This window comes from Rhinatrema bivittatum, chromosome 13, assembly GCF_901001135.1.
Source record: "Rhinatrema bivittatum chromosome 13, aRhiBiv1.1, whole genome shotgun sequence".
Lineage (NCBI taxonomy): Eukaryota > Metazoa > Chordata > Amphibia > Gymnophiona > Rhinatrematidae > Rhinatrema > Rhinatrema bivittatum.
This window is the reverse complement of record NC_042627.1, coordinates 37,230,032-38,345,904: the sequence shown is the minus strand read 5'-3', so window position 1 is coordinate 38,345,904 and position 1,115,873 is coordinate 37,230,032. Positions and strand designations below refer to the sequence as shown.

At 45.9% G+C, this 1,115,873-nt stretch overlaps 2 protein-coding genes across 5 annotated transcripts; one reads left to right on the top strand and one right to left on the bottom strand.

Annotated features, from left to right (window-relative positions):
* Positions 1–2,793: 2,793 nt before the first annotated feature.
* Positions 2,794–114,897, bottom strand: LOC115074847 (threonine--tRNA ligase 2, cytoplasmic-like). Of its 2 annotated transcripts, XM_029574766.1 has the most exons (18): positions 114,370–114,896; positions 102,247–102,437; positions 86,109–86,232; positions 85,318–85,439; positions 84,481–84,598; positions 75,990–76,054; positions 75,461–75,539; positions 67,311–67,457; positions 62,864–62,962; positions 43,973–44,139; positions 35,342–35,504; positions 26,543–26,680; positions 24,741–24,818; positions 24,544–24,644; positions 24,139–24,243; positions 7,453–7,525; positions 4,929–5,043; positions 2,794–3,169 (listed from the first exon to the last, which is right to left on the bottom strand). In XM_029574766.1, exons 1-18 carry the CDS (start codon positions 114,601–114,603, stop codon positions 3,021–3,023), a joined length of 2,268 nt encoding a protein of 755 aa, XP_029430626.1. In that variant the 5' UTR covers positions 114,604–114,896; the 3' UTR covers positions 2,794–3,020. The 2 variants fall into 2 exon arrangements, with proteins under 2 accessions (XP_029430626.1, XP_029430627.1); XM_029574767.1 differs by lacking the exon at positions 67,311–67,457 and having other exon boundaries at positions 114,370–114,897.
* A 446,875-nt stretch (positions 114,898–561,772) lies between these two features.
* On the top strand, positions 561,773–1,048,346 carry TJP1 (tight junction protein 1). Of its 3 annotated transcripts, none has more exons than XM_029575150.1 (28): positions 561,773–562,169; positions 648,429–648,485; positions 664,146–664,270; positions 682,950–683,052; positions 713,621–713,897; positions 725,111–725,214; positions 742,022–742,190; positions 743,011–743,155; positions 791,095–791,237; positions 809,952–810,057; positions 813,191–813,341; positions 814,118–814,226; positions 827,649–827,868; positions 866,226–866,410; positions 869,075–869,170; positions 878,208–878,290; positions 879,520–879,730; positions 880,816–880,916; positions 892,879–893,232; positions 893,884–894,129; positions 909,166–910,056; positions 925,927–926,021; positions 939,657–939,881; positions 968,528–968,691; positions 1,006,457–1,006,937; positions 1,016,475–1,016,692; positions 1,038,459–1,038,542; positions 1,046,807–1,048,346. In XM_029575150.1, the coding sequence occupies exons 1-28, from the start codon at positions 562,143–562,145 to the stop codon at positions 1,046,899–1,046,901; spliced, it is 5,265 nt and encodes a 1,754-aa protein (XP_029431010.1). In that variant the 5' UTR covers positions 561,773–562,142; the 3' UTR covers positions 1,046,902–1,048,346. The 3 variants fall into 3 exon arrangements, with proteins under 3 accessions (XP_029431010.1, XP_029431009.1, XP_029431008.1); XM_029575149.1 differs by having other exon boundaries at positions 1,038,459–1,038,563; XM_029575148.1 differs by having other exon boundaries at positions 561,774–562,169; positions 1,038,459–1,038,602.
* Positions 1,048,347–1,115,873: the final 67,527 nt, after the last annotated feature.

Sequence of the window (1,115,873 nt, the reverse complement as noted above, 5' to 3'; positions counted from 1 at the left end):
GTATACATTTACGTACATACTTATAAATATCAAATGCACGCATGTACATGCTTTCTCCACCTCAACTCCACCCACAGAGTGCCTACAGCAAGCGGGAAAAGTAGGCACAAAATCATGTTTAGTACCCCACACTACCTCTTGGATGACTTTCAAAAATCAGTTTTGAAAATGACTCCCAATATGGGATTTCATTTAGCAGCCCAACAGTAGTATTCAGAAGGATCCCAAGGATCAAGTAGTGTCACTACCAGTTTAGTCTACTTGAATGTAAGCACCTTAGAAATTTTATAATATGGAGAGACAGAAAGGGATCCTACTTATATTCCTCTAAGTTTGAATTTCTTTCTGCTGTGGCAGATCATGGGATCCTGTGATATTTGCTGGAAAATCCCAGGACTCCAGAATTACACCCATGGAAAAAACATTCAATACAAAGGGATGCTACTTGTGCTTTTTTGCTAATGAAGTGGATATTATTCAAAGCAGAAAATGTGAAGCAGGTTATATTTTTGGAGGAGGAATGGGGTAGGATGGTTGTGTATGTAAAATTAGCATATACAAACATAAGCAGTCTCTGTGCATGGTAAGCACATTTTCAGGATAGGAGTTTACATGTACTGTTGCTGCCATGTGGAAAAATATGCATGAAAAAAAGACAATCTGAGGGTTTTCCAGGGTGAGGTCAGTAAGTACATACACACACCCAATTTTATAAGTGGAATACATGCATAAATTGTCAAACATGCACACATGCTTTTGCTTGTCTTAAAGTGCAGATATTAAATTTCACTTCTCTTTATCTATAGTTTTTGGGTGGAGAGTCTAGGGCAAGTGGTGGAAGATGGGGGCGCATCGACAAAGCTGTGGTTTCCTGGTAGAGGTCTTGGTGAATGGAAGTATGCACATAAGAATTTCCATAAGCGAGATATGCACATACATCAGCCAGCTTTATAAAATATCTGCCTCTGCTCAAACTGAGGATTATGATATGCATTTATTTTTGGGGTAGAGATATGGGTATGTTATAAACTGTGCTAGCTCCTGCTGCACAGTTTATAAAATATAGACCAAATAGGCACACATACTTATGTTACACACACACACACACACACACTATGGAAAAATTACTTTCTGAAGGTCAGAGTCAATTACACATATGATAGATCAATCAACAGAGAGAAGACCAAGGTGATACCTCTGCAGAAGAGCACTTTTCAGAATCAGACCACTCTATTTCCTTATGATCAGGATAATTAAAAGGAACATTTTTAAACAATCCAAGAACATAAGACTTTTGAAACTGAAATGGTCACACTTCAGAACAGGAAAGATTTCTTAACTCATTGGGAGTCCTAAAATTTTACTGTTTGTCTCATCACCCATACTTTTTGCAAACTTGCATTAAAACCAAAGCTGTTGTGCTAAAATTCACACTATGTATTTTTTCTCAATCTGTGATAACAAATTCTCATCTTTTATAGCTTCTTTTGCAAACTGTTTTCCAAAATTACTGAACATTAATTTGCATTCATAATATTAAGCTTCAAACTGAGCTTTCCTCTAGAAATAAGATTAACGAAAAGTTCTGTGCAGACCTAGTGGAATCTAGTTCCCAGAACAAGTGTAAATATGTGGATTGAAAACAAAAAAAGAAACCCTGATGTACTGAAAATTTAGTGTGACTCAGACCCTAAATATAAAAATTATAAAAGATCTCATAGGCTGTTCCGGAAACAGGTTTATAAGCAGAACAGAGACTCAGGCTGTTCAGTGCTTTATCTTTCATGAGCATATCAAATCCCACTGTTAGCTGCAGCATTTTCTGAAAATCTGAAGAGTTCAAACGCACAATATTGAAAAACTGAAAACAACGCTCTTTAGGCATGAAGGTAAAATGTGTGTTTAGCACCAGAGATGGGTGGTTTAAGGATTATTAACTGTCTGCTGCTGATGAATTGGAACACCAGAAAATATTGTTGTATGTGGCACTATTTGCTGAATGCTGGTACTGAGGGGAAAAAAGTGTGAAGGTGGTGTATTCATATCTGTGTTTGATTTTACTATGTTGAAATAAACTGAGCACACGGTTCTCACATGCTGTTTCCCTATGATAGTCCTGATGGTATCTGTAATTAAATGCATACTGAACTTTTTTAAGTTGGTGGGCATTCTTTGGTGAGACTGAATTTTCATTATGTCTCACACAGGAGACCAGGCCAGAAGTAGTTTGGGAACTATCAGAGAAAATAAAATGGATAAGGTAAAAAAAAAAAAAAAAAGTTACTTTCTATTTTAACAGCAATTAAGTAAACAAACATTCACCAGAGACAATGTTAACACTTTCAAAACCATTATCAGGGACAGGTTTCATCCACTGCTGCCCCTAGGCACAGATTCAGTTCTGTGGCATACCACCTCCCACCCCATCAAATGATCTTCATAGCTGAGCTCACAGGTCGTCGTCCCCCCCCCCCCCAATTCCCACAAGGAAGTGCAGAGGGGACAGGACCTGCAAGTGCAAGCTTAGTCCTCATGCTCACTGACCTATGAGAATTGCTGCTAGAGCAGAGGTTTGGGGATTGGGGTACCTTCAGAGGTCTAAAGGAGGATTGTGGGGGTGGCAAGAAATTGGCTGTTCTCCCCTTAACCCTCCTCTCCCCAAATTTGACCACCTTAGGCACAGGCTTAATAGGCCACTGCATTAATCCAAGCCTGACTATTACCAAAAAGGGCAGAGATATACCTACATTTCACAGACATACTCAAACAAGCAAATGAAAATAATACTTCATACCAGAGTCACAAATTTTATTAATGGAATTGTGCAGAGCTTAAAAACAATATCTAACTCTTCATAGCTCAGAATGTTTCCATTATCAAATCACCATCATATCTGTGTGCTTTTCAAATTGTTTTCAAAATTCAACTTCTCAGTGTCTGCTGGGTCGCCCTTCAGGGAACAGCTTTGAGCAAGTCAGAAAGTCTCAGTATCTTACATTAGTATATCTAAACTAATGCCTTCAAAATTCTTCCTCTGCATTTTTACTCTGCAATGCCTTCAACTTCTTCAGTTGTTCGATAGCAGCAGTCACTGAAATCTCCCCATGAACCTTGTTGTCTCTTGTTCTCACATTGACAGCATGAGTTGCTTTTTCTTTTTCTCCAACCACTGCAAAAAGGTACATCAGGCACACCAAATGTGTGTTAATCCTGCTTTACAAGTATCATCAGCTATTCATGCAGTTTACTTTTCAGTCGTAAGGTGAAAACGTTGAAACAGAGAATCAATAAATAAGGACCGCTTGGCCCACCCAACCTGCCCATTTGTGCCTGCCTACTAGGCTGTCACTACTGTAGTGTTCTCCCCCCCCCCCCCCACACACTTAGTGGCTGTCCCAACCATGCATGTTTCACCTCCTACTATCTTTCCAGGAAGCCTGTCTGCTACTCATTCTTGCTTTCTTTTTTGGTGGCTTGCCTGGTGTATATACGTAACGAGCTAATACCCCACCTAACAGCTTAAAGGCGATTAAGGTGAAAGCAACTTGTTTTAATCCATTTCTTTTGGATCATGGCCAGCACTTACTCCAGCTGTTCTATCTGCATATCAGCATTAAATCACTGTATTATCTTATCTCAGGAACATAGAAAAGCAGGAACACCAAGAGACACAGCTGCCCATTATCTCACACATATCTCCTGAAGCATGTAAGACAGGGATAAATAGAATATAATATATTAAATCCTCTTTCAAAACAAATGGAAACTCCTGAAAAAAAAAATCATATTTCATTGACTAAAACGCTATGCTCTTCCCAAGAGGTGGCTAAGGACATTTTAGGAGTTGTAAATCATTAGTGATCAAAATGGGAAGCAACAGTCTGCAAGACTGACTGCAGGAATTAGGATTTACAATTTCCCAATTCTTGCACATCACATAGAGGATGTTATATGCTACCATTTGCTAATGCAAAGCCAAAGGGCAATAATTTGTTTTACAGGACTCTAAAGTGCTTGTCCTCACCACTCTCAAACTGGTATCTGAATATTCAGGATACACATTCAAGTGCTGCCACCTGATGCATGGAGGGGAAGGGGAACGTTAACCCTACCATCCTCTGTGGCATCATATTAATCAACCCCTTGTGACTAGTACAAGAGAACTAGTTTGGCATGGTTATCTAAACTTTAACTTTTGTTCTTTGTGTAACGAGATCTGGAATTTCCAAAAATTAGTTAGCATTATAATGTGAATTTTTAAAAGGCAGGCATGTGCCAAAATCGGGAGATGTGCGGCATCTAGCACATGATTTTATAAGCTGCCTACATACATGCACAAGTCCCAATGTACAAATATCTCGCATTGGAAAACAGGAGGCCGAACGTGGGCATTCCTGGGTGGGGCCAAGAGATGTGTGCAAAAATTATCCACACGCCTGAGCACAAATTTACTTCTGCTATGGAAGAGGTACAAGTCTTTAAAAAAAACCCCCAAAAAACCTATTTCCAGGCATCTAGGAAGTGTTTGAGGGGGTCTGGGATAACTGGGAGAAGCGTAGGCTAAAGAACTAGAGGGCTTTGGAGGACTTAACTCTAGACTGGACAAACTGGTGGATGAACTGGTGAAACTGGTCATAGTATTGATGCATGCCTGTTATAAATTCCCAGACATTAGGTGGGTCAAACCAGACATTACGCAGCTGTGCACAGCCACTTATAAAATTAGGCGCACACGTGAGCGTGCCAGGGCTATAATACACGTGCCTCTGTGCGCGCAAGATATAAAATTGCCGCGATCTAGTTGCTTGCCAACATACACACATATGTGTGTGCTCACATGCCCATTTGAAAGTTACCGTCCTTAGGAGCACCCTTTATATAATAAACATATTAGCACTATCTTTTAGGAATACTAACACTACACTTACCTAAAATGAAATTGTACTGAGCCAGCTGCGCATTTCGTATTTTCTTGTTTAATGTACAACTATCATCCAGATCAACATCAACCATAAATCCTGCTTCAAAGAAGAGATCACGCACCTAGAAATAAAGTTCTCCTTTTAACAGTATGTTCATTGCAGATTAAGTATGACAGCTGCAGACAGCAGGGCAATACCGAGAACCAAGCAAGACTGCAACCAACCAGACCTTTGCAGCGGTCTGCAGAGTGGCCAGGTTAGGAGGGGACAATCCAGCATAGAATAGGTCTGGTTGGATTTTGCTGTCCTGCTTTGGTCAGAAGAGTCACCATTTTTCTTCCTCTTCCTTCCAGATCTACACCTCTTTCACAATAAATGCCAATGGTGGGTTGAAACAGCTCCCTTTTTTGTTGTTTAGGCCCCCAAATCTCTCACCCGGAAAAGCTTTGGAAATGTTGGCTTGCATGCACGCACACATTGGTACACACTGCTGCATCTACAAATATTTTCTTGTGGATGACTCAGAAGAAAAAAAACCACTCGATGCTCCCTGTAAATGAAGACAGGAGCGCAGAACCACCTCCAAAAGATGAGCCCTCTATAAAATGTCCACAGGAAGCCCAGTCCCTGGAAAGAAGTCCCAACATCAGCTGAAGCCAGTTCAGGGCACAAGCAGACAAGGCTGCAAAGAGGGCTGTGGTCTCTGACCCCCTTTGCCATATGCAACTGGGCTATGTCCATTCAAGGGTATCATCCACCTTTCACCATTTTTTATACAGCATACAATAGGTTAAACATAAAACAGAGATATTGCCTAAGCTCTTCAGCCTCTTTATAAAACAATGTCTTATTATAACCAGTTTCAGAAGGGAGAGGTGGACAGTGTACTGTGCAGCTTCTTTTGCACTCTCAACTTTGCTGGCTTGACACTCTGGCCCCAACTCTATAGTTAAGGACAGACTTAAGTTGTACATTCATTTCAAGCACTTACCTTAATACGATTGTATGCTGCTGGGCATTTTCAAAGTAATATTTAAGGCAAAACTGGAGTAGTGGAACTGGGTCATGAACTAGATCCACATTTATTGTGGACGTTATGAATGAAATCAATACTCCTTTTTCGTATTTGGTAATACAATGTAAAATCTAAATCTTGCAAAAAAAATACCCTAAAGCATTTCCTGATTCCCTGAGCTTTCCACATAATTTCAGTTTTCATGGTACTCAACTACAGAGTCTTTAGATCAGAGCTTTCCAAACTTTTCATGTTGGTGACACACTTTTTAGACAAACATAATTTCACGACACAGTAATTCAATCTACTAGCAAACCAGAGGGTAAAGGTTAAACGAACGAAATGTATTTTGACAATTTATGTACGTTTCCTTAAATATATACATAAATAAAATGTTTTATGACACAACCTATCTCATGAAAACCTTTCATTTATATTAAAAATATATAATATTCCAAGATTAATGTTATTGTTATAATTTGAGTAACAATAATAAAACAAATTGTCTGTCCCCCACACACTTATCTCTCTCCCCCCCAAGCACGTCTGCCCCCACATACTCATCTCTCTCCCCCAAGCACAATGTCTGTCCCCCACACACTCATCTCTCTCCTCAAGCACACAGTCCCCCACACACTCATTTCTCCCCCCCCCAAACTCATCTCTCTCCCCCCAAGCACATGTCTGGCCCCCACACACTCATCTCTCTCCCCCCCAAGCACAATGTCTGTCCCCCACACACTCATCTCTCTCCCCAAGCACACAGTCCCCCACACACTCATTTCTCCCCCCCAAGCACATGTCTCACCCACACACTCATCTCTCTCCCCCCCCCAAGCACGTCTGGCCCCCACACACTCATCTCTCTCCCCCCCCCCCCCAAGCACGTCTGGCCCCCACATTCATGTACCTCTTCTTTTTGATTGTTGCCACTGTTTCATGAAAAAACAAGCACTATTTTCAAAAAGAAAAGCCCAAGCACATGTCTGTCCCCCACACACTCATCTTTCTCTACCCCCAACCACATGCCTGGCCCCCACACACTCATCTCTTCCCCCCCCCCCCCCCCCAAGCACATGTCTGGCCCCCCACACTCATGTACCCTTTCTTTTTGATTGTTGCCAGTTAAGTGCTTCACTCCCTTCTGGGTTCAAGCCTGCTGGGGTGCAAAACACCTTCCATGATCACCAAACACTGTTGCTTACAGTCAGTTCTCCGCGTGGCCAGGCCTCATCAGCAGCAGCAGCCAATGACAGGGACAGCTGGGCTCAAGTCCCACCCACAAAGCCCCAAAAAAACACGATTGACAGCAAAAATCGCCCAATAATAAGCAACTCACGAACTGAAAAAAAAAAAGTGACTCGCTGGAGGGGAGCGGCTATGTGGCCCGGGCTTGCGCAACACACCTGCACACTGCAGGCGACACACTAACGTGTCCCGACACACAGTTTGGAAAGCTCTGCTTTAGATAATGGCTATTTATATATTTGATTCACAGAAAATCAGTGACTTTACCTGTTGAGCATATTCATCACAGCCAGGTCCCACAGGAACTACCATGACTTGACGAGGCGAGAGCCACAAAGGCCTGGATAAAAAAAAACAAACAACCCACCCCCCCCCCCCCGAATAATTAAGTAAAATGCTACAAATGAAATAAAGATCTTCCTGCAAAGAAAAGTCTGTCAGTTTCATGTAGGGGAAAAAGAAAATTACTACTTACCCGATAATTTTCATTCATGTAGTACCAAGGATCAGTCCAGACAGTGGGTTATGTCCCCTGTCCAGCAGATGGAGACAGACAAGGCTTCGGAGGGTGCTGCCTTAAGTACTTGTGCACCCTCTACAGGAGTTCAGTATAGAGAATATCAAAGCCAGAATAAAACAGAGTGAGGCTGGATCAAGTGTACCAACTAGACAACAATGTATGTAAACAAGGCAACTAGCCAGAACTGAACTTGCAGATCGAACTAGCTCACAGACCCCGAAATTGAACAGATTGTAGGGTCTCGAGTGAGCAACAACAAACAGGAGATTCACACCCACACTCAGAATGATAGCCATATCAAGCAAAGAAAAACCAGCGGCGGGTGTCTGGACTGATCCTTGGTACTACAGGAACGAAAATTATCGGGTAAGTAGTAATTTTCTTTTCCCTGTACGTACCAGGATCAGTTCAGACAGTGGGATGTCCCAAAGCTTCCCTACACTGGGTGGGCCCTGGTAAGCCCTGCTCGAATCACCCTGTCCCCAAAATATCCGGAGGACGAAGGCGGTAGGTGTAGCCTGTAATGACGTGCGAAGGTATGCAACGACTTCCAAGTCACTGCCCGACAGATCTCCTGCGGGGAGACAGACTGTAGCTCTGCCCAGGATGCAGCCTGAGAACGGGGCGAATGTGCCTTGATTCCCCGAGGCGGGTCACAACCTGTCCCTATGTACGCTGAAACAATGGCTTCCTTCAACCATCGGGCGATCGTCGTTTTAGAAGCCGAGGAACCCTTCCTCGGGCCTGACCACAAAACAAATAAGTGATCAGAAATCCGAAATTCGTTCGTGACCTCCAGGTATCGAATGATAGTCCGCTTGACATCCAGAGCTCGAAGCTGACCAGATTCTCCCACTGGGAAAGACGGAAGCTCCACCGTCTGATTCAAGTGGAACGATGACATGACTTTGGGTAGAAAAGAGGGCACTGTGCGTAGTGAAACCCCACAGTCCGAGAACCTGAGAAGGTTCCCTGCAGGAGAGTGCCTGTAGCTCCGAGATGCGGCGTGCCGAACTAATGGCTACGAGGAAAACAGTTGAGCGTGATGTCCTTAATGGATGCACTGGCGAGAGGCTCGAAGGGAGGAGCCGCAAGGGAGCGGAGCACCAAATTGAGACTCCACGAAGGGAAGGGGTCCCTGACTGGAGGACGCACATGCTTCACCCCCTTGAGGAACCGGGCGACATCCGGTTGTCCTAGGAGAGAGGAGCGACCCATACACTGAAGAAGCGAGCCCAGGGTGGCGACCTGCACCCGTAAGGAATTGTAGGCAAGCCCTTTATCCAAACCATCCTGAAGAAACTCCAGAATCTGAGTGATGGAGACCCCCGGAAGTATGAATACCATGTTTCGTGCACCAGGCCTCAAACACCTTCCAGACCCGCACGTAGGTTGCTGACGTCGAGGTCTTCCTGGCCTTCAAAAGAGTAGACACTACGGCATCCGGGAATCCTTTGCGTCGGTGGCGACGCCGTTCAAAAGCCAGGCCGCAAGACAAAAGCATTCTGCCTGGTCGAAAAATACTGGGCCTTGATGCAGCAATCGAGGAAGATGACTCAGTCGAATCGGGCCGTCCACTGCCAGGTGGAGCAGATCTGCGAACCAAGGACGCCGTGGCCACTCGGGAGCCACCAGAATGATGGGCCCCCGATGCCGCTCTATTCTCCGAAGGACCTTGCCCACTAGGGGCCAAGGGGGAAAGGCGTACAGAAGAATGTGTTCCGGCCAAGGGAGCACTAAGGCGTCCACTCCTTCCGCCCCGCGCTCTCGCCGTCGGCTGAAGAACCGGGGAGCTTTGGTATTGCGAGCCGTGGCCATGAGATCCAGCCGTGGGGTCCCCCAGTGGGACCGAAGGAGGTGCATGGCGTCGGAGAGGGACCACTCCCCGGGATCCAGATGCTGACGACTCAGATAGTTGGCTTGAATGTTGTCCACGCCTGCGATGTGGGACGCTGCTAGACATACTAGATGCTTTTCCGCCCACGCCATGAGGCGGCAGGCTTCGATGGACATGTGCCGGCTCCTTGTGCCCCCCTGGCGATTGATGTATGCTACTGCCGTCGCATTGTCCGACAGGACCCTTACCGCTCGATTCCGGACCAGTGGCAAGAAGTGCATGAGCGCCAGGCGCACCGCCCTTGTTTCCGGGCGATTTATCGGCCAGGATGCCTGTTCCCTTGTCCACCGACCCTGTGCTGATTGCAGTTGGCAAACCGCCCCCCATCCAGATAGGCTGGCATCGGTGGTGACCACCACCCAATGCGGTGTTTCCAGCGAGGTACCCTGGGCGAGGTGACACGGATCCAGCCACCAGGTCAGGCTGTCCCTGGCTGCCTGAGGGAGGGGCAGTACCATGTCGTAGTCCCGGGAAACCGGCTTCCAGCGAGACAGAAGGGCTGCTTACAGAGGGCGAAGATGCGCAAAGGCCCATGGGACAAGGTCGAGCATGGAGGCCATGGTCCCCAGAAGCTGCAAGTAGTCCCACGATGTGGGTTGAGGTAACCCAGAGAAGCGCTGGACCTGCTCCCGAAGAGATTGGGCCCTGTCCCGACGCAAGAAGACCTTGCCCTGAAGTGTATCGAAGTGTGCTCCCAGGAAGTCCAACTGCTGCGAAGGCGTGAGGGAGCTCTTGGCAAAATTCACCACCCAGCCCAAGGACTGGAGGAAATGCACAACCCTGGAGACCGCCATCAATCCCTTGGAGAAGGACTTCGCTCTGATGAGCCAATCGTCCAGGTATGGATGGACCAGGATTCCCTCTCGTCTCAGGGCAGCCGCGACCACCACCATGACCTTTGTAAAGGTCCTCGGAGCTGTCGCCAGCCCGAAGGGGAGGGCTTGAAATTGAAAATGACGATCCAGGACCTTGAAGCGAAGAAACCTTCAGTGCGCCTTGAGGATGGGAACGTGGAGATAAGCCTCTGTCAGATCGAGGGAGGCTAAGAACTCCCCTTGGTGTACTGCCGCAATCACTGACCGCAGAGTTTCCATGCGGAAGCCGGAGACCCGTAGGGACTTGTTGATCTCCTTGAGGTCCAGGATTGGACGGAAGGAGCCGTCCTTTTTGGGCACGACGAAGTAAATAGAATAATGACCCGAGCCCACCTCTCCGAAGGGGACGGGCGCGATGGCCCTGAGGCTCAAGAGTCTGTCCAAGGTGTGTTGAACTGCCATCCTCTTGAGCGCGGAGCCACACGGAGAGAAGAGAAATCTGTCCCGTGGACGTCGGGCAAACTCCAAAGCGTAGCCGTTCCTTATGATGTCGAGGACCCACTGGTCGGAGGTGATGCGCACCCACTCCTCGTAGAAGCGAGAGATCCGTCCCCCGATCCGTGGGGTGGAGGAGTGGGCAGATTCGGCATCATTGGGTAGACTTGGATGATCCCCCCTGGCCCGAACCGTCCCTCGCGGGCCTGCGATCACGAAAGGAACGCTGCCAGGACTGAGACCTGGAGGAAGAGTACCTGGGTCCTTGTCCCCACTGTCTGTACCCATGGTAGCGATGCTGTTGGCCTCGGTAACGTGCCCTGTTGGAAGTAAAAGACCTGGAGCTCCACTGTCGGTCTTCTGGCCACCTGTGGACTGGGTTCTCCCCCAGCGACTTGATGAGCTGGTCAAGATCCTCCCCGAAAAGATACCTGCCCTTGAAGGGTAGCGAGCCCAGGCTGGACTTGGAGGAGGTGTCCGCCGCCCAGTTGCGGAGCCATAGGAGACGCCTGGCAGAAACTACGGAGACCATGGACCTGGCCAGGACGCAGAACAAATCGTAAAGAGCGTCCGCTCCATACGCTATGGCGGATTCCAGACGGTCCGCCTGCTGTGCTTCCTCCGGTGGCAAATCCTGAGATGTGAGGAGTTGTTGTACCCAGCGCAGACTTGCCCTCTGCGCCAAGGAACAACAGGCAGCGGCGCGAATCCCCAAGGCTGATACCTCAAACACGCGCTTGAGGTAGATCTCCAGTTTCCTATCCTACGTATCCCGCAAGGCAGTGCCCCCCGTCACCGGGATCGTCGTCCTTTTGGTCACTGCCGACACCGCTGAGTCCACCTTCGGGACTTTGATCAACTCCAGGAAATCCTCCGGGAGAGGATATAATTTTTCCATGGCTCGCCCAACCTTGAGGGACATCTCGGGCGAGTCCCACTCCCTCGCCAACAGCTGCAGGAAGGTCGGATGTGTGGGAAACGCTCTGGCGAGAGGCCGCAAACCGGCTAAGAGAGGGTCTCCCTGCTTGGACGAGGAGGTGACCACAGGAACAGACGGTGCCGGCGGTTCAGGTGGAGGGTCGAGATCTAGCTCCTGGAGGATCATAGGAATGAGGTCCTGCAATTCCTCCTTCCGAAAAATACGCATGACCCTCGGATCATCGCACTCAAGCTGCGCCTCCAGGGCTGGGTCATCAAGCTGCGCCTCCAGGGCTGGGTCATCCGGAGAGGGAGGCGAACCCCCCCCCCCGGAACCGGGTAGGGATCCGTACTCCCAATGGGAACCGGCGCACGATGGGTCCCGGACGCTCCATGGAGGGACCCCCCCCCCCCCCCCCCGCATCCCGGGTCCCCTGGGGTAGCACTGGCAAGCGTGGCACCTTGGCAGGAGGAGGATCCGGGCTGAGCTCCGCAGGAACCTCCAGACGCTGAAGACAGGCGTTGTGCATCAGTAAAATAAACTCTGGAGAGAACGGTGGGGGACCCCAGGGGGGGTATGAGAGGCACAGCCAGGGGGCTCAGAGCCCCAGAGGCCCCAATCGGGGCCAGAATCGGCGGTTCCCCGCCTTCAGAATCTTCTCCTTCCTCCCCTTTATGCTGTAAGGGCTGTGGAGCAGCTTTCAAAATGGCCGCTGTTCCCGCCAAAAACGGCGGGGGGGGGGGGGGGCGACCCCCAAGAATCGGGTCGCGCTGAGGCGCGGGCCATGAGGGTGTCCCGCGGTCTAGAGGTGCCCTCCCCACCAGGGAGGCACCTGGAGCAGATGCCCTCTCGCGAAATTCTAGCCCCCGGCTCTCCACAGGCAGAGCAGCGGGCCAGCCGCGGCATGGAGCAGCCGGGGAGGGGGGGGGGGGGGGAGGGGTGGAGCGAGCCGCGCAGGCGGAGAGGCGGAAACCGCGAAGTGCAGGGAAAAACCCTGCCGTGCTCCGGCATCCAAACGAAGCAGCAGGGGAATAAACCTTCCTGCTGAAGCGGCCCCGGGGAATGGAAGCATCTCGGGGCCGCGGGAGCACCCGTGGGGGGGAGAGACTGGCACCACTAGCTTTCCCCACACTGCTAACCAATCTCCCTACAAAGAAGAACAAAAACGGGAGAAAAAAACCACACAATTTTAACTTACCCTGGCAAGAAATGAAGCACAGGAGAGGAAAGAGGGAGGAGGAAGGACGGAGAGTGTAAACAGCCCTGCCTGCAAGCTCTCAAATCAGACCTCTCACTAATCAGACTTTTTTTTTTTTTTTTTTAAATAAACTTTAGAAAGCAGCTTGATCCAGCCTAGCAAAAAATACAGATAAGGCAAATAAAAGCAAGAAAGCCTGTAAGGAGGGGGAAGCTCCAGGTTCCCCTACTCTCATCTGCTGGAGTCAGAGATATACTGAACTCCTGTAAAGGGTGCACAAGTACTTAAGGAAGCACCCTCCGAAGCCTTGTCTGACTCCATCTGCTCGACGGCGGACATAACCCACTGTCTGGACTGATCCTGGTACGTACAGGGAATACATGAGAATACCACGAAAAAAAACTGCCAAGACTGCAGCCTGGCTATCTTGGTGGATAAAAACGGAAAAAAATTAAAAAATTTAAAAAAAAAAACAAAAGCACACCACTATGTACAGCGGAAATGGGTAAAAACCAGTAGGCACGATTCTGCTGATCTTAATCTGAAAATCATCCCCCCAAAAATGCACTGGTATTACCATAAACTAACAAAGTCTCTAATACAGTCTAATTTTTTATGGAATTTTTTTTTTTTTGCCAACATTGGATTAGTCAACAAAAAAACTTTGCCTATGGGAAGACATTCAGAGTTTGGTTAGGATTCAAGCAATTCAAAATCATGATTTTGTCTATCATTTTTTTTATTTATTTGCCACCTGGTGACGAACTCTAGGCAGTTTACAGTAAATATTCATAATCCTCATCTACAATAAAACTATAAAAACATACAACAGTAAAAGACAAAATACAAAAGATAACCAAAAACATAAAAGCTGAGATCATATCATATTACATGGGATAAAATACAGCAGGGCGTTCCGGGAAAAAATTATCATATGCCAACTTAAAAAATGTTGAGATTACTTACCTGATAATCTCCTTTTCCTTAGTGTAGACAGATGGACTCAGAACAAATGGGTATAGTATGCTCGTGCTAGCAGTTGGAGACGGATCTGACGTCAGCACGGGTATATATACCCCCACAGGAAGTGAAGCAACTCAGTAATCTTCCTTGCAAAAGCTGTTATGGATGTATGTGTACTGACGATCAATGAAATTAGTGAAACAGGATTCCTCTGACCGATTGATAGGAGCTGGAGACCACCAGCATTCACAACCGGAAGGCGTCGATACCTGGCAAAGGGGACGTTCTCAAGTAAGAAAATGACATGGCCTACCTTGAATCGGTGAACCCATGTATACCGGCAGCCGGGCGGGATGCTGAGTCCATCTGTCTACACTAAGGAAAAGGAGATTATCAGGTAAGTAATCTCAACATTTCCTAGCGTGTAGCAAGATGGACTCAGAACAAATGGGATGTACAAAAGCTTTACTCCCAGCCTGGGCGGGAGGCTGCCTGAGGACCGCGTAGGACTGCCCTCGCAAATGCTGTGTCCTCCCTGGCCTGGACATCCAGACGGTAGAACCTGGAGAAGGTATGGAGGGAGGACCATGTCGTCGCTTTACATATTTCTGCAGGCGACAGCATCCTGGATTCTGCCCAAGATGCTGCTTGGGCTCTGGTAGAATGAGCCTCGACCAGTAGAGGCGGTGACTTCCCGGCCTCTACGTAAGCTGCTCTGATAACTTCTTTAATCCAGCGGGCGATGGTGGGCCGAGAGGCTGCTTCACCTTGTTTCTTTCCGCTGTGCAGGACGAACAGATGGTCCGTCTTTCGTACTTCTTGTGTCATTTCCAGATATCTGGGCAGCAATCTGCCGATGTCGAGATGGCGTAGTAAACGCCCTTCTTCTGATTTCTTCAAACCCGCCGTGGTAGGCAAGGATATGGTTTGGTTGAAGTGAAATTGTGAGACCACTTTAGGTAGAAAGGAGGGAACCGTGCGAAGATGGATAGCCTCAGGAGTGATTCTGAGAAAGGGATCACGGCAGGACAGCGCTTGTAGCTCTGAGATGCGGCATGCTGAACACACTGCCAGCAGGAACACCATCTTCAAAGTTAGCGAACGGAGAGACAGGGCCCGAAGGGGTCTGAAGGTGGATCCCGCGAGGAAATCCAAAACAAGGTTGAGGTTCCACAGGGGCACTGGCCACTTCAATGGCGGACAAATGTGCTTGACTCCTTTCAGAAAGCGGCAAACATCTGGGTGCGTGGCGATGGTCTTGCCATCCCTCCTGGGACCGTAGCAAGACAGCGCAGCCACCTGAACCTTGATGGAGCGTAGGGAGAGACTCTTCTGAAGCCCATCCTGCAGGAAATCCAGAACAATAGGGATAGTGGTCGCATGTGGATTGGTGCCATGAGTGTCGCACCAGGCTTCAAATACTCTCCAGATCCTTACGTAGGTGAGGGATGTGGAAAACTTGCGAGCTCGGAGGAGTGTATCTATCACCGGCTCCGAGTAACCTCTTTTCCTCAGCCTAGCCCTCTCAATGGCCAGACCGTAAGAGAGAATTGGGCCGGATCCTCGTGGAGGATGGGACCTTGACGTAGCAGGTCCCTGAGAGGAGGCAGGGGAAGGGGCTCCCCTGCCAGTAGTCTTCTCATGTCCGCGTACCAGGGTCTTCTTGGCCAGTCTGGTGCCACTAGAAGAACTAGGCCCCGGTGCTTCTGAATCTTGTGGATAAGGGCGCCCAGCAGAGGCCACGGAGGAAAAGCGTATAGCAGGGTCCCGGGAGGCCATGGCGTCGATCCCGTGCGCGAACGGATCTCGCTTGCGGCTAAAGTATCTGGGTACTTGAGCATTGGACCTGTCCGCTAGTAAGTCCATGGCCGGAATCCCCCACTGATCCACAATCATCTGGAAGGCTGTGGGCGACAGCTGCCATTCCCCCGGATTTAGGCTTTCTCTGCTGAGGAAGCCTGCCGTGGCGTTGTCCTTCCCGGCAATGTGGACGGCGGAGATGTCCTGAAGATTCGCCTCTGCCCAAGCCATCAGCGGGGCTATCTCTAGGGACACCTGTCAGCTTCTGTTTCCGCCCTGATGGTTGATGTATGCCACCGTGGTGGCGTTGTCGGACATCACTCTGACTGCCCGATTCCGCAGTCTGTGAGCAAATTGCAGGCAGGCTAACCGTACTGCCCGTGCCTCTAGACGGTTAATGCTCCACCGCCCTTGTGCGGTGAGTTCTTCGCAGTGTGCTCTCCATCCGCTCAGGCTGGCATCTGTGGTGAGCAGAATCCACGTGGGGGAGGACATCTTCGACCCCCTGCTCGTGTCGTTGGACTGCAACCACCACCGTAACTGGGTCCGCACTCTGGCTGGCAGAGGTAGATGCACGGAATAATTCCGGAAGCGGGGGCTCCAGCGAGAGAGCAGGGAGTGTTGTAGAGGTCTCATATGGGCCCTTGCCCAGGGTACCACTTCCAGGGTGGATGCCATGAGGCCGAGAACCTGCAGATAATCCCAAGCTATGGGCCGGCTGGCTCCCATCAAGGACCGAAGACGCGTCTGAAGTTTTAAACTTCTCTTGGTAGTGAGACTGACTTTGTCTGCCTGGGTGTCGAACTGGACTCCCAGGTATTCCAGTGATTGGGAAGGCTGTAGGCAACTCTTTTTGAGGTTGACTACCCATCCCAGGCTTTCCAGAAGGGCGATCACCCTGTCGGTTGCCCGATGGCTCTCCTCTCGTGATTTCGCCCTGATCAGCCAATCGTCTAGGTAGGGATGGACAAGGATTCCTTCCCGTCTGAGCGCCGCTGCTTCCACTACGACCACCTTGGTGAAGGTCCGCGGCGCCGTGGCTAACCCGAAGGGCAGAGCCCGGAATTGGAAGTGGCGTCCCAGAACCTTGAAGCGTAGGTAGCGCTGATGATCCGGATGGATCGGGATATGCATGTTGGCTTCTGACAAGTCTAAGGCCGTGAGGAATTCTCCTGGCTGTACTGCGGTCTTGACTGAGCGCAGAGTTTCCATGCGAAACCTCGGGACCCTTAAGTATCGGTTGACTGACTTGAGGTCCAACACGGGCCGGAAAGTGCCCTCTTTCTTGGGTACCATGAAATAAATGGAATAGTGTCCAGAATTCATTTCCCATGCAGGTACTGGGATGATGGCTTTCAAGGACAGGAGACTCACCAGGGTAGCTTCCAATGCTGCCTACTTGTGTATTGGACACGAAGATTCCACAAACCTGTCTGGAGGGAGGTGATGGAAGTCCAGATAATACCCCTCTCGGATGATGGCGAGGACCCACTGGTCCGACGTAATCTCGACCCATCTGGGGTAGAAGAGGGTTAAACCTGCCCCCTATGGCTCCGTCCCCCGGATGGATCGGCTGATTCTCATTGGGAGGCGCGGCCGGGCCGTGACCCCGAGACTGCTCCCCTCTTATGCTGCTTGGTCCGAAAGGACTGGTTCCTGGCCTGAGGACGAGGTGCCTGGTAGCGACTCCTATAGGGAGTGAAGCGTTGGGAACTTCTACCTCTGGAGGGCCTCGGGAAGGCGCGCTGGTTCCTTTTGAACCTATCTTCCAGCAATTGAGGTACTGGAGAGGCGCCCCATGTGCTGGCCAGTTTATCAAGGTCGCTGACGAACAGGAAAGAACTCCTAAAGGGCATTCTGGTGAGGCGTGTCTTCGATGGAGCATCGGCTGACCAATTCCGTATCCAGAGCTGCCTTCTGGCAGCTACGGAGGATGAGACCCCCTTTGCTGTTGTACGGACTAGGTTGGATGCGGCATCCGTGAGGAACGAGAGAGCTGACTCCATGTCTGTTGCCGGAGCATTGTTCCTGACCTGTGACAAACAGGAACGCGTCACCACTGTGCAGCAGGTTGTGATCCGCAAAGATAGAGCTGCCACCTCAAAGGTCTGTTTCAGGATGGCGTCCAGGCGCCGGTCATGAGGCTCCTTGAGGGCCCCCCCCCTTTCGACTGGAATGGTAGTGCGCTTGACCACAGCGCTAACCAAGGCGTCTACCTGAGGGCACTCCAGCATCTCCTTGATTGCCGGTTCCAGGGGGTACATGCCCGTTAGGGCCCGACCCCCTTTAAATGAGGCCGCTGGTACAGCCCATTCCAAATCTATCAGTTGCTGTGCTGCTTGCAAGAAGAGAAAATGGCGGGCTGTAGGACGAAGACCTTCCAGCAGAGGGTTCTGCGTAGAGGGCACCGTAGTGCTGGGACCTGTAATAGCCAACTCCGCCAGGCACTGCGATACCAGGTCGGAGAGATCTTCCTTGGGAAAGAACTGCCTCATGGTTCGATATGGCTCAATCCCCGAGGGAAGTTCCCCCTCCTCAGGGGGTTCGGACTCGTCCTCCGAGACATCAGGGTCCACCTGAACCGGACTGCTCGGAGGCGGGTGCCCACAATAAGGGCGCGAAGGTCCAGGGGCAGGATCAGCTGGAGCAGCAGCAGCAGGGCCTGGACAGGAAGCTGATTGCATCTGTACAAAGGCATGAATCCCCTTAAAGAGATCTACCCAGGAAATGGAAGCGGTCTCTAGCCGTCGGGGTACCAGGTCCCCCGGGATTCCAGGTTGTTCGAGACTGCCGGCTAGATCCGGGGTGGCCCCTGGGGAACTGTCAGCAAACCTCGGTTGAGACTGGTCCTGGCCCGAGGCTCCCACTGCCTCCTCACATTGGGCACAAAGGGAGTCTGGCTCCTCGCTGTGCGTGGCTCTAAGCTGGCATGCTGAGCAGAGGCAGAGAGCTTTAATGCTGGAATCAGGAGGCGCCGCCGCTGGAGACGCTGGGGCGTTCGGATGTTCCATCGCGGCTTGTGAATATAGCGCTGAAGAATATGAGCTTAATATAATATGCGCTCAAGAATATGCGGCAGCAATATGCGCTTAATACAATATGCGCTTAATAATATGCGGCAGCAATATATAATATGCGCTCAATAATATGCGGCAGCAATATACGCTTAATACAATATGCGCTCAATAATATGCGGCAGCAATATGCGCTTAATACAACAGGCGCTCAGTAATATGCGGCAGCAATATGCGCTTAATAGAACAGCGCACAATAATATGCGGCAGCAATATGCGCTGAAAAGAACATGCGCTCAATAATATGCGGCAGCAATATACGCTCAATACAATATGCGCTTAATAATATGCGGCAGCAATATACAATATGCGCTTAATAATATGCGGCAGCAATATACGCTCAATGATATCCAATATGCGCTCAATAATATGCGGTCAGCGATATACGCTCAATGATATACAATATGCGCTCAACTCAATAATATGGGCTTAGTCATATAAAGGTGCCTATCATGGGCGCTCAATACCTGAACAAGGCCGACAAAATGGCGACCTCCACGGCGTGCCGCGTACAGGCAACGCCGCCGATCCTCGTCCCTCGGAGACCAAAAGTAAGAGATTTATTTATTTATTTTATTTATTTAAGGATTTATATACCGGAGGTTCCTGTATAATATACATATCACCCCGGTTTACAATGAACAGTAACTATCGCTTCAAGTTAGCGGTTTACAATGAACATGGTTAATCCAAATAACAGGAAAATATATATAATAATGTTAACAATTAAGAAGTAATAATAAATAGATAAAACAACAATTAATAAATAAATAAAAATAAATAAAAATAAATAACTAACTAACAGTAAACATCCATGAAAAGTAACAGTAAATAAGATAACAAGTTATGTGAAATATGCTGGGGTAAACGGATGATATGTGACCTGCTCTTAGCTCTGCGGGAATGCTTGTTTAAATAACCAAGTCTTAAGTTTCTTTTTAAATGTGGAGTGGCATGGTTCAAGGCGAAGGTCTGTGGGAAGTGAGTTCCAGAGTGAAGGGCCCGCTGTGGATAGGGCGCGTTTTCTCATCGCGGATTTAGCTGGTTGGGTGATTAGTCTGTTCTGATAAGCGCTTCTGGTCGGTTTCATGGATGTGTGTAGCTGAATTTGGAATGTTAGCTTGAGAGGCGCGATGTTGTGCAAGGCTTTATGTATCATCATTAAGGATTTGAATTGGATCCTGAATTTAATTGGGAGCCAGTGGAGATGAAGAAGGATTGGGGTAATATGATCTCTTTTTTTGGCATTTGAGAGGATTCTTGCTGAGGCATTAAGGACCATCTGAAGTGGTTTTGTGGTGCATGCTGGTAGGCCTAGAAGGAGGGAGTTGCAGTAGTCCAGTTTTGGGAGTATGATGGCCTGTAGTACCATGCGGAAGTCTCTGTATAGCAGGAGTGGTTTTAGTTTCTTTAAGGTTTGAAGTTTAAAGAAACATTCTTTTGTAGTGTTATTGACGAATTTGTTGAGGCTGAATCCGCTGTCTGTGATGACTCCTAGGTCTTTTACTTGTTGTGAAAAGGTATCCAGGCTTTGGCTAGTATTAAGAGTTGTGGGTGGGACATAGTTTTCCGGTGCTATAATGAGGATTTCAGTTTTTTTTGTGTTTAAGACTAGGTTGAGGCTGGTGAGAAGGTTGTTGATAGCTGAGAGACATTTATTCCAGTGTGACATAGCTTTGTGTAGTGAGTCTTCTATAGGGATGAGGATTTGTATATCATCCGCATATAGAAAATGAATTAGCTTGAGGTTGGTGAGTAATTGACAGAGTGGGAGAAGATATATATTGAAGAGAGTCGGGGAGAGGGATGATCCTTGCGGTACTCCCCTTTTGGATTCGATGGCGTGGGACTCATTGTTGTTTATCTTGACCTTGTATGATCTGTTTTCCAAAAATGATTTGAACCAGTTGAATGCTGATCCTGTAATGCCAATGTCCGTTAGTCGTTGTAGGAGGCACTGGTGGTTTACAGTATCAAACGCTGATGAGAGATCAAGGAGAGCGAGGAGGCAAGGATGGCCTTTTTCTAGGTTAAAGATAATAGTGTCTGATAGAGTGGCTAATAACGATTCGGTATTCCTCGTCTTGCGAAAACCAAATTGGTTTGGGGTGAGGATGTTGTTTTCTTCAAGAAATTCTGTGAGTTGTTTGTTAACAACTTTCTCCATAGTTTTGGCTATCATAGGGAGGTTTGCTATGGGTATGAAGTTAGCTGGGTCTGAGGTGGAAAGGTTGGGTTTTTTCAGAAGCGGTTTGAGCATGGCTAACTTGAGTTGGTTAGGTACATGGCCTTGGGTGAGAGAACAGTTAATGATGTCTGTGACAGGTTTGGCTATAGTGTTGGTGATCAGACTCAGTGTGTTTGATGGAATATGGTCTGCAGGGTGAGAGGATGGTTTTATCTTCTTGAGGATATTCTCTATTTCTAGTGTGGATGTAGGCTCAAACTTGTCGAGCATTGTTGGAGTTGTGTTAAGTTGTAAAGTGGTTGAGTGCGATGTTTGTTGCATGTGTGAAGGTGAAGATTGCTGGACGGTAGAGTGCGAGGTTTGTTGATCTGTTGCGTGCAAAAGATATACGCCTTACCTGATCCTCGGCGCTTCCCGGTTGGAACCCGGGCGGTCTCCGGCTGCGGGGGGAGAGGGGAAATACCTTCACCGCCGCGTTTGAGGAAATGCACCCACTGCCTCTAAGCCACCGAACTCGTCTTGCTCGGGGCTAAGTCCACACCGGGACCGAGGCGCCTCTCAGCCCGACCCGAGCCCTTCTCGCTCGGGGGCTAGATCCCTGCCGCGATTCGGCCACCGGACCGAGGCCTAGACCTCCGAGGGATCACGGAAATCACCCCGGGAAACTCAACTGGGGGAGGGACCCGAGGGTATCACCGCAGGAGTGCGGGGCTTGATGTTCCTGTAGAAATTTAGTAAGTAGAATATAGAAAGTAGAAAATAGAAAGTAGTATTGGAAAACACGCTCTGCGAGCGTGCAGGCTCTCCAAACTGCTTTGGAGACGGAAATTACTGAGTTGCTTCACTTCCTGTGGGGGTATATATACCCGTGCTGATGACAGATCCGTCTCCAACTGCTAGCACGAGCATACTATACCCATTTGTTCTGAGTCCATCTGGCTACACGCTAGGAAAAGATAGGTTTTCAGCATTGACTTAGTCTACGAACAAGACGTCTGCCGTAATTCCATCAGCAAGAAATTCCAAAAAGTGGGAGTTGCAACTGTGCTGCACAGAAATCTGTAACATTTCGGGGGAGCCAGAGGAGAACTTTTCTTCCAGCACAGCCTTACTGGGGTAGGAGTGATCCTAGCCCCACGGGGCACAGCTGATTTTCATTTCCTGCCTGTACCGGAAGGCTACAACGCGCAGCTTTTACCCAGCTTCGCCCGGATTTGCTTGGATTTGGTAGATATTATCTTCTTCCAAGCCTGAGTGTTTGCTGTTTGGTGAAAAGAAAAGAGACTCCAAGGGGACCTTTTGAAATTTTCTTCAGGTAGGCTTGGTATTTAGTTTTCTCCTCTCTTACCCCCATTAGAGAAGATTTTTGAAATAGAATGCATTACAGCTGCTAGGTGCCTTCTCAGTATGTAATCTCATTATACTACATCCATTTAAAATAAATAATGCCTCATACCAAGAGGAAGGCTAAATTAAGACCTTCCTCTGGTAATATACCTATTGAGATGAGTCAGAGGAGTGTAACAGAGTGGCTGGAACCCCCTCAGATAACCCCTGTAGAGGAAACCGCTGTGGAAGTGCCAGTAGAGCAGACTGCACCCCACCTGGTTGAGGTGCCGGCAACACCTCCACCACCTGGGATTGCTGGGGAATCCCCAAAAAAAGAACCGGGTGATTCTCAGGAGGCTTCAGGAGTACTGGACCAGAGTTTTAAACAAGGTTTTACATCTAATCAAATTAATAAGGAACCCCCCCTTGAAGTATCTGGATCAGAAGATTCTGTTAGCCCAATTTTGATCCCCAAAGATGAAAGTACACCTAAGATAGAAAAGTTGGGTATGATAAAGCATAAAGATACAATTAAAGTTGTTAAACCTAAAGTATTAACTTCTGTAATTGTGAAACCTCCAAATATTACTTTGGAGACTTTGTGGAATTATATAGTTAAATTGGATACTTCTATTTCGAATTTGACAGATGCAGTAATAAAAGCAAACAACACAATGAAAATTAATTCAGAAAAGATCGAGAGTCAGCAAAAGGAAATTCATAAAATTGAAGAGCGAATTACTAAGATTGAAAAAATTCAGTGTAATCAAATTAAGGTAGAGGAGCAAAGTCAAAGAAAATTTGAAAATTTGGACAATAACATGCGGATACTGAATTTAAGAGTAGTTAACTTCCCAGTTATTAAGCAGTTAAATCCTGTTGATTTATTCAAATCATATATTTCACAGATATTAAAGGTCCCTGACCAGGCTATGCCTGTAATTGAAAAAGCTTTTTATATAGGGAAAATGAAGGAACAAGAACAAGATCTAATACAGGGTGAGGAAAAGATCAATAAAGAACAAGAAATTTCTGATGGAAATGTAATTAAAATTTCAGATTTGCTTCAAAAATCTCAAGAGGAAATTGAGGTTAAATTGCGTAGAACACTACTTGTGAAATTTGCTTTCATTACTGATAAAGAAAATGTATTAAGGTTTTTCTTCCATAATAGATTAACTCCTTTCTATGGGCAAAAAATTTGGGTATATCCTGACCTTGTTAGGAATACCCAAATACGTCAGAGGAAATTTTTGGGTATGAGAAAAAGTGTAATTGACAAGGGTGGTAACTTCTTATTAAAATACCCTTGTAATTGTGTGGTTAAGTTTGATGGGAAGGTTTATTTGTTTCTAGAACCTCTACATCTGGAAAACCTCCTTGAGAATATGATAACACCGGCTACAAGTAAATAAGGGGTTTCTTTGCATTATACCTAATTGATAACGTAATTATATTGTTTTGCTCAAAAAAATAATCTTCTCTATTTTTTCCTGTGATGAGATCTGGATATATACATATGTTTTCCTATAAGTGCTTTATCTTATGTAACATGGTATATTGTACAAATATGTCCAGTATTTTGCAATTAGCAAGTTAGTTTGTTATTGAAAAATTCTTAATAAAAAAAAAAGAAATCTGTAACATTTCCTTGCACTGCAAAGCTTTACAGATATACTTCAGGATGGATAAATAATTCTGGAAGGTTTATGTGGGTCTTTAAAATGGTGTGTGCATGCACAATCTTCCACCTACCATTTGCCACCATAGTTTTCAGATAGAATTGCTATCATTCTCTCCACTGATCCTAGAATAGCTCGGTGAATGATCACCGGTCTCTTCTTATCATCACCATCCTTGCTGAAAAGGATACAAGATACATTTACTGAGGCAAAAATGGAGCTGGGTAGACTGCATAGACCTCATGAATCATCATATTCTAGGCTTTTGCGTTGAATTTATCTGGCATGCATTGGATATACTGTACACATGTTGCTGTCTTCTATAGTGTCCCACAGCAATTTTGGCATGTTCACAAAGAAGCAGCAATAGGAGGGTAAATCATACAAAAATAGTGATTTAAAGTACTACATACAAATTGATCTGACTACAATAAAAGACATATTTAACAGCAGCACTAAGAATCTATAACTAACTCACCTAACATATATAAGGTTAAATCTGATTGGTAGCTGAAAGTCAAGCTGAATGGTAGCACATTGATGGTATCTGCCAATAGCATCTTTGATGTTTATATCAATCTGCAGAGAGAAAACAGGTAGGCTGAACAAAGGCTTTTCATCTTTCATTACCAAACAGGTAAAAAGTTGACCTGTATAGACTATTTCATTACAAACCTTAGGACCATAAAATGCACCATCCCCTGGATTTAGCTTCCACGGTTGTCCAAATTCATTCAAACTGTTTTCCAGTTGCTAAAAATGGCAAAAAAAAAAAGTAAAGAAAAAAGGGTGAATGGCTAAATCAACTGCCTCTTATCTCTGGAGTCATGGGTTCAAAGAGTAACTGGACCACATGCATGATATGACCATAGCAGTGTCCCTGCCCACAAGACAGGCTCCCACATCCCAAAGCCACCAAATATAGTTTAGAACAATTTAGCCCAATTCAGGAGGCTCTGCTCTGGTGAATGATTTTAGACTGGCTTGTAAAAGGACTGGTTTAATTTATATTTCACTCTAGTGACTTGTTCCTTCAATTGTAGGATGACATTTGTCAGAGAAACTTGCACTATGGCTTCCAAGTGAACTCCTGTATGGAAAGAAATGGCTTTGATTTCCTTTTGCAGCCAATATCTTCATTTTCACATGTAACACAATAACAAATCTTGCACTGGGGAATATTAGGCACTTAGATAAGATGGGTTTTGAATTTTGACTGGAAGTTTGTCAAGCTGGAGGCCCCCTAGACATCGGGCAGAAGCCTATTCCAAAAAGGAGAACACAAGGAAAGAGCCAACAGAGAGAACCTGTGATTAGTGTGTAAGATACATAGAAGAGCACAGGGTCCAAGGAGGGAGGTGGGACATGGCAGATGATTAGAGGGGGAAAAATGAGATTGTAGTAAGGAATCCAGGAGACCAAAAAAATGAGATAGAAAAAAGTCTAAGCAAGATATTTCAGGCATGAAAAGCAAGACATGAGCAGATACTGTGGAGCTGATAGCTAAATGAGAGCAGAGGATGGAAATCTGGGTACTGAGAGAGATCTCAGCCATGGTGAGACAACAGTTAGAGAATGAGAGAGGCAAAAAAAATCAATGAAGAGAAAACAGAGGGGGGAGCATGGAAGAGCACAGACACCTGCCACAAAGAACCTTGGTTTTGGAAGGATTAAGCATAAGGAAGTGCAAGCGAATTCAGGATGAAATGGCAGAAAGACCACTGGAAGGAAAGCAACGGAGGGGGATTAAAGAATGAGACACAAATGTACATATGACCATCACAAGAGTGATAGGAACAGCCAAAGGAGAAGATCCACATACCCACGGACCTATGGTCTGCCAAAAGAAGCAGTGGCCCCAGACCAGAACCTTGTGGGACACTAAGGGTTAGTGTGGAATGAAAAGAGTAGTGGTTACTGATCAGAGCCCAGAGAGGAAAGAGGAAAGCCATACTTGTCCTAGTGGTGGCTCCACAATTAAAAACTGCTCCAGAAAAAAAGGGGAAAATAAGCATATCCACAACTGGCAAGTCTGAGGCTTCCAAACAAAAAATCAGTGTTACTTCCTGTATCTATCAGTGTTGTGTCCTCTATCATATTAAGAGGAATCATGAGTTAGAAACCCTAAAACGTACTGATCTTTACCGCCACCCCTAACCCCTCTTAACCCAGTTATCTTTTCCTAAACATATCTGTCTCTGAATGCACACATTGTATCTAAAATCTGTACATATGTCTACCTCCTTTTTAAATATTTATTCCTGAGCATCTAACCTGTACATCATTAGGAACTAGTGATTCTCACGTGGAATGACGGCATATAAAACACATAAATAAATATCACTGACAGTACAGTAAAGGCATGGCTAGAAGAAAAATTCTCCAAAATCACAAAACTAGTCATTTTTACGTCCGGCCCTCATTTAAAAAAATCATTCCGCTAAAATATGAAAATGTCAAACATGTTCCTGGAGTACCTTTTCAGCTTGATTCCAGACCTCTATTTCACCAAGAAAATTCTCAGGTCTTGTGGAAAGATGTAGTTGGAAAGTAAAACCAAACACTACATAAACTGACTGCAGAAACTGTAGACAACCTTTGATTTCCACTTCAATCTGCAATGCAACAGAAGGGAAAAACTGGATAGACTGCAAACATAACACAACACAAGTTGACTTTTCCTCCTCCCAAATTCAGCCCCCTTGCCATATCCTGCCTCAGCAAAATCCAACCTGTCTCCTCCATCTCACTCTTGCTTTGATTACTGGTCTCTCCCCCTTTCCCCACCCCAGACAAGAGCTTAAATTGCAATAGAAAGTTTGTCGATCACAGATCAACCTCAGCCATCTATGGACCCCATAGATAGGACAATTATAGAAGACAATCATCCTTGACCATGAGGTATTGCAGATGAGGAGGCATCACCGCTGCAAGATACTGCAGCCATTAACTTCCAATTCCGGTAGTGCTCTAACCCAGTGGTTCTCAACCTTTTTCCCATCGTGACACACCTGACAGGCCACGCTCACGTGTGACACACCGCTCATTACAATTCACAGCGGAAATAAAAAGTGTAGGTCCGGTAATTATTTTTATTGTTTAAAATGACACAAGGAAAAGATACATATTCTGTCTGAACAGAAAATGCATAAATAGTAAACATCCCACACCAAAACAGCACCAATTTCCAGCTCTTAAACAGTAACCACCTTACCTAAGAAAAGGCAACAATGAAATATTACACCAGGCCTTAAGACACCAATACATCTCCTATTAGGAAAACGGACCAAGTCAGGCTGCTATAGAGCCCTACACAGAAACTACACGCCAGCAGAAATCCTCACCTGAATCACATGTGCTGACCCTCACCTAACAAAGAATAAAGAGAAAACGCATAACTAGAAGCATGCAGAAAAAACTGAATTGGAAATTGCAACAAGCCAGAGTTTCTGTATGCAGTGCAACAAAGGAAAAAAGAAACATCACCCATCCATATAAAACAAATCAAGAAATATAAAATCAGTAGCAGTAAAATCATACTAACAAAAAGAACAGATTATTTCGAAACAGATGAGTGGAATATCCAATAATTAAAAACTCATAAAAAATTTGTAGATACCAATAAAATATTTCAAAATAGCAGACACAAAGACCAAGTAATGAAAAATAAGGATACAAAATTTTTTTGCTCTGCATACCTGGAAACGTTTGATATCCAGGAGTCCTGAGATTGTTTTAAATTAGCAGGAGGAGGGGTCTGAGTCCGCTTCCCCTCTGTTTATTCATGAGCTTGCTCTGTCACATACCAGCGCTCTCTCTCACACTGGCTCTCAATTACACACCTATACACACATGCTCTCAGTCACTCACATATACGCATGCTTTTTCTTTCACTTATATAGGCTCTTAATGTTGAGATTACATACCTGATAATCTCGTTTTCCTTAGTGTAGACAGATGGACTAGGAACGAATGGGTATAGTATGCTCGTGCTAGCAGTTGGAGACGGATCTGACGTCAGCACGGGTGTATATATACCCCCACAGGAAGCGTAGCAACTTAGTAATCTTCCTTGCAAAAGCTGTTATGGATGTGTGTACTGACGCTCAGTGAAAAGTGAAACAGGATTCCCCTGACCGATTGATAGTAGCTGGAGACCGCCAGCATTCCCAACCGGAAGGCGTTGACACCTGGTAGAGTGTACGCTCTTATGGAAACAGATGACATGGCTTACCTTGAATCGGTGAAACCCATGTACACAGGCAGCTGGGCGGGATGCTGAGTCCATCTGTCTACATAAAGGAAAACGAGATTATCAGGTAAGTAATCTCAACATTTCCTGTCGTGTAGCCAGATGGACTCAGAACGAATGGGATGTACAAAAGCTTTACTCCCAGCCTGGGCGGGAGGCTGCCTGAGGACTATGTAGGACCGCCCTCGCAAATGCTGTGTCCTCCCTGGCCTGGACATCCAGACGATAGAATCTGGAGAAGGTATGGAGGGAGGACCACGTCGCCGCTTTACAGATTTCCGCAGGCGACAGCATCCTGGATTCTGCCCAAGATGCCGCTTGTGCTCTGGTAGAATGAGCCTTGACTTGTAGAGGCGGAGACTTCCCAGCCTCCACGTAAGCTGCTCTGATAACTTCGTTAATCCAGCAGGCGATAGTGGGCCAAGAGGCTGCTTCCCCTTGTTTCCTGCTGTGCAGGACGAACAGATGGTCCATCCTTCGTACTTCCTGTGTCATTTCCAGATATCTGGGCAGCAGTCTGCCTATGTCGAGATGGCGTAGCAAACGCCCTTCTTCAGATTTCTTCAAACCCGCCGTGGTAGGCAAGGATATAGTTTGGTTAAGGTGAAATTGTGAGACCACTTTAGGTAAAAAGGAGGGAACCGTGCGAAGATGGATAGCCTCTGGAGTGATTCTGAGAAAGGGATCACGGCAGGACAGTGCTTGTAGCTCTGACACGCGGCATGCTGAACAGACCGCCAATAAGAACACCATCTTCAAGGTTAAAGAACAGAGAGACAGGCCCCGAAGGGGTCTGAAGGTGGATCCCACGAGGAAATCCAAAACAAGGTTAAGGTTCCACAAAGGCACTGGCCACTTCAGTGGCAGACGAATCTGCTTGACCCCTTTCAGGAAGCGAGACACATCTGGATGCGTGGCAATGGTCTTGCCATCCCTCCTGGGACCATAGCAAGACAGTGCAGCCACCTGAACTTTGATGGAGCTGAGGGAGAGACCCTTCTGAAGCCCATCTTGCAGGAAATCCAGAACAATAGGGATCGTGGTCGCATGTGGATTGGTGCCATGAGTGTCGCACCATGCTTCAAATATTCTCCAGATCCTTACGTAGGTGAGGGAAGTGGAAAACTTGCGTGCTCGGAGGAGTGTATCTATCACGGGCTCCGAGTAACCTCTTTTCTTCAGTCTAGCCCTCTCAATGGCCAGACCGTAAGAGAGAATTGAGCTGGATCCTCATGGAGGATGGGACCTTGACGTAGAAGGTCCCGGAGAGGAGGTAGGGGAAGGGGCTCCCCTGCCAGTAGTCTTCTCATGTCCGCGTACCAGGGTCTTCTTGGCCAGTCTGGTGACACTAGAAGAACTAGGCCCCGGTGTTTCTGAATCTTGTGGATGATGGCGCCCAGCAGAGGCCACGGAGGAAAGGCGTATAGCAGAGTCCCTGGAGGCCATGGCTGAACCAGGGCATCGATTCCGTGTGAGAACGGGTCGCGCTTGCGGCTGAAGTATCTGGGTACTTGAGCATTGGACTTGTCCGCCAGTAAATCCATTTCCAGAATCCCCCAGTGATCCACAATCATCTGGAAGGCTGTGGGTGACAGCTGCCACTCTCCCGGATTTAGGCTTTCTCTGCTGAGGAAGTCCGCCGTGGTGTTGTCCTTCCCGGCAATGTGGACGGCGGAGATGTCCTGAAGATTCGCCTCTGCCCAAGCCATCAGTGGGGCGATCTCCAGAGATACTTGTCGGCTTCTGGTTCCGCCCTGACGGTTGATGTATGCCACCATGGTGGCGTTGTCGGACATCACTCTGACTGCTCTGTTCTTCAGTCTGTGCGCAAATCGAAGGCATGCCAATCGGACTGCCCGAGCCTCTAGACGGTTGATGTTCCACGCTGACTCTTCTCTGTTCCACCGCCCTTGTGCGGTAAGTCCTTCGCAGTGTGCACCCCAGCCGCTCAGGCTGGCATCTGTGGTGAGCAGAGTCCACGTGGGGGAGGACATCTTCGACCCCCTGCTCATGTGGTTGGACTGCAACCACCACCGTAACTGGGTCCGCACTCTGGCAGGCAGAGGCAGGTGCGTGGAATAGTTCCGTAGACAGGGGCTCCAGCGAGAGAGCAAGGAGTGTTGTAGAGGTCTCATATGGGCCCTTGCCCAAGGTACCACACCTCCAGGGTGGATGCCATGAGACCTAGAACCTGCAGCTAATCCCAAGCTATGGGCCGACTGGCTCCCATCAAGTACTGGATACGCGTCTGGAGTTTTAACCTTCTCTTGGTAGTGAGACTGACTGTGTCTGCCTGGGTGTCGAACTGTACTCCCAGGTATTCCAGCGACTGGGAAGGTTGTAGGCAACTCTTGCCAAGGTTGATTACCCAGCCCAAGCTTTCCAGAAGGGCGATCACTCTGTCGGTTGTCCGATGGCTCTCCTCTCACGATTTCGCCCTGATCAGCCAGTCATCTAGGTAGGGATGGACCAGGATTCCTTCCCGTCTGAGCGCCGCCGCTACCACTACGACCACCTTGGTGAAGGTCCGTGGCGACATGGCCAATCCGAAGGGCAGAGCCCGGAATTGGAAGTGGCGGCCTAGAACCTTGAAGCGTAGGTAGCGCTGATGATCCGGATGGATTGGGATATGCAGGTAGGCTTCCGACAAGTCTAAGGCCGTGAGGAATTCTCCTGGCTGTACTGCGGTCTTGACGGAGCGCAGAGTTTCCATGCGAAACCTCGGGACCCTTAAGTATCGATTGACTGACTTGAGGTCCAGTATGGGCCAAAAGGTGCCCCCTTTCTTGGGTACCATGAAATAAATGGAATAGTGTCCAGAATTCACTTCCCAGGCAGGTACTGGGACAGGAGCCTCGCCAGGGTAGCTTCCAGTGCTGCCTTCTTGTGTATGGGACATGAAGATTCCACAAACTTGTCCGGAGGGAGATGATGAAAGTCCAGATAATATCACTCTCGGATAATGGCGAGGACCCACTGGTCCGACGTGATCTCGACCCATCTGGGGTAGAAGAGGGTTAACCTGCCCCCTATGGCTCCGTCCCCCAGATGAATCGGCGGATTCTCATTGCGAGGCGCGGCCGGGACCTGAGCCCGGGCCTGCTCCCCTCTTGCGCTGCTTGGTCCGAAAGGACTGATTCCTGGCCTGAGGATGCGGCGCCTGGTAGCGACTCCTGTAGGGAATGAAGCGCTGTGAGCTCCTGCCCCTGGAGGGCCTTGGAAAGGTGCGCTGGTTCCTTCTGAACCGATCTTCCGGCAATCGAGGTACTGGCGAAGCGCCCCATGTGCTGGCCAGTCTATCAAGGTCGCTACCGAACAGGAAAGAGCCTTTAAAGGGCAATCTGGTGAGGCGTGACTTCGAAGGAGCATCAGCTGACCATTTCCGGATCCAGAGCTGCCTCCTGGCGGCTACAGAGGATGAGATCCCTTTGGCTGTTGTCTGGACTAGGTCTGATGCGGCATCCGTGAGGAACGAGAGAGCTGACTCCATGTCTGCTGCTGGAGTATTGTTCCTGACCTGTGACAAACAGCAACGCGTCACCACTGTGCAGCAGGTTGCGATCCGCAAAGATAGAGCTGCCACCTCAAAAGTCTGTTTCAGAATGGCATCCAATCGCCGGTCATGAGGCTCCTTGAGGGCCGCCCCCCCTTCAACTGGAATGGTAGTGCGCTTGACCACAGCGCTAATCAAGGCGTCCACCTGAGGGCACGCCAGCAGCTCCTGGATAGCCGGTGCCAGGGGGTACATGCCTGTCAGGGCCCGACCCCCTTTGAATGAGGCCGCTGGTGCAGCCCATTCTAAGTCTATCAGTTGTTGTGCCGCTTGTAAGAATGGAAAATGGCGTGCTGTAGGACGAAGACCTTCCAGCAGGGGGTTCTGCGCTGAGGGTACCGAAGCACTGGGACCCGTAATATCCAACTCTGCCAGGCACTGAGACACTAGGTCGGAGAGATCCTCTTTAGGGAAGAACCGCCTCATGGTTCTATATGGCTCAATCCCTGAGGGAAGTTCCCCCTCATCCGGGAGTTCGGATTCGTCCGGAGAAACATCCGGGTCAGACTGGTCCGGACTGTCTGGAGGCGGAAGGTCCAGCACACGATAAGGGCGTGAAGATCCCGGAAAAGGATCCGCTGGAGCTGTAACCGCAGCGGTAGCCTCAGCCGCAGCAGGAACAGTAGGAACAGCAGAGCCTGGACGGGAAGCCGTTTGCATCTGTACAAAAGCATGAATCCCCTTAAAGAGATCCACCCAGGAAATGGCGGCGGTCTCTAATCGCCGGGGTACAAGATCCCCCGGGAGTCCAGGTTGGTCGAGACAGCCCGCTAAATCCGGGGTAGCCCCTGGGGAACTGTCAGCGAATCGTGGCTGAGACTGGTCCTGACCCGAGGCTCCCACGGCCTCCTCACATTGGGCACAAAGAATCCGGCTCTTCGCTGTGTGTGGCTCTAAGCTGGCATGCAGAGCAGAGACCGAGGGCTTTAATGCCTGAGGCAAGAGGTGCCCCTGCTGAAGCCGCTGAGGCGTTCTGTTCCATTGGAAAAAAAAAAAATGCGCTTAATAATAAAGCGGCAGCAATATATGCTGAATGAAACAGGCGCTCAATAATATGCGGCAGCAATATACGCTGTAATACAACAGGCGCTCAATAATAAGCGGCAGCAATATACGCTTAATACAACAGGCGCTCAATAATATGCGGCAGCAATATACGCTGTAATACAATAGGCGCTCAATAATATGCGGCAGTAATATATGCTCAATGATACACAATATGCTCTCAGCAATAGGTTGCTAGCAATATACACTCAATGATATGCAATGTGCTCTCAGCAATATGCGGCTTAGCAATATACGCCCAATGATATGCAATGTGCTCTCAGCAATATGCGGCTTAGCAATATACGCCCAATGATATGTAATGTGCTCTCAGCAATATGCGGCTTAGCAATATACACTCAATGGTATACAATATGCTCTCAGCAATATGCGGCTTAGCAATATACGCTCAATGGTATGCAATATGCTCTCAGCAATATGCGGCTTAGTCATAGACCTGCGCCTATCACGGGCGCTCAATACCTGAGTAAGGCCAACAAAATGGTGCCCTTCCACGGCGTGCCGCCCACAGGCCACGCCGCCGATCCTCGTTCCTCGGAGACCAAAGAGTAAGAGATGTACGCCTTACCTGATCCTCGGCGCTTCCCGGCTGGAACCCGGGCGGTCTCCGGCTGCGGGGGGAGAGGGCAAGTACCTTCACCGCCGCGCTTTGAGGAAATGCACCCGCTGCCTCGTCCACACCGGGACCGAGGCGCCTCGTATGCCTCACCCAAACCTCGCCCGGGAGCTATGTCCCTGCCGAGATTCGGCCACCGGACCGAGGACTTAAACCTCCGGGGGACCACGGAAATCACCCCGGGAAACTCAACTGGGGGAGGGACCTTAGGGTATCACCGCAGGAGTGCGGGGCTCGATGGTGCTGTAGACGTTTTAGCAAAAAGAAAGTAGATTTGGAAAACACGCTCAGCGAGCGTGCAGGCTCTCCAAACTGCTTTGGAGACGGAAATTACTAAGTTGCTACGCTTCCTGTGGGGGTATATATACACCCGTGCTGACGTCAGATCAGTCTCCAACTGCTAGCACGAGCATACTATACCCATTCGTTCTGAGTCCATCTGGCTACACGACAGGAAATTACACATTTACACACATGCTGTCTATCTTTTCACGCTTATACACACAGGCTTTCAATCATACACATACATCCTGTCTTTCTCTCACCCACAGACTCTCATTCATATGCTTATAAACATGCTCTCTCTCTTTCTCTCATTTACACACAGGCTCTCAATCACATACTCCCTCACCTAAACCAGCTCTCAATCACACAGACACACATGCTCTCTCCCTTACTTATACAAACAAGCTCTTAATCATACATACACATGATCTCAATCATACACACATACTCTTTCACACAAACAGGTTATCAATCAAGCTTACATTCATGCTCTCTCTCTCACAGGCAGGCTCTCAATCACAGACATACTCTCTTTCACATATACAGGCTCTCAATCATTCACGTACATGCTACCTCACTCACACACACACAAGATCTCAAACACACATGCTTGCTCATTCATTCACACTCTCTCCCTCCCTCCCTCTCTGGAACTAGCGGCAGCAGCAGCCTCCTCCCAACCCTAACCTCCTTCATTTTCAGCCCTCGCAGAGGAGTCGTTTCATCGGCCGCGGGGGTTGACGCTCTTCATTTTCCTCCGAGCCGCGCTGCACATTCTTCAGACCGTGCCTCTCTTCTGTTCTTCGGGCCGATTCTGACCACACTAGCATGGTCTCTTCTTCCCGCGCACGCGCCCACTGCTCACCACTTCCTCTTCCGGGCCGCGGGAGGGGGGGGGGGGCGGGAAGAAGAGACTATGCGGATGCCGATGCCGCTGACTCCAGCTGTCCTGCCGCGTTCCGCCCGGGCCGACAGCATTTTAAGCCCGGGCGGAGGAGGACCGGGGAGCAGCTGGGTCAGCGGGGGACCGGGAAGTGTGGCGACACACCTGCGTGTTCTTGGCGACATACTGGTGTGTCGCGACACACCGGTTGAGAACCACTGCTCTAACCAACAACTTCTCACTTCTTGAGTCTTACAATTTCATTTTGGTTCACCCTGCTCACAATGTTCTTCAAAGCTTCACATTCCACTGTCCCATTTCTCTCACAGCCATTGCTGCTACTTCTTTTCCTACACTCTAAGCTCTACATTGGCACTTTTGTTTTCTCCAAACTACACTGTCTCGAGGCCTGCTTCTTTGAGGTACCCTGTCAAAATTTCTCACTCTGTTCACCATGCCCCTCTCGCTCCACCTTTAAATCCCACCTGAAAACCTACTACTTCCATAAGACTTTCCCTAGAACCATTATCCCACTGTTCTCTGATTGCTACAAACATAGCAAAATGCCCCCTGCCAAACATTCCCACAACTTAAGCATTGTGCGTCCACACAACTTCTCTACCTGCTCCATAGTACAAAAGATGTGAGCATCGTCCTGCTGGAAGCGCCTAACTCGGGTCAATCCACTTAAGGTCCCACAGAGCTCGTTCCGATGCAGGACACCAAAATCTGCAAATCGAATAGGCATTTCCCTCCAGGAGCGTGGGCGATGAGCAAACATTAAACTGTGTGCCATAAAAACATCCAGAGACAATCAACGGTAGTATTTTAATTTATTCTTTATGCAATGTTCATGCAGCAAGTTGCTTTACTGGGACAACACTTTCTTACACAAAACAGAAGATTTGGACAGGATGATCCAGTTTGTAACAGATAGAAAATTAAAAAAAAAAAAAAAACCCATACAATGCCCCAAAACACCCTAACTTTAAAACAATGGTACAAGAACATTTCTTTAGATAATTCAGTTAGTAATTAAAACTGCATCCCCCTTTCATAGTGATCTATGTGTTTTAATTTCTAAACAGAAAGTTATGTTAAAAGCTTTTAGAATCTTTCATTTATAAAATTCCATCAAACGAGGGTGCTGTTATGCTGCTTTTCATGCAGGTACCGTAGTAATGCATCTGATAAGAAATTAAAAAAAAACAAAACAAAAAAAAACCTTGTGTGGTCTAAGGGGATTTTTTTTTTTTTCGTTTTATAAACAGGAGGTTTTGGCACAATAAAAGGCACAGGTGTTTTATGTCAAAAAGTTATATAGCATACCTAGGATAAGGGCCAAAAATGAAGGAAGGCCAAAAAAAAATCATAGGCAACCCGATAAATTTAGGAATTTACATACAACTGCTACATTAAATGGAATAAATAAATACATGGACACAACATCCCATAATGCACTGCCATTTCAGGTACACTTCTTGATTTCTCGCTTTCAAGTTCACTCTCTTTTCCGCTCTGATATTTTGCAGCCACAGCTCTGTAGTCACTTTCTTTTAAACACTAATGCTCTATTGACTTACATAGAAACATAGAAATGATGGCAGAAAAAGGCAAAATGGTCCATCCAGTCTGCTCAGCAAGCCCATGGCAGCACCTTCCACACCATACAGGTCACCCCCATACTGCCAGCCTGTCCTACTGCTTTTTTTTTTTTTAATTTATATTTTATTAAGTTGAAAGAAAAACAAACAGTCAAGACCAGCATAACAACAAAATGGCAGACCTGTTGTCTCTCAACATTTACAAACATTAGAAACGTCACCCAGAACCTCTTCCCCCCCTAACCCCCCACCCCCTGCCCCCGGATCCCCACCCTCTTCCATGAGTTCGTAATTAGGAATAGTAAGAAGGACTTATCACAGATTAAGTCTCTCCTTGACTACGGGAGTCCAATCTGCCAAGGCCAGAAGGAAAAGAGAGTCAAAGTCCCGGTGTAGATCAAGGCTAGTCAGAAACAGTTTTTTCCCAGTCCAGGAACGGAGTCCATGTGGCTTTAAAAGTAGACATAGTGTGATGAATCTCCGCAGTAATCGCCGCCATTCGACACAAGTAATGAACCTTTTGTTGAATACGTGGAAGGGCAGGAATTATCGACTGCTTCCAATGTTGTGCAAGTACCATCCTGGTTGCAATAAATACCTGTTGACACAATGAAGCTTGTGGCTTGGTCAGTTCTTTGTGTGGTAAATTGATTAACATAAATCCAGCATTGTGGAGCTCCGTGACCTGCAAGATATGTTCCACCCAATGAGCCACTTGGGACCACAGAAATTGCACCAAGGGACAGGTCCACCACATATGAAGGTAGTCGCCTTGAGACCCACAATTACGCCAACACATAGCACTAAGATTAGGGTAACGTTTATGCAAGGTAAGAGGGGTCAGGTACCACCTGGTAACCATCTTAAAACAATTCTCCTGAACATTCGCCGATATAGAGCATTTTTTAACAGTAGTGTAAACTTGTAGCCACTCCTCAACCGTAATGACCCTCGCTAGGTCCCTCTCCCAGGCCTGCATGTGAGGAAAAGGCCTCGCATCACCCCCGGATAGAAGAATATATAGCTTGGAAACCATTCCCCGCTTTTTATCCACGTCTGCACAATAGTGTTCCATTAAAGTTTTACCCTGTGCTATGGAGGGAGATACAGTCGCACTATTTAGGAAGTGAGCGATCTGATAGCCGGCTAGGAAGTCCGTAGCAGGCAACTGATACGTACTCTGAAGTTGAGACCAGGTTAAAGCCGCTCCACCCCCTAGAAAGTGTTCAATCCTGGTAAGACCTCGGGTGTACCAATTCCGAAAGGCAGGGGTATGATGCCCAGCTGGGAAGTTAATCAGATGAGAGACATGGGTAGAGTAAAAATATTGGCGTGCTCCTACCACAAGCTTCTTCCACTTAGCCCATAATCTCATGGTGGTATGTGTGGATGGGGTGAGGAGGTCTGCTTTCAACCACGTGAAACGGGGCTGCCAAAACAGGGCCGATAGTGGCATCCCCCCCAAAATGTGGTCAGCAAGCGCTACCCACTGTTTGGCAGTGGACACCCTGTGACTATCCAGGATAACCAAAAGTTGAGCCGCCACATAATACTTTTCTAGATTAGGCATTCCAAGGCCTCCCCGATCCCTGGGCAAGTATAATAGTCGACGAGAAATTCGCGGGGGTCGCTTGCGCCAAATAAAATCGAATAAGATCTTTTGCCAAGACCTCAAGAGAGCGGAGCTGAAATATATAGACAGAGTAATGAACAGGTATAAAAATCTGGGCAAAATATTCATTTTTACAATGGCTACACGCCCCATCCAAGAATGCCGACCTCTATCCCAAACCTGTAAATCCTTCCTTATTTTCCCTAGCAGGGGAATATAGTTGAGATTATAAAGGGCATTGATGTCGGCCCCTAAGTGAACCCCTAAATATTTAATAGAGGTGGTAGCTAAGCGAAACGGATACAGCTGTTGTAGCTCCCTGACTGTGCCGGCATCAACCGATACATTAAGGAGTTCGGACTTATCAAGGTTAATCTTAAAACCAGACACCGCACTAAAGGATTGAATCTCAGTTGTAATGGCCCGCAGAGAGGTGGTGGGGTTGGTAATAGTCATGAGTATGTCGTCCGCAAAAAGCGAGATTTTCAGGTGTAAATCCCCCAAGTGAACACCCGTAATTTGCGTGGAGGTATGCACTCGCTCCGCAAAAGGCTCCAGGAAGAGGGCAAATAGCAAGGGCGACAACGGGCACCCCTGTCTAGTTCCCCGCTGCACTGGGAACGTACCCCCATAACCCCCATTGACCTTTATGCGTGCTGCAGGCAGGTGGTAAAGTACCCTTATCCATTTTATAAACATGGGCCCGAAATGCATTTTCTGCAGAGTAGCGAATAAGAAGTCCCAATGCACAAGGTCAAACGCTTTTTCTGCGTCGATGGCCAACAATAACAACGGGATGTCCTGCTTCCTGGCCCACCACATAATATCAGTAACTTTGCGGACATTATCGGCCGCCATTCTTTGCGGGATAAACCCAACCTGATCCCTGTGCACCAACCCCGGCAAAACCAAGTTAAGACGGGCCGCTAGAACCCGCGCCAGTATCTTGAGGTCGAGGTTAATTAGTGAGATTGGGCGGTAGGAACTACAGTGGGTGGGGTCCCTACCGGGCTTGGCCAGCACCGTTATGCCCGCTGTGTTAGTGTGTGGTGGTAAGTGAGCGCCCTCACGCAAGCTATTAAAAAAATTCACTAGAGGAGTGAGAAGGGTTGTACTGCATTTCTTATAGTATGCCCCCGAGAAGCCATCAAGGCCTGGTGCTTTACCGGCCTTTAGGTCCCGAATAGCCGTCTGAACCTCTGCCAAATTAATCGGGGCATCTAGAATGCCCTGTTGGTCCACTGTTAGGTCAGGGAGCACCAAAGCCTGAAGGTATTGCTCAACAGACTGATCTTGAATGGTGTCATCCCTTTTATAGAGGGTTTCGTAAAATGTAGTAAAACACTCCCTAATCTCTGTATTAGAGGTAACATACTTCCCCCTCTGAGTCCTTAATCTGGGCTATGTTATTCTGCAGGGCTCGTTGCTTTAACTGCCGAGCTAGAATGCGCCCCGCTTTATTGGAACCCTCAAAGAATCTCTGGTTTGTGCGTTCCAGAGCATGGGCAACCCACGCAGCATCGAGCAGATTAAGTTCTGTCCGAATAGCCCCCAACTGTCTTAGTGTGTCAGCATTCAGGGATAGTGCATGTTGGCGGGCCAGCCGGTGCAATTTGCCGAGTAGTTCTGCTCTACGGTGTTCCCTTTGCTTTTTCTCCGCTGTAGCTAACGCTATGAGTTTACCGCGGATGACCACCTTAGAGCATTCCCAGAGTGATCCGGTGTCTGACACCGAACCTTCATTCTGGTGAAAGTACTCCCGGAGATATGCATTAACCAGTTTGCACCGCTCTGCGTCCCCCAATAGATCCTCTCGAAGTCTCCAAAAGTGCAACCCATTATCTACAGGGGCGAGTATCATTGTCACCCACACAGGGGCATGATCTGTCCAGGTAATATCACCAATACCCACATCCAGGACCTGATTCTGTAACCCCTTATCAACTAAGAAGAAGTCAATCCTCGAATACGAGGTGTGGGGGTGAGAAAAAAAGGTATACACTCTGGAGAAGGGATTGCGAGATCTCCAAATATCTACCAACCCCCATGTAGACAATATAGTAGATAACTCAGATGAGGCAGTCCAGCTTCCGGTTTTCGTACGGTGGGAAGTGTCTAGCTGCGCATTGCGCACCAGGTTATGATCACCCCCCCAGATAATCTGCCCTTCAACAAAGGGTTGCAGCTTGTCAGCGAGGGATCGGAGGAAAGGCCCCTGATCCTTGTTTGGTGCGTAAAGATTAATAATCGTATATATATGCTGGGCCAACTTTACCTTTAGCAAAATATACCTTCCACCAGGATCTGCGAAATGAGAAATATAGTCGTACGTGATGGACCTGGCAATCAAAATACCCACCCCAGCATATTTACTGCCTCGAGTGCTGGCAGCCAGATATACATGAGGGTATCCAGCGAAGTGTAATAACCTTTCATGGCGCTTGCGCATATGAGTTTCCTGAATTAGAGCCACTGAAACATTTTGTTGTTGTAAATCTCTCTGCAGGAGTTGTCGCTTTTTGGGAGAATTAAGGCCCTTAACATTAAGGGACCATACCCTCAGAGCCATTCATAATTTTCCCTTCTCCACCCCAGGCCAAAACAGCATATGCCCTCCAATCTCTCCAAGATACTGGCACCTGGATTCCAATCAGCAAAGAACATTGTGAACTCATGGAATAAGAACCCACCCTTCCCAATCCCCCCAAACCATTTGTATCCACTCCCTGGATACCTGTAAGCTGAGAACGTGATCGCACCATAGAGCAGAAAGCTCATCCGGCGAAGTAATGAACAAAGATTCGCACACTGCCCAGGCTGGGCCTACATTAGGCTAAGAAAAAAGGCATCGGTAACAGAACAAAGCCAGCCTGGTAAATGCGCTCTGAGATAAACAACCTGTACTGAGGAAAAATCAGGCAACTCATAATCTTAATACAGTATGCAGTAACCAGCCACTGTGGAGTCATGAGTCAGGCACTGGCTCTCGAGAGTGGTGAGCGAGATTAGACTTCTGTCGCGCCAGGCGCTTGTTGTTGCCCACTCTCTGCCATCCCGGTGTGGCATTCAGTCGAAGCGGCATTTCCTCCGGCCGGCTGGTAGGAAGATCGTTAGAGATGTTAGCTTTAGTGAACACCTCCTTTGCTTCTGCAAGATTCTTGATCCGGTAGGAGACTCCGGCTACAGTGAAGAGGAGCCCAAAGGGAAAAGTCCACCTATAGCGAATAGACTTCCCCTGCAGCACTGATGTTGCAGCTCTCAGCTCGTACCGCTTACGAAGGGTGGAGGCCGCCAGGTCCGCATAAATGCTCACCTTATGGCCTTCCCACACCCACTCTCGCTGTTTCCTGGACTCTAAATAGATTTTGTCCTTCTCCCGGAAGACTTGCATGCAAAGCAGTATATCTCTAGGCCGGTCTCCTGTGCGGGGTCCCTGCACGCGGTGTGCTCGTTCAATATTATAAGTAAAGGAGGATTGTTCCCCCTCAGAACTGGCAGGGGACGCCGACTGCATGATAAAGCGAAGCAAGCGTGTGGCTACCTCCCTACAGTCAGAATATTCTGGTGTCTCTGGAATGCCCCGTAGGCGCAAATTATTGCGTCGTGACCTTTTTTCTAGGTCTTCCAGCTTTTCCTCCAGATTCATGCGCTCCACGCTGCTAGTTTTTAGATTCTCTCCTGTGCACCGCATGAGTTCCTCCTGCCTGTCCATCCGGTTATCCAGATCATCGACCAGACGACCCAGGGCCGCCAAATCCTCTTTAACATCCGTTATGAGGGACTGCAGGTCGCGTTTGTGTTGTTTCATATCTGCTCGGAGCTCCACAAACCACTCCCGGAGCTCCGAGCGCGAGGGTAAGTCATCGAGCGTCTGTGGAAGCGCATGGTCGGGCTCAGACGCCATGTCCCCCTCAGAGGCCTGCTCCTCTGCTGGTGCGCCGGCCTCAGTCTCCGTTTTTTCATAGGAGAATTGCTTTAAATTAACAGCTTTTCTCTTCCCCGCCATCGCGAAACCTCGGGGGGTCGAGAGCGGCAAAGAGCGAAGTGTCAAAGTTATGAGCGCCGCGTTTTAAAGCAAAAAAGTACAGGGTCGAGCTGGGAGCGTTCGCTTAAGCCACCATGCTCGCTGGTGACGTCATCACGTCTCCGTCCTACTGCTTTTTATCCTTTAACTCAAGTACACGATCCGTGTTTCCAGTGCACTCTGTTACATTTTAGTAATCCTTTATTCCTTCTAGGAAATGTGTCTCATTTCAAGTTTTGGATGTTTCATTTATTTCAAGAAACAGAAAGCTGCAACAGTTGTTGTGTCCCAAAAGGTTTTGCGAAATAGGAATGCTTTCCTGTATTATCCATATAGTACAGAATTCTAGTGATCCTATTGAGCCAGGACTAATTTGACTCAGATGGCTGTCACACCTTCTATCCTCTCTATATAAATTCCCTAGCGTTTGTGTGTTGGCCGCTATGTCAGTCATGCTGAAATCTGGCTATTTTGCAGAGGCTTAGGGGGTAGTTACTGATGAAGTCCGTATCCTTTAGCTGATTTGACAATTTTGCGGCCAGCCCCAGACCTTGCTGATGGATATTTCGAGAGATACCGAGATTTGAAGCTCTGAAGGATTCCCGCGTTCCTCATGGCACTAGCTGGCAAACAGTGCACATTAAAACTTAGAAGTGTGTGCAGAGCTGTCAGGCAATGTTTGCCTGTACCATGCACTAACCACTCACAATGGGGTAGATTTTATAATTTTGCACGAGCGCGAACAAAAGTACGCTGGATTTTATAAGATCCGCGCGTGTCTTATAAAATCCGGGGTCGGCACGCGCAAGGGGGTGCACATTTGTGCAACCTGCGCGCGCCGAGCCCAGCGCGCGCTGCCTGTTCCCTCCGAGGCCGTTCCGATTTCGGAGCGGCCTCGGAGGGAACATTCCTTCGCCCTCCCCCTACCTAACCCACCCCCCCTTACCTTTGTTGGCAGATTTACGCCTGCTGAAAGCAGACGTAAATCTGCGCGCGCCAGCGCACCATCACCCGACCTGGGCCGGTGCCACGCCACTGGGCTCGCCCCCGGAACGCCCCCGACACGCCCCTTTTATGAAGCCCCAGGACTTGCGCGCATCCCAGGGCTCTGCGCGCGCCGGCGGCCTATGCAAAATAGGCGTGCCAGCGCGTGAGGGCCCTGCGCGCATAAATCCGGCCGGATTTATGCGCGCAGGGCATTTAAAATCCGGCCAAGTGTGTTTTCTAGGACTGCCTCATGTCACATGCTAGTCAACTCACACTGCATCACCATACGGTGCACTCTTGCACTCCACTGCAATAGGGAGTAGACACATCGGAGAGCATCTAGGAAAGGGCATGGGGAGGGGGAAAGATGCCTGAGTGCAGGCTGGCGCAAATTGCCATGCACTGAAGCCATAAGAGGCTCTATTGGCGTGAGCTAGACAGGATGTGATATAAAGGCAGACACTCAATGTGTGTCTGCCAAAGTAGGTATATATAGAAGACAGTAAGTATGCGTAGGGAAGGGTGCGTGTGTGTGTGAGAGAGAGTGTGTGTGTGCATGATAGGGAGACAGACTGAAAGGGTGAGTGTTTGTGGGGGAAGGAGCATGTGTACAGAAGAGAGACTGACTTTTTCTACTGCCTTTTTTTCTCAGTCATTTCTGATGAGCCCTTTCAGCTAGTACTAACATAAAAATTACAAAAAAATGAAGTCTGAAAAGGGGAATCTTAGCCTTTATATATATTTAATGTTGAACCGATAAAAGGTAAAGAATTTTGTAATATCCTCAATACAAATAAAGTTATTGATAGCTACTCTATTCCTTATGTCCTAGGCCTTATCCCTCCCAATCTACTGAGACAGTGGGGGTAGGGTATAAAAGAGCCCGACTGTTTCCCAAGTTACTCAATGAAAATTATCATCTACAACTTGTTCAAACATAAAAACAAAACTGTGTAGTGTTAAAGCAGATTAAGTGTTATGAGCTTGTGACGTGCACATAGTATAGATTAAGGCTAAAATACGAACCAATGTCCAGGGCAGTTCATGGGTTTCAATGCAAAGGTCTCCTTCTCCACGCTGAAAGAGAACATGTTCTCGCTGTAGTGCTGCCAGTGGCCCGATGCTTCCCAGAGTTTACTATTGTACATGTTAGGTGTAGCTACTTCGGTGAAGTTACGCTTGTGATATTCATCCTGTAAACAAAATGCATTCATTAAAAATGGCAGGACTCCTCCCAGCACTGCCAGGCGCATTTCCATTTTATTTCAAAGAAGGCATTTCAACTGTGCTGCCTCACCAGGAGCATGCAGGGCATGAGGTACAGTACTGGCTAGACTGGCACTCAAAAAACAACTTAAGTTGAAATGAAATTTTCTCTGTGAATTTGAGGCTGCCCTCTCCTTAGGAGATTGTCGGGGAGTCATCACAGGAGCTACGTCAGTGAAGGAACCAAGCTTTCTGGCTATTGTTTCAGCAATCAAATGGATCCTTGCAAGGGCATCATTTGAAAAGATACAAACCAATCAAGAAGCCTTGGGTTTGCAGCAGGTAGATGTGATTGCAGTAACTCTTTAAAAAAAAAAAAAAAAAGAAATATAACAAGAAAAAAAGAAAGTCACATCGTACACTTAGATCAAATAAGAAAGTTAGTTGAAAACGCCTAAGTATGAGAACTTATGAGCTCATTTACCAGAGATGGTAGAGAGCTAAGAAGGAAGAAAACAAAAATGGACTTTATACGGAGCGATATCCTATAAGCAGTCCCACTTCCAGGGCGAGCAACTGGGATATATCCTTAGCAATGCAGACCGGGTGGAACAATTGGGCTTTGCCGTCGTCTGAACACAGGACCACTTCAATGGTTTGTGCACACGAAGGAGCTTTGGGTCAGGCCCCTGCCCTAGTTCAGAAGCTGCTAATAACAAATGTGGGAGAGTTTGAAAGCACATGGTATTAGTTAGATTCTGCAAAGTATTGCCTACCTTATTTTATTTTTTTTTTGTTTCCTTATTTCATTTTAGCCCAGGTCACATTTTGTCCTACTGTGGTTTCTATTTTTACTATGTCAGACCCTTTTTAATAGGAATGGAGGAGTAGCCCAGTGGTCAGAGCAGCAAGCTGAGAACCAGGGAAACCAGGGTTCAAATCCCTCCGCTGCTCTTTGTGAGCATGGGTAAGTCACTTCACCCTCCAGAGCCTCAGCTTCAAAACTTATATTGTAAGCCTTCAGGGGATTAGGAAACACCCACAGTACCTGAATGTAATCCACTCTGAGGTGCAATTTTCAAAGCCATTTGCACAGGTAAACAGCACATTTTCATGTGCAAATCGGCTGCCTGAATATTACCCTCCTGCAATACAGCCAAACGTAGTTGCATTCTCTGAGGCATGGGTAGATTGGAAGAGAAAAAAACAACAGGTGTAAATTGTTTCTCAACTCTACCTGAGGACTGGAGAGTGGCCAATGTAACTCCAATATTTAAAAGGGCTCCAGGGGTGATCCGGGAAACTACAGACTGGTGAGCCTGACTTTAGTGCCGGGATAAATCATGGAAACTGTTATAAAGATCAAAATCACAGAACATATAGAAAGACAAAGTTTAATGGGACAGCATGGATTTACTTTTTTGAAGGTGTGGATAAAGGTGAACCGGTAGATGTTGTGTATTTGGATTTTCAGAAGGCGTTTGACAAAGTCTCTCATGCAAGCCTTCTAAGAAAACTAAAAAGTCATGGGATAGGAGGGATCCATTTAATGTTTAGGTATTTGCCAGGTACTTGCGTCTTGGAATGAACATTGCTGGGCTTGATGGACCGTTGTTCTGACCCAGTAAGTTAACTTTTTATGTTCTTACATGTATTTTTTTTTCCATGGAAAAAAATATCTGTACAAAGAAGTCCTCTGCTAAATGTGTAAGCGTCCAAGTGCGTTCTCTTTGAAAATCAGTGTAAAGAACAGATGGAGTTAGAAAATTGCTCCCATACAGTGCACATTCAGGAACCCATGTACTGAAGTGCATTAACACTTTCCCAATTGTCACCTTTAGTACATGCAAAACTAGTTTAAATGCACTAATAGTGATTTTAAAGCACATAAATCAACTTGTTGAGTATTGAGATGCAAAAAAAAGTGAGCGTCTGTGTTTTTTTGGTGGTGAGTTTATTCGTTTTCTTTCAATTCCTTGCGTGTTGCCTCTTTGATTCCTTCGTTGTACTGCGTTTGATGTGGAATATCCAGCATAGCCCTCTGCTTCAACGGCAGGGGAGCAAGACTGATACTTCATTTTCAATGCATAGCCAGCAGGGCTCTCTGCTTCAACAGCAGGGGGGAATAAAGAAAGGTGGATCTATATTCAGGCAACAAACAACAAGGACTGAATTACATAGTCTGGATAAACAGATAAGCATGGGTGTAGCTTGCTTATTGGGGTGGTTAATACCCCTAACTAATTAAGCTATTTCACTTAGATGCAGTTCCGACACTGCTCTCTACATTAATGGTGGGGGTGGAAGGGAAATAGAATAAAAAAGGTTACTAAGAGCCAAGAGAAACATAAGTATGTGAGAGAGAAAAAAAGTGCGAAAGCTTGCTGGGAAGACTGGATGGGCCGTTTGGTCTTCTTCTGCCATCATTTCTATGTTTTCTATGAATATAGACTGTGTTTGATTTTTGCAGAAGGAGCAATCAGAAGAAAGAAAAATTGAGTGAGAATTGACATTTATTCGGTGGAGTGTTTGAGGAATAAAAGTCGGGTTTTGAGGTGTGTACTTTTATATGTACGCCTATAGGATATTTGGCGTACATATAATTATAAAGGGTAATATTTTTTAAAGAGTTTTGAAGAATTTTGTATATGTTTGTTTAAAAACATTTTTGTAGAATATATATGCATGGAGATACTTGGGAAGATCGGTTGGAAGACATGGGTTCAGTAGTGAATCGAAACATACTCTCCTGAAGAAGCCTGTGAGAAGGCGAAACATGTCGGGAGGATTATAAAGCATTGTGGAGAAATACAAGAGCTTTTCTCAATAATAACGGAGAAAAAGAAATTTCACTATGAGATAATAATGTTGAGATTACTTACCTGATAATCTCGTTTTCCTTAGTGTATGCAGATGGACTCAAAACAAGTGGGTATAGTGTGCTCGTGCTAGCAGTTGGAGACGGATCTGACGTCAGCAAGGGTACATATACCCCGCAGGAAGTGCAGCAATTCAGTAATCTTCCTTGCAAAAGCTTTTTATGGATATATGTGTGACTGACCCATCGTTTAAATGAACAGGATTACCCTGACCAATTGATGGTAGCTGGAGACCGCCAGTGTACTTAACCAGAAGGCGTCGACACCCGGCAGGGTGGAAGCCCTATATAAGCAAACATGGCTTACCGTGAGTCGGCGAATCCCCATGTATACCGGCAGCCGGGCGGGATGCTGAGTCCATCTGCATACACTAAGGAAAACGAGATTATCAGGTAAGTAATCTCAACATTTCCTAGCGTGTAGCAGATGGACTCAAAACAAGTGGGATGTACAAAAGCTACTTCCGGACTGGGCGGGAGGCTGCCCGAGGTCCATTCAGGATTGCCCTCGCAAATGCTGTGTCCTCCCTGGCCTGAACGTCCAGACGGTAGAACCTGGAGAAGGTATGGAGGGAGGACCACGTCGCCGCTTTACATATCTCTGCAGGCGACAGCATCCTAGTTTCTGCCCAAGAGGCTGCTTGCGCTCTGGTAGAATGCGCCTTAACCTGTAGAGGTGGTGGTCTTCCTGCCTCTACATAGGCCGCCTTGATAACTTCTTTGATCCAGCGGGCGATGGTTGGCATGAGGCCGCTTCTCCTTGCTTCTTCCCGCTGTGAAGGACGAACAGATGGTCCGTCTTTCGTACTGCTTCTGACATTTCCAAGTATCTGGCCAGTATTCTGCCGATGTCGAGATGACGCAGTATTCGACCTTCTTCTGACTTCTGCAAACCTTCCGTGGTTGGCAAGGATATGGTTTGGTTGAGGTGAAATTGGGAGACTACTTTGGGTAAGAAGGAAGGAACCGTGCGAAGATGGATAGCCTCTGGAGTGATTCTGAGGAATGGATCACGGCAGGACAGTGCTTGTAGCTCTGAGATGCGGCGTGCTGAACATACAGCCAGCAGGAACACCATCTTCAAGGTCAACAAACGGAGAGACAGGCCTCGAAGGGGTCTGAAGGCGGATCCCGCTAGAAATTCCAACACTAGGTTGAGGTTCCACAGGGGCACCGGCCACTTCAGTGGCGGGCGAATGTGTTGGACTCCTTTCAGGAAACGTGAAACGTCTGGGTGTGTGGTGATGCTGTTGCCGTCACTCCGGGGACCGTAGCAGGATAGCGCTGCCACTTGAACTTTGATGGAACTGAGGGACAGACCCTTCTGAAGTCCATCTTGCAGGAAATCCAAAATGATAGGGATCTTAGCGGCATGTGGATTGGTGCCGTGAGTTTCGCACCAGGCTTCAAATACTCTCCAGATCCTTATATATGTTAGTGATGTGGAGAACTTGCGTGCTCAGAGGAGGGTATCTATTACCGGCCCCGAGTATCCTCGTTTCTTCAATCTAGCCCTCTCAAGGGCCAGACCATAAGAGAGAATTGAGCTGGATCCTCGTGGAGGATGGGACCTTGCCGCAGCAGGTCCCTGTGTGGAGGCAGGAGTAGTGGAGTCCCTGCCAGTAGTCTTCTCATGTCTGCGTACCAGGGTCTTCTTGGCCAGTCCGGTGCCACTAGAAGAACTAGGCCTCTGTGCCGCTGAATCTTGTGTATAATGGCGCCCAGCAGGGGCCATGGAGGAAAGGCATATAGCAGGATCCCCTGAGGCCATGGCTGCACCAGGGCATTGATCCCCTGGGATAGAGGATCCCGCCTGCGGCTGAAATATCTGGGTACTTGAGCATTGGACCTGTCCGCTAGTAGGTCCATGCCCGGCGTCCCCCACCGATCCAAAATCATCTGGAAAGCTGAGGGCGACAGCTGCCAATCCCCTGGATGTAGGCTTTCTCTGCTGAGAAAGTCTGCCGTGGCGTTGTCCTTCCTGGCGATGTGGACGGCGGAGATGTCCTGGAGACTTGCTTCCGCCCAAGTCATCAGGGGGGCTATTTCTAAGGATACCTGTTGGCTTCTGGTTCCGCCCTGTCGGTTGATGTATGCCACCGTGGTGGCCTTGTCTGACATCACTCTGACCGCTCTGTGGCAAAGTCTGTGGGTAAATCGCAGGCACGCTAGCCTGACTGCCCGTGCCTCTAGTCGGTTGATGTTCCACCCCAACTCTTCTCTGTTCCACCGCCCTTGGGCGGTGAGTTCTTCGCAATGTGCTCCCCATCCATTCTGGCTGGCATCCGTAGTGAGCAGGGTCCAGGTTGGGGAGGACATTCTTGACCCCCGGCTCATGTGGCCGGGCTGCAACCACCACCGTATCTGATTCCGCACTCTGGCTGGTAGAGGAAGGTGTGTGGTGTAGTTCTGTGATCGTGGGCTCCATTGAGATAGGAGGGCGCGTTGTAATGGTCTCACATGAGCCCGCGCCTATGGTATTACATCCAGAGTGGATGCCATAAGGCCGAGGACCTGTAAGTAATCCCAAGCTGTGGGCCGGGTGGCGCTCAGCAGGGCTTGCAGACGATTCCGGAGCTTTGATCTTCTCTTGGAGATCAGGCTGACCTTGTCTTCCTGGGTGTTGAATCGGACTCCTAGGTATTCCAGCAACTGAGAAGGCTGTAGGGAACTCTTGTTCAAGTTTACAACCCATCCTAGGCTTTCCAGAAGAGCTATAACTCTGTTGGTTGCCTGGCGGCTCTCCTCTGGCGACTTCGCCCGGATCAGCCAATCGTCCAGGTAGGGATAAGAACATAAGAACATAAGAAATTGCCATGCTGGGTCAGACCAAGGGTCCATCAAGCCCAGCATCCTGTTTCTAACAGAGGCCAAAACCAGGCCACAAGAACCTGGCAATTACCCAAACACTAAGAAGATCCCATGCTACTGATGCAATTAATAGCAGTGGCTATTCCCTAAGAAAAATTGATTAATAGCCATTAATGGACTTCTCTTCCAAGAACTTATCCAAACCTTTTTTGAACCCAGCTACACTAACTGCACTAATCGCATCCTCTGGCAACAAATTCCAGAGCTTTATTGTGCGTTGAGTGAAAAAGAATTTTCTCTGATTAGTCTTAAATGTGCTACTTGCTAACTTCATGGAATGCCCCCTAGTCCTTCTATTATTCGAAAGTGAAAATAACAGAGTCACATCTACTCGTTCAAGACCTCTCATGATCTTAAAGACCTCTAACATATCCCCCCTCAGCCGTCTCTTCTCCAAGCTGAACAGCCCTAACCTCTTCAGCCTTTCCTCATAGGGAAGCTGTTCCATCCCCTTTATCATTTTGGTTGCCCTTCTCTGTACCTTCTCCATCGCAACTATATCTTTTTTGAGATGCGGCGACCAGAATTGTACACAGTATTCAAGGTGCGGTCTCACCATGGAGCGATATAGAGGCATTATGACATTTTCCATTCTATTAACCATTCCCTTCCTAATAATTCCTAACATTCTATTTGCTTTTTTGACTGCTGCAGCACACTGAGCTGACGATTTTAAAGTATTATCCACTATGATGCCTAGATCTTTTTCCTGGGTGGTAGCTCCTAATATGGAACCTAACATCGTATAACTACAGCAACGGTTATTTTTCCCTACATGCAACACCTTGCACTTGTCCACATTAAATTTCATCTGCCATTTGGATGCCCAATCTTCCAGTCTTGCAAGGTCCTCCTGCAATGTATCACAGTCTGCTTGTGATTTAACTACTCTGAATAATTTTGTACCATCTGCAAATTTGATAACCTCACTCGTCGTATTCCTTTCCAGATCATTTATATATATATATTGAAAAGCACCGGTCCAAGTACAGATCCCTGAGGTACTCCACTGTTAACCCTTTTCCACTGAGAAAATTGACCATTTAATCCTACTCTCTGTTTCCTGTATTTTAACCAGCCTATCCCATGACTTTTTAGTTTTCGTAGAAGCCTCTCACGAGGGACTTTGTCAAACGCCTTCTGAAAATCCAAGTACACTACATCTACCGGTTCCCCTTTATCCACATGTTTATTAACCCCTTCAAAAAAATGAAGCAGATTTGTTAGGCAAGACTTCCCTTGGGTAAATCCATGTTGACTATGTTCCATTAAATCATGTCTTTCTATATGCTTTACAATTTTGTTCTTGAGAATAGTTTCCACTATTTTTCCCGGCACTGAAGTCAGGCTCACTGGTCTATAGTTACCCGGATCGCCCCTGGAGCCTTTTTTTAAATATTGGGGTTACATTGGCCACCCTCCAGTCTTCAGGTACAATGGATGATTTTAATGATAAGTTACAAATTTTAACTAATAGATCAGAAATTTCATTTTTGAGTTCTTTCAGAACCCTAGGATGCATACCATCCGGTCCAGGTGACTTGCTACTCTTTAGTTTGTCAATCTGGCCTACTACATCTTCCAGGGTCACAGTGATTTCGTTCAGTTCGTCTGACTCATCACCCCTGAAAACCATCTCCGGAACTGGTATCTCCCCAACATCCTCATTAGTAAACACGGAGGCAAAGAATTCATTTAGTCTTTCTGCAATGGCCTTATCTTCCCTAAGAGCCCCTTTAACCCCTCTGTCATCTAATGGTCCAACCGACTCCCTCACAGGTTTCTTGCTTTGGATATATTTAAAAAAGTTTTTATTGGAGAGCGGTGACGTCACCCGCCAAGATGGCTGCGTAGGCACTCAGCTCCCCTCTCCTCCAGCATGGATCTCCCTCCATCGGGGCGATTTTCGGACCAAAAAACTACTTGCTTGATCACCCAGAGCTCTGAAATGACGGCGGTCACACTGCACAAAAAACTGGACTTAAATCGATTTTCCTATGCGGTGGCGGTGGCCGCCGAGACACCGGAGGACGGAGGCAAAATGGCGCCGGGCAGTGTGACGGCTGAGGATCCGGGGCCGGAGGTGCAGCACGATGAGACGGGGGTGCCTTCGCGGCAGGAGTTTCAGAGGTGGTTTCAGGACCTTAGGGGGGACATGGCCCAAATGAGAGAGGAGCTGGGCGCCCTAAGAGAAGTAATGAAACTGGATATTCGCGAGTTGGAGAGACGAGCGGATGAAAATGAGGCTGGCCTGGAGGACTTACACACGGCGCTAGATGGGCTTCGCGACGAGCAAGGTAAATACCAGGAGGCTCAGGAGGAGCTACAATTGCATATTGAAGATTTAGAGAACAGAGCACGGAGGGTGAACCTCCGGTTTAGAGGAGTGCCAGAAGGTGAAGATTTCAGGGATTGCACTCAGGTAGTGCAGGACATATGCTCTTCCATTTTGGATCCGGATGGAACTGCTGGCAGGCCACGTGAGGTGGTTTTGGAAAGGGCACACAGAGCTTTTGGTAACCCGCGGAATAACATGCCCCGCAACATTATTGCGTGCTTTCACAGCTTTCAGGTTAAGGAAAAGGTGGCCCACGCAGCTAGGACCAGGGATCTATAAAATGGAAGGACTGTCAAATAGAGGTTTTTCAGGACCTGGCGATATCCACCATCAGGAAAAGGAGAGAATTTCGTGATATCATCAGCATTTTGAAATCGCACAACCTGAAATACCGCTGGCTCTTTCCCTTTGGCCTCCAATTCACCATCAGCGGTACGGCTTCTAGGGTCCACAAGGTTTCTGAGGCGGAAGACATCCTGCGCGCGGCGGGCATGTTCACGTCCGCAACTTCCCACGCCAAGGATGCTAATACTTCCAGCAATGCCAAGCCGTTGGAGAGACCGAGATGGAAAAGAGTGGACAAGGGCAGGAGACGTCTTTGCAGAAGATCAGGCGGATCAGCTGATATGGAAGAACCGGGATAAGCGGTCAGAGCCGTAGCTTGTGTAAGCAGGTTACTCTTCGACTGATCAGGGACTGTGTCTTACAGACTCAGGACTTTTAAGTCACCGGATGCATTCTTACTAGGGAAACTATAGCAAGTTTGGTTTAAATGGTTTAATTGAGGTTGATAAATGGAGGGGGATCCATTCTCATCCTTTTATATAGCTTGTTTACATGTTCTAATGTTTTATGTTTACAGGGTGAGTTGCTGGAGGGGGGGGGGGGGGGGGAGTACACACTGGTCGTGATGGCGTCCAGTCTCTCTGGTTGGAGGACCACTCAGGGTGAAGAGTGGTTGGAGGGGGGACGGGAGGGGGTGAGGGAGGGACAGAGGGGGGTTGGAGGGATATGGGACAAGGGGAGAGTAGGAGTGGTAACAGACATTAATGTCAGGATATGTGAAAGTGGGGATTATAGGAGATCAAATAAAGGACTCCAGGTACTCCTTTCTAGATCACCAGGAGTGGTGATACCACTCACACGTCTTCATGGGGACCTTTAAAATTACATCTATAAATGTAAAGGGGTTGAACTCTTATAACAAACGACAATTATTCTTCTGAGAAATTTCTCATATGAAGGCAGATATTATATATAGCCAAGAAACTCATATAAGGAAGAAATATGAGCGGCTATTAACCATCAAGGGGTATCAACCAGTGTTGCACGCAGCTGCCTCAGTTCAACATAAGTATACAGGCGTAGGAATCTTTTTGGCTAATTCTCTAGCGGCTGATGTGGTGTCGGTTGTCCGGGGTGTGGAAGGCAGGTTTATACTAATTAAAGTTAAAATCAATGAGCACCTATATACCTTAATGAACATCTATGCACCTAATACAGATCAGATTTCATTTTATGACAAAATTTCTTCTGTTATTAGTGAATGGGCAGAAGGCTATCTTATAGTGGGTGGTGATTTTAATTTAACACGATACCTATATTTAGATAATTCGCAGGGAGGCGGAACTGGCAGTAAAGCGCCTAGAAGAGTGCTGAAGCGTCTCATTCAGGATAGAGGGCTCATAGATATCTGGAGATTACAGAATCCTACAGCTCGGGATTATACATTCTAGTCTCACCCGCACCAGACTTACTCTAGGATTGACTATTTCTTAATAGACAAGGACCTAGTGGGATCGGTTAGAGATGTTGGCCTGGGTAACATTACGTGGTTGGACCATTCTCCCATTTGGCTTACGCTGATGGTAGGTGGATGTCAGGCGGGCACCAAATTTTGGCGATTGAATGATAGACTATTAGATAACAAAGAGTTTGTTGACCATTTGAAGAAAGAGATAGTCGCATATCTAGACATTAATGATGATGGGGACATATCTCCAGGTGTTCTATGGGATAGCCTTAAAGCTTATATCCGTGGGTTATGTATTGCTCGGGCGGCCTATGTAAAGAAGGAAAAAGACAGAAAACGGCTGTCCCTTATGGGAAATATAGCCGAACTAGAGTTGAGTCATAAACGCTCTCCTGATCCTGGAACTCTTCAGCACTTATCCATTGCGAGGCGTGAATTGCATACTTTGGAACTGGATGGTATAGCCTACCAACTGGAGCGGTTAAAACAGCACCATTTTGAATGGGGGAACAAGGCTGGCCGCTGTTTAGCTAGAAAATTAAAAGAAAGGGTTTCTCAATCTCAAATTACTAAAATTAAGGACCTTCATGGGCAGTTTGTATACACCCAAAAGGAAATTGGGGATAGCTTCAATCACTTTTACAAAACGTTGTATGACGCAGAGCCCTTATGCACTTTGCAGGAGATTGAGCTATACTTACAGGACTTGCCCTTACCAACTCTCACCACTGAGAGACGAGAGCAACTTAATGTGGAACTTAGGGAGGGGGAGGTCTCCCTTATAATTAAGGACCTTAAATCGGGAAAGGCGCCAGGCCTCGATGGCTTCACAGGAAAATTCTACAAAGTGTTTTGTGCGGAATTGCTGTCTCCATTGGTGGCTATGTATAATGATTTGAGGTCTGAGGGATCTTTGTCCAAGGAGTCCAACACGGCAGGCATCACAATATTAGCGAAGCCTGGTAGAGATCATACTTTGTGTGGCTCATACAGGCCCATATCCCTGATTAACATAGATCTAAAAATTTTAGCAAGGGCTCTAGCTCTTCGCCTTGGGCGCGTAGCTCCGTCTTTGGTGGTGAATGACCAGTCGGGTTTTATTCCCAATCGACTTGCGTCCGACAATGTCCGTAGAGTGGTGGACTTAATGTGGTGGGCGCAAACCAAGCATACTCCAGCGGTCATGCTCACGGTGGATGCTGAAAAAGCTTTTGACCGTGTGCATTGGCCCTTTCTATTTAAAGTTATGGAGGTCCAAGGGCTGGGGGATTTCTTCATTAACTGGGTCAAGAAACTGTATGGCTCTCCACATGCCTGCATAAAGATTAATGGGGCTTATTCGGATCCTTTTGAAGTTAAGCGGGGCACGCACCAGGGGTGCCCGCTTTCCCCTCTGCTGTTTGCCCTTTCTTTAGAGCCATTTGCTGAGACGGTCCGTAGACATCAGGACATAGGGGGAATTCGGGTTGGGGACGCTGAATATAAAATCTCGTTATTTGCGGATGATCTGCTATTTACAGTGACGAAACTGGAGACTTCTCTGAAAGTGTTACTGGATGGGATGAATAAGTTTGGGAAGTTGTCTGGCTTCAAAATCAATGCTGATAAATCAGAACTGTTAAATATTTCCATGATAGACACATTATATAAGGAGGTGGGGAGTACACTGCCCTTCCGTTTTGCTAAAAAGTATGTTAAGTACTTGGGTGTGCGATTGGGGACAAACCTGGATGATTTATATGTCTCAAACTATGATACCTTGATTTTCCAGATCCAACAAGATTTAGATAAATGGGATCGATTAGATCTTTCTTGGTTCGGCAGAGTGGCAGCCATAAAGATGAATATACTGCCCCGATTCTGCTATTTGTTTCAAACTCTACCAGTGGCGGTCCCTGAAGGTGCCATGCGAATTTGGCAAAGGAAAATTTTTAGATTCATATGGAAACGTAAGCCACCGAGGGTCTCACGTCATATTTTATACCGAGATAAAGCCAGGGGGGGACTGAACATTCCCAATCTTAGATGGTATTATACTGCAATCGTGCTAGGGGTAATAGTCAATTGGCACTGTTCCGGGGCGTTAAAGCCATGGATACGGATCGAACAGCATGCCTCCGGGGCTATGACACTAACAGATAGGGTCTGGAGTAAAGATGTTAGGCAGGCGATCAAGGGTACCCTAACACCATTTACGCAAGGGGTTCTTAAATTGTGGTTTAAGTGGCGGAGTCGGCTTGCAGGTTCTAGGGGAATGTATTCCCTTTCATCTATCCTTTCCCATCCAGGGTTTGGTCCCGGGAAGGACACCATATTTGTTCAGCGGTGGAGTCAGTTGAATCTTACGAAAGTTGGGCAATTTGTGTCAGGGACACAATTGATTCCCTTTACAGAGCTGCAAGCATCTCACGGTTTGTCACAGGGGGATTGGTACCAATATCTACAGATTAATCACTTTCTTAGGGCTGAGGGAGCTCTTGCGGATATAGGTAGAGGCAGATCCATTTTCGAATCGATATGCGCGCAGGCACAGACCCTGAAAAGACCAATATCCCGTTTATACATGCTTCTTAATAGCGGTCCCAAAATTAAAGTGTCTTACCAGAAGCAGTGGGAGATAGATCTTGGGGAAGTGCTGTCAGATGACGAATGGGACCAATGTCACATGGTTATGGGCAGGAGCTCCATTTCGGCAGCCATAAAAGAAAATGGGTATAAATTGCTTTACAGGTGGTATATGGCTCCTGACAGGCTGCACCACATGAATGCAAACTATAGTGCACTATGCTGGAGGGAATTTGGCCTGAAGGGGTCTTTCTACCATATGTGGTGGACATGCCCTAAGATTCTGAGTCTCTGGGAACAAGTATCAAATTTTGTATCCAATATCTTGGGCGTGTCCCTATCTATCTCACCCAAGGGTTGTCTACTCAGCTTAGTAGAGGGGCAACTTCATGATAAACGACTGTTAGTGCTGCAGGTATTTATAGCCACTAGATGTGAAATAGCGTATCGCTGGAAGAGTGATGTTGCTCCTTCATTATCAAATGTCCTCACACGGCTGGATAGGGTATATCAAATGGGTTATCTTACAGCGGTGAGGCATGATCGTGTTTTTAAATTTCACGAGGTCTGGAATCCTTATTGTACATGGAAAGGCCAATAGAGTCTTGTATAACCTGAAAAAGATGACTTACTCTCCTTTGTCCTGGGGGGGAAGTGGGAAGGGGGGATGAGGGTGCTGTTGGGAGGGGGTCGGGGAAAATGTAAAAAATACTGATTGCATATCTTTCTCTTTGTGTACCGTGCTCCATGACAGAGGTTTCATGTGATGGACAATTCGAATAAGTTAAATGTTTTAGATGAATTGAAGTACATTCTTTAAGCTATGTTCCCTAAAAGTCTATGTTGGTTCCTTGGTATATGTACGTGAGGGACACGTTTTCCACTCTGTATTATGGCGTGTGTTATACACAGCTGATTGTTTTATCTGTTTGATATGAATGCATAAATAAAAACTTTCAAAAAAAAAAAAGTTTTTATTATGAGTTTTTGCCTCTATGGCCAATTTCATTTCAAATTCTCTCTTCGCCTGTCTTATCAATGTTTTACACTTAGCTTGACAATGCTTATGTTTTATCCTATTTTCTTCAGATGGATCCTTCTTCCAATTTTTGAAGGATGTTTTTTTTGGCTAAAATAGCCTCTTTCACCTCACCTTTTAACCATGACGGTAATCGTTTTGCCTTCCTTCCACCTTTCTTAATGCGCGGAATACATATGGACTGCGCCTCTAGGATTGTATTTTTAAACAATGTCCATGCCTGTTGAACACTTTTAACCTTTGCAGCTGCACCTTTCAGTTTTTTTCTAACTATTTTTCTCATTTTATCAAAGTTTCCCTTTTTAAAATTTAGTGTTAGAGCTGCAGATTTACTTATTGTCCCCCTTCCAGTTATTAGTTTAAATTTAATCATGTTATGATCACTGTTGCCTAGTGGCCCCACCACCGTTACCTTCTCTCACCAAATCTTGCGTTCCACTAAGAATTAAATCTAAAATAGCTCCCTCTCTTGTTGGTTCCTGAACCAATTGCTCCATGAAGCAATCATTTATTACATCCAGGAACTTTATGTCTCTAGCAAGTCCTGATGTTACATTTACCCAGTCAATATTGGGGTAATTGAAATCTCCCATTATTATTGCACTGCTAAATTGGTTTGCTTCCCTGATTTCTCTTAGCATTTCATCATCTGTCTGACCATTTTGTCCAGGTGGCCGGTAGTATACTCCTATCACTATACTCTTACCCAACACACATGGGATTTCTACCCATATAGATTCTACTGAGCATTTAGTCTCTTGTATGATCTTTATCCTGTTGGACTCTATACCCTCCCGGACATAAAGTGCCACACCCCCAACAAGTTGATCCTCCCTATCATTGCGATATAATTTGTACCCTGATATAGCACTGTCCCACTGGTTATCCTCCTTCCACCAAGTCTCTGTGATGCTAATTATGTCAATCTCATCATTTGCTGCTATACACTCTAACTCTCCCATCTTACTACTTAGACTTCTGGCATTGGCATACAGACATTTCAAAGTGTGTTTTTTGCTTGTTTTAACAACCTGCTTTTCAGTTGTTTGGGATAATTCGGAAATCATTAGCTTTGGTGATTTTTTACATAAAGGTATATGAACTATGTTTGCATTTAATGGAACCTCTCTGTTGGGATGCCCTAACTCTCCTGTTTCATTAGTATCCTTCAAGGATACATTTCTCCGAACCATGCACTGCTGAGTGACTGTCGGCTTTCCCCCTTGTTCTAGTTTAAAAGCTGCTCTATCTCCTTTTTGAAAGTTGATGCCAGCAGCTTGGTTCCACTCTGGTTAAGGTGGAGCCCATCCTTTCGGAAAAGTCTCCCCTTTCCCCAAAAGTTTCCCCAGTTCCTTACAAAGCTGAATCCCTCTTCCCTGCACCATCGTCTCATCCATGCATTGAAACTCTGGAGCTCTGCCTGCCTCTGGGGACCTGCACGTGGAACAGGAAGCATTTCAGAGAATGCCACCCTCCTTTCTGAGGGACGCTGCCACTACTATTATGACCTTGGTAAAGGTCCGCGGCGCTGTGGCTAACCCGAAGGGTAAAGCTCGGAACTGGAAGTGCTGGTCCAGGACCTTGAAGCGTAAATAGCACTGATGATCCCGATGGATTGGGATATGCAGGTAGGCTTCCGACAGATCTAGGGATGTGAGAAACTCCCCTGGCTGTACTGAACTTTTGACAGACCTCAGAGTTTCCATGCGAAAGCTGGGGACCCGCAGGTATCGGTTGACTGACTTGAGGTCCAGGACGGGCCGGAAAGTGCCCTCCTTCTTGGGCACGATGAAATAAATGGAATAATGCCCAGAATTCATCTCCCTTGTAGGCATTGGGATTATGGCCTTTAGGGACAGGAGCCTCCGCAAAGTGACGTCTAGGGCCGTCCTCTTGATAGGCGAACAAGAAGATTCCACAAACCTGTCCAGCGGAAGCCGAAGAAAATCCAGGTAATACCTCTTTCGGATGATGGTGAGGACCCACTGATCCGAGGTAATCTCGACCCACCTGCGGTAGAAGAGGGATAGCCTGCCCCCTATGGCTGCTACCCCCGGATGGGTCAGCTGATTGTCATTGTGGGGTACGGCCAGGATCCGAACCCGAGCCGGTTCCCCTCTTGTTGTGCTTAGTCCGAAAGGACTGGTTCCTGGCCTGCGAACGAGGTGCTTGGTAGCGAGTCCTGTAAGGGTGGAAGCGCTGAGAGTTTCTACCTCTGGATGGTCTGGTGAAGGGGCGCTGGTTCCTCCTTGACCGGTCTTCTGGTAGACGGGGTAATAGAGAGGCGCCCCATTTATTGGCCAGTTTCTCAAGGTCACTGCCAAACAGGAGGGATCCCTCAAAGGGCATTCTCGTGAGGCGTGTCTTGGAGGAGGAGTCGGCCGACCAATTACGTAGCCAGAGCTGTCTCCTGGCCGCCACTGAGGATGACACTCCCTTGGCTGCCGTACGGACTAGGTCGGAGGCTGCGTCAGTGAGGAATGAGAGAGCAGATTCCATTTCTTCTCCCGAGGTGTTGCTCCTAGCCTGTGATAAACAGTAACGCGTCACCACGGTGCAGCAGGTCGCAATCCTTAGGGACATGGCTGCCACCTCAAAGGCTTGTTTCAGAATGGTGTCCATGCGCCGGTCATGTGTATCCTTGAGGGCCGTCCCCCCCTCCACTGGAATGGTGGTGCGCTTCACAATGGCGCTAACCATGGCGTCTACCTGAGGACACGCCAGCTTCTCCTTGGTTGCCGGGTCTAAGGGATACGTGCCAGCCAAGGCCCGACCCCCTTTGAATGAGGCCTCCGGCGTATTCCATTCCAGATCGATTAACTGCTGAGCTACCTGTAGGAGGGGAAAATGGTGAGACGTTTGGCGCAGGCCCTCCAACAGGGGGTTCACTCTCGGTTCCCCTGCAGCGTCATGGCCCAGAAGAGCTAGTTCTGACAGGCATTGAGAGATCAGGCCTGGGAGATCCCCTCTCAAGAAGAAGCGCCTCATGGTCCGATATGGTTCAACCCCCGAGGGAAGTTCTCCCTCCTCGGGGGACTCGTCGTCTTCCTCATGGCAATCTGAATCCCCATAAGTGGGGGTCCCGGGTGGCTAGGTCTTGAGGGTCCAGGGGCCGGGTCATCCGGTATGTATGGACCCGCTCGGGGAGTAGCCTGCATTGAGACAAAAGCATGAATCCCCTTGAATAATTCCACCCAGGAGAGCGAAGCAGGATCTGGTCTGAGGGGTACCAGGTCCCTCGGGGTCCCCGGCTGCCCACTACCGCCAGCTAGGTCCGGGGTGTTCCCTGAGGAACTGGCAAGTACGCTGGGCTGTGACCGGTCCTGGCCTGTAACTCCCAGGGCCTCTTCATATTGGGCACATAGGGAGTCTGCTTCCCCGCTCTGTGTAGCTCTGAGGTTTATGCTGAGCAGAGGCGGATGCTCAGCATGATGTTGGAGGGGCCAGCTCCGCTGACGCCTGGGCTCTCTTACGCTCCATGTGCGTCTAGGAACGGACACCGTAACAGCATGCGCCTAACGCCGTGCGTGTAACAGCGTGCGACTAATGCCGTGCGACTAACAGCTTGCAACTAACAAACCAGGCAAGAAAATGGCGACCTCCGTGGCGGATTGCCACCCAGGCAGACTCTGCAAAGCCTCACTTCCTCGGAGACCAAGTAAAGATGTATGCCTTACCTTGTCTTCGGCGCTTCCCGGTTGCGACCCGGGCGGTCTCCGGCTGCGGGGGGAGAGGGTAAGTACCGTCACCGCCGCGCTCGAGGAAGTGCACCCGCTGCCTCTGGGCCGCACCCGAACTCGTCTCGCTCGGGGGCAAGGTTCCTGCCGCGAGCTGGCCACCGGACCGAGGCACTCACCTCCGAGGGACCACGGAAATCACCTCGGGAAACTCAACTGGGGGAGGGACAGACTGGTATCACCGCAGGAGTGCGGGGCTCGTCTTCAGGTAGGTGTCTTCTATGAATTTAGTCGGGTAGAATTTGGAAACACGCTCAGCGAGCGTGAGGGAGCTCCAAACTGCTTTGGAGACGGAAATTACTGAATTGCTGCACTTCCTGCGGGGTATATGTACCCGTGCTGACGTCAGATCCGTCTCCAACTGCTAGCACGAGCACACTATACCCACTTGTTTTGAGTCCATCTGCTACACGCTAGGAAAATGAGTATTTTTAATGTATGTATGGATGGATGTTTTTTAGTATTCAATGTTTTTTGGAGATATGTATTCCTTTGTATATTTAAAATGCAAATAATTGTGAAAAGATCTTTATTAAAATATTTTTGGTAATTGAAATAAAAATTGTTATAATAAATTATATGTCACTATATGATATAATTACCTATTAACACAGCAGAGGTGCGCAAACTACTTCTTGGACACATTCATGCAACAAAGTTTAACCACAACTTAAGGAGGTGCAGTTAAGTTTTTGTGACACTGTCTGTAGATAAAGTATGCGCACATTTTAGCATCTGCTTCGTTTGCATGTCATTAACATCAGCCATGAACGCACCCTCACAGCCTATTTAGCGCACCTTAGTACCTGGGAGATCAGCTGCCCCTCCCTCTCATCACTTGCTTATGCTTAACTGGGTGGGGCCTCTGAGAAGACTTAAGCACAAACAGCCCCAAAGAAGACCAATCAGAATGGCAAAGAAGGGCCAGGGGGTTCTTTTATTTTTAAACAGTTCTGATAATAGTTAGGGACCTTGTTTTCAGTTGGGGTTTTTTTTTTGTTTTTTTGTTCCTGGGAATTGATCAGTGTTCATTACAACAGAACAAAAATGAAGAAATCAGCAGAAAAAGAAAACTGGCTCACCATTTTTTCCAGATAAGTATCACTTTTGTTCTTGTTATATAAATACTGAATCCCCCCCCCCCCCAAAAAAAAGTAAAGTAAAAACTGAAAACAAAGGTCCCTACTACAAGTGATGCTTTAAAGAATATTGCTTGATCCCATAATTAAAATAAGGAAATCCACACTCCAGGAAAGCACTAAAGCTGTAGCCTAGTGGATAGAGCAGTGGGCTATGAGCCAGGAGACCAGGGTTCGAGTTCCACTGCTGCTCCTTGTGACCTTGGACAAGTCACTTTACCTCCACTGCCTCAGGTACAAACTTAGATTTTAAGCCCTCTGGGGATAGGTAAGTACCTGAATGTAATCCACTTTAAAGTGCGAAAAGCAGAATATAAAAAGTCTAAAACAAATTTACTGACAAAGTGTGGGGGGGGGAAAAATAAAAAAAGAACCTCAAAACACAACTTACCCTGATGAAGTCTATGAGAGTATTATAAATGAAGGCTCCTCTGGGAAGGAAAAAGCAGCTTCCTGGACTCAGGTCATGGAAGAAAAAAAGTTCTTGTTCCTAAAATAAAATTCAATTGCAGTCAGATGTTTGCTTCAAACTTCAGAAACAATGCAAAATCTCAAGAGTGGAAAATGCTGTAAGGTGAATTTGAAAAGAGATGTGCACACATAAAATGGCTAATTTATAAACCTCACACATACGCATGAATATCTTTGATCACATAAAAAAAGGGGAGATTTGGGGCAGGACCTCATATTAGTGTGAAAGTTGCAATTTTATACCTTGCGAATGCAGCACGCGTACAGCTCTTACCTGCGAAGATTTACTTCTGCTGTTTATCAGGTGTTTGGACCAGGATCCCCTCCTTGCGAAGGAAGACCGCTACCACCACCATAACTTTGGTGAAAGTTCAAGGAGCCGTCGCCAGACCAAATGGAAGGGCTCGAAACAGGAAGTGTTGCCCCAAGACCTTGAAGCGCAGAAACCGCTGGTGACTCAGCCGTATCGGAATATGTAGATATGCTTCCGTAAGATCCAAGGATGCTAGGAACTCTCCCGTCTGGACAGCCGCCATTACCATCCGCAGGGTCTCCATGCGAAAACGAGGGATTCGAAGACAACGGTTCACCTTTTGGAGATCAAGGATGGGACGAAACATGCCCTCCTTTTTGGGAACCACAAAGTAAACCGAATAATGCCCCCGACCCTCTTCTGGCTCTGGTACCGGGACAATGGCCTGGAGCTGGATTAGACGCTGCAGGGTCTCCCGCACCGCTTCCTGCTTGTTGCGCGAGGCCACGCGGGACTCCACAAATACCTCCCGCATGGGACGTGAAAATTCTAGAGCGTAGCCGTCTCCGATCACCTCCAAGACCCAGTGGTCTGAGGTGATCCTTGTCCATTCCGTGTAAAAGTTGGATAATCTGCCCCCGACAGCTTTGACGATGGAATGGGGACTCGTGGCTTCATTGAGAGGTTTTACTGCCTCCCGACCAGAGGTGTCCAGAGTCCCGGCTGGGGGGACAACCACCCCGAAAGGACTGACGTCCCGAAGTCTGCTTAGGCGTGGAAGGCGAGGAATATCTGCCGGATCGAAATCTGCGTGAATCCCGATAACGCGACCGAGAAGGAAAAACCTCTCTGGTGGACCTTTTATCGTCCGGCAACTTATGTCCCTTGGATTCTCAGAGCAGTTTCACCAACTGTTCTAGCTACTCGCCGAACAGGAGTTTTCCCTTGAATGGGAGGTTACACAGCTGAGATTTTGAGGACAAATCTGCTGACCAATTGTGCAGCCACAGCAGGTGGCGCGCAGTCACCACAGAAACCATGCTGCGCGCTGAAGTTCACACCAGGTCGTAAAGCACATCCGCCACATATGCGATGCCCGCCTCCAAACGGGCGCCCTCCAGGGCGGCACTATTGCCAGCTGCTGAACTGGCGTTAGAGTCCTGAACCCGGCACAGACATGCCCTCTGCATAAGGCTGGCGCAGATCATAACCTGAAGACTCAATGCGGCCACTTCAAAGACTCACTTCAACTGGATCTCCAGTTTATGGTCCTGCATATCCTTTAAAGCGGCAGCTCCCACCACCAGAATAGTGGTCTTCTTTGTCACAGCGGAAACCGCCGCATCCACCTTCGGAATTTTTAGAAGATCCAGAACATCTGTCGAAAGAGGATAGAGCTTGGCCATCACTCTGCCCACCTTGAGTCCCGCGTCCGGTGCAACCCACTCGCGGGTCACCAGCTTGTGAACCTTTTTAGGCAGTGGGAAGGATGAAGTGGGCTCCCGGATGCCGTCAAGGACCGGATTAACCCCTTCACTATCTGATTCTTCTTGCGAGATCTTAAGACCTAGGACTTCCAACACCTGGGGAATAAGGGGTCGTAGTTCCTCCCGCTTAAAAAGGCGGACAACGCTGGGATCATCCCCTTCTGTGGGTGGAAAATCATCCTCATCTGCATCATCTTGATCAGGGTCCCCAAGATCAGGGACCAAATTCAGAACCGGAGCCGTCCCCAGGTCAATCGGAGATCTGGAAGACGGGGGCGGGTTCTGCGGCCCCTGGGAACCATCATTCTCCCCACGGGCCTGCTGTTCCTCGAGTCGACCCCTCTTTAGAGGTGGCTCGGAAAGACCCCCAGACTGACTAAGCCTCTTGAACCCCGCCTGCTTTCTGGCCAGGAAAGCCTGGTGCATTAGTAAAACAAACTCAGGCGAGAACCCATCCGGGTCTCCATCCCCCGGTGTGGGGTCCTGAAGCGCCAGTCCATCAGAGATATCCTTCCCCACAAGGGCTAAGACTGGAGGGGAATCCTCCACTCTTGAGCCTCTGGGTGAAGCCCCCCCTCCCAGGGGGAGGGCACAGGCCCCGACAAGCCCTCCATCCCAGAGGAGTAGGATAAACAGAGGGAGGCTGAATCCAAAGCCTGCCCTCGCGCCCACATGCCCGACAGACCGCGGACTTAGAGCGGGGCCCCATTAATGACCGCGCAGCCACGCGGTCCAGGAGCTGAGGGGAGAAGCGCTGAAGCCGGGAAAAAAGACGCGCTGCCAGCTGTCCGATACCAGGAAGGAGGCGAGGCCGTGATATCTTCCCCCACCGGAGCTGACAGAAAAAGGCACGCAGTCAGAGGCGGGAGAAAAAAATGCCGACAGGCTGGCTCTGAAACCGCCACGTTGCCGATCTCGCTGAGCCGCGCCAAAATTCTAGCTGGCGAAGAAACACTTACCCCCTCCCTTCTGAGTAACCCAGAGCCCCAAGAGCAGAGGGAAATGTCGCAGAAAGGCTGCCAAACACCCCGGAATACCTGCAAAGGCTGGCTGTCCCGACCCAACTCCTTACCTCAGACGAAAGCACAGAGAATCTCATACTGTTTCCAGTTTTTGTTTTTTTGTTTTGTTTTTTTTAAACAAACTTTACTGAGTCCTGTAGAGCAGAGAGGGTCGAAGGAGCAGCTTAAGGGGAGCAGCCTTGGGGGTTAGTAACCAGGAGCCCCTAGCCTTCACACTCTGAGTGGCAACAGACGAAACCCAGGAAGAGGTAACCAACCCCCCGGACGTTCGGCTTCGACTGAGGGATGGCCCACGAAGGTGCCTAACACCTCAGGAAGCAATGCTGACTAAAAAATCCAGAATTAAGAAAAATAATTCCAACTACACTGAAAAAATTAGCTAAGACTGCAGGTACCTCTCTTCCAGCTGCTGGAGTCAGAGAAATACTGGGGGACTGCAGGTGGCACTCTTGAATATATGGCAGTGCTCAAAGATTTGCTGACTCCACCTGTTGGTAGGGATACACAACCCACTTCTCTGGACTGATCCTGGTACATATAGGGAAAGTTACGATTTTATACCTTGCGAATGCAGCGCGCGTACAGCTCTTACCTGCACATATTTACTTCTGCTGTTTATCAGGTGTATTTTGAATAAAAGCTCTTTATTGCCAAATATGGAGTGCGTCAGGGGTAAAGTGGGAGGAGTGAAGGCTAAAGAACCAGAGATGGACTGGGCAAACTGGTGGCCAAATTGGTTAAACTAGTCAGTCTGGTACCCCATGCGGTAGCGATCAATAGGGGACATTTTATTTCCTTGAAATGTTGGACTTTAACTTCTTCTTTGGATCCAGATTAGAATTACCGAGCTTTCCCTTGTCAGGTTCAGCTCACTCTTAACATTTGATGGGCCACTCCAGAATTTTAAAGGAGCTTTAAGGGCCTTCTAAAGGCAGCCTGCGGTCTTGTGCCCACACAACCTTTTATGCGAGGGTGCATGCGCATATTTGGGCGGGTGGCCCATACGCTTGAATTTTATATCGTCCGCATAAGCACACATGTATTATAGAAAATACGCCTAGTGCAAGAGTAATACAAGAGTCTTAGCCCTTGTGGGGAAGGATATCTCTGATGGAAAAATACTTGTATTTTTCCGCCTGAGTTCATTGTAAACCGGCATGATGTGCTTCACGAATGTCGGTAAATAAAAGTTAATAAATAAATAAAATAATGCGCATATATGTGCCTCTAATTTTAAGCATTTACACGAGCAACTATTTGTGCATTTTCTTTAGGAATTGTCAGCTTTTCCATGCGTAAGAGAGCTCATTTTATAGCATGCGCGTGTAAAGATAGGAAATTTTCAGACACACTCTGGTGCCCTGTGCGGAAGCGATGCTTCATCATAAGCAGTACAACTGATAGTAGGGGCGCACACACACTCCCTCAATCACAATAATCCCACTCACGTGCTTAGTCATACACTGTTTGTGTAAGTGAATACAAAGTTAGTTTTACCATCTAAAAGCGGATCAGAAGAGCCCCCAATCAATGAGAGTGTGTATATATATATATATATATACATATACACACACACACACACAATAATGACGATACTGTACCCACCCTTCCAATTTTCCTATGATCACGGTTTCGAGCTTCTTCCTGGAATTTTTCCCATTCTTTCATCATTTTTGTGTCCGGGAAGGAAATCCCATAGATTCGCTGCAGGGTCTCCATGTCAGCCTTCCCCTCCCAGTACGTGGATGAATTCTGATATTTACAAAATAATATAGTATTTTTAAAAAAAAATTACTAGTATTTCCTTGTAATTTTAGTTGCATTTTAAAGTACGTTTTGGACCAAGCTACTACTAGCATATCTGTGCTGCAAAAATCTGACAAGAAAATTACAAAAAAAAAAAAAAGCCAAACTTGTCCTAATAATGATCCTAAAAAGAAAATTAGGTCTTACCTCTGATAATTTTTGTTCCTGTAGTACCAAGGATCAGTCCAGACTCCTGGGTTTTGCCTCCGCACCAGCAGGTGGAGACAGAGCCAAACTTGTCAGGCTCCACATATATACCAGGGTGCCACCCACAGCCTGCCAGTATAACGTAATGTCAAAGCAGAAAAAATCCTGAACTGACCACTAACTAAGACCCCCGGGAGATTAACCAGAGAAAACTAGGCTCACTGACCCCAACGAGGGCCCTGCCCCAAAGAATGAAACAGGCATCAACTGATCTAAGTACAGTAGTAGAGATCTACGGACATCCAGCTTCTTCAACTCCCTGGACACCGGATCCGCTTCTGAAAGATCCCCAAAGGAAGGGAGTTCCACCGACTGGTTCAGGTGGAACAAAGAAACCACTTTCGGAAGAAAGGAAGGAACAGTGCGTAGCGTAACCCCTGCTTCCGAGATCCGCAAGAAAGGTTCCCTACAGGATAGCGCTTGAAGCTCTGACATTCGTCTAGCAGACAAAATTGCCACCAAGAACACTGTCTTTAAAGTAAGATCCTTAAGGGTTGCCTGCTTTAGAAGTTCGAAAGGGGGGGCACACATAGCCTTGAGCACCACATTCAAATTCCAGGAAGGGCATGGCACTTTCAAAGGCGGACGCAACTGGATCGCCCCTTTCAAAAATCGGTTCACATCGGGATGCGTCGCCAAAGGCCTACCTTCAATAGACCCCCAAAACCAACCAAGAGCCGCTACCTGCACCTTCAGAGAACCACAGGATAGGCCATTAGCCAGACCGTCCTGCAGAAAAGCCAAGATGGCTGAAACTGAAGCTCTGGTAACATGAATTGAACTCTCAACACACCATGATTCGAAGACCTTCCACACGTGCACGTACGCCAAAGAAGTTGACTTCTTCCGCGAACTCAATAAAGTAGAAACCACCGTGTCGGAATAGCCTCTGCTCTTCAAACAATGCCTTTCAAAAGCCATGCCGCTAGACAAAAGCGATCTACCTGATCGAAACACACGGGTCCCTGGTGGAGAAGATCCGGGAGGTTCGGGAATTGCAGCAGCTTCTCCACGGCAAGGTTGAGGAGATCCGCAAACCAAGGTCGCCGTGGCCATTCGGGCGCCACCAGAATGACCTCTGATGGATGGTCTTCTATGCGTCTGAGAACTCTGCTGATCAGGGGCCAAGGAAGAAAGACATACAGAAGGACAGAGGTGGGCCACGGTAACGCCAGGGCGTCCACCCCTTCTGCCCCTGTCTCTTCGACGGGCGAGAAACCTTGGGGCCTTGGCATTCTGAAACGTCGCCATCAGATCCATGGCTGGTGTGCCCCATCTGTCGCAGATGAGCTGGAAGGCCTTGTCTGACAATTCCCACTCTCCGGGGTCGAGATGATGATGGCTCAGGAAGTCTGCATGTGTGTTGTCGACCCCCACTATGTGGGACGCCGCTATAGTGGCCAGGTGCTGCTCCGCCCACTGGAACAGAAGGCGAGCCTCGAGAGCCACCGGTTGACTTCTGGTTCCGCCTTGACGGTTGATGTAGGCCACCGTTGTCACGTTGTCTGAGAGAATCCTGACCGACTGTCCCAGAACCAGGGAACGAAACGCCAGCAAGGCCAGACGGACCGCTCTGGTCTCCAGCCGATTTATCGACCAGCGCGCCTTGAACCGACTTCCGACGACACACCGCTCCCCAGCCACGGAGACTCGCATCAGTGGTGACCACCGTCCATTCTGGAGTCCCCAGGGTCACTCCCTGGAGAAGGTTGGACAGGGAGAGCCACCACCCGAGACAGAGATGAGCCGGCTTTGTCAACGGTAACGTGAGAGCAACGCGGACTGCAAGAGTTGCATGTGCGTGAAAGACCAGGGTACCAGGGCCAGCGTTGACGCCATGGAACCTATCAGCTGCAGATAGTCCCAAACAGTCGGTGGTTGTTTCAGGAGCAACGCCCTCACCTGTCCCTGCAATTTGCGGCGATGCTCTGACGAAAGGAAGACCATCCCTTGGCGAGTATCGAACAGCACTCCCAAAAACTCCAGAGACTGAGAGGGAATGAGATGACTCTTTGCGCTGTTCACCACCCAACCTAGGGAGTGCAATAACTGCATGACCTGGGCAACCGCGGACCGACAGAGGGATTCGGACTTCGCCCGAATCAACCAATCGTCCAAGTATGGGTGAACCAGCAATCCTTCCCTCCGAAGCTGTGTCGCTACGACCACCATGATATGATCTTTGTGAAGATTCGAGGAGTTGTGGCCAGCCCGAAAGGCAAGGCCTGGAACTGATAGTGCTTCCCCAAGATGTAGAACGGAGATGCCTCTGGTGATCCTTCCTGATCCCGATGTGCAGGTAAGCTTCCGTGAGATCCAGGGATGCCAGGAATTCCCCGGGCCGCACTGACGCTATAACGGACCGCAGGGTCTCCATGCGAAAGCGCGGAACCCACAGACATCGGTTGACACTCTTGAGGTCCAGTATGGGACGAGAGGCTCAGTCTTTCTTTGGCACGACGAAATAAATGGAGTAGTGTCCTCTTCGTTGTTCCAGAGGTGGGACTGGGACGATTGCTCCCAAGTTGAGCAATCTTTCCAGGGTGTGATGGACCGCTCTGCGCTTGTCTGCATTCCCGCAAGGAGACAGGAAGAATCGTGGACAGGGCTGGCGTGCAAAATCTAAGGCGTAGCCGTGCTTTACCACCGAAAGTACCCACTGGTCCAACGTGATCTTGGCCCATTCCTCGTAAAAGAGAGACAATCTGCCCCCTACACTGGGTACTGAGGAATGCGCCGTCCGTACATCATTGTGCGGACTTAACTCCGGAAGGGTCCTGGGAGGAACCAGACCTACCAAAACGCCTGCCCCGAAAAGGCTGAGTCTGCTGCCGTCCCCCCCCCCCCTCCCCCGGGGCGAAAGGAGGAAGGGGATGAGAAAGAAGTACCTGGGCTTGAGCCACGGGACCTCCGATTTCCCCTGAACCGAGACCTAGAGGAGAAGGAGTACCTGGAACGTGTCCTGTCTTCCGGAAGACAATAGCCCTTATTCTCCCCCAGTAGCTGAATCATATCATCCAATTCCTTTCCGAACAGCAGCTTACCCTTGAACGGCAAGGAGCCCAGCTAACTTGGACGCACCGTCCACCGCCCAGTTCCGTAACCATAGAAGCCGCCTTGCGGAGACCGCCGAGACCATGGAGCGAGCAGAAGTTCGTAACAGATCATACAGGGCGTCCGCACTGTAGGCCACGGCCGCCTCCAGGCATCCAACCTGTCGAGCTTCCTCCTCCGACAGGCTCTCATTTACCAGAAGCTGTTGGGCCCATTGCAATCCGGCACGGAGTGCGAAATTACTGCAGATTGCTGCCCGGGCCCCTAGGGCCGAAACCTCAAAGATCTTCTTCAATTGCATCTCCAACTTCCGATCCTGGAGATACCTCAAGGCCGTGGTGCCCGTGACCGGGATGGTAGTGCACTTCATGACCGCTGACACAGCGGCGTCCACCTTAGGGACCCGCAGGACCTCCAAGGCGTCCTCCGGCAATGGGTAAAGCTTGTCCATTGCCTTTGAAACCTTTAACCCCAAGTCTGGGGTGTCCCACTCCCGATACAGCAAATCCATAGCAGAAAAATGGAAGGGTAAGGTCGTAGGGGGGCCATTCAGGCCCAACACCACCGGACCCATGGAGATCCCTAACTCCTCCAGTATGGCGGGTAGGAGGGGCGCCAGTTCGTCCCTACGGAATAGACAGATGACCCTGGGGTCGTCGCCCTCGGACGTCTGACTGTCGTTTAGCCCCTGACGACGGATTCCCATCTCCCTCTACCCCCCTCGGGGGTGGAGACGGACCCTCCGAGTCTTCCTGGTCTGAAGAATCTTCCGAGGTATCTAGGACCGCCTGTGGGGGATTGGCCCTCAGGGGCCGCTTCGCCCTCGGCTCAGCAGTCGGGGCCCCCCACTTAGGACGGTCCCTATTCCCTGAATGTGGCCCCTCGGAACCACCTGACGGCGATGCGGGCCATTTGCACGCCTTACGGGCCTTAAAGGCCCTGTGCATGGCCAAGATAAAATCAGATGAAAAAGAGGAGCAGGAGACGTCCGAATCAGGAACGTCCCCCTGTGGTCGGACACGGAGGGGATCGCTGAGGGGAAAGGGGGGGGGCGGCAAATTTATGCCCCCCCCCCCCGAGGGCCCCGCCGCGATCGGAAGCGATCCTGGGCCCGGCGCCAAAATGGCGGTCCTTGCCGCGCTGGGTTGTACTGCTCGGGAGGGAGGCCCAGAAGATGACCCCTCCACAACAGCCATCGCTCCCTGCTTCACAAGTGCCCCCCGCACGGCTCCCGAAGGTCCCTCGTCACCAGGGATGCAGGCCGAGCAGAGCCCATCCCTGGAGAGCCGCGCGCCGACCCGCAGGCTGCACAGGCCGCGCCACGTGGCATCGCGGGCCGACTCGCGCTGCTCCCTTCAGAAACGCAAAATAAAAACAAAAAAATCCGGCAGAAAAGCCCGGCCCCGAAGCCGAGAAAAAACAACTTCCTCGGCGCACTGCCACACAGCGCGAAGGCCCTGCTAACCATTTTTTTTTTTTTTTTTAAACAACGCTGTCCCTCGGCGAGTGCTGAAGGGGCTTGGTTGGGGTGAGTGAGCCGGGCTCCCCGGTATCACCCCTGCTGGGCCGGTTCTTACCTATAGGGTCCTTGACCCTAAGCCACAATCGCCTGACAACCAGGGGGGATGGTCCCCTCGGGACCTGACAACCCCCTGGGTGGCTCAGAGCCGTCCACAAAGACTTGTGCTGTAGGGAAAAAAAAAAAAAACCGACAACCCAGTTCTTCTTCTTTTTTTTTTTTTTTAAACTTTACCAACAGGATGGAAGGAAGCACTCAGCTAACAAATCCCTTCCTTTCCTAACTAAAAAACAATCTAGATCAGTAGAGACTGTGGGTTAAGCACCCAGCACCTGCTGGAGACAGAAATATACTAGCAGGCTGAGGGTGGCACCCTGGTATATATGCGGAGCCTGACAAGTTTGGCTCTGTCTCCACCTGCTGGTGCGGAAGCAAAACCCAGGAGTCTGGACTGATCCAGTACGTATAGGGAATGTGGTTTGCAGGCAGAATCAATGCAATTCAGCACATAGTGCTGGGGTTTTTGTGGGGGCAGGGGAAGGGATGTGCAGCTGAACTAGATTGGCTTCGGGATGGTATAACACTACACAGAGAGAGTCCCAGTCCCACTAACAGCTCTGCTACAGCTGATGCAGACTATTAAAAAGAGAAGGACTGCTTAAAAAAAAAAACAAAAAAACACACAGATCTGCAAGAAGTCCTTGGTTGGCTAACCTGGAATCTACTCTTTCCTACATTTAACATTTTTGGTTTAAGGTCATTTACTGTTTTCCCTATGAAATTAACATCTTAAGTTTCTTTGAGGCCAATAATGGAAAAAAAAAAAAAAAAAAAAATCAGAAAACAGAAACTTTCAGTGGATAAGTTATCAGGATACTCAGCGGGATAAATATCTCATTGAATAACCTCAAATAAAGTTATCCAGGTACGTATGTAGCTGAATAACTTTGAAACCTAACGGGCTATGGTAGAATATTGCCAATTATAAGTTTCAAAGTTATCCATGAATGTGTACCAGGACAACTTTAACCTTAACTGACTATATTTATTGTTAAAGATCATAGATGGTTAAGTGGCAAAAAACCAAGAAAAAACAAAAAACCAGCCAAGCAGGCCTGCCAGCCAGATCTCCTACCCCTCTGCCCTAGTGCCAACTCCCCTTTTCCCAAAGCAGTTTATAAGCCTGTCAGACTGATAGCCACCCCCCCCCCTTTCCAGGGATTCTCCAAATAATCCCTCCCGCTGAGTCCACACCTCATCCTCCCCGAAACCTAGAGGACCAATGAACGGTGAGCAAAGAAACAGGACCCCCATGTGGAGTCTTCATCCTGGGGAGAGAGAGATTTGAGCTCTCTGTGCAGAGACAGTAACTTTACACTTCTGCCAGTTTGGAAGGGGTCTCCTGCCCACTTGGGGACTCTATTTTTCCAAGCCCTGGAGGGTAGACATTTCCCTGGTTCTGGTGCCAGAGATTCTTGCGCAGACTGAGGAGAGAGATTGTAAAAGTAAGAGACTCTGTGGATTAAGCTGTAGGGCCAGACTTCAAAGTTTCAACAGTAAAGACTATTTTTGGACACTCAATGGCTCCAGTGGTTTTATTTGGCACAATCAGCACACATTGTGACATACGGATACCCAGGGACGAGAACAAAGATACAAAGGGTCACCCCCTAGCACTCATAGCCTTGGAAGTGATCTTCCCCCTAACTCAAAAGAAACCAGGCCCTGAAAGTAAGGGACTGTGTCAAGCTAGCCTGCTAAGGCTCTAGTGCCAAAGAGTCATATTCTTTTTGTTTGACTCTTCGGGGCTGGAACCCAATCCAGCAGGTCGCAGTCCACACCTGGGGATGGGCTTACATACACATTTCTCCTCAGTTGCTCATGCAACTGAGGAGAAATGTGTATGTAAGCCCATGTGTATGTGTATGTGCGGTGTGAAACTTGCATGGGGGGTTTTCACAGCAAGCAATACAACTGTGTGCCCCCTCCCTTACCTGGCTGGTGACTGTGGAAGGAACTTTCAAATCTTTAAACACATCCCAATGAAAAAAAGGAGGCTCTAAATCATTTTAAGAGGCAAATGGATGATCTCGCTAATGCTACTCTTTCAAAAAGTGTGTTTACCTAATTAAATAGCAAACAAAGATGGCTAGCAGTCGAATAGTCCAGGTAGCAAAGCACAGAGAGATCAGGACTAGATGAATAGGGTTTGAAGGTACTCAAGGCTGTCTATGTGCACTGTTGCATTGGGTTATTTCACATCATAAGACAGAAAATGCAACAAAGCTTTCTGCCAGAGGGTTGCCTACTATACAATGAGTTTTAAGGACCTATAAGGGGTAGAGGTGGAGCTTTCCCAACCGCCAGCACGAGGACAAACTCTGCAGAGGCTTTTAACCTACAGCCTTTTGCACCAATTTTCAAAATGAAAGTCCATGTGCGCTTTCACTTGGAGACCTGCTGCGAATGTAAAGTACCCAGGTACGTCTGCACCCGTTTCTCAGTGCGGGTGTTTTTTTTCCCCCGCCCCTGACCTAAACACAACCCATGCCCTCCCTGGGAACCCCTCAACGCGGCTGCAAGCACAGGCGCAGCAGCAGCAACAAGGGAGGGCAATTTCCAGATGGTTACGTTGCGTGCGGAAACTGCGACTGACCCACCTCAAAGGCAAGAAACATACCCTCCCGATGTCTTGACATTTGAACGGCAAGGTTCTTGTACCATCAGCTTACAGCCTCAGGCTTCTGGCGATGCCTCTTTTGGTGGCTTCTGCCCTACTCTACAGCAAGGGAGTAATTTTCTAAACTGCCAGCTTTGTGGTGGAGTCCACAGATACTTTTACACGCGCACTTTGCCTTTGGAAACTGTCCCGGGACGCTACACCCCACAGAGATCTGCACCGGCTTTTCCTGCTGGTCCTTCTTCCTTGAAAATGCCATCTACAGTTATTTCCCTCCGACCCAACCTACTTTTCACCTGGCCATAAGGTTGAGCACTGCCGACTGCCGTACACACTTCTGGCTAGACAAGGGCTGGGCAATTTTCAGACAGCCCTCGGTATTTCCCAAAATAAATGGCTTCTGAAAACTGCACTCTAGAATAGCAAAGAAAACAGCACCCCACAATAATGTGTGTGCAATATCTTCAATATACAAGGGCGTATTCTTACCTTATATATTTTCAAGGCCTTAATTTTACCTGTGTGTCTCACGTGTGGACCTTTACAAAGGTCAATCAGGGGGCCACATCTGTAAAAGAAGCCACAATAAGTGGTCACCTCAAATTTCAGAAAAGTTAATAAAACATGGATTGGGATGGGGGTGGGGGGGGGGAGGGGGTATTGATAGACCTTTTAGATCGATGACATTTTGATATCACTTTTGGAACCGCTCTCAGGGGCCGGCCCCCATCTTTATTTATTTATATATTTAAAACGCTTGCATTCTGCAGCTTCCGAATTTAAAATATCCATTCGGAGCGGATTCTTTTCTTTCAAGAATCATGGCTCGCTCCTACCCAGATATTCCTTCAGGACCCTCACAGAAGAGCGAAGTGGAGGTCAGGGAGGTCGCCGGCCCTGGCTAGGCTCAGCTTGGCCTACCAGGTTAAAGACAAGGGAAAGTTTGTCCATTTAAAAATAAGGATATCATTATCAATACTTTCAAAGAAAACAAAAAAAACGCACACATTTTTGTTACCTGTACACTGTTGTTGTTGGTGTGTCAACCTTCTCATTCAGAATACGACATTTGAATTTGTTGTACTGTGAAAAAAAAAACCAAACACACTCATACTATATGGAGAGCTTTAAAGTTTAATCACAAATTGCACAATGTTGAGATTACTACCTGATAATCTCCTTTTCCTTAGTGTAGACAGATGGACTCAGAACGAATGGGATAGTATCCGCGTGCTAGCAGTTGGAGACGGATCTGATGTCAGCACGGGGGTATATATATCCCCACAGGAAGCGTAGCAACTCAGTAATCTTCCTTGCAAAAGCTGTTATGGATATGTGTACTGACGCTCAGTGAAAAGTGAAAACAGGATTCCCCTGACCGATTGATAGGAGCTGGAGACCGCCAGCATTCCCAACCGGAAGGCGTTGACATCTGGTAGAGTGTACGCTCTTATGGAATCTAAGACATGGCTTACCTTGAATCGGTGAAACCCATGTACACAGGCAGCTGGGCGGGATGCTGAGTCCATCTGTCTACACTAAGGAAAAGGAGATTATCAGGTAGTAATCTCAACATTTCCTGGCGTGTAGCCAGATGGACTCAGAACGAATGGGATGTACAAAAGCTTTACTCCCAGCCTGGGCGGGAGGCTGCCTGAGGCCCATGTAGTACCGCCCTCGCAAATGCTGAGTCCTCCCCAGCCTGGACATCCAGACGGTAGAACCTGGAGAAGATATGGAGGGAGGACCATGTCGCCGCTTTACATATTTCTGCAGGCGACAGCATCCTGGATTCCGCCCAGGATGCCGCTTGTGCTCTGGTAGAATGAGCCTTGACCTGTAGAGGCGGAGACTTCCCAGCCTCTACGTAAGCTGCTCTGATAACTTCTTTAATCCAGCGGGTGATTGTGGGCCGCGAGGCCGCTTCACCTTGCTTCTTCCCGCTGTGCAGGACGAACAGATGGTCCGTCTTTTGTAGGTCTTGTGTCACTTCCAGATATCTGGGCAGCAATCTGCCAATGTCGAGATGGCGTAATAAACGCCCTTCTTCAGATTTCTTCAAACCCGCCGTGGTAGACAAGGATATGGTTTGGTTAAGATGAAACTGTGAAACCACTTTCGGTAGAAAGGAGGGAACCGTGCGAAGATGGATAGCCTCTGGAGTGATTCGCAGAAAGGGATCACGGCAGGACAGTGCTTGTAGCTCTGAGATGCGGTGTGCTGAACAGGCAGCCAGCAAGAACACAGTCTTCAAGGTGAGAGACCGGAGAGACAGGCCCCGAAGGGGTCTGAAGGTGGATCCCGCGAGGAAATCCAAAACAAGGTTAAGGTTCCATAAGGGCACTGGCCACTTCAGTGGCGGACGAATATGCTTGACTCCTTGCAGGAAGCGAGAAACATCTGGGTGCTTGGCGATGGTCTTGCCATCCCTCCTGGGACCATAGCAAGACAGCGCAGCCACCTGAACTTTGATGGAGCTGAGGGAGAGACCCTTCTGAAGTCCATCCTGCAGGAAATCCAACACAATAGGGATTGTGGTCACATGTGGATTGGTGCCATGAGTGTCGCTCCATGCTTCAAATACTCTCCAGATCCTTACATAGGTGAGGGATGTAGAAAACTTGCGAGCTCGGAGGAGTGTATTTATCACGGGCTCCGAGTATCCTCTTTCCTTCAGTCTAGCCCTTTCAATGGCCAGACCGTAAGAGAGAATTGAGCTGAATCCTCGTGGAGGATGGGACCTTGACGTAGAAGGTCCCGGAGAGGAGGCAGGGGAAGAGGCTCCCCTGCCAGTAGTCTTCTTATGTCTGCGTACCAGGGTCTTCTTGGCCAGTCTGGTGCCACTAGAAGAACTAGGCCCCGGTGTTTCTGAATCTTGTGGATGATGGCACTCAGCAGAGGCCACGGAGGAAAGGCGTATAGCAGAGTCCCTGGAGGCCACGGCTGGACCACGGCATCGATTCCGTGTGAGAACGGGTTGCGCTTGCGGCTGAAGTATCTGGGTACTTGAGCATAGGACTTGTCCGCCAGTAAATCCATGTCCGGAATCCCCCAGTGATCCACAATCATCTGGAAGGCTGTGTGTGACAGCTGCCACTCTCCCGGGTTTAGACTTTCTCTGCTGAGGAAGTCTGCCGTGGTGTTGTCCTTCCCGGCAATGTGGACGGCGGAGATGTCCTGCAGATTCGCTTCTGCCCAGGCCATCAGTGAGGCGATCTCCAGAGATACCTGTCGACTTCTGGTTCCGCCTCGACGGTTGATGTATGCCACTGTGGTGGCGTTGTCGGACATCACTGACTGCTCTGTTCTGCAGTCTGTGAGCAAATCGCAGACATGCCAATCGGACTGCCCGAGCCTCTAGGCGGTTGATGTTCCATGCTGACTCTTCTCTGTTCCACCGCCCTTGTGCGGTAAGTCCTTCGCAGTGGGCACCCCAGCCGCTCAGGCTGGCATCCGTGGTGAGCAGAGTCCACGTGGGAGAGGACATCTTCGACCCTCTGCTCATGTGGCTGGGCTGCAACCACCACCGTAACTGGGTCCGTACTCTGGCAGGCAGAGGCAGGTGCGTGGAATAGTTCCGTAGACGGGGACTCCAGCGAGAGAGCAGGGAGTGTTGTAGAGGTCTCATATGGGCCCGTGCCCAAGGTACCACTTCCAGGGTGGATGCCATGAGACCGAGAACCTGCAGGTAATCCCAAGCCATGGGCCGACTGGTTCCCATCAAGTATTGAATACGCGTCTGAAGTTTCAACCTTCTCTTGGTAGTGAGACTGACTGTGTCTGCCTGCGTGTCGAACTGTACTCCCAGGTATTCCAGTGACTGGGAAGGCTGTAGGCAACTCTTGCTGAGGTTGATTACCCAGCCCAAGCTTTCCAGGAGGGCGATCACTCTGTCGGTTGTCCGATAGCTCTCCTCTCGTGATTTCGCCCTGATCAACCAATCATCTAGGTAGGGATGGACCAGAATTCCTTCCCACCTGAGCGCTGCTGCTACCACGACGACCACCTTGGTGAAGGTCCGCGGTGACGTGGCCAACCCGAAGGGCAGAGCCCGGAATTGGAAGTGGCGTCCTAAAACCTTGAAGCGTAGGTAGTGCTGATGATCCAGATGGATCGGGATGTGCAGGTATGCCTCTGACAGGTCTAATGCCGTGAGGAATTCTCCTGGCTGTACTGCGGCCTTGACGGAGCGCAGAGTCTCCATGCGAAACCTCGGGACCCATAAGTATTGATTGACGGACTTGAGGTCCAGGACAGGCCGAAAGGTGCCCCCTTTCTTGGGCACCATGAAATAAATAGAATAGTGTCCAGAATTCACTTCCCAGGCAGGTACTGGGATGATGGCTTTCAAGGACAGGAGCCTCGCCAGGGTAGCTTCCAATGCTGCCTGCTTGTGTATGGGACATGAAGATTCCACAAACTTGTCCGGAGGGAGATGATGAAAGTCCAGATAATACCCCTCTCGGATGATGGCGAGGACCCACTGGTCCGACGTAAATCTCGACCCATCTGGGGTAGAAGAGGGTTAACCTGCCCCCTATGGCTCCGTCCCCCAGATGAATCGGCGGAACTTCATTGGGAGGCGCGTCCGGGACCCGAGCCCGGGCCTGCTCCCCTCTTGCGCTGCTTGTCCGAAAGGCCTGATTCCTGGCCTGAGGACGCGGCGCCTGATAGCGACTCCTGTAAGGAATGAAGCGCTGTGAACCCCTGCCCCTGGAGGGCCTTGGAAGGGCTCGCTGACTCCTTCGGAACCGATCTTCCGGCAGTCTAAGGCACTGGAGAGGCGCCCCATGTACTGGCCAGTTTATCCAGGTCGCTGCCAAAGAGGAAAGAACCCTTAAAGGGCAATCTGGTGAGGCGTGTCTTTGAAGGCGCATCAGCTGACCATCTCCGGATCCAGAGGTGCCTCCTGGCGGCTACGGAGGATGAGATCCCCTTAGCAGTTGTCCAGACCAGGTCTGAAGCAGCATCCGTGAGGAATGAAAGAGCGGACTCCATGTCAGCTGCTGGAGCGTTGTTCCTGACCTGTGACAAACAGGCACGCGTCACTACTGTGCAGCAGGTTGCAATCCGCAAAGAGAGAGCTGCCACCTCAAAGGTCTGTTTCAGAATGGCGTCCAGTCGCCGGTCGTGAGGCTCCTTGAGGGCCGTCCCCCCTTCAACTGGAATAGTAGTGCGCTTGACCACAGCGCTAACCAAAGCGTCCACCTGAGGACACGCCAGCAGGTCCTGGATAGCCGGTGCCAATGGGTACATGCCCGTCAGGGCCCGGCCCCCTTTGAAGGAAGCCGCTGGTGCCGCCCATTCTAAATCTATCAGTTGTTGTGCTGCTTGCAAGAATGGAAAATGGCGGGCTGTAGGACGAAGACCTTCCAGCAGAGGGTTCTGCGCAGAGGGTACCGTAGCGCTGGGACCCGTAATATCCAACTCCGCCAAACACTGCGACACCAGGTCGGAGAGATCCTCTTTAGGGAAGAACCGCCTCATGGTTCTATATGGTTCAATCCCTGGGGGAAGTTCCCCTTCGTCCGGGAGTTCGGACTTGTCCGGTGAAAACCCCTGGTCTGACTGATCGGGGCTGTCCATCGGCGGGAGGTCCCGCTCACGATAAGGGCGTGAGGGTCCAGGAACAGGATCCGCAGGAGCCGCCACCGCAGCAGCCGCTGCAGTCGCGGCCACTGCAGGCACTGCAGAAACCGCAGGAACAGCAGGAACAGCAGGGCCTGGACGGGAAGCAGTTTGCATCTGGACAAAAGACTGAATCCCATTAAAGAGATACACCCAGGAAATTGAAGCAGCCTCTAATCGCCGGGGTACAAGATCCCCCGGGATTCCCGATTGGTCGAGACTGCCCATTAAATCCGGGGTAGCCGCCAGGGAACTGTCAGCAAATCTCAGCTGAGACTGGTCCTGGTCCGAGGGTCCCACGGCCTCCTCACATTGGGCACATAGGGAGTCTGGCTCTTCACTGTGCGTGGCTCGAAGCTGGCATGCAGAGCAGAGGCCAAGGGCTTTAATGCCGGAGGCAGGCGGCGCCCCCGCTGAAGACGCTGAGGCGTTCTGTTCCATTGAAAAGTATTGGCTGGATAAAAGCGGCCACAATATACGCTTAAGAGAACAGGCGCTCAATAATAATATGCGGCAGCAATATGCGCTTAATACAACAGGCGCTTAATAATATGCGGCAGCAATATGCGCTTAATACAACAGGCGCACAATGATATGCGGCAGCAATCTGCGCTTAATACAACAGGCGCTCAATGATATGCGGTAGCAATATGCGCTCAATACAACAGGCGCTCAATAATATGCGGCAGCAATCTGCGCTTAATACAACAGGCGCTCAATGATATGCGGTAGCAATATGCGCTCAATACAACAGGCGCTCAATAATATGCGGCAGCAATCTGCGCTTAATACAACAGGCGCTCAATGAAATGCGGTAGCAATATGCGCTTAATACAACAAGCGCTCAAGAACGCTAAGTGATATATCATACGCTCTCCATAATAGGCGGTCATGAATACACGCTCAATAGTGTCCAACAGGCTCTCAGCAATAAGCGGTTAGCAATACACACTCAATGGCATTTAATATGCGCTCAGCAATATACAGGCAGCAATACAGCCGCAATGGCATTCAATATGCGCTCAGCAATATGCTGTTAGCAATACCCGCTCAGTGGCATTCAATATGCGCTCAGCAATATGCAGTTAGCACTACCCGCTGAATGGCCAATAGGCGGTTGGCAACATCAGTGTAATCTGCGTACAATAATCAGGTCAATATACGCACAAGGAGGAATAGAGCTGCGCCCATTACGGGCGCCCTACCTGAACGAGGCCCACAAAATGGCGCCCTCCTTGGCGTGCCGCGCCGCCGATCCTCGACTCCTTCGGAGACCCAAAAAGAAGATGTACGCCTCACCTGATCCTCTGCGCTTCCCGGCTGGAACCCGGGCGGTCTCCGGCTGCGGGGAGAGCGGGTAAGTACCTTCACCACCGCGATTGAGGATATGCACCCGCTACCTCGTCCACGCCGGGATCGAGGCGCCTCGTATGCCTCACCCGAACCTCGCCCGGGGGCTATGTCCCTGCCGCGGTTCGGCCGGACCGAGGACTTAACTCACCAGGGGATCACGGAAATCACCCCGGGCAACTCTACTGGGGGAGGGACCTTAGGGTATCACCGCAGGAGTGCGGGGCTCAATGGTTTTGTAGAAATTAGAAAGTAGAACCTAGAAATATAAGAAAAAAGAAAATTAAAGTAGCTTTGGAAAGCACGCTCAGCGAGCGTGCAGGCACTCCAAACTGCTTTGGAGACGGAAATTACTGAGTTGCTACGCTTCCTGTGAGGATATATATACCCCCGTGCTGACGTCAGATCCGTCTCCAACTGCTAGCACACGGATACTATCCCATTCGTTCTGAGTCCATCTGGCTACACGCCAGGAAATGACTGTTTTCTTCTCTTGCTCAGCTTTCTTTCTGTGAAAGGTTTATTCCTACACTCAAATCCTGAACTGTGTGATGGCTGCAGCCGAGCGACCGATTTTATAGCTGCCCACCTATAAGTAAGACATCTGCGGATATTATTCTCACATACAGAGAACCGTTTGTGTTACCAGAGTCAATTGTTGCTGATTAACTGAAATGATTAAAATCTAATTGTAGTGCAAAGGCGTCAGTACATACTCCCCCCCCCCCCCCCCCACAGCGGCTGGCATGACCCAAAGCTTGGTCCGTCTCCTGTTTATGGGGGGGCCGACACGCTCCTCTGCTCTGACGGAAAACTGTCACCCAAAGAACACAAGACGTCCCTTATCTGCCAGAAAGTCCAACACCTCTGGGAAGGAGCCTTCAGGGGATAAGAGAGAACCAGGACCCCTGGATCTGCTGCGAGCTAAAGCCGATCAGAGATTACCAACCCCCCCCCCCTCCCGTTTGCCCGGCTCAACCTGAGGGATGGCCCACAAAAGAACCTAACACCTCAGGAAGCGTCTTCTAACTTCTCTTCTTCTGTCCCTTTTTTCTTACCTGCAGGTTTGCACCTCTACCATCTACTGAAGGACCTCAGGTGGCACTCTCGGTTATGTAGCAGTGCCTCAAAGTTTTTAGTTCTCTGCCTCCATCTGCTGGTAGAGATGCAAAACCCACTTGTCTGGACTGATCTGGGGTACGAACATGAATATCTCATCTGCGTGCGAAAAGGGAAAAACATCTTTCCCACAACCCGCAGAAAAGAAAATGAAGGAACCACAGCTCAGCATCAGGAAAAGGTGGGCAGGGCAGCAGTGGATTTAAGTCTCCGGCTGCCCTCCCCCCCCCCTTCCAGCCAGTTGTGGGGGAACTGGAAGGGTTCCCCCTCGATGTGGCATCAGCTGGTCTGCCTAAAATAATGGCAGGGCTGCGCAGGAGCACCCACTTCCAGTGACAAGAAGCCGGGGCATCTTCATGACTAAACAGAGCCAAAATGTTAAAGTGCCACCACTTTATTTAATAAACTGAACCCACTTCTAACAAAATCCTGCCAATTCTGTCATACTGATAGGTAGGAATACCACCAGCCTTTCTACCCACTATAAACATTTAAAATTTGCACATAGTAGGACACTGAAGAGGACCCAAGCACAAAAGAAAAACCCAGACTTAGAAAAATGCTTTGAACGTGCATTTTAAAAGTTTTCCTGGCGAATTAACCAAGCTCTGAGAAGATGCCGGTCAGTGACAGTACTTTCTGCTTCTTCTCATTCCTCATCTAGGCATTCCCATGAGAGTAACTACTACTGCTTAAGAGGTGCTTCAAACATGCCCCACTATTGACAGTCTGCACAAGCTTGACAACTACATTCCCGTACCGTCAAACCTCTCTCACAATGTCCGACCCTATTACTGACAACTTTGTTCCTATACAGTCAAACCTCACTCACTACATCTGACTCCATTACTGACAGTGCGCGCAAGCTTGACAACTACGTTCCTGTACCGTCAAACCTCTCTCACAATGTCCGACCCTATTACTGACTGTGCATGCAAGCTTGACAAGCAAGCTCTTATACGGTCAAACCTTGTCTGTGCATCCAATCCCACTAGTGATGCCCCCTACCTACCCCAGAAATGTAAACTGCATTAGAAACACACCAACTCGTGACAGTGCTCACTAATTTAAGTAGAAAAAAAACAAACAGTAACAAAGTTATTGCTGCACAAACAAACCCTGAGAAAACGTAGAAAGAAAAGACATGAACAGCACATGACAGTTACAAAGGGACTGAAATGAGCAAAGGCTGAGTGGTGTACCGGCTCTTTAAAAAACAAACCTTGTGAAAACAATGTTCGAGACTTGAAGGACACAGCATGTAGGGTTTCTAAAATTGAATGGCAGACTGAATTGGCTGCACGGTCTCTGTCTGCTTGTCAAGCTCTTTGTTTCTATGTCTAGATAGAAAAATGCGTTTTGGATACTTTTATTATTTGTTTCCATGAAAAGATTAAAAGAACTGTATTTACCTTAAACATGTCTAGCAGAATCTCCTTGCTGATTTCCAGTCTCTCAAAAGGCTGCTTCTCTTTAATTATACTTTTACACATGTTCTCCAGGGCAGGGAATTCATTACTGGACACGCCTCTACGCACAGAGAGAAAAAAAAAAAAAGTTGTGTGCAAGTTATTTTTCATGCACTCTACACAGACCTCCCTCTATGCCCCTGCTGCACTGCTCTGTTAGGACTATGTCTTCTGGTTGATAAAGATTTTCATTCCAATTAGTCATGCAACATCAGTGTTTCATAATTAGTTTTAATTACTGTACAAATTCAATTTATTTTTGTACTAATATTTGATATAATAAAATATAGACATGCAAAAATTGTAAAAGCATGCAAAAAAATTGGATGATTACTTAAACACAGGGGTAGAAGATCAAATCATGCCTCAAATTTGACCAAAACTGAGTATTTGGCACTGCTGTTCCACACTTTCTGCCTGCACCATATGAATGGTTTCAAAGCAGGGTGTAGGTCACCAGAGGCTTCACAATGCAAGATAAAAAATACAATGTGTTTTACTTTGCAATGCCAATGTCTAAACTATATTGCCTTAGTTCAGAGTTCTAGTAACTGTACTGTTCCTGGAGAAAACAATGGGAATCTTTTTATGTTTTACACCAGTGTAAAAGATGAGCTTTCCAGATCACCTGGCCCCATTTTTAGATGCTGCAATCTGAAGAAGAGACCCAAGTGGGCTCAAAAGCTCATATACTGCAACTTCTGTATGTTAGACCAATAAAATGGTATCACAACCCCAGAAAGATTTCATAGCTATATTTCTTGGAACACAGACACTTGCCTGTCACCCAGAAACATGTCATAATAAAATCCATTCTCAATAGGTGGCCCATAGCACAAGCAGCCGCCATAATAATTTTCCATGGTCTCCCCCAGGATGTGTGCGCTTGAGTGCCAGTACACCTGCATAAAATTAAGACAATTATTTTGTTAATTATTATGAGCCCAATATTCAAAGATATCCAGTTATCTAAGTTATCCGGATAACTTAGAAGGGATACTCAGCAGCATGGCTATGCCACCAAATATACCCAGATAACTTATATCCAAATAACTTTAGACCTGCTATTGAGCAGGTTTAACTTATTTGTTTAATTTAACCGGGGAAGGCTGAATATAGACACTTACCTGGTTAAGATAACCAGATAAGTTGCCCCACTCATTGCCAAAATATTCGGCTATCTACTTAGTCAGTTAAGGCCCTATTTATCTAGCTAAGTAGAGCCAAATGTCGGCCTCTATGAAATTATGATAAAACTATGCCAGGAAACAAATCTCACCGATTTAAACTTCTTAATTGTCAGTGTAGACAGACAAAACTGTAGACAATATATTGTACCACAATTAAAGGCACTATAAGATGTCTTTCTCAACAGCTTTCAGGGTCACTATGCAGGAGATAATACAACAGAATGAGGGTCTATGTTGGTGATACTGTGCCCGGACAGTACAGATAGAAAGAAACAATTCTACAGAGAATTTAAAATGGTTTCAGATAAGTGATCTTCTCTGACTACACATAATTTTCCTTAATCAACTGAAAGTATACGAAAATATCTGCAAAGTACTTACAGCCTGAGCTTCTTCATTATCAAACATAAGCAGGTCCAAGAGACAATCACCTTCCAGGGGACGATCCAAATCCCATAATTCACAGTTCACTTTAGCTATTACTGCATTGTCAGCCAAGCCTTGACTAAACAGGTTAAAAAAAATAAAAGCCTGGAATTTAGTCTCATGTTACTCAAGATTCCTGGACAATCAGAATCACAAGCTTATCTTACATTAAATGATCTGGATATGGTCCAGAGTTGCACACTGTCATGCAGGAGAGTTGGATGTGATTCTTAGCCCAGCTTCTGGGTCAGCTGGCGCCAGGGATGCTGCAGAGGTAGCGTTCATAGCCCCTGGGAAAAGAAAATTATTCCTTACCTGCTAATTTTCGTTCCTGTAGTACCAAGGATAAGAAAATTATTCCTTACCTGCTAATTTTCGTTCCTGTAGTACCAAGGATCAGTCCTGACGGTGGGTTATGTCCCCCGTCCAGCAGATGGAGTCAGAACAGACTTCGAAGGGTGTTGGCATATAAACCAGTGCACCCTCTGCAGGAGCTCAGTATAAAGTATATCAAAGCCCAACAACAGAACACTGAAGAAGCAGACTGGATCAAGTATATTTAACCAATACAGGTATTAAACAACAAATTCAACATGTAAGGCAACTCGCGGCAAGAACTGCCAACTTGTAGGGAGCTGTGAACACAGACGTAAAAGACGAAAGAGAGACAGCATTCTTCAGATAGAAAACAGCAATCCGAGCAGAGAAAAGCCAAGAACCCAATAAAGGTGGGCGTCTGGACTGATCCTTGGTACTACAGGAACGAAAATTAGCAGGTAAGGAATAATTTTCTTTTCCCTGTACGTACCAGGATCAGTCCAGACGGTGGGATGTACCAAAGCTTCCCTACTCATTGTAAATGAGTAGGGAAGCTTTGGTACATCCCTATTCATTGTAAATCATTCATTGTAAAGCTTTCATTGTAAATCATTCATTGTAAAGCTTTGGTACTTCCCTATTCATTGTAAATCATTCACTTCCATCTTTGGAAACTTTACCATTCTACAGGTTAATACAACATGTTAAAGTTCCTATCTTTTCTTCTTCTTACTCCTAGTTGTACGTATCCTTGTTTATTGTAACTGTATTTATAATATGTACATTACATATTTTGTTCTATGTTCCGGTTATTACCCCATTGTTTACTGTAAACCGGCTTGATGTGATGTTATCACGAATGCCGGTATAGAAAAAATCAAAATAAAAATAAATACTCCGGGTGGGTCCCTGAAAGTCCTGCTCGGAGAACCTGGTCGCCAAAGTGTCCAGAGGCTGACGACGCCAGGTGTAGACGATAATGTCTCGTGAAAGTGTGCAGCGATTTCCAGATTGCCGCACGGCAGATTTCCTGAGAGGAAACGGACCGCACCTCAGCCCAGGAGGCTGCTTGTGAACGAATGGAATGAGCTATGATGCCGCAAGGAGGAGTTCGCCCCGCTCTGATGTAAGACGAGGAAATGGCGTCCTTTAGCCATCTAGCAATCGTCGTCTTCGAAGCCTGGGAGCCTTTCTTCGGGCCCGACCAGAGTACGAACAGATGATCGGAGACCCGGAAGTCGTTAGTGACCTCCAAGTAGTGGAGCAACGTGCACTTGACATCCAAGAAACGGAGAGACCTTGGTTCGTCGGATACGAAGGACGGAAGCTCAACCGTCTGGTTCAAGTGGAAGGCCAATACTACCTTGGGTAGGAATGAAGGAACGGTGCAGAGGGAGACACCCGAGTCCATGAATCGGAGATAGGGTTCCCTGCAGGATAGCGCTTGAAGTTCCAAGATGCGACGTGCGGAGCAGATGGCCACGAGAAAGACAGTCTTGAGGGTGAGGTCCTTGATAGTTGAGTTGCGTTGGGGCTCGAAGGGAGGCCCTGACAATGCTTGGAGAACCAAATTGAGGCTCCAGGAGGGGCACGGGTCCCTTGAGGAACCGGGCGATGTCAGGCTGGAGCAGGAGGGACGGATGTTCTCCATACTGCAGGAGGGAACCGAGGGCGGCCACCTGGACCCGCAGAGAATTATAGGCGAGTCCCTTGTCCAGGCCGTCCTGGAGGAACTGCAAGATCTGAGGGACTGACGCCTTCGTGGAACGAGTGCCCAGCTTGGAACACCACAACTCGAAAACCTTCCAGACTCACACATAAGCGACCGAAGTAGACGTCTTCCGAGCCTTCAGCAGAGTCGAGACTACCACCTCAGGGTATCCTCTGCACCTGAGGCGGCGCCTCTCAAAAGCCAGGCCACAAGACAGAAGCGTTCTGCCTGATCGAAAAATACCGGGCCCTGGTGGAGTAGACGAGGAAGATGTCCCAGCCGAAGCGGACCATCGATCGCTAACTGTAGAGATCCGCAAACCAGGGTCGACGGGGCCACTCTGGAGCCACGAGGATCACGGGCCCCTGATGACCTTCTATTCTCCGTAGAACTTTGCCCACCAGCAGCCAGGGAGGGAAGACGTAGAGAAGCAGATGACGCGGCCACGGCAGGACTAGGGCATCTACCCCTTCCGCGCCGCGCTCTCTTCTGCAGCTGAAAAAGTGGGGGGCCTTGGCGTTGAGGGACGTCGCCATCAAGTCCAGGTGAGGTGACCCCCACCGATGGACAAGAAGCTGCATCGCTTCAGAGAGGAACCATTCTCCCGGATCTAGCTGTTGTCGGCTCAAGTAGTCCGCCTGAATGTTGTCTACCCCCGCGATGTGTGAAGTCGCGAGGCGTGCTAGATGAATCTCTGCCCACTCCATCAGACGCGCCGTCTCGAGCGATACGTGCCAACTCCTCGTGCCCCCCATGCGATTGATATACGCAACTGTGGTGGCGTTGTCCGAGAGTATCCTTACCTCCCAATTCCGCACCAACGGAAGGAAATGTATTAGCGCCAGACGCACTGCTCTGATTTCCAAGCGATTGATCGGCCACGACACTTGTACCTTCGTCCACGTCCCCTGTGCCGAGCTTCGTTCGCATACGGCCCCCCACCCGGAGAGACTGGCATCGGTGGTGACCACCACCCAATCGGGGACCTCGAGGGAGACGCCTCGGGCTAGATGCCTCGGATCCAACCACCAACGCAGACTGTCCTTGGCAACCTTCGGGAGAGGGAGCACCATCTGATAATCCTGCGAGACTGGTTTCCAGCGTGAAAGGAGGGCCGTCTGAAGGGGACGGAGGTGCGCGAAAGCCCAGGGCACGAGGTCGATAGTGGAAGCCATCACGCCCAGAAGCTGGAGATAGCCCCAGGAGGTGGGTGCTGGTAATGCAGTAAACAGTCGTATGTGTTCCCGCAAGGATTGGGCCATGTCCGGCCGCAAGAAGACTGCCCTGACGCGTTTCGAAGCGCGCTCCCAAGAAGTCCAAGTGCTGGGAGGGAACGAGGGAGCTCTTTGCGAAGTTCACGACCCAGCCCAGGGAGCGAAGTAGGTGAATCACCCTGTCGACCTCCGACTGTCCTTGGACAAACGACTTCGCCTGGATCAGCCAGTCGTCTAAGTAGGGGTGGACGAGGATGCCTTCTCTCCTCAGGGCTGCCGCCACTACCACCATGATCTTCGTGAACGTTCGAGGAGCGGTCGCCAACCCGAAGGGAAGAGCCTGGAACTGAAAGTGTTGGCCCAGGATCTTGAAACGGAGGAACCGCCGGTGAGCAGGGAGAATGGGTATATGGAGATAGGCCTCCATCAAATCCAGGGAGGCCAGGAACTCCTCCTGATGCACTGCCGCGATGACTGAACATAGTCATGCGGAGTACCCGTAGAGACTTGTTGACCTCCTTCAGGTCCAGAATGGGGCAGTAGGAGCCATCCTTTTTGGGCACGACGAAGTAGATGGAATAGTGGCCCGAGCCCACCTCGCCGAAGGGGACGGGGGAAATGGCCCCTATAGCCTGCAACCAGTCCACAGTCTGTAGCACCGCCCATCTCTTGAGGTCCGACCAACAGGGGGAAAAGAGGAACCTGTCCCTTGGGAGGCGAACAAACTCCAAGGCGTAGCCGTTCCTTAGGGTATCCAGGACCCATTGGTCTGAGGTGATGCGAACCTACTCCTCGTAGAAGTGTGAGAGACGACCCCCGATCCTGGGGGTGGAGGAGTGGGCGAGCCTGGCATCATTGAGTGGAATTGGGGGGGTTCCCCTGCCCCGACCCCTCACAAGCGGGCCTGCGCCCGTGAAAGGACCGGGGCCAGGACTGGGATCTGGAAGAGGGTGTCCATGGGCCTGTCTACCTGTGACTCCGGTAGCGACGCTGGGCTCTGGCCCGTGTCTGAGAAGCAGCAAAAGACCGGGAGGTACGCTGCTTGTCCTCAGGCAAGCGGTGTACCACGTTCTCCCCCAGGGACTTGATGATCTGGTCTAGATCCTCGCTGAAGAGAAACTTGCCCTTGAAGGGGAGAGAGCCCAGGCTTGACTTGGAAGAGGCATCCGCCGACCAGTTACGGAGCCACAAGAGACGTCTTGCCGCAACTACAGACACCATGGACCTTGCCAATACCCTGAATAGGTCATACAGGGCATCCGCCCCGTACGCTATGGTGGACTCCAAACGTCAGCCTGGACGGCTTCCTCGGGCGGAAGGTCTTGAGAGGTAAGTAGTTGCTGAACCCAGCGAAGGCTGGCCCTCTGCGCGAGCGAGCTACACATGGCCGCGCGCATACGTAGAGCGGAGACTTCAAAAACTCTCTTCAGGAAGATTTCCAACTTGTGGTCCTGAGTGTCTCGCAACGCCGTGCCGCCCGTAACCGGGATAGTTGTCCTCTTAGTGACCGCCGATACCGCCGAGTCCACCTTCGGGGTACCTTGATTAGCTTCAGGGAGCGGATACAACTTCTCCATCGCCCTGCCGACCTTTAAGGAAGATTCAGGAGTGTCCCATTCCCTAGCCAGGAGCTGCAAGAAGGAGGCATGTGTAGGGAACGCCCGGGACAGCGGACGCAAGGCGGCCAGGACTGGATCTCCCTTCTTGGAAGATGCGGAGACGACCGGGGCAAGTGGGTCTGGTGGTGGGTCTAGGTCCAGCTCCTCAAGGATCTGAGGGATCAGGTCATCTAACTCCTCCCTCCGGAAGATGCGGAGCGCTCACGGGTCATCACCCTCCGATTGAGTGTCTGACGGAGCAGAGTCCGGAAGAACAGGGGAATCCCCCCCCCTGATCCAGGGATAAAATGTACCCTGGCGGCCCCTCGGGGGGGCTCCAGGGGGGCCCTGTGGCGCAGCCGTGAAGCGCAGAGCTTTGGCGGGGGGTGGCCCCGTGGGCGTTCCACTGGAAGCCTCCAGGCGCTGCAAATATGCGCTGTGCAAAAGTAAAATAAAATCAGGAGAAAACATAGGCATGCCCCGGGGGGGGGGGGGGGGGGGGCCGGAAACGGAGGGAGCTGAGGAGCCCTGGTCAGGGAGGACTTTTCCAGCATCAAATTCGGGGGATAGGCATCCCGAGAATCCCTCCCCTCCTCCTCTGGGCCTGGAAAATCGCCGCGCTGTGAATCCAACATGGCTCCTGTTCCCGCCAAAGACGGTGAAGGGGCCAGCCTGCGCCGCCCAGGCCGCGCTGAGGGGAGGAAAGAAAAAGTGCTGACTGGCTGAGAGGTGCCTTCCCCACCGGGAAGGCACCGTGCACAAATCCCCTCGCGCGAGATCCTCGACCCCGGCTCGCCACAGACCGAGCACCGGGACAGCCAAGGCATGATGGCCGCCGGGGGAGGAACAGAAAAGGCCGGGGGGGGGGGGGGGCCCGAGCAACGGAGAGGTGCCGCGGGGGGGCTAAAACCAGCCTGCACTGCCCCCTAAAACGCCCCGGACGGCAGCAGGGGAATCACCCCTCCCTGCTGCAGCGGCCCCGGGGAAAATTTGTTGTCTCGGGGCCGTGGAGCGGTCATCGGCACTGTGTGGAGAGGCTGGCACCACCAGCTTCCACTTTGCCAAGGAGTCGTTGACGGAGGAAAACCTAAAAAAGTAACCAAGACAGAAGGAAATCCACTAAATGTACCCCCGGAGATCAGAGAAAGAGGAGGAGAGAGAAAAGGGGGCAGCTCAGCCTGCAAACCACGCCTCCCCAAAAACTGGCTTTTTTTTTTTTAAACAACTTGATCCAAACTGCAAATAAGTCAAAGGAAATAGAAGAAAGGAGAGAACCTAAGCCCTGAATACACTTGGGAAGCAATGGGTTCCCCTACTCTCATCTGCTGGAGTCAGAAAGATACTGAGCTCCTGCAGAGGGTGCACTGGTTTATATGCCAACACCCTTCGAAGGCTGTTCTGACTCCATCTGCTGGACGGGGGACATAACCCACCGTCTGGACTGATCGTGGTACGTACAGGGAAGAGGAAGTTCCTGCCATTGCGCAATAGTAGCACCTAATGACCAGACTCTGGAGGAAGCCAGTTATTGTAACAGAAGTGGGGGATTGGGTAAATTATGGTAAATTCAGCAGGAATGTAAATTTCACTTTATTAATATTATGGAAACATTTGGGAAGTTCACAGTAATCATCTGTAAATACATATCGTTACATGCTCCTCCACAGTGAAAGCATTGCCACCACTGAACAAATAATCTAACTGCACACTGAACTATAGCCGTAACTGAAGAGGCACATGGCTGACGGAATCTCGTGTGCTGGATTTCATACATTCAAATAAACTAGAAGGTGATTGGCTATGCTGCTTCTTATGGGTGATGGGGTTTGGTGGTGGGATTCCAGTTATTTGCAGAAGAGTGTACAGGCACATATAGGACACATGGTAACAAAGAATAGAAGGGGCTCATTTAGCGCATAGTTAAAACCAGAAAACAGCAGCACCAACAGTCAAGGCTTCAACCCTATCTGGTGTCCATCTACATTCAGTCAACTTAAAAAGTAAAAGCAGATCACTAGGGGGCGTTGAAGGGAGAGGATGTGATTTCTTCTTCCTCGGCCCTAGGCCTATTGAATCGGACCCCATCCACCCCCCGATTGAAGTCAGATTAGGGGATATTTTAGGATCTGGAGGCCACTGCACCTGTGCTTTGTGGTGGTGGGCATGTCATCTCGAGTGGTCCGCAAGGAAAAGGAAAAAGGGAAGGATCGTCCAAAGCCTGCTGCATCTCCAGGCATGGCCGCAGTGAGTGATTGTCACAGCCCCCCTGCAACACCCATCGCAGACATTAACGATATTAGAGGTTTTGGGACCAGAGCTTCAGAATCTTTCAGCTAAAAATCACTGAGCTCTCGGCAAATTTAGGGAAATTTGAAAGCAGGTTTGGAGAGATAGAGGCCCGGGTCTCGGAGACACAAGATGGCCTCAGCACAGTACAATCTGAGATCAGTGTGCTGCAGAAAACTGTAGCAAAACAAACAGCCCGCATTGAAGATCTGGAAAATAGGTCTCGCAGATCAAACCTGCGTTTTATTGGGCTGCCAGAAACTATTGATGATCAACAATTAGCGTCGAAGCTAGAGGCCTGGCTGGAAAAGGACCTGGCCCTCACCCGCACACATGGAAAGCTGCGCATTGAGAGGGCTCACCGTCTGGGACCTCTTAATTCCAGTGCCCCTAGGCCCCGAGTGGTGGTGGCGAAGATTTTTAATTATGCTCATAAGCAAGAGATATTACAGGCAGCCCGGAGTAAAAAAGAGCTTACCTTTGAAAACAACAGGATCCTGATCTTCCAGGATTTCTCGGCGGCTGTCTCGGCACAGCGGCGACTTATGGCCCCGATCTGTACTCAGCTGATTGAGCAGGGGCTGCGGGCCACGCTAGTTTTCCCGGCGAAGTTGCGAGTGGTGTTGCCGATGGGAGTGAAGTGGATTGACTCGATTGAGGAAGCTCGGCGGCTGCAAACTGACAGAGAAATGCTGCAGGGGAGTGCTGTTACCGGCATGGAGCAAGCTTAATGAGGCCGGCCACGTGGGAGTCACATGGGAGCCTCTCATTGAATTCCCTCATGGCGCGGACGGCTTTAAAGCCCCAAGACTGTGATTGTGTAGGCGGTGTTTTTATTTTTTATTTTTTTCTACATGCGGCCGGCCCGGTGTCAGTCTCCTGGGGGCCTGTCATTGCATCCCCTTATGGAGTGGACAGCTTAAAATATCTTGGGCAGTGGTGGTGAAACCGGCGTTTTGTTTTTTTTGTTGGGTTTTTTTTTTCTTTTTCTTCTTTTTGACAATTTTGGCGGAGAGCGCCCGGACACAGTGAAAATGGCCTCAGCGGACATTTGGGCCCCGGGTCTCGGCCGCGCTGGTTTGGCGTGCTGCCCACCTAGCAGAGGAGATCGGTGCAGAGAGAAGAGGAAGAAAGCAAAACTAATTTTGGACAAGTGAATGGTTTTCTTCGTTCTTCTTCTTGTTTAACTGTATGGTAATGTTCTGTTTATTCCCGCATGGAATTTGGGGCCTGGCGGGGTGCCTTAGTGCCTTTATGCAGACCAAACAATATGCCTCCTGGGGTTTTTCTTTAATTCAGTATGCTGTTGTATTAATTGAGGGTTCAATGCAGAATATCTACCCTGAACTTGTAGCATAATGAGGCTGGTACAGTGGGAAAGAGCTCTGTGATTTATTAAAGCTGTGGGGAGGGGTGGGGATATAGATAGTAGTGATCTGGCACGAGCATTACTAATTTTAGCTGGGGTCAGGTAATCATATGTCTGGGTGGGACTGTAGTGCTCTGCCAAGTTTGGGTCCTGGGTCCTTAAATGGAAGGGAGTAACTTACTATGAGTTTATACAATTGTATATAGAGGAGGGAGGGGGGCCTGGGCCGGGGGACAGGGTCCGAAGGTGGGGTAGGAGGTGTATATATATATATATATATATATATATATATATATATATAAGGGCAAGTGATCTCGATCCCTTTGTTAGGATCAATGTTTCTGGATGGGTTGGGAATTTCTCAAGGAGTACTTGTTCTTTACATATTAAATGTAATAAAGTGTGCAGTGATCGGATCGTGGGGGTGGAGGGGAGGTCCTTGGTGCACAGTGGGAGATCCCGGCTGGGAGGATCTTCGCTGCAGTAAGAGGTTAATAGGTTTTATTGCAAAACTCTGTATCACATTCCATCTCTAATTCTAGTACCAATGTGATTACATGGAATGTCTGTGGAATTCACTCACCTATCAAACGAACAAAAATCCTGTCCCTGTTGAAACGGCGGAAAGCTCATATAGCATTCCTGCAAGAAACACATTTGACTGATATGGAACATTTAAAATTGGGACGCCTAGGGGGGAGTATCATACACTATGCATCTGGCACTACAAAATCGGCTGGTGTGGCAATTCTACTTCAGCGTAATCTGCCCTTCACTCTAGTTAAGGAAATAAAAGACCCGATGGGGAGATATCTCATTCTGATTGCTGAACTCTTCCACACTAAAGTAGTCCTTTGTAATGTATATGCCCCTAATACATATTCTCCTAGTTTCTATATAGAGATACACCGACATCTGCTCCCCTATTTGGGGGACTTTATGATTGTAGGTGGTGATTTTAATGCGATTTGTGATCCTGCTTTAGATAAATCTCCTCCTGCCCCTTTGTCTTCAGGATACGTACAGTGACACCCTTATTTGCCTTTTGCTCCATGACAATAGTTTTGTGCATTCCATTTTTGTATCAACCCCTTCTTCTTCGTAGTTCAAGATCTTAGCCTCAGCTATCACGTGCGTATTATATTTTCCTCTCCGAAACACTGTTTCATTATAAATTTTAAAAAGTTTTAAATGGCATCTGCTTGTTCATTGGTTAATAATATATTATTCTGTTTGGAATCCAGAGTTCTCTGTAATAGTTCTCAATTGTTCTTTTTTGAAATTCTGTTAATGTTCATTGTAATTGCTTGCACTTTTGAAGCACTGTTTTTGTTCAATGTAAACCGAACTGATTTGTACCCCCTACAAGAATTTCGGTATATAAAACTGCTAAATAAATAAATAATACGGGCGAGGCCCGAGTTTCTTAGAAAAGACTTTACAGTTGATGGAGGTGTGGAGAGTCCTTCACCCTGGTGAAAAAGACTTTACCCATGTCTCAAGAGCACACGGAACCTTGTCTCGGCTTGACTACTTTTTAACCAGTATCCAGGGTTTCACGCAGATTAGGGCGGTCGAGATTGCGGATATAGTGATCTCTGATCATGCCCCAGTAAGATTAGAGGTAAATTTTAATTTGGGCTTACCTAATTCTTTCTTGTGGAAATTCCCTTACTACTTGGCCACGGATGAGAAGTTCAAGCAGTATCTCTATAGGTGTTGGGCAAATTATGAGGATTCTAATAGACAACACATGTCCAACCCGACACTCTATTGGTATGCCGCGAAAGCTGTACTTCGGGGTGATATTCTATCATATATGTCGCATAGAAAAAAAGCAATGAATCAGAAGCTTTTGCGGTTAACTTCCCAGCTTACACAGGCACGAGCACGACTAGTGCGAAGTAACACTAAAGAGGCTAGAACTTATTACCAGACTATACAAGGGGAGGTAAATGCGTTAATACATCAGCGAACTCGTAAAAGTGTCCTTTATTATCAATGTAGATTATTTCAGCACAGTAACAAATCTGGTAAGTTTTTGCCAAATATGGTGAAATCAGCCCGGGGTTCACGTTATATTCCTACTATGCGTTCCTCCTCTGGCCGAGTATTGACAGATCGTAAGGAAATCCTCCAATGTTTCCGTGAATATTACAGCTCCCTGTATACTGCTGAAGGCTGGAACCTTGATGCCTGCGAGCAATTCTGTTCTAAGTTTCAATTACCGCAGCTCACAGTGGAGCAAAGAGATTATTTGAATAAGCCAATCTCGGTGGAGGAGGTTCGTTTGGCCATTCGTGGCGCGAAAAGATTTAAAGCCCCGGGTCCCGATGGTTACGGTGCGGAGTTTTACCAATGTTTGGTGGATCAAGTAACCGCTCCATTGTTGCAGGCCTTCTCTTCAATGCTAGTGTCAGGCTCATTTCCTGAACATTCAAACCGTGCACATATTACTCTCATTCCGAAACCAGGGAAAAACCCTCTATTACCAGACTCGTATCGGCCTATTTCTCTTTTAAATTTTGATCACAAGTTTTTAGCTAAATTAATGGCAGACCGGCTGGCGGAGGTGCTTCCTCATTTGGTTGGAGTGGATCAAGTGGGGTTTATCAGGAAACGTTATGCTCTAACAGCTATTCGGAAAGTTTTAGCAGCTATGACCATGTCTCAGCAGTTGGAGGTCCCGTTCCTGGCTATTGGTTTTGACGCCGAGAAGGCCTTTGACAGGGTCGAGTGGTCGTATTTGTTCCACATACTTCAGAGGATGGGGTTTGAAGGCCTGTTCTTAAGTGTGATTCGTCTTCTTTATTCCAATCCGGAAGCGATTATATTCGCTAATGGTTCACATTCTGAAGCCTTCTCTATTTCTCGTGGTACGCGACAAGGTTGTCCGCTCTCCCCCCTATTATTTATCCTACACTTGGAGCCTTTGCTCTTAGCGATACAACTAACTAAGGAAATACGGGGTGTTAGGTTTTGTTCCACTCTATTTAAATACGTGGCGTTTGCGGATGATATCTTGATCTTCCTTACAGATCCGGTTTCTTCTTTACGATGTCTTTTACCGCTGATCTGGGCGTTTGGGTCGTTTTCAGGTTTACGTCTTAATCTGGGGAAATCAAAGGCCCTAGCTTGTCCGGTAGCGTTACAACAGGAGTGGGATGAGGATTTTCCCTTACAGTGGGCAGGAGACACGTTTACGTTCTTGGGGCTGGTTCTCTCTCGGGACTTGACGAGGTTATATGCTCTAAATGTGTATCCTTTATTACAAAAGACTCGGGATTGTCTGCAGACATGGACTGCCTTCCCACTCTCGTTGGGAGGCAGGGTGCAGTTGTTTAAAATGATGATTTTACCTCGGTGGCTATATCTTTTTCAAACTCTGCCCCTCCTTTTGCGTCGGGAGGAACAGTTATAACTTGATAAGTGCCAGCGGCGTTTTTTCTGGTGTAACGGGAAGGTTAGGATCCCACTGGGATGGTTGCATATGCCTTGGGGGAGGGGTGGAATGGGAGTACCGGATCTTATGCTTTATAATTTAGCCTGTAATCTTAGATTAGTTAAGGACTGGATATTGGATTCCTCAAATTTTCTATATTTGGTTGTGGACAAAGCCTTGGCAAATCCTTATGCTCTTACGTATGTCCTACAAGCTAAAGCTCTTAAGTTAAATCCATTTCTAGTAAACAATGTTCTTTTTAAGCCTTTGCGCCAAACATGGTTTAAATTTATGCGTTTGTTGGAGAGGGTGCCAGCAAAGAGGAGATTACTTTCACATGTGGTGGACTTGCCCAAGGATTAGTGACTTTTGGCGACAGATGGAGGAGTGGTTAGGTCAGGTTTTTAAAGTAACAATACAACTTCGACCGGGACAAGCGTTATTGGGACAAGCGGTGCCCCTATTGGGTGACTATGATAATCGATTGATATCATTCATTCTGACTGCAGCTAGGCTACATATAGCACAATTGTGGAAGGCAGGGCACCTCCCCACGCTTAAGGGGGTGCAAGATAAGTTAAAGAAAATATATACCTTGGCTGAAATTACAGCCCATTTACATAAATCATATGGGAAATTTTTGCACATATGGTGCAATTATAGACAGTGGCAAAAGTTCTCTTCGAGCAAGTTAGGACCGTTAGATAATCCTGCATCGGCCTAGTGAACAGCTTTCGAAATACATGGCAAAGGAGTAATGGTGGGAAAGTTAGGGGTTGGGGTATGCAAACTGTTGATGGTACATTGTTACTTACATATGCTGGTTTATGAGTGCTAGACTTAGCAATAATTAAGAGATGTATAGGAGACGGCATAAGGTTTTATTGATTGATAACAGCTGTTACAAATATTTACCAATGTTTGGATCTGTTGTTTATAGACAAATTTTCTGTATTCTCATTGGGTTACATGATATGTCTTGTCATGGATATGGAGTACAATAAACTTTAAATAAAAAAAAAAAAAAAAATTTATGCGTTTGTCTAAGCAGGATCGCATCTGCGTTTTTCTTTTGCCGATTCAAGGGAACCCGGAATTCACTCCGGGTTCGCAAACAAGGTATTTTCAAAGTTGGGGTAGGTTGGGCATTACACACTTGGGTCATGTGTTTAATACAGATGGCCAATTAATGCAATTTAAGGAGGTACAGGTAGCTTATGGTATCTCTGATAAAGAGGTGTTCCCATATTTACAACTTCATCATTATATTGCGTCCCTGCCGCATGACTCTTGGCAAGTGTCGACCTTTCAGAAGACTGTAACGAATCTAGCATTGAAACAAGTTCCACCTCCATCTCTTTCATTACATTATAGGCTGCTTAAACAATTGACATTTCTGGATACAAGCGTTATTCTGGTGGAGCGGTGGAACCGGGAGGGGGTGTTTCTGCTAACTCCGGCCATTATTAATGCATCTTTTCGGCGTATCTCACAACTCTCAGCTAATATGTATTACCGCGAAATGCAGTATAAATTCCTTCGTCGTGGGTATATATCGGCCCAAGATGCATTTAATGCCAAAATAGCATCTACGCCAAATTGCCCACGATGTGGATTGCACTGGGGGTCCTTGTCTCATGCGTTTTGGGCCTGTCCAAAGATACAATCTTTCTGGCAAAAGGTGGTACATTATCTAGAGCTTGTAGTAGATATACATATCCCCCACTCTTATTACTGGCTATTATTTGGCTGCATTTCGCCCCTGCGGGTGAGAGTTTTGGGATCCCGATTATTTATTCAGAAAGCATGCCTAGTGGCGAAAAAGATTATACTTGCCTCTTGGAGAGATCCTACTAGCCCCTTGTATTGGGCCTGGCGTAATGGTCTACACCACATGATGCAGATGGAAGCCTCCTCCGCGAGATTTTCTCCTAGCCAGAAGAAGAAATTCATGGCCATTTGGGACTTATATCTACAGACTCTTCCACAGCGGGTACGAAGTTTGATAATTAATGGGTGATAAACGAGTCTGTGTGACCTTCTATGGACTTCCTTTATTCTCCTATTGATCTGACGTGGTAGCGATTCGCTGGACATATGTCAGTTAGTTTCCTTGAGGAGTGGGGGGGGGGGGCTGGGACAGTTGTATGTTATTGTATTCATATGTTGTTCATTACATCTTGTATACCCGGGGATGACTCAGGAACACGTTGTCCTCCGGACTGATATTGTATTACCTTGTGTTATTTTAAGGCAAATAATAAAAAAACGTTTGAACATAAAAAGTAAAAGCAAACCCTCTAGCTTAGGTGAGAGGACACTCAATAGATGGCTCCTGGACTCTCAGGGGCTGAGATGTTCATTTGGATGTGAGAGTGCCAGGAAATGCAGAGAGTCTGAAAGCTTGAACAAAACTAACCAAGCTTTGAGATTCGTATAAGAAGAGGTTGAGGATTGTGGCAAGGTCTGCTCCTTGCTAGATTTTTTGTGATATTAGACTCAATCCCCATGACGGTGACCTATAATGTCCTTTCTTCCCCTTCCAAATCCGTTTTCCCAGGTGATATTTACATTTCCTAAGGAAAGTTTTTGGGCGTTTGCAGCAAGAATGCCCTGACCCCAAACACAAGGTGAGTGAATGTAAGATGTGCTCTTCATTTTAGATAGATTTTGTAATTTTTTTTTTTAAAGACGATTTAATTATGAATGCATATGAAGTTTCAAATTTGTCCTAATTCAACCCCTTTTTTTTCTGTTATTTGCAAAACGTCTTAATGATTCTGCAAACCATATGTGGAAGTAAGTAAATCAAATATAGTGAGAGAAGAAAAAAAAAAGTGGGGGGCCTACTTTTTTTGAAAGGATAATCCAATCTTTAAGGTTATGCAACATGCCACCTAATCAAAGCAGAGCCTCTTTACCATGCAATCTCCTTGCCTGGGTTTAAAAGTTCACTTTAACAGAATACAACACAGAGCAGTGTACTGGTCTGACTGTATTAGACTGGGTAAATCTGGTTATTCTGGCCACACACTTTGAATCAGTGTCCCCTCCTCCCCAATAACAGCAGAATCCTGCTTTCCTCAACTCTCAAAAGCCAATTCCAACATCTTTTGTCTCTGTGAAGTGAAGAATATGATTAATCAGATACACAATATTAGGAAGGAAAAATACCCAGACGCCTCTGCTGTACTGTGGCCTGTCAGAGGTGAATGAACTCTGAGTGCCTTTCTGAGCATGATTTGCAGAATGTCCCTGAGATAGACCTACTGGCACCAATAGGAAGAGGCCTATTCAATGGCAACATTTACTTCATAATACAATGAAGCTGGGTTCGCATGAAACCAGGATGTAAGCTTTTGTCTTACAAATGTATATCTCAACGGACAGAAACCAGGTGAAAAGAAGATCCTTTGAGGTTACAGTTTTAATTAAATCCTGGTGCTAACAAACAGAATTCAGGCCTATCTCCTATTCAAACCACAGACTTGCTATCTGTTTACACAACAAAGAACAACAGGATACCAGGAGGAACAAAGTGCATCTAAGCCATGGTGATAAAGAAACTTTTATGGTGGAAGGGTGGTTTCAGGGAAGGCAAGTAAAGAATATGATTTTTACAAATGAATGGAGGATGTCCTCACAAGCATTTCCTATACATGATAGATTGTCATGACAACAGCATAATGTATCTTTGGGCATTCTGGAAACTTCGGTAGTGCTGTATTTTGATTATATAAGTCAGGGCATGTCATATATTCATTGAGATGCTAGTTATTACAGATAGAGGGCATATAGCATCTCCCAGGAACACTTGTCTTTGACTCTTCTTTAAAAAGCCAAATAAACTAAATTTTAAACCTCTTGCTGAGTCGAAGTGTTCTTGTTGCCCTGGCCCTGAGTACAGAAATTATGTACAGAAGCCAGCGGGGAGAACCCCTCAATCTACTCCTTTTGGTGGCTAGCAAGGCCATCAGGCAGCTTCCTATACAGAACAAGAAGTACTTAAGGTTACAAACAGGCTAACGGGGATTTTAAAGGGGCAGTTTAAATACTTAGTTAACATCCCATGTGAAGACTGCTGCTGCATGAATACCGATGGCCATCACCACCTTCTCTATCAGACTTAAGTGATTCTATATGGGCAATGCTCACCGGATTCCGGCAGCCACTTGATAAGGAGTTGTTTTCCATGATTCCCCTTCAATCACCTTTCCTGAAGCAAGCGTTACTTTGATAGGTTTGCTCTCGTTGGCTGCTCTGTGGGAAAGCAGGGCATCATGCTCTTTCTTCAGCTTTTCGTACAGCTTCAGCCTGTCTTCTAGGAAGGAAGGCTTACTCTGTGCCTGTAAACAAGATTGGATGCCATTTCTAGTTTAAAAACGAAAAAAATCTTGATTTGCACTGTAGCAAAGCAAAAAAACAAAAAAACAAACTTGCTGTTTTATTTTAACTTTATTTTTGCATAATGATTTATTGTGCAAAGTTTACCTCACATATTTACCTGCTAGCCACTGAGATGTGACCATGACTATATTTACGTGCAGCTTTATTTTTATTTTTGTACAATGATGATTATTTGTATGCAATTTGGATTGTATTATTGTACATGGCTTTGTGATAACTGAAAAGCCAGTTCACATATCAAAGAAAATTAAAATAGTAAGTAAAACAAATTGCAGTCACCCTATGAAAACAGAGCTAAGTTCTACAAAGGCCTAATTTAATATTAGAGTGCCCACAGATAGTGGGGTGAGGGTCCCCCCCCCTCCCAAAAATTATCAGAGGTAGGGAGGGAATCACAAACATACATCCGGCCCAGATTCTCCTGAAAACTCAATGAAAGCACTCAAAGGCCTTGGGGTGATGCCCACCTCTTCCTTCTGCACAGGCTTCCTGTTACCATGGAAATCTTGCAGGGACAGGATCACCGAAGGGCTTTTCAGTGCCTGCCCAGAGCTGAATTTTCAAGTTGACAAGTGTAGGCCCAGGAGGCAGCAGTTCTCAGGTTATAAAAAGTTGGCACTAGAGGCAGTTACCTATGTTGCAAATGCCTAAATGTGGAGAAAAACATTGCCCCTTCATTCATCAGTTCTCCATGCTAAACCTGTATTTCCAGGAGTATAGTTACAATAAAGAATCCGTTTTGATCACAAATGTTTTGTGTGTCTTTGCTAGTTTATAATCAGTTTTCCAAACAGAAATGGACAATACATGAATCTGGAACAAAGGAAATCTAATAAAATTTGTGGGCCAAACTGAAGACTGTAAGGGACGTTTATTTTTATTCAGGCCAATACAGTACAGTGAGCTCCGGTGGAGCGCACTGTTAACCTGCATTTGGACGCACTAGCTTTACCCCTTATTCAGTAAGGGGTATTAGCGCGTCGAAAACGCGTGTCCAACCTCCCCTCCCGACTAATAGCGCCCGCAACATGCAAATGCATGTTGATGGCCCTATTAGTCATTCCCGCGTGATACAGAAAGTAAAATGTGCAGCCAAGCCGCACATTTTACTTTCAGAAATTAGCGCCTACCTTAATTTCTGCCGGCACCGGGAAAGTGCACAGAAAAGCAGTAAAAACTTAATATCATGGCGATATTAAGTCGGAGGTCCCGAAAGTTAAAAAAAAGTTTAAAAAAAAAATTTGAAATTGGCCCGCGGCTCGAAAACTGGACGCTCAATTTTGCTGGCGTCCGGTTTCTGAACCCGTGGCTATCAGCGGGCTTGAGAACCGATGCCGGCAAAATTGAGCGTTGGCTGTCAAACCCGCTGACAGCCGCCGCTCCTGACCAAAAAGAGGCACTAGGGACTCGCTAGTGTCCCTAGCGCCTCTTTTTACCGCCGGCCCTAATTTAAATATTTAAGTTTACTGAATCGCGTGCACAGGACACTGGCCTGTGAGCGCGCCGGGAGACCAGGAGCTCGCCCATGAACTTTACTGTATCGGCCTGATTGTGATTGCTGCACCTGTGGCAGTCAATATGGAACCCAGAAAGGGAAGATTTCCTACTCGCAATCCCATCCCCAGTAGTATTCTTTCCTCATCTCTCTCTGTCACATAAATCCTCAGTTGAGTCTCATATCCAGAAATCCCTCCTCTCTCACTTCTGCCCATCCCTTCATATCACCCTGCCGAACCCTTATTCACCCTCTCTCTCCTTGAGCCAATCATCCCTTTCATTGTCCAGAGGAAGAGAGAAGCACTTCATGCCCTCTCTGCCTTCTCCTGACACCTGGATCAGACTTATGGATTCACTAGGTCTTCACCACTTGATCCTTCCACTCTACCACTCCCTCCCACTGATTAATCCTCCCTCTGGCTTCCACACCTCCCCCCGCCTCCCCACTAGCAATCTGAGCCTCTGCTCACTGGCAAGAGGAGGGGGTAAATGCTTTAAGATGTGTCCCCCTCCTCCTACCACCTGGGTCAGACTAACAGTTGTTCCAAACCATTACCAAAGTAACCGCTGTGTATTATTATTAGTACTACAAGTGAAGGTTATTTTGCTAGTTATCTTGCCAGTCTGTCCAACAGGAATTTCGCTCTCTTTTTCTTGTCTTTTCTCTTACTTTCAGCAATACCAGGACTTTCTTTTGAATTCTGAGGGGCAGCAAAATGAGTTAAAACTGAAAACACTCTGCACCACTATATACAACTATTAACATTTACTACGGAACTATCTTTATTGGTTTATAAATTCAATGATTTGCATAAACAGAAGATGCAGAGTTTAAAACAGGGAATGTCTCCAAAATACATACACTGTCACATGCGATCAAACTGCTTTTTAATCAATACTTGTAATTACATTTATCTGGTCAATAAAAACCTTTCAAATGTAGTAAATAGACTCTTCTAAAAGGCATACATGGCACACAAAAATACCTTTCATGACAGATTCCCTGTTTTACCTTTGAGCACAAAATGGGAGAAAATGTTGAGATTACTTACCTGATAATCTCGTTTTCCTTAGTGTAGACAGATGGACTCAGAACAAATGGGTATAGTGTGCTCGTGCTAGCAGTTGGAGACGGATCTGTCGTCAGCACGGGTACATATACCCCCACAGGAAGTGAAGCTCTTCAGTAATCTTCCTTGCAAAAGCTGTTATGGATATATGTGTACTGACGGTCAATGAAATAGTGAAAACAGGATTCCCCTGACCGATTGATAGTAGCTGGAGACTGCCAGCATTCCCAACCGGAAGGCGTCGACACCTGGTAGAGTGGACGCACTCATGTAAGAAATGATAAGGCTTACCTTGAATCGGTGAAACCAATGTATACAGGCAGCTGGGTGGGATGCTGAGTCCATCTGTCTACACTAAGGAAAACGAGATTATCAGGTAAGTAAAAAAAAAAAAAACAAAACCACCAGAGACTGCTTTTACAAGCTCCAAGTGCTGAAAAGAATACGACCTCTCTTCCACACACATGACTTCAGAACGATCCTACAATCAATCATTTTCGCAAAGCTGGACTATTGCAATACCATCATGCTTGGTCTCCCTTCATCACACACCAAACCATTACAAATGGTACAAAATGCCTCCGCCCGTATACTCACCAACACCAGGAGAAGAGAACACATAACACCGATCTTGATGGACCTCCATTGGCTGCCCATCCACTTCAGAATAATCTACAAGGCCATTCTCACCATCTTCAAAAATATCCATCAATTAGCCCCAATCGATCTCCATATTCCCCTCCGATTACACCATTCCATAAGACCGACAAGAGATGCTTACAAAGGATCACTTCAAGTACCTCCAGCCAAGACTACCAGACACATCACGCTTAGAGATCGGGCATTCTCCACAGCCGCTCCAACATTATGGAACTCCATTCCCCCGGATCTTAGAATGGAACCCAACATCTCAACATTCAAGATAAGACTCAAAACGTGGCTGTTCACACAGGCCTTTCCTAACTCCAACCCCATCTAATCTCCCTTCACGCAACAAGCTCCGCTAGTATTAGCGTTAATAGCCACCTTTCAAAATGTTATTTATACTTATATTTCAATATCTAATCTTCTTTTCCCTTCTCATTCCAAGTTATTGTTGTCCTTGTTATATGTAACTGCTTTTTTGCACTTTTGTTAAATGGTAAAGTTTCACCCCTGTTTCTTGTGAACCAGCATGATGGGACCACTGTCTTGAATGTTGGTATATAAAAAACTTAAATAAATAAATAAAATAAATAAATAAGTAATCTCAACATTTCCTGTCGTGTAGCCAGATGGACTCAGAACAAATGGGATGTACAAAAGCTTTACTCCCGGACTGGGCGGGAGGCTGCCTGAGGACCGTGTAAAACTGCCCTTGCGAATGCTGTGTCCTCCCTGGCCTGGACATCCAGTCGGTAGAACCTGGAGAAGGTGTGGAGGGAGGACCACATCGCCGCTTTACATATTTCTGCAGGCGACAGCATCCTAGATTCCGCCCAAGATGCTGCTTGGGCTCTGGTAGAATGAGCCTTCACTTGTAGAGGCGGTGACTTCCCGGCCTCCACGTAGGCCGCTCTGATGACTTCTTTAATCCAGCGGGCGATGGTGGGCCGAGAGGCCGCTTCTCCTTGTTTCTTCCCGCCGTGAAGGACGAACAGATGGTCAGACTTTCGAACTGTTTCTTTCATTTCCAGATATCTGGGCAGCAATCTGCCAATGTCGAGATGGCGTAGCAAACGCCCTTCTTCTGATTTCTTCAGACCTGCCGTGGTTGGCAAGGATATGGTCTGGTTGAGGTGAAATTGTGAGACTACCTTCGGAAAGAAGGATGGAACTGTGCGAAGATGGATAGCCTCTGGAGTGATCCTAAGGAAGGGATCCTGGCAGGACAGCGCCTGTAGCTCCGAGATACGGCGTGCTGAACATATGGCCAGCAAAAACACCATCTTCAAAGTTAGAGAACGGAGAGACAGGCCCCGAAGGGGTCGGAAGGTGGATCCCGCGAGGAAATCCAAAACTATGTTGAGGTTCCACAAAGGCACTGGCCACTTCAGTGGCGGACGAATGTGCTTGACTCCTTTCAGGAAGCGAGAAACATCTGGATGCGTGGCAATGGTCTTGCCATCCCTCCTGGGACCGTATCAAGACAGCGCAGCTACTTGAACCTTGATGGAGCTGAGGGAGAGACCCATCTGAAGCCCATCCTGCAGGAAATCCAAAACAATAGGGATTGTGGTCGCATGCGGATTGGTGCCGTAAGTGTCACACCAGTCTTCGAATACTCTCCAGATCCTGACATAGGTGAGGGATGTGGAAAACTTGGAGCTCGGAGGAGTGTATCTATCACTGGCTCCGAGTAACCTCTTTTCTTCAGTCTAGCCCTCTCAATGGCCAGACCGTAAGAGAGAATTGAGCTGGATCCTCGTGGAGGATGGGACCTTGACGTAGCAGGTCCCTGAGCGGAGGCAGGGGAAGGGGCTCCCCTGCCAGAAGTCTTCTCATGTCCGCGTAACAGGGTCTTCTTGGCCAGTCTGGTGCCACCAGAAGAACTAGGCCCCGGTACTTCCGAATCTTGTGGATAAGGGCACCCAGCAGGGGCCATGGAGGAAAGGCATATAGCAGGGCCCCTGGAGGCCATGGCTGAACCAGGGCGTCGATTCCCTGAGAGAACGGATCTCGCCTGCGGCTGAAGTATCTGGGAACTTGAGCATTGGATCTGTCCGCTAGTAGGTCCATGTCCGGAATCCCCCAGTGATCCACAATCATCTGGAAAGCTGTGGGGGACAGCTGCCACTCTCCCGGATTCAGGCTTTCTCTGCTGAGGAAGTCTGCCGTGGTGTTGTCCCTTCCGGCAACGTGGACGGCGGAGATGTCCTGAAAATTCGCCTCTGCCCAAGCCATCAGCAGGGCTATCTCGAGGGACACCTGTTGGCTTCTGGTTCCGCCCTGTCGATTGATGTATGCCACCGTGGTGGCGTTGTCTGACATCACTCTGACTGCTCTGTTCCTCAGTCTGTGAACAAATTTCAGGCAAGCTAACCGGACTGCCCGTGCCTCTAGTCGGTTGATGTTCCACCCCGACTCTTCTCCGTTCCACCGCCCTTGGGCTGTGAGTTCTTCGCAGTGTGCTCCCCATCCGCTCAGGCTGGCATCTGTGGTGAGCAGAGTCCATGTGGGGGAGGACATCTTGGACCCCCTGCTCGTGTGGTTGGACTGTAACCACCACCGTAGCTGAGTCCGCACTCTGGCTGGTAGAGGCAGATGCATAGAGTAATGTCGGAAGCGGGGGCTCCATCGAGAGAGCAGGGAGCGTTGTAGAGGTCTCATCTGGGCCCTCGCCCAGGGTACCACTTCCAGGGTGGATGCCATGAGACCGAGAACCTGTAGGTAATCCCAAGCTGTGGGTCGACTGGCTCTCATCAAGGACCGGAGACGCGTCTGAAGTTTTAATCTTCTCTTGGTGGTGAGACTGACTGTGTCTGCCTGGGTGTCGAACTGGACTCCCAGATATTCCAAAGATTGGGAAGGCTGTAGGCAACTCTTGCTGAGGTTGACTACCCATCCCAGGCTTTCCAGAAGGGCGATCACTCTGTTGGTTGCCCGATGGCATAAGAACATAAGAAAATGCCATACTGGGTCAGACCAAGGGTCCATCAAGCCCGGCATCCTGTTTCCAACAGTGGCCAATCCAGGCCATAAGAACCTGGCAAGTACCCAAAAACTAAGTCTATTCCATGTAACCATTGCTAATGGCAGTGGCTATTCTCTAAGTGAACTTAATAGCAGGTAATGGACTTCTCCTCCAAGAACTTATCCAATCCTTTTTTAAACACAGCTATACTAACTGCACGAACCACATTCTCTGGCAACAAATTCCAGAGTTTAATTGTGCGTTGAGTAAAAAAGAACTTTCTCCGATTAGTTTTAAATGTGCCCCATGCTAACTTCATGGAGTGCCCCCTAGTCTTTCTACTATCCGAAGGAGTAAATAACCGATTCACATCTACCCGTTCTAGACCTCTCATGATTTTAAACACCTCTATCATATCCCCCCTCAGTCGTCTCTTCTCCAAGCTGAAAAGTCCTAACCTCTTTAGTCTTTCCTCATAGGGGAGTTGTTCCATTCCCCTTATTTTGGTAGCCCTTCTCTGTACCTTCTCCATCGCAATTATATCATTTTTGAGATGCGGCGACCAGAATTGTACACAGTATTCAAGGTGCGGTCTCACCATGGAGCGATAGAGGCATTATGACATTTTCCGTTTTATTCATCATTCCTTTTCTAATAATTCCCAACATTCTGTTTGCTTTTTTGACTGCCGCAGCACACTGCACCGACGATTTCAATGTGTTATCCACTATGACACCTATATCTCTTTCTTCGGTTGTAGCACCTAATATGGAACCCAACATTGTGTAATTATAGCATGGGTTATTTTTCCCTATATGCATCACCTTGCACTTATCCACATTAAATTTCATCTGCCATTTGGATGCCCAATTTTCCAGTCTCACAAGGTCTTCCTGCAATTTATCACAATCTGCTTGTGATTTAACTACTCTGAACAATTTTGTGTCATCTGCAAATTTGATTATCTCACTCGTCGTATTTCTTTCCAGATCATTTATAAATATATTGAACAGTAAGGGTCCCAATACAGATCCCTGAGGCACTCCGCTGTCCACTCCCTTCCACTGAGAAAATTGCCCATTCAATCCTACTCTCTGTTTCCTGTCTTTTAGCCAGTTTGCAAGCCACGAAAGGACATCGCCACCTATCCCATGACTTTTTACTTTTCCTAGAAGCCTCTCATGAGGAACTTTGTCAAACGCCTTCTGAAAATCCAAGTATACTATATCTACCGGTTCACCTTTATCCACATGTTTATTAACTCCTTCAAAAAAGTGAAGCAGATTTGTGAGGCAAGACTTGCCCTGGGTAAAGCCATGCTGACTTTGTTCCATTAATCCTCTCTTGTTCCATTAATCCTCCTCTCTTGATTTCGCCCTGATCAGCCAATCGTCTAGATAGGGATGGACAAGGATTCCTTCCCATCTGAGCGCCGCTGCTACCACTACAATCACCTTGGTGAAGGTCCGTGGCGATGTGGCCAGCCCGAAGGGCAAAGCCCGAAACTGGAAGTGGCGTCCTAGCACCTTGAAGCGTAGGTAGCGCTGATGATCCTAATGAATCAGGATATGCAGGTAGGCTTCTGATAGATCTAAGGCCATGAGGAATTCTCCTGTCTGTACTGCGTTCTTGACTGAGCGCAGAGTTTCCATGCGAAACCTCGGGACCCGTAAGTATTGGTTGACGGACTTGAGGTCCAGGACGGGCCGAAAGGTGCCCCCTTTCTTGGGTACCATGAAATAAATGGAATAATGCCCAGAATTCATTTCCCGTGCAGGTACCGGGACTATGGCTTTCGGGGACAGGAGCCTCGCCAGTGTAGCTTCCAATGCTGCCTTCTTGTGGATCGGACACGAGGATTCCACAAACCTGTCCGGAGGGAGATGATGGAAGTCCAGAAAATAACCCTCTCGGATGATGGCGAGGACCCACCGGTCCGACGTAATCTCGACCCATCTGGGGTAGAAGAGGGTTAACCTGCCCCCTATGGCCCCGTCCCCCAGATGGATCGGCTGAACCTCATTGGGAGGCACGGCCGAGACCTGAGCCCGAGCCGGCTCCTCTGTTCTGCTGCTTGGGCCGAAAGGACTGGTTCCTGGCCTGAGGACGAGGTGCCTGGTAGCGATCCCTATAGGGATTGAAGCGTGGAGAACTTCTGCCTCTGGCGGGCCTTGGAAAGGCGTGCTGGTTCCTTTTGAACCTGTCTTCTGGCAGTCGAAGTATGGGAGAAGCACCCCAAGTGCTGGCCAGTTTATCAAGGTCGCTGCCGAACAGGAAGGACCCCTTAAAGGGCATTCTGGTGAGGCGTGTCTTCGAAGGAGCATCAGCAGACCAATTCCGTATCCAGAGCTGCCTTCTGGCAGCCACAGAAGATGAGATCCCCTTAGCTGTTGTACGGACTAGGTCGGATGCGGCATCCGTGAGGAACGAGAGAGAGGACTCCATGTCCGCTGCCGGAGCATTGTTCTTAATCTGTGACAAACAGGAGCACGTCACCACTGTGCAGCAAGTTGCGATTCGCAAAGACAGAGCTGCCACCTCAAATATCTGTTTCAGGATGGCGTCCAGTCGCCCATCATGAGCCTCCCTGAGGGCCGCCCCCCCCCTCAACTGGAATGGTAGTGCGCTCGACCACAGCGCTAACTAAGGCGTCCACCTGAGGGCACGCCAGCATCTCCTTGATAGCCAGATCCAGGGGGTACATGCCTATCAGGCCCCGCCCCCCTTTGAATGAGGCCGCCGGTGCAGCCCATTCCAGATCTATCAGTTGCTGTGCGGCTTGCAAGAAGGGAAAATGGCGGGCTGAAGGACGAAGACCTTCCAGCAGAGGGTTCTGTGTAGGTGGCACCGCAGAGCTGGGCCCCGAAATATCCAACTCCGCCAGGCACTAAGATATTAGGTCGGAGAGATCTTCCTTGGGAAAGAACCGCCTCATGGTTCGATATGGCTCCATCCCCAAGGGAAGTTCCCCCTCCTCGGAGGGTTCTGAGTCGGTCTCAGAGACATCAGGGTCCGCCTGAACCGGACTGCCCGGAGGCGGTGCACGATAAGGGCGCGAAGGTCCAGGAGCATGGTCCACTGGAGCAGCAGGAGGAGCAGCAGCCCCTGTAACAGCAGGGCCTGAACGGGAAGCTGATTGCATCTGTACAAAGGCATGGATCCCCTTAAAGAGATCCACCCATGAAATGGAGGTGGTCTCAAGTCGCCTAGGTACCAGATCCCCCGGGATGGCCCCTGGAGAACTATCCACAAACCTTGGCTGAGACTGGTCCTGGCCCGAGGCTCCCACTGCCTCCTCACATTGGGCACAAAGGGAGTCTGGCTCCTCGCTGTGCGTGGCTCTGAGCTGGCATGCTGAGCAGAGGCCGTGAGCTTTCACGCCGGAATCAGGAGGCGCCGCCGCCTGGGACACCGGGGCATTCGATTGGTCCATTGCGCTAAAGGAAAATGCGGCAGCAATATGCGCTCAATACAATATGCGCTCAATGCTAAGCGGCAGCTATATACGCTTAACACAATACGCGCTCAATGCTAAGAGGCAGCTATATACGCTTAACACAATACGCTCTCAATGCTAAGAGGCAGCTATATACGCTTAACACAATACGCTCTCAATGCTAAGAGGCAGCTATATACGCTTAACACAATACGCTCTCAATAATATGCGGTCAGCAATACACGCTAAACAGAATATGCGCTCAATAATATGCGGTCAGCAATATACGCTAAACAGAATATGCGCTCAATAATATGCGGTCAGCAGTATGCGCTCAATACAGGCGCCTATCATGGGCGCTCAATACCTGAACCGGGCCAACAAAATGGCGACCACTGCGGCGTGCCGCATACAGGCAACGCCGCCGATCCTTGACTTCGGAGACCAAAAGTAAAAGTTATGCGCCTTACCTGATCCTCGGCGCTTCCCGGCTAGAACCCGGGCAGTCTCCGGCTGTGGGGGAGAGGGGAAGTACCGTCACCACCGCGCTTGAGGAATGCACCCGCTGCCTCCCAGGTCCACGCCGGGACCGAGGCGCCTCTTAGCCTGCAGGCTTGGTCCTTGCCGCGATTCGGCCACCGGACCGAGGCCTAAACCTCCGAGGGAGCACGGAACTCACCCCGGGAAGCTCAACTGGGGGAGGGACTAGTGGTATCACCGCAGGAGCGCGGGGTTCGATGTTCCTGTAAAGATTTTAGTAATAGAAGTAGAAAAGTAGAAGTAGATTGGAAACACGCTCAGCGAGCGTGCAGGCTCTCCAAACTGCTTTGGAGACGGAAATTACTGAAGAGCTTCACTTCCTGTGGGGGTATATGCACCTGTGCTGACGTCAGATCCGTCTCCAACTGCTAGCACGAGCACACTATACCCCCATTTGTTCTGAGTCCATCTGGCTACACGACAGGAAACTGTATTTATAAATATTTTCAACATATTAACAAAGCAATCAAATACAACAGGCTATGAAGTAAAGCAGGGATTCTCAACCCAATCCTCAGTAAACATTTGCGCAGGAAAACTTTCCTAACGTGCACCCATCCACCTCTCCCGGATGTGCGATGCAGTAGGCAAATGAGGTGCTAGGGGAAATTGTGCATCCCTAGCACCTCCTTGGGTGCCCAGGAGAAGTGGCTGTGTACAGGTTAGGAAAACGGATGCTCGTAAATTGAGCATCCATTTTCCTAACCCGCCCACCCTCAAGACTTTTTTTTTTAATATTTTTTTTCATGTTGCTGCTTTCTGTGGTTCCTCCGACTTAATATTGCCATGATATTAATTCACAGGAACCACAGAAAAGCAATATTTTCTGCTTTCTCATCAACTTTTGGGGCTCATCAGAACTTAAATGCCAGTTCCAGGGCTGGCATTAATTTTTAAGGGTTAAAATGTGCACGAGTGCACTTATTTTTTATGCCAGGGGAAATAGCTAATAGCCTTATCAACATGGCATTTACATGAAATGAGTGCTATTAATTACACCTTGGTTCCCTTATAGCATTAGGGGTTATGGATGTGTGTCCAACTGCAGGTTAACCCGTACGCTAACCTGAGCACACGGTATTGCATCAGCCTGCTAGACAGTCAGGTTGTGATGATATCCATAGTGAATATGCATGAGACAGATTTACATACAACGGAAGCAATGCATACAAATCTACTCATGCATATTCATTATAGATATCCGAAACCCTGACTGGTTTGGTGTGTCCCAAGGATTGGAGTAAGCGCTTCACATCCCACCTACTGTGAGGCAAGGATTACACTGGAGCAGCAAAATCCTTTTATGCTTACTTGGCAGTTTCTTAATATATGGCAATGACTTAGGACTAAATACCCAGTGTCTTGTTTTTAAACTAAAAAATGTAATACTACAATCTTTTAAGCTAATTAATTACAATAAGCTAGGATGAACAGCGGAGTCTGTTCAGTGCTCTGAAATGTAATTGAACACAGAACAGTACAGGGTGGTAGGACTGGAATAAGGGTCGAGTCATAATATAATATTCTATAGAAACGTTGGGGGGGGGGGGGGTGTTTCTTTTGCAGAACAAAGTGTAACAATGACTAATTTATTTAAACCAAAATGAGACTATCCTTCTAAAAACAGGACACTTGACCGCCCTAGGCCGGCAAGCCTAAAGCAAAGCATCCATGCTACCAGCCTGCCCTTCCCGTATGGTTCAGTCTTTCGCTACCTTGCGTTCTGCCGGAGCTGATGAGGTGGCAGCCGCCACCTGCTCCTCCTCGGCTCTCAGGCTCCGGCGCAGGTGCACGATCCGGTAGCGCAACTTTTCGTTCTCGTTCCTCAGGTTATCCAGCTCCGGGCTGCTCACAGACACCTCCAGGTCTTTCAAGCGGCCGATCTCCCGGGTTAGAAAGCCGATTTCTTCCTCCTGGGCAGCCAGGCGAGAGGCGATCTCCGCTGCCATGATCCCTGGACCGGTGATTGGAGAAGGGAGAGACGACGGCAGCCTCCTCCGTCTGGATTGATTTACTCAGTTGCAGAGTGCACGGGGCGGGTCAGTGCCTAAACGGGAGAAGGGTGGGCCCATTCTACCATGTACAATCTCAAAATGTTCCATTCCCCCTTTTTTTTTTAATTTCTTATCAAGTCCCTTTAACATTTGTACAGCAGCGACACAGAATGCAAAGGCAGTGCTTAATTGTTAACTTCCAACCAGTTTGCCATGCCTGCTTGCTGCCCGTACTTCCTGATTGTTCGCAGCCAATCAGCTGAGCTTCCCATCTTCCCCGCCCTGCTATTTCCTGCGCCTGCCTGCTGCCAATCAGCTGTGCACCACATTCTACGGCCTGCCCAGAGGGGAGCCGAGTTTGCAGTTTCAATTTAATCTCAATGAATGAGAGCTTTTAGCTGGGAAGAGAAGGGGAGGGTTCATTGTGTTGGTGTTCATGCTAACTTTTCCGCCGATATAATAAGATGTGCTTTATGAAATTTAACACTCATTTTCTTTTCGCACCCGATACAAAAACAAAATGACTCCCGATGCAGTAAACTCATGGCATGTAAATTACTATGGCATTAACAAAGTGTGTTAACGCAGAAATGGGTTGGTAAGACATGTTGAAGGAGTTCGATTCCATGAACCCCTGAAGACTGCACAGCTGAGACGCCTCTCGTCTCATCATGCCCACAGTGAAACGCACAGCCATCTTGATTTACTAACATTTGCAACGCAAACGGAACCTCATACGTAGTGACGTACTTACGCACTAACATTTAGTGAAACGTAACTCCATTTTGGAATAATAATTTGTATTGTATTAATACGAGCGCCGCTGCAAATGTCTAACCTGTCAATTAAATGACGAAACAATAGTCTGATCGTAAGCTACACCTACTAGAGACCACGCTAGCTATTGCTTGTTCAGCAGTTTGTAAATTGTTTGTTCAGCAAAAACCAGAACGCATGTGTGAAAGATAAGAACTGTAAAGTGTATAAAGGTTTGCGCCTAAGGGGGCGTGGCATGCAGTTGTACTGAGCCTTTGTCTTAGCTGCATCTTGCTGGCAATAAAAGTCTATCTTTACGGATCAGTTGTCTGGGCCTCCTTACTGACTAAAAAGAGACGGTTACATTTGGCGAGCCAGCCAGGAGGTACCGGAGACGCTATTTTAGCTCTCCAGAAGGTCCGGTAGTTTGGTGGCGGAGCAGTCCCCCAGATATACCTGGTGAGTGGCCACCGCTGAGTTCAGCGATCAGGTTTCTGAGGGGACCGTTCCACAGAAATTCTGCTGAGACCTCTGGGTTGATGATCCGGGAAGAAGGCTTTCGTGACGATCGGAAGACCCCTGCAGGCGAGTATTATGGGAATAAGGGAATAGGTGAAGAATAGATAAGTAAATAACCGGTCCATCCCCGGCGGACCGAGGGGGCTTTGATCACACCCCACGCAGTGTGTTAGTAGGAATTACGTTCCGAAGACCACGCGCATAAAAAGGAAAAATTATAAGTGAAGCATACGATAGTGGGAATAGGTTTCTTGTTGTGTGAAAGAGAGTGAATGGCCTCGCAGTTCTAGGCCGGGCTGACCGCGTCCTAGTCGGGGCGATTGTGACCCTTTTGTGTCTAACAGATACGGACCCCTTACCTATCCGTCTTCCCTTCCCTCCTTTGTCTGTGAATTCTATCCTAATGGGAGGGGGCGGTTCGACTCCATTAAAAGTCATGACGGAACACTATAGCGAAGTGTTCGATAGACATAAATGTACAAAACCCGGAATGATTCAACGATGCACCCATAGGTGGCCCAGTTTGTGTGTAAATTGGCCTCCGGCAGGAACTTTCAATTTCCAAACGGCCACAAGGGTCCAGAATATAGTTATACGAGAAGGGAATCCGGGTTGCCCTGAGGATATACCGTACATAACTGCTTGGATTGCAGTTATTGAAAATCCTCCGTCATGGGCAAGGAAGCTAGTAGAGGGAGCCGCCCTCGTAATGGTAACTCAAGTACGCAAAATGGGAGACCGGAAGTCCCCAAACCGGAAGAGAAGGGGAAAGGCGGCCATATTGGAAACTAAAGAGCATGCGTCATCTGAGGCGGCCATATTTGTAGTGCAAGGGAATCCACGGACTCCAGAAAAAAAAATTAAACCCCTGCCGCCCGCAGCACTGCCCGACGCTGAAAATATTTTGCCGCCACCATATGCCCCTAGTTGCCCCCTGTCCTATCCTGCGCCACCAAGTCCCCCAGTCCCCCCCAATGCGCAAGCCGATCCTAGGATGGCGCCGGCTCCTGAAGAGCAACCTGAAGCGGCAACCGCAAAGGTAGAAGGCGGCAGCGAGTCGTCCGTGGCAGACGGAACTCGCAGTAAAACCCAAGCCGCAGCAAGTTTGCAATTACCAATTAGGGAAACATCAACTGTAGTTCCTGTAGTCCCGACTGAAGAAAACGAACATCACACTACGCAAACAATAAAGTTATTTACCTACATACCTTTTACATCCAGCGATCTTTTTAATTGGAAACAGCTTGGCCCTTCATACGCTGAAAAACCAGAACAGATGATAGACTTTTTACAGGGCATTTTTGCAGCCCATAATCCCAACTGGGCTGACGTTCGGCATTTAGCCTCCATTCTTTTTACCACAGAAGAACGCCGACAGATACAATTAAACATGGAAGAGGCAGCTCGATTAGGAGCCGGATCAGATGGACGTCCCGAAGACGCAGTGAGAGACTTAGCCCCGACTGCAGATCCCAACTGGGATTTCCAGACCACGGCAGGGCGGGAGCGCATTGCCGCCTATCAGACCGCGTTTCTTGAAGCTTTAAAGAAAGGGAAGCAGAAAGTTGTAAACATGGGAAAAATCCAAGACGTGGTTCAGAGGAGAGACGAGTCCCCCGGAAACGTTTTGGAGCGATTGATGGATGCGTACCGCCAGTACAGCCCATTTGATCCAGAGGACCCCAAACATCAACCCATCATAGTGATGAGCTTCGTTGGACAGTCCTGCCCAGACATTCGCCGGAAGTTGCAAAAGCAGGAGGGGTTCGAGGGAATGACTATCAGCCAATTAAAAGCCATGGCTGATAAAGTCTATGTAAACCGAGAACCGGATGGAGACAGGAAGGAAAAGAAAGAAACTAGAAAGTTAAGAGAAAGTGTCAGTTTGTTAGCCGCAGCGTTGGAAGAAACTAATTTCGGGAACCTGTCCAGGCAGTATCACGGGTATCCCGGACCCCGAGGAAGAGGCAGATCCCCTCTAGAGGGCTGCCAAGAGGACGAGCTAATAGAGGAGGATCGTTTAGAGGCGGAAGAATGCCATTGGGAACCAATCAATGCGCATATTGTAAACAAGAAGGACATTGGAAGGCTGAGTGTCCGGAGTCCCTGCAAGCAAAGCAGGAAGGATATACTCCGTCCAAATCTAAGGAAACGGAATGGCAGATGGCCGTAGGTGAAACTTCCGGCGAAGACAGTGAAGCATGACTAGATAGGGGAACCCTTCCCATTGACCCTTTGGTGGAAATAAGAGTAGGGACTGAAACCTTCAAAGGATTGTTAGACACGGGGGTGCAAAGATCTGTGATGACCACAGCCATCACCACGCCTACTTCAAAAAACATCTCTATAGTCGGGGCCTCTGGAAAGCCACTAAGCGCTCCCTTTCTCCAGAAACGGCAGGTTACAGTAGGAGGACAATTAGTGTCCCATCAATTCCTTTATGTGCCAGGGTGCCCAGTACCACTCATAGGGAGAGACCTCCTGTGTAAATTAAGAGCTACTTTGCAATTCGAGCCCACTGGTGAAATCAAGGCATCCTTCGCCGATAATCCAGTCTCTCTCATTTGTCCACTCCAAGAGGAATGGAGGCTACATCTCCCCGTCATTGAACAAATCACTCAACATCGATACGAAGTGAACACCCCTCTCAACGAACAACGAAGACAGCTAATGGATAGCGTGCCTAAAGTATGGTCCGAACAGAACCCGGGAGGAATAGCTATCGACGCTACCCCCATATGGATAGAGATGAAACAGAATGCACAGGTGATTAATCAACCTCAATACCCCATTCCATATATGGCTAGGCAAGGAATCGAGATACACTTGCAGAGACTGTATGATTTGGGCATTCTCCGGCGAATCCGATCTGCTTGGAACACCCCTTTGTTGCCCGTAAAGAAACCTGGTTCTACTGATTACCGACCGGTACAGGATTTACGGAAGGTGAATAATCAAGTAGCAGATCTAGTAGCCCTCGTACCAAATCCATATTCCATCTTGGCTCAAGTCTCTCCTGTGTCAAAGTGGTACAGTGTCATTGACCTCAAAGATGCCTTCTTCTCCGTTCCAGTAGCAGAAGAATGCCAGAAGATCTTTGCCTTCACATGGGAAAATGCGCAAACTGGAATAAAGCAGCAGTACACATGGACTCGCTTGCCGCAAGGGTTCAAGCATTCACCTACGCTGTTTGGTGAACAACTGGCTAAAGACTTGAAGGAGTATCAAGTTATGTATGGGCCAGTAATACAGTATGTGGATGACCTTCTGTTGTTTCGTGAAACGTATCACGAATGTGCAGTAGCCACTCTCCACCTGCTAAAGACGTTGTACTCAAAAGGATATCGTGCAAGTAAAAAGAAGGCGCAAATCTGTGAATTGGAAGTAGAATACTTGGGCTTCCAAATCCGGGAAGGTACCCGTTGTCTTGGAATATCCCGTACCAGTTCAATACGAGGTCAACCTGTACCCACTTGCAAGAAAGAGCTCCGAGCGTTCCTTGGAGCTGCTGGATATTGTAGGCTGTGGATTGCTAACTGCTGTTAATATATAGTAGAGAATCTGTGCATAATAGATATCAGTGTTTCTTAATATTCCTCTACTGGTGATTTGATTTACTAGCCTCTGAGCGCTGTGTAATAGGAAAGTCTCTCAATTTCCCTTCTTTCAAGTGCTCTTACTCTTAATTTCTGTGGTGCTCTTTCTGGGGAAAAAGTCTCTCAATCTCCCTTCTTTCAAGTGCTCTTACTCTTAATTTTGGTGGTGGTCTTTCTGGGGGAAAAAAACAAACCACAAAAACAAAAAAAAAACCCCAAAACCCTGCTGGTTTACTTTCACTTTTCCTTCTGATCATTGCTCTGTGCTCCATTAATATCTGAGTTCTCTGTGAAGTAGAACTGCTCAGTTTATACCTTTCTCTAGGTCTGTTATTATATAATAATTATAATTGGTTCCTTGCAAACTGTCTGTTTTTTAAGATCCAGTATAACTGCATTTCTATTTTGTATAGCTGTTCTTTAATAATCTGCTTAATATTGGCACAGAAGTGCTGAGGGATCTTTAATAGCTTAAGGACGAATAAAGTTCCAGAAAGTGTCCTGCTCTACTCAGCTTGTCCCAGGTTCAACTGTTTGTTTCCCTCCCACCCTCCCACCCTACCCCTCTACCCACCCACCCCTGGCCTTAGATTCTAATATAGACTGACTAAATTAGCATTAGCAACAAGATAAATTAGTAAATTGTTACCATCTAAGAATCACCAACCCAAAACTTTACCAATATGAGAACTATCCTTTGCAACTGTTGTGGAGCCTTTATTCTGAGGGAAAACATCTGGAAACGTAGAACTTGCCCAATCTGTGCACAACTCTCTTCTATGAAAAAGGAGCTGACTGAGGTTAAAGCTCAATTAGCTTTAATTACAAAAAATACACCCACATTGCATTACTCAGAAAATAATTCCCCAATACCAAAGAATAACCAGGAGTCAAGAAAAAGAAATACAGTAGGCTCAGGTAGGATTACACATGTGTCCCATAGTCACCCATTCGTGACAGATTTGCAGCCAACAAGTATACCCCCCCACTCAAGCAGGTCATTAAGTAAATCATTAAAAACCAGGATTACAGTGGGCTCTGGTAGAATTGGACCAGTTACTAGGAGACACACACAGTATCAAATGCAACAAGAACAAAAAGCCTTCCCTATATTAAAAACTGAAGTCCTAGAGAAAAACATTGAAGTGTTACCAGAAAAGAGAGAAAACCAATGCATGCAGAATTTCAAGATACATAACCAAAAGAAAAAGCAAATTGAGATGGATAACTCTGGCATCAGTGGCACAACTGCAAAAGGAAAGAGTGAAGTGAATAACAAATCTCAACTAAAGTCTCATAAGGAGTACAGGAAAAGCAATAATCTTAAAGAGAGTACCTGGAAAGCTATGACCACAAATGCTCATAGTTTGGGAAATAAAATACCAGATCTGCAGGCCCTAATGATAGAGGCAGAAGTGGACATTGTTGCTATCACAGAGACATGGTTCACAGAATCTCATGATTGGGATACGGCAATACCAGGCTATAACTTGTTAAGGAAGGACAGAGTGGATAGAAATTTCTTCACGGAGAGAGTGGTGGATGCCTGGAATGCCCTTCCGGAGGAAGTGGTGAAGTCCAAAACTGTGAAGCACTTCAAAGGGGCATGGGATAAATATTGTGGATCCATCAGGTCCAGAGGACGCATATAAAGAGCAGGTAGTAAAATACTGCACGGAGCGGCAGTAGCCACAGAGGCATTCACGGAGCGGGATGCCAGTGGCCAGTGGTAGGTGTCCACCTTCATGGAGCGGAAGGATGTAGGGCTGTCATCTCCCAATTAAATAAAAAACAAAAACAAAAAACAAAACAGGGATGGGATCCATCAGGTCTAGAGGACACATATAAAGAGCAGGTAGTAAAATACTGCACGGAGCGGCAGTAGCCACAGAGGCATTCACGGAGCGGGATGCCAGTGGCCAGTGGTAGGTGTCCATATAAAGAGCAGGTAGTAAAATACTGCACAGAGCGGCAGTAGCCACAGAGGCATTCACGGAGCGGGATGCCAGTGGCCAGTGGTAGGTGTCCACCTTCACGGAGCGGAAGGATGGAGGGCTGTCATCTCCCAATTAAATAAATAATAAAAAAACCCAGGGATGGGATCCATCAGTTCTAGAGGACGCATATAAAGAGCAGGTAGTAAAACACTGCATGGAGCGGCAGTAGCCACAGAGGCATTAACGGAGCGGGATGCCAGTGGCCGGTGGTAGGTGTCCACCTTCACAGAGTAGAAGGATGAAGGGCATCCATCTCCCAATTAAAAAAAGAAAAGAAAAAAAGAAAAAAAAACAGGGATGGGTTCATGGGCTTATAGGTATTACCAATTATTAGGCTTTTCAATATTTGATGATAGTTAATGTGACTTTCAAGGCATTCTTCACTTTCGGTGCATGTCCGGCATGACTCCTTGCTTCAATGACAGGGGAAAAGAAAAACTGATACTTCACACATTTCCAGCATTGCCCTCTGCTTCATGGCAGAGAGCTATGCTGCCGCTTACCCAACTAATCAAACTTAATATTTCACTTGGAAGCAGCTCCAGCACTGCTCTCTACATTAATGGTGGGGGTGAAAAGGGAATTAGAACATAAGGTTACTAAGAGCCAAGAGAAACAGTTAAGTATGAGAACAAATGTGTGAAGCTTGCTGGGCAGACTGGATGGACCGGTTGGTCTTCTTCTGCCGTCAGTTCTATGTTTCTATGTTTCTATATTGCCCAATCCCTGTACGACAAGCTGCGGGGCAAGGAGGCAGAATCTCAGCCTTTCCAATGGGAAACCCATGAGCTAACAAGCTTACAACAACTGAAGGATGCCCTGATTGAACCTCCTGCCCTAGGATTGCCAGATGTAATGAAACCATTCCATCTATTCGTCGATGAGAAAAAGGGAATGGCCATTGGGGTATTGACTCAAACTCTAGGCTCGTGGGAACGACCTGTTGCATATCTGTCAAAAGGAATGGACAATGTTGCAAAAGGATGGCCAGGTTGTCTTCGAAGCATTGCGGCTGCATGCTTACTAATTCCAGAAGCAGTCAAATTAACTTTTGGTCAAACTCTGAACGTAACAACTCCCCACACTATTCAAGGACTACTGGAAACACATGGACCAAAATGGATGACCAACTCACGTCTTGTAAAATACCAAGCCTTACTGTGTGAAACACCTGAAATTCAAATACAAGACAGTAAAAACTTGAACCCGGCCACTCTTATGCCGGCACCTCAACCAGTTGCCCATGACTGTGAAGAAGTCATGACTACAATACATTCCAGTAGACCAGACCTGAGGGATCAACCCTGGCAGGGAGCCTGGACTCTATTTACTGATGGAAGTAGCCAAGTTATTAATGGAATTCGGGTCGCTGGTTATGCTGTGGTTTCTGAAGATGACATCATTGAAGCTGAGTCTCTACCCCCAGGGACATCAGCACAAAAAGCTGAACTAATCGCCCTCACTCGAGCTCTGCAACTGGCAGAAGGACAGGCTGTGAATATCTATACAGATTCCAAATATGCTTTCCTCACCATCCAAGTACATGGAGCCTTATACAAGGAGCGAGGATTTCTCACCGCCGAAGGAAAGCAACTGGCTAATGCATCCGAAATACATCAATTGCTAAACGCCGTATGGGCACCACAAAAGGTAGCTGTTGTGCATTGTAAAGCCCACACAGGAAAATCAGATCCCGTTGCAAAAGGAAACCAATGGGCAGACAAAACAGCGAAAGAAGCAACCCGTGCCCATCTATCGCACATCCCAGCTACAACCTGTCCACTTCTACAATTCCCAACGGAAACCCCTGCCTATTCAACGGAGGAGAATAATTGGGCACAGACTGAGAAATTCCACCATCACGATGGCTGGTGGATTCTGCAAGATAACAGAATATGGATACCTGAAGCATTAGCTTGGACTATTGTCAAGGAAGCCCACAACAAAACCCATCTTGGTCGAGATGCATTAATAAAACTGTTGGGAAAAACGTACTACATCAATAGAATCATCCAATTAACAAAGCATGCAATCAGTCAGTGTCTCACATGTGCAAGGAACAATCCTAGAAGCGGACCTGGTCCTACACCCGGACATATTCTAAGAGGAACCACGCCATTTCAAGTTTGCCAAATCGACTTCACTCACATGACTCCATCCAAAGGCTACAAAGCAATGCTGGTGGCTGTCTGTACCTATACCGGATGGATCGAAGCCATACCCACACGAACTGAAACTGCCAAAGAGGTAGTGGCTTTGCTCCTTCATCAAATCTTACCATGATACGGATTACCAAGGCAAATCAATTCAGACAATGGACCAGCTTTCACCAGTGAAGTTACACAGCAATTAAGCAGAATTCTGGGTGTAAGTTGGCATCTACACTGTGCGTGGAGACCCCAGAGTAGCGGAGCTGTTGAACGAGCTAATAGAACTCTGAAAAATCAGATGGCTAAGCTATGCCAAGAAACAAAGACTAAATGGCCAGACATCCTACCTTTAGCCTTACTACATATCCGATGCAGCCCAAGAAAGTCTGGTCTAACACCTTATGAAATGATGTATGCAAGACCTCCACCCCTTCCATCTTTTCCTGAGTCGCTGCAAATACAAGGAGAGCTGTCTCTCAGTAACCAACTTAAGGGACTACATAACACAGTTATCGCCATCCAGAGCTATACATGCGACATTGAACCATTAGTCTTGCTAACCCTGACTCATCCATTCCAAATCGGAAATTCTGTGTGGGTGAAGGACTGGGATGAATCAGATTTCCTTAAACCACGATGGAAGGGTCCATACACAGTGTTATTAACTACTCCCACTGCTGTAAAAGTCTCTGGATGCCCTTCATGGATTCACTGGACCCGCCTGAAACCTGCTGCCTCCAGTTGGCAAGTCTCCAGAATTGGAGACAACAAATTAAAGTTCACTCAAAGCAGGCAACAAATTAGTCCAGGGTAAACGACTATAGTACTTTGCTAAAGAGTACTAACGTATACATTTTTTTTTCCTTCCTTTCAGGATTAATCAACTGATCTACTTACAAGATAAAGCATAAGGTGTTTACTCTAAACCTCCTGCAATGGGAAACCGACTTCTGCAAGTTATTCTACTAATCTCATGTTCCTCAACTACATCTCTTATTCTGCCACTAAGCAAGAACTGCACAGAATGCATCAAATTAATACGTACAACAACTCCAGATGGATTCCAGGTTGTCTCTACCATTATACACCAATCTCAGCCACCCACTTCGTGTGCAACGCAACCTGCATGCGCGTTAAATACTACTCAAGGATATCAGTCTTTTCATCGATGCCTAGAGGGTGACAAGGTCATTTGTCACACGCCAACAACTCCCAAGTACTACAACATCACCCTCACTGCTGGGTTGCCAAAAAGCTACACTTCCAGTATAATTCCTGAAGGAAAAGGAATCCTGTACTACATCAACTCAACTAAAATCCTTATGGGAGGTGGATCAAGCGTTACCATCACCTTCGATGCATGCGAAGCAATTGATAAACATCCCAATGCACTCCATTGTGGATCTCAATCCTGGAAAAACTCCTATGTTTATAACCACAAGTACCTTTGTCCGTACAATCGAGCTGCCAATCCATCCAGTTGGATGCCGTGTCAAGGGGACCTGATTTTGTCGGGTTGGGCCCTGGTATGCGACTACACGGGAGGAGGTTATCATGGCTGTCACGGAATCGGCAGATTGACTGCAGTAACTGGTAATATTGTGTCCGTGCAATGGCCAATACGGGGTGAAGGATCCCCCTGGCAAGATACTTGGGGATTTGGCATCGACGGAACTGGAAAAGACCCAATGACTTACATCACTATCACACAGCGCAGAGACAAACCGCGCCCAATCATCCATCAGACCACCGTGGTTGGCTATCAATCCTTCTTTGATGAAATATCCCATGTATCAAACGAATTGAAAAAGCATGCCTTTTCACATCAAGCAAAGAATATGTTTGTGAATCTGGCTGAGAATATAGCTCTCTCTCTCGAAGTTAAGAATTGCTTTGTCTGCGGAGGTACACACACAGGAGAGCAATGGCCTTGGGAAGCCAAGGAGGTCTTCCAATCCGACCTCGATCAGTTGAACACAACTATAACTTATAAACGGAAGACACACCCATACGAATGGGCTCTCCAGACAGATGTCATTGGCAGACAATGTATATCTCGACAACACTCCCGAATCTACACTATCTCTGTTGGAAATTCACCATGTACAGGGGTCCTTACTGCTAACCTAACCAAATTAACTTGGTGGCAGACTGAAAATTCGACTATGCCCACTACCTTGTGGACTGATTTAACCTTAAACAAAACATGGACTGCTGCTGGAGTGCCTACCACCCTCTTCGCTGCACCAGATGGATACTACTTCGTATGCGGTCGAAGGGCGTACGAACAGTTACCGATCAACTGGTATGGCACCTGTTTCTTGGCTACCATTCGGCCAAGTTTCTTTCTTTTACCAATCACTGCTGGAGAAACATTAGGTGTACCTGTCTACAGTCCAATGAAGCCAAACAAGCGTCGCAGAACTACTAAAGTTTCTATTGGAGATTGGAAGGATCAGGAGTGGCCTCCTGAGCGAATTGTACAATACTATGGCCCTGCCACTTGGGCTGAAGATGGTTCTTATGGATATAGAACTCCAATCTATATGTTAAATCGTATCATCCGACTGCAAGCCGTGTTGGAACTCCTGACCAATGATTCTGCCTTGGCTCTCAATATCCTTGCCAAGCAGAATACCAAAATCATCACAGCAGTCTACCAAAATCGTTTAGCCTTGGACTACCTCCTAGCTCAGGAAGGAGGCGTGTGTGGCAAATTTAATCTCTCTAATTGTTGTTTACAGGTTGATGATAAGAGTAAAGTCATCGAAGAGATTACTGATCGAATGATCCGCTTGGCCCATGTTCCTGTGCAGACGTGGACAGGTGTCCTTGACTGGACAGCCTCTCTACCAACTTGGCTCACTTCTATTCCCGGACTGAAAGACCTTCTCATCCCTCTGCTGTTTTTTGTTCTTACTTGTATTTTATTCCCTCTTTGTTTACCTCTCATTTTCAGAAATCTACGATCCATGATTGAAAACATTGCTGATCGCAGAGCAGCTGCTCATGTTATGATGATGAATAAGTATGTGTCAATTTCCTCATTCCCCATTTCTGATTCATCCGACTCTGATATCACTCTTGATTCTGATGACGATTACCTTGATACTAAACTTTAATATACTATAAGTAACTAACCACGTTGGACCACATTTGTTGCCTGGGAAAGCCGGGCTACAAAGGGGGGTGACGCCAATAGGGTCCACCCGTCTCAAACCCGTGAAGAAACCAACGACCTGGTAACATCTTAGGGTCCACCTTGAAAATTCTATGTATTAATTCTTGCTTATCGTTTCAGTTACTCAACAGATACGAGTGATACTTCCACCTTCCATCGAAGTTGAAGTATCAAAGGGGGGAATGAAGGAGTTCGATTCCATGAACCCCTGAAGACTGCACAGCTGAGACGCCTCTCGTCTCATCATGCCCGCAGTGAAACGCACAGCCATCTTGATTTACTAACATTTGCAACGCAAACGGAACCTCATACGTAGTGACGTACTTACGCACTAACATTTAGTGAAACGTAACTCCATTTTGGAATAATAATTTGTATTGTATTAATACGAGCGCCGCTGCAAATGTCTAACCCGTCAATTAAATGACGAAACAATAGTCTGATCGTAAGCTACACCTACTAGAGACCACACTAGCTATTGCTTGTTCAGCAGTTTGTAAATTGTTTGTTCAGCAAAAACCAGAACGCATGTGTGAAAGATAAGAACTGTAAAGTGTATAAAGGTTTGCGCCTAAGGGGGCGTGGCATGCAGTTGTACTGAGCCTTTGTCTTAGCTGCATCTTGCTGGCAATAAAAGTCTATCTTTACGGATCAGTTGTCTGGGCCTCCTTACTGACTAAAAAGAGACGGTTACAATGTGAAACATGATTTCAGCTCAAAAACAGAGTTTGTGCATATAGAGGAACTGAAAAAGTGCATTTGATACGAGTAAACATTTTTAAAAGCTTTTTTAAGGCATAAAACCATTGGGTCGATTTTATAAGCAGGTGGTGTCCGGCGCTCGCACATGGATACGCCAATTTTATAACGTGCGTGTATGTTATAAAATCTGATAGCTGCGCATGCAGGGGGGGGGGATTTTCGCAAAATACATGTGGTGACACAATCGGGCCTCCCCCAGTTCTCTCCCAGTCCGCTCCAATTAAGGAGCGGACTGGGAGTGAACTTGCCAGCCCCCTTTCCTCCCTCTTCCCCTCTCCTTCCTGCCCCTAAACCTAATCTAACTATCCCCAAATTTTTTATTTTAGAACTTACTGTTCCTCTGGAGCAGAAGTAATGTTTGCGCGCCGGCCTGCTGCTTGCACACACTTCCAACACTGTCCTGGCTTGCCCCCTTGGAGAGGCTCTGCACTTATGTGCGTAGGCCATTTAAAATTTACTTGATTGGGTGCAAATTGGTTTTATGTTCAACTATCTTCAAAGAAGGGCAACAAAAATGATAAAAGGGCATGGAAAAGCTCCCTTATGGGGAAAGGCTAAACAGATTAAGGTCCTTTAGCTTGGAAAAGACATAAATGAGAGGGGATATGATTGAATTTTATAAAATCATGAGTGAGGTAGAAATGGCAAATAGGGAACAGATATTTACCCTTTCGAACAACACTAGGACTAGGAGACTCTCCTTGAAACTAGCAACCTGCAGATTTAAAACAAATCATAGGAAGTATTTTTTTCACTCACAATCCAGCTATGGAATCTGTTGCCAAAGAATGTGGTCAAGGTGACTAACATAGTGGGGTTCAAAAGAAGATTGTATAAGTTCCTGAACGAAAAATCCATATACAGTTATTATCCAGGTAGACTTGGAAAAGCCAGTGCTTATCCCTGGGAGTGAAATACAAGAGATAAATCAACTATTGTGGATCTGTCGGGTACTTGTGACCCGGACTGGCCACTGTTGGAGGCAGGATGCTGGGCCTAATGGACCTTGGTCTGAACCAGCATGGTACTTCTTAAGTTCTTATGTTTTCATGTTAGATAAGTTCTTTCGGATAGGCACTTATAGTAACACAGTTGTCACCATTGTGTATTTGTTTTTCATTTTATTTTCAATAGTAAGCAGCCAGCCCTGAAAGTGGCAAACTTCAGAATTTCAACCTGTTCTGGAACTCCATAACCCCCCATCATCTCAGAATAATAAAGAAATTAAATTTCCAGTAAACACAACTGTTTCTTTCTCCTACCATCTGTCCATTGAAAGATGAGTCTATATGTGTGATCCCTGTTTACTGATTGCTGGTGGCATAATCCCTAGACTGAGATTACCATAATCTCTGCTCTTAATCCTGTTTCACTAAATAGGGCTCTCTATTGAGAAAGCAAGGCGAACTATATATTTATAGTACCATAATTATAAATACATGCTGGCTTTTCTCGTTAAAAGGTAGATTGTCTACAATTAAAAACTTCATTTTGTAGAGTATAATAAAATAATTATCCCTATGGCATTAGGAGCTACCAAGTTTCCATGCTGAGACAAAGATGAAGAATAAGTGCATGTTAAAGCTAGTCTTTTACCAGGTGAATTTTGCAACTGGCAAATGGAACTTTAATACATAAAATTGAACATTTTGATCCTTTATCCTACCTAAGAGGTAGATTTTAAGAGCCGCAAGCGGGCGCACATGTGTGTGCAGTTGCTGGCGCACACACCTGGAAGCAGCAATTTTAAAACGTACGCATGTGTGTTTTAAAATTGGCTATTCACACATACATGTGCGCATGATTTCATATTGATGCACACTTGTGCGCGCAAATACTGCTTTGCTCGCGTAAGTGGGGGGGATTTTACTAGACAAGTACGCTGATGTAATTATCTCTATTCCAAGTTTGTGCCCAGTTTGCCCTAGTAAAGGAGACAACTTCCTAACCCTCCTAGCTAACCCGCCTCCCTTTTACCCTGTTAGGCCCGGACTGGGAGGGAACTTCCCAGCCCCCTTTTCTCCCTCTTCCCATGTAAAGCCCCTCTGACTACCCTGTTTTTCTTTGTTTTACAACTTACACGCCATCCACGACAAGTAAAATTACACACTGCGTTTGTGCATGTAAAGACTGATGCACAGACTTCATTATGCGGTTTCAGCCTGCCCATGTACCGCCCATGCCCCACCCAGACCATGCCCACACCCTGCTCCTTCTGGCAAAAATTATTTTTGTGCGTGTAGTGGGAGATACTTGCGTACCTGTGTGGATTTTAAAATCCACACAGGATGCGCCTTGCCAAGTCACGCATGTATCTCCTGGCTTCGGCGTGCGTACGGCTTTTAAAATCGACCAGTAACAGGTCAATGTAATAAAACCCATGCCAACACTGGAGTTAAATTATAACACAGATTTTATTTAACATGCGTGTTAAAAATAGGAGTCCCAGCGTGATGCAGTAAGCTGATGGGATGCAAATCGAGCAGGAGTAAAAACAAAAGCATGCTAAATGGAATAAATGTGCTAAAGCGAGTTAACCTGAAAATGCAGAAAAGCGATATAGAACAGGAGTTAGAAGTAAGTGTTTGAAGTTGGAAGGAGTGTGACCAAAATGATCTTGCTTGAAAGATTGGCACTGGGCATCCCAACTTGGGTACAATCTCATGCAAGGCCATTTGAGCAAGATATGCCAAGTGAAAAGTAAACTCTCTAGGGTGGCACTTACAGCCGAACCATATGGACTTTGGTGCTGTGCATCCTTAATGGCTCTAGTTACCAGTTCCAGAGAGCTTACACTTTGATTTCACTTGGCATGCTTTGACTAAGGCCTTGCAAGTGAGATTGGCACTGGGCATCCCAACTTGGGCACAATCTTGTATGCAGAACTTGAAATACCTTTTTTATATGCACTTTGCAGTCTTCTGCCTGCATAAAATTTCATTCTTGCAGACAGTAGGAAGAATTGCTATTGGGTATTTTTGCATGTGTGGTGACTTTCTGGCCCTTTTCAGCTGCTGCTGGATTATCTAGTTTACATTCCACCTGAAACCGTGAATAATGGCAGAAATGCAGTCTGTGGTGCATAATTTTGCCTACTAGAGTTTATCAGCAAACCTTTTGCAAAACTTGTGCCATTACTAAAGAGCTTTCAAGGAAATTAACCACAGTCTCTGATCATTGTGTCCGAGTACCCACCAGAAGGCCTCACAGAATCTGAAGAGCACGTGCTCCAAGCAGATCTCTCTAATTATCCATAATAATTAATGAGGCAGAAACAGCTTCCAGTAGAGTGAGAGCTATAGAATGTCCCTATACCATACCCTTCTAGTATTCGGTTCCTACAGAACCTGCTTTACACAGGTGACTTTTAGTATTCCTTCTGCTTTTCTTATTTTCTGCTGAAGATCCAGGGCAGTTCAAACATTCATTGGAAGAAAGAAAAATTAACTTCAGTCTTATTTACAATTTGTAAATAGAAGAGATAAGGAAGCAGCTTGTTACTAATGCATAACTCCATCTGGAAATTCTGGAGAATGGTTAAAAGGTTTCGTACAAATGCCTGAAAATTGCTGATATTTTAGAAATCTAAAGTATGTAATGAGTTGATTGAATTCTGCATTCTTGCATATTTTTTAGGTTGGGGTAGCCAACTGTGGTCCTAGAGTGCCACAAAAGGTCTGGCTTTCAGGATATCCACAATGAATATGCATAAAATAGTAAATGCCTCCATTGTATGCAAATGTATCTCATGCAATATAGTGTCATTATGTAGGGAGGAGTATGCACTCCCCATTGGGAGGGATTCTAGAAGGCTAATAAAAACCCTGCACCCCCTTTTGCAGAGGGAGAAGCTAAGAGCTATGGATAGGGGCTCAAGATCTGAAGTCCTGATGTGTTTAGGGCCACCTCCCACAGAGCCTATCCCTTCGCAGGAAAGCTTTAGAATAAACTGAGAAGAACTCCAGGAGTGAAGTTCCTAGGGGGTCCAGAAAGAAAGGAAAGGAAAAATGTTCCTGAAGAGTATCAGATCCCGAAGAGGAAGGGATTCCATGGAATTGGAGGGATACGTGTACTGGGAGGCACCAGAGGTATCCTGCCTGGGAAAGTCCTTAAAGATTGATCTAACTCAAATCAGACTGAGACTCCAGAGATAGAGATGTGATGAGTCCCCAAATTGGGTCCACATCATGGAGTATGTTCTGGGAGAGGTTTTGGGTAAGGGAGCCCCCAAGATGTCTTTATGGGAAAATTGGGGGAAAAAAATGTGGATGCAGTACAAGTAAAGTGCCACTAGATGGCATAACGAATAGTTGTAAATCCCTTTGTATGTTGTTCAATGGGAATGTGCAAGATGAAGTGTCGGGAGGGGGGAGGGGGGAGTGTTAAAGTGAGTATATAATTGTGGATTACCTGCCATAGGAGCCTTCTTAATCTGTATTCAATGAGCATCCTTAGATCATATCTACATATGAATCCTGCAATGAATAAAAAGCATGGAACTTGATAACTGACAACATTTCACAATTATTCATGGACTTGACTTTTAACATTTAAATGAAAGCTCAGTGGGAAACCTTCAATCTACTTTTCCTCTGACTTCTTTAGGGTCCTATAAAACTGTTTTATAAGAATGTGATATGTTACTTAGTCAATATTATGGCCCAGTGGATCTATTAGAAATTTTTTTCCATAGCTGCTCCTCCCTGGCTTGCACTATTAATATACAGTTTTATAATTTGAAGGCAAAAATAGGACACGACATTTTTAAAGGGGTCTAAATACTATGAGGGTAATTTTGCGTAGCTTATATAGCTGTAATGTCTTGGGGGTTCTTTTAACTCATGGACCTTGCTGCAAATTTTCAAAGGGAAACTAATCAGGGCTATGGATAAAAAGTGCCTACATCCTTTGCACCTGCTTTTTGTGTGGGCAAAAAATGTGTACAAAATAATGCGCATAGATTTGATCATCAGATCTATGTACTATTTCCCTTCTACACCCTTTCCCTGTCCTCGGGAATGCCTCCCCTCTGCCCAGCTAAAAGTACACGCAGGGCTCACCAACTGTGGCTAGCAGCTCCTTTTGGACTCCTAAGCCATCCTGGACTCTTTTGGAAGACCTCTATCAAACCTTGCATCGAGTAGCATCCCTAAATCTAACCAGTCACATTTTGAGAGGTTAGATTGTGTTCAGCAGGAAATTCCTAAAAATAACCAGCTAAAAATTCACCAGTTACCTTATCTACTCAGAGGATAAGTTGTAGCTGGATAAATCATTATATATACATTAAACATATAGCTATCTTACTGGCTATATGTTTAATTTATCTAGTATAATGATTTATCCAGCTACAACTTATCCTGACAGCGGGGGACATAGTTAAACCCCCAGGTTTGTCCTGCTAACTCCTGAACTTAGCCAGACAAACCATTTTGAATAATGACTTCCATGTTACTACAGTGCTTTTGAGGAAAATGTAGAAAATCTATTTTACCTCTGTATTTTTACTGTTTTTTTGCTGTGTTAAAATAACAATCATCTGATTCAAGCCAAGCTGTTTGATGATCACATTTAGAAAAATAAGACTACTAAATCTTCTTTACCAGTTATGTACCACAGAATAACCTAGATATGTTTTTCTGATGGATCTTCTGCATGAATTTCTTCTGAGCATTTATCTCTGCGATTACGTTGATGGGAATAAACAGCTGCTAAGAATATAAATGCTAAGGAGGCAATTATTTTTTTATCTTTTTTTCCCATTTTTTTTAATATCCATGGAAACAGAAATACAGTGCCTGCAGCATGTTGTTAAAAATAGTAACTTAACACGCATCTGCATACGAATAATCTATAACTACAAGTAATACAAAAGAGAATTTCAGGTAGCTGTGAAGGAAGCATCATTAGGTAGCTTAGCTATTCAATGACTGCAAGCAAGGCCTCCATATACTAGGAGGGTCATGTACTAAAGTGTGTCATTTTGCACACACTATTTAGGGATTTTGAGTACTATTTTTCTCCCATGCAAATGAGCAGGGTAAAAAATAGCATGCATTATTTAACTATGCAATATTTTGCAAAAAGAGTATTTATACTTCAATGAGATGCATTATTATTTTTTGCTAAATTTGGTCTGTGAAGTCAACTTTGCACATAGTTTATGCACTAATGATTAAAAGTTGCTTTGCATGATTGTGCATTGCAGCAGCCCATTAACTATTAATTTTAACAAAACTGTGCTCACAAATAACTGCGCATAAAATTTTAGTCCTTGCAAACACAAATACTTAGGAAAAGGCACTTCACAAGCTAAAACAAAAAATAATGGTTGATCTCACAAATAATGTGCACTATTTTGTGTTTAAGCGCATGAAGCCCCATTAACAGAATTTTCCATTCAATAGTACGTCGGCCTGTAAGAAGGGGTAGAGGGCAACCCCCTAACCTCAGATATAAACTTTTCCATAGACTAGAATTGCCAGAACCAAATTAACCAATCATTTTCTGTAAGGCGTTCTGCTTATTTCCAATGGGATGTAATAATGCATGGCACAGCAACCAGAAGATGGGAAATTAACTTTCTGTTCTTTGAACCAACCCCAGGCACCAGCCTAAAGGTTTCTGGATTCCAAGGGATATCAACATGGAGCATTTTTATGATCATCACCTGTATATTTCTCCAGAAAGGGGCATCCCCATCAAATATCTGATATGCTACCTACCCAACTGTTATTATTTGTGATAGTTGTGGGTGGATCCTTGGGCCGGTGGCAGATGACCTTGCCCTCGGGGGAAGATCCCGAGAGGGACCACCAGTCAGGCTCAGAGTTGGGAGACAGGCACACACAAGTTCTTTTATTAAACAGTTTTTGAGAACCACCAGAGGTGGCAGTAGTGAGCTGGAAGAGCCCTGCTGGGCTGTAGTCCCTCAGGCACTGGAACAGCGATCCCAGGAAGGCTGAGCTATAAAGAAACTGAGATAGTGAGTAGGCAGAGTATGCAAAGTTCAGGAACAGAACCATAAGAACATAAGAAAATGCCATACTGGGTCAGACCAAGGGTCCATCAAGCCCAGCATCCTGTTACCAACAGTGGCCAATGCAGGCCATAAGAACCTGGCAAGTACCCAAAAACTAAGTCTATTCCATGTTACCATTGCTAATGGCAGTGGCTATTCTCTAAGTGAACTTAATAGCAGGTAATGGACTTCTCCTCCAAGAACTTATCCAATCCTTTTTTAAACTGGTTAAAAGACAGGAAACAGAGAGTAGGATTAAATGGTCAATTTTCTCAGTGGAAAAGGGTAAACAGTGGAGTGCCTCAGGGATCTGTACTTGGACCGGTGCTTTTCAATATATATATAAATGATCTGGAAAGGAATAAGACGAGTGAGGTTAGCAAATTTGCGGATGATACAAAATTATTCAGAGTAGTTAAATAACAAGCAGACTGTGATACATTACAGGAGGACCTTGCAAGACTGGAAGATTGGGCATCCAAATGGCAGATGAAATTTAATGTGGACAAGTGCAAGGTGTTGCATATAGGGAAAAATAACCCTTGCTGTAGTTACACGATGTTAGGTTCCATATTAGGAGCTACCACCCAGGAAAAAGATCTAGGCATCATAGTGGATAATACTTTAAAATCGTCGGCTCAGTGTGCTGCAGCAGTCAAAGAAGCAGATAGAATGTTAGGAATTATTAGGAAGGGAATGGTTAATAGAACGGAAAATGTCATAATGCCTCTGTATCGCTTCATTGTGAGACCGCACCTTGAATACTGTGTACAAGTCTGGTCGCCGCATCTCAAAAAAGATATAGTTGCGATGGAGAAGGTACAGAGAAGGGCAACCAAAATGATAAAGGGGATGGAACAGCTCCCCTATGAGGAAAGGCTGAAGAGGATAGGGCTGTTCAGCTTGGAGAAGAGACAGCTGAGGGGGGATATGATAGAGGTCTTTAAGATCATGAGAGGTCTTGAACGAGTAGATCTGACTCGGTTATTTACACTTTCGAATAATAGAAGGACTAGGGGGCATTCCATGAAGTTAGCAAGTAAGACATTTAAGACTAATCGGAGAAAATTCTTTTTCACTCAACGCACAATAAAGCTCTGCAATTTGTTGCCAGAGGAGGTGGTTAGTGCAGTTAGTGTAGCTGGGTTCAAAAAAGGTTTGGATAGGTTCTTGGAGGAGAAGTCCATTAATGGCTATTAATCAATTATACTTAGGAAATAGCCACTGCTATTAATTGCATCAGTAGCATGGGTTCTTCTTAGTGTTTGGGTAATTTGCCAGGTTCTTGTGGCCTGGTTTTGGCCTCTGTTGGAAACAGGATGCTGGGCTTGATGGACCCTTGGTCTGACCCAGCATGGCAATTTCTTATGTTCTTAAACACAGCTATACTAACTGCACTAACCACAATCCTCTGGCAACAAATTCCAGAGTTTAATTGTGCTTTGAGTAAAAAAGAACTTTCTCCGATTAGTTTTAAATGTGCCACATGCTAACTTCATGGAGTGCCCCCCTAGTCTTTCTACTATCCGAAAGAGTAAGTAACCGATTCACATCTACCCGTTCTAGACCTCTCATGATTTTAGACATCTCTATCATATCCCTCCTCAGCCGTCTCTTCTCCAAGCTGAAAAGTCCTAACCTCTTTAATCTTTCCTCATAGGGGAGCTGTTCTATTCCCCTTATCATTTTGGTAGCCCTTCTCCATACCTTCTCCATCGCAATTATATCTTTTTTGAGATGCGGTGACCAGAATTGTACACGGTATTCAAGGTGCGGTCTCACCATGGAGAGATACAGAGGCATTATGACATTTTCCGTTTTATTCACCATTCCCTTTCTAATAATTCCCAACATTCTGTTTGCTTTTTTGACTGCGGCAGCACACTGAACCGACGATTTCAATGTGTTATCCACTATGACGCCTAGATCTCTTTCTTGGGTTGTAGCACCTAATATGGAACCCAACATTGTGTAATTATAGCATGGGTTATTTTTCCCTATATGCATCACCTTGCACTTATCCACATTAAATTTCATCTGCCATTTGGATGCCCAATTTTCCAGTCTCACAAGGTCTTCCTGCAATTTATCACAATCTGCTTGTGATTTAACTACTCTGAACAATTTTGTGTCATCTGCAAATTTGATTATCTAACTTGTCATATTTCTTTCCAGAACATTTATAAATAAATTGAAAAGTAAGGGTCCCAATACAGATCCCTGAGGCACTCCACTGTCCACTCTCTTCCACTGAGAAAATTGTCCATTTAATCCTACTTTCTGTTTCCTGTCTTTTAGCCAGTTTGCAAGCCACGAAAGGACATTGCCACCTATCCCATGACTTTTTTACTTTTCTTAGAAGCCTCTCATGAGGAACTTTGTCAAACGCCTTCTGAAAATCCAAGTATACTACATCTACCAGTTCACCTTTATCCACATGTTTATTAACTCCTTCAAAAAAGTGAAGCAGATTTGTGAAGCAAGACTTGCCCTGGGTAAAGCCATGCTGACTTTGTTCCATTAAACCATGTCTTTCTATATGTTCTGTGATTTTGATGTTTAGAACACTTTCCACTATTTTTCCTGGCACTGAAGTCAGGCTAACTGGTCTGTAGTTTCCCGGATCGCCCCTGGAGCCCTTTTTAAATATTGGGGTTACATTTGCTATCCTCCAGTCTTCAGGTACAATGGATGATTTTAATGATAGGTTACAAATTTTTACTAATAGGTCTGAAATTTCATTTTTTAGTTCCTTCAGAACTCTGGGGTGTATACCATCCGGTCCAGGTGATTTACTACTCTTCAGTTTGTCAATCAGGCCTATCACATCTTCTAGGTTCACCGTGATTTGATTCAGTCCATCTGAATCATTACCCATGAAAACCTTCTCCATTATGGGTACCTCCCCAACATTCTCTTCAGTAAACACTGAAGCAAAGAAATCATTTAATCTTTCCGCGATGGCCTTATCTTCTCTAAGTACCCCTTTAACCCCTCGATCATCTAACGGTCCAACTGACTCCCTCACAGTCTTTCTGCTTCGAATATATTTAAAAAAGTTTTTACTGTGAGTTTTTGCCTCTACAGCCAACTTCTTTTCAAATTCTCTCTTAGCCTGTCTTATCAATGTCTTACATTTAACTTGCCAACGTTTATGCTTTATCCTATTTTCTTCTGTTGGATCCTTCTTCCAATTTTTGAATGAAGATCTTTTGGCTAAAATAGCTTCTTTCACCTCCCCTTTTAACCATGCCGGTAATCGTTTTGCCTTCTTTCCACTTTTCTTAATGTGTGGAATATATCTAGACTGTGCTTCTAGAATGGTATTTTTTTAACAATGACCACAACTCTTGGACATTTTTTACTTTTGTAGCTGCTCCTTTCCGTTTTTTTCTAACAATTTTTCTCATTTTATCAAAGTTTCCCTTTTGAAAGTTTAGCATGAGAGCTTTGGATTTGCACACTGTTCCTCTTCCAGTCATTAAATAAAATTTGATCATATTATGATCACTATTGCCAAGCGGCCCCACCACCGTTACCTCTCTCACCAAGTCCTGTGCTCCACTGACATTCTACATGACACCTACGAACAGAACAGTGGTCTCATGAAGATTTGATGACCTTTGGAGTGAGGAAACTCACTCCAAGATGAGATTTGGGCAATGTTCTCTCAACCTAGCTTGATGTTACCCTGTTCTGTTCATAGGTGTCACATAGAATGTCAAAGTGGCCCCTAACCCCCTACATTCTTACCTAAACCCCACTTCGAGTTACTAGGTGGGCCTACCATAGGGATACAAATACCTACCTATGGGCCATGATATTATAGCCAGTCTCTCTCTCTCTCTCTCTCTCAATTCACCTGAAATAGGATGTACGGGAGACATCGCAAAGGGCGATGAAACCTTACCACACGGTCACGGCAGCTGTCGCACAGCCTAACGCAATCCAAAGAGGTGTAGTTAAAATCGGCATTACGGCTGTGCAATAGCTCTTCGCAAACAGGCTAACCCAGCCCACTCTCTGCCCCTAACTCCTCCTATTTTTGGAATTTGCATCGCACCATACGATATGGTGCTATCGCATGCGTTAAACACGTTTTCGCATGCAGTAAGGGCCTATCGCATGCGTTAACGGGGCTTTTCGCATGCGATAAGCCCTTAACGCATGCAAAAACGCCTTATCGCATTTTGATAAATGACCCCCTTACTTCTTAGACTTCTGGCATTAGCATACAAACATTTCAAAGTTTGTTTTTTGTTTGTATTTTCATTCTGCTTTTTAATTGATAGGGATAAGTTAGAATTTTTTAGCTCAGGTGAGTTTTTAGTTACAGGCACTTGGACTATTTTTCTAATTATTGGAACCTCACTGTCGGGATGCCCTAATTCTAATGCATCATTAGATTCCTTTGAAGATACCTCTCTCCGAACCATGCGCTGCTGAGCGACTGTCGGCTTTCCCCTTTGTTCTAGTTTAAAAGCTGCTCTATCTCCTTTTTAAAGGTTAGCACCAGCAGTCTGGTTCCATCCTGGTTAAGGTGGAGCCCATCCCTTCGGAAGAGACTCCCCCTTCCCCAAAAGGTTCCCCAGTTCCTAACAAAACTGAATCCCTCTTCCTTGCACCATCGTCTCATCCACGCATTGAGACTCCGGAGCTCTGCCTGCCTCTGGTGACCTGCGCGTGGAACAGGGAGCATTTCAGAGAATGCTACCCTGGAGGTTCTGGATTTAAGCTTTCTACCTAAGAGCCTAAATTTGGCTTCCAGAACCTCCCTCCCACATTTTCCTATATCGTTGGTGCCCACATGTACCACGACAGCCGGCTCCTCCCCAGCACTGTCTAAAATCCTATCTAGATGACGCGTGAGGTCCACCACCTTCGCACCAGGTAGGCATGTTACCAGGCGATCCTCATGCCCACCAGCCACCCAGCTATCTACATTCCTAATAATCGAATCACCAACTATGACGGCCGACCTAACCCTTCCCTCCTGGGCAGTAGACCTTGGGGAGATATTCTCAGTGGAGAGCAGGTCCTTGCTACAGGATCCTTTCCTGCTGCACCTGGTTGGTGCTCTCCCATCATGAGACCTTCTTCCTCCAAGGCAGCACCAGGGCTGCCAGTCTGAAGTTGGGACTTGACTACTATGTCCCTGAAGGTCTCATCTATATACCTCTCTGTCTGCCTCAGCTCCTCCAGGTCTGCCACTCTAGCCTCCAGAGATCGGACTCGTTCTCTGAGAGCCAGGAGCTCTTTGCATTGCATGCACATGTACAACTTCTCACCGGTGGGTAAAAAATCATACATGTGACACTCTATGCAAAAGACTGGAAAGCCCCCCCCCTCTTGCTGATGGACTGCTGCTGTCATCTCAGTTTTGATCAGTTCCTAGTTAAGTTTTAGGTTGCTGGTAACACTCACACTGTAGTCTCTTAGGATAGCCCAGGAGCTGGAATGAAGTAGGCCCTCAAGGAGGAGTGAGTACCTGGTTCCAGGGAAAGCTCTGAGAGAGAGATGGTAACTCACTGGTGTTGTAGGCAGCTGTGACTTCCTGGCAGAAGTTATATTCAGTAGCAGGTCCGGGAATGTGGGCCCTCGAGGAGCAAGTACCAGTTCCAGACTGTAACCTGAAAAGTAAAAGAGAGAGCGAGACCCCCGAGGAGCGGGTACCCCTGGTAAAGTTCGAGGAGGCAGAGTAGCAAGGTATGCGGAGAGCGAATTCCATCCGCAGTGATACCTGGAGGCAGCTAGGTAGGAAACCCTTTGCTAACTCGATTAGTTAGCGAAATGAAAGACCTTTAAATATCCAAAGATGATGACATCATCTCAGGGGAACGTCCCTGAGGTTCGCACCACTGCTGGTACTTGAGTCGGGGCCGTGCAGCGAGCACGCCCTTAGGCCTCAGGATGACTTGGAGGAAGGCAGCAGCTAGCCGGTCCGGGAACGCCGGAAGTTGTCGGCAAGATGACGCCGCAGCAGCCAAACTTCCATCAACCCAGTAGGGAGTCGCCAAAGAGGTAAGGAGGGCAGAGTGGAGACGTCGGGCAGCGACGGTCGCAACAGTACCCCCCCTTCAAAGGGCGATCTCTTCAGGTACCAGGCTTGGGTTTTGAAGGATGCGTAATGTGGAACTGACGAAGCATCTCTTTGTCCAAGATATTGATCTGAGGCTCCCAAGAGTTTTCTTCGTGGCCGAAACCTTCCCATGATAGGAGGTATTCATAAGTATTGCCTCTTTTCCGAACATCCAGAATCTCTTCGACTTTGTACTCTAAGTCGTCTTCTGCATTGATGATAGGTGGGTCATGAGATTTGGAAGTAAATTCGCTGAGTATGAGCGGTTTCAGAAGTAAAACGTGGAAAGCATTATGGATGATGAGACCAGGTGGTAGCTTCAGATGGTAGGTGACTTTGCCAATACATTGAAGGACTGGGAATGGTCCCACATAGCGAGGAGCAAACCGAGAGTAGGGTAGTTTAAGTCTGAGGTGCTTGGTTGACAACCAGACTTTGTCTCCTGGCTTGAAGACTGCGAATGGTGCGCATCGTAGTACTTCTTAGCACGGTCACTCGCTTTGATTAGCATGTCCTTTGAACCCACAGATTATGGATAGCATCAGCAGTGAATTGAGCTGCTGGGTACGTCACTGAGAGCTTCAATGGAAGTGGCGGTGTTGGGGAACATCCATAGACCTCTTCAAAAGGTGACAATACAGTAGATGTTGCTGGATGAGAGTTGATGGCGAATTCAGCCCATGGAAACAATTCGGCCCAGTTATTCTGTCGGGACGTGACATAAGCTCGAATAAACTGCTTCACTGTTCGATTCATCCGTTCCGTCTGGCCATTTGACTGCGGATGAGAGGCTGAGGTGTAGTCTAGAGAGATGTCAAACAATTTGCACAAGGCCCTCCAGAATCGTGCCATGAATTGGGACCCACGGTCAGATACGATGTGAGAAGATAGTCCGTGGAGGCGGAATATGTGCTTTATGAAGAGCTTTGCAAGCTCCAAGGCTGAGGGTATGCCAGGGAGTGCCACAAAGTGTGCCATCTTGCTAAATCGATCCACTGTCACCCAGATGGTATTCATTCCTCCGGAAGTAGGTAAATCGACTACAAAGTCAGTAGCAATGTGCGACCAGGGTCGTTCCAGAACTGGCAGTGGTTGCATCTGACCCCATGGTTGTCCAGAAGCGGGTTTGTTCTTAGCACAATTGGTGCAGGATGCCACGTAGGAATAGGTATCCTTTTTGATGGTAGGCCACAAGTACAGCTTCTGTATCTTGAGCAGGGTACATCGTTGGCCAGGATGACCAGCCAGCTTGGAATCGTGCGCCCAGAAGAGCACTTTCTTCCTGAGTCTTTTTTGGAACAATAGTTTTACCAGCGGGTACAGACTGAGTGGATGCCAAGAGGATCTTCTTTGGATCAATTATGTGCTGTGGCTCATCAGGCACATCCTCTGAATGAAAGGAGCGTGACAGAGCGTCTGCTCTGGTGATTTTATCTCCATGGCAGTACTTCAACACAAAATCAAAACAATTAAAAAATAAGGACCATCTGGCCTGTCTGTAATTCAGACGTTGTGCGTGGTGGAGATACTCTAGATTTTTATGATCTGTGAATACGGTTATTTGATGTTGAGCGCCTTCGAGCCAAGGCTGCCATTCCTCAAATGTGAGCTTTATTGCCAAGAGCTCTTTATCGCTGATCCCATAGTTTTTCTCGGCTGGAGAAAATCTTCGTTAGAAAAATGAACAGGGACGTAAGGCTTTTGAGTCTCCTGTATGGCTCAACACAGCCACTACACCCACATTTGAAGCATCAACTTCAACGATAAAGGGCTTGTCTGGGTCTGGATGCCACAAGCAAGGTTCTGTGGAGAAGGCAGTCTTCAATTTCTCAAAAGCGGAAATGGCCTCCGCTGACCATTTTGAAGCGTTGGCACCCTTGCGGGTTATCGCAGTCAAGGGTACGGTTAAAGAAGAATAGTTATTTATAAAACTTCCGTAATAGTTGGTGAACCCCAGGAATCTCCTTAGAGCCTTTAGGTTGGTGGGTTGAGAACAATTTTTGATACTTTCAAGTTTGTGAGGGTCCATTTGGAAGCCTTCTTTTGACATGATGTAGCCTAAGAAAGGCACTGAGTCTTTGTGAAATTCACACTTAGAGAGTTTGACGTACAGCCGGTGTTCGCGAAGACAGTGGAGTACTTGTTTGACGCCTGCAATGTGGGTGTCCAAATCCTGTGAGAAGATTAGTATGTCGTCCAGGTAGACCACAACATTCTTGTACAGCAGGGCCCGCAAGATGTCATTCATCATATTTTGGAAAATGGCGGGTGCTTTGCACAATCCGAACGGCATTACAAGATACTCGAAGTGGCCGTCTCTCGTGTTGAAAGCCGTTTTCCATTCATCGCCACTCCAAATGCGAATGAGGTTGTAGGCCCCCTTCAGGTCAAGCTTTGAAAATATCTTGGCCCCTTGCAGCCGGTCAAATAGCTTCGAGATTAACGGCAAGGGTAATGGTCTTTGATTGTGATCTCCTTAAGACCTCGGTAATCGATACATGGACGTATGGTACCGTCCTTCTTCCCCACAAAGAAAAAGCCTGTGCCAGCTGGTGACTTTGATGGTCGGATAAAGCCCTTCTGGAGATTTTCTTCAATGTAGTCTGACATTGCTTTATTCTCAATGGCTGAGAGAGGGTACACCCGTCCTTTCGGTGACTCAGCATTGGGCTTCAGTCTTATGGCACAGTCATAGGGCCTATGTGGAGGAAGAATATCAGCTGCTTCTTTAGAAAATACGTCCACGAAGGAAGTGTATTAGGTCGGCAGTCCTGGCATCACTGGAGCTGTAGGCATGCAAATGATAGGCGAGATTTCCTTAAGGCACCTCTCGTGACATTCTGGGCCCCAGCGGGAGAGATCCAAAGATGCCCAGTCGAATTGGGGTTGGTGCACTTGCAACCAAGGTAAACCCAGGACGATAGGGTGCATGGCCCTTTCTAATACCAAGAAGGAGAGCGAATCAGTCTGGAGAGCTCCGGTGCGGAGAGTAACTGGTACAATTTGGCAAGTCACGTTGCCCGGTAAGGGTTCTCCATGAATGGAAGATAATAGTAGTGGATCTTTCAACTTGGTGAGGGGAATCCTCAGGTATTCCACTAGCGTCTGAGAATGAAGTTGCCTCATGCCCCTGAGTCCACCAGGGCAGGAGTCTGAACCGTGACTGGTCCGTAGGTCAAGGAGACTGGGAGAGAGAGCGGAGGAGAGGGCGTAGTGAGGCCTAAGAACAGTCCTCCTGCAGGACTTAGGCCCGTCCGTTTTCTGGACGAATGGAGCATGTAGAGACATCGTGACCGCGCCTCTTCCGGAGTCTTCTCTCTTTGGAAGTCAAACTTACATGACCAAGTTGCATCAGTTCATTAATATCAGCAGCAGGGATTACTGGAACCATCCGAGGTGCAGGTATAGCACTAGCCTGTTTCAACCTAGGAAACACCTTAGGCCGGAGTTCCTTCACCTTGTCCCGGAGCCGGTGATCAATCCGAGTGGCCAAGGCTACTAGTTCATCCAGCAAGTCAGGTGTTTCACAAGCAGCCAGCTCGTCCTTTAAACGGTTATCCAGGCCTCTGAAGAAGAGAGTCTTGAGACATTTGGGGTCCCAGCAGAGTTCTGCCACAAGAGTTTTGAACTCTATGGCAAATTCAGCCAATGATCTGTTGCCTTGCTTCAATTCAACCAAAGCAGAACCAGCGACAGCAGTTCAGGCAGGGTAATTGAAAACGGATTTAAATAAGTCCATAAATCCTTCTATGTCCTGCAAAATGGGGTCCTTGCGTTCCCACAAGGTAGATGCCCAAGACAAGGCCCTACCATCCAAGTAGGAAAGGATGTAAGCAGTCTTGGAGAGAGCAGTAGGAAATAAAGATGGGTGTAAGGTAAAATGCATGCAGCACTGGTTTAAAAAGCCCTGGGTCTTCTGGATTTCTCCGGAAAAGCGGATTGGAGCACCAGTGGTACAGCAGTCTTTAAAGTTACCTTCTGTAACTGACCTTCATGGTTGGAAGCTGTGCCTTGAACCTTCTGTGTATGTAGCTGATGGAACGCTGAAGTAAGTTTCTCCAAGGCGTCTTGCTGCTCCAAAATGCGCAGGGCCAGGCCCGGTATGGCCTGCAAGGCATTGAGCTGTGCCGGATCCATGGAGTTAGCAATCTGTTATTATTTGTGATAGTTATGGGTGGATCCTTGGGCCGGTGGCAGATGACCACGCCCTCGGGGGAAGATCCCGAGAGAGACCACCGGTCAGGCTCAGAGTTGGGAGACAGACACACACAAGTTCTTTTATTAAACAGTTTCTGAGAACCACCAGAGGTGGCAGTAGTGAGCTGGAAGAGCCCAGCTGGGCTGTAGTCCCTCAGGCCCTGGAACAGCGATCCCAGGAAGGCTGAGCTGTAGAGAAACTGAGATAGTGAGTAGGCAGAGTATGCAGAGTTCAGGAACAGAACCTTGATGGTAACACTCACACTGTAGTCTAAGATAGCCCAGGAGCTGGAATGAAGTAGGCACTAGAGAAGCGAGTACCTGGTTCCAGGGAAAGCTCTGAGAGAGAGATAGTAATTCACTGGTGTTGTTTGCAGCAGTGACTTCCTTGCAGAAGTTATATTCAAGTAGCAGGTCCCAGAACGTGGGCCCTCGAGGAGCGAGTACCGGTTCCAGACTGCGACCTGAAAAGTAAAAGAGTGAGCGAGGCCCCCGAGGAGCGGGTACCCCTGGTAAAGTCCGAGGAGGCAGAGTAGCAAGGTATGCGGAGAGTGAATCCCATCCGCAGCGATACCTGGAGGCAGCTAGGTAGGAAACCCTTTGCTAACTCGATTAGTTAGCGAAATGAAAGACCTTTAAATATCCGAAGATGATGATGTCATCTCAGGGGGACGTCCCTGAGGTTCGCGCCTTCTGGTATTTGAGTCGGGGCCGCGCCGCGTGCGCACCCATAGGCCTCAGGAGAATATGGCGGAAGGCAGCATCTAGCCAGTCCGGGAACGCCGGAGGGTGTCGGCAAGATGATGCCATGGCAGACAAATTTCCATCAACCCAGGAGGGAGTCGCCAAAGAGGTAAGGAGGGCGGAGTGGAGACATCGGGCAGCGACGGTCGCAACACCAACCACAGCTCCTCCAGCAATGACCTGAGATATCTGGAAAAATCTTTGTGAAGTACCACCTACATGTAATGTTATAGCTGTTCACTAGGAAAGTAATTTTAAATTGGCCACACTACTTGCAGACCCACGGGTGCTTTGAACCCTGGACCTGCAATCGAATTTTCAAAGGGAAACTTCCCATGGATTCTCTTTTGAAAATTGGGGGTAGCCAGCACGGTGAGTTTTCCGGTGCCATAAGTCATGCATGGGGATTTTAAATGCTCTGCTCATTGTCTGTAGGTTCCACCCTGTTCCTGTAACCGCCTCATCTCCATCCCTTGTGGCACAGGTAAAATTATCCATGTGGTGAATCAACACAGCTTCTTTTCCCTGCGAGGGGTTAGGGTAATTTTCAACCAAGGTTTTTACCTGTCTAGTTACCTAGATAAAATCATTTGAAAATTAGGCTCTAAAAGGGTCATTTTAAAAGGAGTTACACATAAACTTAGCAATTTTCAAAAGCCATTTACATGCATAAAGTGCACTTACTGTTGCGATCACTCCTGTAACTGCGCCACAGGAGGCATCTTACCTGCTCTTCTGGAGGCCGCTCCAAAGCCAGGGCCTCACCTGCGAACTATCCAGGATTTGCTCCAGGGCCTGGGAGGCCTCGCTGTTCTTTAGGCCTGCCTGTGACTTGCTTGGCTCTGTTTGGACTCCCTGGTTCACTATTTAAGGCGTGGGGAGGAGGGCCCCGAAAAAGAAAACAAAAGAAGGGCAGTCCAATAATAAAAACAGGAAACAATAACAAAAACAAGAGACGATTCTCAGGCACCCCCTAAAGAAGGCACCTGAGACAAAAACAAACAGTAAGGGAGGGAAGGGAAGGCTTAACAAAAAAAAAAAAGCCACAGGATTATTTAAGGCAGAGAAAAGGAGGGGGAGCAGCCGAGGTTACTCCGCTCCCAGAAAAAAAAGAACCACAAAAGGAAGGGAAGTCAACAAAATAAATAAGGGGAACAAAAACCACAGTTCTCAGCACCCCTAAAGAGGGTGCCTGAGATTAATATGAATAAATTATTAAGACAGGGAGAGGAGGCAGGAGCAGCCAAGGCCACTCCGCCCCCAGACAAAAGAAACACAAAAGGAAGGGGAATCAACAAAACAAATAAGGGGAAAAAACCAACATTTCTCAGGTGTCCCTTAAAAAGAGCGCCTGAGATTAATATAAATGATAAGGGGGGGGGGGGGGGGGGGGGGAGGGAGCCTTAACAAGGGGCCACAGGAGACCCTGTGGCCTAAAAACCAGAAAAAACTGCCACCACTGCTGGGATTCCCATCCTACCTGTACCAGGTGTCCCATCACTCAGCCACTCACAGACCCGACTGGCAGGCTGCACCCACTCAATCCAGCAATCCGCTGGGGGGGGGGGGGAGGGAGGACACACAGGGCGGCGTTGGCCCCTATGACATAGTGAGGGCAAAGTGAGAAGTATGCCAACATGGAGATGGAAATCCCCAGAACCCTCTGCGTGTCTTTGGCCTGCCTGGGCTGAATGGACTCTGAGTGACTTACAGAATGTCCCTGGATATCTGTGGAGGCAAGCTGGCACCAGACAGGTGATGTCTATTCATAGAGTCACCACAGGGGAGCTTCAGGCACTATTCTCAGGAGTTTGTAATCCACACAGTTACAGACGTGTTGATTGTCTTGACTAGTAAGAGTTTAACAGAACAAAGAGAGCCATGGGAAATGGGCTACACATCCTGGGAAGCCAATCAGGGATAGTTAGGGATGATTTAATCATGCAGTTGACATCACAACTTATGTAAATGATCCTTTGGGCAGTCATGCAAGTCTCTAGAACCTTCTACCCTGTATTTGAATGTTATCTATAAAACAAGGATCACTTTCTGTATACGAGGAGATGCTGGTCAGATTGTAAGACGAAGGGCACCCAGTACCCAGCATCTCCGAGAACACTTATATTGACTATAAAAATACATTATACTTTTACTGAGTCTAAGTGTTCTTGTGTCCCTGGCCATAAGCATAGAGTAAGCTTAACATTTTTGGCACCTGAACCCTGGACCCTCATTGGCACTCTGAACAAGGGACTTGATAGCTGTGGCTATCTATGAAATTTTGAAAATTTTTTTTTGCTTTACATGTGGCTATCTATTGTGGGGTCTTGCATCTGATTCTGCAGGCAGGCTCAGATCCAACACTAATACTCGGACCAATCTTGCCCGAAGGCTGTACCCAGATAAAGATTTCTGGATGTTTGAGTGTTTCCCAGATAAAGATTTCTGGATGAAGTTTTGTAGTTTTGTTTATTGCATAGTGATACCTAGGAACAGAGGTTTCTGATTTCTGGAAGAAAACAAAAGTAATACCCGGAAGATGTGAGCACACCCCATGGGAAGACAGATCTGTAAGTAGTTAATCATGCCTATATAATTAATTTGCAAATGTAATTTTCTAGGTAAAAGATTTCTTTTTGGTCAATTGCAAACAACAGTGCACTATTTTTTTTAATCTACTTTGGGGACGCCTATTGTAGACCATTCTATTCAAGGAAGTACTTATTAAGAGTGATTGTGAATTATTTGTCTGTATATTTGTTAATAAAATGTGCACTGGAAAAATAACAATAGTATAAGTTGTAGTCGAAGTGTTGGGAAAGTATAATTTGCACTCTGGTTTTTTATTTTATGTCTGATTGTTTATAGCAGTTTCAGCACTTGAAAGGGCACTGGGAACTGGAGAATTAACTGGGTTGGCAGGTAAGAGAAAGTGGGAGGGTGTAAAGCTTCCAGGCCATTCATATGGATAATAGGACACAGTGGGGGGAAAATGATTTACCTGACTGGCTTTTGTTTAAAAGGTATAAACAGACTATGGAGGAATTAAAGTTGTTGACAGTAAGCGAATTTAATTTAGTAGAATGCTTTAGAAAGTTTGGTTTCATCAGCTTTCTCTGGCTAGCTAACTTTGGATTTGGGTAGAAGCTCATAATATTGGGGTTTGCAAACACTAAACTTAAAAGATTTTAGAGCAGACATAAAAGATATATTGCATTTTTTTTTCTTCCCATTCGCTGACAGGAGTCATCTAGTAGATAATAGAAAAGCTCATGGAAACCAACTCTCTTGTTAAATTGGTTTTAAGTATGTGGAAAGAACAGTCGTTAGATAAACATTTGCAAGTCTTTGATCTATAGTATAGACAAAGATTCTGTACTATCCCTTCAGGTGACTGTAGTGCTGATATCCAGCTTTGCTGCATGCTTGTAGTCAGCTAGGTCAAATTACTTAGACATCTTAAAAGGCAGCCCTGCTAGTGTAAATGAATTGACATTAACTGCAGAAGACTCAAAATCATAACAGGATCTAGCACAGTCAGTATTGAATGCATCTAGTTTGGCTCTTGTTGAGGTAAGTTATGAGATTGATTTGTGGTTATATCATGGATGCTGAAGGTCTTCTCAGCATAACAATATAACCTCCATGGCTTATTTCTCTGGTACTTTGGTGTGATAGAACAGGGATTTTCAGAATTAGGGGCTGTGGTATGTACAGAAGCTATCTGTAAATTGCAAGCACATGTACCAGGGATTTTAATTGTCTTACATACTTCCCATGAAGTTACAATACCTTTTAGGGAATGCGCACATCTCTTTTACCACTATGAGATTTGGTACATATTCAGCCATATTATTGACTTCCACAGTATCCTATTAGACAATTACAATTAATTCCAAATTTAATTTTCTTATGACACATCAATATCCCTTAGCCAGAGAAGCCAGGAAGGTATTGCTTCACTGCATAATAGAATCTAGTGGGTCACCTTACAAATACTCCCTTGTTCCCAGTTTAAAACCTTCCTGGGGCGTGGTGATTAGTGCAAGACTTAAGTGCACTAAGTGAATTGGTATTAGCTGAATACTATAATGTTACAAATCCAGCTACAATTCTTAAAACAGAATCTTTGGGCAACTAGCATACAGTTTTAGATTTGGCTAATGAATATTATTGTGTGCCTCTAGCTTTCCAGTATGATAAAAAACTAAAAAATACTTCTCACTTTCAATTGAAAAAATTGGAGTACATTTTTCCCCTGTAACCTTCTTAGATTTATTAGATACCGTGATTCTGGGGAGCTACAAAAGATTAAATCACACTTGCATAGAGCCTCACAATAATCTCATCTTAAAAAATGCATGAGACCACTTGCACAACTTGAGCCACTACTCACATCTGTGCTCCTTAATTGTAGAATAGGGAAGAAGATGTAGCTCTAGGAGGCGGGAAGGCAGGAATGTATTTCTACTCCATGCTCTGTATTCTCAAAGTATGCTTACCACATAGGAGAACAAGCTTTTAGTAATTAGAGTCATTTGTTTGGGTAGTGAAAAATAGTGCTTGTTTTAATGTCCAGAGGTCTGAGGGTTGAACAAAAATATTAAGCGTCTCTTTTTCTAAGGACCTGGGCAGAGAACTTATAAGAGAGAAACAAATGAATACGATATTGCAACCTGTGTTCATAGGTTTATAAAACTGGCATTGCTGCTAAGCCCATTTTGTCCTTTATTGGTACACTATTAAAAGATCTTTTGGTTCGGGATAATAGTATTAAGACTTCCAGAGATGTAGCTTGGTATTCTGTGGTAGCAGGAGTGACTCTGAGGCTGGTGGCATCTTCTAGACTAATGCCTCAAAAAGTTTTTAAATAGATCAATAATCAGTTTGTCTAAGATATCAGCTACCTTGGTATCATTTTTTGTATTAAGAAGTATTGTACTGTGGCTTCTAATCCTGAGTACTACAGTTTAGATTATGAAATACTCAATCAGGATATAAGCTTAATACATCAGGGACCCAATATGTACCTGAACTAGTCAACAAAATTATCTGATATAGCCTTTCTAACAAATAACATTAGAGCTGCATATTACCTACATAAAATGTTTTAGTTCATCCCTAAAGATTTTTAAATTATAAATGTAAAGCAAATTGAGGAAACCAACACATGCTGAGTAGGCCTTCATAGGAGTAATAAAATAATTGCCTTTAAGATTTTCAAATATGGCAGAAGGTAGCTAGGTACTGTATAATGATTTCAGTTCAGGGTGTACACCTAAGAAAATGGAATAGGAGAAATATCTCTTACATTTGCAGACTTTGCAGCACAAGAGATTACTAAACAAGCTTGTTAATTAGCAGTTAAGGAATGTGTACAAACTAGAGCACAAAGGGATTATGAACAGTGCAGCAGCAGCATGAATTTGTGAGGAAATAGAAACTGGGTACACCCAGCTGGTATTGATCTGTTATGCTTTAAATGTTTACATTTGATATTACATGGGTCTCATTGGCCTATGCCCAGCATGTGGGTTCCAAATCTACAGCCATTTTGTTCTTTGTAACCAGGGCTGGAAAATAAACTATGGCTAGAAATGTTTCTCATTTTTTGGAGGAATTACATAAGCAGAAAGAGGGAAAAGTATTTCTAGATAGAATAATTGCTGAGAGAGTATCTGGGGTAAACAGGTTTCAGATGATGTGGAATATAGAACCAGTGGAAGTGATGCTTGGTATTCCCAGATTTAATTAATAGGTGCAGTAATCTAGAAGGATGGGAAGTATTAGAAGAAGGATAAATGGCAGAGGTGTTTAGCCCTTCATAAGGAGTTAGTTTTGATCCTGACAGAAGCACAGGTATTGAAATGTTGATAGGATTTGAAGGACAGAAATAAGCTGGTACATAGGACAGCTAAGACTAGCATACAGTTACCATGAAAGAAGTAACAAGTCAGTTTTTATATATGCACCAGATTATCCAGTAATTTGTTAGGCAGAGATTTGTTACAAGCCATGGAAATAGAGCTTTCTTTTGCATCAATCTCCAGACAGTCTGTTACTTTCACATACAGACAGGAACAGTTTTCTATAGATGCCTGTTTCAATTGAAGCCCTTCTATTTTTTAAAACCTTGTCCAAGACCTTCAGACTTCCAACTGATGCATCTGTGGATTATCTAAATGATCTATTAAGTACAGTATTTATAGGATCTATGTGCAAGGCACCCTACAGAACTACCTATATAAAGAGAATAGAAAGGAAATAAAATTCTACCAAAGTACAAAACTGTCTGTCCCAGGTTTCATTTTTAGGAATTAAGCTAGGAATTGATGGTGCAGGTATTGACGGTGCATTTGCAGGACCAGGTGGCAGATTTTCAATCTTGAATTACAAAGCACTACCATTATCACCTTAAGAAAAGGAACACAAAGGGTTTTAAATCCCAGATGGAGAACAGTTCACTCACCACACCTTGTGAAGAAATTCGCTTGACTGCTAATTTGCTGAATTAAGATATATCATAATGTTTAATTTCAATGATGCTGCAATTCCACTTTAACTATAACCTTACTTTATTGTATGCCAGAGTTTATATCTTTTCAGATTGAAAAAGAAAACACCTTCCTCCCTTTTCTTTTTTTTTTTTTTTTTTCTAGTTTAAGGCAGGCACAAGGACTTAAGGGGAAAAAAAATCAGAAAGGAGAGAGAACAAAATACCTAACTGAAACAAAATACCTGAATAAAATGAAACATACAATCACTATACATGTGCACACAAACACGCAAAAAATACAGATAATAAATGGAAATACTTACAGACGTCTTGTTTGAAAAGTAATTACTTTTGATGTTTACCTGGAACCAGCCAGCTTCGTCTTGAACTCAAAAATGCTCCGGGATGACCTCCAGGCGTCACCTGGGAAACTCAATATCTTTGGATAAAAAAAAACCCAAGAACCTAGCGCCAAATGTGTCCACCACACGTAGCACTACAGCTAATAATTATAATAACAACAGCTATTAATGTCCCTTCATGGTCGCCAAAATGTACAAAATTATGTACACCATTTGAGCTGTAAAGCTTGAAGATTATAGTTTTCCTCAATTTGATTTTCTCATTTTTAAATAGATCATTTTAATTTTAATTTTTGTTTTATTCTGGATCGATCCCAAATACTTTTTGGTCTACTTTTTGAGCTCAAATATGTTACTTGTTATCTGTTTTTTGTGTTATGTGTGTGTCATGACTCCTGAAGAATGCAATGAATGAATCTGTGTGTCAGTTTAGTGAAATGCATGTGTCTGTGTAATGTCTGAGCACTTACATTCATATTACCTAATAATTAAGAAGGATATTATTATAGCAGATGTAGGGATTACCAGATATAGGGAGCTAGGGCCATGACAGAATTTGTCTCATTGATTAATTTGAATTTGTTTTGCTTGTTATATTAGGCTTTAAATAACATATACATCTAATACTGATTTAAGAGGCTATGCTCGATGTCAGAAATCCACCCAGCTGAGAGATCTGCAATACGTCAAATGTCATTGATTTCAGAAATCATCCCATCCTATGCACAGAAGTCATTGTGCACTTGCACAGAAGTCATTGTGCACTTTTCATCATATGGACATTAATTTCATATGTGATAACTGATTGTCAATAACAAAAAATATGAAATGATACACCTAGTCAATATTTTAGTTATGTACACATTTAAAATTGTCACTATTTAGATTTTAAGTTAATACCACAGTCTGAATTGAAGCAGTCTTTAGTAGCCTTACAGTTCCAGTATTTTGTAGCATTATCCAGTCCTATACCTTATAATGAGTATATGCATTTACTTGCTGAGTCAGTGAGATGATTATTTGATATGTTCTTTTTACTTTAATCTATGAAAGCTAATCTGATCACACTAACCAAACACCCTGACCCACTGCTGGCCAATTGACAGTGTGATATGTCTTGGTATAATCAAATATTCCCTTGAGGTAAAGTTCTGCTCTATTGCTGCTTCTGCACAAGTATTTTTCCCTTTTTGAGCATTTCTTCCTGTAACACTACCTGATTGGTTTTCTTTACCTAGAGTTAGCCACAAGCGCTCACAGATGTGCTCTGGTAGTGTGACACTTCTGTTCACCTAAGCACATTTCTGTCTATGACCAGAACATGTCTTATTTTTGCAACACTTTTATAACTTGTCCCACAGGATGTATGCACAACAGTATGAGTCCTTATGCTGCCCTTCACTTTCTGGTAACGTGCATTGATTATATCCCTGCTTGCCATTGGTAATGAATATTATCCTGGGTAGTTGTTTTTGCCCAGTATAACCTAGTATTATATGAGAAACATTTTCATACTAGCATCTCTTTGTTCTCCTTACCTTTACCTGTTACACCACTATTGTGTATTACTTGACTCTGAAAAATAACATATGTGGTCTTGCTATTATAAATTAGGTCCTTTTTATAACGCAGGTATCCTTATAGCTCAATCATAGAGCCAATGGCTACCTAGTGAAACTTAGTTATGCTGTTATTATTTGTCAATTCAAGAGTGCATGTCTGCCTATTAGTCTCATTTACTTTAGGGGGGATCTAGAGGGATAACACACACAAGGTTAGCTTAGCTTACACATTTAGCCCCATTTGCCATAATGACTTCATACAGTTCTGTCCTCCGAACTGGTACTTGGGTGTGCCACTTTGCCATTTGTAAGTGGCACAAGAGGGGAAATGAGAAGTATGCCAACATGGAGAAGGAAATCCCCAGAACCCTCTGCGTGTCTTTGGCCTGCCTGGGCTGAATGGACTCTGAGTGACTTACAGAATGTCCCTGGATATCTGTGGAGGCAAGCTGGCACCAGACAGGTGATGTCTATTCATAGAGTCACCACAGGGGAGCTTCAGGCACTATTCTCAGGAGTTTGTAATCCACACAGTTACAGACGTGTTGATTGTCTTGACTAGTAAGAGTTTAACAGAACAAAGAGAGCCATGGGAAAATGGGCTACACATCCTGGGAAGCCAATCAGGGATAGTTAGGGATGATTTAATCATGCAGTTGACATCACAACTTATGTAAATGATCCTTTGGGCAGTCATGCAAGTCTCTAGAACCTTCTACCCTGTATTTGAATGTTATCTATAAAACAAGGATCACTTTCTGTATACGAGGAGATGCTGGTCAGATTGTAAGACGAAGGGCACCCAGTACCCCAGCATGTCCCGAGAACACTTATATTGACTAATAAAAATACATTATACTTTTTACTGAGTCTAAGGTGTTCTTGTGTCCCTGGCCATAAGCATAGAGTAAGCTTAACAAAAGGTAGCGCCGGCACCATTTTGAATACTGGCAATACCGCCGGAGTGCAGGAGGGTCGCTCCCGGACCCCCACTAGGTCCCCCCAAGCTGTCCAAAAGTCCCTGGGGGTCCAGCGGGGGTCCAGGAGCGATCTCCTGCACGTGGGCCGTATTGCCAATATTCAAAATGGCGCCGGCGCTACCTTTGCCCTGTCACATGGTAAGGGCAAAGGGCCATTGGTGCCATTTTTTTAGCGCAGCTGATAGCGTGGGAACAGGAGATCGCTGCCCGCGGCCCCCCTGGACCACCAGGTATGTGTAAAAAAGTTTTTGGGGGGTGTCGGGAGAGTGGGGGAGGCTAAGGGGGTAATTTTAAAAGGGTCGGGTGGGGGGGTTTTTATCGGGCCATCGGCGCCATTTATATTAGTGGCAGCCAAAATGGCGCCGATGGCCCGAGAGCGGGAGATCGCGCCGGGCCCCCCCACTGGACACCAGGTAATTTAAACATGTTGGGGGTTTGGGAGGGTGGGGGGATGTGTTTAAGGGTTGGGGTGGTTTTAGGATTATTTCGGTGTGCCGGTTTTCCTGCCTCCCCCGATTTACGATTTTTCACGATAAATCGGGGAATTTCTATTGTATCGCGACTCTAACGATTTTTTGACGATTAAAATATATCTGACGATTTTTTAAATCGTCAAAAAACGATTCACAGTCCCTACAAAACAGCAAGGATAAAGGGAGAGGGGGGAACCAGAACCTAAGCAAAGGGTAGGGAGGAAAGGGAACAAAATCAAAAGAAACTCTAAGGGTCCTAAAAACCTTGGGCCCTGGGGGTGGGGAGAAAGGAAAAAGGGGGTTAAGGCAACTAGAGCCAAAAAAATAAAAGGGGTAAAAAAAGGAAAAACTAAAAGAAAAAACTAAATGGCCTTTGGGGGGGGGAGGGGTAAAACTCAGGCCTAAGGAGGGGGGGGAGGTCAGCTCAAAAATAAAAAGTGGCTGACAGGGTGGGGAGTGTGGGGTGGGGGGGGATTGGGTGGGGGGGGGGGTAAAGAAAAACCAAACTAAAAGAACAAACTAAGGAGGGTTAGGAGCTGGCAGGTGGGAAGGGGTGGGGCAGGTAGCTGCAGGCAGCTGCAGACAGCTGCTTGTAATGAAGCAATCAAGCTAGCTGCCTACAGCAAGGGAAGAGCAAAAGGAAGTCAAACAAACAACCCAAAGAACAAAAAGGAAACAGGACAACTAAAGGGGGGAAGACAACAAACAAGGCTAAGGTAAGTAAACAAAAAATTAATGAAATAAGAGGAAAGGGGAGGGAGAGGATGGAAGGAGCCCAGGAGAGAGGCTCCAACTACCTCTTCCCTCCTTACCTCCTGGTCTGGGACCGCTCGCTTGCCTGCAGGCCTGTAAGCCCCTGTGGTGCTGGCCACAGGGGGACAGGTGGAGGACCTCCCGATGTTAGGGGGAGCAGCACCTGGGGAGAAAACAAGGAAAAAGGGAGGGGGAGGGGGTGAGTAAGAGAATAAACAGGGAGGGGGAAGGATGAACTAACCTACAAAACAACACAGACGGAAAGGGGAAGTGCTGCAGCACTTGTGTGTGTGTGAAAGGGAGGGAAGGGAGAGAAGGCAGGTGCTGGCCCTAGGTGAGGTTAGTGCCCTGCAGGCCTGATGATAGCTTTCCCAGTGGAGGGCTTGCGGAGGTCCTGCAGCAATTCTGCCAGGCCAGATGGGTTAGAGGTCCAGGCAGGAAGCAACAGTAGCAGGCTGCAAGGAGAAGGACTCCAGGGCCTGGGAGGCCTAGCTGTTCCTGGGAGTCTGCCTGGGGCTTGCTCTCTCCTTGAGGCCTGCCTGGGGCTTCCTTGGCTCTACTATTGTGGGGTGGGGAGGGGGGCGGCCAAAGGCCACTCTGCCCCCTTAAAGAAAAAGGGAGAAAAAGGACAACTAAAAAGAGAAGAGGAAATCTCACATTACTCCAGCACCCCCTAGCTGAGGGCGCTGGAGACAAATAACAGTATGGGCAAAGGAAGGGAGGGTGGGAGTGACAAGAAAAAGAAGGCCACTAGGTGGCACGTGGCTTATGTTTCCCAACACACTGCACTCTCCAAGCCCGCGTGATAGAGGACGCTCACTTACCTGGAACCAGGGAGCACCCTCACCTCTTGGGGAGTCACCTCAGCCGGCCGCTCAGATGGCACCCGCTCTGCAGGGCTGTACGCCGTCAGACCCGGCGTCTCAGCTCAACTTCCTATAAAAGAAGGGGGGGCGACAACCTCTGAGGTAGGGGGCCCGCAATATCCGCCAACATGGCGGGGGATGGGGCAGGGAAGGATAGGGGTTGCCGGCAAAAAAAAAAAAGGGGGAGGGGAAGGGATCCTAAAAGGGGGGTCCTGAACCGTCAGGAGCACGTCGTCGGTGTAGGCCGAGAGGGTGACCCGCAGCTCTCTCAGCAGCAGGCCGGTGAGCCGCCTGCGCAACAGACACAGGAACGGCTCGATGGCCAGGGCGTAGAGCTGGCCCAAGAGGGGGCACCCCTGATGCACTCTGCGCCTGAACGCCAGAGGCACCGCCAGGGACCAGTTGATTTTGACGAGGCACTCTGCCTTCGAGTACAGGAGGCGGAGGGACCCCACGAACCCGGGGCCGAAGCCGAACGTTCGCAAAGTACCCATGAGATAGTCGTGATCCACCCTGTCGAAGGCCTTCTCCTGATCGAGGGACAAAAAGGCCACCGACAGATCGGACCTACGCACCTGGTGGATGAGATCCCGGACCAAAAAGATGTTATCAAAAATGGTGCGTCCGGGGATCATGTAGATCTGGTCGGGGTGGATCACCTCCGTCAGCACGGAAGCCAGCCGCAGCGAAAGCGCCTTGGCCAGAATCTTGTAATCCGTGCAGAGCAGGGAGAACGGGCCGCCAGTTCTTGAGGCAGCGCATGTCCCCCTTCTTGGGGCAAAAGGGTGAGCACCGCGCGCCTGCAAGAAAGGGGAAGGCAGCCCGTCTCGAGGGCTTCGTTTAGGACCCGCAGGAGATCGGGTCCCAGGACGTCAAAAAAGAAAGAGACGAACTCGGTGGTGAGCCCGTCGATGCCTGGGGGACTTCCCTTTTGGCATCCGCCCAGAGCCTCGCTCAGGTTTCCCAGGCCCAGGGGTTGTCGAGCCAGGCTCGGCTGACCTCGCTCACCACCGGAAGCCCCTCCCACAGGGTTTGACAAGCGTTCGGATAAACGGGGTCCGGGGAGAAGAGAGCCGAGTAGAAATCGCGGATCTCCGTCCGGATCCTGCCCGGCTCCTCGAAGGGGGTCCCGTCGGCAGCCAGCAGGCACGCTATCTGCTTCCGGTTGCCCCTCCACCTCTCCAGCCCGTAGAAGAAGGGTTTGCTGTGGTCCATCTCCCGCAGGATCTGGAACGCGCGACCTCACGTAGGCCCCGCCGCTCTTTCGAGGTGACGCAGGACTGCCTTCTTCTCCTCATACTCTCGGAGCAGAGCCTGCTCGCCTCCTGGTCCCCGAGTGTCGCCGAGGCGCTCTCAATTCCATCACCTCCCCCGAGAGGCGACGGAGCGTCCAGCGCTGCTTCGGCGTTCACGCTCCTGGCGTGTTCTTGACAGAGAACCCGGAGGGCGGACCTTGCCCACGTCCCACCCACTGAGCGAGGGAAAGGAAGTCCGCCTCCCGGGCAGCGCCAGTCCACCCAGAACTCCCGCACCGCCGCCACCAACTTCTTGTCCTGCAGGAGCGAGTTTGTTGAAGTGCCAGTGGGGTCGACCTGGGCTGCGCGGGGGCTGAGCACGACCCTCAGGACCACCATGTGATGATCCGAGAGGGCGGCCGGCACCACCGTGCACGTCGTGGCCCGGCGCATCAGCCAATGGGATAGATACCACCGGTCGATGCGAGAGCGACGCACGTGCCCCTGCACACCCGAAGCCAGGTGAAGCCGGAGCAGGCGTCCGGGTGGCTGCTCACGCCAGACATCCGCCGGATCCAGCCGCAGGACGGTCTCTCCCGAAGGAGATCGGCCTGTGGGGACCCGCCCACTGCTGGTGCCCTCTGATCGAGCGGGCCGAGGGTGAGGTTCAAGTCCCCCCCCCGAGCACCACTTCCTCGTAGGGGTCCAACGAGGCCAGAAAGGTGGACAACCGGCGATAGAATACCGTCTGTTCGGCCGGGGGGCAGGGGGCGTACACGTTGACGCAATTGAGCACCGTGTCGCGACTCCCCCTCCGCCCGCAGCCTCACGTGCAGTATCCTGCCCGGCACGACAGCCTCGACGCTCAGCACCTCCATCTGCGAGACCTTCGAAATCAAGATGGCCACCCCGCCCAGCCACTCCCGAGGCGTGACTGAAGGCTATCTCGCCGTCCCACTCCAGGCACCAGGCTGCTTTGGCGTCCGGAGTGGTGTGGGTTTCCTGTAAAAGGTCACCAAGTACCTCGCCGCGCCGGAGGGCGGAAGGACCCAGTGCCTGTGGAACCCGGTCTGGCAGCCGTTGGCGTTAAAGGTGCAGAACGTTAAAAGCCATTCTTGTCAAGAGGGGGTTTCAGGCGATACGCGCACGACCGGCCCCGTCACAGAGCCGGCCGGAGCGCGCACGGTTAGTAGTGACCATCGATAAAGAAGCAGCTCTCCTCGCCGGTGCGGAAGACGGTCGGGAAGCGGTACAGCCGCCCACTCCTCGTCCCCACTCCCCTCCCGACTGAACCAGATGAAGACTCCTCCATGACGGCGGGAGGGTTGTTAGAGCTGACGATGACGACGGGGGAGAGTGGGGGCCCGAGAGGCCAGCGAGTCCCATGCCGATACGCGGCCCTCTTTCCTTGGCCACACGCCCCACTCACACTCACCCCTCTCCCCCTCCTCCTCGCTGCGGAATCCCCAGGACCCGACCCCACGGGGGACCGGACCTGTTCCCACGCGTTTCGGAACGAGCTCTCCGGGACCGAGAGCTCTTCCGGCGGTTTCCTCCGGGAGGAGGACGATGACTGACCACCCTCACCCTCCCTCCCGGCCCCCGCGGGACACTGGCCCGCACGACTGGGTGCTGGGCCACCTGGGGCAGGGAAGGAGGAACGGGGAGAGGGAACCAAAGAGAGGAGGGAAAGGGATGGGGGACCAGCAGGGGAGCGAGAGGGACGGGGGCGGGGAGGGAGGGGAGTGGAAGGGAGGGGGGAGACGACGAGCAGAGGGGGATGGATGGGGGTCCTGGGGACGGGAGTGGAAGGGAGAGGAGAGACAGGAGGGGGAAGGCGGGAAAAGCGGGGTCTGGGGGATGGGGGCAGAAGAAGAGAACGGAGCGGGGCCGATGGCCGCCCACTCCGAGGAGGAAGAAGGGGACGGAGATGGAAAGGAGAGGATTTCCCCCTCCTCCAGGTCGGAGAGAGGGGGAGAGGAGGGTAGGGGAGAGGAGGGGAGGGGAGGGGGTGGAGAAGCCCTGTCAGCAGCTCAACCAGGGACGGGCCGGAGGGCTCCGTGATCTCTACCGGGGGCAGAAGCCCGGCCGGGTCCCGCGCCCTGCGGAGGCCGGGGCAGGGAGGGAGGGAAGGGAAGGGTCAGGGAGCACCAAGGCTTCCACGGCCCGAGGTTCCTCCGTCTGACCCACCGGGCTGTCCCCCTCTACCTGGACAGGAGTGGGAACCGAGCTGGCCTGGTGGGGGGGCGGCGGAGGGGGGCTCCTCGGCCGGGGGAATAGCGCCGGCGGGAGCGGATCAGGGGTTATTGAAGCCTCCGGGGCCAGAGGTTCCTCCGCCTGGCCCACCGAGCTGTCCCCCTATGGCCTGGACGAGAGGGGGACCCGAGGTGGAGACAGCAGGCCCAGTGGGGGGCAGCGGAGGGGGCTTCTCGGCCGGGGCGGCAACTTTTGTGATGGCGGGCGGGGGGGTTTCACCCGCCTCCTGCTGGTCCAGAGGGGGTGGCAGCGGTGGCGGGGCCTTTTGCTCAGGGGCCGGGGAGGGAGGGGGGTACCTCACCCTCGGATCCCACCTTGATCCCTCCTGACGGGGTGGCTGTACCAGGGGGCCCGGCGGGGAGGGAAGGTGCTGCTGCTACCGCCGCCTCCCCATCCCTTCGTGGGAGCTGGGGGGGGGGGGGGGGGGAGCACCCCTGAGAGGCATGCTCCAGCTTGCGGCAGTGCGGGCATTGCGACCCCTCCACCGCCCAGAAGACTTTGAATGGCACCCCCTGGTAGGTGACCATCCGCCACCCCTCGTGTTGCACCCCCTCCGCCGGCAGACGCACCCACGCTTGCCGGCGGTAGGAGGAGACGTGCTGCAGCTCCCTCTCCCGGTGGCCTGAGGGGAGCGCCGTGATGGGGGAGGTGAAGCTCCCCAGGCCACCGAAGTGGAGCTTCAAGAGGGCGCCCGGAATGTGGGGCGGGACGTTGGAGAAGGTGACCCGTGTCCATTGCCCCACGATCGGCTCCACCGGATGGTGGACCCCCTCGATGAAAAGTCCCTCCACCACGGCCTTGTGGACCAAGGCAAGGGACTTGACAAACAGCACGACCTTCCCGTGCATCCTCCCCGCCAATACGACCTCTCGGGGCCCGACCAGCTTGGCCAGGGTGGCCGAGTAGCAGAGGGGGTCCGAGGTGGCCAGCATCTGTCAGCGCAGGCTGTGCCGCAGGGTGAGGCCTGAGGAGCCCGCCGCCGAAGAATAGCGATCCAGCGACGGGATGGTCCCTCCTCCGGCTCTCGCTCCCTGGGCCACGGCAGCGGCGTAGCTGGCCTGCGCTGCCGGGGGGCGGGGAGGGGAGGGGAGGAGGTGGTGGGTGGAGGCGACGCGGGACCCCCAGAGGCTGTCTGTGGAATAGTTGCCGTGGCGGGCGGACCGCTGATGGTATCGGCCGTGGTGGGGGAGGAGGGGGAGGGGAGGAGAGGGGTGCCGCAGAAGGGGTGGTGGACACGGCGGGCACGCCGGGCGCCGTAGCTGCGGTAGTGGCGGTAGCAGCCCTGGCCCACCGCGAGGTGGCGCTCGCCTCCCTCTGCGGCAGGGGAGAAAGGGGAAAAAGAGGGCGGCAAAGGATGTCCTCTATGGCTTCATCCAAGCGGGCAGGGGGACGAGGATAGTGCCGTCCTCTGCTACGAGATCCCTGATGGAGGGGAACTCGTAGGGAGTGGGCGGGGCCACCGGGGGGAGGTCGCCGGAAGAGGGGAGGGGCGAAGAGAGATGTTTCGCCTTCCTCGCCCTCTTCCCAGCGGGCTTTCCACCAGCGGCTGGCGCCGCTCTGGCAGAGGGGCGGGTGGGAGGGGCTGTAACCCCGAAAAGGAGTTGGGCGGGGGCGGGGCGAGCAGGGGCCGTGCGGGCACAGGGGCAGGAGGGCCCACCCCTTCCAGCCCGGAAGGTGGTAAAGAGGGGAGCACATCCACCGCCCCCTCCACAGACAGAGAGAGGGAAGCGGCGGCGGTGGCAGCAGCAAGGGCTCCCCCCTGCACGGCGGACTCGGGGGCCTGTTGGAGGGGCATGGCTCAGACGACCCGCTCGCGAATCCCGCAGAGAGAGGGACAAAAAGGAAGAAGAAGAAAGAAAGAAGAAACCAAGGAATAGACGAAAAGGGTGAGTAGCCGTCTAAGGCTTGTCCTCAGGGAGGGAAGGCTAACGAAACAGGAACCTTCCTTGGGGCTGAAACTGCAGACCCAGGGAGGGGGAGGGGGGGGGGAAGAAAAAGAAGAAAGGAGCAAGGCACCTAGAGCCAAAATAAATTAGGGGGGGGGGGTAGATCAGGGAAGGAAATATGAAAGCAAAAAGACCCCCACGGGAGAGAAAGCAGCACACGGTGCTTCCACTCCCCCTTATAGAAGGGTAAAAGGGGGGGGGGCAGCACACACTGCTGTGCTGCTATGCTAGGGGCAAAGGAAAAAGGATTAAGGCAGTGGTTCTCAACCTTTCTAATGCCGTGACCCCGAAATACAGTTCCTCATGTTGCGGTGACCCCTCGCCCCGCCCTCGCCCTGCGAGGGCGGGGCGAGGGTGGGGCTTTGGTCATATGGGGGCGGGGTTATGGATGGGGTTGGATTTTAGTGCATACTTATTTATTATGACATTTATAAACAGAACCACCATTCCTCATAAAACAATAAAATTAAGAAACATAAAGCATCAGTTATAATAGTAAAACCATACTAATAAAAGAATATTTTAAAATTACTGATAAATAGAATTTCTATTAATTAAAATCATATACATTTTTATAATTTCCCAAACACCAATAAAATATTTCAAAACAGTACATATATCAAATAACACCCAATAATTAAAACTAATAAGGATTTTAAAAAGCCCCTGCTGTCCATACATGGGAGCTCTTGATTTCCAGTCACCCTGATATTGTCGAGGATTAGGAGGTTATCCTCTCTCTCTCACACATACACTGTCACATACATACACATTCATGCTCTTTTACCCACCATAACCTCTCACTCTCACAGACACTGATGCACTCTCAGGGTGTAAGACACTCTCTCCCCCCCCCCCCCCACTCACACACACTCTTACTCCCCTGGATTTTCTCATACACACTCATGCTCTCACTCTTACTGGCTCCCTCACAACCTCAGAGCCTCTCAGATAAAACTCTATGCAGCAGAAATAATGCTGAATGTTGAGAATTGTGTTATGCAGACTAATCTGGAAAATGCACTAATTTCTACATGAGTCATAATGAATCAGTCCTCAGCTGCAGGCTTCAATTGATTATCCTGGCTCCCTTTATGTTTGCCAAATACAGTTCATGTGTAACAGCAATCCTAATTCTCCACCAGATCAAGCTGATTTCACATCCCACTTCATACTTTGTCACCTCCAGCTGAGTCAAACAATTAATCTAATTACTGCCACTGCTGCCAGGTGGCTATTGGGGAGGCGCTGATTGCTGCTATTGGCACTGAAGCCCATTCTGCTGCCTCCTCTGTGCAGGCCCCCTGGGTTTCCACTTCCTCCATGTTGATCTCGTACATTGTGAGATCCGCCATAGAGAAAGTGCTACTCTTGCACATTCCCAAAGATTACATGTGCCAATCAGTAAAAAGTAATTTATTATTTTTTTTTACATCTGCTTCCCTTTCTAATTTTTTGCCATTTCCTTTTATATTGCCTTTTTTTTCTATTTCTTTTCTCTCCACCTGTCTTCTTCCCTCAAACACACAGTCAGGTTCTCATTCTCACATGCATTTCTCTCTCACACACACATACACAGGCTCTCACTGGCACAGGCGGTCTGAGTCTCACACACAGGCTCTCTCACACCCCCACATGCTGCCTTGCTCAAGCACAGGCTCTCACTCTTACATGCTGTCTCTTTCACACACACAGAGGCTCTCACATGCTGTCTCTGCAAACACACACAGTCTCTCAACTCATCTCATACTCGCACACACCTCTCTCTCACCTCTGGGCCTCTTCTTTACGGGTTGCCACAGGATGGGCTCTGCAGCGGCCCTAGTCTTCCCGACCCCACTGCTCCTCTTCTGCACGCGGCTGAAGCTCCTCTTCTACCCACGCGGCTGACGCGCCTCCTCCTTCCTCCCCGTGCGGCTCCGGCAACATTTGTCTTCCGGGGCAGGGCGGGCAGGAAGGAAGTAGGAGGAGCACCTGCAGTGGCTGATACACCTCCTTCCTGCCTGCGCGGCTCCAGCAACATACGTCACTGCGACGCGCAGGGCCGGTGCAAGGGTATTAGGCGCCCTAGGCGAAACGTCAGCTATGCCGCCCCCCCCCCCCCGCCTCCACACACAATTAACTTACATTGTGCATTAATGAAATAACGAAGTCTGTATTTATAACAGAACACTTATTTGACATTTTTATGCCATGTAAACCATTGAGATGATTTGTCTTATCGACGGTATAGAAACTTTTATAAATAAATAAATAAAAATAAATAAAATAAACAGAAACCAAAGCTATACTTGTTGCTCAAACAAAAAAAGCAGACACATCACATAATATTAAATAATTAAAATGGCAGTCAATCAAGAAAAATAAACTTAAAAAGCCATCTTTACTTACCCCCTCCAGCAGCTCTCTTACTCCTCTTCCATGCAGGCTGTAGTACACACCAGAAGCAGCAGTAGTGGCTAAGCTCTATACTCATGGTCCTCTTCCTTAAGGCCCATGTCTCTCACACACACACCATATCAGTCATGCCCCCATGACCAGTTTCTGTCTCTCACACACCAATCATCTCCCAAACAGTCTTTGACAAACACACCAGTCACCTTCCTGAACAGTTTCTCTCATGCCATACACACACAGGCTTCTCACTCCCGTGTTCCACTTACATATATGGGCTTCTCACTCTCATAATCACTTTCTCTTTCTCACACACAGTCACCAGTCTCTCACTCTCATGCTTGTTCTCTCCACATGCACAGGCTTCTCATTCCCATAATCACTTTCTTTCTCTCACACACATACACACACACCAGTCACCTGATCTCTCTCATGCATACACACACACAGGCTTCCCACTCCCATGTTCTCTTTCAGATATACAGGCTTCTCACTCCCATGCTGTATCTCACACACTCCCAGCTTTCTCACTCCCATGCTCACTCTTCACATGCACAGGCTTCTCATTCCCATAATCACTTTCTTTCTCTCTCTCACATACACACAAACACACACCAGTCACCTGTTCTGTCTTACATATACAGGCTTCTCCCTCCCATGCTGTGTCTCACACACACCCAGGATCTCACTCCCATGCTCACTCTCTTCACATGCACAGACTTCTCATTCCCATAATCACTTTCTCTCTGTTACACACACACACACACACACACATACACCAGTCTCTCTCTCATTTCCATGCTCGCTCTCCAGGTGCACAGGTTTCTCATTCCCTGAATCACATTCTCTCTCTCTCACATTCACATACACACCAGTCACACCGTCACCTTACCAACCAGTCTCTCTCTCATACATGCACACACACACAGGCTTCCCACTCCCATGCTCTCTCTCACATAATCAGGCTTCTCACTCCAATGCTTTCTTTCACATACACCCCCACAACACCAGGCTTCTTACTCCCATGCTTTCTCACATACCCAGAGTTCTCACTTCCATGCTTTTTCTCTCTTTCACACACACACACACACACACACACACACACACACACCAGTCACATCCCTGACTGTCTCACACTCTCACACATCAGTCATCTCCTTGAGCAGTCACTTTCATTGTCTCTCTCACATATACACATACATCAGCTCTCTGACCAGTTTCTCTCAATCACACACACATGCTCTCGATCAAATACATTCTCTCACTTACACACAGGCTCTCAATCACACACAGGCAGGCTGGCTGCTTCTCTCTCTTTCTCTCACTCACTTCCCCCCCCCCCCAGCACAAATGGTAGCTGCAACAGCCTCCTCCTCCAGCCCCCGCAGGCCAAAAAGGAAGAATCCCATCGGCCGCGGGAGGCTCGTGCTGCTGACTCCTTTCCCGATTACCGGCTGCTTCAATTGCTCGGGGGCCGATGCTGCTGTCGCCGCTATTTTTTTTCATGCGGCACCGCTCTTTCTCCTTCCCGCGCATCACTTCCTGTTCCGGGTCAGGGGGGCGGGAGGAAGAAAAGGGCAGCCGCGGATGCCACAGCTTTTTTTTTTTTCTGCACTGCTGCCGTTCCCGCTGGGCTTGAAAGTGCTGATAGCCCAGCGGCAACGGCAGCAGGGAAGGAAGAGCAGCGGGAGAGACCGGGAGCATGCGAACCGATGGGGGAGGTCAGATGGGTCTTTTGGGGCGGGCTGCCGGCAGCGGCTCTTTTATTTTTATCGGGGGGGCGGCGGCTTAATGCAGCTCTTTTCATTTTACCGGGGCAGTGGCTAAGCGCGGCTCTCTTAATTTTACCGGGGCAGTGCCGCCCCCGGGAAGCTGGCGCCCTAGGCGACCGCCTAGTTCGCCTAGCCCTAGTGCTTCCGCCGGCGCTGGCAACGCGCTAGCTTTTTGGGCCATGTCTCTTCCCTTTTGGGGTTGGAGGAGGCAGGTCTCCAGCTTTGCCCCGCCTCCCCGCAGCAGCCGCGGCGCCGCGGACAGGCAAAAAACTCCAATGGCCCGGTACTGGTCCGCGGACTGGTGGTTGGGGACCCCTGCTTTAGGCGACCCCTGTGTTTTGGTCGTTCGACCCCCGCCGGGGTCGCGACCCACAGGTTGAGAACCACTGGATTAAGGCAACAGAAACTGAAACCAAGAAGACTAAAGGGAGAGAACTGGACTTGAGGACAGGGCGGGGCGAGGCTGCAGAGAGCTGTAGCCTAGCAACTAATTAATTAGAAGAGGCGCCAGCAGCTGGGGAGAAAGAAAAAGCAATGGGAGCACTACCAACTCCAAACTAAGGGGAAGAGAAAAAAAAGTAAATGAAGCAACCGGACTGCGTCAACAGAAAACTGAAAACAGAGGAACACAGACGGCTCGATACTGTAAGGCCGCGGTAGAAACAGTGCGGCAGTGTCAGGCGCACCCTTCCTCCCCGCACGCACAGTTCTCTTTACCTAGCGCCTGATACTCTCTTCTAATTGCATGCAAATGCATGCCGCGGCTGTGAAGCGTTAGGGAAGGGTTATGCCCGCGCAACCCATTTTACTGTATAGGCGCTTAATACAGCGCCTATACAGTAACCTGGGTGCGCTGGTACCTGTCATTTCAAATGTCATTTCAAATGACATTTGAAATGACAGGCACCAGGAAGTGTAAAAAACAAAATTTTTAAATACCTGTCGGAGGGCCGCGTGGGGTCCAGGCGGGATCCGGGGGGCGGGTGGTCACGTGTTAAATCTAGGCCGCGGGCGGGTGGGCGCCTGTTCCAGGCGGCGGCAGGGGCGGGTGGACGCGCGTTAGTTTCAGACGGCCGGCGGCGGAAGCCGGGGGGCGGGTAGTCGTGTGTTAAATCTAGGCCGGGTTGCACAGACGCGCATTCATCCAGGCGGAGGAGCCGGCTGCTTTCGTCGCCGGCTCCTCCACCTGGATGAATGAATTCATTCACTGCCGGTGGGGGCTGCCGGCAGTGAATGAATGCGCGCCTGTGCGACCCCTGCAATTCGGTGCTCAAGGCAGTCACATGCCGTGACGTCGGGCGTCATGACGTCACGCCTTGAGCGCCGAATCGCAGGGGTCGCACAGGCACGCATTCGTTCATCCAGGCGGAGGAGCCGGCTGCTTTCGCCGCCGGCTCCTCCGCCTGGATGAATGCGCATCTGTGCGACCCGGCCTAGATTTAACACGCGACCACCCACCCCCTGGCTCCCGCCGCCGGCTGCCTGGACCCACGCGGCCCTCCGACAGGTATTTAAAATTTTTTATTTTTTTTTCTGACAGGTTTTATGTGTCCCACAGCATTACATTTTCTCGATCATCTCTGTATCGCTTTTTTTTTAATTGTGTTGTATTGTTTTTGAGTATCTTAAGCGGTGTCGATGGATTTGTTACTAGACTCACAGTCCTAACACCTACTAGGGGGAGGCGGTAAACTAACACGTTAAGGTCGCGGCAAAACAGCGGGTTACTAAGGAGATAATATCAGCACCCGTTACAGTATCGGAGGGGAATAGCTAATTCCTTCATTATACAGCTAATTCGTTCATTTACACATCATATACATGCTGCGTGCGGAAAGGGTTATGTGTCTATTTTACGAAGCGCTAAGGACGCGTGAAACTGGAGACTGTATCGCTGGATCGCCTTACTCGTCTGTATTGTGCGCTCCCAGCACGTTACAGACGGGGAATCTTTAACCGCACGTTACTGTATCGACCTGAGAGTGAGGAAGCAAAATAAGTGGGGGGGGGGGGGGGGGGTCACCTTCCGGTGACTCTTCCCGAGTCCCCCCTTACCTCTAGCTCTTGTTCGGCCTGCTTCCCTGCAGGGCCTGCAGCCTCTGTGGTCCCTACCACAGAGGGGCAGGTGAGGGTTCTCCCTTCGTAGAGGGGGAGCAGCACCTAGGAAAAAACAAAAAAGAAAAGAGGGGGGGGGGAGGAGGGAATGAGTAATGGGCAAAGAAACAAGTAAAAAAGAAAGGGGGGGTTGGGGGGGCCTAACCTAAGGCAGAGAGGAAGGGGGCACGCTGCAGCACGTGGGTGTGGGTGAAGGAAAGGGAGGGAGAAAGGGAGGGAAGGTGCTGGCTTTCCCAGAGGAGGAGAACTCTTGGTGGCCCTGCAGGGCTGGCTCCAGGTGAAGGCTCCTGGAGGCGAGGCCGGAAGCCTCCCTGGCTGAAGGAGGGAGGCAGACAGCAGAGGCAGGCAGACGGCTGGAAGCAGCGGAAGGTGGAAACTGCAGAAGCTGGATACAGCAGAAGCTGGAAAACTGCAACAGAGGCTGGAAACTGCAGAAGGTGGATACAGCAGAAGCTGGAAACAGCAGAGGCTGGAAGCAGCTGGGAAGAGCAGCAGTCGCAGTCTGGCAGTAGCAGCAGGAGGACGGAAGGGGCCCAGGAGTTGCTCCAGGGCCTGGGAGGCCTTGCTGTTCTTGAGGCCTGCCTGTGGCTTGCTTGGCTCTGCTTGGACTCCCTGGTTCGGCCACGCCCTTCTCCCTAGGGGCCGGCCCGCGGCACTCCACCTCAGTTATAGGGCTAGTGAGGGGCGGTCCAGGTGAACTCCTCCCAGGGAGTTGCCTGCATACAGCAGTATAAAAGGACTTTCACTTCAGTTCCTGTTTGCCTTTGGATTGGGTTCCACAGTTGTCTGTTATGATAGTGGACCCTTGGCCCGGAAAGAGAGGACATCCACCTGTGGTACCTAGGTGAAACTTCTCTTCCGGATGGTGGAATCTCCGAAGACCGGCCAACCCACATGGTGACCTCGGCTGGGCCACAAACGCAATCCGGGTACGGCAAGCAGGAACTCAGTCCAGATACCAGGCAGGGGTCAAGGCAGGCGGCAGGCAAAACTCAGTCCAGATACCAGGCAGGGGGTCAAGGCAGGCGGCAGGCAAAACTCAGTCCAGATACCAGGCAGGGGTCAAGGCAGGCGGCAGGCAAACAGCGAAGTCCAGGAAGCAATCAAGGGTCGAGGCAGGCAACACAGCGAAGTCCAGGAAGCAATCAAGGGTCGAGGCAGGCGGCAGGCAACACAGCGAAGTCCAGGAAGCAATCAAGGGTCGAGGCAGGCGGCAGGCAACACAGCGAAGTCCAGGAAGCAATCAAGGGTCGAGGCAGGCAACACAGCGAAGTCCAGGAAGCAATCAAGGGTCGCAGCAGGCAACACAGAGAAGTCCAGGAAGCAATCAAGGGTCAAGGCAGGCGGCAGACAACACAGCGAAGTCCAGGAAGCAATCAAGGGTCGAGGCAGGCAACACAGCGAAGTCCAGGAAGCAGTCCAAAGTCAGAACAGGAACACAGGAGAGCACAGAACACGAACCAACCACAGAGACCTGTTGTGAAGGCGTTCAAACCTTCACTGAGGGAGTTTAAATCTCCCTCCCCGATGACGTCATCTTCCGGGGCTGGCCTCGATTCTGCGACCCGGCCCATTTAAGAGGCGGGGCCAGCCGCGTCTTCCCCGATGTTGCTCCTCGAGGCCTAGACGTCGTCGCGCCCCGGCCTGTGCGCCACGGACCGCTGCAGTGAGGACCCTGGCCAGCCTGCGTGGACGAGGTAGGGGGGTCCGGTCACGTGTGATCGCGATCTGACCTCACAACATTGTCTGTGTCTTCAGACCAGTCCAGGTCTGCTGTGGTCTCGCTTGTCTTGACGGCTCCCTGTCCTGTGTCTCTGCCTGTTTCCTTGATGTTGGTTCCAGATGTTCCTAGATGTTTGTTCCTGTTCCTGATGTTTCAACCTGCTTTAGGCTGCCAGGAGTGCAGTAACTCTCTTCAGACTGCTTGTGCAGTGCTTTACCTTTCCTGCGCTGGTCCCGCTCCTGTGGGTGTAGGACAGGGTGGTCCGTGACCTGACCAGTTGTACTGGCAGTGTAGGGTGCCCTGAGGGACAGTGCCATTGTCGCATCCCTCCACATTCCTGCTTGTTTCAGCCCTCGTCTATGATGTCTTCGCTTCAGCCCTCGTCTATGATGTCTTCTGTGTTCCAAGGACTCTGTCTGCCCTCGTCCTCTGTCCAGCCTGCTGCCCAATGCCGTTACCCAGCGGCAGGTCCGAAAGGGCTTGGAACAGTCGGAGGACCGTTCATCAATCAACATTGCATTGTTGGTTGCTGTAGGCGTGTAGGTCCGGCTGATGGTCAGACCCTGTTCCCTAGTCCTTGTTTCAGCTTTGCCTCGCCTAGCTCACCATGCTTTCACAGGCTCACCTCCCACGGTGTGGCTTGGGGCTCCTCCCTGAGTCTTGCCGTGGCCCAAGGGCTCACACCACCTGCTCTAGAGGCGACCGTGCTCCTCACGCCCGCAACAGAACCCGAGGCCTCCAAACCCTCGGTTCTTCAGCAGCGTGGAGGACGCGCTCGTAACACTTACAGGAGTAGATCCTATGGAAAATTCAATGGCATATATTTTAGCAATGTTCAAAAGCCCACATACATGGGTAAACTGCATTTACATGTGTAAAACCCAATTTTAAGTGTGTATATGCTTTTTAAACTTAGACCTTAAATCATCAGCATGTTGACTTAGTGCTGTGGGCACCACATTTTAATGGTACTAATATGTCATGCACTGAGGGGTGAATTTTTAAACTGTCTGCTTTGGAAAAAACTTTGGCTATTTTTGACCTGCAGTCTTTGTGCATGCATTTCTTTTGAAGCTTGCTGCAGGTACAGAGGACCTGTGGACCTTTGCACCTGCTGTTTGTACAGGGAGATTTCACAAGGAAAACCCAGACATGTAGACTCGAAAACACAATTTCTGCATGCTGTTTTCTGATGCTGAAAACATGCCCCTGGGAATGCATCCCCTAAATGTGCTTAAAAATATGCTCCTGCTCTTGTACTGTATCCCATGTATCCTATTCATTTTTGAAATTAGGAGAAAAAACATGGAATTGAAATGAAAGGCCACAAATCCAATGGACATTATTTACATTCTTATCGTTAATTTTATTTTTTAAAGATAATTGAATGCAGTTCTATATATGATATCCAGAGATAAGGACACAGCTTGTGTAGGTACAGTAAGATTGTTTTCTGGCCAGAAGGAGGCGACATACAGGAGATGTGAGGGTAGTTCCAGAGAATTGGGGACTGTAGGTTGGCAAACTTCAGAAGGAAGGAGTCTCATAGAGACTAATAAAATGTCTCCCTGAAGAAATGCATCTTCAGGTGGGACTTACAGGGGTACAGGGAGGCTCTTATGAATTGCAAGGGGGGGGGATTTTTCCAGGTATGAAGGGGATAATGAGCTGAGGAGACAAAAAGAAAGAAGAGAGGGCTGTAAAGAGCTCAGGTGACAGGTGAGGGTATGAAGAAAAGTGAGCTAAGGCCTTTTTGATGGTTCCTTCTTTTAAGGATTCCAGACTGGCTTTGCCTGAATGGGAACTTCCCTTGGAATCAACCCCGGAGAGCCCTGTGGAGATCTGTTGGTGTTCTGCAAACAATGGAAATTGTGGATATTTAAACAGACGTCTCACCCAGGCACAATGTAAATTGTCTCACTGGCTGTTTAACTCTGACTGGTTGAAGTGATTGTGATAACTAGGTGGACGTGCTGCTGCTTCAACTGGATTTATCTGCAGCATTTGATGCATTAGGTCATAATCTGCTGTTAAGCCGTTTCTAGTCAGTGGGACTAGAGAAGCTGCTGTTAGCTTGGGTATCCTCTTTTTCATCTGGTCCTCAACAGCCTGTAAACCGGAGTGACAGGAAATCTGTTATAATATCAATGTCATGCGGGGTGTCTCACCCATTTTCTTTAATGTCGTCTGGCAGATGTGAGATCACTGACTGAGTAGAATGCTACATGTGTGCGGATAATCATTGTGTACATAACCCACGATCAGGCTGGGGAATTCACTACTGGAAATGCCATGCCAAAATGAAAACTATCTCCTTTACAGAAAGCTGATAAAAGCTTGGCCTTTTAGCCAAGCAGTCAATGGTAAGAGTGACTAGGAATGGTAAGAATTGCCATGCTGGGTCAGACCAAAGATCCATCTCAGACAGTGCTCATTGCAGGTTGCAAGTAGCCAGCAGATGCCATAAAGTAGATCTAATTCCTGTAACTCATGCCCAAGGATGCAGAAAGCTTTCTTTACTCTACCTGGCTAATAATATATTATGGACTTTTCTTCCAGGATCTTGTCCAAAACTTTATTAAACCCCGCTAATCGCCTTGATCACATCCTTGGCAATAGATTCCACAGCTTGATTGTGCACTGAGTGAAAAAATATTTTCTGTGATTTGTTTTGAATCTGCTGGTGGTTAGTTTCAAGGAGCGTTCCCTTGTTTTAATATTATTTGAAAGGGTAAATAACCATCCTTTATTTTCCTGTTCTGCATGCATACCTTTGATATTTATAAAATGGCGTATACTTGAATACAAGCTACTTATGTGCATTTATGCTAGTTTTTGTTATGAATATTATGTCTTGTAATTGTAATTGTTGCATCCGTCAGGCTAGACGGCTCCTCCCACTTACCTAGGAAAGATGGCTACCGCCGCGTCTACAAGCCGACCTCTCCGGCGTCCCCGGAATGGCTATGGTGCAGCCTCTCAGGTACCTACTAGGGTGCGCGTGCGCGTCACCCACGTCTTTATTCCAACCTTGGTGCGAACCTCAGGGACATTCCCCCTTGCTGACGTCACGCCATCCGGGTATATAATCTATTCTATTTTGCTAGCTCGTTGAGTTAGCAAGGACTTGAATTGGACTTGAATCGAGACTCTAATCCGTTCCTGTCTACGCTACTCTGCCGCTTCCGTGCTGCCGCTGGAAGCTCTCTCTCTGCCCTTTGGGGTAACTGCTAACCTGGGTACCCGCTCCTCGGGGGCCCTCTGCTTTATTTCAGGTGCCTTACAGGGAACAGGTACTCGCTCCTCGAGGGCCTGCTCTCCCTGCCTCGGTGCCTGTACTTTCTTCTACAACCTGGTGGAAATGCATACTTACAGCAAACACCTATTGAGTACTCTAACTCTCAGTCTATCTCATCCACAGTACTACCTTGCTGGGAAACCTGCTGCAGAGACCAACGGGGTGAGAAGGGCTCCCTCTACTGAGATCCCTGAGACTGCAACTACCAGACTGCCTCACTACTGCCACCTCTATGATACTCTTCAAGCTGTATAATAAAGAACTAACTGTCAGGCCAATACAGTAAGGACGCGTAAGAGTGCGGGGCGCACCCTCGTTTGCCGTGCGCACAATTTGGTTCACATAGCGCTCGATTCAGTATTCAAATGAGACACAAATGCAAGTGTCGTCCAAAGGCGCCCATGAAGCAGTAGGCGTGTGCAATCCATTTTACTGTATAGAGCGGTATACAGCGCCTATACAGTATCCCGGGTGCGCCAGTACCTGTCATTGGAAATGTCATTCCACCAGGTAAGTGGATGGTTCTTGTCTCGTGGCTTGGATGCCGTTCGTGGACCTTCCCGCTGCCTTGAGCGCCCGGCTGGACGTCCGTTCATGGACCTTGTGCACCTGGCCGGCCGTCCAAAGTTGCCAGACGTCCAAAGTCACCAGCTTGGACATCCAGCCGGGCGCTCAAGGCAGCGGGAAGGTCCATGAATGAACGCCGCGACCTCGGATGTTCATGGACTTTCCTTGAGTGGCCGTCCAAAGTCGCCAGACATCCAAAGTCGCCGGCTTGGACGTCCAGCCAGGCGCTCAAGGCAGCGGGAAGGTCCATGAATGGACGCCGTGACCTTGGACGTCCGAACCTGACCTCTGCTCTAACAATCCCTGTTCCATGCACAGCTCTTGTCTGACCCCTGTTCCATGCACAGATGTACCTGACCTCTGCTCTAACAATCCCTGTTCCATGCACAGGTGTACCTGACCTCTGCTCTAACTCCTATCTTATATCCAGCTGTGTCTGACCCTTGCTCTAACAATCCCTGTACCATACACAGGTGTACCTGACCTTATCCAGCTCTGTCTGACCCCTGCTCTAACAATCCCTGTTCCATGCACAGGTGTACCTGACCTCTGCCTGTCTGGTCCATTTTACCGTGGTGTTCCATGTGCTCCTCTTCTGTTTTGGTAGAGTTTTCCTTTATATTCCAAGTGATCCTCTTGTGTTCTGTAAATTTTCTCTTGTATTCTCCTGTTCTGTTGGTTTGATTTCCTCCTTTTCATTCCATGTGATCCTCTTCTGTTCTGTAGATTTTCTCATGTATTCTTTGTTCTTCTGTTGTGTTGGTTTGATTTTCCCTTTTCATTCCTTGTGGTCCTCTTCTGTTTTTGGTAAAGTTTCCCTTTGTATTCCATGTGAACCTCCTCTGTTCTGTCGATTTTCTTGTATTCTATTTTCTCCTCTTCTGTTTCGGTTCAGTTTCCCTTTGAATTCCATGTGCTCCTCTTCCGGTAAATTTTCCCTTTCTTTTCTGCCAGTATGCTCTGCATGTTCTCCTCATCCTTGGCAGTCATTCTGTTCTTGATAATGGCCACAGTATCAACATATAAGTGACATGCAATGAATTGTGTAAAGGAAATGCGAACCAACTTTTTTAAACAAAAAAAAATATATATTTTGAAATATAAATTAAAACTATTTACAAATGTAACTATTTACAATAAAATATTGAAATTTTCATAAGGGTGAGGTGGGCGTTGGGGAAAAAAGGGGACGGACCATGCCATGGGGGAGGTGGAGGAGCACCATCATTGACGGTCCTCAGGAGGTGCCCGTCCTGCAGGAACACGCGCCATGAGCAGCAGGGATTGAGCTCCTGCGATTGCTCGCAGGAGCTCAATTATCTCCCACTGGCCAAGACGCAGATCGTGCAGGATCGTCACCGCCTGCACTGACATTCCCTCCCGGGTCGCCTGGCCACTGGTAATCTGCGCCAGGAGGAACATAATAGAGTCCAGGCACCCCTCAAGGTTTGAGGGCCCTTCCCTGGACATTACGTCACCCTCCGGCCGATGACCCACCCCGGGCAGCCCAGGAGAGCCAGGGGCGACAATGTCAACGATGATGTCCTCCGCGTCTCCCATGGCAGGTGGGGCAGGAGAGAGTTGGGCCGGAAAAATAAGGGGGGGGGGGGGAAGGGACACCTGGGGTTGCTCGATAATGGGGGGGGGGGGGGGATAACACATGGGGGCTCTATTTGGGGGGGCGGGACAACAGGGGCAGAATCGATAGAGGCTTTGGTCTCTGACGATGTATCTGAAAGAGAAAAAAAGAAAGCGTTACCGCTGTCGCACATGAAAACATCCACAACACTGTAGGAGAGAGAACTTAGCAACATTTCAAACAGGAACAAAACCTCTACCATACAAATGCACATTTCATAGGCATGCAAATGCCATTAAGCATCCACATACTGCCGATGCTATAAAAGACTCACTGTGGCATTGTCCCGGTGGAGCATCTTCCTCCCCACTGGAGTTGTCATCAGTGCTGCTCTCTGAAAAGAAAATGTAATATTTTCACAGTTGCGCATGCAAAAATCAAGAATCGTACAAATGTTTATTTTCTTCAGGGCATTTCTTAACAAGACCATATTGCTTGCAGGTGAAGCATGACATTTGCTAACTGCACATACCTTCCGCTCGGTGGGCCCACAGGGCCCTCAGGTATTCCAGCTCCTCCCTCCGGATCCTGCATGCCCGCTTCTTCAGTGCCTCGAACTGGTGGTAATACAATAGAAATAGGAAAGATAAGTTGAACTAAAACGTTTTGCTTTTGAGGCAAAAAAACATTGAAAACAAACAAGTCTAACAACTGAGGTGGGAAGTGTCTATTTCCTTTTTGTCATCCCCATTGCAATACAAAAATAGTGCCCAAATACTTCAAACAAGTAAAGTACCAGTAGTCCTATTGTTGCGCACAACAATACAAAACAAACACCCACATAAATGTAATTTCCTTGGTTCTAACAAGTCAAGTGTCAGTTTTCCTATTGTCACACACAGCAATACAGAACAACCCCCAAAATATATGTTATTTTACTTGTTTTATTTCATGCGTGTTACAAGATAACAAGAAAAATGCCAATGAATTTACCTCCCTCGGAAATGAAGCTTGAGCGTTGAATTGGGCCCTGAGCACCCGCCAGGCCTTGTCGGCCCTGTCCTGGTCACGCGGGCGCCCAGGGCTGAAGAACAGCTTGTGCTCCTTTGCCTCTATAAGGGATGCCAAGAGCTGGACATCACCAGCCGTGAAATTTGGCATCCGCCCTCTTGGCATCTTGAAAATCTTTTACAAAATGGCCGTCCGGGCGTGGCACTACACGTGCAAGCGCCCTGCCACCTGCTTCCAGCGCCCGGTTAGGCGTCCGTTTGGTTCCGCCATGTTCCTACCGCTACAAACTTTTCAGACGCTCAAGCCTAGAATTAGGCATCTGTTTAGTTCCGCCATGTTCCTACAGCGGAATTTTTCAGGTGCTCAAGGCCAAAGCCTAGAACTAGGCGTCCGTTTGGTTCCGCCATGTTCTTACCGCTACAAACTTTTCAGACGCTCAAGCCTAGAATTAGGCGTCCGTTTAGTTCCGTCATGTTCCTACAGCGGAACTTTTCAGGCGCTCAAGGCCAAAGCCTAGAACTAGGCGTCCATTTGGTTCTGCCATGTTCCTACAGCGGAACTATTCAGGCATTCAAGGCTGAACATGGACGTTCCTGCCATTTTTCCCACCTTTTTGGAACTGGAGTTTCCAATTGGTCTGAACTGGAGTTTACAATTGGAAATGGAGTTTCCGATTGGTTTTGGAACTGGAGTTTACAATTGGTCAGCACAGCATCATAATCCTACCATGAACGTGTATATAAGTCGCGTCTCTGAATGGAAAAGTCCCTTTCGAATTCGTTTTGGACTAGGACACACCGTGTACAACTGTTTCATCGGATATCTATCGGGAGATCGGCAAGGCTTTCAGCAGGTAGGCATAGCAATGCTCGCTTCTTTGTTTCCGTCGTACACTCAAGCCTAGAATTAGGCGTCCATTTAGTTCCGCCATGTTCCTACAGCAGAACTTTTCAGGCGCTCAAGGCCGAAGCCTAGCACTAGGCATCTGTTTAGTTCTGCCATGTTCCTACAGCAGAACTTTTCAGGCGCTCAAGGCCGAAGCCTAGAATTAGGCGTCCCTTTGCTTCCGCCATGCCTCTGTTTTCTATGCGCTTAGGCTTGTGCGTTCATACATGAAGACTAGAATTAGGCGTCCCTTTGGTTCCGCGCTGGCCATGGACGTTGGAAAGTAAAATGGCCGACAAACATGGACGTTCCCGCCTTTTTCTCACTACCCTCCACGGCCTCACTATCCATGGTGGAAGGTCTGTTTTTCATTTTCCAGTTTGCAATATATTTTGTTTGCCTCTTCTTTCCGGTAATAATTAGTTAGTTTATGATTTTCATGGTGAGTGTTTGCTGTATACGTGCCACTCTTCTTGGCGGAGATTTTGATGTATTTTATTTGCAGTACCTGTATATGCTACCCCCTTCTTTGCATTTATTCTGTTTTTGATGTTTATTTGCAGTACCTGTGTATGCTACCCTCTTCTTTGCATTTATTCTGTTTTTGATGTTTATTTGCAGTACATGTATATGCTACCCTCTTCTTTGCATTTATTCTGTTTTTGATGTTTGTTATTTAGCTGTTACCTGTATATTGTGATGCAGTGCAGCACTGCTGCGGTCAGGAACAGGCAAGACACCATAAGGCAGCAAGTAATACTAAGACCAGACAGCAGGGGGTCCAGTGGAGGTTAAGAAAAACTACAAGTCCCAGGTTCTTAGAACCACCACCTGACCCATGGGGAGAGCCTGGAGGCGAGCAGGTAGCGGATGCAGGGACTAATGAGTCAGACACAGGTGCTCCTATGGAGCTAGAGGAAGAGGGCGTGCCTACATGGTGGGACTGGCCAGAAAAAGCCAGGGCCAGTGAGCAAGAGGAGGAGGAAATGGAGGTAGGTTCCGGTGGAGAGGAATCTTCCAACTCTCCCATGGATACAGACTAGACAGAAAAGGGGAACGTATACCGAGTACCCTAAAGGAAGACAGGGGGAAGTGCTCGGGAAGGCAGGGGGTTTGCTGAGGTTTGGGACTTAAAAAGTACCTTTGCTCCAGCACATGTGTTAGGGAGCAGGAGTGCTGGAGGGCGGGGTCAGGGTCATTTGTTCAGCCCCAGAGGTAAAGAATGTAAATGTAACGATTCAGCTGTTTTGCTTTATAAAATGCTTTGAGGAATATATCTCTCTCTCTCTCTGTGTCATCTTTGGGGTTTGGGGGACTGCTTCTCCCCCAACTCCATACAAGGAGAACCCCAAGAAGCCCAGCTAAACGGGCCTGTGGAGGCAGGAACCCAGGGAGCTCCGGGCCGGTGAAGGACTCCAGGGATATCTGCGCTCTGTGAAAGACCTGCTCCAGAGACAGAGGAACGGCAACCAGGGCAGCCCGGGCGGTGAGCCTTCACATATGGTGGCAGCAGTGGGATCCGCGGAACTCGCCGTCCAGAAGAGCCTTAAGGAGGAAAAGATATGCCAGGGCATTTACTGACCTGGGGAAGGTAAAAGTAGCTCGGAAGCCCTAAAGTAGGAGGACCAGCGTGGTGGGGGAAGAACCTAAGCCGCAGCAGGGACAATAGCCCGGAGAAAGGAAAAAAAATTTTTTTTCTCTTCTCTTCTCCTCGTCTCACGCTTTTTCTGCTAGCAAACAAGTAGCAGCTGGTAAGCCCCTAGAGCTACGAGGGGGCGGCTATCCCACATAAGGAGCAAGGGGGGTTAGGTGTTGAACGGCCACACTTGGGTCCCTTCTTCTTGTTTTTCCACAGAGATGGCATCCGAAGATGTATTGAAGTGGTTAACTGCACAAATGCAGCAGCAACAGGACGGGATGCAGCAGCTAATGTGCCAGATGATGGAACACCAACAGCGGCCATTGCTACAGCTTGTATAGGAACAGTGAAATGTCACACAACTATGGGCGGCACAGCTTACCCCAGGACCCTCAGGTACCCCACAGCAGATTCAGGGGGCTGCGGGACTTCCACGGACTGAAGCCCCGCTGAACCTTCATCTGGAAAAGATGGGGCCGGCTGATGACCCAGAGGCCTTTCTCGTCACATTTGAGTGGATGGCCAGTATGTTACCTTTTTCTTTGCATTTATTCGGTTTTTGATGTTTAGGTTTAGACTCTTGGTTGTATTGCTCTCCATTGTGCCTTTGCTGTCATTTGGTACATTTTCATCACAGTCATTAACCCATTTTCCCCTTGTTATTTTCTCCGATTCAGACAATGATGCCCGGAAAACATTGCATTGCACGGGTGGAGGTGGAGCCCGGAGACCGGCAACCAGTAGTGGAAGGCTCTTCTGGATGTTGCTCGATGCCATACATGGGCCTCAATATTTTCTAGTATATTTTATTAGTACAGATTTAATCTCCGTCATGCTGTTCATTAATCACGTGCTCTTTTTTTACCGTTCAGGTATAACTATGCCAGGAAAGCACACAATCGCTGAGGTAGAGGAGCATGCATTAGAGCTGGAACAACAGGAAGGCACAAGTGCGAGCCAGCCATCCAGAAAGCGAACCCGTAATGCTCGCTTTACGGATGAAGAGAAAGAACTATTGTGCCGTGCCATCTGCAAAAAATATAAAGTTCTCTTCCAGTCGAAGGTCTCGTGGGGCAGCAAGAAAAGGATTTGGGAAAAGATTGCCCAGGATAATGCCCAGGGAAAAGATTGCCCAGGATGATGCCCAGGGATGTAAAACAGGTGCAGCACCGGTGGGGGCGACACCAGGAAAAGAGGTCAAGGAGAAGGCCGCTAAAATCAACGCCTCTGCAAAGAGGGCCGATAGAGGGCCACCATGTAACATCGTGCTCACACCTGTGGAGGAGCTGGTTCTCCGAACTGTCAGGCCGGAGGTCGTGGTGGGCGTGCAGACGCAGTACGGCGCTGACTCGGCAGCATGTGGAGGTATGCATGTAGCTAAATCTGGTTGCCGTTGCATGTTAACTTTATGGGTCATGAGTGGTCGACTGATGTGTGATCGCTCTTTCTCTTTCCTTGGTTTTCACTTTTTTCCAACAGTAATTTTGAGATGTGCGCGATTGATTGCCCTACCGTCACCATACTTATGGTAATACTATGTGATAGAATTTAGCTAATATGTCACGTCTCTCTGTGCTTTTCCTGTTATAAGAATTCTTGTTCGATAACATATATATTGAAATTTAGTATGACAACGGTACTGCTATAAATTCCGATGCACTCTTTCCCAGCTTATGGAATGACTGCAACCTCTTTCTATATCTTTATCCACAGATACAGCGGGCGATGGCGATGTTACCAGCGATGAATCCATCCCCACCCCTGAATTCATCTTCCCAATGTCGAGCGCAGACTCCCCCAGCCAACAGATGTCAACAGAGGACGTGGTAACACTGAACCTGTTTGATGTGTCTCTCAGCCAAGCACCAGAAGTTCCCCTGGGCCCCAAGGATTCAGCACCCCTGCAAACATTGCTTGATTCGCAACCATCCCAGCTACTGGCTGACGTTCCACTGATCCCAGAAACAACGTCAGTGGCACCAGACCTCGAACTGTCACTTTTTGGCAATGATGGCCTGAGCGAGCAATTTCTGAGTGGAATAACCTCGCATCAGAATCATCATAATGAACAACTCCTCCAGGAAGTGCGGTTGCTGAGAGCCAACCTCAATGCTGGGATGGCTGCTCAAGTAAATGCAATTAGAGAAAGTATGGCGGAATTGATAGGTACCATTCAAGAAGTAGCCTCAGCTTATCGTTCTGTCAACCATTTTTAAAATGTTCAATAAAAGTTATTTTTTGCAATTTACCTATGTATCCTTTAATGTCACATCCATCATTTCATATGCACGAAAAGGATTAAGTAATCAAAGGTGACAATATTACAACATAGCATAATAGCAAATTCTATAAATCGTATTGGTTTATACATGGGGGATAGGATGGGTAAGGCAAGGGAAGAGACCATGCAGTAGGGGGGAATAAGAGCATCATTGTCATTGCGGTTGGCAGGGGGACATACCATGTTCATAATGCCGATGTCACACCATCCCCTAGGTCTGGTATGAAGGCACAGATGGCAGGAGTAGGACCTGGGGGGGGGGGGATCCTTGGCTCTGGAGGGGCGCTCCACATGCAAGAGTATAAAAGACAGGTAATGTTGTATACAATGGGTAGACACACATTATTCATGTAACACTTCACGAAATGTAAATGGAACCTTAAAAAACAGATTTTTATTGCTAGGAAAAGCTTTCATATTCATAGAAGGAAAAATAGATGTCGGTAAAATGTTTGTAAACTTTATATCGATGTAACATATCAAGGGATATACATTCAACCATTAAAAACCATAGACTATTGTTAATATTTCAGTGGCTGGAAAAGGCCTAGATGTCCATACAAAAGGAAAGAATAAATCAGGTTTCAATGGGTTGACAAAGTTTTAACATTTTCACATTTCCTACCTCGACAAATACCATTTCACAAAATATGGATTGTAAAGGGTTTGATGGAGGGGTCATCTTCCTGTTATATGTTCTGTTCTGAGGGGTGAATTTTTAAATAGATCCATCTCGGATTCTAAAACAAAAAGAAAAACAAGACAAGAGTAAATAGGACGTGGAGGAGAAGGAGTGAAGGAAAGCCCGTGGGAGATCTGGAGACGCAGGACCCCACTGTCTTACTTGCAATTACTTGTAATTCGAAGCCGGAGAGGGTGAGAATTCGTCTTGCCCCGCCGGGCACGAACACTTCCGCGTCTGACGTCATCCAGAGGGGACTATAAAATCGACCCGCCCACTGGAGTCTAGCTGAGGAGAAGGAGTGAAGGAAAGCCCGTGGGAGGTCTGGAGACGCAGGACCCTACTGTCTTACTTGCAATTACTTGTAATTCGAAGCCGGAGAGGGTGAGAATTCGTCTTGCCCCGCCGGGCACGAACACTTCCGCATCTGACGTCATCCAGAGGGGACTATAAAATCGACCCGCCCACTGGAGTCTAGCTGAGGAGAAGGAGTGAAGGAAAGCCTGTGGGAGGTCTGGAGACGCAGGACCCTACTGTCTTACTTGCAATTACTTGTAATTCGAAGCCGGAGAGGGTGAGAATTCGTCTTGCCCCGCCGGGCACGAACACTTCCGCGTCTGACGTCATCCAGAGGGGACTATAAAATCGACCCGCCCACTGGAGTCTAGCTGAGGAGAAGGAGTGAAGGAAAGCCCGTGGGAGGTCTGGAGACGCAGGACCCTACTGTTTTACTTGCAATTACTTGTAATTCGAAGCCGGAGACGGTGAGAATTCGTCTTGCCCCGCCGGGCACGAACACTTCCACGTCTGACGTCATCCAGAGGGGACTATAAAATCAACCCGCCCACTGGAGTCTAGCTGAGGAGAAGGAGTGAAGGAAAGCCCGTGGGAGGTCTGGAGACACAGGACCCTACTGTTTTACTTGCAATTACTTGTAATTCGAAGCCGGAGAGGGTGAGAATTCATCTTGCCCCGCCGGGCACGAACACTTCCGCGTCTGACGTCATCCAGAGGGGACTATAAAATCGACCCGCCCACTGGAGTCTAGCTGAGGAGAAGGAGTGAAGGAAAGCCCGTGGGAGGTCTGGAGACTCAGGACCCTACTGTTTTACTTGCAATTACTTGTAATTCGAAGCCGGAGAGGGTGAGAATTCGTCTTGCCCCGCTGGGCACGAACACTTCCGCGTCTGACGTCATCCAGAGGAGACTATAAAATCGACCCGCCCACGGCGCGCAGTCGACGTTGGCGCGCGTCGCCCAAGCCGCGCGCGCCCCTTAGGCGCGCGCGGCTTTGCTGAGCGGCTGATCCTTCTACTCCTCTCCTTATGTAAGTAAAATAAGGTTTTATATTATTTTGTTTAATACTACCTTCTCCTCCACTCTCGAGACAGTATCCTATAACTAATAGTGTTGAAAGTGCTGGAAAATCTCAACAATATAATATTTAGTACTCAATGCCGCATACTAAGAGGAAAGGACGCCTGAGGGAGATGGCAACTGCAACTCCCTCGACTTCCTCAACTCCTAAAATTGAGAAGTTTTTCAGACTAGCTCCAGAAAATACTCCCGAGAGAAGCGCTGCAAGTCATCCGGAGGAGCCCGGATTAGACTCGCCTGCTTCGCTAATATCTCTAAGTCCGGGAGCCCCGGCAACTCCAATTCAACCCTGTCAGGATTTGTCGCAAGCCACACCATCGCTTGCTAATACTCCTACTGGAGTATTGGAAGAATCTTCCAATATATCTTCAGTAGAGAGAGAAGAACCATCCTTGAAGGGAGGACTGGCTGGACAACCCAGTACACTTGAAGAAGTGATGAAATCTGGGTTGATAGTCTCATCTGCAATATCCCCCATGAAGAATTTACAAAAACCATCTGTGATAACATTGGACTCAGTCTGGACAGCTATTGTTACATTAGAAAATGCTATTTCAAAACTAACTACCATTACTTTACAGATGAATCATCGTATTGAATTAAATGAGGAAAATGTAAAGAAATATAATGAGAAATTGGTAGATGTTGAACAAAAGGTGTCTCAGATACAAAAGGTACAAGTTAATTTAATACAGGGGGAGAAATTACATACTAGGAATCAAGAAAGAATGGAAAATGAGATGAGATACCTAAATTTAAGGGTTATAAATTTTCCATTAATTAGATTTTCATCCTTACAAGATCAGTTTAGAAAGTATATGTTGGAAATTTTACAAATACCATCTGAAGTTTCTCCTCCTATATCTAAAATATACTTTATAAAGTCAACTAACTTATTGGAGGAACAGATAGCACCTTTGGATGTTTCTCAGATATTAGAATCCTCCAGTGAAGAAGTGGTAGAAAGAAAAGGGACGGTTTTGGTCAAATTCGTATTCCCCTCAGATAGGGATAATGTTCTAAAATTGTTTTTTAGGAATAGATTAAAAAAAATTTTTGATCATCAGATTTGGATCTTCCCTGACATCACAAGAGCGACTCAAATGAGACGAAAGCAATTTCTAGATATGAAAGCACTTGCTGAACAAGTGGGTGCTCACTTGTTAATTAGATATCCGTGCAAATGCTTATTAAATTATGATAACAATAGATATATATATTTTGAGCCAGAAGATTTAAAATCTTTCTTAGAAGCAAAAAAGTTAATGGGTGATAAAGCAGAGTGAGATTCCAGTTGCCAGTTTTTGAATGTTGGGAAGCTTACACTTTCATTTTCCTTGAAAAAATTTTCTTAAGCAAGCTCCTTATTGATTAAGGGTTATCTGTCTCAATTTCATGGTAACTAAGATATCCTGTCTATGCATTAGAATAATATTATTTTGTAATGGATTAGAGGATTGATAATGGATGTGCTTATGATATGGATATCTGTATTATTAATGACTGTGTATGTCATAAATATATATAAATAATAAAATATAAATTAAAAAAAAAAAAAAAAAAAGAGTAAATAGGACGTACAGGTAGAGAAATGATTAATATCCACAATTAATCACAGCAATGGGCTACAATGAAAGCGCCACATCATTATGGGGCACTGTAGACAGGCGTGGTCTTATAAGAGCAGTTAGGAAAAGGAATGTATGACATTTAATAACTTACAAGAGAAATAACTTTCGATGATCCTTCATCGGACTTCATGACCCCGTGCAGTGTTGTCCGCTTCAGCTGCCATCTCCACGGGCGGATCTGGTGGCAAGTTTTTGTCTACCTCTGCATCCACACCAAATCTCTGACAAATGTTGTGTAGCATGCAGCAGGCAACAATTATGCTCACCACCTTTTCTGCACTGTACTGCAGGACTCCCCCTGAGCGATCCAGACATCGGAAACGCCCCTTCAGAACTCCAAAGGTGCGCTCAATCATGTTTCTGGTGCTGCCATGAGCCTCATTGTAGCATTTTTCGGCAGCTGTGCATGGGGACTGGAGTGGAGTTAGCAACCAGGGCTTACAGCCATAGCCGCCATCACCTATAGGATCAATAATCCAGAATGCATCAAAAACAACTTCGCAGCGCAAACATCATAAACATAACATGACATCATAAACATAACTGTATACCGATCATCCAGAACATCCCCAGACCTGAACACATGACAGATAGAATCCAAGGCAGTAGCCATTGTCACTTACCAAGTAGCCAACCTTCATCGTACTTTCCCTCTGGGAATTGGGTCCCCAGAGCTGAATGTGCGAGAATGTAGGCATCATGGCAGCTCCCAGGATACTTCACTACAACATTTAGAATCCGAAGGTGTGCATCGCAAACCACTTGCACATTCATGGAATGGAAGTGCTTGCTATTCCGGAACGCACTCTCTTCATCCAACTTGGGGGTAAACTCAATATGAGTGCAGTTGATAGCACCCAACACGTTCGGCATCCCCGCAATACCCATGAACCCACTGCGCATCTGTTGCAGCTCAGCTGGATCCGTAGGATAGACGATGTACTTCCTCATCCGCTTCATCATGGCCTTTAACACCTATGACAGATGCCGTGAAATGGAGGCCTGCGTCATACCTGCAATGACACTCACCGGGTTTTGAAAACTTCCGGTACCCAAAAAGTTCAAGGCGCAGAGAAGTTTAGTCAACCCTGGAACAGCATGGTGTCGATTGGCCTGCGGGTATAGGTCACTGCGCAGATCTTCATAGAGGAACAAGATTGCCCGTGAGCTCAGCTGGTAGGTTCGGACAACATCTCGCTCACACATGCCAAACAGAGTTGTCCGTGTGCGAATGAAACATCCCGACCTGCCGATGGCCTGCTGATGGCCTGGCATGCCAATGGCCCGGTGCTCTGCCTGCATGGAATACAACAGAGGCAAATTAATAGATAAACACATATAAATCCTTTAACAACACATACATGCATATGCCACACTGTGGGCTCTCTGGTGTACAATTTGAATGGCAGCACACAAAAATTATTTAACAGATCAATGTGGTGAGAAAGGGAAAGATAAACCTCCTCCACTGTTCAGAGTTAACTATCAAACTTTACTCACAGCTAATTATTTTTTAAATTGATTTCAATGCAGATATAAGTGAAACGCAGTCTGTGACATTTTAAAACAGAAAATATATACAGATTGAAAAAAGAAGCATGGACATGAGTTAGGGGGAGATGTACATACATGGATCAGCAACACTGTTATTCTCAAGTTTGTATTCTTAAATCAGCTATGCGTTCTTATTTCTGCATCTACTACAGCCTTATTCTAGACATAGGAGGAAGGCTCCGTATAGCCATCCATAGAGGCTCCGTATAGGCATCCATAGAGACTCCGTATAGGTGTCCGTAGAGGTGTCCATGTCTCCGCTGGAACCGGAGCCTCAGGACGCCTAGCAGACACCCATCTCTCCGGCGTCCGTAGAGGCGTCCGTGTCTCCGTCTTTATGGACGCCTATCTTTACGGACGCCCATTTCTCCGGCGTCCGTAGAGGCGTCTGTGTCTCCGCATTTACGGACGCCTATCTTTTCGGACGCCCATCTCTCCGGCGTCCGTAGAGGCGTCCGTGTCTCCGCCTTAACGGACACCTATCTTTACGGACGCCTGTCTCTACGGTGTCCGTAAAGGCGTCCTTGTCCGGAGCCTCAGAGAGGCCCAGAGATGGATGGATGGTACAGTTGAACTGAAACATATCACATACCTCCTCTGGTCTTGCTGCTGGGTTCTCCGGTCGGATGGGTTCTCCTTGCTGCTGGGCTCCCCTGTTCGCCTCTCCAATCTGCCGAACATTTCGAGCGTTTCTCATTCGAGCATTTTCTCATTCTGCTTCTCAACCGAATGAAAAATAGCACCAGAGCAATAATATACATGTTGTCCATGGCACTGTCCGGTACGAAGCTGACCGAACACCACACTAACGCCAGGGTAAGGGTAGGCGGTAAATTTGCAGGTTAAAGACACGGCAAAATAGCTGGTTAAAAAGGCGATAATCTGGGCACATGTTACTGTATCGGAGGGAATAGCTAAATCGATCATTAACATATCATATACATGCGGCGGGCAGAGACGGATACGCGTCCATTTCAGTAAGCGGTAAGGACGCGTAAAACCGGATACTGAATCGCGGGTTAGCCATACGCATCCAAAATGTGCGTCCAAAGCGGGTTAAAAACAGGGTAACCGCGGCCGCGCTTTACTGTATCAGCCCTTGTGTTTGTGCATTCTAGGGGTGTGCATTCGTTTTTGCCGTATTGGCGATCCGCAACGTATATTGCACTATTCGTAGTATTCGTGGGGAAGCGAAACGTATAGCGATTCCCCACGAATACACGAATATTCACCGAATTATACGGCCACCTAAATAAAAATTTAAACAAACCCCCCACCCTCCTGAACCCCCCCAAGACGTACCAAAACTCCCTGGTGGTCCAGCAGGGGGTCCGGGAGCCATCCCCTGCACTCACACCCTCGGTGCCGGTTTCATCATGGGCCGATAGCCTTTGTCATAGGGGCTACCGGTGCCATTGGTCAGCCCCTGTCACATGGCCATCGGTGCCATCTTGTGCTCCTACCATGTGACAGGAGCTGACCAATGGCACCGGTAGCCCCTGTGACATAGTATGGGCAAAGGCTATCGGCGCCATTTTGAGTACTGGCATCGGACGGCTGGAGTGCAGGAGGTCACTCCGGGACCCCCGTTGGACCCCCCAGGGACTTTTGGCCAGCTTGGGGGGGCCTCCTGACCTCCACAAGACTTGCCAAAAGTCCAGCGGGGGTCCGGGAGCGACCTGCACGCCGGCCGGCCGATGCCAATACTCAAAATGGCGCCGATCGCCTTTGCCCTCACTATGTCACAGGTACCGACGGTCGGCCCCTGTGACATAGTGAGGGCAAAGGCGATCGGCGCCATTTTGAATACTGGCTGCAGATCGCCTTTGCCCTCACTATGTCACAGGGGCCGACCATCGGTACCTGTGACATAGTGAGGGCAAAGGCGATCGGCGCCATTTTGAGTATTGGCATTGGGTGGCCGGCGTGCAGGAGGTCGCTCCCGGACCCCCGCTGGACTTTTGGCAAATCTTGTGGGGGTCAGGAGGCCCTCCCAAGCTGGCCAAAAGTCCCTGGGGGTCCGAGAGTGACCTCCTGCAGTCCGGCCGTCCGATGCCAGTACTCAAAATGGCGCCGATAGCCTTTGCCCATACTATGTCACAGGGGCTACCGGTGCCATTGGTCAGCCTCTGTCACATGGTAGGAGCACAAGATGGCGCTGATGGCCATGTGACAGGGGCTGACCAATGGCACCGGTAGCCCCTGTGACACAGGCTATCGGCGCCATGATGAAACCGGCACCGAGGGTGTGACAGTGCAGGGGTTGGCTTCCGGACTCCCCGCTGAACCACCAGGGAGTTTTGGTAAGTCTTGGGGGGGTCAGGAGGGTGGGGGGTTGTAGTTAATTTTAATTTTAGTTGGGACACGAATAGAAATCGCCGTATTAACGCATCGGGGCGCCATACGGCCGAATGCAACGCATTTGCTCCCCGACGAATCCGAATCACGAATGCAACGTATGGTGTCCCTCTGCACATCCCTAGTGCATTCTGAGTCTAGCCTAGTACTGTGGCTCCTCACGGGGCTCCTCCCCGTGGGCGTGGTCATCCGCCACAGTACCCAAGGATCCACCCAAACACCGCTCAACCATAACAGTAATATGTTATGTGTTTATAATTGTAATATGTTATATGTGTTTATAATAATCTTGTATGTTTCTATGTTTTCTTTTGTAATCCACCCAGAACAGGCATACTGGAAACTGGGTGAAATATAAATTACTGTAATAAATAAATAAATTTACATGCATAACTCCTTTGAAAATTGATTCAGAGTTTTGTGATATAAGCATGTAAGAAATGCTTTTAAATAACTAAATAATAAGGGAGAGAAGGAGAACGGTGCAGGACCTTGAAAGAGTGAAAGAAATGCTACATTTAAAATGGAAGGGAACAGGGAGTCAACGGAGGGACCGAAGAAGGGAAGACAGAAAGATTTCAAGAAAAAGAAGAGAAATCTGGTACTGGATGGAGTATTAGAGATCAGGGGGTAGAGAGACTGGCTTGGCCATATCAGTATAGTAACTGAATCTGAAAGACTGGAAAAGTTCATCCAGGAAGAGCATGTAAAGAGAGAAGAGGATGATCCCCAGAACAGATTCATTAAACACAAGAAGCTGACAGGATGCTGGTACAACTGTGCTCCTACTGGGGAGGAATTGATAACACATAGTAACAGTATTGTCGGCAGAAAAAAGACCAAATGGTCCATCCAGTCTACCCATCAAGCTTCCCATGGCAGCCAATGCCGGTCCGTGCAGGTTACCTCCAAGGGTCCACCAAGGGCAGTGCTGTTGCTCCGTGCAGGTCACCTCCAAGCATCCGCCAAGGGCAGCAACTGCCATTCCGTGCAGGTCACCTCCAAGCGTCCGCCAAGGGCAGTATCTGCCGCTCCGTGCAGGTTAGCGCCATGCCTTATGTTAAGCGTGGTAATACTTAACAATCAAAATCAAGTGACTATCAAACCCATGACAAAATTACTGCTAGTAACATCTTTAGATGGTAAGCGGCACCACAGTTCCCAATTGTATTTTATCAATAAGGGAATGGTGGGGAAATACACCACTGCCAGCTGTACTTTTCAAAGCCTGGCAAGGGGGACACAGACGTGCAAAAATAAAAGGGTAAATCACTTCCAAAGCCCCCGTCCTTTTATTTTCCTATACTACCCTTTTTACTGCTGGAAAAGGAGGAGATGTGGGAAAGTCTGCATGGTGCCATCTGATACAGAAGCAGGGCTAGATAAGAAAAGATTTTCTTTGCTAAGAGGACCAATAGGGATCAAAGGGCAAATAACTAATTGCTAGATTAAAGGCTGATAATTATATTCAGAGAGAGAGAACTTGATTCAAAAGGCGATAAGCGTATGTACTGTAGATTGGAAAAGAAATGAAATGTGTGAGTGATGTCAGGGTAACATACAACTGGGAAAATATTTGTTTCACTTAAGCAGCCTCAGTATGCATCTGTCCAACCTATGGAACTATTATTATTCAGGTGTTTGGATCGTATTCTGTCCAATACGTTTCCCAGTGCTTAACTTGGGATACGTCCCTCAAGGTAAGGGGCAAAGTCGGAGATGAAGCAGGTTGCTGCGGCTGCTATTCTGTAAACTGCTGTTCTTTTTTTTTCTCCATCATCATTTTAACTTTGCTATGGAAACAGCAGTGCACAAGGAGCCATTCATTCCTGGAGACTATTTTGATTACTAAAGGATGGCGTCAAGTGCAAAAACGGAGCTGCAATGACACTTTTTTCCTTGGTTCATTGTGTATACGCCCCAAAATCTTCAATACAGTAGATCTTACAATATTGAACTTACCACTGCTAGTTATGCAGTTATAGTTACAAAATGAAACATAAGAGAATCCTCAGCAGAAGGAAGAATATATGTACCAAAGCCATTTCAATGCTCTTGAATTTTGAAGCAACAGTACTTCTAGTTTTCTTAGTTCAGCTGCTTCTTGTTTTGGTCTTTTTTTTGTGGTACTTTCTAAAAGGCTTAAGATATCCCAAATATTATTTTTTTTTTTATCTTTGGGGATGTTAGCTGAAAAAACTTGAATAACAACTATTGCAAAAGTAGATAAAGGGGGGTATCCAGACGCTCCACTATCATCATTCACACTGTCCATAAATGTCTGTTCATTCAAATGCATGGGTCTTTATTTATTTATTTCAAGTATTTATTTATTTATTTTATTTATTTTGGACTTTTATATACCGACATTCATGTAGAAAATTTACATATCATATCGGTTTACAGTGAAAACCAAAAGTTGCAAATAGCATTACATAGAACAGGGTGACAAGGAACTGGGAATAAGGGATCAAAAACAAAGGTAAATAATGACAAATGAAAAAGTGTGAGCCAAGTGAGGATTAGAATGACTCTTAAACAATATCAAATCAAGAGAAAAACATATGATAATAAAGTAAACATCCAACTTTAAACCTAAAAATGTTAATGGGCTATCAAGTATCTTCTCAAGGATTTTACAATCTTCATAGACAACTGCAGAGCTGCCTATACCCGTCACTAAGCAGCTCAGATCCGAACAATCATAAAACCATGACGTATATATGAAATAAAACAACCTACAAAAGACGGATTGCATTTCTTCACAATGAATGTGTTAAATTGCCTTGTAAACCAATACAATCAAAAAATAGTCCCTTGCCTCAGCCTTCAAATGCTTGCCGAAAGAAATGAGTCTTAAGCATTTGTTTGAAAGATTTTGTGCACTGTATAATCCACCTCTCGTATGGAAGCGACACGGAGAAGATTCTCTTACTTGCTTCTGCCAGACATATCGAGCATACAGACGGCACATCCAGCAACCCTCTTTGAGAGGAGCACAGTTGTCAGGAAGGATTATAGATGCAAAGCATTTGGTTAATCCAGGGCAAAGAATCATTTGCCTTCCTGAGCCCTCAAACCCTGCTCAAAGGTGGTATGAGTCGGGCCGCGGCACTCTTGCAGCAGTAGTCACATAGCTCACACTATTTTCTATGGGCATATTTTTATATACTTTTCATTCTTATTTCCTATTTTTCATAAACAGAAGCAGTAGGGTTGCATTTCTTTAGTTTCAACAATTATCAACAGCAAGGTCTATATTCAGATGCAGTCCGGATAGCAAAGTTAGGGCCTGATTCACTAAGGCTTTTTTTCCATGGGGACCCAGCTTATTGAATTAGGCTCTTAGTCAGATAAACTTATCTGGCTTACTTTGGAGGCATATTCAATAGTGCAGCCACAATATTGAATATAGCCGGCTATCCACCTTCTCTCTCAATCCTAACTTACCTATACAAGAGATCTCTAAACACCCCAGCTGCTATTTGATATACTTTAGTTACTACATTTCATGCCCACCATTACCTGTCTGTACACTACTTATACACATTGGGGCGGATTTTAAAAGGAGCGCGAATAGCCTACTTTTGTTTGCGCTCCAGGCGCAAACAAAAGTACGCTGGATTTTAGTAGATACGCGCGGAGCCGCGCGTATCTGCTAAAAACCTGGATCGGCGCGCGCAAGGCTATGGATTTTGTATAGCCGGCGCGCGCCGAGCCGCACAGCCTACCCCCGTTCCCTCCGAGGCCGCTCCGAAATCGGAGCGGCCTCGGAGGGAACTTTCCTTTGCCCTCCCCTCACCTTCCCCTCCCTTCCCCTACCTAACCCACCCGCCCGGCCCTGTCTAAACCCCCCCCTTACCTTTGTCGGGGGATTTACGCCTCCCAGAGGGAGGCGTAAATCCCCGAGCGCCAGCGGGCCTCTTGCGTGCCGGGCCGCGACCTGGGGGCGGGTACGGAGGGCGTGGCCACGCCCCGGACCGCCCCGGGCCGTAGCCATGCCCCCGTACCCGCCCCCAAAACGCTGCCGACACGCCCCCGAACGCCCGCAACGACCGGGCCCGCCCCCGACACGCCCCCGACACGCCCCCCTCGGAGAACCCGGACTTACGCGAGTCCCGGGGCTCTGCGCGCGCCGGTAGGCCTATGTAAAATAGGCTTCCCGGCGCGCAGGGCCCTGCTCGCCTAAATCCGCCCGGTTTTGGGCGGATTTAGGCGAGCAGGGCTCTGAAAATCCGCCCCAGTAAGTCCCATTTTTTTGGATGTACTCTATAATACTTGTTTATTCACTATTGCTTTATGCCTTAAATGTAACAAGTTATCTGTTCACGGTTTATTGTGCTTTCTCTGTATTATGTTGTTTAAATGTAAACCGGAGTGAAGGCACTCTGCTATACTTCGGTATATAAAGAGCCTAAATAAAATAAATAAATAAATCTTAATTAGTTAGCCAGCTAACTTTAGGACAGTTTCAGACTTTATCAAAATGCAGTAATATCACATGTGATAGGAAAAGGGGGTGTGTTGAGAGAGAGAGAAAGAGAGAGAGAGACTAGCCATGATGCCCCAACACTAGATAGGTATTTATATCTCTATGGGAGGCCCACCTAGTAACTCGGGGTGGGGTTTAGGTATTCCCCCCCCCCCCCCCAGTGTCTGTAGGAGGGTCCTGATAGCTAGGCTGCCTCTCCAGGAGCTTAAAACGGGATTTGCGAAAACATCTCACCTCGCAATAAAGCCCTATCGCACGGCTTTATGCAAATGAAAAGGTGTAGTTAAAATTCACGTTAAAGCTGTGCAATTTTGGCTTCGCAAAACTGTGAGCCCAGTCCACTTGGCTAAAATTCCCGCCACAATATCCTCCCCTTTTTCTCATTTGCATTGCACCAAGCGTTATGTACTTTCGCATGCGTTAATGGTGTTTGTGATGCGTTAAAGGCGTTTTTTGCATGCGAAAATGCCTTAACGCATGTGAAAACACCATATAGCACTTTGATAAATTACTCCCTCACCAGCTAAGTCATCCGGCTAACTCTGAATATCGGACTTAGCCAGCTAACTTAATTCCTCTCTGTTACACCCCTGAACCACCCGTAACTTATACAGCTAAATTCTAGCCTCCTAACTTATGAGCCGGCTAGAATTTAGCTGGATACGGGCTGAATAAAGCCAGGTAAGCCATTTGGACGGATGACTATTACTGTTGCAGTTGGACACTGCTAGAGAGATAGTGGACCCTTGGGCCGGCCTACCTAGGGAGACAGGGTAGGCTGGGGGGCAGAGCCACAAGCAGGAGGTGTTCACCCAGGAACCAGGGACCCCCCGGGAGGAGCCCGTAGGGCACCGGGTCCCCGGGACTCGGAATTGAGACAGAAAGTCCAGGGGCTGAGATAGGCTTAGACCGGGACCAGAGCAAGCAAGAAGGATAGGAAGTCCAAGGTACCCGGGAGGCAGAGGACCGGCTGTACAGGGCCGAGGGCTGGCTGAAGGCAGGGCAGCGGGCGGCTGCGGAGTCTGTAGCAAACCGGAGGCTGAAGCAGGCTGTAGGCTGAAGCGGAGTCGGTGGCAAACCGGAGGCTGAAGCAGGCTGTAGGCTGAAGCGGAGTCGGTAGCAAACCGGAGGCTGAAGCAGGCTGTAGGCTGAAGCGGAGTCGGTAGCAAACCGGAGGCTGAAGCAGGCTGAAGGCTGAAGTGGAGTCGGTAGCAAACCGGATGCTGAAGCAGGCTGTAGGCTGAAGCGGAGTTGGAAGCAGGCCGGAGTCAGAGGCGGGCTGCAGGCTGAAGCGGAGTCAGAAGCAAACCGGAGTCGGGGCAGGCAGCAGGCTGAAGCGGAGTCAGGCAAACCGAGTCGGAGGCAGGGCAGCAGGCAGAAAACGGAGTCAGAGGCAAACTGGAGTCGGGACAGGCAGCAGGCTGAAGGGGAAGTCAGAAGCAAAACCGGAGTCAGAAGTAGGCAACGTGGAGACCACCAGGAATGCAACTAAGAACAACTATGGAGTTGTGAACCTCGTGCAAGGCGATGAGAGAGAGTTTGAGCGCCGGTTATATCGGGACTTGGGAGTGACATCAGCAGCACGGGCGGGGCCAGGCTTCCGGGAGCTGAGCGCTCAAGACGGATGTCCTTGCATGCGCGCAAGACTGAAGGGAAGCAGGCACGTAATGGAGGCCGCCACGTGGAGTGAGAGAAGCCCCCCGGGGTCCAGAGCGGGCGGAATGCAGTGATCCCTGAAGCGGAGGTAGGCGGGTTTGGGCCTTAACCGGAGGGAAGCGGTAGGGACCGCTTCAGTACCCCCCCCCCCCTTTACGGCCCTTCTTGAGAGGACCGGGTTTCTCCGGGTGGTCACAGTGGAACTGTTGCAACAAGGACTTGTCTAGAATGTTGCGGCTGGGTTCCCAGGTGTTGTCCTCATCGCCGCAACCCTCCCATGCGAGTAGATACTCCCACCTGCGGTTGTAGAAGCGAACATCCAGGACCTCGCGTACCTGGTAAGTGGGATCATCGTCGATGGTAGTAGATGAAGGCTCCGGAGGTTTTCGGTGATAGCGAGAGAGGACTACGGGCTTTAGCAGGGATACGTGGAAAACATTGTGGACTCGAAGAGAGGACGGCAACCTCAGCTGATATGAGACTGAGCCCACTCTCTCGGCGACCTGGAATGGCCCACAGAATCTGGGCGCAAATCTTCGTGAGGGGAGGCGGAGACGAATGTTTTTGGTGCTAAGCCAAACCTGGTCTCCTGGCTGATAGGTAGGAGCCGGTCGTCGGTGGCGGTCAGCCGCCCGTTTGGCGGAAGAGGCTGAGCGGATCAGTTTGTTCTGGGTCTTTTGCCACAAGGTCTGTAGCTGACGTGCCGTTAACTGGGCGGCTGGAAGATGCGCTGGGGGGTAGCGATGGGAAGCGGAGGTCTCAGCTGTTTCCCGTAGACTAGCTGGAATGGTGAGAGCCCGGTGGCAGCATGAGCTTGATTGTTATAGGCAAACTCGGCCCAGGGCAGTAGTTCTGACCAGTTGTCTTGCTTCTCATTGGTGAAGGCTCGAAGGTAGGTTTTCAGAGACCGATTCATCCTTTCGGACTGTCCGTTACTCTGTGGGTGGAAAGCTGTAGAGAAGCTGAGCTTTACCTTGAAGCACTTGCAGAGAGCCCTCCAGTAGCGTGCGACAAACTGGGGCCCCCGGTCAGAAACTATGTCTTGCGGGAGGCCGTGTAGCCTGAAAATATTCTGGGCAAAGAGGAGAGCTAATTCAGGTGCAGAGGGTAACTTAGTCAATGGAACAAGGTGCACCATCTTAGAGAAGCGGTCGACGGTAACCCAGATAACCGTTTGACCGTGAGATGGAGGCAAATCCACCATGAAGTCTGTAGCGAGATGGGTCCAGGGCTCTGTGGGAACTGGCAGAGGCTGTAGGAGGCCGCACGGGGTCCAGGACTGGGCTTTTGACGAGCACAGGTGGGGCAGGAACTAACATAGGTGCGCACATCCTAGCGCATGTTGGGCCACCAGTAGAAGCGGTGGTTAAGGAGTTCCAAGGTTCTCTCGCGTCCTGCGTGCCCTCCAGTTGAGGGAGTCATGAGCCCAGCGTAGGGTCCTTTAAAACGGTCTCGTCGGGGAACCACGGTCCTTTCCTGTGAGAGGACCGTCAGGGCGGACAGGCGAACCTTACTAGGATCGAGGATGTACTGTGGAGGTTCTTGGTCTTCTTCGGATAAGGAGGTCCGAGAGGAAAGAGCATCAGCTCGGAGATTTTGGCCGCCGGCCTGTACTGTAAGACAAAATCAAGCGACTAAAGAACAGGGCCCAGCCGGGCTTGGCGAGGGGTTTAACCGTTGAGATTGGGACAATAAGTTTTTTGTGATCCGTATATACGGTGGTCGTGTGTCGGGCCCCCTTGAGCCATTGCCTCCATTCCTCAAACGCGAGTTTGATCGCCAGCAGCTCTTTGTCACCGATGGATAATTAGTCTCGGCGGGGGAGGGAGAACTTCCTAGAGAAGTAAGAGCATGGCAAGAGTTGTCCGGACTCGGAGTGTTGACTGAGGACCGCTCCGACGGCAATGCTGGAGGCGTCGACCTCGACGATGAAAGGTCTGGCTGGATCGGGATGATGGAGACAGGTGTCAGTGAGAAACACCTCTTTCAAGTCGGTGAAGGCTGCGACTGCAGCATCAGGCCAGTTCTTGGCGTCGGCTCCCTTGCGGGTCAGGGCAGTAAGGGGAGCGACCCGATGCAAGTACTGTGGAATAAAGTGTCTATAAAAGTTAGCAAAGCCCAAGAATCTCTGGAGGGCCTTGAGACCCTTGAGTTGAGGCCATCTAGTTATGGCAGCTACTTTTTCAGGGTCCATCCGGAATCCTGTGGAGGAGATGATATACCCCAGGAAGGGCAGGGCCTCAGCTTCGAAAACACATTTTTCAAGCTTGGCGTAGAGGTGATTGTCCCGGAGGGCCTGCAGGACTTGTGCAACATGGCGACGGTGAGTATTCAGGTCTTTGGAGAAGATGAGCACGTCATCAAGATAGACGATCACATGAGAGTGGAGCATGTCGCAAAGGACCTCGTTCATGAGATTCTGGAAGACGGCTGGGGCATTGCAGAGTCCAAAGGGCATTACTAGGTACTCGTAATGCCCATCCCTGGTATTAAAGGCCATCTTCCATTCATCCCCGGGGCGAATACGGACGAGGTTATAGGCCCCTCGGAGGTCTAGCTTGGTGAAGATGCGTGCTCCCTGAAGGCGGTCCAAAAGCTCAGGAATCAGGGGTAGCGGATAACGGTCTCGCTTGGTGATGGCATTCAAGCCACGATAGTCTATACAAGGACAGAGGGAGCCGTCCTTCTTGGCCACAAAGAAGAAGCCGGCTCCGGCGGGTGAACGAGAGGTGCGAATGAAGCCTTTGGCAAGGTTTTCAGTCACATACTGGGACATAGCGGCAGTCTCTGGCAAAGACAAAGGATACACCCGGCCACGGGGAGGCGTGGTGCCCGGCAACAAGTCAATTGAGCAATCAAAAGGCCGGTGTTGAGGGAGTATTTCAGCCATCTCTTTGGAGAAGACGTCAGCAAAGTCTCGATATGGCTCGGGCAGCAGGAGCGAGGAGCAGAGGTGCAAGGTTTTCAGTGGACGTGGGAGACATAAGCAATGTTCAAAACAAAAGGGACTCCATCGGGTTAGCTGAAAGTTATCCCACTGAATAACGGGTGAATGCTGTCGCAACCATGGTAGTCCAAGAACCAGGGGGTGCACGGCTCGCTCCAAGACTAGCAGGGAGATCTCCTCCGAATGAAACAAGCCTGTCTGGAGAGTCAAAGGGACTGTGGAGCAGGTGATGGTACCAGGGAGCAGCGTGCCCCGGATAGAGGAAATCCGTAGCGGAGGAACCTTCTGTTGCGTGGGGAGAGACAGCTGATTCACCAGATCGGCCACAATGAAATTCCCCTCAGCACCTGAGTCGATGAAAGTCTGGATCTGGAGTTCCCCACCGGGGTATTTCAGAGTCACTGGCAAGGTACATAGAGGAGCTGATCCTGTAGAGCCTAGGTGTATAACCTAGGCACGGTCGTTTCCCGGATGTTCCGGGCAATTGGCGAGGAAGTGCCCCTTGCCTCCGCAGTAGAGACAGAGGCCCAGCGAGCGGCGCCTCCTCCTTTCTTCGGGAGTTAGTGGAGGTCTACCCAATTGCATGGGTTCTCCTCTGCTGGCAGAGGCCGGAAGAGCCTTAGGAGCCGGGGTTCTGGCGGCAGTGGACGATTGTGGTGATGCTTTATGGTAGGAGCAGGTCTCCTTATCCCGCTGCTGAAGGCGGCGATCCACCCTGCCAGCGATGTCAATTAAGTCATTTAAGTCCTCCGGGAGGTCCCGGCCTGCTAACTCATCCTTGATGCGGCTGGCAAGCCCCTCCAGGAAGATTCCCCTAAGGCAATCATCCCGCCAGCCAACTTCCATGGCCAGCGTGCGAAAGTCTATGGTGTAATCGGCCACCGAGCGTGCCCCTTGCCTGAGGTGCAAGAGCTCCGAGGCCGCGGTGGTCTGGCGTGCAGGATCATCAAAAGCGAGGCGAAAGTTGAGGACGAATTCCTGCAGATTCTGTAGCAAGGGGTCCTGACGTTCCCACATGGGTGAAGCCCAGTCAAGGGCCTTACCATCCAGTAGCGAGAATATATATGCTACTTTAACTGCGTCCGAGGGAAACTGTGCAGGCAGGAGGGCAAAACGCACGTAGCACTGATTTAGAAAGCCACGGCATGTCTTGATATCCCCGGCATACCAGGTCAGTGTGGGTAGCTGAGTCACTGAAGCTGAGCTGGGTGCTGGAGCCGGAGGAGGGGCTGGAGGCGGTTCCGGAGGAGAGGCCTCCAGGCGGGAGACCAGCTGTTCCACGGTAGCAGCAAGCGTGTCGATACAGTGCTGTTGCTGCTGGAGGCGTTGTGCCATCCCCGGGATGGCCTGCAGGCTTGGGGCCTCCGCCGAGTCCATGGCATTGCAAATTGTTGCAGTTGGACACTGCTGGAGAGATAGTGGACCCTTGGGCCGGCCTACCTAGGGAGACAGGGTAGGCCGGGGGCGGAGCCACAAGCAGGAGGTGTTCACCCAGGAACCCGGGACCCCCTCGGGAGGAGCCCATAGGGCACCGGGTCCCCAGGACTCGGAATTGAGACAGAAAGTCCAGGGGCTGAGATGGGACCAGAACAAGCAAGAAGGATAGGAAGTCCAAGGTACCCGGGAGGCAGAGGACCGGCTGTACAGGGCCGAGGGCCGGCTGAAGGCAGGGCAGCGGGCGGCTGCGGAGTCTGTAGCAAACCTGAGGCTGAAGCAGGCTGTAGGCTGAAGCAGAGTTGGTGGCAAACCGGAGGCTGAAGCAGGCTGTAGGCTGAAGCGAAGTTGGTAGCAAACCGGAGGCTGAAGCAGGCTGTAGGCTGAAGCGGAGTCGGTGGCAAACCGGAGGCTGAAGCAGGCTGTAGGCTGAAGCGGAGTTGGTAGCAAACCGGATGCTGAAGCAGGCTGTAGGCTGAAGCGGAGTCAGAAGCAGGCCGGAGTCAGAAGCAAACTGGAGTCGGGGCAGGCAGCAGGCTGAAGCGGAGTCAGAGGCAAACCGGAGTCGGAGGCAGGCAGCAGGCAGAAGCGGAGTCAGAGGCAAACCGGAGTCGGGACAGGCAGCAGGCTGAAGCGGAAGTCAGAAGCAAACCGGAGTCAGAAGTAGGCAACGTGGAGACCACCAGGAACGCAACTAAGAACAACTATGGAGTTGTGAACCTCGTTGCAAGGCGATGAGAGAGAATTTGAGCGCTGGTTATATCGGGACTTGGGTGTGACGTCAGCAGCACGGGCGGGGCCAGGCTTCCGGGAGCTGAGCGCTCAAGATGGACGTCCTCGCGCGCGCGAGACTGAAGGGAAGCAGGCACGTAATGGCGGCCGCCACGTGGAGTGAGAGAAGCCCCCGGGGTCCAGAGCAGGCGGAATGCGGTGATCCCTGAAGCGGAGGTAGGCGGGTTTGGGCCTTAACCGGAGGGAAGCGGTAGGGACCGCAGCAATTACATTATCCATCTAAATGGCTGTTGAAAATGGACCTCAACATTTGTTATTTTGTTTCAGGTTAATCTCCAGATGAAATGACAGAAAAACAACATTTTGTTTAGTTTCATTATCAGCGTTAAGGTGTGAGACTCCAAAATAAGCTGCAATAAGATATGATAGGCCTCCGCTCTGCCTTTTTAAGAGGCCTCCAAACCCAGCCTCCTGGCTCATAACCCCACACCCCACACCCCCAACCTCCAAAACCCCGCATCCCCAGTGTTCCTCATTCCCCTCACCCACGGGAGGAGGAGGGATATCTAGTTCTTTCTGCTGTGCCGTTGTATAATCCAGAATGGCATTGGCTACACGTTTTGCAGTGCAGTGCTGGCGGGGCAGGAGCGACAGGGGCTCACTTATGCTTCCTTTCGACCGTGGGATTCCTTGGAGTAGGTTGTCTGTGTAGGGGGAGGGGCTTGAAGAGGGGGATAGCTTGAAGAAGGGGATAGGTTGGTGGCTTTGGAGGCTGCAAGCAGGGTTATGAGAGAGTGCGGGGCTTGGGAGACTGGAAGGCACTACTAGAGATAGTGATGAGGGGGAAAGGAGGCTTTACATTTCCAGAAAGCATGCGGTGCCAGGGCTTTCAGCAGCGGCGGCGTGCACTCAGGCCTTACGGACTCTGTTAGATGGTGGGGGGAAGGCACCATAGCTCATTGTTGCCCATTTCGGTTTTCATTCTAATGCACAGTAAAACCATTTAGTTGTTTTAAATAGTCTGACCGTATGTTAAAATGAAAAGAAGAAATTAAATTAATCCAAAAAGAATCAAACAAAATGAAAATATATCATCGCAGTACGAATAACGAAACTTTTTTGATTTTTGCCTGCACATTAATGAATAAGTTAAACAGTGATTCCAGTACAGATCCCGGAGGCACTCCTCTGTTTTCCTCTTTCCATTGAGGAAACTGATCAATTAGTCCTATTCTTTGTTTCTTATCTTTTAACCAGTTATCAATCTACATTGCCTCTTCTCCCATGACTTTTTAATTTCCTGAGCAGTCTCTCATGAGAGAATGGAGCAAACACCTTCTGAAAATCCAGATGCACTAAAGCCACCAGCTCACCCTTATCCACCTTCAAAAAATGCTATATCCAATGCAGTGAAACCTACCTCCCCCAATGAAAAAACAGATTACTGGTCCCTGTAAACCCAGCCGCCCCCCCAAAAAAAACAAAACCATAAACAAATCAGTCTTCTGGGCCTGCTATTCTCTCACCCCCAAATCAAGAAATCAGTCCCCTGGACCTTGTAACTGCCCGCCCCTCTAGTCAAAATATTGGCCTTCAGGCCATGTAACCTCCCAGCCCCCCCACTCGTGGAGAGGTGAACAAGACACACCAACAAGGGAATGCTGGCAAGGGATATTGGCTTGGAGTCTAAAGTGCTTGCAAAAGGGGCTAGAGTGTAATAAAGAGCATAAATTGCTAAAATGCTGTGATGCTTAATTGCCTGAGGAATTACAACATTGGGGAGAAAGTGCTTCGTGTTGGAGAGGAAATGTACAGCAGAGCGGTGAGCGACAGAGCTGTTCTGGTTTAGGGAACAGGATCTCATGTTTGTTCTCTTGCTACTTCTCTGTTTTAATTCACTTCTCTCTGGCAGACTAGATTAGAGCCCTGTGTGCTGCTGCAGGGCAACAGACTGAGTGTTAGGGGTTGTGGACCCTTGGACCGGTTGGGACAAGAGAAGGAAGCTGTGGAAGCCTCAGCTACAGGTCCCAACCGGGAGGCGGCTTGATGGACGTAATGGCTTTGAGTGCTGGACTGGATGGAGCCCTATGCGACCAAGGACTCGGAGATGACCTGAAGACTGGACAACGATGGGCCCTGGAGTAGTGATCTCTTCAACCTAGAGACCGGCGCTCCCCTGAGAGGAGCTCGTAGGAGCCCGGCCGCTGGGACTTCTGGAGATTCGCCCTGGAAGCCGGAGTCCCCCCAGGAGGAGCCCGTAGGGACCCAGCCGCTGGGACTTAGGAGAGTCTTCGGGCCAGAGGAGCGAAGAAGATCCGAGAGGAGGTCCAGGAAAGAAGTAAGTCGGAGTCGAGGATGGAGCCGGGTCAAGCCAGAAGTCAGATGTCGTGCCAAAGCCGAGGGGTATTCCAGAAGCGGAGTCAGGGACGGAGCCGGGTCAAGCCAGAAGTCAGACGTCGTACCAAAGCCAAAGGGAAGTCCAGAAGCGGAGTCAGGAACGGAGCCGGGTCGAGAAGGAGAGAGGTCAGCAGGCAAGCCGGATCAGAGTGAGCGGAAAACAGGAACGAAGCAACTGGAAGCAGGAGACCCTGGGAACCTCGTTGCAAGGCAGGGAGTGAAGGAACTGCAGGGCTTAAGTAGCCCTGCAGCGTCTGACGTCACCAGCTGATCCTGGCCTGTTCCCGCGCTGGCCCCTTTAAATACAGAGGCTCAGCGCGCGTGCGCGGCTAGGGGGCGGGGCCAGCCGCGGGAGGACGCCGGCTGCTGCTACGGCGCGGCAGCGCCGTACTCGGGGCCTGCACGGCCCGAGGGGAGCTCGAGCAAGGCCGGGACCGTGTCGTGGGTAAGTGGCGGTTCCGGGGCCGGCCCGGAATCGCAACAGTACCCCCTCTCCTGCGCCCCCTTCCCGGAGGCCTCGGCCTATCGGGGTGACTCAGATGGAACTTGCGGAGGAGATTCTTATCCAGGATGTGGGAAGCGGGTTCCCAGGAATTCTCCTCGGGCCCATAACCGTCCCAGGAGAGCAGGTATTCCCAGCGACGGTGGCGGACCCGAACGTCCAGAACCTCCTTGACCATATACGTGTCTTCTGGTCAGCAGCGGAAGCATTGGGTTCCGGAGGTCGAGGCTGGAACCGAGAAAGGACCACTGGTTTGAGTAAGGAGACGTGGAAAACGTCATGTATCTTCAGAGTGGAGGGCAACCGTAATCTGTAGGCCACTGCCCCAATACGTTCGGCCACGATAAAGGGGCCGATATAGCGGGGTGCTAGTCTCATGGAAGGTACGCGCAGCCGAATATTTCTGGTACTCAGCCATACCTTGGTCCCTGGTAGGAACACTGGAGCGGGTCGCCGGGCTTTATCTGCGTATTTCTTGGATCGTGCGGCCGTCTGCTGAAGCTTCTCCTGAGTGGAGCGCCAGAGGTGGTGTAGCTGGTTAGCTGTCAGTTGAGCCGCCGGGGACGAGACCGTCAAAGGCAATGGCAAAGGAGGTTTGGGAGTCCTGCCATACACCATTTGGAATGGGGACTGTAGGGTAGCGGAGTGTTTGTGACGGTTGTATGAGAACTCCGCCCAAGGTAAGAGGGCGACCCAGTTATCCTGTAAGTCACTGACGAAGGCCCGGAGGAAGGTTTTCATAGTTCGGTTAGTGCGTTCGACCTGGCCATTGCTCTGGGGATGAAAGGCAGTGGTCAGGTTCAATTGTACCCCGAATTTCCTGCAGAGAGCCCTCCAGTATTTTGCTGTGAATTGAGGACCCCTGTCCGACGTAATGTGCAGAGGCAGACCATGGAGTCGGAATATATGTTGGGTAAACAAATCTATGTACCAGAAAGACTCTCTACAAAAATTGAATGTAGTGATAACAGCGAAATATAAATCCCTCAAAAACTGCTGTAGCATCACAATTTTAACAACAAGAATTCTAAGTCACCTCAAGTGAGAGAAAAGATTTTTTTAATCACCAGACCTCATAAACCGGCATAATTAGTAATGCTAAGTTAGCATGAATTGTATTTGCCCACGTTTATAATCATAGGTCATAGTTATATATATTTTTTTATGCTTCCGTGAGAATAAAACATTGTCACTTAACAATGATAAAAGTGTAGTGGTCTTATTTGTTCTTTTTTAAGTCACATTGACATGAACTTAACTTAAGTGAAGAAACGCCATGTTCTTCAGATGAGGCTAGCATGGGCTTTTTTCCATGCTAGCCTCATCTGAAGAACATGGCGTTTCTTCACTTAAGTTAAGTTCATGTCATGTGACTTAAAAAAGAACAAATAAGACCACTACACTTTTATCATTGTTAAGTGACAATGTTTTATTCTCACGGTGTAAGAATATGGAGGCAATGAATACGCATCAGGCAGCTTTCATGGCAGGCAGGTAAAAGAGACCTGAGCACACCTCAGAGTCCTCCTTTATTGTACATTCATACAAAGGCAGATGATGTGTCATTACATGATTGGCTACTTTCCCCATAGCAAACAGACGTATCACCACACTATTTGGCTTGGCTCAGGGGGGGTGTATGGATCATTTCATTGGCTGCTGAAATCTATACCTCCTGACTTTGTCCTGCCTCTGACTAGGGAACACCCAGCCCCTCCCCCAGGAATTCAGGGCCAAGCACAAGCCAGAGAAATACATGATAGTCAGGTATCCTTTCCTAGGCAGAGAGGCTTAAGCACTAGTGATGCTTTTATTCAGGCAAAGGTCAGGGAGAAGGGAAGTTAGTGTTTAAACCCTGATGAAAGGGCTTGCTGGCAAAGCTTATATTTCCACATCTCACCCTTTCTGTTTTTGTTTAGGCAGCTCAATAAAGCTTTAGACCCTTACTGAAATCTGTTATGTCTTGGTATGGGCTGGAAATAGGAAAAGGGGGATATGGAGGGAAGAAAGCTGATTCGCGTGGTGTGCCAGCTGCCGATGAGCTCCTGAATCTCCATATCACCCAGAGCTGGTGCAGCGTGGTGTGCCAACGGCTGCAGGGCTCAGGATTCCCTATTGGGCATCTTACAAGACATCTTTATATCTGGGCTGAGAGCAAGGTTTCAATATGGATATAAGGTTGGGTATGCACTGAATACAGCATCACAGGCAGATAATTAAGACAATTATGGTCATTATAATAGAAATCACCCTTTTGAGACCAGAAATATCAGGGAGCCAGGACCATAGCCAATCCCATGGAGAAGTTGGTATTCTGCCTGAAAGTGTGCATCAGCAACCATTGTTTCTATCTGCTCTATGTATGTGTGAGGTTTGCTTTATAAACTGATATGTACCCACAGCAATGAGATCCAATTAATGCACAAACGCCACCCTTTAAGGCTAAAATAGTGTCTAAGGTATAGCTGTTTTGTAATGCTACTTCTCTAATCTGAGAAACTTCTGTTGTAAGTAGTTTTAATGCATGGACTGTCTGATTGAATAGGACAGTCGTCCAGTTAGCTAGGATGTGTAAGTCTCTGTAATTCATATCATTTGGGTTATATAACTACAAAGGGTAAATCCTTCGTCCCCTCTATACTTTCTGTACCTGCTTGGGTCTCCCACTGCACATCCTGAAATCTGCCAATTGCATACATATATGTGGTATAATTATGTAAGTGTTCATTGATTAATACAAAGGTTCGGTTACAATATGGATATTTCCCACCTGAAGCCCCTTCCCATCCCCTGTATCATAGTCCCAACAAAGAGCGGCAGTCTCTTGAATACGGCTGCCGATGTGTAGTATGGTATTATTAACTGGAGAGTTAATGAAAACACCTCTCTGTAAAGGATAATTAGTCCATACTGTAAGGTTAAATGGTACAGCATGCATCAGTCGATTCAACAGGTGTGAAAAGTTCTGTGCATCAAGGATGTACATGTTGTCCTGTCAGAGTCCTTGTTCTGAAATCGCCATAGCTGGAGAAATAAGGCAAAAGATGAGGGTGCAGAACACAATTGTTAATGAGTTGGCATTCAGGCAAGAAAAGACGGCTAATAAGTTCTCTGGAGTTTTCTCAAGGCCTTGCTGTTCTAAGAGTTGTGCAGATTGGTCAGATAGGGCCTTGATCTGTCCCCAGGTCATGTGGTGCTGCTTTTTGCAAGGAGTCCGGTCTCTGTCCTTCTGAGGGCTGTGGAGGCTCAGGGAGAAGTTGGTGATCGGGTCCTGTAGACCTGGACACCTTTCCATCTTTTCACGGCTTGATATACCTGTGGAAGCAAGCAGAGAAACATATCCTCGTTCCCCATTTTAAGGGAACGGGACCGTACCAGACATTAAATATTCTATACAAAACTGATGGCTGTGGGTGACTAACCCTAGTCCCATAATGATTACTCATGGCTGTGGTCTTAAATTTGATATGTTTAGATGATTTAAAGTAAACAATACTTTGTTCTTGTTCAGCCAGTCCTTCTTAGGGGAAAATCCAGGGGCATTCCCTCCTTTTTGTTTTTGGTTTGTCAAGAGCTCTTAAGGGTATGGTTGGCTCTCTCCATAATGGCTTGCCCTGTGGTGTTGTAGGGGATGCCAAATAAGTATTTAATGTTCAATTATTGACAAAATTCATGCAAAGGAATGGCTGCAGTAAATAGAGCCATTATTAGTTTTCAGAACAGAGGGTAACCCCATTATCAAGAAAGTTTTTATGCAGTGATCAATTTTCATTCAGTAAAATAGCATACATGTAAATTAATCATTTAAAGGAAAAGTCATTTGCAGTAAGCTGAATCACAAATGACAAGTATATTAGACATTATATTAAACATATGTTACACAAGACTGACACATATTCATATTCATTCATCCTGCACATATTCATTTACACAAAACTGACACATATTCATCCATCCTGCAAATGTTCATTCATAGTCTTCTTGGCATCAAGACAGACAACAGATAACACATAATTTAAGCTAAAAATCTTATCAAAAGGTATCAAAAACAAAAATAGATCAAGGATCAAAAGTCAAAAGTCAAAAGGTGTTAGAAAAATGTTAAAATAAACTGCAAAGTGTTCATCTTCACATCTCCTCATGGCAGGAAGGCTGTAAATCTGGAAAATATCAAAAACTGGCATACAGCAAAAAATTTCTAAGGTAATGATTAAAGTGAACTTTTTACTTTTTTAACCTTGGAGAAATCAATTCCATCATTCAATTTAATAAAATCAATTTGGATTTGCAAGAAAAGGCTTGGGAGGGATTGCTTTAGATGTAGCAACCTCTGTCAGTAAAAATTTTAAGGTTCAGAATTCTGTAAAATTTGTGAAAAAGAAAATAAAACTGAAGTGTCCTTAAGACATGAGGACCGCAGATCTGAAAAATAAAAACTATTATACAACAGAATTATTAAAACAATAATATAATATAACTGGTAGAATAACATAGCGCCTCCTAGTGGAGACCCCATCATTACTTTATAGAATGCAACTATTGTTCCAGGTTGCAATCAATAATACTCTGAGCTTACTTTCAATGTGGAATATCAGAATAGAATTTCTTCATATAATTATTAGAATAGGAAATGAAACACGCTGTTCAGTAATCTCAGTTCAGTATTAAGGAAGTTTGAAAGTATTAAAAAGATTAACAGAAAGAGAGTGAGATGAGGAAGGGCTAGTGCAGGAATGCATTGAAGGTTGAGGGAAAAGATTTGGGTCAGCAGGAGATCTGATCTGTCTGAGTTATAACATATAGAAACTAGAGAGAGAAACTGCAGGACTAAGTCCAGTTTTTTTCTTTTCAAAAGTTCTCCCTCCCTCCCCCATGAATGGCAAGCAAGAGTTAACAGAAAGACAGTAAAGGGGGGGGGGGGGGGGGAGGAGCAGTGTTTCTCAAAAGAAAAGAACTGCACCCAAGGAGTTAATCCTTCAGTCAATAGGAACTGAAAGATAGCATTGTTTAACAATCTAGATTGCATCATCCAGAGACAATGGCTGGCAAGGACTTGCTAATTTCTTGTGGACTTGCTGATTTCTTGCAGACAGATTCTATCTTTCTCCTGTAGGGAAAATTACAATAAAAATAGAAGTTCTGTGCACTGGCAATTCAAGCAATTGCTTATAAACTTAAATCTCAGAGAAATGGAGTCATTTTAAATGTGAGCCAAATAAACTTTGCAAAAGGGAAACTGTCACATGTAATTTACACAGTATATTGTTCAAATTTCAGTACAGTTTTAACATAAGGCTCTGCATACACTTTGTGGGGGAAAATACTCTCAAAGTATGCAGATTTTTTGTAACTGAATTCAAAGAGAAACTACTCCTTAAGCATGCAGTCCCTCTGCAACTGAACATCGAAGACCAAGAGAAACCATTTTTTCCAAATCTGTACTTTCTGTTTAATTAGTCTGTTTAATCTGGTCTTCAATAGGTCATTGAAGTGTATAATTAAATCATTTTTTTCATAGTGATTTTTTCTTTGCTTGTAACGCAGGAGTCTGATTAAATCATTTTTTTCATATTGATATTTTCTTTGCTTGTAACGCAGGAGTGCAGCTGCCTGGCCCAAGGTCTTATACGCTGATTTCTTTGAAGACCTGGGGGCATAGCCACTGCTCATGGCACTCCGGGCGGCACTCAACTCTATTGCTGCCACACCCAGCTTTTTAATCCCTTTTGTAATAGGAGAGGCTTGAATCCCTTTCAATAATACCTCCCTTGTGAGATTTCCATGTTCTAGGTGAAATCCCATGCTGACCGCGGCACATAAATTGTTACCGGGAGCAGCGGTTTGAGATGGTAATTTACCTGGACAAATTGGTGATGCAGAGTTATGACTGTCTCAGGCAATGGCAAATGAGGGTACAGGGAGTTGGTGATTGGTGGGGGAAGGGCTTGCAGGCAAGATGGAGGGAGGCTAGTTTTTCTGACCTCAGTGTTTTCAGTTTCCTGGGGCCTTTTCTCTGAGGTGGACGCAGAGGAAGCCACAGCTTGAAGTCCTAATAATTCTTTTTCTGTAAGGTTTTCTTTCTCCTGTTTCTGCTGAAATTCAATGCTAATCACCCCACCCAGGCCAGGTTGTGGTTCAATTGTGCTCAAGGGTTGCTTTTCTAAAGAGGTGTGAATGGGCTTGGGTGTGGGTATGGAGAGCTGATACAAAGAATTTGCTGTCTCTGAGGGAGACTGAGCATAAGATGGGGGAAGGGTATTCTGATTGAGTCTGCCTGCTTCTAAAAGCACATGGTTTGGAAATGCTGTCTTGAAACTTTTTTTTTTCCTATGTGTTCTATGGCCTCTGTACATTTTTGCCAAATTAATATTTGCTTTATGGGAGCTCTGGGAGCCATATGAAGACTATTGCCTATTAAAATCCAGTCCTGGATATTCAGAGTTCCCGCCTCCGAATACCAAGGGCAACGGCAAGCTATTTCACTTATTAATTTTTCTAAGTCCCCCAGGCTGATTTGTGCTTTTTTCCTTCTGGTGATGAAATAATGATTATTGATTATTTTCTGCAGCTCCCTGGCATGTAGCCTTTGCTGTACAGATAAATCACTTCCCATGCTCACGAATGTGGGGAACAAACTTGCTGAAAAATACTTAAAAAATACTAAAAAGTACTTTAAAAATACTTACGATTGCAAATCTGTTGAACGGTACGTACCTAAACTATGTCCAGCCGAAATGAGCAGAGAGTTTATCATCACGTCGCGGGATCACCAGATGTAGAATATGGAGGCAATGAATACGCATCAGGCAGCTTTCATGGCAGGCAGGTAAAAGAGACCTGAGCACACCTCAGAGTCCTCCTTTATTGTACATTCATACAAAGGCAGATGATGTGTCATTACATGATTTGCTACTTTCCCCATAGCAACAGACGTATCACCACACTATTGGCTTGGCTCAGGGGGGGTGTATGGATCATTTCATTGGCTGCTGAAATCTATACCTCCTGACTTTGTCCTGCCTCTGACTAGGGAACACCCAGCCCCTCCCCCAGGAATTCAGGGCCAAGCACAAGCCAGAGAAATACATGATAGTCAGGTATCCTTTCCTAGGCAGAGAGGCTTAAGCACAAGTGATGCTTTTATTCAGACAAAGGTCAGGGAGAAGGGAAGTTAGTGTTTAACCCTGATGAAATGGCTTGCTGGCAAAGCTTATATTTCCCACATCACGGAAGCATAAAAAAATATATATAACTATGACCTATGATTATAAACGTGGGCAAATACAATTCATGCTAACTTAGCATTACTAATTATGCCGGTTTATGAGGTCTGGTGATTAAAAAAATCTTTTCTCTCACTTGAGGTGACTTAGAATTCTTGTTGTTAAAATTGTGATGCTACAGCAGTTTTTTGAGGGTAAACAAATCTGCCAGTTCGGGAGCTGTGGGAAGTTTCGCAAGGGGCACGAAGTGGGCCATTTTTGAGAAGCGGTCGACGGTGACCCAGACCACGGTCCTCCCCTCCGACGGGGGTAATTCCACTATAAAGTCCGTGGATATGTGGGTCCATGGTTCCCTGGGAATAGGGAGCGGCTGGAGGAGGCCCCAGGGGCGGCCTGACAGGGGTTTTTGTCGAGCGCACGTGGCGCAAGACTGGACGTAGAGTCGAACATCTTCCTTGACCCGTGGCCACCAGTAGAATTCGGTTAAAAGCTCAAGGGTCCGGACCACCCCTGGATGTCCAGCGATTAGCGAATTGTGGGCCCATGCGAGTACCCTTTTCCTCGAGCGAGCTGGAACCACCGCCTTCCCAGCTGGTGCCACTTCGGATGTGGCCACGAGAACCTTGGCTGGATCTAAGATATACTGGGGAGGTTCAACGGTGTCGTCCGTCTCGGTGTTCCGGGAGAGGGCGTCTGCCCTGACGTTCTTAGCTGCTGGTCTATAGTGGAGCGTGAAATTAAAGCGACTAAAGAAAAGGGACCAGCGTGCCTGCCGGGGATTGAGACGTTGGGCACGGCACAGGTACTCCAGATTTTTGTGATCCGTGTAGACTATTATAGGATGCTGTGCTCCCTCCAGCCATTGGCGCCATTCTTCAAACGCCAGTTTGATGGCGAGTAATTCTTTGTCCCCGATACCGTAATTCCTCTCGGCGGGGGAGAACTTCCGGGAAAAATATGAGCAGGGCCGGGATTGACTCGTCTTGGAAAGTTGGGCCAGCATGGCCCCTACTGCCACGTCAGAAGCGTCGACCTCTACGATGAATTGTTCCTGAGGGTTGGGATGGCGGAGACAGGTATCTTGTAGAAAGGCCTCCTTGAGAGCCTGAAAGGCTTGTACGGCCCCGGGTGGCCAGTTCCTGGCGTCGGCACCTCTCTGGGTAAGGGCCGTCAAAGGAGCTACCAGGCTGGAGTAGTGTGGGATGAACTGACGATAGAAGTTGCCGAAGCCCAAGAAACGCTGAAGCGCTTTAACTCCCAGTGGCTGCGGCCAGTTCTTAATAGCGGCAACCTTGTCGGGATCCATATGGAAGCCTGTGGACGAAACGATGTACCCTAAAAAGGGCAGAGACTCCTGCTCGAATTGGCATTTCTCTAATTTGGCGTAAAGCCGATTCTCCCTCAGTTTCTGGAGTACTTGGCAGACGTGTTGACGATGAGCCTTAAGATCCTGGGAGTATATTAGGACGTCGTCGAGGTACACTATGACGCAGGTATGTAGCATGTCGCGAAGTACCTCATTCATAAGATTCTGGAACACAGCAGGGGCATTACAGAGGCCGAAGGGCATGACGAGGTACTCGTAATGGCCATCTCTGGTATTGAAGGCGGTCTTCCACTCGTCCCCCGGACGGATTCTTACGAGGTTATAAGCCCCCCTGAGGTCCAGCTTGGTAAATACTTTGGCTCCTTGAAGGCGATCCAGGAGTTCGGGGATCAAGGGCAACGGGTAGCGATCATGCCGGGTAATGCGGTTCAAGCCCCGGTAGTCGATACAGGGCCGAAGAGACCCGTCCTTCTTCCCCACGAAGAAGAATCCGGCCCCAGCCAGGGAATTCGAGGGTCTGATGAAGCCTCGGTCCAGATTTTCTTTGATATATGCGGACATAGCCTGGGTCTCAGGCAGAGATAACGGGTACACTCGTCCGCGGGGTGGCATGGTGCCTGGCAACAGATTAATAGCGCAATCGAAGGGCCGATGCTCAGGGAGCAACTCGGCCTTCTCTTTGGAGAAGACATCCCGGAAGGTGTAGTACTGCTGAGGTATGGCTAGCGGTGCTGTCAGAAGTGGGACCGTGGGTCGTAAGCGGGCAGGAAGGCACTGACGGAAGCAAGTGGTCCCCCATGACGTGATCTGGAGCGAGCTCCAGTCAATCACCGGCGAATGTTTCCTTAGCCACGGCAACCCTAAAACAACAGGGTGGATGGACCTTTCCAGGATGAGGAAGGAGATCTGCTCAGTGTGAAGAGCCCCGACTTGAAGTTTGAGCGAACGAGTCCGGGTGGAAATAGAGCCAGGAAGAGGGGTCCCTTGGATGGAAGAGACTCGTACTGGCGGCTCCTGGGGCTGGGTCTCCAGCTGTAGTTGCTGTACAAGAGCTCGGAGAATAAAATTTCCCCCGGCCCCGGAGTCAAGCAGGGCTAACGTGTTGAAGGCCCCCTCCGGGAGGCACAGTCTTACCGGAATGGTACATGGGGAGTTCGAGGAGATGTTGCCTAGAGTCAACTCCCCGCTAGACTCTAGGTTCGGGCGTTTCCCGGGCGCTCGGTACAGCGGGCCAGGAAGTGCCCCTTACCGCCACAATAGAGACACAGGCCCTGGGAGCGACGCCGCTTCTGTTCCTCCGAAGAGAGGGGACCCCGGCCTAACTGCATGGGTTCTTCACCTTGAGTGGTGGACGGGGCTGGTGGCGAGGGCCGGCCACGAGGAGGCGTGGACCTACGGTTGGACTGTCCTTGGGTGGTCCTTCGATCTCGGAAGCGGCGCTGAATCCGTCGGTCTACTCGACCTGCCAATTCAATCAGCTCATGGAGGTCGTCCGGAAGATCTCGTCCTGCCAACTCGTCCTGGAGACGTGGGGAGAGCCCCTCCAGAAAAATGCCATGCAGACTGTCGGCTCCCCAACCCAATTCTGTGGCAAGGGTCTGGAACTCCACGGCGAATTCCTCCAGGGGACGGTTCCCTTGGCGTAGTTGAAGTAGTTCCGAAGCGGCCGTGGAGGCATGAGACGGTTCGTCAAAGATCCTTCGGAAGGCTTTGACAAATTGGACTAGATTGCCTAACCGGGGATCCTGACTCTCCCAGAGAGAGGAGGCCCAGGCCAGTGGCCTCCCATCCAAGAGGGAAATGATGTAGCTTGTCTTCACGTGGTCGGTAGGAAATTGCGCCGGGAGCAGGTTAAACCGGATGTAACACTGGTTGAGAAAACCTTGGCAGGACTTCGCGTCCCCCGAATATCGGGACGGAGCGGGCATCTGGACTGGGTCGGCAGATTCAGCATTGGCCCGGGATGTAGATGCCGTAGCGCTGGCAGCGGAGACCCCCTCAACTCGGTCCGCTAAGCATTGGACCGTGGACATCAGAGTGTCGAGGCAGCTCTGTTGCTGCTGAAGCTTTAGGGCAAGACCCAGAATGGCCTTCAGGCCTGCGAGGTCCGCCGGGTCCATGGCCTTGCAACTTGTTAGGGGTTGTGGACCCTTGGACCGGTCGGGACAAGAGAAGGAAGCTGTGGAAGCCTCAGCTACAGGTCCCAACCGGGAGGTGGCTTGATGGACGTAATGGCTTTGAGTGCTGGACTGGATGGAGCCCTATGCGACCAAGGACTCGGAGATGACCTAAAGACTGGACAACGTTGGGCCCTGGAGTAGTGATCTCTTCACCCTGGAGACCGGCGCTCCCCCGAGAGGAGCTCGTAGGAGCCCGGCCGCTGGGACTTCTGGAGATTCGCCCTGGAAGCCGGAGTCCCCCCAGGAGGAGCCCGTAGGGACCCAGCCGCTGGGACTTAGGAGAGTCTTCGGGCCAGAGGAGCGAAGAAGATCCGAGAGGAGGTCCAGGAAAGAAGCAAGTCAGAGTCGAGGACGGAGCCGGGTCAAGCCAGAAGTCAGATGTCGTGCCAAAGCCGAGGGGTATTCCAGAAGCGGAGTCAGGGACGGAGCCAGGTCAAGCCAGAAGTCAGACGTCGTACCAAAGCCAAAGGGAAGTCCAGAAGCGGAGTCAGGAACGGAGCCGGGTCGAGAAGGAGAGAGGTCAGCAGGCAAGCCGGATCAGAGTGAGCGGAAAATAGGAACGAAGCAACTGGAAGCAGGAGACCCTGGGAACCTCGTTGCAAGGCAGGGAGTGAAGGAACTGCAGGGCTTAAGTAGCCCTGCAGCGTCTGACGTCACCAGCTGATCCTGGCCTGTTCCCGTGCTGGCCCCTTTAAATACAGAGGCTCAGCGCGCGCGCGCGGCTAGGGGGCAGGGCCAGCCGCGGGAGGACGCCGGCTGCTGCTACGGCGCAGTAGCGCCGTACTCGGGGCCTGCACGGCCCGAGGGGAGCTCGAGCAAGGCCGGGACCGGGTCGTGGGTAAGTGGCAGTTCCGGGGCCAGCCCGGAATCGCAACACTGAGTGGAGCTAAAAGACTGGCACTTGGACTTTGTATTTTTACAAGAGAGGGAATCAAAAAGCAAGGTAGTTAGTGCAACCTGCAGAGTTTTGGGGAGAGAGAAGAATGAGTGACTAATGTATGCACAGTGGTTTGAGGAGGGGGGGGGGAGGGTGGTGAGATACTGATGTGCACCAACCAGGAAAAAGACCCTGGGGTGATGTCTAATGACCTCCTGGTAGTGAAACAGTGTGGCAAGGTTTTGGTCAGAGTCCGAGGGAGGCTAGGGTGCATAGGGAGAGACATAACCATCAGAAAAAAGGAGATAATAATGTCTCTGTACAAGTTGTTGGTGGAACCTCATCTAGAATACTTTGTCCGGTTCTTGAAGCCATACCTATGAAAGGATGGAGACAGGTTGGAGGTGGTCCACAGACAGGGCTAGTGGAAGCCCTAGCAGACTAGGCAGCCACCGAAAGCACCACAGTTCTGGGGACAGCTTGGCGAGGCATCACGTGGTGGGCCCACGTGATGCCACTTCCTCTTCTGGTCCTGCATGGGAGGGATGACCCTCCCATGCAGGACCAGAAGAGGAAGTGGCATCACGTGGGCCCACCCAAGCAGGAAGAAGATGCCATTGCCTCTGCATGAAGGGGTAGGAGCAGACTGCAGTGTCAGCCCATGCAACCGAAGGAGGAGGAGGAGTCTGAGCAGCATCAATCTAAACAGCTGAAATGAGGAGTAGGGCCAGGAAGCAGAGCAGCATTGTCAGAAGCAGCATTGGCCTCTCTGATCCAAAGAAAGAGAAAAAAAATCCTGTTGGCCATGGGGGGTGAAGTAGGAGGCTGCTGTTGCCACTTTTGCTTCCAGAGGGGCTGGGAAGAAGAGTGAGAAGGAGAATGTTTGAATGATAGAGACAATATGTTTGAGAGAAGGAGTATGTGAGTCAACATGTGTATAAGAGAGAATGTGTGTGTGAGAGTGTATATATAAAAGTGAGAGTGAGATTGAGCATATGTGTATGAGTGAGTGAGAATGGAGTATATGAGTGAGCATGTGTGTGTGAGAATGAGAGAGTGTGTGAGTGAGAGAAATCATCTGTGATCATCTGGTGATCTCCACCTGCACTATACTCCAAAATGTATAGCCAGATTCATTCTGGATTATACACTGGTGATCATGTGTGTGTGAGAGTATGCGTGTGTATGAGAGACAACCCCCCCTTCTCTCCTATTAATACACAATACTCTCAGGGATTCTGAAAATCAAAATTCCTCAGATATGGAGAGAGAGGGATTTTTTAATCCTTATTAATTTTAACTGTTGGGTGTTATTTGATGTCTCTGCTGTTTTGAAATATTTTATTGATTTTTGGAAAATGTTTTTAGGAGTTTTTAATTATTGGATATTATATTCGTCAGGTGCTGTTATTAATGTTTTATATTTCTTGATTTTATTGTTTGATGTTTTATGAGGCAAAGTAATGTTTCTGTTTTTTCTTTTTTTTTTTTTAATTTTTTATTTATAACTTTACAAATACATACAAAGTATTATAAACAGGAAATGTGTATAAGCCTATGTGGAACAACATTAAGAAACAAAAAAATAAAGAAAAGATAAATATGCCATTGGCTTATTACAAAAATCATAATTCAACCTAACCGGAAGGGACTGAATATGAGGAGTACAAGGAAATAAAACAAGGAAAAAGCATAATCCTGATGTTTCTGTTTTTCATTGTTACAATGCATACAGAATCTGGCTTGTTTCAGTTTCTAGTTCAGTTTTTGTATGCCCATTTCTATAAATACACTAGTGGTACCCGGCCACGCGTTGCAGTGGCAGAGTCAGGTTCTTTATCCTCCCTCCCCCTTCCCCTTGCTCATTTACCTCAGTCACTCATCCTCCTCCCCCTTGGTCACTCACCCCCCCTTCCCTCCCCTGTCCCCACTCCAACTCTCTCCCCTCATTCTCCCTCCCCTGACACTCACCTTCCCCCTCATTCTCCCTCCCCTCACTGTCACCTCCCCCTGCCTACTGCCTACCCTTCAGATCAGAAAACCTTTGTCTTTCTATTTCTGTGGGAACCCCCCACCCCAACCCTTTAAATCAAATAACCCCCCCCCCTCCTGCCTGCTCCCAAGACCTGGGAAATTAAAATTGTTGGTGCTGCATGTGGTCTGTCCCTGGGCGTCTGTGCGCGTTATGTAGCCAAATAGGGGAGTGCCTAACCAAATTTGCACTTCCAAATTTGTTTTGTGGTCTGGGGAGGGCTATTTTGGTGCGTTCCCGAGATCGTGCAAGTTTAGTGTATGTATTTGTGTGTGAACCTCCCCCTTCCCCCAAAAAACAACCCTATGAGAAAAGTTCTCTTAAACTAACCACCCCACACTCTCCTGCCCCTCTCCTCCCCAGCCCTGCGAAAAACAGTAGCCCCCCCCTGCCCCCCCCCAGAGTTGCTGAATGAATGAAACCTGCCCCCCCTCGTGACCCCTCCCCAAGATGTTCGCAATAAATTCATTACCACCCCCCCACCCTCCAGACTCCCTGAGACCTGATAAAAATGTCAGTCGGTGGAGTGGGCGTTCAGGAGCGGTTCAGGAGCGATGTATTGGAGTTGGTCCGTCGGCTGCGAGCACTGAAATGGATTCCGACGGCCCTTTGCCCTTACTATGTCAGTGGGGTGGAGCAATGGCAGCGGTAGGTCCTCTGACATAGTAAGGGCAAAGGTCCGCCGGCTGCCAGTCCTGAAAATGGCACCGAGGGGCCCTCGCCCTTACTATGTCACATGGGCTACTGCCGCCATTGGTGTCCCCGAGTGGCATAGTAAGGGAAAGGGCCGTCGGCGCCATATTGATTGCTGGCAGCCAACGGCCGTAGTGCAGGAGATGTGTCCCGGACCTGTCCTGGCCACCCGCTGGAGCCTCCCAGACTTCTGTCAGGTTTTGTGTGTGTTGTGAGGGCCTGGGAAGTAAATAAATTTGGCATGTGTGTGGGGGGTGTGAAGAGGGTGGTTTTGTGTGTGTTGGGAGGCTGTGGGAAGTAAATCAATTTGGCATGTGTGTGGGGGGTGTGAGGAGGGTGGTGGGTGTATTTTATCTGTAAAGGAAATAGTTATCTTCCGGCGAAAAAAGTGCGCGAATGTGTTAAAATGGAAGTGAAAAGTTGACCTGGACTGGCGAAATGATTAGAGTAGCATGTGTTAGTGTAAGGTTTAACAGATGACGCTTACATCCAGCAGATGTCGCTGTTTTCTCAAAAAAAAATTTAAACCTAGTTTACCTGTCACAGGTGTGACATATCTGTAATGTAAGTACAGAAGAACCTTCCTGTATGCAAAATGAAGGTTGTGTCCAAATTTGAAAGCAATCGGTTCAGTGGTTTCTGAGATTAGCGATTTTGCCCAACTATTTAACATTTTTATTTATATAGATTATGGTCTCTTTATTCTGTATTTGGTGGTGGTGGTGGTGGGTGGGGTCTATCTGTATTCTGCACTTATGACCGAAGTGAGGTATTCTGCTAGTATGTAGTTTCAGATAGGGGTCTCCAGCATCCTGGCTTGTTCTGTTTTCCTAATAAGAATGTAAGACTTGCCATACTGGGTCAGACCAAAGGTCAATCCAGGTCACAAGTACTTGGCAGGATCCCAAGGGGTAGCTAGATCCCATGCTGCTTATCCCAGGGAAAAGAAGTGGATTTATGCAATTCCAATTTAATAAAGTTTATGGACTTTTTCTCCAGGAACTTGTGTAAACGCAGTTACACTAATAGCTTTTACCAAGCAAGAGGAAATGTGGAAAAAAGGATTCACACTCACAAAGAGGGGAGTAGCTGGCTTGTTACGGCGGTTACTACCCCAAATCAAATAAGCCTGATACTTCACTTTCAATGCATATACAGCATAGTTCTCTGATTCAACGGCAGGGGGAGAAGAAAAACTGATACTTCACACATCCAGAAAAGAGGGTTCGCACTCGCAAAGCAGGGAGTAGCTGGCTTGTTACGGCGGTTACTACCCCAAACCAAATGTGCCTGATACTTCACTTTCGATGCATATCCAGCATAGCTCTCTGCTTCAACGGCATGGGAGAAGAAAATCAACCAATAAGGGCTGTATAACAGTCTGGGTAAAACAAATAAACATGGGTGCAGATTGCTTATTGCGGCGGCTTCTACCCCTAACTAATCAAGCTAGATATTTCACTTGGATGCAGCTCCATCACTGCTCTCTACATTAAAGGTGGGGGTGGAAGGGAAATAGAACCAAGAGCTAAGAGAAACAGATAAGTATGAGAGAGAAAATTTGCGGGGCAGACTAGATGGGCCATTTGGTCTCCTTCTGCCGTCATTTCTATGTTTCTATGTTTCTATACCACATCTTCTGGAAATGAATTCCAGAGCTTAATTATGCACTGAGTAAAAAAATATTTTCTCTTATTAGTTTTAAGTATATCACCTAGTAACTTCATTTTGTGTCCCCTGGTCTTTGTACTTTTTGAAAGAATAAACAACCGATTAACTTTTACTCGTTCCATTTCACTCATTATTTTATAGACCTCTATCATATCTCCCCTCAGCTGTCTCTTCTCCAAGCTGAAGAATCCTAACCTCTTTAGTCTTTTCTCACAGGGGGACTCGTTCCATCCCCTTTATCATTTTGGTTGCCCTTCTCTGTACCTTTTCTAATTCTGCTATATCTTTTTTGAGATGTGGTGACCAGAACTGCACATAGTATTCAAGATGGAGCAATTCAGAGGCATTATTCTCCATTCCTTTCCTAACAATTCCTAGTATTCTATTTACTTTCTTGGCTGCTACTGCACACTGAGCAGGAGATTTCAATGTATCATCAGTGATCACGCCTAGATCCTTTTCCTGAATGTGGATCCTTGAATTGTGTAGCGATAATTTGGGTTAATCTTCCCTAAGTGCATCACTCTACACTTGTCCACATTAAATTTCATTTGGCATTTGCATGCCCAATCTCCCAGTTTTGCAAGGTCTTCTTGCAATCTCTCTCAATCCTTATGTGATTTAACAACTTTGAATAATTTGATGTCATCAGCAAATTTGATCACCTCGCTTGTTGTTCCCATTTCCAGGTCATTTATAAATATATTAAAAAGCAGTAGTCCCAGAACAGATCCCTAGGGCACTCCAGGGAAAATGTACTATTTAGTCCTACTCTCTGTTTTCTATCTTTTAACCAGTTCCCAAGCCACAAAAAGACACTGCCCCTTATCCCATGACTTTTTAATTTCCTAAGAAGTCTCTCATGAGGTATATTGGTGTTTTTGACCCCAGTGTAATATTTGCTGCTGCCTTTTCATAGGTAGGTTTTTGCTATTTGAGAGCTGGCATTTAGTGCTATTTTAGTATGGGAGGTTTAGTACATTGTAATTGTACTTCAGTTTACTCATGTCTTTCTGAGGGCCAATCCCACACTCAACATACATTACAATAGGTTTAATACCAACTGTTATGAACACTGCCCGCGGGTTCCCCACGAGCAGACTTCACTCACCCACGCTGCTTCATCTGCCTGACGCGGCTGGTGCTGCTGGAGTTGGACCTTTAGCGTGGCCGGAGCCGCGAACTGTAGTTCTTCCTGCGGCCCGGAGGCTGCCCGGACTCGTCCTCTTCACCGCGGCCGGAGCTGCGGACTTTCCTGCCTTCCCTGCGGCCCGGAGTCGCCGCCGACACCATGTGATCTCCGCGGCATGAGGGCCACATCCCCGTGCTTGAGTGGCAGCTGGAGCTGCCCCTGGGGCCTCCTGCAGCGGCTGGAGCCGCTGCCGTCATCGGGCCTGCTCCTCAGGCCCAGCCCTGCGTCTCTGGCTCTGTGTGTCGGTGCAGGCCGCTGTCCGCGGTCCTGCACAGCTTCCTGCTTCCCCTTAGGCGCCGGTGCACCTCTCTTCAAGATTTAAAGGGCCAGCCACAGGAAGTGTGGCTGACCCCACCTAGGGATGAACTTCCTGCTGCAGCCCTATAAAAGGGCTGCCCCGTCATTCAGTCTTTGCCTTGCATCAGAGTTGCTTCACTCTGGAGGCTTCTGCCTGCCAGAGCTCCGTCAGGTCTTTTATCTTCTCCATGGAGTTCTTCATCTCGTCTGTTCCTTGTTATGCCATGTCTTCGTGCCTGAGGTCCTCGTCCAGGTGTCCTGGTGTCTTGTCTTGGTCTTCTGCTTCCTGATGTTCCAAGTACCTTGATGTCCTGCTCCTGTGTCTTCGTCTTCAGCTCTCCTGAGCCTTCTGGTCCTGTAGGCCAGGGGTCCTTCGGATGATGTTTTGCCCGAGCGTGGACTAGCCTACAGGTGGACTGGTGTCCTGTGCTCCTGAGCCATCTTGTCCTGCCAGCCGTTGGTGGAGCTTCGGACGACATCAGCTCCGTCGTTGGAGTTCTGCTTCGACTGGATCCTTCCCTGTGCTTGTCCTGTTCTCAGCGTGGTCTATGACCAGCCTCCTCGGGCTGTGTAGGGCGCGCAGTGGAACAGGGTGGTCCGTGACTCAGTTCCACGGGTGAACTGAGTAGGGTGCCCTGAGAGACAGTGCCAATGTCCTTCCGCCCAGCTTCTCTCTCGTCTGGACTTCGTCAGTTCCTCGTCTCGTTCTGGATGCCGTTGCATCACTCTTGGTATCATGTCTTGTTCCTGATGTCGTCGCATTGACCCTGGTCCGGGATGCCGTCGCATCAACCATTGGTCCGTGATGTCTTCGCATCAGCTTTGGTGTCATGTCTTCGTTCCCGATGCCGTTGCATCGATCCTGCTGTCATGTCTTCGTGTCAAGGCCCGTCTTCCCTCGACCTCAGGCAAAGCCTACTGCTCCATGCTGTTCCATGCAGCAGGTCCGAAAGGGCTCGGAATGGTCAGAGGACCATTCACTTTCCAACCTCATCCTGTTGTTGTCCTTGGGAGCTTGCAGGCCTGGCAAAGGGTAAGACCATCAGCCACGGTGGATCACGCCATCAACCTTCGGTTCGGTCCTGGATCTGTCTGGGGTTGGGCTGATGCCCAAGGGCACACTAAAACACCCGAGTGTAACACCAAATCCAAGTGTCCTTTTTACTTTTTTTTCTGAGGGGTTTTCTGGTTGGCACCACATATATATTATACATGTTGTTGTGGCGGGAAAAGACCAGCAGTGCAGGATGATAAGGTTTCTGCTAAAGCCCTAAAGGGCTCATTCATTCCTGCCCTCGTTGCCTCAGCAACAGGTTCCCCTACTCTTCAGTAGAGTGCATTGCTTCCAGCATCCTTGTCTTCAGTTCCAGTGTCCTTGACTTCAAGTTCTTCAGTTCCAGCATCCTTGACTTCTTCAATTCCAGCATCCTTGTCTTCAGATCATTAAGTTCCAGTGTCCTTGACTTCAAGTTCTTCAGTTCCAGCATCCTTGACTTCAAGTTCTTCTGCTTCTTCCTTATTGCCTGCCTGTTCTTCTCCTCGCATTCCTGCCCTACCTATCCATCCCTTCTTTCCTCTTGGACGGATACCTGGTTTGACCTCAGCCTGTTCTCAGATATGCTTGAACGCTGCCTGCCACTGACCACAGCCTGCTATTGATCGCCACCAGCTACTGACCATTGCTCGGACCTTGGCTTCATCTGATTTCCATCGGCTTAGACGACAACCTCCTCTGCCATTAGCACCCTGCTGGCCCCAGCACCCAAAGACTCAAGCTGAGGGGAACGAGGCCTGGTATAGACGAAGCTCCAGCTGGGCCTCTGCTTCATCCGGGTCTGCTTGCTGATTGTGGGAACCTGCAGGACTCCTCACTGCAGGTTGCACCAATCCTGCCTTGGCCCAAGGGTCCACTAACACAACACTAAAATTCTAATCTATAAACTGTTTGGGATCTTACCAGATACTTGTGACCTGGATTGGCCACTGTTGGAAGCAGGATACTGGGCTTGATGGACCCTCAGTCTGACCCAGTATGGCAATTCTTATGTTCTTATATAAACAGCAATAATAACCCAGTCAAAAGATAAACAATGTAAAAAATAGCGCTTTTTTAAATATAAAACTTGAAAAAACAATAAAAATATTATTTTTTTCAAAATTAAGGCATGGCACTTGAATCAAAAGTGAGAAAAATTACCTCTTTTTGTAACTGAGCCCCTATGGGTGGTATTATGCATGTAAATTTATCAAACATTTATAGAACAGTAGAGAAAACTAGTGTGGAGGCTTATAAAATTGATTTAAAAATTCAGCTGAGTAGTTGGATAAAGGTGATACCTCTATAGACTAATGAATTGACAACCAATGTTCATTGCTCAGGCAATGTCTGAACAAGAAAATGGTCTGAAAATCTGTATATGCCAATGAAGTATAACAAATACAAACTTGTATTTCCATTTGTATCAGCTTTACAATTGGATTTGCTAAGAAGTCTCAGTGCTGCCAATCAAATGCCTCTAATTGCTAAATTTGTCTGCCTCTGTAATTCCAGAATGGGAAAAAAGCTGCAATACAAAGAAGAGTTACATAAGAACATAAGAAAATGCCATACTGGGTCAGACCAAGGGTCCATCAAGCCCAGCATCCTGTTTCCAACAGTGGCCAATCCAGGCCATAAGAACCTGGCAAGTACCCAAAAACTAAATCTATTCCATGTTACCGTTGCTAGTAATAGCAGTGGCTATTTTCTAAGTCAACTTAATTAATAGCAGGTAATGGACTTCTCCTCCAAGAACTTATCCAATCCTTTTTTAAACACAGCTATACTAACTGCACTAACCACATCCTCTGGCAACAAATTCCAGAGTTTAATTGTGCGTTGAGTAAAAAAGAACTTTCTCTGATTAGTTTTAAATGTGCCACATGCTAACTTTATGGAGTGCCCCCTAGTCCGAAAGAGTAAATAACCGATTCACATCTACCCGTTCTAGACCTCTCATGATTTTAAACATCTCCATCACATCCCCCCTCAGTCGTCTCCTCTCCAAGCCGAAAAGTCCCAACCTCTCTAGTCTTTCCCCACCGGGGAGCTGTTCCATTCCCCTCACCACCCCGGTAGCCCCTCTCTGCACCTTCTCCATCGCAACTACATCCCTCCTGAGATGCGGCGACCAGAACCATACACAGCATCCAAGGTGCGGTCTCACCATGGAGCGATACAGAGGCATTATGACATTTTCCGTTTTATTCACCATTCCCTTTCTAATAATTCCCAACATTCTGTTTGCTTTTTTGACTGCCGCAGCACACTGAACTGACGATTTCAATGTGTTATCCACTATGACACCTAGATCTCTTTCTTGGGTTGTAGCACCTAATATGGAACCCAACATTGTGTAATTATAGCATGGGTTATTTTTCCCTATATGCATCACCTTGCACTTATCCACATTAAATTTCATCTGCCATTTGGATGCCCAATTTTCCAGTCTCACAAGGTCTTCCTGCAATTTATCACAATCTGCTTGTAATTTAACTACTCTGAACAATTTTGTGTCATCTGCAAATTTGATTATCCCACTCGTCGTATTTCTTTCCGGATCATTTATAAATATATTGAAAAGTAAGGCTCCCAATACATAGAAACATAGAAATGACGGCAGAAGAAGACCAATCGGTCCATCCAGTCTGCCCAGCAAGCTTCACACTTCTTTTTTTTCATACTTATCTGTTTCTCTTGGCTCTTAGTAACCTTAGGTTCTGTTTCCCTTTCACCCCCACCATTAATGTAGAGAGCAGTGATGGAGCTGCTTCCAAGTGAAATATTAAGTTTGATTAGTTGGGTAAGCGGCAGCATAGCTCTCTGCCGTTGAAGCAGAGAGCAATGCTGGATATGCATGAAGTATTAGTTTTTCTTCTCCCCTGCCGTTGAAGCAGGGAGCTATGCTGGATATGCATTGAAAGTGAAGTATGCCTTGAAAGTCACATTAACTATCATCAAATATTGAAAAGCCTAATAATTGGTAATTGAATAAGCCTAATAATTGGTAATACCTATAGCCCAGCCCTCCATCCTTCTGCTCCGTGAAGGTGGAACACCAACCACTGGCCACTGGCATCCCGCTCCGTGAATGCCTCTGTGGCTACTGCCGCTCCATGCAGTGTTTTGCTGCCTCCTCTTTATACGCATCCTCTAGACCTGATGGATCCACAGTGTTTATCCCACATCCCTTTGAAGTCCTTCACAGTTTTGGACTTCACCACTTCCTCCGGAAGGGCATTCCAGGCATCCACCACTCTCTCCGTGAAGAAATACTTCCTGACATTGGTTCTTAGTCTTCCTCCTTGGAGCCTCAGCTCGTGACCTCTGGTTCTGCTGATTTTTTTCTGACGGAAAAGGTTTGTCGTTGTCTTTGGATCGTTAAGGTTTTTCAGTTATCTGAAAGTCTGAATTATATCACCCCTGCTCCTCCTTTCCTCCAGGGTGTACATATTTAGATTCTTCGATCTCTCCTCGTATGACATCCGATGAAGACCCTCCACCTTTCTGGTCGCCCTTCTCTGTACCGCTTCAATCTTGTCTTTGTCTCTTTGTAGATATGGTCTCCAGAACTGAACACAGTACTCCAGGTGAGGCCTCACCAAGGACCTGTACAAGGGGATAATCACTTCCCTTTTCTTACTCGATATTCCTCTCTCTATGCAGCCCAGCATTCTTCTGGCTTTTGCTATTGCCTAGTCGCATTGTTTCGCAGACTTCATATCATTAGACACTATAACCCCAAGGTCTCTCTCCTGCTCCGTGCACATCAGCCTTTCTCCCCCCCCCCCCCCCATCAAATACAGTTCATTCGGATTTCCACTCCCCATATGCATGACTTTGCACTTCTTGGCATTGAATCTCAGCTGCCATATCTTCGACCATTCTTCCAGTTTCCTTAAATCCCATCTCATTCTCTCCACTCCTTCCGGCGTGTCCACTCTGTTGCAGATCTTAGTGTCGTCCGCAAAAAGACAAATCTTACCTTCTATCCCGTCCGCAATGTCGCTCACAAAGATATTGAACAGGACCGGTCCGCAATGTCGCTCACAAAGATATTGAACAGGACCTGTCCCAATACAGATCCCTGAGGCACTCCACTGTCCACTCCCTTCCACTGAGAAAATTGTCCATTTAATCCTACTCTCTGTTTCCTGTCTTTTAGCCAGTTTGCAATCCACGAAAGGATATCGCCACCTATCCCATGACTTTTTACTTTTCCTAGAAGCCTCTCATGAGGAACTTTGTCAAACGCCTTCTGAAAATCCAAGTATAATATATCTACCGGTTCACCTTTATCCACATGTTTATTAACTCCTTCAAAAAAGTGAAGCAGATTTGTGAGGCAAGACTTGCCCTGGGTAAAGCCATGCTGTTATCCACTATGACACCTAGATCTCTTTCTTGGGTTGTAGCACCTAATATGGAACCCAACATTGTGTAATTATAGCATGGGTTATTTTTTCCTATATGCATCACCTTGCACTTATCCACATTAAATTTCGTCTGCCATTTGGATGCCCAATTTTCCAGTCTCACAAGATCTTCCAGCAGATTGTGATAAATTGCAGGAAGACCTTGTGAGACTGGAAAATTGGGCATCCAAATGGCAGATGAAATTTAATGTGGATAAGTGCAAGGTGATGCATATAGGGAAAAATAACCCATGCTATAATTACACAATGTTGGGTTCCATATTAGGTGCTACAACCCTAGAAAGAGATCTAGGTGTCATAGTGGATAACACATTGAAATCGTCAGTTCAGTGTGCTGTGGCAGTCAAAAAAGCAAACAGAATGTTGGGAATTATTAGAAAGGGAATGGTGAATAAAACAGAAAATGTCATAATGCCTCTGTATCGCTCCATGGTGAGACCGCATCTTGGATGCTGTGTGCGGTTCTGGTCGCCGCATCTCAGGAGGGATGTAGTTGCGATGGAGAAGGTGCAGAGAGGGGCTGCCGGGGTGGTGAGGGGAATGGAACAGCTCCCCGGTGGGGAAAGACTAGAGAGGTTGGGACTTTTCGGCTTGGAGAGGAGACGACTGAGGGGGGATGTGATGGAAGTATTTGAAGTCATGAGAGGTCTAGAGCGGGTGGATGTGGGTCGGTTGTTTGCTCTTTTGGATAGTAGAGGGACTAGGGGGCACTCCATGAGGTTAGCATGGGGCACATTTAGAACTAATCGGAGAAGGTTCTTTTTTACTCGGTGCACAATTGAACTCTGGAATTTGTTGCCAGAGGATGTGGTTAGTGCAGTTGGTATAGCTGTGTTTAAAAAAGGATTGGATAAGTTCTTGGAGGAGAAGTCCATTACCTGCTATTAGGTTCACTTGGTGAACAGCCACTGCCATTAGCAGTGGTAGCATGGAATGGACTTGGTTTTTGGGTGCTTGCCAGGTTCTTGTGGCCTGGATTGGCCACTGTTGGAGACAGGATGCTGGGCTTGATGGACCCTTGGTCTGACCCAGTATGGCATTTTCTTATGTTCTTATGCTGACTTTGTTCCATTAAACCATGTCTTTCTATATGTTCTGTGATTTTGATGTTTAGAACATTTTCCACTATTTTTCCTGGCACTGAAGTCAGGCTAACCGGTCTGTAGTTTCCCGGATCGCCCCTGGAGCCCTTTTTAAATATTGGGTTTACATTTGCTATCCACCAGTCTTCAGGTACAATGGATGATTTTAATGATAAGTTACAAATTTAATAAGTCTGAAATATCATTTTTTAGTTCCTTCAGAACTCTGGGGTGTATACCATCCGGTCCAGGTGATTTACTACTCTTCAGTTTGTCAATCAGGCCTACCACATCTTCTAGGTTCACCGTGATTTGATTCAGTCCATCTGAATCATTACCCATGAAAACCTTCTCCATTACGGGTACCCTCCCCAACATCCTTTTCAGTAAACACCGAAGCAAAGAAATCATTTAATCTTCCGCGATGGCCTTATCTTCTCTAAGTGCCCTTAACCCCTCGATCATCTAACGGTCCAACTGACTCCCTCACAGGCTTTTCTGCTTCGGATATATTTAAAAAAGGTTTTTACTGTGAGTTTTTGCCTCTACAGCCAACTTCTTTTCAAATTCTCTCTTAGCCTGTCTTATCAATGTCTTACATTTTAACTTGCCAACGTTTATGCTTTATCCTATTTTCTTCTGTTGGATCCTTCTTCCAATTTTTGAATGAATATCTTTTGGCTAAATAGCTTCTTTCACCTCCCCTTTTAACCCATGCCGGTAATCGTTTGCCTTCTTTCCACCTTTCTTAATGGGTGGAATAATCTGGACTGTGCTTCTAGAATGGTATTTTTTAACAATGACCACGCCTCTTGGACATTTTTTACTTTTGTAGCTGCTCCTTTCAGTTTTTTTCTAACAATTTTTCTCATTTTAGCAAAGTTTGCCTTTTGAAAGTTTAGCACGAGAGCCTTGGATTTGCACACTGTTCCTCTTCCAGTCATTAAATCAAATTTGATCATATTATGATCACTATTGCCAAGCGGCTCCACCACCGTTACCTCTCTCACCAAGTCCTGTGCTCCACTGAGAATTAGATCTAAAATTGCTTCCTCTCTCGTCGGTTCCTGAACCAATTGCTCCATAAAGCTATCATTTATTCCATCCAGGAACGTTATCTCTCTAGCGTGACCCGATGATACATTTACCCAGTCAATATTGGGGTAATTGAAGTCTAAACACCACAACGGGCTGGAACTGCACTCTCAGCAAGAAGTCACAAACAACTACAAGTGCAGATAAACTTCATGGATCCAAATATTTATTTAGTATAAGAAAGTTCAAATGGCAACTCCACTGTCAGATTTATTGTATAATTCCAATCACAGGTAGGGGTCCCCCAACATGGACCCCGTGTCTCGGACTCCTATTGGCTGATAGTACTCGCGCCAAAATGTGGCTCGGCGTTAAAATGCCGGCTGAGTTATACTTGAGTTGCACTCCCTGTTAACCTGATGTTGAATCTCTTGAAGGTATGTCTAACATTATATAAGTTTGTGCCAGTATGTACCCTTTGTTCTTTTGGGATCCATGTTAAATGTTTAAATTTTATATTTTCAGACTATTGATTATATGGTGCTGTCCCTCCCGACGCAGCCAGTGGGCGAAACACAGGGTCCGTGTTGGGGGACCCCTACCTGTGATTGGAATTGTACAATAAATCTGACAGTGGAGTTGCCATTTGAACTTTCTTATACTAAATAAATATTTGGATCCATGAAGTTTATCTGCACTTGTAGTTGTTTGTGGGTAATTGAAGTCTCCAATTATTACTGCACTACCAATTTGGTTAGCTTCCCTAATTTCTCTTAGCATTTCACTGTCCATCTCACCATCTTGACCAGGTGGACGGTAGTATACCCCTATCACTATAGTCTTCCCCGACACACAAGGGATTTCTACCCATAAAGATTCAATTTTGTATTTAGTCTCATGCAGGATGTTTATCCTGTTGGACTCTATGCCATCCCGGACATAAAGCGCAACACCTCCTCCCGAGTGCTCCTCTCTGTCATTGCGATTTAATTTGTACCCTGGTATAGCACTGTCCCATTGGTTATCCTCTTTCCACCATGTCACAGAGATGCCAATAAGTGTATGTCATCATTCACTGCTATACATTCTAATTCTCCCATTCTTACTTCTTAGACTTCTGGCATAGCATACAAACATTTCAAGTTTGTTTTTTTGTTTGTATTTTCATTCTGCTTTTTAATTGATAGGGATAAGTTAGAATTTCTTTAGCTCAGGTGAGTTTTTTAGTTACAGGCACTTGGACTACTTTTCTAATTATTGGAACCTCACTGTCGGGATGCCCTAATTCTATTTGCATCATTAGTATCCTTTAAAGATACCTCTCTCCGAACCATGCGCTGCTGAGCGACTGTCGGCTTTCCCCTTTGTTCTAGTTTAAAAGCTGCTCTATCTCCTTTTTAAAGGTTAGCACCAGCAGTCTGGTTCCACCCTGGTTAAGGTGGAGCCCATCCCTTCGGAAGAGACTCCCCCTTCTCCAAATGTTTTGCTCTACAAAGTTCCTTACCATACAGAAAAACTTTAGAAGACAACATCCAATGCGTTTTACACAAGAAAATATTGTTTAGCTGCTTAAAACAGGGTTTTGAGAATTGCTCCCCTCCATGCAGGAAAAAGTATGCATGCTGTTTCACAGAGCGTGGCCTTTTAGCTGTGGGGATAAGGGACATTCCTGGGAACCGGAGGATGTCAGAAGAGGGGTAGGACACAGGGACTTTAATTTTGATATCCCCGTATATATTTTTATCTGTGAACCTGTCCCACACAAATAACAGGTGTACAGTCTGAGAGTACTTTTGTATCTGTGGACCTTGCTGGTCAGATTTACAAAGGGAAACTCTGCGGGGACCTTCCCTTTGAAAATGAGCTTGCAGGCTCTAGGCACAGAAAGTACTGTAGTGCAGACCTGCAAAACATCTGAGCTATGAAAAATGCTCCTTTAATGTACAGCATACAGAGCCTGTGGCTCTGTATGCTGCTTTGCCATGGCATATTCAAGCTGTAGTGGTTAGGTAAAGAGTCTGGTATGACATCATTCATCTTTAAAATCAACAAAAATCAGAAAAAATACCCATATCATGACATTCATACATTTGCAAGTTTTTCATAGACATTAAAGTTTTTGAGTGTTTGAGACTTTGGTCTCTCACAGCACAATTAGGGCTCACAGCTTTATCATTCTAATTTGTATGGGTTTCTGCCTGTATGTCCTGCACTAATTGTTAAGTATGCATGTCTGTGTTTTTCCACAATGTATTTATTTGCTTATAAAAATTAAACTCAAAGCCTGTATTTTCCACATTTATTTTTCATTTTCTTAGCTGAGGCATTTGATTCTCAAAATTGAAAAATAGTTTTGCATTCTTTCGACTATCCTCAGCTACACTCCTTTCAGTGGTGCCACAGCTACTACAATCATCCCCCCAAGCCCTTTTATGAGCATTGGACACAAATGATACTGCAATTTCAATTTCATCACGTTTCTGCGTTTATTTCTAAGCAAAAAACACCAGACGCACTAATTATACGGCTGTGTTGTAATGGCGAGGCAATGAAATTCCTGTCCAGCTATGAATCCTCCCTGTGCCAAAATTGAATCTGACTACCCAGATGGTTGTAAGTGGATGAAAACGGAACCCTGCATTTCCCTTGGTCCAGTTTTGCAAAAACGGATTGGAAAATTTGACACTGGAACGCCGCAGTTCAAGAATGAAATGGTGAGGTGACAGTGCCAGAAGTCTGCCTCCATACTGCTTTTGCAAACTACAGAAAAGAAATCCCCATTGCTCTCAGTCCTAGTGGCTTGAGTTTCTAAGCTCTGCGAAGCCTCTTCCATCTTCAGGTACACTTGCAAGGGCTTAAGCCTTGCTGCATCAGTAGCCATGCAGAACGAGTGCTTCCCCTTCTCCCTCCATACACAGCGAAAAGCAGCTGAAATGCCAAGGCAGCAGTTTTGCCGCCTCCTGGCGGGGGAGGAGTCAGGGCAGCAGCAAGCAGCCCATTCAGATGCGATTAGATGGACAACCTCGTTGGAGCAGCGGCAGCAGTGCTATTGTAGGTGCTAATAAGATTACAGGGGGCTCTAGTAACAGTGACAACCAGGGAGCGCCGGGCCTCCTCTGGGAATAAACTGGCCCAGTTAGGTCAGAAATGGCGCTTTACTGACGAGTTGCAATAAGAGACAGAAAGGGAGGGGAGGAGAGAGACAGGGAGAGAGAGAAAGAGAGAGAGAGGAAGAATGAAAGCCCAGCGCAGGATGACAAATGCCTGGAAATAAACATTTCATGATTGCATGTGGTGGACTGCCGGAGGATATCGGTGGGGAAAAGCACAGAAGGTGGCAAAATGAAATACCAGAAATACCTGACCGTATTACAAATGGCAATAGGGGTGACGCCATCCAACCGGGGCAATTTGCTGCCGTATAAGCGGAGGCTGTGGTGAGTATACTCGAGATGGGATTCATGTTACCTTCACAATGTGGGCATGGGCTGTATTGATCTATCTATCTATCTATCTAGTCAGCGTTTTTACTGATCAGGGCTTGGGTGCTTTTCCTTGCATATTTTTATGTGTGCCATATCTTGACAGACTTGTGATCTGCCATTGTTACATTATTTGACTTTGCAACTGTGCTTTTTGATAAATGCAGCAGGGTTATAACAAGAGGATACAACACAATTTTTTACTGAGCTGCCTGGAATCAATGGAGAGGGCTGTTCCGTGCTAAATGTGTAATTTCAAATTTCAGACAACAGAGGGTTTGAATGGGAGGCCCTAATATTTTCTTTAAAAAGAAAGTGATTACAAATCACCATAGTAGAAAGTTCTTGATTCATTTTGAATTTCAGGCCTCTGTCATTTTTTGGAAGGCAGTAGTAATCTGATGCTTTGGTGCTCTTGGTTGAAGGAACCCATCGGTTTGCCTATTACTTAAGCCTTGCAGGCGAATAGGATATGAGCAAGCATCTTTAAATTTTCCTTTATGATGTATTAAAATAAGAGCAACCAGTTATGAGCACTACAAGGGTCCTCCAGTAATACCCATTAAAATAAGTGTTTTCAGCAACAAAGAGTGATTTGTCAAGGAAGAGAAGAGAACTTTGAAAAAGAGAGAGAGAGGGATGCAGGTGTAGTGGCAGTAAGGATGTGATTGTTATGAAGCCACAGGATCATCGCACATTTTCTTCCATCATCTTTGCACCTCTTGCTCGCTGTAAAAATGAGCCCTAGTACCGAGATTCCAAAAATGTCGAGAAGTGCTAATCTGTAAGGAAAGGCAGGACCTGCGGTGAATGTATAACAGCTTTCCAAACCTGCTTGCTGTGTCAATTTGCTGTTTCCTTTTGCTGTTTTGCAATCTAAAGTGATGCACTTGATAATGCATTTAAAAAATGTAAATGGTATATAATCTGAAAACCCCACACACATCATACAGTGAAACCTGCCAGTTAAGAAGATCCATGGGCCCTATGTTTTTTTGGTGTTTTTCCAACAGCTGCCTCTATTATGCAAGTTTTACATGTAACATATGGCATTTGCTTTGAATGATGGTAATACTTTAATTAATCCAATAATCAGTGTTATCGGTCAGGTACATTTAAACTACATAAGTACTGGTTTATCTGTAAACATTATGTAAAGATCTAAGGCAAGTGAACAGTGGGCAGCATGAAGCTTTGACCAAAACAGTAGCCAACCTCATTCACTGATTTACAAGAGCTACATGTAACTTCATTTAGTAAAATAATTTGAAGGTGAAAAAAGCCCTTGATCCCATGTTATAAGCAGAGATCTCAAAAGGAGAACATGACACTACAAAAGGAAACTCAAACAAGTAGTGTGATCTAACTCTTGTATTACATAGCATTGACATTGTCATCCAACAAGAATTTCCATCCGGAAGTGTAGAAGCCTCTTTTCCAAGATAATTAGATCTGAAGGAAAAAAAACCCCCACCCCTGACAGAGTCCTCTTGTCTCCCCTGATGTCCTGAAATTGTGGCATGAGTAGAACATGTAACAAAAAGTTATTAAGGACACATATACACACACACACACACACACACACATGTCACAGAACATAGGCTAATAAAAAGGACTGAGACAGAACTGAGATGGTTTTTGGGTATTTTTCTTTTACTAGAGTCTCAGAAAACACTGAGATGGTAAAAGAATAGATGTGAAAGCACTTGTGGATGATCAAGAGAGACTACAACAAGAAGCTTACTGTTGAAGGAGCCTCTAACAACCAATATTGACTCTCTCACCTTCCTACCCATTCCCTATCTCCTCCCCCCCCCCTCGCTCCTGTCCCTGCCCTGACCCCCCCCCCCCCCCGTTTACCTCCTCTGTCCCTCCTTCCTCAGGAATGTTATGCTAATAACTGCCTATGATAAATCACCAGCCGAATTAAGCAACCTTATGTTAACCTTTATATGTCTCGCTACTTAATTGTTTTTCGCTGACTATTTTCAGTACTCTCCAGTTGTATTCGTTTGAAATCTTTCCTTTCTTCCAAAGCCCCTATTTAATGTAACTTTATCTTCTATATAGTTGTTAATTGGTTTCCCCTAGTTCCATTGTAAACCGGTACGATAAGACTTGGTCTTATTTAAATAAAATAAATAAATAAGTGCCACCTAGAACTAAATGAGCCAGACTTTCCATGACGTGCACACGCATCATAGAAATGACGGCAGAAGAAGACCAAATGGCCCATCTAGTCTGCCCAGCAAGCTTCACACATATTTTCTCTCATACTTATCTGTTTCTCTTAGCTCTTGGTTCTATTTCCCTTCCATCCCCACCTTTAATGTAGAGAGCAGTGATGGAGCTGCATCCAAGTGAAATATCTAGCTTGATTAGTTTGGGGTAGTAGCCGCCGCAATAAGCCGCAATAAGCAAGCTGCACCCATGCTTATTTGTTTTACCCAGACTATGTTATTAGCCCTTATTGGTTGTTTTTCTTCTCCCCTGCCGTTGAAGCAGGGAGCTATGCTGGATATGCGTGACGTATAAGTCTTCTCCCATGCCGTTGAAGCAGAGAGCCATGCTGGATGTGCATCGAAAGTGAAGTATCAGGCCCATTTGGTTTGGGGTAGTAACCGCCGTAACAAGCCAGCTACTCCCCGCTTTGTGAGTGCGAACCCTCTTTTCTTCTCCCCTGCCGTTGAATCAGAGAACTATGCTGTATATGCATTGAAAGTGAAGTATCGGCTTATTTGATTTGGGGTAGTAACCGCCGTAACAAGCCAGCTACGCCCCCTCTTTGTGAGTGTGAATCCTTTTTTCCACATTTCCTCTTGCTGTTGAAGCTTAGAGCGATGTTGGAGTCAAGCCTGTGTATGTTTATTTAATAAGGGTATTGACTCCAGGCAGTAGCCATCATTCTGGCGAGTCACCCACTCTTCATTGGCAGCCTCTTGACTTTATGGATCCACAGTGTTTATCCCACGCCCCTTTGAAGTCCTTCACAGTTCTGGTCTTCACCACATCCTCCGGAAGGGTATTCCAGGCATCCACCACCCTCTCCGTGAAGAAATACTTCCTGACATTGGTTCTGAATCTTCCTCCCTGGAGCTTCAAATCGTGACCCCTGGTTCTGCTGATTTTTTTCCTTAGGAAAAGGTTTGTCGTTGTCTTTTGATCATTAACACCTTTCAAGTATCTGAAAGTCTGTATCATATCACCTCTGCTCCTCCTTTCCTCCAGGGTGTACATATTTAGATTCTTCAATCTCTCCTCGTACGTCATCCGATGAAGATCCTCCACCTTCCTGGTCGCCCTTCTCTGTACCGCCTCCATCTTGTCTTTGTCTTTTTGAAGGTACGGTCTCCAGAACTGAACACAGTACTCCAGGTGAGGCCTCACCAAGGCCCTGTACAAGGGAATAATCACTTCCCTTTTCTTACTCGATATTCCTCTCTCTATGCAGCCCAGCATTCTTCTGGCTTAGCTATCGCCTTGTCGCATTGTTTCGCCGACTTCAGATCATTAGACACCATCACCCCAAGGTCCCCTCTCCTGCTCCGTGCACATCAGCCTTTCCCCCCCCATTAAATACAGTTCATTTGGATTTCCACTCCCCCATATGCATGACTTTGCACTTCTTGCATTGAATCTCAGCTGCCATATCTTCGACCACTCTTCCAGTTTCCTTAGATCCCGTCTCATTCTCTCCACTCCTTCCGGCGTGTCCACTCTGTTGCAGATCTTAGTGTCATCCGCAAAAAGACAAACCTTACCTTCTATCCCGTCCGCAATGTCGCTCACAAAGATATTGAACAGGACCGGTCCCAAACACCGATCCTTGCGGTACACCACTTAAAACCGCTCTCTCTTCAGAGAAGGTTCCATTTATCAGTCCCCATCAGTCCATGCATCAGTCCATCAGTCCATGCATCAGTCCATCAGTCCCCATCAGTCCATGCATCAGTCCCAGTCCATGCATATGAGTGGATGTACAAAATAAAAAAAAACCCAAAACAGCCACAACTAACCCTGTTAGAATTGTTAGGTCTCCCCTGACATTTCTTGAAAATTTGGCTTGAGTAGGACACGAACAAAAAAGTTATAAGGATACACACACAAACACATAGACATAGCAACCTCATCAGCCTTCTTTTCTGTCAGAAAGTAAGCAATACTAAAGAGGTTAGGACTTTTCAGCTTGGAGAAGAGACGGCTGAGGGGGGATATGATAGAGGTGTTTTAAAATCGTGAGAGGTCTAGAACGGGTAGATGTGAATCGGTTATTTACTTCTTTTCGGATAATAGAAAGACTAGGGGGCACTCCATGAAGTTAGCATGTGGCACAGTTAAAACTAATCGGAGAAAGTTCTTTTTTATGCAACGCACAATTAAACTCTGGAATTGTTGCCAGAGGATGTGGTTAGTGCAGTTAGTATAGCTGTGTTTAAAAAAGGAATTGGATAAGTTCTTGGAGGAGAAGTCCATTACCTGCTATTAATTAAGTTGACTTAGAAAATAGCCACTGCTATTCTAGCAACGGTAACATGGAATAGACTTAGTTTTTGGGTACTTGCCAGGTTCTTATGGCCTGGTTTGGCCACTGTTGGAAAACAGGATGCTGGGCTTTGATGGACCCTTGGTCTGACCCAGTATGGTATGTTCTTATGTTCTTATTATCACAACATTATAAAACAAACACCTGAACATACTACCACAGGAACACATCCAGAAGCAGGCAACAAAAACTACTGTTGGGTATTATGTCTCAAATTAGATTTTTTTTACATTAGAATTTTTCTATTAGTTGGTTTACAAAATGCATTTTTCTATTTTGCTTTTCATTCCAATGACTTCTTTAGAAATACATTTGATTTCAAATACTCAAACACCTACTGCTGTAAATCATTTGATTCAAATACTCAAACACCTACTGCTGTTACTAAGTCTTCAGTCCAGATGAATGTTATCGTTGAGATAATGAAGATAGCTTGCAATAGGTTAAAGGAGTATTTTTAAGGGTTTCTAATTACCCCTTTATCTCCTGCAAAGTCAGAGGAATAAAAGCAGGCAGCAGTCATCAGCAGCGCTATGAGGTCATTTAAAATGACATGGGAAACTCCAATCAAATTTCTTCTTTTCTTTTGTGTTATTCTGCACCCCAAGTGACACAGAAAAAGAACAACATTTTGTTTCATTTCATTAATGCATGCTAAATGGCTTTAGCATGAGCTAAAAGGCAGAAACAAAATAAAAATATGGTTTAATCTTTTTTGTTTGCAGTGCCAACAATGTGGAATTGCCTCCCAAATGAAATCAGGCAGGGAAGGATGTAAACCATTTTCAGAGAATGAGTAAAAAGTGTTGTGCTCAGGCTTGTGAACCCTTGGCCGCGGAGGAAGGTATACCTCCTTCGGAGGATCCGTAGGTTATCTCGTCGGGTGGCAGGGCAGCGCAGAAGACGGGCCAGCTGACCCTTGGCACTGGAGACTGATGGCGACTGCGGAGGCGGATGAAGAGACGAGAAGGGATGCTGTGTCTTCACCACTGGAAGTCTGTGGTCCCCCCAGGAGGAGCCCGTAGGGACCCAGACCGCTGGGACTTAGGCGGACCTTTGAGAGGTCAGGGTGTCGGTGCAAGGGCTGACTGGAGCTTCGCCCTGGAAGCCCGCGGTCCCCTGGGAGGAGCCCGTAGGGACCCGGGCCGCTGGGACTTAGGCGGGCCCTTGGAGACGGTAGTCTAGAAGGAGTCCTAGGTCGAGTGCCAGAGGGTCGTCGCTCACCAGTCCGAGGCCACACACCGAAGGATCACCACTTGCCAGTCCGAAGTCAAACACCAGAGAATCACCGCTTGCCAATCCGAAGTTGTACACCAGAGAATCACCGTAAGCCAATCCAAAGTCAGGAACCGGGAACACCAAGACGAAACAGGAACAGGATTCAAAGCTCAAGGAACTCACCGAAGCAAAGCAGACTAGACAGCGCTGGAGAACGTTGCCAAGTCACTGGATAAGCAGAGGAAGCTTCCTTTTATACTTCCCCTGCCTAGGCTGGTCAGGAACAGGTGAAGCCAGTTAAAGAGATTAGGTCCCTTTAAATCTGTAGAGGAGGTGCGGCCTCGTGCCGAAGGATGGCGGTGGCCATCTTGGATTTTCCCCCGCGGAGTAGAGAAGCCGCTGGATGCCGCGAAGGGGGAGCAGGATGGCTCCCCCTGCAGCGAGCAGCACCGGAGGCCGCGCGGAAGCAACAGCCTGAATCAGAGCCCTCCCCTGGGGCTCCCGCGGCGAGGGAACGCCGCGGACAAGGTAGGGGGCCGCAGTCGTGGGGCACCACGGCCGCGGAACACAACAGTACCCCCCTCTTTAGGGCGTCTCCCCGGAGGCCTGGGTTTAGCTGGATGGTCCTTGTGGAACTGGTCCAGCAAATTCCGGTCCAGGATATTAGCCAGTGGTTCCCAGGAGTTTCCTCAGGGCCGAAGGCTTCCCACGCTATCAGGTACTCCCATTTCTTCCTGTGTTTCCTCACATCTAGGACCTCTCGGACTTGATAGGTGAGGTCATCCTCAGAAGCAACAGGTTTGCGGGGTCGGAGGCGTGCTGGAAGGCCATGATAATACCAGAGGCTTCAGTAGGGAGACGTGGAACGTGTTGTGAATCTTGAGGGACGGAGGGAGACGAAGTTGATACGAGACAGCACCTACCCGCTGGATGATGGAAAACGGTCCGATGAATTGCGGGGCCAGTCGCGATGATAGTAGCTTCAAGCGAATGAACTGCATGCTCAACCAAACCTTCTGGCCCGGCTTGAGAGGCGGGGTACTGCCTTCTGTGCTGGTCAGCATATCTCTTAGCTGCCTGGCCGGCCCTGATCAGGGCGCGTTGCGTGGATATCCACCGACGATGCAACTCATTCGGCAGAGAGTTGAGCTGTCGGAGACGCAACCGGATGGGAACAGGCAAGGGCGGCGTGGCTGTTTTCCCATACACTATCTGAAACGGGAGGATCCCCGTTAGCTGCGGAGATATGGGAATTTAGCGCAAATTCGCCCAGGGTAGCAGGCTAAGCCCAGTCATCTTGTTTTCATTAACATACAGACGAAGGAATTGCTCAAGGTCTGTTTGTTCTCTCTGCAAGACCGTTGGTTTGTGGATGGTAAGCAGACGTGTAATCTAGGGTGACGTCGAACTTCTGGCAAAAGAGCCTCCAGAATTTGGCGGTAAATTGAGGCCCCAATCAGACAGGATGCTTTTAGGTAGACCATGAAGCTGAAGATGTGCTGACGAACAGCTGGTCCAGCTGAGGCGCAGATGCAATCCTGGCAAAGGCACGAAGTGCGCCATCTTGCTAAAGCGATCGACTACCAACCCATATTACCGGGTTGCCATTGGATAGTGGCAGGTCCACCACAAAGTCAGTTGCCACATAGGTCAACATTTCAGAAGGCGCAGGTAATGGTTGGAGTAAACCTGGGGTCGAACTGGAGATCCTCTTGTGGCAAGCACAGGTCTGGCCAGGACTCCACATATGCCCGGACATCTTTAAGTACCTTGGCCACCAGTAGTACCGGCACAGGGTCTGCAAACGTACGGGATTGCCCTGGATGGCTGGAACAGCGGGAATCGTGAGCCCATGCCAGTACTTGTTTCTGCAAACGTGGCGAGACCAGAGTTTTCCCAGGCAATGGATGTGGTAGCCGACAGGAGGATATGGGATGGCTCAATGATGTACTGTGGTTCCTCAGAACCTTCCGTTGAATCAAATACCCGTGATAGGGCGTCGGCCTTAATATTCTTCCCAGCCGGTCTGTATCGGAGAATAAAATTGAAACGGGTGAAGAACAGGGCCCACCAGGCTTGTGTGGGTTGAGCCGTTGTGCCCGATGCAAGTATTCTAAATTCTTATGGTCTGTGAAGACCGTAAACTGGTGTTGTGCCCCTTCCAGCCATGGGCGCCACTCTTCTAAGGCCACCTTGATGGCCAAGAGCTCCTTGTCACCGATGGCATAGTTCCGCTCTGCAGGCAAGAACTGGCGGGAGAGGAAGGCACACGGACAGCTTATGGCCCTCGGAGGCCTGGCTCAGGACGGCCCCTATTCCCTCCGAAGATGCATCCACCTCGATGAAGAAGGGACGTTGCGGATCCGGATGCTAAAGGCATGGTTGCTGCATGAATGCCTCCTTGAGATGACGAAACGGCCTTTCTGCCCCTTTCCAGGTCAGGGCTGTCATCGGGGCAACAATGGACGCATAGTGAGGGATAAAAGAGCGGTAATAGTTTGCGAAGCCCAGAAACCTTTGGAGTGCCTTGAGCCCGGACGGCTGTGGCCATTCCCGAATGGCACTTAGCTTTTGCGGATCCATGCGGAATCCCTGACTGGAGACTATATATTCCAGGAAGGGAAGAGATTCCTGCTCAAACAGGCACTTTTCGAGCTTCGCATACAGCTTATGTTCCCTGAGGCGTTGTAAGACTTGGATGACGTGCCGCCGGTGAGCGGCCAAGGTATCGGAGAAAATCAAGATGTCGTCCAAATATACCACCACGCATTGGTACAGGAGGTCGCGGAGTATCTCATTCATAGTGTTCTGGAATACTGCGGGAGCATTACAAGCCCGAACGGCATCACTAAGTACTCATAGTGGCCGTCACGGGTGTTGAAGGCCATCTTCCATTCATCTCCTTCCTTAATTCGAATGAGGTTGTAAGCCCTTCGGAGGTCCAACTTGGAAAAGATCCTCGCACCCTGTAGCCTGTCAAAGAGTTCAGAGATGAGAGGCAAGGGATAGCGGTCCTTGATCGTTATAGCATTCAAGCCCCGGTAGTCAATGCAGGGGCGGAATGTTCCATCCTTCTTCCCGACGAAGAAGAACCCAGCCCCTGCGGGGGATTTTGACTTCCAAATGAAGCCCCTCTCCAGATTTTCTCTGATATAATCATTCATGGCCTGCGTCTCTGCAGGAGAGAGGGCGTAGTGCGTCCTCGAGGAGGTTCAGTGCCAGGGAGAATTGATGGTGCAATCGAAGGATCGATGAGGCAGAGAATCTTTGTTTTGAGAACACATCCGTGTATAACGCACAGGGGGCCGGCAGGCCTGGAAGATTGGTGGATGCCACGGAGCAGGAGACTGGGATTATGGATTGAAGACATTTATCATGACAGCTTGGACCCCAATGAGTCAGCTGTAAAGTCTTCCAGTCAAACTGGGGACCATGTTCTTGGAGCCATGGAAGGCCCAGGACTACCGGGTGTATCGAGTGCTCCAGGACATGGAACGTCATCTCTTCGCGATGGAGGAGCCCGACCCTTAACGGGATGGATTCTGTAATGTGGGTCCCACGACCCGGGAGGGGTCTCCCTTGAATGGAAGAGATGACCAGAGGAGCTGGGATCCGGGCCAGTGGAATTTTCAGGTGCTCCACCAATTTCTGCATTATGAAATTGCCGGCGGCGCCTGAGTCGACCAGGGCTAACGTATGAAACTCACCCACGGGTGACGTTAGCGCCACTGGAACAGTTAATGGAGGTGCCGATGAAGTTGAGCCTAGGAAGAGGCCTCCTCCTGGACCTAGGCATGGGAGTTTTCCGACTGCGCAGGGCATGCGGCTATCCGATGGCCCGCTGCGCCGCAATAAAAACAGAGGTCCTTCTTTATTCGCCGATGGCGTTCGCGGGGACAACTTCCCACCCCCTTCCATGGGTTCATTGGGTAGCAACCGGGGGGTTCTCGACCTACCCTTGGGTGAAGGCGAATGTCGAGGACGTCTGGATGGAGTAGCGGCTTTAGATGTCGTCTGGGCCTCTTGGCGGCGCTCCTGATGGTGCCGATCTATGCGGCCTGCCAAGTCGATCAAGGTATCTCTCGTCCTGCGAGCTCGTCCTTAATTCGGGGACTCAGCCCCTGATAGAAAATGGTGTGGAGGCATTCGGAGCCCCAGCCGAGCTCCAAGGAGAGGGCCCGAAAGTCGATGGCTTATTCCACCAATGTCCTCGAGCCTTGACGTAACTGCAGTAGTCTCGGGCCTGCCAAAACTTCTTGGGTCGGATCCCCGAAGTTTATCCGGAACAACTCCCAAAACTCCCTGAGGTTCCTTAGGACGGGATCGTCCTGTTCCCAGAGAGGGGAAGCCCATTCTAGGGCCTTTCCTTCAAGAAGAGCCAGGATAAAGGTGGCGTCATCTGGAAAGAGGGCGGCCTGCAGGCGGAAGTGCATGTTGCACTGGTTCATAAAACCCCAGCAGGCCCGAGGTTCCCCGGAGAACCATGGCGGTGTGGGCAGGCGGACTACCGGCCGACCCCCAGAAGCCATAGGCGGGGAAGGCATCGTAGGATTCATAGGACCCAACGCATCAAAACGCTGGTTTAAGTTCTGCACGGGGAGGACTTCCGGCGATGACGTAGGGAGAAGGAAGTGCCGGGATAGAGCTTCGTGGCCCCGCTCCCAAAAAACCTATTAAAATATACATTTTCACCCCTCGAAACGGGTCCTGACACTTACCACCAGCTTCGGGATCGGTGGCTGCCCAACGCTGCGCCGGTGAAACCGCACGGAGGTGGGGAGTCTTGTGTGTCCTCCATGACCCCGGCTGCTGCGGCTGTCGCTGAAGTGGTGAGGAGAATGGCGGCGGCCTGTTGCTGCTAATGTGCCCCTGGCGGGTATTGCCGTGCTTTGAAACGGGACTGTGTGGGCGGACCACTTGCTAAATTGCAGTGCTTTGTGGCTGGGACGGAGAGCATGCGGAATCAGGGCTCTCTCTGTGTTCCAAATCGCAGTACTAGATGGCCAAGTGTTTACAAGATGGCGGAGGCACCTGCAGGAGACAAGGTATTAGCCTCCTTCACCGAGGATGCGATGCAACAGCTGTCCCAGCGGGTTAGCGAGGCTTTAGACGGCAGACTTATCAAATTCCAGACAGCAATGGAAGATATTAAGTCGGCCGTGGAAGGCCACTCCAAGCGATTGGACACGGCGGAAGCTACTCTGTCGGACCTGGGGAACAGATTAGCGGAGTCAGAGTGCCACATGGCGGATCTAAGAAGCCAGCAGCGTGAGCTTCTGACTAAACTTGGGGAACAGGAGGATCAGGAACGATGAAACAATTTAAAAATCATCGGCCTGCCTGAAACGCTGAAAGAGGGAGAGCTGAGGGACTTTGTGGAAACATGGCTCCCAAGGCAGGTGGGCTTGGAGTTGGGTGCTGAGAAGATACAGTGTGAGTGAGTGCATCGGGTGGGCCCTGTGCGGGAAGGTGGTGGCCGGCCGTGGCCTGTGCTGGCACGCATCTTGAATTGGGAGCTCAAAACCCAATTGCTTCGGGCCTATCAGAAAAAATCTGACGTGGAGTACAGGGGCAGGAAAATTTTGCTGTTCAATGATTTTTCAGCGAGCACCGCGGCCCAGAGGAAAGTTCTTGTAACAGCCTGTACGGAGCTCCACAAGTGAGGCATCCAGTTTGCGTTGCTCTACCCAGCTAAATTACGTATTCATCATGATAATAGAGTCCTCTTCTTAACCTCCAAGGAAGAAGCTGATCGTTTTATAATGAATCTGCTGAGACAAGGCGCAGAGTGAGCTCGTGGGCCTTGAATCCTCGATTTCTGATGCAAGATGTTGGTTTTGGCTCAGTTTGGAGAGCTTCCTTTGTTTTTTCATCTGGCGCTCAGTTGTTTCTTATCTGGTACCCAGGAGTTTATGGACCGGCAGTTAGTAGGGCTCGCTGGGTATTCTTCTACCTATTCCTGAGCCATGGAGCGGCGAGTCGGGGCCTGGTGCCTGGCGGGAGTGGATGCACTGCCCCCCCCTGATTAATGTAGTGGGGATGAGGCTTGGAAAGTGTCAATATTCAAAGTAATTGTGTGTAGCCAATTACCCCTGTGCTTTTTTTGGGGGTTTTTTTTTTTAAGGGGATTCCAGGACTTTGGCGAGACTGGCTTACCTACAGGGAGCTCTAGGATCTCTACTGATTATGCTCAGACTTTGCTTGTATGATCTTTGTATTGAAACCAGGGGATGGATCTATGAGCGAAGGCCGGGAGCGGGGCTGGAGGAGGGCGTCCTAGGACCACGATGGTGCTAGGTGGTCTGTGGTGGGTGGTGTGTAGTAGTGTTTTGGGTGTGTGGGGGTTGGATGTGTGGAATGTATGAAGGTGTGCTTGGTATGTGTGCTGTAGGGAGGGGGGGGGGGTGAACGTGTGGGATTTCTTTAAGGACCTAGGTGGGGTATATCTGTTTGGATGTCATTATAACCTGAATTTGATGTCTCTGGGGCTCAGGCTGGGGGTCCTCGGAGGTGTGTTCACATGTGGTTTCACTGTAGTATTTTACATCTTCATGGTATGCTATGGCGCAGGTTAAAATTGTTTCTTTAAATGTGGATGGCCTACATTCCCCTATTAAGCGGAAGAAGATACTGAGTTCAGGCGTATGAACGCCCTAGTAGCGTTTCTCCAAGAGACTCATTTAAGGGATAGTGAACACGCTAAACTACAGTGGGAATGGGTGGGCCAATGTTTTTACTCTTCCTTTAATGCTAGGAAATGGGGTGTGGCCATTCTCATTCATAAAAATTTGCCATTTCAGCCTGTGCAGACTTTTCAGGATCCTGAGGGACGGTATATTATTGTGGTGGGTCAGTTAAATCAACAGAAATTGGCGTTTTGCAATGTTTATGCCCCTAATGTGTATTCCCCAGTTTTTTTTACTGACTTGATAAATCGTTTGGCTGAATTTACAGACTGTGGCTTGGTGGTGGGAGGGGATTTTAATTTGGTTGCCAATAAGGCAATGGATAACCGCCCCTCCAAGACAGTTTCTATGCGGGATCAAACAAGGAGAGTAAACTTGCTCTGTCAAGAACTACAGGTTATGGATATATGGCGGGTTTTGCATGTGTATTCACATTCTTTTCGAATCCCCACCAGACTTACTCTAGAATAGATTATTTACTGGTGTTAGCTCACTGCTTTTCCAAGGTGATAGACACGAGCATTGGTCTTATAGTTATAGATATAGTTATAGTTATAGATATAGTTGCGATGGAGAAGGTACAGAGAAGGGCAACCAAAATGATAAAGGTGATGGAACAGCTCCCCTATGAGGAAAGGCTGAAGAGGTTAGGGCTGTTCAGCTTGGAGAAGAGATGGCTGAGGGGGGATATGATAGAGGTCTTTAAGATCATGTGCGGTCTTGACTTGGTTATTTACACGTTCGAATAATAGAAGGAATAGGGGGCATTCCATGAAGTTAGCAAGTAACACATTTAAGACTAATCAGAGGAAGTTCTTTTTCACTCAACGCACAATAAAGCTCTGGAATTTGTTGCCAGAGGAGGTGGTTAGTGCAGTTAGTGTAGCTGGGTTCAAAAAAGGTTTGGATAAGTTCTTGGAGGAGAAGTCCATTAATGGCTATTAATCAATTATACTTAGGGAATAGCCACTGCTATTAATTGCATCAGTAGCATGGGTTCTTCTCAGTGTTTGGGTAATTGCCAGGTTCTTGTGGCCTGGTTTTGGCCTCTGTTGGAAACAGGATGTTGGGCTTGATGGACCCTTGGTCTGACCCAGCATGGCAATTTCTTATGTTCTTATGTTCTTATTTCAGTGTCCGACCATGCTCCACTGACGGTGACTTTACGATGGGGTCTACATGCCCGACCCCCGTATTCCTGGCGCATGCGACCCGATCTTTATTTAGACAAGGCATTCCATACCCATCTCCAGGATTGTTGGAAAGACTATGTCAAGCTTAATGATACTAAAGAGGCAGGGAAAGGAGGTTATGCGGGGAGCCATTATTGCCTATACCGCTCGGCAAATAAAATACGTAATGCAGAAATATTGCGGCTGACTGCTGTTCTTAAGATGGCCCAACAGCAGCACCTGGTGGGACTGACGGCCACGGCTAAGCTCCATATTCAAGAAGTGCAAAGTCATGCATATGGGGAGTGGAAATCCGAATGAACTATATTCGATGGGCGGGGAAAGGCTGATGTGCACGGAGCAGGAGAGGGACCTTGGGTGATGGTGTCTAATGATCTGAAATCGGCGAAACAATGCGACAAGGTGATAGCTAAAGCCAGAAGAATGCTGGGCTGCATAGAGAGAGGAATATCGAGTAAGAAAAGGGAAGTGATTATTCCCTTGTACAGGTCCTTGGTGAGGCCTCACCTGGAGTACTGTGTTCAGTTCTGGAGACCGTATCTTCAAAAAGACAAAGACAAGATGGAGGCGGTACAGAGAAGGGCGACCAGGAAGGTGGAGGATCTTCATTGGATGACGTACGAGGAGAGATTGAAGAATCTAAATATGTACACCCTGGAGGAAAGGAGGAGCAGAGGTGACATGATACAGACTTTCAGATACTTGAAAGGTGTTAATGATCAAAAGACAACGACAAACCTTTTCCGTAGGAAAAAAATCACCAGAACCAGGGGTCACGATTTGAAGCTCAGGGAGGAAGATTCAGAACCAATGTCAGGAAGTATTTCTTCACGGGAGAGGGTGGTGGATGCCTGGAAATGCCCTTCCTGAGGATGTGGTGAAGACCAGAACTGTGAAGGACTTCAAAGGGGCGTGGGATAAACACTGTGGATCCATTTAAAGTCAAGAGGCCGCCAATGAAGAGTGGGTGGACTCGCCAGAATGAGGGCTACTGCCTGGAGTCAATACCCTTATTAAATAAACATACACATGCTTACTGTACTCCAACATCGCTCTAAGCTTCAACAGCAAGAGGAAATGTGGAAAAAAGGATTCACACTCACAAAGAGGGGAGTAGCTGGCTTGTTACGGCGGTTACTACCCCAAATCAAATAAGTCTGATACTTCACTTTCAATGCATATACAGCATAGTTCTCTGATTCAACGGTAGGGGAGAAGAAAAACCGATACTTCACACATCCAGCAGAGCTCTCTGCTTCAACGGCAGGGGAGAAAATGAGGGTTCACACTCACAAAACGGGGAGTAGCTGGCTTGTTACGGCGGTTACTACCCCAAACAAATGTGCCTGATACTTCACCTTTCGATGCACATCCAGCATGGCTCTCTGCTTCAACAGCATGGGAGAAGACTGATACTTCACGCGTATCCAGCATAGCTCCCTGCTTCAACGGCAGGGGAGAAGAAAAACAACCAATAAGGGCTGTATAACATAGGCTGGGTAAAACAAATAAGCATGGGTGTAGCTTGCTTATTGCGGCGGCTACTAGCCCTAACTAATCAAGCTAGATATTTCACTTGGATGCAGCTCCATCACTGCTCTCTACATTAAAACTGGGGGTGGAAGGGAAATAGAACCAAGAGCTAAGAGAAACAGATAAGTATGAGAGAAAAAATGTGTGAAGCTTGCTGGGCAGACTGGATGGGCCATTTGGTCTTCTTCTGCCGTCATTTCTATGTTTCTATGTTTCATATGGACCGGGCCCGAGAAGCTTTAAATACCTTGCTTTATCAGAGGGCGTCTAAGTCGCTGCGGTATTATCGCTACCAGCTGTATAAGCATGGTAATAGAGCGAGTCGACTTATGACACATCTTATCCGGCCCAGAGGTCAGCGAACAGCGGTAGTGGGTATTCGGGACAGTCAGGGGACGTACCACACTACGCCCACAGCCATTGCGAATCGGTTCTTGGAATATTATACTTCCTTGTATGGCCCTAAGCCTATGGGTGTGGAAGCTGCGGAGGACTCTCTTTGGTGACCTCCCGTGGCCTAGTATGACCCCAGAGCAAACGGCTTCTCTTAATAACCCTATTACTGAGCGGGAAATTTATGCTGTGATCCAGGCACTTAAATTGGGAAAGGCCAGCGGGTCAAAATGGACTGGGCTCAGAGTTTTATAAGATATTAAAGTTTTTGATTCTGTCCCCATTGCGTTCCCACTATGACAATCTGCTGATGTCTGGTAGTATCTCTGCGGCGTCCAATCAATCAGTTATTGTAGTTCTTTCTAAACTGGGAAAGGACCCTCTGGAAGTGAGCTCTTACCAGCCAATATCACTGTTAAATGTAGATGTAAAGATCCTAGCTGCTCTTCTTGCGGCCAGGCTTAATTTGGTCCTATCTTTTCTTATTCATGCGGATCAGACTGGCTTTGTCAAAGGAAGACAGGGGGTCTGCAATGTGCGTCGTCTCCTGGCGGTGCTCAGTTATAAATCAGAGGCAGAAGTCTTGGTTCTCAGTTTAGATGCCGAAAAGGCTTTTGATTCCCTGTCATGGGACTGTTTGTTTTGGGCGCTGCAGAGATATGGGATTTCAGATGCTTTTCTTCAATGGCTAAAAGTACTCTATAATAACCCTAGTGCCACTATCTTGCTCAATGGGCAACCCACGGACGCCTTTTCCTTGCATTGTGGGGTGCGGCAAGGTTGCCCCCTTTCTCCTCTGTTGTTTGTACTGGTTTTAGAGCCTTTTGCTATTAGGTTACGGAGGGAGCCAAATTTTGTGGGCATCAGTGTGGGGGGATATCCCTTAAAGACTGCTCTATTTGCTGATGATATCTTGCTTTTTGTTGGTCGACCACGCACCAGCATCCCAGTTATTATCACCTTGTTTGAGCAGTTTCAGTGGGTCGCAGGGTTAAAAATAAATTTTGCCAAATCAGAAGCGCTGGCTCTGAATCCTCACTTACCTCACACCTGGGTGGGATCCTTTCCCTTTCAATGGGCCCCAGATAAATTAAAATATTTGGGTGTTTGGATTCTGCGACAGCTGGAGCGCTTATATGATCTGAAGGTATCTACATGTCTAGTGGGCCTGAGGACGCAGCTGAAAATGTGGACTTCCCTCCCACTCTCTCTTTTCGGGCGCTGCGCACTGATTAAAATGATAATTGTTCCTAAGCTCTTATATCTTCTGCACATGATTCCCTGCTGGTTAACAGTGGGATACCTTAAGCGGTTGCGGGCTAGCATACAGAGTTTTCTTTGGAGGGGGAAGAAGGCTCGAATGGCTTATGCAGTCTTGGAGCGCCCTAGGGAACAAGGGGGCCTTAACATGCCTGATTTTCGACTTTATAATGTCGCTTGCCAGTTACGCTTTGTAGGCGAATGGATTACTGGTTCTTACCATTACTGTGCGCCAGGGATGTTGCATAGTATGTCTAGCCCCTACTCCCCTTTAAGCATTATTCAGCTGCGTCCTGGGATGCGAAGTAATGTTCTTTACCCGAGAGTTCTGGTAAATCCCTGTGTACGCGCTTGGCGTTGGTTATGTAAGTTATCGGGTTTACCCGGAACGACCTCTCTTCTCACACCCTTTTTGGGTAATGCAAATTTTGTGCCTGGGATAGACAGTAAGGCTTCTTTTCAGTCTTGGGCGGAGGGTGGAGTGGTTTATGCTTGCCATTTATATGACCCGGAGTCTCATGTGTTGCTGGATTTTGCTACCTTGGCCCGCACCTTTCGAATACCACCTAAACAATTTTATGCCTATTTACAAGCATGTCATTATTTGCAATCTTTTGCGTGGACTCTGGAATCAGTGAGGGCTGAGATGACTTTTGCGACTAAACTCTTTCATATTGCTTTGGTGACGAACAATATTACTGGCTGGAAAAAGTTGGGACAACAGCTATGTCAAACTAACCGTTTGGAATCCCTAGCACAGCGTTGGTCTGCTATGTTGAATTCTGTGATTACTTCGGATCACTTGAAAGCTTGTTTCACTTCTCTGTATAAGGTGATTCCAGATCATGGTCTCCGAGAAGTCCAATTTAAATTCTTCATTGCTTTTACCATGATGACATCCGCCGGTACAAAATGAAATTGTCTCCCTCTCCTTTATGTAGTAAGTGTGGCACGACGGAGGGTGTATTGCATCATCGTCTGTTTGCTTGCCCCAAGCTGCAGGGTTTTTGGATGTTTGTGCTCCAAACCATCAGCCAGTGTACGCGCAGGGCTATGGCGTTTACTGGGCGTATCTTACTGGCTAGTCAGTACATGAGTGCCATTCCTGGTAACCGCTCCATAGTGCAATTTGAGCAGCTGGCTGTGTTGCTAGCTTGTCGCACCATTCTGGCGGACTGGATTGATCCCGCGGCGGTGCCTTCCAATGCTGCATGGACTAACAGGATGGTTTCCCTCTTGCAGATGGAATTTATGGATTGCCTTAGCGGGTCCAGGAAAATGAACAAACTCTATTCTGCATGCTGGCATGCATATTATAATTAGTTACCTAAGGATACACAGGATGGATGAACACTAATGGTTATAGGCCAACCTGGTCCTAAAGGGAGGGGGGATGGATGGATGTTGAATGAGGGTTGCATGTGTATGGCTGTGATGTGGCTGGGGGTGGGATAAGGGGATTGGGTGGAATTGAGAATATGGACGTCGGGCGGAGTGGGAGGGGGGGGTGTTAATAGCGGAGGGGGAAAAGTAAAAATGTTAGGGGAGTCTGCCTATTTAAGGAACCATTATTGATCTGTATTACTTCTCATGTTGTTGTTTCTTTATTGGACTGTTCACTTTGTTATATGCTATATGGTCCTTGTATGTGTAAGGTGTTCTCCCAACAATAAAAAAAAATTATTCTGAAATAAGTTCTGCACGGAGGAGACCAGGGCGACCAGGGTTTTCTGCTGGTCCACCAGGTGCTGGGCCATTCCCGGAATGGCCTGGCAGGCGGATACCTCTGCCGGGTCCATGGACTTGGCAATCTGTTGTGCTCAGGCTTGTGAACCCTTGGCCGACGGGAGGATGATATACCTTTCGGAGGATCCGTAGGTTCTCTCGTCGGGTGGTGAGGCAGCGCAGAAGACGGGACCAGCTGACCCTTGGCACTGGAGACTGAGGCGACTGCAGAGGCGGATGAAGAGACGAGAAGGGATGCTGTGTCTTCACCACTGGACACTGAACAGGATCCAAAGCTCAAGGAACTCACCGAAGCAAGCAGACTAGACAGCGCTGGAGGACGTTGCCAAGTCACTGGATGAGCAGAGGAAGCTTCCTTTTATACTTCCCCTGCCTAGGCTGGTCAGGAACAGGTGAAGCCAGTTAAAGGGATTAGGTCCCTTTAAATCTGTAGAGGAGGCGCGGCCTCGTGCCTAAGGATGGCGGTGGCCATCTTGGAGTTTCCCCCGTGGAGGAGAGACGCCGCTGGACGCTGCGAGGGGGGAGCAGGACGGCTCCCCCTGCAGCGAGCAGCACCGGAGGCCGCGCGGAAGCGACGGCCCGAATCAGAGCCCTCCCCTGGGGCTCCCGCGGTGAGGGAACGCCACGGACAAGGTAGGGGGCCGCGGTCGTGGGGCACCACGGCCGCAGAACACAACAAAAAGTCTTCATTTTAAAGATTCTCGTATGTAATTGAGACTGTCTTGTTTTGTGTTTCTGAAAAATGTTCAATTGTATTTTATTATAATGTATGTTTCATTTGTAACTTACATTGGCCAAATTATTTGGATTTAGCAGGATACAAGAATTTTTAAATAAATAATAAATACATTATAATAAATGCAATATAAAAACAAAACAAAAAAACAAAGTTTTTCCCATGCACACCCTTAAAGCCAATGGAGCCCCCACCTCTGCTTTTTGGGGATAATTTACCCCTGCTGTTTTGGGGGCTCTTGAGTTTCTTCGAGTTTCTTCAGGTTTACAACTCAGTTGGAACCAGGGATGGGCACCATGAACCTTTATGTCTAACTATCTGGAGATATTTTCCCTCTCAACATACATTTAGTACAATCATTGCAGCAATGGCCCTCACAGCTAGGGGCCATGCACCAGGGCTTCTTCCATTACCTTGCAAGCATGGGCCCTCAGTTCAACCAGTAGATGTTATCATGTGTGATTACTATAACTCCCTTTGCCCCCAGGAGCAGTGAATACTGCATTCACAGTATCCCCTGTCCCAGATGAATCAGAGAGTGGAAGTCCTGAGCAAGGAACAGAACCCAGGTCGCTCTGCATGGCTGTGCACAGCACTGCCACTGGGCGGGCAACTCAAATAGTTTCAATCCTACTAAAATCTCACATCTCATATACAAACGTTAATTGTACCCTCATTGCACACATGCATACATACTCTTGTACCCATCATTCATGCTCTCACACAATTATACCTATATAAATGAAGCCACAGAAAATATGTATTTAAAAAAGTGCATTTTGAATATAAGCTCCATTTTCTTGTTCTTGCCCTGTCTGAGAGGTATAGATCCCAAGTGGAAATTTGAAGATCCCTTTTAACATCTCTTGAGGTGGGATTGACCTCTTTCTCTTTCCTCACAGGCAGTCCCTCTTCTGACTGTTACTGGCAGGGCTGAAAGGGAAAAAAATCAATTAAGAAAGCACAAAGAAAAGACAGCATGTAGGTAGTTCATACAGTCGCACATCCAACAGGGCGATCAGTGGCCACCCCAGGGCTTGCATGCTTCCACTGGTAGAAAACTGGACTGGAGGAATAAGATCTAGAAAGGCAGCTGCATGGTCAATGCTCTACAAAACATAGGAAAGGTTATGACCATATACTGAAACAGGAAAGTTGAAATTCACAAACGAGAATAGCAGGACAATATAACGAAAGACAGGTAGTAGCCATATCAGGAATGACACTTAATCCTGCACACAAATAGCATGTGCTTTTCTTTGCATTTATCAGCAACAGTGCCCCAGTCTCAGAAGTGAAACTACAACAAAATACATACACAAAGGATATGGACCATAACATGCGTTCACATCCACCCACACATACACTAGAATTAGAGTGGAGCAGGAGGCAGACAATATATAAAAGCTTGAAATACGGCACTCACAAAGAAATAACCACAGAAAAGCTATTGTGATAGCTGCATGCCAGACACACTATGTGAGAACAAATTTATAAGCATACACACACACACACACAGCCGCCATGCTTGGTATATTCACTGAAGATTGTCTAAAAGTCATCTTCCAGTAGGGCTGCCATATTTAAATAAAAAAAAAAAAAAAAAAGAAAAATGGCCACATGCCCCCCTCTTTCTTCCTCCCCACCTCTCTACAGTGAGACCTCCCCCACAACCCTACTTCCTCTGACACCTGGACCTTTTCTTTTTCATGGTCTGAAGACTGATCATGGCAGAGGCAGCAGTAGACTATTTTGACAGGCTAGTGATTAAACCAGTGTGCAATCCACTCCCAGTCTTGGCTTTCCACGGAGCTTGGCATCTCAAAGAAACATGGCCCCCTTCAGAATCGAACGGGCCCATCGACTTGAGCCGAAGAAGGTAAACTCAGAGCACCCCCACCTAGTTATTGCGAAAGTACTTAATGAAGCCCATAAAACTGAGATACTACAGGCCCTGCGTTCTGGAAAATCCCTGAGATATGACAATACCAAGGTGCTAGTCTTTCAAGAATATTCGGTGAGCCTATCTGCGCAACATCAAGCGTTTGCTTCCTTGTATTCTAAGCTATATGAGAGGGGCATTCAAGCCGCATTGATCTACCCTGCAAAACTGCGGGTTACTACCTCTGACGGCACAACATGGTTTAATGATCTCGCCGAAGTCCAGTGTTTTGTCGACATCATGGATGTCGTACCGCAAGCTGGTAGCCGCTCAGTTCGTGATGTGCCTTGTGCGAAGACCACGTGGCGGGACTGTCGTTGGTTTTTCTACAAATCTCCTGCTGAGGGAGACTGTTTCTTTTTTCATGAAGATTGTTGCAGCTGGGTAAAGACAGCTTCCTTATTTGTTATGGAACTTTTGTGTTGCGCTCGGAGGTGGACCCTTGTCCTGGGGCAGAGATGGAACGCCTCCTGAAAGGGAACAGGAGGTAACTGCCCCCAGGGGGTGGAGCACTGAAGGAGACAGGCTGGGAAGAGCTTCACTACTGGAAGCCCGAGGTCCCCCCGGGAGGAGCCCGTAGGGACCCGGGCCACTTGGACTTAGGTGGGCCTCGCAGGGTCTCCTGAGAGAATGAAAGTCCGGCGTGCCCACGGAGACAGGGGGAGCGTGATCGGGTTCAAGGTGACTGCTGGTTGGAGCAAGGAGAACCAGAACAGAGTTAGTGATGACAAGGCGAGAAACAGAGCCAGAATCTGGAGACGAGCTCAAGCAGGCAAAGGTCAAGATCCAGAGGTCAGTTCGAGGAATGGTCAGCAAAGCAGGGGTCAGGCACTGGAGGTCAGATGAGGTCAAAGACAGGCTGAGGCCTTGAAGCAGGCGACAGGCAGGCAGGCAGGTCAGGAACAAGCTGAGGTCTTTGAGGCAGGTGGCAGGCAGGCAGACAGGTCAGGAACAAGCTGTGGACTTTGAGGCAGATGGCAGGCAGGCAGGTCAGGAACAAGCTGTGGTCTTTGAGGCAGGCGGCAGGCAGGCAGGCAGGTCAAGAGTAAGCTGAAGGTGTTTAAAATCATGAGAGGTCTAGAACGGGTAGATGTGAATCGGTTATTTACTCTTTCGGATAGTAGAAGGACTAGGGGATAGGGATGTGAATCGTGTCCTCGATCGTCTTAACGATCGATTTCGGCTGGGAGGGGGAGGGAATCGTATTGTTGCCGTTTGGGGGGGTAAAATATCGTGAAAAATCGTGGAAAAATCGTGATAAAAATCTTAAAATCTAAAAATCGCAAAACCGGCACATTAAAACCCCCTAAAACCCACCCCCGACCCTTTAAATTAAATCCCCCACCCTCCCGAACCCCCCCCAAATGAGTTAAATAACCTGCGGGTCCAGCGGCGGTCCGGAACGGCAGCGGTCCGGAACGGGCTCCTGCTCCTGATCTTGTTGTCTTCAGCCGGCGCAAATGGCGGTGGCCATAGATGAACACGATTGGACGGCAGGAGGTCCTTCCGGACCCCCGCTGGACTTTTGGGCAAGTCTCGTGGGGGTCAGGAGGCCCCCCACAAGCTGGCCAAAAGTTCCTGGAGGTCCAGCGGGGGTCAGGGAGCGATTTCCCGCCGCGAATCGTTTTCGTACGGAAAATGGCGCCGGCAGGAGATCGACTGCAGGAGGTCGTTCAGCGAGGGTTCCGGCGCCTCGCTGAACAACCTCCTGCAGTCGATCTCCTGCCGGCGCCATTTTCCGTACGAAAACGATTCGCGGCGGGAATCGCTCCCTGACCCCCGCTGGACCTCCAGGAACTTTTGGCCAGCTTGTGGGGGGCCTCCTGACCCCCACGAGACTTGCCAAAAGTCCAGCGGGGGTCCGGAAGGACCTCCTGCCGTCCAATCGTGTTCGTCTATGGCCGCCGCCATTTTTCGGCGCCATTTTGGAAAATGGCGCCGGCTGAAGACAACAAGATTCAGGAGCAGGAGCCCGTTTCGGACCGCTGCCGTTCCGGACCGCCGCTGGACCCGCAGGTTATTTAACTCATTTGGGGGGGGTTCGGGAGGGTGGGGGATTTAATTTAAAGGGTCGGGGGTGGGTTTTAGGGGGTTTTAGTGTGCCGGCTCACGATTCTAACGATTTATAACGATAAATCGTTAGAATCTCTATTGTATTGTGTTCCATAACGGTTTAAGACGATATTAAAATTATCGGACGATAATTTTAATCGTCCTAAACGATTCACATCCCTACTAGGGGACACTCCATGAAGTTAGCATGGGGCACATTTAAAACTAATCGGAGAAAGTTCTTTTTTACTCAAACGCACAATTAAACTCTGGAATTTGTTGCCAGAGAATGTGGTTCGTGCAGTTAGTATAGCTGTGTTTAAAAAAGGATTGGATAAGTTCTTGGAGGAGAAGTCCATTACCTGCTATTAAGTTCACTTAGAGAATAGCCACTGCCATTAGCAATGGTTACATGGAATAGACTTAGTTTTTGGGTACTTGCCAGGTTCTTATGGCCTGGATTGGCCACTGTTGGAAACAGGATGCTGGGCTTGATGGACCCTTGGTCTGACCCAGTATGGGCATTTTCTTATGTTCTTATGTTCTTATGAAGTCAGTACCAGTAAGACAGTCCGAGGGTACTACCTGGGTAGACAGACAGACGAACACAGGAACAAGCAGGACACAGGAACTAGGATGCAGGAACAGTCAGGAACAGAACTGGAACAAGAAGGATCCTGGAACGAGACTAGGAACAAGCAGGAACAGGTACAAGCGCAGAGGCAATCTTAGAACAAACCGACCCGATTGCCAAGGCAAGGAAGCAGAGACAGGAACTTCCTTATATTGAGGGATCAATCAGGGCGCGCCGCAGAGCTAGGACCCGCCCTAGGCTCTACATGAGTCCGGGCAGTCTGCATGTTAACCACACCCATGCATGTTAACCACATGCATGGGTGTGGTTAACATGGCCGAGGACGCCGAACCTCGGCCTGAGGCCTGGCGCGCAGTGGAAGACCCGGTGACCGCCGCTGCGGGATGCCGGGGCCTGGCAGGATTGGCAACTACCGCGAGGGAGGTCGTCCCGGGACCCGCTATGGAACCATGAAGGTGAGCAGGCCCGTGCGCGGGACGACCGCAGGCGGAGCGCGTAACAGTACCCCCTTTTCTAGGCCTCCCCTTATGCGGTTGTGGTTTCTCAGGGTACAATCTATGGAAGGTCCTCAGAAGATCCTTATCAAGGATGTTTTGGGAGGGTTCCCACGAATTCTCCTCGGCCCCATGGCCCTCCCAGGCTAAGATGTATTCCCACTTGTCTTGGCGTCGCCGGACATCGAGGACCTCTCTTACCTGGAGAGAAGTGTCAGGTTCTGCAGAGATACGCGGAGCAGGAGGGTCTTTGCATGAGGGCCAGGAGAGGACCAACAGCTTCAACAGGGACACGTGAAATGTGTTGTGGATACCCAATGAATGAGGTAGCTGGAGTTGATATGAGACAGCTCCCACTCTTCAGATCACAGGAAATGGTCCGATGTATTTTGGAGACAGACGGTGAGAGGGAAGGCTCAATCCAATGTGTCGAGCACTCAGCCACACTTTCTGGTCAAGCCGAAAGAGTGGAGTGGGTCATCTAAGAAGATCGGAAGTGCGCTTGGCGTGTTCAGCAGCTCGTGAAAGTCGCTCTTTTACCCGGTTCCACACTTGGCGAATAGTTTGAGCCATGGATTGAGCCGCTGGAGATGGAAACCGTCAGAGGAACAGGAAGAGGCAGTTGGGGCTGCCATCCGAAGACTACTGCAAACGGGGATGTGTCAGTGGCTGCTGCGACACGGGTATTGTGCAACAACTCAGCCCAGGGGAGAAGATCTGACCAATTGTTTTGCTGACCATTTACATAGGAGCGTAGGAATGTCTTCAAGGTCCGATTGGTCCTTTCGGCCTGACCATTGGCCTGGGGATGGTAGGCTGACGTATAACTCAGGGAAATGTCGAACTTTTGACACAAGGAACGCCAGTACTTGGCGGTAACTGTGGTCCCCGATCGGATACAATCTCCTTGGGGAGTCCGTGGAGGTGAAAGATGTTCTTCAGGAAGAGCTTTGCCAGTTCCGGGGCTGAAGGAAGGCCCGGCAAGGGGATAAATGACCCATTTTCGAGAAGCGGTCGATGATGACCCAAATCACCGTGTTATTCTGGGAAGGAGGTAGATCAGTAATAAAGTCCATCGAATGCTGGACCATGGCTCAGTAGGTGCTGGGAGAGGCTGGAGCAAGCCCCAAGGCTTCCCCATTGGTGGCTTTTGCTGGGCGCAAGTGGGACATGAGCCCATGTAGTTTCGTGAATCTTGCACCATAGTAGGCCTTCGCAGCATTTCCAGTGTCCTGGCACGACCAGGATGGCCTGCCAGTGTGGAGTCATGGGCCTACTTTAAGACACGTTCACGTAGCCGGTGGGGAATGACGGTCTTCCCCAACAGGGACTGTGGTAGTTTGCAGCAAGGGAAATACAAGCAGGGTCGATAATGAAGCTAGGAACTTCCGGGACGTTCTCAGGCTCGAATGATCTGGACAGCGCATCAGCGTGCAAGTTCTTGAAACCAGGACAAAAGCACAGGTTGAAGTCAAACCTTTCGAAGAATAAGGCCCACAAGGCCTGACGGGGATTCAAAAGTTGAGCCTCTTTGAGATGTTCGAGGTTCTTGTGGTCAGTGAAGATGGTAAACTTATGTTGCGCTCCTTCTAACCAAGGGCGCCATTCTTGAAGCGCTAGTTTGACCGCAAGGAATTCACAGTCACCAAGGGTGTAATGCTGTTCCATGGGGGAAAACTTATTAGAGTAGAATGAGCAGGGAGTTAGCTTGCCCGTGGGGGAATGTTGACTCAGAACAGCTCCGGTGCCAGTTGCTGAGGCGTCGACCTCCACAACAAAGGGATGTTTGGGATCCGGATGAAAGAGACAAGGGCTGGAGCTGAAGGCTTTCTTTAATCCTCTGGAAGGCAGCAATTGCTTTGGATGTCCAAACTCGGGTGTTGACCCCTTTCCTAGTCATAACAGTGAGTGGGGCAACTATGGAAGAGTAATTCGCAATGAAGCTCCGATAATAATTGCAACGTTCGAAGGCCTACTGGCTGAGGTCAATCGCGGATTCCCTGAAGTTTTTCCAGGTCCATTGAGAATCCACGATCAGAGATGATGTATCCCAGAAAGGGTACGTGATTCCGCTCAAACAGACATTTTTCCAGTTTTGTGTACAAATGCTTCTCTCTCAGACGTTGGAGGATGATGCAGACGTGTTCATGGTGGGATTCTATGTCCTTAGAGAAGATCAGAATGTCGTTGAGGTATACGACTACGAAATTGTACAGGAGATCTTGGAAGATTTCATTCATGAGGCGTTGAAAGACGGCTGGAGCGTTACATAGCCCAAAAGGCATTAGTGGTCAACTCTGGTATTAAACGCCGTCTTCCAAATGTCATCAGGTTGGATGCGTACCAAATTGTACGCATCTCTCAGGCCCAGTTTGGAAAAGATTCGTGCCCCTTCAAGGTGATCAAACAGTTCGCTAATGAGGGGTAGCGGGTATCGAGCTTTAAGAGTTATCGCGTTGAGACCCCTGAAATCGATACAGGGACATAGTCCACCGTCCTTTTTCTTCAAGAAGAAGAACCCTGCTCCTGTGAGGGAATCAGATGGACGGATAAAGCCTTTCTCTAGATTCTCTTTAATATATTCCGACATAGCCTGAGTCTCAGGCTGGGACAATGGATAGGTTCTGCCTTGGGAGGCGTAGGGCCCGGCAGAACTTCAATAGGACAGTTTGAACTTGCATAATGGAGGCAAGGTATCCACTTTCTGCTTAGAGAACACATTGCTGAAGTCAGAATACTGCGGCGGTAACCCTGGAAGGGTAACTGATTTCAAGACGGGTATCACATGGGATACCGGGTGCAGACAAGTCTTCTGGCTTTTAGGGCCCCACTGTACCAACTGCAGGGACTGCCAATCGAAATGGGGTTCATGGACCTGGAGCCAGGGTAACCCCAGGATTACCGGATGAGTTGAGCATTTTAGGACGTAGAAGGATGTCTCTTCCTAATGGAGGGTCCCTACAGTGAGATGGATAGCCACTGTCTGGTGAGTAATGAGACCTGGAAGATGTTCCCCCCGGATGGAGGCAATACGAAGACTCACCTCTAGGGGTTGGAGAGGTATTTTCAGAGTTTGACGATGTCGTCCATAATGAAGCTACCGCTCGCTCAGGTATCGATGAGAGCAGTGGTCGCAAAGGTGTGGGTCTTGATGCCCAGGGATACAGGAAGCAAGAGTTGAGGGCCAGAAACAGTTGCACCCAAGCTCGGGAACCCCTGCCGGGCTCAGGCGTTGCAGTTTCCCGGACGGACAGGGCAAAATTGCAGACGATGTCTAGAAGTGCCACAGTAAAGGCAGAGCCCTTCCTTTCGCCGATGGAGATTTTCGGTTGGAGACAATCGCCCACGATTCACTTCCATAGGTTCTACCATGGAGGAAGGTGATGGTGCAGGAATCTTCGCTGGAATGCAGGGTGCACTTGTGGGGCGTACTGGAGGAGGGCATGGAGCCTTTACTTCTAGGCATCTTTGCTGGAGGCAATGATCAATCCTCCCAGCAAGGGAGATCAAGTCTTCTAGAGACGTGGGAGTCTCACGGACAGAGAGCTCATCTTTCAGAGCACAGGAGAGTCCATCTAGGAAGATGGCTTGCAGACAATCTTCTTGCCACGCAAGTTCTGTGGCCAAGGTCTGAAACTCCACTGTGTATTCGGAGAGGGTCCTTGACCCTTGACAGACTTGGAGTAAGCTATGACTAGCGATAGCCATATGACTTGGGTCTCCGAAGGTCTGCTTGAAGAGAGCAATGAAGTCAGATAGCTTGGAGAGGATGGGATCAGAACGTTCCCATAAGGGAGAGGCAAGTGCCAGAGCCTTCCCTTCCAAACGAGACAGAATGAAGATGAATTTAGTGATCTCCTTCAAAAACAACGAGGGTTGTAGCGCAAACTGCTTAAAGCACTGATTAAGGAAGCCATGATAGGAGCGTGGATCCCCATTATACCTGAGGGGTGCAGGAAGTGCCAGTGTTGCTTTGGGAAGCATAGTGGCCGAGAGGCCCACCGGGTTGGCCATTGCTGTTTCTTGTAGTTGAGAGCGCAGTTCTTCAACCGAAGAGGCCAGCGTCTCTAAAGCTTGATGATGTTGTTTCACTGTGGCGGCCAGTCCTGGTAGGGCCCCGGAGGCGGGAGACTCAGCCGAGTCCATGGCCTTGGCACCTGTTGCGCTCGGGGGTGGACCCTTGTCCTGGGGCAGAGATGGAACGCCTCCTGAAAGGGAACAGGAGGTAACTGCCTCCAGGGGGCGGAGCACTGGAGGAGACAGAGGCTGGGAAGAGCTTCACCACTGGAAGCCCGAGATCCCCTGGGAGGAGCCCGTAGGGACCCGAGCCACTTGGACTTAGGTGGGCCTCACAGCGTCTCCTGAGAGAATGAAAGTCTGGCGTGCCCAGGGGCGGATTGGCCTGTCGGGGGATCGGGCATCCCCCGGTGGGCCGATTGCTCCAGTCATGTGGTCTGCTGTGCGCGGCCGTGATAGAGCCACGCTCGGCAGACCACGTGACGTGTACTGGGCTGGCCTGGGCGGTGAATACGCGGGCTGGTCCAACATTGTGAGTCCGCCGCTTGGCGTGCCCATGGAGACAGGGTAGCACGATCGGGTTCAAGGTGACTGCTGGTTGGAGTAAGGAGAACAAGAACAGAGTTGGTGATGACAAGGCGAGTAACAGAGCCAGAATCTGGAGACAAGGTCAGGCAGGCAAAGGTCAAGATCCAGAGGTCAGTCCGAGGAATGGTCAACAAATCAGGGGGTCAGGTACCGGAAGTCAGACGAGGTCAAAGGCAGGCTGAGGACTTGAGGCAGGTGGCAGGTAGGCAGGTCAGGAACAAGCTGAGGTCTTTGAGGCAGGCGGCAGGCAGGCAGGCAGGTCAGGAACAAGCTGTGGCCTTTGAGGCAAGCGGCAGGCAGGCAGGCAGGTCAAGAGCAAGCTGAGGTCAGTACCAGTAAGACAGACCGAGGGTACTACCTGGGTAGACAGACAGACAAACACAGGAACAAGCAGGACACAGGAACTAGGATGCAGGAACAAGTCAGGAACAGAACTGGAACAGAAGGACCTGGAACGAGACTAGGAACAAGCAAAAACAGGTACAAGCGCAGAGGCAATCTTAGAACAAACCGATCCGATTGCCAAGGCAAGGAAGCAGAGACAGGAACTTCCTTATATCGAGGGATCAATCAGGGCACGCCGCGGAGCTAGGACCTGCCCTAGGCCCTACCTAAGTCCGGGCAGTCTGCGCGCATGTATGGGCGTGGTTAACATGGCTGAGGACGTCGAGCCTCGGCGTCAGGCCTGGCGTGCAGTGGAAGACCCGGCAACCGCCGCCGCGGGACGCCGGGGCCTGGCAGGACTGGCAACTACCACAAGGGAGGTCGTCCCGGGACCCGCTATGGAACCATGAAGGTGAGCAGGTCCGCGCGCGGGATAGCTGCGGGCGGGGCGCGTAACATTTTGTACTTCACAGTTACAGTCTTAGCTTCGGCTTTGTATTTAAATACATATTTTTTCTTGGAGACCCTAAGTTTTCCAGCTGGTACAATTACAGGCAAGCATGTTTGAACATGGCAACTATCTGGAAGCGCATGGTGACTTTTTTTTTTTTTAACGAGCTGCGCCAGCAGTTTCAGAAAGGACATCGGACGCTCTGTGTGGGTAGGATTTGTGCTGGCAGCCTCTGTATTATGTTCTGGATGTGGGAAGTCCTGGAACTACTTTCTCCACGGGCTTCCTATTCTTGTTAAATTTACACACTGATTTTTTTCCTTTTTTGGTGATTCTTAATGTGTTAAGTAGTGTTGCGTTTATTTTTCGCAGCACAGCTGTCGATGGGTGGGGGGTGAGGTGGTGCAGGAATGGGGAGATTCGATTGCACGGTGTGTGATCTCTTCTGGTTACATGAGGGAGGTATTCTAGATTTTAGGTTTGTGCTTAGGTTGGGAGGTTTGGCTGGGGGGGGGTATTTGGGAGAGAGGGGTTCCCTTTTTCATGGCATTCACCAGTGTTTGATTTCTATGGCTTACCTTAGATCAGCGGTTCTCAACTTGTGGGTCGCGACCCCGGCGGGGGTCGAACGACCAAAACACAGGGGTCGCCTAAAGCAGGTCCCCAACCACCGGTCCGCGGACCAGTACCGGGCCGTTGGGGTTTTTTGCCGGTCCGTGGCGCCGCGGCTGCTGCGGGGAGGCGGGGCGAAGCTGGAGACCTGCCTCCTCCAACCCCAAAAGGGAAGAGACCAGTGGCGTAGCCACGGGTGGGCAGGTGCCCACCAACTGGCACCGGAACTGCAAGGCTGTCGCGGGATCCCATCCCCGCGACAGCGAACAAGAGAACCCACGCCTCGCGCACCATCATGGCACACATGGGGAAGCACTGCTGCGGCCGTATGGCCAACCGGTCTTCCTGTTCGGGGGGGAGCGGAAGCGCCGTGCGCAGCTTCCGCTTCCTCCCCCCAATGCAGGAAGATCAGCTGCCTCTCCTGCTGCCACCCGTTCTCCTGCTATCTTCGGGCCAAACGGCCAGCCGATTTTCCTGTTTGGGGGAGCGGAAGCGCCGCGCACAGCTTCCGCTTTCTCCCCCAAGGCAGGAAGATCAGCTGCCTCTCCTGCTGCCACCGGCCTCCTGCTATCTTCGGGCGTCGGGCCGATCTTCCTGCTTGGGGGGGGGGGAGGGAGGAAGCGTACGTTGTGCGCTGCGCTTCCGCTCCCCCCCCCGACAGGAAGTTCGGCGGGCTGTACGGCCCGACGTCCGAAGATAGCAGGAGTCCGGTGGCAGCAGGAGAGGCAGCTGATCTTCCTGCTCTGGGGGAGAAAGCGGAAGCTGTGCACGTGCTTGAATGTGTATGTGTGGATGAGAATGGGAGTGTGTGTGGGTGAAAACTGGAGCCTGTGTGTGTATGTGGGTGAGAATGGAAGCTTGAATATGTGGGTGAATGGGAGCTCGAATGTGTGTATGTGTGGTTGAGAATGGGAGCCTGGGTTTGTGGGTGGGTGAGAATGGGAGCTTGAATGTGTGTATATATGGGTGAGAATGAGAGCCTGGGTTTGTGTGGGTGGGTGAGAATGGAATCTTGAATATGTGGATAAGAATGGGTGCTTGAATGTGTGTATGTGTGGGTGAGAATAGGACCTTAAATGTGTATATGTATGGATGAGAATGGGAGCTTGAATATGTGTGGATGAGACTGGGAGCATGGGTTTGTGGGTGAGAATGGGAGTCTGGGTTTATGTGTGTGGGTGAGAATGGGTGCCTGGATGTGCGTCTGTGTGTGCTTAAGAATATAAGCCTGGGGAGGGGTGAGAAAGTGAGAACTTGTATGTGTGTCTGCAGAGAATGTGAGCTTGTTGGGGGGTGGGGGGGGGGGGGGGGGAGAGCATATGAGAGTGACAGCTTGAGTGTGTGAGAGGGAGTCTGTGAGAGAAAGCGTGTATGTGTGTGTGTGTGGAAGGGAAGAAGACAGTAATAGAAGAAAGACACTGAAAAGGAATTAGGAAATGAGCTATAAGGGAAAAAATGGGAAAAAGAGACCAGGACCAACTGATTAGAAAAATACAAAGATCAGACAACAAAGGTAAAAATATATATCTATATTTTGAGATGTTAGCAATTTAAATATAAGCAACACAACCTCTCTCTCAAAATTTATGGACAGGTAGGAGCTGTGTATAAAATCGTAATAATAAGAAGGCTAAAGTACCACAAATCACCGTGAATTATGTTTGTATCATTAAGTAAACCTCATACTTAGGCGTAGATGTGAATGCTATGCTGCATAATTTGGCATTATTTATCAGTAAAAAAAACAACTAGTAGACCTGCATGCCTACAGCCCACCCATGTTAACCTTGTGCCCACCCAAAAAATCAATTCTGGCTACGCCACTGGAAGAGACATGGCCCAAAAAGCTAGCGCGTCGCAGTAAAGTATGTGGCTGGAGCCGCGCAGGCAGGAAGGAGGTGTATCAGCCACTGCAGGTGCTCCTCCTACTTCCTTCCTGCCCGCCCTGCCCCGGAAGACAAATGTTGCCGGAGCCACACGGGCAGGAAGGAGGAGGCGCGTCAGCCGCGTGGGTAGAAGAGGTGCTTCAGCTGCGTGCAGAAGAGGAGCAGCGGGGCCGGGAAGACTAGGGCCGCTGCAGAGCCCATCCTGTGGCAACCCGTAAAGAAGAGGCCCAGAGGTGAGAGAGAGGTGTGTGCGAGTATGAGATGAGTTGAGAGATTGTGTGTGAGAGTGAGTTGAGAGACTGTGTGTGTTTGCAGAGACAGCATGTGAGAGCCTCTGTGTGTGTGAAAGAGACAGCATGTTAGAGTGAGAGCCTGTGCTTGAGCAAGGCAGCATGTGGGGGTGTGAGAGAGCTTATGTGTGAGACTCAGACAGCCTGTGCCAGTGAGAGACTGTGTGTATGAATGATTGCATGAGAGAGAGAGCATGTGACAGTGAGAGCCTGTGTGTGTATGTGTGTGTGAGAGAGAAATGCACGTGAGAATGAGAACCTGACTGTGTGTTTGAGGGAAGAAGATAGGTGGAGAGAAAAGAAATAGAAAAAAAGGCAATATAAAAGGAAATGGCAAAAAAATAAGAAAGGGAAGCAGATGTAAAAAAAAAAAAATTACTTTTTACTGATTGGTACATGTAATCTTTGGGAATGTGCAAGAGTAGCACTTTCTCTATGGCGGATCTCACAATGTACGAGATCAACATGGAGGAAGTGGAAACCCACGGGGCCTGCACAAAGGAGGCAGCAGAATGGGCTTCAGTGCCAATAGCAGCAATCAGCGCCTCCCCAATAGCCACGTGCAGTAATTAGATTAATTGTTTGACTCAGCTGGAGGTGACAAAGTATGAAGTGGGATGTGAAATCAGCTTGATCTGGTGGAGAATTAGGATTGCTGTTACACATGAACTGTATTTGGCAAACATTAAGGGAGCCAGGATAATCAATTGAAGCCTGCAGCTGAGGACTGATTCATTATGACTCATGTAGAAATTAGTGCATTTTCCAGATTAGTCTGCATAACACAATTCTCAACATTCAGCATTATTTCTGCTGCATAGAGTTTTATCTGAGAGGCTCTGAGGTTGTGAGGGAGCCAGTAAGAGTGAGAGCATGAGTGTGTATGAGAAAATCCAGGGGAGTAAGTAGAGTGTGTGTGAGTGGGGGGGGGGGGGGGAGAGAGTGTCTTACACCCTGAGAGTGTATCAGTGTCTGTGAGAGTGAGAGGTTATGGTGGGTATAAGAGCATGAATGTGTATGTATGTGACAGTGTATGTGTGAGAGAGAATGGACATGTGAGTATGTGTGAGAGAGAGAGAGGATAACCTCCTAATCCTCGACAATATCAGGGTGACTGGAAATCAAGAGCTCCCATGTATGGACAGCAGGGGCTTTTTAAAATCCTTATTAGTTTTAATTATTGTGTGTTATTTGATATATGTGCTGTTTTGAAATATTTTATTGGTGTTTGGGAAATTATAAAATGTATATGATTTTAATTAATAGAAATTCTATTTATCAGTAATTTTAAAATATTCTTTTATTAGTATGGTTTTACTATTATAACTGATGCTTTATGTTTAATTTTATTGTTTTATGAGGAATGGTGGTTCTGTTTATAAATGTCATAATAAATAAGTATGCACTAAAATCCAACCCCATCCATAACCCCGCCCCCATATGACCAAAGCCCCACCCTCACCCCGCCCTCACCCCGCCCTCGCGGGGCGAGGGCAGGGCGAGGGGTCACCACAACATGAGGAACTGTATTGCGGGCTCACGGCATTAGAAAGGTTGAGAACCACTGCCTTAGATTATTGTGGGAGAGTGTATGTTGTTGAGGGGTGGGGACCTGTGCTAGGAGGGTCCCTTTCCTTTCTGTTTTTAACTTTTTCTTTTTAGCTGGAGTTTTGGTTAGAAGAAGGTTGAATGTCACGGAAAGGCTTCTGGATTTTTTCCTGGAATGTCTGTGGCATTAACTCTCCTATTAAGAGGGCTAAGATTCTAACTGCTGTGAAAAAAAAACCAGCAGATCTTGGTTTTTTTTTACAGGAAACTCATTTAAGTGCCCTTGAACATAGCAAATTGAGAAAGAATTGGGTGGGCCCAGTTAATTATGCTTCAGCAACTACACGGTCTGTGGGTGTGGAGATTCTAGTACATAAGAAAGTGTCTCTTACCATTAAACAGGAGGTTAAGGGCCCATATGGCAGATATCTGATTTTGGTAGCTAAATTGGATCATACTCCTTTTGTTTTTTGTAACATTTATGTCCCCAATATATACGATCATTCTTTCTTCAGGGGTATTTATAAATTCTTGCTTCCCTATATTGATCATGGTCTTATTATGGGTGTAGACTTCAATATTGTTAAAGATCCTATATTGGACAGGTCCTACAGTTACAAGAGAGGGGAGAATTGGTAAGGGGGTTTCTTTCGTGGAAGATTCTTTGCATTTGGTGGATGCGTGGAGGCTGCTTCATCCTCTGGAAAGAGATATCACTTGTCAAGAGCTCATTCCACTAATTATAGGTTGGACTATATTCTGGTAGGTAAAAACATTTTTTCCAAGATTATTGATACAGACATTGATAATATCTCGATCTCTGATCCTGCCCGTATTTGGATCCAGCTTGCTCTTCATGATGTCATGCAGATTGGCAATAGCTGGCACTTCCCTTATTAATTAGTGGATGATTTACAATTTCAAGAGTTTTTACATTCCAAATGGAAAGACTACTTGACTCACAATGGTAATCATGCGGATGATCCTGTTCTCTTTTGGTACACCGCAAAGGCTGTGTTGCAGGGCGATATTATATCCTACATGGCCCAGAGGAGGAGGGCTCTTGACAAGAGGATCTTTTGTACATGGACAAGCTTCTACGATAATTTATTTGGTGGGAGAAGAAGTCAAAGATTCCCTTGGTTTGGTTGAAGGAGAAATGGGACCAAGGTGGAATGGGGGTTTCAGACATAGAAGCCTATAATTTGGCTAGTAATTTACGAATTGTACAGGAATAGTTATTCAATAAAACCTTTTATGTTAACCTCCAGGATGAGAAGACTTAGTTTCTCCTTTCGATTTACGATATGTTTTACAGACCTCACAGTGTCTTTGTAGCTCCTTTACGATGGGCTTGGATGCGCTTAACCAAGCTTCTAAAGACATCAGGTTCTTGTTCACGTTTCTTGCCTATGCGAGGGAATCTTGACTTCACTCTGGGCACTCATTCAGTGATTTTTCATCTGTGGGCAAATAAGGGTATCACACAGTTGAGCCATGTTCTAGATGAGGAAAGTCAGATTCTACCCTTTCAAGGATTGAAGGAGAAATATGAGCTCAATGGCACCAATTTTTTTTGCCTACTTACAGTTGCATCATTATATTGGGTCTTTGTTGCAGGACTTTTTAAAGTTCTCAGTTTTCAGTTTATTTGATGATTTTTTTTCCTTTTTGAAGTATTTCAACATTTGTCTTTATCTACTTTGCATAAAGCTCTCAAGAAGTTAAACAAGGTTGACACCTGTCCGATTTCCACATCGGTGGAATTATTTATTTATTTAATTTATTTATTTAAAAGCTTTTATATACCGAAGATCATGTACAAGTACATATCGCTTCGGTTTACAGATAACCAGAATTAGAAATACCATAGGCATGGTGTACATGGAACAATAAACATTAAACAAATAATACAAATATAAATTATATAATAATAGTAATAATGTTAATAATAATAATAATAATAAAATAAAATAAAAATCAATAAACTGTGAGCATGCAACAAACAGGGTAGACATTGAGTATGTGGTGCATTGAAGTATTATGCATGGAGAACATTAAATATGTATGTTACAGTTAAGGTAGCATATAACTTTATTTTTAGCTTGGGAACTTTAGGTGAAGGCCTCCGTGAATAGCCAGGTCTTCAGCTTTTTCTTGAAAGTCCGTAAGCATGGTTCAAGGCGAAGGTCTGATGGTAGATTGTTCCAGTGAGTAGGACCAGCTATTGAGAAGGCGCGTTTTTTCATTGGGGCCTTGGTCGGGGGTACATAAAGGGTACCTTGGTACGTTGTTCTAATTGGTCTGGATGCTGAGTGAAATCGGAGAGGGCAGTTTAATTCGAGTGTGGTTTGTGAGTGGATGGTTTTGTGTATTATGGTTAACACTTTGTATAGAATTCTAGACTTGATGGGGAGCCAGTGTAGGCTCTTAAGTATAGGAGTGATGTGTTCACTTCTACTGGTCTTGGTTAGGATCCTGGCTGCTGAATTCTGTAGCATTTGTAGTGGCTTTGTGGTGACCGCTGGAAGACCGATTAGCATGGAATTGCAGTAATCAATTTTGGAAAATAGGATAGCTTGGAGCACTGTGCGGAAGTCATGGAGATGGAGAAGAGGTTTCAAGTTTTTTAATATATGTAGTTTGTGAAAGCATTCTTTTGTTGTGTTATTGACAATTTTTTTTAAGTTCAGCCAGTTGTCTATGGTTACTCCAAGATCTCTTACATGTGTGGTTAAGGTCATTTGAGTTGAAGGGGAGTTTTCATCCTGAGTGATGAGCAAAAGTTCAGTTTTTGAAGTGTTGAGCACTAGATTAAGACTGGTGAGAAGTGTGTTTATGGATTGTAGGCATTTGTTCCAAAAATTCAAAGTTTTTGTTATTGATTCTGAGACTGGTAGCAGAATCTGGACGTCATCGGCGTAAATAAAATGCGTAACCTTTAGGTTAGTGAGAAGTTGACAGAGGGGTAGAAGATAGATGTTAAATAGAGTAGGGGATAAAGAGGAGCCTTGAGGGACTCCGAGAGTGGCTTTGACTGGGTGCGACTCTTTATTATTTATTCTAACCTTGAATATTCTGTTGTTGAGGAATGACTTGAACCAGTCCAGAGCCGTTCCTGATATACCGATATCTGATAGACGGTTGATAAGTATGGAATGCTTCACCGTGTCAAAGGCTGCTGATATGTCAAGTAGGGCCAGCAACTAGGGGGTCTTTTTATCAAGGCCTGTATAGATTCTGTCTGTCAGTGAAATCAGATGTGTTTAGAGCTAAGTGGAGGTTGGACAGCATGGATGTAATAGATGTGAGGCAGGATTCCCAGAAGTGCATGGATTCATCAATCGATTTTTGGATTGGTATGAGAATCTGCACATCGTCTGCATATAGGAAAAATTTCAGTCTTAGGTCGGACAGTAAGCGGCAAAGTGGTAGGAGGTAAATGTTGAACAGGGTGGACGATAAGGAGGAACCTTGAGGAACACCTTGTGTGATTGGGACTTGTGAGGATTGGTGTCTGTCAGTTTTTACTATGTATTCTCTGTTAAGATATGAGGAGAACCAGGAAAGGGCGGTGTCAGCAATGCCTATTTCCTCCATGCGGGTCATTAATATTTGGTGGTTAACAGTGTCGAAAGCTACAGAGATGTCTAGGAGGGCGAGCAGGTAGGATTTTCCGTGGTCCATACCCTTGAGAATAGTATCTGTCATTGATAGTAATAGGGTTTCTGTGTTTCGGGTTTTATGAAAACCAAACTGAGAGGGGTGGAGGATATTGTAGTCTTCTAGGAAGTCGGAGAGTTGTTTGTTAATCACCCTTTCAAGAATTTTAGAAATGAAAGGAAGGTTGGAAACGGGTCTGTATTTAGCAGGTTCAGAGGGGTCAAGATTTGGTTTTTTAAGGAGGGGCCTTACTACAGCAAGCTTGAGTGTGTCTGGGATGCTACCATGAGTAATAGAGCAGTTAATGAGCTCAGCAATGGGCTTTGAGATGGTGGATGGGATGGAGAGGAGGGTTTTTGATGGGATGGTGTCTAGGATAATGGATGCTGGTTTCATCTTCTTTAGAATAGCTTCAATTTCCGTATTAGTCGTGGGGTCAAAGTTTCTGAGTTTGTTATTGTTATCATTGCATGGATGCATGGAGGGGGTGGGCTTGGTAGGAAAGCGAGTAAGAATGTTGTCAATTTTGTTCTTGGAGTACACTGCCAGTTCTTGGCATCTGTCATTGGTATTGTCCTCATTGAGTGTGGTGGTGGCGGGGTTTGTGAGGGCTGTCACAAAAGCAAACAGTGCGATCGCGTTGAATTGATAGGCATGGATTTTTTTGGCATAGTAGTCACGTTTGGCTTGAGTAATCACTTGACGGTAGGTATGTAGGGTATTGATGTATGTGGCTCTGAGTGTGGTGGATGGTTGTTTGCGCCAAGCACGTTCTTTGGATCGTAGGTCCTGTTTTATCTTCTTTAATTCAGTAGAGTACCATGGTTTTCTTTTCTCAAATTGAGTGAGGGGAATTTCCTTGTTGATGATGGGGCAGAGTTCGTTGGCAATGGTCATGGTGAGATTGTTCCAGGAATGAAGTGCTGTGTCTGGGTCTGTAAGGTCGAGCCTGTTGGTTATTTTTTCAAAGGCTAAGGTGATATCCTCTGTGGAGCAAGGTTTATGGAAAGATATGGTCTTACTGTGATTTTGAGGGGAGGGATGTGGGGTGCTGGTCGTGAAGCTGGCATTGATGAGGAAGTGGTCGGACCATTGAACAGGGGTGATTACAGGCGGATCGTGTATTGTTATATGTGAATTTATAAAAATTAGGTCAAGGTTGTGACCTAGGGGTGTGCATCCGTTTTCGATGTATTGGCGATCCGCAACGTATTTTGTCCTATCCGTTAAATACGTGGGGAGGCGAAACGCATCGCAACTCCCCACATATTTAACTTATTATCCGTTTAATTCGGTGCGCACAGCGGTGAAAGAAGCTATTTTAGCCAAAAGATCTTCATTCAAAAATTGGAAGAAGGATCCAACAGAAGAAAATAGGATAAAGCATAAACATTGGCAAGTTAAATGTAAGACATTGATAAGACAGGCTAAGAGAGAATTTGAAAAGAAGTTGGCTGTAGAGGCAAAAACTCACAGTAAAAACTTTTTTAAATATATCCGAAGCAGAAAGCCTGTGAGGGAGTCAGTTGGACCGTTAGATGATCGAGAGGTTAAAGGGGCACTTAGAGAAGATAAGGCCATCGCGGAAAGATTAAATGATTTCTTTGCTTCGGTGTTTACTGAAGAGGATGTTGGGGAGGTACCCGTAATGGAGAAGGTTTTCATGGGTAATGATTCAGATGGACTGAATCAAATTACGGTGAACCTAGAAGATGTGGTAGGCCTGATTGACAAACTGAAGAGTAGTAAATCACCTGGACCGGATGATATACATCCCAGAGTTCTGAAGGAACTAAAAAATGAAATTTCAGGCCTATTAGTAAAAATTTGTAACTTATCATTAAAATCATCCATTGTACCTGAAGACTGGAGGATAGCAAATGTAACCCCAATATTTAAAAAGGGCTCCAGGGGCGATCCGGGAAACTACAGACCGGTTAGCCTGACTTCAGTGCCAGGTAAAATAGTGGAAAGTGTTCTAAACATCAAAATCACAGAACATATAGAAAGACATGGTTTAATGGAACAAAGTCAGCATGGCTTTACCCAGGGCAAGTCTTGCCTCACAAATCTGCTTCACTTTTTTGAAGGAGTTAATAAACATGTGGATAAAGGTGAACCGGTAGATATAGTATACTTGGATTTTCAGAAGGCGTTTGACAAAGTTCCTCATGAGAGGCTTCTAGGAAAAGTAAAAAGTCATGGGATAGGTGGCGATGTCCTTTCGTGGATTGCAAACTGGCTAAAAGACAGGAAACAGAGAGTAGGATTAAATGGGCAATTTTCTCAGTGGAAGGGAGTGGACAGTGGAGTGCCTCAGGGATCTGTATTGGGACCCTTACTGTTCAATATATTTATAAATGATCTGGAAAGAAATACGATGAGAGAGATAATCAAATTTGCAGATGACACAAAATTGTTCAGAGTAGTTAAATCACAAGCAGATTGTGATAAATTGCAGGAAGACCTTGTGAGACTGGAAAATTGGGCATCCAAATGGCAGATTAAATTTCATGTGGATAAGTGCAAGGTGATGCATATAGGGAAAAATAACCCATGCTATAATTACACAATGTTGGGTTCCATATTAGGTGCTACAACCCAAGAAAGAGATCTAGGTGTCATAGTGGATAACACATTGAAATCGTCGGTGCAGTGTGCTGCGGCAGTCAAAAAAGCAAACAGAATGTTGGGAATTATTAGAAAAGGAATGATGAATAAAACGGAAAATGTCATAATGCCTCTGTATCGCTCCATGGTGAGACCGCACCTTGAATACTGTGTACAATTCTGGTCGCCGCATCTCAAAAAAGATATAATTGCGATGGAGAAGGTACAGAGAAGGGCTACCAAAATGATAAGGGGAATGGAACAACTCCCCTATGAGGAAAGACTAAAGAGGTTAGGACTTTTCAGCTTGGAGAAGAGACGACTGAGGGGGGATACGATAGAGGTGTTTAAAATCATGAGAGGTCTAGAACGGGTAGATGTGAATCGGTTATTTACTCTTTCGGATAGTAGAAAGACTAGGGGGCACTCCATGAAGTTAGCATGGGGCACATTTAAATCTAATCGGAGAAAGTTCTTTTTTACTCAACGCACAATTAAACTCTGGAATTTGTTGCCAGAGAATGTGGTTAGTGCAGTTAGTATTGCTGTGTTTAAAAAAGGATTGGATAAGTTCTTGGAGGAGAAGTCCATTACCTGCTATTAAGTTCACTTAGGGGCGGATTTTCAGAGCCCTGCTCGCGTAAATCCGCCCAAAACCGGGCGGATTTACGCGAGCAGGGCCCTGCGCGCCGGGAAGCCTATTTTACATAGGCCTCCCGGCGCGCGCAGAGCCCCGGGACTCGCGTAAGTCCCGGGGTTCTCGGAGGGGGGCGTGTCGGGGGGCGGGGCCGGAGCGCGCGGCGTTGCGGGGGCGTGTCGGCAGCGTTTTGGGGGCGGGTACGGGGGCGTGGCTACGGCCCGGGGGCGTGGCCGCGCCCTCCATACCCGCCCCCAGGTCGCGGCCCGGCGCGCAGGAGGCCCGCTGGCGCGCGGGGATTTACGCCTCCTTCCGGGAGGCGTAAATCCCCCGACAAAGGTAGGATGGGGGTTTAGACAGGGCCGGGCGGGTGGGTTAGGTAGGGGAAGGGAGGGGAAGGTGAGGGGAGGGCAAAGGAAAGTTCCCTTCTAGGCCGCTCCGATTTCGGAGCGGCCTAGGAGGGAACGGGGGTAGGCAGCGCGGCTCGGCGCGCGCAGGCTATACGAAATCGATAGCCTTGCGCGCGCCGATCCAGGATTTTAGCCGATACGCGCGACTACGCGCGTATCTACTAAAATCCAGCGTACTTTTGTTTGCGCCTGGAGCGCAAACAAAAGTAGGCTGTTCGCGCTCGTCTGAAAATCTACCCCTTAGAGAATAGCCACTGCCATTAGCAATGGTTACATGGAATAGACTTAGTTTTTGGGTACTTGCCAGGTTCTTATGGCCTGGATTGGCCACTGTTGGAAACAGGATGCTGGGCTTGATGGACCCTTGGTCTGACCCAGTATGGCATTTTCTTATGTTCTTATGTTCTTATGATATCCTCTGTGGAGCAAGGTTTATGGAAAGATATGGTCTTACTGTGATTTTGAGGGGAGGGATGTGGGGTGCTGGTCGTGAAGCTGGCATTGATGAGGAAGTGGTCGGACCATTGAACAGGGGTGATTACAGGCAGATCGTGTATTGTTATATGTGAATTTATAAAAATTAGGTCAAGGTTGTGACCTAGAGGTGTGCATCCGTTTTCGACGTATTGGCGATCCGCAACGTATTTTGTCCTATCCGTTAAATACGTGGGGAGGCGAAACGCATCGCAACTCCCCACGTATTTAACTTATTATCCGTTTAATTCGATGCGCACAGTGGCACGTGCTTTTCTTTGCCCCCATTAGCTACTAGCTACCTATGATTTTCACAAAATGGCAGCGCCCCTGTCCTACATTCCGGTATCCATGCCGACCTGTCTGACCCTTTTCTGTGAGTCACAGTGACTCACAGGAAAGGGTCGGACAGGTCGGCATGGATACCGGAATGCAGCGTATCTGCGATGACATTTTGTGACATGCACTGAATGCAGCCAAACGCGCTGTCTGTGCAGGCAAGTGCCCAGGGAGTCTGCTCTTTTGTGCTTACAAGCAAGCAGCTTCTGTGTGCACGCCACACACATTAGGGCACAGCCAGGCACCTTCACAGTGGGCAGTGGGTAGCTTTAACAGACTGATCCTAACTATTGGGTGGGTCTGTGCAGTCAAGTGCCCAGGGACTCTGTCTCTTTTGTGCTTACAAGCAAGCAGCTTCTGTGTGCACGCCACACACATTAGTGCACAGCCAGGCACCTTCACAGTGGGCAGTGGGTAGCTTTAACAGACTGATCCTAACTATTGGGTGGGTCTGTGCAGTCAAGTGCCCAGGGAGTCTGCCTATTTTGTGCTTACAAGCAAGCAGCTTCTCTGTGCACGCCACACACATTAGTGCACAGCCAGGCACCGTGACAGTGGGCAGTGGGTAGCTTTAACAGACAGATCCTAACTATTGGGTGGGTCTGTGCAGTCAAGTGCCCAGGGAGTCTGCCTCTTTTGTGCTTACAAGCAAGCAGCTTCTGTGTGCACGCCACACACATTAGTGCACAGCCAGGCACCGTGACAGTGGGCAGTGGGTAGCTTTAACAGACTGAACCTAACTATTGGGTGGCTCTGTGCAGTCAAGTGCCCAGGAGTCTGCCTCTTTTGTGCTTACAAGCAAGCAGCTTCTGTGTGCACGCCACACACATTAGTGCACAGCCAGGCACCGTGACAGTGGGCAGTGGGTAGCTTTAACAGACTGATCCTAACTATTGGGTGGGTCTGTGCAGTCAAGTGCCCAGGGAGTCTGCCTCTTTTGTGCTTACAAGCAAGCAGATTCTGTGTGCATGCCACGCACATTACTGCACAACCAGGCACCGTGACAGTGGGCAGTGGGTAGCTTTCACAGACTGATCCTAACTATTGGGTGGGTCTGTGCAGTCAAGTGCCCAGGGAGTCTGCCTCTTTTGTGCTTACAAGCAAGCAGATTCTGTGTGCATGCCACGCACATTACTGCACAACCAGGCACCGTGACAGTGGGCAGTGGGTAGCTTTCACAGACTGATCCTAACTATTGGGTGGGTCTGTGCAGTCAAGTGCCCAGGGAGTCTGCCTCTTTTGTGCTTATAAGCAAGCAGCTTCTGTGTGCACGCCACACACATTAGTGCACAGCCAGGCACCGTGACAGTGGGCAGTGGGTAGCTTTCACAGACTGATCCTATTGGGTGGATCTGTGCAGCCAAGTGCCCAGGGAGTCTGCCTCTTTTGTGCTTACAAGCAAGAAGAAGAAAAAACTAAATGCTTTCTGGAACAGATAGGTTTTTAACATTTTATGAATTGTTGTGTTGATGGTATGAGATGTAAAGAATCAGGCAATGAATTCCACAAAATGGGACCAGTTACCGAAAAAACTTTTTTACGAGTTAGTTCTAATCTAGCAAGTTTGACCGAGGGTATGTCTAGAAAGTTTTTTGATAAAGATCTTAGTTGTCTGGTTGGTTTATATATACAAAGAGTGGAGCAGAGCTATGTGTTGCGATCCCCCCTGCTGCTGCGCTACAGGAGGTCTCTTACCTTCCTCCAGAGGCCGCTCTGAAGCCAGGGCCTCGCCTACGTTCCATCCGGGACTTGCTCCAAGGCCTGAGAGGCCTAGCCGTGCCTGTGGCTTGCATGCCTCTGCGTTTGGACTTCCTGGTTTCCAGCCATGCCCGTTTCCCTAGGGGCTGGCCCGCAGCTCTCTACCCCAGTTATAGGACCAGCGGTGGGCGGTTCTGGCAAGCTCCTCCCAGGGAGTTGCCTTCTACCTCCAGTATTTAAGGACTTTCTGTTCACTTGCAACTGGCCTTGGATCTGAGCATTACAGTCGCCTGTAACCTAGCTGATCCAGGTCCTCCATGTCTTGATGGCGCCTTGTCCTGTCTCTGCCTGATGTCTTCGTGTCTCTGCCTTGACCTTCGTCCTTGTCTGGTTCCTGAGCCTTCTGTCCTGTTGGGCCCTGGAGTGGCCAACAGGAGGGATTCGTCCCACGGGCTCTTGAGCTTCTGCCAGCCGAAGGGGCTTCGGATGTGAGTATCCCAGCATCGGAGTTCCTGCTCGCCTGGACCTTTCCTTCTTGCTTCTGCCCTTGCCTTGGATCTGAGCATTACAGTCGCCTGTAACCTAGCTGATCCAGGTCCTCCATGTCTTGATGGCGCCTTGTCCTGTCTCTGCCTGATGTTCCTGATGTCTTCGTGTCTCTGCCTTGACCTTTGTCCTCGTCTGGTTCCTGAGCCTTCTGTCCTGTTGGGCCCTGGAGTGGCCAACAGGAGGGATTCATCCCACGGGCTCTTGAGCTTCTGCCAGCCGAAGGGGCTTCGGATGTGAGTATCCCAGCATCGGAGTTCCTGCTCGCCTGGACCTTTCCTTCTTGCTTCAGCCCTTGCCCTGATGTCTTCAGTGTCTTGCTTCAGCCTGTCTTGGATGTCTGCTTCAGCCCCCGTCTGACGTCTTCTGTATAAGGACTCTGTCTGCCCTCGCCTCTGTCCGGCCTGCTGCCCATTGCCGTTCCCTGCGGCGGGTCCGAAAGGGCCGGGAACAGTCGGAGGACCGTTCATTAGTCAACTTCCCCGTGTTGGCTACCATGGGCATGCAGGTCCGGCTGAGGGTCGGACTCCCTGCTTCTGTTCCTGCCTGCCTGGCTCACCATGCCTGCCCAGCTCACCTCCCACGGTGTGGCTGGGGCTCCTCCCTAGCTTTCGCCGTGGCCCAAGGGCTCACCACCCGCTTACGACGACCGCGCCCGCGCGCGCTCGTAACACTATGTTGAAGAAGCATTGTAAATAAGTACATGAATAATTTTCAGTATCTTGTAGTGTACTCTGTATTTGAAAGGAAGCCAATGGAGAGAAAATAGGACTGGAGTAATGTGATTTCTACGGGAAATGCCTGAGAGAATCCGAGCAGTTGAATTTTGTATTAATTGTAAAGGGTAAATTGTAGAGTCAGATAGGCCTAAATATAGCACATTGCAGTAATCCAATCCCGAGAATAGTAAGGATTGCAGAACTGTACGAAAGTCTTAAAAAAAAAGCAAAGGTCAAAGTCTTTTTAAGAGATGTAATTTATAAAATTATTTTTTTGTAATGGTCGAAATGTGATGTGACATAGATAAGTCTGAATTTCTTGTGACACCTAAACTGGTAGCATGACTGTGAATAGGAATGGAGATGCCTTTAAAGTCTAAATGAGAAGGAGGACCTATAGAAGAGTTGCAGATTGAAGTTAAATGTGTAAGTTCATTTTTTGCAGGATTTAATTTTAACCAGTTATGAGCAAGCCAAGTATTGATTGTGGATAAGTATAATGTTATTGTAGAAAATGTGTCAGACCAAGAAGTTTTGTAGGGGACTAATAGTTGAATATCGTCCGCATAGATTCTGAAATAAACATTGAGGGCAGCAAGAATATGAAACAAAGTCAAAAGGTAAATATTAAAAAGAATTGGTGATAATGAAGAACCCTGTGGAACACCTGATGAAGATGTATAGTAATCTGAGAATTGGTTACAGAAATGAATTTGTTGCGAATGATTAGATAAAAAAGACTGAAACCAAGAGAACACAGTTCCCTGAATACCTAGAGATTTCAAACCCATAAGGAGAATATGGTGGTCCAAGGTATCAAATGCTGCAGATATATCTAATGAGATGAGAATGAAGTCAGTATAGGTGTCAAAGCCGTGAATACAGTATCAAAGCAAGAAAGTAAAAGTGTTTCTGTAGAGGGGCCTTTCCTGAAGCCATGTTGCCCTGGATGTAAAAAGTCATTGTCGGCTAGAAAGTCAGAAAGTTGGTGTAAAACCACTGATTCAATTAACTTAGCTAGTGAAGGTATTAGTGCTATTGGTCTAAGATTATTAAGATCTAGAGGGTCTTTCAATTTATTTTTTGAATAGGCCAAAATGGCAATTTTTTTCAGATTATCAGGGAAAATACCGGCTTGAAGAGATTGATTAACCATTTCACATAAAAAACTACTGGTTAATAGCGCGATGACTTTGAATAGAGAACCTGAGCACGGATTTAATGGAGAATTGGTAGTTTTCTGCTTCTGAATTATTTTTAATAAAGTAGATTCAGTTATTGGTGAAAATTCAGACCAGTCAACTGCAACTGGAGGGGACTTAAAAGTTAGATAAGGTAAATGTTGAAATTCCCTTGAAATAATATCTATCTGATTTGAAATGGTTAGCTATTTTATTGCACGTAGTAGAATCGTAACTAGTACTATTCAGAGGGTTAACTGTAGGCAGAGATTTTACAATGTTAAAAAGAATACTAGGGTTACCATTAGCTTCAGAAATTTTTTTCGCAAAGTTTTTTTGGCAATATTGATTTTTTATTATAGCACCTTAGAGTGCAATAATAGGCATTTGCGTTCTTTAACTCTTAACAAAGTTTTGAGTGTATGTAGGGATTGAGAATACCATGGAGCGTTGGGTTTTTCTTTTTTTTGGAATTACTTTAATCATTGGTGCTATTGAATCTAAAATAGACGTGAATGTAGAGTTCCATACGTTGACAGTGTCTATGCAAGATGATGCAGCTTGTAAGGGCAGCCTAGGAGAAAGAATGTCAATAAACGCATCTGGAGGTATGTATTTCCATTTCCATATAGTAGGGGAACTATTTTTCTTTGAAATGAGAGCGTTTATTTTTTAACTCGAACTGGATAAGAAAGTGGTCAGACCAGGGTATCGGGGTAACTTCTGTTTTACCAGGAGTAGGTATGGCAAAAGAGGGATTAAAAAAATGAGGTCTAGAGTGTGACCACATTGGTGGGTGGTGTTATGGTTTCGAGGTGTTTGAGTGGATTCTTGGGTACTGCAGAGATGGCCACTCCCACGGAGAGGAGCCCCGTGAGGAACCGCAGTACTAGGTTAGACTCTGTACACGCAGACACAGAGAATTCATGTTTATTATACAGATTGGTGGTACTGCCCAGGGGTGGCAGCAGTGAGGTAACCCAGTAGAGTAGTCCAGGGGTCCTCGGCAGAGGAGACCTGTTCCACACTCCAATGATGGTAGGCTGCGCTGGGTAGAAGAGAGAGTCCCGGATGTAGACTCCAGTGCTGAAGCTGGAGGTGAGACAAGCTGACAAAGGTTAGTTTACTCACTGAATAGATAACTGTATTTGTTGAAGATCCTGGTAGGCAGAAGTAGTTGGTTTGCAGGCACCAAGGCAGGGAGAGCAGGCCCTCAAGGAGCCTATCCCAGATAGGCACCTGAAAGAAAGCATAGGGCCCCCGAGGAGCGGTTTCCCAGGTTAGAGGTGAATGGCCCCGGAGGGCAGAGAGAACTTTCAGCGGCAGCAAGGAAGCGGCAGAGTAGCTTAGACTGGAGGCAAATCCAATCCTTGCTAACTCAATTTGTTAGCAAATGAAGGGCAGGCTAAATACTTGGATGGTGTGATGTCACTCGGAGGGGCCGCCCCCAAGGTTCCTGCCATGACATGGATAAAGATGTGGGTGGCATGCGCGCGCGCACCCTAGGAGGCCCTCAGGAGAAACATGGCGAACACCGTCGCCAAAGCCGTTCCGGGGACGCCGGAGAGAGCGACATGATGATGCAGCAGCAGCCATATTCCCAAAACTTGAGGAAAGAGAAGGAAGAAAGGTGAGGCACAGAGGTCAAAGCCATCTGAGACCGACGGATGCAACAGGTGGGAACTTGTATGAGCTGATCCCACCCTAGTCCTGTCAAAGCATCTAGAAACGTTGATTCTATAAGGGAGTAATTAGTAGCATTAATATGTAGATTAAAGTCGCCTATCAGAATGGTTCTGGATAAATCGATTGGGAGAGAGGAAATTACTTCTAGAAAATTAGAGAGTTCAGTCTGAAGAAGGCCTGGGGCCAATAAACTAATCAAATATTTAAAACAGTAGTCGTGATTAACAACATTTCTAAAGCATGAGGCAAGTTAATGTGTAATTTAGATGGATTTAATGGATTTTGTTTTATAGATCCCCAAACTATAAGATCAGGTCTTAGACATCTATAATGACATATCAATGAATATGTATTTTAGGGAAATGCAATATAAATTTCTCTGGAGTGCTTATGTTTCCCAACAATTGGCTTTTTGGTGAGATGAGAGGAGTGAATGAGCTGGGAGAGGAGGGAGTGGTAAGTGAGGGAAGGTGGTTGAGTGAGAAGGGAGGGGAGGAAAAGGGGGTGAGTGAGAAAAGAAGGTAAATGGGTGAATAAGAGGGGAGGAAAGAGAAGGAGATATGTGTGAGGAGAAGAGGTGAGTGAGAGGGAAAGATGGGAAAGGGTGGGAATAAGAGAGGGAGCAGGACTGTATGGGAGTGTGTGAATGGGACAGAGTGCAGGGCTGCCTAGGATGCTACAGTTTTGGGGGCAGCGCTGCTGTGTCAGGACTGTGACAATTGTGCTTTCTTCTTGCCTGGGTGGGCCCGTTAAAGGAAATTATATTGTATGGACTTGCCCGGGTGGGAAGAAGGAGGCACAATCTTTGCAGCCATAAGGAGTAGGAGTAGTGCCGGCATGCATGGCCAGAAGAAAGGAACAGGAGCTGCATCAGCCCACGTCTCAGGAAGAAAGCGGAGTCTCATCGGCTGTGTGTACGGAGGGTAGAACCCGCTACTGCTGCTTGTGAGCTCCAGAAGGGGAGAAGAGAAGCTGTATGTGTGTGTGTGTGTGTGTGTGTGTGTGTGTGAGAGAGAGAGAGAGGAAACATCTGAGAGAGTGCAAGCCTATGTGCGTGCGTGTGTGAGAATGTACATATGTGTGTTAGAGAGTATGTGTATTTGAGAGGGACAAAGTTTGTGTGCAACCCCCTTCCCCCACTAACCAACAACAATCTCAGGGTGAATAGAAATCAAAATTCCCAGGTATGGAGAGCATGTAAGTTTTTTATTCTTATTGCTCATTGGGTGGTATTTGAAGTGTCTGATGTTTTGAAATATTTTATTGGTTTTCAGAACTTTTAAAAAAGTTATGAGTTTATTGAATGATGGTCTGTTTGTCAGCTGATTTGAAATATGTATTCTTTTTTTTAAAGTATGTTTTTACTATTATGATTGATGTGTTGTTTGTTTATTTATTTATTTTATTTGGTGCTTTTCTATACCGGCATTCATGATACAATCATATCATGTCGGTTTAAATGGAACGGGGGTACAATAACTTTAGATATTAACAAAGCAAAGAGAAGCAGAAGTTACAATAAAACAGGGATGTGTTTTTTATATATTTTTATATTTATATATATTTTTATGTGTTTTTTTTATATTTCTTAATTTTATTATTATGTTTTATGAGGAAGGGTACTGTTTCTGGTTTTCCATTGTTGCACTGCATAGAGTCTGGCTTCTTGTGATTTCCAGTTCAGTTTTTGTCTGCACATGTCTGTCTATTCTTTATGATCACTTTATTGTATATTTGGTGAATGTCTGAATTCTGCATGTGTGACCGAGATAAGATTTCTTTAGTTGTGTGTAGTTTCTGTGCAAGGATCTATAGCAGTTTGGCTTGTTCTGTTTTCCTAATGGGATGTGTATTGGAGTTTTAAGGCCTAGTATAATATTTACAGTATTGCCTTTTCATAGGTAGGGTTGTTACTGTGTGCATGCTGGCAACTAGTGCTGTTTTGGTATGAGAGCTTTTCTATATTATAATTGAGTTTACTTATGGCTTTCTGAAGGCCAAGCCCACACCCAGCATACTTTACAATATGACAAATGCCATATGGGTTCCAAGCATCTTTTCTGCATTCACTACAGTGGTTGACACCATAGCAGTGCATGTAAAAAATAATATACAAGTTGTTGTCATATTTTTACTTCAGAGAACTATGCTTTGAAGGTCCTTTTTCATGTAAAATCTGTTATAAATGCATAATTTTTAATTGTGTGCGTGGTGAGGGCCAGGGGGAGGGGAGTTGCAAGACTGTAAGGATCGCCCAGGGCACCTAATACCCTTGGACTGCCCAGAGAATGCACCGCACACAGTTCCCCACCATGCACAAATCTCCTCCAGAGGGCAAATGCTGGGGAAAAGTTGGGAGGCCGGTCTTAGGGTCCTGGGAGCTCCTTAGAAATAGTATCACTGCTACTCCTCTGGGAACTCCTCTGTAACCCCTGCTTTACGCCTTCTGCGGCATTTCAAATCATTGAAAGGGCCAAACTACAAAGAGACCCCCGTCCCTTGGCCCTATTGATGATTTCAACTGTGCCGTTCCTTTTTTTGGGAGGGGAGGTGGAGGCAGGGGAGCGCAATCTCATCCTTCGCCTTAGGCAGCAGTTTGTCTTAAGCCACCCCTGCTCTATCCATTTCTTCTGTCTCTGATGGAGGTCTGTATATTATACCACTAAAAACAGATGTTCCATTTCCTCATTCCCGATTAACCCACAGTGCCTCCTCCTTACCTCATATGCCCTGCAATTCTGTTGCTTTAATATTATTTTTTATATGTAGTGCCATGCCTCCTCCATTTCTTCCTACCCCGTCCTTCCTGAATAGATTGTAGCCTGGTAATTATATCCCAGCCATGGTTTTCTGTGTACCGTGTCTTTGTGACCGTGTTAGTGTACATAGCTGTGTACCATGTCTTTGTGACTGTGTTAGTGTACATAGCTTTCCAAATGTTGCCCTCCCCCCCCCCACCCCCTAATTTCTAAACAAGAGTAATATTTTACTTACCTGGGGACTTATCCTAGGGCTTTGTTCAAACCCATCCTTAACAATCCTAGTTTAAAGCCTTCCTCAGCAGATTTGCAGATCTGTTCTGGAAGTTCTGTGGCTCTTCTTTGACAGACGGACCACATTTCTGCTCAGAAGTCCTTGAAACATCAGCCCAGGCTACAGGAAGCTGAAACACTCTCGTTGATACCATCTACCCAACCATTCATTTATCTCCAGAATGTAAACTTCCCTTCCTGGGCTTTATCCTTGACTGGGAGGATGGAGGATAATATCATATATGCACCTATCTGTTTTATCCTCTCTCCCTGAGCCCCAAAGTCACTTTTGATACAATCTGTATCAAAAGTATAATGGATAAGCAGCATTGGATAGTAGTCAATAGGCTTAATGATTTTTGGTAATCTTTCCATAATTACTTGGATATTAGCACCTGGCAGACAGCACCGTGCCTGGGATAACATGTCTAGTTGGCAGATGAATGCCTCCGTGCTCTTCAAAAGTGAGTCACCAATCACCACTGCCCTCCAGTTCCTAGTGGTTATTGAGTTTGCAGCGCCAGGGTTTGCAAGGTTTGGTTCCTCTTCATCCTGGAATGATTTCTTCTCCCCCACTTTCAGGGTTCCTTCCCTGGCCTTCCACTTGAGGGAAATCGGAGTCAGGTGTAGGGTCTAGTGCCTGTAGTAATTTGGATCCAGCTGTCATCTTGTGGGACAGTTTCACCTTTGCCTCCGCTCAAGTTTTTCATCTTTGAAGACTCAATAAGCATTTCATTGATGGAGTCCTCATTCTCCTAGATGCTTCTCATTCTTGATATCTCACTATCTGTTTCTTGAGAAAGTCAATCTGCAGACATATTTCACAAGTGAATCAGAACATTTGTTCTATGAATCAGAACATTTGTCTGGATAGCGGTAGAAGTGGTAATGGTGGCAACCACTTTGATGATACATAATTTTTTTCTGGCCATCTTTTAGTTGTTAGGAGTTTCTGGTCCCTGTTAAAAGAAATGAGAAAGACATATCAAAATCCCCACCATTTCCTCAGCTGTCCTGCAAGTAAAATAAGTTAGTCTGTGAAATCTAACTTACATATTTATGTATTTATTTATTTATTTATAGGCTTTTCTTTGCCGACATTCGTAAGGCACATCATGCCGGCTTACATTGAACTGAAAGGAGGAAAATACAATAAACAAAATGCCATATAGTAGTCAAAGTAAGGAGAAACTATGTACATAATATGAGGAAGTATCTGTCAGGTTAGAAAGCAGAAAAGGTAGAAAGGGCAGAAAAGGAACTTTATATATTCCATACATCATTATCTTTATCAATGGATTTCGTATGCCGAGGGAGTTCAAATATGCAAAATTCTGGGGGGATGGAGAGGGAGGAAAAGGGGATGGTAAGAGGGAAGGTCAAGGCGGAGATCTGACTAGGTGGTAATACTACATTATATTTGTGTCCGGGTAGGCCTGCTTGAAGAGCCATGTTTTGACTCCTTTTTTGAATTTCGTGAGGGATGGCTCTATTCGGAGGGAGGCGGGGAGAGAATTCCATAGGGAGATACCATCTATGGAAAAGGCCCTTTCTCTAGTGAGGGACAGGTGCGCTGACTTAAGAGAAGGGGTGTGTAGGGTACCTACATGAGCATTTCTTATGGGGCGGTTGGTAGTAGGGAAGCAAGGCATTTCTTCAAGCCAGGTGTGATTTAATTTGTGTAATGAACAGTGAAGAATAGTAAGGGTTTTGTACTGGGCGCGGAAGTTGATGGGGAGCCAGTGCAGGTCTTTTAATACAGGGGTGATGTGTTCTGTTTTGCGAGTATTTGTTATGACTCTGGCCATCGCGTTTTGAAGGATCTGGAGCAGCCTGATGGTGGAGGCAGGAAGGCCGAGTAGGAGGGATTTACAATAGTCCAGTTTCACAAGCATGGTGGTCTGCACTACGGTACGGAAGTCTTGAATGTGAAGTAATGGTTTGAGTTTCCTGAGGACATTTAATTGGTAGAAACCTCCCTTTAGGAGGGATTTGATGTATGGTTTAAAGTTTAGTTGATGATCTATGAGGACACCAAGGTCTCTTACTGCACGTGGTTGGTGTTGTGTAGTGGTTGCGTTCTCGGGTGTGTGGTGTGGGGTGCGGTCCGGATGGCTGGAGATGATGAGTAGTTCCGTTTTTGATGTGTTTAGAGCTAAGTGGAGGTTGGACAGCATGGATGTAATAGATGTGAGGCAGGATTCCCAGAAGTGCATGGATTCATCAATCGATTTTTGGATTGGTATGAGAATCTGCACATCGTCTGCATATAGGAAAAATTTCAGTCTTAGGTCGGACAGTAAGCGGCAAAGTGGTAGGAGGTAAATGTTGAACAGGGTGGACGATAAGGAGGAACCTTGAGGAACACCTTGTGTGATTGGGACTTGTGAGGATTGGTGTCTGTCAGTTTTTACTATGTATTCTCTGTTAAGATATGAGGAGAACCAGGAAAGGGCGGTGTCAGCAATGCCTATTTCCTCCATGCGGGTCATTAATATTTGGTGGTTAACAGTGTCGAAAGCTACAGAGATGTCTAGGAGGGCGAGCAGGTAGGATTTTCCGTGGTCCATACCCTTGAGAATAGTATCTGTCATTGATAGTAATAGGGTTTCTGTGTTTCGGGTTTTATGAAAACCAAACTGAGAGGGGTGGAGGATATTGTAGTCTTCTAGGAAGTCGGAGAGTTGTTTGTTAATCACCCTTTCAAGAATTTTAGAAATGAAAGGAAGGTTGGAAACGGGTCTGTATTTAGCAGGTTCAGAGGGGTCAAGATTTGGTTTTTTAAGGAGGGGCCTTACTACAGCAAGCTTGAGTGTGTCTGGGATGCTACCATGAGTAATAGAGCAGTTAATGAGCTCAGCAATGGGCTTTGAGATGGTGGATGGGATGGAGAGGAGGGTTTTTGATGGGATGGTGTCTAGGATAATGGATGCTGGTTTCATCTTCTTTAGAATAGCTTCAATTTCCGTATTAGTCGTGGGGTCAAAGTTTCTGAGTTTGTTATTGTTATCATTGCATGGATGCATGGAGGGGGTGGGCTTGGTAGGAAAGCGAGTAAGAATGTTGTCAATTTTGTTCTTGGAGTACACTGCCAGTTCTTGGCATCTGTCATTGGTATTGTCCTCATTGAGTGTGGTGGTGGCGGGGTTTGTGAGGGCTGTCACAAAAGCAAACAGTGCGATCGCGTTGAATTGATAGGCATGGATTTTTTTTGGCATAGTAGTCACGTTGGCTTGAGTAATCACTTGACGGTAGGTATGTAGGGTATTGATGTATGTGGCTCTGAGTGTGGTGGATGGTTGTTTGCGCCAAGCACGTTCTTTGGATCGTAGGTCCTGTTTTATCTTCTTTAATTCAGTAGAGTACCATGGTTTTCTTTTCTCAAATTGAGTGAGGGGAATTTCCTTGTTGATGATGGGGCAGAGTTCGTTGGCAATGGTCATGGTGAGATTGTTCCAGGAATGAAGTGCTGTGTCTGGGTCTGTAAGGTCGAGCCTGTTGGTTATTTTTTCAAAAGGCTAAGGTGATATCCTCTGTGGAGCAAGGTTTATGGAAAGATTATGGTCTTACTGTGATTTTGAGGGGAGGGATGTGGGGTGCTGGTCGTGAAGCTGGCATTGATGAGGAAGTGGTCGGACCATTGAACAGGGGTGATTACAGGCGGATCGTGTATTGTTATATGTGAATTTATAAAAATTAGGTCAAGGTTGTGACCTAGGGGTGTGCATCCGTTTTCGATGTATTGGCGATCCGCAACGTATTTTGTCCTATCCGTTAAATACGTGGGGAGGCGAAACGCATCGCAACTCCCCACATATTTAACTTATTATCCGTTTAATTCGGTGCGCACAGCGGTGAAAGAAGCTATTTTAGCCAAAAGATCTTCATTCAAAAATTGGAAGAAGGATCCAACAGAAGAAAATAGGATAAAGCATAAACATTGGCAAGTTAAATGTAAGACATTGATAAGACAGGCTAAGAGAGAATTTGAAAAGAAGTTGGCTGTAGAGGCAAAAACTCACAGTAAAAACTTTTTTAAATATATCCGAAGCAGAAAGCCTGTGAGGGAGTCAGTTGGACCGTTAGATGATCGAGAGGTTAAAGGGGCACTTAGAGAAGATAAGGCCATCGCGGAAAGATTAAATGATTTCTTTGCTTCGGTGTTTACTGAAGAGGATGTTGGGGAGGTACCCGTAATGGAGAAGGTTTTCATGGGTAATGATTCAGATGGACTGAATCAAATTACGGTGAACCTAGAAGATGTGGTAGGCCTGATTGACAAACTGAAGAGTAGTAAATCACCTGGACCGGATGATATACATCCCAGAGTTCTGAAGGAACTAAAAAATGAAATTTCAGGCCTATTAGTAAAAATTTGTAACTTATCATTAAAATCATCCATTGTACCTGAAGACTGGAGGATAGCAAATGTAACCCCAATATTTAAAAAGGGCTCCAGGGGCGATCCGGGAAACTACAGACCGGTTAGCCTGACTTCAGTGCCAGGTAAAATAGTGGAAAGTGTTCTAAACATCAAAATCACAGAACATATAGAAAGACATGGTTTAATGGAACAAAGTCAGCATGGCTTTACCCAGGGCAAGTCTTGCCTCACAAATCTGCTTCACTTTTTTGAAGGAGTTAATAAACATGTGGATAAAGGTGAACCGGTAGATATAGTATACTTGGATTTTCAGAAGGCGTTTGACAAAGTTCCTCATGAGAGGCTTCTAGGAAAAGTAAAAAGTCATGGGATAGGTGGCGATGTCCTTTCGTGGATTGCAAACTGGCTAAAAGACAGGAAACAGAGAGTAGGATTAAATGGGCAATTTTCTCAGTGGAAGGGAGTGGACAGTGGAGTGCCTCAGGGATCTGTATTGGGACCCTTACTGTTCAATATATTTATAAATGATCTGGAAAGAAATACGACGAGAGAGATAATCAAATTTGCAGATGACACAAAATTGTTCAGAGTAGTTAAATCACAAGCAGATTGTGATAAATTGCAGGAAGACCTTGTGAGACTGGAAAATTGGGCATCCAAATGGCAGATTAAATTTCATGTGGATAAGTGCAAGGTGATGCATATAGGGAAAAATAACCCATGCTATAATTACACAATGTTGGGTTCCATATTAGGTGCTACAACCCAAGAAAGAGATCTAGGTGTCATAGTGGATAACACATTGAAATCGTCGGTGCAGTGTGCTGCGGCAGTCAAAAAAGCAAACAGAATGTTGGGAATTATTAGAAAAGGAATGATGAATAAAACGGAAAATGTCATAATGCCTCTGTATCGCTCCATGGTGAGACCCGCACCTTGAATACTGTGTACAATTCTGGTCGCGCGCATCTCAAAAAAGATATAAATTGCGATGGAGAAGGTACAGAGAAGGGCTACCAAAATGATAAGGGGAATTGGGAAACAACTCCCCTATGAGGAAAGACTAAAGAGGTTAGGACTTTTCAGCTTGGAGAAGAGACGACTGAGGGGGGATACGATAGAGGTGTTTTAAAATCATGAGAGGTCTAGAACGGGTAGATGTGAATCGGTTTATTTACTCTTTCGGATAGTAGAAAGACTAGGGGGGCACTCCATTGAAGTTAGCATGGGGCACATTTAAATCTAATCGGAGAAAAAGTTTCTTTTTTACTCAACGCACAATTAAACTCTGGAATTTGTTGCCAGAGAAATGTGGTTAGTGCAGTTAGTATAGCTGTGTTTAAAAAAGGATTTGGATAAGTTCTTGGAGGAGAAGTCCATTACCTGCTATTAAGTTTCACTTAGAGAATAGCCACTGCCATTAGCAATGGTTACATGGAATAGACTTAGTTTTGGGTACTTGCCAGGTTCCTTATGGCCTGGATTGGCCACTGTTGGAAACAGGATGCTGGGCTTGATGGACCCTTGGTTCTGACCCAGTATGGCATTTCTTATTTTCTTATGTTCTTATGATATCCTCTGTGGAGCAAGGTTTATGGAAAGATATGGTCTTACTGTGATTTGAGGGAGGGATGTGGGGTGCTGGTCGTGAAGCTGGCATTGATGAGGAAGTGGTCGGACCATTGAACAGGGGTGATTACAGGCAGATCGTGTATTGTTTATATGTGAATTTATAAAAATTAGGTCAAGGTTGTGACCTAGAGGTGTGCATCCGTTTCGACCGTATTGGCGATCCGCAAACGTATTTTGTCCTATCCGTTAAATACGTGGGAGGCGAAACGCATCGCAACTCCCCACGTATTTAACTTATTATCCGTTTAATTCGATGCGCACAGTGGCACGTGCTTTTCTTTGCCCCCATTAGCTACTAGCTACCTATGATTTTCACAAAATGGCAGCGCCCCTGTCCTACATTCCGGTATCCATGCCGACCTGTCTGACCCTTTTCTGTGAGTCACAGTGACTCACAGGAAAGGGTCGGACAGGTCGGCATGGATACCGGAATGCAGCGTATCCGCGATGACATTTTGTGACATGCACTGAATGCAGCCAAACGCGCTGTCTGTGCAGGCAAGTGCCCAGGGAGTCCTGCTCTTTTGTGCTTACAAGCAAGCAGCTTCTGTGTGCACGGCCACACACATTAGGGCACAGCCAGGCACCGTGCCAGTGGGCAGTGGGTAGCTTTCACAGACTGATCCTAACTATTGGGTGGGTCTGTGCAGTCAAGTGCCCAGGGAGTCTGTCTCTTTTGTGCTTACAAGCAAGCAGCTTCTGTGTGCACGCCACACACATTAGGCACAGCCAGGCACCTTCACAGTGGGCAGTGGGTAGCTTTAACAGACTGATCTTAACAATTGGGTGGGGTCTGTGCAGTCAAGTGCCCAGGGAGTCTGCCTCCTTTGTGCTTACTAGCAAGCAGCTTCTGTGTGCACGCCACACACATTAGTCCCCAGCCAGGCACCGTGACAGTGGGCGGTGGGTAGCTTTAACAGACTGATCCTATTGGGTGGGTCAGTGCAGTGAAGTGCCCAAGGAGTCTGCCTCTTTTGTGCTTACAAGCAAGCAGCTTCTGTGTGCACGCCACACACATTAGTGCACAGCCAGGCACCGTGACAGTGGGCAGTGGGTAGCTTTAACAGACTGATCCTATTGGGTGGGTCTGTGCAGCCAAGTGCCCAGGGAGTCTGCCTCTTTTGTGCTTACAAGCAAGCAGCTTCTGTGTGCACGCCACACACATTAGTGCACAGCCAGGCACCGTGACAGTGGGCAGTGGGTAGCTTTCACAGACTGATCCTAACTATTGGGTGGGTCTGTGCAGTCAAGTGCTCAGGGAGTCTGCCTCTTTTGTGCTTACAAGCAAGCAGCTTCTGTGTGCACGCCACACACATTAGTGAACAGCCAGGCACCATGACAGTGGGCAGTGGGTAGCTTTAACAGACTGATCCTAACTATTGGGTGGGTCTGTGCAGTCAAGTGCCCAGGGAGTCTGCCTCTTTTGTGCTTACTAGCAAGCAGCTTCTCTGTGCACGCCACACACATTAGTGCACAGCCAGGCACCGTGACAGTGGGCAGTGGGTAGCTTTAACAGACTGATCCTAACTATTGGGTGGGTCTGTGCAGTCAAGTGCCCAGGGAGTCTGCCTCTTTTGTGCTTACTAGCAAGCAGCTTCTGTGTGCACGCCACACACATTAGTGCACAGCCAGGCACCGTGACAGTGGGCAGTAGGTAGCTTTAACAGACTGAACCTAACTATTGGGTGGGTCTGTGCAGTCAAGTGCCCAAGGAGTCTGTCTCTTTTGTGCTTACAAGCAAGCAGCTTCTGTATGCATGCCACACACATTAGTGCACAGCCAGGCACCGTGGCAGATGGCAGTGGGTAGCTTTAACAGACAGATCCTAACTATTGGGTGGGTCTGTGCATTCAAGTGCCCAGGGAGTCTGCCTCTTTTTTGCTTACAAGCAAGCAGCTTCTGTGTGCACCCCACACACATTAGTGAACAGCCAGGCACCATGACAGTGAGGGGTAGGTAGTTTTAACAGACAGATCCTACCTATTGGGTGGGTCTGTGCAATCAAGTGCCCAGGGAGTCTGCCTCTTTTGTGCTTACAAGCAAGCTGCTTCTGTGTGCACGCCACACACATTAGTGCACAGCCAGGCACCGTGACAGTGGGCAGTGGGTAGCTTTAACAGACTGATCCTAACTATTGGGTGGGTCTGTGCAGTCAAGTGCCCAGGGAGTCTGCCTCTTTTGTGCTTACTAGCAAGCAGCTTCTGTGTGCACGCCACACACATTAGTGCACAGCCAGGCACCGTGACAGTGGGCAGTAGGTAGCTTTAACAGACTGAACCTAACTATTGGGTGGGTCTGTGCAGTCAAGTGCCCAAGGAGTCTGTCTCTTTTGTGCTTACAAGCAAGCAGCTTCTGTATGCATGCCACACACATTAGTGCACAGCCAGGCACCGTGACAGATGGCAGTGGGTAGCTTTAACAGACAGATCCTAACTATTGGGTGGGTCTGTGCATTCAAGTGCCCAGGGAGTCTGCCTCTTTTTTGCTTACAAGCAAGCAGCTTCTGTGTGCACCCCACACACATTAGTGCACAGCCAGGCACCGTGACAGTGGGCAGTGGGTAGCTTTCACAGACTGATCCTAACTATTGGGTGGGTCTGTGCAGTCAAGTGCCCAGGGAGTCTGTCTCTTTTGTGCTTACAAGCAAGCAGCTTCTGTGTGCACGCCACACACATTAGTGCACAGCCAGGCACCGTGACAGTGGCAGTGGGTAGCTTTAACAGACTGATCCTAACTATTGGGTGGGTCTGTGCAGTCAAGTGCCCAGGGAGTCTGCCTCTTTTGTGCTTAGAAGCAAGCAGCTTCTGTGTGCACGCCACACACATTAGTCCCCAGCCAGGCACCGTGACAGTGGGCAGTGGGTAGCTTTAACAGACTGATCCTATTGGGTGGGTCTGTGCAGTCAAGTGCCCAGGGAGTCTGCCTCTTTTTTGCTTACAAGCAAGCAGCTTCTGTGTGCACGCCACACACATTAGTGCACAGCCAGGCACCGTGACAGTGGGCAGTAGGTAGCTTTAAGAGACTGAAGCTAACTATTGGGTGGGTCTGTGCAGTCAAGTGCCCAGGGAGTCTGCCTCTTTTGTGCTTACAAGCAAGCAGCTTCTGTGTGCACGCCACACACATTAGTGCACAGCCAGGCACCGTGACAGTGGGCAGTTTTAACAGACTGATCCTAACTATTGGGTGGGTCTGTGTAGTCAAGTGCCTAGGGAGTTTGCCTCTTTTGTGCTTACAAGCAAGCAGCTTCTGTGTGCATGCCACACAAATTAGTGCACAGCCAGGCACCATGACAGTGGGCAGTGGGTAGCTTTAACAGACTGATCGTAACTATTGGGTGGGTCTGTGCAGTCAAGTGCCTAGGGAGTCTGCCTCTTTTGTGCTTACAAGCAAGCAGCTTCTGTGTGCACGCCACACACATTCGTGCACAGCCAGGCACCCTGACATTGGGCAGTGTTACTACTCAGTGACATTAAATCCATAATGTCAGGGAAAGAGAGATGTAGTCGAGTGATTGGGACTGGCAGAGGAGGCACCTCAAAAGACACTAGTGCAGTACCACCAGTACAGCTAAAAAAGGTAACTGTCGCACTCTAAACTCTTTGTAGGGGATGGCAGTTTCATGCCAAAAAAAATGAAAATCTGACCATGATACATCGCCATCGGCACCACTTGTTTCTGGCCCTGTAGTTTTTGGCAGGTGAGGGAAGAGGAGGCAGAGTCATGCCAGACAAAATGTAGACCCCAAAAGCAGCAGGGGGACAGAAGTCTAGCAGTCAGGTGGCTTACCCACTTTCCCCCCCTACCACGCAGAAAAATCACCAAAAACAAGCGTGTAACAAGTCGTGTAACTGACCAAGAATGCCTTATCGATGTATGACTAAGGAATGCCTGCTGATTTGTACTTTGTACTCTCCTATTTATGTATATAGTTGATGGTATCCCATTGATGGTTCATTGATGGTATCCATATGTATATAGTTTATGGTATCCATTTAATTATTTGGAATACCGCCTCGCCTAACCAGTATTTTACCCTCCCATGTTTAATGTATTCTTTTGGTTTTGGTTACATGTAAGGGCCCTGCCCGAAAGTTATTTATATTCTGCTGTTATATGTAAGGGCTCTGCCCAAAAGTTTTTGTTATTTGTGAACCGATGCGATGTGCAAACGAACATCGGTATAAAAGAGACTTTAAATAAATAAAAATAAATAAATAAGTCTCGACTGACACTTAGCGTTGACAAGGTAGTGCAGTCACTGTTTGCTTCTGATTCAGATGAAGAATCTTCTTGTGTGGGATTCTCATCAGAAACAGAAGAAGTAATAGCTGACGAATCTTCGGTAGAATCAGTTAGTCCTGTCTTAGCCTCCATAAATGTGCAGCAGGGGAGAGATAAAAGTGATAACGAGGAGGAGGAAGAACCGTCAGCACAGGCACAGAGGGTGACTGAGGCCCCCTCTGGCATTGCTTCTCAGGGTGCACCCACTACCTCAGCTCCAGTGCCAGCATCCACCCCCAAGGTGTTAGAGAGGGGAGGATCACGAAAGACATCTCCAATCTGGAAACACTTTAAAGTGACGGAAGACCCGCGTTATGCTCGGTGTAATTACTGTGCCAGGGATATTACCAGAGGCAAGCAAATGGGACATCTATCTAATTTTGGCATGAACCATCATATGAAGAGGCAACACCCAACAAGATTTCTGCCATCTGGGGATGGTGGCAGTCCCAGTGCGGGGACCCCTTCCAACCAGTGTGCAGTGGTAGGAAAGCAGCAGAGTCAGCCCATGCCTTCATCCCCTTCTAGCAGTCAGGTGGCAGGCCAGCAACCCCCTGACATGTGGCAGAAGCGACAATCCACCATGGAGGAAATGGGGTGGAGTGCAGTAATGCTATCCCGGGGTAGGAGGCAGGCAGCCTCAAAAGTTGTAACCAGGACCATTGGGGAAATGATTGCCCTTGATGACCAGCCCTTGCAGTTAGTGGAGAATGTGGGTTTCAAGCGTTTTTTGAAGGTCGTTCTTCCAAATTACAAAATCCCCTGCAGAACCAGATTTAGTAGAAAGGTCATCCCCAGCTTGTACAAGCAGTGTCGCAGTCGCATGCAAGCACTGCTAGCTAAGGCAGAGGGAAGAGTGCATTTCACCTGCGATATCTGGACCGCCATGAATGCTGCACACTCTTACCTCTCTCTGACAGCACACTGGTGGGACATGGCTGAGGCAGGGGCAGCCAGCAGCTCTATTACTGAAGAAGTATCAGGGTGGAGGTGGGCTTTACTGCACACCCACGTGACGGACCAGGCCCATACCACAGCCAATATTTTAGCATGCATCAGACAGATGCTGGAGGGCTGGCAACTACACCAGCGAGACAGAAAAACGAGGGCAGGGTTCTTTGTCACAGACAATGGTGCAAACATGGTTAAGGCAATAACCGATGGGCGCTTTAAGAACATCCGATGTTTTGCACACACTCTGCACCTGGTAGTGAAGTCAGCTCTGGGCTTGGAGTCCAATGACAAAGAGAATGAATACCTGCATAGGTTAATACAGAAGTGCAGGAACATAGCAGCACACTTCCACAGAAGTGTCAAGGCGGGGCAGGTTCTCCGACAAAAGCAGACTGATTTGGATATGCCTCACAAGCGTCTCATTCAAGACATTGCCACCTGATGGAATTCCACCTTTATGATGCTGGAGAGGTTACTGGAGCTGCAGACACCCCTTCATGAACTTTCTGGTACAATGGACATAGATGTGCAGAATCCCCTAGGGCATCATGATTGATTAGTCATGAGTCAGCTGGTAAAAATCCTGCAGCCCTTCAAGGATGTCACGGAGGAGCTGAGTTCCAGAAGTGCCACCTTGGCTGACATCATCCCTATAGTTAATTTTCTGGATGAACATTTGGAGGCCTTTAAACAGGAAGAGGGAATGACAGCTGAGGTGCTGCAGTGTCTGGACGTTTTGCAGAAGCAGGTGAAAGACAGATTAAGGCCTTTAACAGACGACCGCACATACATGCTCGCCTCAGTCTGTGATCCCCGTGTGAAAGGGAAACTCGCCCTACAGTCCAATTGTCTGTCATTTGTGAAGGAGCTGCTGTTAGCAAAAGTCCGTGAACAGGAGCGCCATAGGCGGAGACAGGTTAGGCTTGAAGCAGAGGTGGAAACAGCAGGCATGTTAGAGAGTTGTGCTGCTAGCCCAAGCAGGAGCAGCACTGTGTCAGCGACAGATAGTACCACCTCCTCCACGTCAGAACGCCCAAGGCATGTTGCCCATAAAGATTCATCAGTTGTGCAACGGGCGAGAGAGAAAGCAGCTGGCATGAGTGACTCTGAGCCCGCCCAAGCAAAGAAGATACCAGCACAGCTGTCAGTGACACGGTATCTCAGAGCCGATAGAGAAAATGCAGACAGATCCGCTGGCATATTGGGCACACAAGTCCACTGTCTGACCACACCTAGCCAAAGTGGCTCAGTGATATCTGTCATGTCCACCAACCAGTGTGCCCAGTGAACGTGTCTTTTCAATGACAGGGGATATCATGAGCCCTCACCGCTCAAGACTGGCACCAGAGTTGATGGAAATGCTAGTGTTTTTGAAAGTAAACCTGCCTTTGCTTGGGTTTCCAAATTTTCCCTGTGAATGGCAAGATGAATAAAAGCAATTCAAAGCCTTGCAGCAGCTCTAATTGCCTCCTATGCTCCAGATAATATAAGCACTGCAGCACATGTACCTGACATGAAACGCTGTGCCTGACCATCCACTGCCCTGTCTGTACGTCCCTACAAGGGCCTGACCTCAAACGCTGTGCCTGACCATCAACTGTCCAGGCCTTATGTTCCTACAAGTGTTTGACCTCGATTGCTCTGCCTGTCCATCCAGGCCTTATGTCCCTAGGTGGGATTGACTTCTGTCCTCAACTGCTCTGCCTGTCCGTCCAGGCCTTATGTTCCTACAAGTGTTTGACCTCGATTGCTCTGCCTGTCCATCCAGGCCTTATGTCCCTAGGTGGGATTGACTTCTGTCCTCAACTGCTCTGCCTGTCCGTCCAGGCCTTATGTTCCTACAAGTGTTTGACCTCGATTGCTGTGCCCGTCAGTCCAGGCCTTATGTTCCTGCAAGTGTTTGACCTCGATTGCTGTGCTTGTCAGTCCAGGCCTTATATTCCTGCAAGTGTTTGACCTCGATTGCTGTGCCTGTCAGTCCAGGCCTTATGTCCCTAGGTGGGATTGACTTCTGTCCTCGACTGCTCTGCCTGTCAGTCCAGGCCTTATGTTCCTGCAAGTGTTTGACCTCGATTGCTGTGCAGGTCATTCTAGGCCTTATGTCCCTTGGTGGGATTGACTTCTGTCCTTGACTGCTCTGCCTGTCCGTCCAGGCCTTATGTTCCTACAAGTGTTTGACCTTGATTGGTCTGCCTGTCCGTCCAGGCATTATGTCCAGTCCTAATGGCTGAACCCTCGTTGCAAAGGGAAACCTCAGTCTCTGGCAATTAAAACTAGTACTCCTTCACAGCATTGATTGTTAAATAAAACAAAGAGTTTTCTTTAGTTTCAGGGCAGAGAAGAGAACTTCCTTTGTCTTGCTTATGAAGTCATGATCTGTTTGCAAATGATTTAATCCAAACAATTTGTGCCATTATACACTCTAGTGGCCAATCCATTCCAAGCGAGTCCTTTCCTGCTCTTGGGAAAGGGAACTCTCCCCGGTGTTGCAGCCTATCTCTTAGGACCTGTTGACCCATGTTGAACCGCTGTTCACATGGCACCCTGCTCCCTGTCGCCACGCTTTGAAGGCTCGTGCTCCACTCTAGGGGCCAACCCATTCCAAGGAAGTCCTTTCCTGCTCTTGGGAAAGGGAACTCTCCCCGGTGTTGCAGCCTATCTCTTAGGACCTGTTGACCCATGTTGAACAGTTGTTTAGGGGTGAACCCATTCTCGGGAGACCTTTCCTGCTCATAGGAAAGGGAACTCTCCCCGGGAGTAGCCTGCCTGTTTCTACTGTCCCATGTTGAACCGCTGTTTGTTTACATGGTAACCTCCTCCGCCTCCGCATTGACAATTGTCGTATGTATATTCAAGTTTCATATCACCAAAAAGCCAGGAAGAGTGCAGATGATAGCACATATCAAATCTTGATTCTTCTAAAGTATACTTCATCTGTAAGTACTCTTTTCTATCTGTGTTGCTAGGTGCCAAGCACACTTTATTATAGAAACATAGAAATGACGGCAGAAGAAGACCAATTGGCCCATCCAGTCTGCCCAGCAAGCCTCACACTTCTTTTTTCTCATACTTATCTGTTTCTCTTGGCTCTTAGTAACCTTTGGTTCTATTTCCCTTCCACCCCCACCATTAATGTAGAGAGCAGTGATGGAGCTGCATTCAAGTGAAATATCTAGCTTGATTAGTTAGGGGTAGTATCCGCCGCAATAAGCAAGCTACACCCATGCTTATTTGTTTTACCCAGACTATGTTATTCAGCCCTTATTGGTTGTTTTTCTTCTCCCCTGCCATTGTAGCACAGAGCTATGCTGGATATGCGTGAAGTATCAGTTTTACTTCTCCCCTGCCGTTGAAGCAGAGAGCTATGCTGGATATGCGTGAAGTATCAGTTTTTCTTCTCCCCTGCCGTTGAAGCAGAGAGCTATGCTGGATAAGTGTGAAGTATCAGTTTTACTTCTCCCCTGCCGTTGAAGCAGAGAGCTGTGCTGGATATGCGTGAAGTATTAGTTTTACTTCTCCCCTGCCGCTGAAGTAGAGAGCTATGCTGGATATGTATTGAAAGTGAAGTGAAGTGTCACCCTTCTCTGGACCACCTCCATCCTGTCTCATAAGAACATAAGAACATGCCATACTGGGTCAGACCAAGGGTCCATCAAGCCCAGCATCCCGCCTCCAACAGTGGCCAATCCAGGCCACAAGCACCTGGCAAGTACCCAAAACCAAATACATCCCATGCCACTGATGCATTAATACTTCTTCTTAGCTTCGGAATAGTAAAGTTCTTCAAAGCCTCTGTTTCTACTAAAACAACAGCTGGCATTTGGGATTTTACTTCACTTGATGAAGACATTTTTATTAGTGTTTTACCTCTGGTCGTTTCTTCCATTTTGAAATCAGCCTCTTTCTATGCCAAGCAGTACTCTGTCTGCTTTCTGGCCTACCTGTCTTTTGTCAAGGATATTCTCACACCCTGGGGATCCCGGGTGTAGCCTGCCTGTTTCTCCCCTCCGACCCATATTGAACCACTGTGTTTACATGGTAACCTCCTCCGCTTCGGCCTTGACAGTTCTCGTTTGTATATTCAATTTTCATATCACCAAAATGCCAGGAAGACTGGGGTGGGGGATCCGCCAAACCCCAGTCCGACCGACCGTCCCGCCGGGTTGAATCCTCCGGGCGGACTGCACGGAACACACCCGTTTACCTCTTAACGGTTTCACGCTCTCTTGAACTCTCTTCAAAGTACTTTTCAACTTTCCCTTACGGTACTTGTCGACAATCGGTCTCGTGCCGGTATTTAGCCTTAGATGGAGTTTACCACCCGCTTTGGGCTGCACTCCCAAAAAGTTCTTCAAAGCCTCTGTTTCTACTAAAACAACAGCTGGCATTTGGGATTTTACTTCACTTGATGAGGGACATTTTTATTAGTGTTTTACCTCCGGTCGTTTCTTCCATTTTGAAATCAGCCTCTTTCTATGCCAAGCAGTACTCTGACTGCTTTCCAGCCTACCTGTCTTTTGTCAAGGTTATTCTCACACTACAGTCCCTCGGGGTCCCGTGTGCAGCCAGCCTGATTTTGAAAGACCAGCAAGAGCCCACTGGACCCGAATGGAAACCCCCCACTTTAGGGGCGAACCCATTCTAGGGAGCCCTTTGCTGTTCATAGGAAAGGGAACTCTCCCCGGGTGTAGCCTGCCTATTTCTACCCTCTGACCCATGTTGAACCGCTGTTCCATTTTGAAATCAGCCTCTTTCTATGCCAAGCTGTACTCTGACTGCTTTCCGGCCTTACCTGTCTTTTGTCAAAGGTTATTCTCACACTACAGTCCCCTCGGGTCCCGTTGTAGCCTGCCTGATCTGCCTCTGTCATGTTGAACTGCTTGTTAGGCGGCGAAACCATTTAGGAGCCATTTCCTGCATAGGAAGCGGAACTCTCACCAGGGCTCTTGTTTGAATATTTGCTACTACCACCCAATTGGCACCCGCAGATGCTCCACTCCACCCAGGCATAGTTCATCATGTTTTCAGGTCCTAGCACTCATGTTAGACCTCCCTAGGTCCCTGTTTCAAGACGGTTCAGGTGCACAGTATGCACAGTTGACAGGCCCACCACATGCTGAGCCTCATCTTGTCTTGCCTCCTTGTCTTTCCCTTAATCAAACCACAGGGAAAACTTTTCTTGGACTACCTCGGCTCTGCCAGCCTGTTTGCCCCTAATCAACGTTTCTGCCACTCTGCCTTGCTGCCAATCACCAGATGACTCACTCAACTCCTTGTGGTGTTATTGCCACATCATGGTTTCCTCAGTGTGTTGGTGCTTGTCTTTCGGCTTGCTATGTTCCCCTTCATTGTGCGTAGGATGTTCAATGCCACTTGTTTTGCCGCTTTGCCTGTTGTGCTGCCCTTGAGGGTTCATGCATCTGTTATCGGTGCATTCTTTCTATTGAAGCTGTGGTGTTGTTTTTGACACTCTTGCTGCACTCTTGCCACTCCTGGTACCCCTTTGCACCTTTACAGTGCCTTAGGCTATTTCATCGCCACTTTGGTGGCCACTTTGCCACTGTCTAAGTACCTTGAGCTCTTGTTGTTGTGATGATTGCTCCCCAGAAGTTAGTTTCATCAAAATGATAATAAAACCCCAATTCTGCAGCCAAAAATAGGCTGGAAATCCTTCCCCCATTGACTTTAATGGGAACCGGAAAAACGAATTCATATATCAACGTAGCGGGGTAGCACCATACGTCCGAATGCAACGGAAATGACCCCGAACAATACGTATCACGCATGCAACGAAAATGTTTTGGCTGCCACATCTCTAGTGTGACCTGGCTTTGTGTGTGGGGTTCATTGATGACCTGGATAAAACCTAGAGCCTTGAGGGTGTCCAGCAAAATCTCACAGGCTGAGGGTGGCAGGGCAGGCGTTTCTACATGGAGATTGAAGTCTCCTAGTATAATAGTAGGGAGGCGGTTTTGATGTTGTCAGTGAAGTATTCAATGATGGGGGAAGGGAGTACGTGCTCAATTAGGGCCTGGGGGGGGGGCATAGACAAGGCCAGATCTGTATGGAGTTGGATTTAAGCAGTGCTATTTCTAATTTGGGGGGGGCGTTTGAGAGGTTGCAGTTTGAAGGCTGAGGCTTTTCTTGGCCGCGAACGAGTAGTCCTCCACCTCTCTTCTTTGCCTTGGTATGGAGAGGATGTCATAGGTCTTTGTTGGGAGCTGGTTTATGAAACATGGTCTGTGTTTTTCAGCCATGATTCCGTGACTGCACATATGTCGGGATTAGCCTTCAGTGAGCAGGTCATATAGTACGTGGCCCTTGTTTTTGAATGGGAAATTGGGAATTGAAAAGGGTGATGGCTATTATAGTTAGGCCCAATAGTTGGGTGAGTGGAGATATCATGATGGGCACTAGGGTTTTGTGTCGGTTTTGGAGAGGTGAAAATGCGCTGGGAGGGGTTTACGCAGGGCAGGACAGTGATGCTTGTGGTATTGTAGAAAGACACATGTGTGCTTGGATGGGGTGGGTCCGGTATCTGGGGAGGGACCACCTCCATCCTCAGAATCCCTGTTTGTAGTCCTATTTGCTTGCTTGTTGCTGTGAAGCAGAATATGTTATTTATGAATCTATTATTAGGTGTTTAGTTTAGCATAGCTTCCATTTTAAGCTCTTTTTGCTTAGGGTATAAAAGTATGGCTGCAAGATTAATCTTCACATGTCCACATAGAAAAAGTGCTCAGCCTTTGCTGGTCCACCTTCATTGGCTTCCAATAAAGGAATGGATAATGTTTAAGATAATGATTTTAATGTTCTGGGTAATCAAAGGTAATCAAAGATTCTAGGTAATCAAATGTGATTTGGTTAAGGAATATGTCCTTAACCATTTGTTTTGGTCAGCACAGAAGATGTTGATGTATATCCCATCAGCACGTGAAGCCCAAACAATGGTTTTGTAGAAACATAGAAATGACGGCAGAAGAAGACCAATGGCCCTCCAGTCTTACCCGCAAGCTTTCGCACTTTTTTTTTCTCTCACATACTTATCTGTTTCTCTTGGCTCTTAGTAAACATTTTTATTCTATTTCCCTTCCACCCCCACCATTAATGTAGAGAGCAGTGTTGGAACTGCATCTAAGTGAAATAGCTTAATTAGTTAGGGGTATTAACTACCGCAATAAGCAAGCTACAACCCATAAGAACATAAGAAAATACCATACTGGGTCCAGACCAAGGGTCCATCAAGCCCAGCATCCCTGTTTCCAACAGTGGCCAATCCGGCCATAAGAACCTGGCAAGTACCCAAAACTAAGTCTACTTCCATGTAACCATTGCTAATGGCAGTTGACTATTCTCTAAGTGAACTTAATAGCAGGTAATGGACTTCTCCTCCAAGAACTTATCCAATCCTTTTTAAACACACAGCTATACTAAACTGCACTAACCACATTCTCTGGCAACAAATTCCAGAGTTTAATTGTGCGTTGAGTAAAAAGAACTTTCTCCGATTACTTTTAAATGTGCCCCATGCTAACTTCATGAAGTGCCCCCTAGTCTTTCTACTATCCGAAAGAGTAAATAACCGATTCACATCTACCCATTCTAGACCTCTCATGATTTTTAAACACCTCTATCATATCCCCCCTCAGTCGTCTCTTCTCCAAGCTGAAAAGTCCTAACCTCTTTAGTCTTTCCTCATAGGGGAGTTGTTCCATTCCCCTTATCATTTTGGTAGCCCTTCTCTGTACCTTCTCCATCGCAATTATATCTTTTTTGAGATGCGGCGACCAGAATTGTACACAGTATTCAAGGTGCAGTCTCACCATGGAGCGATACAGAGGCATTATGACATTTTCCGTTTTATTCACCATTCCTTTTCTAATAATTCCCAACATTCTGTTTGCTTTTTTTGACTGCCGCAGCACACTGTACCGACGATTTCAATGTGTTATCCACTATGACACCTAGATCTCTTTCTTGGGTTGTGGCACCTAATATGGAACCCAACATTGTGTAATTATAGCATGGGTTATTTTTCCCTATATGCATCACCTTGCACTTATCCACATTAAATTTCATCTGCCATTTGGATGCCCAATTTTCAGTCTCACAAGGTCTTCCTGCAATTTATCACAATCTGCTTGTGATTTAACTACTCTGAACAATTTTGTGTCATCTGCAATTTGATTATCTCACTCGTCGTATTTCTTTCCAGATCATTTATAAATATATTGAACAGTAAGGGTCCCAATACAGATCCCTGAGGCACTCCACTGTCCACTCCCTTCCACTGAGAAAATTGCCCATTTAATCCTCCTCTCTGTTTCCTGTCTTTTAGCCAGTTTGCAATCCACGAAAGGACAATCGCCACCTATTCCCATGACTTTTGACTTTTGACTTTTCTTAGAAGCCTCTCATGAGGAACTTTGTCAAACGCCTTCTGAAAATCCAAGTATACTATATCTACCGGTTTACCTTTATCCACATGTTTATTAACTCCTTCAAAAACGTGAAGTAGATTTGTGAGGCAAGACTTGCCCTGGGTAAAGCCATGCTGACTTTGTTCTATTAAACCATGTCTTTCTATATGTTCTGTGATTTTGATGTTTAGAACACTTTCCACTATTTTTCCTGGCACTGAAGTCAGGCTAACCGGTCTGTAGTTTCCCGGATCGCCCCTGGAGCCCTTTTTAAATATTGGGGTTACATTTGCTATCCTCCAGTCTTCAGGTACAATGGATGATTTTAATGATAAGTTACAAATTTTTACTAATAGGTCTGAAATTTCATTTTTTAGTTCCTTCAGAACTCTGGGGTGTATACCATCCGGTCCAGGTGATTTACTACTCTTCAATTTGTCAATCAGGCCTACCACATCTTCTAGGTTCACCGTGATTTGATTCAGTCCATCTGAATCATTACCCATGAAAACCTTCTCCATTACGGGTACCTCCCCAACATCCTCTTCAGTAAACACCGAAGCAAAGAAATCATTTAATCTTTCCGCGATGGCCTTATCTTCTCTAAGTGCCCCCTTTAACCCCTCGATCATCTAACGGTCCAACTGACTCCCTCACAGGCTTTCTGCTTCGGATATATTTAAAAAAGTTTTTACTGTGAGTTTTTGCCTCTACAGCCAACTTCTTTTCAAATTCTCTCTTAGCCTGTATTATCAATGTCTTACATTTAACTTGCCAATGTTTATGCTTTATCCTGTTTTCTTCTGTTGGATCCTTCTTCCAATTTTTGAATGAAGATCTTTTGGCTAAAATAGCTTCTTTCACCTCCCCTTTTAACCATGCCGGTAATCGTTTTGCCTTCTTTCCACCTTTCTTAATGTGTGGAATACATCTGGACTGTACTTCTAGAATGGTATTTTTTAGCAATGACCACGCCTCTTGGACATTTTTTACTTTTGTAGGTGCTCCTTTCAGTTTTTTTCTAACAATTTTTCTCATTTTATCAAAGTTTCCCTTTTGAAAGTTTAGCACGAGAGCCTTGGATTTGCACACTGTTCCTTTTCCAGTCATTAAATCAAATTTGATCATATTTATGATCACTATTGCCAAGCGGCCCCACCCACCATTACCTCTCTCACCAAGTCCTGTGCTCCAATGAGAATTAGATCTAAAATTGCTCCCTCTCTCGTCGGTTCCTGAACCAATTGCTCCATAAAGCTATCATTTATTCCATCCAGGAACGTTATCTCTCTGGCGTGACCCGATGATACATTTACCCAGTCTATATTGGGGTAATTGAAGTCTCCCATTATTACTGCACTACCAATTTGGTTAGCTCCCTAATTTCTCTTAGCATTTCACTGTCCATCTCACCATCTTGACCAGGTGGACGGTAGTATACCCCTATCACTGTAGTCTTCCCTGACACCCATGCTTATCTGTTTATCCAGACTATGTAATTTAGTCCTTGTTGGTTGTTGCCTGAATATAGATCCACCTTTCTTCATCCCCCCCCCTGCCGTTGAAGCATAGAGCCATGCTGGCTATGCATTGAAAGTGAAGTATCAGTCTTGCTCCCCTGCCGTTGAAGCAGAGAGCTATGCTGGATATGCATGAAGTGTCAAACTTTCTCCCCTGCCGTTGAAGCAGAGAGCTATGCTGGATATGCATTGAAAGTGAAGTATCAGGCTTATTTGGTTTGGGGTAGTAACCGCCGTAACAAGCAAGCTACTCCCCGCTTTTTTGTGAATGCAAATCCTTTTTTCCACATTTCCTCATTGCCGCTGAAGCTTAGAGCAATGTTGGAGTCGCATTAACCGTGTGTATGTTTATTGAATAAGGGTATTATCACCAGGTAGTAGCCTGTGAGCCACCCACTCTTCATTCACATCCTCTTGACTTTATGGATCCACAGTGTTTATCCCATGGCCCTTTGAAGTCATTTACAGTATTGGTCTTCACCACTTCCTCCGGAAGGTCATTCCAGGCATCCACCACCCTCTCCATGAAGAAATACTTCCTGCTGTTGGTTCTGAGTCTTCCTCCCTGGAGTTCTAAATCGTGACCCCTGGTTCTGCTGATTTTTTTCCAACGGAAAAGGTTTGTCGTTATCTTTGGATCATTAAAACCTTTCAAGTATCTGAAAGTCTGTATTATATCACCTCTGCTCCTCCTTTCCTCCAGGGTGTACATATTTAGATTCTTCAATCTCTCCTCATAAGTCATTCGATGAAGACCATCCACCTTTTTGGTCGCCCTTTTCTGGACCGCCTCCATCCTGTCTCTGTCCGTTCGGAGATACGGTCTCCAGAACTGAGCGCAGTACTCCAGGTGAGGCCTCACCAAGGACCTGTACAAGGGGATCATCACTTCCCTTTTCTTACTCGATATTAGGGATGTGAATCGTTTTTCAACGATTAAAATTATCGTCCGATAATGTTAATATCGTCTTAAATCATTATAGAACACGATACAATAGAAATTCTAACGATTTATCGTTAAAAATCGTTAAATCGTGTTAGTGCGCACTAACGGGAGTTAGTGCGCACTAACTCCCCGTTAGTGCGCACTAACTCGATTTAGTGCGCACTAACTGAAAATGATACAAATAAACACTTTCCAGGTCACTGAAGGTCAGTTAGGAATGAATATGTGTTCCTATTGGCTGGCTGCCCTCTTATCTATTGATGTTACCAAGGTTACCACTGAGGTGATGGTTGGGGGGATGGGAAATGGAACTGGAAACTAACGAACACCAACAGAAAATGAAACAAAGTGTTCACACTTCCCAGGTCAGTAAAGGTCACTTAGGAATGAATATGTATGTATGTATTCCTATTGGCTGGCTGTGCTCTTATCTATTGATGTTACCAAGGCTAACACTGAGGTAATGGTTGGGGGGATGTGAAATGGAAACAGTTGGAAGCTTGACAAAAAAAGTAATGTAAGGATCAGCACTCACGTGACTAGAACTTGTTTGTTTATTATTTTTGTTAGCAGGCACCTGAAATGCTAGTGCATGTTGAATTTGCCAATCACTGAGCATTTTAGAAAGGTGGTCCTGGCTGGAACTGTACACAGTTCAAATATATGTAATTGATTGTTGGTAAGTGTATTTTTTAAGTAGCCACACTGGCACAAGTATGTTTACTTTTCCTCCTACTTAACTCACTAGCTCAGCTTTGTAAGAAGGGCTTCTCTGCTTGTGTGTTGTTTTTGTTTGGTGTGAGGAGAGCAGAAACATCAGATCTTTATTCAATCTACTACAGTCATCTCTTACAGTGCCCTATCCCTATTAATACCAGGAGTGTTTGTGATCTTCCTGCACACAGTGCCCTAACCCTGATACCAGTCTGAGACAGCTCCCTCCCTGCATTACTAGTGAGAGGCTGGCTTCACAGACAGGGGGGAGCTGCCTGACCCTCACTCCTGACTTCCCCCATGTCCCAGCTAGTGAATGGTGTGTGGGTGAGGGGGGGGGGAGGATGGTGAAGTCTGAGACAGCTCCCTCCCTGCATTACTAGTGAGAGGCTGGCTTCACAGACAGGGGGGAGCTGCCTGACCCTCACTCCTGACTTCCCCCATGACCCAGCTAGTGAATGGTGTGTGGGTGAGGGGGGGGGGGGGAGGAGGATGGTGAAGTCTGAGACAGCTCCCTCCCTGCATTACTAGTGAGAGGCTGGCTTCACAGACAGGGGGGAGCTGCCTGACCCTCACGCCTGACTTCCCCCATGTCCCAGCTAGTGAATGGTGTGTGGGTGAGGGGGGGGGGGGGAGGATGGTGAAGTCTGAGACAGCCCCCTCCCTGCATTACTAGTGAGAGGCTGGCTTCACAGACAGGGGGGAGCTGCCTGACCCTCACTCCTGACTTCCCCCATGTCCCAGCTAGTGAATGGTGTGTGGGTGAGGGGGGGGGGGAGGATGGTGAAGTCTGAGACAGCTCCCTCCCTGCATTACTAGTGAGAGGCTGGCTTCACAGACAGGGGGGAGCTGCCTGACCCTCACTCCTGACTTCCCCCCATGTCCCAGCTAGTGAATGGTGTGTGGGTGAGGGGGGGGGGGGAGGAGGATGGTGAAGTCTGAGACAGCTCCCTCCCTGCATTACTAGTGAGAGGCTGGCTTCACAGACAGGGGGGAGCTGCCTGACCCTCACTCCTGACTTCCCCCATGTCCCAGCTAGTGAATGGTGTGTGGGTGAGGGGGGGGGGAGGATGGTGAAGTCTGAGACAGCTCCCTCCCTGCATTACTAGTGAGAGGCTGGCTTCACAGACAGGGGGGAGCTGCCTGACCCTCACTCAAGCAGAGAAGCCCTTCTTACAAAGCTGAGCTAGTGAGTTAAGTAGGAGGAAAAGTAAACATACTTGTGCCAGTGTGGCTACTTAAAAAATACACTTACCAACAATCAATTACATATATTTGAACTGTGTACAGTTCCAGCCAGGACCACCTTTCTAAAATGCACAGTGATTGGAAAATTCAACATGCACGTGTCTGCTAACAAAAATAATAAACAAAGAAGTTCTAGTCACGTGAGTGCTGATCATCACATGTCAAGCTTCCAACTGTTTCCATTTCACATCCCCCCAACCATTACCTCAGTGGTAACCTTGGTAACATCAATAGATAAGAGCACAGCCAGCCAATAGGAATACATATTCATTCCTAAGTGACCTTTACTGACCTGGGAAGTGTGAACACTTTGTTTCATTTTCTGCTGGTGTTCATGAGTTGCCAGTTCCATTTCCCATCCCCCCAACTATCACCTCAGTGGTAACCTTGGTAACATCAATAGATAAGAGGGCTGCCAGCCAATAGGAACACATATTCATTCCTAACTGACCTTCAGTGACCTGGAAAGTGTCTATTTGTATCATTTTGAGTTAGTGCGCACTAACTCGAGTTAGTGCGCACTAACGGGGAGTTAGTGCGCACTAACTCGAGTTAGTGCGCACTAATCGGAAAAAACGATTTTTCAACGAAATAATCGTGCCAAACACGATTTTCTTCTCCTGCCACACGATTTCTATCGTTAAGACGATATGGAAAACGATTCACATCTCTACTCGATATTCCTCTCTATGCAGCCTAGCATTCTTCTGGCTTTAGCTATCGCCTTGTCACATTGTTTCGCCGACTTCAGATCGTTAGACACTATCACCCCAGATCAGCCCTTCACCCCCCATCGAATACATTCTTCTGGATTTCCACACCCCATATGCATGACTCTGCACTTCTTGGCATTGAATCTCAGCTACCATATCTTCGATCACTCTTCCAGCTTCTTTAAATCCCATCTCATTCTCTGCACTCCTTCCGGCGTGTCCACTCTGTTGCAGATCTTAGTGTCATCCGCAAAAAGACAAACCTTGCCTTCTATCCCGTCCGCTTTGTCGCTCACATAGATATTGAACAGGACTGGTCCCAACACCGACCCTTGCGGCACTCCGCTTAACACCACTCTCTCTTCAGAGTAAGTTCCATTTATCATCACACATTGTCTTCTGTCTGTCAACCAGTTTGCAATCTAGGCCACCATCTCGGCACTCACTCCTAAGCTTCTCATTTTATTCACCAGCCTCCTGTGCGGGACCGTATCAAAAGCCTTGCTGAAATCCAAGTAGATGACATCGAGCGCTCTTCTTTGATCCAACTCCCTAGTCACCTAGTCGAAAAAGTCAATCAGATTTGTCTGACAGGATCTTCCCCTGGTGAATCCATGCTGCCTCTGGTCCAGCAATTCTCCTGATTGTAGATAGTTCACTATTCTCTCTTTCAGCAGCGTCTCCATCACTTTTCCCACCACCGAGATGAGGCTAACCGGCCTATAGTTATCAGCCTCCTCTCTGCTCCCACTCTTATGAAGCGGGACCACCACCGCTGTTCTCCAATCACTCAGCACCACTCCTGTTTCTAGGGATCTATTGAACAGATCACACAGCGGTCCCGCCAGCACATTTCTGAGCTCCCTCAGTATCCTGGGATGAACTTCACGGGCCCCATGGCTTTGTCCACTTTCAGTTTCCCCAGCTCTTCCCACACATTCTCCACTGTAAACAGAGTTACATCTACTCCAATCCCCTCCAGTTTCTTGCTAACTAGCGACGGTCCTTCTCCTGGGTCCTCTTTAGTGAACACCGAACTGAAGTATTTGTTTAATATTTCTGCCATTTCTTCGTCTCTCTCTACACATTGATTCTTTTCACCTTTCAATTTCACTATACCACTTTGAACTTTTCTCCTTTCTCTGATGTATCTGAAAAATGTTTTGTCACCTCTCTTTATCTCTTTGGCAAGAAGATGGGCATTTTCTGTAATAGGCCTGGACATTTGGAATTCTGCTCCTTTGGAGGTCAGGATAGAGACCAATTATCTGGCTTTCAGGAAGAAGGTGAAGACATGGTTGATTACTAGCTTGTAGATTTGGGGCTCCTAGTGGTTAAGGTGTAGATTTGTTGGGGTGTTTACAGTTACATTCTTGTTTGTTTTGTGCATTTTAAATGTATTTATTATTAGGTATTGATTAAGGATGTTATTTCATCTGTTTTAATGTTGTACACTGCACCGATCAGGATTAATTTTCCTGCGGGTGCAATATAGAGCTGGAAAATTTAAAAAAATAAAATAAACCACCATAACTAGAAATAACCACTCCAGGAGAGAGGGGGTGCCGACATGGCCATTTGGCTAGGGCCTACAATGTTCAAGGGGCCTACTTTTGTTGGGCAAAATTTAAAAAAAAGCTAAATATGTTAGAACCTGGAGCGTGGACCCTTGTTCTGAGGTAGAGTCGGTACTGCCGTCAAGGGGCGAACTCCTCGTCGGTCTCTACCGTCAGATGGCGAGGCCTGTTGCAGATGTAGATCGGACTTCACCCTGGAAGCACGTGGTCCCCTCAGGAGGAGCCTGTAGGGACACGGCCGCTGGGACTTAGGCGACTCCCTGAAGATAGAAGATGGTCTGGATGCAGGCGCCTCCTGCAGGTCGTGGGTTCCAGACGGCTGGCTCCTCCAACAGGTGGTAAGTTATCTCTATTGAGAAGTTGAAGAAAATCCAGAAGTCGTCCAAGACTCGGAGTCCAACGAGCGGTCTGCAGCCAGTCCAAGGGTCGGAAACTAGAGCGTGGTCCAAAGCCAGTCCAAGGGTCGATATCCAGAGCGCGGTCCCAAGCCGGTCCAGGGGTCGGAGTCCAAAGCACGAGCCGAAGCCAGTCCAGGGGTCGAAGTCCAAAGCGCAGTCCAAAGCCAGTCCAGAGGTCGAAATCCAAAGTGCGATCCGAAGCCGGTCCAGGGGTCGAAGTCCAAAGCGCAGTCCAAAGCCAGTCCAGAGGTCGGGGTCCGAAAGAAGCAATCCAACGAGGAGGGCAGAGCAGAAGCGGGACGAAGAATCAGGATACCAGGAACACAGGAACAAAGCAAGACCTCAATACTAAGGCAAGGTCTGAGGAGCAGACCTTGCCTTTAAATACCAAATCCAAAGGAAGTGCTGCAGAAGGGAGCCACGACACTTCCTATCGAGGCCCCTTTAAATGCTGTCTTCATCCGTGCGCGCGGCCCTAGTGGAGTGGAGAAGGGGGCAGAGCCACGGCAGGAGTCAGAGGCCTGCAGCCAGCCGCACAGCGGCCCGGGCTGCGCGGAGAACGTCTTCTGAGGCTCCCTGCCCCAGCAGGAGCCTCTTTGGAGCCCTGACGCCGCGGGTGAGTGCCAGGTCCCGGCCGCAGACCGCCGCGGCCGGCGGCCATGACAGTTGGCCCCGGTCGCGGGCTGTCGCGGCCGGCGGCCATAACAAAATATATCTATTTCTAACATGTATAAATAAAAATTTCAATTGTAATTGAAGAATTTGTTAACAAAAAAAAGCTCATAAAGCCTTCTTAAATAAATAAAAATTGTTTTGGGCCTACTTTTCTTAGCTGGCACGGGCCTAATTCCTGCTCTCTCCGGCCCTGGAAATAACTATCACATAGGGCTAATATGATGCTACCAATCAAGCTCCCCTATAAATGTACTTACTTAATTAATTCTATTTGCAGGATGACAAAAATGTGACCTAAATCACTTGCTATCTCTCCCCTTTCTGGTACAAAGCAGTACTTTCTCCAACTGATGACTGGCAATTTGTCCTAGTCTATGATCTTAATCTGTTTACCTATTATCTCTAATAGACCTGTTTCTTTTAATTTATTTTATTTATTTATTTAATTTTAATTTTTATATACTGGAATTCCTGTATACAATACAAATCAATCCGGTTTACAATAAGTTACCCTGGTTGGGGCGGTCCGACCTGGGCTTATTACAAGGAACATTGAAAAGTAACAATAACATTTAACATTTGACATTATTCGTGTTTTGAAACAGTACGTGTGTTCAACTTTTTACAAGGAACTTTAGTAGCAACAACCAAGCCACCATACAGTATACAAGTATACAGTTATATAGTATATGATTAATGACTGTTAAATACAAATTGCGAATAAGAAAGTATATAAATTAAGTGTCTATGGTGTTAGTGACACGCTGAAATGAATGGATCTGAAAGTCAGGAGGAGGTGCCTAGTTACACTCTGGGAATTGGAAAGCTTGCCTGAAGAGCCAGGTTTTTAACTTTTTTTTGAACTCTGGTAGACTGGGTTCGAGGCGTAGGTCTGGTGGGAGAGCATTCCATTGGTGTGGTCCCGCAGTTGAGAGTGCTCTTTTTCTTAGTGTTGATTTAGCTGGAGCTGCGACTAATGTGCCTTTGTAGGCGCTTCTGATGGGTCTGGAGGATAAGTGTGGACGAAGTTGAGTTTGTAGTGATATAGGTGCGACGTTATGAATTGCTTTATGAATAATGGTTAAGGTTTTATATAGGATTCTCTGTTTGATGGGTTTTTTGATGTTTGATTTTGGTCAGCGTTAATTTTGCACATTTATGTAAGGTCACTAATTGATACTATTATTCATAATTATTCCAAACCTCCTTTTAGTTTATAAAATGGACCAACTGTTTCTTTGAAACTTAGCTAGTGTCCATTAATTTTGTACTTGTTTGAGGCTACTATCTGACTGCCAAGATGAAAAGTTTCCCAAACCTTTAAATATGCAGTTGTCTATGTAATAAGATTTGAGCCTGGGATGGCTGGGAATTTGGGCAGGAGGGAGGGAAAAACTTCAAACTGTCAGCGCTCACAAACAACCAGAATTGCCTTTCTAACTTAATACACAAATCCCACAAGCAACAACATTTAAAGAAATTCAAATAGTCAGCAGTCACCAAGAAGATTGCCTAATATCCTACAGTTTAATGAAATGCTTCTCATAAAGGATCCCTCTAGTATAAACAAAATCTTCTCACACTTAGCAGTGCAATTCTTGTACTCACCATCTGGCACAGCTCCCTCCAGAAGTTTAAGCACCAGGTGAATTTTTAAAGGAGTTTACAGATGTAAAAGTAACATACAATCATAGCAATTTTCAAAAACCATTTATCTGCATTAAGAACATATGAACATGCCATACTGGGTCAGGCCAAGGGTCCATCAAGCCCAGCATCCTGTCTCCAACAGTGGCCAATCCAGGCCATAAGAACCTGGCAAGTTCCCACTTAATATGGGTAAAACCTATGAACAATTCAACAGCAAATATTATAGCAATTTTCAAAATCCACTTAATGTGGGTATCATGCATTTCCACATGTCAAACCCAGTTTTAAACATGTAAATGCTTCTGAAACCTGGCCCATATTGTAGTTCTCCTGAAAACCCAACCTGGTTAAGGATCCCAAGAATCATATTTGGAAAAATCTGTGTTAATGTAATCCAGTCAGGGAGACAAACTATAATGTGACCGGAAACAATGAATCAATTAATTAATGTTCTTTATGCATTCCAGAGCGAGGATAAGTTGATGAAAAATATGAGCTTTTGATAAACTGGCTCTGTGTTTTTACAGGGTAACCCCATCCTCTGAAAACCCCAATGGTGCTACTTGCAGTGGAGGCCAAGGAAAGCCTTCTTTAAGAAGAATAAAAGGCCGGATACACAGAAGTAAAAGCCTGGACAGTGCTGACCTAAGTGAATTCAATGTGAGTACGTTGTGGTTTACACTGCATTTATCTAGAGCTTATGAGAGATTATCAGACTTCTCATTCTTGAAAGAATTGTTGAAAATGCAAATTGTCCAAAGCATTCTGAAAACAAAGAGATGTTGCTCTCGTAATTTTCTTTCCAAATAAGTATTAACGGCCTGGAGTGTGAAAACATTATGTTTTAAAAGGAGGGCAATCCGTAGGTGGCCAAAATAAGTAAACATGTAGTCTACACTGACCGAGTCTGATTTTGAAACTTTTAACTTCTCAATCCATTTCAGGAGCACCGTAATCCAGACTTCTGTTTTGTTTTTCTTGGTGTGGTATATTAATATTTCTAAGGACATTGTAAATCATAGCTAAAGCTGATAAAGCAGGTCGTGTGTCCGTGCGGCTTCGCTGTTCACCTTCCTCTTTTCTGAGATGGCCTGCATGAGCGGCCTGGAATCCAGCTTCAAGAAATCTAAATTCTTGCTAATAAAATGCCAGAACATTGTATTGTAATGTTTATTCTCACACTTAGCTAAAATTAGAAAATCATAAGTAATGAATCTATCATTCCTAAATCCAGATGTGCTTAAGTAAAATTAGCTTCTTCACTGAGCTACCTCTTGAAATGTCTAAATTGATTTGGGGGTTTTTTTGGGGGTTTTTTTGCAATTTAGGCAGGTTCATGCAGTTTAAGGAAGGGAGAAAAGGTAATGACATGGAAAATCTTATTTTTCAGAGAGATGCGATGGTGCAGTATGGGAAGTAACTTTGGTACATACCAGTGCTGTTTATGGGGAGGGCTGGAATGTGGCTCATCTGTTTCCCTTGGATCCTGGAAACTGATTTACTATCACATGTGATCCACCCAGATTCTGCTCTTCTAGAGAAAACTCTATTGTGCAGTAAGGACGAGGTATCTGAAGCAATAAAGACCACAGAAATGAGACAATCCCTTTAATTTTCATGCACTGTATTGAAGACTTGGAAAAACCTTAAGGAGGGAGATGCATGCATCATGAAAGATACTGCAGCTCTCAGTGTGGGAAACTGGTTGTGTCACTTGGTTGTTTACAGACAAAAATCAGAACTATAAGGAGACTAAATACAGGGAGGCTGTTGTGCCGTACAAAGCAGAATTTATGATTCAATTGAAAAGATGAAGGGCCTGATTTGTAGAGCTTGGATTTCCTTTAGATACAGAATGAGAGAGAATCTGTAGTGAATCAGGCCCTAGGGGAAGCAGTTTGCCTCCTGCTTTTAAACTGGATACCGTTTGTAAAAGGCACGCTGTTTTGTGAGCTATGTAGCAAAAGTGCACAACTTTTCAGAGCCTCTGCAGCATGTGCTTGATTGACAACTTTCTAATGCTCACTTTTTCAGGAAGCAAGTTTTCATAGTTCAGTAGCTCTTTGTTTTTCCTTTTGACTCACCACCACAGATTTCTTTTGCTAGTGACACAAGTAAAAAAAAAACCAAAAAAAACCCAGATTGCTGGAGAGATTAATTTGAAAAGTATTCCTGGAAATAATTAGCCCTTTGTTCACTATTGCAAAGCATGCTGGTATTGATAACACCACAACTTCTAGATGTTGCATGAATGGCAAAATGACCCGATCAGGGTCAAGCTGCACTGTTGACTCACCCTTCTCTGTTGCCTTTCACACTCCTGTAGTTTGTAGTAGAAAACTTGTCACATAGGCACTAAGAGATTTAGTGAATCATAATAACATAGGCTTTATTCAGAAACAGCAAATTTTGCTCTTCTCTATGCAATGAAAACTCTTAAAGGACCTCATGAATTGTGAAAAACGCTCTGGTGAATAGAGCTTACCGGTATTTGCTAGCTGAAAAACAGAAACTATAACATGAAATCAAGAAGAGTTCAGTAGGAAATTAATAAGAATTGCATGCAGAATAAATTAGGTAGGTGTGAGCTTTGTTTTCACATTTTTATCAGTGCCATATCTATCCCAAGATGGAGTTAGTAGTTACTCTTTGTAAAATAAGAAGTTCCAGCTGGAACTAAAAGAGCCTAATTTCTGGAACGTGTGGATGTGCAGTGCACATGTAAATCCCACTAGGCTTCACCATAGACTAATGTGGAAATTTCCAGCAGGAGTTATGTAAGGGGAGTACATCTAGTAGTGAGTGAGTGATACGATCCAGGGTGGGTCCCTCTTCTCATATCTATATGTGTGTTTCCACAAGACACTAGAGGGGATTCAGTGCTCTGAAGGATTGGAGAGAGGCAGCAAGTGTGCTGCTCTGTAGGAGAGCTTTTTCCAGCTTCTCATTTTTCCAGCGGGAAGGCCACTTGTCTTTTCGCAGAGATAGAATGGGACAGTTTCATATATTTTCTTATATTTTGTGAGAGTGGGAGTTTCCCTTGCTTTTATCACCAAGGAAGGAAAGCTCAACGCTCTCTGTGGAGTTTTCTTTGTCAAAGGAACTCCAGTGAGGGGTTAGAAATCCACAGCTTTGTGTCATATTCTGTTTTTGTGTAAGAGAAGGTGGCGAGGATTCTGTGGGTGCCACCCTTGGAGAGTGTCAATCTTGGGGAAAAAAGAATGGTGCCTTTACGGAAGAACGGTAGCGCTTACAGTACGCAAGGAATCTCTAACTGGGAATGTAGAACCTGGAATTGTTCTGGGAGGATCGTGGAGCAAGGGAGGCCAGAAAAGATTGATTGCTGGAATTTATTCCATGGCTCTGTCAAACATTTTGTATCTTCTTGTTGGATTGTGAATATGAACTGTAACTTCTGGGGAGAGCCCAAGCCTGAGCTGGATTCTTTTGTTTTCTGCAACCTTATTAATTTTCAGTAAACTTTCTGAGACCGACATTCAAAGCTGTTTGACCAGGTAACTCACAAGTTACATGGCTAAATGGTGAGTTTTGGATATTCCCTGTACTTATCTGGCTAACTTGTAGCCAGATAAGTCATTATCTGACTATGATTTAGCCGAATAAGTAAGAGGTGTGTTGGGGGTTTTCCGGGGCAAAGATGACTTAGCCAAATAAGTTATCCAGCTAATTCTTATTTTGGAGTTAGGCGAATAAGTTATTCAGCTGTCTCCAGACGTGGCTGAGAGCCGCTCTAAAGTCATCTAAAGTCATCGCTCCCCCCAGATCTAAGACTCGAACCCAGTCATCAAGAATTCAAAAAAAGACTGAAGACCTGGCTTTTCCAACAAGCCTTCCCAAACTCTTAGTTCTACTCAGACAGAAAAACATCCTAAATATGAGGTATCCCCAAATTATGGACACCGCACCAAGTCCTACTTCCAGGGCCCTGCAACTGTACAACAATCTCTGAGTCCAAAAGCTCATCACATTTTATTGTATCTATTTTGCAGCGCTAATATGTCAATATTTCTACGTTAAACTGTTTTTATAATATTTATTTATTACTATGTTAAACTATAATATTTATTTATTACTATGTTAAATTAACATACAGTTATATTGTTCCATCTGTTCTACGGTTCTATGTAAAGCCCCTCTCTCTGTGGGGCAGTTTATCATTTTATGTAAACTGGAATGATTTGTAGTTCTTACAAGAATTTCGGTATATAAAAATTGAAAATAAATAAATAAATAAATAAATCCAGCCTCATGTGGATTAGGAGTTCAAAGTCAGTGAAAGTCCAATGCATAAACAGTTCCGATTAATATTATGAGGGCAACATGAATGAGTCCCTCGACACTGCCATGCTTCACCAAGCTAGAGAGACCTCCAGAGACCTATAGATACACAAATTAAAGGAGCCAGAAACCGCTTCCATCAAGTTTACCAAGGAGGAATCTCTAGCTTGTCCTTTTCGATGAAGCCGGCAGGCGAAGCATGGCCGTGTCGAGGGACTCATTCATGTTGCCCTCATAATATTAATCGGAACTTTTTATGCATTGGATGTTCACTGACTTTGAACTAATCAAGTTGGGATGCATCAGGTTATACATTAAGAATCTTCCGATTTATTGAATGTTTGCTTTGATATCTGTTCCTCACACTCTGCTTCACTAACGTTCTGATATTACAGTGTGAGTTTCTGACATCCACTGTTGGACTTGTTAACCTTGGTTAACTGAAATAAGAAAAGAAGACATGTCAATAGACTGCACAGTGAAACAGTAAGTGTCTTCAAGGAGGCAAAAATCCCCAGGTGATTCTGAAAACCATGCAGATGAGATATATTACTGTGAGTGAAAGACCTGTTGGATATTGCTCTACAGCAGATGGCTGAACGTTGCACTACAGTAGATATGTTAGTCGAATAAAAGAAAGTTTGCAAATCAGTTGGACCTTCTCATTTCTTGTTTCGGTTAAAGTAAATGCACTTCAGTTAGTACCTACTCATTCGCATGTGCAGTACAAAGGTCATTCACAACAAAAGTATGGTGTTAGGACCGCCGGCTGCAGCGGCCCGCGACCGGGGCCAGGTGTCATGGCCGCTGGCAGCAGGGATCCGCGTCCGGGGCCGGGACGTTGGTCACAGTGGCCCTGACCAGGACTGTACTTACCAGGGGCTCGGGTTGATCCGGAGGCCCTGCGGAGGTAGGGTGCCTCACTGAAATTGCTTTCGCGGCCACTGCCGCTGCCAGGCCCGGCCGCTTGGGTTCTGCTCGGCTGGGCTGACTTCTCCCCCTTCTGTCTCTGCTAGAGCCGCGCATGCGTAGCTGAAGTGATATTTAAAGGGGCCACGACAGGAAGTTGTCGTGGCTCCTTCCTGAAGACTCCTCCCTGGATTTCTGTATTTAAGGCATGATCTGCTCCTCAGACCTTGCCTTGGTATCAAGGTTCCTGGCTGGGTTTCGTCCTGTGCTCCATGTTCCTGTTTTGGTTCTTCGTCCTGCTCTGCTTCTCCTCTCAGTTGGATTGATTCTTGGCTTCTGACCTTTGGACCGGCTTTCGTGTTTCCCGTGGCTTGATCCTGGTACGGCTTTCGTCACTTCTCCTGGCTTGCTCCTGGACTGGCTTCGGACCATTCTCCTGACTTGACCCTGGACTGGCTTTCGACCCTTCTCGTGTATCGTACCCTCAGACCGGCTCTTGTCTACTCTGCGACTCCTTCTTCAAGATTACTACAACCTGCTGGAGGCGCCAGCCATCTGGAATCCATGACCTGCAGGAGGCGTCTGCATCCAGACCTATCTTCAGTCTTCAGGGGAATCTCCTAAGTCCCAGCTGCCGGGTCCCTACGGGCTCCTCCTGAGGGGATCACGAGCTTCCAGGGTGAAGTCTTCTTTCAACATCTACAGCATTCGGCCTCGCCCTTTGACAGTAGAGACCTAAGGAGGGTTGATTCCCTTTTGGGTAGCGCTGACTCTACCTCAGAACAGGGGACCACCTCCTGGTTCATAACATATGGTTTGTTTTACTCCATGGAAGGTAAAACCTTCAGGCATTCCAGGGGCTTAAAGCTTGTACTGTCTCTTATATTTTCATGTGCTCTGCTACTCTTAGAAAACTGCCAACCTAACAAAGTAATCTCACCCTGACGTAGCCTTGTTTAAACCCTAACTGAGTAATTCAGAAGATTAAAATAAGAAACCACAAATCTAAAATCTGACTCAGTCATCTTAATGAACAGTACTCAGCCAGGGTTTAATAGACAGGTGGATCTTATTAAGTCTTATGTTTTGTGTAGGTGTATAAGACTGGAGTGGGTGAGTACAGTAGGCAGGAGAGTTCAGACAGGCCAGCGAACAATTTAAAAAAAAAAACAAAAAAAAAACAGGCTTTATTTTGCAGTTGCCAAGACAAAAGAGAACAGTCTTCAGCAGCAGGCAAAATTCAGTAATAGCTATAGTTCAGCTTCAGTGAAACAAATGTTTCTACTCTAGTGCTTCCATGGGTGATTTAGTAGTGCAAGAAACACTCAGGAAAAGGGCATGTACCTGGCTCGGGAGCTTCCGAGCTAGGGCTGGCTCTTGGCATGAGTTAGTAGCAGTCCTTAGCCATCTGAAGGCAGGGGCTGTTGAAGGAAGACTCTACTCCTTATAGCCCAGTCCTCCATCCATAGAAACTCTAAGGTTGTACCTAGGAAGACGATTTTGCAGGGCTGTTTTTTTTGAGTTGTGCAGTCCTACCTGCTTCTTTAGCAATCTCATTGCAAAGACTTTCACAAGACTTTCACAATATCCGTTTAGCCTACATGTCTCCCACAGACCAACCAGAGAAGCCTACAGAGGATCCCTCCAGGTACCGAACACAAAATCCACCCGGCACACAACTTCAAGAGACCGGTCTTTCTCGACTGCAGGGCCTTCACTCTGGAACTCCATCCCCACGAATCTGCGCCAGGAACCCTGCTTACCAATGTTCCGGAAGAGATTGAAGACTTGGTTATTTAAGCAAGCCTTCCCAGACAAATCTTAACCACCTCCAGTTTCACCCAAACAATGCAGCCTCCTGGCAATGTAAATAATTAACTTATGTTAACCTATACTGCTCTCCTCTTCTTCTCCCAGTTTTATTACCTTGTTTCATTGTAACTGCAACCCTGATGCACCAGTTTATAGTTTTATTGTTCTATGCACCCCTTGTTCGAATGTAAACCGGCATGATGTGATCTGTTCATGAATGCCGGTATAGAAGAAACCTAAATAAATAAAATAAAATAAATAAGATGTCAGAAAAGTAGTAGCACCTTCAGCACACCTTTCTCTCCCTGGACATTTCAGCCTGCCCAGGCTTCCCGAAATAGGGTAGTTTTTGCACTTGGCGATAGCCAGCTGCTAAGTCGAGGCAGAGGTCAGATCAGCACCTTCAAGCTCTGCCTAATCCACTTGCTCAGTATCACTTTGACTTTTGGTTCGGGTTTTCCACAGCAGTTTTGTAAACTCCTGGCTGCTCAGTGGGAAAACCCTGGTCTGCATTACCAGAAAAATTCGGAATACCATATACTAGGCTTGCACTCCGTTACAGTAACTTTCTACGAGGCTTTGACTGGCGCAGTAAATTGCGCAGGTGTGTTCCCTAAACATAGGTGTCTATTAGAGCTGAGCACTTGGTGTGGATGGGCAGACTTGTTAGGCCGTACGGTCTTTTTCTGCCACCACAGAGGGTGGGGTCAATAATCCAAGGCATTTCTGCAGGTAAAACAGTGTTTTACCCATGAAACTAGGCTTTTAGATTATTGTCCATCCTGTATTATCATTTTTCATCTATGCGCATGCTTGTATCTGCATATTGGGGTGATTGGAGAAGGGCAGTGAATGCAGCAGCACACACATAGCTCTGATTATACGAAATGAAGCGCCTCTGTCTCGCTCTGCAAAATGAGCCACAGTGAAAGAAGATGCTAATCCCTGAGGGTAATTTTTCGTGGAGCAAATAATCCTGGCAACGCGAGTGGCGTAGTTTTGCTTTGATTATTGACGCAGACTCTACAGACAGAAGTTTGAACCAACGCAGGCCCTCTGAACATTTCTGCCCATTTGCCTCCAAATCTCAGGCCGATGCACTATCAGCACATAAAAAAAATGAGTCTCCAAACCGGGCGCACGTTTTTTGAACGCGCGCACGTCCACCTGTCTTGGGAGCTCTATGTTATAGGCAAATGAGCTGTTACTCTAAAAGGGACACACAATGGGTAATTTGTGCATCCCTAGTACTCTGAGGGGGACCTAATTCTGCTTTCTGTGGTTCCTCAAATATATAGTATTGGTGGGATACTAATAGGAGGAATCACAGAAAGCAGGATTTTTTTTTTCATCAGCCCTTGTGCCGCATGCTTTAATACCTGCTTCCGGGCAGGCCTTAAATTTGCAGTATTAAAATGGGTGCCGTGGCCACGTGGCAATTTTTTGCATGGGGGGGGGTAATAGCTAATAGCCTCATCAACATGAATTTACATGTGATAAGCGCTATTAGCTATGCGCTGGTTTGGATGCGTGTTTTGGACGTGCTAATCCTCTTATTGCATGAGAGGTTTTGGACGTGCGTTCAAGCACATGTAAAGCAGTGCTCTCGGCCGAGTGCGCTGTATTGCATCGGCTTGCCTCCAAATATCAGCTTGACTCTTATTGTGGTTTCCTTGCCTTTGTTTTTTATCTTGTTCCTTAGTGGTATCTTTCAGTTTTCTTTTGCATCCTAAATGGTTTTCTTTCCTTTACTATGGAATGCGTGCTGTGACTGTATTTTGACATAGGGACAAAAAAGTGACCTTGGGCAAGTTGATTTTCACTGCCAGTGAAAACAGGCAAACATCCCCCTCTGCCCCCTCCCTCCCACCGCAGCAAGGAAAAGCAGAAGTCGGAAGAAGTCGGAGGAGCTGAGCTGTAAGGAGCAACCCCACCCGACCCCCACACGCACAGAAAGCAGGAGCCAGTGGGGAACCGGTGAAATGAGGACATGGGGAACATACACACACAGGTACAAGAAGCAACAGCTGGCAGGGGGGGGGGGCATTGGGGAATGGGGAGCAAGACCCCCCCAGGAGAGGCACAGCAAGAAGTGTTTTGAGGTCTGGATAAAAGAGGAGAAGGGAGGGACGGAGAAGAGATGGGGGTAACTGGAGAAGAAAGAGAGGATGGTACCTGAGCAGAGAGGGGGAAGAGAGGGTAGCACTTGAGTTGCGTGGGGAGAGGGTGGAAAGGAAAGAGAGAGATGCATAGGATGGGATGGTGCGGAGAGAAGAAATGCATTCCCCATGTACCTGCACCTCTGCTGCCCCTGAGGAAATCATTGGGGGTCAGGTGGGAGAGGGGAGCGGAAGTTCACGGTGAGTGCATTTCATCCCTAGCAAGTCAGTGGGAGAGAAATGTTTTCAGATCCTGTTCTCACAGCGTTTGCCCTCTGGTCATTTCTCAGCAGGGCATCCTGCGTTCAGGCTCTGGATGGATCAGGGTTGCGCTAGCTCAGGTCTCCAAAGGATGAATCATCCTCCTGATTCATCTACATCCCGATCAGGGGGAGTGGCTGAGTAGAAAATTTCAAGCACTTATTCTGAGTTGTGAAAGCATCAGAGACCAGGAAGATAAAGGGGTAAGCGGATGCTTTTATTTGTTCTAACCGCAGTCAGAATTTTACAAAACAAAATAAATAATTGGCGATTCCGGATGCTTTAACAAAGCCCTGACGTTTCTGTTGTAGGGCCCAAATGTGCTTAACCTAATCCATCCTGATGCAGATGTGAATGTTTTCAATAATATGTTTTGTTGATTAACTCTTTTCTTTAAAAGCTAGCTATAAATCGTTTTTTTAAGTACAGCAGCCCTGTCACTTGAAGCCACCCGTGCACAGTGTCAGCGTTTTTGGAAGGTCGCCTTCTGGTACAGATTTCATATGCTCGTAGTGCGTTAGTATTTAAATGCCTGGGTACAGCAGGCAGTCTTAGTAAGCAAGTACGTTTTATTGACAGATACTTTAAACGCAGATGTTAGTGTAGATTATATCTACATAGATGCATCTTTATATATGCAGTGAGCCACAAGACGTTTGCAGTGTACGGTTTGGGACATTGTCGCTAACTTGTTTCAAAAAATTACTAAGTTAAAAAAAATGAACGCTGGTAACTGGAAAACACTGCGGGGGGGGGGGGGGCATTTTCTAAAGGTTTAACTGACTAACTTTGGGAGGTAGCTGGGTAAACCTCTGCTTTTAAATAGTTTTCCTCCTGTTAAATGTAATCATCTAAATGCCAGGAGTGTTTTTGGGGGCCGGCTGATGACTTAGCTGGTTGGTGCTAAGTTTAGACTGGCAACTGCAGGTACAAATATAGCCGGCCCTAAAGCTAGCTGGCAGATTTAGGCACATTTTCAGCTGAAAATCTAGCTAAAAATCTTTCTAAAGTTAACTGGTTAAGATTAAGCGGTTACCGCATCTTCTCAGTGGTTCTTTGAAAACTGTAGAGGTCTCTGTGTCCTTTTTGTCAGTTCTTTATTCGCCATTCCCTAGACTTTCCTTCTAGCATGTGTGTGTGAATTTGTGTAAACTGTTGAATATAAAGTCAGATTATTTCCTCCCTTGTCTCACATGGGGGCCTGACAGATTAGGGCTCTCTGTATATTTCATATCTGAATTTTCCAAGTTTGGGAAATAATTTCCCAGCAAACAATAATCAAACATTTTTTTTCGCAGGCAAATGCAGGGGCCTGTTTACTAAAGGTTCTTTCCCATTTTGTGTCTAGGGGAAAAAAATGTTTAGTAAACAGGGCTCACAGTTTGAATATTGCCACATCCCCCACCCCCACGAGGAAGAGTAAAAGTGTGGGCGCTGTGAAACAGTGGCGTAAAGGGGGTGGAGTTAAGGTGGGGGAGGGAAAGTACACGTGTTGGTTGCATTTTCAAATCACTGCACCTGTGTTCTGGCGAGTACCTTGCACCTACGACCATGGCTCAGTACATGGAAACTCAAAGTTCGTAGTACCACGGTTATTGCAAAGCTTACTTATTCTTTACGGAATGATTTGGATGGTTATGATAAAAGTTGGGGCACTCACTGTACTACTATGTTCTCTGATAGTTTCGCCTTAACATGTTTAGCCTGCTGATGTTATGTGTATGTGTTATGATTCTGCGCCTGCATTGTTTAACTTGATGGTTTGCAAGACTATGTTTGGTGTGTACTGATGATGTTTAAATAGAAAGTTTTCTATAAATAAAAAAAAAAGATATTAACACAGCCTATAAAGGCTCTGTGTATCATCTCGCACTGCTCTTGAATGTCCAACCTAACATAGCTCATGGTTTCAGTGTGATTATATAAATCTTGAGTAAATGCTGCTCCCAGCATTTTTCTTTCCATTGAAAAATTGAATCACAGTAAAACATGATGCAATCCGAATATAATGGACCGTAAGTTATTGTGATCTGCACACTGCCATGCGGAGGGGCCTGGCTTTAATTGCCAGCTCAGGGTCTTCCGCTTTCCAGGCCTGCCAAAGCTGGAAATGAGGTAGATGAGGGGGGAGGGGGGAGGCGGAGGGTGCATCTCAGCCCTTAGTGGTGATACTGAGCAGCTGGAGTCAGGCTGCCTGCGCACTGTATTCCAGATTGCTCCATGGTCTGGGGCCTCCTAGCCAAGGGCTGGGCTAGATTGGAGGTTATAAAGTAGGGCTAGTGGCGAACGAAGGGTCTGCACAGTGGTCTGATTGAGCTGAGAGCTCAAATGAGCAGGAGAAAACTGCTGGGCTAAAATATAAATATTAAAAAAAAAAAAAGATTACCATCTTAATACAGATACTTACAAGTGGCTTGCAAAAGTATTTGATCCCCTAAAAAGTCAGCAGATTTGTGTGAATTACAAATGACACTTACATTGATTGTTCCAGACAGCATGTTTATTGTAAACCAGTATGCTCTTAAAGTAAGTTTTCAAAGTCACAATTCATTATTTCTCTGTGTTTTTTGTAAAACAAAATTAAGCACTGAAAAATGCTGCTTGCATAAGTATTCAACCCCCTCAGATTAGTACTTGATAGAACCCCTTTTGCTGCAGTAACAGCTTTAAGTCTGTTGGGTAAGTTTCTACCAGCTTTGCACACTGTTTGGGAGAGTGATTTTTGCCCATTTTTCTGGGCAGATTTGCTCCAGTTTGTTCAGATTGGTTCGATGACCCTTATGGACTGCAATTTTCAAAGAGAGCCACAGATTCTCGATTGGATTGAGATATGGACTTTGACTTGCCATTGCAGAACATTCACCTTCTTGGGTTTCAACCACTCCTGTGTTTCTTTGGTCTTGTGTTTGGGATCATTGTCTTGTTGAAAGTGAACTTTCTCCCACGTTTTAGTTTTTTTAGCAGACTGAGGCAGGTGGTCTTGCAGTATCTCCCTGTATGTTGCACCATCCATCCAATCTTCAATTTTAATAAAATGCCTAGCCCCCACAACATGATGCTGCCACCCCAATCCTTTGCTATTGAGATGGTGTTTGCTGAAGAATGGGCAGTGTTAAGTTTGCACCATACATAGCATTTTGAATTTTTGCCAGAAAGCTCAATTTTTGTCTCATCTGACTACAAAACCTTATCTCACATTTTAGCTGGGTCACTCTGATGCTTTCTGACAAACTCCAGATGTGCTTTGATGTGGTTTTTCTTCAGTAATGACTTCTTTCTAGCCACCCTGCAATGCAGGCTAGTTGTATGCAGAGCTCTTGATATGGTTGACTGATGCACCTTCACTCCAGTCTCAGCCACTGAACTCTGTAGCTCCTTCAAAGTGCTTGTTGGCCTCTCTGTGGCTTCCTTCACAGGTCTCCTTCTTGCTCTGATGCTGAGTTTTGAGGGACAGGCTTGTCTAGGTCTCATGATATGATGCAGCTTCCATTTCCTCATAATTGATTCAACAGTGCTCACTGGGATATCCAAGCACTTGGATATTATTTTGTAGTCTTTTCCGATCTTGTGCATGTAACTTTATATTTAATTTCCTTAGAATGCTCTTTGGTCTTCATTTCTACATCTTTCCTTCAGATTCAGTCTGACCAATGGTACTAGAATTAGGGGGTCTTTTATCCAGAAAGGCTGACTTTTTTTTAATGATTTACAGGTAGAGGCCAAATGAAAGCCAATTGTTAGGACAATATCTTTCATCTGTGTAAACTTGGAGCTTCCACAGCACAGGGGTTGAATATTTATGCAAGCAGCATTTTTCAGTTTTTAATTTTATTTTACAAAAAATGCTGAGAAATAATGAATTGTGATGTTGAAAATGTACTTTAAGAGCATACTGGTTTGCAATACACATACTCTCTGGAACAATCTGTGTGTCATTTGTAATGCTCACAAATCTGCTGACTTTTTAGGGGGTGAAATATTTTTGCAAGCCACTGCATGTGTATCTTGCTGGTCGGCTTTGAGATTTTCAGGAACTTTTCCAGAATTTTGTGTATTATGCATTTTTCAATTTGTTGTTCAGAGAGATGATGTAATCGTCTTATCTGAAACACAGTCTTTGTTAATATTTAAAGACTTTGATTGCTAATTCCCTGTTGTTTGTTGTGGTTGTTTAGAAAGTTCCCCAAGCAATACAATGTTTCACCATTCTTCCTAAGTCACATTATCACTGGCTTCCTTTGATTTACTGATTATTGACAATAGCTTCAGTTTGTTTCTGGCATTAGATCTGTTTCATTGTCTGATAAATCTGCATATCAATATTTATGTAGCTTGATTTTGTTTCACTCCGTTTAGCTGTAGCTATTTCCAGATTCACAGCCTAGTGGTTACAACAACAGTGGGCTACAAACCAGAGAAAGCAGGGCTCAAATCCCACTGCTGCTCCTTGTGACCTTGGGCAAGTCACTTCACTCTCCATTGCCTCAGGTACAAACTTACCCCTAGTTCATCAAAATGCCATAAATTTTGCATGAATAATGCCTGTGATAAAAAAGGGGGTGTGGTTAGGGTAATTTTTGAGTTACTGCAACTTGTTTAGGGCTGCTGGGAGGGAGAGAGAGAGAGAGAGAGAGAGAGAGAGAGAGAGAGAGAGAGAGAGAGAGAGAGAGAGAGAGAGAGAGAGAGAGAGAGAGAGAGAGAGACTCTTTATAGGGCTTTCATATTAGTCATCTATTTATACCACTGTAGGAGGGTCAACTAGTAACTCGAGGTGAGGTTTTGGTGATGGTCTAGGGTTTGGGGGCAGTTTTACATGCACAGTCAGATGTAGGAGCAGCACAGTACACATCAATGAAGATTTGATGTGATTTGGAATGAGGAAAGATACACCAAGATGAGATTTGTACAATGTATTCTCGCCCTAGCTTGATGCACTCTCTATCTGGGTGCTATCAAGCTAGAAATCTCATCTTGGTGTACCTTTCCTCATTCCAAATCCCATCAAATCTTCACTGATGTGTACTGTGCTGTTCGTACGTCTGACCGTGCATGTAAAACTGCCCCCCAAACCCTAGACCACCACCAAAACTAGGAGTACTAGATGACCCTCCTATAGTGGTATAAATAGATGACTAATATGTGTGCCACCCCAGAGGTTCTCTGTCTCTCCTCAAAATGGAAGTCACAATATTTATCACAAATTCCATTTCGGGCATATCACACAGCTTAACGCCAGGAAAAAAGGTGTAGTTATTTCCAGCAATAATGTGCGTTTCACTATTGCACACAACATTAAACATCCCTCATTTTCATAAACTCCACGAAAATTCCTCCCCTTTGACTAAATTTTTGGAATTTGCATACGTGTCGTGCAATGTGAAAAATAACACATGCGTTAGGGTGATAACGTCCTAACGCATTTTGATAAATGACCCTGTTAGATTGTGAGCCATCTGGGGACAGGGAAATACCCACAGTAACTGAATGTAATCCATGTTGATGTGCTGAAAAGCAGAGTATAAGGGCCTCATTTTCCAATATCGCATTAAGGGGCATTTCCCATGCAAATGAGGCTTTTTTCGTGCAGCCGGGAAACTTCGCGTGCCGCGATGTTTTTGCGATGCACAATAAACAACCAAAGAATTATTGCACTGTGTGAACAGCCTGTTTCATATGAGAGAGAGAGAGAGAGAGAGAGAGAGAGAGAGAGAGAGAGAGAGAGAGAGAGAGAGAGAGAGAGAGAGAGAGAGAGAGAGAGAACCTTGCTATAATGTCTACTCCCTAGACAGGTATTTGTATCCCTATGGGAGGCCCACCTAGTAACTCGAGGTGGGGATTAGGTATGAGTGTAGGGGGTTGGGGGCCACTTTCACATTCAACATGAGACGTACGAACAGAAGAGTGGTCTCTTGTGAAGATTTGATGGCCTTCGGAGTGAGGAAACTGACTCCAAGATGAGATTTGGGCAATGTTCTCTCAACCTAGCTTGATGGACACTCTACCTGGGCAACAACAAGCTAGGTTGAGAGAACATTGCCCAAATCTCATCTTGGAGTGAGTTTCCTCACTCCGAAGGCCATCAAATCTTCACAAGAGACCACTCTTCTGTTCGTACGTCTCATGTTGAATGTGAAAGTGGCCCCCAACCCCCTACACTCATACCTAATCCCCACCTCGAGTTACTAGGTGGGCCTCCCATAGGGATACAAATACCTGTCTAGGGAGTAGACATTATAGCAAGGTTCTCTCTCTTACTCTCTTACTCTTATATATATATATATACTGAAACAGGCTGTCTGGAAATGTTGTGAACTGCAATAAACCTCTAGCACACAACATATCACAAATGAAAGGGTTGTAGCTATTGGCCACACTAACACTGCAGCTGTTTCACCACACAGGATAACTTTACATATACTCCACCCCCTGAATACAAAATTAAACAATTGCATTAACAGCTGTTAGTGCAATTTGCAAACTTATCTCCTGCAGTAACTCCTTGGAAAATGACCCCCTAAATCAGATAAGTAAATTGAACACACAATCTTTTAATGAATCTGTCAATATTTACAAAAATTCTAATCAAGTATGTCATATTTTTATGTAATTATTTCTTTAAAAAAATCTGTATCAGATTTGAATCAAGTCAAAGCTGACCCTGATTACCTGAGTAAATTTGAAATAAAAGTCTGAACTTCCAAAGCTTGAGTTGAACAAGGTTAGAGAAGTTTTCCCATCCCTTTCAAAAAGCAGAAGATAAAGGTTTGTGTATAAGGTTCTGATCACCTGGCCTGGGTTCTTGGACATAGAGGGTAGCAACAGTAGAGAAGATAAACAGACCCCTTAGTATCATCAAAACTTGGATATCTCCATGTGGTCCATCCTAATAATGTCTAACTGATAGCCAACTCGTTGTTTGAACAAGTACCTGGTTTTATCTTGGCAGTTGGCCTAGATTCTGGATTGGCAGCCAGTTGACTCTGAGATGGAAAACTCAGCAGCTGACTGCTCATAAGAAATCTCTAACCAAACGCAAGAAGAAAAGGGAGTAGGAGCACAACACCACTACTTTCGATTTGCTTTTCCTGATGAGTAACAATCTGGTTTGTCAGGTTCACTTGGTTTGTTTACCCAACTGGGACTCCTATCCTTCCATCAGTGCCAATGTCTCTTGCCTCCACGCCCTTATTAGCAATGTCCTAGCTAGAACAATCTTCTGATGGGCTGCTCAGATTAGGAGTTTAGAGGGTGGAGTGGTTTGGGAGAAACCAGTCAGAATAATATTTTATTCTGATGAATTCCCAGTTTGCATTCCACCCAGTTTGACTCCTGAAGTCCTTAGATGTGCAGCCTGTCACTTTGAACTGTGGTCTTTCATGTTGAAGCCATATAATGAAGCTCTGTTGTTACTGAATTGATTTCAAAGTGAAGAATTCTAAAGAGCCCTCTTATTTATTTTTATGAACTGGCAATCTTAGTTTTGCAAGGCCTGTACTAGCCGCAGGGAAGCTATTGTGCAATCTTATCTTTTATTTTATTGCTTATTATAACTTGAAACTTTAAAGGCACTGTTACTGTTTTCATGAAAGGACATTTTTACAAAAGGGGAACAATCTGTAGAAATTGCGTACTACTGTACTATTGTTGCACGGTATCTGTGGCCTTTTGTTTGAAGAAAGAAAAGAGACCTCCAGCTATGCTTTGCGCCTGATAAGAAACCACAAGGCAAGCAATAGGATCTACCCAGGTTTCAGATCTTGTTTGAATGCACAAGTTGATGGGAGGGCGATGAGATCTGGCACAGCCAGAGAGTCTAGCAAGCAGAAATTCAGCTGACCTCACTTTATTTACTTATGTCTATATTTATCCCATTCTTCCAAAATCACCCAGGGCAGGTTACAATAAAAGATAGAAACATCCCAACACATAACACAAGCAAAATACACAATGAATCCATAAACCCAAACTGCAGCACAATGTAGCCATTCGGAGATAATAGCCAGATCAGCAGTAAACAAAAGTCATCTCCATTCCCCAAGGTTTCCTGCCAGGGCTTGCAGTAAACGGTAACTTTGAAACAACTCTGCGCAGCCACATGTATGAGCGTATAGGGCCTTGCAGAGATCTACAATAGCATTTTATAACCCAAGAGTATCATATACGTGAATACTGTAAAATAAGTATATGCCTACCCTGCAACATGAATATACACACTCTATACACAAATACACAATGCGTTGAAAGCACGTACTTATTCTACCAATTAAAAAAATTTTATGTACATATATTTTACACCCAAACATTAAGTACGACTTGTTCGCATAAAGCCCAGTTTGTATATGTAAGTCGGCACATTTCAAAACACGCGTGCGTAATTGAAATGACCCTTTTTCTGATTCCTCCATCAGTTTGTCCAGTCCTCCAAATCATCAAGATCTTCCTGGTTGTTCAGTCTAAACTTTCCCAGTTCACCCAGACCTCTCACCCAGCCAGTAATACACAACAAACAAGTTGGACATCAATTATGCAAGATAATTAGCAAGTGTAAAATTATGCAAGCAAATTGCCAAATGTATGCGTGTCTCTTTAAAAATAGCAACTTGCACGGGAGCCCTAAAGTACGCGCACACCTTCGATGTTTATAGAATACAGATTACGGCAGCACAGACTGCTTCTGTACGAAAATATAATTTTTACATGCGCAATTCTTTGAAAATTGCCCTCTAAAGATGCTAAACAGCATCATATCTGCTCACGAGCGCACCGCTTGCAGCTATTTATTCCACCAGTGTGGAACTGCAGAAGAAAAAGAGTGGTTTCAGGCCATAGCTGAACTAATGGCTTTTTGGGGTGGAATCACCAGATAAATTCCCTTCTTGTGAATGCAACAAACAAATTGGAGAATACGGAGTCAGCTGCTCTGCCAAGAAAGCAGAACTCCTAGGATGCTGGGCCTTGAACTGCAAGGTTAAAGCCTTACATGTAATCCGCTGAGCAGCCACTAACCAATGAAAGGCAGTCGGGATGGGTGTAACATGTTCCTGAGCTTTCCCTGAACCAGGGTCTAGCTGCGGCATTTTCAGTTAACTGTAAACGTCCCGTACGTTTTGCTGCTAAACCCCAATACAGGATGTTACACAACTCTGGACGTGAGCTGGCATATACATGTACATGTGCGCCCGTGCGCCGGTATTAAAGTTATCGTGAAAAATACAATACTTAAACAGTCATTCTTTTTTTTTAATTAATGCTTTATTAATTTTTACAAAGTATTACATACATACTTCTAAAAAGGAAAAGAAAAAGCATACAATGGACATTTCCATCAAGAAATACACATTTTCACAAAGAAATTTTTCCATTTACATGCTTTTAAACAAAGAAAACTTTAAAAATTTGGCCGAAACTAATGGGAGTATTTCTTTAGGTATAAATAGAAACTGGCTTAACGTTTTTTACCGGTTATTGCTTTCTTGATTGTCTTTATTCATGTGGGTTCAGAACCAGTTAACTGGCAGAAGTTCTAGCATATAAAAAGGATTTTAATTGCTCTACCAAGGTAAAGACAAAATTTTCATCCTTACGTCTGATGTTACACCTGCATGGGTACCTTAACATAAAAGTATAACCCAATGCCAGAACCTGTGGTCTCAGTCCTATAAATTCTTTCCATCTCATCTGCATAGGTCTGGATAGGTCAGGAAATATTTTAATCATTTGACTATAGAATTCAGAATTTTGATTCAAAAAGAAACTTTTCATGACCCTACTAACGTCTCTTTCGGTTACAAAGGACACTAGAAGATCCCTCTATCCATGAGTTCTATGTCTGAACTTTCAATAAATAAACAGTTATTCTAAGTAAAAAAAAATTGCCAAATCACTTTCAACTGTCGCAAATAATAAAAATCATTTTCCCAAAAGAGGAGATTTGTGGTTTCAAAATTAAAGCAGCATCAACATAGACGCTTAGGGGTAGATTTTCGAAAACGCGCACGCGTTCATGTGCGCACAGTTTCTGGCGCACATGTAATACCGAAGTATTTGTTATACCTAAACAAGTTTACCTAAGTCTGTGTTTCCTCATAGTATGTGTTGATCAAAAATATGAATGTTACTTTTGTAAACCGTTGTGATCTTCACTTGGAACGAGGGTAAAAAAAATAACTAACTAGATAACTAGATAAACTAGATAACATGCGCATGGCAATGCATGCATGTTATAAAGTGCGATTCCCGCGCGCACATGCATGGCCGATTTTAATATCGGCGTGCCCATGTGCGGGCGGGTGACTTGTCATGTGCCCATCGGGGGGGATTTTAAAAAATACGCATGGCGACAGGAGAAGGCCTTTCCCAGGTCCCTCCCAGTCCGCGCCAATTAAGGAGAGGACTGGGAGGGAATTTCCTGTCCCCCTAACTACCCTTCCTACCTTTTCCCTTTTCCTCTCCTCTCCTCTCCTCCCCGACCCCTAACCCTTCCTATCTAGGCAACTTTTTGTTAAATTACTGTTGGGAATGAGAGAGTAAGGTACTCTGACACAATATCTATGACATCATTTATTAATGTGACATCATGGTAATATATGTTATTTACAGAAAGTTATTTACATACCACATGATTGCATATGCCATCCAGCACCCTTCGTGTCATCAGCCTTGTATCGAGGAGTTGTCAGGTGTTGCGATCCTGCCCGCGAGGAGCGCGGGCAGGCTCTTACCCCACGCTGCCAGTTGGGCCGCTGACGCTGTTTTCTTCGCGGCAGGCCTGTCGCTGCCGCCGGGTCCCTTCCCGGCTGCCTCCAGCCCTGTGCGGCAGGGTCGGGCCACCGGGAGCTCCTTCGGGCGGCTGGGCCAGCTGCCACCGCTCCGCTGTTCCCGGACGCGCTGCAGGCTTCCCGGGGTCTTCAGCCGGCAGGGAGGGCGTCCCTGCCGGTGCCTGCTTCAGCCCGGGTCCTTGGTCGGCAGGGAGGCCGTCCCTGCCAGTGCCTGCAGTCTCTCCGCTTCAGCCTACAGCCAGTCTCTGACTCCGGCCTGCTCCCGACTCCGCTTCAGCCTACAGCCTGCTTCAGACTCCGGTTGCTACAGACTCCGCAGCCATCCGCTGCCCTGCCTTCAGCCGGCCCTTGGCCCTGTGCAGCCGGTTCCCTGCCTTCCTGCTTCAGTCTTCACGGCTGGGAGCGGCTAGCAGCCTGCCACCTTTCCATCTTCAGAGCAGCCCTGCTCCGCGGCCTGCCTGACTCCCTCGGATTGTCCACGTGGTTGGGAGGACGCCGTCAGCTTCCAGCCTGTCTCTTCAGCTTCTTAGGGCGCGGGTGCGCGCCCCTCTACTCCTCTTCAAGGGCCAGCTAGGTGTGGCCCCCTGCTGGCTCCTCCCAGGGCGTTGTCATTGTCAGCCCTACTAAAGGGCCCAGCTTCCAGTCTAACGTTGCCTTCGCAAGGAGTTGGTTACTCCTGAGATCCTCGTTCCAGGAGCTGCCTTGAGTTCCAGCCTTCTGCAAGGTCCAGTGTTACTCGTTTTCTGTTGGAGCTTCTCGTCTCGTCTGATGTTTACCTGCTGTTCCAGTCCCGATGTCTGCTTGATGTACCAGCCCTGATGTTTGCCTGTTCCTGTTCCTCCCATTGGCCTGTCTTCTGATTCCGTGTTCCAGTCCAGTTGAGGCCTTGCCTTGCCTTCGGCTGCCGGTGTGCAGCAATCCTTGCTTCAGGCTGCCGGTGTGCAGCATTCTCTGCTTCAGGCTGCCGGTGTGCAGCAATCCCTGCTTCAGGCTGTCAGTGTGCAGCAATCCCTGCTTCAGGCTGCCGGTGTGCAGCAAACCCTGCTATAGACTGCCTGGTGCGCAGCTACCTGCCTTACCCTGTTCCTGAAACTCCTGAAAGCTAGCACCTTGTTCCTGTTCTTCAAGATGTCCTGGTGCCTCGCGGCAAGCCATGTCGTGGTCCGTGACCAGCCCCATGGGTGGGCTGAGTAGGGCGCTTCGTGATGCAAGCCTTGCACCTCGTTCCTGAATCTGTGAGAAAGCCTTACCCTGTTCCTGAGACTCCTGAAACCTAGCACCTCGTTCCTGTTCCTCAAGATGTCGTGGTGCCTCGCGGCAAGCCATGTCGTGGTCCGTGACCAGCCCCATGGGTGGGCTGAGTAGGGCGCTTCGTGATGCAAGCCTTGCACCTTGTTCCTGAATCTGTGAGAAAGCCTTACCCTGTTCCTGAGTCTCCTGAAAGCTAACACCTCGTTCCTGTTCCTCAAGATGTCCTGGTGCCTCGCGGCAAGCCATGTCGTGGTCCGTGAACAGCCCCATGGGTGGGCTGAGTAGGGCGCTTCGTGATGCAAGCCTTGCACCTCGTTCCTGAATCTGTGAGAAAGCCTTTCCCTATTCCTGAACTCTCTGAAAGCCTGGTATCCTGCGGCAACCTCTGTCGTGGTCCGTGACCAGCCCCTCGGGCGGGCTGTGTAGGGCGCTACATGTTGCCAGTCTCGTACCTCGCCCTAGAGTCTCCTGTATGCATCATACCTCGTTCCTGACTCTTCGTCTTCACCTTCAGTACCTTGCTTCTGAGTCTACGTCAGCTCGTCCAGTACCTTGTCTCTGAGTCCACGTCTACACTTCCAGTACCTTGCTCCTGAGTCTACATCAGCTCGTCGTGGTCCGTGAACAGCCCCATGGGTGGGCTGAGTAGGGCGCTTCGTGATGCAAGCCTTGCACCTCGTTCCTGAATCTGTGAGAAAGCCTTTCCCTATTCCTGAACTCTCTGAAAGCCTGGTATCCTGCGGCAACCTCTGTCGTGGTCCGTGACCAGCCCCTCGAGCGGGCTGTGTAGGGCGCTACACGTTGCCAGTCTCGTACCTCGCCCTAGAGTCTCCTGTATGCATCATACCTCGTTCCTGTCTCCACGTCTTCACCTTCAGTACCTTGCTTCTGAGTCTACGTCAGCTCGTCCAGTACCTTGTCTCTGAGTCCACGTCTACACTTCCAGTACCTTGCTCCTGAGTCTACGTCAGCACGTCCAGTACCTTGTCTCTGAGTCAACGTCTACACTTCCAGTACCTTGCTCCTGAGTCTACGTCAGCTCGTCCAGTACCTTGTCTCTGAGTCCACGTCTACACTTCCAGTACCTTGCTCCTGAGTCTACGTCAGCTCGTCCAGTACCTTGTTTCTGAGTCTACGTCTGCACTTCCAGTATCTCATTTCTGAGTCTCGTCTGCATCCATGTTCCAGTCCTCGCTGCCCTGGCCTCCATCCTGCCTGCCGCTTCATGCCGTACCCTGCGGCAGGTCCGAAAGGGCTGGGAACGGTCGGAGGACTGTTCACAAGACCAACATAGCGTTGTTGGGTCTTCCGAAGCGTGCAGGCTCGGAGGAGGGCCTGTCTTCCAGTCTTCTCTCCAGCTTGCTGCCGTCTAGCCCATGCTCGGGCATGCCACGCCTCCCGCGGCACCTCTTCAGACTCTCTGGCGTCGAGCCGTGGCCCAAGGGCACACACCTCTCCCAGGAGTGGGATCGCTCTCCGAGCACTCCGTAACAGTCAGGTCAGCAAAGGCGAGAAGGGGGTTTTCAATGTACAGCACTCTATACATCTATAGAGGCAATATCTCCTACTCCCGCTGGACACTGGAAAGTCCAGCTCTTTTATACCATGCTGTAAACAAGTGTGCATGCGAGAGAGAAATGATTGATCACTATCCCCCCATGTTATGTGTCAACAGTTGCTAGTACCCAGTCCTGGACTCGTCCTGTCCCTGGCTTGCAGGCGGCTGATCAGACTGCCTTATTCCTGACAGGGAGCCAGAAAGCTGAGTTGCACAACCTGTTTAACAAGAACATGTTTATCCTACAATTACTTACTGCTCCTTTCAAGCAGAAGTAACTTCCACGCGCTGGCCTCTGCCGGCACGCACTTCCCCAGGACAGGGTCTAATGGCCGCTGTCCCAGCCGACCTCGCCCCGCCCAGACCCCACCCCCATCCAGCCTTTGTGAGCCAGCCTGGCACTTCTGTGCATACCAGGTTATACGCGCGTGGCTGATTCTACAATGCGCTTGGCGCGTGCAGGGCCCGGCCATGTGCGTATCCCCCCATATTTGCGTGCGCCAGGCTTTGAAAATTCACCCATAAGAACATAAGAACATAAGAAATTGCCATGCTGGGTCAGACCAAGGGTCCATCAAGCCCAGCATCCTGTTTCCAACAGAGGCCAAAAACCAGGCCACAAGAACCTGGCAATTACCCAAACACTAAGAAGAACCCATGCTACTGATGCAATTAATAGCAGTGGCTATTCCCTAAGTATAATTGATTAATAGCCATTAATGGACTTCTCCTCCAAGAACTTATCCAAACCTTTTTTGAACCCAGCTACACTAACTGCACTAACTACCTTCTCTGGCAACAAATTCCAGAGCTTTATTGTGCGTTGAGTGAAAAAGAATTTTCTCCGATTAGTCTTAAATGTGTTACTTGCTAACTTCATGGAATGCCCCCTAGTCCTTAAATTGTACACTTGATCCTTTGCTAGGTTACAGTCCCATCCTAGCTAACAGATGGCAGGGATGCTGTATATTTATCTATTTGAATCCACAACCTTCTGTCTTCTAGGGGTTTATTTTCAGTTTGTTCGCATCCATCTAAAGCTCACTATCCCTCACACACTGCTCTAATCTCCCAAAAGATTCATTTTGACAGCAAAGGAACATACAACTGGATGTCATCTGCGAGAAATTGTAAATTGATCTTAGCTTTGTTTTGATGATCTTTGACCAAGATTCCAAATAAATGTTTAATAGGAGCAGAGAAAGCCCCCTGGGGGACTCCACAAGGCTGAGGTACTAACCAGAAGAACAGGCTGCTATGTTCTCAAACTGGGGTTCTGCTGGAAAGAAAAGAAACCAAACCATGCTAGTACCGTCTTCGATACTGCCACTTTCCCTGATCTTTCTGTCAAGATTGGGTGGTGTATGGTATCGCGCGCTGCACTTAAGTTCAGAAGTACCAGGACGGAATCATTTGCTCCATCGGCTTCTCTAGAAGATGCTTTTCTTGAGCAAGAGACAAGAACTAAAAGATCAATGCGTGCCAAAACCGGGAGATACGCAAATACGTTGGGCTGGCGCGCACCAAGTGGATTTTAAAAGCCGCCTGAGTATGCGCAAATCTCCTAGTATGCGCCCAAATAAAAAAGTCCAAAAAAGGGGTAAGGTATGGGTGTGGTCTGGACAGAGCATGGGCGTTCCTGGATTTCTGAATAAAACCAGTGCGTAAATATTTACGTGCACAAGCACGCGCCGGGGTCCCCTACTACGTAACATTTTTACTTCTGCTATGGATGGCGTGTAAATCCTAAAACAAAACAATAGAGGGTTGGGGTTAAAAGGGGAAAAGGAAGGCTATTTAAATAGGGTGCGTTAGGAAGTCCTATCCCTTACCTGGGCAAACTGGGAACAAAGTGGTTAAACTGGTAATTGCATAGTCATGTGTTTCTATTAAAGTCTCCCCACTTATGTGGTAGAGGCGGCATTTGCGCGCCCAATCGCATGTCCATATAAAATTGTGTGCACAAGTATGCGCGTTCAGCCTATTTTATAACGTGCATGCATATACATGTGTATGTTATAAAATGGTCACATCTCTGGGCGTGAGCTGGCATACATATGTACATGTGTGCCGGTATTAAAGTTATCGTGAAAAACACAATTTTTATTTGGCGAATATTTCAGCAAATGTTCTGCAAAATTTCCAAAAGATATTTAACATAGGCATTAATTGGAGAATTTTCCATGTGAATTATAGCCTATGTTGACATTGACCAGTTCTGCAGCTTTTATAATATTTATTGCAACCAATATTCAACTGCTAAGTAAGCTGGATCAGCTTATCTGGCTAGCTTATATTGGATATTCAGTGGCGCAGACACACTGCTGAGTATACCTGGCCATGGGAAAGTTAGCAAGTTAACTCTAAATACTGGCATTTATTTAGCTAATTTATCTGACTAAATGGTGCTGTCTCCAGGTTAGCTGGCTAACTACTTAGCCGGATCTATTGGAGGCAATCAATGAGTGGGAAATTTGCAGCTCTGGTGTTTGTTCGGCTCAGTGCCAGATGTAGCTGGACAGACATGCTGAATATTGTCCCAATTATTATTATAGTGCTAACAGGTGTACAGAGTGTGATGGAAATAAGTATTTCTGCAGATTGAGGTATCTCTAGTACCTCTAGGTCTTTCTCGCTCTGACATTCTTGAAAACTATAGGAATCATACTGCTCTTATGAATGGAAGCATGAGATAGAATTACAAAGAATCCTGCCAACAGCCCCAGGCTGAGCCACTCCTTGTGTACTCACTTACATGTATGAATTTCTCTCTCTCATTTCATGAAGTGCTGGCTTAGCCAAACTTAGAGATAGCTGTCCAGGCAAGATGCTCAAGGGTTTTCTTATTTTTTCTAGTTTGAATCTAATTTTATTGAGTTTTACATGTACAAATTCTCAAATGCACACCTTAAAATAAACATTTGCAACAATTTAACCGAGACATATCCCGCCCGTTCCCCAAACCTCTCCCCCTTTTTGTCTTTGTGAGAGGTCTGTCGGTCGGAATGATCTCCTATGCTCCTGACGTCGGGGGACAAAAAACAAAATGGCACCGGCGCTACCTTTGACCTGTCATATGACATATGACAAGTCTTGTGGGGGTCAGGAGGTCCTGAGCCCCACAAGACTTGCCAAAAGTCCAGCGGGAGTCCGGGAGCGACCTCCTGCACTCGAATTGTGTTGCTGTACAGCCGGTGCCATTGGCGCCGGCCGTACGGTGCACGGCGTACGGCGCCGGCCGTACGCCAATGGCGCCGGCCGTACGGCAACACGATTCGAGTGCAGGAGGTCGCTCCCGGACTCCCGCTGGACTTTTGGCAAGTCTTGTGGGGGTCAGGAGGCCCCCCCAAGCTGGCCAAAAGTCCCTGGGGTCCAGCGGGAGTCCGGGAGCGATCTCCTACGCTCGTGTTGCCGTACGCCAATGGCGTACGGCGCCGGCCGTACGGCAACACGATTCAAGTGCAGGAGGTCGCTCCCGGACTCCTGCTGGAGTTTTGGCAAGTCTTGTGGGGGTCAGGAGGCCCCCCCAAGCTGGCCAAAAGTCCCTGGGGGTCCAGCGGGGGTCCGGGAGCGATCTCCTACGTTCCTGACGTCGGGGGACAAAAAACAAAATGGCACCGGCGCTACCTTTGACCTGTCATATGACAGGGCAAAGGTAGCGCCGGCGCCATTTCTACAACGCACCGCAGGCCCGAGAGTAAAAGATCACACCGGGACCCCCGCTCTGGACCCCAGGTAATTTAAGGCATTTTGGGGGGGTTCGGGAGGGTGGGGGATTTATTTTAAAGGGTCGGGGTGGGTTTTAGGGTTGTTTTAGTGTGTCAGTTTTTCCGCCCTCGATTTTTGACGATAAATCGGGGGAATTCCTATTGTATCGCGCTTCTAACGATTTTTGACGATTTAAAATATATCGGACGATATTTTAAATCGTCAAAAAACGATTCACATCCCTAGGGGCAGTTCCCTAGGGCAGACCCGGAGCGGAGTGACGTGGCCGGTATTTTCGGCGCGCCAGTCCGGGAGCGCAGACGGCTGTTTTTTCGGGGTTCCTTCTCGGGCGGGTAATTTAGACTATTAAAAAAAAAATTTTTTTAAACCTAAAGCAGCGAATCGAGGCGGGAGGTACTTGATTTAGCGACGCGGGATAGTCGCGTGTTCGCGAGTAGGGCGCGGCGAGGTGAGGGCCACCGGGCGGTGCAGCAATTAAAAAAAAAAAATAATAATAATAAATTAAATAAGGTCCGATCAGGGGCGCAGCGGCGGCAGGAGAGTGAGCGGGCGGTCGGCGACGGCGAGATAGCGGTGGTGACGGCGTCGCAGGACAGCAGCTGGGAGGCGATGGAGCAGCCGGAGTGGGAGTCCGAGGAGGCGGCCTGTGTTCTGGGGGAGATGGATGAGGACTTCGCGGCCTTCCTGGAGCGTGGTGCTGACCGAGGGGCAGTTGGCCGGGTGAGTGGTGCGCGGCCTGAGGGTGGGGCGGGCGAGGGGCAGCCCGTGGAAGGAAGGGGAGCTGGCGCCGGTGGGGATGGTGCGGGCCAGGAGGGCATTGTGTCTCCGGACCAGGCAGGCGGCAGCGCGGGGGGTAGGAAGAGGCAGGCTCCCTTGTGGGCCTCGATCGCGCTCACGAGCGCGAGGAAGGGGGAGAGGAAGAGGGGCGTGGCGGAAGCGGAGCCCCGGGGCGGTAGAGGAAGGGGGACTCGGGCCCAGCCACCGGGGTTCCGGACTGGCCGGGGTCGGGCTGGGGATATCGCAGGTTTTGATGGGAGAGCTCCTGCAGGGCTGAGTACTGCAGGTTGGGATTTTGATGTGCCCATATTCCCAGAGATGGATCTCGCCGAGGATTTGCCTGAGGAGCCTGTGCGCGGTAGCCTGCCCTCGGGGTGGCCTAGGGAGGGGCCCGTGGCAGGACCAGGTGGGCTGAGGGGTTCTATGGATGGGGGGCAATGGTGGGAGTGGTCCGGGACTTCGACGCAGTCACCTTCGGGGTGGCGGAGGGAGCGGCATGCGGTGGCGCGGGAGATCCTTGCTGCGGGACGGGGGCAAGAGCCTGGCAGGGATGGGAGCGGGAGCGCGGGCGGACAGCTGGTTGCTTCAGAGCCCGTGGGTTTAGCTCAGGATCAGCCGAGGGGGCCTCATCTGGCAGGCAGGGATGGTGCTGGGAGCATGATAGCTTGGCAGGGGCCGGGTTTCACGAGCGGAGGGCCCGGGGTGATCGGTCGGGCCAGGGGGCTGGTCTCCGCTCCTGGTGCCGAGGGGGGACCGGTGGGGCTGTTGCCACGGGGGTCGATGCCTTCTCCTGCGTCTGTTGCTGTTTCTCCGCAGGGAGCTGTGGCAAGCACGGGAGAGGAGGAACCCGGGCCCTCCAGGCATGAGGAGTGGCGAAATGAGGCGGCGTCAGCGGCGCGCCAATTGCTGGAGGAGCGACCCGGAATGCCAGGAGCGGTGGGCACAGGTGGGCCGCCGCAGGGTGAGTTTCTAATTTTTCCTAGGGTTGGAGATCTGGGGGGCAGGGGTGCGGTGGCGGTGTTGCCAGGTGGGGAACAGGAGGTAATAGGACGAGGGATACGGCAAGCGTCTTCGGCATCAGATGGTCCTGAGGTAGGGGGGGGGTAAGGCTCAGTCTGCGGCAGCTAAGAAAGCCAAGTCTAGGAAACGTCGGAGGCGAGACAGCTCCTCGGGGTCTTCTTCGTCGTCGTCCTCGTCCTCGTCCAACTCGCAGGATTCGGGGGCCGGCAGTTCCAAAGCGGGGGCTGCTGTGCGGGGTACCCCGGCGTTAGTTGCCCTTATGGAGCTTTGGGAGGACGTGCCCCGGTCGGTCAGGCGGAAGATTCGTCGTCGCAAATTTATAGACATTTTTCTTTTTTTTTATAATTATATCTTTATTGATTTTTCCAAATTAATACAGAAACAAATAATATAATCACACAATTTGGTTCATCCAACAATAATGATTCCACAATTCTTCCTTATTATTTTTCATCAACAGAATAGTTACCCATCAACTTAAATTTAAATTTAGACAGAGGCTCTAAGAAAAGGAAAAAAAAGGGAGTTATACTTAAAGGCAACATGCTTTCATTACTTTAACCACAGTTTAAGCTCTGAATATTTTCTATTCACTAGAAAGAGGGGAAGATGTAACTATTCTTCTTTGTTCAGTAAAATTTTTTAACTGATCGGGTAAGAAGAATACATATACGTCTTGTTCTTTTTTTAATACACATTTGCAAAGGAATCTCAGGGTATAAGAAAACCCCATAGAAATCACTTCCTGCCGGAAGGCCAGAAATTCTTTTCTTTTTTGCTGTGTAGCATATGATAGATCTGGAAATATTTTTACCAAGTTTTCACAAAAAGATATGGGGTAAAGAGAAAAATACTTTTTCATAACCTTATTAAGGTCTGAAAGGTTCTGAAAAGTAACAAGTAATACCCCTCTATCTATTATTCTCTCAGAATTTTCTAAGAAATTGGTAAGATTACCTTGAAAAGGTAACTCCAATGTATTCACAGCCATACTTTTCTTAGGCAAGAAATAGCATAAACTTATAGAAGGTGATTCATCTACTGGAAATAGTAAAACTTCTTGAAGAAATTGATGTAGTGTTTCCATTGGAACTTGGCCTACCACCCTAGGAAAATTAAGCATTCTTACATTTAAACGTTTAGAATTATTTTCATAGGTTTCCAGCCTTCTATAAATATAATCTCTATCCTTAGCTACAACAGCTTTAAACTCCAAATTCATTTTCTCTTTATCTTCCAGCTTTTGGATTCTTTCCAAGGATTTTTTAACCTCATCACGAATCTCCCTAGTTTCCTGAGAATTATTCCCCGCTATACAATCTATCTTTCTTTCCAACCCTTTCATATTGGCATTCATTGTAGTCATCAAGTCCCACAATAATTCTAGTGTTACCACTTGAGGACGTATTATGGTCTCTATAACCTCACCTCTGGTTGCAGAATTTTCTCCTCCAGTTGCAGAAATCTGGGTTGGGCGAGCCTCCAGAACACCTGTTGCCTCGCCACCAACACCTTCCGCAGCTGATGAGTTCTCCTCAGAGTTCACCAAGATTAACTTGGGCCCTGTGGCGATTATCTGCTCTGTTGTATTCCCAGGGGAGGCCTCATTTCCTCTCTGCATTGGTGGTATTCTTGGATTTGGGCTCAACGATGCCTCCTCTAATATCCCAGTGTTTTCTCCCATATTCACTGGGTCTGCAGAATCCTTGGTCGCCGGTGATTTCAGAGCTGCATTAGTCATATATCGCACTATCTCCTGTTGTATAGGAGATGGGAGGGGTGCCGGGGGATAAACCCTCACCCTCCCCTTCCGTTTAGGAGGCATGTAAACTTGTAATTCCAACTATAACAGGAGTCGCTTATATGACAAACAAACTGTGTTCTTCTGAACCTCTGCGGGAGCCAAGCTTTAGCGGGGGTTACCCTTCCTGCCCGGCCTGCTCCGGACTAAGCCGGACAAAGCCGCGCGCGCCCCTTAGGCGCGCGCGGCTTTGGCGGCGCGCCAGCGGCTGCGGTGCGCTGCTATGCGCCGGTTTTGTAGGCGCACAGGTCCCTCAGGTGACGTCAAAATGGGCGGGGAATCGAGATGTTCTCCTGCGGCTCACCCAGGTGTGTTTCCTCCGCGTTCAGGCTCGACTGCCACCTGAACACCGCAAGGCGCCGGTTTTGTAGGCGCACAGGTCCCTCAGCTGACGTCAAAATGGGCGGGGAATCGAGATGTTCTCCTGCGGCTCACCCAGGTGTGTTTCCTCCGCGTTCAAGCTCGACTGCCACCTGAACACCGCAAGGCGCCGGTTTTGTAGGCGCACAGGTCCCTCAGCTGACGTCAAAATGGGCGGGGAATCGAGATGTTCTCCTGCGGCTCACCCAGGTGTGTTTCCTCCACGTTCAGGCTCGACTGCCACCTGAACACTGCAAGGCGCCGGTTTTGTAGGCGCACAGGTCCCTCAGCTGACGTCAAAATGGGCGGGGAATCGAGATGTTCTCCTGCGGCTCACCCAGGTGTGTTTCCTCCGCGTTCAGGCTCGACTGCCTTATAGACATTTTTCAATTGCTGGAAGGGCGCCGCGGGAAGAGGAAAGGTAAGAAGAAGCGTGGGAAGAGCGAGTGTTTCCCTGGGACGCAGGTGAAGGTAGCAAAAAATAGTCATAATTGGATCCGAGCCTTCTTGCGGTTGGCGAGCATGATTGGTCATCGGGATCCTACGCAATACGGTCCCATGTTGTCTTACACGGATGCAATTTTAGCGGCAAGTAGGACGTACGAGGGGTGGTCGTGGCTCAATTATGACGAGCGATTTCGGGACCCTATGGAAGAGAATAAATTTGTGTCCTGGGGTACCCAGGACGTTGGCTTGTGGCTCACCCAAATGGTGTCAAAAGTTCCCGCCGGCAGTTTGGGGCCGGGGGTGCCGTCGGGTCCGGTTCCCAATCGGCCATTTCGGCAGGGGTCCCTCGCGGCCGGCGGGGGGAAAGTGGGATCGGGCCCATCTGATGTTTGCTGGCGGTTTAACTGCTCCACGTGCCTGTTCACGGACTGCAAGTTCCGACATGCCTGTGCCACTTGCGGAGCCGGTCACCCCGCAACCAAGTGCCAAGCGCACAGGTGACGGCCCATCGCCGGGCTCTGGGGCAAAAAGTTCAGGAAAATGAGTGCCGTAAGAAGGCTGCCACTCCTATTCGGCTGGCGCCCATGCGCCCGTGGTTGAGGGTTTATCCAAAGGGGGATGTGGCAGAGCTGTTGACCCGGTGTTTTGCGGAGGGCTTTCGCATCCCGTGCGCGGGACGAGTCCCCGGGGGAGGGGGGGTGAACTGTCCTTCGGTACGCCGCTTGGTTTCGGTGGTGGAGGATAAGTTGCAAGTGGAACTTGATCTAGGTCGAATTGCGGGTCCTTTTTCGTCGTCGCCATTTCCAGAATTCGTGCTATCCCTGTTGGCAGTGATACCAAAAAGGGAGTTGGGTAAGTACTGTCTGATACATAATTTATCCTTCCCGGACGGTGATTCCGTGAATGACTGTATCCCGAAGGCCATGTGTTCGGTTCGTTATGCCTCCTTCGACTCGGCGGTGCGGGTGATTCTGCGGTGTGGGCCCGGCGCTTTGTTGGCGAAAACAGACATCGAATCTGCTTTCAGATTGTTGCCAGTGCACCCGGAGAATTTTCATTTATTGGGTTTTCAATTTCGGCAGGTATTTTATTTCGACAAGTGTATGCCCATGGGCTGTGCCATTGCGTGCGCTTATTTTGAGGCGTTTAGCACCTTTGTGCATTGGGTGGTTGAGCAGCTGTCCGGGTCCGCGAATGTGGTACATTATCTTGACGATTTTCTGTTTGTGGGTGCGGCTGGTTCGGGAGAATGTCAGTCAGTGATGAGCTGTTTTCAGGAAGTGTCCCGAGAGTTTGGTATCCCGTTGGCGGCTGGCAAGACTGAAGGTCCGTGCACGAGGTTGGTTTTTCTGGGGATTGAGGTGGATTCGGTTGCTAGGGAATCGCGGTTACCTAGGGAAAAGGTGGATCGGCTGCGGGATTTGGTGGCTGGAGCGCTTCAGAAGTCTAAGCTGACTCTTTTTGAGCTGCAATCTTTGGTGGGTAGTTTGAACTTCGCATGCCGGGTGATTCCCATGGGCAGGGCGTTTTTGCGTCGCTTCACTCGGGCTACGGCGGGTGTGAAGAGACGACACCATCGGGTGCGTGTGACGGCGCCGATGAGGGAGGATCTGCATGTTTGGGAACGGTTCCTGGTGGCGTTCAATGGGATTACGTTGTGGCAGGACGACCCACTGTCCAATCATGATCTGGACCTATTTACTGACACGGCGGGATCCTTTGGGTTCGGAGCTTACCTGCAGGGGGCTTGGTGCGCGGCGCAGTGGCCTGTGGAGTGGGTGGAGACGGGAGTTACGAAGAATATTAACTTCTTGGAATTGTTCCCAATCGTGGTGGCTTTTCACATATGGGGGCAGAGGTTACGAGGAAAGAGAGTGATCTTTTGGTGCGACAATATCGGAGTGGTCGAAGTTATCAACAGGAGGGCGGCCAAGTGTGTTCGAGTGTCGGAATTGCTGCGGGAATTGATTTTGTGTTGCATGTCATTAAATGTTACCATTTGGGCCAGGCATGTGTCGGGAGTCGCTAATGGCGTGGCCGACTCTCTTTCTCGTTTCAAGTGGGAGTTGTTTCGGGAACTGGCACCAGAGGCAGACATTCATGGAGCGGCAGTACCGTCTTCCCTTTGGAGATTCGGTTTCCCAAGGCCTGGAACATGCTGCAGGCTTCACTAGCTCCATCCACGTGGTCAAGTTACGTGGGAGGTGCCCGGAAAGTGGCGGGATTTCTGGGGGCCGACGGTTGGACTGGGGGTCCTGTGTCGGACGTTTCCTTGCTTTGCTTTCTGGAATATGCCAGGGAGAGTGGTCTCTCAAAGGCGGCGGTGGGCAGGCATTTGGCGGGGTTTTTGTTCTTCATGAGGGCACACGGGTGGGGGTTCCCGTCGGGTCGGTTTATTGTGCGACGAGTTCTGCTCGGCTGGGCGAAAGAGATAGGGAAGAGGGGGGATATGCGGCTGCCGATCACGCATGACATCTTGTTACGATTGTGGGATGCTTTGGCGGGCGTATGTTTTTCGTTGTATGAAACGTCTCTGTTCCGGGTGGCTTTTGCGTTCGCCTTTTTCGGGGCCTTCCGAGTTAGCGAGTTGGTGGCTCGGTCGAAAGACAGCACGGACTTTCCGGGGCTCTTGGCAAAGCATGTGCGGGTAACTTCTCGTTCGGTGGAGTTGTGTATCCCTCATCTAAGACCGATCAGCAGGGCAAGGGGTCATTAGTCGTGTTGCGGGTCGTGCCGGGACTCCGTACGTGCCCCGTGGATAACGCGATTCGGTATTGTCGAGGCCGTGCGCCGGGGTCGGTTCATTTTTTGATTCATGAGGATGGTCGCCCGTTGACTAAGTACCAATTCGGGATGGTCCTCCGGTCGGCCTTGTCGTCCGTGGGGCTGGACGTTGGTCGTTTCGGGACGCATTCGTTTCGAATCGGGGCTGCGACGGCGGCGGCGGCTGCGGGGTTGCCGGGGGGTGTGATTCAGAGAATCGGGCGTTGGCGCTCTAATGCTTTTCAAGGCTACGTACGTCCCAATACGGGACTGCCATGAGCGAAGTTTAACTCTTGTTTCTTTGCAGGTGCGGCTATTATGGAAAAGTCGGCCTGGATTATTGGGCATTCGTACACCTTTTGGGCACACAGACATGCCTGCGGCCGGCCTTACGGGCCACACTTGGACTTACACAGGAGGGGAGCGAGGGTGCATTGGCTGGGGCAGTGGGGAATGGTTTGGGTCGAGCTGATCCCGTGCGTGCGTCAGGGTCGCGAGCGCCTGGGGGAACTGCGCGCTCTGGTAATTCATTTGGGGGGCAACGACTGGGGGAAAATACCCAGTCGCCAGTTTATTAGTATGGTCTGGAAGGACCTTATGATGGTATCCATGCTGTTGCCCTCAACGGTGTTGTGTTGGTCTGATATTATCATAAGGCCTGCTGAATCGGATACAGGACCTACACCCAGGACCTACACCCAGGACCTACACCCAACACCCACCCCCTCTAAGGAACTACAAACCTAAAAAATGTTACTTAGTACAACCGCAACTTTTTCCCACCTCAATTATTGTTGTTCTGCGCTTATACAATCTTGTATATAACCTGTGTACATATCAATTGTTCCTCGTACCCCTGTACATAGCTTCTCCTTATGTATCCACTCTCACCCTCCCCTTCCTTTGTCTCGTCTACCCCTACCCCTCCCTCCCTTATTTACCTTATTTATCTTATTCTTCTAGTTAATTGCTATGTTACTGCGTTTATGTTACACACTGTTCCTTGTAAAGGCCTTGCCTATATATCCTTTGGTTGTAAGTTATCTGTAAACCGGCACGATGTGCAAACGGTTGCTGGTATATAAAACAAAATAAATAGATAAATAAATAAATAAAGTAATCTGGCGTAGAAGCAGGTCAAAGGCCAATCAACAAATTGGTTCTTGGCTGGTGCTGTTGGGAGGCCGGCACATTCGATATGAATGGTCGTGGGGGAAGGTCTCGGGACTCTTTAGCAAGGACGGGGTTCATCTTTCGTTCATTGGGATGGACCTGTTCCTTAACTCGATTCAGGAGGCCTTGGAGGAGATTTTTCCTCTGTAGAGAGGGCCGCATCTTTGGGGGTCACGGGACATGTTATGTCCGTGTCTGTGGCGGATGGCCCGAGCCTGGTAGGCTTAATACACTGGTTACCTGTTAAGGGGGATACACCTGGCAATTGGAAATGAAGGACAACTGGAAGTTGTTGGTTGCGGACTCCTTGCAGGCAGGCGGCGGGAGTCAATTGGCAGGCCTGGTTTCTTGCTGGTTGGTGGCGGAGGCCCACTGGGTTGGCTCCTTTGCTGGCAGGTGGTGGGAGTCTGAACTCGGTGCGGGGGCCAAAGGACGAGCCGTGAGGCTGGAATGTATCGTCTTGCTGGCACAGCGGCGGACGGTTGGAAATTGTTGGTTGAAATTGTAATGTTAATAAATGGGGGGGCTCGGGCCTCCAGGTTATTAAAGCTGCGGCCTTGTTAACCCAAAGTTTTGTTGTCTGTTTGATTATTGGTATTGTGAAAGGACGGATGTGAGCGAGTGAGGTCCTGGATGCCTGTATTACATTTCATCACTACCAAAGAAAGATTTCCAGTGAAAGCAAGCAAAAGACAACCACAAATAAAGCCCAGTTCTTCTTACTTTGTCACTTCTTAATCTGTACTTACCTTTTCTTTTCTTTACCTGCGCATTGATCTCTCTCTAGCTAGGATTTTTTTTTTAACTTATTAATGTAGACGGGTGTGATTGAGGGAGGTGGGGGGTGGCAGAGCCCAGCGTATGGAGAGCTAAAAGGCAGAAAGTACATAACAATTAAGACTTGTAGTCCTGCTTTTTTTTTTTTTTTTTTTTTAAGAGAAATCAGGAAGGACCAGCCCAGTGGCTTAATGGCGGTGCTGGGCGGTGCTGGGCGTTGCCTGAGTTTGGTTCCTGGACCAGGCCCCTGCTCCATGAGCTAGCAGTAAAGGCAGCATTCACATTCCCCCAGCGAATGGGGAAGCCCCAACCACCATTCAATAGCAAAGCACCACTTACCATAAATACTCTAAAGTAAACTGAGGCAGAAAGGATTTTGGCTTTGCATTTTGCAGCTGTTTCTTTTTGCTTTTCCCTCTAGGAGTGCTGTTTCATGACAGGAAACTGCACGCGGGCAGGGGCAATTTTCTAAAGATTTTACCCAGCTAAATGGTGACGGTTGTGATGCACTTAAAATAATTCGTATCGTATACAGAATAAAAACAAGCTATTTACATAAAACAAACAAAAGCAGGGTCTGAAAATTGCCCTCCACTCTCCGCCCCCATGCTGTTTCATGGCACCAGTACTAGAACCTGCATCACAAAGGGGATGGACTGGGGGCAGGGGAGGGCAGAGCCAGCAGACAACACAGGGGGATTTCATTTTGAGTTACTGCAAACTCTTCAGGCACCTTCCTTCTTTATGTCCTTTGCAGTCCCTTTTCTAACTGTACAGGTTTCTGAGGGCCACACTTTGAAAGGATACTGTCAGGGCTAGAAAGGGGGCAGTTTTCAGAAGTTTCTCCAGGGATAAACACTGTTTAAATATTACTCATTCTGCACTGGTCTGATAAAGGCAGTGTACTCTGAAAACTAGTCCAGCAAGAAAGTATCAGCTACAACCTGCATATTGACTTTTATTGCTTAGCTGGAATGCTCATTTTCAGGACATTTCTTGCAAAGTCCTCCAGAGGGCAGTCTTACTTCTTGAATGTGCAGGTGATCTGACCACTTCACTAATACATAAAAATATATAGACTGGGACTGGTGGGATTTTTCTAGGTTTATATAGACTGGGACTGGTGGGACTGGTGGGATTTTTCTAGATTTTTATTACGAAGGTGATGCTAGTGTAGACACACTGGAGAAGAATGCAGTCCAGTGGATGCCACTTTAATGGTGGAGGCGCAAAGGTTAATGTTAGCTGAATTGAAATCTGACCTCTTATGGAGATATTATTATTATTATGATCAGCAAGATTTATTATTATAAACTCACATATCAGATAATGTCACAAAGAATAAATACTTCTATAAAGACAGTATTTTAAAGAGGTTTTTAGAAGTGTGGGCTGATGGAGACTAGTAGGGCTTTAGTACCTTGCACTTCTCACTGGACTCATAAACCTCCCCCAGTGTTTGCATAGAAGAAGATGTCATTGGCTGATCACTGATAACAGCTTTCAAGTTTCTTTGATTTGTTTGGTGTTTTACTCTTTCTGAGATGCAGTTTTCTTTTTGCTGTGGTTTTTATTGAAGTAATTGATACAATTTTCAAATATTTACAGGTCAAAGAGCACTCTTAATTACCACAGTCTTAACAAAACCAGTTTTCCATCATGTATAGGTTGTTTTCTACTAATGTCTTTTCCTTTATCATCTGTTACAACTTCAAATGTTCTGTTTTCTAGTAAAATAAAATACAAATTAAATTTAAAAAAACCCAACAAGAAACAGGAATAAAATTAAGATAACCTTATAGCCAATTAGTTATTTTTCTGTTTCTGGTTTTCTTTAATGTTGCTTGTTGAGTTCAGAACTCTCAGTTAGTTCTCAAATGCAGTTTTCTTTTTTTCTTCTCTCTCTATGTAGCTGCTGGGCTTGTGAGCACCTCTTTGCCTATGGGCCAGCTTTCAGACAGCTGACGTCTCCCATCATTGTCAATGTTATCTGCAATGCAGCGTCAGCATGTTCCTCCTAGGCCCTGCTGTGCTGAGCTGGCAGTTTCCAGTTGTCCTTTATCACTGTAATATCTCTTCATTATAGCTAGGGTGGCAGAGCTGTGCATCTGGCAGTGTCTCAGTGCCTCTCAAAGCATAATACTGCACTTCAGTAAGAAGGCACTTTGAGAAAACCTGAATCCTTATTTAACATCCTGGTATCTTACAGGACTGAGAAACAGATCTTTGGACAATGGCATAACCAAGGAAAGAGTGCCATAGATAAGCCGACAGGTGAGACTATGCTGCTTTATCGAGCAATGCTAATTTGCTGATTATAATATTAACACGACACATAGCGGTCCTCCGTGCATGCAGGGAGGGGGGAGGCTGGGGCCAAGCATTGTAGGCCCAATAGCATGTGATGCTTAGCTCTTGAGTTGCTGTTCAGCTCGGTATCATGAGTCTGCATGAAAATGAGCTTATTTGCATATTAGCACAGGAAGCAGCTAAGATTCAATTTACTTAAAAGCTGCGCTACAGCACTTCACTTGCTTGTTTTGGTTTTTGTTCATGCTCCAATAAAAATATATTGAAAAGTAAAAGCTGTGCTACAGGTTTTAGTGAAAAGACCTTTAAAAGCACTAGCACAGCTTAATAAGCAGATCTCTCGCTGTCCTACCAATTCTCATGATTCTTGACTCTGAAATGACTAAGAGTTGAGAGATAAAAGGGAGTGGGTTTTCCGATCACAATTTAAATAACCTAGCAAAGCTTAAAATAGATTCACGTGACCTGTTGAGACCCTGTTTTCAAATATGCAAACATGAAGTAACAACATAAGCCCTGCATCCTCTGGATATAACAGGCACTGGGCAATATGGACCTAAGCCAAGGGTCTGGAAGGGTCTGTTCTAAAGGGCTTATGGTTTTTTAAACATCCTGTTCCTTCAGTGCACCACGGAGAGCGTGTGCTATGATTGGAGACAGTTTGCAAACGAATGGTAACATGTTACTCAAAATATGCGTCATTCCTCACTTTCAGAAGGGCAGATCTCATGGTTATCTCAACGGAGCAGCAAGGCACAAATCAAAGTGGGGAAACTGTAATCAGAGAAAGGCTCTTACCTTATCACATGGCTGGAAGGAAACAGGCGAGAGCAGAAAATACAATGAAATCTACCTTTCCGCAGATTTCACTGAGTGACTGAATTATAGACCTCTACCAGGAAATGTTTTACTTAGGTGCTTCAATATTAGGAGCCGAGTTCACTTGTAGATAGATAACCAAATTTTTACCTGGTAGATGTACATCCACACTGCCACAGCACTGTCCTGCTACTATGAATAAAATAAATATATATATATAAATGTACAATTTCAGTGAATTTGATGGGGTGGAGGATCCTAATTGATAAATGCTCCTGTTACTCCTCTATTTTATGATTCAAATGGCAAAACAATGACTAAAGTTCATGATGTCTTTGAGACCTCAAGCAACCCAGTTCTTTTAGTAAAGGATTATTCCAGGACTTCTGAAGTTCTCTTTATTCATTCCCAGCTACTCTTACTTTGAAGGGCCATTTGTCATGAATTCTACTGGTGTCCACAGATATTTGTCTCATTCCTTTTTTCGCCTGGGTCATGATCCCGACTGCAGCTGTCTTCCTCTTCTAGCTTTCTTTTCTGACGGTGCTGCACTCAGACATTCTTCCCCATAAATCCTGGGGCGCAGAAGACTTAGAATCAGAGCTTCGATGAGAAGCCAGGAACAGCTGATAGATAAGAATGCTATTAAAAAAATTTTTTTTAATGTATTTTAAAAATACATGCCCCGAGGTGTTTCCTCATAAATGGACAGAAAATCAACATCATAAGATCTTTTAATTAGATGCAATATGCCACTTGTAATCAAAGAAGAAATCAAGCAGTTCATAAAATAAAAATAAAAAAGCATAACGATAATACTATATGTGACAAAACTATCGGTGTAAGTACCTTGGTACAATTGGTCATTAACTACTTCACTAAATGTCTATGTTTAATGATATATTGTAACCGAACCTTTGACGGCACCTGTTAGAATGTACTATAGTACACTTTTACCTACATTAAATATGTGCCTACATGTAAACCGTTGCAATGGTATTTAACTTAGCAACGGTATAGAAAAGTTTTAAAATAAATAAAATAAATAAAATAACACAAACAAATAAAAACAATCCATAGCAAATGCAATAAAACATCTGCCTAACAGCACATTAACCAAACCCCTTTTATTTACATGCATTTTATTTTATGGTAATTTGAAAAAAATATAAGTGATGATAATAAAAATTATTTATTTCTTACACATTTTGCCACAAATGTGCCCAAGGCATGGTAAAACAATGAAAGGGATCTATTAACTAAGTCTAGATATTCTCCCCAGAAGGGAAGATATTGCAGGATTCACAAACCCACTGTATCAATTACCAAAGGTTAGTGAACTCTGCGGTATTTTCCCCAGCGGTAAAATACTATCTGGAAAAATACTGTAGCTTAGCTGAGCCAACCCAGCACTATGTGATGGCAGCTCCACATCCTGCCGACGCAGCCCTGGAGTTGCTACCCCTTATCCTCCCGGCAGGATATAAAAGTCACAGAAAGTCTAGTAAGACTCTCTTTCCCACCCTCTGTGGGAAAGGGAGGAAACTCACTCCAAGATGAGATTTGTACAATGTTCTTTCAACCTAGCTTGATGGACTCTCTACCTGGTTAACATCAAGCTAGGTTGAGAGAACACTGCACAAATCTCATCTTGGAGTGAGTTTCCTCACTCCGAAGGCCATCAAATCTTCACAAGAGACCACTGTTCTGTTCGTAGATGTCACGTAGAATGTCAAAGTGGCCCCTTACCCCCTACACTCTTACCTAAACCCCACCTCGAGTTACTAGGTGGGCCTACCATAGGGATACAAATACCTACCTATGGGACTGGTATTATGGCCTCTCTCTCTCTCTCTCTCAATGCAGAAATACAACAGACCTAGCACTTATCACAGAATCTGAAAATAGTATCATGCTAACTTAGCTCTTCACACAGGCAAATTGTAATAAATGCTATATTAGCATAAAACACACCCCTCTTGCTATCACATGTGGTACTTACTGCATTTTGATAAATCCAGGCCTTGGATTGTAAGCCCTCTCAGGATAGGGAAGTACTTGAATGTAAACCAATGTAATATATCAGATCAAAAGTAGGCATATAAAAAAATAAATAAGATGCACTCCAGCCTTCAACACTAGACCACCAGAGATAATTGTAAGTGGCCTGGGGGTGCTGTTTTTATTTTTATTTTTTTACATAGTGGAGGAGGTGTCAATACAAGAATGGGGCTAAATTATTAACTTTTTTTTTATTTGTTGGCTCAGGGGGTGGCTGGGAGAAGGGATCTCAGTAGTTCCCCCCCCCTCCCCCACCAATTTTTACACCCTGGTGAGGGAAGGGGAACTCCTGGATTCTGTTGGCCCCTTTAATGCCTCAGCTTTGGAGCATTGGAATATGCATTAATGCTCCGATGTTCCCGGAGAAACCTAGCTACACATCTTGGGGTATAGCTAACTTTCAATCACAGGTACAAAATTAGATTGTAAGCCCTCTAGGGCTAGGGAAAAACCTACAGTACCTGAATTTAATCCACTTTGAAATGCCAAAAATAAATACAATAAATAAATACCACTGGTTGTGAATTTTGAGGCAAGCTGTGTTATTTGATTTATGATGGGTTTTTGGGGGTGAATATAACACATGGCATTTTGAATACCATGTGTTATTTCAGCACTCAGGCATTTACCACACAGTGAATGCTGTTGACAGTGTAGCAAAGCCCTAACCCAGTAAATGATCCCCCAAGACTGCAGATCTTTTGCTCCATAATAACAGAACTTGTTGTTATAAAAATATTATAAAACAGGCATAACCCAAGCTAGAATTATAAATTAAAGGTACTAAAAGCATTTCATATTATCATAGCAATAAATAAAATCATTATTCTAAAAAATCTACATAAAACAGCTAGAAACAAAAAATAAAATGTTATAACAAATGTTACCAAGGTAAACCCATACAAAGTTTAACTTGTAGCAGGGCCACAGATAGGGCTCTAGTCTCCAGCGATTCTGCCGTTGCGGGCAGGGCCGTAAAATCTCCCCCTTCCGATGGAATCTGCTGGTCCCTGTGGAATCACCAGGGGAGACCAGGGAGCTGGGTCCAGTCAGGTGGAGAAGGCTGTCCCATGGGGGCGCCACCACCACTGTACAGCCCCTTCCTGTGTCCTCCCCTCCCCCTTTCATCGAGTGGGAGGGGAGCAGCAGCGCACTGGGGGCCTGCCGCCGCATCCTTCTCCTCCTCTGCCATCCAGGCCCAACTGCTGCTTTCAAGCACAGCTGAAGATTGTCTCATGGGCCCAGCCAGTAGAGCAGGAGGAAGACACGGCCCAATGTGCTGCTACTGCTACTGTCCTCCTCCTCCTCCTCATAGCCTGAGCACCACTGGCAGGTTGGGGGAGGGAAGTAGAGAGGATGGCTGTGGGGGGGCGATAAAGGGGTAGGGGTGTTGCATGAAACAGGCTGGGGAAATAAGGGAAAGGTGATGGGAGAGGTTATGTGAAATGGGAGAGGATGAGGATGAGGGTTATGTGAAATGGGAAAGGCTGGGGGGTAAGAGAAAGAGGAGATGGGGGTGTTGTGTGAAATAGAGGAGAGGCTGGAGGAGGGAAATAGAGGAAGGGGAGTTGTGTGATAGAGAGATTGGAGGGTTTCTGAGGAAGATGCTGGGGAAGGGTGGACAGGTGTTTGTGGGGGCAGGTGAGAGGAGGATCCATAAAAGAACTGGGATGGTAAGAGGAGAGCGAGAGTACGGGGTGGATTGGATGGAAGAGAGAGGATATGGATCGGGGATTGGGTTGTGAGGGGAAGCAGGGATGGAGCCAGGAGAGAGACCTTCCCTCTCTGCTCTCTGGATCTCTCCCCTTCCCCCAAGATCTCAGGACCTCTCTCCCCTCTTGTCTGTCTCCATCCCTGATCTTTCCTCCTTCTCCAACCCATCTTCAGTCCTTCCTTTCTGTAGTAAGCTATTTTACAGTTTCTTCACCTCTAATCCAGTCGTATTAGTAACACGTGAACAGGGTTGGTGCAAGGGTCTGTAGGATCTGCTCCCCCAAAACCCACCCTGAGTTGAAAGTGGCCATAGTAGTTATATAGTCCTGTTCTCCCTCTTACAGTGCTCTCCAGACCCCACCCCTGTTCTTGCTTCGTGACTGCTCTCATATCTCCTTTGGCATTTTGAAAATGGCGCACCCCCTCCCCCGACAGCACCCCGCCCACTTCGGCGCCCTAGGCAACCGCCTAGTTTTGCCTAATGATTGTGTCGGTTCTGCAAGTGAACAGTCCTAGAGGAAACCGCTGGGCCCATGCTGATGCCTGTCTTCTACTGGTCCCCAGGCTCTGGGACTCTTCTTGCCTCCCGGAACTCAGGACCAGGATCCCTGGCTCCATGCTGACCCTGAGGCACAGCAGCCAGCATGCACTGCTCATTGCTCATTTGTACAGTAGCTGCTTTAACAAGGGCAGCACAGACCTTTTTGATTTTGCCACTTTGTAATACCATTTGGAAAATTATTTTCAAAAGCACTGTTTTATTAGTAAAAGTATAGATTTAACACTTCAGAAGACCTCAGCCATGTTTGCAGGGTAATGGAACATTCCCTAACCAAGCACTTTTTCAGACCTGGTGAGTTTCTTATTAGAATATAGATGATATCAGTAAGATTCTTTCTCCACATTCCCTTTTAAGAGCTGATATGGAGTTTTCCCATCAATAGCAGGGCTGAATTAGCCATGCTGTCATGGGATCTGTCAATCAGGTCTGGGAGGCGGAGCTTGTCAAAGCAGAGATTAGAGTTTTGCTCTCTGCGGCTGCGCGTGTGTTCCCGCGCAGGAAAGTAACGGAATCTCCTCAGTCTGTTTTTTCCGCGAGCGGGATCGCACAAGGAGCTTTTCTTCTCCTCAGCGTTAAAAAAAAAAAATAGAAATGTCAAAATCGGGGTTTAAACCCTGTAATTGCGGTAAGGTAATGTCGGTCATGGATGGCCATGACCGATGTTACCGATGCCTGGGGCCAGATCACAACCGTCAGGATTGTGAGCATTGTTCAAGAATGTTTCCGAGAGCCCTGAAACAACGGGCCTACAGACTTCAGGAACTCTTTGCCTCATCGGAGCCATCGGAGGCTCATTCGTCACCTGGCCCTGTTTCTTTACAGGCTCCCTCAAAAAAGAGGGCATCGTTGTGGGACCCTCAATCCTCCAAATTTGGAGGTAAGGACTTGGCGAACCAGCAAGGGCCATTGGTTTTTAAAAAATCCACAGACCCAGAATCGCCGGCACAAGAGACACTGGCGCCAAACATCCAAGCGCCTAAAACGTCTGCGCCTAAAATGCCTTATGCGCATAACGTAAAGGAGACGCATGACACTTCTGTGCCTGAAAAGAGATTGGCGCACAAGATGACTGTGCGCACGGTGCCGAAGACACTTGGGCGCAGGGCGCTGAAAGACCCTGTGCACACGACGCAGAAAACTTCTGCGCGCATGGTGCTGAAGTACCCTGCGCGCATGGCACCAAAGATTTCTGTGCGCACGACGCCGAAGACGCCTATGTACACAGCAGCAGAAACACCTGCGCGCACGGTGCCGGCGACATCTGCGCGCACGGAGCAGGACATGTCTATAAGCATGGCGCTGGAGACATCAGTGCCGACGACACCTGTGCGCATAGAACAAAAAAGATATGCGCACAAGTTTAGTTCTGCGCACAAACCCAAATCGGCACACAAATCACCAGATCATGGGTTAAAGCAACGACGTGGACATTCCAGAAGATCTTATTCCACCTCTCCATCGCTAACCCCACCTCGTTCAGGTACTTCCCTCTCTTCGAGAGCTACTTCGACAGAGTATACAATAAAACGTAGAAAGCGATCACCATCTTCACATACAAATCATACAGACTCGTCGTCACACTATTATCATAAGCACTCACGGCACTCCCACCACAGAAAGTCTGGAAAAAGGAGTGCAACATGGGAAGTAAGCCCTTCGACTTCTAAATCATCTCATGTACCAACTTCAAATACCTTCTCCCACAGAGAGGTAATACAAGTTGATTCCTCTAACGCTTCTACAGCTTCGGAGGATTCAATGCACACAATCTGTGGAAAGAAACAGAAAGTCCATAAAGTGTCTAGTAAATTACCTCAAACCACTCCAATGCAACCGAAAGCATGTGAGTTACAAGAACCAGATGGGTGGGCATTAATGCCCCCTCATACAAAAGAGGCATTTTATCAATTGTCACAGTCTTTGGCAGGATTTTATGAAACACTTCAGTCATCCTTCAAAATGGCTAATCTTGCCTCTGGCAGTTCTCCGGAACATAAGACACAGACTGACAGAGAACCGTCAGTAGAGCCTCCTACATCTCCTATAGTCAACCAACCAACTTCACTGATTTATAAACAGGATACATCTTTTGATTCTCCTTCACCGCAAACATTCCCATCATCATCTACAGGATTCCCATCGGATCCACAGGAACAACCTCAAGTGCCGTATTCCCCTCCGGAAGACCTTTCATACCCAAAATTTCTGGAAAAATTAGGTACAATACTGCATCTAGAGGTCCAAAAAGAGACAGACCCTAGATCAGAAACCCTTGGTCTCCTAAAGATTTTTGATACTCCAGGGGAACCAACATCTCTTCCACCACAAGAAATCCTGCACTCCGTCTTACAAAAATCCTGGGAAACACCTTAAGCAATCTCAGCGGTATCCAGGAAGACGGACATAAAATTCCATATGAGGAAAATATCACCATACTCTATACCACAATTACCTCATGCTTCAATTGTGGTAGAATCGGCGATGCAAAGATTTAAGAAAACGAAGTCACATTCCTCATACCCACCAGGGAAAGACAACAAATATTTGGATGAGTTTGGCAGGAAAATATACCATAACTCCATGTTGAGTGCCCGAATTATGCACCATCAATTCTACATGGTACAATACCTATATGAGTGCATACAAGCTATAAAAGGTATATTATCTTCGACTGCGGATCAGATACCGCCGCCTCTTCATGACATGGAAGAATGTTCGCGACACCTTTTGAGGTCAATCTATGAAGCATATGAAACATCTTCCAGAGCGTCTGCAACAGCTATTGCAGCCCGAAGACTAGCATGGTTACGCTCAAGTTCGATACGTGAAGATTTACATGAGAAACTAACAAACCTCCCATGTACAGGAGATAACCTGTTCGGGGACCGATTTCAGGACACAGTAGGTAAACTGAAGGAGGAAGCTCTAGCAGTACAGTCATTAACATCACAAACTCATTATTCGACTACATGTCGTTATATGGGATCTACTCATCGGCAATCATATGCCAGGAGACCTTACAGGTCTTACCAGTCCTTTCGTACACAGACATACCCTTTTTACCAGCGTCCTGCTCCACAACAAAATACCTCTAACCAACGCAGGGGTAAAACAAGTAACCAGAGACAGCAGGCTCAACAGCCGGCTACTACAATAAAATAGACTCCATCTTTTTAGTTACCCAGCCACCATCACAGCATCAAGCACCACCCGGCAGGATTCATTCTTGCCTAGCAGCCTGGGAGAGGATAACATCCGCTCAATGGGTTTTGGAAATAGTACGACACGGTTACCAACCCAGTTTGTCACAAAACCCACATTACCTCATCTTTCCACTCTCAAGACTCACGACTTCCAACCACAATTGGGAGAGGAAATTGCTTTGCTTCGCAAACAACAAGCAATTCGATGAATTTTCCCGGGAACCCAATCAGTAGGATTTTATTCCCCATATTTCCTCATACCCAAGAAATCGGGTGGCTTTCGTCCCATACTAGACCTAAGGGAATTGAACAAATTTCTCACCAAAGAGAAATTCAAAATGGTATCGTTGAAATCAATCCTTCCTCTGATTCAAACCAACGATTGGATGTGTTCCATCGATCTGAAGGATGCCTACACACACATTCCAATCCATCCATCCTCGTGGTGTTACCTATGCTTTCGCTACAAGCATCAACACTACCAGTACAAAGTTCTTCCCTTTGGACTATGGGCTGCTCCCAGGGTTTTCACCAAATGCATGGTGGTGGTGGTGGCTTATCTCAGACAACAAGGTATAACCATCTTCCCATATCTGGACGATTGGCTCATAATCGCCCCAGCTCCAAATATCTTACTCAATCACCTCCATCGGGTGATACAATGCTTGCAGGAATTAGGATTAATGATCAATTTTCAGAAATCACATCTACAACCTACACAACAACTACAATTCATAGGAGCATGCCTGGACACCACTTGCAACCGGGCATACCTACCAAACGACAGAATATCACACTTCAGTCACCTTCTACACAAATTGAACCTTACTCAGAAACCTTCAGCGAGACAAGTTCTAGTAGTCCTAGGCCACATGGCGGCGGTTATTTTCACAGTTCCCAACACCAGGCTACACATGAGATGCCTGCAATGGGGTTTGAAATGTCAATGGAAACAACACTCACAACCATTGACACAGAAGGTATCGTTAACCTCCGAGATGAGGAAAGACATAACATGGTGGCTCCTGGACTCCACCCTGTCCAAGGGAGCATTGTTCAGCTCCCCTCCCCCAACACAGTCTTAACCACAGATGCGTCTCGCAAGGGCTGGGGTGCACACCTCGAGATTTACGAAACACAAGGGTTATGGACAATCTCGGAACAGAACCTGCAAATACATTTATTGGAACTCAGAGCGATTTGGAAGGCCTTACAAGTGTTCCAAGACCATCTGAAGGGCCGCAGGCAATGTTTTACATCAACAAACAAGGAGACCCTGCAAATATTTGAACACGCTCACAAAAATTGCATGCATCTACAAGCAACTTACCAGGAGTAGCAAATACAAGAGCGGACAGGCTAAGCCGCATCTTTCATCCTCACGAATGGGCACTCAATACAGAAATAACCCAAGACATATTCATGCATTGGGGGACACCTGCGATAGATCTCTTTGCAACGGAGATCAATGTTCAAGTTCCCAAATTCTGCTCGATAAGGCCAAGCCAATTCAGGATCGCTCAAGATGCCTTCCTCATTCCGTGGACGACAGGTCTTCTGTACGCTTTCCTCCCATACCACTCATAACAAGGACAATTCAAAAGTGCATAGCAGACAAAGCTCAACTGATACTCATCGCGCCGGCCTGGCCGAGGCAACCATGGTAAAGTTTCTTTCTCCAACTATCCATCATGGACCCAATTCGGCTACCAAATCATCAAGATCTTCTCTGCCAAGACCAAGGGACGCTTCTACACCCACTACACTCATCTCTACACTTGGCAGCATGGAGATTGAGAGGCTCCTTTTAACAGAACAGGGAGTTTCCACTTCGGCACAATTGATTTTGTTAGAATCCAGGAAACTTTCACCCAGGAAAAATTATAACTATAAATGGAAACGCTATTCTACCTGGTGCACTTCCTGAATTGCTCATTGATTATCTACATACACTATGGGGGTCATTTTCAAAGGAGTTATGCATGTAAATGTGACATACTATCGTAGCAATTTTCAAAAGCTATTTACTCGAGTAAAGTGCACTTACTTGAGTAAATCCTATGGACAATTCAATGGCATATATTGTAGCAATTTTGAAAAGCCCACTTACTTGAGTAAAGTGTATTTACTCGAGCAAAAACCAGTTTTGCTCGAGTAAATGCTTTTTAAAATCTACCCCTATATGTAGCTGGTCTAGCAACATCATCCATTAGAGTTCATCTAAGTGCCATAGGGGCATATCATAGGCCAGTTAACAATATTCCTATATCCAATCACCCCTTACTATCTCGTTTCATCAAGGGGTTAACTCACCTTCGTCTTCCAATCTCTAAGCCTCCAGTTCCATGGAACCTCAACATAGTTCTGGAACAGCTTATGCTTTTCCCGTTTGAACCCATGGACTCGGCACATTTTAAATACCTCACATGGAAAGTTGTATTCCTGGTTGCAGTAACATCGGCACAAAGAGTTAGTGAATTACAGGTCTTAGTCCATTATTCTCCATATTTACAATTTCATCACCAAAAGGTAGTTCTCCGAACTCACCCATCCTTCCTACCAAAAGTGGTTTCTCATTTCCATCTCAATCAACCCTTTTTCCCTAAACCTCATGCACATGATAGGGAAAAACTACTGCACACACTAGATTGCAAAAGAGCATTAGCATACTATAAAGAAAGGACAAACTCGGACTCCCGTGTTTCTCAACTCTTTGTCTCCTTTGACCCAAAGGCACCTGGATTACCAGTGGCTAAACGCTCCATCTCCAGCTGGATAGCGCAGTGCATCAAATTCTGTTACGACAAACAGAAACTAAAAGTACATTCAGAGCCTAATGCTCACCAAGTCAGAGCAGTAGCAGCCTCATTGGCACACCTAAAGAATGTGCAACCCATAGACATTTGCAAGGCAGCTACATGGTCATCGCTTCATACCTTCACATCTCACTACTGCCTTGATCAACAGGCAGCCACTGATGCGAAGATAGGGCAAGCAATCCTGCAATCTCTGTCCTCATATCCACGGTGACCGCCACACTGTCAAAGATCACGTACGAACATATATATCATAAACAACATGATCGGGAGCTTGGGACTCCCATGACAGCATGGCTAATTCAGCCCTGCTATCGACGGGAAAAAGCAAGTTTGCTTACCATAAACGGTGTTTCCGTAGATAGCAGGATGAATTAGCCATGCTGACCCACCCTCCTCCCTGGCAGTCACCTAGTCTTTGACTTCACTACAGTTTAATCACAGACTGAGGAGATTCCGTTACTTTCCTGCACGGGAACACACGCGCAGCCGCAGAGAGCAAAACTGTAATCTCTGCTTTATAAGCTCTGCCTCCCGGACCTGATTGACAGATCCCATGACAGCATGGCTAATTCATTCATTTCATTTTTTTTTCATTTATTAAAATTTATTGATCGCCTACCACAGAGAGGCCTAGGCGATTTACAGCATTAACATACATAATGAAAACATAAAAATAATAAATACAATACCACACAAATTACATGTATTTCACATAAACAAAAATAACCATTCTCATATAGACAAAATAAATAGTCAATCACCCACAATTTGTAACAGAATTCTCACGTCTATAGAGGTATTTATTCTGCTGGCAGCATTCTAGAATATGTTGTATGCACGATGGATAAGGTGCTCTTTCAATAACTGTCTGAACTTTTTTGCATCATCCAAAGACCTGAGCTCAAATGGAATAAGATTCCATTGTGTTGGCGCAGCAATGGAAAAAGAGGTCTCATGAGTACTATATAAGTGAGCGTGTTGAACAGAAGGAACTTCTAGCAAATTCAATTGAGAAGAACGTAGACATCTTAATGGTTTATAAATGCGTAGAAGAGCATTTAGCCAGTAAGAGGAATCTGAAGTTAACAGCTTAAAAACAATCATAACTATTTTGTAAGTGATGTGTTCAGTTATTGGTAGCCAATTCAGATTATATAGGACTGGAGAAATATGCTCACAACGCTTCGAATGGGATACTAGACGTGCAGCCGAGTTAAGCAGTAATTGTAGCGAATGTAATGTCGTTTTAGGAAGACCGATAAACAAACTGTTGCAATAATCTAAGTGAGGAAAAATGATCGCACGAATTACAATCAGAAAATCTCGATCAAATAGCAATTGCCTTAACCCTGCAATAAGACGAAGTTTGAAAAATCCACTTTTAATAAGGGATCTAATGTGAGGACGAAAGGACAGAGTGGGATCAAGTAAAACTCCTAAGCTCCTAATGGGTTTATCAATGGTGAATGAAATGTCATCAATGTGAATTAAATTGTTGGAAGGTATACAATGAGGATGATGGATCAATGCGATATTGGTCTTATTGGTATTCAGCATAAGTTTATTTTATTTATTTATTTATTTATTTATTTATTTATTTATTTAAGGTTTTTCTATACCGGCATTCATGATAAGATCATATCATGCCAGTTTACATATAACAGGGGGTGCAAAAACTGTTGTTTTAACAAGTGCGAAGGAAGCAAAAGTTACAATAAAACAAGGTTGTAGAACTGGGGGAGGAAGGAGATAAGGATAGTAGCGTAAAAACTTTACAGAGGTAACTTATTTACAGTGTGCAGTGATGTCTCTTTATGGATATTTACATTGGGCAGTGAGGTCTCTCAATGGATATTTGACTCCGGAAAGGCTTGCTTAAATAGCCAAGTCTTAAGTTTTTTTTTGAATGTTGGTAAGCAGGGTTCAAGTCTAAGATCCGGTGGTAAGGTATTCCAAAGAGAGGGGCCCGCTGTAGAAAAGGCCCAGTCTCTGAGTGCCTTATGGAGTGTAGCTTTAGTTGGGGGAACGGTCAGGGAGCCTTTGTAGGCGTCTCTGATAGGTCTGGATGATGAGTGCATTCTGAGGGGGATTTGGAGGTTGAGAGGGGCCTGTGAGTGGATGGATTTGTGGATGATGGTGATGGACTTGTGTAGGATTCTGTAGTGTTTTGGCAGCCAGTGAAGATTAGATAGAATTGGCGAGATGTGGTCTCTTCTTCTGGAATTTGTCAGAATTCTGGCTGCCATGTTCTGTAGCATCTGAAGTGGTTTTATGTATGAGGCCGGGAGACCTAGCAAGATTGAATTGCAGTAGTCCATCTTGGAGAAAATTACGGATTGCAAGACTGTTCTGAAGTCATGAAAGTGTAGTAGTGGTTTCATTCTCTTGATTACCTGCAGCTTGTAGAAGCAGTTCCTGGTTGTATTGTTTATAAATGCTTTTAGGTTCAAGTGTTTGTCTATTATTACCCGTAGGTCTCTTGCTTGTGTAGCAATGGTGTTAACTGGTGCAGTTTGTGGGGAGTTGCTGTTTTCAGGGGTGATGAGGAGGAGTTCTGTTTTGGCCGAGTTTAGAATCAGGTTTAGGTTAGCGAGGAGTTGGTTGATCTCTTGTAGGCAGTTTTCCCAGTGTTTGAGGGTTTTAGAGATGGTTTCTTTGATGGGTATCAAGATTTGTACGTCGTCGGCGTATAAGAAATGTTTTAGTTGTAGGTTAGTTAATAGTTGGCATAGAGGAAGAACGTATATGTTGAAAAGGGTTGGGGATAGTGAGGAACCTTGAGGAACTCCTTGTGAGGAATTGTAGCGGGGAGATTCTTTATTATTGATTTTAACTTTGTAACCTCTGTTACAGAGGAAAGACTTGAACCAAGTGTAAGCAGAGCCTGTAATTCCAATGTCTGAAAGGCGGTTGAGGAGGGTGGCATGATTGACCGTATCGAAGGCTGCCGACAAGTCCAGTAGAATTAGTAGGAACGATTGTCCTTTGTCCAAGCCCATGGTGAGATGGTCAGTTAGTGATAAGAGAAGAGTTTCAGTGCTTAAGGTCTTGCGGAACCCGTATTGTGAGGGGTGTAGTATTTCATGATCTTCGAGGTAGGTAGAGAGTTGCGAATTGACCAGTTTTTCCAGGATCTTTGCTACAAAGGGTAGATTTGAGATTGGGCGGAAGTTGTTTGGGTTCATGGGGTCCAAATCTGGTTTCTTTAGTAGAGGTTTAAGAGAAGCCGTTTTTAGTGCCTCCGGGAAGATTCCCTGTGTTAAGGAACAGTTTATAATGTCCGCAAGTGGTTTAGAGATGGTTTCGGGTATTAACAGAAGATGTTTTGACGGTATTAGATCGAAGGGATGGGATGAAGGTTTCATTTTCTTTAGCAGGGATTGGATCTCTAAGGCGGTGATAGGTTCAAACGTGTCCAGTGAGATTGTCTTGTTGGGGATGTGTAGGGGGTTAGTCAGAGGGGTGGGGTTAGGTGGGAGGAGGGTTAAGAGATTGGAGATTTTATTTTGGAAAAATAGGGCTAGCTCATTTGCTTTAGCTTGTGCTTGTTCACTAGGGAAAGAATGTGAGTTAGGTTGAGTTAGTTCGGATACGTAGGAGAAGAGGGCTCTTGCGTCAAAGATAAGGTCGTGGATCTTGAGAGCGTGGAAATCCCTTTTTGCCTTTAGAGTGTTGTTCCTGTAATGGTTGAGGGCAGATTTGTAAGTAGACAGAGTACTGGCACAAGGGGTGTTGCGCCATAGGCCTTCCTTTTTTCTGAGGGTTTGTTTGAGTTTCCGTAGGTCCTTGGTGAACCATGGTTGTCTCTTATGTGAATTCAGGTTGAGTGTTTTTGTTGAACGAGGACATAATTTATTTGCTATTTCCTCTGTGATATTGCTCCAGGATGCTAAGGCTGCGTTGGGATCTGCAAGGTTTAAATTTGGAAGTTCTTTAGCCAGGTGGAAGTTGAGGTCATCGGAAGAGCAAGATCTTCTGTAAGGGAATGGAGATTGAGGGGAGTGAGGTTTGCGGGTTTCTGTCATTAAGAAGATGGCGGAGATTAATGAGTGATCTGACCATGGGACTGGAGTGCAAATGGGAAGGGATGAGTGCTTGATGCCGGAGTTCGTGAAAATGAGGTCCAGAGTGTGCCCTGCCTTGTGGGTGGGCTTGTTGATAATCTGTTGGAAGCCCAAGGCTGAGAGTGTGGAGAGGAGGGTTTCAAAGTTGGTTGTGAGTGTGGTGTTATTGACATGAAGGTTGAAATCTCCTAGGATCAAGGCGGGGGAGTCCAGCTTTATGTGTTTTGCAATTACTTCTATTATGATGGAGGCATCTGCGTCTAGGAGTCCAGGAGGGGCATAGACTAAGAGGATTTGGAGTTCGTTGGTTTTGAATAGGCCTATTTCCAATTTTGAGTCTGATTTTATTGGGAGTTGGGAGGCTCTCAGTTCTTTTTTGGTTGCTAGCAGTAGGCCTCCTCCCCTTTTCTTTAATCGGGAGAGGGAGAAGAAGTCGTACATCTGTGTGGGTAGTTGATTTATTAGGGTTATATCTGTTGGTTTAAGCCAAGTTTCTGTTATGGCACAGATATCCGGTTTGGTGTCTAAGAGATAGTCATTTTGTCTAAGAGATAGTCATTTTGTTTTAGCCATCGCTTGATTGAATCTATGCACAAGTGCAAGGTGTCAGAAGTGATTTTCCATGATTGTTGTACCTTAATGTAAAATTGAATGTCGTCCGCATAGATTTTAAATCCATCAGTAATGATGGACAACAGTTTTGCAATAGGGGCCAAATAAATGTTAAATAACATAGCCATCAAGGCAGAGCCTTGTGGGACCCCAGTTTTTAATGACTGAGAAGATGACGATTGAAAGTTGAATCTGACCGTTTGAGACCGATCTGACAAATAACCTTTGAACCAAGTAAGAACTGTCCCGGATATACCACATTCCTGCAAACGAGACAACAAAATCTGATGATCAATCGAATCAAATGCGGAAGTAATATCAAGAGATACTAACAAAAACTGATCACCTCTATCAAGGTTCCTTTTAAGAGAGTCGACGAGTGAAATAAGAAGTAATTCTGTACTGAAACCACAATGAAAGCCGAATTGATGTGGACTCAAAATCTCATTAGAGTCCATAAAGTTAGTCAGTTGTTTAAGAACAATACCTTCAATCACTTTCGCTAATATAGGAAGAGAAGAGATAGGCCTATAATTGATCAAATTGCCACTATCTAGATTTGCCTTTTTTAATAAAGATTTCACCACTGCCGATTTCAAAGCCTTAGGTAATATACCCACTGACAATGAAGCATTCACAATATGTGTGATAGAAACTTTCAAAAGGACAAAGATTTCTCTGAAAGTAACTGTTGAAATATTTAAGATAGGACAGGTGGTATTATTCAATAGAGATGTGAATCGTGTGCCCGATCGTTTTAACGATCAGGTTCAGATGGAGGGAGAAAAAAATCGGATCGTTAGAGATGTGAATTGGAATCGGTTCCGATTCCAATTCACATCGTTAATTTTTTAGTGAGGCCTGAGCAGATAAAAAAAAACCCACCCCGACCCTTTACAAATGACCCCTTTGCTCTCCTACCCTCCCGAACCCCCGAATGCCCAGAGGAGGATTTGAGAGAGACATTCTCATATCTCCCGTGTCTAGATACACCAGAGGCAAATGTTTCCCAGAGGAAGGAATGCTGTAGAACAAGTGGTAATGCTGCTTTTTGGACAGAGTTTGATTTAGTTTCCTCTATAGAAATTCTGAATGTAATTTCACAATTGAATAATAGGGATGTGAATCGTTTTTTAACGATTTAAATTATCGTCCGATAATTTTAAAATCGTCATTAATCGGTAAGGGACTCGATACAATAGGAATTCCCTTGATTTATTGTGAAAAATCGTTAAATCGAGTACGGGAATTATTTGGGGGGAGGGCGAGAAAACCGGCACACCAAAACAACCCCTAAACCCACCCCGACCCTTTAAAACCAATCCTTTACCCTCCCCCACCCCCCCAAAATGTTAAATTACCTGGTGGTCCAGTGGGGGAGGGGGGGTCCCGGCGCGATCTCCCGCTCTCGGGCCATCGGCGCCATTTTGGCTACCACTGATAAAAATGGCGCCGATGGCCCGATAAAAAAAAACCCACCCCGACCCTTTACAAATTACCCCTTTGCTTCTCCCACCCTCCCGACCCCCCCAAAAACCTTTTACATGTACCTGGTGGTCTAGCGGGAGGTCCGGGAGCCATCCCTTCAATCATACCCTCGGTGCCGGTGCTGCTGGACTGGTTTCAAAATGGCGCCGATCGCCTTTGCCCTCACTATGTCACAGGGAACGACGGTCACTCCCTGTGACATAGTGAGGGCAAAGGCGATCGGCGCCATACTGGCAGTCGATCGCCTTTGCCCTCACTTTGTCACAGGGAGCGACCGTCGCTCCCTGTGACAAAGTGAGGGCAAAGGTGTTCGGCGCCATTTTGAAACCAGTCCAGCACCGGCACCGGCACCGAGGGTATGACTGAAGGGATGGCTCCCGGACCCCCCGCTAGACCACCAGGTACATGTAAAAGGTTTTTGGGGGGGTCGAGAGGGTGGGAGAAGCAAAGGGGTAATTTGTAAAGGGTCGGGTGGGTTTTTTTTTTTATCGGGCCATCGGCGCCATTTTTATCAGTGGTAGCCAAAATGGCGCCAATGGCCCGAGAGTGGGAGATCGTGCCGGGACACCCCCCCCCCCCCCCACTGGACCACCAGGTAATTTAACATTTTGGGGGGGTGGGGGAGGGTAAAGGATTGGTTTTAAAGGGTCGGGGTGGGTTTAGGGGTTGTTTTGGTGTGCCGGTTTTCTCGCCCTCCCCCCAAATAATTCCCGTACTCGATTTAACGATTTTTCACAATAAATCAAGGGAATTCCTATTGTATCGAGTCCCTTACCGATTAATGACGATTTTAAAATTATCGGACGATAATTTAAATCGTTAAAAAACGATTCACATCCCTATTATTCAATTGTGAAATTACATTCAGAATTTCTATAGAGGAAACTAAATCAAACTCTGTCCAAAAAGCAGCATTACCACTTGTTCTACAGCATTCCTTCCTCTGGGAAACATTTGCCTCTGGTGTATCTAGACACGGGAGATATGAGAATGTCTCTCTCAAATCCTCCTCCGGGCATGTTCTGTTTCTTAGTAGCCGAGCATTGTATTCACGGTAAAGCGTCGTGTCCATTTTTCACAGTTTTAGGCACTCAGAGACGATTGCATCACCATGCTGTTGTGCTCCGGGTGTGGATCCTTGGGCCGACCGGCAATATGGGACGGTCGGAAGGCAGACACACACAGTGCGGGATGGATCTTCACCTGGAAACCCGTGACCCCACCAGAGGAGCTGTTAGGGCCCGGGTCGCTAGGACTTAGGTGGCTTCGCCCTGGAAGTCCGAGGTCCCCCCAGGAGGAGCCCGTAGGGACCCGGACCGCTGGGACTTAGGAGAGTCACTGGCGTGAGGGAAAACCGAGGACGGACAGAAGTCTGGACTGGTAGCTGAAGACAGGAACGAGGAGGTGTGCCGGAGTCTGGGTATGCAGCAAGTAGTGGCTCCAAGAAGCGAGCCAGAGTCGAGGCAGGCAGTGAACAGGCAGAGACGTGAAACAAACCAGGATCAAGGCAGGCAGCAGGCAGGCAGAATCGTGAGACAAACCAGGATCAAGGCAGGCAGCAGGCAGGCAGAATCGTGAGACAAACCAGGATCAAGGCAGGCAGCAGGCAGGCAGAATCGTGAGACAAACCAGGATCAAGACACGCAGGATAGCAGCAACTAACTCTCTCCAAGGAGTGACCACGTTGCAAGGCAAAGCAAAGAAGAAAGCTGCGGGTTTAAATCCCCCTCCGGGGCTGACGTCAGAAGGAGGGCGGATCGGCACATCCGGGTGCTGGGAGCTCAAAAGGACAGCCCTCGCGCGCGCGCATTCCCCCGCAGGGGGCGGAGCTATCCTCGGGCTTGCCGGTGTCCCCACGAGGAGGACGCCGCTGCCATGCGGCCAGGCCGGCCCGGAATCGCGCGGCTCGCAGCGCAGGGAGGAGACCCGCGGGGAAGGTAAGAGCCCTGGTCGCTGCGTAAGCGACTGGGGTCGCAACACATGCCATTATGGGCAGGATATGGCACTGGCTTGCCTTTGCCTTCTGCAGGCCACTGTACCTGGTCTTCCCCATCCAGATCTGCTGCTGTTCAGCTTTCAACTTCTGATGGGGTCAGGTTCACCTAGGCTTGTATCGGTGGATATGGAGAGGCTTTGCTACAGAAAAAAAAGTATCTCACCCCACCCCCAACCAATTTCGATTGTTCTCACTGTGTGTTCCGAAAGGTTCACATCTGATAACACTTGATCATAACTGCAAGAGCAATAAACAGGCCATGTGCAAATATTTAACAAGAAAATAGTACTAGGGAGTGGTGAAAGTGCTGGAAGAGTGCTATACGTACTATTTTTTTTTAAAGGTATGCCAAATACTTTGGCAAGATTTCAGATAACCAAGCAATGCACTCAGGCTTCCCACTGATGGGTGAAGTCAGTAGATATTTTAATTCAGCCTTTAAAAGATGAATAAAATATTCACCATATTTGCTGTCAAATGACAAATGTTTTCTTTTTTAAAAATCCTTTTTATATTTATGTCTAACACATTGCTCTCTAGTTAACATTGCAAGCAGATTTTTCAGAATCTGCTGCCTGCTGTTATTTTGATTAACAAAGAACAACCCACATTTCTGAGGGTAATTAGGCTGTTAGGTTACATTCAAACTACCTACATTATTTTTAAGGAGTCGGAGTGAGCATGCCATGGGATCTTGGCATAGTTCTGATCCGTCCGAGGGGCCAGGTATTCTTTCTAAGCTTCAGGGAGAGCATCGTCGTAGGGTGGAAGGATCTGGAAGAATGATAATCCCACTCAGAGGCACGAAGGGGAGCCAAGTTCTTATACACAGAAGGCGGCTCCCACAGCTCAGGCGCTGTCAGTACGTTACCTGCTGTGTAAAAGAAAAAAAAAAAGGCCCAGGATCTTTTTGGAGATTCATGTGAAAACCTTCAGCAGTGAAGCCTATTTTAAGCATTCCAGCACTTTAAATAGATATGTTAATTGGCTTTGACAATGTAATCATGTGTTTCTGGTACATTTTCAAGGCGATATCAATTCTTGCTCTTTATTAGCTCCATAAAAAAAATAATGACGCTGTGAATATTTGAACAAAATGTCATTCGATGTTTCAAGTCAGCTTGTTTCTCTGCAGTTGAGGTGTTTGAGCATAGATTCCACGACCTTAGTAATTTCTTGGCGGCCTTATTCCAGCGGGTGTTGCGGAGCGCTCGGAGAGCGATCCTACTCCTGGGAGAGGTGTGTGCCCTTGGGCCGCGGCTCGACGCCAGAGAGTCTGAAGAGGTGCCGCGGGAGGCGTGGCATGCCCGAGCATGGGCTGGACGGAAGCAAGCTGGAGTGAAGGCTGGAAGACAGGCCCTCCTCTGGGCCTGCACGCTTCAGAAGACCCAACAACGCTATGTTGGTCTTGTGAACAGTCCTCTGACCGTTCCCAGCCCTTTCGGACCTGCCGCAGGGTACGGCATGAAGCGGCAGGCCGAATGGAGGCCAGGGCAGCGAGGACTGGAACATGGATGCAGACAAGACTCAGGAACAAGGTACTGGAAGTGTAGACGAGGACTCAGAGACAAGGTACTGGACGTGCTGACGTAGACTCAGAAGCAAGGTACTGGAAGTGTAGACGTGGACTCAGAGACAAGGTACTAGACGTGCTGACGTAGACTCAGAAGCAAGGTACTGGAAGTGTAGACGAGGACTCAGAGACAAGGTACTGGACGTGCTGACGTAGACTCAGAAGCAAGGTACTGGAAGTGTAGACGAGGACTCAGGAATGAGGTTTGAAGCATATAGGAGACTCTAGGGCGAGGTACGAGACTGGCAACATGGAGCAGCCTACACAGCCCGCCCGTGAGGCTGGTCACGGACCACGACAGAGATTGCCGCAGGATACCAGGCTTTCAGAGAGTTCAGGAATAGGGTAAGGGTTTCTCACAGATTCAGAAACGAGGTGCAAGGCTTGCATCACGAAGCGCCCTACTCAGCCCGCCCATGGGGCTGGTCACGGACCACAACATGGCTTGCCGCGAGGCACCAGGACATCTTGAAGAACAGGAACGAGGTGCTAGCTTTCAGGAGATTCAGGAACAGGGTAAGGCTTTCTCACAGATTCAGGAACGAGGTGCAAGGCTTGCATCACGAAGCGCCCTACTCAGCCCGCCCATGGGGCTGGTCACGGACCACGACATGGCTTGCCGCGAGACACCAGGACATCTTGAAGAACAGGAACGAGGTGCTAGCTTTCAGGAGATTCAGGAACAGGGTAAGGCTTTCTCACAGATTCAGGAACGAGGTGCAAGGCTTGCATCATGAAGCGCCCTACTCAGCCTGCCCATGGGACTGGTCACGGACCACGACATGGCTTGCCGCGAGGCACCAGGACATCTACCTATCTATCTATCTATTTATTTATTTATTTATTTATTTTAAATTCTTTTAATATACCAATGCTCAAGACCAGGTCTTATCGTACCGGTTTACAATAAACTAGGGGGAACCAGTTAACAGTGAAAGCAATAAGTTACATTATAACAGGGAAAGTGGAACTAGGCTGTTAGAAAAAAAGATAGGTTAAGACAAATTCTAACTGGAGAGATAAGCAGGAGAGAGTGCTTACAAGGTAAGAATTATATACAAATTTACATAGTGTATATGATTAAGCAAGTTATATGAAAGAGCAGTTAGCCGAAAAACAGTTCCTTTGAGTTGCGGAAAAGGACGCAACCGTGGGGTATGTGACTGTGTGGGTGACCCTGAGGCTTTTTCAGGGGTATGCTTGGGTGAACAGCCAGGTTTTTAATTTTTTCTGAACGTGATATGGCAATGTTCCTGGCGAAGATCTGGCGGGAGGGAGTTCCAGTGATGCGGACCAGCAATTGATAGTGCTCGTTTTTCAATAGTCTTGTGAAGAACGGATTTTTGGGGGGGAACCTGGAGGGAATCTCTGTATGCAGATTTGGTGGGTCATGCAGAGGTGTGTGGTTTGAGGGGTATGGTAAGTTGGAGCGAGGATTCCTGAAATAAGGTTTTGTGGATAATAATAAGTGTCTTGAAGAGAATTCTGTAGCGAATGGGAAGCCAGTGGAGTATTTTTAGAATCGGGGTGATGTGGTCCATGCGGCAGGAGTTTGTGAGGATCCTGGCTGCAGCGTTTTGCAGCATCTGAAGAGGTTTGGTAGAAGAGGCCGGGAGACCAAGCAACAGCGCATTACAATAATCAATCTTTGAGAATAGAATGGCTTGAAGGACCGAACGGTAGTCGTGAAAGTGTAGGAGAGGTCTTAACTGTTTTAATACCTGTAGTTTGTAAAAGCCTTCTTTGGTGGTGTTGTTGATGAATTTTTTAAAGTTCATCCTGGAGTCTAGGAAGGCTCCAAGGTCTCTCACTTGGTTTACTAGAGGTGTATTAGTATTGCTGGCTAGCATGTTATTATCATTAGGGGAAATGACTAGCAGTTCGGTCTTAGACATATTGAGAACGAGGCAGAGACTTGTGAGAAGGAGGTTGATGGCGTGGAGGCAGCTATTCCAGTAATTTAGAGTGTCGGAGACAGGTTCCTTGATGGGGATTAGGATCTGCACGTCGTCCGCATAGATGAAGTATGTGAGGTTGAGATTATTGAGGAGTTGGCATAGGGGGAGAAGATATATGTTGAGTAGGAACGGCGAGAGCGAGGAACCCTGGGGAACTGCTTGTTTGGTAGCTACAGGGTGAGACTCTTTGTTGATTATTTTTACTTTATAGTATCTGTCGCTTAGAAAGGATTTTAACCAGAGGAGTGCCGCCCCTGAGATGCCTATTTCCATCAGACGGTTGATGAGGATTGTGTGGTTAACCGTGTCGAATGCTGCCGATATGTCTAGCAGAGCTAGTAGGTATGATTGACCTTTGTCGAGACCCAGTAGGATGTTGTCGGTTAATGAGAGTAGGAGAGCTTCTGTATTTCTGCGTTTCCTGAAGCCGAATTGCGATGGATATAGAATGTCGTGGGATTCGAGGTAGTCTGTGAGTCTAGTATTGACCAGTTTTTCCATTAGCTTGGCTATGAAAGGTAGGTTAGCGATAGGGCGAAAATTTGTGGGGTTGGATGGGTCCAAGTTAGGTTTTTTTAGTAAAGGTTTCAGCGAGGCTGTTTTTAAAGCGTCCGGGACTGTTCCGTTTGTGAGTGAGCAGTTTATGATGTCGGCCAAAGGTTTGGCGATGATGCTAGGAATTGTGAGAAGGAGTTTGGTTGGGATTTGGTCTATTGGGTGCGATGAAGGCTTCATTTTCTTGATGATAGATTCTATTTCCAGTGATGATGTAGTATCAAAAGATTCTAGAGACCGTTTGAGTGTCGATGGGGTGTAGTTTTGGTCAGGTGGAGGCTGGGAGTTATGAGTGGGATTAGGAATGGGGTTGGAAGATGTTAGCGGGATAAGGAGATTTTTTATTTTGTTGTCGAAGAAGAATGCCAGCTCGGTGGATTTGTTTTGTGCTTCTTCTTCCGGGATGATTGGAGGAATAGGGGTGGTGAGTGTGGCAACATATGAGAAGAGTGTTTTTGGGTCGTATAGGAAGCTGTGTATTTTTTTGGCATAGAAGTCTCTTTTGGTACGAAGAATAGTGGCTCTATAGTAGCTCATTGTGGTTTTGTAGGAGGCCCGTGCAGTGTTGGTGGGATTCTTCCGCCATTGTTGTTCTTTATGTTGGAGGTTTTGTTTAAGTGTTCTTAGTTCTGATGAGAACCAGGGTTTTTTGTTAGCACAGGCAGGATTGATGTTTTTGGATGTCCAGGGGCATATTTTGTCAGCTGCTGACTGGGTGATATTTAGCCAGGAGTTCATGGCGGTGTCCGCATTTGTGAGGTCCAAGTTAGTTCCTTGGTGAGCGTGTTGCTGAGAACTTCTATGGAGCATGTTTTTCTAAATTGGATCGTGGATTTGGTGATGTTGGAGGTGGGTTCTTTTTTTATGGATATTTCAGTTTCAATAATCGAGAGATCTGACCAAGGGATGGGGGTGCAGGTGGGAAGAGAAGTGGTCATGATTGGGTCATTCGTAAATATTAAATCTAGCGTGTGTCCTGCTTTGTGCGTGGGTTTGTTAATAATTTGTTTGAAGCCCATGGCCATGAAGGATGAGAGGAGGGCTTTGCAGTTGGCTGAGGGAGATGGGGAGTCCACATGAATGTTGAAGTCTCCAAGCAGGATCGCTGGTGAGTTGGTATTGATGTGTTTGGCTACAAGTTCTATGAGAGGCGATGGGTCGGAGTCTAGGAGCCCGGGCGGGGCGTAGATGAGGCAGATTTGGAGATGAGAGGATTTGAATAGCCCGATTTCAAGTTTAGATGAAGTTTTAATTGCATGCTGGGTGAGTCTTAGTTCTTTTTTTGCAGCTAGCAGTAATCCTCCCCCTCTTTTTTAAGCTCTGGGGATGGAGAAAAAGTCGTATAGTTGTGTCGGTAATTGGTTGATTAGGGGTGTGTCCGTGTTTTTCAACCATGTTTCGGTGATAGCGCACAAGTCCGGTTGAGTGTCCAGTAGGTAGTCGTTGAGCAAGTGAGATTCTTTTGACAAAGATTGGGAGTTAAGGAGGGTTAGAGTGATTAAGGATAGGCCTAGGAATTGGGTTAGAGGGGAGATCATAATGGGGATCAGGGATCTCTTAGAACGTTGTATCTTGGGAAAGGGTGAATTAACTCTGTTGAGGGATGAGTGCGGGATGATAGGTATAGGGAAGGTTTGCCTCATGTTGATTAACTGGTGAGGCTGGATGGCTGCTGGAGAGGCTGGATGGGTGATTTTTGAAGGAAGTGATGGTTGTGATTAAGGAGAGAATTAAAGCTGCTAGAAGAGATGAGTGGTGTGAGGATGCCGGGTGGAGGAGATGTTGGGTGCTGGGGTGAATGCTCGCGGAGATGATCGTTGGATGACTGTTGGAAGTTGAAGTAGCTGGAAGAATGCTGGATGCTGGAGTGGCTGGCTGAGTGCTGGGTGCTGGAGAGGCTGGCTGAATGCTGGGTACTGGAGTGGCTGGATGAATGCTGGGTGCTGGAGAGGCTGGATGAATGCTGGATGCTGGAGTGGCTGGCTGGATGCTGGAGTGGCTGGATGACTGTTGGAAGTTGAAGTAGCTGGAAGAATGCTGGATGCTGGAGAGGCTGGATGAATGCTGGATGCTGGAGTGGCTGGATGAATGCTGGATGCTGGAGAGGCTGGATGAATGCTTGAGGAGAACTGATTAGGGCGGTAGGATAAATGGAGAGGGTGGATTGATATCAGATAGCATGGGTAGCTTCTCGTTCTATGTGTTGGTGCGCACAAAGGGGCAGGCCCCTTTGTTGTGCTCCTTAGGTGCGCGACGCAAGGCGCGCGACGCCTGTAGCCGTTTCAGCCCTTTAAAGGGCTCTGGGGAGGCGTCGGGGCTTCCAGGGAGGGCTTAGCGGTGCCCTTCCAGTTCCTGCTTCCTTCGGGCGCCCGGTTTTTAATTAGCAGCTTTAAAAATTTTTTTTTTCTCTTTCTGCTCACCTCGGGGGCCTCGCGAGAGGCTTGTCCCTGGTCCACCTCCCCTGGCCCCAATGGGCCAACGCCGACCGCGCGGGGAGGGCCGACTGGAGCTGGGGGGGCAGTGCAGGGCGGTGGCGCCGAAGAAAAGGGAGCGCCTGCAGCCGTTTCAGCCCTTTAAAGGGCTCTGGGGAGGCGTCAGGGCTTCCGGGGAGGGCTTAGCGGTGCCCTTCCAGTTCCAACTTCCTTCGGGCGCCCGGTTTTTAATTAGCAGCTTTTTAAATTTTTTTTTCTCTTTCTGCTCACCTCGGGGGCCTCGCGAGAGGCTTGTCCCTGGTTCACCTCCCCTGGCCCCGATGGGCCAACGCCGACCGCGTGGGGAGGGCCGACCGGAGCTGGGGGGGCAGTGCAGGGCGGCGGCGCCGAAGAAAAGGGAGCGCCTGCAGCCGTTTCAGCCCTTTAAAGGGCTCTGGGGAGGCGTCGGGGCTTCCGGGGAGGGCTTAGCGGTGCCCTTCCAGTTCCTGCTTCCTTCGGGCGCCCGGTTTTTAATTAGCAGCTTTTTAAATTTTTTTTTTCTCTTTCTGCTCACCTCGGGGGCCTCGCGAGAGGCTTGTCCCTGGTTCACCTCCCCTGGCCCCGATGGGCCAACGCCGACCGCGTGGGGAGGGCCAACCGGAGCTGGGGGGGCAGTGCAGGGCGGCGGCGCCGAAGAAAAGGGAGCGCCTGCAGCCGTTTCAGCCCTTTAAAGGGCTCTGGGGAGGCGTCGGGGCTTCCGGGGAGGGCTTAGCGGTGCCCTTCCAGTTCCTTCCTTCTAGAAGAACAGGAACGAGGTGCTAGCTTTCAGGAGATTCAGGAACAGGGTAAGGCAGGTAGCTGCAGTACAGGCAGTCTTTAGCAGGGTTTGCTGCACTCCGGCAGCCTGAAGCAGGGATTGATGCGCACCGGCAGCCTGAAGCAGAGTATGCTGCACACCGGCAGCCTGAAGCAGGGATTGCTGCGCACCGGCAGCCTGAAGCAGAGTATGCTGCACACCGGCAGCCTGAAGCAGGGATTGCTGCGCACCGGCAGCCTGAAGCAGGGATTACTGCACACCGGCAGCCAAAGGCAAGGCATCAACTGGAGTGAAACACGGGATCGGATTGGAAGACAGGCCGAAGGCAGGAACATGCCTTCGCCATGTTCCTGCCTTCGGCCTGTCAGGGCTGGTACATCAAGCAGACATCGGGACTGGAACAGCAGGTAAACATCAGACGAGACGAGAAGCTCCAACAGAGAACGAGAAACACTGGACCTTGCAGAAGGCTGGAACTCAAGGCAGCTCCTGGAATGAGGATCTCAGGAGTGACCAACTCCTTGCGAAGGCAAAGACAGACTGGATGTTGAATCCTTTTGTAGAGCTGAGGTGGACAACGCTCAGGGAGGAGCCAGCAGAGGGCCACACCTGGCTGGCCCTTGAAGAGCAGACGAGAGGCGCGCGCCCGCGCCTAAGGAAGCTGGAGAGGTGAATGCCGGAAGCTGGTGGCGTCCTCAGCCACGTGAAGGGCCATGGAAGCCAGGCAAGCAGTGGGGCATCCCTGCCCTGAAGCTGGAGGGAAGGTAAGGCTGGCTGCGGAGAGCTGGGGAAGCTGTAGCAATGTGGAGAGCTGCAGGCACCGGCAGGGACGGCCTCCCTGCCGGCTGAGGATCCCGGGAACGGCCGAGCATGCCGGGGAGAGCCAGGAGAGACAGCGGGGGTCCCGACCCCGAGGGAGAGCTCGCGACGGGTCGGCCCCGCTGCACGAAGCAGAGGGCGGCCGGGGAGGAGCCCGGACACCTCAGAGGGACCGCTGCAGCGGCAGTGGCGTCAGCGGCCCGGCTAGCCGCATGGAGGTAAGGGCCTGCCCGCGCTCCTCGCGTGAAGGATCGCAACAGTACCCCCCCCCTCAAAGCCCCCCCTCAAGCCTCTGTCAACAGCGAGAGGGGAAGGCGGTAGTCCATACCGACGAGGACAAGTGAAGATCCAAGGACAAGCTGGTACTTCTTGGCGAGTAACTGTAACGAGAAGAATACTGGGGCAGAAGACAAGGCAGAAGTGGTCAAGGTCCAGGCAAAACAAACACAGAACAAGGAACACAGAAGACGGAGGTTAGGCAGGATGCAGAATACAGAAGAGCTGGATGGCATCTTTGTTCAAGGATCAAGTAGCAGCGACTGGAGTCCTTCCAAGGGTTGAATTGAATGGAAGGCCCAAGTAGGGCTGAAGCAGTAGTGCAGAGGATCAAAACACAAAAGTTCAGTAAGTCCAAACAGAGGCAAGCCCAAGACTGGGCGGAATCTGGATGTGGCTAAGGTCATCCTCGAGTGAAACACTCAACCACCAACAAGCAAGCAAGCAAACACTCAACACAAGCAGGCAACCAGGGACACGACGAGAGACCAAGAACACGAGACCGGGAGCAGACGAAACCAAGGAAACACGGGACCACGCGGACACGAAACCGAGAGAGCACGGGACGACGTGAACACGAGACCGAGGGAGCAGCGACGAACGAACAGAGACCCCGCGAGCAGCGACCGAGCGAACGGAGACCGTGCGAGCAGCGACCGAGCGAACGGTGACCGCGCGACCGACAACACAAAACACAAAAGAGGGAGCAAGGGAGCGGAGAGCGAGGGAGCGGAGAGCGAGGGAACAGAGAGCGAGAGAGCAGGGAGCGAGGGAACAGAGAGCGAGAGAGCAGGGAGCAAGGGAGCAGAGAGCGGAGAGCAGAGAGCGAAGGAGCAGAGAGCAAGGGAGCGGAGAGCGAAGGAGCAGAGAGCAAGGGAGCAGAGAGCGAAGGAGCAGAGAGCAAGGGAGCGGAGAGCAAAGGAGCGGAGAGCAAAGGAGCAGGGAGCAAAGGAGCCCTGAGTGAAAGAGCAAAGAGCGAGAGAGCGGAAAGCGAAGGAGCGAAGGGTGAAAGAGCGAAGGGCGAGAGACAGGAAGCGGGGGAACAAAAAACACGGGAACGAGGAGGACGGGAACCCACAAGCAGAAAACAACAGGCGGGCACAGAACAGAACAACAAAGGACAGAGACCAGCACAAAGAAGCAACAAGGGGCCAACAACACAGAGAAGCGCATCCACGCACATAGCAGAAACAAACACACCCATACATACAGCAGAAACAAGCAAAAGCAGGAAACAAGAAGGGGGGGAGGGTGGGCGCAAACTACAGCAACATCAGGTAGGAGTGCAGGCGCCTCCTGCAGGTCGTGGAACTCCATCCTGGAAACAGGGAGTAGATGGTTTGGGTGCAGGCGCCTCCTGCAGGTCGTGGGAACCCAAACAACTGGCGCCTCCAGCAGGTCGTAAGCAGAGAAAAACTGGGACAGAAGTTTTTCTTTTCAAAAACAAAAAATTTTCCTTTGGCAAGGAAAGTCCAGAACTTGGCACAGGCCCATCACAAGGACATGAACGCCGAGCACATGGCCTTCGCAAACTGTTGCGGAGCGCTCGGAGAGCGATCCCACTCCTGGGAGAGGTGTGTGCCCTTGGGCCGCGGCTCGACGCCAGAGAGTCTGAAGAGGTGCAGCGGGAGGCGTGGCATGCCCGAGCATGGGCTGGACAGAAGCAAGCTGGAGTGAAGGCTGGAAGACAGGCCCTCCTCCGGGCCTGCACGCTTCAGAAGACCCAACAACGCTATGTTGGTCTTGTGAACAGTCCTCCGACCGTTCCCAGCCCTTTTGGACCTGCCGCAGGGTACGGCATGAAGTGGCAGGTCGGATGGAGGCCAGGGCAGCGAGGACTGGAACATGGATGCAGACGAGACTCAGGAACAAGGTAATGGAAGTGTAGAGGACTCAGAGACAAGGTACTGGACGTGCTGACGTAGACTCAGAAGCAAGGTACTGGAAGTGTAGACGTGGACTCAGAGACAAGGTACTAGACGTGCTGACGTAGACTCAGAAGCAAGGTACTGGAAGTGTAGACGAGGACTCAGAGACAAGGTACTGGACGTGCTGACGTAAACTCAGAAGCAAGGTACTGTAAGTGTAGATGAGGATTCAGAGACAAGGTACTGGACGTGCTGACGTAGACTCAGAAGCAAGGTACTGGAAGTGTAGACGAGGACTCAGGAACGAGGTATGAAGCATACAGGAGACTCTAGGGTGAGGTACGAGACTGGCAACATGGAGCGCCCTACACAGCCCGCCCGTGGGGCTGGTCACGGACCACGACAGAGGTTGCCGCAGGATACCAGGCTTTCAGAGAGTTCAGGAATAGGGTAAGGGTTTCTCACAGATTCAGGAACGAGGTGCAAGGCTTGCATCACGAAGCGCCCTACTCAGCCCGCCCATGGGGCTGGTCGCGGACCATGTCATGGCTTGCCGCGAGGCACCAGGACATCTTGAAGAACAGGAACGAGGTGCTAGCTTTCAGGAGATTCAGGTACAGGGTAAGGCTTTCTCACAGATTCAGGAACTAGGTGCAAGGCTTGCATCACGAAGCGCCCTACTCAGCCCACCCATGGGGCTGGTCACGGACCACGACATGGCTTGCCGCGAGGCACCAGGACATCTTGAAGAACAGGAACGAGGTGCTAGCTTTCAGGAGATTCAGGAACAGGGTAAGGCTTTCTCACAGATTCAGGAACGAGGTGCAAGGCTTGCATCACGAAGCGCCCTACTCAGCCTGCCCATGGGGCTGGTCACAGACCATGACATGGCTTGCTGCGAGTCACCAGGACATCTAGAAGAACAGGAACGAGGTGCTAGCTTTCAGGAGATTCAGGAACAGGGTAAGGCAGGTAGCTGCAGTACAGGCAGTCTATAGCAGGGTTTGCTGCACTCCGGCAGCCTGAAGCAGGGATTGCTGCGCACCGGCAGCCTGAAGCAGAATATGCTGCACACCGGCAGCCTGAAGCAGGGATTGCTGCGCACCGGCAGCCTGAAGCAGGGATTGCTGCACACCGGCAGCCAAAAGCAAGGCAAGGCATCAACTGGAGTGGAACACGGGATCGGATTGGAAGACAGGCCGAAGGCAGGAACATGGACAGGCAAACATCAGGGCTGGTACATCAAGCAGATATCGGGACTGGAACAGCAGGTAAACATCAGACGAGACGAGAAGCTCCAACAGAGAACGAGAAACACTGGACCTTGCAGAAGGCTGGAACTCAAGGCAGCTCCTGGAACGAGGATCTCAGGAGTGACCAACTCCTTGCGAAGGCAAAGACAGACTGGATGTTGAATCCTTATGTAGAGCTGAGGTGGACAACGCCCAGGGAGGAGCCAGCAGAGGGCCACACCTGGCTGGCCCTTGAAGAGCAGACGAGAGGCACGTGCCCGCGCCTAAGGAAGCTGGAGAGGTGAATGCCGGAAGCTGGTGGCGTCCTCAGCCACGTGGAGGGCCATGGAAGCCAGGCAAGCAGCGGGGCGTCCCTGCCCTGAAGCTGGAGGGAAGGTAAGGCTGGCTGCGGAGAGCTGGGGAAGCTGTAGCAATGTGGAGAGCTGCAGGCACCGGCAGGGATGACCTCCCTGCTGGGCGAGGACCCTGACTGCAGCACGGGCACCGGCAGGGACGCCCTCCCTGCCGGCTGAGGACCCCGGGAGCGGCCAAGCATGCCGGGGAGAGCCAGGATAGACAGCGGGGGTCCGGACCGCGAGGGAGAGCTCGCGACGGGTCGGCCCCACTGCACGAAGCAGAGGGCGGCCGGGGAGGAGCCCGGACACCTCAGAGGGACCGCCGCAGCGGCAGTGGCGTCAGCGGCCCAGCTGGCCGCATGGAGTTAAGGGCCTGCCCTCACTCCTCGTGGGCAGGATCGCAACAGCGGGGGTCTGTGGGCTTGGACTCTGTTTTCTCAAGAGGTTTTCTTCTATGGTGTAATGACTCCAAATATGTTGATTTTGCGCAAAGCTTGACAGGGATGATCCTCACTCGTAAGCCAGGGTAGGTTTTATTTTATTTATTTGTTTATAATGAGGTCCATTCTCAGCCACTCTGCGGCTCGACTAGTTAGCCAGATAAACATATCCAGCTGACTAGCAGAGTATTCTGTTTTCTCAAGTGTAGTTGCGCTGCTGAATGTTCCCAGCTATTTAAAGTTAGGCGGTTATGTCAAACCGACTAACTTTAGGACAGTGTTATGGCCCAAACAGAATTAACCACATAGGTTAAACAGCTAACCGAATATTGGAGTTAGCTGTGTAACCCAGATAGCTTAAAATCCGCTTCTCTTAAACCCCTCCTCAAGAAGCACAACTTAGACCTCAAAGAACCTGCTAACTTCCGCCCCATCTCAAATCTACCGTTCTTAGCCAAACTTACAGAGAAACTGGTTAACACTCAGCTGTCAGAATATCTAGAGGATCACAACATTCTATTCCCTTCCCAATACGGATTCCGTAAATCTCGCAATACAGAAACACTCCTCATTTCCTTAACAGACCATATTATTCTGGGATTAGACAAAGGCCATTCCTTCCTTCTAGTTCTTTTAGACATCTCGGCAGCCTTCGACACCGTCAACCACACCATCCTTCTGACTCTCCTAGCAGAAATAGGCATATCAGGATCAGCCCTCATTTGGTTCACGTCTTTCCTTAGTAATAGAAGTTTCAAAGTTAAAATAAATAATAAAGAATCTCCTTCGACAAGGTCCTCACTCGGTGTACCCCAAGGATCATCGTTATCACCCACTGTCTTCAATATATACCTCCTCCCACTCTGTCAGCTTCTAACAGACCTTAACCTTATTCATTATCTTTATGCAGATGACGTGCAGATTCTGATTCCGATAACAGAATCCATCGCAAAATCACTCTTGCACTGGAACAACTGCCTAAATCGGATCACCAGCCTTCTTAGCCTCAATTTGGTCCTTAACGCATCTAAGACCGAACTCCTCCTCATCTCCTCTAACCAAGACAACCCACTCCCACAGACCAACCTCAACACCCAGCTCATGCATTCCCACGTACGAGATCTCGGGGTGCTACTTGACAACCGCCTAAACCTCAAGAAAATGATCAACACCACAACCAAAGATTGTTTCTACAGGCTTCAAGTCCTAAAAAGACTCAAGCCCCTACTTTTTTTCCACGACTTCAGAACAGTTCTGCAAGCCTTGATATTTGCTAAAATCGACTACTGCAGTGCACTCCTCCTGGGACTCCCCAGCTCTACCACCAAGCCGCTACAGTTGATACAGAACGCCGCGGCAAGAATCTTGACTAACACCAACCGGGGAGAACACATATCTCCCATCCTCCGTAACTTACACTGGCTCCCAGTGAAGTACAGAATCCTCCACAAATCACTCACTTTAATCCACAAAGCCATTTACAATCACTTGCATCTGGACCTCGAATTCCCCCTCAATCTCCACTTCACCAACAGACCGACTAGAGAAATATATAAAGGAACCCTACAGACCCCACCTACAAAAGCCACACGTCTCACCTCAACTAGAGACCGATCCTTTTCAACAGCAGGCCCAACTATCTGGAACAACATCCCAGCTGACCTCAGAATGGAACCCTGCCTACTAACATTTAAGAAAAAACTTAAGACCTGGCTTTTCCGCCAAGCCTTCTCAGATACCCATGACACACAATAGTTGACAGAACTTCCTTCAGGAGCAATGGATCTCCATACTACCCCTAAGTCCAGAATAAGAGCCCCCTGACTCAGCTTTTGTTTATACTAATAATTTTCTTCTGTCTCAAGCCTTTCCTTCCTTCCAGCAGTCTATGCTTCCAAGTTTAATTTCCCTGTTAAATGTAACTTTGTTCTTCGTGTTCAACCTATTGTTTTTGGTTACTGTTCATGGTTCAGTTCCCCAATTCGATGTAAATCGATCTGATATGGTCTCTACCATGAAGGTCGGTATAGAAAAGTGTTAAATAAATAAATAAATAAATAACTTATGCGGCTAACTCTGCTCCACCCAGAAACATCTACCGCCCGCCCCCAGAACACTCCTGACTTCTGCAGCTAAATTCTAGCCACTTAAGTCATTATGCAGCTAAAAATTTAGTCGCATATGGCTTTTAATATAGCCTGGTAGCCATTTAGATAGATAATTTTTCAATTAGCCATCTAAATGGCTTTTGAATATCGACCTCAATATTTATAGCCTGTGTCATTTACAATTCTAAGCAGGAAACAGAATTACATTCATATTAAAAGACTAGTAATGGTCTTCTTAATACTTGCATTGTGCCAAAGGGAACTTCCTCTGGGTGTTCTGGTTATTTATTTAATTAATTTTAGCTCATGCCTTTTCATTGGGAGCTCAAGGTGAGCTACATTCAGTACAGTAAGTGTTTCTTTGTCTCCAAAGGGTTTATAATTAAGGGGTTCATTGATTAAGCATTTTTCCCAAAGACACAAAATGGGAGGAAGCCTTTAGTAAATTGGCTCCTAAGGATGAAGTGACTTACTTATGGTCACAAGGAGTGGTAGAAAGATTTGAAGACTGGTTGGCCTGATTCTTAGTATGCTGCTCTAACCCCTAGGCTGTTCGTCCTCATCCTGAACTGGCAACACAACTAGATACATCTCGATTATTTCTAACAACTTCTTGGTCTCCGATTGCATCATTTGGTGGGAATTTTGGTAGTGGCCTGCTTCTTGCTTATAAACAATACTATATGAGAGAAGGAGATTTACCTTTGCAGTCCCTCTATGAAGGTTTATTATTAACAACAGCATGGTGCAGTATTTGTTTAATTTACTGTCTGCCTGGCTTATTGTATTCAAATCATTCTCCATTCTTGGAGGCTTTATCTGACCTCTTTAGCCTTTTTTCATGGAACAATTCCCCTATGAAGAAAGGCTAAAGAGGTTAGGACTCTTTAGCTTGAAGAAGAGACAGCTGAGGGGAGATATGCTAGAGGTCTATAAAATAATGAGTGGAATGGAACAAGTAAATGTTAATCAGTTGTTTACTCTTTCTAAAAGTACAAAGACCAGGGGACACACAATAATAAGAGAAAATATTTTTTATTCAATGCATAATTAAGCTCTGGAATTTGTTGCCAGTGATGTGGTGAAAGCTATTAGTGTAGCTGCATTTAAAAAAGGTTTGGACAAGTTCCTGGAGAAAAAGTCCATAAACCATTACTAAGGTAGAATTGTGGAAATCCACTGCTTATTCTTGGCTTAAGCAGCTTGAATTCCATCAGGTTCTTGTGGCCTGTTTGACTACTGTTGGAAACAGGATGCTGGACTTGATGGACCTTTGGTTTGACCCAGTATGACAAGCCTTATGTTCTTATTTTATTTATTTATATATACCGACATTTGATCTCAATTGAGATATCACACTGGTTTACATTCAGGTACTGTATTTCTCTATCCCCAGAGGGCTTACAATCTAAGTTTTTGTACCTGAGGCAATGGAGGGTAAAGGCAATGGAGAGTAAAGTGACTTGCCCAAGGTCACAAGGAGCAACAGCAGGACTTGAACCCTGGTTTCCTGGTTCATAGTCCACTGCTCTAACCACTAGGCTATTCCTCCTCCCTTATGTTCTAACAATATTAATACTGACAAGCTGATTGTGCTCCATATGAGCTGTTCCTTTCTTCTATTTCAGCACTGGGTCATGCTCTGGATTTAGTTTTTGTTGGTAATAACTTTTTGAATGAGGGTACTCCAGGTATTTTGAATGAGGGTACTCCAGGTATTAAGACAAATAGAGTTCCCTGGTCTGATCATTTTCAGCTAAGTAAGTCTGAAATTGAATTTTAAGTTACTTAATGAACAACATTCACCGGCTAAAGTGTTTATTTCAAAATGTGGAATCTTGATCCTGATATGTTATGGTCTACATTGGGGTCAACTTTGGATTCACTGGACTACACTAATTAATCAGATTCTATATTTTCCTGACATCATGCGTACAGGAAGCAGTTGATAAGACTGGACCTGTTCAACACGTATTGTTGCATCTTTTGCATTCTGTTCCTTGGTACTTTCCGTTTCTCACAGCTTTTAAAGCCAGAAGAATGTAAATGTTACAAATGGCGGTTCTCTCAAAGCTTGTCTTAGGATATATAGAGCTAAGACCAATGAAGCAAAAAAAAAAATGTCACCACTAAAATTCAGAGAGCAGACAATAGTACTGGTATTCTTGTTAGAAGTTAACATCTGTTGGGGGCACTGATTCATCTGAGGGTATTTTTCTGAGAAAATGAAGATTTGTGCAAGTTTTCCAGATGACTACACTTTTGTTATTTCTACCCAAGTTACACACTAGGAACATTTTGAGCCTGTAACTAGAGACAAGATTAGCCAGAATATATCTGGAATGAATTTGACCTCATGTCCATGCAACACAAGGCTGTATTAAAAACTCTCTGGACCAAGATTTGTGGCTCGGTAGCAAGATTGGTAAATCTATCCTTATCAGAAGGTTTAGTACCCATTGATCTGAAGTGTGCTTCTGTTCACCTCTTATTAAAAGAACCATCTTTTGATTTGTCTTATTTGACATTATCATTCCTTGCTAATGTGATTGAAGAAGAGGTGCTGAAACAGCTGCAAAACGTCTTGGATGAGCATGAAATTATTGATCAATTCCAGTTTGGTTTTCAAAAGTTCTTCAGTGCTGAAGTGCTCCTGTTGTCCTGTTTATTCAGAAAAGGTTTTGATAATGGGACAGAATATGTTCTTATGCTGTTGGATAGTTCAGCACCCTTAATCACGCAATCCTTATTTCTAGATTAAGGCAAATAGGGATGGCAAGTACTTCTTATTTTACTGGATGGACTCAGTAAGTAAGAATTGGTTATGCAACCTCCTCATTACAGAAAATTACCTCAGGTGTACTGCAAGGCTCTGCCATGTCCACTTTTCTTTGTAACAGTTATATGACATCTATTTGTAAACTGTTGGGCAGACTCAGGGTAAAATTTCAAATGTATGCTGATGATGTCCAGTTTTTTCTGCCAAGATTGGACTCGTGGGAGCAAAGTTTAGTTCTTGTCAAGATACATCTCTCCGCTATTAAACAATGGCTTTGCCACAATAAATTAGTATTGAACTTGGATATGACGGAGTTGATCTTGCTTAGTCGCTCTTCTTTTGAATGATGTGCCCCACACTTTGCAAGTCAATGGTCATATCATACCCGTTGCAAAAGGGTGAAAAGTCTTGGCATATAAATGAATTCTAATCCTTCTTTTCAAACTCACATTAAGTCTGTTGCAAAGAATGTCTTTTTAAAGTTGCATTGCATCAGCTAAAGCCACCGTTGCCATTGTCCAATTTTCGATCTGTGCTCCAGGCTTTGCAGATGGTGCAGAATTCAGTGCCACGGATGCTAACTGGCATTGATTTGAGAGAACATAGAGCATTGCGCTTGCTGCACTGGTTACCAGCGGAGTAGTGAATGCAGTTTAACCTTCTTTCTTTGATTTTTAAGCTTTTGAATATTAATGTTTCTTCTTGGATCTCAGCCATGTTGCAGTTGTATAATTCTACATGAGTTGTAAGGTCCATTGATAGTGGGCACCTTGAGGTTCCATCCGTTCACTCAGCATATTTGTCTGAAACATGCGAAAAGGTGTTCTCATTGGGTGTTCCAGTCCTTTGGAATTCTTTCCCTGCGTTTCTCCTTAAACATGTGCGTGCAGTCATTTAAGCGCTAGTTGAAGAAACATCTGTTTAGACAGGCTTTCGAGCTGAAGGTACTCAGCCAGGTTATTTTGGCCCATATTGTCTCAGATATGTGCAGTTTTTGTCCAGACATATGTCTGGTATTTGTTTTAAGTGTACAAAGGTTGTGTGTGGGTTTTACAGAACTCGCTCTGATCACCGGATAGAGCAGGCATAAATCATTTTAAATAAATACATTTGGTACTTGAAGATCTCCTTTTCCATATGATTCACAGAATAGTCGTGTTGCAGTTGGACACTGATGGAGAGATAGTGGACCCTTGGGCCGGCCTACCTAGGGTGACAGGGTAGGCCAGGGGGCAGAGCCACAAGCAGGAGGTGTTCACCCGGGAACCAGGGACCCCCCGGGAGGAGCCCATAGGGCACCAGGTCCTCGGGACTTGGAATAGAGGCAGAAAGTCCAGGGGCTGAGATAGGCTTAGACCGGGACCAAAGCAAACAGGAAGGATAGGAAGTCCAAGGTACCCGGGAAGCAGGCTGTACAGGGCCGAGGGCCGGCTGAAGACAGGGCAGCGGGCGGCAGTGGAGTCTGTAGCAAACCGGAGGCTGAAGCAGGCTGTAGGCTGAAGCGGAGTCGATAGCAAACCGGAGGCTGAAGCAGGCTGTAGGCTGAAGCGGAGTTGGTAGCAAACCGGAGGCTGAAGCAGGCTGTAGGCTGAAGTGGAAGCAGGCCGGGGTCAGAGGCTGGCTGCAGGCTGAAGCGGAGTCAGAGGCAAACCGGAGTCGGAGGCAGGCAGCAGGCAGAAGCGGAGTCAGAGGCAAACCGGAGTTGGAGGCAGGCAGCAGGCAGAAGCGGAGTCAGAGGCAAACCGGAGTCGGATGCAGGCAGCAGGCTGAAGCGGAAGTCAGAAGCAAACTGGAGTCAGAGGCAGGCAGCAGGCTGAAGCGGAGTCGGAAGCAAACCGGAGTCAGAAGCAGGAAACGTGGAGATCACCAGGAACGCAACTAAGAACAACTATGGAGTTGTGAACCTCGTTGCAAGGCGATGAGAGAGAGTTTGAGCGCCGGTTATATCGGGGCTTGGGCGTGACATCAGCAGCACGGGCGGGGCCAGGCTTCCGGGAGTTGAGCGCTCAAGACGGGCGTCCTCGCACGCGCGCGAGACTGACGAGAAGCAGGCACGTAATGGCGGCCGCCACGTGGAGCGAGAGAAGCCCCCGGGGTCCAGAGCGGGCGGAATGCGGTGATTCCTGAAGCGGAGGTAGGCGGGTTTGAGCCCTAAGCGGAAGGAAGCGGTAGAGACCGCAACAGTCGTTTGGTACCAACACATCTATCAGCAATGCTATTCTGCTGCTTTTCTCCTTTATCACTATATCCAGCTTTCTCATATCGAGTTTTGTTTTAGTAAGAATGTCTCAAGAGATCCCAAGATCTTTAATCTCTGCAGCACCCTCAGAGTTGTTATCCCAGTGCTTATCTGGTACAATGATGTTATAATGTTTACACAATTTCCAGTAGATGAGCTGTGCATCTTATTATTATATCTTTCTGCATGCAGGCATTCTGACATCAGCCCTTGCCAGCTATTAACGAGGTGTGCAACCATTTCTAGTTCTGTTTTACAGAATCTGCATTTATCTGTTGCATCTTGTTTTCCTATGCTGGCTGTGAATCATCTTGTCCACAATCCACTGTTAGGTGCTGCAATTATGAGTCTCTCATCTTCAGGTTTTACGCTCTCCTTAGCCATTCTTGAATCAGATTTTGATCCTCGTGGGGTTTCTGAAGCAACTCTCTGCATTTCTCAATATATTTATGCTTTTGCCAATTGATTGTCCTTGTTTGGGAATCAGATTCTTCAAAGAGGTTTTTCTTTTGTTTTGAAAATTGCATTGCTTCCTTCTTCTTATGTGCTTGTTTTATTCTCACTCATTTCTTCTGCTCGCCAAAACAATTGGTCTGAGTTTTTAAGGATGGAGTCCAGTTTTATAGCCAGTCACTTTCATACTTTTTGAATATTAGCATCTATTTATATTGTCAGATATACTTGAAGGCCTGTAATATAGCAGTTCAGTATGTATAATCTAATTTTATAAGGCCCATACTGCCTTCAACTCGTAGAATGTACAATCTTGAGTCTTATAAATTATTTGATTGACAAGGAGAAGTTTTCTCGCTCTTACATTTAACTATTTAAGATCTTTTTTGGGCCAGTGTACTATTTCAAAATTATAGGAGTATGCAGGAATTGCAAGTAGCTTGTACCTTATTTTGTGCTGTTAAAGCACATTTCAAAAATAATATCACTCTCCTACAGTTTTCTTTACTGGTCTTTTCACTCAGTAACCTGTGCTGAATTGTTGCACCTTCACCCACCCCTATATATTTGTATAAACTGTCCTCAGTCATTTCTCCTACTCTGTGTCCATGGCAAAATTGTTTTGAAAGTTGGGTTCTTAAGTTTAGATTTCTGCACATAACATAAAGGCATTTAATAAAATAAGAGCAGAATGCAGTTTAAACTGCTGCCCATTTGTCCTGATAGACGTTTGGTGAAAACTCTAAGCTTAGAAATCAGCTGTCTGCTCCACCATGTCAGCTTCCACATGGTCTCATGCCAGTGACAAGTTAATTATTGGAGAATCTGCTCCAGCTATTTTAGGCATGCGCACATGATATGAGAGTGCAAAGAACTGATAACAGGGCTACTGAATGCCTTTGTTTTCCTTTTGTGTGGCTGTGCTTGCATATCTCTTAATGATGGAAAAATAGCCTTGCTGTATCATGTCTGTCGGCTACACAAGACCATGGGCCGCGTTCTGAATCCTTCAGGGGGTTCTGCTTAAAAAAAGTTAACATTGTAACACTTTTAAGATTGTAGTGAGGAGATATTTCACTGAAATTTAATCATGGATATTTCTCTCCACTAAAGTAGCAGTGCCTTTTGAAAAAAAAAAAAGATTTGCAGTAGCCACAAACATAGCAATCACCTCCGAGTGATGAACCCTACTGCCTATTTCTTGTTTGGAATGCACTCCTGCACACCACAGTATTTTTTATACAGTGTGCTGATATTTTTCTTTAAAGGAATTTCTTCATTTTCTCATCTGTCCAAAAATCATCTGCTGATCAGAGAACATGGCATGTACTAGAAAGATAAGTTAATAAAAATCAAAAAATGATTTAGCTAAAGAACATTTCATTATGCAGACTCCCTACTACAGAGTTAAATGCTAACTCTGTAGTAGGGAGTCTGCCTTCCAGGGATTGATTTACTATAAAAAAAACCCAAAAAACAGCATTGTAAGTCCCCATAGGGCACATTTGGGCAAGTTGTTATACCAACTTGTCATTTTGTGTTTACATGAACAAAAGCTACATCTGGCAATTTAGCAGATAAACAAGACCAGAAGCAGAGCTACGTAAAATTATTGTTCTTCTTTGCTGATTTCCGATGTGTTTAAATACGGGATCGCCTTTTCATTCCTTGCAGCACTGTTTGCAGTATAAATGATGAAGAGGCTCCAGAACTAATGGCCAACTAACACTAATCTGGAAACTGTCCACAGAGTGCCACCAGAATAATTCATTATATGCAGGCATAGCTACTTTTTGTGGATCTTTCTTTATTTCACTGAATGCTGGTAGTTAGCTGAAATTTTGCTGACTGAAACTAAAACTGGGCAAAAACTCAATGGGACCAAATTTTTGCAAGGTTATAGATTGGCTGTGCATCTCAGCAATATAAATTGGTCAAGGATGAACTGGCCAACTTAACTGATTTATTCAACCATTTCTGGTCCGTGTTTCTGAGATGCATGGCTGATATGCAGTTGTGCAGAGTATGAATTGATGCAATATTTTCAGTCAAAATGCATAACCAATGTATCAATTTGCTCAGATTTTGCATTTTAATTTCTTGTTATAGGTTATTTTACAGGAAATGCAAATGAAAAACTATACCTAAATAAATAAGAAATGGAATAATTGTATTTTGTTACCATATTGCTAAACTGCTTTATTATTGTAAATTAATTGTACATCATTCAGAGACAGAGGAACTAAAATGGTTTTCCCCATGTTGCAATCAACATTCATTAGTAAATATAGGTCAATAGTTCTGTAAAGTTTTAACTTCATAAGCATACGGGCTGTCAGCCTGACATTTTACATAAAATAAAATACTGAAAGCTAGTCACAAATTCTGTTCCTACAACAGTTTCAGCCTCATTCTATGTGCAGAGAATACCGAGAAGGCTAGATCAGTTTGTGCATTATTTCATACAAAGCCAAAATTTTATTGTGCCTCCAAGCTTCTAGTCCTGTGTTCTGCAGAGATAAGAGATTTAAGAGCTTGGAATAATAACACCAGTTTTGAATGGACAGCAACAAACAACAACTTTGACTAGTCAATAGTCACTATGAAGCTGTAATTTTTTCTCATATTCTTGCTCAGTCTCAATTTAAGAATAAGGCTGTGAGAATACCTTTAAAATAGGTTTGCAAACTAACTAATAAAACCAAGGTTTATTAACAAATAGAACATTGAAGAGAAAAAAATAAATTTATAAACAACCAACAGGTAAAATAACATATAGTTATATACTATAGTTAACACTATAGTTAATAATGTCTAGACAGGTTTCACTGTAGCCAGTGCAGAGAAGGAAACTGCTTTTGCTTATTTTTTGCATAGCATGTGCTAAAACATTTTGCATTTTAGTCCACATTAAGTGGTTTTAGTGCATACTACAAAGATTATAGCACATGCTAAAACCATTTAGCATGCACTAAAATAAAATGAAAAAACAAAACAAAAGCACAATATATCCCCAAAATGAAATATAAAATTAAATGGAATTCTCCACCCCCATCCCCTGCAGAATCCTACCACAAAGCCGTGGTGGTCTCCCTGAGACCTATGGCAAAAATTCAGATTTTTTTCCCCACAAGTCTTGAGTAAATCCATATTTGTTTTGAAATTTGAAACAAGTCGAAAAGTACCTTGTTTGAGTTTGAATCAAACTGTTTTGCACATCCTTGTTTAGCAGACTTACAAGTGAACTCTCCTTAATGACTCTGTTTTCATTGTGAATCATGGCTTAAGCAGCCTGAGTTTCTGCTCTACAGTCTTCTGGTTTCAGAAACTTCCAAATCAGGTGACCTCAAAATAGCATTTTTGAGCAATCAACACTAATTAAAAAAGTCATGGGATAGGTGGCGATCTCCTTTCGTGGATTACAAACTGGCTAAAAGACAGGATCAGAGAGTAGGATTAAATGGACAATTTTCTCAGTGGAAGGGAGTGGGCAGTGGAGTGCCTCAGGGATCTGTACTGGGATCTTTACTTTTCAATATATTTATAAATGATCTGGAAAGAAATAAGACGAGTGAGATAATCAAATTTGCAAATGATACAAAATTGTTCAGAGTAGTTAATTCACAAGCAGATTGTGATAAATTGCAGGAAGACCTTGTGAGACTGGAAAATTGGGCATCGAAATGGCAGATGAAATTTAATGTGGATAAGTGCAAGGTGATGCATATAGGGAAAAATAACCCATGCTATAGTTACACAATGTTAGGTTCTATATTAGGTGCTACCACCCAAGAAAGAGATCTAGGCGTCATAGTGGATAACACATTGAAATCGTCGGTTCAGTGTGCTGCGGCAGTCAAAAAAGCAAACAGAATGTTGGGAATTATTAGAAAGGGAATGGTGAATAAAACGGAAAATGTCATAATGCCTCTGCATCACTCCATGGTGATAGGCAATGAAAACGAGTAGATGGATCGGAGTAAACAAGAGTTTTATTCAAGCATGCCCGACTCTGGCCGAGTTTCGCTCAGAGAGCTGCCTCAGGGGCTAAAAACATATAAAAGACACACATACATATAAAATTGTAACCACATATAAAATGTATTTCTACCCTCTATAAATTATATTTAAAACAAATAAATAAATAAACAGTTTGAAAAACATACTGTAATTTTAACAGAATATGTCTAGGTGTTAAATGTAATTTTTAAAAAAATTCAACAGTGTCACAATAAAAATTAAATAAATGGAGTAAAATGAACAATGTTGTATGTCATGATACAATTGTACAAAATAATATACATATGTGTGTATTATTTTCAAAGGCAAACACTTGAGATGGAGATAGGATCTCAGCAGTGTGTACGTATAAAACAACAATATTACTATCAATCCAACATATGAAAAGTGGGAACTTAAAAGGATGATAATAAAAGAATAATGAAAAAAATATAAATAAAAAATAGTAAATAAAAAATGAGAATAGTAATGATAATGACAATGTAAATATAATGTCCAGATGGTTTTGATACGATAAAATGAAATGGGTACCTTACAAGCCACATCAGTTGGCTTAAAACATCACAAGTAAAATCAAGTTGAAATGGCACGAAGTGTTTCTTAGGTTTTGGAGGAAGCTCTGAAAATACTGGTATTGCGTACCTTAATACAAGATAAGTATTATTAAAATGTTAATTTAATATATATTAAATCAAAAGATGTATAAATGCAGATTCAAAGATTTATATATATTTTTTTTAATTTATAGCTGTGGGGGACATGAATTTATTAATTTGCATAATTTTAATATAAACCCTGCCCTTCAATCTTAAAGATGAACATAGTGATTGTCAATTGTATCTGTAAAAGATTGGAATTTTGCGCTGGATACCGGCATATTGCAAAATACATTACACATTGATAGCAATGTAACATAACATCGTCACTGTAACTTCTCATATCATCAATTTTCAAATTTTGCACACATATTTAATTTTACATCAGTTTTTGTAATTTTTAATAGCAGACACCATCGGTTCAGCTTCCTTTTGGATAAAATGATATGAGAAGTTACAGTGACGATGTTATATCCATCTACTCGTTTTCATTGCCTACAGCCACCTTGGATCGGCTACCGGTTTGTTTTCTTGGACCATCACTCCATGGTGAGACCGCACCTTGAATACTGTGTACAATTCTGGTCGCCGCATCTCAAAAAAGATATAATTGCAATGGAGAACGTACAGAGAAGGGCGACCAAAATGATAAGGGGAATGGAACAGCTCCCCTATGAGGAAAGACTAAAGAGGTTAGGACTTTTCAGCTTGGAGAAGAGGCAGCTGAGGGGGGATATGATAGAGGTGTTTAAAATCAAGAGAGGTCTAGAATGAGTAGATGTGAATTGGTTATTTACTCTTTCAGATAAAAGAAAGACTAGGGGGCACTCCATGAAGTTAGCATGAGGCACATTTAAAACTAATCGGAGAAAGTTCTTTTTCACTCAATGCACAATTAAACTCTGGAATTTGTTGCCAGAGGATGTGGTTAGTGCAGTTAGTATAGCTGTGTTTAAAAAAGGATTGGATAAGTTCTTGGAGGAGAAGTTCATTACCTGCTATTAATTGAGTTGACTTAGAAAATAGCCACTGCTATTACTAGCAACGGTAACATGGAATAGACTTAGTTTTTGGGACCTTGCCAGGTTCTTATGGCCTGGATTGGCCACTGTTGGAAACAGGATGCTGGGCTTGATGGACCCTTGGTCTGACCCAGTATGGCATGTTCTTATGTTCTGATCTCTTGGCAGGCAGTCAAGATACTCTTCTTTTCAGAAGAGATAACAGAAGGAGAAAATCCCCACTGACTGAAAAGCCCAGGTGCTCATAGACCATCCACAACAAGGTTAACATTTACCTCTACGACAATGTAAGGACTGTACCAGCTTGCTCTAGCTTTCTCCATGTTGTACTGTGGCCGTTCTAGGCTTATAATATAGAACTTCATTTCCAGGGATAGTAACGTGACACCTCACACCAGTGGTAATTCAATTAGAAAAAATACCTCTTGTTTTATCTTATCTCCGAGGCAGCCCTTTGTGTTCTGTGGATTCATCCTTCTTTTTCAAATGAGGGCTCTTACAAAGTGAGAGGGATGCTGTAAGGTGCCATGACAATCATTTGCTTTAGAATGCATGTGGACCTTATAAGGGATGTATATGCATTTTAGAATCTACAAACCATTTGTGGTTGAATGTTCTTACCATGGAAGTGCATTAGATGGTATTTAATTTAAGCAAGCCTTGCCATATGATTTCTAATACTTTACATTCTTAAAAGGATGGAGGCAATTCAGTTCACTCAAATGAAAAAAACTAAACAAAGCAGGAGTCTAAGATTTTAAAGCCCATTAGTATACAGTGAAGACAAAGTTACATTGTTCCACTGCTAGAGGTCAATATTCAAAGCCATTTAGATGGATAACTCACAAGTTATCTGTGTAGATGGCAAGTTTTGCAATATTCAACCACTTGTCTGGCTGAATTATAGCCGGATAAGTCAGTATCCAGCTGTAATCTAACTGGATAAAAAAAGAGGTATTTCAGAGGCATTTTTGGAAGGGGTTTAGTTATCCAGCTAAGTTACTCAAATTTCAGTTATATTCTGCTAAGCAGCACTGTGAAAATTATTAAAAAAAAAAAAAAAAAAAGAAGAAAGAAAGTGGCCGGTGGCCCCATTTCCTCCCTCCTCCCTACCAAATCTCATAGATGGCCCTCTTGGGCCCATGCACCCGGCATCCCACATTGCCTCCGAAATATTAAAATATTTAAAAAAAAAAAAAAAAAATGTTGATCCCACCCTGGACCCTGCCCCAACCCACCCATTGTGGCTATGAAATAGGCCGGCCACCAGCCACTTAAAATCCGCTGCCGGTGGCGAGGCACAGTGCCTTCCTGCTCCCGGTGCTTACAGTGCTGCTTCCTACAGGAGACGCGCTGGAAGCATAAGTTGCCCATAAGTGGAAAACCACTATTTATCCCTGGGCATTAGCAGCATGGGACCTGTCTACTGTTTGGGATCCTGCCAGGTACTTGTGGTCTGCATTGGCCACTGTTAGATGCAGGATGCTGGGCTTGATGGATCCTTGGTCTGACTCAGTATGGCAAATCATTTTTTAAATTTCAGTGTATGAGCAAGTTAAAATTAAGCCTCGATGTCAAGCTGTGAAGTAATAATGCAGCAGACTGCTTTATACACTGCTGGAACAGCTTCCAGTGCTTGGCATCTTATCCCTAGAGATGGAAATGATCTTGCCAGTAGGAGTAAAATGCCTTTTCATGCATTGTTCTTTTTGTGGTGCTTAAGTTTTCTCAAATTACTTGGAGCTGGTGTACTTGGCAATAGCCTTAGCCCAACCTGTCCCATATCAGATACACTATACTCCTTTTTCTTAAACACGGTGGAAATATTATATTGGAATGTATCATGCTGAAGTGTGCTTAGTAAATTCACTTCTGCTAGCCTGTAAATTCAGATTTACTTTACTGTCCAAAACGTGCATCAACATGTGCATCAAACATTATGGCTTAAATCTAAATAACCATCCACTATGTTGCATTAACAAGTTGCAAAATAACTTTATTTTCAGTTACATAACTTTTGTAAGTTCAGGATTTGTGTGGGCCAGGAATATTCCCCTTTCTGATCTCTGCTGGACTTTTCAGAAAGAATTTGCTTTGCAAGCTGCCTCTAACAGGACCTCATAGGGGTCAGATAACAGAGGGGAGGCCAAGCAAAGCACTTAAATTACCTAAAATGTCAGAGGCAAATAACTATTTTTCTTTAACCTCCTTTGGATATGTAGCATTTTGTAAAAAAGCCTAATAGCATTGCCAATATTTTGTATTGGCTTTCTTGAAATGTTTCTTTAAGTGTGAATCAAAACAAGTGCACATGGAGTTCTCGAGATGTTTTCCAGTGTACAGGAAAGGAGCTGAGGGCTGTGCCAGACTGCACCTCTTTGGGAGTGGGCAAGGAATGTGCAGTATTATTTGTGAGAACAGTGCTTGGCTCAGGGCAGCAGGAGAGTTCAGTCTGAATCCCCAACCCTGACTCAAAAGAAAGGCTAGGAGATCTCTCCCTCTCTCTCTGGGAGTCCTGCACATTCAGCAAGTTCCTGCCTCCATTGCAGTGGAACCCCTAAAACTCCTATAGGAAGAAAGAGGAGAGCAAAACATAAACATCTGTGCAGGGTAGGAAAGGCCCTGTTTATTCTCACCGCAGTCAGCTTGACAAACAAATGGATCAGCAGCTAGGGCTGCTCCCTTACAGAATTTGAAAGGCTCGAGTCACCCAACCTTGGTGAATAAAAAATAATAGCATCCTGTGTTTAAAGAACGTAGGTCAGAGGTCCTGTGTGTTTTGGAAAAGTTGCATAAACACCTTCTACGTGATTACAGCCTCGTTCAGAACTGTGCAATGAATTACCAGCTTCATTGCAATATGCATGGTCCTTATGCAACCCTTACCAAACTTGCCTTTTGTGACAGGGGTTTTGGGGATTTTTGCATTTTAATCCCTCCCCCCCCCCCCCCCAAAGCTGTTTAGCCATTCCCCTGTTTTGGGATTGGCCCTGCTGCCCTATAAATATTGGGTTGAGCATGCTCAGAGTTCACTTCTGTTTTGTTCTGTTTCTCTGGATGTCTCATAGTTTTTTGAGAGAGGGGAAGTTGTTAGAGTTGCCCCAATAGGCTTCACAGACTACAGACAAGGGTAGCATTCAAGGACAGTGTCTTGAGGAGCCTTCATAGACCCAACATTGCTCTCCTGACATAGGAAGAGGTACATTTTCTTGTTGGAGAGAGTTGGGTGAATCTTTGAAGAGTGCTGACTAGCTCCCATCAGTAGGGCAAACCCTCCTCCCCCACTCCAAAGGACTGGGTTGCAACTGTTTGGCCTTTGACCAGATAACAGTGGGACTAAACAACTGAGGTTTTAGAGAAGTTGGCGCACCAACATTTTTGACAGAAAGAGAGAGTTTTTCTGGTTTTGTCTCCCATCCTATGCCAATTGAGGAAGAGGCTTTCCCTACCCTCATGGGGAAAGGTTTATGGACACTGCTTGAAAGCCAAAGAGAAGAGTACAAAGGACAAGGACAATGGGAAAAAGAAACCATGGCACTGGGGATTGTAATTCTTTTGTTGATGATGATGATGATGATGATGGTGTTTGCCATTTTGACATGAATTTTCTTCTTTAAGTTAAAGTAAATCTATTTTTATTGAACACCATCCAAGTCTGCCGTGTGAGTTTTTCCATGTGGTTCTTGGCTGCTGAAGACTGCTATTCATGAGTCCTCTCTGAACTGAGATGTGAAAGAGTGGCTGGGAGTGAATGGCAGTGTCCTAAAATTCTTACCGCTGTATCTAGGGCCTTCGAGGTTATGCCTCCTCCCCAGTAGATTGGACCCCGGTTTCCCAGTGGTGTGCCCCAAAGGTGAAGGAGAAATGTGATCCAACATAGTGTGTGTGGCCCTTAAAATTGCTATGATCCTTCAATTAGGTGGCCTGAAACCAAGAGGGACTTGGTTTATTATCCCTTTCTCGATGTAGAGTTGCTCTCCTGACATCACCAACATCTAAAATTGGGCAGAAGAAACAAAGTGAGCATTCCCCTGCCATGATGTCAGCTTGGACTGAGGGCAAGGTGCTGACAATGCTTGCCCAAGTCTTCAGACACCACACTGCCTCATTTTAAATATGCTCTATACTACATACACAGTTTATTTCCATAAGGACAATATCACATTTTCTAATCAGGATCAAAATCAAGTCTTTTATATTTGCAGATTTCAAGAGAAATAGAAATCTAACCAAAAAAAAAAAGCAAGCAGCTGAGAAAGGGAAACCTTTATTTGATATTTGTATCCACAGTCATGGAAAATTTGTAGGCATTTTTCAATGTTTAATTAATAAGGGCAATAGAAAGAGAACATATATGCAACTCACATGAAAACATCCTTATATAAGGGGGTCCCAAAACTGCCCCTTACTATAGTAGCATCTGTGTCTCAACAGACACTTCATGAGAAGTTTATGATGTAAGAGTAGAGTAGGAGTGTTAGAAGACTTTGACACACTCCAGTGAGAGGTATCAAAAGTTTAAGAAAACTTCTATGCAGTCATCCTCTTGTCGTCACCTGGGAAGAAGAAATATTCCAGTCAGGAGCAGCGGCTGGCAGGGAGCCCAGGCCCTGCTGGCCAAAGAGAACAGGCCCGGAACAGCACACCCGGGGAGGCGATGGGCTGGCGGCAGCAGGAGAGGCCGCGGGCCACCGGCGGAGCCTGATCAGCCTGTGGCCCTCGGCCTCTCCTGCTGCCTGTTGCCATACGGCCCACCGATCTTCCTGCTTGGGGGGGGGGGAAGGGAATGGAAGCTGTGCGCGAGTGTGCACGAATGTATGCCTGCCCGCACACAGCTTCTGCTTCCCCTCCCAAAGCAGGAAGATCGGTGAGTCATACAGCCTAAAGATAACAGGAGGCCAGTAGCAGCATGCGAGGCTGCCGACTGGTTAGGCTCCTCTGGCAGCCCACGGCCTCTCCTGCTGCTGTACAGCCCATCAATCTTCCTGCTTGGGGGGGGGGAGGGAAGGGAAGCTGTGCGTGGGCATGCACGGACATGTGCGCAAATCCCTGGGACGCATGTAAGTTCCGGGGCTTCGGGAAAGAGACGGGGCAGTCTGGGGCGGGGCTAGAGGCACCCGGCACAGCAGCCATTTGCCGCTGTGCTGGAGTATTGCGTGCTGGCTCGCACAACTTGCACCTGCTCAAAGCAGGCGCAAAAGGTAAAATAAGGATTTGGGGGGGGATTAGGATAGGGCTAGGGGGCACTGCATACAGAGTCTGGCTTGTGGTTCACAGTTCAGTTTTTGTCTGTACGTTTCTATTTATACTTTATGGTCTCTTTATTCTGTACTTGGTGAGAGTTTGTATTCTGTTAGTATATAGTTTCTATGTAGGGATCTATAGCTGCCTGGTTTATTCTGTTTTCCTTATTGGAGGTTGTTGGGAATGAGAGAGTAAGGTACTCTGACACAATATCTATGACATCATTTATTAATGTGACATCATGGTAATATACGTTATTTACAGAAAGTTATTTACATACCACATGATTGCATATGCCATCCAGCACCCTTCGTGTCATCAGCCTTATATCGAGGAGTCATCAGGTCAGCAAAGGCGAGAAGGGGGTTTTCAGTGTCCAGCACTCTATACGTCTATAGAGGCAATATCTCCTACTCCCGCTAGACACTGGAAAGTCCAGCTCTTTTATACCATGCCATAAACAAGTGTGCGTGCGAGAGAGAAATGATTGATCACTATCCCCCCATGTTATGTGTCAACAGTTGCTACTGCCCACTCGGACTCATCCTGTCCTTGGCATGTAGGGGTTGATCAGACCGCCTTATTCCTGACAGGGAGCCAGAAAGCTGAGCTGCACAACCTGTTTAACAAGAACATGTTTATCCTACACTCCACCCTTGATCAATCATTCTCCAATGCAGGCACCACTGCATACGAAGCCACTGTAGTGGTATATTTACTTTGACGTGCTATTTTATGCACTCGATAGGTAAGATAACAAGTACACACTAGGCACAGGAGGCATACACACATTACAATAAGGATAGGATGAAAAATCCAATTCAGAGTCATTGTAGCAGTAGAGGAACATCCGAAAAACACATCCCACCAAGAATGAGAGGTGTCTTTTATCAATTGTTGTTGTAAATGTAGTAGGCGTTCCTTGGCAAAGTCCGTTCGAAGCAGAGCACAAGTCACAGCAATGTCCACATGTCTCAGGGTCTGTTTCAATGAATCTGAGGTATTCAATACCTTTTGAGTTTAGTCAAATCCAACAATGGTGACTTAAAGAATGATAAGTCCAACTTTACCCCCAATTGCGCATCAGCGATGTCCATTGGTGGTAAATAATATTGTCGAGAACCAAAAGTAAACCAAGTAACATTATACAGGCATCCTGTAAAAGTCAAATTATATACACATACAGTTTCAGGGAATGGAATTATGAAACCAGTCACATTATCAGGTAATATTAGAAGACTACAGTGTGCCAAAGCTTGCTGCAATGAGCAATCATCGGGCAATGTGGAATATATTAAAGGGCAAGCCAATCCCATTAGTGTAGGGGTACATATTGTATTGTCAATAGTGTGATTATTGGTGGTCCGTATCCAATTGTTAGTATGCAAAACTTGTATTAGCACACTTCCTCTTTCAGGAAGATAGACTGGGAATGGAAGTGATGTAAATCCTGCATCCGAGAGGAGGTGCTGTTCTTCCACTTGATAGTCCCCCGTCCGGAGGTTACTTCTACAGGTTGATATAGGGTGTGCACCATACCAATGATGGCAAAGAGGTTGATCGCCATAAACGGGAGGTGCAAGCCAACCTGTAGCGAGAGAACACATCATTAGTTATTCCCTTAGTTTACATCGGATACTGGGTACCTGTATCCAGTGTTCATCTCCTTCTGGTAGTACAGTCAGTACTGCATCTTTGCCAACAGCTAAAATTTCACCTTTCCTAGGTTCTCTATGAGGTGTAAAGATCCATATTTTAGCTCCTGGATGTAGTTTACTTGGATTGGAGGTGCTTCCAAAGGCACCTTGTCCTCGGGGAGTGGAATTGGGAATTCCCCATACCATTTGGTCTGTTACATAGGGAATAATAATCAATTATACCATTTTGGTTTGGACAGGAACGTAAATTTCTTTATTCGTCAAGTTGTGATACAGTACATATATGAGACCACGGTAGTCAGAATCAATGATTCCCCCAATAAGTTATGCCTTGTTTTGCCCAACTAGATCGAATACACAGCCATCCGAAATGTTGCTTAGGGATGGTGCACCCAATCTGTAAATCATACAATAGAGATTCATGGGGAGGTATCACTATAGCGGTGGGATTTGTTACATCATATCCCGCAGCTTCATAAGTATTTTGGCGGGGCAATTCGACATTTCCCGAAGCCGTGGCCCAGCAAATGATATTTCGGATCTGAGTAGAAGCGGGTTCCTGATTATATAACTTCTGGAAAGGAGTCTTTCCGTCCTTTTTTAAAGGTCTACTATTTAGCAGCTGTAGAACTGTGGACAATACAGATTTCCACCCCTTCATGGTGGCAGATTTTGTAAGAGAGCGTAACATATTTTTTAATAACCCATTCATATGCTCAATAAGGCCAGCAGCTTGCGGATAATATGGAATGTGAAAGATCCATTCAATGTAGTTGTCTCTAGCATATTGCTGCACTAAGTTACCAGTAAAGTGAGTCCCTCTATCGCTCTGAACTTGTTTTGGTATTCCATAATACCGACTCATTTCATTTAAAAGTTTTAACGTAACCAAGGAATTGGATCGAGGAAGGGCGCTTGATATCATATACTTGGATTTCAGCAAAGCTTTTGATACGGTTCTGCACAGGAGACTGGTGAATAAAACGAGAAGCTTAGGAGTGAGGGCTGAGGTGGTGACCTGGATTGCAAATTGGCTGACAGACAGAAGACAATGTGTGATGGTAAATGGAACCTTCTCTGAAGAGAGAGCGGTTTTAAGTGGTGTACTGCAAGGATCGGTGTTGGGACCGGTCCTGTTCAATATCTTTGTGAGCGACATTGCGGACGGGATAGAAGGTAAGGTTTGTCTTTTTGCGGATGACACGAAGATCAGCAACAGAGTGGACACGCCGGAAGGAGTGGAGAGAATGAGACGGGATCTAAGGAAACTGGAAGAGTGGTCGAAGATATGGCAGCTCAGATTCAATGCCAAGAAGTGCAAAGTCATGCATATGGGGAGTGGAAATCCGAATGAACTGTATTCGATGGGGGGGGGGGGGGGGGGGGAAGCTGATGTGCACGGAGCAGGAGAGGGACCTTGGGGTGATAGTGTCTAATGATATGAAGTCTGCGAAACAATGCGACAAGGCGATAGCAAAAGCCAGAAGAATGCTGGGCTGCATAGAGAGAGGAATATCGAGCAAGAAAAGGGAAGTGATTATTCCCTTGTACAGGTCCTTGGTGAGGCCTCACCTGGAGTACTGTGTTCAGTTCTGGAGACCGTATCTACAAAAAGACAAAGACAAGATGGAAGCGGTACAGAGAAGGGCGACCAGGAAGGTGGAGGATCTTCATCGCATGACGTACGAGGAGAGATTGAAGAATCTAAATATGTATACCCTGGAGGAAAGGAGGAGCAGAGGTGATATGATACAGACTTTCAGATACTTGAAAGGTTTTAATGATCCAAAGACAACGACAAACCTGTTCCGTAGGAAAAAAATCAGCAGAACCAGGGGTCACGATTTGAAGCTCCAGGGAGGAAGATTCAGAACCAATGTCAGGAAGTATTTCTTCACGGAGAGGGTGGTGGTCGCCTGGAATGCCCTTCCGGAGGATGTGGTGAAAACCAGAACTGTGAAGGACTTCAAAGGGGCGTGGGATAAACACTGTGGATCCATAAAGTCAAGAGGCCGCCAATGAAGAGTGGGTGACTCGCCAGAATGACAGCTACTGCCTGGAGACAATACCCTTATTCAATAAACATACACATGCTTACTGTGACTCCAACATCGCTCTAAGCTTCAACAGCAAGAGGAAATGTGGAAAAATGGATTTACACTCACAAAGAGGGGAGTAGCTGGCTTGTTACGGCGGTTACTACCCCAAACCAAATAAGCCTGATACTTCACCTTCAATGCATATACAGCATAGTTCTCTGCTTCAACGGCAGGGGAGAAGAAAAAAGGGTTCGCACTCACAAAGCGGGGAGTAGCTGGCTTGTTACGGCGGTTACTACCCCAAACCAAATAAGCCTGATACTTCACCTTCAATGCATATACAGCATAGTTCTATGCTTCAACGGCAGGGGAGAAGAAAAAAGGGTTCGCACTTACAAAGCGGGGAGTAGCTGGCTTGTTACGGCGGTTACTACCCCAAACCAAATGTGTCTGATACTTCACTTTCGATGCATATCCAGCATGGCTCTCTGCTTCAACGGCATGGGAGAAGACTGATACATCACGCATTTCCAGCATAGCTCCCTGCTTCAACAGCAGGGGAGAAGGAAAACAACCAATAAGGACTGTATAACATAGTCTGGGTAAAACAAATAAGCATGGGTGTAGCTTGCTTATTGCGGCGGTTGCTACCCCTACTACCCCTAACTAATCAAGCTAGATATTTCAATGGTGGGGGTGGAAGGGAAATAGAACCAAGAGCTAAGAGAAACAGATAAGTATGAGAGAAAAAATGTGTGAAGCTTGCTGGGCAGACTGGATGGGCCGTTTGGTCTTCTTCTGCCGTCATTTCTATGTTTCTATGTTTCTATGTTACATAGCTTTCTGATTAGCCTCTGGTGCAGGCACAGCCATCATGATTCCACTCAATGTATCTACTGCCGTACATAAATATACATCTCCTCCACATTTTCGTAAAGGGCCTATAAAATCTATGTGCCAAATAGTGGCAGGACTTAAACCACGATGGATATGCCCCTGCTCAATAGCTTGTGGTGACCTTGGATGTGTCAACTGACAATATTCACATTGTGTGAGTATGTTTTGAAAATCAGGGAGGGATCCTGGTATCCCTCTGGCTTGGGCCCACCTGTGAGTAGCTTCCGCCGCCAAGGGGCCACTTTTTTCGTGTGCCCATTTCCATAGCCCCTGCTCATTTGTGGTCGTGACACTGGCTCAGATTTTTGCGTGTTTATCTGCAATGGAATTGTACAGATTAGATAAAGAAACATCTTTCACATGTGCGTCTACATGGAACACTGTAACATGCTTTTTGTGACACTCAGCCCAGATTTTTTTCCAAATGTCAGCGCCCCATACCGGGCGGTGATGTATCTTCCATTGATCTTTATGCCATTTTGGCATCCACTGAGTCATTCCTTTCATGACTGCCCAACTGTCAGTATAAATGTGGCAATCCGTTTCCCCTTTTTGTAAAGCCATCCATATGGCATAAAGTTCCGCAAACTGGTTAGATTTGCCTTTCCCTTCCTCCTGACTTATTTTGTTTGTATGGGGATTATACACTACAGCCTTCCATAATTGCTCGGTTCCCTTCATTCTAGCCGAACCGTCTGTAAACCAAGCATGTAACTGCTGTTCTTTGGGTAATTGGTCGAATGGTACCCCGGTAGTAACTGGAGAAGGAGGAATATCCAATGTTCTATCTGTTCTTTTTCTTGATTAATAGGAATTTCCGCTACCTGTTCATGGAGCATGGAATGCCCAGCCAAGCCTGATTTCGCCCTGTCCTGGATATACCATTTCCATTTTATAATGGAAGCTTCTTGCGCATACTCTATCCGATGGGTATGCGGGGTGCTGTGTACCCACTGCATAATTGGGATTAAAGGGCGCATAAGGATTTCATGGTTCTGAGTTAATTGGTCCGTGTCTAACAAAGCCCAGTAACATGCTAGTAACTGCTTCTCAAAGGCTGAATACTGCCATGCAGCATCAGGTAATTTCCTGCTCCAAAACCCTAATGGTACTCGCTTACCGTCTTGTTTCTGCCACAGACTCCAGTCTGCATAACAAGATGAAAATGAAACTTGTAATTCTACTGGCCCCTCCCTGATAGGCCATAAGTCTAACGCTGTTTGGATAGCGACCTTAGCCTGATCAAAAGCATCTTGTTGTAATCGTCCCCATTCGAATTTTTCCTTTTTTCGAGTGACTTTATACAAAGGGGACAATATTTGCCCCAAATGTGGAATGTGCTGTTGCCAGAATCCAAATAGTCCTATAAATGTCTGGGCTTCTTTTTGATTCCACGGCGGGGAAAACAACAATATCTTATCCTTTGCCTTTGGTAAGATTTCTCTTTTACCATTCGACCACTGTATCCCCAAAAATTTCACAGTGTTGCTAGGTCCTTGTATTTTATTCTTGTTAATTTTCCAACCTCTATTCTCCATATTTTCTACTACTTGTGCTAGAGCTATCGCTACTTGCTCTTCTGTATCCCCTTGTACTAATATATCATCAATGTAATGAGTTAATTGTATGTTTTTTGGACAATCATACCTTTCTAAATCTTCTGCCACCCTCCGGTGACATATGGTAGGGCTATATAAGTATCCCTGAGGTAGTCTAGTGAAGGTATACTGTCGTCCTTCCCACGTGAAGGCAAATTGTTCTTGGTTTTCTTTACAGATAGGAATTGTGAAAAAAGCATTTGCTAAATCAATTACGGCGTACCACGTCCCCGAATGTTGCTGTATCTGCTCTACCAATGTTACAATATCGGGGACCGCAGCAGTTAGAGGGTCCGTATTTTTGTTCAAAACCCTGTAATCTACTGTCATTCTCCACAAATCATCTGATTTCTTCACTGGCCAGATGGGATTATTCCAACCGCTAGTGGTTGGATTTAGCACCCCCGCTTCCTGTAAATCCTTAATTGTTTCTGTTATCTCTTTATGTCCTCCAGGTATCCGGTATTGCTTTTGGCATACCGGACCCCTTGTTTTAGGCAAAGCTATTTCTGGTCCCACAGTTCTACTCACTATTACTGTTCTGGATAGATATACTGGTCTATTGTTTTCAAATGCTACTTGCTTACTTGGCGCCTTTCCAAACACCATTTGCCCACATGTTGTATTCAACTTAAGTCCCTGTAACAGATCCATCCCAATTATATATTCCTTAATGGGTACAATTACTACCTTAGCTTGAGGAATTTTGTATCCTCCCATGACTAAAGAAATTATGGTTCGTTTCCCTATCACAGTTTTTCCTCCGAGACCCGCTAATTCTACCTTTTGCCCCCATGTTTCTTGGGATTTCCAAATATTAAAGTGGCCTCCGCCCCCGTATCTACTAAAGCTATCACCTGCTGTGCCCCATTTCACCATTGTATTTCTACCCTAATATGGGGGCGATTATCCACGGTGACGGCAGTGATTTGGGGGATATGGCCTTTTTCCTATTGTGCCCAGGATAAGTCCGGATACAGTCTGGTACTATTGGCCTCCTGAGGTGGGGCGCTGGGTTGTACAGACTCAGACTCGTTTATGAAGAGGTTTGTAGCATTTACCTCTTGCTCTATTTTCTCTTGCAACAATTGGTTCATCTTTGTTAGTAACACTTTTCCTCAGTCTTCCTCCCTTTCCGTGTAAACTTTCTTTTGTTTACCCTTGCATTTTTGCAGATACAATTTATATATGTCTTTGGTTGGAATACCATCTATTTTCTCTTTAGCCACTCCGGCAGCTATCAATGCTGCAAACATATCTCTCCTTGATACCCGTGCGTCCGTATCTCGGTTTCGGAGATCCTTGTATCCCTTTCGAATACCTTCTCCTCTGTCACATACTTCGCCTTTAAATGTGAAAGTCTTATCATTGCGCTCTTGGATCCTTAAATCTAGGACCTCTCTGATTGCCCGAATCAAATCTCCAATTTTCTTCCCGGTCGTATTTAATAGCAAGGCCAACATAATGGACCTGTGTGCCGGGACTACGGTACGCATAGGGGTAGATTTTCAAATAGCGTGAATTGGCCTACTTTTGCTGGCGCATCAGGCGCAAGCAAAAGTAAGCTGGATTTTAGTAGATACGCACGGAGCCGCGCGTATCTGCTAAAAACCTGGATCAGCGCGCGCAAGGCTATTGATTTTGTATAGCCAGCGCGCGCCGAGCCGCGCAGCCTACCCCCGTTCCCTCCGAGGCCGCTTCGAAATCGGAGCGGCCTCGGAGGGAACTTCCTTTTGCCCTCCCCTCACCTTCCCCTCCCTTCCCCTACCTAACCCACCCACCCGGCCCTGTCTAAGCCCCCGCCCTTACCTTTGTCGGGGGATTTACGCCTCCCTCTGGGAGGCGTAAATCCCCGCACGCCAGCGGGCCTCTTGCGCGCCGGGACGTGACCTGGGGGCGGGTACGGAGGGCGCGGCCACGGCCCCGGACCGCCCCGGGCCGTAGCCACGCCCCCATACCCGCCCCCAAAACGCTGCCGACACGCCCCGAAAACGCCGCTGCGCTCGGTCCCGCCCCCGACACGCCCCCGACACGCCCCCTCCGAAAACCTCGGGACTTATGCGAGTCCCGGGGCTCTGCGCGCGCCGGTAGGCCTATGTAAAATAGGCTCACCGGCGCGCAGGGCCCTGCTCGCCTAAATCCGCCCGGATTTGGGCGGATTTAGGCGAGCAGGGCTCTGAAAATCCGCCCCATAATCTCTGCCCAAGCCGTACTGGGCAGGGATAGGTCCAGGAAATCTACCTGCAAATTCCTCAGACACCATTTTGCATGGTAATTTCTTTGATACGCTGTATGATATCATGCATATTATATAATGGTTTGTTACTGACGGGCCAATCTAATACAGTGCTATGTCTTGTTTTAGTGGCAGCAGCAACTACTCGAAACAAGTCCGTCATGTCCCCTTGCCAAACTACTGTTCTGATAGCTGCCCTTACCTCGGGATCGGTAGAAATCATAGTGAATCTTTTAACATCTTTTTGATCAATCATAATGTCTCCTGCCCCCGATTCATATAATCTCACTAGCCAGCGGTCAATAGGTTCTCCTGGTTTTTGCCCCATGCGATCCAATATCTTACTTCTTGTTGGGTGAAGTCCTCCATTACTTGTGTACCCTCCTGTTCTATAGCTCTACCATCGCTGGTCTGCTTTAATTTATCCTGACTATGGGACAGGCTTGCTCTATGGGGGGAGGGGGTATTACTCCTCCTCCTCACTGTCCGTAGAGTCCCATATATCCCCGTCCCATATCTCTGGATCCCAGTCATCTTTCATAATAAATGCTTGTATTTTAGAATGATTTACTCTTCCTCTTCATTTTCTATATTTGTGTTGTGCTACCTGCACAACGGCTCGTTCGGCCACCGTCTGATAATGTTCTGCCTTCTGTTTAAACGTCTCTAAGTGACACCTATGCATAACATTATTTTTGAGGAGGTTGTCTATCTCTTGCTCTAGTTCAACTAATTTCTCTTGCAGCACGCTTTTTTGTTCATGACATTTCCTATATCCTGTTAATACTACCCATCCTCTCTGTCCCACTGTCCCCAATTCTTTTCCTTTTATTTCGGGGACCTGTTGGAGTTGATTTACAATATCTAAAGATTCTCCTCCTATATCCCAAGCCTCCGCGAGCCCTGTATTCATAGCCCATTCCTGAGCCAACATTTTATATGGGGTTTTTTCCCATCTGGGAATTTTTAGATCCACCGGGCTTGGTGGTTCGGATGTCTCTTTTCCGTTTTTCTTTTTAAATAGAGACATCCTGTTCGTGATGCCAAATGTTGGGAATGAGAGAGTAAGGTACTCTGACACAATATCTATGACATCATTTATTAATGTGACATTATGGTAATATACGTTATTTACAGAAAGTTATTTACATACCACATGATTGCATATGCCATCCAGCACCCTTAGTTTCATCAGCCTTGTATCGATGAGTCGTCAGGTCAGCAAAGGCGAGAAGGGGGTTTTCAGTGTCCAGCACTCTATACGTCTATAGAGGCAATATCTCCTACTCCCTCTGGACACTGGAAAGTCCAGCTCTTTTATACCATGCCCTAAACAAGTTGGCATGCGAGAGAGAAATGATTGATTACTATCCCCCCATGTTATGTGTCAACAGTTGCTACTGCCCACTCGGACTCATCCTGTCCTTGGCATGTAGGGGTTGATCAGACCGCCTTATTCCTGCCAGGGAGCCAGAAAGCTGAGCTGCACAACCTGTTTAACAAGAACATGTTTATCCTACAGAGGTGTATTGGTTTTAGGGCCTGGCGTAATATTTGAAGGGTTGCTTTTTCACGGATAGGGTTTATCTGTTTGAGTGCTGGCAGTTAGTGCTCTTATTGTGTGGCAGGTTTAATATGTGCAATTTTAATTCAGTGTACTCATGGCTTTGAGATCCAAGCCAATGTGCTTGCTATATGGGTTCTAAGTGTCTTTTTTTTTTTTTTGCAATATCTTCTGGTTGCCACCAAAGCAACGCAGATAAATATAATGTAGGGACCCTCTAGGCCCCCACTATATTTTTTCCTTGGCCATAGCTTAGGCAGCGGTTAGGAGTTAGGTAGGAGTAAATAGCAGGCCATCCCTTACAGGTGCCAACCTATAAGGCTACCTGGATTGGTCAGCAAGCCTGAATAAAGTAGTGCAGCACTTTGAGTTTGCAGTTTGTAGGAGATGGGGCAGCAGGAGCATCTTGGAGTGATTCCTTAATTTATGTACCCACTTGGTCTGGCAGGGAGAGTGTCTGGGAGTGGAAGAAGAGGTTTTGGAGAATCAGTGTTTCAGAAAAGCTTTTGTTTTGAGAAGCTTGGTCCTACCTCAGAGAGGAAATTCCCCCCTGTCTGGAGGAGGTCAAGATTAAGAACTGTGATTCCCTGTCTGCAAAACAAGGAGAGACTGCAGCCTCTTGCCAGTGGAGAAGTGAGTTAACAGTTTTAGAGAGGATTTTTGTTCTCATTCGTTGGGAGGAATTTTTGCCACCAGATCTGATTTTGGTTTTTTTGCAGTTTTTGGGACTTTCTACCCCAGAAGTCCAAAAGAAACAGAGATAGAGATCAGGAGATTCCTTTGCCCTCTAGCAGGCCAATGCAATACTGTGCGCTCAGGCTAGCGCACAAGTTAACACGTGAACAAAAGTTCTCAGGCTAGCGCACAAGTTAACACATGAAAACGCGTGTCCATAAACCCTGATGTAATAAGGGGATCAGCACGTCCAAAACGCGTGTCCAAACCAACACATAGCTAATAGCACTCATCATATGTAAATATCATGTTGATGAGGCTATTAGCTAGTGTGCTTTATGTAAAAAAATGTATGTGCGCCCGATGCTCGTATTTTAACCCTCAAAAATGAATGCCGGCCCTGGAGCTGGCGTTAAATCTTTAGGAGTCCCCAAAATTTAACAGAAAAGCATAAAATACTGCTTTCCTGTGGTTCCTCCGACTTAATATCATGGCGATATTGTCAGAGAAACCATAGAAAGCAGCAACAAGAAAAAGAAATTGTCTTGCCAGCAGTCAGGTTAGGAGAATGGACGCTTAGTTTATGAGCATCCATTTTCCTATCCCACGCACAGCCACTTCTCCTGGGCGCCTGAGGCTGATGCCGAGGGTCGCACAATTTCCCTAGCACCTCCTTTTTAATACCACAGCTCATTAGCCCTACTGCGTCATGCATTCGGGAGAGGTGGATAGGCGTGCATTAGGAAAGTGGGCGTTCAATGATGAGCGCCCCTTTTTCCCGCACAGGTATTGCATTGGCCTGTAGGAGTGTTGGGTATTTTTCCTATTTGCCTGCCACCTAATGGGACACTAACTTAGCTATGCAGGTCTGAGAACAGATGTACATTTTTGAAGTGGTAAAGACCAACTGGAGAATTTTATTGCTAATTGGGTTGCAGATATTTTTGGTTGCAGTAAATTTATTTGTTGAAACACCCCACCAGAGTGTCCAGTGTCCTTTGTAAGAATAAAAGGTGCCCCTAAAGCAAGGACATCCAAATTGTGAATTCATCTGAGAGAAAGTGGAAAGACTAAGTTTTCCCCCATTTGCCTTGGGCTTTGCTGGATCATTTCTTTCCCTCTGCTGGAAGAACCCTGGTACCTGAGGCCTGTAGACTGAGGGAGAAAGAATATACCTTTATATTCAGGATACCTACCAAAAAGGGTGCTACAGTAATTCATGTTATGAGTGCTATTTTTACCTTCCTCCTGGGTGGAGGTATGCAAGGCTGTAAGGTTTGTCTATGGTATCTAATACCCTCGCACTAGCTCTGGCTGCACTGGCTCCACGTGGAAAAGCATGATTCCAGCTGGAGTTGTGTTGCTTTAGCTCAGTGGCTCCCCCAGTCTTTTCCAGGGCTTAAATTTATTTTTTTTTTGAGCAGAGGAAACAGCATGAATCACTTTTGTTTTTCCTTTCTTCTCCCCCACCCCCCCCGCCAGAGTAGGTAGGCAGAGCAGTGCCTGGGGAATCATTAAAGCAGCAGTCTGCGCTGGAGTAGTGGTGGGGGCAGAAAAGAAGAGGTAAGCTACAGTTACAGAAAGAAAGAGGGACTGGGCATCTAAATGGTAGATGAAATTTAATGTGGTGCATATAAGAAAGAATAATCCAAACTTTAGGTATACGATGCTGGGTTCCATCTTTGGCATCTCTGCCCAGGAAAAGGATCTTGGAATCGTTGTGATATTTGGAAATCCTCAGCCAGTACATTGCGGCAGTCAAAAAGCATAATGAAAATTAAAATAGAGGATATCACAATGCCTCTGTATTGATCCATAGTGCAGCTACACCTTGAATATTGTGTGCAGTTTTGGTCACCCCATCTCAAAAAAAACATAGTGGACATGGTTCGGAGAGAGGTATCTTTAAAGGATACTAATGATGCATTAGAATTAGGGAATCCCAACAGTGAGGTTCCAATAATTAGAAAAGGAGTCCAAGTGCCTGTAACTAAAAACTCACCTGAGCTAAAAAATTCTAACTTATCCCTATCAATTAAAAAGCAGAATGAAAATACTAACAAAAAACAAACTTTGAAATGTTTGTATGCTAATGCCAGAAGTTTAAGAAGTAAGATGGGAGAATTAGAATGTATAGCAGTGAATGATGACATAGACTTAATTGGCATCTCAGAGACATGGTGGAAAGAGGATAACCAATGGGACAGTGCTATACCGGGGTACAAATTATATCGCAATGACAGAGAGGAGCACTTGGGAGGAGGTGTGGCGCTTTATGTCCGGGATGGCATAGAGTCCAACAGGATAAACATCCTGCATGAGACTAAATACAAAATTGAATCTTTATGGGTAGAAATCCCTTGTGTGTCGGGAAAGACTATAGTGATAGGGGTATACTACCTTCCACCTGGTCAAGATGGTGAGATGGACAGTGAAATGCTAAGAGAAATTAGGGAAGCTAACCAAATTGGTAGTGCAGTAATAATGGGAGACTTCAATTACCCCAATATTGACTGGGTAAATGTATCATCGGGTCAAGCTAGAGAGATAACGTTCCTGGATGGAATAAATGATAGCTTTATGGAGCAATTGGTTCAGGAACCGACGAGAGAGGGAGCAATTTTAGATCTAATTCTCAGTGGAGCACAGGACTTGGTGAGAGAGGTAATGGTGGTGGGGCCGCTTGGCAATAGTGATCATAATATGATCAAATTTGATTTAATGACTGGAAGAGGAACAGTGTGCAAATCCAAGGCTCTCGTGCTAAACTTTCAGAAGGAAAACTTTGATAAAATGAGAAAAATTGTTAGAAAAAACTGAAAGGAGCAGCTACAAAAGTAAAAAATGTCCAAGAGGCGTGGTCATTGTTAAAAAATACCGTTCTAGAAGCACAGTCCAGATGTATTCCACACATTAAGAAAGGTGGAAAGAAGGCAAAACGATTACCGGCATGGTTAAAAGGGGAGGTGAAAGAAGCTATTTTAGTCAAAAGCTCTTCATTCAAAAATTGGAAGAAGGATCCAACAGAAGAAAATAGGATAAAGCATAAACATTGGCAAGTTAAATGTAAGACATTGATAAGACAGGCTAAGAGAGAATTTGAAAAGAAGTTGGCTGTAGAGACAAAAACTCACAGTAAAAACTTTTTAAAATATATCCGAAGCAGAAAGCCTGTGAGGGAGTCAGTTGGACCGTTAGATGATCGAGGGGTTAAAGGAGCACTTAGAGAAGATAAGGCCATCGCGGAAAGATTAAATGATTTCTTTGCTTCGGTGTTTACTGAAGAGGATGTTGGGGAGGTACCCGTAATGGAGAAGGTTTTCATGGGTAATGATTCAGATGGACTGAATCAAATCACGGTGAACCTAGAAGATGTGGTAGGCCTGATTGACAAACTGAAGAGTAGTAAATCACCCAGACCGGATGGTATACACCCCAGAGTTCTGAAGGAACTAAAAAATGAAATTTCAGACCTATTAGTAAAAATTTGTAACTTATCATTAAAATCATCCATTGTACCTGAAGACTGGAGGATAGCAAATGTAACCCCAATATTTAAAAAGGGCTCCAGGGGCGATCCGGGAAACTACAGACCGGTTAGCCTGACTTCAGTACCAGGAAAAATAGTGGAAAGTGTTCTAAACATCAAAATCACAGAACATATAGAAAGACATGGTTTAATGGAACAAAGTCAGCATGGCTTTACCCAGGGCAAGTCTTGCCTCACAAATATGCTTTTTATTTTGAAGGAGTTAATAAACATATGGATAAATGTGAACCGGTAGATACTTGGATTTTCAGAAGGCGTTTGACAAAGTTCCTCATGAAAGGCTTCTAGGAAAAGTAGAAAGTCATGGGATAGGTGGAGATGTCCTTTCATGGATTGCAAACTGGCTAAAAGACAGGAAACAGAGAGTAGGATTAAATGGACAATTTTCTCAGTGAAAGGGAATGGACAGTGGAGTGCCTCAGGGATCTGTATTGGGACCCTTACTTTTCAATATATTTATAACTGGAAAGAAATATGACGAGTGAGATAATCAAATTTGCAGATGACACAAAATTGTTCAGAGTAGTTACATCACAAGCAGATTGTGATAAATTGCAGGAAGACCTTGTGAGACTGGAAAATTGGGCATCCAAATGGCAGATGAAATTTAATGTGGATAAGTGCAAGGTGATGCATATAGGGAAAAATAACCCATGCTATAATTACACAATGTTGGGTTCCATATTAGGTGCTACAACCCAAGAAAGAGATCTAGGTGTCATAGTGGATAACACCTTGAAATCGTCGGTTCAGTGTGCTGCGGCAGTCAAAAAAGCAAACAGAATGTTGGGAATTATTAGAAAGGGAATGGTGAATAAAACGGAAAATGTCATAATGCCTCTGTATCGCTCCATGGTGAGACCGCACCTTGAATATTGTGTACAATTCTGGTTGCCGCATCTCAAAAAAGACATAATTGCGATGGAGAAGGTACAGAGAAGGGCTACCAAAATGATAAGGGGAATGGAACAACTCCCCTATGAGGAAAGACTAAAGAGGTTGGGACTTTTCAGCTTGGAGAAGAGACGACTGAGGGGGGATATGATAGAGGTATTTAAAATCATGAGAGGTCTAGAACAGGTAGATGTGAATTGGTTATTTACTCTTTCGCATAGTAGAAAAACTAGGGGGCACTCCATGAAGTTAGCATGGGGCACATTTAAAACTAATCGAAGAAAGTTCTTTTTTACTCAATGCACAATTAAACTCTGGAATTTGTTGCCAGAGGATGTGGTTAGTGCAGTTGGTATAGCTGTGTTTAAAAAAGGATTGGATAAGTTCTTGGAGGAGAAGTCCATTACCTGCTATTAAGTTCACTTAGAGAATAGCCACTGCCATTAGCAATGGTAACATGGAATAGACTTAGTTTTTGGGTATTTGCCAGGTTCTTATGGCCTGGATTGGCCACTGTTGGAAACAGGATGCTGGGCTTGATGGACCCTTGGTCTGACCCAGTATGGCATTTTCTTATGTTTTTATGTTCTTATGTTCTTACAGAGAAGGGAGACAAAACTGATAAAGGGGATCGAACGGCTACCTTGAAAGGCGAAACAGGTTAAGGCTCTTCAATTTGGAGAAAAGATGGCTAAGAAGAAATGTTCTATAAAATTTTGAGTGGTGTGAACCATTATTTATTTTCTTTTATTTATTTATTTATTTGACTGAATTTATATTCCACCTGTAGCGAAACAATCGTGCTAGGCGGATTACATGATAAAATAGTAATCACTCATAAAATCCAACAAGTAATTAAAACAAAATAGAGTACAAATATCAGCATTTCCCACCTGCCACTAACAATACACTTTTCTATAGGTTAAAAGTCTGCTGAAATAAATAAGCTTTTAAATGCTTTCTGTATGTGCAGATGTCATCAGTAGCATGCAAGCTCTCTGGCAAAGAATTCCAGAGCTTCAGACCCATCACAAAAAAAGGTTTTTGCTCGTATCACATTCAATCTTGCTTCCTTCACCATCGGGTTTGGCAATAGATTCTTATCACTGCTGTATAGCTTATCCTAGGTTTCCATTAGAAGATCCTGCTCCTTTTCCAGGTCATTAATTCTGCCATATAATTCTTCTATTCTCCTTTCAGATGAAGGCACTTGAAACACTCTTCCTTAAGTTGTGTACTAAGCTCATCCACCTTTGACAGTAAAGCATCATAGCTCACCTTCAGACTTTTCTGATTCTCTTGAAACTGTAAAAGTTTTCCTTCTATTGCTGCTAAAGCATGACCTTTCTCTGCTAGCTGTTTCTGGAGTTTGATCATCTCCGCATTTTCTCAAATGGTTGACCTTTGACCTTTGACCTTTGACCTGTCACTTGTTGCTCTCTGAGTTGTAGAATAGATTCTCCATTTTCCTTTTCTTTCTTTCTTATCTGATCTCTAAGAATATCTGCTGAATGTGTCCCTTTTGTGATGCTATCACATTTTCTAGATCCCTTTCCTCAGCCCTTGCTTGTTCAAGCAGACTATGTCCATATCTAGGAAGCACAACTTGAGTAGATCTTGAAATCTTGTATGGATCTTGCATTCTCATTCCTTTTTTCATTCCTTTCCTTGTATCATAATTCCTTCAGCCACTTTTCTGGGACCAGAAATGATACAAGATTGCATATAGTTGTATGGTGTCTGTCTGTGGCCCTGAATTTGAAGCTGTTGTATTGCTGCAATTAATCTGTTTTGAAGATTGATTTTGTTTCTCAAGGTCACAAATCTTCTCCTGCAGCTACTCAATTATTTCTTCCAGTTGCACATCCCGCCCCAATTGCTTGGAGTTACCACCAACCTATTCATTTTTTTTTTGTCTTTAACAAACTGTATTAACATGGTGGCCATTCTTTTGATTTTTATCCTCTTGCATTCATGCATATTGTTTAAGCAGAATATTCTCTTCATACTTACGAAGGAATCAATCTTCAAGCTTTTCACAGCTAATTTGAGAAACTGATTTTCTGTCTCTCACATTCTGTGTAGATTCTTGTAGGCCTCCAATTCCAGCTAGAGCAGTGGTTTTCAACCTTTCTAATGCTGTGACCCCGAAATACAGTTCCTCATGTTGCGGTGACCCCTCGCCCCGCCCTCGCCCCGTGAGGGCGGGGCGAGGGCAGGGTGAGGGTGGGGCTTTGGTCATATGGGGGCGGGGTTATGGATGGGGTTGGATTTTAGTGCATACTTATTTATTATGACATTTATAAACAGAACCACCATTCCTCATAAAACAATAAAATTAAGAAACATAAAGCATCAGTTATAATAGTAAAACCATACTAATAAAAGAATATTTTAAAATTACTGATAAATAGAATTTCTATTAATTAAAATCATATACATTTTTATAATTTCCCAAACACCAATAATATTTCAAAACAGCACATATATCAAATAACACACAATAATTAAAACTAATAAGGATTTTAAAAAGCCCCTGCTGTCCATACATGGGAGCTCTTGATTTCCAGTCACCCTGATATTGTCGAGGATTAGGAGGTTATCCTCTCTCTCTCACACATACACTCACATGTCCATTCTCTCTCACACATACACTGTCACATACTTACACATTCATGCTCTTATACCCACCATAACCTCTCACTCTCACAGACACTGATACACTCTCAGGGTGTAAGACACTCTCTCCCCCCCCCCCCCCCACTCACACTCACACACACACACTCTTACTCCCCTGGATTTTCTCATACACACTCATGCTCTCACTCTTACTGGCTCCCTCACAACCTCAGAGCCTCTCAGATAAAACTCTATGCAGCAGAAATAATGCTGAATGTTGAGAATTGTGTTATGCAGACTAATCTGGAAAATGCACTAATTTCTACATGAGTCATAATGAATCAGTCCTCAGCTGCAGGCATCAATTGATTATCCTGGCTCCCTTTATGTTTGCCAAATACAGTTCATGTGTAACAGCAATCCTAATTCTCCACCAGATCAAGCTGATTTCACATCCCACTTCATACTTTGTCACCTCCAGCTGAGTCAAACAATTAATCTAATTACTGCCACTGCTGCCACGTGGCTATTGGGGAGGCGCTGATTGCTGCTATTGGCACTGAAGCCCATTCTGCTGCCTCCTCTGTGCAGGCCCCGTGGGTTTCCACTTCCTCCATGTTGATCTCGTACATTGTGAGATCCACCATAGAGAAAGTTCTACTCTTGCACATTCCCAAAGATTACATGTGCCAATCAGTAAAAAGTAATTTATTTTTTTTTTACATCTGCTTCCCTTTCTAATTTTTTGCCATTTCCTTTTATATTGCCTTTTTTTCTATTTCTTTTCTCTCCTCCTGTCTTCTTCCCTCAAACACACAGTCAGGTTCTCATTCTCACATGCATTTCTCTCTCACACACACATACACAGGCTCTCACTGGCACAGGCTGTCTGAGTCTCACACACAGGCTCTCTCACACCCCCACATGCTGCCATGCTCAAGCACAGGCTCTCACTCTTACATGCTGTCTCTTTCACACACACAGAGGCTCTCAAATGCTGTCTCTGCAAACACACAGTCTCTCAACTCATCTCATACTCGCACACACCTCTCTCTCACCTCTGGGCCTCTTCTTTACGGGTTGCCACAGGATGGGCTCTGCAGTGGCCCTAGTCTTCCCGGCCCCGCTGCTCCTCTTCTGCACGCGGCTGAAGCGCCTCTTCTACCCACGCGGCTGACGCGCCTCCTCCTTCCTCCCCGTGCGGCTCCGGCAACATTTGTCTTCCGGGGCAGGGCGGGCAGGAAGGAAGTAGGAGGAGCACCTGCAGTGGCTGATACACCTCCTTCCTGCCTGCGCGGCTCCAGCAACATACGTCACTGCGACGCGCTAGCTTTTTGGGCCATGTCTCTTCCCTTTTGGGGTTGGAGGAGGCAGGTCGCCAGCTTCGCCCCGCCTCCCCGCAGCAGCCGCGGCGCCGCGGACAGGCAAAACACCCCAACGGCCCGGTACTGGTCCGCGGACCGGTGGTTGGGGACCTGCTTTAGGCGACCCCTGCGTTTTGGTCGTTCGACCCCCGCCGGGGTCGCGACCCACAGGTTGAGAACCGCTGAGCTAGAGTCAACCCAACATCTTTCACAGGAAGGTCTCCCGCAGTTTCATCTGCTGGCGTAGACATAGTTTATTTTGCCCACTGGCATTTCTGATAGGCCTTAACTACCATTGGTAATCAAAAAATCACTTCCGGAGTTTGCAATCTCACAAGCACCTCAGACACACAACTGTGAACTGGGGCGAATTTTAATCTCCTCTTGCCACATGGATTCTGTAGTACTTCAAGTCACTAGGGAGCATTCCATGAAGCAAATCGGGGAAAGTATTTTTTTCACTCGGTGTGCAATTAAACTATGGAATTTGTTGCCAAGAGAATGTGTTGAAAGCAGTTAGTGTAGCTGGGTTTAAAAAGGGTTTGATCAAAGTCCTGGAGAAAAAGTCCATAAACCATTATTAGCCAGATAGACTTGGAAAAGCCATGGCTTATCCCTGGTTATGAGGAGGAAGGCTTGGATCTATGTTTTGGGGTCTTGCCATATGTTTGTGACCTGCTTTGGCTACTGTCAGATACAGGATGTTTGGCTTGATAGACTTTTGTTCTGACCCAGTATAGCATTTCTTATGTACAACAGAATGGCCGCCACCATTTTGAAGATGGGACCCAGCAGGACAGGAGTGACTGGATCACTCCTGTACCATTTCAACTTCTTTGATCCGACAGATGAGGAGTTGGGGAAAGCCCAGGGGGCATTCATTTTTTTATTATGAAGGCACTTGAAGAGGGTTTGACAGGTGGTGGGGGGAGGGGAGGAGAGGGGAACCTGGCCCCTTCCTTTCTTTTCTTTTCCTTTCCTTTTTTTTTGTTTTTTTTCTCTTTGGTGTTTATTTCATTTCGATTAAACCAAGCAAACTGAAAGAAACATCAGACAAAATGAAAGATGAATATAAAAGCCAAACAAACTGACGTTTTTTTCTGTGCTCATCCCTATATTCAAACAAAATTTCTGCGAGTAGCTCGGGTTTGAAAATCATGTTGTTTTATGTGTGGTTAAAAATGGGTACGTGACTTGCTGTTTAGGTGCACTACTGATAGGAAAGCAGTTGGTTCCGCAGGAAGGAACACACTAGATTTATGGAAAGCGCCTTGTATACACACAGACTGCTTTACTAAGAAATCTTTTAATGGGGGAAGTCTGCTGCAGGCACTCAAGCAAACAGCTCAGCTCTACTTCTTAGGCTTCCTAAGAGCAAAGCCTGGAGAACTGAATTTTATCTAGCCTCAGCATGATAAAACACCATCTCTCTAACAATCCTTCAGAGCTTTGTGGCTTCCTAACAGAAACGCTACATGGAGAAAATAAAAAAACAAAAAAAAAAACAAGATATAAAGAGCACTGAATGTGAAACTCAAAAACAGTACGTGTTGAAACGAGATGCACTATACTGCAGACTATTTCAAATATTATTCATTATGTTCTCTACATTGCCAAAATGCAAATAGAATAAACAAAGTAACCGTTTGCTTTACAGATCAGCCTGTCCATAAAGCTATGAATATTTGAAAAAATAAGGGGCATTATATTTTTAGACATCTCCTGAAGCTTCTGAGTACGAATGACAAATACAGTATAATGCTTGTTTTGATTTGCGGTCATTGTCATCAGAAAGGTTTCTGTTTTATCCTGGGGATAATTAGCTAACGTTCCAAAAATTCACCATTACACTGAGAATAGAATAATTTGATGCAGAAGTTAGTTCATTCGGAAAGAAGTACAATGAGTACTGTGTTAGCAACACGCTCTGTCCATTTCGGCGAGGAATGATAGGATCAGTGGAAAAGGGGGTAGAGCTGCAAAGTGGGAGTTTTGCAAAATAGTTATAACTTGTAATCAACAGATTTTAACAAAATAAAAATCAGCCCATGTATGCAAATAGGGCATGGGGGAGGAAATAGTTTTCCTCTACCATTTTAGCTCATACTGTTTTTATATATTTAAGAAAATATTTCTAATGGACTGTTCAGACTGAAGACATAGCAAATTTGAAAACCAAGTGCAGAAAAGAATGAAATATAATTAAAGAAAGCTATACCAATAAAACTTGGTTTAATCTCTGATTTATAATTGGTAGTAATGTGTATAAATGAACGGTGTATTAGTCCCAGATGAAACTCAAGGAGATTCTAACTGGTCTTATTACTGTTTTCCTCCACATGTGATGAGAAAAGTCATCATTTGAGAATAAACTCAGTTATTGTTATCTTGAAATAGCCATAATTTTAGATTGATGAAGAATTTCCAAAGAACCATGCCCAGCAGTCAGAGAGGATGATTTTTAAGTGCATGTCATCGAACATGCCTATTGCTTTTGCCATGTCTGTCCATCCATCCATATGCATATATCAAGTATGAAGGCATACACATACACAAAGGGACACATGAACAGACATGGCAAAAGCAGACCAGAGAGGCTGTCTTATGGTTACTGCAGACCAGGAGAAAGGCAGGTAAATCCTAAAGGTCCCCTATTTCCACCGGCACCATACTGCAGATGCCCTGCACAGTAGTGGCACTGTTCCACAGGCATAAACCTAGGAGTTTGGCCAGAGATGGCTGGTGAGGAAACCAGAATCCCAGGGAGATAAGCATGCCTAATTTGGACTATGAGTGGCATGTGCACTTTCCAAATTTGTTTCATTAAAAGGTGGGGGCTCATGAAATAATTGTTAGATATCCATTCTACATCTTCCTCATCCAGTGCCACCTTCACCATGATGGTTGACAACTGTAATGCGCCAGCTCTGTGTTCAGCGTTCTCTCTGTTTCACCCTTGTTTCCAGGTCTTGGCCATTTTTCAATGACATACAAAATGGCCAAGATCTGGAAACATGGACCAAGCAAAGTGGAAAGCTGAGCATAGAGAGAACTGGCATCCTGGGTAAGAAAACAAAAACATGACCAAGTTCTGGAAAGATGAGCATAAAAAGAAGCTTGTGCACCAGGTTTGCCAACCTTACTACTGAAAAATGGCATCAGGTGAGGATAATGGCATGAGGAGGAGGATAAGGAGGAAGTGCTGAGGATGCAGATGTAGTTATCTAGCAACTTTGTTAAGATCCCTGCACGTTTTTTGCATAATGGAAACATTTGAAGTGATACAGTAAAACCCATCTCCTCTAGTTGCTGGACAAGTCTTCCTCCTCAAAATTCTTCTTCCTCTTTCCCCTAAAAGTTAAGCAGATATTCAGCAGAGTGCTGCCAATCGGGCACTCCACTGAAAATAATTGAATAAAGTCCTGGTTAGCCCAGATAATTTTTTCTGACTTACTTTAGGGCTGCTCTACAGCATGGGCAGATTGAACTGGATAAGTTATCTAGCTAATTAACTCTGCCTCAGAACGCCTTTGACATTCCTCAAATTTATCTGGCTAACTTTTATCCTGCTTAACAAATAGCTGGATAAATCATAGCCAATAAGAGCACTGAGAAATTTAAAACCCGGTTTGTCAAATTTAGCCAGACAAACTATCTGAATATTGACTTCTAATCGTCCAGCATTTGCCTATTTTTAGTGCATTTTAAAATTAGCAATCTGTGGTTTAGGCTTAGTCATGAGCTGATCAAAATCATACAGTGAGAGGTGTAGGTTGGGTTCAAACTTGGATGGCCAAGTTTCACAAATACTGCCTGTAGTCCCAATACAATACTTAAGGCTTATGCACTAACAGGCTGATAAGGTACGAATGCGCTAATAAAGAGCATCCATTTTCAGCGCACACTCTTGCAACACTTGCACAGCCCCCTCTCCTGGGCACACTATACAGCATGCAAATGAGGGGTCGCGCTAAAAGGAGGTGCTAGGGACAATTGCATGCCCCTAGTGCCTCCTTGGCCCAGGAGAGGTGGCTGTCAACAGGTTAGGAAAACAGATGCTAAATTGTACGCACGTCCATTTTCCTAACCTGTTGACAGCCACCTCTCCAAGGAGGCGCTAGGGGCCATGAGCGGAGCCCATCCCACTCATGGCCGAGAGGAGTAGAGACTCAGCGGGCTGCAAGCAGCACCCATCCTGCTTACGGCCAAGAGAAGCAGAGTCTCGGCATGTGTGTGTGTGTGTGAGAGGGACTGTGTATGTACAAGAGAGCAATGGTGTTAGTGAGAGGGAGGGAGCCTGTGTAAGGGTGTGTGTGTGAATGAGACAAGAAACCTAAGTGTGAGTAAGAGAGGGGACCTGTCTGAGTGAATGAGGTCAGGGCCTGAGCCAGAGCCTGCACTGGGGGGGCGGGTGCAAGGCAGAAGGTTCGCCTAGGGTGCCTAATACTCTTGCACCGGCCCTGTTAATGCTTAGGCCCCTTAGAATACATTATCTCCCCAAAGTGTGATGGTTTTGCCCAAATTGTTGGAAATCTTGGAAACATTGCATGTATAGGGGCTATTTTTGTATTATACATTCCTATTCTGAATTGCAGAGAAGGAAAATCAGCCATGGTGGTGCAAGCAAGGTGATTTTCTGAACAAAGAACACAACACATTGTCAGGGCAGGCTGGGAAAATGAAGACCTGCACTCATAGCCACCAGGTGGTGCAAATAAAACCATTTTAAGGAATCATAGAAGTGAACTGGATGCAGAAATGAATGGGCACACTTTGGAGGACCTTGACAAGAAGGGGATTTCTGGGAATGCAACTTGAGGGCTGCTTAGATGTGTAAAAGTTGGATGAAGAGATCCGGGAGCCTGGATATAAGCTGCGGTGAAGCACTGCGTGAGTCATAAGTGAATGTGAACCTGGATACCTTGACCTTCAAACTGAACATCTTGTGAATACTGTGAATTGATTCTGCATTGCAATATTTGTACTTATTACTAGGCAGTATGGGCTATCCCTGTTCCATGACCTCAGTATAGTTTGCTTATATCCTTGTAGGGGAAGATAAACCTGCGCATTATTTGTGTTAACCCTGCTGAGAATCAATTCTGGGTTGAACCGGTAATTCTGGCACATACAAACAAATTTAGATACTGGAATAAAATAATTTTACCTCTTTTTTCATAATAAGCATTGATGAATGAGGTAAAAACAAAAATATTTTTTTGCTTGATCAGGTTTTAAACGTTTTAGTTACGGACCGGCAGCACTGAGAGCCAGGGAGAACTGCAGGCAGGTGCTATACAGGCCTGGCTGCACAGTGGTGATAATGCGCCTCAGTCCTGCTCTCCATCGGAAATTCCAGGAACCCTTGCTACAAGCTGCAAAAGTGTACAAGTTCTGTTGCAATTGAAAATAATGAGTCAGGAGGAAATGTATTTTGGTGATCCTGGTACCTGCTCCTCTTCATTACTGCTTGAAAGGCAACCCCACATTGTCCTTTCTCTGCAAATGGTTTCATTAAGTAGGACACATCTCACAAAAGCCCATGCATGAAATAAATTCTCCAGTTTTAGTGACTGATCTGTATAGTTCCCATCCCTCTGGCTCAGGGATAAAGGATAGTGTTTATTATAGACTGTGTAAGAAGAGGCCGAGATAAGCAGGTTATATCTGCTCTGCAGAATAGAACAAACATTAGGTCATGCTTTCAAAATTTAAATGTATCAATGTATCCAGTGATGTGACATTTGCTTCCACCCCAATAAATGTTGAGTTGGGATGTTTGTTGTGCCACGGAAGTAAACTGGCAGCTTGTTCTAGATAAGTAAATAAGTTCCCACACACATTCCATTGACCATAATGTGTGGGACCTTTACATAATATGAAATGGAATGCCAGCCAGCATGTGATTTTCTGAAAAACATGCCATGGCTTACTTCAATGTAAAGATTTATAGGAAGGTTTGTTTTCGTTGGGGGAGGGGAGTTGGTGTGAGGTCAGCAAGGGTATTTGGAGCCAGGTGAAAATGTGTCTGTTCGTGTGGGGGATGGTGGTGATGGTGGTGGGAGGGAATGAACAAGGCACCAGTACCGGAGAGGGGCCTTCTCAGGAGCAGCTCCTACACTGTGGAATTCTCTGCCGAAAACCCCGCTTCGGAAGGCCGCATTCTCAGCATTGGATGCGTGACAACCCACCCCGTTAACTAGTGAGTCCCGGAAATTGTTGTTACCAGAAAAATTTATGTGCCTCGTTATTTTATGCAGACATTCCCATACATAATAAACTTTAACAAGCCGTACAAAGAAATGTATTTTATTTCATTGTATTACTCTGTTTTTTTCCAAGTTATTTCATTGTCTATATTACTTCATCTGCTTTACCTGATACTGGCCCTGTTATGCTATGACCTTTACTCACTGGATAGTTTGATCTGCTGTAACGCACATAAAGATGAATTTTAAAAGCCCGATGCATGCATTAATTAGAGGATGCGTGAATATGTCTGGCTTGCGCGTGCTAGTGGATTTTAAAAGCCACCCGGATACACATGTAAATGCCACAGCGCGCACATCTTGCAAGTTTTCAAAAAGGAATGTGGGCATTTCGGGGCGTGAAGCTGAGACGGGCGCAGAAATACTTATGCGATCTGGCGTGCACAGAAGCTCCCTGCCGTGTAATTTTAATTGTGCTATGGATGCCATGTAAGTTATAAAATAAAGATAAATAGACAGGTCAGCAGGGTTTTAAAGGTTGGGGATAACTAGGGGGAGTGAAGGCTATTAAACCAGGGGCGGTCTGGAAGACCTATCTCTTATCTAGGCAAACTGGGATGAACTGGTAAAGCTGGAAATAGTGTCGGCGCATGCCCCTTTTGAAATCTCCTGATTTACGTGGTGGAAGCGGCATTTGTGCGCATTTGCATATTCCCACTTAAAATCTGACACGCACGTGCACACAGCCAGGCTATTTTATAACATGTGCATATACGTGTGCAAGAGATAAAATAGCCACATACCTGGGCACGGGCTGATGAACATGCACACATTACGCCGGTTTGAAAGTTACCATCTTTGAGCTGTCTTGATGGATAAGTAAAGCAAACGATGGTATCCCAGGGTGATAACAAGTGCATTACAGAGGGCCTGGTGTAAGATTTCAGGATGGTGCTGGCACCAGAGGGAAAATCGTGAATGCTTACCTCTTAGGTCAATATGTCACAAATAACAGTCCTATTACAAAAAGGATTAAAAATCTCTTCTTATTTAGCAGATTATAATTTAATTAATGCTGCTGTGTCATAATAATGCTGCAATAGAGTGCCTTGACTGTAACAGTGTTATGAAATTTAATTTAATGGAGTGGAAACCTTGGAAGAATAGTTAGAGAGTCATAATAATATATTTAGATTTAAGCCTATTACATTTAAGTGCCTGCACTTTCTCACTTAGTATTATTGCTGCATTATTACTAATGTTATGGCAAATCTTATTGCAGGATATTTAACTTGGGTGCTTGTTCACTAAGAGGAGAATTAGAAGAGAGTTGCTCGTATAAAAAGGCCTGTATGCATAAGTATATGGGCTGAGCGCGCACAACTGTTATGTGCGTATATGTGCATGTGCGCACAACAGAACTCATTTAAAAATGGATGGATTTGGGGCAGGTCAAGTGCGTTCCGGAATGAAGCCAACATTTATGTGCATAAATCCTGATTTTGAAACCAGCAAATGCAACTGTTACCTGCACATATTTACTTCTGCCCTTTATCAAGTGTAAGTCTGAATAAAACTCGTTATGGCCAAAAACTGACTGGGTGAGGGGTCTGAGTACACTGGAGAGAACGCAGGCTAAAGAACCAGAGGGGTCTTGATGACCTAGAGATAGACTGGGCAAAATGGTGGACTACTTGGTAAGACTGGTCATTTCCTTAACATGCGCATGTTTTGAAATGTGTTCATTTACATGTGTAAAAGCCGATAAGTCCTAAGGAAACATGCACAAATAATGTTTCCTCGCGTAACCGCTTAAAAGTAGAAGCACACATACGTGCTAGGCATATTTTATATAATACGTGCGCACTTGCATGGATGATTTAAAATTCCTGTGTATGTGTGTTCGTACTTACATGTGCTTGAATATGGGGTGCGCGCAGTCATTTTAAAGTTACCGTCCCAGAGCATGGAAGTAGAAAAGAAACATAGTTTTGGATATTGGCTAGTGTGCTTGCAAAGTGTTTATAATGTTCATTAAGCTTTTCTACCAAAACTATAACAAATTTAAAGCAAAAAAAAAAAATCTCGAAATATTTTCATAGAATTAAACAACAATGATAAAAATATTTTAAGCAAAAAATACGCAAGCATTCAGATCCCTTTGCCAGAAGCAAAGTGAGTGTTCTGTTTATAACAGTTGTCCATTGTTAGCATGGTAGCAACGCCCACTGGCACACCAATCTAATTCCTGCATTTCTAGTGGGAAATTCCATGAGGTTTATAATAATCCTGCTTTAATGTCCTTCTTATCACACATTAAGAACCTTGTATTGCTTTTTTTTTTGTTTTTTTGCAAAAGTATTTAACTGTTATTTTTCAGTATACGTCTCAGCTTAATGTTGATGCAAACTTTATTTAAATGTTATTTCTCCTGAAGGAGGACTGAATTAAAATCTTCATAAAAAAGTAACCACACATCAATAACAGGATGGTGTTAAAATTCCAATATTCTAGTACCCCGCAGGATACCACATAGTCTGTCCCCCAATTGTGCAAAACTGGGCAGTAGTAAACCATTCATTCAGCACAATGGTGCCAGCATTTCCTTGGGTATTGCTGTCTCAAACACTACATGGCTTCTTCCTGGTATTCCAGTTATATTGTATGACTCCACAGTATTTATTGCTGGCTAGTACAGTTCAGATGTTCACTGGCCTGTCGGTACAACACAGGAATGTGTCACAAGGGTAATGTGCTTTATAAGTATTCTTATGGGAAGGGCTGAGGAAGGGGAAGTCAAAGTAATAGTCCCCAGGTCAAACTTTGGGAGGACTTCACTCTGATGCAGTAACCCTGCCCCATCACTTGTCTTAACATTCCCCCCAGCTTCACATCCTGTTACTCCCCTATCGCCCATGGGAGGAATACGTAAGAGTGCTGGTGGGTCAGGTGCTGTAGTATCCCACATGCTGGAGAGATACAGTGGCAGACATCCCACACACATGCTCTCCCCTTCCATCCCCGCACTTCAGCCTCAGGTGCAAAGTATGTGAGTAAAGAACACGTGAGGATTTGAAAATGAAATTCCCATGCATACTTAAGGAGGCCTGCACTAACTCTGCCCCTTTTTTTCTACATGGACACCTGTTTTCCTGAAGATTTCCCACTGAAAATTGCCCCCTACAGCACTACATGAGAGAATACTTTGCACACAGGAGAGATACGTTTTATAGAACTGTGTGTGGCCCTAGATATATGTATGTTCAAGGCTGTGTGCAGATATACTCTAGTATTTTATAATCTGCATGTATCATATACCCACAAGTTATATAATACTCGTAAATCTACCCTACAACATTCATGCATATGTATAGATATGTGCAAATATATAATTAAGAGCTAAATAAGAACATAAAATGTGCCATACTGGATCATACCAAGGGTCCATTAAGCCCAGTATCCTGTTTCCAACATTGGCCAATCCAGGTCACAAGTACCTGGCAGGATCACAAAAGGTTGATAGATTCCAAGCTGCTTATCCCATAGATAAGCAGTGGATTTCCCCAAATCCACCTTAATGATTTATGGTCTTCCAGGAACTTGTCCAAACCATTTTTAAATGTGGCTAAACTAACAACTTTCACCACATCCTCTGGCAATGAATTTGAGTTTAATTACGCATTGAATATAAAAATATTTTCTTCTCTTTGTCTTAAATGTATAACCTACTATTTCATTGTGTGCCTCCTAGTCTTTATACTTTTTTAAAGAGTAAACAATGAATTTGCATTTGCCCATTCTACACCATTCATTATTTTATAGATTTCCATCATATCTCCCCTTAGCTATTTCCTCTCTGAGCTGAAGAGTCCTAAGCATCTTTAGCCTTTCCTCACAGGGGAATTGTTCCATCCCATTTATCATTTTGGTTGCCCTTCTCTGTACCTTTTCTAACTCATGCAGATAACAAATGTCAGTAAAATGTTATAAAAGTACCTTGCTCTTACAGATATTTTATAAAAAAAAAACAAAAAACCAACCATAACACCTCATTGTTAACATTTTGTGTGTTCACATCTATATCTTTGAGTGCTTCCCTGTAATTAAATATAACAATCAGTGTAAGAACATTATTTCTCCTGCTAATTCAAGTGTTGCAGTTGGATACTGCTGGCGAGATAGTGGACCCTTGGGCTGGCCTACCTAGGGTGACAGGGTAGGCCAGGAGGCGGAGCTACAAGCAGGAGGTGTTCACCCGGGAACCAGGAACCCCCCCGGGAGGAGCCCGTAGGGCACTGGGACCTCGGGACTTGGAACAGAGGCTGAAAGTCCAGGGGTTGAGATAGGCTTAGACCGGGACCAGAGCAAACAGGAAGGATAGGAAGTCCAAGGTACCCAGGAAGCAGGGAACCGGCTGTACAGGGCCAAGGGCCGGCTGAAGGCAGGGCAGCGGGCGGCAGCGGAGTCTGTAGCAAACCGGAGGCTGAAGCAGGCTGTAGGCTGAAGCGGAGTCAGTAGAGAACCGGAGGCTGAAGCAGGCTGTAGACAGAAGCGGAGTCGGTGGTAACCGGAGGCTGAAGCAGGCTGTAGGCTGAAGCGGAGTCAGAGCCAAACCGGAGTCAGAGGCAGGCAGCAGGCAGAAGCAGAGTCAGAGCCAAACCGGAGTCAGAGGCAGGCAGCAGGCAGAAGCGGAGTCGGAAGCAAACCAGAGTCAGAGGCAGGCAGCAGGCTGAAGCGGAGTCAGAAGCAAACCAGAGTCAGAGGCAGGCAGCAGGCTGAAGCGGAGTCGGAAGCAAACCAGAGTCAGAGGCAGGCAGCAGGCTGAAGCGGAGTCAGAAGCAAACCGGAGTCAGAGGCAGTCAGCGGGCTGAAGCGGAGTCGGAAGCAAACCGGAGTCAGAAGCAGGAAACGTGGAGATCACCAGGAACCAAGAGTTAAGAGAAAATGATAAGTATGAGAGAAAAAAATGTGTGAAGCTTGCTGGGCAGACTGGATGGGCAGTTTGGTCTTCTTCTGCCGTCGTTTCTATGTTTCTATGAACGCAACTAAGAACAACTATGGAGTTGTGAACCTCGTTGCAAGGCGATGAGAGAGAGTCTGGACGCCAGTTATATCGGGGCTCGGGCGTGACGTCAGTAGCACGGGCGGGGCCAGGCTTCCGGGAGTTGAGCGCTCAAGACGGGCGTCCTCGCGCACGCGAGAGACTGACGAGAAGCAGGCATGTAATGGCGGCCGCCACGTGGAGTGAGAGAAACCCCCGGGGTCCAGAGCGGGCGGAATGCGGTGATTCCTGAAACGGAGGTAGGCGGGTTTGAGCCCAAAGCAGAGGGAAGCGGTAGAGACCGCAACAGTACCCCCCCCCTTTACGGCCCCTCTTGAGAGGACCGGGTTTCTCCGGGTGGTCACGATGGAACTGCTGCAACAAGGATTTGTCCAGGATGTTGCGGCTGGGTTCCCAGGTGTTGTCCTCATCGCCGCAACCTTCCCATGCGAGTAGATATTCCCACCTGCGGTTGTAGAAGCGCACGTCCAGGACCTCGCGTACCTGGTAAGTGGGATCATCGTCGATGGTAGTAGAAGAAGGATCCAGAGGTTTGCGGTGATAGCGAGAGAGGACTACGGGCTTAAGCAAGGATACATGGAAAACATTGTGGACTTGAAGAGAGGACGGCAACCTCAGCCGATACGAAACTGACCCTACTCTTTCGGCAACCTGGAATGGTCCACAGAATCTGGGCGCAAATCTTCATGAGGGGAGACGGAGACGGATGTTCTTGGTGCTAAGCCACACCCGGTCTCCTGGCTGATAGGTAGGAGCCGGTCGTCGGTGGCGGTCAGCAGCCTGTTTGGCGGAAGAGGCTGAGCGGACCAGTTTGTTCTGGGTCTTCTGCCATAAGGTCTGTAGCTGGCGCGCCGTCAGCTGGGCGGCTGGAGAGGCGTTGGGAATAGCGAGAGGAAGTGGAGGTCTCAGCTGTTTCCCGTAGACTAGCTGGAATGGTGAGAGCCCGGTGGCTGCATGAGCTTGATTGTTATAGGCAAACTCGGCCCAGGGCAGTAGTTCTGACCAGTTGTCTTGTTTTTCATTGGTAAAGGCTCGAAGGTAGGTTTTCAGAGACCGATTCATCCTTTCGGACTGTCCGTTACTCTGCGGGTGGAAAGCTGTAGAGAAGCTGAGCTTTACCTTGAAGCACTTGCAGAGAGCCCTCCAGTAGCGTGCAACAAACTGGGGTCCCCGGTCGGAAACGATGTCCTGCAGGAGGCTGTGTAGCCTGAAAATATGCTGGGCAAAGAGGAGAGCTAGTTCGGGTGCAGAGGGTAACTTGGTCAACGGAACAAGGTGCACCATCTTAGAGAAGCGGTCGACGGTAACCCAGATAACCGTTTGACCGCGAGACGGGGGCAAGTCCACCATGAAGTCTGTAGCTAGATGGGTCCAGGGCTCTGTGGGGACAGGCAGAGGCTGTAGGAGACCGCACGGGGGTCCAGGACTGGGCTTTTGACGGGCACAGGTGGGACAGGAACCAACGTAAGTGCGCACATCTTGTCGGATGTTGGGCCACCAATAGAAGCAGTTAAGGAGTTCCAGGGTTCTTTCGTGTCCTGCGTGCCCTCCAGTGAGGGAGTCATGAGCCCAGCGTAGCGTCTTTAATCGGTCTCGTCGGGGAACCACGGTCCTGTCTTGGGAGAGGACCGTCAGGGCGGACAGGCGAACCTTACTAGGGTCGAGGATATACTGTGGAGGTTCTTGGTCTTCTTCGGAAAAGGAGGTCCGAGAGAGAGCATCGGCTCAGAGATTCTTGGCCGCCGGCCGGTATTGTAAAACGAAATCAAAGCGGCTGAAGAACAGGGCCCAGCGGGCTTGGCGAGGGTTTAGTCGTTGAGCCTGGGACAAAAACTCTTAAGTTTTTGTGATCCGTATATATGGTGGTCGTGTGTCGGGCCCCCTCGAGCCATTGCCTCCATTCTTCAAAGGCGAGTTTGATCGCCAACAGCTCCTTGTCGCCGATGGAGTAATTAATCTCGGCGGGGGAGAACTTCCTGGAGAAGTAAGAACATGGCAGGAGCTGTCCGGAATCGAAGTGTTGACTGAGGACCGCTCCGACGGCAATGCTGGAGGCGTCGACCTCGACGATGAAAGGTCTGGTGGGATCGGGATGACGGAGACAGGTGTCCGTGAGGAACGCCTCTTTCAAGTCGGTGAAAGCTGCTACCGCAGCGTCAGGCCAGTTCTTGGCGTCGGCTCCCTTGCGGGTCAGGGAAGTAAGGGGAGCGACCCGATGCGAGTACTGTGGGATAAAATGTCTATAAAAGTTAGCGAAGGCCAAGAATCTCTGGAGGGCCCTGAGACCCTTGGGTTGAGGCCACCTAGTTATGGCAGCTACTTTTTCGGGGTCCATACGGAATCCTGTGGAGGAGATGATATACCCGAAGAAGGGCAAGGCCTCGGCTTCGAAAACGCATTTTTCAAGCTTGGCATACAGGTGATTGTCTCGGAGAGTCTGTAGGACTTGTGCGACGTGGCGACGGTGAGTCTTCAGATCCTTGGAGAAGATGAGCACGTCATCGAGATAGACAATGACATGGGAGTGGAGCATGTCGCGTAGGACCTCGTTCATGAGGTTCTGGAAGACGGCTGGGGCGTTGCAGAGTCCAAAGGGCATTACCAGGTACTCGTAATGCCCATCCCTGGTATTAAAGGCCATCTTCCACTCATCCCCGGGGCGAATGCGAACAAGGTTATAGGCCCTCGGAGGTCTAGCTTGGTGAAGATGCCTGCTCCCTGAAGGCGGTCCAAAAGCTCAGGGATCAAAGGAAACGATACCGGTCTCGCTTGGTGATGGCATTCAAGCCATGATAGTCTATACATGGACGGAGAGAGCCATCCTTTTTGGTCACGAAGAAGAAGCCGGCTCCAGCGGGCGAGCGAGAAGGGCGAATGAAGCCCTTGGCAAGGTTCTCAGTCACATACTGAGACATAGCAGTAGTCTCAGGCAAAGACAAAGGGTACTCCCGGCCACGGGGAGGCGTGGTGCCCGGCAATAAGTCAATTGGGCAATCAAAAGGCCGGTGTTGGGGAAGTATTTCAGCCATTTCTTTGGAGAAGACGTCAGCGAAGTCTCGATATGGCCTGGGCAGCAGAAGCGAGGAGCAGAGGTGCAAGGTTTTCAGTGGACATGGGAGACGTAGACAATGTTCAAAACAAAAGGGACTCCATCGGGTTAGCTGAAAGTTATCCCACTGAATAACAGGGCGAATGCTGTCGCAACCAGGGTAGTCCAAGAACCAGGGGGTGCACAGCTCGCTCCAAGACTAGCAGGGAGATTTCCTCTGAGTGGAACAAGCCTGTCTGGAGAGTCAAGAGGGGCTGTGGAGCAGGTGATGACACCAGGGAGCAGGGTGCCCCGGATAGAGGAAATTCGCAGAGGAGGAACTCTCTGTAGCATGGGGAGAGACAGCTGATTCACCAGGTCGGCCACAATAAAATTCCCCTCAGCACCAGAGTCGATGAAAGCGCGGATCTGGAGCTCCCCACCGGGGTATTTCAGAGTCACTGGCAAGGTACATAGAGGAGCTGATCCTGCAGAGCCTAGGTGTAGCTCCTCGGTATAACCTAGGCACGGTCGTTTCCTGGACGTTCCGGGCAATTGGCGAGGAAGTGCCCCTTGCCTTCGCAGTAGAGACAGAGGCACAGCGAGCGGCGCTTCCTCCTTTCTTTGGGAGTCAGCGGAGATCTACCCAATTGGATGGGTTCTCCACTGCTGACAGAGGCCGGGAGAGCCTTAGGAGCCTGGGTTCTGGAGGCAGTGGACGACTGTGGTGATGCCTTACGGTAGGAGCGGGTCTCCTTGTCCCGCTGCTGAAGGCGACGATCCACCCTGCCAGCGATGTCAATTAAGTCATTTAAGTCCTCCGGGAGGTCCCGGCCTGCTAACTCATCCTTGATGCGACTAGCAAGCCCCTCCAGGAAGGTTCCCCTAAGGCAATCATCTCGCCAGCCAACTTCCATGGCCAGCGTGCGAAAGTCAATGGTGTAATCGGCCATCGAGCGTGTCCCTTGCCTGAGGTGCAAGAGCTCCGAGGCCGTGGTGGTCTGGCGTGCAGGATCGTCAAAAGCGAGGCGAAAGTTGAGGACAAATTCCTGCAGATTCTGTAGCAAGGGGTCCTGGCGCTCACACATGGGTGAAGCCCAGTCAAGGGCCTTACCATCCAGTAGCGAGAATATATATGCCACTTTAACTGCGTCTGAGGGAAACTGTGCTGGCAGGAGGGCAAAACGCACGTAGCACTGATTTAAAAAGCCACGGCAAGTCTTGATATCCCTGGGATACCGGGTCAGCGTGGGTAACTGAGTCACTGAAGCTGAACTGGGTGCTGGTGCCGGAGGAGCGGCTGGAGGCGGTTCCGGAGGAGAGGCCTCCATGCGGGAGACCAGCTGTTCCACGGTAGCAGCAAGTGAATTAATACAGTGCTGTTGCTGCTGGAGGCGTTGTGCCATCCCAGGAATGGCCTGCAGGCTTGGGGCCTCCGCCGAGTCCATGGCCTTGCAAACTGTTGCAGTTGGATACTGCTGGCGAGATAGTGGACCCTTGGGCTGGCCTACCTAGGGTGACAGGGTAGGCCAGGAGGCGGAGCTACAAGCAGGAGGTGTTCACCCGGGAACCAGGAACTCCCCCGGGAGGAGCCCGTAGGGCACTGGGACCTCGGGACTTGGAACGGAGGCTGAAAGTTCAGGGGTTGAGATAGGCTTAGACCGGGACCAGAGCAAACAGGAAGGATAGGAAGTCCAAGGTACCCGGGAAGCAGGGATCCGGCTGTACAGGGCCGAGGGCCGGCTGAAGGCAGGGCAGTGGGCGGCAGCGGAGTCTGTAGCAAACCGGAGGCTGAAGCAGGCTGTAGGCTGAAGCGGAGTCGGTAGCGAACCGGAGGCTGAAGCAGGCTGTAAACTGAAGCGGAGTCGGTGGTAACCGGAGGCTGAAGCAGGCTGTAGGCTGAAGCGGAGTTGGTAACAAACCGGAGGCTGAAGCAGGCTGTAGGCTGAAGCGGAGTTGGTAACAAACCGGAGGCTGAAGCAGGCTGTAGGCTGAAGCGGAGTCAGAGGCAAACCGGAGTCAGAGGCAGGCAGCAGGCAGAAGCGGAGTCAGAGGCAAACCGGGGTCAGAGGCAGGCAGCAGGCAGAAGCGGAGTCAGAGGCAAACCGGGGTCAGAGGCAGGCAGCAGGCTGAAGCGGAGTCGGAAGCAAACCGGAGTCAGAGGCAGGCAGCGGGCTGAAGCGGAGTCGGAAGCAAACCGGAGTCAGAAGCAGGAAACGTGGAGATCACCAGGAACGCAACTAAGAACAACTATGGAGTTGTGAACCTCGTTGCAAGGCGATGAGAGAGAGTCTGGACGCCGGTTATATTGGGGCTCGGGTGTGACGTCAGCAGCACGGGCGGGGCCAGGCTTCCGGGAGTTGAGCGCTCAAGACGGGCGTCCTCGCGCGAGACTGACGAGAAGCAGGCACGTAATGGCGGCCGCCACGTGGAGTGAGAGAAGCCCCCGGGGTCCAGAGCGGGCGGAATGCGGTGATTCCTGAAATGGAGGTAGGCGGGTTTGAGCCCAAAGCGGAGGGAAGCGGTAGAGACCGCAACATTCAAGAGCAGAGTTAAGAGTGGAAGGGTATGAATGGTGCTTTTGTAGGTGTTAGTTTGCTATATTTGTAATTAGAAGCCATTCAGGTATGATGCATTTTCTTTTTTAGGGGCTAATATTCAATCTCCTCATTTAGGTAGGTACTTACAGTCCATGAACCCAATTTTCTTCTTTTACTATCTAATATTTATTAAAATTTTCAAATACACAACAAATATTAGGGTATATTTACTAAACCGTGATAGGAGTTTATTGAGCAATAAATGTCTAACGTGGAAATATCTAGCAATATTTTAAATATCATGTGAAATCTCACCCAAAATAACGCTAGTGTTTTAATGAAGTGCTTTGAACGTATAAGCTTTGCAAATGCATACAAATAAAGCTCATTAATAACTAATTTTATATAAATAAAATAATGTGGCTTGCCTCAAAAACTGCAAGCTGACGTGAATACACAGAGACGTATGATTATAAGACCTCTCTACTGACCACACTACTGGATCTGTAGTGTGAGTGCCTTGTATATATTCTTCTCTGCCCATGTGATATAATTGTGATGAGGTCTCTGCCACCAGGTTTTTTAGCTGTTTGCTGATTTAAATTGGAATGAGCCAGCTTCTGTTTGGTACTTACATCAGAGGGTATTTTTCATTGTGCCAGACGGTGAGGAAGGATGGGGGAAGATACAGGTCCTGCTCAGCACAGATTTTCACTGGCACCCAAAGATTTGGAATTTGTCATCAGGAGAGCAATTTTCCAAGGAATGTCTGCAGGTAGAAAGTGTTCCACCCATGAAAATCGTCCGGCTGAAAATTGCCCACCCTGTGTGCGTGTAAACATATGTGCATTGAGTCATTCCACCTGGACTTTTACCCGCACTGTAGTGGAAGGATTCGTTAGGGAGGGGCTAGGTTGGGGGAGAAAGGTATGAGAATAGTTTTGCATTTCCAAAACTCAGAAAAAAATGCCTGCAAAAAAGCCAGGGCACGTCTTTTTGGGTACATTTTTCTTGGGCAATTTTGAAAGTGTACTTTTATTTTAAAAATGAGTGGAAAGACAATGGGTAGAAATCATTTGCAGGCTCCACAGTGATGCAGGTGGGATGAAAACTGCCCTCTGCATTAGCCAGACCCAGAGAAGTTCTGACTGTTATATTTGTTTTTAAAAAAACTGAGGCTGCTTTGATGTGTACCAATCAGTTCCCCCCCCCCCCCCCATCCCCCTCAATACATACCTTTCCTCCCTGAAGGACCCACATGCCAGGTGATTGAGCAATGAATGTTTTGTGAGGAAGCACAGATGGGCAGGTTAAAAAAGCTAAGGAGGAGCTGTAGTGGCTATGGTTCTTGGAAAAAAAACAAACAAACCCAAAAAACCTGAAAGGTGATTGCAATGCACAGAGGGCAGCAGAGGGCGGGATTTTAGTTTGATTGTACTGACCACTAATTTTTGATTTGTGGATTTGGGTGAACCTCTCTTTGTTTTCTAATGGGTCTTGCATGAATAACAGGGTTAGATCATGTTGTGAAGGAGTCCAGCAAGCAGGGTCACTTCTGCCCCAGACTTTGCATTGGAGGCACAGGCCTTGGACTCAAGGGCACTGATGGAAAAAGAAAGGCTGTCTGTGATATGCTGCCAGGGCCTGCTGCTATGCTCTACGAGTTAGCAGAAGCTGTCCTGGAGCCAGCAGCGACCTGTTACTCTTCAAAGTTTGGAAGGTTTTTGATTCTTTGCTCTTTGTAGTCTGTTTTTGCTCCACCCACAACTGCTGCTGTTTTCACAACATAATGCCAGAGTTTGTGTTCCCAGAGCACTTTAACCTGTATACTTCTTGGCACCTTGACAAAAGGCACTTAGTTTTTGTCACTCTTGGCGTTAGAACTAGTCCAATAGCATGCCAGGGAATAAATTATGTAGATCATCAGCTTTCATGGTCCCTCACTTGCACATATCAAAACTTTGAACACTCTTCTCATAGCCTAATACTTAATTACTGTACTGCAATAGGGATGTACATTTGTTTGAATAAGTAATCCAATCGGAAATGGCTTATGTTTGCTTTACCAAAAACAAATGCATGGTGCCTATGGAAAAAACATGAACATTTTCAGACTTATTCGTTTCAGAAAATAGCGTGCACAATTTGCAAACAGCACTTTTGTCACACTATTTTCCCCAAATAAATTGGAACAAAAAAATTAACCTACCCCAAAATGAAATTTGAGCAAAAAACAGTCTGAATATGAATTAAGTGAAACAAAATAAAATTATTAATGTGCGCATTCCTATACTGCAGCAAGCAGGTGTTTTAACTTAAATTGCTAAGGAAGCACTAAAGTCATTTCAATAAAATGTGGATTAAAGCACTGATAGCAACCACCTGTAAATTAAACCATTCTTTATTAACTCATCATAAATGAAGTTGAAATGCTGCACTATAAAGTAGCTTCTCTTCCAGAACGTGCTGCTTTTTCTGAATTATGCCCATTATGACCTCTGTAATTGGAAAAGTAAGGTACTTACTTTTTATTGTAAATCAGCTTTAACCTCTCCATTTCACAAAAATAGAAGCAAACACAGTGGAAGAAAAAGGAAAAGCTCTCCAAAGTGAATGAAGTAGCTTTGCCATTCACTGTTACAAATGTTTTTTTCTGGTTTAACTCATCTCAGACACACACCTTTCAAACTAAAGAAGCTTTTAAAAACATGATTGGGCAGATTCAGTTAAATTCACACTAGTTTTTCTAGCATGGAGATATTCTTTCACTCATACTAAAATTGCATTTAATATGTTATGCACTAAAATAATGATATATAGAGCACACTTGCTAAAATTAAAGTGGTCACATTGTTTAAACAGGGCCAGATTAAGGGGGCGTGTGCTCATAGGCAATGAGGGAGGGGGAGTTCTCCTCCCTCATCCTAACTGTGGGGTGGACAGAGAGGGTGCGATCCCTCCTGCCTAAATCCTCCACTCAGGGCATTAGCCCCCTCTCCACCTCACAGTTGCAGCTTGGGCTGCAGCAGCAACAACAAAACATGAGGAAAAATCAGTGCAGGGACTTCAGCAGCCCTCTCATACTGATGGATCTTGCCGCGCCCCTCCTCCTCCTCCCATACAGGCTTCTTTTTACCAGGGAAACCCATGAGAGGAGCAGGGTGCTACAGGGTCTGTCAAGACGACAGGAATGCTGGAGACCCTGTACTGATTTTTCTTCGTCTTCCATGCTGCAACCAGAGCCTGCAGCACAAGAGTAGAGAAACAGGGGCACAGCAGCAGAATTGGCTTTAGGAATAGGCAGAGGCAGTGAGGCTCCAGTGCCTGTAAGATTTTGGCACTCGAGGCAGTCGTCTATCCCTAAACCTGGACCTGTTTTGAACATGCTGTGAGGATCCTGGCAGCTGTGCATCCCTCCTGCCAGCAGGGGCCCTCAGTGTGTTGTGCTCCATGTGGTGCAAGTCCCACCTCATGGGCTCGTGACCCAGCACTTCCATGCTAGTCAGCCTGCCTCACCTTGGGTGTACTGTATCTCTAGCCCTAGTTGTCACCACTGGCTTTCCAGCCTCTGGTTCGTAGGGCTTCCTCGCCTTGTTCCTGTGTTTGTTCTTAGTGTTGGCCCCATTATTGTGGCCTACTAAGTCTGTGTCCTTGCTTGTGTTTTGTTCTTGTTTGGTTCTGTTTGCTTGAAGCCTTAACCTGTGGCCTCCTGTTTCCTCTGTGCTTTGTGGGCACCTTTTTCATTTTCTGTTGTTCTGCAGTTAGCCCTGCTCTTCTGGGTGCCCTTAAGTCCCTGCCCATGGACCATGCAAGTCCTGCTGGCCACCATAAACCAAAGGCTCAACCTGAAGGGGAAGTGGCTGGTATGGGTGAAGACTCCCTCTGTCATGGACCTGCTCCAGTCTGCTGTGTCCCAGCCCAGTCCCTGAATCCAGCTTGCCAGCTACTCCTGTCCTGAGGGTTACCCTTTTACCAGAACATCAAGCCTTGACACCTGCACGCTAAAAGCTTAACAGGAATGCCAGCAGGAAAAGTTGTTAAATCACAAGAGGATTTTGAGAAATTGCAAGAAGACATTGCAAAACTGGGAGATCGGGCATGCAGATGGCAAATACAATTTAATGTGGACAAGTGCACTTAGGGAAGAGTAACCCAAATTATACCTACAGAATGCAAGGTTCCTAATTAGGAGTCATCACTCAGGAAAAGGATCTAGGAATCATTGTTGAAAATATGTTGAAGTCTTCTGCTCAGTGTACAGCAGCAACAGCAGCAGCCAAGAAAGCAAATAGAATGCTAAGGATTATTAGGAAAGGAATGGAGAATAAAACAGAGAATATCATATCATCTCTTTATTGCTCCATGGTGCGGCCTCATCTTGAAGATTGTGTTCAGTTCTGGTCACCACATCTCAAGAAAGATATAGCAGAATTTAGAAAAGATACAGAGAAGGGCAAGCAAGATGATAAAGGGGATGGAACAATTCCCCTATGAAGAAAGGCTAAAGACGTTAGGACTCTTCAGCTTGGAGAAGAGACTGCTGAGGGGAGATATGATAGAGGCCTAAAAAATAATGAATGGAATGGAACAAGTAAACATTAATCAGTTGTTTACTCTTTTGAAAAGTACAAAGACCAGGGGACACATAATAAAACTCATAAGAGAAAATGTTTTTTATCAACGTATAATTAAGCTCTGGAATTCATTGCCAGAAGATGTGGTGAAAGCTGTTAGTGTAGCTGTGTTTAAAAAAAGATTTGGACAAGTTCCTGGAGGAAAAGTCCATAAACCATTATTAAGGTGCAGAAATCCACTTCTTATTCTTAGGATGAGCAGCTTGGAATCTATCTACCCTTTGGGATTCTGCCAGGTACTTGGGACCTGGCTTGTCCACCGTTGGAAACAGGATACTGGGCTTAATGGACCCTTAGTCTGACCCAGTATGGCAAGCCTTATGTTCTTATGTTCTAACTTAATATTAATACTGACAAGCAGATTTTAAAAGCTGCCGAGATTCGCACAAATTTCCTGGAGCGCCCACATCTCGGAAGTTTTCAAAAAGGGGCAGGGCATGGACATAGTCTGGGTGGAGCATGGGCATTTTGGGGCGTGAACCTGAGATGTGCATGGAAATGCTTATGCAATCTGGCATGCGCCAAGGCCCCCTGCTGCGTAACTTTACTTCTGCTATGGATGATGTATGTTAAAAAAAATAAAGAAAGAAAATAGGCAGATCTGCGGGGTTTTAAGGGTCAGGGCTAACAGGGGAGTAAAAGCATTTAAACCAGGAGGGTTTGGCGAAGCTAGCTGCTAACTGGGCGAACTGGGGAGGAACTTTTTTTTTCTGGCAATGGCGTTGGCGCACGTCCCTTTTAAAATCCTCCACTTACACGGTAGAAATGGGATTGCTTAAATTTCAACGTACATGTGCGCGGCAAGACTATTTTATAACATGCGCGCGGATGTTATAAAATGGCCACGTCCCTGGTCGCTGGCCAATGAACACGCGCACGTGTGCGCCCACACGCCGGTATGAAAGTTACCATCCCAGTTTTCTAAGTTTAGCTGAAATTTTCCTAATGTTGCCTAAGTGAAATGCTGAGTGTTTCTTAAAATTCACCTGTAACACAGTAGGAGATAAGAACTATACAAGATTACAGAACAACTGAATATGTGTAATCCATGCCACAGTTTCTATCTCACCGACTGCACTGGAGACAGGCCTCTAATACTGAGCGCCCGTTTTCCTAACCTGCTGACAGCCACCTGTCCCGAGGAGGCCCTAGGGGTGCGCAGTTTCCCTTGTGCCTCCTTTTTACTGCAGCACCCGATTTAAATATTAAATCGGGCGTCCTGGAGAGGTGGACTGGCTTGCATTAAGGGAGCGGGCGCTCATAACACGCGCCGATATTGCATCAGCCTGTAGGATGGCAGAGATTGTTGGGTTTCTGAAAGAAGCAGATGCTATGTCTCTGACAGCTTGAGGACCACTAGTAACCAGTAGTTTTTGCTAATTGTTGTGTGCTGATTTATTTTTGCTGACAAGAAGGCTCTATAGTTTTTGTCCCTGGTTATTAGAGATGTGAATCGGAACCGGAATCAGTTCGGTTCCAGTTCCGGTTCAAATCTTATAATTTTTATCGTCCGGCCTGATTGGTTTTTTGTTTATCGGCTGCGCCCGATCCCATAAACAAAAAACCCACCCCGACCCTTTAAAGGGTCGGGGTGGTTTGTTTTTTTTTTTTAATCGGGCCATCGGCGCCATTTTTATTAGTGGCAGCTGATGGCCCGAGAGTGGGCGATCGGTCCCGGAGCTTCCACTGGACCACCAGGTGATTTTAAAACTTTTGGGGGGGTTTGGGAGGGTGGGGGAAGGTAAGGGATTAGTTTTAAAGGGTCGGGGTGGGTTTAGGGGTTGTTTTGGTGTGCCGGTTTTCCCGCCCTCCCCCCAAATAACTCCCATTAGTGGACACAAACCCGATTAACGATTTTTCATGATAAATCGGGGGAATTTCTATTGTATCGCACTCTTTAACGATTTAAAAAATATCGGACGATATTTTAAATCATCAAAAAACGATTCACATCCCTACTGGTTATCATACTACTTAAGAAGCTGAGCTTCGTTTGGGACTAGAAGCCACAATAATCTTCTTGTGCCTGTGTCTGGCTGTTGGTACATCCAGCCCCCTAATTACTAGATGATCTCTCAGGCTGTTCTCTCATTGTATATCCATGGGGGAAGAAACCCAAACCTTGATGAAGCGGGCTCCTAGAGGTCCATACGAAGTAAGATAGGGAGCAGTAAAGTTACTCGAGTTAGTTTACCCAGGTTCCTTTGCTCATATATTCAATAGGATACATCTGGATAAGTGTTCTGATTAATTAACCCAGCAGTTTTTTCTGACCAGACTTACTCGGCTAATGCTAAACATCGGTACTAACCAGATACATTTTAGCCACATGCCTCCAGAAATTCTCCTCCCCCTTCCCTACCTCTTTTTATCTGGCTAAATTTTAGCTGGGTAATGACTTGCACAGATAACATTTTGCTGGTGAGAGAGGTAGACAATTCAAATGTGGAGTTTGTCCCGCTAACTTAAAAGTTATCCGACAAAACCTTTCAAACATAGACCTATTAGTGTTTTATTGACTTTAAAGTCTTTTTGGTTTAATGTGGTATTTTGTTCCCAGAAACCATGAAAGGGTATTATGTAAAAGCTGAACATAGATAGAAATCAATTTCATTTTGTTAACATTAAAGATTATTGTGTGTGAATATAGAGGAGAAAGTTTAAGTACCTCTCTGACGTCAACACTGCCACTACATCTTGGATTAACATCACCAACAAAGTCACAGATCAAGTGTGCCCCATGACCCCGAAAACACTCCATCCGGATAAGGACAACAGGAAACCCTGGTTCACCCCTGAGCTGAAGTCGCTCAAACAGGAGCTCAAATGTAAAGAACACAGGTGGCGTAAAAACCCTTCCACAATGACCCTCTCTGCCTTCAAATCCTGCCTAAACGCCTACAGAAATGTCACCAACAGAACCAAGAAAGAATTATTCTCTAAAAAGATCCACCACTTTATCTTTGACTCCAGAGCATTGTTTACCTACGTATCAGCCCTCACAAAACCAGCTACTCCCCTCATCCCAGATGACCAAGCTACCAACAAGGCCAATGAACTGGCGGACTACTTCGAGAGAAAAATTGCCACCCTCGTCGCACCGCTCACGGGGCCCTCTCCTCATCCTAATTACTTATCCCCCACCGGTTCCCAACTTGCGCACTCAACTCTCCAGCAACAAAATTCAAGCCCAGCTACCCTTGCCACCTTCGAGCTGACATCAGCATTAGAAATAGAAAACATCCTTAAGAAGCTGAAACCTTCGTCTCATCCTTTAGATCACATACCGTCCAACCTGCTTTTCTCCATTCCAAACATCATCGCCAAATCAGTAGCAGACATCATAAACTGCTCATTGTCTCAAGGTCATATCCCAGACCAACTCAAGCTTGCAATGCTCAAGCCTCTCCTAAAAAAAACCCAACCTGCCACCCTCAGGCCCAGCCAACTTCCGCCCCATAGCTAACCTTCCAATGATCGTCAAACTCATGGAGAAGATAGTAAACAGACAACTATCCGAATACTTAGAAGAAAATGACATCCTCACCCCAAATCAATTCGGATTCCGAAAGGCCCTGAACACTGAATCTCTACTAGCCTCGCTCTCGGACACCATCCTCCTTAACCTGGAAAAAGATAACCATTCCTACTCGCACTTCTGGATCTCTCCGCAGCGTTCGACATCGTGAACCACACGTCCCTTCTACAGCATCTAGCAGACATCGGCATTACAGGATCGGCGTTCAACTGGCTCAAATCATTCCTTGAAAACAGGTTCTACAAGGTCAGGATCAACAACAAAGAGTCACACCCTATCAGATCAAATCTGGGGGTACCCCAAGGATCATCACTGTCACCCACGCTATTCAATATTTACCTCCTCCCACTCTGCCATCTACTAACCAACCTCAAGCTAACGCACTTCTTATACGCAGATGACATATGGAGAATCACTCCATAAAACATGGTCTTATTGGAATAGTTGCCTTACTGCAATCAACAACCTACTCACCAGCCTCAACCTCGTCCTTAACACCAACAAAACCGAAATCCTCCTAATAGCCCCAGACAACTGCATTCTGCTTAACCCCCCAATTTCTTCCCAACTCTCCATCACATCTATCGACCACACAACGCATGTAAGAGACCTTGGTGTGCTACTAGACAACCAACTTAAATTCAGGATACTCTTTAAAGCCCTCATGATGATCCATAAGGCCTTACACAACATCTCCCCCCTCAACCTAACCTTCCAACTTCAGCAGCACACTACCGTGAGACCCATCAGAAGAACGTACAAGGATATGCTACAAACCCAGCAAGCCAAAACCTCACTTAGGAAACGCGCCCTTTCCACAGCTGGTCCCTCACTTTGGAATTCACTCCCTCCGGACCTCCGCCAAGAACCCTGCCTTTTGGTATTCAAAAAGAAGCTAAAGACTTGGCTATTTAGCCAAGCATTCCCTGAGAGCTAAGAGCCGATGAATCGAGCTTTACAGATGCTGGTCCACCAATCTCACTGTAAATATGTTTTGAATTTGTATATGTTTTGAATTGTACTTTATTTTGCTAATCATGTTTTGAATTGCATTCCACTGGTTCTCTGTAAGTTTCAGTTTCAACCTTGTTCCAATGTATCCGCCCCTGAGGCGACAGTTCAGTTCTATGTAAACCGGTGTGATATGTATTCTATACAGGAACATCGGTATATAAAAATGAAAAATAAATAAATAAATAAATAAAGTATTGTCAGAGTACACATTAAACTGCTTAACTGATATCTATTTTTCTGTAATATTATATGGACTTAATTATCTTCACACCTACTGATGAAGAAATGCTGTTTCATGAAATGTTGGGAAGCTAGTTGCTTCCAAGGCTTGACCCAGGTTTTTGCAAACAGTAGGCCAGAATATAATCTTTTATTTATTAATTTTTTTTACTGTACTCTGCAATGTCTGTCTATGTCTCTCTCTGTCTAATCTTCCCTGCTCTACAAGAACAAGTATTGCAAACATTTTTTTAGTTTCTTTGAAGTGCAATGTCTGTTGAATTGTGGATTGAGCTTAATTATTTGACCTTCCGTAAAAATTTAAAACTTTTTTTTCCCTAAGGCATTTTCTGAACTGTAAGGTGGTCTTGGACTGGGGTGAAAACAGGGGTCAGTTGTTTGTTTGGGTAGGTAGGTACTTAAAGGAGGGGGGGGTTGTTGTGTTACTTGCTTTTATTGTCATGTTGTAGTTAATTTGGTTCATGTCTTGCTGCTGAGCAGATATGAGATTGTGGCTCCCTGGATTTTATGAGTAGGACATAACAAATGTAATTAACTAGATTTATTTTATTTTTATTTATTTATTTGCTTTTATATACCGACATTCGTTGGCGTACATCATATCGGTTTACATGAAAAACAATTGGAATAGTATGACAAGGGTCGTACTATTTCACATTTAACAAAAACTGGTTGGAACTGAGTATACAATGTAACAGAAAATTTGCATTTAACAATAACTGGTTGGAACTAAATATACAATGTAATAAAAATTTAGGGAACGAGCTTTAAATAATCGAGTGGCGGAGAGTCTTGAGGGGGCACATGTTTCAGGATAAACATTTGCGCAGGGGAGATGGAGGGTGTTAAATGGGGGGAGGCGTTTAGGAATAACCAGGTTTTTAATTTCTTTTTGAAAGAGTGGAGGGAGGGTTCCAGTCTGAGTTGGGGAAGAAGCTTGTTCCAGAGTGTGGGGCCTGCTACAGAGAAGGTGCGTTGTCTGGTGGAGGAGAGGTGTGCTAGTTTGGGGGGAGGGATGATAAGAAGGCCTGAGTTTTGAGATCGCAGATTTTTCTGGCTGTTGAGTGGTTGGGGAGGGTCGTTTGTCCACTTGATGTTTTGGTTGGTGATGGTTTTGTGAAGTAAGGTGAGAATTTTGTATTGTGACCGGTGGGGTATAGGGAGCCAGTGGAGTTCTTTTAGTATAGGGGTAATGTGTGCTGAGCGGTTGATGTTTGTGAGTGATCTGGCTGCTGCATTTTGTAGCAGTTGGAGGGGTTTTAATGTGGAGGCAGGCAGTCCGGTGAGGAGGGAGTTACAGTAGTCTAGCTTGGAAAGTATGAGGGATAGTAACACAGTGCGGTAATCATGGTGGAAGAGGAGAGGTTTGAGTTTTTTTAGGACTTGTAGCTTGAAGAAGCCCTCTTTGATAGTCCTGCTGATGTGCTTTTTCATATTGAGATCAGAGTCTAGGGTGAAGCCGAGATTTCTGACCTCTTTGGTGAGGGGGGGGGGGGGTGTGGTTGGCTAGAGGAGAGGTCACTGTTGGTTCTAGTAGAGGATGTGTTAGTTATGTGTAGTATTTCAGTTTTTTTGTCGTTGAGGCAGAGGGAGATCTGAGAGAGGAGGTTCTTTATTTGGGTGGCGAGGGTGTCCCAGAGTGCAAAGGTGTTGGTTAAGCTTTCTTTGATGGGGAGGAGAATCTGGACGTCATCTGCGTAGATGTAGAAAATGAGGTTCAGGATGGTGAGGAATTTGCAGAGCGGGAGCATGTATATATTGAACAGGGTTGATGATAGGGAGGAACCTTGGGGAACTCCGAGAGGGAGTGGGTATTGATCTGATTCGCAGTTGTTGAGTTGAACTTTGTAGGATCGGTTGGAGAGGTAAGATTGAAACCAGTTGAGGGTGTTTTCTCTGAGGCCGATCTCCTCCAGTCGTGTCATGAAAATGTCATAGTTTACGGTGTCAAAGGCGGCAGAGATGTCCAGTAGGATGAGTAAGTAGGAGCGACCGGCGTCTATGCCTCTCAGAGCTGTGTCTGTGAGAGATAATAGGAGGGTTTCGGTGCTTAGGGATTTTCGGAAGCCATGTTGGTTGTGGAACATGAGGTTGTGATTTTCTAGGTGCTCTGAGAGTTGGAGGTTCACATGTTTCTCGATGATTTTGGATATGAAGGAGAGGTTTGAGATAGGTCTATAGTTGGAGAGGTCAGAGGGGTTGAGTTGAGGTTTTTTGAGGATTGGTTTAATTATTGCACATTTTAGGGCGTCGGGAAAGATGCCTTGTTCAAGTGAGGTATTGATTATGTCTGCGATGGGTTTGGAGATGATTTCGGGGATGAGTTTGAGAGTCTTGACTGGGATTGGGTCGATGGGGTGTGATGCTGGGTTTATTTTCTGAATGATCTTCTTTACTTCGGTAGAGGCGATGGGCTCAAAGTTGGACCAGATGATTGGTGTTTCGCTGGGTGGGGTTGGTGATTCTTCTTTTGTGGGGAGATTGGAAGGTATGATATTGGAGATTTTCTCAGAGAAGAAGCGGGCAAGTTCATTGCAGGTCTTTGCGTTACCGCTTGATGCTGGGGAGAGTTGGTTGGCTTGTGTGAGTTTGGCGACGAATTCGAATAGTGCTCTGGGGTTATGTTGGTGCTGATGAATTTTCTTTCCGTAGAATTGATGCTTGGCTTTGTCGGTGTCTGTTCTGTAAATGTAGAGGAGTGTTCTGTATCTGTCAAGGTGAGGTGGGGTGGGATTTCTTCTCCAGGTTTTTTCAGCTTGCCGGAGGAGCCTTTTGGTGTTTTTTAGTTCCGGGGAGTACCATGGAGTTTTGTGTGCATTGTTGGTGGGGATGATTTTGGATATGATGGGGCAGTTGGTTTTGGCGATTTCAGCGTTGATGTCCATCCAGGAGTTGATGGCAGTGTTTGGATCTGTAAGGTTTAGTGTATTGAGGACATGGGGGAAGTATTCGGCAATGACATCACTGGGGCATGGTTTGGGAAAGTGGATGTATTTTTTGGGATCGCTTGGTGAGGGCTGGTGAGCTTTGAGGAGTAGAGTGGTCTGGATGAGTTTGTGGTCGGACCAGGGAATGTTGGTGGTGGTGGGTGGACTGTTAGTTGAGATTCAAAACAGAACATAAATTCTGTTTTGAAATGTTCTTAAAAAGCAAGACTGGATTTTCTTGTTTGTCGTCATGTCCTTATGCAGTGTAGTGTGTAGAACATATGAAGTGCAAGTTGTACACTACAGTATGAATAGAAATAGAATCAATGGGGTCCATTTTCAGCTGCTGCGTGGCTTAGCTAGTTACCAGGATAATTTTATCCAGCTAAACATATTCGGCTATCATAGAGATAGCCAGATGAGTTTATCCAATTATCTTTAGAACAGGTCCAACCAGAATTAGCCAGATAAGTTATCCAGTTAACGCTGTTCCTCCCTAGAATGCCTCCCGCCTGCTCCCAGAAAGCCCCCACTAGAAATTATCTGGATAAGTGGCCGAATATGCTGTTTTTTCCATTTAAATGGATAACTTTTAAGTTATCCGTCTAAATGACTTTTGAATATCGACCTCACTCTTATTAGGGCTGGGAACAGAGAGCCAGAAAAAGAAGCAGCGGCAAGCACCTTTGCAGCTGGTTGCGCCGAGAAACTGATGATGCTTCAGAACACTGCTGAAAGTCAGCATTTTCCCTGCGTTCTCTGAAGTGATGAAGCTGCTTGTTTGTGGCCACCATATTCTACAGTGGCTAGCTAGCTGGTTGAATGAATGACTGTTGCTGCTATGCTGTTCAATAGTGCTCAACCACATTAAGCAGTACCTTAAAACTTCGGAGCTCCTGAATATATTTCATAGATAAACAGCAAACAGTCCAATTAAAACAAACTATTGATATAAAGAAAAAAAAATCCAGATTTTTCAAGGAGGAAAAGTTATCTCTACCATGGATTGTGTAGCCAGAAAATAACATAAAGTGCAGTGCCACAATCTCAAAACATTCTGTATGATTAAAACAATGCCTACTGTTGAGATCTGGATGTGGATCCTTGGGCCGACCGGCAAAAAGAGACGGTCGGAAGGCAGACACACTCAGCGAGGGATGGATCTTCACCTGGAAACCCGTGACCCCACCAGAGGAGCTGTTAAGGCCCGGGTCGCTAGGACTTAGGTGTCTTCGCCCTGGAAGTCCGAGGTCCCCCCAGGAGGAGCCCGTAGGGACCCGGACCGCTGGGACTTAGGAGAACCACAGGCGTGGACGAATACCTGGAGCGGACTGGGATCCGGATTGGCAGCAGGAGACAGGTACGAGAAGGCGAACCGGAGTCTGGGCAGGCAGCAGGAAGCAGAACCGTGAGACGAACCAGGATCAGGACAGGCAGCAATCAGGCAGAAACGTTAAACAGACCAAGATCAGGGCAGGCAGCAATCAGGCAGAATCGTGAGACAAACCAGGATCAGGACAGGCAGCAATCAGGCAGAATCGTGAGACAAACCAGGATCAGGACAGGCAGCAATCAGGCAGAATCGAGAGACAACCAGGATCAGGAACAGCAACTAACTCTCTCCAAGGAGTGACCACGTTGCAAGGCAAAGCAAGAGAGGAAGCTGCGGGCTTAAATCCCCCGCCGGGGCTTACGTCAGAGAAGGAGGCGTTTCAGGACTTCCGGGTGCTGGACCTTTAAGAGGCCTGGCTTCGCACGCGCGTTCCCCTGCAGGGGGAGGAGCAACCCTCAGGCCGAGCCGGCGTCTCCACGAGGAGGACGCCGCTGCCAGGTGGCCAGGCCCGCCCGGAATCGCGCGGCTCGCAGCGCTGGGGGAAGACCCGTGGAGGAGGTAAGGACCCGGTCGCTGCATAAGCGACTGGGGTTGTAACAGTACCCCCCTTCTTACGCCCCCTTCTCAGGGGACCTGGCTTCCCAGGGTTGTCTTTATGGAACTGGACTAACAGCGATTTGTCCAGAATATTGCGAGCTGGCTCCCAAGAATCCTCCTCGGGACCGCAGCCCTCCCACGCCAAGAGGTATTCCCAGCGACGAGTGTGGAAACGGACATCTAGTACTTCTCGTACCTGATAAGTAGGTTCTTCATTAGAGGTGGATGATACAGCATCAGTAGCGGGATGATGAAAACGGGAGAGTACCACAGGTTTCAGTAGGGATACGTGGAACACATTGTGAATACGTAACGACGAGGGCAGTCGAAGTCTATAAGAGACTAAGCCGATTCGTTCTGCTACAGTAAAAGGACCACAGTATCTCGATGCCAATTTCCTAGAGCGGCCCGGCAAATGGAGGTTCTTGGTACTTAACCACACTCTGGTACCGGGTAGGAATACGGGCGCAGGTCGTCGGTGACGATTGGCACATCTTCGTGCCCTTTCGGCAGAAGATATGAGTCGCTGCTGAACAGTCTTCCAGAGATGATGAATTTGACGAGCCACCGTTAGCGCTGCCGGTGATGGCACTGTAACTGGAATGGGCACTGGCGGTTTCAGGTGGCGACCGAATACAGTTAGGAAAGGTGATTGTCCTGTTACCGAGTGAGTATGATTATTGTAGGCAAACTCGGCCCAGGGAAGAAGGGAAACCCAATTGTTTCTCTTTTCAGAGATGAAACTTCGGAGAAAAGTCTTCAAAGACCTATTCATGCGTTCAGTCTGTCCATTGCTTTGTGGGTGGAAAGCTGTAGATAAATTCAACTGTACTCCAAATTTCCGGCAGATGGCCCGCCAAAAACGCTCAGTGAATTGAGGACCCCGGTCAGACACGATGCTCTGTGGGAGGCCGTGGGCTCTAAAGATGTGTTGCGTGAACAGAAGGGCCAACTCAGGTGCCGAAGGTAACTTGGGTAGTGGTACAAGATGAACCATTTTGGAGAAGCGATCCACTGTTACCCATATCACCGTGTTGCCCTCGGAAGGGGGTAGATCCACCACAAAATCAGTGGCGATATGGGTCCAGGATTCCGTGGGTATAGGAAGTGGTTGCAGGAGACCCCACGGGCGACCGCTTAGAGGCTTGCGCCTGGTGCAAACGGGGCAAGAATCCACGTACAGGCGAACATCCTGGCGCACCTTGGGCCACCAGTAATAGCGATTCAATAGATCAAGTGTCCTCTCTCTCCTGGCGTGACCGCCGGAGAAGGAATCATGGGCCCAAGCGAGAACTCTCTTGCGATCCCTGCGAGGAACTACAATACGTCCCAGAGAGGACACAGTAGTACTGGCTAACTGGACCTTGGCTGGATCGATAATATACTGAGGAGGTTCCTCCTTCTCCTCCTGAATATCGTTCCGTGAAAGGGCATCTGCCCGAATGTTCTTAGCGGCAGGTCGGTACTTGAGGACAAAATCAAACCGGCTGAAGAAAAGCGACCACCGCGCCTGTCTGGGGTTCAGTTGCTGTGCTTGGTTCAGGAACTCCAAATTCTTGTGGTCGGTGTAGACCGTCACAGGATGACGAGCTCCCTCCAGCCATTGCCTCCACTCCTCTAATGCCAGCTTGATTGCCAGCAGCTCCTTATCCCCGATTCCATAGTTGTTCTCGGCGGGAGTAAACTTCTTGGAGAAGTAGGAGCAAGGAAATAAATGACCAGAAGCGGATCTTTGCGAGAGTACCGCCCCTACCGCAACACTAGAGGCATCCACCTCCACGAAGAAAGGCTGAGTGGGGTCTGGGTGTCGCAAACAAGTGTCTTGAAGGAAAGCCTCTTTTAAGACCTCAAAAGCTTTGCAAGCCTCGGAAGGCCAGATTCGAGTGTCCGCACCCTTCTTAGTCAGGGTGGTGAGTGGTGCCACCAAATGGGAATACTGTGGAATAAAATGACGGTAGAAATTTGCAAAGCCTAAAAAGCGTTGCAAAGCCTTCAGACCCACCGGCTGCGGCCAATTCCGGATGGCAGATACCTTGCTGGGATCCATGAGAAAACCAGTTGCAGAAACGATATACCCTAAGAAGGGCAAGGAATTCTGCTCAAAGAGACATTTCTCCAATTTTGCAAACAAACGATGATCCCGAAGAATCTGGAGCACCTGGCGAAACGTGTCGTCGATGAGAGACCAGATCCGAAGAGTAGATAAGAACGTCATCTAAGTATACAATGACGCACGACTGTAGAAAGTCCCGAAGAATTTCGTTCATTAAATGTTGGAACACTGTGGGAGCGTTGCATAGCCCGAAAGGCATCACTAAGTATTCGTAATGTCCGTCCCGGGTGTTGAAAGCGGTCTTCCATTCGTCCCCGGGACGGATACGGACCAGGTTGTAGGCCCCTCGCAAATCCAGCTTAGCGAATACCTGTGTCCCCTGGAGTTTGTCCAACAGCTCTGGGATTAATGGCAGTGGGTAGCGATTCTTTTTGGTTATGGCATTAAGTCCACGATAGTCCATACAGGGCCGCAAGGACCCATCTTTCTTTGCCACAAAAAAGAACCCTGCACCGGCTGGTGACTTTGAGGGGCGGATAAACCCCTTCGCGAGATTCTCAGAAATGTAATCAGACATAGCCCGAGTTTCAGGCTGAGACAGAGGATACACTCTCCCCCGGGGAGGAGTGGAGCCGGGAAGCAGTTCAATCGCACAATCAAAAGGACGATGCTGTGGCAGTAATTCTGCTTCTTCCTTAGAGAACACATCAGCGAAATCCCGGTACGGGGAAGGAAGTTGAGATCTAACATCCGTCTGCGCCAGAGGTATTTGCTGATCTCTCCAGGGCTGAATGCAGGTACGGGAGCACTGTGGACTCCAGCGAGTGATCTGGAACTCGTCCCATTGAATCACCGGGGAGTGCAATCGGAGCCAGGGTAACCCAAGAACCACAGGATATACTGTCTTTTCCAAAATCAGGAATGAAATCCTCTCTGTATGAAGCAGACCAGTTTGGAGGACGATGGGCGTGGTAACTGTAGTTATGCTGCCAGAGAGCGGGGTACCCTGAATGGAGGTGACCCGTAAGGGTGGCTCCCGATGTTGCGTGGGGAGCTGAAGGCGTCGTACCAGATCCTTAGAGATAAAGTTCCCTTCTGCTCCAGAATCAATGAGGGCCTGTGTGTTGAAGGAACCGCCTGAGTATTTTAAAGTTACCGGCACAGTACAATGAGGAGTTGCATTAAGACAACCTAGGGAGACCTCCTCACTTACCCCTAGGCGCGGGAGTTTCCCGGCCGCTCCTTGCATTGGGCCAGGAAATGGCCCTTCCCCCCGCAGTACAGGCATAAGCGCAAGTCCCGGCGGCGTTGCCTTTCTTCTGGGGTCAAGGCAGATCTTCCTAAGTGCATGGGTTCCTCCGTGGAAGACTCCGCAGGGGTACTGGTGGTACGAGACCCAGGATTCGAGGGTCTAGCGGTAGCTGATGGCAAGGGCGCCAGGCGACAGGGAAAACGTCCCTCCTTTGCTCTTTGTTGAAGGCATCGGTCGATGCGCCCAGCCACATTAATAAGTGAATTCAGGTCCTCTGGGAGATCACGGGCTGCGAGCTCATCCTTAATTCTTGCCGCCAGGCCTTCAAGGAACACCCCACGGAGGGCGTCATCGGCCCAACCTACTTCCTGAGCAAGTGTACGAAACTCCAGAGCGTAGTCGGCTAAAGTTCGTGTCCCCTGCCGGAGCTGGAGTAGCTCAGAGGTTGCGGAGGCCTGACGTGCCGGTTCATCGAAGGCTGCTCGGAATTCCTCTACGAATAAATTCAGATCACTCAGGGCGGGATCGTTCTTGTCCCACATGGGAGACGCCCAGTTTAAGGCTCGGCCATCAAGTAATGAAAAGATGTAAGCCACCTTGACTCCATCTGAGAGAAACTGGTTGGGCAGCAGAGCGAACCGTACAAAGCACTGGTTCAGAAAGCCCGGACAGACCTTAGAATCCCCAGCAAAACGTGAGGGAGCCAGAAGCTGCGTGGGGGTGTGAAGCGTCACCACAGGTGCTGGTATGGGTACTGGAACCGGAGCCGGTGCCGCGGGTTCAGCGTCCATGCGAGCAGCCAACCGTTCCACGGTGGCCGCCAAGGAATCCAGTACTTGCTGCTGCTGTACCAAGCGCTGAGCCAGTCCGGGAATGGCCTGCAGGCCAGCGAGGTCTGCCGGATCCATGGCCTTGCAAACTGTTGAGATCTGGATGTGGATCCTTGGGCCGACCGGCAAAAGGAGACGGTCGGAAGGCAGACACACTCAGCGAGGGATGGATCTTCACCTGGAAACCCGTGACCCCACCAGAGGAGCTGTTAAGGCCCGGGTCGCTAGGACTTAGGTGTCTTCGCCCTGGAAGTCCGAGGTCCCCCCAGGAGGAGCCCGTAGGGACCCGGACCGCTGGGACTTAGGAGAACCACAGGCGTGGACGAATACCTGGAGCGGACTGGGATCCGGATTGGCAGCAGGAGACAGGTACGAGAAGGCGAACCGGAGTCTGGGCAGGCAGCAGGAAGCAGAACCATGAGACGAACCAGGATCAGGACAGGCAGCAATCAGGCAGAAACGTTAAACAGACCAAGATCAGGGCAGGCAGCAATCAGGCAGAATCGTGAGACAAACCAGGATCAGGACAGGCAGCAATCAGGCAGAATCGAGAGACAACCAGGATCAGGAACTCAGGAACAGCAACTAACTCTCTCCAAGGAGTGACCACGTTGCAAGGCAAAGCAAGAGAGGAAGCTGCGGGCTTAAATCCCCCGCCGGGGCTTACGTCAGAGAAGGAGGCGTTTCAGGACTTCCGGGTGCTGGACCTTTAAGAGGCCTGGCTGCGCGCGCGTTCCCCTGCAGGGGGAGGAGCAACCCTCAGGCCGAGCCGGCGTCTCCACGAGGAGGATGCCGCTGCCATGTGGCCAGGCCTGCCCAGAATCGCGCGGCTCGCAGCGCTGGGGGAAGACCCGTGGAGGAGGTAAGGACCCGGTCGCTGCATAAGCGACTGGGGTTGTAACACCTACTTTCTTTTAGGTAATCTTAACTTGGAACCTTGGAAGCATTTTCAAATTCTGTTCTCTTTTCGAATATATTCATTCATGAATGAACCTAATTTTAATAAGCATCATTTGCATCAAATTGCCCAATAAAAGGATTTATTTTTTTAACAACTCCAAATCGGTATGTTGTGTGACTTTTTTTCCCCCCTGTATTGAGATTTTGCTAAATCGCCTTCTAAGATGAAGGGCTTTGAAAGACCACTTTTTTCCCCTCTGTCAGGAAAGACCCAAGGATCCTGGGTCATTGGGCCCCATCGCTCCGTAATGAGCCCCTGCGCCCAAAGAGAAGCTGAGACAGAAGCTACACATATATAGGGCCAGATGTAGTAAACATTTCTCCCGCATAGACAAAAAATGGGAGAAACCTTTTTTTGTGAATCATCTGCTCCTTGGTTTGGCATGCAATGGGTTAGAGCCAGTGTTGATATCATTTCCATAATGAATCTTATTCCATGCCACTTGGAAAGAAAACGATGATTCAGGGGATGGTGATGGCTTCGAAATGTGAAGTGATAAGTGATTTGATAAGGATATAGCTGGTAAGTTACACATCTAATTTCTAGGTGATGAAAGATAAATTTGCTTCAGAGAAGGACGTGTCTGTTTTCAGAGAATGGTGTCAGATTTACTGCACAATCCTTTTTTTTTTCCCCTATGTAAGAGATGAACACATCTCAGCAGCAGCGTTAACACAGTTGTCTTCTGAGAAACCCTTCTGTCTTCAAATGATATGCTGACTGTTTTAATTTGCTCCTGGGGCTTTGGTGGGGAAGTGTCCTGAATTATATACTAAGTCGCACTTTGCTAAAAGTCACAAAAATGGGGAAGAATTTATTAGCTGCCTGATCCATTTTGATGATCATTTAAAAAATATATATATATTGCGTTTTGTGGCAAGAAAGGATGCAATTCTGGTGCACATTACTCTGTTGTGTAAGATTTGTTAATCTGGCACAGAACTAAGGCAATGAAGGTTTTAGTCCACTGAATATTATGGGGAATATGTACATGCATTTGTATATGCAGCATAGGCAGGATAGGGCTCATTTTAAGTTACGCCATCTTGTGTTTTAGAGTGGAGCAAGTTAGAACAGCACTCAGCCTCTTTTCTCTATCTTCACTTGACCCACACAGAGGGCTCATGAGGCTATAGCAGAGGATAAAGAAGGCTAAAGGCTGTGGTGGTGCATCCCATCCTCTCACCCCATTTATCTATAGTTTTCTTTCTCTTTGAGAAAGGGCTTCTATTGTTTAATAATATGGCTACATTAACTGCCTTTACCATATCCTCAGACAGTGAATTCCAGAGCTTAATTGTGCATTGAGTAAAAAAGTATTTTCTCCGATTTGTTTTTAAATTTCCTACTTAGTAATTTCAAGGAGCATCCACTAGTTTTTTTTATTTTTTAAAAGAGTAAACAACTGATTCACATGTATCCATTCCACGCCAGGCATGATTTTATAGACTCCCCTCAGCCGTCTCTTCTCCAAGCTGAAGTGCTTCAACCTCTTTAGCCTTTCCTCATAGGAGAACTGTTCCATTCCCTTTACCATTCTGGTTGCTCTTCTCTGAACTTTTTCCAGTTCTGCTCTATCTTTTTATGAGATGTGGCAACCAGAATTGCATGCACTACTCTTAGTTTTATTCTCCATTCCTTTCCTAATAATTCCTAACATTCTGTTTGCTTTTTTGATTGCAACCATATACTGAGCCGAGGATTTCAATATATTGTCCATGATAAGGATGCCTAGATACTTTTCCTGGGTGGTAACTCCTATTACAGAACATAATATTGTGCAATTATAGTTGGATTTTCTCTATGTGCATTACTTTGCACTTGTCTACATTAATGTTGAGATTACTAACCTGATAATCTCGTTTTCCTTAGTGTAGACAGATGGACTCAGCACAAATGGGTATAGTATGCTCGTGCTAGCAGTTGGAGACAGATCTGACGTCAGCACGGGTGTATATATACCCCCACAGGAAGCGTAGCAACTTAGTAATCTTCCTTGCAAAAGCTGTTACGGATGTGTGTACTGATGCTCAGTGAAAAGTGAAACAGGATTCCCCTGACCGATTGATAGTAGCTGGAGACCGCCAGCATTCCCAACCGGAAGGCGTTGACACCTGGTAGAGTGTACGCTCTTATGGAAACAGATGACATGGCTTACCTTGAATCGGTGAAACCCATGTACACAGGCAGCTGGGCGGGATGCTGAGTCCATCTGTCTACACTAAGGAAAACGAGATTATCAGGTAAGTAATCTCAACATTTCCTGTCGTGTAGCCAGATGGACTCAGAACAAATGGGATGTACAAAAGCTTTACTCCCAGCCTGGGCGGGAGGCTGCCTGAGGACCCTGTAGGACCGCTCTCGCAAATGCTGTGTCCTCCCTGGCCTAGACATCCAGACGGTAGAACCTGGAGAAGGTATGGAGGGAGGACCACGTCACCGCTTTACAGATTTCTGCAGGCGACAGCATCCTGGATTCTGCCCAAGATGCCGCTTGTGCTCTGGTAGAATGAGCCTTGACTTGTAGAGGCAGAGACTTCCCAGCCTCCACATAAGCTGCTCTGATAACTTCTTTAATCCAGCGGGCGATGGTGGGCCGAGAGGCCGCTTCCCCTTGTCGATTCCCGCTTTGCAGGACGAACAGATGGTCCGTCCTTCGTACTTCTTGTGTCATTTCCAGATATCTGGGCAGCAGTCTGCCTATGTCGAGATGGCGTAGCAAACGCCCTTCTTCAGATTTCTTCAAACCCGCCGTGGTAGGCAAGGATATAGTTTGGTTAAGGTGAAACTGTGAGACCACTTTAGGTAGAAAGGAGGGAACCGTGCGAAGATGGATAGCCTCTGGAGTGATTCTCAGAAAGGGATCACGGCAGGACAGTGCTTGTAGCTCTGAGACGCGGCGTGCTGAACACACCGCCAATAGGAACACCATCTTCAAAGTGAGAGAACGAAGAGACAGGCCCCGAAGGGGTCTGAAGGTGGATCCCGCGAGGAAATCCAAAACAAGGTTGAGGTTCCACAAAGGCACTGTCCACTTCAGTGGCGGACGAATGTGCTTAACTCCTTTCAGGAAGCGAGATACATCTGGATGCGTGGCAATGGTCTTGCCATCCCTCCTGGGACCATAGCAAGACAGTGCAGCCACCTGGACTTTGATGGAGCTTAGGGAGAGACCCTTCTGAAGTCCATCTTGCAGGAAATCCAGAACAATAGGGATTGTGGTCGCATGTGGGTTGGTGCCATGTGTGTCGCACCATGCTTCAAATATTCTCCAGATCCTTACGTAGGTGAGGGAAGTGGAAAACTTGCGTGCTCGGAGGAGTGTATCTATCACGGGCTCCGAGTAACCTCTTTTCTTCAGTCTAGCCCTCTCAATGGCCAGATCGTAAGAGAGAATTGAGTCGGATCCTCGTGGAGTATGGGACCTTGACGTAGAAGGTCCCGAAGAGGAGGCAGGGGAAGGGGCTCCCCTGCCAGTAGTCTTCTCATGTCCGCGTACCAGGATCTTCTTGGCCAGTCTGGTGCCACTAGAAGAACTAGGCCCCGGTGTCTCTGAATCTTGTGGATGATGGCGCCCAGCAGAGGCCACGGAGGAAAGGCGTATAGCAGAGTCCCTGGAGGCCATGGCTGAACCAGGGCATCGATTCCGTGTGAGAACGGGTCGCGTTTGCGGCTGAAGTATCTGGGTACTTGAGCATTGGACTTGTCCGCTAGTAAGTCATGTCCGGAATCCCCCAGTGATCCACAATCAACTGGAAGGCTGTGGGTGACAGCTGCCACTCTCCCGGATCTAGGCTTTCTCTGCTGAGGAAGTCCGCCGCGGCGTTGTCCTTCCCGGCAATGTGGACGGCTGAGATGTCCTGAAGATTCGCCTCTGCCCAAGCCATCAGCGGGCTATCTCCAGAGCTACCTGTTGGCTTCTGGTTCCGCCCTGACGGTTGACGTATGCCACCATGGTGGCGTTGTCGGACATCACTCTGACTGCTCTGTTCTTCAGTCTGTGAGCAAATCGTAGGCATGCCAATCGGACTGCCCGGCCCTCTAGATGGTTGATGTTCCACGCTGACTCTTCTCCGCGCCACCGCCCTTGTGCGGTGAGTCCTTCGCAGTGTGCTCCCCAGCCGCTCAGGCTGGCATCTGTGGTGAGCAGAGTCCACGTGGGTGAGGACATCTTCGACCCCCTGCTTATGTGGTTGGACTGCAACCACCACCGTAACTGGGTCCGTACTCTGGCTGGCAGAGGAAGGTTCGTGGAATAGTTCCGCAAGCGGGGGCTCCAGCGAGAGAGTAGGGAGTGTTGTAACGGTCTCATATGGGCCCTTGCCCAAGGTACCACTTCCAGGGTGGATGCCATGAGGACGAGAACCTGCAGATAATCCCAAGCAATGGGCCGACTGGCTCCCATCAAGTACCGGATACACGTCTGAAGTTTTAACCTTCTCTTGGTAGTGAGACTGACTGTATCTGCCTGGGTATCGAACTGTACTCCCAGGTATTCCAGCGACTGGGAAGGCTGTAGGCAACTCTTGCTGAGGTTGATTACCCAGCCCAAGCTTTCCAGAAGGGCGATCACTCTGTCGGTTGTCCGATGGCTCTCCGCTCGTGATTTCGCCCTGATCAGCCAGTCGTCTAGGTAGGGATGGACAAGGATTCCTTCCCGTCTGAGTGCCGCTGCTACCACTACGACCACCTTGGTGAAGGTCCGCCATGACGTGGCCAACCCGAAGGGCAGAGCCCGGAATTGAAATTGGCGGCCTAGAACCTTGAAGCTTAGGTAGCACTGATGATCCGGATGGATCGGGATATGCAGGTAGGCTTCTGACAAGTTTAAGGCCGTGAGGAATTCTCCTGGCTTTACTGCGGTCTTGACGGAGCGCAGAGTTTCCATGCAAAACCTCGGGACCCTTAAGTATCAATTGACTGACTTGAGGTCCAGTACGGGCCGAAAGGTGCCCCCCTTCTTGGGTACCATGAAATAAATGGAATAGAGTCCAGAATTCACTTCCCAGGCAGGTACTGGGATGATGGCCTTCAAGGACAGGAGCCTCGCCAGGGTAGCTTCCAATGCTGCCTTCTTGTGTATGGGACATGAAGATTCCACAAACTTGTCCGGAGGGAGATGATGAAAGTCCAGATAATATCCCTCTCGGATAATGGCGAGGACCCACTGGTCCGACGTAATTTCGACCCATCTGGGGTAGAAGAGGGTTAACCTGCCCCCTATGGCTCCGTCCCCCAGATGAATCAGCGGATTCTCATTGTGAGGCGCGGCCGGGACCTGAGCCCGGGCCTGCTCCCCTCTTGCGCTGCTTGGTCCGAAAGGTCTGATTCCTGGCCTGAGGACGCGGCGCCTGGTAGGGAATGAAGCGCTGTGAGCTTCTGCCCCTGGAAGGCCTTGGAAAGGCGCGCTGGTTCCTTCTGAACCGATCTTCCGGCAGTCGAGGTACTGGCGAGGCGCCCCATGTGCTGGCCAGTCTATCAAGGTCACTACCGAACAGGAAAGAGCCCTTAAAGGGCAATCTGGTGAGGCGTGTCTTCGAAGGAGCATCAGCTGACCATTTCCGGATCCAGAGCTGCCTCCTGGCGGCTACAGAGGATGAGATCCCCTTGGCTGTTGTCCGGACTAGGTCTGATGCAGCATCCGTAAGGAATGAAAGAGCTGACTCCATGTCTGCTGCTGGCGCATTGTTCCTGACCTGTGACAAACAGGAACGCGTCACCACTGTGCAGCAGGTTGCGATCCGCAAAGATAGAGCTGCCACCTCAAAAGTCTGTTTCAGAATGGCGTCCAATCGCCGGTCATGAGGCTCCTTGAGGGCCGCCCCCCCTTCAACTGGAATGGTAGTGCGCTTGACCACAGCGCTAATCAAGGCGTCCACCTGAGGGCACGCCAGCAGCTCCTGGATAGCCGGTGCCAGGGGGTACATGCCTGTCAGGGCCCGACCCCCTTTGAATGAGGCCACTGGTGCAGCCCATTCTAAATCTATCAGTTGTTGTGCCGCTTGCAAGAATGGAAAATGGCGGGCTGTAGGACGAAGACCTTCCAGCAGGGGGTTGTGCGCTGAGGGTACCAAAGCACTGGGTCCCATAATATCCAACTCCGCCAGGCATTGAGACACCAGGTCGGAGAGATCCTCTTTAGGGAAGAACCGCCTCATGGTTCTATATGGCTCAATCCCTGAGGGAAGTTCAGACTCGTCCGGTGAAACATCCGGGTCCGACTGATCCGGACTGTCTGGAGGCGGGAGGTCCGGCACACGATAAGGGCGTGAAGGTCCCGGAACAGGATCCGCTGGAGCCGTAACTGCAGCGGCAGCCGCAGCCACAGCCAGACCAGCAGAAACAGCTGGAACAGCAGGAGCAGCAGGGCCTGGACGGGAAGCTGTTTGCATCTGTACAAAGGCATGAATCCCCTTAAAGAGATCCACCCAGGAAATGGAGGCGGTCTCTAATCGCCGGGGTACGAGATCCCCCGGGATTCCAGGTTGATTGAGACAGCCCGCTAAATCCGGGGTAGCCCCTGGGGAACTGTCAGCAAATCGTGGCTGAGACTGGTCCTGTCCCGAGGCTCCCACGGCCTCCTCACATTGGGCACATAGGGAATCTGGCTCTTCACTGTGCGTGGCTCTAAGCTGGCATGCAGAGCAGAGGCCGAGGGCTTTAATGCCGAAGGCAAGAGATGCCCCTGCTGAAGCCGCTGAGGCGTTCTGTTCCATTGAAAAATATGCGCTTAATAATAAGCGGCAGCAATATACGCTTAATGAAACAGGCGCTCAATACAACAGGCGCTCAATAATAAGCGGCAGCAATATACGCTGTATTACAACAGGCGGCCAATAATATGCGGCAGCAATATACGCTTTAATACAACAGGCGTTCAATTATATGCGGCAGCAATATACGCTGTAATACAATAGGCGCTCAATAATAAGCGGCAGCAATATACGCTTAATACAACAGGCGCTCAATAATAAGCGGTCGCAATATATGCTTAACACAACAGGCGCTCAATAATATGCAGCAGCAACAGACGCTTAATACAACAGGCGCTTAATAATATGCGGCAGTAATATATGCTCAATGATATCCAATATGCTCTCAGCAATATGCAGCTAGCAATGTACGCTCAATGATATGCAATATGCTCTCAGCAATATGCGGCTTAGTAATGTACGCTGAACAATATGCAATGTGCTCTCAGCAATATGCGGCTTAGCAATATACGCACAATGATATGCAATATGCTCTCAGCAATATGCGGCTTAGCAATATGCTCTCAGCAATATGCGGCTTAGTCATAGACCTGCGCCTATCATGGGCGCTCAATACCTGAGTAAGGTCAACAAAATGGCGCCCTTCCACGGCGTGCCGCCCACAGGCCACGCCGCCGATCCTCGTTCCTCGGAGACCAAAGAGTAAGAGATGTACGCCTTACCTGATCCTCGGCGCTTCCCGGCTGGAACCCGGGCGGTCTCCGGCTGCGGGGGGAGAGGGCAAGTACCTTCACCGCCGCGCTTTGAGGAAATGCACCTGATGCCTCACCTGAACCTCGCCCGGGGGCTACGTCCCTGTTGCAATTCGGCCACCAGACCGAGGACTTAAACCTCCGGGGGATCACGGAAATCACCCCGGGAAACTGAACTGGGGGAGGGACCTTAGGGTATCACCGCAGGAGTGCGGGGCTCGATGGTGCTGTAGAAGTTTTAGTAAAAAGAAAGTAGAAAGTAGATTTAGAAACACGCTCAGCGAGCGTGCAGGCTCTCCAAACTGCTTTGGAGACGGAAATTACTAAGTTGCTACGCTTCCTGTGGGGGTAAATATACACCAGTGCTGACGTCAGATCAGTCTCCAACTGCTAGCACGAGCATACTATACCCATTTGTTCTGAGTCCATCTGGCTACACGACAGGAAAATTTAATCTGTCATTGGCATGCCCAGTTCCAAGTCTCATAAGGTCCTTCTATAATTTCTCGCAATCCGCTTATGACTTAACAAATCAGAATAATTTTGTGTCATCTTCAAATTTGATCACCTCACTCGTTGTTCCCTATTCCAGATCATTTAAATATATTAAAAAGCAGTACAGAAGCCTAGGGCATTCCATTATTTATCTTGCTCCATTGAGAAAACTGATCATTGACTCTCTGTCTTCTATCTTTTAACAAGTTCAAAATCCACAATAGGACATTGCCTTCAATCCCATCATTTTTTTTATTTTTCTCAGGCATCTTCATGAGGGACTTTATCAAACACCTTTTTTAAAAATCCAAATATATTACATCTGCAGGCTCACCATAATCTATGTTTGTTAACCCCTTCAAAAATTGTAGCAGATTGGTGAGGTGAGACTTCCCTTGGGTAAATCCATGTTGGTTGTGTCTCATTGAACCATGCCTATCTGTTATGTTTCTGTGATTTTCTTTTTTAGAATAGTTTCTACAGTTTTTCCTGGCACTGACATCAGGCTTACTGGTCTATACGTTCTCTGATCACCCCTGGATTCTATTTTAAAGATTGGCGTCACCTTGGCCACCCTCTGATTTTCAGGTACAGTAGGCCAGGATCACCGTGAATTGCTTCAGTTCCTCCAAATCATCACCATTATATACTGTTTCCAGCACAGGTATCTCCCCATCTTCCTCCTTTGTAAACACTGAAGCAAAAAAGTCATTTAGTCTTTCCGCCATGGACTTGTCTTCCCTAAGTGCCCTTTTTACCCCTCAATCATTAATGTCCACTGAATCCCTCACAGGCTTTCTACTTTGGATTATTTGTTTGTTATTATGCGTTTTTACCTCTTTGGCAAGCTTCTGTTCAAATTCTCTTTTTGTCTGCCTTATCAATGTTTTGCATCTAACTTGCCAGTGCTTATGCATTTTTTCCTGTTTTCTTCATTTGAATCCTTTTGCCATTTTTACAAAGAAGTTCTTTTGGCTATAATTGCTTCTTTCCCTTCACCTTTTAACCATGCTGACAGTCATTTGGCCTTCCTTCTGCCTTTTTTAAGGTGTGGAATACATCTGGTCTTGGCTTCTGTGAGGCAGAACCCCTAGTGTCCCCGTGTGAGCATAGGCAGGACTAGTCTGGGAGACTGGTCCCTTTTAAATCCCCTAGAGGGAGAATGTCTATAGCGGGATCCTGTTGGGCAGGAGGTGCTTGGAGCGCGTGTCTAGAACAGGGGAGGAGAAGTTGCTGAGCCAGTGGGAAGAGGATGGGCCCTGTGGATCTGGGATCAGGAGCTCCAGGTCCTGTCTGAAAGTGGGAGTTCCAGACCTCTCTCTGGGAGAGGGTAGGCAGACTTCTGTGAAGTGCCTAAGTGATACTGTGAAGGTGGGTAGACTTCTGGGAAGTGCCTAGTGTGTAACAACTGGGAATGGAGAACAGGCAGACTTCTGGGAAGTGCCTGGTTAGCTGAGACTAGAGCATAATCTTTGTGTTTGCAACTGTGGTTGCCAGTCCTGTGTTGTGTTGCACTGTAAATAACACTGAAGTTACAGCTGAGTCTGAATGTGATTCCTCTAGCTATGTCAGTCCTTGATCGCTGGAGTGCCACAGCTTCCAAGATAGTATTTTTAAACGATGACCATTCCTGTTGTAAGCTCTTAACCTTTGCAGCTGCATCTTTTAGTTTTTTTCTGCAACAAGGGTAGGCAGCTTCAGTCCTGCAGTGCCACAAACAAGTCTGGTTTTCAAGACATCCACAATGAATATGCATGAGATATAATTTACATACAATGGAGTTGGTGCATACAAATACACCTCATACATATTCATTGTGGATATTATGAAAACCAGACCTGGCAGTGGCAGTCCAGGAACAATGTTGCCTACCCCTGTTCTAACTATTTTCCTCATTTTCAGGCCGATGGAGTGCACTGTTAACTTACCATTGGACGCGCGTTTTCCCTTACCCCTTATTCAGTAAGGGGCGGAAAATGCGCATCCAACCCGCCGAACCTAATAGCGCCCTCAACATGCAAATGCATGTTGATGGCCCTATTAGGTATTCGCGCGCGATTCAGTAAGTAAAATGTGCAGCCAAGCCGCACATTTTACTTTCAGAAATTAGCACCTACCCAATGGTAGGCGCTAATTTCTTCGGGCACTGGGAAAGTGCACAGAAAAGCAGTAAAAAATGCTTTTCTGTGCACCCTCCGACTTAATATCATGGCGATATTAAGTCGGAGGTCCCGAAGGGTAAAAGAAGTAAAAAAAAATTAAAAAAAAAATTTTGAAGTCGGCCGGCGGCTGTCAGGTCGAAAATCGGACCCTCAATTTTGCCAGCATCTGGTTTCCGAGCTCGTGGCTGTCAGCGGGCTCGAGAACCGACGCCGGCAAAATTGCGCGTCAGCTGTCAAACCCGCTGACAGCCGCCGCTCCGGGCCAAAAGGAGGCGCTAGGGACGCGCTAGTGTCCCTAGCACCACCTTTTGCCCGTTTCTACCGCCGGACCTAATTTAAATACTGAATCGTGCGCATAGGCGAGTGGCCTGTGCGTGCATGGACTTTACTGAATCGGCCCGTTTATGGAGCAATAATTTTCTCTGTTAACGAACTCAAAGATGTTTAGTATTTCTTATATAGGTACTTTACCTTAATGACCACTTGGAGTGTTTTTCTTGGTGTTTCAAATGCTCATTCTATTGGTTTCCCAGCAAGGAAATTCAAGACAGTACTAAAATAAAACATATACAGCTAATTTCATGCACTGTATAAACATTTATTATAAGTAAACTATATAACTGTTGCAGTTGGACACTGCTGGCGAGATAGTGGACCCTTGGGCTGGCCTACCTAGGGTGACAGGGTAGGCCAGGAGGCGGAGCTACAAGCAGGAGGTGTTCACCCGGGAACCAGAAACCCCCCGGGAGGAGCCCGTAGGGCACTGGGACCTCGGGACTTGGGACAGAGGCTGAAAGTCCAGGGATTGAGATAGGCTTAGACCGGGACCAGAGCAAACAGGAAGGATAGGAAGTCCAAGGTACCCGGGAAGCAGGGAACCGGCTGTACAGGGCCGAGGGCCGGCTGAAAGCAGGGCAGCGGGCGGCAGCGGAGTCTGTAGCAAACCGGAGGGCTGAAGCAGTCTGTAGGCTGAAGCGGAGTCGGTAGCAAACCGGAGGCTGAAGCAGGCTGAAGGCTGAAGCGGAAGCAGGCCGGGGTCGGAGGCTGGCTGCAGGCTGAAGCGGAGTCAGAGGCAAACCGGAGTCAGAGGCAGGCAGCAGGCAGAAGCGGAGTCAGAGGCAAACCGGGGTCAGAGGCAGGCAGCAGGCAGAAGCGGAGTCAGAGGCAAACCGGGGTCAGAGGCAGGCAGCAGGCAGAAGCGGAGTCAGAGGCAAACCGGGGTCAGAGGCAGGCAGCAGGCAGAAGCGGAGTCGGAAGCAGACCAGAGTCAGAAGTAGGAAAAGTGGAGATCACTAGGAACGCAACTAAGAACAACTATGGAGTTGTGAACCTCGTTGCAAGGCGATGAGAGAGAGTTTGGACGCCGGTTATATCGGGGCTTGGGCGTGACGTTAGCAGCACGGGCGGGGCCAGACTTCCGGGAGTTGAGCGCTCAAGACAGGCGCGCGCGAGACTGAGGAGAAGCAGGCACGTAATGGCGGCCGCCACGTGGAGTGAGAGAAGCCCCCGGGGTCCAGAGCGGGCGGAATGCGGTGATTCCTGAAACGGAGGTAGGCGGGTTTGAGCCCTAAGCGGAGGGAAGCGGTAGAGACCGCAACAGTACCCCCCCTTTACGGCCCCTCTTGAGAGGACCGGGTTTCTCCGGGTGGTCACGATGGAACTGCTGCAACAAGGACTTGTCCAGGATGTTGCGGCTGGGTTCCCAGGTGTTGTCCTCATCGCCGCAACCTTCCCATGCGAGTAGATATTCCCACCTGCGGTTGTAGAAGTGCACGTCCAGGACCTCGTGTACCTGGTAAGTGGGATCATAGTCGATGGTAGTAGAAGAAGGATCCGGAGGTTTGCAGTTTAAGCGAGAGAGGACTACGGGCTTAAGCAAGGATACATGGAAAACATTGTGGACTCGAAGAGAGGACGGCAACCTCAGCCGATACGAAACTGACCCTACTCTTTCGGCAACCTGAAATGGTCTACAGAATCTGGGCGCAAATCTTCGTGAGGGGAGACAAAGACGGATGTTCTTGGTGCTAAGCCAGACCAGGTCTCCTGGCTGATAGGTAGGAGCCGGTCGTCGGTGGCGGTCAGCCGCCTGTTTGGCGGAAGAGGCTGAGCGAAGCAGTTTGTTCTGGGTCTTCTGCCACAAGGTCTGTAGCTGGCGCGCCATCAGGTGGGCAGCTGGAGAGGCGCTGGGAATAGCGAGAGGAAGTGGAGGTCTCAGCTGTTTCCCGTAGACTAGCTGGAATGGTGGGAGCCCGGTGGCTGCATGAGCTTGATTGTTATAGGCAAACTCGGCCCAGGGCAGTAGTTCTGACCAGTTGTCTTGCTTTTCATTGGTAAAGGCTCGAAGGTAGGTTTTCAGAGACCGATTCATCCTTTCGGACTGTCCGTTACTCTGCGGGTGGAAGGCTGTAGAGAAGCTGAGCTTTACCTTGAAGCACTTGCAGGGAGCCCTCCAGTAGCGTGCAACAAACTGGGGTCCCCGGTCGGAAACGATGTCCTGCGGGAGGCCGTGTAGCCTGAAAATATGCTGGGCAAAGAGGAGAGCTAGTTCGGGTGCAGAGGGTAACTTGGTCAACAGAACAAGGTGCACCATCTTAGAGAAGCGGTCGATGGTAATCCAGATAACTGTTTGACCGCGAGAAGGGGGCAAGTCCACCATGAAGTCTGTAGCTAGATGGGTCCAGGGCTCTGTGGGGACTAGCAGAGGCTGTAGGAGACCGCACGGGGGTCCAGGACTGGGCTTTTGACGGGCACAGGTGGGACAGGAACCAACGTAAGTGCGCACATCTTGTCGGATGCTGGGCCACCAGTAGAAGCGGTTAAGGAGTTCCAGGGTTCTTTCGCTTCCTGCGTGCCCTCCAGTGAGGGAGTCATGAGCCCAGCGTAGCGTCTTTAAACGGTCTCGTCGGGGAACCACGGTCCTGTCTTGGGAGAGGACCGTCAGGGCGGACAGGCGAACCTTACTAGGGTCGAGGATATACTGTGGAGGTTCTTGGTCTTCTTCGGAAAAGGAGGACCGAGAGAGAGCATCAGCTCGGAGGTTCTTGGCCGCCGGTCGGTATTGTAAAACGAAATCAAAGCGACTGAAGAACAGGGCCCAGCGGGCTTGGCGAATGTTTAGTCATTGAGCCTGGGACAAAAACTCTAAGTTTTTGTGATCCGTATATACGGTGGTCGTGTGTTGGGCCCCCTCGAGCCATTACCTCCACTCTTCAAAGGCGAGTTTGATCGCCAGCAGCTCCTTGCCGCCGATGGAGTAATTAGTCTCGGCGGGGGAGAACTTCCTGGAGAAGTAAGAACATGGCAGGAGCTGTCCGGAATCGGAGTGTTGACTGAGGACCGCTCCGACGTCAATGCTGGAGGCGTCGACCTCGATGAAACATCTGGCGGGATCGGGATGACGGAGACAGGTGTCCGTGAGGAACGCCTCTTTCAAGTCGGTGAAAGCTGCTACTGCAGCGTCAGGCCAGTTCTTGGCGTCGGCTCCCTTGCAGGTCAAGGCAGTAAGGGGAGCGACCCGATGCGAGTACTGTGGAATAAAATGTCTATAAAAGTTAGTGAAGCCCAGGAATCTCTGGAGGGCCTTGAGACCCTTGGGTTGAGGCCACCTAGCTATGGCAGCTACTTTTTCAGGGTCCATACGGAATCCTGTTGAGGAGATGATATACCCAAGGAAGGGCAAGGCCTCGGCTTCGAAATCGCATTTTTCAAGCTTGGCGTACAGGTGATTGTCTCGGAGAGCCTGTAGGACTTGTGCGACGTGGCGACGGTGAGTCTTCAGATCCTTGGAGAAGATGAGCACGTCATCGAGATAGACAATGACATGGGAGTGGAGCATGTCGCGTAGGACCTCGTTCATGAGGTTCTGGAAGACGGCTGGGGCGTTGCAGAGTCCAAAGGGCATTACCAGGTACTCGTAATGCCCATCCCTGGTATTAAAGGCCGTCTTCCACTCATCCCCGGGGCGAATGCGGACAAGGTTATAGGCCCCTCGGAGGTCTAGCTTGGTGAAGATGCGTGCTCCCTGAAGACGGTCCAAAAGCTCAGGGATCAAAGGAAGCGGATACCGGTCTCGCTTGGTGATGGCATTCAAGCCACGATAGTCTATACATGGACGGAGAGAGCCATCCTTTTTGGCCACGAAGAAGAAGCCGGCTCCAGCGGGCGAGCGAGAAGGACGAATGAAGCCCTTGGCAAGGTTCTCAGTCACATACTGAGACATAGCAGTAGTCTCAGGCAAAGACAAAGGGTATACCCGGCCACGGGGAGGCATGGTGCCCGACAACAAGTCAACTGGGCAATCAAAAGGCCGGTGTTGAGGGAGTATTTCAGCCATTTCTTTGGAGAAGACGTCAGCGAAGTCTTGATATGGCTCGGGCAGCAGAAGCGAGGAGCAGAGGTGCAAGGTTTTCAGTGGACATGGGAGATGTAGACAATGTTCAAAACAAAAGGGACTCCATCGGGTTAGCTGAAAGTTATCCCACTGAATAACAGGCGAATGCTGTCGCAACCAGGATAGTCCAAGAACCAGGGGGTGCACAGCTCGCTCCAAGACTAGCAGGGAGATCTCCTCTGAATGGAACAAGCCTGTCTGGAGAGTCAAGGGGGCTGTGGAGCAAGTGATGACACCAGGGAGCAGGGTGCCCCGGATAGAGGAAATCCGCAGTGGAGGAACTTTCTGTAGTGTGGGGAGAGCCAGCTGATTCACCAGGTCGGCCACAATAAAATTCCCCTCGGCACCAGAGTCGATGAAAGCGCGGATCTGGAGCTCCCCTCCGGGGTATTTCAAAGTCACTGGCAAGGTACATAGAGTAGCTGATCCTGTAGAGCCTAGGTGTAGCACCTCAGTATAACCTAGGCACGGTCGTTTCCCGGACGTTCCGGGCAATTGGCGAGGAAGTGCCCCTTGCCTCCACAGTAGAGACAGAGGACCAGCGAGCGACGCTTCCTCCTTTCTTCGGGAGTCAGCGGAGATCTACCCAATTGCATGGGTTCTCCGCTGCTGACAGAGGCCGGGAGAGCCTTAGGAGCCGGGGTTCTGGAGGCAGTGGACGACTGTGGTGATGCCTTACGGTAGGAGCGGGTCTCCTTGTCCCGCTGCTGAAGGCGACGATCCACCCTGCCAGCGATGTCAATTAAGTCATTTAAGTCCTCCGGGAGGTCCCGGCCTGCTAACTCATCCTTGATGCGACTAGCAAGCCCCTCCAGGAAGATTCCCCTAAGGCAATCCTCTCGCCAGCCAACTTCCATGGCCAGCGTGAGAAAGTCAATGGTGTAATCGGCCATCGAGCGTGTCCCTTGCCTGAGGTTCAAGAGCTCCGAGGCCGCGGTGGTCTGGCGTGCAGGATCATCAAAAGCGAAGCGAAAGTTGAGGACAAATTCCTGCAGATTCTGTAGCAAGGGGTCCTGACGCTCCCACATGGGTGAAGCCCAGTCAAGGGCCTTACCTTCCAGTAGCGAGAATATATATGCCACTTTAACTTCGTCTGAGGAGAACTGTGCAGGCAGGAGGGCAAAACGCACGTAGCACTGATTTAAAAAGCCACGGCAAGTCTTGACATCCCCGGCATACGGGGTCGGCATGGGTAACTGAGTCACTGAAGCTAAACTGGGTGCTGGTGCCGGAGGAGGGGCTGGAGGCGGTTCCGGAGGAGAGGCCTCCATGCGGGAGACCAGCTGTTCCACGGTAGCAGCAAGTGTATCAATACAGTGCTGTTGCTGCTGGAGGCGTTGTGCCATCCCCGGAATGGCCTGCAGGCTTGGGGCCTCCGCAGAGTCCATGGCCTTACAAACTGTTGCAATTGGACACTGCTGGCGAGATAGTGGACCCTTGGGCTGGCCTACACCTAGGGTGATAGGGTAGGCCAGGAGGCGGAGCTACAAGCAGGAGGTGTTCACCCGGGAACCAGAAACCCCCCGGGAGGAGCCCGTAGGGCACTGGGACCTGGGGACTTGGGACAGAGGCTGAAAGTCCAGGGGTTGAGATAGGCTTAGACCGGGACCAGAGCACACAGGAAGGATAGGAAGTCCAAGGTACCCGGGAAGCAGGGAACCGGCTGTACAGGGCCGAGGGCCGGCTGAAGGCAGGGCAGCGGGCGGCAGCGGAGTCTGTAGCAAACCGGAGGCTGAAGCAGGCTGTAGGCTGAAGTGGAGTCGGTAGGAAACCGGAGGCTGAAGCAGGCTGTAGGCTGAAGCGGAAGCAGGCCGGGGTCGGAGGCTGGCTGCAGGCTGAAGCGGAGTCAGAGGCAAACCGGAGTCAGAGGCAGGCAGCAGGCAGAAGCGGAGTCAGAGGTAAACCGGGGTCAGAGGCAGGCAGCAGGCTGAAGCGGAGTCGGAATCAGACCGGAGTCAGAAGCAGGAAACGTGGAGATCACCAGGAACGCAACTAAGAACAACTATGGAGTTGTGAACCTCGTTGCAAGGCGATGAGAGAGAGTTTGGACACCGGTTATATCGGGGCTCGGGCGTGACGTTAGCAGCACGGGCGGGGCCAGGCTTCCAGGAGTTGAGCGCTCAAGACGGGCGTCCTCGCGCGCATGCGCGCGAGACTGAGGAGAAGCAAGCACGTAATGGCGGCCGCCACGTGGAGTGAGAGAAGCCCCCGGGGTCCAGAGCGGGCGGAATGCGGTGATTCCTGAAACGGAGGTAGGCGGGTTTGAGCCCTAAGCCGAGGGAAGCGGTAGAGACCGCAACAATAACTATAATATTTTGCCACCAATAACTACATTTTCATTGACAGCATCATAAGACGTGTTGTTAAAAAGCATAGGAGCATTAATGCTAGGGAAAAAAGATTGGTGGGATGGTTTAAATGGACTGTCAAGAACTTTCCAAAGTCTGCTAAAGATATTTAAAATAACTTATAATTGTTTTGAAAATCATCAATATGAGATCTACAAGGACAAAAATGTTTCCTTGTGATCAAAGAACATGTGGGCATCAAAACTAGAACAGCAACTGCATTGTATGTTGTCTTAGGGTCTAACATCTAGTCACTATCAATCTAAACTTAAGTCACTCGAACCTAGATAATATTAAACTTGGTTAACTATATCTTGTTTTTTTATCTCTTGACTCATCAGCTATTATAATTACTATTTTATATTAGTGATGTATTTTCTTTTTCTTATGAAGGGACTCTTGTTGGTTGTGCATTATTCAGTGAGACACTGTTTTCATATTCTGATTTAATAATGGGATCCCAGGAGCCCATCACTGTTTCATGTGCATATTCATTTGCCATTAGTTATCCCGCAGTTGGCAGTCAGTGGTAAACAATTTTCTACAATGCTTGGAGGGGGAGCACCTTTCATTTCATTTAAGATATGAATCTTGTCATGAAGTTCGGTATAGAAAAATGTTAAATAAATAAATAAATTTAGGTGGGCAAATCTTGATTTACTTAGGTACATTGTCCTGTCTAAAAATTACCCTGGTCAGGGTGACTACAAATTAAGGGGGTAATTATCAAAAGGATTTACATGCTTAAAACTAGGTTTAACATGTATAAATGCACTTTTCCCTTGTAAGTGGGCTTTTGAAAATTGCAACAATATATGCCATTGAATTGTCAATAGGTTTTTATATGCATAAGTGCATGTTAAGATGAGTGCATGGATGCCTGTACATGCACATATGAGCATGTGAACGCACATATGCTAGAATTTTAAATCATGCGTGCACTTGCGCATGTATGATTTAAAATATGCCTATTGTGCACTCCTAATTTTAAGTGGTTACTCGAGCAAACATATTTTGCGGATCTTCCTTAGGACTTTGTCGGCTTTAACACGTGCAGGTAGGCAGATTTTAAAACATGCTTGCATGAAGGATATTCCCAGTTTTACCAATTAGTCCACCAGTTTGCCCAATCTGTCTCAAGGTCATCCAGTCTCCTCTGGTTCTTCGGCCTGCACTCCCCCAGTTGACACAGACCCCTCACCCAGTTGTTTTAGGCCTAAACGGAGATTTATGCAGACCTGTACCTCATCAGAGCCGAAGTAAACATGCACGGCTAAAAGCCCATAGTTGCCGGATTTAAAATACGGATTTACATACGTAAATGTTAGCCCCACCCCAGAACGCCCCTGACATGCCCCAGCTTCACCCCCTTTTTTTTACTCACAGAATCTGCGGCTTTTAAAATACACGTTGCTCACAAGCAGCCCATATACTCGCGCATATAGGCCTTTTTATCGCGAACAATGCTTTTAAAATTCACCCTTACGTGCATAAATGGGCTTTTGAAATTTGCTATGATAGTTTGTTACATTTATTTACATATGTAACTCCTTGAAAATTACCTCCCATGCATGAGATTCACAATGCATGTACTTTTAGCTGCATTAAAAAGCATGTTCCTTTGGAGATGTTTAGGTTGGAGGAGGAAAATAGCATGTGACCATAGCATTTTAAAAAGTATGCATGCTATTTACCCCAATTGGCTGTATACCAAAAAGAATGGATGCAAACTACGTACGTGCTTTAATGCTGTTATAGTTATGAGGTGTTGGAGTGGATTCTTGGGTACTGCGGTGATGGCCACTCCCACGGGGAGGAGCCCCATGAGGAACCGCAATACTAGGCTAGACTCTATACACGCAGACACAGAGAAGTATTTATTGTACAGCTTGATGGTACTGCCCGGGGAGCGGGCAGCAGTGAAGGTAATCCAGCAGAAGTAGTCCAGGGGTCCTCAGCAGAGGAGACCAGTCTCACACTCGAGTAGGTGATAGGCAGCACGACGTAGCAGGGACAGGTCCCAGATATAGACACAGAGCGCTGAAGCTGAAGGTGAGACAGACTGAAAGGGTTAGTACTCACTGAAGCAGAAGCTGTATTGTTGAAGGTCCTGGCAGGCAGAAGTAGTTCAGTGGCAGGCACCAGATTAGGGAGCAGGCCCTCTGTTTCAGGTACCTATCCCAAGATAGGTACCTGAAACAGAGCAGAAGGGCCCCCGAGGAGCGAGTACTCAGGTTAGTGAAGAAATACCCCAAAGGGCAGAGAGAGCTTCCTGCGGCAGCTGGGAAGTGGCAGAGCAGCTTAGACCGGAGGCAGTCCAATCCTTGCTAATTCAGGTTGTTAGCAAACGAAGGGCAGGCTAAATACCATGATGTAATGACATCATTCGGAGGGGACACCCCTGAGGTTCCCGCCCTGATGTGGATAAAGACATGGGTGGCGTGCGCCCCCTAGGAGGCCCTCAGGAAAATCATGGCAAACACCGTCGCCATTGCTGATCCGGGGACACCGGAGAGAGCGGCATGAAGATGCGGCAGCAGCCATCTTCCCAAGGCTTGAGGAGAGAGAAGGAAGAAAGGTGAAGCACAGAGGTCGAAGCCGTCTGAAACAGACGGACGCAACAAATGCATGTACTTGCCCTAAATTTTCAAAGGGAAAGTATCCATATGGTTTCCCTTTAAAAATGTGGGTAAAGTGCATGCTTTAAAATTGCCCATTAACTGGTAGATTTTAAAAGCTCTGTCCACGCCAAAGCCAGGAGATACTTGTGTGTCTCAGGCCAGCACGTGCCGCGCAGATTTTAAGAAGCGCCCATGTACACATGTATCTCCTGGTACACGCACAAATCCAAAAGTTAAATAAAGGGGTAGGCATAGGCATGGTCTCGGCAGGTTGTGGGCGTGTGGGAGAAGAGATGTGCATGTAAATATGTACATGCACAAACACGCGCCAGGAATCCCCACCACGTAACTTTACTTCTGCTATTGCTGGCGTATAAGTTAAAAAATAAAAAAATCAGGACTAGTCAGCGGGGTTTTAAGGATTGAGTCTAACAGGGGAAAAGGGAGCCTTTAAAACTAGGGGGGTTAGGAAGTCCTATTCCTACACTGGACAAACTGGGAACGAACTGGGAAAAGGGTAAATAACATCGGCACACACCCCTTACATGGTAGATGTGGCATTTTCGTGCACATGCATGCGTCTATATAAAACATGCGTCTATAGCCGATGTTATAACATATGCTCATATGTGCGCGTATGTTATAAAATCACTGCATCCATGTGCGCAAGCCGGCATACTCATGCACATGTGCACACCCGTGTGGGTCTTAAAATTCACCTCTTAGTTTGTAATTGTAAGCTGTTTGAAAATTGCCTCCTAGATGCGTTTAAAGATCTTCTAGCATCATTCATCCTACCTATTAAGACCGACTGAATGTATGAATCCAATTGCAAACCTCTAAGTGTTTTTCTTGGCTAGGTTATGTGTCTTTTGAAATCTAAAATTAATTTTAAAACCGGTCACAACAACTTCGTTTCATTTCAACAAGAGTTCTAATTAGGGCCACATGTACTGAAGCGTTTTCCCCATTTTGTGTTTAAGGGAATATATTTGGTATATTTGGCTCTAAGGATGAAAGCTGTGTTAGCTCTTTAACAGCCTGATTTACTAAAGCTTTTTGAAAAATGCTGTATCTACGACAAAAAAGCTTAGTAAATCAAGCCCTAAATGTGAAATATGTTTTTGTTTGTAACCAGTGTTTTGCTGTGTACTTCTGCTTTGGCCAAATCCTAAATGCAAATTTGAGTTGACTCTCAACTGATTCTTAGCCAGTATGCACCTTGCCATAAACCCACAAAAAACTGAACTCCTCATTATCTCTAACAAACTTTCCTCTCCTTCCATTCCCATTGCATACTCGTCCACGCTCTTCCCCTCCCACACCCGCAGCCTTGGCGTCCTCATTGACAACCAGCTCTCTCTCAAACCCTTCATTAAATCTATCCTGACTGCTACTTCAAACTACAAACCATCAGAAAACTCCGGCCCCTCCTATTCCTCACTGACTTTCGTACAGTACTACAGTCTATTATCTTTTCCAAAATAGACTACTGTAATGCACTCCTCCTTGGTCTCCCTGCTACACATACTAAGCCTTTGCAACTCCTACAGAACGCCGCAGCTCGTATCCTCACTAACTCTAGGAAATGTGACCACATCACGCCTACACTCATCGAACTCCACTGGTTACCAATACAGTCTCGTATCCTGTTCAAAGTTCTCTCCCTCATTCATAAAAGCATCACTAACGAAAACACTGACTGGATCAACCCCCCGCTGCTTTCCCGTACATCCACTAGACCCACCCGTACTGCCCTCCAAGGGACACTCTGTACCCCCTCTATCAAATCCACTAAACTTATTTCCACAATGCACAGAGCCTTTTCCCTGGCCGGCCCCACCCTGTGGAACTCTATGCCCCCAGACTTGCGCACTGAAACATCTACTCCCAAATTTAAAAAAAAGCTAAAAACCTGGCTCTTCTTACAGGCCTACCCCTCCCTCAACAACCATCCTCCTGATGTCCCCCCAAGTGGTGTATAATGCATTCCTGGTATCACCATTTACAATGTGCTTCTGCTGACTCTTCTCTCATCTCCCTTCTCCCCTTTGATTTCCTTATATATTTACAGTGCCTTACATGTATTACCTTCACAATGTACGTTTGTTAACTTCTCCTTCATCTGCTCCCAATTTTAGGAACCTTCGTTCCTTGTAAATAGTTACCCAGTTTCTGTTTGCTGATGTTCTTCTATTGTATGCAAAGTTTACTGTTCTATGTAATGGCAGTGCCAAAAGTTCTGTTTAATGACACTGTCAAAAAGTTTTAGTTTTCTGGAAACCGATACGATGTGCAAACGGCAATCGGTATATAAAATCATTTAAATAAATAAATAAATAAATAAAATAAAACAAAACTTGCCATTATTTCTATGCTGGATTAATCAGCTTGGGTGAGACCTCCACTTGATAGCTTTACTACTACTACTAAACATTTATGTATAGCGTTTCAAGGTATACCTAGTTAAACTTGGTTGTCCATTTCTAAGTCATTGGAGTCCTCTCATAATTCCCTCTGAGCTATAATTTAAATAGGTTAATGTATCCAGGCACAATAGGGATGCAGCCTCATTTATGCTGGCTGTGCAAAAAGTCTTTAATAAATTAAACAGTCCATTAGTGCCATCATCAAGTTTATTTGTGTACTAAGTAGAGCAGGCGTTCTCAACCCAGTCCTCAGGAAACATCTAACCAATCAGGTATTCAGGCTATCCACAATGAATAATCGTGAGATGGATTTGTCTATAAGGGGTAGTGCGTGCAAATCCACCTCACGCATGTTCATTGCGGATAGCCTGAAAACCTGACTGGCAAGGAGTGTCCTAAGGACTGAGTTGAGAACCCCAGAAGCAGAATATCACATCAGGTTTACTGCAGTATAAGTCTGAATATAATACATGGATGTGAGAGGAGGTGGGGGAGTACTAGGTGATGGCTTAAGAATGAGAGATCTTGTGTGCTCATCTACCCAAGAAAGTTGAGAACCAAGGAGGAAGAAAACAAAAACTGACTCGACAAGGAGTGATATCCTTAATCAGTGGTATTCATTTTCAGTCCTTGAGGGCTGTAAACAGGCCGGGTTTTCAGCAAGTCCTTAATGAATATGCATGACATGGATTTGCATGCACACTGCCTCAATTGTATGGAAATCTCTCATATGCATATTCATTAGCGATATCCTGAAAGCCTGACCCGTTTGCAGCCCTCGAGGACTGGAAGTGAATGCCACTGTCCTACGTTTCCATAGCTTCCATAGCTGGCAGCTGGGATATATATCCTTGTATTGTAGGCAGGAAGAACTGGCCAAACTGGATAGTCCAACAGTAGATCCACATTCAAAATCCATTTATACAGATATCTCAAAAGTTATCCATCTAAATGGCAAATTTGGCATATTCAGCCACTTATCTGGCTAAATTGTAAGTAGTTATCCGGCTATAATTTAGCTGGATAAAAAAGGGGTGTTTCAGGGAGGAGTTGAGTAATTCCGCTATTTTAGCCAAAATATCAGCTATCCCTGACTAGGTTAGATGGATAACGTTAGGCCTACTTCAGAGCTGGCATAAAATTATCCGGCCTTCTGTAGCCAGATAACTAGTTACTTACTCAGATATTTTCAAAGGCATCCAGTTAAGTAGCACTGTCAAAGAAACAAAAACAAAAAAAAACCAAAGTGAAGAGGCCAGTTCGAATCTAAACCTCCTCTCCTCTACATGTTGTATCTGGCCCCATGGCCCTCCTGCCCACCCATGTAAACTGTCCCCATCCCATCCGATACCAGCCACATAAAATTATTACAAAGTAGCTAGTTATCCAGCCACACAAGGCCAGATAACTTGAAAACCTAACTGGCTATATTCAAACACAGGTAATTAAGCAAGTATATTCAGTGGGACATTTCTCCTGCTGAATATCCAGGATAAGTTATCCGGATAACTTGTACATTACCTGGCCTACTGAACATGACCCTCTTGGTCTTTAGCTGCCAGCACCAATTATGTTGATAAACAAGTCCCAGTTAGTTACCCATGGCACTAAATACTTAGTACTCCAAGTACAAACCTGATCCATAAGAAACCTACAGATACAAATTGGGATTGAAAACCAGCTTTAACAATAACAAGGCAAATAACTGAACACATTTAGACAGATAAGAGCTAAGCCAAGCCAAGACAGAATCGTTCCAGATAAATGAGTATAGAGGTATCCAAGAAAAACAAAAGGTCAGGGTCAACAGCGGGAAATGGAGAACTAACACAGGAAACAAGGTTTTGATTAAAAGGCATGTCCAGGTTGCTGTAAACCAGAATGAGCAGTTTCAGCACTGGGAGCAGATTTGAAACCAAATTCAAAATTGGCCAAAGGCTTAAACTTTTGAGGATGTTTCAGAAGCTTTATGAGAACTGTCTTTTTCAATCAGTTCAGAAACTGAAACAAAAAAAAAAAAATTAGAGATGAGAATTGATTCTCAAGAGCAGTCTTCTTGAAAATAGAAGTCACTGGTGCAGATCTCTACAAGACTATGAGTGGCAATGTGGGAGGCTGCAGAGGTGAGAGTAGAGGCCATCCCCTTACATGTAAGAGACTTAAAAGTGAAAAGAATGGATAAGAGAGAGAGAGAGAGGTCAAACAGATAAAATAAGACTATCAAATACTCCTAAGCTACGGTAACAGAAACATTGCCTTGTAATTCTGGCTTCCTTCTCAATATGTCTTAAATAATTAAAATCAAAGTAAATTCAGTAAAAATAAAATATAACAATATGAAATTAAGGCGGGCCACTTCTAACATAACATCTCTCTGTGTCTCTTTAAAAGAAAATGAAGTGGTTGGATCACTCTATGAAGGGCCAATTACAAAATAAGAGAGATTTATTCTAAGAGTAGTTCGTTTGAGCATTTCTTTACATTGCATCCTTGGTGGAAGGGGGTGTGAATATTTGAGTCACAATTAGCTGCAGTGCATTCTGGGATTATTTACAGGTGCCTATTCTACCACTAGTGCCACATCCTATCGGGAATGGCAATGTATGTTTGCTGAAGCACCAGGTGGTCCCATTTACAGCAGTCTCTCAACCCTCCATTTTGTTTTAAAAGGTGAAATTGGACATCATATAGGAAAGATATGCTGTAATCTAAGGATGCACAACTCCATTCCAGGATAACCACCTATGTTTGTATAGATTTAATCTGAAAAACAGGTTCTTTTGCATATTTTGGTTACTACTACTACTATTTACTTCCGTAGCACTACTAGATGAACACAGTGCCATACAGATACACATAAGAGACAGCTCCTGCTGCATGGAGTTGTTTACCCTAAATATCAGGACTGTCTGTCACCTTTTCAGACTATTTATTTATTTGTATGTTTTTATATACCGAAGTTTAGCGAAAGGCCTTCACTCCGGTTTACAGTTATAACAAAATTGTACATAGAATCAATGGTTTACTTTCGTAACTTTGGGAGGTGGCACATGCCTACCTTCAAGCGAACAATTAGAGAACATAGGTTTATATGAACGGGTTGCAGATTACAAGGTAACTGTGGTGGGGGTTAGAATTAGGAAAAATATGAACCAATGTATACAACAGGAAAGAATAAATGATGCAAGAAAAAATAACTAAAACAAAATAAAGTATGAACTGTCCTACTAATAACAGTCTCAACTGGGTATGATGCTAGGTAAACATTTGGGAGGTGTTAGTGCGTAATAAAGTATTTAGCGGTGCATGAATTTCTTGGGGATGGAAGAGTGATAGTTTAGCCTATCCCTTTTCTTTGTAGGCTTGTCTGAAAAGCCAGGTTTTAAGTAGTTTTCTGAATATTTTTTTGTTGTTCTGTAGTCTTAGGTTTTCCGGTAGGGTGTTCCAGAGCTGAGATCCGGCTATTGAGATTGCTCTTTTTCTTACTGTTGTGAGTTTGGCTGTTGTGACTGATGGGATGTCCAGTTGTGCTTTGTTTGTTGCTCTAGTGTTGCATTGAGTAGTGTGTTGTTGAATAATGGTGTTTAGGCATGTGTTTCATTGTTGTGTATTGCATTGTGTAAGATGGTTAGTATTTTGTATTCGATTCTTTTTTCTACCAGTAGCCAGTGTAGACTTTTTAGTACAAGGATGATGTGGTCCGATTTTTTGTGGCCGGTGAGGATTCTGGCAGTGGCATTCTGTAGTATTTGGAGTGGTCGGGTTGTTGATTTGGGTAGGCCTATCAGAAGAGAGTTGCAATAATCGATGGTTGTAAAAATTAGTGATTGGAGAATGGTTCTGAATTCCGGTTGGTTCAGGAATGGTTTGAGGTATTTTAGAATTCGAAGTTTGTGGAATTCTTCTTTGATTTTCATAGCAATGTGCTTCTTGAAATTCATCTCTGGGTCATTCCATATTCCTAGATCTTTTACTTTTTCATTTAGTTTGATGAGAGTGTTGTCAATTTGGATGGCATGGTTCAGGTGATCTCTGGAGTTTTTTCTTTCAAGTAGAATGCATCCCGTTTTGTCCATAATTAAGGCAGAGTTTCATTTGATTTAGCATGTTTTTTATTGTATTGAGGTATGTGGCTGATAGTTTCATTGCGTTCGAGAGAGTTTGTTACGGGTATGATTAGTTGGATATCGTCGGCGTACATGAAGTATGTAACGCCAAGACTGGAGAGTAACTGGCATAGTGGCAGGAGGTATATATTGAACAGAGTGGCTGAGAGCGCAGATCCTTGTGGGACTCCAGTTTCTAGGGGGATGGCATCTGAGGAGTGGTTGTTGATGTTTACCTTGAATGATCTGTTTTGGAGGAAAGAGGTAAACCATTCCAGTGTTTTACCTGATAGTCTGATTTCGGCTAGTCTGGATATTAGACTTTTATGTTCGACTGTGTCGAACGCGGTGGAAAGCTCTAGTAGGATGAGGATGAATCTCTGTCCATTGTTGAAGCCTCTAATGATTGTGTAGTAAGGTTTCTGTGCTGTGAATTTTCCTAAATCCATGTTGGGTGGGGTAAAGGATATTGTTTGTTTCAAGATGGTCGTTGAGTTGTTTAAGGGCTGTCTTTTCCGTCAGTTTGGCGAGGAGAGGTAAGTTTGAGATTGGGCGGTAGTTATTGAGTTCATCAGGATTGAGATTCTTTTTCTTTATTATGGGTTTAATTGTGGCTATTTTTAATTGTCAGGAAATTCACCTTCTTCTAAAGATTTATTTATAATTGCCGTGATGGTTGGGGTGATGGTTTGAGCTATTTCCTTTAGGGCTCTTATCGGAATTGTGTCGAGTTTGTGGCAGGCAGGGTTTAGGGTTTTTAATAGTTTCTCCATTTCAGAGGACGATATAGGATCAAATGTGGTCCATGGTGTTATATCTTTGATGTTCAGTTGCACATTTTGGTAAGGTGTTTTATTAATTTTCTCTGTTATTTTGCTGACTTTGTTTTTGAAGAAGATGGAAAGCTCTTGGCTTAGGTTTTTGGTTTGGGGTGAGGGATTGTTGTTGTTGTCTGATATTAGGTTGTTTACTATGTTGAGAAGTGATTTTGTGTTATTCGAGGAGTTTTGGATTTTTTTGCCATAGTAGTCTCGTTTTGTTTTGTTTATCAGCTTTTTATAAATTGCTAGCTGGGTGCGATATCTTTCCAGCGTTGGTGGGCCTTTGTTTTTTCGCCATTCTTTTTCTTTCCTCCTTAAGGTAGATTTGGTGTCTCTTAGTTGAGTGTTGAACCATGGGTTTGTGTTTTCTCTTTTGTTCTTGATTTGTTTTAATCTTTCTGGATTTATAGTGTTAGCAACTTTAGTTGTGATTTGGTGACATGATTGGGTGGCATTGTTTATATTTGAGAGATCTAAGCTCATCAATTGCTTTCCAAGCTCTTGTTGGAGTAGGTCTGGTTGGAAGGGAGGTCTGTATTCGAAGGTGTAGGTATTATTATTGCTTTTGTTCTTGTTGATTGGGTTGGCTTGGGTCTTACAGTGTAGGAGAAAGTGGTCGGACCATGGGACAGGCGAGTATGAAATTGTCATTTGTGAAAATAAGGTCAAGGATGTGACCTGCTTTGTGAGTTGGGTTGTTCACATATTGTGTGAAGCTAAGGGTGGATAGTACATCTAACAGGGTTTGGCAGGTTTGGGTTGGCGGTGTGATGTCTGTGTGGAGATTAAAGTCTACGAGTATGATTGTAGGTTTTTTGATGCTGATGTTTGTTATGAAGAATTCGATGAGGGGGAAATGTCATTGTCAAGAAGTCTGGGGGGGCAATAGACTATGCATATTTGCAGATTGTCTGCATCGAATAGGGCTATTTCATATTGCTGGGGAAGTATGTGTGGGATAAGTTTCATTGTGAAATGCTTTTTTATGATTATTAAAAGGCCAGCTCCTCTACGAGATTTCCTGGGAATTGAGAATAAGTCGTAGGAGTTGTTGTTTATTTGGTTTGTAACTACATGGTCCTTATTCTTAAATCATGTTTCAGTCACTGCAATGAAGTCGGGGGTTTTTTCTTGAATAAGGTCTGATATTAGCAGGAATTTTTTTGTGAGAGCTTGAGCGTTGATGAGGAAGAATGTAATGTAGATCATGCTTTTAAGTGATTTGTTGAGGAGGATCTTGACCAGGTGTTGGTGTCTATCAGGAGGGTTAGTAGTAGTTGTGGAGATCATTGTTGTATGATGTTGGGGTTCGTGGATGGTGTATGGTTGGTTGTCGGGACCGTTGTCTTGTGGTGGCTCGCCGGCCTTGTGCGTGGTAGGTCTTGTGCATTGTATTTGCAGTAGAGATGGGAGGCAGTTCAGTTTGTGGTAGGTTTTGTTCGAACAGTATAGCAGTCGAGGGTGATGGATCTAACTTAACTTAGTCTTTAGTTTAGAGGTATTGCAGTACATTAAGTTAAGGTGGCGCCTTTGTTGCGCTCCTTAGGCGCGTGGTGCCAGAGGCACGCTATCGCCTCTTAAGTAGGGATGGTCCCACGTTGCCACCTAGGGATCGATGGTGGGCGGGATCTGAGGAAGTGGGAGGGTAAGGCGAGGTCCTTCAGGGCCTGCTCCCTTGCGCCTGTGGGATGATCCTCCGGCGGGTCCGGGAGGATGGCGACCAGCAGGGGCCTACCATGGAGGTAGGTGCTAGTCGGGTCGCTGTTCTGGGTGGTGAGCAGCGCAGCGCGGCCTACCGTGGAGGTGGGTCGTAGACTGCCGACGGCGCTGGGCTTGGCGTTCTGATGAGGTGACTAATATGCTATTGGCCCTTCTGTTGAGGGTATGATATTCAAGACAGAGCGAGTGAACTAGATATCAGAGAATCTTGGTGCTCATGACCAGCTTTCTGCATCTGCCTGAGTTCATTAGTATGCCACTGACAGTTTATATTTTATTTTCCTATGTGATAGCAAGACATATGAATGGTTGAGTTATATTGCTTTACCAAGTGTGAAGTAATCTGGCATTCTGACATTCTTCCTGTAGACATCATATAGGAAAAGAATCAGTTTGGATCCTCTATGAGAACTGATTTTGTTTATTTTGTTTCTTCTTTGCTAGTAAATACTATTTCTCCTGTTACTCTCATTTTGTCATAATGGTAATGGTAAGTTTTATTTTACTATACTGATTTCCACCAAAATTTCAAGCCGGTGTACTATTCAAAGCAAAAATAATACATAACATCAAAATCATAGAAACATATGTAAATAAAACACAATATAATCAGTCTTAAAAATAGCATGCAGACTTCTTAGCGATAAATCAAAGATCTATTGGGCACCTTACTACTACCAGGGACAGAGCCTTCACCATTGCGGGTCCCACCCTCTGGAACTCCCTCCCTGCTAAACTCCGCTTAGAACCGTCCCTGAGCCATTTCAAAAAAGGAATCAAGACATGGCTCTTCAAATAGGCGTACCCCCAACTCCACTCAATCCTAGTCATTGTCCCTCTTTGAACCTTCTCAGCTCCCATTCAGCCCTCATACCCTCTCCCTCTGACCTCCCCCTCACCATCCCAGCTCCCCCTCCTGCTCCCTCCTCCACACCTTTCTCCTGCGCCCCGCAATCTCCCCTCCACCCCACCCTTTTCACCCCTTAGCAACCTTCCGTTGAAACGACCTTGTTTTAATGTATCCTGTTCCCTCCACCCCCTCCTCTCCTTCCCCCCCTCGCTCCCTCCCTCTTCCCCCTGCCCCTGCATTTAACTGTACATAAGTGCACTTACCTCCTTTATACTGTTAATAAGTTTATATGCTAAGTTTATAAGTGCACACACATGCCTCATGAACATTGTTTATGCATATTTAATCTTAACATGGATTTCCAAATCCATGTCATTCAACAAAGTTGTAGCCTTGCTCGTTGACTCTCTCTCCCTGTACCTTCTTATATTATCCAGTTTAGTATATTATCCAACTATCTCCCTGTTAGCCCCCCATCCTCGTTCATTGTAATTTCCTCTCAGTTACTTGTGAACCGACATGATGTGTCCTACGAATGTCGGTATATAAAAGTGTTAAATAAATAAAAATAAATAAATAAAAAAGATCTGCACAAGCAACCAAGATTTAACCACATTCCAAAATTTAACACAATTACTCTCTGTAGAGATATCAAAAGTCCATGAATTCCAAACCAATCTCAGTTTTGGAAAGTTGATTGTCTTGTTCCTGCCAACATAATTTCCTTGGGTGAAGGTGACCTCAAAAGTTCCCTTTGTGGTGATCTCAAAGTTTGTGTTGGTTTATAGGGCATAAGCAAATGTGCTATTCTTTGTACACTGCCTTGGGTGAGTTCCTCTCAAAAAGGCGATTAACAAATTGCAAGAATAATAATACTACTGTAAAATGTGTCATCCATTCTTTTGTCACAAACTAAAATAGCAGCAAACTAGAAGAAAAACTAACCGAAATAGACTGCACCGACTGTGACTCCGCCATAAAAGCTTGGACACAAACAACCAAAAATTTAGCCAACGAGATCAACCCAATAAAAAAGATCGACATAAAAGAACCCAAAGAAACAAACCCATGGCATAGCGAAAAGATAAAGATAATCAAAAGAAACCTTAGGGAAGCTAACCAAATTGGTAGTGCAGTAATAATGGGAGAACCTCCAGGGTAGCATTCTCTGAAATGCTCCCTGTTCCACGCGCAGATCACCAGAGGCAGGCAGAGCTACGGAGTCTCAATGCGTGGATGAGACGATGGTGCAAGGAAGAGGGATTCAGTTTTGTTAGGAACTGGGGAACCTTTTGGGGAAGGGGGAGTCTCTTCCGAAGGGATGGGCTCCACCTTAACCAGGGTGGAACCAGACTGCTGGCGCTAACCTTTAAAAAGGAGATAGAGCAGCTTTTAAACTAGAACAAAGGGGAAAGCCGACAGTCGCTCAGCAGCGCATGGTTCGGAGAGAGGTATCTTTAAAGGATACTAATGATGCATTAGAATTAGGGCATCCTGACAGTGAGGTTCCAATAATTGGAAAAGTAGTCCAAGTGCCTGTAACTAAAAACTCACCTGAGCTAAAAAATTCTAACTTATCCCTATCAATTAAAAAGCAGAATAAAAATACAAACAAAAAACAAACTTTGAAATGTTTGTATGCTAATGCCAGAAGTCTAAGAAGTAAGATGGGAGAATTAGAATGTATAGCAGTAAATGACGACAGACTTAATTGGCATCTCAGAGACATGGTGGAAAGAGGATAACCAATGGGACAGTGCTATACCGGGGTACAAATTATATCGCAATGACAGAGAGGAGCAGTCGGGAGGAGGTGTGGCGCTTTATGTCCGGGATGGCATAGAGTCCAACAGGATAAACATCCTGCATGAGACTAAATACAAAATTGAATCTTTATGGGTAGAAATCCCTTGTATGTCAGGGAAGACTACAGTGATAGGGGTATACTACCGTCCACCTGGTCAAGATGGTGAGAAGGACAGTGAAATGCTAAGAGAAATTAGGGAAGCTAACCAAATTGGTAGTGCAGTAATAATGGGAGACTTCAATTACCCCAATATAGACTGGGTAAATGTATCATCGGGTCACACTAGAGAGATAACGTTCCTGGATGGAATAAATGATAGCTTTATGGAGCAATTGGTTCAGGAACCGACGAGAGAGGAAGCAATTTTAGATCTAATTCTCAGTGGAGCACGGGACTTGGTGAGAGAGGTAACGGTGGTGGGGCCGCTTGGCAATAGTGATCATAATATGATCAAATTTAATTTAATGACTGGAAAAGGAACAGTGTGCAAATCCAAGGCTCTCGTGCTAAACTTTCAAAAGGGAAACTTTGATAAAATGAGAAAAATTGTTAGAAAAAAACTGAAAGGAGCAGCTACAAAAGTAAAAAATGTCCAAGAGGCGTGGTCATTGTTAAAAAATACCATTCTAGAAGCACAGTCCAGATGTATTCCACACATTAAGAAAGGTGGAAAGAAGGCAAAACGATTACCGGCATGGTTAAAAGGGGAGGTGAAAGAAGCTATTTTAGCCAAAAGATCTTCATTCAAAAATTGGAAGAAGGATCCAACAGAAGAAAATAGGATAAAGCATAAACATTGGCAAGTTAAATGTAAGACATTGATAAGACAGGCTAAGAGAGAATTTGAAAAAAATGAAATTTCAGACCTATTAGTAAAAATTTGTAACTTATCATTAAAATCATCCATTGTACCTGAAGACTGGAGGATAGCAAATGTAACCCCAATATTTAAAAAGGGCTCCAGGGGCGATCCGGGAAACTACAGACCGGTTAGCCTGACTTCAGTGCCAGGACAAATAGTGGAAAGTGTTCTAAACATCAAAATCACAGAACATATAGAAAGACATGGTTTAATGGAACAAAGTCAGCATGGCTTTACCCAGGGCAAGTCTTGCCTCACAAATATGCTTCACTTTTTTGAAGGAGTTAATAAACATGTGGACAAAGGTGGAACCGGTAGATATAGTATACTTGGATTTTCAGAAGGCGTTTTGACAAAGTTCCTCATGAGAGGCTTCTAGGAAAAGTAAAAAGTCATGGGATAGGTGGCAATGTCCTTTCATGGATTGCAAACTGGCTAAAAGACAGGAAACAGAGAGGTAGGATTAAATGGGCAATTTTCTCAGTGGAAGGGAGTGGGACAGTGGAGTGCCTCAGGGATCTGTTATTGGGACCCTTACTGTTCAATATATTTATAAATGATCTGGAAAGAAATACGACGCGTGAGATAATCAATTTGCAGATGACACAAAATTGTTCAGAGTAGTTAATCACAAGCAGATTGTGATACATTGCAGGAAGACCTTGTGAGACTGGAAAATGGGCATCCAAATGGCAGATGAAATTTAATGTGGATAAGTGCAAGATGATGCATTTATGGAAAAATAACCCATGCTATAATTACACAATGTTGGGTTCCATATTAGGTGCTACAACCCAAGAAAGAGATCTAGGTGTCATAGTGGATAACACATTGAAATTGTCGGTTCAGTGTGCTGCGGGCAGTCAAAAAAGCAAACAGAATGTGGGAATTATTAGAAAAGGAATGATGAATAAAACGGAAAATGTCATAATGCCTCTGTATCGCTCCATGGTGAGACCCGCACCTTGAATACTGTGTACAATTCTGGTCGCCGCATCTCAAAAAAGATATAATTGCGATGGAGAAGGTACCGAGAGGGCTACCAAAATGATAAGGGATGGAACAACTCCCCCTATGATGAAAGACTAAAGAGGTTAGGACTTTTCAGCTTGGAGAAGAGACGACTGAGGGGGGGATATGATGATGTGTTTAAAATCATGAGAGGTCTAGAACGGGTAGATGTGAATCGGTTATTTACTCTTTCGATAGTAGAAAGAACTAGGGGCACTCCATGAAGTAGCATGTGCACATTTAAAAACTAATCGGAGAAAGTTCTTTTTACTCAACCACAATTAAACTCTGGAATTTGTTTGCAGAGAAATGGGTTCGTGCAGTTAGTATAGCTGTGTTAAAAAAGGATTGGATAAGTTCTGGGAAGTCCATTACCTGCTATTAAGTTCACTTAGAGAATAAGCCACTGCCATTAGCAATGGTTACATGGAATAGACTTAGTTTTTGGGTACTTGCCAGGTTCTTATGGCCTGGATTGGCCACTGTTGGAAACAGGATGCTGGGCTTGATGGACCCTTGGTCTGACCCAGTATGGCATTTTCTTATGTTCTTATGAAAGAAGAGAAGGAATGGAAAAATAATAAAACAGACAACCTGACTAAATACAGAAAACAGCTAGCCTACTATAAACAAGTAATTCTCAACGCTAAAAAACAATATTACAGCACTAAGATAGAGAAATTCTCAATAATATCCACGAGCCCTGTTCACCATAGTAAAAAATCTCACAACTGACAAAAATAACAATTAATAGAACCTACCAATAACCAGATGTAATGAAATAGCTACCTTCTTTAATGACAAAATCACGAATCTAAAAGCAAAAATCCCTAAAATAAACAAAAAATCAACATGCAAAAAAGAGATGTTAAACAATGGGAAGCATTCGACGAAATATCCGAAATTGAAGTTGAATCAATGCTAAAAAAACTAAACCCAGCCCCACATGCACAAGACACAATTCCAACCGCAGATTTGAAAAAAAGTAGCCAACGTAGTCTCTCCAACTCTAACAAAAATCATTAACCTATCACTAAAGAAGGAAACATGCCAGACTCAACTAAAAGGAGCAATAGTAAAACCAATTCTCAAGAAGAAAAACAGTGACCATCTAATCATGAGCAATTATAGACCAGTATCAAACCTGCCCTTAGTTGCAAAGTTAATAGAAAAAGCCATACAAAAACAATTAACAGAACACTTAGAGAGCAACAATATACTGTACCCATCACAACATGGCTTCCGCAAAAACTTCAGCACTGAAACACTACTACTTGCACTAACAGACAACATCATGAGAGGGTTTGACAGCGGTAAACAGTACATTTTACTAATGCTTGACCTTTCAGCGGCATTCGACACAGTTAACCATGACATATTGATAAATAGATTAGAAGAAATAGGATTAAACAACTTGACAATCAAGTGGTTTAAATCATACCTAAATAACAGATACTTCCAAGTTGAAATCAAATAAGTAATGTCAGAGAAAATAAACCTTCAAACAGGAGTTCCACAGGGATCTGCCCTATCCGCCACATTGTTCAACATATACATGCTACCTTTATGTCACCTACTAGCAGGTTTAGGAATTTCGCACTATATCTACGCCGACAATATTCAGTTAATACTCCCAATTGACGACACAATTGAGAAAACATTAAACTTAGCCAGCATGTACCTAGATATAATAAAACAACTTCTAAACCAAATGTAACTAGTGATCAATATAGAGAAAACTGAATTCTTATACCTAGAATGAAAAAACATAACGATCATTCAGAACCCAATCACACTCAACAACAACCAAAAAATACATCTAGCTGAGAAAGTAAGAAACCTGGGAGTGATAATCGACCCAGAACTAAGTATGAAACAACATATATCTGTATGTATGTATATATATATATATATATATATATATATATATATATATATATATATATATATATATATATATGTTATATATGTATGAAACATATATAACAGTAAATCACCGACCCGCATACTTTTTAGTCTTCCTATCCACTGTTGTTCGTTCTACAGCCATACAAGTGCTGAAAGTTATTAACCAAGTCCACCCTTGTTCTTGCCTATCCCTGTTTGATGTATCCATTGTTTAGATGTAATATACATTTTGCTATCCTTGTTCCCGCCTATCCCTGTTTGATGTCACCCTTATTTCACCCTTATTCGTTGTATCCATTGTTCGATATATCCATTGTTCGATGTAGTTTAACCTTGTTCGATATATCCATTGTTCGATGTAGTTTAACCTTGGTTCGATGTAAACCGATGTGATATGTCTATTCATGAATGTCGGTATAGAAAAGTTTCTAAATAAATAATAAATAAATAACTCAAAAAGTAAGAGAAGGATATGCCAAACTTATGACTCTCAGAAGATTAAAACCACTACTAACGCCCACCAACTTCCGATCAAGTCTTACAAGCCTTAATCTTTTCCAGTACCGACTATTGTAATGCCCTCCTACTGGGCCTGCCTTACACCACAATAAAACCATTACAGATTCTACAAAACACAGCGGCAAGAATTTTAACTGGGAAAAGTAAAAGACCATATCACTGAAACCTTAATAGAATTACACTGGTTACCCATTGAACAAAGAATACAATACAAAACGTTATGCACTATTCATAAATTAATACACGATGAAAAAGCAGAGTGGCTGAACACAGCCCTCCGCGTACATACCCCCCACAGAAATCTAAGATCAGCAAACAAAGCACTGCTAACTATTCCGTCAGTCAAGACGGCCAGATTAACACAAGTAAGGGACAGGGCCCTATCCCTAGCAGGACCTATAATATGGAACACCATGCCGGTAGAAATCAGATTGGAAAGAGACATCAAAACATTCAGAAAAAATCTAAAAACATGGCTATTTAAGCAAGCATTCCACAAAGAGAATTGAGAGTAGAATCCAGGGAAATGTTAGTTGCGGTCAGGCAAATTCCCCCCCCACACACCTTTCTTCTTAAAGTGTGTCTTCTCTTCTATATTCTAAATTCTGCTTTTATTGTAAACAAAGAACTAGAGTTAAGCAACACCAATCTTATAATGGAGTTAGAAAAACTGGACATGACTTATTACACTCATCAAATAGTATTTATTATGATATTATGTTACAGTATTTTTGATGGCACTTGTTTAAGAGTTAGACTTCTAGACACTTTATACAACATAGTTTTTGTGCCCTATTGTGAACCATTGTGATGGCACCCGCTTAAAACGACAGTATAGAAAAGATTTTAATAAATAATAAATAAACAATAAATAAATAAATAAGCAAGCAAGCTTTAGCATACAAGCATAGCATTTTTTTTACAGGAGGTGGTACCTGTTGTACGAGTAGTAGTGGACCCTTGAGCTGGCCTGGACGGAGAGAGAGTATGATGAAAGAAGGAGTCTCCGTGGAGAGAGTACGGGCTGGGAGGCGGATACTGGTAAGTGAAGTGAAGCTCTTCACCCTGGAAGCCCGAATCCTCCGGGAGGAACCCTTGAGGATCCGAGCCACTAGGACTTAGGAGGTGGACGAAGATGACTTCACCCTGGAAGCCTGAGCTCCCCCGGGAGGAGCCCGTAGGAGCCCGGACCACTGGAACTTAGGCGAGCAGCACTTTGAAGAGACGATCCGAGGTCAAGGCAGGTGGCCGGCAAGCAGAATCGAAAACAGGCAGAAGTCAGCACCGGGGAAGTAGCCGGAGGAACGGGAAGGGTCCAGGACCGGAACCGAAGCAGAACCTGGATTTGGAACTGAAGACAGGATTCGAACCTGGAGCTGAAGACAGGGTCCGAAGCTGGAGCTGAAGACAGGGTCAAGAGAGAACAGACACGTTCACAGCACACTGCAACAGGGAACCAAGTAACCTTGTTGCAAAGGCACTGACTGAAGGCAGACGCCGACTTTAATATCTGCCAGCGTCTGACGTCAGAAAAGGGGCAGCCTGCAGTCTGGCAGGAAACGGCCTTTAAATTGCCCCTCCTCGCGCGCGCGCCTAGGAGGGGAGGGGCAATGCTCTGAGACTCGGCGGCGTCTCCCTCGTGGGGATTTCGCCAAAACAGGCCGCACAGGCCCGCCGGAATGCAGTGGCTGCCGCTCAACTCCAGGGCCCGAGGAGCGGCGCTCCAGCTGGTGGCCCCCGGACCCGTGGACGGCAAGGTAAGGTCCCGTTTGTCAGCGCAGCGACCGGGACCGCAACAGTACCACCCCCTTTTAAGAAGGTCCAGTTTACCGGGATGTTGAAGATGAAACTGTTGTAGCAGAGACTTATCAAGATGTTGCGGGCTGGTTCCCATGTATTCTCCTCAGGACCACATCCTTCCCAGGACAAGCAGGTACTCCAGTGACGATGATGGAACCGGACATCAAGAACCTCCCGAACTTGTAGGTGGGTTCATCGTGGACAGGAGTGTCAGTGGCGTCAGGACCTGTCGATGATACCTGGAGAGGATTAGAGGCTTTAAACAGAGAAACGTGGAATACATTATGTATGTGCAGGGAAGATGGCAGTCGAAGCTGATAGGATACTGATCCTATGCACTCAGCAACTCGGAACGGGCCACAATATCTAGGAGCCATCTTTGAGATGGGAGTCTAAGTTGAATGTTCTGGTACTGAGCCAGACTTGGTCTCCAGGGAGGAAGATGGGTGCTGGTTGACGATGCTGGTCCGCCCTCTGTTCGTGGCCTTAGCTGCCCTGGCGAGTTTACATTGAATGGATGCCCACAGGGAACGTAGCTGTTGAGCTGAGAGTTGTACTGCTGGCAGTCACTAGGTAGTGACAAGGGCAGAGGTGGTTTTAATAACTGTTTCCCCAAAAACAGTTAAAAAGGGAGAACTTCCTGTGACTGAATGGGGTTAGATTGTTATACGAGAACTCGGCCCACGGTAGCAATCTTACCCAATTATCTTGTCTCTCATTGGCAAAAGAACGAGAAAGGATTTCAAGGAACGATTGGATTGGTGCGTTCCGTTTGCCCCATTGCTCTGGGGGTGAAACGCAATAGACAGATTAAGTTGTACATTAAACTTCCTGCACAACGCTCTCCAGTAGCGGGCGGTGAACTGGGGTCCCTGATCGGAAATGTGTTGTGCGCACAGTTGAGCCAATTCTGGTGCAAATGGTAACATAGGAAGCGGAACAAAGTGAGCCATTTTAGAGAACCAGTCCACGGTCACCCAGATGACTGAGCTCCCCTCTGAGGCCGGAGTCCACCATGAAATCGGTGGCGATGTGGGTCCATGGTGTCCACCGGTATGGGCAATGGCTGAAGTAAATCCCAAGGCTTCCCCACTCGTGGCTTCTGTGTTGCGCAGGTGGGACAAGAGTCCACAAAAGTGCGGACATCCCGTCTCATGGTTGGCCACCAGTAAAATCGGGTTTATCAAGTCAAGAGTTCTTTGTGCCCCATGTGTCCCCCTGAGAGAGAGTCATGACCCCAGACCAAAACTTCTCTCTCCGCAAGCGCCGAGGGACCACCATCCTTCCTTGGGAGCTGACTGGCGTGTAGGAAAGATTAATTCTCGCAGGATCTAAAATATATTGTGGTTGGTCTCCATTCTCCTCCAGGTCCGTGGTGCGGGATAGAAGCGTCTGCTCGCACGTTCTTGGAGGCAGGCCGGTAGCATAGCACAAAGTTGAAACGATTGAAGAAACAGGGACCACCGAGCCTGTCTAGGATTCAAGCGTTGAGCTTGGCATAAGAATTCCAGATTCTTATGATCCATGTACACTGTAATAGGGTGGATGGCCCCCTCTAGCCATTGTCTCCACTCCTCAAAAGCAAGCTTGATGGCCAGGAGTTCTTTGTCACCAATGCTGTAGTTGCTTTCTGCTGCAGAGAATTTCTTAGAGAAATATGAACATGGCAGTAGCCTTCTGGATCTAGTGTTTTGACTAAGCATTGCCCCTACGGCCACATTTGCTGCGTCCACCTCTACCACAAATGGTAGAAGAGGATCCGGATGACGAAGGCAGATATCTTATAGGAAGCCTTCCTTGAGTGTCTCAAATGCATGGCAGGCTGATTCTGGCCAATCCACCGCGTCAGCTCCTCTACGGGTGAGTGCGGTGAGTGGTGCCACCTTGCGGGAATAGCGTGGGATGAAATGTCTATAAAAATTTGCAAAGCCGAGGAAGCGTTGCAAAGCTTTTAACCCCTTCGGGCAAAGCCAGTCTCTGATTGCGGCCACCTTCTCGGGGTCCATCTGGAATCCGGTGGCGGACACTATGTAACCCAAAAAGGGAAGGGAATCCTTTTCAAAGTAGCATTTCTCCAACTTAGCGTATAAGCAATTGTCCCTGAGGATCTGCAAAACCTGTAGTACCTGCTGATGATGGGAAGGCAGATCACGTGAGTAAATTAAGACGTCGTCTAAATATACGATGACTGAGGTATGTAGTAAATCGCATAGTATCTCGTTCATGAGGTGTTGAAACACTGCTGGGGTATTGCATAGTCCAAAAGGCATAATGAGGTACTCATAGTGCCCATCCCAGTTTTAAAGGCAGTCTTCCACTCGTCACCTGGACGGATACGGACTAGATTGTACGCGCCTCGTAAATCCAATTTCGTGAATATCTTGGCTCCATGTAATCTGTCCAAGAGTTCCGGAATCAGCGGAAATGGATAGTGATCCCGTTTAGTAATCGCGTTGAGGCCTCGGTAATCAATGCATGGCCTTAAGGACCCATCCTTTTTACCCACAAAAAAGAAACCTGCCCCTGTGGGAGACTTGGACAGACGGATGAATCCCCTTGCCAGATTCTCTGCAATATACTCGGACATGGCTCGAGTCTCAGGTAAGGATAGTGGATAAACTCTCCCACGAGGTGGAGTCGTCCCGAGTAGCAGATCAATGGTGCAGTCAAACGGACGATGTTGGGGTAGAATCTCCGCCTTCTTTTGGAGAACACGTCCGCGAACTCCGCTTATGGCGCTGGAGGAACTACTACTGCAGCGTGTAAGAGAGGAAGACTTGGGGTGCGCTTGGAATCTTTAAACAATTGGAAAAGCAGAAGGGGCTCCACTTAGTGATCTGTAAGGTGTTCCATTGAATAACAGGAGAATGTTTCTGTTACCATGGTAACCCTAGCACCACGGGGTGGACAGCCTTCTCCAGAACCAAGAAGGTAATCTCCTCTGAATGGATCACCCCGGTGCGTAAGGTTATAGGTTCCGTGGAAGCGGAAATACTCCCAGGAAGGAGTGTTCCCTGCATGGACGTAATCCGCAGTGGGACGTCTTGGGGAACCGTGGGAATCTGTAGCTGGTGTACTAGATCTTGCAAAATGAAGTTGCCTCCAGCCCCCGAGTCCAGGAAGGCGAGAGTCTCAAAAGACCCGCCTGAGTATTCCAAAGTAATGGATACAGTACATTGAGGAGCAGTATTGGCACAACCTAGGAGTAGCTCCTCACGACCTCCTAGGCTCTGGCATTTTCCAAACGCTCCTTACAACGGGCCAAGAAGTGACCCTTCTGGCCGCAATAGAGGCATAGCCCCAGGGTTCGCCGGCGTTGCCTCTCCTCCACGGAGAGTGGTGTACGGCCCAGCTGCATGGGCTCCTTGGTGGCTACCTCTTGACGTGCTGTCCCTGAAGCAGGGAGCGGGGCTAACAGTCCTGGAGAACGTGGGGGCCAGCGGCACGGTACGCCGCACCGGTCGGCCTCCTTAGCTCTCAGCTGGATACGACGGTCGATTTGTCCTGCTAAATCTATGAGGGCGTTAATATACTCAGGAAGGTCGCGGGCGGCCAGTTCATCCTTAATGTGTCCTGCCAGACCCTCCAGGAATATTTCTCGAAGACTATCATCCCGCTATCCTACTTCAAGGGCTAGGGTGAGAAAGTCCATGGCATACTCAGCCAGAGAGCGAGAACCTTGGTGTAGTTGTAGTAGTTCAGATGTGGCCGTGGACAGACGGCCTAGTTCATCAAATGTCTGCCTAAAGCTGGTGAGGAACTGCGGCAAGTTATTTAGCAGGGGGTCATTTCGCTCCCAAAGCGAAGAGGCCCAAATTAAAGCCCTCCCATCCAGCAAGGACAGGATATAGGCCACCTTTACAGAGTCTGTCGGGAACTGACTGGGCAAGAGAGAAAACCTGATGAAACATTGGTTTAGGAACCCGCGGCAGGTCTTAGTCTCCCCGGCGTAATGGGAAGGTGCAGGCGATTGGGTGGGCGAACCGATGTTCACTACAGGCGCAGGTGGCGGAACTTGAGGCGGATCTGGAGGCGTGGCGTCCAGCCGATTTGCAAGACGTTCCACCGTAGCGGCAAGCACATCCAAGCAGTGTTGCTGCTGTTGAATCCGTTGGGCCATTCCGGGAATGGCCTGAAGACCAGCCTGGTCCACCGGGTCCATGGCCTTGCAAACTGTTGTACGAGTAGTAGTGGACCCTTGAGCCGGCCTGACGGAGAGAGAGTATGATGGAAGAAGGAGTCTCTGTGGAGAGAGTACAGGCCGGGAGGTGGATACTGGTAAGCGAAGTGAAGCTCTTCACCCTGGAAGCCCGAATCCCCCCCAGGAGGAGCCCTTGAGGATCTGAGCCGCTGGGACTTAGGCGGTGGACGAAGATGACTTCACCCTGGAAGCCTGAGGCTCCCCCGGGAGGAGCCCGTAGGAGCCTGGACCGCTGGGACTTAGGCGAGCAGCACTCTGAAGAGACGATCCAAGGTCAAGGCAGGCGGCTGGTGAGCAGAATCGGAAACAGGCAGAAGTCAGCACCGGGGAAGCAAGCCGGGAGGAACAGGAAGGTCCGGGAATGGAACCGAAGCAGAACCTGGAACTGGAACTGAAGACAGGATCTGAACCAGACGCTGAAGACAGGATCTGAACCAGACGCTGAAGACAGGATCCGAACCTGACGCTGGAACTGAAGACAGGATCCGAAGCTGGAGCTGAGACAGGGTCAAGAGAGAACAGACAACGTCCGCAGCACACTGCAACATGGAACCAAGTAACCTTGTTGCACAGCACTGACGAAGGCAGACGCCGGCTTTAAATATCTGCCAGTGTCTGACGTCAGAAAAGGGGCGGCCTGCGGTCTGGCGGAAATGGCCTTTAAATTGCCCCTCCTCGTGCGCGTGCGTGCCTAGGAGGGGAGGGGCAATGCTCGAGACTCGGCGGCGTCTCCCTCGTGGGGGACGCCGCCGAACAGGTCGCACAGGCCCGCGGAACGCAGTGGCTGCCACTCCACTCCAGGCCCGAGGAGCGGCGCTCCAGCTGGCGGCCCTCGGACCCGTGGACGGCAAGGTAAGGTCCCAGTTGTCAGCGCAGCGACCGGGACCGCAACAGGTACCATCACAAGAAAATCTATCAGGACCTGGTAAAGAAAAGGGATAAAAATATTGTGGTAAACAAAAAGAGCATGTGCTGTCAAGTACTATAGCATGATGTTTACCAGTACTAAGATCAAACAGGGTTCAGGAGAAAGTTAAACCCTTTTTTTTTCTTTTTTAAATTAGAAAAGCAGGTTCATGAACAAAACCAAGTACCTTAGGGCTGTCAAGGTCATGCAAAGGTTATTAAAATACTACTACATTTCATTTTTGAACTCACATCCACTCTAGAAATTGAGAATATTCTCAAGAAGATAAAACCAATCCTCTCATCCATCAGACCATATTCCATCCAACAAACTGAGTCTGATCACCAACACCATAGCCAAACCTTTAGCAGACATTATTAACTGCTCCTTCACTCAAGGTCATGTCCCGAATCAACTCAAGTTAGCCATGCTCAAGCCGCTCCTCAAAAAACCCAACTTACCCACCTCAGACCCAGCTAACTTTAGACCCATAGCAAACCTCTCGTTGATTGCCAAAGTTATGGAGAAAGTTGTAAACAAACAACTTACAGAATATCTTGACGAAAACATCATCCTCACCTCAAACCAATTTGGCTTTCGTAAGTCTATGAATACCGAATCATTATTAACATCATTATCAGACACTATCATTTTCAACCTAGAAAAGGGCCAACCTTGCCTCCTCGCTCTCCTGGATCTTTCATCAGCGTTTGACACCGTTAACCACTCATGCCTCCTGCAACGCCTAATAGACATCGGCATTACAGGAGTAGCTTTTAACTGGTTCAAATCGTTTTTGGAGAACAGAACATACAAGGTCAAGATAAATAACAAAGAGTCCCACACCATCGAATCCAAAAGGGGGGGTACCACAAGGATCATCCGTCTCCCCGACTCTCTTCAATATTTATCTACTCCCACTCTGTCAACTTCTCACTAACCTTAAGCTAAGACATTACCTATACGCGGATGATATTCAAATCCTCATCCCTATAGAAGATTCCATACACAAAGCCATATCATTCTGGAATAAATGTCTGTCAGCTATCAACAATCTACTCTCCAGCCTCAACTTGGTTCTAAACAAAAACAAAACTGAAATCCTCATTATAACACCGGAAAACTATACCCCCCTCCTCACATTCTAACACTAATCAACATCCGGACACCGCAGGGCTCTCCACCACGCAACAAGTTAGAGACCTAGGAGTCATCATAGACAACAGACTCAGTCTCAACAAATTCGTCAACAACACAACAAAAGAATGTTTCTTTAAATTTCAAACATTAAAGAAACTCAAACCTCTCCTCCTATACAGAGACTTCCGCATGGTTTTACAAGCCATCATACTCCCAAAGCTGGATTACTGTAACTCTCTCCTCCTAGGCCTACCAGCATGCACCATCAAACCACTTCAGATGGTCCTGAACGCCTCTGCAAGAATTCTATCAAATGCCAAAAAGAGAGATCATATCACCCCAATTCTCCACCATCTCCACTGGCTTCCGATTAAATACAGGATCCAGTTCAAGTCTTTAATGATGATACATAAGGCCTTACACAACATCGCACCCCTCAACCTAACATTTCAAATTCAATTACACACATCTGTGAAACCAACCAGAAGCGCCTATCAGAACAGACTAATCACACAACCGGCGAAATCCGTTCTGAGGAAAACGTGCATTATCCACAGCGGGCCCTTCACTTTGGAACTCGCTCCCTCCAGACCTTCGTTTGGAACCATGCCACTCTACATTTAAAGGGAAACTTAAGACTTGGCTTTTCAAACAAGCTTTCCCCTAGAGCCAAGAACTCGAAGAAAAGTCTTTTCAAGCCCACAACGAGTTATTCAGATCTATTATTTTCAGATCTATTATTTTCTTCCTTTTTTCAATCAGAAATTTACACATGCTGACTTCAATGTAAAAAACTTGTTTACTTAGTTTTTGTTCAATGTAAAACTTCTTGTTTATTCTGTTCTATGTAAACCGCTATTTGTAGCGATAGTTACTGTTCTTTGTGAACCGGGGTGATATGTATATTATACAGGAACCTCCGGTATATAAATTATTTAAATAAATAAATAAATAATAAATAGTCCCAGAATTCAGAGAAAAGCCTTAGTAATTCAGCCCCTACATGTATTTATTTGACTGCAGATAGCCTTCCATTCCTCCAGTACAGGTACACTGGAATACCTGCAAATCATAAACTTCTTTATATAGCACTAGGAGGAACATCAGCAGTGAAGATTTGATGTTTATCATTTTAAAAATCCCCTAAAACTAAAAGAGTGCTTGCATGAAGATAGGATGAGGGTTTGTTTTGAAATATAACAGACGGCTAAGGAGAGAGGACATGAAAACAGGAAAAAGGGAAAAAAGAATGAATAAACAACATTAGGCTCAATGCACCCATTTAGAGGCAAAAAGGAGGCCGTAGTGAAAAGCTATTCAAGATGGTCAGGCAAATACTTTAAGCATTATTCTGATAACAAAGAAGCTAACTAGAGGCCAATAGACCAATAATGAATGTACAATGAGCATGAGGTCTTTTAGGTCCTATCCTCTACAAGCTACAGATTGTTGTGGGAGTCTCAGTTTAGTGGACCCTTGGGCCGACCTGCTGGAGACTAGGAGGAGATGGACAATGTCTCTGATGAACAGCAGGCTGGGAGGCAGATGTTCAGGCAGGACGTAGATGCTCTTCACCCTGGAAGCTGGTGCTCCCCCGGGAGGAGCCCGTAGGAGCCCAACCACTGGGGCTTAGGTGGCTTCACCCTTGGAAGCCGAAGCCCCCCCAGGAGGAGCCCATAGGGGCCCGGCCGCTGGGACTTAGGCGGATTGTGGATCAGGACAGGTAACTGGAACCAGACTAGGACAATAGTGATACTGTAACTGGGTACAGGTTCTGGAACCAGGCAGGAACTGTAGCAGGACTCGGGTACTGGAACCAGGCAGGAACTGTAGCAAGACTCAGGTACTGGAACCAGGCAGGAACCAAGCAGGGACTGTAGTAGGCAGGCAGGAACCAAACAGGTACTGTAGCAAGCAGGCAGGAACCAAGCAAGTACTGTAGCAGGAACGGAGCGACGAAGCCAAACGGGTCACTCCGGGGCGTAACGCAACAGGAAACCAGAATGCTAACCCGTTGCAAGGCAAAGGCTGGATGGCCACGGCCGGCTTATCAAGGCGTCTGACGTCAGGAATTGGGCGGAGTCAGCACTGGCAGGAAACTGGCTACAAAGGTGCCCAAGTGGCGCGCATGCGCGCCTAGGAGCAGGATGTCCATCGGAACCTTCACAGTGGTGCTGCTCCGGCGGGGACGCCGCCAAACAGGCCGCAAGCCAGGACCCCGGAGGCGGGAGCAGGTCCGGGCATCCAGAGGTAAGGGCCTGGCTGCGGTGCTCGCGGCCAGGGCAGCAACAGTACCTCCCCTCTTATGCCCCCTCTTAGCCGGTCCGGGTTTACTGGGGTGGTCCAAATGAAACTGCCGTAATAAGTCCTTGTCGAGGATATTACGGGCCGGTTCCCAAGAGTTGTCCTCAGGTCTGCAACCCTCCCAGGCAAGCAAGTATTCCCATTGGCGTTGATGGAATCGGACATCCAAAACTTCACGTACTTGATACATAACCTCGTCCGGTACTGAAGGTTCCGAGGGTTCAGGAGCCCTGGAGTGGTATCTGGACAATACAAGAGGCTTCAGCAATGACACGTGGAACACATCATGTATGCGTATGGAGGAGGGTAGGCGTAGACGGTATGAGACCGCTCCCACTCATTTGGCAACTCGGAAAAGCCCACAGAATTTCGGAGCTAGTCTTCGAGAGGGAATATGTATCTGTAGATTTCTGGTGCTAAGCCAGGCACGGTCTCCTGGGAGGAAGATAGGTGCTGGTTGACAATGCCTATCCGCCCACTTCTTGGCGGACAGAGCGGCTTTACGGATCTTTTCCTGGGTAGCGCTCCACAAGGCACGGAGCGGACGAGCTGAGAGTTGCACTGCCGGGAGTGCACTAGGTAGGGCGGTTGAAGTTGCTTCCCATAAACAATGAGGAACGGGGAGCTTCCCGTAGCAGCATGCATGTGATTATTATACGAGAACTCCGCCCAAGGGAGTAGCTTGGCCCAATTATCTTGTCGTTCGTTCACAAAGGCACGGAGAAACGTCTTCAAGGTTCGATTGGTTCGTTCCATTTGCCCATTGCTCTGAGGATGGAATGCAGACGAAAGACTAAGTTGCACATTAAAGCGCTTACATAGGGCTTTCCAATAGCGGGCTGTAAACTGTGGTCCTCGATCGGAGACGATAACCTGCGGAAGGCCGTGAAGTCTAAAGATGTGCTGAGCGAACAGACCAGCCAGGTCAGGGACAGAAGGAAGTTTCGGCAAGGGAACGAAGTGCGCCATCTTGGAAAATTGGTCCATGGTTACCCAGAGGACTGAATTCCCTCCTGAGACAGGAAGATCCACGATGAAATCAGTGGAGATATGTGTCCAAGGCTCCACCGGGATGGGCAATGGTTGCAACAAGCCTCTGGGCTTCCCAAGGAGCAGCTTTTGAACCGCACAAGTAGGGCATGAGCCCACAAAAGCTTGGACGTCTTGTCTCACGGTTGGCCACCAGTAGAAACGGTTTAACAAGTCTAACGTCCCTTTCCAACCGGCATGGCCCCCAGTGAGGGAGTCATGGGCCCAAGCGAGGACTGCTCTCCTGGAGCGACGCGCAACGATGGTCTTCCCTTGGGAGGACAACAGGGTTGCAGACTTACTTTTCAGGGTCCAAGATATACTGAGATGTATCAGGGGTCTCTTCGACCTCAGAAGAGCGTGAGAGCGCGTCAGCTTGAACATTCTTAGAGCCGGTCGGTAGCTAAGGTAAAGTCAAACCGATCCAAAAACAGCGACCATCGGGCTTGTCTTGGATTCAGGCGTTGGGCCAACCCTGGCAGGTCCAAGGGAACAGGCACATCTGCCGAGTCCATGGCCTTGCAATCTGTTGTGGGAGTCTCAGTTTAGTGGACCCTTGGGCCGACCTGCTGGAGACTAGGAAGAGATGGACAATGTCTCTGATGAACAGCAGGCCGGGAGGCAGATGTTCAGCGGGACGTAGATGCTCTTCACCCTGGAAGCTGGTGCTCTTCCGGGAGGAGCCTGTAGGAGCCCAACTGCTGGGACTTAGGTGGCTTCACCCTTGGAAGCCAAAGCCCCCCAGGAGGAGCCCGTAGGGGTCCGGCCGCTGGGACTTAGGCGGGTTGTGGATCAGGACAGGTAACTGGAACCAGACTAGGACAGTAGTGATATTGTAACTGGGTACGGGTTCTGAAACCAGGCAGGAACTGTAGCAGGACTCGGGTACTGGAACCAGGCAGGAACTGTAGCAATACACGGGTACTGGAACCAGGCAGGAACTGTAGCAAGACTCAGGTACTGGAACCAGGCAGGAACTATAGCAGGACTCGGGTACTGGAACCAGGCAGGAACCGTAGCAGGACTCGGGTACTGGAACCAGGCAGGAACCGTAGCAAGACTCGGGTACTGGAACCAGGCAGGAACCGTAGCAAGACTCGGGTACTGGAACCAGGCAGGAACCAAACAGGTACTGTAGCAGGCAGGCAGGAACCAAACAAGTACTGTTGCAAGCAGGCAGGAACCAAGCAGGCACTGTAGCAGGAACGGAGCGACGAAACCAAGTGGGTCACTCCATGGCGCAGCGCAACAGGAAACCAGAATGCTAAACCATTGCAAGGCAAAGGCTGGATGGCCACGGCCGGCTTATCAAGGCCACGGGCGTCTGACGTTAGGAATTAGGCGGAGTCGGCACTGGCGGGAAACTGGCTACAAAGGTACCCAAGTGGCGCGTGCGCACACCTAGGAGCAGGGCATCCACCGGAACCTTCACAGCGGTGCTGCCCCGGCGGGGATGCCGCCAAATAGGCCGCAAGCCAGGACCCCAGAGGCGGGAGCAGGTCTGGGCATCCAGAGGTAAGGGCCTGGCCGCGGTGCTTGCGGCCAGGACCGCAACACAGATTGCATTATCATTCTTGTTAAGATATGGATGAGATTCGTTCTCTTTTTTGACTTCAACCATGATATTATGACTGAGCAATTAATTAGCTTAGGGTTAGAAGATTCTGTATTAGCATGGTTTCAATCATTTTTGTCAAGAGTGTATGTTATGTGAAGTATTTGTCAAGAGTGTATGTTATGTGAAGTATTTCCTTTGCCCTGTAGGGTTCCTCTGGGCTCCTTACTGTCTGCTGCTCTTTTTAATGTTAATATGCAGCCCTTACCAACTGTGATGTGGGACCTGCAGATATGGAATTCGACAGGCCAATTATTGACTGGCTATAATCATAGAGAACACATCTCCCCAGTATTATGGGAGCTCCATTGGCTTTTGAGTCGAAGCACACATTAAAATCTTAATGCTAGCATTTAAAGCTTTACATGATATGGGACCAGTTTTTCTGAAGGATAAGGTGGTGAAATATTGTCCAAATCCATTTTCAAGGGCAGGGTTGGCTGTGCGACTCATCAGTGAAAGACATAAAACTAGTTTATTCTGAATCAATGCCTTTCTGTCGCAACCTGATGGCCTGGAATCTTCTCCCAAAGGAAGTTTGGAGATTAATGATTTGAGTTCTTTTAAAACTCAACATAAACTTGGTTTTAATGGTGGTATAAATGCTTGAAGAGGAAAGGGGGCTAGTAACTTTATTTGGTATTTGAAGGAGGTGTGGAAGGAAAAAGCCACTCTCAATATTCTATTTGTGTTAGAGGTGTTATGGGATGTTGTTTATGTTCTGACATTATCATTAGTCTATTCTTTTTATGGTAATATGAGTTATTTTTATATTGTACCATTGTAAACTACTTTGAGACCTTTGTTAAGTGAAAAAGAATTTAAGAAACAGAAATTGAACTAAACTCCTCTCACATTGGTCCTTTTATAAAAAAAAATAAAAGATGGAAAAAACACCCAGAGCATGCACACTAGATGATGTCAGCGTAAATTAAGTGAAAGAAGCCAAAAATGCTTGCAAGCTTTCCTCATTTGCAAATTCTCTTCCGCACAGATGTGGCCTAGCTCAATAGGGTATTATAGAGATAAAACACTAGCTCACATAACAAAAAAAAACTCAGGCCACTATGCGCCTCGGCCTGTTAGCCAAATAAACATATCCAGCTAACTAGCAGGGTATATTCTGCAGCGCGGTCACACCACTGAACATACCTGTTAAGCAGCTAATTTTGAATATCGGAGTTAGCCACTTAACTTATGCAGCTAACTCCACTCTTCCTCAGAGCGCCTCTTGCCTACACATGGAATGCCCCCTTCTTATCTGGCTAAATTGTAGCCAGATAAGAGCTAAATATAGCTGGATAAGCCATTTAGACAGGTAACTATTACATTATCTGTCTAAATGGCTTTTGAATATGGACCATCTCAGTAATGCCATATTAAGCTACAAAACAAGAATGACTTCTGATATACAAAGTTAGAACATTTCAGAAAATATATTTTTAAAATCCCACTCTTCCCATCTCTACAATATTTGTTCTCCTTCACCAAATGATAGCTGTCAAGCTCATTCAGGTACAGTATTAACAATACCCCGCAAAACACAGTTTCCCTTACATACAGCATTCAATAGCCAACCCCTGCATTGATTTCATGGCTTAACATCTCACAAAAGCCTTCAATAAGCAACCCAAGACCACAAGTGTAGGGGCAATGACAAATAAAACCCCATCTTCTCTATCTCAGTGCCACTCACCATGCAGGTCTCTGCTTACAGTATTCCCACCAGTCATGTACTCTTACAAGAGACTCTACCTTCATAGATGCCATTTTTGCTAGGAATCCGGGAACTTGCCTATCATAGTCATCAACCACATTGAGAAAGTTACCTATAAAAGAGCAACCCCTTTCCACCTCCTGTTTTACAAACTCTGTGCAATCACACTACATGTTCTCAAATGTTGTCAAGCATAGAAAGCACAGATAATTGTGCATTAGAGATGTGCCTATGAAAAAACTTTTTTTCATTTTGGGGGAGAGGGCGGGTTCTTCGGGTTTCGGTTCATTTAATGTTTTGGTTCGTTTCATTTTCTGAACCTAAATAAACATTAAATAAAAAGAAACCAAAGGCGACTCGTTGAGACGCACGATACTGCAGCTCCAGTGTTTAATTTTCCTTTGGAAGAAATTACCTTTATAATAATGGCTCCAAAACGCAAAGGGAAGACTAGAAGTTACCCCTCGACTTCTATAATCCCTCCAGGGCAGAAAACTATTGAGCAGTGTGCAGTCAAGCCGGCGAATTTGGGCGAGAGAGGTCCGGCTGCAGGGTCACAGGAAGGAGACTGTGACCCTTCCTCAGAAGTAATATCCCCTCAGCCCTTTGGATGTACGACTACCCTCCCGCTGCAAGAGCAACATTGACTCCTCACCTGAACGGAAACCCGGAGTTGGTTAGCCGAGGAAGTTGGGCTGAGGGGGAGACGTCGGTGGAAGGACAATTGCAGCACTCTGAGGGAACCGGAGATTCACTCACTGGAGAGGGAAATCTAAGCAGACGGAAAGGACAGGACGTGAGTAGAGGAGGTGCGAGTACTGTCCCTATAATTCCTGCTTGTTCCAGCGAGTTGTTAACAGTGTGTAAACCGGAGGTAGTAACACTAGATTCTCTATGAACTTTGACTTCGATGATGGCAAAATCTTTAATAGACTGCTCTGAGAAAATGAATGCTTTAGCCACTCAAATGGAGATCATGAATAAGAACTATGAGGCTAATAAGCAGGAAGCATCTGTGAAATTTCAGAATGTTGAAAGAGATGTGCAACAAATAAAGTTCAATTAACAATCATTCAGGATTGTGGGGCCTTAAACCGTAAGGTTGAAAATATTGAGAACGCACTGAGACATTTAAATCTAAGAATTTTAAATTTTCCCAGGGTGATGGGGGAAATTCCTCGTATGACGATTAAAAGATACTTCTCAGAAGTATTAGAAATTTCCTCGGATCAAACCCCACCCCTTCTTCCCGTGCGTAAAACTCAAAAACAACAAGTTTCCCCTAATCTGATGGATAACCTTACTAGATTTCTGGAAGCATCCTATGAAGTTATTGAGAGGTCAACATTGTTGATCTCGCTCTTTAATGAGAAAGATCTCGGAGAAATAATGCGGGCGTATTTTAAAAAACCGAATGCTGAGTTTATGGGTTTTCGTATCAGGATATTTCCAGATCTCACGAAATCAACTCAAATAAAAAGGAAAAACTTTCTAGCTTTAAATAAGAGAATTTAGATGTGGGAGCAACATTTTTTCTTCGCTTTCCCTGCAAGTGTATTGTAAAGCATAATAAAGATAGTTACATATTTTTCTAACCAGAGCAATTGGAAAGATTTGTTACCCGCAAAAAAAGCTTTAAAGTTATTGAGTAATAGTGGTAGTAATCTGTGACAATGTAATAGCCAGAATAGAGAAGCCAATATTTCCTAAAATATGTTTGTTTTAATTCTCTTTTAATGTGCTGTTACTCCACCCCCTTCCAGTTTGGGGTCTAAAGGGTGATTTTGAGAAAATTGAAGTATTTTTCTACTATGTTTGGATTAATTGCTTGATGTAACTTTTTCTTCAATTTCTGTTTTCTCATTTATATATCATTTTTCTTTTAACAAATTGGATACTTTGTATAATTTTGAAAATTAATAAAGAGAAAGTTAAAAAAAAACAAACAAAAAAAAAAACAAAAATGAAAAGAATGAAACAAATATCTGCCCTCTCTCCGCCCACAGTTACGTCTCCGAAGTAGATTCACTGCCATTGGTGATGTGTTTCCATGTGCCACTTAGTTCAGTTTTTCCACAGTTCATGCCCACCACTTGTGCCTGTCCTTTGAGTATGTGTGATGTGAAGATCCATTCCTGTAGGCACTGTCTCTTTTTGCATGCAAAGACAAGCCACATGACATTTCTGGGTTCACTGAGTGGTGCTTATTATGTGGCTATGAGATGGCCTATAATTTCTTATTTTGTAATTCATTTTTTCCTGTGTATTCTACCTTTTCAGTACTTTATAGTCATACAAAATTATATAATAACTCTTTTTCCCCTTACGCTACTTTCTTCCTTCTTCTTTCTTTAGCTACAGAGACCATGAAGCAGAATCCCTAAAGGTCAGATACAGGTTTGCCACCAGAGCAGGATTGCATGCATGCTGTGGAGTTTGCCAGGGAATGAAAGAGATGCTCCCCATTGTAGGCATAGTTGTATGTTCTGCCTCCTTTTTTTCTATTCTTTTTTTTTCTATACTTTCTATTTCATTACCTCCTGATATGCTGCTCCTCTCCCTGCAGAGGAGATGGAGAAAGCTATGGCTGCCCTGGAGGACCCTCAGACCCGATCGCAGAGGTATCATCCTCTCCTCTGCCACCCAGACACTCATTATATACATTACAGGAGGGTAGAAAACCATATTTTGCTTTTTCCAAATTGCTCTTTTTATAAATGTTATGTCCTCTGTCCTTTTCCTACTTGTTCTGGTACTGGATTTGCATGATTGATCTATATGAATGCAGCATAGAGGTGCATATGTACAGCGTAGGTACTGGCAGTGCAGGTATGTGAGAGAACATGTAAGTATGAGGCAAGCATGATAGACATGGCATGTATGTGTTATATGAAGGGTCTGCCAAGTTGATTTTCAATAGACAAGAGCCATGATCTCCAGTGTAGAAAATGTCACTGTTTCTTTAAAAGTGGGAGAAAAAAGCCAGCCTTCTTCAATCTCATTCTTGACACTTCTTTCTTATTATAATTCAATCTGAAAGCCTAAAGAAAACAAAATGGCATGGCACTGTTCCCATGATTTTCCATGGAAGGAAAGGGAAATAGAGCTTACATTTTTCCTCCCTCTGAAGACAATGGGACCCAAAACGTTATTCTACTCTGGACAGAAATAAATGTATTCAAGTTTCAGGGCCTCCTAGGTGTGCAGGGGACTAACCCTTGGTGGACAAGGTCTGGGTCTGTAGTGGCTCCACCTCAAATTCAAAGTTTTCCTGCTATGCCAAACACTTACCTGCCCTGAATAAACCCTTTCATAACATTTGCTATTTGGGAAAACCCAAATATATGGTGCTCCTTGCCAAACAGAGGCTGGGAGAATGGTGGTAAATGAAGACCACTGTTTTAAATTGCGTTTTAAGGACAAAGAGCCAGTGCAATGAATTGTCTTAGCAGATTGCACAGTTTAACCCACAACTGTGCACACTTTTTTTTGTGTGTGTGTGTGTGTGTGTGTGTACAAATGTTACTTCCAGTGCACAGGGCCAGAGCAAGAGCGTTTAGCACCCTAGGCAAACCTTCAACACAGCACTTCCTGCTATCCATACGTAGCACCAATACAGCGCTCCTTTCTTTGACAGTATTGGCTCTGGCACAACACCGCTTTGGGCCTCATGCTAGCCAGGTTCCCCCACCCCCACCCCAAATTTTGGTGCTCTTGACGATCACTTAGTTTGCCTAATGGAAGCACCAGCCCTGCCCATGCAGCAAGGAGTTTGAGCTCAAAAACATGAGCACAACAATGTGCATATAGGTTAGCACCCCTGCATGCAAATCCCATGATAGCATTAACTATTACCCCCTCCCCCCATTGCAGAGAGGCGTGCCGGCTTACCTCATGTCTTCTTAGCACTGAAAACATAACCCCTAGTTCAAGGTGGAGTAACATTTCCAGGGCTAATGTTAAGTCTATGGGCGAAAGCTGGAAAGACTTAAATATAAATGAGAACAGCAGAACACAAAACGGGAACAGAGCACAAGAAAAGAGAAGAACAATAAAAAGTAGAGTAGAACTGGAAAAATGTTTGATCAATTGGCCACTTTTTCCATTTTCCCCAGCAGTCAGCCTTATCTTAAGTCCCGTTTCAAGCCTTTTCCTGGACCAGGTTCCCCATGCTTAAAGCTTTGGCTGATGCTGTCTTTTCTGGTTAGTTAATCCTCTTTCTGTGGAGATTCCAGGATTTGGGAAAATTAAAAGTTAAGCCAGGTTCTTAATGTTCTGACTGTCCTGACATAGAACATCCTTGCAAATGCATTGTTTTCCTTAAACAGATCAATTCCATCTAAATTGAAAATACAAATATAAGACCTTATTAAATGAAGATTTTTTCTATAGGTACAGAATGAGGAAAAAGTCACTCCTAGTGCCCTCATGGCCACTACTATCAGGTCCTCCAGGATTCTGAGGGTCTCTTACTGATTGGATACTCTGGGCCAAAGCATATTATAGGCACTGCTGTTGCCCTTCATAGGCAGGTACCTTGGGGTTGGCCCTGGCCTCCTTCTCAAACTTGGGCACTTACTAGCCAGGCCAGATTTACAGACTTTTAGGTATCACCTCCGCCTTGATACCTGTAGTTTCAAGTGTTAATGTGCATCTCCCTCTTCCCTTTCCTAGGCTGCTTCTCTCTCTCTCACCTGGAGCTAGCACCCTTGTTTCTCATCCAGGGGCTGCCTCCTGGTGATCTGTAACTCTTTTCCTTTTCTAAGCCCCAGGGTGTGGCCAGGTTAGGAGATGCCTGGTCCCTCTGCCTTCTGGAGCTTCACCCATTGCACATTTTCCTTTCCATGCAGGAATCTTTTCCTCTTCCTCTTTGCTCAACATTTTTTTTTTGTTTTATTCCTGCTTGCTGTATTAGCCCCTGGGCTGCCATGGGGTCTGGTCTTTCCGGCCCCTCGATGCTATCACTGTTGTTCCCGACCTGCCATCTATCTATGTCGGTGGTTCTTGACCCAGTCCTTGGGACAGTCCCAACCAGTTGAGTTTTTAGGATATCCACCATGAATATGCCTGAGAGAGATTTGCATTACAGGCCCCACAGGATCTCTTTTCCATTTCATTCTTGTACTAAGAAAAACTCGTCACAGGAAACATTTTCTCAGTTTTGAGTCTTGACACCTGGAAACACTGTTTTCTCAGTTCAGGGAGAATGTGTAGAAAGAGTCACTGATTCAAGAAGATATTAGGATTCTTCAGTTGGCTGTTGGGGACCTGTGAAAACTGATACGAGTCTTTACAGGCACTGAACAGAGAAAGCTCTTGCGAAAAATGTTTTGATTTATTTTTGGATTACAAGTTTATGCACTATTTTTTTTTTAAAGTTAACGATTAAAGTCGGTGTAATGTTCATGCTGGAACTGTAACACACAACCAGCATAATCCTTAATATGGAAAACAGATTACCACATCAAAAGGAATAATACAAAATTAGAAGGCATATACCCTGAAGCAAAAATGCTGTATCTGATGTCATGTTTCAGAGCCTGTTTGGGGGCTCATATTATAAATCCTTAGATGCTTAAGCCACTGGTGATTACTGGCCTTTTATCTCTTAAAGATAATTTGGTTTAATTACTGTTTTCATCTCATCATGTATTGATTTGAATTTAGTAAACAAAACTTGCCGGTGAACAGTTCAACTGCATGATGTAATATTGTGCATTGCCTTTCCTGACTTAAGCTTTCCAGCAATGCAGCAGGACTGCGTGCTTTCCTTGCTCCTTATCGCAGCAGAATATCAAGACTAGCTGCTATTTTTTCTAACAAAACTAGTCAAACCTGCTAAACCCAAATCAGTTTTCAAACTCATCTTCTTTGACTTTTTACCAAAAAAAACCCAAACAAACAAATCAGCGAATCACATACACTGACCATCACTTAGATCCAGTGGGTGGATAAACAGTTCAGGGATCACAGATTAATCACTGATCGTGCATTAAGCATACAGGCTCCTAGCATTCACTTCAGATTTATCATCTGTTATCTTTTGGACTTGGGGAGGATCCTTTTGAATAATGTGCACAACTCAGCATGTACACACATGAGTAGGTGCCTAAAGTTAGACCTGTGTTTTGTTTATAAAACTGCAGCAGGAGCCACGCAGTTTATAAACTACCATGTATCACCACCTCAAAAGTGCCTGCATATATTTCAGTGCAAGCACATTTTTAATGCAGAAATCTACATGGTTTTTACACCTATTATATAAAAGTCTGTACATATATTTCATGCATTAAATAATTTCAACTTGTGCACATAGTATCCCTTAGTTTATGCTTGGAGGCAAGTATTTTGTAAAGTTGGCTGATATATGCGCATATCTCGCTTATGAAAATACCTTCTTCCATGCACCGGTTCGCCCAGACCTCCACCAGTTGATCCAGACCTTCAGCAGGTTATCCACACCCTTCACCACTTGCCCCAGACACTTCACCCAAATAACTGCAGACATAAGAAGTCGGATTTAATATCTGCGACTTGATTAGCAGGTGCAAAAGCATGCGTGCATGTTGATGATGCGTGCGCCTATTTTGGATTATAAAATATGAAACTGTGCACATACTTCCAAACCCTGTCCTGGGAAGCCCGCAAAATGCCCTCCTTTTATGGGCATAATTTTCCACATGTCAACACTTGCACATGTGTACTTCCGCCCTTCTGAAAATGTGCTTACTGCGCACGGAGGCTACTGATTTTACACACACAACTCCTGCATTAAGTCTTTGAAAATTAAACCTAGCATGAAAAGACATCATCTTCCCCATAAAAAAAATCATCCGTTGAGTCCAAAATGCAACAAATACACCATCGGCAACTGCTATTTGACACTGTAGGAAGATATTTATCCACAAGAAAATTAATAAATGGAATTACAGCCAACCTGTTTTTTCAGGGATGCCAGTGTTTGCGGAAATCTATGACACACTGCTAAAGACGATAACAAAAGACAAGGGAAGTTGCAGCAAATAGTTTATATTTCCCTTGTTTGCTTTATTTTTTTTTTTTTCCAGGAAACTGAAAACATATACCTGCATTCTTATGACTACTATGACAAAGGGGGATGGTAAGGGGAGGGTGATGAATAAGCAAGGCTTCAAATGTGCTAAATGTGTCCTAGCTATAAAAAAGTGTAACCAGACATCCCCTCTCTCTCCTGTCTCCCGCCTCCTCTCTCCCACTAACACATATGCAAAATAAAAGGGTGGAAGCGGTTTGACTTGGCTGAAGACATGGGAATACTTCTAACTTTGAATATACAGAATTTTTTACCTCTAAAAGATAAACACCATATGAATTGCATCATTTAGGGATGCTGTTCCTTTAACTAAGCATCAGAAACCCTGGTTTGGAGCACATGATTTAAAAGGTCTGTTTCTTATGAGTCCTAGTTGAAAAATATTAGTGTAATACTGGGGGCAAGAGTATAAAGTGAATCATCATCACAAGCTTACCACTATAAATATATATATTTTTTATAATGCTTTCATTTGCTTCAGCAGTTTTCATCATTTTTCGTGTCTTCTTGAAGGTCGTTATGTATCCTATACCATGTTTCAGATCAGCCTAGTAACTTTTCCTGATTTTAATATTTTTTTGTCTGTCATTTGGCTCTGAAGATGCCCAAGAGAGAAAGTGGCACAGGTAGAGAAATACTCGACAAAGACGTCAAAAAATCGTGCTTAGCAAAGCTTAATTATATATTTCATTATAGAAATCCCAATGCCATCAAACATGCTTTTTCATGTTTTTTCATAAACGACCTTCATACAGCTGAGATTTGGGCAATGTTCTCTCAACCTAGCTTGATGGACTCTCTACCTGGGTAACATCAAGCTAGGTGGAGAGAACATTGTACAAATCTCATTTTTGGGTGAGTTTCCTCACTCCGAAGGACATCAAATCATTACAAGAGTGCACTGTTCTGTTCGTACGTCTCACTTTGAATGTCAAAGTGGCCCCTAACTCCCTACACTAATACCTAAACCTCACCTTGAGTTACTAGGTGGGCCTACCATAGGGATACAAATACCTATCTAGGGAGATGACGTTATGGCCAGTCTCAGTCTCTCTCTCTCACACACTCTCACCTATCACAAAGTCTGATAATATTGTTATCTTGTTGCAATGTAAACTGCCCACTGAGGCGTCAGTTTGAGTTCCTTGTAAACCGGTGTGATATGTATATTATACAGGAACATCGGTATATAAAAACCAAAAATAAATAAATAAATAAATAATGCTATCACAATTTGCACTAACTTAGCTCTCCACATAGATAATTAGCACAAATTACAATATTTACATAAACCACACCCCTTTTGCTATCACATGTGATACTTACCACATTTTGATAAATCTAGGCCTAAGTTTGTACCTGAGGCAATGGAGGGTAAAGTGACTTGCCCAAAGTCACAAGAAGCAACAGTGGGACTCGAGCCCTGGTCTCCTGGTTCATAGCCCACTGCTCTAACCACTAGGCTACTCCAAAATAAAAATTAATAGCAAAAATAAAATTAGCACTTCATCCCTTTCTTACCCATTTTAACCAATACTCCCAGTTCGTTTCTTAATTAGAAATGTTGCTATTAAGATGTATTATCTGGGTGAGTTATTTCTTCAAAAGCTGGTTTGAATAACTGAGTTTTTAGGAGTTTTTGGGTTTTTTTTTAAGACTTATGTCATCAGCCATTTGGAGATCACTCTGCTTGCTGTTCGACAAATAGTGAGCCTGTGACTGAGATTGCTCTATTATGGATCTCCACTCAGTAAGCCTGCTGAATAGTTGGCACTGCAAGCGATACCTGATTTGCTGAGCAGAGGCCCTGTTGTGAAGTGTAGAGATTGTTTTCGAGTTATGAATTACTTTGTGAATGGACATAAGGACTTTATATTGAACTCTCGTATGTATAGGCAACCAGTGTAAGTTGTACAAAACGGGCGTGATCTCTTAGCGCCTGTCAGGACTCTAGCAGCCAAGTTTTGCAAAGGTTGTAACAGTCTGATTATATTTTTTGGAACTCCTAAAAATAATGAGTTACAGTAATCAGTGCATGAAAAAAATCAACATCTGGAGAATCAGATGGAAATCAGTCAGTATCCCATCATTTTAGTTACACAGGCCCACCTAAAATGGCTTAATATATATAAAATACAAATTCATAAGCACATAATTACATAAATGCAATACATCATTCAAAATACATATGAAATGCAATTACAGTTCATGCAAAACCAATTTCTTAATAATTCAACAATTAAAGAATCCAATTGCCCCCACATTGTACCCTAGGGAGCTCCCCAAGGGGCAGTGCCCTATTGGAGACATTCTACCCCTTTCAAAGTCCATCTTGTGTGCTTGGCCACATATGACCTTGGTAGGAGAAAGTATAGTCCAAGCATAGAAACATGATGGCAGAAAAAGTCCAATATGCTCTATCTTGTCTGTCTGTCCTCACCAACTACTCAGTTTTATGATTCCTACCACTTTCTTAGAGATTCTCTCTGACTGCCACCTTGGCAGAAAAAGGTCCAGGCACATCTCCTGCAGGAAAAGGTGGTGGGGGGAATGCAGGTTGGTTTGAAGCAAGATGGCAAATGCTTCACTAATGTTTCCTCCCTTCCACTACAGATCACCTTTTATTCCATGTTATATTCACAGGGATTTATAAAAAAATAAATAAAAATCAGTTTACAGGAAATCAAATAATCTAAATAAAAAAGAATAGTATGAACGAAGGACATAGCTATGCTGGCAATGTCCTTTCGTGGATTGCAAACTGGCTAAAAGACAGGAAACAGAGAGTAGGATTAAATGGATAATTTTTTCAGTGGAAGGGAGTGGACAGTGGAGTGCGTCAGGGATCTGTATTGGGACCCTTACTTTTCAATATATTTATAAATGATCTGGAAAGAAATACGACGAGTGAGATAATCAAATTTGCAGATGACACAAAATTGTTCAGAGTAGTTAAATCACAAGCAGATTGCGATAAATTGCAGGAAGACCTTGTGAGACTGGAAAATTGGGCATCCAAATGGCAGATGAAATTTAATGTGGATAAGTGCAAGGTGATGCATATAGGGAAAAATAACCCATGCTATAATTACACAATGTTGGGTTCCATATTAGGTGCTAAAACCCAAGAAAGAGATCTAGGTGTCATAGTGGATAACACATTGAAATCGTCGGTTCAGTCTGCTGCGGCAGTCAAAAAAGCAAACAGAATGTTGGGAATTATTAGAAAGGGAATGGTGAATAAAACGGAAAATGTCATAATGCCTCTGTATCGCTCCATGGTGAGACCGCACCTTGAATACTGTGTACAATTCTGGTCGCCGCATCTCAAAAAGAGATATAGTTGCAATGGAGAAGGTACAGAGAAGGGCTACCAAAATGATAAGGGGAATGGAACAGCTCCCCTATGAGGAAAGACTAAAGAGGTTAGGACTTTTCAGCTTGGAGAAGAGACAGCTGAGGGGGGATATGATAGAGATGTTTAAAATTATGAGAGGTAGATATGAATCGGTTATTTACTCTTTCGGATAGTAGAAAGACTAGGGGGCACTCCATGAAGTTAGCATGGGGCACATTTAAAACTAATCGGAGAAAGTTCTTTTTTACTCACCGCACAATTAAACTCTGGAATTTGTTGCCAGAGAATGTGGTTCGTGCAGTTAGTATAGCTGTGTTTAAAAAAGGATTGGATAAGTTCTTGGAGGAGAAGTCCATTACCTGCTATTAAATTCACTTAGAGAATAGCCACTGCCATTAGCAATGGTAACATGGAATAGACTTAGTTTTTGGGTACCTGCCAGGTTCTTATGGCCTGGATTGGCCACTGTTGGAAACAGGATGCTGAGCTTGATGGACCCTTGGTCTGACCCAGTATGGCATTTTCTTATGTTTTTTATGTTCTTAAAATTACGTAATGGAGGCCAAATAATATATGAAAATAGAGGAAAAAAGTGAGAAATGACTCAGTTAATACCTGTTTAACCACCTAGCAGAAATTCAGGATTAATATAATTTGAATGTCAGTTAGGGCAGTTGTTACGCTAAAAAGAATCAAGGGATAAATAAGATTGTAAAACTATTGATATTTTATTCACCACAGTTATCCATAATCACTCAGTAATGACTCAGGGTAGTAGGAAGTACGACTCATTTTCCTTGTTTGCCGTGATCAGCAAGTGTAGAAGTCTATGTTATTACAAATATTCCAAAACAATGTGAAACCGGAAAACCACACCCTCAAGGAAAACACACACAGTGTTATTCGTTTGGATACTTTGCACTTTCTGTTTGGCTTTCACAAACCAGAATTTTTTTTTTCTATTTTGTAAAAGGAGTGGGAGTTCCGTTCTTTTCCAATCAGCAGACCTTGATAACATTGCTCTTCTCATCAACAAGGAGAGTTTAAGCTGCCTAATTATTAAAACAGGCCAAGTGCTTTGCCCTTTTAGAGATGGCCCCCTTTCTCATGTAACAGGCAGTTCTTGCAAGTTCAGGAAAATGTAGTCATTCAGTTTCTTTACTGTCACAACTAAACTAAATAAAACCAACTGGAATCAATGACACTGCCTGTTAATGTTAGTTTAGTGGCTTACGGGACACCCCTGCAAGCCACCGCACTTACCCCGAAGCCGCCAGCACCTTCCTTCATGGCCCACGCTGCCAATCTCCCAGACACCGCCGGAGAACCACCATCTCCAGCCCCTGCTTAGGCGTGTGCATGCCCGATGTTTCTGTATTTAAAGGGCCCGTGGCGGAAAAACACTGCGGCGCCCAAGGATGATGTCATCTCCTTCAGCTCTATAAAAGGGCACAGCAGATGTCCCTACCTTGCCTCAGCAACAGGTCTTTCTACCTGGTGTAGTGAAAGGTGCTATCCTCCCAGTCTGTCTTGCTTCGTCCAGCCTTGCCTCGTCCTTCAAGCCTGTCCTGACTTGTCCAGCCTTGCCTCATCCTTCCAGCTAATCTTCTCTTTACTTTCTCTTTGGATTGACTACTGGTTCTGATCCCTTGCCTAGATATGGACTTCTCTGGATTGCCATCTTCCACTGACCCCTTACCTGGACATTGGCCTTGTTTGTTCACTGCCTGCCTCTGCCCTTGCCTGGCCCTGGACTACCTCTTACCCTGTTTTCTGAGAGACTCTCACCTAAGTCCTGCTGGCCCCCGGAATCCAAGGGCTCCATCTGCCGGGAAAGGAGCTGATAATGGTGAAGCACTAGACCAGTCTACCACGAAAGAACCTCCACCAGCAACAAGGGTCCACTTCACTTACATATGAGCATTCATCAGAACACTTATTCTTCTTCTCCCCAATTTTTAAGTGAAGAGAACAAAAAGTGTGTGGAAGGCCTACCACTGAATACATATCTTTCCAGCTGTTCCAGATCTTTCAACATGACAATTATATACTCCTCTCTTACATAGAGTCCTTTCTGCTGGAGTCCACTCACACCATATCTGTCTTGCTATTGATGATGTCCCTCCCCTAATCCTAATTTCAGTAGTTGATATCAAGTTACTTAAGGGATAATGCCATGATTGCCTCCATGAGCCTACAGCCCTAAACAGTAGTGTTACAACAGTATTGGGCTTCCAAGAAGGCTGGGGGGACCTGCATGGAGGGACCATGGTTGAACCCAAAACCTCAATGAGCATGGGTAAGCCAGAATGCTTTTTTTTATTTGCAAACCTGACCAACCTTCATAGTCTTGGGATTATCTCAGAACTTGGTAATAAGACATAGAAGGGGTCCAGGTGTATGGTTTAAATATTTATTTATTTATTTAAGATTTTTATATACCGACGTTCATCAGGGATATCACATCGGTTTACAGTGTAACTGAAATTGGCGCCTGGGAAGGCGTTTTACATCGAACAGATATAACGAAGTAACATGAAAACAATTGAGGATGCGATTTACATCAAACAGAAATAACGAGTTAACATGAGAACAAAAGAGGGGGGGGAATAAGGGCGGGAGATATTGATTTTATAAGAAAATATTGATTTTATAAGAAAATATGGTAAAGCCTGAAATGGACTACTAGCAGAAGGGTGGAGGCCATCGCTGTAACAGATTTTGTGGATGCTTGGGACAGATATGGAGTGTGATTTGGGGGGGGGGGGGGGGGGGGGTGGAGGTTGACAAATCAGTTAAAAAATCTTGAAGAAGAGGGGAGCTAGTGTTGGGATCCATATGGGAATTTGTGTCCTAAGTGGACAAATCTCGACTAAGCTGACTGGATCGGCCAATTTGGTCTTTTTCTCCTATCATTTACTATTTTACTATGAGCTAAAGGTGAGGGCCTCTAACACTATGGGAAAAGAAATGATATAATAATATTTGCTGCTGAGAGCACTATCACTAATGTACCCCCATCTAGAACTTTCATTGGATAGATTGCTTAGAAATGCCAGAAATAGAACAGAAAATGGAATTTTAAACAGTTTTGTTTTTAATCATTTTTAACTGGTGTATTAGTGTCACAATTCAGCTGGTTTTGATGTAAATCAGTGGGTCCCAAATTTGTCCTGGGGGACCTCAAGCCAAACAAGTTTTCAGGATATCCACAATGAATATGCATTCCTCTACTGCATGCAGATTTAACTCATGCATATTCATTATGGATATCCTGAAAACCTAAATCACATTCCACTTTCCTAAGACTGAGATTGTAAGAGTTTATGAACAGCTCAGCCAATAAAAAGGCATTTGTGCATTGTACAACTGACTGAAATCTACTCCAGCTTTGAATACTCTGTAGATTTTAGTTTGCCTGTTTAGCTCCCTCTCTCTAACTCAGTGGTTCTCAACCTGTGGGTCGCGACCCCGGCGGGGGTCGAACGACCAAAACACAGGGGTCGCCTAAAGCAGGGGTCCCCAACCACCGGTCCGCGGACCAGTACCGGGCCGTTGGGGTTTTTTTCCGGTCCGCGGCGCCGCGGCTGCTGCGGGGAGGCGGGGCAAAGCTGGAGACCTGCCTCCTCCAACCCCAAAAGGGAAGAGACATGGCCCAAAAAGCTAGCGCGTCGCCAGCGCCGGCGGAAGCACTAGGGCTAGGCGAACTAGGCGGTCGCCTAGGGCGCCAGCTTCCTGGGGGCGGCACTGCCCCGGTAAAATTAAGAGAGCCGCGCTCAGCCACTGCCCCGGTAAAATGAAAAGAGCTGCATTAAGCCGCCGCCCCCCCGATAAAAATAAAAAAAGCCGCTGCCGGCAGCCCGCCCCAAAAGACCCATCTGACCTCCCCCAGCGGTTCGCGTGCTCCCGGTCTCTCCCGCTGCTCTTCCTTCCCTGCTGCCGTTGCCACTGGGCTATCAGCACGTTCAAGCCCAGCGGGAACGGCAGCAGTGCAAAAAAAAAAAAAAAAGCTGTGGCATCCGCGGCTGCCCTTTTCTTCCTCCCACCCCCCCTGACCCGGAACAGGAAGTGATGCGCGGGAAGGAGAAAGAGCGGTGCCGCATGAAAAAAATAGCGGCGACAGCAGCATCGGCCCCCGAGCAATTGAGCAGCCGGTAATCGGGAAAGGAGTCAGCAGCACGAGCCTCCCACGGCCGATGGGATTCTTCCTTTTTGGCCTGCGGGGGCTGGAGGAGGAGGCTGTTGCAGCTACCATTTGTGCTGGGGGGGGGGGGGGGAAGTGAGTGAGAGAAAGAGAGAGAAGCAGCCAGCCTGCCTGTGTGTGATTGAGAGCCTGTGTGTAAGTGAGAGAATGTATTTGATCGAGAGCATGTGTGTGTGATTGAGAGAAACTGGTCAGAGAGCTGATGTATGTGTATATGTGAGAGAGACAATGAAAGTGACTGCTCAAGGAGATGACTGATGTGTGAGAGTGTGAGACAGTCAGGGATGTGACTGGTGTGTGTGTGTGTGTGTGTGTGAAAGAGATAAAAAGCATGGAAGTGAGAACTCTGGGTATGTGAGAAAGCATGGGAGTAAGAAGCCTGGTGTTGTGGGGGTGTATGTGAAAGAAAGCATTGGAGTGAGAAGCCTGATTATGAGAGAGAGCATGGGAGTGGGAAGCCTGTGTGTGTGTGCATGTATGAGAGAGAGACTGGTTGGTAAGGTGACGGTGTGACTGGTGTGTATGTGAATGTGAGAGAGAGAGAATGTGATTCAGGGAATGAGAAACCTGTGCACCTGGAGAGCGAGCATGGAAATGAGAGAGAGACTGGTGTGTGTGTGTGTAACAGAGAGAAAGTGATTATGGGAATGAGAAGTCTGTGCATGTGAAGAGAGTGAGCATGGGAGTGAGAACCTGGGTGTGTGAGAGACACAGCATGGGAGGGAGAAGCCTGTATATGTAAGACAGAACAGGTGACTGGTGTGTGTTTGTGTGTATGTGAGAGAGAGAAAGAAAGTAATTATGGGAATGAGAAGCCTGTGCATGTGAAGAGTGAGCGTGGGAGTGAGAAAGCTGGGAGTGTGTGAGATATAGCATTGGAGTGAGAAGCCTGTATATCTGAAAGAGAACATGGGAGTGGGAAGCCTGTGTGTGTGTATGCATGAGAGAGATCAGGTGACTGGTGTGTGTGTATGTGTGTGAGAGAAAGAAAGTGATTATGGGAATGAGAAGCCTGTGCATGTGGAGAGAACAAGCATGAGAGTGAGAGACTGGTGAGTGTGTGTGAGAAAGAGAAAGTGATTATGAGAGTGAGAAGCCCATATATGTAAGCGGAACACGGGAGTGAGAAGCCTGTGTGTGTATGGCATGAGAGAAACTGTTCAGGAAGGTGACTGGGTGTGTTTGTCAAAGACTGTTTGAGAGATGATTGGTGTGTGAGAGACAGAAACTGGTCATGGGGGCATGACTGATATGGTGTGTGTGTGAGAGACATGGGCCTTAAGGAAGAGGACCATGAGTATAGAGCTTAGCCACTACTGCTGCTTCTGGTGTGTACTACAGCCTGCATGGAAGAGGAGTAAGAGAGCTGCTGGAGGGGGTAAGTAAAGATGGCTTTTTAAGTTTATTTTTCTTGATTGACTGCCATTTTAATTATTTAATATTATGTGATGTGTCTGCTTTTTTTGTTTGAGCAACAAGTATAGCTTTGGTTTCTGTTTATTTTATTTATTTTATTTATTTATTTATAAAAGTTTCTATACCGTCGATAAGACAAATCATCCCAATGGTTTACATGGCATAAAAATGTCAAATAAGTGTTCTGTTATAAATACAGACTTCGTTATTTTCATTAATGCACAATGTAAGTTAATTGTGTGTGGAGGCGGGGGGGGGGGGGGGGGGGCGGCATAGCTGACGTTTCGCCTGGGGCGCCTAATACCCTTGCACCGGCCCTGCGCGGCGCAGTGACGTATGTTGCTGGAGCCGCGCAGGCAGGAAGGAGGTGTATCAGCCACTGCAGGTGCTCCTCCTACTTCCTTCCTGCCCGCCCTGCCCCGGAAGACAAATGTTGCCGGAGCCGCACGGGGAGGAAGGAGGAGGCGCGTCAGCCGCGTGGGTAGAAGAGGAGCTTCAGCCGCGTGCAGAAGAGGAGCAGCGGGGTCGGGAAGACTAGGGCCGCTGCAGAGCCCATCCTGTGGCAACCCGTAAAGAAGAGGCCCAGAGGTGAGAGAGAGAGGTGTGTGCGAGTATGAGATGAGTTGAGAGACTGTGTGTGTTTGCAGAGACCGCATGTGAGAGCCTCTGTGTGTGTGAAAGAGACAGCATTTAAGAGTGAGAGCCTGTGCTTGAGCAAGGCAGCATGTGGGGGTGTGAGAGAGCCTGTGTGTGAGACTCAGACAGCCTGTGCCAGTGAGAGCCTGTGTATGTGTGTGTGAGAGAGAAATCATGTGAGAATGAGAACCTGACTGTGTGTTTGAGGGAAGAAGACAGGTGGAGAGAAAAGAAATAGAAAAAAAGGCAATATAAAAGGAAATGGCAAAAAATTAGAAAGGGAAGCAGATGTAAAAAAAATAATAAATTACTTTTTACTGATTGGCACATGTAATCTTTGGGAATGTGCAAGAGTAGCACTTTCTCTATGGCGGATCTCACAATGTACGAGATCAACATGGAGGAAGTGGAAACCCACGGGGCCTGCACAGAGGAGGCAGCGGAATGGGCTTCAGTGCCAATAGCAGCAATCAGCGACTCCCCAATAGCCACGTGGCAGCAGTGGCAGTAATTAGATTAATTGTTTGACTCAGCTGGAGGTGACAAAGTATGAAGTGGGATGTGAAATCAGCTTGATCTGGTGGAGAATTAGGATTGCTGTTACACATGAACTGTATTTGGCAAACATAAAGGGAGCCAGGATAATCAATTGAAGCCTGCAGCTGAGGACTGATTCATTATGACTCATGTAGAAATTAGTGCATTTTCCAGATTAGTCTGCATAACACAATTCTCCAACATTCAGCATTATTTCTGCTGCATAGAGTTTTATCTGAGAGGCTCTGAGGTTGTGAGGGGAGCCAGTAAGAGTGAGAGCATGAGTGTGTATGAGAAAATCCAGGGGAGTAAGAGTGTGTGTGAGTGGGGGGGGGGGGGGGGGGGGGGGGGGGGGGGGGGGGGGGGGGGGGGGGGGGGGGGGATGGGGGGGGGGGGGGGGGGGGGTGTTGTGTGGGGGTGGGTTTTTGTGTGGTATAAAGCCTTGTATGTGTTGTCTGTGACACGTTCTTGGGTTCTCCTGTTGTCTTTTTGCCGTGTCTGTTGGAGAGCTCGGATCCCCCTCCTAATCCTCGACAATATCAGGGTGACTGGAAATCAAGAGCTCCCATGTATGGACAGCAGGGGCTTTTTCAAATCCTTATGTTTTAATTATTGTTGTTTTGTATATGTACTGTTTTGAAATATTTTATTGGTGTTTGGGAAATTATAAAAATGTATATGATTTTAATTAATAGAAATTCTATTTATCAGTAATTTTAAAATATTCTTTTATTAGTATGGTTTTACTATTATAACTGATGCTTTATGTTTCTTAATTTTATTGTTTTATGAGGAATGGTGGTTCTGTTTATAAATGTCATAATAAATAAGTATGCACTAAAATCCAACCCCATCCATAACCCCGCCCCCATATGACCAAAGCCCCACCCTCACCCCGCCCTCGCAGGGCGAGGGCGGGGCGAGGGGTCACCGCAACATGAGGAACTGTATTTCGGGGTCACGGCATTAGAAAGGTTGAGAACCACTGCTCTAACTGGTTTCTTAAGGATTGATTTTCAAAGAGATCTAGCCACCTATTTCCAAAGTTAAGTAACTAGATCTGACTGGCTGGAAATTTTTCCCAGTAGAGTCCCCAAATGGTAGGCATCTATTTTTGCTAGGCAGCTATACTTAGCTGCTTCAGAAGTAGCTGCCCGGAGCAGGAGAAACTCCCTGGAGCAGGAGAAACTCAAATTTTCAATACTCGCTTGGTTAGGTTTAGTCAGCTAGTCCATCTCTCTCAATTATGCAAGCTTACGAGGAAGAGGAAAGCTGCTGAGATCTATTATAAAGAGGATTTCTACAAAGTCATTCTCTTTGTTAAAAAAAATAAAATCTCAATGTGGTGAAAGCTAGCAGCTTTCCTTGGTGTTGCTGGCTTCATTTTGACGTGGGATTTCCACAGCCTTAGGGAGTACAAACTATACTGAAACACTGTCATTTTGACACCCACAGGTTGGGCTCAAGATGAAGTCTGTTTGCTATTAATCCATAAAATCAAGATTAAAAAAATGTACAGGGTAGAGAAGCATCAGAAAAGTATATGCAACATCAGCAGAACTTGTTTTGAAAGGTATTCTGCATTCCACAAGCCTTACTTGTTTGCAGTTATGCATCTCATTTACACTGTGAGATGTAAAAGTTATTAATTCGGCATTGTGACTTTTCTGTTGTGAATCTACAGTTTCTAACATTAACGGTGTTTCTAAATTCAATTCAAAGATAACATTTTCATACTCTTCTAAGTGAAAAGGACATAATAGCAAAACAAGCTTAGAAAAATGAAGTAACTGAATAAAATATACTGATTTGCAGGTTGAAGCATGGGAGTGAGCCAGTACAATTTATTGGACATCAGTAAAAGGCTAATGTATTAACCTGTGGGATTTTTCATGGGGGATCAGCAAGTTCATGCTAAAGTTTGCTTAATATGCAAATGAAGCTGTAGCAAAATTTCACACAAAACTTCCCACGAAAACAGACCCATTGACATTTTTTGCATGCCAGCTTTCAGGGAATTCATAATTAATGAACAGTTTGCATTATATTGCATCAGAGCAGCTCATTAATTTTGAATTTGAATACAATTTTGCACATAGACTCCATGCAAAATTTTACCTTTTTCGAATGCTGAAAATTTTGCAAATGATGATCTGCGCCCTAAATGGCAAAATAGCGCCCATTATCGCAAAAAAAAAACCCCGCACTCTCTCGCGGGCACACACACACACCCTCACACAGGCTCCTTCTCTCTCTTGCACGCACACACACACACACACATCCCCTCACACAGAATCCTTCTCTCTCACATACATACACCTTCACACAGGCTCCCTCTCTCTGGCACACATACCCTCACCCAGGCTACTTCTCTCTCTCTCTCTCTCTCTCTCACACACACTTGCACATAGGTGCCTGCTCTCTCTCGCCACACACACACACCCCTCTTCATACAGGCTCCTTCTCTCACACACAAACATGCATCCTCCCTCGCACACATGCACGCATTCACAATTCCTCTCTTCCATACACCCTCATTCACACATACAGGATTCCAATCTATCATTCGCAGACACACCTTCACAATCTCTCCTCACATATACACTACCTCACACAGGCTCCCTCACAATCACTCTTCCTCTCTGTCAAACAAACTCATGAGCTCTCATGAGCGATGACTCTCACACTGGGCCTTCTCTGCTACCAGGCCTGCTGATCTTCAGCCACGAGCAGAATGGGCTCAGCTTGTGACCCACCGGGGCCGCCCTCGTTTTCGACCACAAGCAGGATGGGTTTTGCTAGCAGCCCACCAGGGCTTCCCTTCTCTTCAGCTTTGAGTGGGATGAGCTCCACTTGCAGCCCGCCAGAGCCTCATTTGACTTCAGCCGCAAGTGGGATGGGGGTTCGCTTGTGGTCCACTGGGGTCTCTCTGGTCTTCTGCTGCGAGTGGGATGGGTTCCCCTACTGTAACTTTAGACTGACCATGGTGGATAATCTGAAGCATCCTAATCTATAAACAATTCACAGAGCATAAGGGTCTCCACTTACAAAACACTTTTATGCACAGTGAATTCCAGATTTCTTTTAAAGCTGTACTGAAACAGAACAAACATTTGTGTATTTTATATTAAATTCTTTTTATTAAGTGGTGCTAAATATGGACAACAGAAAAAAAACATTTCAAATACAAGATTCTGTTCATTAAGGGGTCAATTTATCCCAGTGGTTTTGGCCTCCTGCAGGCAAGTAGTAGTCAAATATCAGTGGGAGAGGAATTAAAATATCAGTTATTGTAAAATAGGATATTAGATGATAGGTATTTTTTTGTGTCTTCAAACTACCAAAAAGATTTTTGGGGCATGCAGGAGTCGGAGCTCCACTACACATCTATTATCAGGCTCTGCTCTACTTCTACTACCATCCAGATATAGCCATTCACCCACTACCCTGAATACATTACTTCAGCTCAGGTCTGGTTGACCTCCCATTATTTCCCATGGGAGGAAAAATGTACTTTTGATTTTGGCCCATGACCGACTTTTTCCCACTACTCTATCTGATCCCATTGGAATAGAATCAACAAAAGTCTCAGGGAAAAAATTGAAAAAAGGCCCATTTGGAGATATTTCTTGCTGTTTTCGAAGAGACAGTACTGCAGTCACTGCAGCGTAGAATAACATTTATCTGGTGAAAAATGGCATTGGCAGGGCCAGCCTCCAGGCAAACATTCAACATATTCACTAACCACACATGTCCGTCCCTTCCCCAAGCATTCATACATCATCCTCACCATTACTCTCACACATTTATATCACTGGGGCCTACACACTCATAATCCAGCACTCAGACACATCAAACACATCTGAAAACCTAAGAAATAAAAGCACAGAAGACAATGTTAGACAAAATTAAAATGTCATATTTAAAATCAGAAGACTTATGGCTTAGAGCCTTATACTGTAATTCTATGTTGCCTAACACATTTATGTCTATTTTAATATGCATGTCACCTAGAACCATGGCTAGTACAGCATACATTTTTTTAAAATAAATTATAAATAGCAAACAATATACTTTTATGGGAGCCTTGTCTGGGGTTGGGGGGGGGGGGGGGGGGAGAATGGATATAATAACGAATCCTTAGTGGCATTTTTTAGAAATTTGATGGACTTTCTCCTTCTTGGTTATGATGGCTTCCGCAGCTGGGAACCAGCATGATTCACAATGGCCGAAAGAGAAAAAAGGCAAATTAGCACCTGTGCTCTATATTGTTATATCATAAAGCAGTGGAGAGCCCACATCGAGTCAGCTATGAAGTGCACAGCACATAAAACTCCATATCTAAAAGATCCCTCGCTACAATCCAGTGGATACCCCAGTACATGCAAGCATCCATTGGTTCCAAACATAGACTGCAATCTTCAAGCCCTTTAGACACACAAAAGACATCTCAGATCAAAAAGCAAAAATAAGGGAAAGAGCATTAAAGAAGAAGATTACACAAAGAATCCACAGAGCAGCAAAAAGCATCAGTTAACAAAAATAAGAAAGTTTGGAGCAACTTCAGAAAACAGACTTACCTCACACAATAATAGAAGATGCCATTCTATTCCATGCAACAGTCAACCATACCTAAAACAGAGTCTGGAAACGATAACATGGCAAACACACACACACACGCAAGGGGCATGCAATAATGAAAAGCTAGAACTGTGGCACACATAACTATATAAGAACACAGCACTTGCCTCACCAGCATGCCTAACAGACACAGAGATCACAGCACACCTTCTGCCAAATACTCAGAAATCAACATGGAACGAAATGGGAGGCATGCAGAGTAATTTACTCATGGGGTGATTATTACAAGATCATCTATTTTTGCTCTCCCTGCTTGTGTTCCCCAGTGGGGCTTCTTGCAATCACTAGGGCAGCAGCAAAGGGATGTTGTATCCTGGCTTATACCATGGATGGAGGGTTCCCTGTTGGTTGCCCCAGATAGCAAATGTTGCTTACCTGATGTAACAGGTGTTCTCACAGGACAGCAGGATGTTAGTCCTCACAAATGGGTGACATCGAGGATGGAGCCCACCACGGAAAACTTCTGTCAAAGTTTAAACAGAACTTTGACTGGCCCCTACTGGGCATGCCCAGCAAGGCACTGACCCCGCAGCCAGCAGGGGTCTCCCCCCAGTCTGATCTTCAAAGCTACAGGCAGTGCCTAGAAAGTAAAAATAAAACGAACCCAACACCGCGGGGAGGCGGGCGGGTTTCGTGAGGACTAACATCCTGCTGTCCTGTGAGAACACCTGTTACATCAGGTAAGCAACATTTGCTTTCTCACAGGACAAGCAGGATGGTTGTCCTCACAAATGGGTGAGTACCGAGCTGAGGATGTCCCGACTTGCACCAAATGTACCCAACGGTGTGCAGCAGGCACAACAACTGAGGAGAAATTTGGGAAAGGGCATCCGCACCCTACCGGGTAGGTGGAAGGGTGTTGGTACATCAGGTTGGAAAAAGGTTATGCAAGACAGACTGGCCGAAGATGGAGTCCTGTCTTCCAGTCTTGTCCAAACAATAATGGGCTGCAAAAGTATGGAGAGAACTCCAGGTTGCAGCTTTGCAGATGTCAGGAAGCGGCACCGATCGAAGGTGTGCCACTGACGTCGCCATGGCCCTCACAGAGTGTGCTTTAACACGGTCTTGAAAAGGAATGCCAGCTTGCTCATAGCAAAAAGAAATGCAGCCCGCCAACCAGGAAGAAAGAGCCTGCTTACCCACAGGTTGTCCCAATTTATTAGGATGGAAAGAGACGAATAATTGAGTGCTCTTCCTGTGAGAAACTGTACGGTCCAGGTAAAAAGCTAGAGCCCGTTTACAGTCTAGTGTATGCAGAGTCTGTTCTCCAGAGTTGGAGTGGGGCCTGGGAAAAAAGATAGGTAGTACGATAGATTGATTGATATGAAACTCCGAAACTACCTTAGGTAAAAATTTAGGGTGAGTGCGGAGTACCGCCCGGTCCTGCAGGAGCTTAGTGTAAGGCGGATAGGTAACTAGGGCCTGTAATTCACTAACCCTGCGAGCTGAAGTAACAGCCAAAAGGAATAACACTTTCCAAGTGAGATATTTCAAGTCACAGGAGTGCAGAGGTTCGAAAGGAGGTTTCATTAGACGACCAAGAACCAGGTTAAGGTCCCAGGATGGGGCCGGAGGACGCAAGGGTGGCTTTAGATGGAGTAAGCCCTTAAGAAAGCGTGTTACTAGGGGTTGTACTGAAATAGGATTACCCCCAATACCCTTATGGAAGGCGGCTACCGCACTGACATGCATTCTGATAGAAGAGGTTTTAAGACCTGATTCAGAGAGATGCCATAAATAGTCCAAAAATTTGGAGATTGGACAGGAAAGGGGATCAAGGGACTGAGAAGTGCACCATGATGTGTACCTTTTCCATTTGTATGAGTAAGACTTTCTTGTGGAAGGCTTTCGTGAAGCTATCAGGACCCGAGAAACGGAATCGGAAAGGTTAAATGGTTGAAGGACTAACCTTTCAACATCCATGCCGTCAGGGACAAGGCTAGGAGGTTGGGATGGAGGAGGCATCCGTCGTTTTGAGTGAGCAGATGCGGGTCCTTTCCCAGAGGAATGTGCCTGCGGATGGAGAGATCCTGGAGTATTGGAAACCATCCTTGGCGTGGCCAGTAAGGTGCTATCAGGATCATGGTTCCTCCGTCCTGGCGTAGCTTCACGAGAGTCTTTGACACAAGAGGGAGTGGAGGGAATGCATAGAGCAGACCTGTTGTCCACTTGAGGGAGAATGCATCTCTCGGCCGAGAGTGCTGGCTCCGAATGAGAGAGCAGTAATCGTCCACTTTGTGGTTCTGAGGGGACGCAAAGAGGTCTATGCGGGGAGAACCCCACTTGTGAAACAGAGAGGTCGCTACCAGAGGATCGAGTGACCACTCGTGTGGTTGGAAGACACGGCTCAGCTGGTCTGCCAATACATTGTCTACTCCCAGTAGGTAAGTGGCCCTGAGGTACATGGAGTGGGAGAGGGCTTCCGCCCAGATCTGCGCAGCTTCCTGACACAGAAGGAAGGAGCCTGTGCCTCCCTGCTTGTTTATGTACCACATAGCCACTTGGTTGTCCGTCTGGATTAAGATTATCTGATGAAATAGATGATCTTTGAAAGTTCGGAGCGCATAGCGGATTGCTCGAAGTTCCAGGAAATTGATCTGGTGTTCGGCTTCCTGTTTGGACCATAACCCTTGGGTTTGAAAGTCGTCCACATGGGCTCCCCAACCGATGTGAGAAGCGTCGGTGGTTAGGATTACTTGCGGATCCGGTGGAAGAAAAGGTAAGCCCTGAAGGAGGTTGACCTGAGTCGTCCACCAGGTTAAGGATAGGCGCAGCGCTTGTGTGACTGTGACTATGGAGGACAGAGGCTGAAAAGCTTGAATCCATTGGTTCGCAGAGTCCATTGTGTTACTCTCATGGCTAGACGGGTCATGGGAGTGACTTGAACCGAGGATGCCATGTGTCCCAGGAGAATGAGGAACTGGCGAGCCGTGGCAGTGTTCTGAGACTGGAGCTGGCGAGCCAGGGATATTAGGGTGTGGACCCTCTGAAGAGGAAGGTAAGCCTTTGCCTGTAAGGTGTCCAAGTCTGCCCCAATGAAGGATAAGGTTTGAGATGGGACTAAGCAAGATTTCTCGTAATTGACAAGAAACCCTAAGGAAAGGAGTGTTTGAATTGTCAATTTTAGGGAGGATTGAGCTATCTGTTGGGTGGAAGCCCTGATAAGCCAATCGTCCAGGTAGGGGTAGACGTGGACACCTTTCTTCCTTAGGAATGCTGCTACCACTGCGAGACATTTGGTAAAGACTCGTGGGGCAGAAGCCAGACCGAAAGGTAGGACACGGTATTGATAATGGTCGTGGCCTACTAGAAACCGCAGATATTTGCGATGGGAATGTGTGATCGCAATGTGGGTATAAGCGTCCTTGAGGTCGAGAGAGCACAGCCAATCCCCTCTTTGTAGCAGAGGGAGCAGCGCGCCTAGGGTTACCATTTTGAACTTCTCTTTTTGAAGGTATTTGTTGAGGGCTCGAAGGTCCAAAATGGGACGTAGTCCCCCTGATTTCTTTGGTATTAGGAAGTATCTGGAATAGAATCCCTTGCCTCGTTGAGAGGGAGGAACGGGTTCTATAGCATTTGATTGCAGAAGAAGAGATACTTCCTGTTGTAATTGAGCCAAATGGGTGGATAGACTCCACGCTTGAAGAGGCGGGGAGTCTGCCGGAAGAGTTATGAAGTTGAGGTGGTAACCCTGTGCGATAATTGTTAGCACCCACTGATCTGAGGTGATCTGCAACCAAGGTTGTAGAAAATGGTACAGTCGACCTCCTACAGGAATGTCTGGAAGAGGGGTTTGGCATGTGTTCCCTACAAGGGAGTCAAAGGCCAGCCGCAGGCCCAGGAGGAGGGGCTACAGTAGGCCTTTGTTTCCTAGGCTGACGCGGCTGAGGCCTAGTAGAGGATCGAGCTGGACGAGGCCTGGCCGATGGAGGGTAGTAACGGCGTGGCCGAAAGAACGACTTCTTAGAGTCCTTCTTAAGTGGTTGTTTGGAGGAAACCTCAGACGGAACAGAAGAAAGTTGTTTCAACGTCTCGTGGTGATCTTTTAATTCAGCTACAATTTGCTGAATTTGTTCTCCAAACAAATTGTCCCCTAAGCAGGGTAAATCCGCTAAACGATCCTGGACTTCTGGGCGAAGGTTGGATGATTTTAACCAAGCCCAACGTCTGGCCGAAATGGCAGTAGCTGAAACCTTTGTGGAGGCATCAAAGATGTCATAAGCCGTTCTGATCTCGTGCTTCCCTGCTTCAAACCCTTTGTTAAGAAGGGCCTGAAGCTGTGGCTGGTATTGGTCAGGTAATGTGTCAGCAAAATCTTGCATCTGTTTAAGGATGGCTCTGTTATATTGCGTCATGTAGAGTTGATATGAGGCTATGCAAGAAATCAGCATAGCACCATGGTACACTTTCCGTCCCATACTGTCCAGGAATTTATTGTCCTTGACCGGCGGAGTGGAGGAGTGTGGCTTTAGACGCTTGGCCTTTCTTTGTGCGGACTCAACCACAACAGAGCGATGATCCAGTTGAGGCTTTTGAAAGCCTGGTGCTGACTGGACGAGGTATGTGGAAGTCAGCCTTCTTGTTAACTGGTGACACAGATGAAGGAGATTCCCAGTTTTTCTTTAAGAGATCGAGAAACACCTGGTGAATGGGGATGGAAGCAATGATTTTTGGAGCATCCAAAAATTGAAGCAGTTCCATCATCTGGTGTCTGTCATCGGTCTCAGATTGCAGCTGAAAAGGTACAATTTCGGACATCTCCTTTACAAAATTAATAAAGGAGAGATCCTCTGGAGGAGATCTTTTTCTACTCTCTGTAGGAGAAGGCTGTGATGGTAAATCTGTGTCAGAAGATGTATCATCACCCCAGGTATCATAGGGATCACTTGGGGGTTGAAGCCCCGATGGACCAGGTTGAGGATCCAAAGGCATCGAAGGAAACCTTGGAGGAACCGGTGGTACAATCGGTACTGGGAACGGCATCGAGGGTTTCGGTGCTGCCGATGGAGTCGGTGCCGGTCTTGGAACCGATGGAGCCAAAGGATAAATCGGTGGAGATATTCGAGAAGGCACCGATGGGACCACCCCAGAAGGGGGAATCAGGAACGGTGTTTCTCCCGCCGATGAAAATCCAGTCGGAGACGATGGCGCTGTCGGTGCTACTGGAATCATCGATGGAAGGGCATGTACAAGTGCCTCCATACGTTGTAGTAGCGGTGCCAGCGCTTCCACCAAAGGTTCGGTGGTCGGTTCCTTCCTCGGTGGCGGAGTCGGTGCCGGGGTCGATGCCGGTGGCGGTGCCGGAATCGGTGCCGGAGACGGTGCCAATGGAGGTTGGAATTTTTGCATCGCTTTCTCGATGGCCTCCTGGACCAGCCGGTCCAGTTCTGCCCGGAGACCAGGGGTAACAATACCCGGCTCGACGGGAGAGGGAGGCTGAGGCAGAGCCGGAGGGACCACCGTAACCGGTGGGATCACGGCTCCCACACCCCGAGAGGGTGAGGGTTTCCTCGATGCCTGCGAACGAGACGTGGACGGTGCCAAGTCTGATCGAGGCCTCTTAGTCTGTGGCTCGGCTTGTTCAGAGGTCGATGACTGTGGATCCTCGACAGGCCGAGACTTGTGCCGTCGATGGCGATGCTTGTCCTTCCGGTCTCCTCGCCCATCCGGGGAGGGGACAGGAGTCGACGGCCGAGAAGTCATCGATGGTGGACGGTCACCGGAGGGTTGACGATGGTGGTGCAACTTCGACGGTGCCGGTTCCGATGACGTCGATGCTATCGATGGCGTTGGGGTGGGTGCATGGAAGAGGAGCCCCATCTTCTCCATCCTGGCTTTGCGACCCTTAGGTGTCATTAGGGCACATTTGGTGCAAGTCAGGACATCATGCTCACTCCCCAAACACAAAACACAAACCCTATGGGGGTCAGTGATTGACATAGTCCGGGTACAATCCGGGCATCGACGGAACCCCGTCGCCATGGCTTAAGGCCAAATTTAGTCGCGGGCTCGGTAATTGCCAACAGGCCTCAAGGGCCAAATTCGACGGTAGTCGAAGAAAAAAGGCAAAAAACTTACCGGTTTCCGCGGAGGTGACAAAAATTTGTCGAAGGGAGACCCCTGAGGGGCAAATTTTCTTCGGAAAGAAAAATACCGAATTCCTGTCAGGAACGTGGTAAGAGAGCTCCTTTCACCGCGTGGCAACTGCTGCGCGGAAAAAAGAAGACTGGGGGGGAGAACCCTGCTGGCTGCGGGGTCAGTGCCTTGCTGGGCATGCCCAGTAGGGGCCAGTCAAAGTTATGTTTAAACTTTGACAGAAGTTTTCCGTGGTGGGCTCCATCCTCGATGTCACCCATTTGTGAGGACAACCATCCTGCTTGTCCTGTGAGAACATCAGCATTTCCAAGATTTCTCCCAGATTACCCTGGAAAATACACAAAAGAAAATAATACTTAGTATACACTGTAAAAAGTCTTAACATGATCTAGATCTGGCTTTCTAAAACCTTCCTAGCAAACAACTGGCACAACAGCAAGGTTTGCTAGCCTCATCAATCAAGAGTTTTGAGCTAAACAGCAGTGGTGATTTTGTGCCGGATCAGGCCAGGTCACCAACCCAGAACCTTTTTGTTACTGCACGTGCTGGCGATAACTGACTGAGGACAAGAAAAAGCTGCTCCTGCATCTGCATGCCCTCATACTTGCCTGACATGAAAGTCGGCAATTAAGGCCCCAGAAGCCTGCCATCACGTCAGCTGTAAACCCGCCGTGCCTGTACAGAGGTTAAGATACCCCAAGCCTGCATGCTGCTGACACCACTCAGAAGTGGGAGAAAAAAGGATGCAAGGCCGATCTCATCCTGCCCCTCAGGAGCCTCCACCACTGCTGCTCCAGACCAGAACTGAAGAATAGTGGGGAGATCCCAAGCTGCCTCCTCCCCTTCATGAAACCTAAGCTGCCTCTGCCCTAAACTGAAGAGTGGCAGATTTTCACCCCCCAACCCTGGAACATATACTGCTAGAGGAGGCCCCTATTAGGCCTGTGGCAATTGGCAGTTGCTGAAAAACGTAAGCAGGCCCATGGCCATGGGGGTAGGGAGGAGAAACAAGGTCTTGGGTGGAGGAAGGTGAAAAAGAGAAGGTCAGTACATACCACACTACTCCCTGCACCTTCTTACCCAGCACCTACTTTTTTTTCTTTAGAAAATCACCCCTGCTCAACAGCTGCTTCTCTCTTACATAAATGGGAAATGACAGGTACCACTTCCTGGTACCTGTCATTTCAATGAGCATATCACAGCAGTCCCAGTAGATGATCGATAAGAGCAGATGCAAGAAACATAGCTTCATGGCTCCACTGCTGCTAATGTTACCTTGTTCATGCTTAGTCAGGCAATGACCATCAACATGTGACACCAAGGTATTTATTGCCTATTATGAAGAGCAAACATAACAATGCAAGGAAGCCTTTTCAGGAGCCTCATGTAGTATATCAATGGTCACACTGTAGGAGCACACATTTTTCCATTACTGAGTTACTTTTATAAATGGGAGAGTAGAAGTTAATGGCATGTGCCACTTTTCTGTCTCCAGATGTCTGTCAATCTTCCATCTTCATTTGTTACCTCCATAAGTACTGATTAGCATCCTTGTTCAGAGCAGTGACAGCAAGAGGAGTGCAGGGCATCCTAGTCTAGAAGGCACTAAACCAGCCTATATATGTGCTGGTCATGCTGTAGAAAGTAGGATGCTTGCAGGAGTGGGATGGATGACAGCAAACCTCCTCTATTATGTCATGACAGTTGGGATACAGGGTACGTGATTCATCAATAGAGCCCTTTGTTTGAGAGATGTCTGTAAGGAGGTTGGGAGATTGTGAGATCATCAGTTGAGGACCGCCTGGTATGCTTAAGGAAAACGTTTATGGCAAGTCTGCTGTCCCTCATGAAGGATGAAGAATAAAGACAATGTAGATAGAAAAAGTGTTTGCTTTTTACATTTGGACACATGCCAGTCTTGCATGCAAACAGGTTTTAATTGTCTGCAGCTTGCATAGACATTACCAGTTTGTTTTGTACCTGTTTAAGCATTTACTTTTATACATGTGCCAACATTTTCTTCATTGATTTCTATAGATCAAAGATGCATGTGTCAGAGAGCACATTTCCCCCCACCCCCACCTCCTGAATAGATTACTGCCTGGTATAATTGTATCCAGGCATGGTTCTTACCGGTAGTATCCCATTTCTCTGGGACTGCCACTACATCCAAGGTGGCCACTTCCACGACCGCCTCTAGATCTGAGACTTTATTTTCCATACTGTCAGCATGAGTGTCCTTCTTTATCCATTTCTCTATTTGCGCTTAAAGATTTATTTACCCGAGTACTTTTACTTACCTTCAGGCCGATACAGTAAAGCGCGGCCACAGTTACCCTGCTTCTAACCCGCTTTATACCCACAATTTGGCCGCGTAAGTCCAACCCGCGATTCACTATCCCTTTTATCCCATCCTTACCGCTTCTTGAAATCAATGGGTAACCCTTTCCACCCGCGGCATGTATATATGATATGTAAATGATCGGATTAGCCATTCCCTCCCATACAGTAACGTGCACCCCAATTATCGCCTTTTTAAACCTGCAGTTTTGCCGCACATTTAACCTGCTAATTTACCGCCTACCCTTACCCCTGCATTAGTGTGGAGCGTCAGGCAAGCCCCGGCAGAGAGAGATAGCAATAGGCAGGCTCCGGTCAAAATAGACTCGACATGTTATTAAAGCAAATGTGAATAAAGTACAACAAAAGTAAACTTACTGCATGTGAATAACAAACAGTCCTCTCTCCCCTCCTCCCGAGCCACGCACTGCGGCTCCCCTGCCTCCCGGGGGCAGCCGGCGGCGAAAGCGGCTTCCAGCAGCCCCCGCCAGCGAAGGTGGATGAACGCACGCCTGTCGTGCAATTTGGGCACTCAAGGCAGTGAAGGCGCATGAGCACACGCCGTGCGTGTCATGGCGTTCGGTCATGCACTTTCGCTGGCTTGAGCGCCCAAATTGAACGTGCAGGCGGGCGTTCATCCACCTTCGCCGGCGGGGACTGCTGGAAGCCGCTTTCACCACCGGCTGCCCCCGGGAGGCAGGGGAGCCGCGGTGCGTGCCTCAGGAGGAGGGGAGCGAGGACTGTTTGTCATTCACATGCAGTAAGTTTACTTTTGTTGCACTTTATTCACATGTCGAGTCGATTTTCGCCGTGCGCCTTGCTTCGGGAGGGGAGGAGAAAGGACTGGCAATCCCCGATGCCCGGGCGTAGGAGAACCATCCACTTCCTGGTACCTGTCATTTCAAATGACATTTGAAATGACAGGTACCAGCGTACCCAGGATACTGTATAGGCGCTGTATAGCGCTCTATACAGTAAAAGGGTTTGCTCAGGCCTACCACTTCATGGACGTGCTTTGGACGCGGCTTGCATTTGCGTCTAATTTAAATACTGTATCGAGCGATATGTGATCCGAACTGTGCGTGCGGCAAACGAGGGTGCGCCTGGCACTGCCGCACTCTAACACGTCCTTACTGTATCGGCCTACTTAGATTTTATCCACCCATCCCCGATGAGCTTAATTTCAAGCCCCCCCCCCCCTCAGTAGGTTTTGATTAGTATTGTTTTCTGAGGCAAAGCAGACACAGGAAACCACAGGAAGTTGTCTGTGTGACATTTGCGGTTCTTCATTTTCCTTTCTAGTTTGCCATTAAAAAGTTACAGAGAGATCAAATAATTTCAATCTACCCATCAGCCTTTTCTGCTTACTCTCCATATAATTCACAGGCTGGTGTAAATTAATTACTGAAAACATTTTGAGGCTTATGAACTGAAAAATTGTGCTAAAAAGTTTTAGTTTGAACATTAGTAAAAATGTAACATGCATGTTAAAATACTGCACAACTGAACAAGCATTTTAGCATATGTACACACACACAAAAAAGCATCCATAGCATATGAATATTATTAGTATGCATGCTAACTCATAAATTGTAGCTTCTCTACATTACTAGCTTCTGTATGAAAAGCAGTGTGTGTGTGTGCTAAAAGGAGTGTGTATAGTCTCTTCCTGGCTTCTTTCCAAGCTTCTCTTTCCCAGATATTGTCGCCTGCCTTCCTCTTTCTGTGATCACCTATAGTTTATGAAAGCTAACCTTTATTCCTTACCTTTCCAGCTACTTCTTTAGATAACCATGGTGGCCTCTTTTTCTCTTGGCATTATTTATTTTCCTAACAAAAAGGTTTGTTGCTCTTACAATATCTCTTTTCAGGTTTTTGTTCACTGCTTTTCCCGTCCAGTGAACAACACCTTGAGTTTTCCTAAAGTCTGCCTTTGAATGAACCTTCATCGCCTGTACTTGGTGATCATTGAATCCCAGATCATCCACTCAAATCGGAAACACTTGGTAAGCATCGGGTCCAGCATCACAGCCTTCCATGTGGGTTCCATTACCAGCTGACAGTACAGTTCTCCTTGCAGAGAATCTGGGATCTCCTTGCTTCTAGGAGATACTACTGCTGGGATGTTCCACTCAACAACCGACAGATTGAAATGCCTCAGCAATAGCACTTTCCTTTTCATAGCAATTTTGTGAACATCCTCAGTTAAATCTCTATCCATTTCTTCTGTCTGCAAGTATATTATACCAATATTAATAGATTCTCCATTCCTTCTTTACAGATCCACCCACAGTCCCTCCTCTACCTTGGTTGACCTAAATCACTTACTAAGGCTCCTTCCCTGGTACAAAGCAGTATTTTCTCCAACTGATGACAAGTAATTTATCCTAATACGATCCTATTCTGTTTCCCTATGATCTCTAATAGAGATCATAGGGAAACTGCAGACTGCAGACTGTTATTTATTTCTTTTAAATATGGTTGGTGTTATTTTTACATGCATTTGTGTAATAAGTGCAAAATAGTACTAAGACTAAGGGACACTCCCTAAACTAACAGGTGGCAGATTTAAAACAAATGTAACAAAATATTTTTTAAGTTAACAAATTCTATACATAATTGTGCATTAACAGAAAATGTGGTTATGGCTAGTAGTATAACTGAATTTAGAAAAGATTTGGATACATTTCTGGAAGACAGATCCATAATTATTAGTCAAATTGACTTTGGTTTCTCCACTTCTTAATTCTTGGGAAGACTTTCATATTGGGATTTTTTAGATACTTTCCAGGCAACCTGTACTGGTCACTGGAAGACAGTTTCCTAGGCTCAACGGACCAGTGATCTGACTTAGCATGGCATTTCTTATGTTCTAGTCCAAGATAACTATTACAGTTTAGGCCTTAGCAAATGTGAGAGAAATATCAAAAGGAGGACAACATACTGTGCTATTTTGCATGTCTGTACTAAAGAATCATATGTCTCTAATGTTCCTTCATTTACATACACATATATTTATTTTGAACTTTTCTATACCGACCTTCATGTTGAAATAACATATCAAATCGGTTTACATTGTAACAATATTGCACAAGGCATTACATAAAACAAAAATTGCACCGGGCATTACATCAAAATAAGTGGCAACATAGAACTAGGAGAACAGGGGAGAACTGGCGAAGAATTAAAGAATTAGCAATAGATAAGTGAGGGTTAACAAATGATAAAGTGAAAATGTGAAATGAACAATGGGGACAGGGATGTCGATTAATCACAATGGAAGAGGACCTGCAACCAACATGTATGCAAGTTAATGAAAAAAACTATAAGTACAATTATAAAGTCTGGGAGCAAGATTAATGAAATAAGAATAAGTCCAGTCCAGATGGGGGAGATCCAGAGCTATATAGGGGTGTGAAACCTGTCGGGAAATCCAGAGCTATGTAGGGGTGTGACCCTGTCGAGTGGGTATAGGATCTTGTGGAGGGACGAGGAGGGGCGTTCTTGAAATGATGGGGGGATCGTAATGTTATGGAAAAGCCTGTTTGAATAGCCAGGTTTTAAGTTTCTTTTTGAAAGTGAGAGGACAAGGTTCTTGCCAGAGATCTGGGGGAAGGGCGTTTCAATGTGATGATCCCGCGGTGGATAAGGCGCGTTTCCTTAGGGCTATCTTCACTGGAGGGGCATAGAGGGTGCCTTTGTAGGCGGATCTGATCGGTCTGGAGGATTCATGGAGATGAAGAGGTAAGTTCAATTCCAGAGGTGATAATATTCAAAGCCACACGCAATCTATCATAAGGACTTTGTATACACACTATAACCTTTTCAGACTGGTTTAGCATGCACACTAGAACCTTCGTGCATAACATGCTATATTTTGTGCACATCCAGCTTTAGTACATAGGCCTCATAATAGTATATTATTAGTAATAATATTTATGTAACAACATAAGGGCTTAATTTTCAGAATCAGTAATGCACATAAATGTAGGTCTTATGCATGCAAATGGCTGTTAGAAAATAGCCTGGGGCTATTTTAGCAGTATGTGCATAACCTGATCTCATGTGTACTTTTAATTTAACTGACGATAAGCATTCCAGGCAGCGGAATTGGAACCTGCACACATGAATTTTCAAAACATTTATGTATGTAAAATTAGCATATATGTGCATAAATAGCTTGAACTAGCAGACACGCTGTTTTATAAATATCAAAATTATGCGCATATTTTTGGTCTAGCGAGCACATTTACATGCAAAAAAAGGGGTTGTCTGGAATGTTCTGGGGTGGGACCAAGAGGTAGGCATACAAATTGCTATTTTTTCAAAGACTTCCATGCATATATTTGGTAAGTTATTCGTGTAATTTTACACCTGCTAATTATCTTGTGCAATTGATAACAGACAAGTTGGGTGGGACGTCCGGATGAGCTGGGAGGAGCCTACATTGAAGAATTAGGAGGGTCTTCATGACTTGGAGAAGGATCGGAACTGGTGGAGATTTAAGCAAACTGGTGACTTCAATTACACACACATGATTTAAAATATACTGACTTCTGCACTTAAACAGGATTTTACATGAGCAAGTCAATTTTTTTTGTGCAAAAATGATATGTGAACATGTTTTTAAAATAGGTAGGAAAAGTAGGCAGTTTCAATGCATTCACAAATATTCACGAGTAAGGAAACATATGCGCGTATGTTGGGGGTGGACATATGCATATTTTATAATCCGTGTGTATCTGATACGCACAAGTTATAAAATACTGTAGTAGCTCTCCATGCGGTCATATATGCATGCATATGGGGCCGCACAGAAAGGCCGATACAGTACAGTGCGATCCAACGGAGCGCACTGTTAACCTGTCATTAGACGCGTGTTTTCCCTTACCCCTTATTCAGTAAGGGGCGGAAAACGCGCATCCAACCCGCTGAACCTAATGGCGCCCTCAACATGCACCTAATAGCACCCTCTCTCAGCACTTCAAAGCAGATTACATTCAGGTACTGGATTTTGGTTGGCATCCCTGCTCATAAGAACATAAGAAATTGCCATGCTGGGTCAGGCCAAGGGTCCATCAAGCCCAGCATCCTGTTTCCAACAGAGGCCAAAACCAGGCCACAAGAACCTGGCAATTACCCACACACTAAGAAGAACCCATGCTAGTGATGCAATTAATAGCAGTGGCTATTCCCTAAGGGGTAGATTTTCAAAGGGATACGTGCGTACCCCCCAGAAAACCTACCCCAAACCCCCCCCCCCTGCGCGCGCTGAGCCTATTTTGCATAGGCTCGGCGGCGCGCGCAAGCCCCGGGACGTGCGCGCCGCCGTCCCGGGGCTTGCGGGCGGTCCGGGGGTGTGGCCCCCGGACCGCCCACACGCAGCAGGCCCCGACACAGCAGCCTGTGTCGGGGCCTGCTGCGCCGGCGCGTGTAAGTTACTAGTGCCCAGAGGCAGTAGTAACTTCTGATAAAGGTGGGGGGGGGGGGGGGGGTAGAAAAAAAGTTCCCTCCGAGGTCACTCCGATTTCGGAGCGGCCTCGGAGGGAACGGGCAGCGCACGCAGGGCTCGGCGTGCGCAAGTTGCATAAATGTGCACCCCCTTGTGTGCGCCGACCCCGGATTTTATAAGATACGCGCGTATCTTATAAAATCCAGCGTACTTTTGTTCGCACGCGCGTATGTTTTTAAAATCTACCTCTAAGTATAATTGATTAATAGCCATTAATGGACTTCTCCTCCAAGAACTTATCCAAACCTTTTTTGAACCCAGCTACACTAACTGCACTAACCACATCCTCTGGCAACAAATTCCAGAGCTTTATTGTGCGTTGAGTGAAAAAGAATTTTCTCCGATTAGTCTTAAATGTGCTACTTGTTAACTTCATGGAATACCCCCTAGTCCTTCTAGTATTCGAAAGTGTAAATAACAGAGTTACATCTACTCGTTCAAGATCTCTCATGATCATAAAGACCTCTATCATATCCCCCCTCAGCTGTCTCTTCTCCAAGCTGAACAGCCCTAACCTCTTCAGCCTTTCCTCATAGGGGAGCTGTTCCATCCCCTTTATCATTTTGCTTGCCCTTTTCTGTACCTTCTCCATCGCAACTATATCTTTTTTGAGATGCAGCAACCAGAATTGTACACAGTATTCAAGGTGCGGTCTCACCATGGAGCGATACAGAGACATTATGACATTTTCCGTTCTATTAACCATGCCCTTCCTAATAATTCCTAACATTCTATTTGCTTTTTTGACTGCGGCAGCACACTGAGCCGACGATTTTAAAGTATTATCCACTATGATGCCTAGATCTTTTTCCTGGGTGGTAGCTCCTAATATGGAACCTAACATCGTGTAACTACAGCAAGGGTTATTTTTCTCTATATGCAACACCTTGCACTTGTCCACATTAAATTTCATTTGCCATTTGGATGCCCAATCTTCCAGTCTTGCAAGGTCCTCCTGTAATGTATCACAGTCTGCTTGTGATTTAACTACTCTGAATAATTTTGTATCATCCGCAAATTTGATAACCTCACTCGTTGTATTCCTTTCCACATCAATTATATATATATTGAAAAGCACCGGTCCAAGTACAGATCCCTGAGGCACTCCACTGTTTACCCTTTTCCACTGAGAAAATTGACCATTTAATCCTACTCTCTGTTTCCTGTCTTTTAACCAATTTGTAATCCACGAAAGGACATCGCCTCCTATCCCATGACTTTTTAGTTTTCGTTGAAGCCTTCTGAAAATCCAAATACACATCTACCAGTTCACCTTTATCCACATGTTTATTAACCCCTTCAAAAAAATGAAGCAGATTTGTTAGGCAAGACTTCCCTTGGGTAAATCCATGTTGACTGTGACCCATTAAATCATGTCTTTCTATATGCTCTACGATTTTGATCTTGAGAATAGTTTCCACTATTTTTCCCAGCACTGAAGTCAGGCTCACTGGTCTATAGTTACCCGGATCGCCCCTGGAGCCTTTTTTAAATATTGGGGTTACATTGGCCACCCTCCAGTCTTCAGGTACAATGGATGATTTTAATGATAGGTTACAAATTTTAACTAATAGAGGAGAAATTTCATTTTTTAGTTCCTTCAGAACCCTAGGATGCATACCATCCAGTCCAGGTGATTTGCTACTCTTTAGTTTGTCAATTTGGCCTACTACATCTTCCAGGTTCACAGTGATTTCGTTCAGTTCGTCTGACTCATCACCCCTGAAAACCATCTCTGGAACTGGTATCTCCCCAACATCCTCATTGGTAAACACAGAGGCAAAGAATTCATTTAGTCTTTCTGCAAGGGCCTTATCTTCCCCTAAGAGCCCCTTTAACCCCTCTGTCATCTAATGGTCCAACCGACTCCCCCTCAGGTTTCTTGCTTTGGATATATTTTAAAAAGTTTTTATTATGAGTTTTTGCCTCTATGGCCAACTTCATTTCAAATTCTCTCTTCACCTGTCCTTTCAATGTTTTACACTTACCTTGACAATGCTTATGTTTTATCCTATTTTCTTCAGATGGATCCTTCTTCCAATTTAAGGATTTTTTTTGGCTAAAATAGCCTCTTTCACCTCACCTTTTAACCATGACGGTAATCGTTTTGCCTTTCTTCCACCTTTCTTAATGCGCGGAATACATATGGACTGCGCCTCTAGGATTTTATTTTTAAACAATGTCCAAGCCTGTTGAACACTTAACCATTGCAGCTGCACCTTTCAGTTTTTTTCTAACTATTTTCCTCATTTTATCAAAGTTTCCCTTTTTAAAATTTAGTGTTAGAGCTGCAGATTTACTTATTGTCCCCCTTCCAGTTATTAGTTTAAATTTGATCATGTTATGATCACTGTTGCCAAGTGGCCCCACCACCGTTACTTCTCTCACCAAATCTTGCGTTCCACTAAGAATTAAATCTAAAATAGCTCCCTCTCTTGTTGGTTCCTGAACCAATTGCTCCATGAAGCAATCATTTATTACATCCAGGAACTTTATGTCTCTAGCAAGTCCTGATGTTACATTTACCCAGTCAATATTGGGGTAATTGAAATCTCCCATTATTATTGCACTGCCAAATTGGTTTGCTTCCCTGATTTCTCTTAGCATTTCATCATCTGTCTGACCATTTTGTCCAGGTGGACGGTAGTATACTCCTATCACTATACTCTTACCCACCACACATGGGATTTCTACCCATAAAGATTCTACTGAGCATTTACTCTGTTGGACTCTATACCCTCCCGGACATACAGTGCCACACCCCCACCAAGTTGATCCTCCCTATCATTGCGATATAATTTGTACCCTGATATAGCACTGTCCCACTGGTTATCCTCCTTCCACCAAGTCTCTGTGATGCCAATTATGTCTACCTCAAAGTGCCTTTTAGGATCAGTAACAGAAAATTTAAGCAAACAAATTCTCAATCCAAAAGAGGCTCTTTATAAAAGGAATGAAGTTGGCTCAGTAAAGTTAGCCTTCCTCTTAAATTAACCCTTGCATCTTGATTAAAATCCGTTTTATCTCACTGCCTGCTGTGTTTATTTTTCCTGTACACTTTGGTTTGCCTTTTCCCTTCATTAGCTTAATTTCAGCCAGTTTGAACTACCCAAGAAGAGAAATACTATTACCTAGGTAGCTTGGAAACAGAAGAGAAGGTAAGGAGGCAGCTCCCATTAGCTGACAGCCTGGATTTGCATTAGAATGCAGTCCTGAGCAGAAAAGACAGAAGTTAACTGGGCCCCCATTTACACTGTGAGAAGTGGCTATTTCTTTTAGAATGGCCCTCTTTGGAACAAAGTTTGTGTTGACAATTAAAACAGCTCCACTTGGAAAGCCTGACTATTGTCAAGAAGTCTTTTACCTCATGGTTTTGATACTAGAGCTCAAAGTGTGAATTCCAGTTTTAGCTTGGTCCAGTAGTTTTCTCCTCTCTCCTTTTCCTTTCATTTCAGTCGGAACCAGCCTTCATTCACAAATATTGTAGTCATTATTCTACCCTCATCTGCAGAATAGAAAAGAGTTTTGATAGTACATTGTAATCTTCTGTATTGCTATACTTATTACTCAGCAGTAGGGTGACCAACTGCCTGGTTTTGGACCAGAGAGCCCAGTTTTGCAGCCTGTTGTACAGTGTCCGGTTACAAACTGTAACCAGACACTATAAAACCAGGTCCAGCAAAGGGTAAGATGGAGGCCCCAGTGGGCCACGAACGGAGCCCAACCCGTTTGCGGCTGAAGACGGAAGAGGTCCCGGGTGCTGCCGAGGGAGAGAGAGGCCTGGCGCCACCACCAGGAAGGATGAATGCTGTTGCACTCTGTGAAGGGGGAGGGAGATTCTGCTGAGTAGTTGGGTGGGAGAATCTTATAATGGCTTCTATCCACCAACACAAACTCTATTTTTCCAGGTAAATATCAATGAGCTATTTTTTTTTTCAACTGATTTTCTCCCGTTTTTGTTGTTATCAGAATAAATCCTGATAAATTCCCGGAAAAAATAAAGAACAATAAAAACTGAAAATGAAGGTCCCTAATTATAAGAAGACCCCCTTCTGATTAAATAATAATCATATCTTCAGACACAACATAGTGCTGTACCTGTTTTATCCACAACACAATTGTTCAAGGTAACCCAAATGAATATTGTATCAAACAATCCTAAATTGTTCCTAATTAGGAAAAAAAAAAACAGTGAAAAACTAGAAGTAAATTGTACCTTTAGCCAGTCTCATGCAGACACTAGCCAGTGTTCAAGAGATAAAACTGATACAGTAAGAATCACTAAAGTCCTTCAAGCCGATACAGTACAGTGCACTCCAGTGGAGCGCACTGTGCACCCTCCGACTTAATATCATGTCGATATTAAGTCGGAGTCCCCAAAAGTTAAAAAAAGTTAAAAATAAAAACAAAAATCTAAAATGGGCCTGCGGCTTGAAAACTGGATGCTCAATTTTGCCGGGGTCCAGTTTCCGAACCCGTGGCTGTCAGAGGGTTTGAGAACCAACGCCGGCAAAATTGAGCGTCAGCTGTCAAACTGCTTCCATCAAAAGAGGCGCTAGGGACGCGCTAGTGCCCTAGCGCCTCTTTTTACCGTGGGTCCTAATTTAAATAAAATTAAGTTACTGAATCGCACGCACAGGAGAACGGCCTGTGTGCTCGCCCGCTCTCCCGCGTGGTTTACTGTATCGGGCCGCTTGTTAATGCGATGCACTTTAGAAGTGGTCTTTTTTTAAAGCAGTTTATTTTAAATAGAAATATCAAGTCATTTAACTCATGTGTACTAAGCTCATCTAGGAACTGGTGCAAGAGAGTGAGGTGCACTAGAGATTTGGAAGGCCGATTGGAGCAGACTCGGAGGGAATTGGGAAAGGCCCTATTGTGTCGCTGTGAGTTTATTTTTATAAAATCCCCACCGGGTCCACATGCAAGTTGGAACCCGCATGCACATGTGCCCGCTGATATAAAACTGGGCATGCATGTGTGCGCGGGTATTGGATTTGGAAGGCTAGGTTGAAATTATTTCCTGCAGGTCTATAGCATGAAAGAAAAGCAGTCTATGCTATTCTAGAGAGAAAATGACATTTTTTAAAAACCTTATTTTCTGCATAATTTGGAACACAGTGCATGCCAAAGGAATTCTCTTTGTTTTCTTTTCATCAGCCTTCCAATAAAGGAGCAAACTGGGAGGGAACTTCCTTAAGTCCTTAGCTATCCTGCCTCCATTGTGCATTCAGTCACTATTTCCATTATTATTTTTTTTTTTTTTAATAGAAGAACCACTTGAAAAACAACATAAAAAAAAGAAAGTTTTATATGGATAAAATGACTTGACTGTTCCATGAGCTAGCGAAATAGAGAGGGGAAGGATATGAAGGAGAAGAGTATTCCAGCTATGGCAATGCATAAAGACAATTCTATCATTACCAAGCTTTCCCCTTCTAAATGTTTCAGTCCCACTTCCAGGAATGTTAAATGTGACTTTAACGAGCCCACTTAAAATTCCTAGCAGAAAAGGCAGGAGAGGAGAGTACTACTCAAGAGGGGTGTGTGAGAACTGCCAGCCCATATCCCAGAGGGCAGACCTGTAGTCAGAGTGGAAAGCTAAGTACTGGTGGGAGAATGAGTATAACCATGTGAAACGTATTTTTCAAGACTATTTGTAGAGCTGAGCTTTCGCACAAGAGTTTGGCAGAATTACTCTTAAAGCAGCAATACCACAGTGTAAAGACTGTAATTTCAGTTGATATTTAAAACCAACAAAATCATCAAGGTTCTTTTTTTTCATTCTGACTTGCATTTCATCCCTGAGACCAATGTTTAGAGTTGTTTAAAATCTCAAAACCACCATAATGGAAGACTCTACCAGCCCTCATCAGAACTGCATTCTGAAATAAGGCAGATACATAAGAAACATGAATGAAGCACAATCAGTAAAGAGAGGATACAGGGGAGGGAGTTTTAATAGCACAGTCTGGGGGCCCAGGGGCATAGTACAGATAGGCCTCAGGGGCATGTGCCTCCTCACTTTTTGGCTCAGGCCCCCTTTCCTAGCAGAAGAGTCATATCCCATCTAAGTCAGCCCTTAAAGATACAGCAGTGGCTCCGGAATTATTGCCAGTCCATGATTCTCTGCTCGTTTAAAAGGGAAAAACATGGCTGTCCTTGGCCTAGACATGTAAACGTTTTTCTGGTAGGTAATTATCCTCCCACCTCTCAGCCCCTTGACAGTTCAGGAAAGCCTTGACTGGAAGGGAGGCTGTTTTACATAATTGCTCTTCAGCATCCTGAGACATTTGTATAAAGCAGCTGCCTTAACCAGAGAGAGAGAGAGAGAGAGAGAGCGCAAGCAAGCAAGCAACAGCAGAGGCAAGGAAAAGAGACTGAAGAGACAGGAGATAAAGAATCTGTAATCACTCCCTTGGAGACTCACATAGAATGTGGTAAGGGATGGGGGTGGGGAAGGGGGTTGGCTACAATGCCCACCCCCATGTTACTTTAAGGTCCCCAAAAATGAAGACCTGGCTACAATCCCAGTGTGGTCTTTTATTTCCATCCCCCAAACTAAATAATTCTGCTAAACATAACATCCTGTCTGCTGTTTTGCTATCTAGCTGGTCATACAGCTTCAGATTCAGAAAATGTTTGGATTCTTTATAGCAATAACACATTTATCCCCAGGCATGTCTTGGGGCTTCAGTTCAGGTTAGCAGCTTTCCTAGCTGTGCATTCATTTTCAAAGCATACCAAAGGGCCTAATTAATATTGCTTAACTATTTATTTTCTACAGCTAAATGAAGGCAGCTTTGAAGAACATAGAATGTTATGCATGCAATTAGTGGAATAACATTTCTTGGCAAATCTTATAATTAAACAAAACCAACCATAATTGGACTGACCCTGTGGCTTAACAATCGGCAATGCATGCTACAGCATAGGGACCTTGCATAGGGTCTCCTTCATTTTGAAGTGCCCAGGATATATGCCTCACCAGCACCAGGAAAAGAATTATTATTTGAGTTTATATTCTACCTTTTGTGACACTTCAAAGCAGATTACATTTACACAAAAACTGAAATAGAAACTCAAGTAGTTTTCGGTTTGAGTAGATAAACAATAATTGCAAAACAGGATTTTGCAAATATCTGCCATCATTAATATATATCTATATACACATACATCAGAATTTAGAGAATAACAAGAAGGACAAGAGATATCAACTGAAGCATGAGGAATAAATTAACGAGAGAATGTAGGAACCTCAACAATGTACTGACTATTATGTGAAATCTGATATATTATCTTATTTTACTGTACAACTCGCCTTATGTCATATCTTTAGTTAATATGGATTGAAACATTTCGTTTGTTAGATGGGAATTTCTGTATACGAATACTACCACTGTAAACTGTCTTTACTTGTTGATTTATAGCTATGAATAAGAAAAGTAGTCCAAGTGCCTATAATTAAAAACTCACCTTAGCTAAAAGATTCTACTTTATCCCTGTCAATTGAAAAGGGAACACTTTGTATGCTAATGCCAGAAGTCTAAGAAACATAGAAACATATATAGAAACATAGAAATGACGGCAGAAGACGATCAACCGGTCCATCCAGTCTGCCCAGCAAGCCTTACACTTATTTTTTCTCATACTTAACTGTTTCTCTTGGCTCTTAGTAACCTTATGTTCTAATTCCCTTTTCACCCCCACTATTAATGTAGAGAGCAGTGATGGAGCTGCTTCCAAGTGAAATATTAAGTTTGATTAGTTGGGTAAGCGGCAGCATAGCTCTCTGCCATGAAGCAGAGGGCAATGCTGGAAATGTGTGAAGTATCAGTTTTTCTTTTCCCCTGTCATTGAAGCAGGGAGTCATGCCGGACATGCACCGAAAGTGAAGCATGCCTTGAAAGTCACATTAACTATCATCAAATATTGAAAAGCCTAATAATTGGTAATACCTATAGCCCATGAACCCATCCCTGTTTTTTTCTTTTCTTTTTTTTTTTAATTGGGAGATGGATGCCCTTCATCCTTCTACTCTGTGAAGGTGGACACCTACCACTGGCATCCCGCTCCGTTAATGCCTCTGTGGCTACTGCCGCTCCATGCAGTGTTTTACTACCTGCTCTTTATATGCGTCCTCTAGAACTGATGGATCCCATCCCTGTTTTTTTTTTATTATTATTTATTTAATTGGGAGATGACAGCCCTCCATCCTTCCGCTCCGTGAAGGTGGACACCTATCACTGGCAACTGTAAGATGAGATAGAGTGTATAGCAGTGAATGATGACAGACTTAATTGGCATCTCAGAGAATAGTGCTATATCAGGGTACAAATTATATTACAATGACAGAGAGGAGCATCTTGGTGACAGAGTGGTGCTTTATGTATGGGATGGCATAGAGTTCAACAGGATAAAGATCTTGTATAAGACTAAATGTATAATCGAATCTTTATGGGTAGAAATCCCTTGTGTGTTAAGGAAGAGAATAGGGATAGGAGTATACTACTGTCCACCTGGCCAAAATTGTGAGATGGATAGTGAAATGCTAAGAGAAATTAGGGAAGCTAACCAAACTGGTAGTGCAGTAACAATGGGAGATTGCCCCAATATTGACTGGGTAAGTGAAACATCAGGGCATGCTAGAGAGATAAATCTCCTGGATGGAATAAAAGACAGTTTTATGGAGCAGTTGATTCAGGAACCAGCGAGAGAGGGAGCAATTTTAGATCTAATTCTCAGTGGAGCGCAGGATTTGGTGAGAGAGATAACGGTCGCAGGGCCGCTTGGCAATAGTGAACATAATATGATCAACTTTAAATTAATGACTGGAAGGGGGACAGTAAGCAAATCCATGGCTCTAGCACTAAACTTTCAAAAGGGAAACTTTGATAAAATGAGAAAAATAGAAAAAAATGAAAGGTGCAGCTACAAAGGTAAAAGGTGTGCAATAGGTGTGGATATTGTTAAAAAAAAATACCATTCCAGAAGCACAGATCAGATGTATTCCATGCATTAAGAAAGGTGGAAGGAAAGCAAAACGATTACCGGCATGGTTAAAAGGTGAGGTGAAAGAGGCTATTTTAGCCAAAAGATCTTCATTCAAAAATTGTAACAAGGATCTATCAGAAGAAAATAAGATAAAGAATAAGCATTGGCAAATTAAATGTAAGACATTGATAAGACAGGCTAAGAGAGAATTTGAAAAGAAGTTTTCCACAGAGGCAAAAGCTCACAATAAAAAAAAACTTTTAAAAATATATCCAAAGCAGAAAGCCTCCGAGGGAGTTGATTGGACCATTGGATGATCAAGGGTTAAAGGGCACTTAGAGAAGATAAGGCCATCACGGAAAGATTAAATGATTTCGTTGCTTCGGTGTTTACTTATGAGGATGTTGGAGAGATACCCGTTCCGGAGAAGGTTTTCATGGGTGATGATTCAGATCAACTGAACCAAATCACAGTGAACCTGGAAGATGTGGTAGGCCTGATTGACAAACTGAAGAGTAGTAAATCACCTGGACTGGATGGTATACACCCCAGGGTTCTAAAAGAGCTAAAAAATGAAATTTCAAATCTATTTCAATTAATTTGTAACCTGTCATTAAAATCATCCGATGTACCTGAAAACTGGAAGATAGCCAATGTAACCCCTATATTTAAAAAGGGATCCAGGGATGATCCAGGAAATTATAGACCAGTAAGCCTGACTTCAGTGCTAGGAAAAATTGTGAAAACTGTTAGAAAGAATAAAATCACAAAACATTTAGATAGACATGGTTTGATGGGACACAGTCAACATGGATTTACCCAAGGGAAGTCTTGCCTCACAAATATCCTACATTTATTTTGAAGGGGTGAATAAACATGTGGACAAAGGTGAACCAGTAGATGTGGTGTATTTGGATTTTCAGAAGGCATTCGACAAAGTCCTGCAGGAGAGGCTTCTAATAAAACTAAAAAGTCATGGGATAGGAGGCGATGTTCTTTTGTGGATTGCAAGTTGGTTAAAAAACAGGAAACAGAGTAGGATTAAATAGTTTTCATAGTGGAAAAAGGTAAATAATGGAGTGCCTCAGGGATCTGTACTTGGATTGGTGCTTTTTAATATATTTATAAATGATCTGGAAAGGGGTACGACGAGTGAAGTGATCAAATTTGTGGAGGACACAAAATTATTCAGAGTAGTTAAATCTCAAGTGGATTGTGATGAATTGCAGGATGACCTTGCGAGACTGGAAGATTGGGCTTCCAAATGGCAGATGAAATGTAATGTGGACAAGTGCAAAGTGATGCATGTAAGGAAAAATAATCCTTGCTGTAGTTACAAAATGTTAGGTTCTATCTTAGGAGTTACCACCCAGGAAAGAGATCTAGGTGTCATAGTGGATAATAAATTGAAATCGTCGGCCCAGTGTGCTGTGGCGATCAAAAAAGCAAACAATGGCCAGGATTCATCATTCCGTGCGGAATGATGAAGCCTGCGCTAAAGGGGACATGGGGGCAAAGGAGGGGGCGGGCAATAGCCCGCACCACGAGTGCGCAATTTCGCCTGCTGCAGGCTATCGTGGGCATAGCGCCACCGTAAAAGGTGGTGCTATTCCCCATGCTACTGCTGGCGATAATGTTTGAAACATTATCGCCAGCAGCAGTGTCGCCGCCGACTCCTCCCCTCCCCTTAATTTTAATGTTACCACCGCAAAAAGGCCCTTTTCACGTGCGATAAGGGCCTTTTCGCATGCATTAGGCCCTAACGCACGCGATAATTCCTTAAAAATTAACCCCCAATCAGGTCGATACAGTAACGTTGAGTTAAAGATTCCCGGTCTATAACGTGCTGGGAGCGCACAATACAGACGAGTAAGGCCATCCAGCGATACAGTCTCCAGTTTCACGCGTCCTTAGCGCTTCCTAAACCCTTTCCGCACCCAGCATGTAAATGAACGAAAAAGCTGTATAATGAAGGAATTAGCTATTCCCCTGCGATACTGTAACGGGCGCTGATATTATCTCCTCCGTAACCCGCTGTTCTGCCGTGGCCTTAACCTGCTAGTTTACCGCCTCCCCCTAGTAGGAGTTAGTGTAGTGTAGTGTAAAAACATTGCTTACCCGCCCTGGTCCCGTCCGGTCTCCTGCAGCCCCGTCCGGTCCCCTCCTCCCGAAGCAAAAAAAAAAACAAACGAAAAAGTAGCAAGGCTCGGGCCTGCTATGGTAAGTGTAAAAAGTGTAAAAAGTGTTAAAAACAAAAAACCTGTGTGTTATATAAAAAAATAAAACAATTTTAAATACCTGTCGGAGGGCCGTGGGTCCAGGCGGCCGGTGGGCAGCCATCAGCGGCATCCGGTAGTCCCTTCTCCCTTCCTCCCTCCCTCCCCTGCCTGGATGAGCGCCAAAATCGCACGGGCGGGTCGGCAGCAGGATCCGGGAGCGGCGGGTAGGCAGCGGGGTCCGGGGGAGCGAGTAGTGGCAGCGTGTTCGATCGGGCAGGCAGGTAGGTGGCAAAATAAAGATGGCCGCCTGCACGGGAAAATCGTGCAACTGGACGCTGAAGACGTGACGTCACGACGTTTGGCGTCACGGGGTGTGACGTCACGTCTTCAGCGGCCAATTGCACGATTTTCCCGTGCAGGCGGCCATCTTTATTTTGCCACCTACCTGCCTGCCCAATCGAACACGCTGCCGCTACTCGCTCCCCGGATCTCGCTGCCACCCCTGGATCCTGCTGCCGCTGCCCCCCCGGACCCCGCTGCCGCTGCCCCCCCGGACCCCGCTGCCGCTGCCCCCCCGGACCCCGCTGCTGCCTACCCGCCGCTCCCGGATCCTGCTGCCGCCCCCCTGGTGCCGACCCGCCCGTGCGATTTTGGCGCTCATCCAGGCAGGGGAGGGAGGGAGGAAGGGAGAAGGGACTACCGGATGCCGCTGATGGCTGCCCGCCGCCCACCGGCCGCCTGGACCCACGGCCCTCCGACAGGTATTTAAAATTGTTTTATTTGTTTATATAACACACAGGTTTTTTGTTTTTTACACTTTTTTACACTTCCTGGTGCCTGTCATTTCAAATGTCATTTGAAATGACAGGTACCAGCGCACCCAGGTTACTGTATAGGCGCTGTTACAGCGCCTATACAGTAAAATGGGTTGCGCGGGCATAACCCTTCCCTAACGCTTCACAGCCGCGGCATGCATTTGCATGCGATTAGAGGAGAGTATCGGGGAGTTAGTGAAGAGAACTGTGCATGCGGGGAGGAAGGGTGCGCCTGACACTGCCGCACTGTTTTTACCGCGGCCTTACTGTATCGAGCCGAATGTTAGGAATTTTTGGGAAGCGCATGGTGAATAAAATGGAGAATGTCATAATGCCTCTGTATCGCTCCATGGTGAGACCGCACCTTGAATACTGTGTAAATTCTGGTCGCCGCATCTCAAAAAAGATATAGCTGCACTGGAGAAAGTGCAGAGAAGGGCGACCAAAATGATAAAGCGCATGGAATGGCTGCCCTATGAGGAAAGGCTAAAGAAATTAGGGCGGTTCAGTTTGGAGAAGAGACAACTGAGGAGGGATATGATAGAAGTCTACAAAATCATGATGTAATTCGGTTATTTACTCTCTCAGATAATAGAAGTACGCGCGCATGTTATAAAATCCAAGGTCTGCGCGCAGGGGGGTGCACAATCGGAGCAGCCTCAGACGGAACTTTTTTTCTGGCGCCCCCCACCTAACCCACCCCCCAGCCCTAGCTAAATCCCCCCCTACCTTTGTTAAGAAACTTGCGCACACCAGTGGGCTGCCGGCGCACCATGGCCCGGGGGCTGGTTCGGGGGCCTTGGCCATGCCCCCGGAATGCCCCCGGGCTGGCCCCGCCCCCAGAACGCCCCCGAATTCCACGCTGCCCCCGACACATCCCCCAAGCAAAGCCCTGGGACTTATGCGCGTCCCGGGGCTTTGCACGCACCGGCGGCCTATGCAACATAGGCGCGCAAGTCCCCTCCGCGTGTAAATCCGGCTGGATTTATGCACGCAGGGCTTTTAAGATCTGCCCCTTAGTGTAACTGGGTTTAAAAAAAGGTTTGGATAAATTCCTAGAGGAAAAATCCATAAACTGCTATGATGATAATTAATAAGCAATGGTAGCTTGTGATTTATTTAATGTTTGGCTACTTGCCAGGTACTTGTGACTTGGATTGGCCACTGTTGGAAACAGGATACTGGGCCTGATGGACCCTTGGTCTGACCCAGTATGGCACATCTTATACTCTTATGTAACTGTTATGATCTTTATATGGAACGACAGTAATTAAAATGCATAAATAAATCAATATAGATATATTGTATGTTCAGTCACAATTCAGTATTTTTAAATTTCCAAAAAGATATTCAGATTAGCCTGAAAAAAAAAGATATTTGCCCCACACAGGAGGTAAAACCGATCTATATTCTCCATTTTAGGTATTAACTACACCCACGGGGGTAATTTTCAAAGGAGTTACGTGCATAAATGTAACTACTATTGTAGCAATTTTCAAAAGCCATTTGCTCACGTAAAATGCACTTATGTGAATAAATCCTATGGACGATTCAATGGCATATATTGTAGCAATTTTCAAAAGCCCACTTACTCGAGTAAAGTGCATTTGCATACGTAAAACCCAGTTTTACGCATGTAAATGCTTTTTAAAATCAGACCCACAGTGAATTACCCCACTAAAATGTGCTTTATATTCACTTCCCCTCATCCTGTACCCTAAATAAATTAATTCCTGCTAAGGACAGAAGTAAATTCAATTAATTCCCTTGCTTTTTATACAAACAAAAATTAATTTTATACTTTTGTTTCTTCCAATGGAAAACGGTGGCAGATGGATTGCATCCTTTATGCCATCTCACGGCACCGAAATGAAAGCCAAAATATGTATCTTGGAAAAGCCGAAAAAAAATCCCATCTCAGTGCCATTTCTCACTGCTTTCAAAGAGACAACCTTGTGAGCTCACAGTATTGGGCCTAAAATGTATTGCTTGTCACAACCAAAACACATTTTCTGCCCATTTCTCACAATTAATTGCAGCCTTTGTAAAAGGAAAACAGAGGGAAGTGCTTCTCTTGTCACTTGGCATAACAAGGATGAATATATATTGAGGTGCACCTCAGTGGCTCCAAGAACATATCTACTCTTTTATGCACATTGCTGGAAATGCCAACCTCTCACAGAATATTTTGCCCAAAGGCTGATTTAGAACTAAGGGAGCTCCTGACTTGATACAGGCTGGCCAGAGTCCTCATCTCCAAGCTCTGCATGACTCTATGACTTCCTGTATAGGTCACTTTTGCAGCTTGTCTGTTGAGATGAAAAAATAATCACTCTGTGCTATTTATCTGCCTGCTCTTTTCAGTGGGTGGCAGAAGACACAACTGGCATCAGCCAGCCCTGACTCCAGATGTGTCAACTATTTTCTGGAGGCATTACTAGTTTACATGCACTATATTCATGACCCCTATATTGAGCAGGAGAGGCAAGAGGCATGAAGGGATTTACTTGCGATAGCTCAGGTTGGTAGATGACTTCCTGACTGGAGAAACCATGCCTGTCATTGGGTTTATTAGTTATACTTATGCAGGCATGGTTTCTCCAGTCAGGAAGTCATCTACCAACTCCATGAGCAGTGCAAACGCTAAACATACAGGTCAGCTGTGGTTATCACTTATTGGTAGGAGTGTGGTAGCCAAGTTTCCTGGTTCTGGTCATGATGCCTATATATATTGAAACAACTCCCTTTTTTTTTTTTTTTTTTTGAACAGGCAAAACCTCATAATAAAAACTTATAAAAATATATCTGAAGGAAGCCTTGAGAGATGTGGTTGGACTGTTAGATGATCAAAGGGTTAAAGGGGCACTTATGGAAGATAAGGGCATTGTGGAACGACCAAATTAATTATTTGCTTTGGTGTTTACTGAAGATGATGTTGGGAAGATACCCATGCTGGAAACTGTATTCATTGGTGATAATTCAGAAGAACTGAAGCAAATCATGAAGCTGGAAGATGAAATAGGGTCACAAACTGAAGCGTGGCAAATTGCCCAGACTAAATGGTATACCCACCAGTGTTCTGAAAGAATTTGAAAATTAAATTGCAGATCTATTACTAGAAATTTGTAACCTATCATTAAAATTGTTCATTGTATTGGAAGATTGGAGGGTGGCCAATGTAACCCTGATCTTTAAAAAGGGCTCCAGGGGTGTTCTGGGAAACCATAGACCGGTGAGTTTGGCTTCAGTGCCGGGACAAATCATGTAAACTATTCTAAAGAACAGTCGCAAAACATACAGAAAGACATGGTTTTACACAAGGGAAATCTTGCCTCTTGAGCCTGCTACATTTTTTGAAGGGGTTAAACGTGGATAATAGTGAGTCCTGGATGTAGTTATTTGGTATTTGACAAAGTGCCTCATGAAAGACTCCTGAGAAAATTTTTAAAAAGTCACAAGACAGGAGGCAATTCATATTGTGGATTACAAACTGGTTAAAAGATAGGAAACAGACTAGGACTAAATGGCCAGTTTTCTCACTTGGAAAGGGTAAACAGTGGAGTGCCTCTGGGATCTGTATTTATTTATTTAAAACTAGCCGTTAAGCCCATAACAATGGGCTACATTTAAAAAACATTTTTCGGTCCATTTCCTTCCCCCTCATTCTCCCTCCCTCTCCCTCCCCCTCATTCTCCCTCCCTCTCACCTTCCCCCTCCCCTCCCCCATCCACTCACTCTCTCTCCTCCCTCCCCTCCCTCTCTCCTCCCTCCCCTTAGTCACTCCCCCTCTCAGCTCATCCACAACCGGCAGACGGAAGATCTCTGGGGGGGGGTCCCCTCCCTCCCTTGTGTGCGCCGCCGCTCCTGCTCCTCCCAGCGCCATTTTTTTTTTCGGGCACGTTCCGCTCTGACAGACGTGCTCGCCCGCGCATGCGTGGTAGAGCTGCTCTCTACTGCGCATTTGCGGGCCAGTCAGAGCCCATTTATAAGGTAGATATTTATATACCACCTATAAAATGGCACAAGATAAGCGAATTACAGATTCATATTTAACATGTGTTGCAAAATTAAATGACAATAACGATCTACTGAGCGTTTTTAACATATTTATAAAGTGATGATTGTGGGGAAAAGTAACCCACTGTAGTTACATGAAGTTAGGTTCTATGTTAGGAGTTATCACCCAGGAAAAGGATTTGGGCATCATAGTGGACAATACTTTGAAATCCTTGGTTTAGTGTGTGGTGGCAGTCAAAAAAGCAAACAATCGGGCCGACGGAGCGCACTGTTAGCCAGCATTTGGATGCGTTAGCTTTACCCCTTATTCAGTAAGGCGTCAAAATGCACTTCCAACCTCCCCGAACCTAATAGCGCCCGCAACATGCAAATGCATGTTGATGGCCCTATTAGGTATTCCCGCGCGATTCAGAAAGCAAAATGTGCAGCCAAGCCGCAAATTTTGCTTTCAGAAATTAGCGTTTCTGCCAGCACTGGGAAAGTGCACAGAAAAGCAGTAAAAACTGCTTTTCTGTGCACCCTCTGACTTAATGTCATGGCGATATTAAGTCTGAGGTCCCGAAAGTTTAAAAAAAAACAAAAAACAAACTTAAAATGGGCCCGCGGCTTGAAAACCAGATGCTCAATTTCGCTGGCGTCCTGTTTCCGAACCCGTGGCTGTCAGCAGGCTTGAGAACCAACGCCGGCAAAATTGAGCGTCAGCTGTCAAACCCGCTGACAGCCGCCACTTCTGTCTAAAAAGAGGCGCTAGGGACGCGCTAGTGTCCCTAGCGCCTCATTTTACCGCCGGCCCTAATTAAAATAAATTAAAATACTGAATCGCGCGCACAGGAGAGTGGCCTGTGCACGTGCCGGGAGAGCTCTTCCGCGATTTTACTGTATCGGCCCAAATGTTAGGAATTATTAGGAAAGGAATGGAGAATAAAACAGAATGTCATAATGCTCCTGTATTGCTACATGGTGAGGTCACACCTGGAATACAGAGTGCAGTTCTGGTCACTGCATTGGAAAAGGTACAGAGAAGAGATGATAAAAGGGATGGAACGGTTCTTGTATGAGGAAAGGCTAAAGAGATTAAGGCTCTTCAGCTTGGCGAGAAGACAGCTGAGAGGGGACATCATAGTGGTCTATAAAATCATGAGTGAAACAGAACAGGTAAATGTAAGTCAGTTATCTAATCTAAAAAAAAAAAAAATACAAAAGATTTAAAAGATACTACATAACTTAAATCTGAATTTTTTTTTCACTCAATGTACAAATTAAGCTCTAATTTATTGCCAGAGGATATGGTTAAGCCTACTATTAATGATCTGAGTCCTATACCATTCTTCACCATTTCCACAGCTCTTATATTTCGATTATATTCTTTTAATACAAAGTTATACATGGTTTTGTATTTGTTCAGTTTCTATGTTATATTGTAAAGCGCAATGCTGAATTATTGTTTTAATGTAAACAGAGGTGATGTTACTTACGTACCCCGGTATATAAAAATCTGCAAATAAATAAATAAATAAATAATGAATGAATGAATGAATGAATGAATGAATGAATGAATGAATGGTTAAGGCAGTTGGTTTAGTGGGTTTAAAAAAGGTTTGGACAAGTTCCTGGAGGAGAAGACAAACTATTATTAATCAAACAGATTTAGGGAATAGCCACTACTTATCATTATGCAATAGCATATTTACTGTTTGGGATCTTGCCAGGTATTTGTGACTTGGATTGATCACTGTTGGAAAGAGGATACTGGGCTTGATGGGCCCTTGGACTGACCCAGTATGGCAATTCTTAAGTTATGTTATTTAGATGCCCAGTCTTTTAATCTTGCAAGGTCCTTCCTACAGTTCTTCACAATTCACTGCTGTTTTAACATCTTTGAATAATTTTGTGTCACCAGCAAGTTTTGCATCATCGTAATTGCTCCCTTTTCCAGATCATATATGAATATGTTAAACAGTACAGCTCCCAGTACAGAACCAGGGTCATGCCACTATTAACCTTTCTCCATCTGGAAAATTGACCCAGTCTCTGTTTTCTGTCTTTTAAGCAGTTAGCAATCCAGAATAGGACACTGTCTCTTATCCCATTACTTTTTTTAAATTTCCTGAGGAGTCTTATATGGGACTTTGTAAAATGCATTCTGAAAATCTGAGTACACTATACCACCAACCTTTTCACCTTTATATACATGTTTATTTACACCTTCAAAATATTCTATTAGACTTCCCTTTAGTAAAACCATGTCTATATAGCCAGCAATTTTGTTTTTTTAAGAATAGTTTCTACCTGTTGCCTGGCATTATCACCGGTCTGTTTTCCAAATTATTCCTGGAGCCCTTTTTAAAAACTCATTATATTTGCCACCCTCGAGTCTTCAGGTAGCATGGCATTTTTAAATAATAGGACAGACAGGCAGCTTGCCATAGCACAGACTTCAAAATGGCACAGGGACATAAGCTGGTTGCAGTCACACTAGGTATGGAAAATCACAGTGGAGACTTAAGGGACCCATTTAGTTTATTCATGGCAGGCTTGGTAAAATTCACAGATTACCTATGACAGGCTAGGGGGACAGTGCTAGGGCAGGATGTTGATATATAAAATACAATAAAAACTACTGCTTTTAATTCCATTGAAGTCTCATGATCTGTTCGAATTGGGGGGAGGGAGGGTAGTGGAGACGAGGATCATGGCCAGTGGTAGGGTTTTTTTTTTTTTTGTTTTTTTTAAAGGTACCAGGTGGTAAAGGCGGCAGCCTCCACTCCAATTAGTACAGGAAAACGGTAGTTAAAAAGTGTTCCAGGCACAAAATCACCTCTGGTCACTGCTGCGCACGTTATTTAAAAAGATTCAGTTCATTCTAAACGAAACGCAGCTCAAGTCGGAGATCATATTGAGTTTTTCAACTATTTTAATGGCGTTTTTTTTAGTATTGCCGTTTTAACTGATGAAAGTATGTTTAAATCGCGCCCCCCTCCTTTAACGCTACATGACCTTTATTTATATCATTTCAACTCGGCGTACGAGATAAAAGAAGCAAAGACAAGCACGATCTTTTTTTTTTAAACAAAAGGCTAGCTTGGTTTAAATTATGTTCAATAAAAGTAAGCCAAAAACACGGCATTAAACTATCCTTATAGCAAGTGGCGTCCCAGTAGGCGCTAGCCAAACGCAGAAACATCAACTCGAGAAGTTTTTTCCGCAAACGAACAGAGAGATTTTTGAAGGAACCGGCACCGAGTAAAACAGAAACTGGCCACCTGCCTCCCGCGTCCGCTCTTCAGCCTAGGAAATGAGCAACTTCGTCCATGTTGTCCCTCCATGGCGACCAGCGCCAACTCCATGCTGCACTCACAGAAAAGTCCGGCCGCTAGAGGTGCGGACGAGGAGGGAACCAAACCGCTAGGATGCGGGGGGGGGGTTACACCCGGCCACCTCCGCACAAGCCTCCCCGGGGAAAGGAGAGCGCGACACGAACCCCGTGCAGGGCTCACGGTGGTTAAAACGTACCGTGGCGCTAGGTTTAGCCGCGGCACAGAGCGGTGAGATCACGGAGCGGTTAGTGTGGCGGTGACTCCCCCGGCTCCGCCCTGGATTCCGGAATGGTTGATGCCAGTCGGACATGTCAGCAGTTGCTTGGAGAGAGCCAGAGGCATGTAGCTGTGATAAGGAGACAGAGGGAGGGAGCTGCTGCTGCTGCTGCTGCTATTGTAGGGGCAACACTGGGTACTACAGCGCAGCGGAGAGGTGCTGCAGTCGGCTCGGTGCAGCTCTTCGGCTTCCTGACCTCAGCGGGGCTGCGGGGAGAAAACAGCAGGCGTCGAAGTTTCCGCCGAGCTGCGGCCGAGGACTTACAAAAGGGCGGGTTAGGGAGCGCGCGGCTTCTTCCCCCAGAACTTGACTTTCCTTTTGGGCTTGGAGATGTTTGTTTGGACTGTGTGAAGCCGAAAGACGCGGGGATTTCTTTCCGGTTTGTGTGTTATTTATACTACCTTGGGAAAGAAACAAAATGTCTGCCAGAGCTGCTTCTACTAAGGTAAGATATTCTTCAAATAAATATGAAGTTGCTGAGCTGCAGTTTTCATAGAAGATTCACTTATTTTTTTTGTTTTGGGGGGTTGGGGTTGAGTCTGTTTTGTGTTGTGCGAGATCGGTCTGGGTGACTGCGGTTGAGGTTTTCATTTTGTTCCTTCTCTTTTACATGCTTCATCTATATTTATCTAGATAGATAAGTATAGCTAAAGTACATAAAAGAAAATGAACAATTTAGGAAGGCTTTGCAGGGAGGGAGGAGGGGGTGATCTTGAGAGGTTGATAGTGATCCGTTCCCGATGCAAAGCGGCATCTTGTTACAAGTCTTGGGGGCAAGAAGGAGAGAATCCAATTCCGAGCCGTAAAAGCGAGGTGTCTGCCCGGCTGGGAGAGTGTTCAAGGCCCATCAAACTGCCCACCCTCGCAAGCTGCCTGTTGAGTTCAGCAGCGCCGGGTGAGAGCGAAAACACCCGGGCTCTGGCTGACTTGATCACCTCCCAAGCAAGGCACAAAACCACTTTTTGGTCGTTGGTTTCCTCTGACCGCTTACTCTCTCCCTGACTGCAATTTCACAAAGTGTTTCTTCAGCCTCTCCTACTCACCTTAGGAAAACAATTTTGGATGTGCCAGCAGAGTGGTGTATATTTCTGTTTTCCTTTGTGCACTTTCAAGAGCGCTTTTCTTGTGGTGGCTTTGTGGCTCTAGAAAAAGTTGGCGTGGGAGTCTGTGGAGGGCTCTTATCAGATATTCAGGCTGAGAATTTGGCCGGAGTAATTGCCGGCTTGTTTGGTTTGGGGGTTGGAATGCTCTGGTCTGACCATGTCTTTCTAACAGTAGGAATAAGTACAGTCACAACTGAAGCGCATTAGAGCTAAACGTTTTTCCCCTTTGGATATCTATTAAAGGTGATCGAGGTTGCAGATCCGTGTTGGGACGGATAGAGAAATACAGTATCAAACAGCTTTAAATTGGACGTTCCTGGTACTGCCTGCCTGGGTGTACTTTGACCTCTCTCTCTCCGCCCCCCCCCCCCCTTGTGTTGCTGTGCAATTACTAAATTGCCCCGGGGGAAGGTGGAATAAGAGCATGCAACAGGTTGATCTTTCCTATGTTTGAAAGATTTATAATTCAGATGTGATCTGTAAACGGTTCGAGATCTGAAGTAGTTGTTTCAATACATCTCAAAGCATACGTTAACAGATCGACTTGATAACTTTTTACCTCTAACTGGCTTTAGTAAGTAATCCAGTTAAAACAATGGTTGAATGAAGAATGTGTGTTTCAGAGTGAAACTATGCAGTTTCGATCTGATGTCATTTATTGGTATGTTATGTATGCTTTAAACATTGTTTGGTAATAAAGGCTAAACGCAGCCGGGGGTTTTGTTATTTTATGTATGTTAAATATTTTAGGGAATTGGCATATGGATAGTAAACTGAGGAGAAAACGTAAATCTTTTATTTTAAGATTTTCTAATTGGAAATTAAAAAAATATGCAAACCAAAAACCTGCAGTAAAGAAATACATTGGCACAAAAGTGAAATCTCAATTGGAGAATAAAAATATGAACATTTTTATATATTTAGATTTAGTTCATGCTGTTTCATTGATAGCTCAAGGGGAAATACATTGAGGTACAGTTGGCATTTCCATGCCGTCTGAGGGTTTACAATCTAAGAGGCCTGTTTACTAAAGGTTTTCTTCCTCTGTGTGTGTGTTTGTGTAAAAAAATGTTTAGTAAATAAGGCCCTAAGGCCTAGATTCATCATTCTGCTATAAAAAATGGGGCAGGGGGCAAAATTGTGCAGCCATCTGTATCCCGGCAGTCTTGCCTGCCGCAGTTGTGGCCGCGCCACACTGTATTGCCCCTGAACTGCCAATGGAAAAGATAATGTTAATTCCGGTGCTACTGTTGGTGATAATGTCTAAAACATCACCTACAGCGGTGCCAGAATTAAAATGTTTTTACCCCTCCCCTTTCCTGAACTTTAAATATTACCATTGCAATAACGCTCTAACGCACGCGATAACCCCACATCGCGTTTAGAAAAATGACTTGTTCTGGAGATGGAGGATGAAGTGACTTAACCAAAGTAACAAAGAAGTTTAGTCTGATTTGAATCCTGGCTTCCCTAGCTCTGTTGCTCTAACAGCTAGGCTATAGGAAAACAAATTATTTCTATATTCCACAAAAGATGTAGGGAGAGTATGTATCCATCCATATATGAGATCTAAGAATGAAAATAACTTAACAGGAAAGGAAAAACAGTAGTAAACAGTCAACATAGATCTTGTAATTCATAGTCCTCCTTTTTCTACAATTTCAAGACTGTTGAATATGTGACCTTGAGTCATTTTATCAGCTTTGGAACTAAGATAAAAGGCATTTGGCCTAATCTTGTGGGCTGTGTTTTTTTTTTTTTTTTTTTTTCTTCTCACCTGACCACCAAAACAAAAATGTAGTAACATACCTGATGTTTTCTAGATTATATAGTTTTAAATATATCTTCATGGTTCTATGCTTCAAATAATTCATATAATGATTAATTCATATAATATATCTTTATTCACTGTAATTAGAATTTTATTTTTGCAACAAATTAGTGCAACTTGGCCTAACCAGATTGATTACAAGCAGAAAAATATTAGAAACTTTCTCCTCAAATCTCATTTTGAGATGTTAGTATTTTTCTTTTCAGCAGAGTAATCCTATAGGTTTGCAGCAGTTTCTCATGATTTTTTTTTCACTTCTTTGAACGTTTCATATTGTTTAATAAAACATGGAAGCCTATTTGTATCCTGTTTGGCAGGTTGTGCAAAGTGACAGGATTTCAGCTATGGAATATATAATGGCATTATGCCCAGTTGTCTGTTGAATCAAAGCAATTTTATCTGGGAGACTGGTTTATAGATGGAATGCACATACCTATAATGTAAAATAGATTAGCTAATTTTTGCTCCATGTCTTATATTTAGGACTTTCATTTTTGTTTTATTTTTTAAAATGTTTCCTAGGAATTTGTCAGGATTTATTTTGACAGGAACAAAAACAGGAGAAAATCCATAGAAAAATTGACGCATTTTTCTGGGTAAATACCTGAGTTTATTTTGGTGGACAGAAGTCAGTACATAAACAGCATTAAGCAGATTTTCCCATTCAGCAACATCCCTATCTCTACTCCTGTTCTCTTGTATGTCCCTTTCTCTCTCTCTTCTCCCCCCCCCATTCATCATTACTAATAGTGGCTCCAGACTTTACATCTCTCCTTTGGCAGCATGCTTACTGAGACTCCTGTACTCTGCAGCACTGCTTTTCTGCTGGGAAGTGCTTTTGGTAGGCATGGACCACTTCAAATACTGCATTGGCAGCGCTTTGACTGTTTGGGAGGGATGTTTTTTGGGGTTTTTTTGCTGGTGGGGGGTGGGACTTGCTGCAGGTGCTTTGGCTCTCTCTGGTTTCCAGTAGTTGCTGGAGGCCTTGAGACACTGCACCTGCAACTTTAGAACTCCTCTTTAATCAGTCTAAAATGAGGGTGAAAATTGGTTTAAACTGAAAATGAAGGACCTTACTTATATTCCTCCAATCCCATTGCTGCTCAGCGAAACACCTCCTAGGTTGTTTTTCCAGCTCATGAAGATAGTATTTAATTTTTATGTGGCATTAAAGGGTTCTTTCCACATAGCCAGGTGGACTAATCCAGCAACCCCAATTTTTTTTGTTTTCAAGAGTTTTTTATCTTGTGTTTTCTAGCATTATAAACAGGATTATGTATGTCAAGGATATTAAATAGGAGACTTAAATTTTTTGATTTATATTGTGCTATGCCATACAAACCAAAATATTTACTTATTAATGAGACATGATTTGTGGTCTGGGTGGAAGCGGCATTTTAAAGTCCAGCTAATTCATGTATATTGGTAGAATGCAATATTTGTAAGTTAAAAATGGGGACAAAACAGGTAACACATCTTCCATAAATATTAGGCAAAGTATTTTAGAAGTTTACTTGCATGATTCTTAGGTGTCATTATGTGGCTTAGAAATAATGAACAATTTTTGCTTGAATGTATTGTATTTCAGAATATATAAAGTTTCTTTATGAAATGGAAATCACTTACATAATAAATTTTAATGAAGGAATCTGTAGAACAGATCTGCCCCCTCTTGCATTCCCTGACCTGGTTGAGACTGATTGATTTTAGCACGCATAATGCTTCAGGCATTTGCTTTCAGATAATTAAAAACAAAATCAACTTTAGTGAAACAGAGTGGTTTCTGAAGCAAGCCAGTTTCAATGCATTCAAAGTTTATTTAATTGTAGAAATGTGTTATGGTCCTACTCTGTATATTCCATTTTGTTCCAAAAGGACATATTTGCCATCAAATGATGGAGCTGACAGGACTCAGAGATGCAAGTCTTTTTTTTTTTTTTTTTTTCTTTTGTGCTCCAGAGTTAATAGCTTTTGCATCCTGGTCTGAAGGAAAATAACTGATTTGTCAAAACTTGTGTTACAGTGCATTAATGATTGCAGTTTGTTTGTCTACACCTTGTGCATTCATTATTGCTATTGTCACAAACTCTGACTTGTTATAGCAGTGGGCTACAAACCAGGAGACAAGGGTTCGAGTCCCACTGTCGCTCCTTGTGACCTTGGGCAAGTCACTTTACCCTCCATTGCCTCAGGTACAAAAACTTAGATTGTAAGCCCTCTGGGGACAGGGAAATACCTACAGTACCTGAATGTAAACCAATGTGATATCCCAGATCAAATGTCGGTATATAAAAAAAAAAAATGTAAACAGAAGTCTTAATTTTTAATTGAAGATAATTTGCCAGGTATACAGCAGAATTTCTTTATTTGTCATATTATTGATCATTTATTATGCACAGCAAAAGCTGACAAGCTTTAATCATTAAGTAAATATGAAATTCCAAGAAGTTATTGCATGTGATGACCTCCATCCTTTATCTAGTGGAGCAACAAATTTTCAGGTCACAAAAGGCACTAATGCAAGTGGCTGAAGACTGAGGTATCTTGCCTGAGACATGCAAATCAAGCTTCCCTTACTGCTGTTTTATGTCGTTTCACCTATGTGGATAAACAGGTGTTGCTAGATTCCATTAACACGGGGCTTTCCAAACCTGTTCTGGGGACCCCACAGCCAGTCGGGTTTTCACGATGGTTTTCACGATATCCTCAATGAAGATGCATAAGATAAATTTGCATACTGTGAAAACTGTGTGTGCAAATTTATCTCAAATAGTCATTGTGGATATCCTGAAAACCTGTCTGGCCATGGGGTCCCCGGGAGAGGTTTAGGAAGCCCTGCATTAACAATCTCAAACTTCTTTCACAAGCACTAAATTCATTTAGAAAAAGGAAAAAGTAATGCAAATACGTTTCTGATTTTTAGTAAGTTTCAAGTGTTAACTTTTGCAAGTTAAACTTTAAGGGGCGGATTTTAAAACCCCTGCGCGCGTGCGCGCCTATTTTGCATAGGCCGCCAGCGCGCGTAAAGCCCCGGGACGCGCGTAAGTCCTGGGGCTTTCGAAACGGGGAGGGAGGGGGCGTTCCCGGAACGATGCAGCATTTAGGGGCGGGGTGCTGGCCTGAGGGCGTGGTTGACCACGCCCCCGGGACCGGAGGACGGAGTGGGGCTGCCAGCGACGCGCGCAAAGTTACGCCTGCTGAAAGCAGGCGTAACTTTGCAGACAAAGGTAAGGGGGGGTTTAGATAGGGCCGGGGGGGGGCGAAGAAAAGTTCCCTCCGAGGCCGCTCCGAAATCGGAGCAGCCTCGGAGGGAACAGGCAGGCCGCGCTGGGATCGGCGCGCGCAGGTTGCACAAATGTGCATCCCCTTGCGCGCGCCGACCCGGATTTTATAAGATACGCGCGGCTACGCGCGTATCTTATAAAATCTGATGTACTTTTGTTCGCGCCGGTGGCGCGAACAAAAGTACCCGCGTGCACAGTGTTTGAAAATCCGCCCCTAAGTATACTAACTGTGATTTTTTAAAAAACAAATCAGGAAACATAAATATTTCTTAAAATATGGAACCCATTCATAATGCCACTGGTTATGAGATTGACTTGCTTAACTCTTAAGTGTTTAATTTCTATGTGCACTTTTTAAAGTAAGCAAGTTTAGAAGTTTTGGATAAATATACTATCTATATAAATAAAAATGTAAATGTTCATTTGTTCAAAATCTTAAATCTCTGAAAGTTCTTCACAGATTGCTTTGAAATTGACACAACATTGCATTCCAATACGCGTGTGTTTTTATATACCTATATCATATAGATGTCACCTATGACAGGTAAAAACATGCTTTTTGGGAAAAACAGTGCCATCTGTTGGACGTAAAAGCAACACACACTATCAACTAGATAAATGAGGCTTGACAGACGTGCCGCAAATGCGCAGTAGAGAGCAGCTGTACTGCGCACTCGCGGCACAAAGAACTCTGCCCGACGTGCCAAGAGAGAGCATGTCTGTCAGAGCGGCAGACATGGCATTTTGCAGTGGCGGTATGTGAGAATCGGTCGGGCCAGCGATAGAGAGCGGCGGATGCGGCGTGGAGGAGCAGCGGCGGTGAAAGCTGAGCGACGGGCGGGCAAGCAACGAGCGCGGTGGTGAGGCGCACGCGATATCACCGCTCCAAGAAAAGGCTCCTCAGACATGTTAACAGCCTGAGCCTGGCCCTCCGTTGCCGGGGGAGGGAGTAGGGACAGCGACAGAGGGACAGGCTCAGGCTGTTAATATGCTGCAGTTCTGTCAGCAAATGCCTCCTCCTTTAGCCTGGTCCCTCCCAGCCGGCCCTGTGTAGAAGAGAAAAAGAGGGAGTGGAGAAGGGGAGAGAAAATGAGGGGGGGTGGGGAGGTGAGAGTGAGGGGAGGGAGTCTGAGTTGGGGGAGGGGAGGAGGATGAGTGACTGAGGTGAATGAGCGAGGGGAAGTGAGGGAACAGAAGTGTAGACGGGTGCAGTGTCTGAAAACTGACCGAAAATTTTTTTTAATGTAGCCTGACGGAGTAAATGCACAGTAGAGAGCAGCTCTACGGTGCATGTGCGGACCATAGAGCTCTGCGCTACGTGCTGGGTGTCACGGAGGGGAGGCGGAAAGGGCACGTCGCCGCTCCGACAAACTGCTCAGCCCGTTCCTCTGCCGCTGGGGAAGGGGGGAGGGAGTAGGGACGGCCAGAGCAGAGCTAATGAGCATTGTGAAATTAAACCAGACTGAGCCATGGCAACACGTGGCCGGGTACAGCTAGTAATAGATATTTATCCAATGTCTACTTCTAGTCTACATATTTGAGAAAGGGAGGGGGGATATAAAACATAGTAAAAGGTTATTGCCTTACAATATATGTAATTCTCTATCATTAAGACTATTGTTCCCCCAACCATCTCCTGGAGGCACACCTGTCCAGTCGGGTTTTCAAAATATCCATAATGAATATGCACAGGATTGATTTGCATGCATTAGAGACTCAGTGTATGCAAATCTCTCATGCATATTCATTATGGATATCCCGAAAACCTGAATGGTTAGATGTGCCTCCAGTAGAAGGGTGGATTAGATAAGCACAATAGTATTGTCTCTTTAGTAATATACTATTAAAAAGCAAGAAAGAAAAAGTGTCACTCAGAGTGGAACAAGTGGTGGTAACTTTATCAGGTTAAACACAAAATGCATAAAATTAAAATACAAATCAATTATGATAAACAGTATATTATACTTAATAGGTAAATTTAATATACATCATAATGCTGTATATAATAAAGTGACAAACAAATCCTCCTTTATCTCTAATTTAAATAACTCCTTTAATATTAAATCTCAGATGTTGTTTTTAAAGAATGACCTTCATAATAGGCATCATCGAAATGTTTCCACTAAATTGCTTAGCCTTATATATAACATTGGTCATCTTATCAACAAACCTTAAGATTACATTAACATAATTAATCTTTAAATGTATTTTCTGCCTGGATCATATTTTTTTAAAACTTTTTTAAAATTGCAATTAAAATATAGCTTTCGAATCAAACTGTCCAATTGCAATCTTGAAATGGGAAGGCTTATCCCCTTGTTCGAAGTCAGACCAAAATGCCATGGAACAAAGTAGCAGATTCCACACTTGGTTCAAAGTAGTCAGCTCTACACGGGACCGTGTTTCAAACTATACAAAAGTTCTTCATCTTATGCACGTCTGGAATGTAAAATATCTTATATTGAATATTTCCGAGGACAGTCATACAAAAATCTAAATTCTTTGACACTTAAAAACTGCAGCTATTATGTTGTCTCAAGCCACTTACTTGTGCCGTAGATTAGATAACCACACAGCGTCAGCCCCGGAAGTGAAATCGGACTGAAAAAAGGTCCATACTTCCAATAAATTTGTTTATCCTTGGCAGAGTCATCGAGCTTACAGACTGAAAAAAGTAGCATTCAACCTTTCATCGGAAGATTCTTCTCCTTCCAGATCTGATGAGGAAGTTCCAGTTCCAGATGCACAACCTTTTTTAGGTGGCTATCAAGGCAATGCCAGAAATCACTGACTTGATCAAGGATGACCATTCCGCATGAATCAGGGGCAGTCATGGCCCAAAAAAAAGACACTCAAATTCTGTCCCACATACAATGAATCAGCTTTAGTTAATATTTCTGCTTTGTCACTTATGAACGACCAAGTAAGTATCTTGGAAAAAGGTTTGTCTTTCGCATTAAAACATCAGTATGACTTTTTTTTTTTTTAAAGAAATTTACAGAACATACTGTATTTTGCACAACATCCTACCAATCCAGATGTCTGTGGTCTGCCCAAAATCATCATTGTTACCTCCTGGACCTGTAGACCCTCACATCAAGACATATATAGATTTGGTACTGCATGATTTAAGTGTTAGAACGTTCCACAATTACACCTAGTTACAGCTACTAAATCAGAATACATGCCTCTATGAGGTCTCGCATCAGATTCTACAGGCAGATAAAGGCAGTGTAATTGTTATACAGGACAGACAAACATACCTTCAGGAAGTTTATCACCAATTAGCTGATTGGTCGAATTACGAAAAATTGGAAATGGACCCATGCCCTAGGTTACAACAACTCATCACAAGAGAAGGTTGATTTAGGACATACTCTAGGTTCTCACTTCAAAAGAAGCTGCTTTTCTGACCATGGACCACCCACGCACACCTACAATCTACATGGTGGCCAAGATTTATAAAAATATAGAACATCCTCCAGGCAAACCTATAGTCGCAGCTATAGGGTCTGTTTAGAACCTTTTATTTTTGTCGATCAATTTTTGCATCCATTCATCCTTTTGGCTTGAACAGTGGGCTGCGAACCAGGGAAACTAGGATTTAAAACCCACTGCTACTCTTTGTGACCTTGGGCAAGTCACTTTACCCTCCACTGCCTCAGGTACAAACTTAAAGGAGAATTTTAAAAGTCCTATGTGTGCTGAAGCTGGGAACTGTGTGAGTCACATGGATTTTAAGAAGCGCCAGAGTATGTGCATATCTCCTGGAACATGGGCGTTCCGGGAAGGTGACTTGAAATGTGTGTGTAAATATGCACAGAAGTGCATGCTTGGGTCCCCTACAGTGTAACTTTACTTCTGCTATGGATGTCATGTAACTTTTAAAATAAAAAAAATCAGGTCTAGTCAGTGGAGGTTTGAATTGTCGGGGCTGATAGGGTAAAAGGGAGGATGGCTTAATTAGTGGGGTTAGGAAGTTGGGAGCCTTCCTGGGAATGGACTGGAGAAACTGGTAATTGTCAACATGCATATCAAATAAAATCCCACTTTCACGGTAGAGCTGGCATTTATCCATACAAACTTGTGTGCATGTGCACAGCTGATTTTATTCCATATGCACATATGCTATAAAGTGGCTGTGTCCTCTTTGTGTGAGCCGCCATACGCGTGTACATGTGCGTTCGCGTGGTTGTTTAAAAGTTATCGTCCCTTATTGTAAGCTTTCTGGGGACAGAGAAATCCCTACAGTACCGGAATGTAGTCTGCTTTGAAGTGCTGAAAAGCAGAATATAACTAACTACTTTGCCTGAAGTGAGGGTCCTTTTTTTTTTTAATATCTGAAAAACTAAGGAATAATATCATTAATTTCTGTAAGAATTTGTACATTGTAGTAGTAATCTATTTTCTAACTATAAAAACAAGTGATAAAATTCATACTCTTCACTTCTTGAAACAAGTTAAGAAAAGGGCACTGAGGGCCATATGTACTCAGCATTTTGCCCATTGACACGAAAGGGGAGAATTTTCTAGTACATCAGATATGAACTTTACCTAGTAGAGGGAGCATATGACACAAACATTATTCATTCTGTTCTAGGCCCTGAGGTAATAAGTTGTGTATAGTTGTGTGCACATTTTTGAGCATACAACTTTACTTCCAATGTAACAAGTATGTTAGCTCACAAATAATGTGCACACTAATGTGAGTAAAATTGTGTGCCTGAATTAGAACTACTCTTCCATGTGAATCCCATATTAATCAAGGCCTTAGCTATTATCCCCCATGTAGAAATGTATAGGTTTAACTTAATTGTTAATGCTGGAAATTTTAACTCCGGATCAGAGGTGGAATGAAGTATCTGGAGCTAGTGTAGTTCATAGCGCAGGGGTCCTGTAGTTGGCATTTATATGCATAAAACCATAGTTTGTGCACACATGAGTTAGCACAAAAGCAGCCGTCATGTTTTGTGCACATGACTTTTAAGAGCACCTCTTTTTATATGCACAAATAGTTTTTTGCATGCTGTACATGTTTTTGGGTTAACGTACTTTTCTAAAATCCCCAATGCATTATGATGCCATTAGCATAAATACTACATCAGGAATTAACTTTTCTAGCATCAAATACATACAATATGCATCTTATTACACTGAGACTTTAATGCTATTGTGTCTGAAACTAAGCCAGTTTTCCTTATCTGGTATGTGTGATATAGATAGATATTTACTTAATATACACACAGAAATGGGAAACTGTTCACAGTAGTGAGCAACCAAAGTACTAAATCAGAATTGATTTTAAGACAAGACATTTCAGATTTTAAAATTCTAAATATCTAAAAATATATCTTTCATGTTGGCCTCTAAAAATAAGCCACCTAAAAATCCCAGGTATGTCTTGAAGAATCCTAAAGATGAAAAGTTTGGCAGTATTACATGAACATATCCAGTATACCTGAACACAGATTTTCTCCTTGCCCTTCCTTCTCCTCTCTAATATTTAGTTACTCATACTGAGGCTAAGGAGTCATATAGCCCATCAAAAGTTTATCGCCCAGACTCTCATAATACCGAATAAAATGATTTACCATTTGCAACAAGTCTGAAAAGGACACATTCTACTCGAGGCAACAGAGGTTGTGTATTGCTGACTGCATTTAATGGATGTGCTTTTTGGAAACACATGCAGTGTTAAATGAGGCTGACGCTATATATTTTTACTGGTAATGCCTTTTTTAGGCTTTGTCCTTTTTAATTTTGGGACTTCTGCAAGGAAATAAAGATGTCCTTTTATGTGCTCTGGCACAGACATTGTTGTAAAACTGCAGCTATTATTGTTAAGAAGCATGTCAGGCTATCCTTTTTGGACATACACTCAAGCTATTTAAACAACTACTGTTTAACTAGTACTTCTAATTATGTAACAAGTTGGCTTCTGCAAGGGATATCTGCTATCTGAAATTCAATTTTGCCAGAATATTAATACTAAACACTGTCAGGATATATGAATGAATAACTAGAAAAGAGACTGAAGGTCATGTCTTAGCTTTGGATGAATAAGGGATCATATTTTGGAAGGCTTGTGGTGGGAGAGAATGGATGGGTGGTTTATAGTTCAGGGGGTAACTTCAATAGTTAATGTAAACTTCATTTAGAGTGTTAGTACATTCAGTGACACTTGAATGTGTGTTATATTTTTGAAGTCTTGTTTGAAAAGCATGCTACAAATGACAACTTTTAAAGTACGGTATGTTACGATATGTAGATAAAATGGATATAGACAAATTTAATATGGCACATTTTAGACAAACTATGCCAATATAATGGTTTAGAACTGTAGAGGTATGGCACAGAGTGGTGACTTCAAGAGCAATTTTGTTGCAGAAAAATGAAGAGGAACTGTGTAGAGTTCAAATAGAGCTCAATGTTACTGGCTAGAGCCAAATGCTGTTGTAAAGAGTCTAGTTTTTGACCAGATTTCTGAAGAATGGGAGGTATAGTGCCTAACTAATGCAAGGTGGCAGAGTATTCCATAGAGTTGGATGCCACACCTGTGAATGTCCTGTGTATGACCTGCATGAGTGAGTGTAATGAGTAGGCTGGTTTATAGGGAATGCAGTTTGTTGAGATGTGATGGAACCAGGACTTTGAGAGTTTTGTAGATTAGGACTAGCATTTTAAATGTGTGCAGTACAATGGTGGGATGAGTGGTGGTATATTATGCATAGAACACACAAACAGATTTGTAAAAGCAAAAACTTAGTTTAATAAATATTGTAAAATATGGCAAAAAATCAGCAAAGACAAATATAACAGTGAATATCAATACAAGCAAATAGAATTACAATAATATCTATACAAAAAGGATAAACATGTATAAAGAGACCTCACAGTTTTCCTTCTGTGAGTCAACGTGTCTTGGGGAAAAAATGGAAGACAAACAGGCCCGGAGAAACATCAAGAAATGGCTAAAGAAGCTCTTTCTTTGAGGAATACTGTTAATTGCAATTAACTTTATACTCTTTTTCTGGCTCTAGTTTAGGTATAACACCAGACAGTTCAAGCACTGGACCTTATTAGATAGAAAAATAGATGTTTCTTGTTCTTATCTCAGCTTGTTACTACTAAGCAGACTAAGGAAAAGAGAAGATAGCATGCTGTAATTTCATGCCTAAAAATTTTATGCTAAGCTCTTATGCAAATTCATATTGATCCACATTTATTCCCATTTGCTCGTATGAAGTTCTTTGGGTAAACTAACTTTGGTTCCTATAGCCAGTGAAGTGATTTTAGGATTGGTGGTGTCTGATCCCTTCTGTTAGTGTTCTTGATTAAATGGGCTGCAACTATTTATTTATTTATTTAAACATTTTTATATACCGGCATTCGTTGTGGACATCATGTCGGTTTACAGTAAACAGGTTAAGTTTGGAAAATTACATTTTAACAGGGAAGTCAAAACTGGGAGAGGGGGTAACGATAGGCAGCTAAGAAAAGACAGAGTAAACAAAACAAAGTTCCTCGCGGAGAGGAGATCGAGTATAACAAAACATAGTTCCTCAATATGAGAAAAAAGGGAGTAGACATATTGTGGTCTACCTTGTCACGGATTGATACCTTTTTATTCTGGGTAAGCCTGGTTGAACAACCATGTTTTCAATTTCTTTTTGAAGGTGTTCATACAGGGTTCGAGGCGTATGTCAGGCAGTAGTGTGTTCCAGTGGGAGGGACCTGCAATCGAGAGAGCACGGTCGCGTGTGGAGGAGAGATGGGCTGTTTTCAAGGAGGGCACAAGTAGGGAGCCAGATTTTGCCGTTCTGGTGGTTCGACTGGACTTAGGAGTTGTAAAAGGGAGGTCTAACCAGTTGGAGTTGTGCGTGTGGATTGCTTTGTGAATTATGGTGAGTGTTTTATAGATAATGCGTGATGTAATGGGGAGCCAGTGTAAGTTTCTGAGGATGGGGGTGATGTGATCATATTTGCGGGAGTTTGCAATGAGTCTCGCTGCAGCATGTTGTAGCATTTGTAGAGGTTTAATGGTAGAGTAGGGGAGTCCAATGAGTAAAGCATTGCAGTAGTCCAATTTGGATGTGATGGTGGCTTGGATAACTGTATGGAAATCATGGGTGTGTAGGAGGGGTCTAAGTTTTTTGAGCACATTAAGTTTGAAAAAGCAGGCTTTAAGTATAGTATTTACGTAATTCTTCATACTTAATTGATGGTCAAGGATGACTCCAAGGTCCTTAAAGGGTTGTGTAGAGGGGAGGTTGAGTTTAGTAGTATTAGGCAGGGGAGGGGAAGCGGATGAGTGGGGGGAGATGAGTAGCAGCTCAGTTTTGTTCGTATTGATGGCAAGATGGAGATTAATGAGAAGGGAGTTAATGGCTGTGAGGCATTTCTCCCAGTGTTCTAGTGCGTCAGCGAGAGAGTTCTGTATGGGGAGGATGATCTGAACGTCATCAGCGTACAGGTACAACTTAAGTTTAAGGTCAGAGAGGAGGTGGCAAAGTGGAGTGATGTAAATGTTAAAGAGGGTGGGAGAAAGTGAGGAGCCTTGGGGGACTCCCTGCTGGAGGGGTTGCGGGGTGGATGTGGAATTCCCGATTTTAACGGAGAACTTTGTTAGAGAGGAAGGATTTAAACCAGGCAAGAGCTAGACCTGAGATGCCAATATTTTCCAGACGTGTTAGAAGATGATGGTGGCTAATGGTGTCGAAGGCTGAAGAGATGTCGAGGAGGGCAAGGAGGTAGCTGTGGCCTTGACCCATGCCTCGGAGGAGATGGTCAGAAAGGGAGAGAAGTAAGGATTCGGTGTTAAAGTGTTTCCGCAATCCAAATTGTGATGGGTGGAGGATCAGATGGTCTTCAAGATAAGCCATGAGTTGTGAGTTGACAACTCTTTCCAATAGTTTGGCAATGAAGGGGAGGTTGGAAATTGGGAGGAAATTGGAGAGATCTTTCGGGTCAAGCGAGGGTTTCTTGAGGAGGGGTCTGACTACTGCGTGCTTGAGTGTATCTGGGACGGACCCATGCGCCATAGAGCAGTTGATGATGTCTTCTATGGCTTTGACTATAGCGTCAGGAACGGCTAGTAGTGCTTTGGAGGGAATAAGGTCTTCCGGATGGGAGGAGGGTTTGAGCTTTTTGAGGATAGCCTGGATTTCTATGGTGGAGGTAAAGTCAAGAGCGGGCATTGAAGGGTTGGCAGGGGGTGGGAGTAGCAGGCAGGATGGGTAAGGGACTGTTCAAAGATGGGGGAATCTTTTTAGTAGGGTTGCAATTTTGTTGAAGTATTTGGCTAGTTCCTCGCATTTGGTGGAGGCATCATAGTCAGGAGTGGTAAGAGGGATAGGGGTGGTGAGACTTGAGATATAGGAAAAGAGTGTTTTGGGGTTGAATCTGAGGTCATGGATTTTTTTGGCATAATAATCTCGTTTATGTTTTTGGGTGGAGATTCTGTAGCTGTGGAGAGCTGATTTGAAAATGGCGGAGTTTCGAGGGGTCTGGTCTTTGCGCCATTGTCTCTCCTTTTGTCTTAGGGTCGTTTTTAAGCTTCTGAGTTCTGGAGTGAACCATGGGTTGGTAGGTTTTGAGGAGTTCTTTATAACTTTGTTGGAGACTGGGCAGAGTTTATTGGCAATTTCTCCTGTGAGGTTATTCCAGGATGCAAGTGCTGTATCCGGATCTGAGCAGTTTAAATTGTGTAGTGAGGTAATTAGTGCGTTCGCCATGTCTGTGCTAGTTGGGAATTTTCTAAATGTTATGGTCTTACTGTTATTGTTGTTGCTGGGGGGAGGGGTATTGATGGAGAAAAGGCCGTCTATCAGAAAGTGGTCAGACCATGGTATAGGGGTGGAAGTGGGATGGTTGATGGTTTGGATGGCGGAATTGATAAACATTAAGTCTAATGTGTGTCCAGCTTTGTGTGTGGGGGATGTAATGATTTGCTGGAATCCTAAAGCTTGTATGGATTGTAGTAAGGATTCACATGAGGTAGTTTGAGGGAGGGAGTCAACATGGAGGTTAAAATCTCCAAGGATGAAGGAGGGGATGTCAGGTTTTATCCAATCTACAATGAATTCGATTAGGGGAGAGGGGTTAGTTTCTAGGTAAGTGGGAGGGGCATATAACAAACAGATTTGCAAGGCAGGTGATCTGAAAAGGCCTATTTCTTTTGAAATTTTTTATTTATGCTTACAGAACCAAAGGCATAACAAGCCTGCATATAGAAAACAGTCATGAACATATTCATTCTGCATACTGCCCTGTACACAGTAGTAGGATAACAGTCCCCATACTCCATCAGCATGGACCGGATTACATCCCGAGGAACAAATAAACTGTATTTGCAATACCAATTGTCCTGTCATCATTTAAGCATGTCAAGCAGCCTGAGGCTGAACCTTTTTCCCCCTTTTTACACCTTCCCCTTCCCAACCCCTCCCCCCCCTTCTCTAATGCATACTAACCCAACTGGGTGCAAAGAAGGATCATTGCTGTGTAGTCTTCCACACTCGGTAAGGTTCCCATATAGCAAAACATTTATTGACTCTATCATGGTGCACAGCAGTAAGATATTCCAACTGATAAACTCTGTCTAATCGAGCAAGGACATTTGAAAAATTTGGCGCCTTATCAGCCTTCCACCTGAACGCAATTTCGCACCGAGTAGCCACAAAAATTTGCAAGGCCAACCTCCGCTGTTTTTCACTCCCAACCCCCCCAACCAAGCCTAGTAAACAGCCCTTAGGGTCGAGCGGTATGTCTACCCCCAGGATCTTAGATGTGTATCGGGTCACTTCAGCCCATAGGCCCTGAACCTCATTACATAGCCACCACATATGATAGAATGTGCCCTTCTCCCCACACTGACGCCAGCATCTATCACTCGACTGGAAACGTATGCGATGTAGCCTTTCAGGAGCCATGTACCATCTGTACATTAATTTGTAGCCATTCTCTTTAATGGGGGCAGAGATAGAGCCCTGACCCATTACCATGTGACAGTGGTCCCATTCAGAGTCTGAAAGGGCTTGCCCAAGATCACCCTCCCATCTCAACTGGTAACACATCTTAAGTTTAGGGCCTCTATTAATAAGCATATATAACCGAGATATAGGCTTAGCTATTGGCCCAGTCTGTACACAAAACGATTCAAATAAAGACTTGCCCTTAAGCAGTGCTGCAGGAGCCCCTTCTGAGCGTAAAAAATGTATAATTTGCCGGTAGGCATACATATCCTTGGGCGTCTTGCAAGTCTATGGCCGGGATCAACTGAGAGCCCTGAAAAAATTGTCCCGCAGTAGTGGTCCCCAATTGCCTCCACCGTCGGATAAATGCTAAATCCTGCCCTGGAGGGAAGCGTGGGTGCATCAGAAAGGTAGTCAAATGGTAGATACTCTTGTCCCCCACCATTCGCCCCCTCCATTTTACCCAGTGTCGCAAGACGGCTTGGGTAAATGGAGTAAGTGAATTAGGCACGCCCTTCCCCATATCGCGACACCACACCCTAGAGGCTAGCGAAATAGGCTCCGATCCTGCCTGCTCAATGGCCACCCACGGCTTAGCGCTGCCCTTGGAGTGCCAACTGATGACCACTCCAAGCATGATGGCTGAGTAATACCAGTGGAGGTTAGGAATGTTAAGACCTCCTCGTGACTTGTCCTTATATAAAATATGACGAGATACCCTAGGAGGTTTCCTCTTCCATATAAACTGAAAGAGTTTCCTTTGCCATATTCTCATGGCCCCTTCCGGAATCGCTACAGGTAATGTTTGGAACATATAGCAAAATCGTGGTAGTATGTTCATCTTAACTGCTGCCACCCTGTCAAACCACGTAAGATCTGACCTATCCCACCGGGCTAAATCTTGTTGGATGCAGGACATCAATGTGTCGTAATTTAGACTGTATAGATCTGCCAGGTGAGTCCCAATTTTGACTCCCAGATATTTAATGGAGGCTTTAGCAAGACGGAAAGGCAGTTTGCTGCCCACCATGGCATACTGATCTGCAGGTAGCGAGACATTTAACAATTCGGATTTGTCTGCATTAATTTTGAAGCCAGACAACTTGCCAAATTTACGCATTTCCTCTAGCAACAAAGGTAAGGACGCCTCCGGCTGTGAAACAGTAAATAATAAGTCATCAGCAAAAAGCGTGATCTTATAGGATACATCATTGATCTGTATACCATGGATATCTAGATGGCAGCGAATTCTCTCCGCAAGTGGCTCCAGAGAGAGAGCGAACAATGGCGATAAGGGACAGCCTTGTCGCGTGCCCCGCTTTACCCCAAAGGGTTCCGAGTAAGCCCCGTTAATTTTAATTCTGGCTTGGGGATTCCCATACAGTTTGCTAATCCAAGTGATAAAGAATTCCCCCAATCCCATAACCTCTAGAACTTGAAATAAGTAAGGCCAATGCACCCGATCAAATGCCTTTTCAGCATCGATTGTTAACAATGCTGCTGGTATACATTTAGTTTGGGCCCACCACATCAATTCTATCACTCTACGCACATTATCCGACGCCAAGCGCCCAGGTATAAACCCTGACTGATCACTATGCACCAACCCGGGCGCTACCCTCCCAAGCCGGATAGCCAGTGCTCTCGCTAGGATTTTCAAATCTATGTTAATCAGCGAGATGGGATGATAGGAGCCACAAAGCGTGTGATCCCTGCCCGGCTTGGCCAGTATCGTAATTCCCGCAGTATTGGATTCAGTGGAGAGGCTCCCATCGGTACGTAGTGCGTTGTACATGGACACTAACGGGGATATTAATTCTGAACTGAAGGTCTTATAAAATTTCCCGGTAAAGCCATCCAGTCCAGGAGCTTTCCCCAATTTAAGGTCTTTAATGATCAGACACCTCCCCCTCTCTAATCTCCTCATTGAGTGGGCGTCTTTGGTCTTCCGATAGGACAGGAAGTGATATACTTTGAAGGAATTGAGCAATCTCCTCCTGAGTGCTCAACTGCTCCGCATCATATAGTGTACGGTAGAACTGATTAAAACAGTTCCCAATTTCCTTTTGGGAGTACACATATTGGCCCTGAGGACCTTTAATCTTGATGATTTGTGATTGTGATGCTTGCTCCTTTAGCTTCCTAGCCAATTGTCTCCCCGCTTTATTTCCCCACTCAAAATGTCGCTGCCGCAACCTCTGCAGTTGAAACGCTATCGTGTCTACATCCATGGCTTGTAGCGCCCCCCTGGACTCCGTAAGTTTCCCTAGAATGCTAGGATCAAGAGTACGTTTATGTCGCAATTCTAACCGGGAAATCTTGTCCATTAACAAAAGTCGTTCCCTTGCCCTCTCCTTTTTTACATATGATGCCCTAGCAATGAAAAGACCCCGCACATAGGCCTTCAAACTGTCCCACAGCACCCCCGGAGTAACTTCCCCATTATCATTGGTCTCTAAAAATTGAGCTATCTTGACCTTCACCGTTTCCACAAAGTGCTTATCATCCAACAGTCTATCATTCAGCCTCCAAAATTTTACACCCGTCTGGGGGCTGCCCAAGGAAAGCCTGATCCAAATGGGTGCATGGTCCGACCAAGAGATAATTCCTATGTCCGCGTCCATGACTGACCCCACAAGATCCTTATCAACAAGGAAATAGTCAATCCGGGAGTATGACTTATGCGAGGTGGAAAAGAATGTGTAATTACGGGACGTGGGGTTACGTAATCACCACACATCTACTAGGCCCCTATCTGCTATGAGATTTTTTAAAGCTTGCCTAGTAATTCTGCTCCCTACTCCCCCCACCCCCCAGTGTTGTCTAGGTATGGGTAGCGTGTGGAATTAAAATCGCCGCCCACGATTAAATGCCCTTCTGCCCATTCACTAAGAGCTGTGGACAGTTTGTTAAAAAATGAGGATTGATCCATATTGGGAGCATAAACATTCATGAAAGTAAACAGCTCTTCATTAATTTTAGCTTTCAAAAGAATATATCGTCCCTCCGTGTCTCTAACCACCGAAAGAATATCAGCGACCAGAGAGTTAGCAAAGAATATTCCCACCCCGGTGTATTTGCGTTGCACTGTGGCAGCCGCGTGAAAAACCTGCGGAAACCCTTTAGTGGGAAGTAATCTCGTGTCGTTTCCGGATATTAGTTTCCTGGCTAAAGATACAGAGGTCATGTCCTTTATGAAAATCTGACGTTTGATAGGTGTTGAGGCCTTTTACATTCAGTGAGGCAATATTTAGAATCCCCAAAGCCATTGGAACAGTGACTGAAATAGGTCGCTGAAATTAACCCCCCCGCTTCCAAATAACATCCTATGCATAAGCAGGAAACCCAGAGTGTACATGCTATAATTGAGAGACAGACCCAACCACACCGCCTCAGCCCCCCCTCCCACCCTCCCCCCCCCCTCCCTCCCTTCCCTTCTGACAACCACTCTCCACTTCGTGGTTCTTTCTCATGAGAGAGCTGACGTTTCCCACCTTCCCTTGACCGGCAACTTCCCCCCTCCTGTTGTAAAACATATAGTCTGAGATCTCCCCCACATGAACCATGAAACCAAACAGTTCCTATAACAATCTTAACTTAGAACAACCGGTTAAACAGCAAATAAGTTTACCTCCCGGTCAGTAGCAGATACCAGTACAGCCACAGTGCAGACTGCCCGGACACTACCACCTTTGCCAGGGTGTTAGAAGAAATCCTGGCCCAGGTAATAGTATTTCAAATGCAAACCCCCAGAGTCTTATCCGGGTTCCTCCAGTGCAGTGTTGCCCCCCGATCTCCAGCTCAGGCGCCCTCGGCCTGTGTCTACTCGCTGCCATCTGGGTCTCTGGCCTCCGCGCTTGCTGTCATCCCTGGACATCACCGCGGTCCCCTCCGGTGGCTGGTCAGGTAGCCCCGCAGCTCGGAGTATGTCCTCTGCTTCCATAACCTGATGCACTCGGGAGACCACCCCGCTGATGGTGAATTGTAATCCAAATGGGAAAAGCCAGCAATACTTTATATTGTGAGACCGGAGGATGAAGATGACATCACGGAAGGCTCTGCGCTTCTTTATAGTGGAGATGGCTAAGTCCTGGAATATCTCAATCTTGTGGCCCTTCCACATAATAGTGCCCAGTGTTCTGGCTGCCTGAGCCACTTGCTCCTTGACCAAAAAGCTGTGGAAACAAGCCACAATGTCTCTCGGTAGATTGTTCCGTGGAGTGCCAAAGGTCCTGTGGGCCCGCTCAAGTACTACCTCCCTGGGCCGCTCCGCCTTGCCCTCCGGGTCCAGAAGTTGGGAACAAATACTTTGTACCACTTGTGTCTCTGAATTCATCTCCTTCGGGTATACCCCGAAAACGGAGGTTCACCCTCCTTGCTCTGTTCTCCAGATCTTCTATATGCCTCTGAAGCTCCTCCTGCGTGTCTCTGATTTTCCCTTGTTCATCCTGGACCCTCTCCATTTCTGTCTGCGTCTCCTGCAAGCCTGCTTCTGCTTCGTCCACTCGTCTTCCTATCTCCTGAACCTCCTTGATTCCTGTAAACATAGCCCCGAGTTCCTCACGATATCGGGCCATATCGCCCCTAAGCTCCTGGAACCAGGTCTGAAATTCTAACCTGGTGGGAACCTCCATGTCGCCATTCTCGCCTAGCGCCTCCGGAGCTTCCGTGGTCTCGTGGGCCGGCGCCATTTTATCCCCTTCATCAATAGCCAGGGCCGCAGCTGTGGACACCGCGAAAGAAAATCGGTTGAGGTCCGGTTTTTTCTTTGCCGCGGACATCTCCAGGGTCTGGCGATCCGGAATCGCTATTTTTTATAAATATTGAGCCGGTTGTTCCCGCGATGGGAGGAGATTGCCGTCGGCGGAGGGGAGAGTACAGATCTCAGGCGGCCATCGCAGCGGGTGACGTCACCGCTCTCCCGAAAAGGCCTATTTCTAACCTGGGCGGGGTGGCTATGGGGATGGGTTTGAGGTTTAGAGATTTCTTGGCCGCTAGCAGAAGGCCTCCCCCTCTTTTTTTGGGTCTGTGAATTGAGAAGAATTCGTATGAGGAGGTAGGGAGTTGGTTAATGAGGACAGTATCGGAGTCTTTAAGCCAAGTCTCTGTAACAGCACAGATGTTGGGCTTGCAGTCGATGAGGAGGTCATTAAGAATGGGTGTCTTTTTGGATAGGGATTGTGCATTGAAGAGTATTATGGAGAGGGTGGTGAGGCTGAGGAACTGGGTTAGAGGAGAAATTAAAATGGGGGATTAGGGATTTGCGAGGTGCGGGGGGGTAGAGAATGTTGGGGGGAAGTCGTCTGTGGAAGGGGGTGTGAATGCGCTGGATCGGGTATGATTCCATGGTGGTACGTGGAGCTGGTTCACTGAAAGGGGTAGGGTTGGGGAGCGCCAGGTAAGGTGCACAGGGAATGTTAAAGGTAATAAACAGTAGCAGATGGCAATAGATAGTAGTAAGCGGTAATCACCGCTTACTAATGTAAAGCGAGTTAAAATAGTCTAGGAGGGAGAGTATGGGTTCAGGTAGCAGTTTCAAAGGCAGTGCCTTCCAAGAGGAAGCAAAGGTGTTTAAAAAAAAAAAAAAAAAAAAAAGCCGATTTGGTCCCTGCTTGAACCTGGGCTTTGGTGACTTGGGAGTCTAGAATAAAGCTAAGGGTTAGTTGTCCCCAAGGGCTACTCTTAGTCATTGAGTGGTTTCTTTTTTAGAATGTTAGAAATATTCATGCACTGTTTTGTACTGAAATCTTGCACATCTAAATTTACTATTGCGTTATTCTTAATAATAAAAATTTTCATTCTCAACCAAAAAATTTCAGACTATTAAAGATAAGTATGAAAAGAACTGACCATTGAGAATAGGGTTTGTCAATCTCTTGGCTACCTGCAACTTTAATTGCTGCCGCAATATAAAGCTACTAAATATGATGAATTTTCACATCATGAAAACATTCTGTGCCATACTAGAGAGCAAAATATTCTTTGAAGTTTGTGGAGAGTGGAGCTTGGTACTGACAGCAAAATGAATTTCCACAAGACATCCTAGTTACCCATACTCTTCAACATCTACAAGAATAACAAAGTAGCTTACCCTTATACAAGGCATTGTTATGTATTTATGCAGCATGAGGAAAATCAAAGCCATTTACATGGGAAATTGGCTGTCTGAAAACAGCTCTCACTCAGTCTGGCTTACAAATGTGTATGGGATTATGTAGTGCACATAAATATAACAACCAGTAACTTAAGTAGAGGCATTCCCAGGGGTATATTTGGGTGGGATTTGAAAATAGTGTCTCCCTCTATTTCTCTGCCGTAAATCTCGCTGCGGCATCTCCCTTCATAGTGTGACAATGGTTCCTGCATCGGTGAGCTGGACACAATAGAGCACTAGCATGAGCTAGGAGGGCTGCATTAAACAGGGTGATGGGCCACTTCTGGCCCTTGGATCATAGTTTGCTCATCCCTGGTCTGCATACAAGCTTTTTTTTATTTTTTTATTTTTGCAGGTAAAATTTTTATGGAAAATAGAACTTGTAGTTTTTGCCTATAGCAGTTTTTCAAAGGAAAAGCTCATGCATTCTTTCCTTTCAAAATTTAGGAAACAGATTTGTACCTGTAGACATTACTTCTAAGTGGATAGTTTGAAAATTGCTTGCTGTTTCCTTAGAGGTAGATCTTAAAAAGTACGCCAGATTTTATAAGATATGCGCAAAATCGGCAGCCTGTGTGCACTGAGCCGCGCGGCCTGCCTCCGTTCCCTTCCACGTACCCCCATCCCCCGGCCTTACCTAAATCCCCCCCCTACCTTTGGGCAAGTTACGAAACTTGCGTGCGCCGCCTCGCATCCCCCGGCACAGGCCGCAGTGCTGGGGGACTCAGGCCCGCCCCCTCCCGCCCCTTTTACGAAGGCCCGGGACTTACACGCGCCGGCGGCCTATGCAAAACAGGCGCGCCGGTGCACGAGTGCCCTGCGCGCGTAAATCCGGGAGGATTTACGCGCGCAGGGCTCTTAAAATCTAGCCCTTAGTGTGCAATAATATAATTGTTATGGTAGAATCATTTGGACTAATCAACTGTGAACAAAGCCAGATAAGTCAGTAAGTCATCTTAGAAATAGAGATGCTGAACACACAGTCGTCACTAGTTGCTACTACAACTACTGGCCTGTTTAGAACATCTGTGTTGCTTTGTGACAAGCTGTTGATGCTTTTTACAAAGGATTTGAGGATATCCTTTTAGTCCAGATATTTTGTCTGTGAGTGACTAAATGATTGGCCTGCCAAGAGCTCCAAGTTTGTTCACAAGAATGGGAAGCATTAGTACTTCAGATGAGGTATTTGGAGAAAACACAAATCACAAGCTCCCTCCTGTTTATCAAACATAGGCCACCTGAAATTGTATAGTGCTATTGTTGGTCTGTTCTGTCCCATTCTCTTACTGATCTGTAATTGTAAATCAACCTGTAACTTCCTAAGAAGTGTGTATTGTCTACAAACACTTTTGTATTTTCACTTTGCACAATATGTATTTAAAAATGGTACCACTGCTACAAATATTAAACTGCAGGTTAAAACAGTATGGAAAAGAAATTGTAGCTACCATGTTAGTCCACTTCATACATAGAAATAAGGCTCAAACAAGTTGTAGGCAATGTCTCTTATTGGACTAAATACATCTGTGATTAGCTTTCAAGAACTATGGTCCCCGGGAGGAACTTGGTGAGACGAACCTCTCCCTGTGAGAGGACGGCAGGAGGACAGCGACGGGGGTAACCGAGAAATTCGGACGCCCAGGGAGCTGGAAACATCACCTTCTGCATACCCTGCTGACGTCATCCAGCAGCGACGGTGCCGACCAATAAATTCGGAGGAGCTGCGGCGTTTATTCGGAGGAACTTGGTGAGACGAACCTCTCCCTGTGAGAGGACGGCAGGAGGACAGCGACGGGGGTAACCGAGAAATTCGGACGCCCAGGGAGCTGGAAACATCACCTTCTGCATACCCTGCTGACGTCATCCAGCAGCGACGGTGCCGACCAATAAATTCGGAGGAGCTGCGGCGTTTATTCGGAGGAACTTGGTGAGACGAACCTCTCCCTGTGAGAGGACGGCAGGAGGACAGCGACGGGGGTAACCGAGAAATTCGGACGCCCAGGGAGCTGGAAACATCACCTTCTGCATACCCTGCTGACGTCATCCAGCAGCGACGGTGCCGACCAATAAATTCGGAGGAGCTGCGGCGCGCAGCCGCCGGCGCGCTGCCAAAGCCGCGCGCCAAAGGGGCGCGCCCCTCCTAATTTTTTTTTTGCTCTCTCTTCAAATATTTTCTTGAATCGTCAGATTTCCTTACCTCCCATTGCTATTATATGGGTAGGAAAAGGAAAACAAAGATGTTAACATCATCGCCGGCAGCTTCAGTAAGCAGAGAACCTATGGACTCCCACGTGGTTCGACGATTTGCTCAAGTGGAAAGGCACTCTATACCGGAAATTTCCTTTTCTTCGGGTTCCACCGTCAGTCCAGCCCAGGAGCAGTTACCACTCACACCATTGGAGATTATTCACCAAACCATGGTACCAGGGACTGGGGGCTCAGGAAATACTGAACAACCCAGTAACAGTGTAGCCTTGGAAGGGGGGAGGTTACAAGATGGTACAAGGGAAGCGTTTACACAAGAATTGTTACCAGATAGAAATGAGAATATAGAATTGATTGATCCTCAGAGTGTTACTTTAAGTGATATATGGAAAGTTTTGGTTGATGTTAGAAAAACTTTAGCTAATTCATGTGTACAATTTAAGCAGGATGTTCTACAAATTAATAGCAAGCTTGAAAAACATGAAACCAGATTAAATTTAATTGATGAAAATAATAAAGTAATAGTCAAGTAACTACATTACAGGCAGTTAACAATTCTTTTGTAAAAGATAGTGTAATAATACATCGTCATTTAGAAATGTTAGAAAATGAAAATCGTGTAAAAAACTTAAGATTCATCAACTTCCCAGTAACCAGATTGTTATCTTCCCTAGAACTATTGAAGAAATACTTGATTGAAATACTTTGTATTTCCTCAATAGATGAAAAGAGTATTTCAAAGTTATATTATATACCTAAGTCTAGGATACAAACTCAGGAAGGGATGGAAGAAATGGATATAGTACAACAAGACTCTCCAAATTTAACCTCTTTTTTAGAGGCGTCTGTGGATGAGATCCCCACAAGAGCAACACTATTAGTTTCATTTTGTAGGGAACAAGATAAAAATATGATTTTGCAAAAATTTTTTAAAAATAAAGATGTGTTATATTGTGGTTATAAGATCCAAATATTTCCAGACGTAGCTCGAGTTACTCAGCTACGTCGGAAACAATTTTTGGAATTAAAACCAAGGGTTCTGGCTTTAGGGGCTACTTTTTATTTACGTTTTCCCTGTAAATGCTTAGTCATTTTGCAAAAGAATAAATTTGTGTTCCAAGATCCCTCTCATCTTGAGGTATTCCTGGCTGACAAGGAATAGTGTTAGAGGTTAATAACTGCTAAAGAATAAATAAATGTCTCATTTTAGTAGATATTACTAAGTTTGTTAAATAATTATATTATTTGTTTGAAACTTCCTCCCAGTTTTGGGGACTAACTGTCGGATACACAGATTGTATTTTGATTATTTATTCTTATTTGTTTCTAGTGTAAAAGACTATTTCCTGATTTTTTGCAGATGTAAAAATTTGTTGAAAATCTTAATAAAATAAAAACAAAACAAAACTATGGTCCCCTTCATTAGGTCCATGAAGACACAGCATAGTTGCACTGGTTTAGCATCGTGTCGGCACCAACTCCTACCTCATTCGCGCAACTGACTGTGTGCTTCTCAGGGCTGCAAGCAGCACATGCTGCTCGTGGCCCGAAGAAGCTTTGCTGCAGGCAGGATAAGCTCTGCCTCGTGGCACCACATGGCTACTCTTCGGCACCACAGGCAACTGTCTAGTTCATCTAATGGACGTGCCGGCCCTGCTGGTTTTAAAGTCATACAGATTCAGCTAGATATGAGGTCGTGTACGTGCCTCTGATGTAGTAAGGTGTGCTAGACTGTGCACGTTAGCACATGGTTGTGCACACACTCTGTGTATTGACTTGGAGTTCTATGTATTGCAAATTTTTACAGTGTTTTTTTATTTATGAAATTTATAGCATTCAACAGGAAAGTTAACATTCTGGCAAGAAATCCTTCATCATAGCTACATCATAAGAATCACAAATATAAAGGAGGGGGAGGGGAGGTGAAGAAAAAGAAAAAACAAACTAAGGAAAATAGTGGGTATAAAAATGCATGCCAACTTTCATCCAACATAAGATATTCTCAACCCACCCTTGATCGTTCATAAACAAACTTCCAGAATTGTACCAGGTCAGAAAAAGTGTAAGTGACCTTCTCATACTTTGCAGATTTATTCTTAAAGTGGGTTTCCTGCACCCAACTCTAGCATTGTTTGAGAGTCAAAAATGCCTTCTACTCTTCTTGGGTCTGCTTAGATCCGAATAAACCCTTACTAAAGCATCAAAACTCTGCAGCCTTATTCTGAAAAAAAAAAAAGACCTAAAGGTATTTTCCCTATCCGGTTCTAAAACAAAAATCATAATAAACTTTCTCTAGTAATTAATTGATCCTGCGATTATTCATAGGGATATCATTTCTCCACTGCTGCTTCTTGCATTATGGTAGATAGCAAGCCTGAGAGAGATGTAAAAGCCTCCATGGGATATTTTAATACCTCAAATATTTAAAAAAAAAAAAAAAAAAAGTAGCAGAAGAACTTAATATATTGCAAACTATTTCTTCTAGTGTTTTTCCAAAAGTTCAAGCTGCTTATGAAGAACCTGATTATCCTGGATGAGTGTAGCATTAGCAGCCCAGAGGGTGGAAACGTCCATCTCACATTTCTTCAGAATGTCAGAATGATTTAAACAAGTTTGTTTGTTTTTATTTTTTTTTTGAGAGGAAAATTTAGATGAGGCCACTTACCTATTCTCCTAATTCAGAGACACATCCAGTGTGTGAGACCTCCATCTAGTGACACACCTTACAGAGGCTTAGGGGTCTTTTTTTTTTTCTTTTTTTTTTTTTTTAAGGTGAGCACAGGATTCCTGGCACCCAAATGGATGCGCAGATTTTATAACATTCCCATGCATGTTATAGAATACGGTTCCCGCACACACATGGATGCAGATTTTAAAATTCAGTGCACACATGTGCGGGTGGGTCGGGACTCGCGCACGCAGGGGGGATTTTGTAATCTACGTGTGGTGATGCAATCTGACCGTTGCCCAGTTCCCTCCCAGTCCACTACAGTTGAGGAGTGGATTGGGAGGGAACTTTCCTTTACCCCTATCTACCCTTCCTCCCTTTTCCTCTCTCCTCCCTGACCCCTAAACTAACCCTAACTAGTGTGTGTGTGATTTGTTTTTTGTTTTTTTTAAACTTACCTGCTCCTTTGGAGCAGAAGTTAGTTGTGTGCCGGCCAGCTGCCGGAATACTCTTTCCCAGTACAGGGCCTAATGGCCGCTGGCCTGGCTGGCCCCCAACCTGCCCCTTTTAGCTGGCCCGGCACTTCTGTGCGTATCAGGGGTTACATGCATGGCCAGGCCCTTTCGAAAATGTGTGCGCAGTACCCACCCATGTCCGTTACTACTGCATTTTACGCACTTGGCCCCTTAAAATTCACCCATTAGGTAGACATGTTAAAGCAAATTTAACTAGAGCAGATGCCTGAGCAGCAAAAAGACAAGAGTCCTCTCCATTTAATATTGAAATTGCTTGTTTCTATCTCCGCTCAGCTCTCATTTTCGAAGGGTTTCGGCCATATTAATAGTGCAATTTCTAGTGTTTAGTTGTACAGAAATTTTACAAATCTGAGTACTGTTGTGTTAAACTACTGTTTAAGACTTTTATTTAGGAATTTACAGTGTAAATTTGGGACCTTAATTTTCTTGTCTATGGGCTGAATGCTTGCCAGTTGCAGCAAAAGTGGCCTACATATAAACCTTTTACTGAGGGTGGGTTTTTTTTGTTTTGCACAAGTACAAATACCATTCCTAAAATAAAACTAACTGAAATATATTCTAAGCAAGTGCATTTTACTTAGTTTACATTTATATGGACCATTGTGACTTTACCATTGGGAGCGTAATCCCTTTTTATTTATTTTTTGCTCCTTCATATCTGTGGCCTGATCTGACAAGGACTCTGTTGGTTGGAATGCCTCAAAGTGGCAATTTTTTATTCGGTGCAGTATTTTCAGTCTTCCCTCCATAGATCTGTGCAATGATAGAAGACTGATAGGGGTGCTTTTTATCTCTAGGTAACCTGGGGGGGGGGGGGGGGCGGTGCTGTAGGAGATGAGGCTAAATGTGATCAATAACTAATTGCTGCTAGAGAGAACTCCTTGCTGATCTGAGGGCATATAGAAAGAAGTAGGCGGTCAGTGCCTGCTGTGGGCCAGCAGGTTAAAATAATTCAACCATATGACATTGGCCATGCTATGTATACTCTAGCTAGCCAAAAGCATGCAATATGGGGAACTGTAATTAGGGGGAATCTGCTGCCTGCAAGGGAATGAGAGAAAATAGACTTTATTAAACTAAAGGAACAGATAGCTGAATGGCTTTGATTTAGTATGATTGATAGGGCTGGATTGAGGCAATCTGCTTCCTGAAGTGAGGGATATGAGAGAGTGCACCCCCCCTCCCCCCACCACTCACAGCCTGATGAGCCACTGGGAAAGGTCCCCCCTTGGAATCTGGCTCTCTTGGTGATTTTGAAATGCTTTAATTTAATTATCCACCAAAGTTTCTTGAAAGTTTTAGGAACAGTATGGTAGTCTGAAACTGAAAAGAACTGAAACTGCAGCAGTGTTCAGAACTGGTGCCATTTTGAATGCTCTGGCAGTATATTAAAAAGGAGAGAATATACAGGGTGTTAAAAAAAAAAAAAAAAAAAAAAAAAAAAGACCCATTGTGAAATATATTGTTTTGAAATTGGGTCCATCATTTTTGAAACACTGTATATTGGCTGTTCCCCACTCTCAACCCTTATTTGTGTAAAGCAAAAAGCAAGCAAATAAAAATCATAGCCAAAACCCAGGATTCTTGATGTAAAAACTACACAAGTAGTTAGGTAAAATTGCTTTACTTTCTATCACCATTTTAAGCATGACATGCTGTTTGTATGATTTCTACTGTAGGTGCTTTTAATTTAATAGGAGTATTGCTTTATCTTAGCAGTCTGGGAGAGAGAATTGCAAATCTGATACCCTAAATTTTATGAGAAATTTGCATGACTCATTGATAATGAACTTTTTTTTTTTTAATTTGAATTTTCAACTGAAAAAAAGTTGTCATGGAATTGTGCTGTAGTCCTAAAATTGTCTTGATTCATAATGCATTTGAAAGTGCCATACCCTTCTGGTCACAAGGGAGATTGAAATCTGGTTTCTTTTGTTCAAGCATTGTAGTGAGCATGTGTGTCCTAAACCAAGATTAGTATAAATGAAATGCAAGTAATAGGTTGCCTTCCTCACCTCCTCCCAGAGAGGTAATCATCGCTTATCTTCTGCTGATCAGTCTTTTTGGCTAAGATTAATGTAAGATCTGAACCATGAGCTGAGGATGGTCCATTTTTGGCCTTATGTTGAGATTGAGAATCGATACAGTATGGTGATTTAATACTCTGACCATGTTAAGACCATGGTCCTAGTAGGAGAATATCTCCTTTTAATTAAAATACTCTGGTCTTGAGAGTCATGTGATAGGCCAAACTGCAAGAGAATAGAACAAATATTGAAATCCAGTGTCAGAAAACATCTACAATGAAAAGAAGGCACTTCTAAAATGTTCAGTGTTAATTTTGGTAAGTAAATTAATTTTAAATGCTGTTTTGTTTCAGATATTCTCCATTTTATATTTACATCTACCATAGTATTTCCTAGTTGTGGAGCATTCTTGGTTATTTCACTTTATTTTCTAAAAGCAGAACATTTTATAAGCATGGGAACTTGAAATCCCTTGGCGAGAGCATTCTAAATAAAGCATCAAAATATCCTTTTTAATAAGCACTTCTTATGCTTGCTTTCTTTTGGCCTTAGCATTCCTGTTGTAAATCTTGTGTTGCCAACAGAATTGACAGAACCATTTAAATTCTTCCTGGTTTGTCCAGTCCTTTCATAACCCTGCAGTAGTACTGGGGCTTAAGAGAGACGTAGTTACTTCATGCCTCCCAGGTTTTCATAAAATTTGGTTTGCTTTAGTTTTGAAAATGGGAGCTTATTTGACAAAGCTAGGTCTTTATCGTGTACAGAGTGAAATATTTAAAAGTTTGCTTATCATTCACTTCCATTTAGGTTAAAAAGAGGCTTGCTCCAACTTTAAAATAAATAAAATCTGCTGTGTATCGAGCAATTTGCTAACTATTCACATGAATACATTCACTCTGTACATTTTTATTTCTAAAGTAATCCTTTTTAACCTACATTCCAAAAGAAAAGGTGGCTTATGAGATCACCCTTTTTGTTTACTTTATTATTTTAATGAACTGCCTTATTTGTAAAAAAGCAAAGCAGTTTACAGTAGAAACTAAATTTATAATTATCATACACCTATACACATATAAATGCAGCAATACAACACATGTATGTCCCCAACTAATAACTTTACCATTTGGTGTCCTATTGACACCAGAATTTCAGGACATATCTGAGGAGTCTAGTCTAATTATATATCTTTTTCTGGATCCATTTATTACAGATATGCACATGCGGTTGTACCCTATTAGCTCTTTTTGTGTTTTTGTTCTGCATTCAAGGCACACCAGACTTTCAGGGCATGTTGACACACATATGCGTGTACGGTTGTGTCACAGAATACATTTTTTGCTTTGTATCTGATCCACGCCAAATTTTCAGGAGATGCCAGGGGACCAAAAGCAGTTGGACACCGGAATTTTTTTTTCTGGGTTGGAAGTGTATATATACAAGTGCATGTGCATTCTAGATTAGTTCTGTGTGAAATTTCTAGCTTAAGCATTTTAAGCTTATAGTTTGTGGATTCTGTTTCCTTCCAAGAGTGACAAGAGAATCACTAACTAAAATATAAATAAATAATAAACTACCTCCTGTATATAGAAGCACATTGATTTGTGTGTGAGAAATTCCACAAATATTATAAAAATCAATATGAACAAATTAGCTGTAATTCTATGTTTGGTAATTTTTGACTTTTAAAATATGGCTGTTGCAATTAGTTAAAATGTTTGACTTAGTAAAATTATTATTATTAAAAACGGTATATACTGCCTATAAATTGTGTTAATCAAGTTGGGGGGGGGGGGGTTTACAATAAAACACAAATGTAGCTAAAATCAAATTATAATAAAACAATTGGATACAGGATAAGTAGTAGTATTACTTGTTGCTTATACTTAAACATCAAACAGAACATAATGGGTACAACTAGTAAAATACAGTGCTTTACCTAGTTTATCCTTTGTTATAATCCCCTCCTAACTCACTAAGAGATTATTAGTTGACTTGCTCATTGGAAGAGCCAGTGCTTTTATTGTTGAACATGCTTGACGCTGGAACTCTGAATTTCTAAACAAGTACAATCCTCCCTTTTATTTATTTTTTTTTCTGGCTTCCTTTTTATCAATATCTAAGCTTTAATTCTCCTCATTGTATAGTTAATCCTTTATGGTGAGATCCACAGACCACAAATCACTCCAGATCCTGCTAGGCATGTACCTCTGATCTTACCAGTAGAGTTGGCCACTCCTACAATGCTCTGTGCATTTGCTAGTCTGAACAGGCATTCTGTTCAAGATTCAAACCCAAACTCAGTTCTCCTATATAAAGCTGGCTGTAGATATGCCTTGTATATTGAAAGAGTGACCATTCTGAGCAGTAGTTCACTTACATGATTATTAAATTATCATGCAAACTTTATGCTATTAAGCCTATCTTTTTTTTTTTTTTTTTTTTTTTATATAACATATTGCTTGATTCACTAAGGCTTTTCTCCCATTCTATGTCTATGGAAAAATACCTTGATGAATCAGGCCTTTAGATATTTTAATTGGGATCTCTGGCTCTTTCATACTATGCCCTGTCCAGACCATCTAATTCTGGTCTAAGGTTAATGTGACAGTACGTGAATAAATGAGGATGTGATAAAGACAGCATAGCTGGGTTTAATAAAAGGGTTGGACAAGTTCCTGGAGAAAAAGTCCATACACTATTATTAACCATCTGCTGTCAATGGAGAACCCTATTTTTGGTAAAACTTCCTAGCTCAGCTATAAAGACTCTGCATATTTTGCTTCATACAAAAATTTGTTTTGCAGTGTTCAATAGAAGATACAATATCCCAGATTATTCCTATGAACATTCAGAAGCAGATTCTTGACGACAATGTTTTCTGAGTTTTTGAATTCAAGGAGCATTCAATTTGCTATAACCAATTTTTGTGGCAATTGAGAAACTTGGAGACACACCAAGTCTTTCAAATATTCCAGAAATCAGTAGCAAAAGCCTGTCTGAGGATGGGGGAATACTGTGACGTGTAGGACATGCATAACTATGATGTGTGGTACTGTAGAGTGCAGTCTGAGCTCCGATGTATTGTGTGGTGTTTGGATAATTCAGCGAGAGTGGGGTGGAGCTCAATTTCCATTCGTGGTAGTAGACAGTGGATTGGACAAGGCAGAGCTGGAGAGTGGGTAGGAGTTGGAGAGTATAGGAAGGAGCTCAATTTATATACCAGTGATGCAGGTGCAAAGAAATTTTCCTCTTTATAGTTTAGATATTTGGACAACTGAATGAAAATCGAATTGAGCTTTTGTTAGTTAAAAACGTCAGCTCAGTGTGCTGCAGCAGTCAAAAAAGCAAATAGAATGTTAGGAATTATTAGGAAGGGAATGGTTAATAGAACGGAAAATGTCATAATGCCTCTGTATCGCTCCATGGTGAGACCGCACCTTGAATACTGTGTACAATTCTGGTCACCGCATCTCAAAAAAGATATACCGTATTTTTCGCTCCATAAGACGCACTTTTTTTTCCCCCAAAAGTGGGGGGAAAATGTATGTGCGTCTTATGGAGCGAATATAAAAAAAAACAAACAAAAATCTAACAACCCCCCCCCCCTCCTGACTCCCCCAAGACCTGCCGACTTAATTTACTGCAACCCCCACCCTCCTGACCCCCCCCCCCCCCCCAAAGACCTGCCAAACGTCCCTGGTGGTCCAGCGGGGGTCCAGGAGCGGTCCGGGAAAGATCTCCTGGGCGTGGGCTGTCGGCTGCCAGTAAACAAAATGGCGCCGACGGCCCTTTGCCCTCACTATGTCACTGGGACCGACCGCTGCTATTGGTCGGTCTCAGTGACATAGTGAGGGCAAAGGGCCGTCGGCGCCATTTTGTTTACTGGCAGCCGACGGCCGAAGCCCAGGAGATCGTTCCAGGACCGCTCCTGGACCCCCGCTGGACCACCAGGGACATTTGGCAGGTCTTGGGGGGGGGGTCAGGAGGGTGGGGGTTGTTAATTTAAAGGGTTGGGATGGGGTTTTTTTTTGGGGGGGGAGGGGTTCCCAGAGAAAGAAACGTTTTCTGATCTGGGGAGTGGACCGAAATGGCCCTCCCCAGACCCGAAAACAAAATGGGGAGAAAAAAAAAAGCTATGCACTCCCCTAATTTGCTCCATAAGACGCCCAGACGCAGAGCCGGTTTAGCACAATTTTTTTTTTTATTTTCCCCCTCTGAATCCTAGGTGCGTCTTATGGTCAGGTGCGTCTTATGGAGCGAAATATACGGTAGTTGCGATAGAGAAGGGCAACCAAAATGATAAAGGGGATGGAACAGCTCCCCTATGAGGAAAGGCTGAAGAGGTTAGGGCTGTTAGCTTGGAGAAGAGATGGCTGAGGGGGGATATGATAGAGGTCTTTAAGATCATGAGAGGTCTTGAACGAGTAGATGTGACTCGGTTATTTACACTTTTCGAATAATAGAAGGACTAGGGGGCATTCCATGAAGTTAGCAAGTAACACATTTAAGACTAATCGGAGAAAATTCTTTTTCACTCAGCGCACAATAAAGCTCTGGAATTTGTTGCCAGAGGAGGTGGTTAGTGTAGCTGGGTTCAAAAAAGGTTTGGATAAGTTCTTGGAGGAGAAGTCCATTAATGGCTATTAATCAATTATACTTAGGGAATAGCCACTGCTATTAATTGCATCAGTAGCATGGGTTCTTCTTAGTGTTTGGGTAATTGCCAGGTTCTTGTGGCCTGGTTTTGGCCTCTGTTGGAAACAGGATGCTGGGCTTGATGGACCCTTGGTCTGACCCAACATGGCAACTTCTTATGTTCTTATCTATATACAAAAAGGAAAATCTGTACTAGATCTGAGTTTTTTGTTCTTATCTGGTTCACCGGGCAGCAAATCTTTTGGATCTCAACACAGGAAAATATTTATCAGAACACTGAATTGTCTACTGATTTTTATACAATTATGGAAGTAGCTAATGTCCTCAATGTTGACAAAATAGTGATATGTTGCTAAGTACTCAAACGTTTCTTTTGTGCAGCAAAGACATTTGGTGGACAGCAGAGAATGTCTCCTATCACATGGTGGAAGGGCTATTGTAAGGAGCCTAAGCAATCCACCAACAGTAGCTTCTTGAAATGGAAATAAAAGGTGTTTGGCTCAATCAAGACAAAAACAAAAAAAAAAGTGCCAGAACCTTGCTTCTGCAGTGTCAGTCAGAAGCACAGTTGGTAAAGATGATGTAGTGAGATGAGTTGCCCTTGCCCATATAATAGACTCTCTGCTAAAATTGTTTAGCAAAAGAGAATGTGGGTCTAGTATAGGAGTTCTCAAAGTTTTCAGAATGAGGGCTATGTTGGATCTTTGAAACTATTCAGAGGACTAAGGAGTTTGCAGAGTGGCAGGGATGTTGGAGAAGGGATATCTTCCCATGAGAGACTCCTCATGGTTACTGATTAAAAGACAGGAAATTGAGAGTAGGACTAAATTTTTTTTTCCAAATAGAGAGAGGTCATGGGACCTATGCTACTTAACATAGTCATAAATATGTAGAAAAGGAAATGACAAGAGATGATCAGATTTGCAGATGACACTAAATTATTCAAAGTTATTAAACCGACAGTGGAATGTGAGGAAATGCAGCAGCACCTTGCAAGACTAGGAGAGTGGGCATCTGAATGGCAGATTAAATTTTAATGTGGAAAAGTGAAAAGTAATGCACACAGGGAAAAATAATCCCAACTACAGGTATACAATTCTAGATTCTATATTCGGAGTTATCACCCAGGAGAAAGACCTTGGAGTCCTTGTGACAATACATTGAAATCCTCAGCTCAGTGTACAGGGTCAGTAAAAAATTAAAAAGAAAGTTAGGAATGATCCAAAAATAAATGGACAATAAAATGTTAAATATCATATTGCCTTTGTATCGAGCCATGGTGCAATCTCATGTTGAGCAATGTCAATAAAGCGATAGTGGAACTAGAAAACGATGCGGAGGAGTTTAACAAAGATGAAAATCAGTTTAAAGCAATTTTCATCCTAATTATGGTAATTTGGTAGTGTGCCATGGCAGAAGTGCAGGTGTACTGCAGAGAAAACATCAGCAGGCTAGTGCTATTGCCACTCCTAAAGTGAACTTTTAAAAAAATGTTTTAAAAAATTTTGTTAACAACCAAGTAATACTCAATATTCTGAAAAAGAAATACAAATACCCTAGAAATAATATAAATGTCCCATGTCATGACAGTCCACAAGTAAAGGAGAAACCTATCCCAATGCCAAAGGAAATATTTTACATAAACAAAGAAAATGAACAATACAATGAATGAACCTCCTGCTAAAACATATAACTAGTGTTTATCCAATGGGGGAAGAGGTAACTTCTGTATCTGGAAGCCTAGAGAAAGTTCACTGATGCTGTTTCTCATTCAGAAATTTAATAGGAAGGGTCAAATAAAACATATTTTAACCCCTTTAGATTTAATTATACATTTATAAGGACAGTTAAGCCAAAACAAAGCACCTAACTATGTAACACCTTGGTCGTAGCAATAAAAATCTCTTCGTCTTTGCTTGGGTCATTTTAGAAATATCTGGATATATTTGTACTTTTTAACCCTTGAAATAGAGATTCCCAATTATGAAAAAATCTCAAAATGTAATTACATTCAGAGTCTAAGGCTAACATCACAATAAAAGTTAATGGTAAAAACATCTTCTTCCTCAGACTTTTCCAAAATAGCAGTTGGATTAAGAACACTCAAAGCTTGAGATGAAACCCTGTCTTGTAAGACATTTTCAGATGGGAAATAAAATGCCTTGGATATAGGGAGAATAAGATTCTCGCAGGTGAATTTTCAAAAGGATTTACACAGGTAAGTGTAAATACTATTGGGCGGATTTTAAATGCCCTGCCCACGTAAATCCGGCTGGATTTACCCGAGCAGGGCCCTCGCGCGCCGGCGCGCCTAAGTCCCGGGGCTTTTAACAAGGGGCATGTTGGGGGTGTCGCCAAATGACGCAGCGTTTCGGTGGCGTGACACGGCGTTTGGGGCGGGCCTGGGGGTGTGGCGCCGGCCCGGGGGCGTGGCCACGCCCTCCGGAACAGCTCCCTGGTCGGGTCTTGGCGCACCAGCAACCCACTGGCGCGTGCGGATTTAAGTCTACCTCCGGTAGGCGTAAATCCATGGATAAAGGTAGGTGGGGGTTTAGATAGGGCCGGGGGGGTGGGGAAGGTGAGGGGAGGGCGAAAGAAAGTTCCCTCCGAGGCCGCTCCGATTTCGGAGCGGCCTCGGAGGGAACGGAGGCAGGCTGCTCGGCACGCGCAGGCTGCCCAAAATCGGCAGCCTTGTGTGCGCCGATCCTGGATTTTATAAGATACGCGCGGCTACGCGTGTATCTTATAAAATCCTGCCTACTTTTGTTTGCGCCTGGTGCGCGAACAAAAGTACGCGATCGCGCTATTTTTAAAAATCTACCCCTATGGTAGCAATTTTCAAAAGCCATTTACGTGTGTAAAGTGCACTTACACAAGCAAATCCTGTGGACAAGTCTATGGCATATATTGTAGCATTTTCAAAAGCCTACTTGAGTAAAGTTCATTTACTAGAGTAAAACCCTGTTTTAAGCATGTAAATGCTTTTTAAAATCAGGACATCAGGTATTTTTAATACCTCCAAGAAATACTTTTCAATGTTTCTATAGGTGAAACTGGTTGTTTCTTTGGAAAGGTAATCCATATATTTTGTCTTCATATCACATTCTCTGTCAGTTTTCAACTTTCTTGAGCCAGGAAGAGGTGATCTTTAGACAAGGCCTCAACAGTCTTGGCGAGTGCTTCTTAGTCTCATGCCTCCACTCTGACAAATAACGCCCTGCTCTTGAGCCCTATGCCCTATTATAACTAAAGAGATCCAGCCTTCCACAAAAACTAAGCAACCCTGGTACACCCCTGAACTAAAACTACAAAAACACAATCTCAGAACTCAAGAAAAAATATGGCGCAAAGACCCCACTGCCAAGCAACTTGCCAAATACAAAACCTTACTACACGACTACAGAACTAACACCCTCAAAGCCAAACGCAACCACTACGCCTCCAAAATTCACGACTTTCAATTCAACCCGAGAGCTCTGTTCTCTCTTATCTCGAACCTCACCAAGACAACTCCAATGACTCCACCATGCGAGGACCCTAACACCAAATGCAACCAACTTGCACAATACTTCCACAACAAGATCGCCACTATCGCCTCCCGCTTTCCCCAAGTGCCCTCACCGACCAATTTTACCCCAAAAGTCACTGACTTCAAAATGGACACATTTGAAAACACCTCCCCCTCTGAAATCTCCGCTATACTTAAGAAAATGCGCCCCTCTACCCATCCCTATGATTTGATCCCCTCCAAAATGCTCCTGACCATCCCTGACAGCATTTCCCAACCGCTAGCTGATATTTTCAACACCTCCATTTCCACTGGGGATGTTCCTACACAGCTCAAATTAGCCATAGTCAAACCCATTCTTAAGAAACCGAAACTTGACCCTTCCGACTTGTCCAACTACCGCCCTATCTCCAACCTTCCATTCGTCGCTAAAATCCTTGAAAAAACTGTCAACACCCAACTCTCCAACTATTTAGATCAACACCAAATACTCTATCCATCACAACATGGCTTTAGAAAGCATTTCAGCACTGAAACTCTTCTTCTCTCCCTCACAGACTTCGTCATCAGAGGCTTTGACAAAAGTCACACATTCATCCTAGCTCTATTAGACATTTCAGCAGCCTTCGATACTATCAACCATTCTATTCTACTCGACAGGCTAGCTGACATTGGCATCTCTGGGACTCCACTTCGCTGGTTCAAATCATACATAAGTGACACACTTCAAGGTAAAAATTGAAAACCATGAATCCGAACCAATTGACATCACAAGGGGCATACCTCAAGGCTCCTCATCATCCACCCTCTTTAACATATACCTCCTCCCCCTTTGCCAGCTTCTCTCAAATCTCAGTCTCCCACACTTTGTCTACGCAGACGACGTACAGGTTCTTATACCTATAACCGATTCCATCTCCAATGCCCTAAAAAGATGGGATAGTGCCCTCGCTTCCATCAACTGTCTCCTCACTCAACTCAACCTAGCCCTAAACCCTAATAAAATTGAACTCATGATCATCTCACCTCAATCCATCAATTCTTCACCTACACTCTCAACCAATTCACCCCCCTCTCTCCCTACATTCTCCCAAACCGTAAGAGACCTAGGTGTCACACTTGACCCCCAATTCAGCCTACAGAAATTTATCTCTTCCACCATCAGACTGTTACTACAAACCACACACTCTCAAAAAACTTAAACCCATCCTGCATTTCAACGACTTTAGAACTGCCTTACAAGTCCTTACATTATCCAAAATAGACTACTCAAACGCTCTACTCCTAGGTCTCCCGAAGAACAGCCTTGCCCCCCTTCAGCTGCTTCAAAATGCAGCTGCACGTGTATTAACTGGCTCCCGTAGAAAAGAACACATCACACCTGTTCTCAAACAACTTCATTGGCTTCCCATCACAGCCAGAGCCGTCCACAATCCCGACATGCTCTGGTTCTCAGACAGTTTACACATCTGTTTCTCCTCCAGACCCACCAGAACACCCTACACAGCAAATATTCACACTCATCTCCCAAACTTTTCCACCCAACAACCACCAAACAACGTGCGCTATCCCTAGCTGGACCTTTCCTATGGAACTCCATCCCCACCCACCTACGCCTTGAGACCTGCGCCAAAACATTCAGACAAAATCTCAAGACTTGGCTTTTTACACGAGCCTACACATGAACCCCCCTACTTTCCACCCCTTTCTCCTACACCCTTCCCCCCCTCGCCCCCCAAGCCTACTACCGATCTCCCCCCCCCCTAACTCCCTCCCCCTAACTTTTTATTATAAATAATTTACTTGTATATAATTTGTCATTGCGTATATCTAACCATTTTATTGCGCTTATCTAATTGTACAGCATTTCCTTTGTTTTCCCCCCTCTCCCCTACTACCCAGTTCTCTTATCAGTTTCACTGTAAAGCCCCGTTGGCCATTTTATGTTACATGGAAACCGATGTGATGTTTTCTTAACAAATGTCGGTATACAAAAATTTTAAATAAATAAATATGCAAGGCTGAAGATAAACCTTGTTGAATCTCAAACTGTCCCAGTGGCGAGGAAGTTTTGATGATGGCTTCCCAAATACCATCAAGAGTAATAATTGGGGGTTTAGGCAAATCAGAGGATTGAGCTCTACAAATAGTTGAGGTAACATCCAGAGCAGCTGCAGCAAGAATACTTGTCTCTTCTTCCAAACCTATGGAGAGAGCAAGCGGCTCAATCACCCGGGAACCAGAGGACACAGACCCAGTATGCCGCATGATAACCATTCTTCAGTGAAGGAGATCTGAAAACAATTGTACATGCTCATATCCACAACTGACTACTGTAATTCTCTTTATGTTGGTCTACCCCAGACCATATTAGGCATTGCAGTTCATTCAAAATTTTGCAACTCGTATCCATGAACATATGTTACATTGCTACTAATTATTTAGAGAATTCATTTTAAGATACTTTTTATTAATTTTTAAAGCCATTCATGGCTTAGCCCCTTCCTGTTTTAACTCTATTTTAAAAATGTACCAACCAACATGCAATTTGAGATCCTCTTCCTGAAACCTTTTAGAAGTTCTTTCAGTGTGTCTGCTATGGCTGGCTGAATCTAGAGTTTATTTTATGTGGCAGGCCGTATGTGGTGGAATGAATTGCCAGAGACCCTAACGGCAGAAACATCTATATTATAGTTTAGACAACGGCTTAAAACTTATTTCATCTTCATTCAATTAGGAACAGGCATCGATATAATCTCTTCAACAATTGTAGCCTCTAGTTTTTAGTTGTGATCGACTCGTGGTGTTTTATCCTGGGGCAGCTCTGATATTTTAGGATATTTTAATATCCATTTGACCGACATCTACTACTGGCTATCATGTTTGTTTTTAACCATTGTTTTTAACTTTTTATGTTTTTACTCATTTTTTAGGAATTTTATTGCTTAAATGTTTTTATAGATTTTTTTCTTCATTTAGTTTTTATTTTTTATCTAATTTATATTTATCTCTGTTTGTGACCAACTTTTGTGTATATAGATGTGGGAATCACCGTTGATTCCCACAGGCCTAGAGACAAACTGCACTGACGCCAGCCTTCTTAAAATAGTAAATCTTTATTATAACTTCATATATGCACAACCATAGATTCTTCTCCTCAGACAGTGTACGCTCTCTTTACTTAGTGTGTTGCCTCAGCTCAAGGTTCAGACAGTATGGTATACAGGAGCTGCCTTCCTCCCAGAGACCTCAGACCTGGTCTGACTATCCCCACCTGGATCCCAGCTCTTATTCCTCCCATGCTGGGCCCTGCCCACAGAGCGCTCTCGCTCTCGCGCTCGCTCTCTCTCTCTCACAAGATGGACCAGGTATCCAGCCTGGTCCCACACAGATTTAAGGGGGCACACAGTAGAACTGTAGATAAATGCCATCAAGCTGTGAAATCCTGGCTGAGAAAGGGGTCTGACACTGTTCCGGAGTAAGTGTAAGATTAAGATGAATCTCTGGCCTGCTCACCACCAGTCACCACTCAATGGAGCTATTTGTGGAGTCTAAAGACTGGAGGAAATGGTAGTCCATTTGGCCTATTAGTGTTTCAGAAGCATTAACTTCAAATACCAGCCTTCCCTTTCCTCTTACTATCAAGAGTTAATGCAAAAATCAAAGCAAAATAGGAAAAATGAACTTTCTGATATAAAGTTGAAGGTAAACTCTGGAGCCCAAACTTCAGCATGCGGCCACCTCTTATTCTCCAAAGTGAGGTGTGGTGGTTTTTTTTTTTTTAATCTTGTTCCTGCCCCTAAATAATTCAGCTGCTGTCAGAAAAGAGGGGATAAGCCATCATTGCAGCTGTCAAATAAGTTGTTTCCCCACTTCCTACTAGATCTCCTCCAGCTAGCTCCTGATTCATTTTCAGTGGGTTTCTATCTGCAGCTGGAACTGTAGGGTCCCATGTTGGGGTTAGAATCGCATGGAGCTGGTGGGTCCTAACTGCAGAGAGGGAAGCCCAACAAGGAGTTGACAGCAACAAGTAATAAGGCAGCTCGTCCATCTACATGCTGTCTACTTGCTGAAGGAATAAAGAGGAAGTGTAAGCTGTGAGGGTTGGGGGATCACATGGAAGTGGGGGGTAGGGGAATAGAACAAATGATTTGTGCCAATAGCCAGAAGGGTAGGAGGATGGAAGATGATTGTGCCAAAGAGGGTGGATGAGCATTGATTATTGGGCCATGGGTGAAGGAAAGAGACTGCATCAGAGGAGTAAGGGATGGAAGGAGGGGCAATGACTTGGACAAAGGAGAGTGGAGGAGAGATGACTGTGCCATGAAGTTGGGGGAGAGATTATACCACAAGAGTGGAAGAAAGATGATTGAACAAAGGGCATGGGGGAGAGATGACTGCACCAAAGGGAAGTGGGTGGGGAGAGATAATTGCACCCTGGAAGTGGAGGAGAGGACCCCTGTTGCTAAGAATACTGGGAGACAGAGGAAAATGAGGGCAAGGGTTCTGGAAGGAAGATGTGCTTGGAGGGAAAGGGAGGGACGTGAGAGTGCCTGCCCTAGAGGAAGTGCAAGAATCGGGGAAAGGTGGTGATAGTGCTTGGAAGGGGAGAGAAGAGAAAAAATAAAAGGAGCAGAGAGGCAAAAATTTAGAAAAACAGACAAAATTAAAGACCAAATAAAATCCATTAAAATGCTGATTATTTACCTGGGAAAAATTTATTTTTTTTCACTTTCTCTGTTTTTGTTCTTGTCCTAATAAATACTGATAAATTCCCAAGGAAAGTAAATAAAGTAAAAACTGAAAATAAAGGTCCTTACTTATGATTAGACATTCCATCTGGGCCTGGGTTGTGCAAAAAGGGAAAAAATTGGGGATGAATAGAAATGTGTAAATATTTAAATCTTGAGCTGTTTATGAGAAAAGGAGGGGGAGGTAGTTAAATGAATTAAAAATAGTAAAAGTACTTTATCCCAGGACAAGTAGGATGCTAGTCCTCACATATGGATGATGTCACTGACGGAGCACTATTGCGGGAAAACTTTCTGTCAAAGTTTCTAGAAACTTTTGACTGGCACTGTGAGGCCACTGAGCATGCCCAGCATGCTATGATATTCTCTGCCACAGGGATCTCACTCTATTTTATTTATTTATTTATTTTAGATTTTTATATACCGGCATTCAAGACATCAGTCACATCATGCTGGTTCACATAAAACAGGGGTGCAAAGTAAACATAACTATAACAATGGTGCTGAAAAGGTAGTTACATATAACAAGGTGATAAGAACTTGGCTTAGAAGGAAGAGAAAGGACAGGTTATTAATTCACACAAGTAAAACGATAGAAGATAAGGTCAACCATAGTGTAGATGGAGATTAGGGGTGGCTTGGAAGAATTAGATCAATTGGCATCTGGGAAGGCTTGTATGAATATCCAGGTCTTTAGTCTTTTTTTGAAGGTTGAGATGCATGGTTGTATTCTGAGATTTGAGGGGATGGAGTTCCATAACGGTGGGATGGCTGTAGAGAAAGCTCGGTCTCTTAGTGTGCTGTGTCTGGTAGATTTGGGCGGTGGTACCTGTAGCGATCCCTTGTATGCATCTCTTGTCGGTCTTGACGAATTGTGTAGTTGGAGAGGGATCTGTAGGTCAATGGGAGCCAGTTGGTGGATGTTTTTGTATGTGGTAAGAATGGCCTTGTATTTTATTCTAAAGTGTATAGGTAGCCAATGGAGGCTCTTTAGAATGGGGGTTATGTGGTCCCTTCTCCTGGTATTTGTCAGAATTCGTGCAGCTGCATTTTGCACCATCTGAAGCGGTTTGGTGTATGAAGCGGGAAGGCCAAGTAGGATGGTGTTACAATAGTCTAATTTTGAAAAAATGATTGCTTGCAGAATGGTTCTGAAATCTTGGGCATGGAAAAGAGGTCTAATTCTTTTCAGCACTTGTAGTTGATAGAAACAGTCTTTGGTGGTTTTGTTAATAGTGGCTTTGAAGTTCAGGCGATTATCAACTAGGACTCCTAGGTCTCTCACTTGTGTGATTGTTTGCGTGGCTTGCTGTGCAGAGGTAATGGTGTTGTTCTCTGAGGCGATGAGCAGTAGTTCAGTTTTGCCGGAGTTTAATACCAAGTTTAGGCTGGTGAGGAGGAGTTTAATTTTTTGAAGGCATGTATCCCAGTAAGCCAGAGTTTTTGCGAAGGAATCCTTAATGGGTATCAGGACCTGGATATCGTCCGCATAAAGGAAGTGTTTGAGGTTGAGGTCGGTGAGTAGTTGGCATAACGGTATAAGGTAAATGTTAAAGTAGGAGACAGGGAGGACCCTTGTGGGACTCCTACTGACGACGGGTGTAGAGAGGATTCTTTGTTCTGGATCTTGACCTTGTATCCTCTGTTGCTGAGAGAGGATATGAACCAAGATAGTGCTGTGCCTGAGATACCTATGGAGGCTAACTGGTTAATGAGTAGGGAATGATTGACGGTGTCAAAGGCTGAAGAAAGGTCCAGTAGGATCAGTAAGAAGGCTTGACCTTTATCGAGGCCCAGGATGAGGTAATCTGTTAAGGAGATGAGGAGGGACTCCGTGCTTAGTGTTTTGCGGAGCTTGATGCTTGCAGCGGCACGGAAAAAACGAAGACTCTAGTCTTCGTTTTTTCCGTGCTGCTGCAAGCATCGCAGAGATAGGAGCCCTGTGAGTTTTACTCACTTTTCTGACTGAAAAAGTCGTTATTTTCACAAATTTTCTCCCATAAGGGATCTCTCTCCCCTTTTTTTCACCGGATGGTGAGAAATTGATATCTTTTTTTTTTTTTTACAGTAAGTAAAAACACTTTTTTCTCTCATTAAATTTCCCTGTTTTCATCGACAGCTGTCGATAGAAACATGGCTTCGGGGTTTAAAAAATGTCCAATTTGCAATCGGACCATGTCTATCACAGACCTACACCTTGAGTGTGTTGTCTGCTTAGGCGAAAAACATGATAGTTCGTCCTGCCAACAGTGTGCAGAGATGACCCCTAAAGGAAGGAAGCTTAGGCAGGAAAAAATGGAGCACCTTTTTCACCTCCAACTCCTTCCTTCTCCTTCAACAAAATCATCCCCAGCTGGAGTTACCAAAAAAGTCCTGCTGAAGAAACGTCGTCTGGAGGGATCAGGGGATTGGGCATTGCCAACACAGATGGCGTCGATAAGGTCGGTCATAGAACAAAGGCCTAAACATAAGCATAGACACCGACATACCCCGACACCACCGTTAGGTTCTCTCGGGGAGGGAGTTATCTCAAAGCGGCAAAAACACAAAGAAACACCGCCATCGTCGGGGCCTACTTCAGTGGAACCCATACCACCATTACAAGAGTTACCATCAACTCCTCCAGAACCGCCGACCATTCCAGCTGTATCACAGGACTTGTCCATGCTAATCAAGCAAGCAGTAATGCAAGCCTTAAAGGAACAAATTCCGGCGACCATGCCGATGCCGGCGATACCGCCGATGCTGCTGACGTCACATACGCCTGTGACATCACCGATGCCGGTAACATTACCAATGGAACTATCGATGCCGGGGGAAACCCAGATGCCAGTGGCAACGTCGATTCCACTGACTACCTCGATGCCACTATCGATACCGAAGTCTGTGCCTTTGGTCTTACCGGACACCATGCTGATGTCGATGTCGCTATCAGTTCCGGCACCGATGCAAGGAAGAAAAGACAAGACAACTACAGTGCCTTCCAGGAGATCATCGAAGACACTAATCGCTTCTTCGATGCCGAAGCCTTCACAAACGGTGCCACTCCTTCCTGGGGCTCCAGGACAGCCAGAGTCCGCACTGCATCACATAATCATGAAAAGGTATCAAGATTTACTGGATTCTCTTCCCTCTAATCCAAGAGAAGAAAATCCTGAGGACTCATCTCCTGAAGATCCATTACCAGGATCTTCTGGCATTCCTCCTCCACCTAGGACTTCAGCACCTCCACAACAAATCCAAGAATATGATACTTGCAGTGACACAAACTCAGACACATCATCTGAGGATTTTATGTCTGAGCTATCACCACCAGATCCCCGAAAGAAATCTCCTCCAGAAGATTTTACTTTCATGACTTTTGGGTCCAGGAAATGGCGGACTCCATTCCTTTCAAATTAGTAACAGAGCAGGACACCAGACAACAAACATTGGAGGTACTTCAGTTTGTAGACCCTCCAAAACAGGTTATAGCCATACCAGTACACGATGTTCTCTTAGAATTACAACCTAGTCTCTGGGAACATCCCTGCTCCGTTCCAGCAGCAACAAGAGGATGGACAGTACATATCTAGTAAGATCTGCTCCTTGTTATCAGAAGTCACAGCTCCCTCACCACTCAGTGGTGGTGGAATCAGCACAAAAAAGATAAAAAAAAAAACAAAAAAAAAAAACACATTCATCGAATCCTCCAGGTAAAGACCACCGATTTTTGGATTCCCTGGGTCGTAAAGTGTATCAAGGGGCCATGTTGATCTCTAGAATCTCTTCCTATCAGCTCTACATGACCCAATATCAGAGAAACTTGTGGAAGCAAATCCAAGATTTTGTTCCATCTCTCCCAACTCAGTATCAAGAGGCAGCTCAGACCATCATCCATAAGGGTCTGGAGGCCGGAAAACATGAAGTCCATGCGGCCTATGATGGATTTGAAACAGCTTCCAGGGTAGCTGCATCAGGAATCAGCGCCAGGAGATGGGCATGGCTTAAGGCCTCAGACCTTAGACCTGAGGTTCAGGATAAGCTAGTAGATCTCCCTTGCCTGGGAGACAACCTTTTTGGATCCAAGGTCCAAGATGCAGTGACTCAACTAAAGGAGCACACTGAGGCAGCTTTCTTCTCTTCCACAAGATCCCCCTACGCACTCTGGGCGTAGGCCTAAACGGAAAGACACGAGAAGGCCTTTTTACAGACAATGGAGGTACTATCCTCCTACATCTCGTGCCAGACCTTCTAGAACTCAACAAAGACCGCAACCAAGACAGCCTAGGACAGCTAGGCCTCAACCTGCTCCGCAGACAGGACCTGCTGCTGGTTTTTGAAACCACTTCTAGAGAATTCAGCTACTTCTCCAATCCTCATCCAGAACTTCCAGTGGGAGGCCGGATATCCAAATTTTACAACAATTGGATACCAATAACATCAGACCAATGGGTTCTGTCAATAATATCTCTGTTACCAACTAAATTTCCTCTCAATTCCCACAGTTTCCTCAGAGTCATTTTCATCTCGGCGAAAATCATATGCTTCAGTTACAAGTAGAATCATCCACCCTTCTGAAAGCCAGGGCTGTATAGCCGATACCCCGGTCTCAGAGGGGCAGAGGATTCTATTCCCGTTATTTCCTCATTCCAAAGAAAACTGGAGGCCTTCGTCCTATCCTAGACCTCAGAAATCTCAACAAATTTCTAAAGAAAGAAAAGTTCAGGATGGTTTCTCTAGGCACTATGCTTCCACTTGTTCAAAAAGGAGATTGGCTTTGTTCTCTGGATCTTCAAGACCCTTACGCTCACATTCCAATATTCCCTCCTCATTGCAAGTACCTGTGCTTCATGGTAGGGCAACAACATTTCCAATACAGAGTATTGCCATTCGGCCTTGCCTCTGCTCCCAGAGTATTCACCAAATGTCTGGTAGTAATAGCAGCACACTTGCACAAACGAAGTGTCCATGTGTTTCCATATCTAGACTGGCTCATCAGAAGTCAATCTCTACAAGGAACTCTCGCGTCTCTCAATCAATTACTGTACTCCGATGGGATTTCTCATCAATTATCAAAAGTCCCATCTCACCTGCTTCAATTCATAGGAGCAGAATTGAACATTATCCTCTCAAAGGCTTTTCTACCCGAGGATCGGGCACAGACACTTTTCCTTTTGGCAAACTCGCTCCGCTCACAGAAACAAGCAACAGCTCATACGTTTCTAACTTTACTAGGCCACGTGGCCTCCACAGTTCACGTCACTCCTATGGCACGTCTCGCCATGAGGGTAACCCAATGGACTTTGAGATCACAATGGATCCAAGCCATTCAATTGCTGCATTCTCCAATTCAAGTAACCCACCAGCTACGTTCCTCTCTACTATGGTGGGTGAAAAAGGACAACTTGTGCAAGGGCCTACCCTTCCAATAACCAGTCCCACAAATAACTCTAACCACAGATGCATCCACCTTGGGTTGGGGAGCTCGCATAGACACTCTCTAAACTCAAGGTACTTGGACAAAACTCGAAGCGACATTTCAAATCAATTTCCTGGAGCTTCGAGCTATTCATTAAGCGCTGCGTTCAAGGACTGCCTTTCACACAAAACTGTTCTCATCCAAACAGACAATACAGTGGCCATGTGGTACATCAACAAGCAAGGAGGTATGGGCTTGTATCTCCTTTGTCAAGAAGCTGCACAGATTTGGAGCTGGGCCCTGAACCACTCAATGTTTCTCGGGGCCACTTATCTGGCAGGCATTCACAACGTAATGGCAGATCGACTCAGTCATCAGTTCTAACCACACGAATGGTTCCTGGATCCCACAGTAGCGACCAGGATATTTCAACTTTGGGGACAACCAACAATAGACCTCTTTGCGTCACAACTAAATCACAAAGTGGACAAATTCTGTTCTCTACACAAACAGAAAAACCAAGGATGCCTTTGCTCACTCTTGGAACTCAGGCCTTCTATACACGTATCCTCCGATACCGCTCATAACCAAAACTCTAGGGAAGCTACAACAGGACAAGGGGTCCATGATACTCATAGCCCCGTATTGGCCTCGACAAGTATGGTTTCCCACACTTCTAGACCTCTCAGTCAGGGATCCCATTCGCCTGGGTATAGCTCCCACTCTCATAACTCAGGATCAGGGTCTGTTGCGCCATCCTAACCTTCATTCCCTATCCCTGACAGCTTGGATGTTGAAAGCTTGATTTTACAATTACTCAATCTTTCCACCAATATATCTCAAGTGCTTATAGCTTCACGTAAACCTTCTACACGAAAAAATTATTCTTCCAAATGGAAGAGATTTACTTTGTGTTGCAGGCAAAAGAATATTGATCCTTTCACCTGCCCCACTACTTCTCTACTAGAGTACTTATACTATCTTTCAGAATCTGGTCTCCAGACTTCATCTGGGAGAGTACACTTAAGTGCAATCTCAGCTTACCATAACAAGATGGGAGATGCACCAATCTCCACACAACCTCTCGTCAGCAGGTTTATGAGAGGTTTAATTCAACTTAAACCACCAATTCGGCCTCCAGTCACAGAATGGGACATGAATCTGGTCTTAACCAGATTCATGCATTCTCCTTTCGAACCCATGAATTCCTGTGATCTTAAATTTCTCACATGGAAGACTATCTTCCTCATTGCCATTACATCAGCTAGAAGGGTTAGTGAGTTACAAGCACTTGTCACGTACTCACCCTATACAAAGTTTCTACATGACAGAGTAGTTCTCCGTACACATCCAAAATTCCTTCCCAAGGTAGTTACAGAATTCCATTTGAACCAATCCATAATTTTACCCATATTCTTTCCAAGGCCTCATTCTCACCAAGGGGAACGGGCCTTACATACCTTGGACTGTAAGCGTGCGCTAGCATTTTACTTAGACCGCACTGCAGTCCACAGGAAATCCACTCAACTCTTTGTAACTTATGATCCAAACAAACCGGGTAAAGCAGTGGGTAAACATACTCTATCCAATTGTTTAGCAGATTGCATACAGTTTTGCTATGAAAAAGCAGGCCTTCCTCTCCAAGGACTAGTAAAGGCGCATTCAGTAAGAGCAATGTCAACCTCAGTAGCACACTATCGTTCAGTGCCAATCCTTGACATATGTAAAGCAGCAACATGGAGTTCTCTTCACACCTTTGCAGCTCATTACTGTTTGGACAAAGAAGGACGACAAGATTCAGCATATGGACAATCTGTCTTAAAGAACTTGTTCCCAGTTTAATCCCAACTCCTTCTACAGTCAACCTCCTGTGATCTTCGGCTGACTCATTTTCAACAATACTTCACTGTTGCTTCACTACGAAATGACTCAGCCTCTAGCTTGCTAATCACCCATATGTGAGGACTAGCATTCTGCTTGTCCTGGGATAAAGCAAAATTGCTTACCTTGTAATAGGTGTTATCCCAGGACAGCAGGATGTAGTCCTCACGAAACCCACCCGCCACCCCGCGGAGTTGGGCCTCATACCTTTTATTTTATTTTTTGCTAAAGCTCATTGCTACATATGAGACTAGAGTGAGACCCCTGTGGCAGAGAATATCATAGCATGCTGGGTATGCTCAGTGGCCTCACAGTGCCAGTCAAAAGTTTCTTGAAACTTTGACAAAGTTTTCCCGCAATAGTGCTCAGTCAGTGACGTCACCCATATGTGAGGACTACATCCTGCTGTCCTGGGATAACACCTATTACAAGGTAAGCAATTTTGCTTTCTTTAGTTCTCTTGACTTCTCAAAAGTGACTTAAATATACGCACACAGCTCTTCTCATTAATGTACATTCCCTTGTTTTCCACTATGCAATACTCTTAAAGAGTGCCTTGATTAATGAATGGGAATAAAGATGATGCTAATGGTGCTTCAGTATCTCCTGGAGCTAACTCTGACTTTAAAGCCTACACAGCTGGAGAATTGTCGTCCCGGCATTGTGTAGCTTAGGGAAAAGAATGGTAAATAAAATGATGGGCCAAAATTTTAAGGGAATACAAAAAGTAAAACCTGGAACAGACTGATAGAAGTAAATGCTATGACAAATGTTTGGTTTTCTGTGATCTTTTAAGCATGTAGCAAAAGCTGAAAATCATTTTATTACCATTTGTTTTGTGCTTTTGTTATTATTCATGGGTAGCGCTAACTATTTCTTTTTCATAATATTCTAATTTAAAATATTAACAGCTGGTGCATTTCATAGTAATATATCAAACCTTTCTCTGCTCATGGGCATTCTACTCCTCTCTGTGTATAGAGGGAGGTGTATGTGGCCCACTGTGCAGTTGCCCTTTTAGTGACTGAGTGACCGAGTGAATCACCTAGACTGGAGCAGAAAAGCCACACTGACTCCAGCCTTTTTCTAATTCAGTTTCAGCTTTATTAGTATTCACAGCACTTTAACACCACAGTAGACTGCCTTAACTCTAGACAGCGTACATAACTGCCTAGCTTTGTAGTATACTTCCCAGTCTTTCTGGTTTGGGGCAGAATAGATGTACAGGAGCTGTCTCTCCTGGAGACATGGGGCCTACTGAACCCAGCTGGTCCCACTCTCAGGACTTTCCCCTGCCATGCAGGGTCTCACCCACACAGAGTACTCTCTCTCTGTGGGATTTAAGTTGACCAGGCATTTAGCCTGGTCCTGCATACACAAAAAGGGGAAAAATAGGATCAATCTGTCAGTGATTTAGACATTTTTGTTAAGAATAATTTCTGATTATTGCCTAACATCATCGTGAGGCTCACTGGTCTATATAGTTTCCTCTATTATCCCTGGATCTCTTTTTAAAAACTGGTGTTACATTTGCCACCCTCCAGTCTTCAGTTATTGGCTGTTTTAAATGACGTGACATTTCTGAAACTATCATGAAAATTTTCAATTTGCAAAGCCTGTCTCAATCAACAAGGCTACCATCCTCTTCTGTATCTATGCATGCAGTGAAGCAATGCAAACTTTGGTGAAATATTCATGGTGTACAAACAAATAAAAACAATGTTATATTACTTGCCATATAGACAGACATGGCTTAATGGGACAGCGTCCATATTAATTTAGCAAAATTAAGTTCTTGTCTTACCAGTCATGGAATAGGAAGCAGTGTCCTATTGTGGAATGAAAGATCTGAAACAGGGAGTAGAACTAGAGAGTAGGTCAGTTCTCCAAATGGAAAAGGTTAATGATATACTGTTTTAACATCCAAAATTTTCTGGAAAAGGGAATAACAGAGTGAAGTGATTAAACTTACAGATAACATAAAATTATTCAATTTTCAAAGTGCCTGAGGAAGGATCTTTTTGAGACTAGGAGACTGGGCATCTGAATAAATGTCATCTGTCAATGTGAAAAATGCAAAGTGATGCACAGGGGGGAAAAATAACCCTAATTACACAATGCTGTGTTCTGTATTAGAAGTCCCCATCCATGAAAAGGAGCTTGGCATACGTGTGGACTACACTGAAATCCTTAACTTAAGCAAATAGAATGGTAAAAGTGATCTAAAAATGGAAAATATTATATTGCCTCTGTTTGACTACTCCTTGAGTATTGTGTGCATTTCTGGTTGCTCCATCTCATAAAAGACAAAGCGGAACTAGAAAAGGTACAGAAATGGCCAACAAATATGATTAAAAGGGTATGGGACAGCTCAACTATGAAAAGAGGCTACATAGGTTAGGATTCTTTAAACTGGAAAAGAGATGATTGAAAGGGAATATGATAGAAGCTTGTAGGATGGGATGATTTACCCTTTCAGATAGTAGTACAAAAAGAAGTGTAAGCTCCATGAAACTAACAACCAGTAGAAAGTACTTTTTCATGCAGTGCACGATCAAACTGTGGAATCTGTTTCCAGAGATATGGTCAAGGCGACTATTATATAGCAGGGTTTAAGAGGTTTGGACAAGTTCCCAGAGAATGTGTTAGCCAGGTAGATTAGGGAAAGCCATTGTTATCTATAAAGCAAATGAGAAATAGATCTACTTTTTGGGATTTGTTGGGTACTTGTGATCTGGATAGGCCATATGGAGACAAGATGTTGGGCTCAATGTAACTGTGTGACCCAGCCTAGCATTTATTTCTTAATGTGTGGTACTATAATAGCTGCTGGATGGAGAGATGGATTTAAGTCTAAATACTTTACTTTTTTAAAATTTTCAGTAGTGAAGTAGCCAGAGATTGTAGTTTAGTTCGTTTGTTCAAGCTCAGAGTATTCTGGTATGCACATTTAATCTTGTGAAGGAATGCTGTCTTGACCTTCACTGTTTTTACAGTATGCCTTATTCCCTTTATTACAGTAAGTGTGTTGACTTTGTCAGCTTAGGAAAATGTTTACATTAATTTAGCATTTATAAGGATTTCAATTGCCTTATTTTTAACTGGCAGATCTGACTGTATAATTGCTGATTATGTATAACCAAAGATGAAGTTTGATAGTTATTTGTGCCTGCATTGCCCCCAAGACATTGCTATAAATATTGTAGAAGATCTGTTTTGAAGATGATCTCTTACCACAGATTTACATATGAATGCTGAGATGGCTCAGGAGTTTGATCCAGAAAATTGTCAGCACTTATTCATAGAACAAGTTTTTTAAGAATTTATGCTAAACCAAACATGCTTTCTTTCACTTCCTCTTGAGCCCCCTCCTCTTATCCCCATAGTCATGGGTGTTCTCCTTCCTGCCCCCAAACTATTGCCACTACTGCCATTGCTCCACTCTCCTCTAGCAAAGGTAATGCAAGAGCTGCTGAAGAGCATCAGAAGCAACTGTTACATTGTGAGTTGGCTTTGAGCTGGTGCAGTGAATTTAAGCATGTACTAGTTGTCTGTCTCTCACACAATATAATCAGAGCCCCTAGTTTTCTGCAATAGATTTTTCAAGCAATTAAAGAGCAATTAATTAATCACAGCTCTGATTATGTGTCAAAAAAAGTCAATTTATTGAAAACCATTGTTTTCAAATAATATTTAAATGTTTTACAAATATATCAAGTATAAAAATTAGCCTATTGAGTTGCGACATAAGTTACAAACTTAACTGAGATATATTACTTTTGTTTCGAATTGAAATAGTACAATGATCCTTTTTACACTTTCTTGAGTCCTTGTCTTTGCCAGTATGAGCTTATATATTCTAAAAATATCCTCTGTCAGCAGTTTGTCATGCTGTTAATTACATAGAAAAATGTGCATGTATATTGGGCACACAAACATATAAAGGGGCTGTCTTAACTCAAATTTTAAATTTGTCAGTAATGGTGCAATCATCAAAGCTTCTGTGAATTGAAATTAATGTTGTCTGTCAACTGTGGGACAACAGCAGTTGCAGACTTCCAAAAACTCAACTAGTATAGTTTGCCACATATATAGGTCCAGAAACTTTTGTATAAAGATGAAATTCTTCTAAGCGGACATCACTCCACCCTCATCCAAGAATTTATATCAAAACTATTGGTTTGATTTAAGAGATCTTGGAGGGCTCAAACATTGACTGCTTTTTGTCCATGCCATCTTCATTCTCTCATCCTGTTACTTTCAGGACAGGAGAGAGGGGAAACAGAAGACCTAGATTGGGCAGGTGTGCTACCTTTCATCTGCTCTGTCATCTCCTGCCTCTCGTAGCATGGGAGCCAACTTTTCAAAATGATTGGGTGTGCTAAACTCAATTCAGATTTCCCTCCCTGGACTCATTGAAGGAGTTTGATCAATACTGGGGGGTGTTCAAACATTCACTGCACCCACAGAGCTGGCCCCTACACTTCCCAGTTCCCTGCAGGCTGTTTATGAGGGGAGGGGCTGGAGAAGGAGCAGAGAGATAGTAGGCAGGCACCATGTAGCTGTCTTCAAAAGATTGAATTAAGAGGTGGGAAAGTTTCAGGAACGTTGATTGTACAGCAAGTGGTATTATGCAGCAGCAGGCTAATCATGCAGTTTTTGGCTGCAGAATTGAGGGAGCCTATTGGTACTGAATGTAGTGTTCCAGCTTTCCATAGCATTACTTATACACTTCACAATCTATAGAAAAGGTGTGTGCCCCTTCCCCTCCCCCAGTCAAGTTATTGAGGGCTTTAAACCAGTCTGGTTTTCAGGATTTCTACAACGAAAATGCATGTAAATACATCCTATGCATTTTCATTGTAGAAATCATGAAAACCAGACTGGTTTTCAGTCCCAGAGCATCAGATTTGGGGATGCCTGCTCTAGATTGATACCATTCACACGGGCCGATACAGTAAAGCGCGGCCACGGTTGCCTGTTTTTTTTAACCTGCTTTGGACGTGCGTTTTGAGTGCATAAGGTGGACCCACGATTCAGTATCGGCTTTTATGCGTCCTTATCGCTTGCCGAAAAAGACACGTATCCTTTTCTGCCCGCCTCATGTATATATGTTAATGATCGGATTAGCTATTCCCTCCGATACAGTAACGTGCGCCCAAATTATCGCCTTTTTAACCAGCTTATTTACCGCGTCTGTAACCTGAATATTTACCGCCTACCCTGATCCTGGTGTTAGTGTGGTGTTCAGTCAGCTTCGTACCGGACAGCAACATGGACAACATGCATATATTGGTTCTGGCGATATTTTTCATTCGGAGAACCCAGCAGCAAGACCGGAGGAGGTATGTGTTCTGTTTGGGTTCAACTGTACCATCCATCTCTGGGCGTCTCTGAGGCTCCGGACATGGACGCCGGAGAGATCAGAAGCACGCTAGGCGTCCTGAGGCTCCGGGGTCCAGTGGAGGCACGGGCGCCTCTACGGACACCTCTACGGCAGTGGGGCCTCCTATCATGGACGCTCGGATACAGGCAGGGAAGGTCCATGAACGGAAGCTGTGACCTTGGACGTCCGGCTGGGCGCTCAAGGCAGCGGGGCCTCCATGCGGGGTCTGTAGAAGAGAACCATCCACTTACCTGGTGGAATGACATTTGAAATGACAGGTACCAGCGCACCCTGGATACTGTATAGGCGCTGTATACCGCTCTTTACAGTAAAATGGATTGCGAATGCCTACTGCTTCATTGATGCGCTTTGGACGCTTTGTTTATCGCCGCTTGGATTTGTGTCTAATTTTGAATACTGAATCGAGCGCCTTGTGAACCAAAATGTGCGCACGTCAAACGAGCAGGCGCCCGGCAGTGCCGCACTTTTTCTTACGCGTCCTTACTGTATCGGCCCCACAGTTTGCTAACTTGTAAGTGATGATCTTAGGGGTGGTTAGTAGATTAGTGCTTTCTATCAAATATTGTATATATCTTTCACATACCTAATTGAAGCTAAACCATTAGTTGCATTTTTAGCTATATAGACAAAAATTAGAGTTCCAAGAAATGGATTTAGCAAATATCCAATGGGACTCTTCTGTTGACAAGTTTCCCTTGTCTGTTAGTGTAGCATGGCATTGAAAGTACATGGTGTTCTTTTTTTTTTTACACAGCACACTTTTAATAAAGCATGAATGACATGCTGCTGGTTGTTAATCCAAACAACTAAATCGGTAGAATAAGCAGGGTTTCTTTTTTTTTTTTTATAATGACTGAGGTGACACAATTGCTGACAAGGTCACCTGCTTTTAAAGCAAGTTAATTAGGATGATTTTGTTGCACTACCCTGATGGCAAGAGATACATATTTTGTATCATTCTACTTTTATTATGCTACTCTTTTCAATATATAAATCTATAGATCTTCATTATGATGTACGTTTTTTGTAGCAGAATGGCTCAGACTATCTTACTTTTATTAATTAGTGATTTATCATTTAATGTGGTAGAGTAGGTTTAGTTTCTGAAGAAACCTAATAACCTAAATGTTTCCATCTCCATTTTGTTGTGCTGCAGGAAAATTTTGCTTTTTGCTTTTTGTTCCTAAAAATAGTGATTTGAAATAGAGGATTCATGAGTTTGTCCAGGTAAGCAGAATGCAAATATCATTATTTATCATTTATTTTTATTTTTATTATGGATATCCTGAAAACCAGATCAGTTTGCTGCTTTTCGAGCACTAACACTGAATAGTACTGGGAGGTACTTACATATGAATAAGTAAGGGCAAAAATCTCTCCAATCTATACTGCCTCCTCATCTTAGTTTACATTTACTATTACTTTAATATCAGAAGCCACCTTTCCCTGACCCTTACACTACTGTACTACCATATTTATTTCCAATTTGATACAACTGCCCAACAAAGATTTACTGGCTGTGAAAATAAGGACTATATGGCTAGACCATTAGAAGCTAAATGTGCTTTTGGCTTTCTTCCCTTGGAGTGGAAGCCTATTATTTCTATACTTGATCTGGTCTCTTCTAACCTAATTGATTTCAAGTTGTTTCCAAACTTTGTTCTTTCAAACAATACCACGTAGCTTTTCTGCCAGGCAGTCTGTTTACTTGGTAGCTGTCTTTTTCAGTGCTGTTCAGTAACTACAAGCAGTTTAAAATGCAGTTGCTTGCCACAGACATTTCCCCCTTAGACCCATCTCCTTTCCCTGTCATGGTATCAGAACCAAAGTCAGGAAATGTTTCTTCACAGAGAGGGTAGTGGATATATGCAATTCTCTACAGGAAAGGTGGTGGTGATGGAATTCTAAAGGCTTATGGGAGATTACTGGAAATATTGGGGATTCACAAAGTTGAAGGTATGGTCAAGAAATGTAATGGTCCACAAAAATTTTTAAACTGCAAAAGCAAAGGTTTATTCAGAGCTTTAGGATTGGATTGAAAATTCAAGAAGAATCTTACATGTTCCCTTGTGGCAGCTGCCACACGTGTCCTCTATAGCTGTGGTTCTCAACCAGTGTCACCAAAGGGTGGAAGTTGTCACCAAAAATTTGACATAACAAGCCTGTGCTTTCTATAACAGCCACATGTGCTTGATGCTTGAGGAGAGTGCAGAGTAAGGAGCTGTATTTTGCAGTCTTGCTTTTTCATAGGTAAGATTGTTGCTGCTCAGTTTCTGGGTGTTAGTGGTATGCTGTATAATTTCAAAATGTCTTTTTAGCAGGTTTTCATGTTTCACAATGTGGCTGGCAGGGAAGGGATTCTGAAGTACTATGAGGGATATCAGAATTTGAATATATTTTTGTATAGTGAGTTCAAAGGGGAAACTTCCTAATTTTGCTCTGTATAAACTCCAGAAGAGGTCAGAACTTTCTGAGATTGACTGAAATGCATAAGAGCTTGTATCGAAGAACTGTGTGCTGCATATGCATATCAGTCCTAGACTTCTCACAGATGTAGTACGCAAAGATTAAACTTTTGGGGGAAAAAAAGTAATATTTTGGAAGCAGTTATTGAAATTAAAGAATATTAATCTTTCTCCTGCATAATTTTCAACAATAAGATATCTAGGATTTTTTTTATAGCTGTTAAATGTGTGCAATGTGTCACGCACGTGAGCATCATCTGTCATGTGTATCATGACGGAATAAAGGTTGAGAACCACTGCTCTATAGGATCTCTGTCAATCCGTACAGGCTAGAAATGAAGTAATGAGGTAACATGTTAACTTTAGGGGTAATGCTTCTGCATGGGGTGACTTGCCCAGAGCGGTAGTTACTACCAAAAGCAACTTGCTGGCCAGACTTGGATGGACCATTTGATCTTTAGCTACCATCATATACTATATTACTATGATACTGTCCTACTCATCACTCTAGTCCAGCGCTTCTCAGCGGGTGTGTCGCAACACACCACTGTGTTGCCAGGCACCGGCAGGTATGTTGCGTGCTCCCAGTCTCTCCTGCTGCCGTTACCGCCGGGCTATCAGCACGTTCAAGCCCAGTGGGAACAGAAGCTGTGGCACCCGCGGCTGGCCTTTTCTTCTTCCCGCGCGCCCCCCCCCCCCCCGTGACCCGGAACAGGAAGTAATACACAGTGCGGTGTGGGAAGGAGAAAGAGCTGTGCCGCGTGGACAAGTAGCGGCGGCGGCAGCAGTATCGGCCCCTGAGCAATCGAAGCAGCCTGTAATCGGGAAAGGAGACAGCAGCATGAGCCTCCCGCGGCCGATGGGATTCTTCTTTCTTGGCCTGCGGGGGCTGGAGGAGGAGGCTGCTGCAGCTACCATTTGTGCTCGGGGGGAGAGGAAGTGAATGAGAGAGAGAGAAGCAGCCAGCCTGTTTGTAAGTGAGAAAATGTTTGTGTGATTGAGAGAATGTATTTGAGAGCATGTGTGTGATTGAGAGAAACTGGTTAGAGAGCTGGTGTGTGTGTATGTGAGACAGTGAAATTGACTGCTCAGGGAGATGACTGATGTGTATGTGAGAGTGTGAGACATTGGTCAGGGAGGTGACTGATATGTGTGTGTGTGAGAGAAAAAGCATGGAAGTGAGAAATCTGGGTATGTGTGAGCATGGGAGTAAGCCTGGTGTTGTGGGAGGGGGCGTGAAAGAAAGCATGGGAGTGAGAAGCCTGATTTATGTGAGAGCAGGAGTGGGAAACCTGTGTGTGTATGTATGCATGAGAGAGAGACTGGTTGGTAAGGTGACAAAGTGTGTGTGTGAGAGAGAATGTGATTCAGGGAATGAGAAGCCTGTACACATGGAGAGCGAGCATGGAAATGAGAAGGAGACTGGTGTGTGTTTGTGTGTGAGAGAGAAAGAAAGTGATTATGGGAATGAGAAGCCTGTGCATGTGGAGAGAACAAGCATGGGAGTGAGAGACTGGTGAGTGTGTGTGTGTGAGACAGAGAAAGTGATTGAGAGTGAGAAGCCCTTATATGTAAGTAGAACACGGGAGTGGGAAGTGTGTGTGTGTGTGTGTATGGCATGAGAGAAACTGTTCAGGAAGGTGACTGGTGTGTGTGTCAGACTGGGAAATGATTGGTGTGTGAGAGACAGAAACTGGTCATGGGGGTATGCATGACTGGTATGGTGTGTGTGTGTGTGTGTGTGTGAGAGACATGGGCCCTAAGGAAGAGGACCATGAGTATAGAGCTTAGCCTCTACTGCTACTTCTGGTGTGTGCTGCGGCCTGCATGGAAGAGGAGTAGGAGAGCTATTGGAGGGAGTAAGTAAAGGTGGCTTTTTAAGTTTATTTTTCTTGATTGACTGCCATTTTAATTATTTAATATTATGTGATGTCTGCTTTTTTGAAATATTTTATTGGTGTTTGGAGAAGTTTTAATAGTTTTATGAGTTTTTAATTGTTGGCTGTTCTGTTCATAGCTGTTTTGAAACATTTTTCTGCTTATTAGTATAGTTTTACAATTATTTCTGTGTGGGGATCTATAGCTGCTTGCTAGTTCTGTTTTCCTAATAAGAGGTGTATTGGTTTTTAGGGCTTGATTTAATATTTGTAGTGTTGCCTTTTCATATCTATGTGAGGATTAGTTTATGTGCATTACTACAGATCCTGGGAGTATGTTAGGTCAGTTCTGTGTCTGTTACTGAGATGAGATATTTTACTAGCATATAAGCGTTTGTATCAGTCTTATTTGTTGTGTTTTCTCAAGAGGACATGCATTGGTGGTAAACTGCTGTCTTTTCACAAGTAGGGCTATTGAGCCTGGAAGTAGGAGGAGTTTGAGTTGCTGTTACTGAGATGACACCAGAACCAGAATATCTTTTTTTGTAGGGTGAGTTGTATGGGGAATGTCATAATTCTGCTTTACATCCATTATTGTGGGTCAGGGGGTTCCCGTGGATGCAAACTATACTTTTACATCTAGCCCCATGATGGTCACATGTTCAGTGTGTCACGCATGTGAGAACCATCTGTCAGGTGTGTCCCGGTCAAAAAAAGGTTGAGAACCACTGCTCTAGTCCATCTCCTGCTTCCTGTTAAGGGGCTCATTTACTAAGCTTCACTATTTTTCTCATAGGGGAAAATACTGTGGGGTTTACTAAGCTATGGTACTCTGTACTGCAACCTAGTAAACACTGCAATCTTTTCCTTTGCGGTAAAATACTGCAGCTTAGCTGCCTAACTCACTCCTCACTGATCTTACCAAATTTTTCTTGGTGGTCTAGTGGAAGCTTGGAATGCTGCCTAGGCTCTGGACCCAGCAGTGACCATTTTCCAAAATGGCACTAGCTACCAGTTGGCCAGCATCATTTTTGGAAGATTACCTTTTTGTGTCCCAATGCTTTTGAGTTTGTAGCTAACTTGGAATCGAATAAGTTAGCTGATTTGCATGCTGATCAGCTCATTAGTATACTTATTGTTCCAGAAGCAGAATAACATGCAATATTTTAAATACTGCACATTAGCACTGTTAGGCTGTTTTACTGCAAGATAAACTCCTAGCACAGTTTTGTAAATGAGCCCTTAAATGAGAGGTTACCCCCTATGAGTTCCATAGGTTGCAATTATTGCTTATGATGGCAGTTGCCTGCTAAACTGCTCCTTCTGGGGGCTGGTTCTGAGCGAAGAGTGAGAGGTGTCACAGGAGCAAGCTGAAAAAGTCTCAACATTGCTGCTGGTCTTGCTCTCTCCCATGGTCCTTTGATCAGCTATTGGTTTTGACAACCAATAGTCCATGGGAAGATGTTGGAGCAACAGTGCAGGAGACAGAGGAAGAGTGTATCTTCCTTCATAATTTCTAAAATTGAAGCCATTAAGTTTGTAATGGTCTACATTGATTCACAAATAATTTTCAAGACATTTTAGGTCTCCTTTCTGGAATGTGGGTACATCTCAATTTCTGTACAGTCTAGAAAAATCTGGATAGTTGTCAGGATTTTTATCATGCAGATGCTCAAAAGTAAAGGAGGAAAGATGAAACAATGTTTGTCATACCTTGTGCTGTTTGGCACCTATTGGGGCTATCTGTGATGGAGGAGGTGTGGCAAAAGGCTCCAAAGCAGTGAAGGCTGAAAAGAAGCCAATGGTGCAGGGCTCTGCAGATGTGGGCCCTTCATCAATGCCGAGAAAAGATGCATCATCACTAGTGCAGGTGCTATCCTGGTCCGTAAACCTGCTCCAGGATCTTCAGACGAGAATGTGACAAATACCCATGTCGTGTCTGCCAGTTGCCAAGAAATGGACTTAAAATATAGAGTGCAAATTGTGCTTGGTTTTGGAGGTATCCAACTTGCACATCATGCTGTGGTGGTTGAGACTATTCTGAAGCATACCAAGCGCACCTGTGGCCATTCCAACACGCCCCTGGGAAAAGACACAAAGCTAGTGGATCTTTTTAGCAAAAATATTTTTAGAGTTCTGTGAGTGGGCAATATCTGCATGAATGTGTCCAGAAGTTGAAGCCCTTGACAAAGTATTCTGACCTGGAGCAGGCATGCATTTGGGCAGTGGAGAATATAAAAAAAAATATATAAAAAGCATCTTACTTTTTCTATAAAGCCTTTGATACTGTGGCCAGTACTTCAGTGGCTGCCACAGTTGTGAGCTAATGGCCTACGATGGGTGATGATCATCTCGCAGATGTGCTCTGTACAGAGGTTTGTTTGTTTTGGGTTTTTTTTGTGATGAAAGTAAGGAGATGGTAGTTCTGATTAGAGGAACACCAATCTACACTACAATCGTCAAGAGCCAGGGGATCAGTTGGCTTCAGCTAGGTTCCTCTCTTAGAAGTGACTGTTCTTCCAGAGACATCCCTTCCACTCTTTTCAGTGTCATCTAATTCCACCCATGAAGACTGAGGGGAAGACTTTGACTGCAGTCCATAGATGATCCCCAGGCAACGTGAAAGAGCTTGAGCTCAACTGCCATGAAGCATGGGCAAAAACCTAAGCATCCTTGTATGCAAAGTTGATAGAAGTGTCTGTTAGGTAGTGCAAGCAAAGGGGGAATAAACATGAATAAAAAAAAAATAGCTAAATAGCTTTACAATATTAATGCGTTGAAGACTTGTATAAATAGTCATACGAACATACAGATAACTCTCAAGGTATGAGCTACATGCAAACCATACAGAGGGATCTCATGTACAGATGAAACTCATATAAATAGTGCTGAATGCAAATGAACTCTTGTAATTAATAAAATACTTATTGTGGATATGTTTTGGCATATATGCCTGTGTCAGGAGTTAATTTCCATCCAGTTCATTAAAAATACAAAACAGTAGTAAACAAAACAGATGACAGACCATTGATAAAAAGGAGGAGAGAGAGGTAAGTAGATAAAGCCTTTTAATGAACAGAAAAACAATCTTGGAAAAGTGAAGAACATTGTATACACTTATGGTATAGGAATGGATCTTTTATGGTGGTCACTGCCAACCCAAGTGAGCATATGATCCCTAGTTTGAGTTTTATTTGTCTGTTATAACTATTTGAGTTTTCAGGGAATTACTGTTTGAATATGTTGTATTAGTTATTTAGTATTGACAAGGCTCCAACCTTATTTTTAAACCAACGAAAACAACGATAAATAATATATAGTACGTTAGCTTCTCTGAAATTTAGTTATTTATTCATATTCCCCTGCTCCTTAGACTCCGTTATTGCCTGCAATAGGCTTGCCTCTGTTAGACACATCCTAAATAACTAATGGCTGTTGCAAACGTTTTCCAACAAGAAATGAATCAAGGGGTGTGAAGATTTTATGTGAAGGGAACTTTGTTTTTATTCTTAATTACTTTTGGAATATTTCTATAATTTCATAATAAAAGTTTAGAGTATGTTGTATATGATACAAACTCCTACTTTAATGCATTTTGATTTGTATTTTTAAGACAGAATGTGAAACATGTATAAAGATATGAACTTTTTTTTTTTTTTTTTGCAAGGCACAGAGTATATGATATAGTTTAAAATATTAAAAGTATGATGTCCAATTATGTGTTTTGTTCTGGAAGAATTGTGGAGGAGTCCTAATGGTGGTGGTTTAATTATCAAAATCCCAAAGTGTGGGGAGCCGATGGGCCCACATCTATTTTTTTTATTTATTTATTTATATTTTTTGGGGGGGGGGGGGGGGTGTCAGGAGTGGTGACTATGCAAGGCTGAAGGTTCACCTAGGGCAGTGATTACCAGAAAACCCACAGCCAGTCAGATTTTCAGGATATCTGCAATGAATATGGATGAGATAAATTTGTATGCAGTGTGTGCAATCTCTTCCACATTCATTGTGCATATCCTGAAAACATGACTGGCTGGGGAACAGGTTTGGGAACTACTGACCTAGAAGACCTAATACCCTTGCACCAGCCCTGTTTGTAGTTCAAGGTCCTTAACACTCTGCATGTGCTAGTCTGTATAGCCTGGAAGGAGGGAAGACATCTTATGCTACTCAAACATGAGTCTTTATGGGCCATAAGAAGGTAAATGTTTAAATCAGCCCACAAAGGCTGAAAGGAGGAGGCAGTGTAAAACTGCCTTCCCATTAGCTGGTGCAGATGAGAAGCTGGAGCAGCAGGCCAGCAGTATCAGACCAGCAGAAGGAGTGGGAGGATGACTGGGATGGGTGGAGAGGCAGAGCCAGCAAGTGCTGGGTTTGTGGAGGCAAGGGAGGGTGATGGTAAGCTAGGGATTGGATCCAAGGCCTGAGAACAAGGAAAGCCAGGGTTCAAATCCTGTTTTTCCTGTTTATGCTTCTTTTGACCTTGGGCAAGTAATTTAAACTGTAATTGCCTCTGGTAAAGACCAACGATCCGATGTAATATTGTGGCTTAAAACTGTGTGCTGAAGGTTAAGAAAACTTGTAACTCCCTATGCAGCATGCTAATGATATGCTAATGCCTTGGAGATATATATATAAAAAAAAATAAATGCATGGACTGGAAGATTGCACATTTTAACTCTGGGGAAGTGGTGGAGTTTCTCAGATATGATTAATTTATGCACACAGAACTCACGTTTTGTGCACATAAGACATATATTTTCTGTGCAAAAGTTTGTTCACAGACTCTAGAAACAAAGAAATTGAAACGGGACCTAAAAACATGGTTATTTCAAAATGCCTATAACCCAGCTTAAAATTTTTCTGATCTCAATACTTACCCCTACAAGGGTAAACTTATTAAGAACTTAACTAGTGAACTCAATACCACATCACATCCCAACCCCTCCCAAATAAAACTGAAACGTTTTCTTTTCCATCATACTTATATCCAACTAGTATATTGAGTTAAAAATGCTAGCTCATCCCTGCATATCTTCTCACCCCTGAGAACTTTCGTCAATGTATGTTTGCTTTAAACTGTGTTATATGAACACAATTGATTGTACAGGTATTTGTCAATTCACATTATGTTTGTCATGATGTAAACCATTGTGATCTTCATTTGGAACGACAGTACATAAAAATGGCTAAATAAAAGATATATTCATGTTAACTTTTTAAAAAATGTAAATATATGTAAAGACAACATGGTTTGAATCAGATATTTTTAAAACAATTTCTATAAACCTTGTAGCTTGCTTCCTTAGTAGCATGTGATGATAATTTATTTTAATAGAATGGTAACTTTTTTTTTTTTTTTTTCACTCCTTAAAATCAAAGGGTGAATAGACCATTTTTAAAATTCTTTTCTCAGAGCAGCTTTTTATGCTCTAAATAGCTTTCTAGTTTAGTGGGCTGTGCATTCCAAACTGATGATAAATGAACATGGCCTAATCACCAATATAACCCTTCTTTCTGAACCCTGAGCTTAATACTTTTCAGTTTTATTGGATCAAGCGATATAACAGACATGGCTGGTGCTGTGTTTAGATGTGCTGAGCGAGGGCCTTCCATACAACAAGGGACGAATTGGTGAATTATTACTATTATACCAACTGTTATAACTTTATTTGCTAATATAAACTTGTTTTAAAGTGATCCTTTCATTTTACAAATGTGTACATTTTTTTTTAATTCTTGCAGTATGGGGCTAAAATGTTTTTTGTTTTCTTTTTTTAAGAATGCTGCTTGGTTGGGAATTCAGTAGTTGGGTATTTGCTGCCCTGTCACACAGCAGAATTTGTACTTCAGAACAGACTGGATCTATAGCTTGCCTATTATAAGGATAGTAGGAGAGAACAGATGCCTGTGTTCTTTGAGAACAACTCTTAATATGGTGACTTGCTGCATGAGGAAGGTGTTCTGCTTCATTTTCACCCAAAATCTTATTCTTTCTTTCTGGTGTTTGGTTGCTAAAAGAAAATTTGATACAGTTTCTTGGGAGGAAAAAGATTGATTTTTTTTTTTTTTTTTTTTTTTTAGAAAGGTACGGTATCCATTGTTACATAGAAACCAAATATAGTGGCAGATAAGGCCCATCTAGTCTGCCCAGTTGATCTTGGGCTTTCCCCTCATTTCTTTACAACTAGGTACTTATGTAACCTCTGTACTTATGTACACCTCCCCATGTTATAATATATGGTATGATCTATTCACCCCAGACAAAAGACAAATTTGATCCAGTCTGAAGGAACTGAGCATGCACCTGAGGAGGATGTGAGTTAGAGAGAGTGGATAGAGCAAGCAGTCTGCAGCAAGATATGTTTATGAAATAGCTGCTGCTTTCACATAACCAGCTCTCTGGTGGAGCAACTGCTCCCAGCAAGGGTGATGCCTAACATTGAGCTTGTAGGTGGAGGATCTCTGGAATACATTATGAGTGCAAAGTAGAGAGAAAATTGTTAATATAAATTGTATCTGGAATGCTGAGCAGATACACTTGTGTGTAAGATCAAACTGGTATTGGGGAAAATCAGATACCATCTGTGGGCAAACAGTGAATTAACTATCTTGTATATTAAGCAAATACCATTAATACTATTAGTGTTATAACATCAATCATGCCATATTACCAAATCCAGCAAACTGGAAACAAACCAACTGGTGCAGACATTGGCTTTAATTGAACTTCACCTATACCCTAAAAGCACAGTGTCAATGAGCTCTTAACTTGTAAGCCTTGATAGCTGTCAGTGTAGCTGAAAGAAAAGTGAAACTGTGTGTTGCAACAGTATTGGGAGTTTAAGTGTTAAAGCTTTCAGACTTTCATTATTCTTGTCATCACATCTCCACTGGGTAGCTGTCCCATGCACCTAACATGCTTTCTTTGAAATTTGTTTGCCACTTAAGGGCTTTAAGCAAAAATGGAAAATTGTAAGTGTGTGTGGGTTGTTTTTTTTTTAAACATAGTTTACAGTTGAATCAGTAACCTGCAGCAGAGGCCTTGCATTTGGATTACACACTTTTTAAAATTGTAACCCTCACTAATTCACCTCGAGGGGCAGTAAGTGAATTTGTAACTATGTTGCTTTTAAGTCTTATGGCCATGCACCATCTGCAATAATTGCACAACTCATAGCTGTGTCCTGCTACTGAAAGTACAGTAGCTCTCAGCTGAAATGCCAATAGGTGAACATATAACAGAGAAAAGAAACAGAAATAGAGGTCAAGGTGGAGGGAAAGATGTTCCTGGAGAAGAGTTGATGAAGCCACTAGTGGGGATTAGTTGGTACAAAAGAGCAGAGGGGAAGGAAGCCACTGGGGAAAATAGAGAGAAGTAATTTGGGGTATATTATACTGTACACAGCCAAAATGATGCAGGAGTAGCTTCAGGAAAAGTCTGAATGTCCTTGAGTGGGCCAGCTAGAGCCCGGACTTGAATCTGATCAAACATCACTGGAGAGGCCTGAAAATAGCTGTGCTTCAATGCTCTCCATCTACCCTAGCTTGAGAGGATTTGCAGAAAAGAATGGGAGATAATCCCCAAATCCAGGTGTGCCAAGATTGTAGCATTATAGCCAAGAAGACTTGAGGCTGTAATTGCTGTAAAAGTTGCCTCAAAGTTCTGAGTAAATGGTCTGAATACTTATTTATTTATTTATTTATTTATTTATTTAAATGCTTTTAAAATATACCGACATTCATAGGACATATCATGCCGGTTCACAATCAACATTGTAAAGGAGGAAGAGGAAGTTACAAATAACAGGGAGGGGGGAGGTGGAGCAGTGAAGGAAAAAGGAGAGGATGGGGGTCAGGTGACAGTAAGCGCAGAAGTTGCGGGAAGGAGAAAGGTAGTGAAGTGCTAGGGGAGAGAGAAATTGATAGGAACTGTGTTAAAAAACTGAGAATAAAAAATTAACAAATTTACAAAATCAGAATACTTATGTAAGTGTGATTTCTTTTTTTGGTATGTTAAATTAATTTTCACAAATTTCTACAAATCCAATTTTGCTTTGTCATTATAGGGTATTGTGTGTAGATTGAAGAGGACAAAAATGCATATTCATTTTAGAATAAGGCTGTACAGTAACAATGTGGAAAAAGTGAAGGGGTCTGAATGTTTTCTGAATGTACTGGTACTATATACAGGGGCAATATTACCTTTTTTTTTTTTTTTTTTCTTTCTGCTGACAGTTCATCTCCCTAGGCACCCAATCATCTTTCTGGCTTTTGTCATTGCTTTGTCTATCTGCTTAGCCATCTTGAGATCAGATATGATCACCCCCATAGATCCTACTCTTGATTGGTGTATAGAAGAATTTCACCCCCTCTAATGTACTGGATTTCTGTTTCTTTTGTTTAATCCATGATTATAGAGTTTTTTTCCTTCCCCTTGTTTGTGGGCATTCTGATTTTCTCTTAGTTTTGGGAAATGTGCCTATCTGATCTCTTTGTATTTTGCACAGTTGAGAAGGAAATGCATTTCTTTTTTAATTTCTCTGGTGTTGCATTGCATAGAAGGTCTGGCTTCTTCGAGTTTCTAATTGTTATTGTTTGCATATTTCTGTTTATAGTTTGAGATCCCTTATTCTGTATCTAGCAAGTCTCTGTGTTCTGTTTTTGTGTTCTCTGTGTTCTGTTTTTGTTTGAAGTTTAAACAATAAATTTTTCTATTCAGAATATATAATTTATCTATCTTGTTCTGCTTTCCAATCTGCACTTAGTAATTGTAAATATATTAGTGTTTTAGGGCACTTTACAGTATTTGTAATGCTGCATTTTCATAGATAGGTTTGTTGCTATTTGAGTTCTGGGTGTTGGTGCTGTTTTGGCATGACAAATTTTGCTTTATCGGTTCTTTTTTTTTTAGAGTAATGTGTAAGTATTGGTAAGAGGTTGGGGAAAGGGGGAGCCAATGCAAGCACCCCTCTACAAACTCTACAAACTCCATTGCCTGATCTAGAATTGTACACCACACATCTCTGTAAACAAAACTCTCCAAATTTTTCATGCATAATATCCATTAAAGAGAGGTTGGCCCCTTGCCCCCTCTTCTGTATATAGTATTTATTCTATTTTATTTCATTTTATTTATATATTTATTGCTCCGTTCACCCCTTCTTTATTTTCCTACAAGTTAAGGCTTCCTTGTTATAATGTAACTGTATGCTCTATATCTCTTGTTGATTGGTTAATTGTATATTCTGCTTAGTTCATTGTAAACCGAATTGATTTGATTTGTATCAAAGTCGGTATATAAAAAGCCTTAAATAAATAAAATAAATATAAGTGAGCTAGTACTAATATACTTTAAAAGAATAATCTCTCTGCATTTGGATCAAATCAAACAATGTAAAGGATGATGCCTGTGATACATTTAGTTGGAATGTGCAGGGTAAAATTTTTTCCTTTCAGTTTTTTTTTTTCCCATTTCAGAGCTTTGGGGGGGGGGGGGGGCGGGGAGGAGATGGTTTTGGTTAATTGGTTTATTTTGATTCATTTGCTTTGGGTTTTAAAGCAATTAAAACCCCCCCCCCCCCAAAAAAAAGTCACTCTTCCCCTTACCTGTTTCTTGGGCTCTCAATGAAGAAAGGTATGAGAGCGATCCCCAGTTGCTCCTGCCTCACGAACTCTGATCAAAAAATTGGCAACATCCAGCCCCAGACCTGCACCAACTTGTTCCATGGCTGTCCCATATTAAGAACAATTATAAAACACTGGATAAACTGCAACTTCATAATGCACTGAAATTAATTTCATAATTCCAGTAGATGCAAATTTCATTTCCATCTTGCTCAGCCCAGTTGAAGAAAGCCTGCTCTGCATCCACCTACAGGTGGACGCAGAGCATACATTTTGCTCACACATTTTGTAAAAAAAAACAAAACAACTTTCCTTTTCTTGCTGTCACTGCTTATAGACTGCAGTTGAAATGCTTTCAGAACTAAAGAATCTTAGTTATACCGTATAATTTCAATATATTTATAGTTGACATTTCTTTGCCACCTATCTAGTTAAAATTCCTTGGTAAGCAAAAAATGGAGAAAATCAATATCAAAATATGAGCACACTACTGCACAGTATACTGTAAGTTTATTATTAGAAATCAGAGCACGCTTTAAAAATGAGCTACATATGCATTTGTCACACAGCATTTATACTGTCAGTATTCAAAAATATCTGGCTAACAGGCTGATACAATACAGCGTGCTCAGCTGAGGTCACTGTTTTAACTTGCGGTTGGATGGGTGTTTTGGATGCACATCCACAACCTATTATACCATAAGGGGATTAGCGTGTCCAAAACACGCGGCAAGCTCCTCCCCCCCCTCGTGAAACTAATTGCACTTATTGCATGCAAATGAACGCTGATGAGGCAATTAGCTATTCTCTCCAGATACATTAAAAAAAATGTGCACTCGACCCGCACGTTTTTACACTAACAGGTCGATCCAGTAAGGCCGCGGTAGAAACAGTGCGGTAGTGTCAGGCGCACCCTTCCTCCCCGCACGCACAGTTCTCTTCACTAACTCCCCGATACTCTCCTCTAATCGCATGCAAATGCATGCCGCGGCTTTAAAGCGGTAGGGAAGGGTTATGGCCGCGTAACCCATTTTACTGTATAGGCGCTTAATACAGCGCCTATACAGTAACCAGGGTGCGCTGGTACCTGTCATTTCAAATGACATTTGAAATGACAGGTACCAGGAAGTGTAAAAATCAAAATTTTTAAATACCTGTCGGAGGGCCGCGTGGGTCCAGGCGGCCGGCGGGATCCGGGGGCCGGTGGTCGCGTGTTAAATCTAGGCCGCGGGCGGGTGGGCGCCTGTTCCGGGCGGCGGGGGGTGGACGCGCGTTAGTTTCAGACGGCCGCGTGGGTCCAGGCGGCCGGCGGCGGCAGGAGCCGGGTGGTCGCGTGTTAAATCTAGGCCGCGGGCGGGTGGGTGCCTGTTCCGGGCGGCGGCAGCGGCGGCGGGGGGACACGCGTTAGTTCGAGACGGCCGGCGGGTGGTCACGTGTTAAATCTAGGCCGGGTCCGCACAGGCGCGCATTCACTGCCAGTGGGGGCTGCCTCTCCCGGCAGTGAATGAATTCATTCATCCAGGCGGAGGAGCCGGTGGCGAAAGCAGCCGGCTCCTCCGCCTGGATGAATGAATTCATTCACTGCCGGTGGGGGCTGCCTCTCCCGGCAGCCCCCACCGGCAGTGAATGAATGCGCGCCTGTGCGACCCCTGCGATTCGGTGCTCAAGGCAGTCACATGCCGTGACGTCACGCCTTGAGCGCCGAATCGCAGGGGTCGCACAGGCGCGCATTCATTCATCCAGGCGGAGGAGCCGGTGGCGAAAGCAGCCGGCTCCTCCGCCTGGATGAATGAATTCATTCACTGCCGGTGGGGGCTGCCTCTCCCGGCAGCCCCCACCGGCAGTGAATGCGCGCCTGTGCGGACCCGGCCTAGATTTAACACGCGACCGCCCGCCGGCCGTCTCGAACTAACGCGTGTCCCCCCGCCGCCGCTGCCGCCGCCGCCCAGAACAGGCACCCACCCGCCCGCGGCCTAGATTTAACACGCGACCACCCGGCTCCCGCCGCCTGGACCCACGCCGGCCGCCTGGACCCACGCGGCCCTCCGACAGGTATTTAAAAATTTTTATTTTTTCTTCTGACAGGTTTTATGTGTCCCACATCATTACATTTTCTCGATCATCTCTGTATCGCTTTTTTTTTAAATTGTGTTTTATTGTTTTTGAGTATCTTAAGCGGTGTCGATGGATTTATTACTAGACTCACAGTCCTAACTCCTACTAGGGGGAGGCGGTAAACTAACACGTTACGGCTGCGGCAAAACAGTGCGTTACTAATGAGAGAACCTGAGCGCGCGTTACGGTATCGGAGGGGAATAGCTAATTCCTTCATTATACAGCTAATTCGTTCATTTACATGCCGGGTGCGGGAAGGGTTACGCGTCTGTTTTAAGAAGCACTACGGATGCGCAAAATTGGAGACTGTATCGCTGGTTTGCCTTACGCGTCCGAATTGTGCGCAGCGAGCTCGTTACAGACGAGAAATCTTCAACTGAACTTTACTGGATCGACCTGTTAGAGATTAACATGACAATATTAAGTCAGAGGAACAAAAGTTTAAAAAAAAAAAGTGTGCTGGTGGTCTGGTTAGGAAAATGGACGCTTGTAAAACTGAGCATCAGTCTTTTTTCCTAACCCGCTAACAGCCACCTCTCCTGGGTGCCCACTGCCAAGGAGGTGTTAGGGGCGCACATTTGTTGCTAGCGCCTCCTTGGCAGCGTGATCCCTCATTTAAATATTCTATTGCGCACCCAGGAGAGGTGGCTGGGTGCGCGTTAGGAAAGGGGGAGCTCAACACTGCACGATTATCTGTATCTATAATAGATATCTATATCTGTCTGTATGCGCGCGCACACAATTTTTCTATTCAGTTGTTCAGAATATGTAACTTATCCATTTTCTAGTTTCCAATCTGCACTTCCTAATTGGAAATGTGCTAGTGTTTTAGGGCACTTTACAGTATTTGTTATATCTCAAAAGGAAATATTCTCCTCTGCTCCCCCACCCCCTTTAAATGTTTAAGCCTACATGCAAAGTTCTGCATATGGAGCAATGCATGCTTTATCTGAAATTTCTAACACGTCTCTTTACACAGTAATATTTCTTACTTTGGTTTATAAATACTCTCTCACCTTTGCTGAATGTGTCTGTCAGCTTTCCCATGTGTTATAGTTTAAAAGCTGCTCTAGCTCCTTTTTGAAGGAACCTGGTTCCACCCTGGTTAAGGTGGAACCCATCCTTTCACAATAGGCTCTCCCTTCCCCAAAACATGGTCCAGTCTGTATGAAAACTAAAGCCTCTGCACCATCATCTTATTAACTCAATGAGACTCTGGAGCTCTTTCTCCTCTGAGGTTGTGCACATTGAACAGGGAGCATTTGAGAATGCTACCCTGGAGGTTGTGGATTTCAGCTTTCTACCTAAGAACCTAAATTTAGCTTCCAGAATCTCCCTCCCACATCTTCCTATTTCATTGTGGGTACTTGCCAGGTTCTTATGGCCTGGATTGGCCACTGTTGGAAAAAGGATGCTGGGCTTGATGGACCCTTGGTCTAACCTAGTATGGCATGTTCTTATGTACCATGACAGCCAGCTCCACCCTGCACTGTTTAAAATCTTATCTAGGTGCAAAAGTGGCAGACCTCACATGTCATCATAGAAACATAGAAATGACGGCAGAAGAAGATCAAACGGCCCATCCAGTCTGCCCAGCAAGCCTCACACATTTTTTCTCTCATACTTATCTGTTTCTCTTAGCTCTTGGTTCTATTTCTTTTCCACCCCCACCATTAATGTAGAGAGCAGTGATGGAGCTGCATCCAAGTGAAATGTCTAGCTTGATTAGTTAGGGGTAGTAACCGCCGCAATAAGCAAGCTACACCCATGCTTATTTGTTTTACCCAGACTGTTATACAGCCCTTATTGGTTGTTTTTCTTTTCCCCTGCCGTTGAAGCAGAGAGCTATGCTGGAAATGCGTGATGTATCAGTCTTTCTCCCATGCCGTTGAAGCAGAGAGCCATGCTGGATATGCATCGAAAGTGAAGTATCAGGCACATTTGGTTTGGGGTAGTAACCGCCGTAACAAGCCAGCTACTCCCCGCTTTGTGAGTGCGAACCCTTTTTTCTTCTCCCCTGCCGTTGAAGCAGAGAGCTCTGCTGGATATGCATTGAAAGTGAAGTATCAGGCTTATTTGGTTTGGGGTAGTAACCGCCGTAACAAGCCAGCTACTCCCCTCTTTGTGAGTGCAAATCCTTTTTTCCATATTTCCTCTTGCTGTTGAAGCTTAGAGTGATGTTGGAGTCACAGTAACCATGTATATGTTTATTGAATAAGGGTATTGTTTCCAGGCAGTAGCCATCATTCCGGCGAGTCCCCCACTCTTCATTGGCAGCCTCTTGAATTTATGGATCCACAGTGTTTATCCCACGCCCCTTTGAAGTCCTTCACAGTTCTGGTCTTCACCACTTCCTCTGGAAGGGCATTCCAGGCATCCACCACCCTCTCCGTGAAGAAATACTTCCTGACGTTGGTTCTGAATCTTCCTCCCTGGAGCTTCAAATCGTGACCCCTGGTTCTGCTGATTTTTTTCCTACGGAAAAGGTTTGTCGTTGTCTTTGGATCATTAAAACCTTTCAAGTATCTGAAAGTCTGTATCATATCACCTCTGCTCCTCCTTTCCTCCAGGGTGTACATATTTAGATTCTTCAATCTCTCCTCGTACGTCATCCGATGAAGATCCTCCACCTTCCTGGTCGCCCTTCTCTGTACCGCTTCCATCGTGTCTTTGTCTTTTTGTAGATACGGTCTCCAGAACTGAACACAGTACTCCAGGTGAGGCCTCACCAAGGACCTGTACAAGGGAATAATCACTTCCCTTTTCTTACTCGATATTCCTCTCTCTATGCAGCCCAGCATTCTTCTGGCTTTTGCTATCGCCTTGTCGCATTGTTTCGCAGACTTCATATCATTAGACACTATCACCCCAAGTTCCCTCTCCTGCTCCGTGCACATCAGCCTTCCCCCCCCCCCCATCGAATACAGTTCATTCGGATTTCCACTCCCCATATGCATGACTTTGCACTTCTTGGCATTGAATCTCAGCTGCCATATCTTCGACCACTCTTCCAGTTTCCTTAGATCCCGTCTCATTCTCTCCATTCCTTCCGGCGTGTCCACTCTGTTGCAGATCTTAGTGTCGTCCGCAAAAAGACAAACCTTACCTTCTATCCCGTCCGCAATGTCGCTCACAAAGATATTGAACAGGACCGGTCCCAACACCGATCCTTGCGGTACACCACTTAAAACCGCTCTCTCTTCAGAGAAGGTTCCATTTACCATCACACATTGTCTTCTGTCCGTCAACCAATTTGCAATCCAGGTCACCACCTTGGCACTCACTCCTAAGCTTCTCGTTTTATTCACCAGTCTCCTGTGCGGAACCGTATCAAAAGCTTTGCTGAAATCCAAGTATATGATATCAAGCGCTCTTCCTCGATCCAATTCCTTGGTTACCCAGTCAAAAAAGTCAATCAGATTTGTCTGACAGGATCTTCCCCTGGTGAATCCATGTTGCCTCTGGTCCATCAATTCTCCGGACTGTAGATAGTTCACTATTCTCTCTTTCAGCAGTGACTCCATTACTTTTCCCACCACCGAAGTGAGGCTAACCGGTCTGTAGTTGCCAGCCTCCTCCCTGTTCCCACTCTTGTGAAGCGGGACCACCACCGCTCTTCTCCAATCACTCGGCACCACTCCCGTTTCTAGGGATCTATTGAACAGGTCACACAGCGGACCCGCCAGAACATCTCTGAGCTCCCTCAATATCCTTGGATGTATCCCATCAGGCCCCATGGCTTTGTCCACTTTCAGGTTCTTTAGCTCTTCCCACACATTTTCTACTGTAAAAGGATTTTCATCTATTCCACTTCCCTCCAGTTTTTTGTTGTGTAGAATGGACCTTCTCCAGGGTCTCCTTTAGTGAACACAGAGCTGAAGTATTCGTTTAATATTTCTGCCATTTCTTCGTCTCTCTCCACACATTGATCATTACCACCTTTCAATTTCACTATACCACTTTGGACCTTTCTCTTTTCGCTGATGTATCTGAAAAATGTTTTGTCACCATTTTTTATCTCCTTGGCAATCCTCTCTTCTGCTTGACTTTTTGCCAACTTGATTAATTTCTTTGTCTCCCTCAGTTGATACAAATATTCTTCTTTGTGCTCCTCCCTTTGGGATCCTTTATATTTCTTGAATGCTGTTCTTTTCGCTTTAATTTTGTCTGCCACCTCCTTTGAGAACCAGATAGGTTTCAATTTTCTTTTGCTTTTCTTTACATTTCTAACATATAGAGCAGTTGCCTTGGTGATTGCTCCTTTTAGATTGGACCACTGCTGATCCACATCTCTCTCGTTCTCCCATCCTTTAAGTTCTTCCTCCAGGTACTTCCCCATTTCCTCAAAGTCTGTGTTTTTGAACTGTAAAACTCGGGTCTTTGTGGTTCTTTTCCCTATTATTTTAGTGATATTAAACCATACCGTTTGATCACTGCTGCTGAGGTGGGCGCCCACCTGGACATCTGAGACATTATCTGCATTAGGGAGCACTAAGTCGAGTATAGCTCCTTCTCTCGTGGGTTCCAACACCATTTGTTTGAACAAAGATACTTGCATGGCATCCACTATCGCTCTACTATTTTTAGTTTCTGCAGATGGGATTTTCCAGTCTACATCTGGCATATTAAAGTCACCCACGATCACCACTTCTCCCTTCTTACCTATCTTATAGATGTCTTCAACCAGATCTCTGTCCAGCTCTTCCTTTGGTTTGGAGGCCTGTAAACCACTCCAATATAAATGGATGCTCCGTCATCTTTTTTTAGGTCGACCCATAGAGCTTTCCTTGCCCCAACTTCCTTGCAGCTCAGATGCTTGGATGTTGTTTCTGACATAAAGAGCCACACCTCCCCCTTTTCTATCCTCTCTGTCCTTCCTTAACAAGTTAAAGCCTGGTATTGTTGTATCCCAATCGTGAGATTCTGTGAACCATGTCTCTGTGATAGCAACAATGTCCAATTCTGCCTCAGTCATTAGGGCCTGCAGATCTGGGATTTTATTTCCCAAACTATGAGCATTTGTGGTCATAGCCTTCCAGGTATTCTCTTTAAGGTTATTGCTTTTCCTGGACTTCTTATGAGATTTTATTTGAGATTTGTTATTCACTTCACTCTTTCCTTTTGCAGTTGTGCCACTGTTGACAGAGGCAGACAAGTTACCAAGTGATTCTCACATAAACCAACCATCCAAAAGGATGGGCTTCACCTTATCAAGGTGGGAGCTGGCTGTTGGCTCTAACCTTCAAAAAGAGGATAAAGCAGCTTTTAAACTAGATCATGGCAAAAAGTCACTCGGCAGCACTGTCTAGGTTTCTTATCTAAGTGATGTGTGAGGTCCATCACCTTTGCATCAGGCAGGCAAGTCAGCAAGTGATCCTAATGTCCACCTACCATTCAGCTATCTACATTCCTAATAGAATCTTCAACTGTGATGGCCGTCCTTATCCTTTCCTCCTGGCCATAAGCCCTTGGAGACTCATCCTGTCTGCAAGAGGATACTGCATCATCTAGAGTGCAGGCCCTAGCTGAATGATAATTTCATGCTACATCAAGGTGATATCTTCCCTTCCAGGTTACCTTGCTCCAAGGCAGCACAGAAACTGCCAGACTAAAGTTAGGATTTTACTACTTTTTCCCTGTAGGTCTCATCTGTGAATCTGTCTGCCTCAACTCCTCCATGTCTTTCTGTTACTGTAGCCTCTAGAGATTTGGTCTTGTTCTGAGAGCCAGGAATACTCTGCATTGGGTGCACACATACAGCGTCTCACCAATGGGTATATAATATGTATGGTGCTCAAATATATCAGCATATTTTAGCTTTTGATCTGCTATATAAATTGCAAGCATTATGCAGTAGGGATGGTCTATTATGTGTCACTGTACAGTGCTATGCACATCTGGCATGCGCTATATAAATCATGATAAAACTAAAAATATTTTACCTGCAGAAATGGAGTCTTAGGTTGAGCAATATTAAATCTATAAATAAAAGTATGCATATATAAAAAAAAAACTTTTTGCTAATTTTATTTATCATTTTCCAGGAACAAATTTAAAACACACATTTATAGCAACCAAATAATGAACTGATATTCCTTGATGACCCCCCCCCCCTTACTTCCATGTACATTGGGAGCAATAACATGAACCAAGATAAATAGAATTGCTTATAAAACCTGAATTTGAAATCCCATAATGGTTTACAGAAAATGGTCCTGGTTGGCCAAGTGCAGTTGGCAAGGAGACAGAGGATCAAAGGTGCCCTGTATCACCAAAGAGACAATAGGAGATTCAGTGCTCTATCATTCAAAGATGTGATATATTCCTGCCAAATCTCAATAAAAAGCATAATTCTTTGATGTTGTGCAGGCAGTTATATGTTCAAAAATCACCATTTCATGTAATTTTAGCTTAGAGTAGGTAAAAGATGGGACTCTCTATTACCATCCAATGTTCCAATGTCTATTTTTTCGCTAATAAAAATGCTTTTGGCAGAAACTGCCTTTGTGTGTTTCATTATTCCAGGATTAAACTCCTCCATATGTTCAAACAGACATACAAGAGGAGATCTTGGTATAGTACAATGCACTACGCCACTCAAAAAAAACAAAACAAAAACAAAGAACAGCCTGCCAGAATTGGCGTATGACCTCACAATCCCAAGAACAGTGATACAGTGTATCAAGAGTAGAACTACGCTTCAGACATTGGTCAGTACCAACTAACTTTTGGCTTTAAAGGCCCAGGTGATGGGTACAAACATTCAATGAGAGAATTTGAAATACAATTCACTCATTAAAACATTTTCAGAGATATTGTTGAGGTGTACAAAACAGTCTTTTAACAGCTTGTAAAATACCGGGATTAAACAGGCATACTTTTATCCACAAACTTTGAAGGCATTCAGAGGCGAGGGATGACTGAGAGAAAAACAGCTTGCGTTGGTTTGATTATTCAAACTTCTTCATATCTTGTGCCAAAATGTTATCTGCAGATTAAAAGGGCAAAAATATCTAATTTTTTTTTTTTTTTTTTTTTGTTGGGCAGTAATCAAAAGCAAAACTATGTACTTTTTCTAGGATTATGGCACATATATTGTGGGTAAAATTCCTATAGAAGTACTGAAAAGCGGAATATAAATTTAAATAAATATAATTGGCACCTAGGTGCCCAGTATAGATTTATTCCAGTGTGCTTATGTCATTTCTTTTTTCTTTTTTGTGTTTAAGAATCTCTTTATCCAAAGACAAGCAAGATGGTAGTCCTCACACGAGTGACATCAGATGGAACCGGAAAAATTGTCAAAGTTTCTAGAACTTTGACTAGGCACACTGAGCATGCCCAGCTTGCCCTGTACCATACGACCTCACAGAGTCTCCTGTGTCTCTTTTTTTTCCATGGAACTGTAAACCTCATGATGTGAGTGAGTGAGCTGGCTGTTTTAGGCTTTGTGGGAAAACTGCTTTTTCTCGCGGGTTTTTTTTTTTTTCTTCCTCATTGTTCCATCACCCGGTTCCTTCTGTAGTGTTTCCTAGTCAGGGTTTTCGGCGATTCGGGTAAGTTTCCTTTTGTGGTTGATCCCTGTGGCAGCGGTTCATTGATTCTTGCCGGCCATTGCCGCCCCGCCGCCATTGTTCTCAGTTCGTGCCCCTTTTTGTTTCGTCCAACTTGGCCCCATCATAATTTTCATGATGCCCCCAGTGCCAGAGGACCATGTCAATCATGGATCTGCACAATATACATGTTTTCCTGAGGGCATAGCATGACGTCCGGGGTTGCTGTTTATGTGCCCAGATAACCCCAGAGGGATGTCTGCCTTGACTCAACAAGATGGCGCAGCTCTTCAGGTCAAAGGAGTCAGAGCTATTGGCATTGAAGGACCAAGGAGTTGCACTGATGAACACCAAACCATCCACATTGGCGGGACCATTGATGGTGTTGGTGGATGGGGCACTGGAGACTGATTGTCTATCTCCTCTAGGTTGAGGATGTCTGGTTCCTTGTCATCAGCCTCTGCACCGGGGAAGGACCAGGCCAAGCATCTAGGGAAGCTGAAGTAGCATCGGCACTGGTCTCCGTCGTTGCATGATACTACTGAAGCAACCCCGCAGTGAGGATTGCCAAACCTGCATCGGTTCCGGGTATCCACGATGGTCTACACTGGTCCTGATGCCAGTCACTGATCGACTTAGGGGTGGTCAGATCCTCTTCGGACCCTCTATTTCCTCCCAGTCTGTATTGGCATTTGCAACGTTTGAGGAGGTGCTGCAAGTCCAGTTAGCAGTGGACTGGGTGCTGCAGGGCTTCGGTGCATTATCGACCCAGCTGGAGTCTCTTCCTGGGACAGCATCAGTGCCCGGCAGGGCACAGAAGACTTCCCCCTACTGATATGTTGGTCGTCACCAGTTCCTCCGAGGAAGCTCCACCAAGGCTAGCAGAGATGCCGAGGCCTGCCGCCGCCCCCCCCCCCCCCAGTTTTACAGGTGCCTGCACTTCTGGATGAAGGCCGAGTACCTAGGGACTCATCCCCCATGGCTTTCATTGAGGATGAAGAACCCTGTGACCCCTTAGGGGATGATGTTTTAGAGTCCTGCTCAGAGGGTCTCCCTTCAGACCCTTCTCCTCCCAGAAGAGCGAAGGAAGTCTCTGCCTGAAAACTTTAACCTTCGCAGATTTTGTAAGGATGATGGCGGAAGCCATCCTTTTTCAGTTATTGAGGAGGAGGATGCCAGGCACAAAATGCTTGAGATCCTCCAGTTCGTGGAGCTTCCTAAGGAGAGATCGTGGCACTTCCGGTATATGAGATCCTTAAGTTACTGCTGAGGATATGGGAGCACCCCCTCACAGTGCCTCCTGTTAATCAGAAGGCAAAAGGGGTCTAGCTTGTCCTGAAAGCTGCCAGATTCGATAAGTGTCCAGCTGCCCCACAAGTCTGTGATGGTCGAATCCGCCCTCAAGAGGGCCAGCACTCTAGGACACATTCCTCCTTGCCCCTGGAGTAGGACCATAGAGCAATGGACACTCTTGGGATTAAGGTAATTCAAGGTGCCATGCTCATTGCCCACATAGCTGCCTTCTAGCTCTGCATGAGCCAGTACTCTGACATCTGGAAGCAGGTGCAGGAGGTGATTGAGCAGCTGCCTCAACAGCAGCAGGATACACTCATGTCGCTGGTGCATAAGGACCTGGAGTGTGGAAAACACTAACATGCGACCTACAATGTTTTTGAGACTGCATCAAGAGCAGTGGGAACTGGCACAGAATGGCTTGGCTGCGGGCCTCTGATCTCAGACCAGAGGTAATGGGAATGGCTCGCTGACATGCCATATACTGGAGAGAATCTCTTCAGAGAGGGTGAGGGATACAATGGTCCTACTTAAAGACCACTATGAAATCCTCCAACTCCATACCTGTCATCCTTTTCTAGGAGGCTAATGTGACTGGGGCCAAGGAAGTCTTTTGCTAAAGGATGTACTATCCTCTGCCTCCTTTATTTATTTTATTTATTTAAAGAGACTTTTATACCGATATTTGTGGGGACATCATATCGGTTTACAGCAAACTATAGACATGAAGATTACAAAGAACAGGACATGGGGGAGGGGATACAACGAACCAAAGGAAAGCAGGAAAGAAAGAAGCAATAGCAATAGGCATAATACTAACAGTAAACAGATGTAACATGTTAATATAAACAGGCATATACAATTATCGCATGACATAGAATGAGGGCTGCTAAGGGTTTTGGGGGGAAGGCTTGTTTGAAAAGCCAGGTTTTTAATTGGGATCTGAATTTTGTCATGCATGGTTCTAGCTTGAGGTGGGTCGGAAGTGCATTCCAATACGAGGGGCCAGCAATGGAGAGTGCCCGCTCCCTTGTGGATGTGAGGTGTGCTTTTCTTTAAGGAGGGCACATGGAGGGTCCCTTTTTTTCGGATATCCTAGTTGGCTGAGTTGTGCATGTGAGGCTGAAGGGCCTCACATGCACATATATATATATATATATATATCTTTATGGATAATAGTGAGGGTTTTAAAAAAGATGCAAGAGGGGATAGGAAGCCAGTGCATCTCTTTCAGGATAGGGGAGATATCATATTTCCGTGCGTTGGAGATAGACCTGGGTACTGCGTTCTGCAGCATTTGGAGTGGTTTTATGGAGGAGTAGGGTAAGCCAAGAAAGAGGGAGTTGCAGTAATCCATTTTGGACACTAGTGTGGCCTGTATGACAGTACGAAAGTCACTGGCATGGAGAAGAGGTTTCAGTTTTTCATAACATTCAGTTTGTAGAAACCCTCCTTGAGAATAGCATTGATGTGTTTCGAGGTTTAATTGCTGATCAATCTGAACCCCCAAGGTTCCTAGTGCAATGGTGCACGTGCATTTTCTGGAAGACAGGGTCATTTGCGAGTGAGGATTTAAGAGGTAGATGTTGTTCCCATCAACGTAATCAGGGCTCACATGGCCATCCTAGGCAGCAGAGACCCCCCCCAAGCCCCAGCCAGTTCCTCGGTCAACTCAGAGGATGGGGTTTTGACTGGCTGCATAGGAAGCATAGGCCAGTTGCCCATACCCGGGACAATGGACCCTCTGGTTGGGGGCAGGCTGATGTTCTTTGGGAACCAGTGGTGCAGTATAAACTTGGATCAGTGGGTTTTGTCTGACCGTCAAGGGTACTGATTGAATCTATTGGGTATTCCGCCAAATTGCCCTCTGCCCATCTTGGGGGCTGGTAGCGTATCCAGAGGTACTATTAGCTGAGCTATCCTCCCTCTTAACAGCCAGAGCGGTCGAGCCCATACCATCAGGGCCAAAAAGATGGGGATTTTACTCCAGGTACTACCTCATTCCAAAGAGAACAGGAGGACTCTGTCCCATCCCAGACCTAAGGGTCTTGAACAAGTTTCTAAGAAAAGTTCAAGATGGTTTCCATGGGCACCTTGATCTCCCTTTTGCAAAAAGGGGTCTGGCTATGCTCCCTTGACTTAAAGGAAGGATACGCTCATGACGAGATCTTCCCCAGTCACAGGAAGTATCTGATTATTTTGTGGTCGGAAAACAGCACATTCAGTACTGGATGTTGCTGTTTGGGCTTGCATCAGCCCCACGGGTCTTCACAAATGGCTGTGATGGTGGCGCACCTCCGCAGGCTGGGAGTTCGTTTTCCTGAATCTGGAAGATTGGCCAGTGAAGAACACATCTCAGGTAGGGGTGGCCAGGCCCATGCACTTCACCATCTGGGTGTTGCAGTCACTAACATAGAAATGATGGCAGAAGAACAAACGGCCCATCCAGTCTGCCCAGCAAGCTTTCACACTTATTTTTCTCATAATCTGTTACTCTGAGTTCAGGGCCCTTATTGGTAACTCTTTGGTTCTATTTTCCTTCCACTCCTGCCACTGATGTAGAGAGCAGTGCTGGAGCTGCATCAAAGTGAAGTATCAAGCCTAATTGGTTAGGGGTCGTAACCGTCGCAATAAGCAAGCTACTCCCACGCTTATTTGTTTACCCAGCCTGTGCAATTTAGTCCTTGTTGGTTGTTTGAATATAAATCCTCTCTTCTTCATTCCCCCCTGCCGTTGAAGCAGTGAGCTGCGCTGTATATGTATTCAAAGTGAAGTATCAGGCTTATTTTGGTTTGGGCTAGTAACCGCCGCAACAAGCAAGCTACTCCCATGCTTATTCGTGAATGCAAATCCTTTTTCCCACATTTCTTCTTGCTGTTGAAGCATAGAGCAATGTTGGTCGCATTAGCTGTGTGTATGTTTATTGAATCCGCCCAAACTAGGGTTCGTTCGCAACTATCCAGAGTCCCATCTGTCTGTCACTTCAGTTGGACTTCATAGGAGCCCTGCTAGACACGGCTTAGGCCAAGGCCTTCCTGCCTCACGAGAGGGCCATCACCTTGACGAACATCACAGCAGAGATCCAAAAGAGCCAGCAGGTGTCAGCCTGGCACATGTTGAGGCAGTTAGATCATATGCTAGCATCCGTGCATGTCATTCCCTTGGCATGTTTACACATGCGCAGAGCCCAGTGGATTCTAAGGTCACAGTGGTGCCAGGCCACTCAGAGCCTCCATAATTGCTTGAGTCACCTAGTCTCTCGGACTCATTGTCCTGGTGGTGGGTACTTTCAAATCTGGACGGGGGATCCCTTTTCGAGAACTCCCTAACCACGGATGCATTCACCTTGGGATGGGGAGCTCACGTAGATGGGCTCAGCACCCAGGGTCTCCGGTCCACTCAGGAATTCTCTTGTCAAATCAACTATTCTCTGCATTGGAAGGGGAGGGTTTGGAGCAGGAAGCAGACCATTCTTTTCTGAGTTATTCAGCAGAACTGGAATGCAATATGTTTTCAGCCGGCCTACTACCCCTCAGAATTTTGCTGCCCTAGGCACAGGCCTAGTGTGCCTATGGGAAATCCAGGGCTGGTGCCTTTCATCCCCTCACTGTCTCCCTTTCTCACACAATCCACAGCCCCTGCGATCTGCTCACTCACTTTTGTTCTCCTATATGCCCTACTCACTCTTGCACTCCTGCACTCCTGCACCTTATCTTCTTTCCCTACCTTTTGATCACTCACTTCCTCACCAGGGGCATAGAGGTTAGGACCCAGGAAGCCAACATCAGCAGTGGTACCAATAAATCAACACACTAATAGTAACATAAGTAGGCGTTCAACCCATGTCTTCAGCCTTAATTGTGCCTGGAAATTGCACTAAAATCAAGGCCATGAGGCTACCTCTGTCTCAGGGTAAGCAATTCCAACACTTTTCCCTGCTTTGTGCAGGAGCTTGGGGTCCAGAAATGAACTAGCCACTACTGGTCTGCTCTTTTCCATATGGGAAAAAATGCATTTATACTGCCAGCTGTACTCGTCTTCCTTGGCTCCCTGAAAAAAGGTGGCAGAACATTTGTTCTGGATCATTCTGCCAGAAATTAAAATCTAGATGAGACACAATAGGGCAATGAGTTTAGTACACATTTGAAAGAGATGAGCAGTAGTGCCAATCAAGCCCAGAGTTGAAGTCTTGACAGCTGGCCATACTGCTCACAAGTTTCAAACATGCACCAGTTTAACCCCTTTTTTTGTGCCCTTTGCTCTGCAGTGTTTGTCTCAGGATCACTCCTTCTCCTCCTGTTCCTTATAAAATAGGAGGAAAACAAAGGGGAGGGGGTTACTGAATTAGGAAGCAGTGACTTGACTTTTCTCTGCGCTGTTCCAGGTTCAACATCTCCTCTTCCCTACCTGCTGCTTGGAAGGGGAGGGCTGGAGCAGTACATACTTGTTGCTCTGCCTTTTAAGTCTGAAAATAAGTGTCAAACTGCATTCCAGGCCATGCCCCCCTCCCCCCCAAACACACACAAATTAAACTGTGTGAGTGTGTAAATACACACACCTTATTTTCATTTATGTATATATGCATTTACATGTATATATGTAACTGTAATACTTTTAAATTGCCCTAACCACTATCTAATCTGCTTTAAAGTAGCTGGCTAGCCATGACAGTTGGAATAAAAACATTGAATTCATAATTGCATATTTTTTGGATGATAATGCATATAGCATGTTACTCTTAGATGACTAATTTGTATTAGTCCTAAAAAGCTTTCTATTTAAATGTATTACTGTTTGAATAGAAGAGGGAATACAAAAGGTGTAGGAAAAATTGACTTCTTTCACAATTAACACTTTATTTAAAATGGTTCATATCCTTCACTTTTCACATTTATTCTGAATGCACAGGTTATTGGCACCTTAATTTTGCTAAGGCTCAGAGGCAAAAAGATCCCAATCACTGATATTCCTTAGATCTTCCTACCAATTTTTTTTTCAAGTCTGTAACTCTTTAGCCACTAAGATCATATGATCAGAGTCCAAGATGACAAGCCTGCTGGCATTTGAAATACTTTGGGAGACATGGGAATTTCACAGGATGTTTCATCAGGAAATGAATTCTCTGACCAAGTTCATTGTAATGGGGTTATACTGGATTAAGCCTTCTTTCCAAGCTGCTTAATTGCAAAGAAATTGGAAAGAAAGTTGTAGTATGTGGTTTCCTGTCTTTTAAAATGGCCTGTTATCCCTGAACCTAGTGCATTGTTAGTAAGCTTCATACTGTGAGGTTGTAGAACTTTGCTATCCTTGTTATAAAGTCTTAGCTTTCATTTGTGTTTAAACCTTTCTCTGAAGCTAAAATGTATTCATATATATATTTTTTTTTCAGAGCACCGCAATGGAGGAAACGGCGATATGGGAACAACACACAGTGACCCTTCACAGGGTGAGTTACTACAACAGTGAATTCAGTATACATATCTCAGGATGTTGGCAGCTTTTTACAAACAATAGAGAGAGGCCAGATGGCAGGAAGCAAAAGAAAAGGAAATTGATTTTGTCATCTTCCTTTGTTAAAATTAGAATTGCTGTATATTCGGGATGACTTATGGTAGTAGCCTGTGTTAAGCTTTCTTTGTATTTGTCTTTTTAGCTAGCTGTCTTTTTTGTGTGAAAGTTTTTGTACATAAAACATCGGATCTAATTGTCATTGTATGGATACTATTATGAAAACTTTTCTGGTAGAGCTATATTTTTGTGGGTTTTTAAAATTGTATTTAAATTGTTTAACTGCTATCCATCATTCTTCCCTGCATCTTGATGGTTAGAAATAAAGGTTAAATTAAAAAAAAATATATAAGGCGAAACTTTTTATTGGATTAACTTAATGTGTTTCTTGAGGCCAAAATATGATCCTATTACAGTGGTTTCCAGTTCAAGTGAAACCAGCTTCTTATTGGACAGTGGTGCTGTGAGCCTTCATTGCAACTATATGGACTTTTTAACCATTCTTCTTTGCCTCAGTATAGCTCACACCTAACGTGATAGTCCTCCAGCCATAGGCCACAGACCATGGCTCCCCCTGGAACTTGGTACATATGTACCCTGAGCCTGGCTGCTACTTCTGTTGTGCAATGGCTGAGACTACCCCTGGAGGTTGGGAATGTTGATTTTGCAGTATCTCCAGCCCTGGTTGACGGGGGGGGGGGGGGGCAAACTCTGAACTCCCTCTTGTTGATATGCAGCATTGCCACTAAGCAATTAGGTCAACCCTTAATTTAAAAAGTTGTTCAATTCTTTAATAAGAAACTTAAATTCCTTTCAATTAATGATAATTAACTATAATAATATAATAGTTACTCCAAGTATAACTGGCTGCCTTCTAGATCATCCCAAAAGAATTTTCAAAAGATAGTAGTAACTTTGCATTGATTGTGGTAGCTTTTTTTCTGTATATTGAGCTTGTGTAGCTGAGATTTGTAGTACATGGTACAAACTTGTTTTTCATATATGCTTCCCATCCCAGAATATTACTGTTTTTATATAGTTTTTGTATTTTCACAAAATGCTATTCCTTGAACAGAATAAAGTCTGTAAATTATGTGATCATCCAATTTGTATGGTATATGCTTAGGTAAAAATCTTTTGCTATCTGCCGTAATCTGACTATGAGTGTGGCTAGTGGAAACACATTATTTTATTTTCATATGTTACTGCTGTCTCTTTCAGAAAGCAATACAAGTTGTCATTGAAGGGTGTGTTTTTTTTTTTTTTTTTTTGGTTTTTTTTAAGTGGTGAAATTCTACCAATCCTGGACCCTCAGTTCAGTTTTCCAAATACCAACACAAGAAAAAAGGCTTTGGCCTGGACAGCATATTCTTCTAGTTGATGGAAAACATGAGTCATTTTTAAACATGTTTTTGTTTTTTGTCATAAGAACACAAGTGCCATGCTGAGTCAGACCAATAGTCCATTGATGTCAGCATCCTGTCTCAGAAAATCACCTCCTTGTTACTCATTCCCAGATGTAGGAAGCAGCAATCTCAGGGGCTGAGCGCACTGTATAACCCGCAGTCAGCTGCGGGTTAAATAGGCGCTAATCCACCTCCTAATGCAATAGGGGGATTAGCGCCTATGGAGTGAATGAGAGAGTGCTCATCACATGCAAATGCATATGAGTGAGGCTATTACTTGTTCACTCCAAATGCAAAAAAATAAATGTGTGTCTCAGGCGCACATTTATCTTTCAGATATTAACACCTGCCTGGAGCAGGCGTTAATAGCTGATAAAACTGCTTTTCTGTACGTCAGTAAAAAAAACCCCCCAAAAAAAAAACCTCTGCATACCGCTGGTAAACTCTGCGTCTGTTTTCATTATGACTTGGCAGCCATTTTCATTACTGGCAGCCGCCACGGGGTCGCGTTGGCAAGGAGTGCTAAGGTCGCGCAAGCGACTCTAGCGGCTCCTTGCTAGCGCGACCCCCTAATTTGCCTATTGCATGGTGCCCCCCCCCCCCTTGCGGGCGCCATACGTGCGTTAAAGCGAGCGCTAAAAAGTCAGCGCCTGCTTTTCGAGAAAATTATTGCATCGGCCCCTCAGTGCCTGCCTAGCTAACTGTTAATGAGCCTTTCCTTCAGATACTTGTCCAAATCTTTTTTTAAATCCAGCTGTGTTAACTTTCACCACATCCTTTGGCAACAGATTCCAGGGCTTAATTGTATGTTGATGGAAAAACATATATTCTAAAAAAACTTTCTCAAATTTTGTTTTAAATCTGCTACCAGTTTCATGGAGTGTTCACTAATTCCTAATACTATTTGAAAAGGTAAAAAAAGTTCCTATCTACCCGTTCCACAATACTCATGATTTTGTAAACCTTTATTTTGAGGGATTGCTGAAAGCAGAAGCTACATTTGCTAGTCAAGACCTAGAAGTATTTGTTTGCTGGGGAAAGTGTCTGTCTTTCTTTTTTTTCTTCTAAAGTTATTGAGGGTTAAAGATACTGTGTTTTGAGGGAATTTGCTGGTTAAATTTTGTTTTTATTTTGTGTAAGAACTTGCAATAGCTAGCTTACTTGTGTTTTCTCAGCAAATTGTTTCCTCATATATATTCAACAGTGTTGTTTTCCCACCAACCCCAGCCACATAATTTCATATATAGATTGTTAGCTGAATTAGATTAGGAGGGAATCTTTTCACAATAAGTCAATTACGGATGAACTGCAACATGAGTAATAATCAGTTGCTAAGGTTAGCATTTAACTGTAGACCTGTAGTAGGTCATTGACAGACTAAAATAAAGTTCCTTAAATATTTTTAGGTCCTGTTCCCTCCCTCCCCACAACATCAACACTCCATGATTCCATTTGCTCTTTCTCTATAAATTAAGCCCTGAGATTAATTATCCTTGCTCCTAACTTTATATCCTCTACAAAATTAAGATGCAGACAGCTATCCAGCAGGGGGATGGGAGCTATCCAATCTTTTGCACAGAATGCCCCATGTATGATTTGCCTGTTGTGAAAGGTTGTATGTATGTACCCGATGCAAATTGCTCCTGACTGTCAGAGAATGAGTCCAATCTCTGGAGCCTAGAATGGCAGACTTGGATGAACTGAGGAAGACAGTGGTATATAGAAGAGACCTTGGGTGACACAGAGTAGTCCCACCTCTAGTCTTTTAGCCCCTGTTTGCTTTGTAGGAGCAAGGTCACCTGGAATGAGAACATCACTGTGGTGTGGCAGAAAGTGATTATGAAGCTAGATCCTGCATACAAGATGACAAATTGTTTTCAAACTGAGGATGTCTCTTCAGGGCCATTTCCTCAGGAGGAAAGCATTAGGACCGCTGTGGTAGATAGCGATTAAATTATTAGGAATGTAGATAGCTGGGTTACTGGTCGGCATAAGTATCGCTTGGTAACTTGTCTGTCTGGTTTGAAGATCTCATACATCACCTAAATGGAATTTTAGAAAGTGCTAGGGAGGAGCCCTCTGTAGTGATACACATGGATATTAGCAACATAGAAAGGTGCAGGAGGGAGGTTCTAGAAGTCAAATGTTGGCTTTTAGGTACAAAGATGAAATCCAGAACCTCCAGAATAGCATTGTCAGAAATGCTTCCTGTTTCATGTGCAGAACCACAAAGGCAAATTGAGCTCCTTAAAGCATGGATAAGATGATGGTGCAGAGAGGAGAGCTATAGATTTATTAGGGACTGGGGAACATTTTGGGGTAGGGAGAGACCATTCCAATAGGATGGGGCTCCACCTTAACCGAGGTGGAATCCAGCTGCTGGCATTAACATTTAAAAAGGAGAGTAAAGCTTTTAAACTAAATCTTGGAGAAAGCGGACAGTCTATCAGCAGCACCTAGTTCAGAAAGATATCTTCTAAGAATAATGGCATAACAAGGAAGTTAGAATATCCTGATAGTGATGTTGTGGTGAAGGCTGAAACCCAGGTGAAATTTAAATAATGAACAGACTAATATAAAAGATTCCAAATTACTTAACTGCTGAATAAGCAGTTTGTAAATAAAGTTAACAAACACAAATTCTATATGAATGCCAGAAGTAAAAGGTTAAGACTGGAGTTAGAATGTGTGGTACGTAATGAGAATCTAGACATAGGTATCTTAGTAACCTGATGGAATTAAGATAATGGGATACTGTGGTTCCGATATTCAGAGGGATAGCTGCTAGTCTGGTGAAGCAAAAATGACATGAGGCGGGTGGCACCTTATAGACTTAGCAATTTATTGAGGCATGAGCTTTCGAGGATAGAGTCCTGACTAAGTGGATTGTCCTTGAAAGCTCATGCTTCCAATAAATTGCGGGCCGATAACAGTAAAAGTCGCAGGAGAGCGGGCGAACAGGCCGCTCTCCTGTGAGGGCGATTCTGTATTCAAATGAAGGCCCGCAGCAAAGAGAGGCACTAGGGACGTTCTAGGGACACTAACGCATCCCTAGCGCCTCTTTTTGGACAGGAGCGGCGGCTGTCAGCGGTTTTGACAGCAGACATTCAATTTTGCTGGTGTTTGTTCTCAAACCAGCTGACAGCCATGAGTTCGGAAACTGGACACCGGCAAAATTGAGCCGCGGGCAGATTTCAAATTTTTTTTTTTTTAAACTTTCGAGACCTCCGATTTAATATCACCGTGATATTAAGTCAGAGGGTGCACAGAAAAGCAGTTTTTACTGCTTTTCTGTGACCTTCACCAAATACAGAATGAAGACAAAAACTGGAATGAAAACCTCAGAAAGCCACTCTGCATGTAGTGCAAGACTGGAGAGCTAGAAACAGAAATACATATCCTCCTACAATAAGCAAAGTACAAAGGCAGAAGAAATGCACATTCCCAAAACTGACATTTTTTTTAAATTCTTTATATATATATTTTCATTTCACATATACAGAAATGCAATTCAGATCTGTTAATATGATTTCATTTTAGTTAAAAATAGGCATTAAAGAATACTTCTTACCTATTGTATATCTGAAATCAAAAACAATCAACTAATAATTGGGAGAAAAAGTAGAGGCTGATTAAGGAAAATTAAGATAACTTATGGAGATAGTTATACAGAACAAATAAGAAAGCGATACATAATCAAATTGGATTATTCTATAAATGCCTTCTTTAGCTACTCACTAATTGGTAACTCACTTGAAGGAGATGATTCTGCAATAGGCAGTACTGATGGAATAATAGATTGCTGGGCCTCTACAAACTGTTGAATCTGGTCTGTCTGATAGAAAACATATATATGTTCCCCCTTCTTAATTTCACATCTGCATGGGCAACGTAAAAAGAAAGTGAAACCTAATGATGTTATTTGCTGCCGTAAGGCAAGGAATTCTTTTCGCCTTGTTCTAGTAATTGGAGCTAAATCCAGGTACATTTTAACAACTTGCCCATGAAACATTGTTGGAAATTTTTTGAAATATTTTTTATTACACTATTTATATCTTGGGTTGTTATAAATGATACAATCAATGTACTTCTGTGTACAACATCTAAATTTGAATCTTATAGAAAACTAGTAAGATTTGCAGGCACTGGGGATTTCTGAGAGAGGAAATAACAAGTATTGATCGGAGGAATTTCTTCCTCGGAAAACATTAATATTTCTCTAAAATATTATTCCTCGGAAAACATTACAAAACTGACATTTTATGGCTCTGGCACCCCGTCCATGCCTCTGTCATCCTTTATTTTTTCCCAATTACTCCCTTTCACATTCATATCCGTGCCCAGCATTCCTGACCCCCCCCCCCCCCCAATCCTCTTCCCTGTGCTCCCTCTTTCCCCTGCTTGACTCTCCCTACCCCTTCATCACCCTGCCTGCCCAGCTACCCAGACTCCCTTCCTGCTCAGTAGCCCCCATGCTTCCTCTCCATTCCACATTCATCTTTCCAGCATCCCCAACCTCTCTTCCCCCACCCTCCACAGGGTGAAGAGATTATCATTAGCATCACGCTCAGACTCAGCAGGAGAAGATAAAGTTTACGTCCCCAAAAAATAGAGAAGGAAGTTAGAGTAGCCTCCCATTAGACCCAATGTAAGAAGTCAACCAACTCCCACCTGGGCTGATAAGGAGACAACTATCTGCTGGCCCTGTGACACACCTCCCAGTACTTCACGACACACTAGTGTATCCCCATACATCTGTTGAGAACCACTGGATTAGTCTATAAGGTGCCACTTGCCTCATGTTATCAATAGGATACTGATATACCAGGATACAAATTATATCAATAAGACAAGGTAGAAAAATTGATGGAGGGTTAGCAGTATATGTCAAGGCTTAGTCACACATGATACAATTTCTGGTGGATACAAAATGCGCTGTGGAATGTGTATATGGCTAGAAATTCCATGTATGACGGGGAAGAACATAGCAGTGGGGGGGTATATTGTCATCCGTATGGCCCGGATTTAAGGTCAGCTAGTGAAATGCAAATGAAAATTAGAAATGTAAATAAAATTAGCAACACAATAATGGCGATTTCAATTAACCCAGTATGGAGTAGGTTAACATCTCATCGGGACATATTAGGGATGAAAAGTTTCTGGATGCCGCCAACCAGCAAAACTGACTGCTGTCAGTTTTGCTGGTTGGCGTTTTGAAGGTTTGAAAACAAGTTGTTTCTGTACAGCTGGCAAAACATTGCAAATCATTGGATGCTACAGTATCATAGATCAAAATATTGGAGCCCCTGAGGCAGCGGCTAGAGAGCTGCGAAACTCGGCCTGAGTCGGGCGATTTTAATTGGCACGTCTCTGCATCATTAAAAGTTTTGAAAAAGAATCAGGCATCTATTCTTCTGTGTTCACAAGTCAGGAGAAAGACATGGAGCAGGAGTGCTGGAACAGTCAGAGGCCAGATGGGTAGTTTTTCTGTGGGGGCTAATGGCAAGAAGGTTGGTGGACCTTCTGGGAGTGCCTTCTAGTTGATCTTAATTTGGGGCATTCACAGTGCTGCGGACATGTTTAGTTCTCTCTAGTCTAGAAGATAATGCTAGGATTCTCTGGAGAGCCAGTAGACCCTGTAGCTTGGGTCTCCCCCTCCCCATCGGCCACTACTGCTGACCGCCATAGATTTAGATTTTGTGGCCCTTTTATTTCATTCCATCATGGCCACATCCGGTTTTTGGCGATGCTCCCCGATGCCTGAGGACCATGTTCATTATGGACCCCCATGAGATGTGTGTTCTCTGCCTGGGGGCATCACATGACATCCAGAGTTGCTGCTTATGCACACAAATGACCCCCAAAGGGATGTCGTCTTTGGTTCGACACGATGGAAAAGCCCTTTGAGCCGAAGAAGACGGATCCATTGGCATCGATGGACTTCAGAGCCGCATCACTGGACACTGTGCCATCGACCTCGGCAGGACCGTCTGTGGATAGGGGATCTCCTCCAGGCTGAAGATGTCTGGTTCCTCGTCATCGGCCTCAAGGACAAAGAGGGTGGGGATTCTACTCAAAGTACTACTTCATTCCAAAGAAAACAGGAGGACTCTGTCCCATCCTAGACCTAAGGGCTTTGAACAAGTTTCTAAGAAAAAGGTTTCGGACCGGGACTCCGTCCGATAATGTCACCATGTGAGGCCTAACATCTTGCTGTCCTTGGGGAAAACACCTATTACAGATACATGACTCGTCTTTACATTGATGACAGTTTATCCACTACTTCTGAAGGAGATAAGAGACTTCAGTGCTTTGACTTTCTCAAGGATTACTTTTTTTTAATTCACCAGCATAATGTTAACTTTTTTTTTTTATCATCTCTGCCTATTTGTGCTCTGTGTTTTTCTCTCCTGTAGCTCTATAGTTTTTATATAATGGTCTTAATTATCACGCAGTATCCACATAAGTTAGCATTAAGACAATACACAATGGTTTATAATCGCAGAGTACAGAGAGAAAATGTTTTTGAGCACTATAGTGTTTTTAACCTAATGTTTCTTCAAAAAATAAAGAACAGTAACATCAAGTAATTTTTGTATTAAATTCTCAAGAATACTTAACTGCTGCTAAGGTATGCTAAAACAGTTTAAAGTTTAAATTAGAACCAAACAATAAGATACTATTTAAAATACTCCCCCCTTTACTAAATCTTTATGACAATGTTATAGAACTGATTTCTGTCTGAAAAGAAGCAATTATTTTGCCTGCTTTGATATTTCACTTAATTTTTCTTTATAAGATGAATAATTGTTCATATTAGTACAAGAATATTGTTCAACTCTTTCAAAGATAGACAGTTCTAGACTGTTAAGAAAAATGTGCAGAATGTCTGACTTAGTGAGATTTAGAATGTCTCCTGTATGTTTTCCAAACTGGAAAACCAAAACAGAAGACCTAAAATCACAAGTATTATGCTAGTTGTCTTCCCTCTTTGTTCTTGAGCATAAATATTCATTTTGAATCTAATTCACTTTGATAATAAGGTCTACACATTACTTAACCATCTGAGGTGGCATGATTGTATATAATTTTTAAACTGGCTAGACTTTAATAGCAGTTTTCATGTTTGATGCTGTAAATATTGTGGTGCTCTGTTATTGTCGAAGACTGGCTTTCTGGATATTTGAGTACCATCAAAGCTTGTATTGGTTTTTGTATAAAAATTAATCTTTCAATGCCAGATATTCTTCTGTAGGATTTAGTTCAACAACTTGGACCTTGGTTTTATAGATGTGCCAGCTGGACACTGAGCATCCATTAAACATTATTCTTATTTAGTTCTATCTGTTTGAGACTTGTATCGAGAGTTGTTCAGTCATTTCTTGAACTTTCCTCCTTAATTGCAAGGTTCAGTACTATACTTCATGGACAGGTTACTTTGGAAATGTGCCAGTTTGAATATTTTCCCCTATTCATTTTACTCTTTTGTAAACCTAATCATATAGACTTGGTCATGACTCTTTTAGACCTCTTTGTTATGGCCTTTTCTAGAGATGGCTAACTCTAGTCCTCAAGAGCCACAAGTAGGCCAGGTTTTCAGGATATTCACAATGAATATGCATGAGATATTGAATGCACTACCTCCACTGCATCTAGATTCAAGGACTGGAGTTAATAAATATTGGTTGGTATGTGTCTCGTCACTAGGGCTACCATTACATTACTGGTAAAAAAAAAAAAAAAAAAAGCTGCTATTTCTGCCACAGGCTCATTTTTTTTGTATTTATTTGTTCTTCCTCAGTTTCAGGTCTGTCTAAGGCAGGGGTCGGGAACCCATGGCTCGCGAGCCAGATATGGCTCTTTTGAGGGCTGCATCTGGCTCGCAGACAGTCGCCACACTTTCCCACTGACCCAGCTGCTCCCCGGTCCTCCTCCGCCCGGGCTTAAAATGCTGTCAGCCCGGGCGGAACGCGGCAGGAAAGCTGGAGTCAGCGGCACCGGCGTGCTCTCTTCGCCCCCCCCCCCGCGGCCCGGAAGAGGAAGTGAAGAGTATCGGGTGCCTGCGCGGCAAGAAGAGGCCACGCTAGTGCGCTCGGCATCGGCCCGAAGAAAAGAAGACTGCAGCGCGGCTCGGAGGAAAATGAAGAGGTTCAGCCGCGGCCGATGGGACTCCGCCTCCGCGAGGGCTGAAAATGAAGAGGTTAGCGTTGGGAGGAGGCTGCTGCTGCTGCCGCGAGTTCCCGGGGTGGGGGTGGGGGGGAGAGAGAGTGAATGAGCGAGCAAGCATGTGTGTTTGCTCGCTCATTCACTCTCTCTCCCCCACCCCGGGAACTCGCAGCAGCAGCCTCCTCCCAACGCTAACCTCTTCATTTTCAGCCCTCGCGGAGGCGGAGTCCCATCGGCCGCGGCTGAACCTCTTCATTTTCCTCCGAGCCGCGCTGCAGTCTTATTTTCTTCGGGCCGATGCCGAGCGCACTAGCGTGGCCTCTTCTTGCCGCGCAGGCACGCGATACTCTTCACTTCCTCTTCCGGGCCGCGGGGGGGGGGGGGGCTGTGTGTGTGTGTGAGTGAGAGATTGCATGTATGTGAATGATTGAGAGCCTGTACATGTGAAAGAGAGTATGTCTGTGATTGAGAGCCTGCCTGTGTGAGAGAGAGAGAGCATGAATGTAAGTTTACCATTGGGAACCTGTATGTGTAAGTTTGTGATTGAAAACCTGTTTGTGTGAAAGAGTATGTGTGTATGATTGAGATCCTTTGTGTGTGAGAGAAATCATGTGTATGTATGATTAAGAGCCTGTGTGTATAAGTAAGAGAGAGATCATGTGTGTCTGTGTGTGATTGAGAGCTGATTTAGGTGAGGGAGCATGTGAGTATGTGATTGAGAGCCTGTGTGTAAATGAGAGAAAGAGAGGACATGTTTGTAAGCATGTGAATGAGAGTCTGTGTGTGAGAGAAAAAGACAGCATGTATTTATGTGATTGAAAGCCTGTGTGTGTAAGCGTGAAAAGATAGACAGCATGTGTGTAATTAAGAGCCTATATAAGTGAGTGAGAAAAAACATGTGTATATGTGAGTACTGAGAGCATGTGTGTATAGGTGTGTCATTGAGAGCCAGTGTGAGAGAGAGCGCTGGTATGTGACTGAGAGAGGAGAAAGTTCCAAGCAAACCACCCCACCTCCTGCTAATTCAGAACAATCTCAGGACACCTGGATATCAAACGTTCCCAGGTATGCAGAGCAAAAAAATTTTTGTATCCTTATTATTTTTCATTACTGGGTCTTTGTGTCTGCTATTTTGAAATATTTTGTTGGTATCTGGAAATGTTTTATATGTGTTTTTAATTATTGGATATTCCACTCATTAGCTGTTTCGAAATATGTTCTTTTTGTTAGTACAGTTTTACTGCTGATGATTTTATATTTCTTGATTTGTTTTATAAGGATGGGTGATGTTTCTTTTTTCCTTTGTTACACTGCATACAGAGACTCTGGCTTGTTGCAGTTTCCAATTCATTTTTTTCTGTATGCTTCTTGTTATGCGTTTTGGTCTCTTTATTCTATGTTAGGTGAGGGACAGCACGTGATTCAGGTGAGGTTTTCTGCTGGCGTGTTTCTGTGTAGGACTCTATAGCAGCCTGACTTGGTCCGTTTTCCTAATAGGAGATGTATTGGTGTCTTAAGGCCTGGTGTAATATTTTCAGAGACTTATTGTACTTTAAAAGTGTGATCTTACATAAAATGCACACATTTACTTATATTTAGTTTTAAACATATTGTATGGCTCTCATGGAATTACATTTTAAAATATGTGGCGTTTATGGCTCTCTCAGCCAAAAAGGTTCCTGACCCCTGGTCTAAGGTATTGCAAAATGAAATTCAGATTTGCATTTAATCAACATTTGATTCCATCATACCTGTGTCAAAACCTTTTTTCACTGGAACGGGTTAAAATAGCTGTGTAAAGAGTGTTAGTAAGGGTAAGGTTGCATTATTTTGGGCTGTCATCTTAAGGTTAAAGGGTTATATCTGTTTGAGTATTTAGAATTGGAAGGACAATTTCAGACAACTTAATTCACTAAATTTTATAGTGCTGCTTGAGGAGTTATCAGAGAGCTGAGAGATGTTAGAAAGTCAATATTTCCATCTTTTCCTTCTTGCTCCCCTGTTCTAGTATGAACAGTGTATGTACCGCACATCTGAATTTTTTCTTTGAACTCAATATTTCAACTGAAAAGTAACATTCTAAACAATGTGTTCCAATCTAATCTCTTTTCTTATGCTCCTTCTTTTTTTTTTTTTGTATAAGCTGCCTTTTTTTTTTTTTTCTTTTTTTTAATTTCTCTCAGCATAGCATGTTCTTGCCACAAATTAGTGACAAGGCAATAGTAGAATTCACTGGTTTATAGGCATTCGAGCCTTAGGAATATTTCAGATGTTTTCAGACTTTTTGCCCCTGTTGTTTATTGATTTATTGAAGGGATAGCTCAGCAATAAGATGTTGTGGTCTATTCTCTTCTTTGTACATTGTTTTGGACTGTGCCTAAGGATTTTACTTGTTTTTAATATGTGCCTTATTTGAGAGCAAGGGTTCTTGAAATTATAAATTTACATAAATAGATTTTTCTCCTAGGATAAGCAGGATGGTAGCCCTCACACATGGGTGACATCAGATGGAGCCTGGCACGGAAAACTTCTGTCAGTTTCTAGAACTTTTACTGGCACACTGAGCATGCCCAGCATGCCACTATCTTTGCGGCCACGCGGGTCCCCCTTCAGTCTCTTTCTTTCTGTGGTGCTGTTGCCTTGTGGTTTGTGGAGCGCTCTCCTGGTTTTTCAGCGTTCTCTTCTTCTTTTTGTGACTTTTTTCCCCCCTTTGCATCAGCGCATGGGTCCCCCTAGTTAGTAAGGCGGCACGGTAGGTTTTTTTCCCCAATCTTGTGGCTGGTTCCGGGGGTTTTTGGAATCTCTCTGCCCTGCACAGACTGCTGGCTGGCCCGAAGCATGGCTTCCTCTGGCTTTCGTCACTGCCCCCAGTGCCTGCGGACCATGTCTCTGACTGATCCGTATGAAGTTTGTGTTCTTTGCCTGGGGGCATCGCACGATGTCCAGTGTTGCTGGCTCTGTGACCAGATGACCCTGAAAGGTCGTCGGGCATGTTTGGATAAAATGGAGAAACGTTTTGGCTCCAAGAAATCGGGGCCGTCCATGCTGGCATCCGGCGCGTCGACATCACGGGGTCGGGGGAGCCCTTGGACACCAAGCAATTGTTTTCCCCCCCCACGGGTTCTCCTCTGGAGAGGGGCACCGGGGATTGACCGGTGTCGTTGCATTCCAGGATGTTGGATTCCTCGCCCTCCTTGGCACCAGGGAAAGTCCGGGCTGAGCACCGTGGGAGATCGAAGAAGCACAATCACTGGTTGCCCATCAGCATGGCACTGGTTCCAAGAAGGCACTGGTATCAGCTGTGTTGCCCTGAAGCAGCCCCAGGGCAATGAGGCTACGCCCTCGATTGAGCCTGGGAGTCTGAGGTGCTCCTCACCAATGCCCATATTGGTGCCGGGTACCGATCCCCGTCGTTTTGAGGGCGATTTGGTGGTGCCTGCTTCTCCTCCATCCACCTTACTTACAGTGACTTTTTGAGGAGGAGCTGGATTGCAGGGTTCAGTTCGCAGTGCTCAGAGCCCTCAGGGGATCAAACTGCAGGCCCCATTGGTGCCACCACCACCAATGCCGGAGCCTACTTCCTCAATCCTAGCACCGCTGCTGGAGTGCCTCTATGTCCTACTGGGTGTCTTCCCTACATAGCTTGTGCCCAGAGGCCCTTCGATGCCCTGGCAGCCATAGATACCTCCCCTCTCCGGGGTGATACCCATTGCCGGTTCTTCCGAGGAAGAAGGCTTGACATTTCCAAGGCCATCAAACATGCAGAATGCAGACAGACTCTGATCTAATATAGAATAAAAGACCATAAATTATAAATGAGCATACAGAAGAAAACAAACTCCAAGGGGATGGGGGGAGGGGAGACAGAAGTATTGTGGGGATAGTGGGGCAGGATACAACATACCTGCAACATTTCTGGGTTGGATTGGTGGTGGCAGTGATTGCCAGGATTGAGGGAAAAGCAGCAATAGGGAGCGGTGATGAGGAATTTTAAGTACCAGTTCCTTACTCTGCAGTCCCCTCAAGCAGCAAGCACATGTGGCTGTTATGGAAAGCACAAGCTTGCTATGTCAAACCTTTGACACCAGTGTCCTGACACACTGGTTGAGAATCACTGTTTTACCCAATCAGGTTCCTTCCATGTGATTAAAATTTTTAATAATGTTGATCCTTCATCTACTTTTTTTTTTTTTTTTTTTTAACCAATCATGTATGAGCCTAAGTCTAAATCTTCTGTTTCGTCTTTAAAAGTGTGAATACTAGAGTCTGTCCCTTCTTCTTGCCTCCCATACCCACACAAGAGAACTCCAGTCCTCCTAAAATGTCCTCCTTCTCCCTCTCTCTCCTACTTCCATGAAACTTGCCTGCACAAGACTTTACGCTTTGAGCTACTATGCTTCCAAAATCTGGAATGAGGTGCTACTACCCCTTCGCCTTGAAACATCCTCCTTCATTTCCAGAAAAAAGCAAAGGCATGGCTGTTCACAGACCTTCCCCTCTCTCCTCCAGCTTATTGGTAAGGAAAGAACCAGCATCCACTATGTCTAGACATTGATTCAACTATGACTGACTGCACACGACTCTACAACTAATTTTATTGCTACCATATCTGTTAGTCTACTATAATTCGGTTTGAGGCCATTATTGAAACAAGGCGGAATATCAGAGCTTTGTAAATAAATAGTTTCAAGGATCGTGCCTCAGAGCTCTTCTCCTATGTTAGATCTACTGAAATTATGAGAGACCTCCTTAAGCCACTCGCCCCCCCCCCCCCCCCCAACCTGGACTTGACCAATTACATTTGTCAGAAGCCGGAAAGTTTTGGCTTTGAGTAAGCCCAGCTTCATTGGTTGAACCTCCTGGAACTCTGGCTCTTGGAACCACTGACCACTGTACTCCCTCTGGAATACCTTCTGGCAAATCTGCAAATGGGGGGTCATTGTGCCATGCCTGTTCCCTCTGAAGTTCAGGCAACTAATCAGGTCTCTATACCTGTTCTTTTTACTCATATTAAGGAGTCTTTTCTTAAAGATCCAGTAGAATGTTCCTCTGAACCGCTGGATATTTTGCTATGTGACATATGGAGGGCGATAACACACCTCGCATTAACTTTATTGCAACCTGTAGCATAACTATGTGCCTGTACATTAGAGGCTTCTTCTAAATTATCTGAGACTAAATAATGTGGAGTCTTCAATTGTCTCATTCAACTGCTGTTCATTTGCTGCAGTTGAATGCAGCTGCAGTGATTAAGGACAGTTTGAATTTCCATTTCCATCAGGAACTGGTTGAAAATATGAAGATTTTAAAATCTCAGCTTTTTTTTTTTTTAATTTTCCTTAGTCATGGTGTCTGTCTAGAATTGAGCTTTTATTTATTTATTTATTTTTTTTAATGATTTGAGGTCTTGCAATTTTATCAGGAAAAAATATTCTTGATCTCTAATTCTTATTTTATTGCTAATGTCAAAAGGATAACAGCAGCTCAGGTAGGGTCTCCTGATGTGTTAGCATCATTTGATAGTTCCGATTTGTCTCAGATTTTGCAGACATCACAGGATAATATTACCTTTCATACTACATTTGTTGTATCCTTTGTTCTTGACTCTGACCTTGACTTAGTGTTCTATCAATATTTCAAATATAAATCAGTTTCTTAATGTGATTAGTGGGTAACTATTTTCCCTGACATCTGCCGAAGGATCTATTTAACATTAGATGGAATTAAAGCTTGTCCCTTTTTCTCTCCCCCCCCCCCCCCCCCCCCCCACATTTGAGTCAAGGATTATTGAGGTTTGGTGGGAGTTGTATTTATACAGCCTATATGTAGGTAAAACTTGCACACGTGGTTCAGTTTTAAGAAGATACATGAACTTGCACCAGTATTTAAATATATATATTGTGTGTGTTTTTTCTGCTGTACAGCAAAGCCAATATAAGATTAGAAATGTATAAGAAAATAATCAACCTTCCCCCCAATATATCCTTCACAATTGCCTCTCTTCAATTGGATCTGTTTTATTTTAGGCCCCTGGTTTTGGATTTGGCATTGCAATATCGGGAGGAAGAGACAACCCTCATTTTCAGAGTGGAGAAACCTCAATAGTGATTTCTGATGTCTTAAAAGGAGGGCCTGCTGAAGGACTTCTACAGTATGTATTTTTTTTATGACTAATTTATAATATTTTAAATGTACTTTTATGCATGTGTGATGGTGAAAGTTTTAACCATGGATATAGGAAGAGAGCCAACTAAGAAAAGATATACAAGAGTTAATCATATCAAGCAAAAGAGTGATCAACAGTATCAAAGGTGACAGAAAAGAAAAATGAGTAGCCATAGGATTTGTTTTTGTAGAGGTGATCAATCAAATGAAGGACAGTTTGAGAGGTTTTTTGGAAGTTGGGAATGGTTTGACATGGCAGTTTCCTCCTTTGGTAGTAGGAAAGATACTGGATGATGGCAATTCTATTGTAAAATGAGATTGAAGCAACCAGTGAGTTTAGTTATTGTATTAGAATTGAAGTTGGAATAGAGGCTATTGGAAGAAGGTAAGGTATAAAACTCCAGGTGCGTGGTCACTTGGGTGACTACAGTTTGACTTTTGGGAAGGTCAGTGAGATGTTGCAACCATAGGGAGGTGAACAGAATACTAATGGGATTTCAAAGGTAAATGGAATGTTGTGGCATGGCTGGACCCCATCTGGACTACAGAGAGGTGAGCAAGATGCTGTAATATGATTATGGCTGAATTGCAACGAGAAAAATGCAAGGTTATGGCGAGTAGAAGGGTAAAATCCTCTGGAGGAGGGAAGAAGGGTGTTAAAGTGGAAGAGACTGGCAAAGAACATAGACAAAGGAAGAAGATGGTGTTTAGAAAAAAATACTTCAACTGCATGCATTTCTTTACAAAAGATGCCAACTTTGTCCCTTTACCCTCCTCTTTCCAAACAAAAAAAATTGCATAAATTATAAAGAAAATAGTTTTTTATATGGTGCCTAAAACGTTTGATCGGTTCTTAAATACTCTACTTTTTTCAATTCTTGGTACCAGATTTAAAAGCTTGAATTGGATCAGAGATGGATGGGGAAGAAGGAAGAGTTTGCAAAAGTTAAAAATATTATAAATATCATAATTTCCATCTGGTCTTCTCAGTTTACTTGCTGTTTGGATTCTGGCATTAACAGATAATGCTGGAGGATCAGGGTAGGAATTGTGTGGTAGGAAAAGTAAATTATTTCTATACACTTCCCGATAAATGCCATAAACCCCTGCTAAACTCTGGCTTTCTTGTTGCATTTTCATAATTATGGATCTTCTGTACTTATCACATGCTTTTTTTTTTTTCTCCCTTTTTTTTTCCTTTTGACCTGACTCTTTTTTTTTCTCCTTTTCCTTTATATTTCCAGCACAGTTGGAACCAGGTTTGGGATTTGATGCTATGAGCCTTCATTAATCACTACCTGGAGATTTATCGCCTTTTTATATTCCCCGCCAACTTGTTTTAGTGCAGTCATAGTAGCAAGTCTGCTGCCAGACGCCATGCATAGAGCTCCATCCAGAACCCTGCATTTCAAGGTTTCTAAATTGAGTCACTAGATGTTAGGGTTGTATAATAAGACTCCCTCCTCCCCCTCTAGGGACTGTGAATGCTGTTTATCCCAGGACAAGCAGGATGCTAGTCCTCACATATGGGTGACGTCACTGAACGGAGCCCAGGCGGGAAAACTGTCTGTCAAAGTTTCTAGAAACTTTTGACTGGCCCCAGGGAGGCCACTGAGCATGCCCAGCATGCTATGATATTCTCTGCCACAGGTGTCTCTCTTCAGTCTTCGTTTTTTCCACGCTGCAGCCAGCATCGCGGGAACCGGAGCCGTTGAGTTGTTTCTCAACCTTCTTGTGACTTATTAGTCTAAAAAAAGTGATATTCTCTCTCATAAAATCTCTCGGGGTCTCTCCTTACCGGCCGGTAAGTAACCCAGTCTTGATTTATTTTCGGAGAGTAGGAAAAAATTTTACCTCAGTCAAATCGACGGCCGTCATTTGAAAAAATGTCCACAGGATTTAAAAAATGTCCTGTTTGTACTAGAAAAATGTCACTCACGGACCCGCACACCGAATGTGTGATGTGTTTGGGTGACAAACATGACGTACAAAATTGTCCTCAATGTGCAGAAATGACGCCGAAGTCGAGGAAAACCAGGCTTGAAAAAATGGAACATTTGTTCAGCCTACAACTTATACCTTCCCCGTCGAGGTCGTCTCCGGCTGGAGCGACTAAGCGAGTGATTCTTAAAAAACCTTGCCCGGGACCGTCGGGGGATCATTCCTCTCTTTCCTCATCTTCGACGTCACCAAAATCCTCCGAAAAATCGAAGTCAAAACATCGACACAGAAGCCCCCCGTTGTCTGACTCTGCTTCCCAGCAACCCTCGACAGCGAAGCTGCCTAGAGAACAGGACACATCGGAGTCTTCAACGCCTCGGCCTACCTCGACTCCGTTGATGACGCCAGATCCCTTACAAACAACTTGTCAGGAACTGGTACCTCAGCCTGCGCCACCGCCCGCAACCGCTCTGCTTCCATCAGTTGTGCGGCCGGAATTGTCCGATTTCATCCGACAAGCGATTTCTCAGGCTTTCAAAGAACAATTTACAATGCCGACTTCATTGTCTATGCCAATGATTTCCACATCTGCCGGCAAATTTGCCGATGCCGGTGGGCACACCAATGCCGGGGCCATTCTTGACCTCGACGGGACACAGGGACTCGACGTCGACACCGAAGATCATCACGTCATCGACGTCCATATACGCACAGCTTCCAGCGATTTCGTCTATACCCTTACCTTCCATGTTACCACCATCGACGGACTCGACACCAAGGGCACCACCCTCGACAACTTCATCGAGGGCACCTATTCTTCCCTCGACGATACCTGATCAAGACACTACTGATACACAAGAATTGGCACTTTTTCAACGCCTTTTGAAAAAATATCACAAAGTTGTCGACACAGCTCCTCAAAAATCCCTGGAAGTGACTCATCCCACAATATCCATCGACGACCCATTACCTGGGCCTTCGGGTGTTTTCACAAGGAAAATCCCAAGAACTCCTTATCAACAGCCAGAGGAAGAAGATTCTTGGGATGATCCAGGGACAGATACTTCTTCTGAAGAGTTCATGTCCGAACCATCACCTCCTGAAGAAAGAAAAAGGTCACCACCTGAAGATTTATCTTTTTCAAGTTTTGTTCAAGAGATGGCGGATACAATTCCATTTAAGCTCTCATCAGAAGATGATTCAAGACAGCATACATTAGAGGTGCTGCAATTCGTGGATCCGCCAAAACAAGTTCTGGCAATCCCCATCCATGAGGTCCTGTTGGATTTACAGCAACGAGTGTGGGAACACCCATGCACTGTTCCAGCATTAAATAAGCGTCTAGACACTACCTACCTAGTGCAGCAGGCACCAGGCTTTCAGAAGGCACAGCTACCACATCAATCTGTGGTAGTAGAATCTGCCCAGAAAAAATCTAAAAGGGTACGTCCACATTCTTCAGCTCCTCCAGGGAAGGATCATCGTTTTCTGGACTCCCTAGGAAAAAAGGTGTACCAAGGTGCACTTTTATCTTCCAGAATCTCTGCCTATCAACTGTACATGACACAGTACCAGCGGGATCTCTGGAAGCAAATGGAGCACTTCTCAAATTCTCTCCCAGAGCAGTTTCAAGAATCTGCTCAATCCATTATCACCAAAGGCCTCGAGGCTGGGAAACATGAGGTAAGGGCTGCTTATGACAACTTTGATACAGCCTCAAGAACAGCAGCAGCCGGCATTACAGCAAGAAGATGGGCCTGGTTGAAGGCTTCAGATCTCAGGCCTGAAGTGTAAGACAAGCTTGTAGATCTGCCATGCCGTGGGGATAACTTGTTTGGAGAGAAAGTACAGGATGCTGTCCAACAACTTAAGGATCATATGGAGACCTTAAGACAGCTATCACAACTGCCTCAAGAACCAACCACCCAGGCCCCTAGACGTTTTCCACGAAGGGAACCTAGACGTCCATACTACAGGCCAAGAAGGTACTATAATCCACCTACCAGAACTAGACCTTCCAGGCCTACCCATCGCTCTCAGGCCAGACAACAAAGACCAGCTCGTACTCAGCCTCCTCCACAGACTGGTCCAGCTACGGGTTTTTGAACACAAATCCAGAGATCAGACCCACCCTCCAAAACCCCAAACAGCACATACCAGTGGGAGGAAGGATTTCCTACTTCCAATCAAATTGGGAAAACATAACCACAGACCAATGGGCACTTTCCATTGTAGCTCACGGTTACAAACTAAATTTTCTCTCAATTCCTCCAGAATTCCCACCAACTTCCTACCCACAACAAAATTCCCAAATAATTCAGTTACAAATAGAATTATCCACCCTTCTGACAGCCAGGGCCATTCAACCAGTGCCCAGGTCTCAGCAGGGCAGGGGATTCTACTCCAGATATTTCCTCATTCCAAAGAAAACTGGAGGCCTACGACCCATCCTAGACCTCAGAAATCTCAACAAATTTCTAAAGAAAGAAAGGTTCAGGATGGTTTCACTAGGCACAATGCTACCTCTTCTTCAAACAGGAGATTGGCTCTGTTCTCTGGATCTTCAAGATGCTTACGCCCATATACCAATATACCCTCCTCATCGCAAGTATCTACGCTTCAAGGTGGGCATTCATCATTACCAATACAGAGTACTGCCATTCGGACTAGCTTCTGCTCCCAGAGTGTTCACCAAATGCCTGGCAGTAATAACAGCACACCTACACAAGCAAGGTGTACATGTTTTCCCATATCTGGACGATTGGCTCATCAGAAGCCAATCTCAACAAGGAGCAATACAGTCTCTCAACAAAACTATTGCTCTACTGCACTCCATGGGATTTCTCATCAATTATCCAAAGTCCCATCTCACCTGCTTCAATTCATAGGAGCGGATTTAAACACCAACCTCTCCAAGGCATTTCTGCCAGTGGATCGAGCAAACACACTGTCTCTACTGGCAAGCTTGATTCACTCCAAGGAACAAGCAACAGCTCATCAGTTTCTCACATTACTAGGTCACATGGCCTCCACAGTTCATGTCACTCCTATGGCAAGACTGGCCATGAGGGTAACTCAATGGATTTTAAGATCACAATGGATCCAAGCCATTCAACCACTTTATTCTCCAATTCAAGTAACCCACCAACTACGCTCTTCTCTACGATGGTGGGTGAACAAGGACAATCTGTGCAAGGGCCTACCCTTTCAACAACCAGTCCCACAAATAACTCTGACTACAGATGCATCCACCTTGGGTTGGGGAGCTCACATAGGGAATCTCCAAACACAAGGAACATGGACAAAGCTCGAAGCAACATTTCAAATCAATTTCCTGGAACTTCGAGCTATACGTTATGCTCTACATGCCTTCAAGGTCTGCCTTACCAACAAGACTGTGCTGATCCAAACAGACAACACAGTAGCCATGTGGTACATCAACAAACAGGGAGGGACAGGCTCGTACCTCCTTTGTCAAGAGGCAGCTCAGATATGGGGTTGGGCCTTGAACAACTCCATATTTTTCAAGGCCACTTACCTAGCAGGGATTTACAGTGTAGTGGCGGACAGACTCAGTCGTCAATTCAAACCACACGAATGGTCACTAGATCCCACAGTAGTGACCAGGATATTTCAACGTTGGGGACAACCAACAGTAGACCTCTTTGCATCACATCTGAATCACAAAGTGGACAACTACTGTTGCCTATACAACCTGTACAACAGGCCATCCAAGGACGCCTTTGCTCACCCTTGGAACTCAGGCCTATTATATGCGTATCCTCCGATACCACTCATAACCAAAACTCTAGTGAAGCTACAACAGGACAGGGGGACAATGATACTCATAGCCCCATATTGGCCTCGACAAGTATGGTTTCCCACACTTCTAGACCTCTCAGTCAGGGATCCCATTCGCCTGGGAGTAGCTCCCACTCTCATAACTCAGGATCAGGGTCGGTTGCGACATCCCAACCTTCAATCCCTATCACTGACAGCTTGGATGTTGAAAGCTTGATCCTACAACCACTCAATCTTCCAGCTAACATTTCCCAAGTTCTTATAGCTTCACGTAAACCTTCCACAAGGAAGAACTACGCTTCCAAATGGAAGAGATACACTTTGTGGTGCAGGCAAAAAGACATCAATCCTTTCACTTGCCCCACAAAGTCTTTATTGGACTACCTGTACCATCTTTCAGAATCTGGCCTACAGACTTCCTCTATAAGAGTACATTTAAGTGCAATTTCAGCTTACCATAATCAGGTGTCAGATGCACCTATTTCTACACAACCTCTCATAAAAAGATTTATGAGAGGTTTAATTCTTCTTAAACCACCAATTAGACACCCAGTCACTCAATGGGATCTAAATTTGGTTCTAACTAGACTCATGCGTTCTCCCTTTGAACCCATTGATTCCAGTGATCTGAAATTTCTTACATGGAAAACTATCTTCCTCATAGCCATTACATCAGCTAGAAGGGTTAGTGAGTTACAAGCACTAGTCACATATGAACCCTACACTAAGTTCTTACATGACAGAGTGATTCTCCGTACTCATCCTAAATTCCTCCCTAAGGTAGTTAAGGAATTCCACTTAAACCAATCTATAGTTTTACCCACTTTCTTTCCAAGGCCTCATGCTCACCAAGGAGAAAGGGCCTTACACACCTTAGATTGCAAGCGCACTCTATCTTTCTACTTAAACCGCACTGCAGTTCACAGAAAATCCAATCAACTCTTTGTTTCCTATGACCCAAACAAACCAGGGAAAGCAGTGGGTAAACATACTCTATCCAACTGGTTAGCAGATTGCATACAGTTTTGCTATGAAAAAGCAGGCCTTCCTCTCCAAGGGCGAGTAAAAGCACATGCAGTTAGGGCAATGTCAACTTCAGTTGCACACTATCGTTCAGTGCCAATACTTGACATATGTAAAGCAGCAACATGGAGTTCTCTTCACACATTTGCAGCTCATTACTGTTTGGACAAGCAAGGACGACAAGATTCTGCCTATGGACAATCTGTCTTAAAGAACTTGTTTCCAGCTTAAACCCAACTCCTACTACAACCAAACTGCTGTGATCTTCGGCTGACTCATTCAACAAAAACATTGCACTACACAATGACTCAGCCTCTAGCTTGCTATTCACCCATATGTGAGGACTAGCATCCTGCTTGTCCTGGGATAAAGCAAAATTGCTTACCTTGTAATAGGTGTTATCCCAGGACAGCAGGATGTAGTCCTCACAGAACCCACCCGCCACCCTGCGGAGTTGGGCCTTTTTATTTTTATTCTTTTTGCTAAAGCTTTTGCTACATAGTAGACTGAAGAGAGACACCTGTGGCAGAGAATATCATAGCATGCTGGGCATGCTCAGTGGCCTCACTGGGGCCAGTCAAACGTTTCTAGAAACTTTGACAGAAAGTTTTCCCGCCTGGGCTCCGTTCAGTGACGTCACCCATATGTGAGGACTACATCCTGCTGTCCTGGAATAACACCTATTACAAGGTAAGCAATTTTGCTTTCTGCAACATCCCTAGCCCTGGCCAATCCAAGGGCTAGAAGACTTGAACCAAGAATCCAGTGTAGGTCCCGGCACATCATAATACTAAGGCCTTTTGCTATGCATTCTTTTTTAACCCAGCAGTTTCTTCCTCCTCCTTTGTATTTCCATTTCAGTTGGAACCAGGCTGGGATCTGGTACCATGAGCCTTCATTCTCAACTACCCATGAGTTTTCCTCCTATTTTAATCAATGTGGATTACAAATGAAATTAAAATAATCCATAAAATTTATTAAACAAACAAATGCAAGTAATGAGTTCAATAAAATAGCCATAACAATATATAATCATGAACTAAGCATAAAACACCCTAAATGTGTGCCCTCCCCCACTCTCACCATTCAAAAACAGTGATGAAAATCCCTTGGGACCTTTCCACATTCAAAAGAATTAGCAAGGACCTAACACAAACCATATTTGACCCTATCCCTTTTGTATGCATAAAATCTTGCTCCCTGCCTCCCCTCTCCACCAAAATCCTCTCCTATTGGAGGCTGTGTACTTGAAAACCTTTCCACACACCTATAAATTCAGTCAGAGAAGTTTACAAAAACAATATCTAACTCTAGTCCACCCATACTTAACAGAAATATCCAGAAACATCTATGGTAAACACATCTTTAGGAATTCACCTAATATCAAGATATGAATATGTTAGTCAAAATGTTGGTTTTATGAGAGTATGAGGTGGAACAAGATGGCAGATGCCTATTGAGAGTCTGCTCACTGTTCTTTTGTCATCTTTGATATTTCCTTTTGAATCTTATACTGTGATTAAATTGAAAGGTGGGACTCTCATCTTTCTGACTGAGCCTTTAGCCGCTACGTAAACTTGGGCTATTGGCTGCTTCCTGGTGCAGCTCAAGGTAATGGAACTTTGCTTGGCTTGAGCTCACTGGAGTCTGTGCTAGTAGAAGATGAGCTGTGGTAACTCCCTGAGCTGTAGATATCATTATCCACCAAGTCTTAGACCAGCCCAATGGACACAATGAGCTGTTTTGCCTGCATATTCTCCCCCAGACACCTTCTGATGATGGAGTGCTGATGGGAAGGGGGGGATGTGACTTTGCAGGCTGAAGATATTGACAGGAGCAGCCAAGGTGGAAGGTTTGAGCTCAGCAGACATCACCATTGTAGTGCTGGAGAAAAAAATCATCAATTACATAAACATGAAAGATACATTAAAAAGCAATAAAATAATAAAACCTTTATCTGATTAACTAAATATGTAAACCATTGTGATCTACCTCTGGAAAGAAGGTATATAAAAAGCATAAATAAAGGATTTAGTCCTCAAAACAGTTTATCAAATAACCAGGTTTTGATTAACTTTTTCTAAATTTGAAATGTTTCTTCATGCGGAGATCTAACAGGAGAGAATTCAAATGACGCGGGACTTGATATGGAAATGCTGCCTTTCTGGAATGCATTAGTCTAGGGAACAAAAAGATTACTGAGGTTACAGGAACCCTTCTTTTTAGTGCTCTGTGTTACACAGAGAACCTTAAGAACATAACTCCAAAGACAACGCGAGCTGTCTTGTGTAATAGTTGTAGCCTCCTCAGTGACCTCTATAGTATCCAGTGGTTCTCATCAAGGAGCATCTATCTACTCAACCGTCACTCTTTGCAGTGATGGAAGATCAGCAGACCCTGGTTAGACACTAGTTCTTGACCTACAAGTGCCCTTTTTCTAGATATGCTGCTTCCATTCTTTTCAGTATTTTCAAACTCCTCTTACTCTGCTGCATTAGCTTCAGTTAGAGGTTAACAAAGGAAGAGTCTTCAGCCAGAGGTACAGCAGCCTGGGACCAGTTTCATTGAGGTCTGCCTCTCCATGTCTGGTGGAGGGGGTGGGGTAGGTTGCAGTCTCTTGTTCTGGAGTGGATCCATATCACCAAGGATAAGTGAATCCTAAAATTGTGGAATGAGACTACTGCTAATGCTTCTTTCACCCTTCTCCTTCCCAGCAGGGATCAGTCTTCCCTTCCAACACTTCTGGTCTGCTCATCTGCAGCAGGCAGTAGCTTCTCTCTTCCAGCAGAAGGCAATCAAATGTGGCCAGAGTTTGTATTCCCAGTACTTTCTAATCCTCAAGAAGTCAGGGGGCTTGAGGCCTATCTTGGATTTATGGAAGCTGAATAGATTGTTGGTCCAAGAAAGGTTCAAGATGAGCTTCTTCAGATGATTCTTCTTTTCATTCAGACGAGGGATTAGATATGTGCTCTGGATCTGAAAGATGCTTATGTGCATATTATTCATCCTGCCTATTGAAAGTTCCTCGGGTTCATGTTGAAGGACATGTACTAGCAATACAAGATGCTTCCATTTGGCTTCTCTGCAGTCCCAAGAGTGTTCACACAATTTCTTGCAGTCCTAGCTGCACAGCTTTTGACAATAGGGAGTTTGTGTGTTCTTTAATCTGGATGGTTAATGACAGGCCCATCTCCCGTGGGAGTGCTAAAGTCCTTTGGTACAAGCTCCTTCTGTCCTTGGGGTTCCTAGTCATTTTCTCCAAGTCCAATTTGGTCCTGTCCCAGATAAACTCATTTCAGAAAAGGTTTCTTATGTTGAAAGAGCCAGAGTTTTGAGGGCCTTTTAAGGTCCCTTCTACAACGGGCCCTGATGTCATTGAGGGCAGTCCTTGTTCTTCTAGGTCACATGACTGCAGTAGTGTTTGTTAGAACTTTTGTAACATATAGGACTCGAAAAGCAACAGCCCTTCCTATGAAAAGGTAGCATTGAAAATATAGTAATGGCCATAGAGCACCAATACACCACCTACTGGGAAATCAGAACAAGGTCGACTGCTACAAATCCCTATGGAAACGTTTTACTCTAGCAAATTCTTTCTTTATCCCAGGACAAGCAGAATGCTAGTCCTCACATATAGGTGACATCATTGATGGAGCCCTATTGTGGAAAACTTTCTGGCAAAGTTTCTAGAAACGTTTGACTGGCCCTGTGAGGCCACTGAGCATGCCCAGCATGCCGTGATATTCTCTGCCACAGGGGTCTCTCTTCAGTCTTCGTTTTTCCGCGCTGCTGTAAGCATCGCAGAGCAGGAGCCTTGAGTTTTTTCTTAGTGTTTTGCTGACTAAAGTCACTTTCTCATATATATATATTGTCCCACACGGGATCTCTCAGGTTTCCACCGGCTGGTGTGTAATCGTCTCGTTTTACTCTCAGAGTAAACATTTTTTTCTCTCACACTTTCTCTTCACTTCATCGATGGCTGTCGACATTAAAATGGCTAAGGGATTTAAAAAATATCCCATCTGTAATCGGACAATGTCCATTACAGACCCACACCTTGAGTGTGTTCTTTGTTTGGGGGAAAAACATGTACAACCTGCACTAAATGTGCAGAAATGACTCCGAAGGGATGAAATGCCCGCCAAGAGAAGATGGAGCATCTATTCCAGCTACAACTTTTGCCATCTCCCTCTACATCGACTAAATCGTCTCGGCCAGAGTCTCAAAACGAATAATATTGGAAAAACGTCGTCCAGAAGGGTCGGGGGACCATCCACCGCCGACATCATCGATAGCATCGACGAAGTCAGTGATGGAACACCGCTCGAAGCACAGTCATAAACATCGACACCTGCGGCGCTTCTTTCCTCAGAGGAACCGACCGCGAAACGGCCAAGAATTCAGGAAACACCGGTACCTTCGCCGGGGCCTTCACCCCATGGAGACGCACCAGTAGTCAAACCTCCACAGGACTCTGTGGAAGGAGCATAGACACCTCCACCGCCACTGTGTACAGCTGCTCTGCCTGCACCAGCTGTTCCGCAGGAATTGTCGGATTTCATCCGTCAAGCGGTGCTCTAGGCCTTAAAAGAACAGATGCCGATGCCGGTTCCCGAACCGATGCCGGTGGTTCCACTGAAGCTGGTGCCCGCACCAATGCTGGCACCACAACCTAAGCCTATGCCGAGACTACCATCGATGCCAACGCCGATTCAGTCTTCGATACCAGACTCGATGTCGATGTTACCTGGGGCTCCAGGACATCCTGATTTGATGAAGTAGTCGGTGCTCTTCCATCCATACCACAAGAAGAGGTTCCTGGAGGGATTCCCCTCGATGCGCAACCAAGTCCCTCAGGACTTCCTCGTACACCAAGATCCTCTCCAATATCTCCTCATCAAGACGATCCATACGATACTTGGGATGATGGACATACAGACACTTCCTCTGAAGAATTCATGTCTGATCCTTCACCTCCAGACCAAAGGAAAAAATCTCCACCGGAGGATTTATCCTTTACGAATTTTGTCCAGGATATGGCGGACACCATACCCTTCACCTTGGTGACGGAGGAAGATTCTAGGCAGCAAACATTGGAGGTTCTCCAATTTGTGGATCCTCCAAAACAAGTAGTAGCCATACCTGTTCATGAAGTCTTCCTGGACTTACAGCATCGGCTTTGGGAGCACCCATGCTCAGTACCTGCTGTCAATAAAAGAATGGACACTACTTATTTGGTACAGTCTGTTCCTGGCTACCAAAAGGTACAGCTTCCACACCAATCAGTGGTTGTGGAATCCGCACAAAAGAAGTCAAAAAGGATAAGGCTGCATTCATCCACTCCCCCAGGAAAGGATCATAGATTCTTGGATTCTCTGGGAAGAAAGATTTACCAAGGAGCCATGTTAAATACCAGAATTTCATCTTATCAATTATATATGACTCAATATCAAAGAAATCTGTGGAAACAGATGCAAGACTTTACAGCATCATTACCACAGCAATATCAAGAAGCAGCCCAAGCAATTATTCACAAAGGACTTGAAGCTGGCAAGCACGAAGTCCGAGCTGCTTATGATGGATTTGAAACAGCCTCCAGAGTAGCAGCCTCTGGGATAAGTGCAAGACGTTGGGCATGGCTTAAAGCCTCAGACCTCAGGCCTGAAGTCCAGAAAAAAATTAGTTGACTTACCATGTATAGGTGACAACCTTTTCGGTTCCAAGGTGCAAGATGCAGTTGCACAATTAAAAGAATACAAAGAAACCCTGAGACAACTTTCATTAATTCTGCAGGATTCAGCCACCCAGTCATCTTTTCGGCCTCCAAGAAAAGAATCTAGACAACCCTTCTAGCGACAGAGGCGTTATTACCCTCCAGCATCAAGGGGCAGATCGACTAGGCCACAGCAAAGAGCTCAGCCCAGACAACCTAGGGCGGCTAGGCCTCAACCTCCACTGCAGACGGGACTGGCTGCAGGCTTTTGAGGTTTTTCCCAGAGACAAAGGCCATCTCTTCAATCCTCAACCACATCTTCCGGTAGGAGGCAGAGTATCCTCCTTCTACAACCATTGGTTACAAATAACAGACCAATGGGTACTTGCAATAATATCTTGAGGTTACCAATTCAATTTCCTCTCAATTCCAAGAGATTCTCCTCCAAGACCTCTTCCTCTAACCGAAAATCACATAATCCAATTGCAAGTAGAATTATCCACTCTTCTGAGAGCCGGTGCCCCGGACTCAGCAGGACAGAGGATTCTATTGTTATTTTCTCATTCCAAAGAAAACCGGAGGCCTACATCCCATCCTAGACCTCAGAAATCTCAACAAATTTCTGAAAGAAAAGTTCAGGATGGTCTCTCTAGGCACCATGCTTCCACTTCTTCAAACAGGGGATTGGCTTTGTTCTCTGGATCTTCAAGATGCTTACGCTCACATTCCAATCTTCCCTCATTGCAAGTATCTGCGCTTCATGGTGGGTCATCAACATTTCCAGTACAGAGTACTACCATTCGGACTTGCCTCTGCTCCCAGAGTATTCACCAAATGTCTGGCAGTAATAGCACACTTGCACAAGGAAAGTGTCCATATCTTTCCCTATTTAGGCGACTGGCTCATCAGAAGTCAATCTCAACAAGGAGCTCTGCTTCACTCCATGGGCTTTCTCATCAATTATCAAATGTCCCATCTCACTCTCACCTGCTTCAATTCATAGGAGCAGAATTGAACACCATACTCTCAAAAGCTTTCTACCCAGGGATCAGACAGACACACTTTCCCTACTGGCAAACTCGATTCACTCAAAGAAACAAGCAACAGCTCATCAGTTTCTAACCTTACTAGGCCACATGGCATCCACAGTTCATGTCACTCCTATGGCAAGGTTAGCCATGAGGGTAACTCAATGGACTTTAAGATCACAATGGATACAAGTCATTCAACCACTGTCCTCTCCAATTCAAGTAACCCACCAGCTACGTTCATCTCTACTTTGGTGGGCGAACAAGGATAGTTTGCGCAAGGGCCTACCCTTCCAACAACCAGTCCCACAGATAACTTTAACTACAGATGCATCCACCTTAGGTTGGGGAGCTCACATAAACAATCTCCAAACCCAAGGTACTTGGACAAAACTTGAAGCAACATTTCAAAACAATTTCCTGGAACTTCGAGCTATACGTTATGCACTGCAAGCATTCAAGGACTGCCTTTCACACAAGACTGTTCTGATCCAAACGGACAACACAGTAGCCATGTGGTACATCAACAAACAGGGAGGTACGGGCTCGTATCTCCTTTGTTAAGAAGCTGCACAAATTTGGGACTGGGCCTTGACACACTCAATGTTTCTCCGGGCCACTTATCTGGCAGGCATTCACAATGTAGTGGCGGATCGACTCTGTCGTCAGTTCCAACCACACGAATGGTCCCTGGATCCCTTAGTAGCGACCAGGATATTTCAACGTTGGGGGGGGGGGGCAACCAACAATAGACCTCTTTGCGTCACACCTGAATCACAAAAGTGGACAAATTCTGCGCTCTACACAGACAGAATCGCCAACTAGCCAAGGACGCCTTTGCTCGCCCTTGGAACTCAGGCCTTCTAAATGTGTATCCTCCAATACTGCTCATAACCAAAACTCTAGTGAAGCTACAACAGGAAAGGGGTCCATGATGCTCATAGCCCCGTATTGACCTAGACAAGTATGGTTTCCCACACTTCTAGACTTCTCGATCAGAGAACCAATTCGCCTGGGTGTAGCTCTCACTCTCATAACTCAGGATCAGGGTCTGTTGCGCCATCCCAACCTTCAATCCCTATCCCTGATAGCATGGATGTTGAAAGCTTGATTTTACAACCACTCAATCTTTCAACAAATGTCTCTCAAGTGCTTATAGCTTCACGTAAACCTTCAACACGAAAGAACTATTTTTCGAAATGGAAAACATTTGCCTTGTGGTGCATGCAAAAGAGTATTGACCCTTTCTCCTGCCCCACAACTTCTCTACTAGACTACTTATGCCATCTTTCAGATTCTGGTCTCCAGACATCTGTAAGAGTACATTTAAGTGCAATCTCAGCTTACTATAACAAGATGGGAGATGCAGGTTTATGAGAGGTTTAACTCAACTTAAACTACCAATTCGGTCACCAGTCACAGAATGGGACCTTAATCTGGTCTTAACAAGACTCATGCGTTCTCCTTTCAAACCCATGAATTCCTGTGATGTTAAATTTCTCACATGGAAGACTATCTTCCTCATAGCCATTACATCGGCTAGAAGGGTTAGTGAGTTACAAGCACTTGTCACGTATTCACCTTATACAAAATTCCTACATGACAGAGTGGTTCTGCGTACACATCCAAAATTCCTTCCCAAGGTAGTTATGGAATTCCACTTGAACCAATCCATAGTTTTACCCACATTCTTTCCAAGGCCTCATTCTCACCAAGGAGAACTGGTTTTACATGCCTTGGACTGTAAGCGTGCGCTAGCATTTTACTTAGACTGCACTGCAGTCTATTGGAAATCCACTCAGCTCTTTGTATCTTATGAGCCAAACAAACCAGGTAAAGCAGTGGGGTAAACATACTCTATCCAATTGGCTAGCAGATTGGATACAGTTCTCCTATGAAAAAGCAGACCTTCCTCTCCAAGGGCGAGTAAAGGCACATTCATTGAGAGCGATGTCAACCTCAGCACACTATCGTTCGGTGTAAAGCAGCAACATGGAGTTCTCTTCACACCTTTGCAGCTCATTACTGTTTGAACAAACAAGGACGACAAGATTCAGCATATGGACAATCTGTCTTAAAGAACTTGTTTCCAGTATAACCCCAACTCCTTCTACATCCAATCTGCTGTGATCTTCGGCTGCCTCATTTTCAACAACAATACTTCACTGTTGCTTCACTACAAAATGACTCAGCCTTTAGCTTGCTAATCACTCATATGTGAGGACTAGCATCCTGCTTGTCCTGGGATAAAGCAAAATTGCTTACCTTGTAATAGGTGTTATCCTAGGACAGCAGGATGTAGTCCTCACGAAACCCACCCGCCACCCCGCGGAGTTGGGTCCGATACGTTTTATTTTATTTTTTGCTATATCATGGCATGCTTGGCATGCTCAGTGGCCTCACAGGGCCAGTCAAATGTTTCTAGAAACTCTGACAGAGAGTTTTCCGCAATAGGGCTCCATCAATGATGTCACCTATATGTGAGGACTACATCCTGCTGTCCTGGGATAACACCTATTACAAGGTAAGCAATTTTGCTTTCTCCTCTGTCACACATGCAGAATATGGATAGATTCTCCCTAAATACAGAATAAGGAACCACAAATTAGAAATAGAATATGCAAATAAAATGAAAAGGAAACATCAAGAAACAGGCTCTGCATACAGTGCAACACTGGAGAAATAGAAGCACTGTTGCAAAACCAGAGCTTGGCATTTAATATCAGTGTTGTATATCATTACAAGATCTGAGCTTTGTGAGACTGAAACAGCTAAGCTTATCTGACAATGGAATGCTGATTTAAACACTGACCTAGATGCATGAGATTGGAAAGCTGCAAGAATGCACCGTTTAGCACCCATTTGGCCGCTCATCTTCAACACGCGTCTATTACTCCTTATACTGTAAGGGGTAATAAGTACCTTGAAAACATGCCTCCTAACTCGCATGTTGATGAGCCTATTAGTTGCCTGGGATACTGAAAGTAAAATGTGCGGCCAAGCTGCACATTTTTACTCTCAGAAATTGACTGCCCAAAGGCAGGGGTTAATCATAGACAGCACCGGGAAAGTGTACAGAAAAGCAGAAAAAAGCAGGGATATTAAGTGGGAGGTCCCAAAAATAAAAAAAATCCCTTAAACTTAAAATTTGCCGGTGTCTATTTTCCCAACCCGTGGCTGTCAGTGGCTTCGAAAACTGACGCTGGTAAAATTAAGTGGCTGTTGTCAGACCCGCTGACAGCCACCGCTTCCGCTAATGAGGCGCTAGGGACGTGCTGTTGTCCCTTGTACTTCATTAGCTCAGGCCCTAATTTAAATAGAGAATCGCGTGCCCAAGATTGGGCGCGCGTCGGGAGAGCAGGCACTCAACATGGAACGCTGGCTCTCCCGCACTTTATATTTAATCAGCCTTAGTCCCGGTCTTTTTTTTCTGCTTTTTTCTATTTTTAACTCTTTCCAGGGTCTTCTGTCCATTTGACATTTCTTCTCTCTCCTGCCTTTCACTACCTTCCCTACATCTGTCTCGGACTGACTTTTTTTTCCTTTTCTGCCTCACTAGCCACACACACATTTCACCCCTCTTCTGTCACTCTTCAACCCTCAGTCTCCTTTTGCCTACCACTTTTCCCATCTCCTTCTCTTGAGCACTTTCCAATCCATCTGTCCACTCATACATCCTCCCCAACCCCTCTCTTTCACTCCTTCTCCCAGTCTCTTATTCCATCTTTCATTCACTCTCTAGTACCCCATTTCAATCCCGAGTACTCTCCCTTCCTAGTCCTTGTCTAGCTTGGTGTGCTTCTCAATTCCTCACCAGCTCCAGCTCCTTCTGTGCTCATCATTTCCCTGCCTTCAGCTTTTTCTTACCTCCCATTCCCCTTTTTCACCACTTCCTCATTTCGAGCATCTCACCCAGTCTCCAATCATCCTTCTCACCCCCTCGCCAGTTCTCACAGTTCTTTGCACCCTTCAGTCCCCACCTTTCTCTTACAGCCATTCCATATCTATAGCCCCTTATCATACCCTCCCAGTCCAATTAAACGAAACAATCTAATACCCCTCACCCAAAGCCCCTGCTCACCCCAGTTTACTGCCTTTTTTCCCTATTCGATCATCCTGTACTCATAACCCCGCTCTCCACTCAGTCTGAGCCCCCACTTTAACTCCCCCATTCATCCTTTTAATTTGCAATTACCTAATTTCTCCCAATCCCAGACTCTCCACTCTCCCCCAATTAGAGAGCTACTACTTTCTCCCAAATCCACAGATCTCATCTCTATCTACTCTCCCCCATCCAAATTCAGCCTAATGCCTTTCTTTCTACTAATTCTACTGCTGGTGCCATTCTTCCGCCTGCGGAATGATTGGATGATTGAACAATGAACGCTCTGCACTACAGAGCCGTGGATGATTCAAACAGCTCATTGAACCTAGTGGGCAGAAAAAGAAAGATGCGGAATGCAGGCTTAGCAATGCTGACACTGCTGTCAAGTTACGGGGGGAGGCCTCACAGAAGAAGGATTCTGGGCATGGGCCATCTATGCTCAGATATCCTCTGGCCAAGTATGATTTCTTATTTTTCCTCAAACACAGCTCATACTGCCCCTGGGACAGCCAGAAGTGTGCACTTCTTCAGCACTCCTGGCCCTGTGGCTAACCACTTCCTGCAGTGTGCAGCAACACAGCCTTACTGTGCCCTTCAGGTAGCGGCACCTATGGCCACATTGGCCATGGGCTCACTATAACTGAGTGTGCAATAATTAAATGAAATTATGAAGTACATAAAATGATATAAGAAACATATATGTATGTATATATATATATGTGTGTGTGTGTATGTATGTGTGTGTGTGTATGTATATACATACACTATGCAAATCTTAACAAAGTTGTGTGATTGGTATTAAGGGGCTTAAAACCATTCATGTGATGGTAACATAAATTACAGAATAGTGAAATTGTCATAAATTTTTCTCATTTCTGTAGAATTCTTTGAGACTTGGGTAGATAGCAGTACTGTAAATGAATTCTTGACATGTTTAGAAAATAAGTGTTTTTGTAAGCTAACAGTTTTGGTGATAAGGTATTCTGTTTCAGAACCTATAGCTATGTTTTTAGAGACACAATTTATTGTCTTCTGTATTTCTTGTTGTTTTAAGGGAAAATGACAGAGTTGCCATGGTTAATGGAGTTTCAATGGATAATGTGGAGCATGCTTATGCTGTTCAGCAGCTGAGAAAAAGTGGAAAAAATGCCAAAATTGTAAGTGAAACATTTTAAAATGAGAAGATTCAGCCCAGTGGTTGTACAAGAGACTCAGTCAGTGTCAAGGCTGGGAATCTTGTGCAAACAAAATTAACATGTATGCTATTTACTGCTTGAAAATGGATGACGCGCTTAATGGACAGATTTCATTTATCTTATTCTCTAGTTAAAAAGGAGATAGAACATAAAATGAAAGTAAAGCTGTCTAATGCAAACGCATTTTTAGTATTGTCCAAGTATGTTTGCTGGACCAGAAAATGCTATACAGCATCACAGAGTTCAGGGGGTGGGATGAATTGTTTGTGCAGTAAAAAAAAAAAAAAAAAAAAGAGGGGTTGGTTTTTCAGTTGCAAGTAGTGGCATCTGTCAATCGTATCAATCAAGCTGGAGAAATGACCTAGTATTTTTGTGTAGTGGCCTTAACAGTCTATTTTACATTGAGCATACAAAAATGCTACTTCAGAGATGAACAGTCTCTCATATTTGGATTTTCTAATAATTTTATCAAGACTTTAATATTAGCTTTATGTGGCTTTCTACATTTTTTATTTTTTCTAAAGGGCTATGCAGAAAGTTCTAAAAAGTCATATGTTGAGTAGTATTGTTTTAAAAGGTATTTTTCAGGCTGTAACAGAACAGTAACAGTATGTATTTCAGATTTTCACAGAAAACAGACCTCTACAAAGAAACAATACTTACCTTAATTCTTTCACAAATATTTTGAGGTGTAAACATAGATATAGCCAACATGTAGATGCTGACTTAGCTTCTGAATGTAGCAAAACTGGTCATCTATAAGTTATTTTTTAAAGAAAAATTATATGCAGAATATGTAAAACTTGTTTAATGCAAGTGCTATAAAAATAACTATATGATTGTCTGTGAATGTTTTCATTGATTTACACTGTGTGAGTCTGAGGGGTGATCACCTCATCTGGGATTCACATAAAGTAAAGTAAACTAAATATATATTTTTCCCTTAATTGATATAGTCTGCATATGAAATGGTTCTTTAAAAACAAAACAAAATAGTGTGCTGTACATGTAGATAAAGTTGCTTAAACTTGGCACAAAATACCCATTCACCTTAATTTCAAAAACCTAGCTGCAGGCCCATTATGCTTTCCAGATCTTCTCCCCTAGAGAGCAGATAGAGAGCCATGCACAGGAACTGGGCCTGGACTGTCTACATGCAGCTAAAAGTGGAGGAGCAGTAGCATATGCATGTTGCAATCATGACCCCATGCCCACACTGCAGGAGAAGGAGGCAAGTTACAAGTGAAGGGGGCAGACCAGATAAACTGACAAAATCGACTTTACCGTATTCACCTGTATGTCTCTGCCAGTTTGGTTTTTTTTTTTCCCCTGACTATGTTTCCTTTTTGCTAAGCTCTGGGCAGTTTACCTCCTGGTTCTGAGTAGACTTACCTTGTTGCTATACATTGCTAGATCATGCCCCTGGTCAATCCTTATACTCCAGTTGCTATAATCGTTGTTCTTGTTCTTCTTCTTTTTACTTTATCCTCCGCATTTGTACAGTGTAATGTATGCTAGGGGGGAGGTGGGTATCTAATGAAATGGTGCCATATTTTCTTTTCCATGCTGTTGTTTGTTGTATATATTGGACACCAATAAAAATGTTTACGCAAAAAAAAACAAACTGACAAAATCGGAATTATCCGAGGAGGGAGGCCGAAGTAACCACTGAAGTAGCACTGAAGGGAGTCCCAGAGTTTATGTTGGGAAGGAATGGCAAAGTTGTCATTGGAGCTGCTGCTGAGCAGGGGCACATAGGGAATTGACACTGGGGAAGGATGATAGAGAGAAGATGTGCTGGAGGAAGAGGTAAGAGACTGGGTAAGGAGGAAGGAGAAATGCTGAAAGGAAAGGACAGATGCTAGGGGAGGAAGGGGAAAGGGAAAGATGTTGGAAGAGGGAAGGATTGGAGAGATGGGAGAGAAAAGGGGAGATGCTGTAAAAAGATCCATAAAAATTTTCATCCAACCTTTTCGATTATGAAAGCTGTATGGTTCTCTTTACAAAAAGTTAGGAAAACCCTGCGAGAGAGGGAGAGAAAATATCCAGAGAGGTGAAAAGGCCACTCTTGCAACAAAACAGCGTGCTTACAATATGCGAAAAACCTAGAGAAGCCTCTCAAAACCTGTGGAACAAAAGAATTTAGAGTGATGACACCAAAATTGAACTTTATAATCACAATCATAAACACTATGAAGAGAAGCACACCATCCCTATGCGGCATCTAATCCAGAAAATAAAAGCTGTGCATGGGGCACACTTGGGCTTTCTAACATAATGATCTGAAACATAAGGCCAAGTCCACCCTTCAGTGTCTGCAGCAGAAGAAAGTATAGGTTCTGGAGTGGGCATCAGTTTCTTGACCTCAACATGATTGAGCCAGTTTGGGGGAATTCAAACATGCAGTTCATGCCAGACAACCAAAGAAATTACAGGAGCTGGAGGCTTTTTGCCAAGAGAAATAAGCAGCTTTACCACATGAGAAAATAAAGGGCCTCATTCACAACTATAACAAGACTGCAAGCTGTCATTTCATGCAAAAGTGGGCAGTACATGATATTAAGAACTAAGCGTATGCAAATTTTTGAATAGTAACATTTTAATACCCTTATTTCTATGGTTGCTTTGTGCTATTCTGTGATACATAATAGTTTCTCACAGGACAAGCAGGATGGTTGTCCTCACAAATGGGTGACATCGAGGATGGAGCCCCAACCACGGAAAACTTCTGTCAAAGTTTCAGGAACTTTGACTGGCCCCTACTGGGCATGCCCAGCACGGCACCAACCCTGCAGCCAGCAGGGGTTTCCCTTCAGTCTTCTTTTTTCCGCGCAGCAGTAGCCACGCGGTAGAAGAGCTCTTAACCACGTTCCTGACAGGAATTTCGAATAATTAATTCTGAAGAAAAATTTGCCCCTCAGGGGTCTCACTTCGACAAATTTTTCGGTCCGCGGAACTTCGGTAAGTTTTTGCCGTCGTTTGGTCGACTTCCGTCGAGTTTGGCCCTTGAGGCCCGTTGGCATTCGACAGTCCCGCGGCTAAATTTTTGGCCTTTCGCCATGGCGTCGGGGTTCCGTCGGTGTCCGGACTGTACCCGAACTATGTCAATCACAGACCCTCATGGAGTCTGTGTTTTGTGTTTAGGGAGTGAGCATGATGTTCTGACTTGCACCAAATGTGCTCTAATGACACCAAAGGGTCGCAAAGCCAGAATGGAGAAGATGGGGCTCCTCTTCCAAGCTCGTACCCCAACGCCATCGATTGCATTGACGTCATCGGAACCGGCACCGTCGAGGTCTCATCATCGACAACCCTTCGGTGACCGTCCGCCATCGATGACTTCGCGGCCATCGACTCCCGTTCCTTCCCCTGATGATCGAGGGGATCGAAAAGAAAAACATCGCCATCGACGTCATAAGTCTCGGCCTGTCGAGGAATCGACGTCATCGACCTCAGCACCGACCGAGCCACCGCCAAAAAAGTCTCTATCAGAAGTGGCACCGTCCACTACTGTTTCACAGGCACCGAGGCAACCCTCACCCCCTCGGGGTTTGGGAGCCGCGATCCCACCGGTGACGGTGGTCCCTCCGGCTCAACCTCAGCCTCCCTCTCCCGTCGAGCCGGGTCTTGTTACCCCTGGTCTCCGGGCAGAACTGGACCGGCTGGTCCAGGAGGCCATCGACAAGGCGATGCTATGGTTCCAGACTCCTCCGGCACCGACTCCGGCACCGAGAGTGGAACCGGTCACCGAGCCGATTGCAGCAGCACTGGCACTGCTGCTACACCGGATGGAGGCGCTCATGACAGCCCTTCCACCGGTGATACCTGAGTCACCAACACCGGTAAGACCGCTGTCACCGACAGGTTTATCATCAGGTGGAGAAACACCGTATCGAATTCCCCCTTCGGGAATTGTTCAATTGATGCCAGGTCGTCCCTCGCCACCGATTTCTTCTTCGGGGGCGATACGCACCTCTGCTCCACCGAGGTTTCCGATGCCGACACCGATTCCATCGAGACCGACACCGGTTCCCTCGATGCCTACACCGGCACCGATACTGGCACCAATTCCATCGAGGATTTTCTCGATGCCCCCGGTGATTCCAACCGATATTTTGGAACCTCAACCTGGGCCTTCAGGTGTTCAGCCCCCTCGAGGTCCTGCAGGTCATCATCCAGATCCCTATGATACTTGGGGTGATGATACCTCTACTGACACCGATGATTTGCCTTCACCGCCCTCTCCTGCGGAGAGTAGAAAGCGTTCTCCCCCTGAGGACCTCTCTTTCATAAATTTTGTGAAGGAAATGTCAGAGTTGGTCCCATTCCAACTTCAATCTGAACAAGATGACAGGCACCAGATGATGGAATTGCTCCAATTTTTGGATGCCCCGAAAGTCATCACTTCTATTCCCATTCATCAGGTTTTTCTAGACCTTCTTAAAAAGAATTGGGAATCTCCCGGATCTGTTTCCCTGGTCAACAAAAAAGCTGACTCTACATATCTTGTACAGTCAGCACCTGGTTTTCAAAAACCTCAGTTAGACCATCATTCTGTAGTCGTAGAATCAGCTCAAAAGAAAGCTAAGCGACTAAAGCCACACTCTTCCATACCTCCTACTAAGGAAAACAAATTCCTAGATAGTATAGGTAGGAAGGTATATCATGGAGCTATGCTGATTTCCAGAATAGCTTCTTATCAACTTTATATGACTCAATATAATAGGGTCATCCTGAAACAGATGCAGGAATACACTGATGCCTTGCCTGAACAGTTCCAGCCACAGCTTCAATCCCTTCTAAATAAAGGGTTTGAAGCTGGGAAGCATGAAATACGAACAGCCTATGACATCTTTGATGCTTCCACTAGAATTTCTGCCACGGCCATCTCTGCCAGCCGTTGGGCTTGGCTTAAATCATCTGACCTTCGTCCAGAAGTTCAGGACAGGCTCTCTGATTTACCCTGCCTAGGGGATAATTTGTTTGGTGAACAAATTCAACAAATTGTTGCTGAATTGAAGGATCATCATGAGACACTTAAACAGCTTTCATCCATTCCTCCTGACTTGCCTTCTAAACAGCCCTTTAGAAAGGACTCCAAGAAGTCTTTCTTTAGGCCACGAAAGTATTATCCCCCATCAACCAAGCCTAGGCCTGCACGGTCTTACCATAAGACTCAGCCTCGCCAGTCTCGTAAACAAAAGCCTGCAGCAGCTCCACAACCGGGCCCTGCGGCGGGTTTTTGACTTTCACTTAGAGAGCAGTTGCCAAACCCCTCTTCCAGCTACACCGGTAGGAGGACGGCTGTGCCACTTCCTAGAAAAGTGGCATCAAATCACCACAGATCAATGGGTGATAGCAATCATTGCACAGGGTTACCACCTCAACTTCCTATCCCTTCCTGCCGATTCCCCACCTTTGCAGGCGTGGAGACTCACCGATCACTCTGTTCTTTTAGAGCAGGAAGTTTCTCTTCTCCTACAGTCAAACGCTATAGAACCCGTTCCTCCCTTACAACAAGGACTCGGGTTCTATTCCAGGTACTTCCTGATACCAAAAACGTCAGGAGGACTTCGTCCAATCCTAGACCTACGGGCCCTCAACAAGTACCTTTCCAAGGAGAAGTTCAAGATGGTAACCCTGGGCTCGCTGCTCCCTCTACTGCAAAGAGGGGATTGGCTATGCTCTCTAGACCTGAAAGACGCATATACCCACATTGCGATCACAGAATCTCATCGCAAATACCTGCGTTTTCTAGTAGGCCGAAACCACTACCAATACCGAGTACTACCTTTCGGCCTGGCGTCCGCACCACGAGTCTTTACCAAATGCCTCGTGGTGGTAGCAGCATTCCTCAGGAAGGAAGGTGTCCACGTCTACCCCTACCTGGACGATTGGTTAATCAGGGCCCCAACCCAGCAAATAGCTCGGTCCTCCCTGACCCTAACAATTCATACTTTGCTCTCTCTAGGATTTCTTGTCAATTACGAGAAATCCTACTTGGTCCCATCTCAGACCTTATCTTTCATTGGGGCAGACTTGGACACCTTACAAACAAAAGCCTTCCTCCCTCATCAACGGGCCAAGACTCTGGTGTCCCTAGCTTGCCAGCTGCGGTCTCAACACACAGTCACGGCTCGCCAATTCCTCATTCTACTAGGACATATGGCCTCCTCAGTTCAAGTAACTCCCATGGCCCGTCTGGCCATGAGAGTCACACAATGGACTCTACGACTACAATGGACTCAAGCTCTTCAGCCTCTGTCCTCCATTGTTACAATCACCGACGCACTCCGTCTGTCTCTTGCCTGGTGGACAAATCAATGCAACCTCCTACAGGGCTTGTCCTTTCTTCCACCAGATCCCCAGATAATCCTCACCACCGACGCTTCCAACATCGGGTGGGGAGCCCATCTACACAATCTGCAAACTCAAGGATACTGGTCACTAGAGGAAGCCAAACACCAGATAAATTTCCTGGAGCTGCGAGCAATCTGCTATGCTCTCAGGACCTTTCAAGATTGCCTATCAAACCATGCAATCTTAATTCAAACAGACAACCAGGTGGCCATGTGGTACATAAACAAGCAGGGAGGCACAGGCTCCTTCCTTCTGTGTCAGGAAGCTGTGCAGATTTGGGCGGAAGCCCTCTCCCGCTCCATGTACCTCAGAGCCACCTACCTCCCGGGAGTGGACAATGTATTGGCAGACCAGCTGAGCCGTGTCTTCCAACCACACGAGTGGTCCTTCAATCCCTTGGTAGCGACCTCTCTATTTCACAAGTGGGGTTATCCCCACATAGACCTCTTTGCGTCCCCTCAGAACCACAAAGTGGACAATTTCTGCTCTCTCATTCGGAGCCAGCACTCTCGGCCGAGGGATGCGTTCTCCCTCACGTGGACAACCGGTCTGCTTTATGCATTCCCTCCACTTCCTCTTCTGTCGAAGACTCTCGTGAAGCTGCGTCAGGACAGAGGAACTATGATCCTGATAGCACCGCACTGGCCACGCCAAGTGTGGTTTCCCATACTACAGGATCTCTCCATCCGCAGACACATTCCTCTGGGAACGGACCCGCATCTGCTCACTCAAAACGACGGATGCCTCCTCCATCCCAACCTCCGAGCCTTGTCACTGATGGCATGGATGTTGAAAGGTTAGTCCTTCAGCCATTTAACCTTTCGGATTCAGTTTCTCGTGTCCTGATCGCTTCACGAAAGCCTTCCACAAGAAAATCTTACTCATACAAATGGAAACGGTACACATCATGGTGCACTTCTCAGTCCCTTGATCCCCTTTCCTGTCCAATCTCAAAATTCTTGGACTATTTATGGCATCTATCAGAATCAGGTCTAAAAACCTCTTCCATTAGAATGCATGTTAGTGCGGTAGCCGCCTTCCATAAAGGTATCGGGGGTGTCCCTATCTCAGTACAACCCCTGGTAACCCGTTTTCTTAAAGGCTTGCTCCATTTGAAGCCACCTTTACGCCCTCCGGCCCCATCTTGGGACCTTAATCTGGTTCTTGGTCGCCTTATGAAACCACCTTTCGAACCTCTGCACTCCTGTGACCTAAAATATCTCACATGGAAAGTGTTATTCCTTTTGGCTATCACTTCAGCTCTCAGGGTTAGTGAATTACAGGCCCTAGTTACCTATCCGCCTTACACTAAACTCTTGCAGGACCGGACGGTACTTCGCACTCACCCTAAATTTTTACCTAAGGTAGTTTCGGAGTTTCATATTAATCAATCCATCATACTACCTATCTTCTTTCCCAGGCCCCACTCCAACTCAGGGGAACAGACTCTGCATACCCTAGACTGTAAACGAGCTCTAGCTTTTTATCTAGACATAGAAACATAGAAACATAGAAATGACGGCAGAAGAAGACCAAACGGCCCATCCAGTCTGCCCAGCAAGCTTCACATTTGTAGAGAGCAGTGATGGAGCTGCAACCAAGTGAAATATCAAGCTTGATTAGTTAGGGGTAGTAGGGGTAGTAACCGCTGCAATAAGCAAGCTACACCCATGTTTATTTGTTTTACCCAGACTGTGTTATTCAGCCCTTATTGGTTGTTTTTCTTCTCCCCTGCCGTTGAAGCAGGGAGCTATGCTGGATATGCGTGTAGTATCAGTTTTTCTTCTCCCCTGCCGTTGAAGTAGAGAGCTATGCTGGATATGCGTGAAGTATCAGTTTTTCTTCTCCCCTGCGGTTGAAGCAGGATATGCATTGAAAGTGAAGTATCAGGCTTATTTGGTTTGGGGTAGTAACCGCCGTAACAAGCCAGCTACTCCCCGCTTTGTGAGTGCGAATCCTTTTTTCTTCTCCCCTGCCGTTGAAGCAGAGAGCTATGCTGGATATGCGTGTAGTATCAGTTTTTCTTCTCCCCTGCCGTTGAAGCAGAGAGCTATGCGTGAAGTATCAGTTTTTCTTCTCCCCTGCTGTTGAAGCAGAGAGCTATGCTGGATATTTATTGAAAGTGAAGTATCAGGCTTATTTGGTTTGGGGTAGTAACCGCCGTAACAAGCCAGCTACTCCCCACTTTGTGAGTGCGAATCCTTTTTTCCACATTTCCTCTTGCTGTTGTAGCTTAGAGTGATGTTGGAGTCACAGTAACCATGTGTATGTTTATTGAATAAGGGTATTATCTCCAGGCAGTAGCCGTCATTCTGGCGAGCCACCCACTCTTTATTGACGGCCTCTTGATTTTATGGATCCACAGTGTTTATCCCACGCCCCTTTGAAGTCCTTCACAGTTCTGGTCTTCACCACTTCCTTCGGAAGGGCATTCCAGGCATCCACCACCCTCTCCGTGAAGAAATACTTCCTGACATTGGTTCTGAATCTTCCTCCCTGGAGCTTCAAATCGTGACCCCTGGTTCTGCTGATTTTTTTCCTATGGAAAAGGTTTGTCGTTGTCATTGGATCATTAAAACCTTTCAAGTATCTGAAAGTCTGTATCATATCACCTCTGCTCCTCCTTTCCTCCAGGGTGTACATATTTAGATTCTTCAATCTCTCCTCATAAGTCATTTGATGAAGACCTTCCACCTTTTTGGTCACCCTTCTCTGGACCGCCTCCATCTTGTCTCTGTCTCTTCGGAGATACGGTCTCCAGAACTGAACACAATACTCCAGGTGAGGTCTCACCAAGGACCTGTACAAGGGGATAATCACTTCCCTTTTCTTACTCGATATTCCTCTCTCTATGCAGCCCAGCATTCTTCTGGCTTTAGCTATCGCCTTGTCACATTGTTTCGCCGACTTCAGATCATTAGACACCATCACTCCAAGGTCTCTCTCCTGCTCCGTGCACATCAGCCTTTCTCCCCCCATCGAATACAGTTCATTCGGATTTCCACTCCCCATATGCATGACTTTGCACTTCTTGGCATTGAATGTCAGCTGCCATGTCTTCGACCACTCTTCCATCTTCCTTAAATCCCGTCTCATTCTCTCCACTCCTTCCGGCGTGTCCACTCTGTTGCAGATCTTAGTGTCATCCGCAAAAAGACATACCTTACCTTCTATCCCTTCCGCAATGTCGCTCACAAAGATATTGAAAAGGACCGGTCCCAACACCGATCCCTGCGGTACAACCGCTTAAAACCGCTCTCTCTTCAGAGAGAGTTCCATTTACCATCACACATTGTCTTCTGTCCGTCAACCAGTTTGCAATCCAGGCCACCACCTCGGCACTCACTCCTAAGCTTCTCATTTTATTCACCAGTCTCCTGTGCGGGACAGTGTCAAAAGCTTTGCTGAAATCCAAGTAGATGACATCGAGTGCTCTTCCTCGATCCAATTCCTTGGTTACCCAGTCAAAAAAGTCAATCAGATTTGTCTGACAGGATCTTCCAATGGTGAATCCATGCTGCCTCTGGTCCAGCAATTCTCCCGACTGTAGATAGTTCACTATTCTCTCTTTCAACAGTGACTCCATTACTTTTCCCACCACCGAAGTGAGGCTAACCGGTCTGTAGTTACCAGCCTCTTCTCTGTTCCCACTCTTGTGAAGCGGGACTACCACCGCTCTCCTCCAATCATTCGGCACCACTCCCGTTTCTAGGGATCTATTGAATAGGTCACACAGCGGACCTGCCAGCACATCTCTGAGCTCCCTCAGTATTCTGGGATGAACTTCATCAGGCCCCATGGCTTTGTCCACTTTCAGTTTCACCAGCTCTTCCCATACATTTTCTACTGTAAATGGAGTTACATCTACTCCATTCCCCTCCAGTTTCTTGTTAACTAGTGTCGGTCCTTCTCCAGGGTCCTCTTTAGTGAACACAGAACTGAAGTATTCATTTAATATTTCTGCCATTTCTTCGTCTCTCTCCACGCATTGATCCTTTCCACCTTTCAATTTCACTATACCATTTTGAACTTTTCTCTTTTCACTGATATATCTGAAAAATGTTTTGTTACCACTCTTTACCTCTTTGGCAATCCTCTCTTCCGCTTGACTTTTTGCCATCTTGATTAATTTCTTCGTCTCCCTCAGTTCTACCAGATATTCTTCTTTGTGTTCCTCCTTTTGGGATCTTTTATATTTCTTGAATGCTGTTCTTTTAGCCTTTATTTTGTCAGCCACCTCCTTTGAGAACCAGATAGGTTTCATTTTTCTTTTGCTTTTCTTTACTTTTCTAACATATAGATTAGTTGCCTTGGTGATTGCTCCTTTTAGATTGGTCCACTGTTGATCCACATCTCTCTCGTTTTCCCAGCCTTTTAGTTCTTCCTCCAGGTACTTCCCCATTTCATCAAAGTCTGTGTTTTTGAACATCAAAACTTGGGTTTTTGTGCTTCTTTTTCGTGTCCTTTTTGTGATATTAAACCATACCGTTTGATGATCACTGGTGCTGAGGTGGGCACCCACCTGGACGTCTGAGACATTATCTCCATTAGTGAGCACTAAGTCGAGTATAGCTCCTTCTCTCGTGGGTTCCATTACCATTTGTTTGAATAAAGCTACTTGCAGGGCATCTACTATTTCTCTACTATTTTTAGATTCTGCAGATGGGATTCTCCAGTCTACATCTGGCATATTAAAGTCTCCAACGATCACCACTTCTCCTTTCTTTGCTATCCTGTGGATGTCTTCAATCAGATCTCTGTCCAGCTCTTCCTTTTGGTTTGGAGGCCTGTAAACCACTCCAATAAAAATGGATGCCCCATCTTTTTTTAAGTCTGCCCATAGTGCTTCTTCTTTGCCCCATCTTCCTTGCAGCTCAGATGCTTGGATATTGTTTCTGACATATAGAGCCACTCCTCCCCCTTTCCTATCCTCTCTGTCCTTCCTTAACAAGTTATAGCCTGGTATTGCCGTATCCCAGTCATGATATTCCGTAAACCATGTTTCCGTGACAGCAACAATGTCCAAGTCCGCCTCCACCATTAGGGCTTGCAGCTCTGGGATTTTATTACCCAAACTACGAGCATTTGTGCTCATAGCTTTCCAGCTTTCTTTGCTCAGGTTACTGCTGTTCCTGGACTCCTTTTGTGACCTATTTAGTTGAGGTTTGTTATCCACTTTTCTCTTTGCATTTGTGCAAGGGAAGATATTAATGCCTCTGATGACAGAATCATCCATCACTGTGAGCTTTTTCGTTTGGTTTCTGATTTGGAATTTCTGTATGCATTGGGTTTTTTCTCTCTTTTCCGATAACATTTCAATCTTTTTCTCAAGGACTTCTTCAGAATTTAATACAGAGAAGGCATTTTGTACTTGTTGCACTTGATACAGTGTGTGTCTACGGAACACAGGTCTTATTCTACCAGAGCCCACTGAAATACTTTTAAAGTTCCTTAATGGCCTGTGTGAGTGGTGGGATAGAGTTGTGGGTTGCACAGCTTTTAATAATGGGTGTCTGTGGGTTACAGGTCTTATCCTACCTGAGCCCACGGTAAATCTCTTTTTTCTTGAGTTTTGGTTATTCAGTGGTAAGTGGAAATTATTTCCTGAATAATGTACCGTGGCTGAGACTCTCTTTATTGAAGCTAATTCAGCTTTAAAGTCATCCAGCTCCTTTTCCAAGGTAGAGAGTTTTGAACAAAAGGGGCAAGCCTTAAGTTTCCATATGATTACCCTCAATATAAAGGCTCCACAGCAGTTGCATTGAATAGTACTCATTTAGGTAAGTTATTTGATTGGTGCACCTAAGGAATAATCAATTTACTAATTTATCTGGTTGCCTATTATGAAGTTAGGATGACTACATTAGAAATACAAACCTAGGGGTGGGTGGGCGTTGAACAGTTTATACCTAGGTCAAGCTGGGTAGGGCAAGACACTTTCTGAAAGTTTACTTGTCCTTTAGCTAGTAAAAGGATCCCACAGCACTTATATCCCAATTTGGAACAGATTATATAACAGTTATACAATTAGAGGGATACTGGGAATTTTTTTCTTTTTTTTTTGTGGCTTTTTTGAATCTTACAACAATCTAATATCAAGAAACCAAACTGATTAGTATACAACACTGGAATAGAAAGGGATTTGAAATCACAGAGCAGTTTTCTACACAGAATCAAACCAATATCAAGGAACCACAGATTATAATACTAGAATAAAAAGGGATTATGAAACACAGAGCAGTATTTCCAAAAACTAGTATCTTATCTGCACTGGAACAGTTGGCTCCTCTCCTGGGCTGTGCACAGGCTGTATTGTTTCTGCTGGCTCACAAGTTAGCTACCTCTAGCCACTGACTGTACTGTACAGTCAGTGCTCTTCCTGTGAGAAACTGTACAGTTTCTCACAGGAAGAGCACGCAATTATTCGTCTCTTTCCATCCTAACAAGTTAGGACAACCTGTGGGTAAGCAGGCTCTTTCCTCCTGGTTGGCGGACTGCATTTCCTTCTGCTATCAGCAAGCTGGCATTCCTTTACAAGACCGTGTTAAGGCACACTCTGTGAGGGCCATGGCGACTTCAGTAGCACACCTTCGATCGGTGCTGCTTCCTGACATCTGCAAAGCTGCAACCTGGAGTTCCCTCCATACCTTTGCAGCCCACTATTGTTTGGATAAAGCTGGAAGACAAGATTCCATCTTCGGCCAATCTGTCTTGCGTAACCTTTTTCCAACTTGATGTACCAACACCCTTCCACCTCCCGGTAGGGTGCGGATGTCCTTACCAAATTCCTCCCCAGTTGTTGTGCCTGTTGCACGCCGTTGAGTACATTTGGTGCATGTCTGGACATCCTCAGCTCGGTACTCACCCATTTGTGAGGACAACCATCCTGCTTGTCCTGTGAGAAAGCAAATGTTGCTTACCTGATGTAACAGGTGTTCTCACTGGACAGCAGGATGTTAGTCCTCACGAAACCCGCCCGCCACCCCGCGGTGTTGGGTTCGTTTTTATTTTATCTTTTCGGCACTGCCTGTAGCTTTGAAAACAAGACTGAAGGGAGACCCCTGCTGGCTGCAGGGTTGGTGCCGTGCTGGGCATGCCCAGTAGGGGCCAGTCAAAGTTCCTGAAACTTTGACAGAAGTTTTCCGTGGTTGGGGCTCCATCCTCGATGTCACCCATTTGTGAGGACTAACATCCTGCTGTCCTGTGAGAACACCTGTTACATCAGGTAAGCAACATTTGCTTTACTTTCAAACACATTAAAAATAAGACTTATTTTGACTGATTACTCTTGTTTTCTTAAAATGCTACACATCTTACACATTCTGCTAGGGGTATGTAAACTTATGAGAACTGTGTGTATATGTATGTATATATGTTTTGAGTGTCTATATATGTGTATGTATATAAAAAAATATTTTATAAAGCAGGAATGAGTGGGATCTAACAGTGAAACTATCTTGACCCTGAATTTGAGTTGCTTATTCAGATATTCAGGGGGATTAACTGCTCCCCAGCACAGAATTATATCGAGTCCATTACGATTGAAAGGCATTGATAGATATAAGCCAAGAACTTTTTTTGAAGATATTGTCTGCATTTAGATTATCTTTTTAGTTGGATTGGATGTGTACAAGTTCACTACTGTGTCATGGAGCTGTTTTATAGTTTTCTATAAAAATGTTTTAATAAATGCTTACTAAAAAATTAAATTAAAAAAAAAGAATTTCTATATTTCCTGGCGTGTAGCCAGATGGACTCAGAACGAATGGGATAGTATCCGCGTGCTAGCAGTTGGAGACGAATCTGACGTCAGCACGGGGTATATATATCCCCACAGGAAGCGTAGCAACTCAGTAATTTCTGTCTCCAAAGCAGTTTGGAGAGCCTGCACGCTTGCTGAGCGTGTTTTCCAAATCTACTTTTTCTTTTTTACTTACTGAAACTTCTACAGCACGAGCCCCGCACTCCTGCGGTGATACCTTAAGGTCCCTCCCCCAGTAGAGTTTCCTGGGGGATTTCCGTGATCCCCCGGAGGTTTAAGTCCTCGGTCCGGTGGCCGAATCGCGGCAGGGACACAGCCCCCGGGCGAGGTTCGGGTGAGGCTTGCGAGGCGCCTCGGTCCCGGCGTGGACGAGGCAGCGGGTGCATATCCTCAAACGCGGCGGTGAAGGTACTTGCCCTCTCCCCCCGCAGCCGGAGACCGCCCGGGTTCCAGCCGGGAAGCGCCGAGGATCAGGTAAGGTGTACGGCTTTTACTTCTGGTCTCCGAGGATCCGGTGGCGTGGCACGCCGTGGAGGGCGCCATTTTGTGGCCTTGTTCAGGTATTGAGCGCCCGAGATAGACGCAGATACTAAGCGCATATTCGATTCCTCATTGTGCATATATTGCTACATGTTGAATACCATTGAGCATGTATTGCTAACCGCTTATTGCTGAGCGCATACTGAAAAATATTGAGCGTGTACTGCTAACCGCTTATTGCTGAGAGCGAAAACTATTGAGCGTGTATTGCTAAACGCTTATTGCTGAAAGCATTTGAATGACATTGAGTGTATATTGCTAGCCGCTTATTGCTGAGCGCATACTGAAAAATATTGAGCGTGTACTGCTAACCGCTTATTGCTGAGAGCATACTGAAAACTATTGAGCGTGTATTGCTAAACGCTTATTGCTGAGAGCATTTGAATGACATTGAGCGTATATTGCTAGCTGCTTATTGCTGAGAGCATATTGCATAACATTGAGCGTGTATTACTAACCGCTTATTGCTGAGAGCATACTGAAAAAAAAAATATATATATTGAGCGTGTATTGCTAACCGCTTATTGCTGAGAGCATATTGCATACCATTGAGCGTGTATTCTTGACCGCATACTGCTAAGCGCACATGGCATATCATTGAGCGCATATTGCTGCCGCATATTATTCAGCGCCTGTTTGGCTCAGCGCATATTGTTCACGCTTTTCATTCAGCGCATACTTTTCAATGGAACAGAACGCCTCAGTGTCTTCAGCGGGGGCTCCTCCTGCTTCCAGCATTAAAGGCCTCGGCCTCTGCTCTGCATGCCAGCTTCGGGCCACGCACAGTGAAGAGCCAGATTCCCTATGTGCCCAATGTGAGGAGGCCGTGGGACCCTCGGGCCAGGACCAGTCTCAGCCATGATTTGTTGACAGTTCCCCAGGGGCTACCCCGGATTTAGCGGTCAGTCTCGACCAATCGGGAATCCCGGGGGATCTTGTACCCCGGCGATTAGAGGCTGTTTCCATTTCCTGGGTGGATCTCTTTAAGGGGATTCATGCCTTTGTACAGATGCAAACAGCTTCCCGTCCAGGCCCTGCGGTGCCTGTTCCGGTTGTTCCGGCTGTTTGTGCGGTTCCTGCGGTAGCTGCGGCTGCTGCTGCGGTGGCGGCTCCTGTGGATCCTGTTCCTGGACCCTCACGCCCTTATCGCGAATGGGACCTCCCGCCGCTGGACAGTTCAGATCAGTCAGACCAGGAGGTTTCACCGGACGAGTCCGAACTCCCAGACGAGAGGGACCTTCCCCCAGGGATTGAGCCATATAGAACCATGAGGCGGTTCTTCCCTAAGGAGGATCTCTCCGACCTGGTGTCTCAGTGCCTGGCAGAGTTGGATATTACAGGTCCCAGCGCTACAGTACCCTCTGCGCAGAACCCCCTGCTGGAAGGGCTTCGTCCTACAGCCCGCCATTTTCCATTCTTTCAAGCAGCACAGCAGTTGATAGATTTAGAATGGGCTGCGCCGGCGACCGCATTCAAAGGGGGTCGGGCCCTGACGGGCATGTACCCACTGGCGCCGGCTATCCAGGAGCTGCTGGCGTGCCCTCAGGTGGACACCTTGATTAGCGCTGTGGTCAAGCGCACTACCATTCCAGTGGAAGGGGGGGGGGGGGCGGCCCTCAAGGAGCCTCATGACCGGCGACTGGACACCATTCTGAAACAGTCTTTTGAGGTGGCAGCTTTGTCTTTGCGGATCGCGACCTGCTGCACAGTGGTGACGTGTGCCTGTTTGTCACAAGTCAGGAACAACGCTCCAGCAGCAGACATGGAGTCCGCTCTCTCGTTCCTCACGGATGCTGCATCAGACCTAGTCCGAACAACAGCCAAGGGGATCTCCTCCTCCAAAGCTGCCAGGAGGCAGCTCTGGATCCGGAAATGGTCAGCCGATGGGCCTTCAAAGACACGCCTCACCAGGTTGCCCTTTAAGGGCTCTTTCTTGTTTGGCAGTGACCTTGATAAACTGGCCAGCACATGGGGCGCTTCTCCAGTACCTCGACTGCCGGAAGACCGGGTCAGAAGGAATCGGCGCACCTTTCCGAGGGCCTCCAGGGGTAGAAGCTCTCAGCGCTTCATTCCCTACAGGAGTCGCTACCAGGCACCTCGTCCTCGGGCCAGGAACCAGTTCTTCCGGACCAAGCAGCGCAAGAGGGGAGCGGGCCTGGGCTCCGGCTCCGGCCCCGGCCGCGCCTCACAATGAGAGTCCGCCGATCCATCTGGGGGACGGAGCCATAGGGGGCAGGTTAACCCTCTTCTACCCCAGATGGGTTGAGATTACGTCAGACCAGTGGGTCCTCGCCTTCATCCGAGAGGGGTATTATCTGGATTTTCATCATCTCCCTCCGGACAAATTTGTGGAATCTTCCTGTCCCACACACAAGAAAGCAGCATTGGAAGCTACCCTGGCGAGGCTCCTGTCCTTGAAAGCCATCATCCCAGTACCTGCCTGGGAAGTGAATTCTGGACACTATTCCATTTATTTCATGGTACCCATGAAAGGGGGCACCTTTCGGCCCGTACTGGACCTCAAGTCGGTCAATCGATACTTAAGGGTCCCGAGGTTTCGCATGGAATCTCTGCGTTCCGTCAAGACCGCAGTACAGCCAGGAGAGTTCCTCACGGCATTAGACCTGTCAGAAGCCTACCTACATATCCCGATCCATCCAGATCTTCAGCTCTACCTACGTTTCAAGGTTCTAGGACGCCACTTCCAGTTTCGGGCTTTGCCCTTTGGATTGGCCACGTCACCGCGGACCTTCACCAAGGTGGTTGTCGAGGTAGCAGCGGCCCTCAGGCAGGAAGGAATTCTGGTCCATCCCTACCTAGACGATTGGTTGATCAGGGCGAAATCACGAGAGGAGAGTCATCGGACAACCGACAGAGTGATCGCCCTTCTGGAAAGCTTGGGCTGGGTAATCAACCTCAGCAAGAGTTGCCTACAGCCTTCCCAGTCACTGAAATACCTGGGAGTACAGTTCGACACGCAGGCAGACACAGTCAGTCTCACTGCCAAGAGAAGATTGAAACTTCAGACGCGTATCCAGTACTTGATGGGAGCCAGTCGGCCCATAGCTTGGGATTATCTGCAGGTTCTTGGTCTCCTGGGATCCACCCTGGAAGTGGTACCTTGGGCAAGGGCCCATATGAGACCTCTACAACACTCCCTGCTCTCTCGCTGGAGCCCTCGTCTACGGAACTATTCCACGCACCTACCTCTGCCTGCCAGAGTCCGGACACAGTTACAGTGGTGGCTGCAGTCCGACCACATGAGCAAGGGGTCGAGGATGTCCTCTCCCACGTGGACTCTGCTCACCACAGATGCCAGCCTGAGTGGCTGGGGAGCACACTGCGAAGGACTCACCGCACAAGGGCGGTGGTGCGGAGAAGAGTCAGCATGGAACATCAACCGTCTAGAGGCTCGGGCAGTCCGATTGGCATACCTTCGATTTGCTCACAAACTGAAGAACAGAGCAGTCAGTGATGTCCAACGCCACCACGGTGGCATACATCAACCGTCAGGGCGGAACCAGAAGCCGATAGGTATCTCTGGAGATCGCCCCACTGATGGCTTGGGCAGAGGCGAATCTTCAGGACATCTCCACCGTCCACATTGCCGGGAAGGACAATACCACAGCAGACTTCCTCAGCAGAGAAAGCCTAAATCCGGGAGAGTGGCAGCTGTCACCCACAGCCTTCCAGATGATTGTGGATCACTGGGGGATTCCGGACGTGGATTTACTGGCGGACAAGTCCAATGCTCAAGTGCCCAGATACTTCAGCTGCAAGCGCGACCCGTTCTCACACGGAATCGATGCCCTGGTCCAGCCGTGGCCTCCAGGGACTCTGCTATACGCCTTTCCTCAGTGGCCTCTGCTGGGTGCCGTCAACCACAAGATTCAGAAACACTGGGGCCTAGTTCTTCTAGTGGCACCAGACTGGCCAAGAAGACCCTGGTATGCAGACATGAGAAGACTACTGGCAGGGGACCTCTTCCCCTGCCTCCTCTCCGGGACCTTCTACGTCTAGGCCCCATCCTCCACGAGGATCCAGCTCAATTCTCTCTTAAGGTCTGGCCATTGAGAGGGCTAGACTGAAGAAAAGAGGTTACTCTGAGCCCGTGATACACTCCTCCGAGCTCGCAAGTTTTCCACATCCCTCACCTATGTAAGGATCTGGAGAATATTTGAAGCATGGTGCGACACTCATGGCACCAATCCACATTCGACCACAATCCCTGTTGTGTTGGATTTCCTGCAGGATGGACTTCAGAAGGGTCTCTCCCTCAGCTCCATCAAGGTTCAGGTGTCTGCGCTGTCTTGCTATGGCCCCAGGAGGGATGGCAAGACCATCGCCAAGCACCCAGATGTTTCTCGCTTCCTGCAAGGAGTCAAGCATATTCGTCCGCCACTAAAGTGGCCTGTGCACTTATGGAACCTTAACCTTGTTTTGGATTTCCTCGCGGGATCCACCTTCAGACCCCTTCGGGGCCTGTCTCTCCATTCTGTAACCTTGAAGATGGTGTTCCTATTGGCGGTATGTTCGGCACGCCGCATCTCTGAGCTACAAGCTCTGTCCTGCCGTGATCCCTTTTTCAGAATCACTCCTGAGGCTATCCATCTTCGTACGGTTCCCTCCTTTCTACCTAAAGTGGTTTCACAGTTTCATCTTAACCAAACCATATCCTTGCCTACCATGGCGAGTTTGAAGAAATCTGAAGAAGGGCGTTTATTACGCCATCTCGTCATTGGCAGATTGCTGCCCAGATATCTGGAAGTGACACCAGAACTACGAAAGACAGACCGTCTGTTCGTCCTGCACAGCGGGAGGAAGCAAGGTGAAGTGGCCTCGCAGCCCACCATCGCCCGCTGGATTAAAGAAGTTATCAGAGCAGCTTACGTAGAGGCTGGGAAGTCTCCGCCTCTACAGGTCAAAGCTCATTCTACCAGAGCACAAGCGGCATCCTGGGCGGAATCCAGGATGCTGTCGCCTGCAGAAATATGTAAAGCGGCGACATGGTCCTCCCTCCATACCTTGTCCAGGCTAGGGAGGACTCAGCATTTGCAAGAGCGGTACTACATGGTCCGCAGGCAGCCTCCCGCCCAGGCTGGGAGTAAAGCTTTTGCACATCCCATTCGTTCTGAGTCCATCTGGCTACACGCCAGGAAATGTTGAGATTACTACCTGATGATCTCCTTTTCCTTAGTGTAGACAGATGGACTCAGCATCCCGCCCAGCTGCCTGTGTACATGGGTTTCACCGATTCAAGGTAAGCCATGTCATCTATTTCCATAAGAGCGTACACTCTCCCAGGTGTCAACTCCTTCCAGTTGTGAATGCTGGTGGTCTCCAGCTACTATCAATCGGTCAGGGGAATCCTGTTTCACTTTTCACTGAGTGTCAGTACACACATCCATAACAGCTTTTGCAAGGAAGATTACTGAGTTGCTACGCTTCCTGTGGGGATATTTATACCCCGTGCTGACGTCGGATCCGTCTCCAACTGCTAGCACACGGATACTATCCCATTCGTTCTGAGTCCATCTGTCTACACTAAGGAAAAGGAGATTATCAGGTAGTAATCTCAACATTATCACTCAAATATTTTAGTATGAGTATTCACTAGATTTGCATAAATAAAAACATGTGTATGTATGTATATATAATATATATATTTCTCCTAGGACAAGCAGGATGGTAATCCTCACAGATGGGTTACATCAAAAGTAGCCTGGCATGGAAAACTTTTGTCAAAGTTTTTAGAACTTTACTGGCACACTAAGCATGCCCAGCATGCCACTATCTGAGCATCCACGCAGGGTCCCCTTTCAGTCTTTTATTTTTCCATGGTGTCAGTTGCCTCACAGTTGGAGCTCTACTCTTATTGTGAGCTTTTTCTCAAATTCTTCAAATTTTTCCCATGTCAGGTCCCCCTTTCTCCAGTCTGTGTTCCTTCAATGGTATGGTATGTTTATTTTTCACCTTCTTTGTGGTCGATTCCTCTATGGCCACTGGCCATTGACTGCTCACTGATTGTTTTTCATGGCATTGCTCATGGACCATGTCTATTACTGATCCGCATGAGGTTTGCATCCTCTGCCTGGGGACATCGCACGACGTCTGAGGGTGTCAGCTGTGCGATCAGATGACCCGCAAGGGCCATCATGCTCAACTGGATAAGATGGAGAAACTTTTTGGTTCCAAAAAGTCTATGCCAGCATCAGATATGTTGACGCCCAGGGGCTGCAGTGAACTGCTTGATACCTTGTCTTTATCTTCACCCCTGGCAGGCTCGTCCAGGGAGAGAGGGGCTGGCGATAGGTCATCTCTGATGTTGACTCTCTTGAAAACATTGGGATCTTCAGTTTCCTTAGCGCCGGGGAAATACCGGGCCAAGCATCGCAAGAAGTGTACCACAAGCACAGTTGGCACACAGCTCCAGAACCGGTGTGGCAATGGCAATTGCTGTGCCGCCACCAAACCAACCCCGTGGTGAAGAGGCCTTATCTTCTGACAGACCTGGGAGTCCCAAGCATTCCCCACCAATACCTCTGGTACCTTAGTCGTCTTCTGAGGACTCCGGTGATCTTCTATTGGAACCTTCACTGCCAGATGAAAGGCGTAAGTCTCCCCGAGAGGATCTCTCCCTTTCTGGTTTCGTCCGGGCCATGGCTGAAGCCATCCCCTTCTAGCTCCTCACAGAGGAGAATGCTAGACATAAGATGCTGTAAGTTCTCCAGTTGTCGATGCCCTAAAGGAGATAGTGGCTGTCCTAGCCCACGATATTTTTAAGGAACTTCTAAGGATTTGGGAACATCCGGTATTTTTTTATTTATTTATTTATTTATTAAGGCTTTTATATACCGAATTTCTTGATACAAATCAAATCAATTCGGTTTACAATGAACTAAGTAGAATATACAATTAACCAATCAACAAGAGATACAGAGCATACAGTTACATTATAACAAGGAAGCCTTAACTTGAGTAGGAAAATAAAGAAGGGGTGAACGGAGCAATAAATATATAAAGTGCAATAAAATAGAATAAATACTATATACAGTGGAGGGGGCTAGGAGCCAACCTCTCTTTAATGGATATTAGGCATGAAAAATTTGGAAAAGTTTTGTTTACAGAGATGTGTGGTGAACAATTCTAGATCAGGCAATGGAGTTTGTGGTGGGGAAGGCTTGGCTGAACAGCCATGTCTTTAGTTTCTTTTTAAAAGTTGTTAGACAAGTCTCCAGTCTGAGGTCCGGAGGCATGGCGTTCCACATGGAAGGGCCTGCTGTAGAGAGTGACCTGTCTCTGATGTTTGCGTGGTGCACTAATTTGATTGTAGGAACGTGTAAAGATCCCTTGTAAGCATCCCTTAAAGGCCTGGCTGTCGAGTGCAGTCTGAGAGGATGAGACAGATCAAGCGGGGTTTGATGGTGGATATTTTTATGAATGATTGTGAGAGATTTATGGAGGATCCGGAAGTTTACTGGGAGCCAGTGGAGATCTTTTAGAATAGGAGAAATATGCTCTCTCCGATTGGTATTTGTCAAAATCCTTGCCGCTGCATTTTGTAGCAGCTGGAGCGGTTTAATGGTAGAGGCTGGAAGACCATGCAGGATGGAGTTGCAATAATCGATCTTAGAGAACAGAATGGCTTGGAGGACGGATCTGAAATCGTAGTGGAATAGGAGCGGTTTGAGTTTTTTGAGTACTTGTAACTTGTAAAAGCACTCCTTAGTAGTGTGTTTTATAAAATGCTTTAGGTTAAGGTGACTGTCGATTAGGACTCCAAGATCTCTGGCGTGTGATATATGTGGAATATTTTGTGATTGGAGAAGTATGGGACTACCTTCTGGAGTAATTAGTAAGAGTTCGGTTTTAGAAGTGTTGAGCACAAGGTTGAGGCTGGATAAGTAGTGGTTTATAGTTTGTAGATGAGCGTTCCATAACTTGAGTGTTGAGTCCAATGATTTGGATATAGGGATTAAAATTTGAAGGTCATCTGCGTAAATATAAAATTTGAGTTTGAGGTTTGAAAGTAGGTGGCAGAGGGGGAGAATGTAGATATTAAACAGGGTGGGTGATAGGGAGGAGCCCTGGGGGACGCCAAAAGGAGCATTAGTATGAGGTGATTCCATGTTTTTAATTTTTACATTATAGCCTCTATTACTGAGGAAAGATTCGAACCATCTGAGGGCTGAGCCTGTAATTCCTATGTCTGAGAGTCGGTTTAGGAGGATGTTGTGATTTACCGTATCAAAAGCCGCAGAGATGTCGAGGAGGGCTAAGAGAAATGACTGTCCTTTATCAAAACCAATATATAGTTGATCCAGGAGGGAGGTGAGGAGGGTTTCCGTATTGTGTTCTTTTCGGAAACCATATTGTGACGTGTGAAGTATATTGTGGTCTTCTAGGTAATTTGAAAGTTGCTTATTTACAATTTTCTCCATGATCTTAGATACAAATGGGAGATTTGATATGGGACGGTAATTGTTGAGGTCTTCCGGGTCCAGGTTGGATTTTTTGAGTATGGGTTTGAGCGTGGCCAATTTGAGTGCGTCCGGGAATGTTCCTTGTGTAAAGGAACAATTGATGATATCAGCTAGATATTTGGATATGTATTCTGGGATGAGGATCAGTAACTTGGAGGGTATTTGGTCCAGTGGGTGGGTCGAAGGTTTCATTCTTTTTATCAGCGATTCTACCTCTAAGGTATGGGTTGAATCAAAGGAATCCAATCTTATGTCTGACTTTGGTAGGAGAACTGTGTCCGGAAGAGTAGGATTTGTGTTGACAGGTAATCTGGCCAGGGTATTGGTGATTTTATTTTGAAAGAATAAGGCCAGGTCATTGGCCTTTGATTGAGCTGTATCGTCAGGGATGTTAGGAAGAGCTGTTTTGGTCAGTTCCGAAACATAGGAGAAGAGGGCCCTCGCATCATTCAGCATATCGTGGATGCGGTGAGCATAGAAATCTCTTTTTGTTCGAAGTATTGCTGATCTGTACTGGTGGAGAGTAGTTTTGTATATGGAAAGAGTGAGGGGATTAGAGTTCTTCCTCCATTCTTTTTCTTTCCGTCTTAGATTTTGCTTCTGAGTGCGGAGTTCGTTAGAGAACCACGGTTGCTTATTTTTATGGGAGGGGTTTATAATTTTTTTTTGACATTGGGCATAGTTCGTTAGCTATCATTTCAGTGATGTTTTGCCATGAGGTGATAGCTGAATTGGGATTTGAAAGATCCAAGTTTGGGAGATTTCTGATCAGGGATTTGCCAAGATCTTCTGAAGAACAAGTTTTCCTGTAGTATAGAGTTGTAGGCTGATGAGGTGTGGTCAATCCTGTCAATGACCTGAAGGTGGAGTTGATCATAAAATGATCTGACCATGGGACTGGTAGGCATAAGGGGGGTGAGAGTGGGGAAAGATTAGAATTTGTGAAGATAAGATCAAGAGTGTGACCCGCTTTATGTGTTGGTTGGTTAATGTGCTGTTTGAAGCCCATGTCCGAAAGTGCTGATAGGAAAGCATCACAGTTGGTTGATCGAGGACTAGCATCAATGTGGAGGTTAAAATCTCCAATGATTATGGCAGGAGAGTCTAGTTTTAGGTATTTGGCTATAACCTCTATCATGGGAGAGGCATCTTGATCTAAAAGTCCAGGAGGCGCGTAGGTGAGTAGGATTTGAAGTGACTTCGATTTGAATAAGCCTACCTCAAGTTTGGGTATAGTATAGATAGGTTGTTGCTTGAGGTTAAAAAGTTTTTTTGCAGCTATAAGGAGACCTCCTCCTTTCTTTTTCTTTCTGGGTAAGGAGAAGACATCATATGTTTGTGTAGGCAATTGATTTATTAGGACTGTGTCTGAGGATTTTAACCAGGTCTCTGTGATGGCACAGATGTATCAGTTCCTCAGGTATCAGTTCCTCTGGTAAACAGGAAGGTAGATGGCCATCTATTTGGTCCAACAGGCTTTGGGATTTGAGAGGCATCACCTCCCTCACCAATCGGTTGTGGTAGAGTCCACCTTCAAAAAAAAACCTAAGCGCTCCCGTACCCATGTCTCCGCCCCTCCAGGCCGGGATCACTGGGTGCTGGATGCTCTAGGTAGAAAGGTATGCTCTTTGCCCGCATTGCCTCCTATCAATTGCACGTGACCCAGTACAAACAGAACCTGTGGAAGCAGGTCCAGGAGCTCTCAGAACACCTGCCACAGCAGCAGCAAGAGGCATTCTCAGTGGTGGTACAGCAGGATCTTGAAGTGGAAGCGCAAGAGGTTAGGTCCACCTATGATGATTTCGAGACAGAAGCTAGGGAAGCTGCAGTGGGCATTGGCGCCTGCAGGATGTCCTGGCTTCACGCCTCGAACCTTCGGCTAGAGATCTAGGAGAAGCTATCTGATTTGCCTTGCATGGGCTAGAATATCTTTGGGGACAATGTCAGGGATGCAGTAGCCCAATTGAAGGACCAACAACCATGAAGACCCTTCAACAGCTATTGGCTAATGCTTCCAATCCGCCATCCTCAGTCAGGAAGTCCTTGTGACAACGTTTGAGGAAATCTTTCTACTGTCAAGAAGTATTACTCTCCTGCCTCCAGGACTCGTACTCCCCGTACTGGTTCCAGGGTTTGTTCTTGCCAGCAATGGACCCCAGGCCTCAGCCAGCCCGCAAGCAAAGCCCCACCACGGGGTTTTGACTGGGGGAGAGGGAATGTGAGTCAGCCTGCCATACCCCTGGCATCCTGTCCTCCAGTTGGAGTGAGGCTACTTCGCTTCGCCCACCACTAGCCACTCATGTCAGACCGGTGGGGTATCTGCTGAATTTCAGGGACATCCCTACGGACCTTCCCCCATATCAGTCATGGGGTTCGTTCGCTCCGCAGGAAATACTTTTGACGGAGCTCTCTGCCTTTCTAATGGCCAAAGCGGTAGACTCCCCACCGCCAGCAGGGCTGAGGTTTCTATTTGAGGTATCTTCCTGATACCAAAGAGAACTGGGGGCCTACTCCCCATTTTCGACCTCAGAGCCTTGAACAAATTCCTTCAGAGGGAAAAGTTCAAAATGGTCTCTCTGGGCACCCTAATCCCACTCAGAAGAGGAGACTGGCTGTGCCCTCTCGACCTGAAGGACGCCTATGCCCACATTGTGATATTCCCAAGTCATAGGAAGTATCTTTGCTTTGTTGTTGGATGACTAGCTGATCAAAAGCGACTCCCAAAAGGGATCGCTGCACTCTCTTTAAGTCTGACCATGTGAGTGCTGCGAACTCTGGGGTTTGTCATCAATTGCCCCAAGTCATACTTCAGGTTAATATACTATGTTAAAGTTCCTATCATTTCTCTTCTTGCCCCTAGTTGTACGCTTCCCTGTTTTATTGTAACTGTAACTATTTTATGTTTAGCACCTATTTATTTCGTTCACTGTTCCATTTATCACCCCACTGTTTATTGTAAACCGGCATGATGTGATACTCTCACGAATGCCGGTATAGAAAAAACTAAAATAAATAAATAAATAAAAAATAAGTCCCACCTCTGGCCGTCGCCCCACCTGGACTTCATAAGAGCCAGACTAGACACGATTCAGGCCAAGGTGTTTCTGCCCCATGTCCATTTCTGTCCATGTCACTCTGTTTACTTGCCTCTGCATGCGCAGTGAACACTATGGTCCCAATGGCAACAGGCATCCCAGGACCTCAAGGCACTTGTCTTTATCACGCCACCTCTATGGGTCTCCCCGTCCTGGTGAGTGAATCTTTTCAATCTAGAGCAGGGAGTCCCTTTTCAGGCTGCCCTGCCTCGGGTAACACTTACCACCGATGCCTCACCCCATGGTTTGGGGGCCCATGTGGAGAAGCTGCACACGCAGGGTCAGTGGACGGCTCAGGAATCTCTATGCCAGATAAAACTTCCTGGAGCTTTGGATGATTCATTATGCTGTTTGGGTGTTTCGAGATCGCTTGTCCTACAAGGTAGTCCTGATTCAGACAGACAGTCAGGTAGTGATATACATCAACAGGGAGGCATGGGATTGTTCCTCTGTCAGGAGGCAGTACAGACTTGGTTCTGGGTTCTGCTCTCAGGGACATGCCCTGTGACAATGTATCTAGCCAGAGCAATGAACATGGTGGTGGCCTGCTTGAGCCATACATTTCAGTACATGAATGGTCACTGAATCTGGCAGTGGCAGCCCGGATTGTCAACCAGTGGAGAATTCCGGATGTGTATCTTTTTGCCTCACCGTGCAACTGCAAGGTGAGCAACCTTTGCTCTCTATTCAGGACGAACGGAATTCCAGCCTCTGATGCCTTTGCCCAGCATATTCTCCTCTTCCGCTGATCATGAAGACTGTCCTGAAGGCTACAGTAGGATTGGGGGACCATGATTCTCGTGTCCTTGTACTGGCCCAGACAAGTTTGGTTCCCACTCCTTCAGTACCTGTCAATCAGAGAACCTATCAGTCTGGGGACAGCGCCTGATCTGATAATGTAGGATTGGGGCAGATTGCGCCATCCAAGCATTAGCTAACAGCCTGGATGTTGAGCACCTAGTCCTACAGCCCCTCAACTTATCCGACATGTCTTCAGTGCTGGTAGCATCCAAGAAGCCTTCAACCAGGAAATCTTATCGACTGAAGTTGAGGAGATTTCAGTCTGGTGTGAGGGTCATCACGTAGATCCATTCACCTGCCCCACTCAGAGGTTGTCGGACTATTTGTGGCACCTCTCCGAGCCTGGGCTTAAAACCACCTCAGCCAGGGTTCACTTGAGCGTGGTCAGCGCTTACCATCAGTCTATTGTTCTACCCACCTTTTTTCTCAGGTCCCATTCATGCCACGGCGAACGGGCTCTGCACATGTTGGATTGTAAGAGGGCCATAGCCTTCTATTTAGAACACACAGCAGGCCACAGGCAATCCACTCAGCTCTTCATATCTTTCGATATGAATAGGTTAGGAGTTCCGGTTGGCAAACAAACCCTGTCCAGTTGGCTAGCAGATTCTGTCTCCTTGACCTGGGAGGCCAGGTCAAAGCTCACTCTGTGAGGGCTATGACGGTGTCAGTAGCCCACTTACAGGCTGTTCCTGTTACAGATATCTGCAGGTCTGTGACGTGGAGTTCTCTACATAGGTTCGCTGCCTACTACTGCTTGGACAAGGATGGTTGACAAGACAGTAGCTTCGGCCAGTCTGTCCTTTGCAATCTCTTCCAGGCTTGAACACAACTCTCCCTACCTGAGGCTCATGGTTTGGGATTAGGCTACCTCCCTATCTTCCCAACATCACCGCAGTTATTTTTGTGCCCATTGTTACCCCGGTTCGATGCTATTTGGTCATATTTGTTGCCAGCAGCAGCCTGTAGCTTGGTATTCATCCATTTGTGAGGACCACCATCCTGCTTGTCCTAGAAGAAAGCAGAGTTGCTTACCTGTAACAAGTGTTCTCCTGGGACAGCAGGATGTTAGTCTTCAGGAAACCCACCTAGGTTTTGTTTTATTTTTTTGCTCTTGAACTCTGTTAAGAGACTGAAAGGGGACCCTGTGTGGACATGCGGATAGTGGCATGTTCAGTGTGCCAGTCAAAGTTCTAGAAACTTTGACAAACGTTTTTTGTGCCAGCTCCATCTGATGTCTCCCATCTGTGAGGACTAACATCCTGCTGTCTTAGAACACCTGTTTCAGGTAAGCAACTCTGCTATATACTCTAGAATAAAAACTTGATCACCCCTTTTCTGTATAGATTGTTCACAAAATCTTTTAAAATCTCTCAAGATAACATTTTTACTAAAATACAAAAAATCTTTTACAATCTGATTCATTTCTAATCAGTGTGTTCATGAATATAATAGATTTGCCCAGATGTTGATGAGTTTATGCCAGCAACAATTTCTATCTTTCTATTGCTGGCTTTCTCTAGCGCTAGCTTTCTCTCTTCTACCAAAATAGTCTGATTTACCCAGAAAAATGTTTTTATTTTCCTGCAGATTTTAATCGTTGTGGGGGGTGTTGTAATAAACACTGATAAATTCCTGGGAAAAATAAAAATGAAGACCCATCATATTACTAAAAATGAGTGTAGTACATCAGTTATGGTTTAAAACTTAGTGTTGCACAAAATATATTAATGTATATTCTGTATGAAAGAACTGAAGAAAAGGTAGTGAGGATCGCATTTAATTTTTTAGAAGGCATTCTTTTTTTTTTTAAATGTGTGTGTTGCTTCACTTTATCCATGTTAGAGCTTCCAAGCTGCCCTAATCTTTGGTCACTATCATTTTATGAAAGGGCATGATGTTGGGGGAGGAATAATCTAGTACTTGTGCATTCGCTTATATGCAGTATGAGTCTCGTTTGTCTGAAAACTGAAACTCATTCCCCGTAGGGGCTGTCGACACTGCCTCTGCAGCATCTTCGGCCCTAGCTACCTCAGAGTGGCAGCCTCACTCCACAAAGTTCTTCTGAATGAAAATAGGCTTTTAAATCACAAATGTCAGTTCTGATTGCCATATTCATTTGGTTAGTTGCATTCCCTTATTTTCAATGGCATGAAGTTCTTGGTGACATCAAATACTTAGCCTGGTTGTTTTATACTATCCAGTCAAATCCAAGCAAAATTATTTATTTTAAAGGAATGTATTCTCTTGTATGTTGTAATTTCCATACAGGATCTCAAAATATTTTACTGTATTAGTTCTACAGTTTGTACAGCACAATTTGAATTTAGGGCTAGGGAAACTAGGCAAATGAATGCATATTGTTCTTTTTGGGGGGAAAAAAGCATTCAGAAATCTGTCTACAGAGTAAGCAGGTTTTTCTGTTTTGATTTATAATGGCACAGCAGAATCATTATGTATCTCTGCTATAATTAGTCTGCAGTGAGGTTTGCAGAGCTAAGGGAACTCAAAAGGTCTGATTATATTTGATCATTCTGACATGGCTTTGGGCACATGTTACGAGGATTTTTTAAGATGGGTATAGAATTTTGACAGCACTCCTGTGAAGTAAAGGTTCATTTGCTAAGTTCAAAACAATCCTATGTGTGACAATCACGGTAGTGTGTCCTCCTACTCTCTCATACATGCAGAGGTAGATTTTAAAATCTGCACGCATACATGGATGCGCTGATTTTATAATGTGGGCGTCGCTGCGCCCGATTTTATATCAGCACGCACATCTACAGGCGGGTCGTGACTTGCACGTGCTTAGGGGGCTGATTTAAATAAATAAATAAATATGCAATGCGAACAGCATTTCCCCAATTCCCTCCCAGTCCGCTCCAATTAAGGAGTGGACTAGGAGGGAACCTCCTAACTCCCTACCTACTTAGCCTCCCGTTTCTCCTCTCCTCTCCTCCCCAATCCCTAAAACCCCTCTTCCTACCTTTTTTTTTTTTTTAATTTTGTAACTTACTTCATCTCATAAGATGAAGTAAGTTCTGCGCACCGGCCGGCTGCCGGCACGCATTTCCCCCGGACAGGACCTAATGGCCGCTGTCCCAGATGGCCCACCCCTTTTGCTGAGCCTGGCACTTCCGCATGTATCGGGAGATACATGTGTGGCCGGGCCGTTTTTTAAAAAAATGCGCTCAGCGCACGCACAGCCCAGCCACACGCATATGCCTCTGTTTTTGATGCGCTGGGCTTTTAAAATTTGGCCTTAAGGTTATTAGTCCACTGCTACTTTAAAACCACAAAACTGAAATGTCAATAAGAATGTGTTATAATATATATACTGCATGTTATACCAATATGCTTTACTTAGAACACCCAAAAATAACTCCCTTTTCCCCCACAAAAGCGATATGGTTTCCTGAGTCATGACTTTAGAGAGAGGCTAGCTGGATTTAATTTAGAAAAGAAATAATAAAGTGTATTGCCTGCAGACAATACGAAGGAAAAAGAAAGTCCAGCTTCCAGTTGCTCGGCCTGAACCGGTATCGGACAACGAAGAAGATAGTTTTGAGGAAGAAACGGGGCATGATCAGAGAGGTGGACACGGTGGCCCAGGTGCTAGCAGGAGACATGAAAAAAGTTGGGTAAGAGAAAGAAGTGCAAGCAGGGAGAGAAGTCTGTCACCAAGATCAGATAGACGCTCTGTGACTTCAAGTCAACCTCCAAAACCTGCCAAAGTAACACTGGTGAAATCTCGGAAGAATGAAGGTGAGTTCCACAGAGACTTTGTTTGAAATTCCTAGTATGGATTTTTTTTCCCCCCCTTGTGATTCTTTAATGAGCAGTTTGAGCTACCGTAAAATGTACTGCAGCTTTCTGGTAACCACTAACTGAAAATAATGAAAATGGTACATAATTGTCTTCCCTCCCTTCTCCCCTCCCCCAATTTTGAGGCACACCCCTTCCTATATGTTTAGAGCAATGACCCAGATATGGAGACTTCTGTTTTTCAGCTGTATTCTAGTTGGACAGTCATGTGACAGAAAACAGGAGGAGCTTATTACAGAACATTAAAGCAGCAGTGCCTCCTTCGCAGAAAATGAAAATTCACTATGTAGGGCCAAGTTTTCTGCTTAAAGAAGTGCTCCTGTAGGCACTACTTTTTCTAGTCATCCTCCATTCAAAATAACCACAGCTAATTCTGAATTAACTGAGAGCTAAGGAAATGGACTCTGTACCTTTCTTCCTGGCTGGTGGCCTGTTTATTAGCTTGCCCCGATTGCCAGTTATATTACTGTTTTTATTTAATCATGTTGTCTTTCAGATTTATACAAATTGATTGGTAAAGGCAATAATGCGGATCATCAGCAAATTAATTTTAAGAATGTCCAGCTAAAGCAGGTGTGCTCAAACTGGTCCTACCGCCCCCCCCCCCCCCCCTAGACAGTCAGGTTTTCAGGATAACCATAACGAATATGCATGAGAAATAATTTGCATTTGCAGCAGGTAGTGAATGCAAATAAATCTCATGTATGTTCATGTGGGATATCCTGAAAACCCAACTGGCTGGAGGGGCATGTAGATCCAGTTTGAGTACCCCTGAACTAAAGCACTTCTAAGATTGTGTTTTTGTGTTCTTGCAAATGAGAATAAGTTGTTTTAACAAGAATAGCACTTTTGTAATACTAAATTGAAATTCCAAAGGATGAGGTGCAGAATGTCATGCTAGCCATTTCTAAGTTCTGAATTAATTCTGTAATAACTGTGGTTATTTTAAAATATAGAATTGCTTTAGAAAGTGTTCCAGTAGTTGTGTTTTTTTTGTTTACATTAATTAGTAAATTTTACCTGCCTGCTTGTGGCATTTTTGTGTTGGAGTGAGTTGTAGGCTTGGTGATTTTAAGTTAATTGTTCACACAGCCTTTTGAGAAATGTGTTAAAGCAAAGGTGACATTAAAATATAGTTTAAAAAATGGAAATGTTTTATTGGTATATTCAGTTTTTTTATTCCCCTGGTTTTCATGATCCTAAGTGAAAACATCTGTTTAATTTCCAAGAAAAATTTGTGTAGAAATAAGGCTCATCAAACTAACTCCATAGCCCTTGAAAGCTAATCACAGATCTGTCATCTTCATCAGATCAGTGAAGAAACAGCACAGTTATACTGGATTTAAATAGTACAGATTCAACTAGGGATTAAGTTGTCTGCATATGCCACTACAGCTCAGTAAAGGGATGGGTGGGGAAAGAGGTTGTCAGGAACAGTAAAGCATTTTTAATTCTAAGGGGGCCTATGTCTGATAAAGAGTGGCCTTCTGTGGTTTCAAAGTGTTTGATCATTTTCATTTCAAATGTTTCTTCTTCATAAAATTCTGAAATTAACCCTGATTGTGCTGTCAAAGAAAGATTAGAAAGTAACTTTTTATTTCCTATCCTAGATGTGGATAAAAGTTATAACATTCAGTGAACCCTTCTTAGACGCTATGAGATTTTTTTCCTCTTTCTGCCATGACACATTCAGTAGGTTTTCTAACCTTGAGGACAGCAGCTGAGCATTTTTTTTTCCTACAATCAGCTCCATGCTGTGCTCTGCCAGCCTCCAGAAAGAGAAGATAAAGGAATAAGCAGGCAAACTGGAAGTGACTTTGCTCAATCAGTCAAGTTAATGCAAGCTGCAGGAATTGTTAACAAGTTTGCATCTTATGACAAAACATCTCATAAAAACAATACATCTTTTAATACATTTCAGAGGAAAAATACTCATTCAAATTGGAAAGGAAAACCTGCTTTTTTAATCATCTTTTGGTTTAGTTTTAAAATATATATATTTAGTTTGAGTAAACATAATGGTTCAGAAGAACTGCTGCAGAATACCTGGGTTTATTGCTTAAGCCAGATTCCCTACTCCTCAGACAAGGAGGGACTAGGTAAACAGTGACATTAATTTCACAAACCAAGGAAGAAGTCCCAGCTATTGCATAACAGCAGCTACTGCTGGCTGTACTCAAGATTCTGGAAGGTGCCACAGTCTGTATTTGATGTGAGGGTGGGATAGAAATGTGAGGGTAAAGAGCAAGACAGACAAGCTGGGCAGATCAGTGAGGTATCATGATATTGTAGCCACAATAAGATTCTGTTCCAACCGAGCTGGAAGCTCAAATAGCAAGCTTCTGGGCCAGAAAAAAATTACTTTTGCTTTAGGATTTGTACTGGATTAATTGGAAAATAGACTTGCATAGACTCTGGAAGGAGTATAGCAGGGATAGGCAACTCTGGTCCTGGAATGCCTCAGACAAATATGGTTTTCAGGATATCTGCAATGAATATGCATGTAACCTGCCCTGAACTTTAGAGAATGCGGGATATAAGTTTTTTTTTAAATTAAAAAAAAAAAAAAAAAGAAGATATTTGCACGCCCTACTTCCAGGACTGGAGTTTCTTACCGCTGGACTATAGTGATAAATAAATCAAAAAAATATGATCCTCAATCATCAACGCCCAAAGAGATCATTGACCCCTATCATGACTTCACCCCTTACTCAACTCCTGGGCCTCTCTCTAATTACCCTATCGCTTCTCAACTCCCAGTCCCTCACAAAAAAATCACATATCCTCAATGACTACCTCCTAGACTCTCAACCTGCTATCTGCGCAATCACCGAAACATGGTTGAAAAACACAGACACCGCCTTAATTAACCAATTGCCACTACAAGTATATGACATATTCTCCTTACCCAGACAAAAGAAAAGAGGAGGAGGAATACTGCTAGCTGCAAAAAAAAATTGAGAATATCTCATCAACCAGTGATCTCAATGACCAAACTAGAAATTGGGCTATTCAAATCGAACATGCTACAAATCTGTCTTATATATGCCCCACCTGGGCTCCTAGAGTCTGACCCCTCCCCGCTCATCGAAATCGTCGCCAAACACATCAACACAGAAGCCCCGGCCATCATCTTAGGGGACTTCAACATACATGCTGACTCCCCATCTCCTACCCCCAACTGTGAAGCACTCCTAGCCTCTCTCCAAGCCATGGGCTTCAAGCAAATTATAAATAAACCCACCCATAAAGCTGGCCACACCCTGGACCTCATTTTCATAAATGAGCCCATCTCGCCCAATACCCCTCCCACCTGTACACCCATCCCCCTGGTCAGATCACTCATTGATCACTACAGAACTATCAATAAAGAGAAAACAGACTCCCTGCATTCCCAAATCAACAATATGTATGTATGCGGATGATGTACAGATCCTCATCCCCTTGCAAAAAACCCTACAAGAAACTCTAAACTTCTGGGAATCCTGTCTTGCCTCCATTAACTCTCTCTTAGACAGCCTCCAACTCGCTCTTAACACAGCAAAAACTGAAATCATCCTCATTTCCAACAAACTCGAGGTTACCTCACAGGGCCTCTACTAAAACTACCCCACCCACAACCCTCCCCATCCTGCCATCTGTAAGAGACCTAGGTGTTGTATTAGACAAACACCTTAATTTTCATCCACACATCAAATCCCTTCTAAAAACCGGCTTCTATAAACTCCACATCCTCAAAAAGCTCAAACCCCTCCTCCACCTTCAAGACTTTCGCCTTGTATTGCAGTCCACAATCCTATCAAAATTAGACTACTGCAATTCACTTCTCCTAGGCCTGCCTTACGCCACAATTAAACCACTACAAATCTTGCAGAACTCCATGGCACGAATCATCACAGACACTCGTAAGAGAGAACACATCACAACCCATTTTAAAAAGAACTGCATTGGCCCCCATCCCTTTCCGTATAAAATACAAAACTCTTACAATACTCCATAACATGCTTCACAAAAATGACCACGAATGGCTCAAGGAAACACCACGTTTCCGTACATCCAATCGTCCATCCAGAGCCTCCACGGCGGGCACTTTACACATCCCACCCCTCAAAATAGCACACCACTCAACTACCAGAGAGAGAGCCTTTACCATAGCCGGCCCCTCCCTCTGGAATTCTCTTCCCACGTATCTCCGCCTTGAACCTTCCTTACCCAACTTCAAAAAAGGCATCAAAACCTGGCTTTTCTTACAAGCATACCCTGACTCCAATCAGACCTAAACCCCCTCCACTGCCACTTCCAATTCCCTTACCCCTTCTAATCCGTTGATGCATCCTAGGGAATTGCTGATTTTGTAAATTTGTTAATTTTTTATTCTCAGTTTTTTTTAACACAGTTCCTATCAATTTCTCTCTCCCCTAGCACTTCACTACCTTTCTCCTTCCCGCAACTTCTGCGCTTACTGTCACCTGACCCCCATCCTCTCCTTTTTCCTTCACTGCTCCACCTCCCCCCTCCCTGTTATTTGTAATTTCCTCTTCCTCCTTTACAATGTTGATTGTGAACCGGCATGATATGTCCTATGAATGTCGGTATATTTTAAAAGCATTTAAATAAATAAATAAATAAATAAATATGGTTCAGAAAACCATGCTCAATGGATGACCTTAGCACAAACCTGGCCAAGGACCTACCCAATCTGGATCTCACCAACGCCGACACTGCTATGACATCATGGCTTAACATCACTCGCTCAGTAGCTAACAAAATCTGCCCTCTAACTTCTAAAGAAATCAACCCAGCTCTTTCAAATAAGAAACCTTGGTTCTCTACAACACTGAAAAATCTCAAAGACCTACATCACAAAGAGCAACGATGGTGCAAAGATCCCTCACCCTCCCTTCTAGCCAATTATAAAACTGCTATGAGCATCAACAGGACCACCATTTTACGCACTGAGAGATTTCTATGCCAAAAGAATACATAGCTTCATGTACCATCCAAAAACACTATTTTCTTATGTATCAGCCTTTACTACACCAGTCACACCAACCATCCCAGAAGAAGAAGCCCAAAACAAATCCACAGAACTGGCTCTATTCTTCGAGAAGAAAATTCACAACCTACTGGCACCACTGAATAATGCAAACACCAAACCATCCCCCTCCACACACAAACCGCTTCTAGAATCATTTGAATCCACATCTTCCCTGGAAATTGAATCTTTAATCAAGAAAATGAAGCCATCATCACATCCATACGATCAAATACCCACCAAACTCCTGCTTACAATCCCAAACACCATAACCAAACCACTGGCAGACATCATAAATTGTTCCCTGACACAATGATATGTTCCAGACTCTCTTAAAACTGCCTCTCTAAAACCTTTACTAAAGAAACCTAATCTGGATCCAACCAACCCTGCAAACTTTCGCCCCATAGCAAATCTTCCCTTTATCGCCAAACTAATGGAAAAACTTATCAATAACCAACTCACAGACTACTTAGATTCCTACAACATTCTCTTTCCGTCGCAATACGGTTTCCGTAAACACTTAAACATGGAAATGCTCCTACTATCTTTAACTGACAACATCCTTATGGGCCTAGACAAAGGCCAATCCTACCTTCTGGCCCTTCTCGACATCTCAGCAGCATTCGACACGGTGGAACAAAGTCAGCATGGCTTTACCCAGGGCAAGTCTTGCCTCACAAATCTGCTTCACTTTTTTGAAGGAGTTAATAAACATGTGGATAAAGGTGAACTGGTAGATATAGTATACTTGGATTTTCAGAAGGCGTTTGACAAAGTTCCTCATGAGAGGCTTCTAGGAAAAGTAAAAAGTCATGGGATAGGTGGCGATGTCCTTTCGTGGATTGAAAACTGGCTAAAAGACAGGAAACAGAGTAGGATTAAATGGGCAATTTTCTCAGTGGAAAGGAGTGGACAGTGGAGTGCCTCAGGGATCTGTATTGGGACCCTTACTTTTCAATATATTTATAAATGATCTGGAAAGAAATACGACGAGTGAGATAAATTTGCAGATGACACAAAATTGTTCAGAGTAGTTAAATCACAAGCAGATTGTGATAAATTGCAGGAAGACCTTGTGAGACTGGAAAATTGGGCATCCAAATGGCAGATGAAATTTAATGTGGATAAGTGCAAGGTGATGCATATAGGGAAAAATAACCCATGCTATAATTACACAATGTTGGGTTCCACATTAGGTGCTACAACCCAAGAAAGAGATCTAGGTGTCATAGTGGATAACACATTGAAATCGTCGGTACAGTGTGCTGCGGCAGTCAAAAAAGCAAACAATGTTGGGAATTATTAGAAAGGGAATGGTGAATAAAACGGAAAATGTCATAATGCCTCTGTATCGCTCCATGGTGAGACCGCACCTTGAATACTGTGTACAGTTCTGGTCGCCGCATCTCAAAAAAGATATAATTGCGATGGAGAAGGTACAGAGAAGGGCTACCAAAATGATAAGGGGAATGGAACAACTCCCCTATGAGGAAAGACTAAAGAGGTTAGGACTTTTCAGCTTGGAGAAGAGACGACTGAGGGGGGATATGATAGAGGTGTTTAAAATCTTGAGAGGTCTAGAACGGGTAGATGTGAATCGGTTATTTACTTTTTCGGATAGTAGAAAGACTAGGGGGCACTCCATGAAGTTAGCATGGGGCACATTTAAAACTAATCGGAGAAAGTTCTTTTTTACTCAGTGCACAATTAAACTCTGGAATTTGTTGCCAGAGGATGTGGTTAGTGCAGTTAGTATAGCTGTGTTTAAAAAAGGATTGGATAAGTTCTTGGAGGAGAAGTCCATTACCTGCTATTAAGTTCACTTAGAGAATAGCCACTGCCATTAGCAATGGTAACATGGAATAGACTTAGTTTTTGGGTAATTGCCAGGTTCTTATGGCCTGGATTGGCCACTGTTGGAAACGGGATGCTGGGTTTGATGGACCCTTGGTCTGACCCAGTATGGCATTTTCTTATGTTCTTAAGCCACGCAATTCTCATCAACCGCCTAATGGAAATCGGCATCACAGGCTTGGCGCTCAACTGGTTCGAATCCTTCCTCAATAATAGGAAATACAAGGTGAGAATAAATGATAAAGAATCCCAACCCATACACTCCAACCATGGCGTCCCACAAGGATCCTCGCTATTTTCCACACTGTTTAATATTTATCTGTTACCCCTATGCCAGCATCTAGAGAGCCTCAACCTAACTCATTTTGTATATGCGGATGATGTACAGATCTTAATCCCTGTCACGGATCCCACCTTTAGCTCCCTACACTTCTGGAACAACTGCCTCAGCTCCATCAATAGTCTACTCTCAAGTCTCAATCTTGTTCTTAACACCTCTAAAACAGAACTTCTATTCATCTCTCCTAAGGTCAACAACCCCCTTACTCTCCATCTCTCACCATTTGTAAACCATGTGAGAGACCTAGGAGCCATGCTTGACACCAGTATGAACCTCAAAAAATTCATTAATACCACCACCAAGGAATGCTTCCATAAGCTTCACGTTCTGAAACAAATAAAACCTCTCCTTCACTTTCAAGACTACCGGTCAGTACTACAAGCCATACTGTTTTCAAAGAATAGACTACTGTAACGCACTCCTCCTTGGCCTTCCAGCCACCTCAACGAAACCACTACAGATGCTTCAAAATGCCACAGCAAGGATCCTTACTAACTCTCGGCGCAAGGACCACATCACACCAATCCTAAAAAACCTACATTGGCTACCTATCAACCACAGAATAATGTTCAAGACCTTATCCATCATCCACAAAAACATATATCACCGATCTACTCTTCAACTCAAAATACCTCTCGAACTTCATGTGTCCACAAGACCGATCAGATCAGCTTACAAAGGAACGCTCCATGCCCCCCCTAACAAATCCACAAGTCACACTTCCATCCAGAAACGAACCTTGTCCACGGCCGGACCGTATCATTGGAATCTTCTTCCCCCGGAACTTTGACAGGAACAATGCCCGTTTTCTTTCAGAAAGAAGCTAAAAACGTGGCTGTTCACCCAAGCCTTCCCTTAATGGACACCCTACCAACAACACAGCTATGCACTCCATTCTCACAGATCCCCCCCCTCCTCCTCCCTCATTCGTGCCTGCAGCTTTATAGACCTAAAGATTAATCTATTGTCTAAGATTGCTACATTCGTTCCTATGTTAAACTTCGTTATGTTAAACTTAGTTATTTTATAATTTATTGTTAATCGTATGCTTTTGCTCTCTACTCTCCCACTCTGTAAACCCCCTGTTCATTGTAACTTTATTTTCATAGTTAATTGGTTACCCCTTGTTTCAATGTAAACCGGTACGATATGACACTAGTCTTGAGTATCTGTATATCAAAAGTATTTAAATAAATAAATAATTTGTAAATTAGTTTATCCATATTAATGCATCTTCTATATGGTTTTGAAGAGCAACATTTTGTTTTAAAACTGCAAAACTGGTTAAATATATCCAATTATCCTTCAGCCCTCTTTGGAGTTTAATGCACAAGCTAATGTTTTTACTCCTTATGCAGTAAGCTAATGATGTACTAATACAATGGGAGTTTAAACAAAATATTCACACAAAGTGTGTGCAAAGAAAAGGCTTAGGGGTAGCTTTCAAAAGGATTTACACATGTAAATGTAACTACTATTGTAGCAATTTTCAAAAGCCATTAAACTGTGTAAAGTGCACTTAATGCGGGTAAATGATTTCTGCGCATAACAAATGAGTTATACGCACAAAAAATGTTTTCAGCGCAGAAAGCTTTTTTTTGTGTGTACATAAACTATATGCACGGAACACATGTTTTTTGTGCAAAAAGTGTGTTTTCTGTTCATAAAGTACAAACTACAGATCCCGGTAGACTAACATTACCCTGGAAACTTTTATTCCTACTTGGACTAGGAATTCATTTTCCACTATTAAGAAAATGCAAGGTAAGCTGGTGCAGCTGTGTACACTGGGGGTAATAGCAAATGTCTTCAGCAGTGTGGGATTTCCATGCGAGGGTACTAACTTAAATGCATATTATATGCACATCTCCTTTCTGCTTCAGCAGTAAAGATTATGCACAAAAAATGTGGGCACAACTGAAGGCTAAACTGTGTTGTGCTGAGTGCACCTTATTACATCAGCCTCTTTGTTAGTAACTTTAGCAATGGCATAACTTTTATAAAATGCTGGCAATTCATTTTCTCATTACGTAGACACGACACGACATTATGTAGACACGACACGACAGGAGCTATAGTGTAAAAATTGGTCGTAACGAATCCAAACCGGTTAGGCTAGCACAAGGAGTACCATAAGGCTCGTCCCTCTTATCAACCCTTTTTAACATCTACCTCCTCCCCCTCTGCCAACTTCTTTCCAAACTGGGTTTCCAGCACTTCATCTATGCAGATGACGTGCAGATACTCATACCAATTACTGACTCTATCCCAAACGCAATGAAGATCTGGAATTCTGCCCTATCTGAAATAAACAAACTACTTACAGATAACTCCCTGGCACTCAATACCAACAAAACAGAGCTACTCATCCTTTCTCCTCCTAACAATCCCCCACTCAACCTCTCTCCCCCCTCACTATCCTCCTGCCTTTCCACACAACTGGTCCGCAGCCTAGGCATATGGATAGACAACCACTTTAACCTCAAAAAATTCATCTCTGCTACTATAAAGAGCGGATTCTTCAAACTCCACACCCTGAAGAGAATCAAACCTCTATTACACACTTCTGATTTCCGAACAGTGCTACAGGCCATGATCTTGTCCAAGATTGACTATTGTAACGCTATCCTCCTAGGCTTACCAAAAAATACCCTTCAACCATTACAGCTCCTACAAAACGCCGCTGCCCGCATTCTTACCAACACGCACCGTCACGACCACATCACCCCAGTTCTTCAATCCCTACACTGGCTCCCTGTAAACTGTAGGATAATATATAAATCCCTCACCCTCATACACAAAGCCATCCACAACCAAAACATGCAATGGTTCCCTGAACCATCTCTATCCTTGCAACCCAACCAGACCAACTAGAAAGCAACACCAGGCCAAACTCCCAACACCATCCCCCAAACTCATAAAACACGCCACTATTAGAGAACGATCATTCATCATAGCAGGAACCACCCACTGGAATAAAATGCCCCCCCACCTACGCCAGGAACCATGCCATAAAAAATTCAAACAGAATCTTAAAACATGGCTCTTCAAACGAGCATGCCCTGACTGACTGACTACCTCCAAAGGTATATACCCGAACTCTTACTCCCTGTCTGACATGTCTTAACATTCCTACCGCAACTACCCTCCTTCTCATCCCCCCTTCCTACATCCCTATTCCCCCTACAGCCCACCCCCTCCTCTCCGCCACCCACCTTCCTTCCCCCCAAGCTTTTACTGTTTATATTCTTTTTCTCATGTTAATAGTTAATTTGTTGACTTCATACTCAATTGTTAAAGGAATCGATGTATCTAAAAAACATGAAGTTATCCCACATACTAACTCTACCTTTCCCTTATAGATTAATCTCTTTCAGCCTTTAAACTATTGTAAAGCTTGTTACTATGCCATGTTATACTGTGAACCGATATTTATACTCATTGTAAAGCTTATTGCTATGTTATGTTACACTGTGAACCGAGGTGATGTTATTTACGTGCCCCGGTATATAAAAACTCTTTAAATAAAATAAAATGTAAGGTGTAAATGCTAGTATGTTCTCAATTTTAAAAAGTGTTTTTACAGGTCACGCACATTAAGCTATGTAATTAACTTATTTGATCCAAATTTTAGCATTAATACAGAGTAAATGGAAATTACTTAATTTCCTATTCCAGCTATAGTTTACTTTCTATAATCCACCACTTTCATATCACAGATATGTACAGCAAGCAGGGCTTTTCACAGTCAGTATTTAAGTTGGAAGAGCAGAGACATAAAATTAGTGTCCTGGATTGAAAACAACGCCAACCATTTGTAGAGAATTCTTTTTGTTGCATAAATCTAAATTGTTATGCTTTTAGAATGTATCTAACTATACTAATATTCTGTATTTTGTTTATTTTTTATATATAAATCAGAGTATGGTTTACGTTTGGCTAGTCACATCTTTGTGAAAGAAATAACCCAAGAGAGTTTGGCAGCAAGAGATGGAAATATTCAAGAAGGAGACGTGGTACTAAAGGTAATGATTTTGTGCTTTTAGGCTGGGAAGCCAACAATAGGGAAGATTACTGGTTGAAGGAAGGGCCTGTAGTAAGTGTGCCATTCCAATAGGGAGAGATAGGAGGGGACTGTTAATACACTGCCACTGTTGAACGCATTGATCATGTTTCATAAGAGGTAATGTTAGTACCTACTATTTTAATTATATCTTGCAAAAAAAAAAAAAAAAAAATAAGGTTAGCAGAAAAGGACCACTTAGTGCTTAGTCTACCTGTGTGCTGATGCAGGTTTTACTTAATCTTTGGCATTCTATCTCCTTCCTCTCGCCACTAAGATCTTTGTCTGTTACATTCATGCTTGATGGGTGGAGGTGTCTTCTAACCTCCACTGGAAATTTTTTCAAGTGTCTATCACCCTCGCGTTCCTTTTGAGCATCCCTCCCTTTAGCTTCATATGATGACTGCTTATCCATGAACTTTTTTTCCTATGGAAAATGCTACCTTCTGGTACTTTATTGAAGCCTGCTTGATGTTTGAAATAAAGTTACCAATAAAAAAAATATTAAATTCTATGGGAATGCTATAAGAAGAAAAAAATAAGACTGGAGAGTTAGAAGGTATGGCATGTAACATAGATATAGACATAACAGTAACCTTGTGGAATGAAGATAACCAAAACTTAAAAAAGGTAGTCTTTACAAATGCATTTGTGGCTTCATACATAGGGTGGAGTCAAGAACCAGAGACTTAAACTTGGGAAAGAACTGGAATTCTATGGTTTCCAAAAGTAAAATTTCAAGAGTTTATCATTAGAAGTAAGTCTTTCCAAAATCATGAACTCAGTTTTAGCCATTTTCATAAAAATTCTATTATGTTACATCCAGGACTTCACAGTAGACAAAGTGATATAAATTTAGAAGAAACAGATCAAGTAGATAAAACAGGGGAAAAAAAACCCTGCATATTATTTGTGTAAAGTCAGTAATATATGCCAAATGAGGAAAATATACAGCAAACAGGAACCAAATAAATGTTGAATAGTGTGGTGGAAAAAACTGACCCTTGCGGAACACCAGTCATAACTGTATGCCAAGAAATTTACGATTCAATCCGGATTTGTTGTCATTGAGAAAGTAGGATGAAAACCAAACTAGGTTACAGACATGTCTTTAGTGAAACCTAAGTCTAATTTGATGCCGCCTGGTCCTTTGGAGTCTCATATAGCCACATTTAAAAGGAGACCGACCCCAAACTGGAAACTTCTTTACTCCATTCCCATAAGTTAAAAGGAAAAATTAGGTGACAGCAGACAGAGTGCTCCTATTCCCATAAAATCCAGCTGCTCCTTTCAGTTTTTTCCTAGTTTCCTCATCTTATGATAGTCACCTTTTTGAAAGTTAAATGTTGTTGCAGTAGATTTCTTTGATTTCCTCCCTCCAGTTAAGTCAAATTTGATCGTGTTGTGACGACTACTGCCAAGTGGTTCCAACACCATTAACTCTTGCACAAAATCCTGTATTTCACAAAGGACTAGGTCTAAAATAGTTTTCCTTCTTGTTATTGTACTAACTGCTACATGAAGCAGTCATTTATTTAATCTAGGAACTTTATCTCTCTAGCACAGGGGTCGGGACCCATGGCTCGCGAGCCAGATATGGCTCTTTTGATGGCTGCATCTGGCTCGCAGACAAATCTAAATCAGTGTGTTGCCACACTTTCCAGTCCCCCGCTGACCCAGCTGCTCCCCAGTCCTCCTCCGCCCGGGCTTAAAATGCTGTCAGCCCGGGCGGAACGCTGCAGAATAGCTGGAGTCGGCGGCACCGGAATGCTCTCTTCTTCCCGCCCCCCCCCCCTGCTGCCCGGAAGAGGAAGCGGCAGAATAGCTGGAGTTGGTGGCACCGGCATGCTCTCTTCTTCCCGCCCCCCCCCCCCCACACGGCCCGGAAGAGGAAGTGGTGAGCATCGGGTGCGTGCGCTGGAAGAAGAGACCACGCTAGTGTGGTCAGCGTCGGTCCGACGGAAAGAAGACTGTGCAGCGCGGCTCGGAAGAAAATAAAGAAGAGCGTCAACCCCCACCGCCGATGGGACTCCTCCTCCGCGAGGGCTGAAAATGAAGGAGGTTAGCGTTGGGAGGAGGCTGCTGCTGCCGCGAGTTCCTGGGGTGGGGGAGAGAGAGAGTGAATGAGCGAGCAAGCATGTGTGTTTGAGATCCTGTGTGAGTGAGAGATTGCATGTATGTGAATGATTGAGAGCTTGGACATGTGAAAGAGAGTATGTCTGTGATTGAGAGCCTGCCTGTGAGAGAGAGAGCATGAATGTAAGTTTACGATTGGGAACCTGTATGTGTAAGTTTGTGATTGAAAACCTGTTTGTGTGAAAGAGTATGTGTGTATGATTGAGATCCTTTGTGTGTGAGAGAAATCATGTGTATGTATGATTAAGAGCCTGTGTGTTTAAATAAGAGAGAGCATGTGTGTCTGTGTGTGATTGAGAGCTGATTTAGGTGATGGAGCATGTGAGTATGTGATTGAGAGCCTGTGTGTAAATGAGAGAAAGAGAGGACATGTTTGTAAGCATGTGAATGAGTCTGTGTGTGAGAGAAAAAGACAGCATGTATTTATGTGATTGAAAGCCTGTGTGTGTGTGTGTGTAAGCGTGAAGACAGACAGCATGTGTGTAATTAAGAGCCTATATAAGTGAAAGAGAAAAAGCATGTGTATATGTGAGTGACTGAGAGCATGTGTGTATAGGTGTGTAATTGAGAGCCAGTGTGAGAGAGAGCGCTGGTATGTGACTGAGAGAGGAGAAAGTTCCAAGCAAACCACCCCTCCTCCTGCTAATTCAGAACAATCTCAGGACACCTGGATATCAAACGTTCCCAGGTATTTTTCATTTCTGGGTCTTTGTGTCTGCTATTTTGAAATATTTTGTTGGTATCTGGAAATGTTTTATCTGAGTTTTTAATTATTGGATATTCCACTCATCAGCTGTTTCAAAATATGTTCTTTTTGTTAGTACGGTTTTACTGCTGATGATTTTATATTTCTTGATTTGTTTTATAAGGATGGGTGATGTTTCTTTTTTCCTTTGTTACACTGCATACAGAGACTCTGGCTTGTTGCAGTTTCCAATTCAGTTTTTTCTGCATGCTTCTAGTTATAGAATAAAGAGACCAAAACGCATGTTAGGTGAGGGTCAGCACGTGATTCAGGTGAGGTTTTCTGCTGGCGTGTAGTTTCTGTGTAGGACTCTATAGCAGCCTGACTTGGTCCGTTTTCCTAATAGGAGATGTATTGGTGTCTTAAGGCCTGGTGTAATATTTTCAGAGACTTATTGTACTTTCAAAGTGTGATCTTACATAAAATGCACACATTTACTTGTATTTAGTTTTAAACATATTGTATGGCTCTCATGGAATTACATTTTAAAATATGTGGCGTTTATGGCTCTCTCAGCCAAAAAGGTTCCTGACCCCTGCTCTAGCATGTCTTGATGCAACATTCAACCAGTCAATACTGAGGTAACTGAAAACACCCATTATTACAGTGTTGCTGATTTTGGTGGCTTCTCTAATTTCTTTTAGCATTTCATTGTCTGTCTGCTCATTCTGGCCAGGTGAACAGTAATAGGACCCCCACTGATATTTTATTCCCCTTTTCACCTGGAATTTCTATCCATAAACATTCAACATTACATTTTTTTCTGCAGAACTTGTATCTTGTTTGACTCAATGCCCTCTTTAATATATCTACCCCTCAACCCATCTATCCTATCATTTTGATACAGTTTGTACCCTGGTATCAGTATCTCATTGGTTATCCTCCATCCACCACGTCTCAGAGATGCCAGTTATATCTATCTCTTCATTCAGTGCTATACAATCTATTGCTTCCCTTCTTATTTTTTTTTTTTTAGACTTCTAGCATTTGTATACAGACATATGTTTTTTGTTTGTATTAACACCCTGCACATCAGTTGACAGGGATAATTTGAAATCTTTGTTCTGTCTGCTCTTTACTTAAGACACTTGGTCCACTAACATTTATTGTAACCTCTCCATTGAGATGCCCCAATTTCTATGTTCTCTTGGTATCCTTCAAAAATACATCATTCCTTCTGAGCGACTGTCGACTTTCCCCCATCTAGTTTAAAAGCTGCGCTATCTCCTTTTTAAAAAAATTAGTGCCAGCAGCCTGGTTCCACTCTAGTTAAGGTGGAGCCCATCCTTTCAGAAAGGGCTCCCCTTTCCCAAAATTATACCAAGTTCCTAACAAACCTAAAACCCTCTTCTCTGCACTATCATTTAATCCACACATTGAGACTTTGAAGCTCTGCCTACCTCTGAGGCTGGCACATGGAAAGGGGAGCATTTCTGAGAATGCTACCCTGGAAGTTCTGGATTTCAACTGTGCACAGAGAAACTATATAGCCAAAGCAGAGTAAACTGTATTCAATAAATACACGAACAAATACAGCACAATGTAAAAAGAGCAAGGAGATTAATTATCAAACGACTTTAAAAAAAAAATATAAACAGAATACTCAGCAGAATGAACACCTTGGCTGGTCCATCTATAAGAAGCAGCAGACAAAACCATAACATCTACAAAAGTACCATATTTTTCGCTCCATAAGACGCACCTGACCATAAGACGCACCTAGGATTCAGAGGGGGAAACTTAAAAAAAAAAAAATTGTGCTAAACCGTCTGGGCGTCTTATGGAGCAAATTAGGGGAGTACATAGCTTTTTTTTTTTTTCTCCCCATTTTGTTTTCGGGTCTGGGGAGGGCCATTTCGGTCCACTCCCCAGATCAGAAAACTTTTTTCTCTGGGAACCCCTCCCCCCCCCCCCCCCCCCCCCCCCAAAAAAAAAACCCCCATCCCACACTTTAAATTAACAACCCCCACTCTCCTGACTCCCCCAAGACCTGCTGACTTAATTTACCGCAACCCCCCCAAGACCTGCCGACTTAATTTACTGCAACCCCCCACCCTCCTGACCCCCCCAAGACCTGCCAAACGTCCCTGGTGGTCCAGCGGGGGTCCAGGAGCGGTCCGGGAACGATCTCCTGGGCGTGGGCCGTCGGCTGCCAGTAATCAAAATGGCGCCGACGGCCCTTTGCCCTCACTATGTCACTGAGACCGACCAATAGCAGCGGCAGGTCTTGGGGGAGTCGGGGGGGGGGGGTTGTTTTTGTTTTTTTTATATTCGCTCCATAAGACGCACATACATTTTCCCCCCACTTTTGGGGGAAAAAAAGTGCGTCTTATGGAGCGAAAAATACGGTATATTTGTAGCGCAAAAGTAGACAATTCAAAGGAGTCCCACCAAAATGGTGTATGAATTGCACTATAAGTCATATACAAACAGACTGAAGGAGTTAAAGAAGAAAGTAGAAAAGAGATAATAGAACATTACAACCTGCTTATTAGCAATTGATACAAGTAATTTGGATTCCTTTATATTAGTTTGCTCATTATTTAAATTTCATCTGGACTAACTACTTCAGCCTTTACCACAACATCACTATCAGGATATTCTAACTTCCTCTTTATGCCAATATACTTAGAATATATCTTTCTGAACTAGGCACTACTGAGAAACTGTCTGTTTTCTCCATGATTTTGGTTAAAAGTTGCTCCCTCCTTTTTCAACTCGGGTTAAGGAGTGGAGGAGAAGCCTAGTGGTTACAGCAGCAGGGGAAATCAAGGCTCAAATCCCACTGCTGCTCCTTGTGACCTTGGATAAGTCAGTTTACTCTCCGTTGCCTCAGGTATAAACTTAGGACTTGAATCAAGGCATTTTTCCATAGACATAGAATGGGAGGAATGCCTTAGTGAATCAGGCCCTTTGATTATAAACCCACTCTTTGAAGTGCTGAAAAGCAGAATATAAAAAATTAAAATCTAAAACTGCTACTTAGATCAGTAGATTTCAGGACAGTTCTTTGGACACTAGCATGCACTAACATTCACAAGGATGGACTATTGTAAAGCTCTTTATCCCAGGACAAGCAGGATGGTAGTCCTCACATAAGGGTGACATCGGTAATGGAGCCCTAAGACGGAAAACTTTCTGTCAAAGTTTCTAAAAAGCTTTGACTGACACTGGCACACTGAGTGCACTGAGCATGCTCAGCATGCTATGATCCCTGCGTCCACAGGGGTCTCCCTTCAGTCTTCTTTTTTCCGCTCTGCTGTAAGCATAGCGGTTGGAGCCTTTTCCTGCACGGGTCTCCCTCCACGTTGGCTTAATTCGACATTCGGTGAGTACTATGTCATATTTTTTCGGTCGGTTCCTGTCACCTTTCTGGCTGCCAACCGACTGCGGTCTCCCCTCCCCCTATTTTTCAGTTAGACACACATAGCCTGCAAGTGTCCCTCTGTGACACTCTGCTTGGCAATTAGCGCTAGTGGGACAGGGACTTTCATGATTGCCGGTGCCGTCACTGCCCTGGTAGATTCGGGTCCTTTATTTTCCTCACTACCTTCGCGCAGTAGATACCCCATCGCTACCGTCAGTACCCCCTTCAGGCCACCCTGCGTTTTTAGATGCCACAGGTACCCCTCCCCCCTGCGGTATCCTGATGCCATCCTCCCTACATAGTTTCTAACAGTGCCATCCATGTTTTATCCATGGCACTGATTTATTTCCTTAACTTTTATCAGTGCTATCGTTGCCCAGGTGGATGCCATCGACGGACACCTTGTCTCGTCGCTGAAATCCATAATCGGGTCAATGCCACCGCTACCCGAGGCACTTCAATCGCTGTTGGGGTCATTTCCATCGATGCCACCCTTTTATTATGGATGCCATCGGTGCCAGGCTGTTTTCCATGCATGGCATCGGTGCCAGGCTGTTTTCATCGGTGCCAGGCTGTTTTCATCGGTGCCAGGCTGTTTTCCATCGGTGGGCATACCAACTTTTTCCATCGATGGGCAATACCAACTTTTTCCATCGATGGGCAATACCAACTTTTTCCATCGATGGGCAATACCAACTTTTTCCATCGATGGGCAATACCAACTTTTTCCATCGATGGGCAATACCAACTTTCTTCAGAAGGCACAGGTAAAATGGTATCTCTCGTTACCATGTTTCCAAAACGCAGTAAGTACATTCCCTCTATTCTTTCTATGTGCCTCATGGTGAGTCAACAATATTACACTTCCAAGCTCTGCCGGTGGCACCAGCTTTGACAACTGGGGTATTTCATTGAATCAATATCGGTGACTGTTGTTTCTCTACGGAGTCCAACATCATTCACGCTTCCCTTGCATGGACAGCTGCATAATATATCACGGATTTAGAACCAAAATCCTAGTCTCATCCTGCTCATGTTCGCATTTACTTCAAGTTGTAAGTTTGACCACAAATCTTCTCAACCCAATATGCGTCTATTCCGCTGCAAGCAGTTCCACATAAATTTCCTGGATCTTGTACCAGGAGTTATACCCTTATGCCTTCTAATACTGCCTCTGCAACAATTCCTTGTGCATACAGACAGACAGCATAGGGACAATGTGCTTTCTAACATACAAGCATGCACAACATCTTAGCTGCTCTGCAATGAAGCTGCACAGCTTTATCCTTAGCCCTTACTCACTTTATGCATCCTCGGGCCACTGATCTCAGACACTTACTGAATGCACTAGCAGACCATCTCCAGTTAGGTCCATCCTCTCGAATGGTCTTGGACATGTGTAGCGAGAGAAATCTTCAACCAAACTTGCCCTCTGCTTCCGAATTGAACCATACGGCGCACAGATTCTACTACCTACACATGGTTCCACTGCATTCCCATAGACGCCTCTCTTCCATCAAGGGCCTCCTAAATGTGTATCTTCTGCTACTTCTCATAGCATGCACTCTTATAATGCTCAACCGGGACGGAGTTCACTGTTCCTCAGGCCCACGTCCTGCCCGAGACCAGTATGCTTCCCATACTTCATACCCAAAACTCTCGTGAACCTACAACGGGACAGAGGAACAATAGTCCTCTTAGCCCTATACTGGCCTCGACAAGTATGGTTTTCCATATTCTTTGACCTCTCGATCCGAGACCAATTCGCCTGGGCACAGCACCCACTCTCGTAACTCGGAATCAGGACAAGTTGCGTCATCCCAACCTAACAACTCTTGCCCTGACAGCTTGAATGTTGTAATTCTCCAACCACTTAATCTTTCAACACAAGTCTCTAAAGTTCTCGTAGCTTCATGAAAGCCTTCCGCACGTAAACCTTACCACTTTTAGTGGACTAGATTTACCAAGTGGTGCACACAAACAGGTTTTCACCTTTTTTCTTGCCCCACTCCTTCGGTACTAGATTACCTATATCACCTTTCGGATTCTGGTCTCCAGTCATCCTCTGTAAGGGTACACCTAAATGCCATAGCGGCATACCACAAGGAAAAAGGGTATACGCCAATAACAGCGTAACCCCTAGTATGTTGGGTTATCAGAGGCTTACTTCACCTTAAGCCTCCCATTCGACCATTGATCATTAAATGGGGCCTAATTGTAATACATTCCTGCGACAAGAAATTTCTTACATAAAAAAAGTATTTTTCTTAGTAGCCATTACATTGGCTAGGAGGGTCAGTGAGTTGCAACCTCTCGTCACATACTCACCCTACATAAGTTTCCTGCATGACAGAGTAGTCCTTTGCACTCACCCCAAATTCCTACCAAAAGTAGTAACAGATTTTCACTTAATCAGTCAATACTCTTGCCTACTTTCTTTTCAAGACCTCTCTCTAGCCAAGGAGAGAGAGTCTTATACACCTTAGACTGGGAACGTGCACTAGCTTTTTACCTGAACCGCACGGCGGTCCATAGGTCATCCAACCAACTCTTTTTGTTTCTTTTCACAAAAAATGAACCAAGAGTTGTGGTATTAAAATGGACTCTTCCAACTGACTAACAGACTGTATCGAAATCTGTTGTGAAAAAGCAAAAGTTCCTCTCCAAGGGCAAGTAACAGCACATGTAGTAACGGCTATGTCTACATCAGTAGTACATTATCGTTCAGTGCCCATTATTACCATATGTAAAGCTGCAACATGGAGTTCCCTTCACATCTTTGCAGCTTATTATTGCTTGGGCAAAGAAGAACAACAAGATTTGGCCTTTATACAATCTGTCTTACAGAACTTGTTTCCAATATATTCCCAACTCCTTCTACATCCAACCTGCTGTGATTTTGGCTTCCTCATTTTTACCAACAATACTGCAATGTTGATTCACTACAAAATGACTCAGCCTCTAGCTTGCTAATCACCTATATGTGAGGACTACCATCCTGCTTGTCCTGGGATAAAGCAAAATTGTTATCCCAGGGCAGCAGGATGTAGTCCTCACAGAACCCACCCGCCACCCTGCGGAGTTCGGTCCGATACGTTTTATTATTTTCTTTTATATTTTCGCTTACGCATAATGCTACAAATGAGACTGAAGGGAGACCCCTGTGGACGCAGGGATCATAGCATGCTCAGTGTGCCAGTGTCAGTCAAAGCTTTTTAGAAACTTTAACAGAAAGTTTTCCGTCATAGGGCTCCATTACCAATGTCACCCATATGTGAGGACTACATCCTGCTGTCCTGGGATAACACCTATTACAAGGTAAGCAATTTTGCTTTATCTTGGCTTACCAGCACCTACCCTGCAGGCCCTACAGATTGTGCAAAATTCAGCTGCATGTATCTTGACCACTACAAATATTTGGCAACAAATTTCTCCGGTTCTTTAACTACCCTGGCTCCTTATTGATGCTAGAGTGAAATATAAAATTGTATCCATCATTCCCAAATTCTTGGATAATGTTGATTATCTTGGATCTGTGCTCTGTTGAAAATTTGTGACCCACAACATATACACTTTGATCTTCTCAGTCCCTATTGATTGTTCCACCTGTCAAATCCACCCATCTTGGCAAAACATGTGAAAGGACTTTCTCTATTGCAAGTGGTCAAGGTTCTATGGAGTATAGAAGTCCACCCAGGAAGAGTGATTTTAGTGGTGCTGGAGTGGCCACGAATTCCTTGGTTTGCAGATTTGGTCAGTCTAGCTGTGGATGGCCCTCTGTGGCTGGGCCATCTAAGGCATCTAAGGCAGGAGCCTGTATTTTCAGATCTAGCGGATTGCTTTTGTCTAGCAGTTTGGCTTTTGAAAGAAAGCAACTGAGGGGAAAAAGTTATCTGGACAAGGTTGTTTTCACTCCGATGAGGACTCAAAGGACCTCTATCTACTTGGCTTATGTCTGGGATTGGAGGGTCTTTTGAGTCTCGGTGTATGGAACACGGGGGTAACCCTTGGAGAGCGTCTGTCATGCAGGTTTTGTCCATTTTGCAGAGAGGGCTGACAAAGGGCTTGTCCTTCAGTTCCCTGAGGGTTCAGGTGTTTGCTTTAGGTTGTTTACAAGGAAACATTTGCGGGATATCCCTAGCAGTGCCTCCTGACGTCGTGCATTTTTCTCCGAGGAGCGAAGCACTTGTAGCCCCCTGTTCGTAAGGTTTGCCCGTCTTGGAACCTTAATCTCTTCCTCAAGGGCATGTGTGCTGCTCCCCTTGTTCCTCTTAAGAGGGCTAACATAACATACCTCACTTTGAAGGTGGTGTTCATAGTGGCAATTTGTTCAGCTAGACGAGTATCTGAGCTTCAGGCCGTATCATGCAGGGAACCTTTTTCTGCGGATTTCAGATCCCGGAGTTTCTTTACGGACTCCCCCCCCCCCCCCCCCCCCACCCCCCCTCATTTTTACTGAAGGTCGTTTTGGCGTTTCATTTGAATCAATCAGTGGAGCTGTCTGCTTTCCGACATCTAAAGCTAGCCTGTCACACACCAAGGAGTTGCGGCATCTGGACATCAGGAGATCAGGAGAGCTTTGTTGCAATATCTGGAAGTCACTAATAGCTTTCGACTGCCCGATCACCTGTTTGTGCTCTGGAGTGGTGCCGCAAGAGAAGTGCAGGGCGGCTACTTGGAAGTCTTTACCTACCGGTTGGATGTTCAAACCTCTGACATTGGCAATTTCGGTATAAGCGTCCTTCGAGTGGGACTCTTGAAGTCCCACTCCAGTTAGGGAAGCTTTGGTACATACCAGGAGTCCGGACTAATCTGGGAATGTACAGGGAAAGGAAAGTTGGTTCTTACCTGCTAATTTTTATTCCTGTAGTACCACAGATCAGTCCGGAGTCCCGCTCGGTGGAGGGGAGAAGCATAGGAGAGTCCGCTCAATATGTTGTTTTTTGTTTTTTTTCTATTAGTTGCTTTATTCCCCTGCTTGTTCTGGGGTGAATGTGGTTGGTTGGTTAATGATAGTTTTTTGATTAAAACTTTTCTGCTTGGGTACTGATTAATACTGTGGAAATGCAGGTGGCACACTGGGTAAAAAGGCGGTGCCTGCAAAATGTTCTTTCTCCATCTGCTGGAAGGGAGGCAAAACCCAGGAGTCTGGACTGATCTGTGGTTCTACATGAACGAAAAGTATCAGGTAAGAACCAATTTTCCTTTGATTCTCATCACTTCCCTATAATCATCCCATGCTTTCTTGCATTCAGATATGGTTTTTGTCTCCACCACTTCACTGGGAGGCTGTTCCACACATCTACCACTCTCTTTTAAAGAAATATTTCCTGAGTCAGCCTGTGACAGCCTAGGGCTCCACAGGTTTGGGGACGGCCCAGCAGCCACCTGCTCAGAATTGTGAAAAAACTTTGTCCCGATTCCCAACACTGGTGTCAGCTGCAGGACCAAGGCGATTGGACCTCCTCCTTTTAGCCCTCGAGGACCGGAGGAGGAAATGTGTTGTGGACTCACACAGGCAGGAAGAAAGATGCCCAATTGTTGCAGCTGGATGGAGCAGCCAGAAGAAAAGATTGAGTGGGTCAGTTGCAGCATCGGCCAGGCCGCGTGGCTGAAGAGAGACAACATCTCTGCTCAAGAAGGAAATCAGTGGAGGCTTCCTGATGCCGTGGAAGTCCAAGAAGAAAGTTGCAGCTGCCTACCCCTTGGAGGGAAAAGTTAAAAAAAAAAAAAAAAAAAAAAAAAGTATATACCTGTAAGAATGTGTGAGAGCATATGGGGAGAAGAGAGTGTGTGTGAATATGTTGGGGAGAGAATGTGTATAAATGTATGAGTAAGCAAGTTTGCATGTGCTGGAGCATGTGTATGTGAGAGAGGAAAGAGTGTGTATCACAGTCACCATCTCCTCCCACTAATCCATAACAAGCTCAGACTGAAAATCAAAAGTTCCCAGGTATGGAGAGAGGGAGATATTTTATCCTTATTTTTAATTATTGGGTGGTGTTTGTGTATACTGTTTTGAAATATTTTATTGGTGTTTGGGAAAGCTTTCAAAATTTGCATGAGTCTTTCATTATTGGATATTCATCAGCTGTTTTGAAATTATTTTTAGTATGACTTTAGTATTATGATGATTTACACATCTTGATTTTGTTTTTCATGAGGAATGGTAATTTTTGTTTTTCCATTCTTTCACTGTATAGAGTCTGGTGTGTGGTGGTTTACAGTTCAGTTTTTGCCTGCACATTTCTATTTATACTTATTTAGGAATTTATACTTATTTAGGAATTATTAGGAAGGGAATGGTTAATAGAACGGAAAATGTCATAATGCCTCTGTATCGCTCCATGGTGAGACCGCACCTTGAATACTGTGTACAATTCTGGTCGCCACATCTCAAAAAAGATATAGTTGTGATGGAGAAGGTACAGAGAAGGGCAACCAAAATGATAAAGGTGATGGAACAGCTCCCCTATGAGGAAAGGCTGAAGAGGTTAGGGCTGTTCACCTTGGAGAAGAGACGGCTGAGGGGGGATATGATAGAGGTCTTTAAGATCATGAGAGGTCTTGAACGAGTAGATGTGACTCAGTTATTTACACTTTCGAATAATAGGACTAGGGGGCATTCCATGAAGTTAGCAAGTAACACATTTAAGACTAATCGGAGAAAATTCTTTTTCACTCAATGCACAATAAAGCTCTGGAATTTGTTGCCAGAGGAGGTGGTTAGTGCAGTTAGTGTAGCTGGGTTCAAAAAAGGTTTGGATAAGTTCTTGGAGGAGAAGTCCATTAATGGCTATTAATCAATTATACTTAGGGAATAGCCACTGCTATTAATTGCATCAGTAGCATGGGTTCTTCTTAGTGTTTGGGTAATTGCCAGGTTCTTGTGGCCTGGTTTTGGCCTCTTGGAAACAGGATGCTGGGCTTGATGGACCCTTGGTCTGACCCAGCATGGCAATTTCTTATGTTCTTATGTTCTGCATGCGAGACTGAGGTGAAACATTGTTAGCTTGCGGTTTCTCTGTAGGGATCTGTAGACGTTTGGACTGTTAGGTTTTCCTGATAGGTGTATTGATATTTTAGATTGTGGTGTAATATTTGTGGTATTTCTTTTCATAAATAGGGGGGTTGATATTGTTTGAGTGTTGGCAGATAGTACTGTGTTGATATGGGAGGACCATGCTCTCACACACACATTGCAATAGGTCTAATGCAGGGGTCGGGAACCCATGGCTCTCGAGCCAGATATGGCTCTTTTGAGGGCTGCATCTGGCTCGCAGACAAGTGTCACCAAACTTTCCAGTCCCCCACTAACCCAGCTGCTCCCCGGTCCTCCTCCGCCCGGGCTTAAAATGCTGTCAGCCCAGGCGGAATGCGGCAGGACAGCTGGAGTCAGCGGCACCGGCGTGCTCTCTTCTTCCCGCCCCCCCCCCCGTGGCCCGAAAGAGGAAGTGGAGAGCATCGGGTGCGTGCGTGACGAAAAGAAGACTTCAGCGCAGCTCGGAGGAAAATGAAGAGCTTCAACCGCGGCTGATGGGACTCCGCCTCCGTGAGGGCTGAAAACGAAGGAGGTTAGCGTTGGGAGGAGGCTGCTGCCGCGAGTTCCCGGGGTGGGGGAGAGAGAGAGTGAATGAGCGAGCAAGCATGTGTGTTTGAGATCCTGTGTGTGTGAGTGAGAGATTGCATGTATGTGAATGATTGAGAGCCTGTATATGTGAAAGAGAGTATGTCTGTGATTGAGAGCCTGCCTGTGAGAGAGAGAGCATGAATGTAAGTTTACGATTGGGAACCTGTATGTGTAAGTTTGTGATTGAAAACCTGTTTGTGTGAAAGAGTATGTGTGTATGATTGAGATCCTTTGTGTGTGAGAGAAATCATGTGTATGTATGATTAAAAGCCTGTGTGTATAAGTAAGAGAGAGACCATGTGTGTCTGTGTGTGATTGAGAGCTGATTTAGGTGAGGGAGCATGTGAGTATGTGTGTAAATGAGCCTGTGTGTAAATGAGAGAAAGAGAGGACATGTTTGTAAGCATATGAATGATAGTCTGTGTGTGAGAGAAAAAGACAGCATGTATTTATGTGATTGAAAGCCTGTGTGTGTGTGTAAGCGTGAAAAGATAGACAGCATGTGTGTAAATGTGTAATTAAGAGCCTATATGTGAGAGAGAAAAAACATGTGTATATGTGAGTACTGAGAGCATGTGGGTATTGGTGTGTCATTGAGAGCCAGTGTGAGAGAGAGCACAGGTATGTGACTGAGAGAGGAGAAAGTTCCAAGCAAACCACCCCGCCTCCTGCTAATTCAGAACAATCTCAGGACACCTGGATATCAAACGTTCCCAGGTATGCAGAGCAAAAAAATTTTTGTATCCTTATTATTTTTCATTACTGGGTCTTTGTGTCTGCTATTTTGAAATATTTTGTTGGTATCTGGAAATGTTTTATCTGAGTTTTTAATTATTGGATATTCCACTCCAGCTGTTTCAAAATGTGTTCTTTTTGTTAGTACAGTTTTACTGCTGATTATTTTATATTTCTTGATTTGTTTTATAAGGATGGGTGATCTTTCTTTTTTCCTTTGTTACACTGCATACAGAGACTCTGGCTTGTTGCAGTTTCCAATTCATTTTTTTCTGCATGCTTCTTGTTATGCGTTTTGGTCTCTTTATTCTGTGTTAGGTGAGGGACAGCACGTGATTCAGGTGAGGTTTTCTGCTGGCGTGTAGTTTCTGTGTAGGACTCTATAGCAGCCTGACTTGGTCTGTTTTCCTAATAGGAGATGTATTGTTGTCTTAAGGCCTGGTGTAATATTTTCAGAGACTTATTGTACTTTAAAAGTGTGTTCTTACATAAAATGCACACATTTACTTGTATTTAGTTTTAAACATATTGTATGGCTCTCATGGAATTACATTTTAAAATGTGGCGTTTATGGCTCTCTTAGCCAAAAAGGTTCCTGACCCCTGGTCTAATGCCAAAGAATTCCAAGTTGCAGAGTTTTCTTGTTGACATCACAATAGTGCATGTAACTATCACAACAATGTGTATATTTTTACCTCAGAATGTCTTTTTCATGTAAAATCTGTTATAAATGCATAATTTACAATTGTGTATGGGGAGAGGGGGGTGCCAGGCTATAAGGTTTGCCTAGGGCACCTAATAACTCTTGCAACAGCCCTGGCTATTTCTCTATCATATCTCCCCTATCTCGCTTTTCCTCTAGGGTTATACATGTTTAGATGTTTTAGTTTATCCCCATATGCTTTAGAATGAAGACCGCTGACTATTTTAGTAGCCAGTCTCTGGACCAACTCCAGATTATAGCCAGAGGATTATGGCCAGATCAGTGGACTGAATTAGATACCACATTACTTCAAGACAAGAGCTAGCTGTACCGCTTTTAAGATAAATTTGTTTTGTTGTCTTTTATTAAGAACTTTTACATTAGCAGAGACAGGTTTATTAATTGGCTGAACTATAAGCTGCCTCTATTTGAATAATTTTGATTTTTAGACACTCAAAATAGTTTTACGGTGTTTATACCAATAAGAAGGAGTTAGATGAATTATGGGGCACCAACATTAAAAATTGATATGTGGGAGCCATGCATGATACTCTCCCCTCATTAATTTAAAAATGATCTGTATGATTCCTTTGGGTTGTACATTTTTTGAAGTTAGACATAACATCATGTAACTCATATTAGCATTGGCTTTTCGGGTTCCCCATTTGACGGTCTAGACATATAAGTTTATATAAGTTTCGATGGATTGGATTTTTTTTTTGCATAGTTTAATTTAATTTAGTTCCTGCTCAAAATGTTGTGTAAGGTATATTTTTTATTTAAATTTATAACATATGTAAACAGGCAGTATTTATATATAATATTTATAGACGGCTTACAATAAAACATACATATAGTAGTTAAACAAAAAAACAATATCTGCTGAAGGCTGTTAATTTAGTGCAGACCAAGTTTGTTGACATCCCGTTATATTCAAAGAGCACAGAATACTGTGGAACTCAGCAGTAGTCAAGATAGAATAGTAATGTCAGGCAACAAGATAATGTGATTCAAAGGATTTTTAAAAAGCGTCTTCAGATATTTTTAAAAAGTTTTAAGACCTGGTTCTTATCAGTTATATGTAGCTGTGATTATTAGGGAAGTAACATGTTGGCAATGTTTATGAAACATAGATCTGTTTTATCATTACCTTGCAATTAAAACATTTTGAATAGAAAACCTTTATGCATCATTGTTGCCCCAGAAATAACATTTAAATTGGAACAAAAAGTGAACTATAATAGTTTTCTTTTAATGGTAGAATTATGTAATAATTTTGCTAGTATTATTGTAAAACCCATAATAAAACCCATAATTTTACTATTGTAAAACCCATAATCATGATTTAATGGCATGACAGTCTTACTGGTAATTACAAAGAAATTGCTATTTACAGAGAAGCCCCACATTCTTCCCATTCTATTTCATCCACATTCCTTTTATTTTGTTACAGATTAATGGCACAGTCACAGAAAATATGTCTTTGTCAGATGCAAAGACCTTAATAGAACGGTCAAAGGGCAAGTTGAAAATGGTGGTTCAAAGAGATGAGCGAGGAACACTGTTGAATGTCCCAGATCTTGATGACAGCCTCCACTCTGCCAATGCCTCGGAGAGAGACGGTGAGTCAGGTTTTTGTATACAAGCAGTAGTTTTCTCCTCCTTTGTGTGAGGAAATTGTAAATTTGTTTGTACAGTAAATACTTTTATCCACTAAGTTATAATTTACTACTCAATCAGAAATACTGAAATATTTTTAGAAGCATGTACCATATTCACCAATCATCTTTTAAAATATTCTTCACTAGCTGATACCATAAAAAGGATTCTGGCCTAAATTTCATTCTTATGGCCAGATCTGGACTACACTAATCCCTGTGCTGTTTGAAACTACTTTTTTTTTTCTTTTCTAATAAGTACACACAGTTCTTTAGGAAATTGACTTATGTAATGTGTTAAATATACTGGATTCCTCTATTAAACACAGCAGTGAGACTTCTTGAAAAAAATTGTTCATATCCAAGATATGCTCAAGAGATTTATTTTATAAGTTGGTGCATTTTGTTACATGTGATTATATTAACATGGCATACCTAGCTGCATATTTACTCTTAATAAAGTAGTACATTATGTCCAAATCTTTTGCGTTGATACATGAGTAAGTAAATGCTACAGTGTATAAGGTAAAGATTTTATTTTGCAGGTAAACTATATTGGAATGCTAGAGACCATTGTTAATCATATTTAGCAGTTATCTAGCAAGTTGCCCATATTTAATCTTGAAAATACAGAAATTGTGTATAAGTGTAAAACTTAATGTGAATTTTTTTTTTTTTTTAGTGAAACTAATATTTTCTTAGCATCTCTTTTCCACTCTTCATAGGTCACATTATTTTAGTACAACCATTTCCATAAAAAAAATCAACAACTTTTATTTAACAGACATTTCAGAAATTCAGTCGCTGGCATCCGATCATTCTAACCGGTCACATGACAGGCCCCGTCGCAATCGTTCACGATCTCCTGATCAGAGATCAGAGCCTTCAGACCATTCCAGACATTCTCCTCAGCAGCCCAGCAATGGCAGGTGACAACACCACTTTGTTTTTGGTTTTTTTTTATTTTACTATTATCTCTTATTTCATTTTTTTTATTTTAATATCACACTACTTTCATGATATATATACATATGAAGTGGACTTTAAAACAGTGTTAACAAATTGTGATTTAAAGCACAGTTTGTTTCTCTTTTAGTTAATATTTTGATAAATACCCTTGATCTCATTTTTTTATATTCCCAGTTTTAAAAACAATTATTTACCCATGAAACAAGTTTCTTCCCAATGTTTTATTATGAAGATGTGACATAAAGTTGAAAACTGAAGTATAATATACAATGCCATTTGTAATGTATAGCATAATCTAAATTTTCAGTGTGGTATGGTAGAATATAGTGAAGTATATAAGGTTGAAAAATTGGAGATGTATAACCAGAGCTGGTGAGTATAGTCTGTTGACCTCTGTCTTGGTTAGATTGTAAACTCTATTAAGCAGGGAATGTCTCTTGTGTGTTTGTATAGCACTAGAAAAATATTTAGTAGTATAGTGCTGTACTATGTCTGGAACAAAACTTCAAAGGCCAAGAATAAAATATAAAAGTTTTATAAAAGCCATTGGATATTGAACATACTGTGGCTTTATTTGAGACTGTACATAAACCACAACAGTTAATTTGCTTTAAAAAATGTATCCTGCCTTTTATGTTGCATGTTAAATTGTTGTTCACTACCTCACATACTACAATACAGTATTTTAAGTTTTTCTGAAAGGCATATCACACTTTTCAGATGTAAAGAAGGCCATAGTTTGTGTTTTTAGTTTGTGTTTTTAGTGTTAAATACAACTGTTACGGGTAATTATTTTCCATGTGCTGATATAAATTGGTTATTTCCTAGCGTGCAGCAGATGGACTCAAGACCAATGGGTACTCCTGATAGCAGTTGGAGATGGATCAGATTTCAATCTGACGTCATCCCTAGTACATATACCCCTGCAGTAAGTGCAACTCTTCAGTATTTTCCGTTTCCATAGCAGTTAGGGACTTTATACATGCTCACACAGCGTTAGAGTAATTTACCAAGGAAATCCAAATTAAGAAGAAATCTTACCTCTACAGATGAGCCCCGCTCTCCTGCGGTGACACCCATTGGGTCCCTCCCCCAATTGAGAATTCCCGAGGTGACTTCTGCGATCCCTCAGAAGTAAGCCTCGGTCCGGCGGCCGACTCTCGGCGGGGACCTAGCCCCCCACCCCCCCCCTTGACATCGGGAGAGGCAGCAGGTGCAACCTCGAGCGCAGAGGTGAAGGTATTTACCCTCTCCATCCGCAGCCGGAGACCGCCTGGAACAAGACCGGGAAGCGCCAAGACAAGGTAAGGTAGAAATCTATTTAAGTCTCCGGTCTCCTAGCAGGGCTAGACTCCTCCGGTCAGATCCGAGGGTCCTCCCACGTGGAGACCCTCCGAGGTGGTCGCCATATTGTCCGTGTGGTCGCAGTCACCATCTGGTTCTGTTCGCCACCCTGTCTGCCGTTCCGATATGTGCGCACAGAGATGAGCCGTGCGCACAAGCGACACGCATAGCCACGTGCTTACTGTGCCGGGTGCATAACTTCGCCCTATGCGCACAACAGCGCGCACATCTACCGAAGCGTGCACCCAACCCAGGCGCACAACTTCGGCACCAACGGAAAAGAAACTCAAGGCTCAGGGCCTTTGCCCAGCATGCCACATTAGAGCCGCACACCATGAGGAGGCCACTGCCCTGTGTATACGGTGCAAAGAAGCCCTAGGGGATCCAACTCATGGCCCTCCCCAGCCGGTACCGGGCCCCAGCCTCTCGAGCAGTACGCCGGACCGAGCAGTGCACAGCGAGACCCCCCCTCTCAAACGGGGCTCCCCAGGGACACGGCGACCCTTAGTCTAGACCCAGCATCTATCTCCTGGGTGGAATTCTTCAAAGGTCTGCATACCTTTTGTCCACGTGCAACCAGGGCCTCCTATTATATGGCCACAGGCTCCACCAGAGGACCTCAATATACCGGGACCCTCTATGCCCAGGGAAGTGACCCCACCTTCCGGGACACTATCAGCTCAGTTGAGGATGCAGAACCCGTGGAAGAAGGGGAACTCCCTCCGGGGACAGAGCCCCACCGAACCATGAGACACTTCCTCACCAAGGACTAGCTTCCAGACCTGGTCACACGCAGCTTAAAAGAGCTTGCTATCCCGGGCACAAGTGCCTCGGGGGAACCTAAGACGAACCCACTATTAGAAGATGTGGTAGACCTGACTGATAAACTGAAGAGTAGTAAATCACCTGGACCGGATGGTATACACCCCAGAGTTCTGAAGGAATTAAAAAATGAAATTTCAGACCTATTAGTAAAAGTTTGTAACCTATCATTAAAATCATCCATTGTGCCTGAAGACTGGAGGATAGCAAATGTAACCCCAATATTTAAAAAGGGCTCCAGGGGCGATCCGGGAAACTACAGACCGGTTAGCCTGACTTCAGTGCCAGGAAAAATAGTAGAAAGTGTTCTAAACAAAATCACAGAACAAATAGAAAGACATGGTTTAATGGAACAAAGTCAGCATGGCTTTACCCAAGGCAAGTCTTGCCTCACAAATCTGCTTCACTTTTTTAAAGGAGCTAATAAACATGTGGATAAAGGTGAACCGGTAGATGTAGTATATTTGGATTTTCAGAAGGCGTTTCACAAAGTTCCTCATGAGAGGCTTCTAGGAAAAGTAAAAAGTCATGGGATAGGTGGCGATGTCCTTTCGTGAATTGCAAACTGGCTAAAAGACAGGAAACAGAGTAGGATTAAATGGACAATTTTCTTAGTGGAAGGGAGTGGACAGTGGAGTGCCTCAGGGATCGTATTGGGACCCTTACTTTTCAATATATTTATAAATGATCTGGAAAGAAATACGACGAGTGAGATAATCAAATTTGCAGATGACACAAAATTGTTCAGAGTAGTTAAATCACAAGCAGATTGTGATAAATTGCAGGAAGACCTTGTGAGACTGGAAAATTGGGCATCCAAATGGCAGATGAAATTTAATGTGGATAAGTGCAAGGTGATGCATATAGGGAAAAATAACCCATGCTATAATTACACAATGTTGGGTTCCATATTAGGTGCTACAACCCAAGAAAGAGATCTAGGCGTCATAGTGGATAACACATTGAAATCATCGGTTCAGTGTGCTGCGGCAATCAAAAAAGCAAACAGAATGTTGGGAATTATTAGAAAGGGAATGGTGAATAAAACGGAAAATATCATAATGCCTCTGTATCGCTCCATGGTGAGACCGCACTTTGAATACTGCGTACAATTCTGGTCGCCGCATCTCAAAAAAGATATAATTGCGATGGAGAAGGTACAGAGAAGGGCTACCAAAATAAGGGGAATGGAACAGCTCCCCTATGAGGAAAGACTAAAGAGGTTAGGACTTTTCAGCTTGGAGAAGAGACGGCTGAGGGGGGATATGATAGAGATGTTTAAAATCCTGAGAGGTCTAGAATGGGTAGATATGAATCGGTTATTTACTCTTTTGGATAGTAGAAAGACTAGGGGGCACTCCATGAAGTTAGCATGGGGCACATTTAAAACTAATCGGAGAAAGTTCTTTTTTACTCAACGCACAATTAATCTCTGGAATTTGTTGCCAGAGGATGTAGTTAGTGTATTTAGTATAGCTGTGTTTAAAAAAGGATTGGATAAGTTCTTCGAGGAGAAGTCCATTACCTGCTATTAAGTTCACTTTGAGAATAGCCACTGCCGTTAGCAATGTTAACATGGAATAGACTTAGTTTTTGGGTACTTGCCAGGTTCTTATGGCCTGGATTGGCCACTGTTGGAAACAGGATGCTGGGCTTGATGGACCCTTGGTCTGACCCAGTATGGCATTTTCTTATGTTCTTATTCTTATGGACTCTGTCAGACCTCCCGCCATTTCCCACTATTACAAGCCGGCCAGCAACTAATTGACCTGGAATGTGATGCCCCAGAAACTACATTCAAAGGGGGCCGGGCTCTGGCAGCCATGTACCCTTGGGACCCAGCCGCCAAAGATCTCCTGGCATGTCCGAAAGTGGATGCCATGGTCTGTGCGGTCTCGAAGCCACTACTATCCCGGTGGAGGGAGGAGCAGCAGTACTCAAGGATGCTCAAGACAGACGTCTGGAATCTATCCTCAAACAGTCCTTTGACGTCTCTGTCTTTACAGATCGCAGCCTGCTGCGCCGTGGTGACACGCGCCTGCTTAGCACAGACCAGGAACAACATTCCTGGGGAGGCCCTGGAACCAGCTGTATCATTCCTTGCGGATGCCGCTTCTGATCTGGTACGCACAGCAGCTAGAGGAGTGTCATCCACCGTGGCAGCCAGAAAACAAATCTGGCTCCGAAAGTGGTCGGCCAACATATCCTCCAAAACGACTCACAAGGATGCCCTTCAAGGGTACATGTCTGTTCGGAAGCGAACTAGAGAAACTGGCCAACAAGCGGGGCGAGTCCCCACTGCTGCGGCTACCGGAGGACAGGAATAAGAGAAACTAGCAATCCTTCCCTCGAACCTCCAGGGGCAGAGGATCACAGCGCTTCAACCCCCATAGAAGCACATATCAAGCGGCCCGCCCCGCAGGCCGGAACCAGTCCTTTCAGAACAAGCACAACAAAAGGGGAGCCAGCTCAGGCTCAGGTCCCCAGCCGCACCCCACGATGAAAATCAGCCGACCCGTCCAAAAGAAGAAGCCATAGGGGCAGACTTGCCCTATTCTACCAAAGATGGGTCGAGATAACTGCGGACAAGTGGGTCCTATCCATCATTCAAGAGGGATATTACCTGGATTTCCACCACCACCTCCCTCCGGACAAGTTTGTGGAATCTCCCTGCCATGACCCTTCCAAGAGGATGGCAGTGGAAGCTACACTGACCAGATTGCTAACCTTAGAGGCCATAACACCGGTGCCTCCACAACAAATAAACACTGGACATTATTCCATCTATTTTATCATCCCCAAGAAAGAAGGAACATTCAGACCCATCCTGGACCTCAAGGCGATCAACAGTCACCTGAAGATTCCTTGCTTCCGCATGGAAACCCTACGCTCGGTAATAAGAGCGATACAACGGGGAGAGTTCCTTACATCCCTGGATCTGTCGGAAGCCTACCTACACATTCCAAACCATAAAGAGCATCAGCGTTTTCTACGCTTCTCGATCCTGGGCCGTCACTACCAGGTCCAGGCACTACCTTTCGGGTTAGCCACTGCACCCCGGACGTTCACAAAGATCATAGTGGTGGTGGCAGCAACACTGAGGAAGGAAGGAATCTGCGTGCACCCTTATCTAGACGATTGGCTGATCAGAGCGAAATCCTCAGAGGAAAGCCACCAGGCAACCAACAGAGTCAAAACTATACTGGAGAGCCCTCGAGTGGGTGGTCAACGCAAACAAGAGCTGCCTGCAGCCCTCCCAATCTCTAAAATATTTGGGAGTCCGATTCGACACCAAATAAGACAAGGTCATCCTGACACAGACAAGGAGATCAAAACTGATGACTCAGTTACGATCTCTGTTGAGCGAACTTCACCCCACAGCATGGGATTACCTACAAGTCCTCAGCCTCATGGCATCCACACTGGAAGTAGTGCCATGGGCACGAGCTTACATGAGACCCCTACAATGCTCACTACTATCACGATGGAATCCTCTGTCCCAGAACTACACATACGTTTTCAGCTCCCGGACAGAGTTCGGGCCCATCTACAATGATGGCTACGAGAAACCCATCTGAGCCAGGGAACGAGATTATCCTCACCAACCTGGATGCCAGCTTACGAGGATGGGGAGCATACTGCCAGGAGCTAACCGCCCAAGGGCAATGGAACGAAGAAGAATCAGGATGGAACATCAATCGCCTAGAAGCCCAAGCAGTCAGACTAGCCTGCCTAAGGTTCGTTCACAGACTCCGAGACAAAGCGGTCAGAGGTAATGTCTGACAATGCCACAACAGTGGCCTACATCAACAGTCAGGGAGGTACCAGAAGCAAACAGGTGTCTCTGGAAATAGATCTCCTAATGTCATGGGCAGAAGTGAATTTTCAAGAGATCTCGGCCATCCACATCGCCGGGAAAAACCATGTCGCTGCGGACTACCTCAGCAGAAAAAGTCTAGATCCAGGAGAATGGAGGCTGTTGACAACAGCATTCCAATTGATAGTAAACAGAGGGGGAACATCAACCATGGACCTCCTGGCAAACCGGTCCAACGCCCAAGTACCCAGTTTCTTCAGCTGCAGGCGGGAACCCCAGTCCCAGGGAATAGATACCCTGGTACAGACCTGGCCACAGGAGACTCTGTTATACGCCTTACCGCCCTGGCCCCTATTGGGCGCAATCATTCACAAGATAGAACACCACAGGGAACCAGTTCTTCTAGTGGCCCTGGACTGTCCAAGAAGACCGTGGTACGCAGACATGCGAAGACTGCTGACAGGGAGCCCCCTGCTGCTACCTCCACACAGAGACCTGCTCCAGCAGGGACCGATCCTCCACAAGGGTCCAGCTAGATTCTCTTACGGTCTGACCATTGAGAGGACTCGCCTAAGGAAGAGCGGATACTCGGGGCAGTAATTGACACCCTACTCCGAGCATGCAAGTTCTCCACATCCCTAACATACATAAGGATTTGGAGAGTGTTTGAAGCCTGGTGCGAGGACCGTGGCATCATACCACGCTCAGTCAAAATTCCTGCGATTTTGGAATTCCTGCAGAACGGCCTACAGAAGGGATTGTCTCTCAACTCCATCAAGGTACAGGTGGCAGCATTGTCATGTTACGGAACCAAGAGCGAGAGCAGCAGCATAGCCTCTCATCCGGATGTCTCCCGCTTTCTGAAAGGAGTCGAGCAGATCCGACCACCCCTGAAGTGGCCGGTGCCCCTTTGGAATCTCAACCTGGTCCTAGATGTCCTAGCAGGCACCTCCTTCAGACCTCTCCACGGCCTGTCTCTCCGACTATTAACACTGAAGACAGCCTTCCTGCTGGCAGTCTGTTCGGCCCGAAGTATATCCGAGTTATAAGCACTGTCCTGCTGAGAGCCGTTCCTCAGACTCACCCTGGGAACCATCCAGTTACACACAGTTCCGTCGTTCCTCCCCAAAGTGGTGTCTCACTTCCATCTCAACCAAACCATCTCGCTACCATCACCAGATGAGCATAAGAATTCGGAAGAGGCTCGAAGTCTACGCCATCTCAACGTCGGCAGGCTCCTAGTCCGATACCTGGAAAGGTCAGAATCCGTACGAAAGACGGACCATCTAGTCATCCTTCACAGCGGGAAGAAGCAAGGGGAAGTGGCCTCGTGAGCAACCATAGCCCACTGGATCAAAGAAGTCATCAAGGCGGCCTACGTAGAAGCAGGCAATCCACTGCCTTTGCAAGTCGAGATGCTGTCACATGCCGAGATCTGCAGGGTGGCGACATGGTCCTCCATCCACATCTTCTCCAGGTTTTACTGCCTGGATGTTCAGGCTCAGGAGGACACAGCGTTTGCAAGGGCAGTACTAAGTGGGCCACGGGCAGCCTCCCACCCGGTTCGGGAGTAGCTTTTATACATCCCATTGGTCCTGAGTCCATCTGCTACACGCTAGGAAATGGAGAAATTACTTGCCTGATAATTTCATTTTCCTTAGTGTAGACAGATGGACTCAGCATCCCACCCACAGCTGCCGTTACTTATGAACTTCTCGGGGGATTCACAGGTAAGCCATGCTTTCCTTCAGCTAGGACACCCATCCTACCGGGTGTCGACGTTTCTCGGTTGAGGGCACTGGCAGTCTCCAGCTATAACCAACTCGACCGATTCACAGTTATAAAGTTAATCAGTTTATTCAGTCATACATATATTCATAATGCTTTTCGAGGAGAATACTGAAGAGCTGCACTTACTGCAGGGGTATATGTACTAGGGCTGACATCAGATTGAAATCTGATCTGTCTCCAACTGCTATCAGGAGTACACTATACCCATTGGTCCTGAGTCCATCTGTCTATACTAAGGAAAACGAAATTATCAGGTAAGTAATTTCTCCATTTATAAAACTGCACAGTTTTTCAAAAAGTTAAACTCAAGATAATTCAATAAATTAAACATATTTCTTAAACTACATATTCCCATCAAAGTCCAAATTTTTAGTTCATGTAAGAATGTTCATTGGGTAATATGGAATAGATATATTGGTCCTACTTTCTGAAAGGATGAAGGCTTGCGTGTTCACTTAACTTGTGTTTAATGTCCTGGCAACACCAGATTTTCAGGACATGTCAAAAAAAAAAAAGGGCGTTTTTTTTTTTTGTCGTCCGCCCCCCCCCATAATCCCCATGCTAATAAACATTCTGGAAATAAGCTCCATTAGTTTTGTGTGAAATTATTGCTATTGTTTCTTAATTGAGTTTATTAATATGAGAAAGTAATTGAAACCAGGACGGACTTGTTTTAAAGTAGCCAATTTGTTAATAGTTTCTCAAACAGCAAATTAATTACTGTTACTTTTTAGGTACTTTTGACATATTTGAAAATAAAGTTTACTGATTTTAGTGCAAACTATCCTGGTTTCACAATTTATAATTTTTTAGCAAGACAATTCTTAATTGAAGGAGTGACAAGGTGTTAATGAAACTGCTTTTATTGATAGGCTTATTTCAGGTTTTAATAAGTTTTTTTTAAATTTAATAAAATCACACCTACCAGTGTTACCATTTTTTTTAGAAAGGTCAGTTATGGAAAGTATAACCTAGTAGGTGAAGAATAAGGGCCTAATTAACCAAACATTTTACCCGTAGGTACAGAATATGAAAAAAACCTTGGTGAAGCAAACCTTAAATAAGTTAACTTGTATGAGTAATGTAAGATAATTACACATTAAATTATCTAGGTCAAAAGTTGGTGACTAAATTAAGTAAAGTACCGATTCCTGTTCATACCCCAGATCAGTCCAGACAAGTAAGTTTTGCATCCCCACCAGCAGATAGAACAAAAATGTTTCTGAAATTGCTACATAAGCTAGAGGGTATCCTGCATGCAGTCCCTCAGTATTTCTCTGATTCCAGCAGATGGTAGAGGTGAAAATGCTGCCATCTGGAGAATTAGACTAGAAAAGAAGAACAGGATTCTTGTGTGGGCTCCCTGAGATTTTAGGTAGCTTCATGGGCCATCCCTCAGGTGGAGCGGGGGGCTGATATCCCCAGTTTAGCTCAGCGTGAAGTTAACTAGGGGTTCTGGCTCCCTCTGTCCCCTGTAGGTCAATAAGGGGATTGAAAGTCTGTGGTTCTGGCTCCCTCTGTTCGCTTAGACTGCTCCCACTGGCCTTCCGGTGGCTGAATCACCATTACGAAAGTACTCCCTTTCTTTATTCTGGGGGGTATTTTGTAGACCTGTCTTAAAGTTAGTTGTGAGACAGCCAGGGGAGGAGAAGGAGAGCGAGCAGTCAGGGACCACTGGGCATTTGAGGGGGGGTTTCAGTGTGGCCTGTTTGCATGCAGCTTCCCATCAAGCTTGAGGTCCATCTGGGTCGGACAGGCGTAAAGTGCATGCATAATGGCAGTCGTGGGATGTGGCACATGCTGCAAGGCTGGCAGAGAGAAGAATACGAGCCTAAGTGAAAGTGTAGTGAAGTGGCAGGTGCGCACATAGTAGCAGCGGCCGCGGGATGCAGCAAGGGCAACAAAGCCTGTGGCAAGAGGTGTATGTGCCTAAATTGTGCCTCAGGCGGAGAAGCTCATAGGGCTTGTTTTTATTCAGAGGATAATGTGGTATTCTTGGCTAATTATTTCAAGAGGAAGAGAGAGAAAAAGAATACAGGTGATAGATCCTGTACTACTGCCAGTGATTCTAAAATCCTGGAGCAGTTTCGTTTTGTGTTTCTAGATATAGATATATATATATATATATAGATAGATAGATAGATAGATATAGAGAGAGAACACAAAACGAAACTGCTCCAGGATTTTAGAATCACTAGCAGTAGTACAGGAGTTGTACTACTATTTGGTGTGTGTATATATATATATATATCAATCAAATGCTTTATTCTTCTGACACACCTAATGCTTCTTCCTTGATAAATGATTTTCTATCAAAGCTTGACTATCCAATCCTTACCACAGAACAGCAATCTGTTGGATAAACCCTTCACTACTGAGGAAATTTTCATTGTTATTAATGTTAAATGTATTTGACAAAGGTAACTTTTTTTCCTGCATCTCCTGTTTTAATGTAAACCGGTATGATTTGTATATTATACAAGAATGTCCACACATAAAAATTAAAACTAAATAAATATCTAATGCTCTTTCTCCTCTAAATATGGGAAAAGCCCCTGGCCCTGATGGCTTTTCTGTGGCATTTTATAGGATTTTTCATATTTCCTTAGTCTCACATCTTCAATAATCTAATGCTTAATCCTGCCTTAGACCCTTATTTTTCTGAAGCTCGTCTCGTTGCCAGAACCAGGAAGAGACCCCAAACAAGTCTTTAATTACAAACACCTTTTTCAATAATAAGGAAGAGGCACAGGTGGAGGCAGGTGGTTGGAAGCCAATTGCTAATTGTCCTGATTACTGTTAATAGGGGAAGAATTAGTTCTGGAGGGAGGCTACGGCCCAAAAATTGTGCAGGCCCAAGCTGCTTGAGTGTTTACCATGTGGAGGAAGGCCAAGCCAGCCTTGTTCATGGGACTCCCATCACTTCATCATCCAATGGAGCCTGGCACAGAACCTTTGCATCAGTTTCTAGAACTTTAACTGGGCCTAACTGAGCATACCCAGCATGCCATCATGCCATAGGACTCCCATCAAGGAGGATTGGCTAGGAGAGGGAAGGAGTGTGTTTGAGAAGAGAACATATGTTTGCATGTGGTAGATAAAGTGTGTGTTTGTATGATTGCAATTGGGAGGGAGAGAGAGAGCATGTGTGTGCACACCCTCCCCCACCCAAACTAATTTATGACAATCTGAGTGACTGGAAGTCAAAAGTTCTCAGATATTAAAAAAAAACTGTTCCCATAAGTTTTAATTATTGGGTGGTGGTTGATAGTCTGCTCTTCTGTAATATTTTATTGGTGATTGGAAACCATTTACAGATTTATGTATGAGTTCTTTACTGGATGTTCTATATAATTTATTTTGGAATATTTATTCTTTGAGTTGGTATGATTTTACTATTTGGATTTTTATTAATTTTGTTGTGTGATATTTTTATGTTTCTGTTTTATTGCAGAGTCTGGCTTGTGGTTTCCAGTTCAGTTTTTGTCTGCCTTTCTATTTATATTTTTTTTGCTCACTTTTATTCTGTATTTGGTAAGGTTCTGCATATGTGATCATGGTGAGATATTCTGCTAGCTAGCATGTAGCTTCTGTGCAGTGATCTATAGCAACCTGGCATGTTCTTTTTTCCTGATAAGGGGGTGTGTTGGCAAGGAGTGAGGAGGAAATCAGACATTTTTCTCTGCTCCTTTTCATTATTTTGTTTTTACATCAGGAAAATCATATCAGTTTCAATCATATTTTTACATAACTATTGAATATTTTTAATTGAAAATGGTCAATTAAAATTAATATTCGAGTTGTGTGAGAGGAATCTAGGAGATCAGAGTGTAGACAGGCTTGTGGCACTTGAGGGCCGAGTTAACTATCCCCAATTTAAATTATGGCTATACAGACATGAGGTAGACTCATGTCTGTGTATAGCCTTTAGCTGTCTAGTTTGTGCTGGGCCTGCTTCATTTGAAACTTCCCATCAGGCTTCCAGCTGTGTCTTGGGACCTCAGTATGGTTTTGTCCCAACTGATGAAAGCTCCCTTTGAGCCAGTGTTCTCCTGTGACTTGAATTACCTGATCTAGAAGATTATATTTTTGATGGCAGTTACTTCAGAGCACAGGGTCAGTGAGCTCCAGGCTCTAGTAACTTACCTACCTTTTTATAAAAGATTTTTTCATGATAGGGTGGTTCCACACATCCATCCTGTGCTCCTGCTTAAGATGGCATTGGAATTCCATGTTAATCAGTCAGACGTCCTTCCAACACTTTTCCCAGGCCACATGTCTCCCAAGGTGAGCAAGCACTGCACATTTTGGACTGCAGGAGAGCCTTGGCCTTCTACCTGGAACAGACTGAAGATCATAGAAAGTCCATGCGGCTCTGTTTCCTTTGATTTTAACAAACTGGAGTTTTCCCTTGCAAAGCAGACTTTATCCAATTGGCTAGTAGACTGCATTTCCTTCTTTTATGCTCAAGCAGGTCTGAATCTGGTGGGCCAAGTCAAGGTTCACTCTGTTTGAGCCAGGGCAGTGTCAGTGGCTCACCTGAGATCAGTCCTCATGTGAGGAGATCACCACATATTCCTATCTCATTACTGTTTGGCCAGAGATGGCAGACATGACAGTAGGTTTGGCTGGTTTGTCTTATAGAATTTGTTTTAGGTGTAGAAGCCAACTGCACTTGCTCCAAGGCCTGGGTTTTTTTGTTTTTTTTAATTCCAAGCTGCCCCTCATAGGATAAGTGTAAAATGAAAAAGGCCAACAAACACTGTTGTGATCATTGGCACCGTTATAGTTGTTTACCACTTTCTTTGTTCGAGGCAGCCAGTAACTAGGGATTACCCACTAGTGAATACTGCCATTCTGCCTTTTCTTGGAAAAAAAAAGCTGAGTTGCTTACCTGTAACACATGTTCTCTGAAGATATCTACATCCTAGGAAGTCCCAAGCTCTGGAACACCTTCCCAACCGAACTTAGAACACAGCAAAATTTAAAAACCTTCAAAAAAGAGCTAAAAACCTGGATGTTTACCAAAGTCTACCAAAACACCCAATGACTCTCAGAAATTACTTCACGCCTACTGGCCCTATGCAAACCATGTGGAACCAATACAAGCACGTAATACAAACATAACTGAAACCGCATAGTTTGAAATGCGATCTGTGTTTATAAAGCCTACAATATTTATGTTGACAATCACATGAATCTTTGGAAACTGTTAAACATCGAAAGTTTGTAAACCGTTGTGATGGCGAAACCGAACGACGGTATATAAAACTCAAATAATCTGTCCTCATGAGCCCCCCCGCCTCACCTTGGAGATAGCTTCAGTTGTGTATGCTAAGGTACAAGACTGAATGGGCCTCCTGCAGGGCCGTGTGGTATGCTCAGTAAGGCCCAGTCAAAGGTTCTATGCCGGGCTCCATCGGATGACGTCACCCCACATTCTGCTGTCCTTGCAGAACACCTGTTACAGGTAAGCAGCTGTTTCCTGATTTGGAAGCCCAAAGGGGCAGTAGGAAACTGCTATGCCAAAAAGTCTTATAATTTGACTGGTCTTGCAGACATTTATTTAAGTTTTATGTGGTTTATGTATAACCTTATTTTTCAGAGAAAGTATAACTTTTTAAATGTTTATTCCTAAAACCTGATGGCCTACTAATATTTTCTGAGCAGTATGGTGTAATTAGAAGTTGATAATGTTTTATAATTTATTTTAATATTCTGCTATTCGTAACACTTCAAAGCAGATTTCATTTAGAGGTATTGTAGGTATTTCCCTATCCCCAGAAGGCTTACAATCTAACAGGGTCATATATCATTTCGTGTTAGGCCCTTTCTCACAGGACAAGCAGGATGGTTGTCCTCACAACTGGGTGACATCGAGGATGGAGCCCAACCACGGAAAACTTCTGTCAAAGTTTCAGGAACTTTGACTGGCCCCTACTGGGCATGCCCAGCACGGCACTAACCCTGCAGCCAGCAGGGGTCTCCCTTCAGTCTTCTTTTTTCCGCACAGCAGTAGCCACGCGGTCAAAGAGCTCTAAACCACGTTCCTGACAGGAATTCTTCAATTAAAAATTTCTGAAGAAAATTTGCCCCTCAGGGGTCTCCCTTCTTCAAATATTTCATCCGCGGAACTTCGGTAAGTTTTTGCCGTCGTTGGTCGACTACCGTCGAGTTTGGCCCTTGAGGCCCGTTGGCAGTCGACAGTCCCGCGGCTAAATTTTTGGCCTATGGCCATGGCGTCGGGGTTCCGTCGGTGTCCGGATTGTACTCGAACTATGTCAGTCACAGACCCACATAGAGTCTGTGTTTTGTGCTTAGGAAGCGAGCATGATGTCCTGACTTGCACCAAATGTGCCCTAATGACACCAAAAGGTCTAAAAGCCAGAATGGAAAAGATGGGACTCCTTTTCCATGCTCGTACCCCAACGCCATCGATTGCATCGACGTCATCGGAACCGGCACAGTCGAATTCTCATCATCGACAGCCCTCCGGTGACCGTCCGCCATCGACTTCACAGCCATCGACTCCTGTCCCTTCCCCTGATCATCGAGGGGATCGGAAGGAGAAACATCGCCATCGACGTCATAAGTCTCGGCCCGTCGAGGAATCGATGTCATCGACCTCCGTACCATCCGAGCCTCCACCAAAGAAGTCTCGACCAGAAGTGGCACCGTCCACTCCTGTCTCGCAGACACCGAGGCAACCCTCACCCCTCCGGGGTTTGGGAGCCGCGATTCCACCTGTGACGGTGGTCCCTCCGGCTCAGCCTCAGCCTCCCTCTCCCGTCGAGCCGGGTCTCGTTACCCCAAGTCTCCGGGCAGAACTGGACCGGCTGGTCCAGGAGGCCATCGACAAGGCGATACTACGGTTCCAGACTCCTCCGGCACCGAGAGTGGAACCGGTCACCGATCCGATTCCAGCAGCACTGGCGCCGCTGCTTGCCCGGATGGAAGCGCTTATGAATGCCCTTCCACCGGCAATACCCGGATCACAGACAGCCTTCTCATCAGGTGGAGAAACACCGTATCGAATTCCCCCTTCGGGGGTAGTTCCATCAGTGCCTTGTCGTCCCTCGCCACCGATACATTCCTCGGGGGCGATACGCACATCAGCTCCACCGAGGATTTCGATGCAGACACCGGTTCCTTCGATGCCGGCACCGATTCCATCGAGGACGTTCTCGATGCCCCCGGTGATTCCTTCGAGTTTCTCCGAGCCTCAACCGGGGCCTTCAGGTATTCAGCCCGCTCATGGTCCTAAGGGTCAGCAACCTGATCCTTATGACACTTGGGGTGATGATACCTCGACTGACACCGATGATTTGCCTTCACCACCCTCTCCTCCGGAGAGTAGAAAGCGTTCTCCCCCTGAGGACCTCTCTTTCATAAATTTTGTGAAGGACATGTTGGAGTTGGTCCCTTTCCACTTCAATCTGAACAAGATGACAGGCACCAGATGATGGAATTGCTCCAATTCCTGGATGCCCCTAAGGTCATCATCTCTATTCCAATTCATCAGGTTTTTCTAGACCTTCTCAAAAAGAATTGGGAATCTCCTGGATATGTTGCTCCGGTAAACAAAAAAGCTGACTCTACCTACCTTGTACAGTCAGCACCTGGCTTTCAGAAACCACAATTGGACCATCATTCTGTTGTGGTAGAATCAGCTCAAAAGAAAGCTAAACGAGAAAAGCCACATTCTTCCATACCTCCTACTAAGGAAAACAAATTCCTAGATAGTATAGGTAGGAAGGTATACCAAGGAGGCATGCTGATTTCTAGGATAGCTTCTTATCAGCTGTATATGACTCAATATAATAGTCATCCTTAAACAAATGCAGGAGTTCTCAGATGCCTTACCAGAACAGTTCCAGCCACAGCTGGAACTGTTCTGGTAAGGCATCTGAGAACAGTTGCCTTACCTACTAAATAAAGGTTGCCTTACCTACTAAATAAAGGATTTGAAGCTGGGAAGCATGAAATAAGAACAGCTTATGACATCTTTGATGCTTCCACTAGACTTTCTGCTACGGCTATCTCTGCTAGACGCTGGGCTTGGCTCAAGTCATCTGACCTTCGTCCGGAGGTTCAGGACAGGCTCTCTGACTTGCCTTGTCTAGGGGATAACTTGTTTGGTGAGCAGATTCAGCAAATTGTTGCTGAACTAAAGGATCATCATGAGACACTTAAACAGCTCTCATCCATTCCTCCTGACTTGCCTTCTAAACAGCCATTTAGAAAAGACTCCAAAAAGTCTTTCTTCCGGCCACGGAAGTATTATCCCCCACTAGCCAAGGCTAGGCCTGCGAGGTCTTACCATAAAACTCAACCTCGCCAGTCTCGTAAACAAAAGCCCGCACCAGCTCCACAACCTGGCCCTGCGGCGGGTTTTTGACTCTCATTTAGAGAGCACTTGCCAAACCCCTCTTCCAGCCATACCAGTAGGAGGTCGGCTGTGCCACTTTCTAGAAAGGTGGCGTCATATCACCACAGATCAGTGGGTGATAGCGATAATTGCACAGGGTTACCATCTCAACTTCCTGACTACCTTCCGACTCCCCACCCCTGCAGGCGTGGAGACTCACCGATCACTCTGTTCTTTTAGAGCAGGAAGTTTCACTTCTCCTACAGTCAAATGCTATAGAACCCGTTCCTCCCTTACAACAAGGACTAGGGTTCTACTCCAGGTACTTCCTGATCCCAAAAACGTCAGGGGGACTTCGTCCCATCTTGGACTTACGGGCCCTCGACAAGTACCTTCAGAAGGAGAAGTTCAAGATGGTAACCCTGGGCTCGCTTCTCCCTCTGCTGCAAAGAGGGGATTGGCTATGCTCTCTAGACCTCAAAGACGCATATACCCACATTGCGATCACGCAATCTCATCGCAAATATCTGCGTTTTCTAGTAGGCCGAAATCACTACCAATATCGAGTGCTACCTTTCGGCTTAGCATCCGCACCACAAGTTTTTACCAAATGCCTCGTGGTAGTTGCAGCCTTTCTGAGGAAGGCAGGTGTCCACGTCTACCCCTACCTAGATTGGTTAATCAGGGCCCCAACCCAGCAGATAGCTTGGTCCTCCCTGACCCTAACAATTCAAACTCTGCTTTCTCTAGGGTTTCTTGTCAATTACGACAAATCCTACTTAGTCCCATCACAGACCTTATCCTTTATTGGGGCAGACTTGGACACCTTACAAGCAAAAGCCTTCCTTCCTCATCCACGGGTTCAAATCCTTGTGTCCCTAGCTCGCCAGCTGCAGTCTCAACCTACAGCTACAGCTCGCCAATTCCTCATTCTACTGGGACACATGGCCTCCTCAGTTTGTGACTCCCATGGCCCGTCTGGCCATGAGAATCACGCAATGGACTCTGAGACTGCAATGGTCACAAGCTGTTCAGCCTCTGTCCTCCATTGTTCGCATCACCAATGCACTCCGTCTGTCTCTTCTACAGGGCTTGCCTTTTCTTCCACCAGATCCCCAGGTAATCCTCACCACCGACACTTCCAACATCGGTTGGGGAGCCCATGTAAACAATTTACAAACTCAAGGGTTCTGGTCACCAGAGGAAGCCAAACACCAGATAAATTTCCTGGAACTGAGAGCAATCCGATATGCTCTCAGGACCTTTCAAGATTGCCTATCAAACCACACAATCTTAATTCAGACGGACAACCAGGTGGCCATGTGGTACATAAACAAGCAGGGAGGCACAGGCTCCTTCCTTCTGTGTCAGGAAGCTGCGCAGATTTGGGCAGAAGCCCTCTCCCACTCTATGTACCTCAGGGCCACCTACCTGCCGGGAGTAGATAATGTATTGGCAGACCAGCTGAGCCGTGTCTTCCAACCACACGAGTGGTCACTCGACCCCTTGGTAGCGACCTCTCTGCTTCACAAGTGGGGTTATCCCCACATAGACCTCTTTGCGTCCCCTCAGAACCACAAAGTAGACAATTTCTGCTCTCTCATTCGGAGCCAGCACTCTCGGCCAAGGGATGCATTCTCCCTCACTTGGTCAACCGGTCTGCTCTATGCATTCCCTCCACTTCCTCTTCTGTCGAAGACTCTCGTGAAGCTGCGTCAGGACAGGGGAACTATGATCCTGATAGCACTGCACTGGCCACGCCAAGTGTGGTTTCCCATACTCCAGGATCTCTCCATCCGCAGGCACATTCCTCTGGGAAAGGACCCGCATCTGATCACTCAAAACGACGGATGCCTCCTCCATCCCAACCTCCAAGCCTTGTCCCTGACGGCATGGATGTTGAAAGGTTAGTCCTTCAACCATTTAACTTTTCGGATTCAGTTTCTCGTGTCCTGATCGCTTCACGAAAGCCTTCCACAAGGAAATCTTATTCCTACAAATGGAAAAGGTATACATCATGGTGCACTTCTCAGTCCCTTGATCCCCTTTCCTGTCCAATTTCTAAATTTTTGGACTATCTCTGGCATCTATCAGAATCAGGTCTAAAGACCTCTTCCATTAGAATGCATGTCAGTGCGGTAGCCGCCTTCCACAAAGGTATCGGGGGTGTCCCTATTTCAGTACAACCCCTTGTTACACGCTTTCTTAAAGGCTTGCTCCATTTGAAACCACCTTTACGTCCTCCGGCCCCATCTTGGGACCTTAATTTGGTTCTTGGTCGCCTTATGAAACCACCTTTCGAACCTCTTCACTCCTGTGACCTAAAATATCTCACATGGAAAGTGTTATTCCTTTTGGCTATCACTTCGGCTAGCAGGGTTAGTGAACTACAGGCCTTAGTTACCTATCCGCCTTACACTAAACTCCTGCAGGACCGGGCGGTACTCCGCACTCACCCTAAGTTTTTGCCTAAGGTAGTTTCGGAGTTTCATATTAATCAATCCATCATACTACCTATCTTCTTTCCCAGGCCCCACTCCAACTCCGGGGAACAGACTCTGCATACCCTAGACTGTAAACGGGCTCTAGCTTTTTATCTAGACCGTACAGTTGCCCATAGGAAGAGCACTCAGTTATTCGTCTCTTTCCATCCTAACAAGTTAGGGCAACCTGTGGGTAAGCAGGCTCTTTCCTTCTGGTTGGTGGATTGCATCTCCTTCTGCTATCAGCAAGCTGGCATTCCTTTTCAAGACCGTGTTAAAGCACACTCTGTGAGAGCCATGGCGACTTCAGTAGCACACCTTCGATCGGTGCCGCTTCCTGACATCTGCAAGGCTGCAACCTGGAGTTCCCTCCATACCTTTGCAGCCCACTATTGTTTGGACAAAGCTGGAAGACAGGATTCCATCTTCGGCCAATCTGTCTTGTGTAACCTTTTTCCAACATGATGTACCAACACCCTTCCACCTTCCCGGTAGGGTGCGGATGCCCTCTCCCAAATTCCACCCTAGTTGTTGTGCCTGTTGCACGCCGTTGGGTACATTTGGTGCATGTTAGGACATCCTCAGCTCGGTACTCACCCATTTGTGAGGACAACCATCCTGCTTGTCCTGTGAGAAAGCAAATGTTGCTTACCTGATGTAACAGGTGTTCTCACAGGACAGCAGGATGTTAGTCCTCACGAAACCCGCCCGCCACCCCGCGGTGTTGGGTTCGTTTTTATTTTATTTTTCGGCACTGCCTGTAGCTTTGAAACAAGACTGAAGGGAGACCCCTGCTGGCTGCAGGGTTAGTGCCATGCTGGGCATGCCCAGTAGGGGCCAGTTAAAGTTCCTGAAACTTTGACAGAAGTTTTCCGTGGTTGGGCTCCATCCTCGATGTCACCCATTTGTGAGGACTAACATCCTGCTGTCCTGTGAGAACACCTGTTACATCAGGTAAGCAACATTTGCTTAATGCTAGCATGATAATGTCGTAGCATGCACGGTAAATAGCTTGATGCACGTTAAAATGCGAATGTGACATTCGGTTTGCAAGTGGAAAGAGTTTGGGCAAAGTTAATGGTAATGAGCCTCTCCTAACATCAACTGCAATAGAATAACGCTCAGCAACGCGAGTTTTAATGACAGAAATAACTACACCTTTATTCTATGCGTTGTGTCCGCGTTAGCTGTGTGTTACTGACTGAAAACGATTTATCGCAAATAGTTCGGGAGAGGGGAGAGAGCGCCTCTATAGAGACCAATATGTCACTCTATTTATACCAATGTAAGAGGAGGCACTATTACCTCGGGATGAGGTAGGTTTTGGGGGGCATTTACATACACATTCAGAGGTACGAACAGCAAAGGTGCCATTAGTGAAGATTTTCTGTCATATGGAGTGATGAAAGGTAAAAGAGAATAGCAGAATAATAAAACAAATTATAAAACATTATCAACTTCTAATTATACCATACTGCTCAGAAAATATTAGTAGGCCATCAGGTTTTAGGAATAAACATTTGAACCCTGGCTTCTCTGGTTCTCAGCCTCTGCCCTAACCAGTAGGCTATTCCTCCACTTGATTAAGATTCCAGTTTGAAGTTTAATGCAATGTTTCAATAATGTAAGTATTGTGTATCTTAGTTTATATTCTGGATTTTTTCTTCTAATAAGAATACAAGTGAGTTAATTATTCATAAAACATTTAGGTATATTAGAGCAGAGCTCTAATAGTTGTATTCGTCCTGTGGAAAACTGAATATTTTGTAAGTTGTGATATTTTTCATTAAGCCAACATTGATTGTAATGTGCCAATAAATTTCTTAACCCGCAAAGAATCGTGTTATATTGTAAACTGTTTTGATTACATATAGTATAAAAAACGGTATATAAAATATTTTAAATAAAATCCAAACTAAGCAAGATGAGTTATTTAAGATTATTATCATGGTGGGTGAGATACTTGAAAATATTATTTAGCAATTAACATTTATTTCATAGTGACAAACAATATGCAAAAAGTAGACATCCTGAAACTAAAGCAAGTTCTTGATTTAAATTTAAATTTAAAATAGCTTTCAGAAACACTTTAACTGTTCAGGATTAAAATATAATGCTAAATTTACAAATCTGACTTATGGACTTGATACCCATATTATACAATGGTGTTGATTAAAACTTCCCCAATATAACCAAATGGGAATATCAAACGCTGAAAATGAAAATCTAGTAATTGCCAACCCATTGTCATAAAAAATGTTCCACCCATGTTTATAAATCTTCTAATTTTATCTTATACTACAGTCTTGTTCCCAGTAGACTTTAAATAAATATCTTTATTTCTAAAAACTTCCTGTAATTCTTAAGTATAAGGAGTACCTTAGGCATAATTTACATGTTATAAAATAGTATATTTTATCAACTAACTAAATTGATAGATTCACAGTGCACATGTGTTAAACATTGAAAATGATGGCAGATCAGGACTGCAAGACCTATTTAGTCTGCCTCTTATGCAAACTCACAAACCCTCTAATCCTATCTTTACCTTCTTTCTGTGCTTGGCTCATGCTTTCTTGACTTATGTTGCTATTTTGGTCTCCACCATTTTTTTCTGTAAAGACTTTTTTTTTTTTTTTTTTTTTTTTTTTTTTTTTTAAAGGAGATTTAGTGCATGCACTCTCCAGAAAGTTCCTGATGTCCTTATGTTGCTATTGAGTCTGCTCTCTTTGCGGCACACATGGAGCCTTTTGTTCCTAAAAACTTTTCTTTGAGATATTTGAGGGTTTACATCCTTCTTTTTATGATAAACATTTTAGATCCTTAGGTCCCATTTTCTAGACCTCATGGCACATACTGCACCATTTTGGTACCCTTTTTAGACTTCTAAGCTATTTATACCCTTGTGGAGATGATTATAGTCTCCAGCATTAGGGAAGATAAGGCCAGTGCGGAGATACTAAATGATTTTTTGCTTTCGTTTTTACTGAGAAGAATGTTGGGGAGATATCCGATCAAGAGACTATTTTCAAGGGTGACCATTCAGATGAACTAACCCATATCACTGAACCTGGGAAGATATAGTAGGACTGATTGAGAAACCTGAAAAGTAGCAAATCACCTGGACTGGATGGTATATATCCCAGGGTTCTGAAAATTCAAAAATTAAATTTTAGACCTATTAGAAGTAATTTGTAACCTATCATTAAAATAATCTGTTGTACCTGAAGACTGGAAGGTGGCCAACATAACACAGATATACAAAAAGAACTCCGGGGCGATCCGGGTAACTATAGACCAGTGAGCCTAACTTCAGTGCCGGGAAAAATAGTGGAAACTATTCTCAAGATCAAAATCGTAGAGCATATAGAAAGACATGATGTAATGGAACACAGTCAACACGGATTTACCCAAGGGAAGTCTTGCCTAACAAATCTGCTTCATTTTTTTGAAGGGGTTAATAAACATGTGGATAAAGGTGAACCGGTAGATGTAGTGTATTTGGATTTTCAGAAGGCATTTGACAAAGTCCCTCATGAGAGGCTTCTATGAAAACTAAAAAGTCATGGGATAGGAGGCGATGTCCTTTTATGGATTACAAACTGGTTAAAAGACAGTAAACAGAGAGTAGGATTAAATGGTCAGTTTTCTTAATGGAAAAGGGTAAACAATGGAGTGCCTCAGGGATCAGTACTTGGACTTGGACTTTTCAATATATATATATAAATGATCTGGAAAGGAATACGAGTGAGGTTATCAAATTTGCGGATGATACAAAATGATTTAGAGTAGTTTTCACAAGCAGACTGTGTGATACATTACAGGAGGACCTTGCAAGACTGGAAGATTGGGCATCCAAATGGCAGATGACATTTAATGTGGACAAGTGCAAGGTGTTGCATATAGGGAAAAATAACCCTTGCTGTAGTTACACGATGTTAGGTTCCATATTAGGAGCTATCACCCAGGAAAAGATCTAAGCATCATAATGGATAATACTTTAAAATCGTCTGCTCAGTGTGCTGCAGCAGTCAAAAAAGTAAACAATGTTAGGAATTATTAGGAAGGGAATGGTTAATAAAATGGAAAATGTCAATGCCTCTATCGCTCTATGGTGAGACCACACCTTGAATACTGTGTACAATTTTGGTCGCCACATCTCAAAAAAGATATAGTTGCGATGGAGACGGTACAGAGAAGAGCAACCAAAATGATAAAAGGGGATGGAACAGCTTCCACCATCTTGACCAGGTGGACGGTAGTATACTCCTCCCTCTCCCTCACCACCCCCCATCCAACTTATGGCTTCCTGATATTCAGTCACCACCTCTCCTTCCCTCGCCACCCCCTGCCCCCTTGTACAGTTCCTACCCCACCCCGCCTCCCCTATGCGCTTCATCCCCCACCCCCGCGCTACCCCCCACTTTTGTCGTCTCTTGTATATAATTAATTATGTCCAACTTGGTTAACCATATGTAATCTCATTTAATAACTGTGGCGCCCGTTGGCTCTACAGTAAAGTTGTCACCTTTTAACTTTCTAACCTTCCTCCATCTATCATTGTAATTTCCTTTCTCAGTTGTCTGTAAACCGACATGATGTTTTTTACGAATGCCGGTATATAAAAGTTATAAATAAATAAAAATAAATAAATAAATAGTCTTCCCCAACACACAAGGGATTTCTACCCATATTGACTTGTCACCATCTGATTTTGCTATGCCCAGTCCTTCCCAGCTTGTTTCGGGAATGGAAAGAGTTGCCAGAGAGCTTGCCTGGAATTGAGACTCCCCTAACTGGGTCCTCAGCGGAGGAAGGGTAATTCAGTGGGTGAAGTACCAACACCCCTTGCTTTTGGTCTGGATCAGTTTACATTTTCTTGGGTGGAACTTTTTCAAGGGCTTCAGGCACAGTCACTGGCCCCAGTTAATAGCTATTCAGGATCGCAGTCTGCTGATCCCCATGCACCTGGTGTTGCACCTAAGTGTCTGAGTAAGTCTAGGCTCGCCGTGAGTCGCTCTGATAGGGACCTGGATGGCACGGATGATGAAATTGAGTCTTATTCCTTGGAGGATGGGGAAATTCCTCTGGGCCTGGAGCTGTATAGATCTTTGTTTCTTTCATAGAGCTGTTACAGACTCTGATTTCCCAGGTATTGTAGATGCTAGGAGTACTAGGGGCTGATTCTGTGTCTGAGCCAAAGAAAGAATCCCATTTTGAGTAATTTGTGTAAAGCCTCATGTTTCTTTCCTGTTATGGAGGCTATTCAAGAATTGATTAATCTTGAATGAGGTGCCCCTGAAGCTAATTTTAAAAGGGGACAAACCTTGGAAAGGCTGTACTCCTTGGATCCGGCTGCAAGAGAGCAGCTGCGTTTTCTGAAAGTTGATGCACTCGTGTGTGCTGCCACCAAGTGTAAAACTATTCTCATGGAAGGAGGAGCGACACTGAAGAATGCTCAAGATAGAAGAATTGAGGCCATCCTAAAGTGGGTCTTTGAACTGATATCAATGAATTTGCATATAGCTTCATACTGCTCCCTGGTGACTTGTTCTTGCTTACTTCTCTCTCAAGAAGTCAACAAATTTGGTATGGGTTCCTGGGTATTGATGGAACCAGCAGCCACCATTTTTGGCAGATGTGCGGGCTGTGACATTGTTCGAGCTTTGGGCAGATGTCAGCTGTGGCTCAGGAATTGATTTGGTGATAGAATTTCAAAGTCTAGTCTTACTAAATTGCCCTTTAAAGGATCACTCTTGTTTGGGAGTGAGCTGGAGAAAATGGTCAATAAGTGGGGTGAGGTCCTGATTCCTCAGTTGCCAGAGGAAAAGCAGACGCCACACTCCTTCGGCACGAGAGGTCATGCGAATGATTTCAGATATTCTTGTCCCTATAGAGGAGCAGCTTCTTTAGAAGACTTGGCCCTTGGGCAGGTCTCATTCCTTTCATCCCAGACAACTCAGAAGGAGGTGCAGGCTTAGGTAGTGGTGCCCCCTGAGCCGCTTAATAAAGGTATGCCAACCCACCCCTGGGAACAGGAGAGAGGGAGTCGCCTCTCTATTTTATCAGAGATGGGTCAAGATCATGTCAGACCAATGAGTTCTGGAGTGATAGGAGACAGTAACACTCAAGAGTTTCTTCTTGGGACATCTTCATTCTACTCTTGGGACATCTTCATTCTACTCTCCACAGAAGGGTCAAGCAGTGGAGTATACATTATCAAGGCTCCTCAGCCTGCAAGCTGTAGTCCCAGTGCCCAAGTCTTAAAATATGGGCCAGTATTCCATTTACTTCATTGTGCAGAAAAAGGATGGCTCCTATCGCCCCACCCTAGATCTCAAGAGTCAACCATCATTTGCAGGTGACCTTAAGATCAATGAGTAGAGGAGGACCGGAAGGCTCATCTGCATACTGCTCCCAGCATCCCCCGGGAGAGGAGTCCAGAGGTCACCACAAGCGATCCAGGGATTGACTTCCACAGCCCAGCTTCCAGATTCTCAAATCCTTCCATTAACTGAGTGAAGATTAATTTAACCGTGGTTTAAGAGGATTGGTAAGTATAGTTTTCAGAAATTTTTGGGCTTATAAAAGTTTGGTGAAAGGTGAAATTAAGGGATATATTCTTTAGCGTTTGTGTGTGTCTGAGGTAAAAAGCAAGCCAGAGATAGTTAATTCTAGTGTCTGTCTTTCCCACCCACTCAACCCTTGATTTTTAGGCACAAGACACTTTCCCACCCTTGATTTTTAGGCACAAGACACTTTCTCATTAAAAATCAACCAGGGTCTTATCTAAAACATAATATTGTACCAGCCCTTATTGAAAGTTTAATCATCCCCTTGTAGGACACTAGCTGATTAATTACTAAATTCACCTGTAAACTTAAAGTACTCTCATTCCAACTCCTTTAGTATCCTAAATTTAACTAGGAACTCAATAAAACTAAGATGAAGGCAGCAGTCCAGCAGCAAGAGGGGGGCTTTCCAGTCTTTTGCATTGAGTGTCACATGTATGATTTTTTTACCCGCCGGTGAGAGATTGTATGTGTGCACTCGGTGCAAAGAGCTCCTGGCTCTGAGAGCAAGTCCGATCTCTGGAGGCTAGAGTAGCAGACTTGGAGCTGAGGGAGACAGAGAGGTACATTGACGAGACCTTCAGGAACATAGTAGCCAAGTCCCAAATCCATTCTGGCAGCCCCAGTGCTGCCTTGGATCAGAAAGGTCTCCCAATAGGAGAACATCACCCTGCTGTAGCAGGAAGTGATCCTGTAGCAAGGACCTGCTCTCCAGGTGATGTATTGTCCTCTCGCACTGAGGACAAATCTCCCAGGGCTACTCCCCAGGAGGGAAGGGTTAGGCCGGCCATCATAGTTGGTGATTTGATTATTAGAAATGTAGATAGCAGGGTGGCTGGTGGACGTGAAGACCGCCTGGTAACTTGCCTGCCTGGTGCAAAGGTGGCAGACCTCACGCGTCACCTAAATAGAATTATAGACAGTGCTGGGGAGGAGCCGGTTGTCGTGGTACATGTGGGCACCAACAACATAGGAAAATGTGGGGGAGAGGTTCTGGAAGCCAAATTTAGGATTTTAGGTAGGAAGCTGAAATCCAGAACCTCCAGGGTGGCATTCTCTGAAATGCTTCCTGTTCCACGTGCAGGTCCCCAGAGGCAGAGAGAGCTCCAGAGTTTCAATGCGTGGATGAGACTATGGTGCAGGGAGAGGGATTCAGCTTTGTAAGGAACTGGGGAAAAGTTTGGGGAAAGGGGAGACTTTTCCGAAAGGATGGGCTCCACCTTAACCAGAGTGGAACCAAGCTGCTGGCACTAACTTTCAAAAAGGAGATAGAGCAGCTTTTAAACTAGAACAGTGGGGAAAGCAGACAGTCACTCAGCAGTGCATGGTTCAGAGAAATGTATCCTTGAAGGATACTAATGAAACAGGAGAGTTAAGGCATCCCAACAGAGGTTCCATTAAATGCAAACATAGTTCATATGCCTATATGTAAAAAATCACCAAAGGTAATGAGTTCCGAATTATCCCAAACAACTGAAAAGCAGGTTGTTAAAACAAGCAAAAACCACGATGTCTGTATGCCAATGCCAGAAGTCTAAGAAGTAAGATGGGAGAGTTAGTGTATAGCAGCAAATGATGAGATTGACATAATTGGCATCACAGAGACTTGGTGGAAGTAGGATAACCAATGGGACAGTGCTTTATCAGGGTACAAATTATATCGCAATGATAGGGAGGATCAATTTGGTGGGGTTGTGGCACTTTATGTCCAGGAGGGTATAGAGTCCAGCAGGATAAAGATCATACAAGACTAAATGCTCAATAGAATCTATATGGGTAGAAATCCCATGTGTGTTGGGTAAGAGTATAGTGATAGGAGATTACTACCGTCCACCTGGACAAAATGGTCAGACAGATGATGAAATGCTAAGAGAAATCGGGGAAGCAAACCAATTTGGCAGTGCAATAATAATGGGAGATTTCAATTACCTCCACACCAAAACGTTGCAAGCTACAAATTTATTTCTTTTTTGTGCATTTATTTATTTAAAGCTGTGGGACCATCATAACACCCGCGGTTTGTTTGGCAGTACGCCAGGCTCTCAACCACAACGGATCATGTTTAATCATCGGTCCGTTAAAGTCCTTGAAATGCTATTTTATTTTTGAATTTAAACAAATTTTTTCTTTTTTTATATTATAAAATTTTAATAAGTGACGGTATTTGATTAGTAAAGGACGGTATTTTCCTTACTTGTGCGGAGCGCCGCCGCGTTTCCTTACTTGTTTTACAGGCCTCCAAACCAAAAGGAAGAGCTGGACAGAGATCTGGTTGAAGACATCCACAGGATAGCAAAGAAAGGAGAAGTGGTGATAGTTGGAGACTTTAATATGCCAGATGTAGACTGGAGAATCCCATCTGCAGAATCTAATAATAGTAGAGAAATAGTAGATGCCCTGCAAGTAGCTTTGTTCAAACAAATGGTAATGGAACCCACGAGAGAAGGAGCTATACTCGACTTAGTGCTCACTAATGGAGATAATGTCTCAGACGTCCAGGTGGGTGCCCACCTCAGCACCAGTGATCATCAAACGCTATGGTTTAATATCACAAAAAGGACACAGAAAAGAAGCACAAAAACCCAAGTTTTGATGTTCAAAAACACAGACTTTGATGAAATGGGGAAGTACCTGGAGGAAGAACTAAAAGGCTGGGAAAACGAGAGACATGTGGATCAACAGTGGACCAATCTAAAAGGAGCAATTACCAAGGCAACTAATCTATATGTTAGAAAAGTAAAGAAAAGCAAAAGAAAAATGAAACCTATCTGGTTCTCAAAGGAGGTGGCTGTCAAAATAAAGGCTAAAAGAACAGCGTTCAAGAAATATAAAAGATCCCAAAAGGAGGAGCACAAAGAAGAATATCTGGTAGAACTGAGGGAGACTAAGAAATTAATCAAGATGGCAAAAAGTCAAACGGAAGAGAGGATTGCCAAAGAGGTAAAGAGTGGTAACAAAACATTTTTCAGATACATCAGTGAAAAGAGAAAAGTTCAAAGTGGTATAGTGAAATTGAAAGGTGGAAAGGATCAATGTGTGGAGAGAGACGAAGAAATGGCAGAAATATTAAATGAATACTTCAGTTCTGTGTTCACTAAAGAGGACCCTGGAGAAGGACCATCACTAGTTAACAAGAAACTGGAGGGGAATGGAGTAGATGTAACTCCATTTACAGTAGAAAATGTATGGGAAGAGCTGGTGAAACTGAAAGTGGACAAAGCCATGGGGCCTGATGAAGTTCATCCCAGAATACTGAGGGAGCTCAGAGATGTGCTGGCGGGTCCGCTGTGTGACCTGTTCAATAGATCCCTAGAAACGGGAGTGGTGCCGAATGATTGGAGGAGAGCGGTGGTGGTCCCGCTTCACAAGAGTGGGAACAGAGAAGAGGCTGGTAACTACAGACCGGTTAGCCTCGCTTCGGTGGTGGGAAAAGTAATGGAGTCACTGTTGAAAGAGAATAGTGAACTATCTACAGTCGGGAGAATTGCTGGACCAGAAGCAGCATGGATTCAGCATTGGAAGATCCTGTCAGACAAATCTGATTGACTTTTTTGACTGGGTAACCAAGGAATTGGATCAAGGAAGAGCACTCGATGTCATCTACTTGGACTTCAGCAAAGCTTTTGACACTGTCCCGCACAGGAGACTGGTGAATAAAATGAGAAGCTTAGGAGTGAGTGCCGAGGTGGTGGCCTGGATTGCAAACTGGTTGACGGACAGAAGACAATGTGTGATGGTAAATGGAACTCTCTCTGAAGAGAGAGCGGTTTTAAGCGGTGTACCGCAGGGATCGGTGTTGGGACCGGTCCTTTTCAATATCTTTGTGAGCGACATTGCGGAAGGGATAGAAGGTAAGGTATGTCTTTTTGCGGATGACACTAAGATCTGCAACAGAGTGGACACGCCGGAAGGAGTGGAGAGAATGAGACGGGATTTAAAGAAGATGGAAGAGTGGTCGAAGATATGGCAGCTGACATTCAATGCCAAGAAGTGCAGAGTCATGCATATGGGGAGTGGAAATCCGAATGAACTGTATTCGATGGGGGGAGAAAGGCTGATGTGCACGGAGCAGGAGAGAGACCTTGGGGTGATGGTGTCTAATGATCTGAAGTCGGCGAAACAATGTGACAAGGCGATAGCTAAAGCCAGAAGAATGCTGGGCTGCATAGAGAGAGGAATATCGAGTAAGAAAAGGGAAGTGATTATCCCCTTGTACAGGTCCTTGGTGAGACCTCACCTGGAGTATTGTGTTCAGTTCTGGAGACCGTATCTCCGAAGAGACAGAGACAAGATGGAGGCGGTCCAGAGAAGGGCGACCAAAAAGGTGGAAGGTCTTCATCAAATGACTTATGAGGAGAGATTGAAGAATCTAAATATGTACACCCTGGAGGAAAGGAGGAGCAGAGGTGATATGATACAGACTTTCAGATACTTGAAAGGTTTTAATGATCCAAAGACAACGACAAACCTTTTCCATAGAAAAAAAATCAGCAGAACCAGGGGTCACGATTTGAAGCTCCAGGGAGGAAGATTCAGAACCAATGTCAGGAAGTATTTCTTCAAGGAGAGGGTGGTGGATGCCTGGAATGCCCTTCTGGAGGAAGCGGTGAAGACCAGAACTGTGAAGGACTTCAAAGGGGCGTGGGATAAACACTGTGGATCCATAAAATCAAGAGGCCGTCAATAAAGAGTGGGTGGCTCGCCAGAATGACGGCTACTGCCTGGAGATAATACCCTTATTCAATAAACATACACATGGTTACTGTGACTCCAACATCGCTCTAAGCTACAACAGCAAGAGGAAATGTGGAAAAAAGGATTCACACTCACAAAGCGGGGAGTAGCTGGCTTGTTACGGCGGTTACTACCCCAAACCAAATAAGCCTGATACTTCACTTTCAACCCATATCCAGCATAGCTCTCTGCTTCAACGGCAGGGGAGAAGAAACACTGATACTTCACGCATATCCAGCATAGCTCTCTGCTTCAACGGCAGGGGAGAAGAAACACTGATACTTCACGCATATCCAGCATAGCTCTCTGCTTCAACGGCAGGGGAGAAGAAAAACTGATACTTCACGCATATCCAGCATAGCTCTCTGCTTCAACGGCAGGGGAGAAGAAAAATTGATACTACACGCATATCCAGCATAGCTCCCTGCTTCAACGGCAGGGGAGAAGGAAAAACAACCAATAAGGGCTGAATAACATAGTCTGGGTAAAACAAATAAGCATGGGTGTAGCTTGCTTATTGCGGCGGTTACTTCCCCTACTACCCCTAACTAATCAAGCTTGATATTTCACTTGGAGGCAGCTCCATCACTGCTCTCTACATTAATGGTGGGGGTGGAAGGGAAATAGAACCAAAGAGCTAAGAGAAACAGATAAGTATGAGAAAAAATGTGTGAAGCTTGCTGGGCATACTGGATGGGCCGTTTGGTCTTCTTCTGCCGTCATTTCTATGTTTCTATGTCTGTAGCGCTACCGCGCTTTGTAGATCAGGTTGTTCAGGAGTTTCTTTTAAAGGAATGAACTTCCGATCCTAAGGCACTTGTGCAGTCCGACGTACGTTTCGCTCCAAGATGCTTCAGGGACTGTTACAACATCGGAAAATTGTTATCCTGAACTTTGAAAATGCAAGGTTTAACTCCCGTCATATTCACATGGTACTTAATACCTTTTAAAATAAAAATGGTCATTTCACCACATATTCTTCAAGATCCAATTTTGCACAATAACATTACTTCATAGGATTATATGTGCACATCCCTAAATGGATTATGAAGCTGGAGCATTCAAAGTTCCAATTTACCGCATTCTGCCGCCTAGTCCTCTTGTCTGCGTTCTGCTGAATTGCCGCGAGATCTGACATGATTTTATACAAATTCACCATACTGCACCTGTGTTTGATTTGGCAGGCGAGTGGATTCACATGAAGTGAATCCACTCTATTTCCTTGTTGAGACCACGGGGGGTCACTGTTTGCAATTGGAAAATCCAACCTTGTTCACATTGAAGTTTTTTAATCCTGTCCCCTTTTCTCCAGTGTGCTTTAATCACTTCTAAAATGGTCCATTTGATATCAGAAAATGCATGATTGTGGTCTTTGAAATGTGCTACTAACTGTTCCTCAATGCGACCCGTGTTGAGACAGCATTTATGTTCAGTTAATCTGATTCTAAACGGACGTTTGGTCATGCCCACGTAAATGAGTGGGCATGGACAGAATATGGCATACACTACGAAAGGAGTTCTGCACGTCGCTTGAGGCAAGGGCACCATTCGTCCTGATGGTAAGTTGATGGTTGTCTGTAATGATTTCAAAGCGCAATGAGCGCAATTAGTGCAGCTGTTAACGGGATCATCAATATTCAGAGATTCATGGAAGCTGGAATGTACCACCTGATCTTTAATATTTCTGCCTCGAGTGTATGCTATCCGAATGGGTTCTTTGAGTAAAGGATTAATTTCCTGGAGGATTGCCCAATGTCTTCTGATGGCTTTGCTGATCAGTGGTGAGGCCAATGTGTGCCTCATCACCAGGGTCTGTGGGTTCCAATCCTCATGTTGTCTAGGTAAAAATAAAAAATCCCGATTGGAATAAAGGGCTCGTCGATAGGCTTTTTTTGACACTGGATAGGGGATATCCTCGCTGTAAGAATCTTTCTGCCAAGTTTTGGGCTTGTTTTTTTAAACTCAGAGTTATCTGTGCATATTCGTCGTATGCGCATGAATTGACCCACAGGTAGATTTAGTTTGAATGTGCTGGGGTGAAAACTATCGAATCTTAAAAGATTATTGCAGTCATTGGGTTTGCGATACAGAGTGGTGGTAACTGAATCCTCATTTTTGGTGATAAGAATATCTAAATAAGACACTTGGTGATGATGATAAATTCATGGTAAATTTGAGGCATGAATTCAATTTATTGAGCCAAGAATGGAACTCTAGGAGGGCTGCTTGGGGTCCTTCCCATACAATAAAAACGTCAATGTATCTCTTCCAGTGCTTCAAATGCGACGACCACTGATTCTGCTGTATGTATTGCTTTTCAAATGCCGTGACGAACAAATTGGCCACGTCTGGTGCCATTGCTGCCCCCATAGCTGTTCCCCGAATCTGCAAATAGAATTTTTCTTGAAACATGAAGTAGTTATGGCTCAATGCTAAATGTAGTAATTCAATAATATATATATATATAGTGGTGTTCACGTAAATACAGTTTTTTCAAAAATTATGGCACATCCCAAATGGACCAACATTCTCAGCTTTTCAGATGACCAATTAAATGATGCGCTACAGAGTGAATCTTTATTCTCAGATGGCTCAGATACAGCTACCTCCACATCCTCGAGTTGGACAGAATTAACTATGCTACATAAACGTTGGATACGCACAGAACTACATGGAGTTACAATGGTTGAATACCTAAAACATCAACGTATTCCACGAGGACTGAGAATGGTGAAGGAACCTAAGATTTACACTGAGTATCCGGAATTTCTGGAACAATGGTCCCACATCCTCAATAAATGCTCAATGGACTTAATGTTATTAATTGTTAGTCAAACACGTAAAATATCTCAAGAAATCCAGCAACAGTCCGAAACCATGTTAGAATCTTTAAAAAACAATGTGGCATTAGATTTGTTTGACAATACCCTTCAGGAGTTTAAGCGCAACATGGAGAAATTCAAAGAAGAGATAAAAACCACCAAAATTGACAAGTTTCGGAGGGACGAAGGGGATTACAAGAAGGGGCTAATTTACCCTTGGTTAAATCAGGATGCTAAGCTAAAGAAAGTTACCTTCAACCTGTCTGACAACTCATCAGGAAGCGATGAAGAGACCCCTTTGGGGGACCCCCCAAAACCCACATACCAGCGGGGACAAACGTTCAGGTGCAGAAGAAGAGGGTCCCGCAATTACCAACACAGAGTGGAACAGACCGAGAACCAGGTCGCAGTATCCCTCCAACAAACAAACCCTGGGACAAACAGAATGGACATAACATCGGCGGTTATTAATATATCAGGGTGCCCCCTCTCAGCACTTGAAGAACAAGTGCTGAATGTCTACCCAGAGACATGACCCCTTCCAGTTCCGCTGTGACTTCCACAAATTTATTCGACAACTTCAAAGGAAAATCTACTTGTCTCAATCTCCTTTTGTAAGTCCACCGACTGCCATTACACCCATTGTCAAACTTAAGTCAAAATGGAGTCCACCACCTCCAGGAGATGCAGCCATCAACACTTTTTTCACATTGGTGATGCATGACGTTGAAAATATTGAATAATCACATTCTCATTCTTACTTTAATCTTACCAGAGAAGAATCACAAACACTACACCAGTTACAGGACAGACGTGATATCGTAATAAAGCCGGCTGATAAGGGAGGTGCAGTCGTAGTTATGAGTGTACCTTCATATTTACAAGAAGCACAACGCCAACTTTCTGATAAAGCATTTTATCAAGTATTAGATACAGATCCAACGGACAGCATCCAAGCTGAAGTTACCCGTATCGTTGAATTCGGGCGCCAACAGGGGTTTCTCCCCAATAGTGAATGTGAATTTTTGATCAATAAACACCCGAGAATCCCAGTGCTATACATTGTACCAAAGATTCACAAGAATCTACAAAATCCACCCGGGAGACCTATAGTCTCGGCTAAAGAATCCATCTTGGAACCAATTTCAATCTTCCTGGACAAATTACTACAGCCATTTGTATCTCGAGCACCATCATATATCAAAGATACGTCACACATGCTTCAATTTTTATCCACTATTTCTTTAACCAGTAATAGTCTTTTAGTCACCATGGACATAGAGTCATTATATACTGTAATTCCTCAAGAAGAATTACTCACAGTAATATCTGCAGTATTAAAAAATCATCCTAATCCACAACGCATACCCACCTCTTACATTATTGAATTACTACATTTAGCATTGAGCCATAACTACTTCATGTTTCAAGAAAAATTCTATTTGCAGATTCGGGGAACAGCTATGAGGGCAGCAATGGCACCAGACGTGGCCAATTTGTTCGTCACGGCATTTGAAAAGCAATACATACAGCAGAATCAGTGGTCGTCGCATTTGAAGCACTGGAAGAGATACATCGACGTTTTTATTGTATGGGAAGGACCCCAAGCAGCCCTCCTAGAGTTCCATTCTTGGCTCAATAAATTGAATTCATGCCTCAAATTTACCATGAATTTTCATCATCACCAAGTGTCTTATTTAGATATTCTTATCACCAAAAATGAGGATTCAGTTACCACCACTCTGTACCACAAACCCAATGACCGCAATAATCTTTTAAGATGCGATAGTTTTCACCCCAGCACATTCAAACTAAATCTACCTGTGGGTCAATTCATGCGCATACGACGAATATGCACAGATAACTCTGAGTTTAAAAAAACAAGCCCAAAACTTGGCAGAAAGATTCTTACAGCGAGGATATCCCCTATCCAGTGTCAAAAAAAGCCTATCGACGAGCCCTTTATTCCAATCGGGATTTTTTATTTTTACCTAGACAACATGAGGATTGGAACCCACAGACCCTGGTGATGAGGCACACATTGGCCTCACCACTGATCAGCAAAGCCATCAGAAGACATTGGGCAATCCTCCAGGAAATTAATCCTTTACTCAAAGAACCCATTCGGATAGCATACACTCGAGGCAGAAATATTAAAGATCAGGTGGTACATTCCAGCTTCCATGAATCTCTGAATATTGATGATCCCGTTAACAGCTGCACTAATTGCGCTCATTGCGCTTTGAAATCATTACAGACAACCATCAACTTACCATCAGGACGAATGGTGCCCTTGCCTCAAGCGACGTGCAGAACTCCTTTCGTAGTGTATGCCATATTCTGTCCATGCCCACTCATTTACGTGGGCATGACCAAACGTCCGTTTAGAATCAGATTAACTGAACATAAATGCTGTCTCAACACGGGTCGCATTGAGGAACCGTTAGTAGCACATTTCAAAGACCACAATCATGCGTTTTCTGATATCAAATGGACCATTTTAGAAGTGATTAAAGCACACTGGAGAAAAGGGGACAGGATTAAAAAACTTCAATGTGAACAAGGTTGGATTTTCCAATTGCAAGCAGTGACCTCCCGAGGTCTCAACAAGGAAATAGAGTGGATTCACTTCATGTGAATCCACTCGCCTGCCAAATCAAACACACAGGTGCAGTATGGTGAATTTGTATAAAATCATGTCAGATCTCGCGGCAATTCAGCAGAACGCCGACAAGAGGACTAGGCGGCAGAATGCGGTAAGTTGGAACTTTGAATGCTCCAGCTTCATAATCCATTTAGGGATGTGCACATATAAACCTATGAAGTAATGTTGTTGTGCAAAATTGGATCTTGAAGAATATGTGGTGAAATGACCATTTTTATTTTAAAAGGTATTAAGTACCATGTGAATATGACGGGAGTTAAACCTTGCATTTTCAAAGTTCAGGATAACAATTTTCCGATGTTGTAACAGTCCCTGAAGCAGCTTGGAGCGAAACGTACGTCGGACTGCACCAAGTGCCTTAGGATCGGAAGTTCATTCCTTTAAAAGAAACTCCTGAACAACTTGATCTACAAAGCGCGGTAGCGCTACAGACAAGTAAGGAAGCGTGGCGGCGCTCCGCACAAGTAAGGAAAATACCGTCCTTTACTAATCAAATACCGTCACTTATTAAAATTTTATAATATAAAAAAAGAAAAAATTTGTTTAAATTCAACAATAAAATAGCATTTCAAGGACTTTAACGGACCGATGATTAAACATGACCCGTTGTGGTTGAGAGCCTGGCTTACTGCCAAACAAACCGCGGGTGTTATGATGGTCCCACAGCTTTAAATAAATAAATGCGCAAAAAAGAAAAAAATTTGTAGCTTGCAACATTTTGGTGTGGAGACAAGTGTAGCTCGTTGCACTTAAGCAATTAACTGTTCCTTTATAGTAGATTTCAATTACCCCAATATTGACTGGGTAAATGTAACATCAGGACTTGCTAGAGACAAAGTTCCTGGATGTAATAAATGATTGCTTCATGGAGCAATTGGTTCAGGAACCAGCAAGAGAGGGAGCTATTTTAGATTTAATTCTTAGTGGAATGCAAGATTTGGTGAGAGAAGTAATGGTGGTGGGGCCACTTGGCAACAGTGATCATAACATGAACAAATTTAAACTAATAAAATTTAAACTAATAAAATTAAAAAAACCCACTAACTTCTCACTCATACCCAGCACCGCTCACTCACTCATACTCAGCACCTTTTATTATGCTACACAACTGTATCATACTATTCATTTTTGCTATACAACTATATTATTGACGCAGCAGGCTGCACTGTAAAGATTCTACTGTTTAGTTGTCCCTCCCCTTTCTAGATCCAAGTTAATACTCCCTGTTTCATTGTAACTTTCTCACATCCATACTATTGTTTACGATGTTTGAACTTTGAATATTGATTACTATGTTACTCACTGCCTTATTCACATTGTTAAATGTAAACCGGGTTGATGTGATTCTTGTCATGAAAGTCGGCATAACAAAATAATAAATAAATAAATAACTGGAAGGGGGGACAATAAGTAAATCTGCAGCTCTAACACTAAATTTTAAAAAGGGAAACTTTGATAAAAATAGGCATGGACATGGATTAAAAATACAATCCTAGAGGCGCAGTCCATATGTATTCCGCGCATTAAGAAAGGTGGAAGGAAGGCAAAACTATTACCGTCATGGTTAAAAGGTGAGGTGAAAGAGGCTATTTTAGCCAAAAAAAATCCTTCTAAAATTGGAAGAAGGATCCATCTGAAGAAAATAGGATAAAACATAAGCATTGTCAAGCTAAGTGTAAAACATTGATAAGACAGGCGAAGAGAGAATTTGAAATGAAATTGGCCATAGAGGCAAAAACTCATAATAAAAAGTTTTAAAAATATATCCGAAGCAAGAAACCTGTGAGGGAGGTTGGTTGGACCATTAGATGACAGAGGGGTTAAAGGGGCTCTTAGGGAAGATAAGGCCATTGCAGAAAGACTAAATGAATTTTTTGCCTCTGTGTTTACTAATGAGGATGTTGGAGAGATACCAGTTCCGGAGATGGTTTTCAGGGGTGATGAGTCAGACGAACTGAACGAAATCACTGTGAACCTGGAAGATGTAGTAGGCCAGATTGACAAACTAAAGAATAGCAAATTACCTGGACCGGATGGTATGCATCCTAGGGTTCTGAAGGAACTCAAAAATGAAATTTCCGCTCTAGTACTTAAAATTTGTAACCTATCATTAAAATCATCCATTGTACCTGAAGACTGGAGGGTGGCCAATGTAACCCCAATATTTAAAAAAGGCTCCAGGGGCGATCCGTGTAACTATAGACCAGTGAGCCTGACTTCAGTGCCGGGAAAAATAGTGGAAACTATTCTTAAGATCAAAATCGTAGAGCATATAGAAAGACATGATTTAATGGAACATAGTCAACATGGATTTACCCAGGGGAAGTCTTGCCTAACAAATCTGCTTCATTTTTTTGAAGGGGTTAATAAACATGTGGATAAAGGTGAACTGGTAGGTGTAGTGTATTTGGATTTTCAAAAGGCATTTGATAAAATCCCTCATGAGAGGCTTCTACGAAAACTAAAAAGTCATGGGATAGGAGGCGATGTCCTTTCGTGGATTACAAGCTGGTTAAGACAGAAACAGAGAGTAGGATTAAATGGTCAATTTTCTCAGTGGAAAAGTGTAAACAGTGGAGTGCCTCAGGGATCTGTACTTGGACCGGAGCTTTTCAATATATATATAAATGATCTGGAAAGGAATATGACGAGTGAAGTTATCAAATTTGCGGATGATACAAAATTATTCAGAGTAGTTAAATCACAAGCAGACTGTGATACATTACAGGAGGACCTTGCAAGACTTGAAGATTGGGCATCCAATTGGCAGATGAAATTTAATGTGGACAAGTGCAAGGTGATGCATATAGGGAAAAATAACCATTGCTGTAATTGCACGATGTTAGGTTCCATATTAGGAGCTACCACCCAGGAAAAAGTTCTAGGCATCATAGTGGATAATACTTTAAAATCGTCGGCCCAGTGTGCTGCAGCAGTCAAAAAAGCAAATAGAATGTTAGGAATTATTAGGAAGGGAATGGTTAATAGAACAGAAAATGTCATAATGCCTCTATATCGCTCCATGGTGAGACCACACCTTGAATACTGTGTACAATTCTGGTTGCTGCATCTCAAAAAAGAAATAGTTGCAATGGAGAAGGTACAGAGAAGGGCAACTAAAATGATAAAGGGGATGGAACAGCTCCCCTATGAGGAAAGGCTGAAGAGGTTAGGGCTGTTCAGCTTGGAGAAGAGACGGCTGAGGGGGGGATATGATAGAGGTCTTTAAGATCATGAGAGGACTTGAACGAGTAGATGTGACTCGGTTATTTTCACTTTCGAATAATAGTAGGACTAGGGGGCAATCCATGAAGTTAGCAAGTAGCACATTTAAGACTAATCGGAGAAAATTCTTTTTCACTCAAAGCACAATAAAGCTCTGGAATTTGTTGCCAGAGGATGTGGTTAGTGCAGTTAGTGTAGCTGGGTTCAAAAAAGGTTTGGATAAGTTCTTGGAGGAGAAGTCCATTAACGGCTATTAATCAATTTTACTTAGGGAATAGCCACTGCTATTAATTGCATCAGTAGCATGGGTTCTTCTTAGTGTTTGGGTAATTGCCAGGTTCTTGTGGCCTGGTTTTGGCCTCTGTTGGAAACAGGATGTTGGGTTTGATTTGACCCTTGGTCTGACCCAGCATGGCAATTTCTTATGTTCTTATGTTGATAATGGCAGTACAGTTGGGAGAATTTGACGTCCCTGGATTTGTCAGAAGTGTACCTTCACTTTCCTCTCTGACTGGAGCATCAACAATTTAAGTTTTGCTGTGTAGGGGCGACATCAATTCTGGGCATTACCTTTCGGTGTGGCTACCACACCCAGAATTTTTTCCAAAGTTATGGTGGTGGTTGTGGCAGTATTAAAAGATGGCATTCTGGTTCACCGTACTTGTGCAATTTGCTGATTCGCGCCAAGAACCTGGAAGAGATCCTTCGGGTCTCGTGCAAGTTGATCTCCTTATTGCAGGAATAGACTGGTTGGTGAACTTTATTTATTTAACATTTTTATATACCGACGTTCTGGTAACAATGTTACCAATCACTTCGGTTTACATAGAACTTAGAAATGACTTAACACGAATGTCTTACAGAGAACAGGGAGACTATGGAACTTGGACAACATTGAATTGAATAAATAATAACTTATACAATATACAATATATACAATTTTAACTAGCAGAATTCCTATAAATTAGGTTAATCATGTAACAAGTGGTTGAAGATTGGCAGGAGGGAAATTCAGATTAATTCAAGGATTATTAAGCAATGTGGGATAAAGAGATCATTAACCAGGCAGGAAAAGTGATACAAAAGATCAGTTCAGGTGTAGGCTTGTGTGAAAAGCCAGGTTTTGAGTCTTTTTTTGAATGTGATGGGGCATTGTTCGAGCCTAAGGTCTGCGGGGAGAGAGTTCCATTGGTTAGGACCTGCTGTGGAGAAGGCTCTTTTGTTGGAAGATATTTTGAATGGAGGTATTTTTAGCGAACCTTTATGTGCAGATCTCAGTGGACGGGAGGATGAGTGTAGTTGCAAAGGTATCCTGAGGTCAAGGTGTGATGTTTTGTAGATAGATTTATGGATGGTAGAGAGTGTTTTGTAGAGGATTCTATATTTTATAGGGAGCCAATGGAGATTCTTTAGAATTGGCGTAATGTGGTCCCTTTTTTTGGCTTTAGTTAGAATCCTAGCGGTGGCATTTTGGAACTTGGCCAAGAGCGGTGGCATTTTGGAACTTGGCCAAGAGCAAGCTGCAGCCATCTCAAACACTGGAGTACCTAGGTGTTCGCTTCAACTCAAAGCAAGGTAGAGTGTTCCTGCTGGAGAGCCGCATTCAGAAGCTAATGGCGCAGGTACAATTGACAGAATCAGTGCACCTAACTGAGGTATCATATCATAGAAACATAGAAATGACGGCAGAAGAAGACCAAACGGCCCATCCAGTCTGCCCAGCAAGCTTCACACATTTTTTTCTCATACTTATCTGTTTCTCTTAGCTCTTTGGTTCTATTTCCCTTCCACCCCCACCATTAATGTAGAGAGCAGTGATGGAGCTGCATACAAGTGAAATATCAAGCTTGATTAGTTAGGGGTAGTAGGGGAAGTAACCGCCGCAATAAGCAAGCTACACCCATGCTTATTTGTTTTACCCAGACTATGTTGTTCAGCCCTTATTGGTTGTTTTTCTTCTCCCCTGCCGTTGAAGCAGGGAGCTTTGCTGGATATGCGTGAAGTATCAGTTTTTCTTCTCCCCTGCTGTTGAAGCAGAGAGCTATGCTGGATATGCATTGAAAGTGAAGTATCAGGTGCTCGGATTGATGGCAGCCACCCTAGAGGTGGTTCTGTGGGTGAGGGCGCATATGCGTCCTCTTCAGCACACCCTGCTGGCTTGTTGGCATCCTCAGTCTCAAGACTATTCAATTCGGCTTTACCTTCCAGTGGAAATCAGCATATAGTTGCAGTGGTGGTTGCAAGCAGACCATTAAAGGAAAGGGGTTTCCCTACAATCACCGGATTGGCTAGCACTCAAGACAGATGCAAGCCTCTAGGGTTGGGGGCCCACTGTGAGGAGTTGATGGCGCAAAGGCGCTGGAATACAGAAGAGTCTCTCTGGAGCATCAATCACCTGGAAGCCCAGGCTGACCAGTTAGCATGCTTGTGATTTGTGGACCAGTTGCAGGGTTGAGTGGTCTGAATAATGTCTGACAATGCCACGATAATGGCTTACATCAATCGCCAGGGAGAAACAGAGCCAGCAAGTATCGCAGTTATAGTATATTATTACCTAATCGTAATCATTGTAATTTACTCCCCAGTTCATTGATCCAAGTTATCCTACTTGTTCGATGTAACCGCATTCTTATATGCCTGTTAATTGTTATAATGTAAACCAAAATGATATGTAACTTTGATACATGAATTTCGGTATATAAAAATGTTAAATAAGGAAGTAGCCCAATGTAAGAGCTGACTTTCTCAGCGGACAGTCTGGACCCAGGAGAATGGGAAATGTTGACAGGTTACCAGCTCATAGTGGACCACTGGGGTCTCTCGTATCTATACCTTTTGGCGACATCTCACGATGCGAAACTTCTTGCTTTTTCAGTCACAGGAGAGACCAAACAGGCATCGATGCCCTCATACAGGAATGGCCAATGGGCAGGCTCCTATATGCTTTTCCCCCGTGGCCCATGTTGGGCAGAATCATTCAGGGGATGGTACTTCTGGTGGCATCAGATTGGCCCAGGAAGCCATGGGATGCAGATCTGCAAAGGCTGTTTGTGGACTCTCCTATCCGATCCCTGGTTTACAGGGATCTGCTGTGACAGGACCCTGTTCTTCACGAGGGTTCGGATGCTGAAACGTGGGTATTCCACTGTGATGATTGCCACCTTGCTACAAGCAAGAAAGTTCTCCACTTCCTTAGCCTATTTGAGTGTTTGGCGAGGGGTCCTCCCTTGTTCAGTTAAGACCCAACTCATTCTGGATTTTTTTGTAGTATGGATCGAAAAAGGGATTGGCCCTTAATTCATTGAAAGTACAGATGGCGGCTGTTTTTGAGGTCAGGTAAATATTGGACCCTTGTCACCTCATTCAGATGCGACTTGCTTCTTAAAAGGTGTGAAGCATATTCGTCCTCCCTTGCGGTTGCCAGGACCTTTCTGGAGTCTTAATCTGGTTTTGGATTTCTTGGCGAGTTCCACCTCCCGACCACTGCATAGCCTGTCCTTGAGGTTACTTATGTGGAAAACGGTGTTTCTTGTGGCAGCTTGTTCTGCACGAAGAATCTCCAAACTGCAGGCGGCATTGTCTTGCCAGGAGCCACTCCAGAGAGTGACTCTGGGGGCGATACAGATATGTACTGTTCTGTCTTTCTTGCCATAATTATGAACAATGTTAACATGAACAGGTGATGTTTTGAAAGATATGGTGGAAGCACTCTGAGTAAATGTTTGGATAAGGGGAGGTCAATATTCAGTAGGCCTGGTAATGGCCAAGTTAGCTGACTAAAGTAGCCTGTATATTCAGCAGGATAAACATCTAGCTGAATATACTTGTTTAAAGTTATGCGGCCAGATATAGCCAGAGAACTTTAACCACAGCCACCAACCTGGATATGCTCAGCTACCCGGGCAAACACACCAAGCCCCCCCCCCCCCCCCCCCCCCCCCACCATCCATCCGATTTATATTCTTTCGAAGCTGCAGTCTCCAGAATTGTACACAGTATTCCAAATTAGGGCTCACAAGGGACTTATAAGGGAGCAACATCGCCTCCTTTCTGCTGCTGACTGTTCTTCTTCCAAGCATTCAAGCATCTTTTTGGGATTTTCCATCACCTCATCCACCTCTTAGGGCACTTGCGATAATCAGATGTGATCATCCTCAGATTCTGCTCTTGTTTTGTGCTTAGAAGAATTTCACAGACTAGATTGTACCTTGAATTTTTGTAGCCCAAATGCATGACTCTTCTTTTTTTTTTTTTTTTTTTTAGCATTAACTTTTAGCTTACAGACGCTAGACCAGTCCTTAAGGGCACTCAGTTTATCTGAGTTGCCTATGCGGAGCTATGTCAAAAGCCCTACTGATATGCAAGTACACTACATCTAGCTCTCTCCACTGATCAAACTCTCTGATCACCCAGTGACAAAAATTGATCAAAAATTTCTAACAAGTCTGGTCTCTGGTAAAACCATGCAGTTTATGATCTTTTAATCCGCTGGGTTCCTGAAAATGCAGTGTCTTCTGTTTTTACAGCAATTCCATTAATTTACTCACCACAAAGGTCATACTAACTAGTCTGCAGTTCTCAGCTACCTCATTGTTTCCACTTTTTTGAAGAGGAACCACATCCACTTGTCTCCAGTCCTTTGGAAATACTCCCAACTATAAAGCATTGAAAAGGTCAGCCAGTAATGCTGATGGAACTTCTCTAAGTTCAGTTAATGCTCTTGGATGTACACCATCTAGCCCCATCACTTTGTCTGTTTTTATTTTAGACAAACAAGTCTGAAAATCATTTGAGGTTTACCTCACAGTCCATTTTCTGTCTCTATTCCTGACCCTCAGTGAAAATTGAATGGAAATAGTTGTTAAGTAATTTTGATTAGAGCACATTAATTTGTTAAATAAAAATTGTGTACTAAAATAGTGCATCATTGGATTTGTGTGTTCTAAAATGAAACAAAAAGCAAAATAAAATATTTTTTACTACATTCACTGTCTGGATCAGGGGCTTTCCCAGTTTTCATGCCTTGCCCTCTAATCAGTCTTCACCAGAATTTCCTTTTCTACTGGTATCCCCTGCCATTACAAAACTATTTACTACCTGTATTTCAAATTTTAGTGAACCTTCATCTAGTTACCAATATATAAAATTGAATGAGAGCTACTCAGTCTAGTGTATTGCAATAAAAAAAAATACGTTCATAGTAAAAAGTGAGAAGGAAATATAGTGAAAATATAAACAGTTTGTGTATACTATACAGTAGGAGTACTCTGCATTTATATACAGTATAGAGAAAAATGGCTCCATATTCTTGCTGATGATGGAACTGCTATAAAAGAAATCTGTGCACAAGTGTATGTCATTCTTATTTAGAAGAGAACACCATTTTAGTCTTCCTAATTTAGGTTTATAGTAACAACTGGTTAAGTAGAAATTATGCTTTTAGATGACTAGCAAATATTTGAAAATGCAAGCTTTCAGAACTCTTCCTTTTTAAAACTGCTTTTTGATATGACTGTTTTTGAGCTTGGAAAGAAATTCGAGAAAGCAGTTGATTTACTACAGGCACTCCTTTGCACAAATTTTATGCACAGGGGCATGGAGAATTAAATTGTTATGGAATAATGATTATTAAGGGAGGTTTCCCCAATGGAAAGAAGTAAATAGTGTGCTTTAGGAATCTGTACTTGGGACAGTGTTTAACTTCCTCATTAATTATCTGTAAAAGGGAGAAATAAGTGAGGTAATCAGATTTGTAGATAACATACAAATATTTAAAGTAGTTAAAACACAAGCAAACTGTGAGGGATTGCAGAAGGACTTTTCCAGACTCGAAATCTGGGCATTTAAATGGCAGTTGAAATTTAATGTGGATAAGTAGAAAGTGATGCACATAGGTAAAAGTAATCCTAACTCTAGGTATACAATGATGGGTTTTATATTAGGAGCCACCATATAGGAAAAGGATTTTAATATCATAAGAACATAAGAAATTGCCATGCTGGGTCAGACCAAGGGTCCATCAAGCCCAGCATCCTGTTTCCAACAGAAGCCAAAACCAGGCCACAAGAACCTGGCAATTACCCAAACACTAAGAAGATCCCATGTTACTGATGCAATTAATAGCAGTGGCTATTCCCTAAGTAAAATTGATTAATAGCCGTTAATGGACTTCTCCAAGAACTTCTCCAAACCTTTTTCGAACCCGGCTACACTAACTGTACTAACCACATCCTCTGGCAACAAATTCCAGAGCTTTATTGTGCATTGAGTGAAAAAGCATTTTCTCCGATTAGTCTTAAATGTGCTACTTGCTAACTTCATGGAATGCCCCCTAGACCTTCTATTATTCGAAAGTGTAAATAACCGAGTCACATCTACTCGTTCAAGACCTCTCATGATCTTAAAGACCTCTTATCATATCCCCCCTCAGCAGTCTCTTCTCCAAGCTGAACAGCCCTAACCTCTTCAGCCTTTCCTCATAGGGGAGCTGTTCCATCCCCTTTATCATTTTGATTGCTCTTCTCTGTACCTTCTCCATCGCAACTATATCTGTTTTGAGATGCAGCGACCAGAATTGTACACAGTATTCAAGGTGCGTTCTCACCATGGAGCGATACAGAGGCATTATGACATTTTCCGTTCTATTAACCATTCCCTTCCTAATAATTCCTAACATTCTATTTCCTTTTTTGACTGCTGCAGCACACTGAGCCGGCGATTTTAAAGTATTATCCACTATGATGCCTAGATGTTTTTCCTGGGTGGTAGATCCTAATATGGAACCTAACATCGTGTAACTACAGCAAGGGTTATTTTTCCCTATATGCAACACCTTGCACTTGTCCACATTAAATTTCATCTGCCATTTGGATGCCCAATCTTCCAGTCTTGCAAGGTCCTCCTGTAATGTCTGCTTGTGATTTAATTACTCTGAATAATTTTGTATCATCTGCAAATTTGATAACTTCACTCGTCGTATTCCTTTCCAGATCATTTATATATATATATATATATATATATATATATATATATATATATATATATATATATATATATATATATATATATATATATATATATATATATATTGAAAAGCACCGGCCCAAGTACAGATCCCTGAGACACTCCACCCTTTTCCACTGAGAAAATTGACCATTTAATCCTACTCTCTTTCCTGTCTTTTAACCAGTTTGTAATCCACGAAAGGACATCGCCTCCTATCCCATGACTTTTTAGTTTTCGTAGAAGCCTCTCATGAGGGACTTTGTCAAACGCCTTCTGAAAATCCAAATACACTACATCTACCGGTTCACCTTATATGCTGGGTGTCGTCTTATAGGGCGTATAATTAATTTATAAGCCCTCCCTGTCTCCAAGACTATCAGAGCGGTAGCGCATCCCTCTGGTCCGCCCTTGTATCCTGTTACCGGTTAGGGATGTGAATCAGGCTTCGGACGATTGAAAATATTGTATGATATTTTCAAAATTGTCAGAAATCGGGGGCTCCCCAAAAACTTTTTACAGGTACCTGGTGGTCCAGTGGGGGTCCCGGGAGCGATCTCCCGCTCCCGGGCCGTCAGCTGCCACTAATAAAAATGGCGCCAATGGCCTTTGCCCTTACCATGTGACAGGGTATCCGTGCCAGTGGCTGGCCCCGTCACTGGATGACCGGCGCCATCTTTAAAAATGGCGCGGGCCTTCCAGTGCTCCTACCATATGACAGGAGCCGGCCAATGGCACGATACCCTGTCACATGGTAAGGGCAAAGGCCATCGGCGCCATTTTTATTAGTGGCAGCCTACGGCCCGAGAGCGGGAGATCGCTCCCGGGACCCCCACTGGACCACCAGGTACCTGTAAAAAGTTTTTGGGGGGCTCGGGAGGGTGGGGGAAGCTAAGGGTTTAGTTTTAAAGGGTCGGGATGGGTTTTTTGTTTATCGGCCCGGGCGCAGACTATTTAAAAAAAAAAAAACAAAAAACCCGATCGGGCCGGACAAAAAAACCCCCACAATGTGAATCTGAACCGGAATCAGAACTGATTCAGGTTCCGATTCAATTCTTTATTACCGGTACCTCCTTCTTTGCCTCACAGATCTCGCACATGCGTGTCTGCGCCGCTTCACTGCAGTCCTCAGGAGCGAGATCTGAGAGGCAGAGAAGGAGGTACCGGTAATAGGATACAAGGGCAGGCCAGAGGGATGTGTTACCGCTCTGATAGTCTTGGAGACAGGGAGGGCTGCGCAGGCAGGGAGAGCTGACCAATCCAAGCAGGATTTGAATACAACAACCAGCCAATCGCCGGTAAGGTACATCGCTTCCTGTGATTGGCTGGTTGTTGTATACTGGGTACCACATACAGTATATCACCAGTACATACAGTACAGTATACAAATGTCCAACAGTCAAAACTCCATCATGGCTCCACCAGCAAGAAGAAAGAAATATGAAGCCAGTTTCAAACTTAAAGTTGTAAACTTTGCTATGGAACATAACTGTGCTGCTGCAAGACAATGTGGAGTAACAGTAAAGATGGTTCGAGACTGGAAAGCAAATAAAAAAGCATTAAAGAGTATGCCAAGGGGTAAGTATGCATTATGAAGAGGCACCCCACATTGGCCAGAACTCGAAAAACATGTAGCAGATATGGTGAATGAGCATCGCCAAAATGGTTATGTAGTGACACGAAATAAAATACGTTTGGCACTTCAGTGGGCCAAATCTAACCCAGATCACAGCAACATATTTAAGGCCATTGTATCCTGGTGTACTAGATTCATGGCAAGGCATAATATGGTACTGAGGCAAAAGACGAAAATTGCCCAAAAATTACCTGCAGATCTTGATAGCTAAGTACTTGTATGTCATAAGCATTTGAATTAAAATTACCATATTGAAATCAAATCTGATGTTTTTTTAATTTTTACCGTATGTGCGTTGGAAGAAGGGTAGTCTTATACGGCAAGTATATCCCAAACTCTATATTTTAACTGGAAAAGTTGGGGGTCGTCTTTTACGCCCAGTCGTCTTATACGCCGGAAAATACGGTTTTTAGTTTCTTCAGATCTGTTCTTATCTGAGTTTTTGAAAGTTTTTTCCTCCTCCTTCCCCAACTTTTATTTTTTATCTCTAGTAAATCCTGGAAATGTATACTGCAGTTTACCTCTGCAACTGAATGTTGTCATAATGAACTAAAGAAATGCTTCCACAGAACTTTTTTTTAAAAAATATTTTTTTAATTTTATGTTTTGTATAAATAGTCTCCGAAGCCGAGAGGATGAGAGAGTCTCAAAACCTGGGGCTGTCTCTACACCTGTGAAGAAGGCAAATGATCTCCCTCTTTCTAGAACTGAAGAAGAGCCAGTGGTTGAAAGCGATGAAAAACAAACTCCTCCTCTGCCAGGTGTGTGTTATAACATTCTTGATCGCTTCATCACCAACAAATTGCATGGTCGGTGAACATTTCAAGTACAGGTACTGAATAAAAAGTTTTTAATGTTTCAAGATGCGTAAAGGTTAGTTGATTTCAAAATAGTTAGTACACTATTTGCTTGAGCCTAAAAATGTGATGTTTTAAATTGAACTTGTGTAATCTGTCACACTATTGCTTATTTTATGTTCATATGGTTGTGAATATCGTTACCACCTCTAAAAGTTTTTAAAGTGAATGTCTCACATTTCTGTAGTAGTAGTTCTTATTAGACTTTAAATACTGCTATTTTGGTCCTAAAAGCTGCTGAATTTTTTTAATGCCCATTTTCATCTAAGATGTAGTTTATACATCTTTTCTGATAGTCTTACTGGAGCAATGGAAATCTGCTGAGTGAATAGTAGAAGGGAATATTTACTTCTTCCTCTTAAATTGTTTCTACAAAAACATGCACATAGAAATACAGGTAAGTTAAAAACAAGTTGTAGGTGATGTCGTGGTTTTTTTTTTTTTTGTTTGGTTTTTTTTTTTTCCTTTTCGGGACTAGATAAGTGACTAGATTGTGAGAATTATACTCCCTTTTTTCCAGTTGACCTTTATTTCTATGTATCTAAGTGGACTAACATGGAAATTTTTACATACTGTATGCCACAATAGCTGCTGTTATGGAATTAGCCTTTAGATAGAAACTGACAGTAGTAAGAATAGGAACAAAATATATTAGTAAATAGAATGGCTGGTTCATTCAGCTAGCTAATGCTGTATTTTAATTCATTTTTGTCATTTTATTAAACTTCCTTGGTACTGGAGTAATGACACAAACTTTATTCCAAACTATCCTAACACTCAATATTAAATGATTAATTTCCTAGCGTGTAGCCAGATGGACTTAGGACTAATGGGTATAGTGTATTTCTGATAGCAGATGGGAGACTGAGTCAGATTTCAAAGTTGACGTCAGCCTACATATACCCGTGAGCATGGTCAGCTCTTCAGTATTTCTCCATCCCCCATAGCAGATGCGGACACTATTCCACACTAGAATAGTGATAACAATTACAGCAAAAAAGAAAGACATGTACCTTTAAGAAGATCGAGCCCCGCTCTCCTGCAGTGAAACCTAAGGGTCCCTCCCCCAGTCGAGAATGCCTGAGGTGATTTCCAATATCCCTCAGAGGTGTGCCTTGGTCCCGGCGTGGACTTAGCCTCCAGAGTGGCTGAAAGGCAGCGAGTGCGCATCCGAGCGCGGCAGTGAAGGTAAAACCCTATCCCCCTGCAGCTAGAGACCGTCCGATACACAAGCAGTAAGCGACGAGACCAGATAAGAAGAAACTTTAAGGTCTCTGGTCTCCAGAACTTGGATCGGGTACCGACTCTGCTTCCAGCGAGTTAGAGAGAATTCAGATTGGGTTGAGCAGCCTTGGTTAGGCTAGACCCCGATCCGGTCCAAGGGTCCATACACATGGAGACCCTTAAGGGGGCGCCATCTTGCACGCGGTGGTCATCTGCGTCATCTTCCCTCCCCCTTGGCGGTACGCACAGGATCTTCCGGCGGCCTATGTGCATAACTTGTGCGCACCTCATAGAGTTGTGCACATAGCTGTGCGTGCAGTGGCACGCACAACTCTGAGCCAAGTGCACATCTGAACCGCGTGCACAAGTTTGGCTGCACGCACGCCGGAGTGCCTCCAGGTGCATAACTACAGCCACGCACAAACTCTCTTTGTGCGCATAAATACAGCCGCGCATAATTGCCATGTGCATATCTACGGCCGTGCACAATTACTGGGTGCATTACTACGGACACGCATATCTCCGGCCACGCATAAATGCCAAGCGCATAAGTACGGCTGCACACAAATTCTCGCACCTGTGCACCCAGAAACATAGATCAATGGCACCAGCTCTAAGAAGGCCAAAAGGCCCTCTTTGCACAGCCTGCCACATAAGAGCCATGCAGACTGAATTGAAGTCCTGCCTATGCCCGCGGTGCAAAGAACCCAAGGAGAACGGAGCCCCACTGTCGGAGGGGTCCGAAACTACTGAGGATTGATCCCCAGACCTACGTATCTCAGCACAGCCTCCCCACAGGAGGACACCTCTGGGGCATAACTCCACCCTTACCCTGGGATCTACATAGGGACCTCCTCTTGGGAGGAATTCTTCAAAGGGCTGTGAACAGCCTCCTCTGCGCACCAGGCTCAACCCAGGCCAGGAGCACAAGATCCTCCCAGCACCACTCGGATGCCTCGAGATAGGCCTTGCCTAACCAAGAATTTCCCTATTAGGGGCCCAGACACCTCTGTGAGGAGAGTGATCCCCTGGAGGAAGGAGAAATTTCCCCAGGGTTGGAACCATACTGAACCATGCTTCACTTCTTCCACAAGGACGAATTACCAGCCCTTGTTTCTCAGACTCCGAAGACTCGGGGCATTCCGGGCACTGACCCTATGCCGGATCCAACGAGGAGCTCAGTCTTGGTGCTCTCTCGTAAGGCCTCATGCTACTGTCCTTTGCTGGAGCTCAAAGTTTGCGCAGTTAATCAGGGCACCATCTTGACATGCCTCCACAGTAACATCTTTTGATCATCTCAGATTGCACTGCTTCCACTTGTCTAACAGAAATCTCCAAAGCAGATATCCTTTTTTCTCACAGTGCTGATTGACCTGGAATGGAATGCCTCTGATTCTAAAGAAACACTGCAGCAGTTAGGTAACCTGAGACTTTTAATTAAAGAAAGAGACAAAAAGGGAGGGGGAGGAACAAACAATTTTGTTCCCCGGAGTAGCACAAGTTCACATCAATCGCGTGGACAGCTGGCTACTCACTCATCCAGCAATATTCATGACTTTATATATTCTGCATACTGACCAATCAGAGCATATTCAGAATGTTGTTTTTAGATAAGTATAGTACATCTGATTTGAGAATGTATTAGACCAATCAGCAAATGGGTCTGGGGTGTTTTCTGGCTGCATTCAAGCACATAGAGTCCTCTGCATTCTTTGTCTAACACTGGTATACAGGAATACAGCACAAAGAGTTGTCAGAAAGACAGTGCATACATACATCCCCCTCTTGAAGGGTTACCCCTAGGAACCCTTCACATATGGGCGGGGCCGTGGGTACCTGTCTTAGGTTGTCTCTTACATCCTAAGCTAGCCTTAGGTGAAGGAATCTTACCCGTCTTTGGCTAAGCCCACTGTTTTTCCCTGCCCATCTGATTCATGGGGAAGCTCATGTATGTCCATCATTAAACGCTGACATATAGTAGTTACTTGATCTTGCACTGCAGATGAAGAGTTGACCATAATTTTCAGTTTGGGCATCCTGGGTATGGCTGCAGCAATGGAAGATCCAAATTGTCGAAAGCAGAGGCATATGCATGGTAGGCAAAGGCATATCAAAAGTCCAATACTTAGGAACATCATGGGAAAGCAGATAAAACTTTCAAACCAGCTCCTAGTTTTGAAAACCAGGGACCAAATCCATTGAAGATACCATCAAACCAAGTTGAATCCCATAATCCACTTTGATAGTCAGCAACATTAAGCTTTGCAAGATTAACCATCTTTTCCATGGCGTTCTTAACTATGTAAGATCGATTCACTATAAGTGTACAACATTCAGAGCAGTTCAAAACAGTGCAGAGATCTCCTTGAGCTGGGAGAAGATAATCTAAGCCCTGTCTGTTATATTGAGCCAATAAGGTTACCTCATTCAATTGTTCTTATAAGGCATTGATAGCACTAGTAAGTTCTATTACAATTATATGTAATAACGATTGTAATCTGCGTATGGCCATGCCAAGTTCTGCTGTGGCAGCTACTTGACCGAAAGGTAACCAGGAAGTAGATGATAAAGCATCTAAATGAGTTTTGGTCAAAGGCTAAGTACTATTAATGTAATCAAACGCTCGTTGAAGTGCTTCATCTTGGGGCGCAACTGGAGAAGCTGGGCTAAGTCTTCTCCTAAAGTGGTGGTGTATTGTGGCATCATCATTATAATCATCATGATGATGAACGTGATTAGGGGGATAGAGAGATATCACTCTTGTAAGAGGAATAACCGTAGCAAGTGCACAGAACGAAAAGTGTTGGGGAAGGTGTGTATATATTTTACCATGGCACCACCAGTATTGACCCATATAAGTAGAAGCTCCTGGGACAAAGCTTGTAATCAATCCATACAAAGTGCATCGTGAAGCAAAGGGAGTTTGAAACTTAGTTATATCTGTGTAATTACAGTTATTTCCTTTTCCACATCCAGAAAAGAGACTAAGTGGTAATCTGTCAAGTAAACTACGAAGGGAGAATGTCTGTGTACTCAAAGTTTTAGATTGGAACGGGGCAAATGATGTGTGGAAGTCTGATGCAGTCGTGACATATGAAGACTACCCTATTGCGTTTAATTGACTTTTAAAATTGTACTGAGCATACTCCGTATCTGCATCAATGCGCCACTGGTGTGTAAGAATATTATATGTAAAGTTACAGGGAATGTTAGTGAGAATAATAAGTTGCACTCATGTTCATTATGCACAAGTATGATTTACTTGGGGCGTTACCTGTTAGTGGGGGAAATCATACTCCTGGGTAATGTGCACTCCAAGTTTCATTAGTTCGAAGTTGGGCATAGTCAGGACTAAATAAATCTATTCTGTCACCACCAACGATAATGCCGTCTGCCTGTCCTAAGGCAAAACGATGAGGCACACATACTAAATGTTACGTTTGGGCAGTGATCCGGTGTAGTGAACACCACCTTCGGGAGTGACTCCAGGTGGAGAGAGACAGGGACAGCTGGAAGGTCTCTGATGATGGCTGGGAAGGAATGTGATGCGGCAGGAGTGTATGGAGCTAGGCGATGGCTGTGACATATGGAGCAGAGTACTGGTTGGAAACAACGTCAAGGTCCAGGCAGGGAGGGTCAAGGCAGGTAGCAGGCAACAGAGTCAAAGTCCAGGCAGGGTCACAAGAACCTTATAGCAAGGCAGGGGGCCCGAAGGCCACACGCACACGGCAAGGTAGGGGGCCCGAAGGCCACGCGCGCACGCGGCAAGGCAGGGGGCCCGAAGGCCACGCGCACACAGTAAGGCAAGGCTAGAGCAGGGAGCCCAATGAGCTCGATGCCGAAGCACTGGAGTCTAGGGTAGGCAGGGCTATAAAGGCACATCCAAGACATAGAGCAGATGGATTGGGCCAGCCAGGAGAGCCTGCACTTGAAGGACCCCTGGTGGTGAGGCGGTTGCACAACAGCCATAGCCGTAACACTAAACATACATCAGTATCATCAATAGGCTGTACCACTCTAAGAACACCGGCCACCCATGAATTTTCTTTTAGGGAAGACACAGGATAAGAGAAAACGTGGAAGAAATAGACTACAAGAAGAAAAAGAATGAGAGAATGCATGCGCCTGGTGATCACCATTATAAAGAGGAAAACAAATTAAAGGAGAGAGACAATAGAAATAGAAAAGAGAGGTATAAGAGAGGCAAAAATATTAAAAAAATAACTGCAACCTTTTTCTATTCTACTCTACCTTATGTATCTACCATGTATATATGTGTATACGTCAGTGTATGTACCTTATGTAATCTAGTCAATCCTTACCCTAAGCTTAATATAACATATACAATTCACTCTCGCTGGTAATCCTGCCTAAAGTTATCTACTATACGAAACAACCCTAATTCTTATCTATCAAGGTCTTAAACCAATTATGATACTAATATAAAACAAATGGTTAACCTCAAACCTAACCTTACAACAACTTAATATCAAAATACAAAATAGGAGCAATGCTGGAAATAACAAAAATGATAGCAAAAACTCTGATCCAGCATTAAAAGTCACGAATCAGAAGGGACATGATAAATCGTGTCCTATTCAGTGTTGTCAGAATCAGCTACTTTATGTTGAATCCTAATATCTTTAAGATGAGTCTACACAGTATCTTGTCCAAGTTTCACTGCGGTTGGAGTTATAGCCGTAACAGTGAAGGGTCCAACATACACAGGATCCTTCCAAGTTTTAAGAGTGAAGTTCTTTCTCCACACAGTGTCTCCTATTTCCACTTTTCCTGACAGTTGCAGATCTGTATTCTGATGAGTGCCTATAACGGACTGCATATATGTTAAAGCAGAGCAAAGGTTTTTCCAATAGACGGGCAATTGGTCCAACGTAGCAGTGCTAGCAGTTACCCATGGCATGCAGCATCCTATAGTCAATTGAAAAGGAGAAAGCTTTAATTTAATAAGAAGAGCATTCCTTAGATATAACAAAGCCCATGGTAAGCACTTCTCCCATGATTACTTTTTGTGCTCCATTAACAGCCAGAGCCTAGTTTTCAGTAGGCCATTATACCTCTCCACAAGTCCATTGCTCTGAGGGCGATAAATGGATACTCGTCTGTGATAACTGTAAAAGAGTGGTAATTTGATCCACTAACCTGTTTGCAAAATGGGGTCCATTATCAGTGACTATACAATGAGGAAACCCATGTCTTGGAATGATTTCAGTACATAATACCTTTGCCATAACATCCCCTGTTTCACGTTTACAAGGATAAGCCTCTATCCAATGTGAATATCTGTCTACACAAACCAATAAAAAGCGTTTACCTGATTCTTCTCGGTTACTCATGTCCGTGAAGTCATAGTGCCATTCTATACCAGGGCCCTGTGGTTTCGGGATGTGCCCTGAGGACACTGAAAAACCCTTTTTCGATGTATTGGCCATACAATTGTTACAATTATGGATAATTTCGTGACACAAAGAACAAATTTTGGGGCTCAACCAGGACATAGTAATTTCCTCGGTAATTTGGATTGCAGGCCGATGTGCTGGCAAATGCAATTGAGGTATCATTCTATGTAAAGCAGCTAAAGGCAAACATGGCTTCCCTGAAGGGTGTACATACAAGAAACACTCATCTGAAGGATAACTTACAGGAGAAGCTCCAGCTAAGAGCCACTCTTCAATTTCTGCAGCAGTATGCATTTGTTGTAATTGGTAAGCTGTCTAAATAGGACTAGGGACAAGATCTTCAGGGGTAAAGTAAGAGCGTCTCCTCTTCCTCCTTCAAGGGATCCTTTTCCTGATCACCCCCTAGCATTACATCTGCGCCCATTCGCTTTGCCTGTGCTCTAGTAACCACTAAAACTGATAATCCTGGTTGGGGTTTAAACTGTTCCAGCTTCTTATCTACAGCATCATTCCCATAAGCTTCCCAAGATATACTCGGGTCCTGATGACCTTTAACCCAGACGATGGCAACAGACTCTTTTCTAGCAGTGAATTCTTCTAACGATTCAAATAACTTCTGCCAAATACTCACACTGCTCAAAGTCATACCAGTACCTGAAACCATACCTCTCCGTTTCCATTTGTGTCTATGCTGGTGTACTGAAGAAAAAACATAATGAGAATCTGTGTAGATGGTTAGGGTCAGTACCCATGTTACAGCAGTCAGCTCTCCTACCTGAGCTGTACAATGAGGAGGCAATGTGAATACATGTTCTTCTTCTAAAATCTGAGTAGAATGTTGTATCTGCAAAGCAGCAAAACCTAGGGCAATGGTGGCATGACCCCCTTGCATCTGTGAACCAGTGTTCTCCTTCCTCTAGAGGGCTGGCTTGCAACCAGAGATCATATTCTGGTGGCAACTTCTGAGTACATTTATGAGGGCAAGGTATGTGATCAGTAACCTCTAAAATCTGTTGTAAAGTGGTGGCAACTGCAGGTACTGTTTTTCCCCATGGTTTCAATTCAGTAGCTGATGAAGCTAAAATAGCTATGTATTTTCCAGTACGGGATGCAGCGAGAGACATGTTCATTGGGGCTAACAAGTATTCTACATCATGAGTGGTGTGTATAGTCACTGTCGCATAAGGAATATAATGAGCTAACTTTTCTCTAGCTGAAGTGCACGCTACTACTCCCCTCTCGCAGGTTGTCATCCCCTTCTCAATAGGGGTGAATTTCCCAGGTAAGTAAACTAAAGGTTCCATAGAATTCTGTATACCTACTGCAGACCAAGTACGTTTACCTGAGGTTACCCATAAATGGACAGGCTGGGTGTTGTCGTATGTCTAGTGTATGATCCTGCAAAGCTTCAGATAATAATCCTTTCAGTTCGTTTACTTCCTGCTCAGATAGTCACCCTATTTTTTCCACTTCCTTTTGTATATGTATACAAAAAACAAGCTTTCTCACTAAAGGCAGGTATCCAAAGCCTGCAAAAATTCAGAAGTCCTAAAACAGCGTGTACTTCAGTTACCGTGGTGGGAGGCATAGGTAAATTAGAAAGGGCCCTAACTAAATCATCACTAATGGAACGCACCCCATTACGGTCTCTCTTTTAGGAATATGTTTGGGTAGTCTGAGCTAGTTTGAATTTAGCCTTATTAACTTTATACCCCAAACTATGCAATCTGGATAACAACTCATGTGACCATTTGATACAGCTATCCTCATCTACAGTGGACAGCAACAAATCATCAACGTACTGACAGACTCACACCTGGAGGCAATACTGCTTCAAAGGTTTCTAAATCCCTCCTAAGTTGTGTACTAAAAACTGTGGGGCTATCTCGGAAACCTTGAGGGATCCTAGTCCATTGATAACTATTAGGGCCAAATTGAAATGAAGTAAGGGGTCTGGAGGTATCTGCAAGGGGCACACAGTAAAAAGCATTGGACAAATCAATACAAGTTTTGTACAAATAAATAGGGGAAGAATGTAATAATGTCACTGGATTGGGCACATTCAGATAGATAGGAACAGTTAGATCATTTAGAAGTCTCAAATCTTGAACTAACCTCCAACGGCCACTTTTCTTTTGGACAGGGTACAAGGGAGTATTGTAGGGGGACTTGCTATATTCTAGAATATTAGCCTGTACAAAATATGCAATTTCGTCCTTAATGGAATCAAGAGAATCAGGTGGCAATGGGTATTGATCCTGCTTAGGGCCATAGGATGGGTCTTTCAATTGGATGTGATGGGGCACAGCATTTTTTGCCAAACCAAAGGCATTGGTATCTGCCTCTGTCCAGAGGTCCTGAGGTAAGCTATGTATAAACTATTCTCGTTTAGCAGCAGAAGCACTAGCTATCGCTAATAACAATGAAGGTTGGGTATCGCATGACAATCTTACTTTAAATTCAGTCAATAAATCTCTGCCCAACAAATTAACTGGACAGTCTGGCGCATAAATAAACTTACAGGTGAGTACTGTATCATGCCACTTAACGGTACATGGAGTAGTGTATTGCATAACATTTGACGTTCCCGTAAGGCCAATAGTCTGTGTTTCTGAAGTTAGGGACATGCTTAGATGGTAATTGCCTTAAAACTGAGACAGCTGCACCTGTATCAATCAAAAAGTCAACATATGTAGCGCCGTTTAACAAAAGTCTGGCGTGTGTTTCATGTTTATGAATGGGGACATGGATATCAGCTACTAACAGTGGCTTATGTACCTCAGCAAAATCTGACTGGACCTGGCGTCATTGTGGAGGTGGGGCAAACTATCTCCTACTTCCACTATTGTTCCAAACATTGGGATTGAATAGATGCACAGGTCTAAGTATCCCCCCTCTTGAGGGAAATCTACCTTTTGTATACCCTCTATGGTATGTGGGGGCATTGCCAGGGTAGTGGCAATCGCGGGCGAAGTGACCCATTTGCCCACACTGAAGACTCGGCAAGCGACGTTGCGGGGTTGGCCAATCAGGGGCATACCTTCCTTCCTCATGTTCCCAAATTCCCCCATCTCTTTCCCAATTCCATGGTCCAGATTGAGGACCTCTATCCACTGGGTGTCCTCGTCCTCTAAATTCCCCCCCCCCCCCCCCCCCCTTTCAGTAAGGCTAGACCCAGAAGACTGATAAAAACTCATGTCTTCACTTTCCCTAGTATTCAGCTCGCTCACTTTTTGTCCTTCAAACCCTTTACTCTGCAGCGCACAGACCTTAGTTTGTGCCTTCACTAATTCCTCCTGTGGCTTCTCCCTCGCTTCCTCAAACTTGCGCACATGGTGTAAAATATGTCTATTCATTTGTGCCCAATGCATGTCTGCTAGTCCCACTACCGAGGTGAGAGTGTTACATAATTTATCAGGGAGTGTCTGTATGAACATGTGACAGAAAACAGGAAGCGAATTAGGGTCACTATAAGGAGCTCCCATCTCCTGATTAAACATGTCTTGGAAAGAATGTAAATGGGAATCAAAAGCAGTAGTCTTAGGAGCCCAAAGGGCTGCGGACAGGCGTGCAAAATCTCTCTGCTTAGGATATATGTGTCGAAGTACTTTCCATATGTCAGGGCGATATGAATTAAAAGCATCTCCATCATAAATATGTGTCTGCATTACTTCCTGGCGATTGGCCTGTGCCCACACAGCTGTTTGTTCCAACCCAGGGGTTTGGGCAAATAATGCTTTTATAGCCCCAATTGCTAATTGCATTCCCATAGTAAGTTTCTCTAAAGCTATAATCCAGCTGTCTGCACCTCGAGAGAGGGGCAGCAAGCTTGAAAGAATTGTGCATAAGTCAACGAATGTCCAGGGGACATACACCGGACGTGGCACACCCTCAGTTGTAGTTTGTCATGATTGGCAAAACATGCACTGTATCCTTTACTGTTCTAGGAGCACTACGAGGTGGCATATGCTGACCTTCATATTTCTCCCACACAGACAAGCCTTTGAACATATAATCCATCTGTGCCGAGGACCAAGAGGGGTCCGGGATATCTCTTATGGCACTCTGAGCAGTATTCATATCACTTGTGGTCAAAGATCCCACAAGAGGATAAACTCTCATCTGTGAACATAAAGCGAGAGTCCATCCATGCAAGGTGTCTAGCCACCTGGTAACATAAAAATAAGATTGTTCCATATCAGCCACATATTCAGCTGGCGTACTGTCCCCTTGCTTAGTACTCTCACCATTAGTGACAACGTATGCTCCCTCTGTGTACTCCTCGGTAGCCAGAGCCCAACGAGGGGCGATATGTACATGACTGTGAGACATACGGCCAGACAACTCATGTTGAAGCGGGGACAAAGAAGGTGTAAAGGCAGTGACTGGGGGGGACTTGGAGGCAATTGGGGGTCTAAGGAATGTGGAGGGAGTGATGGTGATGGAGTAGGGCCACACGAACCTGAACCAGCAGGAGGTGTTCCGATTCACCCAAAGAAAGCCTAGGTTCCTTCTTTGAGGTAATACCCTCTCCAATGGGAACACAGTGTAAAGTTCCTTCAACCTTAACAGTCCCAGACACCTGCATATTAATAGGAGCCATGGGACTTGATTGGGGTCCCTCCTCCAGGGGTGCAGTGGGGACCAAATGTGAAAACCCCACGGCAGTAACAGTTTCCTCTAAAGGTGAGGGCTGTGTACTCTGCAATAAACACAGTCTAGCATACTGTGGGTCAGTAACAGTGTACGGGGGTGGGGATTGATTAGACTCTAATTCCTTTTTCAAATATACATGAGTCATAACAAACCAACTTTGAACTTGCACGTGATCAGATAATTTCTTAAGGGAATTGGCATTTGATTTGCTATATCTGTCCTCTATAAAAGTCATCAACTGCAAAAGCATAGATGGATCAAAGGAGCCATCTACTGGCCACAAGAGAGGTGTCCTCCTTAGCCCAAGCCACCCATTTAGAATGGCAAAGTCTAACTTCTCATCTGGCTTGTGCAAAGAAATGACACATTCCAACAGACTTGTGGAATTAACCCCTACAGCATGCTTTAAACCTCCTACCTTTCTAGACCAGAATTTAGACATAACAATTTACCAATGGGTAAATATAACTAATTCTCCCTTATGAGAAGGAGAAGTTTTTATTCTTACCTTGACTAATTTTCACACCAAGGTGTACTCCTGGTGCTTTAACGCCGTTGCAGTGAACGGTGACTTTTGGGCTTTAAGCAACGAGACAGAGACAGCCTGCTTAAACAAAAACGAAAAAAAGTGAAGCTAACCTCTGGCAGCTTACCTTCTGAAGACATTTCCTCCCCTTCGAGAAAACTAATCCGAAGTGTTATTATACTCGAGATGAAATCCCACCCGGACTTTCATCAGTCTTGGCACCTTCCTCTAGACCAGACCTGGGCAAGGGGCGGCCCGTGGGCTGAATCCGGCCCGCCTACGGTCTGAATCCGGCCCGCCCACTGCTGAGAGCAGACAGGGAATGAGGCACTGCTGCCTTCCCTTGCAGAGGGAAGGCAGCAGTTCATTCTCCGCTCCCTCGCTCCCCGATTGGCCGGCCAATCGGGGAGCGAGGGAGCAGAGAATGAACTGTTTTTTTTTTTTTTACAGCGTCCGGGGGGGGGGGGGGGGAGGGAGTGACTCGAGCGAAGGCACGCTGTCCGATTGGCCGGTGCTGGGCAAGCCTTGCCCAGCACCGGCCAATCGGGCAGCGTGTCTTCGCTCGAGTTTCTTTCCTACATATGTCACGGAGTTTTTTGCCGGTCCGCGGCGCGCGCTCCTGGTCTCTCCCGCTGCCGTTGCCGCTGGGCTGTCAGCACGTTCAACCCAGTGGAAACGGCAGCGGTGTTGGAAGAAGCTATGGCACCCGCGGCTGGCCTTTTCTTCTTCCCGCGCCTGCCCCCCCCCTCCCGTGACCCGAAACAGGAAGTGATACACGGAGCGGTGCGCGGGAAGGAGAAAGAGCCGTGCCGCGTCGGCTGCAGCATCGGCCCCCGAGCAATTGAACCAGCCGGCAATCGAGAAGAGTCAGCAGCATGAGCCTCCCGCGGCCGAAGGGATTCTTCTTTCTTGGCCTGCGGGGGCTCATGCTGCTGACTCCTTTCTCGATTGCCACATCATGGGAGGGAGAAGCCGGTATATCTGAAAGAGAACATGGGAGTGAGAGACTGGTAAGTGTGTGTGTGTGTGTGTGAGAGAGAGAGAGACAGAGAAAGTGATTATGAGAGTGAGAAGACCATATATGCAAGTAGAACACGGGAGTGGGAAGCCTGTGTGTGTGTGTGTGTATGGCATGAGAGAAACTGTTCAGGAAGGTGACTGGTGTGTGTGTGCCAAAGACTGTTTGGGAGATGATTGGTGTGTGAGACAGAAACTGGTCATGGGGGCATGACTGGTATGGTGTGTGTGTGAGAGACATGGGCACTAAGGAAGAGGACCATAAGTATAGAGCTTAGCTTCTACTGCTGCTTCTGGTGTGTGCCATGGCCTGCAGGGAAGGGGAGTAGGAGAGCTGCTGGAGGGGTTAAGTAAAGGTGGCTTTAAGTTTATTTTTCTTGACTGCCATTTTAATTGTGTGATGTCTGCTTTTTTGAAATATTTTATTGGTGTTTGGAGAATGTTTAATAGTTTTTATGAGTTTTTAATTGTTGGATGTTATTCTGTTCATAGCTGTTTAGAAACATTTATTCTGCTTATTAGTATAGTTTTACAATTATTTCTGTGTGGGGATCTATAGTGCTTGCTAGTTCTGTTTTCCTAATAAGAGGTGTATTGGTGTTTAGGGTCTGATGTAATATTTGTAGTGTTGCCTTTTCATAGATAGGGTTGCTCCTGTTTGAGTGTATTCCATAATACAGGTGAAACTGTGTGTGGATTAGTTTATGTGCATTACTACAGATCCTGGGAGTATGTTAGGTCGGTTCTGTGTCTGTTACCGAGATGAGATATTTTGCTAGCATGTAAGCGTTTGTATCGGTCTTATTTGTTGTGTTTTCTCAGAGGACATACATTGGTGGTAAACTGCTGTCTTTTCATAAGTAGGGCTATTGAGAACTGAGTTAATTATATTAGTCCGGCCCTCTAAAACCATCCCAATTTCTCATGCGGCCCCATGGGAAAATTAATTGCCCACCCCTGCTCTAGACTAAGTCCATCAGACTTTCCAATCCAAATGCTGGCGACCCCCGTCCGGTCCGTAAGTCAGCCCCAGTGCGAAGAGCCGCGAAAAGGTCAATTATCTGGTCCGATCAGTCAGGAGAGTCAAATTACAGCTGCAGACAATCTCATTCAGCCATCCTCTGCTGCCAAAAATGTTGATTCTAAAGAAATACTGCAGCAGTTAGGTAACCTGAGACTTTTAATTAAAGAAAGAGACAAAAAGGGAGGGGGAGGAACAAACAATTTTGTTCCCCGGAGTAGCACAAGTTCACATCAATCGCGTGGACAGCTGGCTACTCACTCATCCAGCAATATTCATGACTTTATATATTCTACATACTGACCAATCAGAGCATATTCAGAATATTGTTTTTAGATAAGTATAGTACATCTGATTTGAGAATGTATTAGACCAATCAGCAAATGGGTCTGGGGTGTTGGCTGGCTGCATTCAAGCACGTAGTCAGTCCTCTACATTCTTTAACACTGGTATACAGGAATACAGCACCAAGGGATGTCAGAAAGACAGTGCATACATACACCTCGGAGGCCAACTTCAAAGGAGGGGGAGGGGGGGCGGATCCTTGGAAGGCCTATACTCTCTGGAACCTGCGGCCAAGGAGCGCCTGCATTCCCAAAAGTGGATGCTATGGCCTGTACAGTCTCAAAGTGAACTACGATTCCCGTTGAGGGAGGAGCGGCCCTTAAGGACAGATGATTGGAGTCCATCCTTAAGCAGGCCTTCAACGCAATAGCAATGACACTGCAGTTTGCTTTCTACTGTGCACTGGTAGCATGTGCCTGATTACTCCTCGAGAGACGCAAATTCGGCTGGAAATACGATGGAATCTGCGGAATCCTTCCTCACTGACGTAAGCTCAGCCCTAGTGTGCACCCCAGCCAGAAGCGTTGCCTCGGTAGTAACAGCCAGAAGACAACTATGGCTATGAAATTGGTCTGCGGACGCGACATCTAAAGCAAATTTCATGAGATTCCCCTTAAAGGATGTCTCTTGCTCGGGAGCATTTTGGAGAAGTTAGCCAACAAATGGGGTGAATCTCCAGTGCCTCGACTAATTGAAGATAGAGGTAAAAGACCCCAGCGTTCCTCCTATAGAAGGTCCTAGGGCAGAAGTTCGCAGCACTTTAGACCCTACAGGAACACATTCCCAGGTACCTCGCCCCTCCGGAAGGAACCAGTCTCCGGAGCAGACACATCAAGAGGGGAGCAGGACTGGGGTCAGGCTCTAGCCATACCCCACATGAGAAGAGACTGGCCCATCCACAGGAAGAAGCCATAGGGGGTCGACTTGCCCTCTTCTACTAAAGATGGGTTGCTATAACGTTGGACAGATGGGTCCTAAATATCATTCGAGAGGGGTATTCTCTGGAATTCCGCTGCATCCATCGAGACGGTTATGAGATCACCCTGCCACTCCCACTCAAGAGACTGGCAGTAGAAACCACATTGACAAGATTACTCAGTCTGAAGGCAATAACTTCAGTGCCCATGCCCCAGCAAACTACTGGGCGCTATTACATCTGGTTTTTCGTTTCCAAGAAGGGAAGGGTCATTCTGACCCATCTTGGATCTCAAGAACGTCAACCATCATCTGCGGATGCCACATTTCTGCAAAGAAACCCTGTGCTCCGTTATAATGGCAGTACAACCGGGAGAGTTCCTAACCTCCCCTGGACCCTTTCCGAAGCCTATCTTCACATCCCAGTTCATCAGGATCACCAGTACTTCCTGCACTGTTTGATACTGGGTCACCATTACCAGTCCTGGGCGCTTCTCTTGGGCCTAGAAACCGCCCCCAGGACTTTCACCAAATCCATGGTGGTCGTGGAGGCAGCACTGAAGAAGGAAGGGGATCCTGGTACATCCTCATCTGGATGGCAGGCTGATCAAGGCAAAATCTTCGGAGGAGAGCAGGCAGGTGACCAGCAGAGTCAAGAGCCTACTGCAGGAGCTCGGATGGGTCATGAACACAAAACAGAACAGTTTTCCTTCCCCTGAGGAGAAGAAAACTGCAGTAACAATCATGACAATTGATGACCAATGCTTGCCTCAAGGTATGGGACTACCTTCAAGCCTGTGGCCTCAAGGCATCAACCCCGGAGGTCATTCCGTGAGAAAGTGCCCACACACACGACTGCTCCAGGACTCCCTACTGTTACGATGGAATCCACTGTCCTAAGACTACCCAATTCACCTCCAACTACCAGCAGAGGTTCAGGCTCATCCCTCAGTGGTGACTACAGGAATTCCACCTAAGCAGAGGAGGAGTAAGCCTAACCCCACCAAACCGGATCATGCGAGCCTGCGAGGGTGGGGAACCCACTGTCCGGAACTGACAGTCCAGGGACAAGGGAAAGAGAGAGGCGGAATGGAACATAATCCGCCTGAAAGCTTGAGCAGTAAGGCTAGCATGCTTGTGATTTAGCCACAGACTCCGGGGTGAGTCAATCAGAATGTCGGACAGTGCAACAACAGTGGCTTACATCAACCGCCAGGGAGGAACCAAGAGCCGGCAGGTGTCTATGGAGATAGACCCTCTCTTGGCAGGGCTGGAGATAAACCTACAAGGGATCTCGGCCTCCCAATTTGTGGGAAAAGATAATGTCTCAGCAGACTACTCCAGCAGAGAGAGCCTAGACTCGGCGGAATGGACACTGTCAACCACAACCCTCCAACTGATAATAAAAAAGCTGGGGCCTCCCAGCTTTGGATCTACTGGCAACCTGGCTCAATGCCAGAGTTCTTAGGTCCCTCAGTCACAGACGAGAGCAACAACCCTGGGGACTAGACGCTCTCATCCAAACCTGGTCACAGGAAGACCTATTGTACGCTTTTCCATGGCCACCACTGGGCAGAGTCATCCACAAGATAGAGCACCATAGGGGACTAGTTTACTAGTCGCCCCGGATTGACCAAGACAACCATGGTACACAGACATGCGAAAACTATTTGCAGGTAACCCTCTGTGCCAACCTCCACACAGGGATCTCATACGGCAAGGCCCGATCCTCCATGTAGGTCCGTCTCTATTCTCTCTTCCGGCCTGACCCTTGAGAGGCCCAGCCTGAAGAATCACAGTTACACAAGGCTGTGATGAACACTCTGCTCCCAGCGCGCAAGGTCTCCACATCCCTGTCTTACATACGGATTTGGAGAGTATCCAAAGTCTGGTGTAAAGAACCGCAGGATTCTCTCACGACAGTCAGTAATCCATGATCCTGGAGTTCCTGCAGGACGATATGAAGAAGGGGTTGGCTCTCAACTCCCTCAAGCTCCAACTTCCCACATTGACCGGCTTCACTGCCGAAGTAGATGGCATCAGACTAGCAACCCATCCAGATGTCCCACTCCCGGAAAGGAGATAAACATCTCCCCCCCCCCCCCCCCCCCTAAAGTGGCTGGCACCTCTATGGAATCTCTACCCGGACGGGATTTTCTGCAGACCAACTCGTGCTCTGCCACCACGCCTCTTAACATTGAGGGCAGCATCCTTGCTACTTCAGCTCGTTGCATCTCTGAACTCAGGCACTATCCTGTCGGGAACCGTCCCTAGGCTCACACCTAGAATCATACAACTGCGCAAGGTCTCCTCCATCTTACTGAAAGAGGTTTCCCAATTTCATATGAACCAAACCATCTCAAGACCATCTTCAGATGAACCTAAAGACTCTGAAGTCTCCACCCCCTTCATCGTCTAAATGTTGGCAGACACCTAGTCAGATACCTGAAAAGATAAGGACCTGTGCGCAAAACTGATTGCCTGTTCATTCTTCACAGCGGGAAGGAACAAGGGGAAGCGGCATTGCGGACGACCATAGCCCGCTGGATCAACGAAGTAATTAATGCAACATACATAAAGGCAGGAAATCCATTACCTCTACAGGTCAAGGCGCATTCTACAAGGGCCCAGGCAATCTCCTGTGCTGAAACCAAGCTGCTTTCGCCAGCTGAGATCTGTCGGGCGGCGACATGGTCCTCCCTACGCACCTTCTCCAGGTTCTACTGCCTGGATGTTCAGGCCAGGGAGGACACAGCTTTCGCAAGGGCAGCACCAAGTGGGCCATGGGCAGCATCCCACCCTGTAGGGGAGTAGCTTTTGTACATCCCATTGGTCCTGAGTCCATCTGGCTACACGCTAAGAAATGGAGAAATTACTTACTGATAATTTCGTTTTCCTTAGTGTAGACAGATGGACTCAGCATCCCACCCACGGCTGCTCCAGAATTAGAGAACCTCTGATATCAAATCTCGAGACTGAGCAAGTAAGGGTAAGCCACGGCCTACCTCTAATCCAAGATACCCGCAGTTGCCCAGGTGTCGGCGTTCATTGTTTCAGTGCACTGGCGGTCTCCAGTTTCATATTTTACATATATATAATCAGTTGAACCAGTTCAAGGTCAATCAAGGGTAATCAAGTTTTAAGCAACACATATCCACACTGGCTTTTTGAAGAGAATACTGAAGAGCTGAGCATGCTCATGGGTATGTGTAGGCTGACATCAGCTTTGAAATCTGACTCAGTCTCCCATCTGCTATCAGGAATACACTATACTCATTGGTCCTGAGTCCATCTGTCTACACTAAGGAAAACGAAATTCAGGTAAGTTAATTTCTCCATTATTAATTTGATAGAATGTTTATTTTATATCTATTTTCAATACTTTTAAAGTTGCAACTATCCTCTTTCATGTTCTTATTAGAACATCTAAGTAATTTAGTAATATGTTATAGTATTTGTGGCAAACAGTTTGATTCTATAAGTTTCATCTTTAATAGAGCCAAAACCAGTATATGCCCAGCCAGGACAGCCAGATGTCGACCTACCTGTCAGTCCTTCTGATGGACCACTGCCTAACGCAACACATGAAGATGGAATGCTTCGGTATTGTAATAGTTATACATTGTTGTTGTTATAATGATCTGTAGTATATACCAGATTTAATTAGAGACAATGGATACTCCCTACTCCTTGGAGCTTACAGTCTATTCAAAACAGATACGTAGATAACTCAATCTCTTAATTTCTTTTTTAACCGTGAAACCATGATTGGGCAGAACTAGACTAGATCGGTTACAGGTGGGATTTGAGGAAGGACAATTTTGCTTGAATGATGTTGCAAGGAATGAGTAATCTTGGATACTAATAAATGAAGGTGGAATCATTATGATAAATGCAGAGGAATTAATTTTATCTAGTAATATACATGTTTGCTAATAGTTTCCACAATAATAATTTTGATTTCCTGTTCATGCACCAGATCAATTCAGAAGCATGGATTTTTCATCCTTACCAGCAGATGGAGACAGAGAAGAAAAGCTTTACTGACACATTGTTAAAGATAGCGTGCTGCCTGCAGTCCCTCAGTAATTCTGTCTCCAGCAGATGGTAGAGTTGTGAAATCTGCAGTTTGAAGATAGAAGATTTACTCCCAGGAGTTCTAGGTCCTGTTGGCGGACTATTCCTCTGGGAGAGTAGGGTTGAGCAGGGGATTGGAGGCCCATGATAGTCTTGTACCTGAGGTGAGAGGAGGGTCTGATAGCCGGTGGTGCTGGCTTCCTTATTCCCTGCCTCCTCTTCCCTCAGGTTCCTTTTTGGTATCTGAGAAGACTTCTGCAAGGGAAGTATTCTATACCTTTATGATTTTTATCCATGCCTGTGCTGGGCAAGTGGGGGGTCGGTAATGCCTTTCTGGTGATTCTAGCTGCTGGGGGAATCTGTAAACCAGTGGTACTGGCACCCTATTTTCCTCTTTCCTTTCTCCTCCTACCTGTAACCCAACACTGGAAGGAGTTTGGGGGGGATTGGCAGAACTCCTTCTAGTCTGTTAGTTGCTCTCTTGTGTATGGCATATGTCTTTGACTGGTGAAGAAAAAAAAAAAAAGAGAGAGAACAGGCTGCCCCCCCCCCCCCCCGGCTCTGAGGGAGAACAGCCATTGCAGCTGCCTGGTAGAAGCAAGTCATTTCTGAGCTTCCTCGACCTCATGGATTGGGAGGGGAAAGTTAAGGCAGAGTTTTCGCTGGTGGTGAGGCAATCGTTAAAGTTTAATTTTAGCGATTCTGATTGCGTTTTAAAATTCAAGATGGCCATTCCTGATTTAAACAAAAAATGTTGCTGTCTGCGGGGGCTGCTGTGGCAATGAGCCTGCCTTGTGTTTAGGCAAGGCCTTTATCAGGAGTGAGAGTTGTTCCAAAAAAGGCCAGGTCAGTGCAGTTAAGGTCTCTGATGTCTCCTTAGCCTCTTCCGTTAAAGTGAAGGGATCAGCTGCAGCGCTCAAGTAGATCAGATTACAAGTCACCATGGTGGAATGCAGCCAAAGAGGGGAAAGCCTACCCCATGCTAGAGCTCATGTAGAAGTGGCTGGGGGGGGGGGGGGAGTGTGACTCCCAGGGATGTTTTCTGTAGTGGTACCTTTTCTTTTGTTTTCGGTTACTGTGACATCCTGTGTTCTTGTTGCAGAAGTGCTCTATTCAGATAGGAAGGAAGCCTGTAGGGGTTACTTAGGTAGCTCTACTTTGGATATCATCTTGGCCTGAGAGGGCCTACAGTGTCTTTAAACATGAGTAGTAGGCCGCTCCTGAAGGATCACTGGCCAGCAGGAGCCCTTCTGGAGAAGGGAGTGCTTCCATTGGACATGGTGGATGACTCCTGAGACTGGGCTCAAAGTGGAAAGAGCGATGTCAAAGCTCTGTCTGAGGTTGCATTGGAGCTCCTGAAGCTTCCCAAGATGGATGCTTCGGTATTGGCAGTGTCCAAAAAGACCACCATTCCGGTGATAGGATCAGCTGCTCTTAAGGATGCTCAGGATTGAAAGGAGCGGAGTGGGAGGGAACTTCCCTACCCCCAGCCTAACCTTTCTTCCATTTCCCCTCTTCATCCAGACCCCTAAATTTATCCTAACTAACCCTTTTTTTTAATGTTGTAACTTAGCTGCTCTGATGAGCAGAAGTAAGTTACGAGCACCAGCTGGCTGCCGGTACATGTTTCCCTGGGACAGCGTACAATGGCGCTGTCCTGGCCCTCCCCCATGGAGAGGCCCGGCATTTGTGCACGCAGCATGGTTTACGTGCGTGGCTTGGTCTGTTTTAAAATGCTCGCGGTGTGCACAAAGCCCAGCCACGCGCGTAAACCCCGCTCATGTGCATCGGGCCTTTGAAAATTCACCCTTAAGAGTTCAAGTGGCAGTTCTGGGCTGTTTTCGAGGTAGGATGCACCAGGGTAACCCTGGTGCATCCTACCTACATGTGGATATCCTACCTACATGTGGATATGGTCCATTTTTCTCAGAGGGTTATAGCATTGGCATCCTCTGAAGTGTGTGTTCCCCTTATGGAACCTTAATATGGTGTTGCATATTCTGTGTTCTTCCTTTTGAGCCATTGAGGAAGGAATTTCTAAAGGACCTTAAACTGAAAGTCTTTCTAGTGGCCATTTGTTCAGGCTTTCAGAGCTTCAGGTGTTGTCTCATCTTGACTTGGGTACAGGACATAGTGTGCTACCTGCAGTCCCTCAATATCTTTAGGACAGTATTGGTAAGGCTGACTCTGACTGCTGTTAGGGATGAAAAACCTATGCATCTAGACTGATCTGTGGTATCCCAGGAATGAAAATTAGCAGGTAAGAACCAATTTTCCTATACACATTCCTTCAGAGTCTGCATTTAAAGTTAGTTATGCAGGAAATGTAGATAATAAACCACATTCAGAGAGAGAAAATATTTAGATTTAGCTCATACCTTTTCATTGGTAGCTCATGGAAAATTAGATTCAGGTACAATAGATAATTTCCCTGTCTCTAGAGGGCTTACAGTCTAAACCAATTTAAGATTAGTTAAATGGAAGACAGTTTGTGGCCCAGATAGCTTTAGCTTCTCATAATAGTATTTGTAAACATTATTTATTCAATATAGTAGATCATTTTTATTAACAATGCTGCTAGAATTTCTGATTTATATTAATGTTAAATGTCTGATTGTGAAAGGTAACTAATCAAAGAAAATGTTTAATATGTTTGCAGGCCAAGCATGAAGCTGGTGAAATTCAGAAAAGGGGACAGTGTGGGGTTGCGCTTGGCTGGTGGCAACGATGTAGGCATATTTGTAGCTGGAGTTCTAGAAGATAGTCCGGCAGCTAAAGAAGGATTAGATGAAGGAGATCAGATCCTCAGGGTAAGGCATGCATATTCATCATATGCTAAGCTCTTTTCGTACAAATGAGCAGTAAGTTTGTAAAAGTAATGATAAATACACATTTTAATTTTCTTTTGCCTTGACTAGTGATAAAGGTGTGTTCTTTCGTCAACATTTCAAGTATAGGGAATCTCTTTTGTGGACAAAGAATTTAGGTTTTTCCTGATGTCTCTAGGGAGACTGGTTAGGAGGAAACAATTTCTCCAATTAAAATCTCGGGTCCTACTTTTTAAGTGCCTTATTTTATTTGAAATCTCCATGTAAATGTATAGTCGCATTTCAAGGCAATGTATGTATTTTTGTAGTCCCAGTGCATTTAGAAACTTTTATATATCTATATATATATAGAGAGAGAAAAAGGTTTGGTACAAAGTCTATATTTGGAATATATACCATTCTATACTTACTGCAGCACTCTGCAATGCCATAGTTTTTCTCTAAACATGAGCATTTGTGATTTCAATTTTTCAGCTTTTTGATTCTGGACAGCATATTATATCCCTGAGCTACAGGAGTAGTTCCTAACTGAGCATGCAGGAACACTTTATCTATTTATTCTGATGACTTATCACTTCTACCTTTTATTAGAGAATCTTTACAATTTTTCTTTAGATCATTTATTTGAAGAGAGAAGAGCTCATGTAGTAATCAATTACTTTCTTTAAAGTAGTGCTCAGAACACGTTTAAAGTTTTATGCTAAAACCATTCATGTCCATGTTTCTTGGGTATATAAATAATTGTTCTATTGAAATAGGTGAACAATGTGGATTTCACAAACATCATCAGAGAAGAAGCTGTTCTTTTTCTGCTTGATCTTCCTAAGGGAGAAGAGGTAACGATTTTAGCCCAGAAAAAGAAAGATGGTGAGTTTCATAAAATATTGGAAACCTGAATGATAATAAACAAATACGGTTTTTACTTTTTCATTTGCTTGATGATAAAAAATCACATATCGAAGATGGCATTTCTCATCCATTGTTAGTTTACTACTTAAATTGTCTGTTGGTCCTAAATTGACTAACTAGAAAACAAAATTGTAACAATGTAAGTGAAGCCTAGTTCCCTGTACGTACCTGGATCAGTCCAGACCGTGGGTTATGTCCCCATTCCAGCAGATGGAGTCAGCCAAAGCTTTGAGGGGGCGTCACCATAAGTACTACTACCCCCTCTGCAGGAGTCCAGTATCTTCTGACTCCAGCAGATGCGAGTAGGGGAATCTGGGCTTGCTCCCGATTACCTGTAACCATTGTTCCCTTGATTGGGTTTTTCTTCTCTGTCTATTATATTTAGTTGTTTTGGATCAAGTTTGTTCTTTAAAAAAAAAAAAAAAAAAAGTTAATTGGTTTAATTGGAGAGGCGTGGCTTCCTTTTGGTGCTGTCTCTCTGTCTCTCTCTCTCCTTTCCCGGCGACTAGGCTGTTGTTGTCCACCGGGGTAAGTTGTATTGGTTTTTGCTGTATTTTTCTTTTGCAGCTTATTTGGACGCGGCGGCCGGTGGAACCGGCCTCCCAGCGTTTTCTCCCTCTCCCGCGGCCATCTTGCCGGCTCCTCGTGGGCTGCAGCAGGGAGCAGGGAGCTCTTCTTCGGCGGGTTGTGAGGCCAGGAAGGCCCCCCCGCGGCCTCGTGGCCTGCAGCAGGGAGTAGGGAGCTCTTCTTCGGCGGGTTGTGAGGCCAGGAAGGCCCCCCCGCGGCGCCGTTTTTCAGCCGGCGGGCAGTGCAGGCCGATCGGGCCCCCCCGCACCAGCGTTTCTTCTCTCGGCCCCCCCGAGGCTTTCTGATTTTTTTTTTTTTTTGCCTGCCTGCTCCGTTTTCGCCAGCGCTCCCGATGCCGCGGCCGTTGCGTTGTTCGGCCTGCGGCGATCCGGGATCGCGCATTTCGCGCGAGGGGATCTGCGCTCGGTGCCTCCCCGGGGGGGAAGGCACGTCGCGGTCCCGGGACGATTTTTCCTTTTTGGCAGGCTTGCCCGGGCGGTGCGGGCCGGCCCCTCCCCCATCCCTGGCGGGAACGGCGGCCATATTGCATCCCCTGCGCCCTGAGGGGACTCAGGCAGCGCGGGAGGACAGGGATTCCTCCAAAGTTTGTTTTACTTTAAAAAAAAAAAAAAAAAAAAAAAAAAAAAGTTAAAAAGGGTTCAATTTGGGACGGCGTGACTTCCCTTTGCGTTGTCTCTTCCTTCCTCTCTCTCTTGGTGCGAGCTGTACCTTGTGAACCGGGGTAAGTGCATTCTTCTGTGTTTTTTTCTTTACAGCTGATTTTGCTCGTGGCTGCTTCGGCTTCGCCGCGTTTTTCTCACTCACCAGCAGCCATTTTGCCGGTTCCTCGTGGGCTGCGGAGGTGAGCGGGGAGATCTTCGTTGGCGGGTTGTGAGGCCAGGAGGGCCCCCCCGCGGCACCGTTCATCAGCGGGCAGTGCAGGCCGCTCGGGCCCCCCCGCGGCATCGTTCTTCATCGGCGGGCAGTGCAGGCCGCTCGGGCCCCCCCCGCGGCGCCGTTCTTCATCGGCGGGCAGTGCAGGCCGCTCGGGCCCCCCCGCGCCGGCGTTTTTCCTTCTCGGCCCCCCCCGAGGCTTTTCGTTTATTTTGCCTGTCTCCTCCGTTGTCAGCAGTGCTCACGATGCCGCGGTCAGCACGTTGCTCGACCTGCGGTGAGCCGGGATCGCGGATTGCTCGTGAGGGGATCTGTGCTTGGTGCCTCCCCGGGGGGAAGGGCCCGTCGCAGTCCCTTAGCGAATTTTTCGTTTTTGACAGGCATGCCCGGGCGGCGCGGGCCGGCCCCTCCCCCATTACTGGCGGGAACGGCGGCCATTTTACATGCCCAGCGCCCTGAGGGGACTCAGGCAGCGCTGGATGACAGGGACTCCCCCGAGGGCTCTCCACCGAATTTGCTGCCGGACAACAGCCTGACGGGCCGGGGTCCCACGGGGTTCCCCCCACCGGGGCTTCCTCGAGTAGGCTGGGATTCTCCCCGGACTTTGTACGGTTACTGCACACTGCGTATTTGCAGGGCCTTGTCGCTCCCGCAGCACCGTCTCCAGCCAAGGTCCCGCGGCTCTCGCCTCCCTCTCAGGCCCCCCCCGTTCCGGCGGGTGTGGGGGCCACCCTGCCTCCCGCCCGCACCTGGATCCTGGGCCGGACCTGGGAGAAGGGGGCCAAGGGGATTCCACCTCAGAGGGGGACGATCCGCACACGCTGCGTCTCTTCCAGGGGGAAGAGCTGGACGAACTTATTCCACTCATTATCCAGGAGCTGGATCTCGATCCGCTGCCGGACCCGCCCGCTCCAGTAGCGCCCGCCGTCGTCTCGTCGGCCAAGAAGGGAGATCCGGTGCTGGCAGCCCTCCGGCCGAGGGCTCGGGCGTTTTCCCAGCCATGATTCCTTCCTGCAGCTTGGGACGCCCCGGAGGCTTCCCTTAAGGTCAGTCGGGCCATGGAGAAGCTGTATCCGCTACCAGAGGATTTCCTGGATCTCATCAAGGTTCCGAAAGTGGACTCCGCGGTGTTGGCGGTCACGAAGAGGATGACCATACCAGTGATGGGTGGCGCGGCCTTCCGGGATACGCAGGATCGCAAGTTGGAAGTCTTCCTCCAGCGGGTCTTCCAGGTCTCCGCGCTGGGGATGCGGGCGGTGATGTGCAGCTCGCTGGCTCAGAGGGCGCGCCTTCTCTGGGGGCAACAACTTCTCCCCTCTCGGGTTCTGCCGGCTGAGGAGGCCGCCCAAGCGGATGGGCTGGAAACTGCGGTGGCGTACGGGGCTGACGCCTCCTATGACCTGCTTCTATGACCTGCTTCGGGTCCTGGCCCGAGACATGGTCTCGGTAGTGGCGGCGCGTCACCTCCTATGGCTGCGCAACTGGGCGGCGGACACTTCCAAGTCGAGCCTGGGTTCCATGCCATCCAGGGGTAAGTTCCTGTTCGGAGAGGATTTGGACCAGATCAAGTCACTGGGGGAAAGCGCAGTTCATTGCCTGCCGGAGGACAGGTACCGGACCTCCAGGGCGTTTTCGTCCTCCCGCACCAGATCCAGGGCGCAACGGCGCTATAGGAACTACAGACCGGCGGTCTTCAGGCCCTCTGCCCCCAGGTCACAGCCCTGGTCCCGCTCCTTTCGCGGGTGTAGGCCTGTGCGTCCCGCCTCGGGAACGGGACAACCCTCTCCCAAGTCCTCCCAATGATGTTCGGCTCGCCCACTCCACCGTCCCCCGGTTTGGGGGACGGCTGGCATTCTTCTACCAGGAGTGGGCGCGGATCACCTCGGACCAGTGGGGCTTGGACACCATAGAAAATGGCTACGCGTTGGAATTTGTCCGCGCTCCAAAGGGACGGTTCATTTTCTCCCCCTGCGGATCGGCCTCCAAGCGAAGGGAGGTGCAGTTGACACTGGACAGGCTTCGGGTGATTGGCGCCATTGCGCCCGTGCCCTCCAGAGAGGTGGGCTTGGGCCCTTATTCCATCTACTTCGTGGTACCCAAGAAGGATGACTCCTACCGGCCCATCCTGGACTTGAAGGAAGTCAACAAATCCCTCCGGGTGGTTCGGTTTCGGATGGAAACGCTGCGCTCGGTGGTGGCGGCGGTGCATCGAGGGGAGTTCCTAGCCTCCTTGGACCTGACGGAGGCCTACACGGAATCGGGAGGTTCGGGTCCTATCGGACAACGCGACCACGGTGGCCTACATCAACCGGCAGGGCGGCACTCGCAGTCCACAGGTCGCGCTCGAAGCAGCCATGCTGATGCAGTGGGCGGAACGACATCTGGTCCGTCTGGCGGCCTCGCGCATCGCGGGCGTGGACAACGTCCAGGCGGATTTCCTCAGTCGCCAGCGCCCCGGGGAATGGTCCCTCTCCGACGAGGCGATGCAGCTGCTTGTTCGCCGGTGGGGAACTCCCCACAGGGATCTAATGGCGTCCGCGCAAAACGCAAAGGCTCCCCGTTTCCTCAGTCGTCGAAGTGAGCGAGGAGCAGAGGGTGTGGATGCTCTGGTGCTCCCGTGGCCGGACCATCTTCTTCTCTATGCGTTCCCGCCATGGCCTCTGGTGGGAAGACTACTCCGCAGAATAGAAGCTCATCGGGGACTCGTGCTCTTCGTCGCACCAGAATGGCCACGGAGACCCTGGTTTGCGGACCTTCTCCAACTGGTGATCGACGGCCCCATCCGCCTGGGACATCTCCCTCGCCTCCTGCATCAGGGCCCGGTATTTTTCGACCAGGCAGAACTCCTCTGTCTTGCGGCCTGGCTTTTGAGAGGCAACGTCTCCGCTGTCGAGGTTACCAGGAGGCGGGAGTGTCAACGCTCTTGCGTTCCAAGAAGACTTCGACGTCGGCGACCTACGTTCGGGTCTGGAAGGTTTTCGAACTGTGGTGCACCGACCAGAACACGAGACCCACAAAGGCTTCGGTTCCTCAGATCCTTCAGTTTCTACAAGCGGGGGTAGACAAGGGGCTCGCCTATAATTCACTGCGAGTTCAGGTGGCCGCCCTTGGGTCGCACCTGGATATTATGCGTTTCCTCAAGGGTGTCAAGCACTTGCGACCTCCGGTCCGGGAACCTTGTCCCGCTTGGAGTCTTAACCTCGTGCTCCGCTCTGTCGGAACCTCCGTTCGAACCATTGCGCAATGCGACGATTAAGGACCTCACTCTCAAGACAGTGTTTCTGGTGGCCATTTGCTCCGCTCGACGCATCTCGGAACTGCAGGCCCTGTCGCGTAGAGAACCCTATCTCCGCTTCTCTGACTCCGGAGTTTCGCTCCGCACTGTTCCCTCCTTCCTTCCGAAGGCGGTGTCTGCGTTCCATGTGAATCAGACGGTGGAACTGCCGTCTTTCTCGTCGTCTGAACCAAGGGCTCTCCGACTTCTGGATGTCAAGCGTGCTCTGCGTATCTATCTGGAGGATACGAATGAGTTCCGGACTTCCGACCATCTCTTCGTACTTTGGCCCGGTCCTCGGAAGGGTTCCCAGGCCTCAAAGACGACCGTGGCCCGATGGCTGAAAGCCAGCATTGCCGCTCCTTACGCTGGGGCGGGGCGGACTCCCCCGCCCGGCATCGGGGCGCATTCTACGCGTTCGCAGGCGGCTTCCTGGGCGGAGACTCGCTCGGTCTCCCCACAGGAAATCTGTCGTGCGGCCACCTGGAAGTCGTTACATACGTTCTCAAGGCACTATCGTCTACACCTCGCCTCTTCTGTCTCTGGGCATTTTGGCGAGCAGGTTCTCCGAGCAGGCCTCGCAGGACCCCACCCGGTTTAGGGAAGCTTGGGTACATCCCACGGTCTGGACTGATCCAGGTACGTACAGGGAAAAGAAAATTATTACTTACCTGCTAATTTTCGTTCCTGTAGTACCATGGATCAGTCCAGACGCCCACCACTTCTGGGTTGTAATCCTGCTCAGCTGTCTTCTATGGGGCGATAGTGATCATTCCTGTTTTTCACGATTTCTCAGTTCTTACTGTATTTCGCAGTCCCTCTTGGGGTTGGCGTGCTGTATTCATGTCCTCCTACCCGTTGGTGGGAGGGTTACAGTTCATTCTTTGGGTGTGCGGCTGTTTGTTGCCGTTCACTTTAAACTTGATCCAATACGGGGGTTTGTTTGTTTACTCGGGCTTTGATATACTCGATACTGAACTCCTGCAGAGGGGGTAGTAGTACTTATGGTGACGCCCCCTCAAAGCTTTGGCTGACTCCATCTGCTGGAATGGGGACATAACCCACGGTCTGGACTGATCCATGGTACTACAGGAACGAAAATTAGCAGGTAAGTAATAATTTTCTTTTCTAATGCTCTCTGACTTTCTTTATCCCCTAATACACCAGGGTAGATTTTACCATGGGCATCATGTTTATACTATAGTGTTGGAAACAAACCTGCTAGAGAGACTACTAGGAGCTTCAAAGAGATGGTGAAAATTGTGAGGCTTTTAAAACATCTTTAAAGGACCAACATTTTCATTTCCTTCTAGAAGACCATCCACAGCATGAGAAACACTTTAAATCATTTGCTCATATTCACGTCAGGCTTTCATTTGGTTCTTAAGAAGATTTAATTGGTGCTAGAGTACTTTCTAATTGCATGCAAAAATATTTAAATTTACTTTCAAACTATATATAGAATGACTTTTCTATGTGGCATGTATTTTGCAGCACTTGTGCATTAAAATATTAAGTATATTAACGTGTATTAAATTAAAACAAAACAAAAATTGCTTACCTGTTTCAGATGTTCTCCTGAAGACAGCAGGATATCAGTCCTCACAGGTAGGTAAGTGGGATGACATCATCTGACAAAGCTTTGGTCAGTGCGATAATTGCATAGCTATCTAGAGCTTTCAACATGCTCTTCTTAGCATGTGCAAGTAGTATTGAGTCATGGCCTTCACATGGAGCCTCCTCAGTTCAATATATAGCTTTAAAAATTGAAGCCAACTCCTAAAAGGGGGGGGGGGGGGCAGGTAGGTTCTGTGAGGTCCCTTCAGGACTTTAAGGTCTGTCAGGTACATTCTTAGAAGAACCATCTATCTGTCAGACTTGGCTGGATGAAACTAGTGAAAGGGCATTTTTTGTAGCAGGCCCTCAATGTTGGAACATGTTTCAGAACAAGAGAAGAGTGATCAAATGTGAACCGGTAGATGTAGTGTATTTGGATTTTCAGAAGGTGAACCGGGACATATAGTATATTTGGATTTTCAGAAGGCGTTTCACAAAGTCCATCAAGAGAGGCTTCTAAGAAAACTAAAAAGTAATGGGATAGGAGGTGATGTCCTTTCGTGGATTACAAACTGGTTAAAAGACAAGAAACAGAGTAGGATTAAATGGTCCGTTTTCTCAGTGGAAAAGAGTAAACAGTGGAGTGCCTCAGGGATTTGTACTTGGACCAGTGCTTTTCAATCTACCACATAAATGGGCTTGGATCGACGTGCCGCAAATGCACAGTAGAGAGCACGTCTGTCAGAGGGGAGCCCAGCGGACGGCTGTCTTGGAAATGGCGAGGAGCAGCGGCGACAGCACAGGAGGTTGCCGGGAGTCTCTCTCTCGCGCATGCCTCATTACTGAGCGTCGGGTGGGCCAGCAACGAGCCCTGTGGAGAGGCGCGCACGAGAGAGACACCCCCCCCCCCCCCCCCCCCGGAGACCTCTCATGGAGCAGCAGTGGCGGTATCTAAGTGTCAGGCGGGCCATAGAGAAGAAGAGGGAGTGGAGGAGGGCTGAGGGAGAGGGATGGGGTTGTGGAGGAGGTGGGAGGGGAAGGAAGAGCATGTAAGTGGGGAGGGTAAAGTTGTGGAATACAGAAAAAGGGAGTGGAGGAGGGCTGAGGGAGAGGGAAGGGGTTGAGGTGGGAGGGGAAGGAAAGGGAAGATGAGAAGGGATGGAAGGAAGAGGATATAAGTGGGAAGGGTAAAGTGGAGTAGAGAAAAAGGGAGTGGAGGAGGGCTGGGGAGAAGGGGAAGGGAAGAGGATATGACTGAACAAGTGGGAAGGGTAAGAAGTTCTGGAGAAGAGAAAAATGAGTGGAGGAGGGCTGGGAGAGGGAAGGGGTTGCAGATGAGGTGAGAGAGGATGGAAGGAAAAGGGAAGTTGTGGAGAACAGAGCGGCTCTAACCGTGCCGGTCTGACCGATGGAATCTCGCCTGTTTTAACGGGCCTAACGGCTAGTATATTTATAAATGATCTGGAAAGGAATATGACGAGGTAATCATATTTGCAGATGATGCAAAATTATTCAAAATTGTTAAATCACAAGCGGATTGTGATAAATTGCAGGAGGACCTTGTGAGACTGGAAGATTGAGCATCGAAATGGCAGATAAAATTTAATGTGGATAAGTGCAAGGTGATAGAATATAGGGAAAAATAACCCATGCTGTAGTTACACGATGTTAGGTTCCATGTTAGGAGCTACCACCCAGAAAAAGATCTAGGTGTCATAGTAGATAAAACATTGAAATGTTGGCTCAGTGTGCTACAGCAATTAAAAAAGCAAACGGACTGTTAAGAATTATTAGGAAGATAATAGTGAATAAAACGAAAAATGTCATGATGCCTCTGTATCGCTCCATGGTGAGACCGCACCTTGAGTACTGTGTACAATTCTGGTCACCACATCTCAAAAAAGATATCGTTGTACTGGAAAAGATACAGAGAAAGGTGAACAAAATGATAAAGGGGATGGAATGGCTCCCCTGTGAGAAAAGGCTAGAGGATTAGGGCTGTTCAGCTTGGAGAAGAAACGGATGAAGGGGTGATATAATAGAGGTCTATAAAATCATGGGAGGTCTAGAAATGGGTAAAAGTGAATCAGTTATTTACTCTTTTGAGTAATAGAAGGACTAGGGGGCACTCCATGAAGTTAGCAAGTAGTACATTTAAAACAAATCAGAGAATTATTTTTTCATTCAATACACAATTAAGCTCTGGAATTTGTTGTCAGAGGATATGGGTAGTGCAGTTAGTGTAGCTGGGTTTAAAAAAAGGTTTGGATAAGGAAGAGAAGTCCATTAACTGCTATTAATCAAAATGACTTAGGGAATAGCCACTGCCATTACTGGCATTAGTAACATGGGATCTGCTTAATGTTTGGGTACTTGCCAGGTACTTGTAAACTGGATTGGCCACTTTTGGAAACAGGATGCTGGGCTTGTTGGATCCTTGGTCTGACCCAGTTTGGCAAATTCTTATGTTCTTATTGGAAGTCCCACCAAATTGTCTACCAAGAGGCTATAGCTATACCTCCGCATCAAAATCTACTACTCAAGGAACTCTCCTCCCTCTTGGCAACCAAAACTGCCAATCTTGTTCCTCCAATGGAAAGAGGGCAATGATTTTATTCCCAAAGAAAAGAGGATTACTTCGTCCCATCCTAGATCTAATGGTCTTGAATAAAGTCCTCATGAGTGAGAAGTTCAAGATGTTTCCCTGAGCAATTTAATTCTTTTCCTTCAAAAAGGAGACTGGCTATGTTCCCTGGATTTCAAGGATACATGCAAACACAGAGATAATTGAAGTTACAGGAAGTTTTTTCCATTATTTGAGATACAACTTGAATATTGCATACTGCCCTTCTGTTTAACATCACCCTAAGCATTTACAAAACAGCCAACAATGGTTGTAACACAACTTCATAAACCGGGGATGCATGTACTTCCCCTATCTGGATATCTGGCTGGTCAAGAGCACTTCTCAGGAAGGTGCAAAGAAATCCAATGAGCAAAACCAGCCAGGTGTTGGAGTTGCTATGATTCATCATAAAATTACCCAAATTCAACTTGAGCCTGTCATCCCAATTGAAATTCACAGGAGCTCTGCCAGATACAACTTAGGCAAAAGCTTTTCTTCCAAATAAAATGGTGCCTTCTCCCTATTTTGGGAAAGGTGCCTTCTGTACATGTATCCTATTTTTCAAAAGGCTGAAACTCTCCTAAACTCAGGAGATACAAGGGACTATGAATTACATAGCCTCTATTGGCAGAGTCAGGTTATCCAATTTGGTTGGGGAATTCCTCAACACATCCTACAGAACCAGGAGCATTACTCAAATCCCAGCATCAGGTCCTAGCCCTCACAGCCTGGATGTTGACAGTGTAGAATTTGATTTCCTTAATCTACCTAAAGTCATCTCTCATGTTTTTCTGGTTTCTAAGAAAGATTCCATCAGGAGGCCTTATAGCTTCAAACAGATGGTTTGCTTTCTGGTATGAGGGAAAGACCCTAGATCCTTTCTGCTGCTCCACAGAAAAAAAGATTGAATATCTTCTACATCTCTCAGAATCTGGCCTCAAGTCTAAGTATCAATTGCCTTGAGGTGAATCCTATCACCACCATGCAGATAGTAAACCTTTCTATACAGACTTTAGCTGTCAAGATTATCCAGGGCTCGCTTTTATTGAAGCCAGCCATGTCTCCCACTGTGACTTGATGATAGTTAGCATCCAGTGCAACCACTGTGACCTCAGTGTGGTACTAACCAGCTGGTGAAAGCTCCCTTTGAGCCACTGGACTCCTTTGAACTGAAGTATTTGACCTGAGAGATCATACTTTTAGGGGTGGTTACTTCAGCATGCAGTCAAATGAGTTCCAAGCCCTAGTGACTTCACTTTATAACAAATTATTCAGTAGGATGGCTCTGTACACACATCCCAAGTTCCTGCTTAAAGTTGTATCAGACTTCCATCTTAACCAGACGATCATCCTTCTTCAGCATACCTACAGTGCTGAGCAAGACTTAGTCTGAACTGCAAAAGAGCCTTAACCTTCTACCTGAACCAAACTGAAGCCCTTACAAATTCCACCCATATTTTTGTTTCTTTTGACCTAAACAGTCCTGGGATTGTCATAGTTAATCGCACATTGTCTAACTAGATAGCAAATTTGTATTTCTTTCTGTTATGCTTAGGAGATGCCTGTATCAATTTTTCACTATATGTGGTACCCAACTGTTCGAAGTTATATTGAATTTATTTATTTATTTATTTATTTATGGATTTTATATACCGGGAGTTCCTGTATACAATACATATCACTCCGGTTCACAGTTAAACGGTAATAACTACTGCCGTGTGGCAGTTTACATGGAACAAATCAGAACTTGATCTAATAAGAATGAGCGAACCAACTAACTAGTTTCAACTTTTAAACAAAAAATAAAAAATAAATAAAAAAAAGGCAATATAAATCTTAATTAAAATAAATAGTGCAGAGAATAATACATTAGAACCAAAGGACATGGTTTATGGAATCAATGGTTTATGTAAAGCCTTAGCCTTCCCCCTCCAAGCAGGCTTTCTAAACTGCACACTGTAACATTGGCCATGTTTTCCTTGAGCCACTCAAAACCTCATCCCAGGTTTTGATTGGGAAGCTGACTGTAGCTTAGGAGCCCTCCTATTTTCTTGGACAAGAACAATGCCCCTGTTGGGAGCGAGGGGACGGAGGATAAAACCTCATTGGAGGATAGAAGTGTCTCCTTGGCATCTGCTGAAATACCTCCTAGCGATGTGAAGGGTGGGAACAAAGCGACTGTAGTGTGTCTGAATCATTTGTCTTCAGTTTGAGCCCTTGCTTCCTTGATTTTATTTCCAAAGAGATCCTCTCCCTTGCAAGGCATGTCAGCAAGCCTGTTCTGCCTATCTGACTATAGGTCTAAAGTCTGCAAGCATGAGTTTAGGGGAACCAGTTCCTATGACAGGCTCTCGATGCTGTCTCAGAACATCATAGGCTGATCTAACCAAGTATTTTTCACACTTCCTATCCTTGTCTACTAGTGACAGATTGTCTGACTTTTGAGGGAGAAATTAGGATAAATTCTTGAGCTCTTGCAGAACATTATGCAAATATTGGCCCATGAAAAGCTGGTAGGATGCTATGTAGGAAGTGAGCACAGCATTCTGAAATTATTTCTTCCAAGAGTGTCTAGTGTGCAGGAGTCTTTCCCAGGAGGCACCAAGGACTACTTGATTATCTTTAGAGCTGATTCAACAATAACAGAATGATGAAGCTGGTTGTCAAATTCTGGAGCCTTCTGAACAGAGTGCAGAGAATCTTCCTGTTATCAGGGGGTACTGCTTGGTGTTGGGGGGGGGGGGGGGGGGGGGTTCCTCCCACTTTATCATCTTACATACTTGACATGCCATGAAATGCTTCAGGGAATTGAGGAACTGGAGGATGACCAACATTTTTGCTCTGGGTGCTTTCTCTTTAACTGAAAAGGAATATCCTTAGTTATTCATTTAATAGTTAATGAAGTAGAGGGACTTTCTTCTTTCCCATGGAGGAGAGAAGGGTTTAAGGGGGAGACCTGTTTTTTTTCCTGATCAGAGTAATCCTCAAATCCATATTCATACTCCTGAATGCTCAGCCTCCAGTTCCCATCTATTGGCTGAAGAGGTAGCCTGAGCCCCCATACCTGTCGGTAGCCAAGAGCCCTGAGAAGCACTCAGTTGGCTAAGAGGCTCTAGACCCCGAGATAAATCAATGCCTCTGGGAAGCTTCCTCTTCCAATGCACTGGAAATTAATGAGTATTCCAAGAATGTTTACAATTGGCTGATCATCCTTTTTTTTTTTTTTTTTTTTGCATCATTCTATTCTCTTGATGCTGATGCACTAATACGAGACAAGTGGAGTTCAGCCACCTCCTGAGGCTTTCTGTTCAGTTCCTCTTTGAAGATTGCTGATGATAAAATGACCTGGGAAGCAGGAGGTGAAGTCGCATCTTCTTGGCTCACCTGAGACATATTGGTGGCTGTGACCTGGCCCTTGGAAGCTGTTGCAATCCCCCAGATTTTGTGGCGAGTGAGCGACCCTTTCTGTGGGGATGATTGGGAAGACCCATGACTGCTGCCAGTAACTCTCTGCTTTCTACATTGTACACCGACTGAGATCCTTGCGTTTGCTTGATGCTCTGCATTAGTTTCCTTCGGTGTTGATGCAGATAAAGCAGAATCCTTTCCTTCTCTGACAGGTGGAGCTAGACAATGACCCATCTCCATGGCTTCTTTCAATGCTCAACCTCAAAATGCAATATTTCCTCAATGATAGTTAGCATCCAGTGCAACTTCTGGGCCCTTCAATGTTCATGCGGTAATGCAGATGGCATGGATTTACCTGTCCCAAAGAGATTTTTAATGATCTCTATGTAGGACTGGTGGCCTCTGGATGCATAAAGCATCCCAAGATGTCGTGGTTGGCCTCCAGGTAAAGCATATATCTGTCATGAGGATTCATGATAGACATGGTACATTTGCACCTGGGCCACCTTGTGAAGTCACTGGCTGGAACCTTTAGGGATATCGGGTTAAAAAAAGCTGCTGCAAAATTAAATGAAACTATTTTATATAAAATCTTGACTGTTGCCACTGGATGCACTGATAATATGTTATGCGGCTGCACAAACTGTTAAGTTGTAATTTAACAAAAAATATATTTAAAAGTTTAAATAGGTTGGAGAGATGCTGAACTGAGTGAAACTGTGTGGAAAAGAAATGTGGTCTAGAGGCAAATTTACAAAAAAGTACTCACTATGAAAAATGCGACCATTAGGCTCCATGGATAAAGTGAAACCGAAAGAGGCCCTGTGTGATAGCTGTGATGCTAAGATGACTGCAACAAGTCATGTTCAAAGCATGAAGAAAGTTCTAGAAAGCCTATGCAGTCATCGCACAGACCAGGGCTCTGATGGATCAAGTCACCCCATATACCTATCTGTAAGGACTAAATAGCCTGCTTGTCCTCTGAGAAATATCCTTTCTCATGCAAGTATTTACAGACTGAGATGATACATTCTTCATTATGATTTTGTTCCAGTTTATCGTCGTATTGTTGAGTCAGATGTTGGAGATTCCTTCTACATTAGGACTCATTTTGAATATGAAAAGGAATCTCCTTATGGATTAAGCTTCAATAAAGGCGAGATATTCCGTGTTGTGGATACGCTGTATAATGGGAAACTGGGATCGTGGCTGGCTATCAGAATTGGCAGGAATCACAAAGAAGTAGAGAGAGGCATCATTCCCAACAAAAACAGGTAGGATTTGTGTGTTAATACATTATTTTTGTGTAAGGTAGGTAATAAGCATGTGAATGTTCTGCATTTTGTTGTCTGTAGTGTGTAGAGTATAGCACCATTTTATGGTTCAGCAGACCAGTTCTGTTCATATTACAAAGAGTTCTCCTAATACCTCCTTCCTTCCAGAATCTCTTAGCTGCTCACCTACCATCAATCTTTGTACCAGTCTGCCGGTATGCAGAAACAGAATCCTTACGCTGCAGGACTTCATGCTGCATGTGGGTGGGCTGGTGGGTTCGAGGCATGTCTGAAAAGCCATGGGGATCACACAGTGAGCCTTTCTGACAGGGGCAGGACCACATTGGCTTTTTAAAAGGAAGTCATGATATTTCAGGTTGGGCCCAAAGATGGATGTTAGCGACTTTCATCTCTTGAATATTCTGTGCTTTTGGGACTGGGTGATAGTGCAACCAGGACACAAATTGAGGCTTGAAATCTGAAATAACATGATCTGAGTCATCTATGGTCACTATGCTGAGGAAACAGAAACAAGCTGGAGACAGGAAGAAGTATGTATCCAGTGCCAAGGTGTGTTTTACCAGTTACAGGGGTAACAGCATTTGGTTTGTCAAGAATTCAATGTTTCTTCATACAAAAAATCTGAGTTCAAGAACAAGCTAGGTGTCGCCCCTTCTTTAATTGTGTGGAAGAGATGTATCCCATTTTGCCAGATCAATATGTTTGCTCTGTGAAAGGGCAAATTCAAAGAGGGAGGAAAAGATCACTGGATGCCAAAGTGCAGGAGGTAGTGAGCAGTAGCAGATGAGACCCAGGGGATTAATAGGGTCAGATTTTCAATCTATCTAATGTTATTTCAAGGCAAATCTGTCTTAATAAAATAAATAAAAATTCTCCAGCTCCAAAGTCTCCTTCACTCACAAAATATAAACTGGAGAGGAATAGGTCTCTTAGTTCATCTTTTCCAGGGAACTCACAACTAGTAACTCTCCAGAGAGGAATCGCTAGTATCTGTGGAGAAGATATCCTTTGACACAAAAAGAAGAGAAGACCAGAAGGCAGATGATGCAAGTCCTTGTTTTACAAATAAAGGTGCCTCAAAAGGACAAGACAGATTCCATTTTAGAGGTGACTTTCCAGATCCAAGAAGTGTTCCTGTTTATCCTATGGGAGCCATTCCAAAATGTCTTTCCAAAGCTGGCTAGCACCATATTAGGGGTGTCAATGATCCAACAGTTTTCATAGATGGAGCAGCAGACTTTTTAGAAACAAAAACACGATTGCAGAAAGACCACAGCTTTCAGATCTATAATCCCTACCACGTCCTTGGAGATCACCTGTGCTATATACCATGCATTCTTGAATTCAGATATTGTACTTGTCTCCACCAAGGCTATTCCATACATCTACCACCCTCTGTAAAGAAATATTTCCTTAGATAACTCCTGAGTCTACCCCTTTTGACCTTTATCCCATGACCTCTTGTTCCAGGCTCTCCTTTCCATTGAAAGAGGCCTACTGTATGTGCATTGATAACTTGGAGGTATTTAAATATCTTAATTAGATCTTCCCTATCCCATCTTTTCCTGGCGTGTAGCCAGATGGACTCAGTACAAATGGGATAGTATCCGCGTGCTAGCAGTTGGAGACGGATCTGACGTCAGCACGGGGGCGTATATATCCCCACAGGAAGCGTAGCTATTCAGTAATTTCCGTCTCCAAAGCAGTTTGGAGTGCCTGCATGCTAGTTGAGCGTGCTTTCCAAGACTACTTTAATTTTTCTCTTTTCTTCTCATTCTAGATTCGTTTTTCCTGTCTCTTCGACTTAGAGCCCCGCGCTCCTGCGGTAGATACCCACGGGTTCCTCCCCCAGCGAGCTCCCGGGGTGATTAACGTGCTCCCCCGGTGGGAAAGTCCTCTGTCCTGCTGAAGCGCGGCAGTGACACAGTCCCCGGACGCAGTCCGCGTGAGGTATACGAGGCCCTCGGTCCCGGCGTGGACGAGGTAGCGGGTGCATTTCCTCAAATTGCGGTGGTGAGGTGATCCCTTCCCCCGCAGCCGGAGACCGCCTGTGTTCCAGCTGGGACGCGCCGAACCTGGTACGGAGTACGTCTCTTCCTACGGGTCTCCGACGCGCAGAGGATCGGCGGCGTGGCACGCCGTGGAGGACGCCCTCGTAGGGCCTGGCTCAGGTACTCCGCGCCCGTAATAGGCGCGGCTTTTTTCCTCCTTGACTTTGTTTCGGCATATTGCTGACCGCTTATTACTGAAAGCTTATTGAATGCCTATTAAGAGCATATTGCTGACCGCTTATTACTGAAAGCTTCTTGAATGCCTATTACGAGCATATTGCTGACCGCTTATTGCTGAATGCGTATTGAATGCCTCTTGCATGCATATTGCTGCCGCCTCTTCTTATTGCGCGCCTATTGCTCTTGAGCGCCTATTGCTCTTGAGCGCCTATTGCTCTTGAGCGCCTATTGCTATTGGGAGCCTATTGCTATTGGGAGCCTATTGCTATTGAGAGCCTATTGCTGCCGCATATTATTTGTGAGCACCTTTTGTTCAATGGATCAGAAAGCTGCGGAGTCTTCAGCAACGGCGCCCCCTGCTTCGGGCATTGCAGCCCTTGGCCTCTGCTCCTCATGCCACCTTAGGGCCACGCGCAGGGATGAGCCAGATTCTTTGTGTGCCCAATGTGAGGGGGCCCTGCGACCCTCGGGCCAGGACCTGTCTCAACCACGATTTGTGGACAGTTCCCCAGGGGCTACCCCGGAGTTAGGGGGCAGTCTCGACCAATCCGGCGTCCCGGGGGAGCTTGTACCCCGGCGCTTAGAGGCTGCTTCCATTTCCTGGGTGGATCTCTTTAAGGGAATTCATGCTTTTGTTCAGATGCAAATGGCTGCCCATCCAGGCCCTATGGTTCCTGTAGTTCCTGCGGTGGCTGCGCCTGCGGCGGCTGCTCCGGTGGCAGCTCCTGCGGATCCTGTTCCTGGGCCTTCACAACCTTATCGCGAGTGGGACTTCCCACCGATGGATAGCTCAGATCAGTCAGACCAGGAGGTCTCGCAGGATGAGTCCGAACTCCCGGACGAGGGGGACCTCCCTCCAGGGACTGAGCCATATCGAACCATGAGGCGGTTCTTCCCTAAGGAGGATCTCTCCGACCTGGTGTCTCAGTGTCTGGCGGAATTGGATATTACAGGTCCCAGCGCTTCGATACCTTCTGCGCAGAACCCCCTACTGGAAGGTCTTCGTCCTACGGCCCGCCATTTTCCATTCTTACAGGCGGCGCAACAACTGATTGATTTAGAATGGGTGGCTCCAGCGGCTGCCTTCAAAGGGGGTCGGGCTCTGACGAGCATGTACCCATTGGCGCCGGCTATCCAGGATCTGCTGGCGTGCCCTCAGGTGGACGCCTTGATTAGCGCGGTGGTCAAGCGCACTACCATTCCAGTTGAAGGGGGGACGGCCCTCAGGGAGCCGCATGATCGACGACTGGACGCCATTCTGCGTCAGGCCTTTGAGGTGGCGGCTTTATCTTTACGGATCGCCACCTGCTGCACGGTGGTGACGCGTGCCTGTTTGTCACAGGTTAGGAACAACGCTCCAGCGGCGGACATGGAATCTGCTCTTTCGTTCCTTACGGATGCGGCATCTGACCTGGTACGGACAACCGCTAAAGGGATTTCATCCTCCGTAGCGGCCAGGAGGCAGCTCTGGATCCGAAGATGGTCGGCTGATGCGCCTTCTAAAACCCGCCTCACCAGATTGCCCTTCAAGGGCTCCTTTCTATTTGGCAGCGACCTTGATAAACTGGCCAGTGCATGGGGCGCCTCTCCAGTGCCCAGATTGCCGGAAGATCGGTTCCGAAGGGGCCAGCGCGCCTTTCCAAGGCCCTCCAGGGGCAGGAGTTCCCAGCGTTTCGTTCCTTACAGGGGTCGTTACCAGGCACCACGTCCTCCAGCCGGGAATCAGTCCTTTCGGACCAAGCCGCGCAGGAGGGGAGCGGGCCCGGGTTCAGGTCCCGGCCGCGCCTCCCAATGAGAATCCGCCGATTCATCTGGGGGACGGAGCCATAGGGGGCAGGTTGACACTCTTCTACCCCAGATGGGTCGAGATTACATCGGACCAGTGGGTTCTCGCCGTTATCCGGGAGAGATATTATCTGGACTTTCATCATCTCCCTCCGGACAAGTTTGTGGAATCTTCGTGTCCCGCACACAAGAAGACAGCATTGGAAGCTACCCTGGCAAGACTCATGTCCTTGAAAGCCATCATCCCAGTACCTGCCTGGGAAGTGAATTCTGGCCATTATTCCATCTATTTCATTGTACCCAAGAAAGGGGGTACCTTTCGGCCCGTCCTGGACCTCAAGTCAGTCAATCGCTACTTACGGGTCCCACGGTTTCGCATGGAAACTCTACGCTCCATCAAGGCCGCAGTACAGCCAGGGGAATTCCTCACGGCGTTAGACCTGTCAGAGGCATACCTGCATATCCCGATCCATCCGGATCATCAGCGCTACCTACGCTTCAAGGTTCTAGGCCGCCATTTCCAGTTTCGGGCCCTGCCCTTTGGGTTGGCGACATCGCCACGGACATTCACCAAGGTGGTGGTAGTAGTAGCGGCGGCGCTCAGGCGGGAAGGAATTCTGGTCCATCCCTACCTAGACGACTGGCTGATCAGGGCGAAGTCTCGAGAGGAGAGCCTTCGGACCACCGACAGAGTGATAGCCTTTCTGGAAAGCCTGGGCTGGGTTATCAACCTCGGCAAGAGCTGCCTACAGCCTTCCCAGTCCCTGGAATACCTGGGAGTACAGTTCGACACCCGGGCAGACACGGTCAGTCTCACCGCCAAGAGGACGTTGCACCTTCAGCAGCATATCCGGTCTTTGATGGGAGCCAGTCGACCCACTGCCTGGGATTATCTGCAGGTTCTTGGTCTCATGGCATCCACCCTGGAAGTGGTGCCCTGGGCGAGGGCCCATATGAGGCCTCTCCAACACGCCCTGCTCTCTCGCTGGAGTCCCCATCTGCGGACCTACTCCGCGCACCTACCTCTACCTGCCCGAGTGCGCACCCAGTTACGGTGGTGGTTGCAGTCCAACCACATGAGCAGAGGATCGAAGATGTCCTCACCCACGTGGATTGTGCTCACCACGGATGCCAGCCTAAGCGGTTGGGGCGCACACTGCGAAGAACTCACCGCACAAGGGCGGTGGAACGGGGAAGAGGCGGCGTGGAACATCAACCGTCTAGAGGCCCGGGCTGTCCGATTGGCCTGCCTTCAATTTGCCCACAGACTGCGGAACAGGGCGGTCAGAGTGATGTCCGACAACGCCACCACGGTGGCATACCTCAATCGTCAGGGCGGAACCAGAAGCCGACAGGTGTCTCTGGAGATCGCCCCTCTGATGACTTGGGCGGAGGTGAATCTTCAGGACATCTCCGCCGTCCACATCGCCGGGAAGGACAATACCACAGCAGACTTCCTCAGCAGGGAACGCCTAAATCCGGGAGAGTGGCAGCTCTCACCCACGGCCTTCCAGATGATTGTGGATCATTGGGGGTTTCCGGCCATGGATCTCCTGGCAGACGGGTCCAATGCTCAAGTACCCAGATTCTTCAGCCGCAAGCGCGACCCGTGCTCACACGGAATCGATGCCCTGGTTCAGCCGTGGCCTCCAGGGACTCTACTGTACGCCTTTCCTCCGTGGCCTCTGATAGGCGCTGTCATCCGCAAGATTCAGAGGCACCAGGGCCTAGTCCTTCTAGTGGCGCCAGACTGGCCAAGACGACCCTGGTATGCAGACATGAGAAGACTACTGGCAGGGGAGCCCCTTCCCCTGCCTCCTCTTCGGGACCTTCTACATCAAGGTCCCTTTCTTCACGAGGATCCGGCTCAATTCTCTCTTACGGTATGGCCCTTGAGAGGGCTAGATTGAAGAAGAGGGGTTACTCGGAGCCCGTGATTGATACCCTCCTCCGAGCTCGCAAGTTTTCCACATCCCTCACATACATCAGGATCTGGAGAGTATTTGAAGCCTGGTGCGACTCGCATGGCACCAATCCACATGCAACCACGATCTCTATTGTGTTGGATTTCCTGCAGGATGGCCTTCAGAAGGGTCTCTCCCTCAGCTCCATCAAAGTTCAGGTGGCTGCGCTGTCTTGTTATGGTCCCAGGAGGGCTGGCAAGACCATCGCTAAGCACCAGGATGTTTCTCGCTTCCTGCAGGGGGTCAAGCATATTCGTCCGCCACTGAAGTGGCCTGTGCCTTTGTGGAACCTCAACCTTGTTTTGGATTTCCTTGCGGGATCCACCTTTTGACCCCTTCGGGGCCTGTCTCTTCGTTCCCTCACTTTGAAGATGGTATTCTTGCTGGCTGTATGTTCAGCCCACCGCATCTCAGAGCTACAAGCATTGTCCTGCCGGGATCCATTTCTCAGGATCACTCCAGAGGCTATCCATCTTCGTACGGTTCCCTCCTTTTTACCTAAGGTGGTTTCACGGTTTCATCTTAATCAGACCATAACCTTGCCTACCACGGCGGGGCTGAGGAAATCTGAAGAAGGGCGTTTATTGCGCCATCTCGACATTGGCAGATTGCTGCCCAGATATTTGGAACTTACACAAGACCTACGAAAGACGGACCATCTGTTCGTCCTGCACAGCGGGAAGAAACAAGGTGAAGTGGCCTCTCGGCCCACCATCGCCCGCTGGATCAAGGAAGTTATCCGGGCAGCTTATGTAGAGGCTGGAAAAACCCCGCCTCCACATGTCAAGGCTCATTCTACCCGAGCTCAAGCGGCATCCTGGGCGGAATCCAGGATGCTATCGCCTGCAGAAATCTGTAAAGCGGCGACATGGTCCTCCCTCCATACCTTTTCCAGATTCTACCGCCTGGATGTCCAGGCCAGGGAGGACTCAGCATTTGCCAGGGCGGTGTTACATGGGCCTCAGGCAGCCTCCCGCCCAGGTGGGGAGTAAAGCTTTTGTACATCCCATTTGTACTGAGTCCATCTGGCTACACGCCAGGAAATGTTGGGATTACTACCTGATAATCCCCTTTTCCTTAGTGTAGACAGATGGACTCAGCATCCCGCCCAGCTGCCTGCGTACATAGGTGTCACCGATTCCAGGTAAGCCATGTCATCTGTTTCCATGAGAGCGTACACTCTACCAGGTGTCCACGCCTTTCGGTTGGGAATGCTGGCGGTCTCCAGCTACTATCAATCGGTCAGGGGAATCCTGTTTCACTTTTTAACTGTGCGTCAGTACACTATAACAGCTTTTGCAAGGAAGATTACTGAATAGCTACGCTTCCTGTGGGGATATATACGCCCCCGTGCTGACGTCAGATCCGTCTCCAACTGCTAGCACGCGGATACTATCCCATTTGTACTGAGTCCCTCTGTCTACACTAAGGAAAAGGGGATTATCAGGTAGTAATCCCAACATTCCTCTAGGGTACACATGTTTAGATCTTTAAGTCTGTTCTCATATTTCTTACAATGAAGACCACGGACTATTTCTGTAGCCACCTTATGGTATGACTTCATCTGGTTTATATCCTTTGGAAGCTGCAGTCTCCAGAATTGTACACAGTATTTGAAATTAGGGTTCACCTGGGACTTATAAGGGAGAAATATCACCACTTTTTTTTTTTTTTTTAACTGACTACTGTTCTCTCTGTACCCAAGCATCTTTCTGGCATTTGCAGTCACCTTATCCACCTGTTAGGGCACCCTGAGATAATCAGATGTGATCATCCCCAGATCCTGCTCTTGTTTTGTACTTAGAAGAATTTCACCCACTAGACTATACCGTTTCCTTTGGTTTTTGCAGCCCAAATGCATGACTGCATTTTTTTTTTAAGCATTAGATCTTAGCTTCTAAACTCTAAACCAATCCTTAAACTTTGCTAATCTGTCCTTCTGTTTTCTACATCTTCCTTTGTGTCTATTTTGTTGCAGGTTTTGGTATCTGCAAAAAGATATAGTTTACCCGATTAGTCCTATCAATATCGCCTAATTAAAAGAAAAGAATTAGTTCAAAGATCAATCCCTGCAGCACATTAGTAATGCCGCCTTCCTCGGAGTGAGCTCAGTTTACCACTATCCTTTGTCACCTCCCACTCAACTAGTTTCTAAACGAGGGGTGGGCAATTCCGGTCCTCGAGGGCTGCAAACCAGTCGGGTTCTCAGGATATCCTTAATGAATATGCATGAGAGAGACCTGCATACACACTGCCTCAGTTGTATGCAAATCTATTTCATGTATAGGAAACTGGACACTCAGTACAAGCATCTGTTTTCCCCCGCCACCAGCACAAGATACACGGCCTGGCCTGTCTATTGGATGCCCAGATTTTTTTTTTAATTTTTCTTTTTCCAGTGAGTGCAGCATAAAATTTGCTGCATTGCAATTGGTGTGAAATTTTTTGAATCGTGGGAATTAGCTAATAGCCTCATCTACATGGAATTTACATGTGATGAGTGCTATTAGCTACATGCTCAATTGGACGTGTGTTTTGGACACAATCTCTGTATTGCATCGGGGGTTATGGAGCCATGGTTTGTGGCAGTGTAATGCAGCGCACCTACTTCTGCTTCATTCAGAAAGCACGAGAGCAGGCTTCAACAGGGTCATTCAGCCCTCTGCAGTCAGTGTGTCTGGAGGCTGGAGTGGCTTCTGTGGCAGATGTGCTGTATAACTTGGTGTGTACTTCTGCCAGGAGCATGGTCTCAGTGGTGGCGGCACGCAGACTTTTGTGGTTGCCCAATTGGTCGGCAGACATGTGGGTCAAGTCCCAACTGTGTAATCTTCCTTTTAAAGGGAAGCTCCTGTTTGGGGAGGATTTGGATCAGTTGGTGGTCTTTGGGGGAGTCCAAAGGGAATAGATTGCCTGAGGATAAGAAGAGCAATAAAAAGGTTTTTCCGTCCCATTCCCATTTTCAGGATTCATGGCAATTTCGTTTAGGCAATGAATCCTCAGTTTAGAGACCAAAACAATCTTTGGGATGACAGTAGTCCTTTTGGGGTACCCACAGATCCTCCATGGATGGTGCGCTGGTCAGGGGACCGGAGGAGGAAAGTCCGTGTGATGAAGCCAGGGTCATCTGCTCCTCGGTGGAATTATTAGGGGGAAGATTGTCCCGCTTTTCTGAGGTGTGGGCCAAGATTACCTCGGACCGGTAGGTTCTGCAGTAGTAAGAAATGGCTATGCCTTAGAATTTTCACGCCTAGTAAAGGAGGCCTTTCTAGAGTACCACTGCTCATCTCGAGGCAAATGGAAAGCAGTAAGGGGGGACTCTACAAAGGTTACTAAGCTTGGATGCAATAGTTCCAGTCCCACTGGACAAGCAAGGATGGGGGAGGTACCCCATTTATTTTGTGGTTCCAAAAAAGGCGGGCACCTTCCATCCCATTCTAAACTTACGAAAAGTAAACGTAGCCTTGCGGGCCCTGTGGTTTCGCATGGGAATGTTGCGCACAGTGATAGCAGCAGTCCGCAGAGCAGAGTTCCTGGTGTCATTGGACTTGACTGAGGCTTACCTCCATATTCCCATTCAAAAAGACCATCAGACATTTCTGCGGTTAATGGTGCTGGGGCAGCACGTCCAGTTTTGTGCTCTCCCCTTCGGGTTGGCTATGGCCCCTGAACCTTCACAAAGGTGATGGCCTTGGTGGCGGCAGCCTTGAGATGTGAGGGGATTTTAATCCATTCATATCTGGACAATTGCCTTATTTAGGCAAGGCCTGAGGAAGAGTGCAGTCACTCCATCAAGTGAATGATGGACAACTTGAAGTCACTGGGTTGGGTGATAAATATAGCATAGTCACCTGGTTCCGACCCAGTCGGAGTATCTGAGAGTATGCTTCAATACCCAGAAAGGCAGTGTTTCTGACAGCAGACAGATTGTCGAAGTTGCATTCGCAAGTGATATGCCTGTTGCGACTGTCAGTACCAAAGGTCTGAAATTATTTGCAGGTTCTGGGCTCTATGGCTTCGATGTTGGATTTGTTTCCATGAACCTTTGCTCACATGAGACATCTTGCAAAAGGCACACTTGTCCAGGTGGAATCTGTCGTCAGAGTACTATCTGCCTTTCTTTTCTAAGAGAATCCAGGTCCAGTCTGTCTTGGTGGCTCTTGCAGCACAATCTGGAAAAGGGAGTAGATCTGGAGGCCCCGGACTTTGGTGGTGGTGACCACAGACACCAGCATAAAGGGTTGGGGGGCGGTGTGCCTGCGATGGTCTGCCAAAAGTCTTGGGTCAACAGCGGAGGTGTCCTGGTCTATCAATTGTCTGGAGACTAGGGTGGTCCGCAGGGCCCTGGAGGTATTTCTGCACTGGATCAAAGGTTGGATGGTTTGAATTTTCTCAGACAATGTGACAATGGTGGTGAACATCATTCGTCAAGGAGGGATGAGGAGTCACTTAGTAGCTCTGGAGGCTCAGCAACTGTTTGTGTGGGCGGAACGTAACATCTATGAAATAGCGATATCTCACGTCATGGGAGTGGACAGCATGCAAATGGATTTCCTCAGCAGGCAACAATTAGATCCGGAGGAATGGGAGTTGTCCTCAGAGGCCTGGGATTGGATTTCTGCTAGGTGGGACATTCCCCAACTGGATCTCATGGCAACACTTGCTAATGCAAAGGCGGCAAGATTTTTCAGTCGCAGAAGGGAGATCAACTCGGAAGGGCTGGATGCTCTAGTGTCCCTGTGGCCAACGGGAGTTCTGTAAGTGTTTCCTCCTTGGCCACTCAGGCAAGTTTTGCAGTGCATAGAGACGCATCCAGGGGAGGTGGTGTTGGTGGCGCCGAAGTGGCTGCGCCAGCCATGGTTCGCGGGTCTAGTGTATCTTGTGATAGATGAGCCCCTCAGGTTGGCTCACCTGCCAGGGTTGCGACAAGCACCCATATTTTCAGATTGGGAGGATCACTTTTGTCTCACCACTTGGCTTTTGAGAGGCAGCGGTTGCCCTTGAAAGGCTATTCGGAACCAGTAGTTTCCACATTACTCCAGGCTAGGAGACCTTCTACTTCTATGGCAGTATGTCAGGGTCTGGAAAGTGTTTGCATCTTGGTGTCTTCAACAATGGCTAGATTCCCTGACTGTGTGCATTCCCCATATTTTGTCCTTTCTATAGCATGGGCTGTCTAAGGGTCTAGCCTACAGTTTGCTCTGCATCCAAGTTTCAGCCTTGAGTTGTCTTAGGGGCAAGTTGTGGGGGAGGTCTTTAGCCTCTCATCCTGATGTGGTCCGATTCCTCAAGGGGATTAAGCATTTGCGTCCTCCGGTTCAGAAAGTATGCCTGGATTGAAGCTTCAACTTAGTTTTGTGGATGCTCTGTGGGGCGCCATTTGAGTCCTTAAGACAAATGTCTTCAAAGGATATGACTTTGAAGACAGTTTTTCTGTGGTCATATGTTCAACCAGGCGGATTTCGGAGCTTCAGGCTCTGTCTTGTAGGAATCCTTTTTTGCATATTGCTAATGACGGTGATGTTGCATACGGTCCCTTCTTTCTTGCTGAAGGTGGTTTCTTCCTTTTCATGTGAATCAGACAGTAGAACTTCTGGCATTTCCAGAATGGTCTAGGAAGTCTCCACAGGATAGAGATTTCATCTACTGGATGTGCGTCGGACTCTGTTGCATTATCTGAAGGTTACTAACAGTTTTAGGCAGTCTGATCACCTGTTTGTGGTGTTCGATGGAGCAAAGAAAGGAGATAGCTTCTAAAGCTATGCTGTCTTGATGGCTGAAGGAGACCATTCACTCAGCTTATATTTGTAAGGGTCGCGAAATTCCAACAGGCCTGAGGGCACATTCTACAAGAGCGCAGGCAGCCTCTTGGGCGGCATGTCAGCTAGTGTCTCCCCAGGAGATATGTAGGGCTGTGGTGTGGTCCTCGCTTTATACTTTCACCAAGCATTACTGATTGGATATTTGGGCGCAGGATCATGTAACTTTTGGTGAAAGTGTTCTGCGAGCAGGTCTTTCAGGTTCCTGCCCAGTGTAGGGGTACTGGGGTACATCCCACTTGTCTGGACTGATCTGGGTATGAAGAGGAAAGGAAAATTGATTTTTACCTGCTAATTTTCATTCCTGTAATACTACAGATCAGTCCAGAGACCCATCCCTTTACTGCTGAAAGACTAAATTTCCTACTGGTGGTTTACACTTTATATCAGATATTTGCAGTCTATGCGGAAGTTGTTTGTGTGTGTTTTTTTATGTTTTTTGTGGTTTGTTTTTTTTTCAAATTAAGTGTTTATCAAGGTTCTGAAAGTATGAGACTCCAGTTCAGGGTTGTTTCCTGTTCGCCCTGAAAAGGGGAATGGTAGCTACTCTGTGGCTTGGATACAGGTCAGCACTGAGGGATAGCAGGTAGCATTCTCGGATATATAGGAGTGCCTCAGTTTTGTTCTCTGCCTCCATCTACTGGTAGGGATGCAAAACCCACTTGTCTAGTCTGATCTATGATATTACAGGAACGAAAATTTGAAACTTCTTACTATTCCATCATAGAAACATAGAAACATAGAAATGACGGCAGAAGAAGACCAAATGGCCCATCTAGTCTGCCCAGCAAGCTTCACACATATTTTCTCTCATACTTATCTGTTTCTCTTAGCTCTTGGTTCTATTTCCCTTCCATCCCCACCTTTAATGTAGAGAGCAGTGATGGAGCTGCATCCAAGTGAAATATCTAGCTTGATTAGTTTGGGGTAGTAGCCGCCGCAATAAGCAAGCTGCACCCATGCTTATTTGTTTTACCCAGACTATGTTATTAGCCCTTATTGGTTGTTTTTCTTCTCCCCTGCCGTTGAAGCAGGGAGCTATGCTGGATATGCGTGACGTATAAGTCTTCTCCCATGCCGTTGAAGCAGAGAGCCATGCTGGATGTGCATCGAAAGTGAAGTATCAGGCCCATTTGGTTTGGGGTAGTAACCGCCGTAACAAGCCAGCTACTCCCCGCTTTGTGAGTGCGAACCCTCTTTCTTCTCCCCTGCCGTTGAATCAGAGAACTATGCTGTATATGCATTGAAAGTGAAGTATCAGGCTTATTTGATTTGGAGTAGTAACCGCCGTAACAAGCCAGCTACTCCCCTCTTTGTGAGTGTGAATCCTTTTTTCCACATTTCCTCTTGCTGTTGAAGCTTAGAGCGATGTTGGAGTCAAGCCTGTGTATGTTTATTTAATAAGGGTATTGACTCCAGGCAGTAGCCATCATTCTGGCGAGTCACCCACTCTTCATTGGCAGCCTCTTGACTTTATGGATCCACAGTGTTTATCCCACGCCCCTTTGAAGTCCTTCACAGTTCTGGTCTTCACCACATCCTCCGGAAGGGCATTCCAGGCATCCACCACCCTCTCCGTGAAGAAATACTTCCTGACATTGGTTCTGAATCTTCCTCCCTGGAGCTTCAAATCGTGACCCCTGGTTCTGCTGATTTTTTTCCTTAGGAAAAGGTTTGTCGTTGTCTTTTGATCATTAACACCTTTCAAGTATCTGAAAGTCTGTATCATATCACCTCTGCTCCTCCTTTCCTCCAGGGTGTACATATTTAGATTCTTCAATCTCTCCTCGTACGTCATCCGATGAAGATCCTCCACCTTCCTGGTCGCCCTTCTCTGTACCGCCTCCATCTTGTCTTTGTCTTTTTGAAGGTACGGTCTCCAGAACTGAACACAGTACTCCAGGTGAGGCCTCACCAAGGACCTGTACAAGGGAATAATCACTTCCCTTTTCTTACTCGATATTCCTCTCTCTATGCAGCCCAGCATTCTTCTGGCTTAGCTATCGCCTTGTCGCATTGTTTCGCCGACTTCAGATCATTAGACACCATCACCCCAAGGTCCCTCTCCTGCTCCGTGCACATCAGCCTTTCCCCCCCCATTAAATACAGTTCATTTGGATTTCCACTCCCCATATGCATGACTTTGCACTTCTTGGCATTGAATCTCAGCTGCCATATCTTCGACCACTCTTCCAGTTTCCTTAAATCCCGTCTCATTCTCCCCACTCCTTCCGGCGTGTCCACTCTGTTGCAGATCTTAGTGTCATCCGCAAAAAGACAAACCTTACCTTCTATCCCGTCCGCAATGTCGCTCACAAAGATATTGAACAGGACCGGTCCCAACACCGATCCTTGAGGTACACCACTTAAAACTGCTCTCTCTTCAGAGAAGGTTCCATTTACCATCACACATTGTCTTCTGTCCGTCAACCAATTTGCAATCCAGGTCACCACCTCGGCACTCACTCCCAAGCTTCTCGTTTTATTCACCAGTCTCCTGTGCGGAACCGTATCAAAAGCTTTGCTGAAATCCAAGTATATGATATCGAGCGCTCTTCCTCTATCCAATTCCTTGGTTACCCAGTCAAAAAAGTCAATCAGATTTGTCTGACAGGATCTTCCTCTGGTGAATCCATGCTGCCTCTGGTCCATCAATTCTCCGGACTGTAGATAGTTCACTATTCTCTCTTTCAACAGTGACTCCATTACTTTTCCCACCACTGAAGTGAGGCTAACCGGTCTGTAGTTACCAGCCTCCTCTCTGTTCCCACTCTTGTGAAGCGGGACCACCACCGCTCTTCTCCAATCACTCGGCACCACTCCCGTTTCTAGGGATCTATTGAACAGGTCGCACAGCGGTCCCGCCAGCACATCTCTGAGCTCCCTCAATATCCTTGGATGAATCCCATCAGGCCCCATGGCTTTGTCCACTTTCAGATTCTTTAGCTCTTCCCATACATTATCTACTGTAAATGGATTTTCCTCTGTTCCGCTTCCCTCCAGTTTCTTGTTGTGTAGAGATGGTCCTTCTCCAGGGTCTTCTTTAGTGAACACAGAGCTGAAGTATTCGTTTAATATTTCTGCCATTTCTTCGTCTCCCTCCACACATTGATCATTTCCACCTTTCAATTTCACTATACCACTTTGGACCTTTCTCTTTTCGCTGATGTATCTGAAAAATGTTTTGTCACCATATTTTATCTCCTTGGCAATCCTCTCTTCTGCTTGACTTTTTGCCAACTTGATTAATTTCTTTGTCTCCCTCAGTTGAAGGTGATATGATGGTTTTCAGGAGAGTGGAAGGCAAACTGTTGTAATTTCATATGTATAGATGTAGAATATGCTAATTAAAAATGTTTAACCATAAAAAAAAGGTCAAAGGAAAACCAAACAACTGCCAGCATGGTTTAATGGTGTGGTGAAAGAGGCAGTTAAAGCCAAAAAGGCGTTGTTCAAAAAATGGAAATCTGACCTAAATGAAGAAAACAGGCACAAGCATAAGCACTGGCAAGTTAGATGTAAAGCAGTAATAAGATAGGCCAATAGAGAATTTGAGAAGCTTCCCAGATATTCAAAAATTAATAATTAAACTTTTTTTTTCAAGTACATTTGAAGCAAAAGGCCAGTGAATGAATCAAACGCTAGATGACTGAGGGGTAAAATGCATGCTCAAGGAGGACAAGAAAATAGTACAAAAACATAATTATTTGCCTTTGTTTTACTGAGGATAATGGTGAGAATATACCCACAACTGAAGTTTTGATTCTGTCCAGCAAAAACACATCTCTGATAATATAGGATGAAATAGATCAAATTGACCAACTAAAGAGTAACAAATCACCATGACCGAATGGAATCCATACCAGAGTTCTTAAATAATTCAAACCTGAAATAGGTTACAGATAACCTGTTAAAAGTAAGCAATCATTTAAAACAGCCACAATACCTAAAGAATGGAGGGTGAAAATGTGACATCTATTTTTAAAAAGGACTCTAGGGAGATCCAGAAAACTGTAGATTGGTGCACTTGATGTTAGTACCAGGCAAAAAATAAAACCTATTCATAAAAACAAAAATCACTGGCCATATAGATACAAGACTTAATGGGGAAGAGTCAAATGGTTTTAGCAAAGGGAAGTCTTGCCTTTCCAGTCTAAGATTTTTTTGAAGGGCGCCCCCCCCCCTAAACACCAGGAGACCGTTAGTCATACTTACCAGCACGCAGGGACTTCACTGAATCTGCCGGGAGCCTCTTCATCTGTAGCGGACGTCAAACTCCGCGGGGGCCTGCACAGACGCCGACCCAACCGGCCAACTACCACCAACAGCACCGAGGGAGCCCGGCAAAGAGACCCCCTCCCGATTGCGCCGACAACCAACGATTCAGGCCCACAGCCTAAACCCAGAAGTGGCCCTGCACTAGAAACACCACCTGACCCGCTGCTGAGACAGCCTCCTGATGTCAGAGGAGGGGCCAGGTGAGTGACTTTTAAATTTACACTCACCCCAGGCGCCGCGCGCCAAAGGAGCGCGTCCAAAGGAGCAGGCCCCTTTGTGCGCCCCTTCGCGCAGCCCATTCAACGCAGTCTTCAAAGCTTCCCCCTTCTCAAATCTTACCTTCTCAACCCACTCCTCCCAAACACTAAACAAAAAACTTCCTCACAAACAACTTAAAAAATCTCATACAGAAGACTTGAAGATGAACAACAAGATCTCATCTCCAAATAATCTTCCCACTTCCTCTAAGAAACATTCAACGCAAAAGAAACATACATCATCGAAACCTCTACACATAGTAAAACAACCAATCATCAACAAAAACACACATTCAAATCTCAAGCTATATGCTTCTCTCATTCATACTTATCAATACTCCTGCTATTATAAAAAAAAAAAAGTCCCTCTATTCAATAACCTACTCGGTGACTGCAAACCAGATTTCATTGCAATTACGGAAACCTGGCTCAAAAACACAGATTCCTTCCTAATAAACAAACTATCCAACCAGGATTACAACATCTCTTCAATCCCCAGAAAAAAGAAAAAAGGAGGTGGCTTAATGCTTATATCTTAAAAAAAAAAAAAAGCCTTCAACTAACACTTCGTCCATCATTGCTTTATATGATTCACCAAAACTTCAAATATGCCTCGTTTACTCTCCTCCAGGCGCACTTGATAAAAACTGCTTCCCTCTAATTGAATATATTATGAACAACATCTCCCTCAACAAACCTATCATCATACTTGGTGACTTCAACATACATTTCAACTTACCCACCCAATCAAAAACCTGCCAAACTATCATTGATGCACTATCAACTCTAAATCTAGAACAAATAATCCAATCTCCAACTCATAAAGCAGGCCACACAATCGACCTTATCTTTGTCAACACTGAAATATGGAAATCAATCTCTACTCACACCACTGAAATACCTTGGTCTGACTACCACCTAATCCAAACCAACCTACATACCAACCTCCAACCTTAAAGCTCCTCAAAGCACCCCAAAGAAAAATATCCTATCGTCCACCATTCAACATAGAACTCTTACAAAAAAACTCTTCAATCCGAATTAAACATCAATCTATCTAACTTCCAACAATGCTACCTCATCATGGCTAAATATCACAAAAAAAGTAGCAGACAGTATCAATCCCATTATTACAAAGAATAAACAACAACCCAAACATAACCAATGGTATAATGAAAATATTAGAACTGCCAAACGTCTACTCAGGAAAAAAAGAAAGAGAATGGAGAAAAAACAAAAATACCACCACACTAAATAACAATCGGAACAACCTAGCTCAATATAAAAATATCATCAACAATGCGAAAAAGGAATTCTTCTCCAACATCTCCAAATTTCATCATAACCCCAGAATGTTATTCGCAATAGTTCAGAAACTTACCAAAACCACCCAAGAGTCTACTTGTACCAAACATGGAAGTGATGACTTTGCTGATTTCTTCAACAACAAAATATCTCATCTAATCCAATCCAACATAACCAACATCAACAAGAACACCAAACTTAACAACAAGATAACTTCATCATGGTCAAACTTTGACAATGCCTCCACCCTCGAAATTCAAACTATAATAAATAAAATGAACCCCGCCAACCTTCCATTAGACACCATCCCAATAACCACCCTCAAAACAATTGAACCTACCATATCTAAAACCATCACCAAGAACATAAGAACATAAGAAAATGCCATACTGGGTCAGACCAAGGGTCCATCAAGCCCAGCATCCTGTTTCCAACAGTGGCCAATCCAGGCCATAAGAACCTGGCAAGTACCCAAAACCTAAGTCTATTCCATGTAACCATTGCTAATGGCAGTGGCTATTCTCTAAGTGAACTTAATAGCAGGTAATGGACTTCTCCTCCAAGAACTTATCCAATCCTTTTTTGAACCCAGCTATACTAACTGCACGAACCACATTCTCTGGCAACAAATTCCAGAGTTTAATTGTGCGTTGAGTAAAAAAAGAACTTTCTCCGATTAGTTTTAAATGTGCCCCATGCTAACTTCATGGAGTGCCCCCTAGTCTTTCTACTATCCGAAAGAGTAAATAACCGATTCACATCTACCCGTTCTAGACCTCTCATGATTTTAAACACCTCTATCATATGCCCCCTTAGTCGTCTCTTCTCCAAGCTGAAAAGTCCTAACCTCTTTAGTCTTTCCTCATAGGGGAGTTGTTCCATTCCCCTTATCATTTTGGTAGCCCTTCTCTGTACCTTCTCCATCGCAATTATATCTTTCTTGAGATGCGGCGACCAGAATTGTACACAGTATTCAAGGTGCGGTCTCACCATGGAGCGATACAGAGGCATTATGACATTTTCCGTTTTATTCATCATTCCTTTTCTAATAATTCCCAACATTCTGTTTGCTTTTTTGACTGCCGCAGCACACTGCACCAACGATTTCAATGTGTTATCCACTATGACACCTAGATCTCTTTCTTGGGTTGTAGCACCTAATATGGAACCCAACATTGTGTAATTATAGCATGGGTTATTTTTCCCTATATGCATCACCTTGCACTTATCCACATTAAATTTCATCTGCCATTTGGATGCCCAATTTTCCAGTCTCACAAGGTCTTCCTGCAATTTATCACAATCTGCTTGTGATTTAACTACTCTGAACAATTTTGTGTCATCTGCAAATTTGATTATCTCACTCGTCGTATTTCTTTCCAGATCATTTATAAATATATTGAACAGTAAGGGTCCCAATACAGATCCCTGAGGCACTCCACTGTCCACTCCCTTCCACTGAGAAAATTGCCTAATCCTACTCTCTGTTTCCTGTCTCTTAGCCAGTTTGCAATCCACAAAAGGACATCGCCACCTATCCCATGACTTTTTACTTTTCCTAGAAGCCTCTCATGAGGAACTTTGGTCAAACGCCTTCTGAAAATCCAAGTTTTCCTGGCGTGTAGCCAGATGGACTCAGTACGAATGGGTTAGTATCCGCGTGCTAGCAGTTGGAGACGGATCTGACGTCAGCACGGGGTATATAGCCCCACAGGAAGCGCAGCGATTCAGTAATTTCCGTCTCCAAAGCAGTTTGGAGTGCCTGCACGCTGTTCAGCGTGCTTTCCAAGACTACTTAATTTTTTTCTCTTTTCTTTTCGTTCTAGTTTCTTCTTTCCCTGTCTCCTCGACTCTTACGCCCCGCGCTCCTCAGGGGACGTTCTGTCCGTTCCCCCCAGTTGAGCTTCCCGGGGTGACTACCGTGGTCCCCCGGAGGTGAAAGTCCTCGGTCCGGCCGAACCGCGGCAGGGGCAGAGCCCCCCGGGGGAGACTCGGGTGGAGCTTCGAGGCCCTCGGTCCCGGCGTGGACGAGGTAGCGGGTGCTGTTCCTCAATCGCGGTGGTGAACGGTACTGGCCCTTCCCCCGCAGCCGGAGACCGCCTGAGTTCCAGCCCGGGAGCGCCGAAGATCTGGTAAGGCGTACGTCTCTTCGCCCAGGTCTCCGAAGCCTAGAGGATCGGCGGCGTGGCAAGCCGTGGAGGATGCCATTTTGTGGCCCTATTCAGGTATTCCGCGCCCGTAATAGGCGCGGCTTTCTTCCTCCTTGTGCGTATATGGTATTGTTTTCACATATTGGCTGCCACCGTGAGTATTTGCCGCATATTATTGAAAGTCTATTGCATGCCATAGAGCGTATATTGCTAAACGGCTTACTGCTGATAGCAATATACGCTTAACGGTAGGCAAACTGCTTAAGTGCTGTTTGCCTATTGAATGCCATTAAGCGTATATTGCAAACTGCTTAAGTGCTGATTGCCTATTGAATGCCATTAAGCATATTCTTACTATTGTGCGCCTGTTGTATTCGGCGCCTATTGCTGCCGCATATTATTATTGTGCGCTCGCTGTATTAAGCGCCTATTGCTGCCGCATTTCTTCTTGTGCGCCTGTTGTATTCAGCGCCTATTGCTGCCGCATTTCTTCTTGTGCGCCTGTTGTATTAAGCGCCTATTGCTGCCGCATATTATTGCTATTGTGCGCCTGGTGTATTCAGCGCCTATTGCTGCCGCATATTATTACTATTGTGCGCCTGTTGTATTAAGCGCCTATTGCTGTCGCATATTATTACTATTGTGCGCCTGTTGTATTAAGCACCTATTGCTGCCGCATATTATTACTATTAAGCGCCTATTGCTGCCGCATATTATTGCTATTGTGCGCCTGGTGTATTAAGCGCCTATTACTGCCGCATATTATTGCGCGCTTGTTCTATTTGGTATGGATCAGCACGCAGCCGCATCCTCAGCGGCGCAGCCGCTTGTCTCAGGCATTTCAGCCCTTGGCCTCTGCTCTGCATGCCACCTTCGGGCCACACGCAGTACTGCGCCAGACTCACTCTGTGCCCAATGTGAGGCGGCAGGGGGACCCTCCGGCCAGGACCAGTCTCAGCCGCAGTTTCTTGATAGTTCCCCTGGGGCTACCCCGGATTTGGGTGGCAGTCTTGACCATTCGGGAATCCCGGGGGAGCTTGTACCCCGGCGATTCGAGGCTGTTTCCATTTCCTGGGTGGATCTCTTTAAGGGGATTCATGCCTTCGTCCAGATGCAGACGGCTTCCCATCCCGACCCTACTGTCCCTGTTGCTCCGGTGGTTCCTGCTGTTGCTGCGGTTCCTGCGGTGGCTGCGTCTGCGGCGCCTGCTGCGGCCGCCGCTACGGTGGCAGCGCCTAGGGATCCTGTGCCTGGACCCTCACGGCCTTATCGGGAGCGGGACCTCCCGCCTCTGGACAGTCCAGATCAATCGGACCAGGAGGTTTCGCCGGACGAGTCAGACCTCCCGGATGAGGGGGACCTCCCCCCGGGGATTGAGCCATATAGAACCATGAGGCAGTTCTTCCCTAAGGAGGACCTCTCAGACCTCGTGACTCAGTGTCTGGCAGAGTTGGATATCACTGGTCCCAGTGCTTCGGTACCTTCTGCGCAGAACCCCCTGCTGGAAGGTCTTCGTCCTACAGCTCGCCATTTTCCTTTCTTGCAGGCAGCTCAGCAACTCATAGATTTGGAATGGGCGGCGCCGGCAGCTTCCTTCAAAGGGGGCCGGGCCCTGAAAGGCATGTACCCATTGGCACCGGCTCTCCAGGACCTGCTGGCATGTCCTCAGGTGGACGCCTTAATTAGCGCTGTGGTCAAGCGCACTACTATTCCAGTGGAAGGGGGGCGGCCCTCAGGGAGCCCCATGACAGACGAATGGACACCATTCTGAAACAAACTTTTGAGGTGGCAGCTCTTTCTTTGCGGATTGCGGCCTGCTGCACGGTGGTGACACGTGCCTGCTTGTCTCAGGTCAGGAACAACGCTCCAGCGGCTGACATGGAGTCCGCTCTTTCCTTCCTCACCGATGCCGCCTCGGATTTGGTTCGCACTACAGCTAAGGGGATTTCATCCTCCGTAGCCGCCAGGAGGCAGCTCTGGATCCGGCCATGGTCAGCTGATGTGCCTTCGAAGTCTCGTCTCACCAGGTTACCCTTTCAGGGCTCGTTTCTGTTTGGCAGTGACCTTGATAAGCTAGCCACTACCTGGGGTGCCTCTCCTATGCCTAGACTTCCGGAAGATCGATCCAGGAGGGGACAGCGCTCCTTTCCACGGCCCTACAGGGGCAGGAGTTCCCCGCGCTTTGTTCCGTATAGGGGGCACTATCAGGCGACTCGTCCTCCGGCCAGGAATCAGTCCTTTCGGACCAAGCAGCGCAAGCGGGGGGCTGGCCCGGGCTCGGGCCCCGGTCGCGCCCCGCAATGAGAATTTGCCGATTCATCTGGGGAACGAAGCCATAGGCGGCAGGTTGACCCTCTTCTACCCCAGATGGGTCGAGATTACGTTGGACCAGTGGGTCCTCGCCGTTATCCGGGAAGGATATTTTCTGGATTTTCATTATCTTCCTCCGGACCGGTTTGTGGAATCTTCATGTCCCCGGCACAAGACGGCAGCGTTAGAAGCTACCCTGGCGAGGCTCCTGTCCTTGAACGCCATCCTCCCAGTACCTGCCTGGGAAGTGACTTCTGGACACTATTCCATTTATTTCATGGTTCCCAAGAAAGGGGGCACTTTTTGGCCTGTGCTGGACCTCAAGTCAGTCAATCGCTACTTACGAGTACCGAGGTTTCGCATGGAAACTCTGCGCTCCATCAAGGCCGCAGTCCAGCCCGGAGAATTCCTCACGGCATTAGACCTGTCAGAAGCATATCTTCATATTCCGATCCATCCGGATCATCAGCACTACCTGCGCTTCAAGGTTCTGGGCCGCCACTTCCAGTTTCGGGCTCTACCCTTCGGGTTGGCCACGTCCCCACGGACATTCACCAAAGTGGTAGTAGTGGTGGCAGCGGCACTCAGGCGGGAAGGGATTCTGGTCCATCCCTATCTAGACGACTGGCTGATCAGGGCGAAATCTCGAGAGGAGAGCCTGCGGACGACCGGCAGAGTGATCGCCCTTCTGGAAAGCTTGGGCTGGGTAATCAACCTCAGCAAGAGCTGCCTACAGCCTTCCCAGTCCATCGAGTATCTGGGAGTGCAGTTCGACACTCGGGCGGACACGGTCAGTCTTACGCCCAAGAGACAGTTGAAGCTTCGACAGCGTATCCAGTATCTGATGGGTGCCAGTCGGCCCATAGCCTGGGATTATCTGCAGGTTCTGGGTCTCATGGCCTCCACCCTGGAAGTGGTGCCTTGGGCACGGGCCCATATGAGACCTCTACAACATTCCCTGCTCTCTCGCTGGAGCCCCCGTCGACGGGACTATTCCACGCGCCTTCCTCTACCGGTCAGCGTTCGGACCCAGCTGCGGTGGTGGTTGCAGTCCAACCACCTGAGCAGGGGGTCGAAGATGTCCTCGCCCACGTGGACATTGCTCACCACGGATGCCAGCCTGAGCGGCTGGGGAGCACATTATGAAGAACTCACCGCGCAAGGGCGGTGGAACAGAGAGGAGTCCACGTGGAACATCACTCGCCTGGAGGCCCGGGCGGTCCGATTGGCATGCCTGCGATTCGCTCACAGACTGCAACACAGAGCCGTCAGAGTGATGTCCGACAACGCCACCACGGTGGCCTACATCAACCGGCAGGGCGGAACCAGAAGCCGACAAGTCTCTCTGGAGATCGCCCCACTGATGGTTTGGGCAGAAGCGAATCTGCAGGACGTCTCCACCGTACACATTGCCGGGAAGGACAATACCACAGCAGACTTCCTCAGCAGGGAACGCCTAAATCCAGGAGAGTGGCAGCTGTCCCCCGCAGCTTTCCAGATGATTGTCGATCACTGGGGGATTCCGGCCATGGATTTACTGGCGGACAAGTCCAATGCTCAAGTCCCCAGCTACTTCAGCCGCAGGCGCGACCCGTTCTCACACGGAATCGATGCCCTGGTCCAGCCGTGGCCTCCAGGGACTCTACTATACGCGTTTCCTCCGTGGCCTCTGCTGGGCGCCATCATCCACAGGATTCAGACGCACCGGGGCCTAGTTCTTCTAGTGGCACCAGACTGGCCAAGAAGACCTTGGTACGCGGACATGAGACGACTACTGGCAGGGGAGCCTCTTCCTCTGCCTCCTCTCCGGGACCACCTACGTCAAGGTCCCATCCTCCACGCGGATCCAGCTCAATTCTCTCTTACGGTCTGGCCCTTGAGAGGGCTAGCCTGAAGAAGAGAGGTTACTCGGGGCCCGTGATTGATACACTCCTCCGAGCTCGCAAGTTTTCCACATCCCTCACCTACGTCCGGATCTGGAGAGTATTTGAAGCATGGTGCGACACTCATGGCACCAATCCACATGCCTCCACCATACCTATCGTGTTGGATTTCCTGCAGGATGGGCTTCAGAAGGGTCTCTCCCTCATCTCCATCAAAGTTCAGGTTGCGGCACTGTCTTGCTATGGTCCCAGGAGGGATGGCAAGACCATCGCCAAGCATCCAGATGTTTCTCGTTTCCTGCAAGGGGTCAAGCATATTCGTCTGCCACTAAAGTGGCCTGTGCCCTTATGGAACCTTAATCTTGTTTTGGATTTCCTCGCGGGATCCACCTTCCGACCCCTTCGGGGCTTATCTCTCCGGTCTCTCACCTTGAAGTTGGTGTTCTTGCTGGCGGTGTGCTCCTCACGACGCATCTCTGAGCTACAAGCACTGTCCTGCCGTGAGCCCTTTCTACGGATCACTCCGGAAGCTATCCATCTTCGGACGGTTCCCTCCTTTCTCCCTAAAGTGGTTTCACAGTTTCATCTTAACCAAACTATCTCCTTGCCTACCACGGTAGGTTTGAAGAAATCTGAAGAAGGCCGTTTATTACGCCATCTCGACATCGGCAGATTGCTGCCCAGGTATCTGGACGTGACACAAGACCTGCGAAAGACGGACCACCTTTTCGTCCTACACAGCGGGAAGAAGCAAGGTGACGCAGCCTCTCAGCCCACCATTGCCCGCTGGATTAAAGAAGTTGTCAGAGCAGCCTACGTGGAGGCTGGGAAGGCTCCGCCTCTACAGGTTAAGGCTCATTCTACCAGAGCGCAAGCAGCATCTTGGGCTGAATCCGGGATGCTGTCGCCGACAGAAATCTGTAAAGCAGCGACGTGGTCCTCCCTTCATACCTTTTCCAAGTTCTATCGTCTGGATGTCCAGGCCAGGGAGGACTCGGCTTTTGCAAGGGCGGTACTACATGGTCCTCAGGCAGCCTCCCGCCCCGGCGGGGAGTAAAGCTTTTGTACATCCCATTCGTACTGAGTCCATCTGGCTACACGCCAGGAAATGTTTGGATTACTTACCTGGTAATCCCCTTTTCCTTAGTGTAGACAGATGGACTCAGCATCCCGCCCAGCTCCTGTGTACATGGGTTTCACCGATTCCAGGTAAGCCATGGCATTTGTCTTACATACGGGCATACACTCTACCAGGTGTCAGCGCCTTCCGGTTGGGACTGCTGGCGGTCTCCAGCCACTGTCAATCGGTTAGGGGGGAGTCCTGTTTTCACTTTTTCACTTTTCACTGAGCGTCAGTACACACATCCATAACAGCTTTTGCAAGGAAGATTACTGAATCGCTGCGCTTCCTGTGGGGCTATATACCCCGTGCTGACGTCAGATCTGTCTCCAACTGCTAGCACGCGGATACTAACCCATTCGTACTGAGTCCATCTGTCTACACTAAGGAAAAGGGGATTACCAGGTAAGTAATCCAAACAATACTATATCTACTGGTTCACCTTTATCCACATGTTTATTAACTCCTTCAAAAAAGTGAAGCAGATTTGTGAGGCAAGACTTGCCCTGGGTAAAGCCATGCTGACTTTGTTCCATTAAACCATGTCTTTCTATATGTTCTGTGATTTTGATGTTTAGAACACTTTCCACTATTTTTCCTGGCACTGAAGTCAGGCTAACCGGTCTGTAGTTTCCCGGATCGCCCCTGGAGCCCTTTTTAAATATTGGGGTTACATTTGCTATCCTCCAGTCTTCAGGTACAATGGATGACTTTAATGATAAGTTACAAATTTTTACTAATAGGTCTGAAATTTCATTTTTTAGTTCCTTCAGAACTCTGGGGTGTATACCATCCAGACCAGGTGATTTACTACTCTTCAGTTTGTCAATCAGGCCTACCACATCTTCTAGGTTCACCGTGATTTGATTCAGTCCATCTGAATCATTACCCATGAAAACCTTCTCCATTACGGGTACCTCCCCAACATCCTCTTCAGTAAACACCGAAGCAAAGAAATCATTTAATCTTTCCGCGATGGCCTTATCTTCTCTAAGTGCCCCTTTAACCCCTGGATCATCTAACGGTCCAACTGACTCCCTCACAGGCTTTCTGCTTCGGATATATTTAAAAAAGTTTTTACTGTGAGTTTTTGCCTCTACAGCCAACTTCTTTTCAAATTCTCTCTTAGCCTGTCTTATCAATGTCTTACATTTAACTTGCCAATGTTTATGCTTTATCCTATTTTCTTCTGTTGGATCCTTCTTCCAATTTTTGAATGAAGATCTTTTGGCTAAAATAGCTTCTTTCACCTCCCCTTTTAACCATGCCGGTAATCGTTTTGCCTTCTTTCCACCTTTCTTAATGTGTGGAATACATCTGGACTGTGCTTCTAGAATGGTATTTTTTAGCAATGACCACGCCTCTTGGACATTTTTTACTTTTGTAGCTGCTCCTTTCAGTTTTTTTCTAACAATTTTTCTCATTTTATCAAAGTTTCCCTTTTGAAAGTTTAGCACGAGAGCCTTGGATTTGCACACTGTTCCTTTTCCAGTCATTAAATCAAATTTGATCATATTATGATCACTATTGCCAAGCGGCCCCACCACCGTTACCTCTCTCACCAAGTCCTGTGCTCCACTGAGAATTAGATCTAAAATTGCTCCCTCTCTCGTCGGTTCCTGAACCAATTGCTCCATAAAGCTATCATTTATTCCATCCAGGAACGTTATCTCTCTAGTGTGACCCGATGATACATTTACCCAGTCTATATTGGGGTAATTGAAGTCTCCCATTATTACTGCACTACCAATTTGGTTAGCTTCCCTAATTTCTCTTAGCATTTCACTGTCCATCTCACCATCTTGACCAGGTGGACGGTAGTATACCCCTATCACTGTAGTCTTCCCTGACACACAAGGGATTTCTACCCATAAAGATTCAATTTTGTATTTAGTCTCATGCAGGATGGTATCCTGTTGGACTCTATGCCATCCCGGACATAAAGCCTCCCGACTGCTCCTCTCTGTCATTGCGATATAATTTGTACCCTGGTATAGCACTGTCCCATTGGAACCTCACTGTCGGGATGCCCTAATTCTAATGCATCATTAGTATCCTTTAAAGATACCTCTCTCCGAACCATGCGCTGCTGAGCGACTGTCGGCTTTCCCCTTTGTTCTAGTTTAAAAGCTGCTCTATCTCCTTTTTAAAGGTTAGCGCCAGTTATCACTGACCGAAGGCAATTACCCCAAATGCCTCAAATCTGCTGTCATCAAACCAATCCTTAAAAAGAGCAACCTTGATCCAGAAATCCTTACCAACTACCGCCCCATATCAAATCTTTCATTCCTAGCCAAAACCATTGAAAAAGTTGTACACGCCCAACTAGATGACTATCTGGAGACAAACAGCATCCTACCTCCATCCCAATATGGATTTAGAAAAAACCTAAACACAGAATCTCTCCTCATCTCTCTAAATGACATTATTATAAGAGGCTTTGACAAAGGTGAAAAATACTTGCTCATACTCCTTGACCTCTCAGCCGCCTTCGACACAGTAAACCACAATATACTGTTAGAGCGACTATCCCAAATTGGCTTAACTGGCACTACATTACATTGGTTCTCTTCCTACCTATCTGATTGAACATACCAGGTATTGATCAGTAACAACCCATCAAAGATGATCAACCTCAACACTGGAGTCCCTCAAGGATCAGCTTTATCTGCCACTCTTTTCAACATATACCTTCTCCCCATCTGCCAACTAAAAGAACATGGAATCATACACTTCATCTACGCTGATGACATTCAGCTTCTAATTCCCATACAAAATTCGATTGAAGACACCTACAAGAAAACCTCAGATCTACTTATCTAAATCAAGCATCTACTAAATTCTCTGAAACTCATAATCAATTTCGATAAAACTGAAATACTTATGGATAAAAAACCCTATCCAATTCCACCACCCCTGACAATACTAGACAAACAAATGATATCTATACTCCCTACCACCCACACCAGCAACCTTGGAGTTATCGATAAAGAACTCTTTCAAGAACCACATAGCAAATAAAACTAAAGGATACTACAGATTCCTAACCCTAAGACACATGAAGCCATTTCTCAGCCCTTACGACTTCAGAACTGTCCTACAACTATTTATCTTCTCCACCTTCGACTATTGCAACTCTTTACTAATTGGAATACCTTCATCATCCCTCAAACCACTCCAAATACTGCAGAACTCAGCTGCCAGAGTCCTAACAGGAACAAAAAGAAGTGAGCACATAACACCCATATTGACCTCACTTCACTGGCTACCTATTACTGCACGTATTGCCTACAAATCAATGACCATCATTCACAAAATTCTAAACAATGATCATCAAGGTTTAAACACCCTAAACATAATTCCTCAAAATCCTCCAAGAAACCTACGCTCTAATAACTCAGGTTACCTAAACATTCCCCCTATCAAAGATGTGCATCTGACAACCACAAGAGAGCCTTTTCAATTGCCTCACCTAATCTTTGGAATACCCTAGCTAAAGTCCTGCGAACCCAACACGACCTAACAATTTTCAAAAAAGATCTAAAAACATTAATGTTCTGCAGAGTCTACACTGACCCTCAAACATCTGATCATCCCAGCTCTCAACTGAACTCGCATCTATAAACCTCTTGCCACCTGCTCTCCACCCTGAACCTCCTTACCCTCCCCATCCAACCTATTAATGCTTTCTGGACTTGATTTGTTTTATATCTGAAAATGTTCACATTTGTTTTACTGTTACACAACTGCTAAGATAAATACATAATCTGTAAACCGTTATGATGGCTCTACCGAATGACGGTATATAAAACTAAATAAATAAAAATGTAGATAAAGATGAGCTAGTTGACACTGTGTATTCGGATTTTCAGAAGGCATTTGATAAAGCCTGACATGAGACTCCTCAGGAAATTAGACTTGTTGTCCTATTGCGCATTACCCTGTTTCCCTGAAAATAAGACAGTGTCTTTTATATTAATTTTTGCTACCAAAGATGCACTAGGCCTTATTTTTAGGGGATGTCTAATAGAGCTGCTGGCTGCCCCTGCGTCAGCCATGTCCCACCAGTGTGCTGTCAGAGATAGGTAAGAGTGTGCAGCATTCATGGTAGTCAGCTTGGGCTGACTCTACTGCTTTTGAACATCTGCACACTGCTTGGAAGGGGTCCCCCGACTGGTACTACCACCATCCCCAGATGTCAGTAATCTTGCTGCCACTGTCACTGCTGCCACATGGCTATTGGGGAGGCGCCAATTGCTGCTACTGACATTGAAGCCCATTCTGCTGCCTCCTCTGTGCAGGCCCCGTGGGGTTCCACTTTCTCCATGCTGATCTCGTACATTGTGAGATCCGCATAGAGAAAGTGCTATTCTTGCACATTCCCAAAGATTACATGTGCCAAACACTAAAAAGTAATTTTTATTTTTTTTTTTTACCTTTGCTAGCTGATGTTAGTTTTCTAATCGGTTGGTCACAGGCTTTTTTTTTTTTTCCACCTTCCCTTTCTTATTTTTTTGCCAATTCCTTTTTTCCCTGTACGTACCAGGATCAATCCAGACGGTGGGTTATGTCCCCCGTCCAGCAGATGGAGTCAGACCAGAGCTCGAAGGTGTCACTAGATATACCAGAACACCCTCTGCTGGAGCTCAGTATCTTTCTGACTCCAGCAGAGTCACCCTGTCACCCTGGGGGAGCTACTGGGTCCCTGGGGGACCCAGTAGCTCCCCCAGGGTGACAGGGCTTTAATATTTCTTATCTTTTCTTTTACTTGTACCTGTCAGTTTGTGTGTTAGACATTTTGGATCAGTAAAGTTAAAAGAAAAAAAAGAAAAAGTACAATTTTTTGAGGAGGCGTGTTTCTACTTGTGCTGCCTCTCTCTCTCTTTCTACCATACCTCTCTCCTTCGGTGCCGGGGGTAAGTTTAAGGTTTTATTCCTTCACAGGTACAGGGGCGGCTGGGGTTTCCCGTGGATGCCGGTGGCGCCGGCCTCTCCACGCGGTTTCGAGGGTCCCGCGGCCTGACAGCGTTCCCTCACACTTCGTTCTCCGGTGGAAGGAGCCCCTCCCCCCCGACGACTAGTCTTCTCCGGCGGGTTGCGCAGGCCTCTCTGGGCCCTCCCCGCGGCACTCCTCTGCTTTTTGGCCCCCCCCCCCCCGAAGCGTCTTACAGCCGGCGATTTTATGCCGCGGCAGTTGGTTTGCGCTGTCTGCGGCGAGCCGGGGCTGCATTTTTCTAGAGAGGGGGTGTGCGATCGGTGCCTCCTGGAAGGGGAAGGCACCGCACGGTCTGCGGACGCTTCTGCGACCCTTCCTGCCCCCCAGCCAGGGCGGCGCGGGCCGGCCACGTCGCCGTCAATGGCGGGAACGGCGGCCATTTTAGGAGTGCACCCTGAGGAGGGTAAGTCCTCAGCAGGAGATGGGATCTCCAGGGAGTTTTCTCAACCAAGCTTGGCCCCGGAGGGGATTCTGCCCGATCGAAGCCCACAGGAGGGTCCCTCTTCAGGGTCTACCAGCACCGCGGCGTTTTTCTCCTCGGAATTCATTTTATTAATGCACAATGCGTATCTTCAGGGACGGGGGGGCCCGGGAGGGTCTCCCTCGGGGCCCCCCTCCCCCAAAATTCCTAGGTTTTCTCCTCCTGGTCCCCAGGACCTCCTTGGGTCTGGGGGGGGGGGGGCACGGGCTTGCCACCCCGGCGCACCATGGGGGCGGCCTCACCTGCAGGGGATGACTGCCCGGATCCCCCGGAATCGCACGCGGACGGCCAGACAGAGGGGAACGATCCACGTGCCTTAAGAATTTTTCATAAGGAAGAACTGGATGAGCTTATTCACCATATCATCCAGGAGCTGGATCTCGATCCACCGCCGGACCCACCGGCTCCCGTGGCTCCGTCCGTCGCTACGTCCTCGCGAAAAGGGGATCCTGTTCTTGCCGTGCTCCGCCCTAGGGCGAAGGCTTTCCCCATTCATGAGTCTTTCCTTCAGCTCCTCACCAGGGAGTGGGACACGCCGGTAGCGTCCTTGAAGGTCACCCGTGCCTTGGAGAAGCTGTATCTGCTCCCGGAGGATTTTTTGGATCTCATCCCAGTTACGGGCGGCATGGCCTTACGGGATACGCAGGATCGCAAATTGGAGGGCTTCCTCAAGCGTGTCTTTGAAGTCTCCGCTCTCGGGATGCGTGCTGTCATGTGCAGCTCGCTGGCACAGCGGGCCAGTCTGCTCTGGGTACAACAACTCGTCACTTCTCAGGATCTGCCTCCCGAAGAGGCTGCCCAGGCGGACTGTCTGGAGTCGGCCGTAGCGTACGGGGCGGATGCTCTGTACGCTCTCTTTCGAGTGATGGCGAGGTCCATGGTCTCGGTGGTGGCAGCTCGTCGACTCCTCTGGCTCCGTAACTGGGCGGCGGATGCTTCCTCCAAGTCTAGCCTTGGCTCTCTCCCGTTCCGAGGCAAGTTCCTCTTTGGGGAGGACCTGGATCAGATCATCAAGTCTCTGGGGGAAAATATGGTCCATCGGCTTCCGGAAGATAGGCAGCGTTCCTTTCGATCTTTTCCCTCAGGCAGAGCCAGGGCGCAGAGACGCTACAGGGCCTCCTGGCAGCCTGGTTCTTGGCCTACTCCGTCCAGGGCCCAGCCCTGGTCGCGTTCCTTTCGTGGGCGGAGGCCCACGCGAGAAGGTTCAGGGCAGGGGACTCCGCCCGCAAAGTCCACACAATGATGCCAGAGTAGCCCACTCCTCCACGCCCCGCATCGGGGGACGGCTCACAGAATTCTACGAGGAGTGGGTAAATATCTCCACAGATCAGTGGGTACTGGACACCATAAGGGACGGCTACGCTTTGGAATTTGCCCGTTCGCCAAGGGACAGGTTCCTTTTCTCCCCCTGTGGTTCCAATCTCAAGAGGCTGGCTGTTCAACAAACGATCGACCGGTTACAGGAATAGGGGCCATAGTCCCCGTCCCTTACGGCGAGGTGGGCTTGGGACACTATTCCATTTACTTCGTCGTTCCAAAGAAAGACGGTTCCTTTCGGCCTATCCTGGATTTGAAGGAGGTAAACCGGTCCCTGAGGGTCAGCCGTTTCCGAATGGAGACCCTGCGCTCTGTGATTGCCGCGGTACACAAGTTCCTGGCTTCCCTGGACCTGACGGAAGCGTACCTGCACATTCCTATACTTCCGGCGCACCGGCGGTACCTCAGTTTCAAGATCCTCGGGCAGCATTTTCAATTCAGGGCTCTACCCTTCGGTCTGGCGACCGCTCCTCGGACCTTCACCAAGATTATGGTCGTGGTGGCAGCGGCTCTGCGCAAGGAGGGAATCCTAGTACATCCCTATCTGGACGACTGGCTGATTCGCGCGAAGTCCTTCTCCCACGGGCAGACTTCGGTGGACAGAGTCGTACAAGTCCTCCGATCCCTGGGCTGGGTGGTGAACCTCTCCAAGAGTTCCCTAGTTCCCTCGCAACGCCTGGACTTTCTGGAAGCGACTTTCGACACTCAGCTGGGCATGGTGTTCTTACGCCCGGACAAGGCCCAATCCTTGAGGGAGCATGTGCTTCGGTTTGCGGCCCTGGCAGAACCCACCGCCTGGAACTATCTACAGCTTCTGAGAGTTATGGCTTCCACCATCGACATGGTACCCTGGGCGTTCGCTCGCCTGCGACCATTGCAGGCGTCCCTTCTGTCCCGGTGGAAACCAATCTCGCAGGAGTATCAGGTGATTCTTCCCCTCCCATCGATTGCCAGGGAAAGTCTGGAGTGGTGGTTGGTGCCGTCGCACCTGGCTTGCGGTGTTTCGCTCGAGGTACCCAATTGGGTGGTGGTGACCACCGATGCCAGTCTTGTGGGATGGGGCGCCGTCTGCGAATGAAGCGCCACACAGGGGACATGGACGCCAGCGGAGGCGAGGTGGCCGATCAATCGCCTAGAAACAAGGGCCGTGCGACTCGCCCTTCAGCATTTTCTTCCCTTGGTTCGGCACCGGGAGGTACGGATTCTCTCCAACGCCACCACAGTGGCCTACATCAACCGACAAGGGGGAACAAGAAGCAAGCATGTCTCCCTCGAGTCAACGCCCCTGATAGAGTGGGCGGAAAATCATCTAGTTCAGATCGCAGCCTCCCACATAGCCGGGGTGGACAACGTTCAGGCGGACTACCTGAGTCGTCAACAGCTGGATCCCGGGGAGTGGGCGCTCTCCGGGGCGATGCGACTGCTCGTCCGCCGTTGGGGGCCCCCGTGCTTGGATCTGATGGCGACCCCCCCCCCCCCCCTCAACACCAAGGCGCCGCGCTTCTTCAGTCGCAGGAGAGAGCAAGGCGCGGAAGGGGTGGATGCCCTAGTGCTGCCGTGGCCGTCAGATCAGCTGCTCTACGTCTTTCCACCTTGGCTCCTGGTGGGAAAGGTCCTTCGCAGAATAGAACACCATCAAGGGCCGGTGATTCTCGTGGCCCGGAGTGGCCGCGTCGGCCATGGTTCGCAGACATCCTGCAAATGTCGGTGGATGGTCCGTTGAGGCTGGGTCATTTTCCTCGGGTGCTGCACCAGGGCCCAGTATTTTTCGAGCAGGCAGAACTCTTCTGTCTTGCGGCCTGGCTTTTGAACGGCGACGCCTCTGTCGCAGGGGCTACCCAGAGGCAGTGATCTCAACCATGCTGCGGTCCCGTAAGCCTTCCACATCAGTGGCCTACGTCCGAGTCTGGAAGGTCTTCGAAGTTTGGTGTTCCAATCAAAGGACTTGTCCTACGGAGGCGACGGTGCCAATGATTCTCCAGTTTCTACAGGATGGCCTGGATAAGGGCCTCGCCTATAATTCTCTCCGTGTTCAGGTGTCAGCCCTGAACGTTCTGGTGCAGAAGGACAACGCTCTCCCCCTTCAGCCGGATATCGCTCGCTTTCTCAAGGGGGTCAAACATCTGCGCCCACCGGTCAGGGTTCCTTTTCCTTCCTGGATCCTTAACCTGGTACTACGGATGTTGTCGGGATCACTTTTGAACCACTTCGTGGGTCTACCATTAAGGACCTGACGCTCAAGACGGTCTTTCTCGTTGCCATCTGTTCCGCTCGCCGCATCTCGGAGCTACAAGCATTAATCCTGCAGGGAACCGTATCTTCGATTCTCGGACTCGGGAGTTTCCCTACGTACGGTACCCTCCTTCATCCCGAAGGTGGTGTCGTCTTTCCACTTGAATCAGATGGTGGAACTCCCGGCGTTCGCTCCAGATGAACCACTGTCTCTCCGTCTTCTTGACGTCAAACGTTCTCTGCTTCAGTACCTAGAGGTTACGAATGACTTTCGGGTCTCCGACCACTTGTTTGTGCTATGGTCTGGTCCGAAGAAAAGGGTCACTGGCCTCGAAGACGACCATTGCGCGTTGGATAAAAGACACCATTTCAGCATCTTATACCGCAGCGGGTCGGGCTCCGCCGCGGGGGTTTTCTGCACACTCCACGCGCTCGCAGGCGGCGTCCTGGGCGGAGTCGCGCTCTGTTTCTTCGCAGGAAATTTGTCGTGCGGCAACGTGGAAATCGCTGCACACCTTCTCCAGACATCGGCTACACTTAGCGCCGGAGACCACGGGTTACTTTGGTGATCAGGTACTCCGAGCAGGCCTCTCAGGAACCCACCCGGTTTAGGGAAGCTTTGGTACATCCCACCGTCTGGATTGATCCTGGTACATACAGGGAAAAGAAAATTATTCCTTACCTGCTAATTTTCGTTCCTGTAGTACCATGGATCAATCCAGATGCCCACCACTCTGGGATTTTGGCCTTTGCTCGGGTTCTTATGTGTAGCTGTCTTTCTGCTTTCTCTTTTCTCCTTCAATGAGTACTTATTGTTGTTCACAGCTCCTCACAAGTTGGCTGTTTGTAGCCCTGTTGGCTGGTTATATTTTTCTTATATGGTTTCTGTTCCTTCATGTTAAGGATTTTTGATCCAAAATGTCTCTTGCTCTTTTTGGGCTTTGCTATTCGTGATACTGAGCTCCAGCAGAGGGTGTTCTGGTATATCTAGTGACACCTTCGAGCTCTGGTCTGACTCCATCTGCTGGACGGGGGACATAACCCACCGTCTGGATTGATCCATGGTACTACAGGAACGAAAATTAGCAGGTAAGGAATAATTTTCTTATATTGTCCTTTTTTCTTCCATATTTCTTTTCTCTCCATCGTCCCTCAAACAGTCAGGTTCTCATTCTCACATGCATTTCTCTCTCTCTCTCTCACTCACTCACTCACTCTCTCTCACACACACACTCTCTCTCTCTCTCACTGTCACATGCTGTGTCTCATACAATCATTCATACACACAGTCTCTCACTGGCACATGCTGTCTGACTCTCACACATCCAGGCTCTCTCTCACTCCCACATGCTGTCTTGCTCAAGCACATGCTCTCACTGTCACATGCTCTCTCTCTCATACAATCATTCATACACACAGGCTCTCACCATCACACGCTGTCTCTCTCACACACACAGAGGCTCTCACATGCTGCCTCTGCAAACATTCAGATCCTCACTCCCACACACAATCTCTCAACTCATCTCATACACGCACGCACACACCCTCTACAGACCCTCAGCCTCTCTCTCACCTCTGGGCCTCCTCTTCGCGGGTCGCCGCAGGATGGGCTCTGCAGCGGCCCTGAACTTCTCGGGCCACGGCAGCCCTGCTACCGGGCCTCTTCCTCTTCTTGGGCCGCTGCGACTTGGGATTCGCAGCAGCCCGCGGCGGCTCCTCCTCTTCTGCACGCGCTGATGCTCTTCCTCCTTCCTGCCCACGCGGCTCCGGCAACGTTTACTTCTGGAGCGCACAGGCAGGAAGGAGGAAGAGCATCAGCGCGTTTGAATGCAATCTTTTTCTTCGGGCAAGGAGGCTCAGCGGCCGCATGAGCCTCCTTGCGCCCGGGGGCATTGGCTCCCCTCGGGATACCACTGCTCGCGTCTGCCCCTAATACCTTGGAAACTTTATTAAAAAAAAAAAAAAAATGTCACAGGATTGACCAGCCCACCAGGGGAAGCCCGATCCCCCGATAGGTCAATCCGCCCCTGTTTACAAGGAATGGCTTACTTTTGGGGGAGGTCTTATATTTAGGAATTCGGCAAAATCTCTACTAGGTCTTATTTTTGGGGGATGTCTTATTTTCGGGGAAACACGGTAGTAACTGGTTAAAAGACAGGAAACAAAGTGTAGGGCTAAATGGTTAGCTTTCCAATGGAGAAAGGTTATTAGTGGAGTGTCACAGAGATCAGAACTGAGACCTCTGCTGTTTAACATATTCATAAATAATCTGGAAAAGGGAACGAGGATGATGCAAAGTTATTAGAAGTTGTTAACAGCAGCAGAAGGTCCTTGTGAAATTAGAAGACTGGCAGATGAAATTTAATATGGACAAGTGCAAAATGATATAGAAAGGGAATCCCAATTATAGGTACGCAATGCAGTGTTTTCTGTTGGAAATCGTCACTCAGGAAAAGGATTGACCTTGGAGTCCTTGTGGACCATACATTGAAATTTCCAGTTCATTGTTCAGTAGAGGTAAAAAAAAAAAACAAATAGAGCAATAGGAATGATCTGAAAAGGAAAGGAGAATAAAATGGAAAATATGTTGCCTCTCTATCAGACCTTGATGTGACTGTATCTCGAGTAATGTGTGCAGTTCTGGATGCCACATCTAGAACTAGAAAAGGTGCATTAGAAGATGATAAATGTGATAAAGGGGATAGAACAGTTCTGCTGCTATGATAGGCTACACAAGTTTGATCTCTTCATCTTGGAAGAGAGACTTCTGAGAAGGGGGGTATGATAGAAGTTTATAAAATTGTGAGGGGGCAGAATGGGTAAATAAAGGATAACTATATATCCTTTCAAATTATACTAAAATAAGGGGACACGGCATGACACTAAGCCAATAGATTTAAAAAAATAAGTACTTTTTCATTCAGTGCACAGTCAAGCTGTTTCCAAACTGTGGTCAAGGTGACTAATGCAGTGGGATTTAAGAAATGTGGAAAAGGTTCCTGGAGGAAAAGTCCATAAATCATTTATTTGCCAGGTAGACTAAAGAGAGCTATTGCTATCTTGGGAAGTAACAGAAAATAGATCTACTTTATGGTATCTGCTGGGTACTTGCAACTCAGACTGGCCACCATTGGAGGCAAGATGATGGGATTGATTGACCTTAGTCTTACCCAGCATGTCAGTTCTTTTTTTTTTTTTTTTTATTGAATTTTATTATTCTATTTATTTTCATTGAATTTCAAATAAATTCTGTCTTAGGCAAAGTGTTACTTCAAACAAGTACAATCCCCTAGATTCAACAAAATGTGTTAACACACTGCTAATGCCCGCGATATTGCTCCTCATTTTCCTAAATCCCGCCCAAACTCCGCCCTGATCCCTCACCTCCCAAAAATTTGCATTCGCGCCATGCGTTACTGTTCTTAACGCATGCATTATAGCGTTAACGCATTATCGCATGTGTTAACGCCATAATGCATTTTGATGAATGACCTGGAATATTAGGTAATTACCATGAAGAAAATTTAACTATACAAAAATCCACTAGCTGAGAGGTTAGGAGAGGACACAGTATTATGAAATACGTTTGCAAGAAATCCAAAATAATAACTCTAAAATATTCATCATAAATATATCTGGAAGGAGTAACCCTCTAACTCAGAGACTAAAGAGGAATAGCCCTTAAGATTTTGCCCACAGATGGCTTGCCGCTAAAAAAGTATAACAGATTGGGTTCAAAATAAACACATTTAACAGTTTAATATTTAATCAAACATTTTGAGGGATACTTGAGGAAAAACAAAGCCCCAATCTGTAGACCCTCCAGTTTTGACAAAAATTGCTTTCTTCTCTTCTCTTTGAATTCTAATCATGAACCTGAAAAATAACTCATCTCTATATTGGAAAAACAATTTCATAATCCAGTCTGTCAGATTCCAAAATAAAGTTCACTATTAATGTTGCAGGCTTTACTTGTACTTCTCCAGTAGATGCAAATAAGCTAAAGAACTTTATGAATTCTGGGAAAATAACTCAGAAAACTTGAGTATTTGAAACGTGCCGTAATATTGACCTATGTTTGCAAACTTTACTTTTTCTGTCTATATCCTCTGTCATTTAAGATTAAAATCTTTGCTAGCCCTGATAATTACCAAGCAGCAGATGATCCTTAATGTTTTATTTTTATAGCAATGTAATGTTTTTCTGTGTAGAGCTGAGCAGTTAGCCAGTGTACAGTACACGCTTCCAAAGACAGCAGGAGGAGATCGTGCAGATTTTTGGAGATTTCGTGGCCTTCGTAGTTCCAAGAGGAATCTTCGAAAAAGTAGAGAAGATCTTTCTGCCCAACCAGTTCAGACCAAATTTCCTGCTTATGAAAGAGTTGTTCTTCGAGAAGGTATTATTTAAAAAACAGATATTTTCTTGATTTATCCTGCATTTCAGTTGGAGCTGCTTAGAGCTTTTAGTCAAACATTTAAACCTTAGATAATTAGTGTACTATACAGTTAGCTGACATCAGTGTTCACTGAGCTAAGAAGCATTCTGTTTACATACTGAAGAACTTTGTTCTACTGAAACTAGAATGTAATTCTCGGATAAGATCATAGCAGCATGGTGTCATTCTCAACTTCAATAGTTTGGGCATGAAGTTCAAACAATAGGGTAAAGGGAAACTAGAGGGAGTTGAAATGAAAAGATTGTTCCAGTACAGTATCATCCCCCAGCCCCTGAATAATTGACTGTTAATGATCCAGCCTGATAAGGCTTCTCATCTGCTTGCACCACATTATCAAGTTACAAGGATTGCCCCAAAGGATTCTGGGTTTCCTTTTTTGGGAACAAAAGGGGGGTGGGTTTAATCAAGTAAGTTTCCTTTTGCTATATTGGGCTTCTAGCTCCATTGGAACCAGCCTGTAGTGAGGCTATAGAGCTATAAGCCTTATATGCAACTACTTGGATTTTTTTTCCTCTGCTTTTAACCTGCTATTTAGCCTGGTCATTGCAGCAAAAATCTTCAGCCAAGAGCTGTGGACCCAGAACCTGATATACATGTATCCTGCGTCTCACCACTAGGTGTCCCTTCCCCGACCCCAGTTAAAAGAGAAGTTGATTGTGTTATAATAAATTTTGTATAAGATTTATATATGTAGTCACTTGTCCAAGAATAAACATTATTCTTTTGGGGGCACTTCTCTCTCTCTTCCATCCCTAAGCAAAAGGGGGTAATCTCTTAGGGGTTGATTTAAAAAAAAAATAAATTATATATATATATATATATTGAACAAGAAAAAAAATATATATATAGAACAAGAAAGAAAATATAAATATTGAACAAGAAAAGTTCACAATATGTCTTATATAATGTTAATTTACATCACTGAAACATTGTTACTTATATATACCCGCAAGGAAAGAAGAAGAGGGTAGTCTGAGGCAATATGGAGAGACTCGATTCTTGAGTTTCATGTTCTACAAATGAAGGAAAAAGAATTATATTAAATGTATGCGGGCAAACAGAGAAATACCAAGATGGGGCGATTTTGAATTTCCAAATTGGTAAAGAGAGTACTATGAGGCTTTGGCTTTTAGTCTTTAAAGGTCTGTGGCTGTGAATACAGTGGTGGCTAGAAGCAAGAGTGTTTAATAAAGATGAAAAAATGCGAGAACGTATACAGAACTTGATGATGTACAACAAGAAATTGGAATCTTAAAGAAGACATTTTGATGTTTCTACCACAGAAGGTACACTTCCTATATTGAATCCAATTAAGATTAAATCCATGGTGTGACCATTATACATTCCCCTGACGAAGCCGTTACGGTGAAACGAGGGCCCAGTTGGGATAAATGAGGTTCAATAGAAAGGATTGGGATCAACAAGGATTAAAAAGGGATTGCATTATAAGGTTCATTGTATTAGATTGTATGCAGGTTCTATGGTATAAGTACGTAACAATGTTTCAGTGATGTAAATTAACATTATATAAGACAAATTGTGAACTTTGAGATTGTTGTATAGATTATTTATGCTTGGAATATAATAGTGAGAATATATAACAGTGAGAATGTATGTGAATGGGTGTGCTTGAGTATGAATGAAGGCTGATTTCAGCATTATATCAAGTCACAGATGCACTTTTGATGCAATATTTATTTATTTATTTCGAGGCTTTTATATACCGAAGTATAGCGGGATGCCTTCACTCCAGTTTACAAGATAACAACTTAATACAATTTTATAACACTGGCACAACTTAATAAAATAAACAATATAAATGTTTATTAATAATATAATATATTAATATATATATATATATATATCCGCTCCTGATATATATATATATATATATATATATATATATATATATATCAGGAGCGGACTGGGAGGGAACTTTCCTTTACCCCACCTACCCTTCCTCCATTTTCCCTTCTCCTCCCCGACCCCTATACTACCTTTAACTAGAGGATTTTTTTGTTTTGTAACTTACCTGCTTATTCGGAGCAGAAGTAAGTTACGTGTGCCGGCCAGCTGTTGGTGTGTGCTTCCTTGGGACAGGGCCTAATGACAGCTGTTTCGGCCAGCCCCTGGCCCCCCCGCCCCCCCCCCCCCCCCGGCACTTCTGCGCGTGACAGGGGTTACATGTGTGGCCGGGCCTATTCTAAAATGCGTGCAGCGTGCTCAAGGCCCAGCCATGTGCATAACCCCACTTTTTACGCATGTGGCCTTTTTAAAAGTGACCCGTTAGTGTAAGAAATAAGCTTGAGCAAATGATTGGCTTCCATAGATTTAAATTAATTTGACATGACAAATCTTAGAATTTCAAAACTTTTTCTGCCAAAGGTTGGAATTCTAACTTGGGGGGTGGGTTGCCACTCTGGTTTGTCCTCTGTTTTTAACATTTCTTTTTAATTGCTCTTTATTTGGATGTGTGGTGTTTCTTACCTAGTCTTTTGAAAAAGACACTGCTTTTATTTGAAGACAGATGCTTAGAAGCATTTAGTAATTATAGTTATTTTCTTAAGATAACTCTTTCTGCATAAGCTGCTTTATATGTTACAGCTGGATTTCTAAGGCCTGTTGTCATCTTTGGCCCAATTGCTGATGTTGCAAGAGAAAAACTGGCAAGAGAAGAGCCAGACATTTATGAAGTGGCAAGTAAGTGAGTTTCTCCTTCAACCTTATTTAGTGGAAGCAGTAGAAGATTAAGTGATTTGTATCTTATTTGCAAGCGACAAACTGCTTTTTCTAATAGCAACTAATAAGTTTTAGTTGGAACCAAAAGATTTGCTGCTGCTTTATTTCCAAATACCGTATTTTCCGGCGTATAAGACGACTTTTTAACCCAAGAAAATCTTCTCAAAAGTCGGGGGTCGTCTTATAGGGCACACCTGCTCTCTTACCAGTTTCTCTCAATCACACACATGCTCTCAATCAAATGCATTCTCTCACACACAGGCTGGCTGCTTCTCTCTCTCTCTCTCTCACTTTACTTCCACTCCCCCCCCCCCCCCCCCGAGCACAAATAGTAGCTGCAGCAGCTTCCTCCTCCAGCCCCCGCAGGCCAAGAAAGAAGAAACCCATCGGCCGCGGGAGGCTCATGCTGCTGTCTCCTTTCCCGATTACCAGCTCCTTCGACTGCTCGGGGCCGTTCCTGCTATCGCCGCTGCAATTTTTTCATTCGGCACGGCTTTCTCCTTCCCGCGCACCGCACTGCCGTTGCCACTGGGCTATCAGCACGTTCAAGCCCAGCGGGAACGGCAGCGGTGCAAAAAAAAAAAAAAAAAAAGCTGTGGCATCCGCGGCTGCCCTTTTCTTCTTCCCGCCCCCCCCCCCCTTGAACCGGAACAGGAAGTGATGCGCGGGAAGAAAGAGCCGTGCTGCGTGAAAAAATTGCAGCGGCGACAGCAGGAACGGCCCCGAGCAGTCGAAGGAGCTGGTAATCGGGAAAGGAGACAGCAGCATGAGCCTCCCGCGGCCGATGGGTTTCTTCTTTCTTGGCCTGCGGGGGCTGGAGGAGGAAGCTGCTGCAGCTACTATTTGTGCTCGGGGGGGGGGGGGGGAGTGGAAGTGAGAGAGAGAGAGAGAAGCAGCCAGCCTGTGTGTAAGTGAGAGAATGCATTTGATTGAGAGCATGTGTGTGATTGAGAGAAACTGGTCAGCGAGCTCGTGTGTGAGAGACAATGAAAGTGACTGCTCAGAGAGATGACTGATGTGTATGTGAGTGTGAGAGAGAGAAAAAGCATGGAAGTGAGAAATCTGGGTATGTGAGAAAGCATGGGAGTAAGAAGCCTGATTATGTGAGAGAGAGCATGGGAGCGGGAGGGCTGTGTGTGTGCGCGTGCATGAGAGAGAGACTGGTTGATAAGGTGACGGTGTGTATGAGAGAAAGAGACTGGTGTGTGTGAATGTGAGAGAAAGAATGTGATTCAGGGAATGAGAAGCCTGTGCACGTGGAGAGTGAGCATGGAAATGAGAGAGAGACTGGTGTGTGTGTGTGAGACAGAGAAAGTGATTATGAGTGAGAAGCCCGTATATGTACGGTAAGCAGAACACGGGAGTGGGAAGCCTGTGTGTGTGTATGGCATGAGAGAAACTGTTCAGGAAGGTGTCTGGTGTGTGTGTCAAAGACTGTGAAATGATTGGTGTGTGAGAGACAGAAACTGGTCATGGGGGCATGACTGGTATGGTGTGTGTGTGTGTGTGAGACATGGGCCCTAAGGAAGAGGCAGAGGAGAGCTGCTGGAGGGGGTAAGGAAAGGTGGCTTTTTAAGTTTATTTTTCTTGATTGACTGCCATTTTAATTATTTAATATTATGTGATGTGTCTGCTTTTTTGAAATATTTTATTGGTGTTTGGAGAATGTTTAATAGTTTTTATGAGTTTTTAATTGTTGGATGTTATTCTGTTCATAGCTGTTTTGAAACATTTATTCTGCTTATTAGTATAGTTTTACAATTATTTCTGTGTGGGGATCTATAGCTGCTTGCTAGTTCTGTTTTCCTAATAAGAGGTATATTGGTTTTTAGGGCCTGATATACGGTATTTGTAGTGTTGCCTTTTCATAGATAGGGTTGCTCCTGTTTGAGTGTAAAATTTTTTTTTTTCTTAAAAATATGTATAAAAAAGGGGGGTCGTCTTATACGCCCAGTCGTCTTATACGCCGGAAAATACGGTACATTGTTGCTTTTATTTTGATTTCTCTCTTGAACCAAGCACTTATCATAAGGGAAGGATAGGTAAAGAAAGATATTTGGTTAATAGCCATTACCCAATAAAGAATCTTACAAAATTAATATAGTTACTATTGCCAAAGATTGTCCAGCAAGGTTTCTGTACCTCTTTTAAAACCCAATTCTGTGGAATGACTGCATTTGCAGCTTCTCTTATACCAGACTGTTTGATTATCATTGAAAAAGATGTTATAGATGTCCCTACACATATCAACATAACTCTAGCCCCATTATTGTCCCTTCATCATCGTAACGAAAACATTTCAAACTTGATATAGCAGCACAACAGCAACCAAAGACCATATTATATAACTAGGACTTTTCTTAGATATTTATAAATTGTCAATTTAGGTTTGTATTTTCTAGCTAGTTAGGGGTTCGTGGAGAGTTTAAAAAAATCAGTTTAGCAGTGATTTTCTGGTGCAGGCATTATTGCTGGGTATCTTATTAGTTGAATTACATACATTTGTATAGCTGAAAGTCATCTGCACGGAAAAGGTGCAAAAACAGTGTGAAAGATCCAAGCCAAGCAAGGGGATGGGTGAGATCCTAGGGAAGGTATATTTTCTGATTATCTAGTAAAAGCCTGTTCTAATTTATTTGCATCAGGGATATTTTATTGGCATTTAATAGTTAAAACCTAACGTCAGAAGCCCTATGACCTAGCCATTTAGAAATAAAATGCCAGGTCTAGCCTATACCACATCAACTATTCACAAAGACTCAAGCTCATTATTGCCCTCTTTTCTGCAGGGGTTGAAGAGGTGGAAATTATGTGCAGAAATTTAAAAATACAATCTCTGCATATCCTTTGCCTCTTCAAATCCATCTCCTGTGAACAGCATGCATAGTTCTATGTGCAAAAAAAGAGGAGGAGCATAATGCAGACTTCAGCTTGCTTTCATTTGGGTTTAGCTCTGCTCTGAATTGTATTCAGATAAATATTGCTAGCAATAAGCTGATTCCTGTACATACCCGGATCAGTCCAGACAGTGGTTGAGCCTCCTTTCCAGCAGGTGGAGGCAGACTAAAACTTGCAGGATGCCCTATATCAGGACAGAGCCTATCCTCTCACCCTCCAGTATTCATCTGTCTCCAGCAGGTGCAGCATCTCCCCTTCGGTTCTCTGCTGTAGGCTAGTCAGCCTCTTCTTTCTCTTTAGGCTCAAGCAAGTACTTCTTTTGATTCTATTTTTAAAAAAAAAAAAGGATCTCTGAAGGAAATTTCTGCCTTCTTTAGTGCCTTTCTGTTTTTTGTGTGGGAGACGTCCGTCTCCCAGCTCTTGCCCGGCTCAGGGGGGCTTGTCCCCTTTTGCAGGAGGGGGTTCCCTGCATAGTCCTGAGTCCGTGGACGCTTCCAGGTGTGGGGACCGACGCTCTCTGGGCCTCGTTCCCCCTCTGGCTGCCGAGAGGGTTTTGAACCCGCTGCTGCGCTCAGTAAAAAAAAAAAAGAGTTAACAGGTGTTAAACTTTCAATAAGTTGCAGGTACTCACATACCTCTAACTTACTTGCAGCAGTTGACCAGCTTTTTTATTTTTTTCTGGTCAGAGTAGGGCTAGAACCGGCAGTCAGAGAAGCAGAAGGCAGCAGGTTTCACGCCTGCTCCCTCCTGCTGTGCAGGCTGTCAATCAAGCTTTTTTTCAACTTTTTTTTCTTCAGCCGAGGTTTAGCTATGTCCCGGCTGACAGCCTGTCATCTTGTGGGCTGTCCTCTTCGCGTTTTTCGCGTCGGGGCCTCTGTACTGCTTGCCTGCCGGGTGGGGAAGGTCCCTCCTCGGCAGGACAAGCAAATTTAGCTCGGGGCTCCACTCCTCCCGGCATGGCTAAGGCCTTTCCCGGGTCGGCAGAGCCCGGGAACGGCCGCCATCTTGGATTTTTCAACGGGGCTGATTTCAGTGCTCCCTGGGGCTGGTGGGCCGGATTTTTTTGATTTGGCCCCCGTGGGTCCCCAGGAGGGGGAGTCCTGACCTTCCCTCGCCCCCCCCTTTCCCTCCCCCCCCCCCTGGAAAATCCAGGGTCCCTTTTCCGCGGATTTCGTTCTCCTTATGCACAAATCTTATCTAGCTAGCCTGCATGAGCTGGATGAAAGCCCCCCCCCTCGCCAAAAATCCCTCGTTCAGCACCGTTGACCACTGGACCGGCCGCGGAGCCTCAGGGACCGGTGCGGGTGGTCCCGGGGGTCCCCCCCCCCACCGGTGTCTCCCGGGTCCTCGGACCCCGCTGCTTCCTCGGATTAGGCAGATGACCCCAGAGCCCTTCGTCTTTTTCGTAAGGAGGAGTTAGAGCCCCTCCTCCCTTTTGTTTTGGAGGAGCTGGGTCTGGAAAGTCCCTCCATGGATAATCTCATGGCCTCACTACCTAAGGATATGAACCCGGTTTTGGGAGGGCTCCGGCCTCGGCCTTTCCCTTCCACTCCATGCTTAAGCTCCTTATCCTGCAGGAATGGGAGGCTCCTGAGGGTGCGCTCCGGGTGGGGCGTGCGATGGATAAGCTCTATCCCCTCCCGGAAGAGGGCTTGGAGCTGTTGGGGTATCCATCGGTTGATTTTTATGTTTCTGCAGTGGCCAAGCACACCACGAGTCCGGTAGAAGGTTCCACGGCCTTGAAGGATTCACAAGATCGTAAGCTGGAGGCTCACCTGAAGCGAATCTTTGACGTCCTAGCCCTCTGGGTTCGGGCGTCTTGCTGTAGCAGTCTCATGATGCGGGCGGGCCTCCAGTGGGTCTAACAGTTACTCTGCGCCTGGGAGCTTCTGCCAGGTGAGGCAGAACAAGCCGAACGTCTGGAGGCGGTAATCGCTTATGTGTCAGACGCCCTCTACGATTTGGTCCATGTGCAGGCGAAGGCGATGGTTTCGGCAGTGGCTGCCCAGGGGCTACTTTGGCTACGCCACTGGTCGGCTGATCAGTCCTCGAAGACCCGGCTGGGCACGCTTCCCTTCAAAGGTAAGATGCTCTTTGGCGAGGACCTCGACAAGCTTATGGACTCCTTGGCTGACAACAAGGTCCATAAGCTTCCAGAGGACCGCCCTAAGTCTTCTCGGTCCTTTGCGGCCTCTCGCTTTCGCTTCAGGGGTCAGCGTCGCTCCGCTTCTCGCGGGCGTGGCGGTGCTGCAAGGGGGTCTTCTCGTGCGCCATCCTAGTCGCAGTCCTTTCGTGGCAGGCGGCCTTTTCGCGAGGGCCAGCCCGTGCTTACCACCGCTAAACCCGCCACGCAATGAAGTTCAGCCGACCCATTCCTCGGTCCCTTACCTCGGCGGACGCCTCTCCCTGTTTTTCGAGGAATGGGTCAAAATCACGTCTAATCAGTGGGTCCTCGACATTATCAGAGACTGGTACGCTTTCGACCTCGTCAGGGAACTTCCAGATCTTTCTGTTCTCCCCTTGCGGCCGGGCCAAGAGGGACGCGGTGGTCCAGACTCTCTCCAAGCTTCTGGATCTGGGGGCGGTGGTCCCAGTCCCACAAGGGGAAATTGGCGCCGGCCAGTATTCTATTTACTTCACCGTGCCAAAAAAGGACGGGTCCTTCTGTCCAATCCTGGACCTCAAGAGGGTCAATCGGGCCCTCAAGATCCCCCACTTCCGCATGGAAATCCTACGGGCGGTCATTGCGGCGGTCCGTTCCGGAGAGTTCCTTGCTTCCCTCGATCTCGCAGAAGCATATTTTCATATTCCCATCCACCTTGACTACCAGAAGTATCTCCGATTCCACATTCTCAACCAGGACTTCCAGTTTCGAGCTCTCCCCTTCGGCCTCGCGACCGCTCCTTTCACCTTCACGAAGGTCATGGTAGTAGTGGCAGTGGCCTTGCACCGGGAGGGGATTCTCGTCCATCCCTATCTGGACGATTGGCTCATCAGGGCCAAGTCGGAGACCTCTTGCCGGTGGGCGGTGGATCGCGTCTTAGAGCTCCTTGCCTCTCTCGGGTGGATAGTGAACTTTTCCAAGAGCAAGCTTCAGCCCTCCCAGGAGTTGGAATTTCTGGGAGCACACTTCAACCCCCGAGTAGGCAAGGTATTCTTACCTCGGGCGCGAGCCCTCAAGCTGATCGATCAGGTCCAGAATCTGATTGCGCTAATTTCCCCGACAGCCTGGGATTATCTCCAAGTCCTGGGCTCCATGGCTTCTACCATCGATCTGGTCCCCTGGGCCTTTGCTCATATGCGTCCGTTACAGAAAGCTTTGCTGTCTCGTTGGCAACCAGTGTCGGAGCAGTTCCACGTAGTCCTTCCGTTCTTGGAGTCTACTACCGACGAATTACAGTGGTGGCTGTCTCTTCCTCATCTCCTGTAAGGGATGCCTCTTCAAGCTCCACAGTGGATGATAGTAACCGCGGACGCCAGCCTGTTGGGCTGGGGTGCGGTCTGCCTTTCTCAGCCAACCCCGGGGACATGGTCCCAGACTCAGTCGCGCTGGCACATCAATCGACTGGAAACTTTGGCAGTCCGCCTGGCCCTTCAGGAGTTCCTTCCCCTGATCCGCGGCAAGGCGGTACGAGTCCTGTCCAACAACTCCACCACAGCCGCCTACATCAATATCCAAGGGGGCACTCACAGTCCCCTGGTAGCCTTAGAAGCCAGCCGTCTCCTCGCGTGGGCGGAGTGTTACCTACAGTGCCTTGCGGCTTCTCACATCGCCAGAAAAGACAATGTTCAAGCTGACTTCCTCAGCCGGCAGTCGCTTGATCCGGGAGAGTGGGAGCTCTCGGACGCGGCCATGGCTCTGATAGTGGACAGGTGGGGTCCTCCCCACCTCGACCTCATGGCGACTCTGCGCAATGCCAAGGCCAATTGGTTCTTCAGCCGCTGGAGGGAGCACGGCGCATAGGGCGTGGTGCTCTGGCTCTACCTTGGCCAGCGGAAGTCCTTCTGTACATGTTTCCCCCGTGGCCTCTGGTGGGGAAAGTTCTCAGGAGAATCAAGCTCCACCGGGGCCCGGTGATTCTCGTCGCTCCCGAGTGGCCGCGAAGGCCGTGGTTCGCGGATCTCATCAATCTAGCGGTGGACAGGCCCCTGCGCCTCGGTCATCTCCCTAGTCTCCTCCGGCAGGGGCCTGTATTTTTCGACCAGGCCGATCGCTTCTGTCTTGTGGCCTGGTTTTTGAACGGTGTCGCCTGAGGCGCAACGGTTATAGGGAGGAGGTCATCTCCACCCTGCTGCGAGCCCGGAAGCAGTAGACTTCTCTGGCCTATGTGCGCATCTGGAAAGTTTTTGAGTCCGCGTGTACGGAGGCGGGTGTCTCTGCGCGCTCCGCCTCGATTCCTTTGATTCTTTTCTTCAGAAGGGTCTCTCTAAGGGCCTCTCCTTCAGTTCTCTACGCATTCAAGTCTCGGCGTTCGGCTCTCTCCTGGGTCGGGTGGACGGTCATGCCTTAGCAGCTCACCCTGACGTGATTCGTTTCCTAAGGGGCGTTAGACACCTCCGCCCCCCCCCCCCCTCTCAGGCCACGTGTCCGTCGTGGAGTCTCAACCTGGTCCTTCATGCTCTTTGTGCGGCTCCCTTCGAGCCTCTTCGCCACACTACGCTCAAAGATCTTACTCTAAAGACTGTCTTTCTGGTCTCTCTTTCCTCTGCTCGCCGTATTTCCGAGCTTCAGGCACTGTCCTGTCGGGAGCCCTTCTTGCGTTTCTCTGATTCCGGGGTTTCTCTCAGGATGGTTCCTTCCTTCTTGCCTAAGGTTGTCTCTGCTTTTCATGTCAACCAGTCTGTCGAACTCCCAGCGTTCTCTCCGGAGGAGATTGCGGGTACGGCGGGTGGTGACCTTCGTCAGCTAGATGTGAAACGAGTCTTGCTTCGCTATCTCCAGGTCACCAATGACTTCCGGGTATCGAACCATCTCTTCGTCCTTTGGAGTGGTCCCAACCGCAGTAAGCAGGCTTCTAAGACCATGATTGCGCGGTGGTTGAAGGAAGCCATTTCCTCAACGTATCTTTGTCAAGGTCGTCTGCTTCCTGAGGGTCTGAAGGCCCATTCTCTGCGTTCTCAGGCTACTTCGTGGGCGGAGAGTCAATCTGTCTCCCCGCAGGAGATTTGCAGGGCCGCCACTTGGACATCTCTGCACGCTTTTGCTCGGCACTACCGTCTGGATGTACACGCTCTGGTGTTCGGTTCCTTTGGGCGGCAAGTGCTTCGAGCGGGACTGTCTCGGTCCCACCCAGTTTAGGGAAGCTTTGGTACATCCCACTGTCTGGACTGATCCGGGTACGTACAGGAAAGGAAAATTAGTTCTTGCCTGTTAATTTTCATTCCTGTAGTACCACGGATCAGTCCAGACGCTCTTCCCTGTCTGTCTTCTGTCCTCTCGAAGCTTGTTTTCTTGCAGGTCTGCAGATTTTCATATTTTCCTTGGTGCAAGATTACTGAGCATTTACACCGGAAGCCTTGGTGGTTATTTTATACCAAGTTTATGCAAGAGCGTATAGGTATACCATGCTTCTACATTAATCTACGGTTGCTCAGTTGAGTTTTTTGGTTACTTGCTTGATCCTATTCTTGGGTTTATTGTTTTATGCTTTGACATACGTTATACTGAAGGGTGAGAGGATAGGCTCTGTCCTGATATAGGGCATCCTGCAAGTTTTAGTCTGTCTCCACCTGCTGGAAAGGAGGCTCAACCACTGTCTGGACTGATCCGTGGTACTACAGGAACGAAAATTAACAGGTAAGAACTAATTTTCCTATTGCCACACTATTTTAGGTAGAAACATTTTGTATGCTTTTCTACAAAGATTCTTTTAAACACTTACGGAGGCAATAATCAAAATGATTTAAGAGGGGGCAAACACGTTTATCCATATAACATTTTATTCTAATTATTGCTCCTTCTGTTTACCCCCCATAAATCATTTTGATTATTGCCTCCATAAGTGTATTTCCAACCAGAAAAGAGTTGCCAGAGGAAGTGTATGCAAAAACATATTCACTGAATTAATTCAAATGATCATGTTTAATTTTTCTGCAACAGGAAGTGAACCACGAGATGCTGGAACTGACCAGCGTAGCTCTGGTATCATCCGTCTTCACACAATAAAACAAATTATTGATAGGGTAAGTGGATACCTGAATATGTTCTACATGCTATATATTTTTCTGTCCGTTGATAAACCATACAACAAAGCTTCTTACTCTTATTCTAGATGATATATGGGCATGTGAGGATATGTGGAACAAATGATCACAGGAATTACAGATACAGTACCCACTAAATTTGATTGTTTTGTAAATAAACTCACAAATGTACAACTGCAGGAAATGCAATTTAAATTTTTAAATAGAGCATACATCTCACAAATAAGCTTTTTTGGCTTGAATTTTGAACTCTGATACTTGTAATAAGTGCTCTATAGGCAGGGGACTATTGGACATTCTTTTTGGTCTTACTCAAAAATATAGCACTTCTAGAGAAGGGTTTTTGCTTATGTATAATGGGTTACTTCACAATTTTTGGGTTATTTCACAATTTTTGGTGCTTCTTTAGTATTGTTTGAGGAGATTCTATGATCAGCCCTGTGCTGTTCATCTCCAAAATTATGGATCAGGAAAGTATTTCTGTTGGCTAAACTCACTATTTCACTTTTGGAGACAACCGGAAATTCCTTTATTTACCTTTTTGTGGAAATAAAATCCATAATTTTTTAGTTATGGAACAAATGTCTAGTAAAATGTCCAATCCAAGGAGAAAAAGGGCAATTTTTGGATATATGGCTTCCCTATATAGCCAAACTTCCTCACAAAGCCCACAGCCAAACTTTGAATGGCTTTTAGTTGAAGTGTTATGCCTATCGTGTCTTCTGTGGATCTACTTCATGGATTAAATGAAGGTGGGATATGGGATGGGGAGGGTTGTATAGAGTGGATGGAGACTTCCTTTGTTCTTGCTTATCTCTTCGTTATATGGCGTATAACTGAAATAATTGTATGCTATGCGACTGTTCTGTGTTATTCATAAAACTTAAAATAGATTTTAGAAACAACCTTAATGGGCAATTTAGTGTGGATGTAAGTTTTTAAGGGCAAAGAATTGCTTCTTCACTTGATTGACATATTCTATAATTCTTAACTGCCGCTAACACCTCAGCTGTCTCAACCACCTCAAGATGTTTCCGCCAACATCTTTCCTTACATAGTACTGTTTCAGTTCCAAGCCCTTATCAGTGAACCAGGGAACTCAAGGAGAAAGACTTCATTTACTTGTACACTAAAATCCTTATTGTTAATCTATTAAAAACTTCTATTTCCTTAGGAGGATATTAAAAGAATATTCTTGTTTTCTGCAGGACAAGCATGCATTACTAGACGTGACTCCCAATGCCGTTGACCGTTTGAACTATGCACAGTGGTATCCTATTGTAGTATTCCTCAATCCAGATTCTAAGCAAGGTGTGAAAACCATGAGGATGAGGTTATGTCCAGAGTCACGGAAAAGTGCCAGAAAACTATACGAGCGATCCCACAAATTGCGCAAAAACAATCACCATCTTTTCACAAGTGAGTAAATTAAAGACTTCTGAGAAATAAGAAGCTAAAACCAAATTAAATATAGGGGATAATCTCCATAACTTTTTCATTACTGTTGGCATGCATAAAATTTGTCTCAATCACAAAGACAAAAAAATTCTGTTCAGAATAATAAAGTTCATATTAAAGTTGAGTATATTTTTCAAACTTTGGCCCCGTGTGAACATGTAAACAAACCCCACAATATTTTTGTGTCTGTGGGCCAGCACACTCACTTTTAAAGGCTGTGAACAGCCTTTCAGATATTATTACTATCAAGTATTATATTATCTTGTAGTTTAAGATGCTGATTATTATTATTTTTTTTTAATGTTTACATTTTAGCCTCTGATACAAAGCTATTTTTTTTTTTATTGTCCTTATGTCTGTGTTTTGCAGTTTCTTTGTGTATGCCCGTGCCCAGTCTTGATGTGGAGTTGAGTTGGGGGGGGGGGGGGGGGCGCATTAGACCATTTCAATTTTCAAACATGAGGTGCGGGAGTGAAGTGAAATTGGAGATTTTGCCATAAGAAGCACACTGGGGACCAGCCCAGTGTAGGAGGTTCCAGATCAATCCCTTGGTTCCATTCATCAAGTCAGCCGGGGCTGGCGTGCTGCAGATTCAGCATTCACAACCCCTGGGGTGAGGTAGGAGGGGAGTAGAGGGAGTCATTGTCATTGCCTATGGGTGACACCTAGCGGTTGGATTCAGGGTCCATGATTGCAGGGTTCCAAAAGGAACCCTGTGCTTGACCTCAGCCAGGACTGGATCACATCAATGACTGCACTGAAAGGAGATATAAAACAGGAGAAAAAAAATCCCTGGGTAGTTACGAATGAAGGCTCATGGGGCCACATCCCAGCTCTGGAAATACAAAGGAGCAGGAGGAAAACTGGCAGATCAAAAAAAGAAATAAATTGGAACTAGAGCCAAAGCTAAGTAGAATGTTGCTCCTTTTACGTGTTGTTTTGGACCAACATTTGAAATCTGTTTCAACGGTGGAAAAGAAACATTATGCGAAGTTAAATTGCAAATTACATTTTATATTTATAATTTTTTTAAATTCTTTTTTAAGCAAACATTAATATGAACTCAATGAATGATGGCTGGTATGGAGCACTAAAGGAGGCAATTCAGCAGCAGCAGAACCAATTAGTTTGGGTCTCTGAGGGCAAAGTAAGTATATATTTGTGTTTCTGTATATTTGCACATACAATAATTAATGGGTGGCTATTAGATTAATCTTGGAATAAATAAAATATCTTGGTGTAGCAATAATGTCAAATCAAGACTTGAGAACTGTATCCTAGTGCATGCACATGAAAGAAACCTTACAAAATAAACAAAAATCCCGAAAAGTGTAAGAATATTTTCACGTAAATATATGAAAGATCTCATTCATAATCCAAGAGTCTTCAAGACTCAGACACATGAACATTTCCTATGTGGACTTTATTCCCGGCTGCTTTTCAGTATTCAGATAAATGCATTTCTAGTTGGACTATGACGTTTTAAATGCAATATAAAAAAGTTTCAGAAAAAATTTACATATATAGATGGTCAGTGATGAATGAATGACTGATTATAACAGTTTGCACATTTAAGGGTTTTGAAGCACATACTTGAGTGCCTACCCAGTGCCATATGAAGATCATTCAAATGTCTATTTGGGTCTATCCTTGGATTGTGAGAGAGATCTTTCATGAAAGAAACTTGTCATCTAAGCAAATAGATAGATTTATTTCTGCATGTTGCTTGCATATGTCTATGTGCTTATTTATTTTTATGCATGTATTTGTGGGTTGTTAATGCAGTGTAGATGCAAGTAAGTTGCACTGTGAGCAGGTTTCAAAAAGCATGACGCCCGAGACATCCCTTAAGGTCGGACGCACCATGGAAAAACTTTATCCTCTTCCGGAAGACTTCTTGGACTTGATCGAGGTCCCGAAGGTAGATTCGGCGGTGTCGGCGGTGACCAAGAGGACGACCATTCCAGTGACAGGTGGCACAGCACTGCGGGACACTCAGGATAGGAAGCTGGAAGTCTACCTCAAGCGGGTATTTGAGGTCTTGGCTTTGGGGATGTGCACCGCCATCTGCAGTTCCCTGGCGCAGAGAGCTAGCCTCCGCTGGGTTCAACAGCTGCTGACCTCCCAGGAATTTACCATCCGAGGAAGTGCGGCAGGCAGACCGTCTAGAGTCTGCCATTGCCTATGGGGCGGACGCCGTGTATGATCTGTTCAGTGTTCTGGCGAGATCCATGGTCTCCGTGGTTTCCGCATGCCGTCTTCTATGGCTTCGCAACTGGTCAGCGGATACCTCCTCCAAGTCCAGCCTTGGGTCTCTTCCTTTTAAGGGCAAGTTCCTCTTCGGCAAGGATCTCGACCAGATCATCAAGTCCCTGGGAGAGAATTCGGTTCACAAGCTCCCAGAGGACTGACAGCGGAGCTACAGGTCCTTTACTCCCTCCAGATCCCGCGCGCAGCATCGCTACAGCGGCTACAAACAGCAGGGGCCCTGGACTCAGTCGTCTAGATCACAGTCCTGGCCCCGTTCCTTTCGCGGTCGCAGGCCCGCTCGGGAGGGGACGAGTCAGGGAACCTCGTCTAAGCCCGCTCAATGATGCCAAGCCCACCCACTCCCCGACCCCGCAGATCGGGGGAAGACTCTCTCACTTCTACGAGGAGTGGGCTCTCATCACTTCGGACCAGTGGGTACGGGACATCCTAAAGAACGGCTATGCTTTGGAGTTTGCCTGCCGCCCAAGGGACAGGTTTCTCTTCTCGCCTTGCGGATCGAGCCTCAAGAGACTGGCGGTGCAACAGACCTTGGACAGACTCTTGAGCCTCGGGGCCATTGCTCCCATCCCCTTCGGAGAGGTGGGCTCGGGCCATTATTCCATCTACTTCGTCGTGCCCAAGAAGGACGGGTTCTTCCGCCCAATTCTTGATATCAAGGAAGTCAACAAGTCCCTAAGGGTCCTCCGCTTCTGCATGGAGACCCTGCGCTCCGTGATTGCGGCGGTACATCAAGGGGAATTCCTTGCCTCCCTCGACCTGACAGAGGCATATCTTCACATCCCCATTCTGAAGGCACACCACAGGTTCCTTCGCTTCAAGATCCTGAACCATCACTATCAGTTTCAAGCTCTCCCCTTTGGACTGGCGACAGCCCCCGGACATTCACAAAAATCATGGTGGTGGTTGCTGCCGCTCTGAGACGGGAGGGGATCCTAGTCCACCTCTACCTGGACGACTGGCGGCGGTTTCCAGGGTAGTTCATCTCCTGCAGTCCCTGGGTTGGGTGGTGAATTTGGCCAAGAGCTCCCTCGCAACACTTGGATTTTTTGGGAGCGCACTTCGATACGCTTCAGGGCAAGTTCTTCCTACGCCAGGACAAGGCCCAGTCACTCCGGGAGCAAGTACAGCGTTTTTCTGCGTTGCCAGATCCCACGTCCTGGGACTATCTGCAGCTCTTGGGTTCCATGGTCTCCACGATCGATCTCGCCCATGGGCCTTTGCACATCTCCGTCCCCCGCAAGCGGCTCTTCTTTCTCGCTGGAAACCAGTCTCTCAGGATTACCAGGTGGTGCTCCCTCTTCCTCAGTCTGCCAAGGACAGCCTGGACTGGTGGTTGGAGCCGCGTCATCTGGCCCGCGGCGTTTCTCTGGAGACCCCTGAGTGAGTGGTGGTCACTACCGATGCCAGCCTTTCCGGCTGGGGAGCAGTCTGCCACCGGAGTTCAGCACAGGGGCTGTGGACGAGGGAGCAAGTGACCTGGCCGATAAATCGCCTGGAGACAAGGGCGGTGCGTCTGGCTCTCATCCATTTCCTGCCTTTGGTGCGGAATCGAACTGTGCGCATCCTATCGGACAATGTGACGACTGTAGGATACATCAATCGCCAGGGGGCACAATGAGCCGGCACGTGTTGCTCGAATCGGCCACACTAATGGCGTGGGCGGAAAAGCACATAGCGTGCCTGGCAGCATCGCACATTGCGGGCGTAGACAACATACAGGCCGACTACCTGAGTCGCCAGCAACTGGACCCCGGAGAGTGGTCCCTCTCCGATGAAGCCATGCATCTCCTTCGACATCGCTGGGGGACGCCATGACTGGACCTCATGGCGACGTCCCTCAACACCAAAGCGACTCGGTTCTTCAGTCGCCGACGAGAGCACGGGGCGGAAGGAGTAGATGCCCTAGTGCTGCCCTGGCCGGACCATGTCCTACTCTACATCTTCCCCCCCCCCCCCCCCCGGCCTCTAGTGGGCAAAGTTCTTCGGGGAATAGAGCTTCATCGGGGGCCCGTCATTCTGGTGGCTCCCGAATGGCCACAGCGCCCCTGGTTTGCAGACCTTCTCAATCTGGCAGTAGACGGCCCGATCCGGTTGGGCCATCTTCCTCGATTGCTTCATCAGGGACCAGTATTTTTCGACCAGGCAGAACACTTCTGTCTTGCGGCCTGGCTTTTGAACGGCGCCGGCTTCGACGCAAGGGATACCCTGACGCTGTAGTCTCAACTCTACTCAAGGCCCGAAAAACCTCGACATCAGCTACGTATGTGAGAGTCTGGAAGGTCTTTGAGGCTTGGTGCACAGCGCACAACATTCTTACCTCGAGGGCCTCCGTCCCCCAGATTCTGGCTTTCCTTCAAGATGGTTTGGATAAAGGACTAGCCTACAATTCATTGAGAGTTCAGGTCACTGCCCTGAGCTCGCTTCTCCAGTACGCAGACCATTCCTCTCTCTTGAGACAGCCGGATATTGCCCGCTTCCTCAAAGGTGCAAAACATTTACGGCCCCCGGTCAGGGATCCGTTCCCTTCTTGGAGTCTTAACCTGGTACTCCGGACTCTGGTGGGACCGACCTTCGAACCACAGCGTAATGCGACCGTTAAGGATATCACGCTCAAAGCTGTCTTCCTGGTGGCCATAAGTTCTGCACGCCGCATCTCGGAACTCCAAGCGCTCTCCTGCAGAGAACCCTATCTCCGGTTCACGGACTTGGGGGTTTCCCTATGTACAGTGCCCTCCTTCTTACCCAAGGTCGTCTCGTCTTTCCATCTGAATCAGACGGTAGAGCTTCCTTCCTTCCCAGCGGGAGAATCGGGTCACCTTCGTGCCCTGGATGTCAAGCGGGTTCTCATTCGCTACCTGGAGGTCACCAATGACTTTCGAGTCTCAGACCACTTGTTTGTGTTGTGGTCGGGACTGAGTAGGGGTTCCCAGGCCTCCAAGATGACGATCGCAAGATGGCTCAAGGAAGCCATAGTCACAGCGTACATAGGATCAGGTCGGGATCCCCCGCGGGGGATCAAGGCACACTCCCTCTGTTCTCAGGCTGCATCCTGGGCTGAAGTACAGTCCGTTTCCTCCCAGGAGATCTGTCGAGCGGCGACTTGGAAGTCCCTTCCTACCTTTGCACGCCGTTACCGCTTGCATCTTCCGTCGTCCTCGTCCTCTGGATGCTTTGGCGACCAGGTCATTCGAGCAGGGCTTTCAAGGGCCCACCCGGTGTAGGGAAGCTTTGGTACATCCCACCGTCTGGACTGATCCTGGTACGTACAGGAAAAGGAAAATTACTTCTTACCTGCTAATTTTCGTTCCTGTAGTACCAAGCATCAGTCCAGACGCCCGCCTCTCGATTATGGGGTTCTTCTGGGGTACTTTCTTCCCTGCTCGATCTCTTCACCGCACTCTGTTTTTTCATCTTGGACTACACTCTATTTCTAGAGCCTGGTCCACCTCACGAGTCTGTTAGTTAGTTCTTGTTCTTCAAGTTTTCAGTTCCAGGGCTCTTTGCCTCAGTTGCAATTTGTTTTCATGATTGTTGCGCTGATCCAGCCTTGGTAAGTGGTTGTTTTTCTTGGCTTTGATATTCTCTATACTGAGCTCCTGCAGAGGGTGCACATGTTCTTATAGCAGCACCCTCCGAAGCCTTGTCTGACTCCATCTGCTGGACGGGGGACACAACCCACCGTCTGGACTGAGCCTTGGTACTACAGGAATGAAAATTAGCAGGTAAGTAATTTTCCTTTTCCAACAGTGGCCAATCCAAGTCACAAGTACCTGGCAAGTACCCAAACCTTAAATAGATCCCATGTTACTAATGCTGGCAATAAGCAGTGTTCTCTGAGGATAGCAGGATGTTAACCCTCACAAAACCTACCTGCCTCCCCTGGGAGTTGGTTTCTCCATATATTGGCTATATCATGGATTGAGGGACTCTGCTTGAGGGCAGGGTGATGACTACAGCTGCACATGCTCAGTAGGGCATGTTTGAAAGTTCTAGATTCTTTGAGATCAAAGTTCCATGCTGGGCTCCATCCGATGTTGCCCATGTGAGGACTAACATCCTGTTGTCCTTGGAGAATATCTGTTACAGCCAAACAACTCTGCTTTTATATTTTCTGTCTACTCAGTGTATGTACCAAAGTGGTGTAATTGTATAGATATAGATATGTGTGTATATTTTATTTATTTTTATTTAGAGTTTTTCTATACCGGCATTCGTGATTAAAAATCACATCATGCTGGTTTACAGATAACAGGGGGAGTGAGTCAAATAACAGAACATTAACAAGTGCGAAGGTCGTAAAGTTACATTAAAACAGGGTAAAGTCTAACTGTGGGAAAGAATTAGAGCAGGAAAACTGATCAGTTAAGGAATAAATATTTACAATATATTGTGAAGTCTCTTACAGGATGTTGTTGTTATTCAAACGGAATCTGGGAAGGCTTGCTTTAAACAGCCAAGTCTTGAGCCTTTTTCTGAATGTGGGTAGGCATGGTTCTTGTCTCAGATCCGGGGGAATAGAATTCCATATTGATGGTCCAGCTGTGGAGAAGGCTCGGTCTCTAAAAGTTAAATGGTGAGTAGCTTTGGTTTGAGGGACGAGAAGTGATCCTTTATAAGCTTCTCTGATGGGTCTAGTGGAGGTGTGTCGTCTGAGTGGGATTTGTAGATCAAGCATAGCATGGTGTTGGATGGCTTTGTAGATGATGGTGATGGATTTGTGTATAATTCTAAAGTGTATTGGCAGCCAGTGTAAATTCTTCAGAATGGGAGAAATGTGATCTCTTCTCCTCGTGTTAGTCAGAATTCTCGCAGCCGAGTTATGTAGCATCTGAAGGGGTTTGATGGATGCGGAAGGGAGTCCAAGTAAGATAGAATTACAATAGTCTATCTTAGAAAAAAGTACTGCTTGAAGTACCGTTCTGAAGTCTCGCAGGTGAAAGAGAGGTTTGATTCTCTTCAGAACCTGTAATTTATAGAAGCTGTCTTTTGTTGTTTGTTTGAAGGATTTTAAGTTGAGATGGTTGTCAATAATTACTCCTAAGTCCCTTGTATGGGTGGTAAGAAGGTTGGTTGGAAGACACAGAGAGAGGTTACTATTTTCTGGGGAGATGAAAAGAAGTCCCGTCTTCTTTTCATCTCATTTCTTTTCATATATATATATATATATATATATATATATATATATATTTATTTATTTATTTATTTTGTTATACCGAGTTTCATGACATGCATCACATCAACCCGGTTTACAATTAACAGAGTGTGGAAAGCATAACGTAACGTAAACAATGTTCTCAATAAACGTAAACAATGTTCTCAATAAGAACCTTGAACTTTAGATATAGTGGATCAGATAGAGGATGTGAGAAAGTTACAATAAAACAGGGAAATTAACTTGGAGCTGGAAGATGGGAGAGATAGAACAGAGCAATATTTACATTTCAGTCTATTAATGTAATAGAGTAGCAGAGTGAGTAAATAAAATATGTGAGTAACTGAGGTAGTACATCACTATGAAACGGTACATAAATAATCAAATGTATAAATACATTTCAGCCTATTAATGTAATAGAGTAGCAGAGTGAGTAAATAAAATATGTGAGTATATATATATATATATATATATATATATATAGTGATGTAAATATATATATATATATATATATATATATATATATATATATATATTTATATTTACATCACTATATATATATATATATATATATATATATATATATATATATATATATATAGAGGTTGGCCCCTTGCCCCCTCTTCTGTATATAGTATTTATTCTATTTTATTTCATTTTATTTATATATTTATTGCTCCGTTCACCCCTTCTTTATTTTCCTACTCCAAGTTAAGGCTTCCTTGTTATAATGTAACTGTATGCTCCGTATCTCTTGTTGATTGGTTAATTGTATATTCTGCTTAGTTCATTGTAAACCGAATTGATTTGATTTGTATCAAGAAAGTCGGTATATAAAAGCCTTAATAAATAAAATAAAAATAAATAAATATGTGTGTATGTGTATGTATATGTATGTGTCTGTGTCCATCTAAATGGCAAAAACAGCATTTTCAGCTGCTTATCTGGTAAATTTTAGCTAGATAACTAGTTATCTGGATATAATTTAGCCAGATAAATTGAGAGTGATGAGGAGCAGAGTTAGCCAGTTAAGTTATTTCTTAGCATACAGACAGGTGGATCCAAAACCAGTATATTATGCACCTCTATCAGCAGTTGGAGACTGAGCAAAGCTAACATCACTGTGTGTGTGTGTGTGTATATATATATATATATATATATATATATATATATATACACACACACACACAGTGAGCCTGCCAGTATTCTCCATCTCCAGTACATGATGAACATGCATCTCCCTACTGGTGATTCCTTAATTTTCTCTGCTCTCTTGTGGTGATGCCTTATGGCCCCTCCCTCAGTTGAGAATTCCTGAGAGTGATATCTTTGGATCCCTCCCTCAGATGAGTGCCTTGGGCCGTTTTTTTCAGCCAGTGTGGACTTGGCTGTTTAAAAAAAAAACCGCTGAAAGACAAGCAAGTGCAGGAAGCCCAGTGCAGTAGTGAAGTGTAAAAAAAAAAAAAAGTTTTGTGAGGATTCCTCTCCCCCCTCCAGTCTCCATGCTTGGTGCGCCGAACTGATGTTTGTTCCTGCCTTTGGGGGAGCTTAGGAGATGTGGGCAGTCTGGGTTGAGCAGCCTTTTGGCTAGGCCCTGCTCTCAGGCTTTTCCTGTTTGCCACATGGCAGGCCACGGTGGTGTTTTGCATATTTTTCTTGTGCATAAGGCTGACCTCTTCAGTTCAGTCGGTTCATGCTTGTGCACCTAGTTGGATGCCTAGGGACGTGTACCTTGGCAATCATATGCACGTGCTTATTTATGTGCGCTATCTGAGCATCCTTGTGGGAGCTCAGTTTTTGGGCGCTCTTCGAGGCACAGTGTTGAGCACCTAATTTCTGGATAGCTAAATTTTGGGCTCCTAGATTTTTGCAGTGTGAATACAGCTGGACGCACTCCTTCTCATATGCTTGTTAAAGTGTACTTACAGACTGATGGCACCTATAGCAAAGAAACCTATATGCCTTACCCTCTGGCTGCTTGTCATATTTGGGCATCCCAGCCTGGAGTTCTCTGACTTGTATCAGCACTGTTTGGACGCTCAGGCGGAATTGACTTAGTCTGATTCTACTAAGCCCAGTTCTTCCCAGCCTGATGCAGGAATGGGAAAAGAGCTGCCAGAGGGGGTCACCTGATTTTGGAGCTCCCCTAACTGGTTTGTCAGTGGGAGAAGGTAGTTCAGTGAGCACAGGATAGATGCCCCCCTGGTATTGGCATAGATCCCTCTGCCTTTATTAGAATTTTATCAAGGACTGCAGTCTCTTCTTCAGGTGCTGTCCTCAGCCCAGCCAATCTTAACAGGTCAGGATCGCAGGCGGCAAAATCCCTCATGCCTGGTGCAGTGGGTAAGCATCTGAGTGCGCCTAGATCTGCTGCGGGCCTCCCGCTAGGAACCCAGATAGCACGCAGAATGAAGCCGATCCTTACTTCCTGGAGGATGGGGTAATTCCTGGGATTGGAGCCGTATAGAACTATGTTGTGGTTCTTTCATAGAGATGTTACCAGCTCTAATTTCCCAGACATGGAATATGTTGGGAGTACCAGGGGCTGAATCCATGTCTGAGCCAGAGAAAGATTCTATTTTGATTTCTTTGTGTAAAGCCTCCTGTTTCTTCCCTATTATGGAGGCCATTCAAGAATTGATTGATCTTGAATGGGGCACCCTGGAAGCTATTTTTAAAGGGGGATGAGCCTTGGAAGGACTGTAGCCCCTGGATCCAGCTGCGAGTGAGCAATTGCGCTTTCTGAAAGTGGATGCACTTGTGAGTGCTGTTACCGAGCCTCCTAATGAAGGTTGCCGGGAACAGGATGGGGGGGGTCGGGTTTTTTTTTTGTTTTTTTTTTAAATCAGAGGTGGGTTGAAATCACATCAGACCAGTGGGTTCTGGAGGTGAAACAGTTTCTCCTACAAGTTTGGAACACATCCCTGCACCCACATGATTTATATATGGTTTAAGTCGTTCCTTGAGAATAGATTCTACAAAGTCAAAATTAATAATAAAGAATCAATCCCAATCAAATCAAACCTAGGAGTCCCGCAAGGATCATCCCTCTCCCCCACGCTCTTTAACATTTATCTGCTGCCTCTTTGCCACCTACTCTTACATATTCGCTGATGACATTCAAATTCTCCTTCCTATCACCGAATCCCTGCAAAAAACCTGGACACACTGGAACTCCTGTCTACAATCCATCAATAGCCTGCTCACCAGCCTGAACCTTATCCTTAACTCAAATAAGACTGAAATCCTCATCATCTCCCCAGATGAAAACCACAATCCCCTAAATTCACAAAGCGCATCCCAGTTTGCAAAAACATTCATCAACCACTCCTCCTCTGTCAGAGACCTAGGGGTTCGGCTTGACAACCTATTCAACTTAAAATCGTTCGTCCTCAACACAACGAAAGAATGTTTCTTTAAACTTCAAGTTCTCAAAAATCTGAAACCTCTCCTGCATTTCAGCGACTTCCGATTAGTAGTTCAGTCTATCATCCTTACAAAGTTAGACTACTGCAATTCTCTTCTCCTAGGCCTCCCTGCGATAACTACCAAACCTCTATAGATGGTCCAAAATGCTGCGGCTAGGATACTCACCAACTCAAAGAGCTCACATCACACCCATCCTACACGGCCTTCATTGGCTTCCCATAAAATCCAGGATCACCTTCAAAGTCATGACTATGATTCACAAGGACATTCACAGCATCGCACAGCTCAAACTAAGCTCTCCACTCCACCCACACATATCAGACAGACCAATCAGAAACGCCTATAAAGGATTACTATACGCACCACCGTTCAAAACCACTTTAAGAAAACGCGCAATTTCAACAGCAGGGCCCACCATTTGGAATTCGCTGCCTCCGAAGCTTCGACAAGAACCATGTCACCAAACATTCAAGAAACATCTTAAAACATGGCTCTTCAGACAAGCTTTTCCGGAGTCTCAAGAACATTCAGACACTGGTCAAAGGTCATAACAGAACATTAGGGAGACCCATGATTGTCCCCTACCTTCTTCAGCATGTTCCCCTTAGCTTGACTTAATGCCACCCGCTCCTTCCCTCTTCCTCCTCTTCCCTCCCTTGTTCTACTGCCTGCTCCTACTTTCCCTCTCTCCTCACCGCCACCCTTTAGGGCCCCCGCTCACGCCCTTTCTAATTCTCAGGTTCATAGTGATACCCTCTTGACGCCCTATATCATACAACGCCCATCAACGCCTATCACCACTATTTTGCGATTCTATTTATCTTCGTTATTTGTCGACTTGCGACCTATTAGCTCCGTTTGCTGTTCTATTATACTTGTTACTTATATTTGTTTTATATTGTCATTTATATTTGTTATTTATATTTGCCGTTCTATTTATACCTGTTATCTATACTGGTTATTCGACGATTTGTTTTAATGTAACGCCATAACCGCGATTGTTCTGTTTCAATGGAAACGATATGATTTGATATTTTTTTTTCAAGAATGTCTGTATATAAAAACTCTAAATAAATATAGACTTTGTGTACTTTGTATCACCAATATCTCTGCATTAAGACATTTTTGGACTTTTACCCCTTTCAATATCTGGTGCTAGCCAATCCTTTTCTATATTGTATTATTTTATATAATTGTGAAAAATTAATAAATAGGTTTTATTTTTGTGCCAATCCCTAAGGTGATCCTATTCTTCTATATTTATTTAACGGCTTTTTTATACCGACATTAAAATACACATCATATCGGTTTACATAATAACAAAAAGGTGGAAAATACAAATAACAGGGGGAGGGGAGAACTGGGAGCAGGGGGTCGAAGAGGAGGACCCCAAAACTAAAGAGGAGAGAGGCGAAAGGAGCGGTAACAAAAGTTAACTAAAATGCAAATATACAAAATATACAAGAGTTACGGGATAGCAGGGGGTCATGGGTGAAAGTTGTAAGTGTACAAGATATTCAAGGGTTACAGAATACAGGGGTATATTTACTATATCTCGTCACCTCAGGCTGAAGCACTGACCAGAAACAGTAAAATGTTATATAGTTCATGAAAAATCAAAATAAATGTTTAATATTTTTGGGGAGGTAAAACAAAGTATTTTTTAATTTAGCATCTTATTAAAATTATTTCATGTTATATAGAGATACTATGCGATTACTTTTTTTTTTTTTTTACTCAATGGTAGAAGAATTTTCTATAACTTATAACTTTGCCACTTATGCTTTAGACGCATATTTTCTCACTTTATGATCAGACTGTATGGTTAGTGTTTTTGGAATAGATTGTTCATGACCTATGCGGCATGCAAAATGGGTGAAATATACATTTTATGGCTTGCTAGTCGTTTTCAGTCGTGATTACCAGTGAGAACAAGTGATCATAATATAGTTCTTGAAAAGAGACTAAAGAATTTCAAATAGGTTCCTATATAAAACAGAAGAATATATGAACTTCTAAGGTAAAGCCAGTGGATCATTAAAATGTGTGCATTGTGTTCATATTTGGATAAAATTCTACTGTGTAGCGATAATCAGGTCACATATTCTCTGGTGGTGAAACACTTGTTCGCTTAGACAAAAGCATTATTAACAACTATTAGATTATAGTACTCTATCCAAGGTAAAGCCTAGAAATGTATGCTTTTTTTGGAAGAAAATAAATTACAATAGTTTAATTTTAAGATTTGGTTTTGCAGGCAGAAGGTGCTACAGAGGATGACATAGATTTGCATGATGATCGTCTGTCCTACTTGTCAGCACCTGGTAGTGAGTACTCCATGTATAGCACGGACAGTCGACACACATCTGACTATGAGGACACAGATACAGAAGGAGGTGCCTACACTGATCAGGAATTGGATGAAACCCTTAATGATGAGGCTGGGACTCCACCAGAATCTGCTATTACAAGGTCATCAGAACCTGTAAGAGAAGATGCTTCAGGAGTGCATCATGAAAGTCAAGTATATCCTCCTTATCCACCTCATGCCCAACCACAACCAATTCTTAGGACCAATTCTCCAGGATTTAGAACTGTCCCATCTCAGCAGGTAAATACCAATCATTAAAGAAGCAGTTCTATTGCAAAAGTGTTGTGTGTATACATGGTTTTCATTCTACTAATTTAAGCGACAAAACTCTTATTGGTCCCTTTTTATTTTTTATTAAATTTTCAAGGACATACTAGTATTTAAAACATTTGAAAACATCTCCATCTTGGCCAAACCCCATATTATAAATATAAGAAATTGAGGTATTGTTCTATAGACATCAGAATCTAACACAAATGCTAATGCAGTTTATGGTATCTTATGGATTGCAAGATCTGAGGCAGCCTGGTTTTACCAGAGGTATATCTTGTCAGATAAATCTGATCAATTTCTTTGGAAATTGGATCAAGGGAGAGCGCTAGATGTAGTGTACTTGGATTTCACTAAGGCCTTTGATACTGTTCCACATAAGTGATATGTAAATTGAATGCCATTTGTATGAGAAACTGGTTGAGTAGGAGGCAACAAAGGGTAGTGGTAAATTGTAGTTCAATCCAAGGAGGAAGAAAATCTATGTATTTTGTAGTGTTAGTTTGACACTGTTTAATGAATAAATTAGCTACTGAAGGATGAAATATCAGTAATATGTATGTTTTGATGGCTCTCTTTGAAAAAGCTTTAAATGAATCAGATATTTTACATACTTTGCAGAAAGCAGAAGCTTTACCTGCAGTCCCTTACATGTCCCCATCACCTGAAACAAATCCTGCAACCACATCGACTGCTGTTATTCCTAATGTAAATCTAAGTGTCAGAATGGAGGAAACCACCCCAGTTCCTTACAACTCCTTTCCACCACAGGCTGGCCCTGTAAGACCACCAAGCACTGAGGAAACTCATATAATGCTAAGAGATCAGGATCCAACTTCTCTTTCGCTGCATATAGATCCAACAAAGGTACATGTGCTATATTGTTGCCTTAAGTTACTATTCTCATTCATGCTCTCATGTTTTGTTTTGCCATTTTTTTAATAACAAATTCTTATTTTTCTTAAGAAATCATGCAGTATTCAATGATACATCTAAATCACTGAGATTGCCCCCACTTTTTCTTTGCATGACTTAGACTTTTCACTTCTTATAGAAAATTTGAAATTGAGTGGGCTATACTATTTAACAGATTTTTAATGTTAGTTTTAGTCACCAGCTTTGTTAGGTATTGCTATGGAAAAACATCTTTAAAGAAACGTATATGCCAGATTCTAGACATGGTCTTCAGCTTGATTAAAAGCGCAGAAGGTTGTAGCTAAGGTGCAAAACTGTCATGGGCAATTGGCCACTATGTCTGAGGATATATGCCAGTCCTTTACTGATTTCTATTCCCAATTATATGCTCAGGATGCCTCAATATCACAGGGGGAAATTCAGACATATCTGCAGGGGATCTCACTACCTCAGCTCATGCCAGCGCAGACAGAGTTTCTGGATAAGCCTATTAACTCGCAAGAAGTGATAGCGACTATCAAGAAACTAAAACCTGGAAAGGTGCCAGGAATGGATGGCTTTACGGGTACTTACTACCGAAAATTTGCCACGCTTCTTGCAGACCCCCTAACTAGAGCCTTTAACTCCCTATTGGAGGATGCCTCCTTTACCAATGACGCTAACACAGCGGGAATAACAGTACTAGCCAAGCCAGGACGGGATCCTACTAACTGCAGCTCTTACAGGCCTATCTCCTTGATCAATATCAACTTAAAAATTTTAGCTAGGGTACTGGCTGCTAGGCTAAATGGGGTCTTGCCTGGCCTGATCCATAATGACCAGGTGGGGTATGTGCCGGGCCGATTGGCGGCTGACAATGTCCGCCGTATAGTGGATGTGTTAGACCTTGTGCACCAAGATAAAATCCCTGCAGTTCTTCTTGCCTTAGACGCCGAAAAGGCGTTAGATTTAGTCCATTGGGAATTTTTATTCCAAACGATACAGCTCATGGGTTTTGGGGCAGCCTTCATCTCCAGACTAAAGAAGTTGTATGAACATCCGTTAGCCAGGGTTAAAGTGAATGGTAGTTATGGTCTACCCTTTGCAATTCAGAGGGGGACTAGACAAGGTTGCCCTCTGTCTCCCCTGTTGTTTGCTCTCTTTTTGGAGCCTTTTGCAATTAGAATTCGGGGGGTGGAGGGTATCCAAGGAGTAGTACGAGGAGATGCTCATTTCAAAAGTTCATTATTTGCTGCCGTTTTGCTTACTCTAACTGAACCTGATCAATCCCTTCAAGGTGTTGTGGATGAACTGGGGAGGTTTATGGCAGTGTCAGGCATGAAAGTTAACTATGATAATTCCGAAATTCTTAATTTGAACTTGTCTCCCACAGCAATGTCTGCTCTAAGACATAGATTTCCTTTTAAATGGGCTAAAACCTCACTTAAATATCTAGGGGTACATTTGGGCTCACACACCAATCAACTATTTGATCTAAATTATCGCCCCCTGCTTACCTCCATCACAACTAATCTGGACACGTGGCTGGGTTATACCCACTCTTGGTTGGGGAGATTAGCCTTTGTTAAGATGAATGTGCTGCCCTGTTTTCTATATTTGTTTACCACCATATCTGTTTACATCCCATCCCTCTTGTTTAAACAGTGGCAACAGCTTCTATGCAGCTATATTTGGCATCGAAGACCACCTAGGATTGCAAGGGCTACCCTTTATCAACCTAAAATTCGAGGTGGTCTGCAATTACCCAACTTGGCGTGGTACTACTGTGCGGCGCGACTGCGAGCCTTGGTCACCCTTCATGATACGCACCATGTCCCGCAATGGGTGCAATTAGAACAAGCGCAGTTAGGACGCTTTCCAATTGCAGCACTTCCTTGGCAACCCGCGACCTCTTGGGGTGAGGTTCAGTACCTCCCTTTTGCATTGCTGACTACTTTAAGGGTCTGGTGTCAATGGCAGGCTACCTTGGTGGGGCCGGAGTCCGTCTCCTCAATGACCCATATATTCACTAATTCCATATTACCACTAACTGACGGCTCTAAAGCTAAACGCCAATGGTTGGAGGCTGGAATACAGAGGTTGGGGCATGTTTTCTCTCAAAATAACATGTTAACTGTGGACCAGCTGCGAGCTCAATATTCTCTTGATAATGTTGATTTCCTTCTGTATGCCAAGGTACCCAGGGTACTCTATTTGACACTCTCTGCAGGAATGCTCTCTCAATTAGGGGTGTTATTTCCAAAATTTATGCTCTAATTAAGGGCAGGGGCCTTGGCCCTCAAAGGCACCGTCTGCTATGGGAAGTGGATTTCCCTGGTACCTTGGAGGATCAGGACTGGGAAACAATATATACAGGGTCCCGTAAATGTTCTATATCTGTTGGGCTTCAAGAAAATTGCTATAAAATGATATATCGTTGGCATTATACACCTGTTGCTTCCTACTGTGCCAGAGACGTGTTGGAGGAGCTGTGGGAACCTGGGTACATACTATCACATTTGGGAATGCTCTCATCACAATATGCTGGCAAGGGGTATTTCAATGGCTGGCCCATGTACTTCAGGTCTCTGTAGATGCAAAACCATGGCACGCATTCCTTGGTCTCCTGCTTCAGGAACATACAAAGGACACACAGAAACTGATCTTGCAAGTTTTTATTGCAATAAGAGTGGAGATTGCACTACATTAGAAACAAATTACCACCCCCCCCCCCCCCTTTAGCCAACATTCAACCATGTCTGCATTCCTACTACCAACTGGGTAAACTCACTGCCTTACACCAGGACCGGCTGGCGGCATTCCAGAGAATCTGGGAACCATATAGTCTCTGGGTAGCAGGGCAAGACCTGTAGTAATAACAGATACTTATACCAGTCGGAACAGAGCAGAGTAACTCTAGTCGCTATCACCTCTTACTCTTTCACTGGGTTACCTTCCTACCTGACTTCTCATGCTGCCACCGTTTAGGTAGTCTGGATTGCTAATACGTTATAACTAATCACTTGCTCTGCATGAGAGCATTTTCTCTCTATTATATCTCATCTCTTATAATAACATAAGCAATATAATGTATTTTTTACGCATTTATCCTCTGTAATTCCGAATACACGAGGGGGGGGGGGGAGATGTCGCTAATAGGATGCAAAACTGGTGAATATAGTGATTGTCATTTGTCTGTTATTAATCTGACACGATCCAACATGCGAGGTTCGTACTCAGAATTGTGTAATAGTCTTCTTGATTCACCAATAAAAGTTGTTTACATACAAAAAAAAAAATAGTTGAACAGTGAAATTGTGGGGGTACTCTGTCACAATTTACTTTAAAAAAAAAATTGGCAAATTTCAAAGGGATTTCAATGGATAAACTGGTATTTACCTGCAGAAAACCCGCTTTCAAAATTGCCCTGCCCCCTTCTTTCAGGAGAGAGGGCATGGCCAGGGCAGGCCAAATGAACTACATGCCAGAATTTAATTTTGAAATCAAAGTATGTTGTTTACTCCTATGTTGCAGTAAAAATGTCCCCATAGCACTGGCAGATGCAAGATTTTCAAAGGTAAACACCAGGGAAGATTCTCTTTGAAAATCAGCTTACAGGTCTGCAGGTACAAAAATTGTACTCAGGATGTCAGGTAGTGGTTTAATATACCTGAAAGTTTTTGAATCTATGATACTGTGGGCTCTGTGTTCTAAGTTGTTCTCTGTGGGATAAGCAGGTCACAATCAACCACACAAGTGGATAATGTCATCAAATGATGCTGAGGCACTCCCAGAGCTTAAAAAAAAATCAAGAAGGTCTTTCTGAACATGGGCAGGGTGTTTTCGCACAGGGACTGTCACATGAGTTTCCTCAGTCTCTTTTCTTCCACCAAGCAGAAACACATGAAACTTTGTCTCTCTCATAAAGCAATTCCTCAGAACCTTTCCAGATCATAGTATCATTTGAATTTAATTTTCTTAATTCTAGTTCTTTGTTTCATTTCATTTTATTCTTGCAAATCAAAATAAAAAAATGTATCCTCAGTTGGAATTTTTTTCCCATTCCTCAAGACTGAGTTTGATTGGCTTCTGCCCTCTTTATGGAGGTGAATAGGAAATCGGGCTTTAATAGACACTCGCAACCATGCAGGTCTGGGATAGACGCATGATGTGCCAAATTGTGCTGCTTGTTGGCTGCATGTTTCCTGGGACCATAAAATACAAGAAATTTAAGCTTGAGTCAAGGGTCACCAAATTGTGGAACTTGGCTGAATTAATCCAGCTCTCAGCAACATCAGCAGAAGAGTTGGATCCAGTCCACAGCAGCAATAGCAGAAGAAGCTTGACCACTACTGCCAGCTCAGGTACTTGAAGTTAGAAGTGCAAGTAGCAGCATGTCAGATCAGTGTGGGCAAGGCATGCCGGTGCAAAATAGTTTCCGCTACATAAATAGACTCTTATTGTGTACGAAGAGTGACCATCATACAGCGCCCTTGCAACATATGGCTTATATGTGTAAGCCTTTACAAGCGCTGGGGCTTCATAATCATAGGTCACTTCTTTAGTTGATTAATGTATTCCCTGAAGGGCTATATGACATTGCACTTAGCGTGAAATATCCACGGGGCAGCTGTATGTAAGTCTTCCTCATTTGTCTTGAAAAGTTCAATAATGCAGCAATATGTGAGTCTTCCGACACTACAAGTATTTCAAAGCAATTAACTTCTTCTTCAGGGAACCCAAAGCTGCATGCTGCTAATAAATTTATCTGTGCAATGAAAAGTAAATGAAGAGTCCTTTAATAAACTGCTACGAGTTTATAAAACGCACTCGTCTGACAGAGCATCGGAGCCGTATTAACACTCAGGATAAAAAGTCTCCCACATTGTATAGAATATACCCATAAACTCGAGGATTTTAAATGGATCATACTTGACTATATTCCCCTGTTTAAACGTGGTGGTGATGGAACCGCAACCCTTAATCTAAAAGAGAATCAGTGGATTTTCTGATTAAACTCAGTAGAACCTCAATGATTGAATGAGAAAGTGGAATGGTATTCTGTGATTTAAAGATTAGGATACCTCTAGACATCGGAGATGACTACACGTCTTCAATAATAGCGCATACGTTTTTAATGGCAGCTGCAACGTCATTCACCATGTACAGAGTTTTGATATGGCCGTCTCCGAACTGTCAGGTTCTCAGAGAACTCCCCGATATTCAATACATTCATTTCTTCAATAAAAGCATTTTTCAAAATGGCCGCTGATGAAACGTCATTTCCCTTATTTGGAGAGTCCATCCCCATCACTTCCGGCTGTCATTCCACCTGATCGATGGGATTCCCTTTTTAAACGGCATCTCCTTCAAAGACCATTGTCAATTACCAGGAAGAAATGTCAACAGGTAGCTTGTGGCAGCTAAAAGTGAGTACCTCTTTTTCAGCGGACTAAATTTTATTTGAAAGCTTTTTGAATATGTGACTGTTTCCATTTATTTTCATGATTACAGCGCATTCATAAATTATTTCGGATGGCATATTGACCACATTCCACAAATAGTAAGTGTTCAAAGTCCCTTCACAGGGACCGGATTGATTTGTAGTCCCTACAAGAACTTCGGTATATAAAAATTAAAAATAAATAAATAAATAAATAAATGGTGTTTTATAAGCTCGTAGCAGTTTATTAAAGGACTCTTTTCATTTACTTTTCATTGGACAGATAAATTTATTAGCAGCATGCAGCTTTGTGTTCCTTGAAGTTAATTGCTTCGAAACACTTGCAGTGTCGGAAGACTCACATATTGCTGCATTATTGAACTTTTCAAGACAAATGAGGAAGACTTACACATAGCTGCACCGTGGATATTTCATGCTAAGCTATGATTATAAAGGCTTACACATATAAGCCATACGTTGCAAGGGCGCTGTATGATGGTCACTATTCATACACAATAAGTCTATTTATGTAGCGGAATATATTTTATATATTTTTTATTTTTTGTTTTCATACAAGTGTTTCCTGCTATTTTTGGGATATATATTTCTTTGGTGCAAAATAGTTGGCATTATTGCTACTTGTGCAGGTGGAGCCATTTGGAACAAAAACGGGGAAAGAGGCTGCAGCATAATAAGGAATTTTCAGCCACTGAACTCCTTAAGAATATAGTCATTTTTAAAGAGGGTAAATAGATGTAAGGCATGTTAACATTACTCTGCCTGGTAAAGTCTCCAAATTATTGGATAACACAACAAAAAAGATCTTTCAGTCAGCTGTGTTGACTTCAAGAATAGCCAGCCACGAGTTATGTATGGTCCAATATATATAGAATATCTTACAACACTACAGAACATCTCCCACCAACTTCCTACTGATTTTGTAGGCCTCTTTATACCAATTCTTAAAGCAGAAGAATGTAGAACTTAGGCCATAGCCATAGGTGCTAGTAGGATGGCATGACTTAGGGCATCAAGGTTTTGAAAAGATATACATGAGAAGTTAGGTTATCTCCTATACATGGAACATCTGCTATTTAGAAATAAAGCAAGGAAACATATCATAAAAGATTATTGCTCCACTCTTTAGATACTGTAAGCAGCTGCAACAGAACAGCAGTCTGCAAATAAGTCAACCTCAAATTTATATGAAACAATACTTCTCAGCGAAGGTATCAGACTTATCCTTATCAATGGTCTTATGTGCAGCAACAAAACAGGCAGGGTACTAGAGAGAGAACACAACCCAAGTCCACCCAACAAACAGGCCGATACAGTACAGTGTGCTCCGGTGGAGCGCACTGTTTACCCGCATTCGGACGCGAATTTGCGACGCGCTAACTTTACCCTTTATTCAGTAAGGGGTAATACATCGAAAACGCGGGTCCAAACCCCCCCCCCCCAAAACTAATAGCACCCGCAACAGCAAATGCATGTTGATGGCCCTATTAGTTATTCCCGCGCGATTCAGAAAGTAAAATGTGCAGCCAAGCCGCACATTTTACTTTCAGAAATTAGCGCCTACCCAAAGGTAGGCGTTAATTTCTGCCGGCACCGGGAAAGTGCACAGAAAAGCAGTAAAAACTGCTTTTCTGTACACCCTCCGACTTAATATCATGGCGATATTAAGTTGGAGGTCCCGAAAGTTAAAAAAAAAAAAAAAAAAAAAATTTAAAATGGCCCACGGCTCGCAGGTTGAAAACCAGACGCTCAATTTTGCCAGCGTCCAGTTTCCGAACCCGTGGCTGTCAGCGGGTTTGAGAACCGACACTGGCAAAATTGAGCATCGGCTGTCAAACTCGCTGACAGCCGCCACCGCTCCTGTCCATAAAGAGGCGCTAAGGTTGCGCTAGTGTCCCTAGCACCTCTTTTAACCGCGGGCCCTAATTTGCATAGGCCCCCCTCCTGAATCACGCGCCCAGGAGAGTCTAAAGAAAATTCCTCGATTAGACTTGCAAGCCCTTCCAGTGGAAAAAAGGCTTCAGTACTTCAATACCCATTGATCTCTAATAACATCAGATTGTTGGGTTCTGAAGATTATATCAGCGATGTTATCTAAAGTTATTTATTTATTTATTTTTAACTTTTATATACCGATCTTCTTGTAAAGAATACAAATCAAACCGTTTTACAGTGGAACAATAACTTCGCATGAGAGCGTTACATAGAACCTTAAACATATAATAACTTTGAATAAATAACATGAAATAGCTTTGAATAAATAACATTAAAATAGAAGAGGCATTGATTGCACCAAGGATGAACCAAATTGATACATGAAGTACAAAAGACTTAATAAATGAGATACAAAAGGCGTGGGGCTAGTCTGAGGAGGAAGTGACATAAATCAATAGGGATAAAAAGATACAGAATTAACTTAATACAATATACAGTGCTTGCTGGGTGCCATGAGGCAAGCTATGGTGAATTGGTATGGCTACCAGGGCGGTTCTGGGAACGCTGATTTAAATAGCCACGTTTTGAGGGTTTGTTTTTTTAAGGAAATTGGGCAGGGGTCTAGTCGAAGGTCTGGTGGGAGAACATTCCATTGCATGGGGCCTGCCGTGGATAGGGCTCTATTCCTTAGCGATGATTTTGCTTGGGGGGCGGGTAGAGTGCCTTGGTAGGCTCTTCTAATCGGTCTGACCGAGGTGTGAGGGCGCAGCTGAATGGTGAGATCAATAGGGGAGAGAGTGTGTGTGGTTTTGTGCAAAATGGTCAGAACTTTATAAAGTATTCTGAACTTTATAGGGGGCCAGTGGAGGTTGCAGAGGATGGACGTGATGTGGTCGCTTTTTTTTGAGTTTGTCAGGATCCTGGCAGCCGAGTTCTGTAACATCTGCAGGGGCTTGATGGTGTTGGCGGGAAGGCCAAGAAGCAGGGAGTTAAAGTAGTCTATTTTTGTGAGGATGATTGATTATAGTACCAATCGGAAATCTTGTGACTGCAGAAGGGGTTTCATCTTTTTTAGTACTTGAAGTTTGAAGAAGCATTCCTTAGTAGTGTTAACAAATCTTTTGAGGTTGAGCTGGTTGTCCAGGAGCACACCCAGATCTCTTACGTAAGACGTGGTTATGTTGTCCGGTGTAGCGGAAGGTGATTTAAGGAGAGTGGCTATCCACCTGAGAGATGAAGAGGATTTCCTTTTTGTCCTTGTTGATGACTAGATTGAGACTGGAGAGGAGCGTGATGATTTCATGGAAGCAGCTATTCCAAAAGCATAGGGTTTTATGTAGAGATTCCGTAATAGGGATGAGAATTTGCATATCATCCGCATAGAGATAATGTTTGATCTTTAACTTGGTAAGGAGGCAGAGAGGTAGAAGGTATATGTTGAAGAGTGTTGGTGAAAGCGAGGATCCTTGGGGGACTCCCAGATTGGAGCTGACTGGATGACATTCTTTGTTTATTTTTACCTTTAAGGCTCTGTTGCTGAGAGAGGATTTGAACCAGTTGAGTGCGATGCCTGTGATACCAATGTCTGCGAGCCGGTATAAGAGGATAGTATGGTTGACAGTGTCGAAGGCTGCAGAAAGATCTAGGAGAACAAGTAGGAGAGGTTGTTTTTTGTCCATGCTCAGGATAATTGAGTCAGTGAGGAAGATTAGAAGGGATTCCGTGTTTAGTGCTTTGCGAAAACCATATTGTGAAGGAGCTAGAATCTTGTGTTCCTCCAGATATTCTGTGAGTTACTTATTAACTATTTTCTCCATAAGCTTGGCAATGATGGGTAGATTGACAATGGGACGGAAGTTCGCTGGGTCCGCTGTAGATAGGTTGGGTTTTATAAGGAGAGGTTTCAGGTTGACCAGCTTTAATGAGTCTGGGACAAGACCTTGAGTTAGCGAGCAGTTAATGATTCCTGCGATGGGTTTCGCAATGGTGTTAGGGATTGAGATGAGGAGGTTTGAAGGAATGGTGTCTAATGGGTGGGAGGATGGTTTGAGTTTCTTGAGAATGTTTTCGATTTCGAGAGAAGAGGTGGTCTCGAAAGATTCTAACCTTGTGCCTAATTGAGTTGGAGTTGCGACAGAGGGAGGGGGCGGAGGGTTAGAGGAGAAGAGCGGTCTGGTGAGTTTGATAATTTTATTCTCAAAGTAGTTCGCCAGTTCTGTGGCTTTGAGTGCCTGGTCATCTGGGATAGTTGGAGGGGTGGGTTTGGTGAGAGCAGAGATGTAGGTGAAGAGGGCTTTAGAGTCAAAGATGAAATTGTGAATTTTCTTAGCGAAGAAGTCTTTCTTTGTTCTCAAAATGGTGTTCCTGTATTTGTTGAGGGTAGATTTGTAAGTTGCTTGATTTGATGGAGAGGGATTTTTGCGCCATTTATGTTCTTTGTTTCTGAGGTCGAGTTTGATAGCCTTCAGTTCCGGTGTGAACCACGGTTTTCTATTGTCCAGGGACTGGTGTGGAACTTTAGTGATTAGGGGGCAGGTTAGGTCTGCTACTACTTTGGTGATAGTGTACCAAGAGGTTATAGCCGTATTTGCGTCCGAGAGGTCGAGGTGAGACAATTCCTTGGCGAGTTGGCTACTTAATGCGTCAGAAGAACAGGGTTTCCTGTAATGGACAGTGGTTTTTGGGAAGGAAGGGGGGAGGGTGTCTGACGTTTTGAGGACTGTAGTGATGACCTGGTGATCCGACCAAGGTACAGGTGTACATGTAGGATTATCCGAAAGTGAGATGCCTTCATTCACGAAGATTAGGTCCAAGGTATGGCCCACTTTGTGAGTGGGGCTGTTGATGATCTGTTTGAAGCCTAGGTGTCGGAGCGTAGATAGGAGAGTATCGCAGTTGGTGGAGCGTGGGGCTGAATCGACGTGTAGGTTGAAGTCTCCCATTAATATTGCTGGGGAGTCATAGTTGATGTGTTTGGCGATGTATTCAATGAGGGAGGATGGGTCTGTTTCTAGATTTCCTGGAGGAGCGTAGATAAGGCAGATTTGGAGCTGCTTGGATTTGAAGTATGCACATTCTAGGTTGGAGATTGGGTTTGAATGTTGCAGGGTTATATTTAGGCCTTTCTTTGCTGCCAGGAGGAGTCCGCCTCCTCTTTTCCTGATATAGTTCAAGATATAGGCACCACAACATTTTCCATGTTCTTGCTCCATTGCTGCAGAACAGTTAAGTCTCCTCCCAAAAAGAGCCCTTAACTTTTCTTGCAACAAATGCTGTGAAACCAGTTCCAATATTGGAAAAGAACACTACTTATTTCTATAGCGTTAATTGATATAAACAGTGCTGTACAAAAACAAATGAGAGCTTACAATCTAATCAAGACAAACATACAGGGCAAAAGAAACTTTGGGAATTTCATTTATCTTAGGACAATCAGGATGGTAGTCCTCACAGGTGAATGACATCAGATGGAGCCCCACACGGAAAAAGTCTATCAAAGTTTCTAGAAACTTTGGCTGGCACACTGAGCATGCTCGTGCTTTTTGTTAAGAAAATTTCATAAGTGAGCTTTTTTTTTGGTTTTTTTTCGCGTATTCTCATCTTGCGCTGGGTCTCTCCAGTTCCCATGGGGAATATTCTCTGTCGGCGAGTCTTTGTTTTTCCCTTGTCCATCGGTCGTCGTGCTCTTGTGGTCCCTGGTGCACCTCATGGCTGCCTTGGGCTTTCGTCTATGCCCCCAGTGCCCCCAGACTATGTCCCTAATAGATTCACATGAGGTGTGTATCCTCTGCCCGGGGGCATTGCACGAAATTCATAGCTGCGAATTGTGTGCTCAGATGACACCAGAGGGCTGCCAGGCCAGACTGGACAAAATGGAAAAGGTGTTCGGCTCAGGCAAGTCCTGAGCCCTCTACTCCGGTGTTGGTTCTGTTGATGACCAAGGACCGAGGGGAACCGAATGAGCTTGATCCCTTGGTCACCACCCCTCCCCTGAATCCCTCAGGGCAAGAGGGTTCCAGGGATTGGCTGGTCTGTCTCCTCGAAGTCCCAGATTTCAGGATAGTCTTCCTCATCTTCTGTGCCGGGGAAAGACTGGGCCGAGCACCAGGGGGAGATCCCACTGGCACTGGTCTCAGTCTGTGTGTGAGATGTGTGCCTGGCAGTGGATCATGCTTTGTGCGATCGGGAGCTGGGGCCACGGATATCGATGCCTTCCCCAATTCTGGTCTCCTTGCCGATGCCTTTGAGGCCAGCATCCACACAGATGCCTGTGCCGATGCCAACTGTGGTGACCGGGCTGGAACCGTTGTTGGATTGCCTTGATGTCCTCCTCGGTGTCTTCCAAACACAGTTGATGCTAGAACTTTATGAACTGTAGGGCATTTAAGTTAGTCCTTGTGGGGAATTCCTATGAAGATGAAGGCCCATTGGTGCCCTCTGTGTCACGAGCTCCCTCAGCACCAAGTCTGGGGCTGCCAGGGCCCAGCACTTTTTAAGGGCCATCAGTCCCCCCAGGCTGCCAAGGGATGTGGCCAGGCCCTCCGGATGGCCCTCTGGATGGCCTCAAAGCCTGAGGGCTTTTATGACCCCTCAGGACAGGATATCTCCAATGCTTCGTCGGTGGACTCCAATGACCTTCTGTCAGATCCTTCCCCTTCAGAGGAATGTCTGCATTCTCCACTGGAGGACTTTACCTTTGCTGGGTTCATCCACACAGTGGCTGAGGCTATTCCCTTCCAGCTCATGATGGAAGAGGATGCCCACCATAAAATGCTTTAGATCTCCAGTTCGTCGACGCCCCGAAGGAGTTCGTGGCGGTGCTGGTGCACGAGATTTTCCAGGAACTACTACGGCTCTGGGAACACACCCTCTCTATTGCCATGGTCAACCGGAAGGCCGATAGGGTGTACCTCGTGCGACAAGCTGTGGGCTTCTCCACCAGTCTGTGATGGGAGTCGGCACTCAAGAAGGCAAAGCTGTCGAAAACCTATGTTTCAGCCCCGCCAGGTAAGGACAACTGAGCGTGGGATGCCATGGGTAGGAGGGTGTATCAGGGCTCCATTTTAGTAGCTTTATCGCCACCTACCTCCTATTCATGACCCAATATACCTGCAACCTTTGGAAGGAAATGCAGGAGGTGGCAGATGGCCTGATGCAGCAGCCTCAGGAGGCCCTCCTGGTGCTCATCCAACAGGGCCTTGAATGTGGTAAGCACAAGGTGCGTGTTACCTATGATGTCTTTGAGACAGCGGGGCGTGTAGCGGCGGCTGGTATTTCTGCTTGCCATCTAGCCTGTCTTCAGGCCTCAGACCTTCGTCCTGAAGTGCAGGACTGACCGACTGACTTATGGCGATAATGTTTTCGGCGACAAGGTCAAGGAGGCGGTTGCACAGCTGAAGGACCACCATGAGACCCTTCAGCATTTGTCTGCCAGTGCCTTGGCTTCACCGGCCTCTTCCAAAAGGTCATCCCAACCAGGGCCGAGGAGACCTTTCTATAGACCAAGAAAGTATTTCCCACCAGCCCCTCGCTCCAGACTGCAGCAGGTGAGCGCCAGGGGAAGATCCAGACAAGAGCGTGGAACCCCGCCCCTAGCCAGCGCCCCCCAGGCCAGCTTCGCTATAGGTTTTGACTGGCAGCAAGGGGGCATAAGCCAGTTGCCTCTCCTGATGCCAGGGGACCTGCCGGTCAGGGATCTATCCGCTTCTTCGCGGACCAGTGGTCGGCTGTGATGTTGGATTGGTGGGTCCTGTCTGTCATCTGACGTGGCTACGGGCTGTATCTCATGGAGACTCCTCCAGATTCTGCCCCGTGCCCACAATGGGGTCCCGTCTCACATCTGGAACTGCTCCAAGCAGAGCTCTCGGCCCTTGTAACGGCCAGAGTGGTGGAACCTGTTCCTTGAGAGCAGCAGGGGTGGGGGTTTTACTTCCTCTACTTCCTGATTCCAAAGAAAATAGGAGGCCTCCATCCCTTTCAGGATTTATGGGCTTTGAACATTCCTAAAATGGGAAAAGTTCAAGATGGTATCCTTGGGCACCATAATTCCTCTGTTGCGAGGGGGGGGGGGGAACGGGACTGGCTTTGCTCCCTTGACTTGGGAGGATCTTCACTTTGTGGTTGGGCTCCAGCACTTTCAGTACCGCGTGCTTCCGTTCGGCCTCACCTCTGTGCTGAAGGCATTCACGAAGTGCCTAGCCATGGTGGGGGTGTACCTGTGCCAGCTAGGAGTCCAGATGTTTCCATATCTGACGACTGGCTGGTCAAGAGCGACACACAGGCTGGGACACTGCGGGTGCTTCGCAGCACCATTCAGGTTCTGGAGCACCTGGGGTTTTTAAATAGACAGATTTGACTTCGGGTAGCTATCATCACGGTTGCCTTTCATTGGGGCTGTGCTGGATGTGACTCAAGCAAAGGCCTTCCTGGCGTGGGAGATTCAGCAGTGATAGCTAGTATCTGTGCAGCATATGCTGCATCTTCTAGGACACATGGCCGCAACCATACATGTCACCCTCTTTGCCCATCTGCATATGTGCCTAGCCCAGTGGACCCTGCACTCCCAGTGGTGACAAGCCACTTAGGGCCTTCAGGTCCACATCCAGGTGCTCCCCCCTCCCTCCCCCTGCCCTTCAGACACTCCCTGACTTTGGTGGACATCCCCACTCAACCTGGACCAGGGTAATCCCTTTCAGAGCTCCCTTGCCCCAGGTTTTGCTTACCACAGATGCATCCTACGTGGGGGGGGGGGGGGGGGGGCTATGTTGATGGCCTCTGGACCGTGCAGAAGGGAGGGAGCATGATCAAGGCTGGCTGTGAACTGTGTATTGGGGGCGTGGCCAGGGCTGGTGTGAACTTTTTCCCTAAACACACACATTCTTACACACACATATATGCAAATACACGTTTTCAGCCACAATTAATTTACACTGCCAGTTCTGCTCTGCTTCATCAGATTCCAGGAAAAATAAGTGGCAAACACCCGTTCTCGGTCATTCAACCAGAAATTAAGCCCAGGGCAACAGATGCAAAAAAGAGTTGAATTAACACAAGTTCAAAACTTGTGAGCAGTAGTGCCAATCAAGGCCAAACTTGTGGAAATTTAACTTCTTTTTGTCTGTTACTTCCTCTGAAGTGTCTTTTTTTTTTTTTTTCAGGTTCACTGCACAACCCCCCCCCCCCCCCCCCCCCCAAACCAACCTCTTTCCGGCTGAATAAAAGGGCAGGGCTGGATTTGGGAGTAGAGTGGCTATTCTCTGCTTTGTCTGCTCCAGGCTTACCCCCCCCCCCCCCCCCCTATAGGTTGCCTGAAGGGAGGTGTTGAAGTAGAATACCCCTGCTGTTTAGTCTGAAAAGACATGGCGGAAGTGAATTCCAGACTGTTTCCCCACAAATTAAGCCCTGAAAATAAAACTACCAAAATGAAAGCCAACAAGAATATTTTTTCTTATGTTCTGATTGCTTTATGACCTATAGCAGGGCAACACTTATACTGTACTGTGGCAGTATTCTGGTAAAATTAGTAGCAATGAAATTGAACAAAAAACATGCATTAGTCTGTGTTATAAATGTTTTTATTTGGTAAACACAGTTTGTTATAACTTTTTACATAGGTATACAGGAAGGATGCTTATATTATGGAGGAACCTCCTCGTCCAAATTATATTATGAAGCAATCAATTGCTGGTCATCCAGCACAGAGACATGAAAAAGAACCCCACCTGAACTATGGGCCCCAGACTGCTTATCCAGAAAAGCAATTAAATCGAGAATTTGAACAATCTACATATAGATATGACCCTACAACAAACTATGTAGATAGATTTTCTCACAATTATGATCCTCGAATACATTATGATGAACAACTAGGTCCCTATGAAGACCAGTGGACCTATTGTGGTGAAAAAGAACCCTACCAACCTAGGCCACCATATGATAAACATCCTCGGGAATTTGATCCAAGGCAACATCCTGATGAAAACCATGAACGCAGCTACTTTGCATCACATCCTCACTATGAAGAGTCCCCTCCAGTAATCTATGACAGTAGGCATCGCTATGATCACCAGTCTAAAAACTACAATCCATCACAGCTACGTTACGATGAACAGCCTCCAGCTGAGCATGACATTCATGTTAGATATAAACAGGAGTCCCAAGGCTTCCCTTCAGCCACTTCTAGACTTCCTGAACCTAAACAATACTTTGATCAGCAAACACGGGTTTATGACCAAGGTCCTCAGCGAGGGTTTAATTCTAAACCAGAACAGTATGAGCCTTCTCATGGTGCTGAAGTAATTCCTCCTCCCCCTCCTCCATCCCATATAAAGCCTGAACTACTACCTTCAAACAATAAGCCACTGCCTCCACCTCCAGTTGTTGCTGAGGAAGAGGATCCAGCCATGAGACCACAATCTGTGCTTACCAGAGTGAAAATGTTTGAAAATAAAAGGTCGGCTTCAATAGAAAAGAACAAGGAGCTGAATGATACACCAGCCATTAAAGTAAGTACATTTAAAAGTAATTATATTGAACTTTTCTTAATGCTTTGACAGTTCAGTGACACAAACCCACAGGCAAGCAAGATACATTAACAAGAATGACGTTTTGGGAATGGGCATTTCTCACAGGACAAGCAGAATGGTAGTCCTCACATATGGGTGACATCATCAGGATGGAGCCCAATCACGGAAAACTTCTGTCAGTTTCCAGAACTTTGACTGGCCCCTACTGGGCATGCCCAGCATGGCACTAACCCTGCAGCCAGCAGGGGTCCCCCTTCAGTCTTCTTTTTTCCACGCAGCAGTAGCCTCACGGTTTAGGAGCTTTGAAGAGATTCCTGACAGGAATTTTCCTCACGGGGTTAATTTAAACTTAAATTGCCCCACAGGGGTCCCTCCTCTAACTTTTCTCAGGCCGTGGTACTCTGGTAAGTTTGTCACCGTTTTTCGTCGATTACCGTCGAGTTTGGCCCTCACAACCTACTGGCCGTCAACCGTACTGCGGCTCGATTTTTCTATGGCCATGGCGCCGGGGTTTCGTCGTTGCCCGGACTGTGCTTGCACCATGTCTATCACAGACCCTCATGGAGTCTGTGTAATGTGTTTATGCTGTGAGCATGATGTCCTGACTTGCACCAAATGTGCCCTCATGACACCGAAAGGTCGCAAAGCCAGAATGGAGAAGATGGGACTCCTTTTCCGTGCTCACACCCCGACGCTGTCCATCGCATCGACTTCATCGGAACCGGCACGTCTAAGTCGCACCAGCATCGACAACCATCTGGTGACCGCCCGCCATCGACGTAGTCATGGCCATCGACTCCCGTTTCGCCCCCTTAAGATCGAGGGGATCATAGGGAGAAATATCGCCATCGGCATCGTAAGTCTCGGACAGTCGAGGTAGCAAAATCATCGACCTCTCCACCGACCGAGTCACCATCGAAGAAACCCCGTCCAGGAACGGCACCGACCACTCCTGCAACCGGGACATCGAGGCAACCCTCACCCGATCGAGGTTTGGGAGTTGCGATTCCGCCTGTAAAGGTGGTCCCTCCGACTGTGCCTCAGCCTCCCTCTTCCGTCACGGAACCGGGGCTGATTGCCCCAGGTCTCCGGGAAGAACTGGACCGGCTGGTCCAGGAGGCCATCGACAAGGTGATGCAACGACTCCAGGTTCCTCCGACACCGGCACCGAGAGTGGAACCGGTCACCGGCCCGATTCCAGCAGCGCTGGCACCGCTGCTGTCCCGGATGGAAGCGCTCATGACTGCCCTTCCACCGGTGATTCCCAGGGCTCCGGTGCGCTCCCCGATGACAGCTTCATCAGGAGGAGAAACAACGTTCCGCATTCCTCCTTCGGGGGTATTGCCTCAGCCATCGATGCCATGTCGTCCCTCGCCACCGATTCATTCATCGGGGGCGATACGCACATCTGGGCCTTTGATACCCGCACAGATACCCCCCAGGGTGTCCATGGTGCCCCCAGTGATTCCTTCGATTTTCTCAGAGCCTCAGCCGGGCCCTTCGGGTATCCAACCCCCTTCTCGTCCTACAGGTCAGCCTACTGATCCTTATGACACCTGGGGTGATGATACTTCCACGGACACCAATGACTTACCTTCACCTCCCTCTCCTACTGAAAGTAGAAAGCGTTCTCCTCCAGAGGACCTTTCTTTCATTAATTTTGTGAAGGAAATGTCTGAATTGGTCCCTTTTCAGCTTCAGACGGAGCAAGATGATAGGCACCAGATGATGGAGCTTCTCCAGTTCCTGGATGCCCCTAAAGTAATCACTTCTATTCCCATTCATTAAGTTCTTCTTGACCTCCTCAAAAAGAACTGGGAAAACCCTGGATCCATTGCCCCAGTACACAGAAAGGCTGACACTACCTATCTAGTACAGTCAACCCCTGGCTTTCAAAAATCTCAGCTTGACCACCACTCAGTTGTGGTAGAATCAGCTCAGAAGAAAGCAAAAAGGACGAAGCCTCACTCCTCTACCCCTCCTGTCAAGGAACACAAGTTCCTAGACAATATTGGTCGACGAGTGTTCCAAGGGGCCATGCTCATCTCCAGAATTGCTTCTTACCAGCTGTACATGACCCAATACAACATGATCATTTTCAAGCAAATACAGGACTTCTCTGAAACCCTGCCTGACCAATTCCAAGAACATCTTCAAATCCTTGTTAACAAGGGGTTTGAGGCAGGAAAGCATGAGATAAGAACAGCTTACAATATCTTTGACACCTCCACTAGAGTGTCTGCAACTGCCATTTCGGCAAGACACTGGGTCTGGCTCAAGTCTTCTGACCTTCGCCCAGAAGTACAAGACAGGCTCTCTGACCTGCCCTGCATAGGAGATAATCTGTTCGGTGAACAGATTCAGCAAATAGTGGCTGAATTAAAGGACCATCATGAGACCCTCAAACAGCTCTCATTGGTACCTTCTGACTTCCCTTCTAGACAGCCCTTCAAGAAGGACTCTAAGAAGTCTTTCTTCCGCCCAAGGAAGTACTATCCTCCACCAACAAGGTCCCGAGTTACGAGGCCTTATCAAAAATCTCAGCCTCGCCAGCCCCAGAAGCAAAAGCCACAAGCAGCTCCCCAGCCGGGGCCTGCTTCAGGTTTTTGACTTTCCCTTGGAGAGCAGCAGCCTGATTCCTCTGCCAGGCATACCAGTGGGAGGTCTATTATGCCACTTTCATGGCATGAGGCAATCACAACCGACCAATGGGTACTAGCAATCATTGCTCAGGGTTACCACCTGAACTTTCTTGCTCTTCCACCGGAATCACCACCTCTTCAAGCGTGGAGAGTAACCGACCACTCTGTCCTTCTGGAGCAGGAGGTTTCCCTTCTTCTCCAGTTAAGAGCAATAGAACCCGTGCCTCTTTCGCAAAAAGGCCTAGGGTTCTATTCCCGGTACTTTTTGATCCCCCAAAAATCCAGGGGGCTTCGTCCAATTCTGGACCTACGTGCCCTCAACAAGTACCTCCAGCGGGAAAAGTTCAAGATGGTAACCTTGGGCTCGCTTCTACCTCTTCTACAAAGAGGAGACTGGCTCTGCTCTCTGGACCTCGAAAGACGCGTACACCCACATTGCGATAGCTCCATCTCATCGCAAGTACCTCAGGTTTTTAGTTGGCCCAAGGCACTGTCAATACCAGGTGCTTCCATTCGGCCTAGCATTGGCACCACGAGTCTTTACCAAATGTCTCCTCGTTGTCGCAGCCTTTCTCAGGAAAGATGATGTTCACGTCTACCCCTATCTAGACGACTTGTTAATCAGGGCCCCAACCCAGCAAGCTACTTGATCGTCCTGGATTTGACCCTACACACTCTAATTTCTCTAGGATTTCTCGTCCATTACGAGAAATCCTATTTAGTCCCATCTCAAACCTTGTCGTTCATTGGGGCAGACTTGGACACCTTACAGGCAAGTCTTTCTACCTCAACGAGTGCAAACCCTCGTGTCCCTCACTCACCAGTTGTAGTCTCTGTATACAGCAACAGTTCAGCAATTCCTAGTCCTTCTCGGACACATGGCGTCCTCAGTCCATCTCACACTAATGGCCCGCCTGGCCATGAGAGTTATGCATTGGACTCTGAGGTCACAATGGACTCAAGCGACTCAGCCTCTGTCAACCATTGTCCACATCACAGACACACTCAGTCTGTCTCTCGCCTGGTGGAAAGATCAGAACAATCTCCTCCAGGGACTGCCTTTTCACCTACCAGATCCTCAACTCATTCTCACCACAGACGCTTCCAACCTCGGGTGGGGAGCCCATGTGAACGATCTAAAGTCACAAGGATTTTGGTCTCAGGAAGCCAAACACCAGATAAATTTCCTGGAGCTTCGAGCAATGTGATATGCTCTCAGAGCTTTTCAGGATTGCCTATCAAATCACGTCATCCTGATTCAGACGGACAACCAGGTGGCCATGTGGTACATCAACAAGCAGGGAGGCACAGGCTCCTTCCTTCTGTGTTAGGAAGCTGCGCAGATTTGGGTGGAAGCGCTCTCCCACTCGATGTACCTCAGGGCCACCTATTTGCCGGGAGTGCACAATGTCTTGGCAGACAAACTGAGTCGTTCTTCCAGCCGCACGAGTGGTCTCTCAATCCCTCAGTAGCGACCTCTCTCTTCCAGCAATGGGGTCATCCCCAAATAGACCTCTTTGCATCCCCTCAGAACCACAAAGTGGACAATTACTGCTCCCTCATTCGGAGCGAGTGCTCTCAACCCAGAGATGCATTCTCCCTCTCGTGGGCAGCCGGTCTGCTTTATGCATTCCCTCCACTTCCTCTTCTCTCGAAGACTCTCGTGAAGCGCCGTCAGGACAAGGGAACCATGATCCAGTTAGCACCTCACTGGCCACTCCAAGTGTGGTTTCTCATACTCCAGGATCTCTCCATCTGCAGGCACATTCCCTTTGGAACGCACCCGCTTCTGATCACTCAGAATGACTGATGTCTACGCCATCCCAATCTTCAGGCCTTGTCCCTGACGGCATGGATGTTGACAGGTTAATCCTTCAACCACTTAACCTTTCAGATTCATTTTCTCATGTCCTGATTGCTTCATGGAAGCCTTCCACAAGAAAGTCTTATTCCTATAAATGGAAAAGGTATTCATCATGGTGTTCTTTGCAATCTCTTAATCCCTTTTCCCTGTCCAATCCCAAGGTTTTTGGACTATCTCTGGCATCTGTCAGAGTCAGGTCTAAAGACCTCTTCCATCAGAATGCATGTCAGTGCGGTAGCCGCCTTCCATAAAGGTGTCGGGGATGTCCCTATATTGGTACAACCCCTCGTAACACGTTTTCTTAAAAGGCTTGCTCCATATCAAGCCACCTTTACATCCTCCGGCCCCTTCTTGGGACCTTAATCTGGTTCTCGGGCGGCTCATGAAACCACCATTCGAACCTCTTCACTCCTGTGACCTAAAATATCTCACATGGAAAGTGATTTTCCTTTTGGCTATCACTTCAGCTCGCAGTGTTAGTGAGTTACAGGCCCTAGTTTCCTATCCGCCTTACACTAAACTCCTGCAGGACCGGGAAGTACTCCACATTCACCCTAAGTTTTTGCCTAAGGTAGTTTCAGAGTTTCACATTAATCAATCCATCATACTACCCATCTTCTTTCCCAAGCCCCACTCCAACCCAGGGGAACAGGCGCTGCATACCCTTGACTGTAAACGGGCTCTAGCGTTCTACCTAGACCGTACAGTTGCCCACAGGAAGAGCACTCAGTTATTCGTCTCTTTCCATCCTAACAAATTAGGGCAACCTGTGGGTAAGCAGACTCTCCTCCTGGTTGGCGGACTGCATATCTTTTTGCTATCAGCAAGCAGGCATTCCTTTGCAAGACCATGTTAAAGCACACTCTGTGAGGGCCATGGTGACTTCAGTAGCACACCTACGATCGGTGCCGCTTCCTGACATTTGCAGGGCTGCCACCTGGAGTTCTCTCCACACTTTCGCAGCCCACTATTGCTTGGAAAAAGCCGAAGACAAGATTCCATCTTCGGCCAATCTGTCCTGCGTAACCTATTTCCAACGTGACGTACCAACACCCTTCCGCCTGCCCGATGGGGTTCAGGATGCCCTCTACCAAATTCCACCCCAGTTGTTGTGCCTGTTGCACGCCGTTGGGTACATTTGGTGCATGTTCGGACATCCTCAGCTCGGTACTCATCCATATGTGTGAGGACTACCATCCTGCTTGTCCTGTGAGAAAGCAAATGTTGCTTACCTGTAACAGGTGTTCTCACAGGACAGCAGGATGTTGGTCCTCATGAAACCCGCCTGCCGCCCCGCGGTATTGGGTTTGTAACGTTTTCTTGTTTTATTTTTTCGGCACTGCCTGTAGCTATCAAATAAGACTGAAGGGGGACCCCTGCTGGCTGCAGGGTTAGTGCCATGCTGGGCATGCCCAGTAGGGGCCAGTCAAAGTTCTGGAAACTTTGACAGAACTTTTCCGTGATTGGGCTCCATCCTGATGATGTCACCCATATGTGAGGACTATCATCCTGCTGTCCTGTGAGAACACCTGTTACAGGTAAGCAACATTTGCTATATGCAGAGTCTTGTATTAGCAGATGAATGTAGTAAATTAAGATATTCTAAAATACCAGATGGGAATTGGCAGACTTAATTGGAGAGAGCAAGGCAACGGGTCATGTTTCAGTGAGAGAATTCCTGCTGTTCTAGGAAGGAACAGATTAGAAATGAAGGGAAGGTAGAAAAATAATGTGAAAGTCAGGTATAGAAGTGCTCATAATCTAGCTAACAAAACCATTGTTCCAGAATATACTGTGGTTGAAAGGGACATTCTTTTTCATTAAGTGAATCATGGTTCAATGTTAATCAGGTCTGGGAGATGAGTATATCAGGGTATACTCTTTCACAAAGGACAAGGATAAAATAACCATTGATACAAAGTGATCAAGGAGCTACTGAGGTGCTGTGAGTTACCTAGGAAATACTTAAAGGGTCTGATATCTGTATGTGTAATCAATAGGTCACCTTTACAAGTGGAAAAGGTAGAAATAGACATAGAAAATATTCAGAGGTGATATGCTATTAGTAAGGACTTAAATCTACAGATGTAGATTGGAGATTGCCAGCTGCTGGATCAACTAGAAGTAGGAGGATGCTCAAAGACTTACTGAACAGATTTCATTATCTAGCTGAGGAGCCCACTTGTAGTGAAGTGCGATTGGTTCAGACAAATGGAGGCAGTATTACTGAGATTAGGGATATCCTGGGGTTTAATGATCATAATCAAACTATATCTGAACAAGGTAGTAGAATTCAGAAGGACTGAGTTAAAAAATAAAATGATTAAGTCTTGTCGGAAGCAGGGAATCTAAGAGATACAGATGATCTATAGACTGCAATTGGAGCATTGAAATGGGAAAAAAAATCATTCCAGGTATGTTAGCAAGGGAACAAGACTGTTGTTCAATAAAATAGAAGAAAAAGTAAAAGCAAAAAAGACATTCAAGAAATAGACACAGGAACAGAATAGGCAAAATTACCAAGAGGAATTGAGATTGGGCAAAGATTGAAACAGGACTGTTACTCAATCATGAAAAGCAAGGGATGAAAACCAGAAAGGGAATATTAAGAATTAAGAGGTAGGGATGGGTTTAGAGAATAGGAGGATCAGAAGAAAGTAACTTGTAAGTAAATACTTTTGCTTAGTAATCACAGTAGAAAAAATGGATTAACCAATATCATAAGGGAATGTGGCATCAAGTTTTCACTTATTTATTTATTTGTTTGTTTTTATATACCGAAGTATTAGTGTTGGCCTTCACTCCGGTTTACATTTGAACAACATTATACATGTGAACTTAAGAACAGTATACAGTAGAACTCAAGGACATTATACATAGAACTCAAGAACGTTATACATAAGAACTCGAGAACATTATACATAAGAACTCAAGAGTAGAACTATAGCCCCCAAGTTCAACGCCCTTGTTATATGTAACTTTGCTTGTTTCAGCCTTCTTGTTTGGTTACTCTTGTTAATCCCCTAAGTTCCATGTAAACCGGCCTGATGTGAATTCCATTCGTGAAGTCCGGTATAGAAATATATATTAAATAAATAAATAAATATATGAAAACTCAAGAGCGGTATTATACCTGAGCTCAGGAACATCATATCTGACACAATGTGAGGATTGTGGTAACTGAAAATATTAGAATTTAAGGTTAGCTGTGGCAGGAGATAATATTTAAACAGTAAATGACAGGGAGATAATTTAACGGGGAAAGACGGAGCAACGAAGGGATAAAACTGATATGGTTATTCTGACATGGTGATCAAGGTGGTTGGAGTTGCGAGTCTGGGGAGGGGGGCAGACCTGTGTGTAGTTGATTGTTTATCCTATCCCATCCTTAAAGGCTTGTTTAAAAAGCCATGTTTTGAGTATTTTTTTGAAAGATATGGTATTTCGTTCGGCTCTTAGTTGAGTTGGAAGGGAGTTCCATAGGTGAGGACCAGCTATTGAGAATGCTCTTTTCCTGGTTGTTGTGAGTTTGGTGGTGGTTGCAGATGGGATTTCAAGGCAATTCTTGTTAGTTGATCTGGTTGTCCGTTGGGAGTGTTGTCTCTGGATTAGGGTGTTGATGCTGTCATCGTCATTGTGGTGTGTAGAATTGTGTAAGATTGCTAAAGTCTTGTATTTGATTCTTTGTTCTATTGGGAGCCAGTGTAGCTCTTTTAGGATCGGGGTAATGTGGTCAGATCTTTTGTGACCTGTGAGAATTCTGGCTTTGGCATTTTGTAATATTTGAAGAGGGTGTAGAGAAGATTTGGGGAGTCCTAACATGAGCGAATTGCAGTAGTCTATGCTTGAGAAAATCAGGGCTTGGAGTACGGTTCGGAAGTCTGAGTGGTTTAGCAGTGGTTTTAGGTGCTTGAGGATTGATAGTTTGTGGAAACCTTCTCTTATTTTTAAGGAGATGTGCTTTTTAAGGTTGAGCTGTGGGTCGATCCATATTCCCAGATCTCTAGCGTTTTCTTTTAATTTAATGTGGTTGCTGTCGATGTTAATGGAGTGGTTGTGATGATCTCCTGTGTTGGATTTTTCAATTAGCATACATTCTGTTTTTTCTGTGTTGATGCATAGTTTTAGTTGGTTTAGTAGGGTTTTTATTTTGTTGATGGTAATAGCTGCAAGTTGTAGTGCGTTTTCGATGGTATTTGTTACAGGGATGAGGAGTTGTATGTCATCGGCATACAGGAAGTAAGTGACATTGAGACTGGATAGAAGTTGGCAAAGGGGTAATAGGTAGATGTTGAAAAGGATTGCAGATAGCGAGGATCCTTGAGGGACTCCGGTTTCAAGTGGGATGGCTTCAGAGGTGTGGTTGTTTAACTTTACCTTGTATGTTCTGTTATGGAGGAAGGAGGTGAACCATTCTAAGGTTTTTCCTGTTAGACCGATTTCAGATAGTCTGTTGATTACTGTTGTGTTCGACTGTGTCAAAGGCGGCCGATAGATCCAGAAGGATGAGGATGTATCGCTGTCCGTTGTCAAAGCCTCTTAGGATGGTGTTTATGTCAATGAGTAATGTTTCGGTACTGTGATTTTTTTCTGAATCCGTGCTGGGTGGGGTATAGTATTTTGTTTGTGTCGAGGTGATTGTTTAGTTGTTTGAGGGCGGCCTTTTCAGTAAGTTTGGCGAGGAACGAGAGGTTTGATATAGGGCGGTAGTTGCTAGGTTCTAAGACTAGAGAGTAAATATAGTATTGCTGTACAAGAATGGGGGAAAAGGAGGAAGCAGGACTAGAAAGCAAATACAGTATTTCCTGGCGTGTAGCCAGATGGACTCAGTACAAATGGGATAGTATCCGCGTGCTAGCAGTTGGAGACGGATCTGACGTCAGCACGGGGGCGTATATATCCCCACAGGAAGCGTAGCTATTCAGTAATTTCTGTCTCCAAAGCAGTTTGGAGTGCCTGCACGCTAGTTGAGCGTGCTTTCCAAGACTACTTTAATTTTTCTCTTTTCTTCTCATTCTAGATTCGTTTTTCCTGTCTCTTCGACTTAGAGCCCCGCGCTCCTGCGGTAGATACCCACGGGTTCCTCCCCCAGCGAGCTCCCGGGGTGATTAACGTGCTCCCCCGGTGGGAAAGTCCTCGGTCCTGCCGAAGCGCGGCAGTGACACAGTCCCCGGACGCAGTCCGCGTGAGGTATACGAGGCCCTCGGTCCCGGCGTGGACGAGGTAGCGGGTGCATTTCCTCAAATTGCGGTGGTGAGGTGATCCCTTCCCCCGCAGCCGGAGACCGCCTGTGTTCCAGCTGGGACGCGCCGAACCTGGTACGGAGTACGTCTCTTCCTACGGGTCTCCGACGCGCAGAGGATCGGCGGCGTGGCACGCCGTGGAGGACGCCCTCGTAGGGCCTGGCTCAGGTACTCCGCGCCCGTAATAGGCGCGGCTTTTTTCCTCCTTGACTTTGTTTCGGCATATTGCTGACCGCTTATTACTGAAAGCTTATTGAATGCCTATTAAGAGCATATTGCTGACCGCTTATTACTGAAAGCTTCTTGAATGCCTATTACGAGCATATTGCTGACCGCTTATTGCTGAATGCGTATTGAATGCCTCTTGCATGCATATTGCTGCCGCCTCTTCTTATTGCGCGCCTATTGCTATTAAGCGCCTATTGCTATTGAGCGCCTATTGCTATTGGGAGCCTATTGCTATTGGGAGCCTATTGCTATTGAGAGCCTATTGCTATTGAGAGCCTATTGCTGCCGCATATTATTTGTGAGCACCTTTTGTTCAATGGATCAGAAAGCTGCGGAGTCTTCAGCAACGGCGCCCCCTGCTTCGGGCATTGCAGCCCTTGGCCTCTGCTCCGCATGCCACCTTAGGGCCACGCGCAGGGATGAGCCAGATTCTTTGTGTGCCCAATGTGAGGGGGCCCTGCGACCCTCGGGACAGGACCTGTCTCAACCACGATTTGTGGACAGTTCCCCAGGGGCTACCCCGGAGTTAGGGGGCAGTCTCGACCAATCCGGCGTCCCGGGGGAGCTTGTACCCCGGCGCTTAGAGGCTGCTTCCATTTCCTGGGTGGATCTCTTTAAGGGAATTCATGCTTTTGTTCAGATGCAAACGGCTGCCCATCCAGGCCCTACGGTTTCTGTAGTTCCTGCGGTGGCTGCGCCTGCGGCGGCTGCTCCAATGGCAGCTTCTGCGGATCCTGTTCCTGGGCCTTCACAACCTTATCGCGAGCGGGACTTCCCACCGATGGATAGCCCAGATCAGTCAGACCAGGAGGTCTCGCAGGACGAGTCCGAACTCCCGGACGAGGGGGACCTCCCTCCAGGGACTGAGCCATATCGAACCATGAGGCGGTTCTTCCCTAAGGAGGATCTCTCCGACCTGGTGTCTCAGTGTCTGGCGGAATTGGATATTACAGGTCCCAGCGCTTCGATACCTTCTGCGCAGAACCCCCTACTGGAAGGTCTTCGTCCTACGGCCCGCCATTTTCCATTCTTACAGGCGGCGCAACAACTGATTGATTTAGAATGGGCGGCTCCAGCGGCTGCCTTCAAAGGGGGTCGGGCTCTGACGAGCATGTACCCATTGGCGCCGGCTATCCAGGATCTGCTGGCGTGCCCTCAGGTGGACGCCTTGATTAGCGTGGTGGTCAAGCGCACTACCATTCCAGTTGAAGGGGGGACGGCCCTCAGGGAGCCGCATGATCGACGACTGGACGCCATTCTGCGTCAGGCCTTTGAGGTGGCGGCTTTATCTTTACGGATCGCCACCTGCTGCACGGTGGTGACGCATGCCTGTTTGTCACAGATTAGGAACAACGCTCCAGCGGCGGACATGGAATCTGCTCTTTCGTTCCTTACGGATGCGGCATCTGACCTGGTACGGACAACCGCTAAAGGGATTTCATCCTCCATAGCGGCCAGGAGGCAGCTCTGGATCCGAAGATGGTCGGCTGATGCGCCTTCTAAAACCCGCCTCACCAGATTGCCCTTCAAGGGCTCCTTTCTATTTGGCAGCGACCTTGATAAACTGGCCAGGCATGGGGCGCCTCTCCAGTGCCCAGATTGCCGGAAGATCGGTTCCGAAGGGGCCAGCGCGCCTTTCCAAGGCCCTCCAGGGGCAGGAGTTCCCAGCGTTTCGTTCCTTACAGGGGTCGTTACCAGGCACCACGTCCTCCAGCCGGGAATCAGTCCTTTCGGACCAAGCCGCGCAGGAGGGGAGCGGGCCCGGGTTCAGGTCCCGGCCGCGCCTCCCAATGAGAATCCGCCGATTCATCTGGGGGACGGAGCCATAAGGGGCAGGTTGACCCTCTTCTACCCCAGATGGGTCGAGATTACATCGGACCAGTGGGTTCTCGCCGTTATCCGGGAGGGATATTATCTGGACTTTCATCATCTCCCTCCGGACAAGTTTGTGGAATCTTCGTGTCCCGCACACAAGAAGACAGCATTGGAAGCTACCCTGGCAAGACTCATGTCCTTGAAAGCCATCATCCCAGTACCTGCCTGGGAAGTGAATTCTGGCCATTATTCCATCTATTTCATTGTACCCAAGAAAGGGGGTACCTTTCGGCCCGTCCTGGACCTCAAGTCAGTCAATCGCTACTTACGGGTCCCGCGGTTTCGCATGGAAACTCTACGCTCCATCAAGGCTGCAGTACAGCCAGGGGAATTCCTCACGGCGTTAGACCTGTCAGAGGCATACCTGCATATCCCGATCCATCCGGATCATCAGCGCTACCTACGCTTCAAGGTTCTAGGCCGCCATTTCCAGTTTCGGGCCCTGCCCTTTGGGTTGGCGACATCGCCACGGACATTCACCAAGGTGGTGGTAGTAGTAGCGGCGGTGCTCAGGCGGGAAGGAATTCTGGTCCATCCCTACCTAGACGACTGGCTGATCAGGGCGAAGTCTCGAGAGGAGAGCCTTCGGACCACCGACAGAGTGATAGCCTTTCTGGAAAGCCTGGGCTGGGTTATCAACCTCGGCAAGAGCTGCCTACAGCCTTCCCAGTCCCTGGAATACCTGGGAGTACAGTTCGACACCCGGGCAGACACGGTCAGTCTCACCGCCAAGAGGACGTTGCACCTTCAGCAGCATATCCGGTCTTTGATGGGAGCCAGTCGACCCACTGCCTGGGATTATCTGCAGGTTCTTGGTCTCATGGCATCCACCCTGGAAGTGGTGCCCTGGGCGAGGGCCCATATGAGGCCTCTCCAACACGCCCTGCTCTCTCGCTGGAATCCCCATCTGCGGACCTACTCCGCGCACCTACCTCTACCTGCCCGAGTGCGCACCCAGTTACGGTGGTGGTTGCAGTCCAACCACATGAGCAGGGGATCGAAGATGTCCTCACCCACGTGGATTGTGCTCACCACGGATGCCAGCCTAAGCGGCTGGGGCGCACACTGCGAAGAACTCACCGCACAAGGGCGGTGGAACGGGGAAGAGGCGGCGTGGAACATCAACCGTCTAGAGGCCCGGGCTGTCCGATTGGCCTGCCTTCAATTTGCCCACAGACTGCGGAACAGGGCGGTCAGAGTGATGTCCGACAATGCCACCACGGTGGCATACCTCAATCGTCAGGGTGGAACCAGAAGCCGACAGGTGTCTCTGGAGATCGCCCCTCTGATGACTTGGGCGGAGGTGAATCTTCAGGACATCTCCGCCGTCCACATCGCCGGGAAGGACAATACCACAGCAGACTTCCTCAGCAGGGAACGCCTAAATCCGGGAGAGTGGCAGCTCTCACCCACGGCCTTCCAGATGATTGTGGATCATTGGGGGTTTCCGGCCATGGATCTCCTGGCAGACGGGTCCAATGCTCAAGTACCCAGATTCTTCAGCCGCAAGCGCGACCCGTGCTCACACGGAATCGATGCCCTGGTTCAGCCGTGGCCTCCAGGGACTCTACTGTACGCCTTTCCTCCGTGGCCTCTGATAGGCGCTGTCATCCGCAAGATTCAGAGGCACCAGGGCCTAGTCCTTCTAGTGGCGCCAGACTGGCCAAGACGACCCTGGTATGCAGACATGAGAAGACTACTGGCAGGGGAGCCCCTTCCCCTGCCTCCTCTTCGGGACCTTCTACATCAAGGTCCCATTCTTCACGAGGATCCGGCTCAATTCTCTCTTACGGTATGGCCCTTGAGAGGGCTAGATTGAAGAAGAGGGGTTACTCGGAGCCCGTGATTGATACCCTCCTCCGAGCTCGCAAGTTTTCCACATCCCTCACATACATCAGGATCTGGAGAGTATTTGAAGCCTGGTGCGACTCGCTTGGCACCAATCCACATGCAACCACGATCTCTATTGTGTTGGATTTCCTGCAGGATGGCCTTCAGAAGGGTCTCTCCCTCAGCTCCATCAAAGTTCAGGTGGCTGCGCTGTCTTGTTATGGTCCCAGGAGGGCTGGCAAGACCATCGCTAAGCACCAGGATGTTTCTCGCTTCCTGCAGGGGGTCAAGCATATTCGTCCGCCACTGAAGTGGCCTGTGCCTTTGTGGAACCTCAACCTTGTTTTGGATTTCCTTGCGGGATCCACCTTTTGACCCCTTCGGGGCCTGTCTCTTCGTTCCCTCACTTTGAAGATGGTATTCTTGCTGGCTGTATGTTCAGCCCGCCGCATCTCAGAGCTACAAGCTTTGTCCTGCCGGGATCCATTTCTCCGGATCACTCCAGAGGCTATCCATCTTCGTACGGTTCCCTCCTTTCTACCTAAGGTGGTTTCACGGTTTCATCTTAATCAGACCATAACCTTGCCTACCACGGCGGGGCTGAGGAAATCTGAAGAAGGGCGTTTATTGCGCCATCTCGACATTGGCAGATTGCTGCCCAGATATTTGGAACTTACACAAGACCTACGAAAGACGGACCATCTGTTCGTCCTGCACAGCGGGAAGAAACAAGGTGAAGCGGCCTCTCGGCCCACCATCGCCCGCTGGATCAAGGAAGTTATCCGGGCAGCTTACGTAGAGGCTGGAAAAACCCCGCCTCTACATGTCAAGGCTCATTCTACCCGAGCTCAAGCGGCATCCTGGGCGGAATCCAGGATGCTATCGCCTGCGGAAATCTGTAAAGCGGCGACATGGTCCTCCCTCCATACCTTTTCCAGATTCTACCGCCTGGATGTCCAGGCCAGGGAAGACTCAGCATTTGCCAGGGCGGTGTTACATGGGCCTCAGGCAGCCTCCCGCCCAGGTGGGGAGTAAAGCTTTTGTACATCCCATTTGTACTGAGTCCATCTGGCTACACGCCAGGAAATGTTGGGATTACTACCTGATAATCCCCTTTTCCTTAATGTAGACAGATGGACTCAGTATCCCGCCCAGCTGCCTGCGTACATGGGTATCACCGATTCCAGGTAAGCCATGTCATCTGTTTCCATGAGAGCGTACACTCTACCAGGTGTCCACGCCTTTTGGTTGGGAATGCTGGCGGTCTCCAGCTACTATCAATCGGTCAGGGGAATCCTGTTTCACTTTTTAACTGTGCGTCAGTACACTATAACAGCTTTTGCAAGGAAGATTACTGAATAGCTACGCTTCCTGTGGGGATATATACGCCCCCGTGCTGACGTCAGATCCGTCTCCAACTGCTAGCACGCGGATACTATCCCATTTGTACTGAGTCCATCTGTCTACACTAAGGAAAAGGGGATTATCAGGTAGTAATCCCAACATTGCTGTACAAGAATGGGGGAAAAGGAGGAAGCAGAAAACTACAGATTTGTTAATGTAATATCAATGGTGGGCATGGTAATGAAACACTACTGTACAACAGAATAGCACAGTACTTTGAAACCAGTAGATTATAAAATTATAGAAAACAGTTTCACAAGGGGGAAAGTCTTGCAACCTTTCTTCCACTGCTTGATATAAATCAGTATTGTAAATCTCTTCCTTCCCTTCCCAAGCTAGTCACTACTAGATGTTCCCTCTTATCATGAGGTCAGAATCAGTGGTACTCCTAATAGAACATTTTTTTTATGTACTCCATATGCCACTGAATGTCCCATTTTTACCTTTACCCCTAGACAGCTGAGTGAATGGCAATATTAATCCATTTGATACTCTTTTAGCACATAGATTTGATATTAAGAGGAAACATATACCTATTACAAGATGAAATCACAAATAGATATAATATAAGATGTAGACAATTTAAGCAGAAGATTGTGTTCATGCTGGTTAAAAAAAATTAGGAAGTTATATGCATAGAACAGGGAAGCTTCTTTGTTCAAACGTTTGCTAAATGTGTAACTTATTTTTTGTTTGACTTTTTTTTTTTTAACCAAAAATAAAAAGGAACATTTTTGAATGTGTTCTCTTCTTTTATCTGCAGGCCCCAGAAATTGCACCCAAGCCTGCAGTGACACCAGTGAATGCTCCAAAATTAACTCCTCAACCTCATTATGAACAAGAAAAGCCAGCTTATAGGTGGGTAAAGTATTTAACAGCAGCTCATGAGACTTTAAGGTTATTTTATAGTAATGCATCAGTAGTTCTTTTATACTAGCCCGGCATTCACAACATATGGGTTACTGCTTCTCAAGGAATGTTGAGATCATTTTTATTCAAACTAGAAGTTGTAGTGTGACTTTAGTCTTCTCTCCTCAAGGATAACCTTTTTCTGAAAATGAGCAGATTCCCCAGCCACATATGTATCTCATGTTCATGAGTGGCTCTGAGTGGATTAAACTTGATAGAGCTTTCTGGTAAAATTGTAAGTTTTTATTGCACGTGTGGGACTTCCTGCATTGCCATAGCCCTGCAGCTGCTCAGTTTCCTTTTTTTCTGTCAGTCTAGCCGGATGTATTTCCATAAGGCTTTGTAATTTTCTTCTCTTGAAAGAAAATTTTTTCCTCTTGATTTTATATAGATATTTTTGCTCACCGTGGCCCTGATGCATGCAGGAGCACTAATGTGTATACACATGTTAGTCCTGGGCTGTGTACATTTTCTGTGCACAAACTTCTCTCCTGATTTAAGAGTTCTCACAGGACAAGCAGGATGGTAGTCCTCACATATGGGTGACATCACAGGATGGAGCACAATCACTGAACACTTTTGTCAAAGTTTCTAGAACTTTGACTGGCACCTACTGGGCATGCCCAGAATGGCACTAATCCTGCAACCAGCAGGGGTCCCCCTTCAGTCTTCTTTTTTTCCACGCAGCAGTAGCCTCATGGGTTAAGGAGCTCTACAGAGATTCCTGACAGGAATTTTACTCACGGAATTACTTCATCATTAATATCCCTCAGGGGTCCCCCTATTCAATTTTTTACTTCCACGGTGATCCGGTAAGTGGGGTTTTTTTGTTTTTTTTTTTACCTGGTTCCGGTCGATTCCTGTCTAGTTTGGCCCTCACGGCAAAATTTTTTTCAAAGGCCATGGCGTCAGGGTTCCATCAGTGCCCTGACTGCACTCACACAATGTCTATCACAGACCCCCATAAGGTCTGTGTAATGTGCCTTGGGTGTGAGCATCATGTCCTGACTTGCACCAAATGTGCTTAATGACACCAAAAGGTCGCAAAGCCAGAATGGAGAAGATGGAACTTCTCTTTTGGTCTCAAACTCAGACTCCGTCCATAGCATCGACGTCGTCCGAACCGGCCCCATCTACGTCGCAGCAGTATAGGGCACCGGCTGGTGTCCGTCCAGTGTCGACGACTTTCCGGCCATCGACTGCCTCTATTCCCCTTCAGGACCGAGGAGATTGAGAGAAGCATTGACACCGTAAGCCTTGGACCATCGACGAAGGCAAATCATCGACCTCTCCATCGTCCGAGCCGCCGCCGAAGAAACCCCGTCCAGAAAAGGCATCTACCCTTTCTGAGTCTGGGTAACCAAGGCAACCCTCACCCAGACGGGTAATGGGAGTCACGACTCCGCCTTTAACAGTGGTCCCTCCGGCTACGCCTCTGCCTCTTCTCCCCTTCCGGAACCGGGGCTGATCGCTCCAGGTCTCCGTGAAAAGCTGGACCGGATGGTTCAGGAGGCCATCGGCAAGGCGATGCAATGGTTCCAGATTCCTCAGACACTGGTGCCGATTCCTGAACCAACCATCGATCCCATTCCGGTAGCGCTGGCACCGCTACTCTCGAGGATGGAAGCATTACTAGCCGCTTTTCCTCCGATGGATCTGGGGACACCGGTTCCTGTGCCCTCTCCACTTCCTCTGTCATCGGGAGGAGAAACACCATTCCGTCTTCCTCCATCGGGAGTCCTGCCAATGCCTCAACCATCGATGATACAGTTACTGCCATCGGTGCCGCCGATCCGTCCATCGATGCCCTCGGTACCTTCATCGATGCCTTCGGAGCCTAGACCGGGACCTTCGGGAATACCTTTGTCCTGTCCCTCTAAGGTTCCTGGAGGGCACGGTGATGAACCCTATGATACATGGTCCGATGACTCATCCCAGGACACCGATGATTTACCATCACCTCCCTCTCCTACCGAAAACAGGAAACGTTCTCGTCCTTCATTAATTTTGTAAAGGAAATGTCTGAGTTAGTTTCCTTCCAACTGCAGACTGAACAGGATGATAGACACCAGATGATGGAGCTTCTACAATTTCTAGACGCTCCTAAAGAAATCACCTCTATCCCTATCCATCAAGATCTTCTGAAGAAGAATTGGGAACACCTTGGTTTGGTGGCACCAGTCAACTGAAAAGCAGATACCACATATTTGGTCCAGTCAGCTCCAGGGTTCCAAAAACCCCAATTGGATCACCAGTCCGTAGTTGTTGAGTCTGCCCAAAAGAAGGCCCAGCGCTCAAAGCCTTATTCTTCCTTCCCTCCAGGCAAAGAGCAGAAATTCTCGGATGCCATTGGTAGGCGTGTCTTCCAGGAATCAATGCTTGTCTCTCGGATTGCCTCTTACCAGCTTTATATGACCCAGTACAACAGGGTCCTATTCAAACAAATATAGGACTTTGCAGAGTCACTACCTCAGCAATTCCTGGAACAGCTACAAACCCTGCTTCACAAAGGATTTGAAGCGGGAAAACACGAAATAAGATCATCTTATGACATTTTTGACACCGCTTCCAGGGTATCTGCAGCTGCTATTTCCACATGAAGATGGGCCTGGCTTAAGTCTTTGGACCTATGTTCTGAAGTCCAGGACAGATTGTCTGATCTGCCTTGCATTGGGGACAATCTGTTTGGTGAACAGATCCAGCAAGCAATGGCACAGCTCAAGGATCATCATGAGACTCTTCAACTCTCTCTGCCTTCTGAATATCCAGCCAAGCAAGCATTCAGGAAGGACTCCAAAAAGTCATTCTACCATCAAAGGAAGTCCTATCCACCACCATCTAGAGGTCTCTCCACTAAGCCTTTCCAGAAGGCCCAGTCCTGACAACCTCGTAAGCCAAAACCACAGGCAGCGCCTCAGCCAGGCCCTGCTTCTGGTTTTTGATTTTCAAAGAGAGCAAAAGCCGCTTGTGCCAGTAGGAGGTCGATTGTGCCATTTCAACAACATATGGCACACAATCACCTCGGACCAGTGGGTTCTTGCTATAATCTCTCAAGGTTATCACCTGAACTTTCTCTCCATCCCACCAGATTCCCCACCTCTACCGACGTGGGGAACCTCAGACCACTCACTGCTCTGGATTGAAGGAGGAGGGAGACCTCCTGATCCAGGAGTAATCAAACCAATGCCCTACTCCCAACAGGGCCTCTGATTCTATTCCCAGTACTTTCTAATCCCCAAAAAGTCAGGCGGCGTTCATCCAATTCTGGACCTGCGTGCCCTCAACAAGTACCTCCAACGAGAAAAGTTCAAGATGGTAACCTTGGGTTCCCTCCTTCCTCTTCTGCAAAGGGAAGACTGGCTCTGCTCTCTAGACCTCCAGGACGCTCACACATACATTGCGATAACTCCATCTCATTGCAGATTTCTGAGATTCCTGGTAGGCCCAAAGCACTATCAATACCGAGTGCTCCCATTCAGCCTAGCATCTGCACCACGAGTTTTCGCCAAGTGTCTCGTAGTAGTAGCAGCCTTCCTCAGGACCCAAGGTGTTCACGTCTACCCCTATCTCGATGATTGGTTGATCAGAGCTCCCAGTCAGCAAGCTGCTCTGACGTCCCTACGTCTTACCTTCCACACTCTGATCTCTCTAGGATTTCTCGTCAATTACAAAAAATCCTGCTTAGTCCCATCTCAAACTGTCATTCATAGGGGCAGACTTGGACATCTTCAAAGCAAAGGCATTTCTACCTTGAACGAGCTCTCTCTCACTTCTCTCGCACACCAGCTACAAAATAGATAATGCTCAACTGCATGCCATTTCCTCATCTTACTGGGACACATGGCGTCCTCAGTGCATGTTACCCCAATGGCCCGCTTGGCCATGAGTCATGCAGTGGACTCTGCGGTCACAATGGACTCAATCCATTCAGCCACTATCAACTATTGTCCACATCACCAACCCACTTAGTCTCTAGCTTGGTGGAAAAATCAGACCAATCTCCTCCAAGGCCTACCTTTCCAGACTCCAGATCCTCAAGTAACCCTTACCACCGATGCTTCCAACCTCGGCTGGGGAGCACATGTTGCCAATTTACAGACTCAAGGATCTTGGGCTCTAGAGGAAGCCAAACACCAAATCAATTTCCTGGAGCTATGAGCAATCAGATATGCTCTGTGTTTCAGGATCGCCTCTCCTACCAGATCATCCTGATTCAAACAGACAATCAGGTAGCCATGTGGTACATCAACAAACAGGGAGGGACGGGCTCCTACCCTCCTGTGTCAGGAAGCTGCACAGATCTGGGCAGAGGCCCTTTCTCACTCTATGTACCTCAGGGCCACCTACTTACCGGAAGTAGACAATGTGTTGGCAGACAGGCTGAGTTGCACTTTTCAGCTGCACGAGTGGTCTCTCAACCCCACAATAGCGAACTCGATATTCAACGTTGGGGTTTATTTATTTTATTTATTTATTTTTAGATTTTTATATACCGGTGTTCCTGTATTAAAATACAGATCACATCGGTTTACATTGAAACATAAAAATTATGCCAAGAGGCGGTACATATAACAAGGTTATAGAACTTGGAAAACATGGAAAACAGATTCGAATAATAACACTGATAAACTTGCAAAGTCTCTGAGAAATCAAATCATAAAATAAGGCGTAATTGTCTAAGATAAATGTGATCTGCAAAAGGGATTGCGATGGTGAGAAAATCTTGATAGCTGGAGGTAAAAATAATCAAAGTTCTGGAAAAGCTTGGCTAAAGAGCCAGGTTTTAATTTTCTTTTTGAAGGAAGCAAAGCAGATCTCAAGGCGGATGTCTGGTGGGAGCATGTTCCATTGGACAGGTCCTGCTAAAGAAATGGTACGTTTCTGATGTAAGGATATTGTTGAAGGAACATAGGGTATGTAAGGGTTACCCTTACATAGACCTCTTTGCGTCACCTCAAACCCGCAAAGTAGAGAACTTTTGCTCGCTCACTTGCAGCCAACATTCACTACCAAGAGAGTCGTTCTCCCTCTCATGGGCCACCGGTCTCCTCTATGCATTCCCTCCACTTCCACTTCTCTCAAAGACTATCATGAAGCTACGTCAGGACAAGGGAACCATGATCCTGATAGCCCCTCACTGGCCACGCCATGTGTGGTCTCCAATTCTTCAGGTCATCTCCATTCGCAGGCACATTCCCCTGGGGAAGGACCCGCTTCTGATCACTCAGATCGACAGGTGCCTACGCCACCCCAATCTTCAGGCCTTGTCCCTGACTGCCTGGATGTTGAAAGGTTAATTTTTCAGCCACTCAACCTTTTGGAGCCAGTTTCCTGTGTCCTGATTGCTTCATGGAAGCCTTCCACGAGAAAATCTTATTTTTACAAATGGAACAGGTTTAAGTCATGGTGTTCCTCACTGTCCCTTGATCCTTTCACTTGTTCTACCACGAAGTTTCTAGACTATCTCTGGCACTTGTCAGAATCAGGTCTAAAAACTTCTTCCATCAGGATGCATGTCAGTGCAGTAGCTGCTTTCCATAAAGGTGTTGGGGATGTTCCCATTTCGGTACAACCCCTTGTCACACGTTTTCTGAAAGGCTTGCTCCACCTCAAACCTACACTGCGCCCTCTGGCCCCTTCTTGGGACCTCAACCTGATTTTGGGTCGGCTCATGAAACCTCCATTCGAGCCTCTCCAATCCTGTGATCTCACATGGAGGGTGCTTTTTCTCCTAGCAATCACATCTGCTCGCAGAGTTAGTGAGTTACAGGCCTTACTTACCTATCCGCTTTAAATTAAAATTCTGCAGGATAGGGTAGTACTCCGTACTCACCCTGAGTTTTTGCCTAAGGTAGTATCAGTTTCACATTAATCAATCCATCATACTACCTACCTTCTTTCCCAGGCCCCATTCTAATCCAGGAGAACAGGCTCTGCATACCCTTGACTGTAAACTGGCTCTAGCATTCTATCTAGACCGTACAACTGCCCACAGGAAAAGCACTCAACTGTTTTGTTTCTTTCCATTCCACCAGATTGGGGCAAGCTGTGGGTAAGCAGACTCTCTCCTCCTGGTTAGCGGACTGCATATCCTTTTGCTATCAGCAAGCAGGCATTCCTCTTCAAGACAGTGTTAAAGTTCACTCTTGTCAGGGCCATCTTCGACCACTCTGTGCTACGCAACCTATTTGCAACTTGAAGTTCTAACACCCTTCCACGACCCGTTAGGGTTCAGGATGTCCTCTACCAATTTCCACCCCAATGTTCTGCCTATTGGCACGTCTTTTGGGTTCATTTGGTGCATTTCTCAGACATCCTCAGCTCGGTACTCACCCATATGTGAGGATTACCATCCTGCTTGTCCTGTGAGAAAGCAAATGTTGCTTACCTGTAACAAGTGTTCTCACAGGACAGCAGGATGTTAGTCCTCACGAAACTTGCCCACCACCCCGCGGTGTTGGGTTCGTTATGTTTTTCTTATTTTATTTTTTGGCACTTAGTATAGCTTTTAAACCAGACTGAAGAGGGACCTGCTGATTGCAGGGTTAGTGCCATCCTGGGCATGCCCAGTAGGTGCCAGCCAAAGTTCTAGAAACTTTGACACAAGTGTTCCGTGATTGGACTCCATCCTGTGATGTCACCCATATGTGAGGACTAACATCCTGCTGTCCTGTGAGAACACCTGTTACAGGTAAGCAACATTTGCTTTTTGTGCACAAAAAATGTGCACGTAGCTTAGCACCAACGTGTGTACATATTAGCGCTCCTTCAGTGCAAATCCCATGTTAATCAAGCCATTAGCCATTCTCTCTCTCATCCCACCTGATGCAGAGAAGTGTGCAAGCTTTATTCATGTTGTCTTAACACTTGAAATTGAACTCCTAATCAGAAGTAGAGTAAAGTTTCTGGGACTAGCGTTAGTTAAGGAGTTTGTAGTGCACAGGGTTTCTGTGCATAAACCATGATTTCAGTCTTTAAAACATGTTTATGTGCAGAAAATATGCCTTGTACACAGTGGGGCAGATTTTAAAAAGGTTACGCGTGCTGGGCCTATTTTAAAAAGGCCCGGCAACTCGCGTAAAGCCCCAGGACGCGTGTAAGTCCCAGGGCTTTACTAAAGGGGCGGGGGTGGGGCCAGAAACCTCCAACACAGCGGCCATTGCCGTTGTGTTGGAGGATTGCGTGCCGGCAGGCTGCTGGCGCCTGCCTGGAGGTAGTTGCAAAAGGTATGATAAAACCTTTGGGGGGGTTAGAGTAGGGCTAGGGGGGGAAAGGTTAGGGGGAAGGGGGGGGAAGGCAGCGCCTCAGCACACACAATGTACAGGCAGGCTTCCTTAGCAGGCAGCAATTGGATCCTGGAGAGTGGGAGTTGTCCCTGGAGGCATGGAACCACATCTGTGCGAGGTGGGGCACTTCCCAATTGGATCTTATGGTGATGTGGCTCAACTCCAAGACTGAGAGATTCTTCAGTTGCCGAAAGGAACTTGGTTCGGTGGGCCTTGATGATCTGGTGTGCCCTTGGCCAACAGGAATTCTTCTGTATGGCTTTCCTCCTTGGCCCCTCATAGGTTGTGTCCTCAGGTACATAGAACCACATCCCGGTATCGTGGTTCTAGTGGCACTGGAGTGGCCGTGGAGACCGTGGTTCGCAGATCTGGTGTGACTTGCAGTGGAAGGTCCTCTCAGTCTGACTCATCTTCCAGACCTGTTGCATCAGGGTCCAATATTTTTGGATCAGGAGGATCACTTTTGCATCACAGCTTGGCTTTTGAGAGGTGGAAACTTCGATTGAAGGGTTACTCCGAACAGGTCATCTCCTCTCTTCTTCAGTCCAGAAGTCCGGCGACCTCTATGGTGTATATTAGGGTCTGGAGACAGATGTTTGGTGTCTTCAGTGTCTAGATCTTCTGGCGGTGGAGGTGTCATATGCGCTGGATTTCCTGCAGCAGGGATTGTCCAAGGGATTGGCTTACAATTCTCTTCATGGCAGGTGGCAACCTTGGGTGCACTTAGAGGCAGGTTTCAGGGTAGGACTCTTGTTTATTCATCCGGATGTGGTAAGGTTCCTCAAAGGGGCTAAGCTGTTACGTCCTCTGGTGCGAAAGATCTTCCCAGATTTGAGTCTCAACCTAGTACTTCATGTCCTTTGCAGACACCCCCCCCCCCCTTGAACCCTTGAGATGGGCTACCCTGAAGGATTTGACTCTGAAAGCAATCTTTTTGGTAGCTCTGTCATGTAGGGATCTGTTTTTGTGGATTTCCAGGAATGGAATCTCATTGAGAACAGTGCCTTCCTTTGATCCTAAGGTGGTGTCTGTCTTTCATGTTAATCAGACAGTAAATCTTCTGATCGAAAGATTCTCCTCAGGGTAGAGAATTACATCTTCTGGATGTGCGGCGGATGGTACTTCGGTATTTGGAGGGTACTAATGCTTTTCGTCGCTCAAATCATTTGTTTGACCTCTTCAGTGGACTGAAGAAAGGGGACAGAGCCTCTAAGGCTACCATATCTCATTAGCTTAGGGAGGCCATTTGTTCGGCTTACATTTGTAAGAGAAGCCAAATACCTGTCAGTTTGCGAGCACATTCCACTAGGGCGCAGGCTGCTTCCTGGGCAGCAGTGTGGTCCTCAATTCATACCCTTACCAGGCATTATCTGGATGTCAGGTGCAGGATCAGCCATCCTTTGGGGGGGGAGTTTTGCGTGCGGGTCTTTCAGGGACCTGCCCGGTTTAAGGGTGCTTGGGTACATCCCACTGGTCTGGACTAATCTGTGGTATTACAGGAATGAAAATTAGCAGGTAAGAACCAATTTTCCTTCCCCCCCCCCCCCCCACACACACCCTCCCCATTCTAATTTTACCTGTCACATTTGAAAGAGACAATTCTGTCACGCTGTTATTCGAAAAGATTTTATTGGATGGATATGGCTGCAGCATAGGTCAATTGTATATAAAAATTAAATTATTAAACATTCTCAAACTGTAGGGATGACCACGCGCTCTTCCACTGAATTTCAATTCAGAAATGCTCAATATGCTTCATGGTACAGCAATGTAGCATAGCTGAATGTAGAAGCCTGCCTCTCTCAAGTTTTCCTTCAGTTTGATCCTTGATTACGAACAAAGTTCTTTGCAGTATAACAATGTCTTGATCTGTAAAAGAGCAAGAGTCGCTTAAGTATGCCAACATAAATTTTTGAGTGGTGAGCAGGCCATACCTGGCCATCAGAGTGAAAGACTTGATGGGCAACTCATCTCGCTCTCTCCCACCGATGCAGAGTAGGAGCAGGAATATCCTGCTACTTGGTATTCTCTGCCCAGCTAGCTTTTCAAATATTACCCTTGCCATGCAGCCGTGTTCAACCCCACCACAAGCCCATTATAGTGACACCTCACATGCCGTGGGCTCCCTATCAACCTAGCTGCAGCCATATCTTAATCATTAAATGCTGCCTGTAGTTGTAAAGATTGTGGAAAGCAATAATATTGCTGTAAACAAACTATATATTGCTGCTGAGATAAGGCTCACTGCATGTTGCTGAGATTTAAAAAAAAAAAAGCCCATCTGATACCATATGGGTCTTTTGATTGGCGTTGCCCCATTCAGTAAAAGTAATACATATTTATTATTTATTTCTCAACTGTTATATACCATGCACTCAGGTATCAGACCTGGCCAGTGCAGTTTACAGCATAAATTACATAAGCAATAATATATAATGCTACAGGCCTGTCAAGGCCTTATTTATTTATTTAAAATCTTTTAATATACAGATACTCATGTCTTATCGTACTTATGCAGCAATTGCTACCATCACCTCTTGTCCACGTAACGAGCCCGTACTTCACACTTATATCATAACGTCTCTCCCTTAGGAGATGGCAAAGCCATGGCACAAAGTGACTTTTTCCTGTGCTAGTGTTGCACCTAAGGCTTACAACCTGAGACACCTGCTAAAAACAAGCAGTGATGACCAGTAAATATGATATGCAGTACAAGAGCAGCAGTGTTATAGGATCTCCAACTTTGTGCTTATCGAAAAGATACTACAACTGGGGGAACAAAGCCCCAAGCAGACTGCCTGGCCAGTGGTCCCATATTGAACAGCAGTATGCCCCAAGTTGAAAATAAGACCTTATCAGGTATGCATATGCTGAGCTGATCTTGCAGAGTTTTCAAGATTTTCAATCCTGCTCTAGCCTATGTTAATCTTATTTGTATAAATGAAGACTTGCTCAATTTCTGTTCCAGCCCTTCAGTTTGTCCAGAATGATCACCAAGAACTATATCATGGGCTTGAACATTTGTATAAGTTTGTAAATCAATTAAAACCATAGTGACAACTGATTTTTCAAGTGAGACCAGTGTAGTCCAGATAGAAACCAGAATTATAACTGCAGGGAAGATCTTATGCAACTCTGGGTTAGAAACAGGAATCAGAGATGAGGCACTAACACCTTCCCCAAAGCTTGACCTTGGTCCCAAAGTTCGAACCACTGGGGCTGCTAGCCGTCTTGCCTCTCTTCAACTGCAGGATCAGCTGACATCTCATGTAGATCCTCCATTCATAGATGTAGAGCACTCCCCTGAAGCGTGGCCATGGCAGAACTGTCTCCCTTCACAAATGCCTCCTTGACGACCACTTCTGGGTCTGCCCAGGCACCTAACGAAGCAGCAACACTGCGATGAGGCATCTGAGGATTGGCTTGCTTACTCAGTTTGAGGAAAACCTCCAGGTCAAGCAGGTTAGCTTTTTCTAAGCCAGACCCAACAGCAAATGCATTTAATGAGCTACTCAGGGTTGCACAAAGATGATCAATTATGGTGGTTTGTCGATGTTGTGACTGCTGAGAAGAGTTAGAGGGCTACTCCCTCACATTCCCTTTAGCTTACGAGGCAGCATAATGGAAATAAGGAACAAAAAAAACCCTAAAGGCAATAAACTCTGAACCACACCACACGATGCTGCCCCTCACTCAGGGTGCTATCTTGAATCTTCCTTCCTTCCACATGGGGTTCTATGCTTACCTTCATAAACCATTACCAAATGAACAAAAGAGCATTAGCAGATACTGCCTGCCTCTATGCCAGTGTAAATTCTCTCTCTATCTTTTGAAATAGTGCTGTGCTACATCCCATAGATTCCTTCTGCTGGGGAATGTTTAATAGAATAGGCATTTTCCACTCAATCGGTTCCTGTTAATTTCTCTAGCAGTCTGGATGGTCCCTCCCAAAATATATTTGAAATTGCTGATGTCTACAGGACCTGTTGGTCTGTATGGTGTGATTAATAAGCAGTTGCTCTGAGAAGTATTTTTAGAACCTCGGTGTCAGGCGAGATGGGGATGGGACGATTACTGGGGAGAAAAGGAGACTGAGAAGGGAGTATGCAGAATCGTAATTGTATGACTCAGGACAACTTCCAATTGGTAATAAGTAGTGCTAGTCTCACCAAATGGTAGTAACTCGTAGAACTTGCCTGTTGTAGACGTTCACAATATAATCTGGTACGGAAATTGCATTATTTTTTGCCTTTGGCCCTTTCAGACTGTTTTGAATATGAAAGGCAGCATATAGATGTTATAGGCACAATCATAAAACAATGAATTAAGGTACTGCAATTTTAAAAAATTCCTTGATAGTCCTGATAGCATACAGTTTCTAACAGAGTGACAAATTGTATTTTATTTTCAATTTATGCCTTAAATTAATGTGTATATTAATGTATTTAATTATATTAATTATATATATTAATTAATTATATATATTATATTATATATATATTATATTATATTATATTATATTAATTATATATATTAATTAATTATATTAATTAATTAAATTAATGTGTATATTAATTAATGTGTATATTAATTACCGTATTTCCACGACAATAACCCGCCCACGTATATAACCCGCCCACACACATAACCCGCAGGTTTTCAAGATTTATGAAAAAAAGTTTTAATATACCCCGCCTCCTCATATAACCCGCAATTCAAAAAAAAAATAAATTTTTAAATACCTGTCGGAGGGCCGCGTGGGTCCAGGCGGGCGGCGGGAGCCGGGTGGTCGCGTGTTAAATCTAGGCCGCGGGCGGGTGGGCGCTTGTTCCAGGCGGGGGCGGGTGGACGCGCGTTAGTTCGAGACGGCCGGCGGGTGGTCGCGTGTTAAATCTAGGCCGGGTCGCACAGGCGCGCATTCATTCACTGCCGGTGGGGGCAGCCCCCACCGGCAGTGAATGAATGCGCGCCGAAAGCAGCTTGTTCCAGGCGGCGGTGGCGGGTGGACGCGCGTTAGTTCGAGGCGGGTGGTCGCGTGTTAAATCTAGGCCGGGTCGCTCAAGGCAATCTAGGCCGGGTCGCTCAAGGCAGTCACATGCCGTGACGTCACGGCATGTGACTGCCTTGAGCATCGAATCGCAGGGGTCGCATTCATTCATCCAGGCGGAGGAGCCGGCTGCTTTCGCCGCTACTGCCTTGAGCGCCGAAAGCAGCCGGCAGCGGCAGCTGAAAGCAGCCGGCTCCTCCGCCTGGATGAATGAATTCATTCACTGCCGGTGGGGGCTGCCCCAGCCCCCACCGGCAGTGAATGAATGCGACCCCTGCGATTCGATGCTCAAGGCAGTCACATGCCGTGACGTCACGGCATGTGACTGCCTTGAGCATCGAATCGCAGGGGTCGCATTCATTCATCCAGGCGGAGGAGCCGGCTGCTTTCGCCGCTACTGCCTTGAGCGCCGAAAGCAGCCGGCAGCGGCAGCTGAAAGCAGCCGGCTCCTCCGCCTGGATGAATGAATTCATTCACTGCCGGTGGGGGCTGCCCCAGCCCCCACCGGCAGTGAATGAATGCGACCCCTGCGATTCGATGCTCAAGGCAGTCACATGCCGTGACGTCACGGCATGTGACTGCCTTGAGCGACCCGGCCTAGATTGCCTTGAGCGACCCGGCCTAGATTTAACACGCGACCACCCGCCTCGAACTAACGCGCGTCCACCCGCCACCGCCGCCTGGAACAAGCTGCTTTCGGCGCGCATTCATTCACTGCCGGTGGGGGCTGCCCCCACCGGCAGTGAATGAATGCGCGCCTGTGCGACCCGGCCTAGATTTAACACGCGACCACCCGCCGGCCGTCTCGAACTAACGCGCGTCCACCCGCCCCCGCCGCCGCCTGGAACAAGCGCCCACCCGCCTGCGGCCTAGATTTAACACGCGACCAATCAGGAAGCGGCCGGGCGCAGGGATAGGACGGACTCCTCTCAGCTGCAGCCTATTCAGAGTCGGGAAACTTTATTGGTTGTAAAATTTTTTCTGGATAACCCGCCCACGTTTATACCCCGCGGGGGGCATGCGGGGTAGGTAAAAACGCACATTACCCGCGGGTTATATGCGTGGAAATACGGTAATGTAAATTAATGTGTATAAATTAATGTGTATTAATGTGTATGCCTTAAATTAAAGTGTAGATACACTTTAAAGAAATAAAGTAATGTCTGTTTCTTGGAGCAAGGGTGTGATTAAATTTTATTTTAGTCAGCTGAGCACATTTTAATAAAATGACTACCTTTTTTAATGTTTTAGGACACCAGAACCACAGAAGCCTCAGATGAAGCCACCAGAAGATATTGTGCGCTCAAATCACTATGACCCTGAGGAAGATGAAGAATACTATCGAAAGCAACTCTCTTATTTTGATCGAAGAAGTTTTGACAATAAACCCAACTCTCAGCTTTCTGCTAACCTCTCTGAGCCTGCCAAACCAGCACCTTCTCAGAGTCCTCTAACCTTTATAAACTACACATCCAAGTGAGTTTTCAGTTTATAGTTCAATATTTTTCAGATTAGAATTAAAATAATCTGCCCTGATTTAAATTGTTTATATCTTTATTTTTCTCCACAGTAATTAAAAGCCAACATTTTTATTTTTAAAAATGTGTAATGCTTTACTAACTGGAAAATATTTCCTTGCAAGCAGTCCTGTATTTTAGCTGGCCTGGAAGTGAACTTGCCAGTGGAAGGGAACTGCTTTTAAATTATTTAGTGCACTTTGTGTGAAAAGAATTATGGAATAAACAAGCTGTAGTTGATAGCCCTTTATTGGTCTAACTTAATACATCTGTGATAAGCTTTTGAGAGTTATCCTTTCTTCTTCAGTTCTGTGAAAAAAACAGTGCAGTTACACTGGGTTTTAAAAGTACTGAGTCATCTATGCCTTAGGCTGCCCTGCATATGCATTACAGCTTAGTAAAGGGAAGGAGAGTGGGTAATGACAAAAGTGGTGAGACAGAACAACTTTGCAGTTGAAAGGGCCTATACATGTAATGAGTGAGAGAGCCAATGTCTTAAAGAATTATTTTTACTTTTATTTATTTTTTTTATCAGTTTTAACAATTTTACAAAGAGACAAGTTTATTAATTTAACAAAATTAAGCTTAAATCAGTAAACTTATTTTCCCACTTTTTAGTTATAAAGAAACAAAGGATCTCTGGTTAAAGAAATTGGAACAACAATTATGAAGCAATCTATAAAGAAAGTAGGAGGATAACATCAGCCTTTATCTTAATCTCCTGATATGGTTTTCAGATGGAGCTGGTTTCTTCTTTACATTTATCCACATAATTTTTCATCTGTATGGGCTCATAAGATATAACTCTTCCCTTTATGTTGCATTAAACACTTACAGGGATACCTAATATTTACCTGGGCTCCTAATTGTCTAGCCTCATGAGCTAACCCTACGAATCTGTGTATCCTTCACAATATCTGGATAAATCCTTGACCGTAATACAATTTACTACGATTTTTCAAAAATAGCCTTAAAACTAAATCCCTTTCTGCAGGATGGACAAAAGATACTAATAAAGTTCCCCTTTGTTCTAACTGCTCTTCAGTAGGGGCTTCTAAATAAGCTGTAAAATCTGTTTCCAGATTTAAATTAGGAACTCCTGTTCTCAAATTAAGGACTCTTAAATTTAAGTACCGCATTTTGTTCTCCATGTTTTCTAACCTCCTCCTTAACATAGAATCTGACTGAATCAAAGAAGTCTGTACTTCTTGGACTGATGTTATCTTATTAGTAATTTCTTTAATCTGTGTGTCGTGATTATTTATTCTTGGCTCCATAAATTGTATCATAATTTGTGACTTATTCATTGAGCTAGCTAATAAGGAAATAGACTTCTCTAAGGTTATTATTGCTTGCCATATTGAATCCAGGGTTATAATATTAAGTTTATCCAATTTAGGCAATATGAAACCAACTTTCACCCCCCCCCCCCCCTGCATGGCAGGCTTCCGAAATCAAATGCATTTCGCCTGCCGGCTCCTCCCCCCTCACAATATCTGTTGTAACAACATCATTTATTACATCATTGATGACATGTAAAGAGTCCCTAGTACTCACACCAAGTCCTCCCTCTGCCTCCAGGGCTCCCTTGGCCAGTTCTCCTGGATGAGGTCTAGGTGCTTCCCTTGGTTTGGAGGTGGAGGAATAACAGGAGCACCTGGGCTAAGAGATGTTTGGTTGTCCAAGAGGGACAGGTTTTGTTCCTTCCCTAGTCCCTCAGCAGACTTCTCTCCAGGTGTAGAGGCTGCAGCCGGGGTGAAAAAGCCCTCAGTTCTCAGTTGGGAAGGGGTGCCTGGGGTAGAGGCAGTGGGTTCTTGCCTCAAACGACCCTTCCTTTTTGTATGCAGCATAATACACTTCAAATAAGTTGGGGGCTTACCTCCTCGGAACCTCCTTTCAAAACACCTTCCATCCTTCGTGGAGGAGTTAAGAAGGCTTAAAATCCAGAGCAAAGTCTTAAGCAAAGTTGGCTTAGGCGACCCACCGGTGGACACGATGTGCCGCAGCGAATCTGGCTTTCGAGGACCCGCTGGTCCTGACGTCACATGGGAGGGCGTGGCCAGGAATGCAAGCCTTACCCCCGGTATGCCTGGCAGTTCTTTAGCCTCTCCTAGCTTCTCTTTCACTCCTCGGAGATTCAGCAAACAGTTCCAGCTTGCACAATGCCAAGGCCAATCAGTTCTTCAGCCGCTGGAGGGAGCACGGCTCAGAGGGCGTGGACGCTCTGGCCCTGCCTTGGCCAGCAGACGTTCTCCTGTACGTGTTTCCTCCGTGGCCCCTGGTGGGAAAAGTTCTCAGACGAATCAAATTCGACCGGTGATTCTGGTAGCTCCCGAGTGGCCGCGAAGACCGTGGTTCGCAGATCTCATCAACCTTGCGACGGATGGACCCCTGCGCCTCGGTCATTTACCCCGGCTCCTCTGACAGGGGTCTGTATTTTTCGACCAGGCCGATCGCTTCTGTCTAGTGGCCTGGCTTTTGAACGGCGACACCTGAGGTCATCTCCACCTTACTGCGGGCCCGCAAACAGTCCACTTCCCTGGCCTAAGTGCACATCTGGAAGGTCTTTGTCTGCTTGTGCGGAATCGGGTATTCCTGCCCGCTCCGCCTCGTTCTCAGTGGTTCTCTCTTTCCTTTCTTTCAGTTCTTTGCGTGTGCAGGTCTCTGCACTCGGCTCTATCCTGGGTCGGGTGGAAGGTCATTCCCTAGCAGGCTATCCGGACGTCGTTCGGTTCCTCAGGGGCGTTAAACATCTCCGCCCCCCCCCCCTCTTGTGCTACTTGTCCCTCGTGGAGTCTAAATCTGGTCCTTCGGGCTCTCTGCACGGCTCCGTTCGAACCCCTCCGCCACGCTACGCTAAAGGACCTCACACTAAAAACTGTTTTCCTGGTCTCTCTCTCCTCTGCTCGGCGGATCTCCGAGATTCAGGCATTGTCCTGTCGGGAGCCCTTCCTGTGTTTTTCCGATTCAGGGGTCTCCCTTAAGACGGTGCCCTCCTTCTTGCCAAAGGTTGTTACCTCTTTCCATGTTAATCAGTCGGTTGAACTCCCGGCATTTTCTCCAGAGGAGATTGCGGGATCCACGGGCGGTGATCTCCGTCGGCTAGATGTCAAACAGGTTCTGCTCTGCTATCTTCAGGTTACCAATGACTTTCATGTTTCGAACCATCTTTTTGTCCTCTGGAGTGGTCCTAACAGAGGTAAGCAAGCTTCTAAGACCACTATTGCCCGATGGCTGAAGGAGGCGATTTCTTCGGCCTATCTCTGTCAAGGTCGACGGGTTCCTGAGGGCCTGAAGGCTCATTCTCTATGCTCTCAGGCTACTTCTTGGGTGGAGAGTCAATCTGTTTCTCCGCAGGAAATTGTAGGGCCGCCACCTGGACGTCCTTGCATACCTTTGCTCGACACTACCGTCTGGATGTCCATGCTCCGGTGTTCGGTTCCTTTGGCCCGCAAGTGCTTAGAGCGGGACTGTCTCGGTCCCACCCGGTTTAGGGAAGCTTTGGTTCATCCCACTGTCTGGACTGATCCGGGTACGTACAGGTACCTGTTAATTTTCATTCCTGTAGTACCACGGATCAGTCCAGCAGCCCTTCCCTGTCTGTCGTTTTCTATGTCCTCTCGAAGCTTGTTCTTGCAGGTTTACAGGTTCTGATCCGCTTCTTTTTGTGCAAGAATACTGAGCAATTACACTGGAAGCCTTGGTCCTTGTTTTTTCATACCAAGTATATGCAAGAGCGTATGGGTATGCCATGTTTGTCTCTTTGTTCCATGGTTGCTCCTTTGAGCTTTATGGTTACTTGCTTGACCCTAGTGGGGTTTTTGTTATTTTTTCTGCTTTGACAATCGTTATACTGATGGGTTATAGGATAGGGTCTGTCCTAATGTGGGACGTCCTTTCAGTTTTGGTCTGTCTCCACCTGCTGGAAGGGAGACTTAACCCACTGTCTGGACTGATCCGTGGTACTACAGGAACGAAAATTAACAGGTAAGAACTAATTTTCCTTTCTCCCAGGCTCTGTAAATTATAAAATGAAAATCCCCCCCCCCCCCAAACCAGAAGCCTTACCTATAAAGAGCATACTGTTTATCTTCCCTGACTCTCCACCCCCACACATACTCTCCTCTCCCCCTTTCCCAGTGATGGATTTAGGGTTTTTCCCCCTCCCACTCTTCTAGCAGTAGAAGACGGTTTCTAGGGTCACTGGAGAGAGTGTTATGTGAGAACTCCAGCAGCAATCTTTATTGTGATTTTCTCCCATCAGCCCACAAATGCTTCCCAAATTTTGTATGAAAATGTTAAACACTGCAGGAGAGAGGAATGCAACTTAAATTCTGCAAAGTGCACAATTGCCCCAGGAGTAAAGAATGATAATCACTATAGAGCAGCTGTTGTGTTGACATCATTAATTGGTACCGACAGGCTATGGATTGCTTCTTAGTTTTTTGCTTTGTAATTAAAGATACAAGTAGAAAGAAAGAAGTATTCAACAAACTTTTTATCGTGGAGATAATGTATTTTGTTTTTCTTGTTCTTATGTTCTTATGTTCTTATTGTACATTTACAGAAATAATTTTTAGAACCTGTAAATATACCTGGATAAGACTGCTTAATATGCAGTTAAAACATTTGTAACAAATCGGTTAAAGCCAAAGCAATAGCTAATCAGATTTCTAAATTTCTTTACAAGATAGCTAATGAAAGTTCTGTTTTGGAAATTTAGCCTTTCCTAGCGTGTAGCAGATGGACTCAGGACCAATGGGTATAGTGTACTCCTGCTAGCAGTTGGAGACGGATCAGATTTCAATCTGACGTCAGCCCCTAGTACATATACCCCTGCAGGAAGTGCAGCTCTTAAGTATTTTCCGTCTCCAAAGCAGTTAGGGACTATGTGCACGCTCTCACAACGTTAAAAACCAAATTTTAAAGAAGAAACCTACCTGAAGACGAGCCCCGCTCTCCTGCAGTGATACCCTCGGGTCCCTCCCCCAGTTGAGATTCCCGAGGTGATTTCCGTGGCCCCTCGGAGGTAAGCCTCGGTCCGGCCACCGAATCGCGGCGAGGACCTAGCCCCCAATAATCGGGCAGGGCTGAGAGGCAGCGGGTGCACCCTCGAGCGCGGCAGTGAAGGTATTTGCCCTCTCCCCCCGCAGCCGGAGACCGCCCGGGACGAAACCAGGAAGCACCGAAGACAAGGTAAGGTAGAAATCTTCTGCTTGAATCTGGTCTCTGAGGATCGAGGAAGAGCACAGGTCACCGGCCGGGACCAGTGCCACCGGGTTGATCCGCCCTAGCAGGGCCAGGCCCAGGCCCCGGCTATTTCCAAGGGTCTACCCACGTGGAGACCCTCCAAGGGGGTCGCCATATTGCCCGCATGCTCGCCGTCGCCATCTTGGCCCTATCTGCCTCGCCGTTTGGCCCGAGCGCACAAAACCGAGCTAGGCGCACAAAGCACTTGTGCGCATAGACTTACACGCACATAAAACCTTATGCGCATAAGTTGCACGCACAGAGCTGGGCGCATATATACGGCTGGACGCTCAGCTGCGCGCACAACTCACACGCTCATCTTAAGCGCACCGGAGCGCATAAGAGTTTATGCGCAGACAGCCATGGCACCACCAGAAACAGGGATAAAGGCTCAAGGCCTCTGTCCAGCATGCCACATCAGAGCCGCACAAAGCGAGGAGGCCGCCCTGTGCACGCAGTGTGAAGGAGGCCCTGGGAGATCCAGTTCAGGGCCAGTCCCACCCAGGGCCAAGTACTAGCTCCTCAGGGAGTACCCCGGACCTAGCAGATCCCAGTGGGACCTCCCCACAGATGGGGACCCCCAGGAAACCAGCGCCCCTCAGCTTGGATCCAGCATCAATCTCATGGGTGGAGTTCTTTAAGGGGATTCATGCCTTTGTTCAAATGCAAACTGAACCTCCAGCTGGTCAGCCACATGCTCCGCCGGAGGACCCTCAGGCCCCAGGCCCTTCAAGGCCCAGGCTTCCACTACCCAGAAGACCCGCCTATGGGGACTCGGACATCACTGAAGAGGAAGCTGAGCCCCTGGAAGAGGGGGAGCTCCCCCCGGGGACAAAGCCTCACCGAACCATGAGATGCTTCTTCACAAAGGACGAGCTCCCAGATCTGGTCTCCCAATGTCTGATGGAGCTCGCTATCCCGGGCCCAGGTACTTCGGGGGAACCTAAACCGAACCCCCTGCTGGAAGGTCTTCATCAGACCTCTCACCATTTCCCTCTGTTACAAGCGGCACAACAGCTGATTGACCTGGAATGGAATGCCCCGGAGTCCACATTCAAAGGGGGACGAGCTTTGGCAGCCATGTACCCCCTGGACCCGGCGACCAAAGACCTTCTTGCATGTCCAAGAGTTGATGCCATGGTCTGCGCGGTCTCTAAGCGCACCACTATCCCAGTAGAGGGAGGAGCAGCGCTCAAGGATGCACACGACCAGCATCTGGAATCCATCCTCAAACAGTCATTTGATGTAGCCGCTATGTCTCTATAAATTGCGACCTGCTGCACAGTGGTGACACGTGCCTGCTTATCCCAAACCAGGAACAACACCCCAGGAGAAGACATGGAACCAGCAGTATCATTCCTCGCGGATGCTGCCTCCGACCTAGTGCGTACAGCGGCCAGAGGAGTGTTATCTGCAGTGGCGGCCAGAAGGCAACTCTGGCTCCGAAGCTGGTCAGCCGAGACATCTTTCAAAACGTGCCTCACAAGGATGCCCTTCAAAGGATCCCTCCTGTTTGGCAGCGAACTAGAGAAATTTATTTATTTATTTTATTTATACGTCTTTTATATACCGAAGTATTGGCAGGGGCCTTCACTCCGGTTTACATTTATAACAACGCTATACATTGAAATCAGATGAACAGTTTAAACAGAGTTAAAGTTATAATGAATATATATAAAAACCTGTTAAAGGTCTAAATATGTCAGAACTGTTAAAAGACATAGACATACTTTACCATATTTATAATTAAATCAGAAAATAGACAAGGATAAGTAATAGCTCTTGGGAGCAATACAGACGGTGGGTTAGTGATATATTATCAAGTGATAAGAAGGTTAAGATGATCAGGAAGTGAGATGATTGGATAAGTACTGGGTAGGGGGAAGAGCTGAGGGGAAGAGGGGAGGATGGGTCTGGAGGAGGAGATAAAAGAAAAGAGGAGGGGGAAAGTGGTGGTTAGGGCAAGTGGAGGAGTGGGGATGTATGTAATTATCATAGTCATTGGTTATCAATTAGACAGATGGGGCGAGTCCCTAGTGCCGCGCCTGCCGGAGGATAAAAAGAGAAACCAGCGACTCTTCCCCAGGCCCTCCAGGGGCAGAAGTTCACAGCGCTTCAATCCTTACAGGAACAGTTATCAAGCGCCCCGCCCTACAAGCAGGAACCAGTCCTTGTGGAACAAGCACAACAAGAGGGGTACAGGCCCCAGCCGCACCCCACAATGAGATTCAGCCGACCCATCCAAGCGAAGAAGCCATAGGGGGCAGACTAGCCGTATTCTACCGCAGATAGGTCGAGATAACTTCGGACAAGTGGGTCCTAGCCCTCATTCGGGAGTGCTACTACTGGATTTCCTACATACCCCTCCGACAAGTTTGTGGAGTCCCCCTTCCATGACCCCTTCAAGACGGCGGCAGTGGAAGCTACACTGTCCAGACTACTGGCCTTCAAGGCCATAACCCCAGTGCCTCCAAAAGAAATAAATACTGGACATTATTCCATCTATTTTATTGTCCCCAAGAAAGAGGGAACATTCAGGCCCATCCTGGACCTCAAGTGGGTCAACCGCCAACTCAGGATTCCCCGCTTCCGCATGGAAACCCTGCGATCTGTAATAAGGGCGATACAACCGGGAGAGTTTCTCACATCCCTGGATCTTTCGGAGGCTTACCTACACATCCCAATTCATCAGGAACACCAGCACTACCTACGCTTCAAAGTCCTGAGTTGTCACTACCAGTTCCGGGCACTACCTTTCGGATTAGCCACAGCACCCCGGACGTTCACCACGTAGTTGTGGCGGCAACACTGAGGAAGGAAGGAATCCTCGTCCACCCTTACCTAGACGACTGGCTGATCAGGGGAAAGCCACCATGCAACCAGCAGATTCATAACTCTACTGGAGAGCCTAGGATGGGTGGTCAACACAAACAAATGTTTCCTACAACCCTCACAGTCTCTGGAATACCTAGGAGTCCGATTCGACACCAAAGAAGACAAGGTCAGCCTGACCCCCACAAGGAGATTAAAACTGTGGAACCGGCTACATACCTTGCTGAACAATCCTCGTCCCACAGCATGGGATTACCTGCAAGTCCTCGGGCTGATGGCATCCACACTGGAAGTTGTGCCATGGACGCAAGCCCACATGAGGCCCCTACAGCGCTCACTTCTATCACGGTGGAGCCCACAGTCCCAGAACTACACAGTACGTCTATCGCTCCCAGGCAGAATCCGGAACCAACTACAGTGGTGGCTGCAGGCCAACCACTTGAGCCGAGGATCAAGACTATCCTCTCCAACCTGGACCCTACTCGCCACAGATGCCAGTCTATGAGGATGGGGAAAACTCTGCGAGGAGTTAACCGCCCAAGGGCAGTGGAACGCAGAAGAGGCGGGCTGGAACATCAATCGCCTAGAAGCACGGGCAGTCAGACTAGCCTGTCTGCGGTTCACTCACAGACTTTGAGACAAAGTGGTCAGAGTAATGTCAGACAATGCCACAACAGTGGCCTACATCAACCGACGGGGAGAACCAGAAGCCAACAAGTGTCCCTAGAAATAGACCCTCTGATGGCGTGGGCGGAAGCAAATCTCCAGGAGATCTCCACCGTCCACATCGCCTGGAAAGACAACATCACGGCGGACTTCCTCAGCAGGGAAAGTCTAGACCCAGGAGAATGGAGGCTGTCGTCCGCAGCCTTCCAAATGATGATGAATCGGTGGGTGACACCGGACATGGACCTTCTGGCAAACAGATCCAGCGCCCAAGTGTCCAGATACTTCAGCCGCAGGCAGGAACCGCAGTCCTAAGGAATCGATGCCCTGGTACAGACCTGGCCACCGGGGACCCTGCTATACGCCTTCCCGCCGTGGCCCCTACTGGGCGCAATCTTTCACAAGATACACCTACACAAGGGACTAGTTCTTCTGGTGGCTCCGGATTGTCCAAGAAGACCATGGTACACAGACATGAGAAGGCTGCTGGCAGGGAACCCCCTACCCCTGCCTCCACACAGGGACCTGCTACAACAAGGTCTGATCCTCCACAAGGACCCAGCTCAATTCTCTCTTACGGTCTAGCCATTGAGAGGGCCCGCCTGAGAGAGAGCGGATACTCGGGGGGCTGTAATCGACACCCTCCTCCGAGCACGCAAGTTCTCCACATCGTTAACGTACATAAGGATTTGGAGAGTATTTGAAGCCTGCTGCAAAGACCACAACATCAAGCCACGCTCATTTAAAGTTCCCGTGATCCTGGAATTCTTACAGAACGGACTACAGAAGGGACTGTCCCTCAACTCCATCAAGGTACAGGTGGCCGCATTGTCATGCTACGGCTCCAACAGCGAGGGAGACAGCATAGCCTCTCACCCGGACGTGTCACGCTTCCTAAAAGGAGTCAAACACATTCGTCCACCACTAAAGTGGCCGGTACCTCTGTGGAATCTCAATCTTGTTTTGGATTTCCTAGCGGGCACCACCTTCAGACCCCTCCAAGGACTGTCCTTCCGCCTGTTAACCTTAAAGACGGTGTTATTGCTGGCAGTTTGTTCAGCCCGCCACATCTCGGAACTACAAGCTCTGTCCTGCCGTGAGCCATTCCTCAGGTTCACCCCGGGAGCCATCCAACTATGCATGGTTCCCTCCTTCCTCCCCAAAGTGGTCTCACACTTCCACCTTAACCAGACCATCTCGCTACCAACGACGGATGGCTTGAAGAATTCGTAAGAAGCCCGTAGTCTATGCCACCTCTATATCGGCAGAATCCTATCCAGATACCTGGAAATGTCAGAACCCGTACAAAAAACGGACCACCATTTCATCCTTCAAAGCGGAAAGAGACAAGGGGAAGCGGCCTCGCGATCAACCATTGCCCACTATATCAAGGAAGTCATCAAGGCGCCCTACGTAGAAACTGGCAAGCCACCACCTCTACAGGTCAAGGCCCATTCTACCAGAGCCCAGGCAGTATCCTGGGCAGAAAGTAGAATGCTGTCGCCTGCCGAGATCTGCAGGGCAGCGACATGGGTCCTCCATCCATACCTTCTCCAGATTCTCCTGTCTGGATGTTCAGGCTCGGGAGGACATGGCATTTGCAAGGACAATTATAAGTGGGTCACGGGCAGCCTCCCACCCGGTTCCGGAGTAGCTTTTATACATCCCATTGGTCCTGAGTCCATCTGCTACACGCTAGGAAATGGAGAAATTACTTACCTGATATTTTCGTTTTCATTAGTGTAGACAGATGGACTCAGCATCCCACCTTTTGGCTGCCGTTACGCATGGTCTTTCAAATGATTCAAGGGTAAGCCACGTTTTCATTTACCTAGGGCATCCACCCTGCCGGGTGTTGACACTTTCCGGTTGAGTACACTGGCGGTCTCCAGGTATAGTCAATCAACCAGTTCAAGTTAATCAAGTTTTAACGTTTAAGTTATGAAGTTATTCAAGTTAATCAAATTATTAAGTTAATCAATCAGTCAGTCACACTCATATCCACAATGCTTTTCGAGGAGAATACTGAAGAGCTGCACTTCCTGCAGGGGTATATGTACTAGGGGCTGACGTCAGATTGAAATCTGATCAGTCTCCAACTGCTAACAGGAGTACACTATATACCCATTGGTCCTGAGTCCATCTGTCTACACTAAGGAAAACGAAATTATCAGGTAAGTAATTACTAATGAGGATGTTGGGGAGATACCAGTTCCGGAGATGGTTTTCAGGGGTGATGAATCAGACGAACTGAACGAAATCACTGTGAACCTGGAAGATGTAGTAGGCCAGATTGACAAACTAAAGAGTAGCAAATCACCTGGACAAGATGGTATGCATCCTAGGGTTCTGGAGGAACTCAAAAATGAAATTTCTGATCTATTAGTTAAAATTTGTAACCTTTCATTAAAATCATCCATTGTTCCTGAAGACTGGAGGGTGACCAATGTAACCCCAATATTTAAAAAAGGATCCAGGGGCGATCCAGGCAACTATAGACCAGTGAGCCTGACTTCAATGCCGGGAAAAATAGTGGAAACTATTCACAAGATCAAAATCGTAGAGCATATAGAAAGACATGATTTAATGGGACACAGTCAACATGGATTTACCCAAGGGAAGTCTTGCCTAACAAATCTGCTTCATTTTTTTGAAGGGGTTAATAAACATGTGGATAAAGGTGAACCGGTAGATATAGTGTATTTGGATTTTCAGAAGGCGTTTGACAAAGTCCTTCATGAGAGGCTTCTACGAAAACTAAAAAGTCATGGGATAAGAGGCGATGTCCTTTCGTGGATTACAAACTGGTTAAAAGACAGGAAACAGAGAGTAGGATTAAATGGTCAATTTTCTCAGTGGAAAAGGGTAAACAGTGGAGTGCCTCAGGGATCTGTACTTGGACCGGTGCTTTTCAATATATGTATAAATGATCTGGAAAGGAATACGAGTGAGGTTATCAAATTTGCGAATGATACAAAATTATTCAGAGTAGTTAAATCACAAGCGGACTGTAATACGTTACAGGAGGACCTTGCGAGACTGGAAGATTGGGCATCCAAATGGCAGATGAATTTTAATGTGGACAAGTGCAAGGTGTTGCATATAGGGAAAAGTAACCCTTGCTGTAGTTACACGATGATAGGTTCCATATTAGGAGCTACCACCCAGGAAAAAGATCTAGGCATCATAGTGGATAATACTTTGAAATTGTCAGCTCAGTGTGCTGCAGCAGTCAAAAAAGCAAACAGAATGTTAGGAATTATTAGGAAGGGAATGGTTAATAAAATGGAAAATGTCATAATGCCTCTTTATCGCTCCATGGTGAGACCGCACCTTGAATACTGTATACAGTTCTGGTCGCCGCATCTCAAAAAAGATATAGTTGCGATGGAGAAGGTACAGAGAAGGCAACCAAAATGATAAAGGGGATGGAACAGCTCCCCTATGAAGAAAGGCTGAAGAGGTTAGGGCTGTTCAGCTTGGAGAAGAGACGGCTGAGGGGGGATATGATAAGAGGTCTTTAAGATCATGAGAGGTCTTGAACGAGTAGATGTGACTCGGCTATTTACACTTTCGAATAATAGAAGGACTAGGGGGCATTCCATGAAGTTAGCAAGTAGCACATTTAAGACTATTCGGAGAAAATTATTTTTCACTCAGCGCACAATAAAGCTCTGGAATTTGTTGCCAGAGGATGTGGTTAGTGCAGTTAGTGTAGCTGGGTTCAAAAAAGGTTTGGATAAGTTCTTGGAGGAAAGTCCATTAATGGCTATTTCCTAGCGGGTAGCAGATGGACTCATTACAAATGGGTATAGTGTGCTCGTGCTAGCAGTTGGAGACTGATCTGACGTCAGCACGTGGTACATATACCCCTGCAGGAAGTGCAGCAGCTCAGTAATTTCCGTCTCCAAAGCAGTTTGGAGCTACCTCACGCTCGCTGAGTGTGTTTCCAAATTCTAACGACTAAATTCATAGAAGAATCCTACCTGAAGACGAGCCCCGCACTCCTGCGGTGATACCCTCGGGTCCCTCCCCCAGTTGAGTTTCCCGGGGTGATTTCCGTGGTCCCTCGGAGGTACGAGCTTCGGTCCAGTGGCCGAGTCGCGGCAGGGACCTAACCCTCGAGTGAGAAGGGCTCGGGCGCGGCATAGAGGCAGCCTCAGTCCCGATCCGTTCGCGGTGAGGACTTGGCCCCCAAGCGAGACGGGTTCGGGCGAGGCCTAGAGGCAGCGGGTGCACTTCCTCGAGCGCGGCGGTGACGGTAATCACTCTCGCCCCTCGCAGCCGGAGACCGCCCGGGTCGCAGCTGGGAAGCGCCGAAGATCAGGTAAGGCGTACATCTTTACTTTGCTGGTCTCCGAGGAAGTGAGGATTTAGCGGGGTCTGCCTGCGTGGCAGCCCGCCAAGGAGGTCGCCATTTGCCTGCCTGCTCGCCATCACTATCTGCCCTGGTTCGCCGCCTCGCTCTAGCGCTCAGACTACGCACACGGGCGAAGGGCGCGTATGTTAGGCGCCCGAAAATAATTGGGCGTACATTGCTAGGCGCACATTGCTAGGCGCACGCCGATAAGCGCACATTGAAAGGCGCATACTTTCGGCTGAGAGCACCGGAGCGTACGCATAACAGACGCGATGGAGCGTATGAGAACCCAGGCGGCCGCAGAACCAGCACCTCCAGAATCAGGCATAAGAGCTCTAGGCCTCTGCTCAGCATGCCACCTCAGAGCCACACAGAGCGAGGAAGCAGACTCCCTATGTGCCCAATGTGAGTAGGCCCTGGGAGTTCCAGGCCAGGGCCGGTCCCAGCCCAGATTTGACTGCCAGTTCCTCAGGGAACACCCTGAACCTAGCAGGCCGCGGTGAGCAGCCAGGGAACCCTACAGACCTGGTGCCCCTACGGCTAGAACCTGCTTCGCTCTCCTGGGTGGAATTATTCAAGGGGATTCACGCCTTTGTCAAGATGCAGTCTTATCCCCGACCGGACCCATACGTACCAGACGACCCTGCCCCTGGACCCTCAAGACCTAGGCACGGCCACCCGCCACCCGGAAGCCCCACTTATGGGGACTCAGATTACTCTGAGGAAGATGGCGAGCTCCCCGAAGAGGGAGAACTTCCCTCGGGGATAGAGCTGTATCGAACCATGAGACGCTTCTTTCTTAAGGAGGATTTTCCAGACCTAGTCTCTCAATGCCTGTCTGAGCTGGCTATCCCTGGCCCAGGCATCCCAGGGGAACCTAGAATGAACCCCCTGCTAGAGGGCCTGTGTCAAACGGCTCACCATTTTCCCATCCTACAAGCAGCACAGCAGCTAATCGATCTGGAGTGGAATGCGCCGGAGGCCTCATTCAAAGGGGGGTCGGGCTTTGTCTAGCATGTACCCCCTGGACCCGGCAACCAAGGAGCTGCTGGCGTGCCCGAAGGTAGACGCCATAGTTAGCGCAATTGTGAAGCGCACCACCATTCCGGTGGAGGGGGGAGCGGCCCTCAAGGATGCACATGACCGGCGCATGGACGCCATTCTGAAACAAGCCTTTGAGGTGGCAGCCATGTCCCTACGAATTGCGACCTGCTGCACCGTGGTGACGCATTCCTGTTTATCACAAGCCAGGAACAACACCCTGGGAGAAGAAATGGAATCAGCCCTCTCGTTCCTCACTGACGCTGCCTCCGACCTAGTCCGTACGGCAGCCAAGGGAGTGTCATCCTCGGTGGCAGCCAGGAGACAGCTCTGGCTATGAAATTGGTCGGCAGACTCCTCCTCCAAGACCCGCCTTACAAGAATGCCCTTTCAGGGATCCCTCCTGTTCGGCAGCGACCTAGAGAAACTGGCTAATAAATGGGGCGCATCTCCAATACCCCGTCTACCAGAAGACAAGTCACGGAGGAACCAGCGCCCTTTTCCTAGACCATTCAGAGGTAGAAGCTCTCAACGCTTCAACCCTTACAGGGCTCGCTACCAAGCACCTCGTTCTCAGACCAGGAATCAGTCCTTTCGGACCAGGCACAACAAGAGGGGAACCGGCTTTGGGTTGGGTCCCGGCCGCACCCCACAATGAGAATCAGCCGACCCATCTGGGGGAAGAAGCCATAGGGGGCAGGCTAATCCTATTCTACCACAGGTGGGTCGAGATTATTTCGGACCAGTGGGTCCTCGCCATTGTCCGGGAAGGGTATTACCTGGACTTTCTTCATCTCCCTCTGGACAAGTTTGTGGAATCTCCTTGTCCGCCCCTCAAGAGGGCGGTGCTGGAAGCTACCTTGGGGAGGCTCCTGTCCCTAAAAGCCATAATCCCAGTGCCTGCATGGGAGATAAATTCTGGGCATTACTCCATTTATTTTATCGTCCCCAAGAAGGGGGGCACCTTCAGACCCGTCCTGGACCTCAAGTCAGTCAACCGGCACTTAAAGGTCCTAGGATTTCGCATGGAAACTCTGCGGTCAGTCCGAAGTGCAATACAGCCAGGGGAGTATCTCACATCCCTGGATCTGTCAGAGGCTTATTTGCATATCCCAATCCATCGGGATCACCAGCGCTACTTACGCTTCAAAGTCCTGGATCAACACTTTCAGTTCCGGGCTCTACCCTTCGGGTTAGCCACCGCGCCGCGGACCTTTACCAAGGTAATAGTAGTGGTGGCGGCGTCACTCAGGAAGGAAGGCATTCTCGTCCATCCCTACCTAGACGATTGGCTGATCAGGGCAAAGTCACCGGAGGAGAGCCACTGGGCAACCAACAGAGTTATATCTCTTCTGGAAAGCCTAGGATGGGTAGACAACATAAACAAGAGTTCCCTACAGCCTTCGCAGTCGCTGGAATACCTAGGAGTCCGATTCAACACCCAGGAAGACAAGATCAGCCTAACCTCCAAGAGGAAATCAAAACTCCGGAATCGTTTGCAGAATCTGCTGAGCACCACCCGGCCCACAGCTTGGGATTACCTACAGGTCCTCGGCCTAATGGCCTCCACTCTGGAAGTGATACCATGGGCACGGGCTCCTTTGAGACCATTACAGCGCGCCCTCCTATCTCTGTGGAGCCCACGATTACAGAACTACACCGTGCATCTACCTCTACCGGCCCGAGTACGGAATCAGTTGCGGTGGTGGCTGCAGCCCGGCCACACGAGCCGGGGGTCAAAGATGTCCTCCCCAACCTGGACCCTGCTCACTATAGATGCCAGCCTGAGCGGCTGGGGAGCACACTGAGAAGAGTTAACCGCCCAAGGGCGGTGGAACAGAGAAGAGTCTGGGTGGAACATCAACCAACTAGAGGCACGGGCAGTCAGGTTAGCCTGCCTGCGATTTGCCCAAAGACTTTGAAACAGAGCAGTCAGAGTGATGTCAGACAACGCCACCACGGTGGCATACATCAACCGACAGGGCGGAACCAGAAGCCGACAGGTATCCTTAGAAATAGCCCCCCTGATGGCTTGGGCGGAAGCAAATCTCCAGAATATCTCTGCCGTCCACATCGCCGGGAAGGACAACACCATGGCAGAGAAAGCCTAAACCCGGGGGAATGGCAGCTGTCATCCACAGCCTTCCAGATGATTGTGGATCAGTGGGGGACTCCGGGCATGGACCTACTAGCGGACAGGTCCAACGCTCAAGTACCCAGATACTTCAGTCGCAGGCGAGATCCTCTATCCCACGGGATCAACGCCCTGGTGCAGCCATGGCCTCCGGGGATCCTGCTATATGCCTTTCCCCCATGGCCCCTGCTGGGTGCCATTATACACAAGATTCAGCGGCACAGAGGCCTAGTTCTTATGGTGGCCCCGGACTGGCCAAGAAGATCCTGGTACGCAGACATGAGAAGACTACTTGCAGTGGATCCCCTGCCCCCTCACAGGGACCTGCTGCGACAAGATCCCATCCTCCACGAGAATCCAGCTCAATTCTCTTACGGTCTGGCCATTGAGAGGGCTAGACTGAAGAAAAGGGGATACTCGGGGCCGGTAATAGATACACTCCTCCGAGCACGCAAGTTCTCCACATCACTAACTTATATACAGATCTGGAGAGTATTTGAAGCCTGGTGCGAAACTCGCTGCACCGATCCGCAAGCCGCTAGAATCCCCATCATTCTGGATTTCTTGCAAGATGGACTTCAGAAGGGTCTGTCCCTCAGTTCAGTCAAGGTTCAGGTGGCAGCGCTATCCTGCTACGGCCCCAGGAGTGACGGCAACAGCATTGCCACACACCCAGACGTTTCACGTTTCCTGAAAGGAGTCAAACACATTCGCCCGCCACTGAAGTGGCCAGTGCCCCTGTGGAACCTCAACCTAGTTTTGGAATTCCTAGCGGGACCCGCCTTCAGACCTCTCCGAGGCCTGTCTCTCCGTGTGTTAACCTTGAAGATGGTGTTCTTGCTGGCCATATGCTCAGCACGCCGCATCTCAGAGCTACAAGCGCTGTCCTGCCGCAATCCGTTTCTCAGAATCACCCCAGGGGCTATCCATCTTCGCACGGTTCCTTCCTTCTTACCCAAAGTAGTCTCACACTTCCTCCTCAACCAAACCATATCTTTGCCAACCATGGAAGGTTTGCAGAAGTCGGAAGAAGGTTGAATACTGCGCCATCTCGACATCGGCAGGCTGCTGTCCAGATACCTGGAAATGTCGGAAGCAGTACGAAATACGGACCACCTGTTCGTCCTTCACAGTGGGAAGAGGCAAGGAGAAGCGGCCTCACGGGCGACTATTGCTCGCTGGATCAAAGAAGTTATCAAGGCGGCCTACGTGGAAGCGGGAAGACCACCACCTCTATGGGTCAGGGCTCACTCTACCAGAGCTGAAGCAGCCTCCTGGGCAGAAACTAGGATGCTGTCGCCTGCAGAGATATGTAAAGCAGCAACGTGGTTCTCCCTCCATACCTTCTCCAGATTCTACCGTCTGGATGTCCAGGCCAGGGAGGATACAGCATTTGCAAGGGCAATCCTAAACGGACCTCGGGCAGCCTCCCACCCAGTCCAGGAGTAGCTTTTGTACATCCCATTTGTAATGAGTCCATCTGCTACACGCTAGGAAATGGAGAGATTACTTACCTGATAATCTCGTTTTCCTTAGTGTAGGCAGATGGACTCAGCATCCCGCCCGGCTGCCGATATACATGGGGTTTCACTGATTCAAGGTAAGCCATGTTTTCTTACATAGGGCATCCACCCTGCCGGGTGTCGACGCCTTCCGGTTGAGAACACTGGCGGTCTCCAGCTACTATCAATCGGTCAGGTTAATCATGTTTGGTTAATCAATCGGTCAGTCACACATATATCCATGAAGCTTTTGCAAGGAAGATTACTGAGCTGCTGCACTTCCTGCAGGAGTATATGTACCACGTGCTGACGTCAGATCCGTCTCCAACTGCTAGCACGAGCACACTATACCCATTTGTAATGAGTCCATCTGCCTACACTAAGGAAAACGAGATTATCAGGTAAGCAAGCTCTCCATTAATCAGTTTTACTTAGGGAATAACTACTGCTATTGCATCAGTAGCATGGGATCTTCTTAGTGTTTGGGTAATTGCCAGGTTCTTGTGGCCTGGTTTTGGCCTCTGTTGGAAACAGGATGCTGGGCTTGATGGACCCTTGGTCTGACCCAGCATGGCAATTTCTTATGTTCTTAAGTATGGGAGTGGAAATCCGAATGAAATGTATTCGATGGGGGGGGGAAAGGCTGATGTGCACGGAGCAGGAGAGAGACCTTGGGGTGATAGTGTGTAATGATATGAAGTCTGCGAAACAATGCGACAAGGCAATAGCAAAAGCCAGAAGAATGCTGGGCTGCATAGAGGAATATAGAGTAAGAAAAGGGAAGTGATTATCCCCTTGTACAGGTCCTTGGTGAGGCCTCACCTGGAGTACTGTGTTCAGTTCTGGAGACCGTATCTACAAAGAGACAAAGACAAGATGGAAGCGGTACAGAGAAGGGCGACCAGGAAGGTGGAGGGTCTTCATCGGATGACATACGAGGAGAGATTGAAGAATCTAAATATGTACTCCCTGGAGGAAAGGAGGAGCAGGGGTGATATGATTCAGACTTTCAGATACTTGAAAAACTTTAATGATCCAAAGACAACGACAAACCTTTTCCATCAGAAAAAAATCAGCAGAACCAGAGGTTACGAGTTGAGGCTCCAGGGAGGAAGACTAAGAACCAATGTCAGGAAGTATTTCTTCACGGAAAGGGTGGTGGATGCCTGGAATGCCCTTCCGGAGGAAGTGGTGAAGTCTAAAACTGTGAAGGACTTCAAAGGGGCATGGGATAAACACTGGATCCATCAAGTCTAGAGGGCGTGAATAAAGAGGAGGCAGCAAAACACTGCACGGAGCGGCAGTAGCCAGAGAGGCATTCACGGAGCGGGATGCCAGTGGTTGGTGTTCCACCTTCACGGAGCGGAAGGATGGAGGGCTGCCATCTCCAAAAAAAAAAAAACCAACAAAAAACAAACAAACAAAAAAAAACAGGGGTGGGTAAGAGTATGGGGCAGGGGTGTGGCCTGCTTGTTACAGCGGTTGCTACCCCTAATTGAGCTGGATGTTCACTTGGATGCAGATACGGCGCTGCTCTCTACATTGGTGGTGGGGTGGAGGGGAATTAGGGCTGGAGGGTACTGGAAGCCAAAAACACCTGTAATTATATTATGGTACAAACAGTTTCAGTATGATTAGGGCGATTGTTAGCGATTCAGTCATTCGGAATGTAGATAGGTGAGCGTTAGGATCACTTGGTAACTTGCCTATCTGGTGCAAAGGTGGCAGACCTCACATATCACCTTTTTAGGATTTTAGTCAATGCTGGGGAGGAGCCAGCTGTCATAGTACATTTGGGCACCAATGACATAGGAAAGTTCTGGAAACCAAATTTCAGCTTTTAGGTAGAATGCTGAAATCCAGAATCTCCAGGGTAGCATTCTCAGAAATGCTTCCCTTTCCACATGTGGGTTCCAGAGGTAGGCAGAGCACCAGAGTCTCAATGAGTGTATAAGGGCTTTAGATTTGTTATGAGTTAGGCAATATTTTGGAGAAGGGGAGTCTGTTCCAAAAGAATGCGCTCCACCTTAACTAGAATATCCTGACGGTGAGGCTGTGATAGAGACAAAAGTAGCCAAGGTGCCATTAAAGAGCATACAGAGATAAATTCCAAACTACTCATTGCATTTAGTAGGCATATTGTGAATATAATTTTAAAAAACCATAATTTGAATTGTGAATGCCAGAAGTCTAAAAAGTAAGATTGGAGAGTTTGCATCTATGATACTAAACAAGAATATAGATATAATAGGTATGGAAGAGTCCTGGCTGAAGGAGGATAAGTAATGGGACACCAATACCAATACAAATTGAAATGATAGGCCAGATCAAATTAGTGGAGGGGGTGGCACTAGGTGTTAAAAGTCCTTTAGGAGATAAAATACACTATAGAATCTCTATGGTTAAAAATTCCATGTATGATGGTGAAAAGTATGGTGGTAGGAGCATAAAATGGAGTATAAAACGAATGCCATACTCGTAGGCCTTTTTGCTGCGTTTTTGATGGTCCAAATTAATTTTATTTAATGTTGCATATCCAAGAACCCCATGTGTTTTTTTTGTCTTGTCGAAGAAAAAAAATGAAAATTTAATAAGATTGCTGTGTTTTGGCCAAGTAAAAATTTAATATATTGGTTTGAGCAGAAAAATAGCAAGTAAGATTGATTTGTCAGTTTACTGCTCTGGATTTTTTTATATGTATACAATAGGGCTAATGCCATATGGGTTCCAAGTGTCTTTTTAGCAGGATTTTCTGTTTGGTACCAAAGCAGTGCATGTAAATATACATGTTGTAAGTGATGATTTTTTACCTCGTGTTAAATTTGATGGCTTGCAGTACTGCCCCACGAGCCACCTTACTCACCTGATGCTGCCGGCAACCCCTGACGCAGGCCAAGGCTTCCTGTGGCAGGAACACCGTATCCACATCTTTAGCTGTGTTGCGTGGCTCATGCTGCCTAATTGCATTCTCTCCCAGGTGCCTCGAGGTGTGCGCACACTTGACACATGCCTTCTTAAAGGGACCACAGCAAAAAGATAACTGCTGTGTCCTCAGATGACATAACCAGGCCTTCCCCTTATAAAGCCCCTCAGAAGAGCAGTCTTTTGCCTCAGCAACAGGCCTGCTGGTGCCTTTGTGTTCCAGTGCATGTTGCTATCCTTGTCTCTTTCTAGCCTTATGCCCGTGCCTCTTTCTGTGTTCCTTGTCTTGGTATGCATCATCTACACTTTGGTGGCGCATACCACCAAAGTATAGATGGTGCGCCCATCTCTGTACAGCCTATAATTGTATGATTCATGCAGGGCCTGCTTTAATTGAAGCCTCCCCTAAGGCCTCCCGCTGTGTCTTGGGACCTCAACATGGAGTTAGCTCAGCTGATGAAAGCTCCTTTTGAGCTGCTGCGCACCTGTGATTTGAAGTACCTGACCTGGATGCGTGGTATAGCATATGCTGGGCCTGCTCAGTGTGTCTAGTTAAAGTTCTAGAAACTTTAACATAAGTTTTCCGCATAGGGGAGTCATCTTTAAACCAAGACAACCTTGGTTTAAAGAAGAACTTCAAAAACTAAAACACTCCCTCCGACAGAAGGAAAGCAAATGGCAGAAAACACCAACACAGACCTCCCTCTCTGCTTACAAACTCGCACTCCACCAATACAAAAGCGCTACATTAAAAACAAAAAGGGATTTCTTTGCACAGAAGATCCATCACATAATCTTTGATTCCAAAGCCCTCTTTGCCTATGTATCTAACTTAACGCAAACCTCGACTCCTGACATCCCTGCCAACCTAGCTCAAGAAAAAGCAGAGGAGCTGGCCCTCTTCTTTAGCAACAAAATCTCAAACCTAATAACACAGCTGAGAACCAACACTTCAACGCCATCCAACACATACTTCCACCACAACAAAGACATTACTCTACAATCCTTCGAACCCATCACTACTACTGAGTTACTTTCTACATTAAAGAAAATGAAACCTTCATTTCACCCATTAGACCACATCCCATCCAAACTTCTCCTGCTAATACCAGACACAATCTCCAATGCTCTGACAGACATCATTAACTGCTCCCTAGCACAAGGAAGCTACCCAGACGACCTGAAGATTGCATCCATCAAACCGCTTTTGAAAAAACCCAACTTAAATCCTAAAGATCCTACCAATTTCCGTCCTATATCCAATCTCCCATTCATAGCTAAGGTAACGGAAAAATTAGTTAACTCCAGACTTTCAGACTACCTCGAGGAACATAAAATTCTGTTCCCGTCCCAATATGGCTTCAGAAAAGCTTTAAATACTGAATCACTACTAATTTCCCTGACCGACTACCTCATCATGGGCCTGGATAAAGGTCACACTTATTTACTGATCCTCCTGGACCTCTCAGCGGCCTTTGATACGGTTAACCATTCATCCCAATTAGCAAACATCGGAATAACAGGAACAGCACTATCGTGGTTCAAATCGTTCTTAGGGAACAGAAAATACAAAGTCAAAATTCACAATAAAGAATCTCAACACTACCCTTCATCTACGGGAGTTCCACAAGGCTCCTCCCTTTCACCAACGCTCTTTAATATCTACTTGCTCCCTCTTTACCAACTGCTAACTGATTTAAACCTTAAACACTTTCTTTATGCAGATGACGTCCAGATAGTCATCCCCATCAAAGAATCCTACAGCAAAACCCTAGAATTCTGGGAAACTAGTCTTAAAAAAATTGATGGACTCCTCTCCAACCTTAATCTAATACTAAACTCCTCAAAAAGCGAACTCCTCCTAATTTCATCTGAATACAGTAACACCGACTCAAATCCTCCACCCAATTTACAAACTCCACAAGTAAGAAACCTGGGAGCTATCTTTGATAACAGGTTAAACCTAAAAGCATTCATAAATCAAACTACTAAGGACTGCTTCTATAAACTCCAAGTCTTAAAAAGAACAAGACCTCTCTTCCACTTTCATGACTACAGAACTATTCTGCAATCAATAGTATTTTCTAAACTAGATTACTGCAACTCTTTGCTATTAGGTCTCCCTTCATCTCACACGAAACCCCTTCAGATGGTTCAAAACACGGCTGCGAGAATATTAACTAACACACGGAGAAGAGACCACATAACACCAATCCTCAAAGACCTGCACTGGCTACCAATTCACTACAGAATCATATATAAGTCCATAACTACTATTTTCAAAGCTATACACCAACACTCTCAGCTCAACCTTCAAATTCCTCTCAAAAAATTTACATCCAACAGACCAATCAGAGAGTCCTATAGAGAAACCCTACAAGTACCACACTCCAAATCCATGCGGCACATAACCACCAGAGACAGGGCTTTCTCCACTGCAGGACCAACACTGTGGAACTCCATCCCACCAGATTTGAGACAGGAACCCTGCCTGCCCACATTCAAGAAAAGACTCAAAACGTGGCTATTCATGAAAGCCTTTCCTGAACTAAACTGAACCTATTCCATCATTAACTAAGCACTCAGACTTTGCCTTATTCACGGCAACTAATATCTCTACCTTATAATTAATATTCCTACCTCATAAAGACAATTCACTAATGCCTTAAGCACATTGACTGGCATTTACGTTCTTTCGATTTAATCCCCTGCTTCTTTTCTATGCTCCAAGTTGTATTACTCCCTTGTTTTATTGTAACTGCATACCTTAGCCTTCTCTTGTTTTATGTTTTATTATTATTACTACGATTATTATTATTATTATTAATAAGATAAATATTAGTTTTTACCTTTTTTGTTACCTATCCACTTGTTAATTGTAAACCGACATGATGCGATATCTATTGTGAATGCCGGTATAGAAAAACTTAAAATAAATAAATAAATCTGATGTCACCCATGTGTGAGGACTAACATCATATTGTCCTCTGAGAACACCTGTTACAGGTAAGCAACTCTGCTTTCTCCTAGGGCACCTAATACCCTTGCACTGGTCCTGATGGGGGAGGCTTGGAGAGAGGCAAGAAAAGAATTGGCATGGGGAGAATACTAATGAACACTGAAGTTCTCATACTGCAGAGGAAACGGGTCTTTTGACAAATAAGACAATTGCTTCTTATTTGTCCCAGCATTAGCAAGGAAAAAGCAATAAAATTGCTGAGAGCATACTGATTACAAAGCTTTAGAAGCAAAGTAGGTTTTATAAAAATGTACCCAGAAGAAAAAAAAGTTTGCAGTGTCTTATAAGCTAATTACAATATATGAAAAAATGGTTCAGTTAAGACTTACCCTTTAATGTTTTCTGAGTTCTGATTTATTCAGAGTTATACACTTTATGAATGTTTAACACATTTGAGAATGCTCATGAGGCATGTTGTAATGGCCATGTAATACACTTCATTATGTCTTAAACTCTGTTATTGAAAATGTGAATTATACCTGCAATGATGGCCGCCTGCTTAGGGAATCTAATTTTTCTGGTCTGTTTATAGCAGGGGAAATGCTGAGGTCATGTTTAATAGGCTGGTTAGTGGGCAAATTATTTGGCTAAAATTAGCCTGATAACTTGTCCTGTATATTCAGCAGGTGAAACGCCCCACTGAATATACCAGCCTAAATTTATCTGGCTACATATAGTCTGATAACTTTAACCCTAATTGGCTATCATTTGAATTTGTCCGGTTAGGCCTAAAGCTATTTGATGTTTTGTGGCTGGATAATTAGTGCTCCATGTTTATTAAAAAAAAAAAAAAAAAAAAAAGCAGTCATGGGCCTCCTGGCCCGATTACCACCCCTCTACCACAAAAGTATCAACCCACCTGCTGACAAGGTTCCCCCCCCCCCCCCCCCCAAAAAAAAAACTCCATATTGGAAGCCTAGCACAATGAGGTGCTGAATGTCCCAAACCTTGCCATTTAAACGGATAATTTTGTTATCAGTCTAAATGGCTTTTGAATATTGACTTGCTTGTTTTTAGCACAGTAAAGTGACTTTGATAGATATATTTAAAGTAAAAAGTCCTGCAACATCATTTAAGTGAATTTTTTTTTAAATATCTGAAAATAGTTTTGTTAAATAAAACCTTTATTGTTCTTTTAATAAAATTAGTGTGTCAATAAGAATTGAAATTTTACACAACTTTTATGTTGGCATGAGTCATATTAAGGGGATTGTGAATTACATTTTTTTTTATTAACCACTTTTATTGTTTTACAGTTATATTTAGCTTTTCATAGCTGGTCAATTGCTTCAAAATTGATTAGTGTGGCTGGTTAGGTCAATATACATTACAGTGCATTAGATTAATTGGGCATTAAAGGCATTACAGATTAAGAATTTGTTCTAAGTGGCATTAGCAGTATAAACGATAACTATAATTAAAAAAAAATTAAATTACAAGACAAATAGGGAGGTATTACATTGTTTAGGTTTGCATTCAGTGTAATGTATAGGTACATTAAGGTCAAATTCTATGTGATTAATCAATGTCGATCAGGGGAAATAAGTTGATCTGTTGGACAAATAGCCATGTAGTGCCACAAATCCAAGTAGATATTATCCCAGGACAAGCAGGATGGTAGTCCTTACATGTGGGTGACGTCACTGGACGGAGCTCTATCACGGAAAACTTTTGTCAGGGTTTCTAGAACTTTTGACTGGCACACTGAGCATGCCCAGCATGCCATAATCCCTGTAGCCACAGAGGGGTCTCCCTTCAGTCTCGTTTGTAGGAAAAGGTGTGAGCGAAAAAATAAAATTATAAAATCTGGCAGGTGGGTAGCACTGTAATCACAAGGCTTGTATAGGTATTTGGTTTCTCTAGAAAGTATTTTTTGATTCATTGAAACTTGGAGGGCCATGCATTGCTTTTCTGGATCACTTCAATTGAAGAGGGTCAAAAGCAGGTATTGCCTGTGTGAAGTATGTTAATCATGTAGCTAGTCTGATTAGGGGCTTTGAATAATCATCTCACTAGCTGCTTATGATTTAAGTCATAGAGGGCTTAGTTCTTTTTAGTTTGTGTTTTTTTTCTTAAATTTGTGACCTCAGAGAGAGATGGCATATCAGTAGTTATAACCAGCATATAGCAAATCTAATTTTATCCCCTTACTGTTGGCATGTCATTGTGATATATAAATTACTGAAAATTTAGTGTTACAAACAGCAATGGCTAAAGATTCAGTTTGAGTGAAAATCAAACCTCCCTTTTTCTAAATAAAAATTATGAAAATCACAACTAGAGAACAAGGATAATTCAAGTTTCATGCTGAGCTCATAGAGCCTACTCTTCAAGATGCATGCATGTGCACCTGTATCTCTGGATCATCCCGATCAGAATCTTTGTGCACCCTTAACTTATTCTAAAATTTTTATGCGGCTAGGGCACCAAACAAGATATTATTAGGTGGAGAAAAGACTGCAGATTATCAGGGAGGGGGTGGAACAGAGACAGTTGATGGGATGAGGGTAAAAGGGGGATAGACTCAGGAGTAACATAAGGAAGTATTTATGTACAGAGAGCGTAGTGGGTGCGTGAAACAGCTTCCTTGTGGAGGTGATGAGGACAAGTATAGGGGGATCTTTGAGAGAGTGTTAGGGATTATAAAACTGAGTAGTTAGTATTGGTGAATAGACTAGATAGGCCACCATGTTTCACAGAAATGTATTCCTTCCTCTTCTCGCTCCCCTTGCCTCACACTGCTAATTAACAGCAGTCTCAGGGTGATCACATCTCAAACGTTCTCAGGTATGGTGTGGTGTTGCCTTCAGTCCCAATCAGACTTCTGAAGCGAGGGAAGGAAATCTTTCAGGATCCATGCAGCCAACCAGCTAGCTTATCAGGTGACCAGACAGGGCTCCTCAGACTGTTTTGGAGTTAGTTTGTAAATTACAAATAAGTTCTTGAGGGGTTGACCAACTTCTAAAACATCTGCTTCAGTATGGATGCCCACAAGTCAGTAGAATTCTGAGGTCCTCTGGGCATATTCAGAGCAGAGAAGGATTATACTTCTGTAGAAGAGAGTAAGGTAAGCTGCAATATATGACTGTCTATACCTTCACTAAATACTATAAAGTGGACAAATGGGTATCAGCTGATATGTCATTTAGGAAACAAGTTTTCCAAGCTGCTGTGAAATCCATCCTAGGGTACTGCTTTGTTACAAGTTGACTGCTGAGGAGTATAATTTTAAAAAAAATTCCTATTGTATCAATTCTTGTTCTATTACATTATCTTCTATGGAAGTCAGAATTGACCCTTCCATGAGTCTACTAGGTGCACTGCTCACCTGTATAGTAATTGTTCATTGTTGCAATATATAGTCTGCCTTTCCACAGAGGTGCTTAAAGCAGGGGAGCAATAATCAGCTGGCAACACAATAGAATATAATTGATTCATAAATGAATATAAAGCAAAAATGAAACATCAAAATTTGCAGACAACTAACAATCTACTGGTCAAATTCATTGTAAACATAAAAACCAAAACCAGATACACAATATAAATTAATAGGAGTAGTAAAACCAGATCAATCAAAGACAGCACCAGAAACCAAAAAATAATAGATTAGATTGTAACCGGTAGATAAAAATAAAGTTGATAGATTTAAAGCATAAATAACACCATTAGGATATCCTGAATTGCTGTGGAAGTGCTCAGATTGGACGAGAAGGAAGATGAGGGAAAAGTGTCAGGACAAGACATGTGATGCAACTTTGAGTTTGAAGCTGCTGGTGCTAGCTTGTGGTAGCTACTAAAACAAGAATTGATATAAAGGGAAAAAATATTCCTAGGCTTGAAAAAATACAAATACATAGCTAATATAATATGCTGTCCACTTTACATATAAAGTTTTGTCAGGAAACATTTAGGGGTTTCTTTGATTGTTAGGGATTTTTATGTAAATAGTTATTACATGACAAAGCTAGCAGAAATTTTCCTAAAATAGAATGACCTTTTTTCTTTCATTCTTCTGTCACATTTGCTTTGTCGTCATGTAGATTTCTTGGCTCTTACACTAGTTATGACTACCTGAAAAGGAACACAAAGTGGTAAGACTATTAATGTGAGGCTGTTTTAAGGTGTCATACCTGTCATATTCAATTACAAGCATTATGTGCATCTAAAATTATCTTAACTTCAACTGAAAGCAAATGGGATTTGGAAATTTTTCTTGATTTTAACAGTGCCAGGTTATGCAAATATGACACATGATTTTAATGAGCCCATTTATTTTCAAATTATTTAGAAACTGTCTTAGATTAAGTCTACAAATATATTTCCAGATGCATTAAAAAAATTTGTAAACAAATATACTATTTTGCACATAAAGCTGGTGAAGCAGAATCTGTTTGCATTTCAAGTCAAGATGACATTGTTTGTACATCAAATATAGAATTGCGTCTTTTAAAAACTCCTGTATTAGTACCGACCTTGATAATTGGCACATTGTAGAAAATCTCAACAGATAATTCATCTCAAACTACTGCTTTAAATAGCCGCCACAGCTGTAATTGGTTTTCTTACTGGAAAACAAGGAAAAATCAGGAGGAATTAAACTTGGGAAAGTAGTTGTACAGCCAAAACGTCATCTGCCTTCAATTTTTCATCTGTTTTTTGTTTTACTAATATCTTTCTTGTTAAAAAGATTCTCTGTTTTGAATTTCTGCATATAGACATGATTGTTCTTGTATTTGAATGAATGTTACAAAGAACCTATTACAAGTATTTAAGGAGAAATACTAGCCAGGACATTGTTGATTAGAAGTACAAAATATATAAGAATTTGTGTTTTGGTGGTAATATAGTATTTTTATGATTTTCCTAAATTTTCATACAGGGGAAAGCTGGACCCAGAAGCCATGGACAGGCCTACTGGTGAAAAGCGTTATGAAGTCGTTTCTCAAGTTTCTCCTTCTCCGTCTCAGCATAGCCAGTCTTCTCAGGTCACAGTGAACAACACAATATCCCTTCCAGGACATCACAAGCAATCACTTTCTGAAGGTATGAGATTTTTAGAATATTTCTAAGCATTCTGATTAATGGTAAACAATTATGATTTATAAAATACAATCAGGCCGATACAGTAAAGCGCGGCCGCAGTTACCCTGTTTCTAACCCGCTGTGTACTCACAATTTCGCCGCGTAAGTCTAACCCGTGATTCACTATCTGTTTTTACCGATCTTTACCGCTTCTTTAACTCGACGTGTATCCCTTTCCGCCCGCGGCGTGTATATGTACGTAAACAATCCGATTAGCTATTCCCTCCCATACAGTAAAGTGCACCCCGACTATCGCCTTTTTAACCTGCTATCTTGCCGTGTCTTAACCTACTAATTTACCGCCTACCCTGACCCTTGTGTTAATGTGGCGAACTTAGCCGCCCAGTCCCAAACCAACCCAATCCACAGAAAAAAAAATGCTTTCCTAGCGTGTAGCAGATGGACTCAAAGCAAGTGGGAATAGTGTGCTCGTGCTAGCAGTTGGAGACGGATCTGACGTCAGCACGGGTACATATACCCCTGCAGGAAGTGCAGCAATTCAGTAATTTCCGTCTCCAAAGCAGTTTGGAGCTACCTCATGCTCGCTGAGCGTTTTTCCAAATTCTAACGACTAAATTCTTAGAAGAAACCTACTTGAAGACGAGCCCCGCACTCCTGCGGTGATACCATTCGGTCCCTCCCCCAGTTAAGTTTCCCGAGGTGATTTCCGTGGTCCCTCGGAGGTAAGAGCCCCTCGGTCCGGTGGCCGGTTCGCGGCAGGGACCTAGCCCCCGAGTGAGAAGGGCGCGGCATAGAGGCAGCCTCGGTCCCGGCATAGACTTGGCCCCCGAGCGAGACGAGTTCGGGCGCGGCCTAGAGACAGTGGGTGCACCTCCTTGAGCGCGGCGGTGACGATACTTACCCTCTCCCCCCGCAGCCGGAGACCGCCCGGGTCGCAGCCGGGAAGCGCCGAAGACAAAGTAAGGCATACATCTTTACTTGTTCGTCTCCGAGGACGCGAGGAGTAGCAGAGTCTGCCTACGTGGCAACCCGCCAAGGGGGTCGCCATTTTGCCTGGTTCGTCACCACGCCATAGGCGCCCGTTGCTAAGCACCCGTTCATAGGCGCCCGCTGATAGGCGTACGTTCCTAGGCGCCAGTTGATAGGCGCACGTTAATTCGACAGGCGCACGTGGATAAGCGCATATTGGTAGGCGCACATCTTTCGCCCACATTACAAAGCGCAGACTCTAGCTGAATTAACAGAAGAGATGGAGCGTAAGAGAGCCCATGCATCAGCGGAGCCGGCACCTCCAGTATCAGGCATAAGCCTCTGCTCTGCATGCAACCTCAGAGCCACACAGAGCGAGGAAGCAGACTCCCTATGTGCCCAATGTGCAGAGGCCCTGGGAGTTCCAGGCCAGGACTGGTCGCAGCCCAGCATACTTGCCAGTTCCTCAGGGAACACCCCGGACCTAGCGGGGAGCTGCCAGGGAACCCGAGAGACCTGGTTACCTCTAAGGCCCGATCCAGCTTTGCTCTCCTGGGTGGAATTATTCAAGGGGATTCATGCCTTTGTCACAATGCAGTCTGCTCCCCGAACGGGTCCTTAAGTACCGGATGACCCGGCCCCTGGACCCTCAAGGCCTAGGCACGGCCACTCGCCACCAGGAAGCCAAACTTATGGGGATTCAGATTGCCCTGAGGAAGACGACGAGCCCCCCGAGGAGGGAGAATTTCCCTCGGGGATTGAACTATATCTGACCATGAGGCGCTTCTTTCTGAAAGAGGATCTCCCAGGCCTGATCTCTCAATGCCTGTCGGAACTGGCTCTCCCGGGCCATGACACCCCAGGGGAACCTAGCATGGAACCCCCTGTTAGAGGGCCTGCGCCAAATGGCTCACCATTTTCCCCTCCTACAAGCAGCACAGCAGCTAATCGATCTGGAATGGAATGCGCCAGAGGCCTCATTCAAAGGGGGTCGGGCCTTATCTGGCGTGTACTCCTTAGACCCGGCAACTAAGGAGATGCTGGCGTGCCCTCAGGTAGATGCCATAGTTAGCGCAATTGTGAAGCGCACCACCATTCCGGTGGAAAGGGGGGACGGCCCTCAAGGATACACATGACCGGCGCATGGACGCCATGCTGAAGTAAGCCTTTGAGGTGGCAGCCATGTCCCTACGAATTGCGACCTGCTGCACCGTGGTGACGCGTTCCTGTTTATCACAGGCTAGGAACAACACCCCGGGAGAAGAGATGGAATCAGCTCTCTCGTTCCTCACTGACGCTGCCTCCGACCTAGTCCGTACGGCAGCCAAGGGAGTGTCGTCCTCAGTGGCAGCCAGGAGACAGCTCTGGCTACGTAATTGGTCAGCCGACTCTTCCTCCAAGACACGTCTCACGAGAATGCCCTTTAAGGGATCCCTCCTGTTCGGCAGTGACCTCGAGAAACTGGCCAATAAATGGGGTGCCTCTCCATTACCCCGTCTACCGGAAGACAGGCCAAGAAGGAGCCAGCGCCCTTTTCATAGACCATCCAGAGGTAGAAACTCTCAGTGCTTCAACCCTTACAGGGCTCGCTACCAAGCACCTCGTTCTCAGGCCAGGAACCAGTCCTTTCGGACTAAGCACAAGAAGAGGAGAACTGGCTCGGGCTCTGGTCCCGGCCGCACCCCACAATGACAATCAGCCGACCCATCCGGGGATAGCAGCCATAGGGGGCAGGCTAACCCTCTTCTACCGCAGGTGGGTCGAGATTACCTCGGACCAATGGGTCCTCGCCATCATCCGAGAAGGGTATTACCTGGACTTTCTTCGGCTCCCGCCGGACAAGTTTGTGGAATCTCCGTGTTCACCCCTCAAGAGGGCGGCACTAGAAGTTACCTTGCAGAGGCTCCTATCCCTAAAAGCCATAATCCCAGTGGCTGCATAGGAGGAAAATTCTGGGCATTATTCCATTTATTTCATTGTACCCAAGAAGGAGGGCACTTTCAGGCCCATCCTGGACCTCAAGTCAGTCAACAGACACCTACGGGTCCCCAGCTTTCGCATGGAAACCCTGCGGTCTGTCTAGAATGCAGTACAGCTAGGGGAGTTTCTCACATCCCTAGATCTGTCAGAAGCCTACTTGCATATCCCAATCCATCGGGATCACCAGCGCTATTTACGCTTCAAAGTGCTAAATCAACACTTCAGGTTCCGAGCTTTACCCTTCGGGTTAGCCACCGCGCCACGAACCTCTACCAAGGTCATAGTAGTAGTGGCGGCGTCACTCAGGAAGGAAGGAATCCTCATCCATCCCTACCTGGATGATTGGCTGATCAGGGCAAAGTCCCCGGAGGAGAGCCACCAGGCAACCAACAGAGTTATATCTCTTCTGGAAAGCCTAGGATGGGTAGTAAACTTGAACAAGAGTTACCTACAGCCTTCCCAGTCACTGGAATACCTAGGAGTCCGATTCGACACCCAGGAAGACAAGGTCAGTCTGACCGCCAAGAGGAGAGCAAAGCTCCGGATTCGTCTGCAGGCCCTGCTGAGCGCCACCCGGCCCACAGCTTGGGATTATCTACAGGTCCTCGGCCTTCTGGCATCCACGCTGGAGGTGATACCATGGGCACGGGCTCATATGAGACCATTACAACACGCCCTCCTAACTCGGTGGAGCCCACGATCACAGAACTACACCGTACACCTACCTCTACCAGCCAGAGTGCGGAATCGGATACGGTGGTGGTTGCAGCCCGGCCACACGAGCCAGGGGTCAAGAATGTCCTCCCCAACCTGGACCCTGCTCACTACAGATGCCAGCCTGAACGGATGGGGAGCACACTGCGAAGAACTCACCACCCAAGGGCGGTGGAACAGAGAAGAGTCGGGGTGGAACATCAACCGACTAGAGGCACGGGCAGTCAGGCTAGCGTGCCTGCGATTTGCCCACAGACTTCGAAACAGAGCAGTCAGAGTGATGTCGGACAACGCCACCACGGTGGCATACATCAACCGACAGGGCGGAACCAGAAGCCAACAGGTATCCCTAGAAATAGCCCCCCTGATGACTTGGGCGGAAGCAAATATCCAGGACATCTCCGCCGTCCACATCGCCGGGAAGGACAACACCACGGCAGACTTCCTCAGCAGAGAAAGCCTAAATCCAGGGGAATGGCAGCTGTCACCCACAGCTTTCCAGATGATTGTGGATCAGTGGGGGACACCGGGCATGGACCTACTAGCGGACAGGTCCAACGCTCAAGTACCCAGATATTTCAGCCGCCGGCGGGATCCGCTATCCCAGGGGATCGATGCCCTGGTACAACCATGGCCTCAGGGGATCCTGCTATATGCCTTTCCTCCATGGCCCCTGTTGGGCACCATTATACACAAGATTCAGAGGCACAGAGGCCTAGTTCTTCTAGTGACCCCGGACTGGCCAAGAAGACCCTGGTACGCAGACATGAGAAGACTACTGGCAGGGACTCCATTTCCCCTGCCTCCACCCAGGGACCTGCTACGGCAAGGTCCCATCCTCCACGAGGATCCAGCTCAATTCTCTCTTACGGTCTGGCCATTGAGAGGGCTAGACTGAAGAAAAGAGGATACTCGGGGCCGGTAATAGATACTCTCCTCCGAGCACGCACGTTCTCCACATCACTAACATATATAAGGATCTGGAGAGTATTCGAAGCCTGGTGCGAAACTCATAGCACCAATCCGCATGCCGCTAAGATCCCTATCATTTTGGATTTCCTGCAGGATGGCCTTCTGAAGGGTCTGTCCCTCAATTCCATCAAGGTTCAAGTGGCAGCGCTATCCTGCTACGGTCCCCGGAGTGACGGCAACAGCATCGCCACGCACCCAGACGTTTCACGTTTCCTGAAAGGAGTCAAACACATTCGCCCGCCACTGAAGTGGCCAGTACCCCTGTGGAACCTCAACCTAGTTTTGGAATTTCTAGCCTTCAGACCACTTTGAGACCTGTCCCTCCGTTTTGTTAACCTTGAAGATGGTGTTCCTGCTGGCTGTATGCTCAGCACGCCGCATCTCAGAGCTACAAGCACTGTCCTGCCGTGATCCGTTTCTCAGAATCACTCCAGAGGCTATCCATCTTCGCACGGTTCCTTCCTTCTTACCCAAAGTAGTCTCACACTTCCACCTCAACCAAACCATATCCTTGCCTAACTCGGAAGAAGGTCGAATACTACGCCATCTCGACATCGGCAGGCTGCTGTCCAGATACCTGGAAATGTCAGAAGCAGTACGAAAGACGGACCACCTGTTCGTCCTTCATAGTGGGAAGAAGCAAGGGGAAGCGGCCTCACGGGCAACCATCGCCCGCTGGATCAAAGAAGTTATCAAGGCAGCCTACGTAGAAGCGGGAAAACCACCGCTGCTACGGGTCAAGGCTCACTCTACAAGAACGCAAGCGGCCTCTTGGGCAGAAACTAGGATGCTGTCGCCTGCAGAAATATGTAGAGCGGCGACGTGGTCCTCCCTCCATACCTTCTCCAGATTCTATCGTCTGGACGTCCAGGCCAGGGAGGACACAGCATTTGCTAGGGCAATCCTGAACGGACCTCGGGCAGCCTCCCGCCCAGTCCGGGAGTAGCTTTTGTACATCCCATTTGTTTTGAGTCCATCTGCTACACGCTAGGAAATGTAGAGATTACTTACCTGATAATCTCGTTTTCCTTAGTGTATGCAGATGGACTCAGCATCCCGCCCAGCTGCCGGCATACATGGGGATTCACCGACTCACGGTAAGCCATGTTTTTCTTATAATAGGCCATCCACCCTGCCGGGTGTCGACGCCTTCCGGTTGAGAACACTGGCGGTCTCCAGCTACTATCAATCGGTCAGGGTAATCCTGTTCATTTAATCGATCGGTCAGCTACAGCTTTTGCAAGGAAGATTACTGAATTGCTGCACTTCCTGCGGGGGTATATGTACCCGTGCTGACGTCAGATCAGTCTCCAACTGCTAGCACGAGCTCACTATACCCACTTGTTTTGAGTCCATCTGCATACACTAAGGAAAACGAGATTATCAGGTAAGTAATCTCTACATTCTCGCACTTAGCCGCCCAGTCCCAAACCAACCCAATCCACAGAAAAAAAAATGCTTCTCGCACTTAGCCGCCCAGTCCCAAACCAAACCAACCCAATCCAAGCCCCAGCAGAGAGACGAAATTTCACAGTCCCAAACTTTCCCCCAGCCCCCGCTCACGTGCCCTGGCCGCGGCCACGCAAGCCCCCAGCAGCAGCAGTAGAAGTAGAAGGGCGGCGAGAGAGAGCGGCTTCAGCAGCCCCGTCGGCGAAGGTGAATACGTGCACGCCTGTAGGTCCAATATGGGCGCTCAAGGCAGCGAAGGCGCATGCGCACACGCCATGACCTCCAACGTCCAGCCGGTCACGGCGTGTGCGCATGCGCCTTCGCTGCCTTGAGCGCTCATATTGGACCTACAGGCGTGCACATATTCACCTTCGCCGGCGGGGCTGCTGAAGCCGCTCTCTCTCGACGCCCTTCTACTGCTGCTGCTGCTGGGGGCTTGCGTGGCCGCGGCCAGGGCAGGTGAGCGGGGGCTGGGGGAAAGTTTGGGACTGTGAAATTTTGTCTCTCTCGGCTTGGATTGGGTTGGTTTGGTTTGGGACTGGGCGGATAAGTGCGAGAAGCATTTTTTTTTCTGTGGATTGGGTTGGTTTGGGACTGGGCGGCTAAATTTTGTCTCTCTGCTGGGGCTTGGATTGGGTTGGTTTGGTTTGGTTTGGGACTGAAATTTTGTCTCTTGTCCGTCCGAAGGAGGGTGCTTTGTTGCGCTCCCTGCCTCCGATCGCCGGCTGCTGGGGCTTGCTGGCGCCAGGCGCTCAAGGCAGCGGGGTCTGTAGGAGATCCATCCACTGGTACCTGTCATTTCAAACGTCATTTGAAATGACAGGTACCAGTGCACCCAGGATACTGTATAGGCGCTGTATAGCGCCTATACAGTAAAATGGATTGCGCTTCATGGACGCGCGTTGGACGCGGCTTGCATTTGCATGCCATTTAAATACAGTATCGAGCGGTAGGTGATCCGAACTGTTCGTGCGGCAAACGCGGGTGCGCCGGGCACTAATGCACCTCTTTCTACCGCACCGTACTGTATCGGCCCGAATATTTTTGTTTTACCTACTTAAGAGTGAGAATTTTTTCTGGCAGATTATAACCATGCTTACTGAAATTAATTGCAGTCACTTCAATCTAACAGGCTAATATTAAAACTAGTGCACATGCGCCCATACACGCGCATATTAGTGTGCGAGCGGAGATACACTGCAATTTTAAATCATTTGCACACTTGCATGCTTAGGGCCTGATTTTTAAAAGGCATTTACTCGAGTAAAATTGCTCAACTACATGGCTTTTGAAAATAGCTGCAATGGCATGTTACATTTATTTGTATAACTCCTTTGAAAATTACCTCCATATGTTTTAAAATATACCATCTATTTGTAAATGTGCCCCTAACCTTAGATTGCTCGAGAAAATATACTTCACATATCTTTCCTAGGACTTTGCCGGCTTTTATGTGCGTATATAGACAGATTTTAAAACATGCTCGCGCAAGGGACAACCCAGTTTTTCCAGTTAGTATACCAGTTTGCCCAATTAAAATTGAGGTCTTCAAGACCCCTCTGTTTCTTCATCCTGCATGGTCCCCAGTTAATCCAGACCTCTCACCCTGTCCTGTAAATCCTAAAACTCAAGATCTACAAACTTGCTCCTCATCTGGAGCAACAGTAAAGTTACGCGGTTAACAAGCCAGTGTGTGCCGCGCTCTCTGGTTTTAAAATATAGACTTACGCATATAACTGTTGGCCCTGCCTTGGAATGCCCATGCCCTGTCCCTTTTCCACCCTTGTATTTTTGATGTGTGCAGCTTTTTAAAATCCACAATGCTCGTGCGTGACCCACAAGAGCATGGCTTTTAAAATCGACCTCTGTTAGTTGTTGTCATAAGACATTTTAAAAAATGTATCTACACAGTCAAGAGTTTTTAATTTAATTGTAATGTTTCTATAGCTTATTAGGTGTCTCTTGCTAGCACTGAATTGATTTGGAGCAAACTAAATTACCATCATGGTTAACATGAAGCAAATGTTTTAACTTCTCTGCTGCAGTGTTTTTGTGTCTCAAATTTGAGTCTATAAATTTGAACTGACCCACACATTCATTGCATTTAAGTGTATATTTTTGCCTGTTGCCAAATTTCCCATATGACCATGCCACATTATTGCTAAACATTACAAACTATTTTATCTAGTTTTTTTTTTTAACTTTTGATATTTCCTCCCAAACATTTTTATTAAAATAGATGGCTATTTCTGAAAATCTCATGCTAACATGCAGCCTGATATGCTCATGAGGAATGTAATTTTTAATTTGCTATGAGTACCTGCAAACTTGCAAGCTGATTGTAAATATCACTGCACCGGGGAAGTGTCTGCTGTGGTTGTAATTGCCATCTCCCCATCTGGAAGAATAAACAGAGGATAAAAATAGACTTCCCACACATACCTTGTAGGAGCAATGCTGGACCTGTCCCCAGCACCGCACCTCTTCCTTACAAGGAAAAGTACCCCTGCTAACAGCATGGCTGCTTTTCCTTGTAGAGAGGGCAGGTCGATTTTTAAAGGACCCTTTGAAAATTGCCCTATACTGGACAACAGAGCATCACAGAAATTGTATTAGGTATTTATTTATTTATTTATTTTTAAAGTTCTTTTAATATACCGATGCTCAAGACCAGGTCTTATCGTACCGGTTTACAATAAACTAGGGGGTAAACTAGTTAACACTGAAAGCAAAAGTTACATTACAACAGGGAATGTAGAACAAGGCTGTTAGAAGAAAAAGGGATATATTAACAATTTCTAACTGGAGAGCAGTGCATGTAAGAGAGCAATTGCTTACATGGTAAAAATTATATACAATTTACACAGTGGAGTCGATTAGGCAAGTTATATAAGAGCGCAGTTAGCAGAAAACAGTTCCTTTGTGAGGCTGAAAGAGGACGCAACCGTGGGGTGTTGGTCCGTGTGGGTTACCATAAGGCTTCTTTAAGGATATGCTTGGGCCAACAGCCATGTTTTTAACTTTTTTAGATTGTTTAGATTGTTTAACCACCTTTCCGCATAGCATTGGAAATATCAATAAAAGCACATAAATGTTATGGATCTGCTCCCCCAAAGGGGTGGAGCTAGCAATCTGTTGAGGATCTGCTTCCCCAGAGGGGAGGAGTTAGCAGAGTGTTAGTAATCAGCTCCTCCAGAGGAGAGGGGTTAGCAACCTGATGTAGATCTGTTCCTCCAGAGAGGAGGAGTAGCAGTCTGTAATGGAATCTGCTCCCCCGAGGAGAGTAGTCAGCAGTCCGATGTACTCCGTAGATGGAGTTAGCAATCTGTTGTGGGTTGGCTCCCCACAGAGTGGCAATCTGTTATGGTACCGCTCTAATAGTGTAAGGAACAAACACTTAATGTAAATTGGTGAATCCTTGTGCCGATGGCAGATGACAGCGCCCCCAGGAGGATATCCTGAGAGGGACCACCGGCTAGGCTGGAGTATGGAGACAAAACACAGATAGTTCTTTATTTAGACAGGAAGTAGAACCACCAGAGGTGGCAGTAGTGAGCTGATGTGCACGGTAGGGCTGAAGTCCTTCTGATACTGGAATTGTGATCTCTGGATTGCTGTGCTGTAGAAGGACTATAGGTAATGAATAGACAGGGTATGCAGGATACATAACCAGTAGTAGATGATACACTCACAATTGTAGGTATCAGTAATGACTTCTATGCAACAGAGAGTCTTCAGTATATTCAGGAACAGGAGCCGTAGGCGAGTACTGATTCCTATATGCAGTCTGGAATAAGAACTCAAATTCTCACAGGACAAGCAGGATGGTAGTCCTCACATATGGGTGACATCATCAGGATGGAGCCCAATCATGGAAAACTTCTGTCAAAGTTTCCAGAACTTTGTCTGTCCCCTACTGGGCATGCCCAGAATGGCACTAACCCTGCAGCCAGCAGGGGTCCCCCTTCAGTCTTCTTTTTTCCGCGCAGCAGTAGCCTCGCGGTAAGGAGCTCTGAAGAGATTCCTGACAGGAATTTTCCTCACGGAATTAAGTTAATTGCCCCACAGGGGTCCCTCCTCTAACTTTGACTGCAGTACTCCATTAAGTTTTTACCCGTTTTTCCGTCGATTACAGTCTAGTTTGGCCCTCGTGGCCTACTGGCCGTCGACCGTACCGCAGCTCGATTTTTGAAATGGCCATGGCATCTGGGTTTCGTCGGTGCCCGGACTGTACTCACACCATGTCTATCACAGACCCCCATAAAGTCTGTGTAATGTGTCTAGGCCGTGAGCATGATGTCCTGACTTGCACCAAATGTGCCCTAATGATACCAAAAGGTCGCAAGGCCAGAGTGGAGAAGATGGAACTCCTCTTCCATGCTCAAACCCCGACTCCATCCATTGCATCGACGTCGTCGGAACCAGCACAGTCGACTTCACGCCAGCATCATCCACCGACCGGTGACCGACCGCCATCGACTACTTCATTGCCATCGACACCCTCTATGCCCCCTCAGGATCGAGGGGATCGCAGGGAGAAACTTTGCCATCGATACCGTAAGACTCGGACCATCGAAGGAAAGAAATCATCGACCTCGCCATCGTCCGAGCCACTGTCGAAGAAGCCCAGTCCAGGAAAGGCACCATCCATTCCTGCGACCGGGTCACCAAGGCAACCCTCACCCGATCGGGGTATGGGAGCCGCGACTCTGCCTGTAACGGTGGTTCCTCTGGCTATGCTTCTGCCTCCTTCTTCTGTTCCGGAGCCGGGGCTGCTTGCTCCAGGTCTCTGAGAAGAACTGGACCGGCTGGTTCAGGAGGCCATCGACAAGACTATACAACGTCTTCAGGTTCCTCCGACACCGGACTGTGGAACCCACCATCGACCCGATTCCAGCAGCGCTGGCACCGCTGCTATCCAGGATGGAGGCACTGATGGCCGCCTTTCCACCGATGGATCCCGGGTCTCTGGCTCCGATGCCCTCCCCGTTGACAGCATCATCGGGAAGAGAAACACCGTTCCGTATCCCTCCAACGGGAATTTTGCCTCAGCCATTGATGCCAATACATCCCTCGCCACCGATTCATCCATCAGTGCCGATACGTCTGTCGGCGCCACCGAGTCGTCCATCGATGCCCTCGATGCCTGCACCGGTGCCTTCAACGTCTTCATCGGTGCCTCCGGTAATTCCTCCGATTCTTTCAGAGCCTAGACCGGGACCCTCAGGTATCCAACCTCCTCTACTTCCTAGAGGGAAGTCTGCTGACCCTTATGATACTTGGGGTGATACCTCAACAGACACAGATGACTGACTTACCTTCACCACCTTCACCCACAGAGTAGAAAACGTTCTCCTCCAGAGGACCTCTCATTTATAAATTTTGTGAAGGAAATGTCTGAATTGGTTCCTTTTCAACTACAGACGGAACAAGAATGTAGGCACAAGATAATGGAGTTATCCCAGGACAAGCAGGATGCTAGTCCTCACATATGGGTGACATCGGTAATGGAGCCCTATATGGAAAAACTTCTGTCAAAGTTTCATAAACTTTTGACTGGCTCCCAGAGTGCCTACTGAGCATGCCCAGCATGCCATGATATTCTCTGCCACAGGGGTCTCCCTTCAGTCTTCTTTTTTCCGCGGAGCCGTTAGCCTCGCGGTTAATCTGGAGTCCTGTGGAGATTTTCTCCATATTCTAAAAGTTATCACAATTTCGGGAAAACTTCCTTCCACAGTGGTCTCCCACAGGTTTAACATCGCGGTAAGTTTTTTCAATTTTTCCGTCTGTTCCGTGCCGTTTTTTCTTAAGCCAGAGTCGTCGACGGCTGTCCGACTAAGAATGGCTTCGGGCTTCAAGAAATGCCCAAATTGTACCAGAACAATGTCTATTACAGGCCCACATTTAGAATGTGTACTCTGTCTCGGGGTAGACCATGACGTTCGGACCTGCCCAAGAAATGCCGAAATGACATCGAAGGGACGTCTGCGTCGAATGGAAAAGATGGAGCAACGTTTTCAAATTCAGTTGCTACCTTCGGCATCGACGTCCGCGCAATCGTCTCCAGCTGGAGCGATTCGCAAAGTTGTCTTAAAGAAATGACTTCCAGGAGAAGCGGGAGATTCAACTTTTAACTTCTCCCTCACCTTAGTCAAGAGCATCGACATCGGGCAGCGAAAAAAGCAAGGAAAAGCACCGGCATCATCATCGACGACCACACGGTTCTGGCATCGAATTGGTACCCGCTACTCCATCGAAGGGATCGGCTTCTCCATCCAAGAAACCTCGGCTGGACGAGGTTTCTCCGAGGCCTTCGACTCCACGGCGATCCCCACCGATATCGGTGCCGGGAATCGTACCTCCCCAGGGCTCTGAGGAGGTACTGCAATCGCCATCGCCGCCGCCTCCCCCCATAGCTGCTCTGGTTTCACCAGCTATGCGGGTGGAACTGGACGGGTACATCCGCCAGGCGGTCTGGAATGCGCTCCTCGATACCATGCCGATACCGGTACAGCCTCCGGAGCAGGCACCATCGACGCCGATACCGTTGGATACTCCATCCATGCCATTACCGGCGCCATCGTCTGTTCCCTCGCCAATGCCATCGGCACCGATTCAGAGGACATCGATTCCATCAGACACGATGCCGGTTCCGGATTTGTCCATTTTTGCTCCCATCTTAGCAAAATTAGACACTCTCATCGATTCTCTGCCCAAAAATCCTCAGCAGATCGATGAAACTCTGATTCCAGAACCCCATACCAGGTCCTTCAGGGATTTCCAAACCGATCCCTTCACAGTCTCCATTATTTTCATCGATGCCTAAAACCTTTCCATCGATGCCTTCCATGCCCAAACCTACGGTTCCTACCACGGACACCTGGATGGCTACAGATACGGATGTCTCCACTGATGAGGAAATCCTTTCGGAACCTTCTCCACCAGAAGGCCACAGAAAATCCCCTCCAGAGGATTTATCATTCTCCAACTTTGTAAAAGAAATGGCGGAAACCATCCCATTTCAGCTACAGTCAGAAGTGGATACCAGTCCATGAGGTACTTCAGGAACTGATGTAAAGGCTATGGGAACATCCTGGCTCCATTCCTCCTGTTAATAAAAGATCTGATGCCACATACCTGGTTCAACAAATTCCAGGTTTCCAGAAGGCTCAACTACCTCACCAATCAGTGGTAGTTGAGTCTGCACAAAAGAAGGCAAAAAGAATAAAGACACACTCTTCAACTCCACCAGGCAAGGATAGCAAATTCCTTGATAATCTTGGGAGAAAGATATTTCAAGGATCAATGCTGGTGTCCAGGATAGCAGCCTATCAGCTATTCATGACACACTACTAACGCAATCTCTGGAAACAAGTACAAGAGATTTCTCAGACACTCCCTGATCTATTCCAGGAACCTCTCTCTAATATTTTTTTTTTTTTATTTTTATTTAACAGCTTTTAATATACCGGTGTTCGTGCAAGCACATCACGCCGGTTTACAATAAACTTGAGAAGGAGGAAATTACAAAAAACAGGGAGTGGGGGAATGGAGCAGGAGCGAAAAAGGGGGGGGGGAGGGGGGGAGAGAGGTAAAGGAGGAAAGACAGCAGTTGAGAAAGGTACAAGGAACGTATCAGTATTTACAAAAAAGGTTGCTTAACATGGTGGATTATATTGATAACTTATTAAACAATTAAACACATATATATAAACTCATATGTATAAACTATTAGCTTATTTACAGCAGTTATAGCAAGTAGCAAGTAGTAATATCATACATAAAGGCCTAGTAGCGGGTAAGCACGAGGTCCGTGTGGCATACGATAGTTTCAAAACAGCAGCTCGACTATCAGCCACAGGAATCACCGCCAGACGTTGGGCATGGCTTAAGGCCTCCAATTTAAGACCTGAGGTGCAGGAGAAATTAGCCGATCTCCCCTGTCTCGGCGACAGTCTTTTTAGAGACAAAGTTAAGGAAGCAGTTGCCGTGTTAAAAGAACGTACGAAAACCCTAAAACAACTCTCTTATACCTCAGGTATCCCAGCCTTCCTCGAAGGATGCCACGGAAGGATACGAGACGCCCATATTACCGTCAAAGGCATTACTATCCACCTCCAACTCGTGCGTGTACATCTCGACCAGCTCAACGTACTCAATCTAGGCAACACAGAACATCCAGGTCTCAACCCCCTCCGCAGACTGGATCCACTTCAGGGTTTTGAAATAGTACCAGAGAACAGCAGCCTCTCCTCCAATCCAAACCCCACCTTACCGGTAGGAGGTCACATTGCCTTCTTTCACCAACACTGGACTTCCATTACCACAGACCAATGGGTACTCTCCATCACATCTCAAGGTTACGGATTGGATTTCCTCACTGTACCAAGCGACACTCCACCCGCATCGTCTTGGGCAGTAAACAACCAGTCCACACTATTGCAAACAGAATTATCCACCCTTCTGAGAGCCAGGGCCGTGGAACCAGTCCCCCGGACTCAGCAGGGCAGAGGATTCTACTCCCATTACTTCCTCATTCCAAAGAAAACAGGTGGTCTACGACCCATCCTCGACCTCAGAAATCTCAACAAATTTCTGAAAAAAGAAAAATTCCGGATGGTATCATTAGGCACCATGTTACCTCTACTTCAAAAAGGAGATTGGCTCTGTTCTCTGGATCTTCAAAACGCTTACGCTCACATTCCCATCTTCCCTCCTCATCGCAAGTATTTACGATTCCTAGTAGGCGCTCGCCACTTTCAGTACAGGGTGCTTCCATTCGGCCTTGCCTCAGCACCCCAAGTATTCACAAAGTGTCTCGCAGTGGCAGTTGCCCACCTACACACAGGGAGTGCACCTGTTTCCTTATCTCGACGATTGGCTCATCAAAAGCCAAACGAAACAAGGAGCTCTCAACTCTCTCAATCTCACAATCAAGTTACTCCATTCCTTGGGATTCCTTATCAATTACCAGAAATCCCGCTTCTCTCCATCTCATCTCTTACAGTTCATCGGAGCAGAATTAAATACCATAACAGCAAAAGCTTTTCTGCCAGCAGACCGAGCACAGACACTTGTCTCTCTAGCAAACTCCCTACGTGCTCAGTCGCAAGTGACAGCTCACCAGTGCCTCATACTGCTGGGCCACATGGCCTCTATAGTTCACGTCCCTCCTATGGCTCGATTAGCCATGAGACTACTGCAATGGTCTCTCAAAACACAATGGGTACAAGGCATTCAGCCACGGCCTTCCCCAGTTCAAGTAACTCACAAACTACGTTCTTCACTCCTATGGTGGACAACCATGACCAACTTGCTCAAAGGACTAGCTTTCCAGCAACCGATTACGCAAATAACTTTAACTACAGATGCATCCACCTTAGGATGGGGAGCACACATTGAACATCTGCAGACTCAAGGTACATGGACAAAGCTCGAAGCAACTTTTCAGATAAACTTCCTAGAACTTCGAGCTATACGTTATGCGCTGCATGCATTCAAAGACTGCCTTTCACACAAGACTTTTTTGATCCAGACGGACAACACAGTTGCCATGTGATACATCAACAAACAGGGAGGTAAGGGCTCGTATCTCTTCTGTCAAGAAGCTGCACAGATTTGGGACTGGGCCCTAGCACACTCTTTGCTCTTCAGGCCACTTACCTAGGAGGAATTCACAACGAAACAGCCGATCGCCTCAGTCGTTAGTTCCAACCACACGAATGGTCTCTAAATCCAGAAGTAGCGACCAGCATATTCCAACGTTGGGGCCAACCGACAGTAGACCTCTTTGCATCACAACTGAATTACAAAGTGGATAATTACTGCTCCCTCTTCAAGCAGACAAACCGCTTACCCAGGGACGCCTTTGCTCGCCATGAACTCAGGTCTTCTATACGTGTATCCCCCGATACAGCTCATTACCAAGACTCTAGTGAAGCTACAGCAGGACAAGGGATCCATGATACTCATAGCCTCGTATTGGCCTCGATAAGTATGGTTCCCCACACTTCTAGACCTCTCAGTCAGGGATCCAATTCGTCTGGGAGTAGCTCCCACTCTCATAACTCAGGATCAAGGTCGGTTGCGCCATCCCAACTTCAATCCCTATCCCTGACAGCATGGATGTTGAAAGCTTGATCTTACAACCACTCAATCTTTCAACCCATGTATCTCAAGTGCTTGTGGCTTCACGTAAACCCTCTACCCAGAAGAATTATTCTTCCAAGTGGAAAAGATTCACCTTGTGGTGCAAGCAAAACACTATTGATCCTTTCACTTGCCCCACTACTTCTCTTTTAGACTACTTATACCACCTTTCAGAATCTGGCCTCCAGACTTCTTCTGTAAGAGTACACTTAAGTGCAATCTCGGCTTACCACAACAAAATGGGAGATGCACCAATATCCACACAACCTCTCGTCGTCAGGTTTATGAGAGGCTTAATTCACCTCAAACCACCAATTCGGCCTCCAGTCACAGAATGGGATCTGAATTTGGTCTTAGCAAGACTTATGCGTTCTCCGTTCGAACCCATAGATACCTGTGATCTTAAATTTCTCACATGGAAGACTATCTTCCTCATAGCCATTACATCAGCTAGAAGGATTAGTGAGTTACAAGCACTGGTCACTTACCCTACACAAAAGTCCTACATGACAGAGCAGTTCTCCGTACACATCCAAAATTCCTTCCCAAGGTAATCACGGAATTCCACTTAAATCAATCGATAGTTTTACCCACATTCTTTCCGAGGCCTCATTCTCACCAAGGGAAAGGGCATTACACACCTTGGACTGTAAGCATGCGTTATCCTTTTATTTAAACCGCACTGCAGTTCTTAGAAAATCCAATCAGCTTTTTCTTTCTTATGATCCAAACAAACCTGGTTAAACCAGTGGGTAAACAAACTCTGTCCAATTGGCTAGCAGATTGCATACAGTTTTGCTATGAAAAAGCAGGCCTTCCTCTCCAAGGGCGAGTAAAAGCACATTCAGTAAGAGCAATGTCAACATCAGTGGCACACTATCGTTCAGTGCCAATCCTTGACATCTGTAAAGCAGCAACATGGAGTTCGCTTCACACCTTTGCAGCTCATTACTGTTTGGACAAACAAGGAAGACAAGATGCTGCCTATGGACAATCTGTCTTGAAGAATTTGTTTCCAGTTTAATCCCAACTCCTTCCACACCCGACCTGCTGTAACCTTCTTCTACAAAGAGGAGACTGGCTCTGCTCTCTCGACCTCCAGGATGCATACACCCATATTGCTATAAATCCAGCTCATCGCAAGTACCTGAGATTTTTAGTAGACCCTAAGCACTATCAATACAGAGTGTTTCCGTTCGGCCTAGCATCTGCACCACAAGTCTTTACAAAATGCCTCGTAGTCATTGCAGCTTTCCTCAGGAAACAAGGTATTCACATCTAGCCCTATCTGGACAACTGGTTAATCAGGGCTTCGACTCAGCAAGCTGATCTGTCGTCCCTCATTCTAACCCTACACACTCTAGTTTCATTAGGATTTCTCGTCAGACTTGGACACCTTGCAGGCAAAGGCTTTCCTGCCTCGACAACGATCACTAACTCTCGTGTCTCTTGCTCACCAGTTGCAGTCTCAGCATGCTGCGACCGCTCGCCAATTTCTCATCCTTCTGGGACACATGGTGTCCTCAGTCCATGTTAAACCAATGGCCCACTTAGCCATGAGACTCTTGCACTGGACTCTGAGGTCTCAATGGATTCAAGCTATTCAGCCTCTGTCGGCCATTGTCCACATCACCGACTCACTCCGTCTGTCTCGCCTGGTAGAAAAATCAGACCAATCTCCTCCAGGGATTGCCCTTTCAGACTGAATCCTCAAGTCATTCTCACCACCGACGCTTCCAACCTCGGGTGGGGAGCCCACGTAGCCGATCTACAGACACAAGGCTCTTGGTCTCCAGAGGAAGCCAAACATCAAATACTTTTCCTGGAGCTTTGAGCAATAAGATATGCTCTCAGGGTTTTTCAGGATCGCCTGTCAAATCAGGTCATCCTAATTCAGACGGACAACCAGTAGCCATGTGGTAAATCAACAAACAGGGAGGCACAGGCTTCTTCCTTCTATGTCAGGAAGCTGCACAGATATGGGCGGAAGCCCTCTCCCATTCGATGTACCTCAGGGCCACCTACTTGCCGGGTGTGGACAATGTGCTAGCAGACAAGCTGAGTCTCATCTTTCAACCGTACGAGTGGTCACTCAACCCCTCGGTAGCGAACTCCATCTTCCAACAATGGGGATATCCTCAGATAGACCTCTTTGCGTCCCCTCAGAACCACAAAGTGGACAATTACTGCTCCCTCATTCGCAGCGAACTCTCTCAGCCCAGAGATGCATTCTCCCTCTCATGGGCAACCGGTCTGCTTTATGCATTCCCTCCACTTCCACTTCTCTCAAAGACTCTCATGAAGTTACGTCAGGACAAGGGTGATCCTGATAGCACCTCACTGGCCATGCCAAGTGTGGTTTCCAATACTTCAGGATCTCTCCATCCGCAGGCACATTCCCTTGGGAAAGGACCTGCTTCTGATCACTCAAAATGGGTGCCTACACCATCCCAATCTTCAAGCCTTGTCCCTGACGGCATGGATGTTGAAAGGTTAATCCTTCAGCCACTTAACCTTTCCGATCCAGTTTCCCATGTCTTGATTGCTTCACGGAAGCCTTCCATGAGAAAATCTTACTCTTATAAATGGAAAAGGTTCACATCATGGTGCTCTTCTCAGTCCCTTGATCCCTTTTCCTGTTCAATCCCGAAGTTTTTGGACTATCTCTGGTATCTGTCAGTCAGGTCTAAAGACATCTTCCATTAGAATGCATGTCAGTGCGTTGGCTGCCTTCCATAAAGGTGTCGGGGATGTCCTTATATCAGTTCAACCCCTTGTAACACGCTTTTTGAAGGGCTTACTCCATATCAAGCCCCCATTACGTCCTCCAGCCCCTTCTTGGGACCTTAACCTGGTTCTCGGTCGGCTCATAAAACCACCATTCGAGCCTCTTCACTCCTGTGACCTAAAATATCTCACGTGGAAAGTGATTTTCCTTATGGCTATCACTTCAGCTCGCAGGGTTAGTGAGTTACAGGCCCTGGTTACCTATCCGCCTTAGACTAAACTCCTGCAGGACCGGGCGGTTCTCTGCACTCAACCTAAATTTTTACCTAAGGTAGTTTTGGATTTTCATCTCAATCAATCCATCATACTACCTTCCTTTTTTCCCAGGCCCCATTCCAATCCAGGGGAACAGGCTCTGCATATCCTTGACTGTAAATGGGTTTTAGCTTTTTATCTAGACCGAACAGTTGCCCACAGGAAGAGCACTCGATTGTTCGTCTTTTCCACCCTAACAAATTAGGGCAACCTGTGGGTAAGCAGACTGTCTCCTCCTGGTTGGCGGACTGCATATCCTTTTGTTATCAGCAAGTGGGCATTCCTTTTCGAGAGCTTGTTAAAGCACACTGTGAGGGCCATGGCGACTTCAGTAGCACACCTGCGATCGGTGCTACTTCCTGACATTTGCAAGGCTGCCACCTGGAGTTCTCTCCATACCTTTGCAGCCCACTATTGCTTGGACAAAGCCGGAAGACAAGATTCCATCTTCGGCCAGTCTGTCCTGCGTAACCTGTTTCCAACGTGACATACTAACACCCTTCCACCTGCCCGGTGGGGTTCAGGATGCCCTCTACCAAATTCCACCCCAGTTGTTGTGCCTGTTGCACGCTGTTGGGATACATTTGGTGCATGTTCGGACATCCTCAGCTCGGTACTCACCCATATGTGAGGACTACCATCTTGCTTGTCCTGTGAGAAAGCAAATGTTGCTTACCTGTAACAGGTGTTCTCACAGGACAGCAGGATGTTAGTCCTCACGAAACCCGTCCGCCGCCCCGCGGTGTTGGATTCGTAACGTTTTGTTATTTTTTGGCACTGCCTGTAGCTTTCAAATAAGACAAGGGGACCCCTGCTGGCTGCAGGGTTAGTGCCATGCTGGGCGTGCCCAGTAGGGGCCAGTCAAAGGTCTGGAAACTGACAAAAGTTTTTCGTGATTAGGCTCCATCCTGATGATGTCACCCATATGTGAAGACTAATATCCTGCTGTCCTGTGAGAACACCTGTTGCAGGTAAGCAACATTTCTATATCTGTGTATGAGATGGCTTCTGGAATAGAAGAGAATCTTTGGAGGGTTTTAGGAACATAGGCCCTCGTGGAGCGAGTACAGGTTCCTATCTGGAATAGTAATTCACAGGATATAGGTAGGCGATAGCTTCTGAGATAGAAGAGAGTCTGTGAAGGGATTTAGGAACATGGGCCCTCGTGGAGCGAGTACCGGTTCCTATCTGCAAATATAACTCACGATCTCTGTACCTGCGATAACGTCTTAGACAGATGAGTCTTCAGAGATTAGGAACATAGGCCTTCGTGGAGCGAGTACCGGTTCCTATCTGTAATAGAACTCACAATGTTCACGTCTGCGATGGCTTCCAGGTAGTATGGAGTCTTCTGAGCATTCAGGGACTTAGGCCCTCGAGGAATGAGTACCGGATCCCGTCTTAGCAATCTGAAATCAAGAAGAGAGAGCAGGGCCCCCGAGGAGCGGGTACCCCTAGGTAAGTTTGTGGAGTTAGAGCAGCAGAGAGAAGAATTCCCCTTGCTAACTCGATTCATAGTTGCAACTAAGACCTTTCAAGTTGGAAGCGGACGACGTGACTACGGGGGGGGGACACCCCCGAGGTTCGCACCCTTGCTGGTACAAAGTCTGGAGCGCGTGCGCGCGCCCTTACATAATCAGGAACATGGCTGATTCGCAGCGTCAGGCCAGCCCAGGGATTCTGGGGAGAAGCGGCGAGGAGAAGCCACTACAGCATCTGTCCGTCAGATCCGAAGGGAGTCGCCACTAAAGTAGAGAGGGTGGAGCGAGGGCGAGAACAGGCACGAACGCAACAATAACATACATACATAAAAGCAAATTCCTAATTTAGTATTTCTTTTTTTTTTTTTTTTTTGTAATTTAAATTTTTATTGACAACAACCAACATAAGCATTACATGAAAGTCTGGTAACAATAATAAGTGAAATAAGGATCATATAATAATAGATCATCAGAAACATCAAGGTGTGTCTTTAAATGACTAAGATACCCCCTGTACCCCCACCCCCCTCCCTACATTACCCTGCTTATGATAAATATTATTGATGGAGAGAAACCATAGCACTAGCAAGTGATGGTACATGAAAGAAAAACAATGCTTCAAAATATCAGTGTGTTGGAATGTGATCTATCTATGACTGCTTCCAAACCCGCACTAGTAAACTGAGTAGACTGATCAGGTTAAAGTAGTCCTCCACTTAATATATGGCTGCCATACTGAATGGAATTGCCTCATAGTTTTCCTTGTTTTGGCAGTGATCTCCGCTAACACTTGTATCTTTCCTACATTATGCTGGATTTCGATGATACTCTGGGTAGATGGGGATTTACATTGCCTTGCGATCGCTAACCTAGTAGCTGTGAAGATGTAATTGATCAAACGGCTCTCCCCCTTAGTCGTGAGTAGTTGAGCACCCAATAAGGCATGATGTGGTGCAGCTGCTATAGGGGCGTGCAGCAGTTGCCCAATCCAATCTTCCACATTATGCCATAAATCACGAATTGCAGGACAGTCCCACCACATGTGAATATAACTTCCCTCTCCTCCACAACCTTTCCAACACCGATCTGAATAAGTGGGTCTAATTTTATGTAAGCGCGTCGGACATATATGCCATCGATAGAACAATTTGAGGGAATTTTCAATCATTGAGGCTGCGATCAGACCTCTACCCAGCTGTGATATAATTGCTTCCCATTCTTTCTGTGAGAAGGAGACACCCATGTCTCTTTCCCAATTGATCATATGGGTGGTTTTTGAGAAGGCCACATTGCCCAGCATTGCATAAATTGCTGACAGTAATTTTGTAGTCTGATCTGCTTTATTACATAAAATTTCACAATCTGACCTCCTATGTCTTAGATGTCCCACGATATGCTGGGTCAATAGAAAATGTTTTAGTTGCAGGTATGGATAGACGTCTGCATCCGTTAACCCAAATTTCATTTGTAGCACTGGGAAAGGGACCAAATCCTCCCCCCCCCCCCCACCCCACCAAGACATGTTCCCAAAGATATATACCTTTAGATTCCCAAGAGCGAAAAGCTTGAGATTGATATCCCGGAGTAAAACCACCATTCCAGGACAAATGTGTACTAAGATGATATTCCTGTGTGCCCAGTACCAGATGGCTCTCCTTAGTCCACCATGCTAATAGAGTGGTCATAGAAGGTGGCAGGATATTTTCAGGCAATAACAACCATGTTCTTTTGGGTTGCCATAAATAACTCGTAATCGGAACCTTTCCCACCAATTGCTGACTGAGTCACCCATGGCTTTGTTGGATTCTTTTTATGCCAATCTTCTAATGTTTTGATTTGGGAAGCCCTGTAGTATTGCAATAAATTGGGGACCCCCATCCCACCTTTCATCCTAGATAGATACATAACCCTTCTGGCTATTCTGGGCCTCCTATTTCCCCAGATGTACTGCATTAATCTCTTTTGCCATTTCAATAAAGTAGCTGTGGGTACAGCCAGTGGGAGTGTTTGAAACAAATATAACATTTTATTTATTTATTTAAAAACTTTTCTATACCGTTGCTAAGTTAAATACCATCGCAACGGTTTACATGTAGGAACATATTTAATGTAGGTAAAAGTGTACTATAGTACATTCTAACAGGTGCCGTCAAAGGTTCGGTTACAATAAATCATTAAACATAGACATTTAGTGAAGTAGTTCATGACCAATTGTACCAAGGTACTTACACCGGTAGTTTTGTCACATGTAGTATTATCGTTATGCTTTATTGTGGTGTGGAGTTCGTAGACTAATCTACTGTACAGTCCTCGGACTGTGTGTCGGTGCCTTTCTGTCTCTTCCTGAATAATTTCTCTCTATTTTCCTGTCTCTTTATAAAATGCTTGTTTAAAAAGCCGTTTTTAAACTTTTCTTAAATGTCTTGAGATCACTTTGTAGTCTGATCTCTGGAGGCATTGTGTTCCAGATTATGGGTCCTGCTAGTGATAGGGCTCTTTCTCTCACTTGGGTTAGTTTTGCTGTTTTAACTGATGGAATGGTTAGGAGTGCTTTATTTGCTGATCAAAGGTTCCTGTGTGGAATGTGTACCCGTAATGCTGTGTTAAACCATTCTGATTTCTCATCATAAATTAGTTTGTGAATGATACATAGGGTTTTGTATTTAATTCTGTGTTCAATTGGTAGCCAATGTAACTCTGCTAGGGTTTCAGTTATATGGTCCCTCCTTCTTTTTCCGGTTAGTATTCTAGCTGCTGAAGTATTTGCAGTGGTCTTAATGTTGTATTAGGTAGTCCTAACATAAGGGCATTGCAGTAATCTGTGCTGGAGAAAATTAATGCCTGTAGTATTGTTCGGAAGTCATTTTGAGTTAGTAGTGGTTTAAGTTTTCTGAGTACCATGAGTTTTGCATAACCTTCCTTTACTTTTAGTGATATGTGTTGTTTCAGATTGATTTCAGGGTCCATTATTATTCCCAGGTTACGTACTTTTCCCACTAGTTCTGTTTTCTGGTTGTCTTTGAGTATTATTGAGCTTTGACTGATTTCAGAATTTTTTCGTTCTAAGTGTAGAAATTCTGTCTTATCAATATTAAGTTTGGGGAGCAGTGTCATCTTAACTGCCGCTATCCAACCCAGCCAGGAAATACTATATCGGTTCCATTCCTCTAGATCCTGAGTAATTTTCTGCCATAAGGTATCATAATTCAACTGAAACATATCATCGATTACACTGAGATAGACCCCTAAGTATTTTAATTTAGATTTTGCCCATTTAAATCGAAACAGTTTCATTAAAATAGTAGACACCGAAGGCGGGACATTTTATATTTAAAATTTCAGATTTCTCCCAGTTTACTCGAAACCCAGATGCGGAACCAAACTCCTCCAGAGCTGACTGAACGTGCCTCAAGGAAGTTTCGGGATCCACAATCGTAAGCAGGATATAGTCAGCGAAGAGTGACAATTTAGAAGAAAATTGGCCCTCGGATATTCCTTTTATAAGAGGGTTTTGTCGTAATTTGGCAGCAAAAGGTTCCAAAAAGATAGCAAATAAAAGTGGGGACAAGGGGCACCCTTGTCTTGTCCCCCGCCTTACTGAAAAAGTATCCGAATATCCCCCATTCACCTTAATGCAGGCTAGAGGGTCCACATATAGCTGTCGTAACCAACTTAGGAATGAGTCCCCCACGTTCATTCTCTCTAGGACAGTGAAGAGGTAATTCCAATTAACCATGTCGAATGCTTTTTCAGCATCGACAGACATGGCTAGAGTGGGGATATTTCGCCTAGATACCCACCAGAACAGGTCCACTATTTTATGCACATTATCGCTGGCTTGTCGACCTGGGATGAAGCCTGCCTGGTCTGCGAGTATAATTTGGGCTATGAATCTATTTAAACAAGTTGTTAAAATCTTAGCCAGAATCTTTAAGTCTATATTTATTAAAGAAATTGGTCTGTAGGACCCACACTGGGTCGGGTCTCTATCCGGTTTAGCGAGCACTGTAATCCCGGCAGTGCTGCCCGTAGAAGAAAGCGGAACTCCCTCTCGTAAGGCCTGAAAAAAAATTTACTAAAAGAGGAGCCAGTTGGGGAGCAAACACCTTGTAGAATCAGCCCGTATATCCATCTAATCCCGGTGATTTCCCAGGTTTCAGCGATTTAATAGCTTGATTGATTTCCATCTCAGAAATGTTATGGTCTAAAATACCTCTCTGAGTCTCTGTAAGTACTGGCAGTGGTGCAGAATCCAAATATGCAGCTATCTTTTCGGGAGTTATAGATTCATCGCTAGCATACAGTGTCGAATAAAATTGGAGAAATCTTTGGCGAATGGACATATTGTCCATAAGCATATCGCCATTATCCGCCTTTATTTTAATAATTGTAGATTGGGCTTGACGCTTTTTAAGCATTTGTGCTAACAATTTCCCAGCTTTATTACCGCCCTCAAAATATTTTTGTTGGGCTAGAGTGATCTGATGAGCCATCGCTGAAGCATCTAGAGACTCTATCGCGTTACGTGTAGCTTGGATTTGACTGTTGATTGATATCGCAGTGGGGTCTAGTTTATGCCGGGTCTCAAGGGTTTGTAATTGAGAGAGCAGACTAGTTCTGGCACTCTCTCTCTGTTTTTTAAGGTGGGTGGAGCGGGCAATGAACTTCCCCCTTAGAACAGCTTTTAAGCAATCCCATAGTGTCACCGAGTTAATGTCCTCTTTGTCATTAAGAGCTAAATAATCTTCTATGTCAGCTTTCACCTGTGTAACATACTGCGGATCATCTGGTAATGAGTCATTTAACCTCCAGAACCGGTGGCCTCTATCATAATCCTGTATTTCTAAAGTAAACCATATAGGGGCATGGTCGGACCACAGAATTGGTTCAATATCCACCTTGAGAACTCTGGGCGCTAAGCTAGTGTGAATGAGAAACATATCCAATCTGGAGTAACAATTAGGTGTGGAGAAGAAAGTGTAGTTTCTCGACTTGGGAAATCTAGAACGCCAAATGTCTATGACCTTCTGAGTCTTCATAAGTGTCTTTAAAGCAATTCTGGCATTTTTTGGATTCGAGCTGTGGCCACTAGAAGTATCTAATCGAGGATTCAGAGTCAAGTTAGTCTCCACCTATAATCGCATAACCTTCCATTTTGTTTACCAGCGTATGAGATAAATCATGAAAGAATTCAGCTTTATGTGCTGTAGGGCCATACACTGAAACTAGCGTGTAATGCTCCCCTCCCATTGTTAGTGTTAATAATAAGAATCTCCCATCTGGATCAGAATACAACTCCTTGTATTCAAAATGCAAATTGGTGTTTATTAAGATGCCCACTCCCGCATACTTAAATTGTTTAGTTGCGGGCGCCCAATATTGATGAGCATATTTACCAGATTTCATAAGCTTTAAACGTCTTTTCTTCAAATGTGTCTCTTGGAGGAATACCATATCTACCTGTAGTCTATCTAATTCTTTAAATAAAAGCTGACGTTTTCTAGGCGTATTAAAGCCCTTAACGTTTAACGAAAAAAATTTAAAGGTCGCCATCCTAGTTACATATCATTCCGACCAGATAGGGCATATGTGCATGATATCCACCCCACCATATATAGACACTAGTATCTTTCCAAGTGAAAAAAACAAAAACTCCATATCCCAAAATAACCCCCCTCCCCCCTGTCCAAATGCCTGAGATATTATATCCATATCCCAGAAAGTGAATGGAAGGAAAGCAGCCACTCCTCCCATAGTCCCTCCCCGAACCTGTAGGTTAAGGTGCATAACCGTTATATAACTAAACAAGTATTCATAAAAAGATAAACAAGTAATAATACTGGATCTCATAATGTCATTTTTTAAGTCTCCTGGATATCAAACCTGGAATAGTTCTGGTGAGACATCTTAAGCCTTTATCTCCTGTACATGTCCCCTTTGTTCTATATATGGTCACGCAGGAGCTGTGTGCATGGAAGTCCCACCAGACTGCCTCTGCAGTCTCCGGCCATTGGTGACCCTCTGCCACTTCGGTGGTGCTGTGGATGTAGAGTGTCTGTTGTTTCCAACCACTGGATCTTTGGGTGGGATCACCACGTTTATGCCTTCTAGCTTGAGGATGTCTGCTGCTTCTTCTACTGATTGTACACGGTGTGAAGATCCATGTATCGTGAACATCAGACCTCCCGGGAACATCCAGCGGTAGCGAATGTTAGAGGCCATTAACTGAGTTGTGACACACCTGAACTCTTGTCGTCTCTTCAGTGTGGCAGCTGCCAGATCCGCGAATATGGCGATGGTATATCCTTCCCATTTCCACGTGCGCTGCTTACGAACCGCATTGTAGATTAGCTCCTTCTGCTTATATGAGTGGTAGCATACCACAATATCTCTGGGTTGATTTATCAACTTTGGTCCCAGGGTTCTGTGAGCCTGCTCTATTTTAATAGAAGTATCTGTAGATTCTGCACCTGGCTCAGTTTGTAGCAAAAAAAACTGAGACACCCGAGTCACTGCTTCTATGCAATCGGAGAACTCATCCGACTCAGGTATTCCCCGTATGCGAAGGTTTGAGCGGCGGCTCCGGTTCTCTATATCCTCTAATTTATCAGCAAGAGACTGACATTTAGTATGAAGAATTGCATTTTCCTTCTGTAAATCGTGCCAGCCCTCTCCCTGTGTGTCCAGGCGGACTTCCGTTTCGTCAATGCGTCGTGTCAGTTCAGCTGTTTCCTCCCTTAATTCCACGATCATGGTGGTCATTTCCATTTTGTAATTTTTAATGTCCTGACGTAGCTCCTGAAACCATTCTCTCATTTCTTTGCGCATACTGCACTCGTCACGATGTTCGCTCTCCCTGCGCTCAGCTCCCCCGGATCATGGTCTTTGTCTTCCGGCGCCATTTTAGCTCGAGAGTCGTCTGGTTCAGCTCCCCCCTTCGCATAAGAAAATTTGCGAAGGTCTGTGGCTTTTTTTTTTTCACAGATGCCGCCATTTGAGTCCAGGAGCACTACGCCACTAGTTAGTTAGCAGGAGATCCAGGTATATCAATTAAGCGCGTATTTGGTCCGGTCGGGCTGGGAGCATTCAGGCAGCTCTCATGAGGAGTGACGTCACTTCCTCCCTAATTTAGTATTTCAAGCTGCAATAGAATAGTAAACACAAAGTATTGGAGAACAGTCAGACCAAATACAGAATTCTCAAAATTAGGAGATGTTATTTTAATAAACATCTAGAAGCAAAATATCACATTAAAATAATCCTTCTGGATTAAAAAAAAGCCTGTGAGGGAGTCAGTTGGACCGTTAGATGATCGAGGGGTTAAAGGGGCACTTAGAGAAGATAAGGCCATCGTGGAAAGATTAAATGATTTCTTTGCTTCGGTGTTTACTGAAGAGGATGTTGGGGAGGTACCCGTAATGGAGAAGGTTTTCATGGGCAATGATTCAGATGAACTGAATCAAATCACGGTGAACCTAGAAGATGTGGAAGGCCTGATTGACAAACTGAAGAGTAGTAAATCACCTGGACCGGATGGTATACACCCCAGAGTTCTGAAGGAACTAAAAAATGAAATTTCAGACTATTAGTAAAAATGTGTAACTTATCATTAAAATCATCCATTGTACCTGAAGACTGGAGGATAGCAAATGTAACCCCAATATTTAAAAAGGGCTCCAGGGGCGATCTGGGAAACTACAGACCGGTTAGCCTGACTTCAGTGCCAGGAAAAATAGTGGAAAGTGTTCTAAACATCAAAATCACAGAACATATAGAAAGATATGGTTTAATGGAACAAAGTCAGCATGGCTTTACCCAGGGCAAGTCTTGCCTCACAAATCTGCTTCACTTTTTTGAAGGAGTTAATAAACATGTGGATAAAGGTGAACCGGTAGATATAGTTTACTTGGATTTTCAGAAGGCGTTTGACAAAGTTCCTCATGAGAGGCTTCTAGGAAAAGTAAAAAGTCATGGGATAGGTGGCAATGTCCTTTCATGGATTGCAAACTGGCTAAAAGACAGGAAACAGAGAGTAGGATTAAATGGACAATTTTCTCAGTGGAAGGGAGTGGACAGTGGAGTGCCTCAGGGATCTGTATTGGGACCCTTACTTTTCAATATATTTATAAATGATCTGGAAAGAAATACGACGAGTGAGATAATCAAATTTGCAGATGACACAAAATTGTTCAGAGTAGTTAAATCACAAGCAGATTGTGATAAATTGCAGGAAGACCTTGTGAGACTGGAAAATTGGGCATCCAAATGGCAGATGAAATTTAATGTGGATAAGTGCAAGGTGATGCATATAGGGAAAAATAACCCATGCTATAATTACACAATGTTGGGTTCCATATTAGGTGCTACAACCCAAGAAAGAGATCTAGGTGTCATAGTGGATAACACATTGAAATTGTCGGTACAGTGTGCTGCGGCAGTCAAAAAAGCAAACAAAATGTTGGGAATTATTAGAAAGGGAATGGTGAATAAAACGGAAAATGTCATAATGCCTCTGTATCGCTTCATGGTGAGACCGCACCTTGAATACTGTGTACAATTCTGGTCGCCGCATCTCAAAAAAGATATAATTGCGATGGAGAAGGTACAGAGAAGGGCTACCAAAATGATAAGGGGAATGGAACAACTCCCCTATGAGGAAAGACTAAAGAGGTTAGGACTTTTCAGCTTGGAGAAGAGACGACTGAGGGGGGATATGATAGAGGTGTTTAAAATCATGAGAGGTCTAGAATGGGTAGATGTGAATCGGTTATTTACTCTTTCGGATAGTAGAAAGACTAGGGGGCACTCCATGAAGTTAGCATGGGGCACATTTAAAACTAATCGGAGAAAGTTCTTTTTTACTCAGTGCGCACTTAAACTCTGGAATTTGTTGCCAGAGGATGTGGTTAGTGCAGTTAGTATAGCTGTGTTTAAAAAAGGATTGGATAAGTTCTTGGAGGAGAAGTCCATTACCTGCTATTAAGTTCACTTAGAGAATAGCCACTGCCATTAGCAATGGTAACATGGAATAGACTTAGTTTTTGGGTAATTGCCAGGTTATTATGGCCTGGATTGGCCACTGTTGGAAACAGGATGCTGGGCTTGATGGACCCTTGGTCTGACCCAGTATGGCATTTTCTTATGTTCTTATGTTCTTAAAATTAATACTTAAAACTTAAAATTGCTACTGTTTTTCCTATTAACTAAAAAAAGTGTTACAAATAGTAATACAGTTAGGTGAGAACAGATGAAAAAATATATTGTAAACAGGGCTTTCATTTTCAGTTTAGGGCACCAGTAACATCAAATACAGTTTGTTTAATTTCCTGTATGTAGCATGTCATAAGAAGTCACTTGGGTTTCCATTAATATATTTTGACAGACCTTTTTGAATTTATTATTTTGTAGCTAGATGCTACTGTGTTAACTTTTTTTTTAATTTCAGCTACAAATAGGTTTAAAAGAGTTAACATGAGGGCTGGCCCTGTGGTGCAGGAGTCTCAAGTTTCTTGTCTATCTGAGCCAGAAGGGGTTGGGTAAACCATAATGGTAGCAGTAGATCTGGGGCATGGGAAGGAAGATGGCTGCTGCTGATGTGGTGACTTCTGGTCAAAAAAGCAACACTGAGGGAAAGTCTGGGAGTAGACTTACTTGCTGGCCAGTGAGAGCTGATATCTTCCAGATACTGTGTTTTCCTCCATAAAGAAGGAAAAATGGATCAAAATGTCAACACGCAGTATCAGAAAATATCAGGGGATCCAACTGACTTGAGAGAGGAGAGCCAGTGACTTTAACAACCTGCCTGTCCTAGTGGAGCTTTTAATTGCAACCCTAAAGAGAACTATCATGCTTGACACTTGAGCAATGGAGTTGCCGATTTAAATAAAAGAAAAATTGGTTTTCTGTGCACAATTTCTAAATTTGGACCTTTCAATTTTCTTGCATCTCCTTTGGTGACTGATACCAATGGAACTCTTGACATAGTAGAGTCAGCTGCTGCTAATATTGCAGTCTCTCACTGAATAGATGGGCACCCACAAATCGATAATATATAGATTATAAATTGAAGCTGATTGTTATTACCTAGCTGCCCAACAATAATATATAAAGATCTCTAAAAACTCAGGGTTAGGGACAAGCAGAACATGAACATGAAGAGCATTTTTTATAATTTTTTTAACCTCCCAAAGAAAAGCAAATTAGTGATGATATCTGATGGACTCCAGAACAGAATGGTAGTTGTGCAGCTTAGAAATCTTTCTTCATGCTTTACTGAGCATGTGTGGGCCATTCTATATCATGGCTGTCACGAAGGGCCCCCTTAGTTTTCTCTTTTCTGCAAAGCCCAACAGTCATGCATTTTCAGTGGCAAGTAAGGGAGGAGGAATAGCCTAGTGGTTAGAGCAGTGGGCTAAGGACCAGGAGACCATGGTTAGAGTTCTGCTGTCGCTCCTTGTGACCTTGGGCAAATCACTTTACCCTCCATTGACTCAGGGGGGTCATTTTTCAAAATGCGGTAAGGCGTTTTCACATGCGTTAAGGGCTTATCGCATGCGAAAAGCCCCGTTTTCGCTTGCGAAAGGCCTTTAACGCATGCGAAAACGTGTTTACCGCATGCGATCGTACCATATCGTATGGTGTGATGCAAATTCCAAAAATGGGAGGAGTAGGGGCGGAGAGTGGGCTGGGTTAGGCTCCCTGCGAAGAGTATCACACAGCCATAATGCAGATTTTTAACTACACCTTTTTCAAATGTGTTAGGCGGTGCGATACCGGCCGTGACCATGCGGAAAGGGTTTATCACCATTTGCGATGTGTCCCGTAAGGCTTATTGCAGAGGATTTGAAGGCTCCGGGGGGGAGAGGGAGAGAGAGAGACTGGCCATAATAGCATGTCCCGTAGATAGGTATTTGTATCCCTAGGATAGGCCCACCTAGTAACTCGAGGTGGGGATTAGGTAAGAGTGTAGGGGGTTAGGGGCCGCTTTCACATTCTACATGAGACGTACGAACAGAACAGTGGTCTCTTGTGAAGATTTGCTGGCCTTCGGAGTGAGGAAACGCCCCCAAAGATGAGATTTGGGCAAGGGTCTCTCAACCTAGCTTGATGGACTCTCTACCTGGGTAACATCAAGCTAGGTTGAGAGACCCTTGCCCAAATCTCATCTTTGAGTGAGTTTCCTCACTCCGAAGGCCAGCAAATCTTCACAAGAGACCACTGTTCTGTTCGCTTTCACATTCATGTAGAATGTGAAAGCGGCCCCTAACCCCCTACACTCTTACCTAATCCCCACCTCGAGTTACTAGGTGGGCCTATCCTAGGGATACAAATACCTATCTACGGGACATGCTATTATGGCCAGTCTCTCTCTCTCTCTCTCTCTCTCTCTCTCTCTCTCTCTCTCTCTCTCTCTCATTATTGAAAAACGGGTCCCCCAGTGGTTGAATGCAGGAAATACATCGGGTTTGGCACTTATCACAGAATATGAAATGGTATCGCAATGTGCACTAACTTAGCTCTTCGCACAGGTAATTATCGCAAAATGCAATAAATACTATATTAGCATAAAACACGCCCCTTTTGCTATCGCATGCGGTACTTACCGTATTTTGATAAATCCAGGCCTTAGATTGTAAGCCCTCTGGGGATAGAGAAATATCTACAGTACCTAATGTAAACCAATGTGATATCTCAGATCAAATGTCTGTATTTAAAAATAATAAATAAGTATTCTCACCAAAGAATTTTTGTATTTTGACAGTTTCGCAATGGCTTCCCTTTAGTTCATCTTTTCTAACTCCCTTAATCAGACTGGTTGTTCACTATCTTAGAAATCTCCTTCATTTTTTGCACAGCCATATAGTGTAACTGCATCAGTGCATTAATCAACATTGGTTGGGTTTTTGTTACTGTAGTAGTTTGATTTTACATGGCTTCAACAAGTGCTTCCAGTGCAAAAGTATGTCAGTCATGGATCCTGATGGCAGATTTATTTATTTATTTATTTACCATTTTTCTATACCGACCTTCAAAGTTAAATACCTTATCAGGTCGGTTTACATCGAACAGGGACATAAACAGTAAACATAAACAACTTATTATAATCAGGAGAAACAAAGTTACATTTAACAAGGACTGCAAAACTTGGAGGCTTAGAACAGCTGGAAAGAAGGCTTAAAAGGGTAGTAAGTTAAGAAACTAAGACCTAAAAGTCCATGCTAGTGCTAGTTGAGCTATTATGAAAGTACTGATGCTTGTGTAGTATTTAGAGGGGGATCGAAGTTCCGTTGCTCATGAGCCGGTTCATCGTCTAATGTGTGCTTTGTGTGCTTTGCCTAGGGGGTCAACCATAATATCTTGGTATGCTCTATATATGTAAAGGAGATGACTCCTAGAGGCCATCTGTCCCACCTAGAGCTCATGAACAAGTTCTTTGGGACAGAAAAGTCTGGGCCATCTGCAATCAGCATTGAAAATATTGACATCAAATGGCCCAGGAACTATATTGGATCCTAGCAATATATTGAAGAAGCATTGATAGAGGACGACCTGATGTTGTTTTAATATTGTTAATCTTGAATTCCAGAACTTCTGGTTACCTTTTCAAATGTAATTTTGGGAAAACCTTAATAAAAATTAATATAAAGAAAAATGTTGGACATCCTCCAGTTTCTAAATCCACCCTGTTTTAGGCAGAAAGAAATGCTTAATGCTGGCATACTAACAAGAGAGAAAAATCATTTATTGAGATATCCCAGGAGGAGAGTGCAATTATAAGCAAAGCAATTCAAGAGCAGTCTCAAAACATATTGATAGGTTAAATAGGTCACCACCTCTAATTTGCACACCAGTGAGTTAGCTACTTAGTTAACATAACATTTTCCTGATTGGTTAGCATTATAATTTCTTCATATATGCTAATAAGATTGGATTGTTATAAGTCATGTGATTTCTTGTAAATTGAGCCCAGAAGGCAGAAACGAAATTCAGAGCTGACTCTTAACATACTTTTTAGCATTTTAGCAGCTTTGGCTATTCCTTAAAGTTTGATCAGTGCAGTCTCATTGCTTTAATTCTTTATTTTTTTTTACCACCACCAAACTAATCTGGCTTCATAGTAAAAAAAAAAACAACCTTCTCAAGGCACCCTTACACCCCTTCCCCCCCAAAGATGTTATGGCCTTGTCCATCCATGATAACTTCATAAATGTACATTTGATAATGTAGGAGACTCCCATCTTTGTATCACTTGTTAACAGGAGGGTGGGTTTGATGTACCATGTTCAGAAGGCTCCAGAATTTCGCAAACTGCTTTCTCATCAGTCTGTTGAATTAGCTCTCAAAAAGTCCAGGACTCATTCCTCAGAACCCCATGAGAAGGATTCCCACACACTCCTGGGAAAAAAAGAGTATAAAAATACTGTGCTCACTTCCCATGTAGCATCCTACCAGCTCTTCTTGGGCCAATATTTGCATAACATTCTGCAAAGGGTCAAGGACTTATGTAAATTTCTCCCTCAAAAGCAGTCAGCCATTATGATATCACTAGTGGACAAAGGGTAAGGAGTGCAGAAAACACTTGGTCAGAACCAACCTTTGGTTTTTGAGATGGCATCTAGAGCATCTGCCATGGGAATTAATGCCTGTAGACTCGCATGGCTACAGACTTCAGATTTGATGTCTGCAGGGACAAGTTTGCTGACGTATATTCCAAAGGAGAAACTATTTATTTTAAATATAACTGTTTGACACTTTAAACATTTTCTGCGGCCATTTCTGATCCACATTCAACAGACCCCAAGGTTGATATTCAAGCTGAGTGCTGACAATTCACTTCTCCAAAGAGGTATTATCCTCTGCCCCTTGCACCTGACAATACTTATCCAAGAAAACAGAGAGGATTCCTAAGCCACCGTGTGCTTCCCAGTAAAAACCTGGGATTGCATTTAGACTGGATCCAGAAATAGGTAACTAATGTTCTAGTGTCTGTTTGCAGAAGGCCTGTATGGAGAGCGAAAGCCAAGGCTTTATGTAAATTGTTGAACCAGTATAACCTTGGAAAGCTGGATCTAAGAATAATGCAAAGCAGACAGACTTCACCTATTCAAAATCCCACCAACTTGCCCACAGAGAAGATATCATTATACCTCTAAGCAGCAGAATGTACTATTTAAGAAACTCTTTCCCCCCCCCCTTTTTTTTTTTTTTGGAAACCAAAGCAGTTAAACCCATTCCACAAGAAAGGAGTGGATTTTATTTCATGTGTTTCCTGATCCCAAAGAAAACAGGACGACTCTGTCCCATCCTAACCTAAAGGTTTGTTTTTTTTTTAATTCTTTATCATTTTCAATTTACAAACAAAAAAAATGTTTGCATATCACAGTTGGATAACATATACATATCAAAAAATACAATTAACATATTGAGAGAGGAAATTGCACCTAGTTTATCCATTGTGTATATCAAAAGAAACAAACAAAAAAGCAAAAAAGAGGACAACTGAAATAATATTGAGGAGAATTTTTAGGAAATTCATTTTTAAATAGGGCATTAACATAATGTTACTCCACCAGTGCTATAGCCATAAAGAAAAAAACCCTCTTCTTACTTAGGCTACTGGGGATGAGGTGATTGGCCTACGAGCATCTATAAATTGACGAATTTTGATCTGGTTGGAAAAATATGAAGCACTCATCACCCCTTTTTACAATGCATTTACATGGGTAACGTAAAGTAAAGGAAAAACCTAGAGAAATAACATTTTGCCTTAAAGAAAAACTCCCTTCGCCTAATTTGTGTCACCTGAGCCAAGTCACCTGGATAAATTCTTACTGCCTGGCCATAATACATAACAGGAAATTTCCTAAAAAAGATACGCATTACATTACTAGTATCTTTTATTCCTGTCCAAGATTTAAATAAAGTATTTCTATCCATAATATCCAGGTTAGTATTTTCTAAAAAGCTAGTTAGGTTTGCAGGAATATTAACAGCTGCGGTTTCTCCTGTTGAAGAAGCTCTCCTATTAAGAAAGCGACAAAAATTAATTGAGGGAATATTTTCTTCAGGGAAATCAAGAGCTGCTTTCAGGAACCACTTCAATGGTAGTGAAAGGTATTTCTCCAGCAGTTTTGGGAAAGTTCAGGATCCGCAAATTCAAATGTCTGACATTGTTCTTTATATTTTTCAAACATCTAGAACAGGCCATTTGTTCTTTAATGGTAACCATATTTAATGCTTGGATAGACTGAATCTTATTTTCAGCCTCCAAAGTCCTATTTGTGGTTACACTGGCCTGTTCCTGAACCTCAAGAATTTTCTGCTGAAAATTATGTGAGAGAATTTTCTAAACGTCTCAAAGATATCACATAGCCTGCCACCAAGTCCCATATCTCCTCAAGGGTCACCGCCTCCGGCCTTGAAGGAATTTGCAAGGACTCACCAGTTGTGCTGGTCGATGTCCTTCCCTGGCCACCAACCACAGGCACCTCCACTTCTCCCCTCCTCGGAGGATTCCCTGGTCGGTCTGCCACTGAGCCTCCACCGATACTAAACTCCGCTCCGGCAGAAGGAGAGCTCTCCACTTCTAGCACGGGGCAAGGAGGTGCCCCCTCCACCTCAGTCGCTCCTACCGCATCATCTCTGCAACTGAGAAGCGTCCCTGCTGGGGTCATGTTGCGCCGGAGGCAGGCGAAGGTCAGGGCTGAGAGACGCCTCATCCGCCGGAGATCCCTGCTCTCCCCTGCTGGGACTCCCATCGAGTTCATCGGCTCCCTCGTACACTGGCTGGGTCATAAAACGCAGGATGTTAAGCTGCCCAGGAGAAGGTAAGGGTTCTGGGGGGGAATTCCTGACTTTCCCCTTCCTTTTAGATGAGTAGTAAAGAGAATTAAATCAGGAAACAGGAGCTTTGGGGGCAGCCTGCGTTCGGCAATCCCTCTATGCCGCCATGTTGCCCTAAACCTAAAGGCTTTGAATAAATTCTGAACAACTTGTAGCTAGAGATTGTCCACCTATGTGGGCAGAATATCCTCAAAGAAAGCAAAAGTTATGTACCTGTAATAGTTATTTTTTAAGGACAACAGAATATCAGTCCTCTCAGTACCCACCAAACTATTCATGGAATGATGGTATATAAAATGTCTAAATAGACTGTGATCCAGGACAGCCCACACATAAACAGAGTACAAAGAAAGCTTTGAAAGCACTGTGATTTCTGCACTGACCTGAGCTCTTTCAGATGACATTGCCCATTTGTAAGGACCAAATATCTTGCCTGTCCTTGTAGAACACCTGGTACAGATAAGCAACTTTTTGCTTTCTCTGGCGACAAGTAGGTTCACCAGGTCTCTTGAATGGGTCACATTACTACACATAGTGCTGAAATCCAGAACTTTCTGAAAACATCTCTTCTGTGTGTTGTGAAACTTCCCAGTTGCACGATTCCTTGCGGCTCCCTTTGGGAGATGTTCTCTCCCTTATATATCTTTGACTGAGAGAAGAAGCAGAGCAGCCGCAGTGCAGGAACTTTCACATTTATGAATAGCTTCTCCAACCTTGCTCAGTGCTATTCACAAAATAATAAACAGGTAACTAAAAAGTTCCTTGCATGGATAAGAGGCTTCTAGCCTTTTCCAGAAAGCACTGGGATTTTGTTAAGTTCCATGACCATGCATGGCACTGAAAGTTTGTGAACTGCTGTCTTCGGAGTTACAGGTAAGTAAGTGAGGTCTACTGTCCTAAGACCAGCATTTGGCAGCAACAGCTGCAGGAATGGGATAATATTCATTCACTATCTACTTTTAGAAAATCTTACTTGTTGTAGTTTAGGAATCCATATGCTACCATGTTTGTCCATAACTGTAACTGAAGCAGATAGTTGGTTCTAAAGGATTGGTTCTAAAGGATATCTCTTATTCCTCCCAAATATGACTGTACTGTGTAGAAAGTATATGCATCATGGTTTGGTTTCTTACATGAAAATGGTTTGTCTTGATTTTGTTTTACAGTTAATTCTATCACTAAGGATCTCCAGAATTCTGCTGTGTCCAAACCTGAACCACCTCCACCTCAGAGTAAACCAACAATTTTCAAATCTACAAACAGAGAAGAGACAATACAGACCAATTTCTATCCTCAAAAACGTTTCCCTGACAAAGGTCCAGTTAATGGAACTGAACAGACACAGAAAGCAGCTACCCCTTCTTACAACCGTTTTGCACCAAAACCTTACACGAGTTCTGCCCGGCCATTCGAGCGCAAGTTTGAAAGTCCCAAATTCAACCACAATCTCTTGCCAAATGAATTACCGGTTAAAACAGAGCTGCAGACAAAGCCTCAGAATTCTCCTCACCCTATTTTAAAAGCAAACAATTCGGTGCAGCCTCCTGAGTTTGATGGAGGAATGGATTCCTTCTCCATACAAGCTGACAGCAAGTCTAAATATCAACCAAATAATGTTACTACAGTGCCTAAAGCCATTCCTGTCAGGTAAAGGACTGCAATTTTCAAGAGTGGTGCTACTAATTAAGCGAAACAGGACAAGGATAAAGTCTAAATTATTCTTTATGATACTTGAACATTAACAGATAACTTTTTTATTTGGGAGGAGGGATTTTATTCTTTTGTTACTTCTAAAATTATTTAAATTGAGAATCTTATTATACTTTGTTGTCAGAAAGTCAACTTTCTTTTGCTATCCAGATATTTTCTTAATGTCTGTGCTTTATTTGGAATAAGAGGTGTTTAGGTACTGTCTCGTGTTTAAAACCTACTTCCTTTTCTAAGGTTAGTTTTCAGCTGGTCATTATATATCTGTTATGGATATATCCAAAGTGATGTTGCCATAGCCTTTTCATAACACTCAGCAAGATCTTGTTTATTTCAAATTGTAGTAATAAGTGGCTGTCTGGTAGGAAAGGACTTTTCATATATTTCAAATACTTGCGGTCCTTCAGTAGACTGAAATTAGAAAATGAGCATTAATTCTTGTTAATTCATTGAGAATTCACTTATACCTACAACAATAAGCTAGATAAATATTTATAGTGAGATTTTCACTTATTCAGCAATAGCTTGTTTCAGTCTCAGAACTGGTTAAAATAATCTTGCTATAAATGATAGCTAAGTGATATTCACCCTGAGACATGATATAGAACTTGAATTATACATATCTCCACTAAATAGTTAAGCACTGAAATTTTTTGTGATTTAGCTTTTTACCTCCATTTACCTCTTAACTTCTTAAAAAGTCCTTAATAGTTCTGTATTGCTTTTAAATCAATATGATTTTTAAAATATTGTTTATTACATAACTGCCATATTGGGTCAGACTAATGGTTGGTCAAGCTCAGTATCCTGTTTCCAACAGTGGCCACTCCAGGTCACAAGTACCTGGCAGGATCCCAAACAACAGATAGATTACATGCTGCTTGCATTCAGGAATAAGCAGTAGTTTTTCCCTAAGTCTACCTGGTTAATAATAGTTCATGGACTTTTCCTCTATGAAGAACACATCTAACCCTTTTTTAAACTCAGCTATACTAACTGTCTTTACCACATCCTCTAGAAATGAATTTCAGAACTTGATTGTGCATTGAGTGAAAAAAATATTTTCTCATTTTTATTTTTTTTTAAATATGCTGCTTAGCTTCATGGACTGTGGTCATCAAATCCACTCTCAAGAAGGCCAAGTACTTTTGGATCCATTCCTCTGTGCCCTTGGGAAAGGATCAGAGAGCTTTCTTGGACGAAAGTCTTTCAAGGAGCTATACTTATTGTCTGCATAGTGGCCTACCGGCTCTATATGAGCCAGTATATGTGGGACATTCTGAAGCAGATGCAGGTTGTAGCTGAGCAGCTGCCTCAATAGCAGCAGGATACGTTACAGTCGCTAGTGCACAAGGGCCTGAAGTGCGGGAAACCTGGGTTCCCTGTACGTACCCGGATCAGTCCAGACTGTGGGTTGAGCCTCCTTTCCAGCAGGTGGAGACAGACTAAAACTGAAAGGATATCCTATATGAGGACAGAGCCTATCTTGTAAACCTTCAGTATTCGTCTGTCTCCAGCAGGTGTAGCAGCTCACCCTTTGGTCTCCTGCTCTAGGCTAGTCAGCCTTTTCTTTTCTTCATGGATCAAGCAAGTACTTATTCCTTAGGGATCTAGTGTGTTCTTCCTGTAAAAAAAAACAAAAAACTCTGACACGGAGATGTAGTTTTTCTTTGGTGCAGGAGACGGTCCCGTCTCCTGGCTCTTGCCGAACTCGGGGGGGGTGGGGGGGCTTTGCCCCTTGTGCACTGCATAGCCTGAGTCCGTAGTCGCTTCCAGGTCTGGGGACTGAGTCTGGTGGTCCAGGTCTCGTCTTCCCCTCCTCTGGCTGCCGAAGGGGCTTAGTTCCCCACTGCTGTGCTCAGTCTGTATAAAAAAAAAAAAAGTTAAGTATTCAAAAGTGCTTTTTAACTTACCTTACAGCAGTAGACCCATTTTGTTTTTCATTTTGGTCTTCAGAGGGCTTCAACCGGCAGCCAGAAAGGCAGGAGTCGGCAGGATTCCCCCCTGCTTCACTCCGGGCCTGCAAGCTGCCAATCAAACTTTTTTTTTTTTTCTGCAGTTTTTTTCTTCGGAGCAGCTCTCTTTATGCCGAGGCAGGCTGCCTGCCTCTCCTGTGGTCAGCCCTCGTTGCGATTTTCGCGAGAGGGCCTCTCTTCTGCTTGCCTGCCAGGTGGGGAAGGTCCCTCCTCGGCAGGGCAGGCAAATTTAGTCCGGGGATCGAGTCCCCACAGCATGGCCATGCCGAGTTTTCAGCGGCTCCGTTTTCCGGTGCTGCCTGGGGCTGGGGGGCTGATTTTTTTTTTTCTCAGTCTCCCACCGCTTTGAGCCCCGTGGGCCCCCAGGATGAATTCCCTGACCCCCCCTCGCCCCCCTCCCTCTCCCCCTCCCCCACCCGGGAAATCTAGGGCCCGTTTTTCAACGGAATTTGTCCTCCTCCTGCATAAATCCTATTTAGCCAGCCTGCAGAAGGAGGAGGAAGGTCCCCCCCTTGCCGCCCCCCCTTGCTTCCCGGCAAAAAAATTCCCCGCTCCGCGCTGTTGATGCTTGGCCCGGCTGCGGAGCCCCCGGGGCCTATTCGGATGCGGGTGGTCCCGGGGGTGCCTCCCCTGAGCCCCCGGTGGACTCTGTGCTCCCGGATCCTGACGCCTCCCTTGATGCACCGCCTAGACCAGGGGTCGGGAACCTTTATGGCTGAGAGAGCCATGAACGCCACATATTTTAAAATGTAATTCCATGAGAGCCATACAAGACCTACCAAATTAATTTACTAAACCCCCTACTCTCCTGACGCCCCCCCAAGACCTGCCAAATTAATTTACTACAACCCCCCACCCTCCTGACCTCCCCCCAACCAAGACCTGCTAAACGTCCCTGGTGGTCCAGGGCTCGCAGACAAATCTTTAATAAAAGAGTAAAAATCTAACAAAAACCCCCACCCTCCTGACACCCCCCCAAGACCTCCAAAATTAATTTACTACAATCCCCCACCCTCCTGACCCACCCCAAGACCTGCCAAAAGTCCCTGGAGGTCCAGTGAGTGTCCAGGAGCGGTCTGGGAGCGATCTCCTGGACTTGGGCTGTCGGCTGCCAGTAGTCAAAATGGTGTCGACGGCCCTTTGCCCTCACTTTGTCACAGGGGCTACCGCTGCCATTGGTCGACCCCAGTCCAGGAGATCGCTCCCGGACCACTCCTGAACCCCCGCTGGACCACCAGGGACTTTTGGCAGGTCTTGGGGGGGTGGGTTGTAGTAAATTAATTTTGGAGGTCTTGGGGGGCATCAGGAGGGTGAGGGGTTTTGTTAAGATTTTTACTTTTTTATTAAAGATTTGTCTGTGAGCCAGATGCAGCCATCAAAAGAGCCACATCTGGCTCGCGAGCCATAGGTTCCCTACCCCTGGCCTAGACGGTCAGATTTCTGTCCCTTTATTTAAATAAATAAATAAAAATGCAGAGGGTACCCTTCCTTCCCTGGAGGGGGATGACCCCTGGGTCCTACGGATGTTCAGCAGGGAGGAGCTGGAACCCCTCATCTCTTTTGTCCTCCAGGAATTGGGGTTGGAGGAGCCCCCCGCGGACACCCTTACGGCCTCTCTGCCTAAAGATATGGACCCGGACCTGGCGGGACTCAGGGCTCCGGCTACCGCCTTCCCTTTTCATCCCATGCACAAGCTGTTGCGCCTGCGGGAATGGGAGGCTCCCGAAGCGGGTCTCCGGGTGGCACGGGCCATGGATAAGCTCTACCTCCTCCCGGAGGAGTGTTTGGAAATTTTAAAAAATCCCTCCGTGGACTCCTCCGTCTCTGCGGTCACCAAACATACCACCATCCCTGTGGAGGGGTCGACGGCCCTGAAAGACGCCCAGGACCGCAAGCTCGAGGCACATATGAAGCGCATTTTTTATGTCTTGGCGCTGGGGGTTCGTGCGACTTTTTGCAGCAGTCTCATGCTATGGGCAGGTCTCAGGTGTGTTCAACAGTTACTCTGCAACCAGGACCTCCCATCGGCAGAGGCGGAACAGGCTGAGGGTCTCGAAGCCGTAGTCGCTTATGGGGCTGATGCGCTCTATGACCTCATTCGCGTTCAGTGTAAGGCAATGGCCTCTGCAGTCTCCGCCAGACGACTCCTCTGACTGCGCAATTGGTTGGCCGATCCGTCCTCCAAGGCCCGGCTGGGCACGTTGCCTTTCAAAGGTAAGCTCCTTTTTGGTGAGGACCTCGAAGCTTATGGATTCCTTGGGGGACAATAAGGTCCATAAGCTCCCAGAGGACCGTCCGTGGCCATCCTGCTCCTTTACACCCTCTCGTCCTCGCTTCCGGGGTCAGAGACTGTATACCCCACGCGGCCGGGGTGGCTCCTCGAGGGGTTATTCTTCTCGCTCTCAGTCTTGGTCGCAGCCCTTTCGTGGGCGTTGTCCCTTTCGCGAGGGCCAGCCCGCCCGCTCCACCCCCAAGCCGGCCACCCAATGAAGTTCACTTGGCTCATTCCTCAGTCCCCTTCCTCGGCGGCCGCCTCTCCCTGTTTTTCGAGGAATGGGTCAAGATCACGTCGGACCAGTGGGTCCTCGACATTATCAGAGACGGGTACATCTTCGAAATTGTTCGCGACCTACCGGATCTTTTTCTTTTTTTCCCCATGCGGGCGGTCCAAGCGCCAGGCTCCTGAGTTTGGGCTAGGTGGTCCCGGTTCCGGAGAAGGAGCTTGGCGCAGGCCAGTATCCTATTTACTTCGTCGTCCCCAAGAAGGACGGGTCTTTTCGTCCGATCTTAGACCCCAAAAGAGTCAACTGGGCCCTCAGGGTCCCGCATTTCCGCGTGGAAACCCTGCGAGCGGTTATCGCGGCGGTTCGCCCCAGAGAGTTCCTCGCCTCGCTCGACCTGACAGAAGCGTATTTCCATATTCCGATTCACCATGATTACCAAAAGTATCTTCACTTCCATGTCCTCAATCGGGATTTCCAGTTTCAGGCGCTCCCCTTCGGCCTCGCGACCGCACCTCACACCTTCACCAAGGTCATGGTGGTGGCGGCGGCTCTCCGCAGGGAAGGAATTCTTGTTCACCTGGACGACTGGCTCGTGCGGGCCAAGTCGGAGGCCGTTGGTGGGGAAAGTTCTCAGAAGAATAGAACTCTATCGGGGACCCTTGGTTCTGGTAGCACCCGAGTGGCCGTGCAGGCCGTGTATCGCGGATCTTGTCAACCTGGCGACGGACGGACCTCTGCGGCTAGGCCACCTTCCTCGGCTTCTCCGGCAGGGGCCCATATTTTTCGACCAGGCCGATCGCTTCTGTTTAGCAGCCTGGCTTTTGAACGGCGATGCCTGAGGCATAAGGGCTACAAGGAAGAGGTCATCTCCACCTTGCTGCGGGCCCGAAAGCAGTCGACTTCTCTGGCTTACGTGCGTATCTAGAAGGTTTTTGAATCTGTTTGTATGGAGTCGGGTGTCTCAGCGCGCTCCGCCCCGGTCTCGTTGGTCCTTTCTTTTCTCCAGACAGGACTTTCCAAGGGTCTTTCTTTTAGTTCTCTGCGCGTACAAGTCTCAGCTCTTGGCTCTCTCCTGGGTCAGGTAGGCCATTCCTTAGCAGGACACCCGGACGTGATTCGGTTCTTGAAGGGCGTCAAGCACCTACATCCACCTTCCCGGTCCACTTACCCATCGTGGAGTCTTAACCTGGTCCTGCGGGCCCTCTGTGCATCTCCGTTCAAACCTCTCCGTCGTGCTACGTTAAAGGATTTTACACTCAAGACTGTCTTCCTCATCTCTATCTCCTCCGCTCGCCGGATCTCCAAGATCCAAGCGTTGTCCTGTCGGGAACCCTTTTTGTGTTTTTCAGATTCCGGGGTATCCCTCAAGACGGTCCCTTCCTTCTTACCAAAGGTTGTTTCCAACTTCCATGTCAACCAGTCGGTGGAACGCCCCGCATTTTCCCCAGAGGAGATTGCAGGTACGGCTGGGGGCGATCTCCATAAGCTAGATGTCAAACGAGTTCTACTTCGCTATCTCCAGGTCACCAATGACTTTCGGGTCTCAGATCATCTTTTTGTCCTTTGGAGTGGGCCCAATTGGGGTAAGCCGGCTTCTAAGACCCCTATTTTGCGGTGGTTGAATGAAGCGATCTCCTCGATCTATCTTTGCCAAGGTCGGGTGGTTCCTGAGGGCCTTAAGGCTCATTCATTGCGCTCTCAAGCTACTTCCTGGGCGGAGAGTCAGTCGGTCTCTCCGCAGGAGATTTGCAGGGCCGCCACTTGGACGCCCTTGCATACTTTTGCTCGACACTACCGTCTGGATGTGCAAGCTCCGGTTTTTGGTTCTTTTGGGCGGCAAGTGCTTCGAGCGGGACTGTCTCTGTCCCATCCAGTTTAGGGAAGCTTTGGTACATCCCACAGTCTGGACTGATCCGGGTACGTACAGGGAAAGGAAAATTAGTTCTTACCTGTTAATTTTCATTTCTGTAGTACCACGGATCAGTCCAGACGCCCTTTCCTGTCTGTCTTTATTTCTGTCCTCTTGAAGCTTGTTTCTTGCAGATTCGCAGATTCTAATACACCGGAAGCCTTGGTCGTTTTGAATACCAAGTATATGCAAGAGCTTATAGTTATACCATGTTTCTTACATTGTTCTACAGTTGCTCCATTGAGCTTTATGGTTACTTGCTTGATCCTATTCTGGTTTTGTTATTTTCTGCTTTGACACTGGTTATATTGAAGGGTTACAGGATAGGCTCTGTCCTCATATAGGATATCCTTTCAGTTTTAGTGTCTCCACCTGCTGGAAAGGAGGCTCAGTCTGGACTGATCCGTGGTACTACAGGAACGAAAATTAACAGGTAAGAACTCATTTTCCTTTCCAGTCGACTATGATGTTTCTGAAACTGCAAGAGTCTCTGCAGTGGGGATTGGCACTAGTAGTCGCCTTGCTGCAGGCTTTGGATCTCTGACCGGAGGTGCAGTAACAACTTGCAGATGTGCAGTGCTCAGGAGAGAATCTATTCGGAGATAAGGTGAAGGGCGTGGTGGCCCAGATTCTGGACCATCAGTTTGACAGGAACCCAGGCTGGAAGGGATGGGGATGCTGCAGAGGGAATGTTCACAGCCCCTCCACAGTGACACACAGTGGCAGAATTAAAGGCCCATGCAACACTCCAGAAACTCTCAGCTAGCACCCAGGACCCGTGCTCCTCATTCAAGAGGCATTTGAGGTTGGGAGGACGGAAGTCTTTCTTTCACCCGAGGAAATACTACCCTCCTCCATCTCGACACCCCCCCCTTGAGCAAGCGCAGACCCCTTGCAGACACCCCAGGCAACAGAGAGCCCCAAAGTCCCAACCAGCATCTCTGTCAACTCAAGGGACAGAGTTTTGATTGGATCGCGGAAGCATAGCCATGTCTGCTGTACCTGTGGTAAAGGATCTTCTGGTCAGGGGCAGGCTGCAATTCTGTGTGAACTGGTGGTTCAGTGTAAGCTTGGACCAGTGGGTCTTTGCCATCGTGCGCAATGGGCACAAATTAAATCTGAGTGCCCTGCCAAATTGCCCCAGAGTCCTTTTTGGGGACCAGTAGCTCATTAGGAAGTACTTGTAGAGGAGCTCTTCTCCCTCTTTAACAGCCAGAATGATTGAACCCGTTCCACCAGGGGAAGGAGGGTGGAGCTTTTACTCCCGGTATTTCCTAATACCAGAGAAAGCAGGGGGACTCTGTCCCATCCTAGACCTAAGGGACTTGAACAAATTTCAGAAAGAAAAAGTTCAAAATATTGTAATATTTCTTGCGAAAAGGAGACTGACTATCTATATCTACAGGACATGTACACCCATATCGAGATTTTCCCTGGTCAACAGAATTATCTCAGATTTGTGGTGGGATCTCAACAGTTCCAATACTGCATACTGCCATTTGGGCTAGTATTCACCCCATGTGCTTCACAAAATGCCTAGCCGTAGTTGTGGCACACTTATACAGGCTGGGAATCCATGTTTTTCCCTATCTGGACGATTGGCTGTCCATACATTCGACCATCCAGGTGCTAGAATCACTAGGGTTCATCATCTACCCCAAGTCCCATCTCTGTCAGACACCTCATTTGGACTTCATCAAAGCCCTGCTTAGACACGGCTCAGTCCAAGGTCTTCCTGCTGCAGCAACGGGCCATCAACTTGATGACCATCACGGCAGAGATTCAAGAGCCAGCAGGTATTAGCCTGGGACATGTTGAGGTTGCTGGGCCATGTGGCTGCCACTCCCCTGGCACGGCTGCACATGAGGAGAGCCCAATGGACCCTAAGGTCCCAGTGGTGTCAGGCTACACAGGACCTCTGAGACTGCATCTGAATTACTCTGGCCCTCTTGAACTCTTTGTCCTGGTGGTGGGACATTTCCAATCTGGAATGGGGGGGTCACCTGCCAAAGTCCCCAGGTTCAAATTACATGGACAACGGCTATATCCATCCTGGGCTTGGGGGCTCTGCAACCAGGGTTGAGATGCAGCAACCAGAATTGAACACAGTACTCAAGGTGTGGTCTCACCATGGAGTGATACAGAAGCATTATGACATTCACCGTTTATGCACCATTCCCTTCCTAATAATTCCTAACATTCCATTTGCTTTTTTAACCACCGCAGCACGCTGAACTGACAATTTCAATGTATTGTCCACTATGATGCCTAAATCTTTTCCTGGATGGTAACTCCTAACATGAAACCTAAGATACTGTAACTACAGTAAGGGTTCATTTTCCCTATATGCATCACCTTGCACTTGTTCACATTAAATTTCATCTGCCATTTGGATGCCCAATCTTCCAGTCTCACAAGATCCTCCTGCAATTTATCACTATCTGAATAATTTTGTCCTCTGCAACTTTTATTCAACCATAATCTCTTCCCAAACAGGCTTTGTCACAATTTCTCAAACAGTAATAGTTAATGAACAAACATTGAATAGCACAATCCTCTTTGGATTTTTTATCATTAAAAACAATGAATCCACTACCAGACCTGCTTTAAATTTGTTAACAACCGCAGACCATACTTCATCTCAGGCTTTAGCCTCACATCCCTGCATGTAACTATTCCTTGCTGCTTCTCTCGTGCTTTCCTGCATTCGGGTTTGGTTTTGTTCTATTCTCCTAATATTTGGAATTTGTTCCATGCATCTGACACCTTTCCGCAAGAACACATTTTTCTTTGTTACTCTTGAGTCTATTCCCTTTCAGCCTCATACCATGACCCTTTGTTTTAAAACTTCCTTTTTGAACGAGGAAAATTTTGCCTCTTATTTCTTTGAGGAATTTGAATTTCTGATTCCTCATCTCCTAACCTCCACTTAGATTTTTGCAACTTTTTCAAAGCACTGAAGAAAAGGCTTGAATGACTTTTTAAGTAACATAACATTGAGATTGTAAGGAATAATCTCAGGTATTTACTGATGAATGTCTCAGGTATTGGCGAAACCTTTACTGATGAACTCTTTCTTTAATACTAGTCCTTCTGCTTTGGAAGATGACGACGACGATGATGGTCATACTGTGGTGGCCACAGCAAGAGGAGTTTTTAATAGCAATGGTGGTGTGTTAAGCTCTATTGAGACTGGAGTTAGTATCATTATCCCACAAGGCGCCATCCCTGAGGGAATAGAGCAAGAAATCTACTTCAAGGTCTGCAGAGATAACAGCATCCTCCCACCCTTAGACAAAGAGAAAGGTAAAAACTATTTCTGCTGCTGTTTGTATTACTGTATTTACCATTCTTTGGAAGTTTATAATTATTTCCGCTATAACTTGTGATATTTATCTGTTTTCATTGCTTTTTTTTTTTATAGATTTAGATGGTTTAATAAAACAAGAGTATTCAATGGCAAACAGATTTCATTGATGATGCTTTAATATAAAGTTGTCTTTACAACTGTACAGGCTTCCAAAAATAAGCCGCCTTTTGGAAGACTCATTAGTGGGTCACATGCCCAACCTAAGCAACTTCACGAACTGATTATCAACTGCCATCTGTTTACTCCAGCCTTTAACACTTTTCCTTTTACAGCTTCAGAAGGAGCTTTCTTTGTATGCCATCTTGTAGAATTAACGAGTGTTTGGGAATCAGGGCTGGTTGTTTCTAACATTCACTTTCGATGAACATTTTCATTTCTGTCCAAGCCTATTGTGTTGTTAGATTGACACTACAGCACTGAATAAAGACACATCTTTTTAGGAAACATTGGGAATCCACTCACTGGCTTACTGAATATGCCAGTGAGTGGACCAGCATATTCAGTAAGCCAGTGAGCAGACAAAAATGGTGTGCGGTCAGGGCCTTCAAGGGACAGTGAATCACCAGCCCTGGATGTTTTGGATTTTTTTTTTCAGCTGCTCATCTATGTGGCCGATAGAAACAGCAGCCTGTGGCAGCCTGCAGGTTGCACCTCAGAGGGAACCAATATATAATAAGATGTGAATAATAGAGAGGACTTTATAGCGAATTCTGAATTGAACCAGTAGCCAGTGTAGGGAGTGCAGAATGGGTGATACTTGATAAAGATCACATAACACTAATCTGTATTGGAATCAAAGCCTCGGATTATTGTATCGAATGAAGACAGTAGGAGGGTTTCTGTGCTGTGACCTTTACGGAACCCATGCTGATTAGGATGAAGAAGTTCATTGTCAGAGGTAATTTGAAAGCTGATGCAATACAATGGATTCGGTTAATTTTGCTAAAGTTATAAGTGAAGCTATAAGACGAAGGTTATTGAAGTTAGTGGTGATTTCATTTTTCTTCTTTGGGATAGGTAAAATTGAAGTTACCTACGTATTAGTGTTATGTGATCTTTATCAAGTATCACCCATTTGAAAAGTGCCAGGCAAATTCCAGTAAGTGAGCAATTGGTTCACGAGTATAGAAAGAAAGTCACTTATCAGGTCAGATGAGGATTTTAGATAGTGACCTTGACAAGGGTTAAATGGTGATGTTGATATTTTAATTTTATGTAGACTCAAGATATTGTGGCTGTGGCTACAGTTGAAAAATTTGAGCAAGAGCAGATAGCAGGTAATGACTTACCTGGCTAAAATTTAGCCAGATAAGTGGCTCAGAATTCAAAAACTTTCCATGTGGGCGGTTTGGGTTGGCTGTTGTGCTGTAGTGCCCATGTCATTTCTGCAACTGCTGGCGCTAGTTCTAACTTTTTTCCATATGGCATAGGTATAGAAACTATAGGGCCAATGCAGAAAGATGTGTTCAGCCAAATGCACCTTTCTGCCTGCAATTCAATGCACATTTTCTGCACGTAAGACTTACTGCTAATGCAGCAAGGAGTTTTGCGTACATAAAATGAGCATTGCAAAATGGGCATACTGCTTAGCGCCCTTGCATGGAAATCCCATACAAATGAGGGCATTAAGCAGCGCACTCCATGATGCACTCCATCCAGCAGTCTCCCAGTCTCTGCAGCACTCGCCCAGATCTGCCAGCTTCTGCCAACATCCACCAGCCTCTCCGCTACACCTTCTGAGAAGGCACCATGCAAACCTACCCCATCCCTATCATTCATCATCAACACACCTACCGCTTGAAGCTCTCACAACGATCCCCGAGCCATACAACGAGATCTCTCATCCCAATCATGATTTCACCCCTCACCCAGCTTTTAGGACTCACGATATTCTCTCTAACCCTCTTCAACGCCCAATCCCTTACTAAGAAAACCCACATCCTTAACTATTATCTTCTGGACTCCAAACCAGACATTTGTGCCATCACGAAAACCTGGTTAAAAAGTTCTGACACCCCCTTGATAAACCAGTTACCTATACACCTCTATGATTTCTTCTCAATTCCAAGACCCAAAAAAAGAGGGGGGCGGTCTGCTTCTAGCCACCAAAAAAGAACTCAATCTCAGCCAGCAACCAGTCAAGACCTCCTCAAAAAAACTGGAACTAGGACTGTTCAAGTCAAAACATATTCAAATTCTCCTAGTATACGCCCCGCTAGGATTACTAGACTCCGATGTCTCACCCCTCATAGAAACCATTGCTAAACACATCAACACAGATTCACCAGCTATGATACTGGGGGACTTCAATCTGCATGTTGACGCCTCTCCGCTCTCTCCCAACTGTGAAACCTTCCTCTCTACACTCCAGGCAATGGGCTTTGTACAAACTATCAATAAACCCACCCATAAAGCAGGACATACACTCGACCTCATTTTCCTAAACTCATACCTATCATACAAAAACGTTCCAGACTGCACCCCTGTCCCCTGGTCCGACCACTCCCTAATATCAGCTACCCTCACGACTCAAGGAAACACTATTCAGCCTCAACCTCTTTCCACCATCCATTTCAGGAAACCATGTGCCTCCGACATCCTCAGTGAATATCTTTCTAAGGAACTCCCTAACCTGGATATCTCCAACCCCAACTCAGCCCTCCTATCCTGGCTCAATATCACGGAGTCAATAGCCAATAAACTTTGCCCCAAAGCAACAAAAATTATCAATTGGACACACAAAAGGAAACAACCCTGGTTTTCACCAGATCTTAAGAGGATGAAGCAAGACCTCAGACACAAGGAAGGCACTTGGCGGAAGACCCTCAACACCACAACACTATCCGATTATAAATGCACCATGCATATCTATAAGATCTCTCTCTTACAGGCACAAAAAGAGTATCATGCCAGCAGAATTCACGATATTTATTTTGATGCCAGGGCCCTGTTTTCCTATGTATCCGAACTCACTAAACCCTCTCCCCCCACCATCCCAGAAGACCAGGCTCAATCCAAAGCAAATGAGCTAGCACTCTTCTTTCAGGATAAGATTGCCAATACACTTGCGCTTCTCCCTACCATCGCAACCCCCTCATCCCTAAACTCCAACTCTACTTTTTATCCTGGAGCAACTCTTGACGCCTTCGAGCCCACTACCCCTCTGAAGATTGAATCCACCCTCAAGAAGTTGAAACCATCCAGCCATCCAACTGACCACATCCCAACTAAACTTCTGCTCCTCATTCTGGGCGCTATCTCCAGATCTTTAGCTGACATCATAAACTGCTCCCTAGCCCAAGGAATCTACCCGGATGAGCTAAAAACGGCATCCCTTAAACCCCTCCTGAAGAAACCCAGCCTGGACACAAAAGAACTCTTCAACTTCCGACCCATATCCAACCTCCCTTTCCTAGCGAAACTCAGAGAAAGTGGTGAACACACAGCTCTCAGACTACCTGGAGGAACACAAAATCCTATACCCTTCCCAGTACGGTTTCTGCAAATCATCCAGTACAGAAACCCTCCTCCTCTCCCTATCAGACCACATCCTCTTGGGCCTAGACAAAGGGCTCTCATTCCTGCTTGTACTCTTAGACATCTCTGCGGCAATCGATACCATGAACCACGCCATCCTTCTGAATCGCCTCTCAGACATCGGATTATCTGGACACGCTCTCAGATGGTTCAACTCCTTCCTCAACAACAGAAGCTTTAAGGTTAGAATCAATAACAAAGAATCCCCTAATTTCAAATCAACACTAGGCATCCCCCAAGACTCTTCTCTATCCCCTACCCTCTTCAATATCTATTTACTGCCCCTCTGTCAGCTGCTCACAAACCTAAACTTAACACACTACCTCTATGCAGACGACGTTCAGATCCTGATCCCTATAAAAGAATCCCTTCCAAAAATGCTTACCTACTGGGAGAATTGCCTTAAGTCCATTAACCACCTACTCACCAGCCTGAACCTGGTTCTCAATGCAGCCAAAACAGAAATCCTTATCTCCCCCGACCATTCGGACAGCTCCGGTCAGACAGTCCCTAACCTCCAGACCACTCAAGTAAGAGACTTAGGAATAATCCTTGATAAACATCTGAACTTAAAGAAATTAATCAACAATATCACTAAGGACTGTTTCTATAAGCTTCAAGTTCTAAAAAGACTCAAACCCCTTCTTTATTTCCAGGACTTCAGAACTGTTCTCCAGTCAACTCTGTTCTCTAAAACAGACTATTGCAACACTCTCCTCTTAGGGCTCCCCATTTCCGCTACAGAACGGAGCAGCTAGAATCTTAACCAACACTAACCGGGGAGCTCACATCAGTCCCATACTCCGAAACTTGCACTGGCTGCCAATAAAATACAGAATCTTACACAAGGTACTCACCATAATCCACAAATCCATCCACAATCAACTACCTCTAGACCTTCAGATCCCATTCAAGCCTTACTCATCCACAAGACCCATCAGAAGCATATAAAGGAACCCTTCAAGTCCCACCAACTAAATCCACGCGACTAACCTCCACCAAAGAACACGCACTCTCCACAGCGGGCCCTGTCATCTGGAACAACTTGCCGACTGACCTAAGATTGGAACCCTGCCTCCTAACCTTCCGAAAAAAACTTAAGACGTGGCTTTTCCACCAAGACTTTCCTTAATTTCTAAAGATATCAACATACTTCTCAATCAGACTCAACCTAATCGGCCAGACCCCAGTCCAGCCCTAGTATATATAAATATGTTATTCCTCTAGTTTTTGCTTTCCTTTTACTTCCTGGCTACTCTAGCCCCCAAGTTCAATCTCCCTGTTATATGTAACTGTGCTTTCGCCATCTTGTTTTATGGTTTATTTTGTTAGTCCCTAAGTTCCATGTAAATCTGTTTGATATGAATCTTGTCATGAAGGTCGGTATAAAAAACCGTTAAATAAATGCAGAGAAGGATGCTGGCCAAATGCAGTCTGTCTTAGCGCTGGAAATTTAATCCCCTGGTCAGAGATGAAGTTACATTTCCAGTGCTACTGCACTGGCACTTAAAACCCTCCAAAAACTCAAAATCGGGCTTACTGCCAACATTTAACCAGATAAGTATGGACTTATCTGGATAAATGTCAGTGGCTAACATGACTGCATTGGCCTGGCAGGGGTGCCCCCTCTCCTCGGTGCTTCCTAAGTTAAAATGTGTGTTCAGCCTGTGCCAAACGGCTGAAGGGAGGGGGAGAGAGAAGAAACCATGAAAGCCAAAAAAAATCCAAAATATAAAAAGAGCAAAAAAAAGCAACAAAAAGTTCAATAATAGGCAAAGCAAAAAATAAAATGTTACATGGAATTTCACTGTCAGACTTGCTTACATATCACTGAGATACTTTGGTGGCTTAGGATATTCTATGTATCTTACTGTTTTAAGACTGCTGCTATGCTAGCTTCAAAGTACTCATCTGCATTAATAATTCAGTTGTACTTTATTTGTTATATTCCACCTTTCAGGCATTTGAAAGTGGATTATATTCAGGTTTCTTAGGTATTTCCCTGTCCCCAGAGGGTTTACAATCTAACAAGTGATCTTGTGTTTTCACTGTTTACAACGGGTGGCTCAGAGATATGATTGTATCATAATAGGAGAAAATGGCCTCACTCTAATACTGATCCACACGCCAGGCCAGTACAAGGGAGGCAGCCAGTCTGTGAAACTCTGCCTGCTCCCAAGCAACAGCAGGCCTCCTAGCCGTCTGCTCTTGGGCTGTGGATTTTGTCTAACCTACATAACTCCCTCACTCCTCAGTTGTCACACAGCTGCTGACACGGTATTAGAGTAGCCTGCAAGTAGAAGACATTTTGTTTAGTGTGGAACCTAAAAAGGGTTTTGTCCAGATTGCCTTTTATGTGGAGTAAGGAGCCAAGTAAGGGTCCCAATGTGAAGTCTTGTGGGATGATTAATGTAACTTCCCCTTAACACCACATAGTCTTTACATGTACACTATGCAAGTTGAATTGTTTTACTGTAAACCGGTTTGATTTGCATCCAATGCAAGAAGATCGGTATATAAAAAACCAAAAATAAATAAATAAATACACTATGTACTCTCTGTCTTCGACACCTGCAGTTGCACATTTATGCTTCCTAGAGATAAAACACATCTAGGGCTTTATCATTTTCATGTAGCTTTCTGACTGAAGATTTGTCATAACATTCGGTGCCAGAGAGAAGGACCATTGTTTGGTCAGACGTGATATATCTACACAATGTTACAGGCCAATGGTTTGTAAGAGGTGTGCTCTATGACCTTTACATAGCTAGACAACTGATTGGTCCCCAACAGAGTGAAGACATAGCTACTGCATCTCTAGCCAAAGATTTCTATATCTATTCCACTGGACTGCATATGGAAGTGAACACTAGCTAGCTAGTACCCATCTCACATACATGCCCATGTACCCAACAGTTAGCTAAGAATATGCTCTCTGGAGAAGGCAGCTGGAGACAATACCAAAGCTCCACAGTAGAAGCTTCATGTTTAACTTTCTCTGTCTTCCTTGGGAGCATACAGTCATCTTTTGGTTATATGCTATGGGCCATATGGTCTTGCTGCCAGAAAAGTGCCTACTTGGAATGGCCACTGACACTCTAGCATGCAAGGTCATGTGGATCCCAAGCCTTTGACCTAGTGAACCCTTAAGAGAAAAAACACAATAAAAACAGACAAGCAGAAAATGTTCTTTAAACCTGTGACTACTTTATTACACAACAAACGTCAACAGATTGAAAGCAAGTCAGCATCTTTGGTAATCACATTCTGCAAGGACAAGATATGTAATTGCACATGACATTGTAATGAAATGAATAGCACATTGAGTGTAGACCTCTGCATATATTGTTACAAATGGGAACATTACATAAACAGTGTTAGTATCTTATCCTTTTGCACAATCATGATTACAGAAAAGAACATAGGAAGCGGAAGTCTCACACTATAGCTACAGGACAGCTCTAATGTTAGAGCAGATAGCAGCACAACTAATTTGTATAAACCAAAAGGCCCCAGGCAATCAATGTTGAGAGGCAGCAGGACCAGGACTGGAGAGCTCAGCATGGAGGCAGCAGCCCAAGGAGAAGACCCCACAGTATGGAGACATGATGAGAAGAGCCAGCAGGTGGACTGTGACTGGAGATGGCAACGTGGAGGCTGGAGTACGGATAGAGCGTTGAGGAGGGCAATAGAAATAGACAGCAGGACAACACTGGCAGATAGTAGACCATCCCCATCATCTACCCGGCACAGGAACTCTGTCCAGAGGCCCAGCCAGGCTTGTTCAACAAGTCTTGTTTTTAGGCATTACAGGGCAACAGTTGCAAATCTTCAAGGCCTTTTGCCACACTGTGGCTTGCCACTTGGATGTGGCATGTCTTTAGGGAGACTGCCCCTGAGTCATCTGTTGGGCTGGGGACTGCTATGTGGTGAGGAGTCTTAGGATGCTGGTGGAGGCTTCAGCATTCGTTGGAGAATCTGGGTGAGGACACCGATGAGGTTATTTATTGAGGTAGCCACTGTGGTGAGAGCTTGTGTGTCGGCTGCTTTCTGGTCACGCAGAGCCTGGGTCTGCCTGTTCACAGCCCTCATCATGCACTCTGGCTCTGCCCATATGGGGTGGAGGTGGACACCATGGCTTCTTTCCAGCCAGTCTAGCTGCTAATGCATTGAGGCCTCAGTTGGTGCTGGTGTTGGTGCCGGAGCTGGTGCTGGTGCTGTGCTCGCCTTGGCTGGAATGGAGATTTGGATCTCCAAAAGTGGCATGAGGGGGCTGGTGGTCTGCTCCTGCTCAGTGTCTGCTGCCTCATGATGGCCATGTGGTGTGCTGGAGCGAGGTTGCGCTGGTTCAGCTGTGTGCCACTGTAGGCTGGGTTCCTTCATGAAGCTTGAAAGGTTTAAGCTCAAGGGCTTGCAGGATCTGGCTGTGCTGAGGAGGTTGCTGCTGTTGCACAGCTGGTCCCTGGGGCTTCACTGCTAGTCCCTGGGGCTGGACGGCTGGGACCAGCAGAGTCCTGGGCAAAAGCTGTGGAAACAAAAGAAGACATAAGTACCAAAGTGATGTACACACTTGACAGTTTGGCATGAGATGCGCACTTTGCATGTCAATCAATGTGAGCATCTTATGCCAAATGTGCACAGCTGTTGCAGCCTTGCCATTTACAGGTGAGGTGAATGTACCAGCTGGAGCTCAGCCATGCCCTCGAATGCATCTGGTTCCAGCCATTGGACAAGGCGCTTCTCCATGCCATGAGCGCAATCAGACAAGGGGCTCCTCCGCCGGTCTGCCGGATGTACTTATCCTCCTTTGTCTTCAGTGCCCTGGTAACTGTGGGCCACCTGCTTCCCACTTCATCTTATGCTGCTATGCCTTGAGAGAGCCTGGGCGATGGTGCACCAGATCTGGCCCTTGGATGCCCTCGAGGTCTTGTCGCACAGTTGCTAAAGAGCATGGCATAATATTCCAGAACCCCAGCAATGATTATCGCATTGTCCTCCAGGCTAAACTTCAGCGCACTCAGACGAACCTGCCCTGCTGCTTGGCTTGCATAAAGGGAATGCCATTTTCTCTTAGAGGTGTCCTCCCTTTCCTGACTCCCGCTCCTTTCTCCCTTCCCTTCCTCCCCCTCTTGCACCTGCCCTACCAACTCCCCTCTTCTCTGCGCTCTGTCTATCCCTAGCCTATTGTCTTCTACCTACCAGACTCGCCTGCCTATCCCCTTCTCCCTCCCACTTCCTTCTATCCTTTCCCCCTCCTTCTATCCCTTCCCCCTCCCTATCTTTACTCCTATCCCTGTCCCTACTGCCGCCTCCTTTCCCTAGCACTCCTGTCCTCGTCCTCATCCTCCCTCCTCCTGTCGTCCTGCTCCTCTCATCTCTTCCCCTGCCTCACCACATCTCACCCAAAGACAAATATGACAAACAAAAAACTTCCACACATGCATAGTCAAAGTTTAAGGTAAACAAATGAGAACCAAAGACAGGACAACTCATTCAGAAATCGCTATCCACTAAATCCATTAAACTCCAACCAAGATCTCACCTCCTCTCCCCAAACACTTGACACACCCTCAAAGAGGCAGCTGCAGGAAGCCAGTATATATAAACCAGAAAAATAATGCGCCGCATAAAATGACGCACAACATAATTTCCTATGCAATGTGATACACAGGAAATTAGCCTAACCATGCCCATTTTTATAGCGCCTAAGTTTGTACCTGATGCAATGGAAGGTGAAGTATCTTGGCCAAGGTCACAAGGAATGACAATGGTATTTGAACCCTGGCTTCCCTGGTTCACAGCCTGCTGCTCTAACCACAAGGCTATGCCTCCACGTGACTTGCAAATATTTCTGTGCCTCAGAATGACAATAGGCAACAATACTTCATTATTGCTTTTGTCTTACATTCTCATAAATTATTTTTCTTCCACAGCCTTTGGGACCTCATGAGTGCTCATCTCTACATAGCCTTCACTCAGTATCTTAAGGAAACTCATTTTTTTCTTTCGATATTGGTACCTTGAAAGCACATCAATGTGCAGTAGTTTCCAGCTTTCCTTGAACACTTTTGTTCTTACGATTGCCCTAACAAAATAGCAAGCACATTCTAGTCTTAGGCATCTTGTGTATTTTACTACTTTTGTATATTATCTCAGCACAGTAGTACCTCAAGTATATTCTCAGTGATATGCTCTCAAGTGCTATCAAAGTATTCAGTGAGACGCTTTATTTTCATTATATTATTTGAGGGCTTAAGGATTCCCACCCAACATACCAAAGAAAATGCAAAAGTGAAAAGAGCAAGAAAGCAAAAACCAAATAAAACAAAGAAAGCAAACATGGAAGTAAAACAGAGCAAAAAAACCAAAAAGACAAAGGGGGGGGAGAGTGAAAGGCATTTGGCTATCTACTTAACCTCTTACTTCGTGGATTACAAACTGGCTTAAAGACAGGAAAGAGAGAGTAGGATTAAATGGACCATTTTCGCAGTGGAGTGCCTCAGGGATCTGTATTGGGACCCATACTTTTCAATATATTTATAAATGATCTGGAAAGAAATACAAGTGAGGTAATCAAATTTGCAGATGATACAAAATTGTTCAGAGTAGTTAAATCACAAGCAGATTGTGATAAATTGCAGGAAGACCTTATAAGACTGGAAAATTGGGCATCCAAATGTCAGATGAAATTTAATGTGGATAAGTGCAAGTGATGCATATAGGGAAAAATAACCCATGCTATAGTTACACAATGTCAGGTTCCATATTAGGAGCTACCACCCAAGGCGTCATAGTGGATAACACATTGTTATCCCAGGACAAGCAGGATGCTAGTCCTCACATATGGGTGACATCAGTAATGGAGCCCTATGTACGGAAAACTTCTGTAAAAGTTTCTATGAAACTTTTGACTGGCACCAGAATGCCTACTGAGCATGCCCAGCATGCCATGATATTCCCTGCCACAGGGGTCTCCTTTCAGTCTTCTTTTTTCCGCGAAGCAGTTAGCCTCGCGGTTGTTAGGAGTCCTGTGGAATTCTCCACAACTTTTCCTCACGGAAAACTTTAAAAAACTTCAAACTGCAAAGGGTCTCCCTCAGTATATCCATCGCGGTAAGTTTTTACCTTTTTTGCGGTTCCGTTCCGCCTTTTTTCCATATTTTTTGTCCTGAGTCATTGGCCGTCGACGGCTGTCCGGCCCCAAAATGGCCTCAGGCTTCAAAAAATGTCCGAAATGCTCCAGGAACATGTCCATCACAGACCCTCACCAGGACTGTGTCCTCTGTCTCGGTGAAGGGCATGATGTTAAGGCTTGTCCCTTATGGGCTACGATGACCTCGAAGGGCCGACATCTGCGACTGGAAAAAATGGAGCAGTTGTTCAAAATACAACTTCTTTCGGCTCCATCCACCTCAACTCAATCGTCTCCGGCTGGGTCGATTCGGAAAGTCGTCTTTAAAAAACGACAGCCAGGTGAGTCGGGAGACGCTCCACTTTCCTCCCCCTCGCCATCGTCCAGGGCGTCAACATCGGGCAGTGAAAAAGCCCGCGAAAAAGACAAGCATCGCCATCGGCATCGTAGGCCGCATACGGCATCCGCTGCCCCGATACCCGGCGAGCCATCGGAACATGGTACCCCGACTAAGAAACCTCGGCTCCAGGGTGAGGCTTCTGAGCCATCGACAGGGCGATCCCCGCCGATTCCGGCGCAGGGAACCGTGCCTCCTCAGGGCCCTGAGGAAGTACAGACATCGCCGCCACCGCCTCCCCCCATGGGTGCTCTGTTTTCATCATCCATGCGGGCGGAACTTGACGTCTACATACGTCAAGCGGTCAGGGATGCTTTCATAGAAGCGATGCCACGGCCTCCTACGCCAGTCCTGAGAATATCACAATTCCAACACCGGTACCCTCGATGCCGATTCCAGGGAAATCACCGCAATTGTCGATGCCATCGATTCCAACACCGGTACCCTCCATGCCGCAACCATTGATGCCGTCTATGCCGATGCAGCAGATTCCGGCGTCTATGCCGCAAATGCCATCGGTTCCAATTCGGCCACCGGCCCCGATGCCACCATCGATGCCAAGTCAGGAATCGTCCATTTTTCAACCTTTAATGGACAAATTGGATTCCCTAATCCAGGTCTTCTCATCTTCACCTCAGGATTTCGATTCTGATCAACATCAGGAACCATTACCTGGTCCATCAGGTGTCATGCCACCCATCCGACCGCATACACCAGTCTCTGAGATCCCCTTCAAGCCTCCTAGGCCAACAGGGCATCCTCTTGATACCGATACTGACTCAGATCTGTCATCTGAAGAAGATATCCTCTCTGAACCTTCACCACCAGAGGACAGGAGAAAATCACCACCGGAGGATCTTTCATTCTCTAATTTTATAAAGGAGATGTCTGAAACAATTCCATTCTCCCTCCTCTCAGAGATAGACACCAGACAAAAGACCTTAGAGTTTCTTCAGTTCGTGGACCCTCCTAAGGAAATACTTGCCATTCCAGTGCATGAGGTCTTGCAAGAGTTAATGTACAGGATGTGGGAGCACCCTGGTTCTGTGGCAGCAGTCAATAAACGTGCTGATGCCACTTATCTGGTTCAACCCATTCCAGGGTTTCAAAAAACTCAATTACCACATCAATCTGTAGTGGTCGAGTCAGCCCAGAAAAAGGCTAAAAGGTTAAAACAACATGCCTCCACACCTCCCGGAAAGGATAGTCTGTTCCTGGACAATTTAGGAAGAAAAATCTTCCAAGGAACAATGCTGGTATCACGAATAAATTCTTACCAACTGTTTATGAACCAGTACCAGCGTGACCTGTGGAAACAGGTTGAAACACTGTCACAACAATTACCTGATCAGTTTCAGGACGGGTTCCTAAGACTCGTGCATAAAGGCCTAGAAGCAGGCAAGCACGAGGTGAGGGCCAAGTATGATTCCTTTGAAACATCCTCCCGGTTATCAGCATCAGGAATCACAGCTAGAAGATGGGCCTGGTTAAAATCATCGGAACTTAGACCAGAGGTGCAAGAACGGTTGGCAGACCTACCTTGCCTAGGGGAAAATCTCTTTGGTGACAAAGTCAAAGAGGCAGTGGCAACCATTAAGGACCACACGGAAACCCTTAAACAGCTGTCTCAGCTACCTCAAGAGACGCACCAGCCTTCTAGGAGGCCGCCTAGAAGAGAACCCAGAAAACCATACTATCGCCCTAGGCGATATTATCCTCCGGCAACCAGGTCCAGACAACAACGGCCTACACAACGGTCACAACCTCGACAAAGACCTGCTAGGCCTCAGCAGCCTGCGCCTACGGCATCCACATCAGGCTTTTGAAAACCACCCAGAGAGCAGAAGCCCTTCTCAAAATCCTTGTCCACAACTACCTGTCGGAGGTCAAATATCTCATTACCATCAAACTTGGACCTCCATCACAACAGACCAATGGGTACTCTCAATTACAGCTCAAGGGTACCGCTTGGATTTCCTCACTGTACCAAACGAAAATCCTCCCCTTTCATCTTGGACAGTGTCTCATCACTCCACAATTCTACAAGCAGAATTATCCACCCTTCTGAATGCCAGGGCCATAGAAAAAGTTCCCAGGCGTCAGTGGGGCAGAGGATTCTACTCCCGATATTTCCTCATTCCAAAGAAAACCGGGGGCCTACGTCCTATCCTGGACTTCAGAAATCTCAACAAATTTCTAAAGAAAGAGAAATTCAGAATGGTATCGTTAGGCACCATGCTACCTCTTCTTCAAAAAGGGGATTGGCTCTGCTCTCTGGATCTTCAAGACGCTTACGCTCACATTCTCATCTTTCCTCCTCATCGACAGTATCTGCGATTTCTGGTGGAAGGTCAACACTTCCAGTACAGAGTACTACCATTCGGCCTAGCCTCAGCACCTCGAGTATTCACAAAGTGTCTTGCAGTAGCGGTGGCACATCTTCACAAACAAAGAGTGCATGTATTTCCTTACTTGGACGACTGGCTCATCAGGAGTCAAACACAAAGCGGAGCTCTCACTTCTCTCCAGCTCACAATAAAGTTGCTTCACTCCTTGGGTTTTCTCATCAACTACGAGAAATCCCATCTCACACCATCTCACCAGTTGCAGTTCATAGGTGCAGATCTCAACACCATCACAGCAAGAGCTTTTCTTCCAAGAGACCGTGCTCAAGCGCTTGTTCTCCTAGCGCACTCTATTCGCAATCAGTCTCGAGTTACAGCTCATCAGTGCCTCACCCTACTCGGACACATGGCCTCAACAGTTCATGTCACTCCCATGGCCAGACTGACCATGCGACTAATGCAATGGACACTCAAATCTCAATGGATTCAAGCCATTCAACCATTGTCCACTCCCATTCAGATAACACAAGATCTGAGATCTTCCCTTCTCTGGTGGACATCAACGATCAACTTGCTAAAAGGCCTACCTTTCCAGCAACCAGCTCCACAAGTGACTTTAACTACAGATGCATCCACCTTAGGTTGGGGAGCGCACATTGCTCATCTAAAGACGCAAGGCACGTGGACAAGACGCCTCCTTTCAAATAAACTTTCTGGAGCTTCGAGCTATACGCTGTGCGCTACATGCGTTCAAGGACTGCCTTTCACACAAGACTGTTCTGATCCAAACGGACAACACAGTAGCCATGTGGTACATCAACAAACAGGGAGGTACAGGCTCGTACCTCCTTTGTCAGGAAGCAGCTCAAATTTGGGACTGGGCCCTAGCACACTCAATTCTACTACGGGCCACTCACCTAGCAGGCATCCACAACACAGTAGCGGATCGCCTCAGCCGTCACTTCCAACCACACGAGTGGTCTCTAGACCCAACGCTAGCAACCAAGATATTTCAACGCTGGGGTCAACCAACAATAGATCTCTTCGCATCTCATCTGAACTACAAAGTGAACAATTACTGCTCTCTCCTCTGGCAGCAGAACAGCCTGCCAAGGGACGCCTTTGCTCACCATTGGAACTCAGACCTGTTATATGCGTATCCACCGATACCGCTCATAACCAAAACTCTAGTAAAGCTTCAACAGGACAAAGGGACCATGATACTCATAGCCCCGTACTGGCCTCGACAAGTATGGTTTCCCACACTGCTAGATCTCTGTCAGGGATCCAATTCGCCTGGGAGTAGCTCCCAATCTCATAACTCAGGAACAGGGTCAGCTGCGCCATCCCAACCTTCAATCCCTATCCCTGACAGCATGGATGTTGAAAGCTTGATAGTACAACCACTCAACCTTCCAACCACTATATCTCAAGTGCTGATAGCTGCACGTAAACCTTCCACTAGAAAGAATTATTCCTACAAATGGAAACGGTTTACATTGTGGTGCACTCAGAAAGATTTAGATCCTTTCACTTGCCCCACTACCTCACTACTAGATTACCTTTACCATCTCTCAGATGCACCTATCTCTACACAGCCTCTTGTAAGTAATTCATGAGAGGCCTAACTCACATTAAACCTCCAGTTCATTCCCCAAGCATACAATGGGATCTGAACGTAGTATTAACTAGACTTATGCGTTCTCCATTTGAACCCAAAAATACCTGTGACCTTAAATACCTTATTTGGAAAACGGTATTTCTCATAGCCATTACATCAGCTAGGAGGGTCAGCGAACTACAAGCTCTAGTCACATACGAACTTTTTACAAAGTTCCTACATGACAGGGTAGTCCTCCGTACACATCCAAAATTCCTTCCTAAGGTTGTTACGGAATTTCACTTGAACCAATCCATAGTTTTACCAACTTTCTTTCCTAGGCCTCATTCCCATCAGGGTGAAAGAGCCTTACACACTTTAGACTGTAAGCGTGCATTATCCTTCTATTTAAACCGCACAACAGCCCAAAGGAAATCCAGTCAGCTGTTTGTATCCTATGATCCAAACAAACCAGGTAAAGCAGTGGGTAAGCATACTCTGTCCAACTGGCTAGCAGATTGCATACAATTTTGTTATGAAAAAGCAGGCCTTACTCTTCAAGGGCGAGTAAAAGCACACTCGGTCAGAGCAATGTCAACTTCAGTAGCGTACCTTCGCTCTGTACCTATTCTGGACATTTGTAAAGCAGCAACATGGAGTTCTCTTCACACTTTTACAGCTCACTACTGTTTAGACAAAGAAGGAAGTCAAGATTCAGCCTATGGACAATCCGTCTTAAAGAACTTGTTTCCAGTATAATCCCAACTCCTTCTACATCCAACCTGCTGTGATCTTCGGCTGATTCATTTTATCAACAATACTTCACTGTTGCTTCACTACAAAATGACTCAGCCTCTAGCTTGCTAATCACCCATATGTGAGGACTAGCATCCTGCTTGTCCTGGGATAAAGCAAAATTGCTTACCTTGTAATAGGTGTTATCCCAGGACAGCAGGATGTAGTCCTCACGAAACCCACCCGCCACCCCGCGGAGTTGGGTCCGATTCGTTTTATTATTTTATTTTTGGCTAACGTTAATTGCTACAAAACAAGACTGAAGGGAGACCCCTGTGGCAGGGAATATCATGGCATGCTGGGCATGCTCAGTAGGCATTCTGGTGCCAGTCAAAAGTTTCATAGAAACTTTTACAGAAGTTTTCTGTACATAGGGCTCCATTACTGATGTCACCCATATGTGAGGACTACATCCTGCTGTCCTGGGATAACACCTATTACAAGGTAAGCAATTTTGCTAAATCATCGGTTCAGTGTGCTGCGGCAGTCAAAAAAGCAAACAGAATGTTGGGAATTATTAGAAAGGGAATGGTGAATAAAACGGAAAATGTCATAATGCCTCTGTATCGCTCCATGGTGAGACCGCGCCTTGATTACTGTGTACAATTCTGGTCGCCGCGTCTCAAAAAAAATATAGTTGCGATGGAGAAGGTACGAAGAAGAGCAACCAAAATGATAAAGGGAATGGAACAGCTCTTCTATGAGGAAAGACTAAAGAGGTTAGGACTTTTCAGCTTGGCTGAGGGGGGGATATGGTAGAGGTGTTTAACCCGTTCTAGACCTCTCGTGATTTTAATGTGAATCAGTTATTTACTCTTTCGGATAATAAAAAGACTAGGGGGCACTCCATGAAGTTAGCATGTGACACATTTAAAACTAATTGGAGAAAGTTCTTTTTCACTCAATGCACAATTAATCTCTGGAATTTGTTGCCAGAGGATGTGGTTAATGCAGTTAGTGTAGCTGTGTTTAAAAAAAGGATTGGATAAGTTCTTGGAAGAGAAGTCTATTACCTGCTATTAATTAAGTTGACTTAGAAAATAGCCACTGCTATTACTAGCAACAGTAGAATGGAATAGACTTAGTTTTTGGGTACTTATGGCCTGGGTTGGCCACTGTTGGAAACAGGATGCTGGGCTTGATGGACCCTTGGTCTGACCCAGTATGGCATGTTCTTATGTTTGTAATCAACCCAACTGAAACCTTCAATCAAGCCCCAAGCAATGTTTTTCAACTCCTTTTCTTGAGACTTTCTAACTAAAAAATGACCCATCCAGTATCTTCAGTGGAGCAGCACCCAACCTATGGAATTGTCTCCCTCTCACCTTGCAGGTCATTAATGACCGCATGACATTTCATCGCCAAGTGAAAGCCTGCAAGGCCTCTGACCTTCCAAACCTATCCCATAGGCCAAATGATCAGATAACCAGCCTTGACCATCACCCACATGCCATATCTTAAGGATATATCTATTCCCATTGCTATTTACCCTGACAAACGCCTGCCTTTAATGTCTATATATACCCTCCCCAACTCCCTAAATCAACTATAACTCCATTGTAATCCCCCTATAATTGTATGTTATAATCCACTGCCAGCAGCCTCCAACCTAATGGCAAGCCTCTTTGAAGTGGCTGCCCAGTCATGAAAGGAGAATATAAATTAAATATTTGTGTTGATTTTATAGTCCTTCTATTCCACAGAGTTCTGTTTCAGCATGAATACTTCAAGAGCTCAATAGGTAAAAAAGTACTTCAAGGGTGGTCCGAGTTTCAGTACTCTCCCACCTTTAGTATCCTTAAATGTTCTGTTTTAAGCTGTAAAGTACTTTGGCACGTCATCCTTAGCTACTTGATTATATTTCTGGTGTAATGTCCATATATATTATTTGGACCAGACCATTCTGATATATATGTAAGGGGGCATGTATCTTTTTTTTGTTTTGTTTTCATAGATATCGGGAACCTGCCAAACTGTAGATAGACAAAGCTTTGTTGCATTAGCCTTGCTATTTCCATTGCCCTATGCCACCTCTTTCTGATATCTGTGCTAATAACTGCGGCTTTTTTTTTTAGAAGGTATCACTGATTTGAGTATCCTAACACCTTCCAGGAATGTCTGTCACATTCAACAAATAGCTTCAATTTTATTGGGGGGAGAGGGGAGAGTTTCTAGTCAGCTTGCTCTTGCTCCTGTAGGTTTCTCTCTGAGTTGTAATTGGCTTCTGAGCTATGGTGTCATAAGTCTTTATTCATAACTACTCAGAATTTTCTCTATTTAGAACAATCTCCCCCACTTGAGCCCAGCCAATGCAGCAAAACTCTTTGGGTCAAATGTAATAAGCTGCGCTATGTCATCCGTGCATAATGCATGATTTTTGCAAATGTTTTTTGGCATTAACCTTACTCATGTATGTAATAAAGGATTTAGTGCCAAAAAACTTGTGCAAAAACATGAGGGTGGCTTAGCACAGGCCCATGCAAATAAAGTTATTACTGGGCAATGCAGAGAGCCACGCTAGCAAGGAGAACTGTTAGTGTATGTTTTCTTGATGTAGGTTTTTTTAGAGCCTGGATCAGGGCAGAAGTAAAAATCAAAGCACTTGTCTAAGCTATGCCAGCTGTAACTAATTCTGCTGCATATTTGAGTGCTGTACCTGAAAATAAGCCATGCCAATAATTCTGCTGCATATTTGAGTGCAAATACTCCTGAGAATAAGCAAGGCCAACTGGATCAATATAAGAGTAATCTGTTTTGGCCCATGTCACTTTAAACAGCCAATAAAGGAATTCTGCAGCATTTTTTCATTAATGTCTATTTTAGAGCCAGCGTTTCCCATGGTTTTCTGCATCGGGGATTTAGTGTGGATTTTGCGTGTTTTTTGGTTTTTTTACTTACGTGGATTTTTAGCACTGGACTCATTTGCATGTCATTGTTGTTGCATCCCACGGGGCTGCCTGTTCATACAATATGTGCTACCAAAAATCAGCACAAGAAAATAGGTGCCTGTTTTGACGCGTGTGTTTATTACATCGGCCCCTTTGAGGAGCCACATATCATGGCCTCCTCTAGAACTTGGTATGCATATATCAGGGCAATAGCTGTTTGACTTTTGCGATGACTGATAGTCTTCTGTCAGCTGATCCATCTAAGGAACAAGCTGGATCTGGCAATCAAACTCAAGTCTCCAACATGGCAGTGCTGCCACAGCCACCAGGCCAGTCCTCAGCACTTGTATCTGGACAGCTTATTATTTTGATGCATAACTGCAGTTAACTTCGAGTATAGGTATTTAGTTACATTTCAGTGTAACTTCAGTTATGTAAAGAGAGCAGTAGTGTTTTTATTAGACAAAATAGCTTATAAAAGAGCTGGCTCTTGTCCCAGCATGTTGTGACTTGGAAGGAGACTTGATCTTTCAGTTGCTGTATTCTAGGATTTTAAACCTTACATTTTCTTGTTAACTTGAAGTAATGGTTTCCACATCTTTTGGGTGGTGCTGCATATCCTGGGCTTGCTTTTTATTTTTGCTAGACTATCAATTTGCGGTTTTTTACCTTAATATCGCCAAAGTATCTACTCTGTCCTGAATTACAGTTTCTGTTCCAAAGTATCAAGGTTACATACTTGTTACTGAATGATTCATGTATGAATATTGTGCTTTTGTCTTAGATATGCATGTCTGACATATTGCAAGTACACATAGAATTTGTGCAGGCTCTGACTATATTTCAATATTTATTTTATTTATTTATTTATTTAGAGACTTTTATATACCAGTATTAGTAGGGACATCATACCGGTTCACATTTAAACAGCAGGTTTGAAAGTACATATTAACAGGGAGAAAGAACTGGGAGGGGGATAACACAAGAGCAGCATAGAAATGTAGCTTAACAGGCGACCATAGAGCTCCTTAATATAAGGAAAATAGGATAGTCTATATGGGAGATAATATAGCATCGTAGGAGGGAGGGGGAGGGCTAATATGGATAGGCTTGTTTAAATAACCATGTTTTTAACTTCTTTTTAAATTTGGTGCATGGTTCAAGGCGTAAGTTTGGAGGGAGAGAGTTCCAGAGTGAAGGGCCAGCAATTGAGAGGGCATGGTCGTGTGTGGAGGAGAGGTGGGCTGTTTTAAGGGAGGGTACTAGTAGAGTGCCTTTGGCAGTTCTGGTGGGCCTGGTAGTCTGAGTCTTAAAAGGAATGTCTAGCCACTTGGAATTGTGAGCATAAATGGATTTATGTACAATGGTCAGGGTTTTGTAGTGAATATGGGAGGGGATAGGGAGCCAGTGTAATTCTTTAAGGATAGGGGTGATGTGTTCAGATTTACGGGTATTTGAGATGATTCTAGCAGTCGCATTTTGTAACATTTAGTCATAAACACATTATTTCTCTTGTCTGATTAATTGTTGTCTGCATTATACTGGAATGTATAGTTTCAGTCTATGCTTATGAATGTTACACCTCAAAAAATTTCATAGCAAAGCTTTGTTTTCAGAAGCAAAGTATGTGTGCAACATTCTGTATATTCAGTATGGTGAGTCTGAGCCGATATTCATAAGCAACATACTCTTTTTGGGTGGGAGGGGGCACCTTAAATGTCTTTTATTCAGAATCTTTGTCCCGGCAATGTTAACCTGCTCCCTTGGGCTTTCAGCTCAAAATTAGATCCTGTCTTTTAGGGCATTGAGTAGTATGTGTCAGGCCATGAGATTTCATTGGCAATTACCCAGGATTTTCTCTTATTTATATCCCACCCCCCACCTCTTGCAACTTCTAGAGCCCAGCCGTGGTAGGGACGTCTTTAACTGTGGACTACGTTACCAGGTCTCCTTTCGGAACTCTGCAATAATGGGCTCCAAGTCTGACCACCAGTTATCACCATTCCACAATTACCCAGGATTTTCTCTTATTTATATCCCACCCCCCACCTCTTGCAACTTCTAGAGCCCAGCCGTGGTAGGGACGTCCTTAACTGTGGACTACGTTACCAGGTCTCCTTTCGGAACTCTGCAATAATGGGCTCCAAGTCTGACCACCAGTTATCACCATTGCACAATGACCGCAACGCTCTCCCTTCAAGGGGCTGTAACATTGCCAGCCCAGGATCAGAAGTCTGAGTTGGGAACTGAATCCAGTCTTCCTCCTGTCAGCACACAGTGCTTGTCATTGAGCCACTGGTCTGACCGACCTCTGACTTTTAGCATCCAAATTTAGACAACTCAAATTTTTATCCATTATGACTTTATGGTGGCAGAATCTTTTACATTTTAGCCATTTGTAGGGAATTTCTCCTTCAGGATTGCATTTTACTTCACAAGCAGTTGGCAGGCTGCTGTCAGGAGTGTTCTATGTGAACTTTTATTCTCATAATTTTCAGCCTGACGATGTTTAGTTTGCGTTTGAATTGTCCATTATTCTCTTAGCTTTGTAGGGTTTAATTGGTTACACCATTCCTTCCTCCAAAAAAATTTATATATTTTTTTTTTTACTAAGTGGGATTTTTCTTTGTTTATATTGAGACTTTTCAGATTTTTATAGGCATTCTTTAAACTTGTTAATCTTCATAATTGTGAGTTCTATTAAAATACTTGTCTTCTCTGAAGTGAATCCACACAGATTTTAGAAAAATGTCTTTTAAAAAGCATTGACCAGCTAAGCTTTGAGCTCTTACACTATGCAGAACATTGGATGATAATGTACAAATAGGGAAAGAATTCCATTATATTTCGAAAGAATCAATAACTGGAATTGGAAAATATTTTTATAATTCTGTGGATTTTTTTAATTGAATAGTTTCATTTAGTGTTTATGTATGTATGAATTTGACAGATCTGAAAAAATCAGTGAGAATAGAATTTATTGCTGAAGTTTTTCTTTCTCCTTGCAGGTGAAACCCTGCTGAGCCCCTTGGTAATGTGTGGACCCCACGGATTAAAATTTCTGAAGCCGGTGGAGCTGCGCTTACCACACTGTGCGTCTATGACTCCTGATGGTTGGTCTTTTGCTCTAAAATCATCCGACTCCTCGTCGGGTATGCTGTCCTTCATCTGTCCTTTTTGGTGCTTTTAGTGCTATCATATGATTTGAATTGAAATTACATTAATTGTGCAATATCTCTGAATCATTGCTGCATTTCTTGTCATTTTCTCCATCTTGCTTTCAATGATTTTTTTCATGCATGTATTGCTAGTACAGTTTTGGTACTTAGAGTAGATTGATTAACAAACAGCTGCATGATGACATTGATTTTGATTTTTTTCCCCCTTGGATTTGAATAATTATGGAGGCACAATGTAGAAAAACCATTTATGTATGTTTTTTTAAATACAATTAGTATATTAGATTAACAAAGAGAAAAACATATAGCATCCTGAGCCATCATTTCATCAGATATTAAAATTGATCCCTTATAGTAATGTATCTTTATTGATAGGGAGACATTCATTTTGGGTGAAGATGGAAAGCATTATGAAATATGAACTAAAACAAAAAAATCCCTTTTTAGTTGCTTTATACCTGTTTACATTTTAGATAAATAAGGAAAAGATTGCCAACTGTTTAAATAGGCCCATTCACTGCTAGCAAAGCAAAAAAAAAACAAAAAACACACAAAACCAAATTTGTCAGTTTGACAGGAACCCAGGCTGGAAGGGATGGGGATGCTGCGGAGGGAATGTTCACAGTCCCTCCACAGTGATGCACAGTGGCAGAATTAAAGGCCCATGACTGCAGGGTTCCAGAAGGAGTCCTGGTGCTTGATACCTGTCATCTTGTTCAGTCTGCAATTGGAAGGGTACCAATTCAGACATCTCCTTCACAAAATTTACAAAGGAAAGGTCCTCTGGAGGAAAACACTTTCTACTTTCAGTAGGTGAAGGTGGTGAAGGCAAATCATTGGTGTCTGGTGAAGAATCATCAGTCCAGGTGTCGTAGGGATCAGCACCTGCTCCTCTAGGGACTAGAGGAGGACGGGGCGGTGGGATCCCTGAAGGTCCTGGTCAAGGCTCCGAAGGACTCGAAGGAATAACTGGAGGCACTGGTGCAGGCATCGAAGGATGGCTTGGTGGTGCCGATGGACATGTCGGCACCAATGGGTGGATCGGTGGCACAGACGGACATTTCCTATACAAGCATGTAATATGAAACATATGAAATGAATGCACATCAATTGACATGTAATGGGAAATGTTTGAAACGAATGCACATCCCTATTAAATGATAGAGCTTTTACAATTCCTGGATGCTCCCAAGGAAGTAACCTCCATCCCTATCCACCAGGTTCTTCTAGATCTCCTCAAAAAGAACTGGGAACATCCTGGCTCTGTGGCTCCAGTCCACAGGAAAGCTGACACCACCTATCTCGTTAAGTCAGCTCCAGTTTTTTGCAAACCTCAATTTGATCACCAATCTGTGGTTGTCGAATCTGCCCAGAAAAGAGCAAGGAGAGCAAAACCTCACACTTCCTTTCTCCCAGGCAAGGAACAGAAATGTCTAGATGCCATTGGTACCGTGTCTTCCAGGGATCAATGCTCATCTCCAGAATTGCCTCTTATCAGCTCTATATGACCCAATATAATAGGGTCTTATTTAAGCAGATACAAGACTTAACAAACTCCCTGCCTCAGCAATTTCAAGAGCAACTCCAAACCCTAGTCAACAAGGGTTTTGAGGCAGGCAAGCATGAGATACGATCATCTTATGATATCTTTGATACTGCAACCAGGGTATCTGCAGCTGCTATCTCGGCAAGACGATGGGCCTGGCTCAAGTCTTCCAACCTTCACCCTGAAGTTCAGGACAGATTGTCCAACTTCCCCTGTGTAGGAGACTATCTGTTTGGTGAGCAGATTCAACGAACAGTGGCGGAACTCAAGGACCATCATGAGACCCTAAGAAAGCTCTCTCTGATGCCTTCTGAATACTCTTCAAAACAGCCCTTCCAAAAGGACTCTAAGAAGTCATTTTTCCGGCCGAAGAAATCCTACCCGCCACCAACTAGAACCTGTTCTATGAGACCATTTCAAAAAGCCCAGTCTCGTCAGACACGAAAGCAAAAACCGCAAACAGCTCTTTAGCTGGGCCCTGCTTCCGGTTTTTGACTCCTGCATAGGGAGCAGCAGCCAGCTTCCATTGCCCCACATACCAGTGGGAAGTCGATTGTGCCATTTCAGCAACAGCTGGCACTCTATCACCTCAGACCACTGGGTCCTGGCGATAATTGCTTAGGGTTATCTGAAATTTCTCTCCATTCCACCGGACTCCCCACCTCTACCGACATGGAGAACATCCGATCACTCCATCCTTCTGGAACAGGAGGTCTCCCTCCTCCTTCAGTCCAAGGCAATAGAACCATTGCCCTCCTCTCAGCACGGCCTAGGGTTCTATTCCTAGTACTTTCTAATCCCCAAAAAATCGGGGGGTGTTCGTCCAATTCTGGATCTACGTGCCCTCAAGTACCTCCAGCGAGAGAAGTTCAAAATGGTAATCTTGGGCTCTCTTCTTCCTCTTCTGCAAAGAGGAGACTGGCTCTGCTCTCTAGACCTTCAGGATGCATACACTCATATCATGATCATTCCATCCCATCTCAAATACCTAAGGTTTCTAGTAGGCCCCCGGCACTATCAGTATTGAATGCTTCCATTCGGCCTCGCGTCTGCACCACGAGTCTTCACAAAATGCCTCGTCGTAGTTGCAGCCTTCCTCAGGACTCAAGGTGTTCACGTCTACCCCTATCTAGACAATTGGTTAATCAGGGCTCCCACTCAGCAAGCTGCTCTGTCGTCCCTACATCTTACCTTACACACTCTAATTTCGCTAGGATTTCTCATCAACTACGACAAATCCTACTTAGTCCCATCTCAAACCTTTATTGTTTATTGGGGCAGACTTGGACACCTTGCAGGCAAAGGTTTTTCTGCCTCGACAGCGAGCTCTCACACTCATGTCTCTTGCACACCAGCTGCAGTCTCAGCATTCCACGACTGCACACCACTTTCTCATCCTCCTGGGACACATGGCATCCTCAGTTCAGGTCACCCCAATGGCCTGCTTGGCCATGAGTCATGCAGTGGACTCTAAGGTCGCAGTGGACTCAATCCATTCAGCCCCTGTCGACCATTGTCCACGTAACCGACTCACTCTGTCAGGCTCTTGCCTGGTGGAGAAATCAGGTCAATCTCCTCCAAGGCTTACCCTTCCAGGCTCCAGACCCTCAAATAACTCTCATCACCGATGCTTCCAACCTCGGCTGGGGAGCCCACGTAACCGATCTGCAGACACAAGGATCTTGGTCTCCAGAGGAAGCCAAACACCAGATAAATTTCCTGGAGCTTCGAGCAATCAGATATGCTCTCAGTGTATTTCAGGATCGCCTCTCCAATCAGGTCATCCTGATCCAGATGGACAACCAGGTGGCCATGTGGTACATCAACAAACAGGGAGGGACGGGCTCCTACCTTCTGTGTCAGGAAGCTGCACAGATATGGGCGGAGGCCCTCTCCCACTCGATGTACCTCAGGGCTACCTACTTGCCAAGAGTGGACAATGTGTTGGCAGACAAGCTGAGTCGCCCCTTTCAACCGAACAAGTGGTCTCTCAACCCCTCAGTAGCGACCTCGATTTCCAACAATGGGGTTATCCTCAAATAGACCTCTTTGCGTCACCTCAAAATCACAAAGTAGACAACTTCTACTCTCTCACTCGCAGCCAACACCATCAGCCAAGAGACGCATTCGCCCTATCATGGGCAACCGGTCTCCTACATGCATTCGGCATAGTCAGCTCTATACCCTATCCCACTTTTAACCACCTTGTTCTCAGTTACATGTAAGGGCCCTGCCCAAAAGTTAACCTGTTTTTTCAATGTTATATGTAAGGGTTCTGCCCATTTGTTCCTTTTTAACTGTAGACCGATGCGATGTGTAAACGGTCATCGGTATAAAAGAAACTTTAAATAAATAAATAAATAAATAAATAAATAAATTCCCTCCACTTCTCTCGAAGATTCTCATGAAGTTACGTCGGGATAAGGGAACTATGATCCTGATAGCACCTCACTGGCCGCGCCAAGTGTGGTTTCCAATACTTCAGGATCTCTCCAATCGCAGGCACATTCCCTTGGGAAAGGACCTGCTTCTAATCCTCAAAACGACGGGTGCCTACCGCCACCCCAACCTTCAAGCCTTGTCCCTGACGGCATGGATGTTGAAAAGTTAATCCTTCAACCACTTAACTTAAGCGGCAGGGGAGAAAGTCTGATATTTCACTTTCAATGCATATTCAGCATAGCTCTCTGCTTCAATGGCAGGGGTAATGAAGAAAACTGGATCTATATACAGACAGCAACCAACAAGGACAGAATTACATAGTCTGGGTAAACAAATAAGCATGGGTGTAGCTTGCTTATTGCGACAGTTACTACCCCTAATTAATTAAGCTAGATATTTCACTTAGATGCAGCTCCAACACTGCTCTCTGCATTAATGGTGGGGGAGGAAGGGAAATAGAACCAAAAGGTTACTAAGAGCCAAGAGTAACAGAAGTATGAGAGAGAAAAAAAAAGTGCAAAACTTGCTGGGCAGACTGGATGGGCCGTTTTGGTCTTCTGCCGTCATTTCTATGTTTCTGTGTTAACCTTTCTAAACCAGTTTCCCGTGTCCTGATTGCTTCACGGAAAATCTTATTCTTACAAATGTACCAGGTTTACGTCATGGTGCACTTCTCAGTCCCTTGACCCCTTTACCTGTCCAATCACGAAGTTTCTGGACTATCCCTGGCACTTGTCAGAGTCAGGTCTAAAAACTTCCTCCATCAGGATGCATGTCAGTGTGGTAGCCGCCTTCCATAAAGGTATAGGGGATGTTCCCATATACACAACCCCTTGTAACACGCTTCTTGAAGGGCTTGCTTCCCCTTGGGACCTCAACCTAGTTTGGGGTCGGCTCATGAAACCACCATTCGAGCCTCTTCAATCCTTTGACATGAAAAGTGATTTTCCTTTTGGCAATCACTTCCACTTGCAGAGTTAGTGAATTACAAATTCTAGTTACCTATCCGCCTTACACTAAACTTCTGCAGGACCGGGCAGTATTCCGCACTCACCCTAAATTCTTGCCTAAGGTAGTTTGAGTTTCATCTCAATCAATCCATTATACTACCTACCTTTTTTCCCAGGCCCCATTCCAATCTAGGAGAGCAGGCTCTGCATACCCTTGACTGCAAACGGGCTCTAGCGTTCTACCTAGACCGTACAGCTGCCCACAGGAAAAGCACTCAATTGTTTTGTCTCTTTCCATTCCATCAAATTGGGGCAGCCTGTGTGTAAGCAGACTCTCTCCTCCTGGTTGGCGGACTGAGTATCCTTTTGCTATCAGCAAGCGGGCATTCCACTTCAAGACCGTGTTAAAGCCCACTCTGTGAGGCCATGGCGACTTCAGTAGCACACCTACGATCTGTGCCACTTCCTGACATTTGCAGGACTGCCACCTGGAGTTCTCTCCATACTTTTACAGCCCATTATTGCTTAGACAAAGCCAGAAGACAAGATTCCATCTTCGGCCTGTCTTGCGCAACCTATTTACAATGTGACGTACCAACACCCTTCCGCCTGCCCGGTGGGGTTCAGGATGTCCTCAGCCAAACTTCATCCCAGGCCTAGTGCCTTGCACGCCTGCGTACATTTGGTGCATGCTCTGACATCCTCAGCTCGGTACTCACCCATATGTGAGGACTACCATCCTGCTTGTCCTGTGAGAAAGCAAATTTTGCTTACTTGTAACAGGTGTTCTCACAGGACAGCAGGATGTTAGTCCTCACGAAACCCGCCCGCCACTCTGTGGTGTCGGGTTCGTAACGTTTTCTTATTTTATTTTCGGCACTACCTGTAGCTTTTTAACAAGACTGAAGGGGGACCCCTGCTGGCTGCAGGGTTAGTGCCATGCTGGGCATGCCCAGTAGGGGCCTGTCAAAGTTCTGGAAACTTTGACAAAAGTGTTCCGTGATTGGGCTCCATCCTGTGATGTCACCCATATGTGAGGACTAACATCCTGCTGTCCTGTGAGAACACCTGTTACAGGTAAGCAACATTTGCTTAATCCATTTCTAACATCGTCTACTGGGAGTGCATTCCACAGCATAGAAGCCATCACAGAGAAAGTGCTCTCACCTGAGCTTTCCTTACTTCCTGGATAGACAGAAGCTCAAATAAAACTGTATGGTTAGATCAAAGGGCATACCCTGGTCTATACTAACTTAGTTTATCCTGAAGATATCCTGGGCTATTATCTCTCACCACCCAGTGGATTAATGCCTTTTGGAAGGGGGGGGGGGGCAGGAAGAATGAATGCCATCACTTGAACACATCTGAAAACAGAACAGCATTTTATTTGTCCATAACATGTTTATTAAAATGGTTGATTTACTATATACTTGTACAGATCTGATACACTAGCAGGTGAGCAGAGTATCCTATCTTATTGGTCTCTTCCCTATTGTGGATGGTGATTGTGATAGGCAAGCTCAGGTAGTCTTAATAGGTGACATCTATGAAGGCAAAGCCTCCTGCATTACAAGACTTCAAGGGATGGTGTGTATGTTGAGTTCTACATGCTAGGTGATGCAAAGATGAAGCCCTTTTGTGTGACAAGTGATGCTCCATTGACCACTATCCCTAATCTTGCTATCCTTTGATATGAGTCCATGAAAGCAGTGCAATAATTGACTAGAATGTCCGGTCGGCCAATGAAATATGGGCCCAGGAATGCTCGGAGAGCAGGCCCGAGGTTTCGGTGGTCCATGAGGGGGCGGGGGGGGTGTTGTCTTAGATGCGGGGTCATACCCTGGACAAGGTGAGCATTTTTTGGGGGGGGGGGAACGCACAGGGAAAGGAAGGAGCCGAAGTAGGCTCCAGGCAGGTAGGCCATGATTGGGCAGGCTCGGGAGCTACTGGGGTGCTGGCTGGCCTGGATAGGTCAGCCGGTATGATGTCAGCAAAATAGGTGGGGCTTTATGGCTGCATGCGGCTGACTCAGTCACTCTCTGAGAGCCGCTGCAGCCAGCTTGGTCGCTTTTGTGTGACAAGTGATGCTCCATTGACCACTATCCCTAATATTGCTGTCCTTTGATATGAGTCCATGAAAGCAGTGCAATAATTGACTAGAATTGTTAAGTGAAGAACAAAGATTACTCAAATCGGGGAAAGTGTTAAACATTTGGATGCATCCAGATCTGCAGTGCCAGCAGTTCATGCTTTGTCACTTAAAGCATTGGTGGTTTTTCTGTCACTGCAAAAGTGATATTATGTCTACAATATTTAGTTCCCCCATTGTATCCTATGGAGAGAGGTCAAATAAATATTGGTGAGATTATGCAAATGAGATTGATTTGTTGAAGTGAGATCAAGCATTTTTTGCTGTTTGACCTATCAAACCCCAAACATTCTTACATATGTTTGATGTGACCTTTTCTGTAGGTCACAAACATCACCCTAGTGACTCTGAATGTCCTAAAAAGGATACTTGAGTTCATGTATATTTAGATAAGACTGAAAGGAGTAATATTGGTTACAGATGAGCAGACTAGGTAGGCTATATGATCTTTCTGTCATCATGTTTCTATGGTAATGTAAGCCATGCCTCATTATATACTCATTGGCATATTCTCCACCGACTCTGAAGGATGACCACCTTAAACTGGTGAGCTAATCACTATGGGCTCCTTTCCAGCCTGTGAGTTGGTAAATCAAGCTCTGTTTCTGAAATAAATTGTACTGCATTTAACCCAATACACTGGTTTAATGAGTCAAATGACCTCTCAGATCTTTAAATAACCATTGGAGTTTTATTGGAAATTGCAGCAAGCTGTTAAACTCAGAATTTTATTTATTTTTTTTTTTTTTTGGCAGGAGGGGCAGACAGGACAGGCTATATTTGTGGAAGGAGGGTGTTTTAGTGACCAGAATTACGAAGTGGAAAGGAAATGTATTTTTCAGCAATTGTAGAAAAGTGCTATATTAGATGACCCATCCCTGTCATATTCAATCCGTCACATTACTGCATTCCATCAGAAATGGGATACTAGAGTAATAAATTGTTTTGTCTTCGATTTTTTTTTTTTTTTTTTGCTTTATATATTTGAAACAGAAGTACATGTATCCAACATTCTGAGCTCTTTTTATTGAAATGTTAGTCAAGATATATTTGATACTTAAAAATAGTACTGTGGTTCTTCTCCCCACAGGTGATCCCAAACATTGGCAGAACAAGTCTCTACCTGGGGACCCGAACTATCTGGTTGGAGCAAATTGCGTCTCAGTCTTGATCGACCACTTTTAATCCTCAGATTTACAGACTGAGTCAATAATGTGAAACTGGGTTGGACTTTACCTGTTAAACAGAAGCATTTATCAAGTATTACGTGTTCTTTAAGTTATAATGGGACTCATAATTAAGCATTTTGCTTGAACTTACCATTGCTAGCAAGTAGACTCTTGAACCATGGTCAGAATACACAGTATGCCACAAACTGGGAGAGTGGGGTGGGACTAGATGGATGTTTTTGTTTGCTTTTCTAATAATGGCAATTCATTTCTTTTTATGTCTGTAAGGGACCAGCAACACATACAAAACAGGGAAATCTAAAAAGTTAAGATGAACAAAAATGGTCCATAGCCCATATAGCAGCAGATATTTTGTGGAGCTTTTGTGAGTAAAAAGTATACATGATTATAATTTTTATTTAAAAAATATAAATTACATGGATTTTTTTAAATAGTTCTTTATGGTGTATATGTCAAAGCAATGATGAGTGACTTTTTTGGACATAGAAAGATTGGAACTACTAAAAAAAAGAAAAACAAAAAAAAAAAACCTTCCTTTTATGAAGAGGTTGCTATGAGCACATATTTCCCTTTACATGAAAATGTAATGTTCATTTGTTTCCATCTATTACAAGCCACTATGGTAAGGAAAGCAAGCATCTGATAAGTCTACGGTTCAGTTGCCTCTGGATTTGTAAATTAACCACATTACTACAGACATATTAACCAGCAGGGATGCCTTACCCTCATGTTTTAATAGTCTTAGTACTCAGAGTTCTCTATGCTACTACATTTTTACAGCTTTTGTGTTAATCTAGATGATAAATCATGAGGCAGACTGAAAAAACTCACTGACTTAGGAAAATTAAAATGTTTGTATTTTACTAACCAGAAGAGAACCAGAGGAAAATGATGGTATGTTTCCTGCTATGCATTGAAAATTTATAGATGTTACAAGAATGCCTGTATATAATGCGTGCATACCACTTTTGTTCTTGGTTTGTAAATTAACTTTTTTAAGCTTACTTTTTTGTATAAAAACAAAGTTTCTTAAGGATATCTTTGTATTCTCATATACCTTTTGAGCCTTGAACTTTATAACATCAGCAATAAAGCAGCATTTCTACAATACACAAGTACATTTTTTTTTAAAAAATGCACAAAAGTTATCTTTTTAAGTGCTGCATTATTCAGAATTCTCTAGTTTGATTAAAATCTTGAAAAGTATCCCTACTGTAATTTGTGATAAGATGCTGTACTATGTGCCCTAAAATGTATTTTTTTACTAATAGTTTATTATGGCACATTGGCACTATTTCTGTTTAGATGAAATACCACTGCATTCTGTTAATCAGTTATTAGCTATACACACGTGACTGATTCTTTTTTTCCTTTGCAGTTATTAAAAAAAAAAAATTACACATTTCTAAATATACAGAATAAAGCGGTTTTTAAAATGGAGGACTCCAGTATTTTATTTTTTATGGAAGGATATCTAAACTATACTAAAGTTCTTGATTTCAGGCTTTCTGAAGGTTATGCGCCTTTCCATTGGCTTTATCTATTTTTATTTTTATTGGAATGTATTATTTAGTTCAGTTTTCATTGTTGGAGGAAGTTTGATTTGGCACATGTGGCCTAATTGACCCAGGAGTGTTAGGTGTATTGTAGATATAAATTCAGTGAAAACCAGCAGAATTAACACCTGCATTCACAATCCTGGTCAAAGATCACTCTCAACAATATACAAATCAAAATATACGTATACTTTTCCAATTAAAAGCATAAATGAAGCAATCATTTTATTTAGCAGCTTTTATTATTTACTAAAAAATGCTGAATGTAAACTCTTAAGCAAGGAACATTTCAAAATGAATATAACATAAGCATAAATAAAGTAAAATCTCAAAGAAAACAAAATTATGTTAAAGCCTGCACAAAAAACGTTTTCATCGCTTTCCTAAAATCCAAGTAATTCATAATGTTACGGATGTTAAAAGGGAGCAGATTCCACAGAAAGGGGAGCTATGCAAGAAAAAGCGTGCATAAACATAATATAATGTCCACTAACAGTTTAACAAACATAAGGCTGCAACCCAGCTCTTATGGAATGATGCACAGTCCTGATACCTGAAGTCTCATCCATTTAACAATCCCCAACACAGGCCTAAGAGTACTAAAATTTAACAGGAAAAGCCCAAGTTTTTACTTTTTTCCTAAATGCCAGTAAACTATTCTTGCCTAATTTTCAACAGAAAGCTATGCCACAGAGCATTAATCACTTTCCTAGCGTGTAGCAGATGGACTCAGGACCAATGGGTATAGTGTACTCCTGCTAGCAGTTGGAGACGGATCAGATTTCAATCTGATGTCAGCCCCTAGTATGTATACCCCTGCAGGAAGTGCAGCTCTTGAGTATTTTCCGTCCCCATAGCAGTTAGGGACTATCTGCACGCTCTCACAGCGTTAGAACCAAATTCAAAGAATAAAATCCAAATTTTAAAGAAGAAACCTACCTGAAGACGAGCCCCGCTCTTCTGTGGTGATACCCTCTGGTCCCTCCCCCAGTTGAGATTCCCGAGGTGATTTCCGTGGTCCCTTGGAGGTAAGCCTCGGTCCGGCGGCCGAATCGCAGCGAGGACCTATCCCCCGATCCTCGGGCGCGGCTGAGAGGCAGCGGGTGCACCCTTGAGCGCGGCGGTGAAGGTATTTGCCCTCTCCCCCCGCAGCCGGAGACCGCCCGGGACGAAACCGGGAAGCGCCGAAGACAAGGTAAGGTAGAAATCTTCTGCTTGAATCTGGTCTCCGAGGATCGAGGAAGAGCACAGGTCACCGGCCGGAACCAGTGCCACCGGGTTGATCCGCCCTAGCAGGGCCAGGCCCCGGCTATTTCCAAGGGTCTACCCACGTGGAGACTCTCTGAGGGGGTCGCCATATTGCCCGCATGCTCGCCGTCGCCATCTTGGCCCTATTCGCCGCGCCGTTTGGCCCGAGCGCACAGCTCCGACCTAGACGCACAAAGCACTTGTGCGCATAGTCTTACACGCACATCAAGCCTTGCGCCCATAAATTGCACGCACAGAGCCGGGTGCATATCTACGGCTGGGCGCACAGCTGCGCGCACAACATACACGCTCATCTTAAGCACACCGGTGTGCATAAGAGTTTATGCGCCGAAAGCCATGGCACCTCCAGAAACAGGCCTCTGTCCAGCATGCCACATCAGAGCCGCACAAAGCGAGGAGGCCAACGCCCTGTGCACGCAGTGCAAGGAGGCCCTGGGAGATCAAGTCCAGGGCCAGTCTCACCCAGGGCCGAGTTCTAGCTTCTCAGGGGGTACCCCAGACCTAGCCAGGGGGACCTCCCCACAGACAGAGACCCCCAAGGAACCAGCGCCCCTCAGCTTTGACCCAGCGTCAATCTCATGGGTGGAGTTCTTCAAGGGGATTCACACCTTTGTTAAAATGCAAACTGAACCTCAGGCTGACCAGCCACAGCTCCACCGGAGGACCCTCATTCCCCAGGCCCTTCAAGACCTAGCCACAGGTTTCCACTACTCAGAAGCCCCACTTATGGGGACTCGGACATCTCTGAGGAGGAAGCCAAACCCCTAGGGGGAAGCTCCCCCTGGGGACAGAGCCTCACCGAACCATGAGACACTTCTTCACAAAGGACGAGCTCCCGGACCTGGTCAACCAATGCCTGACGGAGCTCACTATCCCGGGCCCAGGTACGTGGAGGGTCTTCGACAGACTTCTCGCCATTTCCCTGTTACAAGCAGCACAACAGCTGATTGTCCTGGAATGGAATGCCCCGGAGTCCACATTCAAAGGGGGACGAGCTTTGGCGGCCCTGTACCCTCTGGACCCGGCAACCAAAGACCTTCTTGCATGCCCAAGAGTGGATGCCATGGTCTGCGCGGTCTCTAAGCGCACCACTATCCCAGTGGAGGGAGGAGCTGCGCTCAAGGATGCACATGACCGGCGTCTGGAGTCCGTCCTCAAACAGTCATTTGACGTAGCCGCTATGTCTCTACAAATTGCGGCCTGCTGCACCATGGTGACACGTGCCTGCTTATCACAAACCAGGAACACCCCAGGAGAAGACATGGAACCAGCAGTATCATTCCTCGCAGACGCTGCCTCCGACCTAGTGCGCACAGCGGCCAGAGGAGTGTCATCGGAGGTGGCAGCCAGGAGGCAACTCTGGCTCCGAAGCTGGTCGGCCGACACATCTTCCAAAACGCGCCTCACAAGGATCCCTCCTGTTCGGCAGCAAACTAGAGAAACTGGCCAACAAATGGGGAGAGTCCCCATTGCCGCGCCTACCGGAGGATAAGACGAAGAGAAGCCAGCGACCCTTCCCTAGGTCCTCCAGGGGCAGGGCTTCAATCCTTACAGGAGCAACTATCAAGCCCCCCGCCCTACGGGCAGGAACCAGTCCTTTCGGAACAAACACAACAAGAGGGGAACCAGCTCTGGTACAGGCCCCAGCCGCACCCCACAATGAGATTCAGCCAACCCATCCAAGGGAAGAAGCCATAGGGGGCAGACTAGCCCTATTCTACTGCAGATGGGTCGAGATAACTTCGCACAAGTGGGTCTTAGCCATCATTCGGGAGAGGTACTACCTGGATTTTCTACGAACCCCTCCGGACAAGTTCGTAGAGTCTCCCTGCCACGAACTCTTCAAGAGGGCGGCAGTGGAAGCTACACTGTCCAGACTGTGCCATGGACGCGAGCCCACATGAGGCCCCTACAGCACTCACTTCTATCACGGTGGAGCCCACGGTCCCAGAACTACACCATATCTCTCACTACCAGGCAGAGTACGGACCCAGCTACGGTGGTGGCTGCAGGCCAGCCACATGAGCCGGGGGATCAAGACTATCCTCCCCAACCTGGACTCTACTCACCACAGATGCCAGTCTACGAGAATGGGGAGCACACTGCGAGGAGTTAACCGCCCAAGGGCAGTGGAACACAGAAGAGGCGGGATGGAACATCAACCGCCTAGAAGCGCGGGCAGTCAGACTAGCCTGTCTGCTGTTCGCTCACAGACTTCGAAACAAAGTGGTCAGAGTAATGTCGGACAACGCCACGACAGTGACCTACATCAACCGGCAGGGAAGAACCAGGAGCAAATAGGTGTCCCTAGAAATAGAACCCCTGATGGCGTGGGCAGAAGCAAATCTCCAGGAGATCTCCGCCGTCCTCATCACCGGGAAAGACAACATCACGGCAGACTTCCTCAGCAGGGAAAGTCTAGACCCAGGAGAATGGAGGCTGTTGTCCGCAGCCTTCAAAATGATAGTGAATCTGTGGGGGACACCGGACATGGACCTTCTGGCAAACAGATCCAACGCCCAAGTATACAGATACTTCAGCCGCAGGCGGGAACCGCAGTCCCAAGGGATCGATGCCCTGGTACAGACCTGGCCACCGGAGACTCTACGCCTTCCCGCCATGGCCCCTACTGGGCGCAGTCATTCACAAGATACAACTACACAAGGGACTAGTTCTTCTGGTGGCTCCGGATTGGCCAAGAAGACCCTGGTACGCAGACATGAGAAGACTACTGGCAGGGAACCCTCTACCCCTGACCCCACACAGGGACCTGCTACAACAAGGTCCGATCCTCCACGAGGACCCAGCTCAATTCTCTCTTACGGTCTGGCCATTGAGAGGGCCCACCTGAGAGAGCGGATACTCGGGGGGGGGGGGGGCGGTAATCGACACCCTCCTCCGAGCACACAAGTTCTCCACATCGTTACGTACATAAGGATCTGGAGAGTATTTGAAGCCTGGTGCGAAGACCACAACATCAAGCCATGCTCATTTAAAGTTCCCGTGATCCTGGAATTCTTACAAAATGGACTACAGAAAGGTCTATCCCTCAACTCCATCAAGGTACAGTTGGCCGCATTGTCATGCTACGGCTCCAAGAGTGAAGGCTACAGCATAGCTTCTCACCCGGACGTGTCACGCTTCCTGAAAGGAGTCAAACACATTCGCCCACCACTAAAGTGGCCGGTACCTCTGTGGAATCTCAATCTCGTTTTGGACTTCCTAGCGGGAACCGCTTTCAGACCCCTCCGAGGCTTGTCCCTCCGCCTGTTAACCTTAAAGACTGTGTTTTTGCTGGCAGTGTGTTCAGCCCACCGCATCTCGGAACTACAAGCACTGTCCTGCCATGAGCCATTCCTCAGGCTCACCCCGGGGTCCATCCAGCTACGCATGGTTCCCTCCTTCCTCCCCATAGTGGTCTCTCACCTCTACCTCAACCAGACCATCTCGCTTCCAACGACAGATGGCTTGAAGAATTCGGAAGAAGCCCGTAGTCTACGCCACCTCAACATTGGCAGACTCCTATCCAGATATCTGGAAATGTCGGAACCCGTACGAAGAATGGACCACCTTTTCATCCTTCACAGCGGAAGAAGACAAGGGGAAGCGGCCTCGCGGGCAACCATCGCCCGCTGGATCAAGGAAGTCATCAAGGCGGCCTACGTAGAAGCTGGCAAGCCACCACCTCTACAGGTCAAGGCCCATTCTACCAGAGCCCAGGCAGTATCCTGGGCAGAATCTAGAATGCTGTCACCTGCCGTGATCTGCAGGGCGGCTGCATGGTCCTCCATCCATACTTTCTCCAGATTCTACTGTCTGGACGTTCAGGCTCGGGAGGGCACGGCATTTGCAAGGGCAATACTGAGTGGGTCACGGGCAGCCTCCCACCTGGTTCGTGATTAGCTTTTATACATCCCATTGGTCCTGAGTCCATCTGCTACACGCTAGGAAATGGAGAAATTACTTACCTGATAATTTCTTTTTCCTTAGTGTAGACAGATGGACTCAGCATCCCACCCTTGGCTGCCGTTACCCATGGTCTTTCAAATAATTCAAGGGTAAGCCATGTTTTCATTTACCAAGGGCATCCACCCTGCCGGGTGTCGACGCTTTCCGGTTGAGTACACTGGCAGTCTCCAGCTATAGTCAATCAACCAGTTCAAGTTAATCAAGTTTGAACGTTTAACCAAGTTATGAAGTTACTCAAGTTAACCAAATTAAGTTAATCAATCAGTCAGTCATACATATATCCACAATGCTTTTCGAGGAGAATACTGAAGAGCTGCACTTCCTGCAGGGGTATATGTACTAGGGGCTGACATCAGATTGAAATCTGATCCGTCTCCAACTGCTAGCAGGAGTACACTATACCCATTGGTCCTGAGTCCATCTGTCTACACTAAGGAAAACGAAATTATCAGGTAAGTAATTTCTGCAATATACAACGTAAAGGATTTTGCTGAAGGCCAAGGTGCTGAGTTGATTTAACCTTGTTTTTAGGATAGATTTCTGAGAAAATTAATTTTTTTCCTTCATTAAGATCAGATCTGTATAATCTCAGGTCATAGAGACAGCTGGACAAGGCAAATGATTTTTTTTAAAGTTGTACATTGGTTAAAATTTGCCCCAATTTTCCATAATTTTTGGGGGCAATTCTTTTGAGCATTTCTTTGTGTATAATATGCTGTTTTGATGATATGGATATTTCAAATGGTTATGTAATAGATTCACTTGCAGAGCATAAATATACTTGTTTTATATCTGGTGCTGAAATGATATACATTTGTCTATGTCTAACTTGTCTATGTCTAACTTGTCTATGTCTAACTTGTCTATGTCTAACTTGTCTATGTCTAACTTGTCTATGTCTAACTTGCATAGCATCTATGTTGCATGAGTTATGCCTGAGAGATACAAGTCCTTGAACTATCATTAATATCAAGTAGATAGCTTTTCTGTTGCATCTTTTTATGTTTATTTCTAAATCTTTTGTTTTTGTTGAAATTATAAAGCTTTCTGGATAGGAATGAGAAGGGTGATGTACTGAGTGTAAATTAAGTGGCAGGTCTTGTTTGCTTATCTGGTTAAGATGACAGTACAAATGAGGACAAAAATGGTCCTGGATAAGGGGAGATATAGTCTAAGTAAGAGATTACTGTACAGCTAGCAGCTGTGACATATCCTTGCAGTTTGATAGGAATAACTGGGCAGGCTGGAAAACACAACTGGTCTTTTTCTGCCATCATCTGTGTTAATATGGTTTTATTCCTTTGAGATTTTTGCACTTGTTTGGAGTAATAAAAAAATATTCATCTCTTTATTATGGCCTTTCCTTGGTTTGACAAATCTTCTTTCCCAGAGTCTGCTCGTCAGCTGTTTGGCACTGTTGCATGCAAAGCATGAATTAGGGCAATGTGGGTTCTGATACATCAACAGCAGAAGTTAGCATGTGGCACATTTAAAACTAATTGGAGAAAGTTCTTCTTTACTCAACGCACAATTAAACTTGTTGCCAGAGGATGTGGTTAGTGCATTTAGTATAGCTGTGTTTAAAAAAGGATTGGATAAGTTCTTGGAGGAGGAGAAGTCCATTACCTGCTGTTAATTAAGTTGACTTAGAAAATAGCCACTGCTATTACTAGCAAAAGTAACATGGAATAGACTTAGTTTTTGGGTACCTGCCAGGTTCTTATGGCCTGGATTGGCCACTGTTGGAAACAGGATGCTGGGCTTGATGGTCTTTTTCTGCCATACTTGGTCTGACCCAGTATGGCATGTTCTTATGCTCTTACCTTGGTTTACCTAGATTTATAATGGTGGAAGTGACAAAGTACAAAGAGCTTTTAAAATATTTCTATAGGAAATATAAATCAGAATAAGAAAACAGTCTTGAAGATTTTGTATTACTTATCAATTGAAATACATTAAAAAAAAACCAAAAAAACCCTGGTACTGGTACTTTTTGATTGCTATTTCAGGATCTAGTAAAGTTTTTTTTCTGTGCAAGACAGTTTGAAATAGAGCAATACCACATGTTTTTGTATGTGCTTAAATATATAGAATTGTAAAAAGAACTTCAGTGAAAAACATGCTTGATATGTGATTTTAGATCATAAGGCAGTCAGATTTCTAATATGAGAAGTTTTCAAGGTAGCAAAATGTTTTGTAAATACAGTACTTTCGGTTTTTATACAGTGTCTTAAGGTGAACACAGTATAGCTCGTTCTGCAACCTAATTTTGCCTTAGTTGGTTTATTATATCTAAATAAGCTAATGTGGATGGGTTAATTATTCCATAATTTCTTGTAAAAGTAATTTTACTGAATTGCTCTTTTGTAACTGTTATAACAGACAATCCTTCCTACATAATATAGTGATTTTGGAATTTCCTTAATGAACTAACATTTTGATAGGAATATATCAGAGGTTTTTTAATTGATTCAAGATAAGTCCAAGCTCTTTGGTAATGAAAATGTAGAAGAAGAAAAAAATCTGGAAAATTAACCCAATATATACTCTATTCTTTTAATTAGCTGAAGTCGCTCTGGGGTAATGTACACACAATACCAATGTGAATTTCCTTAAGTGATTTCATGGCCATTCATATGGGGAATAGAAATGTAAAACCTCACTTATGTTCCATACTTTAAATTGTCGCCAAAATGCAATATTTTTTAGGAATTTTAAATGCGTTTAAAATAAAATTTCTTGTCTTATTTCAAATATCCTGACACGGGCCCATGTTTCAAGAACAAACTGCATCTGGGGAACCTTATTGATCTACAGATAATGGCATCCTTCCTCATGTCACTCCACATTTAACTGCAAGCAGACAGAAATGGCAATATTTCAGAGCTCCGATTCATATAGGTTGATCCAATGAACATACAGACCAGCCGCACAACCAGCCAGTCAGCATTGAGATCTAATGTGTACATGTCATTTGTTAAAAAGAAGGTAAAACTTATTCTCACAGGACAAGCAGGATGGTTGTCCTCACAAATGGGTGACATCGAGGATGGAGCCCAACCACGGAAAACTTCTGTCAAAGTTTCAGGAACTTTGACTGGCCCCTACTGGGCATGCCCAGCATGGCACTAACCCTGCAGCCAGCAGGGGTCTCCCTTCAGTCTTCTTTTTTCCGCGTAGCAGTTGCCACGCGGTTAAGGAGCTCTTACCACATTCCTGACAGGAATCTCTTCAACTACTTTCTTGAAGAAAAAATTGCCCTTCAGGGGTCTCCCTTCTTCAATTTTTCCTCCGCGGTACTTCGGTAAGTTTTTGCCGTTGTTTTTTGTCGACTACCGTCGAGTTTGACCCTCGAGGCCTGTTGCAGTCGACTGTCCCGTGGCTAAATTTTTGGCCTATGGCCATGGCGTCGGGGTTCCGTCGGTGCCCGGACTGTACACGTACTATGTCCATCACAGACCCACATAGTCTGTGTTTTGTGTTTAGGGAGTGAGCATGATGTCTTAACTTGCACCAAATGTGCCCTAATGACACCAAAAGGTCGCAAGGCCAGAATGGAGAAGATGGGACTCCTCTTCCATGCTCACACTCCGATGCCATCGATTGCATTGACGTCATTGGAACCGGCACCGTCGAAGTCTCATCGTCATCGACAGCCTCCCGGTGACCGTCCGCCATCGACGTCTTCACGGCCATCGACTCCTGTCCCTTCCCCCGAAGATCGAGGGGATCGGAAAGAGAAACATCGCCATTGACGTCATAAGTCTCGGACTGTCGAGGAATCGAAGTCATCGACCTCAGTACTGTCCGAGCCGCCTTCGAAGAAGTCTCGACCAAAAGTGGCACCGTCCACTCCTGTCTCGCAGACACCGAGGCAACCCTCACCCCTCCGGGGTTTGGGAGCCGCGATTCCACCGGTGACGGTGGTCCCTCCGGCTCAGCCTCCGCCTCCCTCTCCCGTAGAGCCGGGTCTTGTTACCCCAGGTCTCCGGGCAGAACTGGACCGGCTGGTCCAGGAGGCTATCAACAAGGCGATGCTACGGTTCCAGACTCCTTCGGCACCGACCCCGGCACAGAGAGTGGAACCGGCCACCGACCCGATTCCAGCAGCACTGGCACCGCTGCTTGCTCGGATGGAAGCGCTTACAAGGGCCCTTCCACTGGCAATGCCCGGGTCACCGATCTCATCAGATGGAGAAACACCGTTCCGGATTCCTCCTTCGGGGGTAGTTCCATCGGTGCCTTGTCGTCCCTCGCCACCGATACTTTCCTCGGGGGCGATACGCACATCAGCTCCACCGATGATTTCGATGTCGGCGCCGAATCCTTCGATGCCGACACCGGTACCGATGCCGGCACAGTTTCCATAGAGAACATTCTCGATGCCCCCGGTAATTCCTTCGAATTTCTCAGAGCCTCAACCGGGACCTTCAGGTACACAGCCCCCTCATGGTCCTACAGGTCAGCAACCTGATCCTTATGACACCTGGGGTGATGATACCTCTACTGACACCGATGATTTGCCTTCACCACCCTCTCCTGTGGAGAGTAGAAAGCGTTCCCCTCCTGAGGACCTCTCTTTCATAAATTTTGTGAAGGAAATGTCGGAGTTGGTCCCTTTTCAGCTTCAATCAGAACAAGATGACAGGCACCAGATGATGGAGTTGCTCCAATTCTTGGATGCCCCTAAAGTCATCACCTCTATTCCAATTCATCAGGTTTTTCTGGACCTTCTAAAAAAGAATTGGGAATCCCCTGGATCTGTTGCTCCAGTAAACAAAAAAAGCTGACTCTACTTATCTCGTACAGTCAGCACCTGGCTTTCAGAAACCACAATTAGACCATCACTCTGTTGTGGTAGAATCAGCTCAAAAGAAAGCTAAACGAATAAAGCCACATTCTTCCATACCTCCTACTAAGGAAAATAAATTCCTAGATATAGTATAGGTAGGAAAGTATACCAAGGAGCTATGCTGATTTCCAGAATAGCTTCTTATCAATTATATATGACCCAATACAATAGGGTCATCCTGAAACAAATGCAGGAGTACTCAGATGCCTTGCCAGAGCAGTTCCAGCCACAGCTTCAGTCCCTACTAAATAAAGGGTTTGAAGCTGGGAAGCATGAAATAAGAACAGCTTATGACATCTTTGATACTTCCACTAGACTTTCTGCTACGGCCATCTCTGCCAGACGCTGGGCTTGGCTTGGCTTAAGTCGTCTGACCTTCGCCCGGAAGTTCAGGACAGGCTCTCTGATTTGCCCTGTCTAGGGGATAATTTATTTGGTGAGCAAATTCAGCAAATTGTTGCTGAACTAAAGGATCATCATGAGACACTTAAACAGCTCTCATCTATTCCTTCTGACTTGCCTTCTAAACAACCATTTAAGAAGGACTCAAAGTCATTCTTCCGTTCACGGAAGTATTATCCCCCACTAGCCAAGTCTAAGCCTGCGAGGCCTTACCATAGAACTCAGCCTCGCCAGTCTCGAAAACAAAAGCCCGCAGCAGCTCCACAACCTGGCCCTGCATCGGGTTTTTGACTTCAATTAGAGAGCAGATGCCACATCCCTCTTCCAACCATACCAGTAGGAGGTCGGTTAGGCCATTTTCTACAAAAATGGCACCATATCACCACAGATCAATGGGTGATAGCGATAATTGCACAGGGTTACCACCTCAACTTCCTGTCTCTCCCTTAGGACTCCCCTCCCTGGCAGGTGTGGAGACTCACCGATCACTCTGTTCTTCTAGAGCAGGAAGTATCCCTTCTCCTCCAGTCAAACGCTATAGAACCCGTTCCTCTCTCACAACAAGGACTAGGGTTCTACTCCAGGTACTTACTTTCTGATCCCAAAAAAGTCAGGAGGACTTCGACCAATCCTGGACCTACGGGCCCTCAACAAGTACCTTTACAGAGAGAAGTTCAGGATGGTAACCTTGGGCTCGCTTCCCCCCCTGCTGCAAAGAGGGGACTGGCTCTGCTCTCTAGACCTAAAAGACGCCTACACTCACATTGTGATAACTCAATCTCATCGCAAATACCTCCGTTTTTTAGTAGGCCGAAATCACTACCAATACCGAGTGCTACCTTTCGGCCTGGCATCCGCACCACGGGTCTTCACCAAATGCCTCGTGGTGGTTGCAGCGTTCTTCAGGAAGGAAGGTGTCCACGTCTACCCCTACCTGGACGATTGGTTAATCAGGGCCCCAACCCAGCAAATCGCTCGGTCCTCCCTGACCCTGACAATTCAAACTCTACTTTCTCTAGGGTTTCTTGTCAATTACGAGAAATCCTATTTAGTCCCATCTCAAACCTTATCCTTCATTGGGGCAGATTTGGACACCTTACAGGCCAAAGCCTTCCTTCCTCATCAATGAGTTCAAATCCTTGTGTCCCCAGCTTGCCAGTTGCAGTCTCAACGCACAGCAACAGCTCGCCAATTCCTCATTCTGCTGGGACACATGGTCTCCTCAGTTTGTGACTCCCATGGCCCGCCTGGCCATGAGTCATGCAATGGACTCTGAGATTGCAAAGGGCCCAAGCTGTTCAGCCTCTGTCCTCCATTGTTCGCATCACCGATGCACTCCGTCTGTCTCTTGCCTGGTGGACAAATCAATTCAACCTCCTACAGGGCTTGCCTTTTCTTCCACCAGACCCTCAGGTAATCCTCACCACCGATGCTTCCAACATCGGTTGGGGAGCCCATGTAAACAATTTACAAACTCAAGGGTTCTGGTCACCAGAGGAAGCCAAACACCAGATAAATTTCCTGGAACTGAGAGCAATCCGAAATGCTCTCATGACTTTTCAAGATTGCCTATCGAACCACACAATCTTAATTCAGACGGACAACCAGGTGGCCATGTGGTACATAAACAAGCAGGGAGGCACAGGCTCCTTCCTTCTGTGTCAGGAAGCTGCGCAGATTTGGGCAGAAGCCCTCTCCCACTCCATGTACCTCAGGGCCACCTACATGCCGGGAGCAGACAATGTATTGGCAGACCAGCTGAGCCGTGTCTTCCAACCACACGAGTGGTCGCTCGATCCCTTGGTAGCAACCTCTCTGTTTCACAAATGGGGTTATCCCCATATAGACCTCTTTGCTTCCCCTCAGAACCACAAAGTGGACAATTACTGCTCTCTCATTCGGAGCCAGCACTCTCGGCCGAGGGATGCATTCTCCCTCACGTGGACAACCGGTCTGCTTTATGCATTCCCTCCACTTCCTCTTCTGTCAAAGACACTCGTGAAGCTACGTCAGGACAGGGGAACTATGATCCTGATAGCACTGCACTGGCCACGCCAAGTGTGGTTTCCCATACTTCAGGATCTCTCCATCCGCAGGCACATTCCTCTGGGAAAGGACCCGCATCTGATCACTCAAAACGATGGATGCCTCCTCCATCCCAACCTCCAAGCCTTGTCCCTGACGGCATGGATGTTGAAAGGTTAGTCCTTCAGCCATTTAACCTTTCGGATTCAGTTTCTCGTGTCCTGATCGCTTCACGAAAGCCTTCCACAAGAAAATCTTATTCCTACAAATGGAAAAGGTATACATCATGGTGCACTTCTCAGTCCCTTGATCCCCTTTCCTGTCCAATTTCTAAATTCTTGGACTATCTCTGGCATCTATCAGAATCAGGTCTAAAGACCTCTTCCATTAGAATGCATGTCAGTGCGGTAGCCGCCTTCCATAAAGGTATCGGGGGTGTCCCTATTTCAGTACAACCCCTTGTAACACGCTTTCTTAAAGGCTTGCTCCATTTGAAGCCACCTTTACGCCCTCCGGCCCCATCTTGGGACCTTAATCTGGTTCTTGGTCGCCTTATGAAACCTCTTTTCGAACCTCTTCACTCCTGTGACCTAAAATATCTCACATGGAAAGTGTTATTCCTTTTGGCTATCACTTCAGCTCGCAGGGTTAGTGAGTTACAGGCCCTAGTTACCTATCCGCCTTACACTAAACTCCTGCAGGACCAGGCGGTACTCCGCACTCACCCTAAATTCTTACCTAAGGTAGTTTCTGAGTTTCATATTAATCAATCCATCATACTACCTATCTTCTTTCCCAGGCCGCACTCCAACTCCGGGGAACAGACTCTGCATACCCTTGATTGTAACCGTGCTCTAGCTTTCTATCTAGACTGTACAGTTGCCCACAGGAAGAGCACTCAATTATTTGTCTCTCTCCATCCTAACAAGTTAGGGCAACCTGTGGGTAAGCAGGCTCTTTCCTCCTGGTTGGCGGACTGCATCTCATTTTGCTATCAGCAAGCTGGCATTCCTTTCCAAGACCGTGTCAAAGCACACTCTGTGAGGGCCATGGCGACTTCAGTAGCACACCTTCGATCGGTGCCGCTTCCTGACATCTGCAAGGCTGCCACCTGGAGTTCCCTCCATACATTTGCAGCCCATTATTGCTTGGACAAAGCTGGAAGACAGGATTCCATCTTCGGCCAGTCTGTCTTGCATAACCTTTTTCCAGCATGATGTACCAACACCCTTCCACCTCCCGGTAGGGTGCGGATGTCCTCTACCAAATTTCACCCCAGTTGTTGTGCCTGTTGCACGCCATTGGATACATTTGGTGCATGTCTGGACATCCTCAGCTCGGTACTCACCCATTTGTGAGGACAACCATCCTGCTTGTCCTGTGAGAAAGCAAATGTTGCTTACCTGATGTAACAGATGTTCTCACAGGACAGCAGGACCTCACGAAACCCGCCCGCCACCCCACGGTGTTGGGTTCATTTTTATTTTATTTTCGGCACTGCCTGTAGCTTTGAAACAAGACTGAAGGGAGACCCCTGCTGGCTGCAAGGTTAGTGCCGTGCTGGGCATGCCCAGTAGGGGCCAGTCAAAGTTCCTGAAACTTTGACAGAAGTTTTCCGTGGTTGGGCTCCATCCTAGATGTCACCCATTTGTGAGGACTAACATCCTGCTGTCCTGTGAGAACACCTGTTACATCAGGTAAGCAATATTTGCTATCTCATAATAACATTTTTTATATTAATGTGTCACTCGACTTCGTTATTCGTACTCACATGCTACACTGAGTTAAGGGTGAAAATCCAATGTTATCTACTATTCAGATCATATTAACTGTTTCAGACACAAAAACACTGAAACTTGGTCCAAGATACTGTCTATTAAATTTAGAAACTCAAGCTGCATGACTTCATCTTTATATCTCAAATGCAATGAAACACTAAGAAAATTTGAAATGGTGACTTCATATTTGTGAAAGAAAAGCATGTCACAATAAGAAGAAAATTGTCACGATAAGCATAATGAAAATAGCGTTTTTATGACCAATGATTAAAACCTTTGGCAGAGGCAATCAACCTTGCTATCTTGCATATCCAAACAAGGTATGAGGTCATTTAAATGGGAACAAAATTGTTTTTTGGTAAATATCGATTTTGGATTGTTAGAGGTACTTTAGTCTTTTGTTGCATCACCAATATACATTATGACAATTACCTCACCAGAAATTTTTAGAGAGATTTATAATCTACATAATTGTCAACCATCAGTGCCTACATTTTAGCAATATCTAGGCAGCCTTTATGTTTGTTTAATCTGGTCTTAATGATATACTATATTTGGTTCTTCCAACATATAACTTAGGACAGGGACATATGATGTATACAACAAAGGATGAATTCCTAAAAATATTGTGCTTTTTTTTTTTTTCGAACATAAGGGAGTTCACAATTGAAATAGGCCTTCATATAGGGAATGGAGGTTATTTCTTCACTTAAGGCAATTCATATTGGTATTGTATGCATATTTCCTAAGAGCAATTTTGGCTAATTAAAAGTAGAATAGATTTTATAGTGAGTTGACTTTCCTGTTTTATGACTTGTTATTAAATGGCAAAAAATTATGCTAAACAGTTTTTAATACTGGATGCATGCTATAGTTGTATGAACTTTAGAAATATCATCCTTGCTGCAAATACCTTGCCTTTATGAGGCTATAGTAAATGTATTCCTTAATACACTGGGGTTTCAATTATTTCCCAATTACAAGTGACTGAACCACAGCAGAAAAAAATCATGAACAGCACTGGAACAAGTATCCATGAACTTCTGGTTTTAACAGAGAATCATTTGCAAGGTTAATTAACAGCAGCATTCTATAGTTTAGTGTAAATACATTGGTTATACAGTTATCATTCACATTCTCCTTCCTTGTATGCATATGCATCAGAAAAAGCAGCTACCATCTCTTGACCATTAAATAGCCATACTGAAGAGATTTTTTTAAAATCTTCTGCAAACCATGGGGGTCACTTATCATGCCGTGGTATTTTACCGCAGGAAGGGGAGAAATATTGAGAGTGGATTCTCGTGATATCTTGTCCCTCCCTGCAAAGTTATTGTGGCGGTTTCACCATGATGATTCTTATTGTGGACAAAACTCATAATAAAAATATTACAGTAAAGTGGAGGAAAGCACATCATGGCAGCCCACTTCACCTAGAGCCACCATCGTTTGAAAGGGCTATTTGGTGCCCCCCTCCCCCCCCCCCCAAAAAAAGAAAAACTTGAGGGAAAAAACCCCTGAGGGTCTTGGAATACCCCCCACTATCTAAAAGGCAGTGTAGCCTTAGTGTGTTAAAAAAAAATATAAATAAATAAAAATAAATTTGTGTGGTAATACCCTCTTTCCCAAACTCCCCTCCCCATTGTTAGATATAGCCCTCTCCAACGTATATACTGCCCCCATTCAAACCAAACCCCCCACCATATAACATAATCCTTGGTAGTCTAGTGGCCCCACCCCCCTTAGATAGAAGTGACACCCTGGTGGTACAGTCCTGGCAGGAGAACACCCTAGGCCCTATCATGTGATGGGGCAAAGGTTGGTGCCAACCAACCTTTGCCCCATCACATGATAGGGCAAAGGCTGGATGCGCCAAAATGGCGTTGACTGATCCAGAACCTAGAGGCACTCCAGGCCATCATTGAACTACTAGGGTTTCTTCTTTTAGGTAAGGAGTGGGAGTGGGGTCCCTAGACCACTAGGCTGTCACTACTACATAAGGGGAATGAGGGGTGGGGCCACTAGGCTACCAGGGATTAAGTTTTATATGGTGTTGGGGGGCTGATACTGGGGGAGTGGAGGGTTGGTTTGGATTGGGGGCCATATATAACAAAGGAGAGGGGTTTAGGAAGGGGGTGGGGCATTTAAAATCTAATTTTTGCACTATTTTTTTTTTAAGGCTGTGCTGTTTCTATAGATGGTGGGCAGGGGGGTCTTTCTCATTGGTGGGGGGATTCAGGCACGTGGTCCTTTAAGAAGCATCCTGAGGACATCTGGATGCATGTTAGCATTCCAATGTCCCAGGAATCAGTTAACTACAACTCCTGAAAAATCATTAAAATAACACAGCTTGCTTATTTAGAAGCATGCCAAGGTATTTCATTTATACCTATGCAGTAGCTGCTTTGCGTGCATTTATAAATTTTATGCATGCAAAGCAGCTTATTTCAGTAGGGGGCAAATTGAGGGAAAAATTCACAAAAGCGCCATATGATGTGGATTGCCTTTTTATACTCAGATGGTAACTTTCAAACAGACGTGCAGGCGCAAATGTATACACGTTAGCCCGTGCCTAGGTACATGTCTATTTTATAACTTGTGTGCATATATGCGTGTATGTTATAAAATAGGCTGGTCACATGCATATGTGTACCAAATTCTAAGGCGCACGCAAATCCTGCTTATATAGCGTAAATTAGGGAATTTCAAAAGGGGTGTGTGCAGATGCTATTCCCAGTTTTACCAGCTCATCCCCAGTTAAGAAAGGTCCTCAACCCCCCCCCCCCCCCCAATCTGATAGAAACATAGAAATGACGGAAGAAGAAGACCAATTGGTCCATCCAGTCTGCCCAGCAAGCTTCACACTTCTTTTTTTTCATACTTATCTGTTTCTCTTGGCTCTTAGTAACCTTAGGTTCTATTTCCCTTTCACCCCCACTATTAATGTAGAGAGCAGTGATGGAGCTGCTTCCAAGTGAAATATTAAGTTTGATTAGTTGGGTAAGCGGCAGCATAGCTCTCTGCCGTTGAAGCAGAGATATGCGTGAAGTATTAGTTTTTCTTCTCCCCTGCCGTTGAAGCAGGGAGCTATGCTGGATATGCATAGCTCCCTGCTTCAAAGGCAGCTTTCACTCCCCCAGTTAGCCCTGGCCCTTAAAACCCTGAAGACCCGCCTAGTTTTCTTTAAATTTTAACTACCATGGCATCCATAGCAGAGGTAAAGCTATGTGGCAGGGGGCCTCGGTGCATGCCCGGTCATGTCCGTATTTATGCGCACATTTTAGGTTCATGTCCCAAAATGCCCTTGCCCCACCCAGACCTTGCCTACTCCCCACCCCTTTTTGAAAATTTTCGAGTCACTGCTTGAGATATATTAGTATCTATGGGGCTTTTAAAATCCTCTCGGCTCGTTCAAGCCTGACTTATCTGCGCATTCCCGGATTGGTGTGTGTGTGTCAGGTTTTAAAATTCACCTTTTATTGCAACATTGTAAATGTTACTCCCATGTCTGATAGTTCCATTTTCAGTTTTTATTTTATTTTTCTTGGGAATTTATCAGTGTTTATTACAATGAACAAAAGCAGGAAAAAGTGGAAGTCATATTTCCACAGATTTTTTTCCTTTATTTTTTATAAATACTGATAAATTCCCAGGGAAAACAAAATAAAAAACAAAAACAAAGGTCCCTATCAGTAGTCACTCATATCCTCCATTGATGTCAATAAAGAAAAGTAGGTATAAAGTTTTCTCACAGGACAAACAGAATGGAGCCCAGTCACGGAACACTTTTGTCAAAGTTTCTAGAACTTTGACTGGCACCTACTGGGCATGCCCAGCATAACACTAAACCTGCAGCCAGCAGGGGTCCCCCTTCAGTCTTCTTTTTTCCACGCAGCAGTAGCCACGCGGGTTAAGCAGCTCCACAGAGATTCCTGACAGGAATTTTACTCACAGAATTACTAAAAACTTTCATACCCCACAGGGGTCCCTCCTTCAAATTTTTAACTCCGCGGTACTACGGTAAGTTTTTTTTACCCGTTTCCGATCGATTCCCATCTAGTTTGGCCCTCACGGCCTACTGGCCGTTGACCGTACCGCAGCTCAATTTTTTCAAAGGCCATGGCGTCTGGATTCCGTCGGTGCCCGGACTGTACTCGCACCATGTCCATAACAGACCCTCATAAAGTCTGTGTAATGTGTCTTGGGTGCGCAAGCATGTTCTCACAGGACAAGCAGGAATGGTAGTCCTCACATATGGGTGACATCACAGGATGGAGCCCAATCACGGAACACTTTTGTCAGTTTCCAGAACTTTGACTGGCCCTACTGGGCATGCCCAGCATGGCACTAACCCTGCAGCCAGCAGGGGTCCCCCTTCAGTCTTCTTTTTTCCGCGCAGCAGTAGCCACGCCATTAAGGAGCTCTGCAGAGATTCCTGACATGAATTTTCCTCATGGAATTACTAAAATTTAATTTACCCCACAAGGGTCCCTCCTTTAACTTTTTCAAGCCGCAGTACTCTGGATTGGATTCATATGACCAATCGAATAGCAGACAACATAAACCCCCAAAAAACCATATGTACAAAAGAATCAAAACAAAAAAACCCCTGGTACAAAGAACACACAAAAGAAACCAAACAAAAGCTTAGAAAAAAAGAAAAGGAATGGAAATGCCATAAGTCAACGGAACAACTTGACTCAATGCCAAAAACAGCTAGCCTATTACAAAAAAATAATTCTTGAAACCAAAAAAAATTACTTTAGTACCAAGATTGAAAAATTCATGAATAATCCTAGAACCCTTTTCCAAATAGTCAATAACCTCACCAAAGATATAACTAACTCCCCTGATAATTTACCAGAGAATAGATGCAATGAAATGGCACAATTTTTCAATGATAAAATTGAGAACCTAAGAACCAAAATACCAAAGACACCCAAACAAGAGATCAAAATGTGTACAAACGTTGCCACACCATGGTCCGAGTTCACTGATATATCAAGCCTTGAAGTAGAAAACATGCTTAAACAGTTAAACCCGGACCCACATAATATAGATGCATTACCCATTTCAGAACTCAAAATGTTTCCTGAAGTTACTGCCACTGCCCTAGCAAAAATTATAAACCTTTCCCTTGAAGGGTATATGCCAGATATATTGAAAGGAGCAATAATTAAGCCAATATTAAAGAAAAAAAACATGGACCCTCTATCTCTAAGCAATTACAGACCAGTCTCAAACCTCCCATTAATTGCAAAATTAATTGAGAAAACAGTTCAAAAACAACTATCAGAGCATTTAGAAAATAACATCCTGTACCCATCACAACATGGATTTCGAAAACATTACAGCATGGAAACACTATTACTCGCACTAACAGACAATATACTAAGAGGATTCGACAGTGGAAACATTACATTCTCATACTACTTGATTTATCATCAGCATTTGACACAGTGAATCACGAAATACTAATCAAAAGGCTAGGGGAAATAGGACTACACAACAAAACAATGAAATGGTTTAAAACATTTCTTAATAACAGAGGGGTACATTTTAAGAAACAGCGCGCGTGCGTACTTTTGTTCACGCACCAGGCGCGAACAAAAGTACGCTGGATTTTATAAGATACGCTTGTAGCCGCGCGTATCTTATAAAAATCCGGGGTCAGCGCACGCAAGGGGGTGCACATTTGTGCAACTTGCGCGCGCCAAGACCTGCACACGCTGCACGTTTCCTCCGCCTAACCCACCCCCCGGCCCTATCTAAACCCCCCCTACCTTTGTCGCAGAAGTTACGCCTGCCGGCTGCCGCACACCATGTTCCGGTCCAGGAGCTGGTCCGGAGGCTGCGGCCACGCCCCCGGGCCGAAACCACACCCACGGCACCGCACCCGGATGACGCGCCGACCGCGGCACGCCCCTGACACACCCACCCCAAGAAAGCCCCGGGACTTACGCGCATCCCCGGGGCTTTGCGCGCTCGCCGGAAGCCTATGCAATATAGGCTCGGTGCGCGCAGGGCCGTTTTAGAAGGGTTATGCGCGTAACCCTTTTAAAATCCAGCCCAGAGTGTTCCAAGTACAAATAAATAATACCTTATCCAAAAAAATGACACTAAAACAGGAGTACCTCAAGGATCATCTTTCAGCAACACTCTTTTTAATATTTATCTGTTACCACTATGCCATCTCCTCCATCTACACCGATGACATTCAATTAATCCTACCAATTGAAGACACCATTGAAAAAACACTAAGTTTAGCCAATATGTATCTCGAAATAATCACGCAGGAGCTGCCTCAGGGGCTACTATAAGAACAATAAAATAATAATAAATAATAACAAAAGACACATACATAAATTAAAATAGACATAGATATGTGTAGATACATAAAAAATGTCAAATCACATAAGGAAACATAATAAAATCATAAAATATTAAAAGCAAAAGCAATTTGTCAAAATCGCACCACTATGTGTACTTATTGATAATATGTGTAAAAACTAGCATAATTAAAAACTGCGAAATGTGTGAATATCTATGCTTGGGAATTATCAAGAGCCAAATGGGCTTGTGTAAGTAATGCAAATATGTGTGTTAATAGAGCCAGTGGACATGGATTCAAAGTAGTGAAAGAACCATCTGTGGAGAAGGAATTGAAATGTAACTACAAGTACCTGTTCCAATGGTTATTTTTCATAAATCACACTTCAATGTGAAAGCAACACTTAGTGTTGATTAGAATTCTAAAAAGAAGAGGGACAGAGCAAGACAGCTTGGTGTTAAATGGTAGATGTACACACTCTAAAAATACAAAGAAGAACAAAATATATTGTATGAAATTAAAAAATTATAAAATAAAAAATTGTAAAAAATAAATTAATAAAGCACTTGGTGTAATACATGTGAAATGTGAGTTAAAATAAAATGTTAAACATAAAAATGAATCAAAAGTAGAATGAAGAAATAAAGTAAAACATAAAAAAATAATGGTTAAAAAAAACAAATGAGGTCATGCTAGGTGATAAGAGTGCTACTGCTCAAGTCACTTGTTGATAAGCATACCTTGAGAATCAAAGTTCAATCATTGGCTTCGTTGAAAAATCCAAAGTAGGTTCATCATATTTCTGAAAAACTTGTTGTGCATAATACAGTGAGCAGCGTCAAGTGTGGTTACTATCCAATGCCGTATCATTGAATGGCAAATACGCAAAGTGGCTGTGTGGCTATGGAAACTGGCAAAAACCGAATCATGTAAAGAAAGGTTGTGCTCAATTGTTCGTCAGTAAAAAAAAAAAAAAAAAAAAAGAAAAAGAAAAAGAAAATTGTATGTTTAAAACGCCACTAACTTGAATTAATACAAGCTTGAGATTTTTCTAGATCAATGATCAAGACGCGTTCACACAATCGGAAACTTGGTGGGTGTCAGCGAAATCGCATAAGAAGTAATAGCATTTCAATATTAGATAGCGAGTTAAAACCATAACTTAGCTCAAAAAAATTACATTCCATGTCGCTCCTTTTCGGACAAGTTTAGTTGCTAACCAATGCCGTATTATTGATTGGCAAATGCGCAGAGCGGCTGTGTCACTATAAAACCTGGCATAAAACAATCCATGTCAAAAGTTGTGCTCAAGTGTATGTCAGTAAGAAAAGAGTATGTTTAAACACCAATAACTTAAATAACTGCAAGCTTGGGATATTTCTAGGTCAATAATTGAGACGCGGTCACATAATAAGAAACTTAGTAAGTGTCAACAGAATCGAATAGAAAGTGACAGCGTTTCAAAGTTAGATAGCGAGTGGAAACTATATGCCTTGAATCCGAGAGTGCATTCACTATCGCTGCCTCTTACCTGTTTCGCATGATCAGTAGAAAAAAGTAAGTGGCATGAGTGAGGGTTTTTAAATGTAACTCTCGCGATAGTCTGTTCAGGTCTCCTGCCTTAAGTACAACGTAAGGGCAGCTGTCACTTAGTTATCAATCAGCTGGTCGGACATCTTTTAAAAAATTCTCTCGCCTACAGATTCAATATAATGGATTCAGCTATTGGAGCTTTAATCCTCAATGCTGCAGCTTTCATTCAAAAAAAAGGGGGGAAGGGGAAAATTAGTGAAAAATAGTACATAAGAACATAAGAAAATGCCATACTGGGTCAGACCAAGGGTCCATCAAGCCCAGCATCCTGTTTTCAAACAGTGGCCAATCCAGGCCATAAGAACCTGGCAAGTACCCAAAAACTAAGTCTATTCCATGTAACCATTGCTAATGCCAGTGGCTATTCTCTAAGTGAACTTAATAGCAGGTAATGGACTTCTCCTCCAAGAACTTATCCAATCCTTTTTTAAACACAGCTATACTAACTGCACTAACCACATCCTCTGGCAACAAATTCCAGAGTTTAATTGTGCGTTGAGTAAAAAAGAACTTTCTCCGATTAGTTTTAAATGTGCCCCATGCTAACTTCATGGAGTGCCCCCTAGTCTTTCTACTATCCGAAAGAGTAAATAACCGATTGACATCTACCCATTCTAGACCTCTCATGATTTTAAACACCTCTATCATATCCCCCCTCAGTCGTCTCTTCTCCAAGCTGAAGAGTCCTAACCTCTTTAGTCTTTCCTCATAGGGGAGTTGTTCCATTCCCCTTATCATTTTGGTAGCCCTTCTCTGTACCTTCTCCATCGCAATTATATCTTTTTTGAGATGTGGCAACCAGAATTGTACACAGTATTCAAGGTGCGGTCTCACCATGGAGCGATACAGAGGCATTATGACATTTTCCGTTTTATTCACCATTCCCTTTCTAATAATTCCCAACATTGTTTGCTTTTTTGACTGCCGCAGCACACTGTACTGACTATTTCAATGTGTTATCAACTATGACATCTAAATCTCTTTCTTGGGTTGTAGCACCTAATATGGAACCCAATATTGTGTAATTATAGCATGGGTTATTTTTCCCTATATGCATCACCTTGCACTTATCCACATTAAATTTCATCTGCCATTTGGATGCCCAATTTTCCAGTCTCACAAGGTCTTCCTGCAATTTATCACAATCTGCTTGTGATTTAACTACTCTGAACAATTTTGTGTCATCTGCAAATTTGATTATCTCACTCTTCTTATTTCTTTCCAGATCATTTATAAATATATTGAAAAGTAAGGGTCCCAATACAGATCCCTGAGGCACTCCACTGTCCACTCCCTTCCACTGAGAAAATTGTCCATTTAATCCTACTCTGTTTCCTGTCTTTTAGCCAGTTTGCAATCCATGAAAGGACATCGCCACCTATCCCATGACTTTTTACTTTTCCTAGAAGCCTCTCATGAGGAACTTTGTCAAATGCCTTCTGAAAATCCAAGTATACTATATCTACCGATTCACCTTTATCCACATGTTTATTAACTCCTTCAAAAAAGTGAAGCAGATTTGTGAGGCAAGACTTGCCCTGGGTAAAGCCATGCTGACTTTGTTCCATTCAATTCTGTTGACACTTACTAAGTTTCTTATTATGTGACCGCGTCTCGATTATTGACCTAGAAATATCCCAAGCTTGCAGTTATTTAAGTTATTGGCGTTTAAAACATACTCTTTTCTTACTGACACACATTTGAGCACAACTTTTGACATGGATTCTTTTATGCCAGGTTTTATAGCGACACGGCCACTCTGCGCATTTGCCAATCAATAATACGGCATTGGTTAGCAACTAAACTTGTCCGAGAAGGAGCAACATAGAATGTAATTTTTTTGAGCTAAGTTTTATGGTTTTAACTCGCTATCTAATATTGAAATGCTATTACTTCTTAAGCGATTTCGCTGACACCCACCAAGTTTCCGATTTGTGTGAAAGCATCTTGATGATTGATCTAGAAAAATCTCAAGCTTATATTAATTCGTTAGTGGCGTTTTAAACATACAGGGGTATATTTTCTAAATCTTTGTTGGCAAAGTTATGCCGGCCGGAGGCAGACGTAACTTTGTGCGTGCCAGCGGGCTGCTGGCGCGCCATCACCCAACCCGGGGGCTGGTCCGGAGACCTCGACCACACCTCCGGGCCGGCGACACGCCCCCCCCTTGCGAAGCCCTGGGACTTAAGCGCGTCCCGCGGCTTGCTCGCGCCGCCGAGCTTATGCAAAATAGGCTCGGTGCACGCAGGGGGCTTATAAAAGGGTTACGCGCATAACTTATGCGCGTAACCCTTTTAAAATCCAACCAATTTTCTTTTTTTTACTGACGAATAATTGAGCACAACTGTTCTTTACATGATTCGGTTTTTGCCAGTTTCCATAGCCACACAGCCGCTTTGAGTATTTACCATTCAATGATACGGCATTGGATAGTAACCACACTTGACGCTGCTCACTGTATTATGCCCAACAGGTTTTTGAACTTTTGCTTCTCATGGTATGCTTATCAACAAGTGACTTGAGCAGTAGCACTCTTATCACCTAGCATGACCTCATTTGTTTTTTTAACCATTTTTTTATGTTTTACTTTATTTCTTCATTGTACTTTTGATTCATTTTTATTGTTTAACACTTATTTTATTTTAACTCACATTTCACATTTATTACCAAGTGCTTTATTAATTTATTTTTTACAATTTTTTATTTTCTAATTTTTCATACAATATATTTTGTTACATGATTCTTCTTTGTATTTTTAGAGTGTGTACATCTACCATTTAACACCAAGCTGTCTTGCTCTGTCCCTCTTCTTTTTAGAATTCTAATTAACACTAAGTGTTGCTTTCACATTGAAGTGTGATTTATGAAAAATAACCATTGGAACAGGTACTTGTAGTTACATTTCAATTCCTTCTCCACAGATGGTTCTTTCACTACTTTGAATCCACGTCCCCTGGCCCTATTGACACACATATTTGCATTACTTACACAAGCCCATTTGGCTCTTGATAAGCATAGATATTCACACATTTCGCATTGTTTTTAATTATGCTAGTTTTTACACATATTATCAATAAGTACACATAGTGGTGCGATTTTGACAAATTGTTTTTGCTTTTGATTTTAATATTTTAATATTTTATTATGTTTCCTTATGTGATTCGACATTTTTTATGTATCTACCCATATCTGTCTATTTTAATTTATGTATATGTGTGTCTTTTATTTGAGGCAGCTCCTGCGTGAGCAAAACTCTGCCAGAGTCGGGCATATTCCAATAAAGAATCCCTTGATATACCGATCACTACCGTTTGTTCTGCTTTCCAGCATCGTTGATCGGCTTCCGCTTTGCTTTTTGGGTCCTTCTCGAAATAAACAGCTTTTAAACCAAATGGAATTGGTAATTAATATTGAGAAAACCGAATTCCTACACTTTGAAAGAATATAAACATAATTCAAACTCCAATAATACTCAAAAGCAATCAAAAAATCGATTTAGCAGAGAAGGTACGCAACCTCGGCGTTATAATAGACACATCGCTAAGTCTCAAACAGCACATATCTTTAAAAGTCAAAGAAGGGTATGCTAAACTAATGGTGCTAAGGAAACTAAAACCACTACTAACATTACCAAACTTTCGCACAGTGCTCCAAGCACTAATATTTGTAAGCGCTGATATTGCAATGCATTACTAGGCTTACCGCACACATCAATAAGACCACTGCAATTACTACAAAACTCTGCGGCGAGAATTCTCACAGGCAAAAGAAAACTAGATCACATCACAGATACACTAGCAGTTCTACATTTGGCTACCTATCGAACAAAGAGTTCAATTCAAAGCACTTTGCACAATACACAAACTGATCCATGACGAAAAAGCAGAATGGTTGAACACAGCACTGCGAGTACATGTTCCACATAGAAATTTAAGATCAGCAAATAAAGCCCTCTTAACCATCCCATCAGTAAAAACAGCAAGACTAACACAGGTGAGGGAGCATGCAGTATCTCTAGCAGGTCCCACCCTATGGAACACCATACCCCCTAGAACTAAGACTACAGAGAGATTTCAAAATGTTCAAACCTCAAAACATGGCTTTTCAAACAGGCTTTATACAAAGAGAATGTTGAAAACAGGTGCTTTATGCTGGCTCTTCCTTAACACATAATCCCCAGGTTCCAACCTGGAAATTATCTTTACCTCACTGTTAAGCGTAAATAACATTAAAACCGTAAGTACCCACCCACGAGACAGGTACCAATAGGCATCTTACGTCAGAATTCAAATAGTTCTAGTGATTCAATTGTTACCGATTATTAATGGCACCTTTATTGTAAAGTTTTTTTCTTACTATTATTTTTTTCTATTTGTGCCCTATTGTAAACCGTTATGATGGTAAATAACTTAATGACTGTATAGAAAAACTTTTAAATAAATAAATACCCGTTTTCGGTCGATTACCATCGAGTTTGGCCCTCGCGGCCTACCGGCCATCAACCGTATCATGGCTCAGTTTCTTCATGGCCATGGCGTCGGGGTTCCGTCGGTGCCTGGACTGTAATCACACCATGTCCATCACAGACCCCCACAAAGTCTGTGTAATGTGTCTCAGACGTGAGCATGATGTCCTGACCTGCACCAAATGTGCCCTAATGACACCAAAAGGTCGCAAGGCAAGAATGGAGAAGATGGAGCTTCTCTTCTGTGCTCAAACCCCGACTCCGTCCATTGCATCGACGTTGTCAGAACTGGCACAGTCAACTTTGCACCAGTATTGACCACCGGCCGGTGACCGTCCAGCATCGACGACATCTCGGCCTTCGACGCCCTCTACTCCCCCTCAGGACAGAGGAGATCATAGAGAGAAGCATCGCCACCGGCATCAAAAGTCTCGGACCATCGAGGGAGCAAAATCATCGACCTCGCCATCATCTGAGCCGCAGTCAAAGAAACCCCATCCAGAAAAGGCACCAACCTTTTCGGCGATGGGTTACCAAGGCAACCCTTACCCGAAAGGGTACCGGGAGCCACAACTCCGCCTTTAACGGTGGTCCCTCCGGCTATGCCTCCTTCTGTTCCGGAGCCGGGGCTTCTTGCTCCAGGTTTCCGAGAAGAACTGGACCGGCTGGTTCAGGAGGCCATCGACAAGGCGATGCATCGACTCCAGGTTCCTCTGGTACCGACACCAGTACCGATTGTGGAACCGGCCACCAACCCGATTCCGGCAGCGTTGGCACCGCTGCTCTCCAGGATGGAAGCGCTCATTGCCGCTTTTCCACCGATGGACCCCAGGTCACCGATGGCTCCGGTACCCTCCCTGCTTACTTTGTCATCGGGAGGAGAAACACTGTTCCGCATCCCTCCGTCGGGAGTTCTGCCAATGCCTCAGCATTCAATGCCGATACATCGTCAGCGCCACAGAGCCATCCATCGATGCCTTCATCGGTGCCTCCAATTATTCCTTCGATTCCTTCAGAGCCTAGAGCAGGACCTTCAGGGATCCCACTTTCCCATCCCCTCTAGTCCCTAGAGGGGCAGGTGCTGATCCCTATGATACCTGGACTGATTATTCTTCACCAGACACAGATGATTTGCCTTCACCACCTTCTACTGAAAGTAGAAAGCGTTCTCCCCCAGAGGACCTTTCCTTTATAAATTTTGTGAAGGAAATGTCTGAATTGGTACCCTTCCAATTGCAGACTGAACAAGATGACAGGCATCAAATGATGGAGCTGTTGCAATTCCTGGATGCTCCCAAAGAAATAACCTCCATCCCTATCCACCAGGTTCTTCTAGATCTCCTCAAAAAGAACTGGGAACATCCTGGCTCTGTGGCTCCAGTCCACAGGAAAGCTGAAACCACTTATCTCGTTCAGTCAGCTCTAGGTTTCTCCAAACCTCAATTGGATCACCAATCTGTGGTTGTCGAATCTGCCAGAAGAGAGCAAGGAGAGCAAAATCTCACACTTCCTTTCCCCCCAGGCAAGGAACAGAAATTTCTAGATGCCATTGGCCGGCATGTCTTCCAGGGATCAGGGCTCATCTCTTGGATCGCCTCTTACCAACTGTATATGACCCAGTACAACAGGGTCTTATTCAAGCAGATACAGGACTTTGCAGAGTCCCTCCCTCAGCAATTCCAGGAACAGCTTCTCAAACCCTGGTACACAAGGGTTTTGAGGCAGGTAAGCATGAAATAAGATCCTCTTATGATATCTTCGACACCACTTCCAGGGTATCTGCAACTGCTATTTCGGCAAGAATATAGGCCTGGCTTAAGTCTTCGGACTTGCGGCCTGAGGTACAAGACAGATTATTGGATCTGCCCTCCATAGGAGAGAATCTGTTTGGCAAACAGATTGAGCGGACGGTGGCGGAACTCAAGGAGCATCATGAGACCCTTCGCCAGCTCTCTGATGCCCTCTGAGTATTCCTCCAAACAGCCATTCAGGAAGGATACTAAAAAGTCATTCTTCCGTCCAAAAGTCCTATCCACCACTGTCTAGAACTCGTTCCACGAGACCTTTCCAAAAGGCCCAGTCTAGTCAACCTTGGAAACAAAAGCCACAAGCAGCTCCTCAGCAGGGCCCTGCTTCCAGCTTTTGACTCCCGCATAGAGAGCAGCAGCCAGTTTCCACTGCCTCAGATACCAGTGGGAGGTCAATTTGTGCCATTTCAACAGGTGGCACACAATCACCTCAGACCATTGGATCCTTGCCATAATCTCTCAAGGTTATCACCTGAACTTTCTCGCCATCCCACCGGACTCCCCACCTCTACTGACGTGGAGAACATCCGACCACTCACTACTCTTGGAGCAGGAGGTCTCCCTCCTCCAGTCCAGAGCAATAGAGCCAGTGCCCTACTCCCAGCAAGGCCTAGGATTCTATTTCCGGTATTTTCTAATACCAAAAAATCAGGTGGCGTTCTGGATCTATGTGCCCTCAACAAGAACCTCCACCAAGAAAAGTTCAAGATGGTAACCTTAGGTTCCCTCCTTCCTCTTCTGAAAAAAGGAGACTGGCTCTGCTCTCAGTCTCCAAGACGCGTACACACACATTGCGATAACTCCATCTCATCGCAGGTTCCTGAGATTTCTGGTAGGCCTCAAGCACTATCACTACCGAGTGCTACCATTCGGCCTGGCATCTGCATCACGAGTCTTCACCAAGTGCCTTGTAGTAGCAGCAGCCTTCCTCAGGACTCAAGGTGTTCACGTCTACCCCTATCTAGACGATTGGTTGATCAGGGCTCCCACTCAGCAAGCTGCTCTGTCATCCTTATGTCTTACTTTACACTCTGATTTCACTAGGATTTCTCATCTACGTGAAATCCTGCTTAGTCCCATGTCAAACTTTATCATTCATAGGGGCAGACTTGGACACCTTGCAGGCAAAGGCATTTCTGCCTCGACAGTGAGCTCTCACTCTCATCTCTCTTGCACACCAGCTACAGTCTCAGCACCACATGACTGTAAGCCACTTCCTCATCCTGCTGGGACACATGGCATCCTCAGTACAGGTTACCCCAATGGCCCGCTTGGCCATGAGAATCACTTAGTGGACTCTAAGGTCACAATGGACTCAGTCCGTCCAACCTCTATCGACCACTGTTCACATCACAGACTCACTTCGTCAGTCTATAGCCTCGTGGCAAAATCAGATCAATCTCCTCCAAGGCCTGCCCTTCCAGGCTCCAGACCCTCAAATAATTCTCACCACCGATGCTTCCAACCTCTGCTGGGGAGCTCATGTCACCAATTTGCAAACACAAGGAACTTGGTCTCCAGCGGAAGCCAAACACCAAATCAATTTCCTGGAGCTGCAAGCAATCAGATATGCTCTCAGGGTATTTCAGGATCACCTTTCCAATCAAGTCGTCCTGATTCAGACTGACAACCAGGTGACCATGTGGTACATCAACAAACAGGGAGGGAAGGGCTCCTACCTACTGTGTCAGGAAGCTGCACAGATATGGGAGGAGGCCCTCTCCCATTCGATGTACCTCAAGGCCACCTACTTGCCGGGAGTGGACAATGTGTTGGCAGACAAGCTAAGTCGCGCGTTCCATCCGCACGAGTGGTCCCTCAACCCCACAGTAGCGGACTCAATATTCCAATGTTGGGGTTATCCTCACATAGACCTCTTTGCATCACCTCAAAACCGCAAAGTAGAGAACTTTTGCTCTCTCACTTGCAGCCAACACTCTCAGCCAAGAGATGCATTCTTCCTCTCATGGGCAACCGGTCTCCTATAGGCATTCCCTCCACTTCCACTTCTATCAAAGACTCTCGTGAAGTTACGTCAGGTCAAGGGATGCATGATCCTGATAGCACCTCACTGGCCTCGTCAAATGTGGTTTCCAATACTTCAGGATCTCTCCATTTGCAGGCACATTCCCTTGGGAAAGGACCCACTTCTGACCACTCAGAACAGTGGGTGCCTATGTCACCCCAATCTTCAAGCTTTGTCCCTGATGGCCTGGATGTTGAAAGGTTAATTCTTCAGCCACTTAACCTTTCGGAACCAGTTTCCCGTGTCCTGATTGCTTCACGGAAGCCTTCCACGAGAAAGTCTTACCTCTACAAATGGAACAGGTTTAAGTCATGGTGTTCTTCTCAATCCCTTGATCCCTTTACCTGTTCCTCTTGCGCAACCTTTTCGCAACTTGACGTACCAACACCCTTCCACCTGCCTGTTAGGGTTCAGGATGCCCTCTACCAAATTTCACCCCAGTCCTTGTGCCTATTGCACATCTTGGGTACATTTGGTGCATTTCTCGGACATCCGCAACTCGGTACTCACCCATATGTGAGGACTACCATCCTGCTTGTCCTGTGAGAGAGCAAATGTTGCTTACCTGTAACAGGTGTTCTCACAGGACAGCAGGATGCTAGTCCTCACGAAACCCGCCCGCCACCCCACGGTGTTGGGTTCGTTACATTTTCTTATTTTATTTTTTGGCACTTCCTGTAGCTTTAAACAAGACTGAAGGGGGGGGGGGGGACCCCTGCTGGCTGCAGGTTTAGTGCCATGCTGGGCATGCCCAGTAGATGCCAGTCAAAGTTCTAGAAACTTTGACAAAAGTGTTCCGTGATTGGGCTTCATCCTGTGATGTCACCCATATATGAGGACTAACATCCTGCTGTCCTGTGAGAACACCTGTTACAGGTAAGCAACATTTCCTGGCGTGTAGCCAGATGGACTCAGAACAAATGGGTATAGTATGCTCGTGCTAGCAGTTGGAGACGGATCTGACGTCAGCACGGGTATATATACCCCCACAGGAAGCGTAGCAACTTAGTAATTTCCGTCTCCAAAGCAGTTTGGAGAGCCTGCACGCTCGCTGAGCGTGTTTCCAATCTACTTTCTTCTTACTAAACTTCTACAGCACCATGGAGCCCCGCACTCCTGCGGTGATACCCTTGCGGTCCCTCCCCCAGTTGAGTTTCCCGGGGTGATTTCTGTGATCCCCCGGAGGTTTAAGTCCTCGGTCCGGTGGCCGAATCGCGGCAGGGATGTAGCCCCCGGGTGAGGCTCGGGCGGGGCGAACGAGGCGCCTCGGTCCCGGCGTGGACGAGGCAGCGGGTGCATTTCCTCAAAGCACGGCGGTGAAGGTACTTGCCCTCTCCCCCCGCAGCCGGAGACTGCCCGGGTTCCAGCCGGGAAGCGCCGAGGATCATGTAAGGCGTACATCTCTTACTCTTTGGTCTCCGAGGAACGAGGATCGGCGGCATGGCCTGTAGGCGGCACGCCGTGGAAGAGCGCCATTTTTTTGGCCTTGCTCAGGTATTGAGCGCCCAGGATAGGCGCCTGTCTATGACTACGCGCATATTATATATTGTATATTCTTGAGCGTATATTGCTAAGCCACATATTGCTGAGAGCATATTGGATAACATTGAGCGTATATTGCTAGCCGCATATTGCTGAGAGCATATTGGATAACATTGAGCGTATATTGCTAGCCGCATGTTGCTGAGAGCATATTGGATATCATTGAGCATATATTGCTAGCCGCATATTGCTGAGAGCATATTGCATATTATTAAGCGTACATTGCTCAGCCGCATATTGCTGAGAGCATATTGGATATCATTGGGCGTATACAGCTGCCGCATATTATTCAGCGCCTGTTGTATTAAGCGTATATTGCTGCCGCATATTTTTGAGCGCCTGTTGTATTAAGCGTATATTGCTGCCGCATATTATTGAGCGCCTGTTGTATTAAGCGTATATTACTGCCGCTTCTCATTAAGCGCATATTTTTCAATGGAACAGAACGCCTCAGCGTCTTCAGCAGGGGCGCCTCCGGCCTCCGACATTAAAGCCCTCGGCCTCTGCTCTGCATGCCAGCTTAGAGCCACGCACAGTGAGGAGCCAGACTCCCTATGTGCCTGTGAGGAGGCCGTGGGACCCTCGGGCCAGGACCAGTCTCAGCCACGATTTGCTGACAGTTCCCCAGGGGCTACCCCGGATTTAGCGGGCAGTCTCGACCAACCTGGAATCCCGGGGGATCTCGTACCCCGGCGATTAGAGGCCGCGTCCATTTCCTGGGTGGATCTCTTTAAGGGGATTCATGCCTTTGTACAGATGCAAACAGCTTCCCGTCCAGGCCCTGCTGTTCCTGCTGTTTCTGCTGTTCCTTCTGTGGCTGCTGCTGCTGTTGCGGCTCCAGCAGATCCTGTTCCTGGACCCTCACGCCCTTATCGTGAGCAGGACCTCCCGCCTCCAGACAGTCCGGATCAGACGGACCCGGATGTTTCACCGGACGAGTCCGAACTCCCGGACGAGGGGGAACTTCCCTCAGGGATTGAGCCATATAGAACCATGAGGCGGTTCTTCCCTAAAGAGGATCTTTCCGACCTGGTGTCTCAGCGCCTGGCGGAGTTGGATATTACAGGTCCCAGCGCTACGGTACCCTCTGCGCAGAACCCCCTGCTGGAAGGTCTTCGTCCTACAGCCCGCCATTTTCCATTATTGCAAGCGGCACAACAACTGATAGATTTAGAATGGGCTGCACCAGCGGCCTCATTCAAAGGGGGTCGGGCCCTGACAGGCATGTACCCCCTGGCACCGGCTATCCAGGAGCTGCTGGCGTGCCCTCAGGTGGATGCCTTGATTAGCGCTGTGGTCAAGCGCACTACTATTCCAGTTGAGGGGGGAGCGGCCCTCAAGGAGCCTCATGACCGGCGACTGGACGCCATTCTGAAACAGATTTTTGAGGTGGCAGCTCTATCTTTGCGGATCGCAACCTGCTGCACAGTGGTGACGCGTTCCTGTTTGTCACAGGTCAGGAACAACGCTCCAGCAGCAGACATGGAGTCAGCTCTCTCGTTCCTCACGGATGCGGCATCAGACCTAGTCCGGACAACAGCCAAGGGGATCTCATCCTCCGTAGCCGTCAGGAGGCAGCTCTGGATCCGGAAATGGTCAGCCGATGCTACTTCGAAGACACACCTCACCAGATTGCCCTTTAAGGGCTCTTTCCTGTTTGGCAGCGACCTTGATAGACTGGCCAGCACATGGGGCGCCTCTCCAGTACCTCGACTGCCGGAAGATCGGTTCAGAAGGAACCAGCGCGCCTTTCCAAGGCCCTCCAGGGGTAGAAGCTCCCAGCGCTTCACTCCCTACAGGAGTTGCTACCAGGCGCCTCGTCCTCAGGCCCGGAATCAGTCCTTTCGGACCAAGCAGCGCAAGAGGGGAGCAGGCCCGGGCTCAGGTTCTGGCCGCGCCTCACAATGAGAATCCGCCGATTCATCTGGGGGACGGAGCCATAGGGGGCAGGCTAACCCTCTTCTACCCCAGATGGGTCGAGATTACGTCGGACCAGTGGGTCCTCGTCATCATCCGAGAGGGGTATTATCTGGTCTTTCATCATCTCCCTCCGGACAAGTTTGTGGAATCTTCATGTCCCATACACAAAAAGGCAGCATTGGAAGCTACCCTGGCGAGGCTCCTGTCCTTGAAAGCCATCATCCCAGTACCTGCATGGGAAGTGAATTCTGGACACTATTCTATTTATTTCATGGTACCCAAGAAAGGGGGCACCTTTTGGCCCGTACTGGACCTCAAGTCAGTCAATCGATACTTGAGGGTCCCGAGGTTTCGCATAGAAACTCTGCGCTCAGTCAAGAACGCAGTACAGCCAGGAGAATTCCTCACGGCCCTAGACTTGTCAGAAGCCTACCTGCATATCCCGATACATCCGGAGCATCAGCGCTACCTACGCTTCAAGGTTCTAGGACGCCACTTCCAATTCCGGGCTCTGCCCTTCGGGTTAGCCACGTCACCGCGGACCTTCACCAAGGTGGTCGTAGTGGTGGCAGCGGCACTCAGACGGGAAGGAATCCTTGTCCATCCCTACCTAGACGATTGGCTGATCAGAGCGAAATCACGAGAGGAGAGCCATCGGGCAACCGACAGGGTGATCGCCCTTCTGGAAAGCTTGGGCTGGGTAGTCAACCTCAGCAAGAGTTGCCTACAGCCTTCCCAGTCACTAGAATACCTGGGAGTCCAGTTCGACACCCAGGCAGACACGGTCAGTCTCACTGCCAAGAGAAGGTTAAAACTTCAGACGCATCTCCGGTACTTGATGGGAGCCAGTCGGCCCACAGCTTGGGATTATCTGCAGGTTCTCGGCCTCATGGCATCCACCCTGGAAGTGGTATCTTGGGCAAGGGCCCATATGAGACCTCTGCAATGCTCCCTGCTCTCTCGCTGGAGCCCCCGCTTTCGGAACTATTCCACGCACCTTCCTCTGCCAGCTAGAGTACGGACCCAGTTGCGGTGGTGGTTGCAGTCCAACCACACGAGCAGGGGGTCGAAGATGTCCTCCCCCACGTGGACTCTGCTCACCACAGATGCCAGCCTGAGCGGCTGGGGAGCACACTGCAAAGAACTCACCGCACAAGGGCGGTGGAACGGAGAAGAGTCAGCGTGGAACATCAACCGTCTAGAGGCCCGGGTAGTCCGATTGGCATGCCTACGATTTGCTCACAGACTGAAGAACAGAGCAGTCAGAGTGATGTCCGACAACGCCACCACGGTGGCATACATCAATCGTCAGGGCGGAACCAGAAGCCAACAGGTATCTCTGGAAATAGCCCCGCTGATGGCTTGGGCAGAGGCGAATCTTCAGGACATCTCCGCCGTCCACATTGCCGGGAAGGACAACACCGTGGCAGACTTCCTCAGCAGAGAAAGCCTAGATCCGGGAGAGTGGCAACTGTCACCCACAGCCTTCCAGATGATTGTGGATCACTGGGGGATTCCGGACATGGACTTACTAGCGGACAGGTCCAATGCTCAAGTACCCAGCTACTTCAGCCGCAAGCGCGACCCGTTCTCACACGGAATCGATGCCCTGGTTCAGCCATGGCCTCCAGGGACTCTGCTATACGCCTTCCCTCGGTGGCCTCTGCTGGGCGCCATCATCCACAAGATTCAGAAACACCGGGTCCTAGTTCTTCTAGTGGCACCAGACTGGCCAAGAGGACCCTGGTACGCGGACATGAGAAGACTACTGGCAGGGGAGCCCCTTCCCCTGCCTCCTCTCCGGGACCTTCTACGTCAAGGTCCCATCCTCCACGAGGATCCGGCTCAATTCTCTCTTACGGTCTGGCCATTGAGAGGGCTAGACTGAAGAAAAGAGGTTACTCGGAGCCCGTGATAGATACACTCCTCCGAGCCCGCAAGTTTTCCACTTCCCTTACTTATGTAAGGATCTGGAGAATATTTGAAGCATGGTGCGACACTCATGGCACCAATCCACATGCGACCACAATCCCTATTGTTCTGGATTTCCTGCAAGATGGGCTTCAGAAGGGTCTCTCCCTCAGCTCCATCAAAGTTCAGGTGGCTGCACTGTCTTGCTATGGTCCCAGGAGGGATGACAAGACCATTGCCACGCATCCAGATGTGTCTCGCTTCCTGAAAGGAGTTAAGCACATTCGTCCGCCACTAAAGTGGCCAGTGCCTTTGTGGAACCTCAACCTTGTTTTGGATTTCCTCGTGGGATCCACCTTCAGACCCCTTCGGGGCCTGTCTCTCCGTTCTCTAACCTTGAAGATAGTGTTCTTATTGGTGGTGTGTTCAGCACGCCGCATCTCAGAGCTCCAAGCACTGTCCTGCCGTGATCCCTTTCTCAGAATCACTCCGGAGGCTATCCATCTTCACACGGTTCCCTCCTTTCTACCTAAAGTGGTCTCACAATTTCACCTTAACCAAACTATATCCTTGCCTACCTCGGCGGGTTTGAAGAAATCTGAAGGGCGTTTACTACGCCATCTCGACATAGGCAGAATGCTGCCCAGATATCTGGAAATGACACAAGAAGTACGAAAGACGGACCATCTGTTCATCCTGCACAGCGGGAAAGACAAGGGGAAGCGGCCTCTCGGCCCACCATCGCCCACTGGATTAAAGAAGTTATCAGAGCAGCTTACGTAGAGGCCCGGAAGTCTCCGCCTCTACAAGTCAAGGCTCATTCTACCAGAGCACAAGCGGCATCTTGGGCAGAATCCAGGATGCTGTCGCCTGCAGAAATATGTAAAGCGGCGACGTGGTCCTCCCTCCATACCTTCTCCAGGTTCTACCGTCCGGATGTCCAGGCCAGGGAGGACACAGCATTTGCGAGGGCGGTCCTACATGGTCCTCAGGCAGCCTCCCGCCCAGGCTGGGAGTAAAGCTTTTGTACATCCCATTTGTTCTGAGTCCATCTGGCTACACGCCAGGAAATGTTGAGATTACTTACCTGATAATCTCCTTTTCCTTAGTGTAGACAGATGGACTCAGCATCCCGCCCAGCTGCCTGTGTACATGGGTTTCACCGATTCAAGGTAAGCCATGTCATCTGTTTCCATAAGAGCGTCCCCTTTGCCAGGTGTCGATGCCTTCCGGTTGGGAATGCTGGCGGTCTCCAGCTACTATCAATCGGTCAGGGGAATCCTGTTTCACTATTTCACTGAGCGTCAGTACACACATCCATAACAGCTTTTGCAAGGAAGATTACTAAGTTGCTACGCTTCCTGTGGGGGTATATATACCCGTGCTGACGTCAGATCTGTCTCCAACTGCTAGCACAAGCATACTATACCCATTTGTTCTGAGTCCATCTGTCTACACTAAGGAAAAGGAGATTATCAGGTAAGTAATCTCAATATTTGCTTTCCCAGGAAAAATAAAATAAAAACTGAAAATGGAACTATCAAATATGGGGTAACATTTACAATGTTGTAATGAAAGGTGAATTTTAAAACCCAACACACAGTCAATCCAGGAATGCGAAAAAAAGTCAGGCTCAAGCGACTAAAATTAAATTAGTTTATATTCACACACTTTGAAGGCAAAATCTGCCTCCTCTTTATGGTTTTTACCTATCTGATCAGTACCTTGGGCCAGTGGTTCTCAACCTTTTTTTGGCCGGGACACACCTGACAAATGGTTCTCATATGCGTGACACACTGAACATGTGACCATCACGGGGCTAAGTGTAAAAATGCACTCTGCATCCACAGGAATTTCCTCAACCCTCAGCAATGAGTGCAGAGCAGATCTAGGGCATAACCCGTACAACTCACCATACAAAAAAAAGATATTCTGGTTCTGACATCTCAGTAAAAGCAAAACAAACTCCCTTTACTACCAGGCACAATAGCCTTCCTTATGAAAAGACAGTAATTTACCACTAATGCATATCCTATTGAGAAAACACATCAAATAAGATTGATACAAATGCCTACATGCTAGTAAAGTACCTCACCTCGGTCACACACCCAGAACTGACCTTCACCAAGTACAGAAAAAACACAAATTATAAATATGGAGACAGAAACTGGAACGGAAAACCAAAAAAGCCACTCTGCATACAGTGCGAACCTGGAGAAATGGAAAGAGAAATATAGCACCTAACAGACTCAGGATTTGCAATAATGCACACAAACTAACCTGCACAAAGTTACACCTGTATTACGGAACACACGCAAACAGTAACAACCCTATCTAAGAAATACAACTATTAAACCAGGCCCTAAACACTAAAACATTTCCTATTGGGAAAACAGAATAAGCCAAGCTGCTACAGAGCCCCACACTGAAATCATTGTAAAGTTATACCAAAAATGTTACAAAGCAGCTGCTGAACAAAATAATATTCAATTAAATACTCATAAAAATTATTAAAACATGTCCAAATATCAATAAAATATTTCAAAACAGCAGACATCGCATAATACCCAATAATTAAAATGGCAGTCAATCAAGAAAAATAAATTTAAAAAGCCACCTTTACTTACCTTCTCCAGCAACTCTCCAACTCCTTTCCCTTCCAGGCCAATAGCACTAACCAGAAGCAGCAAGGGCTGCTGAAGCTCTGTCCTCAATCTTCTTCCTTAGCACCCACAACCAGTCACTCACAACACACACACCCCCAATTAGACCCCACGACCAGTCTCGGTCTCTTTCACACCAGTCATCTTCCTGACCAGTTTCTCTCTCTCACACAGAAACACATCACCTCCCTGACCAGTCTCGCTCTCTCAATCACACTCATGTTCTCTTATATACAAGCTCTCAATCACACACAAAAGCTCTTACACCCATTCACACCAGCTCTCACCAAGGCTTCCATTCACACCCCTACACACAAGCTCTCACCCAAGCACCCATTCACACCCAATGACACAAGCTCTCACCCAGACATCCATTCACACCCACAGACACAAGCTCTCACCCAGACATCCATTCACACCCTCAGACACAAGCTCTCACCCAGGCATCCATTCACACCCACAGACACAAGCTCTCACCCAGACATCCATTCACACCCACAGACACAAGCTCTCACCCAGACATCCATTCACACCCACAGACACAAGCTCTCACCCAGACATCCATTCACACCCACAGACACAAGCTCGCACCCAGACATCCATTCACACCCACAGACACAAGCTCGCACCCAGACATCCATTCACACCCACAGACACAAGCTCTCACCCAGGCCCCCATTCACACCCACAGACACAAGCTCTCACCAAAAATAACTTCTTCCTTCATTGCAGGGATGGGCTCCGGTTCCGCCGTTGCTTTAATCCGGCGGGCCTTCTTTTTTCGGCGCCACAGGGATGGGCGCCTCAGTCAGAGGTCGGGTTTTCCTCTTCACCGCTACGGGGCTGGGCTCCCGTAGCGGCCTTGCACCGTCGGGGTCGGGTTTTTTCTTCACCGCTACGGGGCTGGGCTCCCGTAGCAGCCTTGCACCGTCTGGGTCGGGTTTTTTCTTCACCGCTACGGGGTTGGGCTCCCGTAGCGGCCTTGCACCGTCGGGGTCGGGTTTTCCTCTTCACCGCTACGGGGTTGGGCTCCCGTAGCGGCCTTGCACCGTCGGGGTCGGGTTTTCTCTTCACCGCTACGGGGCTGGGCTCCCGTAGCGGCCTTGCACCGTCGGGGTCGGGTTTTCTCTTCACCGCTACGGGGTTGGGCTCCTGTAGCGGCCTTGCACCGTCGGGGTCCTACACTGCTATTCCTCCCACCCCACTCCCGGGCAGTGCCATGCCTGCCTCACCGGCCAATCAAAGGCTTCCTCCCTTCTTCCTACTCCCACTGGCAGGTGGCAGGGAGGAGGCTTCCGATTGGCCTGCGCGGGGGAAGGCAATATGAAGGAGGCTTCCCATTTGGCAGTGGGGGTAGGAAGAAAGGAGGCTTTCAATTGGACTGCGGGGGCTGGAAAAAGGGAGAAGGAAAGTACAATGGGGCAGTGGGACACCGGGAGACGCGACACACCTGCCGGTGTTTGGCGACACACTAGTGTGTCGCGACACACCGGTTGAGAAGCCCTGCCTTGGACCATATGCAAGTGCTGTTGCAACACACCTGCCTTCTTGATGCTTTAATATAGAGTGTCTGCTCGTATTTCCACATCGTGTTTATGAAACAAATTTCGCCATTGCCAGTAAGAAGGCAAGGCATCTCCTGGCCAGGCCAATAGTATTTCTTGTCTAGAATAAAAGCTTTTCTGGCAGAAAGCATATCCCCCTTTGAAAAAAAACAAAACAAAAAAACCCTTTCCATTCAATTTAAATTACAAATTTTGAAGTAAGGGGAAGTGAGTAGTCCAAAATTTTCCCTACATATTTTTCCCAAAAAATTATATTTTAGAGCATTACCAAAATGCATGTGTTATAGATCCCACTCCCAAGTGACTTTTCATACATGTTGCTGTTTTTGATATTTTAGCTTTAAACGCACTTGCTTGGGATATGTATGCTCTTCTCAAAAATGTATATTGTAATTCCCACAGATACATATTGGAAGATATGTCTTTCAAATGTTTAAAACAATTCATCATTATGTCCTGTGATATAGAAAATTGCCCTTTTCAAATCATCGTTCGAATGTAATATATATGAAATTCTTGTCATCCAGCTTTTGAAGTGCTTCATGAACATAAGAACATGCCATACTGAGTCAGACCAAGGGTCCATCAAGCCCTGCATCCTGTTTCCAACAATGGCCAAGCCAGGCCATAAGAACCTGGCAAGTACCCAAAAACTAAATCTATCCCATGTTACCGTTGCTAGTAATAGCAGTGGCTAATTTCTAAGTCAACTTAATTAATAGCAGGTAATGGACTTCTCCTCCAAGATCTTATCCAATCCTTTTTTTAAACACAGCTATACTAACTGCACTAACCACATCCTCTGGCAACAAATTCCAGAGTTTAATTGTGCGTTGAGTGAAAAAGAACTTTCTCCGATTAGTTTTAAATGTGCCATATGCTAACTTCATGGAGTGCCCCCTAGTCTTTCTATTATCCGAAAGCGTAAATAACCGATTCACATCTACCCATTCTAGACCTCTCAAGATTTAAACACCTCTATCATATCCCCCCTCAGCCGTCTCTTCTCCTAGCTGAAAAGGCCTAACCTCTTTAGTCTTTCCTCATAGGGGAGCTGTTCCATTCACCTTACCATTTTTGTAGCCCTTCTCTGTACCTTCTCCATCGCAATTATATCTTTTTTGAGATGCGGCGACTAGAATTGTACACAGTATTCAAGGTACGGTCTCACCATGGAGCGATACAGAGGCATTATGACATTTTCTGTTTTATTCACCATTCCCTTTCTAATAATTCCCAACATTCTGTTTGCTTTTTTTGACTGCCGCAGCACACTGAACCGACTATTTCAATGTGTTATCCACTGTGACGCCTAGATCTCTTTCTTGGGTAGTAGCACCCAATATGTAACCTAACATTGAGAAACTGTCATGGGTTATTTTTCCTATATGCATCACCTTGCACTTATCCACATTAAATGTCATCTGCCATTTTGATGCCCAATTTTCCAGTCTTACAAGATCTTCCTGCAATTTATCACAATCTGCTTTTGTATCATCTGCAGATTTGATTACCTCACTCGTAGTATTTCTTTCCAGATCATTTATAAATATATTGGAAAGTAAGGGTCCTAATACAGATCCCTGAGGCACTCCACTACCCACTCCCTTCACTGAGAAAATTGTCCATTTAATCCTACTCTGTTTCCTGTCTTTTAGCCAGTTTGTAATCCACGAAAGGACAGCACCACCTATCCCATGACTTTTACTTTTCCTAGAAGCCTCTCATGAGGAACTTTGTCAAACGCCTTCTGAAAATCCAAGTACACTACATCTACCGGTTCACATTTATCCACATGTTTATTAACTCCTTCAAAAAAGTGAAGCAGATTTGTGAGGCAAGACTTGCCTTGGGTAAAGCCATGCTGACTTTGTTCCATTAAACCATGTCTTTCTATATGTTCTGTGATTTTGATTTTTAGAACACTTTCCACTATTTTTCCTGGCACTGAAGTCAGGCTAAGTTTTGAAAGTGATATCTCTCCATTTCTTCAATCTTAAAAATTTCTTTCCTATCTTTAATACCAACAAAAACACACTAGAGGGCATTTATCTACTTCTTATTTTCTGTTATCAGTGAAAACTATTCTTTCTAACCCTTTTTTGCAAGTACTTTTTATTCCATTTCCTGTGATAAAATAAAAATGTGCTGTGTTCTAAATATTTGGTTTTACCTTTAAAATATTTTATTAATTATTATTCTCTGGTATGTCATGACATCAGAGTTGTGCCTGTTTCATTGTGTCACATGGTACTACTGTCATGTTTTATGAACTGCAAAGATTTGTTATGCTGGTATTTTAAGTTTTAAACCATTAACTTTCTCAGAAGAAAGCAATAAGAATCCTATTTCCTAGCGTTTAGCAGATGGACTCAGGACCAATGGGTATAGTGTACTCCTTATAGCAATTGGGATTGGTCCTGAGTCCATCTGTCTACACAAAGGAAAACGAAATTATCAGGTAAGTAATTTCTCCAATTTTGCAGTACTTGGAGATGTGTAAACAACCATTATGTTGTCTTTCTGTTTTTATTTAACATTATTCTACTTTTACTAAAGATGCAAAACATAAGATCATGTAAGCACAATTTGATGTGGATACTGTATTAGTATCTTGATTGAATGTAATCCACTGTGAAATGTCTGTAAGTCAGAATATAAATTGATTAAAATATAGCCCTTTGCCATATTAGTGTCACTAACCAAACAAACTTTCTATTATACTGAGTAAACTATATAGTGAATTTAAATCTAAGAAATTTAATATTTATCTCCCATATCTCACTAGTGAAGGAAAATAAACTCCACCTTAAAATGAAGAAAACAGAAGCTTTGGGTGGAAGAATGAGCCGCCTCATGATTTTAAGTTCATGTTAAATGGCTTGGTAGTTCTACTTCAGCTTTCGGTGTGCAATTTGGGTATATGGCTAGATTCTGGATTAACATTTGAAATCTAGATCTCTTTTTTGGTAAAGATGTTTTTTTGGCCATCTAAGGTATCTCCCGGTATGCGCACAAATTTTCAGTCCGATACAGTAAGGAGCGGTAGGAAGAGCTGCGTTAGTGCCGGGCGCACGCACAATCCGGCTCACCTACCGCTCGATACTGTATTTAAATTGCTTGCAAATGCAAGCCTTGTCCAAGAAGCGTCCGTGAAGCGTTAGGCCCGCGCAACCCATTTTACTGTATAGGGCGCTATACAGTATCCTGGGTGCGCTGGCCTAACGCTTCACGGACACGCTGGTATCTGTCATTTCAAATGTCATTTCAAATGACATTTGAAATGACAGGTACTAGGAAGTGGACGGTTCTCCTACGCTTGGGATTGCCAGTCCTCTCTCCCCTCCTCCCGAAGCAAGGCGCGTAAAGCAGTGTAAAGCAACGACTTACTTTTTTCGCATCCTTGAGCGTCACACCTTGAGCGGCCCAATTTGCACGCACAGGGGCCACTTTCGCCCGTGCAGGCATCCATCTTCGCCGGGAGGCAGGGGAGCCGCGATCCATCTCCACCGATGTCCGTCTCCGGAGGAGGGCTGCGAAAAAAGTAAGTCGTTGCTTTATACTGCCAGTCCTCTCTCCCCTCCTCCCGAAGCAAGGCTGCTTTACGCCCCTTGCTTCGGGAGGAGGGGAGAGAGGACTGGCAATCCCGAGCGTAGGAGAACCATCCACTTCGTTGCTACTTTTTTTTTTTTTGGCTTTTTAGATTTTTTTTCTGCTTTCGTTGCTTCGGGGGGAGAGGACTGGGGCTGCCCCGGAGACCAGCACCCATTGACGCGGCCAGGGCAGGTGAGCGGGGGCTGGGGGTAAGTTTGCCGCCTACTCTTACCCCTGCCTCTAACGCAGGGGTAAGGGTAGGCGGTAAGTTAGCAGGTTAAACGCGCGGCAAAACGGCAGGGTAAAAAAGCGATAGGGCGCGCGTTACTGTATGGGAGGGAATAGCTAATTCGATCGTTTACATCTAAGATACATGCCGCGGGCGGAAGGGGTTACCCGGTGATTTAAAAAAGCGGTAAGAATCTGTTAAAGGGGATTGTATATAGCAGGAAGGGCTAACACGGCCGGAAAGTGAGTAGAAAGCAGGTTAGGAGCGGGGTAACCACGGCCGCACTTTACTGTATTGACCTGTTTTTTTTGGAAAGAGGCAGTGCATAGGTGTGGTCTAGGCAGGGTGTGGGCGATCCCATGTTTTAGCATTCAAATAGTGTGTGTGCGCCAAGGGTCCCTATCCACGTAGGCTAGTTAGTAAGGATTGCAGGGTTGGAGCTAAAAGGGTGAAGGGGAGGCAGGTTAATTAGGGGTGTTAGGAAGTCCTACCCTTTACGTGGGTGAACTAGGAACAGACTGGGGAAACTGATAACTGCATCAGCACGGGTATGTATTAAAATTCCCCCACTTATGCAGTAGAACCGGCATTTGCGTGCACAGATAAAATTGTGCATACATGTACACGCGTACCGCCAATTTTATACCATACACTCATATGCGCAAATGTTATAAAATGGCCTCGTCTATTTGCGCAAACTGGCATACATGCGTACTTATATGCCCGCATGGCTGTTTAGAAGTTACTGTTCCAGGAGGTAATTTTCAAAAGGATTTATATGCATAAAACCTGAGTTTTTGAAAATTGCTACTTTTACACATGTAACTCTTTTGAAAATTTACTCCATAGGACTCACACTCTCTTGCTCTCTCTCCTGCTCTCTTTCTCTCCAGAAATGGCCAAAATGCAATTCCAAAAATTTATCACAAATTGCATTATGGCCATTTTGGGCATATTGCACAGCCAAATGCCAGGTAAAAAGGTATAGTTATTTCCAGCATTAAAACCGTGCAATAGCATGCATTATCGTGTACATTAATGCCATAACTCATTTGGATGAATGACCCGGTTAGTTAAACGTTTCAAGTTTACCAAAGTTTTGTTTTGTATACTTTTAGATGATGACTTTTGTGATGAGATTCTAGAAAAGGCTTCCTTTTGATAACTCTCCCATGCAGATCATTGTGTAAGCAACTCTGTACTGTGGACAACTAATCCAGTTTCAACTAAACTTTTCAGCAGGTGATTTTCAGTGGTCCATGGGTTGTTTTTTGCAGATCTGACAGTTTTTAGGAAGTTCTTTCTTGGTCTTCCAGGCCTTGACTTTCATTTCCATGTAATTTCCACTTAATATTGGACAGTTGAAACTGGTAGCTGAAAGCATAGTGATGGTAACTATGATAGCAATGCACATGTACATGTGTATTCCAGCTCGCACCAAAGTAGGCGGCCAGAACATACACTCATACATGCACACATGGGGGTCAATTTTAAGACCTGCACACGTCCATGTGCATGTGGTTCCTGGTGTGCACACGTTATGAAAGCTGATGGCCATGCACTCGTGGATGCTGGATTTTAAAATCCGCACATATGCGCGGGCGGCCAGTGACTTGTGCATGCAGGGGAGGGGGGGCGATTTTACCATGCAACGCGCGATGACGCGAATAGGGCTGCCCCAGTTCCCTATACCCATATCTAACCTTCCTACCTTTTCCTCTCTCCTCCCCAACCCCTAACCCCTACCTAACTCTTAATTTTTTTTATTTTATTTTTTACTTTGCTGCTCCTTCAGAGCAGTAGTAGATTCCGCGCGCTGGCAGCTGCGGCAGTTTCCCTGGGACAACAGCTAATGGCACTGTCCTGGCCCCGCCCTCCCCTTTGGAGCAGCCCGGCACTTTTGCGTGCAACGGGGTACTTCCGAAAATGCGCGCACGCGTGCAAGGCCCAGCCGCAAACACACGTGCAGACCCTGTTTTTTACAAATGTGGCCCTTTTTAAAATCGGGCTGATGGTATAAAATAAGCTTGTACATGCATACATGTGTGCACAGTTTTATATGGGCATGCGCATGTGTGTGCAAATGTCGTTACCGTTTAGGTGGGGAATTTTAGTAGACAAGTGCAGACGCAATTACTAGTTTCTCCAGTTTGTTCCCAGTTCACCCAGGTAAGGGTAAGACTTCCTAAACCCCCCCCCCCTAGTTAAATAGCCTCCCTTTTACCCTGATAGCACCAACCCTTAAAACTCCACTGACTAGCCTAGAGTTTATTTTGTTACTTACATGCCATCCATAACAGTAGTAAAGTTACACAGCAAGGGGACCCAGCGCACACTTGTGCATATTTCATGTTAAAATCCTGGAATGCCCATGCCCCAGCCCTTTTTTTTTTTTTGCAACTTCTAAATACTGGGGCACCTTTTAAAATCCATGCGGCGCATACCGGCCAGACATACTTCCGTATCTCTTGGTTTTAGCACACACCAGGCTTTTAAACTTCATCCTTGAGATTTTTTTTTTTTCTAGACATCCCCCCTGCTTTTTATGAGTGAATGATCTTAATTTCAATTTCCTAGCGTGTAGCAGATGGACTCAGGACCAATGAGTATAGTGTACTCCTGCTAGCAGTTGGAGACGGATCAGATTTCAATCTGACGTCAGCCCCTAGTACATATACCCCTGCAGGAAGTGCAGCTCTTCAGTATTTTCCGTCTCCATAGCAGTTAGGGACTATCTGCACGCTCTCAAGCGTTAGATCAAATTCAAAGAAGAAAACCCAAAAATTTAAAGAAGAAAACCTACCTAAAGATGAGCCCCGCTCTCCTGTGGTGATACCCTCGGGTCCCTCCCCCAGTTGAGATTCCCGAAGTGATTTCCGTGGTCCCTCGGAGATGAGCCTCGGGCCGGCGGCCGAATCGCAGTGAGGACCTAGCCCCTGATCCTTCGGGCGCAGCTGAGAAGCAGCGGGTGCACCCTGGAGCGCGGTGGTGAAGGTATTTGCCCTCTCCCTCCGCAGCTGGAGACCGTCCGGGACGAAACCAGGAAGCACCGAAGACCAGGTAAGGTAGAAATCTTCTACTGGAATCCGGTCTCCGAGGATCAAGGAGGAGCACAGGTCACCGACCGGGTCCAGTGCCACCGGGTTGATCCGCCTTAGCAGGGCCAGGCCCCAGCTATTCAAAGAGTCTGCCCACGTGGAGACTCTCCAAGGGGGTTGCCATCTTGGCCTACTCGCCTCGCCGTTCACCTCCGAGCGCACATCTCAGAGTCAGACGCACAAAGCACTTGTGCGCATAGACTTACCCGCGCATAAATCCTTGCGCGCATAACTTGCATGCACAGAGCCGAGCACATATCTACGGCACAGCCGTGTGCACAACTTACACGCTCATTTTAAGCGCACTGGAGCGCATAAGATTTACGCGCCGTCAGCCATGGCATCCCCAGGAACAGAAATTAAAGCGCAAGGCCTCTGCCCAGCATGGCACATCAGAGCCGCACAAAGCGAGGAGGCTGATGCCCTGTGCACGCAGTGCGAGGAGGCCCTGGGAGATCCAGCTCAGGGCAGTCCCACCCAGGGCAGAGTTCTAGCTCCTCAGGGGGCACCCCGGACCTAGCCTGGGGGACCCCCCCACAGACAGGGACCCCCAAGGAACCAGCGCCCCTCGGCTTTGATCCAGCGTTGATATCATGGGTGGAATTCTTCAAGGGGGTTCACGCCTTTGTTCAGATGCAAACTGAACCTCTGGCTGACCAACCACATGCTCCACCGGAGGACCCACATGCCCCACCTATGGGGACTCGGACATCTCTGAGGAGGAAGCCGAACCCCTGGAAGAGGGGGAACTCCCCCCCCCCCCCCGGGGACAGAGCCTCACCGAACCATGAGACGCTTCTTCACAAAGGACGAGCTCCCGGACCTGGTCAATCAATGTCTGACGGAGCTCACTATCCCGGGCCCAGGTATTTCGGGGGAACCTAAACCGAACCCCCTGCTGGAGGGTCTTCGACAGACTTCTTGCCACTTCCCTCTGTTACAAGCAGCACACCAGCTGATTGACCTGGAATGGAAAGCTCCGGAGTCGGACGAGCCTTGGCAGCCCTGTACCCCCTGGCACCCCCAAGAGTGGATGCCATGATCTGCGTGGTCTCTAAGCGCACCACTATCCCAGTGGAGGGAGGAGCTGCGCTCAAGGATGCACATGACCAACGTCTGGAGTCCATACTCGGTCATTTGACGTTGCCGCTATGTCTCTACAAATTGCGGCCTGCTGCACTGTGGTGACACTTGCCTGCTTATCACAAACCAGGAACACCCCAGGAGAAGACATGGAACCAGCAGTATCATTCCTCGCGGATGCTGCCTCCGACCTAGTACGCACAGCGGCCAGAGGAGTGTCATCTGCAGTGGCTCCGAAGCTGGTCGACCGACGCATCTTCCAAAATGTGCCTCACAAGGATGCCCTTCAAAGGATCCCTCCTGTTCGGCAGTGAACTAGAGAAACTGGCCGACAAATGGGGCGAGTTCCCATTGCCACGACTACCGGAAGATAAGACGAAGAGAAACCAGCATCACTTCCCCAGGTCCTCCAGGGGCAGAAATTGGCAGTGCTTCAATCCTTACAGGAGCAACTATCAAGCCCCGCCCTATGGGCAGGAACCAGTCCTTTCAGACCAAGCACAACAAGAGGGGAGCCAGCTCGGGTATGGGCCCCAGCCGCACCCCACAATGAAATTCAGCCGACCCATCCAAGGGAAGAAGCCATAGGGGGCAGACTAGCCCTATTTTACCGCAGATGGGTCGAAATAACCTCGGACAAGTTGGTCCTAGCCATCATTCGGGAGGGGTACTACCTGGATTTCCTACGAACCCCTCCGGACAAGTTTGTGGAGTCCCCCTGCCACGACCCCTCCAAGAGGGCGGCAGTGGAAGCTACTGTCCAGACTACTGGCCCTCGAGGCCATATACCCAGTGCCTCCACAGGAAATAAATACTGGCCATTATTCCATTTATTTTATCGTTCCCAAGAAAGAGGGAACATTCAGGATCCCTCGCTTCTGCATGGAAACCCTACAATCCGTTATAAGGGCGATACAACCAGGAGAGTTTCTCACATCCCTGGATCTTGCGGAGGCCTACCTGCACATCACCATTCATCAGGAACATCAGCGCTACCTACGCTTCAAAGTCCTGAACCGTCACTACCAGTTCCGGGCAGTACCCTTCGGGTTAGCCACAGCACCCCAGACGTTCACCAAGGTAATAGTGGTGGTGGCGGCAACACTGAGGAAGGAAGGAATCCTCGTTCACCCTTACCTGGATGATTGGCTGATCAGAGCATAGTCACCAGAGGAAAGCCGCCAAGCAACCAGCAGAGTCATAACTCTACTGGAAAACCTAGGATGGGTAGTCAACACAAACAAAAGTTCCCTACAGCCTTCACAGTCGCTGGAATACCTAGGAGTCAGATTCGACACCAAAGAGGACAAGGTCAGTCTGACCCCCACAAGGAGATCAAAATTGTGGAACCGGCTGCAAACCTTGCTTGAACGATCCTCGTCCCATAGCATGGGATTACCTGCAAGTCCTCGGGCTGATGGCATCCACACTGGAAGTTGTGCCATGGGCGCAAGCCCACATGAGGCCCCTACAGCGCTCACTCCTATCACGGTGGAGCCCACGGTCCCAGAACTACACCGTACATCTATCACTCCCGGGCAGAGTTCGGACCCAGCTACGGTGGTGGCTGCAGGCCAGCCACATTTGCTGGGGATCAAGACTATCCTCCCCAACCTGGACCCTACTCACCACAGATGCCAGTCTACGAGGATGGGGAGCACACTGCGAGGAGTTAACCGCCCAAGGGCGGTGGAACGAAGAAGAGGCGGGGTGGAACATCAACCGCCTAGAAGCACGAGCGGTCAGATTAGCCTGCCTGCGGTTCGCCCACAGACTTCGAGACAAAGCGGTCAGAGTGATGTCGGACAACGCCACGACGGTGACCTACATCAACCGGCAGGGCGGAACCAGGAGCCAACAGGTGTCCTTAGAAATAGACCCTCTGATGGCTTGGGCGGAAGCAAATGTCCAGGACATCTTCGCCGTCCACATCGCCGGGAAGGACAACACCACGGCAGACTTCCTCAGCAGGGAAAGTCTAAACCCAGGAGAATGGAAGCTGTCACCCACAGCCTTCAAGATGATAGTGAATCGGTGGGGGACTCCAGACATGGATCTTCTAGCAAACAGATCCAATGCTCAAGTACCCAGATACTTCAGCCGTAGGCGAGATCCGCAGTCCCAGGGGATCGACGCCCTGGTACAGGCCTGGCCACCGGGGACTCTGCTATACGCCTTTCCGCCGTGGCCCTTGCTGGACGCAATCATTCACAAGATTCAGCGGCACAGGGGACTAATTCTTCTGGTGGCCCCGGACTGGCCAAGAAGACCCTGGTACGCAGACATGAGAAGACTACTGGCAGGGAATCCACTACCCCTGCCTCCACACAGAGACCTGCTACAACAAGGTCCCATCCGCCACGAGGACCCAGCTCAAGTCTCTCTTACGGTCTGGCCATTGAGAGGGCCCGCCTGAGAAAGAGGGGATACTCGGGGGCAGTAATACGGTCCCAGAACTACACCGTACATCTATCACTCCCGGGCAGGAGTTCGGACCAGCTACGGTGGTGGCTGCAGGCCAGCCACATTTGCTGGGATCACGACTATCCTCCCCAACCTGGACCCTACTCACCACAGATGCCAGTCTACGAGGATGGTGAGCACACTGCGAGGAAGTTAACCGCCCAAGGGCGGTGGAACGAAGAAGAGGCGGGGTGGAACATCAACCGCCAAGAAGCCACGAAGCGGTACAGATCTCCCTCGGCCCTCCAGCGGACCCACGCTTGCTCTTCTCCCTCGGGCCCTCCAGGCGGACCAACGGAGGACCCTTCATACCGACGCCGACGTAGGAGCTGCGGAGCCAGGGTCCGCGCAGCCGGCGACGGGACCCTATCGGGGTAAGGCTGTAAGCTCGCCCTCCCACCGACAGCCCACCGCCGGCCACGAGGCCAAAATTAAAAATACTCACCGCCATCCAGGCGCCCGATCTCAGCGCCGACCCCCATCCAGGCGCGCAGCCGATGACGTCACCGAGACGCGACCGGGAGGGGATTTAAATCCCGGCGCGATCTTCGGGCGCTCTCTTCTCCCTCGGCCCTCCAGCGACCACGAGGACCCTCCTCCGACGCCGACGTAGGAGCTGGGAGCCAGGGCCGCGCAGCCGGCGCCGGGACCTATCGGGGTAAGGCCTGTAAAGCTTCGCCCTACCACCGACAGCCCACCGCCGGCCACGAGGCCAAAATTAAAAATACTCACCTGCCATCCAGGCGCCCGATCTCAGCGCCGACCCCCATCCAGGCGCGCAGCCGATGACGTCACCGAGACGCGACCGGGATGGGATTTAAATCCCGGCGCGATCTTCGGGCGCTCTCTTCTCCCTCTGCCCTCCAGCGGACCACGAGGACCCTCCTCCGACGCCCGACGTAGGAGCTGGGAGCCAGGGCCGCGCAGCCGGCGCCGGGACCTATCGGGGTAAGGCCAGTAAAGCTCGCCCTACCACAGACAGCCCACCGCCGGCCACGAGGCCAAAATTAAAAATACTCACCGCCATCCAGACGCCCGATCTCAGGGCCGACCCCCATCCAGGCGCGCAGTCGATGACGTCACCGAGACGCGACGGGAGGGGATTTAAATCCCGGCCCACTCCCCAGGCGCCGCGCGTGGGCGTCGCGCGCCAAAGGAGCGCGACAAAGGGGCCTGCCCCTTTGTGCGCCCCTTTGTGCGCCCCTTAGTGCAGACCCGCAGAGCAGACCTCACAGCCAAAGTACCCAAACCTCTCATCCGCCATCCTACAAGAAACCGACTAGAAGCCAACAACTGGTCTCCAAACCACACGCAGACGTCCAGCAACACCCAGACGTCAAATAATCTAAAAGTGAGCAAAACCTCACCTAACACCCCTGCAGCAACGCACTCTCGCAACGGACCGCCACCACAGGACTCACAACGATACATGCAATTTTTGTTCCTCAGTCCTCGCCTTTACAACTCTTAATCCAAATCTCATCCTACAATTAACCCAAACCGCCCCTGTGCCCCCTTGCCAACCAAGAGTGCATGACCTTACAAGAACGATACATGATTCAATATTTTTTGTTGTTACCTATATTGCTACTGTATTGCTAGAACCTATACTGTCTTTTGTGCCTGCCTCTGTATGCTCGTCCACTCCTTGATGTCCACGTGCTCCCTTCTTAGCGCAGACCAGCCTAATTTCCCCACACCCCAGAGTATCCAGAGACTCCTCCCTCAAAAGATCTACTCCACCCTCCCTGCCTCACCACACCAGACATGTGCATACAATCTGTACCCATCCTATATCTCCCTCACTTGCGCAAACCCCGCGCCCCCCCTCTCCACATTGCCAACCCTCGCAGCTCGCTAATACCCATCTTGACCTCTCCCCTCACCGAATTCCTTGGCCTAATCACCCTCACCTTAACCCTCATCAATGCACAATCCATCCTAAAAAAGCCCCCATCATCCATGACCTCCTCACGGATGATAACCCTGACCTTTTTGCCGTCACTGAATCATGGCTCAAAGAAACAGACCATGTCTATCTCAATCAGCTCCCGGAACACTATACGACACTTTCTCCATCCCAAGACCTAAAAAGAGAGGGGGTGGGCTACTCCTAGCCGCAAAAAAGCACCTCAACCTCAAACTCCAACCCATCTGCCCCCCGCCCAAACTAGAAATCGGACTCTTCAAATCACCCACCCTCCAGATCTGCCTCATTTACGCCCCACCCAACCTCATCGAACACGACCCCCCCCCCCCTCATCGAATTCATTGTAGACAACCTCAAAACAGACTCTCCCGCAGTGATCCTCGGAGATTTTAATCTCCATGTGGACTCCACTCCCCGCACCCCCTCTTGCGAAACACTCCTAACCACCTTCGAAGCCCTAGGTTTCAAACAGCTCATCACTTCCCCCACTCACAAGGCAGGGCACACCCTCGATCTCCTATTTATCAACTCCCATCTATATACACCCTGCCCCCCCGCAACAACCCCCATACCCTGGTCCGACCACTTCATCATCAATGCCCAAATCAACCTCACTCCCCCCACCAAGATATCACCAACCCAAAGGAAAATTGTTTCCTTCCATAAACCCTGCTCTTCTGAAAACATAGCCACAGCTTTCGACAAAGCTGTAGAAAACCTGGACCTCTCAAATCCAGATGCAGCCCTTCACTCCTGGAATCATATAACCAAATCCATAGCCAATAAACTCTGCCCCGTGCTACACAAAGAAATCCCCGTCCCTCAGAACAAAAAAAAACCCTGGTACTCCAACGAACTCAAGTCTGAAACAAGACCTCAGATCAAAAGAACGCCTGTGGCGCCGCCATCCTTCCACCCAACACAAAGCAGTGTATAAACTCTCACTGCACAACTACCGACAAGCCACCATCATCGCCAAAAGGGACTTTCACGCCAAAAAATTCACGACCTACAATTCAATGCCAACGCCCTCTTTTCCTACGTCAATAACCTCACCAAGACCCCCCACCCTGCCACGACTGAAGAAAACTCCAAGAAAAAAATGCGAGGATCTTGCGAATTATTTCAGCACAAAATCTCGAACATCCTCCAACGTTTCCCCCATAACCCCATGACCACATCCCCCCCCCCCTAAAAACGATAGCTCCTGCATCAAAGCCTTCGACCCCCACCTCCACGCTAGAAATTGAGACCATCCTCAAAAAAAATGAAACCGGCCACACACTTCCTAGACGCAATCCCCTCCAAAACCCTCCTCTCCATACCCACCACCATCGCCAAACCCCTAGCTAACTTCATTAACTGCTCCCTTACCTTCGGCCAAAGTCCCAGACCCTTCAAACTCGCCGTTGTGAAACCCCTCCTAAAAAAACCCTCCCTTGACCCCTCTGACCCAGCAAGCTATCGGCCCATATCCAATCTACCCTTCCTCGCGAAAGTCCTCGAGAAAGTAGTCAACACCCAGCTCAACCGACTACCTCGAGGACCACAACCTCCTGCACCCCCTCACAATTTGGTTTTCGGAAAGGCCGAAGTACCGAGAATCTCCTCTTAGCCATCACTGATACCATGCTCATCGGACTAGACCAAGGAAAATCTTACCTACTGGCCCTTCTAGATATCTCGGCAGCCTTCGACACTGTCAATCATCAGATCCTTATCACACGCTTGACAGAGATAGGAGTCACCGACACAAAGCGCTAGACTGGCTCACCTCTTACCTTACTAACAGAGAATACCTCATAAAACTTGATAACTTTGAATCATGCCACATTCCCCTCAGACAAGGCGTTCCCCAAGGATCATCCCTTTCCTCCACCCTCTTCAATATATACCTCCTCCCCCTCTGCAACTTACTCTCAAACCTAGGCCTGGACTTCTTCCTATACGCCGATGACGTACAAATTCTCATACCCATTCAAAAAACCCTCAATGAAACCATCCTTTTCTGGGAATCTTGCCTAGTCTCCATCAACTCCCTACTAACCGACCTACACCTTGCTCTCAATGCAAACCAAAACCGAACTACTCTTTATATCCAAGCAACCTGAACAAGATACCTCCACCACACCCACCGCCCCCCTACATCTCCCCCACACTACCCCCCTCCGTAAGAGACCTGGGAGTCACCCTTGACCAACACCTGAATTTCAAACCACACATCAAGTCCCCTCCTCAAAGCAGGTTTCTACAAACTCCAGATCCTCAAAAAACTCAAGCCCTTACTCCATACTCAAGACTTCAGATTAGTCCTACAGTCCACTATTTTCTCCAAAGTGGACTACTGCAACGCCCTCCTACTAGGCCTCCCATTCTCCACCATCAAACCCCTACAAACTCTTCAAAACGGCCATGGCTCGTATCCTTACTAACACACGTAAAAGAGAGCATATCACACCCATCTTAGTAGACCTACATTGGCTGCCCATCCAGTTCCGCTCCCAATACAAACCCTTACTATTCTTCACACACCCTCTACAAAAACAACTCCCCCTGGCTTAAAGAAATGCCCCACTTCCACCTCTCTACCCGCCAGACTAGATCCACCTCCACAGGCACCCTCCACACTCCCCCCCTCAAAACTGCCCGCCTATCCACCACCAGAGAAAGAGCCTTTACCATCGCAGGCCCCGCCCTCTGGAATTCCCTCCCCACATACCTCCGTCTTGAACCCTCCCTAACCATCTTCTAAAAGGCATTAAGACCTGGCTCTTCCGACAGGCTTACCACTGCTCCAGCCCCTCGTAGTCCACCCCCCTAAATCTTCTCTAGCCCCCTATAGTCTACCCCCCTGAAAACCCCCCCAATCGCTCCCCCCCTGTCTCTCCCCTGCCTCACCACCCTGAATCCACCCGAGCCTCACCCGTCCAACCCACCCCAATACCCCCACCCTCCCTCCCCTCAACCCTTTCCCTATACCCCCGCCCACCTCTCACCCCCCCCCGCCACCTTCCTACCGTGCTCCACTGTAACCCAGTTAAAACTTACAACCTATATGTCGAAATCAAGACACCGTTATTACCTGCTGTAACTGCTGTAAATAAGCTAATACTTTATGTATAGGTTGTTTAATTGTTTAATCAGTTACAATATAATCACCCATAACTGCTGTAATTTAAGCTTTATATATCATTATATAATCTATTTATTCCTCATTAACCGCTGTAAAAAATCAACCTTGTTCTAACCTCATTAAGCAACCTATCCTGTAAATACTGATACGTTCCTTGTACCTTTCTCAGCTGCTGTCTTTCCTCCTTTACCTCTCTCCCCCCTCTCCCCCCCCCTCTTTTCGCTCTCCTGCTCCACTCCCCCACTCCCTGTTTTTTTGTAATTTCCTCCTTTCTCAAGTTTATTGTAAACCGGCGTGATGTGCTTGCACGAACACCGGTATATTAAAAGCTGTTAAATAAATAAATAAAATAAAATAAATAATACATACTCTCCTCCGAGCACGCAAGTTCTCCACATCTCTAACATACATAAGAATCTGGAGAGGTCTTGAGGCCTGGTGCGAAGACCACAATGTCAAACCACGTTCCTCTAGAGTTCCGTGGATCCTGGAATTCTTACAGAACGGACTTCAGAAGGGTCTGTCCCTCAACTCCATCAAGGTACAGGTGGCCGCATTGTCATGCTACTGCTCCTGGAGCGAGGACGACAACTTAGCCTCGCACCCAGATGTATCACGCTTCCTGAAAGGAGTCAAACACATTCGCCCACCACTAAAGTGGCCAGGCCCCTGTGGAACCTCAACCTCGTCTTGGAATTCCTAGCGGGATCCGCCTTCAGACCCCTCCGAGGCCTGTCCCTCCATCTGTTAACCCTGAAGACTGTGTTCTTGCTGGCCGTGTTGCTCGGCCCGCCGCATCTCAGAGCCACAGGCCCTGTCCTGCCGTGAGCCATTCCTCAGACTCTCCCCGGGGGACCATTCAGCTACGCACTGTTCCCTCCTTCCTCCCCAAAGTGGTCTCACACTTCCATCTTAACCAAACCATCTCGCTACCTGCGATAGACGGATTGAAGAAGTCGGAAGAAGCCCGTAGTCTGCGCCATCCTCGACATCGGCAGACTCCTATCCAGATATCTGGAGATGTCGGAACCAGTACGAAAAACTGACCATCCTTTTCATCTTTCACAGCGGAAAGAAACAAGGGGAAGCGGCCTCGCGGGCAAACCATTGCCCGCTGGATCAAGGAAGTTATCAAGGCGGCCTACGTAGAAGCGGGAAAACCACCACCTCTACAGGTCAAGGCCCATACCTTCTCCAGATTCTACCGTCTGGATGTTCAGGCTCGGGAGGACACAGCATTTGCAAGAGCAATCCTTAATGGACCACGGGCAGCCTCCCACCCAGTTCGGGAGTAGCTTTTATACATCCATTGGGCCCGAGTCCATCTGCTACACGCTAGGAAATGGAGAAATTACTTACCTGATAATTTCGTTTTCCTTAGTGTAGACAGATGGACTCAGCAAGCCCACCCTCGGCTGCCACTGTATATGGTCCTTCAACGATTCAAGGATAAGCCATGCTTCATTTCCTTAGGGCATCCACCCTGCCGGGTGTCGACGCTTTCCGGTTGGGCACTGGCGGTCTCCAGCTATAGTCAACCAACCAGTTCAAGTTAATAAAGTTAATCAAGTTTTAACGTTCTAAACAAAAGTTATCCAAGTAATCATATTAAGTTAATCAATCAGTCAGTCACACATATATCCACAATGCTTTGCAAGGAAGAATACTGAGGAGCTGCACTTCCTGCAGGGGTATATATACTAGGGGCTGACGTCAGATTGAAATCTGATCCGTCTCCAACTGCTAACAGGAGTACACTATACCCATTGGTCCTGAGTCCATCTGTCTACACAAAGGAAAACGAAATATCAGGTAAGTAATTTCTCAAATTCCTCACAAAACATCAAGCAATAAAATCAAGACATAAAACATTCATAATATTAAAATCATACTATAAAAAGAAAAATTAAACAGACAAAACATTCAATAATAAAAAATTGCTATAAATTTTCCAAAACCAATAAAATTATTTAAGAGTAAACACCACCCAATAATTAAAAAGGATTTTAAAAACTCCTGCTCTCCATACCTGGGATCTTTTGATTTCCAGTCACCCTGCGATTGTCATAGATTGTGCAGCCCTCCCTCCCCCAAACTTTATCTTCTTTGTCACACACATGTTCAATCTCTTAAACTCACCCTCTCTCATACATATGCTTATACTCTCACACACAGTCTCACATACACAAGCTTGCTGTCCCTCACGGGCACATGGTGTGTATGTGTGTGTGTGTGTGTGTGCGCTTGCACCTGTGAGAGCCTGTATGCGACATAGTTCTTACAGGCTCACATGGGCACACAAACACAGGCGCAGACAAGCAGGCTCCTAATCACGCTCAGAACAAACAAGTAGGCTTCCAATCTTTCTCTCTCTCTCAGGCGGCACACAAGCAGGTTCCCAGTCTCTCTCTCACACACACAGGCGCACACACAAGAAGCTCTCCCAGCCCTGCCAGGCCTGTTTCTTCTTAGGCCGCAAATGGGATGGCCTCTCCGGACCTAGATTTCGTTCTTTGGTTGCGAGCAGGATGGGGTCCGCTCACAGCTCTGCCAGGCCTTGGAAAGTGTGTGAGTAATATTTCCACTATAAAGACTATGAATGTTGCACTCACTCTTGACTATCAGATTTTGCATATTAAAGTGGAAATTTTGAAACACCATGGTAGAAGAAGAAATGTGTGCTACATAGATTTTCCATGTCTTCTCTGATATCACTTGAAGCATTTCCACCATTTGTCCCAGGGTCTACTACATTCCTATGAGTAAAAGGAGTATAGGAGGAGGGTGAAGAGAATTGAGCATGGATAAATTGGAATGTACTGCTCTATTGGAGTCTTTGCAATGCAACTCTTCCAGTGTCATGTGCTTTGGAACCCAATAGGGATTGGGCCCTTCAGGCCTTTTTCCGCTATAAAAATACTACTTTTTTGATGCTAAAGTGAGGGTTTTACCAGATTTATTAGAACAAACTCAAGTGAAGCTTAGCACTTTCCTTGGATTTAAACAGTTTAATAGAGATGGGTGCTGTGTGGGGTTTTTTGTTTTTTTTTAAATTTCCTGCAAAATGTGTAATTATCAAAGGGTTTGTTTTTCTTTGAATCTTTGTAACTAGAAATGTATAGAGGGTAGAGCTTGATTGTGGGGCTTATGAATTGTTAGTGGAGGGTTGATTTGGTATATTGAAATGACTGCCTGGTCTTGCCTAGTCCAATATTATTTTTTCTTTAATTTATTGCCCATCAAGCCCACAACCACTTCCTGGTTGTGGGCTTGATGTCTATATATTAGATTGCCTCTTTGTATTTATATGCTGTGAAGAATGTTTTCTTTTCAGAATTCTTCTGTTTAATTTGTTGAAATTTATTTAAAAAAAGACACTATTCAATCCATCATTATTAATTAATCTATAACAGAGCAGTTTAGTAACATTATTGAATTCAGTTCTGACATTAAAACAATGATTCTAATATATGAAGCATTCTACAGAGACAATAAAACAATATTAGACTGTATTAGATTTCTCGTAAGTTTAATTGTAACAGATTTCACTGTAGTACATTAATTAGATTTCATAGATGATTGTATGCTATAATTCTGGTTTTGTTTTTCTTCCACACAGTCATGGAGAACTGTTTAGGTCACTCTTCTGCTTCTCTATTTTCTGTCTAACCATTCTGTACATTTCCTACATGGGAGACTTGGTTATTACTAAGGGTTGAGACAATGCCCTGAGTTAAACATGTACCTGTTTCTGTATGTGCTAAAACAGTAACCGTATTCAATTAACTGATTTTTCTGACACCCTCTTTACCCCCCTCTCATACCCTACCCCAGATTATCATAATGACACATATACAGAAAAAATTGCAAGCCATGAGATCCAGAAGTGGTTGCTTTATGTATTGCCACTAAAATATTTAGGAATCCTGTGAATACAAGTATTATAATTAATGTTTGTGGCTTAAGCTGATTTAAAAAATAATCGACATGGCTAGTAAAATCTAAATAAGACTGTATTGGCAAATTTAATCTTTTCTGGCAAAGAGCATCTTTCTATGTAAACTAGTTATAAATCACACAATTTACTGTATCTGCCCATTGTTTGGTCAGCAGATAAGACCTTTAATATTTTAGGAAAATGTCTCCAATCTAGGACTACAGTTCTTTTCCAACCTTCTTTACAGTTGACGGATTACATAGCTATAGGGGTTTGGTCTAAACCAGTGGTTTCCCAACCAGCGAGCCTTCAGACCTGATCAGGTGTGCCACAGAAAAGTCACCACTACCTGATGCTAGGATCCAGGCCAGCTCCTGGGCTCAGTATCTTAGAGCAACAAAACACTAGCGGTGGCTTTTAAACATGTAGGAGTTTTTTTCTGAGGCTGGGAGGAATACTGGTTGGAAGGTCACCTATACCGGCCCCTTTTCTCTTAGGTTGAGCCCTTGAGTTCCATGAGCTGGCAGGCAAGATTCTCCTAGATATTGGCGAGAGCGCAGATCCAGGCCAACTAGGGTTTTTGAGGGCAGGTGGCAGATGAGTGGTCCAAATTCAGGCTAGGGTCAGTGGCAGGCAGCAGGCACAAATGGTCAAGAGTTCAGGCTAGGGTCAAAACCAGTAGGCAGTCCAAGGGAAGGCATAGGAGACATGAAGGACTGAGACAGCAGGGCAGGATGGAAGAGGTTGACTGGAAGAAACCAGGCAGGAGAGATTAGGCAGGCTGGTCTGCAGAAAGTCTGAACAGGAAGGCAGGAACCAAGCAGCAACTCACACTACAAGGGACTGTAGGCGACCCATTGCTGAGGCAGAGTGGGTGTCGGAAGAGCCCTTTTATAGAGCACCAGGACAATGTCATCAAGGGGAACTGCAGCCCCTTTCCCCTGCAGTGGACCCTTTAAGAAGGGCCAGGTTCGACGCCTGCATGCCTAAAGGACTCCAGAGCTTGAGTAGCAGTGGCAGTATCTTGCCGCCAAGGAAGTGCTGTCAAAGCACCAGTGGCATCCTGCCACAGAGACCAAGCCTGGCCACCATCAGGGGTGAGTGCCATAGCATGTAAGGCCTACCCCCGAGCCGCGGAAATGTAACAGTTTAGTTTCATTTTAGTTTATTTAAAATGTTTTAATTGCTTAAGCCAAAAGCACTAAGCAGTGTACACTGTAACATACATAAAACGAAAACTACAATAAAAAAAAAAAGCAATGCAGTATATAATAGATTTCATGTTTTACAATCAGTCGTATTATTTTTAAGATCCTTGTAGAGGAAAAGAAGACTGCACCGAGAGGAACTATTCTTCCAAATTCAGTAATGAATAGATTCATGCGTATGCCAGAGGAGCCGGCTGTCGTGGTACACGTGGGCACCAACGACATAGGAAAATGTGGGAGGGAGGTTCTGGAAGCCAAATTTAGGCTCTTAGGTAGAAAGATTAAATCCAGAGCCTCCAGGGTAGCATTCTCTGAAATGCTCCCTGTTCCACGCGCAGGTCACCAGAGGCAGGCAGAGCTCCGGAGTCTCAATGCGTGGATGAGACGATGGTGCAAGGAAGAGGGATTCAGTTTTGTTAGGAACTGGGAACCTTTTGGGGAAGGGGGAGTCTCTTCCGAAGGGATGGGCTCCACCTTAACCAGGGTGGAACCAGACTGCTGGCGCTAACCTTTAAAAAGGAGATAGAGCAGCTTTTAAACTAGAACAAAGGGGAAAGCCGACAGTCGCTCAGCAGCGCATGGTTCGGAGAGATGTATCTTTAAAGGATACTAATGATGCATTAGAATTAGGGCATCCCGACAGTGAGGTTCCAATAATTAGAAAAGTAGTCCAAGTGCCTGTAACTAAAAACTCACCTGAGCTAAAAAATTCTAACTTATCCCTATCAATTAAAAAGCAGAATAAAAATACAAACAAAAAACAAACTTTGAAATGTTTGTATGCTAATGCCAGAAGTCTAAGAAGTAAGATGGGAGAATTAGAATGTATAGCAGTAAATGATGACATAGACTTAATTGGAATCTCAGAGACATGGTGGAAAGAGGATAACCAATGGGACAGTGCTATACCGGGGTACAAATTATATAGCAATGACAGAGAGGAGCAGTCGGGAGGAGGTGTGGCGCTTTATGTCCGGGATGGCATAGAGTCCAACAGGATAAACATCCTGCATGAGACTAAATACAAAATTGAATCTTTATGGTTAGAAATCCCTTGTGTATCTGGGAAGACTACAGTGATAGGGGTATACTACCGTCCACCTGGTCAAGATGGTGAGATGGACAGTGAAATGCTAAGAGAAATTAGGGAAGCTAACCAAATTGGTAGTGCAGTAATAATGGGAGACTTCAATTACCCCAATATAGACTGGGTAAATGTATCTTCGGGTCACGCTAGAGAGATAACGTTCCTGGATGGAATAAATGATAGCTTTATGGAGCAATTGGTTCGAACCGACGAGAGAGGAGCAATTTTAGATCTAATTCTCAGTGGAGCACAGGACTTGGTGAGAGAGGTAACAGTGGTGGGGCCGCTTGGCAATAGTGATCATAATATGATCAAATTTGATTTAATGACTGGAAAAGGAACAGTGTGCAAATCGAAGGCTCTCGTGCTAAACTTTCAAAAGGGAAACTTTGAGAAAATGAGAAAAATTGTTAGAAAAAAACTGAAAGGAGCAGCTACAAAAGTAAAAAATGTCCAAGAGGCGTGGTCATTGTTAAAAAAATACCATTCTAGAAGCACAGTCCAGATGTATTCCACACATTAAGAAAGGTGGAAGAAGGCAAAACGATTACCGGCATGGTTAAAAGGGGAGGTGAAAGAAGCTATTTTAGCCAAAAGATCTTCATTCAAAAATTGGAAGAAGGATCCAACAGAAGAAAATAGGATAAAGCATAAACATTGGCAAGTTAAATGTAAGACATTGATAAGACAGGCTAAGAGAGAATTTGAAAAGAAGTTGGCTGTAGAGGCAAAAACTCACAGTAAAAACTTTTTTAAATATATCCGAAGCAGAAAGCCTGTGAGGGAGTCAGTTGGACCGTTAGATTATCGAGGGGTTAAAGGGGCACTTAGAGAAGATAAGGCCATTGCGGAAAGATTAAATGATTTCTTTGCTTCGGTGTTTACTGAAGAGGATGTGGGGAGGAGGTACCCGTAATGGAGAAGGTTTTCATGGGTAATGATTCAGATGGACTGAATCAAATCACGGTGAACCTATAAGATGTGGTAGGCCTGATTGACAAACTGAAGAGTAGTAAATCACCTGGACCGGATGGTATACACCCCAGAGTTCTGAACTAAAAATGAAATTTCAGACCTATTAGTAAAATTTGTAACTTATCATTAAAATCATCCATTGTACCTGAAGACTGGAGGATAGCAAATGTAACCCCAATATTTAAAAAGGGCTCCAGGGGCGATCCGGGAAACTACAGACCGGTTAGCCTGACTTCAGGGCCAGGAAAATAGTGGAAAGTGTTTCTAAACATCAAAATCACAGAACATATAGAAAGACATGGTTTAATGGAACAAAGTCAGCATGGCTTTACCCAGGCAAGTCTTGCCTCACAAATCTGCTTCACTTTTTTGAAGGAGTTAATAAACATGTGGATAAAGGTCAACCGGTAGATATAGTATACTTGGATTTTCAGAAGGCGTTTGACAAAGTTCCTCATGAGGCTTCTAGGAAAAGTAAAAAGTCATGGGATAGGTGGCGATGTCCTTTCGTGGATTGCAAACTGGCTAAAAGACAGGAAACAGAGAGTAGGATTAAATGGGCAATTTTCTCAGTGGAAGGGAGTGGACAGTGGAGTGCCTCAGGGATCTGTATTGGGACCCTTACTGTTCAATATATTTATAAATGATCTGGAAAGAAATACGACGAGTGAGATAATCAATTTGCAGATGACACAAAATTGTTTAGAGTAGTTAAATCACAAGCAGATTGTGATAAATTGCAGGAAGACCTTGTGAGACTGGAAAATTGGGCATCCAAATGGCAGATGAAATTTAATGTGGATAAGTGCAAGGTGATGCATATAGGGAAAAATAACCCATGCTATAATTACACGATGTTGGGTTCCATATTAGGTGCTACAACCCAAGAAAGAGATCTAGGTGTCATAGTGGATAACACATTGAAATCGTCGGTTCAGTGTGCTGCGGCAGTCAAAAAGCAAACAGAATGTTGGGAATTATTAGAAAAGGAATGATGAATAAAACGGAAAATGTCATAATGCCTCTGTATCGCTCCATGGTGAGACCGCACCTTGAATACTGTGTACAATTCTGGTCGCCGCATCTCAAAAAAGATATAATTGCGATGGAGAAGGTACAGAGAAGGGCTACCAAAATGATAAGGGGAATGGAACAACTCCCCTATGAGGAAAGACTAAAGAGGTTAGGACTTTTCAGCTTGGAGAAGAGACGACTGAGGGGGGATATGATAGAGGTGTTTAAAATCATGAGAGGTCTAGAACGGGTAGATGTGAATCGGTTATTTACTCTTTCGGATAGTAGAAAGACTAGGGGACACTCCATGAAGTTAGCATGGGGCACATTTAAAACTAATCGGAGAAAGTTCTTTTTTACTCAGTGCGCAATTAAACTCTGGAATTTGTTGCCAGAGAATGTGGTTCGTGCAGTTAGTATAGCTGTCCTTAAAAAAGGATTGGATAAGTTCTTGGAGGAGAAGTCCATTACCTGCTATTAAGTTCACTTAGAGAATAGCCACTGCCATTAGCAATGGTTACATGGAATAGACTTAGTTTTTGGGTACTTGCCAGGTTCTTATGGCCTGGATTGGCCACTGTTGGAAACAGGATGCTGGGCTTGATGGACCCTTGGTCTGACCCAGTATGGCATTTTCTTATGTTCTTAAAAAGAGAGGCCGTATGGTTTTAAAGTTCCTCAAACCTTCCCATATGCCGTAGTGTTTCTGGGACAGTGTTCCACAATGTGGGAGCTGCAATTGAAAATGCACAGTCTCTGGTTTCTGCTAACTGAGCTTACATCACTTATGGAATATTGAGCAGTTCCCGCTGAGAGGGTTTTAAAGATCTAGTTGAATGGTAAATCCACATTAAAGCATTTGCCCAGGGGAGCCAGATTGACGTTATCAATTTATGCACCATCATAAAAGTTTTATATTGAATTCTAAGATGAACCAGGAGCCAGTGAAGCTTGAACATTACAGGAGTAATGTGATCTCTGCGAGACTTTCCTTCGATTAGCTTGATGGTAACATTCTGTAGCAGCTGTAGAGGTCTTCAGGAGGGAAATAGGCAGTCCCAAAAGAATTACATTTCCTGGCGTGTAGCCAGATGGACTCAGAACAAGTGGTATAGTGTGCTCGTGCTAGCAATTGGAGACGGATCTGACGTCAGCACGGGTACATATACCCCCACAGGAAGTGAAGCAACTCAGTAATTTCCGTCTCCAAAGCAGTTTGGAGCCTGCACGTGCTTTCCAATACTACTTTCTACTTTCTAGTTTCCAAATTTCTCAGAAGACGAGCCCTGCACTCCTGCGGTGATACCCTCGGGTCCCTCCCCCAGTTGAGTTTTCCGAGGTGGTTTCCGCAACCCCTAGGAGGTCTACGCCTCGGTCCGGTGGCTGAACCGCGGCAGGGATCTAGCCCCCGAGCGAGAAGGGCTCGGGCCTGGCTGAGAGGCGCCTCGGTCCCGGCGAGGACTTGCCCTGAGCGAGACGAGTTCGGCGGCTTAGAGGCAGCGGGTGCACTTCCTCAAGCGCGGCGGTGAAGGTATTTCCCCTCTCCCCCCGCAGCCGGAGACCGCCCGGGTTACAGCCGGGAAGCACCGAGGATCAGGTAAGGCGTACATCTCTTACTTTTGGTCTCCGAGGTACGAGGATCGGCGGCGTTGCCTGCATGCGGTACGCCGTGGAGGTCGCCATTTTGTCTGCCTTGTTCAGGTACTGAGCGCCCATGGATAGGTGCACTCGGATAGGCGCCTGTTGATAGGCGCACAATGCAGCATATAGATTGCTAAGCGAATATTATAGAGCATATTATTGAGCGCATATTGCTGAATGCATATTATTGAGCGCATATTGTTTATTATTGAGCGCATATTGCTGAGCGCATATTGTTTATTATTGAGCGCATATTGCTGAACGCATATTATTGAGCGCATATTGTTTATTGAGCGCATATTGCTGAACGCATATTATTGAGCGCATATTGTTTATTATTGAGCGCATATTGCTGACCGCATATTATGAGCATATTATTATTGGGCTCATAACATTATTGAGCGCATATCGCTGACAGCATAAGCGCCGGTGCCCTGCATTCGCAAGACGCGATGGAACACCTAAACGCCCCGGCGTCTCCAGAGGTGGCACCTCCTGCTTCCGGCTGTGAAAGCCCTTGGCCTGTGCTCAGTGTGCCAGCTTAGAGCCACACAGAGCGAGGAGCCAGACTCCCTTTCTGCCCAATGTGAGGAGGCTGTGGGAGCCTCGGGCCAGGACCAGTCTCAACCGAGGTTTACCGACAGTTCCCCAGGGGCCACCCCGGATCTCGCGGGCCGTCTCAAATAGCCAGGAATCCCGGGGGACCTGGTACCCCGGCTGGAGACTGCTTCCATTTCCTGGGTGGACTTATTTAAGGGGATCCACGCCTTCATACAGATGCAGTCGGCTTCCCGTCCAGGCCCTGCTGCCCGGCTGACCCTGTCCCCGGACCCTCTCACCTTACCGCGGGCACCCGCCTCCGGCAGTCCGGCTCCTGCGGATCCTGATGTCTCGGAGGACGAGTCCGAACCCCCGAGGAGGGGGAACTTCCCTCGGGATAGAGCCATATCGAACTATGAGGCGGTTCTTTCCCAAGGAGGATCTCTCCGACCTGGTCTCTCAGTGCCTGACGGAGTTGTCTATTCCAGGCCCCAGCAACATGGAGGCATCTACGCAGAACCCCCTGCTGGAGGGTCTTCATCCCACAGCCCGCCATTTCCCCTTCCTGCAAGCGGCGCAACAGCTGATCGATTTGGAGTGGAATGCGCCGGAGGCCTCATTCAAAGGGGTCGGGCCCTGTCCGCATGTACCCCCTGGACCCGGCAATCAAGGATATGCTGGCATGCCCTAAGGTGGACGCCTTGGTTAGCGCTGTGGTCAAGCGCACTACCATTCCAGTGGAGGGGGGGGGCGGCCCTCAAGGAGGCTCATGACCAACGCCTGGACGCCATCCTGAAACAAACCTTTGAGGTAGCAGCTCTGTCTCTGCGAATCGCAATCTGCTGCACAGTGGTAACGCGTTCCGGTTTGTCACAGGTCAGGAACAATGCTCTCTCGTTCCTTACGGATGCCGCCTCCGACCTAGTCCGTACGACAGCCAAGGGGGTCTTATCCTCAGTAGCAGCCAGGAGGCAGCTCTGGATACGGAACTGGTCAGCCGACGCTCCTTCTAAGACACGTCTCACTAGAATGCCGTTCAAGAGGTCTCTTCTGTTCGGCAGCGACCTAGATAAACTGGCCAGCACAGGGTTGCCTCTCCAGTACCTCGACTGCCAGAAGACAGGTCCAAGAGGAACCAGCGCACCTTTCCGAGGCCCTCCAGAGGTAGAAGCTCCCAACGCTTCACTCCCTATAGGAGTCGCTACCAGGCACCTCGTCCTCAGGCCAGGAATCAGTCCTTTCGGACCAAGCAGCACAAGAGGGGAGCCGGCTCGGGTTCGGGTCCCGGCCGCACCCCACAATGAGAATCAGCCGATCCATCCGGGGGACGAAGCCATAGGGGGCAGGTTAACCCTCTTCT

Excerpts from the sequence above, each read along its gene's own strand:
- LOC115074847 (XM_029574766.1), bottom strand. The coding sequence starts at position 114,603 with ATGGCAGCGGAGATCGCCTCTCGCCTGGCTGCCCAGGAGGAAGAAATC. Across the intron at positions 24,244-24,543 it reads TTTAACCTTATATATGTTAG|CAAGGATGGTGATGATAAGA; the intron begins GTGAGTTAGTTA and ends TATCCTTTTCAG. Across the intron at positions 3,170-4,928 it reads TCAGTACAATTTCATTTTAG|TGGTTGGAGAAAAAGAAAAA; the intron begins GTAAGTGTAGTG and ends ACCTTTTTGCAG.
- TJP1 (XM_029575148.1), top strand. The coding sequence starts at position 562,143 with ATGTCTGCCAGAGCTGCTTCTACTAAG. Across the intron at positions 648,486-664,145 it reads ACACAGTGACCCTTCACAGG|GCCCCTGGTTTTGGATTTGG; the intron begins GTGAGTTACTAC and ends GTTTTATTTTAG. Across the intron at positions 725,215-742,021 it reads AAGGAGACGTGGTACTAAAG|ATTAATGGCACAGTCACAGA; the intron begins GTAATGATTTTG and ends ATTTTGTTACAG.